General features: G+C 45.1%; 6 protein-coding genes, 2 long non-coding RNA genes, 3 other non-coding genes and 4 pseudogenes across 30 annotated transcripts; 9 read left to right on the forward strand and 6 right to left on the reverse strand.

The window, feature by feature from the left end:
* The first annotated feature begins 54,752 nt into the window (after positions 1–54,752).
* PSMC1 (proteasome 26S subunit, ATPase 1) lies at positions 54,753–70,080 on the forward strand. Its single transcript, NM_001266333.1, is given in 11 exon segments — positions 54,753–54,792; positions 57,344–57,397; positions 58,278–58,374; positions 61,135–61,259; positions 61,489–61,674; positions 61,870–61,998; positions 62,880–62,976; positions 65,681–65,870; positions 66,856–67,007; positions 67,647–67,801; positions 69,718–70,080. Coding segments are annotated over 11 exon segments (1,323 nt in total). The 5' UTR covers positions 54,753–54,789; the 3' UTR covers positions 69,853–70,080.
* A 3,812-nt stretch (positions 70,081–73,892) lies between these two features.
* Positions 73,893–347,860, reverse strand: NRDE2 (NRDE-2, necessary for RNA interference, domain containing). 2 transcript variants are annotated; one of them, XM_077937761.1, is made up of 15 exons: positions 347,850–347,860; positions 123,934–124,027; positions 110,500–110,608; positions 109,065–109,298; positions 104,915–105,064; positions 98,390–98,837; positions 97,168–97,573; positions 95,704–95,837; positions 92,573–92,693; positions 87,036–87,211; positions 84,599–84,985; positions 82,504–83,432; positions 80,654–80,792; positions 74,878–74,949; positions 73,893–74,280 (listed from the first exon to the last, which is right to left on the reverse strand). In XM_077937761.1, exons 2-15 carry the CDS (start codon positions 123,995–123,997, stop codon positions 74,155–74,157), a joined length of 3,495 nt encoding a protein of 1,164 aa, XP_077793887.1. In that variant the 5' UTR covers positions 123,998–124,027; positions 347,850–347,860; the 3' UTR covers positions 73,893–74,154.
* LOC114679620 (uncharacterized) lies at positions 123,946–143,156 on the forward strand. Its single transcript, XR_013396481.1, has 3 exons — positions 123,946–124,078; positions 129,885–130,001; positions 143,112–143,156. It is a non-coding gene; the product is annotated as an uncharacterized LOC114679620 (long non-coding RNA).
* CALM1 (calmodulin 1) lies at positions 185,517–196,775 on the forward strand. Its single transcript, XM_001087048.5, has 6 exons — positions 185,517–185,730; positions 188,587–188,617; positions 189,794–189,937; positions 192,372–192,478; positions 192,889–193,024; positions 193,200–196,775. The coding sequence occupies exons 1-6, from the start codon at positions 185,728–185,730 to the stop codon at positions 193,226–193,228; spliced, it is 450 nt and encodes a 149-aa protein (XP_001087048.2). The 5' UTR covers positions 185,517–185,727; the 3' UTR covers positions 193,229–196,775.
* Positions 212,321–225,027, forward strand: LOC144329796 (uncharacterized; annotated as a pseudogene).
* LOC144329797 (uncharacterized) lies at positions 225,500–235,591 on the reverse strand (annotated as a pseudogene).
* Positions 328,351–604,701, reverse strand: TTC7B (tetratricopeptide repeat domain 7B). 4 transcript variants are annotated; one of them, XM_028851741.2, is made up of 22 exons: positions 604,446–604,701; positions 578,959–579,113; positions 573,601–573,769; positions 535,236–535,366; positions 520,614–520,735; positions 487,616–487,694; positions 482,314–482,486; positions 472,465–472,528; positions 468,192–468,329; positions 449,654–449,737; positions 448,541–448,645; positions 446,074–446,191; positions 443,930–443,987; positions 437,938–438,010; positions 435,089–435,249; positions 409,212–409,328; positions 402,009–402,106; positions 396,868–397,032; positions 394,505–394,555; positions 384,760–384,900; positions 368,853–369,055; positions 328,351–329,351 (listed from the first exon to the last, which is right to left on the reverse strand). In XM_028851741.2, the coding sequence occupies exons 1-22, from the start codon at positions 604,564–604,566 to the stop codon at positions 329,130–329,132; spliced, it is 2,748 nt and encodes a 915-aa protein (XP_028707574.1). In that variant the 5' UTR covers positions 604,567–604,701; the 3' UTR covers positions 328,351–329,129. The 4 variants fall into 4 exon arrangements, with proteins under 4 accessions (XP_028707574.1, XP_028707578.1, XP_077797736.1 ...); XM_028851745.2 differs by lacking the exon at positions 396,868–397,032; XM_077941610.1 differs by lacking the exon at positions 604,446–604,701 and having other exon boundaries at positions 573,601–573,765; positions 578,959–579,096.
* MIR7196 (microRNA mir-7196) lies at positions 549,697–549,751 on the forward strand. The gene has a single exon (NR_128382.1). It is a non-coding gene; the product is annotated as a microRNA mir-7196 (primary transcript).
* Positions 559,107–559,959, forward strand: LOC114679304 (small ribosomal subunit protein uS13 pseudogene; annotated as a pseudogene).
* Positions 604,702–606,554: 1,853 nt separating the features above from the next.
* On the reverse strand, positions 606,555–610,651 carry LOC144329798 (uncharacterized; annotated as a pseudogene).
* A 48,185-nt stretch (positions 610,652–658,836) lies between these two features.
* RPS6KA5 (ribosomal protein S6 kinase A5) lies at positions 658,837–857,824 on the reverse strand. 6 transcript variants are annotated; one of them, XM_028851750.2, is made up of 17 exons: positions 857,516–857,824; positions 798,243–798,314; positions 775,521–775,739; positions 737,214–737,329; positions 732,813–732,920; positions 711,199–711,282; positions 708,286–708,389; positions 694,411–694,561; positions 691,141–691,302; positions 688,956–689,081; positions 688,449–688,582; positions 687,672–687,765; positions 682,808–682,978; positions 678,860–679,051; positions 664,223–664,361; positions 662,326–662,489; positions 658,837–660,692 (listed from the first exon to the last, which is right to left on the reverse strand). In XM_028851750.2, exons 1-17 carry the CDS (start codon positions 857,616–857,618, stop codon positions 660,444–660,446), a joined length of 2,388 nt encoding a protein of 795 aa, XP_028707583.1. In that variant the 5' UTR covers positions 857,619–857,824; the 3' UTR covers positions 658,837–660,443. The 6 variants fall into 6 exon arrangements, with proteins under 6 accessions (XP_028707583.1, XP_001088246.3, XP_077797738.1 ...); XM_001088246.5 differs by having other exon boundaries at positions 664,223–664,382; XM_077941612.1 differs by having other exon boundaries at positions 664,223–664,382; positions 711,199–711,319.
* On the forward strand, positions 857,583–1,021,800 carry DGLUCY (D-glutamate cyclase). 11 transcript variants are annotated; one of them, XR_013396484.1, is made up of 14 exons: positions 913,090–913,310; positions 915,340–915,477; positions 959,968–960,099; positions 965,976–966,129; positions 969,079–969,277; positions 972,409–972,559; positions 974,945–975,067; positions 980,003–980,206; positions 987,252–987,512; positions 992,331–992,430; positions 995,545–995,693; positions 1,000,327–1,000,534; positions 1,011,132–1,011,283; positions 1,021,133–1,021,800. XR_013396484.1 is itself a non-coding variant. In XM_015144369.3 (14 exons), the coding sequence occupies exons 2-14, from the start codon at positions 915,411–915,413 to the stop codon at positions 1,021,280–1,021,282; spliced, it is 1,962 nt and encodes a 653-aa protein (XP_014999855.3). In that variant the 5' UTR covers positions 913,090–913,310; positions 915,340–915,410; the 3' UTR covers positions 1,021,283–1,021,800. The 11 variants fall into 11 exon arrangements, 8 of the variants coding, with proteins under 8 accessions (XP_014999854.3, XP_014999855.3, XP_014999857.3 ...); XM_015144369.3 differs by having other exon boundaries at positions 1,000,327–1,000,446; XM_077941615.1 differs by lacking the exon at positions 913,090–913,310 and adding an exon at positions 913,675–914,026 and having other exon boundaries at positions 1,000,327–1,000,446.
* Positions 888,744–888,804, forward strand: LOC114679820 (U7 small nuclear RNA). The gene has a single exon (XR_003731914.1). It is a non-coding gene; the product is annotated as a U7 small nuclear RNA (small nuclear RNA).
* Positions 926,657–926,785, forward strand: LOC114680026 (small nucleolar RNA SNORA11). Its single transcript, XR_003732102.1, has one exon. It is a non-coding gene; the product is annotated as a small nucleolar RNA SNORA11 (small nucleolar RNA).
* LOC144330379 (uncharacterized) lies at positions 938,276–942,291 on the reverse strand. Its single transcript, XR_013396486.1, has 3 exons — positions 942,160–942,291; positions 939,724–939,852; positions 938,276–938,711 (listed from the first exon to the last, which is right to left on the reverse strand). It is a non-coding gene; the product is annotated as an uncharacterized LOC144330379 (long non-coding RNA).
* Positions 1,021,801–1,028,830: the final 7,030 nt, after the last annotated feature.

Genomic DNA, 1,028,830 nt, shown 5'->3' on the forward strand with positions numbered 1-1,028,830 from the left:
GAGGGAGCTGCTGGCCTGCCTCATTCAGCATCATCAGCCTGGATCTGGGCCCTGCTTTTGAGTCTGGCCCGTTCTCCCCACTGGCGAAGGTTTCAGTCTGGGTCCTTCTGACTGAGTTGCCTGAGTTGTGTTGAGAGATCTGCTCACCGTCTCCACGCACTTGCCCCATCCCTACAGGCTGCCTAGTTTGGGGTCTGCTCATCCTCGTATAGCCTCTGTGTTACAAATTCCAACACCTTTGGCCTAACTCTCCTCCATTCAGCATCTGTGCAGGAGCCTGTTCCACCAGTGCCCAATTCTCAAACATTGTCCCCTCCCCTGTCGACCCAAGCATCATCTAATTTTGCTCAGAGTTCAGGCTGGAAGCTGCTTATGTCGTCAATGCTAAATGAGAAAGGGTCCCTGGAGCTGGCCAGAGCCAAGATATATGGATGGGCTGAGCTGAAGAAAGCAGACTGGACTCTGACAGAAGCATGATGTTAATGGATTGGCACAGCTAATCTGCAGAAAGAGGAGAGGATGGAGGCGAGTGGGGGCAGTGCGAAGTCTAGGGCTCAGGGTAGAGGAGAAAGGGGCAGACTCAGAGAAAGTTTCGGTCCCCACCACTTCCAGTTTTCCTGCTGGCCTATGGCAGGCAGCCCTGACACACAGGGCAAGTAGGACTAACCACAGGAGCCATACCAGGTGGGGCGATGCCAACTTATTGGGCCACTGGGAGCACCCTGCTTCTATTATCTGTCCACCTAACAAAACACCCTTTGCCACTCTCTTAAGCCCCTGGCCCCTGGACGATCACCTAGGCCTGCCCTGTGCTCTCTGGGTAAACACTTTGCCAGCCTCCCAGTATCAGAGATCATGCCATTGTCTCCAAGGACCTGCCCCACCTCTAAGGGCTGCCTAGTCTGGGGCCCACGCCTCCTGTTCTGGTCTGCTGCGTTACAAATTCCAACACCTTCAGCGTAGCTGTCCCTCCTTGCAGGAGCAAGGAGAGGGGTCCGGAGCCAACAGACAGCCTTGGTCAGTCATTTGTCATTCTTAGTGCCTCTGTTTGCCAGGCACTGGGATAGCGGTGAGTGAAACAGACCCAGGAGCAATCCTGTCCTCAGCAACCTGAAGTGTTGTGAGAGAGGGCAGCAAGGGACCATGTAAATGAATATGGAACTTCTGCCCCTAACCAGTGCTGGGAACAAAAAGGACGTGGAAGCCAGGTCAGGCCTCTGGCATCAGGGAAGAGGAACGGTTTCTGCTGAGCTGGTCAGAAGCCCAAGGGACAAACATAATCTAGGGGGCCTTAATCTAGGCCCATCACTAGATTAAAGGAGTGATGGGCCTCACTGGGGTCTTCATGGGCTGGACCAGATTCCCAGCTGGGCCACCTGAGAACCCTGGCCTTGAAACCTCCCCAACCAAGGCACTGGGTGTATTTGTCCATTTTGCATTGATATAAAGGAATACCGAGACTGGGTAATTTATAAGAAAAAATGGTTGATGTGGCTCACTGTTCTGCAGACTGTACAAGAAGCATGGCACGAGCATCTGCTTCCGATGAGGCTTCAGGAAGCTTTCATTCATGATGGAAGAGAAAGGGGAGCAGGCATGTCACGTGGTGAGAGAGGGAGCAAGGGGCGGGGTGGGGGAGGGCAGGAGGTCCCAGACTCTTTAAAAACCAGATCTCCTGTGAACTAACAGAGTGAGATCTCACTCATTACTGTGAGGATGAGGATCGCACCAAGACATTCATGACGGACCCACCCCCATGACCCAGACACTCCCATTAGGCTCCACCTCCAACACTGGGGATCGACTTTCATCCGGAGATTTGGAGGGGACAAATATTCACACTATACCTGGGACAAAAGGCTCAGGTCATCCTGAAAAACAATCCTTCAGGCAGAGAACAGGGCTCGGACAGGCTTTGGACAGGTAGGACAGGCTCCAAATTAGACTCCTGGTTCCTGCTGGGAGGGCTGGGAAAAGTGGCCACTGCTCTCTGAGCTTCAGTTTCACCATCTATGAAAATGGAACTGCACAAGGATGACACACAAATTCATGAGACGTCCCATGAGCAAAGAAAGACCCAAGAAAGATGCACCCATTCTAACCAGAAAGATGCACTCCAGCCAGGCAAGGTGTCTCACGTCTGGAATCCCAACGCTTCGGGAGGTCAAGGTGGGCAAATCACTTGAGCCCAGGAGTTCAAGACCAGCCTGGGCAACACAGCACAACCCCATCTCTACAAAATATACAAAAATTAGTCGAGTGTGGTGGTGGCAACTGTAGTCCCAGCTGCCCAGGAGGCTGAGGTGGGAGGCTCACCTGAGCCCAGGAGGTCAAGGCTCCAGTGAGCTGTGATTCCCAGCCTTGGCAACAGAGCGAGACCTTGTCTCAAACAAAACGAAACAAAAAAAGATGCATTCCACAGGAAGCCTGCTGGGATTCCCTCATGCATGGACTGACTCTCCACCCCAAGTGTCCTGATGGTTGCAAGGGCTGACACATGACTCTGCAAATCAGGGCACCTTGTCTACCAGGCACAGCTAGCACTATGCCCTGGGCCCACAATATCAGCAGGGGCCTGCAAAAATGCTTTAACCTTTTTTAAATCAGAAGAGCAGGCTGGATGTAGTGGTCCATGCCTGTAATTCCAGCACTTTGGGAGGCCCAGGTGGGCAAATCGCTTGAGTTCATGAATTTGAGACCAGCCTGGGCAACATGGTGAAACCCCATCTCTACAAAAGATACACAAATTAGCCAGATGTGGTGGTGCATACCTGTAGTCCCAGCTACTCAGAAGGCTAAGGTGGGAGAATGGTTTGAGCCTGGGAGGCAGAGGTTTCAGTGAGCCGAGGTGGCACCACTGCATTCCAGCCTGGGTGATAGAGCCAGAACTTGTCTCCAAAATTTAAAAATTTAAAATTAAATAAATCAGAAGAACACAAGAATATGATCTGCCCTTGATAATATTTCTCTCTCTACCAATACAATCATAAAATATAATTTTAATACGTTTTATAGAGAAAAGAGACCACAAAAGTCATACCACGGCTCTGCTTGAAGTACAGGTAATTGAAATTTCACTCTTAGTGATTTCTGCATTAAATGCAGGTCCCTGAGGACCTGTGGCTTCCAGGCTCCCTCGGGGTAAATGTTTGTCAGCCAGTGCTCCTAGTAACAGTGGAAAGAAATAGCCAGAGAGGGCAGGGCGCAGTGGCTCAGGTCTGTAATCCCAGCGCTTTGGGAGGCTGAGGCTGGCAGATCACGTAAGATCAGGAGTTCGAGACCAGCCTGGCCAACATGAAACCCATCTCTACTAAAAATACAAAAATTAGCGGGGTGTGGTGGCACGTGCCTGTCCCAGCTACTCGGGAAGCTGAGGCGGGAGAATCCCTTGAACCCGGGAGGGGGAGGTTGTGATGAGCCGAGATGGCTCCACTGCACTCCAGCCTGGGCGACCTCTAGGGGGCAGTGTTGACAGTGGTAAGGAGTGGCTGAAGGTACAGTCCATGATGTTGCTAAGGGTTGGACTTGACCTTAAGCACACTTCTTCTATTAGCTCCACTGGAACTGCCCTCACTCCATGCTAATTGGATTAATGGTAAATAGCATAAATACATGGACAAATAGGCTAACAGGTTAGTTTGAAATCATAAATGAAATTAAATGCACAGAGCCCTCATCTCTGGAGAAAGAGGCAAGATTGTAATCAGTGGAGTACGACCAGGCATCCCCACCTTCAGGGGGCTCAGTGCCTAGAGAGAAAGATGCAGAAGGAAACGAATAATCACAAACTATTTTTACACTAAAGGGACAGCGGGAATGGAGAAGAGGAAAAAGTTATGCCTCAAAGAGTCAGGGATGATTTCGCAAAGAGGCTGCATTTACAGTGGGTCTTGATGGATGTCTAGGAATTTGCCAGATGAAGAATCAATGTGAGATGATGAAGGAACATGACATTTGGACTCAAGCAGGCCAACACTTCAATCCCAGCCTTGTTCTTTTCTATCGATGTGACCAGAGACAAGTTATTTCACCTCTCTGAGATTGTTTCCTTATCCATAAGATACCTACAATTAGGAATTCCTTAGAGGATTAAAGGCAATAACATACATACAATCCCTGGCACGTGATAGGCTTTTTGTAAATAGTAGCTACTAAAAAGAGATGTGTTGGAAACTGAGGGTTTGTACAAAGGTGCATTGCAAGCATGAGTCACACAAAACTGGGGAGAGGGTGGGCCGGAAGCGTGGGATTCCAGAGAACCTGGGTCTGAATCTCTTGCAGTTCTTGACGTATCAGCTGTGTGGCCCTGGGTGAGTTATTAACTTCTCTGCAACTGTAAAATGGGGTAATGACGGCACAGCCTTGGAGAGCTATTGTGATGATACAATGAGTTAGTGCAAGTAAAATGCCCAGTGCAGAGTGAGCCATCAGCAAATGGCAGCTATTACTGCTGTTTCATCATCCCCATTGCTTTTTTGTCATCATTGGGAAGAGGAAGTGAGGGACTGGGGCTGAGAATGAACAGATCATATCTGACCCTCCACCGATCTTGATATGCTATATTGATTGGTTTATCATCCCTTCATTGTCTCTCCCTATTAGAATATAACCTCCAGTGAGATGGGCTCGTTGTCTTGTTCACTGCTCTATGCCCAGTGTCTAGCAGAGCACCTGACACATAGGACAGTCGGCCCTCCCTATCCATGGATTCTGCATCCACGGATTCAACCATTCTCTGATTGAAAATATCCAGGGTCCGGCGTGATGGCTCACAGCACTTTGGGAGGCCAAGACAGGCAACTAACTTGAGTCCAGGAGCTCAAGACCAGCCTGGGCAACACGGTAAAACTCTGTCCGTACAAAAATATGCCAAAAAAAAAAAAATTAGCCAGGCGTGGTGGTGCATGCATGTAGTCCCAGCTACTGGAGAGGCTGAGGTGGGAGGATCACCCAAGCCCGGGAAGTTGAGGCTGCAGTGAGCCGAGCTGTGATCACACCACTGCACTCCAGCATGGCTGACAGAATGAGACCATGTCTCAAAAGAAAATATTCAGGAAAACAATTCTACGAAGTTCCAAAAAGCAAAATTTGCATTTGCTATGCACTGAGTGCACTGAATCTATATAAATGAAGTGATGTGTAAGCATTGTCTCTCCTTCCGCCTTATGCCCCTCATTCAAATTCTTTCTTCTGAGGAGGCAAGAACTGAGGTTGCTGCAGACCTATATGGATTCACCACCACTAACAGTACTATGCTAAACCCTTTTGTGTATTTTATTTCGCTTAATGCTCAAAGCAATCCTAAGGGGAATGTTTTTTATTCCCATTAGACAGATGAAAAACTGAGACAAACTAGGTGGTCCGAAGCAATAGAAATGTATTCTCTCCCATAGTTTTGAAGGCTACGAGTTCTCTCTTTATAAGAACACCAGTCACACTGGAGTAAGGGCCCACCCTACATTAGTATTAACCCACCCAACTTAATTAATTATATCTAAGGTCATGCAGTCATTAGATGTCATTCATGTGACCATCCCCTCAATCCCCAGGTTTCTGTGGAGGGTTAAGGGAACACCTTCACTGCTATTTGAGTCTCACCGCGTGTCATAGCTTCAAGTAACCAGTGTCATTTGCAAACCTGGATGGAACCCCTTGGGGGTTTGTATCAGTTTGCTTTTGCTACAGTAATCCTGCATAACAAAAAAGTCTCAAAACCTCAGTGGTGTACAACAATGAGCATTGGTTCGGCTCACGTGGCCCCGCTCTTGGCCACGTGTCTCTAATCTTCCTAATGAGTCTGCAAGCTGCCTGGAGCATTCTTCTCATGGTGATGGCAGAGGCACAAGAGGGCCGGTAGAGATGCAAAAGATCAAGCATAAATGATTAAACATCACTTCCATCTGACTGCATAACCAACACCAGTCACATGGCCAACCCAAAGTCAAGGGCAGGAAAACATACACCACCCATGGAAATGAGGGGGTTGCAAAGTCACATTGTTACCAGAAAGGGGTCCCAATCCAGACCCGAAGAGAGGGTTCTAGGATCTTACACAAGAAAGACAGGGCCAGTGCATAACGTGAAAAGCAAATTTATTAAGAAAACAAAGGAAGAAGAATGCCTGCTCCATAGGAAGAGCAGCCCTGAGGGCTGCTGGCTACCCATTTTTATGGATATTTCTTGATTATATGCTAAACAAGGGGTGGATCATTCATGAGTTTTCTGGGAAAAAGGTGGGCAATTGCTGGAACTGAGGGTTCCTCCCATTTTTAGACCATATAGGGTAACTTCCTGATGTTGCTGTGGCATTTGTAAACTGTCATGGTGCTGGTGGGAGTGTCTTTTAGCCTGCTAATGCATTATGGTTAGTATATAATGAGCAGTGAGATTGGCTGGAGGTCACTCTTGTTGCCTTCTTGGCTTTGGTGGGTTTCAGCTGGCTTATTTACTGCAACCTGTTTTATCAGCATGGTCTTTATGACCTGTATCTTGTGCTGACGTCCTATCTCATCCTGTGACTTAGAACACCTAACGTCCTGGGAAGGCAGCCAGTAGGTCTCAGCCTCATTTTATCCAACCCCTATTCAAGATGGAGTTGCTACGATTCAAATGCCTCTGACAACATGGCAAAAGGTGTGGATTCACGGAAAAGGGGAGATTTGTGGTCGTTCTCTCTCTTTTTTCCTTGGTACCTGGCCTGGCAGCATTTGGGGATACAAATGAGACATGGGAAGGTCCAGAGGACAACGGATTTGCTGACTTCTCTCCTCCCCCTCACTGGGATGAACTGGTGTTGCTTTGACTAGTCACACTTCAGTGTGTTGTGAAAAAATATTCACTGTACTTTTTCTTTACTTCATTGTATCTCATGATAATATTAATGATAATATAATTTACAGTTGTCTGGGTCTCGAAAGACTACAAGGCATTTATTGTCTTACTGTTCCTCATATTACCCTGCAAAGCATGCAGAGGGGGGAGTGAGCCCATGATGATATATAATTAATAACAACAGCAACAATAGCAGCTGGCAGTTCATCAGCTCTTGCTTTGTTCCAGGCACTGATGAACAAAACGGACTCATTTAAGACAGACTAATTGCTCATCACTGGGGCTCTGGAATCAGAATCTGCCTAGGAACCTCAGGGGGTCTGCTTCACAGCTGTGTGGACTGGGGCAACTTACTTAACCTTTCTGTATTCATTTCCTAAAGCTGCTGCAACAAATCACCACCAACTTGGTGGCTTAAAACAACAGAAATTTATTCTCTCCCACAGTTCTGAAGGTTAGAATGTAGAGACCTCATGATAAGTAAGCAACAAGGAGGAAGGGGCCCCAGGTTGGGGAGGGCCCCAGAGGGGAAGAACAATGAAAAATTGTTCTGAGAGACCAGCTCATCACAAATAAACTGCAGGCACCACAACTTCATTCTGCAGGTAGCCCCTCTGGCACAACCCATAAAACTTCCCTCCAGCCCCTGCCTCTTTGCAGACAGCCCCTTCTCTGCTGTGCTGCCCATTGCTTGATTGGTCTTTCTTTTCTTTTCTTTTCTTTTCTTTTCTTTTTTCTTTTCTTCTCTTTTTCTTTTCTTTTCTTTTCTTTCTTTCTTTCTTTCTTTCTGTCTCTCTCTCTCTTTCTTTCTTTGTGTCTTTCTTCTTTCTTTGTGTCTTTCTTCCTTCTTTCTTTCTTCTTTCTCTTTATTCTTTCTTTCTTCTTTCTTCTTTTTCTTTCTCTCTTTCTTTCTTTTTCTTTCTTTCTTCTTTCTTTCCTTTTTTTTTTTTTGAGACTGAACCCAGGCTGGAGTGCAGTGGCATGACCTTAGCTCACTACAACCTCTGCCTCCCTGTTTCAAGTGATTCTCATTCCTCAGCCTCCTGAGTAGCTTGGATTACGGGCGCCCACCATCACACCTGGCTAATTTTTGTACTTTTATCAGAGACAGGGTTTCACCATGTTGGCCAGGGTGGTCTTGAACTCCTGATCTCAAGTGATCCACCTGCCTCAGCCCCCCAAAGTGCTGGGATTGCAGGCATGAGCCACCGCACCCAGCCCCATTGCTTTCTTGTAATGTATCTTTATACTGTCTCTAATAAATCTGCTTTTCTTTACCTACAACTGTCTTGGTAAATTCCTTTACCACTCATGCCACTGGGCCCAGCTAGTCACTACCTATGATATAGAAGTCCTCTCTTTATAAGAACACTAGTCATAATGGAGTAAGGGTCCACTCTGTGTTGGTATTAATCCACCCAACTTAACTAATTATGTCTGCAATGACCCAATTTCAAATAAGGTCCCGTTTTAAGGTTCATGGGTTTTGGGAGGACACTAGCCAACTCGGTACACTCTCAACGACTTGTTTCTTTCCTTTTCCATCTATGAAATGGTGCTGTTAATAGGTTCTATGTTAGAGGATTGATACGAGGACTGGGTAAGAAATGGCTGGACAGCTCTTGGTTCAGTCTGTCACACTGAAAGTGCTCATCATATAGAAACTGTCATAATCACTGTCAACATCATCTCCACTTTGTAGTTGAAGAAACCAGATCCCGAGAGGGAAAGTTGGTTGTGCTCCTCTGTGTGATGGAGCCAAGTTTTCTAATTCCTGAGCCAGTATGGCATGCATACAGTAGATGCTTAATAAATGTTCCATGACAACGTAAACCAAAATTAATATTTGAAGCCCCTCAACCAATGGAATGGACCTCTCCTCTCAGGCAAGGCATCCCTAAACTATCCTGATGGGAAGTGGGGTTGGACGTGCCTCATTACACCCTCCTCCTTTGGGAATTCAGGCACAGCTGACCAGCTTTTAAAGACATTAAAACAGAGACCTTAAGGCCGATAAAGCAGACTCTCGGCAGCAATGAGATACCAACATGACAGATAGCAGGCCTTAGGAGAAATCAAAGCATTTTGCCCGAAAATATATTTCTTTGACATATATTGAAATGGCCTTGCAAAGCGGTCTCTTGTGGGGAAAACCTTCCCTTTCTAGGAATTTTCCTGATCGAGGAGAGAATTAACTAAAAGTCTGCCACTTTTTAAAGTCTAATAAGAAACATTTTTTTTTTTTGAGACGGAGTCTCACTTTGTCACCCAGGCTGGAGTGCAGTGGTGCCATCTCTGCTCACTACAAGCTCCGCCTCCCGGGTTCACGCCATTCTCCTGCCTTAGCCTCCCAAGTAGCTGGGACTACAGGCGCCCACCACCACGCCCGGCTAATTTTTTTTTGTATTTTTAGTAGAAATGGGGTTTCACTGTGTTAGCCAGTGAATCCGCCCTGGTTCTTGACCTCGTGATCCGCCCACCTCGGCCTCCCAAAGTGCTGGGATTAGAGGCATGAGCCACCGCGCCTGGCCAAGAAACATTTACAATTTAGTCTCTCTGAAGCCTGCAGCCTGGAGGTTTCATCTGCCTAACAAAAACCTTGGTCTTCACAATCCCTTGTCTTAGCCCCGACACTTTTTTCCATTGATTCCAGGTCTTTAGATAAACTCTTTCAACCAATTGCCAATCAGGAAATCTTCGAATTCACCTATGGCCTGGAAGCACCCCCTATTGCCCTTGCCACCCCTCTCTCCACTTGAAGTTGTCCCCACTTTCCGGACAGAATCAATATAAATCTTACATGTATTGACTGATGACTTATGTCTTCCTAAAACATGAAATCAAGCTGTAGCCTGACCACCTTAGGCACATAAGTTTGACCACCCAATGGGTTCTCAGTTTGACCACCCAATGGGTTCACCTTGCCTGCTGCCTAGACAGAGCCAATTTCTCAAGACAGGAGAATTGCAACAGAGAAAGAGTAATTCTTGCAGAGCTGGCTGTGTGGGAGACCGGGGTTTTATTGTTACTCAAATCAGTCTCCACAAGCATTCGGGGATCAGAGTTTTTAAGGATAACTTGGTGGGTTGGGTAACAGCTAGCCAGGAGTGCTGATTGGTTAGGTAGGAGATAAAATCATAGGGAATTGAAGCTGTCCTCTTGCACTGAGTCAGCTCATGAGTGGGGGCCACAAGTTTAGATGAGCCAGTTAATCGATCCGGTGGTGCCAGCTGATCCACCAAGTGCAGGGTCTGCAAAATATCTCAAGCACTGATCTTAGGAGCAGTTTAGGGAATGTCAGAATCTTGTAGCCTCCAGCTGCATGACTCTTAAACCGTAATTTCTAATCTTGAGGCTAATTTGCTAGTCCTACAAAGGCAATCTAATCCCTAGGCAAGAAGGAAGTTTGTTTTGGGAAAGGGATGTCATCGTCTTTGTTTTAAACTATAAACCATAATAAGTTTCTCCTAAAGTTAGTTCAGCCTACGCCCAGGAATAAGCAAGGACAGCGCGGAGGTTGGAAGCAAGATGGAGTGGGCTATGTCAAATTTCATTCACTATCTCAGTGACAATTTAGCAATGGCAGTTTCATCAGGACCTTCTGAGGCTGTGTCATGGGCATATCTTTAACCCTGGCAAAATAAACTTCTAAGATGATTGAGACCTGTCTTACGTACTTTTTGGTTTACAGCAACAATCTGAAATCCAGTGGGTATGGAGCCCTGTGATCACTCAGGTTTGGAACCTAGAGGCCTAGAATGCAAGCCCTCTGACTATGAGAGCTTTCCACCTCTATCCCTGCTCCCTGGCTCTTCTCTGCCTTTAAAACCAGCTTTTTATTCCACTGCTCTCTGCTGGGGGTTAGGGCTGACACACCTGGATAATAATGTTTGCTACTAATTTTGCAAATGGGATTCCATTAATTAATCAGCCTGTTGCTGGCAGCTGCCTGGCTGGAATTCTTTCAGCAGCTGGCTTTTTGGCTGTTAAAATGCCACAGGGACTTGTTGCTTAATGCATTTTCCCAGGGAGTTTGTTCTGTCAAGAAGGCTTTGCCAAAACAGAGAAAGCCAAAACTCCTGTTAACGAATTGCACCTAATCTTATCTCCATGTGGGCTTCACTAGCTGATTCCTCCTGGGAGTTCAGGAAGCTTGTGGGAACATGTATGTATGCACTGGAAGCGGGGGTGAGGTCTGCTGGCATAATGTGGGCAAGTTTGGGCAGAGCTGGGCCCAAGCAGGTTGTGGTAGAGATAGAGGTCAGCTCAGAGGTCAGCTCAGATGGGGCTGTTTGGCTCTTGTCCTAGCACCCATCTGTACCACCCTCCCACCATGGCCTCAGTTCTATTCTCTGTCATTTCCCCCATACACAAGCCACTGGATCAGACTAAGGTCTCAGGAAACAGGCACAAAACAGACATGGCCACTGAAATCTTGGCTCAAACAGGGGATAAGGCAAACATAACCTCCCTAATTAAGTCAATGAATGAAAAGACCTTCAGAAAAGAAGGCAGGAACGCAATCTGCTGAGAGGATCATAAAATGTTTTATTGACAGGTGGCATCTGAGTGGGTCTAGAAGGTTGAATGGGAATTCAACGGCTGCTGGCAGAGTTACAAGCATGAGAAAAAGCAGGGAGGTGGGAATCCCAGGGCATATATGAGAAACATTGATTTCAGCCAATTTGGCTGAAAAACAGGGAGTTAGAAGCAACTAGAGAGGCGATAACAAATAATAATAACAATCCCCTCTGAGAAGTCAATCTGTAAATCAACAAGCACTAGAAAATGTCTACAAGCTCATCAGAGTCCCAGTTTCTTAATGTGATGGGTGATCCAGAAGCTATTAGTAAGCCCTCAGCAAGGGTGTCCCCAAGGCTGCGGCTAAAACACACTTCCACCCACAGTCCAGCCCCTGGGACTCCCTCCATTCATCCCATTTCATTTCATCCTCATAGCACCTGAGGAGGTAAGACTATACGCCTACTCTACAGATGGGGAAAGTGAGGCCCAGGATTTTGAGGTGGGCAACAACATGTTCAGGGTCTTGTAGTGTGAAGTGCTAAAAAAAAAAAAAAGGTGAGTAAAGGAGGCAGATTTTTCCAATTAACTTACATTACAGTCTTTTCAGAGTTTTCTTTAATAATTCAATGCATGTGTTCATTGAGGTGCTGGGGATAATAGGGTGACCCCAGGCTAGGAAGGGAACTGACACAGAGCCAATGATTAGAGTAACACAGTGTTGCCATAACTTAGGGAATGGAAGGAGGGATTCCCAATGCCACCATGGAGCTCAAGGATGTCTTCCATGGAAGGTGAAGGCTGACTGAAATCTGAAGGAATCTCATCCTGTGCAGAAAGATGGACAGTGCCAGGAATTACAGGTGGAGGGAACAGCCTGTGCAAAGGCACAGAGACACAAAACACAAATTGACTAGAATGTAAGTTCTGTGAGAACAAGAGCTTTGTCTTCATCAATATGTCCAGGCCCTGGCCATAATAGGTGCTCAATGAATATTGAATACATGAATGAATAAATGTATCAACAACTGAAGTTAATTAACTTTCAGGAAGAGTTCAAACCACAAATTGTTTTAATCTTTTCCAACTTGTGGTTTCACCCATGTCTTGAGGAATCCTCCTTTCCATGCCTTAGGCAGATCCCTGCGTGTCTGTCCCTTCTAATATTAAAAACAGTCACATTTTTGGAAGACTCACTCTATTAAGAAGTTCACTCTAGTCCAAAGCATCCTCCATCCCCAGCTCAGACCCAATTCATGGCTCAAGACCTCACAGTGGGGAAGGGGTAAAGCCTTTCCTTATTCCCCTCCTCTTCCTACTCTGCTGCTTCTGGTGTCCCAGTGTCATGGCATGGGGAGGAGGGATTCGAGGAAAAGTTGCAGTCTTTCATTGAATCAGCTGTCTGCAACGAGCTGCACTGCATTTTGTTTTGCTTGTTTGTTCATTTGTTTGTTTGTTTTTCGAGACAGAGTCTTGCTCTGTTTCCCAGGCCGAAGCATAGTGGCATGATTACAGCTCACTGCAGAACTCCTGGGCTCAGGTGATCTTCTCACCTCAACCTCCCAAGTAGCTGGGATTACAGGCATGCACCACTACCCCCAGCTAATTTTTTGTATATTTTGTAGAGATGGAGTTTCACCACATTGCCCAGGCTGGTCTTGAACTCCTGGGCTCAAGCAATCTGCCCATCTTGGACTCCCAAAGTGCTGGGATTACAGGTATAAGCAAGCACACTTAGCCTGCATTACATTTTGGAAGGGCCATTCTTCATTGTCCTGAACTGTTGCATACATCACAAGATGTCCAGCACCCCTACTCACTAAATACCAAGAGCAACCTCCCAATCACTGGGACAGCAGAAAACACAAACACCCCCTCATGCTGACAAATGCTCCCCAGGGAGTGATATCTGACTCTGAGAACAGAGTCACAGCAGAGGTATTTGCCAAGCTCTCCTGGCTGCCCCCACCTGGTAAAAATGCTAGCTCTTTCTTGAAGCACATTAGGGTTCTATAGAGGCTCCCTGTGGGGACCTTCACAAGCCCGGCCCCCTGAGTTTGGCCTTGCATTATCCAGATGACTTCTCATGATCCTCAGTTCCTGCCTGGGGATACAGACCGTCTCCCTGCTGGGTTTCCCTCACACTGGCAGACAGCCTCTTGGTCGGGATCCATCAAAGGTTTGAGTCAGCTAATTTCTGTGGCATTCACTTGTCCCAGGAGGAGTCACAGATGTGCCAGCTGCCCTGTGGCTGCCCTGTCTTTTCAGCAGCCACAACAAGCTGACTTCATCATCATCTCTCTGCCAGTGAGGGACAGACATCAATCTCTGTCCCTGTGGGTTTTGTCCATTCTCATGCTGTAATAAAGACACACCTGAGACTGGGTAATTTATACAGGAAAGAAGTCTAAAGGACTCACAGTTCCACATGGCTGGGGAGGCCTCACAATCATGACAGAAGGTGAAGGAGGAGCAAAGGCATGTCTTACATGGCAGCAGGCAAGAGAGCTTGTACAGGGGAACTCCCATTTATAAAACCACCAGATCTCCTGAGACTTGTTCACTACCATGAGAACAGTATGGAGGAAACCACACCCATGATTCAATTATCTCCACCTGCCCCTGCCCTTGATACATGGGAATTATTACAATTCAAGGTGAGATTTAGTTGGGGACACAGAGCCAAACCATATCATTCTACCCCTGGCCCCTCCCAAATATCATATCCTCACATTTCAAAACCAATCATGTATTCCCAATGGTCCCCCAAAGTCTTAACTCATTTCAGCATTAACCCAAAAGTCCATATTCCAAAGTTTCATCTGAGACAAGGCAAGTCCCTTCCACTTATGAGTCTGTAAAATCAAAAGCAAGTTAGTTACTTCCTAGATACAATGGGGGTACAGGCATTTGGTAAATACGCTCACTCCAAATGGGAAAAATTGGCCAAAACGAAGGGACTACAGACCCCATGCAAATCAGAAATCCAGCGGGGCAGTCAAACTTTAAAGCTCCAAAATGATCTCTGTTGACTCCATGTCTCACATTCAGGTCACACTGATGCAAGAGGTGGATACCCATGGTCTTGGGCAGCTCCACCCCTGTGGCTTTGCAGGGTACAGTCCCCTCCTGGCTCCTTTCATGGGCTGGCATCAAGTGTTTATGGTTTTTCCAGGCTCATGGTGCAAGCTGTCAGTGGATCTACAGTTCTGGGATCTGGAGGATGGTGGCCCTCTTCTCACAGCTCCAGTAGGCAGTGCCCCAATGGGAACTCTGTGTGGGGACTCTGACCCCATAATTCCCTTCCACACTGCAGTAGCAGAGGTTCTCCATGAGGGCCCCATCCCTGTAGCAAACTTTTGCCTGGACATCCAGGCACTTCCATACATCCTCTGAAATCTAGGCAGAGGTTCTCAAACCTCAATTTTTGTCTTCTGTGCACCTGCAAGACCAACATCACAAGGAAACTGCCAAGACTTGGGGCTTGTGCTCTCTGAAGCCACAGCCTGAGCTGTACCTTGGCCCCTTTTAGCCACAGCTGGAGCAGCAGGGATGCAGGGCACCAAGTCCCAAAGTTGCACACAGCAGGGAGGCCCTGGATTCAGCCCAGGAAAACATTTTTCCCTCTGAGACCTCCAGGCATGTGATGGAAGGGGCTGCCATGAAGGTCTCTGACATGCCCTGGAGACACTTTCCCCATTGTCTTCTCAATTAGCATTTGATTCCTTGTTACTTATGCAAATTTATGAGGCTGATTTGAATTTCTCCCCAGAAAGTGGCTTTTTCTTTTCTATCACATCATCAGGCTGTAAATTTTTCAAACTTTTATCCTATGTCACGTCTTGAATGCTTTGGTGCTTAGAAATTTTTTCTGTCAGATATCTTAAGTCATCTCTCTCAAGATCAAAGCTTAACAGATCTCTAGGGCAGGGGCAAAATGCCACTAGTCTTTTTGCATAGCAAGAGTGACCTTTACTCCAGTTTCCAACAAGTTCCTAATCTCCATCTGAGACCACCTCAGCCTGGACCTTATTGGCATTTTGGCCAAAGTCATTCAAGAAGGCTCTAGGAAGTTCCAAACTTCCTCACATCTTTCTGTCCTCATCTGAGCCCTCCAAACTGTTCCTATCTCAGCCTGTTACCTAGTTCCAGAGTCACTTCCACATTTTTGGGTATCTTTACAGCAGCATTCCCACTACCTAGTACCAATTTACTCTATTAGTCTGTTCTCATGCTGCTAATAAAGACATGCCCAAGACTGAGTAGCTTATAAAGGAAAGAGGTTTAATGGACTTATAGTTCCACATGGCTGGAGAGACCTCACAATCACGGCGGAAGGCAAAGGAGGAGCAAAGGCACATCTTACATGGTGGCAGGCAAGATAATTTGGGCAGGGGAACTCCCGTTTATAAAACCATCAGATCTCCTGAGACTTATTAACTACCACAAGAACAACAGTATGAGGGAAACAGCCTCCAAGATTCAATTATCTCCACCTGCCCCCACTCTTGACACATGGAGATTATTACAATTCAAGGTGAGACTTGGGTGGGGACATAGCCAAACCATATCACTGTGGGTCCCCCAACTCCACTCATATGTGTCAAGTTCCACCAAAACTTCTCCCTCCCCATGCTGCAACCCGGTGCCCACACATGTCTGAAACTTAGCAAACCTGTAGCCAGGGAACCAGATGCCAGTCCCCCTTTCTTACAGGAACCCCCGCCTCAAAGATGATTCTCCTTGAGCCTCACTCACTTAGCTTGGGAAGGAAAAGGGAAAATCCAAGCACTACCTACCTCCATATGTACTCTCCTCTCTACAATGTCTAGTCATCTGTTACAGAGGTTGTTATGGCAGCTGGTGGGAGTTGATAAGACTAAGCCCTGCAAGTGCAGGGCATATCTGGCACCTATCTTGGCACATGGAAAAACAGGTTTTGACCCAATTTCTGAAACAGCTGTGAATGTCTCCTTTCATCTCCTCTTAAAAATGAGTGAATATACACGATGTGTTTGGGGAACTGTAAGAAGTTTCTTGTACCTAGAAGTCAAGTTGCGTATAGAGAAAAGAGTGAATGGGTCAGTTGGAATTCCAAAATGTGTGTACTGTTTATTATGTGCTCAGCTCTGCACTGTGGGCTCCCTATTAATTATCTCATTTAAAATCTAATTTTACAGAGAAAGAAACTAAGACTCAAAGAGGTCAAGTGACTTACCCAAAGTCATCCCAATGAGGTGGTAAAGAGTTGGGCTATGAACCAGGATGGTCTGGGGGCAGCCTTATTCTGAACTCCTGCTCTGATTAAAGTCGGGCTCTAGGAAGATCTATCCCGCTTGACTATAGCTGGGACCACAAACACCCATGGAGAGGCTTAGCCAAAAAACCAGAGGCTTAGTTACCTGAATGTCTATTATACCAACAACCGTCATTCTCAGCCTGCAGGAAGCAACACTGCCAGTTTAATAACAAACTACTCCCTTATAAAACGAGTCCCACTAAGCCATTCTTCCCTCACACATCCTCTCCCTACACATGGGGTCAATATCTCTGTCCTAAGTCTCTTGCTGATGTCTGATTGTCAAATGTTGTCAAATGCAAATCAAATGCAGAGTAAAACTGAGAATCTTTCCAGTGATGCAGGACTTTGGGAAGCCCATAACAGTGATGTCAGGAACTGTTCCCATCACAAGCAACAGTCTGGCCCAGGGAGGATCTGGTGGAGTCAGATCAGTTAATGCAACAAGATGAGGACTTCAACAGGGGGTCTGGGAGTAGAGACACCAAAAGACAAAGATTGTACTGTGAGAATGTAGAAAGGCCATCCGGTATTAAGTTTTTTGCTAAAGTGACTTTTCTGTGTGTGTCGTGACAATCAAGAGGGAGTGAAAGATTTAGTATCAAACTCTCATATAAACTTGTCAGAGTAATTACTCTAAGAGGCCATCTCCAAATAATCAATATCAGATTTATTCTTTCTTCACTTTTAGAATTCATGCAGAGAGGTCATTACAACCTAAAATGTTATTATGTGTTAGTTTCATAATTACTATTTTTCAAAATTGAGTCCCAGTCATATTTTTTTCTCTACTTCCACCTTCTATTTCATTTCAGTCCTTGCTTTAAGGGACTAATAGGATTAGAACGGAGAGAAAAGATTAAGGTTAGAGAGACACAAAAGAGTCAAAGCTTTCATACTTCACCTGTGCCATGACAGAAGCAGTGAAGGTGGGAATGGCAGCTCGTGAGTCGTGTTACCAAAACTTGGTGGACGTGGCATGACTCTGCTGGGTCTGGGGAGGCTTCAGCCATTTCTTTATCCACATATATTCATTGAGTGCCTACCGTATGCCAGGAGTGGCACTGGGAACTCAGAAATGAAAAAGACCTTACACCTCATAATCTATTAGGAGAAGGAGATACACAAATAGGGCATTACTTTTCTTTTCTTTTCTTTTTTTTTTTTTTTTTTTTTTTTTTTTTTTGAGAAGGAGTCTTGCTCTGTTACCCAGGCTGGAGTGCAGTGGCACAATCTTGGCTCACTGCAACCTCTGCCTCTTGGGTTCAAGCTATTCTCCTGCCTTATCCTCCCAAGTAGTTGGGACTACAGGCACATGTCACCACACCTGGCTAATTTTTTGTACTTTTTAGTAGAGATAGGATTTCACCATGTTGGCCAGGCTTGTCTCAAACTCCTAGCCTCAAGCAATCTGCCCACTTCAGCCTCCCAATGTGCTGGGATTTACAGGCGTGAGCCACCACACCACACCAATCATTACTTTATAATGTGATTAGAAAGGAAGAAAGCTAATAGTCAATGTCCAGGGAATTCTGTTGTTAGGGGTTGAATTGTGTCCCTCTCCAAAAGACATATCTTGACCTCGAGTGCCTCAGAATGTGGCCTTATTTGGAAACAAGGTCATTATAGATGTAATTATTTAAAATGAGGTCATATTGAAGTGGCTGGGCCCCTACTCCGATATGACTGGTGTCCTTCATTTTCATTTTTATTTTTTTATTTTTTGAGGCAGAGTCTCACTCTGTTTCCCAGGCTGGAGTGCAGTGGTGCGATCAGCATGCACCAGCATGCTCAGCTAATTTTTGTATTTTTAGTAGAGACGGGGTTTTGCCATTTTGGCCAGGGTGGTCTCAAACTCCTGGGCTCAGCCTCCCAAAGTGCTGCAATTGCAGGCAACAGCTACCTTGCCCAGCTAATATGACTGGTGCCCTTTAAAGAAGAGATTTGTGTGAAGACAGAGACACACAGGGAGATCACCGTGTGATGATGGAGGCAGAGACTGAAGGTGTGCAGCTGCAAGTCATGGAGCACCAAGCAGTGCCAGCAACAGCAGAAACTAACAGAGAGGCATAGAACGGATTCTCTCCTGGAGCCTTCAAGGGAGAGCATGGCCCTTCCAGATCCTTGATTTTGGACTTCTAGTCTTTGAAACTGTGAGACAATACATTCCTGTTGTTTTAAGACACTTAGTGTGTGGCATGTTTTTACAGAAGTCCCAGCAAACTAATGCATATGCTGAATGAAGAAGAAACAAGAGCTTCCTATTTATGCACAAAACATAAATAGAAAGAATTCAAGGCATACCGCTACAAAAAATGGTCAAACCACCAAGGAAGGCAAGATAGGAAGAAACAAATTATCTACAAAACAACCAGAAAACAAATTACAAAATGGCAGTAGTAAATTCTTACTTATCAAGAATTACTTTGAAATTAAATGGATTAAATTCTCTAGTCAAAAGACATAGAGTGGCTAAACTGATTTTTTTAAAAGCACCAACTCTATGCTGCCTACAAGAGACTCACCTCACTTTTTAAGGATACACAGATTAAAAGTAAAAAGATGAAGAAAGATATTCCATGCAAATGGAAACCAAAAGAGAGCAGGGATATCCCATATTTATATCAGAAAAAAGTAAGCAACAAAACTATAAAAAAAGAGGCAAAGAAGGATATTACATGATGATAAAGCAGTCAGTTTATCAAAAGGTCAGTTATCAAAAGGATATAACAATTTTGAATATATTTGCCCCTGACTTAGGGATGCATATATAAAGAAAATGTTTAAGAAACTGAAGGGAGCCCGGGCACAGTGGCTCATACCTGTAATCCTATCATTTTGGGAGGTCAAGGCAGGTGGATCATTTGAGGTCAGGAGTTCGAGATCAGCTTGACCAACATGGTGAAACCCTGTCTCTACTAAAAAATACAAAAAAAAAAAAAAAAAAACACACAAAAAAATTAGCTGGGCATGGTGGCGTATGCCTGTAATCTCAGCTACTCGGGAGGCTGAGACAGGAGAATTATTTGAACCCAGAAGGTGGAAGTTGCAGTGTGTCGAGATTGTGCCATTGCACTCCAGCCTGGGTGACAGAGCAAGACTCCATCTCAAAAGAAGAAAGAAAGAAAGAGAGAAAGAGAGAGAGAGAAAGAAAGAAAGAAAGAAAGAAAGAAAGAGAGAGAGAGAGAGAGAGAGAGAGAGAGAGAAAGAAAGAAAGAAAGAAAGAAAGAAAGAAAGAAAGAAAGAAAGAGAGAAAGACAGAAAGAAAGAAAGAAAGAAGAAGGAAAGAAAGACAGAAAGAAAGAAAGAAAGAAAGAAAGAAAGAAAGAAAGAAAGAAAGAAAGAAAGAAAGAAAGAAAGAAAAAGAAAGAAAGAAAGAAAGAAAGAAAGAAAGAAAAGAAAGAAACTGAAAGGAGACATAGATCTCAATACAATAATAGTAAGGGACTTTAATATCCCACTTTCAACAATCCAGACAGAAAATTAATAAAGGACCTGAAGAAATAGAAAATCTAAACAGATCAATAATGAGTATAAAGATTGAATCAGTAATAAAAAGTCTCCCACTAAAGAAAGACCCAGGACCAGGACCAAGTGCCTTCATGAGTGAATTCTTTCAAATGTTTAAAGAAGAACCAATACCAAGATTTTGCAAACTCTTCCAAAAATATCAAAGAAGAAATACTTCCAAACTCATTTCACAAGGCCAGCATTACCCTGATGCCAACGCCAGACAAAGGCATTACAAGAAAAGAAAATGTTAGGGCGATATATCTAATAAACCAAGATGTAGAAGCCGGGCTCACGCCTGTAACTCCAGCACTTTGGGAGAATTGCTTGAGCCCAGGAGTTCAAGACCAGTGTGGGCAACATAGTGAGACCCTGCTGCTACGGTTTGTTTTTTTTTTAATTAGCTGGGCATGGTGGCACATTCCTGTAGTCTCAGCTACTTGGAAGCTGAGGCAGGAGGATTGCTTGGGCCCAGAAAATGGAGACTGAAGTGACCCATGATTGCACCACTGCACTCCAGCCTGGGTGACAGAGTGAGACTATGTCTCAAAAAATAAATAAATAAATAAATAAAAATAAAATAAAAACAAAAAAAACACCAAAGATGCCAAAATTCTTCACAAAATACTAGCAAATCAAGTTCAACAGCACATTAAAAGAATCATTCACCATGATCAAGTGGGATTTATCTCTGGGATGCAAAGACTGTTCAGCAAATATGATATAGTTTAGATATTTTCCCCTCTCCAAATCTTACGTTGAAATGTAATCCTCAATGTTGGAGGTGGGGCCTGGTGGGAGGTATCTGGATTGTGGGAATAGATCCCTCATGAATGATTTGGGCTTCCCCTTGGTGATAAGTGAGCTCTCACTCTGACTTCACACGAGATCTGGTCATTTAAAAGTATATGACACGCCCCCCCTTGTCCACTTTCTGTTGCTCTCATTTTCACCGTGTGATGTGCCTGCTTACTCTTTGCCTTCCTCCATGATGAGAAGTTTCCTAATGCCTCCTCGGAAGCAAATGCCACTATGCTTCCTGTAGAGCCTGCAGAATCACGAGCCAATTAATTCTCTTTTCTTATAAATTACCCAGTCTCAGGTATGCTTTATAGCAATGCAAGAATGCCCTAATACAATATGCAAATCAATAAATGTGATACATCACATTAACAGAATGAGAAGCAAAAGCCATATAATCATCTCATTAGACGCAGGAAAAGCATTTGGCAAAATTCAACATCGCTTCATGATAAAAACTCTCAACAATTTAGGTATAGAAGGAATAAGCCTCGATACAACAAAAACCATACATGAGGCCGGGTGCGGTGGCTCACTCCTGTAATCCCAGCACTTTGGGAGGCCGAGGCAGGCGGATCGCCTGAGGTCAGGAGTTTGAACCAGCGAGAGAAACCCTGTCTCTACTAAAAATACAAAAATTAGCTGGGCATGGTGTCATGCACCTGTCCTCCCAGCTACTCAAGGATCCATCCTGAGGCAGGAGGATCACTTGAACCCGGGAGGCAGAGGTTGCAGTGAGCCAAGACCCTGCCTTTGCACTCCAGCCTGGGCAACAAGGGCAAAACTCCATCTCAAAAAAAAAAAAAAAAAATGACAAATCTACAGCTAACGTCATACTCAAAGGTGAAAAGTTGAAAGCTTTTCCTCTGTGACCAAGGGCAAGACAAGGATGTTTATTTCCATCACATTTATTCAATGTATACCAGAAGTCCTTGCCAGAGCACTTAGTCAAGAGAAAAAAATAAAAGGCATCCAAATAGGAAAGGGAGACGTAAAATTGTCTGTTTGTTGGTGACATGATTTATACACAGAAAACCCTAATGACTCCACAGACCAAAAAAAAAAACTGTTAGAACTAATAAAGAAATATAGTAAAGTTGTAGGATACAAATATCAACACACAAAAATTAATAGTTTTTATACATTAAAAAACTATCAAAAAATCAAGAAAACAATCCCAGTCACAATAGCTATAAAAATATTAAATACTTGGCCGGGCGCGGTGGCTCAAGCCTGTAATCCCAGCACTTTGGGAGGCCGAGGCAGGTGGATCACGAGGTCAGGAGATCGAGACTATCCTGGCTAACATGGTGAAACCCCGTCTCTACTAAAAATACAAAAAAAACTAGCCGGGCATGGTGGTGGGCGCCTGTAGTCTCAGCTACTTGGGAGGCTGAGGCCAGAGAATGGCGTGAACCCGGGAGGCGGAGCTTGCAGTGAGCCAAGATCACGCCACTGCACTCCAGCCTGGGAGACACAGCGAGACTCCGTCTCAAAAAAAAAAAAAAAAAAAAATTAAATACTTAAGAATAAATTTAAATGAGGTAAAAGATCTGTGCATTAAAAACTATAAAACACTGATGAAAGAAATTGAAGAGCCAGGTACAGTGGCTCATGCCTGTAATCCCAGTTCCTAGGGAGGCAGAGGCAGGAGGATAGCTTGAACCCAGGAGTTGGAGATCTGCCTGGGAAATATAGTGAGACCCTGTTCTCCACAAAAAGAAAAAAAAGAAAAAAAAAAGGAGAAAGAAATTGAAGAAGACACAAACAAATGGAAAAATGTACTGTGTTCATGGATTAGAATAATTAATATTGTTAGGCCAGGTGTAGTGGCTCACACCTGTAATCCCAGCACTTTGGAAGGCCAAGGTGGGCAGATCACCTGAGGTCAGGTGTTCGAGACCAGCCTGAACATGGCAAAATCCCGTTTCTACTAAAAAAAAAAAAAAAAAGAAAAAAAAATTAGCCAAGCCTGGTGGCAGGCTCCTGTAATCCCAGCAACTCGGGAGGCTGAGGCAGGAGAATTGCTTGAACCCAGGAGGTGGAGGTTGCAGTAAGCCAAGATTGCACCACTGCACTCCAGCCTGGGTGACAGAGTGAGACTCCTTCTCAAAAAAAAAAAAAAATTAATATTTTTTAAATGTCCATACTACCCAAAGTGATATGCAGATTCAGTGCAATCCCTATCAAAATTTCAATGTCATTTTTTTACAGAAATAGAAAAAAAATTCCTAAAATTCATATGAAACCACAAAAGACCACAAAAGGCAATTATATTAGTCCATTCTCACATTGCTATAAAGAACCACCTAAGACTGTGTAATTTATAAAGGAAAGAGGTTTAATTGGCTCACAGTTCCAATGGCTGGGGAGGCCTCAGGAAACTTACAATCCTAGTGGAAGGGAGAAGGGGAAGCAAGCACATCTTCACATGGCAGGAGTAAAAAGAGAGAAAAGGGGGAAGTGCAACACACTTTTAAGCAGTCAGATCTTGTGAGAACTCACTATCACAAGAATAGCAAAGGGAAAAATCTGCCCCCATGATCCAATCACCTCCTACCAGATCCCTCTTCTTTTTTTTCTTTTTTTTTTTTTTTTTTTGAGACGGAGTCTCGCTCTGTCGCCCAGGCTGGAGTGCAGTGGCGCAATCTCGGCTCACTGCAAGCTCCGCCTCCCGGGTTCACGCCATTCTCCTGCCTCAGCCTCCCGAGTAGCTGGGACTACAGGCGCCCGCCCCTGCACCCGGCTAATTTTTTCTATTTTTAGTAGAGACGGGGTTTCACCATGGTCTCGATCTCCTGACCTTGTGATCCGCCCACCTCGGCCTCCCAAAGTGCTGGGATTACAGGCGTGAGCCACCACGCCCGGTCCAGATCCCTCTTCTAACATGTGGGGATTACAATTCAACATGGGATTTGGGTGATAACATAGAGCCAAGCCATATCAGCAATCTTGAGCAAAAACAACACATCTGGAAGCATCACACTACCTGATTTCAAACTATATTACAAAGCTATAGTAATCAAAACAACATGTACTGGCATAAGAAGAGAAACATTGCCCAATGGAACAGAATAGAGGATACAGAAATAAATCTATGCCTTTATGGTCAATTTACTTTCAACAAAGGTGCCAAAAACACATGATGAGAAATGAATAGTTTCTTCAATAAAGAGTGTTGAGAAAATTGAATATCCACTGCAGAAGAGTAAAATTTGACTCTTATCTCACACCATATAAAAAAATCAAGTCAAAAAGGTTAAAGACTTAAATGTAAGACATGAAACTGTACAACTGCTAGAATAAAAAGGAGAAAAGCTATGTGACATTGGTCTGAGAAGTGACTTTTTGGATTTGACCCCAAAAGCATGGGCAACAAAAGCAAAAATAGCGTGGGATTGCATCAAACTAAAAAGCTTCTTCAAAGCAAAGAAAATGATGAACAGAGTGAAGAAACAAACTACAGATTGGGAGAAAATGTTTGCAAGCCATGTATCTGATAAAGGGTTAATATCCAAAATATATAAGGAGCTCAAACAGTTCAACAGCAAAGAAAAAGATACTCAGATTAAAAAAATGAACAAAGGACCTGAACATACATTTCTCGAAAGAAGACATACATATGGCCAACAAATACATGAAAAAATACTCAACATTATTAATCATCAGGGAAATGTAAATTAAAATCACAATGAGATATCACCTCACACCTGCGATAATGGCTAATATCAAAAAGAAGAAAGATAACAAATGCTGGTGAAGATGCAGAGAAAAGGGAACTCTTGTACACTTGTTGTGGGAGTGTAAGTTAGTGCAGCCATTATGGAAAACTGTATGGTGGTTCCTCAAGAACTAAAAATAGAACTGCAATATGATCTAGCAATTCCACTTCTGGGTATATATCCAAAGGATTTGAAATCAGTATGTCAAAGAGAGAGCTTCACTCCCATGTTCATTGCAGCATTTTTCACAATAGCCAGGAGATGGAACCCACCTAATTGTCCAACAGATGATTAGATAAAGAAAATGTGGCATATATACACAATGGAATACTATTCAGCCTTCTGGAGGAAGGGAACTCTTTCATTTGCAACATGGATGAACTTGGAGGACATTATCCTAAGTGAAATAAGCCAGGCACAGAAAGACAAACTTCACATGATTTCACTTATATGAGGAAACTAAAACAATCAAACTTACAGAAGCAGAGAATAGAATGGTTGTTACCAGAGGCTAGGGATGGAGAGAATGGGGAGATGTTGGTCAAGTGGTACAAAGTTTCAGCAAGACAGGAGGAATAGGAAGAAATTTTTTTTGAGGCAGGGTCTCACTCTGTTGCCCAGGCTTCAGTGCAGTGATATATCATGGCTCACCACAGTCATAAACTCCTGGGCTCAAATAATCCTCCTGCCTCAGCCTCTCAAGTAGCTGGGACTACAAGCATGTGCCATCACACCCAGCTATTTTTTTTACAGAGACAAGTTCTTGCTATGTTGTTTAATTTATCGATAAGCTGATTCTCAGAGAGAAAAGAAAGGAAAATGGAGTCAGAGATTGACTGCAAAGGGCATGGGGGAACTTTAGACTCTATAAAGTGTTCTAGAACTTGATCGTAGTGGTAGTTTCATGAGTATATACTTTACCAAAACTCATTCAACTATATACTTAATATGGGTAAATTTTATGGTATATATATTATAGCACTGAAAAGGTGCTTTTTTTAAGACAAAATACTTAAACAGACATGGCACTTCATAGAAGAGCCCATATAAATAGCCAGTGAACCCATGAAAAAATGATCAACATCATTCGTCATCAGGAAAATACAAATTATAACCACAAATTATAAATACATTCCCACCAGATTGGCTAAAAGCAAAAGGACAGGTAATACTAAGTGATGGAGAAGATGAGGAGAAACCAGAACTTTTGTACACTGCTAATGAGAATGTAAAATTGTACGACAACTATGGAAAATAGTATCTCTTAAAGCTGTGACCCAGCACTTCCACCCAAGAGACATGAGTGCATGTATCTACCAAAATATATGTATAGAATGTGCATAGAGGTCTTACTGGTAATAGCCAATGGTCAGAAATAGCCCATGTGTCCATCAACAGATAAACAGATGAACGTGTTGGGGTATAACTATTCAAAGGAATACTAGACAACAATAAAAAGGGAATGAATTGTTCATACATGCAACAACATAGATAAATCTCAAAAAGTATATTGAATGAAAGAAGCCAAATACCAAAATGTATGTGCCATTTGGGTCATTTATATGAAGTTCTAGAACAAGCAAGACTAAGTGATGGTGTTAAAAATTAGATCAGTGTTTGTTTCTGGATAGTATATGTATAGACTAAAATGATGCATGAATTCCAGCATTTTCGGGGGCCAACGCAGGGAGATTGCTTGAGCCCAGGAGGATCACTTGAGCCCAGGAGTTCAAGATCAGCTTGGGCAACATAGTGGGATCCTATCTCCAAAAAATAAAAAAAATAAAAAAATAAAAAATAAAAAGCATGAAGAAAACTTCTGGGGTACTGGAAGGGTTTTATATCTTGGTCTGCATGGTAGTAGTAGTATGTAGATATAGACATATGAATGTATACATATACAATATGTCATGCTGTGCAATTTATTTTTACTTATTTATTTTTGTACTTCATTGAGCACCTCAATTTTAAAAGTCCAATTTTTAGAAGTGGGTAAAGCTAGGAGAGAAAGTGGAAGAAGTAGTGGGAGCTGTCTTCACTGAGTTGCTGGCTCAAGTCACAAGCCTCTCCAAGGGAGATGGAGAAAGTAGCCAGTGAGGTCCACGACTGACTCTCCAAAATGGCTGTTATTGGAGAGGAGGGAGCCAGGCATGAGGAGGGGCAGCCAGTTGGATGAGAAGAAAGTCCAGATAAAGTGTATGCCAGGGAAGCAATAGACAGGGAGACTTTTCAAACAGGTTAGTGATGTTGAATGCAACGCAGTGATCTAGAAGGATAAGGGCAAACATCAATATCTCAGATATTGTCCTATGAGAATCTCTGAGGTGCCTTCCACCAACACCTTCATATTCCCCTGGTGGGAGGTAGCCTCGTCCTGCCTTCCTCAAGGGCAATTTGGAATGTATCAATGCTTAAAAAAAAAAAAAAAAAAAAAGGCTAGGTGCAGTGGCTCATGCCTGTAATCCCAGCACTTCGCAGGGCCAAGGCGAGTGGATCACTTGAGGTCAGGGGTTCGAGACTAGCCTGACCAACGTGGCGAAACCCCGCTTCTACTAAAAATACAAAAAATTAGCCAAGAGTGGTTGTGGGTGGCTGCAGTCCCAGCTACTCAGGACGCTGAGGCAGGAGAATCGCTTGAACCTGGGAGGCAGAGGTTGCAGTGGGCCAAGATTGTACCACTGCACTCCAGCCTGGGCAACAAGAGCCAGACTCTGTCTCAAAGAAAAGAAAAAAAAAAATGCTAACTTTGACTCACTCATTCTACTTCTAGAAATTTTTCCTACAGAAATTACTAAATGTGGGCACAAAGCTTTCTGTACATGGAATGCAATAAAATAACATAATTTGTGCTGAGCGTTTTGCAGGTATTATCTCATTTTATCATCAGAAAAGCTCAGTTAGATCAATGCTGATTTTATACCTATGTTTAAAATGAGGAAACTGAGGCATAAGGGGGTTGAGTAACTAATTAAAGACACACTGTATGTAGGAAAGTTTGGATTTTAGCTCTGATCTTTCTGACACAGAGTCTCTGCTCTCAAATGTGAAAGCAGTATAAATGTCAAAAAATATAAGCTTAGTATAAATTATGGTATATCCAACAGCCAAAGTATTGCTTTATCATATATTCTTTCCCACTGGAAGGTCAGATTTGTTGAGGACAGGGACTTTGTCTGGCTTTTTCCTCAATGCTTAAAACAGTGCTTGGCACACAGTAGACTTTCAAAAAATATTCGTTAGCCTACATAATAAAATATTGTGGGTTTTTTTCTTCTTTGAGAAAGAGCTGAAACTGTGGAAAAACAGACACACAGACACTCTTATCATGCAAGTGATTGACCTTCAATGAAAGGTGCATGCACAGCCTTGCCAGGTATCTATTGTTAAAGTGGGGGCATTGATTGGAAAAGAATGGGACGTGGCAACTTGGAATGGGGATGTGTGGGAGGACCCTGATGAAGCTGGGGACACTGAGTTTATAAACTCTGATGAAACTTTCTTACCAGAAAAAACAGCTTCCACACCCCCAGTAGTGACAACATCCCCTCCACAATCCATGCTGCTATCAGCCTTTCCACCTTTGTCTGAGGAGATAAACCCTGTGCTGCCTGAGGCAACAGTGATGGCCTCTCCTGAGGCAGTTGCCAGGTTGATTACGATAATATTAATTCTCCTCAGGAGCCACCCCCAACACCCCTGTCTGCTTCTAGACCTACAACTAGGCTAAAGTCCTGTCGGGCCCCTAGAGGTGAGGTTGAGAGTATGGCCCAAGAGGAGGTGTGCAACACTCAAAAAGAACTGCTCGAGTTTTTTGATTTATATAAGCAGAAATCTGGAGGACAGGCATGGGAATGGAAATTAAGGGTGTGGGAAAATGGTAGAAGGAACATAGAGTTGGATCAGGCTGAATGTATTGATTTGGGCCCACTGAGTAGGGTGTCTGCATTTAATGCTGCAGCTTGGGGAGTTAAAAAAAAAAAAAAAGGTTCTAATAGGTTGTTTGCTTAGTTAGCTGAAATATGGATTAAAAGATGGCCCACTGAGAGTGAGCTGGAAATGCCTGGTCTCCCTTGGTCTGATGTAGAGGAAGGGATCCAAAGGCTTAGGGAGATTGGGATGGTGGAGTGGATTAGTCGCTTTACACCTACTCATCTCAACTGGGAGGGTCCAGAAGATATAACCTTGACCAACGCTTTGCAAAACAGATTTGTGAGGGCAGCACCTGCATCTTTGAAGATCCCTGTAATTGCTCTTCTCTGTACGTCAGATCTAAGTGGGAATCACAGGCCCTCAACTACAAAATTTAAATGCAATAGGAATAATTGGATCCCGAGGTGACTGGGGCCAAGTGGCAGCACTCAACTGTTAAAAGTAAAGTGGGCGTAGCTACCGTAATGGACAGCAGAGACAAAGCAGCAATCCAGAATAGTCTCACTCATGTGGCACTGCCTAATTAATTATGGTGTTCCTAGAAGTGAACTTGATAGGAAGCCTACTGCATTCCTACCTAATTTATATAAGCAGAAAACTTCCAGGTCGAATGAACAAAAGACTAATTTGAATTATAAAAACAGAGAATCATGGCCCCTCAATCAATTTCCAGACTTGAGCCACTTTACAGACCCAGAACCCCTTGAACAAATGGGGAGGCTGGGTCCCCTTGAGGAAGGACCCCACCACATTATTGACAATTTATGCTGTTAATCTTTCTCCATCCTTCCCCAAGGAGACCTCCAGCCTTTTACCAGGGTAACTGTGCACTGGGGAAAGGGGAATGATCAGACACTTCGGGGACTACTGGACACTGGCTCGGACTGACGTTGATTCCAGGGGAACCAAAATGTCACTGTGGTCCTCCAGTTAAAGTAGGGGCTTATGGAGGTCAAGTAATTAATAGAGTTTTAGCTCAGGTTAGACTTACAGCGGGTCCAGTGGGTCCAGTGGGTCCCCGGACTCATCTGATGGTCAGTTCCCCAGTGCCAGAATACATAACTGGCATTGATACACTTAGCAGCTGACAGAACCCCCACATTGGCTCCCTGACTAGGAGGGTGAGGGCTATTATGGTGGGAAAGGCCAAATGGAAGCCATCAGAGCTGCCTTTACCTAAAAAAAAAATAGTAAATTGGCTGGGCGCAGTGGCTCACGCCTGTAATCCCAGCACTTTGGGAGGCCGAGGCAGGCAGCTCACGAGGTCAGGAGTTCAAGACTAGCCTAGCCAACACAGTGAAACCCTGTGTCTACTGAAAATACAAAAAATTAGCCAGGTGTGGTGGTGGGAGCCTTTAATCCCAGCTACTCGGGAGGCTGAGGCAGTTGAATTGCTTGAACACGGGAGGTGGAGGTTGCAGTGAGTGGAGATAGTGCCACTGCACTCCAGCCTGGGCAACAGTGCGAGACTCTGTCTCAAAAAAACAAAAAAGTAGTAAATCAAAAACAAAATTGCATCCCTGGAGGGACTGCAGAGATTAGTGCCACCATCAAGGACTTGAAAGATGCAGGGGTGGTGATTTTTACCACATCCCCCTTCAACCCCCCCATTTGACCTATGCAGAAGACAGATGGATCTTGGAGAATGACAGTGATTAATTGTAAGCTTAACCAAGTGGTGACTCCAATTGCAGCTGCTGTACTGCTGTACCAGATGTGGTTTTATTGCTTGAGCAAATTAACACATCTCCTGGTACCTTGTTTGCAGCCATTGACTTGGCAAATGCTTTTTTCTCCATTCTTGTCCGTAAGGCCCACCAGAAACAATTTACCTTCAGCTGGCAAGGCCAGCAATATACCTCTACTGTCCTATCTCAGGTGTATATCAACTCTCTGGCTTTGTGTCATAATCTTATTCAGAGAGAACTTGATCATTTTTCATTTCCACAAGATATCACAGTGGTCACTGATGACATTACACTTATTGGATGCAATGAGCAAGAAGTAGCAAACACACTGGACTTACTGGTGAGACATTTGTATGTCAGAGGATGGGAAATAAATCCGACAAAAATTCAGGGACTTTCTACCTCCATAAAATTTCTAGGGGCCAAGTGGTGTGGGGCCTGTCGAGATATTCCTTCTAAGGAGAAGGATAAGTTGCTGCATTTGGCCCCTCTTACAACCAAGAAAGAGGCACAATGCCTAGTGGGCCTATTTGGATTTTGGAGGCAACACATTCCTCATTTGGGTGTGTGACTCTGGCCCATTTATCAAGTGACTAGAAAGGCTGCCAGTTTTGGGTGGGGTCCAGAACAGGAGAAGGCTTTGCAACAGGCCTAGGATGCTGTGCAAGCTGCTCTGCCACTTGGGCCATAGGACCCAGCAGATGCAACGGTGCTTGAGGTGTCAATGGCAGATAGAGATGCTGTTTGGCACTTTTGGCAGACTCCCCTAGGTGAATCACAGTGGAGACCTCTAGGATTTTGAAGCAAAGCCCTGTCATCTTCTGCAGATAATTATTCTCCTTTTCAGAGAAAGCTCTTGGCCTGTCACTGGGCTTTGCTGGAAACTGAACGTTTGACTCTGGGTCATCAAGTCATGTGACCTGAACTGCCTATCATGAACTGGGTGCTTTCTGACCTATCTAGCCATAAAGTGGGTCAGGTACAGCAGCATAACACCATCAAATGGAAGTGGTATATACGTAATTGGGCTTGAGCACAAGCCCTGGCTGAAGGCACAATTAAGTTACATGAGGAAGTGGCTCAAATGCCCATTGTCTCCATTCCTGCCACCTGCCTTCTCTCCCCCAGCCTGCACCGATGGCCTCATGGGGAGTTCCCTCTGATCAACTGACAGAGGAAGAGAAGACTAGGGCCTGGTTCACAGATGGTTCTGCCTAATATGCAGGCACCACCGGAAAGCTGCAGCACTACAGCTCCTTTCTTAGGACATCCCTGAAGGACAGCAGTGAAATGAAGGGAAATCTTCCCAGTGGGCAGAACTTCGAGCAGTGCGCTGGTTGTGCACTCTGCATGGAAGGAGACATGGCCAGATGGGCGATTATATACTGATTCATGGGCTGTAGCCAATGGTTTGGCTGGATGGTCAGGGACTTGGAAGAAGCATAACAAGGAAATTTGGGGAAGAGGTATGTGATGGACCTCTCTGAGTGGTCAAAACTTGTGAAGCTATTTGTATCCCATGTGAGTGCTCACCAATGGGTGACCTCAGGAGAGGTGGATTTTAATAATCAAGTGGATGGGATGACCCGTTCTGTGGACACCACTCAGCCTCTTTCCCCAGCCACCCCGTCATCACCCAATGGGCCCGTGAACAAAGTGGCTATTGTGGCAGGGATGGAGGTTATGCATGGGCTCAGCAACATGGACTCCCACTCACTAAGGCTAACCTGGCTACAGCCACTACCAAGTGCCCAATTTGCCAGCAGCAGAGAGCAACACTGAGCCCTCAATATGGCACCATTCCGTGGGATGATCAGTCAGCTACCTGGTGGCAGGTTGATTATATCGGACCTCTTCTATCGTGGAAAGGGCAGAGGTTTATCCTCACTGGAATAGATGCTTACTCCAGATATGGCCACATACGGGTTTGCCTATCCTGCACACAATGCTTCCAAGGCTACCATCTGTGGACTCATGGAATGCCTTCACAACCATCACGATATTCCAACGGAATTGCCTCTGACCAAAGCACTCACTTTATGGCTAAAGAAGTGCAGCAGTGGGCTCATGCTCATGGAATTCACTGGTCTTACCCTGTTCCCCATCATCCTGAACCAGCTGGATTGATAGAACAGTGGAATGGCCATTTGAAGTCACAATTACAATGCCGACTAGGTGACAATACTTTGCAGGGCTGGGGCAAAGTTCTCCAGAAGGCCATGTATGCTCTGAGTCAGTGTCCAATATATGGCATTATTTCTCCCATAGCCAGGATTCACACATCCAGGAATCAAGGGGTGGAAGTGGAAGTGGCACCACTCACCATCACCGCTAGTGATCGACTAGCAAAATTTTCCTTATTAAGGAGTTTAATACTCCTTAATAAACTCCCCTTTGTGTGTGTGTGTGTATACACACATTCTATTAGTTCTGTCCCTCTAGAGAACCCTAATACAGATGGGCTTACTGGGACATAACCCCGTCGTAAGTTAAGGGGCATCTGTATACCTAACATAGTACGGAAAGGGGAGCGGGGAGAAAAAGCTTCTATGGGAAGAACGAATGGGTTTCTTTAGAAAAGACACAACGGTTTATAGGAGAACAAATGGGAAATAGAAAAGTCTGATTGTTTATGGAGGAGTGAGTGTCTTTCCATTTTCTTCACACCCATGAAACTCCCCCAGAGTGGGGATTTTTGGTAGGTTTACTCTTGGTCTCTATCCTGGGAGTAGGCCCACCCATGAGAAAGGAATTTCTGGCAGCTTCGTTTCCCAGAAGTTGCTGCTTTTAGTCAGATAAGGGAAGTTCCAAAAGGGCTTCTTTCTGCATCTGTTGACTCTCAAATGTCTTCATATAATCTTAGTAATAAATTAAAATAATCTTCATATCAATTCTGGGGTTCTGAGTAGTCCCCACTGTGTTTAAGCTGAGATCTGAAAGTTAAGCAGGAGGAAGCCAGGCAGAAATGTCTCCAAGCAAAAGTTGTACCTCCCCACCCAGGGCTGGCTGAGGCATTGAGTAGCTGGATGGGAAGTGGAGTTGAAGATACATCCCAATCGGCTGGGCGCAGTGGCTCACACCTGTAATCCCAGCACTTTGGGAGGCCGAGGTGGGCAGATCACCCGAGGTCAAGAGTTCAAGACCAGCCTGACCAACATGGAGAAATCCCGTCTGTACTAAAAATACAAAATTAGCCAGGCATGGCAGTGCATGCCTGTAATCCCAGCTACTCGGGAGGCTGAGGCAGGAGAATCACTTGAACCTGGGAGGTGGAGGTTGCAGTGAGCCAAGATCGCGCCATTGCACTCCAGCCTAGGCAACAAGAGCAAAACTGTCTCAAAAAAAAAAAAAAAAAAGATACATTCTAATCCTAAAACTCTGGATTTCCTTGAGACAGAAAGGAGATGAGAATTAAAATTGGGGCTCAACATTAGGCTTGGAGCCAGAATGTCTGAGTTAGACCTGACTGCCCATCAGCTGTGTGGTCCCAGACAGGTGATTTAATGTCTCTGAGCCCCAATTTCTCATCTGCAAAATGGGAGTGACACACCAACCTCAAAGCACCGTTGTGAGGTCGGATGAGCCGGTCTAAGAGAGCAGACAGCGGGCATTCAGCAAGTTTAAGTGGAATCTGAAGTCTGGCTTTAGCTCATCTCTTGATATCAAGCGCCCAAGGCAGGTTGGGGGTGGGGGGCCTGGGGTCCGAAGACATGGAGTGGTCTGGCTCCAGTCTGGCAGTGCCAGTCTCTCTCCAGCACGGGTGGCCAGGTGGAACCTGGATAGAGGGAGGGAGGGTGAGCCTGCAGACTGCAGAAGCAGCCCTGAAGACCAGGCTGTGAGGAGAATAGAGGCCAAATACCAGGCTTCTCGGCCAAAGAGCTCAAGGGCCACGGTGAGAAAGAGCAGGCCAGCCCCGGGAGTGGGTGGGCAAGGAGCGTCGGGTCCGAGAGCGCCCAGGGCGGTTGGAGGCTCCAGGGGCAGACACGTGCTCCACAGTGCGCTTCCTACCCGGGGAGGAACCGGCCCCTGCAAGGTATTTGGTTTGTGGCGCCCTCTGCTGGTGAATGTCTGAACTGCATGCACCTGTGAGAACCCGAAAAAATTCGTTCCTTCTTCACAGGACGCACTCAAGACAGTCACAGGCAGCCTGGGCTCTAAAGCTGAGTTTAGTTTTGGTGGCAGATTACCAAGCCTCAGGTCATTTTACCCAAACACTTCAGTTGAAAAAAATCTTTTAACAAACTTGCCTGCCGGGCACTGTTTTAATTACATTACAAATGCCACCTGAAGTTATGTGAGTAGGGTCTATTAGTATACCCATTTTACAGATGAGGACACTGGCGCCGGGGCTCACATGCTGACATGCCATGCCAGCGGCAACCGGGGGGCACCCAGGAAACCCGGCCACAGGGCGCCTGCACTTCACCATTCCAGTACCTGCCCCTCTTTTATATATATATATATATATATATATATATATATATATATATATATATATATATATAAAACAGCTTAATTGAGTTACAATTCACATACCATACAATTCACCCACTTAAACCCCACAACTCAGCGGTTTTTAGTGTGGTCACAGGTGTCTGCAGCCATCACCAGAGTACATTTTAGAGCATTTTAATACTCCCCAAAAAAGCCCCTTACCCATTTGCACTCACTCCCCGTCCCCTCCTTCCTACCCCCAGAAAACCACTAATCTTTCTTCTTTCTTTCTTTCCTTCTTTCTCTTTCTTTCTTTCTTTCTTTCTTTCCTTTCTTTCCTCTTTCTTTCTTCTCTTTCTTCTTCCTTTCTTTACTCTTTTCTTTCTCTTTCTTTCTTCCTTCTTTCCCTCCCTCCCTTCCTCTTTCTTTCTTTCTTTCCTTTCTTTCTTCCTTCCTCCCTCCCTTCCTTCTTTCTCTCTCTCTTTCTTTCTTTCTTTCTTCTCTTTTTTCTTTCTTTCTTCCTCAAAGTGTCTCTCTGTTGCCCAGGCTGGAGTGCAGTGGTGCAATCACAGCTCACTGCAGTCTTGACCTCCCAGGCTCAAGTGCTGCTCTCGCCTTAGCCTCCCAAGTAGATGTGTCCAAAGGCACACGCCAGAACACACAGCTAAGTTTCGTATTTTGTAGAGATAAGATTTCACCGTGTTTCCTAGGCTGGTCTCAAAATTTTGAGCTCAAGGGATTTGCCTGCCTTGGCCTCGCAAAGTGCTTGGATCACGGCATGAGCTACCATGCCTAGCCCACCAACCTACTTTCTGTTCTCTATGACTTCACTTAATCTGAACGTTTCGTATGAATGGGAGCAAATAGTATGTGCTGTTTGGTGACTGACTTCTTTCATGTAACGCAATATTTTCAGGGCTCATTCATGTAATATATGCATCATACCTCACTCCTTTCATGTCTGAATAATATTCCCATGTATGGATATACCACATTGTGTTTCACATTCCTCAACTGATGAACAGTTGGGTTGTTTGCACTCTTTTGCAATTATGAATAATACTGCTATAAAATTTCATATACAAGTTTTGGGGGGACATATGTTTTCAATTTTCTCAGGTATGTACATAGGAGTGGAATTTCTGGCTCATATGGTAATTATGTTTAACCTTTTGAGAAACTTCTAGACTGTTCCCCTCATTATTCTTTTTAAAGGTAAGAACACTGAGTAAGGCCCCCAGATTCTCCTCCTACTTTCCCCACCCACCTCCAACCCCCAGCAGTCTGGGGAGGGAGAAACTTCCTGCTTACTATGGGTGGTTTCTGTCGAATCTGCTTTCTATGTCCTGAGGTCTCCCTGAAGCTTATGAAAGTCAAGAGCAGGTCATGGTAGCTCACGCCTGTAATTCCAGCACTTTGGGAGGCCGAAGTGGGTGGATCATGGGGTCAGGAGATTGAGACCATCCTAGCTAACATGGTGAAACCCATATCTACTAAAAATGCAAAAAATTAGCCAGGTGTGGTGACACATGCCTGTAGTCCCAGCTACTTGGGAGGCTGAGGCAGGAGAATCACTTGAACTCGGGAGGCAGAGGTTGCACTCCAGCCTGGGCAACAGAGCAAGACTCTGTCTCAAAAAAAAAGAAAGAAAAAAGAAGAAGAAGAAAGTCAAGAGCAGAGACTCCCTGTCCTCTGCTTGGTGCCAACCTCCCCATCCCTTCCTGCAGCAATGAGTCCAGGACAGCCCAGCTGAATGGAGGAGATGGCAAAGAGCAAAAGAAGATGTTGGAGAAACAGGCGTTGGTGAGTATTTAGAGGTGATTATCCCACCACGCCACCTAATGGGGGAACAACATGAACAAAGAGCAAAGGCAGGCTGGGTGCAGTGGCTCACACCTGTAATCCCAGCAATTTGGGAGGCCGAGGCAGGCCAATCACTTGAGGTCAGGAGTTCAAGACCAGCCTGGGCAACATGGTGGTATCCTGTCTCTACTAAAAATACAAAAATTGGCTGGGCATGGTGGCAGGTGCCTGTAATCCCAGCTACTTAGGTGACTGAGGCAGGAGAATCACTTGAACCCAGGAGGCGGAGGTTGCAGTGAGCAGAGATCGAGGCACTGCACTCCAGCCTGGGCCAGAGTGAGACTCTATCTCAGAAGGAAAAAAAAAAGAACAAAGGCAGGAATGGAGCAGGAGAAGATATAGGGGAAGTCCAAGGAGCCAAGAGAGGAGAGGAGAGGTGACAAAATAAAAAAGTATGGAGGCCAAGGGTGACTGCCTTAGCCGCTGCTCCTGGAGGCTGCCTGTGGTCTCCAAGATGCTTGGATAACTTACCCATCAGTGTCTTTTTTAAAGTTGAGCACCGAGTCTCATTTGCGTATGCATGTACTTATTATCTGTTTGTGAAAACAAATCTCCATATGTGTATTTATATACAGATGCCACCATAGAGGTCTTTCCACCTGGACATGCACTCCCCTAAGGTCTTGGGATCTATTTCATGTTCCTCAGTTGTCCCTGTGTTCTCTTTCCTAAAATTTGATCTGTGGACTAAGCTCTGATTTTTATCTTGCCCAAATTCTCACCTAAGGGGCCTAGGGAGTCATGTCCTACACCCCATAAATTCTTATCAGATCTGTTTTATGTGGCCCTATATATCATGACTTACTTTCCAGTCTGACTTTGGAATAACATTATGAGACAAGGAAAAAAATATTTAATCCCAAAATTATATTTCCTTGCCATGCCTTGAAATTGCCCTGCAAAGTCTCTTGTAAGAAAAATCCACATTCTATAGAGAATCCCCTTCCCCCTTTGTTTACCTTCCTTTCTTTCCAGATCTAGGAGATAATCAGCTAAGATCCAGGCACCCTTTTAGGGCTAATAAGAAACATTTTATAACCTACTTTCTCTCTGAAGCCTGCTATCTGAGATTCCTCTGCACAACAAATTTGGTCTCCACATCCTTTATGTTAACCTGAACATTCCTTTCTATTGATCCCAGGTCTTCAGATAAACTCAACCAATTGTCAACCAGAAAATGTTTAAATTTACCTATAGCCTGGAAGCCCCTGCTTTGAGTTGTCCCGCCTTTCTGAACCAAACCAATGTATTTCTTAAATGTATTTGATTGATGACCCTTGCCTTCCTAAAATATGTAAAACCAAGCATTACTCTGACTGCCTTGGGCACATGTTCTCAGGATCTCCTGAGGACTGTGTCATGAGCCATGGTCACTCATATTTGGCTCAGAATAAACCTCCTCAAATATTTTACAGAGTTTGACTCTTTTCATCGACAATAATCTGGCGCCCAACATGGGGCCTCTGAGAAGACTCAGGACCCTGAAGGAGTTGCCTGAAACTGGAGCTAAGGAACCAGCAGGAGCTCACTGAAGCCTTACTAAGTTTGAGCTTCTCCTCTGGTGGGACTGGTAAGTCCTCCTGAGCCTTGGACCTCCCATTTTGGTTGATGGTCCTTTATTTATCCTGGGCTGTTTCTCTCTCTCTCTCTCTCTCTCTCTTTTCTTCTAGGAAGTTGATTAAAACCTTAATTTTAGGTTCAGTGGTGCATTCAAAAGGGCCGGCCTTTATCCCTTTTCTCTCAAAATTAATCTCAATTGACTTGTGGGCACTGTGCTCATGGAACTGAACTGTTATTTTTCATAAGTAAATGAGAGACTGAGTTCTTCAGCTCCAAAGAGAAAGGACATTTTGCTCTTCCCAGCTGAAAGTCACCTCAGGGTGACTGGGGGCCTTGTGGAAGTGTCTGGGGGGTTGACCCACCCAAGACTTGCAGTGGCCCTATAGGAAACTCCCAACAAATATTAATTTAAAAAGGCTCGTCCAGGAAATATGTGTAAGGGCTGATCACTCAGCCTTTTAAGCCCACTCAGAGGTGACAGACCTCTGAAGAGAGAAACTGAGACATGTAAGAGGGTGGAAATGACTCAGTGGTGACATACTGTGGAGTCCTGCCCACAAGCAGCACATATCAGTCCACCACACAAAACCTTAGGCCACAGGTCAGTTCTTATTTATTTATTTATTTATTTTTGAGGCAGTATCTCACTCTGTCACCCAGCCTGGAGTGCAGTGGTATGGCCTTAGCTCACTGCAACCTCTGCCCTCTGGGTTCAAGTGATTCTCCTCAGCCTCCCAAGTACCTGAGATTACAGGTGCATGCCATCATTCCCTGCTAATTTTTATATTTTTGGTATAGATGGGGTTTTGCCATGTTGACAAGGCTGGCCTGGAACTCCTGACCTCAAGTGATCTGCCTGTCTCAGTCTCCCAAAGTGCTGGGATTAAAGGAATGCACCACCAGGCCTGGCCAAGTTCCAAAAAAAGGGGAAATAAAACCCTCCAAAAAAAGAGGAAAGGCAAGGAGAGTGGCCCCCTATGGGCACCCAGCTAGGTTTAGGTTTAATAACTATGGCCTCTTTACTTCTGAGTATTTATGTAAATGGGAAGATCTTACTAAAAATGACCTAGGTCTAAGTTTCCAAAATGGGGAACTTTTGATATCCCTAAATTGATTTTTTTGCACTCTAGATTAGAAAAATTAGGCTAAAAAATTGAAGAAAATGAATGGGAATTGTACTTTAGCTGGCACCTAGAATCATCAGAAAGAGAGAATAATAAGCTTTCCTCCCTCCAGGAAGTTAATTAAAAGTTTTTTGAAACTGTCTCAGAATTAAAGAAATTAGTAGAAGTCGCTTCTGAAATCAGGAAGACTCCAGAAACTGTCTCCCCTTCTGCTCCTCCTGACCCTCTTCTCTCTGAACTTCCTTGTCTGGGCAATTTCATTTTTCCTCCTCCTTCCCCTACTCTCTTGCCTCAAGCCACAGGGGGACCAGAAATAGCTGGAGAAAATAATACTGTAATTGTTCCTTTTAGAGTAAAACCCGCTGGCAGAGGGGACGCTAACATAATATATAAACCCTGGACCAAGTCAGACTTAAAGGCCCTGGTATCTGGATTCCCCAATCTGAAGTAGATACCTTTGGATTTGCTAAGGAATTCCAATTAACGCTTTAGACTTATGATCCAGATTTCTCTGACCTGTATCAGCTGATGGAGTTACTGGTCTCCAAAAACACAGCTGCAGAATGGTTTAGAGTAGCAGATTAGAAACAGCCTTTAGAAGATTTTGATAAAATAGATGCACCTGGAAGAGAGAGATGCAGAGAAGCTTTGCAATCACCTCCGTGAAACTGTATCATGGATATTCCCCAAGGTTATAGATTGGGCAAAGTTGCAACAATGTAACATATGCCCAAATGAAACCATGCCTGACTTTTATATCAGGTTTGAAAAGTTTTCAGGAATACCTCCTAAAACTTCAAACATGGTAGAAGTGACATCTTACTAAATTCTGGGTTTATTCAAGGTTTGGATAAGGAGTTAGCAACCCTAATAAAGCAGAACAATGTGGCTTGGGCTTCATTTTTTTTTTTTTTTTTTTTTTTTTTTTGAGACGGAGTCTCGCTCTGTCACCCAGGCTGGAGTGCAGTGGCCGGACCTCAGCTCACTGCAAGCTCCGCCTCCCGGGTTTACGCCATTCTCCTGCCTCAGCCTCCCGAGTAGCTGGGACTACAAGCGCCCGCCACCTCGCTCGGCTAGTTTTTTGTATTTTTTAGTAGAGACGGGGTTTCACCGTGTTAGCCAGGATGGTCTCGATCTCCTGACCTCGTGATCCGCCCGTCTCGGCCTCCCAAAGTGCTGGGATTACAGGCTTGAGCCACCGCGCCCGGCCTGGCTTGGGCTTCCTTGACCACTAGCCACCTAGTCACCTTAGCTGACTAATTGTCGCAAACAATCATTAAGAAAGAAAATGAAACAGTCTCTAAAATTATGAGTTTACAACTAAAACAACTTAGTAACCAAGTTGGGAGCTTGCAAGGGTCCCATGGTCCCCAGAGATCTAAGCCACCCCAAGAGGAAGCAATTTGCCACTATTGCAAAAAGAAAGGACTTTTGTTTGTTGTTGTTGAGACGGAGTCTCACTCTGTTGCACAGGCTGGAGTGCAATGGCATGGTCTGGGTTCACTGCAACCTCCGCTTCCTGAGTTCAAGCAATTCTCCTGCCTCAGCCTCCCAAGTAGCTGGGATTACAGATGCACGCCAACACACCTGGCTAATTTTTTGTATTTTGATAGAGACGGGGTTTTGCTGTGTTGCCCAGGCTGATCTCAAACTCCTGAGCTCAGGCAATCCACACTCCTCGGCCTCCCAAAGTGCTAGGATTATAGGCACGAGCCACCGTGTCCAGCCAAGAAAGGACAATTTAAAAAAGAATGCAAAAAACTTAAATGGGCGCTTGCACAAAGCGGGCAAAGGGCCCCAGAGGAAGGCACCTGAACAATTCAAAAATCAGAATAGGGATGCTCCGAGGGAATAGAGACGACTTTCCCCATACTTCTAACTAATGCTTTAGGAGAAGTAGAACTACCCATAAATGGGGAAGATACCAAAGTCCTTGTCAACACCGGCGCTATGCTGTCAGTTTTTAACCCTACCTTGATTAAAAACCCTTTCCCTTGGACTAAAGAAAAAGTCCAAATGGTAGAGGTTTCAAACTCTCCTATTGGAGCATTTAAATCAAATCCCCTTCAATTTCAATCAGGAAAACTAATGGGGCATCACGTTTTTCTTCTAGTAGATAGTGCCCCCATACACCTGCTGGGATGGGATTTCCTAGAGACCCATAATGCTCACACCTCGTTTTGACAGAGGGAGAAATGATACTCAACTTGGGAGACATAGAAGACTTAGAAAAGCCCACAAGTAATATTACGCTTGGGAAAATTAATCAAGATTCTGGACAGGAAAAATTAGAACCTTTCTTATCTAAGGTCCCAGACTCCTTATGGGCAAACTCTTCCATAGATACTGGGTGAATTAACTCAGCAGTCCCTATAGAGGTAACCATAAATCCATCCAAACCCCTGCCAAATGTAAGGCAATATCTCCTTAGACCAGAAGCCTTACTAGGAATCAAACCAATCATTCAGGACTATTTATACAAAGGACTCATAATACCCTGCACCAGCCCTTGCAATACACCAATCCTCCCAGTTAACAAGCCAAATGGGGGCCAGGCATGGTGGCTCATGCCTGTAATCCCAGCACTTTGGGAGGCTGAGGTGGGTGGATCACCTGAGGTCAGGAGTTCCAGACCAGCCTAGCCAATATGGCAAAACCCTGTCTCTACTGAAAACACAAAAATTAGCTGGACATGTTGGCAGGCACCTGTAATCCCAGCTACTTGGGAGGCTGAGGCAGGAGAATCGCTTGACCCCGGGAGGCAGAGGTTGCAATGAGCTGAGATCATGCCACTGCACTGCAGCCTGGCCAACAGAGCAAGACTCTGTCTCAAAAAAAAAAAAAAAAAAAAGCCAAATGGGAAATGCTGGAGATTTGTTCAAGACCTAAGAGTTATAAATAAAATAATAATTCCCAGACACCCTGTTGTTCCCAACTCCCACATCTTATTGTCCAATATTCCTATCATTCCCAGCCACTTCTCTGTAATAAGGTGGTGCATTTTTCAGCATACCTGTAGAGCAAAATAGCCAGTATATTGCTTTCACTTTGGAAAATCGCCAGTACACATGAATAGTCTTACCCCAGGGCTACTCTCAAAGTCCCACCTTTTTTTTTTTTTTTTTTTTTTGGTCTTGCTCTATCAGCCAGGCTGGAGTACAGTGGCGCAATCTCTGCTCACTGCAACCTCTGCCTCCTGGGTTCAAGTGGTTCTCCTGCCTCATCTTCCCAAGTAGCTTGGATTACAGGTGCCTGCCACCATGCCTTGCTAATTTTTGTATTTTCAGTAGAGACAGGGTTTAGCCGTGTTAGGCAAGCTGGTCTCAAACTCCTGACCTCAGGTGATCCACCTACCTTGACCTCCTAAAGTGCTGGAATTACAGGCGTGAGCCACCACATCCAGCCTCTTTTATTTTTTATTTTTTATTTATTTATTTTTTTACTTTAAGTTCTGGGATAGAAGTGCAGAACGTGCGGGTTTGTTACATAGGTATACATGTGCCATGGTTTTGCTGCATCCATCAACCCGTCATCTAGGTTTTAAGCCCTGCATGCATTTGGTGTTTTTTCTAATGCTCTCCTTAAAGTCCTACTTATTTTTCTCAAATACTAAAGGCAGATTTAGATGACACTGAATTTTCAAATGAATCTACTCCAATTCAGTATATGAATGATTTATCGTTGTGTTCATCCTCACTACCAAAATGCAGAGAAGGTACTGTCCACCTATTACAACAGCTTGCTTTTAAGGGACACAAAGTGTTAAAAGATAAATTACAATTTTGCCTTCTCCAAGTTAAATATTTGGGACACATGATTTCCTCAAGGTGGCTATTAATAAACCCTGAGAGAATCTCTGCTGTTATGATCTTTCCCATGCCCCAAACTGAAAAGCAATTAAGAGGATGCTTAGGGTTAACAGGCTATTGCAGGAGTTGAATTCCAAACTACTCCTTCATGACCCAACCCCTACAGAAGAAACTAAAACAGACCCAGGTGGAACCAATCCACTGGGAAGAGGGGGAAACCCAACACGAAAAGATCTAAAACAGACTCTCACCCAAGCACTTGCTCTAAGCCACCCCATTTACAGCCTTCCTTTTTCCCTCTTTGTACACGAAATAAATGGGAATGCTCTACGAGTATTAACTCAAAAACATGGTGACAATTACAGACCCATTCGTTATTTCAGTCAACACTTAGATCCAGTTGCAAGGGGGCACCCTCGTTGTATGAGGACTGTATCAGCTGCAGCCACCCTATGCAAAACAGGGAAGAATTTGTTCTAGGGTACCCTCTGCCCATCTATGCCCCTCACTCTGTGAAATGTCTTCTTCTTTTATTTTGAGACAGAGTTTCACTCTGTCACCCGGGGTTGTAGTGCAATGGCATGATCTTGGTTCACTGCAACCTCTGCCTCCCAGGTTCAAGCAATTCTCCTGCTTCAGCCTCCGGAGTAGCTGGGATTACAGGCATGCACCACCACACCAGGCTAATTTTTGTATTTTTAGTAGAGACGAGTTTTCACAATGTTGGCCAGGCTGGTCTCAAACTCCTGACCTCAGGTTATCCGCTTGCCTCAACCTCCCAAAAGTGCTGGGATTTCAGGCATGAGTCACTGTGCCTGGGTGAAATCTCTTCCAAGCTCTCACCACACTCAATGCTATTCTGTTAGCCACCTTGTCTCTTAATGCTATTCTGTTAGCCACCTTGTCTCTTAATGCTATTCTGTTAGCCACCTTGTCTCTTAATGCTATTCTGTTAGCCACCTTGTCTCTTATGAGGTACTCCTGCTTTCTGCCCCCAACATCACTTTGAAGCATTGTAACCCTTTTTTTTTTTTTTTTTTTTTTTTTAGACAGAGTCTCGCTCTGTTGCCCAGGCTGGAGTGCAGTGGCACAATCTGGGGTCACTGCAACCTCCGCCTCCTGAGTTCAAGCAATTCTCCTGCCTCAGCCTCCTGAGTAGCTGCGATTACAGGCACCTGCCACCACGCCTGACTAATTTTTGTATTTTTAGTAGAGATGGGGCTTCACCATATTGGTCAGGCTGGCCTCGAACTCCTACCTCAAGTGATCCACCTGCCTCAGCCTCCCAAAGTTCTGGGATTACAGGCATGAGCCACCACATGCAGTCGAAGTGCTGTAACACTCTTAACCCTGCTACCCTGCTCCTCTTTCCAGGAGAACAAGAAGAGGAAGAGGAACATGACTGCAATCTACTAACATCTTACTCTCCCCTAGAGAAGTTTTACAGGAAACTCCCATTGATAATATGCTGAATTAATGTGGTTCATGGCGGGTTCTTATTTAAGGGAAAACCAGGGGCATTACAGGGCAGGATATGCCATCACTTCCATAGCAGACATAATAGAAAGTGCCCAGCTCCAAGGAGTCAACTCAGCCCAGATGGCTGAATTAATCGCATTAACCAGAGCTTGTAAATTAACTAAAGGAAAAGTGGCAAATATACGTACTGAGAGCTGATATGCTTTCGGAGTAGCCCATGATTTTGGCATGCTATGGAAACAGAGAGGATTTCTGACTTCATCAGGACAGCCCATATGAAATGGACACCAAGTCTCAGAGTTATTAGAAGCAATTCAGATGCCAAAGAAACTTGCAATCATACAAATTCCTGGGCACTCATAGGATAACACTGAAGAAACAAAAGGAAACAATCTAGCTAATGCTGCAGCAAAGAATGCTGGAAAGAAGGCCTGTCTTGTACGGAAATGTACCTTTCATCCTACAAACACCGGCACTAACATTCTTTTACAATGTCAACAAGCATCTACCCCTCAAGAGAAACAAACCTGGCAGCCAGGCATGGTGGCTCACGCCTGTAATCCCAGCACTGTGGGAGGCCGAGACGGGCGGACGACCTGAGGTCGGGAGTTCGAGACCAGCCTGACCAACATGGAGAAACCCTGTCTCTACTAAAAATACAAAATTAGCTGGGCGTGGTGGTGTATGCCTGTAATCCAAGCTACTCAGGACCCTGAGGCAGGAGAATCGCTTGAACCTGGGAAGGCAGAGGTTGCAGTGAGCTAAGATTGCATCATTGCACTCCCATGGGCATGGCCCATGACACAGCCCTCAGGAGGTCCTGAGAACATGTGTCCAAGGTGGTTGGGGTGCAGCCTGGCTTTATATATTTTAGGGAGGCATGAGACATCAATCAAATTCATTTAAGAAATACATTGGTGGCCGGGCGCGGTGGCTCAAGCCTGTAATCCCAGCACTTTGGGAGGCCGAGACGGGCGGATCACGAGGTCAGGAGATCAAGACCATCCTGGTTAACACGGTGAAACCCCGTCTCTACTAAAAAATACAAAAAACTAGCCGGCCGAGGTGGCGGACGCCTGTAGTCCCAGCTACTCGGGAGGCGGAGGCAGGAGAATGGCGTGAACCCGGGAGGCGGAGCTTGCAGTGAGCTGAGATCCGGCCACTGCACTCCAGCCTGGGTGACAGCGCGAGACTCCGTCTCAAAAAAAAAAAAAAAAAAAAAAGAAATACTTTGGTTTGGTTCAGAAAGGCAGGACAACTCGAGGGGGGCTTCCAGGCTATAGGTAAATTTAAACATTTTCTGGTTGACAATTGGTTGAGTTTATCTAAAGACCTGGGATTAATGGAAAGGAATGTTCAGGTTAAGGTTGTGGAGATCAAGTTTCATTGTGCAGAGGAAGCTTTCAGAGAGCAGACTTCAGAGACAGCAGGTTGTGAAATGTTTCTTATAAGACTTAAAAGGGTGTTTGGCTCAGGCCAGGTGTGGTGGCTCACGCATGTAATCCTGGCACTTTGGGAGGCCCAGGCGGGTGGATCTCAAGGTCAAGAATTCAAGACCAGCCTGTCCAAGATGGTGGAACCTCGTTTCTACTAAAAATACAAAAAAATTAGCTGGGCGTGGTGACGGGCATCTGTAATCTCAGCTACTTGGGAGGCTGAGGCAGAGAATTGCTTGAACCCCGGAGGTGGAGGTTGCAGTGAGCCAAGACTGTGCCACTGCACTCCAGCCTAGGCAACAGAGCAAGACTCCGTCTCAAAAACAAAAAGGAGGGGGTTAGTGCCTGGTTCTTGGTTGATTATCTCCTGGATCTAGAAAGGAAGGAAAACAAAGGTGAAAGGGGATTCCTATAGAACGTTGTTGATTTCTCCCACAAGAGACTTTGCAGGGCAATTTCAAGGTATGGCAAGGAAATATAATTTTGGGGTAAAACATTTTGATTTTCTTCCTTGTTATGCCAGAGTCAGATTGGAAAGTAAGTCATAATATACAGGGTCAAATAAAACCCATCTGAGAATTTATGGTTTGTAGGGCATGACTCCTCAGACCCCTTAATAGGAATTTGGGCAAGATAAAAAAAAATCAGAGCTTAGTCCTAAGAATCTATGCAATCTTCCTTGGTATAACTTTCTAAAATGGGTGTGGCCGTACATTCCCTTGCTAAAGCCAGAAAAATGTTTTACTTGTTCATTCTCATTCCCACAATCTCCTGTGTCTGCCTACCCCATACTTCTTCTCTTTTGAAACCTGAAATTTTCTCCTGGTCCCCTGCAAACCTCAGCAATCTTCCTGCAGGCAGAGCCCACATCATTTGGTATGATACAGACGGGACAAAATGAAGACTGTTATATGGAACAGCACCATTCTAAACATTCCCCGAGGTTCCCCCTTCTTAGGGTATCTCCATTATAGGGCTGCAACCAAACATGACGCCCTGCAGGAATACTCACCTAACAATGCCTCAGGACATCACTGAGGGGGTCTAACCAGGTAGAACGTTGCATAACAGTAGATATTGGGGATAATCAGTTGAGGCAATTGCCTGGTTATAATGGGAAAAATCTAACTGCCGTAGCATGGCCTGTCCAAATAACCACCAGTCCTGTGCTTATGGCTGGATGCCCCTATCCAGGACCACAGGTGCTGACACTGCCTTTGAGGAACTATTTATGGGAGTTAATTAGGGGACAGAGGTCCCCGATGGGACAAATTCCACCCTAAGACCAGGGCGCTTCTGGAAAACCTTATGGAATACCCAGGCAAGGGTGTACTGAGGTGTAACCTCCACTCATGTAACAATTATATGGGATACCCAGCGGTTCTGGATTGACTCCATTTATCCAAATTGTACAAATGCCATCAGTATACAACAGCAACAGCATTCCTGGTGGATACACCAAAATTGGCCACCCAAAAAACTAAAGCATGACCTCAGTGGAGGAGTTGGAGCTGGGCTAGGCATATAGGGGCAAGCTGAGTTCATGGCTAATGAAGAGACATTCTTTAGAAAAAAATTCCCCATTGAAAATAGACCACATAGAAGGAATGCTATTGCAGGAAGAAAGAAAAGGATGGGAAGCTGCTTTAAAAGATAACACAGCACTCATCAAACGGATAAAAGAAACCAGAAAAACCATGAAAACATACTCCCAAAACCAAAGATGGGAACGAGCATGTATTCTTACCCAACAGGGGCTCATATCTATTTTACTACATATGGAATCTGGGGTGGCTATGAAGCAATGGCCTACAATCCTCAGTACTGACGCACAATCCAGTCGCCTATGGAAAATATTTGGTCCCCCAAACTTATGGGGATTTTTGCACAGTAAACGTGACCTTAAACATTGTATTCTCAGCTGGGCACAGTGGCTCATGCCTGTAATCCCAGCACTTTGGGAGGCTGAGGCGGGCGGATCACCTGAAATCGGGAGTTTGAGATCAGCCTGACCAACGTGGAGAAGCCCTGTCTCTACTAAAAATACAAAATAAGCCAGACGTGGTGGCTATGCCTGTAATCCCTGCTATTCAGGAGACTGAGGCGGAAGAATCGCTTGAACCCGGGAGGCGGAGGTTACGGTGAGCTGAAATCACGTCACACCATTGCACTCCAGCCTGGGCAACTGAGTGAAACTCCATCTTAAAAACAGAAAGAGGCCGGGCGCGGTGGCTCAAGCCTGTAATCCCAGCACTTTGGGAGGCTGAGACGGGCGGATAACGAGGTCAGGAGATCGAGACCATCCTGGCTAACGCGGTGAAACCCCATCTCTACTCAAAAATACAAAAAACTAGCCGGGCGAGGTGGCGGGCGCCTGTGGTCCCAGCTACTCGGGAGGCTGAGGCAGGAGAATGGCGTAAACCCGGGAGGCAGAGCTTGCAGTGAGCTGAGATCCGGCCACTGCACTCCAGCCTGGGCGACAGAGCCAGACTCAGTCTCAAAAAAAAAAAAAAGAAAAGCAAGCAAGCAAACAAACAACAACAACAACAACAAACCATTGTATTCTCAGAGCACAGGCACCAAAGTTAAATGAGGCTCAAAGGTACTCTGTCATCCAACTGGCAGACATTGGGACTATTGTAAACAATACAAGAATACTCCCGCTGGGAAATACTCCCCCTGGGCTATTTCAGCTGATAATAACACATGGCATCCATCTCCCTTTCAGGTTGTGAAAACAGAAAATGAGAATGGCTATGCCCTCAAACCACTTGGAAGCCTGAGTTTTCCCAGACTTGGCCTCTAATATCCACCCCCATGGCACATAGCATCTAGTGTATGGGGAAGGGCCATGTCTGTTGGGAGGGATGACAAAACGATACTGTATAATTATATGACTTCTCTTGTGACAAAACCTCTTTCCACGCCCCCGCCCCCCTCCCCACCCAAATACCAGTATTTGGGGCAATACAAAAGTGGTGGGAAAAATCGATTTGTCCACTGTTAACAAGTCCTACAACAATTTAGACATTGAGGGCCAGGCGTTCCTTGCATTTGATTTATACCCTCCTCAGGATGCTATACCTGTAGCAATAAAATGGCCAGAAGAGAGATTAAATTTATTGGACTCTGATTTAGTGTTGGTCCTATAATCCTCAAATAAGATTTATCATAAGGTTCAAATGACCCTTGATAAGGAGGGTAAACACATTGTGAGTCTGACCAAAGAATATGATGATGCATGCAGTGGTTTTTTGGCTGGTTAGGTTGTGTACTGCCCCCTGACTCTACCTATAACCTTCTTGGATGCCTAATCTTTGCCATCTTTATGGTATTTGTCACTGTATTAGCATTATAGATCTCTTGTAAATGTTATGCCAAATACAGCAAAAGGAAGAAGGCACAATTAAAGACCCAGATGATAGCTTGCAAAATAGATAAATTTGGAACTTTTTTTTAGACCAACCCTAGGCCTGACTCCTGCAACGGGAACTACAGGTAACTGCCACCACGCCCAGCTAATTTTTTCTTTTTTTGTATTTTTAGGAGAGACGGAGTTTCACCATGTTAGCCAGGCTGGTCTTGAACCCCTGACCTCAAGTGATCTGCCTTTCTTGGCCTCTCAAAGTGCTGGGATTACAGGCGTGAGCCACCGCACCCAACCTTGATGACCTATCTTTTGCATAAAATGCATTGACATGAAATGCATCAGTCTTGACAGAGCCTCCTCGGAGAGTAAAGCAAACAAGCATTGGTAACAGACATTGAGGCTGAAAATGACTTTTTAAAATGCATTTAAACAGGCGAAATACCTGCCCTTAGGATAAAATGTAAATTAGAACAGCAGAAGCAATATTGGTTTGTAATAGTCTTTTCAGGGTAACTACAGGGTTTGCTGGGGCTACTCGATATTTCAGGATGCTTTAGATAAAACAAAAACCCATTGATTAAACCCTAACTTAATTTCTTTCAGATTTAGCATGTATTATTCAATGCGGTTGCTAAAAGTTATTTTTATCCAGTCATATGAAATATTTATTCTGATTGTCAGAATAAATTCTCACCTTATTTCATCTTTAAAAATGTTTTTGTTTTCTACTTCCTATTTTTGAAATGTATTTGCCAGAAAAATTAAATTTTAACAATCCTATATATTTATTTTCTCTTCCCTGAAATGAAAATGTTTAATCCTGATAATATCTTATAAAATTAATGTAATTATTCTGATTTTTATGCTTGATTCTTTTTTTTTTTTTTTTTGAGATGGAGTTTCGCTCTTGTTGCCCAAGCTGGAGTGCAATGGCGTGATCTCAGCTCGCTGCAACCTCTGCCTCCCGGGTTCAGGCGATTCTCCTGCCTCAGCCTTGCGAGTAGCTGGGATTACAAGCATGCGCCACCACGCCCGGCTAATTTTGTATTTTTAGTAGAGACGGGGTTTCTCCAAGTGTTAATTTGAAAATTCACACACACACATATTTACCCAAGAATACCATACATTTTATTATAATCCTTGCTTCACAGATAACTCATATTTTTAGCTACATAATTGCATTATTAAAAATTAAGAGAAACAAATATTAATTTTTTCTTACTATATAACTTTATAAATATATTATTTTAATTTTATCTTAACTGTTTCTGATTATTTGTCTTATGAGTTGCATTCTATAATTTATCTCTGTCATTCTAAAAATAATATTTCTTGATTTACATATGAAGAGGTTTGTGTAATTGAAAAATAAAAGTTGAGGGTTTTTTTTTTTTTTTCCTCCCAAGTAATAAATCTGATTTGGCTAAATGGGTTGAAGTGGAGCACTAATTTTCCATTGGACATTTTTCAGAAATAGAATGCTCTAAAACTCTGCTGCTCCATGGCTTTGACAAAAATGTATTTAAAGAAAGTTAACTTTTAAATTCCTATGATCTTAAAATATTATGAAAAATATTGTATTTCCAGGCCAGGTGCGGTGGCTCACACCTGTAAACCCAGCACTTTGGGAGGCCGAGGTGGGTGGATCACTTGAGGTCAGGAGTTTGAGACCAGCCTGACCAAGATGGTGAAACCTCCTCTCTACAAAAATTACAAAAATTAGCCAGGCATGGTGGCAAGTGCCTGTAGTCCCAGCTACTCAGGAGGCTGAGGCAGGAGAACGGCTTGAACATGGGAGGTGGAGGTTGCAATGAGCCCAGATCGTGCCACTGCACTCCAGCTTGGGCAACAGAGCAAGACCCTGCCTCAAAAAAAAAAAAAAAAACTGTATTTCCAGGGGTATAAGATTAATGATATTAAAAATTTTCCAGTTCTTTTTCAGGCTATCAGTTTAAGCTCTGAGTGAAAGAGTAACATGTCTTCATGGATAGTATTTGGTAAGTCATGGGAAAGCCTCTTGGGTGCATTTCCCAGAAACTGAGAAACTGAATGACCCTAATCACTGGCGAACGAATTGTTTTGCACCTACAGTGTTTTCTAGTTCCTGGCAACCACATTGAAGAAAGACTTATTTCAAGTTATCATTAATAATAGATTTTGTGGATCAATCACTGTGTGATTTTTTTGTTTAGGATATAGGATTGGAAAGAATTGCATGACATTTTCATCACAAAATTATTTTCTTTCCCGTTCATGTGAATGAGAATTCTCAGCCCAAACATCTGTAAACAATAACTAACGAGACTAGAATTGGTGCTGAACCCTGCCTCATTCTGACATTGTTATATCCATCCATGGATAGGTGAAATGAACACTAACTTACCACAGACTGTATATCATCTTGATCAAGTGCGTACTAGTGGTAACTGATAATAACTCCAAATCCAGAAAACATTTTTAGCATGCAGGACCCAAAAGACACAGAAAATAAAATACATGAAAAAATTCTGACTTATAAAACTTTTGCAAAAATGTGCGAGAGGTCAATCAATAAAATGTTTTTCAGCATCAACATACACGATATTAGGATAAAAGTATGCATGATAAATGGAATGGAAATGTTCACTTCAAAGGGAAGAGATGAAAGCAAATATTTTCAATGCTAGAAAAAAGCCTGCGTACATAAGTTTGAAATGGATGAAATATCAAACTATCATGACAGTTAGATTCCTTTGTGTATATACATTAAAGTGTCAATACTTAAAACTTTCTGGCAAGTGGATCATTTGCAGCTATTTAAACTTATATGAAATTTAGATGCTAACCTAGAAATGTGTCAAGAAATACATTTTGCAAATTACTTTTGAGAATGCATGAAGAAATGTGTTTGAAGATCACTGTACCACTCTACCAAGAGATTATAAATTTTGAGTGGGATATGGGACCATCTAATATATGCACTGAATGAGGGCGCCAATGGCAATTTGTATATTAAAAAAAAATACTAATAAGGCCAGGTGCGGAGGCTCACACCTGTCACACTTTGGGAGGCCGAAGTGGGTTTATCACTTGAGGTCAGGAATTGGAGACCAGCCTGGCCAGCATGGTGAAACCCCATCTCTACTAAAAATACAAAAATTAGCTAGGCATGGGGATGGGTGCCTGTAATCCTAGCTACTTGGGAGGCTGAGGCAGGAGAATTGCTTGAACCCGGGAGGTGGAGTTGAGCCAAGATTGTGTCACTGCACTCCAGCATGGGTAACAGCATGAGACCTTGTCTCAAAATAATAATAATAATCAGAGTAGCTGATACCTAGAGCAATTGTCCTATGCCAGGTGCAATTCTCAGCATTTTACTTTAGTCCTTAAACAATGGCACCATGAGGGAAGAACTATAAAGGTCCCCATTTCACAGACGACAGAACTGAGACACAACAACACAGCTCACTGGTGACAAGGCTGGAAAGGAGACCTGGCGGTGGGGCCCACATTGTTAACCCCTTGGCTGTTTGCCTAGTAATTATTCTTATTTTTTAAATAAAAAGTCATTCTGATGGCTTCTTCCAACAGAATGGGCCCCTGGGCCACCAGGGCGTGGCTGCCCGGCTTTGTAGACCACTGTTCTGGAGTTCCGGCTCTAAAAATGTGGTGTATGAGCCACCCAGCCTCAGAATCCCTTGGGGTATCCGTTAAAATGTAGGTGTCTCGGCCCTGCCATGGGCCTACAGAATCACAGTCTCTGGGGGATGGCACCAGAGTCTGCATTTTGTCAGCATCTGGGCTGGTTCTGATGTGCTTGAGGTTGCGGGAGGGCTATTGAACAGGATGCACACTTGCCTCTGGCACCTGCCCTCTGTCCACCTCGGCCCCGCCCCCTCTGTCCACCCTGGCCCCACCAGGGTGGGAGGTTGGAAATTGCAAGTGGAAAAGAGGGAGAGTTGTGGAGATGGCTGTTAACCAGGTGGGGAGGATTGAGAGAGTCAGCCATAAGGCAAAATCGATGAACGGGGACGGGCGCGGTGGCTCACGCCTGTAATCCCAGCACTTTGGGAGGCCGAGGTATGCAAATCACTTGAGTCAGGAGTTCAAAACCAGCCTGGCCAACATGGTGAAACCTCATCTCTACTAAAAATGCAAAAAATTAGCCGGGTGTGGTGGCTGGTGCCTGTATTCCCAGCTACTTGGAAGGCTGAGGCAGGAGAATCGCTTGAACCTAGGAGGCAGAGGTTGCAGTGAGCTGAGATCACACCACTGCACTCCAGCCTGGGCAATGAGAGTCTCTTAAAAGAGAGAGAGAGAGAGAGAGAGAGAGAGAGAGAGAGAGAGAGAGAGAAAGTAGGGTTGCTATGCATTAAGAGGGCACTTCCTCCATCAGCATGTCCTCCAGAATTAAGGTCTTCAGTTTTAGTCCTCAGCCTATATTTCTTTGCACGTGTCACCATCTTAGGAACCCCATACTTTTCCAGGTTATGCACAGATTGCCTAGACCTTCCATACCACACTGGCATTGCTTTCAGCATGTGTGAGGGGATAATCATCTTGCCCCATCCTATCGTGTGATTTCATGTGTCATGTACACTAGATGCCAAATTTGTTAACAGAGGTCGATAGTGCTAAGACTTTCCATTACCGTGTTCCAGTAATGATAAAAAGGAAGAAGTGTACCTGTTGTGTGTTCATAAGGGAAATATTTTTAGTATTTCACAACTAAAATCCCTAAATTAATCTGGAGCAGAAAAAAAAATCCATCTCTCCAGAAAGATGCAGCATTTTGAGCACTTGTTAATGGAATTTCCAGAAATAGAAGGGATTCTTGCCATTTTTCTGATGTCCTGGAGGGTGTAACAAATGATTAACTTTACCAATCAGCTTCAAGAAGAGGAATTTAAGACATCTGGCATCATCACAAGTCACAGGTCATCAGAAAAAGACAGGTTTAGATGACTCATTACACACACACATACCCCCAGGTGTGCAGGTTAATTCCAGAAGCTGAATAATAACTGAAATATTTGTGCAAATGTATATGTCAACTTCCCGGTTCCAAATGCCATTCCAGTTTTTAGAACAATAAAGTTCTTACCAGTTATAAATTTTGCATAATTTAAATATTGTATATTTTCACGATTGTCCTAGCTCTTTGACAGTTGGGGTCATTGTCTTAAGTTGTTCACTAGCGCCTCATAACGGGTATTCAAAATTTCTTTCAAGTAAAATATTTATAAAGTTCACGTTATGCCTATAAATTACTGCGTTGCCCTAGTTCGCCCGCACAAGCCCTTAGAGCACAACTTGGTCTGCGCACAATTTGGTTCCTATCGGCTTCCGTAGCGTCCCTAACGACTTCCGCCTCTGGCGGGCCGCCGTGGTGGAGGAACTTCCGGCAGCGGCAGCTCAAGTGGCCAAGGCAAGATGGTGAGTGACTAAGGATTTCTTTCCGCTGGTGGTCGCAGTGCGATGGGGTCGCCGCGGCCTGAGGCGAGAGACAGAGGCGGCTGCCCGAGGAACTGGGACTGCCCTCTTCTCCTCCTGCCGGCCTGATCTTCTCGCCGGGTGGAGGCTCCCAGGGACCGCGCTCAGGTCCACCGCGGGCCAGGGCCGACTAGCGGGCCTTACCCGGGGGTCCTGGGGCCGGGGCTCAGCGCAGAGAGGTCTCCTGCGTGGGCTTGTGGGGCGGCAGAACGGATCAGGTCCCTGGCTTTGCTGCTCCGCCGACCAGGGCTTTGCTGATCCGCGCTGGGAGTTTCGGGGGCGCCTCCTCGAGTCACTGGGAAAAATGCTTTTTGAGTCGGGCAGCCGAAGGGTGCTGGAGAAGAGGGTGGGATTCGTTCCACCTGAGGAGGGGAGAGCGGAGTCGTGGAAGGCCTTTCGGAGCTGGCGGCGTTTGAAGGAGGCCTTAAAGACGCTATTATGACAGGCGGAGCTCAAACGGAAAGGGCCCGTGGTGCAGTAGTAATAATAAAAACAGCTAGCATTTATTCATCAATTCACTAAACAAGTATTTACTGAGCACTTGGTGTTTTCTTGTTGTTGTTGTTAAACTTTTGGCTAGCTTCTGTTCCAGACACTGAGGATACAGGGGGTGAGCGGGATTGATGAAGTCCCTGCCTTCATAGTGCGTACATTCTAGAGCAGAAGGCAGACAATAATCAGAAATATGATGTCAGGGGTGGGGTGGTCATTGTTGTATGGTTATTGTATAGAAAGGGAAAACATGGAGGGGTGGCTGCTTTTTATAGAGTCAGCGAATGTCGCTCTGAGGAGGTGAAATTTGCGCGGACCGAAATTGAGGGAGTAACCCCTGCAGATGTCCGAGGGAAATGTCCAGGCAGAAGATACAGCACATGCAAAGAACCTGAGATGGGAATGTTTAACCTGTATCATGAACGCCAAGAAAGTCAGATCTCATAGAGGTCGTTTTGTTTTGTTTTTTTGAGACGGAGTCTTGGTCTGTCCAGGCTAGAGTGCAGTGGCGCGATCTCCGCCTCCCGGGTTCAAGCGATTCTCCTGCCTCAGCCTCCCAAGTAGCTGCGACTACAGGCGCCCGCCACTACACCAGGCTAATTTTTGTATTTTTGTAGATACGGCGTTTCACTATGTTGGCCAGGCTGGTCCTGAACTCCTGACCTTGTGATCCGCCCGCCTCGGCCTCCCAAAGTGGGATTACAGGCGTGAGCCACGGCACCCGGCCTCATAGAGGTCTTACACGGATTTCTGGGTAGTATTCTAAGCATGTGCCAAGTACTTTTCCAGCATTTTCTCATTTATTACAACAGTTCCCTCGAGGTAATTACTACTGTCCTTATTTTGATAAGGAAGAAATGGAAACACAGTAAGTGGCTGTGCTGCAACACAAACCCCATCGGTTTTTTCTAGAACAGTAGAGAAACACCTGGGTTTTGACATTCAGCAAACCTGAGTGTGATTTCTGGCTCCATCTCTGACAGGCTTTGTGACAACAGGCAAGTCATTTAAGCTCTCTGGGACTTAGTTTTCTTATCTGCAAATGGTGGGGGGGTAATGATAGTACCAATATCATAGTGTTTGTAAGAATTCAGTGGGATAATACTTGGGAGAATATTTAGGACACTGCTTGGCATATAGTAGGGGTTCAGTAATTGGTGTACTTGTTATTTGAGACTGAGAAACATGTAAAATGCCCAAGAGGTGAAGAAGTGTTGGTGTATTCATTTAGAAGTGCTGCGTGGGGCTGATCTGAGGGAGCTGAGTGGGCCCTTCTAATCAGGAAGTTCACTCATCTTCATATTTAAAATGCCACCATTTCTGAGACATTGTTCAGTGTTAAGCTTTGTCCTATAACTGAAGGGCCTTTTAAAATCTGGAATCCCACTGAGTTTATTAATACACTAAGTTCTTAACACCTTAAAGTGATAGAGCTTTTCAGATTGAGAAGAAAGACCTGCCCGGAAGCCCCCTGACTTTAGGGGTAGGAATTAGATAAGGTGCTATTGGAAGGAAAGTCTTCTGGATCTTGGTGTGATCTAAGTAAGGGGTAAATGATTGGTAAACATTTTCCAAGCGTGTAAAATGACTTAGCTTTCATAGCCTGATTTTATGGAATATATTCTTGGTAGCTTCAGTCTGGTAGTTTCCTATCAAAAGCTGGGAAGGTCCATATTTTCCCCTCAAGAGGGGGTGATCTTAAGACTCTCAGCCTCTTTGGTTATATCTACTTCTCAATAGAGTTGTTCTTGATTCTAAGACGCAATCAATTGCCAGGTGTACCGGTAATCCATCAAACATCTTTTCGGGGAAAAAGAAATTCTGCCACACTAAATGCACACATTGACTGCAAGTATTACCTCTTGCGTTCAGAAATGTTGAAACGAGGGAGAAACGTTACAGACTCACAGGACACGTTACAGACTCACAGGACAGTATGAAGGCATTCTTTTCAAGTGATCATATTCTGAATTTACATCTGTGTCTGATTTTTCTCCCACAGGGTCAAAGTCAGAGTGGTGGTCATGGTCCTGGAGGTGGCAAGAAGGATGACAAGGTAAATATGCCAGATTTGTCCTGTGATACGAGCAAATTATAGAAAATGTGGTCTCGGCTGAGAAGTTCTATGGGGATTCATGAGTTTTAAAAAGTAGAGTGATCCAGTAGTTTTTAAACTAGCCTGTCCTACAGATAGAATAAGTATGCTTATGCTTTAGAAAAGGTTATTGACCTAACCATCAAATAGGTATTTAAGTGTGTAAAAGCAATGACCTTATAGAAGTATTAAAGTAAATTGCCTATAATTTTGGTGTCTAATATCCTGAGGTATGAAGATTGCCTCAGGTTACCTAAACTTTTGGCGTATAACTTGATTCTTACCCCTCTATACCTTATTGGAATAATATGACTCATTGTCACTTATGTGTGTGGTAAAAAGATTATATTTATTTTCATTTATTATTATTATTTGAGATGGAATCTTGCTCTGTCGCCCAGGCTGGAGTGCAGTGGTGCGATCTTGGCTCACTGCAACCTCTGCCTCTGTTCGAGCAATTCTCCTGTCTCAGCCTCCCGAGTAGCTGGGATTACAGGTGCCCACCACCACACCCGGCTAATTTTTGTATTTTTAGTAGAGACAGGGTTTCGCCATGTTGGCCAAGCTGGTCTCAAACTCCTGACCTCAAGTGATCTGCCTGCCTCAGCCTCCCAAATTGCTGGGATTACAGACGTGAGCCACCACACCCAGCTTACATTTACTTATCATATTTACTTATTAAAATTGCAGGAATGTGAAACAAGTCAGGTTTTTAATAACATCCTAAAAGATAAGGAAAATTGTACCACCTGAAAATAGATGATGGTGGTACAGAAATAAATTTGTGTTTTAATATGATTTTCATGTGACTTTTTTTTTCCTGCTGTTCTAACAACTCAAGGACAAGAAAAAGAAATATGAACCTCCTGTACCAACTAGAGTGGGGAAAAAGAAGAAGAAAACGAAGGGACCAGACGCTGCCAGCAAACTGCCACTGGGTAATGACATGGCTCCTCCTTGCCATCATTCCAGTTCTTAGGAGAAACCGTTTCTGTGCATGCAGCTTAGAGTCTGAAAGGGGAAACAGGAAGTAGAGGGCAACTGAAGCTCTAGCTTTGTGATTCAATTTCACCTAACTCTTGAGTGTGACATTCCTCTAGGTTGGCATACAAGTTATCTTTTGTTTTAAAATACAGTATTATATGATTGTGTCTCACTTTAAGAAATGTCACCATTTTTCTTTAAAGGCTCCTTTAGTGGATTAAAAGTATAGTGTTAACTTGGGAGGCTAAGGCAGGAGAATCACTTGAACCTAGGAGGTGGATTGCAGTGAGCCAAGATTACGTCACTGTACTCTAGCCTGGATGACAGAACAAGACTCCATCTCAAAATAAATAAATAAAAGTATAGTTTTAAATTACAAAACGCAGGTTGAACTTTAGTAACTCAGAATCATGTGTATTTGAAATGAAATGCCACTGTGTTGAAATTCAGATCATGCAATGCCTGAAGTTACAATAAAATTTTTCAATGGCTTCCTGCCGAACATAGAATAAAATTCATACCAGACAACCTGACCCAGCCCACCTCTCCGATCTCAGCCCTGCCACTCCCCCTTGCTCATTGGACACACTGCTTGCCTTATGTTTTTTTGACTTTTGTACATATCAGGGCCTTTGCCCTCACTCATTCCTCTGCCTAAAATCTTCTTCTTCCCCCAGTTCTAATCATGGCTACTTGCTTCTCATCATCTCTCAGGCTTCAGCTCAAATACATCCCCAAACCCTCATCTAAATATGCTCCTCCCTGCTTAGAAGAAAAAACTAAGAAGAAATACTTAAACTACTTTAAAAAACATTGTTCAGTTAATTGAAGGAAATCAGTAAAACCAGCCATTTGTCTACCATAACAAATTGGTATGGTGCTGGTACAGAAAAAGACAGGCTACCAGAACAGAGTAGGAAGTCCAAAAACAGTCATGTTACATGGATATTTAATATACACTGAAGGTGCCACTTCAGGTCTGTGGGGAATAGGATGGGTTATTTAATATGCAAGGCATTTCCATCAGAGAAACGCAAATCAAAACCACAATGAGATACCATCTCATACCAGTTAGAATGGCGATGTGGAGAAAGAAATGGGAACACTTTTACACGTTGGTGGGACTGTAAACTACTTCAACCATTGTGGAAGACAGTGTGGCGATTCCTCAAGGATCTAGAACTAGAAATACCATTTGACCCAGCCATCCCATTACTGGGTATATACCCAAAGGATTATAAATCATGCTGCTATAAAGACACATGCACACGTATGTTTATTGTGGCACTATTCGCAATAGCAAAGACTTGGAACCAACCCAAATGTCCAGTAATGATAGACTAGATTAAGAAAATGTGGCACATATACACCATGGAATACTATGCAGCCATAAAGAAGGATGAGTTCACGTCCTTTATAGGGACATGGATGAAGCTGGAAACCATCATTCTGAGCAAACTATTGCAAGGACAGAAAACCAAACACCGCATGTTCTCACACATAGGTGGGAATTGAACAATGAGAACACTTGGACACAGGGTGGGGAGCATCACACACTGGGGCCTGTTGTGAGGTGGGGGGAGGGGGGAGGGATAGCATTAGGAGATATACCTAATGTAAATGACGAGTTAATGGGTGCAGCACACCAACATGGCACATGTATACATATGTAACAAACCTGCATGTTGTGCACATGTACCCTAGAACTTAAAGTATAATAACAAAAAAATTTTTAAGTATATATAAAAGGCATTTCAAAAATTTTTGTCCAAAGAAAATGAAATTAGATTCTTGACTCTTGCCAAATGGAATACAGGTATATGTGTGAAAATAAATAAATGAAAATTAACCTTAGGGAAGAAGAAAGTTTTTGAAGTAAATGGGAAAACCCAGAAACCATAAAAGAAAAGGTTGACATATTTGTCTATAAAAATGATACAATTCCCAGCACTTTGGGAGGCCAAGGCGGGTGGATCACAAGGTCAGGAGATTGGAACCATCCTGGCTAACATGTTGAAACCCCATCTCTACTAAAAATCCAAAAAGTTAGCCAGGTGTAGTGGCATGCGCCTGTAATTCCAACTACTCAGGAGGCTGAGGCAGGAGAATCACTTGAACCCAGGAGGCAGAGGTTGCAATGAGCTGAGATGGCGCCACTGCACTCCAGCCTGGGTGACAGAGCAAGACTCTGTCTCAAAAAAAAAAAAAAAAAAAAAAGACACAATTCCTCTGTGACTTGAGACTTCAAAGCCAAAAGAAACAATAATACGTGGAAAACATATTTGCCATATATGTGATAAACAGGGTTAATATCCCTGATATTTCAAAATTTTACAAATAGATGAGTGTGTATACAGCCAGCATGCAACAGTGTATATACTGGACTGAGAAACATATGTAACTTTTTATTAGTACCTATGGGAAAAAATGAACCAGACCCAGGTATCTGATGGGTCAGTAGCTTTTTTCTTCTTTATACAGACTCTTCAGCCAAGGGGCTAGCTATTTGGTCATAAACCCCATCCCCATTTTGAAAGTCTTGATTATATCACGGCCAAACTCCCCTTTCCATTTTGGCACCTGCTTACTTAGAGTTACTAAACTGAATTTTTCTGAAGCTGTCTCCAACAAAAATGAGCTTATTTTAAAATCTTAATTCCTTTCTTGCAAACTTCAGGGTCCACGTATAATGAAACTTGATATTTTAATTTCAGTGACACCTCACACTCAGTGCCGGTTAAAATTACTGAAGTTAGAGAGAATTAAAGACTATCTTCTCATGGAGGAAGAATTCATTAGAAATCAGGAACAAATGAAACCATTAGAAGAAAAGCAAGAGGTGAGTTGAAAAGTTACTTCATTTTCTTTTTTACAAATTGAATTCTATTTAGAACCTAAAATTGTCAACAAATAAATGAAATTCAAGTAGTTGAACCTGTCCAGGCTTTCATGAAGTATTATTAGTTGCCTTTTACTAAGCATCAGCTGCTTTGCAAATCTACTGAACTATCAGGATCATCTACTTTCAGGTCTAGTCTGCTTTTTTCCCTTGGCATTTTCATACATAGGAGGAAAGATCAAAAGTGGATGATCTGAGGGGGACCCCGATGTCAGTAGGAACCTTGGAAGAGATCATTGATGACAATCATGCCATCGTGTCTACATCTGTGGGCTCAGAACACTACGTCAGCATTCTTTCATTTGTAGACAAGGATCTGCTGGAACCTGGCTGCTCGGTCCTGCTCAATCACAAGGTGAGGTGATAGTCTTTTTCAAAAGCCCATGGAAGTGCTTTCTCTTTTCACTTAGATCCATCTTCCTGTCCCATGGAAGTAGATCACCAAAGCACTCCTGAGGCAGGAGAAGGATGTCATGATTGGCATCGCTTTGCTGTAAACAGATCCAGCGAACCTCACGTTCCTGTGTTAAACGTTGATGTTTCCTGTTAGGTGCATGCCGTGATAGGGGTGCTGATGGATGACACGGATCCCCTGGTCACAGTGATGAAGGTGGAAAAGGCCCCCCAGGAGACCTATGCGGATATTGGGGGGTTGGACAACCAAATTCAGGAAATTAAGGTATGATTGGTAACCATCTCTGGGTTTTTTCTGAGTTTTGGTTTCTGCTGTCCCATTTAGGATACTTTGGAATTGTTTGATATGTTTGCTTGTTTATTAATCAAACCAGTAGCTGAGACAGAGCTTGCCAGTTGTGGTATTTTTGTATTTGTTAATACTGAGTTAGGTGATAGAAATAACAATCAGTTGTGTGATGGTTCCTGCAGCAGCTGCAGCTTCATTCTTTTTATATGTAATGTTGACTGCATTGTCTGTGTGAATATGTAATGTTTCTGACTGTGTTGACTTCAGTTGTGTTTATCTGGAAGCCTCCAGTGCTTTGTGGAGCTAGCATGTGTACTTGCACACATTTAGACAGTGGTGGGGTTGGAGCATAATCCCAGTGCCTTCAGCGGCCCTGGGGGCTGCAGGGGATATGGTCATTGAGGATGGCTGTGGGCTGTCTGCATGTTCTTTCATAGGGAAGTCATTCCGAGCCATCACAGATCTCTGCCAAGGACCTCTGAGGCAGCTGAGAAATAGCCATAATGTCCCTAGATGGGAAGAGCCTTTCCCGGTCCTATCTGTAGTTTAATTGAAAAGGGTGAACTTTAGCTTTCTTAAGTCTCTCTTGCTCAAGAAGAGCTCCAGGCTGACTTCTACTAGAAAGTAAAAGGGGAATTGGGTGTGACAGGGAGATGGAACGGGTGCAGGGAACTCAAGTAGGACAGGTGTCATCTTCAGTATGTCTTTGCTGCTAATAGAAATCAAGCACATTGTCTCTAAGAAGAGGAATTGAGATTTTTACTTATTTTTGTTGAAAGCAAGATATTCTTATGTTGCCAATTAGTAAATATGCTAATAATTTCAGTAAAGCCTTTCATTTTTACTACTTTTCATAGGAATCTGTGGAGCTTCCTCTCACCCATCCTGAATATTATGAAGAGATGGGTATAAAGCCTCCTAAGGGGGTCATTCTCTATGGTCCACCTGGCACAGGTATGCTCTGTTTTTGACACTTTCCAGGCACCTAGCTGGTCTGTTGAGTAGCAGCATTGGCTAGTTATAATTACTGAACTAGTAAGTGAGGACACCACAATTCCTTAGTTTAAAACAGGGCTGCTCAACCTTGTCTACATGTTGGAATCACCTTGGGAGCTTTCAAAATACTGATGCAAAAAAAAAAGCCTGAGCAACTTGGCGAAACCCCATCTCTATAAAAAATTAGCCGGGTGTGGTGGTGCATGCCTGTAGTCCCAGCTACCCAAGAGGCTGAGGTAGGGGGATCACCTGAGCCCTGGAGGTCAAGGCTACAGTGAGCTATGATCACACCACTGCATTCCAGCCTGGGCAACAGAGTGAGAACCTGTCTCAAAAAAAGAAAAAAAAAAAAATATGAAAAAAAAAAAATGATGCCTGGCCCCATCCCCAAAGATTTTGATCTATTCATCTGGAGTATGGCCAAGCCTGGGAGCCATAGTGGAGAAGTGCTACTTTAAAAGCTCTATTCTGAGCATGGTGGCTCATGCCAGTAATCCCAGTACTTTGGGAGGTCAAGGTGGGTGGATGACTTGAGGCCAGGAGTTCAAGACCAGCCTGGCCTATGTGGCGAAACCCCGTCTCTACTAAAAATACAAAAACTGGCTGGATGTGGTGGTGCACATCTGTAGTCCAGCTACTCGGGAGGCTGAGGCAGGAAAACCACTCGAACCTGGGATACAGAGGTTGCAGTGAGCTGAGATCATGCCGCTGCGTTCCAGCCTGGGTGACAGAGCGAGACTGTCTCCTAAAAAAAAAGCTCTATTCTGCGGTATCAGATTCATTTAAGCAGTCATTTGAGGGAATTGACAGTGTTCCTAAGAGGATCCATGCTGAGGGGTGCCCACAATGGAGAGACTGGGAGACGCCTGTACCCAGAGGCCGAGAGCTAGAAGAGATCGCTCTCCTACAGCCCCTCAACTTACAGCTTAGGAAATTATGTTTCAGAGCGGCCGGTGACTAGCCCAAGGCCCCTCTGGGAGTTGAGCTAGTAACAGGGCTGGAGCTGGAACACAGGCCTCCTGACCCACAGCTGTAGGCCCCCTGTGGGGCTCTAGCACTAAAGGGGCTGCGGTACAGGGCTGGGAGGCAGGACTGGACAGGCAAGTCTGTCAGAGGAGCAGGCAGCTTGTTCAGTGAGCCCTCTGACCACAGAAGCAGCCCAGGGGCTAGACTTGGCTGCTTCTGCACTGTAAGATCCTATCCACTGAAAAGGTCCTGTTTATTTTCTGTTCACCTTCCCTCACTGATGCTTTCAGGGAGCAGTTCAGCCTTTGCACCTGCTACTCTGCCTGTCTAAAAGGAACATCACTGCCACATGTTACAAAGCTGAGCTTTGTGTCAGCCATCCCATTTCTGGGAAGTCTTCCCTGTCACACACCAGCTAGCCGCCTCCACACTCCTCCTGTGCCGGCCTGAGGCTGCCAGTTCTGCCCCTAACTGCCTCTTTATCCTGAGGCACCCACCCAGCTCTTGCCAGGGTCCTCACAGACCACCAAAGGGTCCTAGGTCTTCCAATTCAAAAATTCTCAAGTTGGGCACTCTTTGCTGACTCTTGTTTTTCTTTTCTTTCTTTCTTTTTTTTTTTTTTGAGGCGGAGTTTCACTCTTGTTGCCCAGGCTGGAGTGCAATGGCATGATCTTGGCTCACTGCAACCTCCGCCTCCCGGGTTCAAGCGATTCTCCTGCCTTAGCCTCCCCGGTTCAAGCGATTCTCCTGCCTCAGCCTCCTGAGTAGCTAAGATTACAAGCATGTGCCGGCTAATATTGTAATTTTTTTAGTAGAGACAGGGTTTCTCCATGTTGGTCAGGTTGGTCGTGAACTCCCAGCCTCAGGTGATCCTCCCGCCTCAGCCTCCCAAAGTGCTGGGATTACAGGCATGAGCCACTACGCCCGGCCGGCTGACTCGTTTTTAACCTGAAAGTGAAATATCAGCAAGTAGAGCAGTATTGGAAATGATGTTTGAGCTCTTCCCTGAGATCAGTGGGAGGAACTGCCTCTGCCTTGGAAGGGCATGTCACAGCAGCTCTCACTGTGGGCTTCATCAAGAGCTGGTCCTGTCTCAGCTGTCTGAGCTGGCAGCAAGCCCACCCAGTAGCTACTCTTCTGGAGCAGCGGGCACTGCATGCCTGGAGCTCAGGAACACTGTGTGTGTCTCCTTAGGGCCAAAGCTAGGATTCCCAGACCTTTTTTTCCAGCCCTGATCGTTTCCTAGGAGTTTAGTTTGGCTCTCCAGCCCTGGGTTGGGTGGGTCAGGTTAATGTATGCAACTTTGAAGGGGCCCAAGAAAGGCTCAACCAGAGAAAAAAATGAGATTTATTTCATTAATAGTACGAAGCATTTCTTCATACGGGTAATTATAGTTCGCAGTTCTTCAGGGGAAACTGGGTCAAGGTTGGAAAATAACCAAGTAAAAAGTATTTTCTGATGTTATCATGATAAGTTTAGGAAAATAGCTAAGGATAATCCAAACATGTTAGTAGATTTTTCTAAATGTCCTCTTGTCTACTCAGGACAACGGAATGTGGTGACACCTGAATTGGTGACATGCCTTAGCATGGGGGCCCACCTGTTTTTGGTGTCCATTTAAGGTGGTAATGATACGAGTTTTTAAGTTAAAACAGCACTTGAGGTGTCTTTTTAAATCTTTTTTCATCTAAAATAGGTAAAACCTTGTTAGCCAAAGCTGTAGCAAACCAAACCTCAGCCACTTTCTTGAGAGTGGTTGGCTCTGAACTTATTCAGAAGTACCTAGGTGATGGGCCCAAACTCGTACGGGAATTGTTTCGAGTTGCTGAAGAACATGCACCGTCCATCGTGTTTATTGATGAAATTGACGCCATTGGGACAAAAAGGTAGACTTTCTCATGCTTATTTTGCCTTGTTTAGAGGGAACACCGCATAGTTCTTCTCTTGAGAATGAACCATCTCGGGGGGCTCTCTCTGTGGCCACAATTTCTTGCCGTGCGTGGCCTTCCATGGATGCTTTAGGCTCTGCTCTCCCAGGAGCCAGGTAACAACTGCCCAGGAGCTGTGAACGTCTGGAGATTGTTCAGTTGTGAATAACCATGTCTTGAGCACACACCCTGAGCCAGGACCATCTGGACTCTAGGGACACAGCTGTGAGCACAACAGCCTCTGCCCTGGAGGAGCTCACAGTCAGGTTGCAGGGATCAGACACCAAACATGGAAACAAAATAAATGATACAGTTTCAGGCACAGAAACTGCTATGGAAAAATATGATCTGTAACTTGGCTGATGGGGAGTGTCAGTCCATTTGTGCTGCTGTAACAAAATGCCTTGGGACTGGTATTTTGTATAAAGAATAGAAAATGTATTTCCCACAGGTCTGGAGGCTGAGAAGCCCAGGATCAAGGCACTGGCATTGATGTCTAGTGAGGGCTGCTCTCTGCTTCGGAGATGGCACTTGTTCTGCAAAGGGGACACATGTTCAGGAGACAAATGGAAGAGCAAAAAGGGCCTATGCTAGTTCCCTGCAGCATTTTTATAAGGAACACATGCTGTACAAGGCCTTTTTTTAATAAGGAACTCATGCAGTATAAGGCTCTGCCTCATGCCTTTAGCCCTTTCCAAAAGGCCTCATCTCTTAACCACCTAGTAGGGATTAAGTTTCAACACATAAATTTGGGGAAATACATTCAGACCATGGCAAAGGGTGCTGAATTTATTTTTTTCTGAGCGTAATTGAGGGAGTGCCATGTGAGTTAAACAGGAATGTTTGTTAAGGTGTTTTGTCACAATGAAGTCTTTGCTGTAATTTCTCTTGAGCAGGTGATCAGTTGGGTCTTCATTCCTTCCCTTTTTTTTTTTTCCCAAAGATATGACTCCAATTCTGGTGGGGAGAGAGAAATTCAGCGAACAATGTTGGAACTGCTGAACCAGTTGGATGGATTTGATTCTAGGGGAGATGTGAAAGTTATCATGGCCACAAACCGAATAGAAACTTTGGATCCAGCACTTATCAGGCCAGGTTAAATTTGCTTTTGTTTCGTCATGGAGATTAATGTGTTTATATATTTAAATGTGCTTTGGGAGGCCTATAAAATGATACATAAAAAAGCAAAAACTGCAGTGAAACTTAGGATAATTTACCAAAAATAGGTCCCCTTGAGATGAGAGTTAAGAGAACATGATAGTCTATGCACCTCGGCCCTTTGAATTCCAGTCTTATGTCTTGATCTTTTCTTTTCCATAATATTCCTTTTTTAGCCTCAAGAACTGGCTGCTTTTTCTGGAAGAAATAATTCATGTGATGGTAGGATTTGTTGTTTTTACTTTCAGGTAGCATCAGAAGAAACAGTGATTTGTTTGCTGTCTTTTGTAATGTTTTTAACACGATAGGTCTGTCCAATTTCACTCAGGACTTGCTCCTTTCATTTATTTCTGAAGGTAGCAAAGTAGACAGAGTTTCTTTTAAATGAAGAGAATTCAAATGTAGAAATTTACAAACTACAAAAATGTATGGTTACTTTTTAAGATTTGGACATCCTTCCCACAGAATACTGTCTGACTGAAACTTCATATGTAAGGAGATGGGCTGAGGCCTCTGAGCCATGGCCAAGCCTGGGTTTTGATGGTGGTGTGACTTAAAAACTTTTCATACCTGCAGGCCGCATTGACAGGAAGATTGAGTTCCCCCTGCCTGATGAAAAGACGAAGAAGCGCATCTTTCAGATTCACACAAGCAGGATGACGCTGGCTGATGATGTAACCCTGGATGACTTGATCATGGCTAAAGATGACCTCTCTGGTGCTGACATCAAGGTGAGAGCCTAGCCATGTCAGCTCATTTCTGGGAATGTGGCTGTCAATCAGGAAAAAGTCTATACATGCTCTTGGGATGGTGGTTGGCCTGGACAGATGGGTGTCTGTATTTTAATCATCATATTGGTTTATGATTACATCCAAATAGTATATGTGCTTGTTATTTGAAGTCATTTTTAATGCATCATTTTATGCAGTGAATGACCCTAAGGCTGTAGCCACAAGGCTGAGTTGCTGGTACTAAGCTGCCTTAGGCCCAGGTGACTTTCTCAAGGTGTGTCCAATGTAGCTGCTCAGTCCCAGGTCAAGGGAAGGATATGTCCTGGGAGAACTCTCCCCAGAGCTGCAGAGTGGGGACCAAGCACCCACCGCATTCATGTCCCAATCTGTGTTCTGGAAGGTTCTACCAGATTACACCTCTTGATTTTATGACAAATGTACATGAGTTAGGACATTTCCTCCCAGCTGACCAGAATTTACAGCAAGGCCTGGCAGTGTTGAATATGGGTTCAAGCTGCTTTCCCTGGGAAGAACTGGGTTTTTGTCGGTCATAAGTGCCATGGTTAGGTAGGGACAGCACAAGCAGTGCCTTTCCAGGTCAGCACCTGCCCTGAGCCCACGGATCATTGGCAGTTAGTCGTAGAGAACTAGGTGTCTCTGTTGGTGAGTAAAATCTATCTTCTTTTTTAAAAACTGAAAGATCTTAACATTTTATTTTTAAGATAAAAACTTACTTTGACAATTTTCAAGCCTTCAAAAAAGTTGCAACAATAGCACAGTGATTTGCCAAGAGTTAACATTTTACCCATTTGCCTTTTCTCTTTCTATACACAAAACTTTCACCTGTACCATTTGAAGTAAATGACCTGATGGCCATCACCAAACAAACTTCCGCGCCAGGATTGTGTTTTTTGCCGCATCATGTTTTTGCCACAGTAATTACTGGCCAAAAGAAAAAGAAAACAGTAACCCATGTAACATGTTCATTTGCTGTCCCTCTCTATCTATTTCCTTCATTTCTTTTTCCTTTCTAAACAGATCAGTCCTAAAACAATAACAGTAACCCATGTAACATGGGTTATTGTTTTCTTTTACTTTGGGCAAGTAATTACTGAGAAATTAAATAGATTGGAATAAATGCTATACTCTATAGTATTATTCCATAGTATAGATACTGCCACTTAGAGTATCTAACCAGAATACATGTTCTCTTATGACTATAAGTAAATGAAATACACATATACTGTCAATTGCCTGTAAGTTTCAGGGCATAATGTCGTTTGTTTCCTAGGAATATTATTCTCTTTAAGGAAAGTGGTGCTGTAAGAATTTACTGACCTGCCAAGCCACATAGCTTGTTAGAACCTAAGCCAAAACTAGAACCCACAGCCCCGACCCTTAGGCCAGTCTTCTTAGTTACAGTAACTCCCAGTTTAAGCCACTTCACATCCTTTCAGAAAATAGGATGCTTAAAATATTTTTTAAAATCAAAATCTTTCCCAAATAAGCAATTTGTGTTTAGTCTAGGTGTCTTATGCTTTATTTCAGAATAGATTTTTTTTTTTTGAGATGGAGTTTCGCTCGTTGCCCAGGCTAGAGTACAGTGGCATGATCTTGGCTCACTGCAACCTCCACCTCCCGGGTTCAAGCATTCTCCTGCCTCAGCCTCCCGAGTAGCTGGGATTACAGGTGCCTGCCACCGTCCCTGGCTAATGTTTTCTATTTTTAGTAGAAACGGGGTTTCACCATGTTGGCCAGGCTGGTCTTGAACTCCTGACCTCAGGTGATCCGCCTGCCTTGGTGCTGGGATTACAGGTGTGAGCCACTGCGCCCAGCTTTAGAATAGCTTTTTCGGAATTCCTTGTTAGAATAAAAATAAGTATTTCACTTTCTGAACACACTGTTCTTTCTTACAGGCAATCTGTACAGAAGCTGGTCTGATGGCCTTAAGAGAACGTAGAATGAAAGTAACAAATGAAGACTTCAAAAAATCTAAAGAAAATGTTCTTTATAAGAAACAGGAAGGCACCCCTGAGGGGCTGTATCTCTAGTGAACCACGGCTGCCATCAGGAAAATGGTTGGGAAATTTCTCAATCCCTGAAAGGGATGAGGTTCTGGGAGTTGCCTAGAGGAATCCCTATTCCCATTGATTTTTATTAGCAAAGCATCCTGTGTCTTTTGGAGTACGATGTGTAAATGCCCATTGGGTGGTCTGTCTGTTGGTCACTGTGCAGCAGTCTGCTTCCCAATAAAGCGTGCTCTTTCACAAGCACTTCCTGTTTCTGCAGTCTCCACACACACCTACCGCTCAGCAGCAGCCTGTGGGTGGACCCAGCTGCAGGGAAGCCTGTGGATAGGAACTCAGGCTGCAGTCACAAGGAGTGTGGACCTCACTATGCGTTCCCCGCGTCACACCCCCAGAGCTGGCATTCAACAGTAATTACAGCGGGAAATGGTCACTACCACAGAGCCAGGGATATTCGTTGTTTAATAAAGGCTGAATTAATGTGGCTGTTGCTTCTAAAGGAAGTCCAGCATTCCTTTTTGGAAGTTTTGTGGACCGTGCGTGTTTCAGCACTCTGAGGGCAGAAAATAACTACTGGTGTTCCCAAGAGACTGAGGATTCCTAGAGATATCTTGAAAGCCCTTGTTCTTGGGCTTAGAAACCTCATCCCTTTCAAGGTGTTCAGAAACATGTCAGAACTTCCCCTTCCCTTTCTTCATCTATTTCCTTCATTTCTCTTTCTGAACAAATCAGGCCTAATGCTATTAAGTGGGGCAGATCAAGGTAAGCATTCCCTCGACAGGTGGCCTGGCGTGGGTTGTAGGGGCCCATGTTGAATGAGGAGGGTGTATTCGTTTTTTGTTAATACCATAACAAGTTACTGCAGGCTTTAAAAACAGCACAATTTGGCCAGGCACAGTGGCTCATGCCTGTAATCCCAGCACTTTGGGAAGCTGAGGCAGGCGTATCACAAGGTCAGTAGTTCAAGACCAGCCTGGCCAACATGGTGAAACCCCATCTTTACTAAAAATACAAAAATTAGCCATGCATGGTGACGGGCGCCTGTAGTCCCAGCTACTCAGGAAGCTGAGGCAGGAGAATCGCTTGAACCCAGGAGGCGGAGGTTGCAGTGAGCTAAGATCGCGTTGTTGCACTCCAGCCTGGGTGACAGAGCGAGACTCCGTCTCAAAATTAAATTAAATTTAAAAAAATAAAAGTGAAAACCACAATTTAATCTCAGTCCTGTTGGTCAGAAGTCCAACACGGGTGTCTCCAGGCTAAAGTCATGCTGTTGGCAGGACCGTTCTCTCTGGCATCTCTAAGGGAGAATCCGTTTCCTTTCTGAGCATTGTTGGCAGAATTCTGTTTCTTGGAGTTGTGGGGCTGAGGTCAGCATTTCCCTGCTGGCTGCCAGCTGAGGCCTTTGCCAGTCTGTGAAGGCCACCCTCCCTCCTGACTCGCGGCCCTTCATCTTCCGCCTGCAGCAGCAGGCCCAGTCCCTCTCTCCAGCTGACCCTTCTTTCTCTCTGCCTTTTCTACTCTTAGGGACCCTTGTGATTACATTGGACCCACGCAGATAATCCAGGATAATTTCCCTGTTTTAAAGTTTACAATCTTAATTTTTATCTGCAAAGTTCCTTTTGCCATGTAACATCCACAGGTTCCAGGGCTTAGGGTGTGGCCATCTTTAGGGGCGCCACTCTGCCTACCACAGAGGACATTCACACATGGGGGTGGCCCAGTGCAGGGTGAGGACAGGGTGCTCGTGGGGAAGGCGGGTGTCAGCCCAAGCAGGGTGTGGAGCTGTCTGTGTGGAGAAGCACCACAGCACGGGGACTCAGCATGGGCAGGGGGAGGGTGGCATCCGTGTGGGGTGTACGTGCAGGGCTGGGGTGGTCCAATACGGGGAGTCAATGTGTGCAGCCTGATGTGCAGTATGAGAGCCCAAGTGGGTGAGGAAGGCATCTGCAGGCACGGGCTGGTGGCAGGGGAGGGAGGCTGCTTATGTATGGAGGCAGTCAGGTAGGGAAACAGGACGGTGGGCGCCAGGTTTCTCTGAGGAGTTAAGACACAGAAAGGAGAAAACGAGAAGGACCCCTGTCCACTGGGAGCGCCTAGGAACAGTGACACCCCAGCTGCAGCAAGCACCCCCAGACCCAGACCTTTGCTTCTATGTAGTATTCTCCATTAAAAGGAGTGAGGGCTGATTCCAGGGCTAGGCAGGGAAAGGACAAGATGAACCCAAAGTCTTTTGCCAGAAAGCAAGGGAGTGCTCAAGGAATGATAGGGACATGGCTAAAGGACACCGAAGCCTATGTGAAGGGACTTCCACTGGCCAAACCTGGGACAATCTGAGCATCCCAACAGCTAACTATTAATGGAATTCAGTACAGCCCTTTAAATAGGGAACTACACACACATACCACTACATGTGAATTGATCTGAAAGTCTGCTGAGGAAGGGGTGTTTACAGAGTTTGAGAGTATCCCACAAAACACCGATCAGTTAGAAAGGAAAGTCCCACTGGAGAAGTGCAGCAGACACCGTCTTCGCCAAGTGGTCAAAATGCACATCGGTAATGGGCACTTTGACAGTACGTGCCACCCAAGAGTGTCACTGCTGTCACACTCCTGCCAAAGATGCTTAGCGTGAATCCAGTGATGAGGAAACACCAGGCAAACACAAACTGAGGAACATTCTACAAATTCAGAACATTTCAAAAGTATCCATACCTTGGAAGTCAAAAAGCTTCCAGTCAGAAGACCAAAGAGATGACAACCAAATGCAGCTCCTGCTCCTGAACTGGACCTTTTCCTAGAGGACGTGACCGGCCTGAGGACCCGCTGGGAGTACCGTGTCCATGCCGACTTCCTGCTCAGTGTCTGTATCGTGAGCGGGAAGCAGACTCTCGGCAACTGCCTCTCACGTGGTTCAAGAAAGAAAATTCTTTGTAACGGACTTGCACCTTTTCCGGAAGTTTGAAATTAAAAAAAACCAAAAAACAAAAAACCCAGCACATCAGTATTGCCTTTTCCTTATTGGTAATAGCTGAGCCTTTTCCTCTAGAGGGACAGTCTCCCTCATGTCAATCCTACAAAAGCAGCTAAAGCAAATGCCAGGGCCTAGAGTGTCAGGGTAGCGGGCTGAACCGTACCCCACCCCAGCTGCTTCTCCAGTTTGCTTGTTGACCAAAATGCTGAAATTACCGTTTCAGCAGTTGGCCACTGAGGCCTGCGGTGCCAAGTGCAGGGATGCAGGGGTAAGTGCTTGTGAAGTAACAGAATTCCCATAGCAATTTCTTCCCTGGCTTGGACAGGGAAAGCCCTGTCTGCCTGCAGAAAACCGACCGGCTCTTTGGAGCCCTTCCTCAGCAAAACCATTTAAGGTGAACTCTCCCATCACTCCCTCTGCAGCAAGCCCAGCTTCACTTTTCCAACGCAAAATAGTATGTGTGCCTTACAAGTAGTAGCTGCCTCCTCCTACTGGGGACACCGCACAGAGGTGCCTGCTGGCCTCATTCCAGGAAAGAACACTGTCCCAAACCCGCGGCGGGCCGACCACTGTGGTCTGATATGATCAGTGGCTCCTTTGAGGAAACGAGCGCTCCTGATGAAACGCATGAGCCACTGTTTGACTCGAGCTCAGACCCCCCCTTCTCAGCCCTCCGAGCTGATGGTTAGTCTTGGGAGGCACGGAGTCGTCTTTCAGAACTTCATGTCAGCAATCTCAAACGGGCTTTTAAAAAACAACAGTGATGCTCTCGACATCTTGTTGGTCAGGCCTGAGTTCTTCAGCAGCCCCAGGGCACGCTGCCCCTCCAGCTCCAGGCGGAGGCATCGCGGGCTAAACTCAGGGAACTTTCCACGCACCGCTTGCAGGCCAGAACATCAAGCCTTAACTGCGGGTCTGAACACAAGAGTAAAATCTGCTCACCAGCCTGGGGAAAACATCCTAGTGCTGAAACACCAGCCCTTTATCTCAGAGAGGGCCTGGCAGGGCCACCACGCCACCAGCGGAGGGGACTCACTCACCACACAGGGGCCGGTGCTGGCTGCACACAGGCAGAGAATGAGCAACGACGTTGCCACATGTCAATCATCATCGGTTTAATGACCCCTTGGCATGACTCTCTGGCTATATACAAATATACACATATTCACATATATAATATGTAAATAGCTTTTGTGTCATTTACACACCCAAAAAGTGTGCAAGATGTGAAGAGGCTGACAGCCCACATTATTACTATCGAGAAAGAACATTTCGAAAGCTGAGGTCTCCCAACACACATGTTCTCCGCTCACGCCTCCTAGCTCTGCAGGGTGGGCAACTTGGCCTTGCTGCTCTCTAATCCTCCAGCAGCAGCTCCAGCTCCTCCAGCGGCAGGCGCACCCGGAGCTCCTTCTCAGTCATCAGGTCCAGGATCTCCTGCATCTCGTCGGGGAAGTACTCCACGGCGTCCAGGTATAACACCTAGGGGCAGGCAGGAAGGCCACCCCACTCAGCCTCCACTTCCTGTCAGCCTGGAGGAACTCAGGAAGCAAGGGCCAGGTTCCTGGTGACCCTGCCATCCTGTCGCCCCCCACGGCCCCTGCTCCCCTTGGCTCAGACTTTCTTAACTCGGGCAGCACTGGGCACATTCAGGAAGGACACCACATTCGCAAAAGCGAGCAAACGCCAAGCGAGGCCTTCTCTTTCAAAAGGGGGGCCAGGAATTGCTGGCTGTCACCCTCAGTTTGACTTCTGAGTGTCACCTGACCTGGGCCCTCACAGCCGGGCTGGGACATGATCCCAACTCTTTCAGCATCTGGGCTGAACTCAGCAAATGCTGGGAAACCTGCTACCCACGGCAACACTTCCATGAGCTCTAGCCCCAGGCAGGGCCAGGCTCTGACTCCACAGGGGACAGCTCCACCAGGAAAAGGCTCTGGATGTACCTTGGGACAGGGTATGGCATCCATGAGCTGAGCATCCCCGGTGCCACGGAGCAGGCCAGGAAGACACTAGCTGGACGGAGCCCTGGCGGGAAGTCTTCGGGAAGCTGAAGACACCATGGCCTTTAACACTTACCTTTGCCCAAGGGCAGTTCTGAAGCGCTTTGTAGAATACACCTTTGCTTCTTTCTTTATTTCCTAAGGAAACCTGGGGTGAGGGGGAGAAAATACAAACATGATTCATTGACACACAGAGGCTAAGGCTACACAAACGCCCTTGGATGATGGGCACAAGCCCCTCAGCTTCAGTGAGCCTGCCTGTGCGGAAAGCCTGTCACCGTCACGGGGGCCGTGGGATGGGGGCAGGTGCCAGGGAGCACTCTCAGAAGCCACTGCTGTATTGGGGTTGTTTCCTCCCATAAAAACGGCCCAAGAGTGTCAACCCTGAACACGTCTGACTTTTTAAAGTCTCGTATCTCCTCCTCTGCTGTGGGCTGTCACGTCTGGGTGTTGTAACAGTGCTTGAAACCAAGCAGTGTCGGTGAGATGAGGCTGAAGACCTTATACAAATAGAGAAAATCTTCTACGATACTTATCTTAGAAAACATAGAGAAGATACTTGCTTTAATACTTGCCATTTTCTGAAAACCATCTTTTAGAGAAACGAGGCAGCCAGGACAGTGATCACTACCTTACTAAAGGTGCAAGTTCCATCAGCAATCTCAGCATCACTGTGTGGATATTCAGCACGTGTTCTCTAGATATAAAACCCTCCATCGCGACTCAGCCACACAGCCTCCTTCCCAGCCCAGTGTGGAAGGAGACCCAGCCTGGGACCTCCGCTGACAACAGCCCCTCTCCAGCCCCTCCAAGGAATCACAGCTCACACAGGCAGCTCCACAGGTAGCTGGCTGTGCAGCCAGGAGTGGGCACAGGCAGGGCTTGTGGGGCTGAAGTTTCTGTGTTTCCATCCACCCCGTCCTTCAGGCTCCCCTCCCTCAGAAGAGTGTTCTAGGGGACACCAACCTTGCCCAGCCAAGCGGCTGGGGCACAGCATCCAGCCCAGGACCAGTGAGGGCTGCTGACCGGCCTCCCAGAAACCTGAACAGTGGCATCCAGGGACTCCAATCTCCAATTTACATCTCAGGAACTCCATCTACCAAGGATGGCCTCACTCCTTTTTCAATTTTTTTTTTTCACGGTCTATGTTGCCCAGGCTAGCCTTGAATTCCTGGGCTTGAGCAATCCTCCCACCTCAGTCTCCCAAGTAGCCAGGACTCCATGGCCGGTCCTTCTCAACTGTTAACTCCCACAGTCACAGGGACCGGAACTGTGATAACCTTGCTTCAGGCAAGGCCCAGTCTGTCCCCAGCCTCTGCAAGTGCCACGCACAGGGCCAACTGTGAGGCTCGGAGGACTCCTGAGTGTCCTCCCTGGTGGGAGCCTCCAGTTCTGAGGCTGAGCCTCTGAATTTATAACCAAAGAGCCATTGAGCGCTGTCTTTCCTTCCCATGCCAATATACTTCAGTGTCCTTTCCTAAGATACTGACAAAATTTAAGACTTTTTTTGTCGTTTTTGAAAGAAAGAAGAAAAACTTTATGACTGTACTTTCTCAACCATGCACAGCTAATCCTGGAACCCAGCTAATCCTGGAACCCAACAAATCCAGGTACACAGCTGGCTAGCCTCCATCAGCGCTGGAGACGCCCCTACTGTATGGAGGTATGGAAGGGCTTGACGCCAAGTGAAAGCTTGCTGTGACTATGTGTGGCTTCCGTCCATGATTTCATATTCTGAGACGTGGCCTGTGTGTACCTTTGCCTTCTGACTGGCGCAGAGTCTCAAGGGAGGGAAGAGTTCATGGGTGCTATCTGGCTCTCCTGGTCCTCCTTCCTCACCTTCTGAATTGACAACTGAGACTCCTCATGAAATTCCTAAGTCAGGACTGAAACATAACAGAGGGGGCAACTCTTCTTTGCTGGAGTTCCCACGGTACTGTGTCTGCCACCCCACGGGATTGTGGCCAGGTAAATATCTCCTCAGGTGGACTGGGAGCATCTCAGGGAACCAACAGGGTCTTTGCTGGGCACCTAAGAAAACAGCTAATGGAGGAGAACTGCCCTGATGGGTCCCCGAGTGAGTGTGTGATTTGGCCAAGGGCAGTCTCCCAGAGGGAAGCGGGAATGGAGACTTCATACAGAGGCCTTTCCCCTCACACGAAGCCCCAAGAACTGAATCTCATACAAACTGTCCGAAGAACTCAGCCAACAAGATGCTGGCCAGGCACGGGGGCTCACGCCTATAATCCCAGCACTTTGGGAGGCTAAGGCAGGCGGGCTGCTCCAGCTCAGTAGTTCAAGACCAGCCTGGGCAACATGGCAAAATGCTGTCTCTACAAAAATACAAAAATTAGCCCAGCACGGTGGTGCGCACCTGTGGTCCCAGCTAAGGTGTGGGGGTTGCTTGAGCTCAGGAGGTTGAGGTTGCAGTGAGCTGAGATTGCGCCACTGCATTCCAGCCTGCATGACAGAGCAAGACCCTGTCTCAAAAAAACAAAAAATGCTCACGACTCAGACCTGAGCTGGGCCATTAATAATTCTCCCCCACAGGACCACGGGGGAGACGAGTGACAGTGGCGGGCAGCTGCCTGTCGGCTGCATCACTAACGTCCCAAGTGTCTGAGCCCTCCGTGTAGAGAAGCTATCTGGTTTCTCGTAATCACTTGTTTTGGCATTTGTCTACCTTCTTAGCAGATGTGTGCTGCCTCCCCATGGGGGAAGCAACATCTCTAAGAAAACGAGGAAGCTGAAGGTCTTCAGGCTCTTGCAAATTTTGATTCTCTTTTTTTATCTCCTTATAAACAAATCTGAGCAACTGTTACCTTATACAGCTTTTTAACTAATTTAACAAAACATGACCAACCTTGCCCAAACAAAAAAAGATCCATTTCTATAATGCTCCCTCCTTGTGCTCCTGAGAGAAGACGGACACTCTGCTGAGAGGTTTATTGATTTATCTCTGATAGATAAAAAAAAGGGGGCTTCTTTTCCCTCCCACCAGATCTTGTAAATGATGGTCTTTCAATATATACCAATTCCTGCCAGCTCTCAACAGGATGGAAGAAGTTATACTAGAGGGTAAAAGAAAATCTAATGATTCACAATTCAGAAATGCCACTGTGCCCTTTCTATTTAAGACGTCTTTCATCAGTCCCATGAAATCAGCTAACTGGCTTATATACTCATAGTTCCTTCTTTATTGTGTAGGCAGACGACCAAATTAAAGGATTTTAAGTATCTTGAAAATAACTGCAATTTTAGCTAAAACAACAAAACAATAAACAAGCCAGGCGCAGTGGCTCACGCCCATAATCTGAACACTTTGGGAGGCTGAGGTGAGTGGACTGCTTGAGGCCAGGAGTTTGAGGCTAGCCTGGGCAACATGTGAGACCCCATCTTTACAAAAAAATAAAAAAAACCAGCCAGGCATGGTGGTGCATGCCTGTAGTCCCAGCTACTCAGGAGGCTGACGTGGGAGGACTGCATGAGCCCAGGAGGTTGAGGCTGCAGTGAGTCGTGACAGTGCCATTGCAGTCCAGCAGCCTGGGCAATAGAGTAAGACCCTATCTCAAAAAGAAAAGAAAAGAAAAAAAGTTTGGTGGAGAGTGTTAATGTATATGCAAAACAGCGTATTTGAAAGTCTCTCCTACAAGTGAGGTTTTAACCTGCTAAGTTCCAACATTAGTGGAAAATTTTAACTGCTGTTTGTCCAATTCCTTTCCCTCCCATATTCTCCATGGCCAAGAATAAGCTTTAATTCCTTCAAACTCTTTTTTTTTTTTTTTAGACGGAGTTTCGCTCTTGTTGCACAGGCTGGAGTGCAGTGGCGCAATCTCAGCTCACCACAACCTCCGCCTCCCGGGTTCAAGTGATTCTCCTGCCTCAGCCTCCCGAGTAGCTGGGATCACAGGCATGTGCCACCATACCCGGCTAATTTTGTATTTTTAGTAGAGATGGGGTTTCTCCATCTTGGTCAGGCTGGTCTCGAACTCCTTCAAACATTTTTACAGGGGAAAAAAGTGCAAACAAGCAAATACGCTTGCATGCATGTTGCAAGAGTGTATGTATGTGCATATGTATAAGCATGTATGTATGTGCACATGTCCACAAAAAGGCACAATCGCACAACCAGCCTCACAGCCCTCCTCCAGGGAGCCTTAGCCTTCCCCCTGGCCTGCCAGGCTCTCTTCTCCTGCCTCTTCAGACACCTGCTACCTTCACCTTGCATGCTGGCCCTAATGTGATTTTTCCCTGTGTTAACAAAGTGCTAGGAGCCTGCCCAGATGCCTCAGGAACTGCTATGGGCACTCTGCTCTAATTGGTCCTTAGTTCCAATACTACCTTTCCAAAAAGAGAGAAATTCCCTAAGGGGTCAGATATTTTTTTCAAAGCCAACAAGCACTTTTTGTCCACAACCCAACCAAACTAGGCTAATGGCAGATTCTTAGTAAAAATATGGTACATTTGCACCTTACCCTGCCTCTACCTGTAAAAGACTGGGCAAGTTAAACTGGCAAATGTGCGAGCTCCACCATTTTAAACGTAAAGATGGGTGGAATCTTTATGCTGGGAATATCAGGGAGCATCTGCCCTGCTCCCTCAGCTGAGCAGCCTGATGACAGGAGTGGAGGTTTCACTAAAACCCTGGGCTCCTGACTCTGCTGCCTCAAACTGCCGTCTCTACCAACAGCAGCGTCCTGCCTGCAAGTTTCCAGCTCACACACGAGTCAAACCATAAGATCAGAGCTTCTGGGTCTGAAGAATAAATGTTAAGAGAAATGCACAAACTTTTGCAGTTTTTTTTTTTCTTTTTTTTGAGATGGAGTCTTGCTCTGTGGCCCAGGTTGGAGTGCAGTGGTGCAATCTTGGCTCACTGCAGCCTCCGCCTCCTGGGTTCAAGCGATTCTCCTGCCTCGGCCTCCCAAGTAGCTGGGACTACAGGCGCCTGCCACCACACCCGGCTAATTTTTTGTACTTTTAGTAGAGATGGGGTTTCACCGTGTTAGCCAGGATGGTCTCCATCTCCTGACCTCGTGATCCGCCCACCTCGGCCTCCCAAAGTGCTGGGATTACAGACGTGAGACACCGCGCCCGGCCGGAAATGTTGATTTTAAAAATTACATTCTAGATTGCATTTTTTAAAAAAAAAAGACAAGGTCTCACTTTGTCACCCAGGCCCGAGGGCAGTGGTGTGATCATAACTCACTGCTACTTCAAACTCCTGGGCTCAAGGAATCCTCCTGCCCCAACCTCTGGTGTAGCTGGGACCAAAGGCTCACACCACAGTGCCCAGCTAATTTTTAAATTTTTTTGTAGAGATGCGGTATCGCCATCTTGCTTAGGCTGGTCTCGAACTCTTGGGCTCAAGCAATTTTCCCGCCTTGGCTTCCGAAAGTGCTGGGACTACAGCCTGAACCATTGCACCCATCCTGAACCTTTTCTTTTAAAAACAAAACAATCTGGACCTAGAAATTCCTATGAGCAGAATGAAAAAGAATATAGGTCTCTTTCAAAGGAAAGCTCTTAGACCATTTTGCAAGTTGCCAACTTAAGTCAACTTAGAGAAACCCACATTAAATCCTATTGCACTCAATAGCCTAGTAACTACTCTTCAACTTCGTTCTACCAAATATTTTGAGGAGACGGACCACTTGCAACCTCTTCCCAAGTCCTGAGAGATCTGACATTATCCCATCAGGATTTCTTAGGGATTCACCAATGCCAAGAAGATGAGAGTGAAATGTGGCCTCCCAGCTCTCTCGGGCAGGGGCTTCTGGACAGCCATACTTTCTCATTAATGAAGGAAAAGGTAGAGCTCTGCATGAACACAAAAAATCTCAGTATTTTCTTACCAGAAAGTTCAAATACATCCTCCACAGCAAGGGGCACTGGCTGCCACTGTCGCTGCGCATGGCGTTTTCAAACAGGGCTTGGATCCGATGCGTTAAGCCGGTCTCAGGAATTGTGGCGTGGATCTCTCTACCGTCTAACCTGCAAGGCAAAGGCTCATGTGACTCTGACACAGTTCTCTCATGCTACATCACAGGAGGGAGAGATGCCTTAGTGATGACAAGTGTCAGCAACAGCCGGATCAGAGAGAGTCAGGGAAGAGAAGTCCCTCAGGCACAGGGCGCTGTGCACGGGGCTTCTCCAAGGCCAGGAGAAGGCACAGGCAAGAGTTCTGTGGTTTCTACACCACACCAAGTCTGAGTCTGTCTTGAAGTCACACCAAAACCCCCCCACCCGTTTTCTAAAGAAAGCTACCCTTTGCCAGGCACAGTGGCTCACGCCTATAATCCCAGCACTTCAGGAGGCTGAGGTGGGTAGATCATGAGGTCAGTAGTTCAAGGCCAGCCTGGCCAATATGGTGAAACCTCGTCTCTACTAAAAATACAAAATTTAGCAGGTGCCTATAGTCCCAGCTACTCAGGAGGCTGAGGCTGGAGAATCGCTTGAACCCGGGAGGCGGAGGTTGCAGTGAGCTGAGATCGCACCACTGCATTCCAGCCTGGGCGACAGAGTGAGACTCCATCTGAAAAAAAAAGAAAGAAAGAAAAGAAAGCAAGCTACCCTTTAATCAGCAGAATGCAAATTCCACTTTACAGGAAGAAAAGACCTTTTGATTTATAGTAGAGAAAGCAAGGCTCACATGGAGTGAACAAAATCCCAATGAAGGAATAAAAAACAAGTGAAATATTATTCAAAGACAGTTTTGGCTAATTTATAAGGTCAGAGTGAAGCAACAGCAAAGATTCTGGGAAAACAATGATGCCTAAGCTAATGTGTCCCCCAGATTAACATTTAACCTTTAGAGAGAAAATACTGGATCAGGCCGGATGCCATGCCTCCTTCCTGTAATCCCAGCACTTTGGAAGGCTGAGATGGGAGGACCACTTAAGCTCAGGAGATGGAGACCAGCCTGTGCAACACGGCAAAACCCCATCTCTACAAAACATAATAAAAAAATTAGCCAGGCGTGGTGGTGCCTGTAGTCCCGGCTACCGGGGAGGCTGAGGTGGGAGGATCACTTGAGCCCAGGAGGTCAAGGCTGCCGTGAGCTGAGACTGCACCACTGCACTCCAGCCTGAGCGACAGAGTGAGACGCTGTCTCAAAAGAAAAGAAAAAAAAGAAAATATCGTATCGAAGATGGTATTTAAACATGACAGTGCTGTCACTAAGAATGCTGACAAAAGCTCCCAGTCGTTACACACTTTGTGCCAAGCACTTACCTCACTGACTCCTCAGAGAGACCCCATGATGTAGCTTCTTCATGCCCATTTGACAGAGGGGGAGCTATGAGAGGGGAAGCGGCCTGCTCGAGTCACCCAGCCGAGAAGAGCTGGCACTGGAATCCAGAGCTGCCGCCCAGCCCCTGTGCTGTCAGCCATCAGGCTTCCATGACGGCTTCTCAGCATTCCCGTGGTTTGACGGCCACCACCCACGCACACAGAAGCAACATTCACACTCCCGAGAAGCACACCCAGGCGACCGCCACCAACCCCTCTCCTGAGAGGCGCCGCTACTTTGTGACTCGATCACCTTTCAAACCATTTTTCTACGACACCTACAGCCCCACAGCAGGTGTTCCGGGCACCGTGCCGTGTTCATCCCTGTATTCCTGAGACCCGGCAAGGTGGGGGGAACACAGCAAGCATTTCATAAACATTGGCGGGGCACACGAACAGGACGGTCTGGAATTACCTCTGGACAGTTTCCACCAGTCTCTTCCTCAGTTTCTCAGCTTCAATTGCAAACAACCAAGGCTCCAAGGCTTTGGCAGACCTGGTGATTGTGTCAAAAAATCTCCTGGTCTTGCTGGCACTGTGGGACTTATTCTGAATCTGTACATAGGACCTCCAAAGAACCTGGTTGCCCGGATACAACTTTAAAGCCTGTGAGAGCACCTCTCGCAGAGGGGCCAGCGGGTAGACACTCACTTTCATGTGGAACCTCAGCAGGCTCGTGTGCATCAGTGTGATGGCTTCGAGAACACTGGTCCAACTCTGGGAGCTCGCACTGTCCCCCTCGCCAGAGCCTTCTGGGAAAACATAACTGTTCAGTTTTGCAAATACCTGTTCGTATATCCGCACAGCAGCATCAATCCCTGTGGTCAAATACTGGAAGAGCATGAAGCATTTAGCCAAGCTAATTAGGCGGCTACAGGAATCGGTGGGAGCTGGATCGGAGACACAGCTGTCACCCAAACAGTCCTGCAGCGCGTGCTCATAAGCCTTTCGCGCTTTCAAAATGTGAACAGCCAACACCTGTCCAGTGTAGGGCCCACAGGGGCTGCTCTCAGTCAGCTTGGTTAATATGTGAACAGCTCGGGCCGTGGCAGCCCCTCTCACTTCCGGCGACAGCTCCACCTCCAGCTCAGCATAGAGCAGACTGAGCTCACAGAGGTCGGAGTCTTTCAGTTCTCTGCTTCCTGCCATGCCGAGTGCTGTGTCAAAAACTTTTCTGGCATCCTCCGTGTTGCCAAGCAACCACTCTAGATGTGCATACTGCTTCCAGAGGCAAAAGTTGTTGCGGTTCTCTGGCTCCTTAAGGAGATTCTTGGCTAGTTTTTTGCAGTTCTTCCCTTGTGACTTTAATCTCTTCTTGTTTTTAGTGTGCAGACACCAAATTACCTACAGGGAAAAAAAGAAGAATGACCCCAGGCGCTCTGTAATTAAGACGTCCTCTGCTGCCAACGGTAGAAAGCACTGACAGGGAAAAAGGCGTCTATACTTCCCCCTTTATCACGGGTCTGGTAAACACTGAGGCTCTCTAAGCTGGAAAAGAAATGAGGATTTTTACCAGGGCCATAACTGCCCAAATATACAATCCAGGGTTCCAGCTGAAATCTCTATAAACAAGGCTGATACCTACAAATGTTCTTCTCCAAAGAGATGTGGCCACAACATTTTAACATACTATTTCAATACAACCTGGTGTGTGTAATCTGTAGTTAAAGCTTCAGAACTTGGGTGCTAAGAGAGCCAATACTAACTGTGGCCAGCAGAGGACAGAACAGCTGACTCAGACTCATTTCTAGCAGAAAGAGGAGGGTAAGTATTACAAGTAGCTTATCTTTTATTTATTTATTTATTGAGATGGAGTCTCACTCTGTCACCCAGGCTGGAGTGCAATGGTGTGATCTCAGCTCTCAGCAACCCCCACCTCCCAGGTTCAAGGGATTCTCCTACCTCAGCCTCTTGAGCAGCTGGGATTACAGGCATGTACCACCACACCCAGCGAATTTTTGCATTTTTAGTAGAGACGAGGTTTTGCCATGTTGGCCAGGCTGGTCTCGAACTCCTGACCTCAGGTGATCCGCCCGCCTCGGCCTCCCAGAGTGCTGGGATTATAGGTGTGAGCCACCCCGCCTCGGGCTCCCAGAGTGCTGGGATTATAGGCGTGAACCACCCCACCTCAGCCTCCCAGAGTGCTGGGATTATAGGTGTGAGCCATCGCGCCCAAAGCCTATCTATTTTAATAAACCCCTGAGTACTCTGACGCTGCTTTAAAACTGTTCTGAGCACTCACTGCTCATATATGGACGGGGACTGGGTAGTGCAAGATAATACAATAAACAGCTCGAGAGTCACTGAGGTAGCCTGACTCATTCCTGTCTCACTCCTCTTCGCTGCGGCCCCTCAGAAGGGCAAACACACACAAGGTGCCTTCAGGGTCACTGGAGGAGGCGGCGCTGGGGCATATTCCAGGGAGAGCACTCAGAGGCTTACAATCCCGTTTATAAACACTGACATGAAATGAAAAGTCCCCAGACACAGGAGGACGAGTCTGGAATTACCTTTGCAATCTCATACTGTAACCAGGAGAAGCAGAGCTGGGACTTCTCTTTGCCTGAAAACAAAGGCATGACAAGGTGGAAGACATTGCGGATGAACTCCTCGCCCTCTCGGTTCTGACCCCTGGTCCAGCGAGGACAGCCCAACCGATCCATGCGGCCAACACAGCTAGCCCCGGAAAACGAGGGGTTGAAAAAAGTCAAGGGCTTTTCATCGTAAAGTCCATTATCAAAGATGCTGTTCTCATCCATAGCCAGATAAAGACAGGAGGCTGGAGGAGTAAGGCCAGAAGGCACACCCAAGAACTGCAGGAAGGCCTCCACCAGCTGGAACTGAAGATTGTGGCTGGAAAGTCTGATCAAAGACTGCCCAATATCATCAAACAACACCTGCAACAAAGGCAAAATAAAGCGACCCATGTCACAAAACCAAACCTGCACATTTTTCACAGTTCTCTTTATGTGCATGTACTAATGGTTCAACATTATTCAAATTAAATTCGTTTTAAATAGACAGAAGCTTAGCTCTCTGTTAGCAAAAGCCAGAGGCCTCTCAAGGCAACCTGGACAGCTGGAGAATAACTGTTAGGCAGCCCTGTGGTGCCATTAACATTTCCACACATGGGAAAGCCTGGGAAGGAGAGAAGGCTTGAACAGGTTTAAGCCAGAAGCTTTCAAAGTATCCTGATGGATTTGTAGAAAATCTAGAACATGCTCACTTCTGAAAGCGTATATAATTGCTTTTGTACTTTGATAATGCATGATGGTGAAAAATTTTTATTGTACGATGGAAGATAAGAACTTTACTATTTGTGGTTTCCTTGTATAAAATTGCTCCAAGAAATGAAAAATATGCTCAAAACTAGATAAACAGACTCAAGGTAAGAAGGAACCTACAGGAGCAATGGAGCATATTAAAAGCAATTATAAGAGCTTAATACTAACTGTAAATGTCTGTGGCTGAGTTCATGTAATAATTTAAAAACATAAGGCCAAGGAGGCCACCCTTTTGTGTCCTGGTGCTGCTTATCTGACTGGTCTTTGTGGCTCTCAGCAAAGAGAAAATCATAACATAAGCACAATAAACTAGAGTATGTGGGATTCAATCAAAACCATCAATTAATCAGAAAGCTGCTTCTCTATGTTAAAAATAAATTAGAAAGCTTTTCTCCCCCAGGCTTTGATTACGGAAAAAGCTAAATGGCAAGAAACTGCTCGCAGCAGCAGTCTGCTCCAGAAATCTGCTTCCAGGAGACTGCTGGGACTCCAAGCCTTGAGAAACGACTTCCAGAAGGGTGGCTGTGAACTCTACCAAAGAAAGATTCCACTGTTCTGCAGACTTTCAGCTTCAGCGAGGCGAGAGGCCTCACGGGCAGTCCCCTCTCCAAGACCGCCAGTGAGTTGAGGCTTCCCTAGAAGCTGGCCCCTCCTTCCTCCAGAGATCACCTCTGTCTCTATCCCCACTTCTCTGTGTCCTCACTCCAGTCTGGCCACCCCATTCCCCACTCCTCAAACGCTCCTGGCACTCTGGGTCCTTCACCTGTGCTGATCCCTCTGCCCAGAGCAGACACTCTGTCATCAAACAAATATTCCTTCCGCATCCAAGAGGATTCACTGAGCGCTCACCACAGGACGAATGCTGTTCTAGGCACTGACATCACAGCAGTAAACAAAGGGGATAAACTCCTTGCCTTCAGGGTACCTCATTTGTAGAAAAGGTTACAAAGCTCCAAGACACAGAGTTGGTATCTTGTGAAACTGGATCAATTCCAGGTATCAAGATAGCATTTCTTCATTTTAATTTAAAACCTCCAGAGCTGCTGGCCACTAAACACGGGGCAGCATGTAGCAAGTCACATGGTAACAGTAAATGAGATAACACAGGTGAAGTGTCTGGCACGCCACAGGTATTCAATAAATGCTAGTTTCTTCTTCTGCAAGACACGCTGATGCCAACTGTCCAACAAGGACCCTACAGCCAGTCCCTCTTGTCTTCTAGAGTTCAGTCTGTATCTGCTACAGCTTCACGGACCCAAGAGTGGGGTGGGGAAAGTGGACACAAGGAAAGAATCTAGGACGGTGATTACGAGTTTTTTGAATAATCTGTATGTATCCCACAGGGTTCCACATGAAAAATTCACTGAATGACCTGGAAGTCAATCTCCAGAGGGGTGACCACAAGGGCCCATCCACCTACTAGGGGACAGGAGCTCTCTGGTCAAGCGCCTATATGCTTCCTCATCACCAGCAGCCAAGGAAATTCTACACTGATATCCAGCAGGAAGGAAGTTTCACAGATGAGAACAGGAACAGGTTACCATCTCCTCAGCTAGCCAACTGCTAAGAGAGCTCCAGCGGCCTCCTTTCAGATAACCAAAGTGCACGGGAAAGCAGGCAGAGGCCCCCCGTCAGCTTCCTGCCTGGGGCGGAGGATACATGCCTGTCTCTCGGGATCCTCACAGTCTTCCTCAGTTTGCTTCTTGGTCTTATCAGGGCGCCAGGGCCGCCAGTGCCTCTGGTCTCGGGAACGCTCAGCAGCAAGCCAGATCTGCCACCGGGGCAGAGTCTTATCTTTTATTTCCTGGTCATCCTCTTCTGGTTCATCGTCATCCTCATCTAGACAAGAATGAGACTTCTTCACCTCATCAGCAAAGAAAACCACCATCGCCACTCAATCAGCCTGCTATGTCAGGGATGGCTGGGCACCCGCAATGCCAAGATGTGTAAGAGCCATGCCAGCCTCCCAGGATACTCAGTGGCATTTAGGACCTCCCTTGTAATCAGTCAAGTCCTCAGGAAACCACGGAAGACAAGGTGATAAAATCAAATTATTTCTAATAGTATAGTGATTAGAATGGAAATGACACAGACTCTAGAACAGTACTGTTTAGCAGAATGCTCTGTGATGATGAAAATGCCGTATATATCTGCATTAACGGGGTAGCCACATGTGACTCACTGGGCACGTGAGATGTAGCTAGTAAAGGAACTGAATTCCTTTTTTTTGAGACGGAGTCTCGCTCTTGTCGCCCAGGCTGGAGTGCAGTGGCGCAATCTCGGATCACTGCAACCTCCGCCTCCCGAGTTCAGGCAATTCTGCCTTAGCCTCCTGAGTAGCTGAGATTACAGGTATGTGCCATCACACTTGGCTAATTTTTTTGTATTTAGTAGAGACGGGGTTTCACCATGTTGGTCAGGCTGGTTTCAAACTCCTGACCTCAGGTGATCCACCTGCCTTGGCCTCCCAAAGTGTTGGGATTACAGGTGTGAGTCACCACACCTGGCCTGAATTCTTAATTTTATTTATTTTTAAATAGTCACATGTGGCTAGAGGTTACTATATTGGACAACATAGTTTTAGAGTGCTAAATGACATTTAATGATGGTACTAGTTTAGATTTTCTTAAGCCATCAGAATTTTTAGCCAGGGACCTTGTAATTAATTATGACCTGTGCTCACTAGAGCTTGCCTTTAAAAAAGCCAAATCAGGATCTCCAATAATTTATTTCACCTTGTTTCCTAACTCTGAACGTGCAGAATGGAAGAGGAGGAAAGCCAGTGTCATCTGTAAAGTTCAAGGTTAAAAAATAAAGAAGGTGTATAAATGGTATGGCCACACAGGAAATCATTTTGGCTGTTTCTTACAAAACTAAACACACACTCAGCATAACTGCACTCTTGGGCACTGATCCCAGATAAATGAAAACCCATGTTTACACAAAAACCTATATGCTAATGCTCAGAAACAGCTTTATGCATAATCGCCCACACCTGGAAACAATCCAAACATCCTTCAGTAGGTTGAACAGTTAAGCTGTGGTCTATTTACACAGTGGAATACTACTCAGCAATAAACATGAACAAACTACTGATATATGCAACAATTTGTATGTATCTCAGGGAAATTATGCTAAGCTAAAAAAGCCAATCTCAAAAAGTTACACAAAAAAACAACTGTTCCCAGGGATGCGGACAAATCGGAACCCTGGTGCCCTGCTGCTGGGAATGTAAAATGGTGCAGCTGCCGTCTGCTGCATGGAAAACAGCACGGCATACTAGACACAGGATTATCGTATGAGGCAATTCCACTGCTGAGTATCTACCCAGGAGAACTGAAAGCAGAGACTCAGACAGATAGTGTACACCCATGTTCAGAGCAGCATTATTCACAACGGCCCAGAGGTGGAAGCAACCAAAGTGTTCACTGACAAATGAATGGCTAAACAAAATGTAGTATATACACACAGTGGAGAAGTGTTCGGCTTTAAAAAGGAAGCAAATCCTGGTGCGACATGGATGAACCCTGACAACACTGTGCTAAGTGGAATCAGCCAGTCACAGAAGGTCAACTACTGTATGATTCCACATCTGCCGGGCTCCTGAAGTAGTCACATTCATAGAGACAGAAAGTAGAACGATGACTGCTGGGGCCTGAGGGGAGCGAGAAATGAGGAATTTGTCTTTAATGGGTACAGAATTGGGGAGGATGAAAAAGTTGTGGAGGTCGATAGAGGTGATGGCTGCATGGCAGTGTGAATGTACTTAATGTCACTCAACTGTATACTTAAAAATGATCAATTTTATCATATATATTTTACAACTAAAACAATTTTGTTAATCAGTTATATACCTTATGATTCCATTTATATAACCTTCATGAGATAACAGAAAACAGAGAACAGATTAGCGGTTCCCAGGAGTTAGGGAGGGGAAGGGGCAGCTGTGGCTAAGAAAGGATAGCGCGAGGGAGCCTTGCAGTGGTCAAACAGTTCTGTATCTTGACTGCGGTAGTGATTACACAAAGCTACACACGTGACAGAAACTGCCTGGTACTATAGAAACACACACACAAATGAGTGCATGTAAAATGGTGAAATGTGAATCAACTCTGCAGATTGTACCAATGTCGTTCCCTGGTTCTGACACTGTACTGTGGTACCACCACTGGAAGGAACTGGGTGAAGGGTGCACAAAACCTCTTGGTACATTTTTTCTACTTCTTGTGACTCTATACTATTTCAAAATAAAATATTTTTAAAAATGTAAATGCATAATGTGTATCTATAGTATAATATACACTGTATATATTAGCATTATATATAGTATATATTAGCATAATGTATATATTAGCATTCTATTATTCCACCAATATTCTGCCTAAATGCTCTTCTGAGTTTCTCAGAAAACTAAATTTATTTATCACTTTCTTCTAAAGATCTATGTTTAAAGTATCCTTTAATCACTCTGAAAAACTCTTATAAGAGATACTGCCTTTGTGAGTCATACATCAGACTTAGATACCTGAATTTACTACATGAAAGACTCAAAAGATTACATGGCTTTGGACAGACATTCATGTATAACAATTACATAGTAACAGAGAGTGAGGGCAAGAGAGAAGAAACATGCTATGAAAAATGCTCGACTGCCTGATGTAATCAACTACCCTTTAAACGCTAACCTTTCAGGATAAATAAGAGAAGTTAAAAATAAAATAAAAACAAAAACTGTTATTAATTAGGTTTGCTGGAATCAAGAAAATTTTCAGCCTTTCTTTTGACCCTCCTAGTTTTTTGGAGGACTTCCACTAAATTCATTAGAAAGAAATTCATAAATTCAGCAGAAGTTTCTCCATAATGGAAATGTGTGAGAAGCTTGCAGAGAATGTAAATACCAACACAAGTCTCTAACCTGATGCTAAAAGTCAAGGTTTTGGTATTAATTTGCATTCCCTTTTGGAGAAAACTAACTTTACACCTGATTTTAAGTGACCATTAGACATCTGGAAACTTATCACAGAAGTAAAATTAGTCTGTGACACTGCTATGAAAACTTTATTGTCACAGAAATGCAGAATACAGCAAACTGTGTAACAGATACTATGCATTGTAATGGGCTCGCTCTCTAACAAAAACCAAACAAAACCAAAACAACAAAAAACTAAGCCTAAAAACACAGACCTATGCTAAGTCAGTCACTCAGAGAGGAGAGTTACTAATCAGACTTCCGTGTTTTGGCCCTTGCTTATGCAGTCTTGCAGACTCAGTGGCTGAGTGCAGTACCTACTTCCGTTTCATGCAGGCTGTTTTTCTTCATACGTAAAACCACTGGTCAGCCTGATGAATAGTTCTCATTCTTTTTGGAAAAGAACACTCCAGGGAAATCTAAACAGCTGAGACTCTGACAGCCCCAAGTGAGGCATGATCACTGCCTGACAGCACTGCCCAGAGGAGAGTTATCCGAAAACACCTGAAGGGCCCTCTTGCTTCTTGTGGTAACAGAGACGCTCCCTGGCCCAGAGCTCTGAACTGTCATGCAAGACAATGCCTAATCCAAAGTTTTCATGGTGCAAATGAATAAACAAAAAAAGGCCACACCTGTGGAAAGAGGCTTACTGAGCCTAGGCAGGGAGCCAGTCTCCTGAGTCCTTGTCCATCCCTCTTTCCCTATGGAACTTTTGATGAAACCATCTGCCTGGCAGATCTCTCTGCTGGAACTGCCTTTGCAGGGAGTGAAGCAGTTCCTGAATGTCTAAGAGTTGTGCTGTCCAATACATCGCCATTAATATGTGGCTATCAAGCACTTGAAAAGTAGCTAGTCTGGGCTGGGTGTGGTGACTCACATCGGTAATCCCAGCACTTTGGGAGGCAGAGATGGGTGGATTACTTGAGGTCAGGGGTTCGAGACCAGCCTGGACCAACATAGTGAAACCCTGTCTCTACTAAAAATACAAAATTAGGTGGGCGTGGTGGTGCATGCCTGTAATCCCAGCTACTTGGGAGGCTGAGGCACAAGAATCCCTTGAACCTGGGAGGCAGAGGTTGCAGTGAGCCAAGATCGACCCACTACATTCCAGCCTGGGCGACAGACCAAGACTCTGTCTCAAAAAAAAAAAAAAAAAAAGTAGCTAGTCTGCACTGAGATTTGCTAAAAGTGTAAAATACACACCAGATTTCAAAGAGTACTAAAAAGAGAATGCAAAATACCTAGTTAATAATTTTTTTTCCTTTTAAAGCATGCAATTGGCATCTGAATCTCTGGTTAATAATTTTAAAATATTGATTACATGCTGAAATGCTTTGATATACTAGGTTAAGTAAAATACACTATCAAAATTAACATCATCTGTTCCTTTTTACTTTTTTAATGTGGCCACTAGAAAATTTGAAATTACACAAGAGGCTCACATTATATTTATACTGGGCAGCTCTGTGTTAGAGTATAAATCTGGAAAGTATTTTGGGGTCATTTAGAATGACAGTTATGTAAATGCTAGGTAATAATTACTTTACAGTAGTCCTAAAAAGGTATTTTTCAAAGTATCTGTTGGTCTGTACATTGACAGGATAACAAAAAGACTGTCTGAAATACACACTAAAAAAGAATGGGGTTGGGCGTGGTGGCTCACATCTGTAATCCTAGCACTTTGGGAGGCCAAGGTGGGCAGGTCAGGTGTTTGAGACCAGAAAGACCAGCCTGGCCAACATGGAGACCCTATCTCTACCAAAAATACAAAATTTAGCTGGGCGTGGTGGCAGGAGCCTGGAATCCCGGCTACTCAGGAGTCTGACGCATGAGAACTGCTTGAACCCAGGAGGCAGAGGCTGCAGTGAGCCAAGATCGTGCCACTGCACTCCAGCCTGGGTGACAGAGCGAGACACTGTCTCAAAAAAAAAAAAAGAATGGGGAGGGCAGTTATTAACAAGATTCCTTCTTCAGTTGCAACCTTTAAAAGGAAAAAGGAAAATTACAGAAACTTTCAAATCCTCAAAGCATCATGTACTGAAGGAGTAAGTCAACTGCTTTAAAACTTCTAAGGGGAACCCATGACATCTACTTAACATTTTTGACATTTTGATGTTTGTGCAATGTTCTGAAGCTACTGATAGCTTAAGTAGATAAACAAATAATCAAGAGGACATAAAAACAAATTCCAGAAGAAAAAAATGTACACGTCTTCACTGAGAGGGACTTACCTGGGTTGATGACCACCCAGCCACCTCGTTCCTGCTGGTGCATCCATGCCTTCCAGCCTCGGGCTCCTTTCTCCCCAGCCCGGGGCTCTCCACTGTCCCAAAAGGGCTCAAAGAATTCCACCTGTTCAGATTTTAGAATGGATGTTAGACCTCACTTGTACAAAACTGCTGAGTCAGTGGGCAAAATCCGTGCTGGCGGACATAAGAGAAGCTTATGATCCTTGAAATCATGTTTGCCATCAGTCTTTGAAGTAGATACATGCTACACACCCCAAGATAGAAAAAAGAACTATCTAGTGTGGCAGGCAGCTTCCAAGATAGCCCCCATGACACTACCCCTGCCTCGTGGTTTTCACACTCGCATGTGAGCTGGACCTAGTGATTCTAACACACACAATATGGCAAAAGTGACGGAAGGTCACTCCCGAGATTAGGTTACAAAAAGACTAGCTGAGGTTCAGCAAGAAGGGTCTCCAGCTGGGTAGGAAGGGAGTGGTTTCCTAGTTCTCATCCTGCCAGGCCAGTCTAACCAGGGACAGTGGCACTGCCAGTTCACCTAGTGCCACTGGACCCCCAAGCTAATTCCTAAAGTCATGCCGCTTTCAAGGTATTTTGAGAGGAAGGCTCCAACAAGAAAGATCATGAGCTCCTGAGCACAACCATATCTTAAGTAACTATATATTCCTAACACCTGGCACAATACTCACTGCCTAGCAGGGACTCAGTAAACGCTTGTTGGCACAGATCTGAACAAGGTAGGCAACCAGGGAGTAGAAAGGTCTGCATTTTTTTTTTTTTTTCACTCTTGTTACCCAGGCTGGAGTGCAGTGGCGTGATCTTGGCTCACTGCAACCTCCGCCTCCTGGGCTCAAGCAGTTCTCCTACCTCAGCCTCCCGAGTAGCTGGGATTACAGGCATGAGTCACCATGCCCAGCTAATTTTGTATTTTTTTAGTAGAGACAGGGTTTCTCCATGTTGGTCAGGCTGGTCTCCAACTCCCAACCTCAGGTGATCTGCTCACCTCAGCCTCCCAAAGTGCTGGGATTACAGGCATAAGCCACCGCACCCAGCCTAAAGATCTGCATTTTAAAGCCTGGCCCCATTAGCGCCTCCCTCATTCATTGGGGCATTAGGTCTGCAGTGTGTGGTAAGCAGCTCCCTGGCAATAAATCTTTCCCCATGGAACAGAATGTGAACACAGCAATGAACAGAAACGTGATCATGTTACTGACTCGAAACAGGACTGTAAAAGTGAGCCAATAACCTACTCAATAAAAGCTTTCCTAAGAAACCTTTTGAAGAGGACAAGCAGGCTTCCAGTGGACACAGCATGGGCCAGGAGCCACAGGATTCTCCAGCCTGAGCCCTGGGCAGTGCCATGCATGCCTGGAAGAGTATGGCGTCCAGGAGAGTCATGTCAGGGCAGGGCAAATGTCCTGACACGTCAGTCATCCTCAGGAAGGGGAACCAGGAAGATGACGCTCCCTCTTTAGAGGTCTGGTTCTTGTAAGAGTGAAGAAAGAAAGTTTACTCAAGAAAGGATTTAAAAAAAAAAAGTGTGATAAATGAGTATAATCTATTTGTTTATTCCACAGAAACACAGCCCAGTAATATCAGACCTGCCTGTGTGAAATCACGCTACTGTGTTTATGGTAACAATGTCTCTCAGTCAAAAAAGCAATATGGAATATTAAGTAAGAAACTATATTCCAAATCTGTCATGTAAATACTTTGGAATTACAAGTGCTGTTCGTGTTTAAAACCTCAAGCACGTGGATCTTTGATGGGTCACATTCGTAGGCAGAACCCTCCACCCATCACTCTGTTCTTATCACGGTGGGTCTTAGGAAAGGGGCAGGGGAGGGGGTGAGAGAAATTCTGATCCTGACCTACAAGCCTCCTTAGAGTCAGCTGAGAATTCTGTAGTACAGGCTATTCTTAAAATCTCACAGCATGTCTTAAAATCACTCTGTTATATGGCTTACTAATGATCGATTAGAGTAATTTAACTGGTATAATTCTTTAATCCCATTTTTTCTAGAGGTAGCATCATGATAAAAATGGTCTTTACTGGCAATTCATGAAACTCCCACATGATGGAGACCTTGGCCTCTCAAGAAACACTTTTGAATGTTCACCATAAACTCATCTATTTATCTTCCACTAGACATCTTTACAGAGTAGAAAACTGAGTTTTCTTTAGTGCAAAAAGGGAAAAGATATGTTTTCTTATATGCGTAGCTCTATAAAAATTCTTTATTTCTTCACTTATCTTCACTTATCTCAAACACTGGCAATGCTCGCTTGTCATCTAAAGGATTAACCCTTCCCCAGTAAGATTCACTGTTGACAAGGTGCCTTTGTGTAATTTCATTTGCAATGCTACTGAAGATTGTGGGTAATTAGAAGGTTAACTGGGGAAGTGACACAAGACCCAAACTAGAATGCATACGGGTGGAAGACAGTAATACAAAGTTTAAAATGGCATGACAACTTATTCCCTGACTGGGGGAGTTAACCAGTATTGAAACAAAGGTGGAAAGGCGATGGAGTGGAGAGGGGAAAGGCGGGGGGTGAGGAGGGGAGGGGAGGAGGGGAGGGGAAGAGGGGAGGAAAGAAGGGGAGGAAAGGAGGGGAGGGGAGGAGGGGGGAGTGGAGGGGAGGAGTGGGAAGCGGAGGGGGGAGGGGAGGAGAGGAGGGGGGAGGGGAGGGGAGAGGAAGGGGGAGAGGAGGGGGAAGGGAGGGGAGGGGGAGAAGGGAGGAGGGAGAAGAGGAGGAAGGAGAGGAAGGAGGGAGGGAAAAGAAAACGAAAAGGAAAGAAGGCAGGCAGGATGACAGGGTGGGTCCTCAGACAGCCTTTATGTTGTGAAGGAGGGGAAGCGTCTTTACCTATCCATATCTCACCACTTTCATTACAAAACTTTCCTCAGATCACTGGACTATTTCTGAGAAGTCCTCCTCAGCAGACTGATATAAAGGAGGATATGATATTTTAAAAACACTACCACACCACCTCTCATTATCCACACCACCTCTCATTATCCACACCACCTCTCATTATCCACACCTTCCCCCTCTCCCTCCCTCCAAAGAGCCAGAAAGAAAGAGATGAGGCGAGCAGAGCTGGGTACCTGTCCTTTGGTAGGCAGATCTTTCACGCTGTCAGGTTTGAAGAAGGTGAAGTCCACCATGGCCTGGAACAATGAGACGGCCTTCTCAGAGTGGCCGGCCTGCCGCAGAAAGTGGCACTGCTGAAGGAAGAGTGCTGCGAACAGGAGGGCAAAGGGGAAGAAGCCAGGTTGATACCAGTAAAGGGAAAGAATGTACTTCTCAAAACAGGCAATTAACACACTGAGAACATCTTTTACCTGCAATCACTGTTAATTTACAAAGCTGTGATACGTATCCTGATTTAAAGCGTCTCACACAGTATTATAAACCAAGTATGTTTGTTCTAATTTTTGTATGAAACCACAGAACACAAATATTAACAATAAAAACTATATATAGTACATAAAAATAAGTCAAGAGGTTGGTCTGAATGCTATCAAATAATCAGAGCTCATTATTACAAGAAAAATGGTAGAAACAGGATGGCGTAGCAGATTTTTATCAGGAAGCAAAGAGCTGTATTCAATTGATCACTAGATGGCATTATTCGCCAGCAACTTTCATCCTATGTTCAGAGTCGGCTATAAAAAAATCAAGGTTCCATGTCTGAATATTCCAGTTCATCTTACTTGTGGTACAATTCCAGCTACTAAATAACACTAAACTATTTGAGTAGATCACAAACAGTAACAAAGTCAAGACTCTGTGTCAGTGTGATAAATGCTTATTATTTTGAGAGCAATGTATTTCTATCTTTAGATGCCAATAGTAATCAATACTCAATAACAGGGGTTGTGATCAAATAAATGCCGGACATTGAGCTAGACTTGCCACAGATTATCTCGCTTACTGTGCACCACAGTCCTGTAAAGCAGGTTTATAGTATTGTTGCTGCTGGAGAAACTGGGGCTCAAAGAGGACCTGCCTAAGGACACACCAGAGCCAGTGAAGGGCAAAGCCTTCAGGATTCAAGGTCAGGAGTGATTCTCTCTGGCTCGGCAAAACATGCAGCCTCCAACATCTCAATGCTGTCAAAATGTATATCCCAGGCTCCTTCAGGACAGACCAAAAATGTTAGCAGCATAATAATGCCCAAAACTTCTATTTATGCAGTGGTTCCCAGTCAGAGCATCTCACAGACATCACTGCCTGGGACCCTATAATTGGGTGAGACAGGCACACGCATCTCAACAGATAAGACCATCGACTGCCAAAGCAGTTAAGAGATTTGCCTGTTTACTTGGCTAATCAGCAGAACCTTGTCCAGTGATATCTTAACTCTACTGGCTCTACTGCCCCCATCTGCCCTGGGAGCTGGGGGCAAATTTGTTATCAAAAAGAGTCGTAATACTTTTTAAGAAAATCAGTTCTACCAAACAATTCAGACTTTTTCTAGAATAAATCAAAAATATATCTTCATTTTCAAGTAAAGCCAAAAGAAAGTCTAACTCCTCCCACGTAACTGGATCTGGTTATCTCCTTACCAAACATGGCCTCCTCCGTGCCAGGCAACGCAGGGTGAGATAAGATGCTGCCGTCCTTAACAGCAGACAAAGTGCTCAAGCATTTTCCATAAAGACTGTGAATTTTTGATATCGAAAAGGTACTAAACTGGCTCTGGCAAAATAAAAGGTATTTCTGCCAAAGGGCTGTATTATTGGGATGCAAAAATATCAGTTTCTGCCACTCTTTGACCAGAGTGGAGGGCTCCCAAAACTCTGTGCAGAGCTTCAGCTTGGCCAGTTTCAGATCCACACTGCTCTGGTTGCTCTCAATGGCCCGCTCCAGAATGGCCAGCTTCTTCTCCAGAATGAGCTTCAGGGACCTCTTTCGCTTTTCCTGCTCTCCTTCCTCGATGGCATACAGGCCAGGACTTTTCATGACTTCGTCCTCAACAACAAAAACACCAATTGACAAATGCAAATGGACCTGGGGGATCCTCAGAGTTTCAACAAAGCTTAGTGATTTTCTTACCACCCCCTAGGGACTTTCTTAAACCACCGGTTCGCCACAATTTCTTTTAAAGAACACTTGGATCCTAAGGTGCTTGTGTCACCTGGTATGTCTGATCTTGTGTTTCTCACTTAACTGTCCATTCTCTGCCATTTTAGGCTTTGATTTCTGTATCAATGACTGGCATACAATGCCTTGAAAGTCTTTTCTGAAGAGCAGACCTTACCAATAAAAGGGCCAAATGTGGCACAAAATATGGTAATTGTATGAGTGGTTCAAAATGAGAGACTCAGACAAACCCACAAGTTTTCGAAAGGGAATGCATGGCTCTAACTGGGTAATACACTGAGCAGCCCTCTCTCTTTCACAACTCTGTGAGCTCTGCCTCTTCTGTTTGTACTTCAGGAATGCCTTTCCCTATCTGGTGAACATCCCTTCTTCTTTCAAGATTGTGTTGTTGAACTTTACCTTCTCCTTCTTGGTAGCTCTTTCTCCTCCCTCAATGCAAATCATCCCCTCACTCCACTCCCAAGTTACACATTACAGTGTTTACTACCCCAGGGTTGCACGTATTCTTCACATGTCCACTCTCCTCACTGGACTCTGAGCGAGCTCAGGGCAAAGCCTCTAATAATCTTTGTATGCCCAGTGTCAAATTTCCTCATTAGCTCAAAAATTGTTGCAGAGTCCATCAGTTTGCCCAAAACCAGGAATGTCCTTCTAAGGTAAGAGAACTGGGATGGCAACACATACCTGAAAAGCAACGAAGGCCATCCACAGCTGCGTATCCCGAGGATTCTCCCGCACCCGCCTGTTAAACTCCTCCACCTTGGCCTTGAGAGCCGCACTCTCGCTGTCTGGCTGTGTGTCTGGCTGCTTTGATTCCTGCTCTGGAGGACCCTGTCCTTGTAGCCACTGTGTGGTTGACTGATCATAAATCCCCAGAGGATTCAACCAGGTTGTAACAGGAGCCGCATCTTCCAAGTCCTTCACTGGTATAAAGGAGATGGGCTCAGATGAGGGAGGTTCAGTTTTACTGCTGATGGCAGCTCCGTCAATGTTCATTAATCCCACACTCTTCTTAGTAAAATAGCGTTCAACCTGCTTGCGTGAATGCTTCTTCTCTGTGGAAGTCCCTTCCCAAGATATGCACTGCTTCTTAGGGTTAATGCCAAGGCAGGAGTCTCCTTTCCTCTTGTATCTGATATTAGAAAAAGAAAAAAAGTTACTGAGGGAATATGTGTACTACCTCTGAATGACTGAAGGCGCATTAGACCTCAACTCTTGTTACGCAGGTTCACCGCACAGATCCAAATTCACCTTACCTTCAGATTGTTTCTATCTGGAGATACACAAGGACTAGCAATTAACTTTTTTTCTGCCTGGCTGACTTCCTCCTATAACACTTCAACTCTTTGTTAACATCTCATGAATTTCAGATCATGCCTGTCTTCTAGATCTTAGTAATTTCTATTTTCCTGGAGCCTTGTAAAGAACTGTCACACACATTATGTCATTTGATCATCACAGCCATATGTGACAGGCAAGGCAAAAATTATCATCCCCTCTCTTAACTGTTCCTAAATAAGGACACTGAGGCCTGGGAACCTGGATCATCTGTCTCCTAGACCAGTCCTGTTTTCTCAATATTTTCCTGTGTCCCTACTTAAGAAGGTAACATATAGGCCTAAGATTCTTTTTTTAATCCTGAAACAAAGTATGTCAAATGAAATTACATTTAGTTATTTTCTACTCTAGAGGAAAAGAGGTTGGGTTCTAAAACGCTTTTATGGAACGTGTAGGCGTCCCCAGAGTTAACAAACACATGACTACTGAATATTTGCACAGGCAAAAGCTAAGGAAAATTGTACATTCTTCTGTATGTATGTTAGCAAACAATTCAATTTTAAAAATGGGTAAAAGATCTGAACTGAAATTCCACAAAAGAAGACATGAATAACCAATAAGCACATAAAAAAAAATACTCAACATCATTAGTCAACAAGGACATGCAAATTAAAACCACAATGAGGTACCCTACACACCATCTAGAACAGTTTTAAATTAATATTTAAAAGGCTGACAACACCAAATGTTGGTGAGTAACCTGTGGAGGAACCAGGACTCTCATCCGCTGTCAGCGGGAATGTAACCTGGTATAATCACTTTGGGGAAAGATCTGGCTATTTCTTAAAAAACTCAACACAGACCTAACCTATGACCCAGCAATTCTATTCCTACATATTTACCCAAGAAAAAGGAAAGCATATGTCTACACAAAGACGTGAGCACAAATGTTCTTGACAGCTTTATTCCTAACAGCCAAACACTGAAAGAGTCCACGTGTCCATCAATAGAAGATGGATAAGTAAACGAAGGTACAGCCATACAATGGAATACTACCAGCAGTAAAAAGGAGCTACTGGTAAGTGCCTTATGGACGGATGATCTCAAAAACATTACGCTGAGTGAAAGCAGCCAGATACAGAAGAGTACTTTGGGAGGCCAAGGTAGGCGGATCACGAGGTCAGGAGATTGAGACCATCCTGGCTAACATGGTGAAACCCCATCTCTACTAAAAATACAGGGATTACAGGTGTGAGCCACTGCACCAGTCTACAAAAAAATTTGTAGGGTTTCCCTCTGTTGCCCAGGCTGGAGTGCAGTGATGCAATATAGCTCACTGCAGCCTCAAACTCCTTCAGCAGTCCTCCCGCTTCAGCCTCCTGAATAGCTGGACTACAGGCACACGCCACCACACTCAGCTAATTTTTAAATTTTTTGTAGAGACACAGCCTCACTGTGTTGTTAAGCCTTGTCTTGAACCCCCGGCCTGAAGCAATCCTCCTGTCTTGACCTCCCAAAGTGCTGGCACTACAAGTGTGGGTCACTGCACTTGGCCAAAAATCTTTATATATGTAAAGTCCTTAGAAGAGTGTCTGCCATACAGTAAGGGTTAGATAAGTTTAAACTATTAATTTTATCAAAGTTGGCTCCTAAACATAAGCCAACTATTTTATCTGGTGTATAGCCAAAGAAATAACAGTCTATTCCAAAAACGGAGAAAAAATGGACTGAGCTGAACTTCACTATCAGACAGTATATTAGTCTTAAGGAATTTTCCAAATATAGTTTGACTCTAATTTTCTCAAGTTATACACTAACTTTAGAACCTAACCCCTGCTCACCACAATCCTCCCGTACACAGTGTCACAGCGGGATGCTCATAGGAGTAGAGGATGTGCTACTCTATACGGAGTCAAATCTGACCTCCTGGAACTTCCACTCATTAGTACTGGTTCTAACTTCACAAGCCACACAAAACATTGTCAATCCAGCCTCCAAAGGGCAGTCCAACCAAGCTTAAAAGACAATGATCGGGGGTGGGATGGGGGAAAAAAAGAAAAAAAAAAACAATGATCATATCTCTGCCTAGGCTAAATGCCCATCTAGTCCTTACATGACAGTGCTAGTCAAATTTTAAGTGTTCATCTTCATTTCAATGCTCTCAGTGTATCAGTGTTCCCCCTAAAGTGTGAAAATTCAGTACCCAACACAAAATTGTTAACTGCAGAACCAGTTCAAACTACTTCAACTTTGTCAATAACAGAACGATGAGTTGTTTTTCAGTTGCATGGACCCACAGCTCGCCAGTCACAAGCTCGTGCAGGTGAATCAAGTGTGCTCAATTGGTGACTCCAAAGCCAGGGAACAAAAATGTTAATTAACCACATAGGGAACCAAGGTACCTGAACCAAGGAGCACGGACCAAATTAAGAAGTGAGGGGAGTTGCTGCCACATGAACTTAAGAGCCAAGAACCCACAGGCCGGGCACAGTGGCTCACGCCTGTAATCTCAGCACTTTGTGAGGCTGAGGTGGGTGGATCACGAGGTCAGGAGATTGAGACCATCCTGGCTAACATGGTGAAAGCCCATCTCTACTAAAAATACACAAATACAAAAAAATCAGCCAGGCATTTACCTTCCCAGAGTCCATGCATGTGAGTTGGGTCAGGTGCACTGGCCCAATGGAAAAGAGAAAGAAAGAATAAAAGCTAGAGAGAGTGAAGCAAATGAAAGATACAAAGTGGGATGGAAGAATTAAATCCAAAGCTCCAGGCAATCAAAATGAATGCAGGTTGAATAAACTTGGGCAAATTTTAGTGGCATATGGAAAAAAAAAATTAGTCGGGCATGGTAGCACATGCCTGTAGTCCCAGTTACTTAGGAGACTGAGGCAGAGAATCATTTGAACCCAGGAGGCGGAGGTTGCAGTGAGTCAAGATTGCGTCACTGCACTCCAGCCTGGGCGAGAGAGCGAGACTCCGTCTCAATAGAAAAAAAAAAAGAGACAAGAACCCCACACTGTCTGTCTCCATAACCCAATCAAATCACGCCTCGATGCAGTTTCCTATCTCCCTCACAGTTACTCTCTTCCTCTAAAACACAGACCCCATTTGGGGGAGACAGATTCAAGTGCTGCCTCCTGTTGACCTTGCAATAAAGCTGCTGCTTCTCTCAAAAGCTGGTGCCATAGTATTGACTTCTATGCACTTGAGGCATGAAGCCCATTGCTCACTGACAGTATTCTCACTGTCTTCTGACCAGCTCAGACGGCCATAGTATCAATATCTTCTCAGAACTGGACACTAACAGTTACTAATCCAGCTACTAATCCAGGCAAGATGTGTCTTGTGTAAACTTTACCAAATGGCTAGGAAATCACAATGCCCTAAGCCCTTTAGCAGTGGCATCCTCGAGGTTTAGATTAATAAGGCTGTTTCCAATTACTTTCTTCCTAAGTCTGTGCTATTCATTAGCAGAAGCTCAAGAGCCACTCTTTGTTAGTACGTTCTCCTCTTTTCATCTATTAATAAATACTAACCCTTTATGTTTGCATACCAATTTCCAATTCCATATCAAATATTCTGATATTTGAGCACAAGCCATGGCAGAAGTTGCAATTTCCAATTTACAAATGAAGCAACAGAGGCTCAGACAGGTCGGATGACTTGCCTGGAACTATATTGCTAGTAAATGGCAAAGTCAGAATGAGAACCAGAGTCCTCTGTTTCCAAATCTAGAAAACCACACACCCTGTCTCATCTTTCTGCATGGGCAGTGAAAGAATATTTGAAATGTGAAGTCAGAGACATGAGGGTTCAAATCCCAACCCTGCGGCTGCCTGGCTGCATGATCTCGTGCAGTTACTTAACCTCTCCGCAATTCCTTTTCCTCATTTGTGAAATGAACAGGGTTCTCCTCCTCCTCCTCACAAGCAGCTGTGAGGATCAGACAGGCTGACTTAAGTGAAACAACACACACAGCACCATGGCCACTACCTCATGTCCAATCTCTGTTTGTTGACTGCCCATCTTTTTTTTTTTTTTTTGAGATGGAGTCTTACTCTGTCACCCAGGCTGGAGTGCAGTAGCACAATCTTGGCTTACTGCAACCTCCATCTCCCAGGTTCAAGTGATTGTCCTGCCTCAGCTCCCCCAGTAGCTGGGATTACAGGCATGCGACAACATGCCCAGCTAATTTTTGTATTTTTAGTGAAGATGGGGTTTCACCATGTTGGCCAGGCTGGTCTAGAACTCCTGACCTCAAGTGATCCACCCACCTCGGCCTCCCAAAGTGCTGGGATGACAGGCATGAGCTACCATGCCTGGCCCCAACTGCCCATCTTTTCTTGGGAATCTACCACATCTGGGTATGCCTTTGGTGGCACAGAAAACCAAGTAATACCTCAAGGAGCATTAAGATAACTCAAAAATACATGAATACATTGAAAATATAATAGTCATTTATGCTCAACCATAAACTTTCCACTGATAGTAGGTAGATTAAATATGTACTGAATAAAACAACTCATCAGGAAGGAAATTTTAGTTGGAATTGCTTACATGGTGAGGTATAATGTCAGGATAAGTGACAACAGGATTAAAAGTTGGAGACACAGCAAAATAATGGAAATGGAAATTTATTTCACAAAGTCATTAGTCTATAAAGAATAATGATCTTCAAGATCTCCTCTTGTCTTTGTATTCTAAAACTGATGATTCTCTGTCTTCAATTCTCATTATCTGTAAACTGTTTGGGAACAGATTGTGTGTTACTGTTCTTTATGTTCCTCACGATTTCTCACAAAGTACTAAATGTCTAAAGCAGGGGTATCAGATACGGTTTGGCTGTGTCCCCACCCAAATCTCATCTTGAACTGTAGCTCCCATAATCCCCACATCGTGGGAGGGGCCTGGTGGGAGGTAATTGAATCATGGGGCAGGTCTTTCCTGTGCCATTCTTGTGATAGTGAGTGTCACGAGAGCTGATGGTTTTATAAAGGGCAATTCTCCTGGTTTTATAAAGAGCAGCCACCATGTAAGATGTGCCTTTGCTCCTTTTTCACCTTCTGCCATGATTGTGAAGTCGTCCCAGTCATGTAGAACTGTGAGTCCATTAAAACTCTTTTTCTTTATAATTTACCTAGTCTCGGGTATTTCTTCACAACAGTACGAAAATGGACTAATACCGTACCCAATCTTTTGGTTTCCCTGGGCCCCATTGGATGAAGAATTGTCTTGGGCCACACATAAAATACACTAACACTAATAATAGCTGATGAGTTTAAAAAAAAAAAAATTCACAAAAAAATGTCATAATGTTTTAAGAAAGTTTACAAATTTGGGTTGGACAAGTTTGGTCTAAAGGGTTTAGTAAGTACTCAAATATTTGTGATTGCCAGATTAGAGGGGAAAAGTTCAAACTCTATTACTAAAGCAAGTATCACCTATTTTTTATGATTTTTTCTTATGATTTTTATGATTATCTGATGGTATATGCTAGAAACATTTTGAGAAAGTCCTTACCACTAAATGTCATTTTTTAAATGACAGAAGTTGGGGGTGGATAAATAAAAGCTTTGCCACTTTAAAAAATTGCATATAGGTTAGACCAAATGGTTACCAGATATCTGTCACAATTAATTATTACAAGGTACTTTTGGATTCACTTATTCAACAAATACTTATTGAACGTCTACTGTGCCAGGCACTATGGCAAGCACCAGGAATAAATAAGATTAATCTGACTTAAATTCAAGCATTAAGCTTTCATTTTAGAATATGAGATAAGACACGTGCCTGAACAATGCAATAAATAAAACCCAACAGAACTGATGAAAGACAGAAACAGGCAGACAGACAGTGCCAAGAGAGTTCCGAGGAGAAAAAAGTTACTTTCCTACAGCGAAAACTGGGGCAAAACAAGGTGGCTACCTTGCTATATCCCCTCGGTAGAGAGACTTGTACTCCCAGTTCGCAGGATCTGGTTTCTTATCTGTTCTGAAGGTTTCTCCCGTCACAGCCTGAATGTCCTCAAGCCAAACAAAGCGATGTCCAGTATCAGCTGCAGCATTATTTCCTTGACTGTGAGACAAAGGAAGAAGGAGGGAGAAGCACTTTAAAAATCTTCCAGTGACACAGTTGGCATTTTCAGCAATATGAGAGTTAAACACCTCAAACTCCACATAGCATCCAACACGCCCGAGTACATAAAATGTACATGTGCCACAGAGATGGAAGAGGACTCTCACTCTGGGCAAAGAGCTTTAAAAAAAAAAGCAAAACCTGTCACCACTAAATGACACTCTACCAACAAAAGTCTTCCTACCTCAAAAATTAACCTGAAGAATATAGGTATACAGGAGTTCTTTTAAAATGTTTCATTTAGATTACTGTAACCTGAATTTCAAATATATTTATAAACAAAGTCTTTAAAGTATTCCTGCTCTGAGGCACCTTAGAGGGCTAGGCAGAGGGAACTCCCACACCTCCCAAGGTGACAACCACTGACATTCAAGTGCACTGCCCTAACTTCACCTAACTTACTTGAAAGTGCCTAGATAGTTTATTCCAACTCAAAACCTCTCAAAAAAGCCATTGCTCTGAACTGTTCAGCCTCCAACATTACTTAGGCTTGGTCTCAGCCTCATTTTTATAGTCTGGACTCTGTGTTTGCCGTTTTGCTTCTACGTCTGGACCTTGTACATAAAGGGCAGAATCACGAGGCTCCCCTGAAGACAAGACCCTAATCTATCTCTCTGAACCAATGTGTAGGCTGGCAGACTTTCAGCTCAGATACAAAAGGAACCACTCCCGGGGCGTTAAGTGAGAGGGAGGGAAGGTTTTTCTGGCATCTAACATCTTCTTCCTCTAAAGAAAATCAGTTCATAATGCTGCTGACACAAGAAGGTGCCAAAGTAGTCAAAACAGCCATTAACTGTTGCTCCATCTCTGCTTTTCAGCTCTGCCCAGGTACAAACAAAGATTCTGGAGGCTTCTTAGTTATTCTTGGCAGGGAATACAAGGGAATGGCATTTCAGGAACACTAGCTACTCAATAAATAGTTGTTGAATGATGAGCCTCAGGTTAATGTATGGAGATTTCAACACATTTCCCTTCAGAACAACTGCAGAGGGCTCTCTGTCAACAAAAGCCGTAAGGGGCAATGAAAAGATGGAGAGCCTACTGCAAACTGATTGATGCATTCAAGAAAGAAATGGAAAGCCAACTGGGAGAAAAAAAGGAGAGGCCAGCTGCAGACCACCCCTGAGGAGTCAACAGGTCCTTTCCTCTCCCCTTGGTGGTACTGAGCTAAGGAAGCAGGATGTGGTAGTCTGGGCTGTGTGCAAGGAAGGAGCTGCCTCCACCTAAAGGTGAGGGAAAGCTCATCCCAGAAACTCAAGGTCAGTTAGTAGCTGTGGCCTCTGGGGAAGGTCATTTGTCATCACCCTGAAACAGAGTCTCACAGGGTCTGCTACCCTCATGAACCCATTTTCCTGACATCACAGAAAGACTCTCACAACTCACTAGTATTGCAGTCCTTGTCTATGTGGAAATAAATAATTCTTCCAGGTCACCTTCTCAGGAAGAGAATACATAAGTTAATAACAAGACAGTAAAACAGAAGGACAAGAACAATCTTAATAAGGATAGTCTACAAAGTATCAATAAACTTAAAAATGCTATCTGGATCATAAAACTATCAAGAGGCTATAAAGATTCCCTGACATGATTAAGCATAGGCTGAAATTAACTATCCTTCAAGTTCTAAAGACAGTTTCTGTGTGGTTTCGGGAAATCCTTTAAAACTCATTGTCCCCAGCTATAAAAAAGGACAAGTAGCTAAAAGGTGAGTTTTGGGAAGACATAACAATTAAAGTAGCTTGCTTTAAAGACACAGTAAAAAGTAAGGATACCAATAATATATTCATTCATTCACGTAACAAAAACGAATTCAGTGCTTACTCTCTATCGGGCCCTGTGCATCAAGTGCTGTGGGAATATAGTGGTAAGCAAGACAGGCCAGATTCCTACCCTCAAAAATTCAGTCAAATTCAGAACCTTTTTGCTCAACCGCTTTATTTTTTCCTCTAAAGAGCAAGCTTGGGGGCTGGGCACGGTGGCTCATGGCTGTAATCCCAGCACTTTGGGAGGCAGAGGCAGGCGGATTACCTGAGGTCAGGAGTTCGGGACCAGCCAAGTCAACATGGAGAAACCCCATCTCTACTAAAAATACAAAAACTAGCCAGGCATGGTGGCACACGCCTGTAATCCTAGCTACTTGGGAGGCCGAGGCAGGAGACTTGCTTGAGCCCAGGAGGCGGAGATTGCAGTCAGTTGAGATCGTGCCACTGCACTCCAGCCTGGCCGACACAGCAAGACTCTGTCTCAAAAAAAAAAAAAAAAAAAAAAAAAAAGCTTGGGTTACAGGTAGAGCTCTCCAACACTTATCTGTTATCAGAGGGATCCCATAAGCCTGCAGTGACTGTCTCTTGGAATGGAAACATTAAGGGCCAGTTTCCAGACTTGCTCCAACACAGAGCCCTCGCTGACATCAATGGGACTTCTAAGCACACAATGGAAGTAACTAACTCCTGAAGCCCAGGTGCAGTGGCTCACGCCTGTAATCCCAGCACTTTGGGAAGCTGCAGCAGGTGGACTGCTTGAGGCCAGGAATTTGAGACCAGCCTGGCCAACACGGCAAAACCCCATCTCTACTAAAAACACAAAAATTAGCTGGGTGGGGTGGTGCGTGCCCGTAGTCCCAGTTACTTGGGAGGGTGAGGCAAGAGAATCGCTTGAACCCGGGAGGCAGAGGTTGTGGTGAGGCAAGATCATACCACTGCACACCAGCATGGGTGACAGAATGAGACTCTGTCTAAAAAAAGGAAAAAAAAAATCCTGAAGAGTTGCAAAAATCTCAACAGCACTATTTCTTTTTTAGCGATGTTCTAGACAGGTACCTAGGTTTTCTCTCTTCTAGACCATATAAGCAAAAAAAGGAGAAAGTTAAATGAGCAATAATTCAGGTAGTTTTACCATATACCACCTGTCCCACCCACAGGCAAATACCCCTCTACTTAGGAAGACATTCAACTAGGCACAGAGAAAAAGGCGTATTGAGCACCTATGCTGTGGCCATCCTGTAGAATGAATTGAACAATATGCTGAAGGTAGAAAGCAGAGTAGGCCGCAGTGGCTCATGCCTGTAATCCCAGCACTTTGGGAGGCCGAGGTGGGTGGATCACCTGAGGTGAGGAGTTCAAGACCAGCCTGGCCAACACGGTGAAACCCTGTCTCTACTAAAAATACAAAAAATTAGCTAGGCGTAGTGGCAGACGCCTGTAATCCCAGCTACTCAGGAGGCTGAGGCAGGAGAATCACTTGAATCTGGGAGGTAGAGGTTGCAGTGAGCCGAGATCGCGTCACTGCACTCCAGCCTGGGTAACAGAAGTGAAACCCTGTCCCCCCGCCAACAAAAAAAAAAAAAAAAGAAGGAAAGCAGAGTAAAATATGGGAGAAATAAAGCCCCCAAGGAATGGAAATACTGTAGTCATAAGCTGTTTTCCACACCTTCGACATAGTGGTCTTAAACAAATATGAAAGAGAAAAGGAAAAGGCCAAATGTAACAATTATTTAAGTGCTATGTTAATCTTAAAAGGGTGTGTGATCATGTATACACACAGGAGTTGATAGCAGTGACTGAATGAAAGATAGATGAAGGCAGAGAGAGATGCTTCCCTTACCCTGAGCGTGGAGACCCACGGCCCTCAGAGGGGGATCCCTTATCTGTGAGGTGCACTGGCTCACAGACCCGCCGCGGCACATCTGCCATCTTCTGAAAATCCCAAGGACTTGTTGTCTGAACCAGACTCACACAATCATCACTATGTCTAAATAACATTTCTCAAATAAAATCGTGTCCTTAATTTTTTCCCTTCTCTTTTTTAAGCTGATATAATGGTAGAGCTCTCTTCTGATTGAGTGACTACATGGTTATTTGAGTATCTAATTTGTGACAACAATTAAGGGAGAAAAACTCAGGACTTAAAATATCATAGGTGCTTGAGAACAGCAACCTACTTCGGTTTCTCAGATTCCCTTTTACTGCCTACGACGCCTCTGGAAGGTTTGTCCTTTTCAGAATCGGTGTCTGTCTCAGACCTGCTGCTACTCGACTGCCCATGCTTCCTCTTTGTTTTCTTATGATGCTGATGCTTCCTTTTTTTCTTTTTCTCTTTCTTCTTTTTTCTGCTTATTTGTTTGAGCTTTTTGTCAGTGTCACTTTCATCCGAAGGCTCTGATTTCAGAGGACTCCTGTTTGGGAAAATCAACATTAGAATTACTTTCTAAAAAGATGTAGGAAAAATAATACTATGTAAATAAGTCAACAAATATTTAAGAGGGAACTCTATACATGTTCACACAGATTTACTATTTGCCCATATATTATACAGTAACTTCCTGGATTACACCTTACCTGCAAGACTCAGGAATTGGACCTAAAATAAAAACAGGTGAAGAAATTCTAATTTTGATAGTTTCTAAACCTATACTTTCATACTTACACATCTTTAAATGAAAGTAACCTACCACTTATCAAATATAGTATTTTTTAAGACATTATTAAAGGTTGACTGGTGTGGAGACTCACTCCTATAATCCTAGCACTTGGGGATGCCAAGGCAAGAGGACTGTTGAAGGTGCTCGGGAGTTTGAGACAAGCCTGGGCAACATAGCAAGACCTCATCTTTATTTTTAAAAAAATAAAAACAAATTTCAAAAAAGAAATCAGTATAAAAGGTTTATTTTCAGTGCCACATATTATGTCAGCATGTCGTTAATAGAAAAAAACAAAACATTTAATTGTGGTCCGTGTTTTCGGAGATGACAATGAGCTCTTCTTCCTCATTACTGAAATATCTAATATCTACCAGCTTCCTCTCACGCATCAACTATTCTCAATTTCCAGAGGCTTCTTACACATTTAGAGTATGGGGTTTCATAGCCTATTAACCCTATTAATGAAATCATCTAGTCTATATTTGTGAGAGAACTTATTTCTCAGTTCAATGATCTAAAACAAAATTCTTTCACAGTTGAGGAGAGATGTGTGCCATCTTGCTTTCCCTGATGTTTTCATGCCATTTTTAATCTTATATTATACAAGCTCCCTCTATTTTTACAAAAGGGTTGAAAATGCAACTAAAAAAAAATCTGAATTATGATATTCTAAAGGTTACTAATGAGGCTAGTAAAGTTACTTGAGAATCACAATGATGCCATTTCCCTCTTGGCCTAATTACAGGCACTAACTGTGTCACGTACTTGCCACTGCAAAGCAAAGAAAAAAAAATTAATACAAGAGGTAAGGGAAAATAGTCAAAGATCACCTCATTACTTTAAGTAAGAGTTTTACATAGCTCTTTTATTAGAGTTTTCTAAGGAGCATCATTTCAGCTAAGCTATAGATAGTAAACTGACAAAAATGAAAACACATCTGTCAAACAAAAACTACCTTGTCAGCGGTGACCCTTCAGAAACATGGGCTGGGGCTGCTTCAGTCTGTTGGCTCAGGGACGTTATGGATCCAACACAAAAGCTTGGGTTGCTCAGCCAGTCTAACTCTGCACAGGCAAAAGGAGAAAAGATCAATGAAATTAGTTCAATATGATTCTAAAGCAGGAGATCTATCCATCTTATCAGCTGACATCCTAATTCACAGCCAATGTCAGCCAATTTTGAACAGTCAGTCCAAAGTCCACAGAAGCTGAACAGAATCCATGAAATTTTTATTTCACAGGGCATGGCTTTAAAACACCCGAAAATATTCAAGACCAAAATCCTTCCATGATATCAAGCTGCAGCTTAAGCAAAAGCCATGTAATAAGTATGGGCTAAAAGGCAACAAGGCATTATGCATTCCATCCACCCACACTGTCTAATGAGTGTGACAGCTTCCAACGCATTAGGTTTTTATGACCTCAAATTTGATTCAGACAATTCCTAAAAGTTAAAAAATCAAACTGGCTGGGCGTGGTGGCTCACACCTGTAATCCCAGCACTTTGGGAAGCTGAGAAGGGCAGATCACCTGAGGCTGGCAGTTCGACACCAGCCTGGCCAACATGGCGAAAAACTGTCTCTAGTAAAAATACAAAAATTAGCCAGGGGTGGTAGCACACGCCTGTAAACCCAGCGACTGGGGAGGCTCAGGCAGAAGATCGCTTGAACCCAGGAGGCAGAGGCTGCAGTGAGCCAGTATCGCGCTACTGCACTCCAGCATGGATGACAGAGTCAGACTCCACCTCAAACAAAACAAAACAAAACAAAATCAAATCATGCATAAAAGCCCACCATGCTTAATATTATTACAGAAGATTAAGATATTTTTTAAAATATTCCATGTTCTACCTTAGTACACTAACTTAACAAACCTTTCCTTATAATAGTACTCTTCTTTGGAAATAAAAACCCAAGATGTCAACTTTTAATGTAAAATTATATAAATGTTAATACTGTGGTGATTATCTCTAGGTGATTATATTAAATGTCTAAAGATTTTCTTCTTTCTGCTTATCCATAATTTCTTACTTTTCTACAGTGAACTATTTCTAAATTACTTATTTTCTAACTTTTAGGAGTCTTAGCTGTGAAGGGAAGAAAAAACATGGGATGGCAGCAGTAAGGGAGCCCAGAGTGGGGTTTGTATTTTGTCCTGTTTTGTTTTAGGATGGGAGGCCAGTGAATATTCATATCCTGAAGAGGAAGAACCTGTTAAATGGTTGAAGATACAAAAGAAGAGGGAAACTGCATTTTTGAACAGTTTTATTGAGATATAATTTACATACCATAAGTTTCAGCCATTATTCATGTACAATTTGACAGATTTCTAGTATATTTACAGAGTTGCGCAGCCATCTCCAGAACTTTAAAACATTTTCATCATCCCAAAACAAAACCCCAGACCTATTAGCAGTCCATCCCTATCACCCACCTCCTGCTTCCCTGCCCCGCCCACCTCACCCCTAGCCAAACACTAATCTGCTTTCTATCGCTCTAGATTTGCCTATTTTGGACATTTAATATAAATGAGCTCATATAATATATGTGGTCTTCTGTAACTTTCCACAAAGTTTTCAAGGTTCATCCATGCTGTAGTGTCTATCACTAACCGCATTCCTTTTTATTGTCAGATAATATCCCATTTTATGGATTTACCACATTTTACCTGTCCGTTAGTTGATGAACACTTGGATTATTTCTTCTTTTTAGCTATTATGAATACTACTACTCGGAATATTTCTGTACAAGTTTTCATATGGACATATTTTCATTTCTCCTGAGTGGACACCTAGGAGCAGAACTGCTGGGTGATACGGTAACTCATGTTTAACATTTTGAGCAACTGCCAGATTGTTTTCCAAAGTAGCTGTACCATTTTAGATTCTCATTAACAATGTACAAGAATTCCAGGCCGGGCGCGGTGGCTCACGCCTGTAATCCCAGCACTTTGGGAGGCCGAGGCGGGCGGATCACAAGGTCAGGAGATCGAGACCACGGTGAAACCCCGTCTCTACTAAAAAATACAAAAAATTAGCCGGGCGCGGTTGTGGGCGCCTGTAGTCCCAGCTACTCGGGAGGCTGAGGCAGGAGAATGGCGTGAACCCGGGAGGCGGAGCTTGCAGTGAGCCGAGATCGCGCCACTGCACTCCAGCCTGGACGACAGAGCGAGACTCCGTCTCAAAAAAAAAAAAAAAAAAAAAAAAAAAAGAATTCCAATTTCTCCATATCCTTTTTTGTTATATTATCTTTTTTATTACAGTCATCCTAGTGGGTGTGATGGGTTATCTTGCTGTAGTTTTGATTTCCATTTCCCTAATGACTAATGATGCTGAACATCTTTTCATGTGTTTATTAGCCAATCACAGATATTCTTTGAAGAAGTTCTTTATTCTGGATACTAGCTCCTTACAGTAACTGTATTAGTCCGTTCTCACACTGCTATAAAGAAATACCCAAGACTGGGTAATTCATAAAGGAAAGAAGTCTAACTGACTTGCAGTTATACATAGCTGAGGAGGCCTCAGGAAACTCACAATCATGGTGGAAGGCAAAGAGGAAGCAAGGACCTTCTTGATGTGGTGGCAGCAGAGAAAAGAGTAAAGAACCAAGGGGGAAGAGCCCCTTATAAAACCATCAGATCTCATGAAAACTCACTCACTATCGCGAGAACAGCACGGGACGAACTGCCTCCAGGATCCAATCACCTCCCACCGGTTCCTCCCTTGACACTTGGGGATTATAGGGATTACAATTCAAGATGAGATCTGGAGGGGCACACAGAGCCAAACCGTATCAGTATTTGCATCTTAGTATGGAGGAGACACCAGAATGTATGCCTCCTGACAACAGGTGCTGTTTTAATCACTGGCTTATAGTAGGTGTTCAACAAATACTTGTGAGAAAGAAGGAAAAGAGGAAGGAAGAAAAATCCCAAAGAAAGGAAGGAATATTAAACAGCACAGAAAAAAGGGAAAGAAGTGACAGATTCCAACTTAAGTGCCTACAGCAGGCCAAACACCAGGCTAATCACTTAAATCCTTTTCATCTTTTAATCCTCACAACAAGGCTCTATGGCAGGTATTATGATCACCATTTTATAGAAGAGAAAACTAAGACTCAAAGGGGTTAAGTAATTAGTAAGGTCATACCTAGTAAATGCTAAACAAATGTTCATGCAACTTTCTACTGTTTTTTTCCTTCTGAGGTTGGTTCCCTTCACTTGGGCCTAATTCCTGGCAAAAGATATGTGAAACTAGTTCCTGTTGCTCACTGAGATCAAAATTATTTCCACAATAATCAGATTCTATCTATGAAAAAGGAAAAGTGGAAAAAGATGGAACAAACAGAATTCAGGAAAAGATGCTCTCAAACAATTCCAGTGTATTTCTACATAAATATTCTAGATAGTGATGACAGCTGGAAGAAAATGTAAAGAAATACATACAGCACGAGACTCTTCAAAGAAAGTCCTTCAGAAGACACAAGAAAGGCTTTTTAAATTTGAGCAATGGGGTATTGCTGTGTTGCCCAAGCTGGTCTCAAACTCCTACGCTCAAGCAATCCTCCTGCTTCAGCCTCCCAAGAAGCTGGGACTACAGGCGTGCCACCACTGTGCCAGGCTTTTAAGGATGCAATTGAGGCTTTGCTGTATGGCACTACTATGGGGGAAAAAAATTCAGAAAGAAAGAAAATTTGGCCAGTGCATCTATTATACTAGCACTTCGGGAAGCTGAGGAGGGAGGACCACTTGAGCCCAGGAGTTCAAGACCAGCCTGGGCAACATAAGGAAGACTCCAACTCTATTAAAAAAAAAAAAAAAGAAAGCTCTTGGGTTTTGAACCTGAATCATGATGGATCCTCTGTGACCTTCATGACAATCGAATGACCTTCATGACAATCGAATGACCTTCTGTGGAGCAAAAGATATTTTCACCTGACAAGAAGTTGTGTTTTATTTTATTTTTTGATAGCATATTAGCAGTAGACATGCAGGGAATATCAGAAGTAATACTCACTGTATGGCAGGCTTGGAAAGATTTTGGAAGTCCTCTAGTCCATGAATTTTCAAACTTTTCTTAGCCAAGGAACTCACTTTTCAAAGAGAATCTTGCAGAGAAGTCCAACATGAAGAACAGAAAAGGCAGGGATGCTCTCTAGTTGGGAGTTCAGAGGGAGGGGCTGGGTCTGAGATGGCTCTTCAGAGCTCAGCCTGGACACCACCCCCTCCCTTATAGACCAACAGCTGGAGTCCCAGCTGTGGCCAAGGGCAAGCATCTGAACCTGAATCTGTGACTCTTCATCCAGTTCTCTCCATCCCACACCATGGGAGCTTCTCTTCACTTTCTCAGCTAAGGGGGCTTGTTCTCCTAAAGTCTCCCTGCAGTTAGTACACGGGGCTCTTATGGCAATCTTCACATTGTAATCTCATTATCTTCCCACTATACTCTAAGCCAAGGGTCAACAACTCAAATCCTTATAGGGACCAGATTAGTAATGACTACTGTGATACTACACAAGTGGCAAAAGAAAAAAGAAACACCACTGGCTTACAACTCTTATATCCAAGTTTCCAGCTCCCTCCCCTCCTCCCACCTGTCACTTCCCAAACTATAGGCCCCATGAGGGCAGGGCCATGACTATTCTCTACCGTATTCCCAACTCCTAGCACAGTGCCTTGGTACAAAGCAACTGGACTCGATAAATATCTGTTGAATAAATAAAATGAATGGGGATATGCACCACATCTTTCATGTTTATACTCCAACACCTAATCAAATGAACTGAAGAAATTTGAAATCTTCAAAAAAAATCCATTATCTAGGTATAAAGTACAACTAGTATAATTCTTCCTTTCTTCACTGTAAATGTATATTTAATCATGACATAAGTTGCTGAACACCAACTCCACGCCCAGGCACAGGTCGAGGTATTGGGGGTACAGTGGGGAACAAGAAAGGTTCTGCTCACATGGGGCTTATAATTATAACCTTCACTGTCAAATAAAAACTTGCATTGTTAAATTCAATTTTAATCCAACAGAATTCTGGAGAAAGTGATCTGAGATGAACAGACGCTTTATTAATCAGATTGCAAAGTCCTTTTCAACAGTTACATCCTCACGTAATTTACATACTTGATGGATATAAAATGTGTACATAGGTAATTGTGCCAATACTAAGCAAGATGTAACATTTATAGAGAAGACCAGCAGCACACCAAATACCTACAATTTAAGAAAGAGAATCCCACTGGCTGACAAGGCTTTTGTCCTTGCAGGTTAGTAAATTACGAGTTAGAATGTGCCTGGAAATTAACACTCTGCCATACATTTTATTATGCATACACACCAAGCAATGTGGAAACATCAGGCAGAAAAACCACATTAGAACTACTGCCTAACAAAAATAGGCAGGTATCTGGTAGAAATGTAGCATGTATAAATTTTCAGCGTAATTTAACAGAAAATAATATAATGAATCACCACTGAATAATTTCAGCTGAAATACTTTTTATGAACATTTATTATGTAACCCCATTTCTCCATCACTAGTGAAAATGCTTTAATTCTATTACACATAGAGGGAGGAAGGAATTGCCATGAAAAGATCTGAACTTTAAAATAGATTTTTAACTATAATTGGATAAAATATCCAAGTTCTACATCCATTCCCCTTCTATTATAACGAAATAGCACTGATTACTAGTTCCTTTGAGTGAACTCAGAGGTAAGTGCTCCTCCTGAGACGGTAATTCAAAAAACATTTCTAGGGCCAATTGTATAAATAAAGTAGTGTATATATTACGGAAGAGATTTGTTCCTTTAAAATAAATAAGCCTAACAAAGGATCTGGGAGCACAAACTTATTTATACAAAAAGCACCAGCAAACATGGCTGAGAACTGCATTTAAGATGATTATTACAGAGAACCTGAGCAAAGTCAGCCCTTCCACAGCAGTTAACCTACAATTTGAAGAGGCCCAGGAATTCCAAAGGTATTATATAAAGGACCAAAACCCCAATGTTCTAATATCATAGCATGGTTTATAACACAAGTTCTGTAGTTAGAAGGACCTATGTTCAAACTGGTAGTTTCTTGGTTGTGCAACTCTGAACAAAGTAACTTCTCTGAGTCTCTTTTTTTTCATTTGGCAATTTTTTACCAACAGCCAGGTATTGGTCTAGGTGCTAGGAATGCACGATGAGTAAGACAAACCCAGCACTCCCTTCATGGAGCTACCCTACTAGCAGTCACTTCTACGCAATGTGACAAATGCAGAGAGAGAGAAAATAGACAGGGAATAATGAGAGCACGCTCCCTAATTCAAACAAGGTCTGAATCAGAGAAAACTGCCTTAGAAAATATCTCAGCTAAGATCTGAAAGAGGAGGAGTGAAGGAAATATGCTCCTAGAAAGTGTCTGGGAAATAGACACTGAGAAATAGGAGAAGTGATTGTGGCTTGGACACTGGGACTGAGGGGAAATGGGGGCAAAATGAAGCAGGAGAGGTAGGGCCTTAAAAAACATGTTTGAGAGCTTAGCATTACCCTAAGAGCAATGGGTAGATGGTCATGTTTTGAATGAGAGTGACAAAATCAGATATACTGTTTGAAAGATCAGCAGCAAAGAACAGCATTTAAGAGCACACATTTTAGACCAGGTGTGGTGGCTCGTGCCTGCAATCCCAGCATTTTGGGAGGCTGAGGCGGGTGGATCACTTGAGGTCAGGAGTTCGAGACTAACCTGGCCAACATGGTAAAACCCCATCTCTACTAGAAATACAAAAATTAGCCAGGTGTGGTGGCGCACACCTGTAATCCCAGTTACTCAGGAGGCTGAGGGAGGAGAATCGTTTGAGCCCTGGAGGCAGAGGTTGCTGTGGGCGGAGATGCCACTGCACTCTAGCCTGGGCGACAGAGTAAGACTCCATCTCAAAAAAAAAAAAAAAGAGCTAACACTTTGAAGCTAAATTGCCTGAGTTCAAATCCTGACTCTGTGACTTACTAACCATGGGACCTTCAGAAGTTACTTACCGGCTCCCTCTGTGCCTACATTTGAAGAGTATTAATTTCATAGAGTTGTTATGAGAATTCAGTAGGTTAGTAGTTGTAAGGCATTTAAACCAGCCAGTGTCACATAGTGTTGTTTTTAAATAAAGACATTTAAAAATTCTTGCTACAGTGTGGCGAGTGGCTCAGGGAGCAATGGTAGGACTAGTGGTGGGGACGCTATTTTAGGAGGCTGTTGTAGTAATCCAGGGGACAAAAGTTAGGTAGTGGTAGTAAGACTACGGAGAAACTAAGGACTTTCAGAGTTGTTTGGAAGGACTAAAGAACTGAATGGGTGTGTGTCTAAGTTTCGGTTTGGGTGAATGGTAGTGCCATTTTCTGATGTTTGCACACAAGAAGAAAAAGGTTTGGAGGAAAAAGATAATGTGTTTAGTTTCTTCCCCAAATACGGATAATATGCTTCATATAATATGAAGATTAAATAAACTAATACACCATCTTCCATTCCAAATCTGTCAAATATTTGATTCCCAAGCAACAATGTTTTAGGGTACACAATCCTAGTCAACAATCTGAGGGTAGGAAGAAAAGCTCCAGAACTGAAGGGGTCAGATACTGGGCGCTCTCTGCTGCTCTTGACACAATGGATGCTCCTATTCCTGTTGGTTGAAATAATGAATTTTACTAAACATAGCCCCACCAGGCTCATTACTGAATGTGATACCTACTTAAATCCTGGCCTCTTTGTTTTTTTTCTAAGATGGAGTCTCTCACTATGTCACCCAGGCTGGAGTGCAGTGGTGAGCTCTCAGCTCACTGTAACCTCCAACTCCCAGGCTTAAGCAATCCTCCCACCTCAACCTCCTGAGTAGCTGGGACCACAGGAACACACCACCACACCCTGCTAGTTTTTGTTGTTGTTATTAGAGCCCAGGCTGGTCTCAAACTCCTAAGCTCAAGTGATCTGCCCGCCTTGGCCTCCCAAAGTGCTGGGATTTCAGGTGTAAGCCACTGTGCCTGGCCCTTGGCCTAACTTTTAATGGCAGCCAGAAAGAGGAGAACAGCGCCCCTCTCACTCATTTTGGTATTGGCTGTCTTTCCTGTCCAGGAGTTTAACATTTTTTTTTTTAATTGAAACTCTGCACCCACCTCTTGCTAACACTATTTTACATTTTTATAACATTTTTATAGTGTAAGGCAAAAAGTACACTGCTTCTATTTATAACAGTAAAAGACTGGAAAGAGTCCAAATGTCCTTAATAGGGGACTAGTTGAATAAAGCATGTGACAGCCACACGATGGAGTTCTGTGCACTAGTAAAAAGAAATGAGGAAGATCTCTACAGAGTGTAGAGCGATCTCCAGGATCCAAGGTAAAATGCAGAATAGTACGCATTTAAGAAAGAGAGGGGAAATGTAGTTGCTTATAGAAAGGAAGAAAAAAAAATGGGAAGATACCATAGGATAATGAAAATGTTAGTCTGCAGGGGAAGGAAAGTGACAGGTTGGATAAACAGAGATGGAAGGCTTTTCTTCTCTGAATATACCTGGTTTACAATTTTAACGTCAGACTAAGTGTTTCATAACATTATAAAGCAAAATCAAATTAAAAAGAAAAACAATGCCTAAAAATGGAAAACATTTACATTTATATCACCATATATCAAACTGGTGATAAAATCACACAGGGAATTGTTTCAAGTGATTTTCAAACTCAGTAAATTGATCGCATATCCACTGTGGGCTACGTCCTTAAAACAAATAGAACCATAAAAAAATCTGAAACTGTTAGTATTAGTCACATTAACACTGTTATTTTGAACATACACAGAAATTTTAAAATTAAATCAAAGAAGTAAAAGTTTCATAATCTTACATTTGGAGTGGAAATACTAATATGAATTCCTGATGTATTTTTCTCTTCCTGGTTCCATCCACTGAAAAAGTCTAGAAGTAATGACAACACAGTGGTGATGATACCCCTAACAACCCAGTGTGTGGTTTTCATATATCCATACCATTTTCCACTAAAAGAAACCAGGATTCCCTGGAGAAATGGCCAACTCCAGGCCACAACAGAAAATATAAGTGATGATTCCTGGACATCTCTTTGGACAGAAAGCAAGAAAGCTATTAAATAAAGATGATTGGGTCAGGCCCGGCATGATGGCTCATGCCTGTAATCCCAGCATTCTGGGAGGCTGTGGCGGGAGCACCGCCTGACGCCAGGAGTTCAAGATCAGCCTGACCAATGTAGCAAGACCCTATCTCTAAAAACATAAATAAATCAGCTCAGTGTGGTGGTGCACACTAGTAGTCCTAGCTACTCAGGAGGCTGAGACAGGAGGACTGCTTGAGCCCAGGAATTGGAGATTGCAGTGAGCTATGATCGCGCCACTACACTCCAACCTGGGCGACAGGGTGAAACCTCATCTCTTTAAAAAAAAAAAAAAAAAAAAAAAAAGCCTACCTGCAATGTATTGAAATATAAACGTTAAAAATTCATGACTTCATAATGAAAACAAAAGACTTCATACCTCACTGGTCACCTCTAGAAGTTACTGGGACCCCAACTCATTATTCTGAAACTAACGAAAGGAATGAATCAACTAATCAAGTAATTATCCTAGGCCAGGCGAGGTGGCTCACGCACTTTGGGAGGCCAAGGCAGGTGGATCGTTTGAGGTCAGGAGTTTGAGACCAGCCTGGCCAACATGGTAAAACTCTGTCTCTACTAAAAATACAAAAATTAGCCAGGAGTGGTGGCACATGCCTATAGTCCCAGTTACTTGGGAAGATGAGGCAGGAGAATCACTTGAACCACAGGTGGAGGTTGCAGTGAGCCAGATCTTGCCACTGCACTCCAGCCTGGGCGACAGCTAGACTCTGTCTCAGAAAAAGAAAAAAAGAAAAAAGTATTTATCCTATATTTCCTTCCTAACTAAACTGTATTCAGCGTATCCCAATAGTTCTTCATAGAATAACTGATGTTAATAAATACAGGAGGAATGATACGATTAGAAAATAACCATTTTGCAACCTCAATGAAATAATAATGAATCTAAACAATAATCATAAATGGCTGCAAAAATCATTAGCTGTAAGGTTCACGGGCTGCTTCATATGGGATGAAACAGGTTGCAAACACATGAATCCACTGGTCAATCTTAACATCACTAAAACAGAATACGTCAGACAGGGCATCCTCCTGATATGATTCCATAGCAAGTGCACTGCTCCCCCAATGAGGTACTTTCAACAAAAAGATTAAATCTGAATAACTAATTGACTAGAGCTAAATACCAGTTTATATGAAATACTGGGATACAGAAGCATGTTAAGTGACACTATGAGGATTTGGTGGGAAACGTTTACAGGACAAATAACACGGTTTCCTCAAAAAATCGACCACATGGAATGAAGGAGAGGGAAAAACTGACCTATATTGAAAGAGACCTAAGGCATACATCCACAAAATGCAACGTTGGCTTTATTTTGGAAATTGACTTGAACAGTCCAACTGTAAAATCCCATTTTTGAAACATCTTGTGAAATGTGAACACTGACTGGTAAGTGAAAATGACCAGAAAAGAATTATGGCTTGTTTTCACTACAGGAGATAATGTTGTGTTTACATTTTTTCAAAAGACAATACTTTATAAAACATACTTTTACACACATTTTCCTGATCGTAGATATCCAGAGGATGTCAAATAAATATTATTTAAGAGTAAGACTCCTCTGCAAAACTTCGATTTCCCCGTCTCAAAATAAAAGGATAAAGCTTTGTTATTAAAGATTACTACCCTCCATCACCACCAGCCCAACCATATTTCCCAAGGCTCCTCTTTATGCCACTATATCTCCAGACAAACTAGATGATTTGCAGTTCTCATGTTTTTCTTCTGCAGGACTTGAAGGCCCTGGTATACCCTTCCACCATCTTTATTTGTCCAAATCCTACTCTCCTGAAGATCCATCAAAACTTAGCTCCTGGCTAGGCACAGTGGCTCATGCCTGTAATCCCAGAACTTTGGCAGGCTGAGGCAGGAGGATCACTTGAGCCCAGCAGTCTGAGATCAGCCTGGGCAACATAGCAAGACCCTGTCTCTACTTAAGAAAAAAAATAAAGAAGCAGGCCAGGCACATTGGCTCATGCCTGTAATCCCAGCACTTTGGGAGGCCAAGGTGGGCGGATCCTCTAAGCTCAGGACTTCCAGACCAGGCTGGACAACATGGTGAAACCCCATTTCTACTAAAAATACAAAAAATTAGCCAGGTGTGGTGGCGCACGCCTGTAATCCAAGCTACTTGGGAGACTGAGGCACAAGAATCACTTGAAGCCGGGAGGCAGAGGTTGCAGTGAGCTGAGATTGTACCACTGCACTCCACCCTGGGTGACAGAGTGAGACTGCCTCAAAAAAAAAAAAAGTAAAAGAAAAAAAAATTAGTTCCTACATAAAGCCTTCTTTGAACCTTCTATTAGAAGTAATTATTCCTGGGCTGGGTGCAGTGGCTCACAAGTGTAATCCCAGCACTTTGGGAGGCTGCGGTGGGCAAATCACTTTACAGTTAGGAGTTCGAGACCAGCCTGGCCAAAATGGTGAAATCCCGTCTCTCCTAAAAACACAAAAATTAGCCGGGCATGGTGGCGAGTGCCTGTAGTCCCAGCTACTTGGGAGGCTGAGGCAGAAGAAACACTTGAACCCGGGAGGTGGAGGCTGCAGTGAGGCAAGATCGTACAACTACACTCCAGCTTGGGCGACAGAGCAAGACATGGTCTCAAAAAAATAAATAAATAAATAAATAAAAAGAAGTAATTAATCCTGTAGTTAACCTACGATATGTATAACATCCTATCTTGTACTATACACTTTTTAGGTGCACTCATGCATTCGTGCAACACATAATTATTAAGTAACTACTATCTATCTGTACATCTAGAAAATATTTATTTAACACCTATTATATTTTGGACCTGTGCTGGGGCTAACTATGCTCCAATGAACACAACCTGATAGAGATTACAGTCTAGTAAGGGAAGACTACAACTTTACACAAGAAATTACTCACAATTATAAGAAACAGGACGAGCGCAGCGGCTCATGCCTGTAATCCTAGCACTTTCGGAGCACCAAGGCAGAGGATCGCTTGAGCTCAGGAGTTTGAGACCAGCCTGGTCAACACAGTGAGACCTCGTCTCTACTAAATATTAAAAAAAATTAGCCAGGCCTGGTGGTTCACACCTGTAGTTCCAGCTATTCATGAGGCTGAGGCAGGAAGTTGAGCCCAGGAGTCTCAGGCGGCAGTGAGTTATGACAGAGCCACTGCACTCCAGCCTGGGCAACAGAGTGAGACCCTATCTCAAAAGAAAAAAAAAAAAATTAGGAGAAACGTTACAAAAAGTGTAGGAACTATATGAGAGGATGTAACAGACGTGTAAGACTCAATTGGGCTCTGTCACATATGGCACATAATTTAGAATTACTTTTTTTTTCTTTTTTTTTAAGAGACAAGGTCCGCCCCCCAGGGCAGGATGCAGCGGCAAGATCATGGCTCACTGCAGCCTCAAACTTCTGGGCTCAAGCAATCCTCTCAACTCGGCCTCCTGAGCAGCTGGTATTACAGGTGTGTACCAGCATGCCCAGCTTTAAGAGACAGGAGTCTCGCTCTGTTGACCATGATGGTCATGAACTCCGGGGCTCAAACTAGCCTTCCACCTACAGGTGTGGGCCACCGCTCCTGGCCAGGATTAATTACTTCTTAAATGAACTATGTACCCCAATTTTGAACAATGCAGCTCTGCTGGAAATGTCTGGGACTTAAGAAAAATTTGTAAAGCCATAACCTGATATACAGTAGGCCCTCAAGAATAAAAGTTAGTTCTTTTCACTGGGTGCTGTGCCCGTCCAGAGAGAAACTGATTAGATTTTGGATACTAATCGCCTAGCTCTAGGCTGCTAAGTAATACCAACCTAATAAGCATTTCACAAGTATAACAGGAAAGGAAGGAATACGTAATAAAAACATTCTGCATTTGCATCAAGGGTTTCCTTGAGATGTCGAGTATCACTATTCCCAATTTAAAGACGAAGTAACTGAGGCTCGAAAAAAGAATAGGACCTAACAACATCGTAGAGAAGTCCCAGCTCCAGGGCATCTGCTGGTCTCTCTCCACCCCTCCATAACTCTACAACCTCGGCCCAGAACAGGCCTTTGGGCCCCAGACCTCGGAGGAGGTCTTGAGCCTTTCCCAGAAGGCTTTGCAGCGCCGCGGAGAACTCTGGGATACAAAAATCCAAGGCAAAAGGCTAGACCTGGGTCCGAAAAACGGCCTCTTAAGCCCCCCAAGTGCCTTCTTCGGCTCGTTTGTGTGCTTACCTTTCCTGGAGCTCCCGCTATCGGGAGCCTCACTAATTCCCGCAAAGGCCGGGAACAGCGCCATGACCACAGGCCGTACCGCAGTTCCTCTCTATAGACATGGCGTCGGCGAGCGAGCGTCGGTCTGAGGACCCCGGCCGTCGCGGTACACTCTGGGAAATGTGGTTTTCGCAGCGCTCCCTGGGGCTTGACCCTGAAGCGGGAGGGGCGGGGCCCAGAGGGGAGGGTGGCCAAGGGACGGGGGCGCGGCGGGGCAGGGCGAGGCAGGGCAAATCAGGGCAGGGCGGGGCCAAGGGGGGCGGGGCGAGAAGTGACGGGTTTCTAGTGGTTGGGACCCTGTGAGAACCGGAACTGCGAAAACCGGGGGAGGGACTTGTTCACGGCGGAAAGGAACTAAGGAAATTGGGATTCCAATTCGACCCCTAAATTCACACTATCCTTGCTAACTGGGTCAACTTAAACGCTCTAAGCATCTGTTTCCTTATCTGCAAAATGTTGAGAAGATTAAATGAACATATTTATAAAGGGCCTAGCATTGAGTCCGGCCCATGAAAAGCACTTAATATGTGTTAGTTATTATGTGAATTACGATTGCAAGTTCGGCTCAAAGTCATGTGAGATATCCAAACTTCAATCAGGTTATCATATTAAATACCCCACAACAAGGAAAAATGGAAAGTCCCATCAAGTTCAAGGGTCTTTGATAATTATAAAATACCTGTCTATGAAGCATTCTTGACCCTGGTTCCCCCCACCGAAAATCTAATCACACCTGCTACCAGAAATATAGAGAATAAAGGAACAACTTAGAAGACTTTGTATCACCAAGAAACAATTAGCCAAATTTAGAATGTGGGAAATTACAGAAAACAACGGTGCTTCCTTCACATATCAATGGCTTTAAGAGCGCAGGAGATTGTAATAGATACGAAGATCTTACAGACACATCAAGCAAATGCAATGTATCTTTGGCCTCACCTCATTATGATTCTGATTGGACAAACTGTAAAAAGACCTTTTTAAGGCCGGGCGCGGTGGCTCAAGCCTGTAATCCCAGCACTTTGGGAGGCCGAGGCGGGCGGATCACGAGGTCAGGAGATCGAGACCATCCTGGCTAACACGGTGAAACCCCGTCTCTACTAAAAATACAAAAAGAAATTAGCCGGGCGTGGTGGCGGGCGCCTGTAGTCCCAGCTACTCCGGAGGCTGAGGCAGGAGAATGGCGTGAACCCGGGAGGCGGAGCTTGCAGTGAGCCGAGATCGCGCCACTGCGCTCCAGTCTGGGCGACAGAGCGAGACTCCGTCTCAAAAAAAAAAAAAAAAAAAAAAAAAAGACCTTTTTAAGATAGATGGAGAAATAAGAAGGTACGCAGAGTACAAGCAATTCGTAAGTAATTCTTGTGAATTCTGTTAGAATTACTAAGGTACTGATATCACTGAGGTGACCTTTATGTATTTATTTTGAGACAAGGTCTCCCTCTGTCACCCAGGCTGGAGTGCAGTGGTGCGATCTCTGTTCATTACAGCCTCAAACTCCTTGATTCAAGCAATCCCCTCACCTCAGCCTCCCAAGTGGCTGGGACCACAGGCTACACCACCATGTCTGGCAAATTTTTTTTTTTTTTTTTTTTTCAGGTAGAGGCAGGGTTTCACCATGTTGCCCAGGCTGGTCTCGAACTCCTGGGCTCAAGCGATCTGCCCCCCTCAGCCTCCCAAAGTGTTGGGTGCCTGTGCCTGAGCCACCGCACCCAGCCTGAGATGACTTTTTAAAGTTCTTATATATTAGAGATATATACTGAATTATTTGCAAGAGAAAATAGGTAGGTAAATGAAGATATATTTATTAGGATCCCAGGGAGTTAAAGATCTGTATTAGATAGGAAATACATTAGAAACCAGAGATGCAAATGTAATAATCTAATCAAGGAATGGATAGACTCTAACGAAGGCTGCAGACCTGCATAAGAATTAGGTTCTATGAGTCCAAAATAGACACCCTTAAAGCTTTGAAGTCCCTGGCAGAGTTCTTACAAAAAGGAGCTTAGTATGACAATAGGGGCAGTAATTCCTGCATGTCTTCAACTTTAAATCTCAGGTTCTACCAAAATCTTTGACTCTAAGTTACCTCAATTAATTGGGGCAGCATTTGTCTCTCTCAGCAGATCACTTCAGGTAACTGGGATGGAAATAGTCTATTCCAATGCCTCCTATCTTTCCACCCCAGAAAAGTAAGAATTAATATGGAAGTTTTAAGAAATTAAAACCAAAATAATGTTTCTGTAATACGAAGGAATCTGGGTATTTAGGTATATTGTGTACTTACAAATGTATAAGAGAATGTTGCTCAGGAGACCCTTCTCACAAGAACAACTTAGGCCGGGCGTGGTGGCTCAAGCCTGTAATCCCAGCACTTTGGGAGGCCGAGACGGGTGGATCACGAGGTCAGGAGATCGAGACCATCCTGGCTAACATGGTGAAACCCCGTCTCTACTAAAAAGATACAGAAAACTAGCCGGGTGAGGTGGCGGGCGCCTGTAGTCCCAGCTACTCGGGAGGCTGAGGCAGGAGAATGGCGTAAACCCGGGAGGCGGAGCTTGCAGTGAGCTGAGATCCGGCCACTGGACTCCAGCCTGGGTGACAGAGCGAGACTCCGTCTCAAAAAAAAAAAAAAAGTAAAGCAGGCAGCTAGTCTGTCCAGAAAAAAAAACAAACGAGAGGCTGGGTGCAGTGGCTCATGCCTGTAATGCCAACACTTTGGGAGGCCAAGGTGGGAGGATAAAGTGTTTGAGACCAGCCTGGGCAACAAAGTGAGATACCGTTTCTACAGAAAAATTTAAAAATTAGCCAGGCATGGTGGTGCATACCTGTGGTCCCAGCTACTCGGGAGGCTGAGGCAGGAGAATTTCTTGAGCCCAGGAGATCAAGGCTGCAGTGAGCCATGATCGCACCACTGCACTCCAGCCTGGACAACAAATCGAGACCCTGTCTCAAAAAAAAGAAAAGGTAAAAAAAAAGGAACGGAAAAGAGGTGGGTATGAGTGAGAGCTAAAAACTATAGAAAACAGCCTTTAGGTCATTCCAGAAGACATGATATGAACAAAAGAATCGGCAAGAGGCAGCTAGATACAAAATAGGTAGATAGTCAGTACTTGTTTGTTGGCAAAATACTGCATATATAATTCCCACTCACTTTTGGAAAAGGATATTATAGAAAAGGAATAGGGGGCCAGCCATGGTGTCTCATGCCTATAATCCTAGCACTTTGGGAGGCTGAGGCAGTTGGATTGCTTGAGCCAAGAAGTTCGAGACCAGCCTGGGCAATATAGTGAAACCCCATCTCTATCATTTTTTAAATAAAACTAAAAAAAGAAAAAGGAATAGGTAGTGAACATGTTTTGTTTAGTTTAGTTTAGTTGGCAGGCTCCTTTCTGAATCCACAAGAAGTCTTGTCGGTACAATGTGGTCTGGCTGTCCCAGCCCCATCTGACGGGTTAGGATAAGTGCGTGACCTAGCTCAGTCATGTCCTTAGTTGATAGGTGCTCAACCCAGCTCTGACCCAAGCCAGGCCAAGCAAAGTTCTTTTCCATGAATTTTGAAACTAGAACTGAAAAGGAAAAAGTTATCTCTCTTTGTGTGTAGACTGCAAGATATAATAGTCCAGGAGTAGAGATGCAGAGTAAACTGCCTGTGGAGAGAAGATAAAACCAGGAGTGAGCTGGACAGGACGGGCCCAGGGTTTTGGAACTCAAATTCTAATTCTCCCTGGAGCTCAGCCTCATTCCTAGGCTTGGGTTCTAGGAAACAGCCCAATATCCTTATAATACATTTCACATTTCAGTAAACACATTCTGTCACTTGCTACCAAGAGTCCTAAATGATACAGAATGAACGAGTGAATGAATAAATGATACCATTTCCACACTCAAAGTCACAATCTCAGAACCTGAGGATACTCCAATTGTTGATAGTTTGAATGACAAATGACACTTTTAAAATGGTCTACTCAGAACATGTATAAACAAACTCCATTCATCTGAAGAGGGAAAGAATCCTCACTCACTGATCAAGAAAACCGGAGAAACAGGTCTATCAACTCCATCAATCTTAAGGAATTTTCTGGTAGTTCCTATGAAGTCAAATGAAAGAAAATGTGCCCTTTGGAAATCAGAAATATCAGCAAGGAAATCAAACAGCCTGAGCCACTTCACTTGTGTGATCTTTTTTCTGTTTTATTTTATTTTGTTTTGGGGTTATGGGGGTCTCAGGTTGGAAATGTCTGAATATGTGGACACAATCCCAAGTAACAGATCTTCAGTCATAGTTAACCAGCCTATTTATGCCTAACTCACAATTCACGCACTTCAGAACCTGCTAAAATATGTAAAGTTATGCAGAAAATAGAGAAGAGGGACACCAATAACACTTAATAACTATACTGTAGTCTAGAATAATCATTAAGAGAACCCTGCTTGGGTTTACTGTCCTAAATGGAGGCTGGGGTACATTTTTAAGAGCCTTGGATAAGAGTGACTTTAACCAGAGTTTTATTTATTTTTTTATTTTTTATTTTTTATTTTTTATTTTTTTTTGAGACACAGTTTTGCTCTTGTTGCCCAGGCTGGAGTGCAATGGCACAACCTCAGCTCACTGCAGCCTCCACCTCCCATGTTCAAGCGATTCTCCTGCCTCAGCCTTCCCAAGTAGCTGGGATTACAGGCATGCGCCACCAATCCTGGCTAATTTTGTATTTTTAGTAGAGATGGGGTTTCTCCATGTAGGTAGGCTGGTCTCAAACTCCCGACCTCAGGTGATCTGCCCACCTCGGCCTCCCAAAGTGCTGGGATTACAGGCATGAGCCACCGCGCCTGGCCCTAACCAGAGTTTTAAAAGATTAAATCAATCTTCTTGGGTAGCTCACTCTTAAACTAGCACTTCTTCCCAAGATGCTCTGAAACAATTTTCAGCTTTCGTTGTGATTATAGCTCTTCCAGAAAGTGATAGGTTTTGTGTTATGTTGATAGGGAAAGAGATCAACGAAACAACACAAACCTCTTTTTTAAAAACTAATTTACAAATAGGCAAATAGTTAAATCACCACTGTTCAGGCTGCCTTTCTTTGACTAGAAAAATGACATTTTAGCCGGGCGCGGTGGCTCAAGCCTGTAATCCCAGCACTTTGGGAGGCTGAGACGGGCGGATCACAAGGTCAGGAGATCGAGACCATCCTGGCTAACACGGTGAAACCCCGTCTCTACTAAAAAAATACAAAAAGCTAGCCGGGCGAGGTGGCGGGCGCCTGTAGTCCCAGCTACTCGGGAGGCTGAGGCAGGAGAATGGCGTGAACCCGGGAGGCGGAGCTTGCAGTGAGCTGAGATCTGGCCACTGCACTCCAGCCCGGGTGACAGAGCGAGACTCCGTCTCAAAAAAAAAAAAAAAAAAAAAAGAAAAATGACATTTTAAGAACTGGCTTGGTCCCAGTCTTCATTTAAAATTTCCTTAATCTTGTTGATGTTTGTCTCTCTGGCAATTCTCCTGGCTTGTGGGTGCCCATTTTTAAAGTGTGGTCAGAGGTGTTGGCTGGTTCCTATCTTCCCCCTTGTATTAACATCTGCACCTCTCTTCATTGCCTCCTCTCATTGCCAAAGAGAGTGAAAGTGTGAATTTTTTCACCTGTAAATTTCCAGTTACAGGGGAAAGTATCCATATTAAATTTGTTTTCACCTTTTGCCTATTTATTTAGGAATACAGAGAGGAACTATTCTCTCCTACCATTTTAAGCATGATGCAAGAAAAGTTTTCAACACAGAAAAGTATAAAAAAGATGGGAATGATCACCCATGTTTCCATTACCCAAAATAAAGACAAATATTATTTTGGAGTTTGTTTTGTTTTATATTTTATTTTATTTTACATTTTTAATTATTCAGACAAGTCTCCTTCTGTCCCCCAGGCTGGAAAGCAATGGTGAGATCACAGCTCACTGCAGCCTCAGCCTCCTAGGCTCAAGGGATCTTCCTGTCTCAGCCTCCCGTGTAGCTGGGACGACAGGCGCACATCATCATATCAGGTAATGTTTAAATTTTTTGTAGAGATGGGGTCTCATTTTGTTGCCCAGGCTTTGTTTTGTTTTCTTAGAGATGGAGTCTTGCTCTGTTGCCCAAGCTGGAGTGCCATGGTACGATCATAGTGCATTGCAGCCTCAAATCCATGGGTTCAAGCAATCCTCCTGCTTCAGCCTCCTGAGTAGCTGGGATTACAGGTCTTTCTTTCTTTTACGTTTTTCCTGTATCTTAGATCATGGATAACTTTTTTCATCATAGTTGTGATTGCTCTTTCTCTTAATGTTATACAAAAGCATTTCTGTTTTATTACAAACCTCATAAACATGTATTATTAGATTGGTGCAAAAGTAAGTGCGGTTTTCGTGTGGTTTTTGCCATTCCTTTCAATGAGGAATAGCATTGAAAGGATGCATAATATTTCATTCAATGGATGGAATTACAATATACTTAATGACTCCCTGTAGCTAGGTATTTAGCAAACCTCACCTCTTATGTCATCTCATCAGTGTTATCTATGAGTTCTCCAAACTGTGAACTGGCTGGTCAGGATTGTCAACCATAGGATTTTATTTTATTTTATTTTTTGAGACAGAGTCTTGCTCTGTCACCCAGGCTGGAGTGCAGTGGCCGGATCTCAGCTCACTGCCACCTCCGCTTTCCGGGTTTAAGTGATACTCCTCCCTCAGTCTCCCAAATAGCTGGGATTACAGAAACCCACCACCATGCCCAGCTAATATTTGTATTTTTAGTAGAGAGGAGGTTTCACCATGTTGGCCATGCTGGTCTCAAACTCCTGACCTCAAGGGATCCACCCACCTCTGCCTCTCAAAGTGCTGGCATTACAGGTGTGAGCTATGAGCTACTGTGCCCTGCCAACCATAGGATTTTAAGTTGTAGCTTGTCCACCAGCAGCCAAGACATTGTTGATGACGAACAGCCATTTCACTGGAGCATGAGGAATGAGGTGTGAAAAAAGCAATCAAGAGGGGCACAATGACACTTTCTAAAAAGATAAATATGTCTGGGTGCGGTGGCTCACGCCTGTAATCCCAGCACTTTGGGAGGCCAAGGTGGGAGGATTACCTGAGGTCAGGAGTTCGAGACCAGCCTGACCGACCTGGTGAAATCCCGTCTCTACTAATAATACAAAAATTAGCCAGGTGTGGTGGTGGGTGCCTGTAATCCCAGCTACTCAGGAGGCTGAGGCAGGAGAATCGTTTGAACCCGGAAGGCAAAAGTTGCAGCGAGCTGAGATTGCACCATTGCACTCCACCCTGAGCAAGAAGAGTGAAACTCCATCTCAAAAAAAAAAAAAAAAAAGCAGACAAATACAACTTCAGATAATAAAGGCAAGGTTCTACTCAAAGCATATTCAGCAAAGGCCATACGCTATGTGTCAAAGGTACATACGGACATCTCAACAAACAAGTCTGCCTGAAGAGTTAAGTGCAAAGATGATCTATAAATGAACAAAGGATTACTACCAGCACCGCGGAGGTGGAGATTAACTCTGCCCCTTTGGATGAATCCAAGGAAGTGGAGCTACTTACCCGGCTCTTACAAATGAGAAGTAGTCCCTGGGACAGATGAAGGAGAAAACAAACATAGGCCGAGAAAGCAGCATGCACAGAAGTCCCAGGTTATAAAACAGCAAGGTGTGTTCAAAGATCCTCAAGGGTTCTCTGGCCGCAATGTGATAGGAGAGGCTGGGGGCCTGCAAAGACTGTCTGGGATCCGGACATGAAGAACTCTGATGTCATAGGTGGTTTAATAATTTGTCCCTAGTTCGGCTGGGCACGGTGGCTCACGCCTGTAATCCCAGCACTTTGGGAGGCCGAGGCGGGGGAATCACGAGGTCAGGAGATCAAGACCATCCTGGCTAACATGGTGAAACCCCACCTCTGCTAAAAATACAAAAAATTAGCCGGGCGTGGTAGTGCACGCCTGTAGTCCCAGCTACTCAGGAGACTGAGGGAAGAGAATGGCTTGAACCTGGGAGGCGGAGGTTACAGTGAGCCGAGATCATGCCACTGCACTCCAGCCTGGGTGACAGAGCAAGATTCTGTCTCAAGATAATAATAATAATAATAATAGTAATAATAATAATAATAATGGTTCTTCCCGGGTGTTAAACTCTAAATCTTTGGAGTTTCCCCAGTGATAGGATAGGAGTGTCTTTGTTATTCATGGTGGCCTACACCACCATGAATAACATGAGTAACATGAGTTTATGCTAACAAGATAATTCAGATGGCGGATGCCTAGAAAGACCAACTCTGTGATTAGAGAGGAGGGGTTTCTAGCCAGCCCGACCTCTAGGGAGTAAAGGTAGCTAGAGGCTGAATTTGATCATATTGAATAACGTGCCAGTAATTCAGTCAGTCCATCATTCCTATGTCATGAAACCCCAATAAAACTCTAGACACAGGCTGAGCAAGCTTCCTGGTCGGTAAACACAACAGCATGCATCCTGATTCTCAGAGGGCACAGAAATTCCATATTCAGGACCCTCTCAGAACTGTCATTGGCTGGTCCTGATTGGTATCTTTTTTTTTTTTTTTTTAGGCAGTCTTGCTGTATTGCCCAGGATGGAGTGCAGTGGTACAATCTCTGCTCGCTGCAACCTCTGCCTCCCAGGCTCAAGGGATTCTTGTGCCTCAGCCTCAAGTAGCTGGGATTACAAGTATGCGCAACTATGCCCGGCTATTGTCTGTATTTTTAGTAGAGATGGGGTTTCGCCGTGTTGGTCTCCGACTCCTGGCCTCAAGTGATCCACCCACCTTGGCCTCCCAAAGTGATAGGATTACAGGCATGAGCCACCGTGCCTGGCTTGTATCCTTTATAATAAAACTATAATAGCAAATATAGCACTCTCCTGAGTTCTACAAGTCATTCTAGGGAATTATTGAACCCGAGGGTGCCATGGAAACTCCCAAATTTGTTGCCACTTGAGCCACTGGGTGCCACTGGCTCACACTTGTAATCTCAGCACTTTGGGAGGCTGAGGCGGGAGGATCTCTTGAGCTCAGGAGAGTTTAAGACCAGCCTGAGAAACATGGTGAAACCCCATCTCTACAAAAAATACCAAAAATTAGCCACGTGTCATGGCACATGCCTGTAGTCCCAGCTACTTGGGAGGGTGAGATGAGGATCAGGAAGAGCCCAGGAGGTCAAGGCTGCAGTGAGCTGAGATTGTGCCAGTGCACTCCAGCCTGGGTGACAGAGCAAGACCCTGCCAAAAAAAAAAAGAAAGAAAGAAAAGAAAAGAGAGAGAAAGAAAGAAAAGAAAGAAGGAAGCAAGGAAAAGAAAGAGAGAAAGAAAGAAAAAGAAAGAAGGAAGGAAGGAAGGAAGGAAGGAAGGAAGGAAGGAAGGAAGGAAGGAAGGAAGGAAGGAAGGAAGGAGAGGTTGGGTGCGGTGGCTCACGCGCAATCCCAGCACTTTGGGAGGCCGAGGTGGAAGGACCACCTGCGGTCAGGAGTTCGAGACCAGCCTGACCAACATGGAGAAACCTGGTCTCTACTAAAAATACAAAATTAGTCAGGCGTGGTGGCACATGCCTGTAATCCCAGCTACTCGGCAGGCTGAGGCAGGAGAATCGCTTGAACTCGGGAGGCGGAGGTTGCAGTGAGCCAAGACTGTGCCATTACACTCCAGCCTGGGTAACAAGAGTGAAACTCTGTCTCAAAAAAAAAAAAAAAAAAGACAGAAAGACAGAAGAAAAAAAGAAAGAGTGGGTGGCCTGGGGACCTCTGGAACTTGTAGCTGGCATCTGAAGTCAGGGTGGTCTAGTTGGGAACTATGCCCTTGAATCTGTGGAGTCTGTGCTTACTCTGGATGCCTCACATAAGAATGGCACTGTCGACTGGGCTCAGTGGCTCACGCCTGTAATCCCATCACTTTGGGAAACTGAGGTGGGTGGATCCCTTGAGATCAGGAGTTTGGACCAGCCTGGCCAACATGTTGAAACCCTGTCTCTACTAAAAATACAAAAATTAGCCAGGCATGGTGGCACATCTGTAATTCCAGCTACTAGTGAGGCTGAGGCAGGAGAATCACTTGAGCCCAGGAGGTGGAGGTGGCAGTGAGCCAAGATCAGGCTACTGCACTCCAGCCTGGGCAACAGATTGAGACTCCGTCTCAAAAAAAAAAAAAAACAGGAATTGCGTTGCAGTATTTCATAATGCATACATCTTATTTTGAAAAGTTTTAAGTAAGGAAATACCAAATACTTGTGTCAGAAAAACCAGTCTGCGACAGTATAAAGAATGGATAGACAGGGTAGAATATGAAGGAGGGTGTGTTGCAGATGGCTAGGAATCGGGATGATCAATAAACCAGGCCAGCATACAGTGATCAGGAGTGAGACTGTTCTTTTTGAGTTAACTTTTAGGACAACAGTGTGTTTAAGAGAATGAATTACAAACATATCTGTGAAATATGTGTGCGAAGAGGCAGATGAAATAGCAGCACCCCCAGGATTTAGTTCTGCATGTGACCAGCCTGGCGTGGAACAGTTGGCAACTTATCACTTTAGATTACTGGTAGGCTAAAGGATTTGTTTTTTGTTTGTTTGTTTTTGTGTTTTGTTTCGTTTTTGAGACAGAGTCTCGTTCTGTCACCGGGCTGGAGAGCAGTGGCGCATCTCAGCTCACTGTAACCTCTGCCTCCCAGGTTCAAGCAATTCCCCTGCCTCAGGCTCCCAAGTAGCTGGGACTACAGGCACGTGCCACCACGCCTGGATTTTTTTTTTTTTTTTTTGTATTTTAGTAGAGACAGGGTTTCATCATGTTGGCCAAGATGGTCTTGATCTTCTGACCCTGTGATCCGCCCTCCTTGGGCCTCTCAAAATGCTGGGATTACAGGCGTGAGCCACCGTGCCAGGCCCAGATTTGGGTCTTTTAAAGATACATTTTCCTTTTGAGTTTTTGGGAAGAATTTAAAAATACAAAATAATAAAACAGGCCAGATGCAGTGGCTCATGCCTATAATCCCAGCACTTTGGGAGGCCAAGGTGGGCAGATCACTTGAGCCCAGGAGTTCAAGACCAGTTTGGGCAATGTGGTGAAACTCTGTCTCTATAAAAAAAATATAGGGCGGGCGCCTGTAGTGCCAGCTACTCAGGAGGCAGAGGCAGGAGAATGGCGTACCCGGGAGGCGGAGCTTGCAGTGAGCTGAGATCCGGCCACTGCACTCCAGCCTGGGCGGCAGAGCGAGACTCCGTCTCAAAAAAAAAAAAAAAAAAAAAAAAAATTACCCACGCGTGGTGGTGCACCCCTGTGGTCCCAGCTACTTGGGAGGATTGAGCCTGGGAGGTTTGAGGTTGCAGTGAGCCAAGATCACACCACTGCACTCCAGCCTGGGTGACAGAGTAAGACTCTCTTTCGAAAAATGAATTAATAAATAATGATAATAATAATCATAAAACAAATGATTAAGTGCTCTCTCCCACCCCCAATTTAGCACATGCTAAGATTTTCTTCATTTGTTCTATTTGTGCTTATTTGCTTTTTATTTAAATCAATGACTCTCAACATGATGGTGTGGGGAGTGGGGGCAGTGTGGGGGAAGCAATTTTATTTCCCAGGGGACTTTTGGCAAAGGCTGGAGATACTTTGGGTGGTCACAATTTGGGGTGCTGTTGGCATCTAGAGGGGAGAGGCCAGGGATGCTGCCGAACATCCTACAACGCCCAGGACTGCCCCTACCACAAAGAATTACCTGGCCTCAAATGTCAGTAGTGCTGAGACTGAAAAACTCCAATTTAAATAAAATACATAAAATATTATAGATAAAATCGAACTCCCTTGGTACCCCTCCCCAAACCCGAATGTACTTGCATCCACTATCTCCCCCAAAACAACTGCTATCATGAGTTAGGTCTAAGGACAGAGGGGTTTTGTGTATTCCAGCCAAATGGAATTCTGCAGATAAATCGTTTTATAACTAGGGACAAAAAATCACATCAGCACATATTGGTGTTGTACCTGATTGGTTTACCGACTAATTCCATCCCAGGCATGACATCGATTTCCCTTAGTGAAAAATCATCCCTATTTGCTTCTTATTTTGAAGGCGTTTTTGTATTTAAAGAATCAAAATTCAAGTCAGGGCCCTTAAATTCAAAGACCTCAGCAATGAAATGTTGCATGGTGGTGACAGTCATTTAGACGAAGCAACATTCCTAGTGCAGTTCTCCATCCTGCCTCATTAGAGATGCTTATGTCAAGGACAGAACCTCCACAATGCAGCTTGATTGGCTTAAGCAGAAGACAGATCTTTCCGTGTTAGACCGAAAGGTGGCATCGAGGATGGAAATTCGCCCCCTTACTTTTCACTATCCTCAAATGTTTTGCTAACAGATTCATCAGAACTATTGAGAGCAAAATGTCTTTCAACATCTCTCAAGAGTATCAAGCAGCTGACTGCAACTTTTCACATTCCTTCAGCATATGGGCTGTATAATCTACAGGGGATTCTGCCGAATATGCTGATAATGGTTTCCTCCTTGACCTTCAAGCTAATTATCACCAGGGAATCTTTAATGCTTTAAAAGTACATGTCACTTGGCCGGGCGCAGTGGTTCACGCCTGTAATCCCAGCAGTTTGGGAGGCCAAGGCAGGTGGATCAAGAGGTCAGGAGTTCGAGACCAGCCTGACCAACGTAATGAAACCTCATCTCTACTAAAAATACAAAAATTAGCCGGGTGTGGTGGCGGGCACCTGTAGTCCCAGCTACTCAGGAGGCTGAGGCAGGAGGATGGTGTGAACCCGGGAGGTGAAGCTTGCAGTGAGCCAAGTCCGCCACTGCACTCCAGCCTGGGCGACACAGAGAGACCCTGTCTCAAAAAAAAAAAAAAAAATACATGTCACTTATTTTGCTCACAGATCAGTGGTTTAATAAATGCCAGCGTATATGTTAAATTTTGTTAACGTTTAATATCTTTTTTTATCAGCCAAAGTGCATTAAAAATTAAAATTAATTCCCACTTTCCCATTTTTATGCTGTCGGGTAATGTTATTTTACATCGTGCTGTAGTGGACGTTCAGTGCTTTGAATTAATGCACTTGGTGATTTATTTACCGCCTTGGGTGTTAGTCATTACTTTTTCAATTACTGTAAAACTTTATGCATCACAGCATGATACTCTGAGAAACCAGATAAACAGTGCTGGGGAGATTTTCTTTTAAATGGGATCCAGTAATAAAGACAAAAGACTACATTAGAATCTCTAATGTGCCAGCCAGAGACATTGGTTTCCATGCTTGTGAGCTTGTGAATCACCTTCCAGAAGTGAACCTTTCCCAACCAGAATGCATGGGAAATCCTGGTCTTCTGCCTTTGAGTCACTGTACAAGTCATAGCAAGCCATCCTTATCCACAGAGCTCAAAAGCAGGAATCTCTAGCATCCAGCGTATTAGCAAGAGGAAGCTGAGATTTTGAGAGGACTGACATTGTGTCATATCATCCTACAAACCTTTAGAAGTGCCATCAGTGATTGCTATGCTATGCACCAAGACCTCAATGTGTCCACGCATTTGATTTCTTTTCCTATATTTGATAAAGCCCTGACAAGATTCCTAGCACTGTCCTGTGCTCTAGGGATTGAGAGCATATAACAGCAAGATGACATGCTCCCGGGGGAGGTTTTAATCTCCTGGAAACCCTGTGTCATTGCCAGGAGGGGCATGCCACTGGAACATGGTCCCTGCTGTAAAACTCACAGGGAGGTGAGGCTGAGGCAAAGAAAGGTTAGAGGAGGCCTCATTGGGCTGCTTCCAGAAGCACTTCTAGAGCAGTGGGGAGCGAGGAGGAGCCGTTGGCAAGGCGACAGAAGCCGCAAATGGGCTCAGTGGGAGTCCAAATTCAGCACCTGCAAGCCCGGCTAGCCTGACTGTGGTAAACACACAGCCACAGGGATTCCAAGTAGTCCCTGGAGCGAAGGTTTCTTCCAGTCTGTTCAGCCCACTCTGCCTGGTGGTCCTAGATCTACAGTTATTTAAAATGTGCCGATGAAAAACAAAAGGAAAAAAATGTGCCAATTGAAAGGGAAGTGTTTCAGGACAGGTGCGTTGCCTCATGCCTATAATCCCAGCATTTAGGGAGGCAAAGGTGGGAAAATAGCTTGAGCCCAGGGGTTCAAGATCAGCCTGGGCGACATAGTGAAACCCACTTGTCTTTTTTCTTTTTCTTTTCTTTTTTATTTTTTGAGACGGAGCTTCACTCTTGTTGCCCAGGCTGGAGTGCAGTGGCGTGATCTCAGCTCACTGCAACCTTTGCCTCTCAGGTTCAAGCAATTCTCCTGCCTCAGCCTCCCGAGTAGCTGGGATTACAGGTGCCCACCACCACACCCGGCTAATTTTTGTATTTTTAGTAGAGATGGGGTTTCACCATGTTGGCCAGACTGATCTTGAACTCCTGGCCTCAGCCAGGTGATCCACCCACCTCAGCCTCCCAAAGTGCTGGGATTACAGGCGTGAGCCACCACATCTGGCAATTTTTTTTTTTTTTGAAGGGGAAAAATTTTATTAGGTCCAGAAATCAAAGATGACTTAGGGTAGAATTATGATTACGTGCAGAATTGGGTGGTTAGAAAAGAAATCAATCTATTGAGGTCCAGCCTAAGGTTCTGATAGCCAATGGGTAGACACAATGAGAGTAGTAGTATTCCTAGAAACCAGGATAAATCTCCAACTCGTGTGAGTTTATTTTATTTTATTTATTTATTTTTTTTTTTTGAGAGAGAGTCATGCTCTTGTTGCCCAGGCTGGAGTGCAATGGCACGATCTCGGCTCACTGCAACCTCTGCCTCCCAGGTTCAAGCAATTCTCCTGCCTCACCCTCCCAAGTAGCTGGGATTACAGGCACCTGCCACCAAGCCCGGCTAATTTTTGTATTTTTAGTAGAGACGGGGTTTCGCCATGTTGCCCAGGCTGGTCTTGAACTCCTGACCTCAGGTGATCCACCCACCTCAGCCTTCCAAAGTGCTGGGATTACAGGTGTGAGCCACTGTGCCCGGCCTACTTGCATGAGTTTAATGAACCAGGTAGATTATTGTATATCCGCCCTTATCCCATTCTCGGTCAGGTGAATTTTCTTGCTCATGAAGTCCACACTGAAAGCAGCATGCTCAGAAATGGAGGTGAAACCCCCTTCTCTACAAAAAATTTAAAAGTCCTAACTACTCAGGAGGCTGAGGTGGGAGGATGGCTTGAGCCTGGAAGTTTGAGGCTTGAGCTCCTTCCCTGAATCCTCCTTGACTTAAACCTGTCCCTTTGATGAGGCCTGTGTAAGATCCTCCAGGAGCTCCTCACTCAGGACAGGTGCCCACCAAGCGGACCCTGTTTCCTCCAGCTGAGCAGAATCAAGGCAGGTTTGGATCATTTGCTTTTTTGGAGCCAAGGAGAAAAATCTTTTGCTTCAAGTCTTATTGTTGTGGACCCAGGAAATCTGAGACAGGTCTCAGTTAATTTAGAAAGTTTATTTTGCCAAGGTTGAGGACGCGCCCGTGACACAGCCTCAGAAAGTCCTGACAACATGTGCCCAAGGTGGTTGGGGCACAGCTTGGCTTTATACATTTTAGGGAGACACGAGATATCAATCAATATATGTAAGAAGTGTGTTGGCTCCGTTTGGAAAGGCAGAACAACGTGAAGCAAAGGCAGGAAGCAGGGAGGGAGCTTCCAGGTCACAGATAGGTGAGACGCAAATGGCTGCATTCTTCTGAGTTTCTGATTAGCCTTTCCAAAGGAGGCAATCAGATATGCATCTGGCTGGGCGTGGTGGCTCACACTTGTAATCCCAGCACTTTGGGAGGCCGAGGTGGGCAGATCACTCGAAGTCTGGAATTTAAGACCAGCCTGGCCAATATGGTGAAACCCCATCTCTACCAAAAAATAGAAAAATTAGCTGGGCATGGTGGTGCATGCCTGTAATCCCAGCTACTCAGGAGGCTGAGGCAGGAGAATCGCTCAAACCGGGAGGCGGAGGTTGCAGTGAGCTGAGATCGTACCACTGCACTCCAGCCTGGGCGACAGAGCAAGACTCTTCTTAAATAAATAAATAACTAAACAAATGACAGACTTTGGGAAACCAAAGATGCGGGATTCCTTGAGGCCAGGAGTTCGAGGCTGCAGTAAGCTATGACTGTGCCACTGTACTCTAGTCTGGGCAACAGAGTGAGACCCCATCTATAAAATAAATAAATAAAATATAATAATTCCAGTTTTTGCAAGGTCTGGAGAGTGACGGTCTTTTAGGCCTATTATGCCATATCTACCCTAATGGGTCCCAAAGGCTAGGTAGCCCCTGGGAAGTAAAGACTACTTTTGGCCTCTGAAACTGACACAGAAAATTATTTTAGCAAATAAACCTCTCTGCCCAGAAATACCCAAATAATGCATTCTAACGTGTCTGCTTTCAGGTTATCTGAAGAACCCGGATGGAGAGATCAAGTACAAGTTATAGTGAACAGAGGGTGTAGGTTCTGAGAGTCATGACTGGCGTTCATAGCTGGGGTGGATATGGCATGGTCAGTCCCAGCCTGGACCCATGCAGTGTTCTGTGTGGCCTGTCCAGGGACCACCAGACCCTTCGGGAAGGTGGCAACGGCCTGGGAGGGAGACTGAGGGAAGATTCAGAGAGACCTCCCATCTCAGTGTCTGGAATAGGTGTGTCACTTTGCTCCCAGTCAGAACTGATCAATTCCCCAAGTCCAAATGTCAGAGTTATGATTTCTTGTACAAGGTGAATGAGAGCCCCAGATATTTTGGAAACTAACCATATTGTTTTCCCTTACCTCTCTTAGGAAAGCGGTCACCAAAGAGTTCCCATCTGAGTACAGGTTACAGGGTCAAAAGACCCTGATGCCCCAGCTGCCAAGGGGGTGATTTAGGCAGAGAACCTAGAACAGCAAAGAGGCGTGCTATTTCGACTCACACTGCTTCCACGCAGCAAAGAGGTGCTGGGAAAGCGATTTTGAAAAGTTCAGAGATCTTGACGTGTCTGTTCATCTTAAGCTTATTATTACTATAATTTTATTTTATTATTTTATTTTTATTTTTGAGACAGGGTTTCACTCTGCTGCCCAGGCTGGAGTGCAGTGGTGCGATCTCAGCTCACTGCAGCCTCCACCTCACGAGTTCAAGCAATTCTTGTGCCTCAGCCTCCTGAGTAGCTGGGATTACAGGCATGTGCTACTATACCCAGCTAATTTTTGTATTTTTTGTGGAGACAAGTTTTCGCCATGTTGGCCAGGCTGGTCTTGAACTCCTAGGCTCAAGTGATCCGACTCCCAAAGTGCTGGGATTACAGGTGTGAGCCACGGTGTCCAGCCAAGCTTATTATAACTGTAATTTTAAATTATCTTCTTCTATTCTGATCTTGACTCTTACAACTGAATTTGTAAGCTTTATAATGAATATTAGTGGAATAATTTACTTAGGAATTCACCTGGTGTCTTTTTTTTGTATGGTTTTAATCACAGTGATTCCATACTCTTCTATGACTGTTACCTGCACAAGTATTGCCCCTATTATCTATTTTGGGAAATACTTAATTGCTGTCTGCTTCTGTGTTAATTCAGGGAGCTCATTCATTCTCAAAATAGAACCTCTGCGATTTAACCAAATGACTCAGATCTCTGCCCCCTGCCCCCCACATGCTGCGAAAAGCACAGCTCCGGTCACATGTCCTGTTGCATGAAAATAAACTTGTTAAATTCTTTCCCAAACTACTTCCTCTTTCAAGTTTCCCTATTGATTTCCATCAGCTGCCCTATGCAAATATATCTCTTCCCTTTGGGATCCCAAATTCATTTATTTTTCTCACCCACAGGGACTCATGAACCTCCCCAAATTACTTAATATATGTATGCATATTTTTCAGAAGACTCATCATTTTCATGCTATTCTCAAGGAATCCATGGCTCTCTCCTCCTCCAAAAGGATCAAAATGATCTGCCATTTTAATCCATGCCATCACCACGTAATACTAGTGTAGCAGGATGAGCGGCAGACAAAACTCCTCAGACACCGAGTTAAAGAAGGAAGGGGTTTATTGGGCCAGGGGCATCACCAAGACTCCAGTCTCAAGAGCCGAGCTCCCCGAGTGAGCAATTCCTGTCCCTTTTAAGGGCTCATAACTCTCAGGGGGTGCGCCTGAGAGGATCGTGATCGGTTGTGCAAGCAGGGGGTACGTGACTGGGGGCTGCATGCACCAGTAATTAGATCGGAACAAAACAGGATAGGGATCTTCACAGTGCTTTTCTCTGTCTGTAATCTATAGATAACATAACCAATTAGGTCAGGGGTCGATCTTTAACTACCAGGCCCAGGGTGTGGTGCCAGGCTGTCTCTTTGTGGATTTCACTTCTGCCTTTTAGTTTTTACTTTTTCTTTCTTTGGAGGCAGAAATTGGGCATAAGACAATATGAGGGGTGGTCTCCTCCCTTACTAGTACTACTAAAAGCAGCTGGGCGCGGTGGCTCACACCTTTAATCCCAGCACTTTGGGAAGCTGAGGCGGACGGATCACTTGAGATCAGGGGTTCGAGACCAGCCTGGTCAACATGGTGAAACCCCTTCTCTACTAAAAATACAAAAAAAGGCCGGACTCAGTGGCTCACACCTGTAATCCCAGCACTTTGGGAGGCCCAGGCAGGCAGATACGAGGTCAGGAGATCGAGACCATCCTGGCTAACACAATGAAACCCCGTTTCTACTAAAAATACAAAAAAATTAGCTGAGCATGTAGTCCCAGCTACTCAGGAGGCTGAGGCAGGAGCATGGCGTGGACCCGGGAGGCGGAGCTTGCAGTGAGCCCAGATTGCACCACTGCACTCCAGCCTCAGCGACAGAGCGAGACTCTGTCTCAGGAAAAAAAAAAAAAAAAAAAAAAAAATTAGCTGGACATGGTGATGAGCGCCTGCAATCCCAACTACTCAGGAGGCTGAGGCACGAGAATAGCTTGAACCCAGGAGGCGGAGGTTGCAGTGAGTCTAGATCGTGCCACTGCACTCCAGCCTGAGCAACGGAGCAAAACCTTGTCTCAAAAAACAAAACAAAACAAAACAAAAACCAGCATCCTGACTAGGTCCCTCCCATCTCCTCCTTCCAGCCCATTCGGGACAAGGACACAACATTATTGCTTCAATCTATGGAAGACAGGGGCTAGCTGCTCTCACTCCTGTCTGTCTGAAAGATCTGCAGGAGTCTACAGCCATACCACCCTGAACACGCCCAGTCTCGTCTCGTCTCATCTGAAAGGTTTGCAGGAGTCAGGCTAGTCTACTCACCTTGGCGCCACCACTTCACCTCTATTCCTAATTTGTTTGCTGCTTTCTTCCCAAGAACCCCTCCCATACCCACTTCCCCACACCTATCCACACTTCAAGACCCAGTAAAAGATGCTTCACACACCAAGACCGGCCCAGAGAGAGTTTGGTTTCAGATGACAGAATAACTGAGTGGGCATGTGGCTCCGGAGTATAAATATTTGGAAATGTTAATATGATATATATCGTAATACATAATAATATTATTATAATAAATGTTAATATATAATAAACATTAGAAAAAAATATCTGCAAAGAGCTTAAACCCTTGTAAAAAGATGAACTCTCCAAGGCAAATAAAAGCAGAAAGCAGTCAAGTGCTTATTCTCAATTTCTACTGCACTTAGGCGCCTAGCCCAGTACTTAGGCGAAACTAGCACTTGACATTTACGGAATAAATGTGGAATGTTATATTGAAAATAAAACATATGGAGGCCAGGCGCGATGGCTTATGCCTGTAATCCCAGCACTTTGGGAGCTGGAGGCAGGTGGATCACCTGAGGTTAGGAGTTCAAGACCAGCCTAGCCAATATGGGGAAACCCCGTCTCTACTAATAATACAGAAATTAGCCGGGTATGGTGGCACATGCCTGTAATCCCAGCTACTCGGGAGGCTGAGGCAGGAGAATCACTTGAATCCGGGAGGCAGAGGTTGTGGTGAGCCGAGATCGTGCCATTGCACTCCAGCCTGGGCGAAACTCCATCTCAAAATAAATAAATAAAAACATATGGAGCTGGGCACACCTGTAGTCTCAGCTACTCAGGAGGCCAAGGTGAGAGGATGGCTTGAGCCCAGGAGTTTAAGTCCAGATTGGGCAACATAGCAAGAACTTGAACCTAAAATAAAAGTTAAAAACTAAAAATAAATGCCTAATTAACTTTTGAGAGGTGCTCAACTTCACTAGCCTTCCTGAAAATTCAAATTTAAATAATACAATACCATGACCTAACCTTCAGAATAGCTAAAATGAAAAGAAAAGAAAATGCCAGGCTGGGCGAGGTGGCTCACACCTGTAATCCCAGCACTTTGGGAGGCCAAGATGAGCGGATCGCCTGAAGTCAGGAGTTCAAAACCTGCCTGACCAACATGGTCTCTGCCAAAAAATACAAAACTGGCTGGGTGAGGTGGTACATTCCTATAGTCCCAGCTACCGGGGAGGCTGAGGTTGGAGAATCACTTGAACCTGGGAGGCGAAGGTTGCAGTGAGCCAAGATCACACGACTGCACTCCAGCCTGGGCAACAGAGCAAAACTCTGTCTCAAAAAAAAAAGAAAAAGAAAAAAGAAAAAAAAAGAAAATGCCCAGATTGATAAGGATAGGGAGTAACCTACACTCATGCACTGCAGGTGGGGATGTAAATTGGTACAGCTACTATGGAAAACTGTATGGCAGCACCTACTAAAGCTGAACATATGTATATCTATCACCCAGCAATTCCACTCATAAGGATGTACAAACCCCCTTCAAAAAATAGCAAGACCTCATCTCTAAGAAATAAAATAAAACCCCTTCCTATCTAAAGGGGATTGGGAGTTTCACATGGTCAAAATTTGCCAGCAAAATATGCCGAACAAAGTACTTTGTAAAAAGTAGATGAATTATTGCTAAGGCCGGGCGCGGTGGCTCAAGCCTGTAATCCCAGCACTTTGGGAGGCCGAGGCGGGTGGATCACAAGGTCAGGAGATCGAGACCACAGTGAAACCCCGTCTCTACTAAAAATACAAAAAATTAGCCGGGCGCGGTTGTGGGCGCCTGTAGTCCCAGCTACTCGGGAGGCTGAGGCAGGAGAATGGCGTGAACCCGGGAGGCGGAGCTTGCAGTGAGCTGAGATCCGGCCACTGCACTCCAGCCTGGGCGACAGAGCGAGACTCCGTCTCAAAAAAAAAAAAAAAAAAAAAAGAAAATATTAATTTATTTATCAATAATTTTCAGTAATACATGAAATACTTAGAAACTATAGATAAGAAAAATAATACAATTAAAATCAGTCGTAATACTTCCAAATCAGATGACTACTACTAGCATTTTGGTTCTTTCCCCTATGAATAAGTGCATCTTAGGGAACAAAAGGTAGGGGCATCATATGGACATGATGCTTCAGAGAACCTGACTTTTTCACTTACCAGTATACCAAGAACATCTTTGCCTGTCACGATCTTACTACAACATCAATGACATATTACAAATCCATTTCAATTATGTTGTTGTGCCATTCATGGATGACTGCTCTCTGATAACACTGTATCCCATTTAAAAATATTATCTAAAAACTGAAATTAATATCTATGAATTAAGTATTTATGGACACCCATTATTTTTCCTTAGGATAAATTATAAGAAGTGGAATTGCTGGGTCACGAGGAGTCAAGATTTTATTTTATTTTATTTTATTTTATTTTATTTATTTATTTTTTTTTGAGACGGAGTCTCGCTGTGTCGCCCAGGCTGGAGTGTAGTGGCCGGATCTCAGCTCACTGCAAGCTCTGCCTCCCGGGTTTTTACGCCATTCTCCTGCCTCAGCCTCCCGAGTAGCCGGGACTACAGGCGCCCGCCACCTCGCCCGGCTAGTTTTTTGTATTTTTTTTTTTTTTTTTAGTAGAGACGGGGTTTCACCGTGTTAGCCAGGATGGTCTCGAACTCCTGACCTCGTGATCCGCCCGTCTCGGCCTCCCAAAGTGCTGGGATTACAGGCTTGAGCCACCGCGCCCGGCCGAGTCAAGATTTTAAAGCTTTTTTTTTTTTTTTTTGAGACAGAGTCTCGCTGTCACCCAGGCTGGAGTACACTGATGTGAACTTGGCTCACTGCAACCTCTACCTCCTGGCTTCAAGAGATTCTCCTACCTTAGCCTCCCAAGTAGGTGGGATTACAGGCATGCACCACCACGCCTGGCTAATTTTTGTAGTTTTAGTAGAGACAGGGTTTTGCCATATTGGCCAGGCTGGTTTCAGACTCCCGACCTCGGGTGATCTGTACACCTCGGCCTCCCAAAGTGCTGGGATTACAGGTGTGAGCCACTGCGCCCGGCCAAGACTTTTAATAGACCTAGTTTAATGTATAACACTGATTAGCTCCAGAAATATTGTATCAATTTATACTTTAATATTTATGGTCCCAGGGCCGGGAGCAGTGGCTCACACCTGTAATCCCAGCACTTCAGGAGGCTGAGGCAGGTGGATCACCTGAGGTCAGGAATTCAAGACCAGCCTGGCCAACATGGTGAAACCCTGTCTCTAATGAAAATACAAAAATTAGCTGGGTGTGCTGGCACGTGCCTGTAATCCCAGCTAGTCAGGAGGCTGAGACACAAGAATCTCTTTAACCCAGGAGGCGGAGGTTGCGGTGAGCCAAGATTGTGCCACGCCACTCCAGCCTGGGTGACAGAGTGAGACTCTGTCTAAAATATATATATATGGTCCTTTGTGTTTGCTTTCTGTTAAACTGTTGAACTCATTTATGCCAGAGGTTGTAATTTTTAAAATTGCAGACATGTGTGAAAAATGAGACCTTGGCAATGACCTTGAGCAGTAGGATATAAATAACTCCCATATGCTTAGCGTTCCACTAATGAAACACTAGGCATAAATGGGCCTTTGTCCTTTTATTTATTTATTTATTTATTTTATTTTATTTTTAAACAGAGCCTCTGCCCAGGCTGGAGTGCAGTGGCACAACCTCTGCTCACTGTACCTCGACCTCCTAGGCTCAGGTGATCCTCCCACCTCTGCTTCCCAAGTAGCTGGGACCACAGCTGCATGCCACCACACCTAGCTATTTTTTTTATTTTTTATTTTTTATTATTTATTTATTTATTTATTTTTTTTGAGACGGAGTCTCGCTTTGTCACCCAGGCTGGAGTGCAGTGGCTGGATCTCAGCTCACTGCAAGCTCTGCCTCCCGGGTTCACGCCATTCTCCTGCCTCAGCCTCCCGAGTAGCTGGGACTACAGGCGCCTGCCACCTCGCCCGGCTAAGTTTTTGTATTTTTAGTAGAGACGGGGTTTCACTGTGTTGGCCAGGATGGTCTCGATCTCCTGACCTCGTGATCCGCCCGTCTCGGCCTCCCAAGTGCTGGGATTACAGGCTTGAGCCACCGCGCCCGGCCGCTATTTTTTTTATTATTTGTAGAGACAGGGTCTCACTATATTGTCCAGGCTGGTCTTGAACTCCTGGGCTCAAGAAACCCTCCTGCATCGGCCTCCCAATGTGTTGAGATTACAGGAGTGAGCCATAGTTCCCAGCCTTCTTATATATGTATTAGAATTCTTCATACATACGTATATAGGATGTTACACAGATCTATGACATATATTCTGCAAATATATTCTCACAGATTGTTGTGCATCGTTAAGTTTTTGCTTATGTTGGAATGTATTGTCATGTGAAAGGTTTTGCAATTTCCTTTTAGTCAAACCAGCTTATTTTATTGTTTCTGCTTTTGATGTCATGCTTAGAAAAGTCAAGGCCATCCCTAGAATATATAAATATTCATCAAAATTTTCTTCTAATACATTCTAGTTTCAATTCATACATTTAAATCTTTAATCTGAAATTTTATGCTGATGTATGATGTAAAATAGAAATCAAACTTTTTTTTTCTAAACACAAGCTGGCCAATTGTCTCAATTTATATCATGAGGTAGAGGCTTGGAAGAGGTTAATTTCCACTAAAGCAAACTAAGATTCCAACATGTGCTGTATCCTCCTTCAAAGCCCAGAATCTTAGCTTTCTGCTTTCTAGAGCACTATCTGTGCTCCTGGACATTCAGGAAGAGGTGTCAGCAGTTCCTCCTAAGACACCTCTGCTTTTGCCACATTCCTAGACTATCTTGGATCTCTGACCGAATGGATTCTGGAAGCAGTCATTGTCATGGTGCTCACTCAGTCCCCAGTCCCTGGTCAGCTCCCTCGTCAGAAGCTTGGAAGACCTGTCAAAGCAGAACAGAGCGTTCCAGGGCAGCACGGTTTGGGGGAGTAGTGGAGGCAGAAGGGATGACACAGATCTTTCCCCCCCAAAATCGAATACATATGCCTAGGATACCACTTCTGTGAACCTAACCTAAAGAAATACTTTCCCAGGCCAGGCACAGTGGCTCACGCCTGTAATCCCAGTACTTTGGGAGGCCGAGGTGGGCGGATAACAAGGTCAGGAGATCGAGACCATCCTGGCTAACACAGTGAAACCCCATCTCTACGAAAAAATACAAAAATTTAGCCGGGCGTGGTGGCAGGTGCCTGTAGTTCCAGCTACTCGGGAGGCTGAGGCAGGAGAATGGCGTGAACCTGGGAGGCACAGCTTGCAGTGAGCCGAGATTGCGCCACTGCACTCCAGCCTGGGCGACAGAGTAAGTTTCCGTCTCAAAAAAAAAAGGAATACTTTCCCATGTGGACGAAGATGGAAGAGTAAAACTGTTCACTGCAACATTATTGTTAACAGCAAAACACATCAATGGAAAATTGGTTACATAATGATACATCTGTATTATGGGATACTTTGCAGTGATTGAAAAGAATAAAAGGGAGAGAAGAAGGGAGGAGAAAGATAAAGACTCCAAAAACATATGAAAAGAAAAACCAAGACATAGAATATTACGTACAATATAAACTGGTTAATGTAAGAAAACCCACAAATATGTAAACATATATATATTTATATTCATGAATATATGTGTATGTATATACATACACATCCAAACATACATATTCATATACATTCATAAATATAGAAGTATTTCAGAAAAGATATTGAAAAGATGCAAACCCCACTGAGAAAAGAGTGGATGGAGTTGATAGGGGAGTGCTAGAAAGAGATGGCAGAGGTTTTTTTTTTTTTTAGGATTTTACCCTAAATACTTCTGTATTTTAAAAATCTTTTTTTGTTGTTTTTGAAACGGCATCTCACTGTGTCACCCAGGTTGGGGTGCAGTGGTGGGATCTCCGCTCACTGCAACCTCCGCCTCCTGGGTTCAGGTGATTCTTCTGCCTCAGGCTCCTAAATAGCTGGGATTGCAGGTGCCTGCCACCATGCCCGACTAATTTTGTTTTGTTTTGTTATGAGATGGAGTTTTGCTTTTGTCACCCAGGCTGGAGTGCAATGTCACGATCTTGGCTCAATGCAACAACCTCCGCCTCCTGGGTTCAAGCAATTCTCCTGCCTCAGCCTCCTGAGTAGCTGGGATTATAGGCACCTGCCACCATGCCTGGCTAATTTTTGTATTTTTAGTAGAGACAGGGTTTCACTATGTTGGCCAGGCTGGTCTCAAACTCCTGATTTCAGGTTATCCACTCACCTCAGCCTCCCAAAGTGCTGAGATTACAGGCATGAGCCTCCGTGTCCAGCCTAATTTTTTTATTTTTAGTAGAGACAGGGTTTCACTGTGATGGCCAGGCTGGTCTTGAACTCCTGACCTCAGGTTATCCACTCACCTCGGCCTCCCAAAGTGCTGGGATTACAGAAGTGAGCCATTGCACCCTAAAAATCTTTTACAATAAAACATTTCAGGAAATGCATATGTAATTTCTCTCTTTCTCTTTTTGAGACTGGGTCTGATGCTCAGGTTGGAGTGCAGTGATACAATCACTGCAACCTCCACCTCTGGGGTTCACGCTATTCTGCCCCTTCAGCCTCCCAAGACGCTGGGATACCAGGCGTGCACCACCACACCCTGCTAATTTTTTTCTATTTTTTGTTAGACACGGGGTTTCACCATGTTGACCAGGCTGGTCTAGAACTCCTGACCTCAAGTGATCCACCCAGTTCGGCCTCCCAAAGTGCTGGGATTACAGGCGTGAGCCACCATGCCTGGCCGTAATTTCTTAAAAGACAAAAATTAAAATGAAAGGTTTTCATGGAAACCCTAAGGCTATATACACCAGGATGAACTGGAGTGTTCCTGAGTTGATCACCAGTTGGGACTCAGTCTTTCATTATCAGTAGCATCAGTGAGCCCAAGCAGGCTCAGCTGAAAGCCAGCCTGCACATGCATACGTGGGGCACAAAACTGGATGTAGAAAATGCAGAATGAAATACATTAGAACACGAACACACTAGAGAATGCCCAGAATGCCCATATCAAGGATCAATTTAATCTAGAATTCAAAAAACAAAAGGAGCCATAAATAGTGAATACAACAAGATGAATCATCTCCCAAATGGAGAAGACTCGATGGCCTTTGTTCTGGGTTGAACCTGGACTATGCCATGCATGAAATAATCATATAACTTTTTTTCCCACTGCCTCAGAAAAAACAAAACAAAACAGAAGAGCAGCAAAAAAATTACCTGGGTGTGGGGGTGCACACCTGTGGACCCAGGTATTGGGGTACTGGGGAGCAGGAGGATCCTTAAGCCCAGGAGGTCGAGACTGCAGTGAGCCATGATCACATCACTTCACTCTAGCCTGGGGAACAGAACAAGACCCTGTCTAAAAAACAAACAAACAAAAACAAAAAGAAGAAGAGGAAGAACAAGAAGACGATGAAGAAAGAAGAGGAGGAGGAGGAGGAGGAGGATGAATGCCTTGAAGTGATTGAAAATTACAAAGTTTTTTTTTTTTTTTAAGTGGGAACGATCACCTATTTTGCCACTTTGGCATGTCTCATGATTTACTAATCAGATTAGTCTTCATCTGTTTGGGCTGTTATAACACAATACCATAGACTGGGTGGCTTATAAACAACTGAAGTTCACTTCCCACAGTTCTGGAGGTGGGGAAGTCCAAGATCAAGGTGTCAGCATGTTCTGTGTCTAGTGAGGGCTTGTTTCCTGGTTCATAGACAGCTGTCTTCCGGCTGTGTCCTCACATAGCAGAAGAAGTGTAGGAGTTTCCAGGGTCTCTAATGCCATCCAGCCCTCATGACCCCATCCTTGTCCAAGGTCCCACCTCCTAATACCATCACACTGGGGGGTTAGGATTTCAACACGTGAATTTTGAGGGGACATGAACATTAAGTCTATAGCAATTACCAGAACTGACTTACTAAAGACTTGACCCTTTGGATCCTTCTATATTCATAGCAGCTGCCAGATTAGACTGACAAATAGGGAAGTAAGGAGCCCCCTGTCCCAGCCTGCAGCATCAACCCAGTTCTAAGGCCCATTTGAGGCAGGAGTGGGGATCTCCCATCTAAGACACTGGAAGCCCGCTTTGCTTTGTCACACTGGAAAGCCAGGAGGGCAAGACGGTGGGCACAGTGATCCCTTACCTGTCAAGCGCCAGAGGGAGAGCACTCAAGTGACCCTGCTCCTCAGATGTTGACTCTGTTGAGGGCAGAAGCACACAAGGGGTGGGAGGGAAGCAGAGAAGCAGTGGATCCTGAGGAAAACACTGCCAGCACCATCTTTTACAAATCCTCTCCTTGCAAATTTATTTCCCACTTCCTTTGTCTCTTTAACTCAGCTCAACCTTTCCCAGGGAATGTGTCCTGGACCCCCTGGCTGGGTCCAGGTGGTTAGATACACACAGCACTGTTTCTCCTTCATAACATTTACCACAGTAATGACTTGACATTGCTGCACATAATTATTTGACAATACCAAAGTCTCTCATGAGACTACAAACCGCAGGAACTGTGCCTTTCTTTAGCTCATCTTGGCATTCCTGTGCATGGCACATATAGGAGTTCTATAAATAGGTGCTGGATAAATGAATGAGAGCGAGCAGGAGGAGGAGGCATCTTGGAGATGAGACTGGAGGCTAAGACCTTAAAAGAAGTCAGGATAAAAAAGAGTTTAACTTTAACCTGATATAATTTCCAGAAGGGCCCTAGAATACATTTGCTGCCAGATGATTCTATCATTCCATAACTAGAAAAGTTTGAAATGTACATGCTCCTGAGAGAGGTAAGACATTAACCTAAATTTGCATTTGCATATTAATAACACTTCCTTTCCAGAAAGAAAGCTTGCAGAGAGATTATGCTGTGGAGAATACTAAATCAATACCCTGGGCCAGGTGCGGCGGCTCACGCCTATAATCCCAGCACTTTGGGAGGCTGAGGCAGGTGGATCACCTGAGGTTAGGAGTTCGAAACCAGCCTGACCAACATGGTGAAACCCCGTCTCTACTAAAAATACAAAAAATTAGCCAGGTGTGGTTGTGGGTGCCTATAATCCCAGCCACTCAGGGGGCTGAGGCAGGAGAATCTCTTGAACACAGGAGGCAGAGGTTGCAATGAGCCGAGATCATGCCACTGCACTCCAGCCTGGGCAACAAAAGTGAAACTCAGTCTCAACAATAAACAAACAAACAAATAAATAAATAAATACCCTGAATATCTGAAGGTGGAAGCTGTGGCTTGATGACCATGGAGGAGGAAAAGTAAAGACCATGGTAAATGGTGTCAAAAACCATTCACCATTCTTATGTCATAGTTTTGCTAAAGGTCACCTTACTGTTGGTCTGAAACAAACCACAGTTCACACTGGTCAACGAGACCCCTTTGCAGTGCTGCATGGAATTCTAATGCAGTGCTGCATGGACGCTGGGCAGGCACTGGCAGCCAGCTACTTCCTCTTTCAAGTAAATGCATGCTAAGGGGTGGTGGAAGATGTGCATCTGGTATCCACCCAAAAGGAAGAATCATGCCCTTGAGGTCTGATCACAAGACTCTTCTGCTGTAATTAAAATGGAATAATCTTCACCATCAACCAACCTCCAGATTCTACAAGGTACTGCCACCAAACCTGGCTAGTTATCGAAGGATAGTCATCTCTTGGGGAAGATCAAACTCTAGAACTCAATAAAAGAAATGAACCTCACAGCCTATTAAAAAGGACTTCCTGGCCAGGCACAGTGGCTCATGTCTGTAATCCCAGCACTTTGGGAGGTGGAGGCAGAGGGCTCGCTTGAGCCCAGCAGTTTGAGACCAGCCTGGGCAACATGGTGAAACTCTGTCTCCACAAAAAAATATGAAAATTAACTGGGTGTTATGGCACGTGCCTGTGATCCCAGCTACTCCAGAGGCCGAGGTGGAAGGATCACCTGAGCCCCAGGAGGTCAAGGCTGCGGTGAGCCACGATTGTGCCACTGCCCTCCAGCCTGGGTGACAGAGTAAGACCCTGACTCAAGAAAAAGATTTTAAAAAAGAACTTGCTGAAGATTGTACAAAAAGAAAAGAAACTTGAAATGGATAATTGCTTTTATTAAGCTGCAGGAGTTGGATTTTTTTCTCTCTCTACTGTCAGGATGTCTTTAAGACACCAAGGTGGGAAACAGATTTTTCCGCATAGCCCCAACTCAGGATACATTTCCATGGACAATGACTGGATACCCTAAAAATGCCCCCCATTCATACCCTCTGAAAGTGTTAAGGTTAATTGCATAAAAGATCATTTGAAGTTTACTAAAATCTTAGATTCTTAGAAAGGATCTCTGAGTACATCTGGATTATTTTTTATTAATAATAAAAAAATTCTATGGAATAGCAAGGATGATCCTCAACTTATGCTTGAGTCTTCACAGAAATAGGATCTATGCAAGATGAAATGGACCAAAAAAAAAAAATGAAAAAGGATCTAGTTTGCTTCTTTTCTAGCCAACTTATTCCCTTATTCCATTATTAAGCAATTCTGCTTAACAAGCTTTTAAAATACATCTTATTACACAAGGTCCTATATAGCCAACTGGCTCAATTTAAATTTACACTGGTACCTTGTTCTCCCAAAAGTATTGCCTAAAGAAAAATATTTTAGTTGCATAATTAAGTAAAAGGCAAAAAATTGGCAATGATTTTATTTCTGGACTTATGGCCACTGGAACATGCCTGTGGCAGGAGAGAAAGTAAACTAAACTTTGAAATTAAATAGATGGCTATACATTTATGTCTTGACATGTAAATTACACATTTGCAGTCCTTCACTGAAGCCCAGTTTCAGATTTATTTTACTTATTTATTTTTTAGACAGGTGTCTCATTCCGTTACCCAGGTCAGAGTGTAGTGGCGCAATCTCGGTTCACTGCAGTCTCCGCCTCGTGGGTTCAAGTGATTCTCCTGCATAGCTGGGATTACAGGCGCCCACCACTACGCCCGGCTAATTTTTGTATTTTTAGTAGAGATGGGGTTTTGCCATGTTGGCCAGGCTGGTCTGGAACTCCTGACCTCCAGTGATCCGCCTGCCCCGGCCTCCCAAAGTGCTGGGATTACAGGCGTGAGTCCCTGCACCCAGCCCTATGTTTCAGAATTATTTAAAACCTTATCTTTTTTATGTGAAACTTAGAGCCTCACAAAACACTATTTGTGAGGTATCTTTCCCATAGTGATTTATTTTTGTGAACAAAATTTCATTTCTATAAAATATATTGTTGGCAATTAGTATAGTCATTTAATTTTATGACTGTGTATTTTAGGAATAAATGCATTCCCCAAAGGGGCACTGACATATAATTAGCAATAGAAATGATGTCACTGCTATAAGGAAATTCAAAGTGGCTAAGATTCCAGAGAGTCCTGCAGAGGTCTATAGCCTATGGATTATTAAACACTGCCACCTGATAAAGGGGGGACAAAAAGAACAAAAGCAAATGTACATGATTTAGAAATTCTGAAACATGATTTGAGTAACTGGAAGTGGAAACAAAAAGCTTTCTCAAATATGTTTTAAGTAAACTATCAGAGTTAGCCTACAAAATAATACTTTTTAACTTTGACCAGCAATTTAAAACTTTTAAAGTATTTACAACAATCTTAAATATATAATCAGTTTATACAAAAAAAATAGGCCAGGCGTGGTGGCTCATGCCTGTAATCCCAGCACTTTGGGAAGCTGAGATGGGAGGACTGCTTGAGCCCAGGAGTTTGAGACCAGCCTGGGCAACATAGTGAGACCCCATCTCTACAAAAAACTTAAAAACTAGCCAGGTGTGATGGCATGAGCCTGTAGTCCCAGGTACTCCCAAAAATCAATAATAAGACTTGATCAGCTCAAGAGGAAATTCTAAAGAAAGGGGATCTGGTAATTAAATCATGAGATGTGTCTTGGACCTCCTGGCATCAACCTTCTGGGAGGCAGCAGGAAGGAGATAGTCTCAGCCAATGTCTCTATTCCACAAAAAAATGGAGCCCTGAGAAGCTAAAATGGTTTGGGTAGAACTCCACAATAGTTCTCTCTGATTGATACGGGCTGCCTATGTTTGATTCAGTTGTAGGAATCCATATCAATGAAAATTAGTTATGGCAGGAGCTTGCACTGTCAGCCATTACCCACTATTGCCTTCTACTACACTATAATTACATTTCCACTCGAAAGGGATTAGGACCTCCACAAATACTGAAGTGTACTGAAGGTAAATTGAAAACCAGTGGGAAACAAAATGCAGTTTAAAAAGCTTCACACAACCAGCAACCTTAAACAGAAGAACAACCATTTTGCCCCAGATCAAATCTCAGGATGCCCATCAAAAGCAATCCTTTGAGTATTTCAGGGTCTTAAATTGTATTGGTGGGAAGGAGGCAAAACAATTCTATTTGGATTTGCACTGAACCAAAGTTAAATTAGGGACAAATTCTATAATTTAACTGGGAATCAGTGTCTTTTTCCCTTGTCTTTTATATACTTTTTTTTTTGAGACAGGGTCTCACTCTGTCACTCAGGCTAGCACAATGCAGTGAAGCAATCATGGCTCACTGCAGCCTCAACCTTCCAGGCTCAAGCAATCCTCCCACCTCAGCCTCCTGAGTAGCTGGGAGTACAGGCACACGCCACCATCCCTGTCTAATTTTTCATCTTTCATAGAGACAGGGTTTCACCAGGTTGCCCAGCCCGGTCTCAAAACTCCTGGGCTCAAGCAATCCTCCTGCCTTAGCCTCCCAAAGTCCTGAGATTACAGGTGTGAGCCATCGTGTCCAGCCTATTTACAGTATTTCTAAAGTTACAGCTTTGAAAGAGTTGAAAAGTGTTTTCACTAACTCTACCCATGCTCATTGTGAACAGAAGTTCTGTGTTTTGGATCCTCTATGTGACAGAAGATAAATACTAAGTGCATCAGCAGAGGGTGGAGGAAGTGAATTCCATAAATGCTCACCCTAATGTTTTCTGCAACAGAAAATCATCTATTCTCATCTTTTTTCAGCTATACAAAAAGAAAAAAGGAAGACTGTTTCACAATCGTGGATGAGTAGCTGATCATAGCTTTCATAAAATACACATACCAGCACTTCCGCACAATTACCTTGAAGAACCAGTTTCTTGTTCCAAACATTTCAACAGCAAAAGACCTACCTGTAGCCAGCCATTTAGAAAGTGAAATATTGCCTAGAAAATACTTATTGGAATCAATAAACAATTAAAATTGGGGCTGAGGAAGTTCTTAGATTTACTTGATTTTTTTTTCCCACAGATTTAAAAGAAAATAAATTTCAAAATACTGTATAAATTCCTATGGATACAAGCTACATATACATAAGCAGGTATTCTCTTAATTTGTGTCAAAATTATCTCCTGACACCATCAGACATACTACCCCTTCTGGTAGTACCATTCAGGATCCATAAGATGGCAGGCCTAGATTTCACAGTAGTAATTAAAAGTGTATATACATTGATTTCTTTGGAAAAAAAACCTCATATTATCAGTAGCATGTGGCTGGTAACAATCTTAGGGGCATATATCAGATTAAATTTGTAAATTAAAAAACATAGCAACTATTACCAGGTTAATGCATGCTATTAATTCATATTGAATCACAAAATATTATTGCCGGAAGAAATTTAAGATCATCTACTTTAGTCCTGCCTATTTCCATGTAAAGAAACCAGAGTGCAGATGTCAGAACTTTGCCCAAGATCACATGACAAAGCAAGTAGCAGAGAGAGGACCCGAATCCTGGTCTCCTTCCTCCCAATCTGTATCAGTCCTATTGTTCCCAATATTTCTTCAACTCCTCATGGTGGCATCAAAGTCCAAATGACTGCTCTGCTGTCCAGCCCTATCCTTGCAGTTTGCCACAGATTGCTTTTTCCTTGTCAAAGGAGTCACTCATGAGTCACCACTTGTCCTATCTGGACTCCGCATGGAAGCATGGAATTCCACAACTCTCTTCATAAACCAGTTGTGTGCGTCTCAAACTGGGGTGTGATGATGTATGGGGTACTTGAAGTCGCAGAATAAATAAGTACTATTTCCTTCATTGATTTTGGTGGTGAGGATGGGGCGCAACATCTTTATAATTAGAACATAAAATATGTATGAATGCCAAACATGAAATGCATAAGGGTTCAAAGCAATGTGTAGCTTTGTGTAGGCTAGATCAGGCCACTGTGCAGGCCTGCAGCAGTACAGCTCTTTAGTCCTCTGTGCTATCACGGACACTGTGGTGGAAAGCTTGGTATCTCATTAAGAGGCTCCCTCCTTCAGTACATAACCTGGAGTGCACCTTGTCTTCCATGATGTATAGAATAAGCTAACCTTACACTTGTGTTCTGGAAAAATCAATACACTGCTATCCAAATGCTATGTGGATAGTCCTAAGACACATTTTTTTTTTTGAGACAGAGTCTCGCTCTGTCGCCCAGGCTGGACTGCAGTGGCTGGATCTCAGCTCACTGCAAGCTTCGCCTCCCGGGTTCACGCCATTCTCCTGCCTCAGCCTCCCGAGTAGCTGGGACTACAGGCGCCTGCCACCTCGCCCGGCTAGTTTTTTGTATTTTTTTTTAGTAGAGACAGGGTTTCACTGTGTTAGCCAGGATGGTCTCGATCTCCTGACCTCGTGATCTGCCCGTCTCGGCCTCCCAAAGTGCTGGGATTACAGGCTTGAGCCACCGCGCCCGGCCCTAAGACACATTTAACTTCTATATGACAAGCATTACATTATAAACATTAAAATATTCACCAAGTATCAACTATTATATATGATAAATATGTAACAGAGGCCACTGCTGGGCAGAATTCTTATGGACAAATCAAACACAGTGGATGGAATTAATAAAAATAAACCAACGTACTACTTTTAGTAAGCATTATGCTATAGAGGAATGTACAGAGATCCAAGAAGCAGGAGAGCTGGAGGATTTTTGATCACTCATCTAATGTGTCTTACTCTATTTTCTCATCTATAAAAAGGAGATTGGATTGGGTTAGAATGGGGGGAAAATTTAGAATTCTAAATTGTTTTTTTGCTCACCCTCTGCTCTAGCATTTCCTTGGGCATACTTTTTTAAATGAATGTAACATAAGATAATTAGCACCTAAGCATTTTCCTGAGCATTTTGACAGTGATTAATTCAGTTTCTCGGAACATACTCACCTCCTTAAAAATTCTCGGTATATTGATTGGCTAGAAATCAGTAAATTAGTTAACATCATGAAAAACAAAGTAAGACTGGGAAACAATTTCAGATTAAATGAGACTAGAGAAAGGACACCTGAATGCAATACAAGATCCAGGATTTTGCTATGAAGAACGTTATTGCCATTATTGACAACTGGCAAAATTCGAATGACCACTATAGAACAGGCAATATTAGACAATGGTGTTGTATCCATTTCCTGATTTTGATAATTGTACTATGGCTATGTAAAAGAATGACCTTGTTTCTGGAATTACACACTGACACATTTAGGGACAAAGGAGCATCATGTCTGCCAAGAGAGGGAGAAAGAGAGAGAGAGAGGGAGAGCAAGCCCAGATACCAGTGTGGTAAATGTTAAAATCTGGGAAATATGAGTGAAAAGTACATGGGAATTCTTTGTACTATTCTTGTAAATTTTTTGTAAGGCTGCTATTATATTAAAATACAAAATTAAAAGAAAAAAATCATAAAGACAACCTGTTTGATGGCTACGTATAGAACTGCAATGGAAACCAGATGTAGAAAAATTAATGAGGAGGGCAAAATTACAGTCGAAGGGAAGCTGATTTATTTATAACATGTTTCTTTGCAATTTATGAGTTTAAGATAATATACTATACTGTCTTGTATAAAAGGATGCATCTGGCGAACACTGGTCTAAAAATTCTTATTTGATAAATATTGTTATAAGGTCACTCTGTAGCTTATTTTTTGAGGTTTAAAAAATTTATATATAATAACTATAATATGTCTTTATATTTCTTTTATGTCTTCTTTAGTAAATCTTTACTTATAGCCAGTGTTATAACTTAAAATCTCTTCACAGACAACTCACAGGGAGACTTTCACTCAGAATCTATGTAAAAACTGAACCAAAATGATTAAAGACAGTTTTAGACCATGAAAGAGAAATTACATATGTTGAATAAAAAAGCAATTTAAAGCAAATTACAAGAAACAAAATGAAATTTCAAAAATATATACTTTTACATGGAGTGCCATGGTGCACACCTATAATCCCAGCTACTTGGATCACTTGAGTCCAGGAGTTTGAGACCAACCTGAGTAACACAGTGTATTAGTGTGTTCTCATGCTGCTAATAAAGACACACCCGAGACTGGGTAATTTATAAAGGAAACAGGTTCAATTGAGAGTTCAGCATGGCTGGGGAGGCCTCAGGAAACTTACAATCATGGTGGAAGGGGAAGCAAACACATCCTTCTTCACATGGTGGCAGCAAGAAGTGCCAAGCAAAAGAGGGACAAGCCCCTTGTAAAACCATCAAATCTCGTGAGAACTATCACAAGAACAACATTAAAGTAACTGCCCTCAGGATTAAAGTATCTCCTGCTGGGTCCCTTCCACCACACGTGGTTATGGGAACTACAGTTCAAGATGAGATTTGGGTGGGGACACAGCCAAACCATGTCACGTAGTGAGGCCCCTATCTCAAAAAAATGAAACATCATGTTATATCAACACACGGTAAGATAAAACAAGACACCAGAAAATAAATTCTGGTCTATACCTCACCTGTGTGCATAGGTAGATTATCTGTTGTTCCCAGGATTTAGCACATAGAAGTGGCATTGCTTCATATTTTTTCATGATGATTTTCAAAGGGTAAATGATCTCCCATATGACTATTTAAAAAATATATTTATTTTTCAATTGCTCAGTACATGTAAACTTCTTTAAAAATTAGCTTTTTCTTTTTTTTTTTTTTTTTTTTTTTTTTTTTTTTGAGACGGAGTCTCGCTCTGTCGCCCGGGCTGGAGTGCAGTGGCCGGATCTCAGCTCACTGCAAGCTCCGCCTCCCGGGTTTACGCCATTCTCCTGCCTCAGCCTCCCGAATAGCTGGGACTACAGGCGCCCGCCACCTCGCCCGGCTAGTTTTTTGTATTTTTTTTAGTAGAGATGGGGTTTCACCGTGTTAGCCAGGATGGTCTCGATCTCCTGACCTCGTGATCCGCCCGCCTCGGCCTCCCAAAGTGCTGGGATTATAGGCTTGAGCCACCGCGCCCGGCCTAAAAATTAGCTTTTTCTTCTGTAAATACTTGTTTCTGACTTACACATCTCAAAGTTAAAATACTCTTTTTTTTTTTTTTCTTTTTCTTTTATTGAGAAAGAAATAAAACTTGCTCTGTCACCCAGGCTGGAGTGCAATGGTATGATCTTGGCTCACTGCAACCTCCGCCTCCCGGATTCAAGCGATTCTCCTGCCTCAGCCTCCTAAGTAGCTGGGATTATAGGCTCCTACTACCATGCCCAGCTAATTTTTGTATTTTTAGTAGAGATAGGGTTTCACCATGTTGGTCAGGCTGATCTCGAACTCCTGACCTCAGATGATCCACCCGCCTCCCCGCCTCAGCCTCCCTCCCAAAGTGCTGGGATTACAGGCATGAGCCACCGTGCCTGGTCCAGTGTTTACCTTTCCCCCATATAGTTAGCTGATAAAAAAGCTTTTGTGTATATACCCTGCATATCACAATGGGGGTAAATTAAAGTTAAACTGAGATGGTTTTCATCCATATCTGAAACTCAAAAATCTTGATCAGTTGCTAATAAATTTCACACAGCCCACTTATATTTACAAAGTGAAGAGTAACCGATCTACTCAGAGCATGGGATCATTAGAATAAAACATTTGGGAAGTCTGTCCTTGAAGGACTAACACAAAAGTATGTTCTCATCTTTACACGAGGACTCTGGATTATTTTCCATGCTTTTGTGATGAAGTGCTGTTTTGTTATATAATTTTGACTTGGATTCTTCCCAATTACATCTGTTTATGTAATTTCAGGAGGAATACTGAACATCTGAGTCCTGGATGATACTATTATAGTAAACTAATAATTGCAGAAGTTTAAAAAAAAAAAAAAAAAGCTGCATCAATTGCACCATTGCACTCCAGCCTTGGTGATAGAATAAACCCCATTTCTTTCTTTTCTTTTTTTTTTTTTTGAGACGGAGTTTTGCTCTTGTTGCCCAGGCTGGAATGCAGTGGTGCGATCTCGGCTCGCTGCAACCTCTGCCTGCTGGGTTCAAGTGATTCTCCTGCCTCAGCCTCCCAAGTAGCTGGGATTACATGCATGCTCCACCATGCCCAGGTAATTTTTGAATTTTCAGTAGAGACAGGGTTTCACCATGTTAGCCAGGCCAGTCTCAAACTCCTGAATTCAGGTAATCCACCCACCTTGGCCTCCCAAAGTGCTGGGATTACAGGCATGAGCCACCAAGCCTGGCTTCCGTTTCTTAAAAATATGTAGTCATCCAGCCTGGTCAACATGGAGAAACCCCGTTCCTACTAAAAATACAAAAATTAGCCAGGTGTGGTGGCGCACGCCTATAATCCCAGCTACTCGAGTGTCCGAGGCATGAGAATCACTTGAACACAGGAGGCGGAGGTTGCAGTGAGCCGAGATCACGCCACTGCACTGCAGCCTGGGAGACAGAGTAAGACTCTGTCTCAAAATAAAATAAATAAATAAGTAAATACATACATATACATACATAAAATACAAGAACATTACAAAATAGAAGTTTTCCTTATTTCATTTAACTGTTTTTTTTCTCTCCAGCTATTTTAATTGATTCAAAATGTTCAACATATATTTATTTAGCAACTAGTATATGCCAGACATGGTTGTTAAGTATTGAGAATATAAGCAAATAATATGTAATTGAAAACCTGCATAAACAAAAACATGGTCTCTGGCTTCATCCTGGTTACAGTCTAAGTCCTGAGAACTTAAAGGGCAGGGATGAGTTTTATAAGCTTGGTACCTCGCTGGGTGCCTTGCACATGCAAGAACCACAGTAACACTCTCTGATGATACTGATGATGTCTGCACTGCCTATAGATCTTTCTTATTGGTAGAAGAGAGATTCTTCACGCTGTAATCAGATCATTTTACCTTTGAAAATAGACTTTGGCTGGGTGCAGTGGCTCACGCCTGTAATCCCAGCACTTTGGGAGGCCAGGGTGGGCAGATTACGAGCTCAGGAGCTAGATACCATCCTGGCCAACATGGTGAAACCCTGTCTATCAAAATACAAAAAATTAGCCGGGCGTGGTGGTGCACACCTGTAGTCCCATCTACTTGGGAGGCTGAGGCAGGGGAATTGCTTGAACCCGGGAGGCAGAGGTTGCAGTGAGCTGAGGTCGCGCCACTGCACTCCAGTCTGGCAACAGAGTGACACTCTGTCTCAAAAAAAAAAAAAAAAAAAAATAGACTTCAGTCCAGCCAGACCTGGTGGGTCACACCTGTAATCCCAGCACTTTGGGAGGCCGAGCAGGCAGATCACCTGAGGTCAAGAGTTCGAGGCCAGCTTGGCCAACATGGTGAAACCCTGTCTTTACTAAAAATACAAAAAATTAGCCCGGCATGGTGGCACATAATTGTAGTCCAGGTACTTGGGAGGCTGAGGCAGGAGAATCACTTGAACCTGGGAGGCAGAGGTTGCAGTAGGCCGAGATCCAGCCACTGCACTCCAGCCTCAACAACAGAGCGAGACTCTGTCTCAAAAAAAAAAAAAAGAAAAGAAAAAAGAAAAGACTTCATCCAGCAAGAAAGAAAGCTGTCATACCGGATTCCTGAAAGTCACTTGGAATCTCATCCTTTTTAGGAATCTCAATAGCCTTGTCTTACTGAAATAACAAAAATTGCAACAAGTTTCCACGCATAGGCAAGGAGCTGTGGACCTTTGTAAACATTGCTCAGTGTCCAGTAATCCCATTGTTAGTTATTCACATGCAGAATAAATTCTCAAATGATAGCTCTTTGACATACACATTTTACACAAATTAGTTGATTAGTTATATACATAGCCTCAGGTTCTAGATGACAGGGCTTACTCTTCATCAGTCTTTCGTTTTTTTTTTTTTTTTTGAGACGGGGTTAGGCTCTGTCTCCAGGCTGGAGTGCCCTGGCGTGATCTTGGCTCACTGTAACCTCCACCTCCCAGGCTCAAGTGATCCTTCCACCTCAGCCTTCCAAGAAGTAGCTGAGACCACAGGCACCCACCACCATGCCCAGCTAATTTTTTTGTATTTCTGGTAGAGATGGAGTTTCACCATGTTGCCCAGGCTGGTCTCAAACTCTTGAGCTCAAGTGAGCTGCCTGTCTCAGCCTCCTAAAGTGCTGGGATTATAAGCGTGAGCCACCATGACTGGCTTCCTCAGTCTTTCTGTAATAAAAAATCTTTTTTTTTTGATACAGAGTCTCACTCTGTCGCCCAGGCTGGAGTGCAGTGGCATGATCTTGGCTCATCGCAATCTCCACCTCCCAGGTTCAAGCAGTTCTCCTGTCTCAGACTCCTGAGCAGCTGGGACTATAGGCGCGAGCCACCAGGCCCAGCTAATTTTTGTATTTTTAGCAGAGATGGGGTTTCACCATGTTGGCCAGGCCTGTCTCGAACTCCTGACCTCAAGTGATCTGCCCGCCTTGGCCTCCCAAAGTTCTAGGATTACAGGCGTGAGCCACCATGCCCCGCCCTTTCCGAAATAAAACTTAGCAAATGCTGATGTGAATTAGAAACAGCAGTACAAAGGAAAGAATACAAAAAACCCACTGGTAAGTGGTTCTGAAAATAAATCATACAATCACTATTCTCTTTGATGAAAATATTTTTTCAAGATGATAAACAAGCACTGCAGATACCTACCATTGTGTTGCAACTGCCTACAGTATTGAGCACAGTAACATACTACGCAGATTTGTAGTCTAGAAGCAATAGGTTATTCAATATGGCCTAGGGGTATAGTAGTCTACACCACCTAGGTTTATGTAAACATACTCTATGATGTTCACACAACGATGTAATTGCCTAATGATGCATTTCTCAGAACGTATCTCCACTGTTAAGTGATGCATGACTGTACGTTAATGTATCTGTGTTTTTCTGGGAGAAGGTTTCATTAGATTCTCAAAGGTGTTAATGATCCGAAAACTTCCTAAGAACTATGACCCCAAAAGAAAATAATCAGCACTCATATTCTAAGGAAACTAGCACATGGAATGAATTCAATAAATATTGTTAAATGAAATCTAAGTAAATAACTTTTATCTAGAGTATCATTAAACTTTTTTTTTTTTTTTTTTTTGAGATGGAGTCTCGCTCTGTCGCCCAGGCTGGAGTGCAGTGGCCGGATCTCAGCTCACTGCAAGCTCTGCCTCCCGGGTTCCCGCCATTCTCCTGCCTCAGCCTCCCGAGTAGCTGGGACTACAGGCGCCTGCCACCTCGCCCGGCTAGTTTTTTGTATTTTTTAGTAGAGACGGGGTTTCACCGTGTTAGCCAGGATGGTCTCGATCTCCTGACCTCATGATCCACCCGTCTCGGCCTCCCAAAGTGCTGGGATTACAGGCTTGAGCCACCGCGCCCGGCCTTCACTAAACTTTTTTAATGCTGTCATCAGAAATATATGTTGAGTATGAAAGAAATCAGAGAAAAGAGGAGAAAAATGACAAATCAAGATGGAGTGACTACTACATGCAGGATAATGGTACAGGTGGTGGGAGGACTTTGTTAAGGTAATTTCTTTTTAGGCACATATGATAAATGTGGGATGGTATGATAAAACATACAAAGTGGTGTAAGAATATTAGCAAAAGGAAAAAAGCAGTCAATGTATTTACAATATACACTAGCCTTTCTAAAGGGGATAGCCTCTGAGGGAAAAGCCTAGGTTTGAAGGAGTTTTTGACATATACAGGGTTTAACTGTGCCATCTGCAATAGGAAAAGACTAGAAGTATGAGGTATTGAATAGAAGGTATTGGAATAAATGAAAACTGCCCCTTCCTGCTCCTCTTTTACAGTTTTCAGCTATTGCGAAGAGAGCACCAGGGCAATGCGAAGCAATCCAGCGGTTTCTGAAGGGCACACTCCCTGGCTCTGCCTCCTTATGCTACTTTTGTGTGCTGGGGGTTGGGGGCAGTTTGCTGACTTGACCAGAGGATAAGGAAATCACTCCTCCAGTGCCCTGAAACCATTACAGATTTTTATTTGTTTTTATTTTATTTTTATTTTTGGAGATGGAGTCTCATTCTGTTGCCTAGGCTGGAGTGCAGTGGAGCAATCTTGGCTCACTGCAACCTCTGCTTCCTGGATTCAAGCGATTCTCCTGCTTCAGCCTCCCAAGTAGCTGGGACTACAGGCATGTGCCACCACACCCAGTTATTTTTTTTGTATTTTTAGTAGAGACAGGGTTTTGCCATGTTGGCCAGGCTGGTCTCAAACTCCTGACCTCCAATGATCCACCCGCCTTGGCCTCCCAAAGTGCTGGGATTACAGGCATGAGCCACCCCGCGCCTGGTCCCACTGGATTTTGAAACAGGTATTAGCCTAACAAAGATCTTTCACCCAGAGGCAAATGCCTTGAAAAATTCCAGTTTATATTTGGGAAATGTCCCCAGTGGGAATATTTGAAAGCATAAAAGCACACCTCCAAGTCAGTGCTGCCGCTACTTCCTTCTGTGATGTTTCTGAGAAGTTCCAGCAGAAGGCCAAATCCAACTGGTGTCTAAACTCTTTCCCCATTTTGCTATTATGAGTTTTCTTAAAGTGAGGCATATCTGCAGCAACATATTTTACTTACTGGTGTCTTATTTTTTTACTACAGAAAAGTAACTAGGAAATACATGATGAGACCATTATTGGGGGGATAAAGCCCAGGAATTTAGTCCAACTATGGTGATATTCGTTGTTTGTCACTCTTCACCTCAAATATAGAGTACAAAAATACTACTGGGTGTAGTGGCTCATGCCTGAAATCCCAGCACTTTGGGTGGCCGAGACAGGAGGACTGCTTGAGCCCAGGAGTTCCAGACCAACCTGGGAAACATAGTGAGACAGTGTCTCTACAAAAAATTAAAATTAAAATAATTAGCCGGGCATAGAGGCTGATACCTATAGTACTAGCTACTCAGGAAGCTTAGGTGGAAGGATCACATGCCAGGAGTTTGTGGCTGCAGTAGCTATGATCATGCCACTGCACTCCAGCCTGAGCGACAGAGTCAGACCCTGTCTCTAAACAAACAAGCAAAACAAAAATACTATCATTTATAAAAGTTATCATTCCTTGCATCTTCTTCTTCCCTAAACCCACTGCAACCACTTTCAGATCACAAATAACTTAGGGGCTGACTACTACAAACCATAAAATGGGTTCAACTTCCAGCTCTGGGTGAACCTGACAAGTTATTTATCCTTTGTAAGCCTAAATGCCCTTATTTGTGAAAAGGAGTAAATAACAAGGTTTTTGTGAACAATAAAGGAGACACTGCAAGTAAAAATATTGCATGGCATACTGTAACTGCTCAATAAGTATTTGCTATTATTCTTATTACTGCCTTCACTAGTGTCCGTATCTACAGTCCTTTGTAAAATTCACCTTGTGGCCAGGCATGGTGGCTCATGCCTGTAAAACCAGCACTTTGGGAGGTCTAGGCCGGTGGATCAACTTGAGGCCAGGAGTTAGAGACCAGCCTGGTCAACATGTTGAAATCTTGTCTCTACCAAAAATACGAAAGATTAGCTGGGTGTGGTGGTCACACCTGTAATCCCAGCTACTGGGAAGGCTGAGGCACAAGAATTGCTTGAACCTAGGAGCCAGAGGTTGCAGTGAGCTGAGACCGCACCACTGCACTCCAACCTGGGCAACTGAGCAAGACTCTACCTCAAAAAAAAAAAAAAGAAAGAAAGAAAAAGAAAAAATTCATCTTGCACTTTGCTAACACATTTGGCTTTTTCTTTTCCTTTTTTTTTTTTTTTTTGAGACAGGGTCTTGCTCTGTCACACAGGCTGGAATGCAGTGGCATGATCACACGTCACTGCAGCCTTGACCTCTCAGGTTTAAGTGATCCTCTTGCCTTAGCCTCCTGAGTAGCTGAGACCACAGGCATGCACCACCATGCTCAGCTAATTTTTCTTTTCTTTTTCTTTTTTTGTATTTTTTGTAGAGAAGGGGTTTTGCCATGTTGCCAAGGCTGGTCTCGAACCCATGGGCTCAAGCAATCCACCCACCTCTACCTCCACTTCCCAAAGTGCTGGCATTACAGACAGGCATGAGCTGTGGCATCTGGCCATATTTGGTATTCTTTTTTTTTTTTTTTTTCCTTTTTCAACTCATTGCTTGCTAACACATTGGATATTCTTAGATCACCTTTGAGTTTTGTCAGTTTCTTTTCAAAACTCCTCAGTGGATTCCCTGCATACAGGATAGTCTTATCTTCTTGCCTGGAATGTGTAGCCATTCCCTAACTGGCCTTAACAACCCTGATACCAGCTTGGTCTTTCATGATGCTCGTTAATAATAGACTACACTTCTTCCCCTTCCCCAACACACCCTGCTCTTTCAGACTCTTTGCCTTTGTTCCTGGTGTTCTGTGTGTGTGGAATGCCTTCTCTATGTACATCCATATGGGGTGCTGAAGATGCCACCTTCCCCCACAAGGCTCTGATCCCTTTAGCAGAGCAAACGCTCTCTGGACTCCTGAAATAACTTGTCGTTTTCTCCCATCTTGAAAAAGTGTTACTTAGGTTCACATTATCTCCCAACCTAAAATATAAATCCTTTAAAAACCAAGGTTCACGTTTGTTACATTTTACATACTCATGGCCCAGGGTCACACTCACAATGGGTACAAATACCCATAATGAAAGCAGAATGTGGTAACAGAAGACAGTGAAACAAAGTGCTGAGGGAGCCCAGCAGAGGAATAGTTTATTTCATTTGCCTTCACATTTGAAGTAAATCTTTAAGGATATTAGAACTGTGTTGGGCAGAAATGATGGAAATCAGGAATCTAGGCTAAGGCAGCAACATGAATAAAGGTGGAGAGGGAAATGCACAACGGAAGAACAATTCATATGGCTAAAATTTCGGTGGCAGGTTGTTAGGACTGAAAAGGCAGATTATAGAGGGCCCTGAAGGAACTCCTAATTGCATTTGGACTCAATTTTGAGGTCATGGGAAGCTAATGAGGTTTTTGAGCTGGGAAATGACAGATGTGTGTTTTAGAAAAATGACTCTATCAGCTGGGCACACAATGGAACTAGGGATGAGACCATTAGTTTGCATGTGTGTGTCCCTCCAAAATTCTTGTTAGAACTTAAACCCCAAGGTGATGGTATTAAGAGCTAGGGCTTTTGGGGGAGTGATTAAGTCATAAAGACTCCACCTTCATGAGTAGGACTAATGCCCCTATAAGAGAGGCATCAGAGAGCCGCTTGGCCCTTCCAGCTCTTCACCCACGTGAGGATACAGCATTTATGTCCTTTCACTCGTCTGCCTTCTGCCACGTGAGGATGCTGCAGCAAGGTGCCATCCTGGAAGCAGAGACCAAGCCCTCTCCAGACACCAAATATGCCAGTGCCTTGATCTTCAACTTCCCAGCCTCCAGAGCTGAGAAATAAATTTCTGTTGTTTACCAATTACCCAGCCTGTGGTATTTTGTTACAGTATCAGGAATGGACTAAGGCAAAGACCAATAGAGACTTTCGCAATAGTTAGGAAGACAGTAATGGTATCTTGAACTACAGTGGTGGCAGTGAGAATGTGAAGAGGCAAGATGTGAAAGGAGACAGAGTGGAAAGAGAACTTCAACAGGGTGATGGAGAAGAAGCAGGTGTTCTCAACCTGGAGTCTATGGAGAGAACTTAGGGGGGTCCCTAAACTTGCACAGAAAAATAGAACATCTTTATTTTCATTAACCTGTAAGTTAAATGTAGCATGTCTTCAATTACGAATACAGGCAACACACCAATGGCACCGGACTTCATCAGATTGGCAAAGGGATCCATGGCATAAAAAAGAACTTCTTCACTCTAAGGGCCTAAAAGTCTGGTAATGTCTTTACCAGAAACAAAGATTACAATTAAATACAAACATTTTAAAACATTAAAAACAAAAACAAAACACAACAATGTGTGGGGACGGAGGGAAGGAAGAGTAGTAAAAACAGAAAAAGTTCTGTTTGACTTTAGATGTGCTGAGTTTCAGGTGTCAGCCCACCCTTATTTCATAGGAGGACATCCGATTTCTTACGCCCAGTCGCCTTCAGCAGGGAACCTGAATCATCTCCATATAGTAGGAATCTGCATTTCCCATTCTGTTCCTCCTCCCATCTCTCCGCATTGAAAAGAGTCCAGGGGTGACCAACTGTCCTGGTTTGCCTGGGACAGAGGGGTTTTCCAGGACACATTCAATGCTAAAACCAGGAAAATCCAAGACAAACTATGATGAGCTCATCATCCTAAGAGGCCCTCAAATCTGGCACTGTATGCTAATAAGGCTATAATAATACTATCTACATTACAAAACTATGCTATTTAAGGTTTCTTTTAGATCTGAGTTTGTCCATCTGTTCTCATGAGATGGAAAATCCTGAAGGAAAATCTTCCTTTCATAAGGTCAGACTCAACAAATCCATTAGTAACTGCATATCATTATGTCAATAGTCCCACAATTTATACAGTTCTGGCACATCCACCTATCATGCAATCCTCACAAGAACTCCATGAGGTAGATCTGATACTCTTCCTATCACAGAAACCGAGGCTCTGCAAGATTTATTACTTTGCTTTACCTCACCCAGCAAGCAAAGTGGCCGGCTCCTAGCACTGCAGCTGTCAAAGAACACTGAGACACTGTGTGTTCTACAGAGACAAGAGTGGCTGTTGCTACACGGAGATTATGCAGAGTTGCAATTTCTTTCTATTGCCATGTCCAGGAACTCAGTGCTCTGCCACTGCACTGATTCACAATAATATGAAGTGTTAGTTTTAAGCACAAGGTACCCTAAGGTAAGGTGTCGGCTGACCTAAGGGAAAAGGCATAAAAGCCAAAAAATAAATGTCCCAAACCAGTAAGATTAAGCAAGAACAGCAATAATTTGCAAATGAAAATGTATGGCAAATGGTACAAAGACTATGCTCCCAGATGCAGCTCTAATTAGAAAATCTACACACGGTAGTAAGTGTACCTGTATTAGTCAATACAGAAAATCAACATGCCCGTGTGTGCCTGCGTTGATCGATCCAGGAATCTTAGCCGGGGATGGAACGGTGAAAGCCAGGATAGATAAACCACGGTAGTAACGTACTACTAATGCTCCATACACTTAAGGGAATGGCCCTGCCAGGTTTATTGGCCCTGCAATTCACCAGCTACCTCTTCCTGTCGCCATGGCAACACCCACACCCAACAGCTCCAGAATTCACCTTTGGATGTCCACAATCCACCGAATTTGCACCTACGCAGTTCAAATAAACCAACAAAAGACATCCCCACCCGCTAAACTGAGACAATCACTACCTTTTCCATTTCCCCGATTTCTAACTCATCCAGGGAACATGTCTTTAATTTTTCACCCATATCCACTGAAGGGAGGGTGAGTCCTAAACAACGACCACTTTTGATAACAGTGAGAGGGTTTTTTTTCTTTCCTCCCCCTCCCCCCGCTTTTATTGCGGGGTTGGACATTAGAGACAAACGAAAACCGGATGCACACACAAACATTTGCCTAAAAAAGGCAAGTTAGTTGATATGATCAAAATAATTTTCAGCCAACGTCTCGTGGCACGTCTGTCAGGCAAGCTGAGTTTTACCCCCGCAGGCGACCGCCTCTGGAGCTGAGAAATAGTTTCCAGCGCGGCAGTTTGATTTACAGCTCTCAAAAACAAAAACGCATTCCGTGCCGGCGGGACCGCGCACAGCGTGAGCAACAACCATGACGTATTCGAGAGAGTTTTCCAGAACGGCTCTCTGGCTCGAGCAAGATGCCCAGGCAGCAAATCTCATTTCTGCTGGGAGAAAGGGAATCAAATCGCACCCTACTGCGCCAGCCCAGAGAACGCAAACCAATCAGTTTTATTAAAACGATAGTTAAACCCTTCCTCAGACCCTGAGCTCTGCCCCGAGCCCCGATACCTCGCTTTCTACCCCCACCACATCCCTAAGACCTGGGAAAAACAAAACGACTCGCCGTAGAGGAAAAGGAAACCCCAAACAAAACTCGGTGGCAAAGCCTTTTTCTACTGGCCAAAGAGAGCCGCGAAGACCCCTTGCGTCCGGGGCCGTCCGCGCTGCCACTACTAAAGATGGCGGCCATAGGCGGAGCCGCTCCCTACGAAGGCCGCCGGCTGCCCCACCGGCCACGACCATTCACGCGGAGGCCTCCACGCCCGCCGCGGCTTGACGCATTGCAGGTACAGCGCGGCCAATCAGGCGGCGCGGCTCTTTTCGGCCAACCACTGCAGGGTCGCGCCGGCCTATCAGAGCGTCCTTGTCAAACAGAACGAGGAAAGAAGCCTCAGCAGCGCCAACTAAGCAACCGGTTACAGAGCTCGTTCCGGTGCGTGTGTGACGACACCACCGTGTGCTCCTCCGCTGGGAGATATAGTGCCCTCGCCCGAGGCTCGCCCCGCCTGCGAGCGCTCCAAAGGCTTGGGCGTGGAGCTAGCTCCTCCCCTCCGCTTGACGGGCGGTGGTTCCCCCGAGACAGAAACTTGCCTGAAAAATAATACCAAATTCCCGTGCTGCGGCCCGTGGCCCTCCATGGGGCGACGTGAACTAGCGTCGCCTGCCCCCTTGTTCTTTACCGTTCGTCCTTCGCGTTTTGTGAAAACAGTTGGCGCCGCAGAAATGAGATAAACGCCCTGAGCTCGAAACCCGCAATCGAACTGTCACCGAGCCGACCCTTCCTGTTTTGGAGCCCAGGGCCCGGCCACCCGAGAAGCACCCTCGTGGGCACTTTGTTTCTAGAAGGGCCCGTTTCCATTTCCTTCCTAAGGTTTCCTTATCTCCTGCGGCGGGAGGGGTCCGCTGGGCTCGGGTTTTCAGCTGCGTCCGAGCTGCAGAGGGCTGCGGAGTGAACGCGGCCAGGAGCCCGCCTGGGAGCCCGCAGCGCCCGGGATCCGGGCAGAGGCCTGAGAGCCGCTGCTTGGCCCTCTCTGGCAGGGTAGACCGAGGGGAGGCTTCTGGCCTCCTCCCCCTTAAGCCCCTTATTGCTTCTGTGGGGAAGGGCCGCTTAGGTAGAGGCGAAGGTCCGGGGAGATGACCTCTCCCATGGGCCACATCTGCTGCCATTGTCTGTGTCGTGCCAGAAGGTACCTCTCAGCCCTCAGTGCAGTGAAAAATCTGACACCCAAGAAGGTCGATTGACACGCCTAACGTCACATAGCAATTTAGTAGCACAGCACAGAATAGAAGCTACCCAGGCTGGCTGTCTCCCAAGCCTGTGTTTCTCTACCACAGTAACACTGCATCTTCCAGAGCTGAAGCTGTAGTTGTGAGATGGCTCAAGCATTTGGGGGAACTGGAAGGCAGACCTGGGAATGAAGAGAATCGTTTTCTCTGAGCAGAATTTTCAGTCAGTGACCTACAGAAAAAGTAGAGAAGAAACATTACTTGGTTATTGTCACTGTTCCAAGAAGCTAGCTAAGAAAATTAAATCGTGTGGATTTCTTAAAACTGCAGTTTCGTGTAACCTCCAAACATCCATCTGTGACTTTGGCACAAGGTGGCTTGGATGTCTGATCTTTGTGATTGAACTATGTTCACATCCTGTTTCTAAGACTGTGTTACTAATGGTTTTTCCTGAGGTTTTACAACCAGTGGTGGTGTCTGCGCTGTAGTCAAGTGAAGGTTCTTTGATCTAAGGCTATACTTGTCAGTTGCTGTTTATTGCTTCTTAAACTTTTACTCAAAGTCTTCTTCAAAAAGGAGAAAAGCTGTGGTTTTCTTTCTGTAGGCGGTTAGTAGTCATCCCCAAAGATGTTTGCCAAGTGAGCAAATATATTGGAACTTCCAAATGAGCATTTCACTGTAAAAATACCTGCCCCCAAAACAATACGTCATGTTTCTTTTGCAATTTATATGGTATAGGAAACATGTACTGTGACTTCTTTGTAGCAAACCAGATCCTGATGTGAAAAAAGAGATCTAACTGTGCCAATAACAAATTGAGAATTCTTGAGTAAGTTCCTTTCCTGTGTTCTTGGGACCTCAGTTTTTCTTTCTTTTCTTTTCTTTTTTTTTGTTTGAGACGGAGGCTCGCTCTGTCGCCAGGCTGAACTGCAGTGGCATGATCTCGGCTCACTGCAACCTCTGCCTCCCAGGTTCAAGCGATTCTCCTGCCTCAGCCTCCCCAGTAGGTGGGATTACAGGCATGTTTCACTACCTTGGTCAGGCTGGTCTTGAACTCCCGACCTCAGGTGATCTGCCGGCCTCAGCCTCCCAAAGTGTTGGGATTACAGGCATGAGCCACCGCGCCTGACTGGGACCTCAGTTTTCTAGTATGTAGACTTTGAGGACTGGATTGGAGAATTTCCAGATTCCCTTCCAGCTCTAGTATTTGATTCCCCTGTGGAGAAATTGGACCATAACTTCATTATGTCATTATACTTAGGCTTATCTGTTTCTGTGTATAATGCTTGACATTGTACAAGTTGCTTATATGTTTATTTTTATATTCAGTCTTCCCAATATTTATAATACTTCCAGAGGAAGGGTCCCAGTTTTACAAAGAAGTTAGGCTTATCAGGAAGCCTGAACTACATTTATCTAAATGTGAATTGGTGTGCCACAAAATATTCCTTGAGGCTTATTACTTCAATCCTAGTACATGTAAAACTTGCTTTTTAGCAGTCAGCAAATGAGCTCACTAAATTGTGAACTCCTTAAGGACAAGGCCTGTTCGAGTCATCATCATATTGTCTGTGCCTAGTGAATTTCCTTTACATTTCTAGATAAAGATTTACTGAAGAAATGAATGAACAGTAATTAGGACAATAGTAGGAGAATCTGGATTTGAAAGGGCCTTTGAGTCCCAAGAAAGTCAATCAAAGGCCGGATGCAGTGGCTTACACCAGTAATCCCAGCACTTCGGGAGGCTGAGGTGGGCAGATCACTTGAGCCCAGGAGTTCAAGACCAGCTTGGGCAAAATAGGGAGACCCTGTCTTTACAAAAAATAACAAAAATTAGCCGGGCGTGGTGGTGCACACCTATGGTCCCAGCTAATTGGGAGCCTAAGGTGGGAGGATCACCAAAGGCCAGGAGTTTGAGGCTGCAGTGAGCTATGATCGCGCTGCTGGACTCCAGCCTGGGTGACAGAGTAGGACCCTGTCTCAAAAAAAATCAGTATTTATGGAGTATCTACAACATAGAAGGTTCAGTTTCTTTTTTCAACGCAATTTTTTTCCCCCTCTGGTTGAGTTGTCTCCATTTTTTTATTTTTAAGTTAAAGAAATATCATTGTGGAACATTAATGATCTTAAATATCAGGGCTTATCTCCAAGCTCTCCTTTGTGTGTATTCTATTACATTTTTTGAAGAATACAAAGATTTAGAAGAAAATGATTTTTAAAAAACCTATCTGACTCACTCAAACAGAATTGCTCACTTTCCCGGTCTATTGTTGCTTTTCTGGTCTTTGGAAAGAGATGATGTCTTCTACCCGGCCTTGGATTTTTTTTTTTTTTTTTTTGGTCCTTCCTTTTTCTTTGGTGGGGGCAGTTTTTGGAAATAAATGTCACAATGGATCAGTCAATTTGAGTAGGCATGGTCTAGTCTGTCGTAAGTATTTTATATGAGTACCATTTGACAAAGTCAGAATTCTATAATGATTTTTAACTTTTTTTTTTTTTTTTTGAGACAGTCTCATTCTGTCACCCAGGCTGGAGTGCAGTGGCGTGATCTTGGCTCACTGCAATCTCTGTCTCCCGGGTTCAAGTGATTCTCGTGCCTCAGCCTCCAGAGTAGCTGGGACTATAGGCGTCTGCCACCACACCTGGCTAATCTTTGTATTTTTTGTAGAGATGGAGTTTCACCACATTGGCCAGGCTGGTCTCAACTCCTAGCCTCAAGTGATCCACCCGTCTTGGTCTCCCAAAGTGCTGTGATTACAGGCGTGAGCTGCCATGCCAGGCCGATTTTTAACATTTCTAAAAAGATGTAACTCTTGAGACAAGTCCACTGTGACCTCAGATGTATATACATCCACATCTCTAAGAGTCTCCTGGTTACTAGGGAATTCCGCACAAGTTCCTCACAAAATTCACAAGCAAGAATATTTAGAACATGAAATTCTAAATCTGGGAAGAACCAGAGAAAGTCCATCTGGTCTAACTTTTACATTTTCCAGATAAGAAAACTAAGTCCCAAGAAGGGACTAGTTAGGGAAAGAACAGGTTTTTAGACTGCTCTTTCCTTTGACCTTTGAAAACATTTTAATCAAAGAACAATCATAATAAGGGGAGTAGAGGAATGTTATCATTCACAGGGCTTCCAAGTGACTGTGGAAAATCTTGGGAGACTGCTTTGGACTTTGTTATCCATTTAGGGATTGGCTGTTCTGAATTGTTCTCTGTGCCTTATCTAAACCACTTGCCTTAAATCTTTGACCTTCATTTAAATTGCTGACACTTCTGCCTTGTGAAACTTTATCATAATTTCTTCTGTCTTTTTTAGGCTAGCAGCATTTCCCGTTCTTATTCCCAGAAGAGCTCAGAGAAGTTTATTTATTTATTTTTTTTTTTTTTGAGACGGAGTCTCGCTCTGTCACCCAGGCTGGAGTGCAGTGGCCAGATCTCAGCTCACTGCAAGCTCCGCCTCCCGGGTTTACGCCATTCTCCTGCCTCAGCCTCCCGAGTAGCTGGGACTACAGGCGCCTGCCACCTCGCCCGGCTAAGTTTTTGTATTTTTAGTAGAGACGGGGTTTCACTGTGTTAGCCAGGATGGTCTCGATCTCCTGACCTCGTGATCCGCCCGTCTCGGCCTCCCAAAGTGCTGGGATTACAGGCTTGAGCCACCGCGCCCGGCGAAGTTTATTTTTTGAGATGAGTGATGCATAAAAAGAAATGTGGCTACACAATTCTAATTATTTCATAAAGTTCTGAGGTATTTTTAGGGTATTGCAAAGTGCTAATAAAAAAAAATCATGTTCATGGATATACAGAGTGGAATAATGGGCTTTGGAGACTCCAAAAAGTGGGAGGGCAGTAAGGGATGAGAAATTACCTATTGGGTACATTGTACACTGTTCAGGTGACAGTCACACTAAAAGCCCAGACTGTGCAATATATACATGTAACAAAAATGTACCCTTTAAATCTATAAAAAAAAAAAATCCTTTCCAGCCCTAGTTTGCCAAGGGTTTTTTTTTTTTTCATGAAGAACGTTTATAATAAACTCTTTGTTCTGCATAAAAAAAGAATAATGTTTGTGTCTTTATTTCTCATTATGCGATTTTTAGGCTGCTTTCTAAAATTTTGATTTCTTCAGGAGGTTAAAACAGTATGATTGGACTTGTTTAGAGCATGGTGCTCTTTCACAGAAAGAGAAACTTGTTCCAAGGCTTCAGCGGCATCCTAACCCCCTAACCTAGCTGGCCGTCTAACAAATATTCACAGCAAAACAAGTTTCGAAAGTCAGAATGGCTCGTTGGGAGCCTATGGTGTCGCCATATGGAACACAGTTTGAAATGTGTGCTCAAACCACGAAGTATTCCCAACTGCAAAGGTTCCCACGGGTCTCAATTGAATCTGTATAAAAAAGTAAAAAATAAAAATAAAGTTCCTACAGCTACAAAGCACAGAATACCTTTTCTCTCCCCTTCTTTAGGATTTGAAAATCAGAAATGCCTCTAGTAGAATCTCCGTGTCAGTAGACCATTTAAAATATGGTTCATATGTTTTGCTGCTATTCAGTTTTAAGGTCATTTCCTAAGTTTCAAACTTTGAGGGGAAACAGGTGCAACTGTGAACCTTTGTGTGGCAGGGAAGAGCTAGAGCAGTGAAACATGAAACTGTAAATCAGTTCTCTGAGTCACAAATCTCTTGGGCTGCTCTGGAAGACAGTGATGACTCAGCAGCATTGCATAGGACTGGTGGAGGGTGAGGCGGCTGAGGGCTTGGTGCCCTGGGCACCAACCTGTTGGGGGTGCCGCCAAATGATGGGAGCCCGAGTTGGATCTTCCCACTGCTGAGCCCTTCCACAGACCAACTCAGACCCCCTGACCTGGGTTCTGAATGGATTTCTGACCTACCCATTGCCATTTAGCACACTGATACTTTAAATATTATAAGCAACCACATCTTATATTTCCCTAGGGTTTGTTTATTACACTAATGTTACAGATGAGATAGCTGAGTCTGCGTGGCTAAGCGGCCAACGAAGCAGCCATTTAGCCTAGCAAAGCAATATGGTCCTCTTCTTGGGAAAAAACTACTTGCTTTGTCAAAACAGTGAAAATAACAAAGCCTTGAGTAAACTTTCATCAAAATAAGACATTTTCTGTCTATCCTTTTGGTTTATGAGAATGAGAATGAGAAGGAAGGTGACACAGTGATATTCAGTTGTACAACTTGAAAACACTCCTGAAGGTACGTCTTTTCAGTGGCCAAATGATTCAGTCATCCCGTTGTGATGCCTGGAGTTGGTTTATTAGCCAATGACTCAGAGCCTCGACTTAGAATGAATAAAACCCAATAAGCATCTTCACTAGATTTAGGTGGAGGTGGTTTTTCTGTTCAAAGACTACTCCCCTTTGACCATATTTTCTCCATTATAGGAAGCAGAGGATGGATCCAGTTATGTGAAAGTCTGAAGAAAATTGCCAAAGGATGGGTCAGCCAGGGTATATGCTTGCTCGTGACTATAGAAGGATACAGGTTGGGATCAAAGCAGGGGTAGTTCAGGATGTTCCGGAGGAGGTGTGGCCTCCCACCTTGCTTTCAGAATTAGAGCAAAGGACTTTCTTTTCCTTTTGTATTTTGAGAAATTCACTTTTAATATCCTCTTCAGTCCTGAGAGTAAATCGAGCTCAACACTAATCAATTAAATAGTCGACTGGTGTTTAATGAGTCAAAGGCTATGCTGAGTTCAAAAAGTATATCTTGGCTTCTACTACTATATCTGATGTTAGATATATGAAACGATAATATCAGGTAGAAAAGGACAAGAGGGGTAGGAGTTCAGCAGAGAAGACGTTCATTTGGAGTTGTGATAATCAGGAAAGTTTGAAACACGTTGCATTTAAACTGGGCATAAAGGACCCGTAGGATTTAGATAGGTGGTGAGGATACGGACAGGCGTTTGGACACTGAGAATGGCATGGAAAAGGCAATGAGTTGAGAGGGGACAATGTATGTTCAGGGAACAGAGACTACAGTGGTTTGTCTGAAGCAAAGAATGTGTAGAATAACAAAGGATGGTAATGCTGAAAAAGTAGATTGGCAAACTGTTGAAAGGCATTGGGAGCCATTGAGGGTTTTTGAGCAAGGGAGTGACATGATGAAACTGCTGGCAGCTGTGCCTTGGATGGATCAGAAGGGGACAAGCTCATTGGGATAAACAAAGATCATGGATGTGCTATTAGAAATTTTGGGATCCTCAACATTCCTGATCCAGGCAAACACAGATGTTTCTTTTTTTTAAATTTCTAGAATGGAGCTATCTGATAGAACTTATTGCAATGATGGAAATGTTCCATGCTGCCCAATATGGTAACCACTAGCCATATGGGCCTATTGAACTCTTGAAATGTGGCTATAAACTGAGGAACTCAATTTTAAGTTTTAATTAAGTTTGATTTAAATAGCCACATGTGATTAGTGACTACTGGATTGGGCAGCACAGCTCTAGAAGGAAGGACAGAGGCTATTTATTGATTGAAAACCAAACCACACAGTTGCCAAATTAGATCTTAACTCTGTTGGAATTGGTGGGGCCAAGTCTTTGATAAAACCCACAATCAGCATCAATTTACCTGATTTATCATTATGATCTGGTTTTCCTTGTGTCAAGACCTCAGCAAAAGTACCCATTTGTGCCAATCACTGGCTCTGCTCTACAGGCAAACTGAGTCACCCCAAAACCTGCCATTTCAGCTTGTCGCTGTGGCCACATACCCTCAACTGAATAGCTGTTAAATTACTTGTAAGCTGTTAAATGTCTATTGTTGCATGGAGAAGTCTTAGACCTGTTCTATGGTTCGGCCTGCATTCTAGCACATATGTTGAAATATGAAGTTGCTGGTTATCATTTGGATGCTAATTGAAGTTACTATTCCCCTTGCTTTTGGAGTGATGAGGAAAATGGTAGTTTAAGAATTTCCAGGCCTGGCTAGACACAATGGCTCATGCCTGTAATCCTAGCAATTTGGGAGGCCGAGGTGGGTGGATTGCTTGAGCCCAGGAGTTAGAGACCAGCCTGGGCAACATAGCAGACCCCAAATCTAAAAATAGTAATAATAATAATAATAAATTAATTAATTGAATTTAAAAAAAGAATCTCCAGGCCGGGCATGGTGACTCACTCCTATAATCCCAGCACTTTGGGAGTCCAAGGCACTTTGAGCCCAGGGGTTCGAGGTTACAGTGAGCTATGATCATGCTATTGTACTCCAGCCTGGGGGACAGAGTGAGACCCTATCTTAGAAGACAAAAAAAGAAAGAAAAAACCCAGCTTGAAGTTAGTGTAAACAACTAAAGAACAAAACTATGATCTTATCCCATGGGGCATTTTACTATCTGAATTCACACACAGTACTTGGTCCCTAAGTCTGTGTAACCATTGGCTGCCTTTGACTTAATGGCTCAGTCGGTTAAAGCCCAAAGCTGAGGCTCAAGTCATGGGTCCAATCTCATTAATGGCCAATTATTTTGCTCTGTTCTCATTCTCTATCCCTGACCCCACTTTCTGTGTTGCATATTTATGACCTTGGTCACGAGGGTGGCTTGACCAGAGAGGGCACAGAGGAAGGCAAATCCATCATCACAGCTACTAGCAAAACAAGCACAAGCCCTGTGAATGGAGGAAAATACGTGTTTTCTCCTATACAAAGCAAAGTGTTTAAAAAACAAAAAACAAGAATGAGGCACTCAAAGCTGGTGAATGGTGCTGTTTGGAAATATTGCACTTCAGACCACTGAATATACTGGTGACCATCACAAGCTGGAACATACAACAGGACAGTTAGTCTGGCTATGAGTCATTTAAAATCATGGGACACTAAACAGATGCCCTATATGCTAAAATGGATAATATTTTTCTCATGGTAAGTTGTCATGGCCAAACACTTGCTTATTATGTTCTGATGGTAACATAGTTTCAAATTTAAATGTAATGTAAGAATATTCCCTCTGCTCATTACCTATGTGAGTCATTCATAAACATTATAAGAACAAAAAAGATAATCACAAAATTTTAAATGGAAAAATAATGGAGTATTTTATTTATTGACAGAGATAATAAAACTTTTTATGATAATCCTGAATAGAATTTAATGAAATGTAAATCCAGATGCAAACAGCAAGAATCTGTTCTGGCAATTGGAGATGATTAGTGAAGCGGAGAATCCTGAATGGTGGATATTCATCTAAGTACTATTGGACCATGGGGTGGAGAAGGAGGGAGTCGAGGATGGTGAAGAGGTATTATTTACTATCAAACCAACCAACCAACCAACCAAATCTGTCTCTACCTGTCTCTCACACACACAACTGGATGTCTGACAGTGAGCAGGGCTCTTGACCTCTCTAGACCTCAGAGGCAAAATGAGAATTGTCCTCCAGCTAGAAAGCATCACAAAGTAAATGTTTTGCTTTAGATTTTCTTCCCCAAACACTCCATATTCCTTATGTAGGAAATAGAGCCATTACTATATTCCTATGATCTTATGTTAAATCTTTGGGTAAGAAATATCTCTTTATATACCAAATTTTCATCTTAATCTTTGCTACTTCTTCCTCCTACCCCAAATTAAAATAAAAATAAATTCTATTAAGTTGCAGGAGATAGTTATAGTGTAATGCTTAAGTGCTTGGGCTTTCAGCTAGATTTTTGGGTTCCACTTAAATTAGGCAAATCAGTGACTTGTTCAGTGCCTCAGTTCCTTTGTAAGAATAATAATGATACTTGCTTCACAGGATGGGTAGGAGGATGAAATAATACATTTAACACAGGGCCTGGCCATAGTCAATGCTGAGTAATTGTTATTTTTTATTTTTATTTTTTGAGACCGAGTCTTGTACTGTTGCCCTGGCTGGAATGCAGTGGTGTGATCTCCACTGACTGCAACCTCTTTCTCCCGGGTTCAAGCGATTCTGCTGCCTTAGTCTCCCAAGTAGCTGGGATTACAGGTGCCTGCCACCACGCCTGGCTTATTTTTTATATTTTTAGTAGAGATGGGGTTTCACTATGTTGACCAGGCTGGTCTTGAACTCCTGACCTCATTATCCGCGCGCCTCAGCCTCCCAAGGTGCTGGCATTACAGATGTGAGCCACCGCGCCGGGCGAGTAATTATTATTTTTAAACTATTTCCATTTCTCCATTTCCATTCTCCATTTCTCCATCTTCAATATATGTATATGTGTGTATACATATATATGATAAAGGTTATATACGTATATGTTATACTCATATAACCTCAGACACAGGGTTTCACAGCTAGAAGGAATTTCTAGATCAAGTACAAAACTCTTGTTACATCTGTGTCCTTTCTGTCAGATTCAGAGGGTTACAGTGATTTGGTTAGTGACAGAAATGATATTTAAACATGAGATTCCTGGCTTGGGGCTGGCTGCATCGTTTTTACTTTTCTTTCATTTACTTTTATCTTATTTAAATAATTTCCTATAGAACAATTTCCTTTAAATATGAAATGTTCCATAGGTTTTTGGTTCTCAGTAAATTATGATATTACAATAATGTGGCTTACTTTCCTGATTGCTGATCTCTTCATAAATTAGGACGTGAATTCACTTAAAGCAGTCTATTTGATCACGAAAACCCAGTGACTTCTAAGTAGGCAGTCAGAAGAGTCTGCTTTATGAAACAGACAAACACCTAACATTGGACCTTTAAAATGTTCAGATATCAACACCACGAAAATATTATCTGATATTAGAGCCCCTGAGCAAGGGCTCAAGCTCTATTTTATGCCCCATCCCTGACTCACAGTAAGATCTTGGGCAAGTCACCTGACCTTCTTATATTTCAGAGTGTCAAACTGTGAAAAGCATGTCCATAAAACTGTGCAAGCATGACCTCATTATAAACCCGATGGACTTGAGTGCTTTGATACATTAAAGAATTACCGAAAGAGAACTCTAGTTTGTAAAATATGAAGAATGAGGAAAATAAATTTTACTAAAGTAAAAGGATTCTGAAATGTACAGTTTTTAGCAAGTAAAGTCATAAAAAAGTTTCAAAATGTTATATTTGGGTGAAATAAGGTTAGCGACAGAGGAAAAATATTATTTTAGAGAATGCTTCGCTTTTGAAACCATAGATTGTAGCAACTTAACCAAAATAATTACAAGGAATGAAAGACTCAGAAATGAGTAGATCCTTAATAATTAAACACATTTCTAGGCCATTATTTTCCCCTACTTATACAATGCATACCATGTTTTAAAATGTATTTCACTGGCCAGGCGCAGTGGCTCACACCTATAATTTGGGAGGCCAAGGCACGTGGATCACTTGAAGTCAGGAGTTTGAGACCAGCCTGGCCAACATGGCGAAACCCCCGTTTCTACTAAAATTACAAAAATTAGCCAGGTGTGATGGCAGGTGCCTTTACCTGTAATCCCAGCTACTCAGGAGGCTGACGCAGGCGAATCGCTTGAATCCGCGAGGGGAATGTTGCAGTGAGCCGAGATTGAGCCACTGCACTCCAGCCTGGGCAACAGAGGGAGGCTCTGTCTTATAAAAACAGAAAAATGTATTTCACTCACTACTATATGAAAAGCCCTGGAGAAAGAATACCAATACCCTTAGGAAAGAAGCAGTTTTATTATTATTATTATTATTATTATTATTATTAGATGGAATCTCGCTCTGTCGCCAGGGTGGAGTGCAATAGCGCCGTCTTGGCTCACTGCCATCTCCGACGCCCTGGTTCAAGGGATTCTCCTGCCTCAGCCTACTGAAAGTAGCTGAGATTACAGGCACACGCCACCATGCCAGGCTAATTTTTGTATTTTTAGTAGAGACGGGGTTTCACTATGTTGGCCAGGATGGTCTCGATATCCTGACCTCGTGATCCACCTCCCAAAGTGCTGGGATTACAGGTGTAAGCCACTGCGCCCGGCCAAGAAGCAGTTTTAATAATGAGTTTGGCCATTTAGGCTTGTAACTAACTGGATTATTGAATATTCTTTAAAATTACTTTGTATTAGTCCCTTTTCTTCTATTTCCTTATTTCCAACTCTCCAAGTTTCCCCCTATGAACCCTGGAGTAGTAGTATTATTTTTGCAGCGATTGGGTTTAGGTTGGTGAAGTGAATAGTGTCTTTCTAATCTGCAGAGGGAAGGCAGCACCATCCCCTGGCTTGCTGCTGCAGCCTCTCTTTAAACAGCAGGTTCACTCTTTCTGCGGCATTCCAGAAGGAACACCAGTAGGAACAGCTCCACACATGCTGACATCTTGTCTGAGGTTATCCCAAGAAGTCCTGTGGCATTTGCAATGTGCCTGTATATTTTCCCTTTAAAAAAAAAAATCTTCCTGCAGACTTTGTTGAAACCACAAACAAACATAACCAAGCAAAGCCCTTTCTAGCAGAGCATGTTAATCACACACTGCTATATTCTGTGAAACAGTAAGCAAATGATAACCTCCAACTGTTGCCCGGGCCCTGTAAACAAAAGATCAAATTCTGTGTTCTGCCTTGGCAAGAAAAGAAACTGCAGCATTTTGTCAAGATTTTTACAAGTCCTGGGCTTCACATTACTGGCTGAAATTGTTCTTTCTCTACTTTACAGAAAAATGGAAAACACTAGTAAACTTAAAGATTTAAATGTTATTTTAAAAGGAATATAATAAAAAATGGAAAACACTAGTACATTTAAATATTTAAATAGTATTTTAAAAGGAATGTAATCAAAACTGTAGTTTAAAATACAATCAGGCTCCATAATAGAGGCAATTGGCTGTGTGTTCCACCTGTAATGCAGGGGATTTGAAGCATCTATTTTTTCCCTTGTTTCTATGGATTTATGAATAAAGACTCTGACCCCCCTCAGGATTAGGAAAATTACGAAAAATTTAAAGCCTGGGTTTTAAGGTCTGTAGAAGCTGCACAGGTACACTAATTTCAGTAAGACGGGCGCCAGAATGAATAGTTTTCTCCACAGGAAAAAGATAACAAAATAGTAGGGGAGAAATATTCAGGCATCCTAAAAAATATTCAGTGGAAACGTGAAAACATTAAAGACTGATTAAACATCGCAGCATGACACAGATTTAGCAATCGAGCATATATAATTTGGCTCAGATATTGCTCCAAAATCCGAAGAGCAAACACAGGACCAATTTCTTCCAGGACAACGACCTCGTCCTCTGCAGACCCCTCTCCTCGGCAGCTGAAGGTGTGGCCAATCTGCCTCCACCTCCCCGCAAACCTCCCAGTCTCAGGACATTCTACAGCACCCCACACTGGAAGTGGCCGCTGCAGACCCAAGGACAAGCGGCACGCGGGAACCGGCAGCCCCAGTGGAGCGGTTAGAGACGTTGAGGTGGGAGGGTCACCTAGGTGGGGTGAAGCTGGGGTGGTTAGCGGGGCGAACGGCTTTCGAAGCTCTGGGCCGCCCCCAGTTTGGACTAAGCAGGCGCTCATGCCTTCGCCCCCGCCCAGGATGGGCGTCTCCTGAGGACTCCCCGCCACATCTGACCCGACACCGCACGCCCAGCCTGGAACGCTTTCAAACCCCGACCCAGCGCAGGGCCGCCGCGACTGGCGCGCGGGGGGCGGCGGGAGGCCTAGCGAACCGGGGGGCGGGACCAGGCGGGCAAGGCCCGGCTGCCGCAGCGCCACTCTGCGCGCGGCGTCTCCGCCGCGGCGGAGGGATACGGCGCGCCATATATATACCACGGGGCTCAGGCTCGCGCTCCGGCAGTGGTGCTGGAAGTCTTGTGGACGCCGTGCCGTTACTCGTAGTCAGGCGGCGGCGCAGGCGGCGGCGGCGGCGGCACAGCGCACAGCGCGCCTTAGCAGCAGCAGCAGCGGCAGCAGCAGCACCATCGGAGGCACCCCCGCCGTCACAGCCCCCGTGCTGGTGCAGCCACCCTCGCTCCCTCTGCTCTTCCTCCCTTCGCTCGCACCATGGTAGGTCGGGAGTGGCAAATGCCGGCGTAGCGGCTGCCCGAGATTTCTTCCCAGATTTCTAGTTGTTTTGTGTTTTGTTTGTTTTTGGTTCGTGGAGGTTTTTCTTTTCTGAGTGTTACGCAGTAGCTGCGCTTAAAGGAGGATGTATTTTGGATTTGCATCTCGGCGACCTCTGCCAGGGGGCTTCATTTATTGGTTCCCCTTGGAGCTGGACTTGGCCGTAGGCCGTCCAAGGGCAGGGGCTCCGGCCGCAACTGCAGCGGGGCTTTCTGCATCTAGTCCCCCCGCCCCCCGCCCAGCCCCGCACCCACTGCATCCACCAGCGCCGCACCCGGGCTGCCTGCAGCGCAGCGTTTCGGCCTGGGAGCCGGGCGGGGCCGGGCACTAGACCCCCCCGCCCGCCTGTGCCCACCCCGCTCGCCCCTCCCCACCCCGCTTCTCCGCCGGCGTGAAGGTGGCAGGTTGGGCAGGCAGTGGAGAATGAATGGGCTGGAGCGGGCCGGTGGCGCACATTGTTCCGGCCGGGTGTTAAGGGGCGCAGTGAGCCCCTGCCACCTCCCCACCTTGGCCGGTCCTGCTGGGCACCCTCCCTCGGTCGCTCTCCCCTCCTTCTTCCCGGGGGGCGCGGCGCGGGCGTGGGCTGGGAAGGAAGGAGCCGGGGAAGGGTGGGGTTGGGGGCAGGAAGGCGAGGGGTTGGGGGCGGAGAGGGCGGAAGCGGCGGCCCGGCCGCCCTGCGCCCGGGCGGGGCTCTGCGGTGTAGCCGTGGCTTGTTCCTGCCGCTTTCGCACCTCTACGGCCCCCCACCCAGTGCAGCAGTGCGGGCGGGCGTGAGCCTCGGTGCACCAGGAGGCCCTTCCCGCGGGAGGCGCTCGGCTCGCGCTAATTGGGGCGGGGGGGGGGGGGGGCGGGGGAGGAGGGAGCTGGCGCGCGGCTTGGTTTCCATTAGAGACGCAAAGTTTCTGCTCCGGGAGGAGGCGGCGGCGCGGCGGGCTGGTAGCCTACGGGAGCAGAAGCGGGTGGGAGGTGCGGGGTCGGCCTTGGCCAGGGCCCTGGAGCGCGGGGACCGGGGGTGGTGACCCTCCTGGCCGAGGAGGGGTGGCGTCCCGACGCCCGCTCAGGGGCCGCCTTGTCCCCCGCCTGCTCCCGGGCACGCGTCCTGCCCGGCCCCTCGCTCCGCGTTCCTCCTGCCCCGCGCCACTTCCATTCCGCAGAGAGATGCCCGCCACGTTTCCGCTTTCTCTGCAGCCTCTAGATTGCCAGATGCGACTGTGCGCCTTGCTGGGTGTGTTTTCCACAGCCCCTTCCTCCCTCGGCGGGCAGGGCTGACATCACCGACTGCGTTTCTGGTTTGGCGGGTGGGGAGATGGTTCCCCGCAGGGTTCTGGTACACCTTTGTCCCTAAGGCTAGCGCCCTTTGGGGGAGGAGGATTTAGTTTTCGAGAAAGTTGGGTGCCCCTGGTAACCCCTCTAACGAGAGTTTTGTAGCGAGGTGGGACTGTTCTCCCCATAAGGTGACAGTTTCTCTTGCGAGGTGTGGCGGCGCTTCCTGTTGTACAAGACAGATGTTGCCCTGGCGTTACGTAAATCATCGTGTCTCCCTCATTTAATTTTAAGAAAGCCAATTTTTAGTGATTGGGGTAGAAAGAAAGATCCATTTATAATCTGTAAAAATAAGTTTTCACCCAATATCAATATATTGGAACGCCATTCTTGCTGTTAAAGTTTTCACTTAAGAGAATAAACTTCATTAGCTTTCTATTAGGACTTATTTTGTAATTGGCTTCTTAGGCATCCTTTAAAAGAGAAATACACATTAGCTCTCCTTGAGGTCTCGAATTCCCTCGGCTGGAGGCACGGGTTCAGTGTGGTGGAGACCAAATAATGCAACTGAGAATTACCTTCGTGGCCATTACTGCCTCGATTGAAGTGTGTTTATTAAGCACAGTTCTTATGTCATTCTTAAGGTAGGTAAGGTAGGTAGGGTTAATACTCTCCAGCAAATTTAGTAGACCCTCTTTGCCAGAAAAGAGAGGAGTATATGTAGTCTGATAATTATTGTGTAGTTTTCTGTGTACTTAATTTTTGTAGTTTTGTAACACTTCATTTATAAGATGGTACCATTTTTTCCTGGCTTCTGAATAATAGGATAATTTGACCCAGGGCATTAACCATTGTAAATGGTAAGCTTTTAACAAATAACTGCCTAATTTAAAGGATTGGAAAGCATTTGTTACATGGAAATGAAGTTGGTGGGGTACCCAGTTGCTGTATCTTTATTTTTTCCACTTAATTATTTCTCATAAAATGGATGTAAAAGCCTGTTAATCCAACCCAATGCCATTATGTAACGACAGTTTGGAGATTTCGAGGGCCTGGAGCAGTGCGCAAGGTGCGCGGAAAGCCTGCCCTGATCCTGGCTGTGGTGGCAGTGGCAGTGGGCTGGGTCCCTTGTTGAGTGGAACAGGGGACTGCGGTGTCCATGGTGCAGTAGGTGGCGCGCTTCTGTCTTACAGCCTGCTGCCACTGCAGCTGGTGCCATGGGGCTTTCTGCCGCTAGAGGTGCCATTTTTCACATGATGAACTTAGCCTAGTTAGATCGCAGAGCAAGCTGTAAGCCATGGGCCCAGAAAACTTGAAGTGAGCAGAGGTTGTCACTTCTTGTAATCGTTTGTTAAAATAGCATAAAGTTTCCTTTATCCTAATTACTTTCATTAAATGACAGTGCTACAGGTTTCAAAATTTTTTGAAGATCGATTTTTGAAAGATCACAATATTAAAAGTATAATTGGAAAACCTATGTTGAAATCAACCAAACATGTTGTGGACTGAATGATAACCTTTTCTTTCTTCATGTAGGCTGATCAGCTGACCGAGGAACAGATTGCTGGTAAGTTGACAACTCCAAGGAGTCCCCAGAAGGCCAGAACTAGGCATTGACTCAGTTTTGGTGACTCCTCTGTTCCTCCCCGCTACAGTCTGGGCAGTTTTCTAAGAATTTATTTAAAGAAGAACAGTAAGCAGAAACATTGAGGTCAGGTGTTATTCTTGCTAGTACTTTATAGATGAGGTGAAAGGAAGTAAAATCAGGATGCCCACTTGTTAAATTCTGGAGAATTTGACCATGTTTCACAGTGTGCAGAGTTTGCCTATGATTAAATTGTACTGAGCCTGCTACTCAACAATTTAGTTTACAGTTCTTATGCCATGGGTCTTTCAGTAATCTGCCCTGAAAGCTTGTGCTTGCTATCCTAAAATAAATGGAAATGGGTGAAAATGAGTGTTAGGACCACTGTAATAATTGGGAAGAAAGTTACATTAGTTAAACTCTGTTGCCTAGGCTGGACTCTTAACTCCTGGGCTCAAGCAGTCCTCCTGCCTCAGCCTCCCGAGTAGCTGGGATTACAGGCATGTGCCACCATGCTTGGCAGATTTTAGCTTTTTAAAGTCCTGGAGGACTCGTTTTGAGACTGTTTCTCTTTAGGAAACCAGGAATGCTTCTGAAATATCCTAAAAGTCATGTGGAGAAAAACAGACTGTTAACCTGGGAATGTACATTTCTAGTAACCATTTCATGTTGTTATGAAACAGGGGATTCTTACGGCTTTAGAAATGTAACAGGAAGGGACTTGAAGGGGGCACATGGACCAGTCTTGTCAGATGGGATTTAGTCCCTTGAACCCAGGAGGCAGAGGTTGTAGTGAGCTGAGATTGCACCACTGCACTCCAGCCTGGGTGGCAGAGTGAGGCTCCATTATTTTTAAAAAAAAAAAAAACAAAACTGGATTTAGGACTAATTTAAGCATGTTTCAGCTTAGCCGCCTTGAAACCTGTGGGAATATTGTGGTGTATGGCACCGTTTACTGGGAGCAGTGTTTGCTTTATAGGCTGCTGTATGAAGGTCAGTCCAACAGGACTATTGTGGTCTTTATTTCGTTAGATAAAGACCAGACTTCTGATACCTTGCACAACTTGAATGGCTTGCTTTGGCAAGCCCCCGGCAAGTGTATATTGTGACTGGGTTGGATAAAGACATTCATTCTAACGGGTCAACTTTTGTTTTCAGAATTCAAGGAAGCTTTCTCCCTATTCGATAAGGATGGCGATGGCACCATCACAACAAAGGAACTTGGAACTGTCATGAGGTCACTGGGTCAGAACCCAACAGAAGCTGAATTGCAGGATATGATCAACGAAGTGGATGCTGATGGTAAGAGCTTTAGAACCATGAATGAGGGCCACTGTTGTGTAATTCAAGTTCAGAAATGTTACAGAATTGTCTTTCAGGTCCCCAGAGCAAAGCAAATGTGCAAAGATCCTTTCTGTGGTTGCCTTAGGGCCATTGACAATGACAATAAAAGATGATGGGCCTTGTGTCCGTCCTGCTTAGCTTCTACAACGTTTTCTGCAGGGATCACTGTATTGTTTTTTTTCTGCTTGGCGTGACCTAGAGCTCAGATTTTTTTTTTTCTTTTTGAGATGGAGTCTTGCCCTGTCGCCCAGGCTGGAGTGCACTGGCGCAATCTCGGCTCACTGCAACCTCTGCCTCCCGGGTTCAAGCAATTCTCCGCCTCAGCCTTCTGAGTAGCTGGAATTACAGGCGTGTGTCACCGCCCCCAGTTAGTGTTTTGTATCTTTAGTAGAGATGGGATTTCACCATGTTGGCAAGGCTGGTCTCAAACTCCTGACCTCGTTGTCCGCCCGCCTCAGCCTCCCAAAGTGCTGGGATTACAGGCATGAACCACCACTCCTGGCTGAGCTCAAAGCTTTTATCAACTGGCCCATGAGTCTGCACTGAGTCTTGATGGGGAGGTGAAATTAAATAGCCACAGAACGTGCTTTTTAACAAACTTACTGTGTCTAAAGAGGAGGAGGAGCCACCAGATGAAGTGGGTGACAAGCTCTCTTAGAAGTTACCATGAAAGTGAGTACAGTGTGAGCTTGTAGATGTGTTTGCTGCGGAGGAGCATGTGAGGTTTGGAGGCGGATGTGTGGTGACTCTAGGGGATAGTTTTGCAGAACCTAATGGAAAGGGAAGCTGTAAGGTCCAGGGTCAGAGGGAACCAGCAGTAACCCTGATAGCGGTTTGTCATCTGTTCCTCTCAACTTTACAGCAGTGGACAACAGACCTTTGATTGCTGATTTCCACTTCCCCACCCCTAAAAGAAACACGTATTTTGGTAAATCATATATATATTGTAATGTGTACTATATAACATTATAGAACGTGATTTTTAAAAGATGAGTTGCGGGGAGAGAAGGTCAAAAGAAAAAATAAAAGATGAGTTAAGAATAAACTATTCGGATCTAGATTTTACTTTCTAGATGATTGACTCAAAGGCGGTGTAGTAAAATCGCTTGTCTGGTCACAAACATTTGGAAGCAGAGCTTTTGATTAGGTTATTTGACAAAGCTTTCAGCACATTAGAGCGGTTTTCACTAATAGTGTTTTGAAAAGAAAAAGTTTTCCATGGTTCTCTCTAGTTTGACTGCTAAGATGATCAGCTATCTGGGAACATGGAGTAACTTCCTCTTGTTTGTGGGAGCCCTGGGAATCTGTGCTTGGGGAGGGGAGAAGTCTGTTAGGCTCTTGGATTGTGTGGAAGAAGGAGAAGTTGTGCCAGGCTGCAGAATCCTGTGTTTGCAATGAGAAAATAGGATGGTACCTGACCTTCTCTGCATGGCTGTGAGACAGCTTAAAATAATTTCTCTTGTCTTTGATGAATATGAACAATATCTTACAATTTTTGAGGCTAAAAAGTCTTGAAGGGATCCCTGAGGTATTTTCTTTTAAAGTAAAGGTACTGGTGAAAATGAGTAACTTAACCTAGGGTTTTTCTTCCTAATTTTATTTCCATTTAGTTCAATTACACTGTTAGTCTGGAGTGCTTGTCTTTAGGGGTATTTATCTCTTAGTTTTAAAGAGTTGTTTGGAGTACTGGCCCTAGAACAGATTCTTCTGAGAGTTCCGTAAGTGTTACTGGTCTGAGCTGTGAGAATGCTGCTGAGCTTTTCCCTTAATGGGAAATAAAGATACTGAGTTGGAAGAAAACAGGTGGCCAACCTTCATAGTGTGGCCAAGAAATGATCCTGGAGAAGACTTGGTAAGACTTTATGGCCCATGCATGGCATAGCAAAATCAATGTTCCTCACTCATAATCTTTTCTCCCCTGAAACACTTTATACTCTTAACCTGCAGCTCAGTTCTAGGCCTTTTTTGCGTTACTGCCGTCACTAGCCAAGACAGAGTTAGACCTGAGTGATTTCCCTGACTCAGGGATGGCAGTTGGGGGCGCTTCTTCCCTCAGAGTGGAAAGATTCAGCCTGCAGAGTGGTGTGTGCTGTTCTTTTTCTTGAACTGTACAGCCCTTCATGACCCTTCCATGGGCTAGAATCCAGATGTGCAGTTTCCTTTGTATGATTAAATACTATCCTGGGCACTGATGATGAGTTTGAAATTATATGAAATTGCCCCGTGAAGTGTTTGAACATTTTAGACCTGCAAATGTTTGAACCTAGTAAGATAGTTTGCCCCTTTGTCCTAGTGTGTGTTTACCATTCTGTACAGTGGTTCTGAAATGATTACTGCAGAGCAACATTCATGGAGTGCTTACTTTACATGAGCTTTTGTTTTTTAATTTGAGGTAATGGCACCATTGACTTCCCTGAATTTTTGACTATGATGGCTAGAAAAATGAAAGATACAGATAGTGAAGAAGAAATCCGTGAGGCATTCCGAGTCTTTGACAAGGTAATCCAGCGTCTACGTAGCAGATGGTACTTAAGTATGGCTGCTTCTGCTGTCACTTCTAAAAGCTATAATAATGTTATAGGCAGAAGACTTAAATCTAACTGCCTGAGCCTTTGATCTCACTTTCAAAAGTCCTCTTTATGGTAACTGTATCAGGTGAAGGTAGGCGTAATAAATAGGAATTTTGGACCACGTTTCTTGACTGTTACTTTGAATCATTGTGAGCTTTTGAAAATCCTGTTTTCTGCATTAGCTGTTTGCATGTATTTAGAAGGTTAGAGGTGGGAACTAGAGATCGGAGAATTGTTGATGGGAGCAGAGTTAGCAGTAACTTGAGAGGGCGTAGCTAAGTCAAAGACCTACTTCCTCACACCACAGCATTAGCAATAACAATTGCTGAATGTTCACAGGATGGCAATGGTTACATCAGTGCAGCAGAACTACGTCACGTCATGACAAACTTAGGAGAAAAACTAACAGATGAAGAAGTAGATGAAATGATCAGAGAAGCAGATATTGATGGAGACGGACAAGTCAACTATGAAGGTAAAATGAAATTATTTGAGCTCAGGGTTTCATAGTCTTACCTTTAGGATCTGTAAGCAAGCCAGCTGCTTCACTAGGCAGCGTTTGACTTTATTTTATGTACAGTAAAGATGTTGTGTTCATTAAAGCTGCTTTCAAAGACAACCAAAAGTTACTATTATATTTGTCTTTTCAGAATTCGTACAGATGATGACTGCAAAATGAAGACCTACTTTCAACTCCTTTTTCCCCCCTCTAGAAGAATCAAATTGAATCTTTTACTTACCTCTTGCAAAAAAAAGAAAAAAGAAAAAAGTTCATTTATTCATTCTGTTTCTATATAGCAAAACTGAATGTCAAAAGTACCTTCTGTCCACACACACAAAATCTGCATGTATTGGTTGGTGGTCCTGTCCCCTAAAGATCAAGCTACACATCAGTTTTACAATATAAATACTTGTACTACCTTAATGATAAGGACTCCTTAAAGTTCCATTTGCTAATGATACACTGTTTGGGCTGGCCAGTTTTTCATGCATGCAGCTTGACGATTGAGCACAGTCAGGCCTTTGTATTAAAAATGAAAAATGAAAAAAATTCAAAACCTATTCAAATGGGTTCTAGTTCAATTTGTTTAGTATAAATTGTCATAGCTGGTTTACTGAAAACAAACACATTTAAAATTGGTTTACCTCAGGATGACGTGCAGAAAAATGGGTGAAGGATAAACCGTTGAGACATGGCCCCACTGGTAGGATGGTCCTCTTGTACTTCGTGTGCTCCGACCCGTGGTGACGACACACCCTGGTGGCATGCCTGTGTTTGTTGGTTTAGCGTTGTCTGCATTGTTCTAGGGTGAAACAGGTGTCAGGCTGTCACTGTTCACACACATTTTTAATAAGAAACCTTTACCAAGGGAGCATCTTTGGACTCTCTCTTTTTAAAACCTTCTGAACGATGACTTGGAGCCGGCAGAGTAGGCTGTGGCTGTGGACCTCAGCACAACCATCAACATTGCTGTTCAAAGAAATTACAATTTACGTCCATTCCAAGTTGTAAATGCTAGTCTTTTTTTTTTTTTTTTTCCAATAAAAAGACCATTAACTTAAAGTGGTGTTAAATGCTTTGTAAAGCTGAGATCTAAATGGGGACAAGGCAGGTGGAGGGGAGGCCAGTGTACATTTAAATGCCCACAGCCCAGCATTGGGTTTCCCTCCCAAGGCCCCAGCACCAACCTCTGAGCCCAAGACCTTGCCTAAAAACAAGCAGATACCGATTGCTTCATCCTATTTATGGACATGTAGGTCTAGTTGCATTTTCACTGGGGGGAGGGGGGAAGGTGAATTACGGTAACTTTTAATGATCTATTCAGGCAGTAGAGCTCTTAAGGAAAAAAAAAAAAATCCACTTTCTCTCAAGCATGTATTTAGGGGTTGTTCTCAATTGTGCTGCTGATTACCTGTCTTATGTAACTACTTGAGACCATCTGCAAGAGACATGATTTAGTGTGTCTGTAATTCAATCTTCGCTGTGTGTGGTAGAAGCAGTAGTCACTTTTCTAAGCCAGTCTCTTCATGCCTAAAAGACACTACCAGTCACCTTTGATTCGTGACTTTTCATTTATGATTATACTTAACCTTAGCCTCCTTTTACTTTTTTTTTTTCCCCCTAAGTTGACTTGACTTTGCTTCTTTCCCCCCCAAGTAGAACTAATGCTAGCTTCCAGCTTGAAAGTGAAACTCCAGTGTGGAGTGAATTTTGTGTCTAATTATAAACCTGTAACCAAAACTCAGACATCTGGTTCTGGTCTTTGCATTGAGATTGGTCCCTGTAAAAGCCCCTTAAAAGCATATTGCATTTAGTACAGAGCTCTTTTTTGAAATGAAGGCTGGAGGTGTGCATTTTTCACGGTGTTAGCTGGTTGTATCTTATTAGCAAGGAGATTGGGGTTTTGAGTGTTTGCGTGGGTGGTTTCAATTTGCCAGGGAACAGTGGCAGGCTGCTAGCAAGGCAGTGAGAAGCTCTTGGCAGCCAAATGGGTGCATTCAGGGCTGATTTATAGAGACCCTTGGCTTCTCCTTCTCCTACTCCCTGTCTTTCTGGCATTTTGTAGCTTGTTAGATTTTCTGCCAGAGGGGTGGGTCAGAGCAGTGGAGAGGAGACATCGCCCATGTGCTTCTGCTACTGGTCCTTGGGCTGTGTGGTTGGTAGAAGAGAGGTTGACACTATGAGCTAAGGGTTGGCTTTTATCATTCCCTGAATCTGAAAGGAATGCCTAAGGGTTTCTCTTCTGGTGAGATAGGGTTCCTGGTTTGAGTAAGTTAATGTCCTGGATATTTCTTGTGGCAGGGGGTGGTCAAAGAGCCTGATTGGCTGACCCAGTCTCACGCCTGTGGTCGATGACCTCAGTAGTTTCAGAGGGGGGTCATTTGACTTTTTTTTTTTTTTTTTGAAATGTAGCCTTCTAACCCTCAAGTCTTTTTAGAAGCTGGGTGGACTGTTAGTGGTCTTGCAGCCTATCCTAAAAGACTACCTTTGAAACAGGATTCTTGTATGGCCAGGATCCTGTCTGGGAACCAGAAACCCTACACCCTCCCCCTCCAGGGAATGCTGAGTTCCTGTTGTGAGCAGAGGTGAGGCAGAATCCACTGTAGCCTTCCCCCCTCCCATTTGCGGGGATGGCCAACCCAGGCGTTGGGTGTTAGTCTGCATGAGTTTGCGAGAGGAGATAGCTGGGTGTCGTGGCAGTGCCCTTGAAGTTGGTTAGCACCTTCCTGTAAACTCTTGCCCCTACTTCTAACTACTCTATAAATATATACATATATTTATATATAAAGTGATTAGTTGAACTGGCATCCTGCTTTAGCCTGAGACTTGCCATAAGAAACTGCTGAGTACTTGGCAAACAAACCCTTTCATAGTTTTGTTCTCCATCTGTTTGGGGTAGGTGTTGAGCGAGGCAAATGGATCTCGATACTTCAGATGGGCTTTTGATGCACTGTTGCCAAGGAAGGCTTTTTCTGATTTTTTGACAAATGAATTTTTGCACACTTTCATTGGTGTCTTTCGGCAACTTAAACACACATTGAAAATGAGCTATTGTACATATTTTTATATTCTCTTTATAAATGCATGTCTGATTGTACTTGTAACAATATTGTAATGAACGGCTGTGCAGTAGGCCCAGCGCTGCTGTGTCTCGTCAGAGGAATAGCTTACCACGAACCCCTCAGCATACTGGGAACCTCTTCCTGAACAAAGAATGTAAATTTGGTCAAGTCTACTCTTCCGTTCATTCAATTATTTTAAGCATTTGAATTATTTATTGTATATCCTAAATATATTTATCCTTTGGCAGTGACTAGATTTCCACTAATGTGTCTTAATCTATTCCTCCAGCTGGCAGTTACTGTTTTTTTAATCCCTTGAAGTTGTCCTGTAGGAGACAGAAATTCTTTGCTGTCTGTATCCCTTGGAGTAAGAAGGTAGTGGCATGGGTGGAGTGTGTGTTCTTTCTCCAAATCTATTATGATGTTCATTAAACACTTCTGTAGCAAAGATGGTGGTAGTTCTTTTGTTACTGAAGTTGCCCTTCACCATGGCTATTTGAAAAGGAGATGTACTTGGACATTTCTGTAAATCTTGAGATAAACTGTTTGGAGATTTAACCACCTCTCTGATGGGGGACCAACTCTATGGAAATTGTAAATAAGTTTTATTTATAAACCTGGCACTGTATTCAATAAACATTTCTGCAGCCTTTCATCTCTAACTGCGAACTGTGTAGGTTTCTAGCTTGCATAGCTTTCAATCCCTGTTGCTCTCAAGGTAGACCTGTCCTCAGATGTAACTTCACCGGGCCTCTAGTACGGTGAGAGTGAGGGGCCAGAAATACCATAGACATCCCACAACAGCCTTACCCTAGTTTTAAATAGTTTGAGTGTTAATAGCTGACATTTTTAACATAGTCTCTTAGCCTATTATTTTGTCCATGCTTGCTTTTTATGCAGAAAATTTACACCATAAAGATTAGTTTCCTGTTAACCCCAATCCAAGTCTCTTTAGGACTTGTACAAAGAAATACATTTTTTTTCCAGTAAGATGGGAATTTTAGATGACAAGCACATACCTTGGTTCATGTCAAGAGCGGGACAGCTGAGGAAAGTGGGGTGGGATGCAACTCCAATTTAGGATGTTGGCATCGAAGCCTTCCCCTTAGTCAACACCGGCCCAGACCCTGGTTCTCAGATGTGGCAGGGGAGGCTACCTTGTGTGTTTCCCACTCTGCCCAGAAGGAGTGAGAGGGCTGAAAAATGGGGCAGGGTAAGTCCCTGCTTTGGACGGAAGGCTTGAGACACATCTCCAGGAAGCATTTAAACAGCCCTTCCTGCACACAGGAGCTGGGACTATAAGGATATGGACATCACCGTGGAGACGGCCCTCTGCTCTGAGGCTTCAGACCCAGCTTCTGGTTTTGGTTTTGTCCCTCCAGCCTCAGGCAGGTTCTTTACCTTTCCCAGGCCTCGGTATCCTCGTTGGTAAGATCCTATTGGACTTGGCACCTTCTGCCTGTGACTTTCTAGGATTATGACCGACCTGGTTTGGCATCACTTTGTGTTTAGATAGATGAAATTGCAGCCTAAAGGATGGGAGGTAAAATTGCGTAGGAGTGCAGTGTCCTTTGAGATGACAAATGGGATTTAAAAATTCTCAGCAGCTTCGTGTTGGGGGTGGAGTGGAGGTTAACCTTGCTATTAAGACGTGATGATGTAATATTGGAACCTGGGTCAGAGAAACTGATTGTTAAGTGACTTCCATTCTCCCAGGACGGAAATAGGAGGCTACCACTGGGCCTGTAAGGGATTCAGTCCAAGTGTCGTCATCTGGTTTTTCAGCAGCTCCGGTTTAGAAAAACACACATTTCCGATTCCAGCTGAACTTTCCCGGGCACTGGGGGGCTGGAGCACCCAATGACTCAGGATGCCTTAGAAGGAAATAAAACATAAAGCTTTTTATAGCTTGGTGCTTCTCTCCCACTGCCCTCAACTCTCTGCCAAGGAGTGGGAGGAGTTAGCTCATGGCCCAGAACAGTTAAAGCCCCTGAACTCCAAATCAAGTGGCAGTTTTCCTTACGAGAATTATGTTCTTTGTGTTAGCAGCCTTAGGAATGAGCGTGAATTGACACATTCAGATTGTGGGGTTTTTTTCTTTTTTGAGATGGGGTCTCATTCTCACTCAGGCTGGAGTGCAGTGGCACAATCACAGCTCACTGCAGTCTCAACCTCCCAGGTTCAAATGATCCTCCCACATCAGCCTCCCCAGTAGCTGGGACTACAGAGATGTGCTGCCGTGCTCAAGCTAATTTTTAAAATTTTTTATGCAGATGCGGTCTCACTCTGTTGCTTAGGCTGGTCTCAAACTCCTGGGCTTAACAAATCCTCCCACCTTGGCCTCCCAAAGTGTTGGGATTACAAGTGTGAGCCACTGTGCCTTGGCTCAGATAATTTTTTTTTTTTTTTCTTTTTTTGAGATAGAGTCTTGCTCTGTCACCCAGACTGGAGTGCAGTGGTGTGATCTTGGCTCACTACAACCTTCGCCTCCTGGGTTCAAGCAATTCTCCTGCCTCAGCCTCCCGAGTAGCTGGGACTACAGGCGTGCACCACCACGTCTGTCTAATTTTTGTATTTTTAGTAGAGATGGGGTTTCACTATGTTGGCCAGGCTGGTTTTGAACTCCTGACCTCAGGTCATCCACCCGCCTTGGCCTCCCAAAGTGCCGGGATTATAGGCATGAGTCACTGTGCCCAGCCCCAGATAGTCTTTTAAATGTCGTATCTTAACGTTTTATTTTCACTTTTACGAAGGCTAAAAGGAAAATCCAGTTTCCTCTAGCAACATAATTATTTGAACATTTCGTTACAACATAATCTTTAGATCCTGGCTGTATGTCAGCATGTTTGCTTTTAAACTAATTTTTCATTTTGAGTCTTTGTATACCCTTCAAGTTGTGATTTTTTTTTTAAGTTACTGCATTTTTTAGCAAAAGATAGATTTTTTCCCACATAGACATATCAGAATCAAGATTTGAGATGGTTTTAAAAATGGAAAATAAGTAAAAAAGTAATTATAAAATCATATGTTGGTTAAAAGGAACAGGTCATATAGGTAAAACTTTCTCTGAGTGCGAGTTTCCATATCTGGTAATCCTCAAACTTGGAATACTTCTAACACTGGACATCTAATCCTGTTTCCACAAGGCAGAACTTAGTCTTTCTCCCTTTCAATGACAAGAAGTTAATTAATAGTCCATTCCCATTTTTACAAAAGCATTTTTCTGAATTTAATAGAAATGCTGTTGATTATTTAAAATTTGTGATATCAAATGACCCAGTACCCTATAAACTATAGTTGAGACTTTGTTATTTCCTTTTGGAATTTTTTCTCACCATATAGATGCAAAGATAAGAGTTTGCAACATGGGGTCCCACTGTATGTGGAAGTTTTTTTTTTTTTTTTTTTTGAGACAGAGTCTTGCTCTGTTGCCCAGGCTAGAGTGCGGTGGCGCGATCTCGGCTCACTGCAAGCTCTGCCTCCCGAGTTCACGCCATTCTCCTGCGTCAGCCTCCAGAGTAGCTGGGACTACAGGCGCCGGCCACCTCGCCCGGCTAATTTTTTTGTGTGTGTTTTTAGTACAGACAGGGTTTCACCATGTTAGGCAGGATGGTCTCAATCTCCATCCTGACCTCATGATCTGCCCACCTCGGCCTCCGAAAGTGCTGGGATTACAGGCGTGAGCCACCGTGCCTGGCTTTTTTTTTTTTTTTTTTTTAGTAAGCATAATATTCTTTAGTATGCACAATTGTATGTTGTATGTATTACAAATATATTACAATCTTCTTACTCCTTATACCTTTTTCTTCTCATGATATAATTTATGTACCATAAAATTCACCTTTTAAAAATACACAATTTGGTGGTTTTTAGTATATTCACAGGGTTGTACAACCATCACCGCTATATAATTTTAGAACATTTTCATCACCCTGAAAAACCCTGTACCCATTGGCAGTGATTCCCATCTTCCTTTCTGCCTCCTTCCCCCCATCCCCTAATCCCCGGCAACTACTATATTTTCTGTCTCCATGGATATGCCTATTCTAGACATATGTAAGTGAAATCATGTATTCATACTTTTTAAATCCTCTCTTTTTCACTTTTTTTTTTTTTTTTTTTTTTTTTTTTCTGAGACGGAGTCTCACTCTGTTACTCAGGCTGGAGTGCAGTAGCCCAATCTTGGCTCATTGCAACCTCCTCCTCCCCGATTCAAGCAATTCTCCTGCCTCAGCCTCCCAAGTAGCTGGGATTACAGGTGCACACCACCACGCCTGGCTAATTTTTGTATTTTTAGTAGCGACGGGGTTTTGCCATGTTGGCCAGGCTGATCTTGAACCCTTACCTCAGGTGATTCACCTGTCTCGGCCTCCCAAAGTGCTGGGATTATAGGCATGAGCCACTGTGCCCAGACTTTTTTAAACTTTTTCCACTGAACATTTCTCCATTGCTTTACATTCTTAAATGTAATTTTTAAGATCTGGCTGTATTAATACATCATCATTTAGCTAGCCAATACCCTAATAAAGGCCATTTGGCACATTCCCATTTTTCTTTTCTTATTTCTCCAAGAAACATTCCATTGTAAGCCACTTTAACTGTGAGCACATTCTTTTTTTTTTTTTTTTTTTTTTTTTTTTTTTTTTTTTGAGACGGAGTCTCGCTCTGTCGCCCAGGCTGGAGTGCAGTGGCCGGATCTCAGCTCACTGCAAGCTCCGCCTCCCGGGTTCACGCCATTCTCCGGCCTCAGCCTCCCGAGTAGCTGGGACTACAGGCGCCCGCCACCTCGCCCGGCTAGTTTTTTGTATTTCTTAATAGAGACGGGGTTTCACCGTGTTAGCCAGGATGGTTTCGATCTCCTGACCTCGTGATCCGCCCGTCTCGGCCTCCCAAAGTGCTGGGATTACAGGCTTGAGCCACCGCGCCCGGCCCTGTGAGCACATTCTTACTAGGCTGGAATCTGCTTCCTTTTAACCCCACCCGTTGGTGCTACTGCAGCTTGGTGGAGCTAACACTGGACATCTAATCCTGTTTCCAACCTTGGTCTTCCTCACTGTCATGGACCCCTCCTGACTTCTTTGTCAGGCTTAATATTTTGCTCCTTCTTTTTTATTTTTATTTAATTAAATTAATTAATTAATTAATTTATGACAGAGTCTCACTCTGTTGCCCAGGCTGGAGTGCAGTGGCACAGTCTCCACTCACTGCAACCTCTGCCTCCCGGGTTCAAGCGATTCTTATGCCTCAGCCTCCTGAGTAGCTGGGATTACAAGCGCCTGCCACCTCGCCTGGCTAATTTTTTGTATTTTTAGTAGAGACGGGGTTTCACTAAGTTGGCCAGGCTGGTCTTGAACTCCTGACCTCAGGTAATCCACCGCCTCGGCCTTCCAAAGTTCTGGGATTACAGGCGTGAGCCACCGTGTCTGGCCGGTTGTGTTTTTGTTAAGTGCACTGGTTTTGAGTTGGTTGCTTCTTGTTTTTTAAAACCACTCTTTGAGGCCGGGCGCGGTGGCTCAAGCCTGTAATCCCAGCACTTTGGGAGGCCGAGACGGGCGGATCACGAGGTCAGGAGATCGAGACCATCCTGGCTAACACAATGAAACCACGTCTCCACTAAAAATACAAAAAAAAAATTAGCCGGGCGTGGTGGCGGCGCCTGTAGTCCCAGCTACTCGGGAGGCTGAGGCAGGAGAATGGCGGGAACCCGGGAGGCGGAGCTTGCAGTGAGCCGAGATCGCGCCACTGCACTCCAGCCTGGGCGACAGAGCAAGACTCCGCCTCAAAACAAACAAACAAACAAACAAACAAAAAAAACCACTCTTTGAGAGAAATTAAGGAAATGTAGTGAAATTTACCCAGGCTGTGTATTCAAACATCTGTGTTCAAATCCTGGATTACTGGCATGTGCCACCACACCCAGCTAATTTTTGTATTTTTAGTAGAGACGGGGTTTTGCCACATTGGCCAGCCTGGTCTCGAACTCCTGGCCTCAAGTGATCTGCCTGCCTCTGCCTTCCAAAGTGTTGGGATTACAGGTCTGAGTCACCACACCTGGCCTACAACATATACCAACTTTAATATGTAAGAACTGATGCATGCAGACATAGCATAAAAATGCATAAAGTAAGAATTAACAATGGTAAGAATAAGCAATCCATTATTATAGAGATTTTAATATACTTCTGGTAATTGAGAAATCAAGCAGACAATAGAAGATTTGAACCACAGAATTAACGAGTTTGATCTCTTGTATATACATAGAACATTAGACCCAGCAAGTAGAGAATGCACATTTGAAATATTAAATATTAATCAGCACTATTATTAATCACAAAGTAATAAACAATATAGCTATGTGGTTATAATATAAATTGTAAATACAAATATATAATTATATAAACAAATTATTAGCATAATAAAATTACTAATAAATATCAAGAAGATATTAAATAGATAATTAGGATTGACTACATGTTAGATCATAGGGTAAATCTCAACGACTACTTTAAAAATCCTATCATATTGACCTAGAAAATAATTCCAAAAATACACCTTTAAAAATAACTGTTTAGAAAATTAAAATCCACTTCTAATAACACATGGGTTTAAAGAAGAAATCATAATAAAAATCTAGAAAATGTTTAGGATTGAGTGAAAAAAATTCTACATTTCAAAATGAGATACAACTTAAGTAGTACTTAGAAATGTATAGCCTTGGCCAGGTGTGGTGGCTCACGCCTGTAATCCCAGCACTTTGGGAGGCCGAGGCGTGTGGATCACCTGAGGTCAGGAGTTCAAGACCAGCCTGGCCAACATGGTGAAACCCCATTTCTACTAAAAACACAAAAATCAACCAGGTGTGGTGGCAAGCACTTGTAGTCTCAGCTACTTAGGAGCCTGAGGCACGAGAATCTCTTGAATCCGTGTGGTGGAGGTTGCCGTGATCCAAGATTATGCCACTGCTTTCCAGCCTAGGCAGCACAGAGCAAGACTCCATCTAAAAATAAATAAATAAATAAATAAATAAATAAATAAATAAATAAATAAATTTATAGCCTTAAAGGGCTTATAATGGAAAAGAAGAAAGGCTAAAAATAAATAAGCTAAGCATCTAACTTAGGCTAGCAAAAGAATAGAATAAGCTCAAAGAAAGTAGAAGGGAAGTATCAAGGATAACCACAGAAATTAATGAGAAACAACAAAGAAGATCAACACAGACAAAAAATGGGCTCTTTTAGAAATAGCATGGCAGTTTGTCAAAAAAATTAACCATGGAATTACCATATGATCCAACAATTCCAATTCTGGTTATAGACCCAAAAGAATTGAAAGCAGGTACTTAAATAGATATTTGTACACTTACGTTTATAGCAACATTATTCAAAATAGACAAAAATGGTAGCACCCAAATGTCCACTGATGGAAGGAAAGATAAAATATGGTATAGACATATAAGAGAATATTATTCAGCCTTTAAAAGGAAGGGAATTCTGACACATGCTACAATGTGGATGAATCTTGAAGACATGCAAGTGAAATAAGCCAGGCACAAAAGAACAAATACTGTATGATTCCATTTATATGAGGTACTTAGGGTGGTCAAATTCACACAGACAGAAAGTAGAATGGATGGTTGCCACAGACAAGGGAATGAGGCATTATTATTTGATGGGTATAGAGTTTCAGTTTTGTAGAATGAAAAACTTCTGGGCTGGCTGCAGTGGCTCAGCCTGTAATCCCGGCACTTTGGGAGGCCGGGGTGGGTGGATCACCTGAGGTCAGGAGTTTGAGATCAGCCTGGCCAACACAGTGAAACCCCTGTCTCTACTAAAAATACAAAAATTAGCCAGTCATGGTGGCACATGCCTGTAGTCCAAGCTAACTTGGGAGGCTGAGGTGGGAGAATCACTTGAACCCAGGAGGCAGAGGTTGCAGTAAGCCGAGATTGCACCACTGCATGCCAGCCGGGGCAGCAGAGACTCTATATATAAAAAAAAAAAAAAAAAAAAAAAAAAAAAAAATGATAGGGACAAAGATTCCCCTCATTCAGTGGGAAAGTAACATCATTTTATAATCATATATATTTTTAACTACTGATTCAATTTCTTGAACAGTTTGTTTTAAATTTTCGATTTCTACCTGAGTCCATTTTCTAGGAAATTTAGGAAATTGTCCGTTTTGTGTGTCTTCATATTTACTAGCATCAACCTTTTTTTCTTGTTTTTTTTGCAGAAGGGGTATAGCTATATTGCCCAGGCTAGTCTCAAACTCCTGGGCTCAAGCTGTTCTCCCACCTCAGCCTCCCAAAGTGCTGGGATTACAGGCAAGAGCCACTGTGCTTGGCCACATCAACTTTTTAATATCACACTTAAAAAAAAAAATCTCTGGTTAATGATTGCACTACTGTACTCCAGCCTGGATGACAGAACAAGACCCTGTCTCTAAAAAAACAAACAAAAAAACCCATTTTTAAAAAAATCAGCACTCCCTGAAGTTTGTCTAACAGTCTTTTTTTTACTTGAAACACCAGAAATTAGATTTTATTATAAAGCTATAATAATTAAACAGCATATGAGTGAATGCAATAATAGGAAAAAATAATCAATGATACATGAAACATCACCTGCAATATAAGCAGGTTCCAGAATAACATTATGTTTCTGTAATGTTCTCATCACTTTCTTGACTTTAAAAAAAAATTGTAGTAAAACACATAAAATTAATCATTTTAACCATTGTTAAGTATACAGCTCAGTGGTATTAAGTACATTCACATTGTTGTGTAGCCATCACCACCATCCATCTCCATAAATTTGCTTTCTTTTGTTTTTGTCTCACTCTGTCACCCAGACTAGTGTGCAGTGGTGCAATCTTGGCTCACTGCAACCTCTGCCTCCCAGGTTCAAGCAATTCTCCCACCTCGGCCTCCCAAGTAACGGATTACAGGCGTGTGCTAACACACCCAGCTATTTTTTTTGTATTTTTAGTAGAGACGGGGTTTCACCATGTTACCCAGACTGGTCTCGAATGCCTGGCCTCAAGTGGTCAGCCCACCTTGGTCTCCCAAAGGGCTGGGATTACAGGCATGAGCCATTGCACCTGGTCAACTGGGCCATTCTTTCTGCCATCTCCATCCAGGTGCCAGACCTGTAAGCAAGGCCATTTTGGATCCTCTAGATGAGGTCATTCACCAGCTGAATAACACCAGGTAGCTTCAGTTGACCCACACGAAGCAGAAGAACCATCCAACTGAACTCTTCCTGAATTCTTCAGCCACAAAATCATGAGATGAAATAAAATAGTGGTTGTTTTAAGGTCCATACCATATGGAGTCCTCTGTTTTGAACTAATAGAAACAGCACTACTGAAAACAAAACCAGAATCCCAGAGAATTAAAAAAAATCACACTATGACTTTTTACCTATTCTTGTTAAATTCTTCCAGAAAAATAGAATTGAAAAAAGAACTTATATTAAGACCAATTACCACACCAGATAAGAACAGGAAAAGGAAGAAAAATTACAGGCTGATCTTATGTACATAGATGCAAAAATATACAAATCTAAATATTAAACTGAATTTAGCAATGCATTAAGTGAAACATATCATGACCATGTTGGTTTTCACCCAACAATTCAGTGCCTATTTCAGTGGAAGAAGAGAGTCCCACAAGGGGAAGAACAGGCTAACAACCAAGCCTGTGGAAGGGCAGATGCCGTGCAGCTTTGGCTTTTCTAGAACTGAAGACTCCCACTCCTCCATCAAGACTCTGTCTCTTTTGTCTCGTGCCTTGCCTTCCTTCCCGTTTCCTGCAGACTGGCTTTTCCCTACAGCAGGAAACATGGCCAGCACGACTTCTAAGCTTTACATCCTACAGCTTTAGCCAGGCCGTGATAATCTGGCTCAGTTCCAGTTCCAACACTTTTTATTTTTATTATTTTTTTAGAGGAGGGGTCTCACTATGTTGCCCTGGGTGGCCTCAAACTTCTGGGTTCAAGCACTCCTCCCACCACAGCAACCCCAATAGCTGGGACTACAGGTGTGTGCCACCACACCTAGTTCCAGTTTCATTTTTGAGAAAGGATTCTGGTACAATTTAGCTAAGCTGCCCACCCTTGGACCAATCAACTGTAACAGGAATTGGAGTCTGGGGAAAGGACTGTGTATCAGTTTTCCATGACAGATGTAACAAGTTATCACAGGGCTCCTGTGACATGGGGTTTTGGGGGAGGTGGGGAGGTCAGCAAGTCCATAGCAGGGTTCAGTCCTAGAGGAGTGGTCCTGGCTGGAGAGTTAAGGCAGGGCCCAAGAGACTTTAATGTAATGTTGTTCTGATTGTATTCATATAGAGTCTAGCACACAGCAAAATTTAATACATTATAGTTTTTTTGTTTTAAAATATTGCAGTATAATTGCCTTTCTCCCTTGTTTGTTTTTTGTTTGTTTGTTTTTTGTTTTTTTTTCAGACAGAGTCTCACTGTTGCCCAGGCTGGAGTCCAGTGGCAAGATCCCGGCTCACTGCAACCTATGCCTCCTGAGTTCAAGCAATTCTCCTGCCTCGGCCTCCTGAGTAGCTGGGACTACAGGTGCATGCCACCACGCCTGGCTAATTTTTTGCATTTTTAGTAGAGATGGTGTTTCACTGGGTTAGCCAGGATGGTCTCGATCTCCTGACCTCATGATCCACCCTCCTCGGCCTCCCAAAGTGCTGGGATTACAGGCATGAGCCACCATGCCTGGCCCATTGTTTTTATTTATTTGTTTGTTTATTTTTTATAGAGGAGGGATCTCACTATGTTGCCCAGGCTGGTCTCAAACTCCTGGGCTAAAGTGATCCTCCTGCCTCTGATTCCCAAAATGCTGGGATTACAGGCGTGAGCCACTGTGCCCAGCCTCTCCCTTGTTTTTTAAAAAAATGTGATGAAATTCACATAAGATAAAATTAACCATTTTAAAGTGTACAATGCAGTGGCATTTAGTATATTCACAGTGTTGTGCAACCACCACCTCTGTCTAGTTCCAAAACATTTGCATTACCCAAAAGAAAACCCTGTGCTCATTAGCACTCGCTCCCCATTCCCTCTTCCTCCCAGCCCCTGGCAACCACCAATTTGTGTTATGTCTCTATGGAATTACCTACTCTGAAAATTTCATATAAATGGAATCTTACCATATGTGGTTTTTGTCTGGCTTTTTCAACTTAGCATGGTGTTTTCAAGGGTTATCCACATTGTAGCAGGTATCAGTATTTTGTTCCTCTTTATGGCTGAATAATATTCCGTTGTGTGGACATACCACATTTTGTTTACCCATTCATCAGTTGATGGACATTTGGGTTGCTCCCGTCTTTTGGTCCCCCTTGTTTTGGTCAGTGATACATGTATCTTAGCAGGTTTTTGGTGACCTAACAAAATGCTGGAGGCCGGGCGCGGTGGCTCAAGCCTGTAATCCCAGCACTTTGGGAGGCCGAGACGGGCGGATCACGAGGTCAGGAGATCGAAACCATCCTGGCTAGCACGGTGAAACCCCGTCTCTACTAAAAAATACAAAAAACTAGCTGGGCGAGGTGGCGGGCGCCTGTAGTCCCAGCTACTCGGGAGGCTGAGGCAGGAGAATGGCGTGAACCCGGGAGGCGGAGCTTGCAGTGAGCTGAGATCCGGCCACTGCACTCCCGCCTGGGCGACAGAGCGAGACTCCGTCTCAAAAAAAAAAAAAAAAAAAAAAAAAAAGAAAATGCTGGCCCAGTGTGTGTGATGCTGCATATCACAAGTGAGAAGATAGCCTGTCCCCCACAGTCCCTGTGCCCATTTTGCTGCCTGTGGGGACAGTGCTAAGAACTCAGTCACTGAGTCACTGATACCTGGGTTTGAGTCCTGGCTCTGCCACTTAGGCTTGCGGGACCTCACCTACTGAATGAATGGGTTGGGAGGCTCCATAGATGTAAGAACCCTTTGCAAGCTGGGAAGCTGAGCTGAGGTGCTGCTGCTGCTATTCGTCCCCAGGCTGATTCAGAGCACAAAACCCCAGGCCTAGTGCAATCCAGGCTGTTTGGGTTCAAACCTCAGCTCCTCTTTTTACTGGCTGACTGATTTCGGCAGGTTGTCAACTTCTCTGAGCTACTTTCCCCACCTGGGCCCCTGAGCCCTGCTGGGCAGGGAACCCCTTTCTCCTGCCTGCAAACTTCAGACTCTTTCCTCTGAAATAATGGAAGGGGACACCTTTTATTAAACTGCCGTGAAAAGATGAGTAACAGGCTCTCTGGTGAAGCTGGCCTGTATGAGCTTGAAGATGCAAACCTGCACATGGACATACACACATGTACATACTCACAGGGCAATTGTCAAGACACGTAACAACGGGGAGGGTCCCCTGTTCTTTCCACCAACCAGAACACTCTCTTGCTTTTGCTGGTGCAGGGTTGAGAGTTAATCCTTCAATTGGAGGCTCATGGGGGAGGTCCCAGGGGTCCAGGGAGGGAGCTGCGGCAGCAGGGGGCACTCAGGGGGTGTTGAGGCTGGTGGCTTTTACCAGCAGGTAAGGAAGTTTTAGAATATTTTAAGGCTGTTATGGCCACAATGGTATGTATCGGACAAATGCCAGCATTGCACACCTGTGAACCCTTTCCCATGGATAGGCCCATACAAGGGCATGCGCCTTGCCACACACACACACACACACACACACACACACACACACATCCTGCTACATCAGACTTCCTGACTTCCTGCAGTTAGTTTTCCTCGAATGAGCCAAAGCTGGGCTGACTCAGGTGGCAAACTGCCAGGATGCTGGTATTTCCCTCGGCTCTGGCCTGAGAAGCTTCAGGGAAAAACCCACTCACATCCTGAATCCTCACCTGCTCCAGGCGGGCCTGCAGGCCTCCAGGCCTGGGCGCCGGCGACAGGCAGCCTCAGTGACATCCTGGTCTCCCTGAATGCCAAGCATATTGGCAGGCAGACAACCCTGCTACACCCAGCGTTTCTCCAGAGTCCTCCCAAGGAAGAGGTAGAATGAGGCTGGTTTTCTTAATGTTTGGAGCTGGAAAGTTTAGCTGAGATAACTGGTCTAGGCTTCCACTTTTTTATTTTTTTATTTTTTGGTAGAGACAGGATCCAGCTATGTTGCCAGGGCTGATCTTGAACTCCTGGCCTCAGGTGATCCTCCCACCTTGGCCTCTCGAAGTTCTGGGATGACAGGCATGAGCCACCACACCCAGCCCTAGGCTCCCATTAATAGGTGAAGAATTTGGTCCCAAACAGAGACAGAAAACCAAGCAGAGTCCCACATGCAGAGGGTGGTCAGCCCAGGGCTGAACCCCGGCCTCCCGATGCCCCAGCCAGCACCTTCCACCCAGCAAGCCACAAATGACTGGATTCCCCCATTTGGTGTTCTGATTGCCTCCTGGGCAGTCCCCCATGGACACAATGGCCTAATCGGCTAAGTTTTCTCTTCCAGTTCTGCTCCATGCTATTCTGGAGGCCTGTCTTTCTCAGCTCCCAACAGAACTTACCTCCCACGTGGTCCGGTGGCAGTGTCAAATAGGTCCACGTTCTTGGCCGGCAGATGAACATACTGATGCACTTTATTTTATTTTTCTGAGACAGTCTCGCTCTGTTACCCAGGCTGGGGTGCCTGGCACGATCTCAGCTCACTGCAGCCTCTACCTCCCAGTTCAAGTGATTCTCCTGCCTCAGCCTCCCGAGTAACTGGGATTACAGGTGCCTGCCACCACACCTGGCATATTTTTGTATTTTTAGTAGAGATGGGGTTTCACCATGTTGGCCAGACTGGTCTCAAACTCTTGACCTTAAGTGATCTGCCCACCTTGGTCTCCCAAAGTGCTGAGATTACAGGGATGAGCCACCACCCCCAGCCTGATGCATTTTAATTAATTTCCTCTCCTGGGTATTCGGGAGGCCTTCACCCAGTTAAAATCCATAGGCTCGGGATACTTCCCAAGAAGCGGTTCTGATAAGTAGGGGTCTTTGGGGTCTTCCATGCCCACACGGGCTGCAGCTGTGTGTGTGTGGGCATGCCACATTGTGCGTTAGTCCCTTCGTTCAGTTATTCGAACCCATGCACCCTCCTTCCCAGGGCCATTCCCTGTGGTTTTCTCCCTGTCCACTGCACAGCTTCATGCATTGTGCCCCAGACACACTCTGCGAGACCCCTGCTGGGCCTCTGCTCCGGATGCACCTTCGGCCTGGGGTGCCTCCCTTCAGAATCAGCCAAGTTGCTGTTACAGACACAGAGTAGCAGCCCCTGCCCCGGAGATTCCCACTTGGTAAGTCCAAGGTTCACGGACAACACTGGTCCTTCCAGGCCCAGGTTCACTGTCATGTCCTCCAAGGAGCCAGTCTCCCTCTTCAAACACTGCGACTGATGCACTCTCCCTGAAAAGGCATGGGTTACAGACGCTGTCTCAGTCGACTGTTGACAGCTGGGGAGGTGTGTGTCCCCTCCCCACCACGGCGGGGGACTGCGACCTACTGAGGGTTGACAAAGCCTCAGAGGTCATCCCATTTACTCAAGCGTCATTCAGCACCTGCTCTGGGGATTCAAGACATCAGTCACTTGTCTCCACGCTGCTGTGTCCTAGCATGGGGCCTGGCCTTGAGCAGACGAGGCCTGCATGAAACAGAGGGGCCTCCAGTCTGAACGCCTGAGAGCCCCTGACCCTAGGGTTGATGTATCCATGTGACAATCACTTTCATTTAGCAGAGTCCCTCCAGGAGCCTACAGCATGGAGGGGATATAGCTCAGTTGACAGTGATAATTTTCAAAGGTCAGTGTTGTCACAGTGGTGGGGACAAAACGCCTGGGAACAGAGGTGGGGAGTACACAGGTGGACAGATAGACCAAGCCTTTGTCCCTGGGCTGCCAGGAGGTGTGCCGAGGCCTGTGGCACTCAGCCCTGAGTCCTGGGCCAAGGTCAAGTATCCCAGGCCTCCCCCTGCCCCAGCCTTTCTCCCTCCCTGGGACTTGGCATTTATGTATGTATTTATTTAGACAGAGTCTTACTCTGTTACCCAGGCTGGCGCAATCTTGGCTCACTGCAACTTCCACCTCCCGGGTTCAAGTGATACTCAGCCTCCCAAGTAGCTAGAATTATAGACGCAGACTACCACGCCCGGCTAATTTTTGTTTTTGTTTTTGTTTTTTTTTTTCAGTAGAGATGGGGTTTTACCATGTTGGCCAGGCTGATCTTGAACTCCTGACCTCAGATAATTCACCCACCTCAGCCTCCCGAAGTGCTGGGATTACAGTTGTGGGCCACCGCACCTGGCCACTGGGACTTGGCCTTTGAAAGCTTCCCCTTAAGCGAAGACAGAATATTCGTCCCCACCCTCTGCCCATCTTCTGGTGCAAACACAGTGTCTGAGTATGGAAACCATCTTCTCTCTACTCAGCGTCCTCCAGTGGCTCCCCTTTTCATTCCTTCCTTTGAGAACCCATGTGTCTTGGCCCCCGGCCTCCTGTGTGGCATCTCCTACCCACCCACCTGTCACACACTCTGCCTTGGTGCTTCTTGTGCTCATCAAATGTGCTCTTGCCTCAGGGCCTTGGCCCTTGTTGTTCCTAAGGTCTAGAATATTGTTCCTTCCCAACGGCCAGATGGTTCCTTCTCCCCACCCTGTGGTCTCTGCTCATGCCCAGAAAGCAGCCACATTGTCTCGCCCGGACCCTGTCCCCCGTGCTTCTGAGAGTCGGGGTGTGTGTGTCTTTTTCAATGATGGCTGCTTAGACCTTCTTTTTATTTCATTTTTAAATATTTATTTATTTATCTATTCTTTGAGACAGAGTCTAACTCTGTCACCCAGGCTGTAGTGCAGTGGCACGATCTCGGCTCACTGAACCCTCCACCTCCCGGGTTCAAGAGATTCTCCTGCCTCAGCCTCCTGAGTAGCTGGGATTATAGGCCTGTGCCACCATACCTGGCTTATTTTTGCATTTTTAGTGGAGACAGAGTTTCACTATGTTGGCCAGGCTGGTCTTGAATTCTTGACCTCAAGTGATCCACCCGCCTTGGCCTCCCAAAGTGCTAGGATTACAGGCATGAACCACCCCCTCTGGCCTGCTTAGACCTTTAAAAAACTCTTGGCATTTAACCCACATTTACTCCCGGGCACATCACCCATCAGTTCCCCCTGGATTCTCTGGCTTGCTTCTAGATGCTAGGTCCGAACGACGCCTGCCACCCTAGTCCATGAGCATCGGCCCCAGGTGTGTGTGGTGCTGGGTGGGCATGGGCGCCTGAAGCCAGGCATCTTCCAGGCCCAGGCCTCTTGTGCCGAGTCCTCTCCCACCCAGTGCACTAGGCTGAGGGCGTCTCAGAGGCCAGGGCTGGTCCCATCGACCCATCCTCACAGAGCCTGGCACAGGCCCCATCAGGCAAGTCGGATGCAGCAAGGCCCCAGTGCCCGCCCCCCGCCCCCCCCGCAGGAGTATCCTGATTGTGAATAGGAGGGCTGGGGAGAGGTCTGGGACTCGCCAGGAGCGCAGGTTGTGGGACACCTCGGCTCCTCCCATGGGCAGTGGGGAGCTGCTGGGTCCTGTGGAGCTGGTTCTGCTCTGCCACCCAGTCTCACTTCCAGCCCTTTCCTGCCCTGGCTCCACGGCATCCATGGGCGCCCCTGCCTCTGGCTTCCAGGCGGGGCTGGTCAAAGGGAGGCACCATGGGTGACTGAGGAGGGAGAGAGTGAGGCCAGGCGTTGATTGCCAAGTGGCAGCTGGGCTGTGCATTAGCAATGGCTGTGTCCTTCAGTGAGGGTCCCAGCCTCTGTGGACAGCCCTTTCCTGCTGCTCCGGCTCAGGCCCACCCTTTGTTCCCTTAAGGCCAGGGGCTGGTGCCTGTCTAGACCTGGGGTGCTTCGACATCCTGTGTTGGTAGCCTAACCCTGCCCATCCCCTGTCTGAGGTACCCTGAGAGCCCCAGTTCCCCTGTCTGAGTGTGGCCCCTATCACCTGCCTGCCAGGACACTGGCAGAGTGTCCTGCCAATTTAATGGCACACCCACTAAATTGTATTTACCACATGGTGCATCAGGACATAAGCTGACAAACTCATTTTAGAGGATGAGGGGAAGGGGCCAAAAGCAGAAAGCATTGTAAGTCGGACTCTGGGGACTCCAGCTGGCAAAACGGAGGCTCAACACCAGAACAGGCCCCTTTGGGAAGCGAGACCTCTGAGCATAGCAGTTTCCCAGGTTCAGCTGGGGCCCTGGGGCTGAGGCTGCACAACCAGCTGAGCCCAGAGAACAGCCAGGGGGACCCAGCCTGGCTCCCAGGAGGAAGAGCGCAAGGTTGCCCTCCACAGGCCCAGGCATCAGGGTGTCCGGGTGTGCAGAAAGGCATCTCAGGAAGGCTGGGGTAGGGTGCCCACTCCCACCCTGCCCCCGAACCCTGCAGCCTGAGACCTGGGCTTCTAGCATGCACATGTATTACTGGAAAGGGGTCCCGATTGAAGAGGGTTATTGGATCTCATGCAAGAAAGAATTCAGGGTGAGTCCACTGTGCAAAGTGAAAGCAAGTTTATGAGGAAAGTAAAGGAATAAAAGAATGGCTACTCATAGACAGAGCAGCCCCCAGGGCTTCTGGTTATCCATTTTTATGGTAATTTTTTTATTATATGCTAAACAAGGGGTGGATTATTCATGCCTCCTCATTTTAGATCGCATAGGGCAACTTCCTGACGTTGCCATGGCATTTGTAAACTCTCAAGGTGCTGGTGGGAGTGTAACAGTGAGGAGGACCAGAGGCTCCTCTCATGATCGCCATTTTGGTTTTGGTGGGTTTTGGCCGGCTTCTTTACCACAATCTGTTTTATCAGCAAGGTCTTTGTGACCTGCATCTTGTGCCGACCTCCTGTCTCATCCTGTGACTGAGAATGCCTTAGCCTCCTGGGAATGCGGCCCAGTAGGTCTGAGCTTCATTTTACCCCACCCCTATTCAGGATGGAGTTGCTCTGGCTCAAACACCTCTAACACATGGACTCTTCGGAGCTCGATGGAATTGTCCTGAGCCTCAGGGGGACATGGGAAGGGGAGTAAGGTCTACATGAGGCCTGTTCAGACTCTAGCTTCACCCAGTTGGTGGTGAATCCTGGGGGGCAGCTCGTTGCACTGGGGCTGCGGCTTGCCCCCTTCCCATGCCTGCACTTGGATCCAAGCCTACTTGAGAAGCTATGGAGAGCTGCCTTGGCCTCTCCGGAAAACTGGAGAAAACAAAGAAGCAAAGTTACCAGTTACCATGGAAACCATCCAAAATTTAAAAGACTGAAACAATAGTTTAACATTTCCAAAACCCTCCTGATTTTTGTTTTTCTCTATTAAAAACACACACACATACAAACCCCACTGTATTACATTAGTCTGATGAGACACTGGCCTGGAATGAGAACAGGGTTCAGGATCTTAGGGGGCCATGTGGCTCATAGAATGCCCAGAATTAGTTTTAGGGATTTAAATCAAAACATGAATAAATATTTAAAATGCAAAATCTAAATCCTGGGGCTCCTCTGCAGCTGAAACAAGGTAAAAGCTTTTTGCTGGATTAAAGAGAGCGATCATATGAGGGTGGGGAGAAGCTGGTGAAGCCAACTGGGCACTGGTGGAGGGAAGGCTGGGAGCCGAGGCCCTGCCCAAACCCTAGCTCTCAGCTCAGCCATCACTCCAGCTCCAGCTGGCCTGTTGCACTCTCTGTCTGCAGGGCCTGAGAGGTGAGGCGATGTCCTCAGTGTTGCACGGGGCTGCTGTGGGTGAGTAGGGACTGAGCTCACTCACTCTTTGTGGAGGCCATTGGGTCACCATCTAAATGCTGGGTCTGTACCAGGTACAGTGACTCATGCCTATAATCTCAGCACTTTGGGAGGCCAAGGTTGGCAGATTGCTTGAGCCCAGGAGCTCGAGACCAGCCTGGGCAACATGGCAAACCCCACTGCTACAAAAAGTACAAAAATTAGCTGGGCGTGGTGGTGTATGCCTGTAGTCCCAGCTACTCAGGAGGGTGAGGTGTGAGGATTGCTTGAGCCTGGGAGGTAGAGGTTGCAGTGAACCAAGAGATAGAAGTTTCAGCGAGTCAAGATAGTGCCACTGCACTCTAGCCTGAGTGACAGAGTGAAACCCTGTCTCTAAAGTAAAATAAAATGAAATGAGATGAAATAAAGTAAAATAAAATAAACACAGGGTCTGGCTGGGTGTGGTGGCTCAGGCCTATAATCCCAGCTCTTTGGGAGGCTGAGGCAGGAGGATAGGGATGCCCTGGTGGGCACCTTGCGGCTGTTCCACACTGCTGGCGGGCAGAGCCCCAGGGCTTGCCTGCTGCCCTCTTCTTCTGGGAATGGTTTCCTTCACGTTCACAGGAAACCAGAATCCTCTGGACTCAACCACGTGTTTGCATAGTACTTAATCCCTTCCCCAGTTCCAGGAGAGAGGCCTGATTTGCCACAGGGATTGGTTAAAGGATAGGTAAGGATCCCAGTTGGAGCAAGTGACCTGTGATTAGATGCTGGCCTGGAGTTCTGTGAGAGAGACGCCCGTCTTCCTCTGGCCTGGAACCCGGAAGCATGATTTTGAAGGCAGTCCTCCTGAGCCCGTGAACGGGGAAGCCTCTCTGGAGAAAGCAGCCTGTACCACCCAGCTCCACGCCCAAACTCTTCAGTTATATGAGCCAATTCATTCTTTTTTGTGCTGAAGCCAGTTTGAGTTGGTTTTATGATCATCCCCCCGTGAAAAAGTTCTAGTTGGGACAAACACTCAACCCTGGGCCTGAGATTCAAGGGTCTTGTCATCTCTCCCCTTCACTTTCTTTCCCTTCTTCACACACCCTCACCGCTGCTCAGTGCTATTCCCTCACTCAGCACACGGATCCAGTCGGCCTCTTGCAAGCACCTGGCAGGAGTCCATCCACCAGACGGCTGCTCTCAGCACTCTCCCTGCTTGGCGTGTCTGGCTTCCTTAGCACTAAGCGCTACTCCTCTAAGTAGCTACTTACCTTCCAAGGCCTTCCTCCCTCGTCCAGTGAGACTTCCTTGCAAATCTCCCATGCATTGCCCTGGCTGCCCAAGTTTCTCATCTGGCCTGGACAAAATACGCCAGGTGGTACCAGAACCCTGATTATCATACCTGGTGTAGTTTAGCAGCTTCCTAGAACTTTTTTTGTGTGAGACAGAGTCTCGCTGTGTTGCTCAGGCTGAAGTGCAGTGGCACAATCTCGGCCCACTGCAACCTCTGCCTCCTGTGTTCAAGTGATTCTCCTGCCTCAGCCTCCCAAGTAGCTGAGACCATAGGCACCCGCCACCATGCCCGGCTAATTTTTTGCATTTTTAGTAGAGATAGGGTCTCAGCATGTTGGCTAGGCTGGTCTGAAACTCCTGACCTCAAGTGATCCACCCACTTCAACCTCCCAAAGTGCTGGGATTACAGGCATGAAATAGCTTCCTAGAACTTATTCCACAGAACCATTCCAGCATGGGAGCTGTGCCTGAGGAGAGCTATCCCCAGGCCCTGGCCTTGAAAAAACTCTAGTTGGGACAAACACTCAACCCTCGGCCTGAGATTCAAGGGTCTTGTCGTCTCTCCCCTTCATTTTCTTTCCCTTCTTCTCACACCCCCACCGCTACTCGGTGCTATTCCTTCACTCAGCACACGGATCCAGTCGGCCTCTTCCAAGCACTTGGCAGGAGTCCATCCACCAGACATCCATCAGAAAGGAGATGCAACGATCATTTCATACTCATTTCCTCCTTTGGTCCTCACAATGACCCTGAGAGGTACAAGATTTCAATCTCACTTTAAGAAAAGGACCTTGAGGCCCAGAGCAGCCTAGTGACTTGTCCAGAGTCACACTTCCCTGCCCTGGTGAAAACAACGACCAGACCTGTGGCCTCAAACCCAGGCGTTCTGATTCTACCCCACTGGGTTCCCTTGCTCTTTCGGCTGATGAGAGACAGATCTGAACACGAGTGAGAGGCCCCGGGGGATGTGTATGCATCTCTCCTTGGCCCTGCTGAGTCAAGGTGGCACCTGTCACCTCCTGGCCCGGCTGGTGTTCTTCCAGCCTGGATCCAGCAGGCCAGCCCCATCCTGACCATGTCGAATCCCAGAGGCCTTACCGGGGGGCCGTGCCTCTCCAGATGAACAACATAAATTCATGGAAATGTTTTCACAAGGGCGTTTTTCCTCTGCTGGCCTCCATTTCCTTGAAAAACACAGACTTGGAGGTAAACAGTCTTTGCTGTTGCAAGGGAGCAAATATAGACTTCCTTCCACATCCCCCGCCCGGCAGCTCTGCTTCCTCGACCTTCCTTCCAGCCCCCTCCAATGTCCCCAGGGAGGTCGGAGAGGGCCAGGCTCCAAGGACGGAGGGTGCCCCACAGTGGGGGGTGGCACCTGGAACCCCAGATGCTTCTGTCTCACCAGAAGTTAGGGTCCCCAAGTACCTCCTGCCCTCTGACTCCCCCCACTCCCATCAGACTTGGTCTGATGCCCTGGAGAAGCAAAAGAGGGGGGCATTGCTGAAAGGAGGGGATGTTGTCAGGTGAAAGTGGAGGCTCCATCCTAACGGGGGAAGATAATCTGTAGGCTTGAACTATACTTTCTTCTTAATTCCAGACCCTGGAATTTGCTCATAAACAACACATCGTCAGCTCAATGCTTCAGCTTCTTGAAATTAAACACCCTGTTACGAAGGATTTGAACAAACACCCCTAACAGCAGAGTGCAAAATGAGAGGAATTACTTTGTCTGTTTATTTACGCTGTACACTTTACGCTTGCAAAATGCTCCGCAATGCATTTGATTTTGTGTCTGAGTTTCCACCCCCGCCGACAAGATCCCTGTGGGGATGCATCCTTCTGGTAATTCTCGGATACAGTGTGGAGGAAAACAGTGGTGGAGTGACCAATCCTCAGCCACTTGCAAAATAGAGATCAACTTGATGGGTTTGCCCGGGCATATGGGATTATTGGTTGCAATTCTTTACTCCCTTGTGCTTGTATTATACACCCACATGCTTGCCACAGCCTCGTGGTAGATTTCCCTGCCCCACTGACATTGAGGTTGAGCATGTGACTTGCTTTGACCAATTGCAAGGAGACAGAAGGAACTGTGTACCAGTTCTCAGCCTGGGCCTTAAGAGACTGTGTGTTTCCACTTGTTTGCTTTTTTTTTTTTTTTTTTTTTTTGAGATGGAGTCTCACTCTATTGCCGAGTCTGGAGTGCAGTGGTGCAATCTTGGCTCACTGCAACCTCTGCCTCCAGGGTTCAAGCAATTCTCCTGCCTCAGCCTCCTGAGTAGCTGGGATTACAGGCATGTGCCACTACATCTGGCTAATTTTTGTATTTTTAGTAGATACAGGGTTTCACCATGTTGGGGAGGCTGGTCTCGAACTCCTGACCTCAGGTGATCCATCCATCTCAGTCTCCCAAAGTGCTGGGATTACAGGTGAGGCTGTACCCAGCCCCTACTTGTTCTTTGTGCTTCTGCCATCTCTGTAGCAACCATTTCCCCTGTAACCCCTTTAGCCTGGGACCCAGAGTGAATACATAGCAGGCAGAGTCTTGCCCCTGTTGACCTGTAGACCCTCAAGTGAGGGTAAATGGTGGCTGTTTAATTCTCTGAGTTTTGGGGTGGTTTGTTACACAGTATATCATGACAGTAGTTGACTGATACAAGTACGCAGTAGAAGTTCTGTAGATAGTAGGTGATTGATAAATGGCACCATTCCTGGCACATGTATTACATCCAGATTTACAGAGCATCTGTTTGTTTTGTTTTGTTTGGCACTATGATATCTTAGGTGCTTGGGATACAAGTAATAGAAATCAATAAAATAATAATAATAACCAAGCACTTACTGGATTCCAGGAATTGTGTTGATCTCATTTCATTTCCCCAATATTCCTATGAAGAAACTGAGGAAACTGGGGCTTTGAGAGTGTAAACGACCTGTTCCAGATCATTTGGCTGGAAAGACCCAGTCCCTGCCCTCAGGAAACTCACAGTCTGGCAGAGAGGGACAAGTTAGTTGCAAACACCTGTGCATGCCTGTCTGTGCGACTGGACTGATGATGCTTATTGTCCAAGTATGGATTCTGTAGCAAGGCAGCAAACAGCAGACTGGCTTCAGGCACAGCCCTTGGAGCTGAGGGCTGTTAGGAAGTCAGGGGACAGTGAGGTTACCATCTGGCACCAAACTGCATGAAGGCTAACACACCAGGAAACTCATGGAGGCTGAGGAAATTCCTGCCTTCCGAGTTGTAAAAACTTAAAACTGGGTTTCTGCAGTTCTGGGCCACCTTTCCCGCAGGCATGTTGTGTGACCTTGGGTCCATCCCTTGCCTTCTTTTGACCCTAATCTCCTCACCTGGAAAATGAGCTAGGGGATGCAATTGGGTGAGCTCTATGGCAACTTCTATTTCAGAGATGCTAGAGCCCTGGATCCCTGCTTTGGAAGGAAAATTCCTCCATTTCTCTTTCCCCTTGTTATCTGCAAGAGGGGAGGAGTGTGGAGTGAACATATCCTTTTAGTACTTTTTTTTTGAGACAGAGTTTTGCTCTGTTGCCTCAGCCTCCTGAGTAGCTGGGATTACACCACGCCTGGCTAATTTTGGTATTTTTATTAGAGATGGGGTTTCTCCATGTTGGTCAGGCTGGTCTCAAACTCCCCACCTCAGGTGATCCACCCACCATGGCCTCCCAAAGTGCTGGGATTACAGGTGTGAGCCACTGCGTCTGGCTGTCATTTTAGCACTTGTGTTCAAGGCAATATGAGCAGTGTGTCTCCATGTGCCTTCCTCGTAATGTGATGTTTGTTTTGTTTGATTAGAGACCATATTTACTGTGGTCCTTTCTCCTGAAAACTGAACTGGCAATAAACGCTATGGAGCAGGATTTTAGCACCAGCATATGGGGTGTGTGTGTGGGGGTGTGTTTGTGTGTGTTGTCGGGGTGGTGGCGGTGTTCTGTGGGTTAAATTTAGCTTTCCAAAAGACCAGAACAATAGCTACTGTTTATTGAGCAACTGTTATGAGCCATGCACTTGCATTGTCTCAATCAATCCTCACAATAGCCTTGAGAGGTGCCTGGTAGGGTTTCTCCATTTTACATTAGGGGCCTGCCATGCTACTTTCTCTTGCTCAAGATTTTCTCCCCTTAGCTTCTCTTGGGAGAGCAAGATGTTCCTCATAGCTATGTGATTGTGGACAAGTTCTGAACTTCTCTGAGCCTCAGTTTATTTATCTATGCAATGGGCATCTGATGTCCTTCCTTACACTGTTTTACATTAAGTAATATAAAAGATCTGGGACATAGAAGACAATCAATAAAGGTAATCATTTTCTCTAATGCATGATAATTATGTACTTACTTGAAATAAATTAGTAAGTCATCTTCAGGTGAAATACTTCCAACTCCATCTTTTCCTAGAAATTTCTGTTCTGTTTTTACAATTATTTTGCTCAATTCAATTTAAACCACAGAACCCCAGTACGCCAGAGCTCATAATTACCCAGGGTCTCCCAGTCCAATTGGCTTTCATATTTTTTTGTGTTTTTTTGGGGTGGTGGGGTGGGGTCCTAACTAGAGAACACCTTTTTCTAACTGAACCTTATGGGGAAGCCCAATGAATAAAGCATAGAGCAGGCCGGGCGCAGTGGCTCATACCTGTAATCCCAGCACTGTGGGAGGCTGAGGCTGGTGGATCACCTGAGGTCGGGAGTTCAAGACCAGCCTGACCAACATGGAGAAGCTCTGTCTCTATTAAAAATACAAAAATTAGCCAGGTGTGGTGGCACATGCCTGTCATCCCAGCTACTCGGGAGGCTGAGGCAGGAGAATAGCTTGAACCTGGGAGGCAGAGGTTGTGGTGAGCCGAAATCACACCACTGCACGCCAGCCTGGGCAACAAGAACAAAACTCCACCTCAAAAACAAAACAAAACGAAACAAAAACAAAAACAAACAAACAGAAAGCATAGAGCAGCAGGACTGTTCTGGTTGAGACAGGAAGTGTGGGTGGTGCACGGCTGGAGTCCTGACCAATGGGGGTCTCTCCCCTCCAGAGTAGGAACTCCTCAGTGCCCCCGAGGAGACTTGCCCCACTCTCCTCACACTGCAGTTGTGACCCACTAGGTTAGTCATCATGAAATCAATTCAGAGGTCACCACCTAAACAGAATAAAATGAAAAATGCCAGCATGCATTGCACATGGTAGGGGTGAGTGTTGGTATGTGTCAGTTCTGTTTCGGTTCCATGGTACCCATGTGTTCACCTGACAGGGAAGTAAACAGCTATTTCTCATTGTGACTTCCATCAGAAAGTTGGAAAATCACTGCCGTTCACTCTAATCCCTCATTTCATGTTTGGGAAACAGAGCCCAGAGGAGGGAAGTGAGGGAACTGACCTGCCTGAGTTAGAGCTGCAGCCAAGATAAGAATAGACGTCTCTGGCCTCCTTGCTCCATGTCTTCTTTTTGAGATGGAGTCTCGCTCTGTCACTCAGGCTGGAGTGCAGTGATGCGATCTTGGCTCACTGCAACCTCTGCCTCCCGGGTTCAAGCGATTATCCTGCCTCAGCCTCCTGAGTTGCTGGGACTACAGGTAACTGCCACCAAGCCCGGCTAATTTTTTCTTTTTTTGTATTTTTAGTAGAAATGGGGTTTGACCATATTGGCCAGGCTGGTCTCAGACTACTGACTTCAGGTGATCCTCCTGCCTTGGCCTCCCAAAGTGCTGGGATTACAGGCATGAGCCACTGCACCTGGTCCTTTTCTTTTTTTTTTTTTTTTCCCTTTGAGACAGTCTCATTTTGTCACCCAGGCTATAGTAGTGCAGTGATATGATCACAGCTCACTGCAGCCTTCACCTTCTGGGTTCAAGTGATCCTTTCACCTCAGCCTCCCAAGTAGCTGGGACCACAGGCACACGCCACCATGCCCAGCTAATTTTTAAAAAAAATTTTGCAGACAAGACTTTGTTCAAAGATAAGCCTTTGTCTTGAACTTCTGGGCTCAAGCGATCCTCCTGCCTCAGCCTCTCGAAGTGCTGAGATAACAGGTGTGAGCCACTGTGCCCAGTGCTCCATACCTGCTTGAAGCAGCACACAATGGAAGGGTTAACACTTACTGAGCCTCAGGATGTGCCAGGCACTGCACTCAGTGCTTCAGATTGAGGCCACCTTTGCAGAATTATGACTGAGACGGTGAAAGAGATCTGACTTAACTGACTCCATCTTGCTTCTAACCTCCAAACTGCCCTTGTTTATTCCTGGGCGTAGGTTGAACTAACTTTGGGAGAAACTTAGTTTATAGTTTATAGTTTAAACAAAGACAGTAATAGCCCTTTCTCAAAGCAGACTTCCTTCTTGCCTGGGGACTAGATTGCCTTTGTAGGACTAACGTTAGCCACAAGATTAGAAACTATGGTTGAGGAGTCATGCAGCTGGAGGTTACAAGATGCCGGCCCTCCGTAAACTGCTCCTAAGATCCGTGCTTGAGAGATTTTGCAGACCTTGCATTTGATGGATCAGCTGGCACCACTCAAATCAATAAACTGGCTCATCTGATCTTGTGCCCTCCCCCCTCGTAACTGACTCAGCAAGAGAGCACAGCTCTGATTCCTGTGATTTCATCCTTCACCAATCAGCACCCCTGGCTCACTGGCTTCCCCCCGCCCCAACCAAGTTATTCTTACAAACTCTGCCCCCGGAAGGCTCAGGGAGACTGATTTGAGTAATAAAAAACTCCAGTCTCCCGCGCAGCTGGCTCTGCATTAATTACTCTTTCTCTATTGGAATTCCCCTGTCTTGATATATCAGCTCTGTCTGGGCAGCGGTCAAAGTGAACCCTTGGGTGGGTACAAGATAGGAAGTCATTTCAGCCCCACCGTGACTGTATCAGCCGCCTAGGGCTGCATAGCAAATGCCACAGACTGGTGGCTTAAAGACAGAAAGTTAAAATTTTCTCATAGTTCTGGATGCTGGACGTTTAAGATCAAGGTGTCAGTAGAGTTAGTATCTCCTGAGGCCTCTCTCCTTGGCTTGCAGAATGGTCTTCTTCTCCCGTGTCTTCACAAGGCCTTATCTTTGTGTCTGTGTTCTAATCTCATCTTCTATTTTTTTTTTTTTTTTTTTTTTTGAGACAGAGTCTCGCTCTGTCCCTGAGGCTGGAGTGCAGTGGTGCAATCTCGGCTCACTGCAACCTCTGCCTCCTGGGTTCAAGTGATTCTTCTGCCTCAGCCTTCCAAATAGCTGGGACTACAAGCGCGCACCACCACGCCTGGCTAATTTTTGTATTTTTAGTACAGATGGGGTTTCACCATATTGGCCAGGCTGATCTCGAATTCCTGACCTCGTGATCTACCCAACTCGGCCTCCCAGTGTGCTGGGTTTACAGGTGTGAACCACCACACCCGGCCTAATCTCCTCTTCTAAGGATACCAGTCACATTGAATCAGGGCCACCCTAATGACCTCATTGTAACAAAATCTCCTCTGTAAAGACCCAATCTCCAAACACAATCGCATTCTGAGGTCCTGGGGGTTAGGGATCCCACATGGAAATTTGGAGATGGGGATGTAATTCAGCCATAACAACCTAGCAATAACAATACCACTGCTACTATCATCCTCATTGACAGGCAAGGAAACTGAGGCACAGAGAGGGTAAGCTGCCAGGGCCCACGGGGAGGAAGAATCAGACCTGATGCAGACCTGGACGTGTGGCTCTGAGCCTGTGCATCACTCACAGTGCCCTGCCTCCAGGAAGTGAGGGGAGCTCATGGGGAGCCCACGGGCTGGATGAGGAGGTCAGACCAAGGAAGAGGGAACACTGCATTTCACCGGCTAACGACTGCCAAGAGCCCAGATAGTGAGTGGGTTGAGGAGCTCAGAGGAAGGGGCAGCGGGGCAGTCCCCTCCCTCCTTCCATGAGGACTTGCTGCTCTCAGCCATGCTTCTGCGGGACAAGGAGTGGCATGCCCAGGCTGGGGCTGGGGGTCCCCACTTGCTGCACCCCAGCATTCCCGGTCCTGTTCCAGAAACATTAGGGAAGGCAGGGAGCAAGGGGGGGGCCTATTAGGGGACAACCTTGAACCTCAAGTTCTATTGATATGAATTTGCAGCTTTACCCATGCAAATTACTTGACATGCACCTTCCCAGTGATCTCACCTGAGACACTGAGGTGGAAGGCAGTAGGCCTGCAGTAAAGAAATCGCAATTTGGTTTTTCTTTTTAATATTCATATTCTCAGCACAACCCCTATGACTCTTCTGTCCTATCTTTATCTCCTTCTTCATCACTGTCCCACGCTCTTGCTGTGTCGCCCTGGATGATCCAGTCTTTCCCTACAGGCTCTGTCTGTCTCTGGGTTACCTCTCTCTCTGCCTCTCCCTCCTTTTTTCTTGTTTTGAGACAGAGCCTTGCTCTGTCACGCACGCTGGAGTGCACTGGTGTGATCTGGGTTCACCGCAATCTTCATCTCCCAGGTTCAATTGATTCTCCTGCCTCAGCCTCCTGCGTAGCTGGGACCACCAGCGCCCACCACCATGCCTGGCTAATTTTAGTATTTTTAGTAGAGACGAGGTTTCGCCATGTTGACTAGGCTGGTCTGGAATTCCTGACCTCAAGTGATCTGCCCGCCTCAGCCTCCCAAAGTGCTGGGACCGGCAGGCGTGAGCCACCGCGCTGGCCTACTTCTTCCTCCTTCGTTGCTAATAGGAGCAGAGCCTGGCTGCTCTGAATTCATAGTTGCCACCCCGTTGCTAATTGTACCACTCAGACCAAAAGACCAAAATCACACTGGAAAATGCTTTCTTGTGCACATTTCAGAGTGAGCCCCCCTTTCCCATTATTCTCCCCTCCTCTTGCCCTAGGAACAGGAGGGGGCTCTAAGAAGCTGGTTTCTCTATGCGAAGCACTAACAGTGCCCTGGCAGCCACTGGGGGCCTTGAGCGTCCATTCCTGCTCTGGGCTCCATTCAATTCCAGAGGGAGCCAAAATATCCACACTGGGCAGGGCAGGGGATCGCCCTAACACTAAGACATAACACTATTTCCCTGTAGCATTCACTGGATCTTCTCAGCTGTGCTATGAGGGAAGCCAATACTGTCCTCATTTTGTAGGTGGGGAAACTGAGGGACAGAATGGCAAGCGAAGTGACTCGACAGAGGTCACACGGCCAGTTCGCAGCAGTCAAGACTCAAATCCAGATCTTTTGACCCCAACTCCAGCGCTTCTTCCCTGAGATCTCTTGAGATAGAAACTTCAGGAAAATAAATGAACATTGGTGGAGAGAGTCAAAGAGGAGGAGGATGCTTAGGATTCTATTTCCTCTGCCGGGTGCAGTGGCTCACACCTGTAATCCCAGTACTTTGGGATGCCAAGGTGGGCGGGTCACCTAAGATCAGGACTTCGATACCAGCCTGGCCAACATGGAGAAACTCTGCCTCTACTGAAAATACAAAAGTTAGCTGGGCTTGGTGGCACGTGCCTGTAATCCCAGCTACTCGGGAGGCTGAGGTAGGAGAATTGCGTGAACCTTGCAGGTGGAGGTTGCAGTGAGCCGAGATTGCACCACTGCACTCCAGCCTGGGCAACAGAACGAGACTCCGTCTCAAAAGAAAAAAAGTCTGGGCCGGGCGCCATGACTCACACCTATAATCCCAGCACTTTGGGAGGCCAAGGCGGGCAGATCACCTGAGGTCAGGAGTTTGAGACCAGCCCAGCCAACATGGTGAAACCCCATCTCTACTGAAAACACAAAAATGAGCCAGGTGTGGTGGCGGGTGCCTTTAATCCCAGCTACTCAGAAGGCTGAGGCAGGATAATTGCTTGAACCCAGGAGGCAGAGGTTGCAGTGAGCCAAGATCGCGCCATTGCACTCCAGCCTGGGCATCAAGAATAAGACTCTGTCTCAAAAAAAAAAAAAAAAAAAGAATTCTGTTTCCCACATACCAACCTCCTCTATTTCTCTGGGTTAACATGATGAAGAAAAGTAGTAGTGGCTTACTCCCAGAAGGGTGTACGGTCCCCAAGGCAGGAGGGGCGGGGAAGCAGCTGGTGGGTGAAACCCTCGCACTGCCCCAAATCCCATGGGGCTGGGGCAGGGCCTGTGGACTCGGAGAGAGCTGAAGTCAGTGAGCCAGATGGCCCGGCTGCGGGCAACTGTTTATTTCCCTTTTGGCATTGCAGGGATCCTAATCCAGTCTTTTTTTTTTTTTTTTTTTTTTTTTTTGAGAGAAGTCTCACTCTTGTCCCCCAGGCTTGAGTGCAATGGCTCGATCTCGGCTCACTGAGACCTCTGCCTCCCAGGTTCAAACCATTCTTCTGCCTCTGCCTCCCAAGTAGCTGGGATTAAGGCACCTGCCACCATGCCCGGCTAATTTTTGTTGTTTTTTTTTTTAGTAGAGACGCGGTTTCGCCATGTTGGCCAGGCTGGTCTCGAAACCCTGACCTCAGGTGATCCGCCTGCCTTGGCCTCCCCAAGTGCTGGGATTACAGGCATGAGCCACCGTGCCTGGCCGATCCTAATCCAGTCTAGATTAAAGGCTTTGGTCTGCTGCTGGGTGGGCAAAGGGGAGTGAAGGGAAATTAGAAGGAATGGTAAAGAGGGGGCAGCACCCTGGGCCCCCAGAGCCACATGGTGGTAGTGTGACAACGAGTGGGGATGCCCTAAAGAGGGTCTGGGAGACCCTCAACAGTTGGAGCTGTAGGGGCCTCTCTCTTCACTGTCAGCTCTGAAAGGTCAGGCAGGGATTTTTATATAGGGAGCTGAGGCCGGTGGGCTCAGTGGGTAACGGGGCAGGGTGGGAGGCACTAGTCCATTGCTGTCCATTCTGGGGATCCACCTGTGGTTTAAGGAAGCAGATCCGCCTCATCCGGCCTCCGTCGCAGGCTGCCGTCCAGGTCTGTCATTCCCGCAGTGTGGTGCATAGCCTACACTCCTCTCCATGGCTGCCTGGTCTGGGAAGAAGAGGCACCTGATTTTGAGGCAAACACAGCCCAACAGATCTTTGCTCTGGAGCATAAAAGCTGGTCTTTATGAAGACTTTAGTGAAGAACTTATTTTCAGGTTGAACTAGCACATACTCAGCTCCTTTTATGTGCCAAGCTTAGAGTAGGTGACCTTTCTCATCTAAACCTCCCATCTCCCAATGCAATTTCTGCTACTTTTTTTTTTTTTTTTGGAACAATCTTGCTCTGTAGCCTAGGTTGGAGTGCAGTGGTGCGATCTTGGCTCACTGCAACCTCCACCTCCCAGGTTCAAGCAATTCTTGTGCCTCAGCCTCCCAAGGCACGGGAGGATTACAAGTGTGTGATTACAGCTGGGATTACAGGCGTGTGCCACCACACCCGGCTGATTTTTGTATTTTTTAGTTGAGACAGGGTTTCGCCATGTTGGCCAGACTGGTTTCCAACTTCTCATCTCAAGAGATCCACCTGCCTCGGCCTTCCAAAGTTCTGGGATTACAGGTATGAGCCACTGGTACCTGGCCTCTGCTACATTTTTGAGTTGGAAAGAAACGTACTTGCTTTATTGATGGAATGACCATATTTATATTCTCAATGGCAGATGGTGCATTTACAAAATTTAAGTCAGTTTTGTAGTCACGTCTGGCTTGCAGTGTCACCTCTCTTTGTCCCTTTGAGAATGGTTGGGACATTTGGATTCATACCCAAGACCCTCTGTGTGGCCCTGTTGATGTCCCTTCTCACCCTGGTGACTCCCAGGCTTCTAAGCAGTTGCTCGAAAGGTCTCTAGGCCCTTGGCTCTTAACCAGCCTAGGAGGAGCCAATGATTCCAGGAGGTTCTCTAGCATCAAGGGCTAGGGCTAGGGCTGGAGACTTGGTGGGCACCCAAGTGAGAAAGAGGCCCCCAGCCCATCCCCACTCCTTTAAGGGAGACCTTGCCCTTTGAATTTCAGCTGAGATTTGGGACTCTCCTCCCCACTCATGTCTGCTTGCTGGAGTTGCCTATGAAGCTGGAAAGGCTGTGGGCCTTCTCGTCAGAACTGGGTTCAACTCTTGCTTGAATCTCGGCTCACTGCAAGCTCCGCCTCCCAGGTTCATGCCATTCTCCTGCCTCAGCCTCCTGAGTAGCTGGGACCACAGGCGCCCGCCACTACCCCCGGCTAATGTTTTTGTATTTTTAGTAGAGACGGGGTTTCACTGTGTTAGCCAGGATGGTCTCGATCTCCTGACCTCGTGATCCGCCCGCCTCCGCCTCCCAAAGTGCTGGGATTACAGGCGTGAGCCACTACGCCTGGCTGAAGTGTTTTAATAATTTTTGAATGAGGGGCTGCACATTTTCATTTTGCTTTGGGTCCTGCAAATTATGTAGCCAGTCCTGCCTCTTCATCTTCTCTGGTGAATCATATCTAATTCTACCACATCATACCCATTCTACAGATGCATAAACCGAAGCTTGGAGAGGTGAAATGCACAAAATTACCCAACCTCTAAATTGCAGAGCTGGGCCCAGAAACAGATCTTCATAAATGGAGTCCATTTCACTGGGGTGGTGGCCGTGTTTCTGTGGCCTTGTGCCTGGCCTGGGCCCACGAGTTGACAGGTTACGGGTCAACAGACTCAGTGGCCTTTACCCTCTGGCTCTTAGAGGCCAGGGACTTGGAGGATCTCACCAGTCTATCACAAAACTTTCCATTTTTAACAAAGCAGTGAAAATGGCCTTCTGTCTGCCTCTTTGTTTCTTTCTTATTCTGGAAGACAAGTGAGAAGGAAATGGGAAAGAAACAGAAGAACAAATGTCATGGAAAGTCCGTGGCGCCTCCCTCCTCAGCCTGAGCAAGGCCACAGGGACAAAGGCAAATATCAGGGAAGAGCAGCACCGCTACCTAACCCCAGGCCTGGGGCCTCTGGGTGGCTGAGTGTCCACAGCTCTCTGACCAGTGCTGAAAATGAAAACTCAGGACAAGATGATCCCCACTGCCCAGAACAAAGAGAGGCTGGTGCATCTTAGTCACTGCTAATTTCTGGCAAATGACTGGGCTTGGGAGCAGGACTGCTTGTAAAGTTCCTGGTTGCACCAAGCTGGAGGCAATTTATTCAAAGGGAAATAAGGCTGCATCTGCTGAGGGAACAAGGAGACAAGGGAGCCTCTTGCACGCTCGTAATGTCTGAACCAGATCTTAGATTCACCTGCAGCAGGCCCAGCCCTTTCCCCAGCCTGGTTTTTATGCCTTTGGAGAGGTTTGCAGAAGGATGCTCAGAGGGCTGATGGGAGCTTGGGAGGGTGTGTGTGCGTTCTTTAAAAAATAATAAAGCCCTTGACCACGCCTGAGGCTGAGCACATCTGAAGGGAGTCGTGGGTGGGAGGAAATTGCAAATAGTTTTTTTTCAGCCTGAGATGGAAGGCACTGGAACTGGTTCCCAAGGAGAGGGAACGCCCTGTGGGCTCTAAATTCCAAGGTGGCTGGACTCACGCACACACTCCAGGTGCTCAAGGCAAGAAGGGAGCATTAGGGTCCAGGAGGGCATACATCTCAGGGCTGGAACCCTTGGAAGGGTAGGGGGAGAGAGGGAAGAGGAGATGTCTTTACCTCCTTAGGCCTCAGTTTGCCCCTCTGAAAAATGGGGCATGGGAGGCTGGACCACAGTGGTTCCTTTTAGTGTGGACATTCTGGATTCTGAACCTAGAGAAAAAGGACAGGTGGGAAGAGGAGGTTCTTCCTGAGCCCTAATATCTGGACAGCACTTCAGTTTACAGGACTCTTTAAATCCATCTTCCATTTTTTTCTTCTTCATCATCATTATCATGGCAGACATACAGAAAAGGACATACACAAATGGAAAGTGTTATGAATAACTGTAATTGTAATAATCATAAGGAAAATACCTGTGTAACCAACAACCCAGGTCAAGGTTGAATGACAGAATGATACCAGCCTCCCCAGGTGGCCCTCCTCACTCACACTCCCTCTGTCTCCTAGGTACTCATTGTTTTACTTTCATGAAGATCATTTCCCTTTTATTTTTCAAAATTTATTTTATTTTATTTTTTGTTTTGAGACATACTCTCACTTTGTTACCCAGGCTGGAGTGCAGTGGTGTGATCTCGGCTCATTGCAACCTCCGCCTCCCAGGTTCGAGTGGTTCTCCTGCCTCAGCCTCCCAAGTAGCTGGGATTACAGGCATGCCACACTACACCCGGCTAATTTTTGTAATTTTAGTACAGACCGGGTTTCACCATGTTGGCCAGGCTGATCTCCAACTCTTGACCTCAAGTGATCCACCTGCCTCGGCCTCCCAAAGTGCTGGGATTACAGGCATGAGCCACTGTGCCCGGCCCATTTCCTTTTTTAAAAATGATTTTGCTATGTATGCATCCTTAAATAATAAAGTTTAGTGTTGCCTGTTCCTGAACTGTATATAAATGGACTCATATAATATGTGTTATTTGTGTTCAGCTTCTTTTACTCAAAATCACGGTTGTGACATTTGGCTGTTACACCAGTGAAAAAAATGGGGCCCCAGAGAAGATAAACAACGCATCAAAGATCACATAACTAGTCATGGCAAAGCTGGACATGAGCTATGCCTTCTGCCCACTCCACTACCCAGAGTGACCAGCTGCTGGTGGTGACTTCCATTTCCAGCAATATGGTGGACTAAGTAACCTGAGAACGGAGGAGATGGTCCCTATGGCTGAGCCGAGATCACAGGCCCCAGATGAGGAGCCTCTATCCCCTGCGCTTCATGGTAGGGTTCTGTACCTGGAATCATCTTCCCACTGAGACAAAAAACGTGGCAGGGAGGTAATTCCCCAAAAGGAAATGGGGGTGTAATTAGAAAGGGGATGGATGCTGAACAGCCAAAAACAACATGTCCTTTCATTTGTCCTGTGCAAATGAAGGACAGTCATTTTTAATTTTTCCTGTCTCACTTCTTAATATACAAGTTAGGACAAAGTGTCAGAATCGACTCCTAAGAACACGTCAGGCATCCTCGTCTCTCAGTTCAACAGTTAGTAAATGAAGCTGATGGAAACATTGATTTTCTGAATTTCTTCTCCAAGCTTTGAATTTTCTCCTCACTCTTGCACATGAGGCTGACACAAAACTGACATAAAATCATGGCATTTTATGGCAGCTGGATGCCCGCAGGGCCAACTCTTCCAGCTTCTGCTTGGACAATTATTCCTTCATGTTACCCCTGCCTTTGCCTGGACCCTCAGCTTCATGCCAGAGACCTCCCCAGTCTTGAACAACACCTTGAAAAGCGCTATTAAGCAAACAGCTTCCAACAGGGGCATAAAGTGGTTTCCTCATATCCTCTTAAGTGGAGCCCCTGGCAAGTCATTTACATCCTAGCAGGCAGAGACGATCAGGTTTTCAGAAGAAATTAGCAGCTGGGATGAGATTTGTGGGGAGGGAGGGATTCTTGGCTGAAGAGGGGAGATGGGAAGGGAGGAAATGAATAGCTAAGCAAATAGGACTGGTAGAGCCTGGGGTGTGGGAACGGCAGCCTGGAAATCACAACACGGGGGTCAAAGTGTCTGGGGAGGGGGCAGGGTGGTCAGAATAATGGCTTGGCTCAGCCCCTGGGCTAGGGCAGGTCCTCCAGGGTGCTCCTGACATAGCCCCTTCCAGGAGGGCACAGAGCTTTCTCCAGGGACCCCCAGCCTCAGGTGGAGCAGCAGGCACTGGACTGGATGTTGGGGAGCCCTGGAGACATGTGTGGGGCAGCTGTAAATATGCCCATGTCTTAGGTCATTTGAGGCTTACAACCACCCAGCACATTTTATTGGCATCATTATTTTATCTTGAAAGAGAACAGTGCTGTTCCCTTTTGACAGGTGGGAAAACAGAGGCACAGTGACGCTTGAAGCTGCCCCGTGGCAAAGCCAGGATGTGAAACTCTGGCCACCTGACTTAATTTTTTAAAAAAGATTAAAGAATGAGGGGATGGGACTGGGCGAGACCCACGGTCCTTTCCCATTCCCCCATCTGAGTGGCTGATGGTCTTGTCTACTGGCTTTCTTGCAGTCTAGGGTCACATACGGCGATGAAACAAACCTTACAAAAAAACAAGCCGCTTTGTAAAAGACGAGCCGTCAGGCTAACCCGATTTCCTTTCTTGAGATCATGCGATTTGAGAGAACAGCCAGGCTGGGGACACATCCTGCCTGGCGGCCTGTGGGGTGTGGCCATAAGCAAAGGGGCCCAGGAAGCTCCCCTGCGCTTTGTGCCTCTCTGAGCCAAGCACACGCCGCCTCCTACCTCTAACTGAGAGCGCTCACCCTACCTCTCCGGGACACCCCACCCACTGCCCAGCCCAGTGCCTGGCCAGCACACACCGTCAGAAACCCCAGTGAGAGGACGGAAGACAGGCTCCGCCATCCTCTTGCCATCGGGCAATACCAGGTCTGCATAAGGTGGGGTCCACCCACACAGAGTTGAGTAACCCAATGCTTTTATTGGCCTGATTTAACCCTGGAGTCTGCTTAAGCAGAAAAGCAAAGACAAGTCATAGAAGGTGGCACTGAAGAGCCACCTGGTCATGCTGGAAACAAACAAGGCCCTGGGGTCAGAGACAGGAAAAGGTGGCACCGGCTCTGGGGTTAAGCTCTGAGTGTCAGGATCGAACTTGCGGTAGCGCTTGGAGCCCTTGGGCCTCCCCGCTCCCTGGACAGATGACACTGTCAGCTTGAGAGGAGCCTGCCCAAGTCCACGTAGCTCACGGGAGGGTGGAGCGACAGTTCAGGCAGAATCTCTGGAACAAAGTCTAGCGCTCATTCCGCCTGCCCACATGCCTTCTCATCTGATACCAGTGCAGGAAGCCATACCCTCCGCGACTCTGGTTCCAGCATCCAGGAGGCCCCGACTGCAATGCCAGAAACAGGAGACTCAGAAACAGGAAAGTGAGCTTGTCCCATTCTGCAAGGGAACCTTCTGTGATGGTGACTTAACAGCAGCTGCATCCCCTGAGTTCTCAGAACTCCTCCATCCAGAAACAGAGCGCCCAGGAGTAGGACCGGCTTGGCAGCTCTCTGTGCCTCTCCAGGCCAGGGGGACACACCTGGCCATGGCCTCAGGTGCCTTGGCTAGCAGGCCCCACCTTGGCAGCCTGTGCTGTCTCTCCCGGGAGTGGATGTTTCCTAAGTGCTCCACTCGCTCTCCCGGTTCCCCTGACACAGTGACACAAATGGAATGCTCATTATACATGCATGACAGGGCTCATGACACAGGTGAGTTCATTTACATTTCACAATAACCCACTGAGGCTGATGGGTTATTGCACAATAGCATTTTACCAATGAGGACTCTGAGGCACAGCAAGGCTAAGTGCCCTGACTGTATTAGTTAAAACAACTAGTAATCGGCGAAGTCAGGATTGCACACCCAGACAGCCTAGTTCTCAAGTCCATGACCCCAACAATTGCACTGTAAAGGAAATGAAGCAAATGAGCTTTCCCAGAGCGAGATTTCCTCCTCCTTTCTCCTTTCTGTGCTAATTTCACTCACTCAGGCTTGCTTTTCTTTCTCTCTCTTTCTTTCTCTTTCTTTCTTTTTCTTTCTCTCTCTTTCTTTCTTTCTTTCTTTCTTTCTTTCTTTCTTTCTTTCTTTCTTTCTTTCTTTCTTTCTTTCTTTCTCTATCTTTCTCTCTCTCTCCCTCTCTTTCTCCCTCTCTCTCTCTCTCTTTCTCTCTCTCTCTCTCTTTCTCTCTCTCTCTCTCTTTCCTGTTTTTTTTTTTTTTTTTTTTTTTTTGAGCCAGTGTCTCTCTCTGTCACCTAGGCTGGAGCACAATAAGTCAGACATAGTCCACGGCAGCCTTAACCTCCTGGGCTCTAACAATCCTCTCACCTCAGCCTCCTGAGTAGCAGAGACCCACAGGTGTAAGTTACCACAACCAGCTTATTATGATTTTTAAATTTTTGTAGAGATGAGGTCTCCCTATGTTGCCCAGGGTGGCCTCAAACTCCTGGGCTCAGATGATCCTCCCACCTCAGCCTCCCAAAGTGCTGGGACTACAGGGATAAGCCACCATGTCGGTCACCATTTCTTTTTAAGAAACCACCCCTCTTCCATCCCATGAGATCAGTGGGCGGGCACAATGTTCAGGTTGGGCCAATCAGACTCTCTGGGTGCCTGTCACTTAGGCTGAGTGACAAAGAAGCCTTGAGTCCCCCCTCACAGTGGTGCCCTCCAAAACCCCACTTCTGACAAAGTTTTCTGAAACTGCCTTTGTTTCTTCAGCTTTTCTTTAACTTCTATAACCTATCCAGTTTGTTCCTAATAAATGGCACTTTTTTCCTCTGCTTGTGAGCCAAAATTAGGTTCTACAATTCAAGAACCCTTTGGATACGACCAGCACAGAAGTGACTTGCCTTTCATTGTGTATACTTTATTTTTTAATTTTTAATTTTTGTGGGTACATAGTAGGTATATGTATTTATGGATACATGAGATATTTTGATACAGGCAGGCAGGGCGTAATAATCACAGCATGGAAAACAGACTATCCATTCCCTCAAGTATTTATACTTTGTGTTATACTCTTCTAGTTTTTTTTTTGTTTTTTGTCTTCTTTGAGACAGAGTCTCACTGCGTCACCCAGGCTGGAGTGCAGTGGTGCGATCTCAGCCACCGCGACCTCTGCCTCCCAGGTTCATGCGATTCTCATGCCTCAGCCTCCGGAGTAGCTGGGATTACAGGCATGCACCACCATGCCTGGCTAATTTTTGTATTTTTAGTACAGATGGGGTTTCGCCATGTTGCCAGGCTGGTCTCGAACTCCTGACCTCAAGGGATTCACCCGTCTCAGCTTCCCAAAGTGCTGGGATTACAGGCGTGAGCCACCATTCCCGGCCTCTTCTAGGTATTTTTAAATGTACAATTAAATTATTTTGACTATAATTACCCTGTGGTGTGGTCAAATACTAGGTCTTATTTATTCTTTCTATTTTTTTTTGTACCCAACATTTCATATGCTCTAGTAGGCACCAAACGCGTGTCCAAACAGGTCTAGATTCAAATGTAGATTCTGCCACTCGTTAGCTGTTGTGATCCTGATGAAGCGACCTCACCTCTTCAAGCTTCAGATCCTTCATCTGAAAAATGAAGATACAACCTGGTTGTACAATTATAAGGAATATTCCAGTAAGAGAAAGAGCAGGTGCAGAGAAATAGAAGTACGAGAGAATTTGCCTTAGGCCACAGTGGCAGGTCTCATGAATGGCTCCCACTCTTCAGCCCTCCCTCTGTGCACACCCTTTGCCATGGAACTTTGCAGTGGCCTCCTTATGGTAGGCGGGAGGTACTTTCCTACCTCTTGATTTTGAGATTTGACCTCAGCCACGTGTTTTGGTCAATGGCGTGATAGCAGACATGGTTCAAGCAGAGACTTGCAAAGGGCTTGCAGGACTGAGTTTCCTGTCTTGTGCCACTATCATTGGCTTCAGGTGGACATACCCGGGCTAGCCCACTGGTCCCAGCAGGAGGTGAGAGACACATGGAACCGGGGCATCCCCAACTGAACCAGCCTAAGGCAGATGATCACCTAGATCAAAGCTCAGTGGAGACGAGGAGGACCCGTCAAGCTCAGCCTGAATCAGCCAATCCCCAGCTGACCGACAGACATGGGAGGAATGAGGAATGATTGCTATTTTGAGCCACAGAGATTTGGGATAGTTCATTATGGAACAACTGCTAAAGGTACATAAATTGGTACCCAGAAGTGTGGTGCTGCCATCACAAAACTTAAAATACGCAGCATTGGTTTTTTAGGACTGAGTGGTAGGAATGAGTAAACTATTAGGAGGGTCAGGAAAAATAGCAAAGAAACTGCAATTGGAGGTGGAAGAAGTGGCAATCCCATTGTGTAATAGGGAATGATTAGGTAAAATTGTTGTCTTTAGTAACTTATTGGGAAACAAATGTATCTAATGAACTCTTGGTCTTGGGCAAAGAGATTTCTAGGCAGACTACTGAAAGCATCCTTTGACTTTTATGGTTGTGTTTGATAAGGTACTGCAAAAAGGAGATGACCTCAGAAAATAACTGCCTGGTGTGAAAGTAGTATTAGACTTTGGGAGGCTGAGACGGGCGGATCACGAGGTCAGGAGATCGAGACCTTCCTGACTAACACGGTGAAACCCCGTCTCTACTAAAAAAAATACAAAAAACTAGCCGGGCGAGGTGGTGGGCACCTGTAGTCCCAGCTACTCGGGAGGCTGAGGCAGGAGAATGGCGTGAACCTGGGAGGCGGAGCTTGCAGTGAGCTGAGATCCGGCCACTGCCCCCCAGCCTGGGCGGCAGAGCGAGACTCCGTCTCAAAAAAAAAAAAAAAAAAAAAAAAGAAAGAAAGTAGTATTAGAAAGAATATAGAAAAGACTGAGTGCCGTGGCTCACACCTGTAATTCCAGCACTTTGGGAGGCAGAGGTGGGCAGATCACCTGAGGTCAGGAGATCGAGACCAGTCTGACAACATGGCAAAACCCCATCTCTACTAAAAATACAAAAATTAGCTGGGCATGGCAGTGCTTGCCTGTAACCCAGCTACTTGGGAGGCTGAGGCATGAGAATCGCTCGAACCCAGGAGGCAGAGGTTGCAGTGAGCTGAGATTGCACCACTGCACTCCAGCCTGGGCAACAGAGTGAGGCTCTGTCTCAAAAAAAAAAAAAAAAAAAAAAAAAAAAAAAAAAAAAAAAAGAATATAGAGAAATTTGAATGTGTTCTGTTGATATGACTTTTAGCACATGGAGTAGAACGGAATCCAAGACACAGGGAACCCATCAAGTTTTCAGAGTGCTGTACTGGCAGTAGGACTCCCAGCCTGCATGAAAAAATACCAAAGTTGTTTAAAATGCAAAAAGACCTCTGGGTAGGAAGCAGTCCGAAAAGATTGCCTAAAAGATGTATTTTACAATGCCTTCAGAAGTGACTAAGGAGGGTGATAGAAAAGGGAGAACATTGCAGAGGCTGGAGCAGGAGCCAAGCAGAAAATGGAGGTGAACCTCTCTCTGGATGGAAATCTGGGAGCTAATCAGGGAATGTTACCTACCACCAGAACAAGGGCAACTGGAAACATTTTCCTAGCAGGATTTCAGAATTGCTATGGACTAGTGATGGCTATGGGCCTGTTTCTTCCCCTGTTTGAGTGGCAATGTTTACTGCAGGTAAGATGGATAACTTACCCATAGATCTCTGGATTACGAGGAGCTGCATCTGAACCTGATGAGATCATGAGAAAGTGGACTTTGGCTCGATGCCATTGGTTGCTTTGGGGTTGTTTTGGAGTCCTGAGATGGGAGAAAATGAATTTTGCCTACTGGATAATTGGGGTCATGGGCACGGAGTGTGGTAGTTTGATGACATTAATGGACCCAGTTCTTCACCTTTCCCTATAACTATGTCCTTTGCTGTGTAACTTTGCAGTGCCCCCCTACGGTGGGCAGGGGGCAGTTCCTCACTCTTTGATCTAGCCTCAGTCATGTGACCTGCTTTGGCCAATGGGATGTTAACAAACATAACACAGCACTTGCATGACAGAGCTTGTCCCCTTGCACCTCTGACATCACCGTAAGAAGAATATGCTCAGGCTAGTGTCGTGATCTATGGAGCAGGACAAAAGACACGTGCAGTAGAGCCACCTCAAGCTGGCTAGCTGCAGACTTATGCATGAGTCCATAAAGACCTGAAGAACCACCAAATCAACTCAGTGTAAGTCAGCCGACCCCCAGCCAATGCACAGACACACAAAAAACAAAAAATACATGACTGCTGTTTTAAGCAATGGAGTTTTTTGTTGTTTTTGTTTGTTTGTTTGTTTGTTTTTTTGAGACAGGGTTTCACTCTGTCACCCAGGCTGGAGTGCAGTGACATGATCTCAGCTGACTGTAACCTCCACCTCCCGGGTTGAAGCGATTCTCGTGCCTCAGCCTCCTGAGTAGCTGGGATTACAGACGTGTGCCACCACACTCGGCTAATTTTTGTATTTTTAGTAGAGACGGGGTTTCTACTAAACCCCGTCTTTAGTAGAGACGGGGTTTTACCATATTGGCTAGGCTGCTCTTGAACTCCTGACCTCAAATGATCCGCCCACCTAGGCCTCCCAAAGTGCTGGGATTACAGGGGTGAGCCACTGGTCCTGGCCTAAGCAACAGAGTTTTGAAGTGATTTTAAATGCAGCAGTTCTAACTGATACAGCCACAAAGAGAATTTTTCTCCACGTGAGGCTGTTAGCCACACACAAAGATTAAATGAACTCCTTCCTTTGTCGCGTAAGAATCTCTCCAAAGTTGATCACCATAACAATAACAAAAGCTACCACTTATTGAACTCTCATTGTCGGACTCTGTGAGAAGTGCCACGTATGTATTATCTCATTGAATTCTTGCAACAGCCTTAGAAGGTAGGTATGATTATTTCCATTTCAAGGATGGAAAAAAAAAAGCCCTGAGGCTAGGAGAGGTTAAGAAACAAGGCCAAGTTCACGTAGCGAATAAGTGGTAGAGTTGGATTCAAGCACAGGCTGGTCAACCTCCCAAAGCTATGCCAGATAGGCGGCACAGACACTGTAGTTAATGGGGTTTCAGGCCTTGGGAATAAGTGGTCCCATTCTTCAGGTCCACCTGTGGGTCACAGAGCACTTGTTGGTTTTATTTTTCCAGTAGAATTTAATATAAGAAACTTACAGTATTCAATATAACAATTGAACACCTGCCCAGTCCAAGTCCCCTTTTCTCCCCAGTGCCATTCCCTCTGTTTTGGAGAACTGAAAAGGTGAGAAGGAGACACCAGGGTAACAGAGGTGGAACCTGCAGGAAGTAGCAGCCACCCTTACATCAGAGAACAAAGGGAAGTATGGGAGTTATCAGAGCCTCCGAGCTGGGAGCAAGACGCTGCAGAACAGGGGCCTTGTCTGGCACCTCTCAGGGGAAGCTCTTATTTTTTTCTTTTTTCTTTTTGAGACGGAGTCTCACTCTGTTGCCCAGACTGGAGTGCAATGGCACGATCTCAGCTCACTGCAGCCTCTGCCTCCCAGGTTCAAGCGATTCTTCTGTCTCAGCCTCCCAAGTAGCTGGGATTACAGGTGTGCACCACCATGCCCGGCTAATTTTTGTAATTTTAGTAGAGACAGGATTTCACCATGTTGGTCAAGCTGGTTTCGAACTCCTGACCTCAGATGATCCACCCACCTTGGCCTCCCAAAGTGCTGGAATTACAGGTGTGAGCCACTGCGTCTGGCCAGCTCTTATTTCTGACAGTGAGCAATGCCAAGGACATCAAGGAACGTAGCTGGTTGGTTGTCGGGGGTAGGGTGGACTGGGAATATCCAGTCTGGAACCCCATTTTTTCCACATGCAAAGAAGATGCCCAAGGAGAAGCAACGGCAAGAGGGAGAGAATGGGAGCTGGATCGGGCATCAGAAGACAGTCAGGATTTGGATAATTGAAGACATCTGAAAGAATTTGCTCATCCAAGGTCCTGGGGCTAGGATGGGGCAGGGCTGGGACTGAGCACAGACCCACGTATGTGTGCTTCTCCCTCCAACACTGCGTTGTGGGGAGCTCTACCCTGGCACCTCCTGCCATGGCGCTGGGCATAGGCTTGTCCACCCTCTGACACAATGCCCACCGGTACCTGCAGCCCTGGGTGAAAGCCTTCTAGGGAGGGGCAGGTGACAGAGTGGCCCCCCTGAGTTGGCAGAGTGTGGTGGTCACAGCTTGGGCTCTGCAGCCAGACGACCTGGGACCTAATCCTCACTGTGGCACCCACCAGCTGTGTGACCTCAGGCAAGTCACTTAACCTCTCTTATTTTTAAACATTTTATTCTGAGAGAATTTTAGATCTACAAAAGAGTTGCAGCAAGAGTTCCTGTATACTGTTTGCCCAGTGTCACCTAACGTTAGCATCTGACGTTACCTGACATTCATCAAAACTAAGAAATTAACATTGGTACATTGCTGTTAACTCCACTCCAGACTTTATCCAGATGTCTCCAGTTTTTCCACCAATGTCCTTTTTCTGTTCTGGGATCTAATCCAGGATCCCAGGTTGCATTTAGATGTCACCTCTCTTCAATGTCCTCATCTATAACGTGGGGAGGATGGTAATGACATCTATCCCACGGTCCTGCTGTGCGGAGCAAGCGATGGTTCACAGATGTACTGCATTAGCTGGTGCCTGGCACAGAAAAGTGTTCCATTAACTAGAGGTCACAATTCTTATCTTAAGCCCAGTGCTATTGTCTCATGCCCTCTGAGGGCCTATCTTGGAATGCGAGCCCAGGCCTTGCCCACTCACTCAGGGCCTAGGTTATTTTGTGCCCCTCCGGCAGGCTGGGTGGGGTGTCAGCCAATCCAGACACTATCACTGAGGCCCAAGGAGGCACTCCCTCTAACCTTACAAACTGGCCAGGGGTCTGGGGCATTGACTAAGGACCCGCTTTAGAATTAGGCAGGCCTGGGTTCAAATCCTGCCCTCCCCAATTAGTCCCTCTGTGAACTCAGGCAAATCAATGAATTTCTCCAAGCCTCCATCATCCCTGCCTCCCAGGGTGGCTAGAAGAGAGGGTGGTTGACAGCAGGTGTCAGCCTCAGGCAGGGTACACAGCAGCCTCCCTATTTTCTGCAGCCCACTGCCATGCTTCCCAGGGCGAGCTCTCCCCGTGCTGTTCTGCAGCTGGGCTCGCCAGGCTTGGTGCCTGCTCGCACTTATTTGTCCACATTTGGACATATGGCCTGGCTAATGGGGAACCCAGTCTGCCCAGTCTGCAGTTCCATCTCCTCTCACTTCCTTCCCCGCCCCTTAGTGTCCCCAGCTGATGCTTCTGCAGAAATGCCAAACCAGGCCATCAGAACCCTCCCTGCAGGGCGGTCTAGGGTGGCAAGGCCATATGCGCCACCATCCCGGTCTCCTCCCAGAGCCTCTCCAGCACCACCCTCGATCAGGGCTTCTGGTTGGCATCATGACTTGGAAAGGAGGGACGCAGGCTGCCAGAGACCATGCTCTGCTGCTCATCTTCTCTCTGGGCTCCTGTCCCGGCTCCAGTGTCTCCTATTTTGGCTCTGCATCCTACCTTCCCGCCCCTCTGGCATGCCCCAGTCCCCTCGGACCCTGAGCCTATGAAATCCTGACAACAAAAATGGTGAGTGTGTGGTAGCAAGGTTCAGTGCTGAAGATTCAAAGTCTGCCTCTGTCACTTCCAAGTGGTGTGACCTTAGGCAAATCCCTTAACCTCCCTGTGCCTCATCTGTCAAATGGCAGTAAAGATTGTACCTACCTCAAAGGGTTATTGAGAGGAGTAAATTAATTAAGGCAAGATGCTTTTATTAACTGATCGCATTAACGTACAGTGCTTAGAACCACGCCGCGGAGCTGATGTTACCATTGTCATTAGCAAGGCTGATACTCAGAGAGGTGGTGGCAGCTGGAAGAGGAACTTCTGGTTTTGGTTTCAGGTAAAACCAGGGCTCTGGGCTTGTATCCTGGCTCCTTTACTTCCTAGCTGTGTGACTTTCGGTCGGTCACTTAAACACCCTTGATTTCCTTGGTTTCCTCATCTGTAAAATGGGGAGGAAAGCAATAACCACCTTGTAAGTTGCTGGGAGGGTTTCATGAGATGATGCGTGGAAGTGCCTAGCACAGAGCCAGGAACAACCTGAAGGCCCTCAGTGGATACTTGGTAGATGGCAGGAGGATGGGTGGAAGTCCTTGCCTTTGCCTGAAGCATGGGATTTCAGAGCTTGGTTCTCGTCCTCAGAAGGGGCTCCCCCAGGGCCTGGGCCGGGGTGGGCCCTGGTATCTCTGGGTTCCTGTCCCAGCTGCAGAGTTCCCCAGCCAGAGCCCACAGGGCCAGTCACATCCTGTTCCTTTTAGGCACCTCCTTTTGGGCCCCAGGGCCCCAGATAGATATCCTGCTATTCATTTAGTCTATGGCGGGTGTGGAGTGGAATATTTAGGTAAAACTTTACAAACAGCTAGACTTGAGGTTGGCCTTGAAGAACAGTACGTATGCCAACAGGTGGAGAGAAGAGGGGTGGAGATGGTGTTTGCTGTACACTGGCTGCATTTGTGGATTCAGAGAAGGGCCTCCATGCATCTATGCCCTTTGCAGTGAGGCTCTGCTGCTCCTCTCTACCTTCTGGATCTTGGGTGGCCTCAATACTTGCTTTAGCAGGGAGAAATGCAGCAGAAGTGATGATGTACCAGTCCTGAGCCTAAGCCACGAGAGGCCTTGCAGGCTGCGACTGCCACCTCAGTGTACTTAAGCCTGGGCTAGCCTCTTGGAGCATGAGAGGCCACATGGAACAGAGCCAAGCCAGCCCAGGTGTCCCAGCTGAGGACCTGGACAAGGGGGAGAGCCCAACCTACACCCTGTCTGCCAGCTCACCACAGATGCAAACACATGGGTGAGGCCAGCCAAGGTCAGAACTGCCCTGCTGAAAGAAACACATACTCTTAAGCCACTGGACTTGGTGGTTTGTTGAGCATCACTGAGACCACAGGTAACAGAGACAGTGAAGGTAAAGAGAATGGAGAGGCAAACTCGCAGGAGGGACAGTGTGGGGGTGCCTGGTGGGGGGTGAGCAGCCCAGAATTTCTGATTCATACGGGCCTGATGGCAACTCCAAGTTCCCTCAAGCCAGGAGGCCTGAAGCCTGTGTGGCCAGTGACCCGCCCGCTGCGGAATGATGGATTAAGCGCACGTCTGATAACCGGATTGGCCACCAGACTGCTGGTTGGATGTCTGCCAGGTTCCCTCACAAGCAGGTCTGCCTGATATGTTTTCTCAGCCTGTTTTTTCCTATTTGCCAGAGCCCAGGCCTTTGAAACTCCTATCACAAGGCCGCTTCCACTTCCCCCGTGGATCCTGGTGAAGTTCCTCTCATAGAACAGCGTTTTCTTGATGTTGAGCAACAACTCACAGAAACTCCTGGAACCTGCCTCTCAGCCATGCGCACTGGCGCAGCCCTGCTGTGTGGCCTTAGGCGCCCCTCTCCTGCCCCCGGGCCTCCCTCTACTGCGTGACCGGCCACATGGCCATGCCTGCTGCTCTGTGCCTGTCTCCTCATCTGTGAAATGAGGACACAGTCATGGACCTCATGGCGGGGGGCGGGGGGGGAGGGTGGTGGCGAAGGGGACTACTGTGTGTGGTTTGGATTCCTCCTGGCTTAAAAACGGCTTCCATCCCCAACTCCCCAGCTCCCCGTCTCCACTCAGGCCATTTGAACGATCTTGACGATCTTGTTGAAAATCACAGTGGTTTCCAAAGCAATCCAAGTCTTGTGCGGCTCTGGGCTGAGGGTCCCCACGCTTTCCACCCAGACCTATAATCATCACAGATGTTTAGAGGAGATCGTAAGTATAGAGCTGTATGCTTTAATTCTGCTGACCCAGGCCCCCGCCCTCCTCCCTCCTGGGTACCGGGCTGCCTCCCAGGCTGGCGGGGCTGGTGTCTCTGTCTCCTCCTAACACCCCTGAGATTTGCAGCGACGCCAGGCGCGGCGCTGACCCAGGAGGTGGGGTGTTTAGAACCCGCCCCCCGGGCTCCCCCAGGAGCTTTGAATTTAGTAAAGGCAGCAGTCAGTTCCCTGGTAGGCTCAGGGAGGGACTCCCGGCTCAGTCCTCAGCCCCCAACCCCCACTCTCCAATGCCCTTCCCAGACTGATGACCCGCTCTGCTGGAAAACCTGAGGCGAAAGGCACCGCCCCAGAGCAGGGTCTGGAGTGGCAGGACCGGCAGCCAATGAAGGTGAAGGCCGAGCGTTACATCATCACCGTGGTCTCCCATTGGTTGACATTCTAAGCTTCCTGACTCCGCCTCCCAGCCTTGACAATGGGCCTCTCTGGGCCTCTCTGCTCCCCAGGCTTCTGCACCCTAGTGCAAGCGTTGCCGAGAAGGCCACTGTCGGGCAGAGTGCTGGGCTAGGCGGCAGCCCGAAGTCTGGGCTGAGCCACTAACTAGCGGTGAAGCATGGTGTTGCCAGGCGTCATCTTCCTCACCTGCAAGAGGAGAGGGTTCCAGCTGTCAATCTCGGGTTCTGCCGCAGTTCATCCACCACCACACACGCGCCCATGAACGTCTTCCTCGCAGGCCAGGGGACCCTGGCCGGTCAAGTGTCTGGTCTGCCATGGGCTCCCTTTCCTCCCCAGAGCCTGGCAGGAAGTGAGCATATGGAATGGTTAATGTTAACTGATATTTTCTAAAGAGCAGACACTGGGCTAAGCCTTATACATTGTTTTCTTCGTATCCTAAACATTAGCCCGCCACGCAGCCCTAATTGTTCAGAGACAAGCACTGACTCTGAGGCTTGGCCAGGTTGAGTGATGGCCAAGGCCAAGGACCTGGTGAGGGGGACAGTCAGGATTCGAACCCAGGCGGCTGTCTCCAGACCCCTTCACCTGATGCCACGGGAATGGATGGGGGGCACCAGCCTCGCCATTGTGACTCGTTTGAGCTCTCAGCCCGGCCTGTATCCTGGCGGGGGCCATCCCCGACTGGCTCGGCAGCTCCAGGCTATTCCGAGGAACAGTCTTCAGAGAGCCTGGGTGCTGAGGGGGAAAGTTGTTGCTGAGATTTGACAAGTTTGGTCCTGAGATGTCAGAAAGAATTTCAGCTCTTCTGCCACCCCAAGGATGGTGGCAAGTAAATCACAGTGAGCTGGCTTATGTCAGGTCGACTGTGGAATTTGATGCTAGCTCATTGCTACCTCCTCTTCCTTGCCTGCCTCTCTCGCTCTCTCAGCTCTAGTTTGAGATCAGCACAGATTCCCTGGGTGATTTTTGAGAAAACTGCCTCCTCTTTAGGACTTGGCATCCTGAACCTCCATCAGGAAAGGGTGGCGACATATACTCTCACACCCAGGGAGACTGCAAGGCCTACCCTCCACTCTCCACCTGGGTTCTCTGGCATCGAGACTTGTGCCCTACAGTTTTGGGCCCTTGAGGTGATGTCCCAGTGGGACCAGGGTGAGGGTGCAGGTATCTGAGAGCGTAGTAGGACCAGAACCTCTAACCTTAGGGAGGCTTCCTGGGAGCCAAGCTTGGTGACTTAGAATGTGAATGTCTGACTCATATCCCACTACCTTTTAGTGGGTGCTGCAGAGGACAATGGAGAGGGATTCAACTCTGAAGAGTGGTCTTGTGGAAGAGGTAGCTGGCTTGTTCAGTGTGTCTCTGGCAGCCTCCCTAAGGTTCCCAGGTAGAAGTTTCTGGCAGGTAGATTTCAGCTGTGTTTAAGGAAGAACTTTGAAGTTGTCAGAATGAGCTGTCTTGTGATAGTGAGCTCCCTGTCTGCAGAGGCATGCAAGCAAGGCACTTTCACTTATGCATTCAAGCTGACCTATGCAAGGCACTGTGCTAAGTGCTGGGTGCAGAGGAGAACGAGACCCAGTGGGGAAACAGGCACTTGCAATGCTGCTGTGAGTGTGAGCAGAGGTCAGCATGTGGCATCTGGAGCACAGGGAGGGAGTCCTGAAGGCTGCATTGAGGATGAGGATACAGCTCTTTGCTGAGCCTTATGGTGAACCAGAAGTTTACCAGGCAGACAGGGGCTGGGGAGAGGACTGGCATTTGTCCATTCAGGTTATGTTTTCTGAATTATATATAGAAGGACATGTTGCAGAAGAAATGCAAGTACAGTGAAGAATAAGACTGGGGGACTTTTACAATTCAGAGTGGCCTTCACTGTGGGTGATCTGAATCGATCCCTGTATAGAGGTGCTTCTGGGGTGACACTTTCCCTGCTCCATGGAGCTCCGGGAGGAGCGCGGACCACCCCCTTCTTTGTAGGCCCGTCTGTGGGGTGCCGCTCCTCCTCCCACCTCCCCACTGCACAGGCAGCCCATCAGTGTCCATGAGCTGCTCCAGAAGGATGCAGCTCTGAGGAGGCTCGGGGAGCAGCGTATCCTAGCAACCTCTGAGGCTGGCATCTGCAGGACTAGGCCCAGACTCAAGGCTCTTTCTAATTCACCAGCCTTCCCTTAATGATAAGCTTTCCCACACAGATGTGGGGGTGGGGAGGAAGAGGGGAGAAGTGGGCAGGAAGTGTTGCCTCCAACCCCATCACAGAGCAGGTCAAGCCTCGCCCACAGCACTGCCAGGGATGGGGGAAGGAGGGAGGGCAAAGTGAGTCCCTTAACTGCATATGCCACTTGTCCATCACCATGGCCAGTTTATCACCGTTTAGAGGACAATGAATCCAGGCAGTGATCATCAATGATAACTAACATCATAAAAAGATAGATGGCTGGACATGATGTTCCTTCCGATGAAAGACCACAACACCTACTGAAAAATCAAACCTGAATCAGATCAAGCCTCTAGAGGTAACTCCCAGCTACAGGAATTAGAGAACCAGGGGGCATGTTAATGTGTCAAGGTGTTTAAACCTCACCACAGGGAGGCGGCCAGATTTCATCTCAGGCAAAAAATTACAGGTTTCATCAACAACGTGGAAGGAAAAGGAATAAAAGAAAAAAAAAACAAAACATAAGGAGAATTTATAGAATAACAGAAGCTTAAGAGAAATATCAGCCAATTACAACATACGGACTTTGGATTCTGATTCTTGCGAACAAACTACACAATAGTGACAATAAAAATGAGACATATTCATGAGACAATTGGGGAAATTTGAACGCTGACTGGATGCTTAACCTCAAGGAATTATTTTTAATTTTTGAGCAATGTGAAAATGGTATTTGAGATTATGCTTAAAAAGAGTCCTAATTGTTGAGGGATTCATACAGAAATATTTGCTGATGAATTAATGAGGCCAGGCACAGTGGCTCACACTTGTAATCCCAGCACTTTGGGAGGCCAAGGCAGGCAGATCACCTGAGGCCAGGAGTTCAAGACCGGCTTGGCCAACATGGCAAAACCTCGTCTCTACCAAAAATACAAAAATTAGCCGAGCATGGTAGCACATTCCTGTAGTCCAAGCTACTTGGGAGGCTGAGGTATGAGAATTGCTTGAACCCAGATGGAACCTGTTCCCAGCTACTCGGGAGGCTGAGGCGTGAGAACTGCTTGAATCCAGATGGAGGAAGTTGCAGTGAGTGGAGATCACGCCACTGCACTCCAGCCTGGGCGACAGAGCAAGACTCTGTCTCAAATAATACTAATAATAATAACAATAATAATAATATGTCTGGGATGTGCTTTAAAATAATCCATTACAGAGAGAAGAAGGAAGTAAAGGTTTAGATGAAACAAGATTTGCTCTGAGCTGATTGATCACTGTGGTAGCTGGGTGATGACAGGTACATGGGGGTCATGATACTACACTATTAATTTGAGTCTTACAAACTTGCGATTATTTGACCATTTTTGACTTTCAAAATGACTTAATGTGGTGCAAACCAATCCTTTGGTGTATGCTGGAAATTTTTGCACAACAAAACATTCTTTTCAAGAAAAAGATGAAGGGCAAACCTGCTTTTTCAGCAGGCTCTGCCCAGGAAAGAGGTACCCGAGACTCTCACTAAAATCTATAGGGCTGTCATTAAAAAAGCCAAAAATGACCCTCAGAGGCAGCTGTAACTTGCATGAATTATTTCTGTTCAGCTAATAATAACAGTAATAGCAATAATGATGATAATAATAATAATTTACTGGTCGCTGTCAGCAAATGCTGAGCAACATGCCTGGATATGTTGGAACGGCAGAAGATGGCTTCATTAATGTCTTAGTTGCTCAATAAGGAACAATAAAAAGTTAAAGGAATCCAAACAAGCAGTAGACCAGGCATTGAATGGAAATTCTTCTTGCTTGCAGAAGGCAGCACCCAGGGTCATTCCTGGAGCATAAACGATCCCTGCAGAACATGGGCTAGAAGACCCCACAGTAGGGCAGAGGCAGATCCTGGACTGGGATCCCAGCAGTGAGAAGACCCGGACATCAACCCTATTTCATTCTGTGGCCTCTGCAAATCTCCAAACTTGTGGAGCTGTAGTTGCAAGCTCAGACTTGTGGTTTCCTGTACCTGGAGGAGGCCCAGGTCATTCTGTTAAGTCCCTTGTCTATTTCCTGTTTTTATCTGGATGCTGAGTTAACTATTTGATCCAACAATAAAACTAACAAGGTTTTATTTATTTTTAATGTCTTCTCTTTGCTGAACGCTGTGCTGGGCACTGTAGCTAACATAGTTTTTGTCTTAACAGCTCATGAATCAAATCCCAGCTCCACATTTTATAGCTTTAGACAAGCATTTAACCACCACTTGGGCCTGTTTCCTTACCTGCAAAGTGGGGATAATGACAGTTAATAGCTACTTCATTGTGACTTTGTGAGGATTAAATAAGATAAGGCAGATAAACTACTTAATAGGGTCTGGCACATTGTAAGCCTCAATAAATGGCAGCTATTTTGTATTATTATTATTATATAAAACCATGAGTGTTTAACAATGAATATATAGTAAACAGTGATCCTGAATGATGTATGATGTGAGATATCCTCAAGGACTGGTGTCACAGGGAAGTCTTACACTAGACCTTGAAGGATAAGACCAGAAACTGCTGGATGCTCCCCATTACTGACCCTACCCATTTCCTTTAATAACAAAGCTGAGACTACATTTCTTAGCCTCCCTTTCTGCTAGATATGGCCACATGATTAACTTCTGGCCGATGAAATGGATGCACAGGTGTTATGTGGAACTACTGGAAAGGCTGCTTAAAAGGAACTGGTTGAGTGGGAAAGATAATCCCTTTGTCCCATTTCTTTCTACTGCTGGTCTGGAATCCTGATGTGATGGCTTGAGCCCCAGCATCCATGCTGGGGCATGAGTTAAGGGTTTTTAAATAAGACCTTGCATATAAAAATATGCACCAGGGATGATGGAGCATGATGGGAGCCTGGGTTTCTGGTGACAGTGTGGAGTCACTATAATGTCCCTATCTCCTTATATTTGGGTATGAGAGTAGTAAGCTATCTTGTTGAAGTCCCCCTTTTTGCTGTTAAATGCAGCCAAACTTACTCTCAGGGACGGTATTGAAAATATTTAACAACCAGAATGGCACAGGCACTGATGAGGAAGGGTTTAGGGTAGCAGAAGGCTTAGAACCACAAATATTTACCAACCAGTATGGAAGTGTTTTAATATTTTAGCAACCAGCTTAGTCATATCAATGCAAAACAGCTGAGAACCAGTTGAATACTAGCCCTGCCTAACCTTAACTAATACAATCAATAATATTTGGGAATAGCTAAAAAAACCAAGAAGATGGCCATTCAGGCCATGAGTACAGCCTGAGTAAAGCTTTAGAGGGTGAATGAAGCTCCATGAGTTGATGTACAATGAGAACTAGAGATCAGCCTGACTTGTTGGGAAGGTTCTCTTGAGTATGTGTATGTAAGTATGTGTAGATTATAAGAGGGGCTGGAAGATATCATTGGAAATAACACCAAAGAGGTCAAATAAACCAGATTGTGGAAGCCTGTGAGGATTTGAGGCAATAAGGAGCATTTGTGGGCTTTTGGGTAAGTGAGAGAGCAGATGAGCCCTGGCAGTGAGGAAATTTGGCTCTGCAGTGCCAGGTGGTAGTTCAGTTAGCACTGCAGTGTAACAAGCCATTCCTATTAGTCAAAGAAATCACAAGTCTACCCAGATTCAAGAGGGAGCAGGCATAGGTGCCATCTCCCAATGGGAGGAGTGTCAAGGCCACATCACAGCAAATCTCGTGGATGGGACTGCTGTAGCTATCCTTGGAAATGACAACCTGGCACAGGCGGTGTCCCTCCTCGCTGGCACCTTTTTTTTTTTTTTTTTTTTGAGACAGAGTCTCACTCTGTCACCCAGATTGGAGTGCGGTGGTGTGATCTCGGCTCACTGTAATCTCTGCCTCCTGGGTTCAAGCGATTCTCATGCCTCAGCCTCCCGAGTAGCTGGGATTACAGGTGTGTGCAACCACGCCTGGCTAATTTTTCTATTTTTAGTAGAGATGGGGTTTTGCCATGTTGGCCAGGCTGGTCTTGAACTCCTGGCCTCAAGTGATCCACCCACCTCAGCCTCCCAAAGTGCTGAGATTACAGGCGTGAGCCACTGCGCCCTGCCACCTTTCTTGTTAAGAAGCCCCTCGGAGTGGGTACCTTCTCTTTCTTAGCAGTTCCAGTCTGCTCAGAAGTATTAGGAGGCTCTCACTATCTTCTAAATGGGATATGCAGTGTGCACCAAAATTATTTATGGAAACCAACTCTATCTTTGGTGGAAAATGTCCAAGAAAAAACATAAGCACTGAAGTAATTAGCTAAAATAATTGAAATGAAGGGAATAGTTCAGACTCTTTAAGTATGACTCGAAAATGAAGAGACATGGATTCCTTTTTTTTGAGAAGGAGTCTTTCTCTGTCACCCAGGCTGGAGTGCAGTGGTACAATCTGGGCTCACTGCAACCTCTGCCTCCTGGATTCAAGTGTTTCACCTGCTTCATCCTCCCAAGTAGCTGGACTACAGGTGCCTGCCACCATGCCTGGATCATTTTTTGTATTTTTAGTAGAGACGGGGTTTCACCATGTTGGCCAGGATAGTCTCGAACTCCAGAGCTCATGATCCACCCACTTTGGCCTCACTAAGTGCTGGGATTACAGGCGTGAGCCACCGTGACCAGCCGAGACATGGATTTTTTTCAGTGAGAGGTGATATAATCCCCATCACTATCCCAAATGGGAAATGGAGTCATTCAGTTAGCAAAATCTTCCAAGTGCCCACTAGATGCCAAGCATCGTGCTAGGTCCAGGTTGAAGATGAAGGCTGCCTCCTACCTGCAAGCTGCTGAAACTTAGCAACGGAAATGACCAAAACATGTGGACAATGATGTGCTAAGTGCTCTGATGGAAGGCAAAAGGTAAGGTGTCCGGGAAGGTGGGAATGATTGGGCTCAAGGAAGCCACCTTGAGCTGAGTTTTGGAGAAGGAGACTAGTGTACCAGGAACTCAGGGGCAAAGCAGGGCAAGGACCTTCCAGGCAACCCTGGTAGCTTCCTGAGGCTGGATCTTCTCAACCATGGCTGAATGTTGATCTGTCACACAGGCCCAAAGGAGAGCTGGAGAGAGACAGACAGACAGATACACACACACACACACACACACACACACAGAGAGAGAGAGAGAGAGAGAGAGAGACTGTCTCTTATTATAATCCTAAGATAAACAAGTCAGAAACACAGCAGAGACCAATCATATGGCAATATGAGGCCATTCCATGAAGGGGCAAGCAGCACCCCCAGATCTCCATAAGCCCAGAGAGAATCATCCAATCATATTTAGGGCAATTCTGGGCCATCTGCATTTTAAAATAATCTTTTGGATCTATTGTTTGAAGGAGGCACACTTTAAATAACACTATATCTTAAAGGAAAGTCGATTATCCTTACCTAAGTTTACAAAGGACCTTTTACACATACACTTTGTTTTCTTTTCTTTTCTTTTTTCCCCTGCATCTTCTTAGAGCAAGAAAGGAATACACATATACTTTTTGTTTTATTTTGTTTTATAGTTATTTATTTATTTAGAGACAGAATCTCTCTCTGTTTCCCAGGCTGGAGTGTAGAGATGGGATCTCCCTATGTTGCCCATGCTGTTCTCAAACTCCTGGCCTCAAGTGATCCTCCCTCGTCAGCCTCCCAAAGCACTAGGGTTACAGATGTGAGCCACTGTGTTAATGCATTTAATCCTCACAACACCACTCTAGGTGGAGGTATTCCTGTGAGTCCCATTTTAGGATGAGGAGCCAAAGACACCGAGAGTGGTTGAGAAACTGGACTCACACTGAGATCCCTGCTGGAACCAGGAGCCCAACGGGCCCCACCCCCTGCATTCCTCTATGATTTTTCCTCTGCGATGCCTCCTGTCTCAGCCTCCTCCTCGCCATTCCTTTAACCCTGTTCCAGGTCACACCATTTCATGTCTCCTGCGTCCTCCTTTCCCTCAGCTCCTCCCCTCCCATCCACTTCCCGCTATGCCACCAGGGATCTTAATGAAAGTCAAGTGTGGTCCTGTCCCTGAACCTTCTTACCAGCACCCATATGTAGCCTCAGGATCAAGTGCAGACTCCCCTCCTTGGCATCCTAGGTCGATGCCATTTGGCCCCAACCACGTCTCCCTCCTAATCTCTCACCACCCTGTGTGCACCAAATGTGCTAGGCTGCAGTGCCTCTGAGCTTCTACCGTCCCCACAAAGAGCCCAATTGTGAATCTAGGTCTTTGCAATGCTGTTCCTTCTTTCTAGAATGTTCTTTTCTTCTTGAATTTGCCAAATTCTTAGTTCCTCAAGACGAGGCTCAGAAGCCGCCACCCTGTGCCCCCCCTCTTGGCTTCCCCAGCCTCCCTCCTCTCTCTCCTGGGGTTGGAGTTTTCCTGCAGACGGAAACCCTTCCCACACGGCCTTGTTGTTGGCTCTTTACTTGCATATCTCCCTCCCTAGACCAGGAGCAATTTTAGGTCAGGACAGATCTTACCCATTACCATGGGACCCACAAGTGGGGCTGAGCCCTCACACTGGCATATCGGGAGGAGGGGGGCCTAGATTCCATGGCCTGCTCTGCCCCTGGCTAACTTTAGGGACTGATCAGTGCCTTGCCTCTCTGTGAGAGAAGAGCATTTGTCCAGTCAGTGGTTTTGGACCCTGGGAACCTTGCAATTAATACTGATGGCCAAGAACCACCCCCAGTGATCCTGACTCAATTGCTCCCAGGCGATTCTAATATGCCCCCAGGGTTGAAAACCACTCTGAGTGCTTCCCTGGCCTTGATGTGCACACAAGTCCCCTGGGCCTTGTCTAAGAGTCGTTTCTGGTGCAGTAGGTCTGGGGTGGGGCTGGCGTGTCTGCATTTCTCACAAGCTCCCAGGTGATGATGGTGCTGCTGGCCCACTGACCACCAGTGGAGTAGAAAGGACTTAGCCAATCTCTCCCATCCCAATGCCATTGAGATGGAAGAGGAGACCTGGAGGCCTGCAGTTCAAGAAGGAGGGAAAGAGGGGTGGAGGGAAGTAGTGAGGCTGAGGACGTGGTCATACCTGAGTAGGGTGTGGGCAAGCAGCCACCCCCAGGGTGAGAGGCAGGAAAAGCAGTGCAGCCCCTGCCCTGTTCATTCACAACCTCCCCACTCCCTCCCAGTTGCTTAGGATTTCAGTCCTCATCAGGCCATCATTCCCGTTCCAGCATCTGACTCTCATGGTCCTGGCTGATGGGCCACATAATGACTTGTCTTTTGCAAGATCAATTTTGTTCTGTTATTTACTAATTGCTTAGTTACTATTTTGATGGATGGAACAAGGCAGCCAGCCCTCTGGGCTCCTGTGAAACAAACTGACTTCTAGCTCACACCACTTGGATAGATAATAGATGCTCCCATTGGAAAGCCCAGGCAAGTGTATGAGGACTCCTTGTTCCCTGTGTCCCTTGCTCCTGAGGACAGATCCTGTATTAGTCTGTTCTCACGCTGCTAATAAAGACATACCTGAGACTAGGTAATTTATAAAGGAAAGAGGTTTAATTGAGTCACATTTCTGCATGGCTGGGGAGGCCTCAGGAAACTTACGGTTATGGCAGAAGGGGAAGCAAACACGTCCTTCTTCACATGGTGGCATCAAGCAGAAGTACCCAGAAAAAGGGGGACAAGCCCCTTATAAAACCATCAGATCTCATGAGAACTCACTATCACAAGAACGGCAGCATGGGGGTAACCACCCCCATAATTCAATTACCTCCCACCAGGTCCCTCCCACGATACGTGGGGATTATGGGAACTACAACTCGAAATGAGATTTGGGTGGAAACACAGCCGAACCACATCAGACCCCCTTCGCCTTACGTCAGGTGGGCTTTCGTGGAGTAGATACCCCATCTGGTAAGCTCTGTAGCTGAGGTCAGAGCTCCTCCTTGGGGACCCTGATTGCTAAGGGGGCAGATGCCCTGAGCTCCAGCAGGGGAGAGGGAGGGAGACTGGCTCGGAAAAAGAGCTATCCAAGCCAGAGGGAAGCAGACAAACAGAGAAAAGGCTTATCCAAGGCCAGACCTCCCCTGTCCCTGCCACTGTCTTATGGGGTCTTCATGTCTACTGGCATTATTATTGCCTCCACCATCAGGCTCGGGGCTCCAGCAGCATCTGAATTTGATTCATCTCTGTCATCCCAGGAGCCAGTGTACGGCTTGACGGAGTCAGTGAGGTCCTGTACATCCCACAGGAAAATGACCAAGGGCTAGAATTCTAGTAGTTGTACCCAGCCTGGCATTTGCCATTCATCCACCATGCATGTGATGTGTTTGGCTCACATTTACAATGCATACTTCCTATGCTAGGTTATACTCTGGTGTGTTGTTTATTCATAGCCAGTATTTCCACTTGATGAGACCCTATGGGATTTTGCAACTTACGTAACAAACTTTTAGGCAGCATTTGCTATGAGTTGAATACCATTTTAGGTGTTTACTTATCGAGTCCTCGTAATGGTCCTGTGAAGTAAGTATAATCATTACCCACATTTTATGGAAAGCTGAAGCACAGAGAGATGAAGTAAACCTGCCAGGAAGTGAGGAGGTGGGATTCAAACCCAGGCTCCCTAGCTCCTGGGCCTGTGCCATCGCCCTCAGCTAAGCTGCCTCTCCTGGGTTTTCTCATTTCCAACCATTCTCTCTTTTTTGGATGTTGTATGCCTGCCTTGATCATTGTAAAGTAGTCTCCAAACTTTTTTTGTTTGTTTTTTTGTTTTTGTTTGTTTTGTTTTGTTTTGTTTTTGAGATAGAGTCTCGCTCTGTCGCCCAGGCTGGAGTGCAGTGGCGCAATCTCAGCTCACTACAAGCTCCGCCTCCCGGGTTCACGCCATTCTCCTGCCTCAGCCTCCCGAGTAGCTGGGACTACAGGCGCCCGCCACCGCGCCCGGCTAATTTTTTGTATTTTTTTTTTTTTTTTTAGTAGAGATGGGGGTTTCACCGTTTTAGCCAGGATGGTCTCGATCTCCTGACCTTGTGATCCGCCCGCCTCGGCCTCCCAAAGTGCTGGGATTACAGGCATGAGCCACCGCGCCCAGCCCCTCTCCAAACTTTTTGATCATATACTCCATCAGTAAACATTTTGGAGCATGTTTTCCTCCAACATATGTATGGAATACTGGCAAATTATATACAAGCACCACTGTCAGAAATTAATATCTCAAGGCTTGGTATGCATTTAGTGCAACGATGGAAATAAATCCACATTTCAAATAGTCTCCTTGAGAATCTCAAATTCAAGGGAAGGAAATTGCTGCAGATTTGTCACTGGTTTTATTTCATATTCTGTCATTTGCTTTATTTTTTTTCTCCTGTGCTTAAACAACTACTACTGTCTTCACTTCGTAGGCCCTTTGCAGGAGCCCTTTTAAGTCATCTATCCAGCAGGTAAGGGCTGATTTAATGAAGAGTAGATAGTTTGCAAACCCAGTTTCCTGGACAAACTTGAACTGCCTTACAGCACTAATGGGAAAAGCTCATTAACCCCTTCACACTATGGCCACCTGACTCAGGATTACCTTCATATTGATTTGTAAATTAAATATGAGTAAGTCCTCATTTCTTTCCTAATTTTTACAGAAATATATGAATAAAAATTCTAACATTATCTTCCTGCCCCTGGGGTGCACAGGCCCCCAATTACAGACTATTTCTTTGCCCTTCTCATGTTTATTAGCATAATTTCCATGGGTTTCAGGGGTTGTTACACGTGATGCAACCATTTTCACACAGATGAAACCCTTGGGTAATCAAATAAACATTTTTAAATAGCCGCAGAAAATTATTTGATTAAGTAAATACATGCTCAGGAACACAAACAATTCTCAGAAACGCTTTTATGTGCGTTGTTAAGTTCCAAACAAGTGATCCACGTTTAGTATGACACATGGTACAAATTCTAAGCTTGATTTTAACAGATTGAATAAACAAATGCTCCAAAGGGCTTAACAATTCCTTCAAGTAGTTCCCACTTCCCTGTGGCTCGGTGGATCATTTACAAGGTAACAGGCCTGGGTCTTAGGTGAGCTTGGATGCTTGAGTGATCATCCACTGGAGCAATTATGTGATTAGTGGGACCAGCTGCACTTGTATCTCCCAAATAAGCCTTTTAAGCAGAGAGATTTAATAGGGGAAGTGCCTGAGTCTCAGAGAGACTAAAGCCCATACTGATAGTTAATGGTGGAGCTGGATTTAAAAATCAGGTCTTTGCTAGCTGGCACAGCATACCAAGCAAACTCTTTATTTTTTGGTGTATTAGGCAGCTATTGCCATGACAGTGCTGAGTAACAAGCCACCGCCAGACCAGGTGGCTTAAAACAGCAATCCTTTTTGATTACATTCACAGGTGTGCAGGCCAATTGCACTTGAGCTAGGCTGGCCTGGTTTCCAGATGCCAGGCCCTGGGCTCCAGGCCCCAGATTGCTGGTTGGGTTACAGTCTGCTTTCCATTATCACTCACCCTCTGTGGTCCAGCAACTACCTGGGGCATGTGGTCTGCTCCACTGATCTCATTCTAAGGCTCAGACTGAAGTCGTATTCTCCCTCAGTGATCAATGGCAAGCCCAGCTGGTCAAGTACATTTTTTTTTTTCTTCAACTTTTAAGTTCTGGGGTACCTGTGCAGGATGTGCAGGTTTTTCACATAGGTAAGCATGTGTCATGTTGGTTTGCTGCATAGATCAACCCATCAACCAGGTATTAAGCCCAGTATCCATTAGTTATTCTTTCTGATGCTCTCCCTCCTCCTCCTGTTCCCACCACAGGTTCCTAGTGTGTGTTATCCACCACCTCCCCAGTACATCCATGTGTTCTCATTGTTCAGCTCCCACTTGTAAGTGAGAACATGCAGTGTTTGGTTTTCTCTTCCTGTGTTAGTTTGCTGAGGATAATGGCTTCTGCTCCATTCATGTCCCTGCAAAGGACATGATCTCATTCCTTTTTATGGCTGCATAGTATTCCATGGTACTACATTTTCTTTATCCAGTCTATCATGATGGGCATTTGGGTGGATTCCATGTCTTTGCTATTATGAATAGTGCTGCAGTGAACATACATGTGCATCTGTCTTTGTAGTAGAATGATTTCTATTCCTTTGGGTATATATCCAGTGATGGGATTGCTGGGTCAAATGCTATTTCTGCTTCTAGATCTTCAAGAATTTGCCACACTGTCTTCCACAATGGTTGAACTAATTTACACTGCCACTAACAGTATAAAAGCATTCCTTTTTCTCTGCAACTCACCAGCATCTGTTGTCTCTTGACTTTTTGATAATCACCATTCTGACTGGCATAAGATGATATCTTATTGTGCTTTTGATTTCCATTTCTCTAATAATCAGTGATGTTGAGCTTTTTTTTCATATATTTATTGGCCACATGAATGTCTTCTTTTGCAAAAATGTCTGTTCATGTCATTTCCCCACTTATTAATGGTTTTTTTTTTTCTTGTAAATTTGTTTAAGTTCCTTGCAGACTCTGGACATTAGACCTTTGTCAGATGGATAGATTGCAAAAATTTTCTCCCATTCTGTAGGTTGCCTGTTCACTCTGATGATAGTTTCTTTTGCTGTGCAGAAGCTCTTTAGTTTAATCATATGACATTTGTTAATGTCTGCTTTTGTTGCAATTGCTTCTAGCATTTTCGTCATGAAATCTTTGTACCTATGTCCTAAACGGTATTGCCTAGATTTTCTCCCTGGGTTTTTATAGTTTTGGGTTTTACATATAAGTTTTTAATTAATCCATCTTGAGTTAATTTTTGTATAAGGTGAAAGGAAGGGGTCCAGTTTCAATTTTCTGCATTTGGCTAGCCAGTTCTCCCAACACTATTTATTACATAGCGAATCCTTTCCTTATTGCTTGTTTTTGTCAGATTTGTTGAAGATCAGATGGTTGTAGGTGTGTGGTCTTATTTCTGAGTTCTCTATTCTGTTCCATTGGTCTATGTGTCTGTTTTTGTACTAGTACCATGCTGTTTTGCTTACTGTAGCCTTGCAGTATAGTTTGAAGTCTGGTAATGTGATGCCTCCAGCTTTGTTCTTCTTTTGCTTAGGATTGTCTTGGCTATTCAGGCTCTTTTTTTGTTCCCTATGAATTTTAAAATAGTTTCTTCTAATTTTGCGAAGAATGTCAATGGTAGTTTAATGGGAATAGCATTGAATCTATAAATCACTTTCAGCAGTACGGTCATATTCATGATATTGATTCTTCCTATCCATGAGCATGTAATGTTTTGCCATTTTTGTGTCCTCTCTGACTTCCTCAAGCAGTGGTTTGTAGTTCTCCTTGAAGAGGTCCTTCATTTCCCTTGTTAGCTGTATTCCTAGGTATTTCATTCTCTTTGTAGCAATTGTGAATGGCAGTTCATTCATAATTTGCTTCTCTGCTTGCTTGTTGTTGGTGTATAGAAATGCTAGCCATTTTTACACATTGATTTTGTATCCTGACACTTTGCTGAAGTTGCTTATCAGCTTAAGAAGCTTTTTGGGTGATACAATGGGGTTTTCTAGATATAAGATCATGTAATCTGGAAACAAAGATAATTTGACTTCCTCTCTTCCTATTTGAGTATGCTTTATTTATTTCCCTTGCCTGATTGCCCTGGCCAGAACTTCCAATACTGTGTTGAATAGGAGTGGCGAGAGAGGGAATCCTTGTCTTGTGCTGGTTTTCAAGGGGAATGCTTTCAGCTTTTGTCCATTCATAAGATATTGTCTGTGGGTTTGTCATACATGACTCTTATAATTTTGAGACATGTTCCTTCAATATCTAGTTTATTGAGAGTTTTTAACATAAAGGGATGTTGAATTTTATCAAAAGCCTTTTGTGTGCCTATTGAGATAATCATGTGGTTTTGTCTTTAGTTCTGTTTATGTGATGAATTACATTTATTTATTTGCATATGTTGAACCAAACTTGTATCCTGGGGAGGAAGCCAATTTGATCCTGGTGGATAAGATTTTTTGATGTGCTGCTAGACTCAGTTTGCTGGTATTTTATTGAGGATTTTTGCATTGATGTTCATCATGGATATTGGCCTGAAGTTTTCTTTTTCTGTTGTATCTCTGCTGTGTTTTGGTATCAGGATGATGCTGGCCTCATAAAATGAGTTACAGAGGAGTCCCTCCTTTTCCATTGTTTGGAATAGTTTCAGTAAAAATGGTACCAGACTTTCTTTGTACCTCTGGTAGAATTCAGCTGTAAATCTATCTGGGCCTGTGCTTTTTTTTGGTTGGTAGACTGTTTATTACTGCCTCAATTTCAGAACTTGTTATTGGTCTATTAAGGGACTCAATTTCTTCCTGGTTCAGTCTTGGGAGGGTGTATGTGTCTATGAATTTATCAATTTCTTCTAGATTTTCTAGTTTATGTGCATAGAGGTGTTCACAGTATTCTCTGATGGTTGTTAGTATTTCTGTGGGGTCAGTGGTGATATCCCCCTTATCATTTCTGATTGTATGTATTTGGTTCTTTTCTCTTTTATGCTTTATTAGTCTAGCTAGCAGTCTATCTATTTTATGAATTTAAAAAAAAAAACAGCTCCTGGATTGGTTTATTTTTTAAGGGGTTTTTGTGTTTCTATCTCCTTCAGTTCCACTCTAATCTGGGTTATTTCTTGTCTTCTGCTAGCTTTGGGGTTTGTTTTTTCTTGGTTCTCTAATTCTTTTAGTCATGATGATAGGTTGTTGATTTCAGATCTTTCTAGCTTTTTTAAAATTTTTTATTTTGGACACATGGTTTCTCTCTGTCACCCAGGTTGGAGTGCAGTGGTACAATCTTGGCTCACTGCAACCTCAACTTTCCAGGCTCAAGCAATCCGCCCACCTCAGCCCCCCAAGTAGCTGGAACTACAGGCGTGTGCCACCATGCCCAGCAATTTTTTTTTTTTAATTTTTTGTAGAGACAGGGTTTTGCCATGTTGCCAAGCTGGTCTCAAACTCCAGAGTTCAGGCAATCTGCCCACCTTGGCCTCCCAAGGTGCTGGGGTTACAGGTGTGAGCCACCACATCTGGCCTCTTTCTACCTTTTTGATGTGGGCATTTAGTGCTATAAATTTCCCTCTTAACACCGCTTTACCTGTATCCCAGAGATTCTGGTATGTTGTCTCCTTGTTCTCATTAGTTTCAAAGAACTTCTTGATTTCTGCCTTAATTTCATTTTTTACCTGGGAGTCATTCAGGAGCAGGTTGTTCAGTTTCCATGTAGTTGTGCTTTTTTGAGTGAGTTTCTTAATCTTGAGTTCTAATTTGATTGTGCTGTGGTCTGAGGAACTGTTATGATTTCAGTTTTTTTGCACTGGGCAAGCACATTTTAAGCCTCTGCTCACTTCCTGGCCACTAATATGCCAGTGTCACCTGGGCAAGCCCAAAGTCAATGAGTGGGAAGGTTTCTCCCTCCCACCATGAGGCTATAGCAAAAGTGGGAACAAGTCCCTTTTTCATTCATCATAAGCAGTGGTTTGAGTTCACAGGGACCAAATTCCCAGCTACCTGAATGGATCTGAACTTGTGGCTACTCCCTGCCCAGAGGAGGGGGCTGGTCTTTGAAGAATTGCAGTTCTGCTTCTAACTAGGCCTTTTTAAAAAAAAATCTTTTTGTTATGAAAATGTCCAAGCACACGTTAGAGAGAGAGAGAGTAGTCTAAAGAACTCCCACACACTCATTACTTAGCTTTAACATTCTGTCATATTGCTTCATCTGTTAGTAACTAGTATAACCATAACACTATCATCGCCCCGATATTGACATTTAAACACTTGATACCATCTAATATGTTCAATTTCCCCCAATTGTCTCAAGCCTTTTCACAGTTATTTGTTTGAATTAGAATTCAAACAAGGTCTACACACTGCTTTTGGTTGGCAGTGTGTAAGACTCTTTCAATCTGTATCACTTGCCCTTCCTTCTGAAAATGCCATTTATTTGTTAAAGAAACTTGGTCATTCACACTGTGCAAGTTCCCACAGTCTGGATTTGGTGTTCAGCATGTTCCTCTCTCCTCCATTTTCCTGCAAACTGGAGGTTGATCTAAGGGCTTAAGTAGATTCTGGGGAACAATGGAGTCACAGGTGGTGCTGTGTACCAGAAGGCTGTGTATCATATCAAAAGGTACTCCAGCCCTAGAATCAGCCACTTCTCAAGGAACCCTGGATTCTTCTAGTGGGAAAGGGTACTTAGAGATCACAATCAAGATGCTAAATATGTTTATTGCTACTGTGGTATTATCACTTCTAAGGCTATTCAGTACACAATGCAGGAGATATGCATATATATATATATATGTGGTTTAGAAAGAGGAAAATAAATCCTGAGTTATACTGACATTTCAAATTCAAAGTTCCTCTTGCCTAAAAATGGATCTGGCACTATGGAACGTTAACCGCTATTCTCTTCGGATTTATCTCCCTTGCACTCTTTGCTGACAGCTATGGGTGACAGGATTAGGCATATACAGGATCATGGGATATGGGGAGCTTTTTCTCCCCAAAGGAGAGAAACTTGAGAGCTGATGAGACTGCTGGAAAAGATCCTTTTGCAACTGACAAGCAGCTGCCTGAACTTTTCAGTGTTGCTGCAATGGGTGGGTCTTTCTCTGGCCTTCCTGAGCTCTTGGCCTTCCCCATCCTGCTGCAGACAATGGTTTTCTCTCTCTCATTTCCCTTTCCTATCTTTTCTGTTACTCAGGGCAACCATCCTGCCAGAGACCACATGTGGAAAAATGTCCTTGGGAGCTTGACCTTGTAAACATATGGTGGTACTTCCTCCTGGTCTCCGCCATCCAGGGAACAGGAATTTTGGGGTTCATAGCTCCAAAAATTATCTTGAGTAGTTAAAAGTCTTCACAAGCTCAAAACTGGCTGTTCTAGACTCCTTCTGGGGAGAGCAATGGAAACTGCCCAATGCCGTAACTCAGGAGTTAAGGCTTTGCCATTTTACAATGGCGGCTCATGTTCAATCCTGGCTTAGAGAATGAGTCCTTTCTGGTTTGATATCTGCGTAACCTTGATCATTTGGTTATTCTCTTCCCCTCCACAAACCATCTTGAATTTTTCTTTCTCTGAGCACGGAAATACTGGCTTTTTGGCCTGGCTAATGCTGGGTAATAAGAAATTTAAAAGGACTTTTTAAAAAGAACACTATGCACTGTGGTGAAAAGTCAGCTTAATGAAAAGTGGATATTCACACTCTAACAGTCTGGGACCCCTTGGGAAAAACAGGAGACACCACAGACCCTGTTTTGGGAAAAACCTCAGTTTTCCTCATGAAACTTCAGGATTGAAAGCAGATAAATCCTTCTCAAAATCTAAGGCTCTGTTCCGTTTTGCATTGCATTATCTGATAGTTTTAACTTTTTGGAGTATCAGAAATTACTTTGTATTATAAGAGAGATTCGATGTGTAATAACTAGGTAGGGAATATACTTTTAGGGCTAGCTAATGGCAGTTATGGGGGAATACTCAGCTCTGCATGTTTGGATCAGAGAAGCATGCTCTTGGCCACCTAGCAAGTATGGAGATGTCCCTACCCCTCACTGAGAAATAAGACTCTCATGGGGATGGGCTGATTCCTCTTTTCGGAATTCAGGATCTGGTATAAAAATGGGACCCTTAATATTGGGTGATCTGTTTTGCCTTCTAGTTGTGCCTGCTTATTAGGCCATAGAAACGATATGCTTTCCTCGCCCTGTTCCTCCAAGGGCTCCAATCCAAAATCAGTAATCCAACTTAAAAAGTGACAAATGAAAAATCTTACAAGTACTAAATCTTCTTCTGTCTGTGTATTTATATGTGTTTATGTGTGATATGAAAGATCTTTAATCAACTGGCTTAAAAAATAAGAGCTCCTTAGGGCCTCATCCGTGCAAATAATGGACACTTTTAAGCAACGCGATCTAGATGTTAATATGAACATGCTCCATAGTTTTATGGGTTTCATATTGTTTTGCAATTGCAAACATCATCCCAAGTGGGTATTGTAGAGTGTCACAAATGAGTGGCAATCCTGTGGAATCAACTTCATGTTCATTTTCTAACTCAGAATTTTATAATCTAATTAAGTGTTCTCATTACTAAAGTTGGAAGTGTAAACAGGTAAAAAAAAAATAGGAGCTTAACTAAAATATTTTATCAGAAAAATAAAAAGTGTAACGTCTTTTAGTTCATGTAACTTAAGTAAGCTTTGGAAAATAAAGGCAGTTTTAAAGATTATTGGTAAAATAAAAATATCTTCAAAATTTAGACATTTCATTTAAATTAGGCAGGTCAGATATTAAGTTTTTCAAATGCTTTAAAGTCATAAAATGCTTCTTTGGCTTTTGAAAATTGTTCAATTTACCTAATTTGGAGCATTAGATTCTAGATAAGGCCTGGGGACATGTGGAGAGCCATGCCCCCTAGCTATGCTGAAAATAGTCAGCCCTTATCTGCACTTCTGTCTGGGTCCTAGGTTCCACATCTAGTACATAATTAAAATCCCTTATTTACCAACTTTTTTCAAAAATAAAAGTTGCTAAGAGTTAACATTGTAATATGTAACTGAGACTACTGGAGAAACAGTTTTACATGCAAGGTGTGTAAGAAAAGTGAAATCTGTTTTGGTAAAAGATTATAAGAAGGCATGGAAATGTAATTTTTCTGCCTAGATTAAAGGGTTAAAGGGTTGTGTCAATTAGATAGGGTAAAGCTGAAGGTTTAAGCCCGTTTTGGAAGATTTGTGAAAAATTAATGTGTAAGAGAATTTCTGTGTGAGAACATATTGGCTAAAGTTAAAGAAGTATTATTCAGTTTTTTCATAAAGTGAGCATTGAAATAAAAGCACAACAGGTTTTCCATAGAGCACTGATCTGCTCTTCAACAAAATTTTGTAAAGGGTTATAAAAGATTTATGAGCATCTTACCTTATGGTCAAACTGATTAAACTGGATAGGTTTGTCTATAAGGTTTTATTAAGAATTGGGTTAACATCAATAATGCACTGATGCAAAGGTGAAATTGGGCTCATTTGGTATAAAAGTCATACAGGAAGCATTGTCAAATATGAAATGATGTTTGGCTTTCTTTGGGCTGTATTTGTATAAATATGGAATTGGTATGTGTTCCAAAATTATGGAAAACTCCTATAATTCTAATATCACTTAGGGTATGATATCAATAACTATACTTATTATGTAAAATTATTGTACACCACAGAAGTGACAAAAATTTCTTTGTCAATTGTGGCTTTAATAGTGGCTGTCCTAAAACTTTTTGTCATCTACTGACAATTGTCTTATTTTGGTCCTCTTCAAAAGGTGGTTTTATAATCAGTTATAGGAATTTTACAGGTGCTCTCGAATGCAGGTTTCTGATAACTTTGGAGATTGTGACCTAGCATAGAGGAAAAAACTTTCAGGATTCATGGAAAGCTAAAACGTTCATGAATATCAAGCAGAACAGGAGCTAACTGCGTGAACTGCATTAATAGAAGACTGAAGTAATCTTTTTGACTTTTTGCTTAAAATGTTCCTGATGCTTCCTTTTGTTTTTGAATCAAGGAAACTTTTCTTTTGAGCTATTTACAGCTTTTAACAATTGAGAGAAGTATACTTCTGTGAACAAAATTTGGAGCATATTTGTTTCTCTCTACCTGATTTCTCCAAAATTTGGAAACTATTAGTTAGCATTCTTAATTTATGGCAGTATAGTTGTTTGCATAAGTGCAATAAGAATCTGTTTTCCTTCATAACAGTACACAATTGGAGAAACTGGTTATTTTAACAAGGCTTTGACTGGAATGGCGTGCTTTCCTTTAGGGAATCAAACTTGACTTGCAGAGCCAATAAAAGCCCTTTGGGAAAACTGGCCTCATACCTTGTCTCCACAGTTCCTGTACAGGGTTCCTGACCTGTGGTAAGTAAAAAATGTTACTTTCTGACAGGCCCAGGAGCCCCAAGTTATCTTGGGACTTCAAGAGGAGAGGAATTTATCCAACTCATAGGTATTTGATGGTACAAATCCATGGCTGGGCTCAGCTTTAAAAAAAAAAAAAAGTCTTATCAGAGATTGCTTCCATGGAACAAGGTTCCATCAAAGCCAATTTTAAAAGCCTATGTAAAAAATTATTCTTGCTGTACTTTGTACAATCAGGCTAAGTATAATAAAGGAAATTGGTCTTACCATGATTTGTCTTTAGTAAAAATGGGAGACTGAAGAGAGAAAAAACTGTATTTGAAGAACTATGGTACACCTGTTAGATTCTAGTCTCATCAGTTGTTTTTGAGTTTGTTCTTCCTGCAATTTAGACTGACCCTGCTTATTTCTGTGAACCAACCAGTGATCTCTGGCTACTGCTCAGAAGAAACAGAGGGATGGGTAATGTAAGAATCTGGATCAATATTCTAATTCTCAGCACATTGGAATCAGCTTGTGACCCCATATCAGCTTGGTTCCAACAGCTGTCCAGTTCATAGAAAGCCTTCTAATTTAGTTTACTTGGAATAATTTTGCTTATTTTGCTTTACTGTTGTGAAATATGTTGCTGTTGTGCTCTTTGTGTAAGAATGCAGGATAAGCTTAATGAATGTTTTCCTAAACTATACATTTATTAATCCAGATATCACCTTTCATTGGAGTTATGTATAGCCCTCACCATACTGATGATTTCTGACTAAGCTCCTCTCTACCTTGAATACAAGATACCCTAATAGTTAGGCAGGAATATCATTGCCCCTATTCAGCCTAAATAAGTTACAGAAGATGGATCTTTGTCTGTCTACAACCATTAGGATTAAGAGTTTTCTTATAAAAGGAAGGGGGGAAATATGTCAGAGTTGTTTGAACCAGCATGACTCCATCTTGAATAGGGGCTGGATAAAATAAGGCTGACACCTGCTGGGCTGCATTCCCAGTAAGTTAAGGCATTTTTAGTCACAGGATGAGACAGGAGGTCAGCACAAGATACAGGTAATCAAGACCTTGCTGTTAAAACCGTTTGCAGTAAAGAAGCCAGCTAAAACCCACCAAAACCAAGATGGCAACAAGTGGTTATCCTCACTACCACACTCTCACCAGCGCCATGACAATTTACAAATGCCATGGCAATGTCAAGAAGTTATCCTACATGGTTTAAAAAAGAGAGGAACCCTCAGTTCTGGGAATTGTCCATCTCTTTTCCAGAAAACTCATGAGTAATCCACCCCTTGTTTAGTATAAAATCAAGAAATAACCATAAAAGTGGACTACCAGCAGCCCTCAAGTGACCTGCCCACCTTGGCCTCCCAAAGTGCTGAGATTACAGGTATGAGCCACCACGCTTTGCCTAGACACTGTTAAAATTGCAGTTGAACTTCAAACAATGTGGGGACTAGAGATGCTGACCCCTGTAGAGTTGAAAATCCGAATATAACTTTTGACTCCCTGAAAACTTAATCACTAATAGCCTACTGTTGATCAGAAGCCTTACTGATAACATAGTCAATTAATACATATTGTGGGTTTTATATGTGTTATATACTGTATTCTTACAATACAGTAAGCTAGAGAAAAGAAATGTTACTAGGTAAATCATAAGGAAGAAAAATATAGATTTAAGATTCATTAAGTGGAAGTGAATCACCATAAAGGTCTTCATCCTCATGGTCTTCACACTGAGTAGGCTGACAGGGAGGAGGAAGAGGAGGGGTGGGTCTTGTTGTCTCAGGGGTGGCAGAAGTAGAAGAAGTAAAGGAGGAGGAAAAGGGGCAGGAGAAGCAAGGACACTTGGTGTAAATTTATGTAAATATATTGTAATTTTTGTCTCACTTTTTTGCTTTTACATTTCTCTAAAAATGTCTCTATATGGTACCAAGTCTTCTTCCACTGTTTGCTTTAGTCTCAGGGCTCATATCATAGACAGGTCCATGTTGTAAAAGAAGTAAAACAGTATTGAATAATCAGAACTCTTCGGTCAGAATGTCTAATGTCCATTGTTTTGTGGCACTGGCTCTTCTATGTCTTTTTCCTCATCATCTGGCACTGGTTCAGAAGCACTCCTCTCCAAGTCGTCTTTTGTTCATTCCTCTGTTAGCTTTTTTGTTGTTGTTGCTTTCAGGTTTTTGGGAAAGATCTGATTTTAGCTGAAAAAGCAGAGGAAACCCCAGACATTGCCCTGTTTTAGACGTTAGCCCTATCATTCTCGTGAGCCTCAGTTTTACTCGGTGCAGACCCTAAGGTCCTTCTCACCCGCGCGAGACACCTGTTAGGGTGAGGTGAGAAATCAGCTGGGGGGAGCAGAGCCACTTATGGCCAAGTGGAATCGTTCCAAGGGGTTGTTTAGTAAGCAGGAGGGTTAAAGGGCAGAAGAAAACTATGCACAGGGGTTGAGCACCTCCAGCCAAAGAAGGCGAGGCATACAGATATCTTACCACTAGGGAACATAGCCCAGTCTGAGTCACATGGCACTATATGTTACGGGTGGTGAATTCCTATCCATAAGAGTCTGCAGCAACCTCAATTCTTGCCTCCTCAGAGGAAAGAATTCAACTGAGGGGCATAATGCAGAAGGAGAGACTGCGGCAAGTTTTAGAGCGGGAGTGAAAGTTTATTAAAAAGCTTTAGAGCGGAAATGAAAGGAAGGAAAGTACACTTGGAAAAGGGTCAAGCAGATGCTTCAAAAGCGAGCTCCTAAATTTTTCGAAGATCCATATCTTGAAACCCTTCAACCCCCACCACCACCTTTCTTGCCATATTCACAATATCAATCATGAGTTTCTTTTCTTTTTTTTTTTTTTTTTTTTAGACAGTCTCGCTCTGTCACCCAGGCTGGAGTGCACTGGTGTGATCTTGGCTCACGTCAACCTCCACCTCCCGGGTTCAAGCGATTCTCCTGCCTCAGCCTCCTGGGTAACTGGGATTACAAGTGTGCATCACCACGCCCCGCTAATTTTCTTTGTGTTTTGAGTAGAGGTGGGGTTTTGCCATGTTGGTCAGGCTGGTCTCTAGCGCCTGACCTCAAGTGATCTGCCTGCCTCAGCCTTCCAAAGTCCTGGGATTACAGGTGTGAGCCACCGCACCCAACCCATTCATGATTTTCTTGATTGGACCTGTTATAAATTCTATGAAGCCATGAAGTCATGCACAACATCCGGACACAGTTTTCTCCAGCAGGAATTTATTGTTTTAAGCATGATGTCTTTCACAGCTTTTTCTATAATAACAATGGCATCTTCAATGGTGTAATCTTTCTAGACTTTGTCTTTTTTTTTTTTTTTTTTTTGAGACAAAGTCTCGCTCTATGCCAAGTTGGAGTGCAGTGGCACGATTTTGGCTCACTGCAACCTCCGCCTCCTGGGTTCAATTGATTCTCCTTCCCCAGCCTCCCAAGTAACTGGAACGACAGGCGTGCACAACCATGCCCAACTAATTTTTGTATTCTTAGTAGAGATGGGGTTTCACCATGTTGGCCAGGATGGTCTCGATCTCTTGACCTCGTGATCTGCCTACATCAGCCTCCCAAAGTGCCGAGATTACAGGCGTGAGCCATTGCGCCCGGCCTCTTTCTACACTTTCATAATGTTCTCTTTATCAGCATTTTTTTCAGCAGTGTTGACAATCATTTCCATAGAGCACTGCATGTGATGAACCTTGAAGGCCCTTATGACTCCCTGATTTAGAGGCTGAACTAGAGATGTTGTGCTTGGGGACAAGTAGAACACTTTGACTTCAGTGTTGAACTGATGGGGTTCTGGATGGCCAGGGCATTGTCCAAGATCAAATGAATGTTAAAAGGCAGTCTCTTACTGGCAAGGTACTTCCTAACTTCAGGGACAAAGCATCAATGGAACTAGTCCAGAAAAAGGGTTCTTGTTGTCCAGGCCTTCTTGTTCTACAACCAAGAAACTGGCAGCTCATGTTTATCCTTTTCCTTCAAGGCCCAGGGGCTAGCAGCTTTATATATAAGTGCAGTCCTGATCATAAACCCAACTTATCTGCACAAACAGATTTAGCTTATCCCTTCCTGCCTTAAATCCCAATGCTTGCTGCTTTTCCTTACTAATGTCCTTTGTGACTCCCCCCACCCCCCAAGAATAGGGCACTTTTGTCTACATTTAAAACCTGTTCAGGCAGTTATCCTTTCTCCTCAATGATTTTCTTAATGGTGCCGGGGAACTCTTCTGCTGCCTCTTGATCAGCAGAGCTTGCTTCTGTTATGTTGACATTTTTAAAGCCAAATATCTTTCTAAAATTATCAAACCATCCTTTACTGGGATTATATTCTTCAGCTTTAGATCTTTTGCTTTCCTGTTCCTTTAACTTGTCATATAACGACTTCACTTCTTCTCAAATGGTATTAGAGTTGACAGGTATACCTTTCTTCCAGCAATCCACACCTATGTAAAAGCTGCATTTTCAACATGAGATAAAAAGGTATTTCACAAGAAAATACACAGTTTTTATGCCTGCTGGTGTAGCTGCAGTGATGGCTTCATAATTTTCTCTTTGTTTTTAATATTATTTAACTTTTGAGACAGGGTCTTGCTCTGTCTCCCTTGATGGAGTGCAGTGGCATGATATGGCTCACTGTGGTCTCCACCTACCAGGCTCAAGTGATCCTCCTGCCTCAGCCTCCCAAGTAACTGGGACTGTAGGTGTGCACCACCACACCTGGCTAATTTTAAAATTTTTTATAGAGACAGGGTCTCCCTATGTTACCCACACTGGTCTTGAACTCCTGGGCTCAAGCCATCTCCCCACCTCAGCCTCCCAAAGTGCTGGGATTACAGGCGTGAGCCACTGTAATGTGGACTCCTTTTCTTTTTCCTTTCTTTTCTTTTTTTTCTTTTCTTTTCTTTTCTTCTTTTCTTTTTCAATGGTCTTTACACTAGATTAATTTATCTTGAAATGGCGGGTAACTGCAGCTACTTACCTCAGTCTATGGTACATATCAAGCAATTCAACTTTTTCTTGTAATGTCATGACTTTTCTCTGCTTCTTCAAAGCACTTCCAGTATCACTAGTGGCACTTCATATGGGACCCATTGTGCTATTCCAGGTGTACAATATTGCACTAAACAATGAAAAAGATGCAAGAACTGAGAGATCATTTTGTATTGGAATATGCAATTTACTGGAGAAATCAACTGCTTGCAGTACTTGAGCTCATTGCAATAGCAACAGGAGGTGGTGGCTATAAAATTATTACAGTAGTACAGTGTGTACTGCAGTTAATTTTATCCAGTTGTGATTTAATACTGCATCTTTACATTTGTTTACATTTCTCTCAACTGCAAATGGCATCATGTATGATCTGTGTTGGTGTCTGTTTTGATAAATTTTAACTTTTTGTAATAGATTTGTGTATCTTTTAGGGTGGTAAATGATAAAAGGAACGATCTACATATATTTTATGCATTCATGACAAATCTAATTTTTCTCAAACTTTTTTCAATACTTCTAGGCTACACAGTTTGTCCGTGAGTTTTTTCAAGTTGTTGTAAATCTACCCCTAAATTTTCCAATGTATTTATTGAAAAATATCCATGTATAAGGTGACTCATTTAGTTCAAACTCATGTTGTTCAAGGGTTAACTGTATAGAAGCTTAAAATATGTTAAATATCTTATAAGACTAGGAACCCTATTCTTCTTCTTTTTTAGATTTTTCTCTGGCTACCCTTACTAGTTTTATTCCATATGGATTTTATAATCAATCACTGATGGTCCATGAAAAAAAGATAGCATGGGTGGGAGGATTAAATTTCTAAATTAAGTTTATAAATTAGCTTGTGAAGTAGTGACATTTTTATGATGTTGATTTTTTCCACCATGATCATGGTATATACATCAATTTGTTCAAGTGGACATTTGTGTCTTGCAGAAATGTTTTCAGTTTTCCTCCTATACATTTTGTACATTTCTTATTCAGTGCATGTCTAAATATTTTATTTTAATTTTTGCTATTATGAATGGAGTCTGCTCCTCCATTAGTTTTTCTCCCAACTGCTAATTTGTTATATATATGAAGACTATTGATTTCTCCATGTTAATTTTTTTTTTTTTTTTAAGATGTAGTCTCATTCTGTCATCCAGGCTAGAGTGCAGTGGCATGATCTCAGCTCGCTGCAACCCTGCCTCCCGGTTTCATGTGATTTTCCTGCCTCAGCCTCCTGAGTATCTGGGATTACAGGCACGCACCACCATGCCTGGCTAATTTTTGTATATTTAGTAGAGACGGGGTTTTACCATGTGGGTCAGGCTGGTCTCGAACTCCTGACCTCATGATTCACTCACCTTGGCCTCCCAAAGTGCTGGGATTACAGGTGTGAGCCACCACACCAGGCCTCTCCATGTTAATTTTATATTTTACTACTTATTGAATTATCAGGCAGGGCACAGTGGCTCACACTTGTAATCCCAGCATTTTGGGAGGCCAAAGCAGGTGGATCACTTGAGGCCAGGAGGAGTTTGAGACCAGTCTGACCAACATGGTGAAACCCCATCTCTACCAAAAATACAAAAACTAGCTGGGCATGCTGGCACATGCCTGTAATCCCAGCTACTCAGGAGGCTGAGGCAGGAGAATCACTTGAACCCAGGAGGCGGAGGTTGCAGTGAGCTAAGAAGTCACCATTGCACTCCAGCCTGGGCAACAGAGTGAGACTCCATCTCAAAAAAAATAAAATAAATCCTCATTGTTTATAGCAATTATTTCATATCCTTTTGCTTCTCCCTATGTATAGTCTTATCACCTGCAAGTAGAGATTGGTGTTATCTCTTCCTCTCCAATTCTTCTGCCTCTTCTTGCTTTCTTTTGTCTAATTGCTTTGGTTAATATCCCCAGCATCATGTTCAACAGTCATGATGTGTTGTTTTTTAATGTGCAGATGGTTTTTGTTTGCTAGTATTTTATTTAAGATTTTTCTATCTGGGTTTATGTAAGATCTATCTGTGATCAAGTGAGGTTAGTGGGGCCTGTTTTTAAACCCTTCTCTGGTACCCACAGCCTATGTGTGGGTGACAGTATGAACTGCAAAGATTCTCATGAAATTCACTTTGCATGTTCTTGCCTCCACACTGGCTGCTGCCACCACCTTCAAAATCTACCCCTCTGTGCTTCCTTTTGCCTCACCCTCTGTTGGTCTTTCAGACTCCTCCGTTCACCTTCATGTCTGCTTTCTGTTCTTTCCCCTTCCTGGGGAAGCTTATGATATCAGGAAAGTGAACAAGCCTTGGACCCACACAGACAAACCTGGTGTTGAGTCACAGCTCAGCCACTTGCCAGGTCTGAGGCTTTGGGCAGGTTGATGAGTCTTTTCAAGCCTCAGCTTTCTCATCTGTGAAATGGGAATGCTAACAATGCCTCACTTTACTGGGTTGCCGATAAGCGTAATACAATTTAAAGAGATAACACAGTGAACAGCTGTTTGTCAGAGCTGTTCACCAAGCCCAGTTCTTCTTCCTGCCCATAGGCTTAGATAACATTTCCCACTCTTCTTTGCAGGTGGTGTGGGAGAAGCCTGCTGTGTGCTAGCCAGTGGAATGTGATCAGAATGATGTGTACCACTTTCTGGTAAGGGCTACAAAGAGGCTCTCTCAAGAAAGTTTCCACGTTCTTTTTCCTTTTGCTAGTTTGATGCAGACAGACAAGGTGAAGATGGTGGAGCCACAATGTGGAAGGAGGTTGGATCCCTGAATCACCACTTGGAAGAGAGTCACCTGCTAATCAAAAATATGGTTTTGGATTTTACATGAAAAACTAATAAACTTCTATCATATTTGACCCATTGTCCATTTCAGGGTTTGTTTGCTGTAGCAAACAACATTATCCTAATTAATACTGTGCTCAAGAAATGTGACTTCTTCCTCCCACTTTCCTCTTTCTCATCCCTCTTGACCCAGCTCAAAATGCCAGCTCCCTGGTGAGTCTTTCTCCCACCTCTTCAGGTAAAATTCGTCATTCGGTCTTTGGTGCTTTCAGAGCACTTAGTGCAAGCCCTTTCTCAATCACAAACTGGGTTGTGAATTCTTTGTTTATACATCTTTCTGGCCATCAGTGCAGTGAGGTGTCTGGTCCAGAGCTGGTGCTCAGAAGAGGTTAGTGGGCTCGATGAGGGATGAGTATGGCGTGTGCAGATGTATTAAGCACATGTTCTGGTTAAAAATTGATGTGTACAAAATCTCTGCAAAAGGATATAGCAATAATACATTAACCATCTCTTCCAACCTTAAGTTCAAAGCGAACTGTTGACCTAGTTACAACGTTGGGTCTCTGCCAGGGACAGCTTTTAGTAAAGGCTCCTGGAACAAATGATGTGGATTGTATTTCATGCACCCTTTATTTTCTACCACGTTAGGTTCAAGTCTTGGCTCTGTCTGGAACTAGGTATGAGGCCTTAGGTGTGTTACCTCCCTGAGGGTTCATACACTTGTGATCTGGTGGGGAGGGAGAGCACTCCTTACCTCAGGTGGGCCTAGGGAGGCCAAGCTGCAGAGAGCTGAGGCTAGAGGAGGCAGCCCTGGAGGAGGGCTTCTCTGAGGTTCCATGTGGCATTCATGTCCGCAGACCTCTGAAATGCCAGATTGTGGGCCTAGGCCTCAGCTCTCGCTGCTCAAGAGCTTGGTCCCAGCTATCAAGCTGCTCCAAACTCCCGGAACGTGGGGCCACATCAAGACTTCCTAGGGCCCTACATTCCAGAGAGATTCTGGTGCTCACCATCACCCCACAAGTCAGACAAAAGTAAAACAAGACTATAATGGAAATACCATAATGCAACCGAATTCTGATTTTTTTCATGATTGTTACTTGGATAGTGCTTTTGCAACATTACATATCACTATCTTTCTAAAATATTTTCTTTTTCCTCATTTAGTTTTTGGTGCCCTTGTTTGCTGTCATCTTCAGCACCTGCTGGGCCTCCTGTTGGAGAATCCAGGAGGCAAGTTGATACCTGTCTTAAGGCACCTTGAAAATCTTGCATTCTTGGTATCCGTGGGAGCGGAGCCCAATTCCTATCCGTGTGGGCAGGTGCTGATACCTTACTCGCACATGGCTGGAAAGGAGCCAGGTCTCAGAGCTGCGGAGCTGCGGCACCTTTCCTGGGTTCCTGTGGTGCATGGCGGGGGCAGGAAGTCTTGCAAGCTGCTGTGTGTGGGGTGAGGGTGTGACAAAGGGTGCTGGGGATGGGGACAGGGGGGATATGGAGAGGCTGAGCTGGGAGGAAAGCGAGCAGGGAGGGGCCTGTGGAAAATGCCACTTGCGTCATCCCTTGGGCTCTGGGAGAGGCAGCAAAATGTGGAACAAGCCCAGGTGCTTCCTGGTGTCTGGGTCTCAGAGGGGTTGGCTGAGGCGGTGGCTTGGTGGACTGGAGAGGTGGGGCTTGGCACTGGAGACAAAGAGCCCCTGGCTGGCCTTGGAATCTTTCTTCTGATGTCTCAATAGTGGCAGGAAAGCAGCATAGTTTACAAACATGCACTTTAGAGCCAGATTGTCCAGATCCACATCTGAGTTCCATGGTCACCAATTCCACCATCTTCAGAAAACCACTGAACGTTTCTGAGACATGAGTTGTTTCAAACTAGAAGGGTCAAAGAGGCCCCTCAGCCCAGCAACCTCATTTCATAGAGAATGCTGCTGAGGTCCCACTGGGGAATGAGCTCTCCAGAAGCTCCAGCTAGGAGGAGGCAGAGCTGGAGCCTGAACCTAGGACCTCTGACTCCTATCCAAGTACTTCGTTCAGTCCATCATTGTGAAATTGGGCATAAACAATCTCCACCCACTGATTCTCCCAATTTAACCATTCATTCCCCCAACCATCCATCATGTGTCCACAAATCACCAAATTCCTCCATTTCTCCATTCATAGAATCCATTCCTCTACCTGCCCATCCTCTACCTGCCCATCTATGATCCATCCATCCATCCATCCATCCATCTGCCCATTCCATCCTCTCTCTCTCCAGCTATTCCTTATTTACCCGTCTGTCATCCATCTATCCATTTATGCATCCACCTATACTTCCATCCAACCACTACCATGCCCAGCAATCCAGGAGAATGACTATTGGGTACATAACCAACAGCTTGTCATAGGGTATGAGAATCCTTTTTTTTTTTTTGAGATGGCGTTTCACTCTTGTTGCCCAGGCTGGAGTGAAATGGCATGATCTCGGCTCACTGCAACCTCTACCTTCCAGGTTCAAGCAACTCTCCCACCTCAGCCTCCCGAGTAGCTGGGATTACAGGCGTGTGCCATCATGCCAGGCTAATTTTATATTTTTAGTCAAGACATGGTTTCTCCATGTTGGTCAGGCTGGTCTTGAACTCCAGACTTCAGGTAATCTGCGCTCCCAAAGTGCTGGGATTACAGGCGCGAGCCAGCACGCCCGGCCCAGAATCTCCAGTTACTATATTTAAATCATTTTGTCTCAATTCAGATCAGTGTTTACTAATTTGCTATTAAGTTCATAGTGTTTTAAGAACTGCTGGGTAGGGGTCAGGATTCAGAAAAAAATAAAACATAAAATACTGTTTTCTAAAGAAATATGACTATTAATTGCAATTAGGGAATGTGGATTGCATCTTGGACTAGGAAAATAAAAGAGCTATCAAGCACAGTATTGGGGCAATTGATTAAATTTTAATATGGACTGTGAAATAGATAATAGTATATTGCTGGAATGTTTAATTTCCTGATTTTGATAACTGGGCTATGGTTATACAACAGTATGTTCTTTTTCTTAGGAAATTCCCACAGAAGTATTTAGGGATAAAAAGGCACATTATCTCCAATTTACTTGCAAATGATTTCAGAAAAAAGATATACATATATATGTACATATAATACAAACATTACAATGTACGATGTAAAATATATGTATATATTAAAATATATGATTATATAGTTATATATACATATATTGTGTGTGTGTGTGTGTGTGTGTGTGTGTGTGTGTGTGTGTGTATATAGAGAGAGAGAGAGTGAAAGGAAGAAAAATGGGTAAAAAGTAAGCAATTGGTGCATTTTGGTCAAAGATATAAGAGAGCTCCTTGTACTATTCTTGCAAATTTTCTACCTTTTTGAAATTTTATAAAATAAAAAGTTGGCCGGGTGTGATGGCTCACGCCTGTAATCCCAACACGTTGGGAGGCCGAGGCAGGTGGATCATTTGAGGTCAGGAGTTTGAGACCAGACTGGCTAACATGGTGAAACTCCGTCTCCACTAAAAATAGAAAAACTTAGCGGTGTGTGGTGGTGGGTGCCTGTAATCCCAGCTACTTGGGAGGCTGAGGCAGGAGAATTGCTTGATCCCGGGAGGTGGAGGTTGCAGGGAGCTGAGATCACGCCACTCCACCTCAGCCTGGGCGACAGAGTGAGACTTCATCTCAAAAAAAAAAGAAAAAAAAAGTCAATCTCCCAAATCCTGAGTCCCTTTCTCAGGAGTTTAAAATTAGAGGAGATACCCCTGGCAAGCCCAAATGCCTCCGAAGGTAAAGAGGACAGGACATACTAATCTGTGGTGTTTATGTCCCACCCCCATGCCCATCCCCACCCCCGGCTCCAGCAAGGTACACAGTGAAGGACTAGAGGGGAGAGGGTGGGAGACAGACCATGGGAGTGGGGCTGGGGGAAGTTTGTGGGGTGTGCTGGCGAGAGCTGCAGTGGGCGTGGCAAAGGACCTTCTGAGAAGTCAGGTAAGGGTCAAGAATTCCATTGTTTTTCAAGAATCAGAAAAGGATTGAAATGTAATTTTAAGTTACTTTTGGTTGCCAGACTATGAGTCTTGGAGTGCAAATTCATGCAAAGACTGGTTCATATGGAGCCTTGCATTTTATGCAGGTTACAAATATATAGCTCTTCTCCATCAATTAGTACTATCACAAAGATCCTTGGGGAATGAGCTGGTCAGAGAAGCTCTACCTCCAGCAGGAAGTGGAAAACTATTGGAAGCAGAGGTGTAAGTGACAACTGGCTGGGCAGTGAGGAAGAAGAAGCCTTGTGAGTCCAGATGAGAAAGGGGAAAGGCATGGAGAAAACGAATATTTATGGTGCACTGTGCTAGGCTCATATACATACCTTCATGTCACTTAATCCACACAATATCCCTGCTAACTAATTATTATGAGCTCCATTTTACAGATAAGAAGACTGAGTCACAGAGAGATTGCCCAAGGTCATACTGCTAGTAAATAGCAGAACCAGGAATTGCATGATGCCAAAGACACCCATGCTACCCTGACTCAAGGAAGAACATGTCATGGGCAGGTGGTAGGGAGAGGTGAGACAGGGATGAGCCCAAGGGAAGGCCTTGGATGCCAGGAGCAAGAGCCCGGACTTCACCAACATAGATTCTAAGAAAACTGCTAGCAGATAAGGGTGCTGGTGGACATGGAATGTTAAGAAGAGGGGCCAGGGGTCATAATCTCACCCAGCCACCGCAGCAGCTGCCACCAAGACACCCACCTCTCAGAGAGCTGGGCTTGCAGACCCCTTCATCTGACGGATTCTCCTGAGAGGTAGGCACTGCTGCCTTCTCCATGGCACCAGGCACATTTAGATTCAGAGAGGGATGTGAATTCCATGTGGGCAGGCTCCAATTGTGACCTTGCCAGCTGCTGCTTCCTGTTCTCTCCTGACACAGGATGGGGGACAGCCCCCCCTCCTCCTTGCAGACTGGATGATTACTGAGCACACACCAGCTGCTCAGTGAGCCCAGCCTCCCTCTGCTTGGTGACTTGGACTGCAGCCTTGCCCACCTGACCAGCTCGGAGCCCAGACCAGGCCCTTCCCAGTGGGCAGAGGGCTGAGCTTGTGACACAGGGGCCCAGAGAAGGCCGAGGTCTGGCAGGAGGAGGGGAGCAGTGAGAGCCAGAAAAGAATCACTTGAGATTTCAGTAAAGTAGAAGGACGATTTTCCCAACTGGGCCAGGGCTCTGTCTTCTGTCTGCTGGAGGCAGATCACGATGAGGCCCTACAGGATGACTGAGCCACAGGAGGGAAGAAACCTGGGTCTCCGAGGACCATGTAGAAGACAGCTAACCCCCACCCTCAATACCTACCCTAGGACTAGTGTAAGTGTGAGCAAGAAATGTGCTTCTGCTGCAGGGAGATGTTACCTGCGTGGGCCTGTTTGTTACAGCGGAATGCCTCCTCCGATATGCAGTCTGTGTCATCATGGGGTCATGCAAATAGCACCCAGCTCCTGACTCGAAAAATAAGCCACCCATTTGCTGTCATCTTGGACAGTCGCTTTGCTGAGACCCAATTTTCCCATCTGTGAGGAAAGAGAATCAGTTAGGTGATTTCCAAAAGTCCCTTCTGTTCTGCGATTCTGTTTTCTAAGAGGTGGACAGCAGTATTTGAGAATAAAAACCCAGCCAAATATTAGACAATATGTCTGACAGCATCCTGATGGATCGGATGCAAAGTGGAAGCTTGCAGGCTGCAGGTGGAGACGGGTCACAGCAGGCTGAGTAATGATGCTTAAGGAGTATTGATTAGGATGGATCAATAACAGCCCAGCAAGGAAGTCTCTAGCGATGTGCTACAGGACTTTTTTATTTTATTATTTCTTAAGATGGAGTCTCATTCTGTCACCAATGCTGTAGTGCAGTGGCACAATCATGGCTCACTGCTGCCTCAACCTCCTGGGCTCAAATGATCCTCCCACCTCAGCCTCCCAAGTAGCTGAGATGACAGGCACAGGCCAACACACCTGACAAATTTTTACAAATATTTTAGCAGAGATGGGGTCTCGCCGTGTTGCCCAGACTGGTCTCAAACTCCTAGGCTCAAGCGATCCTCCCACTTTGGCCTCCCAAAGTGCTGGGATTACAGGTGTGAGCCAGTGCTCCCAGCCCCACAGGGCTCTTTTAAAGTCAACAACTTGAATGAACATAAGGAAAAGAAGTTGAAATGTATACAAAACACAAAACTGAGAGGGCTAATGCACAAGTGGATGAGAGACCCATGGTTCAAAGCTGTCTTCATAAAGTAAGAGATTGGGATGAAGGTGACAAAGGCAAACAGAACCAAAGATGAATGCAAGTCCTGCAGAATTCAAGGGCTGGGGGAGCTTGTCTGGGCAACAGGCCTTAGCAGCAGGCTGTGCAAATGTGACCTGGGCATCTGTGTTGCCCACATGGATTCTTGTGAAGCCAGTACTGGGCCATGGCTACTGAAGCCACGGCATCTGAGGCTGCACTGAGCAGTCACACATGGGGTCCAAGGAGGGGAAAGAAGGTATCCATCCTAAATGGTCATCCCTGAGGTCCCCTGTGCAATGGAGGGGACCAGTGATGCTTTAGAACGAAAGTCAGAAATTTTCTGTAAAGATCAAGTAGTAAATGTTTTAAGCTTTGGGCCATACGGGTTCCCTTGTAACTGTTCCACTTGGCTTTTGTAGCTCAAAAGCAGCCACAGACAACAGTAAACAAATGTGTGTGGCTGTGCTCCAATAAAACTTTATTTACAAAAACAAGGGGTGGGCCAGATTTGGCCCTTGGGCTGTAGTTTGTCCTCCCTACTTTGGAAAAAAGAGCAGACATCAATGACTAGGGTGGCCAGGGTTCTGGAGGTGGAGGCCAGTGTGGATGGGTAAAAGAACTGGGTGGGGCTCAGTGGGGAGAGGTAGGCATGCCCCCTCACTGGCCTCGCATGGAGAGCCATGTGAGGGAAAGTGAGAAGGGGGCTTATTTTCATCCATGCCAGGGAAGACCTCATAAAACAACAAAGGAGTGATTCTACATTATCCGAGGCTAGGGATGGGGGAGCGGGGCCGGGTGATCTTCCACACCTTGGCCTCTGCCTCCTGGAATGGCCGTGTCTTCCCACCCTTCCCTGTCCCAGCACTAGGCTGGGACATTCTGCCTACATAGTGAGGCATGAATAACACCCTGGAGGCACAGCCGCAATCCCTTCAATGAGGAGGCTCCAGGAATCAAGGAGACATTTGTAGGGCTGGCTTGATGAGAGACTTCAGCAAGCCCTGCGAGGCTGGGGAGGCCTCTGGCTGCAGATTACCCTCCCCACCATATGGGTGATGGAAACCTGGCTCTTCAGGTGGGAGGCCTGGCCCAGGGCTGGCCTCTCAGAGCCTGGTTTGTGCCTTGGGGTTCCCCCCGGTCCAAATCGTGGCAGGTGGTTGGATGAGTTAATTTCTCTGGTCCTTTCCAGCATAGGCATCCTGGGACCAGGGAGCAGCCACCAATGACTACAGATGAAACACAAGCCTCCCCGGTCACTTTTTGCTGGCCATTGGAAGGAGGCTGATGAGTGGGAGTGGAACCTCCAGGTTTCCTGGGGCACCATTCTCGATCCCCTCACCTCAGCTCTGTGAGGTCATGGCTAAGCCTGAAACAGGTCCCAATTCAATCTTGCCATAAACCTATGAAATGAGTGTCAGCCACGAGGCTTTGGTTGCAAATAACAGAAACCCCAACTCAACTGCCATATGGAAGCAGAGAAGCAACTGACTCTTTGCTGGAGGCTTATGGCAGGACTTCAAGTAGTGAGTTGGTGGCTGTTCAGGTCAAAGGATTCGCAACTCCCACTGACTTAAACAATGAAAAACTGCATCTATGATCTTAGCAACAACATTCAGTAACATTCAGTATCACCACGGAGGAGGACGCGGCCTCCCTGGTGATAGCTGATTGGACCAGGGGGAAGCTCCAGTCCCAGGGCAGCCAATCAGCAGTCTGGCAAGCAGCCAATGGGATGGCCTGGAGGGGGAGTTCTCCCCAGTCACGATACCAATAATTAAGAGGTCCATGCTGGAGCTCTGTCTTGGAGATTTGAGCCAGAGATTTGGAAGAAATGTGGGGCAATCTGTAGAAGGAGCAGAAGACAAAAATCACACTGAAGGCAGTGAGTGGAGGAGCTTGAGCTGCGGGATACAGAAGCCAGGAGGGAGTGAGGCACAGGCAGAGCCAGTCTGGCGAGGACTCAGCCATCTTTAAAGCCAGGAATGAAAGGTTCTCTGTCCCCAGAAGTGAAGCAGGACTTTCCCAGTCCCCAGTTTGTTCTGGTCTTTAGAAGCTGGTGAGTGGCCAGCCATGGAGGCCATGCCAAGTGACTGGCATGGCTGAGTTGCTATCCTAATCTGTGGCCTCCCATCCACCCCTCGCCTTCACCAAAGAGGCAGCAAGGAGGACAGTGAAGCCTGAAATTCTGAGGAATTTTCTTGCAGGGTTATGGTGTGGCATAAGCCAGGCTTCCTGGGCCAGGTTCTCTCTCTGCAGGGCATCCCTGGGGAATGTGTGAGTGCTAGGAGTGGTACCTAGGTCTCTAGGCCCCCTGGACTTTCCAGCGCCATCCCTAAACTAGGGAGCCTTTCCTGACCCTGAATGAGAGTGCTTTGGTCGGCCAAGGCCAGGGAATCAGCCCTAAAGCAGTGTTTCGGGAGGAATGGGCTACCAGCCTCGCCCTCTGCCCTGGCCCAAACCAGGACTGTCAGTATGGGGTGAGACAGAAGGAACAGAGAGTGGGGAGGCCCAATGGGGTCCCCAGAGTATGGGCCACCTGTGCCTCTTTTCTGCCTCCCACCCTCACCTGCATTTCACTGGGGGGCCCTGAGTTTCTCAAACAAGGGAGACCATCCAAATACCTTGTAACTGAGGGTGCAGTCGTTGGAGTCCCATCACACTCCCAAGTCCACCATCTACTGTGAGACAAGTCACCCAACCTCCCTGAGCCTCCATTTTTTCATCAGTGGAATGGGAGCGATCATAGTGCCTCCTACACAGAGCAGGGGAATTAAATGAGTCCCCACGTGTGAAGCACATGAACCTGTGCCTGGCACGTGGCACATGCGGACTAGCCACCTCCTGTAAGCAGGGGCTCAGGGAAGGGAGCCAGGAAAGAGGGATGTAGAGAGAACAGGAGGCAGAGAGAAATGCTAAAAGGAGAAGGAGGTGAGAAGGATATGAAGAGGCCAGAGAAGAAATGGGGCTCCCTGGGGTGCTGACCTTGACCTCTCAGGCCTGGCTCAGGTCTGTCTTTCTTGCTCTTTCTTCCCCCATGTAATCTGTGTCTGGAATGCTGAGAAATTCTGCTTCCACCCCCCAGCGGTTACCATGGTGATGAAAACCTGGACCCAGTGGAAAGTTCTCTGTGCTCTTGGCAACCAGACTGCAGCACCCTGCCTCCCCCTGCCTGCCTGTGCGTGGGCGGCCAGCTCCGGCTGCTGCCAGGATTTGGGGCCAGCACGGCCTCGCTGCAAGACCCAGCCCTGCCCCCATAGAATCTAGGATGGGAGCTTCGGCATGTCCGGTGCCAGGGGCCCTCAGAGAATATCTAGCCTGTCCCATTTTACTGATGGGACCCTGGGCCACAGAGGACTAGTGGCTTGTCCAAAGCCGCACAGACCCCCTGGGGTCTCCCTCCTGGGCTCGGCTGTGAGTCGGGTGGGCACGGAGCACCCGGGAACATCGCAGACAGGGGACTAGCCACATGGCAGGCCAGTCCCAGAAAGCAGGCCAGCCGCTGCAGCCAGGAGGATGCAGAAGACAAAGGGACTCCAGGAAGCTGGACACTGCCTTCCTCTTCTCTCCTAGACACAGTGGTGGATGGGTGCGAAGGACTGAATGCTTGTGTCCCTCCACAATTCACATGCAGAAACCCCAGTCCCCAGTGTGATGTTATTTGGGGTACAGCCTTTGGGGGTGATTAGGGCATGAGGGAGGGGCCCTCACAGTGGAATTAGTGCCCTTGTGAGAAGAGACAGGAGGGATAATCCCTCCACCACGTGGAGGTCACAAGCACCCAGAGAGAGGGCCCCTCGCAGCCCTACCATGCTGGTACTCTGATCTTGCAGACTTTAGAGCTGTGATAAATCCATACTTATTGTCAAAGCTGCCTTGTCCACAGTAATGAGTTACAGCATCCTGAGCTGACTCAGACAGTGAATTTGTTGGGGTGCTGAGTTTGCTCCACTTTCGGCAGCCCCAGCTCTCAGACTAAGTGGAAAGGCACAAGCCAGGCTTTTTTTTTTTTTTTTTTTTTTTGAGACATAGTCTTGCTCTGTCGCCCACGCTGGAGTACAGTAGCGTGATCTCGGCTCACTGCAGCCTCCGCCTCCTGGGTTCAACCGATTCTCCTGCCTCAGCCTCCTGAGTAGCTGGGACTACAGGTGCGCGCCACCATGCCCAGTTAATTTTTGTATTTTTAGTAGAGGTGGGGTTTCAGCATGTTGGCCAGGATGGTATCGATCTCCCGACCTCATGATCCACCTGCCTCAGCCTCCCAAAGTGCTGGCATTACAGGTGTGAGCCACTGCGCCCAGCCAAGCCAGCTTTTAGCAGCCTCCCTGCCAGGGTCCTGGCGGCCCCTATTTGATTCCCCTCCTCTTTTTCCTCCTCCTCAGCAGGCTGAATGTTGGTCCTGAAGATTGCTTCCAGCAGAGGACAACTGCCTCCCTTCAAGTTTGGTAGGTCCTTTACCAGCTCTCTCCCGCCTTTTGCCCACCCAACTCCTTCTGTGTTATTTTTCTTTTATGTACCCCACGTGCTATGGTCTGAATGTTTCATGTTGCCCCAAAGTTTGTATGTTGTCATCTAATCCCCATTGTGATGGTATTAAGAGGTGGGAGCTTTGGAGTCATCAGGCCAGACCCTCATGAATGGGATCAGTACCATGAAAGAGGAGCTGAAGAACTCCCTTACCTCTTCCACCATGTGAGGACACAGCAAGAAGACAGCTCTGTGAGCCAGGAAACAGGCCTTCACCAGGCACCAGAGCTGGTATCTCTAGTGCAGACGCCAGCACCTTGATCTTGGACCTTCCAGCCTCCAGAGTTTCTGTTGTTTATAAACCACTTGGTTTATGATATTTTACTATAGTAGGCTGAATGGACTAAGACACCATGTTTTCAAAACCTCTCTTCTTCTGTCTCTTCTTGAGTGAGGGCCTCACTCTGTTGCCCAGGCTGGAGTGCAATGGCATGATCATGGCTCACTGCAGCCTCAACCTCCCAGACTCAAGGGATCTTCCAGCCTCCCAAGTAGCTGGGATCACAGGTGCACACCACCACAACTGGCTAATTTTTCATATTTTTGTAGATATGGGATCTTGCCATGTTGCCCAGGCTGGTCTTGAATTCCTGGGTTCAATTAATCCACCTGCCTCGGCCTCCCAAAGTGCTGGGATTATAGGCATGAGCCACCACCCCCAGATGTCTCTTAAGCAAACAGCTTTATTGAGTAACAACACAATGGCCCATTTTTGATCATCAAAGCCCCACAGAACCCAGGCTTTGCCTGCCCCAGAGACACGGGACTCTTCAGGTTCTTATATGGTCATGTGATGGATATGTGGGACAGTTCCATAAGCTGAACACTGTCACTAGTGCAGGGCTTACTGTCCACATCCCTCAGAACCCTGCAGATGAAGGTTCCCAAGATGACATCAGTGGAATTTCCCGCAGGTCCCACAGGCCCACATTGGGATGGGATGTGGGTCGTCCCAGGAGCTCTGGCTATGGATCAGACTGAGGCTGGGCTGGGCCATATCATGCCTACCACAAACTTCCCACGGGACTCAACTGTTCAGACATTTTGGGAGTGTGAAAGGTCCTTGTGGTTCTTGCCAATAATCCAATTATTGGGAAGAAGGGGCCTCCCACCCTCTTTCTGATGATAAAACTTGGACAACAAAACTACTTACTGGGCACCAAGGGCTTTCCCTGGTGCCATCTCAGTGGTCCCAGAAGCTATGGCCCCCAAAATAGAGACTAAACTCATGGGTTCTAATTTTCCATGGAATATTGGAGTTGGGACATTTCCCTAGAGATGTTTTCGTTACACAGGAGCATGAATTTGATCTAGAGATGGGAAGTGATGGCACAGCCAGGGGATGGCTACAATGTCCAGAGCCAAGTTCCATCTCTGTCAGTCCTGAACTATGTAATCATAGAAGAATCACATCACTCCCTGAGCCTCAGTCTCCAAATCTGTGAAATGGAGCTCAGATTATCAGCCACTATAATTCCTCCACCAGGTCATATACTTCTTTGGGGAAGGACTGTGCTTTTGTTCTCTTCCGTGTTTCTAACACAGAGGCTGCCAGAGTAGCCCAGGCTTAATCAAAGGGTAGGCACAGATTATGAGGGCGTTCTTTCCCCCAGAACATCCACCACACATTCATTTCATTCATGAATTCATTTTTCTGTTCAGCCAAAATTTAATGTCATCATCTACATGCTGGGGACACAACAGTGAGGGAAACGGACTGGGAGCTTACAGTTGACCGATGGGACCCAACAGGTGGTCACTGCACACTGGAATGTGGGACATATAGGACGCCTCCTGAACACGAAGAAGGAGACCTACCTCAGTTCTGCAGAGTCCGAGAAGACTTTCCCGAGAAGCTGACAACTCAGCTAAGACCTCAAAGATAAGATGGCTTAATGTAAGCCAGAAAAGCAGGTTTAGAGTTCCAGGAAGTGGAGAAGTAAAAGTATGACATGGAAAGGGAGGGGGGAGGGAGAGGAGCCTCTGGGACCACACAATCCCCACTTCCCCCGCCAGCTACTTCCCAAAGAAACCATCTCCCTCACCCTGAACAGGGACTAGTGGGGTTCAGGACCATGGAGAGCACCACAGTGCTCTTCCAGGCACCATTTTGGTCTTGCTAATCCTGAAGGGCCCCGCTCAGGTTAAAGCCTGAAGAGATGAAGGACAGGGTCTGGGGGTGCGGAAACCACCAGGCTGGGGACCAAGGAGGGAGAGTCCGGGGGCCAGCTGAGTCTGGGGAATCAACTGTCAGCTCTCCAACTAGATGAAGACTGTAGTCACAGACCCAAGGGGAGCCTGGTGAGTTACACTTAGGCCTGGGAGCCCAGGATCCCTGCTGGGCACAAGGAGAACAGCGGGATGATGGAGACAAGTGGTTCTCTATGGTTTCTGTTACCCAGGCTGGAGTGCAGTGGTATGCAGTTTCGACCTCCTGGGCTGCAGTGATCCTCCTGCCTCAACTTCCCAAGTATCTGGGACTACAGGCATGCACCACCACGCCTGGCTAGTTTTTGTATTTTTTGTAGAGACGGAGTTTTGCCATGTTGGTCAGACTGCTCTGGAACTCCTGGACTCAAGCGATCCACCCACCTCAGCCTCCCAAAGTGCTGGGATTCAGCAGCCCAGGGAACAGGCCCAGGGGATGAGCTGCTGCAGTGGGGTCTGTGGTAGGTTTCCCTGTCTCCCAACCCTCAGCAAGAAGAGTCTTGATCCAACCCTGTCCAGAGTCCAGCTGAGGCCTCCAGACAGACCCCACTCCAGCCACATGAAGGCCCCTGTCAAAGAAGGGGCAGGTTGGGGGAAAAGCAGAAAAAATGTCCCCCAATCCAAACTCCTGGATCCCTCCATGAGAGAGAGGTTTCCCCTCTTCTCTTCCTGGAAGAGAAGCGCTTATCCCCAGGCCCAAGACCACCAGCAGAATCCATAGCCTTTCCTGGTAGAGTTGGCAGCTCTGAGGTACCACTGCTCCTGTGGCCTGTGGCCCCTCTCCCCTGCCCTCCCCTCCCCTTCTTTCCCTTCCACTGCGCTCCACACCCCACATGTTACTCTCCCAGCTCTGGGCAGCCAGGCCCTCCCCTCTTGCCTCCTGGTCTTCTCTATTCTGCTGGTTCCAACCCATCCCCTGGCTCAGCCCACTGTCCCCCACGTTGCTCCTACTGCACACCCTCTGCCTCCTCATCTTCCCCTCCCCTATCTAGGCTTGGTGGGCTCAGGCACCCCAGGCCCTTCTTAGCAAAGCCGTCTCTCTTAGCTGCAGTGGTCCTACCTCCCAACCCCATCACTGCCCTCCACCCCACATTAACTGTAATTCTGTAAGAAGAATGACTTGTTGGTTTAATAAATCTCTAGTTATTGTAATAATAATTTAAAAAACACACACAAAGTGTTGGGATTGCAGGTGTGAGTCACCATGCCTGGTCCAGACTTCTTTTTCTTTTAGAGATGGGGTCTCACTCTGTCACCCAGGCTGGAGGGCAGTGATGTCATCATAGATAACCACAGCCTCCAGTTCCTGGGCTCAAGCAATCCTTCTGAGTCAGCCTCCTGAGTAGCTGGGACTACAGGCACACACCCACCACACCCAGCTAATTAAAACTTTTTTTGTACAGACAGGATCTTGCTATGTTGCCCAGGCTGACCTCAAACTCCTAGCCTCAAGCAATCCTCCTGCCTTGGCTTCCCAGCTAGTTCTCTACTGTTTAAAATCAGAAGCCCTTTGGTAATCTGATGAATGATAAATAATACATTTAGAAATTTAACATAATAAGGCCAGGCATGTTTGCTCATGCCTGTAATCCGAGCACTTTGGGAGGTCTAGGCAGGCAGATCACTTGAGCCCAGGAGTTTGAGACTAGCTTAGGCAACATGGCAAAACCCATCTCTACTAAAAATACAAAATTTAGCCAGGCATGGTGGCGCATGCCTGTTGTTCCAGCTACTTGGGAGGCTGAGGCAGGAGGATCACCTAAGCCTCGGGAGGTCAAGGTTTCAGTGAGTGGTGGTGGCACTACACTCCAGCCTGGGCAACAGAGTGAGAAAGAAACTTAACAAGTAAGTAAATGTATGGTATGGTATGTCAGAAATCGATAAATGCTGTGGGAGAAAAGAAAAACTTTCTCCCCCTGAAAAACAAGTGATCTCTGGAATTATACCAACAAAGTTGGTTTTAGCCCTCCTGAGCCTTCCATGGATACATCTCAGAACCAGTGCCCCTCCAGGTTATGACCCACTCTATGTGGGAGTGGGGAAGAGGGAAAAAGGGACTGGGCTGAGTCTGCCTGGACCCCCAAGCCAGGTGTAGGGGGACCTCTGCCCCGACCAGTAGCAAGGAGCATCCCCAGGCCCCTGGCTCCTGACTTGCAGCCCCTCCCTCGCCACTGTATTTACCAATTGAGCAACTAGACTGTATCAGTCACAAGATAACTAAAGATGCTGAAGGGGATCAGGATGCTGGAGGTGATATTAGGATGCTGGAGCTGATATTAGGATGCTAGAGGTGGATAGGATGCTGGAGGAGATTAGGATACTGGAGGTGATTAGGATGCATCAGTCAGCAGAAGTAAAGTCAATGCCCCCAGACAGTTCATATCCTAGTGGGTGCAGACAGATAATAACGAACAAAGTAATTTAAATTATATAGCACATTAAAAGTGGTTAGTGCTGTGGGAAAAACAGAAAAAGCTTAGCAGGGAAAAGGGATGGGGAGTGTGGGGATGGGCTTGGGTAATGTGTTGGGGGTCAGGGGGCTACAATTTTTTAAACGGAGGTCAGAGTAGGCCTCACTGAGAAAGTGACCCCCGAGCAAAGACTCAAAGGGGCTGAGGGGCTTGGCCATGAAGATGGGGGGAGCAGGGCTTCAGGCAGAGGGGACAGCCAGTGCGAAGGCCAGGAGGAGGGGAATGTGGCTGGCACAGAGGAGGACCCGGCACAGGAGGTGTGGTTGGGAGGAGGTGAGGGGGCAAGGGGGCCGAGCCATGGGGAGCCCTCGTACAGACTGGCTTCTGCTCGGCGTCGTGGCAGGGTTAGAGCAGAGGAAGAACATGATCTGACTTGTGGCGAGAATGGATTGTGGAGGAAAGGGGATTGGTTAGGAGGCTCTAGCAGTTACCCAGATGAGAGGTGACAGTGGGACCAGGGTGATGGCCAGGGCCGTGGAGAGACACGTCAGACTTGGGATAGATTCCTAGGGTAGGGACAGCAGGATGTGTGGATGGATCAGAATGGAAGACAGAGGAGACTGAAGGACGACTTGGAAGTCTTGGTCTGAGCTACTGGAAGCATGGAGTTGCCATTCCCAGAGATGGGGAGACTCCAGAAGGGGCAGTTTGGGGGACAGAATGGGAGTTGGATTTGGATGTGTTCTGTCTGAAGTGCCCACTGGACATCCCAGGGAGACACTGAGGAGGGATTTGGAAACAGGATTCTGAATTTCACAGCCCAGAGTGGCTCAAATGGGACTAGCCCTTAGAAAACCACCTGAAGCCAAGGCCCGTCAGAGCTGGGACATTCTCCACCCCATTTGTGTCACTGCCTGCATGTATCCAGGGTGGGTCACCACTGTCTTCCCAGGCAGCTGAAAGAAGGATAGATATTGAGTGGAAGGATAGAAGGATAAAGGATGGATGGATGGATGGATGGATGGATGGATGGATGGATGGAAACAATGGGCATTAGACTGGAGGGAAGGAAGGATGGAAAAATGAAAGAAAGGAAGGAAGAAAAGGTGAATAAATGAAATGATAGTTGGATTCTATTAGTCTATTTGTGTGCCTGGACAGCCCTGACTGAGGCATTCTTCCTACACTGAAGGGACTTCTGTACCAGGGGCCTCAGGGCCATAAGGAGAAACGCACAAGGAGAAATGTTGCAGCCTCAGAGAATGAGAAGCAGAGAGGAGATAGGAAGTTCCCAGTGCCTGGCTGGAATCCTCAGTGAGACCAGGGGTCCCCAACACACCCAGAGCTTCCCAACAAATGCCCCCTTTCTCTTAAGCTGGCCCCAGGGGCTTCTGCTACTGCTACCAGAGACCCCTGCCCGGACAAGCCACATACAGACGGAGAAACCATGAGGATTCCAAGAGACAATGCATCAAATGCTTCGCCCAGTGCCAGGTGCAGAGAAAGTGCTAGATGCAACAAGATAATCACCTGGACCCTGCAAGCATCCAGGAGGGCACTGGTGGAGAAGGAGACCCTTGAGTTAAGTCCTAAGAGATGGGCAAGAGTTAACCTAAGAGGAAGAGATGGGGAAAGGAATTTCAAGAACTCCCCTCCAGCCCCCAGGTCTCCAAGCCATCTCATCTTCATACTGAGCATGTCCAGCTCCTGCCAGCCCCTCTCCCTTAGCCAGTGGTCCTGCCCTTCTTTAAAAGATAGTGCCTGGGGCAGAGTCTTGTGAGGGGACATAGCCCAGCAATAGCCGTAGAGACTGGAGCTGTGTGACGTTGAGCAAGGTACTGAACTCCTCTGTGCTTCGCTTTCCTATCTACAGACGAGGGGTTGGTAACAGGACCTGCTTTGTTGACTTGTGTGAAGATTAAGTGAGCTCATGCCTGGATCATGCCTGGAAAGACTTCAGACATGGTGGGCTCAGGGAATGTGAGCATTGGTGGTAACAGCGGGGGCCTGGGTGCAGGACTGGCCTCAGCTTCGGCTCAGCTGAGCAAACCCTGGCAGGTCTGCCCCAGCTCACAAGCCTCGTCCAGTCCATGAGCCCAGGCGGCTCTGCTTTATGGAGAAAGACACGGAGGCAGCTCAGAGTGGCCAAATAACATGTCTCAGACCCCACTGCCGGCCCAGGGCAAACTCAGCCAGAGACCCAGGGTCTCGCTCAGCAGACAAGCAGTGGCCAAGGAATCGAGTGAGGGTGTGGTTGGAACCTAAGTTGCAACCAAAGCAGAGGAGACAGCAGGACTGGGGGACTGGGGAGGACAGAGGAGGCAAGTTCTGGCCAGAAGAGGGAGAGGAAGCAACCACGTCCAGAAGGGCAGTGGAAGCTCCAGCCACAGACACCTGGCTGTCCCTTTGGGCCCCCCACAGTCCCCTCTTGCTTCGGCTTTCAGTTCGAGGCTGCAGCAGAAAAGCCATTTGCTGAGTCACCCAGCAGTGTGGACAACCCGGAGCTTCCTCTGGCTGCCGAGAGTCCCCACTCAGTTCCACTTCCCAGCCTCCAGCTCCAGGGGCCTTGGCAGCTGCTCCTGACTGTCCACCTGCTGACCACGCATCTCTATGCAGGCCACTGCACCTCTGTAAGTCTCAGGCTCTGGAACTGTCCAGCGGGACTTGCTGTCACCAGAATGCAGGTCCCAGGAAGGCAGGGATGGTGGTGACCTGTTTGCTGTGTATCCAGGGCCTACAGTGGAGTCAGGTACATGGTGTTCGGAAAGTGTTTGTCAAGTAAATGAAAGAATGAATGGGCCAGACGCGGTCGCTCACGCCTGTAATCCCAGAACTTTGGGAGGCCGAGGGAGGCAGATCACTTGAGGTCAGGAGTTTGAGACCAGCCTGGCCAATGGTGAAACCCCATCTCTACTAAAAACACACACACACAAAAAAAAAAAAAAGAAAAAGAAAGAAAAAAATTAGGTGTGGTGATGAGCACCTGTAGTCCCAGCTACTTGGGAGGCTGAGGCAGGAGAATCACTTGAACCCAGGAGGTGGAGGTTGCAGTGAGCCAAGACTGTGCCATTGCTCTCCAGCCTGGGTGACAGAGCAAGACTCTGTCTCAAAAAAAAAAAAAAATGAATGAATGAATGCCTTGCCTGCCTAGCCTTGGTCAGTACTTGAGACCAAGGGAGCTAACAGGCAGCAAAAGCCAGTGCTACAGGTCTGTGCGCCCACTCTCCCGGGATGCCCCCAGACCCCAGGCTCTCCTCAGCTGAACCTAGACTCACCCTGCCCTCCGACCCTGCTTCTCTTTCATGTTCCCAGCTCCAGCATCATCACCCCTGGCTACCTGCAGGATGCCCCTCAGTACCATCGCCCTCTTCCTGCCCATCACTTGCTCCCCCTGCCGCCCACGCCACTCTCCACTCCGCTCACTCTCCCTCTGAGCTCCAGCACCTTCACCAGAGCAAGTCATCTCCTCTCCTACCTCCCAGGGTGACCTTCCCCCTACCTGCAGTCACATTCCTCAGCCCTGAACATTCCTTCCTCCCCTCCCAGCCAAGGAGGCCTTTCTTCTAGGGCTCCCCTTGTCCTCAGGACAAAGTCCAAATTCCTCACGTGGCCCATGGAGACTGGGTTCCTGCTCTCCTCTCCAGCCCGCTCATCTCCAGGCTCTGTCCTGTTAGCACACAAAGCTCTTTATCGCCTCCCTGCTCTCCCATGCCTCTGTGACTTTGCCCATTCCCTTCCTTCAGCCTGGAATGCCTTCCTTATCTGCATGATAAACGTTCACTTCCCACCTCCCCCAAGAGCACCCAGGAAACCCATTATGACCCCCTGAGGGCTGGCGACTCCACTCTAACTTGCATTACTTCTTGGGAATACATCTATTATATTGCATTTCTCAAGTTGTACCTTAAGTATTTGAAGTCTTTCTTCCCTATGAGATGTTTCTAGAATACGCTTATGGTTTGTTCATATTGAAAAATTTGGACATGCATATAAATGTAAATACTTAAACATAAGTAGTATCCAGTTCAAGTCGGTACTCATAAATATGTAATCAATGAACGTATTGATGGGTAGAAAGGATGGGTGGACCAATGGAAGGAGGAAAGGAAGAATGATTGGCTAGATTGAATGATGGATGGATGGAAGTGAGGAAAAGGAAAGATGGATGGATGGTTGGATGGATATATATGGAAAGAGTATGAATGAAAGAAAGGACAGTTGAATGGGAGGAAAGAAGGATAGATATTGAGTGGAAGGATAGAAGGATAAAGGATGGATGGATGAATGGAGGGAAAGATTGACATTAGAGTGGAGGGAAGGAACGATGGAAAAATGAAAGAAAGGAAGGAAGGGAAAAGGGTGAATAGATAAAAGAATAGTTGGATTCTATTAGTTGGATAGTTGGATTCTATTAATAGTGAGATAAATTAATGGAAGGATGAAAGGAAATAAAGGATGAAATGATGGATGGATGTTTGGATGGACTGATGGAAGAATGAAAGGCTGAAAGGAGTAATGTAAGAGGATAGAGAAGGAAGAATGGAAGGATGGGTGAATGAATGGTTGGATGCCTGGATTCACGGCTGGACATGACAGTTCTCATACCCCTTCAGCTGGTCAGCTCCCTCACAAGGCAGTCTGGAACTTCCAGGTGGTCCCTGAAGCTGGCCCCCATTGCCTGATCTGCTACATTTATCTTGTATATTTTGACCTTAGTCAATAAACAAATAATCTATTTGTGGTTATTAAGGAAAACTAGAATGCTAGAGGCCAGTTAGTCTAATACATTCAAGGCGATTTCAGAGGACATGGGCTCAGCCTGTCGAGGTCGTGTCTAGGTCCTGTGATATCTAATGAGCTCAGCTCAGCTAACTCCACCCAGAGCTCTGCATTCTACTTTCCACTTCCCACCTCTCCCTGGAGGCTCGTTCAGAGCAAGGCCTGCCTGTCCGCTAACCTGGGGAGAGATTTTTCATGGAACAAATGAGAAAGGGAAATGACCTCAACCGAGGGTTGTTGCTGGGGAGGCCTGGGCAGGGGCAGCTGCCTTTCCATACCACCTGTGACCCTGGGCACATTCTGGAGCAGGAAGAAGAGGATCTGGCCCAGTGCCAGCACCCAGGCACCCTGCCAGAGCCATGACACAGAAAATGCTGGGCAGCACTGGTCTGGGTGCCCAGGGAACCCTTGGGGGAGGTGAGTAGGCAGGTCAGGGTGCCTTCATTGAACCTAGAACAGGGCCTGGGTGTGGAGGAGTCTGTGACCCCTTGGTCCCTGGTGCCCTCAACTCCTGCCCCATGGTGAAGGTCCAATAGCTGAGCCTTTATGGCGTCCCCAGCCCTCTCCTCTCCTGATAGCACTTTCTGCTTTCTTTCTTATCTATTTATCGGTATCTGTCTATCATGTATTTATTTATTTTATTTTATTATTATTTTTTGAAACACAGTCTTGCTCTGCCACCCAGGATGGAGTGCAGTGGTGCGATCTCGGCTCACTACAACCTCTGCCTCCCAGGTTCAAGCCGTTCTCATGCCTCAGCCTCCTAAGTAGCTGGAACTCCAGGCATGCACCACCACACCCGGCTGATTTTTATGTTTTTAGTAGAGATGGGGTTTCACCACATTGGCCAGGCTAGTCTCGAACTCCTGACCTCAGGTGATCTGCCCACCTCAGCCTCCCAAAGTGCTGGGATTTCAGGTGTGAGCCACTATGCCTGGCCTATTTATTTATTTTAGAGACAGGGTCTTGTTCTGTCACCCAGGCTGGAGTGCAGTGGCACCATCATGGCTCAGTGCAGTCTCAAATTACTGGGCTTAAGCAATCCTCCTATCTCAGCCTCCCAAGTAGTTGGGTCTACAGGCGTGCAGCACCATGCTTGGCTAATTTTTACATTTTTCATAGAGACAGGATCGCACTTCTCAAGCAATTCTCCCACCTTGGTCTCCCAAAGCGCTGAGATTACAGGCATGAGCCAACCATTCCCGGCCCCCTGCTCTCTTTCTCAGCTCCTCACCCACCAACTTCACTAATGAAGTTTCCAGAAGATGCTTGCACACCTGTGGTATCCACACACCGCCCTGCATCTTTGCATCCCAGGTGGGCGGCAATGACGCAGGAGATCTGTGCCTGGGATCCCAGCCACTCCCTTCTCCAGTCTCCTTCCACACACAGTCCCCATGCTGGGATACCTGGCGGTTACTTTCCCTGGAACTTCCACCTCCACCCTCTCAGCGAGCCTTCCAGCAGCCCTTGAGGTGGGGGTCAAGGGGAAGGCAGAATGGAGGGATTGAAGATAAGATTCCAGGCCGGGCGCGGTGGCTCAAGCCTGTAATCCCAGCACTTTGGGAGGCCGAGGCGGGCGGATCACAAGGTCAGGAGATCGAGACCACAGTGAAACCCCGTCTCTACTAAAAATACAAAAAATTAGCCGGGCGCGGTGGCGGGCGCCTGTAGTCCCAGCTACTCAGGAGGCTGAGGCAGGAGAATGGCGTGAACCGAGGAGGCGGAAGGAGGCGGAGCTTGCAGTGAGCCGAGATCGCGCCACTGCACTCCAGCCTGGGCAACAGCGTGAGACTCCGTCTCAAAAAAAAAAAAAAAAAAAAAGAAGATAAGATTCCAGGCCTTCCATGTTGGGGTGGTCATTCACGAAAACACACAGCAATATGTATTTACACAACCACAGACGTGTCGTAGAAATCTTTACGGAGAACTAGGCATAAAGTCTAATTTTAAAACATGTGTTTGTATAAATTCATCCTTTAATTATTTATTTATTTATTGTCACGGTGCCTTGTTCCAGGTTAAAGTTCAATGGTGTGATCATAGCTCACCACAAACTCCAACTCCTGGGTTCAAGCGATTTCTTGCCTCAGCCCCCTGAGTAGCTGGGACCACAGGTGCACTCCACCATGCTCGGCTAATTTAAAAAAAATTGTTTTGGGCCAGGTGCAGTAACTCATGCCTGAAATCACAGCACTTTGGAAGGCCGAGGCAGGTGGATCACGAGGTCAGGAGTTCAAGACCAGCCTGACCAACATGGTGAAACCCTGTCTCTACTAAAAATACCAAAATTAACTGGGCATGGTGGTGCGTGCCTATAATCCCAGCTACTCGGGAGGCTGAGGCAGGATAATCGCTTGAACCCAGGAGGCAGAGGTTGCAGTGAGCTGAGATTGCGCCACTGCACTCCAGCCTGGGTGACAGAGTGAGACTAAATCTCAAAAAAGAAAAAAAAATTTGTTTTAGACAGAGGATCTGGCTACATTGCCCAGGCTGGTCTCAAGCTCCTGGGCTCAAGTGATCCTCATGCCTAGGTCTCCCAAAACACTGAGATTTACAGGCGTGAGCCACTGTGCCCAGTCTAAATTGATATTTGAATTGTACAAATTTATAGCAAATGTGTGAAAGTATTATACTTTGGGATTATTACTGCTCATCTTTAAGAACTTGTCCTTCTAACAGGCCTCCTTGCCCGTTCCAATCTGCTTTCAGCAGTAGCTGAGTGATTGGATTGAAACTTAAGGCACACACATTTAGGAGAGGGTCAGAAACTTCCTCTGTAAAGGGCCAGAGGGTAAATATTTTAAACTTTGTGGGTCAGTCTCTACCATAGCAACTCAACTACTCTGCCAGTATAGCACAAAAGTGGCCAAGCACAACAGTAAATGAATGGGTGTGGCTGTGTTCCAATAAAACTTTATTTGCACAAAGAAGTGGTGGGCCAGATTTGGCCTTTGGGCTGTAGTTTGCCACCCTCTGGTTTAGAAAAAGGACACATATAAATGACCACAAAGGTGAGCGTTCAGGAGGTAGTGGCGTGTATATGGACTGGGGAAAGAACTGGGTGGGGTTGGTTCAGTGTGAAGACTCAGAGAGTTAGGCATCCACCCCTAAAACACCAAGGGATGGGGACAGAGCCATTCAGTGGTCCCAGAACCCAACCATAATGCGGGGGATGTAGCAAAGAGGCTCATGTTCATTCATGAGAAGAAAGACCCCATTAGCAATGAAGGGGGAGTCCCATATTCTTGGAGGCATGTAAGCAGAGGCTGGGGGTTAGGGAGAATTGTTCGTTGTTTTTTTTAAATTTATTTTAATTTTGAGTTCCGGGGTACATGTGCAGGATGTGCAGGTTTGTTACATGTTACATAAGTTAACGTGTGCCATGGTGGTGGGGGAGAACTGTTCTTATACATCCAGTCCTGCTCTTAGAGTGAGACGTTCTCTGTTTCTGCTCAAAACTCTCCACAGTCCCTGCTTTGCTCAAGGCAGAGGCCAAAGTCTCCACCAAGGCTGACCACCTGCCCATGCTGGGCCCACTGCCTGGCCGCTCTCGCCTCACACTCTCCTCCCTCTCTCAACTCCAGCCCTGTTGCTTCTGAGCTGTGGCCTGAGCCCCCAACACCCACCCACCTCAGTGCCTCTGCTCAGGCTGATCTCTCTCCTGGAGTCTCATCCCCAGACATCCCCGCAGAGGGGACCAGGGCATGTGGGGAGAGGACCCTCATGTCACTCAGCCCTCTCCCTGCCTGCCCTGGTCCTTGACTGCTTGTCCTCCTTAGTGCTCACCTCCACTTAACGTGCCATTTCATTTATTTATTTGCTCCATGGTCTGGCTTCCCCTCCTAGAATGTCAGCTCCATGAGGCAGGGACTTGTGCCTGTGGGTCACATCTGGATTCCCAGGGTTTAGTGCCTGGCTCACAGTAGGTCTGCAATAAATATTTACTAATATGGCGGTTTTCTTTTCCAGAGCTGGCCATGATACCTCCCATGCCACTGTACTTCTTACAGCATGGTGCCAATACTCGTCCCTTTGAGAAGTGGGGTCTTTGTTCCCTTCCCTTGAGTTTTGGCAGGCCTATGACTATGTCAGAGGTAAAGTTATGTGACTTCCGAGACTGGATCATGAACGGCAACACCGCTTCTGCCCAGTTCCTTAGAATGAAGGAAGGCTGGCACCATGGTGTGAGGAAGCCCAAGCTACACAGAGGCTGCATGTGGATGCTCCAGCCAACTGCCCCAGCCAAGGCTCAACCGCCAGACATGGGCATGAAGACATCTTCAGAGCAACTCTGGCCCCAGCCACCGTGATGGCAGGAGAGGCTCCCAGGGAGTACCAGTCAACCCCCAGGACTGTGGGACGTAGTAACAAAATCTTGTTGGGGGCGATGTGTTACCTAAAGAACAATGAACAAAAAATGCTGGTGTGTCACTGGTGCCTCCAGTGTTCCTACCTCACTGTTCTGAGACCTCACTTTTCATATCTTCCCCCTCAGAGTATGCACCCCTGCTTCTGTGCGTTTCCCAGTCCCTGCCTTCCTCTGGTGCTCTCTGGAAGCTTCTCCTGGTGGCAGCGGGTATTCTGCTCTCTCCTCTAGCATCTGCTGAGACTCCTTCTCCTGGGAGTGGACCACTGCAGATGTTCCCAGGCTTTGGGGCGCATGGGGACACCTCTCTTCTTAGGCTGCTTCCCTCCTTAGGGTGGCCAGAGCAGCTTCCCCCTGCACGGAGGCGAAGGCCCCCTCAGTCATGATCCTGATGAAGATTCCTTGCTTGGCAAAACTTTAGGCAGTCTTCTGAATCTTCTGCTACACCCGTCTGTGCACTTCCTTGTAAAACCCAGTTTTAGCAAAAGAACCTGCGAAGTCAGTTTAGGCAGAACCCCCATCCTAGATCGCTGATCACCGTTGATACCTGAATGGGTTCCTCGTCCTCCACCATCCCCCGGGCACTGTCCAATCACCCTGCCTGCAGCAAGAATCCTGTTGGGGCGGTTTTGCCAGATGTTTCCTCTAGGTAATTTTCCATCCACTGACAACTGCTCTGCCTCCCCTGCTATAAATCCCCACCTGTCCGGCTGGTCTTTGAAGTTGAGCCAATTCTTCTCTCCCTCAGCAAGACCCTGGTGCAGTGGCCCCTGTACCTATCACGATGGTCCTGAGCGAAGTCCTCCTCACCCTGCCTTAACCAGTGTCACTGAATACACCCGTCCTCAACACTGGCTGTCCTAGAAACTGTTGCCCACTCTGGGCTCCTGCTGCCACCTCCACCGCCAAGAGGGGGAAACTGAGGCACAGTTTTGTCTTTAACTCCCAGCTACCACCATGCGACCTGGGAAAACTCACCCACCACCAGGACCACTTCAGGCCTCTGAAGGGACACACGAGCCCAGAGAGAGCAGAAAGTCCTTTCTCCCTCCTAGATCCCAGACACTCCTCTTTCATGGACCTTCTTTCCAAGATGACTGACAGCAGCTACTCCACTCAGCTCTCCCCTGAATCCCACCCCCATGCCCATTCATGATGTGGTGCAGCTGGTCCCAGCATGATGGTGCCCCCAGAGCCCGGCACCGGTATTTTGCTGAAAGTCTGGGCCAATCGGTGTTACCATTCACGACCACCCAGAGGCCTCTGCTTCCTTCCAATGCCCTCTGGCCACAGGTTGAGGCAAGCTCCTGTACTCATATTCTTTTTTTTTTTTTTTGCAATGGAGTTTTGCTCTGTCACACAGCTGGAATACGGTGGCGCAATCTCTGCTCACTGCAACCTCTGCCTCCTGGGTTCAAGCTATTCTCCTGCCTCAGTCTCCTGAGTAGCTGGGATTATAGGTGCCCACCACTACTCCTGGCTAATTTTTGTATTAGAGACAGAGTTTCCATGTTGTCCAGGTTGGCCTTCAATTCCTGACGTCAGCTGAGCCACCCACCTCAGCCTCCCAAAATGCTGGGATTACAGGAGTGAGCCACTGAGCCCGGCCAGCACTCACATCTTTTAGGAGCCATGACAGAGGTGCAGAGAGGCAGGGCGGGGCTGGGGCTCAAAGCCCAGGCTCCAGGGCCAACCCAGGTTTGCCCCCCAGCTTTGTGACCAAGGTCACATCTCTTCACCTCCCTGAGCCTCAGTTTCCTACTCTGAAAGGGGGATAATAGCACCGCTCCTGGGGCTGTTGTGAGGATAGAGGAGGTAACGTGTAGAAGGTGCTTTGCCTGGTGCTTGGCACATAGTAGCACACAATGAACAGTGACTGTCATTATTGCATGTGATGCAGCCAGACAGCCAGGCAAGGCACGAGTGGCCCCGTGTTCCCATCTCTGGCGGCTCACCCAGCTCTGACTGCCCCCTCCACCCCGCCTCACCTTTGGTGGCGCACGGCCCAGTTGTTCTCATTAGATGATGCTGCTCTGCTCCCAATGTGTCACTCATGTGAACCAGCGCACACCTCATCCCCACCCCCATCACTGTTCTGCTGGAAGAAACTCAGGAGCCAGAGCCGCACAGCCAGCTTCCCCTGTGCCTGCCTTCTTGGGCGTGCAAACCAGAGTGAGCTCTTCCCCTCTGCCTGGGCAGACTCCCACTGACTCCCCCTTCATTCCTGTCCCCTTCTCCCCAAACAAAACAGAAAGGAGGGCCCAGGAAAAGAAGAGCTATCAAAATCCGGTATTTGAATCAGGCTCAAAATGAATCAGGGTTTGGCCCCTGGAAGCAACATGAACGCCCAGAGGCTTGGGAGGTGCTGCTCTGCCCCTGACTGACTTTGTGGCCTTGGGCACCTCCCTTCACCTCTTTGAGCTCCAGCTTTGTCACCTCGGACACAGGGACAGTAGTACAAGCCCTGGGTCACTGTACCCTCCTGCCTGCTCTGAGCTGAGCCATGCTGCCTCTCTGAGGCCACTTTGATTTGGTCTCTCCTGTTCCTGGGTCCATAATTCCTATCGCTTGCCCTCCCATGCCGAAATCCAACAGGGTTACAGGCGTGAGCCATTGTGCCTGGCTAGCACTTTGGGAGGCCAAGGCGGGCAGATCACCTGAGGTCAGGAGTTCAAGACCAGCCTAGTCAACATGGTGAAACCCCGCTCTATTAAAAATACAAAAATTAGCTGGGCGTAGGGGCAAACACCTGTAATCCCAGCTACTTGGGAGGCTGAGGCAGAAAATTGCTTGAACCTGGGAGGTGGAGATTGCAGTAAGCCAAGATTGCACCACTGCACTCCAGCCTGGGTGACAGAGCAAGACTCTGTCGAAAGAAAGAAAGAGAGAGAGAGAGAGGGAGGGAGGGAGGGAGGGAGGCAGACAGAGAGAGAGACAGAAAGAAAGAAAGAAAGAAAGAAAGAAAGAAAGAAAGAAAGAAAGAAAGAAAGAAAGAGAGAGAGAGAGGAAGGAAGGAAGGAAGGAAGGAAAGAAGGAAGGAAGGAAGGAAGGAAGGAAGGAAAGAAGAAGGAAGGAAGGAAGGAAGGAAGGAAGGAAGGAAGGAAGGAAGGAAGGAAGGAAGGAAGGAGAAATCCAGGGTGATGTGTGTTCGGGTCAGTGTGCCCTTCACCTTTGGGCACCTTGATGGCTGGATCTTCCACTGTGTCCCTTGCGAGCACCTGTGCCCAGCACAGAGACATACACAGAGAACCTCACCTGGGTCAGATTAGCAGAGGCTGATGGATTTGTGATGTCACACCCGCAACAGGGCTGAGTGCCCAGGAGAAAAAGGTCTTAACAGCACGTTGGGGTGAGTTGCCAGGTCAGGCAGGGATCAGGGAAGGCCAAGGAGGAAGGCTCTGAGCCACCTGGCCTTCAGAGAACTCCCAGACAGTGGCCCAGGGACCAGTCCAGCCCAGACCACCTTAGGCAGTGACCTCTTTCCCAGGATCCAGGTACACTAGAGGCACCTCAGCGGAAGAACTCTCTGAGGTCTGCAGGCTTGAGCTGTTTTGCTTTCTCCAAGACAGTTTCATCTTGTAATAGTTGCCATTCTCATTGTCATCATCCCATTAGAGTATATTTGTTTTATTTGAGAAATGTATGTAATGATTATTTCTGGCACTACGCTAAGTGCTTAAAAAGTATGAATTCACTAACTGCCGAAACCCCATAAGGTGTACTATTTATGAACCCTGAGGCCCAGAGACATTGAGTAACGTGCTTGATGTCACGAGGCTGATGGATGGTCACGTGGGGCTCTCGGCTTCCTTCTGAGAGGCAGCTGCTGGGCACGGGGCATACGGTTGTTCCAGGCCCATCTGCAGACACAGCATTGTCTCCTACATTTCCCCCATGCTCCCTGGGGCCTTGCAAGTTCCAGATTCTTCATCTGTAAATGGGGACAATAAGGCCAGCTCTGGGGGCCCAGGGCTGGGCCTGGGGGAGGGTTCAGCCCCACAGGGCCCTGCGCCCTCCTTGCTGTTCACCATCTGTCTGAGGCTCACTCAGAAGCTCTCTGGCACGATTTGATTCTGCCGGAAAAACGTGCTGAGGGGTAAGTGCAGGGTCCAGTGGGAGCCCCAGACTGCAGGGTGAGCTTCTCCTGGGGGCAAGCCCAGTGGCACCAACCCAGGTGAGGGGGCCTGTGTGCTCTTGCGTGCCCCTGACCTTCCCCTGCCGGGCTGGGAGCCAGAGCTGGCTCGTTTACAGAACACTGGGCCAGGATCGCAGCCACCCCAGGCCGAACCCTGAGCTGTGGGTTATTTGCCAGGACAAGGTGGCCCTGGGGCAAGGAGGCCTCCCCAGGATGGGCTGCCCCCACCGTGGAGGAAATCCACACAGCAGCTTGGTTCCCCAAAGGATTCCCTGCCTGGAGTCCAGGCCACACCAAAGTACACAGAACTTTGTGTGCGGCTGGAGGAGAGGGCGGGACTCCAGCAGGAAAAGCTCCCTGCCTGGCGGACGCCCCCAGGCACCTGCTCAGGGGTCAGGGGGATTCTTGGAGATCAGTTTCCAGTACAGAAAAGCCTCCACCCCAGCCCTCCCGAGCCCTCAGTGTGGGGAGAGGCAGCGCCCCAGCACAGCTCACCCCTCCCTAGGAGGAAGGGAGTCAGAGGGGGTGGGCACTGGCTGAAGGTCACACAGGAGCCCCGGCTGCCAGCTGCCTTGGGTTGGGCCTGCCACAGGAGGCTTCTTGCTCACTGAGGGCCTCAAACATAAGCCTTTGACATTCTCTCCAAAGGAGGTTACAGCCTCAGGCACAACCACGTTGTCTGCAGGGCCAGAGGAAGTTTGTTTTACAGCCACTAGGGAGGGTCCCATCACTGGACGCACCTCCTATGGCCCCTAAACCTGGATGTGTTGGAAATAAATCCTGTATCTATTTGGTATCTACCACTAGGCTATTGCCCTAACGGGGGCTGAAAGTGGTAATTGGTTCATCATGAGCATTACAAACAATATTGTGATTCTTATAAAGTGATCTCCATGTGTTGGTAAGACATTAAGACCCTTAAAAAATGACCGTGGTTCAGGTTGTTCGCCTCCAAGGGCCTGGTTCCAGAAACTTCTGGGTGGAGGTGAGCTGGGCAGCCTCCCTCTAATTTCCCCAGGGAATGGCCTGGGGACTTAGCCAAACGCTGACAACCAGCGGGTGAGGGACAGGTGGACGCTTCCCAAATCAGCTCTGTGCAGACAGACCGCAGCTGTCAGGCCTGTGTTGGCCTGACCCTCCTCTGTGACCTTGCGCCCGGGACCCCCTCCAGTGTCAGCGTCCCTATCAGAGCCTCGAGGGCTGAGCCAAGTGACCCTTCTGATGCTCCCCAGCCCTACCACTGGGCTCCAGCTCAGCCCTGGAGAAGCCCCTCCACTATGGGGACTCACCTGGAGCCATCTGGAGCATGAGCAGCCTGAGGAAGGAAAGAAAATGCTCTTTAAGTTGTCATAACAGAGCGGGGCCTCCAGCACCTCCTGTTTACTGAGGCTGAGTAAATACAGCCGGGCCCTTAGCAACAGGCACAAAGGGGCCGTTGTGCTGCCCGCTGCTCGCTCGCTCGCTGCTCCCTGGGCTCCTTCCCTGAGCTCAGCCCCAGCTGGGAGCTCTCTGAGAGGCAGGCTGGCCTGGCCCACAGCCCTGGCCTGACGGGGCCGGAACCGGGCGGGTGCAAGGCCTGCTGTGTGCCAGTCTCCAGGCGTGTCGGGGAGCCAGGCCTTTAGAGGTCCCTGTCCTCTGCAGGCAGAAAATTCCACCCCATTCTTCTGACCAGCAAACTAAGGTTTGCAAAGGTAAGCAAAACAAGGGCCTCAGAGACGCCCCTGATTTGAGTTTGTCACTCAGAGATGGAGCACGTGAGCCTTGGACCAAGAAGCCCCGAGTTGGACGTCAGTCTCGGCCACGGGAGCTTTGGAGTGTTCTGTGTTACGAGTCCCAGTCTCTTCATTTCTGACAAGGGGCTCATGCATCATGCCTGGCTCGCCTGGCTGCGTGCACATCAAATCATATGAGTGTGTGAGGAGTGTGTGAGGACGTTCATTCTATGAACTCTACAAGCTCTGAGCAAACAGAGGGAGTTATTATTTGGGCCAAGGGGGCAGAACAGACATTAGAGTCAATGATAAATAGGTCGGGCCCCTGTCAAGTGCTAGGAGCTTCCAGAGCCCCCCTTTGAACAATGAAGGTGTCACACCTCCTGGAATCCCAGGTACTGGCAGCCAACTCCATGCCAGGCTGGGGAAACGGGGTGAGAAGGGTGCGATCCCTGCCCACAGGGCCTCCCTCTCTAAAACAAAGGGCTAGTTCCACGGTGTATGAAGCACTGTAATACATCAATAAACTGAGAAGGCCTCCGTTGAAAAATGAGAAAAAGATGTGGCTAAGTAATTCATAAAAGAATTAAGGCTGCACACAGTGACTCATGCCTATAATTCCAACTATTTGGGAGGCCGAGGTGGGAAGATCACATGAGATCAGGAGTTCAAGACCAGCCTGGGCAACACAATGAGACCACATCTCTACACAGAAAATTATTTTTAAATAAAAATAGAAATAAGTTAGTTGGGCGTGGTAGTGTGTACCTGTAGTCTTGGCTACGCAGGCTGCTGAGGCAGGAGGACCCCTTGAGCCTAGGAGTTCGAGGTTGCAGTGAGCCATGATTGTGCCACTGCACCCCAGCCTGGGTGACAGAGGGAGACTCCATCTCTTAAAAAAAAAAAAAAAAAAAAGAATGCTTATCAACACTTAGAAAAAAACCAAAAATAGAAATCAACCTGATGAGTAACAAAAATGAAAATAAAAGCAACATTGAGATTTTCTGCACCCCCCATTAGATTATTGAAAAGATTAGAAACATTTCCCCCAGCATGGGCAAGTTGGTTATGAAGGCTCTGCACCTTACTTTTTTTTTTTTTTTTTTTTTTTTTGAGACAGAGTCTCGCTCTGTTGCCCAGGCCGGAGTGCAGTGGCGTGATCTCAGCTCACTGGAAGCTCCGCCTCCCAGGTTCATGCCATTTTCCTGCCTCAGCCTCCTGAGTATCTGGGACTACAGGCTTCTGCCACCATGCCTGGCTAATTTTTTGTATTTTTAGTAGAGACGGAATTTCACCGTGGTAGCCAGGATGGTCTTGATCTCCTGATCTCGTGATCTGCCCACCTCGGCCTCCCAAAGTGCTGGGATTACAGGCCTGAGCCACCGCGCCCAGCTACCCCTTTTGACCTCTTTTGACCTCTAGCATAACCTGCATGCCTCACTTTACCTGTCTGTAAAATGGGCACTAACAGAACCTGCCTTGCAGGCTTGTTGGGAGGAGTAAATGAGTTACTGCGTATAAAGTGCTTCCAGGGATGCCAAGCATGTAAATGGTGCTGAATGCACTGTAGTTATTACTTTTATGATTACCATTGGTTCAAAGTATACATTGGACAATCTTGTCTTGTTTATTAAAATAAAAAGTTGGGGCCGGGCGCGGTGGCTCAAGCCTGTAATCCTAGCACTTTGGGAGGCCGAGACGGGTGGATCACGAGGTCAGGAGATCGAGACCATCCTGGCTAACCCGGTGAAACCCCTTCTCTACTAAAAAATACAAAAAACTAACCGGGCACGGTGGCGAGCGCCTGTAGTCCCAGCTACTCGGGAGGCTGAGGCAGGAGAATGGTGTAAACCCGGGAGGCGGAGCTTGCAGTGAGCTGAGATCCGGCCACTGCACTCCAGCCTGGGCGACAGAGCGAGACTCCGCCTCAAAAAAAAAAAAAAAAAAGTTAGAAATCATCTAAATGTCCATTAACTGGGAACTGAAGAATTCGATGACAATCTGTGGATCCCGATCCCATGGAATACGTTCCTGCGACAGGGTCAGCGAGCGCACGGGTGTTTGTATTGACACGGAAGGTTCTCCATGTCACACTGATGGATGAACGAGCAGCCGCTGCAAAGAGATCCCGCTTCTGTGGAGTTGGAAACGTGGATTTATTGGTGTGTATTTGCACTGAGACACGGGCAGGGATGTTCTCCAGCTGTTAGCGGCGGCTTTCTAGGAGTGAAGCATTTTAAGGCTTTTGTTTTCTTCTCTATACTTTTCTGTGTTTTTAAAAAGTACAAGAAGGTTTTGTTTTGGTTAAAAAAAAAGTTTACTAAAGCCATTTTCTTTTGTTTGAATTTCAAATGCAGTAAGTGCTGAACGGAAGCACTGGGGCATGAGTGACCAAACAGGGAACAATGAAATTTGGGCTTGTCAGTGGGGACGAGGTTGGGGAGGCAGACTCAGTATTGATGGGGTGGGAGGTGGGCTCTGTGGCAGGAAGGCAGGGACTTGGAAGAGTCCAGGGCTTTGAGAGGGACAAGGGGTGCAGTTAGAAAAGCAAGTTGGCCGGGCACAGTGGCTCACACCTGTAATCCCAGCACTTTGGGAGGCTGAGGCGGGCAGATCACAAGGTCAGGAGTTCAAGACCAGCCTGGCCAATATGGTGAAACCCCATCTCTACCAAAAATACAAAAATTAGCTGGGTGTGGTGGCACACGCCTGTAATCCCAGCTACTCAGGAGGCTGAGGCAGGAGAATCACTTGAACTCAGGAGGCGGAGGTTGCAGTGAGCCAAGATTGCACCACTGCACTCCAGCCTGGGCGACAGAGCGAGACTGTCTCAAACAAAAAAAAAAAGAAAAAGAAAAAGAAAAAGAAAAAAGCAAGTTGAAGCAAAGTCACATCATTGGAAGGGCAGATGGAGGTTTTATCTGGAAGGTGCAGGGAAGTTCAAAAAAGTAAGGTAAGGTGTGGACTCTGATCTGGCCTCTGCCCTATTTGGTTGTTCTTATCTGGGCCTCAGTGCTCCGGGCAGGAAAGTCTTGGATCGGGGACAGAGGCGGGAGCCTCCTGTCCATTTTCAGAGACAGGCCAGAGGAGGCAGCTGGATGCTTGAGTATGAAGAAAGCCCCCTGTTTAGGGCTTGCATCTCTCCAAGTCCAGTAGGGCCCCGGCCACCCTGAGAGGAGAGCCGCTCCCCGTGTGTGTGCTGGGACTTGAAGAGCCTAAGAAAAGGTCTGGACCCTCCTATGGCCCACAGGCTCTCACTACCCTAGAGCCAAAGACCACGAGCCACTCTCCAGGGCCACGGGAGGGCGGCCTGATGAGTAAGCGCAGGTACCTGACCAGGCAGCATCGCGCCATGAGAGGGGATCGCATGTGCCAGTCTGCAGCTGCTCCTTGCTCTTCCCCAGGCCCCGGGACCGCGGAGTTAGCTGACCGGGCAGAAGTTGGCTCCCCGGCAGCCCACGGGTGGTCCCGAGATACCCTGTTAATATTTGGGGGCTGCATAGGTCCACGTGGTGGGGAGCTGTCCTGTGTATGGTGGGATTTTTAGCAGTGCCCGGCTTCTACCCACTAGATGCCAGTAGTATCCCTTGGCAATTGTGACATTGACAAATGGTCCCTGGGAGACACAATTGCCCCCATTTGAGAACTTTGGCTCCATGGTGACCTGCATGGCCATCAGCCCCTCTCCAGGGCTGAACACTCCTCAGGGGCAGGGTCCTCATGTCCCCAGCACCCACACAGGCTCGGCACATAGCGGGTGTGAACACCTGGGCAGCACCCGCACAGGCTCAGCACACAGCAGGTGTGAACACCTGGGCAGTACCCGCACCCGCACCCGCACAGGCTCAGCACACAGCAGGTGTGAACACCTGGGCAGCACCCACGCAGGCTCAGCACACAGCAGGTGTGAACACCTGGGCAGCACCCGCGCAGGCTCAGCACACAGCAGGTGTGAACACCTGGGCAGCACCCGTGCAGGCTCAGCACACAGCAGGTGTGAACACCTGGGCAGCACCCGTGCAGGCTCAGCACGCAGCAGGTGTGAACACCTGGGCAGCACCCACACAGGCTCAGCACGCAGCAGGTGTGAACACCTGGGCAGCACCCGCACAGGCTCAGCACACAGCAGGTGTGAACACCTGGGCAGCACCCGCACAGGCTCAGCACACAGCAGGTGTGAACACCTGGGCTCTGGCCCTTCCTCACCAGAACCCCCTCCCTTCTTGCAAGGAGTGCAGCAGCAGCATCCACAGCGGACACCCAGTCCCTGCCCCTGCCCCCAGCCCGCCCAGAGCGGAGATGAGCTGAAAACCCCACTGTGTCTCCCACCTCCCCCAGCTCTGGGCTCCAAGCGGCCAGGATGCAAAGAACTAAATCCTTTGAGTGAAACAACCTTCAGTAACCTTTTCAGACAAACACGTCCTCCCCTCCCACCACTTTCTGGAAGCCAGAGCTGCTGACGCAGCCATGTGGGGACCTGTGGGGACTCCCTCTCCTTGAGCCGTGGCACACGCACCCCTCACACCCAGCCACTCCCTGCCACCCACTCTCTCAGAGGGAAGGGCCACCCAGATCTACTGCCACACTCTTTTTTTTTTCCTTCGAGACAGGGCCTTCCTCTGTCATCCCGGCTGGAGTGCAGTGGTGTGATCACAGCCTTCCCGAGCCGCATTCTTAACACCCAAAAGCATTTATAAGAAGCTCAGTTCTCAGTGTTTAGGGAGACAGTGGGAGGGAGATCTGTCCAAAGGGTGCTGAGTCCTGCACTGCCCAAAAGTATGAGAATTCTTGGGGCCCGCCCAGCAAGTGTCCTGGGGCCATGTGCTGCCTGGAGGGGCTTCTGCTGCCATCTCTGACTCTGATCTGGAGGGGACTCCATCCCCTCCCTCTGCCAGTGCCTGGGACAGAGACAGCTGCTGTCGGAGATCTGCAGGGCCTAACATAAAGCAAGAAGCCGTGCTCATTAGGCCGGTGGCCAGCACTGCAGAGCGCGCAGAAGGAAATAAACTTCCACTAGAAGCTGCTGGCTGGGCAGGCAGGAAGGGTGCTTCATGGAGCTTGGAGCTTTGGCAGGGTCAGGGACCCCAAACATCGTGTGCACAGTGGCTAGGGCTCCAGCTCAGGAGAGCGCCCCCAGAATGCATGACCCGGATCAAGGCCCACAGGGCACACATGGCGTCAGCAGGACCCTGGAGAGGGGGCTTTCAGATAAAATCCAAACAGGGATGCATCTCCCAAAAAAGACCCATGGTTGGTCCTGGATAGCCAAGCCCTGCTCTCAGCACTCAGCCAGGACTGGTCCTCAAGCTGTGTTGACTGAAGAGCAGGCCGGATTAATGTTCACTCCAGAAGGAACCTGACAGCCAGCCCTTCTCAACAAACCATCTTCACATACGCTCCACGAGGCAGTCATTCCCCACACGAGGGACTCCTGGCTGACTCCGTGTGATGCCCGGGGGAGGTGAGCTGCTGACTTCCTGTTGTCTTGAGTTAGAGAGGACTCCAGGCTACCCCATGACAGCATCATCAGGCACTTGCAGGCAGGTATGTTTTGGCGAGGGCTGGTGAAGGGTAGGACGGCCATGGGCATGCAGCCATCCCATCCAAGTGTCATGGCAGGAAGAAACAAAGGTTGAGAACCACAGCACTAGATGTCTGGGTTGGGGGACACTTGCCATTGTGACCTGGATTCTGGTGCCTGGGGGGGGCACAACCAGGTTCGCGCCTTGTTCAGGAAGCTATATGCAGCAGGCCTGTTGCTGGCTGGATTTGCTGCTCTTAAGGACGCAGCTGCACTGGAATTTGGGGTCCCCTCATCCCCCACCAGGAGTTCAAACCCCTGTGCCTTCTGTGTCCTCTGTCCCACACTGCCCCCTGGAGGAGGGATGAAGGATGGTGCTGAAGGGCACAAGAGGTAGACATTTTCATCCACCTTCACCTCCTCTTCCTGGCCAACAGAACGCTGATTTTGTTCGAGGCAGCAGAATGCCCAGCCCCAGGGACAAGTCTTGCTTCATTGTATAAGTCAGTGATGATGGCCCTGTACCCCTGTGCCAGGCTGTTTCTTTCCCAGACTCCTTTGCAGCTAGGGGCCATTGACCCAATTTCAGGCAATGAAGTGTAAGGGAAAGTTTTGGGGGGATGCTTCTGGGAGAGCTTTTGCTTCTTAACAAAAGAGAAATGTGTGAAAGGAGAGTTCTCTTAGGTCCACCCTCACTTTCTTTCATGCTGGAGTGCAGACGTGGTGGCCGGTGCTGCAGCAGCCATCCTGCACTATGTGGCACCAAGTTAACATGGAGGATGGTGGGCAGAGAGAGGGAAAGAACCTGGGTCCTTGATGACCTCACCAAGCTACCAAACCACCCTGAAATTGCCTATGCCCAGGGTCCTTGTGAAGTAACAATGGCTGTATTTGTGGTTTCGTTGAATTCTGTTACTTGCAGCCAAACACATCAGGGAAGCACTGAGGTGTGAGGTGCTGTGTGAGCATGGGTAAAACACTTAGCACAATGCCCAGCCTATGGTAACTGCCCATAATGGTAGCTGTTATTACTGTCATATGCATCTACGAGTGTGCACAAGTTGCTAACTCGTGTGGGCACATATGGGTGAATATGGAGGTGTGATGTGCAGGTGACCTCGGTTCAAAATGTGATTCAAGTCCTGTCCTGTTGCTTGGCCCAGGAACTGGGGCCACTCCCTTGACCTTGCTGAGATGCAGTTTCCTTAGCTAAATGGGGAGGCAATGACTTGCATGGGTCTAAGCTGGCAGTTGGCATTGCCAAACTCGCAATCACCCAGAGGTAGGACAAGAATACTTGTTCCACCTGACAGATGGGGAAACTGAGGCTTAGACAGTGTAAGTGAAATGCCCACATTTAGAGCCAAGAAGTGGTGATGCTAAGACTTGAACCATGTGACCTCACACAGAACCTGTGTCTGCAGAGCTGTGTGTGAGTGTGTATATGTGCAGGAGTGTGTGTGCAGGAGTGTGTGTGCCGGGGTCTGTGTGCAGGGAGTGTGTACATGTGTGCAGGAGTGCGTGTGAACATGTGTGCAGGGGTCTGGGTGCAGGGTGTGTGTACATGTGTGCAGGAGTGCATGTGAACATGTGTGCAGGGGTCTGTGTGCAGGGTGTGTGTACATGTGTGCAGGAGTGCATGTGAACATGTGTGCAGGGGTCTGTGTGCAGGGTGTGTGTACATGTGTGCAGGAGTGCATGTGAACATGTGTGCAGGGGTCTGTGTGCAGGGTGTGTGTACATGTGTGCAGGAGTGCATGTGAACATGTGTGCAGGGGTCTGTGTGCAGGGTGTGTGTTCATGTGTGCAGGAGTGCATGTGAACATGTGTGCAGGGGTATGTGTGCAGGGTGTGTGTACATATGTGCAGGAGTGCATGTGAACATGTGTGCAGGGGTCTGTGTGCAGGGTGTGTGTACATATGTGCAGGAGTGCATGTGAACATGTGTGCAGGGGTCTGTGTGCAGGATGTGTGTACACGCAAAGTCACTTAGGTCAGTGCGTATGAAACCCAAGGCATTCTGGACAAACCCTGATGACTCTGTCTAGAGGGAGGGTCTCTCCTTAGCCCTCAGAGGTGCAGTTGGGCCTCCCTCACCCTAATCTTTACTGGCTTTCCCAGACTCCTGGGCTCCGGCAGGACTGCCTCTGTTGCAGTGGCTCTCTCTGGCTCTCCAGGGCCCTGGCGCTCCACAGTGGCTGCCTCCTGCTCCCTTCTCCAAAACAACATCAGCAGCAGTTCCCAAGGGGTGAGCCACCTCCCTCTTGTTTACCACTTGCATGGCCCCCCGCCCTGCAGAGCTAGCTCCAGGCTGCCATCAGCAGGTGTGTTTTCCAGGCCCTGGCCCTTTCCCCTCCTGGCACCTTTGAGGCCCAGCTAGAGGGCAGCTGCTCTCAGGAGGGTTTCCTTTTCCCTTGAGACCAGGACCCACCAAGTCGAGGGGTACTTTCCAGGCTTCCCCAGTTGGGTCCAGCCTGGCAGGGGGGGAGGGGATGGTGCTGAGTGAGAGAGAAGGAAAGCGAAGGGAGTCCGAAGCTCCTAGAGACAGTCCCAGGCTCCTTGCCCCAACCTCACCCCCTTCCTCGTCTGAGCAGATCTTTCAGGCTTCTCTGAAGACAGGGGTCCACTGGGACTTCAAGCTTGGGCCCCGAGGTCGTCCAGTCACAGCTAACACACTGAGAAACTCCTGCTCTCACTTCACCCTAAAGGGCTCCTTTCTCCACCCCGTGCTCCTTGTCCTCACCTCCTCTTCTGCATCTGTGGTGAGAGACGGAGAGGCTCCACACCCTTCCCCATTTGGAGCCTGAGGCAGCCCCGCCTCCTGGGCCCATCTGTCCCCTCCAGACCCTAAGCCACAAGCTTTACCTCCACGATTTTCTCACAGCAAACCCACTGTCCTCTCCTACTGTCCTCCCCCAGGGAGTCTTTGATCCAGCTTGGGCCTTGAGCCAAAAAATCATTAAAAGAAAGTACAGCCAAGGAGGGGAAAAAATTGCTCTTCTGATGGGAGAAAGCCAAACGCTGTCACACGCCAGGGCCATTGGCTCTCACCCAGGAACTTCGGGGAGAACTTGCTGGGAGGTAGGGTGGGGGCCAGGGGCTGAGGCAGAAGGAGACGGTTATAGCAAAGGTCTTGGAGCCCAACAGACCGAGGTGCAGAGACCAGCTTTGTTCTTGCTGAGGCCTTGAGCGAGCGCCCAGCCTCTTGGGAGCCGTGACCTTGCAGGGTTGGGTGCCGTGGAGACCTGGCATGTAGCAGGCCCCAGCTAGAAGGACCTCCTGAGGTCTCTGATGTTTTCACAGCTCACAAAGGTGTTTGGGAGGGAACAGCACCAGCTGGAGCCTCTTACAGGACAGGAGACCGAGCAGAGGCCCCGGGAGGGGTGATCTGTCTAACGTCACACAGCAACTGCATGCCCTTGGCTCTGCCTGCGTCCCCAGCAGTCCTGGCCTGTAGGAGACATGACAGTCAGAGACTCTGGAGTGTGTGCTCTGAGAAGGTGATGTGCTCTGAGAAGGGGAGCCTCACCTTCTCAGCCCCCAGCTGGGGAAACTGAGGCCCAGAGTGGGAACTCCCATGGCCATGTGACCCGTGTAAGAGGAACACGGGCAAGAAGGCACAGGCCCTGCTTCTCCCTGCCTCGCGTCCCTCTAAAACAAATAGCTGATGCTCACTGCACCAGGCACTTTGTACTTGAGGCTTTCAAGACATGGTCAGATTTGATTTTTACAACAAACTAATAAATGAGGTAGGTGCCTTTATTAACCCTCATTTACAGATGAGTTAGGTGGGGCACAGAGAGGACAAGTGACAGACTGAAAGCCACGCTGCAGATACACAGTCGAGCTGGACTTGAAACCCACGGTGCCTGACTCTAGCACCCATGGCTGTGGCTCCAGTGAGGACAGAGAAGCTGACCTAGTCCTCCATTCTCTGCTCACTCCCTGAACGCCTGGGCTGGGGGGAAGGATGTCCAGAGCACCGCCTGCCAGGCTTCTTGTGCGGTGTGCCTGGTGCATGGTGGGTGCCTGGTGCCCGGTGGGTGCCTGCTGAACATGGCGCTGTGCTGAGTGAGGTGGGCTCAGCAATCGCACTAGCACAGGGCGCTCGGGCCGAGACCCCTGTGGGAGAAACAGAGGCGGGGGGGCCTTCGGCTGGGCAGACACACTCAGGCACTCACAGCAGTGCGTCACCGTGGGCCACGCAAGTCAAGGGCAAACTCTTCACCTCTGCTGTTGCTATGGGAAGAGCGCCAGCTCTGGGTTTCGATCCCCTCTGCCTGAGTGGAAGGACAAGTGCGGGCGTCTGTGAGGATGCTGGGACCACTCAGGGCAATTTGAAAGGAGCAGAAGAGCGAACAGCACCAGGGGAGACTCTGGTCAGGAAAACCAGCCAGGAGTAGTGGGAGGAGAAGCCGCGGGGGCTGAGGTCAGGAGTGGCTTCCTCCAGGCACTGGTCCTGGCCTGGCGTGGTGGTGACCACCGGGGAGACTCCTTCTCATGCCATGGCCTGGGCACCTCCCCTTTCTCCTGGCTGCAGTCCTTCCCTGGCCTCTGGAGTGTGCTCCGAACACCTACCCCATCACCTGTCCGCTGAGATCTCTCTAGGGAGCTGGATGTGCCTGGGGGGAGTGCCTCCTTTGGCCTTCTTTGGCCCCCAGTGCCTTCTTTGGGCCCCACTCAATCCTGTCCCTTTTTGCAGCCACAGCAGTGCTCCACGCCACCCTCTGCCCTCCCCCTACTCTCTGTAAAAATTGCTGTGGCCAGAGCACTCAAAGAGAGACCCCGCCCCACACGGGCACCACAGCGTGGGAGGGGGGAGCTGGTCCTTTGGCTTCCGGCCCTGAGCCTGTGGTGGTTGCCTGGGCAACAGCAGCCCATGGGAGGCAGGCCTGACAACACCACAAGAGGCTGCCCAGCCCCCTCCACCCCTCCCTGCTCCCAGGGAGGTGTGGCACCTGGGTGTGTGCGCGGTGCGTGTCTGTGTGTACACACCTGAGCCTGCAGTCTGGGTGCGGCCGGCCATGGGTTCCGCAGAGCTGGTCACCAATGGCCTCACGGAGCAGAGAAGGGCGGGATGCCCACGGGCTGGGTGCTTATAGCTCCCTCAAAGTTTTTGGGCGCGGAGACTCACGCCTGTAATCCCAGCACTTTGGGAAGCTGAGGCGGATGGATCACGAGGTCAGGAGTTCGAGACCGGCCTGACCAACATGGTGAAAGCCCAACTCTACTAAAAATACAGAAATTAGCCAAGTGTGGTGGCACACACCTGTAATCCCAGCTACTCAGGAGGCTGAGGCAGGATAATCACTTGAACCCAGGAGGCGGAGGTTGCAGTGAGCCAAGATTGTGTTACTGCAGTTACTGCACTCCAGCCTGGGTGACAGAGTAAGACTCTGTCTCAAAAAAAAAAAAAAAAAAAAAAAGAGAGAGAGAGAGAGAAATGCAAGGTTCTGAGTCATTTCGAAATTATTTGAGTTGCTAGATTTTTCTTTCTTGGACCACAGACTCTCAGAGATAAGAACTGGGCCTTCAGGTTTAGAAGAGCACCAGCCACACAGTAGGTGATCAGAAAATGTGTCCTGACCCCTGCCCACAGGCATGATGGTCCAGGCCTCAGCCACAGGCCACGCGGTGTTTGGGGGCACCACGGCAGTGGGCCAAGGCCTTTGCTTGTGGGTGGACAGGGAGCTGTGCTGGGCCTCCAGAACCCGCCATGCTCCCTAGAAAAAAAGGAGTCCACGTGCAGTGTCTGACCTTTATCTCCCCACAGGGACACAATGTGTCAGCAGAGGGTGAGCAGTGGAGCCAACTTGAGCTGGTCACTGTTGGCCTTGGGAAGCCAGGCCTTGGGTCTCACCCTGCTGGTCCCAAGGCCTGGGTGGGGCAGGAAGGTGTCAAGAGTTGTCCAGGACACCCGGACAGTTCGCCTGACTTTGCAAGAACAGAGGCTCGGCTGGGAAGCGGGCACCTATCAACCCTCCCTCAGTAGCCTCTTTCCTGTCTCTGCTGGGCCTTGTTGACTGTGATCAATGAATTCTACTTCTCCGTTGAGGAAACTGAGGCACAGAGAATTCATGCAGTGCCCAAGCAGCAGGGCTGAAATTCACCGGGGCTGTGGGCCCAGCCAGGAAGCTACTGGCCACTCCACCATGCACTCCTGGCAGCCTGGCTCTCGGAGAACTGGGAGACGGGGTGGGCCTGGCCAGAGCAAGGGAAGGGTCGCCACAGCTCCGGCCCCACCCAGACAAGCCTCCACTTCCTGAGCTGGCCGCCAGGACAGGCTAGGCTCCCAAAATCCTTCCTAAAAAGGAATCAGGCTGTGGTGGCCCACACTATTTTTAGATAATTGTGTTGAAAAATCCCAAGGCACATGTAGCATCATGCATTTTTTTATTCAGGAAGAAAGAAGAAAGGGACCTCCGCACTCTTCTCCTCACGGCCACGGCCTGCCGGAAACAGGTTACGCCTCTGGAGGGGCCTCGCACCTGTCCATCCCCGGAGGGGCAGTAGCCTGGGCCCTGCAGCTATCCAGCCCTGGGGGTTAGGGCCTCGGGGTTTCTGGCTAGAAGCAGGGCTCACCTTGGTCTCCTCCTAAGCCTGGAGCTCTCAGGGGGTGCAAGGCACATGGGGATCCCCCACATTGCAAGTGGGGAGACTGAGGCCAGGCTGTCCTCATCTCCATTTCCAGGCCTTTAAAAAAAAAAAACAGAAAAAAACAAAAACAAAACAAAACAAAACAAAAAAAACCCCAGCTTTATGAAGAGGTGATTGGCATGTAGTAAAGTGCGAGCATTTAAAATATACAGTTCAATATGTTTTGACATTTGTATCTATCCATGAAGCCATGGCCACAATTAAGATAGGGATCACATCCATCACCCTCAAAATGTCCTTATCACCTTTGAAACTCCTCCCCCTGGCCCCCCTCCACCCCCAAGGCTCCTTGTCCCAGGCAATCATGGGTCTGCTTTCCATCACTCTAGATTAGTCCACATTTTCTGGAGTTTTCTATAAATGGAATCACACAGCACTTTCTTTTTTGACTGGCTCCTCCAACTCGTCACCACTCTCTGGAGATTCACCCGTGTTGCTGCAGGCACCAAGCCCCTCATATGGAATAGATCACAATTCGCTTCTCCTTTGATCTGTTGGTGGACATTTGGATTGTGATCAGTTTTTGGCTATTACAAATAAAGCTGCTGTAAACATTTGCAGAGAACTCTTTGTATTTTATATTTGTACATATATTTCCTTTTCTCTGGGGTACATACTGAGAGAGGAATTTCTGGATAATTCTATGTTTAACTTTTTAAGAAACTGCCAAACCGTTTTCCAAAGCGGCTGTACCATTTTACATTCCCACCAGCAACGTATGAGGGTTCCAATTTCCCCACGCCCTCACAAACATTTGTTATTGTCTGTCTTTTTGATTATAGACATTCTAGTGGGTGTGAGGTGGTATCTCTTGGAGTTTTGACTTGCATTTCCCCAGTGAGTAATGACGTTGAACATTTTCTCATGTGTTTGTTGGCTTAGACCTTACTTAAAAAAAAATAAACTATTAAGTTTGGGATAATTTTAGATTCACTGAAAAGTTGCAAAGGTAACACACAGAATTCCCACTTACCCTTCTCTCAGTTTCCCCTAATATAACCCTTTATGTTACCTGGTACATTTGTGCCAACAAAGGAACTGACATCAGTACATTACTAGTAACCAAACTCCAGACTTTATTTAGATGTCAGCAGCTTATAATACGAATGAATGTGCCTGATATGGTTTGGCTGTGTCCCCACCCAAATCTCACCTTGAATTGTATTTCCCCTAATCCCCACATGTTGTGGGAGGGACTCGGTGGGAGGTAATTGAATCATGGGGGTGGTTACCCTCATGCTGTTCTCATGATAGTGAGTTCTCATGAGATCTGATGGTTTTATAAGGCTTTTTTTTTTCCCCCTTTTTACTCGGCACTTCTTCCTGCTGCCATGTGAAGAAGGACATGTTTGCCTCCCCTTCCTCCATGATTGTAAGTTTCCTGAGGCCTCTCCAGCCATGCTGAACTGTGAGTCAATTAAACCTGTTTTCTTTATAAATTGCCTAGCCTCGGGTATGTCTTTATTAGCTGCATGACGACGTACTAATACAGTGCCTTTCCCATCCAGGACCCTGTACCACCTAATATTTAGTTATGTCTTCATGGGCTTCTTAAACTTTTCTTTTTTCATGCTTTTGATAGTTTTGAGGGGTATTGGTCCGGTATGGTGTGATCCAACTGTGCTGTTACCTGTTTCTGATGGTGTGATCCAATTGCACTTTGTTACCTATTTCTGATAGTTGGATCTGACTGCACTTTGCATTCATGGGGGCACCGTCTGGCAAGGTGAGTTTGTCAGGGAGAGGCCGTAGCCCTTCCTACTGCTAATGATTGGCTACCACACACAGGTTCCAGGCAGAGTCTAGCTACTGGAGCCAACCAGCGTGGCTTCAGCCAGTTAACAGACCACTTCTTGGCATCATGAGGATTAACGGAGTGAGCCCATGGAAAATGCACAAACTAAGCCCTCAATAAATATAGCCCAATGAACTGCCATTCTGCCTATCCTAATTCTATCCTAAGATAGATAATCAGAGATGCTGGGGAAAAATGAGCATGTGAGTGGCTAAGAGTGTGGATTCTGGAGTCAGGCGACCTGGTTCGAGGCTTGCTGTAGTATCACCCAAACTTGGGCAAGTTTCTTCATCTTCTGAAGAGGGCTTCATTTCTCACCTGGACCTGTATCAGTAATAATTGTATCCCTATCATAGGATTGTCATGAGGATTAGATGAGTTAATACATGTCAAATGATTGGTGCATAATAAATGCTCAATAATTGTGAGCTGGCATTAACCATTCCATTGTATGTAGTATGACAATGTGAAACCACTGAAATCATCGACAATAGAGAATGGGTTAAACAGTCTGCAGTGCATCCATGTGAGGGGTGGTTATACTGTCTCTAAGTTATCTAGAAAGAGTTTTAATGACAAAAGAATATTAAGTGAAAAGATCCATACAGTGTTATAGATAGTATGATTTCACTTCATTAAATATGTATACTTGGCTGGGTGCGGTGGCTCATGCCTGTAAATCCCAGCACTTTGGGAGGCTGAGACGGGTGGATCATGAAGTCAGGAGATCAAGACCATCCTGGCTAACATGGTGAAACTCCATCTCTACTAAAAATGCAAAAAATTAGCTGGGCATGGTGGTGGGCACCTGTAATCCTAGCTAGTGGGGAGGCTGGGGCAGGAGAATCACTTGAACTTGGGAGGCAGAGGTTGCAGTGAGCTGAGATCATGCCACTGCACCACAGCCTGGGGACACAGTGAGACTCTGTCTAAAAAAGAAGAAAAAAAAATCTATATGCATGGGAAAATGCTGGAAAGCAATAGGCCAAAATGCTGAGATGAGCACTAAATAGTGGAATTGAATGATCTTAGTCTTCGTATTTCTGAAATTGTCCCCATGGTGAGTATGGTAAGTGAAACGATGGTCCCCAAAGATGTCTGCATCCTAATCTCTGGAACCTGTGAAGACGGTCACTTACCTGCAAAAGGGGCTTGGCAGATGCAGTTTGATGAGGGATCTTCAGACGGGGAGAGTGTCTTGGATTATCCAGGTGAGACCAATGTAGTCAGGAGACTCTTACAAGTGAAAGAGGGAGACAGGGGGGTCAGAGGCAGAGACGGAGGTGTCACAGAGATCGCTGTGTGGCGAGGTCGGGGTGACGCCACTGCTGGCTGTGAATATGACCATGAGCCAAGCACACCCCCAAGAAACTAGAAAGGGCAAGGCTTGACGTCTTTCCTAGTGCTTCCAGAAGGAACAGCTCTGCCGTCACTTTGCCTTTTGCCCCACGAGACCCGTTTTAGACCTCTGACTCCCAGAACGACATGGAAGACAGGAAATGCGCGTTGTTTTATCGGGGGCAGTGTCTACTGCTCGGGTGATGGGTGCACCAGAATCTCACAAATCACCACTAAAGAACTTACTCATGTAACCAAACACTGTGTTCCCCACTAACCTATGAAAGTAAAAAATTAAAATTCTATAGAATTTGAAGAACGAAATGTAAATCTGCATAAATCTGTTAATACAGGATATAAAATAATATAATTTTAATATTAATAGCTGAAAATAGAAAGTTTTATATTCAATTGAAGTTGTTATGAGATTAAAATATATTGTTATGACTTAAAAAAGAAAGAAAGAAATGTGTGTTGTTCTAAGCCACTACATTTGTGGCAATTTGTTACAGCAGCAACAGGCAGCTGATACAGTGGGTATAGGTTTTATGATCACAAAGAAAATTAAAAAGCTGCTTGCCTAAAAAAAAAAAAAAAAAGACAGCTAAGCATGGTGGCTCACACCTGTAATCCCAGCACTTTGGGAGGCTGAGGCAGGCGGATCATCTGAAGTCAGGAGTTTGAGACCAGCCTGACCAACATGGTGAAACCTTGTCTCTACTAAAAAAAAAAAAAAAAAAAAAAAGCCGGGCGTGATGGCGCATGCCTGTAATCCCAGTCACTCGGGAGGCTGAGGCAGGAGAATTGCTTGAACCTGGGAGGCGGAGGTTGCGGTGAGTCAAGATTGCGCCATTGCACTCCAGCCTGGGCAACAAGAGCAAAACTCCATCTCAAAAAAAAAAAGCCGTGGGTGAACTGGCTTCATCTCTACACAGGAGCTCTGTCCATCTGCCATGCAGACAGGCACAGCCCAGATCCACAGGACAAGCTGGCTCAAGATTTTGAAAGCAATGAAGTGAAATTTGAAGTTGAAATTTTTGAAGTGAAATTATAAAGTTGAAACCAGAGGATCTGAAAACACTGGACTGAAAAGTCTCATTGTGTCTGAGCTCTGCCCCTTTCTTATTTAATCTTGTTGTTTCTAAAACTGCTGATAGGCCAGGCACAGTGACTCACACCTGTTATCCGAGACCTTTGAGAGGCTGAGGGGACCGGATCACTTGAGCCTAGGAGTTGGCGTCCAGCCTGGGCAACATGGCGAAACTCCGTCTCTACAAAAAATTAGTGGGGCTTGGCATCTGTAGTCCCGGCTACTCAGGAGGCTGAGGTGGGAGGATCACTTGAGCCTGAGAGGTGGAGGCTGCAGTGACCTGAGCTCGTGCCACTGTACTCCAGCCTGAATGACAGAGAGAGACCCTGTCTCAAATAGAACAAAAAGAAACAAATAAACAAACAAAAAACAACCAAAACTGCTACATAAAAATATTTGTAAAAATTAACACAGTTACCTTTGGACAACATATTAAAGAAAGAAACTCGAGAGAATTTAGAGTTGATCCCGTATTTGCAGATTACAGGATGCTCTTCCCTCTTCACATGGTCTGGGCCTTGCTGGCAATGTGAGGACAGGCCAGCCCTTTTGAAAACTGGCTGGGCCTAGTCATGTAGTAGAAAGTGGCAGAACCTGAAGCATTTGGGTTTCTGCTCATGATCCTTCTTAAAGGTGGAGAACCCCGGAGTCCTCCAGGGTGGCACCTTCTTGTCACTCAATGTCACTGTCTCCCAGAGGTGTCCCCGACCATCCCATTTAAAGTAATCCTCCACCTGTCACTTAAAATTTGCTCTCATCATCTCTGCCAAGCTGGTAATTATCTTATTTGTTTACCCCTCTGTTTGGAGTCTGTCTCCCCAGTCCCCAGTAAGACCGCCAGCTACCCAGGCCAGGTACCTGTGTCTGGCCAGGGCTCCTCGATACACCACAGCTGACCACAGGCAGGAAGGCCTCACTGCCGCCTGGGTGGAGGTTTCAGGCTGGGCTGGGTGCCCAGGAAGCCTCTGTGGGCTTGGGGAGGTCACCTTCTGGTAGCTGTGCCTGTCTGGGTACTGCTGAACGGCAGGCTGGAAACCCTGACCTCCTGCCATGCCCAGGACAGGAGCCACATGGGGCAGGGCTGGGCTCTGGTCGGCCATGTGCTTGCATTTTACACACCCTCTGAATCTTTACAACTGTCTTGTTCTCTCCATTTCACAGATGAGGAAACCGGGGCTCAGAGAGGACTAGTGACTCGCCTAAGGCTCCTAGGAGAGTGGGTGGCCAGGCCACGATTCAGGCTCCAGCCCAGCAGGCCCACAGTCCGAGCCCTTCGACACAGGCACCACTCAGGCAGCAGTGGACGGGAGCCGAGCGGGACAGGGCTGCATGACCCTGCTCAGGCCTTGGCTGGACCCAGGGCCTGAGGATGATCCTGTGGGGTCAAGGAGGCAGAGACAAGGGTGGTGGCGGTCACAGAGGGCCCCAGCTGTGCCCATGCTGACCAGGCCCCTCACCTCCTCCTCCATGCAGAGCGGGACTCGGACTCCACCTCGGCTGCATTAGCTCTGCCCTTCCTGCCCTGCTTCAGGGACCCCTCAGCACGTCGCGGCAGCCACTCACCCCCCCTGCTTCAGGGCCCCCTCAGCACGTCACGGCAGCCACTCACCCCCCTGCTTCAGGGCCCCTCAGCACGTCGCGGCAGCCACTCACCCCTCGCCTGAGGGTGCGAGAAAGACGGAAAGCCTTTACGGTGCACCCCGGGGTCCAGGCTCCATGCCCTGTCCAGGTTGACCTCTGTGAATATCCCCAAAAGCCCGTAAAGGAAGTTACTCCCCCTCCGTAGAGACGAGGAGACAGAGTGCCTCCCTGTAAGAGGCGACACGGCCCGGAAGAACTGGGATTCCAGGCTGATCTGTGTGACCCACAGCCCAGTGGTCACCGGGAATCCCTATTGTCCTCAGGGGGTCAAGAGCCAAACAGCAAGAGATGAGGGAGTCGAGGAGGGTGGTGGTGGCTGTGGGTGGCCCAGAGGTTCAGCTGGAGCTGCTGGCTCTAGGCGGACCTGCAGAAGGTCCCCCACCACCTTCCTGCCACGTCCCCATAGTCAGTTCCACCCGGGAGGAACCCTGCCCGCAGTCCTGGCCCTGAGGCTCTGTGTGGTGGTCCTGAGAGGCGGTGGCCCTGGTGTCCCCTGCCTGGCACACACCACCCCTGACAGCTGCCTGCAGACCCACATCTCAGCCCGGAAGGCAGGCTGGGCAGGGGTGAGTGTCCCCATCTGATTCTGGGTCCAGGGAGGGACAGTGGCACAGTGAGGATCACCTCTGGCAGGTGCAGAGCTGGAGTGGGTCCCCTAGGGCGTGACCTTGAGGGAGGGCCTCAACCTGGCCCCCAAAAGACCTTCAGGAGGAGCACGTGCCTGTCTGAAATGGTGCAGGATGTCCTTTTTCTGTTTCTATCCGGCCGCAGCGTGGGCAGGGGCAGCAGGAAACGCGTGACCACGAGTGTGGGAGGAAGGCTGGTGGTGGGAGCAGCCGCAGCCCTGAGGCTCAGCCCTGGGGCTCGGCCCATTTTCCTGTGTGGGGTCCTCAGGCCCAGTGCGGCTGCTACTGCCCGCCTCCCCCAGAGGACTCCGGCCAGGCCTCAAAGGTTTGTGGTCAAGTGTGTGGCTGCTTCTGGAGCAGGCAGAGGCCAGGGGAGGGATAGGAGCAGCCGCCTGGCCCAGTGCCCAAGGCACTGTTTACGGAACTTCAATAGGAGTGATGTCCCCACACTGGGCAATGCCCACCCCGTCAGCCTTGAGAGGTGGCTGGGGAGGAGCAGGAATGAAAAGGTGGAGATACGGAGAGAGGGGGCCGAGTGGGGGGGGCCGAGCACTGGGAGGTACAGGGGCATTGGAGGAAGACAGTGGCCAGAGTGGCTGACCCTGACCTGAAATGCCTTCAGTGGGGCTGGGTCACCCATTCCAGCCTGGAGCTGGCTGTGCTGCAGGGACCTGGGCTGGGGCTGGGGCAGCAGGTGATAGGCTGTTGACAGGCCCAGCATGGACAGGACAGAGGTGGAGAACTCCAAGGATGATGGGGAGGGTGCCTGGCAAAGGGGGCACTTCCTGCAGGCAGATGGTCCGGGCCTGCAATGAGGACCATGTGGCCGCCGGGGCGAGGCGTGGGACCATCTGGAGGAGTCTGGGGTTGCTCCATGTGATCACAGACATGCCCACCTGTGCACGAGCGTGCACCTGCCCCCAGCCCATGACAACGCGTAGGGGGCACGGAGGAAAACGGGAGGCCTTGGTTCCCTCCCTTCCCCACCTGGAGAGGTCCCCACCCAGCCCTGAGGGTGAGCAGAGCCCTGGCCACAGCCCAGGGCCCAGGACCTGGAAGGAGGCAGAGGGACAGACAGACAGATGAGCCCATGGATCCTAAATGGGGCTGGGGATGGGAAGTGGCCTGCCCCAGCCATACCTGCCCAGGCCCCCAGCCTGGCTCTGTCCTGAGATCCTCTCGGCTGGGTGAGGCAGCTCCTTCACAGAAGGGCCTGCTCCCTCCTCCGTCTCCTCCTTCCCTTCCTGGTCCATTTGCCACCCCACCCTGCCCGAAGTTGGCTCCCTGCTCAACGAGGAGTGGGTGCCCCTTCCCCAGGGCTCCCTGGCTTGGGGGTACCCAGGCCTCTGCCTCCCTGCTGCTGCTCTGCGGAACCACCAGGCCCCCAGCCAAGGGAGCCCCCTCAGCTTCCCTCTCTCCCTCCTCACACCTGCCCCGCTGCAAATACAAGGTGCTCAGCGAGGCCCGCCCTCAATATGGCCCCTTCCCCACCGGCCTCCCACCCAGTGCTCTCAGCTCTCCTCCGCAGCTACGCTCTTGAAAGAGACTTTACCTTTTCCTCCCCCTTGCGCCCACTCCAACCTAGCTTGACCCCACCTAATTTGGCTTGGGCTGCAGTAAGAAAACCGCCACAGACAGGTGGCTTCAACAATGAACTTAATTTCTCATGATCCCGGAGGCTCAAAGAACAAAGCAAAGGTTCCAGCCCATCTGGGTTCCTGCGAGGCTCCCTCCTGGCTTGCGGGTGGCCGCCTTCTCCATGTGTCCTGGCGTGGCTGAGCGTGAGCTCATTTGCACTTTGGAGTCTCTTCTGGTGAGGACGCCAATCCTACTGGGCCGGGGCCCTTCCTGATGACCTCACTTCACCCGAATTACCTCCTTAAGGGGCCTATCTCCAAATACAGTCACACTGGGGTGGGGGTTCCACCCTATGAATCTGGGGGAGCAAAATTCCATCCCCAGCATGGCTCTGGTCAAGGTCACTGCCAACCTGCACACTGCCAGGCCCACGGTTAGCTCTCAGGCCACCCTGCTGGGGTCTCCGGACATTGAGAGAGCCCACCCACCTCCTCCAGGAAGCTCACCCTGCCTGTTCTCCGCCTCCCTCGCAGCTGCTCCTGTGCCTTCTTTCCTGATCTCTTCATTTCCCAGCCTGTAAACCCCACCAGCCCCGGAGCTCAGCCCTGACCTCTTCCTCTTTGTCTATGCTTGTCCCGAGGTGGCCCCGTCAGGCCCATGGCTCCCAGCCCCACATCCCTGACACCTCCCACACTCTCGCCTCATCTCAGCCCAGCCAGCTGCCTCCGCCTCAGAGGCTCCACAGGCATTCTGTATTCAACCTGCCTGAAAGCAGACTCCTGCCTTCCCCTCTCCTCCCCAACCTATTCCCCTGCCTCCTGGCGGTCAGTGCCATCCTTCCCGTAGCTCAGGACAAGACCCCCACCCTCATCCCTGGCGTCTCCCCTCCCTCACACCCAGCTCCATGTGTGAGCAAACCCTCTTGGCTCTGTCTTCAGAATCTTCACAGTCCAGTACCTCTCGCCACTTCCTCCATGCCCCTTGGTCTAAGCACCATGGTCGCTGTGTGACGGCAGGAGCCTGACAGCCTCCCAGCTCCCACGCTGTGGCCTGCAGAATAATGTGCTCCCCCTAACCCCCAAAGACGTCCACACCCTGAGTCCTGGAACCTGTGACTATTGTTGCCTTCCACGATAGATGGGGCCATGCAGTTGTGACTGAACGAAGGCTCTTGAGGTGGGGCAATGGCCCTGGACTGTCCAGGGGGCCCAGTGCAACCAGCAGAGTCCTTAGAGGGAGGCAGGAGGTCAAAGGCAGAAGGTGACACAGTGATGGAACAGAGGAAGGAAAGGCAATGTAAGGCGGCCACGAGCCAAGGCCGCAGGAAGCTTCTAGCTGCGGGAGAAGACAGGGATGCCCGTCCTCCTCCAGAGCCTGGGGAAGGAGCACAGCCCCACTGAAACCTTGATTTGTGACTTCTGACCTCCAAAACAAAGAGAATAAATTTGTGTTAAGACACTAAGTTTGCAGTCATTTAAGATTTAAAAATTTATTTTATTTGTAGAGACAGGGTCTTGGTCTCTCATGCAGGCTGGACTGCAGTGGCATGACCACTCACTGCAGCCTCAACCTCCTGGGCTCAGGCAATCAGCCCATCTCAGCCCCCTAAGCAGCTGGGACTACAGGTGCATGCCACCAAACCTGGAGAGAGAGATATATATTTTTTTGTAGAGATAGGGGTCTCACCATGTTGCCCAGGCTGGTCTTGAACTCCTGGGCTCAGCTGATTCTCCTGGCTCGGCCTCCTAAAGTGCTGGGATTACAGGCAGGAGCCACCATGCCCAGACAGTTCATGGTAATTTGCTGCAACCACAGGTAATGAATATACACCGTTAGCATGGTCCACGAGGCCTCACCCTGTGTGGCCCCTGTTAAACTTCTGACCTCTTCTCGTCCTTCACCACCTGACCGTCCCCCTCCCCTCTGGGCCTTTGCACCTGCTATTCCTGTTCCCTGAGACGTCCTCCTCCCAGATTACCTGCCTTTCTTCAGCCAGATGGTACCTTCTTAGCGAGGCTTCCCTAGTCACCCTCTAAAGGGCAGCCCTGCCACTCCCTACCCCTTCCCTGGCTTCATCTTTCTCCATGCGTCACCCCACCTGCCATATTCCTCATCTGCCTTTTTTCTTCTACCAGAAGGTAGGTCCTAAGTAGATGCGGCATCTGTGTCACACATTGCTGTGCCCTCAGTGCCTGGAATAAGATCTGGGATGTTGTGAGCATTCCATAGATATTTGTTGGATGAATGAATGAGTGAATGAATGAATGAAATTTTACAGAGGGGGAGACTAAGACCAGGGAACAGGAACCCCTTGCCTAAGTTAGGGTCAGCACTAGTCCTGGAATCAAACGAGGCATCTCCCGCATCTCACTGTCCAAAAACGCCTCCACTGGGCAGAACTGGGCACTTTTGAAAGGTTTATCCCTTAGGCCTGCCTCAATCTCAGTCCTGCCAGGTCATTCCATGATGACCCCAGGCAGGTGTCCTGCCCTCTTGGCGTCTAGCGTCTGTGTCCTCATCTGTTAATGGATGGATGGTTGGGTGGATGGATGGATGAACGTCCTTAGTTGGGAAAGGCTCAGCAGGTCAGAAGACTAGGAAGGTGGCCAGAGCCACGAGAGGGCTTGGGGAAGGAGAGGCAGCCAGGCACAGTGGGGCCAGGACACAGAGGGGCTGGACACAGCCAGGCACAGGGGGCCAGGACACAGAGGGGCTGCACACAGCCAGGCACAGTGGGGCCGGGACACAGAGGGGCTGGACACAGCCAGGCACAGGGGGCCGGGACACAGAGGGGCTGCACACAGCCAGGCACAGGGGGCTGGGACACAGAGGGGCTGGACACAGCCAGGCACAGGGGGCTGGGACACAAAGTCCAGTTCCAGGCAAGAGCTTGAGAAGCCATCAGGGGTTTATAGAGGGAACCGACCCCATCCTCCCTTCTAAGAGGGGTCTGCTGACATTGGACTGTGTGGGGCTGGGGCCAAGGTGCTGGGGATGAAGGTGAATGGGAGAGATTTGAGATGCGATTTGGGTAGAAAAGACAGGATTTACTGGAAAACAGAATATGAGGTGAGTGAGTGGGATTAAGGTGGGGGACTGAGGAGTCTGGAAGAGTGCCCAAGTGGGGAGTGCCAAGGATGGCAGGACTTTCCTGCATTTCTTAGGCACCTTTTAGGTAGAAGGGATGGAAACCGCTGTGCTTGCGCTAAGCAAGATGGGAAACCGTATGGGCTCCTATGATGGAAAAATCTCGGGCTGCAGTGCTCCAGCGGTGACCCTGGGCCCAGCTCTCTCCACCTCCTCATTCTCTTTTTCTGTGTTGGCATCATTCTCAGGTAGGCCACCCCATACAATGTCAAATGGCACCCACAGCACCCCATTGGCATCCTATTAGGACAGAAAGAGGCTTTTTTTCTAACGTTTTCATAACCAAAGTCCCAGGGGTGCTTCTCATTGGCCACGCATGGGTCACATGCCCAAACCCAAACCAGTCACTGACACTGGGGAGCTGGGGGGCTCCGGTTGTTAAGGCTGGGCCCATGTGTCCATCCTTGAGCCATGTGGGTGGAGAGTAGGGGTGGTTCTCCCGAGGGAGATGAAGACAATGGAGAGGTGCCAGCCCCAGCGCCCTACGGGGCTGATACGCACAGGAGTCTTTGAGGTGAGGGCCTGGCGGACAAGGTCTGGTATGGCGCCTGCACCATCTGCCTCAGTGGCCCAGCCTCCTCCCTTCCTAGTCCGGATCCAGTGGGCCTTGCCCCACACTCCTGCATGGGATGGCAGTGCCCAGCCCTGTGCCTCCAATCAGGGCAAGCTGCCACCACACTGAGCACCTGCCCCAGGTCCTACAATGCAAATCCCATGACTTATGGCCACTCAAAGCCACAAGTGCTGCCTGGCAGGGTCAGTGCTGAGGCTGGGGCTCCCACTTACTGTCTCTCCCTCCTTGGCTGCCCCCTAGCCCACCTGCCTCACTGAGCCAGGCAGGTTGTGCCCAGTTTGAATGCAGTCCTCTAGGCTTCAGGGCACCTAAGATCAGAGCTCAGCCCTCCATATTTCCCTGGGTCCTGGAAAGGTGGGGCCACCCTCCAGCTGCCCCCGAGGGCCTGCAGATACCTGCTCACTTTCTCTCTGGTTGCTGGTCTTGCTGTCTACTCTGTGGGATTTGGACTTTGGCTCAAACACCTCTACACCTTCTTCTCACGGTGGCAAGAGTGCTGCTGCAGTTCCAGCCTCACCTCTCCCCTTGAAAGGCAGCAGGAAAGAGCGACAGCTTTCCCTGCGGCTCCCGCTCCGACTGGACCGCTTTAGGTCACATGCTCACTCCTGACCCTCTGTGGCCCATGAGTGCAGGAGGCTGCTTGGGCAGGGCTGAGCTGCATGCTCCAATTCCAAAGCCCCATCGGGGGAGAGCTAAGGAGAATTCCCAAACCAAACCCAGGGCTGTTGCTGCAAAAACGAGGCCTGGGTGCCGAGGACCCAGGAAACACGTCACTACCTAAGGATCATCTTCAAATTATAAGTGAGGAGATGGCCGGGCATGGTGGCTCACACCAGCACTTTCGGAGGCTGAGGCGGGAGGACTGCTTGAGTCCAGGAGTTCAGGACCAGCCTGGGTAACATAGTGAGACCCTATCTCTACAAAAACAAACAAAAATTAGCCGGGCATGGTAGAGTGCGCCTGTGGTCTCAGCTACTCAGGAGGCTGAGGGGGGAGGATCACCTGAACCTGGGAAGTCGAGGATGCAGTGAACTGTGATTGCACCACTGCACTCCAGCCTGGGCAACAGAGTGAGACCCTGTCTCCAAAAAATAAAAATAAAGTAAGTGGGGAAAGAGAGGCTGGGCCTTCTAGTGTCAAGGGCTGACATGTCCAGAGTGGGTCCCCAGGTACAGACAGCTCCTCAACCCAGGAACTAAGCCTTTCTCAGATCTTTGAGCTTTTACAAATGACACAGGCTATGAGTCCATTTAAAAATCATTTTATTATTAACATCATCTTCCCATGTAGCCAAGTGTCTGTCATGTATAAGGAATGTCAGTAAATATTCCATTTGAAGCTTCTTTGTACATATTTCCCTCGATAAATAAACTCTGAATTCACATAAAAAAGTTAAACTTAAATAACTCATATTTCCTTCTCTTGTAACAGGCATATATTGGTAAAATATAAATATTCTTGGACTCAGGCTTTGTTCTAAGTGAGGACAGTCATTGATCACATGGTATAATTATTGACAGTAAAACCAAGAAATTGTCAGCTGGTTCCCGGCATGGACTAGCGCTGAGGTGGGAAACAGGAAGTTCACATTTGGTTTCTGGGCCAAGGTGGGGCAGGAGGGGTGGTGGGGAGAAGAGGACAGTTGTTTTCTTTACAGCTCTGATAAAAATAATCTGTTCTGCCACTGAATTTTAACTTTGAATATATTCTTCTACATTTGCTGATTAATTCCATAATCATTTTACTTAAAACTCAGATGTCGACTAACAAAATATGGCACATGATCCATTTTGAACAATGTCAATAGGTTCAGAAACTATCATTGGGCTGGCAAAAAACAACAAGAGAAACGCACGCGGCAGAGCAATGATTTGGGCTTGGTTTGGTTGGTTCACTGTGGCCCACTGAACGCTCGTCCCTGGCCTCAGTGCGGCAGATTCATCCCCTGGGGGCGATGGGACAAGCCCTGGTGCCCGGCAGGGCCTCTGAGGCCTGAGCGGCAGGTGAGGCTGGCAGGCGCCTGCTCAGAGCACGCGGGGGATGATGGTGAAGGGCACAGCGGGGCTGCTGGCCTCCAGCTCCAAGGCTGTCAGGAAGCACTCCGTGGCCGCCGCGTCGTTGCCCTGAGCTTGGAGGACCTCGCCCAGCCCGTTCCAGACCTCGTGGGCTGTCGAGTTCACCTGCACCGCGTCCCGGAGGATCTTCTCTGCCAGACTGTAGCGGCCCAGCTGGTGAAGGATCAGCGCCTGGAGGGGTCAGAGAGAGAGAGAGAGGGAGACAGTCAGCCATGGAGGCTCCAGGAGCTCTGCGCTCCTACTTGTCCTTGAGTTTCCAGTCAGTTCCTTGGAGCCGGGAATGTATCGCCATTGGGCTGGGCCCATAGTAAGTTCTCAAGTACTTCCTGCGTTCAGGGGCAACAGTCGAAATAGTCGCCGAGCTGACTAATACAAAATTGCTGATATTCAGCCATATTTTGAATTTAAAAATGGCAACTTCATATGGTTCATCTGAAAACTGAAGAACCATGAATGAACCAGTTGGAGGTCCGCAGTCTGCACTGACCCAGTGTGGCATCAGCATGGGATGCAACTGTGGGTTTTTTTTTTGTTTTTTTTTTGAGACAGAGTCTCGCTCTGTTGCCCAGGCTGGAGTGCAGTGGTGCAATCTCGGCTCACTGCAAGCTCTGCCTCCCAGGTTCACACCATTCTCCTGCCTCAGCCTCCTGAATAGCTGGGACTACAGGCGCTGCCACCTCGCCCGGCTAAGTTTTTGTATTTTTAGTAGAGATGGGGTTTCACCATGTTAGCCAGGATGGTCTCATTCTCCTGACCTCATGATCTGCCTGCCTTGGCCTCCCAAAATGCTGGGATTACAGGCGTGAGCCACCCCGCCTGGCCTGTCATTTTTTTTTTTTAAACTAAAGAAACATCATGGGTGGAATTATACTATCAAAATGATGATGACAGTTTTTAAATTGCTCACAGCCCCTTCCCTGAACAAAGGCCCTGACCTCACTGTCCCTGCTTGCCCCAGGCTGTGCCCAGCTGTCATCTTCGTTCTCCTTGGTTGGGGTGTACACATTGGTCCTACCTATTTCATCAACATCATGTTTCCAAGCCGCGCACCTCTATAAGCGATGTGTGTACTTTCTCAACCTTTCCCTTGGGGAGAGACATTTAGGTCACATCCAGTCTCTTTGCTGTTCTGAATCGCACAGACATGAACATCTTTCCAGAAAGCGCCTCTTTGTTCTTTAGATCAGTGGATTTCCAGTCTTTTTTGTATCCCTGAAAACCTTTGGTTAAATGAAATCTTACTGAGAACACCCACACAGTCTATGTATAAACAGACAAAAAGGAACAGCTGGGGGGGGTGGCGGGGAGGGGAGTCCGGTGTCCCCCATGGGCTCCTTTTAGTGGCCCTGGAGGAGGTTCAGTGGAACAGGCCTGACAACTATTTGGAGATCCTCCCCTTAGGGCAAATCTCCCCAAAGTAGGGTCACTGGGTAAGAAGATATGACTCTCTTTAGCATTCCCCAAACATTTTGCAAATTTTATCCCCAAAGGTCGCCTCACTTTTTCAGCTATCAGCAGTTTGTGTGGTCACCTGCCCCCTTTTATCATGACTCTCTTTCTGCTAATGTCATATGTGCAGAATGTCCCTCCTTGTTGAAATCTGTATTTCTTTAATAACCATTGAGGTTAAATATTTCCAATGCTTTTGTTTAGGAGCCTTTCACAAGATTGCTATTCATCTGCTACCATAATTTTCCAGCCTATTCTTTGACTTTTGAGATTCTTTTCTTTGAAAAGTTTTAAGGTGAAAAATTAAATTTGTTAATCTTTGATGATTTTTTTTGCCACTTCAAAACTTAGAAAGTTATCCTTTCAAAGGGCAGACACATGTTCAATTCCATTTATTGTAATTTTCCGTCCTTTAAGTAGTTGACTACTTTATCTTGGCAGAGAGTGATGCAGTCCTCCTACTTTGCTGGACACAAACTAGCTCATCCTCCCTCCCCTCTCTCTTGTAAGCCACTGCCTCCAACCTAGAGTGAATTATTACACGGAACAGGGGCCTTTCACTATTTTCCAGCGAGCCACAATATCGAACTTCTGCATCAGCACCACAGTTTCCATTTCTGTTACTCCCAAATCATGTTTTTGTTGTTGTTGTTGTTTTTGTTTTTGAGACAGAGTCTCGCTCTGTCGCCCAGGCTGGAGTGCAGTGGCGCGATCTCGGCTCACTGCAAGCTCCGCCTCCTGGGTTCACGCTATTCTCCTGCCTCAGCCTCCCGAGTAGCCGGGACTACAGGCACATGCCACCAGGCCCGGCTAATTTTTTTTTGTATTTTTTAGTAGAGATGGGGTTTCACCGTGTTAGCCGGGATGGTCTCGATCTCCTGACCTCGTGATCCACCCGCCTCGGCCTCCCAAAGTGCTGGGATTACAGGCATGAGCCACTGCGACTGGCCCCAAATTATGTTTTAATAGGTAGAGTCAGAGCTTTCCTTCACTGCTCCTTGCTTTTAGTATGTTTCCTGACAATCTTACCCTGTACTATTTTCGATGAATTGCAAAATCAGTTTCTTCACTCCCTTTAGAAGTCAAATTGCATTTGTGTTACCTCTCTTGGAGAGTGTGGAGAAGCCTGACATCTCTACAATGTCTAGTCTTCCCACTGAGTAATGAGTTATGGCCCTCTGCTCTTTCAAATTTCATCTTGAATCTCCCAGTAAAGCCTTGCCCTCCCTTTAGGCAGTGTGAGCATGTCACTCACAAGACAGCCCAGCCTGCTCGCAGGCCCCGGCTTCACCAACAGGCAAGCGGGCAGCAAGGTGGCTGTCAGGAGCAGAACCAGCCAGTGTGATGGCAGGAATGTGCCTGCCTTGAAGTAGCATCCCAGGGCCTGAGAGACTACCTGGCTTCCATAAGCCCCCGACAAGAGAGCTGGGATGTCCACCCAGGAGGAGCACGTGGTTGGGGTGACAGCCAAGGAGACCCATGGCCGAGGGCAGTGTGTGGGCCCTGTGGAGGCTCAGAGTGGAAGCGGGAGGGAGACCCTCAGCTCTGGGAGGAGGAGGCAGTTCAGGGAGCTCTCCTGGGTGAGGAGGAAGCGGAGGCCACGCTGCCTCGGGTAGAGAGGGCTACCCTATCCTGGCTAGGAACAGCAGACTTCAGGGTCAGCTCTACCTTCTCATGAACACAACAGAAACACCTCATGTTTCTTTTCTTATGAATATCCAAACATGTGTCCATGCTGGAGCTCCTGCATAGGACCAGGTCCTTGATGGCATCTGCCAGAGAAGGTTCCAGGGTGGCCAAACAGCCGAGGGTAGCTGACTGCTGCAGAGCCACACCTCCTGGCTGCCTGAAGGGCTTCTGGGTGTGGAGTCCAGCTGGGGGTGGCAAATTAGCATGTCCATCTCCCAGGATGGTGCTCTGGACCACCTTGGACCTCCTTAACAGGGAATCTGACAACTCCACAGCCTCGCTCCCCAACCTCAAAGGCCAGCAGAACAAATGGGAGGCCACCATCCAGGTTGTACTCAGTAGGACATGAGGCCGAATGAGATCCTGCCCCCTTTCTTTGAGGGGAGGTTATCGCCTGCACTCACTCTAGAACATTCCAATGTAACCACAATGGAAGGGAGGTTTCTGGGCAGCGGCTGTGAGCAGCAGCCTGGAGAGGTTACGGCAGGAGCTCATCACACGCCTTCCTGGCATGGCTTTCTTGGTGCATCAAGATACTGAACACACACAACAGGTTTCTGAGTGGCTCTCCCGGCAGGGAGACAAGTGCTGTATGCTTCTGGCAAACAGGTGATGAGCGGCAAGCCACTGTGCTTACTTGGTTGCAGGTGGAGAATATAATTCAGGTCTCACTAGGCTCTGCCACTGTAGCATCAGCCCCGTGCTGTTTTCTTGCTCCAAGTGGAGGGTTTTTCCCCACTGGGCACCATGCTAAGCCCTGTAGCTAGCCCATCTCCTATGACTACTGCTTTAGATACAAGAAGATGCGGTTCAGAAAGGCCAAGTTCTCACCCCAGGTCCCAGGGCCAATCAACATCGAACTGCAGCCTTGCCCAGGTCTGCTTGGTCCTGAAGCTGCCTGTTCTTCCTACCTGGTCCACATTGCCTCTGTCGCTTTAAGGGGCAAGCCCTGGGCCAGCAGAGGAGAGCTCAGTGGAGCTTTCTCAATGCAGGCCCCAGGGCACTCAGGCAATAACCCAGTTACATCCAAGCAACAGGAAAGGGGCATCTGCCACGCTGTGTCCTCCCGTGCATTTCTCTGACCACTAACTGCTGGTTTTATCGCTCCTTCCCATGTTATGATTGGGAAATTGCTCCTCTCCAAGGCACAGCTTCCCTCTGGCTCAGACCTGCATCTTAGAAGCATCCTGTATATCTGCTTGTGGACTGGGAGGGCTCCTTGCCTCAGGCCAGCTGTGATCTTGAGGCTTGGGAAGGCTGCCAGAGCCAAAGGACTGGGCCATTCTGTCTGCCAGAAAGTGGATGAGTGAGATGTGGAGACCAGGAGGACCAGGGCCTTGGCCCAGGGGGACACAGAGGGCTCTGCTCTCAGCACCCTCCTGGAGTGGGGAGAACCCAGCAGTCCCTTCCCGCTGGGATCAGAAAGCGGCAGTCCAGTGAATCTGGCCAACTGTGGGGGCTGCAGGGTATAGGGCAGGGGCATGTCTACCCGCCCCCAAAAGTCCCGCAGAGAACCAGCCCCGAGGGGCTCATCTGAGCCAGCACCCTCCGTGTTGGCCACTGAGAGCCTCTGCAGTGCTCTGGTGTTCTAGGGTTCTTGCTGGCTTGGAAATTTCCAGCCCGTATACCTGGACTGGTAGTCCTAACGTAGGAACTGCCATTTTCAGATGACCTTGAAGCTTCCTGAGCAATCTGTTCAGTGGAATTAATTCCTAAAGCTGGAGCTGCTTAGGGAGACATCGCAGACTTGCCAGGGGCTGCCAGCTCAGGCTTGGCACAGGAATGAAAAATAGGCCTCTCCCCAGTGAGCCAGGAGCAGCTCAGAAATCAGCCCATGACGGGATCAACCAGAACAAGCTCCAGCTGCAGTCAGAGCCACTGCCTGGAGCCAGCACAGCTAGAGGACTGGCCAGAGGTGCGCTGGGACCTGGCTGTGTCTGGCTGTCAGGAGTGACACACCACCCAAGCCCCACAGTGCTGGCCAGGGCCCTTCCTTCCTTTCCCTTCCCTGGGTTCCATGTGCTCTTCGGCACTGCAGCCCTCATGTCCTTTCCAATTCTAGGGGCCCGGCTTGCTCTCTCCTCCAGAGATCAAAGGCCTAACTCCTGAGGCTGGCATGGGGCTGTTGTCGGCACCAGCTGGGTCCAGCCTTCCCTGGGTTCAGCCAGGCTCGTCTGTCAGCCAATGTGTTTCTGCAGGACGCAGCCCCAGCCCCCTCCTGCCTCCCAGCTGCGGTCGGTCAGCCTGGGGCCTTCCTGCTAGAGCCCTTGTCCATCTGCCTGAGGCCATAATGCACCCCGTTCCTACAGAGCCGGGCGGCCACACTGCCCCCAACCAGCAGCGCTGCCCAGCAGCACACAGCTCCTGCTCCCAGCCATCAGCCTGCAGGAGGCAGATTCCGATAATGACATAGTACCATATACAACCATATAACCTGCCACTCCCTGCCCCCACATCAAACCCAACAAAACCCACCAAGTGATTGCTTGGTGCTGGACAGAGTGGGTAAGCGCAGGCCTGCTCTCAAAGAGCTCAGGGTCCGGTGCAAATCACCAACAGCACTGAGCACTAAGGTCTCGTTCCATCCGCTCTCACCTCCAGGAGCCAGTGCTGCTGGGGCTTGAGTCTCACAGACCAGATGACCTGCCTACAACCCTTGTACAGGTAGCTAGCGGCAGAGCGGAGGCCTGCAGCTGTGCCGCGTGTGCCCTTGACACTGGGCCCCTCCCCTCCCCTGTGTGTGGAGAGGACGCGCACACAGACTCCCACCGTCGCCAGCACTGGTGTTCCTGCAGCCCCTGTGGGTTGGGAGCTGGCTGGAGCTGAGCTTCAGAGAGCTGGGAAATCACTGAGGAAGTAACTTATTAGTCCCTTTCTTCAGACACAGATGAAGGCTGCCTCCCAAGCTGGTAATTAACATAATCAGGTGTTTTGTACAAATAGGATCTTGATGATGCACCAAATTGGCAATAAGAGATTAAATTAAACCTGTTATTTCAAATGAGATGAAATGGACTTGGCCAGTTTCAGAGCAATTAGCATCTTCCTCGCTTTTGCCTTTTGTTGCGATAATTGCTGCCCAAGAGCTAAACTCCTTGCCAGACCCCGAGGGCGCCTGTGTCGCAGCCCCTGGAAGGCTCCTGTGTGCAAGGTTTCCTGCTGCAGCCTTGGTGCAGGAGGCCCTCAGCAGGGCAGGCCTGCACTGTCCTCTGAGGCAGAAGCCTGCGGACAGAAGCCCCTCTGGAGGCTGGAAATGGTGGCTCACGCCTGTAATCCCAGCACTTTTGGAGGCTGAGGCAAGTGGATCGCTTGAGCCCAGGAGTTCGAGACCAGCCTGGGCAACATGCAAAACTCCGTCGCTACTAAAAAAATACAAAACTTAGCTGGGTGTGCTGGTACACACTGTGATCCCAGCTACTTGGGAGGCTGAGGTGGGAGGATTGCTTGAGCCTCAGAGGCGGAGGTTGCAGTGAGCTATGATTGTGCCACTGCACTCCAGCCTGGGTGACAGAGACGAAAAAAAAAAAAAGCTCCTTTGGGAGATTTTGGATATCCCCATGGCACTCCGCAAAAGCAAAGTCAGACCTTTGCTGGGTTCAAGAGCACATCACGGACCACTGTCCCTCTAAGGGTACAGGTACAGGGAGATAACGTCCCTGAAAGCATCCTTCCCAAGGAGAAGCCATTGCTGAAAAGAAGTCCTGTGGCCCAGCTCTGGGTGGGGGTCAGTCGGTCTACCTGGTTGTCGCTTTTCCCCAGGCACGATGTTTTGGAAATCAAGCATTCAGCATTAGGGATAGAGGTGAACCACTCCGAGTGCTTCCTACGCCAGGGCCTGGCTGATGGGCAGGCTCCCCTGCCGGTAGTGCTGTCAGCTTCTCTGAGTAGCAGTGCAGTGTTAGTGCAGAGAGCAGCGAGCTGCCCCTCGCCACATCATAGCCGGCCTGGATTCTGCAGAGCCTGCTGGGCCACACCAGGGCCACTGATGGGTAAGACGTTTAGTGTCAGGGATGGTACTGGAGCACTTAAAGATCTTTCTGTTCTGCTCCTGAGTTAGAAACTCCACCATCACCCTTTGCAGGGGTTAGAGGTGGGCATGAGTGGCTTAAGGCAGTGTTATCAGCTGGTTTCTCCAAAAACACAAGTAAACCTGGGAGGACAAATTCATGGGTCACCAGGCTCTATTAATTGTGCATGTGCAGGGCATTATGATCAATGTAGTGTATGTTTTGCTGACTGCAAAGTGCTTTTGACACCGTCCTGTGTGATGGGTGCCACATTAATTGAGGTGGCTTATCTCAAGCTCTGTCCCCCCACTAGGCTTTGCTGTGAGTGCCTGGAGGGCAGGGACTGGGTGAACCCTGGTCATCTCTGCACCTCCAGGCCTGACGCCGGGTAGGTGGCCAGTAACTTGGGGCAGAATGAACAAATGAGCAGGCCCAGAAACTCGGTGAGAGCAGCGTACGGTTTAAAGCTACCACGGACTGAGTGGGAGTCTGTGTGCCTGGCCCAGGGCCTGTGCTCTGACCCACCACGGCTTGCCATAGAGAGGTGAAGGATTTTCTCAGCATCTGCAAGTCAGCAGCTCATGCAGCTAGTGGAGGTCAAACTTCACTGGTGGAGTGGGGCCCCTTCTTCTCCAGAGGGAGTGGGGCCCAAAGGCAAGGGCGGCGGGGGCTGAGGACCAGGATCAGCGGCTTTTCCCCTGGCTCAGCACCCACCCGAGCTGCTGGCGCCACTTGAGCTGAGCGGGCGCCACCACGACTTTTGAACAAAGTCACACAGCCTCCTCATGGTGAGGTGTCAGGGACTGTGGTGGCGGCTTCTGGGGTGGAAAGCCCATCTTCCCAGCTTTGTCTCCTCCCTTTGGGAAGATGACAGTGCTGCTGAGCTGGCTGTGGCCAGAGCTGCAGTTGTGCTGGCCACAGACGGTACCCTGGGGGCTCAGGGTGTAGGTGAGGCGTCTGAAAGGTGCTACAGGCCCTGGCTGCTGCTGGTGGCTTCTGCATGGAGGGACCTGGCTGGCCACCGGGGAAGGACATGGTGCTCTCTGGGACAGCAGAGCATGGAGGTTGGGGGTGTGAGTCCTAGGCTCACCCCAGCAGACTGGGCGTGAATCCTAGCTCCACCGTTTACTTGGACAACTTACTCTGAGTGTCAGATGCTTTATCTGCATAATGGGGAGAAACACCAACCAACGGGGGAGTTAGTTGGACTAACTCGTTTAGTAAGGACTAAATGAGGTTGCGAGTTTGCAAGGCACTTAGCAGATCGCCCAGCACATTTGTACGCCTTCAGTGGGTGGCTGCTCTCAGCAATATTAGGACTATGGCTGTTCTCATTACCGTTGTTAAACTAGAGACCATACGACTGAAGGAACAGACTCACTGAGCGATAAGATACCAAATCATAAACCAGACCTAAGACCATGCCAGGCAAAGCTTAAGTCACGTATCCCTGAAAGAATAAACTGCCTTCTAACTGCCACAAGGTTTTTCTTTTTCTCTAGCAGCTAAACAAGCACTGGCCTCCAGATAAGCAATACTGAAACAATTGCAGCTCACCTACCACCAGACCCTAACTGAGCTCCCATCCCACAAGCTGCAACTGCAGCTTTGACTGGACGAGAGACCACCAACCACAGGCTGGTTCTGGCTGGTTTAGTAAGAGGCTGAGCACTGCATGTCTTCCTGCCCCTGCCTCATCTATTGATGTATAGGACTGAACTATAATGCATGTAAATGTTATGTCTCCACCCTAAAGTGAACATAGGACACATGTAATTTGCATATTTGCTTGTCACACACATGCACACATCCCCCTTTTGTGAATATTCATAGCTCCTCCTATAACCTGTTGAATATGTATACTTGGCCAACCAGTTCCACATAAATCCCTGTTCCATTCTCCCCTCTCTCAAAGTGCTTGTTTTTGGTCTGTGCCTGAGGCTACATTTCCCAGCCAGTCAAGATGGCCACCTTGTAGGCTGCAATCCTTTATAAGAAATGAAGTCTCTTCTGCAAATGTATGAACCTCCTGATTCCTCAGTTGACACTATTAGGGACTCCAAGAGGAGGGGGGCCATTCTGTGATGCCAGTAGTTGGCTGACTCTTCACCTGCATCTGTCTCCCTCTTTAAGAGCAAGGACCGCCATGATTTGTCTTTGCATGTATGGCACTTGGAGTGGGCCTGGTACAGAAGAGGCTCTTGGGGAATACTTGCTGGATAGATGGAGGGACGGTGTGGGATGCTGTGGGGTGGTAGGGAAGGAGAAGTCCCAAAGAAAGCTCTGGCCTCAGGTCACCCTTGTCTATGCTCCCAAGGGAGGCCAGCATACTCAAAGCCTCCTCTCCTTCCAGAAGCATTAGCATGATGGTCTCTGGGGGATGAGAGCACCCCCTGGGAGAAGGTGTGCTGCTCCCAGCTGAGCCCAGTGGGCTGTATGGCCTCCCCTCGGGCTATTTGCTCATACACCACAGATCTGACACCATTCTCTAAGAAAATCCCAGAACCCACCCACAGAGCCAACACTCTTACAGAGAAAACAGAGGGCCAGAGAGAAGAGCCTTGCTCAAGGCCTTGACCCTGCTGGACACAGAGCGGAGCTAGATGGTAGGTTCCTGAAGGGCTGGGTCTGGAGAGCCTGGTGCAGAGCCTGGCCCCAGGGTCAGCCTCCAAGTTTTAGACTCCGATTACAGTGCTCCGACTCTGCCCTTGACCCCAGCTGCTTTCTGCTTGTCCTGTCAGGGGCTATGTCCATGGCAGACTAGGCTTTTTGGAAGCCCACCAGGGTTTCTTTCCTAAGAGTGGGTTCCCTGACCTGAGGAAAATGGGGACCCCACAAGGGCTCCGGCCCCTTCCCAAAAGCTGCAGCGCTGCTGGTCTGGCCGTCTGCATTCACTGAAACATAGGCATGAAATGAGAAACACCAGCACACGTGAGTCACCACTTCTCGGGAATTTGCATTTTCCTTCTAGAGGATGCCATTGATCAGAGAGAAGCAGGGTGGCAGCGGTGGTGCTTTCAAAAACATTTTTCTTTTAAATCAGAATATAAATAGACTGCAAACCAGAACCACTCTGAGAAGCCCACAGGAGACTGGTTTTGAAAGGGTTTCCTTGGAGCAGCTCGGGAACACAGAGCTGAGGGCTGCCCCTGCCTCCTTTCCTCCCGGGCGGTCCTTTCTTCTCTGGCAAGTGTCAGTGGCACTGTCAGTTCTGAGTACAAGCATTTTGTGGGCGCAGCTGAGGGGGCAGCCCTGAGCCCCACCCCGCTTTCCAACAATGCCTTGAAAAGGAACTGAAAACACGCGTGGGTGCGGTGGGGGCTGTGCCAGCTTTTCCACCTGGATTCTAGAAGCTCTGGGCGAGGCCTGGTCTCTATGGGACTCTGTTTTGTGTTTCATTTCTGTTTGTTCTGAGTGCTTAGAAATGGTACCGGTTTGCCAGGGGGCCAAGTGTGTGTGTCTTGGTTAATGACACCAGCCGGAAGGCTGGCCTTCCCAGGCCAGAAGCTCCACAGGGGCCAGGTCCTGGTGTTCTGGCTGAGGGGAGGCGTCCCCAGCCCCACAGCCCCACACCTCCTGCACACCTCTGCCCGTCAGAGCTCCACCGTGGGGTGGGACTCAACGCTGCCAATCACTCAGTCCCTCACTGGGCCAGTCGAGAGCAAGTTGAAGGACCTTCTGGGTGCCAGGCAGGCCCACCTTCCTCTCAGTAGGTCACAAGTTCTGGGCAGGGACAGACGTGGGGCTGGTTTAGTCATTTGGCCCATTTTACTCAGCACCGACCCAGTTTCCCCGAAGGCCAACCCCACGTCTTCCTGACAGCCTGTGCCTATCTAAGCCTCATACACAGCAGGTGGCCGGGGCCTGCATGCGGCCCTCTCCCCAGTGACATGATGGCTGCCACTGTCACCGGGTGGCCTCCAATCCTGTCCACCCCCAGGCTCTCAGGTGGGGACAGAACATTCATGTGGCCACTTCACCTCCAGAGCCACAAAGGCCACTGACGTGCTGGTCCAGGAACCCACACAGAAGGGCAGTGCAGGAGGAGGGAAGGCACCTGCAGTGCAGCTCCCGGGGACACGCTGCCTTAAGCAGGGCATCCTTCCGAGAGAGACCAGCTCAGATGAAGGAAGAGAGCTCCAGAGGACGTGAGTGGGAGCCCAGCCCCCAGGCCGGACACCTTTTCCCGTCTACCGTGGGCCTGGGGTCGGACACGGAAGGCACATCTCCTCCAGTCCCTGTGGCTCCCACCTCCCTGCTCGAATGTCAGAACCAAAACTCGGAGTGGCTGCTTCCTCACTCCCTTCAAGTTAGCCAAACAAACGCCCCCAGTTACCGGCAGCCAGACCCAGTCAGACATAGGGGTGTGGAGCCCCAAAGAAAAGACTGAAGCCCAAAGAACCTAACGAAGGGGGGTGATGCTTTTGTCTGGGGCAGGGACAGGGGCTGTGGTCTGGGCGTAGGCCAGACGCCCCAGGGCGCTCTTCCTCAGGGAGTGTGTGGAGTATTCCAGGAGGGAGCAGTGGAGACCCCCAGCATGCCCTCTCAGAGCACTGGGGGGACCACGGGCTGCAGCACAGCCAGAGGCAGCCCCAGGTGCAGCCCCTCTGCTCACTCGGGACAGCTGATGGCGGCAGAGGCTGCGCTCTCATGGGGCCCCTTTTCCAGGTCAGACATTTTATCTGGAGAAATGTGCCTTCTGGGGTTCAGGCCTTTCCAGCATTGAACTCAACTCAGAAGGAAACAATACTCATTTTTTTTCCAAAAAATCTCTTATTTTTCTAAGCCAACAGCCAACCAGCCATGGAAGCAGAACTCCGCAGGGTTTGGGGGTGCCTGAGCCCTGGCTCTCCAACGCACAGCCCCTGCTGCTTTCCCTGATGGGCAGCGCTCCTTCCAGGGACCAGGAGCTTGTGACTTCCCTGGGCAGCCCACACCGTGAGTGGACAGTCTGAACTGTTGGTTAAATGTGGAGCCCTCATTGTCCTTTTCATCGAGTCCCCATGCTTTGAAGTTCTCTGAGTCCTCTGGAACCACGTGGAAAAGGCCCCTTCTCTTTGCACCTGATGGGCCTTCAGGATAGGAAGAGCTTTCAGAACAGCGCATGCTCCCTCTCTGGGGCCTTGGAGGAATGGCAGATTCAGACCTCCCGCCCACTCTCCCCACCTCCCTGAATTCTGCTGCTTAACACAGCTCCTTGAAGAAGACCTGGCCATGGGTCCAAATGAAGGCTCTGTTAAGCCCCAGGAAAATATGAGCATGGCTTTGACTTTTGTCTTCTTTTTAAAGCATCTGACTGGCAGAATCTCATAAAGCTGCTTTCTTCCAGGATGATTTGGAATATTCTGGAGGAGTTTATTCTGTAATTAGCAGTGCAAAGTAATGGGCTCTCAGGCAGTAAACGCCAGCAGCTACGGTACCAGCAGCCTGGCCAGAAGCCAAAGGGCTTGATCAGCCTTGTGTGAATCTCACAGAGTTGGCCCCCAATTTCCCCTTGGCCTAATTTCTTTGAAACTGGGTGCTTCAGCATTGGTGCTGAAATATCCACAGGCTGTGGTGGCTTTTAGACTAAAGAACAGTTGCTGGCAATTGGTGGGACATCCGGAGAGGGACCGCAGCCCATCTGCCAGCAGCTTCTGAGCCCCAAAGCCCCAGAGTCCCCCACCTACTCTGCAGCAGGTGTCCAGAGGGTGGTCAGGGTGGCAGTGAGCAGGGCATGAGAACATCCCCCAAAGGACCAGCCCTCCTATTTGACAGGGGAGCAAACAGAGGTCCAGAGAGGGTAAATGTCCGCCAAGAGCACAGAAGTGAGTAAGGAACAGCATCCGGGTGTTTGGGTTCCGGGGGTGGGGCTCTGTTCGCTCTGCTCCAACCAAAGCAGTTTCTAGTTCTTTCCTCCCCTCTACAAACATTCGTTGAGCGCCTGTGGGTGTTCTGGCACCAGTGGCCCGGCGCTGTGCCAGATGTGGGGAACTCAGTGGCACAGGCTGCCACTCCGGCCACGCTCCTGCCCTCGCTCAAGGCTTGGGACTGGAGGGGCTGGTTTGCTGTGGGTCCTGCCCCAGAACCTCAGTCATTCATGTGTGTAATCCCAGCATCTGCCACAGACAGAGCAAGGCCTATTGGAAGGAGGATGAGGGAGGACATTCCAAAAGAGACAATACGACGTTCTCTCCACTTTAAACAAAGAAGAAGGTGGAAGCTCAGGGTCAGGGTGCTCGTTCATGGCCACACAGCTGACGAGGAGGAGCTGAAACTTCAAATAGGATCTGATGTTTCTGCTCCAAAAGCTTCCTGTGAACAGAGGTCTGACCCTGCGCGTCTGATTATGCCTGGAGTGGATCGGCTCGGTGAATACACCTGAATGATCTGGGGCAGGCTCCTAGCTCTCGACAGCCCTGCCTGGAAGGTCTTAGTGGTGACAGGGTACCTCACTCCAGGTCAGAAGGAGGGCAAGTACCTGGTTCGGTTACCAAGCCAGGTGGACGTGGGGTGTCAGAACCCAGGTTTTGTGAGGACCCACTCAGGGCTCTCTGCTCCATGGCAGACTACTGAGATCTCTAGAGAGGGCAGCAGGCATTTAGGGACCAGGAAACACATTCCAGAGTCCTTCCCTGATGGTCAGCTGACTCTGGACCCCACGGCTCAGCACTCCCTACACCAGCCTGCGGGAGAAGCTCCAGGGACATGAGAGTGATGCAGCTGACTTCCCTGCTGTTCTCTGTCACTCTGCCCAGCACTGCAGGCCTTTCCTCCACCTGGTGGCTGCCAGATTCCAGGTGAGCCAGACCATGGGCTCTTGAGACCCAGGTGACATAAGAGGACCTAGGGAAGGGGGATGTTTGGTGGGGATGTCTACCTCTGGGTGGCCTGAAGAATGGCTGCTCTATCTCATGTCTGCTGAGGGATCCAGGAGGGTAATCTAAAAAGCAGCCCCTTCACAGTCTGGATTCTGCTGGGAGGACAGGATGGCATGGGGACAGCACAGTTCCCTTCCCTGCAACCTGCACCAGCGCCATTCTTCCTACTGTGTCTCCAGACCAGCCGCCTAACCCAGAGTCCTTTTCCTTGCCCTTGGGATTAATGGTGTGGTGATTTTGTGAGTCAGGAAAGAGAGGGAGAAATGGCTGTAAGAACAGAAGGATGACTTGACCTCAACATCAATCATCTCTCAGCTCCTCTCTGACTTCAGCCCTGGAGAGACCAAGGGAGGCATCTGCCTTCTCCTTGGAAAACAGCATGAAGGCAAGCTGAGAGCTGCCTCTGCCTAGCCCTGGGAGTGGAATCACTTGGTCACCCTTGTGTCCATGCACCTGGGTGCTGCTGCAGGCAGGGTCGCCAGGGACCCGTCAGGGGAGGGTGACGGGGAATCCCGGTGCCCCGGGGTCCACGTGAGCTCCCTGCCAGCTGCAGCCTAAGGCATAGCACTCACAAATTCAGCGAACACACTCACAGAAGCGCCAGCACAATCACCTCCGGCGCGCTGCGTGGTGCACTGACCTAATTGAAAAAGTGTCAGGCCAGCAAGTCCCATGTAACATCAAAGGACAGTCAGTGAGAAAGGAAGGCCAGGTCCACTGGCTGCAGCACAGGCTGGGTGGGGGCCCTGTGGGGGTGGAGAGGAGACAGGAGGAAGCCTTGGGGTCCCCAGCAATATGTGGGGACACCAGGCATCCCCCCTACCCTGAAGCCTGGGCAGTCCTTGGTAACATCAGAGTCTCCAGCCTCCCCTCCCCCATCTGCCATTTAAATGACATGCTTTGAGGCAGTGAGTTTTAGCTCAGAGGCTGGCCGGAACGTGGCGGTAGCTGTCAGCTCATGGGAGGGAGGAAGCTTGGGTCCTGCTGCTGGGGGACCTGCTGCACGCCAGCCAGTGTCTTCTGTGGGTGCTAACACGGCCCCTCTTGCTGGTACTTTTCCACTGGTAATGGGCAAGAGACTCCTGTTCACTTATTTCTACATTTCCCTGGTTGACTTATTTATTTATTTTTACCTATCTTCCCCAACAACAAGTCAGGCAGAGACCAACGGCACAGAGCAGCCCGGAAGGCGGCGCTCCCCCATGGCCCGGCTGATCATCGTGGTGGAAAGTTTGGTGCTAATCACCCACTAGAGACCCCTCCTGCCCTCTGGGGAAGCCAGGGCCCCTGCACATTGGGGAAGGGGCACTGTGCCCCAGGTCATGTGCGCCAGGCCGAGGAGATGCAGGCGTCAGGGACACTCTGCGGAAACTTGGCCCGACTGAGGCACAGGCTTCCCCTGGGGTCCTGGACCACTGCCTCCACAGGGGAGAATAGCAGGCCCAGGCAGAGGCTGAGCTCCCCCAGAAGCCAGGGAAGGGGAGGATACGGGCAGGGGTATGACCCCAGGGCTCTGGTGGGGGAAGTGTCAGACCTGGAAGTGTTGGAGGGTCTCCATGGTCAGAAAGCCATTCCCATGTGGCCACTGCAGTGCTGCACGGGGAGGTTTCCTGGGAGTCCCAGGGCCTGAGACAGGGGGTCCTAGAAACTCTGACCCCACTCCTTCCCAAAGACCCTGACAGAGCCTCATCTGCCCTCTGCTTCCACCTGTCCTCAGGTGGGGCGGGGCAGGGGTCATCCCTTTGTGAGGGGCTCACTGTACTCAGGGCTGACCTTTTATCACTGAACACTGGCAGCTAAGGCCTGTCCCCAGTTATCTCAGCGAGAGGTCTGAAGGCATGCTCCCCCTGCAGGAGAGCAGGGCTGGGAGAAGTCATGCGGGGCAGAGGGCGATGCTCCCACACCTGCTGTGTGACCTCCATCAACTGCCACTTAGGCAGAGGCTTCTCTCTCAGCCTCAGGGTTCTAATCAAGACAATGAGACAGTGAATTCTAGGGTTTGATCTCCAGCTGAAAATTCTAGGGTTTGATGAAATCTTCCACCCAAGGAATATTTTTTGGAGCACCTACTATATCCTCAGTGTGCATCTGTTCTTCTAGGATTTGAGTGGCAGTGGCCAATGCAGCCAGGGAGGGCTTCCTGGAGGAGGGTCCTTGGCAATTCAGCCTGCAGAAGCAGAGGCCTGGCTGGAGTCCCCACCTCCAGCAGCAACACTGAGCTCAAGCAAATGGCAGCCCTGGAACCCCATTCCCCGCCTATGCTCGGGGGGAGGGGGGGAAGCGCCCCTGCTCTGGTGCTGCCTGGGGCGTGGGGCACTGAGTAGTGCAGCCCAACTTTCTCCCTGACTCTCTAAAGGCAGGGAGCAGATTGGAGTGGTGACAGAGGATGGGCTAGTGGGGAGTTCTGGAAGGCAACTGGATTTACAGGAAACTCTGGAAAGCTCAAAAACACCAGTGGTGCAGAGGAGAAGAGCTGCCAGGCTCCTGAAGACAGGGGCTCATCGCTGCATTTCCTGATACCTGTGTGGTCCTGAGGACCCAGCAGACACTCAATAAGTGTCGCTGGCTGAAAGTCACTGCAGTCCCTGGCACGTTCTTGGTATACCGTCGGCACTCGATAGATGATTATGGAAGGGGTATTATCTCCCAGCTCTGCTGCAGCCGCACCTGCCGTCCAGCTCAGGGTCCACTTGGGAAGGCCAGCCTCCGTGCCAGGGTGCCCCTCTGGCCTGGCATGGCTGCCTGGGTGGGCAATGGCAGGTGGTCCCCAGCAAGGCTGCCAGACCCTGGCCGTGAAGGCTGCCTGGGGATGTAAGCCCTGTCTAGACCTCCATGGAGAGTGCCAGCTACACAAACAGCTGCCAGGACGACCCCTGGCCAAAGCCCGAGTTTCAACAGACAGGGTCTGAGAGGATGGGCTCTGCTTTGGGGCTGCCCCCGCCAAGCCCACCCTGGGCGCTGCTGGGCAGCAGCTGGAGGGGAACTGTTTTTTCCACGGCCCCGTGTGACATAAGGGCCGGATGATTCACTACCTGCCATGGCGAGTCCGGTCATTTTGGCGAATGGCTTCCCCCATCACTGCCAGGGTTTGGCATTCACTATTTTTCCATTTTTAAATAGGAACAAACAGAAATGATAAGACACCTTCTGATGAAGGGAGGCCTGGAACTGATAGGCCTTGGAAAACTTTTTTCCACAAATAACAAGAGAATTCACAACCCCAAAGGGTGGGGGGCCTCCCCGGCCAGCTCGCCTCTGCTCTGCCGGCCTCCGTTCACACCGCGGGCGATTCTAGTGCATTAGCGCTGATGAACACCGGTTAGTGAGGAAAACAGAAACGGGCAGCTTGCCAGAAATGGGGACGTTCACTCCTGGAGTTTTTTACAGACTTTCTCCCCAGGGTCCCCAGGGCTTGGCCCCAAACTCAGGCCCAGGGTTGGAGCAGAGGAGACAGCGGACAGGCAGGGAACACCGTAGGGGAGTAACTGCTGCCTGGGAAACTGCATGGGGCACGGAAATAATGTTTGGGTGATGGCAGAGATCCAGCCCGACACCTTCTTTCCTCACACAACTAAGCTCCTATCAGTTACCACTTCAATATGGAATAATTCAGTATCAAGAATACAGCCATTTCCTCAAACTCTCCAGTCAGCTGTGATGGGCAGGGCAGGGTGATGTGACCGCTTACCCAGGCCGGGCAAACGCGGAGCTTGGAGGATCCACCCGGCCACCTGCCATGTATGGGTCAGTTAACAAGGAGCCTCTCCAGCCTCCTCAGAAGCCAGAAGCCCTTGCAGGGGTTCACAAAACGGGTTCAGGGGTGGGGGCTAAACAATGACTTGAGGGAGACCAGGAAATTGGAAGAGTAAAAGCAACAGCACATATTGCTTCTGCAGCGCTCACAGGAGTCTCTGCAAATGTAGTGGTGGCTCCGTGCCCAGGGGGCCCCAGAGGTGGCTGCTTACAGCCAGAGGGCACTGGCGGGGCAGCTCTGGCTTCTCAGGAGCTGAGATCAGCCTCCCTGCAACCCACCTGGGCACCCCCTTGCTCTCAGATTGGGACACTAGGTGGAAAAGTAGGCCCTTTCCTTCTCTGGAGAACAGGGAAGGGGCAGACGTGTTACAAGGCCCTAAAGCCCACCCTGCATGGACTCGCGGTGGGAGCTTCTGTGCGACACACACGATTCTCACAGCCACTCTGTTTTGGGAGAAGGGAAGGCACAGAAGACTAACAGCTGCCGGGGACATCCTATGTGCTGGGCAGGTGCTAAGAACCTGTTGAACCCATATGACAGAGCTGCTAGGTTGGAATTCACTTCTGTATTACAGAGGTTAAATCACACGGCCACACGGCCAAGGTCCTACAAACTGCCAGCATATGGCAGAGCTAGAATTCAAACAATGGGCTCTTTTGCTCCACAGTGCATGCTCCCCCACCATGCTACCCTTCCTGCCACCATCCTGGGCAACTCCAGGGCTCGTTCCTTCCCCCTTGGCCCCTGTCCAGCGGATCTGTCTCCCTCTGGAATGGCAGACAACCTCTGTCACGTCTGTGCCGTGAGCGCCATGCACCCCAGGAGCCCCGGGTCAGGGCCATTTGGCACTGTTCTTCTCTGCCAATGTCTAGTGCTCTCCTGACTCTGCTCCCGTCTCCTGTGCCTGCCTTCCCCCCATCATAGTTCAAACCATCTGAGTCCAGCAGTGTCAGCAAACTGCCTCTCTGAAAGAGAAAAAAGCCTTGATCTGTGGCGCTTGCCAATTTCCATGGTATAAACACTTCCATCATGGCCGATTCGACGCTACTGATGTGACGTCATTGTGGGTGGAGCCAGGGAGCAGTGACAGGAAGGGACAGACTGGCTCCAGCTGCACTGCATGAGCTTGTGAACCAGCAGGACCTGCAAGAGGCCCTGGCACTAGAGCAGAGACCACACAGGAGACACAGGTGACACTGGATGTTGCAAAACACACTGGTCCCAACATCCAAAGCACACTGTCGTCTTGATGGTTGAGGGGAGCAACACAAAAATACTATACTATCCTCCTCAGTGTTGAGGATTCAGAAAGGGACAAGAAATACATTTTCTTCTATCACAGAACAACGGAACGAGGAGAGGCTCACAGCATCATTGAAACATCCTTGGGACACTTCCCACATCTAGAAAAATGAGAAGGCTCTGTCTCCTCCCATTCAGGCTCCAAACGGTGGCTCAGCAACACAGCCTTCTGAGCTTGATTTCCCTACAGCCAATTTTCTTGTAAACTGGGCTGTGTCCATGTCATGCTTGCTGGTGGGTGTGTGGGCGTCTGAGCGGCAGGAGGGGTGGCTGGTGGGGGCTGCTGTCGGCAGCGAGGGTGAGATTCTAGCTGGCTTTCTTTAATCATTGCAAAGGCAGAAGCAGATTTGTCACCTTTGTGTAACAGACCAGGCAGCAGGTAAAGAACTTAACAGCTCGTGGGAGTTCTAATTAGAGAGCCAATTATAACTCAATTGACCTGCCTTGCTTTGAAAGGCCTGGAAAAATGCATGTTGTCCTCAGGAAGAGGCAGCTTTTGCTTCTAGTTTGTTCTGGGAGATCCCCGCAGGGATCGCTCACTTGCGCTTTGGTTCTGGCCCCATGCATCTGTGTGGTGCGGGGTGCCCTGATGTAGAGAACGAGAGAACCTGCGGGGACACCGATCCCTGCGGGGAGGGGTCACTTCCTGCAGTGGGCATGCTTCGCTCCTCTGTTTATGCAGAAAGACGCAGCCTCACATCCCACTGGCTCCCCCGAGGGGCTGGGCCGGCAGCTTCTGCTTCACTTGGAAGGTCACTGGCCAGCATTCAACTGGATCTAATCAAGACTGAACTGGCAAGGGTGGACCCCAGGCGTACTATACATGCGTGCACGTGTGTGTGCACGTCCAAGACTCCTTTCAGGAGCAGTCACTGTTGTCATGGGCTTGAGGTCACCCACTGTCCCCTGAGGGATGGACACCTGGCAAGAGAATCAGGTCTCAAACAGGCATAAAGAGGGGACACTTCACGTTTCTCCTGAGAACCAAGGCGTGGCATTCGTTGTTAGACACCACTGAAGTCCCTCTGCCTCACACATGTGATCACATCTAATTTTCCCACAGCCTGGTGGGATGAACACCATCGTCCCCACATACAGAGGGAAAAACTGAGGCCCAGAGCCTCGACATGACTTGCCCAAGGGCCCCAGCTCCTCCCTGTGGAAGCCGTCTCTAATTCAAGCCACTTCTGCTCCTGACACTTATCCAAGAGTGATTTTGCTGAGACCCTTCCTGTGCACGGTGGCTTCGCGGACATCACATAAACCATGGCAGGGAACAGGGCTGGCTACAGCCCTAAGTGGAGAGCAGAGTGGGGCTGTGGAAACAGGAGGGCTGGTGAGTCTGGGAGAGCCAGCCCCAAATGCTTGCTATAGCTGGGATTAGCAAGGTGGATTGAAAAAACTGTGTGAACATCAGAACCTCCCTGTCCTCGGAAGCCTCATTTCCCTCCTGCTCCCCAAATGTGGGGGCTCCCAGGGCTCTGTCCTAGGCCCTTTCTCTTTCCTACTCTCTGGAATTTATATCTTAGGCAGTCTTGTCTCTTCCCATAGCTTTGGGTACCATATACCAACTGCTGCTGCTCCCAAAACCATTGCCCCAGCCTGGCCATGCCCCAACCTCCAGACCTACCCAGCCACATGGCTGGAAGAGGCAGCCCTTCCAGGAAAAACCCCAGTCAGCCCACCTCCACACAGCCAACCAGACTTGACATCACCCTTCGTTCCATACCTGCCCCTCCCTCTGTGTCCCCCCAGTTGGTGAAGGCGTCTTACCCATCCAGGCTCCTGAACCATGTGCCTGAGTCAGCCTCAAACCCTCTGGTTCCCTCGCCAACCCTTTTGAAGTCTCCTTTTTCAATACTCCCACCTTGGGCTGTCAACGTGTTATGATAAGCTGAGTCCAGACCTCAGTGTCTCTTTCCGCCTAACCTATCCTCCACAGCTTCCAGAGCAATCTCTCTAAAATGCAGACCTGATCATGTTCACTCACCTGTTTAAAGTGTATCTTGAAAAAGTTCCAACCGGCAGAAAAGCAGCTAACATAATGAACATCTCTAGACCTACCACCTACATTTAACAACAGTTCATCTTTTCCATATCTGCTTCATCTGTTGGGGGCAAGGGCTAGTATTTTAAAGTAAATTGCAGGCACTGTGACATTTTACCCCTAAATACTTCAGGATGAATCTCTAAAAAATAAGGACATTTCCTTATATAACCATGTAACCATATCCTACCTAACAAAATGAGCAGTACTTCCATTCCATCACCCACTAGCCTTTCCACACTCAGACTTGCCCGAATGTCCCATACACACCTCCAAAAGCTGGCTTATTACCTCTGTCAACTCCACCTGTCTTCCCACTTGTGGAAAGTCTGCGCCTCTACTCAGCTGCCAGCACTTGGCCCACAAACCCCGAGCACAGACCCGCACCCCCCCACCCCTACCCCCACCGCACCATACCCTGCACATCTGTCTGTCAGAGTCTCCTTGACAACCCTTCTACTCACTTGTATATGTTAACGTCTCTCCCTATAGACTTCCAGTACCAGAGGGGAGGGACTAGGACAGAGTCATGTTTACACCCTCAGGTCCTAGTCCAGTATTGGACTCAAACTACATAACCTTACATGTGTTATCCCATTTAATCCCTCCAACAATCCTAGGAGGTTGCTATGCTGAATCAACAACTGGTGACTGAGTAAACGTGATGCTTTAAAGGTAAAGCTCGAAGGACACAGGCAAGCCTCGGAGCTCCCGCAGGCGCAGCTCCAGGCCTCCACAATCAATCAAATGTCGCAATCGAGCAAGTCCCAGGAACTTTTTGGTGTCCCAGTGCATCTAAAAGGTGTGTTTACGCTACAGTGTAGTCTATTAAGTGTGTAATAGCATTATACCTGACAAAATGTGCGTAACTTAATTACAAAATATCTTGCTAAAGAATGCTAACAATCATGTGACCTTCACCAAGTGATATGCTTTTTGCTGGTGGAGGGTCTGGCCTCCATGCTGATGGCTGCTGACTGATGAGGGTGGTGGATGCTGGAAGGTGAGGCGCTGGGGCAGTTTCCTACAATATGACAACAGTGGTTACAATAAGACTCAATGATGGACCCTTCCTTGGACAAAAGAGCTCTCTGTAGCATGCGATTCAGCTTAACAGCATTTTACCAACAGCAGAACTTCTTTCAAAGTTGGAGCCCATCCTCCCTAACCCCGCTGCTGCATTATCAATCAAGCTGATATCATATTCTAAATTAAACAATGTTCACAATGTCTTCACCAGGAGTAGATTCCATCTCACAAAAACACTTTCTTGGCTCATCCATAAGAAGCAATGCCTTATCCATTCAAGTTTTATAAACTGCAGTAATTCAGTCACGTCTCCGGGCTCCATTCTTGCTCTCTTGCTATTCCCACCACGTCTGCAGTTGCTTCCTCCAACAAAGTCTTGACCCCCTCAAAGTCATCCATGAGGGTCAGAATCAATTTCTTCCAAACTCCTGTTAATCTCGATATTTAGACCTCCTTCCATGAATCATGGATGTTCTTAATGGCATCTGGAATGCTGTATCCTTTCTAGAAGGTTTTCAATTTACTTTGCCCAGATCCATCAGAGGAACCACTATGTCAGAATTACTCCTTGATCCATGGGCTGTAAAGTGAATGCTGTGTTAGCAGGCATGGAGATAACAGTCATCTCCTTGTCCAGCTCCATCAGAGCTCTTGGGTGACCAAGTACATTGTCACTGAGCAACAATATTTTGATAGGAATCTTTTTTTCTGAGTAGGTGTCAACAAGGGGCGTAAAATAGTCACTGAACCATGCTTTAAACAGGTGTGCTGTCATCCAGGCTTTATTGTTCCATTTACAGAGCATAGGCAGAGTCAATTTTGCATAATTCTTAAGGGCCCTAGGATTTTCAAAATGGTGAATGAGCAGTGGCTTCAACTCAAAGTCACCAATTGCATCAGCCCCTAACAAAATAATCAGCATATCCGTTGAAGCTTTGCAGTCAGGCACTGACTTCTCCTCTGTAGCTATGAAAGTCCTAGATGGCATCTTCTTCCAATAGGAGGCTGTTTCATCTACCTTAAAAAACTGCTGGCCGGGCGCAGTGGCTCATGCCTGTAATCCCAGCACCTTGGGAGGCTGCGGTGGGCGGATCACGAGGTCAGGAGATCGAGACCATCCTGGTTAATACAGTGAAACCCCATCTCTACTAAAAATACAAAAAAATTAGCTGGGCTTTGTGGCGGGCGTCTGTAGTCACAGCTACTTGGGAGGCTGAGGCAGGAGAATGGCGTGAACCTGGGAGGCGGAGTTTGCAGTGAGCCGAGATTGTACCACTGCACTCCAGCCTGGGCAACAGAGGAAGACTCTGTCTCAAAACAAACAAACAAACCAACAAACAAAAACTGCTGGGCTGGGCACAGTGGCTCAGGCCTGTAATTTCAACACTTTTGAGGGGCAGAGTTGGGAGGATTGCTTGAGGCCAGGAATTTGAGACCAGCCTGGGAAACACAGTGAGATCCCCATCTCTACAGAAAACTTAAAGAATTAGTGGGTTGTGGTGATATGTGCCTATAGCCCTAGCTACTTGGGAGGCTGAGGCAGGAGAATCACTTGAGCCCAGGAGTTCGAGGCTGCAGTGAGCTATGATTGTGCCACTGCACTCCAGCTTGGGAGGCAGAATGAGACCTCAATAAATAAATACATAAATAAAAATCTGTTGAGTGTAGCCACCTTCTTAGCTGGATCTTCTGGATAACTTGCTGCAGCTTCTCTAGTTGCACTTTTTTTTTTTTTTTAATACTTTAAGTTCTAGGGTACATGTGCACAACGTGCAGGTTTGTTACATATGTATACATGTGCCATGTTGGTGTGCTGCACCCATTAACTCGACATTTACATTAGGTATTTCTCCTAATGCTACCCCTCCCCTCTTCCCCTACCCCACGACAGGCCCCGGTGTGTGATGTTCCCCATCCTGTGTCCAAGTGTTCTCATTATTCAATTCCTACCTACGAGTGAGAACATGCGGTGTTTGGTTTTCTGTTCTTGCAATAGTTTGCTGAGAATGATGGTTTCCAGCTGCATCCATGTCCCTACAAAGGACATGAACTCATCCTTTTTTATGGCTGCATAGTATTCCATGGTGATTATGTGCCACATTTTCTTAATCCAGTCTGTCACTGATGGACATTTGGGTTGGTTCCAAGTCCTCTATCTGCACTTGTTGTTTCACATTGCACTTTTCTGTTACTGAGCCATCTTCTTAAACCTCATGAACCAACCTCTGCTAGCTTCCAACTTTTCTTCTGCAGATTCCTCCCCTCTCTCAGCCTTCAGAGAACTGAAGAGAGCTGGGAACTTGCTCTGGATTAGGCTTTGGCTTAAGGGAATATTGTGGCTGGTCTGATCTTCTATCCAGATCACTCAAACTTTCTCCCTGTCAGCAATAAGGCTGCTTTGCTTTCTTATCATTCGAGTATTCACTGGAATAGCACTTTTAATTTCCTTGAACAACTTTTCCTTTGTATTCACAACTTGGCTAACTGGTGCAAGAGGCCTCGCTTCTGGCCTGTCTCAGCTTTTGACACGTCTTCCTCACTCATTTCTAGCTTTTGATTTAAAGTGTAAGGTTATTAATTGTCCTCATTTCAATATTACTGTGCCTCAGGGAATAGGCAGGTCCAAGGAGAGGGAAAAAGATGGGGGAACAGCTGGCCAGTATAGCAGTCAGGACCACATTTGTTAAGTTCGCTGTCTTATATGGGTGTGGTTTATGGTGCCCCCAAACAATTACAATAGTAACATCAAAGATCACCATAACAGATGTAATAATAATAAAAGAATGTAAAATCTTGTGAGAATTTCCAAAGTGTGACACAGAGACACACAGTGAGCATGTGCTGTTGGAAAAATGGCACTGACAGGCCAGGCACGGTGGCTCACGCCTATAATCCCAGTGCCTTGGGAGGCTGAGGTGAGCAGATCACCTGAGGTCAGGAGTTCGAGACCAGCCTGGCCAACATGGAGAAACCCTGTCTCTACTAAAAATGCAAAAACTAGCTGGGCGTGGTGGCAGGCGCCCAGCTACTTGGGAGGCTGAGGCAGGAGAATTGCTTGAACCCGGGAGGCGGAGGTTGCAGTGAGCCAAGATCGTGCCACTACACTCCAGCCTGGAGAACAAAAGTGAAACTCCGTCTCCAAAAAAAAAAAAAAGGCACTGGTAGATTTGCTCAATGCAAGGTTGCCACAAATCTTCAATTAGTAAAACATGAGTATCTGCAAAGTGCAATAAGGCGAAGGGCAACAAGACAAGGTGCATCTGTGCCTATACCCGCTTCCTTTGCAAGCCCTTGGGGTGACCAACTAGTTGATGTTCTGAGAGACTCAAAAAAAAAAAAAAAAAAAAAAAAAAAAAAAACCAAAACACTAACACCTGGAAAGGTATTTTAAGAGACAGTTGTTACATAAATACCACGCAGATGAGAAAAGGGAGGAAGCCAGCTGGAGGAGGGAAGGGAGAGATCACGTGTCGTCCATCAGTGAACGTGGTGGGCAGTAAAATAGGCAAGGCCCATGGGGAGGGGAATTTCCTACGGGGGCAAAGTAGTCTAGAGCTCAGGAACCCTGGCAGAGGCTCCCTTTAGCTAAGGAGTTCTCTAAGGGCTTTTCCAAAGCTCTCAGAGACTTGGAGCGTTCTGGACATTGGAGCCCTCAGACCTTGGTTGGTTTGGTCCATTCTCTCCTTTCCCCAGGAGATTGCTGAGGCCTCGGGGAGCCAGGTAACAGGCAAGGCCACCTCCTGCCCCCAGACCAAGCGCTCTGGGTGGAGCTTCACACACTTGCACTCTCATTCCTTGGTCAGCTGCACTCATCAGGTTGAAAGCGGGGTGGGGCTTGGAAGCGCAGGCCCAGGATCCACAGGGCCCAGAGCAGGCATTCGTGGATCTGTGCAGGAGAGAGAGGCCTGCCTTGGCTCCAGGTCAGCACTCCCCAAGAGCCTGAGGGTTTGAGACTTGGTGATTCTTGGTAGATCTGTCTTCCTTCCTCCTAAGCAACCCCACCTTGGCAACATGAGTGCCAAAGGCTGACCTGGAAACTTCTCTGTATCCAAGTGAGCTCGTCTATCAATGCTGAGGCTGGCGACTCAGGCACATCCTGGGCTCAGGACAGCTGTGAGTGCAGGCATGCCACACGGTGGGGAGAGACAGATCTAGGCAGGTAAGGGGCAAGAGGAGACACAAAGACTTCTTTCTAGTGGAGAGCAAGAGAAAGGTGTCAAGCTCAGTGGATGCTGCATGACCACTGAGACCCAGAGCTGGGGCCGTCTGAGCCTCAGGGAACAGTGAGAAATTCCACCCGTCCATTAGAGTGGAGACAAAGTTCTCCAGGGCAGCATTGGCCCTGCAGGAGTTCAGAGAGCCGATCTCTTTTACCTCCATCCCCACTCCCATCTCAAGAAGGCAGGTGCTAGTCTCCCGTTTTACAGATAGGAAGATTGGACATGAAACCTTCAAAAGTGATGGAGTCAGGATTCCTGGTGGGTTGGCCACCCATTGCTCTGTGCCCTTGGTGAGTCCCTTCCCCTGTCTGGCCTCCGCTTCCCTATCTGTAAAAGGGGGTGATTAGATTAGGTCATTTCAATGGGATTCTCAGTCTGCAACGCTTTTAACTCTCTGGTGAATGTCAGGTCCAAAGGTTTCCATCTGCAACCTTGATGCTGGGAGAGACTTCTTACAGGATATTCTCCCTAGACCTTTGGGCTCAGCGATTTAAACTCAGTCTGAAGGTCCAGACCACACGCAGGGTTGACGCGGCCCAAAGAGAGCCCCCGAGCCCTCAATGGGGAGTCTCTGGGACCAGCACTACATGGTGGGAAAGCAATTCAGGCCCAAGATGGCCTCGAAGCAGCAGGCCCAGTTGGCCCAGAATGTCACATTCTGAGTGACAGCCATCCCCTCTGGCTGAGTTCAGAGGCAGGGGGTGTGGGGGAGGGGGTGGCTGAGGAAGCAAAGGCAGCAGCAGGGCTAAAATCCAGGGAGGTGGGAAGTAAGGAGTGGGAATTCGGGACCAGTATCCGAGAACACTGAACAATGCACAGAAGTGAAAACAAAAGGCCTGATCCAAGCTGGGAGCAAAGCAGGAAGGCGGTGGAACCTCAATATCAAATCACACTGAAATAACGGGGCAGAATTTCCAAGAATAAATGGTTTGGCGAGAGTATGTCAGATTTTAAATGATTTTAGATCATAATTACTAATGAAAGACTGAACTGCAATTAGTCATCTAAGATTCCAAGACAGAAAACAGAAATAAACACAGCATTCATTTTTTCCTTAAGCTGAAGCAAAGGAATGCCTAGTGACAAAAGGCGCCGCATGCTTGCGTTTCAGAGCCTGCCCTGGGCCCATGAGGCTTCTGGGTCCATGGCTTTAGTCCTCGGTGAGGACAGGGTGGCCTGGTGCCATGCCTCCCTGGCCAGCACTGAGAAAAATGCTGCAGTGGTAGGAGAAATCCAAGCACCGAGCAGAAAATGTCTGCAGAGACTATCCCTGTGCCAAGTGATGTTGCTTTGAGCGGGAGGGTTGCTGGGGAGAGGTGGGCAAGTCACCAACCAGGAGCCATGTGGATGGACGGCAGAGGTTCTTCCTCCCAGTGACATTCCTTTTACTCCAAGGAGGACACAGATGCTCAACAAGGAGAAAATGTTATAAGCTAAAAAAGGGCAGTTTCAAAAGGATGTGAGGAAATAGCTGACATCATAAGAAAACTTTCAATCACCTGGTTCTCACCTCACATCTCTTCCACCAGTACCTCCCCCCACTCAATCCTCTCCACTGGGTTTGCCTCTCTGATGGGATCTGACAGGCTCACCTTTAATTGGTTATTGCCACCGCTATCACCTGCAGCCTCAGAGACAAGGTGGCAGGCACTGCAAACCCAGTGAGACCCGCGTGGTCTCCATATCTCCTCCCTAGAGGAGCCCACCCTCCTAAGGCAGTGGTGAAAGCCATGAAAAGGCCTTGGTGCTGTGGAAAGCAGGGGAGGCTGCTTTCATCTAGGTTTGGGGTAAGGGTGGAGGCAACAGAAGCAGCTCCCTCTCCCTGGACCAGGATGGGAGGAAGATCCTGCCTTGCACGGACACCGTGATCACAGTCTACAGAGGGAACCGCCGTACGCAGGGCTGAGGCCGTGTCCCAAGTCACCATCCAGGGACGAGAGTGTGTCCCAACAGATGACTGGGGAGTGACTAATAGAAACTCCACTAGCTGAGAATTCATCTGACCTGAGGGAGGAGGGCTTGGGTATCTGGGCTTGTTTTCTTTTTTTCCCCTCCCAAGCAGAAAATGATACAGGGGTGAGAGGATCAGATTGGCCCTAGGCCAGAGTGATGAGCCCCCATGGCCCACTGTCGCGTTCCCTGGCAGGGTGATGAGCCCCCACAGCCCCTTGTCCCCTTCCCTGGCGGGGTGATGAATGCCCATAGCCCCTGTCCCATTCCCTGGCAGGGTGGTGAGCCCCCATGGCTCCCTGTCCCCTTCCCTGGCAGGGTGATGAACCCCCACGGCCCCCTATCCCCTTCCCTGGTGGGGTGAAAAGCCCCAAGGCCCCTATCCCCTTCCCTGGTGGGGTGAAAAGCCCCAAGGCCCCCATCCCCTTCTCTGGCAGGGTGACAAGCCCCCACGGCCCCCTGTCCCCTTCCCTGGCAGGGTGACGAGTCCCCCACGGCCCCCTGTCTTGTTCCCTGGTGCTCCCAAGGGCTGAGGCTGTGCCTTTCTTTGTTCATCTGTAACCCTGGGATGCTGGCAGGGAAGCTCTGGGCTGAAGGGCTAAGTGATGGTGGTGAATTTGGGCCCCAGAAAGGGGCTTCCCACAGCAGAGGGGGTGCTGCTGTCTGGACCTGTGTGGCCCCCATCTCTTGGCATCTGTCATGTCAGCACGCTGGACTCGGTGCCCCAGACCACCCGGGGTGGCCGTTTCAGCTTCGGTGTCAGGCCTTAGGGCCTGATGTCTAGCCTAGAGGGCAAACTCCTCTGGGGAGGAGGGCGAGAGACAGCACAGGGGTCTGGCCCAGGAAAAGTGCAAATCCTTATAAATCATCATTTTGGTTTCTGGTTGGGAACTCAGTCTGTCAAGAGCGTGATTAATGTGAGTCTGTTTCTCAGAGGGGGATCCTCTCTGAGTGAACTGAGAGAACAGAAGGGCCAGGCCTTGGAGTCCTGTGAAGCCAACAGACACCTGAGCCTGGACACGCCTGCGCCTGGACGCGCCTGCACCTGCACACGCCTGCGCCTGGACACTCCTGCGCCTGGACACGCCTGCGCCTGGACACGCCTGCGCCTGCACACGTCTGCTCCCAGACATTACTGTGCCTGGACGCGCCTGCGCCTGGACACGTCTGCTCCCGGACATTACTGCGCCTGGACACGCCTGCACCTGGACACGCCTGCTCCCGGACATTACTGCGCCTGGACACGCCTGCGCCTGGACACGCCTGCGCCTGGACACGCCTGCGCCTGCACACGTCTGCGCCTGGACACGTCTGCGCCTGCACACGCCTGCGCCTGGACACGTCTGCTCCCGGACATTACTGCGCCTGCACACGCCTGCGCCTGGACACGTCTGCGCCTGGACACGCCTGCGCCTGGACACGCCTGCGCCTGCACACGCCTGCGCCTGGACACGCCTGCTCCCGGACATTACTGCGCCTGCACACGCCTGCGCCTGGACACGTCTGCGCCTGGACACGCCTGCGCCTGGACACGCCTGCGCCTGCACATGCCTGCGCCTGGACACGCCTGCTCCCGGACATTACTGTACCTGGACACGCCTGCGCCTGCACACGCCTGCGCCTGGACACGCCTGCGCCTGCACACGCCTGCTCCCGGACATTACTGCGCCTGCACACGTCTGCTCCCGGACATTACTGCGCCTGCACACGTCTGCTCCCGGACATTACTGCGCCTGCACACGCCTGCGCCTGGACACGCCTGCTCCCGGACATTACTGCGCCTGCACACGCCTGCTCCCGGACATTACTGCGCCTGCACACGTCTGCGCCCGGACATTACTGCGCCTGGACACGCCTGCACCCAGACATTACTGCGCCTGGACACGTCTGCTCCCGGACATTACTGCGCCTGCACACGTCTGCTCCCGGACATTACTGCGCCTGCACACGTCTGCTCCCGGACATTACTGCGCCTGCACACGCCTGCGCCTGGACACGCCTGCTCCCGGACATTACTGCGCCTGCACACGCCTGCTCCCGGACATTACTGCGCCTGCACACGTCTGCGCCCGGACATTACTGCGCCTGGACACGCCTGCACCCAGACATTACTGCGCCTGGACACGTCTGCTCCCGGACATTACTGCGCCTGCACACGTCTGCTCCCGGACATTACTGCGCCTGCACACGCCTGCGCCTGGACACGCCTGCTCCCGGACATTACTGCGCCTGCACACGCCTGCTCCCGGACATTACTGCGCCTGCACACGTCTGCGCCCGGACATTACTGCGCCTGGACACGCCTGCACCCGGACATTACTGCACCTGGACACGTCTGCTCCCGGACATTACTGCGCCTGCACACGTCTGCTCCCGGACATTACTGCGCCTGGACACGTCTGCTCCCGGACATTACTGCGCCTGCACACGTCTGCGCCCGGACATTACTGCGCCTGGACACGCCTGCACCCAGACATTACTGCGCCTGGACACGTCTGCTCCCGGACATTACTGCGCCTGCACACGTCTGCTCCCGGACATTACTGCGCCTGCACACGCCTGCGCCTGGACACGCCTGCTCCCGGACATTACTGCGCCTGCACACGCCTGCTCCCGGACATTACTGCGCCTGCACACGTCTGCGCCCGGACATTACTGCGCCTGGACACGCCTGCACCCGGACATTACTGCACCTGGACACGTCTGCTCCCGGACATTACTGCGCCTGGACACGTCTGCTCCCGGACATTACTGCGCCTGCACACGCCTGCACCCGGACATTACTGAGCCTGCACACGCCTGCGCCTGGACATGCCTACACAGGGACATCACTGCCCTCAGGCAAGTGCCTGCTCCCTGAGCCTCTCAGCTGTCATTGCTCATGTGGACAGACAGCAAGCAGCCAGGAACACACATGTGGCCAGGGGAGACTCTGCAGGCTCCAGCAGGGCACTGTTCCACAGCAGTCCCTGTGAAAGGATAGTGACGCCCATGCCTCCCAAATGGGGTACAGAGTCTGACAAGGAAGAGTGTGCTCGGGGACAACAGGGCTGAGTGTATGAACTCAGGGCTGGTGGTGACTGCCTCCACCAAGGGCCCTCAAGCACAGGCTCTCCCCCAGCCTGTTCCCATGTTCAGCCCGGAGCGAGCACTGCAGATCAGCCTGGGGACCTGGCTGGGCCCAGCACACTGAGTGACAGCCCCACTTACAGCCTAACTGGGCCTCCATGTGGTCCGGCTTGTAATACACTGACATCCCGCTGTGCTGGAAGGTTCCATTAATCAGCCTGACCAAGCCTCGTGGTCTCATGTCAAATCACATGGCTGCATCATCCAATCCTGCCTCAAAGTCATTTCCCGCACTCATGGTAAGCAAAGGCTGTGCCAAGACCAAGCCAGCAAACACTCAAAGCCCTGCACCAAGGCAGGAGCCCTGGCTGGAGAGAAACAACTACTTCTGATGACCTCTGCTCAAAATCCATGTAAGGGAAACCACTTGGGGCTCTGGGGGCCTCTTGTCTGGAAGATGGGATCAGGACACCTGACTGGTCTGCTTACAGATGTTGCTCTCCTCTCTCCTGCCCCCCCTGCTGCCCACCACCTGCCCCACACCTGGTCAGTGCAGGCCACTGAGCTGCCTCAGGCATGGGGCCTCCCCTTGAGGAGCTTCCAGTCAAAGGCAGATCTGCAAGCAAAGACTTCCCTGGTGGTTCACCCAAGGCTTCAAGAGAGGAAAGTCAGGGGCTGAGGACCCCTCTATGGGGTGGTGGTGGTCAAGAAAGGCTTCTCAGAGGAGGAGACACTTGAGCCAGGCTGCCCTCCAGGCTGGGGACCCACTCTCACCCTGGCCATGGGAAGGGACCATCTCTCCCGCACAGGGAGGCCTAGTTCAGGGCCCTCCGAGACCCACCAGAAGCAACGCTTTCTATCTCCGCCTGGGAACAAATCACCGCAGGGGCCTCCACCAGTGCACTCTCCCACCCTTTCCCACCTCAAAAACCCGGGCCCTGGCTCCGCAGAAACAGGTAGCAAGTCACACTCAAAAGTGAAGCATCGTGCTCGCGGCCGACCACGCGCCGAGATATATTCTCATTTCGGCTCCTTCATCCAGTGAAAGTCAGTCACGCTGGTGCAGAAAGGGAAGCTCCACGGGGCCAGGAGATGACTCACTCACTGTCAAACAGACACAAAGGAGCTCCCAGCCCAGGCGCGACCTGGATTACAGAGAATGACAGCGACCCTCAGAGCTGATATTTGCGGAGTGCGAGGCACCCTGCTAACTCATGTAACCCACACGGCAACGCCACCGGGCACTGTTATTACCCCCATTTCACTGTCGAGAAAAATGGAAGCACAGAGAGATGAAGGGACTTATCTCAGGGTACGCAGTTAGTAAGCGACACAGCTGGGACTGGAATCCAGGCAGCTGGCGCCAGCACCGTGCTCCTGATCTTTACACTGTCCTGTCACCGAAGCTCTGGACTCCTAAGGGACCACACCAACATATGATCTCACGACTTTCTTGTTCTGCTTCTGCTCCTAACTTACAAGTGACCTGGGGCAGGTCACCAAGAGCAGGGTCCCCATTAGTAAACAAGAAAGTCCCTTCTCACTGTGTACTAGGAGAGCACACACAGCAGACACGGCATATGAGGCTTCAAAGTTCTTTGTAGAGAAAAGTTATCCTTATGCCAAGTATCAATAATTGTTGAAAGAGCTTCACACAGCTACCAAAGAGGCTAAAACTCTCAAGAAGCTATCAAGAAGTGTGTGTCACTGGACAGAAGACAGAGCAAAGATTGAAGACGAAGTGTCCAGTAGGAGGCATCCAGTAGGAGGCACTACTTTGTCCTCGGCACTGAGTTGGAACTGCAGTAATAGCGAGTAAATGGAACAGAGAAATGAGGGCCTGTGCACTTTTCAGGTCCTCTCAACAAGCATGGGAAGGCGGGGCACTACATACTTCATACGCCTTGCTCTAGAGGAAAATAAAGTTATTCTCCTCAATTTGGAAAGCATTTTTTAATTATGAAAGAAAACAAGATACAATGAACAGATGAAAGGGCCTTCTCACTAGACTCATGAAGTTTTGTTTCCTGCCAGTGATTCTTTCTAGGTATGGAAAGAAAACTGATACTTCGGATGAAAGAGATCCACCTCTAAAGATGGCCATTTGAAAGGGGAAGGGTATTTCAAGTCTATTTCATCAGTTTAATTGTGCCTGGGCCTTATCCAGAGGAACAGAAGGGATCAAAAGATGTCTCTTGAAGACGTTTCTCCAAGGGAAAACTGCAGATGTGCTGACGCGTGAGCCTGTCCGGCCTGTCTGGATCCTGGGTGGCCCTCACTAGGCTGATGGATAAACTGCACAGACACACAGGCACTGAGCGCCAGTCTCCGGAGGAGCCCTGGGAAGTTCATCACCTTCATGCTGAATCTCTCCTCCCGCAGGGGCACAAACTGGAAAACATGGTGCTAACTAAGATAAGAAAATAGGAGACAGCAATTTTCCCCAAATCTCAATGAACAGATGGACAATTTAAAATATGGGAGAGAGAGAAAAACACCAGTGTTTTATAATTCAGCAGTGCCAGGCAAGCCGAAGCTCACCTCTTTCCCTCTCTGCCATGTCTTCCAGCTCATCACGCGCAATGGAAGAGATGTTTCCACACAGTAAACAAGCATGTAAGCCGGAAGACAGTTTAAAGAAAGTTCCGACTTCAGGTCCCTCTTTGAACTTCAGAAGAGCCGCCTTCTCAGAGTGGTGTCGTTAGTCAGCAGTGCCATTAGTCAGCCTTTGGAGCTGTTAAAACAACTGAACATGTAGTCATAATCCATAAGACATATCCACTGCACCTCACATCGTGGGGCCGTCTCCCAAACCTACCATCAATCTGCTGTGCCTTCGGGTATTTCATAAGAAAATGCAGTTTTCAAACAGCTCAGCCAATCTCTGCAAGTCTTCTGCTACTAATGTAGTCCCTTGAAATAGAACGGCAGCACCACTCCTCAAGTTTTTATATTTGATGTTATTCCAGATTTCTGATGTTTCAGAAAACAGAAGATCATAGAGGAACTCCTCAAAGACAGCCTGTATATGAAACCTTTAGCCCGCAACCATCTTGATTGAACTGAGAGGTTTTCTTGTCTCACAATCCGTCCACAGAAGACAAATGAGCACTTTTGGGCCCACCATGCCCGGAACAAAAAGCCTGTTCTATTATTAGATTGACCCCTTATGGTAACCTGAAAAATGTGTTTTTCCGCCAAGCAGCACTCCTGATCCAAGCTCCCTGCCAAATGCTTCCCACATTCCACTCCACTCCAACCCACCACCCCTAGGACCCCTCCAGATGAGGCACATGGCCCCCAGCACACTCTTTGGGCCAACTGCCTCGGCCCAGCCCCTAGCCACTGCCCGTCTCTCCTCCCCATCACTTTCACCTTCTGCTTGGTGGGCTTCACAGTGGTCTTTTATCACTATTTCCTTGGGGAGGGGGTGGGGCGAGGGGGGGGTGCGTGAAACACAGCGCCTCTGCTATCTTCTCACAGAGGGCTGATGGCTTTCTGTACCTTTCCAGGCCCTCAGCCTTGTCTTGGAAACTTCATTTAAGGGGATGGCCCCTTCCTGCTTTTAATCTAGATTTCATCACTTCTCAGCATCGGCTGTGAAATATCATGGCCTCTGTCCTAGGCCTGGGGAACGCTCAGTCTGCAGGTGGATGCAGCAGTTCTCCCCCTTCCCCCTGCGGGGTGGGGGCTCCATCTCACTGCTGTCCCCTGATGCCCTTTCCATGGTTCTCAGTGCACACTCCCTCTCTGGCTCACGGTCCCTCTCCGGCTCACGGTCCCTCTCCGGCTCACGGTCCCTCTCCTGCTCACGGTCCCTCTCCGGCTCACGGTCCCTCTCCGGCTCACGGTCCCTCTCTGGCTCACGGTTCCTCTCTGGCTCATAGGCCTCTCCAAAGCTGCCTCACCCCACTTCACTCCACTTGCTGTCCACTCCACCAAGCCCTGGCTGACCCCCGCCATCTGCTTCTGCTTCACACCTTTTCTCAACCTGTCAAAGGGACTGGAGGCGGACCCGAGCCTCCTGCTAATATTCTCCAGCACGCATTTGTTCCCCAGCAACACTTCCCATCCCGGTCTTATCAGCTCCCCTCCACACAACCTCCTTGGCTCCCTTCCATGTTCTTCTCTCTCCTAAAAGCCCTTGTTCCCTTCTTACTTTCCAATCTCACACTTGCCCTTGAAAGCTTAGGCTGACATTATCAGAGGGCAACCAGATGTCCCTGTTTGCACAGCCTGTCCCTGTCCTGGTGATTTTGTCCTTGGCCTGGGAATGACCGTCCAGGGATGCTGGTTCTCTGCTCCTCAGTCCACCATGAGCCACGCTTCTCTCCTCTCCCCACCCCAGAACATGGAATAACTGCTTTGGAAAAAGTTGCTCTATGCTTCGTTAATTCATTTTGCATACTGGGAGCTAAAGGCTTTTTAACATAGCACACGAATAAATGTAAATTTATACACTATGCAAAAATAATATAAAAATATGCCTTTAGATTTTCTGGAAAAAGTCTGGTCAGTCTATGAATTCCTCCCCTTGTCAACAACATTACTTGGTAACTCCTTATCCCTCTAGCATGCTGCTTCCTTAATACCTGCCCATCCTCAGCAATCTCTGCCTCCCTTGTCCTGTGCTAACTCATTATTGCTGATAAACACATGATTTCTCTGCTCCCTTCTCACTACACATGAATTTAAACACAAACATGAAGGCTAAGTTATTAGAAGATCGTACGATTCCTCTGGGGTTGAATTTACATTTCTCTTGTCAAGTCTGTCCTCCGATTTACCGTTCATGAATACTAAAGTCACTCTTGCTTTTTAACAATACTAACAGGCTTGCATTTCTGCTTAAGCCGGAGCCCTCCTGCCAGCTAGTGATCTGGCATCTGCTGCCACTTACAACTCCTGGCATAACTGTCCTCTGCCGTCACAGCAGCCACCTGACCACCACCTGTGACACAGACGAGGCTTCCTTCTTAACAGCCCTCACTGACTACTTGTCCGCCAGCTCCTTGCCTTCCTCTCTGAGCATCAGGGCTGCTGCAAGCACACTTTCCATCCTCTCCCATGACCCACGACCTGCCTCACGCTTGGCTCCTTCCCTTGGAGCCTCCGTGTTTGGCTCTTTGATGCTCCCTAGGGCTCTGTTCTTTAAACTCCTTCTAGTCTTGACCTTCTGACCCTGGCCTCCCTGGCCGCCCCCCTTGCCACTCTCCCTGCGTGCCAGGCAACTGTCAACGCTCAGCTCTGTTTCCGCTGCCCTCTGCCACACAGGTCAGGGGCCCTGCCTCCTCCCTGGGGCTTGACCTGGTAAGACAGCCTCTCCTCTCCCCGCTGGCACCTTCCTCTTAACTCAGGGACTTGCAAACCAATCCACCTTCCGTGAGGGCAGAGACAGAGCCTTTTGTGACTTAGCAAGAGATGTCAGTTCTTGGGTTTTAATCTGTCTCTATGATGTATTGGTGCGAATATTATCCCCATTTATATAGCTGAGGAAAATGAGGCACCGAGAGGGTGAATAACCTGTCCAAGGCCCCACAGCGAATAAGAGCCAGAGCTGTGATTCTAACCCAGGCCAGCCTGGCTCTGGGACCTCCTCCTGGGCCTCTAGAGTATACACGAAGGCCCCTTCCTCCCTTCCTCTATCCAAGGCCACAGAAACACAGCTTTCCTGTGCAGCTTGTAGGGAAGAGGACAGAGAGGGAGTGTGACATCTCAGGGCTGAAGAGCCTATGGGGTCCAGGGGCTGCCCCTCCACAGGCACAAGAGGGTCCTGCGGCACCAGTGGGAGGGGGACGCGCCCTTGGCTGCATGGGGCTCCCCCTGGCTGTGGGCTGGGCTCTTGGGGGCAGGCTGGGGAGAACACAGGCTGGGTGCATCATTTAGAAAATCACCAAGAAGGCGTGTTCGAACTACCTTCGGGAGCCACACTGAGCAGTCACTGGGCAAAGTTTCTGACTGCAAGACAAATCTGTAGTCCCGCTCTTCTCAACCTGCCTCCAATCCGGATGGCTTTTCACTGTCTCAGGATCCACTGAGAGAGCTTTTAAGAGTTTATTATGATGACCCCTCTCTACTGGCAAGACCTCCAAAGCAGCTCATGTCTCTGAGCCTCGTAAGGCGCAGCCATTGCTGATGGACCCCGCAGGCGGGGCTCACCACGGCCCTGGTCTCGCTCACCAGCTCCCTCGTGCCAGGTCAACTGCTCGCTCCTTTCAGAAAGGAAAGCGCCTGGCATGTGTCAGGCATCTCAGGTGTCTTGAAAAGCTCCAAAGGTGAAACAGAAAACTCTCCTGGTGCGATTTTCCTATTTGATCTTTTGTCTCATGTGTTCCCCTTGGGGATGAACGAGAAATACTTTCCTGAATGATTCATAGGCCCTGAGGTGGAAACATGTAGCCTCTTTTTAATAAAAAGGCTGGGATGTGGCGGGGATTGTACCTCTTCTGGATGCTGTCAGCAAAAGCACAGAGACCTGACAAGCTCTTTACAAATTCCTCTTCTAATAGCGAGACAGAAATGAAAAGCCACGTCATATTTTTAATCAAACAGACTAACATTTGGATAATATGTAAAATTATGTATAAATCTGTATGGGGCTACAGAAAACTCACAAAGAGAAGCTGGAAAAAATTAAGTAGCTGTAATTATGGTAGGGTTTGATTTCTTTTTAAAACTGAAAATGACTGTCTTCAGTTTCCTATTTCATGAGCACCTACTAGGTGCCAGGAACTCTGCTAGGATTATTATGTAAATCAGTTCATTCTTTCTCAACATCCCACTGGGGTAGGAGGCCAATCCACCGAAACACACCAAGGCGCCTAAAGGTTACATGACAAGTCCGAGCTTCCCCAGGAGTCAGGACCAGGGCTTAGTTCGAGTGCACATGTAACTCATAAGTAGACACTCTTTCCACGGGGCCTAATTCCCAGTGCGTCAGCATTCTTCTGCTGGAAACCAGCAGTTAGTGCCCAGCCCCTTCTACATTTTGCAACATTACTATGAGAAATGGCAAGATAATGAAGGCTTTGGGATGCTTTGGGGAACATTTTACTTATTAGTTACAAAACCACATCCTATTAGTCTTGGACAGACACAGCCTGTCTAGTCAAATGCCTTCATTTTGCAGAAAGGACACTGAGGTGCTGAGAGCTTAGGGGCCTTTCCTGAGGTTAAAGAGCAAGCAGCTGATGTTGCCGGGACCAGAACTGTGTCCTCAGACTCCCTGTCTCTTTCCATATCACACTCTTCTATATCACACACCACCACCTGGTTATGGGTGCTAAGCCTCCACGGGTACAGACACAAAGGGCCCTGAGCTTTATAATAAAAGGCTCTTCTTTCCTGCAGTTCATGACATCAGCGATGTCTACTGCTAGAAATGAAACAACAGTTCAGAACTAAAGCCCAGCATGCAGGCCCAGAGAAGGCGGCACAGCTTTTCACAAGCTCCTCAGACCTTGGTAACTTGTGAGTTTCAATTCAGACCCTCACAGGAAGATGACAGAGGACTGGTGAGGCAGCTGCACTAACATACGTTCATAACAGACAGAACCGCCTGAGCGAGCAGTCTCCCCTCCTAACTGAAACCGACACGGCCAGGTGGCTGGCTCCAGGGTCTCTCAAGAATGATCCATGGCAAGGGGTGGGGGCAGCAGGGCAACCCCAGGCTTCTGGCCCAGGCTATAGATGAAGGATGTGTGCTCGTGGTGTGCCGCCACACCCCCGCACAGCGTGGACACTGGGGTGGCTCATCTGCCTCCCACCTCTCAGGGCAACACGGCCAAACACTCCCGCTGGTAGGATGCTCCCTCCCAGCCAACGGCCTCAGAGACATGCTGGAGTCTCAGGCTCCCTTAAGGGAAGAGAGCCTCTCAGTTTGTAAAGTGTTCTGATCCTTGTCCTGAAGTCTCCCCGGGATGTGGAAATCCCCAAAGGTGGCTACTGCAAGCAGCGCAGAGGCTGAGATAGCAGCCGCAAAGCCCCATGGCCACAAGAATATCTTTATCAAATCCAGAGCCACAGGGTGGCTTAGACCGCTGGCCAGGAGACCACAGCACCTAACAGGACATCCGATATGGCTGCTGAGGCTATGCACAGCCAACTCTGGGGGCGCCATTTGCACAAACTATGGTAGAAACAGTGCTCCCTGGCTTCAGGCCATGTGACAGCCTGGCAAGCTAACTGCATGGGGCCTTTGGAAGCAGAAGAGGGTGTGAGGGTCATGTACTACCTGCTGCTTCCAAGGGCTGTCCCCCTGCCAGAGTGGGGGCCGCAGCCGGGCCCGCGGACTCACCAGTCGCTGCATGCTCTTCACGTGGGTGGGGCTGATGGCTAAGGCCTCTTCATACCACCGCCGCGCCTCGTCCATGCTGCCGCGGAGCTCGGCAATCTGGCCGCGCATGTAGAGGACGTTGTGGGACATTGGGAAGAGGTTGGCAGCTTCTTGGGTACAGGCTGTGGCTTCTGCAGGCTTCCCGATGCCGATGTAGACTTCAGCTGTGAGGAGAGAGCAACGGCACACGCTTTCCTGGTGCCCCTCTGAGGCCCTGCGAGCGGCCACCACTCTGATGTTCATGTTTCCCGCACAGGAGTCTGGAGGGGCCCGGAGCCGGCGGATCCCTGCTCCGAGTGGAAACGGCTGCCGCCGACAGCCCCTCCTGCCCACTCCTACACAGGGACTGGAGTCACTTGTGTTGCAGGCCTTGCAGGGCAGGCATAGGTCACCACCAGGCAGGGGGCAGTGAGGCCTGCCTGGTCCCTGCCCCAACCTCTGAGGACACCCACCCTCAGGGCCCACACGGGGCTCCTCAGTGTCTGGACAGAGCCTGGCCTGGTGCTACCCTTGGCTTTGATCCCCATAGACAAAGGGCCAGAATGCACATGGGGACAAGCAGGCCAGAGGCACACAGACCCTCAGAGGGCAACAGCTCTGCCCTCTGACCCACTCTCCTGATGCCAAGAAGTATGATGGGGCTGTGGGCTGCGGCTATCATGTTCACAGCGTGATGCAAGATGGCTGCCCCGCCAGACCTGGCCCCTGAGCTCATCTCTGACCAGGGAAAGTTGGTGCACCCTGTAAAACTCTTATCTGTGTCACAATGACAAAGCCCTTTGACAAGCCAAGCTATCGCTTTTAAAGCAAGCAGGAAAATGACCCTCCCACTGACCCCAGGCCTCAACTCTCTCACCTCTACATGGAGCCAAACCCCTCTGCAGCCCTGGCCTCCCTGAAGAGCCCTTTTGAGTGTTTCCAAGGGCGGCCTCCCTGCCTCCCAGGTGCACACCTGTCGAATATCCAGGGGGAATGCGTCACCTGGCCCCAGGGCCTCTTCTCCTGAGGTCTTGCCAATGGAGGCACCACCATCTTTCTAGTCAGCTGGGCCGGAGGCTTCAGGGACATCTGAATCGCCCCCACCCCTCTCCAGGGCCAGCAGGGCCACATGGTCAAGTTTGCAGCCCAGAGCCTCACGCAGGGGCCACCTGCTCACGGACCCCTTCTCCCACCTGCAGGCCAGACCCTTCCTTAGCACTCTTGCCTTGACCACTGGCATACTCTGAAGTAAAAGAGGTTTGCACCCCTATCTCCCAGTTATGTGTATGTTTGTATGAATTAATATATTACATGTCATATAATCCACAACAGCACACAAAATAGAAATGTTAAAAGAACAAAAATTAAAAAGAAAGTTTAGGCAGGGTGTGGTGGTTCGTGCCTATAATCCTAGCACTTTGGGAGGTCAAGGTGGGCAGATAGCTTGAGGTCAGGAGTTCAAAACCAGCCTGGCCAACATGGTGAAACCCCGTCTCTACCAAAAATACAAAAAATTAGCCAGGCGTGGTGTTGCGCACCTGTAATCCCAACTACTAGGGAGGCTGAGGCAGGAGAATCACTTGAACCTGGGAGGTGGAGGTTGCAGTGAGCCAAGATCACACCACTGCACTCCAGCCTGGGTGACAGAGCAAGGCTCCGTCTCAAAAAACAAAACAAAACAACAACAACAAAATAAAGTAGAAAGAAAGTTTTACTATTTTCTTTGTGCACCTTACCACATCATCTCCTGGAGCCCACTTTGGAAACAGACTCAATTATGCGGAGACTCCCCTCCCTGCCTCCCGCCCTGGCCATGAGCCTGGCATCCACAGCTGCTGCCAGCTTAACCCTGAGGCCACCCTCTGGGGCGGCAGCCACCTGCTCCAAAGCCCTTCTGCCTTGGGGCTTATGGCTTCTACCCCCGCCCATTAGGCAGCCAGGCCGAGGCCCTGTACTCTGATTTTCCATCTGTGTGCACCCACTGGAACGTGGGCTATAAGCGACATGAGGGCAGGGATGGTGTCTGTGCTGCCCACTGCTGTGTCCCCAGGGACTAGAACAGTGCCTGGCACATAGTCAGAGCTCACTGAATCGCTGAATGGATGAATGGTGGATGAATGGTAACTAACAATAATAGCAGCCAACATTCATTAAACATGTGCTTTGTACCTGGAGGCCTTCTCAGTTCTCATTTTATCTGCATGGTGATCCAGTAGGTACTATTATTCTATCCCCATTGTCCAGATGAGGAAACTGAGGTGCAGAAAGTATAAATACCCTGCCCGAGTTCTCAGGGCAAACTGGAGGCAGAGCTGGGATTAGAACCCCAGTCACCTGGCTGAGAACCTGTGCTTGCAGCCCCCACAGAGAACAGCATCTCCTCTGGCCCAGGGTGACATCCGACTCCTTTGCAGGCCTTGGGAGCCGGGCGCAGTGCCCTTATCTGCTTCCTACCGCCTCCCCAAACCCCCAGGCTCTGGCCTTGCTAGTGCTGCTTCTGCACACACAGTGGGTGTCCCCATCTCCTGTCGATTCTGTGGCTTTTGCCTGTAAAGCCGTCACTCCAGCCTCCTTCAGGGCCCAGATGGATCCCGCCATCCCAGGGAGCTCTCTGGCCACCCGCCTCAGCTGAAAGGAAAGCCCAGCCTCGGCAGCTCCTGATAGCCGGGTCCCTGTAAGTACTTTTGTGAGGTCTCGGGTATGCCTGGGATAGTACACTCCCAGGGCAGGCGCTGGGGCAGATCCACCTTTCCGGCTCCCAGCTTCAGGCCTAGGGGCGGGGAAATGGCTGGTGTATATCTCATGGCTGTGGTTAGTGGCAATGCCACTGCCCTTTGACCTCAATCAGCCTGGCCGGTCCCTCCCTCGAACACCTCACTTCCCTGGTGATGATATTTGCACCAATGACTGACTCCCCAGGCCTTCTCTCCCCAAGGGAAGGCCCTGGAAAAAGCGGGCCTCGCCTGGCCCAGATGCACACAGTACCTTCTGTCTGTCCTTGCGCCTGCCAGTCCCTCCTCACCAGAGATGACGGGGCCCAGGGGCTTGTGGAGGGGCATACTGGGTGACTCCTGCAGACACAGAAACTCGGGCAATGCCAGCACCATGCACTGAGCCCTGAAGGTGAGCGCCCAGCCACACCTGCCTCCCGATCTCAGGAGACTCAACTCAGAAGGTACCTCCTGAACTTCTGTACACACAGGGGACTCTACAGGGACAAAGAAGACATTTCTCTGTCCTTTAGTTTGGACCAGGCAAAATCTCTCCCTTCTGGGAGACAAACACCCTCCTAATGACACTGTCGGGGTATCTGATGCCTTTCAGGAACACAATTCCCTCGACGCCCTCACCAAAGACTTGAAGATGTGCCCACTGCAGTTTTGGGTTCTCGAGTTTTGGCAGCAACACGGGGGAGCAGGACAGAGCATCGCTCTCATTGCACGCCTGGCTCCTGCCTCGCTGACAAGCTGGGAGTGGCTTCACTTCCAAGATCCCAGTCCTGGAGATGCTGTGGGCTGGTGAGGCCGCCCAGCCTCTCCCACTTAGAGCATTATGAACAAAGGCCGACATGGGAGAGCAGGGATGAATGTGTCCAGAACAAGAATCAACGTAGGGAAAGCGGTAAATGCCAATAAGACTGTGTGCATGTCATTCTGCTCTCCAGGGGTCCTCCGTGAGACCAAATGTGATTCCAAGCATCTCACTGGTCACTGAGCCTGCATAAGCCTCAGGTCTGATGCAGACAGGTCAGTGATGTGATGGGGAAATGGGAGACGCAGACGGAACCAAGTCAGGATCAAGACAGTAAGGGAAAGAATCCAGGCCCCATTGCACTTTTCAGTGCTGTGGAAGTTGCTGGAGGAAACCTATGGCTCTGATAAGGCCTGTGACCCTGACAGATGTGGCAGGAAAATGCACAGCCTAGGGTTGCTCCCAAATCCCTCCGTTTTCAGCTCAAAAGCAAGGACTGAAGCCACAATGTCCTGCAGCGATTTTCAAACCATTTTCACCAGTGGAGGCTGTTTCTTCCAAAGAGACCTTACCCCAGGATACAAAAGACTCCTAAGAGTGGGCAGTGTGGCTACCTCTTGTTTGCCCCCGTCTCTGCCTCCGAGGCACCACTGGGAACACTAGGGTTTCCAATTTGTAAGCCACAGTGTCATGAGAACATGGAGGACTTGGTTCCTGGCCCTGGGCCTCGTGTGTGGCCTTGGGCAAGTCGGTCACCTTCTCTGGGCCTGTCCACCTTTCAGGTGGCGGGCCTGCACCTGGCCCACAGCTCTCCCAGGGCAGTGGCAGGCATCAGACAACACAAGAGTGGCAGGGGTCAAGACAAGGCCGTGCCAAGAGATCAACCCTAGGCTGAGCATTTTCTGTCAGGAGCACAGGCCTTATACCAGTACTATGGGTTTCCTACAGCAACTTCCATTCACCAGGAAGCCTGGAGCCCAAAGCGAGTCACGAATGGTGAGGGTAACTCTTAGTCAAGCCTAAGCCCTCTTGGAGACCGCAGGGTGAGCAAGCTGAGGTGCAAAGACATAACTGGACTCATTCGAGCCTTGCAGCAGCTCTATTTCGGGCAATAGGCATTCCGTCTCTAAGAGGAAATTACACTTAGGCTTCAGGGATGAAGCTTTAGTGGTGGGGTTTCAGACACCAACCAGGTAGTCTGAGATGGAGTTGGACAGGAAAAGGAAGGGATTACTAAGGTTTCCCACCACCCCTGAGATCACCCCAGGATGTAGCCTTCTTGCCTAGGCATGTGGCTGGGCCTCTAGCATAGAACGAGGCCACAAGTATTGACTATGAACCTGCACTACTTGACAAACCTTCTTTCCTGGGAGTCCATAGCCCAAACAAGGACCACATTTTCCAGCCAGCCTCCCCAGTAGCAGAGCTTGGGATCTGATCTCCATCTGCCTCCCTCCTCTTCATTGGTTTGGAACTCAGGAAGAAAAGAATATCATTTATACTTTCCCAAAGCCCCCCACACAGAAACTGTATGGCTTTCTCACTAAACTACAGACAACTCCTAGCCACACTCATCTCTGTATCCCTCAGCAGAGGATCGAGAGGCCGGTCCCCTAGAACACAACTTAGTAGGTGCTTAAGAAAAGTCTGCAGATTAATGAATGCTGGGTGTGGTCAGAGCAGGGCAGCCATTTCTGTGGCACAGGTCAATGAAGACAGGTGAAGGCCAGGGAAGCAACAGCAAATGAAATCTCCCTGTTCCTTTCACCAAGGAGTAAATTCAATTTAAAAAAAAGTAAAGGGCCTTGTGAGCTTATTAAGAGATACAAGAACTGGTACCAAAGGAACAGAAGCACAGCAAAGCAGGCTCTGGGAGCTCAGTGCCATCAGCTGCCAACGAGAACTCAATGCCATCAGCTGCAACAAGAAAGCAAGAAAATGCTCTTCAGCGCAAGGTCGGCACTCCAGCTGCAGGGCAGGGTCTGGAAGGTCACTCTCTGAAGAGGTTCCAGGGACAGACATTCTGTCCTGGCTGCTGGTGGCTGACTGCCTCTCACCAAAGGGGCGTGGATACTTCCTACCTCATTTTGAGAGCTCCACGAGCTCTGAATGTCCTCTTAGGAACCCCTTGGTTGGTCCCTGCTATTGGGTTACTATGAAAAATGCTGTGGATAAAATCTCCCCACCGTGTACAAAGCTTATTTGGCATGAACAGAGCCCAAATGCTTTTGCTTGGCATTCAAAATTAGGGCCCTGCCGCCTTTCCAACCTCCTCTTTTGCCCCAAATGCCTTTCAGCTTCCCTCTGCCCAGGACCCCCCAGAAACCCAGGGCAAGCACTTTTCACCCTCCCATTCTTCCTCCACCCTGTGTGTGCTCTGGGACAACCCTCAGCCCCATCTGCCCTGTCACAGTGAGCCACAAGTGTGCCGGCCCTCCTGGAGGGCTGGGTCAAGCCTGTTCCTTCCTCGCACCCTAACTCTGCCTTGCGCACAGAGGGATTCCCGGAACAGTTTGCTGAACCAGACTCGAGATGTGATCCGAAAAGGGCCGAGCTACACTGTGAAGGTTTCTTTCTCAGCGTGAAGTGGTGTTCCTGGCTGGGGGACCTGGTGCTAGATGCACCCAGAAGCTCACGCAGGTCTAGTTTCCTCATTCATTCATTCATCCATCAAATGCTTGTCAAGCCCCTGCTTCATGTCAGCTGCAAGGGGCTTGCCCTGGGCTTGGCTGTGCAGGGTGTGCACAGACACTGGGCTGAGAGGGCTGACAACCAGCCTGGGCCCCACTGCAGGCCATGCGTGCCTGGACAGGGCTGCACCAACCCCAAGGAATGCAAGGAAGCCCTTTCCTTCTCACAAAGGCGCCTTCCACTGGCCAAGGCTGCTCCCTCTGGGGGCTTAGTCTACTCAGAAGGGACATCTTTTGGAAACGCACACAAAGGAGCAGTTCAATGCCCCGAGATCTTCTACCTCACCTGCGCCTGGCAGAGAAATGTGACGGAGAGGACCCACGGCGGTAGGTACCTCCCAACCTCGCAGCTCAAGCCAGCAGGCTCCCTGACCCCTCCAAACCATGTCCTTTACCCCGACCCTGCCCCCCTAAAGAGAGATGCTGTGGAGGGCCGAGGGGTGCCCACTGATCGCAGGGTGTCTGCTAGCACAGAGGATGCTCCTGGAGCCCACCTTCTTCTTCACATAAAAATCAGCACAAGGGCCAAGCAGAAAGGGATCCTGTGTCCTGATGGGTCTCCTGTCACCCTTCCAAGCCCTCAAGGCCTAGAGAGGCCTTCAGCTTTGTCAGCTCTCACTGGACTTAGCCTTGATTCTTTCTTTGTCTGAGGAGGGTTAGCAAGTGAAAGGAGGAAGTGATTTTGTCTCCAGGTGCCGTCCTGCCATGGGCTTCTCTGGGCCAGGCCCCATGCTGGGACCTGAAACCCTGAAATTGAGCAGAGCCCAGGCTGTGGCCTCACTAAGGGCCCAGCCGAATGTCTTTGCCAGGATGGGGCTGTGCAACTGCCATTAGTTTCTGAGTCTGCGTCCGGCTATGTCAGTTTGTCGAGAGAGATCCCCTCTTCAGGGGCCCCGTGGCAAAGCAGGATGAGCTCCTCCTCCCCAAGCTGCAGCAGTGACAGGCACTAGCCCTTCCCGGCCTCAGCCCCGCTGTTCTGACTCCTGACCCTTCCCCTCGGCTGCCTTGACAAATCATTCAGAGAGAAGTCAAAAGCCAGCCAAGTGGACCCCAAGCCTCTTCTGGCCACCAAACCAACAACTCGTCTGTGTCCTCTGTTCCATCCACTCTGCGTCTCTTCTGCCGTTGTCGCTGAGAGCCAACCCCTCTGCCTGTGGTCTGGACCCCACCACACTCTTGCTGGAGGCATTCATTTCACCTCCACACATCCTCTCTTCTGGATGCCGAGAGCCTCATTTTTACCTGATCATCCCTGTTGGCAATCAACGTGCTCCAATAGGCTTCAGCCTCTTGTCCCCACGCAGCTCCGCACACCCAATCAACGTGCTCCAATGGGCTTCGGCCTCTTCAGTCCCCACGCAGCTCCGCACACCCAATCAACGTGCTCCAATGGGCTTCGGCCTCTGCAGTCCCCACGCAGCTCTGCACACCCAATCAACGTGCTCCAATGGGCTTCAGCCTCTTGTCCCCACGCAGTTCCGCACACCCAATCAACGTGCTCCAATGGGCTTCGGCCTCTTCAGTCCCCACGCAGCTCCGCACACCCAATCAACATGCTCCAATGGGCTTCGGCCTCTTCAGTCCCTACGCAGCTCCGCACACCCAATCAACGTGCTCCAATGGGCTTTGGCCTCTGCAGTCCCCACGCAGCTCCGCACACCCAATCAACGTGCTCCAATGGGCTTCGGCCTCTTCAGTCCCCACGCAGCTCCGCACACCCAATCAACGTGCTCCAATGGGCTTCGGCCTCTGCAGTCCCCACGCAGCTCCGCACACCCAATCAACGTGCTCCAATGGGCTTCGGCCTCTGCAGTCCCCACGCAGCTCCGCACACCCAATCAACGTGCTCCAATGGGCTTCGGCCTCTTCAGTCCCCACGCAGCTCCGCACACCCAATCAACGTGCTCCAATGGGCTTCGGCCTCTTCAGTCCCCACGCAGCTCCGCACACCCAATCAATGTGCTCCAACGGGCTTCGCCCCCTTCAAGCCGCAGGCTCCCCGTCACATCCCTCATTGCTGCTCCAGAGGGATTCTTCTTGGAAGAACTGTGCACCTTCTGTGCCTCAACTTCCTCACTTGCCATTTGCTCTGCAACGCACACCAGATGGCATCCATCTCCACCACGCCACTATATCCCGTCTCGTCATCATCACCAACACTCCCATACATCAGGTCCAGCAAATGCTTTTGTCTCTACCACACCCAACCTCTCAGCGGCCTGCCCACTGGCCACATCCTCCTTAAAAATCGTTATTTTAGTAGTTGCTAGTGTTTCTATGTTATGTGGTGGTCCTAACTCTCTTCATTTAACAGAGGACACTGAGGCTCAGCGGGAGTGGGAATAGCTTGCCCAGGTATCACAGCTAGTGTGCAGCAGGGCCAGCGTTGTAACTGGTGAGTCAGACTCAGGTTCTCGCCTTCCCTGCATGGGCTCCTTCCTGCCCCGCTGGCTGCCGCCATGCCGTCTGCGCTGCTTTCCTCCTGCCTTGCCGACCACTCCCCTTCAGTTGCTGTGGCTCTCCTTCTGCTCCTCAAGCTTTTTATCTTTTTTTGAGACACAGTTCCACTCTTGTTGTCCAGGCTGGAGTGCAGTGGTGTGATCTCGGCTCACTGCGGCCTCCACCTCCTAGGTTCAAGTGATTCTCCTGCCTCAGCCTCCCAAGTAGCTGGGATTACAGGTGCCCGTCACCACACCCGGCTACTTTTGTACTTTTAGTAGAGATGGGGTTTCACCATGTTGGCCAAGCTGGTCTTGAACTCCTGACCTCAGATGATTGACCTGCCTCAGCCTCCCAAAGTACTGGGATTACAGGCATGAGCCACTGCACCTGGCTGCTCCCCAACCTTTAAATGTGGAGGGGCTCAGTCTCAGTCTGGCCCTTTCACTTCTCCATCTACATTCTCTTCTTAGGCCGTCTTAGCACCTATATTAGGCCTTTAAAGGGGGCTTTAAATCCCAATTCTTAAAGGTATGATTCCAGCCCAGATCTGAAATGTAGACTGGAACATCTGGCCGCCTGTCTGGCATCCTAACTTCCTTGTCCTCAGGCACCTGACGCTTCCAAGCTCAAGTGGGACTCTGAAGTCTCTGCCTCCCTGACCCCAACTCATCAGTTCTTCCCCAGGCTTCCTCCCTGCAGCAAATGGTGTCACCAGTCATCCACAGCCTCAAGCCCCACACTCAGGTTTCCTTCCGTATTCCTCCTTTTCCTCCACCCCTCAACATCCAACCTACAAGTCCCATCAGTTCTGCCTCAGAAGGCATCTCAGGGTCCCCTTCTCTTCATCTCCATTGAGAACGTAGACCAAGCTGCTCTCCTCCACCACCTGGACCAATGCTCCCAGTTTCCTGCTCTGCTGGCGTCCACTTTGACTGCCTTCCGTCCCATTCTCCACATTTAGCTGGAGTGATGTTTTTTTCCGGAGAGGGATCTTGCTATGTTGCCCAGGCCGGACTCAGGCAATCCTCCCACCTCAGCCTTCTGAGCAGTGCCCAGCTTGGAGTGATCTTTTGAAAGTGGTCCTTTCATGCTCCTGCTTCAAGTCTTTCTGTAGCTTTCCCATGCTTTTAGGATTAAGTAAAAGATCTTACTATGGCTACCACGGGTGCTGGCATGACCTGAGTCTGGGCCCTTCTCCTGGCTCCCCTTGGCTGCTTTACTGCTTACTCCTCAGCGTTCATGCCCCAGGGACCAGCATTCCTCTAACACTCAGAGCTCAGGCTGCCCCTAGGGCTTCCCATGTGCTGTTCTATGCCTCCATCGTCCCTGACCTGGTGCTAGTCACTCCTGAGGTCACTGCCCAAGTGTGTGCAGGCCCCCTCTGGCTCCCCTGGTTCGGGGAGCCCTTGTGTTATGAGGGGTCACAGGGGCCTACAGTGCTCCCCTCAGCACTCAGCACAGGGAGTTAAGTGCTTCTGTCATTGTTCTGTTTCACATCTGCAAATGCCATGAAGGCCAGGAGCTGTGTCTGTCTTCATAACCATAGGACTCCAGTGCCTTGCTCTACTGTGGCACGTGGAGATGCTAGACGATACTGTGTTGACAACTGAGTGCCTACTGTGGGTTGGAGCTGGGGTTCTGGGGCCACACTGGTTGGATTTAGATTCTGGCTTTCTAACTCATTAGCCATTTAACCTTAGGCAAGTGACCTGATAGCTGTGTCTCAGTTTCTTCACCTATGGAATGGGGTGAATATGGGTATTTATACCTCATAAGGTTATTATGAGGGCTGAACAAAGTAAGACATATTAAAGTCCTTGGAATAGCATCTGACACATCCACAGTGTGTGGTAAACGTTAGCAGGACAGGCTTGACGCTCAGGGACGTCGTGTTCCCTCTCACAGGCTCTCCCTGTACAGTGACTGCACACACCACCTGTCTGGGAGCTGTCTTCATCTCGTCACGAACGGGGCAAAGCTACGGGATTACCCCTTGGCCCTGCTGATGCAACCTCTGGTGCCTGGGAGGAGTCTGGGCAAAGGGGCCAGGCCAGGCCAGGCCAGGGCCAAGGAATTTGTGAGAGTATTACAGCCTTAAATTTCCAGCAGAAATCAGAAAATCTGATCTTGCACATCTAAGAATAGCCACTGGTTTCAACCATGAGAGGTGCCAAAGTGAAAGCTATAATTATTAGTAAGTAACAAGCAGAAATTAACCACCTACCGCAAAGTCATTTTTAGCTGCCATCCTAAGGTGGAAATTGAAAAATGGGCACCAAGAAGTTGTTTGGTTTGGAAAAGACCCTGGCTCAGTGCTGAAGGGCTGTGGACATGCGAGTTTCCAATGCCAGCAGTAAGGTGTGCACTCAAGGAAGATGAGGAACGGCTCCCAAGGAACCATGTCTCCCACATCCCATGCTCTAGTGGGACTCTCCTGACTTCTGCACAGCGAGACTGCAAAGGTGCTCACTTCTTTCCAGCCTGGGTTCCCACACCGCAAAAATGGAGAAAATAACCTTCCTCTGACCTTCTTTACAGGATAGTATATAGACAAATGGCACTGGACGATACCTCGAACTTTTAGGAGAAGAAACCATAAACATGGGTAGGTTTCTTTCCAAATATCATGGGAGGCACAGATGCCGTAAGAAAAAATTGATAAATTTATTTTAAAAAGTGGCAAAAAAGACAAAAACTAAAAAAAAAAAAAAAAACCCAAAAAACCCAAACAACCCTTGGAAGAAGATGTTTACAGCACCTATTTCAGAGACAAGGCAGATTTCTTTGACACACAATAAATGCTTAGAAATAAAAAGGAAAAGCTCAGTATCTTAGAAGATAAATGGTCAAAAGCTATGGACAGAAAATTGAAATACCATTTTCTACTTGTCAGATTGGCAAAGATCAAGGATTCTGAGAATTCATTCTGTTGGCAAGGGTGGGAGAAAGTGGACATGAGCACATTGTTGACTGGAATGTAAACTGGTACAATTCTGCGGAAGGCAATGGACAAAACTTATCAAAATTAAAGAGTACACTCCCTTTCACGCATCAGTTCCACTGTTTAGAGTTTATCTTGCAGATTAAAAAAAAATACACAGTCGGCCCTCAGTATCCATGGGGAGTTGGTTCTAGGACCTCCCTCGAATACCAGAATCCATGATGTTCGAGTCCCTGATATGAAATAGTGCAGCATTTGCATATAACCTATGCACATCCTCCTGTGTATTTTAAATCATCTCTAGATTACTTAAAATACCCAATACAATGTAAATGTTATTTAAATAGTGCTTATACTGTATTGTTTAGGGAATAATGACGAGAAGACAAAGTTTGTACGTGTTCAGTACAGACACATTTTTTTCAAATATTTTTAATCCAAGGTTGGTTAAATCCATGGATGCAGAACCCGAGAATGTAAAGGGTAGACTGCATATAGGGATACTTATTGAAGCATTATCCGTAATGGCAAAATACTAGAGATACTTAGCTCTCAGAGCGGGGGAGCTCAAACCACATAAGGTAAAACCCGACAGTGCAGTGGAAGCTGTTTTCTTGTAAATTTACCTCTTAAAAGGCTATGTGAATGTATGATATGATTCTACATCTTGACTCAAGCAGTTCTACATATGGACTCTTTGAAAGAGTCAGTCTGGCACAAATTGCCATAATAATCTAAATGTTATCAGCTGAATTTAAGATTCAAATCTAAATGTTAACCAGTAGAGTATTGGTCAAATGACGGTCTAACCATACAGTCGACTTATACTCTGTAGCCGTGACAAAGTATAAGTCACCTTACAGGTGCTGATGTGCACTGACCTACCAGGTAGCACATTCAGAGGGCGGTGGGGGACAAAGTACAGCGTGTGAGATTTCTGGAAGATGCACAGAAGTGGTGACAGTGGTTGCCTGTGGCGGGGGTGACTGAGGCTCACGGATAAGAGGGAGCCTTTACACTTTGTGGCTGTTCAATTGTTTGCCATGGACCTATGGAAGCGAGCACCAATCACACAGAAAGTGGGGACCTGCTGTGGGCAAGCATCCCTCATCTCCTGGACCTGTCCCCTTACAGAGCAGCTGGTGGCACAGGTATCCTATTCACTATCTCCTTGCCTTGCACAATGACAGACAAGTGGCCTAGGGACTCTCTGCTATGATAGATTTCTCTGCTGGAAATCCAAGGTCATCTCCAAGTGACCTTTCCTGCAAGCCTCAAATCTGGGTCCACCTCCACCATGGGTTCCCATCACGAGCTCCCAGTGTACTCAGTTCACCAGAAAAAAACCACCAGGAGAGAACAGGCCCACAAATGCCACCCAGACACCATGGCTTTGGGTATCAGACCTTGATCTAACTAATTTCTTCTAAAGCTTACAAAACTTATGGGTTCTGGCAGTATTGTGGGAGCTGATGATGGACACAGGAAATAGAGGTTACCTTGTTTTCATGAACTGCCAAAAAATTGAGTCCCATTTATTTTGTCTCTCAGAGCAGTGAGGCTCAAATCACATAAGGTAAAACCTGGCAGTGCACTGGAAACTATCTGTCTTCTCAATTTTCCTCTTGAAGGACTATGTGAATATACGATACGATTCCAAACCTTGACTCAAGCAAAGTCATTGCTTTGAAATAGTCAATATGGCACAAATTCCAAAAAGATCATAATTGACTGCATTCATTCGTCCTACACATAATGCTCACCGTATGCATACAGCACAGTTTGCTCAGGCCCTACAGGGTCTACAGTCACTTTCCATAGTTCAATTCCACCACCTTCTAGAATAGTAAAGCCACACCCATTCGCTAGGAAGGAGAACTTGACTCTGTCCTATGGGCCACGCAATGAGAAATGGATCTTGTGTGATTATATTAAAATTCAAGGACAGCTCCAAGAAGGCTGGGCGTGGTGCCTCACACCTGTAATCCCAGCACTTTGGGAGGCTGAGGCAGGCAGATCACTCAAGGTCAGGAGTTCAAGAGCAGCCTGGCCAACATGGTAAAGCCCCATCTCTTCTAAAAATACAAAAATCAGCAGAGCATGGTGGCAGGTGCCTGTAATCCCAGCTATTTGGGAGGCTGAGACAGAAGAATCACTTGAACCCGGCAGCAGAGGTTGCAGTAAGCCAAGATTGCGCCATTGCACTCCAGCCTGGGCAAAAGAGTGAGACTCCATCCCCACCAAAAAATAAAATAAAAGGATAGCTCCAAGCTGAATCTTAGCCATCAAGTTCTTCAATATTCTAATAATCAGCTACAAAATTTCCTCCCCAACAGTCATGGCAGGCCACGCAAAGTGGGGCAAAGTCTCTGGATAACTGAGTCGGCGGCAGCAAGACACCAGGCGGAGCTCTGCTGGAATATGTTGACTCTCAGGTCAGTACGTTTTCCAAGAAACAAGCAAGAGAAGCACCGCCTTTGAGGTCAGGGGAGGTAGTTCCACCCTGGAGGAATGGCCTTCAGCCCTTCTGGTGTTTTAGACCTCGGCACTTCAGAAACCCAACTTTGAAACCAATTTGAAAGGCAACTCTGCCCCTACACCAGTCCCACAAGTTCAGGTTTACCTGGCCTGGACACTAAACCATACTCCTTCCCTTTCTGTTCTCTGTAGTCGTTGTTCACAGGGGTGACTGACTAGGACAGGCATCAGACTTCTCTGCCAGGGACTGGGCTTTTGCATAAGGGAGCTGTGGAGGAGGCGTTACTGCTACTCGTTGGCCCTCAGAGCCAGAATGTCTGGGCCTCTCTGAGCAAGAGGCCGAATGCCGCGGGTGTCTGCAGCAGAGGAGAATAACTGTGAATTCAGGAATCACCCCTCTTCTGTACTTCTGCTTAGAATATAAATTGTTAATTTATGGTAGTCGTTATGGCACAATTGAAGATGCCAACACAGAAAAGGCTGGCTGAGCTGGGCTCTGTGGCATGCCAAGGCCAGGTAAATCCAAACACGTTTTCAATGCGAAGGCCTGCCAGTGGTATCAAACAGGGTGGAATATCACACGATTAGCCTTGGCAAAAAAGGAGTCAACAGAAGGACAATTGGTGGATAATAAGCACCCTTCTCAGCCAAATGTGGGCTTTCACCATGCACTGTAAGAGTCAAGCCTGAGAAGGCCCAGGTAGGGCTGTACGGATGAAGTGATGAAACCTAAGGAGTGGAATTACCTTTTATGTTGAAACATAAATATGTAAGTAAAAACAGCCATTATTTCTTGGAAGCGCAGTGCAGTGGGATTCTCATTATTAAAATGCCTGCACAGGCCAGGTGCAGTGGCTCACGCCTGTAATCCCAACACTTTGGGAGGCCGAGGTGGGTGGATCACCCGAGGTCGGGAGTTTGAGAACAGCCTGGCCAAGATGGTGAAGCCCCATCTCTACTAAAAACACAAAAATTAGCTGGATGTGGTGGTGGGCGCCTGTAATTCCAGCTACTTGGGAGGCTGAGGCAGGAGAATTGCTTGAACCCAGGAGGCGGAGGTGGCAGTGAGCTGAGATTGCACCACTGCACTCCAGCCTGGGTGACAGAGCAAGACTCCGTCTCAAAAAAAAAAAAAAAAAAAAGCCTGGACACTGCATTTATTTTTGGGCTTTTTAGTGGTGCAGAAGCATCGCTGAGCCAGCAAAATGCCCTGGGTACTGGGGAAAGGGCACTCATGGCCCCCTTCTGGGCCAGTCTCCAGGTCAGAGGCTGCTGCTGTCTCTCTATGAAATTACGGAGAGAGCCATCAGAGAGGGGCAGAGGCGCACAGGAACATGGCGGCACCAAACACACGGCCCCTTCCCTGGCTTTATAAAGACATCTGTGTCCTTACCACCACCTGGCCCTCTCGCAGGGACCCCAAGAATTCACTGCCAAGATGTGCCAGGCATTGCACTCACCAACCCCGGGAGATGGGTGTTATTCCTAAGCCCATTACACAGAATTGGAAACTGAGGCTGAGTTAAATACTTTAACTCAAATCTATCCAGTTGGTACAGGTATGACTCCAAGTCACTCACAAAGACAGTCCCTGTAGCACAAACCCGGTACCCCACATGGCAAACTCCCCAAGAATCCTTAGAGTCAAATCCAGAAAACTTTCTTAGATGTCTGCTCTGTGCCAGGGCACCGAGGCAGGGGAGAGGGATCAGGGCATACAGAGTCACTCGTGGATCCTGCAGAGAAGCAGTAACATTTCGGTGCATGACTGAAGCTTTGAGCTTTCCTGATGAGGGGTGTGGGCTAAACAGGCAAGCGCCCAGGCTTTGGCACAGCAGCAGGTTGTGGGTAGGGGGCGGAGTGGTACCTGCATGGAGCCAGATCTGTGCCAGCGTCATCCAGGGGTGTAGCGGGCCCTGCTTAGGGGCGCTGCTCTGCAGAGACGAAGCCACTTCCGACAGTGCCTGCTCCACTCTTGAGGCTGCTACTGATGTGGCATGGACGGAGCCTGTGAGAGGTTTTTGAGAAGACTCTATCAGGAGCGAAAGAACAGACCCAACCAATCAACCCCTTCCCACACAGACAAGTGTGGAACACACACACCCCTTCCCCCAGGATGTTTCTAAGATTTACTGTCCACAAAGAAATGTGGGCAATCATGGCCTGAGGCCTTAGTTTCCATCCTTAGGCTTTAGCTAATCTTTTTGTCAACAAACAGAGCACATGCCCCCTCCAGGAGCTCAGCCTAGCAGCGTGAGTGCTGGGAGATGGGGGGCCAGATACATAGCTGTGACGATACTAGTGTTTAAAAATCACATAAATGAAGCGCTACAAAGGTACATTACAAAGCGCCCCTGTAAGGGCCTAAACCTAGAAACTGAATCAGGGTCAGGGGAGGAATACACTTGCCTCCTGGGGTAGCATTTGGAGTACATGTACTGGCCATTCTCAAGACAAACCCAGCAACTTGCCAGCCTTGGAGAGGTGGGCTACACCCTCAGTTTAGGACCATATTCTAAGGCATGACTTAAAAACTGCAGAAAAAAGCACACTTTTGCCCTGTGTATAAGCAGATGTCTATCCTTAAGGCTAGACTAGCAGGGGATGGGATGGGATGGGTTTGTAGCAAAGACTCCTGGGGCTCAGAATATGCACCTGCCTGATTACTCCGTAAAACCTGCTGCCCTGAAAGGCTAAGGACACGGGTCGACTGAGCATGTTCACTAGTCAAGGGATAGGTGTAGTTCACAAGTCAAAATGCAAAACTCATTTCTCTTCACGTTGACCTCTTGGAGGTACTGATGATCAGAGACCACCTCCTTAAACAGAGGCTTGCTTCCCACCTCTTTCTAACATTCACTCTTGGAGATGTGGTTTTAGAATCGATAGCAGGATTCTCAGTCGTTTCAAATTTGAGACTGTTAATATTTCTATTCACCTGCATCATTCTTAATTTGTACTTCATCAGAAAGCTTAGTATGGAGATAAACATTCCAACACTGAGAATGGTAACTACCAAATCATCATAAAGTTTAAAATAGTAATAATCTATAAAGATAAATGCTGACTACAAAATAAATGGAGTTATATTCTTCATAATACAAAATTGTGAGCATAAAAATAATTTCAGTTGCGCTTTGGAACGCACCCATCATCTATAAATTTAAAGAGTATTATTCACAGCAACAGATGCGCCATCCATGTTATGTTTTGATTGCTCCAGTATAACGGTAACATGGATGCCTCTAAATGCACCTGAATCCTTTGGTGGGGCCTTGGTGGATGGAAATCAGAGTGGGCCAACAGTGCCCACAAGGATGACCAAGAGGAGAGCAGCCTCTGGAAAGGTATAGCAAGTCCTGCTGCACAATACGGAATTCAGAGGCTGAGTTAAAAGAGTCCAATTGTCCAGGCACGGTGGCTCATGCCTGTACTCCCAGCACTTTGAGAGGCCAAGGTGGGTGGATCACCTGAGGTTTGGAGTTCGAGACCAGCCTGACCAACATGGAGAAATCCTGTCTCTATTAAAACACAAAAATTAGCCAGCTGTGGTAGCACATGCTTGTAATCTCAGCTACTCGGGAGGCTGAGGCAGGAGAATCGCTTGAACCTGGGAGGCGGAGCTTGCAGTGAGCCGAGATCGTGCCATTGCACTCCAGCCTGGGTGACAGAGCAAGACTCTGTCTCAAAAAAAAAAAAAAAAAAAAAAAAAAAAAGGTCTAATTGATGGCATATGAAGGGAGAACCTAGGAAGTGTGGCTAAGAATCTATCCTTGTTTAGACAAAGTATGTCTAACTACTATTTTTAAAAAATCTAAATAGCAAGATGATTAAACTGCTGTTGAAATTTCTTATTTGTCACCTTTTTATGGAAAGTAATATTCTAACTTTGATAACAAGGACTTGATGTAGTTTCCCTGAGACTTTTAGTAGCAATGATAGTTAAATAAATGAGTAGCCTAGAGGTTGCTGCTGCCCTGTTCTGCCGTTGCCAAGCTGGCTACCTTCTCACTGGCTTGAACAGTGGTTCTCAACCTTAACTTCACATCCAAATCATTTGGGATTTAAAAAATCATGAGGTTATAGCTACATCCCAGACCAACCACATCACTCAGTCTAGGGGTGAGGACTGGCATCTTCGTTAATCACCCCAAGTGATTCCAATGTGCAGCTAAGAATGAGAACCACTCGCCTGGAGAGACAGGAAGCAAATGTTATGAATGGTCAAAAAAAAGCCTGTACATGGCCCAGGCAGCCTGAGCTCTCCTGCTTCGCTGCAGCTCAAGGGTCACCTGGAGCACAGAGTTCCAGGAAGATCTTGTTCTCTAGAACAAGGGTTCTTAGACTTTTTGGTCTCAGAATCTCTTCAGATTCTAAAAAATCATTGAAGACCCTAAAGAGATTGTTTATATGAGTTATGTCTATTGATAGTCACATTAGAAGTCAAAACTGAGACATGTTTAAAATATTCACTAATTCATTAAAAAATAACGACAACAAATTACTGCTCTGGAAGCATTCTGTACCTTTTCTACCAGGTTCTGTGAATCTTTTGCTACAGGAATTTGTGACTTTTGGAGGGGCTAATTTTGGTTTTCGGATTAACTGTTTTGTTTGGTCCACAAATAAATAATCAGAACTACTGCCAAAGTTTCTTCTCTGTGTGATATTTATACACAACTAAATCAATTAATTCCTAGCACAATATATTTTACTATGAATAAGGTCTGGCAGATGATGATGATGATGGTGACGATGATGAAAGCAGTGGTGGTTGTCAGTTTTAGAGAACATACCATGCTTCAGGCACTGCGATTGGCACTTTATATGTACTAATCTTTAACCAGAATGAAAACCCTAGTCTGATTCCAAATCTGTCCTCTAAGTCCAGCTCTGATGCCACCTCCTACAGGAAGGCTGTTGTGAGCCTTCCGCTTCTCCCTACAATGAGTGAGACCCTCTGGCCCTCGGTGCTTCTATGAGTTTGTCACTAACAATGCACAGACCACAGGTTTTAAAGTTAATGTTCACTGTCTCCCTTATTAGACTGTGTGGGTCTAGAAGACGGGAACTACGTCCTCAGTCTCGGGATTTTCAGGGACTGACAATACCAGACCCATACTAGGCATTAGGTAAATGAGTGTGCAGGGAATGAACAAGTGCTGTCAGTAGACAAGTCACTGTCTGAAATTCAGAAGAGGGCGCCCCCTCTCTGGATGCACGTCCGTGTGCTCCACTCTTCCCCTCTAACAACGGCTCAGAGGCCGGAACCTTCACCCACTCAAAGGCCACTTCAGTATAGTGCTCATCACTTCCAACAATCCAGACTAAAAATGACAGTGGTGAATAGTTCCAATTAAACACGGACGTTTCCCCTCTCTAACGTAAAATTAAAATATAGAGAAGGATAACAGGTTTATAAGAAATAATGCTTTTCTTCCTATCAATTTCTTGGTACACACATTTCACCAGGGCAGAGAGCCTTCATGTTCTGAACAAGGGATGAATATTAGGGCACTCACATAATAATAGCAGATAACTGACAATAGTGAAATTAGATAAGTTGGTATCTAATATTTCTGAAAATAAACAACAAATAAAAGTCTTCTGTTGAATTAGTATTGGAAGGAGGGGGAAGGAAAAACATCACTTTAATCAGAATGGATACAGCTGGTTAAAAAACAAAAAACAAGCAGGCCAGGCGCAGTGGCTCATGCCGGTAATCCCAGCACTGTGGGAGGCCAAGGCAGGCAGATCACCTGAGGTCAGGAGTTTGAGACCAGTCTGGTCAACACAGTGAAACCCTGTCTCTACTAAAAATACAAAAATTAGCTGGGCATGGTGGTGCACGCCTATAATCCCAGCTACTCAGGAGGCTGAGGCAGGAGAACTGCTTGAACCCCAGAGGTGGAGGCTGCAGTGAGCTGAGACTGCACCATTGTACTCCAGCTTGGGCGACAAGAGTGAGACTCTATCTCCAAAAAAAAAAAAAACAAAAAAAAAAAAAACCCTGTATTTTATTGTTTCATAGAACTGAAATGGTGACTATACAGACACTGGATTTTGATTTATCAGGTAAACAGCTGGAAACACTGGCTCTAACCAGCATATTTTTAAAGAGCCCCTTTCTTTCTCACCACAGCAAACCTGTTCCCGCATCATACATCAGAATGAGAGCACTATTAACTTAAGCTGGAAATGGGCAAACTGAGGCTTGAAAAAGGAATCAGAAGTTACACTATAGGACATATTTCCAATTTGAAATCCAAGGCTCTGCAGAAATAAATTTCCAAATAATCAGGTTCAACAGGTGAGCCAGGGAGAGCACCTGGGCTGCTGTGCATGTCTCATCTGCCACCCGGCTTCAAGAGGTCCCGCCACTGCCAGAGCCCACAGGGCTGTGTGCCGTGCAGCGGCTGCCGTGCTTCATCTAGGAGACAGCGTGCCTCTCCTCCACAGTCACGGGACACAGGGGCTCTGAAAAGCCACTGCCAAGACCCACTGGACGAGGGCTGACGTAGGCAGGTGAGAGCTCGCTCTGAAATTTAGCCCAGGTCTGTGGTCTAATGGCCCGAATGGTGCAGGGGCATGTGACGTCTAGGAGCGGAGGCCATCTGCATTTCCACAAGCCAATGGCTTTCCTTGCACTCCCACCTAGATCCTCAACAGAAAATGTTATATTGGACACTTGATACAGAGGCAAAGTGCCTCTGTATCCTTCTAGGCTCCTCTCTCCATCACTGTGTGTGGGGGTAAGAACGGGGAAAGGCAGCCGAGGACCCAGGAACTGTGGTGGGTCAAGAGGACCCACAGCCAAGAGGATCAGGAACCAAGAGGAACCCAGGTCACTGACCTCGGGGTACCACGAGTCCAAGCTCTGAACCCCTCCTGAGGTTTTCTGACCCATGCTCCTATCATTCACTGAGGGCTGTTGAGAAACCCTGCCTGCCACAAATAGGACACTGGGGACAGCCAGCTCAAATTGCCTTTGTAGGTGAAGCTTCTCCAAAAATCCTTTTTCCAACGCACATGACACCTATGGTGAATTTCACATAGACCTCGGCTGTGGCAATCACATGTGAGCCCTATTCCACCAAAGTTCATCATCCAAAGGGATCCCAGCACCAATAATTCTGTTAAGAAAAGGCACAGGCTGGGTGTGGTGGCTCATGCCTGTAATCCCAGCACTTTGGGAGGCTGAGGTGGGTGGATCACTTGAGGTCAGGAGTTTGAGACCAGCCTGGCCAAAATGGCAAAACCTCATCTCTACTAAAAATACAAAAAAAAAATTAGCCGGGCCTGGTGGCTCACGCCTGTAATCCCAGCTACTTGGGTGGCTGAGGCGGGAGAATCGCTTGAACCCAGGAGGCGGAGGTTGCATTGACCTGAGGTGGCACCATTGCACTCCAGCCTGGGTGACACGGTGAGATTCTGTCTCAAAAAAAAAAAAAAAAAGAAAGAAAGAAAAGAAAAGAAAAGGGCATAACTGATAAATTAAGTGGCTTAGTTATGCTTCATATCCCTGTATTTGTCACACGCAGTATTGCCAAATAAATAGCATATATTATATTCCAGCGCTCCTTCTAACTATCTGGTGGCCTCAGTTAAGTGGCTGCAGTCTGAAGGACCCCTCGCCTTCCCTCTCCCCTCAGAGCACATAGAAGATGAGCTGGATCTCAGATGGAATCCTGCCCACCCGGTGACTTGGCAAGCATTCCAGTGCCAGGAACAATGGATAGCCACATTACATGATGTGTGAAAAACATCCTCTACCAAAAGAAAGACGTCAGCCGACCACCTCACACGAGGCTGGCAGGATTTGGGGCAGCTCCTTGCTTCCCAGCCCTGGAGAACTCACTCCATGCCTCATGGGCGTGAACGTGGGAGAACAACGGCACGTGGCCGCACCCCAAGCCCCATCTCTGTTTGGCACCCACATTCTTTCTGTCCAATGCTGCAGCGGCAGACACCTGCCCTCCCCATATTTTTCTGACAAGTAGCTGAGCCACTGCAGTTGTGGGCATGCAGAAATCACCTGCTGCTAATGAATCTCTGTACCTGTTTTCCCTTGACCTTGAAATGATTCCAAATTCTCTGTCAACTTATTTACCTTCCAATTCTTGGAAGGTGTGCCCCCAAAACAATTAAAATAATAAGAAAAAGCAGCAAGCAGTTCCATATCCTAAAGAACCTGAATATTAAGCAGCAATCAGAATGACTCAGCATTCTGTCAGCTAGCTTTGCTTTAGAATTTTCATTTCTTAACAGGAAAAAAAAATTCTGTTTCTCAAGATAGGGCTTGGAAATAAATCAGTCCAACACTGCAGACTGCTGGCAGCTCTGTGCCCTTCTGTCTCTGTGTGTCACCTGTGCTTGACGAACCAGAATGTCCTGGGGGCTGAGGATGGGAGGAGGCGGAGGAGCTAGTCATGGCTGTCTCTTATTTCTTGAAGGGAGAGGAAGAGGCGTGAGTGTCCACTCTCACTTCGGCCCTCAAAGCAGGCATATTTCTCCATACCTTTAAAAAAACATAACTGCTGTTCCCTCATTTCCCTGGCGCCCGGGAGTTAGGACAATTCCCATCTTTGCTGTAGGGTAGTCCTGCTTTCTGAGGAGGCGACTCCAGGTGGTGGCTCCTTGCACCGCGCTGCCACAGCTCTCCTCTCCATCTGCTGCTTCCCTGGGAACTGCCCTCGCGCCTTGTGTCCCCCAGTGTGACAGCAGGGGCGGGGCCGCTGCCCACCCAGTCCCACCAACCATGAGGGCTCCTGCTGTGGGTTCCTCTGATAAATAAATCACCTTGGTCACCATTCTAGTAGACACTTCCGTTTTTCACCAAGTGAAAAAAGGATTAAGACTCATAGCCCCAAGAAGGGATCAGTTTCCCACTGACTTTCACAGAATAGCAAGCACCGTTTAAACCTGACAGCACGTGTCTTGTCCTGAGAGGGGAAAGCTCTTTCCAGGGAAGGACCCCAGTAAGGCGGGGAGGGCCGGGGACATGTCGTCACTGGTGGGCATGCGGGGCTAGCGCAGCATGCTGCTGGCGGGTGCCGGCAGGGCCAGGCGGTCACACGGAAAGCATGGAGGGAAGCCGTTCACACGCATGCGGGAAGGTGCCAGCTGTCAGAGCGAGCCTCCGCCGGTGGCTCTGCACTAGAGACAGTACCTTCTGGAGGACTACATTGGGCAGATGCTTCCATCTCCACCTGAACCCTCCCCGATGTATATTCATGAGGCTGTATCTCGGGGTGGAAGTGCCTTCTGCCTGGGGAAGGCTCTCTGAGCCTCCAAATGCCTGACTGCCGGCGTCCGGGGGAAAGCCTCCCACGTTGGGATGATATTCTAATGCTGGACACACCCCCCAGCTTCTACCTGAGTGCCACTTACTGGTGGCTTGTCAGTCTCCTATCATTCCACTCAATCTTGTTTAAAGAAAGATACTACAGAACTAATTAAGGAGAATTATATTAATTTTAGTTTAATTAAAATAGTAAAAAAAGGTTCTATATTAGGGCTGAATTTTTAAAATTACCACCCCTCAAAAATGGTATGGTCATCACAGAGAGATGTTCCCATATATACATAGATTTCTTTTAAAGCTACTTTATTCTAGTAAGCAGGAACAGAGACTAAAACCGCCTAATGGACTAGTCACCTCCTGATCATGATATACATTCTTGAGTGTTAGAAAATGCAACTCAATAAAATGCTAGTCATAATGGAAAGAGAAAAACTTCACTACTCTCTTGAATTCCTTTCTCAATCTTATTTTATTTTAGAGGGATGTTCTTTCATTAATGTGTTTACTCTTTTCTCTTGGTGACTTACTGCTAAAGAGAGCAGCAATTTCACTAGAATCAGTGATAGGAAAAATGGAGCCAAGAACTCAAGTCGGTAATCTTGACTTTAGCACGTTCTTGGAGAGGGGAATAAAACATCAGCACAGATTTTTCTCCAAAAAGACCACTGCTAGGGCACCTGCAGGGGAGTGCCCGAGGTCCTCTAAGAAGTGATGCGCAGCATGCAGACAGCCCTGCTGGTTCCTTCCCATCCTGCTCAGCCACTTCCACTCTTCTGGTCCTAGCTGCCCAGGGCGTAACTCAGGGGGACGGCACCTGACTCGCCCTTAAAACCAGGACCCACGGCTGCCAAATCATAAGGGCAGCAGTGTACATAGAAAAACTATAGAATTTACATTTTTCCAGATGAGGAAATGAGGCCCAGGGCGATGCAGTGAGTTGCCGGCTGACTCCAGAGCTGGCCCTTGATGGTGAAAGGAACCTGGCAGGGAAATCTCTTTTATGAAGCACCTAATGTGTGATGACAACACCAACATATACCTCTTTTCTATTATGGACTGTTTTTAGGCCAGAAATGAAGGCACAACTAGGCTGAGCTGGATTTCGGAGGGTGGAATCAACTCTTAAGGGTGAGGGGCAGCATTTGCCATAAGCTAAAGGCTCCGGTCATTCAGATGCACTGGATCCCATATCCACCAGCATTTCCCCAAATACAATCCATGGAACACTGATTTCCTAGGGTGGAAAAAATGATTAAATTAGCTTGGGAACACTGGGTCAAAGTGCGGGACTTCTCAGAACATTTAATGTGGTTAAGGTGAACTATGAAGCACTAGGCAGGAGACGGACTATCGTCCAAATATATTTGACCAAAGAGAATTAGTGGTCTAAGAAACATCCTTTGGAAAATGTGACAATTCACGAATGACTTAAACACCGCCAAAAGCACTGTAAGGCGGGGCGTGATGGCTCACGCCTGTAATCCCAGCACTTTGGGAGGCCGAGGTGGGAGGATCGCTTGAGCCCAGGAGTTGGAAACCAGCCTGGGCAACACAGTGAGGCCTCCTCTCTGCTAAAAACTTAAAAATTAGCTGGGTGTGATGGCGTGTGCCTGGTGGCCCAGCTGCTGAAGAGGCCAAGGTCGGAGGCTCGCTTGAGCCCTGGAGTTCCAGGCTTCAGTGAGCTGTAATTGTGTCACTGCACTCCAGCCTGATCTACTAAGTGAGACCTTCTCTCAAAAAGAAAAAAAAAAAAAAAAAAAAAAGCACTGATCCTACATCCAGGGAATTAAGCAATTCCTTTAAATTTTGGTAGATACAGTTTTAAGTTTTATGATGTCTGCTTATTTTCAGAAAAATTAACAGTTAGAATTGCTCTCCTATGAACAATAAAGGTTGGATTAATTACAGAAATTTCAAGATCCAACTGGTTCCCTCTACCTAAAATTTATTGGCCACCTGCCTTGGGAAGGCGGGGCATCTCATGCTTCCAATCAGTGCCAGGAGTGCTTCTCATCCACCCACTGCACACCCAGAGTTGGCCCTTTTCCCTGCAATGCCTTCTTTTGTAGTCCTTCTCAGATCAATACTGCCTCCTCATATATAAACCCAAGCTGCGCTGAATGCATGAGGCTCTCAGGAGGGATGGGCTCCAGGTGGCAGAGTGGGCAGGTGGGCAGGCAGGTGGCAGAGGGATGTCCACGTCATCTCAGCATTCTCAGCGCTCAACAACCACAATGCACATTCCATGGTGGGGGGAGTGTGATTCTGGAGGCCCTCGGAAGGATTAATAGATTGGTAAACTACTTACTAACTGAAAAAAGGGAAGGAAAACCATGAAAGTATGCTTCTGGAGAGTTGCCTTGGAACAACAGATCAAACCAAAAATTAAAACCAAGAAACAAAACATTTGAAAAATCAAAATTAAGGCTAAAAAAGCGAACAGAGTTCTAATAACCTTCCAACTGTAAGTCTGGCTGTCTAGAATCATATTTCCATTCAACAGTGGCACACATTTTTCCACTAACAATTTTTTTTTTAAAACCAAAGAAAGACCAACTGGGCATTCCCCTATCCATTTAAATGTTCACCCAGCACATGAAAGCTGACCCATTCATGCAATGTATTTTGTTTCCAGAGCAGGAAATTCCAAAGGGAAGGGAAAAATAATCAAACGAGCAGCTTATGGGTCTTTCCACACATTAACCCTAATCATGACTCCAGTGGTTTGTAGGGTTGGGCTAATTTTCCCTTCTATGAAGTCAAAGGGTTGGAGGGAGAAATTCACAAAACTTCAGGGCTTGACTATCTGCTTGTCCTAATGGAAAAGTTGGGACTTAAAATCATTAAATTTTAATTAAGAAATTCTACATTTGTCAGTATGTTTCCCCTCTCTACCTAAATGCTGACTCTACGGGAGGGGGTGGATTCTCGAGAGCTTCAGTCTCAGCTGAAACACCTGGTTACTGGCTAGACACTCCCTGAGGATGGAAAGATGACTTCAGCTTATTAAGAATAAACAACTGAGCACTGCCCGGGACACACTCCATTCAGCAGAAAGCCCAGTGGGTGCTCATCACCCCAGAAAGTCACTGATTAATCAGATATAAAGTGCCTCCCCTGAAGAGTCGGCACTTCAATCTTCAAAAGGTTTCAGGAGCACAGGGCTCCCAGGATGCAACACGATAAATATGGGCAGGTGGGTCTGTTGTGCAGAAAAGAGTGGATGGGGCAGTGGGAACATACCATGTTATTCTAGAATGGAAAGATCCCATTTTCAGACAATAAACTCAACAAAAGTCAATGTAAAGAATTTTTCTGGAAAAATCGAAGTTGGCAATTGCCAGTAGGCATTGTATTAAGAGAAAATGCCTTTTTTGAGAAATGAATTAAAAACAACATACACGGTGTTTAAACAGTATCTTCATCTTCCATTTCATAAAACTGGGATTGCCATTAAAACAAAGTTCAGAACACTTAATATGCAGATAAGTACGGTCAGCGGGCTTCTCGGCGTGGATGGTTTATTTTAAATGGTAATCTAACTTCTGCCCTGGCTTTGTGTGTGTGAGAGCTGAACACAGCGGGTGAGCCATCCGAAAGATGTGCACATTAGAGAAAGTGGTTCTTTCTGGCAGCAGTTCCCCTTAAGAGCTTTTGTTCAGCATATAACTGGGCATTTGGAACAAAGATGAGCCCTTATAAATCAGAGACACAGAGATTAAATTTTCTGGCAGTGCTGGCAGTGAACATTAAATAAATGAGCAAAAGAAAACAAGGACGGATTCCCCGGGCCAGATTCACATTTAGGTCCCATTTAAGGTTTTACCAACCAGTGTTCATTTTCACACAGGGATCTTTCTTGTTGCTGTTCATGGACAGGTTGTGGAACTCCCTAAAGCTGACTTTCAAAATTTCTGTGTTATCTAAAAGCAAGATTAGACTAAAATACTGTTCAATTTCTCCGCACGGTTTCACGACACAAACCCCACATTTTCCTTCACTGCAAATGGAAAACAGTTTACAGCACTGCTTCTCAAAATGTGGTCTAAAACCCACTGGCATTGGAATCACAGGGGAGCAATTCATAAATCCAGATTCCCAGGCCCCACCTCAGGCCTCGTGAATATAAAGTTGGGAGTGGGGACCAGGGGATCTGCTGCTTTAAAGGTTCTCTGTGTGGTTTTAATGCATGGCAAAGTTTGAGAACCACACATTGAGCGGGCTGTGGCCCTGATCTTTAGAATACGGCCTTGGTGATTATACACTGGTTGAATTCATTTCTAAATTGAAAACAGGAGTTTTTAGGATTACATTATTACTTGCGAAATGTTGTAATTTGCCTTTTAATAGGATTAATTTTTATGCATTTATATCAACTCCAGGAAAGCACGGAAGGGCCCAAGAATTAGAGGCAACATTCTAGAAAAGCTTCTATCTGTCCTGCCCAGAAGGTTTCCTTTACTTTGCAAAGAGGAGGTTGGAACATGGGCTCCAATGCCTGCAATCTCAGGTTTCCTTCTGCCCAAACAGCTTTCGGATTTTCCAATGAGCAAGATTTCTCTCTGACAAGTCTGAAGACGTTTCCTCTCCAGCTTATCAGTTAGGAAGATTATCAGAAGGTAAAACAGGCAAATGAAGTAGGTCTCACAAGAAAGGAAAAACCATGTTTACAGAGAGAGGGTTCCCGGCGGGGACCTGCGTCACTGAATGAATGAGCTGCAGGGGGCCACACAAAGGTATCGGGTTTGGGATGAGAATGAAGATGAGAAGACACAAACAGGTGGAGAGGAGATTCGGTTCTTGAAAGAGGAGAGGAGGAGGAGGAGGAATCTGACACTAAAAAAGTGAAAGAGAAAAAAAGGGTAAAGGCAAAAAAAAAAAACTTTAGAAACACAAAGAAAAAAATAAACTCGCTTTTAATATACTCACATAAGCTGCAAAGAAAATGAGGTCATGTAATACACAATCATTCCTCTACTTGACAATAGAATACAAGTGCTTTTCGAAGAAAACAAATTTGTTTTTCCGCTGGTTATTTAGTTGGTCCACAACACCACCATCGAATAAAAATAACTCAAGATTTACCTGGGCACAGATTCAGCAGTGTGATCTGCTGAAAATAATACATCTTTAGCCTACAATATCCAGAATATTCTAGAGGAAACAATTTGCTTTTCATCTGGAACGGGTTAGGACTTGACTTTACATAGATTTGTTTTTTATGAGAAGCACTTATATACAGTTTACTTGAAAATAAGGTTTTCCAAGGTGCAGAGTACCGAGGTGCAACACTATGTCATGGTCCCAGCATTATGACAAGGGGGTGCTAAGCTTTCTGGGGTGGTCTATGGTTGGGTGTGCTGGTTGGACACCTTGGGGGAAAAAGCCAGTATGGCTGCCTTCATGTCTTATAGCTGGAGGAACACATGGCAATGGGAGACCACTGCAGCTGCAATGAGAAATTTACCCAAACAAAGTGTATCAAACTTTCAAGTTAAAAGACTTATTTTGCTTTGGATAGGTATTTGTTGATATCTACCAATTATTAAAGATAAATCCCCTTACCCCACATCCTGTTTTAAAGGCAAAGGAATAAAAATTTTTTTTTCATTCTCTATTTAAGGAACTACCAACTTATTCCAAAGACAAGACAATGACTCAGAGCTTCAAAGTAAAGACTGTCACTCTATCTGAGTCCTCTTTCACTGGCTGGGACCTATGAGATGGCAGAGGCGGGAGGAAGGGACGCCCAAGGTGATACCTAAGGGGAAGTCATGTTCTGAAAGGGGGGTTATTTTAGTTTGACATGTCTGTTTAATGAAACAAAATTCCACTCTATTAGCTACAGTGGACTTGGCCAGTTCAAAGCTTATGGACATGGGTGACTCCTCATGTTATTCCACAGCTCTGCATGTGGACAATTTCAGAGGTAGGAAACCGTATTCCAGTTAACCAACCACTTCCAAAACCATGAACACTGAGGCTGCACCGTATAAGGACCCAGGATATATAATAACAGTATTGTAGATTTTATATATTTTTAAGCTCTTATCAGTTAGACATATATCCTGAAATTTTAACAGGCAAAATAGGATATTAGGGACTTGTCTTAAAATACTCTAGGAAAAGCAAGTATGGGACAGGAGAGAGAGATCAAATGAGAATGCTGATTACTAAAACTCACTGGTGGGTAATGGGAATATTAGTATCTCTGTTCTGGCATATTAGAAATTTTTCCATAATAGAAATTAAAAAACAGAAAAAGAAAATAAATTTAGTTCTGGGGGAAAACAAAAAACAAAACAAAACAGATCCAAGAGGACTTGAGGCCTCACAGAGGAATCTGCCTGCACAGTGGGTGATCCTGGGCCTGTGCCCCAGGGTTGGCAGGATCTCGACAGCGGAAGTTCACTGTGGCTGTGGCTGTGCACCCTCACGGATGCTAACACCGCAAGGCTCTGCTTGTGTCGGACGCCTGTGCCCTTTAAAAGCGATTTAGAAAAGCAGTGAAGTGTTGGGCATGGTGCTGATGAGCTGCCACCCGCCAGGGCTGGGTTCTCCCAGGCCACATTTGATCTCAGGGTCACTTCTGTTTCACTGGGAACCATTCTGACCTCGGATAAGATCCTTTTCTCTTTTCCTCTATAGCCCAGTTGCTTTTCTAGATGGGCAGCGCTGCAGTGGATATTCAAAATTAGCCAGGCTCCTTTAGCACATGAAAACTGTTCAAAGGCAAAGGGAGGAAAAATGACTGTGGTCATGCTGGATGGATAAGAATCCAGAAAGTAAAATCCATGTGTCATGGAATACTATATGACTGTAAAAAAGAATAAGGAAATTCTCCACGGATGGATATGGAGGCATCTTCAGATATGCTGTGAAGTGCAAAATGGCAGGTGCTCAAAAGCATATATAGTGTGTGATTGTTTATGTAAAGGGGCAGGGGAAATGATATATATGCTCGTTTGCATGAAAAAATACTGGAAGCGTAAACAAAAAGCTAATAAATACGGTTGTCTTTAGGAACAAATAAGATGGACGGGCAGGGAGGGAAGCCAAACTTCTCTACAGCACCTTGTGAATTAGTTTTTGGCTTTTGAATTATGTAAATGTATTTCCTCTTCAAATCAAATCAAGGTGAGGGAAATAAAAAATCTGTGGGTGGTTCGCAAGGCGGGCTCTCCACACAGGTGTGTGAATGAGAGCATCTGCCCGTTCTGTGACTGCACCATGAGCTGAACCACATGCAGTTGGGCTCTATTAATCAAGGTGGAGGCATTTTTCCCCATTTTACAGCAAGCCTTCCCAATGTGTAAGTTTCTTTGATTTACATTGTCATTTCAGAATGTTTTACCCTTGTTTACAAATGATAAGGCCTCCTAAAATGGCCTTCCATTTTTCTAATTCCCTGATCTCTTGGTTAAATTGCTGGCGTGCAAATCAGTATTTTGCAGCTGCCTGGTTGGGTGGGGGGCGCTGTAGGGTGGTGGCAGGAGTCTCAGAGGGACTCTCGTGGATGACTCGACAATGAAACCATCTGTGGCAGTGCCTGAGAGGCTGTGGCTTTCCCCTGTTGTTGAGGAAGGGCATAGGAGCCCACGGTCCTGACTCCAAACACCTAGGCTCTCCGGAAATGAATGGTGGCCCACCCGAGACACTGGCTGCATCAGTACCAATAAGCAGAGGGGTAGGAGGAAGACCCGGGGGCCAGGCCCAACCCAGGGCAGTGACACCCCAGACTGTGTCACACAGGCACATCTTCCCTAAACACCGTGGCATCTGAGAAAGCTAAATCTCAAGAGAGAGACTCTCAGGCACACTAGGGGAAATGTCCCAGGGGGCCACGGTAAGAATGAATAACAAGGACCTCATTTATTTTCTGACCCTATCTGTTCTCAATGTGATGTGGCATTAAAGTCTCGGGACTTCCAGGGAAATTAAGGTCCAGGCCAGCTGGAAGGAAAGGGGGTCTGAATTTAGTGTGGCTGTTCTCACAGGATACTCAGGAGGGAGAAAAGTGGGGAGACAGTGCTGGGTGGCCACAGCAGCTGTTTTGAATCAGCCGAAATTGCTGCTGGTGCTATAGTGAGTTTCACTTCCTCTGATTCCCTGTGTCTGAGCCTCACCTTGCAGTGGCTAGTCCTGACAGCCTGACCTCTTTCCTACAATGACAGGGCCTAGACAGGTGCCTCAGCAGGAGCTGGGATGAGGCAGAACTCTGCTGTGCTATTCCAGCCAGGGTCTCTGCCTGGTGTGCAGTCTAAGCCCACCAACGACCGCTGACCTGTCTGGAGAGTGGTCAAGCCACTCCAGGGGGTGAGTTTCTCCATGGCTCAGTCCACATTTTAAGCAGCAGCTGCAAGCCAGATTAAACTGCACCAATTTACGATTTGTGCCGCTTCCAGCACCCAAAAATCTTTTGACCCAGGAGCCGCAGGACCTATGGATCTGATTTCTCAAGCTGATTTTAAATTTGGTAGAAGGGAGCCTAGGGCAGATATGCAATCTGCAAGGCAGCTGTGCGGGTGGGCCTGGCTTGAGCATCACATCTGGCTCCCGAAGGCCCTATCGCTCTTAGCCCACCTGGATAGGTTTTTCCAGGGGACAAGCCCTGGCAGTGCAGGACTCACAGCTGCTCTCGGGCTTTCTTCGGAAAGGTTCTGGCAGGAGCTGGGATGTGGCACAAGGACAAAAAAACAACCTCGTGGTCCCTTGCATGCAGCCAGCCCGTAAAAGACCAGGCATACCCAGATAGAGATGAAGCCATACACAGTCCCCTGTGGGTGGGGGAGAAGGAACAGGAGCAGGTTCCAAATGATGCTCTAGAATGATTTTTGAGGCTCAAAGAAGAGCAGGTCTATGTGTTTTGTGGGTCTGTCAAGTCACCCAGGTTACCACTGAATCGTTGGTACAGGTTGGGCGTCCCTAATCTGAAAATCCAAAATCTGAAATGCTCTAAAATCCAGACGTTTCTGAGTGCTGATACAACACAAGTGGAAAATTCCGCACCTGACTTCACGTGATGGGCCACAGTCAAAATGCAGTCAAAACTTTGTCTCATGAACAAAATTCTTTAAAACATTGTATAAAATTGCCTAAAATTAGGCTCTGTGTATAGGTGTATATGAAACAGAAATGGACTTTGTGTTTAGACTGGGGTGCAATCCCAGGATATCTCATTATGCTTATGTAAATATTCCCGAACCCAACACACTTCTGGTCCTGGGCATCTCAGGTAAGGGACACTTCACCTGGGTCACCGTTGTGGGGTCTACGCATGTGGACTCACTCCCCTGTACTCAGGCGAATGTGGAACACACACACAACGAGGTGTGCAGATTTGCTCATAGGCAGGAAGTGCCTCGGGCCTCTGCGTGGGGACAGTGGAACCCACCTGCCACCCTGTGGGGTCTTGTGCTGGGTGTATTTGTGTTTATACGTGCAACTGATTAGAAAGCGAACCTTGCTTTCAGCGAGGTCTGAAACCCAAAGCGAGAGGGAGACACAGGGAAGCAGAGGGGAAACCTGATGGGGACAGAAACCACCTCATTTTAGTTTCAAACTTTAAGTTCCAAGAGCAAAGGGGGAAACCAATTTCAAAGCACTGGGCTGGGCAAACCATACGATTGGCCCCACCGAGAACAAAAACTTGAGAAAGACACTGGAGAAATGCACCTCGATTGAGTGTTTAAACCATTTGTGCGAGAAATTTTTCCAACCTCAACCCGATCAGTCTCATCCCATGTCACTCGGTCCCAGGCCCCCACATTCTCCATGACACCATTTCGTCCCCTCTGGCTTTTTATTCTCACCTGTCTCGGGATCGCTGAAGTCTGGCAAAGTAATTGTATTAAGCTGTCGTCTGTCAGCAATGGTTCTATCTAAGAGGCTGCTCCCACGTCCAGAATCACTGCAAAACACAGCTACAAATGTCAGTCACCTGCAAGGTGGGAGGAGGGAAGGAAAGAGAAGCAACCTGTACCGACTCCTGAAGGCCAGGGAATACCTTCTGTGTGGTTTTTACGTTCTTCAGCATCTTTCTTATGAAGGAGGCATCCTGCTTCCTGGCTCGGCCTGGGCTGGGATTCCTTTCAGTGTTCACTATCACAAACAGGGCATAAACCACACCCACAGACCCTGGCTAATTTTGGCCTCTTTTGTGTCATTAGAAGACACAAAAATGAAAACTTCAAGCTTCGTTTTCCATCCACCTTACAAGGGGAAACTGATTGGCATTAGCAACCTTAGAAAGTGAAGTCTCAGCAAGTGAGTCCATGAAGAGTTGTCTTCATGAACCAACGCTCCACACCCGTGCTTCTAAACCCAGGCTGCATGAGAAAATCACCCAGGACATCTCTAAACAACAGACACCTAGGTCCCACTGTGGACTGAACAAATCAAAACTCCTGGGCTGGTCGACATTTTTCACAGCTCCTCAGATGGTTCTAAGGTGCAGCTGCTGGATTTAAGGACCCCCAACCCCCCTTTCTGACTGTGATCACAGTCATGTGCTCCTCAGGGTCCCCAGAATGTAGGCCTTCGTGCTACATCGTGTGGTTAACTTTCCTGCCGGTGTACGAGCCCTGTCTAGTGTTCCTAAGCTGGAGAAAGCCAGCTGCTAGGGATATGCAGGGACTGGGAGAGAACATGGCAGGGTTTTGGTGGCAGCCTCCATAACACCACTCCTACCAGCTTCCTGCACTGCCCATCTCTACTGAGTCCCCTCTCCAGCTTGCGTCTACAAAACAGGCTTGGCATTGTTCACCTGGTAATGCCACACGGGAGACCACAGCGGGCCTAACTGGGAAACGGCTAAGGGATCTCAGCCAATATGGATTTCTTTTTTTAAATTCTGGGAAGCTTGTAGGTAAACACTATTGCTTTTTTCCTGTATCATGATATCCTATCAAAGCAGCTCCAAAAAGAATCACATCTGTCTCTTGAAGTTTGAATCTTCAATGCTTTTCTTTGAATCTATTTTCTTTTCCAATCTAGGGGCTTTAAGAGTGATTTTTTTGTTGTGAAGAAGTTCAGATTCTACAATAAAGGGACACAATTTCCTTCCTTTATGCAGCTGTTGCTAAAGCAGTACAAACAAGATTTGGCATGAAACTTAATACAGTTTACAGGCTGCAATTTCCACATCCAGCGATTTCTCTAACTACATTAGAGAAATCCACAGGAAGCAGAAGGAAACTTCCTTCAGGACAGACTGTTTGTCAGCCTATACTTATTACATCATCTCAGACATGTTTTTTGGAAACTGCTCTTTTAATTGCTTCTATAACTGAGAAACAATACATGTCTCCGAACAGAAGACAACATAAAAGTACACGCACATTTCCATTCATCACAATGCTGACTGAGTATTTCTAGCGCAGGTCTGTCCAGGTAGCCTTTTTCACATAAATGCTCCTAAGTGCAAATTATCTGAATATTGCAATGGCAATCCACTTAGGAGTTTTTCAGAAGATTTGTCTCAAAATACAGTGAAATGATGACATATTATTCACCACCTTGGGGATTCCAAGACACGCGATGAGGTACTGGCATTGCAAAGGAAGGATTTGCCTGGGTTTCTGGGGGTCCAAATCTGAGGTTTGTTTCAGACATTCTCATCTTCCAGGCTTCCTATCTCACCATGTTTCGGTGCTGTCACTAATGAGGAGGTCACTTTGGGCGAAAGGCAGCTTTCCCTGTGCCTCACTGACTTCCCTGATCAGATGAAGATAAGGATTGTTGTCCTACACAGAACTGTGTGAGGATGACATAAGGTCATATAGATGGAGCATTGTGAAGACTTACAACTTTTAGGTACATGCCAGGTGTGTATAAACCCACATACCTACAACACACATCTGAGGTTAATATGGCCAGTCAATTCCTGCAGCCAACTTATCCCTAGGCTTCTGGTGCAATTGTAGGAGGTACGGGGAAGCCGAGTTAAAATGTTAGAAACCCCAAACAAAACCATCATCTGAATTTTGAACCTCACCCCCTGACAATGGCACAGGATCCACATTCCCTCCACCAGCTGGGAAACGGCGTTCAGTTACATCCTTAGTGTGTCTGCCTTAGTTCCCTCTGAACACAGTGTGTGCGCAACAATCCACTATTCAACATAGAGATGCTTTTGTTTCCACATTGAATGTTTTCTCTCTAAAAATAATTAGGGCTGGGCACAGTGGTTCACGCCTGTAACCTCAGCACTTTTGGAGGCTGAGACAGGAGGATAGCTTGAGCTCAGGAGTTCAAGATCAGCCTGGGCAACATAGCAAGACTTCATCTTTATTAAAAATAAAAAAATAATTTAGGCGTGGTGGTGTGCACCTGTGACCCCAGCTATCTGAGAGGCTGAGGCAAGAGGATGGCTTGAGCCTGGGAGACAGACCGCAGTGAGCTATGATCATGCCACGGCACTTCAGCCTGGGCGACAGAGCAAGACTGTCTCAAAAAAAATAAAAAGTAAAAAAAATAAAAATTAAAAATAATTAGGTATTTGTGACCGATTAAGAATTTTACTGAATGCTTGAAGCAATTTTTAGTTCTTCATTTACATGGTACAGAGTCTTCACCAATCAAGATTTGCATTTGACCCCTAGAATACTGGACAAGGGGCAAGGAGAGGCCTTGAGCAGCCCTGAGTCTCCCTAACTTGCTCGCTCTGGCCAGTCTCTCAGGCAAGCTGGAAAGTCACCTTCCTCTCTCCCTCTGCGACACATCTGCTCGGGCACTTCTGTGAACCACCCATTTCCTCCTCATGGCCCAGTCACCTCGCCTCTTCTCTGCCAGGCCCTTAGGCTGCCAGGAGCACTTCCCAAGGCAGGAGGCAGGAAGGGAGAGAAAACTACTCCTGGTGAGTGCTGGTAGTAGAGGGAGAGAAAATGGGAAGGACCCCAAATCCAGAGTATGTAAGTAGGGGATGCCCACATGTGTAGATGCACACATGCAGGGACTTCTATTCCCTATAACCACTGAATTGTAATGAGACTTAAAGTTATACTGGCCATTAGAAGCCTCTCTTGGAAATCCTCTATCTTCCACAGCCACACAGAGGTTAAACACAAGAGGCTTGGTGGTGGTGGGGTGGGCTCGGAGTCAGAACGCTGGAGCTCTTGTCTCAGCTGAGCCTCTTCCCAACTCCTGGAATAGTGCCTGGCACACAGTAAATACTGCACCTAAAAGAAGGGCCTCGGCTAGGGAATCAGAACAGGGGCAGATTGGGGAGGAACTTCTGTTTTTGGAGGCCTGGATTATAAGAGTCAAGGTAAGTTCCCAATATCCTGGAGCCTCAATTGTCTCATCAGTAAAATGGGTATGAGATCATATGACTTTTGCCCATTTTATGGGGCTGCTTCAAAGATGGAATGAGGATATGCTTTATAAAAAGAAAAGCTCCACCCAAATGCTGGTGACTGTAAGGATGAAATGGGATCTCTGACTCCTAACTGAGGTTAGAGCAAAAAAATGTGAATGTGAGTATGTGTGTGTTTAAATGCTGTTTGTTGGCAAGTAACTGAAACAGGACTTTGAATCATCTGCAGATGTCACCTCATGGGTACATGACGGAGATGGGTCTAGTAGCAGTGACAAGAGGGGAAAAGAAGTGGTTAACAATAAAAAATGAAAAGAAACTGGTTGTCAGCTCAAGAGAGGCAGCATGCTAGTGTGGAGAGAGCTTTGATGTTAGGCCTGGGGCTGAATCACTGTTCTGCTACATATTCAATTGGAAAAACTTAGGCGAGTTATTTAGCCACTTTTATCTTCAATTTTATTTTCTGTAAAATGGAAGTAATGGTAGCTATCTTGCAAGGCTAATGTAGGGATTGAAGATAACACATCAATGGCCTAGTACAGTGCTGGCATGGAGAAGGTTCAAGAAACACGGTTATTACCATCCCTGGCTGAAATGCTCTGAGATTCAGTTCAGGGAGCCTGCTGGGACCTTCTGGTGAGATTCTAGTGAGAATTCACACTGTCTTGAGTGGCCAGGTCAACATGCACAAGGACTGAGGGAGCCTTACACTTCACCCAGGGAGAGGAGACAAAGCATGAGACAGATTTCTATCCCAACTGCAAGCAAAACTGCAGACCGAGGGAAATAGAATCCAGGCTTCTGAAATGACAAACACCTCGCCAAATGTAAGAGAATGCCACCCACCATTTTGCTCACAGCAAGAGACGCATCTCCAACTGCAGGTGGAACACTATTTGCAAGTTTTCCAACGCTCAGTTTAGCGACTAGCTCAGTGTAATTTTTTTCCCCCTCTTTAAGCAAAAGTTGGGAAGAGGGAATGGGTTGCTGAGAATACGAAGCTAGAAGCTAGGGTCTGTTCTCAATTTGGCCACTCACTCCCTGCTACTGCCCACATCTTCCTCGTCTCACTGCCCTGGAGGCCTGTGCAGAGCCTGGGGTGGATCTGGAAGGGGGTGGGGAAGACTGGGGAACTGGCAGGTTGAGCAGAGGGCTCAAAACAAACCCAGCATGCTCAGAAGCAAGGAAGCCGGGACGTCAGCACGGACCAGCTCCGGGGAGAAGCCAAATGCGGCCTGCCAAAATGCTTTCTGCTCAGTTTTCATTTTATTTTAAAGAAGGCATGATTCTTAGGTGCTTGTTCATGTGATTCTACCCTCCTCTAAATCCCTGTATGCCCTGATCCCAGCCTCTAGGCTGCTGGAGCCGCAGCGGCCCCACTCCGGAGCGCTGCAAGGTATGTGTCCCCCGAAAGACACAGCCCTTCCTTCAGGCTTTATTCTGTTGCCAGGGTCACCTCTTACTGAGCAGGCTGTGGGGGAAGACTGCATTTACACAATGATAAAGGCTACAGGAGAAACATTTATTTCTACCCCAGAGAAAATCAAGTTAAAAAACCAGACAGGACACTCCTTAATAAGGGGCTGCGCGATTCACCAGCCCTCCCTCAAGGCTTTGTGGGGAGCTGGAGGGGGACTTCTGAGTGACCGGTGGGGCCTCTACCGCCCACCCCATCCGCCAGTCCCCACCAGACACTGCCTGGAGCCAGGGTCCTCCCCACTCTGGCCCTGAAGGAACCTTCAGGAAACGGAGGAAGTATGGACACAGCCCAGGCATTTGGTTAAGTATTTTTAAAAAGCTTTCCAATTCTGCTATTTTTTTTCTCCTCACATTCAATATTCTTGGTTGCTAAGTGGGAGGGAATGTGGGGAGGTGGGAGAGGTGTGGGGAACTGAGGGGAAATTGGCAACACGAAGCTGATGGGTTTATTTTTTCATTTCTAAAGGGGGTACAGGCAAAGGAACGCGCTCTGGCGCCGAGGCAACCTGCCTGGGCAGCATCTCCCGCTGGCTGGTTCGGAGGCAGACTCCCCCAAATCCTGAAGATTTCATAGGCCAGGAGTGGGGGCTTTCGGGGGAGATAAATGTGGACAGTTTCTATTTTTGCTCCCAGACTTAGAAATGTAGAATTTTTAAAAAATTAAAATGATCTTTATTTTGAGAACATATCCACAAAAGGGAAGAGGCCAGTCTCATGATTACCTGTCACCAAGCGAAGGGCGGGTGTGCCCGGCAGCACAGCGCCGCGCCATTCCTGTGCCTGGGAAGGGGACTCCCAGCTTGAATCGGGGGGACGGGGCGGGGGGACCTGGGGCTGCTTGGGGGAGGGCGGGGCAGGGGCTGGACAGCACATGGCTTTCCAGGCAGAGTTCTCTTCCTTCCAGGTACACAGCCCACAGGGCCTGGGGTCACAGGTCTGTCTGTTTCCAGGGGGTCCATCCCCTTAACAGGGCCCTGACTTTGAACATTTTTTTTAAACTGCAGAAACGTTTGTAAAGCAAAATCTCACAGGGAACCCCATCTCTGTTCTGCTGCTTCCGTAGCCCTCCCTCCCTGCTGGTGTCTGCAGACCACGGCCACCAGCCCACTGCCCACCTCACCCTTAGTACTCATTTACATTTTAGGTGACACGTTTTTAGGCCCCTGATTCTTAAAAGCATGATATCAGTTGCACAGGAAGGTAAAAAATACTCTGAGTGTATGAGCAGTTGTGTGAATTCACTTGAATCATTACATCCCTTCTCATTACATGACTTCCTTCACTTAGTAATCTAAACACATGCAAGGGAAAACTGTGCAAGACTTGGAAATGGGCAAATAGGTTATTGGGTGTCCGTCCGTGGAATGCGGGGGGTTGACCAGCAGACCTTCCTGGGGTTATCTGACTCTAAAGGGGCAGGCACTGTTGACTCACTTCCCATTGACTGAGCTACTTTACAGCTCTGTAGGGGTAGAAATTAACCTGCAGAAAACTGATAATAAGGCAAGTGAATTTTGTTTGTAGGGGAGAGACAATTGATGTTTTCACCCTGTAGTAAAGAACCCCAAACGATATCTTTCATCGTCTTACAGAATGCTGTTTTTGTATCTACTTGCAAATCATTCAGCATTCCTGCCTATGAGTATCTGTTCTTCAGACTCTTCTGTGAATAGGTCTTAACATTTTCCGGGTTCCTGCATGAGTTAATAAGGCAAATAAAATCTTTGACATGTGTGTATTTGATAGTTGTATGCGTCATGATTTTAACTTTTTCATAGTGATCTTTTATCAGGCTAATAGCCACTAGCATGCGGCCTGTTGTCTGTGCAGGTCTTTTAAATATTACTGCAGGAACCCCAGCTGGAACACAGAAGAGACTGGTCTGTACATAAATTACCAGAAAGATAAGACTTGTCAAAGGAGTTAGGTAAACGGACGGCAGAGAGAAACTGGATAGAGATCCATTGCGAATTGAGCCTGGTGGGTCACTATGGCAGTGAAAGCAAAAGAAACCCAGGATCTGGAGGCTGCATCAGCCACTGGGACAACAGCACCTTAAACATGGAGTGTGAAGCTCCACTGCTATCATCTGCGACTTTTGGGGGCCTGGAGGTGCACAGGGGTGACAGAGTTAATGCCTGCTGAATGCCAATCAGAGAAGGCACTGATAGGCAGGGACCCATGCAAAAGCCATGCAAAGCAGGCCTTGCTGGCCTCTTACCTGGGGTTGGTGAGGTTGTAGCAGGATTTCCATATCTGCAGCATGTGCTTACAAGTCAGGAGTGCCTCGTCTGGGCCCCGGCAGAGTGACTGCAACTTCACTTTGGAAAACAGTAGTCTGCAGTGGGGAGACAAAGGGAGAAAATACTGCAGCTCAAGCCACAGAGTCCCCATCCCAACAAGACAAGCGGTGGGCTTAGACCCAGAAGCAACTGTACTCATTTCAGAAACTATCCACATGTGTGGTCCAAGGAAAGCGGGATTCCAGAACTCCTGGCTCAAGGTGTTACTTTGCATAAGTCTCGCCACTAAGGCAAATGCAAGCACGATGTGACTATTTGTGGTCAGGCTGAAAGCATTAGCGTGGCCAATTTTATTCAGAACACAGGGAATTTACTAAAAGCGTGCTTTTTAGAACCAAACCAATTTATTTATGAAACCTCAAAAACTCATTAAAAGAGAACTTGGTTTATTTACAGAATTACACAGGAGATATGACTCAGTTGATACACATATCTACAGATAACCCTCCACAATGATGCTCACCGTCCTGTGAGCTTCAAAAGCCTGAGCGGAAGTCCCATGAAGAAGGGCAGCCTCTGGCATAGGCCGTCAGCTCCTGCATCATCCCATGCCTGCTACTGAGGGCCTAAGGCTCCTTCCGCAATCACCTAGGTCTCTCTTCCCTATTTTTTGTTACCATCAACTGCTCCACCCTCCGCCAAGACCTTCTGGGCACTAAGCTCAGAATGTTCTCGCTTTCGTGGCCCCTCAGGGTAATGCCATTTCCAGATTCTACTTATGTTTCTCTGCGGACATCAGCCTAGGTGCCTGTAGACATCAGCTCTCCTGGCCCTTGCACTTGTCACCACTATCCTAGTAAAAGTCCTAGTACGAGCCCAGCTTCCTTCCTTGTGTTCTTCCTGTCCCCTGACTTACCCAGCTCTCACACATCTTATTATAAAGATCTCCAAAAATCATTCTTTCCCCCAAGATGGAGTCTCACTCTGTCACTCAGGCTAGAGTGCAGTGGCATGATCTCGGCTCACTGCAACCTCTGCCTCCTGGGTTCAAGTGATTCTCCTGCCTCAGCCTCCTGAGTAGCTGGGATTACAGGTGCCCACCACCACGTCTGGCTAATTTTTGTATTTTTAGTAGTGCTGGGATTATAGGCGTGAGCCAATGTGCCCAGCCCCCAGAAATCATTTTTGTTCCCACCTCCTTTTTTTTTTTTTTTTTTTTTTGAAGACGGAGTCTTGCTTGCAATCTTGGCTCACTGCAAGCTCCGCCTCCTGGGTTCACGCCATTCTCCTGCCTCAGCCTCCCCAGTAGCTGGGACTATAGGCACCCGCCACCACGCCCAGCTAATTTTTTTGTATTTTTAATAGAGATGGGGTTTCCCCGTGTTAGCCAGGATAGTCTCGATCTCCTGACCTCGTGATCCGCCCGCCTCGGCCTCTCAAAGTGCTGGGATTCCAGGCGTGAGCCACCGCACCCCGCCTGTATCTTGTCCTTTAAGGCACTCCACCAACTAGCCACTCTTCTTTCACCATCTCATCCGACTGGACCCGTTACTTCTGCCAATATAGGCCAAATGCTACCTTTCTGGCACAACTCTATGGCTATACGTGCCACGTCCCCAATTGTAACTTCCACTCATGCGCATCTTTCTTTAATTCTTCCCAAACCCAGCTAGAACCCCACTTAAATAAGTAAGTCTTCTGTCAATACGAGTTTTATCCCTTTATCTTCTCTACTCAGTATGTGCCATATTAGCTCATGTTTGCTGTTAATACTAAAAAGAAGAAAAAGAGAGGGAGGAGCTCCTGCTGACTGAAGGCATCCCATGTGCCAGACCCGTGTTTGGCACTTCACACGTGGTCATGTCCTTGGAAGAAGCTGTCAAGGCAGGTGGTGTCTAACCCTCTTCGACAGATGAGGAAACCGAAGCTCTGGTGCCCTTTGGTTGTTTTCTGGATGCGATTTTCTCCCTGAGGACAAGAGCCCTGACATCTCCCTCTGCCTCTGCAGCCTCAGCTCCAGTACCAAGAACTGTGCTCTGAATTCATGGGGCCTTAAATCAGCATTTACTCACCGACCACTTTTTCTATAAACCACAGAAGATAAAGCAAGGTGTTTTAGAGATTTCAGTTAGACATCCAGGAGAATTCCTTCACCCTGCATGATGTGAGGTCCGCATTCAAAGGTACCTTAGAGGTGGAAAGTCTCTTTTTCATGTGTGAGAGGTGGAATGAAAGTGGTCCTAACCCATCACTGCCCAAGTTCGGGATAGGTTCACACCAAGCACCCCCAGCACCCCCTCCAAATGGAAGTCCAGGGCGGTGTGGTGCTCCCAGTGGGTCCAGGGCTGCGGCCTCCCCATGCCTGGGCTTGCAGAAGCCTGGAATGATGGGATGAGGGCCAGGTAAAGGGAGGGATGTAGTCCCTGATCTACAAGCAGGTGGGCATAAAGAGCGAGGCCAGATGTGAGAACAGGGCTCAGCTTCTGCTCAAAAACATCTCAAGAAGCGGAAATGCTTTGGAAGCCTTACCAAGACTGCCTAAATGGGATGGCAGGCGCTCAGGGTGCCTCTGGGGGGATTTAAAGACACCAGAAGCTGACTCCTGCTGAAGCCTGCCCGAGTCCAGAACATGATGGGAGTACTTTTCCACCAGAATCTCCCACCAAACTGGGGTCAACTAAGGGAGTTGACAAAGGAAGGAGAAGCTGCCAAATAGGTCACCATTGGGTAGCGAGGGTGAGGAGTGGTTGCCAAGCAATTGCGGCAAGGGGAGGCCCCACAGAGGACTGTGGGGGGTCCAGGAAGCCGTGCACGTGCTGCACAGGCTGGAGCTCTCTGGGGGCCATGCCAAGAACTCTCCTCCAAGGCCACCTGCCTCCCAGAGGAGGTGCCTGCCCCACAGCAGGCAGCGGGGTGCCTCTAACAGCAAAGAACTGTGATTCCTTTAACTGTACCCAAAGGAGAGAATGCCAGAGTGCATCTCGAAGCCTCAGCTTGGGGAAACAGTTTTGAGCAAGCCTTCTTGGCTGGAAAAAGAACTTCTAATTAACATAAAATAACAGCTTTCAAACACTTGACTCAGGATATGGAGTTGAAAAGGTGTGGGCTTGGATTTCAGAGAACCAGACAGGAAGGACAATGGTGGAGTAGCTGAGCACAAACGATGGAAAAAAGCACTTGGAAGACCTCTCAAGAGGAACAGCATGAAGAGAGGCTGGCAGAGAAAAAGAGCCAGGGACACAGCAGGGACAAAGAGGAAAGCCTGCAGCTGCTGCCCAGGTACGGGTTCGGCCGGGACGATGGGCAGAGGCCACGCGGGTTCGGCCAGGACGATGGGCAGAGGCCACGCGGGTTCGGCCGGGACGATGGGCAGAGGCCACGCGGGTTCGGCCGGGACGATGGGCAGAGGCCACGTGGGTTCGGCCGGGACGATGGGCAGAGGCCACGCGGGTACGGCCGGGACGATGGGCAGAAGCCACGCAGGTATGCCCAGGACAATGGACAGAAACACCTGCCCCGCCCGTCACCAACACTCCCTGGGATGCCCAAGGGAAAGCAGGAACAGAAGTTGCCGCCTTTCCATCATTTCCCCAAACCTCAGCTTGTTTACAAGATACAAAACAATACTGAAAACAGAAGCAGTGATGCTCGTCATCCTATTTGCCAAACCTGCTTACACACTTCAAGACTGTTCAGAAACATCTGGCTGGGTATATGTTACATTAGCACAGAAAGGAAGAGCACACAAACAATGGTCAGCATTCATTTTCTGTGGCTGACACCCAAAGATATAGATTCAATGTGCTGAGGAAACCCTGAGGCAAGAAGAAAGTTACGGAAAAACTTGCGAAAAGTTAACATTTAATACATTTCAATATGTCTAACTGTCAACATGATGAAGAGGGCAGAGGAGACGAGGGTGAGACTCTGAGCTAGCCACACAAGTTCATGCATTTAATTTTTTTTTTTTTTTTGAGACAGAGTCCCGCTCCGTTGCCCAGGCTGGAGTGCAGTGGTGTCATCTTGGCCCACAGTCAACCTCCACCTCCTGGGTTCAAGCGATTCTCCTGCCTCAGCCTCCCAAATAGGTGGGACCACAGGCACATGCCATCACACCTGGCCAATTTTTGTATTTTTAGTAGAGACAGGGTTTTGCCATGTTGGCCAGGCTGGCCTTGAACTCCTGACCTCAAGTGATCCACCTGTCTCGGCCTCCCAAAGTGCTGGGATTACAGGCGTGAGCCGCCATGCCCAGCTATGAATCTAATTTAAAAAATATATATATTAGCCAGGCATGGTGGCTCATGCCTGTAACCCCAGCAGTTTGGGAGGCTGAGGCAGGTGGATCACTTGAGCTCAGAAGTTCAAGACCAGCCTGGGCAACATGGTGAAATCCTGTCTCTACAAAAAATATAAAAATTAACTAGTCATGGTAGTGTGCACCTGTAATCCCAGGTACTCAGGAGGCTGAGGTGGGAGGATTGCTTGAGCCCTGGAGGTGAAGGCTATAGTGAGCTGAGATCATGCCACTACACCACTCTAGCCTGGGTGAAAGAGTGAGACTCTGTCCCCCTCCCCCCAAAAGAATATTTTGTTCACAGACCCATTGAAAACTTACAGAAAATTAATGAAGGAAAGAAGAACCTTGCTAAAGTACCAATCAGATCTCATTACTGATGACCCAAACCTAGCATCTCATACAATGCCTTTGCTGTCTGGCTCCTGTCCACCCACATGCTTAGCTACCAAAGGATTTGTTCATTGCCCATCACCTACGCTCCCACTTGAGCTGTGGTCAACTTCCCCTACGTGTCACTCTCCTCCATGACCCTGGCTGTTTGCACATGCTGTTCCCTCTGTTTGGAATACCCTTTCCATCCATTTCTGCCTTTTAAGCATCTATTCATCCGTCAAGATTCAGGTCAACTAGCAACCCCTCACTGAAGCCAGACTTAAATAATAGGAGTTAAACCTTCCAAATGGAAACATAACTATAAAAAACACAAGAGCTCACAACTGGGAAATCATAAGCTACAAGCCAGGAAGCTTCTGCTTCGAAGACAAGCAAAATAATAACAATAATAACAGCAGCTGCCAGATACTTTAAATATTTAATTCCAGATTCTGAACGACAACCTGCAAATGAGGCTGAGTTAAGTAATTTGCTCAAATTAACACCACTAGTGATTGGTAGGATAGAAATTTAAACCCAAATCCATGTGAATAAGAAACAGAGAAGGATGAAAATCCAACCATAGTACTGGCACTAATGAAAACACAGGACATTTTCTCATCCATTGCCAAATATTTAAAACTCTAAAATGTGCAAAGCTCTGTGCTGGCTATGTTGAATACAAAGTGATATTAAATACATTCCCTTGCTTACAAAAAAATTTACAATCCAATTGGAGAAAAAGACCTGACCACTACTATTGGGCAGGACTTCTAGTTTTGGGCCACATGATGCCGTGAAACTTGAGTAGGGCTACAGGTGAGCAGGCGTTTGGGCTACCAGGTGTTGCTTCTGGGATCTTTCATACATAGTTCTTTAAAGAACAATCACATTTGGCTGGGCGCAGCGGCTCACGCCTGTCATCCCAGCACTTTGGGAGGCCGAAGCAGGCAGATCACTTGAGGTCAGGCGTTTGAGACCATCCTGGTCAACATGGTGAAACCCCGTCTCTACTAAGAATACAAAAATTAGCTGGGTGTGGTGGCACACACCTGTAGACCCAGCTACTCTGGAGGATGAGGCAGGAGAATCGTTTGGACCCAGGAGGCAGAGGTTTCAGTGAGCCAAGATTGCGCCACTGCACTCCAGCCTGAGCAGCAGAGACTCACTCTGTCTCAAACAACAAAACAAAAACAAAACAAAACAAAAACCCAATCGTGTGTGTGTGTGTGCACATGCATGTGTCTGTGTGCATGTGTGTCTGTGTGTTCATGCACATGTGTGTGTCTCTGTGTGTGTGCATGTGTCTATGTGTGTGCACATGCATGTCTGTGTGCGTGTGCATGCATCTCTGTGTGTGCACGTGCACATGCCTGTGTGCGTGTGCATGTGTCTGTGTGCGTGTGCATGTGCACATGCGTGTCCGTGTGTGTGCGCACTTGTGCGTGTGTGTGTTTTGTGACTTGTCTTTCATCCAAAAGTCTCGTGCATATAAAATCTAGTTGTTTGAAGGACCTCGTTAATCAAAGTTTACTTTTCATTAAAACACATAGAAATGCTATTTTACTGTACTTCTGGAATATTTTAAGAATCTCAAGATAACTCTTGAAATAATAACTATGTTTGGCTAGGGTAGGGCTTAGAAAGAAGACACAACTGCCCCTCAGGAAGCTCTGGGGCACGCGGCATCATCGTGACTTTCCATTGTTCACCTCAGGAAATGAGTCAGAGCAGCACTGGTCAGGGCCAGGCTCAATGTCTCAAACCATTCCCCAGGAAGACTTCGCTGACTCCCTGGAAACTGCTCCCAACCACTGGACTCGCACCTCTAGTAGCTCACACCCTATTTAGTTTTAGCCTTGGCCCTACCCCCGTGAGTCCCAGACTTGGGCAGGGGCCAAAGATAAAGTGAAAAGGGCAGATATTTCTGAATTCTGAGCTGTACGAAGAACTCTCTATGAAAATAAATTAGAGAAGTTCAGACAAATACTGAAGTAACAATTCCCTCCCATCTTCTAGAAACATGCATATTAATATACAAAACCTTCACTAATTAGGTGATCCGTGAATGCTGCAGTCTCAGGAACCACATTAGAGGTAAAATCACAGGAACCTTGAACATTTCGTATCTCGTGCTGATCTGTGTTGTGAGCTCCTGGGCTCTGCATGCCAGGGACCTGCTCTTTGTCTGTTTGTCTACTGAATGTAGGCAGGAATGCAAAATGGCTGTGCAAAAAAGCATGCGAGATCTGCCCAAGTGGGGCAGCGGCTGAGGGGGCCCTGGATACCTTCCCCATCTCTTGCTGCCTCCTGGGAGCCTATCCAGATGAGGAGCTGTAGCGGGGCTGGCTGTCAAACCTCTCCGAAGGAAAGTGAGCATCTATCACCAGGTAAGAGAAATAACGGACCAGGCTGAGGGGGGCAGGGGGCAAGTATGTTGAAATTTTAATTTGAGAAGGTGTTTGACAACTGGCCGATCAGAATGGTAAGAGAAGTCAAAAGAGATGTGCCAGTAGCACGTGGTGACGGGGAGAAGGCAGATGGGAATGTGAAACCAGAGAACTCGGCTGGGAACAGAGAGTCTGAGATCAGCCCAGTGCTGCCCAGGGAGAGGGATGTCATCAAATCCATCGACCCAGGCCCTCGGCAGGGAGGAGGGATTCCTTTCAGGTTGCCATGTGGCTGGAAGGAAACTGACCACGATTCATTTTCACCACCATTTCTGAGGGCCCACCGTAGGCTGCTCTTGGAGCCACTGCTCTCCTGGCTGGGTTTCCAAAGCACCCCAATCCCAGAAGGTGTTCCATCTCTGCAAAGAGCAGCCTCTGGTCCCAGGCTGAGTCACTGTCACTGAAAATCAATACTGTCACTGGCCTGACCTCCGCCAGGTGGGCCAATGAAGCTGGGATGACAGCTGTGCATGTCCTGGAGCTGGGAGGTCTCAAACCCCCCCGAGGCCCCTCTGGCAACAGCTGGAAGGGATGAGAAAGGATGGAAGAGTTCATGTGACCATTCCCACTAGATACCGAATACTGCATGGGGCCTCCCAAAGTGCACATCCTCAATAATGTCACGTGAATCATCGAATTCCTGAACGGTTACACAGGAAATATACAATTCTTAGATCATCTAGCTTAACCAATTGCTGCACTGATGTGCTATTCACTGGGGTTCATCAGAAAACACATAGATGTTTCCAATTAATCCAAAGCTGGAAAGGCCTTGGGTCCAATAATACTTTGCCACTCAGAGTGTGTCCGGGGCAGGCAGCCTCAGAATCCCCCGGGAGCTTGCAAGACATAGAAGAATCTCCAGGTTCTCCACTCACCTTAGACCCACTGAGTCGGAATCTGCATGTAACCAGATCACCAGGGGATTCCTGTGCAAATTTAAGATCAGTGACGAAGCACCACTCTCGTTCATAACTCTCCGTCCTAACCTGCCATGGTCTGATTTTAAAAAGAAAAAAGACTTGCCAGGGAAGAGTTCTCACAATCCCCGCACTTCAGAAATTCTGGGCTCATTTCATTCCAGTAAGAACTGGGGGAGCATGTCTTGGAAGACATTTTTCAGGATGATTTTGCTCTTAAATTCGGTGGGAATTCTGAACAACCATTTACATTAAGCCCCCAAAGGAAGGCCACCCCTGCCTGTGTCTTGAACAGAATGCCTCCTTCCTTCTGGAGGGGTCCCCTGGATCACATTCGGAAGGTGCTATCGCCCTGCCCAGGTCCTCCACATGTCTCCAGTGAAGAAGCTGGGGAGGCCACAGTGTACCCACTGAGGGGGTACCATTCATACTGTCACCCCCATTAAAGGCACCTGCTTGAGTCTGCAGAGCACTGAGTAATCATCCCCTTCCCATTGTGGGTTCCCCAGGGGCTGAAAACTCAAATGTCTTCCAAAACAGGCAAGTGTGACCACAAGGTCAGCAAATTCAAACTTTTTGAAATGCGTACTGGCCTAACACAACCCTGCTAGCCGATGCCAGCTTACAGGCTGCCAGTGTCTATATGCTTTTCATACATCAAACCTGAGTACCTGGTTTCTGTTACAAAACCGCAACTGCATGCCAGCCCCAGTCAGTCCAGGCTGCCAACAGAACCAGTAATGGGGGGTTTGAAGAGCACGGATGACTCCTCTGCTAAGCGCATCTTTTCTAGGAAGGAAGCCCTGGCAAGTCGCTGGCCTGAGGAGCTTTTTGGCGAACTTCTGTCTGGGAGTTATTTAACCACAAAGGAAGTTCTAGAAACTTAACCACTTTTATTTATCTTATTTTGTTTTGCTTGAGACAGGGTCTTGTTCTGTTGCCCAGGCTGAAGTGCAGTGGCTCGAGGGTCAAGACCCTCAACCTTCCGGGGCTCAAGAGATTCTCCCACCTCAGCCTCCTGGGTAGCTGGGACTGCAGGCATCCGTCACCATGACTGGCTAATTTTAAAAAAAAGTTTAGTAGAGATGGGGCTCTCACTATGTTGACCAGGCTGGTCTTGAACTCCCAGGTTCAAGAGATCCTCCTGCCTCAGCCTCCCAAAGTACTGGGAGTATAGGTGTGAGTCACTGCACCCAGCCCATGTGACCACATTTAATGTCCCCGGCTGCTGGAGAAGGGGTCGCAGCACACCAGGCTGGCACATCTGGGACACTCACATGGCGTTCCTGCCACTCCAGTCTCACCCATCAGTGTGAGCACAGGGCTGCATCATCCCAACCTAGACTCCCAGATCCACTGTCCTGGAAAAATCCAGGCCACACCTATTTAGCAAAATGAAGTTTCTCAGGGCCAAAGTATGAGGAGGAGATACCTCGTTCTTCACAACTTAGCAGCCCTTATCTCAGCTGGGAGGCTGCGGTGAGTGGCGGTGCTGGGGCCGAGGCCGTGGCCATCCTGGGTGGTTTGGCTGCACCTCCTGGTGTCCTAATCCTCCCTCCTCTTTGTGACAGGCAGGAGCTCCTGTTAGAGCTCATATCAGTTACATTTTGCTTCTCATTTCAGTCAAAGTGTCAACAATCTGGAATACTCCCCCATCCTTCTAGCGGTATTTTTAGCATGAACAAACAACTGACATAGTTAGCTGGAATAAATCACCTCAAGAAACCCCAGTTTGGCTCATTTTTTGCTCCCACGTCAGCTATTAATCTCCACTCAGATCAGCATCCAGGAGCCGGCACCTAAGCGGGAGATGACCTGGTCAGGTGCCACTGAAAACAACTCTTGAACCTCACTGCTGGTGTTCCAAAGACCTCTCCAGTCCCTGTGAGTGACATTCTAATGAAGGGAGCCATTTCATGTAGTGCCATCCGCGAAGCCAGAGAGTCTAGACAGCCAGGGCTATTCCTGAGGGCTCCCTGAGCGCATGGTGTTAGGGCTGGGGGCCTGCAAAGCAAGTGAGGGGCCCAAAACCCACCCCCCGATTTGGAAAAGGAATTGAACAAGTGCCTTTGGAACAGGAAGTGTCAAATAGCCATCTGCTAAGTACATATGTGAACAGGACATGTTTGAAAGCAAGTCTTCCTGTCAGACTGCTCTGGCTCCTAAAAGAAATATATTGTTCTCTCTGAACCGTAAAGCTTTTTGGTAATTTCTGATATTTGGGAAGCAAGTCCCAGGCCTCTTGTGCTCTGCCAGCCCGCCTCTCCTAGAGGGCCTTCTCTCTGGAGGATCTCTCGGTCTTTATTTCTGGCTGAGCCCCCAAGGCCCTGATTTCCCCACATGCCCCAGTTTGAGGAGGGGAGCACAGTGAAGAAATGAGACATTGGGACGCAGTTCAGCAGACAACGGCAGATGTCAAAAGAATGGGAATCCGACCACCTAGACCTAGAAGGGGAAGGGCCTGGGCCACGATGTGATATGGACTTCATCCATAAAGCTCTGTGATATAGAAATGACGCCTTCTGCACAGTCAGGAGGGATCTAGGAAGGAAGGGGCCTGGCAGGGCACCGGGAAGCCCAAGCGGCTCTCCAGGACCAGAGGTGGATGTGTCTCTCTGGGCTCCGGGGCCACATGGGACTGCACATCCTTGCATCCACCAGCTGCTCCTGTGAATCCTGGCCTGTTTTACATTTCCTGCCTTCTCTGCCTTCATTTCCTGTGTGTTCCCACGAGGGGCTGTTTGGTTTTGCATGGCTTGATTCCACTGTGCCAAGGGACACTGAAGGCAGGACTTTTGTCCATGCCTGGCCTGGAGCTTGGAAACAGTCAGCCCTCCTCCCTGAAGGTGAGCGATTCTTCGGAGGTGTGGCAGGCTCCAGTGTGATTCTGCCTCCACATCTCACTGTGCGCTGCATGAAGACAGGGTCGGTGCTCTGTCTCCGGCCTTGGCCCTCCTGAGCCTGGCACCATGCCTGGCTGAAAGCAGGCGCTCTCTACCCATGAACTGGGGGAGTGTTCAAAGGACAGTGAATCTGATCATCTGGAGGTGGCTGATCAGTTCTCACCAGTTGTTTTCAGCTCAGGATCCCCACAAGAATACTTATAGGATAAATTTGGAGATTCTCTTCTTTCTCTTCCCTGCTCTCAGGTTCCTTTTTTTTTTTTTTTTTTAATAGTACTTTCCTTATGCAAAAATGCAAAAGATCATTTTTTTTCACAGCTGACTGGACCAGCAGGCACCTTATACCGCCGATTTGCAGAAAGTATGGTCATCATTTTATCAGATAGTGGAACTCAGTAAAGTAGAAATCAAAATGGATAATAGATGAAACACAGGCAGACACAAGCTTAACTATGAACAAAGAGCTGCCAGGCTACTCTGCACGGACAAAAGTTTCAAGCATGCATTGCACAGACAGGTATTAATGTTTGTAGCAGACAGCCCGGAGCCAGGTGCTTGGGAGCCAGAGGTTTCCAGGAAACACCTGCAAGAAGTCTGAAGAGGACACTCTCATACTCCGAATTGTTGAATGAGATATGGGGAGAACTTGGAGATCTTGGAAAGAAAAGCACGAAAATAAATAAACCTTCTGGAAGGTATGACTGGTGGAGAGTGGCTTTGGTGTGGGCCTCGCCATGGTGCCCCTCCTGGCCCGGCCTGGCCTCTCCCAGCTGCTCAGCTTTCTGAACCCGGGGTGGCCAGCCAGTGCTCTCTTAGGTGGCTGACAGGGAGGCTGGGATGCCCTGAGGGCTTCCTCTCCAGTATCCTCAGAAAAAAACTAGAAAAGGGAACTTCCCTGGAAAGGAAGCAGACTATCCCATGAGGATTTAAACTGGGGGACACCAGTCATAAGCAAGCCGAGTACTGGCTGTGGAAATGGGGGGAGGGGCTTGGGCCAGCACCACTCCCAATCTCAGGACGTGGCCGTCTCCAACCCCGGAGAAAGGAGGATCCTCTCATAAACAAATGTGGCTTCCAATACATTTTCCCACCATCTGCCCTCTTCCAATTCTTCTACTTTTGCCTCATAAACCAAATCTTCAGTTTCCAAACAATTTTTCCTCGCATTTGGGGGATTTTGTCCCTCTTGACAAGCATCTATGTTTAGTGAAGGCGACAGCACAGAGCCAAAGCCTCACAGAAAGAGGACACCCACGTGCATGGGGTGCTGGGAGGCTGCTTCCGTGGCTCAGCAAGTCCATCCCGGAAGAACATTGGCTCCGTGATCCAGAGCCAGAGAATCTCAAGGGCAGAAGGGTCCCTCGTCATCTACGAATGCTGGAAACCCTCCTGCAGTCACACATGTCAACAGAGGGAGCTCAGAAAGTTTCCTTTCTTTAAAATGTAGTAAAATATATGTAACATAAAATTTGCCAATGAGCCATTTTCAGCGTACAGTTTAGTGGCACTGTGTACATTCACACTGTTGTGCAGCCATCATCAGCTTCCATTTCCAGTACTCTGCGCGTGTTGCACCCACTGAACAATAGCTTCCCATTCCCCTCCCAGCCCTGGCAACCACCCTTCTACTTTCTGTCTCTCTGAGTTTGACTACTCCAGGTACCACATATAAGTAGAGTCACACATTATTTGTCCTTTTGTGACTGGCTTATTACACTTAGCATAATGTCCTCAATTTTCATCTATGTTAGTACATCCATCAGAATGTCCTTCTTCTTCTTTTTTTTTTTTTTTTTTGAGACAGAGTCTCGCTCTGTTGCCCATGTAGAAGTGCAGTGGCGCGATCTTGGCTCACTGCATGCTCCGCCTCCTGGGTTCACGCCATTCTCATGCCTCAACCTCCCGAGTAGCTGGGACTACAGGTGCCTGCCACCACGCCCGGCTAATTTTTTGTGTTTTTAGTAGAGACGGGGTTTCACTGTGTTAGCCAGGATGGTCTCCATCTCCTGACCTCGTGATCTGCCTGCCTCGGCCTCCCAAAGTGTTGGGATTACAGGCGTGAGCCACTGCGCCCAGCCATGTCCTTCCTTCTTAAAGCTGAATAATATTCCATTGTATGTGTAAACAGCATTTTGCTTATCCATTCATTCATTGACAGGCACTTGGCTTGCTCCCACCTGCTGGCTATTGAGAATTATGCTGCTGTGAACGCGGGTGTATAGATCTGTTCAAGTCCCTGTTTTCAATTCTTTTGGGCAGAAACCCAGAAGTGGAACTGCTGGATCACATGATAATTCTATTTTTAATGTTTTCAGGAACCACCATACTGTTTTCCATACAGTCTGCACCAATTTTTTTTTTTTTTTCTGAGACAGATTCTCACTCTGTCACCCAGGCTAGAGCGCAATGGCGTGGTCTCAGCTCACTGAAACCTCCGCCTCCCAGGTTCAAGCGATTCTCCTGCCTTAGCCTCCCGAGAAGCTGGGACTACAGGCATGTGCCACCACATCCGGCTAATTTTTTATTTTTAGTAGAGACGGGGTTTCACTAGGTTGGCCAGGATGGTCTCGAACTCCTGACTTCGTGATCTGCCTGCCTCAGCCTTCCAAAGTGCTGGGATTCCAGGCATGAGCCACCGCGCCTGGCCTGAGTCTATACAGTTTTATATTCCCACTAGCAATGCACAAGGGTTCCTATCTCTCTACATCCTTACCAACACTTGTGACTTTGTTTCTTTGATAAAATCCATCCTAATGGGTATGAAGTGGTATCTCATTGTGGTTTTGTTTTTCATTTCCCAAATGATTAGTGATGTAGAGACTCTTTTCATGTGCTTATTGGCTATTTGTATATCTTCTTTGGAGAAACATCTATGCAACTCCTTTCCTTTGCCCATTTCCTAAAGGAGATGGGGTTTTGTTTTGTCTGGGTTGTGGAAAGTTGATTTTAAATAAGCTACTGCACCACTAAGTCCGACTCCACTGTGACCCTTGTTGCCGTCCAGGCTGCCACCCACTCTCCTGTGTCCAAAGACCTCCCTCCCTACTGGCCTCGCTGGGGTGGTTAGTGTGTACTCACTCCTTCCAGACATCCTTCAGGCATCAGTGGATCATTTCTCTAGTTTAATGAGGTGAACAGCCTCTTTCCCTGTGGTCTAACTTCTTATCAAATGCTCATTCAGTGGGCATGTTCACTGCTTCATCACTCAGCTCAGGCAAAAAAATTGCCCACAACCCCAGGTCAATTTTAATCACTAAATCAAAACATTATTCAATATGATGTTTCGACTTAAACTGAACTTCTCTGAGAGTATGTGTGTGTGTGTCCAAGTGAAAAAGAAACATTAGTCTCACTTGCCAAGTAATGAGTTTTAAAAAAATTAGATGTATACTCCACTCAAGTAAAGAATGATCATAACTCTGTCTCCTAGTTTTTTGATTGCAGATTAACAGGGGAGACAGCATAAAACTCCTGCTTATCTGGGTTATAAATTCTAATGGAGCAGAAACTGACTTCTTCATGGCAGTAGTCCCCAACATCTAGCACGGCCCCTGGCATGTGGCAGAAACTCAATGCTTCAAAGTCAGTTCATGGTTACGAGAACAGACGGTGAGGCCAGATTGCCTGGGTTGAAATCATGGCTCTGCCATTTTCCAGGTGCATAATCTTGGACAAATTACTTAACTTCTCTGTGCCTCAGTTTCTTTATCTATAAAATGAAAATAATAATAAAACTATCCACCGTAGATAGTTCTTGCAAGGATTAGTTAAAAATGTGTAAAGTGCTATTAAGAGTGCCTGTCACAATGCAGGGTATAAACATTAGTGGTTATTAATGCTGAAAGAATGACTGATTAAGTGAATGAATGTCTTCCCATACAGTTAGTTTCCACTGATGTAAAAGGAAATGTGATTGCCTGATAAAATCTGCGTTCACATGTATAAGAGCTGAGGCCACGGACAGAAGTGTTCTAGAAGACCTCTGTGCCTCCAAACAGGTGACTGAGGGTATGTCTCAATATCACCTGATGTCTTATAATTATGGGACAGAGAAAACACTTCAAACACTTGTGCGTACAGCATCCTGATCTCATATTCATATTAGTAATCTTGAGAGGTTTGCTTTGTGGTGACATCTGATGTTTTCTTAAGTGTGCTATTGATGTGATGACCTCTCTGGGAGCACACGAATAGGAGTGAGTATATGTTGTATTTAAATAGGAAACAATAAGAATTCACATCAATTAGAAATCTATTGAAGAACTGCATAACCACAGTTGTCTCAGGGCAAGAAAGTTAAATTCTGGCAGTGGCTTTCCTTAGCCATTGTAAGGCTCGCTGAATTAAAATACAACCTTTCAGTAACACTGAAGTTCTTAAATGTCACCATAAAAGTATGATACTATCTGGTATATATTCCAAAGACAAAAAATAACAAACTGTCAGTTCTTAACCTGATATTTTTTTCTAAAAATGAATTTCAATGGCAGAAACACAGTCTGGGGGCCTGATCAAAGCTCTCGACCAACAGTGACTCATTGCAGTTGAGAGAGACAATTATGAACTCCAAACATCACCTGGTACCTTCTACCTTTTTGGGCCAATGAGGAAAATTACTAAGTAAAATGTATTAATGAAGGGAATCTTCTACAAAGCTGTACTGCAAAAGAAGAAAATCAGGGCTCTCATGGCAAATATAATAGACAGTGAATCCATGGAATCCATCAGAATTCATGAACACCTTTCAACATAAAAATGTGTACTTTGTTAATTTTTTGTTGGGGGAGGAGGGAAGGAGTCTCGCTCTGTTGCCCAGGCTGGAGTGCAGTGGCACGTTCTCAGCTCATTGCAACCTCTGCCTCCCGGGTTCAAGTGATTCTCCTGCTTCAGCCTCCCGAGTAGCTGGGATTACAGGCATGTACCACCATGCCCGGATAATTTTTGTATTTTTAGCAGACAAGGGGTTTTGCCATGTTGTTCGGGCTGGTCTTAAACTCCTGACCTCAGGTGATCCACCCACCTCGGCCTCCCAAAGTGCTGGGAATCCAGGCATGAGCCACCACGCCTGGCCCATTGTTAAGTTTTATTTTGGGAAAAACTTACAATGTGTCTGAGATAACTATTACATAATCAGTTAATATTAACTTTTCATCCTTTTGTTTAGATATTTAATAGTTCAATGGTTTAAAAAATAATTTTTCAACAAAAAGAAGGCAGATTAAGAGGAGCAACAAAAAGACAAGACACATGAAAATGGCAGATGCAAATCCAGCCATAGCATTAATTATACTAAATGTGAATGGACAAAACGCTTGAGACAGAAGGCAGAGGTTATCAGACTAAGTAAAAAAGATCTGCTATTTATTATATAAGAAGACAGGTAGGCTGGGTGAGGTGGCTCAGGCCTGTAATCCCAATATTATGGGAGGCCGTGGTGGGTGAATTACCTGAGGTCAGGAGTTCAAGACCAGCCCGGCCAACATGGCAAAACCCCGTCTATACTAAAAATACAAAATGTAGCCAGGTGTGGTGGCATGTGCCTGCAGTCCCAGCTACTCAGGAGGTCGAGGCACGAGAATCGCTTGAACCCAGGAGGCAGAGGTTACAGTGAGCTGAGATCATGCCACTGCACTCCAGCCTGGGAGACAGAACAAGACTCTGTCTCAAAAAAACAAAAAAAAAAAAAGAAGAGAAGTAATACATGAAGAAAGAATGGCTGGGAACTTCTTGGAAATGATAAATAATACAAACAATACCAATACAGTTTTAAACAGCCCAATGAATACTGAACAAGATTCACCCTTAGATGTGTCACAGCGAAAGTGTACAATAGCGGTAACAACAGCAATTACAAGCAACCAGAGGGAAAAGACAGATGACGTTAAAATGAACTACAAGTAAACAAATAGTTGACTTCTTAACCACGACAAAAGGAGTAAGATCACTTGTGCTCCTTTTGTCGTTGTGAGAAGTCAACTATTTGTGAGAAAATGTTTGAGCCTAGAATTGTATATCCAATTTGAAAAACTTCTTTGGAGAGTAATGCCAAACACACTTTTAGATACAGTCTAAGAAAGTCTGCCAGCAATAGACCCTCACTAAAATTTCTTGGGTAATCACTAAAGAAGAAGAACCAAAAGAGAATGTTTCTCTTCCATATTAGCAGAGAAAAAATGTAAAAATATAATAGATCTAAAAGAAAGCAGAAAAGGAGAGGATACCATATGGAACAAAAGGAAAGTCAAATACAAAGCATAGATAGCACGGTAGACACAAATATAAATATATCAGTATTTAGGATAAGTAGAAATGAACTAAATATTCCAGATACCATAAGCCTGGGTTTTAAAAAATTATCAGTGTATATAGGCTGGGTATGGTGGCTCGCACCTGTAATCCCAGCACTTTGGGAGGCCGAGGCGGGCAGATCACGAGGTGAGGAGATCGAGACCATCCTGGCTAACACAGTGAAACCCCATCTCTACTAAAAATACGAAAAACTAGCCGGGCGTGGTGGCGGACGCCTGTAGTCCCAGCTACTCGGGAGGCTGAGGCAGGAGAATGGCGTGAACCCAGGAGGCGGAGCTTGCAGTGAGCCGAGATCGCGCCACTGCACTCCAGCCTGGGTGATAGAGTGAGACTCTGCCTCAAAAAAAAAAAAAAAAAAAAACCCAAACAAAAAACTATATATAATAAGCAGAAGAGTATATCCAAAACATATTTTAAAAATTCAAATAGAGGCCAGGTGTGGTGGCTCATGCCTGCAATCCCAGCACCTTGGGAGGCCAAGGCGGGCAGACCTCTTGAGGTCAGGAGTTTGAGACCAGTCTGGCCAACATGGTGAAACCCCATCTCTACTGAAATATATTAAAAATATAAAAATTAGCAGGGTGTGGTGGTGCGCACCTGTAATCCCAACTACTCAGGAGGCTGAGGCAGGAGAATCACTTGAACCCGGGAGGCAGAGGTTGCAGTGAGCTGAGATTGCGCCTCTGCACTCCAGCCTGGCCGACAGAGCGAGACTCCGTCTCAAAAAAAAAAAAAAAAAAGTTCAAAAAGAATGGAAAACGATAGTCCAAGTCTATATATGTGTATATGGTACATGTGTGTACACTCACACACATATTTGTACAGATGTATAGCTACATATATATATGTATGTGGCTATATGTATATCATGCAAAATAGACTTTGAAGCAAAATGCCTTGTATCTTACAACATAATGATAAAAGGTTGAATGTACCATACCAGAATACACAGCAACTCTAAATTTATATGCAACTAATAGCACAGCTTTAAAATATAGAAAGGAAAAACTGCTATAACGATGTGGTAAAAAAAAAAAAAAAAGCCAATCTGCCATCCCAGTGGTAGATTTCAACATACCTCCTCTCAACAAATGATAGATTCAGTAGACAAAAAGCATCTATGAAAACAAAAAAGCTCTGAGTAGCATAATTAATAGCTTAACCTAATAAAATATATAAAAATTTCCTCAACAAATGCAGAAAACATTATTTTCAGGCACACATGGAATATTTACAAGGAGTAACCACTGGGCCACAAAATAAGTTTGACCAATTTCAAATGTATATGTAGGCTTTAAACATAATTTAATGAAGTTAAAAGCTCATAACAAAAGATAAGTTGAAAAAACTCATATTTGACAATTGTAAAACACAGTTCAAAGACAACTAATGGGTCAAAAAGAAAAGAATAACAGAAATTTCAAAATATTTAGAATTATACAATAATAAAAATTTCAGATATTGAAACTTGTAGTTTACAGCTACAGCAGTATTTAGAAGAAAATTTTTAGTCTTAAATGCTTATGTCAGAAAATAAGGCAAAAAATGAATGAACACCAAACTAAGAGATTAAAAAAAAAAAAAAACCCAAAATACAACAAAACAGAACTTAAAGAAAAAAGAAGATAGAAAATAATGAAAATGAGAACAGAAATTCATGGAAGAGAAAGTAAACCTACAAGCGAGTTGACAAAACAGTTACTGGTTCTTTGAAAGGATCAGTGTAACAGACAGGTATCTGGCAAGACTGTTCAAGAAAAGAAATAAAGTGCATTAAACAATATTAGAATTGAAAAAACTTAACCAACAAATGCTATATGAAAAATAAACATTATGCCAATAAAATTTAAAATTTAGATGAAACGGACAAATCTTTACATATAATATATATTACAGCTTATACATTATACATAGCTTAATAAAAAAAGAAATAGGATATCTGAACAGACTATAATCATTTTTAAAAAGCATTAGAAATCTTCCCATAGAAAAAAACCCAGCCCCACATGGTTTTACAGACGCATTCTACCAAAACTTAACATTCTCAGAACGAATAATTCCAAAACATGCAAAAAGAAAAAGTACTACTCCAACTCACTTTATGAGGCTGGCCTAACCTTGATGCCAAAACCTGGCAAGAACAGAAGGAGAAAGGAAAAGAATAGGCCTATTTTGCAAATGAACACAAGCGTGAAATTCTCTAAAAAATAAGTAAAGTGAATCCATAAAAAAGCTAATTTATCATAATCAAGCTGGGCTTATTCCAAGTATGTAAGGTGAGTTTAACATTTAAAAATATAAATTAATATATAGCATTCATAGATGATAGGAATAGTCACATAATCATCTCAATAGATACAGAAAAGGCATTTGATAAAATCTGCTATCAATTCATCATTAAAGAAAACCAACTCTTAACAAACCAGGAAGAAGGAAACTTCTTTAATCTCTTAAATAGTATCTACAAACAAACCTATAACAAGCACAATTCTTTTTTTCTGAGGCAGGGCCTCGCTCTGTTGCCCAGACTGGAGTGTAGTGGTGCAGCCTTGACTTCCCGGGCTCAATTGATCCTCCTACTTCAGCTTTCTGAGTGGCTGGGACCACAGGTGCACGCCATCACATCTGGCTACCTTTTTTTTTTTTTTTTTTCTGTCTTAGAGATGGGGGTCTCACAATGTTGCCCAGGCTGGTCTTGAACTCCTGAGCTCAAGCGATCCTCCTACCTTGGCCTCTCAAAGTGCTGGGATTACAGGTGTGGACCACTGCACCCAGCTAAATGTAATTCTTAATGGTAAAACATTGAAAGAATTTTCTCATTTAACTACTAGGTCCTAACTAGTACAGGTTTAAAAAAAAAATGGAAAGATTAGAGAAAAAGAAACAATTTTAATCACCTCAGAAAAAAAGTCATTACCTATGTAGAAATTCCAAACTGCATTATATATGTCATTAGACTTACTAAGAATTTAGCTGGGTCAAGAAGAATGTGCAAAAACCAGTTGCCTTTCTATACCTTCATGACAAGTACATAGTAAATTTGATTACAAAAATATTCTGTATACATATAGTGCATACAAAAGCATGAAAAATTTTTTCAGGTAACTAGAAATAAGTCTAGTAAAAAATGGGCAAAATATTTACTAAAAACTTATAAAAACATCCAAAGATACTTGTAAAGGCCTAAATAATTAGGGAGCTATAATGGCTACGGATTAGAAAACCTACTGTCATAAATATACAATTCTCTCCAAATTGAGCTATTAAATTAAACTAATTCCAAAGTCTCCAGAAGTTTTCTGTGCAACTCGATGAGCTGATTTGAAAATTTACATGAAAGTTCAAAGGCCCAGCACAAGCCATGGCAACCCAAAGAGCAGGATACAGAGAGGGATCCACCTTATGTATAATGAAGCTACGACAATGACCAGACAGTGACAATCACACGGGATGGGCACGATGGCCAATGGAACGAAATAGGAAGCTTAGAAACACCTACGGACATTTGGTTGATGACAAATGTGGCACTGTGGAGCAACAGAATCTTTTCAGCGTTTGATGCTGGGACAATTGAATATCCTATGGGGAAAATTACACTGGCTCCCTCATACCATACACACATAAAACAGTCCATTCTAGGTGGGCCCTTAGGTTTCAGTGTGAAAGACAGCACACAAGAGGTTCTAGAAGATGATTTAGGAGACTACCTTCGTGATCTTGGAGAAGGGAAAGGTTTCTTAAACTAGACATAGAAAGTACTGTTCATAAAGGAAATGACTTCTACTTTCTATTACTTTAAAATTAAGAACTTCTGTTTATCAAAAGACATCATGAAGAGAAAGCAAACAAAATCACAGCTTGGGAGAAGATTTCTGCAACAGGTATAACCAAGAAAAAGACTTGTAACCATAATATATAAAGAAACATTATTAAGAAAAAGACCATCCAATGAAAAAGACCATCCAACAAAAAAGAAGGAATTTCACATACACTTCACAAAAGAGAAAAGCTGAATGACGAATAGACAAATAAAAAGATGTCCAAACTCATTAGTAATGAAGGACACGAAACTTAAACTCACAAGGTGACATCATTTACCAGCAACCATCCTGCCAAAAATACGAAGTTGGGCAGCACTAAGTATTGGTGTATGGAACCACAGGGGTCTTGGGCGCTGCTGATGGGAGTGTAAACTAACACAACCCCTTTGAAAAACAGTTTGGAAGTATTTGGTAAAGTTGAAGATACGCACATCCTATGACCTAACCATTTCACTCATAGAGAAATCCTTGAACGTGTGCACCAGGAGCCCTGTAAAAAATATTTACAAGCACTGTTCATAATAGCCAAAACCTGAAAACAACCCACGTATCTATTCACAGTAGACTAAGTAAGGAAATCTTAGTGCATTTACACAATAAATACTATTCATTCATGCAAACCAACGAGTCACTGCTGTGTGCAAGAAGGAGGAGCCTCAGGAACGGGATGTTAAGCAATGAACGCAAGCAGCATAAGGACATATTCAGTCTGATTCCATTTTCTACCACAAGTTTAAAACAGGCAAAACACAATTGTTATTATTTAGGAGTACACGCTGGGGGCAGTGGCTCAGGCCTGTAATCCCAGCACTTTGGGAGGCCGAGGCGGGTGGATCGCTTGAGCTCAGGAGTTTGAGCCCAGCCTGGCCAACATGGTGAAACCCCATCACTACGAAAAATACAAAAATTAGCTGGGCATGATGGCACACGCCTGTGCTCCCAGTACTCGGGAGGCTGAAGTGGAAGGATCCATTGAGCTGGGAGGTTGAGAATGCAGTGAGCTGCAATTCTACCACTGCACTCCAGCCTGGGTGATAAGAGTGAGGCCCTGTCTCAAAAAAAAAAAAAAAAAAAGAAAAAGAAAAAAGCACAATATACATGGTACAGAAACATGAGAGAATGATTAACAAAAATTTAGAATGGTGATTAACCTGTCAGGCGAGAGGCAAAAGGACAGGATACAGAGAAAAGTCATTGGCAATATTACACGGAAAATCCATATACATAGGAAATACATACACATGTTGAAGATACGTGTAAGTATATATGTATAAATAAATCTACACAGGAAATTCACAGGTAATATTAATGTTCTTTTTCCTAAACTAACAATAGGCAAACACATACGTTCATTGTATGATTTTAGATATATTTAATAAATATTCATTTGATTTTATTCAATATTTAGTAAAAATTCTAAAGGACTCTAAAATACCATATTTGAACACACTTTAGTAGTATCAGTAGTAATAGTCATAGAAATATGAGTTTCTACCAATTATTAGGTGATTACCAGATACAATGCCTCAAATGCACTAGCTAAATCAATTCTGACCACAACCCTCTGAGATGGATATTTTATTATTCACATTTTGTAGATGAGGAAATGAGACTCAGAGAGATTTAGTGACTTGCTCAAGGTCACACAACGTAAAAGGGAAGGATTTGGAGTTCTAAACTAGACTTGTCCCATTGTAAGCCTGTGCTCTCAACCACTACAAAAAAGCCTTCCCCGTTCCTTTCCTTCCATACTGGACTAACCCTCTAACACTTCCAAAAATGCCTGCTTCTCCAGAGCAGTGAGCTTATTTGGGGGGTTCCCTGAAGAAAGAATTCCTGATTCTCACAAATCCCTACAGTTAGAAACATCTTCTCAATTGTTGATTCTACTGTTGTCTCGGCCCTGCTTGGAGTGACAAAGTGGCTGAGTTGGTACCTCTCAGCTTAGAACTTTTTGGACCCTGTTAAGCTTATTCAAAGTACTTAAACAGCAAGATTTATCATTTCATGGTGACAGGAAGGTAACGCTGGAGGGACCAGCTGTTCCTCCAAGGGCCTTCAGCTGTCTCCTCTGGTAACTGCCCAACAGGTGGACGGAGCTGACCCTCACGGAGGGAAGGTTTTACCTCCATCAAAACCTCCATCAAGGCCTGACTACCCATTAACCATGTCCTCCACTCCCAGGCTTCAGCAGTCTATGGTTCTGCTGCAGACAAGCTTGTCACAAACAAACAGATGACACTACATGGCAGTTGCAACAAGTGCCCACTTAGTCTTGTTTAGGTTGGTGTTGAAATGTTTTGGCCAGGCTGGGAAGAAACCATGGGATCCACTGATTATATCTGGCCTCAACTTTTAATAAAGTATTCTTGGGAAGAAGTTTCCCATCGCAAAGAAATACAAATATTTAAAAAGCAAACAAGTCACGGACTGCTCTCAGACCTGCTGCCATATGCTTTGCTTTTTTGAGCTTACGGCTTAACATTAAAATAACAGCCTTGCATTCCTCAAATATCTCTACTGCTGTTCCTTACTTCTACTACTTGAAAAGGCTGTCAGCTGCTGTCACTTGGAGGCATTACCATATTAGCCACCACTGTTTACTGCTTACCATGTGGTATGGCTATTAGCTTAATAAGCCTCCTCTTGGATGATACCCTAGGCTGTGGAAGCAGAAACCATACCCTGGAGTCCAATGCCTAATGAAAGAGCGTGTGTGTGTGTGTGTGTGTGTGTGTGTGTTCGAGGGTGAGACAGGGAATGACGCTTTATAAATATTGATGAGAGACACTGAATTCAATTGTATCGGGTTGTATTTATCGATGGTTAAAAGATCAAATATTTTTTAAAGTGCTTTAACCATTTTAAGGATCAACAGCTTGGGGTAAAATCCAGAAATATAGATGGTGTACAAAAGAGCAAGCTGGAGATCTGCAAGAAGTAAAACACTGCAGCAAAGCTCTTTAATTCACTCTGCATAAATAGCTGAGCCTACAAAAGAAATCTCTAGTCAGAGGTTTCCTGGATTATAACAAGAATTCTCTCGATGGGGAGAAGTGCCCTTTTCACTTGAAGACAAAGAAATGTTTGTAATGGAAATGTGTGAACCAATTTTCCAAGGAGAGCTGCTGAAAAGCACTGATTAAAAACACAGTGAGGTGATGAGGCAGTGAAATAAAGCCAGAGCTGACCCACTTAGTTTGTGGCTGCACTTACTTCCGAAAGTGAAGAGAGCAACCCCGGGCCACCTTCTACATTCTTTCCCTTCTCCCCAACCCCAAGCAGTCCCTGCCCCATTACTGACCCTGCAACTCCGTAGACAATCAGAACCTTCCAGCGTGCAGGAATGTTTACTATTTCTGGACATTGTGTACTGGTTACTAAGCTACCGACACTGAGGATGAAATGGTAACCCAGTAGCCCAAAACACAAAGTCCTTCTCAACAAAGCCTAACCAACGGGCAATGGATTACAGTGATTCAGAGGAAAGATGAGAAGGTAGGTAGATGACTCTAGCATAAGACAGTTTACAGTGATAGTTCTTAGGGGATGTATAATACTCATTGTTTAAGAACTTCCATTCCCTAGAGAGTAAAACTAAGACACAGAGAGGGAAGGTATCTCGATCACAGTCGCCTAAAATAGGAGAATCACTGAGACCTAGTGGAACAAGCCCTCAGTAACTTAGGACAAACAAGCTATAATGCCCTGTTTCCGAAATTTCACCCATTGGAGTTTAACATCACTTTTGCCATATCCAAGTATATCTGTGTTATTTTTCTTTAAATTGACTTGGAAATATCTTAATAGCCCCCTGAGCAATAATTTTCACCAAATCACTACATTCTAACGTACATTTAAGAATGTGTAACTAGGCTGGGCACGGTGGCTCATGCCTGTAATCTCAGCACTTTGGGAGACTGAGCAGGGCAGACCACGAGGTCAGGAGTTCAAGACCAGCCTGACCAACATGGTGAAACCCCGTCTCTACTAAAAATACAAAAAATTAGCTGGGTGTGGTGGCAGGTGCCTGTAGTCCCAGCTACTAGGGAAGCTGAGGCAGGAGAATCGCTTGAACCTGGAAGGTGGAGGTTGCAGTGAGCTGAAACCATGCCACTGCACTCCAGCCTGGGCAACAGAGTGAGATTCCGTCTCAAAAAAAAAAAAAAAGGAACATATAATTACTAAAGTGTTCATCCACAGTCCATTTAAAATTGTCTCATGTGCTCCAATGGTACACATTGGGAAAGAGTGGATAAAGTATTTTAAATAAATAAGGATGACATAACACTACGTTAGGATGACCTAACAGCTTTTTTTTTTTTTGTGAGACGGAATCTTGCTGTGTTGCCCAGGCTGGAATGCAGTGCAGTGGTGCGATCTCGGCTGACTGCAACCTCCGCCTACCAGGTTCAAGCAATTCTCCTGCCTCAGCCTCCCAAGTAGCTGGGACTACAGGCGCCCGCCACCACACCCAGCTAATTTTTGTATTTTCAGTAGAGACAGAGATTCACCATATTGTCCAGGTTGGTCTTGAACTCCTGACCTCAGGTGATCCACCCACCTTGGCCTCCCAAAGTGTTGGGATTACAGACGTGAGCCACTGCGCCCAGCCCTAAGTTTGTTTTTAATATCAGGAAGAAATAACAGTAAAGGGAATTTTATATTATTGACTGCCAGGGTGTCGGTGAGGGACTTAGACAGATTGGAGAGAAGGCAGGGGAAGAAGTAAATTTAATAACTTCCAAGTAAGGGAAAACTGAAGCCCAGGATCACTTACATGAAATTTTCTGGGTATTCGCTCAGGGCCATGTCAATGATGTTCAGAGCGTCATGGTAATGCTTCTGTGCTGACAGCAGGAGGGCAAGGAGGTGCAGGGAGTTGGCATCGTCACCTTGAAGCTGAAGAGCTTGGCGGACATACCCCAGAGCCTCTGGGATCTGGTTTAAAACAAAACCAAAAAAGGTTTTACACACACATAAAAGAAGCCATCATTTCAATGTCTGATTCTCTTTAAATATCAATTGTTTCACGTTGTGCCTCATTCGCATTTTAAGCCAAGTCTTTATGGCAGCCCCAGGATATTAACCACAAATACGAAAATGGAAGCCACCTTCGAGAGACATTCTGAGTGACACAGTGATACAGGAGACCCTGTTTCTCTACATAGCTGCCAATGCTGCTCCAAGTCTTTCCCTTTTCCCTAAGTAAACACTTTCTCGTTCTGTCCACAAAACTGATCTACTCTGATTATGCTCACGATGATTTTGCTCTAAGTGGAGACACATACAAAGTGTCAGAGGTTTTTAGTGGAATTAAACTGCCTTAGCTTAACTGTTCTCATTTTTTCAAGTATTACTGAAATTAAAGTGCTTAATAAGTTATAAAACCTTTAGCAGAGCTTTCCAAATGATCAGAGGCCTGTGGTTCTTTGCAGGTTCCTTTGTCTTGGACCTCCATTAGACATCAAGGAAACATGCCAAAACAGTAAACAACAAACAAAGGCCCCACACCTTTCCAAACTACAGCCCAAAATAAGTTGATTGAGAAACAAATTGCAATGCCACATGCAAAGCAGATGTGTCCAAATTCATGTAGGACCAGACACAACCTGAACCTTTAAATGCAACAGCTGTTCGAGACTTTCTTCAAAATCATCCAAGCACAAGGGTTGATAAAATGCACACACAATGGGTATTTGACGCCCTGGATTCCGTGCAGGTTTGGCAGTAACCAGGGAGGATTAGAACCCGAAGCTAGATTTTGAAATAGAGCTCTGGACTGAAGCATTCTTACACAACCATCCCACAGATGCCTTCCCGTCTTGCTCCAACTCCAGTCCTCTGTGGGGCCTCTTCTTAGCTCTCCTGCTTTTTCCCAAACCCTCAGTAACCTCCCTCCATAGTAGAAGGCCATGACTTCTCTTCCCAAACCAATTACTTTTCCTCAACGAACTTCTTTTCTTGATGGATTTAGGTTATAACTGCTGGCTGGTGGAGGCTTTCTGCTTTGGAACCATAGAATCACAGCTCTCACGGTTGGAAGGGAGACCATCCACCCCAATCCTTCAGTTACAGGGAGGAAGCTGAAGTCCAGGGAGGTGAAATGGCTTGGGCAAGGTCACCCAGCTATGAGTGTCTGACAAGAGAGTGATTCCTGTCCTCCTCTCCTCCTGGTCAAACCGCCCCCCTGCCCCGGGGAAGCAGGTAAACACTCCTCGCAGCTCTGGTGTTCTGACACCACATGCCCACAAAGGCTGCTGCCACACCCACAAGGCTCCATTTACTCATCCTTCCCCAGGTGACAGCCTACTGTGTGAACAGCACTCAACCTGGTATTGACAGGTGGGTTGAAAGGCACAGCATAGGCATGATGTTGATTTGCAGGGATGATCAGGGCAACCAGGGACAAACTGATACAGGGATCAAAATGATGCCTTGAAGGAATTCAAAGCTGGTTCGTTCATTTAGCGAGTATTCCTGAGTGGTGAACACATGCCAGGCAGCATTCCAAGTGCCAGGGTAAAGCAATGACAACGACGGGCATGGGTTCCTGGAACCTACAGTCCAGTGAGAAAGATACTGAACAAGAAAGCAGGGCAAAAGGAAGAAGTACAGGCTGCTACAGGAGGAAGGCTTCATGGAGAAGGTGAGAGAAGCTGTCAGCGTAGGGGAGAGATCAGATGGTCAATCAATGCCCACACCTGCTGCAGAAGCCCAGCTGTGAGCCATAGTCAGGTGACAGGACCTCTACAGGGGCGGTATCTTGGTTTCCTCTGTCCCTAGGTTGCCAATGGAAGCCACTTCTCAATGCCATTCCCAAGCAACCAGGAAGACAGGTGCATACCTCAGCCCAGGCCTGCCAGGGGAATGGCATGTCTGGAGAGCTGACCTTTGAATCACCCTCCCAGTCAGCACTCAGGAATGTGCTGGGGTTACCACCAGTGTCTTGCACCTGGTGGGTGGGCAGGCATGTGGCCAACATCCCCAGAACAGCTGGGAGGGGATAGGAGGGTTTCGGGAATGGCAGAGGCAACATCTAAAAGCTGCCTTGGGGAAGACGAAGGCTGGCAAAACTTGCCCCTCATGCAAGGAGATAGTGTTAAGTCCCCTTTTTTGAGTAGCCACAGCGGAAAACTGTTCATGTCTTCCACGTATTGTAAAGGACCTGGTTCTTTTGTCTCTGCCTGTTGGCATCTTCCTGCCAGTCAATGATACCCTTATGATAACCAGACCCCAATCAGTGGCTAAATCCCCACCATGCAGCTCAGCACTGGGTTCTGCTACCTGGCTCCTGTTGGCAAGGGACAAAGGCTCTCTGATGACTCCTGGGTTCAGGGTATATGCCATGTGCTGCTCCCCAGGTTGCCATCTGACCCTAGCTTGGGCCCTCCAGCTGTGTGGATTTAATGTCCAACAGCAGAGCCGGGAACTCCTGCGTCTTCACAGCTGATGCTCAAACCAACCAAAACAACAGGCTCTTTGCTGAAACCTCTGAGAAGGGTTCCTGGCTCCAGGTCAGCCTCGATGGAATAAAGGAAGATCACCTATCATTTCAAACTGAAGAGCTGAAGGAGTTGTATCAAGATATAGAGTGCAGCAAGCATAGGAAACGCTAGAGAAACTGACCTGTCTGGAGATGGCAAGTTGCAGAGCCAAGTAGAAAGCTGCTTGGTGATCTGTGGGTGACAGGCTGTGGGCCCTGAAAAAGTATATATGGCTATTAGTACATGGAGAGGAGGCCATTTTTACTTTCCCTATCAAACAAGTCTTTTCCACATTTGCATTCTTATACTAAGGCCCCATAGTTATTTAACTATGTAACGCTTCATTTAAACTCTTCTTCTTTGTCCACCTACACATGTAAACAGTTTCCCTCTTACCAGTGTGTAAAGGTACAGGAGCGCGTTTTGTCTAGCATCTAAAATGGCAGCCGCAGCTTGTCGGCTTTGCAGAGGGCCTCGAGGTGAAGAATCCACAGGCCCTGAGGCCTGATCTCCCCAGCAGATGGGCCCCTGTGTCATGCTGGGACACAGTGAAGCCATGTGTGCACTTGGCAAGGCGATGGCTGCTTTGGTTAAGTTTGGCTCGGCCTTCCTTAATGCTACTTTATCCAAATTTCTAGATTTCAGAGAAACCATATGAAAATCAAAGACCCAGCTTTGCTTATAAAATGAGGTTTTGGTTTTTGGTGAAAAAAGGGAAGAGAAAGACATTCATTCAGTCTTTTGAAGCTTCTACAAAATTCCATGCCGTTCACTGATTTATTCCAGATAACTGTGATGTGTAAGAGTGTGGTGAGACACCAGGCTCAGTTTTAAGAACTGACATCAGACAGGAAGGGACCATACTGGCCTCCTAGCTGATTGCCAATGTGGTCTCCTCTGCTTCTATGTGGAAGTCATTTTTATTTCAGCATCAGCAACTCAAATGTAACTACGTACAAGACATAATTCTGTGTTTAAGTCTGCTGGGAAGAGAAAAACAAACTTCTACTTTCTTTAAAAGGCACCATGGAGCAGACTAATTAGGTGGGATCCAGATAGTAAACAAAACTTCATGCTGTTCTGTCAACATTCTGTGATTAAAGGAGGCTCTTCTACCAGCAGAAAACAAATTTGAGATGAAAAAGAAAACCAAATCATTATGGATTCAACTGTGGCAAACAGGCCAAAGATGGCTTTCTACAATAATAAGGTCTTTTAATTGAATTGTCTGCTGCAGGGAAGGGAGCTAATAAGCCTCCCAGGTGTTTGCCATCCAGAAAATATGCTAAGTCCACCAGTTTAGGGCATTATTTATGCAAACGTAGTAGCTCATGTGCAGGTCCAGGGTAAGGCAAAGCTAATCTCTGTCCTTATATTAATCTTAAGAGCAAAGCACCTAGACTTTCAGTCCAGGGGAATCTTCACTTGGCCTCAAGACATAGCCTTAGGACCTTTCTTAGCTTAGTTGAAGAGGCTGAAGCTGATATTGCCTGTGTTATCCTTTCACATGTCTTATTTCTCTCTCTCTCTTTTTTTTTTTTTTGGAGACAGGGTCTCACTCTATCACCCAGGCTGGAGTGAAATGGCATGATCACTGCTCATTGCAGCCTCAACCTCCCAGGGCCCAAGCGATCCTCCCATCTCAGCCTCCCAAGGAGCTGGGACCACAGGCGTGCTCCCCACGCCCAGCTAATTTATAAATTTTTTTGTAGACATGGGGTTTCGACATGTCATCCAGGCTAGTCTAGAACTACTGGGATCAAGTGATCCTCCCACTTCGGCCTCCCAAAACGCTGGGATTACAGGCATGAGCCACCACGCCCAGCTACTAAATGTCTTATTTCTAAAGTCCACTTAGTATGTAGCAACTTTTAAAATTTTACAAACATTGGCTTTCCATGAATTTGTACATCAAAGAATATTTTTCTTTGGTGTTTATAACAGTGAGATTGAAAAATCATGGTTTCTCTCTCATAATTATTCAGGAAAAAGAATACACAATTATGAGGAAATTTTTTGATTTATTTTATCTTCCTTCACAAATAATAAAGTTTATACAACTCTCAAAAAGAATTTCTTAGAGTTATAATTTTCTCAGTTCAATTCATATTCTTCACAAATAAATCAAGTCATGGTTGCCTCTATGCAACACCAACCAACTGAAGGGCTGGCAATGATCTTTTGAGTTGAGGGTGTGCATAAAGATAGTTCTGGCTAAAGACCCCATGCTGGCCTCATCAAATGATTTTTCTTTGTTAACCACAGCACCGTGAAAGGAATAAACCAGCAGTGCTAGAGATCTTGGTATTTCTGGAGTGCGTTAGGGCAACATCTGAAGGATTTCCAACTTGGCTAATGATGCATATTCAACTGCCAAATTTCTAATGAGGCACAACTGAAACATACACATTTTAAAAACCTTATTTCTACAATTTGGCTAATGAATTCAACTGACCACTTTACCCACTGAAGGAAAAAAGGAAATAAGGAAAATGCCAAACAAAACAAGAAAAAGCTCCCTGTGTTGATCTCAAGTAGATGCTGAAATACTTGCTTCCCACAGAGCAACTTCAGCAGCTAAGCTTCCTGTGGGAAAGCCCCTTTGGTATGCCACAGGCAACTCGCAGGACAGAAATCCTCAGGCAAGGCAGGTGAGAGAAAGGACATCAGCAATCAGAAGAACTGCAAGTCTTCTGAAGTCTGTACATGAATCTAAAGCAGCCTCAGAAACCCCGTGCCCATATACTGAATACGTGGCTAGACTGCTCAGAAATACCTAAAAGACCTAAAAATGTCACCACAGGGATGCTCACAAAACGCTTCCCTTATCTCAAAGCACCTCCACATGATTAATTCAGTTTCTCTCCGATGAAGAAGAGCCCACTCATCCTTTTATCCACTTACCCACCCATCCACCCATCCAACCACCCACCCATCCACCTATCCATCCACCCACCATCCAACTATCCATCCATCCATCCATCCATCCATCCATCCATCCATCCATCCATGCATCCACATTATGCAGTATCTCTAATATGACACCAGGGCCTATGCTAACTTCTGGGGAGCATGGAGATGAATCATGTTAGTGCCTTTCCTTGATGAGCTCCCACCCCCACTCCAGAGGGAGAGACCCAAAATGACCATCATGACAGTGCAGTGGGAGCAGTGCCCAGAGATAGGCATGCTGGGCTGCTACTAGAAAGCATCACATGGTCGCATGGGCTTCCCAGATCACCTGGCTAGAACCCAAGGATGTTGTGGCATCTACCCCAGGGCTCTCCTAGATTCCATTTCCAACATTCTCTAGAGCTGAACCAAGAATATAGAGAAGGCTGATCAATGTTGACCCTAGTCCATAAGGCATATATCTTGTAACAATAATAACTACAGTTTGTGAAGTTATCAACTATTAAGCTTCTTGTCCAAAAACAGCCAGTAAATGAGAGAAAGCCAGAGTGGAGTGGAAAGCACATGATTGCAAAGCCCGTTCTTTGTACACTGTCACCTTGCTGCCTTGTTTAGCCAATTCTCCTTGAATTCCCCTTCAGTCCTGATTACAGGGCCCATTGGATTCGTGCATTAAGTTTTTTTAAAAGTGCAAACCCTGGTTAAATCTGTTGCTCAGGAATCTCTCGTTAGTTACACACACAGAGGGTGACCAACTTGTCCTGGTTTGTCCAGGATGTTCCTGATTTTAGGATTGAAAGTCCCATGTTCTGGGAAACCACTCAGTCCTCAAGAGATTGGGATGGCTCATCACCCTATATGCACAAATCATACCACACTTCAACTCGAGTTAGGAGAGAAAGGGGAAAACAAAGCAAGACTGTGTACCCTATGCCACAATGAGTGATAAACACAACCACCACCATGCCACCCCTGCCTCCTGGAGCACCAGGCTTGATGCATACTGTGGGCCATGCAATGAAAGGCGCTCTCAACTGTTTTCAGGATTGCTTTTTTCAGTAGGATGTGAGAGCCTGCAGAAGAAGCAACTCAGATCAATTCAGCATCTTCAGAAGCTTTGCAAACAATATTGTGTTCTTCTTCACTATACTTTTGTACAGGGCAAATGAATTGGTTCAGCTGCTTGGGTTGAGCTTATGAGTGTAGGAACAGCTGAGGGTCTCACATTCAGATGCAGCCGCCCAACCTGGATGTCTTCAAAAATCACCTCTTTGGATCCACTAGAGAACAAATATTTCTGAATTATGGTTCCAGTCATAATTAAGAGTTAACTTTCTTGTGCTATATCTGCAACCCCATCCCTTCTTGAATTGTGTTTTCTTTTTAAACAAAAAATGCAAAACATTAGTATAAACAGAATTGTGGGGAGGATATTTAAAATACATAGTAGAGAAAGTACTTCTCATCAAAGTAGTTTTAAATTATCCATTTACATTTAAGAAGTAATACAAATCATTTTTATTTACTTAAAATCTTTCCCTTAAAGATGTTGGTTAGGATTGCAATTCACTAGAATAGTCCTAGTTACTGTGTACTTGAAACAAAATGAAAAACATTCCTTTGAAAAACATTCTATATTTCACACAACTTCTAATTTAGGTTAGCCTTCTGCAATATCATCAGTTAGGTTAGTGGGATTTTATTACTCTTTATTCCCATATGAACTAATATTTTAAAAATCTCTTTGAATTTAAACTTAAGCAAAAGACGAACAAAAAAGAATTCAGGCCAATGGAGCAGCTGTTACATAACATGAAGTTATACTGGCAGCTCAAGGCAGACCACCACTGTGGCTGTTTTTAGAGAGCCAGTAAGATGTGCTGATTTAAGAAAAGTGAAACAGATGTAATGACCACTTTCTTAAGCATCCATGTGTGGGTTCTACAAACTAGGACTGGAGAATTTAAATCTCCAAATCATTTGAAATGGAAATGCTTTCCACACTCCGTGCTGAAGAACATCAACAAAAGCTTAGCACAGAGACAGGAGATCTGTTTGCAGATGTCAGTTGGTACTTTTTATCATTACCCAGACTGGGGCTGGCAACCTGAAGTAGCTACCGGCAAGACTGCTAGGAAACAGAAATGAGACGGAAGAGTTTCAGACTCACCGAAACCAGCGATCATGATTTCATGAAAAAAGGCACATGGACACCATGATAAATTGGTAGGCAGCCCCAGTTCTAAGGAAAGAGTCTAACAAAGCTTGTCAGGTATTAGGAAGGCCTCATGAAATGTCCATGTAAGTATCTAAGTTTCTAATACAATTCCAAGAAATCAGTGTAACTCAGATATATTTAAAGTGACAGCATCAATACCAATTCTAGATTTCACATCATAGGGCTATACTTCCAGATAATTTCATTTTTGTGATTATACCTGTAATGAGAATAAAATGAGGGCAATGTAGTATGGTGGGGCAGGAGAAACTGGGTTAGAGTCAGGAGACCCTGACCACATACTGACTTCAACAGCTGCGGGACCGGCAGCTCCTGTAACTCCTGTGCCTCAGTCCCTGACCTGCAAGGGACATATTGCCTGTCTGTCTTTCTTACTTGTGTGTGGTGAGCAACAAATTAAATAAGGGATATGAAGGCACACTGTGACGCTCGAGCATTTTATAATTGCAAGGCCTTCTCCTAATTTCCTGAGAGGCACAATGACAGAGAGAAGCTCAAAGTGTTATGGAACAAGGTGGGGGCGGGGAGTTTGGGGCTCACTGTCTTCATGCAGTATTTCAGAGACTTCCTGAAATCGGCCTTCTCATTCCTTAATACAAAAACCTGCAGCTTGACATGTTTAAAAAAAAAAAAAAAAAAAAAAAGCTAGAAAAGAATAATCTCTTCTCTAGATGATGACAAATGTCTTTAATAAAGGACTCATCTCCCTCGGCATACAAAGTATCTGTCTTTTTCGAGCTGAAGTCACTTCATTAGGAATGAATAAAATGTGCCCAAATGGATAAACAGATTAAGAGTGCAGATTGATACAGCAACAAGTGACGTAGCAGGGTTTGCACGCTGTGTGTTCAGTGCTCAGGACGAAAGACTCTCAGGGGTAAAACACTGTTTACATAATCTTTATAAATATCTCTCCTTTTTATACTCATCATACTTTGGTGTCATTATGTACAGCCGAGTGAAAAGATGAACTCCCACTCACCTCTGAAATGCAAGAAGCGCCTTTCTCTGTAGGACCTCCTGCATCCCTCGCAAAGAAGCTAAGAAAAGGGTTCAGTTAGTCAGTGGCATGGGAGATCAGGGAGTTTTGACAAATACAAAACCCATCACAAAACCTGTGCATTCAACTGGATGAAAAGAAACAATGTCTGAGTGCCTGTGTGCCCAGTCCTGCACCAGGCCCTGGAGAAGATAGCAAACAGAGCTACCCCCGAGTGCTTGCACGCATTGGGTGTGACTGTGGAACAATGCCAAGGGGGCAGTGTGAGTTGGGTGGTCACTCTTGGTACTCCCAGGCATATGGGGGCCATTTGCAAAAGACCAGTTGGGAACTCCAGAAGGAGCATGACTGCCCTCTCAAGTGCAGGCATGTAACTCAGGGGAACGACAAGCTCCATGAGGGTGGGGTGGGAGGGATGCAAGCACCAGCAGTGTTGATTTTGACAGCCTTCAGAGTCCCTTCTGCCACTGACAAGCTGCAGTGCTGGGCCACCGACACTAGCTTGCTGCCTTGAAAGGCCAGCTTGGTTCACACTGGGCAATGGCCAGGACTTTAACACCTTCAAGTGAACACAAGGGATGAAGTAGGCAAACCCAACACTGATCATGGAAAATTAGCTCAAAAGTGTGAGGCCACCTGGCTGTGAGTCAACACTTCTCCTGTGCAGAGCACGTGAGAAACGGCCCCTTAAGCCTGGCTAGGAATGAAAAAGGTGCTTTTTACTACGGCAAGAGAAAAAGTCCTGGAGGAAACTGTTTATGGTTGGAACTGCAAGAGGCGGTTACCTAAAGCCTCCAACATGGCACCTCCCAGCCTGGCATGAGACTGAGAGCAGTGAAAGGCTGCCAGGGGGTCAATGTGGCTGGAGACCATGGCTAACGTAACTTAGAACAGCAGTGACCCAGCTAGAGAGAACCTCAAAAGGCCCCAACTGACCCATGAATGGAAGAGGAAGCCCCACAGGGTCAAGCAACTCTCTCAAAGTTGCAGGAGTAATGAGGGGTAGAGTCTGAACTAAGAATTTACATAGGTTAATATGTGGCATTAAATTTGCCCTTCACTCAAAGTCTACTATATCAAAAGCTATGTGCTGGGTATTGCCAATGTATCATGTGTATATGGAAAATTAGCAAGCAATCCATATTGAAAAGCAATTAATATGCAAAACTTTCCCAGGACCTTTGATATTTTAAAGCAGAGAAAAGAATTTGGAGAACTTTGTAAAATAAATTACAACAAAACCATAAAGAAAAAAAGGAAGTATTATAAAAGTCAGGATAGTATTTCCTCTTAAGGGAGAGAAGGGGGTTTGTGATTGGGAGGTGCACATGGAGGGCTCCCCAGGTGGCTGGCAAGGTTCTAGCTTCTGAGCAGGCTAACGGCTACAAGATATTTTGCCTTATACTAATTCAAATTCATTAAATTATCCATTTGTTTCTGAGATTTTTGTTTTGCATTTGTGTTACATTTAACAACAACATGATAAAAGAACAGTAATAGTTCAGGAAAAGTTTGTTAAACGTTCTGCAGATATCACTGAAAACTTAAGTATACAAGATTTTTTCTTAGCTAGAATCCCATCCATCAGAACTCTAAGCACATCCAAAATCACTGTTTCCAAGACCCCTAGGGGTCTTGTGAGCTGCTGCACTGCACATGTACGTATCTGCAAATTCAAATGCGCAAATGGAGAAGGGGCATTTCCTGACCAGTCAAGGAAAGCTTCCTAGAAGTGTCTGGCCAACTCTTCCACATTCCTGTGCCTAAGATCCAGCATCCCTTCACACAGGACAGCCCAGACCAAGTGGTAGGACAGGGGCAGGTGCAAGGCTGGGTGGCGGAATCATCCTGCAAAGCCCAGCGAGGTGCCCAGTGCACCACCAGCATAATGTACCTGAATATGAGGCCTGGGAGCCCTGGCACAGGGCCTCCCTCCCTGCCCTCCCATTCTCCCATGAGACCAAGCAAAGAAGACAGCAGCACCAGGGGCCCCACCGAACGGCACAGCAGAATGCCCCAGCTTCTGCACCCTCCTGAGACAGAAGGGGACTGTGGGAATCCTGCAGTGTAGACTTAGGCAGTCCAGCCCTGCAGCTCAGCAGCCCTGGGGGTGGGACGTCTCTCACCGTCAGTGGCCTGCAGACTGTACGTGAGCCCCAGAGCTAAGTAGCCTTTGGCCTTGAACTCTGACGTTTTCTCTCCCACATCAACGACAGTTTTGGCAAACTTTTCAGCCTCTTCCAACTGAAAAATGAGACAAGTTAAAAACAACAACAACCTGCAGAATTTCTAACATGAGTTCCCATAAGCATCTGCTGCCAAAATTGGATTTCTGATGAGTCACTTTGAAAATGACTCCCAAATCTCCCAATCCCACTCTGGTGGTTCTGTTTTCTTTCTTGAGCCTCTCTTAACAGTTCGCAGGAGTCCTATCTTGCTTTTTCTCTTTAAAGTTTTCCTTACTGCTTCTTTGCCTTCTTTTCCAAAGTTGCTTTCATATTTGGTGGGGGTCTATCTTTTTTATCTTTATTTTTTACTGATTGGTTCTATAATGAAGTTGTGCTAGGTATTCAGAAGCTGAACTGAATATATTTGTAAAGAATAAAGTTCTTGGAATGTTTTATGTTTGAGCCTTTCTTTTTTCCCCCCAGGATATAAAGAATCCATTTAGGCTTGGATTCTCTTTGCCATGAACTGTTATAAATTTCAAAACTCCATCCACTTATTTTACAAACCTCAACACATGTACCTTGTGCCAGCAGATTCCAATGAGAAAATGTGCACCTGTAAACTACACCCACAAGAAGACCTGGTGCACAATTCATTAGAGGCAAAAATAGTAAGATTTGTTCCTTCAAAGTATGGCAAACGTTGATGATATTGAGTTGGGTGATAAGACACTGGAGTTCATATACTCTTGAGTTTTGTGGTGTTTAGAAATTTTAATAATAAAAATGCAAGAAAAAAATATACAGAAAAGATTTATTACTCATATATATATATATATATATATTTTTTTTTTTTTTTTTTTTTTTTTTAAAAGAGGTCTGGCCGGGCGCGGGGGCTCACGCCTGGAATCCCAACACTTTGGGAGGCCGAGGCGGGCGGATCACGAGGTCAGGAAATCAAGACCATCCTGGCTAACACGGTGAAACCCTGTCTCTACTAAAAACACAAAAAATTAGCCGGGTGTGGTGGCGGGCGCCTGTAGTCCCAGCTACACGGGAGGCTGAGGCAGGAGAATGGAGTGAGCCAAGATTGCGCCACTGCACTCCAGCCCGGCCAACAGAGCGAGACTCCATCTCAAAAAAAAAAAAGAGGTCTATTTAAGGCATTTCAAGATGTATGTGTTACAGTAATAAATAAAGCCAGAGCTGGGAGGAGGGCAGTAGTCACTGCTGGGAACTGGCATGTTCCAAATGCAAAAGTTGTGTCCACTCCTCCGCCTGCCCACTCCTGGAGTGCCTGCGCCATCCCCTTGCCTGCTCACAGCCCTAAACTGTCAAAACCCACATGACCACACTACGCCTTCACAGCTGTGCGTTTCAGGTGAGAGCCTGTGCTTTCAAAACATCTTTTCTACATTTTCCCAAGCAAAATGAACTAAACTGGAACACTCTTCGCTAGGCTTACTTTTCTCCTACTGGGTGAGAATATGTGGAAAAAAACAAAGAGCAAGGACATAAGGGTGAAAAACCTGAGCTTGTAAGACGCTTTGGTCTTTTTTGAGCAAATCGTTTTTATTGCTAATGTTGACATGAAGTTAAAGAAAAGAAATTAGAACTCTATCGTATGTGGCAATTATCTATACCACCATCTCGGCAATTAGACTGAGTTTTCTATTTTCTACTCAAATGATGTATTTTTTGAGGTACTAGAATTGTTACAAATCAGGCTATTGCCAAATTCAAATTTGAACAAGAATATTTGAAGAAAAATGTGTATGTGAAAGAAGAGAAATGAAGACAGTTGAATTTAACATATGAGCTGAAATGTAGGGTGACTCCTTGCTCTTTAGAAAGTCCCAGGCTCCCAGCCTAGGCAACAGAGTGAGACCCTGTCTCCACAAAAAATACAAAAATTAGCCGGGTGCAGTGGAGCACACCTGTAGTCCCAGCTACTCAGAAGGCTGAGGTGAAAGGATGACTCGAGCCCAAAAGGTTGAGGCTGCAGTGAGCCATCATGTACTCCAGCCTGGGTGACAGAGCAAGACCCTGTCTCAAAAGCAAAAACGAAAGCAAAAACAAACCAGGCCACGTGTCTCTTCTCAGTCCCACATTGCTTGAATAAAGCAAGATGTATGGGAGTATGAATTATGGTTCTATCTTATTATCATTATTCCTGGAGCACAATCCCATAGGAAAAAACCCCTGGAGTACCCCAGAGTCCTCCGCAGTCCTTGGGTGGGGTGGATGAGGCCTGAGGAGGCCAGGGGCCCAGGCCCAGGCTCCGTGGCTCTACACGGTCTTGTATCTTGTCCTTGCGTAGCTGATGAATCACCCTTGCTTTCTCTCTGTGCCTCAACATGAAAAAAATGGGCAGGACTGGCCTGGAGTCCTCTGCAGGAGCGGGGAGGGGGGCGCCCCTACTCACCCAGTGCAGGGAGCCCATGCAGAGCTTGGCAGCGAGGAGAGGGATGGTGGCGTCGTCCGGCTTCAGGCGGATACACTCTTTCAGCACCTTCACGGCACGGGCAGACTTGGCAAGAGAAGATTATTTCTGTGAAACTCAAAGCGTTTGACAGAACCGAATACAACAGCCTTCTCAGAGGGGGTTTTGGTCAGGGTGGCCTCCTCGTGGGCTTTTCCAACTTTAAACCCAAGCAAGCGGGGGCCTGGGGCATGTGAAAACCAGAGCCTGTGGCTTCTGAGGGACTGGGGAGTATGCTGGGTTAAAAGCCAGCAGGAATGCTTCCCTGGTGCCACCTGAATTTCATCCCATACTTGTGTAGCTATTGGAAAATTAAGAAAAATGTAAAGATGGTGGAAGTTTGTTCCTATAAAAGATAAATATCCAGTTGAAGGCACAGAATACTAAATTTCTGAATTCACTTAGCTCAAATAATCTTCTATCTCAGGCTTCATTCGCTAAATTGCCCAAACAAGAAAAACAATAGCTACCACCTCTGTTGAGTGTATACACAGCAAGGAACGCACCTCTAAACACCTACGGCGTAGCATGTCATTCCCCTGATAACACACCTACGGAGTGGGTGCTGTTCTTACTCCATTCGACCGAGGAAACTGAGCTACTCATAACTTGCCTGGGTCACTCAGCTGGGAGAGCAGCACCAACCTTCCATCCTGCCGTTGGACTCCCTCAGCCCACATTTTCATTCAGTATCATGCACTGACTAATATAACACATTGCTCAAGATAACCAACAGGTTTCCCCTCCAGGAAATAGCTTAACTCTCGGTTGAGTGTAAAACATTAGCTCTAGTTTAAGCCATGCCCATGACACCTGATGAAGTCACAATGACTAGAAAGAGACAAATATTTCAGAATTTTTCTTCTCAGTGATAAATCCATCTTGGCTTCCCAGACGATTAAATCTGATTGTTCACTGAGAGTGGACCAGGATAGTTTCCCAGAGCGGCTCAAAAGACTTCCATAAAGTCTATCATTCCGTGCAATTCATTGACATTAACCTCTTTGGCCTTAATAGGATAGGCATAAAAAACTGCCCATCACAAAGGGGACTCACTTTTCCAGCAGCCATCAGGGACAGGGCAAACTGGTACCACAGGTGGAACTCCTCAAAGGCAAACTTCATGGCTCTCTCTAGGCACTGGGTGGGAAAGAAAAACAAAGCAGACATCTGAGAATCGCTGGCGCCGCAACTGCACAAGCGTGAGTTGGTGTCCATGCACGCTAAGGTAAGTCCCATCAAATCTGCTTCCCTGGAAAGCTTAAAACATAATCCTCCACCAAAGGGCTCCTACGGAGTCCCCACACAGGATAATGCACATGCCGGTGGCCAGGACAACCCACAATTGACCAAAGTTGTGACAGTCCCTGCCCTTGAGTAGCTTTGTATCTGGCACAGGAAAAGAGGCAAATACATGAACAACACAAATACAAAGCCAAACTCAGGAGTGCCCCAAGGGCGAGAAACAGGACTGTGGTGAAGTGATCCCAGGAATCAGGAATGGCATCAGGGAGAACGGAAACTGAGCTGGGCCTTCCCCAGCCCAGCCCCACTGTGAGAAACCATCAAAGACAGAAACCACAACTTCTTTATCTTCTCAGTACTGGTGCATTGCCTGCCGTGGTGAGTAATCTACAAATGGACTTCCCTCTCGGTCAGCGAGGAGCCTCTGGTCCCTGCACAGGGTGACATGATGACATTAGAGCTTTAGGAAGATCGTGGGGGACTGGGGTGAGTGGGGTGAGGAGGAAGACCTTGATGGAGGCAGGCCAGGAACAAAGTGGACAGAATGGTCCGGGGGCTTCAGAATCAAGAAATGTGTCCAAGGTCAGATCAGCAAGGACGGGTCACCCGTGGAAGCATGTGGGGACTGGGGAGGCATAGGAAGTGCCCAAAGTTTCTGGCCTGCATACCTGGGGGAAAATCCATGCCACAGAAGGCCCTTGTGTATGCACGAGTGTGAGTGAGTGAGTGAGTGTGTGTGTTTGAGAGAGGGGGAGAGAAGGGGAGGTTTTTGTGGGTTTTTTTGTTTTGTTTTGTTTTAGGAGAAAGGGAGAATGGGGAAGGAAGTTGTCATGAACGAGTTTGGCATGTGAAATGCTGAGTTCGAGGCATCATGAGGTAATTTACCAGAGACATTCTGGGACCTCAAGAGAAAGATCTAACAGAAGACAAACATTTGAGAAAAGAGCTGAAGTTACTGGAAGAGATCAGATCAGTCCAGAAGAGTATTCAGAGAGAAGGCAGCAGGGCCAGACTGCGGAAAGGGAGAGCAAAAGGATCTGGAAAGGAGGGCAAAGAAGGGAGCTGGGACAGCAGTGTCACGACACAGAGAAGGCCCCGGGAAGGGGCCAATGGGGCCAGTGGCAACAGAGGCCAAGAAACCACCCGAATCGACTGGGTGACAAGCTCTGCAATGTGGCTTTGGGGGACATGGGAGGAGAACATAGGCCATGGGGACGAATAAGCAAAGAAAAGATGGAGATGAGGCATGAAGGAGGGATGTGTGGGGTGAAGAAGGGCTCTTCATCTATGTGCTTAATTTTTCATAGAGGCAACTCAAGCCTCTCGCTACCATGAGCAGAACGAGCATGCAGAGTGAAGACCCTGGGGAGATAAATTAGGTCCCAGAAGACTAGAGGGAGCCAGGTCCCTGGAACAAATGTATTCCTGCTGAGAGGCCTTCTCTTAGGGAGGCAAGGTCCTCCAGACAAGGAGGAGAGAATGGCAGGCCCTGTTGGGCCCAGCCAGTTTTCTCTGTAAAGATGGAATGAGCTGGGTGCTAGAAGGAAAAGAAAAGAATAGTGGCAGGAGGTTTTAAAAAGAACAGAGGTGGCTGGGCGCAGTGGCTCACACCTGTAATCCCAGCACTTAGGGAGGCTGAGGCAAGAGGATCACTGGAGGCCAGGAGTTCGAGACCAGCTGAGGCAACATAGCGAGACCCCGTCTCCACAAAAAAGGTAAAAAAAATTAGCTGGGTGTGGTAGTGCACACCTGTAGTCCCAGTTACTCAAGAGGCTGAGGAGGCAGAATAGCTTGAGCCCAGGAGGCCGAGGCTGCAGCGAGCTGTGATTGCACCACTGCACTCCAGCCTGGGCAACAGAGCAAGACGACCCTGTCAAAAAGAAGAAAAGAAAAGAAAAGAAAAGAAAGGCAGAAAAAGAAAAACAACGCAAAAAATAGAAAAAGGTTTAAACAACAACAAAAGCCCCTTCCACCAAAGGGGACAGAAGGCTCACAGCAGGGTCAGCTCAGAGACTGGTGCGAGCACTCAGTGGGGCCTGCACCACTGTGTTGCCACCTTCTTTCGTGCTGCTAGGTGGCCAGTGTAGGAGCAGAGGAAAATGATGGGATGCTCAGGATTCATGGACAGTCAAGGGGGGAGGGCAGGGAGCTGGGGACCTGGAGACAAGGAGCTGCAGTGAAGGCGATAAATGGGTAAAGGTAAAGTGAGGTGGTGGGAGAGGAGAGAAAAGAATTCTAGAATTTTAAATGGCATATACAGAGGTCACACAGTAAATATGCTAGTTGGTTTACTGTGAAAAGCTGTTCTGACAAAAACATATTCTATTTAAAAGTAAAGTACTAAGCATTAATAAGCACCTAGTGCTTGGCGATGGCACAAGGTGGGCATCCGAAGACCTTCAGCAAGGTGAACGTGGGCAATGCGTTCAGCTCAGGGCTGGCTGCGGGCCTCATCCTACGCCATGAGACATTGGCAGGAGGGGCTGGGTGAGGCCTCCAGGAGAGTCCTTTAAAAGCAGGGCATTCTCTGCCAGCACCCACTTTGCCCTCAGCCCTGCCCCTTCAAAGCCGGAAGTAGGGTGGCCAGGAACACTGAGCAGAAAGTAAGTGTGTGGCCCTGATGCCATGAGGTGCTGCAGCTACTGCACCAGCCTCTCAAAGGCTTCTTGTAGGCTGAACCAAATAAACTCCGCTTTGGCTAAGCCACTGCATGCTGGTTTTGTTAATGACATCTGAATACACTCCTCACTAGTGCGGACACCAAGCGGCAGACCTGGAATCTGAACCTGAACCCAGGGCCCTCTTAGCTGCTTTGCTGTACTGAGGAAGGTGTCACTATGCCTTTAAGGCGCACCGCGGGAAGGGAGAAATGAAAGCAGCATGCTGAGATCAAGTAGGCAAGACAGGGTGGCAGGAGAGACCTAACCCAGGTCTAGGAGGAACGGGCTGGGACTAAGTGGGGGAGGGCAAGTGTGATGGAGGATGCTAAGCAGTGAAAAGCCAGCAGTGCCTAGAAACTGACTTGGGGATGGGAATGAGGGATGATAGAGGAGGAGGAGATGAGAATGATCACAGTGGCTGAAATGAGGCACCAGGAGCCAGTATGTGGAGAGATGGTAGATAATAAAAAATAAGGATCGTTCTAACAGCCCTACTCAACCAATACGTTGCAATATCACCACTAAGTACTTAAATATACTTAGTAAGTACTTAAACACTAAGTACTTAAACATTTAAATGTTTAAATGGTTTTTTGTCCTCCTTTTGCTAAGAGGAATGATAAATATCAACTGTCCTGATCAACAAAAGGAGCTCGGCAGCTGAAACAGTGTGTTCTGAATCAAAAAGCTAGATGCTATAAATAAGTGTGTACCCTTCTCTTCTTGCATGCCAAAGGCTAACAGTCTCATTAAACTCTGTGAAGCACATTCACCGGAGGTCTAATTGGTACAGAGCTGCGTTCCAGGTGCTACAGGAAAGAAAAACAGCCCCAGTCCTCATCAGGAGTAGAATCACGGGATCCTGTGGCTGGCAGATCACGTGGGAAGCATCTAGTTGAAGCCCCCAAAGGAGAGGGCACTTGTCATTCTGGCTGCCTGTTACTTCAAATCTCTTCTGATTTTGGGGGCGGGGAAAAGCAGGCACTCCCAAAAAGACAAGCAATAGAAATGTGGCACACGCGTGGCATGCAGACAGCCAATCACATGCTCCTGCCAGCCTCTGAATCTGCAGGTAGGGAGGCAGGGAAGGGCCCTCTGGAACTCGTTCCAAGTGTTCCAAGTGTTCTAAGCGCCCTGAGTGAGCTGGGGCCTCCCAAATTGGGGCAGGGCTTTTGTCTCCCTGAATCTGTTCCAGTCTCCTCTTCAGCCTCTGGTGGAACTGGTGAGCTTAGCAGTGCAGATGGATAAGTTCCTTTTCTGCTTAACAAGTCCGGTTCCGTCACCTACAGCCAAGGCCCTGACAGTACGCCCAATCAAATGCTTCAGGCTCCTCCTGTAACAATCCCTACCTTCCAGCCCCCAACAAGTTGTACAGCTAGCTGCCTGAGAACCCTTCAGAATAGGGAGTACACAACCTGAATGGCAGCTAGGAATACAGAATCAAGGTGCACAACAAATTGGGTGTGTGAATTCGGGCAAGCAATTAACCACTGTGTGCCTAGATTCCTCACTGTAAAATGGGAAATATGACAATGATTAATGTAGAGAGTTACTAAGACTTAGTTACTACATACAACGCCACAGGAAATAGCACCTCACAAACAGGCTAGCGAGTGCTAAACAAAGGTTAGCTATTATTCCTTTTAAAAAATTTTAACATTCTTATATTAGGAATGGAAATACAACAAATTGTATCATACCTATCACTTTATCCAGATTCAATGTACGAAAACTCAGATTTACAATGCATTACATCAGAAATAAATATCTTTACAAAATGTTTACAAAACTTTACGAAATGTTTCCTCATTTTAGAAAAGGATTCAATCTGAGACCCTGGAGAATAGGGCACAACTTTAGAGAACTGGACCAGAATGTGTGCTTATTCTTCATTTCTTTAACAAGTGTGGTAACACCCTGTAGCCAGGCACTATTTTAATTACTTTACAAGCATTGCCTCATTGGGTGATCCTAAGGACCCTGCAAAGTACAAGGCAGGTCTCTTTATCATCATCCATTTGCAGGTGAAGAAACTGAGGTGCAGAGGTGTTAAGGGAGTACACGGGCCTCTGAGTCGGTGGTGGAGCCAGATGGGAGGGAAGTGGTCTGGTTCCAGAGACTGAGCTCTTCACCACAACACTACTGCCTCTGAAACTTTAATTACATCGTGCCACTCACACTTCACGTATCAGGCCCACTCATGCTGCAGAAAGCAAAGGACAGCTAAATAAAAGGCCCCTAAAAAGGCCACATACTTCTTGAACTATTTCTTTTTTTTTTTTTCTGAGACGGAGTCTCGCTGTGTCGCCCAGGCTGGAGTGCAGTGGCCGGATCTCAGCTCACTGCAAGCTCTGCCTCCCGGGTTTTTACGCCATTCTCCTGCCTCAGCCTCCCGAGTAGCCGGGACTACAGGCGCCCGCCACCTCGCCCGGCTAGTTTTTTGTATTTTTTAGTAGAGACGGGGTTTCACCGTGTTAGCCAGGATGGTCTCGAACTCCTGACCTCGTGATCCGCCCGTCTCGGCCTCCCAAAGTGCTGGGATTACAGGCTTAAGCCACCGCGCCCGGCCCTTAAACTATTTCAGAGACTCAGCAATAGTTTTTTTTTTTGCTGCTAATGGGGACCCTTGCTTGAGGCTACTAAGGACGGAGTTTCCAGCTAGTAGAAGTGTCAATCAACTTTATTGATCCCATGATATCCACCAGCACCACGACAGCCAGTGGTGCCACATCTCCAGCCCATCGCAAAGTTCTCAACTAACAAAGATTACACGAGTCCTGTGTTTCCTCTACAGGTAGCATCTCTCTCAGTTCCCTCCTAGTTTGGACCTCTTTCTCATAATGATAACAACCCACCTCCCATAACAAGCCAAGAGGGTGTCCTAAAGAGAGTTAGGAAATCTGGGTCAATTACAAATTAGCCCTCCACCCCAATTCAGAAGGGTGTGAGCTCTGGCATCACAGCCGATGGTGCTGCCTGCCAGTGGGCTCTTGGCATCTTATGAGATACAGTGACGGCACGCCAGCTTTGGAAAACTGCCCAGACAGCTTCAGATGCTCCTGAAATGCTGATGCCAAGCATGCTGCCTGGATATATAACATGTCCTCCCCTATGTTTCCGTAAACATGAAGATTACATAAACCCCTAAGCAGTTCAGGTCAACCATACTTCAACTACAAAAGGAGACTCCCTGCCAAAAAAATACACCCATGGAAAAAAGAAATGTGGGTTGTCACTGGGAGCATACGCTATCCACAACCCTTGCCCCTTAGGCTGTTTGCTCATCCCAGTTCTGTTTGCCTATCCCTTTTTAAGAACCCTATCATATGTGTATGTGACAGAGTAAAAAATTGCAGTTTTAATGTTGTGGGGAGATGGAGAACATAAAATAAAAGCATTCACATTTTTTATTTTTTAAATATTTATTTATTTGCTTATTTATTTATTTTGAGACAGGGTCTTGCTCTGTCACCCAGACTGGAGTGTACTGGCACAATCTCAGCTCAGTGCAACCTCTGCCTCCTGGGTTCAAGCGATTCTCCTGCCTCAGCCTCCCGAGTAGCTGAGATTACAAGTGCCTGCCACCACGCCTGGCTAATTTTTTGTATTTTTAGTAGAGACGGGGTTTCACCATGTTGGCCAGCCTGGTCTTGAACTCCTGACCTCAGGTGATCTGCCTCCCTCAGCCTCCCAAAGTGCTGGGATTACAGGCTTGAGCCACCATACCCAGCTGCATTCACATTTTAATGATGGTTCCAGTGAAAAAGATGCATTGATGAAAATGGACTTTTCAGAAGATGGCAGGTGTTCTGTGCATGGGGGACATATAAAAGAGTGCTTTAATCACCCAAGACCAGCACACAGGGCGTGAGGACAAAAAGAGCAGTCACATGGTGAAGGCACTGGCTCTGGGGCCAGGTTGCCTATCTCAATTCATGCTCCTCCCTCCCAGCCATGGGGTTGTAATGGGGGTTAAATGCAGAAATACATGTGAAATGCTCAAAAGAGTGTCTGGCCCGCATTGAAGGCTATCGATGGGCTGGCTTTTATGAAACAAAGCAAGAGCAGATCTTCAGGGTTCTGAAGGGCGGATGAAGGGGATAATGAGAACCCCTGGGAATGAGGGTGGGCACACCAGTGGACAGCAAAGGCAGTGTGAACAGGAGTCTTTGAGTGGCGCGAGCTAGATTCTGGCCCCTTTTCCACTTCTGGAGTCCAGTGGAGGGATGGCAGGGTGGGCCTAGGAAGGGAAGTGGGGCCGGTCCAGAGCTGCAGATCCCTGAGTCACCCATGCAAAACAGCAGGTGACATCTCCAAATCACCTCCCTCACAAGAAAAGAAGATGGATTTGGCAGTGGTATTATTTCTACCAGGAAAGATAGACCCATTCGCTGTAATCACATGACTGCCACCTCTCTAATCCCAGATAACATTCATTTAATACCACGAATATTTGCTAGAACAATAATTAGACTCTAAATGGCATCCTAATCATTTAAGTGCGAGTCAAAATGTCACTTGCAAAAATGGTTCCTTTTGGTAACAAGAGCTTATGCCTTTCCAGTCCCTTTTTCTGGCTTTTCATAAATCAGCCATCTTTGAGGGGCTCCAGGAATGAGAAGCTTTTCTGGCATCAGAAAGGGATTTAGCAATTACCTCCCTAGTACATAAAGCCCAATTACACAAACAGGGTGTGCGGCAGCGACAGCTGTACAGTACCACAAGCGCAGCAAAGCCAAAGTCTATTTTTGGAATTCAAGGGTAAGATTCTGCATCCAAATCCCATTGGGGAGTGGGCAGAAATAAAATAATCAGACATGCCTCAAATTTAGCCTGAAGTGTACGTCCAAAATTCATCACTATTAAAAGACAACAAATAGCAGAGTGAACTGCCATCATTATTTACCTCATAGACAGGTTAGCCATATCCTAAAAGTTCTTATGGCATAGATCCTTCAGTTCATCAGGGAGACTTTCTCTTCCACATTGTGTATACTTCATGAGTCAGTTAATCAAATTCCTTGCGGTTGTGCAACTGATTGTTTTTAAACATGATATATACAAAATATTTCACTTCCTTAACTTTTAGCAATAAAAAACTGCAAGCTATTCAAACATTTTGGGCCATCGTCTTAGATCCACAGACTGACAGACACAGAGCAATTTGAGGCCTTTGAGATTATCTGATCCCATTCTTACTTTATGGATATGGAAACTGAGACCCAGAGAGGAGACAGGACGTCCCCAGGGCTGCACTCAGTGGCACACCTAGAGTAAGAGCCAAGGTCTCATGATCCTCGACTCCTAAACTTTTTATTGTTGTTAGACAGAGTTTTGCTCTTGTTGCCTAGGCTAGAGTGCAATGGCGTGATCTCGGCTCACTGCAACCTCTACTTCCTGGGTTCAAGTGATTCTCCTGCCTCAGCCTCCCAAGTAGCTGGGATTGCAGGCGTGCACCACCATACCTGGCTAATTTTGCATTTTTAGTGGAGACATGGTTTCACTATGTTGACTGGGCTGGTCTCAACCTCCTGACCTCAGGTGATATGCCTGCCTTGGCCTCCCAAAGTGCTCGGATAACAGGTGTGAGCCACCGCGCCGGCACTCCTAAACTAAAAATGAAAGTACAAATTAAAATGGAGTTTGAGAGGTCTATCTACAGGAGCCTGGGTCCAGGAAAAGCTTCTCAAAGGCATACTTATGGGACTCTCAGCTACAAATGAAAGTCCCCCTCCTCGCCCCAAGTTTGGAGAAAACAGACATCAAAACTTGCTCAAGTTTTCTCTCCTTATATTGGAAATAAAGCAAATGCATCCATGCCCCACCCCTTCCCATTTCTCTTTTTGCTTTAAAACAGCAATACTGCTCCAAGCAGGGAAGTCTCAGAGTTTTATTGCTTTGGCAAACACTTAAAGGATATCATTGCCTCTGGCCACGGTGAGAGGAGTAGAGTGGGTTGTTTTCAAAGGTCACAGACTTTATTATAGAATTTGAATGCTGGACGCAGTTTTCTGGCATGCTCTCCTCTCAACTCGACAAATCAAGTGGACCAAGCTTGCACATTGAGTAAGGGGTCTCCACGGTCCTGCTCAAACTATACTCCATCTGCTGCTTTGCCAGTGTAGCTGTTCCTTGCAAAATGTACTGAATTCACAAAACGGGCATTCCATTCCTCCTGTCTCCTCAATTGCCTCTCACCTTTGGTCTTTTCAGTCTCTCTTCCCCGGCTTGGGGCACCAGGTTTTAACCCTTCAACCATGGCTGCCGCTTAGCCCATGCCAGGACTAAGGGAGGAAGTAAGGAGTTGAAAGTGTGGCAGCCTGGGACACACCATGTACAAAATAGCAGCACAGTAAATGCTCGGATGAAGGCTGGACAGAGAATTGGGATCCATTCTTTTGGAGGTCCTTTAAGGAGGGAGGAGTACTGGAGGGAGGGAGGAGTACTGGAATTACCAAGACTGGAGACAATGACATAGCAGAAAGGACTGAAGCAGGGTCACTGAGCTATGGCCTGAGGGCCCAATGTGACCTACTGCTTGTTTCTAGAGTCCAAAAGTTAAGAATTGTACTTATAGCTGAACGTTCACCATCAATTTGATGAGAGGGGTTATTAACTTTAAACCCAAATTAAGCAAGATGTTATCCCCTACCCTCACAAACAACCCCATTCTTCTCATTCATGAATCTATGTTACAAACATTGTACTCATTATATTTTGAGTTTCATTGCTTAAAATTTTGTGGAAATTTGTTTTCTCTCTTGTTATACCTACATGCTATTCTTGATTTTGTCTCTTAGCCTTTGAAGCCTAAAATATTTAGTATCTGGCCCTTTAATTTGCTGACCCTTGTTCTAAAGGAACCAACCGGGGGCACTTTAGGTTGAAGGAAAAAAGACAATATGACAATTGTCTTCAAAATTTGGTGGACTCTAAAGGGAGAAGGAGTCATCCATTACCAGGGCATCTTTACTATGGAACATTCTCCCACCCTATGAAGAAAGGGGCAGATCTAGACACATGGATCTGGTACAATCTTCAGGATAGATCACCGGCTGGATAAAACATAGATTTTATGTCCTGTGGCATGCTACTTTTGCATTGAATGGGGACACGCACATATGCATAGTGGCCTATGGATTTATAGTCAGTCTTTAGGAGTATACACAAGTAACTTCCTCTTCATGTTCCCCTTGGCTCTGTTGTAACACTTCCCTTGTGCATACATTACCTGCTCAAAATAGATAATAAGACCAACCAAAAAAAAAAAAAAAATTGGTAGACTGTCAGTGAGGTGGGGCTGGACTTGCCCTATTGCTCCAAAAAGACCGAATAGATAGAAATTACAAGGAGACTCATTTTAGATCAATCCTTTCTAATAACCACAGAGGAATCGAATGATATATATTACCCATCAATTGCTGTGCTGGCTACATTATAGTCATTATCTTACTGAGCTCCCTAACAGTCTGTGATATAGGAGCTCAGAGGGGCCAGTATCTTTCTCAAAGTCTCAGAGCTAGGAAAGGGCAGAGCCAGAATTTGAACACAGATCTCCCTGATTCCAGGGCTGAATTTTTTTACTATACAGTGGGTACTTCCCTATATAAGGGTCAAGGATCATCTGCCAGAGTTATTATTTCATACAAGGGAGATTTTTAAATTAGAAAGCAGATTATTAATACCACCAATAATAATAGTAACATGCACTTTTTACAGTAACATACATTTATCTCCTTAATCCTCATAATAACATTCCAAGGTAGATCTTATTATTATCTATGTTTTCCATATAAGGGGACAGGTTCAGAGAGGTAATGGAATCTGTTCAAGTTTATATTCAGCATGTAAAGTAGCAGAACTGAGATTATAACACAGGTCTGATGTTAAACTATGAGGCATTGTTGAGATGGTAATGTCATCCAAAGTGACCTATAAATTCAATGCATCCCCATCAAAATTTCAACTTTTTTTTTTTTTTTTTTTTGCAGTAATGGAAAAGCCAATCCTCAAATTCATATGGAATTGTAAGGGATCTGGAATAGCCAAAACAAACTGGAAAAAGAACAAAGTTAAAGGACTCCATACTTCCTCATTTCAAAGCTTACTACAAAGCTACAGAAATCAAAACAGTATGGTACTACATAAAAATACATAGACAGACCAAAGACAGAATTAAGATTCCAGGAAAAAATTCACACATTTATGGCCAATTGATATTTGATAAGGGTGCCAAGTCCATTGAACAGGGCAAAGAATAGTTTTTTCAACAAATGGTGCTAGGACAACTGGATTTCCGCATGCAAAAGAATGGAGTTGGACTCCTACCTCATACCATATACAAAAAAAAACTATAAATGGACAAACAGTTCAAATATAAGAGCAAACCTGTAAAATCCTTAGAGGAAAACAAAGGAGTAAACCTTCATGAGTTTGGATTTGGCAATGGATTCTTAGTTATGACACCAAGAGCATAAGCAACAAAATTAAAAAATAGATACACTGGACTTAATCAAGATGTAAAACTTTTGCACATCAAAAGACATTTCAAGAAAGTGAAGCTGGGCATGGTATCTCATGCCTGTAATCTTAGCACTTTAGGAGGCCAAGACAGGAGGATCACTTGAGGCCAAGAGTTTGAAACCAGTCCAAGCTGGTTTCTACAATCTCTACAAAAAAAAAAAAGCAGGTGTGGTATCTCTACAAATATAGCTGACCAGAGTTTATTATGCAGACTTTAAAATAGGCAAAAGACTTGAATAGTAGTTTTACCAAAGAAGATATACAAATGGCCAATAAGCCCATAAAAAGATGCTAAACATTATTAGTTATTAGGGAAAAGAAAATCAATCCCACAATGTGATATCACATCACACCTACCAGAATGTCTACATTAATAATAATTTACAAATAACAAGTGCTAGTGAAGAAGTGGAGAAATTAGAACCCTGTGTATTGCTGGTAGGAATGTAAAATGGTACAGTCACTGTGAAAAACAGTCTGGCAGTTCCTCAAAAAGTTAAACATAGAATTATCATATGACCAAGCAATTCCACTCCTAGGTGTAAACCCAAAAGAACTGAAAAAAGGAACTCAGAAAACATGCTGTGCCCTAACGTGCAAGTGTTGATGTTGGCTGGGGACAGCAGAAGGAAGGAAAGTTCAAGTAGAGTATTCACTGCAGCATTATTCACAATAGCCAAAAGGTGGACACAATCCAGGCGTCCACTGACAGATGAAGGGATAAACAAAATGTAACACATACATGCAATGGAATATTATTCAGCCATGAAAAGGAACGAAGTTCTGATCAATGCTATCAGATATATTGTTATAACATGGCTGAATCTTGAAAACATTAGGCTAAGTGAAGCAAATCAGACATAAAAGGGCAAGTATTGCCTGATTTCTTTTATATGAGATACCCAAAATAAGCAAATTCATAAAGACAAAAATTAAATTAGAGGTTACTAGGGTATCGGAAAGGAGAGAATGAAAAGTTATTGCTTGATGGGTACAGAATTTCTGTTTGGGATGATGGAAAAATGTGCAAATAAATAGTGATGATGGTTGCACAACATTGTGAATGTAATTAAATGCAACTGAATTTTACACTTTAAAAAGGTTAATATGGCATATTAAAAAAAATTTAAACAAAGAACTAAAACAAAACCATGAGGTATGTACCTAGATACCTTGTTTCTCTGAACTATGCTACCCTAAGAGTTTAAACTCCTTCCATTCCTCCCAAGCGTGTTGGCATTTTCATTGAGGACCACGTTAAGAAAGCAATGCTTAATTTGAAAGAACGTTTTCGTGATGGTGAGAATGGAGATCCCAGGGGCCATGTCAGAGGCTGATATTCTTTGGGGCAGGGTGTCATGTAAAAATGGTGTAGATGGTCCCTATTGAGCTGACTCACAAAGCTGGACCAGAGCTGGTAACTGTCCAGGTGCTCTGTCCCAAGCTGGGCCCATCCCTTCCTCTGCTGCCCATTTCCCACTCAATGACCTTTAACCTTTGGGCCTGCCTGGGGAAGATACACTCCTTGCACATCTAGGGACCTCTAAAACCAAAGAAAAGGGGGCAGGATGAGGGTGCACACTGGTTTTGAAGCACTGGTGCATTCAGCAAGTTGTTAGGGACCACCCAGCACTAACCAAATACCCTGCCTTGATTTCTCAGAAGTCTACGGCTCCATTTGTGTCATGCCCACTGATGCCTTCTAGAAACCTTGGCACCTAGCTCAAGGCTGGGTTTCTGCAGTACAAGTGGGGCTGCATGCAATGCTGAACTTTAAACAAATGGTAGGCCTGAAAAGCAGACGTTGTTAGATGTGCAATGCTTTTCACAGTGCTCCCTGATTAAATAAGCGTTTAGGTTAGGGAGGTGTAAATGTCCTTTTGGTACAATTACTAGTCAGACAGTTCTACCCACAGAACTATGGTGTTGTTGAGATTTACCATAAACACATGAATATGAGTTCAACAGGAAAGATAAAAATACCATTCCTGTCTTTAAAGCTGCCTCGCCTATGGAGGGGGGACACACACAACCTTCTAAAAGGACCCCATAATATCCTGTCGAAATGGAGCCATTAATAGTCAAATTCAAGAAACAAACCTCCTTAGCAGCTTGGGTTCATTCTGAAAAACAGAGGAAGCAGTGCTTGTTGCTTTACTTTTAATAGCGCAGGTTGTCATGCCAACTAGTGCTGCTGTTTAAAACGAAGAGGAAAAAAAGAAGTGTTCCTTCCTACACAAACCTTTCAGCAGGGCTCACAATTAGTCTTTAAAAACACGAAAACTCACAGCACTGGAGATATGGTAAACATTGTGCTTCTATTTAAACCTGTCAGAATGAGGATATGATAAACCTTTGGCCTGGGTCTCCTTTGTACAATGCTCTTTGGCCAGCATCTGGCTGAAGAGTCCACAAGGAAAGAAAGGCACGATGATGTAGGTGCACACAAAGGCAGCCGGTCTCGAGATGGGAGAGCGGCCTTCCATCTTGAATAAGCAAAAGAGAAAGGCCGGCTTCCTTGGGAAAGAGAGGCTCTGCTCCCGCTTAGCCCTGTGAGCACAGTTATTAAAAGGCTGGGTCTGCACAATGCTGCGCGACACACCCACTGCACAAGGGTGCCAAGGACAGGAGAGAGGAACACGGGCTGGCAGTGGCAGTAGAGGCGCCCCCACCCTCTGTGGTGCCCGTGGGCCCAGGTCAGCCAAGGAGAGGAGCCAAGAAGCAGGAAGACATGCTGTGCCCGGATGTGTAAGTGTTAATGCTGGTTGGGGACAAGAGAAGGAAGGAAAGCACAAGGACAGGGTGAGAAGGAGGTAAGACCTCTTCTCTCTCTCACAATTGACTGATGGTTTTACGAACTCTTCTGTCCACAAAAGCTTCCACCCATGTAAAAGAAGATCTAGCAACGTTTCTGAGGCAAAGAGGACTTGCTCACAGATGAGCCACAGGGTGATATATCTAGATCGCATCTGCAAGGGGCACACGTAAAGTCTGCCAATAGGTTGTGGTGCTGACAATCAGGCCCCACACTTTCTTTCCAAGCTCCTCTCCTCCCACTTCTCCATGAGAGCAAGCCCTGGGTTCCCGTTCCCTCAGGTCCAGTGCCTTCACAGCTCTGTGAGCTTAAGGATGAAGAGGGTCTCTCTCCTCCTAGACCACTTAATGCCTATCAGGCCTTGAAGAGCCAATTCATATATCCACTGTTCATAATCTCTTACTGGCACTCCCAACCTATAAACTTGGCTGCAATTGGCCTATTCCATTCACCTGCCAATTAACATGCTTTGCACTACTACGTATTCTCTAATTTGATTATCTTTTTGTTTGTTTCCATGTGGTCTCCCTAACTAGAGTGGAAATTTCTTGAAGGCAAAAGATCTTTCTGTATCCTTTGTTGCTCCCCCTGTGCCTAGTAATTCCTGTGTATACAATGGTAGTAACTGCAGGAGCAGCAGTGTACAGTTGCCACTTACCGAGCTCTAAGTGCTAGGCTCTGTTCTGAGTACTTTACATGGATTAATGAATATGCATCTCCCAACTGTCTGAGATATACATTCACACAATTATTACCCCTATTTAACAGGAAAATAAACTGATGCATAGGAGGTTAGTGACATGCCTAGGCTCACATGACTGGTACAGAGCAGACCCAGAACTCAAACCAAAGCTCTCTAACTCTAGAGCCTGTGACACACTATGTTGATGACCTGAGTTTGGGGTTGAGGAGGCAGAGATGGGTGAGGTGCCAATGAAGCAAAGAAGAGAGATAGGGGATATCCACAGTAAAATGTGTAAGATACTGTCCCATTCAACAAAACTTACATAATGCACACATTTATTCATAAAGACAGATGTAAAGTTCGCCTCTAAAATGTCAATGAGTAGTCAACTATCTCAGGACAGCTGGATTCCAAGGCACTTTTCTTTCCTTTTCTATATTTTCTATGTATTGTTGGATTCTCCAAGGAGCATGCAGGACTATTGCATACGGCAGAAAGATAAACAATGAAGTCAATTTCATTATGGGTGGAAAGGAAAAGAAAACAAGAGAAAAAAGAAAGAGAGAGGGTCTGTGGAATATTTGTGAACAGAAGGGTGGCATGTCTATTCCTGTGTCTCAGAAAGATTGCTCTGCTGACAGTGGAGGAAATGAAGACAGGGAAATATAACATACCTCTAAGACAAATGATAATAACGATAATTGCTAACATTTATGGAGCTCAGAGAAAGGTAATATAGGAAGTTTAAAATCCAGTTATCCTGACAGCAACACTGTTCATAGTAGCCAAAAGGTGGAAACAGCCACAATTCCATCAGCTAATGAATGGAAAAACAAATTGTGGTAGATCTGCACAATGGAATACTATTCAGCCATAAAAAGAAATATTGATCCATGTTACAATGTGGATAACCTTGAAAACATTATGTTATGTGAAAGAAGCCAGACACCAAAGCCCAAATATTGGCTATTTATATTTATATGAAATACCCCCAATCAGTATCCATAGAGAAAAAAAGCAGATGAGTAGTTGACAGGGACTTGGAGGGAGTGAGGAACGGGGAGTGGCTGCTTAATGGGTATAGGGTTTCTTACAGGGTGAGGAAAAGGTTTTGCAATTTGAGGTGATGGCTGCACGTACTAAATGTGCATGTACTAAGTGGTATGAACGTACTAAATGCCACTGAATTCTACACTTTAAAATGGTTAAGTTTGTTATGTGAATTGTACTTCAATTAAAAAAAAAAAAAAGCCAGTTATCCTTTTAACTTAAAGTCCTGAGAAAATGGAAAGGCAGATGAGGAGGGGGAAAAAAAATGGATTCAGAAAAACCCCAGTAAATGAGGCAATAAGACAAGTGGGACACCCAGAGTAGGATGTGGCCTCGGACAGAGGGAGAGAGGGTCCACACTCAGCAAAGGGTGGACCTAACCCCTATCTTCAGTAACTGAGCTATCCAACCATGGGCCAGGCAGCCTTGAGATGCTGTGAGCTTTCACCTTTTTCCTACGACATCTACCGTTTTAGTCGGTTGATCTGAGACAACACAGTTGTCGAATGCTCGCTCCAATTGCCTAAGTGGTTGGCACAGGCAAGGCTGAAGCCAAATATCCAACCCCTAGATAAGGCACGCAGAGCTTGTGCTGGGCCCGCCCCCATCAGCGCATGGGCCGCAGCTGCTTGTCACACCTGGCAGCTCCAGGCTGGGGGCAGCTTGTGGGTAGGGGTCACACCTTGCTCCTGGCTGTATCCCTGGCCTTAATCAGAGCCTCTGGCACAGAAGAGGTGACAGTACATATATGTGCTGAAGAAATAAACATCCTTCATTTCATATATTTTATCAGTTGGTTGAGATTTTTACTAGATAAAACACAGATATGGTACAAAATTCAAAAGGTTTCAGGGATATACAGTACTAAATTTGCCTTTCTTCCACCCTCCTACTCCGGCTTCTCCGAGGCAACCTTTGGCCTGCACCACCATTTGCAATGTGACTAGGGGGGTGAAGTTCTGACTCGCAAAGGCTCCCGCGACCACATACCCAGTCGTCTGGGAGGCAGGTCACCACCACGAGATGGGAGCTACATATGATATCAAGACAGAAGTCATCTGGGTGAAAACAAGGTCCTAGTATTCTATGCCAGGAGCAGGCACAGGCTCCAGAGCCGCAGCTTGCAGAGGAATCCATGAGGGTGATGACCACCCCCTAGAGCATTCATGGAAAAATGGGAAGCCAGGGACAGAGACCACCCAGCCAGTCAACAGGGCCAGACACCTCAAGCTCCTCACTCCTGTTTCGGACCTAGGAGATTTCGAGCCGGGGAAAGGCAACATTGCTACCCAATGGGACGGAAGTAGATGTGTGCGTACCACTGTCATCCTTGGACCTAGAGAGGTGATATGTGTTTTGTCTGGAGGAACAAACTCACCTTAAAGGAATTCAACTGTGAGCTCGGTGGCATGGTCCCCAGTGACAGACTTTGTGGTGGACACAGCTGACAGCAACTTAGGTGGTGGGGAGAAGGGGGGCCCAGGAAATCAAGGTACCGGCAGAGGTTCGATCCATTTAGGGATGAACAACCTGGGCCAATTCCAAGCCTGGACCGAGCCCCAGGGCTGAGCTGCGTGTGGTGGGGGCATCTGCACACACTGCTTTGTCAGGTCAGATTGTGAGGCTGAGTAACCACTGCCCTGTAGAGTCACCAAACCATGGACTAAAAAAAGATTCAAGCCACGCAGGCTCATCTGTTTCCCCAAGGTTCCTGCCTAATGTGGCGATGCACTGGCAGGCTGGAGGGTGAGTCGGGCACTTATCTGATTTCAGCCAATCTGTTACTGTATTTCATTCCCTGTCCTCGTGCCCAGAGGCTGTTGCAATGGGTATAAATTTAGAAAGAGAAAGATAAATAACATGGAAAAGTTCCTTTTAACAAAATAGGGATTTTTTTTTTCTCTCTATTTTGCTAAAGAAAAGATAAAATGATCTTGTTATTTATTTAGCCTTACCATGGTAGAATCTGATATTTTGGGCAGGAACCTAATAATGCATAACCACAGCCCAAGACGAACCAGCTTCTCCTGAAACTGTGAAAGAGTCAAGCCTCCATCCTAAGCGTTTCTTAGACACTGAGGGAGTGAGAACATGACAGTACCTTGTACAAGATCTGAAATCCACGAGGGTCCCTTCTGAACAAGCAAAAGACTCTGAAAGAAGACTGTCTCCTTTATATGAAACGATCTATGCCAGCTAACATAACACACTGTGCCTGAAATTGTCAGGCCACTGGCAATTTCACTGGTCACACTGATACTTTAAACCAAACCTGTTCTATGAGGAAACTAATATCACAGATGGGAGATTTTCAGTTGGTGGAAATTAACTGAAAGAGAAACTGCTTGAGAAATGTTTGCCTTCCCTCACACACAAACTCACAGCCCAGTGGGTTATGGAACCCTCATGGTAAAAGACTAGATCAATTCCACCACCTAATCATTTAGCCCAACGCCCATTCTACAGGGGAGAAAACCAAAGTTAAGTGACTGGCCCAAGATCACATGGCTGCCAGTAATAGAGGGGGGCCCAGGTCCAGGTCTCACAACCCTTCCCTGGGGTCACCATGCAACTGTCACCCACCACCTGGATGTCAACCAGACTCAGCGGCTGTACCTCTGACAGCATCTCATACTGGCCTCTTCTTCCAAGAGCAATGGTGAGTAAGTCATAGACCACAGACGCACTCTGTAGACTGATGAGGCGGTCACTCTTGTGTTCAGGTATCCTGCTCAGCACAGCATCCCGGTTGGCCTGAAAAAACACAAGAGAAGCAGATGGAGAAAGAGCCTAGTGCTGCATGGTGGGGAGGCCACCTAGGCCCTCCTGCCCCTACCGATTTGCCAAGGGAATGGAGACAAGGGTAGGAATGAGCAGAGGCCTGTCACCTTGGGTTATTTATTCAAAATCCCCTGGGCACTGCAGAACATGATATATGGGGTGATCCAAACACTAAAGTCCTAGAATTGTGAACCTAGAGGGCACCTGTACCTGTCGGCAGGCATTTGGAGGAAGCCTTGGCAGCCGATACAAAGTTTTCCCTGGGCTCGGGTTCACAGCCAGCCTCGTGGAAGATGCAGCTGCGCTCTGGAGCAGCCGAATCATCCATCAAGTGAGGCCCTGCTGCGCCTCACTCGCGAATCCTGCTTCTGCTCTACATTAAAGAGGGGGAGAAAATTCCCAGCCCTGCATTTCCCAACACCCAATTGTGTCATCAAGTTCCATGAGTCCTACAGAGATCTATCTTACTTTTCCTCTATCACCAAGCAATATTCAAATCCCTATATGACATCTTCACTGGAACAGAACACAAAGACGAATTCAATCTTGTTTAGGGAAGCACAACACAGATATATAAGAGAAAACAAGAAGAAAGCAGATTTTTCCTTTAAAAGATATTAACACAGAGGACTCAAGAGAACAATTTTCTAAGCTTAGCACAGAAATACATCAGGCACATTCAAACTTATTAATCTCATCTATCCAGAAATCAAATGCTCTTTACAGCAACTTGTTTCCATTACTTCTAAAATTTAATTTCTCTACAGATTCCTCTAAATATATCACATGTATGAGACTCAATAGCTAGCTCATTTTCCCTTTTTCCCTAATAGGAAGTTCAGAATCAACAAAGTTAGATTTCGATTTCACCTGCCCTTTTCCCCCTGCTAATTAACAGTCTGCAGATCCACTTGTCCTTGGGAGCAGAGACAGGCCCGCCCCCAGTCTTTCCTGTGAAAGTGGTACATGAGGTTCCAGGGTCACTTGTCCCGGCATGCTGACATTGATCTTCCTCCTGACATTCAAAAAGGCCACGCACACACCTTCCCTCTCACTAATGAGACAAAATGCATTTTCTTTGTGTGTGAGTCCAAGGCATTTACTTTTAGCCACCCATCAGTACTTACTCACTTTAAAACTCCTTGCTCTTAAATGTCAAAGACAAATAAGAATATATAAGACAGGCCACTTCCTACAAAGTGAGTCATCTCTGACGGAAACAAGCCTGCTTTTGAAGATTTCATTCTAAGTTTTTCTTGTTAGGAGTCCCTCTTGAGCCCCCAAAAAAAGCAGCTCTGAAGGAAACAGGGCCTGTTGCAAATGGTCTCATTTTATTTATTTGCTATACATATTCTATACTGAGACCAATGCCTGGAAGAGAGCAAAACAAACATACTATTTATGAAAGGTTTTCAAGTTATACCAAATGCATTCTTTTCATTTTTAGAGAAAGTATCAGTATCTTTTGACTAAAAAGGTACAATACAGAACCTCAAACAGACCCACAAATAATAAATATCCCAGAATATTGCCTCAGTGGTAGTTCTGCAAATCAAGTTCTTATAATCCCATTCTCCTAGGGGAAACTAATTTGCTTTGTGGTTAGAAAATAGCACAATTCTAAATGACATCTTGTAGGTGGAGAAGCTATGGACAAATTCATGCTTCTGAATTAAAGTCAGAACCAACAAAGAACACAATTTTCTGACATCCAAAAACCACAAATTTTCATTTTGGTTTTGAAATTGAGCACATTCATTTTCTGTCTAAAAACCAAAAAATCGAGAAGTCAAAGGACATGGAAAAAAGGCTTCCAAAAGCAACTTCATTTAGATTTCTACCTACATTTTCTGAAATGATTTATAGGGAGAACATAATCATTTGGGTTAGAAACCTTGTCCTTCATACCCACTGATGACATCACTGGATTTCAACATCCCCTGAAGAGATTTTTCTGGAAATTACATACCACAGAGCCAACTCTGACTGTCTCAAAGGGATCTCAATGTTTGAGTATTATTAGTTTCTATCACTTCAATTAAGAAGCAGGAGAGCTGGAGACATCATTCCACAGACATCTCCACTTAGTGCAAGCGTTTTAGAGAGGTGGCCATGTTTTCCAAATTGCAGACTGGAACATATCATCTGACAATGGAACATAATATTTTCATTCAGAATTGTCCAGGTAATCTAAAATGTATAGTCACCATGCTTTCAGAACGTGTACACCATAACCAACCAAGTTTGCCCAAAGGGAACTAACTACCTGCCAAGGACCCAGCTTGGGATGAGGGAATGCTGACCAGGAGGCCAAGGTGAGCTGGCTCCATGGATGCCCCGGTGGGGAAGCCTGGGGAGACTTGTTCACTTGAATGCCACCATGTGCCAGCCTGCTCACCTATGTGCTTCCCTGATTGCACCAAGGCAAGCAGAGAATGTAAATGACACCATCCTAAGTTACCAGCTGACTATCGGGCAACCCTGCTTCCTTGAGAGGAAGTAAGCCCAATGACACCAAACAGCCTCCAAGTCAAAAGAGGTGGTAACTCACGCAGGCTTGCTCTTGTCAACATCGGTGGGCCATTCAAAGTGTTTTTTTTGTTTTTTTTTTTTTTTTGAGACAGAGTCTTGCTCTGTCGCCCAGGCTGGAGTGCAGTGGCCAGATCTCAGCTCACTGCAAGCTCTGCCTGCCAGGTTCACGCCATTCTCCTGCCTCAGCCTCCCGAGTAGCTGGGACTACAGGCGCCCGCCACCTCGCCCGGCTAGTTTTTTGTATTTTTTTTAGTAGAGACGGGGTTTCACCATGTTAGCCAGGATGGTCTGGATCTCCTGACCTCGTGATCCGCCCATCTCGACCTCCCAAAGTGCTGGGATTACAGGCTTGAGACACCGCGCCCAGCCGCCATTCAAAGTTTTAATCAAAGGCAAGAGAGCTGCCCTCTCATGAGTTCTGGCCTCTTCTGATCCCTCCTTCTCTCTGTGCATGTATGTTATTATGCTCAGACCCCATGTCTATACTCACCTGAGTCCATTTTATACCTCCCATTAAACAGTATGTGTGGGGACGGCAAGAAGGAAAATGCCTTCTCTTGCTTTAGTTACGATTCCCTTTTCTCCCCTGGGCTGCCCCAGGGGTTGGGGGTAAGCAGTGACAGCTATGGGGAGGGGGCAGTACAGTCTCCTAGCAGGAACAGGAGACCACTGCGTGATGCACGCATTCTGCCTGCTCTGGGCCTCGGGTTCCTCATGTGTAAAATGAGGGAAGGGGATGTGAGCCCTCAAGATCTTTTGATTCCAGGAGCCCGCCCATTCTGCTCAGGTCCTCAGTACACATCACTATTCTGCTGAGGAATTCGCCATTATAACACACATGATCCTGAAGGTTTCAAGCTAGGGCCACAATGCCTAGTGATAGATACACAGGACAGAAACCCAATAAATGATGAGTGGTGAAATAGACCTAAAATTCGATATCCTGGCCAAATACTAAGAAAATGTTTCAAAGCAATCAGAGGGTCTGGCAAAACCTCCCTCACAATAGCAGTGACAGGGAAGAGAAGTGAGTTCTCACGGCCTGGGACTTTACAGTGTCTGGTGACAGCTGGGAGCTGGGAGAGACAACCAGGGCAGGAGGATGAGAGTTTCATCAAGTTCCTGCTGTGAAAACCAGAGGTTCATAGAACCAACAAATGACTTATCCCCAAATTCTCCCCCACTCCAGGGCAAATTGAGAGGCTTATAAAGGTCACCCTTTGGGGGCCTCTTTCTCCTTTTAAGATTCCTCCGGTGGTCATTTTAGCTGTGGTTTACCTAGATACAATTGCATTAATGTTCAGCCAATACTGGGTGGATAAATGAATGAACTAAGATACCTGCTTCAAGATAGAAGATAGAGAAGCTCCAAGCTCCAGGCTAACCAAGGGACATTGCTCGCTGGTCCAGGAATTAAGACCCTCATTTTAAACCTCTACTGTTTTTTCCCATCCACGTATACCCTCTAGAAAGTATTTTCTCCAAGAAAAAGAGTCGTCATACTGGCAGAATGGCTGTGTCAAAGAAGAGACTACAAGGCCGGGGAAAGAACGATGTAAAAACACATTCCACGTACCATTGATTCGCTAATCAGCAGTAACAGCAGGGCTTCTTCCGTATTTTCTTGAGGACAAAAAATGCTGCAGAAAGAAAACTGACTTTGATATATGGCAGTTTCAAAATAACACAAAACACACAAATACAAGCAGAACTGAACACTAAAAGCTTCCAGGATTTTATATAATGCCCATGAAAAATACTGTATAATTTGGACACTTGAATTAATTTGCCTATTTCTATGGTAATCTATGGAATTCATACATTTTAGCTATGCATTTTAGTGGTAGGTAGAAGGGTAAAGTAAAGCTGTAAAAACCAAGTTAAAAGCCCAAATAACATATGTACATATTACAGAGGCAGAATTTTAGATTTCAATAAATTGACATTATCTAAATAATACAAGCTTTCTCCTAAACCCGTTACAGAGGTATAAACTGCAGGCATTTCACTTAACAGTACTCTTCTTACCTCTTACCTGCTAACTGGCATATCTCATACTGTTATTTAGATGAAATAAGAGATTAGAAGCAATTTTAGAGTTTGAATAATTTCTCTAATACTGTAAGAATTTAGTGAGCTATCTTACTTAGACACATAAGTTTTATTATAGGGTAGCATGCAAGAGCTCTTATTAATCTGTTTTACGGAATTTGGCCGAACTCTTAAATCTTGGATTAAAAGAAAGAGCTTTTTAAGCTCAACGTTGCTCAGGATTAGAGAATAATAAAAACCCAGCAGAACCCCGATCTGTATTCTCTATAGCCTATTTTCTGTGTTGTGAGCATTTGCAGCACTTTTTCTCCTGTTCTAAAGCTCTAGAATCCTTTGGGCAGAATTCTGAATGTTATCACCAATTGGGTCAAACTCAATATTTTTTCATGAAATGGAAGAAGAGTATATAATAAATAAAAATGAACTTGGTTTAAAAAAACTCCTAGATATTTGGAAGATGACTAAAAATGACTAAGTTTATGTCTTCTCAGGGATAATATTACAATCATTTAATTGAAGGGATTCCCCCCCCCCATAAAAGGAAAAAAAAAAAGGATTTTTCACCTAATTATAAACATTTGTTTTCTTCGAAGTGCTGGCAATTTTTGTACTGCATCTTAGGATGACAAAGAGCAAGACAGAAGAAACACAGTGCCTGGCATTCTCATTACAATGCTGACACCGCCAGAGGTAAGGAAGCCACCTGCAGGATGGTTTCTATCGCTCTTCTGAGGCTAAAATTTTATGAAAAGGCTGGCCTGAGAATGAGGAGCAAGATTCGGGGATATGCAGTGACTTGCTTCAGAAGTCAGCCTGAGATGATCTGGGTTTTTCAGACGGGACAGTTCTTTCCCCTTAGATTCTGAAATAGAGCCTAAAGGCTCTGAATTAAGTGTCTCCCAAACAATCACCTCAGTATGTTGTGTGTGTGTGTGTGTGTGCGCGCACACGTGCATGTGCGCTTATACATGCACACTGGTGCCCAACAATCATTTCCTGATATCCTGGCTTGTGCTTACATGCAATTGGGACCTTGCAAATAAAACAGTAATGTGAACCATTGTGTGTGTGTGTGTGTGTGTGTGTGTGTGTGTGTATGCACACACCCATGCCCAGTCATCATTTCCTGATATCCTGGCTTGTGCTTACATGCAACTGGGATCTTGCAAATCAAGCAGTAACGTGAATCATTTTTTTTGTTCATGGCTAGCCAGTTCTGCATTGTCCAGACCAATTGAAAAGAGAGAGAGCCTATGCTAATTGTGACTTCACAGCAGTCAATTCAGTCCATGGCTAATCTCCAGATTCTGGTTGAGCCATCCAGCCTGCTTAAATGCTAGTTTGTGTTATTTTTACCATAGTTGCTAACAAGTGGCACATGAACCGAATCCAGCTCCACTTCCTCTAACTTCCCTATTTGTGGCAGGCAAGGTGGGTACTCAGGAGCACTGCAAGCCTCCCAAGGCCAGCAGAAGAAGTGGGGGGCGAAAAGGTAGTTTTTTTTTTTTTTTGAGACGGAGTCTTGCTCTGTCACCCAGGCTGGAGTGCAGTGGCCGGATCTCAGCTCACTGCAAGCTCCGCCTCCCGGGTTTACGCCATTCTCCTGCCTCAGCCTCCCGAGTAGCTGGGACTACAGGCGCCCGCCACCTCGCCCGGCTAGTTTTTTGTATTTTTAGTAGAGACGGGGTTTCACCGTGTTAGCCAGGATGGTCTCGATCTCCTGACCTCGTGATCCGCCCGCCTCGGCCTCCCAAAGTGCTGGGATTACAGGCTTGAGCCACCGCGCCCGGCCGAAAAGGTAGTTTTAAGAGACAGACCTAAACAACTACACACTGGAAGGCTCCCTCTCAATCATTATGAACTCTCTAGACCCATTTCCGGCCAATTCCTTCCCTCGTTTGCCCAGGGAAGCGTGGATGGAGCTCAGGGTGAATGGTCACAACTGTTGGGGCCTTCCTTTTGTGGCCTTCTCCTCTTTGGGGCTCACGAGCCTCAGGGGGAGATACTGGGGTACCCAGGCCTCAGCCTTGAAGAGTGGGAAAACTGGGGCCCTAGATCCAGAGGAAGTTGCGTGAAGGGGAAGGTGGGGGACAAAAGGGGACAAGGAGAAAACAGGGCTCAGCAGGCATGAGGACAAGCTCCCAAGAACTGGCGGCCTGGCAAAGGAGGCTGCTGCGCTGAGAATGGGAGGGTGCGTTCTCGCCCTAGCCATGTCACCAACTCACTGGGTGACCTTTAGGCAAACTGCCCATTTTCTTACTTTGGATGAATTTACCAACTGATTTTCTGATTCTACAGAAGACATAGGGAATAAGGGCGAGAATTCTCAGGTATAAGTAGTAATCATCATCTTGCCAGGGCTCCTACATAATAGCTTTTTCTTAAAAATTTCCTCCCATACGTAGAAACTTTACTGTAATTGTAGAAACAATCATGCGAAAGACATTAATCCAACTTTACCCAACTGCATTTCATCTCTCTGTCATCGTTAGCCATTATATAACTAATGACAAGTTAATGTCTAAAGGTCACTGGCACCCCCTAAAACTCTACATTTAGGTGCAGGGAGGGCCTTGAACACTGCCAACCCATGAGAAAGTTGATTTGTAAATAATGACAACATCAACTCTAAGGTCTAGTAATGGTTCCTTTATAATGTTAGTATGTCTGGCTGAGATACTACCAGGAAATTCCAGGAGAAACACAGCCTCTGAACCACAGCCAGCCAGATAAGAGCCGAGGCATGGAGGCCAAGATGAAGTCCCACCCCGAACCCAAGTCACACTGTCTGCAAGCATGCCAAGGCAGAATCTACTGTCGATCCCAGGTTTATGTGGATAAATGGCTACCAAGAAAGGAATAGGACTTAAATTGAAAATTAAGAGCGCATCTTGATTATTAGGGATTGGCTAGTCTGATGCAAGGACTATTGAGGCCTCACCACGCTTCTCTTTCGTGTCAATCCATATAGGTCAAAAATCTCTGCATGACAAAGAAAGAAGGGTCCCTCATGTAGACCAGTGCAGGTCCACTGGGCTACACTCTGCTGAGTGGGTCAGGTGAATCCCACCTAGAACATCACCTTGCACAAGTGCTTCCGTGTTCCTGCTGAGAGGATGGGCCTCTCCACGACTCCAAGGTGAGCTGTGTGCACCAGAGGCAGGGAGACGACAGCAGCCAGCAGTGCCGCTGGCCGTTTACACAGCTTCGGTTCGGCCATCAAGAAGTTATCCTGACCCTTCAACATCCCTTTGCTTTCCATTTTATTTTATTTTATTTATTTATTTTTGCAAGCTCTTGAGGATGTATTGTGTCCAGGGAAGGGCCTGGCCAGTGCCTGGCTCAGGCTGTCCAGCCCTCCCCAGCCGAGGCCCCCCTCCGCATTTTCCATTTTAAACAGCCTCCCCATCCTTACCAAAAACTCCTGGCAACCAAGAGGTTCAGATCTACATTCAGTATTCCATGATAATCACCTTTTCCTCCTAGACCTACAAAGGAGTTTAGACAATGCCTGGTACTCACTAGCACTCAATGAATCTTTTCATCATCTATTTCTTGGCAATATTATCCAATATTAACCAGTATCCACAATAGCTGTTTTTAATCTTCTGCTTTACTTTGTGTTAACTATCTAGTCTAATGTGCATTTAATTATTGAAACTACCTCAATGCTTCTTACAAGAGGAAATACAATGAAAAAAAAAGTATACCTGACTGACTGAAACACACACACACACATACACACACACACACACACACACACATATACACACACACATACACACACACATATACACACATACACACATATATACACACACATACACACATATACACACACACACATATATACACACACACATACACACACACACACACACATACACATACACACACACACACATACACACACACACACACTCTCACACATTAAGAAACATGTAGATGCAGGGGGAAAAAAGAAACATGTACAAGACTCTTCACAGAAGCCCTGTTCCTATTAGCCCCTCATGGGAAACAACTCACAAACACAAGCAGAATGGATCAATATCCTGGAGGACAGTCATAAAATGAAACACCTCGCAGCAATGAAAAACACTCCTACATGAAAAAGTATGGGTGAATAGTTCAAATATAAAGTTAGACAAAAGAAGTTAAACATTAGAGAGTGCATATTGTATGATTCCACGTATATAAATTTCAAAAAGGGGCCAGACTAATGATTGCGACAGAAGTCAGGAGAGGGCTGCCCTGGATGGGGGTGGTGACTGGGAGAGGCCATGGGAGGGCGTGTAGGGCTCCAGTAGTGTCCATTCCTGACCAGATGCTACTTACATGGATATGCTAACTTGGTGGAAGTTCATCAAGTTTCATACTTTTGATTTATTTTTCTCTATGTATGGTGTGTATCCAAAAAAGCTTACTCTAAAAAATAAGTAAACAAAAGCTGATACAATTCTTCACAGAAACACCCAGAAGAAAAAAGCAAGGAAGCCTATGACAGGTGATCCCTCTTTTCATTCCATCCAGGATTTTCTACATTGTATTTCCTTTCAAATTCAAGATGGGCAGAGTGAGCATCCTGTATGCATTTCATGCTCAGGTCTCCGTGACCAGGGGTGGAGCTTCCTGGCAGGGCTTGTCTTTCAGTTATGTTCCATTACAACCAACTCTTCTGAATGGTCTTTGTGGTTTTCTGGAGCTAGAAGGATCTCTGCCATCTAAATTTTGCTTGACACTTACTATACTTATCATAAGAGACTGTGGGGAAGGAGACTGTTAGCCAAAACGAGGTTTCTGCATTATCTACAGATTCCCCTTCACACCTCCAAACCGGCATAACTGAATGGTGAGAATGTACTTTCTGCCAATGTGGATGGGTCAGAGTCCTGCCTTGGTAAGAAGGGAACCTCCAAACAAGAATAACTCCCACAGCTGTTCCTCTTTACCCATATTCTAAGAAGTAGAGCTCTGAACCCACAAAATTACAAAGCTAAAAACTGATGGTAATAAATGAAAGCATAGAATTCATGTGGAAATCGATGAAACAGAGAACAGAATCACAATAGAAAAAAGTCAAAACCCAAAGTTGGTTCCTCAAAACTGACAAACTTTCAGTTAGACTGACTCTAAAAAAGAGAAAAACGACTTAAATTACTAAAATGAGAAATCAGAGAACATGACAACCAACCCTGTAGAAATACAAAAAAAATTATAAAGGAATGCTATGAACAACTGTACGGAGGCAAATTAGGTAGTTGAGACGAAGCAGACGCAAACTAATCAAACTGATTCAAGAAGAAATAGAAAATACAAATAGACCCATAATAAGTAAAGAGACTGAATTAGTATTTAAAAAAAAAAAAAAAAAAACTTCCTACAAAGAAAGCCTAGGTCCGGATGGCTTCACTGGTGAAGTCTACCAAATATTTAAAGGATTAATACCAATTCTCCACAAACTCTTTCAAAAAGAAGAGGAGGGAATAGTCTCCAACTCATTTTATGAGGCCAATATTACTTTAATACCAAAACCAGACAAAAACATCATAAGAAAACTGCAGAATAGTATCTTTTATAAATATAGATGTAAAAATCTTTAACAAAATATCAGCAAATAGAACCCAGCAATAATAAAAAGGAGCATACACCATGACTTGGACAGGGATGCAGGTTGGCTTAATGTGTGAAAATAAATTAATGTGATACACCACAGCATTAGAATAAAGGACAAAACCCACATTATCATTTCAATTGATGCAGAAAAAGCAGTTGACAAAATTCAACACCCATTAATAATAAAAATAACAAACTAGAAATAGGAAGCCCTTTTCTTAACCTGATAAAGGGCATCTACAAAAGCCCATAGAAAACAACATACTCTGTAAAAGACTAGATAATTTCCCCTGCCTGAGATCAGGAATGAGACAAGGACGTCCATGCTTGCCACTTCTATTCAACATTGTACTGGAAGTTCTAGCCAGGGCAATTAAGAAAAAAAATAAAATAAAATGCATCTAGGTTAGAAAGGAAAAAATAAAACCATCTATATTAGTATTAATAGATGACACAATCTTGATGTAGAAAATTGTAAGGAATTCAAAAAAACTATTAGGACCAATAAACAAATTCAGCAAGGTTACAGTATACAAGATCAATTTACAAAATCTGTTGTATTTCCATATATTTGCAATGAACAATCCAAAAATGAAATTAAGAAAACAACTGTATTTATAAGAGCATCAGGCCGGGCGCGGTGGCTCAAGCCTGTAATCCCAGCACTTTGGGAGGCCGAGACGGGTGGATCACGAGGTCAGGAGATCGAGACCATCCTGGTGAACACAGTGAAACCCCGTCTCTACTAAAACTACAAAAAACTAGCCGGGCGAGGTGGCGGGCGCCTGTAGTCCCAGCTACTTGGGAGGCTGAGGCAGGAGAATGGCGTGAACCCGGGAGGCGGAGCTTGCAGTGAGCTGAGATCCGGCCACTGCACTCCAGCCTGGGCGACAGAGCGAGACTCCGTCTCAAAAAAAAAAAAAAAAAAAAAAAAAAAAAAAAAAAAAAAAGAGCATCAAAAAGAATAGCACACGTTTGCATGCACACATGTGCACACACGCACACACGCGTGCGCGCGCACACACACATTTAGGAATAGGCGTAACCAAAGAAATACAAGCTTTATATCCTGAAAAATACAAATCATTGTTTAAAAAAATTAAAGACAACCTAAATAGATGGAAAGATATCTCATGTTCATGGATCAGAAGACTTAATGTTTTTAATATGGAAATATTCCTCAAATTGATCTACAAATTCAATGCAATTCCTATTAAAATCCCAGCTGCCTTTTTTTTTTTTTTCCAGAAATGGACAAGGTAATTCTAAAATTCATATGGAAATTCAGGGGCTTGGGAGACAGGAGGGTGACAGCTAAGAGGTGCTGGGTTTATTTTGGGGGTAATAAAAATGTTCCAGTCATGGCGATGGATGCACAACTATGCAAGTATATTAAAAGCCACTGAATCGCACACTTTCAATGGACGAATTGTATAATATGTGAATTATGTCTCAAAAAACAATTTTTTAAAAAGCTGACACGTGTGAACTGAAACTTGTGACTCAGTAGCCAGTGCTACTATAGGAATGCTCCCTTTAATGACTGCATTTCCTGGAGCTGCATTTTGCTTCTATAATTCTCTTTGTACACATGGGAAAGGTGACATTAGAAAAGCGACAAAATCTGAGGGGTTCAGGAAATGGAGAAATGGCCAGCACTGTGAGCTTCTCTGCCTTCAAGGGGTGAGGCCATACTGGATGGCACCCAAAGAGACACAGAGTTCCAGCCATGTGTCAAACTGGACTGGGGGAAGAGGGTGAGAAAGGAGGTCCTTAATGCCCTTGGCACCTTGGTTATTAAGAAGCGTCTAAAGCAGGGGAAAACTCTAGAGTCTATTTTTATGATATAAATATCACTTAAAAATGAACCCCAAACCTACTTCTAAATAGTTAATAATGAGGGGTCAGCATTTTAAAAATAAGAGCATCAAAAATTGCTAGAACAGATATTTTATGAATCCAGATAAGGACTAAAGAGTAAACACAGATTGTGAATTAAGCAAACTCACATGGTTCAACAAGGCTGTAGAAAAGGGGGATGAAAACTAAATTAAGATAAGCCTAGGGAAAAAGTTAAGAATACGCGAACTCATCTGAATCCATGTAAGAAACACAAACTTGAACAAGAAGGTGACGAGAGACAGAAATGCAAGGGTCAACAGGATTATTAAGAGATGGCAACCTTGAAGAAATGCCAACTCCTCTGAAAGTACAACAATTATTTTCAGATGTTTGAAATCTTGATCTTCAGATGGAGAAAGTGTCTAGTCATGCCATCTCTATTAGTGCTTTCTCTGGGACTTCAGAAGCTGCCACCTCATCATCTCAGCTGTTTTTCTAATTTGAAAACATGGAAAAGGTCTTCAATATTTATTCATGTGTGTTCCCCTTTCCTTCACACAGAGATTCTGAAAAGCCAACATGTCTTGTCCTTATAAGAACAGGCAAAGGCCAGGGTGGTGGCTCATGCCTGTAATCCCAACACTTTGGAAGGCCAAAGTGGGCGGATCACCTGAGGTCAGGAGTTCAAGACCAGCCTGGCCAACATAGTGAAACCCTGTCTCTACCAAAAAAATGCAAAAATTGTCCCAGCATGGTGGCTCACACCTGTAATCCCAGCACCTTGGGAGGCCAAGGCAGGCAGATCACAAGGTCAGGAGATCGAGACCATACTGGCCAACATGGTAAAATCCCATCTCTACTAAAATACAAAAAATTAGGCAGGCATGTTGGCATGCACCTGTAGTTCCAGCTACTTGGGAGGCTGAGGCAGGGGAATCACTTGAACCCAGGAAGTGGAAGTTGTAGTGAGCCAAGATCACACCACTGTACTCCAGCCTGGTGACAGAGTGAGGCTCTGTCTCAAAAAAAAAAAAAAAAAAAAATAGCCATGTGTGGTGGTGTGTGCCTGTAATCTCAGCTACTTGGGAGGCTGAGGCAGGAGAATCACTTGAACCTGGGAGGTGGAGGTTGCAGATTGCACCACTGCACTCCAGCATGGGCAACACAGCGAGACTCCATCTCAAAAAAAAAAAAAATTTAAAAAATTAAAAAATGTAAAAGAGCAGGCAAAGATGGGAATTCAAGACTCGAATGGGAGGCATTGAGAATGAGTCAACAACCATTCCGGCCTCCCAGCCCTTCTCCTTGTCTCTCCCTCCTCTGTCTGGCTTCCTCTGGCCTGGGGAAGGCTCATGCTAAGACTGTAGTGACACTCTGACCCATTTTCCTCCAAGGTGATCAAGTCTCAAATATAAAACTTAAAAAAGATAAAGAAGTTCTAAAGAGACATCACCTTCCAATCACTTGAAAATATTAGATTCTTCTTCTTACATCTAGTTCCATTTAGAACAAGATTTTAAGCAAAAGGATCAAGGAATTGCTGAAGAAATGTTAGAAGGGTGAGACTGATGTTAGATGTTAGATGGCTTGCAGATAGCTTTATTTCTGATTGCTGTCTGATGCTGAGGTCTTATAATAAATGGAATGAAAATTCCAAAAACCAATAGTGATGGCTGCAAATGGCACCCAAGCACTGAGATGAGAACTTTCTCCTACTTAAAATGTCCCTGGTAGTGCACAGATACTTGCTGAAGATATAAAAAGTAATGAGGAATCTCTACTAAACTGGAAAACGAGACTTGTTCATTTGATTTTCTTTTAGGGAAAAAATCTACTCTTCTACTTCTCATCATCCTTGAATTTTCCCAAGTTTCCCTCCCATCCCATAGCCTACAAGTGAGGACATCAGCTTTCATACTTCTCTCCTGAGTAGACACGGGCTCTCCGAGTGAGAGTGTAGGTTTTTGTGTTTGCTCCTTTGCGGAGAGGATCGTCCAGAGGTGACTGGCATGGTGGATCCTCCAGAGGGTTCCAGTAGCTCTGCTCACACATACCCCGCAACAAGATCTCTGCCAGCTGCCTGGCTATTGTCTGGGAACATAAACGAGGAAAAGCACAGCCATGAATCTATTTTGTATTAGTCATTCATTCAGTCAGTCAATAAATATTTATATCATCACATTGTGCTAAGCACTACTGCAAGGCTCATAATTAAAATTTTTTCTTTTACGATGGTAATTGTACCAGTTTATGACAAGAAAAGAAAACATGATTCACTAAGATGTTTGAACACTTAAAAAAAAAGGTTCATGTACTTCAAATGCTGCCCCATCAGTCACACTCTGGAATACTACACATATTTTATACCTGAAACAACTGAAACTTTTGGCTAAGCCCTTTCCCAAGAGCTCTTATAAATAACAGGTGAGCTGCAGATATTAGCATCACTAATGATGTGTGCTAAACCTCAAACCTGGCAAAAAGCTTGTACTCAGCTTAGATAATGCTATCCCTGAAAAAATTATCCTCACTGAAAATCCAGTGTCTACTGTAGACATCTTCTTTCTTAAATGTACCAATGGCAGGCCCTGTACGTCCCACCTCCAAGGACTCAGCACCTGAGTGTCTATTCTCAGCACATCCTGGGCTCCTGGCCCGGAGATTCTCACCTGCCTTGTGCAATAGGGAAGGCAAAGTGGGAACATGGTTCCGATCAAGAAAGACCTTTCTTCAAAGCTGGATGGGTATCCCATTCTGCACAGTGAAAACCCAGAAACATCTGGATCCTGTTCTCCAAGTTAGATGCAGATTAATAAGCTTTCCCAAACTTCTGTAACTCCACTGCCTAAAACAGTACCATGTATAATATAATGTATGGGGGAAAAGAATGCATGGTATGTACTAAGAAGTGTTTTGTTGACTGATGCATGTCAGTTCACTTAGCTTATAATCTTCCAGTAACAAAGAAGAGGATAAGTAATTTTTAAAAATTCCTCTGAAAAGAGAAGCACTGCATCCCAGGGTAGTTCACTCTACCCATGGTCAGCCAGAGGAGGCACCAGAACCCAGCATGGTTTTCCACCAGGTTTCAGCATCCTTTGAAGATGCAGACAAAGACTGCTGATCTTCTGAGAAGGAGCCTTTTTTAAAAAAATAAGCAAATGTTTCAGAAGAGGGCTTTGCTAAGCTTTCATCCATATGAAATCTCTTAAAACACCACAAGGAAAGTTAAATCCAACCAAATCACTAACAGAGTGGTTTCTGATAACCACTGGGTAAAGGCAAACTTTCTTTATCATTCCCAAGTAAGACCCACTGGCATTAAATGTCTATAAAAATGTGAAATTAAATGCACTCTGATCATCCCCAACTGAGCAATCTGTAAAGATCTCATAAGAACACAATTTTCAGGACCTAAACAACTCCTGAACTGTTTTCTTAAGCCTTCCATTATAGTTTCATTTTGATCTCATTGCAGTCATATAAGCTAATGACTTTTGCTGGAAACTTCAACTGGCAAAAATAACTTCCACTCACTACAGCTGAGAAATAAATGTTAAAAGAAAAAAAAATGAACAAGGAATTTCATTTTCTGAATATATTTGCCATGGAGGGATTTTAAAGTTGTAAAAATTTCTGCCCTAAACAGTTTGCTTGTTCACTACTAGATAGCTCATGCTAGGTCTCATTTCCCCTCAGGGTATTAACCTTCCTGAGAGATTTTTTTTAATGGGGTTTTGATGTGATTGCATATTTTAAAGACATCGCTTCATCAGTGCTCTACCTATTAAGACGGCCATTTGGTTATGTCCACTGAAAGCTCAAATGAAGTTCAGAAAAAAACAATAAATATGAGATTACCAGCAAGATCACCAATATCTAGCATACTTTTTACACTCAACCTACATTTAGCCTGTAGTTTAAATGCATCAAATTGTTGGTAACTATAAAATAAATTCAGAATCAAAGGAGAGAAAGGTGGGAAGTGGGCCTGAAATAAGACCTGGATGTTTATGTACAAATTTGGTCATGAAATGCCCTTTGTGTGTGTGTGTGTGTGTGTGTGTGTGTATGTGTTTTAAAACTTGTGGTGAAATTCACATAACATAAAAGTCACCATTTTATTTCTTTAAAGTGCACGATCCAATGGCATTCGGGACACTCACAATGTTGTGCAACCATTAGCACTATCTAGTTCCAGAACATTCCAGAACATCACCCCAGAAGGAAACCCTATATCCTTTAGGCAATCACTCCCCACTTCCCCTCCCTCTCAGACTCTGGGAACAACCAATATGCTTTCTGGCTCCATGGATTTGCCTATTTTGGTCATCTTATACGAATTAAAGTATGTGATATGGGTCTTTTTGCAACCAGCTTCTGTTACTTAGCATAAAGTTTTCAAGGTTCATCCATATCGTTGTGTATGTATCAATACTTCATTCTTTTTTATGGCTGAATGATATTCCATTGCATGGATATACCACATGTTGCTTATCCATTCATCAGTTCTAGACATGTGGATTGCTTCCACCTTTTGGCTATCATAAATGGTGCTGCTATGAGCATCCATGTACAAGTTTTTGTTTGAACGCCTGTGTTGTTTGTTTTGAAACAGGGTCTCAGGCTGTCACCCAGGCTGGAGTGCAGTGGTGCAATCACACATAGCTCACTGCAGAACACCTGTTTTTAATATTTGGAGTATATATCTAAGAGTGGAACTCTTGAAAACATACTTTAAAATCCTTCTCTGCTATGATCTCACACCAGATAGTTTACAAAGCAACTTTTCTACCTCATAAGAATATTATAAATTTGCAATTATCAGCTAATCTAAAAATATCATAGTTATTAAGGCTGATGGAAACACTGCTTATGAATGTCATTAGCAGGAGAAACTTTCTAATGTCCAATGTAAATCAAATCAAGAAACCAGTGAGAGTCGACAATATGAACAAATGCTCTATACTTAAGCAATTTTGAAAGACTGACTTTTTAAATGCGCTTTTAAAACAATTGTGAAAACACTTGCCAATTCAGTCAGTTACTTTCATCATGCTTCCAAATCTTGGAAGAACCTGTTCATATTGATCAGTTGGGAAGTTTTATGAAATACTGAGAGGAGGTAAATTTGAGAGAAAAGACAACATTTTTGTAAGTTCTTTTGCCTTGAAGAACCCTAAAAATGGAAATATTTTGTTTGAACTTCTTAAGGCACTTATAAATCACATAGATATATAAGTAAATTTTGAAGGCAACTGAGCTCTTGGTGGTGGTGATGACAGGGTGTGTGTGTGTGTGTGTGTGTGTGTGAAGTTGCCCATCCTGTCTCACCCCCATAATTCTAGGAAAGCCCAGCTTGGCCATCTGGCCCCATGAGTTGTATGTCTACATCTTAAAACTCTGGAGACACCACAATGAAGTCATTTCCTATGACATGAATCTCTTAGCCTTGCCCAACTGAATACTCTCCCACAGCATTTAAAGGATTCATGATAAAGAAAGGACAAAAGTATGGGTGACAAAAGATAAACTGCAACCTTCCATGAGGTTGCTACATCAACTGTGACATGTGGCATTTGCTTAGTTTTTCATAAGCACCAGTCCTCCACTCAAGCACTCACTGGCTATGGTTATATAGGGCAAGTTGTAGAGGTCTACCTAATGAACGTCCCTAGATAGGAAAGTGAAAGGATTAAAAAGGCAAAGAAAGAATTCAAGTCAACAGGAGAGCCAAATTGCTAACCAAACAGTTAATTTAACTATGTTGTATATTTCTCTTCCAAGTTTTATAGTTAATACAATTAGCCAAACTACTAGCAGCCCTCAGGATCCAATGTGTCTTATTCTGTCTGGGTTTGGTATGAATCATAAGCATACACCAACCCCTCAACACCCTGGCAGCCATGAGGGCCTACATTCTACCTGCCTTAACAGGTGCAATTCTCAGGTTTCAGCAGAGAATGCTGCCAACAACACAGGAAAGGATGCTCAAAATCATTAGCCAACAGGGAAGTGCCAATCAAACCACAATGGAATATCACTGCATTCCCACCAGGATGGTTACACCTAAAAAGATAATAACAACTGTTGGTGAGGGTGTGGAGAAATTGGAACCCTCATAACTGCTGGTGGGAATGTAATATGGTACAGCTGCTTTGGAAAACAGTCTGGCAGCACCTCAAATTGTTAAACAGTTACCATATGACCCAGCAATTCCACTTCTAAGTATACAGCCAAGAGAAAGAACACATATGTCCACACGAAAACTTGTACATGAATGTTCATAGCAGCGTTACTTGTAATTGCCCCAAAGTAGAAACAACCCAATGTCCATCAGCTGATGAACGGACAAATAAAATGTGATACATCCATTCAACAGAATATTATTTGGCAATAAAAAGGAAAGAAATATTGATCACGCTGTGACCCAGAGGAACCTTGAAAGCATTATGCTAAGTAAAGAAAGTCAGTCACAAAAAGAGTACAAATTAGTCGGGTGTGGTGATGTGCACCTGTAGTCCTAGCTACTCGGAGGCTGGGGCAGGATGCAATGAGCCAAGATTGTGCCATTGCACTCCAGCCTGGGTAACAGAGCGAGACTCTATCTCAAAACAAAAAAACAAAACCACAAATTGTATCATTCCAGTTATAGGAAATGCCCCAAATAGGCAAATCCATAGAAACAGAAAGTAAATTAGTGGTTGCCAGGGACTAGGGGGAGGGGAAAATGGGGATTGACTACTAATGAGTATAGAGTTTCTTTTGGGGGTGATTAAGATGTCCTGAAATTAAATATTAGTGATAGCTGGATAATTCTGTGAATATGCTAAAAACTTTAAATGAGTAAACTGCTATTTATATATTATAAATTTATATTATATATTACATATATTTATATATTATAATTATATATTATAAATATGTCACATAAATATCCATTATGACACAGAAGTGAAAGAGCTTGCTCAAATTCATAAGCCCAGTGACATATACTTACAATAAATATTTAAATATGTGACATATATTTATTATAAAAATAAATATAGCTACAGTTAAACAAAGGATGGGCATGAATATGGTAGTCTAACTTTGTTCCATATATTTATTATAAATATATGTCACATATATTTATAATACTTAAATGTAAAAAAATATGAATGTAAATACCTATGAGACAAGTGCCTGCTGGCCTCAATCAAGTCACTGGTCACACTTACCATTCGCAGGTTTTGAGTTGTTCTCGTTTCAACTGCTCTGAGCAGCTCTCTAAACCTTCCGACTCCTCTTGTCAAGTTCCTGTGTGGACACAGAATTGGACGGTTTTCATCTGGCATGTATTAATATCAAATGCGTTACATGCACGTTTCAGTGCATTTTGTCTGCATAAAAGCTGTTGGCTAGATTTTAAGCAAACGATTACTCTGCACGTGTCTAGCCATCTTTGGTTAAATGAAACATTTGACCTAAGATTGATGGCCTTTTGAGTTTTCTAACCCCTAGCACATTTTCTCTAAAAAATAACAATTTGAAAATCAGTTGAGGCCAACAAATTAAAAAGCAAGATACCTTAGAAGAGTCTGTGTTCAAACTCTCAATGGCTCTGTAGAGTGGGACTGAAATCTATATTTTCATTTAAAAGGTGGGAGACAACACTGGGCAAAAGCGCACCGGAATATGAGCAAGGCACTGTGTGCACCATGGGTAAGGATAAAATATGAAGATGAAAAGCACGAGAAAACAGGAACCCCACCAAGCAACCACTCTGCATCTTTGAGAACATAAACTTACCAAACCCGGTAAATTCATCAAACCAACCCTCCTCCAAACCCCACACTGACAAAAAGAAGCAAAAGGGTGAGAGGCCCCTTCTGAGAGCGAGTATGTGACAACTGGAACCAAGCTCCCTGAGTGTGAGCACAGCACACCTCATCTCACTGCCACTCATACCCCACAGGGACACATTTGGTGACATGTTTCATTAAGAGACAAATAATTATTTTGTAACATCCTGGTCAATATTTTCAAGCCCCACTTGTCCTCTCTGAAAGCTGCATCCAGCCTGTTGAGCTGGGAACGCTCCCCAGCCGGTCCCTTTACATTAAGCGCTGCCACCACCTATGACATAACTCGGCGATATTTATAACCTGCTCATTAGAACATATCTCATCTTTCCAAAAAGCCACAGCGCGGGTCAGCCAGTGCAAACGTGTCAGCCAGCCTCTGCAGGCCGTGGCAGATGCTCTAGGTATTTGGCTCTCTTCTTGGATGACATTTTGAATCACGCAAAGGTATTAAATCAAACCTGAATGTGGGTTCTGTAAGTTACAAGCACTCATGAGGGCTATTAATTCGCATCTTATACCTACATGACATCCCAGGGCTCTCATGCACAAGAATGGCCCCAGAACTTTAAGATAATGGTTTATTGGCATAGGTACATAAATATTCCCATAGTCCTCTCACCCCCACATATCAGATGGTATCAGATCAGAAGCTTGATGGTGGCATAAAAAGAGAAGCTGTGCTCAGGACGCCAAGCAGCACTAAAGGAAATCGAACAGAGACGTGAATAAAGATTAGGTAACAGGCCCTGGGACATGCAATCTACTCTGCTTTCTCCTTCATTTGCTTTTATGGGATCCATGTTCACAGGCAACAAAGTACATTTGCTTTGGACTGAAGCTCAGTTCTCTTAAGTAACATGGAGGGAAGGAAATAGCTACAGCTAAACAAAGGATGGGAATGAATATGGTAGTCTAACTTTGTTCCAGAATCACGGATTCTGGAACACGGATTCATCCTACTGGGTACAGAAGGGATGGTACTTTGAATTGTATGAAATAAGCTGTGACTGAGGCAACACAAGTGGAGACCCTGGTGGAAGGGGCTGATTCACCAGGTAGAAATCAGGCCTGGAATAAGCAGTATCAAACCTAAATATTGCAAGCCAGGGAAGCCTACAAATAGGAACTGGTCATTGAGAATGTTTCCAGTGTCCTAGGAAACAGAATGAGCTACTTAGACAGTTACAGAAGCACAGAATTTTCCAGCTATAAATGATCCAACAGAATCCGGTCCATTATGACACAGAAGTGAAGGGCTTGCTCAAGCTCACAGGCCCCGTGAGAGAGACAGTGAGCTGGGAGCTTTCTACCCTACTCTGTTACCTTCCTGGGTACACATAAGCTCCAAAACAGAAGTGTAACTCTAGAGGAAGGAACAAAATATGAATCCAAGAGTTCAGGTCTATGTTTTGCATCATTAATATGCAAATTACTTCATATATTCATAACATAAATTCTGTGTGTCCCAGTGATGACAGCTAATGAAATACTCATTACTCGTCCAAAACTGGAAAGAAAATCCGTTGGCCCAGGGGAAGAAGTCCAGTGAATGCAGGTAATGCCCTGGGCTGCCAAAAGAGATCGATGACGGATAGAGAAATTCAATTCCCCTGTTAAGATGCAAGAGGGTTTCTCCCGCGCAGGACCGAGGCCCTCTGGTGGAGGAACAGAGGAAGTCTCCGCCCCGAAGGAGGCCAGGCAGGATGGGGCAATACCAGCCACTGGGTGTGTATTCCCAATTAAGCCTTTGAAGCAAATACAAGTTTTTCTCAAACTGTTTCCAGTTTATTCCTGGAGAGAGTTTAAGATTCAGAAGCAAAATCTTCCTCAAGCTGGGAAGAATCTGCTTGTAAACAAAGAAGCCACAGTAACCACAGAGCTGAGAAGGCCTGAAGCTACAGCCCACTGCAATGACTCTGGCACCCAGAAGGGTCCCCACCCCCCCCACAGATCAATCGGACAGCAAGAAGAGGTGAAACAGGCACATCTTAAAGTGCCCAAATGCAAAAACACAATTCTCAGGAAATCCTGTCATCCAAACATGTTGAAATCATATAATTGTATTCAACTGATCGCTTCCACTGTTGCCATGAGAGCAGAAAAATAAAAATGTTCAAGTACATGGATAATCAGAACAAAAAATAAAAGGAAGTTAACTTGCAAGAATTATATTCCAAATGCTATGAGATAACCCAATTTGAGAGAGGCAAACAAAACCCACACGATTGCCTTCATATCTCCGAACTGTTAGTTAATTCTTAAAATGTTGAGATCAATTAAGTATCTAAGAAGGAACTGTTGCTTAAAACTCCACTTCAAAATGAAGATAAGAGAGCCAAGGAATCTCCCAATCTCCCTGTTTTGAGGGTTTCCACAGACCCCTGACATTAGGTCATGTATTCCATTTCAACACCCTTGTCTGAGAAAGTGCAATGATGTCAGAATTCATTATGGTTAAACTATTCTCAAAACAAATGTTCCTGCCAGCATTCGCGCAGCGGGCACTCTGGCAAGCTGTCAGAACTTGGGGTTCATCTCCTGCACTTTGCTTCACAAGCTTCCTGAGCTGGGTGCATTTCCTTCCACGTGGAATGGTTCCCAACAGCTCGGCTGGGCCCAAGGAGGAAAGGGCCTGCAGTCCCCGGAGTGCCAGCTGCTCATTCCGCCTGACAGGCAAAGCTCTGCTTTCACTCACCGACATCACTGTCCTCAGCCCATTATGGAGAGCTCAGGCCAGAGTCCCACAGCCTTACTCTCATTCAGATCCTTGTTTTCCCATTGGCAGGAAAGCCTACCACTTTTCATGGGGACACAGTCTACTCTTCCCTTGACCTACTTCTATCTTTTCTTCTCTCCTATCTTTTCCATCTGGTTTTATCCTCCTCCTGCTGAACCTCCTTCCAGGGCTTGTCTGCTGACTTACCAGCATTCGACCCTCCCTCTCGACCCTCTATCCTGGCGATGGGCTCCGGTTCCCCCTTGGGCCCCGTGGCAGCATCTTTCCAGGCTCTGAAATGTACATTCTAACGTACAAACTCACTGCACCTGGTTTCGTCCTGTTCTATGACTCTGAACCACATTCTCGACAAATGCCATCTGTCCCTCTGTAATCAAACCAAGGAGGAAATGTAAATGGGAAGAAAGCCAGAGCTCCAAAATCAAAATGGAAAACCAAGGCTAGAGAAACTTGGGGACATGAGAATCATTTCAGCTTGTCATGAGTGGCTACTTCAATAACAAGCTCAATACATTTTTGTTGTGTGGTTATTTCTCCTTTTATTTCTAGGGAGTAGGGTGGGAAAAGACAATTCTTCCCTTTAACTTGTCCTTCCAAATTAGCTTCAGACCTCAAAATCTGACCCAGGCACCAATACACTTAAATTCAATATCACCTGTCATTGTCGTGCAAACTCAAAGTAGTGATATGAATAAAAGACAGGGTCCATTTCCTGGGTAACGAGGAAAAGGTGGCCTGCTAGAGTCTATTCAATATTTTTTTCTGTTCGGTGGCTGAGAATTTTATAACTAAAGATCAAACACAATAAGTCAACCCAGTAGATCTCAAAGAGCAAAGAAATCGTCTGCCTTTCTCCATGTTTTCTTCCCACCAACGAGCACTCCTGAAACACTGAAGCAGGAGGTTACTTCCACAATTACTGAGCACTGTTTCCCAGCAGGGACCAGGGTGGTCCCTGAGGACACACTGCTGAGCAGGGGACACCATCCCTGTTTTCTTCCCACCAACCAGCACTCCTGAAACACTGAAGCAGGAGGTTACTTCCACAATTACTGAGCACTGTTTCCCAGCAGGGGCCAGGGTGGTCCCTGAAGACACACTACTGAGCAGGGGACACCATCCCTGCCTCAGGGAGCTTAGATGGCTTCACATTCCCCACAAGAACGTAAGTGCCTCCAAGACAGAGGCCTTGGCTTTATTCACTGACATAACCCAAGCCTCTGAAACAGAGCCTGGCATACAGGAGGCACCCAATTAATATTTGTTGAATGAAAAAGAACCACCATGAGCCAAATGAACCAAGAGCACGAGGGGATACATTTCCTACCCGTTTCTTATCTCATTGTTTCTCACTGAGCACAGTCCAGCAGACAGCAAAGCACCACACTCTCTTAACTAGAATAGTCTTGTGTGCCCTCGGGGGCTTTCCCTGTAGCGTGGAGACCTGGGGGAGCAGTACTCCTACACCAGTGACATGCCCAGCCTAACAGCTTCTAGAGAGCTATGTGGATAATGGGGATTTTGAGGTTTTTAAAGAAAAGTTCCAGGCATTTCAGGGAAACTTTCCTGCCCCTGTGCCTTCACACATGCTCCTCTGTCTACAGGGTCAAGACCCAGGGCCGAGGCCAGCCTAGATGGCACTTTCCACCTTTCCACACTGCTTTTCATTTGAGTTTATATCTGTTCACCAACCAAACTGCAATCATTGTGAGAGCAAAGGCCCCTTCTGTACACACCCTCCTTGTCTCAACTGCCTCACAGGGCCAGCCAGTACCTGTGACACTTAACAAGCTGGGTACCCCCAAAAGAAAGGAAAGAGTGAGCACCATCTTATCTTCTCAGACCCCTTTCCCCATCTCCTTGCTGAAAAGAGTTATCTTAGTTACAAAGGGGACAACTAAAGCAGGTACTTGGTATATCCATGAGATACATCCCATCATCATATACCTATACCCTTTATGGTACGTATCTGCTTTTCCGGAGTTGTAAGTGTTGGCAATGACAATGTTATTCTGGACACTGTCAACACTTACAACTCCGGAAAATCAGATACAGACCATGTATCTTCTAGGTTCATCACTTTTAGTTCTCAGGCTTGAGAATTTATGTAACCCTTAATATCATCTATCTTGAAAAAGTCTGAAATCAAAACCAGATATCCAGATCTGGAAAGTGGGAGAAGAACAGATACCCTTCCCAGTCCAAAAGGACACTGTGGCCGGCTGTCAGGGAGCTGTTTTTCCCAGAATGGAGTCCAGCTTCCCCCTCTGTACACACTCTCCTCCTCATATCCAATGACACGCATTTGTGAAGACAGATGGCTTGCTGCAGTCAGGAGCCAGGGATCAAACCCACAACCTTGGCCTCATTAGCGAAGGGCTCTCTCTGATCCACGGAGCAAGCCAGCTGCAGCCTGGACATAGTGACGGAGGGTGTGACAGCCATCCATGCCGGGATGTGAACAAGCAGGCGAGGCTTCCAGATGTCTCGTCTCAAACCTAATGAGAGCTGTACTGGGCTTAACAACATTTTTTGGACTACCTCAGCAATCAAGGCATCCTGGTGACAAAAGCAGAGTAAATTAAACATTTGGTCAGCTGGCCAGGTGGCACACAGTACAGGGAGTCGGGACTACGGCCCAGGCAGAGTAGGTGGCACCGGACACATAAAGTCAAAGAAGTCACAGAGAGTGGCTTCTTGGAGTTCATACTTCATGGGCCAGGACAGGAACACATAAACAAGTCCTTCCAACATGGGGTGCACAAGGCCTATGAATGAAAGGTGGCCAGACTGCTCTGACAGCCCGTCCAGAAGAGCAACTCGCCCGCCCTTCACCTGTCCCCTCCACTCCCCTAAGCTCTGAGTCTCTGAGAAACATGAAGTGTAGAAAGGCTTGCCCCATCTCACATCCTTCCTTTCAACCTCTGGGAGTGAGTCAAAGAATATCAGTACTCATTCCAAAAGAAATATATACATATATATATATATACACACACACACACACAAATACATATTTCTCTCTCCGTATATATCTATACATATATGGAAAGAGAGAGAGAGAACTCCCATACCTACTATGCACTACGAAGTGAGGCACGGTGAATGCAATGGTGAGCCAGTCAGCAGACATGAGTCCTCAAGAACTTGTATTTTAATGATATTCAGTTTAACCCTAATGGTATCCAAACACACTTGGACTCCTCAACCTAACAATACTTAAACCAATCCGAACTTATCATATAAGGATTGTCCTTCACCCAGGAATCTATATGCTTATCTATATACATGAACATAAAGAGACAAAACAGAGTTGTGGTTACAGACCCTGGAGCCAGACAGTCAAGTCCCAGTTTTGCCATTTATTAATTGTTGACCTTGGGTAAGTGCCTGTCCCACAGTTTCCTTACAAAATGGAAATAACAACTGTACCCACCTCACTACTGTAAGAATTAAACTAGTCAGTAACAACGGTGCCCACCTCATTGGGTAACTGTACCCACCTCACTGCTGGAAGAATTAAACTAGTCAGTAACAACGGTGCCCACCTCATTGATTTGTTTTAAGAATTAAACTAGTCAATACATGTAGGAAGTGCTTTTTAAGTATTTGCCATTATTACTTCTGTTAGCCTCAAAACTCTACCATTGTTTTTTTTTAAAAACTTTTGGAATTCTGGAATCTATTTTCCAGTCAATTTATAGCATATGAAAATCTGCTTTATTTCTTTGAAGTCATTTAATTTTGAAGGAACAAAAGATATTCCCCAGTTTGATTCATTGATCCTCTTTGCTATTTATGGAAATCTACCACGTCCTAGGAACTCCCTATGTAATTCCCAGGTCTGGCTCACAATAACAAAAGACAACAACCCACGTCAGGTAAGAACAGTAAAAAACTCTTTCTCTGGGGCCCTGTGGTCACCCTCCTGGGAAATGATGTGGCATCTCCTAAGAGTGCGGGTGCTCCCGACGGGGGCAGGGGAACAGTCTCCAGCCGCGGCTTTGGGGCAGGGCACGGACAGATGCGCAGCTGTCTGGCAGGGCAGGTGTGAATCCTGATTGCTCCATCATACCTCGCACAGTAAGCATGTGGAGACTGTTCTGAGTTCATCAAGAATGACCAGATCACGCTGAAAACTGTGAACTCAAAAGTGAACCACCAAAGCTTTATAAGCCCATAACACAAAGCTGGAGAGGAAAGCTCGCCACTTCCACTGGGGAAGTGTCTGCTCCAGACCTGGCCGGAGCTGGAAGACAAGCATGGGGGGTGGTCCCCGTGAGCCTGCCTCATAAGACGGGGCTCAATTAGCTGCACAGAACACTGATGGACACAGGCCAACAATATTCGTTTTTAACAGTCCCGAAAAGTGCAGAAAAAAGACAATCTGGCAGGTAGAAATGTCCTAACAAAATGACTTCATTCATCAATTCTGAGTGGCAAAGTCACATAGGAAAAGGACTTCTGGCCACCCTGTCCCTCCGGTCAGCTGGGCTGCGGAGAGGAAAAGAAGGCAGAAAGGAATTTAAGGGGAGGACAGTCCCTCCAAACGCACCACAGGCACTTGAGCTGGAAGTTTGAGCACAAGGATAAGACAGCAACGTTCACTTCCATTCAATTAGCAGAAGACAAGAGAACTGCGTTTCCAACACAACTGTGGAGACCACATTTCAAAGCTAGGACAAGTGAGAAAAAATTCAAGGGGATCATTTGAAAGAAAGGAAAAAAAAAAAAAGACCATTAAATGTGCAGGGGTCAGCGGTCCAAATGGCTCCAGAAGCCAAGTAGGTAGCAGAGGTGGGTGAAGACAGACTGTGGGACGACAGGCCTCGCAAGCCCACAGGCCTCCAACTCGAAACCGTAACACAGAAACTCAACAGGGAAGGGAGGCTCTTCGCCGTTACATTGGTAAATAAGAGCTTCTAATATTTTTCTTGGGGAAACGAAGCAGTGCTGCTTGGTTTGAAGCAGCATGGTGCCGATGGGATTCTCACACATTCTCATGAGTGGGGCCAGATAACCCGCTTGGGCCTGGGAAAGGCGAGTCTGCTGGGGAGAGAAGAAAAAAGGGCAAAGGTTGAGCAGGCTCATGAGAAGAAGGATGGGAAGTGAGCGTGGAATGTGAGCCATCTGGGAACATGGCAAGGGGAACAAGTACCAGATGCCAGGCATGCACTGAGATGGGGAAGGACTGGCCAACGGGCTTCACCTTGTCTCTTCCTCATCTGCAAAATAGGACTAACACCTATGTGCCATGCTGAATGAGATGGCACCTGGAAAGCTCCTGAGTCAATGCTCAAAAACACATGAATCCCCCATCTTTCCCCAACCAGCTGCTACTTCCCACCACCCGGCCCTTCATTCCACATACAAACATTTACTGGCTAAAAGCCAAAAGCAGCCACTGGTGTGATTGTGAACCTTTGGTTAATAGAAAACAGTGCAGAATCAGAACCGGTTTCTATGATGCACTACCCCAAACTCTTCTTCTCAATTGTAGCTTTATACATGAGGAAACACAGGCTTAGAAATATCAGGGAACATGCCCGTGATCACACAGCCCACAGCAGAAGAGCTGGGATTTGAACTCAGGCCCTATCTGATGCCAGTGCTAGGAAAGATGAAGACCCCTGTCATGCAGAAGCCTGCAGTCAAACTGGAAAATGTGACTACCTCCTATGACACAAAACAAAGGCATCCCAGGGACAGGAGAGCAGCCCGGGAAGGCTCCTAGCGGCACGGGCCAGCTGAAGTCTCTGTACCTAGACACATTTGGCTGCAAAGAAGGGTATGGGATCCCACTGGGAATGGGTGACAACGAGACAGCAGAGAATTTATGCTGAGGCGTCTGAGCTTCATAGCAGAAACAGGACTCAGAAGAAAGATGGCGTCGGGGAAACAGACTAACACTGATAAGATGGCGACAACACAGAAGACGCTCGGACCACAAGTCAATCTTCTACAGGAAATTCTTTCATCGCACAGGACCTCATTTATTTGGCTTTCCCAGTCAGAGTTCACACTCACTCACTCAGACGGGAAGCTCAGGTTTACCTTGGCTCTATCTATAGAGAAAAAAGAGCTTTGCTAAGCACATCAGCAGAGCAAACATGATCTGTGAGGAGAATATTTAATTTGCTCAGGGGAATAAGCTATTTTCAAGCCCCTCTAAGCCATCCAGAGGAACTGCCACTTACTAATAAACCACTGACACGGTAATGAAAATTATTCCACTCTCTCATCCAGGAAGTCCCCACAAGAGACTGGGCTCCTTCGGGACAGAGCCAGGGTCCCTCCCACTAGAATGGAGTATGATCCAGCTGCACACCTACTCATGGGGCTCTAGTGAGAATGAAAGGTCACAGTCACTGCCCAGGAAAGGTCAGCCATCATCTTCTTCTCAGATACCACTAACTGCTTCCATGCCATTCTCCAACTCATTATTCCAGATGATCTGCCAACCAACCTAGTGACACAGGCAGGAGTTCGTTACTCACAACTGATAAGGAGGGAAACTGAGTCCCAGAGAGAGAAGAAGGGTGTCTGGCCTAACAGCTCCAAGAGAGGCTGAGCCGGGACCTGACTCCCAGCCTCTGGGTTCCCAGGGCAGGGATTCCCTCCCCTGCCCTCTGCTGGGTACTGTTGTAGCCCATATTTCATTGACCCCTCAATTCTTCCTTAATATTTTGTTCTACGAAGTATAGATACAGAAAGCCATATAAAACAATTATATGGCGTAGGGGACTATTAGAAGGCATACACCGTGTAACCACCACCCAAAAAAATAAAGACACTGCCATTCACCTCATCCCAATGAACAGCCCCCTCCATCTAAAAGTAACAACTACTCTGAATTTTCTGGTTAATTGCTTTGTTACTCACGCAGGCATCCCTACACTATAGCCTTGTCCACTTTTTTTCACTTGATGGTTCTTTAAAATCACTCTTACTTTACAGGCCCCCCCCCCCACCCCACCTCTTTTTCTTACAACTTATCTGCTAGAGAAAATCTGAACAGCCTATAGAGTTTCCCACTGGCTAGAAAACTGCACACTCATGCTACAGTTCAATACATGCCTCTGTTCTCCGTATTGCCTGCAATTTGGCAGCTGGATCCGGAGGCTTGATCAATTCAGGGTCGATCCCTTTGGCAAGACTTCAGCAGTGTTGTGCTCTTGTTCTGACATTAGCAGCCCTTGATGTTCAACACTTACAGCATCAATCTCCTGGGAGTTACTAAGTGGTGATGTTCTAATTCTCCCACTGCATTTTCATTTATTAGCTGGAATAATTTTTATAAGATGTTTCATCTAATATTTGGCTTTCCAGTGGCTTAGTACACATAGTAAAATGTTTTATGTTTTCCATTTATTTGCATAGTTTTCAAAATACTGACTCAGAACTCACTAACTTAAGCTTATTTGATTAGTCTATTGCAATTTTTACCCTTCTTGAAATTCAAACTGTCCTGTATTTGACCTGAGTCTTTTTAAAATGACCTTGGAATCTTTGATAGCTTCTTTGCTCTACGGATGTAGGTAAAGGTGTTCCAAGCTCATCTTATATATTTCCTGCCCCAGAACTGGCATGAGGTTTCTTTTATTGAAATCTGATATTTCAAGATCAAAATCTAGGAGCTAGAGATGTTCACTGCTAATGGGCCAGTCACCTTAGCCAGACCTTCTCTGTTTCTCACATATAAACACATACACACGAACATGTATATATGTGTATATATGCACATACTTATATACACACATAGACACAGATACCTCAGATTTCATACTAATATTTCCAATTTGATTATTCCAATTCAGGACTAGTTTTTCCTAGACTACTGCTATCTTAAATCTGTTTTTCCTTTCTTCCATAGCAAGAATATTTGTTCTCAAGGACACAGAGGATGATGGAATTAGAACATTCCATAACTTTATTCCATGTTGTAAGAGAAGTTTCAGAATAATACTAACAATACCACCATCAATTAATATCATCATCTGTTATCAGTGATCTTTGATAATACCATAATTGTTTGGGGGTGACATGGTTTACATGCCCACATAAGATGGCAAACTTGATCAATAAATGTTGTATATGTGCCCCACTGACCAGTCATTTCCCCATCTCTCTACCCTTCCTTGGTCTTCCCTATTCCCTGAGACGCAATATTGAAATGAGGCCAATTAATAACCCTACAATGGCCTTTAAGCGTTCAAGTGAAAGGAAGAGTTGCACATCTCTTACTTTAAGTCAAAAGCTGGAAATAATTAAGATTAGTGAGGAAGGTCTGCCAAAAACCAAGATGGGTTGAAAGTTGGGCCTTTTGTACCGAATACCTAGTCCAGTTGAAGATGCAAAGGAAGCTGCTCAAAGAAAATTAAAGGTGCCTACTCCAGTGAACACACAAATGATAAAAATAATTTTTTAAAAAAAGCAAAAGAGACTTACTGCTGATAGGGAAAAAGTTTGCATGGTCTGGATAGAAGATTAAACCAGCCTCAACATTTCCTTAAACCAAAGCCTAATCCAGAGCAATCCTAATTCTCTTCATTTCTTTGAAGGCTGAAAGAGGTGAAAAAGATGCAGAGGAAAAGTTTGAACCTGGCAGAGGCTGGTTTATGAGGTTTAAGGCAAGAAGCTCTTTCTATAATATAAAAGTGCAAGGTGCCCGGGTGCGGTGGCTCACGCCTGTAATCCTAGCGCTTTGGGAGGTCAAGGCGGGTGGATCATGAGGTTAGGAGCTCGAGATCAGCCTGGCCAACATAGTGAAACCCTGTATCTACTAAAAATACAAAAAATTAGCCGGGCTTGGTGGTGGGTGCCTATAATCCCAGCTACTCCAGAGGCTGAGGCAGGAGAATAGCTTGAACCCAGGAGGCGGAGGTTGCAGTGAGCCAAGGTCGCACCATTGCACTCCGGCCCAGGTGACAGTGCAAGACTCCGTCTCAAAAAAATAAAAAATAAAAAAAGTGCAAGGTGAAGCAGCAAGTGCTGACACAGAAGCTACAGAAAGTTATCCAGAAGGTCTAGCTGAGATCATTAATGAAGGTGCCTACAGTAAACAACAGAATTTCAACATAGATGAAACAGCCTTCGATTGGAAGAAAAAGGAATCTACGACTTTCACAGCTACAGAGAAGTCAACTCCTGGCTACAAAGCTTCAAAGGACAGGCTGACTCTCCTGTAGGAGCTAATGCAACTGGTGACTTTGAGTTGAAGCCAATGCTCATTTACCATGTTGAAAATCCTAGGGCCCTTAAGAATTATGCTAAATTGACTCTACCTGTGCTCTATAAATGGAACAATAAAGCCTGGATGAAAGCACATCTGTTTACAACATGGTTCACTGAATATTTTAAGCCCACTGTTGAGATCCACTCAGAAGAAAGGATTTCTTTCCAAATATTACTGCTCATTGACAATGTACCTGGTCACCCAAGAGCTCTGATGGAGATGTATAAGGAGATAAAAGTTGTTGTCATGCCTGCTAACACAACATCCATTCTGCAGCCCAAGGGTCAAGGAGTAATTCTGACTTACTGTTTACCATAGTGATTCCTCTGATGGATCTGGGCAAAGCAAATTGAAAACCTCTGGAAAGGATTCACCATTCTAGATACCACTAAGAATACTTGCAATTTATGGGAGGAGGTCCAAATATCAACATGAACAGGAGCTTGGAATAAATTGATTCTAGCTCTCATGGACGACTATGAGGGGTTCAAATATTCAGTGGAGGAAGTAACTGCAGGTATGGTGATAATAGCAAGAGAACTAGAATTAGAAGTGGGGCCTGAAGATGTGACTGAACTGTGGCGATCTCAGGATGAAACTTGAATGGATGAGGAATTGCTCTTACAGATGTAAAAAGAAATAAGTTTCTTTAAATAGAATCTACTCCTGGTGAAGATGCTGTGAACACTGTTGAAACAACAACAAAGGATTCAGAATATTATATCAACTTAGTTGATAAGACAGCAGTAGGGTTTGAGAGGATTGATTCCAATTTTGAAAAAATTCTACCGTGGGTAAAATGTTATGAAACAGCATTGCATGCTACAGAGAAATCTTCTACGAAAGGAAGAATTGATTGATGTGGTACACTTCATTGTTGTCTTATTTTAAAAAATTGCCACAGCCACCCCAAACTTCAGCAACCACCACCCCATCAGTCAGCAGCTATTAACATCAAGGCAAGACCCTCTACTAGCAAAAAGATATGACTTGCTGAAAGCTCAGATGACTGTTAGCATTTTTTAGCAATAAAGTATTTTTTAACTAAGGTATGTACCTTTTTCTGGACATAATGTTATTGCATACTTAACAGACTACAGTATAGTGTAAATATAACTTTTATATGCACTGGGAAATCAAAAAGTTCATGTGACTTGCTTTATTGAGATTATTGTATGATCTGAAACCAAACTTACAATATCGCTGAGCTATGGCTGTATTCAGACTTCTGAAGAAAAAACAAAAACATCACCTTGTCAATCAAGAATTCTATATCCAATAAAACTATCCTTCAAAACTGAGGAAAAAATAAAGACATTCCCACCAAGCAAAAAGTGAGAGAATTCATTGTTAGTAGACCTGCCCAATACAAAATTTTAAGGAAGCCTTCAGATGACAAGCAAATGATACCAGAGGGTCATAGGAATACACAGGAATAAACTAATAAAAGCATCAGAAATGTAAATATGTGGGTAAATATGAAAGACTGTATAAATATTGTTTTATCTTTCCTTCTTTTAATTTCTGTAAAAAATAACATTGTGTAAAGGGAAAATTAATATATTACATTATTTTTATAACACAAAGAGGACAGGAGGAAATGAAACTATATTGGAGCAAAGTTGCTGATACTGAAATTAAGTCAATACTAACTTGAAATTGACTATGATAGTTTAAAGATATATATTATAATCCATAGAGAAAATAGAATTTTTTTTTTTTTTTCTGATGGAGTCTCACTCTGTTGCCCAGGCTGGAGTGCAGTGGTGCAATCTCAGCTCACTGCAACCTTTGCCTCTCAGGTTCAAGCAATTCTCATGCCTCAGTCCCCCCAAGTAGCTGGGATTACAGGTGTCCACCACCATACCCAGCTAATTTTTGTATTTTTAGTGAAGACAGGGTTTTGTTTTGTTGGCCAGGCTGGTCTCGAACTTCTGGTCTCAGGTGATCCACCTGCCTTTGCCTCCCAAAGTGCTGGGATTACAGGCGTGAGCAACTGTGCCCAGCTGAAAACAGAAAATTTTTTTCAAAAAAATGCGGTTAAAAATCAACAGAGGAATTTAAATGATATACTAAAAAGTATTTTTTAACAACCATTAAAAAGGGTAGAAAGGAGGAATGAAGAACCAAAAAAGACATGAGACAGAAACAAAGGGTAAAAATAGTAGGTGTAAATCCAATCACATCAATAGTTACATTAAATGTGTATGACTAAACATTCCATTCAAAAGGCAAAAAGGTTTATACTGGATTAAAAAACCCAAGATCCACCCACATGCTATGTATAAGAGATAGAGATATTTTAATTCAAAGACACAAATAGGTTGAAAATATAAGAAAGAAAAAATATACTATGTAAACAGTAACCATAAGAGAAGTAGTGTGGCTATATTAATATCAGGTAAGATAGACTTTAAATCAAGGAATATTACTAGAGACGAGAGGCATCTATCAAAAACCTACAGCTAACATCATACTTAATGGTGAAAGACTGAATGCTCTCTAAGATCAGGAATACAATAAGGATGTCTGCTTTTGCCACTTTTATTCAATATTGTACTGGAGATTCTCAACAGTGCAATAAGGCAATAAATATAAATAAAAGGTATCGAGATTGAACAGAAAGAAGTAAAATTGTTTATATTCACAGATGACATGATCCTGTATGTAAAAACCCTAAACAATCTATTACAAAATTATAAAAATTAATTCAAGAGATTAGTTTGCAGGATACAACATCCATATATAAAAATCAAAAGTTTTCAATAACAAAAAATAATTTGAAAATGAAATTAAGAAAGCAATTCAATTCACAATCACATGAAGTGAATGAAATACTTAGGAATGAATTTAACAGATAATACAAAAGCTGAAAACTACAAAACATTTTTTAGAAAAATCAAAGAAGATCTAAATAAATGGAGAGGGGTTGGATTAGAAGATTTGCTACTGTGAATCTGTCAATTCTACCCAAACTGACCTAAAGATTCGGTACAATCTTTATCAAAATCCTGGCAGGCTTCCTTTTTTTTTGGCAGAAATTGGCAGGCTGATTCTAAATTTAATGGGGGAATGTCAAAGCCTGAAAATAGCCAAAATAATTTTTAAAAAGAACAAAGTTAGACTTATACTACCTCATTTCAAAACTTACTATAAAGCTACTATATTCAAGACAGTATATGGTATTGGCTTAAAGACAGACATATAGATCAATGAAACAAAATAGAGACTCCAGAAAGAAACCTTTATGTTTATATTAAATTAATTAATTTTTTTACTAATGTGTCAGTGCAATCCAACATGAAAAGAACAGAGTTTTCAACAACTAAATAAGAATACAAAAATCCAATTGAAACCAGGGCAAAAGTTTTGAACAGACATTTCACCACAGAAGAATATTAAGAATACTTTTTTTTTTTTTTTTTTGAGACAGAGTCTCACTCTGTCACCCAGGCTATAGTGCAGTGGAGCGATCTCGGCTCACTGCAGCCTCCACCTCCCGGGTTCAAGCAATTCTTGTGCCTCAGCCTCCCGAGTAGCTGAGACTACAAGTGTACATCAGCATGCCCCGCTAATTTTTGTATTTTTAGTAGAAATGGGGTTTCACCATTTTGGCCAGGCTGGTCTTAAACTCCTGACCTCAGGAGATCCGCCCACCTCAGCCTCCCAAAGTGCTGGGATCACAGGCATGAGCCACTGCACCCAGCAAGAATACTAAGAAGCACATGAAAATTTGCTGAACTTCATTAATCATTAGGAAAATGTAAATTAATTAAAATCACAATGGGATACTACTACAAACTTACTAGAATGGTTCTAATTCAAAAAACTGACAATGCCAAGAGTTAAAGAGAAAAAAAGAAGCTGGAGCTCCCATACATACATCGCTGGCGGGAACGTAAAACAGTACCGTTGGATGGTTTCCTAAAAAGTGAAACACAAACTTACCAAATGACCCATGAATCCCACTCCTATGAATCCACCCAAGGGAAATGAAAACACATGTTTACAAAAAGATCAGCACATGAATGTTCATAGCAGCTTCATTCATAATAGTCAAAAAGCAGGAACAATCCAAATGTCCATCAGTTGGTAAATGGATAAACAAAAATGTAACATATCCATACAGTGTAATAATAATGACGACTCCACAATAAAAAGGAGTGACCTGCTGATACATGCTACGATGGGAGTGAACCTCAGCAACACCATGCCAAGTGAAAGATGTGAGACACAGGCCGGGTGCGGTGGCTCATGCCTGTAATCCCAGCACTTTGGAAGGTGGAGGTGGAGGCCGGCAGATCACCTGAGGTCGAGAGTTCGAGACCAGCCTGACCAACATGGAGAAACCTCATCTCTACTAAAAACACAAAAAAATTAGATGGGTGTGGTAGCACATGCCTGTAATCCCAGCTACTTGGGAAGCTGAAGCAGGAGAATTGCTTGAACTTGGGAGGCGGAGGTTGCAGTGCACTGAGATTGCGTCATTGCACTCCAGCCCGGGCAACAAGAGTGAAACTCCATCTCAAAAAAAAAAAAAAAAAAAAAGAAGTGAGACACAATTGACTACATATTCTATGATTACATTTATGCAAAATTTCTAGAAAAGGCAAATCTATAGACACAGCCACAGAGCAGATAAGTGGTTGCCTGGGGCTGGGGGTGGCAGTAGCGATTGACTGGAACAGGCACAAGGAACTTTTAAGGCTGAAGGGAATGTTCTGAAACTGAGTTGTGAAGATGACTGCACAGCTGTGTAAGTTTTCTTTCTTTTTTTTTTTTTGAGACAGGCTCACTCTTGTAGCCCAGGCTGTAGTGCAATGGCGTGATCTTGGCTCACTGCAACCTCCACCTCCCAGGTTCAAGAGATTCTCCTGCCTCAGCCTCTCTAATACTTGGGATTACAGTACTCTGCCTGCCACCAAGCCTGGCTAATTTTTGTATTTTTAGTAGAGATGGGGTTTCATCATGCTGGCCAGGCTGGTCTTGAACTCCTGACCTCAGGTGATCCACCCACCTCGGCCTCCCAAAGTGCTGAGATTACAGACGTGAGCCACCATGCCCGGCCTGTATACATTTATTAAAAACAACCAAATTGTATAATTATTATAGGTTTTTAAAATATATAAATTATACACAAAGCTGCTTTAAAAAATATAGCAGTTTCCTTTATGACAATTCCTGGCTATCTCCCCCTCCCCAATTTTCATGTCTATTTTCTCATTCTTTCATCTCTTACATCACTGCTTGATCAATTTTCACTCATCTCTCAGCAGCTTCTCTTGTAGCAGGGCCCAGTCCCAGAAGAGAGCCCTAGTGAGTCAGTTTCCAGTCATCAGAAGGGCGTGACTGCTCTGGCCCCTTAGACCTTGCTGGGCAAAATCCTTTCATTTTCAGCTGCTAATCTCAAATTGGCCAGACAAGCTTCCCAGTAAATACGTAATGGCTATTTCAGGGTCTCCTGTTCCCAGGCCCATCAGATGCCCTGTTGCACACAAATGCACACATGCCAGCTGTGAGGCTGTTGGTAATGTGTCCCCATCAGCTGGTTTGCTGGGGCTCATGAGGATACTCTGCCACCTAGTCTAGCTCTAAATGTTGTTCCTGGGCCTTTGGGTTTGCCCTCTAGTCGCTGTGTCTTTTTTTATGTGGATATAGCAGAACCCCCAAAACTACGCTGCCACTGGTGCTGCCATCTTCCCAGATTTCTTAGCTGCCAATTCTTGCCTTTCTCTCTATGGGAGCTGGCAAACCCTCTGCTCTGTAGGGTTTTATTTATTTATTTATCAAACTCTTATATAGTACTTACTATGTGTAATGATAATGTGTTCAAAGCACATTATAATTACTAACTCTCTTAATCAGCCTAATAATCCTATGAAGTAGGTCCTATTATTATCCCCAGTTACAGATGAAGAAACTGAAACAGAGAGAAAGTGAAGGGACTTGCCCAGGTCACACTGCTGGTCAACAGAAGAGCAAGCATGTGAACCCAGGAGCAGAATCCGGAGTCAGTGCTGCACAACATGGCCTCTCGTGAGCATGTAAAGTGTCTCCGGCCTTGTAGATTCAGCACTCAACCATGACCACCACCCCATCCACTTCTCCCAAGACCCCTGTCAGATGGTATGTTTTATCCCATCTTCAAAGACCAAGTCCAACTGTTAATTCTTCTAAGAAACCTAATGAATTCACCAAAGTAGTTAACTATAATACTTCTGCCTTCCTCCTCTCCTTTCTCCTTCTCCCCCAGTACACACCTTCATTACACTGCCTTTCACAGTGTGAGATAATTATTTGTTGAGTTGAAGAGAAAATTATTCAATGACACTTGTTAAGGCAGAGTAAGGAGGACTTTGTTCAGGACCATCACGATAGGCAGAGGGACCACTGCAACTGGGTCTTGCAGTGGGAGGGAGGGAGTGGCTAGACTCCAAACACAGACTGAACAGGTGAAGATTTACAGCCAAGGAGGGTGGGGGTCAGTGGGTGGAAAATCACTAAGAGAAAACATGAGGAGTAAGAAAGATTCTGGCTAAATGAATCTAACAGGATTCTTGCTGAAGACGGGCCAGGGTGATCAGACAGCACCTGGGGGATCGCAGTGGCGGAGGAACCCAATTAGACACTGAGGATGATATTAGAGAATGGGGGATTCTGGCTAAAATGACTTCACAGGTTCTTTTGCTAAAACTGGATTTTACACGGAAGTGTACATATGGGCCTACCAGAAGATTTAGGAGTGTGACTAAAGTTTGGCCAAGCAAGGAATCTTTGTCCGTTGACATCCTTGTCTGTCCCATAGCTCAGAGAATGCTTTCTGTTCATCTTATATCCCCAGAGCTTACCCAGCAGGTTCTCAATAAACATTCATGGAATTGAGTAGGCAAATTTTTTGTTTGTTTGTTTTTTTGTGTGTGTATGTGTGTTTAATTTACTAGCTCAAAATGTACTTGAAAGCAGTATAATTGCATCTTTTAAAAAGATCAGTAATTCAGGTTTTACTAAGCCTGGCTAATGAGTTTTTCTGGGTATTCTTCAGAAGAAATATAGCTTTAGATTCTTCCCGGTATTTTAACTGCTTATTTCCAGGATGCAGGGATCGCTGCTTCTGTTGCTAATTTGCCAGGGAGATTCAGAGGAGAACCAGCTACCATAACCATCAGTCAGCCAGAACAGAGAGGCAGAAGATGCAAATTATGCCAAGGGGAGGCAGAAGGAGGAAGAGCTAGCAGAAAAAAAGATACAGCGTGTCCACGCCAAACCTGGAGAACCATCACCAGAAGGCATTCATAAATAAAAAGTAAGAATTCAAACCCAAAATACAGAGGAAGGTGGAAAAAACAAATGTCAATTAAGAAACAATCTGGCTAGGCACAGTGGCTCACGCCTGTAATCCCAGCACTTTGGGAGGCTGAGGTGGGCAGATCATGAGGTCAGGAGATCGAGACCATCCTGGCTAACACAGTGAAACCCTGTCTCTACTAAAAATAGAAAAACTTAGCCGGGCATGGTGGCGGGTGCCTGTAGTCCCAGCCACTCGCGAGGTTGAGGCAGGAGAATGGCGTGAACCCAGGAGGCGGAGCTTGCAGTGAGCCGAGATCGCGCCACTGCACCCCAGCCTGAGTGACAGAGCAAGACTCCATCTCAAAAAAAAAAAAAAGAAAGAAAAAGAAATAATCCATGACTTTTCTAAACCCTGTAATTTAATGTAGGAATTTGCTATGAGAACATACAATTATATTATAGATTTCCTTATTGGTGGGCAGGTCTATGGCAGACATTGCCATATAAATATAAAGGTGGGTACTTGTAGAAAAATTTAGTTCCCCTCTCATTTTCAATAGAAGGCTCTAGTGTATCCTAAGAAAAGTCATAAATTATCCCAAGATGTCTCAGTCATTTTCTGGGCTTTAGCTCAATCTCTGCAATTTTCTCTAACAGTTGACTAAAAATATCGCTGCAAAAAAAGAATGGAGAGGAAAAAGATGATTTTTTTAAAACAGGTAGGAAATATCCCTTGAGAAGGGCTGGGTACCCACCCCCAGCCCACCTTCGTGTAAAACACGAATGCAATTGACACCTAAACCCGGCAAGGGAAAAGGCAGGTAGGTGAGTGAGCTTTGCTCTGGGCCAGAGCCAGAATAGGGATGCATGCTTCCCCCTCCTCTCCTTCCCATCCACCCTCCTTCCCCAACAGATACATCTGGACCCCCTCTGTGATGCAGACGTCACTAAATTACCAAGACAGCTCCCCACAGTCTGACAGGCTCAGAGAGGGTGAAACTTGGCTTCCTTCTTGACCAGACAGGATATGAATTCCTTTGTCCCCACACACATGTGTTATTTCAATGGTCTGCCCTTGAGGGGCAGCCTGCAGAGGCCACACTTAAACTCTCTTGTGGGCTTCTCTGTCCAGCTGCACCCCATGAGGTTTCGACTTGAAGAGCTACATATTTGAAGTCTTAAAAAAGTTCAAGTCTGGGAGGCTGTGGGAGCAAATGTTCTCAACAACTAAACCAGGGAAGATGATAGCTCCCTTTCCTGCTGCGGGAGCTCTGGAATCCCATCCGGATGTGTGGGTTAGGCACCCTCCTCGGAAGGAGGCCTACAAGACCAAGCTTCCACCAGGCTAGGATCTTCCCAGAAAAGACTCTGTCGGAGCCAGATTGAGGAACTTAATAAAGCCACCGCTATTGTATTTCCCTCCAACCGCAAAGACAGGGTAGAAAGCAGAGGTCCCTGTGATCTTTCCAGAAAATGTGTTATTTCTTGCTAAGGTCAAGGAAATTATTTGATGCCTAGCACTCTCCATTCTCCTTTAACAGAATGAGATCATATCCAGGAAGACCCAGGTGGTCGTAGTGTATCTCCCGCTTTACCACAAAGAACCAAGAATAGGAGCAGTAAGTTCCATGAAGCCGGTCTGGGCTGTCCTGTTCAGCCTTAGATCCCCAGCACCTAGCAAAACATGCACAGGTGTTACACCAACTACTTTTACAGACAATATGCAACTCTCAGGGAGACATCTATGAGCCACAGCTGTCTCAGCTGAAAATGAAAAGTGCATCCATTTATTCATCCATTCATGGATGCACAACTATACACCAGACACTGGGACATACAGGTAAGGATCTGTTCCCAGCAAAATTGACCAAAATTCCTACCCAAGTGGAGCTTAGGTTCTACCGATGGGAGACAAGTGTAAACAAATTAAATAAGACAAAATACAATTGGGGGCAAAGGGTAAAATTCCTTCCCTCTTGTTTTGAGAATTTAACCTCAGGTTGGCTGGGCACGGTGGCTTGTGCCTATAATCCCAGCACTTTGGGAGGTCCAGGTGGTCAGATCACTTGAGCCCAGGAGTTCGAGACCAGCCTGGGCAACGTGGTGAAACCCCATCTCTACAAAACAAACAAACAAACAAAAATTAGCTGGGCCTGGTGGCACGTGCCTGTAGTCCCAGCTATTTGAGGCTGACATGGGAAGATTGCTTGAGCCCCGGGAGGTCAAGGCCGCAGTGAGCCGTGACTGCACCACTGCACTCCAGCCTGGGTGACAAAGCAAGACCCAGCCTCAAACAAACAAACAAAAACAACAAAAATAACCTTAGGTTAACTTTCTAGCTTTGTTTCCCTAGAAAGCCTAAAAAGATACAATGTCAATTATGTTACTAGGCAACATTTCCTATGATAAAAATGGCCCCTGATTGATAACTTGCAGCCAGACTGGGAGGAACTCTAAATACCTGATAGGAACATTGTGTCTTTGGGCTTCCCTGAGTGCGCTGATACTTACAACTGAGCATATCCCTTGGAGGACCCTGAAGACTTGGGGCCTGAGATGTTAAGCCAGGGCAGATGGCCAACCTACCCAATGTGAGTCTCATTCCCTAGCACTTGAGTTGTCACTTGAGGTGAAAAGGGACAAACAGAGCAGCTCCTGGGTGGCTGTAGGGACTGCTGGGAGCACTCATGTGGAAAGAAGCCCCTGATCTTTCCCTGCTGGCAGTTTTTGGTTCTGTTCTATATCTATCTAAGTAGACGGGTGTCAAGGGCAGCCTATGAAATTCTTGTGAGTTGGATTTTTTCACTAAACCTAAGAAGATCCCTGGTTTATAGTGGATTTTTTGATGCCAGTTAAATGCTAAGGAGTAAAATAAAGCAGAAAATAAAGGATGAGTTGGCTGGACAAGATGCCTTTGAGGATTCTTTTGGGTCTAAACCAAGCTCGTCCAGCCTGCGGCCCACATGTGGCCCAGGATGACCCTGAATGCTGCCCAATACAAATTCAAAAACTTTCTTGAAACATTATGAGATTTATGCACAGACCTTTTTTTTTTTTTTTTTTTTTTTTTTTTGAGATGGAGTCTCGCTCTGTCGCCCAGGCTGGAGTGCAGTGGCCGGATCTCAGCTCACTGCAAGCTCCGCCTCCCGGGTTTACGCCATTCTCCTGTCTCAGCCTCCCGAGTAGCTGGGACTACAGGCGCCCGCCACCTCGCCCGGCTAGTTGTTTTTTTTTTTTTTTTTGTATTTCTTAGTAGAGACATGGTTTCACCGTGTTAGCCAGGATGGTCTCGATCTCCTGACCTCGTGATCCACCCGTCTCGGCCTCCCAAAGTTTTCCCTTTTTTTTTAAGCTCATCAGCTTACATTCATGTTAGTGTATTATTTATGTGTGGCCCAAGACAATTCTTCCAATGTGGCCCAGGGAAGCCAAAAGATTGAACACCCCTGACTAAACAATAACGATCACCACTCCCTTCACCCTACCTCGCCTTTGCCAGTTAGCTCCTGTTTTCCAATTCATCTTCAGGATTCTGCTCAGTCGCTTCCTCAGGAAAACCCCCCATAACCACCAACTGTAGGTTAATTTCATTTTAAAATGGACTCTCAGAAAAGGGTACCTTTCCTCCTCAATGCTATAACTATCTTAGGCTATAGTTATACATCCAAGAGTATAACGATCTGATTTCTCTCCAACAGCAAAAGCCTGTCCGGCTGCTCACCATTTTATCCCCAGCGCCCAAAGAATGCCTGGCTCAGAGCAGAAGCTGATAAACACTGGTAGAACAAGTGAATGCCGTAACACATCATCTGAAACCAACAGCGGAGGGCAGTATCCCTCAGACCACACGGTGTGTTCCTGCTGTGTGTTCATTCATGATACTCCCATCCAGAGCATGAGCAAGAGCTGCTCTGAAAATACTGCCATCTGATAAGGTCTTATATTAGCAATTCCCAGGGAATGAATCTCCAGTTATGTCAAGAGGTACTGGGAGATGCTACAATTAAGTCTGACTTTTAGATATGAAATTACATAACTATCTTTCTAAAAGAAAAGCTGCAGGTGAAAAGCTAAGGTAAGAAAAGAAAATAGCACTATCTTCCCCTTTCCTAAAGGCATAGCCCACTGGTAATTTACTTGTTTTTTCTTCTCCTGCTGGACTAGAAATTCCACAGGGACCATTTGCTGTCTCGACCCTGGTTCCTAACATGTAAATATTTGACAGATGAATAAATATATGAATGGATAAACAAAGAAGCAAGGAATCTATTCCTCCACTCCTGCTCCCACTAAAACCGAAAACCACTACCCAAGACAAATCCTAACCAGTTCATTTGTCAAGGAATTCCAGTTTCTTGGTGGTGATTAAAGGAACTGCAGCCTGCCTTCCAAGAGGCAGCATATCAGAGGTAAACCATGCAGGGAGGGGCCTTTGGGAGACACAGTTAAATGCCAATCACTAACCTCCTCCCGGACTTCGGAAGCTTAGAATGACCCACCCCATTCTTCTGCTGAAACCAAGGAGAGACCACACCAATGCACCCATCTTGCTGAATGCTGAGGAAGCTTTCTGACAGCATCAGATCTCCAACCCTCACTAAGTGCTAGCACTTGTGAAGTACACTGAAAGTAATTACCTGTCCCCATAACTCATCACTGAAAAGAGGGGTTTTGGAGTTTCGTAATTAAAATTGTTAGAGATTCTTTTGTTTCCACACTAAGGTTTTGATGGCATTAAGGGATTAGCAAGACCTAGCCCACATTTAAACAGAACAGAGAAGATCTGGCTGATGCGTTTTATTCATATATAATTATGTCTAGACTTGCTTTGTTTTTATTTTTTAATTATATGAGACCAATTGGAAGATGATAGACTAGCTTTTTAAGCTCCTTAATTTTCAAGTGTAATATATTGCTATGTTGCTCATGACTCCATTTTCAAGAAGAAGGGACTGACAAGGCATGGTCAGTATGGCCCAACTGATGAGAGGACTGAACTGGAAGCCAGGAGCAGGAGGACAGGTCCCAGCTCTGCCCTAGTCAGTTGTGTGACCTTGAAGAAAATCATATTACCTTGCTAATCGATTGTTTCCCCAATGATACGTAAACTCCATAAAGCCAGGGACTGGGTCTGACTCATTCACTTAGAACAGTATTTGGCACTAGTAAGTCACCTAGTAAGGGTCTCCATCAATGTTTGAATCATTAGTGAACAGGATTTCTCTGAATCTCATGTATCAGAAGTGATGGGAACAAATGCTCTCTAACAGCTGTTGGAGCTTCTGGATTTTCCGAATCTAAACTGCACCATCAGTTCAACTATTACGAAGATCTCCCTGCAAAGTGAAATGACTCATAGGAAGAACGTGGAACAGCGATCTAGGTGAGTCAAGTCTTCCAGACATGTGAGTGCCCAGGCGACATGTGGCAGCCCCAAGGTGGCCCTAGCTGGCCAGGCTGCAGGAAGGCGCCCTATACCTCACGCTGCTCCATCAACTTCCATTCTGCAGCTGTTAAGGCAGCTCTCACACAGACTCCCTCCTGGCTCGGTACCTCCCTCCATCGCCCACACCTTCCTAGTATGGTTCCTGCTGAGGTTAAAATGTAGCCTGTGGCCAAAAACCAAGTAAAATGAACTTGATTCTACTGAAATGGGGGACATGGCTCTGGTGGCACTAGATTCCTGGTGGCCAAATGAACTACCCTGTTTTTGGCCCTTCCCAAAACCCCACCTTCCAGATCCAATGGCTTCTCCACACCTAGAGAATGAATTCCCTATTCCTTAGCCTGCTGTTTAATCTTCCACCATCATTCTGCCATCTGTCCTTCCAGCATGAACTGCACCTTAGAAAAGAAAATGGAAGGGGAGAACATTTCTGGGAAGTGGCCCGTATACAGAGCTGCAATTCATCCTGTGTCATCTGCTCCTCACCTTCCCCTGTCCAGCTTCTCCTGTTACAGGGTCACAGATGTCTTCCAGGGCATCTAATCCAGGGGTCACAATTTGGTCTTCTTTATGAACATCTAAGCAGCATTCAGCACAGGTGACCACTTCCTCTTTCCTAGCACAGCTTCCCCTTTTGGCTTTCACAAGGACACACCCTCATGGTTTCCCTTCCGCCTCTGGCAGTTCCTTCACAGGATCCTCCTCTACTCATTTTCCAACTCTTGCAGGTCTTCAGGCTGAGTCCTGGACTGTCTTCTCTCTTTACTCTCTGCCCCTTCACTGATCTCATCCAATCCTGCAGCCTTAAATATAATCAATATGCTGAAATTCTCCATTTATAACTCAAGTCAAACCCATCTTCTGGTCATGTGTATCTTCTCAGTTGACACTTCCACTTAGACATCTCACAGGCATCTTAAACCTAACATGCCCAAAGGCAAATTCTTGATTTCTCCTTTTCCAGATCTGATCCTCTCCTTGTCTCCACCCATCTAACCAACTGTTCAAGGCTGAAACTGGGGAGTCATCTCTGGTTCCTCCATTTCCCTTACCCTCTGTCCCCCAAATCCAATCCACCAGCAGTCCTAACTCTAGTAGTTCTAACAGACATCTCAAAGTCTCTTGGTCTCTATACCCTTTGTTATCTCTAAGATACACATCTAATGTCTTCACCACCTAGTATCACCTACCCTTTGTCCTGGTGACCTGGGGACTTCTTTGGACAATCATCACTCTCCCACTATATGCTGCACAGTGGACCTGCCTTCTTCTGGGTAAGCCAGACTAAGAGAATCTGTGACCCTCCTCCTTCCAATGTTTCTGTTACACTGGACTCCTTTCTGATTCTTGAACACACCTAGCTCTTTCCTGGGTCAAGACCTCTGCACATTCTGCACCCTCTCCTTGGAGTTCTCTTTCCCCTGTGCTTGACCTGGTTAGTTCCTTCTCACCCTTCAAGTCTTGGTCTCATCTCAATGTCACCTCCTCCGGAGACCTGGCCAGGCCACCCTATCTAAGCAGGGGCCCTCTGTTATTTGTTTTCACTGCACCCATTCACTTCCTAGCACCTATTCCAATGTGTAATTATATACAACCAGTACTTACTTATTATCTGTCTCCCTCACTAGACTGTCTCCTCCCTGAGAGCCTGGACTATGTCTCTTCTATTGGCCAATATATACTAGTACTGAGCACAGTACTAGGTACTTAGCAGAACTCAACAAACACTCATTGAATAACTGAGCAAACCCACCGCATGCCAGGTCCCATGCTGAAAGCTTTAGAGGAACATCCCCAGATGTCTACAGAAACCATCACTCCCCCCGAGTGCAGTTCTAACTCCATACTCTGCCAACCACTGGAACGTCCCTCTGGTGCTTCCCCATCTGTAGGCATCTACGCCATCTCAAGCCCACTTTTCCAAATCTTCACTCCCCTTTCCGAATCCCATGGCCCTCCCAGCAGAGCAGCGTTCCTGTTTGCTTCTGTGGCAACCTGGACTTCCCCAGTGATAACACATATGACTATCCTGAAACGGCTTATTTTAATTCCTAATTCTCCATGAGACTCAGTTCTCCATGAATTCTAGGAGGGCAGGGGCTTTGTCTCTTCTCTTCACCACTTGTCCCCACAACCTCACGTAGGCCCTGTGATACAGTTTGGATGTGTTTCTCTACCCAAATCTCATATTGAAATGTAATCCCCAGTGTCAGAAATGGGACCTGGTCGGGGGTGACTGGACCATAGGGGTGAATTTCTCATGAATGGTTTAGCACCATCACCCTTGGTACTCCTCATGATAATGCATGAGTTCTCATGAGATCTGTTCATTTAAAAGTGTGTGGTGCCCCACTTCGCCCTCGCTCTCTTGCTCCTACTCTGGCCATGTGATGGCCCTGCTCCCCCTTTGCCTTTCATCATGATTGCAAATTTCCTGAGGCCTCCCCAGAAGCCAAGCCGATAACAGCATCATGCATGACTAAATGGGCCTGGAAGCTTCAGCTCCCTTACATGATCAGGTGTTCTTTCATTGTTTATTATTTTATAGAACCACGTCATAACCTTTAAAGTTACTAATGTTTATGTCTTCGCCTTTTTTTCTTTTCTCTACCATCTCCCAGATGACAAGGCCCATTTCCTTTTCATCTCTGTATCTCTTGAAGAGGGTTGTGTACAAAAAAGTGATGGTTATTAAATGCTTACAGGAAATGTGTGTGAATTCTCTTACGTTCACTGCAGTGGACTTGTACTGTCAAAAGTAGTGTGCAGTTTTAAACGCGAACACGTTACCACTGCAAGAGGGAAGATGACCTCCGGAAGGCCAGAATACAAAGGCGAAGTTGCTCAAGCACCCAGAGAGACAACTGCATCCAGCAAAGCACACTCATGTCCTGGCGGGCGCCCTCGCCATGATCACCTCCCCACAATCACATGGGACATGGGAGCCTGTCTGCTGCTGCTGCTGCTGCTGCTGTATCTGAGACATAAGCCCAGGAAGCACCCTCCTCAGCAGCCCATAGGACACAGAAGGGCCTCTTGGACTCCTTTTCCTGCCTTCTAAGTCTAGGTTACACTGAGCAGGGCTAAACAATTGCAAAGAGATTATATGGGAAGATTGAAAGCTTTTTAAAGTCGATGCATAGTGGTGATGAGTGGTCTATTTGTTTGATTATAAACCCTCCCATACCACTTTATTCCCTGGCTTGGCTGCAAGTACCTGAGGGGGGCCCAAGGTCTGAACCATCCCTGCCTGACTTCCTGCTTTCTGAGTCAAGGCCTCCCATGCAGCATGCGGGGATGTAACCTAGGAAATGGTACAACCCCATGGGTGCATCTCCCAGCTGACAGTCATTTGCCTTTTGCATCAGTTTATCTCCACCCCACCTGAATTAAAATCAATTCAAAGCCAGTGAAAACACACTACAATCCGTTTTGCTTACCCAGGACACCTGACACAGCTAACAAGAAGCAAGTTTACTTTAAATGTGCTTTGCTACCCTTTGTTTACAAAAGATGGGTAAATATTCCTAAAGCAACCTGCAGTAACTAATTGGCATCCCAGCTGGGCATGGTGGCACATGCCTATAATCCCAACACTTTGGGAGGCCAAGACAGGAGGATCACTTGAGCCCAGGAGTTCAAGGCTGCAGTGAGCTAGGATCGTACCACTGCATTCCAGCCTGGGTCACAGAATAAGACCTTGATTCTATAAAGAGGTAAAAATCCAAAATTGATTGACATGCCCAAATCAAGCTTCTCTGGCAATTGTGGCGGCAATGACTCAAGTAGGGAGTAACATTGTCTTCTCAGAAGGCTGAGGGGAACCCGAGGGTGAAGCCGTTTCTCTGCTGCTAGCTGGGCTGCGAAATGAATACCCTGTGCTATCGCAGTCAGACCAGTCAGTCCCACCTATTTTCTCTGAAAGTAACTAGAATGTTATCCAGACTCATGGTTATGCATCTTGAGCAGCATTTCCTTAAGCCAGCAGCCACTGTAAAGAAATGCCCTGCCTCCAAGCCCTGGCAATGTCCGGCTCAGTCATCTCCTTCTCCACAAACTCCCACTTCAACCAGGATGTGACCTTAATCTGGTCCCACTTTCAGCTGGTAAGTCAGCCAGGCATCGTCACCACTGGAAGTCACAATTTACCTCCTGCTGTTTGCCTGACACTCCGTGAGGTGCTTCCATGTGTATATTTTTATATTTTTATTTGCTCCTCACTACTGCCCTACGAGGTGAGTGATACTCACTCTACTACCCAGATAAAGAACCTGAGACCCAGAGGAAGAAAGGGCTGGTTCCAAACCCGGCACCCGAGCTGCCCTCACACAAGCGCTTGCCGTGGCGAGGCGACTTAGAGCCCTCAGAGGCAGTAATCCTGGCCCTCTGAGGCTACTGTTCTGCTTTCACCCTCTGCGGAGCCTCAACAAGATGTTTTTTTCAGCCTTAACAGGCTTGTTGCTGCCACCCAGAGGGATAAGAGAAATAGATGTGAAATGGATCTGGGTACATTCCAAGTCGGACCGCGCCCAGAGACTTGGGACTGGGAGGCGGAGGAAGTTACCGGCCAGGATGACAACTAGCTGTTCTCTCCTGCCTCATAAGGAAAGAGGGAGTCCAGGAAGAGAAGAACTAGGAAGCAGGGGAAGGAAAAGATGGGAAGGAGAAGAAAAAGAGGGGTGGGAGAGGGAAGAGGAGGAGCCAGAAAAGGAAGCCGAGGGAGGAGGGGGAGGAGAAAGAGATGCTTTGTGACCGCTGTAGGTGAGACCCAAGGGAAAGCCTCAGGAGAAATCACCAAACCAATAGAGGCTGGGAACTGGCTGGGCCATGTCCCATCCTGGAGGTCAAGTGCTCCCTCACAGAAGGAGGGCGATGGACAGTTAATCCCTCCCATCGACTCCCTCCACGCCGAGAGGCAGCACTTCCCACACAGTGGCACAGTGATGAAAGGACTGGAGCCCAAGGAACTGTGTGACCTGCAGCAAGGCACACCCCTGTGAGTCTAAATTTTTCTTAACAATAGGGGCAATAGTGCTCACACTGCCCACTGCACACGGTGGAGTGGCAACGCTGTGAGGACCAGTGACCATGAAGGACAAGTGTTTAAGCCAAACTGAAAAGCAGCCCTTGGATCTAACACATCAGAAGGGGCCTAGGAACTGGTCCTGGCATCAGGTTTTCTGAAAGAGATGCCCAAGTCCACCAGTTCAGCAGTGACTTCTGGAAAAGACGGGAGAGTTGTAGAAGAATCAGATTCAAGACTGTAATTCAGTGAGTCCTCAGGAACGACAACTAAAAAGCCAAGTATACATTTAAGTATATGTCTAAAGAAAAACATTGTGTTTCATCAATTCCATCTCTTATTGCCAAACTCTAGTGTATTTTCCTACTACTGAAAATCAGTTAATCCCGTCCATTATGTCCTTCCAGATACACAGAAGAAAACTGCAGAAAAGCAAAAGGAATGAGACAACTGGGAGCAAGTACATGACAAGGAAGTGTGGGAAGCTGCTGGTGCTTAGGGACAGCAGTTACCTCCATTCTGTTCCCGCTTGCTGTAGGCATCCACCGACAAATGAGCCCTGGCTGTGGCCCTCAGGCCCTGAGTAGCCCACTGGTATGGATCAAGCAGCCCTGACAGCACTTGGCATATTCAAAATCTCCCAATGATTTTTCTCCTTGGTCCACATTCTGTGGCCCCCAAACCGGCCCTCACCTCCACCTCCTAAAAGTAATTCTTCACTACTGTTGTACCATCCCAGCCTTGAGCTAGCGGCAGCAGGGACTGCAGCTAGCAGGGACCTTTGAGAGTACCTGGCCCAGCGGGCTGGGCGTGGTGGCTCACGCCTGTAATCCCAACACTTTGGGAGGCCGAGGCAGGCAGATCCCTTGAGCTCAGGAGTTTACGACCAGTCTGGGCAACATAGCAAGACCCTGTCTCAAAAAAAAAAAAAAAAAAAGAGTGACAGTACCTGGCCCAAAATCTCATCACTGGTCTTTAGAGCCCAGAGAGAAGAGCAGGAGGACAAGAAAAGAGAAAACGCTTCAAAGTTAAGCAGTCCCTCAAGGCTACATCAACAGGCATTTCCTTGAACTTGAGTAAAGTAAAACAAAATGAGAAATGAGCCAGTAAGCAATCCGTGGCACGTGAATCCATCACCTAGTGCAGACCTCTCATCATTATTTTTTAGTTGGATTCCAGTGGGCAGCCAGTGTCTCAGGGCCCAGTAGTCTTCCTTTCTCCCCAAGGAACAGGCTTCAAAGATGAAAATAAATTATCCAACCCACTCTTATTAATCTCACACAAAACATTTTCAACTGAACGTACCGGTATGGCACTTCTGGGACCCCCAGGGAGATTAATTCCTGGGTCTGGACCTCCATATTAACACATACAGACACAGGTTAGAGAGAAGGAGGGCAAGGGCTGGGAGCTCCTCTGTGATGACCACCATTTGCCGTGAAAAGGGAAAAGCAACATCACTAGAAAAATATTCCATGTTCCCTCCCTTCTCCTTCTATTTATAACAGCAAAGAAAACAGAACTTCATCTTAGCTTAGGGGACGTGCGCCATTGCTCAAATGATCTCAATCAGTGGCAGATGAGATCGAATGCAAAAGCATCTTTATGCCAAGGCCATTGAGCGGCTGCAAACCTTGGGGGGTGTGTCACGGCCTTTTGTGGGCCATGTGGAGCTCAGTCAGAGGCCTCTGGACCAAAGCAGGCCTTCTCTCACAAGCAGTTTAATAGGACTTGAAAAATAGGCATTTATTTTCAACTAATGGGAAATAGATGCATGCGGCTCTGGGTCACTAGGCAGATGAAATCCCAGTTTCATGAGCTACACCCCAAGGTTTGAAGCTCCTAAAAATGAAGAAGGAGCAACTCCATTGTTCATTTTTCCAGAGCCTGGGGCTTGGGTCCCTTCTGCCATTCAAAGCACTACTGGACTAACTCTAGAGGAGAGGAATACGCCTCTAGGGGCCTCCCATGCAAAGCCTACAGGGGTGCTACAGAGGAACCAGATACCTACTGTTGGTCTTCATGCACATCTATCCTGCAGCACAATGTCAAAATAAGGGATAACTGAAGAGATTTGGAACAGAATCAGCACATTTCTCACAAGAGCAACACAAAAAGGAAAACAAACATCAAATGCACTCGAGAGCTGTCCCTCCCATTCATGTCCTTCAACCTTTCGTAAAAGGCTTTTCAAAGCCACACTCACTTTCATAAAAACTGGCTGAGATTTGGCAAATTCAATTCCCTGAATGATCAGCCCCTGAAAGGGTGATGCTCCTGTGTACCAGGATTTCCAATTCATTAACTTTTTCCTTAACAAATGGGGAGGCCCGTGCAGAGCCATTCATGGAGGGAGGGCGTGGGAAGGCGTGGCTCCCGTCAGGCCAACCCCACTGGTTTTGGGGCTGCGTACTTGTGACTTGGGTTCCCTCCCTCCCTTCTCCCACCTTCACATCTCATGGGAAAGCAAGAGAGCCAGGTAGAGAAGAGACAAAAACAGCCAATGTTCATTCTTTAAAAAAAAAAGTTCCAATGGTAGTTCATATTTAAAATTCCTTTATTATGATAACTAAACTGGAGACAGCATTGTAAGGCTTTCTACTTTCCTTCTTTAGGAAGTGGATTAAAAAAATGAAGAAGGCTTACCCATTTTTGAAATAGAGGACATGGGCTCTCTGAAGTCCTGTTTCTAGGAAAAAACCTAGTTCTTGATCGTGGGGAGCAGGGCCAGGCTTAGGGCTTCTGTTTTGAATATTAGAAAGTATTACCTAGAAGGGGAGAAAATTGGAAAACTAATCAGATGCACATCCAAGCCTACTTCCTTCAAACCCTATCTCTAAATGCACTGCACGACCTAAAAAACCAACTTCCTCACGCAAATATCAGTGCAGAGGCACAAGTGTAGAAGTGCAAGTATTAGAAAAGCAGAGAGAATGGTTCTACTAGACAGGAAGCAGCCAAGCAACCCAGGGGCACACAGGGCCCTCCTGGTACCGAGAGCTGAAGACTGGGGGGTCCTGATGAGCAGGTGGTGCCATGAGAAGCACTAGAGGTGGAGAGGCCCTGCTGAAGGCCAGGATACTGACAGGAAGGCTGGGGGACACAGAAGCAGGTCCTAGCAAAGGGCAGACTGCAGCTGCCACCCTGCATGAGCTTGATGAGCTCCAAGATGAGCTGATGAGTGCTGTGATCCACACTAGCCCTGGAATCAACCAGAAAAGGGCAGACTCGCCAGGCTCCAGAGCTGAGGGACATTGCAGCTTTGCAACCTGGTGAGGTTGGCTGCGTAGCAGTCCTCCATTCTCAAGGCGGGGAGCTGAGCAAAACACCCTGTCTCCCCAAACCTGACTTCTTAGCTTGTCAACAGATAATGGGGTTTTTAAAGGTTTAATTTGTTAGCCCTGCAAGAAAGACTGCCAACTAATCAGGATGAAGACTTGCAAGTTGGGTTGGGTATACTGAAGCATAAACATGTAGCTGCTACTCTCTCTTTTTTTTTTTTTTTTTTTGAGATGGAGTGTCACTCTGTTACCCAAGCTGGAGTGCAGTGGTGCAATCTCGGCTCACTGCAAGCTCCGCCTCTCAGGTTCACGCCATTCTCCTGCCTCAGCCTCCCAAGTAGCTGGGACTACAGGTGCCCGCCACCACACCTGGCTAATTTTTTTTTTTTTTTTGTATTTTTAGCAGAGACGGGGTTTCACCGTGTTAACCATGGTCTCGATCTCCTGACCTCGTGATCCGCCTGCCTCGGCCTCCCAAAGTGCTGGGATTACAGGCGTGAGCCACTGCCGCCTGCCTGCTGCTACTCTCTTTAAATTCACAAGTCGAAGTATTTCTCAGCGGAAAGCCTACTTGTGGCTCACGTAAAAACCAATGTTCTCCAAGCATGCTGTCTATATTTGCTGAGAGTCAGCAGCTCTTCAAAAGACCCCGTTGTTTGCCAAACCCCAAACATCCTAGAGGTCTTGAAACCTTAGTCTCCAAACAGAGTGAAAGTAATTGCTAGCTCCCTAACCCGCAAGCTTTGGGGAAAAGAAAGGTAGAAGGTACATGATAAACAAGACATTGAGGAATGAGGTGGGCAGCCCTAGCTTGTGAACCGGATCCCAGCATCTTATAGAAATTGCCCAGCTCCGTCCTGACTTAGCCCTCAGCTCTGCACCCCCGACTCTCCGGGAGTTCCTCCTCTCTGGGAACCTCATTTCCACCCACTACAGGCTCCTCCACTCATCCGTCACGTGCCAGAGATGCACGCGGCGCCATCCAAGCCACACGCCTTTCTCTCTTAGGTCTCTTGAGATGACCACATCCATCCCTAAGAGCCTCAAAATCATCAGTATGCTGCCAACGCCCAAGTTTATAGCTGTAGTCAAGACTTTCTCTGTGAATTTCAGACTCACGTATCCAACTGCTGCACTTGGAGGTCCAGCACGGAAACTTTTAAAAATCATCCTTCATTTGCTTTTTAGCATAGTTTTAATTTTGACATGCCATGATTATTTTAAAGCAAAAAATTCAGTACGGCACAAAAAAGAAAATAAAAAAATCACCTCACAATTCCATCACACAAAAATAACCACAGTTAACATTTATTGAACGACAATCCAGATATCTTTGTGGACGCATGTATCAAGCAGAGAAAGACAAAAATCATTTTACAAAAAAAAATGAGATCATGTTATATATGCTAGTTTTAAATTTAAACCATTATATTTAATTTAGTTAAATTTAACAGAAGGAACTAAAGTGTAACCAAAGTTACACTTTAGAAAGTTTGTCCCTCCTAATTATTTCTCAACTATGTCTGTGACTATCCATTTCTACTACCATTACCTCATCTGAGCTGCCAGGACTTCCTGTCAGATTTCTATAGCAGCCTCCTGAATGGAGTCTCCACATCCTCTCTTGCTTCCCTATTTCCCTCACTCTTTATAAGCAGCCTGAATATATATATATATACACACACACACACACATACACATACACACACACACACACACACACACACACACACACACATATATATGTATATATTTATAGTCTCATTCTGTCACCCAAGTTGGAGGGCAGTGGCATGATCATGGCTCCCTGCAGCCTCAACTTCCCAGACTCAAATGATCCTCCCACCTCAGCCTCCCAAGTAGCTGAGACGACAGGTGTGTGCCACCACACTCGGCTAATTTTTGTATTTTTTGTAGAGATGAGGTTTCACCATGTTGCCCAGGCTGGTCTTGAACTCCTGAGCTCAAGCAATCCAACTGACTCCGCCTCTCAAAGTGCTGGGATTACAGGCATGAGCCACTGCGCCTGGCTCCTGAATAATTTTTCATGATCCAATCTGGATCTTGTTGCTCTTAGGCTCTTTTTCCTCTTTCTCATCTCTCAGACATCAGCTTGCTTCTGCTTCTTGCTTCCTCCAAAGGAAGCGAGCCTTTTCTAACAACCAGCATGAAGGAAGTCTGCCCTATTCGCCTGCCCACAGCGTCCTTTCCTATTCCTTCATTGCATTTGGCATTGTTATTTCTTCACTTGATTTCTGACTGACTGTCTCCACTGTGCTACAAATTCCACAGTCAGAGGGCTCGCCTATTTTACTTACCCAGTGTCTACTGCAGTGTCTAGCGCAGGATAAGCATTCAATATACATAGAAAATGAATAAATTTTCAAGGCCAATCATAAATGCAGAGAAAAGGCAACAGGAAAGTAACCCACTGTGTCTTAGGCACCATGTGGGTACGTGGCTATCTCATGTATTCCTCCACAAAAACCCACCGAGATACACACCATTATCCTCTCTTTACCAGATGGGAAATGGAGACGGCTCCACCGAGTGAGGTGCCCGAATCGTGTGGCTTGAGAGCGGTGGAGCTGGTGCAGAAATCCAGGTCCCCCTGACTCCACAGCCCAGCTCCTTCCCCTTCATCTGTGTCTGCTTGCAGAGCAAAGTCCAAAACACAAGGGCAGCCAGGAGGTGGCTTAAGGTTATAAATGGGAAGAATGGGAAAGATGCAAGAGAAGCTTCGGAGGGACTAGCACAGCTCAGGGCTGACACTGAAGTCTAAGCATCTTGAACTTAATCCCTTTCTCACAAAAAGACTCCAACACATGGGCCTGGGCAGAAGCATTGTTTGGCAGTGCTGAAGCCACCACTTGTTCTGTGGATAAACACTTCCAGTGAGGAGACTGCCAACAAGCGTCCTTAACAAGCGCAGCTGGCTCTGGCAGACGCAAGTACCCAATGACCGAGGAAGCACGGGGGAAGGGGTCGAAGATTTCAGTCAAAAGACCAAGGCGCGAGGTCTGGTTCTGACACTGCTCACCCACCATTCATGGACTTAGGACAACACCTCTGACCTCACAGACCTTCACTGCCCTCATCTATATAACGGGGATAATAATACCTACCTCACAAGGTTGAATTGCAAATGAGAAACTTCATGAGCAAATATTATATATTATTATGCAAATATTATAATCCTTAATGGAGCTACATTAACTGCATGAACAAATATTATACATTATTGTACAAATAGTATAATCCTTAATGGAGATATATTAAAGAGTTATCTTTAAATAGAAGCAAAATAAAAATCTTTATTTCTTAACATCATTTTATAAATTATGGTAATAAGGCATGAGAGAGATAAGACAGAAAATATTAGAAAGGAGGAAACAGGACAGGAGTGATGGCTCATGCTTATAATCCCAGCACTGTGGGAGACTGAGGTGGGTGGATTGCTCGAGCTCAGGAGTTCAAGACCAGCCTGGCCAACATGGCAAAACCCCGTCTCTACTAAAAATACAAAAACTTAGCCAGGTGTGGTGGCGCATGCCTGTAGACCCAGCTACTCAGTAGGCTGAGGCATGAGAACTGCTTGAACCTGGGAGGCAGAGATTACAGTGAGCCAAGATTGTGCCACTGCACACCAGCCTGAGCAACAGAGCGAGACTCTGTCTCCAAAAAAGAAAGGAGGAAACAACGACGAAAATCATTCCACCGCATAGATCCACAGGCTGCAATGAGCTATGACTACTATCATTCTTTGAAAAGCATCAGCTCTGTTTCTATAGAAGAGTTCAGTATTGTGGACAATAACCACCATCCTTGCCATCCTCAACACTGCTATCCTTGTCAGCCTTCAAGATGTTGCTCAGGTGTCATCTCTTCCAGGAGACATCCCTGAACTCCCACACTGGCCCAAGGCCTTTTCTGGAGCTCCCAGAGTTCTCTGAGACTTCCCACCGCAGCACTACTCCTGGCTAAGGACCTGTGTCCTCATGAGCTTCTTTTTTAATTTTTATTTATTTATTTATTTGTTTATTTTGGAGATGGAGTTCCTGTCACCCAGGCTAGAGTACAGTGGCACAATCTCAGCTCACTGCAGCTCCACCTCCCGGGTTCAACTGATTCTCCTGCCTCAGCCTCCCAAGTAGCTGGGATTACAGGCATGTGCCACCACACCCAGCTAATTTTTATATTTTTAGTGGAGACGGGATTTCACCATGTTGGCCAGGCTGGTCTTGAACTCCCGACCTCAGGTGATCCGCCCGCCTCGGCCTCCCAAAGTGCTAGGATTACAGGCGTGAACCACTTAAGGGAAGGCTCTGTGCCATACCCATTCTAGTGCCCCTGCAGTCAAACAGTATCCAGAACATGGAAGGCACTCAATACATGATTGTGCAAGTGAATTAAAACATCACAGGCATTCTTATATGTTAAAATATAATTTCAAAATGATCCAGGCCAGGCACAGTGGCTCACGCCTATAATCCCAACACTTTGAGAGGCCAAGAAAGGTGGATTGCTTGAGACCAGGAGTTTGAGACCAGTGTGGGCAAGATGGTGAGACCCTCATCTCTACAAAAATGTTTACAATTAGCCAGGTGTGGTGGTGTATACCTGTAGTCCAAGCTACTGGGGAGGCTGAGGTGGGAGGATTGCTTGAGTCCAAGAGCTTGAGGTTGCAGTGAGCTATGATCACACTACTGCACTCCAGCCGGGGTGACAGAGTGAGACCTTGTCTCAAAAAAAAAAAAAAAAAAAAAAAAAAAACCTTTTCACAAAACTAGAAAAGATCTGAGAATAAAACCACCTACTGGCCAGGTGCAGTGGCTCACACCTGTAATGTCAGCACTTTGGAAGGCCAAGGTGGGTGGATCGCTTGAGGTCCAGAGTTCGAGACCAGCCTGGGCAACACACTGAAACCTCATCACTTTTTTAAAATAATTTTTTTTAAAAAACCTACTAAAGTCTATAGAACAAAAAATATTCACAAAATAGGAAGAGGGTCATAGATGACAGGAGACTAAACATAATTCTCCAAATTAATGTATGGAATTAAAAATTCAACCAAATCCCAAAAGGATTTTTCTTGAACTTAACAAAATTATTCTAAAATTTATCTGGCAGTATTAGAATGAGATAAGAACAAAGGATAATCTGAAAATTAAAAGTAATGAGTAGTTACTAATCATTTAAATGTTAAAACCTACCATAAAGAAATGTGTATTAAACAGTGTCATGTTGGTACAACACAGATTAGTGCAACAAAATTAAAAAGCCAGAAATTACTGTAGTATCCAGAATTTTACCGAATGACTAAAAATATATGACAGAAAATATGAAAAGGAAAGATCATCTTAAAGTAGCACTGAAATTTGGGAATTTGGGAAATTTTAATTTTAATTGGGAAAAATTAATTTAGAGCTATATATATATATACCAAAATGAACCCCAACTATATTTGGAAATTAAAAGTTTTTGTATGTTTGTTTTTGTTTTTAAAGGTTTCTCTGCACATAGTGAAAAAATTGTGTTTTTTTTTTTTTTTTTTTAAAAAGGGGGAGGAGGCCAGGCACGGTGCCTGTGATCACAGCACTTTGGAAGGCCAAGATGGGTGAATCACGTGGTCAGGAGTTCGAGAGCAGCCTGGCCAACATGGTGAAACCCGGTCTCTACTAAAAATACTAAAAAAAAAAAAAAAAGGCGGGGGGCGCGAGTGGGAAATGGGGCCAGGCTTGGTGGCTCATGCATGTAATCACAGTACTTTGGGAGACCAAGGCAGGAGGATCACTTGAAGCCAGGAGTTCAAGACCAGCCTGGACAACAAAGTGAGAACCTGTCTCTACAAAAAATTTAAAAAGAGGCCGGACACAGTGGCATGCGGCTGTAGTCCCAGTTAACTGGGAGGCTGGGGCAGGAGGGACAGGAGGACCTCTTGAGCCCGGGAGTTTGAGGGTGCAGCAAGCTATGATCATGCCACTACACTCTAACCTGAGCAACAGAGCAAGACCCTGTCTCTTTAAAACAAAAAAAAAGTGTATATATATATACACACACACATACATATATATGGAAAATGGTTGAAAATTATCAAATCCTAGAGAGGTTTATTCCAACATTCAAGTTTTAAAAACAGTAAAATAAAATATAATTAAAAAGATAACCAGATTCAACTATATACAGATTCAAAATTTATAAGCAACTTAAACATGGAAAATTACTGGTTAGGAAAATATTCAGAGCAAATATGATAAAGAGTTAACATACTTATGACATAGTTTATTCAAACTGTAAGAAAAACAACTTCCAAAAATTAGACAAAAAGGATAAGCAGACAAAAAAGGGTTAAACATAAAGTTACCACATGACCCAGAAATTCCACTGGTAAATATACTGAAGAAAACTGAAAACATATGTCTACACAGGAACCTGCATACAAATATTTATAGCAGCATCATTCATAATAGCCAAAAAGTAAAAGCAACCCAAATGCATATGAATTGGTGAATGGATAAATACAACATAGCACATATCCACACAATGGCACAATGATTTAAACAATGTAAAGAAACAAAGTACTGATACATGTTACTACATGAATGAATTTTCAGAACATGATGCTATGCCACAGAAGCCAGTCATAAAAGATCATATATTGTATGATTGTATTCTTTTCTTTTTTTGAGATGCAGTCTCTCTCTGTCGCCCAGGCGGGAGTGCAGTGGCACAATCTCAGCTCACTGAAACCTCCACCTCCCGGTTCAAGCAATTTTCCTGCCTCACCTCAGCCTCCTGAGTAGCTGGGATCACAGGTGCCCACCATCACACCCGGCTAATTTTTGTATTTTTAGTAGAGACGGGGTTTCACCATATGGGCCAGGCTAGTCTCGAACTCCGGACCTTGTGATCCACCCGCCTCGGCCTCCCAAAGTGCTGGGATTACAGGCGTGAGCCACTGTACCCGACATATGATTCTATTTCTATGAAATGTCCAGAATATGCAAATCTACAGAGAAAGACAGCAGATTAATAGTTGCCTAGGGCTGGGGAGGCTGGACATAAAATGGGGATTGACTGCTAATGAGTGCAAGGTTTCTTTCTGAGGTGATGAAAATCTGGAATTAAATATTGGTGATGGTTACTGAACTCTGGAAATATGTTGAAAACCAGTGAACGATTTAAATGGGTGAATCATATGGTAACAGTGATGCTATTTTTGAGAAAAGAAAATAGAAATATAACTAGTATATAACTAGTATATACTACTAGTAATATAACTAGTATAAAAAAAATTTCAACCTCACTGGTAATCGAAAAAATGTAAACTAAACTTGCAAAGTACCATTTTTCTCTAGCAATTTTGGTAAAATAACTTTTAAACAATAGCAGGCCTGTCAAGGTTGCAAAGAAACCACTACTCTCCTATACGGTCATAGGTAGAAGAAATTAGTAGAGGCCAGGTGCAGTGGCTCATGCGTATAATCCCAGCACTTTGGGAGGCCAAGGTCTCGAATCACCTGAGGTCAGGAGTTCCAGACCAGCCTGGCCAACATGGTGAAACCCTGTCTCTACTAAAAATACAAAAATAAGCCGGGCATGGTGGCAGGTGCCTGTAATCTCAGGTACTTGGAAGGCTGATGCAGGAGAACCGCTTGAACCCGGGAGGCGGAGGTTGCAGTGAGCTGAGACCACGCCATTGCACTCCAGCCTGGGAGACAAGAACGAAACTCCGGCTCAAAAAAAAAGAGGTTAGTGTAACTTGTAGAAAGCAACTGGACACAATACGTAGTAACAAGAATAGTAAAACATTCCTCAAGGCTGAGAATTTGTCCTTAGGGAATAACGTAAAGCAAGAGAAAAAGCAACCCGAAGGAAGTTGGCGTGGAAGCATTATTTACAACAGCTTAAACGCAACAATAGGTTCATCATATTGCAGAGGCCACACATGTGAGACCAGCCTGGGCAACACAGACAGACCTCATCTCTACAAAAATAAGAAAATTAGCTGGGCATGGTGGTGTGTGCCTGTGGTCCCAGCTACTTGGGAGGCTGGGGTAAGAGGATTTCTTCGGTCTGCGAGGTTGAAGCTGCAGTGAGCCAAGATCGCACCACTGCACTCCAGCCTGGGCGACCGAGCGAAACCCTGCCTCAAAACAAAACAAAACAAGAAAACACAGACAGGAAATATACAAAAATTAAAATAAGCAACTGCTCTTGCCTGGTATCCAGACTCTCCCAACTCAGTTTTCACTGTGTGGTAGCCTCCTAATCCAGGCTCCCAGATAAAGGGCTCAAAGTCAGAAGTGCCTAGAGCAGAAGTACCTGCCTAGCCAGTCAGTTTCTGGACATCTCTTGAAGGAAATATTACATCAAGCTATGAACTGTCCCCTTCTGGCTTCGGCCTGAGTGAAAAGGTAGGCCTGAAATGGGAAGGAAAGGAGGCATCGGCCTTTTCTTTAATGTCTCACATTTTAAAATCAGAAGCACAATCACCTGGCCCTCTAGAGACACAGCTCCGCCTTTCTCAGCAGCAGCACCGAGTGCTTTTCCTAGGACGCCTGGTTCCAGTTCAAGACCTGCAGTAACCTGCATCTAATCCAGTTCAGAATCCTGCATCTAATCCAGTTCAGAATCCAACACCTCAGCAACATCACTGCAAGTCCCTCCTGCCAGGAGAACATAATCCACTCAAGGCATGGCCAGGCTGCCAGTGAAATCTAGGTGGGGCACTGTAATATTTGGGGACCTGGTGTTTCTTCTAGAAACTTTAGCACTAAAACAGCCAATAAAATGTTATGGGTACCCCATAACTTAGCATTAACTTCTTTTCTAAAATAGGGTGTAGAGAAATGAACGTCAGCAGAAGGTCAAGTTCCACCCTGGCTCTACTCCTGCTCAAGAGAGCCATAACCAGCTGGTTGGCTGATGCGTGCAAAGGACAGAGACAGGATTATTTCATCTGCCAACAGCAGGGCTCATATTATGATATCCAAGGGTGAAGTCATCTTTATTCCCATCACTGCACCACTAGAAGCTCCTTGCGGGGCAGATAACTTTATTTACGGTTGGCATAATGCTATCATTTGAAGATAAACTAATCAAGGCCATCCTATGCCATTTCTAATTCTATCTGCTCTAATGTAACTTATTTGGTTAAATTATTTTATTTGCTCGATTTTAGGGGTAGTGTATCTGTTATTCCCCTTCAGAAAACAAACTATCAGAGACTATTCGCAGGTTTCCCTGTGACTCTGATATAACAAAAACAACATTAAACAAATCTTTGATGCACACAGCTTTCCTTTATTCCCATTTTCTTGGCCCCGCCTCTGTGTCTGGAACCAGAGGGCAGAGGAACACCTGGAAAGCTCCTAGGTCCTGCCTGGCACATGCTGGTGCGCTCAGCAAGGGCCACTTCTCTCGCCCCAGGAAACCAGGCAAGTCAGGCAGAATGAGCCCCGCCCTGGAAGCATAAGAAACAAACCAAGGTCAAATGACCAGGAGTGAACAGAGAAGTCCAGACACGGGGACTCCAGGCAAAACGTTGTTCCACTGGCTTCAGCACAAGAAAGGAAAGGCAAATTCTCATGAAAAAATTATTGCGTAAACATTCCCCTGAAATTATTTAACTTTTTTTATTTTTTATTTTTTTGAGATGGAGTCTCACTCTGTTGGCCAGGCTGGAGTGCAGTGGTGCAATCTCGGCTCACTGCAATGTCCGCCTCCTGGGTTCATGCAATTCTCCTGCCTCAGCCTCCCAAGTAGCTGGGATTACCGGCTTCTGCCACCACGCCCAGCTAATTTTTGTATTTTCAGTGGAGACAGGGTTTCACCATGTTGGCCAGGCTGGTCTCAAACTCCTGACCTCAGGTGACCTGCCCACCTCATCCTCCCAAAGTGCTGGGATTACAGGTGTGAGCCACCACACCTGGCCTCTTTAACCTTTTTAACAAAATAGTATGTTTATAATATTCTAGATTTTAACCTAAATATCTGAAATTGTCCGAAGTTAAGAAAGATTCTACAGCCAGGTGACACAGGAACAGATAAGAGCAAGAGAGCTGACGTTCACTGCACGCTGACAATGTGCTGGGAGGCACATAAGTTAACCCACCTCACCTCACAGCAGCCTCATGGCAACTAGGACTACAGTTTTACAGACGAGGATCCTGAGATACAGAGAGGCTGAGCAACCTGCCCAAAGTCCCACAGCTAAATGGGGCAAGGCCAGGGTCCCAACACTGACAATCACTCCCCGCAGTGCTCTGCAGCCTCCCACAGCTTCTGTCAGCTGCTTCGAGGAGACATCAGTCAGTCCTCGTTCTGAAGTGTCACTGCCCTTCAGGAAACCAACAACTCAGAACATCACTGAACATCCCCACTACCAGAGGAACCCAAAGAACAGCACTCCCTCAGAAGCACCATTATGAAAAGTCACTGGTCACAACACCCCCGGCTGTCTCCAAAAATCCTCCCCAAATTTTACTCTTGCTAGTGAATAAAGTTCAAAGCCAGTACTAACAAATAAAATGCCCAAGGTCCCCAGCAAGCAGAAGTTTCTTCACTCCAGAATGGCAGGGAAGTGACAGGGCACCATGGAGAGGCCGCCTCCGCCCAGCAGAGCAAACAGAACAGCGTGTGTGATTACCTGGCAGGGCTGCTCCCAGAACAAAGCCCTATTTGCCTTGGCTTGCTCAAGGCTTTTATCAGATTCCATTCCCTTTTCTGTTTTCAATTCAACATAATTCTTACTGAGTTCAAAATTAAGTCAATTAAGTTCAAAATTTAAAAAAAGAAAAAGGCCAATCAAGTATCTCTTGCATAGCACACAACCATCTTGCCACATAAAAACCTGCGAACTTCCACCAAGCCCGTTGGTCACCTAAGGAAGGTTATTCTCCCCGCTAACCTTCTGCTTAATCAACAGTTAATTTCTTGAGTACTTACTACAGTCAAAATAGATGTTGGGTTCATTCAATCTCTCTCATTGCTAATATCTCAGCTTGCTGAAATCTGGGGAGGTCCAAACTGGTTTCCCAAAAAAGAAAACTCATGCTGAAAAATCAGAGCCAGAAATTTGAAAATCACATAACTATGCTGAGATTTAACCTTAGGCTAAAGAAGCTGCTTCCCAAATGCTACCAAAAGCTAAAGCTTACTTGATCAAATAAAACACACTTATTGACTTTTTTTTTTTTTTTTTTTTTTTTTTAGTGCAGTGATTCAATCATAGCTCACTGCAGCCTCAAACTTCTGGGTTCAAGCAATCCTCCCACCTCAGCCTCCCAAGTAGCTGGGACTACAGACACGTGCCACCATGCCTAGCTAATCTCTTTTCTTTTCTTTCTTTCTTTTATTTTCTTTCTCTCTCTCTCCTTCCCTCCGTTCCTCCCTCCCTCCTTCCTTTCTCTTTCTTTTCTCTGTCTCTCCTTCTCTCCCTCCTTTCTTTCTTTCTCTCTCTTTCTCTCTCTCTTTCTTTTTTTGTAGAGACAAGGTCTCACTATGTTGACCAGGCTGATCTTAAACTTCTGGCCTCAGGTGATCCTCCTCCCTCAGCCTCTGAAAGTGCTGGGATTACAGGCATGAGCCATCACACCCAGCCTTACTGAGCACTTTCTCTAAGTAAGAGTGTGGTGAAATGACATGCTTTTTCTTTGTTTGCAGCTGCCTGGGAAAATGAAGTGAGCCAGCACTAAACTAGGTGTCATGTGAGTTGTGTTCTAAAACTAGTTTTAGGCCTAACTTTCTGTGTGTGCCTGGGCTCTCCCTTTGTAGACCTCAAGTTTCTTCTCAAAATCCACATCCTATGATCACCATTTCCCCAAAATCAAAGAAAAGGATTTCTTTTAAATCCTACAACTATACAAGTCTCCTTCATGGTCCTGCTGAAGAACCCAGCACTGAATGGGGCGTTGTGAGTGAACATAACAGAAGTGTATTCAGATCTACCAATTCCTACATCACTACAGACATATGTAACAGATGAGCCTCCTTTCTCCCAGCCAGGAGAAGACGGCTCCAAAGTGACAGGGCTGGACAACAGTGGAGAGTAAGCAGCAAGATAGGGCCCTAAGTGGCCAGGACTGTGTAGTCAGCGGGAACAGCTCAGTTGGGATAAGCAGACTTCTCCACTGCCAAACATGGGCCATCAAGGAGGCAGACAGTGGAAATAATGGGGGTTTTTTAAGCAGCCTAGATGATCATTCCTTTAAAGCTCATATCATAAATTCTGAATAACAACAACAACAAATTCTCTTCTCATAGCAACCTTCTGATAGAACATAATTTTGGCAAGACAGACATGTATCTTCCTGAATTCCCAGATATCTTAAACCATGGCTTATAATCCATTCTGGTTGAGGCCAGGTCAAATGTTATTCCCATCACTCTTTCCACCTCTCCTGCTGTGATTCTCACTCTCATCTCCCTGCCTCCTAAAAAGGCAATTCTGATGCACATCATATGCACCAACACATGACAACACGATTTATGAAAAATAGTTACTTCCTGTCTGTTCATTTATAAAGTAACAAAAGCTAGGGAGACTCTGGCAGTCTCTCTCTATTCTAATCCTTATAAAAACAAGGAGCCCAGAAAATTGCTGGAAAACAAGACCTCCAATCATTGTCAAAGTCTCACAGGATTTCTAATCACTTCCAACACTCTCGTAGGGTACATCTCTGGGTCTGAAGGGGTCAATAGCAGTGTCCTTGGTGAGAACGCCAGGAAACACTGCCAGCAACAGCAACTGCTAGGAGCTATTGTTATTAATAAAAATAAGTGACATTTACCAAGAATCCAATATGTTCCCGAATCTGGGCTAAGTGCCTTTATTCACAAGACCTTATATAATCCTCACAAAAACTTCATGAAGTAGGAACTATGATTATGTTCTTTTTATGGATGGAAAAACCGAGGCTAAGAGGTGAAGAAACTTAGTAAAGAGCAGAACCCAAAGATGAGAATCTGAAACAGGCATGTTGCCTCCATCACCCTGGCCCCATCCAGCTTCCAGCCTCCAACCTCCTCTGTCTGAGGCTGCGAGCTCAGAGCCCCGAGCTCACTCGTTCTCTGCTCAGAGGCCCTCTTGTCAGCTGCTCTTTTCCATCACCCATACCACAGGTGAAGCGCTGACGGCTGAGAGCAGACCATCCCTGATGGTCTCCAGGGATACTTGACATACTCAGCTCAGTCCACTTTGGTCCACATCCCCAGCAGACCTTAGCCACATCTGTCAAGGTAAAGCCTCCCAAACCCCAGACGAACAGATCTTGGCATAGTTCATACAAGTACAAATGAAGCTCAACCCATTTTATTAGGAAAACAGGGGTGGCTGGCCAGCTTCAGGATGCTGAAGGTATGAACAGACGCACACTGTCATTTCTGCTCAGAGGATGCTAAAATGCTTCGCAAACACTGAACCATTTAGTTTTCTTTCTTTCTCTCTCTCCCTCCCTCCCTCCCTCCCTCTCTCTCTCTCTCTCTCTCTCTCTCTCTCTCTCTCTTCCTTTCTTTTTGTAAGATTGAGTTTAGCTCTTTTGCCCAGGCTAGAGTGAAGTGGTGCAATCTTGGCTCACTGCAACCTCCAACTCCTTGGTTCAAGCAATTCTCCTGCCTCAGCCTCCTAAGTAGCTGAGATTATAGATGCCCGCCACCACACCTAGCTAATTTTTGTATTTTAAGTAGAGACAGGGTTTCACCATGTTGGCCAGGCTGGTCTTGAACTCCTGACCTCAGATGACCCACCCGCCTCAGCCTCCCAAAGTGCTAGGATTACAGGCGTAAGCCACCACGCCGGCCCAACCATCTATTTTTCATAAGGTACAGCAATCACTACCATCCTCTCCTTGGCTTTAAGGAGTACAAGTGAAGCTTTGCACAGAGAGACAGACAAGTTGAAAGCTTCCTAGAGATTAATCACAGCTGTCCCCTATCTGATTCGGGGGAAAAAGTTATCAGGAACAAACACATGGTCCTCACTTACCCTTTCTATCTCTTGGAGGTACAGGAGTGCGATGTCCCCTGCTTTCTCATAACAGGTGATGACATCCTGTTCCCGGTCCACATGGAGATTACTGGTAGAAGAAGAAATAGGCAGCTTCTCCAAACAAAGTCCTTAAAAAAAATCAGACACAAAAACTGAGTGAGTTTTTTTTCATAAGACTTCATTTTTAAATATTGCTCTAGAGGGCCAGAAGATGGTTGTAGAATATCATGTTGTTTGCAAATAGACAGTTTACGTCCTCCTTTTCAATCTGGATGCTTTTTATTTCTATTGATTGCCTTATTGCACTGGCAGGAATCTCCAGTACTATGTTGAATAGAAGTGGCGACAGCAACTGCCAGCCGTGGTGGCGCACACCTGCGATCCCAGCTACTTGGGAGGCTGAGGTGGGAGGATCGCTTGAGCCCAGTAGTTCCAGACTGCAGTGAGCCATGACCACACCACTGTACTCCAGCCTGGGCAACAGATGGAGACCCTGTCTTTCATTAAAAAAAAGAAGAAGAAGAAAGAAAAAGTGGTGAGAATAAATATCCCTATCTTATTCCTGATCTTAGGGAGAAAACATTCAGTCAGAAAGCATTAAGTTTGAGATTATAAGTTTGTCTTAGACACCCTTTACCAGGTTGAGGAAGGTGCCTTCTACACCAATTTTGCTGAGAGTTTCTATCAAGAATCAATGTTGGATTTGCTCAAATCCTTTCTCCATGTTCATTGAGATAATCATATAGCTTTTTCACTTTTAGTTTTTAAAGGTGGTAAGTTACATTGACTGATCATCGAATGTTAAACCAACCTTCCTTTCGCAGCGAAAACACCGCTTGGCCAGATGAATTATCCTTTTTTATATTTTTGTATTTGATTTGTTAAAATTTGCCTTCAGTTTTTTTTTTTTTTTTTTTTTTTTTTTGAGATGTAGTCTCACTCTGTCACCCAGGCTGGAGTGCAGCGGCGCAACCTCAGCTCACTGCAACCTCCACCTCCTGAGTTCAAGCGATTCTCCTGTCTCAGCCTCCCAAGTAGCTGGGACTACGGGTGCATTCCACTATGCCTGGCTAATTTTTTTTTTTTTTTTTAATTTTTAGTAGAGATGGGGTTTCACCATGTTGGCCAGTCTGGTGTCGAACTCCTGACCTCAGGTGATCTGCCTGATTCAGCCTCCCAAAGTGCTGGGATTACAGGTGTGAGCTACCGTGCCTGGCCTCAAATTTTGTCATTTATGTTTCTGAGGACTATTTGCCTAAAGTTTCCTTGAAATGCCTCCGTACCTGGTTTTGATATCAGGTAAATACTAACCTCACAAAATGACTTGAGAAATATTCCCTCTCCTTTGATTTTCTGAGAGTGTTTGTGTAGAATTGATATTATTTTGTATTTAAATATTTGATAGAATTCACCAGTAAAGCCATCTGGACCTGGAGTTTTCTTTATGGGCAGCTTTTCAATTACAAATTCTATTTCTTTGATATAGGGTCATTCAGATTATCTCTTTCTTCTTGAGTGAGCTTTAGTAGTTTATATCTTCCAAATAGTTTGTCCATTTCTTTTGAGTTGTCAAATTTATTGGTAGAGAGCTGTCCATAATATTCCATAATCCTTTAGTACCTGTAGAATCTCTAGTAGATGGCACCTCCCTCATTCCTGATATTGGCAATTTCTATCTTTTCTTCCTAATATCAGAGGTTTGCCAATTTTAATGAAATTCTCAGTAAAGATTTCTTGATTTCATTGACTTTGGTTTCATTGATTTTTCTCTATCCTTCTGTTTTCGATTTCATTTATTTCCACTCTGATCTTTATTATGTCCTTTCTCCTGAATACATGGGGCTTTATTTGCACTTCCTATTCTAGTTTCTTGAGGTGGAAATTATTAATTTTGGACCTTTTTTCTTTCCTAATATAGGTATCTAGTGTCCACAATTTCTCTGTAAGGACTGCTTTAGCAGCATCCTACAAATTTTGATATTCAGTTCACAATATTTTCTAATTTAACTTTTGCTTTCTTCTTTAGAAGTGTGTTATTTAGTTTCCAAATATTTGGGAGTTTTCCAAGATCTTTCTTTTACTGATTTCCAAGTTAATTCCATCATGATCTGTGCAGTAAAGGGCTGACTTAGAGCTTTGGGATGTTTAAACCCTGTACATTCCAAAGGGAGGACTGGCCCTTACCAGTTCCTGGGAGAAAAACTCTAAGCCCTCGGAGTATCCTACCTGACAAGTGTCTTTGTTTATTTGGGGCCTTAAGCCATACCAGATAGTTTATGCTAACAATGTCATTTAAGGCAGAGGACTATGGCCATGCTGTATCAGTCTGATCTCTGGAGGGGCTGGAGACCGACTAAGGTCAGTAACATGGGTGCTCCATGCCTATATGACTGACCCCTAATAAAATCCCTGGGCACCAAGGCAGCTCAGGTGATCTTCCTTGACTGGCAATATTTCAAAAGTGCTGTCACACTTCACTGCAGGGAGAATTAAGCACTGTCCATAGGACTCCACTGGGAGAAGAAAACCGGAAGCTTGAGCCTGGTCTCTCCTGAATTCTGCCCTATGTGCCTTTTTGCTTTTACTGATTGTAATCTGTATCCATTTGCTGTAATAAACTGTAACCATGAGTATAACAGCTTTTCTAAGCTATGAGAGTCTTTCCAATACATCAATGCCTGATGGTAGTCTTGAGGACCTCTGACACAGTCCAGAGAACATACTCGAAGTCTCCTAATTTTGTTAAAACTTGTTTCTGACCCTGCATATGGTCAATCTTGGTAAATGTTACATTTGAAAAGAATGTGACTCTGTTGTTGTTGGGTGGAATGTCATATAAATGTCGATTAGGTCAAGTTGGTATATTGTGTTGTCCCAAGGCATCTATATCCTTACCAATCATCTGTCCACTTGCTTTATCATTTATTGAAACACGGATATTGCAATCCCCAAGCATAACTGTGCATTTGCCTATTTCTCCTTGAAGTTCTATCAGTTTTTGTTTCGTGTATTTTAGAGCTCTGTTATTAAGATCATAAACCTTTGGAATTGTTATATTATTTTGATGGACTGACATCTTTGCTCTAAAACCTGCTTTGTCTGATATTAATATAGATACTATAGCCTTCATTTGATTAGTGTTAGCATAGTAAATTTTTTCATCCCTTTACTTTTAATCTATTGTGTCTTGGTATTTAAAGTGTATTTCTTGTAGCCAACAGAGTTGAGTTTTGTTTATTTTCCAATCTGACAATCTCTACCTTTTAAATAGGGTATTTAAATCATTTATATTTAATGTAATTTTTTCAACAGATAGATTTAAATCGACCACTTTGCTATTTGTTTTTCATTTGTCCCATCTTCTATTTTTCCTTTTTCTCCTTTTATCTGTCATCTATTTGAGAATTTTTACATTTTATTTTATTTATTGGCTTTTCACTAAAATTGTTATTTTCTATGTCAGTGATTGCTTCAGGGTTTAATTTGGCATAGTCTACTTTGTTTTGTTTTGTTTGGGATGGAGTTTCAACTCTGTCGCCCAGGCTGGAGTACAGTGGCGCGATCTTGGCTCACTGCAACCTCCACCTCCTGGGTTCAAGCGATTCTCGTGACTCAGCTTCCCAGTAGCTGGGACTACAGGTGCGCAAAATCACACCCAGCTAATGTTTTTTCTTTTTTTAGTAGAGACGGGGTTTTACAATGTTGGCCAGTCTGGTCTCGAACTCCTGACCTCAAGTAATCCACCTGTGTCGGCTTCCCAGAGTGCTAGGATTACAGGCTTGAGCCACCATGCCCAGCCCCTACTTTAAATGATATTATACTACTTCACATATAGTATAAGACCTTTACAATTGCATACTTCCATTTCTCCCCTCCCAGCCTTTATTATCTTATGTACATTTTATTTTTACAGAGGTTAAAAAGCTTACCCTATGTGGTTATTATTTTTGTTTAGTCAATTTATTTAAACATTTAGATCATAAGGAAAAATTCTTGTATATTCACCAAATTATAATTTCCAGCTGTCTTTGTTCTTTTGTGTAAATTCATATTTCTTCCTGGTATTAACATTTCTTGTGGGGTAGTTCTGCTCCCGCTGATTTCTTTCAGCTACTCTCTGCCTTGAAAATGCTTACTTTAGCTCTAATTTTAGAGAGAGATTTCACAGAGTATGGAATTCAGGGTTAAGTTTGCTTTTTTCCCCTCCATTACTCTCAAAGGTGCTGCTCCACTGTATTCTCACTTGCATGGTTTCTGACAATAATTCTGCTATCACCCTTATGCTTGTTCATTTGTATATAATATGTCTTTTTTTCTGGCTGCTATTAAGATTTTATCTTTATCACTGGTTATGAGCAATTTAGATTATGAAGTGCTTGGGCTTTGTCGAGCTTCCTGGAACTGATGGTTTATAGTTTCCATAAAATTTGAAAAACATCCAGCCATTTTTTTCTTCAAAAATGTTTATGTCACCCTCTTCCTTCCTTACGGGACTTTACATACATATTAGGCCATGTGAAGTTGTCCTACAGATCATTTATGGTGTTTCCACTTAAAAAATAATAATTTTTTTTTTTTTTTTTTTTTTTTTTTGGTGAGATGGAGTTTCACTCTGGTTGCCCAGGCTGGAGTGCAATGGGTTCAAGCGATTCTCCTGCTTCAACCTCCCGAGTAGCTGGGATTACAGGCATGCACCACCACGCCTGGCTAATTTTGTATTTTTAGTAGAGACGGAGTTTCTCCATGTTCGTCAGGCTGGTCTCAAACTCCTGACCTCAGGCAATCCACCTGCCTCAGCCTCCCAAAGTACTGGGATTACGGCGTAAGCCACCGTGCCCGGCCAATAATAATAATTTTTCTTTCTTTCATTTTGGATAATTTCTATTGCTATGTCTTCAAGTTCACTAATCTTTTCCTTTGTAATGTCTAATCTGCCATTAATCACATCCAGTGTACTTTTCATATCAAACATGTTAGTTTTCATCTCTAGAAATTTGATGTAGGTCTATTTTTATCATCCACATCTCTACTGAACTTTCTGAAATAAGGAATATGGTTCTAATAACTTTCAATGGCCCTCCAGCCTAGGTGCTCAATGTTCATTCTCTTTCCAGTTAGCACCAATGTTGTTTATGCAATTGAAAATAATCAATAAGTAGCCTCTCTCTAGTGTGAACTGTTACAACCTCTTGACATTTTCATTGGAAGAGAATATCAATAAAAGGAACAAATTCACCATTTGCCAGAATAGTTCCAAAGCTACTCAAAAGCAAATCGCAAATTTGGAAGCATTACCTTCCCAAATATGCTTTAAGTGCTCACTTGTGCAAAATTAAAACCACCAAAAGCAACAAAAAGAGATAGATTGTTTCATAGTCTGCCTTCTGCTTATATGAAAAGCAGAATATTGTGCAACTTGACATCAGGGATTTAATATTTAAAAAACTAATTCCCCAGAGTATGTCAAAGGGTCAGGAAAAATTGAGTGTACTTTTAGGCATTTTGTACTGCTTCAGGCTGGACTCTGACCACTAATGCTCATGAAAATGACCAAGGTTCTCAGAGACCTGCCAAGCCCAGTGAATCAAAGAAAGGCCAAATCCAGTTCAACAAAATTTTACTATTATCTATATTTTATTGTGTTCTAAAATACTTGAAAACCAATCATCTAGGGCAGCAATCCACAGTCATGTATGGTCAGTAAGAAGACTCAAACCAGCTACACAACTTAATCCTCCACAGTAAGGAGAAACTAGTGTTTCTTGTGGGGTCATGTTCTAATTAGGCAGGTATGTGGACACCCAAAGTCTGAGCTGGAAAATTGATTCCCAGCAACAAGTCCATTCTTGGGCAGGAGGTCCTTTGAGGTATTAAATTAATTAAGTATTGTTCCTTTCCCTCTCCCAAATGCTATGGCATTTATTCCATGTGCCACTGGACACATCTCAGAGCAATGGCATAGTCTTGATTTATCACAGTGAGTTTGTGCCTATGCAGCTCAGTTCCAGAAAATTTAGTTCTCTGTCAGAAGCTATTTACAGGCCCTCTGGACTGGTCTATAAATTTTCGAGAGTCCAGGATCATATCAACACTGTCTGAGAAGCAGAGTCCTGAGGTCATGGACAAAATTGGTCCCCATTAAAATGTCAGATGATGTACTGTCAATTTGGGAAGCTATCATCAATAATGTTTTTAGTTATTTTCCTTTTTTCTAGAGACATGCATGACAAAAGTAAGTGAAAAGCAGACTTGAAAAATAGTGGTACGACAGCAATGCCTAGTAAACATCTCAATAAGATCTACATTTCCAAAGTGAAAGCTATGTACAAAAAGGGTGGAAATCCAGTGCTTTCTCATCAACCATGACCAGCTCTAAAGCATGAGTGCTAAAAGTGGCTGGCTGAGTTGTGTGATTTAAAGAATAATGAATTGCCACATGACCCAAAATTTATCTCCCTGCCACACAAGAGCGTTTCCATAGATAAACTCACTTCTGAAATGCCCTTTCTAAGAAGAGTAACACATTTTACTTTATTTTTAAGAGATAAGGTTTTACTCTGTCTACCAGGCTGGAGTACAGTGGCATAATCACAGCTCACTGCAGCCTTGAACTCCTGGGCTCAAAGCAATCCTCCTGTCTCAGCCTCCTGAGTAGCTAGGACTACAGGTGTATGCCACCGCACCTTGCTAATTTCTTTTTATTTATTTATCTTTTATTTTTTGTAGAGACAGTGTCTCACTATGTTGTCCAAGCTGGTCTCAAACTCCTGGCCTCAAGAGATCCTCCTGCCTTGGCCTCCCAAAGTGTTGGGATTATAGACATGAGCTACTGGCCCCAGCCTAGGTAACACATTTTAAATAAATTAACGATGATAAAATTATAATTACACTTGCTTTCAAACCCCTTCCATGTGCCTGTTTGGTCCTGCTCAATACGTACTATTCTCCTCTCTATCTTGTGGGAAAAGAATGAGAGTCTCAGAAAAGTTAAGTGACTTGCCCAAGGTCTATGCAGGAGTCAGAAGTGGAAGCCCCTTATAAGGGAGCCCATTAGCTGGGACCAATGCATCCTGCTCTGGGTAATATCCTAGAGGGGCAACAAGAACTTCTGAGTGCACAGGGTGGAGTGTGGAAAGCAAAGGTGTTAGATACAGGCCAGTAGATCAATGGGACATCACACTGGGAGGGGTACTGGGCAGCTAGCTAAGAAGCAGGCTGAGGACCCTCTATACTTTTAAGAGCTCAAACATGCCCAGCCTCTGAACTGTTCTATTTAGGTGTAACTAACAGAATATAGTATAACAAACCAGACTCTCCACTCCTTGCTTCCTTCTACATCAAGATTAAGGGCCTGGTGCAGAGGCTCATGCCTGTAATCTTAACACTTTGGGAGGCCAAGGTGGGAGCACTGCTTGAGCTCAGGAGTTCGAGACCAGCCTGCATAACATATTAAGACCCCATCTCTACAAAAAATTTAATTTAAAAAAAGAAAGATTCAGGCTCAATACCTCTGACAGGGAGCTATTTTCTCTCCCCAGGGCCTTTAGATTCTCTGGAAGTTTGGCTGAGGACGTGGAGAGAGCTACACATCTCATTGCCTGAAAATCCAGTGATTACTGAGGGGTTAGCACCCCAAATTCTTTCATGTCTGTCTAAATTTGAGATCCCTCAGCTAGGAGCCTTATCTGGGTATGTAAGATTTCAGTTTCAATAATAATAAAGGTTGATTTATCAAAGCCCTACTCAGCACCCAGCACTAGGCCTGGGATATGACAGACACTATTTCTAATTCCCACAGCCACCCTGAAAGGAAGGTGTTAACACCACCTTATAGATAAGACTGAATTAAGGGCTCCAAAGCTAGTAAATGATAAAGCCAGGTTCCGACCCCTGGTCTATCTGACTACAAAGTGCTGCTCACAATCTCTTGTCTCACTGAGCTGTTGACAGCAGCCTATTTAGTGTTCAATAACAGCAATGACAATAAAAATGAGTTTCAAATTGAAAAGGCAAGAAATCAAAGTCTAGAACTTTAGGGTACTGATTTTCTTTCCTACCAAAGCTGTATCACCCTAGGCAATTCCCCGGATCGCTGGGCCTCCTGTTCCTTATCTGTGTCATGAAGGGTTGAACTACAGAGATACTGCCTTGAGCTGCACAACTCTAAGAGACTAACAGCCAAAACAAATATTTTGATTTTTTTGAACTGCATTGAAATGAACAGGAAATTAATTCCTTGTAAAGTTATGTAATGCAAGAAAAGACTATCAAATATAATGACATGAACTATGTACTACAACTCTAGGCACTGCTTCCTCATTTATCTTAACCACCTCTCTGGAAGCCAGGCCTGGGACAGGTACACTCTGATGCTTTGCCATAACATGACCCACAGGGGTGTTTATAACTGAAAGTACCAGAAAGCCTTTATTATAGTAGCAAGTTTCTGATAACCCAGCCCCGTGGTATAGCCTTCAAAGGAGATAAGACAATGTCCAAGGGTCTCAATTTCCAAGGCTGAAAAGAAACTCAGGAAAAGAGATTCAAGAGACACAAAGCAAAGCCTTGGCAAGGGCAGCCCCGATGGCTGGTCTTGTGTTCTTGCCTCTAGAAAGGCTGGGCTCCCACAGGTGTCAGATAGACTTAGCTCAACAGGAGGACAAGGCCCTGTGAAGGGGTGTAGAGGAGAGGAGAAGACACCAATGGAAACCACCAAATGCTGGGGGGAAGCAGAGGGACAGAGACGCTGGCCTGCCCTGTGAGGTCCCTGTCAATCCAGAGCATCTATGATTTTTGGAGGTCTCTTGGCTGGGAGTCACAGTTGGTCCCTTCTGGGTGCTTTCCTGGATTGCTGTTTTCCTGCCAGAGACAGCATATCCTTCTTAGGAGGTGTGCACACAGGTACACACACACACACACCCCCCCTCATAAATGAAGAGGAAGCCAGCCTTGGATTAGACATTCCCTTGCGAGAGCAGATGGTCTTTCAATGTCCCTTCCGGCTCCACAATTCTGTGAGCAAATGAGATGCTAGCTCAACCTGAAATGCTCACTAAATGAGAGTTTGCAACTTGAATTTATGCTCTTTCAGTCTCTATTTAGTAACCCTATAATAGTAATAAAGATAACATGTATTGGGTGCTAGTTACGTGCCAGATACTGTTCTCAGAGTCTGCAATAATTCATCTATAAACGCTATGAGGGAACCCTATGTGAGAACCCTACGAGGGCAGATTTACTATCATCTCCACATTGGAGATAAGGAAACTAGGGCTCTAGTCAAGTAGCTCACCCAAGAGTGTACAACTGGTAAGTGGCAGAGCTAGGATTCCAACCCAGACAGCCTAACTCCTGATTCCTTGTTCTCAGCCTCTACCTCCCACTCTTATCTCTTTGATGTATCTGTCTTTATACGTAAAGCAGTACAGTGGAGTGACCATGTGGGATCTGAAGCCAGACTCCTTGCTTTCTAGTCCACAGCTGACTTTACATGCAAAAATGCTACATGCTTAGAACAGTGCCTGGCACATAGCAGACACTCAGAAAATAGGAACTTCTGATTATTATTATTTATTACCTCACTATTAGATTTAGGTAACAGTAGGCTGGAAAGTCTCCAAGTAGAAGAATTTTATTTATTATACTACTTTTGTATATATTAAATAACAGCTTGATTGAGATATAATTCACACACCATAAAATTCACCCATTAAAAGTGTACACCTCGGCCGGGCGCGGTGGCTCAAGCCTGTAATCCCAGCACTTTGGGAGGCCGAGACGGGCAGATCACGAGGTCAGGAGATCGAGACCATCCTGGCTAACACGGTGAAACCCCGTCTCTACTAAAAAATACAAAAAAAAAAAAAAAACTAGCCGGGCGAGGTGGCGGGCGCCTGTAGTCCCAGCTACTCGGGAGGCTGAGGCAGGAGAATGGCGTGAACCCAGGAGGCGGAGCTTGCAGTGAGCCGAGATCGGGCCACTGCACTCCAGTATGGGCAAGAGTGCCAGACTCCGCCTCAAAAAAAAAAAAAAAAAAAAAAAAAGTGTACACCTCTATGGTTTTAGTATATTCACATAGTCGCCTCTAGCTAATTCCAGAACATTTTCATCACCCCCTGAAAAGCCCCATCTCTATCAGCAGTTCCTCCCTATTCTACCCTTCTCTCAGCCCCTGGGGACTGCTAATCTGCTTTCTGTCTCTATGTATTTGTCGCTTCTGGATGGTTCATATAAATGGAATCATACAGTATGTGATCTTTTGTATGTGGCTTCTCTGACTTAGCATAATGTTTTCAAGATTCACAGCTATTACAACAAATATCAGAACTTCATTCTTTTTTTTCAACTGAGGTGAAATTCACATAACACAAAATTAATCATTTTAAAATGATTACTTCAGTAGCATTTAGCACATTCACAATATTACACAGCCATGACCTCTATCTAACTCAAAAAACTTCATTCCTTTTCATTGCCAAATAATATTCCATTGTATGGATAGACCACTTTTTATTTATTTATCAGTTGATGAACAATTGGGTTGTCTCCACTTGGGGGATGTTTGAAAATGCTGCTGTGAGCATTCAGGTATTGGCTCTTGTGCAGGCACACATTTCCAATTCTCTTAGATATATACCTAGGGATGGAATTAGACATACACCTAGGCTGGACCACGTGGTAACCTGTCTTGTTATATTATTTTTCATCTTCCTTCTAAAAATCACCTCTGCTATTTAACTGCTGAACTGCTGGGTCAAATATTAAGAATGAAAATGCAGAGCTGGGCACAGTGGCTCATACCTATAAGCCTAGTGCTTTGGGAGGCCAAGGCCGAAGGATTACTTGGGGCCAGGAGTTTGAGACCAGCCTGTGTAACATAGTGAGAACCCCTCTTTAAAAAAAAAAATAATTTTTTTTTTAAATTAGCTGTGCGTGGTAGTGCACACTTGTAGTCCCAGCTACTCAAGAGGCTGAGAGGGGAGGACCGCTTGAGCCCAGGAGTTCAAGATTACAGTGAGCCATTATCATGCTACTGCACTCCAGCCTGGGCGAAAGAGCAAGACCCTGTCACTTAAAAAAAAAGAAAAAAAAGAAAATGTCTGGGCTTCTGACAGACCTGGATTCAAACCCTTGCTTCTCCATTTACCAGTTGGGTGATTTGCAGCAAGCTACTTAACATCACAGAGCCTCTGTTCCTCATCAAGCAAATGAACAAAACAGCACTTGTTTCAACTGACTATTAGAAGGCTCGGCCCAGTGCCTGGCATACCGTAAATACTCAATAAGTACTCTTATCAATATGATATTCTATGTGAATATACTAAAACCACAGAGGTGTACACTTTTAATGGGTGAATTTTACGGTGTGTGAATAATTTCTCAGTCAAGCTGTTATTTAATATATACATCATATATCATATTGATAATTTATACACAAATAAAGGGACAGCCTTTCCTGGGACAATAATAATCCTCCTCAATTTCTGTTGAGGGGTAGCTGAAAAATGCAGAAAAGCATCAAGAAGACAATCACAACCACTCATATTCCCACTGTTCAAAATCAAACACAGTGCACATTTTGGCACAGACCCACAACCTTACTAACACGTGATGCTTTGTAATTTTGGTCTTGGTTCTAGTTTCCTTCCTAAGAAGAGGGGACTCATCACACCAGTGATGAGTAAGTGTAGCCTCTGGGGTCCCCAACTATAACAAGGAGTGAGAGCAGCCAGTGAACAGGAGTCCTGCGCTTGCTCCATTCCACAAATTCTCGCTAGGCACCAACTGCAGGCAGGATTTTGGGCTAGGGATGGGCTTCACAGAACAGGACTCTGCCCTTAAGAAATTTCTTTGTCCTTGAAATTTCACCTCTAGTGGAAGACAAAGATGTCTTCTTTTCTTTTCTTTCTTTCTTTCTTTTTTGAGATGGAGTTTTGGTCTTATCATCCAGGCTGGAGTGCAATGGCACGATCTCGGCTCACTGCAACCTCCACCTCCCGGGTTCAAGCGATTCTCCTGCCTCAGCCTCCCGAGTAACTGGGATTACAGGCGCACGCCACCACACCCAGCTAATTTTTTGTATTTTTAGTAGAAACGGGGTTTCACCATGTTAGCCAGGCTGGTCTCAAACTCCTGACCTCAGGTGATCTGCCCACCTCGGCCTCCCAAAGTGCTGGGATTACAGGCGTGAGCCACCGCGTCTGGCCGAGAAAGATGTTTTCAAAAGTATGTTAAAAGGCCGGGCGCGGTGGCTCAAGCCTGTAATCCCAGTACTTTGGGAGGCCGAGGCGGGTGGATCACGAAGTCAGGAGATCGAGACCATCCTGGCTAACATGGTGAAACCCCGTCTCTACTAAAAATACAAAAAAACTAGCCGGGCGTGGTGGCGGGCGCCTGTAGTCCCAGCTACTCGGAGGCTGAGGCAGGAGAATGGCGTGAACCCCGGAGGCGGAGCTTGCAGTGAGCCGAGATCGCGCCGCTGCACTCCAGCCTGGGTGACACAGCCAGACTCCGTCTCAAAAAAAAAAAAACAAAACAAAACAAAACAAAAGTATGTTAAAAATGCAGTGACTGAGACAGACATGGTATCACGGAAGAATTAAGAACAAGCACCTCAGTCGACCGGAACTAAAGCTCCAGCCCTCTGAGCTTCCTCTGGACTCTGAGTCTCTGCTTGCTTCCAAAAAGAGAACCAATGAGGAGCTAACACAAGCAACATTAAATATGAATATGGGTCAGTGGCAATAAAAGGGTTCTTACTCTTCTTACACGGTCTAAATATAAACAGGAAGCTTTGACCAGCAACCTGAGATGAGCGGCCACATGCAATACACCCATCCAGTCGCCCACCATGAGCAGAATCCAGGATGGGAAGAGGCTGAAGAGATCATGGAGTCAGAGACAAACAGCTAGCAGAAGGCCTAACGTGGTGGATCTGCACCAGGCCATGGCCCCACAGCGCCCCCTCACAACCCCTACTTTCACATTTCTAGGTTTCCTACATAGGCAAAAGAAAGCACCCCGGAAAGCTCCCCTGAACCACCCCGTTCCCTCCACTCATGGACTTTTCTATAAAACTACTTTTTTTCACTGCACCCGAAGTGATCTCAAAGTTTCCAAAAATGAAAAGCAATCCTAGCGCAGTGGCTCACACCTGTATTCCCAACACTTTGGGAAGACAAGGTGGGAATATCACTTGAGCCCAGGAGTCTGGGGCTGCAGGGAGCTATGATTGCACTACTGCACTCCAGCCTGGGTGATAGAGCAGGACCCTGTCGAAAGAAAAGAAAGGGAAGGGAAGGGGAGGGGAGGGGAGGGGAGGGGAGGGGAGGGAAGGGGAGGGGAGGGGAGGGGAGGGGAGGGGAGGGGAGGGGAGGGGAGGGGAGGGGAGGGGAGGGGAGGGGAGGGGAGGAGAGGGGAGGGGAAGGGAGGGGAAGGGAGGGGAAGGGAGGGGAAGGGAGGGGAAGGGAGGGGAAGGGAAGGGAAGGGAAGGGAAAAAGAAAAAAAGAAAGAAAGAAAAGAAGAAAGAAAGAAAGAAAGAAAGAAAGAAAGAAAGAAAGAAAGAAAGAAAGAAAGAAAGAAAGAAAGAAAGAAAGAAAGAAAGAAAGAAAAGAAAAGAAAGAAAGGAAGGAGGGAGGGAGGGGAGGAAAGGAGGGAGGGAGGAAAGGGGGAAGGGAGAAAGAGAGAAAGAAAGAGAGAAAGAGAAAGAAAGAAAGAAAGAGAGAGAGAGAAAGAAAAGAAAAGAAAGAGAAAAGCAAAGCAAAGCAGATTCTCAAGGAAAAAAGATCGAGCTCTATCTTCTGTCCTGTCCTCTCTTTGCAAATGAGGAGATTCAAGCTCAGAGATGATTTGCCCAAGGTCACATGGGCAAATCCTGATCCAATGAGCTTACTACTACCACAGCAGGTCCACAGCAGTTGCCACACAGCTCCCAATAGACTGGAGACTTTTTCTGCCAGGGAAAAGGCAATGTCAGCGGTCACTTGTCTGTCCTACGGCTCTAGGATGCCACCTAGAAGATCATGGTCATTAGCAAATATCCAATTCATAAAGGCTGGGATTAGATCTCACTTTAAGACATGAATCTATCCAGAAACACTCCAGGAAAATCCTCCTCGGGTTTCCACAGTCCTTATGACCAGCGATTTTCGGTTCATGAAAAATAGTACGTACTTCAATTCCTGCTAAAGCAGGAAACACACCTTTACATCCTTTCTCTTTGTAAATATCCACGCATTGAATGTTTAACGTATTAAATGCTGTCAGCGTCTACAAGAGTCTCTATAGATGTGGTCCCAGAAAACAATAAAGGGGCACATCGGTGAAGGCTCTGCTGCTGCCTGGGAACAGCCAGGGCGTGTGAGTGTGAACGCCTCCCAGAGAGCTCGGCTTGGTGAGTCCCTAAGGAGGCTCACTAATAGGAGGTTAATCAAGAGGGTTGGCAAGTTTGCCTTTCTTCTCCATCCCTGAACTCGAGCTGAATCGCAGAATCAGCTCGAGTTCAGGGGCTGCAAATGGTCAGCCGGCCCTGGGGGACCACTGTCCCGGGGGCCGCGGCAGGAACCAGTCCTGCCTTCCTGAGGCTGCACCAACGCAGGACGCATGGTACGGGCTCCAGGACCGCCGGGCGGGGCGGGGCGGAGCGGGGTGGGGGGGGGCGGGCGAGCGCGCGAGGAGGGGCGGGGTGAGACGGGGCAAGAGCGCGGGGCGGGGCGAGGGCGGGGAGAGCAGTGGGCGGGGCGGGTCGCGAGCGCGAGGTGAGGGGAGGCGGGGCGGGGCGGGACGCGGGGCGGGGCACGGCCCCAAGGCCGACCCGGCCGAGGACGCCCGGAGCAGTTTTGCGCATGCGCGGCCGTGGCGCTAGGCTCTGCTAGTACGCGGCTCCCGCGACCCCTGGCGGCGGCTGCTGAGGCGCTGCGGGACGACCTTGGGCGGCAGCTGGCAGCGAGTCCTAGTTGATGTGGCCCAGAGTTAAATAACCTTAAGAGGTCCCAAGACTCGTTCACAGGTGGCTAAACGCAAACTAAGGCACCTCCCAGCACACCAGGATAGACGTGTCCTCCTTCAGTCCGGACTTGGCGGAATGTGTACCTGGGAGCCCCTCCCCAAACGACCTGCCAGCCCCAGTCCAGGAAGCAGGCACCCCTCACTCCACCTCTCCAATGGGAGCACTATCCCTGTCTCTAGCTCTAGGGTTGTTGTGAGGATAAAGGGAGCTAAAGGACAAGTGCTTAGAACAGTGTCTAGAAGGAATGCTGTAATTATTATTAATAATTTATTGTATTTTACAATTCCAGAACCTGGCACACAGTAGGCACTCAACAAACCAGTGGGCCCTGGAGGGCAGCTGCCTGCCTCTGCCTGGTTCAGGGGAGGCCCAGCCAGGCGGGCCCCAGGTTCCTTCCTGCTCTTCTGCCCCACTCCGACCCACTCCGGAGAGCCACGCTCTGAGCCGCACATGACTCTCTCCTCCACAGAACAATCTGTGCTCTGCTCCCGCCCCCGAGAGAGTTCTGAGCTTTCCAAATATGGATGCTTTTTACATTCCCAAAGCATCACGAACATTTGGGAGAAGAAAATGAACACCAGACATGGTTTGGAAACGACGGAAGCCAAGGGATGGGTGATAGTGGAACAAGAACTGTACTTGGAGTTTGAAAATATAAAACACGAGTCTGGACTAGGAGATGTCTTACAACCTCACTAGGTTTGTAGCAGTCTAGGCCCCAAGGAGATCCTAGAAGTAAGCACCCAAACCCTAAGAATAAAAACTACAGCGGCCACCACCACACATTGCAGAGGCGAAAACTGCATTAAGGAGGCCCAGAGAGTCACCTGCTGTCAGAGGAAATGAGCAGTGGGAGGCAGTCCCTTGAGAGCCAAACAGCTTGAAAGTTGACAAATTGAGATGAACCAGCCCGTCGGTGAGTGCAGGCAGAAGAGGCGTTAGACACAAGAGTATTTGTTTTTATTTCAGGCCCAAACCAAAACCTATTTTCACCTGAAATGAAGTGGATCTCAGAATACACTAAGGTTGCCCTTTTGCTTAGGCACCTTGTGTGTTATTCAGCTAGAGTTTATCTTCAATAGTGTGCCCCTGGATGCCAGGGCAAAATGTTAAAGGATGGCCCTGTCACAGGCACCCCTGTGCAGCAGGCACTGTTGTCCCTGGCGCAAATGCAGGGAGATAAAGCAGGCAGCTTAGATATGACACAGCCTCAACACCCAACCCAGAATAAGCACTCACATATTTGCTGATTTAATGAATTAATAAATTACACAGTCTAGTTTGAGAGAGGCAAATGGCAGATGTGAAATAATTAAACAAAATCTGAATGCCAAATTAGATGGTACTAGCTATAAATAGAAGTGAAATCAGAGGATGGAGAGATTGGTGTGGACAAACGGGGCTGGAGAGGTCTGTACGCAACAACGGGTGTCACCAAGGGCGGACTCAGCACAGGGAAGAGAGGACTCCCAGATGGATGGAGAAGATAAACAGAGGTGGGGGGTTGGCCTGGCAGGGGTGAGAGCAGGTGGGCAAGGAGGCAGGCAGCCTGGAGCAGAGGATGGGTGGGATACAGCAGGACATGCAGCCAGCCTGCCAAGACTAGGACATATCCTCCACAGTCTGGAGAGGTGCACACCATACCTAGACCTGCCAGGGTTAGCAGGAGGACTTGAACTCGAGCTTCAAGCAATAAGGGAGAGAATAACTCTTTTTTTGAGATAACTAGCTCCTGAATATCAATATGAGTTTGTCCATGGTACATTTAAACCTCACATGGGCTTGTCCTGACACTCAGGCCACTATTTACACTCTTCACTACATTTTAACGTCACTTTAACTGAGAATGTAAATCCAGCACAAATGTCCAAATGCTCATGTATTTCAGGCACTGTAAACCCCAGGCTAAAGCTCTGTGTCATCGGCATCCCTCCACCCCTTCACTAGCCCAGAGCCCTGGGAGGCAAGCTGTCATGTTACTTGCTGGGGCCTTGCAGGGCCCAGCCTCTAGCCATGCCCTCCAAATGAGCTTCAGCCACTCCTGGGTTTTAACCAAGTCCTGCCCCTATACGCAGACCTATTCCTGAATCCTGACCAACAAACCAATAGCCTGGAAACCTTCATGCTGACCACTAGCCAAGAATTCCAATGTTTCCCCCAGGATAGCACCCTCTTGTGGACAAAGATATTTCACCATGTTCAGCCAACCCAGTATCTTCCCTCTACCCTCCAAGGAAAATGGGCTCCATTTCCTGAAATTGCCTTTGCAAAAATTGTAACAGTGAGAAAATTATGACAGTGAAAGAGATCTAAGTTATGACAGTGAAAGGGATCTGATCTAACCAACCCCTATCTTGCCATTAGCCCCCAAACTATGGTATTCCTGGACTTAGGTTAAGCTAACTTTGGGAGATATTTAGTTTATAGTTTAAAAGATAATAGCACTTCCCCAAAACTCAACTGCCTCTGTCAAGCTAGTGAAAGACCACCAGGTTAGGAGGATGAGAGGAGCCTGAATTCTGCTAAGGCATAAGTGATTACCAGCCATTGTTCCAGAGGTCACAAGATTTGCAACTTCCCCAGTTACTCCTGCAGATAACATCACTACTGTAGAATCTAAGATTGGCCTTTTGAGGTATCTCTTCAGGTTTTGGCATTTCTGACAACTAACAGCCCCACCAGATCCACCACAGGGTCATGCTTTGTGGCCCCACCCAGAAGCGGGCTCAGCACATGAAGACCATTTTTCACACCCCTATGATTGTATCCCCAACCAATCAGCAGCACCCATTCCCGTGCCTGCCAAACTATCCTTGAAAAACTCTAGCCCCGAATTTTCAGAGATTGATTTGATTCATAACTCCATCACCCGTGTGGCACAGCCAGCCTCATGTCAATTAAACTCTTTATTGCAATGCTGTGGCCTTAGTGAGTTGGTTTTGTCTGTGCAGTGGGCAGGAAGAATGCAATGGGCAATTACACTCCTGCAGTTTTCACTTGGTTTAACAACATCATTACCTGCCCAGTGAGCTAAACTAAAAATTTCACTGTCATGTGGATTCCTCCCTCAACCACCTTCCCATACAACTCCCAACACACACAGCCTATCTCTCTGGCCTACTGCTTCTCTTTCAAATGACTCTGGATTCTGACTTGCCTGCCCCTGCCATGGCTCAGCACTTTGTACTTGGAATCTAGGCTTTTGCAATACCTCTGATACCTGTCAGAATCCAGTTAGGATAATGAAAACACTCTAGTTCTTTCAAACAAAGGGAATTGAATGTATGGAATTGTCTGCATAGGAGATGAAAGAGATAAGAGGCCAAACAGGATGGTTTTGTACCCCAGAATTCTGAAATAGCAGGAAGCACTAACATCCCTAGGACTGGAAAGAACATGGGGAGGAGGTAGAGTCTTAAGAGCTCAGAAGCTAGGGCCATAGAGAGCCAAAACCCAGAGGAAGCTCCCTAATGGGCACTAAAACTGACAGGAGCAAGGTTTCATCTGACAGGAGCTAGGACAACTGAATAGACATCATTGCTGGCAAAGGTGCTGCCTGAGGCAGACAGAAATACCCTGGCTTATCTCTCTCTTCCAGTTTCCTACCAGTGCCTCTTCTTGACCAAACCCAGGCAGAAACCACTGACTTGGGCACCTGGGAAACAGCCTGCCGAATTCAGCCCACTGAAATGCAGAACAGAGAAAGGGCCCAAAGCCAACTAACCCCCTTAACCAGTCTCCTTTGCTAGAATCTTTCATTCCTTCTAATCTATTCTCCACTCTGTGCCAGAAAGATCTTTCTTGCTTAAAAACTTAATTAAGTCATTCCTCCTGCTTAAAACTTGGCAGGGTCTGGCAGTTTCCTGGCAGAAAAAATAGGACTTATCCACCAGGCTGATTTTGTCAATCAATTGCAAATATAGGAAGTGTTGCTTCCCTTGACTATGACATGTATCGGGTTTGCTCTATAACATGACATGGGCTCCTATTCGAAGTATTGCTATAGAACAGAATAGAGACTACTCCTCAAAGCCATCACCCCTGAAACTGGGAAATGACTAAAGATAACTACTTTTGAATCAGGGTTGTTTGCCATGATCAAGAGGCTAAGGGCTCCAGTGAAAACATACCAGACAAAAGAACAGAGAGAGCAAGTAAAGTCTATTAAAATCAATTAAAACAACAGGGTAACTAGAGATTGAATTAGCAATCAAACAACTTCTACAAAGCAAAGCCCAGGCTCAGATGGCTTCCTTGGTGAACTGTACCAAATACTTGAAGAACTACCAACAATTCTTCAGGAACTCCTCCAAAAAGCAGAAAAGGAGGGAACACTTCACAACTCATTCTATGACACCAGTGTAACATTGACACCAAAACCAAAGGCATCACAAGAATACCACCAATATCTATTATGAATACAGATATTAAAACCCCCTACAAAATATTAGGACATGGAACCTAGCAACGTATTAAAAAATCATATACCATGACCAAATGGGATTTAATTCAGGAATGCAAGATTGGTTTAATATATGAAAATCATTCAATGTAAAACACCATATTTAAAAAATAAAGCACAAAAATTACATGAATACAATAAAAAAATTAGACAGTGTCTAACACCCTATAATGATAAAAACACTCAACAAACTAAAAATAGAAAAGAGCTTCTTCAAGTTGATAAAGGCTATCTATGAAAATGCCACTGCTAACATCTTTTTTTTTTTTTTTTTGGAGGCGGAGTCTCGCTCTGTCGCCCAGGCTGGAGTGCAGTGGCGCGATCTCGGCTCACTACAAGCTCCGCCTCCCAGGTTCACGCCATTCTCCTGCCTCACCCCCGCGAGTAGCCGGGACTACAGATGCCTGCCACCACGCCCGGCTAATTTTTTTGTATTTTTTTTAGTAGAGACGGGGTTTCCCCATGTTAGTCAGGCTGGTCTCGATCTCCTGACCTTGTGATCCGCTTGCCTCGGCCTCCCAAAGTGCTGGGATTACAGGCGTGAGCCACCGCGCCCGGCCCACTGCTAACATCTTAATGGTGAAAAACTGAATGCTTTCCCCCTAAAATAAGGATGTCCACTCTGGTCATTTCTAATCAACATTGTACTGGAGATACTAGTCAGCACAATTAGGCAATATAAAGCAACAAAGTCATCCAGATTGGAAAGGAAAATGTAAAATTATCTGTGTTTGCAAATGCCATGATCTTATATATTTTAAGAACCCTAAAGAATCCACAAAAACAATGAGTTCAGCAGGGTTAAAGGATACAAGATTAATAAACAAAAATGAGCTGTATTTCTATACCTTAGTAATGAGCAATCTGAAAGTGAAATTTAAAAAATAGTTTCACTTATAATAACATAAAAAAGAACACTGAGAATAAATTTAACAAAAGGAATGTAAGACTTGAATGCCAAAAAATCTACAAAACATTTTTGTTTTGTTTTGTTTTGTTTTTTGAGACGGAGTCTCGCTCTGTTGCTCGGGCTGGAGTGCAGTGGCTGGATCTCAGCTCACTGCAAGCTCCGCCTCCCGGGTTTACACTATTCTCCTGCCTCAGCTTCCCGAGTAGCTGGGACTACAGGCGCCCGCCGCCTCGCCCAGCTAGTTTTTTGTATTTTTTTTTAGTAGAGATGGGGTTTCACCGTGTTAGCCAGGATGGTCTCGATCTCCTGACCTCGTGATCCGCCCGTCTTGGCCTCCCAAAGTGCTGGGATTACAGGCTTGAGCCACCGTACCCGGCCTACAAAACATTTTTGAAAGAAATTAAAGAAGACATCCCATGTTCATGGATTGGAAGACCTGATATTGTTAAGATAGCAATACTTCCCAAATCAATCTACAGATTCAACACAATCCCTATCAAGTATTATTTCTTACACTAATTTACAACCTGACCCTAAAATTTATATGGAAATGTAAGCCAAAACAATCTTGAAAAAGAAGAACAAAGTTACAAAACTCATACTCCCCAAACTCAAAATGTACTACAAAGCTACAGTAATAAAGACAGTGTGGTATTGGCATAAGGACAGACATACAGACCAGTGGAATAGAACAGAGAGTCCAGAAATAAACACTTACATATATGCTCAACTAATTTTCAACAAGCATGCCAAGACAATTCAATGGAGAAAGAACAGTATTTTCAACAAATGGTGCTGAAACAACTTTCCACATACAAAAAGAATGAAGGTGGATGCTGACCTCACAAAAATATACAAAAATTAACTCAAAATGGATCAGACACCTAAATTTAAGAGTAAAAACTATAAAACACATAGAAGAAACCACAAGAGTAAATCTTCATAAACTTGATTAGGCAGTGGTTTCTTAGATACAAAACCAAAAGGACAAAAATAATAAAAGAAAAAGTGAACTGGACTTAATCAAAATGAAAAATGTTTGCATTTCAAAGGACATCAGAGTGAAAGACAACCCACAAAATTGGAGAAAATATTTACAAACCATATATCTGTAAAAGAAATTGTATTTAGGATATATAAAGAACTACTAGGCTGGGCGCGGTGGCTCAAGCCTGTAATCCCAGCACTTTGGGAGGCCGAGACGGGTGGATCACGAGGTCAGGAGATCGAGACCATCCTGGCTAACCCAGTGAAACCCCGTCTCTACTAAAAAATACAAAAAGCTAGCCAGGCAAGGTGGCGGGCGCCTGTAGTCCCAGCTACTCGGGATGCTGAGGCAGGAGAATGGCGCGAACCCAGGAGGCGGAGCTTGCAGTGAGCTGAGATCGCGTCACTGCACTCCAGCCTAGGCGACAGAGCGAGACTCCGTCTCAAAAAAAAAAAAAAAGAACTACTACAACTCGATAATAGAAAAACAAATAACCCAATTAAAAATGGGCAAAGAATCTGAATAGATATTTCTCCAAAGAAGATACACAAATGGCCAATAAGCACATGAAAAATTGCTTAATACCACTTATCATTAGGGAAATGCAAATAAAAACCACAATGAGATACCATTTCATACACTCTAGGATGGCTATAATCAAAAATACAGATAACAACAAGTGTTGATGAGGATGTGAAGAAATTAGAATCTTCATGCAGGTGGAGCTGCTCTGGCAAACAGCTTGCAGTTCCTCAAAAACTTACACTCAGAGTTACCACGTAATCCAATAATCCCACCCCTAAGTATATATCCAAGATAAATGAACACCCAAAATGTTTTGGATGGGATTATGCTCACCAAAAAACTTGTACATAAATGTTCATAGCAGCATTATTAATAATAGTCAAATAATAGAAACAACCTGCTGTCTACCAACTGATGAATGAACAAAATATGCAAAATGGTATATCCATACAATGTAATATTCAGCCACAAAAAGGAATGACACATGCAGCAACATATAAGAACCTTTAAAACATTATGCTAAATGAAAGAAGCCAGATACAAAAAGTAAAATGATTTCATTTATAAAAAATGTCTAGACCAGGCAAATCTATAGAGACAGGGTACAGATTAGTAGCTGACTAGGGCTATAGAGTTGGGGTGGGATTCAGGAAATGGGAAGTAACTGTTAATGGGTAAAGGTTTCTTTTTTGGAGTAATAAAAATTTTCTGAAATTGATTGCGGTGATGGTTGCACAACTCTGAATATACTAAAAACCACTGAATTGTATACTTTAAAGGGTTGAATTGTATGGTATATAAATTATATATCAATAAGTCTGTTATTTAAAAAGCTATAAACAGAATTCCGGGAAGATGGTGGACTATGAAGCACCAGGAATCTATCTTCCCCCATAGACAACTATTGTACTGGCACAATCTGTTCAATATAACTATTTTGGAACTCTGGGGTCTCTTGAAGGCTTGCAATTTCCAGGGGGAAATCTTGATGGTAAATTGCAGTTAATTTCAGCTCTCAGCATAGTAGAATCTGTGAACACATTCCTAGAGAAGCAAATATGAAGCTTGCAGGAGCTAGGGTGGGCAAAGAGCACCCTCTCCTCCAAATATTGGGTATCTGTGTTCTGATCACTGACTGTTGCTTCTGATCACAGGGGTGCAGACAAGAGGCAGCAGCCATTGTTGCTGCACCTCCCTTCATTATTGCAAGCCACCCCACATACATCAACAGAAGTGACATCCAGAGGATTTAAAGGGCCAGTGCCCTTCCCCCCCAGCCTCATTTTTCTCTTTTTCCTTTTTGAGAGCCAGACATTTGAGACTAGAGCATTTAAAGGCAACTACATACATGGGGAAAATTAGATGGTTGACCATGCATGCCCATGGAAAGGCACAGACTCAGAGAAGACCTAAGAAGACCTCAAATATATACCCCAGGCTGATCCTTGGCACAAAGACAGCCTACAACACTTTTAAAATAAACAAAAGCAGCAAACCCTGAGGAACAGGGAGAATCCAATTTCCAGAGTTACCACATTATTAGATTCAAATGCCTATTTTTCAATAACAACAAAAAAATCACAAGGCACACACACAAAAATGGAAAGAGCAGCCCATTCAGAGGAAAAGTATATATCAACTGAAACTGTCCTTGAAAAAGACCTGGGCCGGGCGCGGTGGCTCAAGCCTGTAATCCCAGCACTTTGGGAGGCCGAGACGGGCGGATCACGAGGTCAGGAGATCGAGACCATCCTGGCTAACATGGTGAAACCCCATCTCTACTAAAAAATACAAAAAGCTAGCCGGGCGAGGTGGCGGGCGCCTGTAGTCCCAGCTACTCGGGAGGCTGAGGCAGGAGAATGGCGTAAACCCGGGAGGCAGAGCGTGCAGTGAGCTGAGATCCGGCCACTGCACTCCAGCCCGGGTGACAGAGTGAGACTCCGTCTCAAAAAAAAAAAAAAAAAGAAAAAGACCTGATGGCAGATCTACCAGACAAAGAAATAACCATTTTAAAGATGCTCAAGGGACTGAAGGAAGATGTTGTGAGAGTCAAGAAAATGATGTATGAACAAAATTGAAATGTCAAAAAGGAGACAGAAAACCTAAAAAAAAAAAAACAATAAGAAATTCTGGACAGGAGGCCTGCATGCCACCGCTTGTGCTGTCGCCATGTCTCTAGAGATCCTGAAAAGTTCCAGCATATTTTGCAAGTACTGAACACCAACATCAATGGGCGGTGGAAAACAGGCTTTGCCATCATTGCCATTAAGGGTGTGGGCCGAAGATATGCTCATGTGGTGTTGAGGAAAGCAGACACTTGACCACACCAAGAGGGCGGGAGAACTCACTGAGGATGAGATGGAATGCAGAATCCACGCCAGTACAAGATCCCAGACTGGTTCTTGAACAGACAGAAGGGTGTAAAGGATGGAAAATATAGCCAGGTCCTAGCCAATGGTCTGGACAACAAGCTTCATGAAGACCTGGAGCGACTGAAGAAAATTTGAGCCCACAGAGGGCTGCGCCACTTCTGGGGCCCTCGTGTCCAAAGTCAGCACACCAAGACCACTGGCCACCGTAGCCACACTGTGGGTGACTCCAAGAAGAAATAAGTCTGTAGGTCTTGTCTGTTAATAAATAGTTTATATATCAAAAAAAAAAAAAGAAAGAAAAAGAAATTCTGGGCTAGGTGCAGTAGCTCACACCTGTAACTGCAGCACTTTGGGAGGCCAAGGCAGGAGCACCGCTTGAGCCCAGGAGCTCAAGCTTACACTGAGCTGTGATAGTGCCACAGCATTCAGGCCTGGGTGACAGAGCAAGACCGTGTCTCAATAAAAAACAGAAGTGAAATTCTAGAGCTGAAAAAGTACAATAAGTGAGATGAAAAATTCACTAGAGGGCTTCAAGGGCAAACTTGAGCAGGCAGTAAACTTGAAGACAGGACAATAGAAATTATCAAGAATAAGTGCTATGGTTTGAATGTGTCCCATAAAAAGGATGTATTGAAGACTTAATCCCCATTGCAACAGTGTTGGGAGGTAGGGCCTGATGAGTGGTGACCATACCATGAAGACAGAGTGAGTGATTAATGCCATTATCTTGGGAGTGGATTCATTATAAAAGAGGAAGTCCAGCCTTTTCCTTCTTTCTCTCACCCTCTCACCTTCCACCATGGGATGATAAGGCAAGAAGACCCTTGCCAGATGCTAGAACCTTCATATTGGACTTCCTAGCCTCCAGGAATGTGAGAAATAAATTCTTTTCTTTATAAGCTACCCAGTTTCTAGTGTTACATGACAGCAACACAAAAATGACTAAGACATTGAAGAACAAACAGAAAAAAAGATTGAAGAAAAGTGAACAGAGCCTGAGAAACATGTGGAACACCATCAAGAGAACTAACATATGCGTTGTGGGAATTATAGAAGGAAAAGGGAAAGAGAAAGGAGCAGAGAGAATATTTGAAGAAATAATGACTGAAAACTTTTGAAATTTGAAGAAAGATATTAAGTGAAAAGTACAGTTACCATTTACTGTAGTTTTTCAGCTCCAGAATATAAACATCCAAGAAGCTCAACAAACTCCAAATAAAATGAACTGAGAAAGACCCATACCAAGGCACGTTATAATCAAACTTTTGAAGGACAAAGAAAGAATCTTAAAAGCAACAAGAAGCAATTTGTCACATACAAGGGACCCTCAATAAAATTATCAGATTTCTCATCAGAAACATAGCAGGCCAGATTGCAATAGGCTGATATATTCAAAGTGCTGAAAGAAACAGACTCTTAACCAATGTATTAGTCCATTTTCACACTGCTATAAAGAACTTCCTTGAGCCTGGGTAATTTCTAAAGGAAAGAGGATTAATTGGCTCACAGTTCCACATGGCTGGGGAGGCCGCGGGAGACTTAAAATCATGGTGGAAGGGGATGCAGCCACCTTCTTTACAAGGCAGTGGGGGAGAGAGAGAGAGTGAAGGAGGAACTTCCAAACACTTACAAAACCATCAGATCACATGAGAACTCACTCACTATCAGAACAGCATGGGGAAAACTGCACCCATGAACCAATCACCTCCCTCCCTTAATACGTGGAGATCACAAATCCCTCACTCAACATATGGGTATTACAATTCAAAATGAGATCTGGATGAGGACACAGAGCAAACCATATCAACCACGAATCCCGTATCTGCCAAAGCTATCCTTCAAAAGTGAGAGAGAAATTAAAAAATTCCCAAGTAAACAAAAGCTGAGGAGTTTTTTTTACCACTAGAACTGCCCTGCAAGAAATGTTCACACAAGCCGTGCAAGGTGAAATGAAAGGACACTAAGCAATAACTCTAAGTTATATAAAGAACTAAGGATCTCAATAAAAGTGAATACATTAGCAATTATAAAACTAGTATTATTGTAACAATGGTTTGTAACTCCACTTTTTATTAACCACATGACTTAAGAGACTAATATATTTTTTAAATTATTACTCAAAAACTAGTATTATTATAACTCTGGTTTGTAATTCCACATTTTGTTTCCTATATAATTTAAGAGACAATGCACTTAAAAGAATTATTAGCTTTATGTTTTGGGGCATACAATGTATAAAGATATAATTTTGCGACATCAGTAATGGAAAGGGATGGGGATAGAGCTTTACAGGAATGGAGTTTTTGTATGTTAGTCAAGCTTATATACTTTTAAGTTAGAGTGTTAAACTTTAGGATGTTAAATGGAATCTTCATGGTAACCACAAAGAAAATAGCTAGCAAATATACACAAAAGGAAATGAGAAAGAAATTTAAACATTTCACTACAAAAAAAAAATCAACTAACAAAAGAAGACAATAATGCAGAAAGCAAGAGACAAAAAAGGCTATAAGGCATGTAGAAAACATAGCAAATTACAGAAGTAAGTCCCTCATCAGTACCTACTTTAAATGGAAATGGATTAAACTCTCCAGTCAAAAGATGGACATTGACAGAATGCATTAAAAAAACATGATCCAACTATATGCTGTCTACAAGAGACTCTAGATCCACAGACACAAATACATTGATAGTGAAAGAATGGAAACAGATATTTCAACTGGGCCAGTCAAAAGATGGAGATTGACAGAATGCATTAAAAAAACATGATCCAACTATATGCTGTTTACAAGAGACTCTAGATCCACAGACACAAATATATTGAAAGTGAAAGAATGGAAAAAGATATTCTGACTGGACAAAGTGGCTCACATTTCAGGGAGGCCGAGGTGGGAGAACTGCTTAAGCCCGGGAATTCAAGACCAGCCTGAGCAACACAGTAAGACTTCGTCTCTACAAAATAAAATTTAAAAATTAGCCAGACATGGTGGCATGAGCCTTTAGTCCCAGCTACTTGGGAGGCTGAGGCAAGAGTATCACTTGAACTCAGGAGGCTGAGGCTGCAGTGAGCTGTAATCACACCACTGTTCTGCAGCCTGGGTGACAGGGCAAGACTCTGTCACAAAACAAACAAACAAAAAGATATTCATGCAAATAGTAACCAAGAGAGCAGGGATGGCTATACTAAGATCCAACAAAACAGACTTTTAAATTAAAAAAGGTGTTGGGTGTGGTGGCATACTCCTGTAATCTCAGCTACCAGGAGGTTGAGGCAAGAGAGTCATTTGATGCTAGGAGTTTGAGACTATCCTGGGCAACATAGTGAGACCCTATCTCTACAAAAAATAAAAAAAATTAGCAGGGTTATGATGGTACACATCTGTAATTCTAGCTACTTGGCAGGCTGAAGCAGGAGATCTCTTGAGCCCAGGAATTCGAAGTTACAGTGAGCTATGATAGCACCACTGCACTCCAGCCTGGGTGACAGAATGAGACCTCATCTCTAAAAATACACAAATAAGAGACAAAGAAGGATGTTATATATTAATAAAGAGTCAATACAGTAAGAAGATATAACAATTATAAACATTTACATACGTAATTACAGACCATCAAAATAGATGAAGGAAAAACATCATATATTGAATTGAAGGGAGAAACAGAGAATTCTATAATAGTAGTTGGAAACTTCAATAATCCTCTCTTAAGAATGAATAGAACAACCAGGCCAGGCATGGTGGCTCACACCTGTAATCCCAGCACTTTAGGAGGCCAAGGTGGGCAGATCACCTGAGGTCGGGAGTTCAAGACCAGCCTGACCAACAGGGAGAAACCCCGTCTCTACTAAAAATACAAAATTAGCTGGGCGTGGTGGTGCATGCCTGTAATCCCAGCTACTCAGGAGGCTGAGGCAGGAGAATCGCTTGAACCCAGGAGGCAGAGGTTGTAGTGAGCCGAGATCATGCCATTGCACTCCAGACTGGGCAACAAGAGTGAAACTCCATCTCAAAAAACAAAACAAAACAAACAAGCAAAACAACCAGACAGAAATAAGGACATAGAGGACTTAACACAATAAACCAACTAGACCTAAGAGACATAAACAGTCACTCTACCCAGTTTTCTTCTCAAGTACGCATGGGACATTTTCCAGGACAGACCATGTGTTAGGCTACAAATTGAGTCAAAACGTGATACGTGCACACAATAGAGTATTACTTTCCCTGTAGATGAAAGAAAATTCTGACACATGTTACAACATGGATGAACCTTGAGAACACTGTGTTAAGTGAAATGTAGGCCAATCACAAAAAGGCAAATACCACATGACTCCACTTACATGAGGTACCTAGAGTAGGCAAAATCAGGCAGACAGAAAGTAGAATGGTGTCTGCCAGCAACTGAGGGTGGGAGGGGAATGGGGAGTTATTGTTTCATGAGTTTTTAAAAGGGAAAGAGTTCTGGAGATAGATGGTGGTGACAGTTGCCCAGCAATGTGAAGAATACATTTAATCCCACTGAACTGTGCACTTAAAAATGATGAAGATGGGAAATTTTGTTATACGTGTTTTACCAAATAAAATAAATTGGGGGAAAAAAGCTATAGAGTGTATTTATAATATGAAAACTGAAATGACCTAGATGTTTCATGGGCAGCTGTTTCAAAAATATTCAAAGGCCCGGCACCGCAGCTCACGTCTGTAATCCCAGCACTTTGGGAGGTCAAGGTGGGAGGCTCACCTGAGCCCAGGAGTTCGAGACCAGCCTGGGCAACGTGTCAAAATCCCATCTCTACAAAAAATTTAAAAATTAGCCAGGTGTGGTGGTGCATGCCTGTCGTCTCAGCTACTTGTGGGGGCTGAGACAGGAGGATCTCTTGAGCCCGGTGTGGGGGATGGAGGTTGCAGTGAGCCAAGATAGCGCCACTGCACTCCAACCTGGGCGACAAAGCAAGACCCCGTCTCAAAAAAAGAAAAAACCTCCATAAGGCACACCACTGCGCAGCCTTTAAAAACTATGTTTTCAAAAATATTTAATGATGTGGAAAAATAATTGTACATACATACACACACAGAGTGAAAAAAGAATATAAAATAGGATATAAAGCATAATCCCAATTGTATATAAAAATATTAAATATAATATATATAATGTGTGTGTGTGTATGTGTGTGTGTTTAACAGTGGTTAACCAGCTGAAGTAATAGTAGGGTACCTGATTTTATTTATAAATATTTTTAAATAAATATTAAGTATATATATATTTTTTTATTTTCCAAACAGCCTACACTCAATACACAGCTAAAGAATAAATGATCATTTTTAAATCAAAGGAATTGCATTCAGTGTTGGCTGGAATGAGAGGAGGCTGGTTCCTCACACTGCAGGTAGGAAAGGACACAGGTGCCCCGTTCTGCAGGGCAATCTGGAAATACCTCTCTCTGACCCAGAAACTCCACTGCTGGAAACCTCTCCTCGGGAAATCATTAAGAACAGGCACCTTTGGAAGGCCGAGGCGGGCGGATCACGAGGTCAGGAGATTGAGACCATCCTGGCTAACACGGTGAAACCCCGTCTCTACTAAAAAAATACAAAAAACTAGCCGGGCGAGGTGGCGGGCGCCTGTAGTCCCAGCTACTAGGGAGGCTGAGGCAGGAGAACGGAGGGAACTCGGGAGGCGGAGCTTGCAGTGAGCTGAGATCAGGACACTGCACTCCAGCCTGGGCAACAGAGCAAGACTCCATCTCAAAAAAAAAAAAAAAAAGAACAGGCACAAAGACCAGGCTGACAAGGTACTCATCACAGCCTCGTGTATAACAGTGAAAAGCTGAAAACAACCTACGTGTGCAAAAATAGAAGCTTTACTTAAATAGATTATACTTCATCCATACTATGAAATGTTATACAGCTGCTTAAATGTTGCAGAAATGTATCTACTGTCATGGAAAGTGTTTACAATCTATAGTGAAGTAGAAAAAGCAGTTCACAAAGCAGTATATATGGTATAATCCCACTTTTATAAAAAAAAATTCACACATATAGGAGGTGTAGAGAAGATCTGGAAGGAAATGAACTATAGTGTTAACAGCAACTGCCTTGAATAGATGGGGTAATGGATATCTTTATGTTCTTTTGATTAGTCTGCATTTCTGAATTTTATATAAAACACATGTATTTTGTCTATACTGAGAACAATAAGGCTGGGTGCACTGGCTCATGCCTGTAATCCCAGCACTTTGGGAGGCCAAGGCAGGAGGATCGCTTGAGTTCAGGAGTTCGGGACCAGCCTAGGCAACATGGAAAAACCTCATCTCTAGAAAAAACACCAAAAATTAGCCAGGCAGGATGGTGCATGCCTGTAGTCCCAGCTGAGGTGGGAGGATTGCTTGAGCCTGGAAGGCAGAGGTTGCGGTGAGCCGAGATCACAACAGCCTGGCAACGGAGCAAGACCCTGTTTCAAAAAAGTAAATAAATAATAAATTTTTAAAAAGAACAATAAAATAAAATTGTGGGTATGAAACAAGAGATCAATACCAGGGACAGCTAGAAGCACCGCTGGCTGGCTCAGCGAAGGAGCATGGCGGGCAGGGCCTTCAGGGACAGGAGGGGCAAGGCCATCACAGCCACCTGCTGCTCCCAGCCTCAGCTGTCCATGAGATCTGACTATTCAAATCCCCTTCCACTGACCTTGGATTTATCAGTGCAAAGCATCTTCCCATTTTCTCTTATTTAGTCTTCTCAGTACTCCTGTGAGAGCATTATTAGCTCTGTTTTGCAGATAAGAAAAGCCAGACTTAAATCACTCACAAATCACAGAACACAATCAAGGCTGAGCAGGTTATCTCACACCAGAATCGCATCAACCATATCCTCACTCACAATGAGTGATTACGCTCCCATTGACAGGCAGCTCAGTAAAGTGGAAAGAGTATGGATGTTGGAGTCCACAGGCCTTGCTTTGAATCCCATCTCAACTCTGAAAAGCAGCCTCTTAACCCCTCTGCAGGGAACGATAATCCTAGGGTCCAGGATTGTTCTCAGGATAAGCACAATCACGCAGGTAAATCACCGCACACCATGCCAGGCTCTCCATCAGCGCTCAATAAATGCTCAGGCACAGGGAAGCCCTGCCTCTCAGTGCGGCTGAGCTCTCCGGCAGCTGTGAGGTTAGAAATCGGCTTCCATAAATGGGACTAATGTTGAACTTCACGCAGTTTCCAATGCCCGGCTCTGGCACTGTCCCTGAGGCCAAAACAGACCGAGTTTCTTCCTCCAAGAGCCCTCTACACAGGTAAGGCCTGCTCCTCCACCCCTGGAGGCTGCTCTTCCCCCAAAAAGCCCCATTCCTTCAGTGTTGATCGGCCTCACGCGGTCTGCTCCCAAGGTCATCTCTAGTCCACAGTGACTCTCTCACAGAGCAGTCACCTGGCTGCTCCCCAATTTTCCCTTCTCTTCTTCCCTGCAGATGCTACCTCAAAGAAAAAAAGAAAGAGCCCTGGGCATATTTGATGAAAGGCTCAATGATGCTACCTCAAAGAAAAAAAGAAAGAGCCCTGGGCATATTTGATTCAGAGGAGCCACTGCTGTGGACATTTGTCATGGACACTGGACACTGCCCTTCCTCTGATCCCCCAATGGGACCAGCCCCTTTTCACCATGGTAACTGGATCAAGGGTGAGAATGTGATCCAGCTGGGGTGGAATAAGACACAATAAGAACCCGGCCGAGATGTCTGAGGATCACACCCAGGAGAATGAGAGTCTGGAGCTGCTCTGCTTACCTGCGGTCTGAGAGGGAAAGCGACAAGAGGGGAAGGGAAACAGAGAGGAAGAATCCATGTATTTGAGCCCTGAAGCCAGCTGCCACTGAAGTCAGTTTAAGCTGGGTTTTCTTTCATCTACAACTGAAAAGGCCCTAATGCATAGATTGTGGCAGAAACTAGAAAATGGATTTGCAGCATGGCTTGGGCGGTCAGCGCTGCATACACCGTTTACCCCTCTGCATATGCCTAAGGCAGGAGCTTAGGTCCTGCCCTCAGAAAGCCCTGTGGGATGGAGTTGTCGAGGCTGACTTGGATTTGCACTGCCCCCTCCACCCGCTCTGTGAACAGAGCACACCTGCTCACTCCATCTGCCTGCCAAGCATCTGGCTGGGGCTGGGCAGAAGGGATGATGTGGGTAGCTTCTCCAGCTGCTGCTGACTTCTATGTACTCGCCATCTTCCAACATCAGCAACAACTTTCCCTTCCCTAAGCCACACTCCAGGCCCCTGATCTTCATGTGATCTTCCCCTAAAGATTCCCCTGCTAGGCCAGGCGTGGTAGCTCACGCCTGTAATCCCGGCACTTTGGGAGGCCAAGGCAGGTGGATCAACTGAGGTCAGGGGTTCGAGACCAGCCTGGCCAACATGGTAAAACCCCGTCTTTACTAAAAATACAAAAAAAATTAGCCGGGCATGGTGGCACACACCTGTAATCCCAGCTGCTCGGGAGGCTGAGGCAGGAGAATCACTTGAACCCGGGAAACAGAAGTTACCGTGAGCTGAGATCGTGCCACTGCACTCCAGCCTGGGCAATAAGAGTGAAACTCTGTCTCAGGAAAAAAAAAAAAAAAAAAAAAGATTCCCCCTGTAAATGTATGGCTCCCAGGTCCCACTTCCTGATGGTCAAACCCTCCGCCTGACAAAGCAGATCCACTAAGGCACCAATGTATTCATGGAAAAAAGCCGGCCTCTCCCCTCTCCCCACAACCAGATGTTGTCACCTGGGGCATCTGAAGAGGCCAATCATTTGTGGTCAAACAAATGAAGAGGCCAATCATTTGTGGTAAGAATAAAAATAACACATTTGTTGATCTGCCGGGCATTGTGCTAAGTGCTTTACATGTATTCACCCATTCCCTGCACAACCCTGTAAGGTAGATATTATTATTATCTCCATTTACAGATGAGAAACAGACCCAGTGGGGTGAAAATAATTTGCCCAAGACCTTTTAGCTAATAAGTGGCAAAGCCAGAGGTCAAACCTGGACAGTCTGACCCCGAAGCTTCATGCCCTTAACCACTGCATGGAAGAGCAGTTGCCACCCCAGGAGCAGGGAGGAATGGAGAAGGTAAAGGAGCTCTGTAAAGCGCCCGACATGGTGCCGCCTCCTCCACCTGGGCACAGAGGTCACTCAGCTTGATGGAAAAATTTCCTACTAAGAAACATCCCCACATCTTGGTCCTGCCCTGGATTGTGTGGCATAGGGCAAGTCCCTTCTCCTCTCTGGCACAGTGTCCCCTACTGGGAAATAAAATGTCTACATGGGAGATGACTGTGCAGGCCCCATTTACTCTCTAGAGCCAGCCCTCTGCTTTGGTGCCATGCGATCTGGAAAGGAAGTTAACTCCCCTGCTGTTTCCAGGCCGCACTTTTAAAATTTTTAAATTTCCAGTTTTAAAATTTTGTTTTACTAAAAAGGGAACTGTTCATTTTGTCTCTTCTATTAATTATGTTTCTGTTTATAAAGCAGAGATAGGTGCTTACTTTCCTCTGTGTACGCAGAAAAGAAAGTCACAGAAAATGCTGAGAAAGCCAAACAGCCCTGTTATAGGAGGCAGCCAGTCAAGCACGAGCAGAGCAGGAGAGGGCTCGCGACATACACACACACACACACCAGAAATGTCAGGTGACCATCAGGTGATGGTCAGGCAGTTGTTAACCGTTTCTCTAAAATAATAATTGGTAGCAGCCTGCATCAGGAAAAAGCAGCCTCCCAGCAGATAGAAAAAACTCGAAATTGGTGATCAGCAGCTTCCCAACAAGCTCTCAGGAATTGGGCGAGTGGGCGCAAGCATGCGCACTAAGGGGCAAAATGGCGGAGTGTAACTGGTAGATGACCTTCTTCTAGGAATGCTAGATTGGCAAGGCAAGAACGCCTTAAGTGAGCATGCGTACAACTCCAGTCGTTTCTTACATAATTCTAATGTACTGTGCTATGACAGCATCAAATATGACTGACTCTGAATGGGTGGGTCCCAGGGGGCTTCAGAGAAGACAGCAATATGAGCTTGAAGGACAGAACTTACAAGAGGAAACTCGGCAAGGGTGAGGCATTAAAGTAGAGGAACCAAGGGCGGGAGTACAAATCTAGGGTATTCTCGAGTGACCTGAATGTTTTCTCCCTGAAGAAACCTTACCTGGCCTAGCTGAGTTCCAGTCCATATGCCAACAAAAGAGAGCAATTAGGAACATGGGCGTCAGACTGAGACCCCATTCTGCCACTTGGAGGAGAACATGGGCCCTAGAGCCAGTCTCTGAGGTCAAGTCCTGGCTCGACCACTTCCTAGCTGTAGGACCCTGGGCAGGTTTACCTAACCTCTCTGTGCCCCAGGTTTCTTTTCTGTAAAATGGAAAGAACAATGGTGTTGACCTCATAGGTGGTGGTAAAGAATGAATGAAGGCTGGGCGCGGTGGCTCACACCTATAATCCCAACACTTTGGGAGGCCGAGGTGGGCAGATCACCCGAGATCAGGAGTTCGAGACCAGCCTGGCCAACATGGTGAAACCCTGTCTCTACTAAAAAATAAAAAAAAATTAGCCAGGTGTAATGGTACACACCTGTAATCCCAGCTACTTGGGAGGCTGAGGCAGGAGAATCACTTGAACCTGGGAAGCGGAGGTTGCAGTGGGCCCAGATTGCGCCATTGCACTCCAGCCCAGGTGACAGAGTGAGACTCCGTTTAAAAAAAAAAAAAAAAAGAGTGAATACTGGGATAAAGGGCACCACACCTGGCGCGCAGGAATCTTTCAGTACACCATGGCCACTGCTACGCTTCTGCATAACCTTACCTCCTCTCATTTCTCTCTTCAGTAGATTTGGGGTTTGGAGAGTTAAAGAGACAGGAAATTCCCTAACATAGTGCTGGCCCATAGGACATTCTGGGAGCTGAACCATACAGTCTTCCGATGCCCAATCAGCAAAGGCTAACGCTGGCTGGCTAGGGGAAGGGACTCTATCTGAAAACCCTGACCAACTCAGACCTCAGGTCACCAGGGAGAAGTTGAGGTGACAAAGAAAGTATGTAGGTCAATCCCGCTGCCTAGGGCGTGTGCAGATAGAGGAGGGACCAACATTCAGAGAACCCCCTGGCAGCAGCCTCCCCTTAAAAATCCTCAGGGACCTTGGTGAAGAAAGAGAGCCAAGAATATTCCTACACAGAGCTAGGACCGAGGGCCTCTTGAACTCCTCAGAGAGCAAGCCTGTCTCTGGGCATCTCCATGAATTGGGCCCAAAATTGCCCTGTTAGTACAAGTCACTTCCAGTCCCTCACGGCCCACCCAACACTCAGCTTCAGCTGACATTTACATCGTGCTCACTATGTGCCGGCGCTGTAGAAGAATTTCATGTGTGCTCTCTCATGCAGTCCTGTGACAAGCCAATGAGAGCTTGATGGGCGGGGAAACAGGGGCAGAGAGAGGCTAGGGAACTTGGACAAGGCCCCAGAGCCAGCATGTGACACACAGAGTAGGACCCAGGCAGATGGTCAGGGCCGGTGCTCAAAACTATCCCTCTACACTACCTCTCACCTGGCCCACCAGGCTCTCCAGGGCCTGGAGCCCCCAGGCTGCCGGCCACTTCCTCTAGGCAGAAGTGACCTTCCCTCTCCCGGTACACATGTGACTCTACCTGCACTCATGGAAGTCAGAAACTAGCCAGACCCAGGTCTCCCGTGAGCCAGCAAGTGTCCCAAGAGCCAATGCCACAACCTCATGGGTAGGGTGACCACATATCACCCAGGACCAGGCTCAGGGCCCAAGTCGCCTGTCCTCCTTGCCCACCTTTCATGGCAGCCACAAGACTGAGCTGGCAGTGCCACCTGTAGACAGCCTACCTCCATTAAACTATCTCAGAACCAGTCCTAGGATGTGGGCTCTGGGTACTGGGCAGGCCCCAAAGCCACCTCCCACCCCCAAATAGCAAGCCAACTCCTGGTTCCACCCACCAGCCCCAGGGCAGTTGGGCAGGTGGAAATTGCCAGATGATGCTTTGCTCTCCTTCCGGAATACTGTTGCTGGCCACACACACACACAGCTCCTGATGCACGTGAGGTAGCTGGGTGAGCACCAGGGAGAGAAGAACGTGGCTGTGTGGCACAGACCCCAGCATTCCCTACAGCTCAGACAGATGCAAACAAAGCCAAACGCTGTCAGGACCCCAGAGGCAGCCTCAAAGGGGCGTGCCCATTAAACTGCCAGAGTGCCCTGTCAAGAGCAACGGCATTATTTCCGAGCCCACGGGGATGTTTAGAATTAGAGGAGCCTGGCGGTACTCAAGGGTCCCCAGGGAACTGGGTGAATACATCATTCCCATCACAAAGCTCTCAACAAGTGTGCCCCGGGCTGGGTCTTTGTTCAACATTGCATAAGACAACTGAGTCAGACAGGCTGGACTACCTGTAGCCCCCTCATCTCAGCCAGAAAGTGCTGGCAGCACACAATGGCCAGCTCATGACTGTGCTGGGGGGACAAGCCACCCAGGGCCCTGGCCTCTGCCAGCCACAGTCAGTCACGGTACTTGGTTTGAACAGCAGATGGCCAGAAGGACAGGAGCCACTCCAGATAGTCCACTTCTTGCCATGGCCTTAAGAAGTCCCATTCAAAGTGTCCTCTTGCTCTAGAAAGCCTTCCTGGCCCTGCTGGCCTGAAGTGACCTCCCCATATTACCCATCCCTAGCTTTTACCATTTGCTGCCCTGTTTGGGGTTGAGGTTTTATTTTTATTTTTTAAATTTTTTTGAGATGGAGTCTCGCTCTTGTCACCCAGGCTGGAGTGCAATGGCGTGATCTCGGCTCACTGCAATCTCTGTCTCCCGGGTTCAAGCAATTCTCCTGCCTCAGCCTCCTGAGTAGCTGGGATTACAGGCGCCTGCCACCACACCCGGCTAATTTTTGTACTTTCAGTAGAGACGGGGTTTCGCCATGTTGGCCAGGCTGGTCTCGAACTCCTGACCTCAGGTGATCCTCCCACCTTGGCCTCCCAAAGTGCTGGGATTACAGGCGTGAGCTACCGCACCTGGTAGAGATTTTAAAATATCATTTATGCAGCATTTAGAACTTGCCAGGTACTACATTAAATGCTTTACATACACTATTTGGCTTAATCCTCCTAATAGCCCCATGAAGTCGGTGTGATTATGCCCATTATAGACTGAGGAAGCGGCAGTTTGGAACGGTCCCGTCGTCTGTGTGTCCTGTGCTTCCATACTTTTTCTTCCCATGAGACTGCATTATCTCACACTAGAGTGCAAACTGCTTCATGGCAGTGAGATATTTACGCGTTCTTCTTGTCCCTGAATAGGTACACAGTTAACTAAGAGAGGACTGATTGCTAGTGATTGTTGTGTGGCAACTGATTAGCCTTAATTAACCCAGAGGTGGCATTTATGAATAAAAACGTCATCAGCCATGTGGCCTACTGACCATATGATATGAATCCCTATATGCTGTGCAGGATTTTAATTACCAAGGCAGGCCCCCGCTGAAGTTGCATATTACTTATCAAGAAACTTTGCTGAAGCCAGGCACGGTGGCTCACGCCTGTAATCCCAACACTTTGGGAGGCTGAGGTGGGTGGATCACCTGGCGTCAGGAGTTCGAGACCAGCCTGACCAACATGGAGAAACCCCCTGTCTATTAAAAATACAAAATTAGCCGGGCATGGTGGCACATGCCTGTAATCCCAGCTACTCGGGAGGTTGAGGCAGGAGAATCACTTATACCCGGGAGGTGGAGGTTGCAGTGGGCCAAGATCGCACCATTGCACTCCAGCCTGGGCAACAAGAGCAAACCTCCATCTCAAAAAGAAAGAAAGAAAGAAACTTTGCTGAAATGTTTTTCCTTCATCCCCTTCAGTGACAGCTGATGGCCACTGGCTCGGAGGAACAAACCCCTGCTGGGCTTAGCATGACCCAGCACGTGCTGCAGGATGGCCCCAGCAGCCTTGCTGGGAGCTGCCAGGTTCATCACCAGCCAAGGGCCAGGGGTCAAACAGGCGGCTCCCAAGAGGCGCTGCTGGCTCCAGGGCATGGGATACTGTGTTAGAAGGCACGGGCCTCACCTTTGGTAGCATAGGCTTCTGCGATCACCCGCAGCCTGTAGGGCGGGGCAGCTGTCAGCGGCAGGTCGTCCAGGCCCACCCGGGCATAAATGTTCAGAGCTTCTTTATAATCACCTTCCACATAATTCAACTTGGCCATGATCAGATTGGATTCTTGTAGGAATTCTGACTAGAAGGGAAAGGAGAGAAAGAAAAGCATTTTCCTACAATATCAGGCATGATGCTCCCTCGGAGCCCAGCCAGCTGCCGCCGTAAAACCCCACAGCTCCCCGCACAAGAGTTTGGACGTGAATGTTCTGAGCAATGTTATCCACAATAGCCAAACAGTGGAAACAACCCAAATGTCCACCAAAACGTGGGCTAGCCATAAAATGGAATATTACTCAGTTGTAGTAAAGAATGAAGTACTGTTATGTGCTACAACATAGACGAACCCCAAAAACATGATGCCAAGTGAAAAATCCAGTCACAAAAAATATGTATGGAAGCATACATATGCTTCCATGTGTATGAGATGTCCAGGATAGTCAAATCTACAGTCAGAAAATAGATTCGTCTTGGCTAGGAATGGGAGGTGGCTGCTAATGACGATGGGTTTCTTTGGAAGGTGATGAAAATGTTCTAGAATTGATTGTGGTGATGGTTGCACAACTTCATGAATATACTAAAAATCGCTGAAGTGGACACTCTGAATGGGTGAGTTGTATGGTATGTGAATTACACTTCAAGAAAGCTGTTGCAAAAACCAAACCAAAACCAAACCCTGCGGCTCCCCTCACCAGGCCCATGGCTGGGTGGGCCGGCTGGGCCAAGGAAGGAAGGAATGCTTCATAAGTTAAACATACAAGCACCTGTCTCAGAAAAGAAGCGGCCCAGACATCCTGGTGGGCCGGCCATGGCAGTGGAGATGCACCACAACCCTGTAACCCAAATCATCAAGGAGGGCCTTCCCAAATGGATGTGAAGATTAGGACTTGCTTGCTTTCCAGGGCGAAGTTTCTCACTGAGCCACTGAAGTTTCTAAACTGAGGTGACCTGGTACCCTCCCCAGAGGCTGAAGGCTGGAAGTTCTCTGTGGGCCCCCCTTCCTCCCAGTCAGCGAGGCTGACCTGGCCAGTCCCCCACTCCCCAAAGCCTCATCATTACCCTTCTTCCCGACCCGTCCCCTAGCACCTAGGGAGAGAACAGGCCACCCTGCCACCTATATAAGGAAACAGATTTATCTTCCTTGGCCAGACCTTCTCCTCAGAGCCCAAGCGGTTCAAAGCTGAGGTTTTTGCTTACGGAAGCACACCATGAAACCACACTATTTATACTGTAACCTAGAGCTTTGATGGGTGGACAACAAGGCCAGGTAGCCAGCTACAGCGTGTTACAGCAGCTATCTCAGCCAACGTGGTCAGCTTCCAGGCATTTCTTGGAAGAGAGAGGGACATCAGGCAGCATTGGAAAGGATGGTGGAGTGGGCAAGGAGGACTGATAGGAGCAAAGGTGTTTATGGGGGGCCCAAGGGAGAGGCACCAGAGGAATTAGAATTACATCTGGAGACGGAGAAATCAAAACAGACTCAGAAAAGAGAAAAAAAGCATCCAGGCCGCGTGCGGTGGCTCACACCTATAATCCCAGCACTTTGGGAGGCTGAGGCAGGCAGATCATTTGATGCCAGAAGTCCGTGACCAGCCTGGCCAACATGGTGAAACCCCATCTCTACTAAAAATACAAACATTAGTGGTGCGTGGTGGTGCACACCTGTAATCCCAGCTACTCAGGAGGCTGAGGCACAAGAATCGCTTGAACCCGGGAGGCAGAGGATGCAGTGAGCCGAGATCATGCCACTGCACTCCAGCCTGGATGACAGAGCGAGACTCTGTCTCAAAAAAAAAAAGCATCCACCACAGGGGTTCTCCACCCGGGTGGGGGACGGGCCAGGCTTGGGTATTTTGAACACATTTCCTAGGACATTCTGGGAAGTCTTTCCTCCTTCCCCAAGCTTCCAGCCTCTGAGAACCGCTGGATTAAAGGCGAATTGAAGGAGGAGGGGGAAATGAGAAGTTAGCATTAATGGATACATCACAAGAGGTTCAGTTTGGGAAGATGAGCCTGGAGATGGAGGGTGGTGACAATGATAACATACTTAATGCTACTATACTGTACACTTACAAAGAGCTATAACGTTAGGTTGTATGTTATGTATATTTTACCAAAGGGGGAAAAAAAACGAAAGCAAACTGGAGGGCCAGGCGGAGAAAAAGCTTGAAGAAAATTGCAAGCCTAGAGGCACAGTTTGGACACTGGGAGAGCCTCCTTGGGGGAGTCCAATCTGCACCCAAGCACAGGAAACGGCTTGGCCAGGGTGCCTCGGCTGCTGGGGCAGTGGGAGAACAACCCTAACACGGTGTCAGGGGCCACCTTGCTCACAATAAGGACCATTTTCTTGCCTTGAATCAGAAGCCAGATGTCCTGACTCCTCGTCCAGGACTCTTTCCGTCCCACCTGGCTGGCTCTGGTCTTCCCAGCCTCAATTCACTTAAGACAAGCTGGACTTAAGCTCAAGGAAAGAGAAAGTTTCACATTAGTCAGTGTGAGTAGGACAGCACACCCATGCAAAAGATGTGTGGCTTTGGAACATTCTTTACAAGATGGAGGAAGGTGAAAAACAGCAATGGGAGAAAAAAACTCTCTAGGTAGCAACTAATAACATAGCAAGAAATGATGTGTATCTAGTGCTATACAGCTTTGAAAGAATTTCTCCATTTGAGCCTCAAAACAATCCTGGGCTAAGTAGGCCTGCAGCTGAGAAACATGAAGCTCAGAGAGGTTAAGTAACATCCCAAAATCACACAGCCTATAAATCCAGAACTGGACTCAGACTCAAGAATTTTTACTTGAATTAAATTCAACAGCTTCGTGCAGTGGCCCAGGCCTGTAATCCCAGCACTTTCGGAGGGATTACAGGCCGACGTAGGCAGATCACCTAAGGTCAGGAGTTCGAGACCAGCCTGGCCAACATGGTGAAACCCCGTCTCTACTAAAAACACAAAAATTAGCCAGGTGTGGCGGCACACACCTGTAGTCATAGCTACTCGGGAGGCTGAGGCAGAAGAATTGCTTGAACCTGGGAGGTGGAGGTTGCAGTAAGCTGAGATGGCATCTGGGCGACAGAACAACATTCTGTCTCAAAAAATAAATAAATAAATACTAAAATAAATTCAATGTGCTTACTACCACATGGCGTTGTAGAGGATGGAAAGCAAAACCTATCAACACCTGGTGAAATGAAAGGTGAATTTTTCAACATGAAGTTGGGGGGCGGGTAGACGGGGGAAAGAAATGAGCCAGATATCTCCCCTCACACCTCCCAGCAGGACACTTGAGTCTGGCTGGCCATCACTGTGAGCTGCGGCCCATGTGCCTGCTGTCCCTTCACCGTCTCCTGCTGATCAAGACCTACTACCTGTGTCCCCAGATCAAGACCTACCCCTGTGTCCACCTATGTCATCATGTCATTGGTTAAGAACATATGAGATGAGGCCGGGCGTGGTGGCTCATACCTGTAATCCCAGCACTTTGGGAGGCCAGGGTGGGCAGATCACAAGGTGAGGAGATGGAGACCATCCTGGCTAACACGGTGAAACCCCGTCTCTACTAAAAATACAAAAAATTAGCCGGGTGTGGTGGTGGGTGCCTGTAGTCCCAGCTACTCGGGAGGCGGAGGCAGGAGAATGGCGTGAACCCGGGAGGCGGAGCTCGCAGTGAGCCGAGATCCGGCCACTGCACTCCAGCCTGGGCGACAGAGCGAGACTCCGTCTCAAAAAAAAACAACATATGAGATGGAGACAGGGTTTCGCCATGTTGGCCAGGCTGGTATTGAACTCCTAGCCTCAAGTGATCTGCCACACACCAAAGTGTGGCATGGTCCTTACAGAGAAACTGAATGGGGAAAGAGAAGACCTGGTTTTTGAAGCCCAAATGCAGCAGGGAGTCCTTAAGTACCTGGGATCCCTACGCTGAGGCGACCTCTCCGGCCACCCCCTGGGGGCCTGGGGCGGGGTCCCTATGTTGAGGTGACACTCTCCAGCCACCTCCTAGCAGCCTGGAGCTGTGTCCCGTGCAGACAACATACACAGAGACCATTTTGAAAGCAGCTCTCTATCAGGGTTTCCAAAAGCCTGTTGCTGCACAACTGACCAACACCAATATTAACTTACTCAAAGGTTGCCCAGGCCCTCCACTGCAACAGGGCCAAGGAGGTGGCCGATGACCAAGAGGAGGAACAGCTCAAATTGAAAGCTCACAGGCTTAGAACATGCAGGAGCCGGGAAGGTCCAAGCTCACCCCTTTAAGAGCCCACCCCATTCAAACCTAAAGGAACTGAGCTGCAGAGAGGCAAGTAACCTCCCTGGAGTCACACAGCAAGTCGGGAGCAGGCTTGAGTTTGCAGTACAGATATGAAAGGTAAAGGCAAAGAAAGCATGGCTTCCCATGGGAAAGCATGCACACGCAAACAAGAACAAAGACCAAACACGGAGCCTCACAGGATTCCAAGACAGGAAGAGAAGAAAAATGAGAAAGAAGTCATCAAAGTTAAGAGGAAACAGAAGTCAGAGTTCCAGAAGTTCACCAAAGACTGTCCTCAGTGGGAAATACATCCTGGGGAAGAGGGGCAGGATGGAGCAGGCCACAGACAGCCATCTGAACTAGGGGAAGTGTCTAGAGCCAGGGGAGTGTGAGCCACCCAGGGGGCAGAAGGGCAGGGCGGGAAGAGGAGATGACCCCCATGAAAAGCAAAAGGAACTGAATGAGGAGTCCCAGAAGAAAGGAAGGAAAGCCACGTGAGAGGGAAAGGAAACCTGGGTGCAATGAGACCAGAAACAGAATGGACACATGGGGGCAGCGCCTAAGATTCCCTGTGCCAGAGGGTGAGGGTCTTTGCTGAGATGCGGGGAAGTTCCTGGCCGCCTCCCACCCGTGACGCCAGGCCTGCTGGCACCAGTATGGAACCTCCCACAGCTCTGCGCCACAGTGGCTTGTTACACTGATGAGCAGGAAGCTGTGCGCTGAGCACCCCTTCTGATTAACTCCTCTCTGTTCTAGAACTGGGTAACATGTCAGGTTAAGCTCTGGGTTATATTGGATAGCTTTAGTTCAAGCATCTGAGAGATAAGTGGCATTGTGCACATGGCGTGTCATTGAAGACTCTTATTAGAGAGACCCTGTTGGCCCAGAAGCCCCCGCAGTGGTCAACCATCCTAGAGACTGGCACATCCACCCAACTGGGAGCTGGCCCGCTTCTAAGAAGATAAGCCACGGCGGTGTGCAGGTGAAGAAGTGTCGCCTCAGCCCAGAGGCCCATGGTACCTTAAGGTTCCCTCGGTCCAGGGCGGCGGTCAGATGCTTGCGGACCTCAGTCAGCTGGGGCTTGGGGCCTCGGGGACTGGCCCCCTGCCTCAGAGGGTGTTCCTTCAGGTACTGCTCCAGCTTCGACTCCCCGAGGAGAAGTTCTGCCATGTCATCTACAAAAACAAAGGGAGAAGCCAAACAAAGTGAGAACAAAGTGGGAGCAAGGAATGCATGTAGGAACCCCCTCCAACTCAAAGGACTCCAGAACCACCACACCCCGAGGCTCCAGGCCCCCAGCAAGGCCCTTCTGGAACATCATAGCCTTCACAGGGTCTAAGTGGACACCACCTCATAGTGAATTCAGTTCATTTAAAGAATGTTCCAGTAGCATGTACTCAAATAGGTGCTGACTCAAGCACTCAGTCGTTTCTTTGCCAGTAGATACTTTTTTTTTTTTTTTGGAGACGGAGTTTTGCTCTTGTTGCTCAGGCTGGAGTGCAGTGGCGCAATCTCAGCTCACCGCAACCTCCATCTCCCAGGTTCAGGTGATTCTCCTGCCTCAGCCTCCCAAGTAGCTGGGATTACAGGCACATGCCATCACGCCCGGCTAACTTTTTGTATTTTTAGTAGAAACAGGGTTTCACCATGTTAGCCAGGCTGGTCTCAAACTCCTAACCTCAGGTGATCCGCCCACCTCAAGCTCCGAAAGTGCTGGGATTACCGGGATGACCACCGTGCCTGGCTGCCAGTAGATACATATTTACATGGGGAGAGCTCAAGTTCAGTAGGAAAAAAACAAAGGTGGCTTATGAGGTATTCACTATGATCTTTATAAAACACACACAAACCCCAGTGTTATGTATTTTCAGGAGAGGCGCGATGAAATCCCCAGCTCTTTGCTGCGTTCTATGGAGCTGGTGGAATGTCTGTACAGCCGGATCTTAAAATGAGTCTGTGTCAAAATGACCTGAACACAAGTCTGTATTCTTGCAGAGTAACAGAGTGTTCATCTGCTTCTGTCTAAAAGTCATAACTATACAGATACCTGGGAATGCTTGCATGAAGCTTTGACTCCTGACAGCATATTACTTATGGTTATAACTTGCTGATGTCTGTATTGGCTTAATTTGAATGAAAAGTTCACTCCAGGAGCAGCTCTTTGGAATCCACACCAACCCCCAGACTGTTCTGAATAAACCCAGAACAACTCATATACCAGCCTAAGCATGGTCTATTTTTCTGGGATGGGACAGAACATACTTGTATTAAAATATAAAATCAGTTTTAAAAGGTCTGGAAGGACATATCTTAAGCCCATGATAGTAGTTACAGCTGGGGTGCTGGGGAGGGGACCTCAACTGGGGTTGGTGGCAAGAATGGACTTTCGCTTTGTCTTTAACATCCTGGTCCTAAAAAGAATAGATTTACCTATTACATATGCAATTTAAAATTAATTCAAAAAGCCATCACTGAAGACCCCCTAAGATTCCGGGTGGTAAGTCCACCAAAGGCCAAGAGCTAAAACAAAGGCCTTTTCCACATGTTCTGAGCAATTGGCCCAAAACTGCTGAATCTATAGGTCTTAGCAGTGCTCTGTCTATGTACTGGGAAGCCTAAAATAACCTTTTAGAGATGAGACCTAGAGTCCTGGCGGAGTCAAGAAACACGAAAACAGGGCTGAGTTCAGTTACTGAACTCAAGAACTCATTAGACGCCCAAGAAGAAAAAGCAAATCTGGCCAGGTGTGGTGGCTTATGCCTGTAATCCCAACACTTTGGGAGGCTGAGGCGGGGGGATCACCTGAGGTCAGGAGTTTGAGACCAGCCTGGCCAATGTGGTGAAACCCTGTATCTACTAAAAATACAAAAAAATTAGCCAGGCATGGCGGTGTGCACCTGTAATCCCAGCTACTAGGGAGGCTGAGGCAAGAGAATCACTTGAACCCGGGAGTGAAATTTGCAGTGAGCCGAGATCGCACCACTGCACTCTAGCCTGGGCGACAGAGCGGGACTCTGACTCAAAAAAAAGAGGAAATCAGGCAAGGCCACAGCAGCGTCCAACGCCAGAAGACAATGAAGTGGTGCATACAGAGTGCACTGGGGTACAAAGTGCGACCCCAGTGCGTGGGGCCGGTCCAGACACCAGCCAGACACAAAGGCAACAAGCAGCCTCCTCCCAGACACACAAGCCCTTCTCTAGAAATGAAACCCAGCTCATAAAGAAACCTAGGACTCAGGAACGAAGGACATGGAGGCAAAGGCCTGAGTGTTTCTTACAGAATACTAAATGCCCACAAGAATTAGAGGCACAGAACAGAATATGAATGTTAGAAAGCAATGCATTGCAAAAACAATCATATATCAGAAATTGGGAGGAGCTTCAGAGTGCCATGCCTTTATCTTTCAAAACACTGTACCATGTGCTTTAAAAAAAAAAAAAATCTAATCTTTTACTATTTTTCAAATATTTGTTTAAATTTTAGTGAACTCTCAGGAAATAATGAAGAACCATTTATTTAGAGCTCAAAATTCCTTTAGGCAGGGTGTGGTGGCTCACACGTATAATCCCAGCACTTTGGGAGGCCAAAGCGGGCAGATCACGAGGTCAAGAGATTGTGACCATCCTGGCAACCATGGTGAAACCCCGTCTCTACTAAAAATACAAAAATTAGCCAGGCCTGGTGGTGGGCGCCTGTAATCCCAGCTACTCGGGAAGCTGAGGCAGGAGAATGGCATGAACCTGGGAGGCGGAGGTAGCAGTGAGCCGAGATCGTGCCACTGCACTGCAGCCTAGCGACAGAGCGAGACTCCGTCTCAAAAAAAAAAAAAAAAAATCCTCTAAATTCATTTTCATTTCTTTTTTCCCTTTAATATTTATTAATAAAATTATTAATACTATAATAATAGACCAGTGCTGTTCAATAGAAATATATGCAAGCCACATATATAATTTAAAATTTTTGTTGTTTTGTTTTGTTTTGAGACAGTTTCGTTCTTGTTGCCCAGGCTGGAGTGCAATGGCGCGATCTCGGCTCACTGCAAACTTCGCCTGAGTTCAAGCAGTTCTCCTGCCTCAGTCTCAGACTAGCTGGGATTACAGGCACCCACCATCATGCCCAGCTAATTTTGCATTTTTAGCAGAGATGGAGTTTTGCCATGTTGGCCAGGCTGGTCTTGAACTCCTGGACCTCAGGTGATCCGCCCATCTCGGCTTCCCAAAGTGCTGGGATTACAGGCATGAGCCACTAAGCCTGGCCTTAATTTATAAATTGTAAATTTATAAATTATAAATTGTAATAGCCATATTAAAAAAGGAAAAGAAGACAGGACTCAGTGGCTCTCAACACTTTAGGAGGCCTAGATAGGCAGATCGTTTGAGACCAGCCTGGGCAACATCGCAAGAAAAAAAAAAAAGGTGGAATTAATTTAATTCACAGATTTTATTTAACTAAATATAACCAAAATACTATCAGGTCGGCCAGGCACAGTGGCTCATGCCTGTAATCCCAGCACTTTGGGAGGCCAAGGCAGGTGGATCATGAGGTCAGGAGATCGAGACCATCCTGGCCTACATGGTGAAACCCCATCCCTACTAAAAGTACAAAAAATTAGCCAGGCGTGGTGGTGGGCACCTGTAGTCCCAGCTACTCGGGAGCCTGAGGCAGGAGAACGGCATGAACCCGGGAGGCGGAGCTTGCAGTGAGCCAAGATCACGCCACTGCACCCCAGCCTGGGCGACAGAGCGAGACTCCTTCTCAAAAAAAAAAAAAAAAAAAAATACTATCAGGTCAACATGCAATCAATATTTTTAAAATACTAATGAGATCTTACATTCCTTTTTCATATTAAGTTTTCCAAATCTTGTGTATATTTTACACTCACAGCACATATCAGCTCTAACCTGTACATTTCAAGTGGTCAATAGCTACATGTAGCTAGTAGCTATCATACTGGACAGCAATATGATCACTGTTTATAGAAGTACGTCTAAATATCTACCTTCATATCTGTCTATGTCCCTACAAAGATGTCTAAAACGATTATCACTTAATGTAAACAACAGGAATTTCTGAATGATAGGATTTGGGATAATTTTTAAATTCTCATCTTTGTGGTTTAAATTATTTACATTGAGCAAAATCCTTTTATATCACTTTTAGAAAAAAAAAAAAAACAAGTAACTCTTCTTTAAAAACTGGAAGTATATATACCAGGATATTAATAGTGGTTATTTCTGAGTGGTAAGATTGTCCATCTATGTGGAACTTCTTTTTTGTATATTTTAAAATTCCAAAAAATAAAATTATATAGAACTTGGGATTCAGAGTCCTAGATTTAAACCCGAGTTTGTCACTCGGTGACTTTGGCCCAGTGATTTAACCTCATGAATTCTGGGAAGCAATTCCAAGAAAGTGCCTCTTTTGGTCTGAATGGAGGACCCCTCTCTCCCCGCCCCTCCTCACAACCCCACCTCTCCTCACCTCCCTGCCACAGGGACCCTGCATCTGAAAATGGCTCCTCTGGGCAGAATCTCCAAGCCAGGGAGCAGAAACAATGGGAGATCAGGACCCCTGCTACCTATTCTAGCTGTGGGGGCACGTGACTAACCCTCTCAGAGCCCCAATTCCATTGACAGACTGTGGGCTACAGCTACCGAGTTCTCAGCGGGAAAACTCTATGGCCCAGAGTGAACACACCTCCCAGCTGGGCCTGAAAGGATGAGTAGGACCTGGGCCGGCAGAGTAGAGGGAAGGGCAGACCAGGCTGAAGGAACAGCACAGCCAAAGCCACAGCACACAGTCCAGGAAAGCAGAGACAGCCAAATGGCAGGGGAATTGGATGTGGGTAGAAAGCTGGAGACTCAAGCTGGGATCAGAACGCCCAGACGCCAATGCTTCCCCTCCCAGCCTGCCGACTCAGCACCCCCGCCACAGCAAGACATCCAAAGCCCTCAGCAATGAAAGACAGGTCCTGGCCCAGGGTCACATGTGCCACCCCTTTGGAATGCTCGGCATCCTGAGGACACCACTCACCACTACTTAGTAAACACCTACTAATATTCCAAGCACTGCCGACCTCTCCTCCAGGTGCCCCATCCCAAACCACCTCTAGCAGCCCCAGGAACCCTGAGCACCATGGGTGTTTATCAATCTGTCTGCCCCTTCTAGACTGTAAGGACGAGGCCTAAAGGAAGAACCTGTGTGTTGTGCACAACATCTGACACAGAGTCCACGCTCAATAAATGGTGAATTAGTCAGATGATGGGGAAGGCATCTGCATCCTCCCTGCAGTTAGGGCGGTCACTGCCTGTGGCAGAGTCTGCTTGTTGTCCCAGAATATTCACTCTCCCTTTCTTCCTTTAGTATTAAAATTCCCACGTTTTATCAGGGCACGTGGCTGTCCAGCTAAAGACTACACTTCCAAGGCTCCCTGGTGGCGACATGCTGCCACGTGACTACATGATGACAATGGGACGGGAGCAGAGGTGTTGCACACAGCTTCTGGGCTCGGCCTTTAGAGGGAATGGGCTTGCCGGCCAGTCCCTGTTCACCCTCCCCCACAGGCTGGACCATGGCAGTGCTGATGGAAAATGCCAGCCCATCTGAGACCACAAGCTAGAAGCTACCTATTGAGGATAAGCAGAGCAGAGCAGCACCACACAAGGAGGCTTACTAGATCCCCAACACCAGGAGCTGCCACCGAGCCCCCAACTGCTTACGGTCAATTAATCATATGAGAGTGAAACAATGAACTATCCTGTTCTACTTGCTAAGTCACTGTGATTCTGACCTTTACCAAGATCTCCCAAACAAGAAACCAGCTTCAGGCTGAGAACTCCTATCTGGTAACACCCCACCAACTTCAAGTCCTCAAGTTTACTGGTCTCCAAACAGAATTCCTGGAACCCAATGAGGGCCTTTGCAGAATCCCCAGACCCTGCACTTCTCCTGCTGCTTTGGTTTTACACCCCAGGCTTGCCAAATTTTGATTTAAACAATGGGTTTCATAGTTGCAGAGAGGTGTAAAAACTGCTACCCAAGTGCTATGCAGGATTCAGGGCCTTTGTGTTTCTCTGATCTCCTGATGCTGGGGGAATGCACCAGAGTCATGATGCCAAGATGTGGAAAGTGCTCAGTTCCATCAGCAGCAGCTGGGGGCAGGCTGCGGTGGCCCATGCCTGTAATCCCAGCACTTTGGGAGGCCAAGACAGGCGGATTGCTTGAGGTCAGGAGTTCAAGACCAGCCTGGTCAATATGGAGAAACCCTGTCTCTATAAAAAATACAAAAATTAGCCAGGCATGGGGGTGCACGCCTGTAATTCCAGCTACTCGGGAGGCTGAGGCAGGAGAATCACTTAAAACTGGGACACAGAGGTTGCAGTGAGCCGAGATTGTGCCACTGCACTCCAGCCTAGTCGACAGAGCAAGACTCCGTGTAAACAACAACAAAAGCAGCAACTGGGAGAGCACGGTGCAGGAAAATGTTCAATGGAGAAAAAAGTTTTTCCTCAGAATTAAGAGACACAGTCCCTTCCCTCATGATGCCCCAGTCTCTCAAGACCATTCAACACGATACAGGCTGTAATGAAGATGTGTATTGGATGGGGGTGGGAGAGGAGACAAAGCTTGCACCAAGAATGTCTCGAACTCCTGACCAAGCTGGTCTCGAACTCCTGACCACAGTGGCTCACGCTTGTAATCCCAACACTTTGGGGGGCCAAGGTGGGTGGATCATGAAGTCAGGAGTTCGAGACCAGCCTGGCCAATGTGGTGAAACCCCATCTCTACTAAAAAAAATACAAAAAGTATCTGGGCGTGGTGGCATACACCTGTTAATCCCAGCTACTCGGGAGGCTGAGGCAGGAGAATCACTTGAACCTGGGAGGCGGAGGTTGCAGTGAGCCGAGATTGCTCCACTGTACTCCAGCCTGGGCGACAGAGTGAGATTAGTCTAAAGAAAAAAAAAAGTCTCAGAATGACCTGAGTGAACTGCAGCCCCTCGTTTACTGGGCTTCCTGTAATCCTGAGTAACCCAGCATTTGCAGTACTTGTGATCCCCCTGCCTCCAGAATGCTAACAGGAAAACAGACACTGCTGTGTCATGCTGGTAGAGGTATAAATTAGCATAAGTGTCTCCAGGGGGCAATGTAGCAATTTCCATGAAGCAACTGATATACTCCCATACCAGCTGACCCAGAAATTCCAGTTTTAGGTAGCTATCCCATAGATATATGCACTCTTCAGCACAAAGACGTACAGATATGGATGTTTACTACATACAGCCCTACTGGTAATAGCAAAAGATAGGAAACAACCTACACGGTCCTTGACAGGAGACCTGTTCACTGAGTTATGGTGCACCCCATGCAGCAGGACGGCGCATCCATGAACACATGCAGCAAATCTCCATACCACTCCGCAGTGGCCTGGCTGCGTGAAAGGCCATGTCTTCATGCTTCCTGAATCCCATGCTTTGTGGCCTCTTGCACTGACCCTGGGCTTGGCCCCAGGGCTTGCTCTGACTGATGGAACAGTGGAAATGTTAATGCACGCAGAGGCTTAGAAAAGGGCTTACTCACTTCTTCCCTCTTGTTTCTCTGTGACCACCATGAGAACATGCCTAAGCCAGCCCGTTCCTAGCCCAGGCCAAACTGCTGAACAATAAAAGGCCTCATGGAGTAGAGCTGAGCTGTCTAGGCAAGGCTCCGTAAGCATAAGAGAGCCCAGCCAAGAGCAGCAAAGTCACCGGGCTGACCCACAGCTGGCCACCAATGCATGAGCGAGCCCTGGCAAGCCCAGAATCACGAGAAATAATACAAGGTGATTGTTTTAGGGCACTAAGCTTTGGGATGGTTTGTTATGCAGCAATAGCTAACAATCACAAAGAGAGTTGAAAAAAGCAAGATACAAAAGAGGGTATATGGTCACTATTGTGTGTAAAAAACAACAACAGGCCAGACGAGGTGGCTCACACCTGTAATCCCAACACTCACCTGAGGTCAGGAGTTCAAGACCAGCCTGGCCAACAAGGCAAAACCCCGTTTCTACTAAAAATACAAAAATTAGCTGGTATGGTGGCAGGCGCCTGTAATCCCAGCTACTCAGGAGGCTGAGGCAGGAGAACTGGTTGAATCTGGGAGGCAGAGGTTGCAGTGAGCCGAGATTGCACCACTGCACTCCAGTCTGGGCGACAGAGTGAGACTCCATCTCAAAAAAAAGAAAAAAAAAACCAATACCATGTTTTCTTATAAATGTGCAGATATTCAGAATACTTCCTAAAGGACCCCCTGGGGAGTCTTAAGAGTGGCTGTTCCTGGCCGGGCGCGGTGGCTCAAGCCTGTAATCCCAGCACTTTGGGAGGCCGAGACGGGCGGATCACGAGGTCAGGAGATCGAGACCATCCTGGGTAACACAGTGAAACCCCGTCTCTACTAAAAATAAAAAAACTTAGCCGGGCGAGGTGGCAGGCGCCTGTAGTCCCAGCTACTCGGGAGGCTGAGGCAGGAGAATGGCGTGAACCCGGGAGGCGGAGCTTGCAGTGAGCTGAGATCCGGCCACTGCACTCCAGCCTGGGTGACAGAGCGAGACTCCGTCTCAAAAAAAAAAAAAAAAAAAAAAAAAAAAAAAGAGTGGCTGTTCCTATGGAAAGGAGCAAGAGGCCATGGACACGATGTAGGAAGCTGTTTTCACCATGTACCCTGTAATTCCATTTGCATTACCAAGTACATTCATTACCTACACAAAACATGAACCAGATAATTTAAAAAGAACAAAGATGACCCATGTTACTGCGTGCTCTTGGTCTAGAGTGGCTACTCTGGCAGCCCCAGAGGGGTTCCCTGGCTCAATCCATCATCTCAGAGCCAAGGAAGGAGTTTTACATCTGCGATCACTACTGAGAGCCCGTCTCCCACTCTCCCTGGGCCTCTAGCCCCACGCACCCATGCTCCAGGTGCTCAGCATCTTTCCAAGGCCATGGCCATCTGACTTACCCAAGGGTGCTTGGACATGTCATGCCTCCCTCCCTTCTCCTGCCAAAATCCCAGGCATCCTTTAAGACACATTTCAGGTCAGCTTGGAGCAGCTTCCCTTGCTCCCTCAGCCTGGGCTATCAGGGTCCTGGTGGCACTTTGCACATCACCCCCATTCATTCAGCACCTGCCAGCACCAAGGACTTACAGCTATGAACAGGACCTCGTGGGTCTCTACCCTCAAGAAGCTTACACTCTAGACAGAGAAGACAAAGAGAGAAACCAGAAAAGGGCCAGACAGTGGTAAGAGCTGTGCAGAGAATTAAAAGAGGGTGACTGGTGCTACTGTGGACTGAGTGGTCAGATCAGGGAAAGACTCAAGGGCAGGGCATCCAGCTTCAATGAGGAGATGGAGTCAGTCATGCCCAGATCTGAGGGAAGAGCATTCCAGGAGATGGATAAGCTCCTGGAAAGGCCCTGAGCTGGGAACAGAGCTGGTGTGTTCCAGGAACAGCAAGAAGGCCCCTGTGGCTGGGGGGAAGGAAGGGCATTGGGGTGGAGATAGGCAGACGGGCAGGTAAGCGCAGACTGTGGCAAGGGGTCTGGCATTCATGTGAAGTGCAATTGAGAGTCTGAAGGTTTTTAAGCAGGGAGATGAAGTGCTCTGACTGAAGTTTTTAAAAGATGCCTCTGTCAGCCCTGTGGAGAACAGACCCAGGGCGGGGCTGGAGGCAAGGCTACAAATGGTTAGGAGGTGACTGTAGTAGTCAGGTGAGAGGTGGGCAGGACCAGGTGAGAAACACGCAGAAAGAGAGAAATAGACTGAGTGGGGACATCATTTGAAGGTGAAAGAAAACAAGACTTACTAATGGATTAAACTGGAGGTGTGGTAGACAGAATCACGGCCCCCAGAGATGTCCACATCCTCATCTCAAAGCCTGTGGATATGTTGTTTTGCATGGCAAAAGGGACTTTTGTAATTAAGATGTAATTAAGGATCTTGAGATAGGAGAATTATCCTGGATTATTTGGGTGGGCCCACTGGGTCCTTAGAAAAGGGAAGTTAGAAGGTCAGAGTCCAAGGAGATGTTAGGACGGAAGTAGGGAGAAAGACTAGAGGACACTAAACCTCTGGCTTTAAAGAAGCAGGAAGGTGACTGGGCACAACGGCTCATACCTATAATCCCAGAACTTTGGGAGGCTGAGGCAGGAGGATTGCTTGTGCCCGGAAGTTTGAGACCAGGCTAGGCAACATAGTGAGACCTTGTCTCTATAAAAATTTTTAAAATTAGCTAGGCTTGGTGGTGCACGCCTTGTAGTCCAAGCTACTAGGGAGGCTGAGGCAGGAGGATCACTGGAGCCTGGGAGGTTGAGGCTGCAGTGAGCCATGATCACACCACTGCACTCCAGCTTGGAAGACAGAGCAAGACCCTATCAAAAAAAAAAAAAGATGGCACTATGCAGCGTCGGTGACCTCTAGAAGCTGGAAAAGGCACAATACAGGTCCTCCCCAAGAATCCCCGGAAGGAACGCAAAACCACTGACACCTGAAGTTAGCCCATTTCTGGCTGTGACCTCCAGAACGCTGAGAGAAGACATGTGCATTGTCTGCAGCCAGCAAATGAGTGATAATTTGTTACAGCAGTCACAGGAAACAAGCACACAGGATGAGGAAAGGAGAGGGGTTGAAGATAAATCCTTGATTTGAGATAGCACAATGGAGCAGAGAGTGGTGAAATGTTACCATTTACTGAGGTGAGGAGGAATAAAACCAAGAGCTCTGTTTGCACCAAGTGAAATGTGAGACGGCATTCAATATCCAAGTTGAGAAATTAAGTCCAGATCAAAGACTGAGTGGGAAGGACCTGGGAAGAGAAACCACGACCATGTCTGCTACCGAATTAAAAGAGGGTGACTGGGGCTACTGTGGACTGAGTGGTCAGATCAGGGAAAGACTCAAGGGCAGGGCGTCCAGCTTCAATGAGGAGATGGAGTCAGTCATGCCCAGATCTGAGGGAAACCAAGATTAGGAAGGGTTTCTGGAAAGAGGGGTATTCGAGTGCATTGAAAGCTGCTGGAACGCCGGGCGCGGTGGCTCATACCTGTAACCCCAGCACTTTGGGAGGCCGAGGCGGGTGGATCACCTGAGGTCAGGAGTTCGAGACCAGCCTGGCCAAGTTGTTAAAACGCCATCTCTACTAAAAAAAAAAAAAAAAATTAGCCAGGCATGGTGGCGCGCACCTGTAATCCCAGCTACTCAAGAGGCTGAGGCAGGAGAATCACTTGAACCCTGGAGGTGGAGGTTGCAGTGAGCCGAGATCGTGCCATTGCACTCCAGCCTGGACAACAAGAGTGAAAAGTCCATCAAAGAAAGACAGAGAGAGAGAGAGAGAGAGAGAGAGAGAAAGAAAGAGAGAAAGCAAGCAAGCAAGCAGCTGGAACATCAAGTGTAAGATCACAGACTAGCCATTAGACCTGGCAGCACACAGGCCACATCAGAGGGCAGCCTCAACATGAGGCATCTCAGGGGACTGCGGGGTACGAGCCTAACTCACTGAACTGAGGGTTTGCCAGGGAAGGGTTTGCAGGGGGCTGGGCCAGTCCTTAGACAGCGATGGGGGTCCAGGGAGCCTTTAGCAGGGAAGTCTAGGGTGCGGTGCCTGTGCCTGCCAAAGGGAAGGGTCAGGAGAGAAGTGAAGGCTGTGGCAGCCCAGTCCTGAGAAGGTGAGAACGGAAAGGATTCTGAGCACAGGTGAAGGAGCCACTGGCCTCTGAAGGGAGTGAGGGCCCCAAGCAGTGACAGAGGTGAAAGCTGGTAGAGTTAGTGGCATGAAACAAGGGAGTTTCCTAATTGCTTTTATTTCCTCAGTAAAGTATGAGGCAAGGTCATGAGTTAGGCACGAGGGTAGCTTTCAGAGGAAGGGAGAGAGGAACGCGTGGAACAGACACTGTGGAGCGTGGGAATCCGACCTACTGAAGAGTGGCGGTGCTCCTCCAGGTCTGTGGTCACCACTTGCAAGTGGTCAACAGGGTTGATGGGTACTCCGGAGGGACGCAGCTGCGCAGGTGCAGGCATGGGGAGGCAGAGAGCCAGGTGTAACAGGGCAGGGATGCCGTCTAGCAGTGGGGTTAGAAGAGAAGGGCACACACCTCTCCTAGAAAACACAGATGAGGCCGGGCACAGTGGCTCACGCCTGTAATCACAGCACTTTGGGAGGCAGAGGTGAATGGATCACCTAAGGTCAGGAGTTCGAGACCAGCCTGGCCAACATGGTGAAACCCCATCTCTGCTAAAAAAAAAAAAAACAAAAAAATTAGCTGGACGTGGTGGCACACACCTGTAATCCCAGCTACTGGGGAGACTGAGGCAGGAGAATTGCTTGAAACCAGGAAGCGGAGGTTGCAGTGAGCTGAGATCACACCACTGCACTCCAGCCTGGGTGCCAGAGCAAGACTCCGACTTAAAAAAAAAAAAGAAAATATGAATGAGTTGACCCTATATAAGTCATACCAGGTCACCCCGCCTCTCTGAACTCTCCAGTGGTTCCCCCCTCCCCACCAAGTGAAGGCCAAAATCCTTGTAACTTACCACCTAGCCCCTACCTCCATCTATCCCCTCATACTTATGTTCTAGCTCCAGTGCTTGGGCCACACGAGGGGCTCCATAAATATTTCTGGAACCAACCAATCAATCAACATATCTCCCTTTCACAGACGAAGCCCAACCAAACAGCCTGGCCTCGGGAGACTCAGCTCCCCTGGGGTGCCTGGGACACAGTCTGGCCATGACTGTGGGCTGGAATCCAGGCCTTTCCATTCCCACCGCAGGGCTCCTGCTGGTTCCTCCCGACTCCCATAACTCTCTTGGTTTAAACTGTGGCCCAGTTCAGAGGCACTGGCTATTCGGAACTCTTGACTGAAAAGCAAAGATGGCAAAAGGCAAAGATGAAGGGGCGCAAAAGAAGTTGGCAGAAACAATATTCTGGGAAAATCTTGGTAGTCAGAGTCCAGGCTTCATGCCAAGCCTCCCCCCACATCTACACACACAGCGCAGAGGCTAGAAGAACAGGATGGGAGAGTAAAGTGTGGGAAGAGAAGACAATCTTTCCGCTACACTGGCAGAAGAGATGAGTACGCTGGTCACACACACACACACACACAGTTCCTAGAGAAGCCTGATACAAGAAAAGGTAACCTGAAAGTCATTAGCGTAGAGCTGGTTTGGCCTGTCCCCGGAGCCCGGCAGGGCAGGAAGTGACTCTACCAGGCAGGGGGATGTTATCAGGTCAGCCCAGAGGGCTTGGAAATGGCCTCTCAGGAAGCCAGCTCCACACAGGCAAGTTCAACACACTCGCAGAGAGTCAAAAGACTGTAGGTCTGTGGGCTGCAGGTCTGTGGGCTGCAGGTCTGTGGGCTGCAGGTCTGTGGGCGGACAGGTGGCACTGAGTCCTGGCCTGGTGGTGTGGAGAGGCCCCCGGGACGCTGAGAGGAGTGTCCAGAGCAAGTGAGATCTGGGCCGGGCCTGAGGGACTTCTCCAAGCATGGCAGGAGCTCCCCAAGTGCAATTCCAGGTGGAAAGGAGGCTCAGCACGGTTGGGAGTGCGTTGGAGTAGAGGCCAGGAAGGGGTGTCACAGGCTGCGAGCCAGCTGCGAAGGGTCTCAGAGCCCACCTCCCCAGGCCTCAGGGCCCGAGACTCAGTGGTGAGTCACCTCCCTTGGCCTGGTGGGCCAGGGACGGGTAGGCAGCATTTACTGCGGGTCCCAAGACTCGGCACCTGGTCGGCTGGACACGCTGCAGCTGGCTCACTTCAGAGAAAGCACTGCTTCCTGTTAGGCTTCCGGCCTGCAAGGGCCAGGGGGGCAGTTCCTCAAGGGAACCAGGCCTCACAGCAAAAAGGGCTGAGCCCACAGAGGGACAGTGGAGGGGACCTGAACCCCTCCCTGGGGAAGGCTGCTCAGCAAGTGTCCACCCTGCAGGTCCACAAAAGCCACAGGAAGGGAAGGTCATGGGCATTCTGTCAGTCCCGCCAGCAAGCCAGGACTCACCCAGAGCCCCAGGTGTGCAGGGCCGCACAGTCACCCTGGAGACACCAACAGTCTTCGGTGTGGGGCCAGGTCTCAGGTGGATGCCCACAGCCACTCCCAGACCTGAGCACGGGCCCGTGTCTGCTAAGAGCTGCAGGTGCATCTTAGACATCAGTTCAGGGCCTCAGGCCAGTGGCTGGCACACAGTAGGTGTTCAATAAGAGTTTGATGAGTAGTGAATCTCAGTAAACTAATCAAGGGCAGAGGCCAAGTTGTTCCTCTAATAATTTTCTCTTTTTTTGTTGTTTTTGGAGACAAAGTCTTGTTCTGTCACCAGGCTGGAGTGCAGTGGCGCAATCTCAGCTGACTGCAACCTCCACCTCCCAGGTTCAGGCAATTCTCCTGCCTCAGCCTCCTGCGTAGCTGGGATTACAGGCGTGTACTACGACAGCCGGCTAATTTTTTTGTATTTTCAGTAGAGACGGGGTTTCACCATGTTGGCCAGGCTGGTCTCGAAATCCTGACCTCAGGTGATCCACCCACCTTGGCCTCCCAAACTGCTGGGACTGCAGGCGTGAGCCACCGTGCCCGGCCTAAGCCTCACCTCTGTCTGCAAAGTTGGAACAGGGGTAAGGAGGGACTCGAGAGCTAGCTTTGCTTTTCCCTCAGGCATTATTTGGGGGTTAAGTGAGGTTGCAGTAACCAGTTCCCAACGGCTTGTATAGAGATAAAGCCTGAAGCCGAACAGAGACCACTAGTGAGACCTTCATCAAGGAGATATGGGGAATAAGCCACCCTGCAGGGGGTCCGTGCCCTGCCTCAGCTCATCAGAGCCACTCCTGTGAGTCCTGCAGCAGGCACAGCTGGATGCCCAGGGGCACTTGGCCTCCTTGGTCCCCCCGGGGAAGGTGGGGCTGTGGCCTTTGCCTCTGGAAGGGCCTGCCCTTTCTCCAGTTCCTCCCTTGCGGGATAAGCAGCTGACATGCAAAGATCTGATCAGATGTGGAAGAAAAAACTAAGAGTTTCTTCTCTGTTCCTGGAAGTACTTGACACGAACACAACAAAAAGTCAACAATTCAGTTTCATTGATTAATTAATTGAGCACCAACTGTATGCCAGACACCGTTACTGGTGGTTGGGATACAGCAATGAACAAAACCAGCACAAAGCCCTGCCCTCCCTCCCTGAGAGTCTAGTGGTCACGTTCCTCTCTGCATCCCCACTACACACACAGCACCCCCACATTCTGTACGGGGCTCGCCAAAGCACTGAATGTACAGTTAGAGGAGGAGGACTGTGGAGTCTGGCAGCCGTGGGCTGAAGCCAGAGTTCTGCACTGCCTCGTTCTGTGACCCAGCCAACACCACGCTGCTTCAGTTTTGGGCCGGAGTCACAATCAGTACAACCAGAACCTCACCTCCCCGCTGCAGGGCTTGTTACATCCACTATCACTGCAGGTGTTATCGGCCCACCTGCCCCCTGCACCCTTTGCAAAGAAACCGAGCATCTGAACCTTTCTATCCTACTTCCACACACAAGACTCCTGACTCTATCAGGCTGCTTTCAAATAACGCTGGTGCGGGAAACTGCACTGTCTCATTTACTCCACAAAACAACCTTGCAGATAAAGGTGAGGCTTAAGCCGGCCACAGTGACTCACACCTGTAATCCCAGCACTTTGGGAGGCCAAAGCAGGCAGATCACTTGAGCCCAGGAGTTCAAGACCAGCCTGGGTGACATGGTGAAACCTCATCTCTACAAAAAATACAAAAATTAGCTGGGCATAGTGGTACATGCCTGTAGTCCTAGCTACTTGGGAGGCTGGGGTGGGAAGATTGCTTGAGCCTGGGAGGTTGAGGCGATACTGAGCCGTGATCACACCACTGCACTCCAGTCTGAGAGACAGAGTGAGAACCTGTCTCAAAAATAAAAAGAGTGAGGCTCGGAGAAGTTGAGTCACTCACTCACTTAAGGCCAGACAAGCAGGAAGCGTCAGAACCGGGATCTGAACCCAGGTATAACAGGGCAAAGCCCACTGCTTTCTCCTGCCCAGGGTTCCTTTCCCCTTTGCTAAAACACCTCTATCTACGTGAAAGGGTGAACTACTTTTCCACTTGCCCAGGACTGAGGGAGTTTCTGGGGCTCAGGACTTTGGATGCTAAAACCAGAAAAGTCTCAGGCCAACCAGGACGAGTTGGTCACCCTCATGCCACCATCCTGCCCAAGATCCTCCTCCTGGTGCCCTGCCAGGCCCTGCTTACCCACTGCCACTGAGTCTGACCTCTCCAGGCTCCCAGCTGCACCCTCTGTGCCTTGTAAGCAATGCTGTCATTGCTGTCCTCAGGCTGCAGGGTCACATTCTATCTCCCACATGGACAACCATGTCTAAAGTCTGGTCCCAGAACCCCGGGCACCATAATCACCTGGGGCACTGGGATCCTGTTCTCTGAGTCCCCAAACCACTAAGACCTCCTGAAGTAGAAACTTGGGACCAGCCTGCCAATCCAAGTTGCTAACTAGCCCCCAGGGGACCCTGCTGTCCAGAGGTTGAGCAACAATCCTGAACTGTAAGCTTTCCCTGCCTGGTGACCTGCTCACTCTGTTTCTTCTGATGGCCCTCTGATACCTGGTGCTGTGTCCACACATAGTAGGTGCTCATTAAATGCTAACCATTGTGGTTCAGAGCAAAGGCTCCCACACTTGCCTACTCAAACTACCTGAGGCTGTTTAAAAATGTAGATTTCCAGCTTCTACCTTGAGCCAAGAGAATCACCACCCTCAGCCAAGATGTCTGGTAATTTATAAACTACACTTAGTTTAGTATTACTCAAAGCATGTTGCATACCTGCAGCACTGGGAGCTTAAGAATGCAGAACCCCAGCTCCAGCCCAGACCTACTACATCAGTATCTGCGGGAATGGGGCTTTGCAGTCTGGATTCTAACAAGCTGTCTAAGTGATTCTTTGATCCAACCAGTTTAGAAAAACATTAGTGTAATAGAAGAACAGTGAAACTAGTTGGAAGTGGGCTAGAATCCAGCTCAATTAACAGCTCTAGCCTCAGTCTACTCAGTCCCTGAATGAGAATTACCCCTGACCTCATTCTCTTGTTGTGCTGATTAACTGAGATCTATGTAAAAGTTCATGCCCAGAATCTGGCACACAAGAGAGACCCAAGAGACTGGGCACAGTGGCTCAAGCCTGTAATCCCAGCACTTTGGGAGGCCGAGGGAAGACGATCGCTTGAGCCCAGGAGTTTAAGACCAGACTGGGCAACATAGGGAAACCCGTCTCTACAAAAAATATATACAGAGAGAGAGAGAAAGAGACCCAAGAAATGAAGCTCATTCTTCTTCCCTGCTAGCACTGTTTTAACACTCATTAAGTCAGGATAGCTACAGCTTCAGATGATCAAGTGATGTGTACAAGGTGGCTTGGAAGGCCAATGTGGAAGATTCTGACTCCAGGCCTGGTGGCCTCTAAAAGGACCAGACCAGATCTGCTCTGCATGGTTCTGGCACTGCCACCACTAGCCACACTTGATGAGCAGGGACAAACAAATCCCATGGAGGGAAGGGCTGCAGCCACTCCATTAGCTTTCCTGTAGCTGTGGCCATCTTTTGTATTTTATGGCACCCATTTGACCTATCTCTGGGTCAGACATCCGCTCATCCTTGTCTTGGTGGCTGATGGGAATGCTTTTGAGATCTCAGAAAACCTCATCCCTCTTCCTGGGCTTCTCAGATGGGAGACACTGGCTTTCACGCATGTCAAAGGCCTGCAACCCTCCACCATCTACCAAGCATGAGGTCACTCAGAGGGGCAGGAATCCACCCACATGTGGCCAGTGTGAATAAGGACCAAAGGCCATTCCTGCGTGCCCAGGGCACAGCCGGCCGGGCAGCTGGGGTGCAGGGGTGCTCTGGGTAAGTAAGAGGTGTACCAGTTAGAATGCCTTCAGCAGCCAGTAATGACCAAACACCTGACTCAGTGTGACTTCCACAAGAAGGAATTTATTCTCTCACATAACAGGAAGTCCAGAGAAGGGCTGCTCCAGGGCCAGTTGCTATCAGCAGTCTGGTGATATAATCGAGCGAGATTCTTCTTGTCTCTCTGCACTTCCGCTCTCCTTGGGTCTGCCTTACTCCTGGGTCAGGTGCCCTCATGGCCATAAGATGGCCACAGCTCCAGACCTCAAAGATATGAATGATTGCCAGGGGAAAAAGAGAGACTACTTCTTCCCTTTTAAGCATGGAAGTCACCCTTAAGCACAAGGAAATCTTTCCCAGAAGCCCCTCCACTGAGCAAATGGTCCCTGATGTCTCATTGGTCAGAACTAATTCACATGCTATCACTTCAAACCAATCACAGGCAAGGGAGTGTATCTACCGGGGCCAGGGCCCCTACAGCGAAGCACACGGCACCACTGCTGACAGCTGAACAAAACTGGGCCCAATCAAGGAGGAGAATGGGTGGGAGTCTAGGCTGGGGGACAATGCTGGATTAACAACCAGGGAGCCTCTGGCTAGCCCTGGCTCACAAGACCCCACCAACCCCAAGGGCAAACACCTGTCCTTGCAGGACGCCATTTCTCAGGGACTGAGTCATCACGTGGTATTCACGTAACTTGGCCCTCACTTCCATTTGGAAAACCCTTGGCCTGACTTCCTTCCTTACGCCTGTTCCAGCTGCTCATGAAAGCCGAGCCAATTCAACACAGCATGTGCTGTGAGCCCAACTCCATGTCATGGGGCCAGAAAGGTAGAACTATGGCCCTTCGCCCTCTAGAAGCTGAGCATTTGGTGAGAAGACAAGGCATATGCCAAAATCGGTGGAGTCGGAGAGGGAAACAGCCCTGAGCTGGGTGATGGGAGTGGGTAACACCCACCACCACCAGCAACAGACAACAGCTGGTAACTAGGGAAGGCTTACTCTATGCAGGCACTAAGAAGTACTTTTAGGTATTTTGGTTTTTTCTTCATTTGATCCTTAAAACCTCCCTATAAGTTTGGCACTATTATGACAGGTTCATAATACCTTACCTACAGTTTCCGAAATCCAGGGCTCTCTAAAAACCAAAAGTTGTTTTTTTGTTATTAATCATTTATGGGATGGCAGAAACCTCAGCTGAACCCATGTGAGGCTATTTATAGTCTATTTCTCCCTTTTGCAGTGACTGCTTATATGCTTTGATGCAGAAATACTGACCCGTTTTATTACAAAATGCTGCCCCAGACCCCATTGGGAATGTCACATAATGTCCAGTATACATAACATGTTCCAAAAAAATTCTGCATTCTGAAATACATCTGGCCCCAAGAGCTTCCGAAAAAGGGTTTCGGATGTGTGTCACCACTCTACAAAGGGGGCTTTGCAATTTGAAGGTTACCTCCCTTAGGAAGCAGGTGAGCCACGCTTTGAAATCAAGCAACCCAACTCCAAGCCAGGGCTCTTACCCACTCTGCTTGCATCTGCCCCTTGCTGGTTGGTGGCTGTAAGGAAGACATCTCCCTCTCCGGAACTGTTTTGTCATCTATAAGAAGTTGGACTACATCAATGGGTTTCAAAGTTTTTTGTTTTAAAATGTATTTGGCTGGGCGCGGTGGCTCACGCCTGTAATCCCAGCACTTTGGGAGGCCGAGGCGGGCGGATCATGAGGTCAGGAGATCGAGACCATCCTGGCTAACACGGTGAAACCCCATCTCTACTAAAATACATACATATATATATATATATATATATATAAAGTTAGTCAGGCATGGTGGCAGGCACCTATAGTCCCAGCTACTTGGGAGGCTGAGGCAGGAGAATGGTGTGAACCCGGGAGGCAGAGCTTGCAGTGAGCCGACATGCACCACTGAACTCCAGCCTGGGCGACAGAGCGAGACTCCGTCTAAAAAATAATAATAATAAAATAAAAAAAGTATATTAGCCCTTCCTTCAAAGGAAACCTTAAGGAAAAGTATAACTGCTCCAGCGAGTGAGGCCTGCTCACCAGAGCCCTAAAGATGTTCCCAGAGGGGTTCCTTGACAGCACAGTTTGAAAACTGCTACACAGCATAATCTGTAAGGTCTTCTCTGGTTCTAACATTGTACGGTTGTCTCCTGTGAGGCAAACAGCCTTTTCAGTGATGAAAGGACAGCTGGGAGGAACTTGAAGCAGACCCTGACAGATGGGTAGGCTTTTGATCTGCAGAGAGGATTCCAGAGTCAAATAGTGTGAGCAAAGGTGCAGAGACAATAAGCAAGGTGTGTGGGAGGGTCCAGGAGGCCAGAGCAGCCGAGGGAAGTCAGGGGAACGAAGGCAGTGCAGCAGGCGACATGAGGACATGCTGGAAGTGTTGGCCAGACCAAGCAGATGGATGAGGCCAGGGATGAGCTGCGCAGCCCCAGCCCCACTGTGCGCAGCCACAAGAAATCCAGGTCCTTCTGCCCTGACTGCCATGGCCACGAGCCCCAATGCCTAGCTCAGTGCCATCAATCGGCCATTGTCAAATAAATGAGTCTTCTGAATCCAAAAATCAGGACATATGGCCTGCCACAAAGGTGTAGTCTTCTGAGAACAACAGGGCAGACTGTTTGAAAGCAGGAAGACGGCCCGGAAAGGCCAAAATAGAGGGTCACTGGAGGTCTCACTGGTGTCCTTCCCCACCTTCTGGGAGCAGGTGGGCTCCCAGGAGTCTGCGGTGCCCCAGGCACGTCCAAAGAAGCCACCTCTAAACAACAGGGCCGCCTCACCCCACAGCAGAGACTCTCAGTTAAACCTCAGTCCTGTTTCCAGAGAAGACCCTCAGGCCAGCCAGGGAGGACTACAGTCCACCCTGACGCCTCTCCTTCACAGGAGGGTGTGCATGAGCCCAGGCGGCGTCTAGGAGCCCAGTACCCTGCACCCTCCACCAAGGGGAAGCCACATCACTGTAGATGCCCGCACTTAAAACAACACAGATCTCCACACCCTCTTCATGGTCTGAATACATTTGCTTACCAAACTATGCCCCGGAAATACTTTGTTTCAGGCACCATTTCCCGACCTACCCGTCACCAAGAGGTAATTAAAATGTCTCAAAACCTTACAGGATCCGACAGGCAATGATCTCCTAAGGGAGAAGCTACCATTTGGGGCCTAATCTTTCTAAGTGAATTCAGTCACTGAGTTTGCCTAAGAAGATTAACAGGCTGGGGAAGGAGGGAAGCCACACTGCCTCAGAAAAGGGAGCGGCCGTCCGTCAGGACAGTCACAGACCTCCAATGTACCTGTTTGTGTCACCGCAATAGGCGGGAGTCTTGACTGGGCACTAGCTCAAGTGTGTCACTTCTTGGTCCCCCACTCTCTTTTTTCCCTGCCAGGCTGACAGCTGGGACCTGGCCTACCTTGCCCAGGGTCACACGGGGTCAGCTGCAGGGAACCAACCCCATTATGACCCTGTGCCCTAGCTGACAGGTACCACCCACTGAATCCTCACAGGCGCCCTGAGAGAGTGGGCACTAGGAGCTGGCTGAGCAGGGAGGAAAGGCAGGCTCCGAGAGGCTAAGAAACTGGCTGGAGGTCACCTAGCCGCCACAGGTAAGGTCCAAATTTTAGCCTAGGTGCAGGTCACTGCACTTTCACACACAGTGGTGACCTTATCATTGGGAGGCTGGAGGGTAACATTCTGGAGAGAGAGGACAGTTGGGCCTGTCCTCCCAGGGACCAGGACCGACCTGTGAAGCCACATGAAGCTGGTGTGCAGTCCTGTCTTTATCCCTGAGTGCTCAGGCTGCTGCCTCAGCTCCAAGCCAGGGCACCTCAGGCTTCCCTGAGTCCCCAAGCCCCTGGACACTTTGCTGACATGTGGATTCTAACACCACACATCTGAAGCCAGCCCAAGAATCCGCATTTCTCACAGGTTCCCAGTGGTGCCCCTGCGCCTCATCCCCAGGCCACACTTCAGCCTACGAGGGCCTAGGCTTCCTGCCTCCCAGCCCCACCCTTTACTTAGGTGACCATTCTCTCGCTGGGACTCACCCGGGCCTGGTGCACACCTAGCTACCACCACATTTGGGTTTTTTGAGATGGTGCAATGAAAATGGTGACTACAGTAGGGTACGAGGAAGAAGACAGTCTTCTGAGTTCAGTTTTCAACTTGGCATTTGTCCTTTTCTTCCTTATCCACCTCTTGGCAAATCGTCTAAACCAATTCATCTCAAAGGAGTCAGGCTGGAGCAGCACGCTCTGAAAGCATCCACTATTCAGAGTCCTTAACGGGGTGGGGCTGCCATGCTTCCTTCCCGTAAGGAGCTAACGCTGCTGGGTAGCGAAGCCCACTACAAGTGAGAGCTTTGGGAAAGAGGGATTCCTCTGCTTAGAACTTTCCCATGGCCCCGTCTCACTCACAGGAAAGTCCAAGCCCTACCCTCGGCCTACCAGGCCCCGCCACTCTCTGCCCTTGAAGTTCCCTCCCTAGAACACGCTTTTCTACCTCCTTAGGTCTAATCTCGGATGCTGCCTTCTTGGGGAGGCCTTCCAGGGCCACCCTATTTAAACTAGTAGTTCCTGCATCCTCCACTCCCAGCCCACTCCAAAGCACTTATTCCCCTTCCCCTTTTTCTCTTTGATAGCACTGACCACCATCTGACACCCTGTAAACTTTACCTAAGGATTATATTGATTATCTGTCTCCCTGCCCCTTCCCTACTGGGATGTGAGTTTCGTAAAGGCTGAGATTTTTGCCATTTTTGTCTGTTTTGTTTACTGGTGTATTTCCAGTGCCTAAAACAGTGGCTAGCACAGAGCAGGTACTCAATCTTTGTGGAAGGAAGGAAGGAATGAGTGGCTGGCCCTAAGAGATACTAGCTTAACCCTCATAACAACGCCTGCAAGCTAAGTCACTTAAATCCCATTCAAAATGAGAAAACTGAGGCTCTGAGTGGTTAAGTGATTTGGCCAATGTCACAAAGTCAAGAAGTGGCCAAGGTCACAAGAATCAGGCCCCCGTCTGGCTGGCTCCCAACACTGTACTTTTTTTTTTTTTTTTTTTTTTTGCCTGTGGGTTGTTTTCAAGGTAACTGTATTAGTATGACAAACATGACATTCCCTTGCTTTCCTTATTCTAAGCAGTAGATGCTTTAACTTCAGGATTCTGCAAAATCTGCCCAGAACTTGTGCTCATGCACCTGAGAATCTATGGGGGAGTCGGTGCCCCAAAAGCCAGGAAGAAGTCCCTCTACCAGCCCGAGAGTGGGAAGGCCTCCCCAGTCAAAGGAAGGGAAGGCCCCTCCTGCACACACTCCTCTGAACACCAAAGGAGAGCCACAACCACTCTGGTTTGGTTTCATCTTTTTCTTGGCTTTATCGTTTTATTTTCCTGAGCACTCATTCTCTCTGATCTTTTCAAGTCTGGGTAACTTTTTGCCATCAATGGCTACCACTCACCATGTGAGTCTCTAGGACAAAAATCTATCTGCCATGAGTTTCCCAAACTGAACTTGCACACAGACCCATGGACCACAGTGCCCCCGCAAACCCCACTCCCCAAGCCCCACTCATGACTGCATCTTAGGCCATCGGGAGCAGCCCCTGGGAGGACAGCTAAGCCTTTCGGGGGCCATGAAGGTGAATAGGAAGGGCCCACACCACCAAAAACCCATCTACCCTCTCATTCCAGGGACCACCATTGCTTGAGTCCCCCTTCATCTGCCTGTCATTCTCAATCACATTAACTCATCTATTTTGTTTCAATCACTTCTCACCATCTGAAGCTGTGCTGTTTATTTATTTCCGTATTTGCTTATTACCTGCTTCCTGAGAGCAGGGTGAGGGCATGAGGGCAGCGGCTTGGTCAGTGCTGTTCACCACTGTTCTGTGACTGGCACAGGTGGGCACGCAAATATTGGGTGAATGAATAAGCAAAGACAGCAGGAACCAAGTGGATTCAGAAGAAAAAAGACCAGGAGGCTCACAAATAAACCCATTTAATCCTAACGTCAACCTGCACAGAAGGTGTCATTATGCCAACACAGCTGGGAAGCCACAAAGTAGACCCAGGACTGTGCAACTCTGAGAGGAAAAGAGAAAATGCTGCAGGTAAGTGGAGAAGCAGGTGTGCCTGACACGGAGGGTAAGGGCAAGCTGCCTGTGGGGCCCAGGGCACTGAATACCATCTCCTCAAAGGCTGACATAACTGAGAAGAGTCCACATTTTCCACCCAGCGGAGCCCAGAGAGGGTCTGTGCTATCTCCCTGCCCCTGACACCACCATGGCACCTGCGTTCACCCAGAAGATACCTGCCCACAGCACACACCCATCACTGAGTGTGCAAAACCGAGTTCTAATTTCCAGACACTAATACCATAGGACACAAACCACCCTCCAGGAGGACACGTGACATCCCTCTCCTTTCTGGGTAGTCTGAAGTGAGAAGGTTGAAAATAGTGCAGATGTCCTTTCTTAGAGCAGCGCCACCATCCATTCATTCACTCTTTCATTCATTTGTTCAGCCAACATGTGCCACTCGGCCTGGGGAAGCCCAGGATGAAATGAGACAAACCCTCTGCCCTCTGGCCACCGTGCGCTGGTGGCTGCGCTTTAGGCGGGTACTAAAAGACAAGCAAATATTAAAGATACTCGCTTCCAAAACAAATAAGGCCACGTGGAGCTGTGCACTGGAATGGGATTCTGGATGCAATTTTGATTTGATTGGGTACAAGAACCAATTCAGTGAAAGGGGTCATGGACCAACTCCAGGCACCAGGCTCCTACTCAAAGGCTGCCTCAGACCCCCTTCTGGCCCAGGCACCAACCCCTCACCCACCCAACTCCATCCCCCGACATTCTTCAACCACATTCTCATCTCGCTCCACAATATTCTCCCTCCAGATCCCCCTGACTCTATTTCTCCTCTATTCCCAACCCTGACCTCTCTAGGTCGGCAGCCTTGATGCTACTTTTCCAAACGCCAGGACACACAGCCCAGTCTGCTTTCTACCACCACCCCACACACCCCGAGTCTGCGCTTCCACCCAGAACCCCTTAAACACCATATGTTTACAAACCAGATTCCCCAGGGGTCTATGTACAACACCCCATTCTCAAGACCCCATAAACACATCCTGGTTGCCTGAGCACACCATACACACACTGTGGACTTCACCCGTGTCCTGAGGGACCCCCTCACCCCCATCATCTCCAACTTCCTAGAAGCCCCAGGCCGGCCCCTGACCTCCTGGGGTCCCGGTGGAGCAGCGGACTCGCTGAGACCCCCCCACACCCCAGACTCCGCAGAAGCCCGCCCTGCACGCTTGAACCCCGGACGCCGGTACGGCCCCTGGCGCCCCCCGGACCCCCACACCGCGTGACTCCGGGGCACCCGGGCTCCCCCAGGCCCCGGCCCCGCGCACATCCCCTGGGCCGCAGCTCCTTCGCGGCCCGGCCGCGCCCCTGCCCTCGCCCCGCGCCCGGCCGCGCCTCGGGGGCCCGTTCCCGCGGAGGCCGCGGCGCCCCCCGCAGCCCAGGCCGGCGCGCCCGGCGCGTACCGTTGGCGATAAGCTTGGCCGACAGCTGCTTGACGAGCTCGGGGATCCGCTCCCACTGGCACTCGGAGCGGCAGCGCTCGATCTCCGTCTCCAGCCGCGAGCCTGCCTTCTTGGTCGCCATCGCGGCCTGGCCGGGCCCGGCCGCCCGCCCCGCAGGCCCCGCCGCCGCCGCCGCGGCGCCCCCTCGCCGCCTCCCGCTGCCGCCGCGGGCTCGGGCTCCGGCTCCCGGCTCCGCGGCGTAACGGGAGCGCCGGCTGGGGAAGGGGCGGGGAGGCGGGCGGCGGCGGCGGGCGCGGCGGGGCCCCGGGCGCCGCGAGGAGCGGCCCCTGCCGGCCAGGGCCGGAGCCGCAGCACGGGCCGGGGCCGGGGCAGGGGCCGGGGTGGGGCCTGAGGCAGGAGACAGGGGCCGGCGGGAGGAAGGGCGGGGGGCGCCGGGAGGCCAGGGGGAGGGACTGGGGGTGTCTGTGTCGGGGTGGAGACCGAGGGGAAGTGGGGGTGGGGGTGGGGGAGGGGGGTAGGATAGAGATCTGACCAAGGGCGGGTGAGGGGTCTGGTGGGGTGGGGGTCGGGGCAGGATGAAGGGGAGGGAGAGGATCGGGAGGGAGCTAGCGACAACCTGGGAGCGGGTTGGACCCCCAGGAGTAGGGCCAAGAAAGGGCAGTGACCCTGGGGAAGGTCACCGCCCGGCAGGACCGGTGAGCCGGGTGTGAGGGGTCGGGGGAGGCTGGTCCGAGCTTGTCCTGCCATCTCAGGTGGCCAGCGGTTCCCTGGGCCCGGTTAGCCTGTGCCCCTTAGCAGGTGCCCCTCTGCCCCGCAGCCTTAGCCCCTACCCAGCCAGAGGTGGACGGAGACTCCTCCATCTCAGGCAAGGCACAGCACCTGCCAGGGTGCCCTAGACGGCTGAGCGGAGCCAGGCAGGGACTGCCACTCTCAGATGCCAGCTCTCAGGCCCCCTGAGGGGAAGGCACAGTCACTGGTGGGGCCTCCTGTGTTGGCCACCTAGACTGAGAGCTAGGGAGGTGTCCCGCTGTGTTCTTTCAGTGAATCAACTGTCTAGTGATCACCTTCTATGTGCTGGGTGCTGTTTCAGGTTCCAGAGATAGAATTGTGAACTAAAAAGACAAAATTCCTGTCTTGAGGGAGCTTACATTCCAGTTCGGGGGGAAAATTAAGCAAAATAAAGTAGTAAACTAGACTGTAAAAATGGCTATTTGAAGAAACAGAGAAAGGTCCAGTGAGGAACACCGTTGGGACAGGCAGGTGGCTCATGCCTGTAATCCCAGCTCCTCAGGAGGCTGAGGCAGGATGATTGCTTGAGCCCAGAAGGTGGAGGCTGCAGTGAGCAGTGAACGCACTTCGGCCTGAGCAAGTGTTGCCATGTAAAATGGGGCAGTCAGGGATGGCCTCACGGAGGTGGCATTGGACTTGAAGAAAGTAAGAGGGAACCATGAGGATATCTCTGCGGGAGGAGTATCCCAGGCAGAGAACACCACAAGTGCAAGGCTCTGGGGTTAGAGCACATTGGGTGGGATGGAGAAATAGCAGGGGCCAGAGGGGCTGGGTGGAGTGAGGGAGAGGGGCCGAGGCAGGAGTTGAGCTTTGAGAGTTTGGTGGGGAGTTCTGTGTAGTGCCTGGTGGGCCATTATAAGACTTTGGCTTTTACTCTGGTGACATGGAGCAGCCATGCAGGGCTTTTCACAGAAGAGTGGCATGATCAGACCTACACTTTGGACTGTCACTGTGAAGCAGGGCTTTTCACAGAAGAGTGGCATGATCAGACCTACACTTTGGACTGTCACTGTGACTGCAGTGTTGAGAATACTGCCAGGGAAAGAGCTGTGGTGGTGGCGGTGTTGGATTCTGGGCCCTGCATTTGAGAGTGAAGCTGTCAGTCTGGAAGGGTCTGTAGCCCGCCCGCAGTCACGAGGAGGCACTGAGGGGTCATCGTTGTTCCTTCTAGGTGCCCTTACTCCAGCTTTCCAAGAGCAGTCACATGCAGGTTCTCATCCCCACCACAGCCCGGAGTTGACGAAGAACACACATTGTGGACCTCAGTTTACCAATTACGAGGCTGAATCACAGACATTTAAGACAGGCGAGGAGGGAAGATCAGGAGACGTTTTCTGATGTGACCACTATCACTTTCAGGTGCCTCAGGGACTGCCGAGGTGATGGAAATTGAGCTGACAGGCCCTGGACACTGTGAACAGCCCAGGGAAAGGGGAACTAGAACGTTAGAGTTTCAACAGGGGACACTTTAGCGCCCTGGCCCTTAGCTTCCACCAAGAGGGGACAGGAAGGGAAGGAGAAGAAATCTCCACAAGACATGTTTCCTCTCTCCCGACACCCTCCTGTTCTCCCAACTCCAGTCTGTCCTCCAAATTTGCTGGGAACGTTCTCCGTCTGGTCCAGGAGGCAGACTCCTGTGCCTCCTTTCAGACACAGTCCAAAGGTCACAGGGCAGCCTTACTCAACATCTTACAGACCCTGTGTGACAGCACTTGCCGTCTCCCTCTGGGAAGGGGCAGGGTCTTAATCATGACTAATGCGTACAGTGCCTCAGTTGCCACACTGGAAGGTAAATGACCAGGGCCATCTGTCCGCCTCCCTACCTGATAAGGTGTCTTCATGAGGGCGGGTGCTGCCTGGGCCACGGCATTTAACCTCCCCAGGCCTCCATTCCTTGACTGTGCTACCTCCCCCTGGAGCTGGTTGAGGAGGAAATGAGGAAATACAGGTAGGGCACATAGAACAGTGCCAGTGCTGCCGGGCACTGTGGTTCACGCCTGTAATCCCAGCACTTTGGGTGGATCACAAGGTCAGGAGATGGAGACCATCCTGGCTAACATGGTGAAACCCCCGTCTCTACTAAAAATATAAAAAACTTAGCCGGGCGTGGTGGCACGCTCCTTTAGTCCCAGCTACTCGGGAGGCTGAGGCAGGAAAATCGCTTGAACCCAGGAGGTAGAGGTTGCAGTGAGTCGAGATCATGCCACTGCACTCCAGCCCGGGAGACAGAGCAAGACTCCATCTCAAAAAAAAAAAAAAAAAAAAAGAACAGTGCCAGTGCACCAACGGGGTGCCATGTCAGCTGTCATTCTGCATCTCTCTGTCCCTTGCACCCCACATAGGGCCTGGCACCGTGTAGGAGCTTAAATGAACAAGGCTGGAGTCCCCAAGGTCTATAGCCAGCCTGCGAGTGTGTTTCCTTAGGATGTAACACCCCAATAATGAATCCATGTCACTACATTCCAAGCTTCCACCTTCATGACAGGCCACCCCCACAGGGGCCCAACGCCAGAATATTCTTCAGACCATGTGCTTGGGCGCAGAGGTTGCTGGGTATAGGGGTTGGGAGCAGAGGTTGACAAACATTGTCAGCCTGAAGCAGGAGAGAGAAGGAACCCTCTGGGCCTTCACTGTGGGAGCCTGAGAGCTGGGGCCCGTGGCCTCTGGGCTTGTTTCCGCCTCTGCCTGCCATATGCTGGCCCTTATCCGTGGCCCAGGCCACTCTGGCAGCTGCCACAGCAACCCTAAAGAGGTACAAGTGATCCTATGAGGACCAAGTCCCCGGATGGTTCTCCAGGTGACTTTACCTGCACGTGGCACTCAGCTAAATTCAGGAGTAAGAAGGCATTCATGCTCATAATAGTAATTAAGGCAGTATCTTTTCCTCTAGGCATTCAAGTAGTACAGGTTTGACAAGGATGTGGAAAATCACAGCCTATAGGCCCAATCCCACCATGGGGCCTGGGGTGCCTGGCAGGAAAGAAGTGGAGGACAGCTGGGAAGGGAGTCTGACTTCTGTCCAATTCCTTAAGAACAGCTGGGGCGCCAGCAGCAGTGGAGGCAGGCTGTAGGCTCCTTCCAAAGGCCAGTACAAATAGGGGGCTTGTGTGTACCGGAGACCTCCCAGTCCTCATCTCTGAAAGCCTGGATTCCCTGGGCAAACAGAATAAGGGAAGACATGAGCAGCACGGGAACAGGCGAGAGAGAGAAAACAGAGAGAATGAGAGGGATTGTGGCCAGGGTAGGAGAGAGGGAGCTTAGGGGAAGGAGACACTGGTGGGAGGAGGGGTCAGAACTTTGCCCTTTCTCCTAGCTCGCCTGGCCTGGAAGGCTCTTCCCCAGAAATCCATGTAGTCCCTCCCTACCTTCCTTCTGAAGGCACGGAGGGAGGTCACATCCTCACAGAGACCTTCCCCGACCACTCTGTGCACATTCGCTCCCCCTCATTCCCTTCACCCTTACCCCCTTACCCTGCTGTAGTTTTCTTCTTGTCCCACCTGATCTATGGTTATTAACTGAGGGTGTATTATCTGCCTCCCCTCACTAAAACAAAAGTCCCAGGAGGGCAGGGATTTGTGTGTGTGGTTCTGTTCACAACGGCATTCCCGGCACTGAGAACGGTGCCTGATGCACGGTGAGTACTCAGTCAATACAGGTTGAATGAATGAATGAGTCGAAGGAAGGTGGAGGGGCTGGGATTGGGCAGGTGAGCATCCCAGTGAACATCCCCACAGGGAAGTGGGGATCCACTGTCTGAAGCCGATGGGCAGGTTGAAGGGGGAGACAGAAACCCAGAAACCCGGATCCACAAGGGGCCTCAGTGTGCCAGCAGAAAGAATGCTCACCTCTAACCTTTGGCCCCACCCTGCCGGGGCAACAGCCCTGTCATCTCGCTGCCAGAGCCAGGGACAGGACTCGGAGCCCCGGGAGGTGTGAGCCATCAGCAGCTGCTGCTGTGGGCGGTCGCTGCAGCGATGCTCGTGGGGAACCTGGAAACCACGCCACAGCTCGCAGGCCCCGGAGCGTGAGTAATGAGAGTGCAGTCATGATAGCTGGCTTCGGCTGGCTTTTAATTATATAATATTTGACACATACCAAAATACCCAGAATCAAGGGGCACCTACATAATAATAAGATCAACACCAGCAGGGAAACTATTGGCTCCCCCAGAGTTAACTACATTGTGACTTTTGTGTTTGTTATACCCTTGCTTTGTTTTTTAGCTAGTTTTATCACTAAACTTGCTTTCTGCCACTTCTTATAATGTGGGTACAACACGTAACCCTATACACCAGAGGTCTCCAAGCTTTTTGGCACCAGGGACCAGTTTCATGGAAGACAAATTTTCCATGGGCACGGGGAGGTGGGGGGATGGTTTCGGGATGATTCAAGCGCATTACATTTATTGTGCACTTTATTTCTATTCTTATTGCCTTATAATATAACTCACCATCATGTAGAATCAGTGGGAGCCACGAGCTTGTTTTCCTGCAACTAGACGGCCCGATCTGGGGGTGATGGGAGACAGGCATTAGACTCTGATAAGGAGCATGCAACCCTCACATGCACAGTTCACAGTAGGGTTTGTGCTCCTATGAGACTCTAATGCCGCAGTTGATCTGACAGGAGGTGGAGCTCAGGCAGTAATGTGAGCCATGGAGAGCGGCTGTAAATACAGGTGAAGTTTCGCTTGCTCACCCACCACTCACCTCCTGCTGTGCGGCCTGGTTCCTAATGGGCCACTAGCCGGTACCAGTCTGTGGTCCAGGGGTTAGGGACCCCTGCTATACACGATATTGTTTGGTTTCACTTGTATTGAGCTTTCTGAAAATGGCATCGTATCTTCTTTTCTCTAGTGCATAATATTCCGTGGCATAACTATGCCACACTTGAGTTATCCAACCTCCAGGTTTATCAGACCTCGAGTCTGTAGGTTTGCTTTCATGGACAAGGTTATTGTTTATAAAATCCGCATTAGGCTGGGCATAGTGGCTCACACCTGTAATCCCAGCACTTTGGGAGGCCGAGGCGGGCAGATCATCTGAGGTCAGGAGTTTGAGACCAGCCTGACCAACATGGAGAAACCCAGTCTCTACTAAAAATACAAAATTATCTAGACGAGGTGGCACATGCCTGTAATCCCAGCTACTTGGGAGGCTGAGGCAGGAGAATCACTTGAACCCGGGAGGCGGAGGTTACAGTGAGCCAAGATTGCGCCATTGCACCCCATCCTGGGCAACAAGAGCGAGACTCCGTCTTAAAAAAAAAAAAAAAAAAAAAATTCTGCATCAGTGCCATTGTCTTGAGCAGGGTTTCTGAGGATGGATTCAAGATGGCTCTGTGCCCCTCCCCCTTGGAGTTCCCTGAGGGTCCCCTGACCTTCTTCCCAAGGGCCACTTCCAGCCGCCTGGAACCATGGTTCCCATTGTAGGGACAAAGCAATGGAAAACTTGCTGGGTGACTCCGCTATAGGCACCAAAGCTGGTGCTTCTAATTTACCATCTGTTGCCATCTGAGAGGGACAGCCAGATGGAGGAGGCCGATTGGCTGCTCAGGAAGGGCCCTGGGTAGCATGAGTCAGGTGCAGAAAGCATGGTCTAAAGTCTCAGCTTTGCAAGTGTAGAAATATGTCAGTGTTCCAGGGTGCTCTGCCCAGTCCCGCTAATGAAGCCCACCAGAGACCACTGCTTCAACCCCGTGCCAACTCTCATTTGCAGTAGAAGCCAACCCCCAGTATCTCATAATCAGGAGACCCCACTCTTAGTGTCAGGATGCATGCAAAGCTGCAACCATCCTTAGTTTACCTGGTGGGCGTGGACTCAGAACCAGAGAGGGGAAGGTCTCGAGAAGGTGGTTGTCAGCCCTGGAAAAGCTCAGAAGGCCATCTGGGTCCCACTGTTGAACCCACTTCTCCAGAGCTGAGAATATCCACATGTCCAAAGCCTATGTTCCCCTGCCCAGAATGAGGCTGGACCAGCTCTGTGAATTTTTACTTCTCATCTCCATACATGCCGACCTTGCACAGGCTTTAGACACCATAACAATTAAACTGATTTTAAGCCTGTATAATAGGAACCTTTGTGTAATAGGAAGGGTTGTTGTTGTTGTTCTGTTTTTTACTTTAGAGACAGGGTCTGTGTTGGCCAGGGTGGTCTCGAACTCCTGACCTCAAGTGACCTCCTGCCTCAGCCTTCCAGAGTGCTGGGATTACAAACATAAGCCACCATGCCCAGCCTTTTTTTTTTTTTTTTTTTTTTTTTTGAGACAGAGTCTTGCTCTGTTGCCAGGCTGGAGTGCAGTGGCACGATCTCGGCTCACTGCAACAACCTCCGCCTCTGCAGTTCAAGCGATTCTCCTGCCTCAGCCTCCTGAGTAGCTGGGACTACAGGCGTGCACCACCACACCCGGCTCATTTTTTGTATTTTTAGTAGAGACAGGGTTTTACCATGTTGGCCAAGATGGTCTCGAACTCCAGACCTCTTGATCCGCCTCCCTCAGCCTCCCAAAGTGCTGGGATTACAGGCGTGAGCCACTGCACCCGGACTGTTTTTTGTTTGTTTTGTTTTGTTTTATTCTTTCTTTCTGAGACAGAGTCTTGCTTTGTGTCTCTCGGGCTAGCGTGCAGCAGCACCATCATAGCTCACTGCAGCCTGAACTCCTGGGCTCAAGCGATGCTCCTGCTTCAACCTCCCAAGCAGCACCGCCATCTCCAGCTAACTGAATTTTGTAGAGATGGGGGTCTCACTTTGTTGCCTAGACTGGTCTCAAGCTCCTAGGCTTGAGTGATCCACCCACCTTGGCCTCCCAAAGTGCTGGCAGTACAGGCGTGAGCTGTCATGCCCTGCCTGTAATAGGAATCTTCATGAGTATTTTCCTTACACTGAGAGTTCTGGGGACACTTCCGTGTTACCCTGTACCCCACCTGTCCTACCTTCTCCAAAAAAGGCATAGAGTGGGCTTGTGATAAAATACCTACCTATATATGTAAATGAACATCAAAGTAAAGATGGGAAACTATTCAGATACGGGGGAGAAAGGTGTATCTGCCAACAGGGAGGAGACTGACTGTTCCTCAGCATGAGGCTAGACTGATTTCTGAGCTTCCTAGCGACCAGGCACAGAAGAAAACACGTGGAATGGTTTTATTTATTTAAGTATTTTTTTTTTTTAGATGGAGTCTTACTCTGTCACCCAGGCTAGAGTGCAGTGGCTCGATCTCAGCTCACTGCAACCTCTGCCTCCCAAGTTCAAGCAATTCTCCCTGTCTCAGCCTCCCAAGTAGCTGGGATTACAGGAATCTGCCACTACGCCCAGCTAGTGTTTGTATTTTTTAGTAGAGACAGGGTTTCACCATGTTGGTCAGGCTGGTCTTAAACTCCTGACTTCAGGTGATCTGCCCGCCTCGGCCTCCCAAAGTGCTGGGATTAGGGGTGTGAGCCACCATGCCCGGCAGAATGGTCTGATTTAAATGATGTTGTTGATTCACATATCAGGAGTTTGTTTGTTTGTTTTTGAGATGAAGTCTTGCTCTGTCACCCATGCTGGAATGCAGTGGTGCGATCTTGACTCACTGCAACCTCTGCCTCCTGGGTTCAAGTGATCCTCCTGCCTCACCTTCCCAAGTAGCTGAAATTACCAGCATATCCCAGCATGCCTGACTAATTTTTGTATTTTTAGTAGAGACAGGATTTCCCCATGTTGGCCAGACTGGTCTTGAACTCCCGACCTCAAGTGATCTGCCCACCTCAGCCTCCCAAAGTGCTGGGATTACAGGTGTGAGCCACCACGCCCAGCTGACATCAGGAGTTTTCAAGAGAAATCACGAACTAAGTAAGCAGAAGGGACTTGGTTGTTCCTGGGGAGTTGTATCAGCAAACAGGTTTGAAGTTTGCACTTCGGACACGTTTCTATTAAAAAAAAAAAAAAAAACTAATTCTCATTTTGTGTGAAGGAGCCTGATAGACACAGAATCTGCTTCAGTTAGGAATTGTGAGTGATCTTCCCCTGCACAAGGCCAATAATGTGCAAGGTTTCCACCATTCAACAAACGTTTATTGAGTACTTACTATGTCCCAGACACAGTGTTAGGCCTTAGTGATACAATATTGTGTAGGGTATGGTCATCCCTCAAGGAACTCACAGTCTAGTGGGGGAAAGAAGTGAACAACAGCTCTGGGGAGCGCCAGGAATTAACTGTGGTGGGTGCTCCAGGAAGTCTTCCTGGAGGATGTTACCCTCAAGGCAAGCCTTGAAAAAAGATCTCAGGTCCAGTCTGCTCACCAACCCTCACCGTCTAACAAAGTGGTCCTGGGTTTTCAAAACTCTTGCACTCAAGATAGGGTCACGGTGTTCAGATATATGCAGTTCCAGATCACCCCCGACCATCAGATGAGAAAAATCCAACAATCTGGTCTCCTTTCCTGTAGCAAAGCACTTGGTGGTCAGAAGGGTTGTGGGTGAAGGTTTATGGGACCTGCTGGACCACTGGTGAGGCATACAGACCCTTCTGATTGTTTTCTTTCTCCCAAATCAAATGCTAAAGGTACTAAAACCATGCTGACTGCATGAACCATTCCCTGAGGATTGGTAGGGCATTCCATTCCTCCCCACCTTTGGGAGTCCAAACGGGGGTGGAGGGGTAAGAAGGAAAAGGTCTGGGTCAAGTGCTGCCCATCAACTTGTTCATGATCAGGTACCCTTCAGTTTCCTTATTTGTAAGAGGAGAGTGCTGGTCGAGGAGGTCCTGGGCTCCGGTCGGTGATTCTGTCCTGTCAGAGTGAGAGTGGCTGTAATGGGATTGGTTTATGGGTGCTCCCATGCAGCTGAGGTTCCTGTTCTGAGCTCTCAGGCAGCAAATTAAAAAATGATAATAATGATTACCAGGCAAGATGGCTCATGCCTATAGCCCCAAGCACTTTGGGAGGCCAAGGTGGGTGGATCACCTGAGGTCAGGAGTTCGAGACCAACCTGGCCAACATGATGAAACCTCGTCTCTACTAAAAATACAAAAATTAGCCTGGCGTGGTGGTGGGCACCTGTAATCCCAGCTACTCGGGAGGCTGAGGCAGGAGAATCGCTTAAACCCGGAAGGCGGAGGTTGCAGTGAGCCAAGATCATTCCACTGAACTCCATCCTGGGTGACAGAGTGAGACTCCATCTCAAAAAATAAAAATAAAAATAAAAAATTAAACGAATAATAATAATAAGGCGTCTGAAAAACTCTTGAAGTTAGGAAACCTGGATTTGATTTTCATCTCTGTAACTGACCTGCCCTGTGACCTTGTGAAAGGCGTGTCCCCTCTCTCCGGGTGTCAGTGGACTAATTTCCAGGTTAGCTCTGCGGGGAGATGATCACTGGCATTTAACAGTAAGGTGGGGATTCAGAAGTCCATCTACTGTGAAGCAAGAGAAAACTCCACAGAATACACGGCTGAAACGAGTGGGAAGCGAGACGTGTCAGGGACGTAGGGAGGGCAAGATGAAGGTCCCAAGCAAAATCCCGGGAACACGCCCGTCAAAGGGTCAGCGCGAAAACCAGTCCCTTGGCTGGCTGAAAGGAACACTCGATTCTTTGTCAGAAAGCAGCCTTGCGCTTCTGAGGGGTCTGCTGTCTGAGAGAAGCCTTCGAGGTTCGCAGACCTGGGAAAGAACTCAACCTGCCTTCAGCCCGGGGGTACTGAGGTCGGCGCGGCTTTCCGTAGTCGAACGGAACCAGCCGACCGGGCGCGACGGCGGCAGCCAATGAGGGAGCCTCCTGATGAGGTCATGCAGTTCCTGGGCGCTTCATTGGTGGATCCTTCGCGGGGCCGCGGGGCTGGTCGCGGGGCGGAGCCAGGTGGGGCGGAGGCAGTGCCTGCCAAAGCCTGGACCTAAGACGCCAGTTCGATTCTCCTTACTTCCTCCCAGCGCTTATTTCCCCTGAGCGCTATGGGTCAGGCCCTTCTTAAGGGAGCAGTGAAAATACCCAGAAAAAAGAGCTCTTACCCACTCCAGAGACCGGGTTTACTTATTTTGGAGGAACCCTCAATTTCTTTGGTAAAAGTGGAGGGTTGGTTTGTTTAGTTTTGTTTCAATCCAGGCCAAACACACTATTAACTCTAACCATTTAGCAACACTGAGAGAATCTCCATTGGTAGCCTTTTATTTGCCCATTGTGGTCCCCTAACCCCCTGTGTTGGGAGCACCGAACACCAGCTTTGTTCCACCGACGTGGAAACAGACCAAGGCGACTTGCCCAGGGTTATGTGGCTATTCAGTGGGACAGTGGGGGAACAGAGAACTAAGCTCTTGGTCCCTGGCTGCATGCCCAGGGGACCCACCCTCATGACCCTGGGTCACAGCCCAGGGCTCCCCACAAGGCAAGGCAGTCAAGTCAACCTTGCTGCTTCCTGTTGCAAGCTTTTGATACATCAGTTTCATTTTCTTTTTTTTTTTTTTTTTTTGAGACGGAGTCTTGCTGTGTCTCCCAGGCTGGAGCGCAGTGGCGTGATCTCGGCTCACTGCAAGCTCCGCCTCCCGAGTTCACGCCATTCTCCCGCCTCAGCCTCCCAAGTAGCTGAGACTACAGGCGCCCGCCACCACGCCCGGCTAGTTTTTTGTATTTTTAGTAGAGACGGGGTTTCACCATGTTAGCCAGGATAGTCTCGATCTCCTGACCTCGTGATCCACCCGCCTCGGCCTCCCAAAGTGCTGGGATTACAGGCTTGAGCCACCACGCCCGGCCTCAGTTTCATTTTCAAAATACTGCCCAGAGTAGTCTGTGGTCAGCAGAAAGATGCTGACAGCATTGTCTATTCTAGGAAGTTATTTTCAAATGAACTACAGTGTGAGGGATGGTTGGAATGTCCCTGATGCTGAAGGAGCCTGGCAGCTATTACACTGGTCCTCAGCCCACCAGGCCTTCCTTTTTTTTTTTTTTTTTTGAGACGGAGTCTCGCTCTGTCGCCCAGGCTGGAGTGCAGTGGCGCGATCTCGGCTCACTGCAAGCTCTGACTCTCGAGTTCACGCCATTCTCCTGCCTCAGCCTCCCAAGTAGCTGGGACTACAGGCACCCGCCACTATGCCCGGCTAATTTTTTGTATTTTTAGTAGAGACAGGGTTTCACTGTGTTAGCCAGGATGGTCTCGATCTCCTGACCTCGTGATCTGCCCGCCTCCGCCTCCCAAAGTGCTGGGATTACAGGCGTGAGCTACTGCGCCAGGCCCAGGCTTTCCTTTTTAAGAGCTATCTAGGAACTTGTGTAATGCCTCTGTTTTGCTGCAGTCTAAGGACGCTGACCCTTTGCCCAGAGGGAAACAGAATTTTAAGTGATGTGTACAGAACACTCTTCTAAGGAGTGTCTCAAGGAAATGCGACCCTGGCATCTGGCCTGGGCCCTCAAATATGCATTGAATGACTGATGCAGCCTGTTATAAGACTCAGAGATTGTGTGGGCCAGGGAAGGCAGGCAGCAGAGAGAGTGCAGTGAGCCCGGGCGCGGTGGCCCACACCTGTAATCCCAGCACTCTGGGAGGCTGAGGCAGGCAGATCACTTGAGCTCAGGAGTTCGAGACCAGCCTGGGCAACATGGCAAAACCCTGTCTCTATTTTTATGTAAGAAGAAGGGAAGGAAGGAAGGAAGGAAGGAAGGAAGGAAGGAAGGAAGGAAGGAAGGAAGGAGCGGGCACAGTTAGATGGCAGAAGAAAGAAAGAGAGAAAGGAAGAAAGAAAAGAAAAGAAAGAAAAGAGTACAATTAGATGCCCTCACTCGTGGGAGGATGCCATTTGTCATCTGGGATCTTTATCTCCTTTCCTGTATTTGAGGAATCCCCCACCAGAGTCGCTGAAAACGCCAGGCACTCACTGTGCCAGGCTCCCTTGTGGCTACAGTGAGGGGTGGGGAACCTCAACCCTGCCAGCAGATGCCACTCAGAAAGCAGGTGTAGGAGCGTGGGTAGCCTCAGCCTGATTCGGAGGCATCCCAGGCGGCAGCTGCTCTGGCAGGCCATGTGAGTGGGGCTGGGGTGCACTTGGGTGTCTGTGCCCCGCAGTGGTGGCAGTGCTTTTCCTCCCTGCCAGACCAGTCCTGAGGAGGATGTCCAGCCTCCCAGCCTGGGCCCCTTCCTCCCAGAATGTGTGCACCTGACGTGACAAATTCCATTTCTACCTAAATTAGCCAGAGCTGGTTTCTGTGGTTTGTAGCAGAGAACTGGACTGCTGGAGGAGGCTTCCCGTAGGAGGGACAGGCACTGGCTAGGCAAGAAGGGATGGAGACCTAGGTAGAGAAAATGGCACCGGGCTAAGGGTGGGGAGGAGGCAGACGATGGAGAGGCATCGTAGTACCACTTTCCTTCAGACCAAGTCACAAGTTTCGGAGTTGTGCGGAAGGAAGCGAGTCACATTGCTGGATCAGGTGTCCTCCACCCTCTCACAGCAGTTACAAAGGGTCCCAGGAATCATGATCAGGCTGGAGGGGTTTACTGCAGGTGTGCTTTTTCCCCTTTGCTCCTTCCTTCCTTCCTTCCTTTCCCTCCCTCCCTCCCTCCCTCCTTCCTTCCTTCCTTCCTTCTTTCCTTCCTTCCTTCCTTTTCTTCCTTCCTTCTTTCCTTCCTTTCTTCCTTCTTTCTTTCTTTTTATTCTTGAGACAGAGTCTTTGTCTTGTCACCCAGGCTGGAGTGCAATGGCGGGATCTCAGCTCACTGCAACCTCAGTCTCCTGGGTTCAAGCGATTCTCTTGCCTCAGCCTCCTGAGTAGCTGGGATTACAGGCGCCTGCCACCACGCCTGACTAATTTTTATATTTTTAGAGACAGAGTTTCACCGTGTTGGGCAGGCTGGTCTCAAACTTCTGACCTCAGGCGATCCGCCTGCCTCGGCCTCCCAAAGTGTTGGGATCTGAGCCTTTTATTCAAGAAACTTGGGCTTTTTTTCCCCGGTGGGAAGGGAGGTTAGGTTTGAGAAAGGAGATCAGGCTCCTGGTAGCCTTTACTAGGCGGGCTTCTCTGATTTTATTAGGAAGCCTCAGGGTGCTCCCCAAAAGCTAAGTCCTTCACCTAAATACGATTTTAACTAGGGGAGAAGACTTTCTTTTTAGAATGAAAGATGAAGCTTAAGATGCCCCTTGCCCCAGTCCCAATGCAGCCCTTGCATTTCCACCTTTGATGGGCGAACTAACTCCAGTGGGGCTGGCCCTTTGCCACTGTGTTCCTTGACATGGGTGTTGGGAGGACGCCATTCTCTGAGCCACCCTTTCCCGCGTGGAGAAACTCTGGTGGTGCTGGGGGCCTGGGGATGAGCTGCCTTCTTCGGAGCAGAGTTTGAGACAGCAAGGAGGGCTCAGGAGCTTGGGGATGGAGGTGAGGTAGGGAAATCCTCCAGAAGGTGGGCAGGGGCTGGCATCCCGGACCGGCTTCCCACCCCTCTTCTCAGGCGTCCTCCCCAGCAAAGGTGCCAGATGCCCAGGGCTGTCACCTTTCCCCAGCGGGGCACTAGGAGCTCTCTAAACCTCAGACCTCCCCAGACCTGCCTCAGAAGGACCCCCAAGAAAGGAGGAAGCCAGCTCTCAGGGACTGAGCTGCGGGTCCACCGTCTCCTCCCTACCCCAGGCTCAAACCATGAATGCCGCACGGCGCTGCGTGCATGTCCACAAGGACGCGCCCAGCAGGCATCTGCCAGCACAGCGGGCTTTCTGAGCACAATCTGGACAGAAGCTGGCGAGGACATAGCTCTCCGGCAGCACGTGCCATTCTGGGTGCACAGCCCAGCACCCCGCCCCTGCTGCCTTGGTGGGCCATTCACTCTGGGCATCAGCTTCTCCCTGATCCCTTCCTGGTGGTCTGTAGAGTCCCAGGTGCCCTGGTTTGTGCCTCGGCCCTCCTTGCTTTCCCCAGGACACCCATCAGCCATGGGCTCGGCCTTAGCAGGCCCTCAACAGGCACCCATCAGTTCACCTGTCCATTCAGTGACCCCCCGACCCCCAAAGCAGGGAGGAGGAACATCCCTGCCGAACGCCACCACCCTCTGCCCCAGGCTCATCTCCTCCCCAGGAGGAAGGACTGGTTGGGGTTTCCAGCTTTTCCTTTCATCATTTTGTCTTACACTTTGTGCCATTCCTGTCATGAGCACCCACAGTTCCTAATCTGGCAGAGGCATTTGAGTATTGATTTGCTTCTCCAAACAGACTATGAGTCTCAGAAAGGCCAGGCCTGGGTCCTGGTCATGTCACCATCTCTCACAGCATCCGGCGTGTCCTTGGCAGGCCATACGGATTTTGAATGAAGGCGCAGTCATAGAGTGGAGCTGTCATGCTGAGAGGCCGCCCACCCCTACGACACTCGGGAAGTGTGTTGGAATGTGTGATTTTAAAAAAAGTTGCCTGAGAGATAGATCCCATAGCATGCGGTTCCCAATTTAAAGCACAGAATTCGGAAGTTAGTAGTATATTTACAGACATGTGCAACCACCACTACAATCCACTTAGGAGCACGTTTTTCTAAATGTTCCCAAAAAAGAGACTCCATGCCCATTAACAATCACTCCGTATTTCCCCTTGTGATATTACATACATATGTATATACAGTCATCACGGTTCCTGATTCATAACTCCCAAAGCCCTCCCCAGTAAACAGAGTATCTCTCTGACCTTCTCCTACCCTCCTTTTATCTGCCACAGAGGGTCCTGCCTCATACCCTGGAGAAAAGAATGCTACACAGAGGGGAAAAATAATTGGAACAGATGGCCAGGTGCAGTGGCTCACACCTGTAATCCCAGCACTTTGGGAAGCCGAGGCGGGCAGATCACTTGAGGTCAGGAGTTCCAGAGCAGCCCAGACAACATGGAGAAACCCTGTCTCTACTAAAAACACAGAATCAGCTGGGCATGGTGGCAGGTGCCTGTAATCCCAGCTACTCAGGAGGCTGAGGCAGGAGAATCACTTGAACCTGGGAGGCGGCGGTTGTGGTGAGCCGAGATTGCGCCACTGCACTCCAGCCTAGGCAACAAGAGTGAGACTCCGTCTCAAAAAACAAAAAAACAAAACAAAACAACAACAATAAAAAATCGGAACGATGAATCTTGCTGGGTTTAGATGATACTCTTTGGGTCTAATCACATTTCAACACAGTTGTCTGTTGGGAACAGGCCCCCAAATCTGGCCATAAACAAAATCTGTGCAGCACTGCAACATGTTTGCGATGGCCGTGATGCCCATGCTGAAGGTTGTGGGTTTACCTAAATGAGGGCAAGGAACACCTGGGCCCACCCAGGGCAGAAAACCGCTTACAGGCATTCTTAAACCACAAACAATAGCATGAGCGATCTGTACCTTAAGGACATGCTCCTGCTGCAGTTAACTAGCCAGACCCATCCCTTTATTTCCACCCATCCCTTTGTTTCCCATAAGAAGTACTTTTAGTTAATCTATAATCTATAGAAATAATGCTTATCACTGACTTGCTGTCAATAAATATGTGGGTAAATCTCTGTTCGGGGCTCTCAACTCTGAAGGCTGTGAGTCCCCTGATTTCCCACTCCACACTCTATATTTCTGTGTGTATGTCTTTAATTCCTCTAGCACCGCTGGGTTAGGGTCTCCACGACAGAGCTGGTTTCAGCATTGTCCATGCAGCAATTGTGCTGTGTGATACAAAGCCTCTGTAAGAACCCAAGAGGAGGCCTGGCACAGTGGCTCACGCCTGTAATCCCAGCACTTTGGGAGGCCAAGGCGAGTGTTTCATGAGGTCAGGAGATCAAGACCATCCTGGCTAACACAGTGAAACCCCATCTCTACTAAAAAATACAAGAAAATTAGCCAGGCGTGGTGGCGGGCACCTGTAGTCCCAGCTACTCGGGAGGCTGAGACAGGAGAATCGCTTGAACCCAGGAGTCAGAGGTTGCTGTGAGCCAAGATCGTGCCACTGCACTCCAGCCTGGGTGACCGAGTGAGACTCCATCTCAAAAAAAAAAAAAAAAAAAAAAAGAATCCAAGAGGATTGGGCTGGAGAGCTCTAGACAGCTGACCACAAGGAGGTTCCTGGAGGCGGGTGTACCTTGTGGGGGGCATGAAAGCTCCGTACCCCTTCCCACGTGCCTCACCCTATGCATCTCTTCATCTGTATCTTTGCAGTATCTTTTGTAATAAACTGATAAACCTAAGTTTTCCCTCAAGTTCTGTAAGCAGCTCTAGCAAATTAATTCGACCCAAAGAGGGGGTTGTGGGACCCCCCAGCTTAAAGCTGGTTGGTCAGAAGTTCCAGAGGCCTGGACTTGCGACTGGTTTCTGAAGGAAGATGCAGTCTTAGGGACTGAGCCCTCTACCTGCGGGAACTGACCCTAGCCCCACATAGGTAGTATGAAACCCAGCTGGTGCCTACTGCTTGTTGGTAGGGAAACTGCCTCCCTTGGTCACAGAAGTCTGTGTTGACTGTTGTGGCATGAAAACAAAAGAAAAACAGGTTTGAGTTTTTCCAAAACATCCCTTACCTGCCAGCCTTAGGATTTTCTGTCTCCATGGATTTACCTGTTGCAGCCATTTCACATACATGGAATCATACAACATGAGGTCTTTTATAGCTGGCTTCTTTGACTTAACACAATGTTTTCAAGGTTCCTCCATGTGGTAGCCTGTATCAGCACTTCGTCCAACTTTATCATCAAATAATATTCCATCGCGTGGGTGCCACATTCACTCATCCACTCATCAGTAGATGGGCATTGGGTTGAGTCCACTCTTTGGCTATTGTGAGTGATGCTGCTATGTACGTTTTTGCACAAGTTTTTGTGTAGATGTACATTTCCATTTCACTTAGGTGTAGAAGTAGGACTAGAATTGCTGGGTCATACTGGTAACTCTATGTTTAAACCTTTTGAAGAACTAGTAAACCGTTTTCTAAAACAGCTGCATCATTTTACTTCTCACCACCAATGTATGAAGTTTCCATTTCTCCCCATCCTCCACATCTGTCTTTTGTTTCTTTTCCATATCTGTCATTTCGAGGCTAGCTATCCCGGTGTATGCGAAGTGGCGTTTCATTGTGGTTTTGATTTGCATTTCTTTGATGACTAATGATGTTGAGCAACTTTTCGGGTGCTTATTGGCCATTTGTCCATCTCTGAAGAATTCCAATTCTTTGCTTATTTTTAAATTGGGTTACTTGGGTTTTTTTTTTTTTCTTTCATTATTGAGTTGTAAGAATTATTTATGACTGGGCGCGGTGGCTTACACCTGTAATCCCCGCACTTTGGGAGGCAGAGACAGGCGGATCACCTGAAGTCAGGAGTTCGAGACCAGCCATGCCAACATGGTGAAACCCTGTCTCTACTAAAAATACAAAAAATTATCCGGGCGTGGTGGCAGGCGCCTGTAATCCCAGCTACTCTGGAGGTTGAGGCAGAAGAATCGCTTCAACCCAGGAGGCAGAAGTTGCAATGAGCCAAGATTGTGCCACTACACTCCAGCCTGGGCATGACAGAGCAAGACTCCATCTCAAAAAAAAAAAATAGTTATTGATATATTCTAGATATAAGTATCTTATCAGATATATAATTTGCAAGTATTTCTTCCATTCTGTGCATTATCTTTTCACTGTATTGACTGTGTTCTTTGAGGTGCAAATTTTTTTTCTTTTCTTTTTCTTTTTTTGAGATAGAATCTCTCTCTGTTACCCAGGCTGAAGTGCCATGGCACGATCTTGACTCACTGCAGCTGCCGTCTCCCGGGTTCAAGCAATTCCCCTGCCTCGGCCTCCCATGTAGCTGGGATTACAGGCACCTGCCACCATGTCCAGCTAATTTTTGTATAATTAGTAGAGATGGGGTTTCACCATATTGGCTATGCTGGTCTTGAACTCCTGACCTCAAATGATCTGCCCGCTTTGGACTTCCAAAGTGCTGGGATTACAGGCATGAGCCACTGCACCTGGCTGCAAATGTTTTTGATAAAGTTCACTTCATCTAATTTGTTCTTTTGTTGCCTGTGTTTTGGGTGGTGTACTTAAGAAACCATTGCCTAATCTGAGGTCATAAAGATTTATACCTATGTTTTATTCTAAAAAATTTGCAGCTTTAGCTCTTCGGATGAGGTCTGTGATCCATTTTGAATTAATTTTTTTGTATATGGTATGAGGTGGGTGTCCAAATTTACTCTTTTACATGTGGATATCCGGTTGTTCCAGCACCATTTATTGAAAAGACGATTCTTTCCCTTATTGAATAATGTCGGCACTCTTGTCAAAAACCAATTGACCATAACTGTATGGGTTTATTTCTGAACCTGACTTTTATTCCATTGACTTATATGCCTACCCTTATGTCAGTATCACACTGTCTTGATTATTGTAGCTCTGCAGTAACTTTTGGAATTGGAAAATGTGAGGTCTCAGTTTTGTTCTTCTAAGATTGTTTTGATTTTTGGGGGCTCCCTTACATTTCTGTTTTGATTTTGGGGGGCTCCCTTATATTTCCATATTAAAATTCAGATCTGTCAATGTCTGCAAAAAGAGCAGGGATTTTGATTGGGCTTGTGTTGAATCCGTAGATCCATTTGAGGAGTACTGCCATTTTAAGAATATGAAGTTTTAGCCGGGCGTGGTGGCTCACGCCTGTAATTCCAGCACTTTGGGAGGCCGAGGTGGATGGATCACGAGGTTAGGAGTTCAAGACCAGCCTGGCCAAGATGGTGAAACCCTGTCTCTACTAAAAATACAAAAAAAAAAAAAAAAAAAAAAATAGCTGGACCTGGTGGTGGGTGCCTGTAATCCCAGCTACTTGGGAGACTGAGGCAAAGAACTGTTTGAATCTGGGAGGTGGTGGTTGCAGTGAGCCGAGATCGCACCACTGCACTCCAGCCTGGGTGACAGAGCGAGACTCTGTCTCAAAAAACAAGCAAACAAAAAACCCTCACCACATTAACACAGCCACCTATAAGCCTGCTTTTATACCTAGGGCCTCGAATATTTTTATTGCATAAATAATCAAGTCATCCAGGGAAACAATCACCTCCAGGGTCTGTTGAAGGGCAGTGAAAAATTAGCTAGGCCTGGTGGTGTGCACCTGTAGTTGTAGCTACTTGGGAAGATCGCTTGAGCCCAGGAGTTCAAGGCTGCAGTGAGCTATGATCGTGCTGCTGCACTCCAGCCTTGACAACAGAGTGAGACCCTGTATGTAAAAATAAATAAATAAATTCTTGAAAAGGAGACAAGCTGAAGGCACCAGACGGAGGGCAGACATGGGGAAGACAGGGCAGAGAAACGGCAGTGAAGGTCTCCTGCCAGGTGGGGTCAGGACAGTTGGGGGAAGAGCAGGGCCAGGAGCTGGGGCCCCGCTTGCGGCCTGGGAGGAGGTGGAAAGTGGGGAGGGCCTGAGGCTTTATCCTCCCAGCACTGGGACACCATAGAGGGGGTTGCAGTGGGAATGATCAGATTGGAATTTTTATTTACTTTTCAGATTTAAATTGTAGATGGCTATTGAGGTGACTCCAACCTCTAAAATCCCTGATGACGATGTGACGCAGAAGCCCTGGCCCCCACTCTGGGAACTGTGGCCCGGGAGAGCCTCTGGGGAGGCTCGTTCTCCTCTGCGGTCAGATCAGGGGTCCCCGTGTAGAAACCGCAGCCCAAGCTACTTTCATCTACTTAACAGCAGGCAAGTTTCCTTGGCTCCCAGAGGCACCCTGGGCCCTCTCTGAGATGGAGACCCTGGACGCCAGGGCACACGGGGGCATTTCTCGGCTGATGGGCTCTGAACTTGTGCCTGGCAACGGGAAGCTTTCCCGCAGGCCTTCTCTCTTCCTCTCTAAAATCTCAGGAAGTACAGAGCCACCTTCTGACAAGGAAGGTGGTCAGCAGGGCCCAGCTGCGAAGGCAAAGGGGTGCCCAGCTGTGAGGGCAGGCGCCCTGTGAGGGTGGAGGGGTGCCCAGCTGTGAGGGCGGAGGGGTGCCCTGTGAGGGTGGAGGGGTGCCTAGCTGTGAGGGCAGAGGGGTGCCCAGCTGTGAGGGCGGAGGGGTGCCCTGTGAGGGTGGAGGGGTGCCCAGCTGTGAGGGCAGAGGGGTGTCCAGTGCAGGCAACTTTGCCTTCATGATTAGCATTTCCACAGTGTGATGGGTGCTGCTGAACAGACAAAATCAGCTCAGACACCCATCCCTCCGTCAAGAAGCTGGGTTCTAGATCACCATACTCCTCCTGTGGGGCCTGTTGATTTGGGGTGTCTGTATACAAGGCTAGGAATAATGTCTCCTTGTCTTTCTCTATGAAAGATTGCTAAATTAAAAAAGAAAGTCAAATACCACAACATGTCCAGGGTCGAGCCATCTCTGAGGGTCTTTTCTGCAGAATATGAGTAGGTCACTCTACAGTTCTGAGCCTCAGTTTTCTTGCTTGCAAAGTATTTTTTGACCGGAAAGTATCTCAGTGTAAGAGTGCCTGGACACCCCATGTTCCCTGGCGGCACCCCATCCCCGGCAATAGCCAACGGTGCAATGTCCCCAGGAAACATCCACTTCCTAAAGGGCAGTCATCAGAGAACAGAGTTTTGTGTGGTTGAAGTTGTTCTTCAAGTACCTTTGGAATGAAAACTATAAAATCGTATCACGATGCATGAGTTGGCCAGTGATTCTTCCCGACTCCTGAAAGTAATACAAGTTTGGTCTTCAGTTGTTCAACACAGAAGCAGCACGATATGTTTATCTGTTCGAACAGAGGTTTTGATTTCGCAGATAAAAGAGAAAGGCTTGTTACTTCACATGCAGACTGCGAGATGCAGATTGGCTTGGCCCCGATGGAAGACTTCTCAGAGAACATATATGGCCCCTAATTATAGTGGGCACATAATCGCTTGAAAGTAAAGTGTGTTGGGCCGGTGGTAACCCCAGCACTTTGGGAGGCTGAGGTGGGCGGATCACCTGAGGTCAGGAGTTTGAGACCAGCCTGGCCAACGTGGTGAAACTCCATCTCTACTAAAAATACAAAAAATAGCCAGGCATGGTGGCGCACGCCTGTAATCCCAGTTACTCGGGAGGCTGAGGCAGGAGAATCGCTTCAACCGAGGAGGAAGAGGCTGCAGTGAGCTGAGATCACACCACTGCACTACAGCCTGGGTGCCGGGTGATAGAGTGAGACTCCGTCTCAAATAAATAAATAAATAAATAAATAAATAAATAAATAAATAAAAAGAAGGTAAGGCGCGCCATTGATTGGGAGGCTTTGACTGACGTGGGGAATTGTGTTCTTTGCAGTTGTGAAGGGGACAGGCAGTGTGCTCCAGCATCACCAGACTAATGAAGTCAACACAAACTTGCTGCGGTTTTCATGCCTTTCTTCCTCCAGGATGGAAATTAATACGTGGCCTCTACTGAGCCCCTTTTCAAACTTTATCTCCGAAGAAAACCTTCACATTTAGATGCCACGCCCTAACAGAACATGGCCAATTATTCCCTTACCCTGCATCACCACAGAGCAACGCCCAGCCCAGGGGAGGTGAAGGAGGGGTCAGAAACACAAAGCCAGTCTGACAGATTTAACTCTTTCCACGTTACCCTAGAGCACCAAGGTGTTCTGAACGCTTTCAGTATTTTGGAAAGCTCTGCGCTTCCATTTTTCTTCTCTTGGATTTGATCAAACTCAATTCCATAAGCATTTATTATGCAGCTACCAAGTGTTTGGGATGGCGCTGACCTCCCCTGTCCACCACCAAAGGAAACAAAAGTGGAGGAAAGTGTCCCTGTCCTGGAGTTTGGGATCTGCTGGAAGATAAATGTCTTGTTAAAAAGCCAGATGAGGGGCTGGGTGTGGTGGCTCATGCCTGTAATCCCAACACTTTGAGAGGCTGAGGTGGGTGGATTACCTGAGGTCAGGAGTTTGAGACCGACCTGGCCAACATGGTGAAACCCCGTCTCTACTAAAAAAAAAAAAAAAAAAAATTGCCGGTCGTGGTGGCAGGTGCCTGTAATTCCAGCTACTTGGGAGGCTGAGGCACGAGAATCTCTTGAACCCGGGAAGCAGAGGTTGCAGTGAACCGAGAACATGCCATTGCACTCCAGCCTGGACGACAAGAGTGAAACTCATCTCAAAAAAGAAAAAAAAAAATAAATAAATAAAAAAGGCAAACGAGGAACAGGTAGACCAGAACCCCTCGGGGAACAGCCACTGATTTTGCTTCCGCCCAGCATCCAGTCTCCTGCCCTCGGCTTCTGCTCCCACTTTGCTTTGGAGAAATGATTTCAAACTAGCACATAGTAAGTACCCATCAAGGAGGAGGATTCGCTGCCTTCCTCTAGCCAAGCCTGAGCATGTGACCCAGCCAGGCAGTTAGAACCCTTCCTCCCTGATATTTCAGTCTAGCCTGGAGAGACCTAGGGATGAAGGAAAAAGAAACTCAAACTCACACACACTCACTCACTCACACGCTTCCCTGCCCACTCATGCCAGATTAGATGTGTTCAGCATGGAGGACCAGATGAAACATCCATTTACTTTCCTTTCCCAGGCCCTGCCCCTTCCACGCCTGGGCTTTGTGCCTTTGGTCATTTGCCTCTCCCGCTTCCTGTTGTCCATTCCCTTTTTGCTTACGTTACTCAGTTAACTTTTTGCTTAAGTTACTTTAGTTAGTTTTTGTTGCTTTTAAACAAAGAACCTGAGGGAGACATCTGGTAAATGATTTTTATACCAGTTGGAATTGGAAAAGATTTGGGAGACTAAGAGAACTGTCCAGAGCCCAGACCCAGGCAGAGAAATGCTGGCCCTGGGGCAGAGAGCACAGAGAACAGAAGCAGTACTGCTCGTAATGTGCTGAGCATGGACACCTATCTTTGTTGTCTTGGTTGGATGAACAGAGATCTTAATATCTCCTTCTTTTTTTTTTCTTTTCTTTCGAGGGTCTTTGTTACTTAGGCTGGAGTACAATGGTGTGATCATGGCTCACTGCAGCCTCAACCTTCTGGGCTCAAGTTATCCTCCCACCTTAGCCTCCCAAGAAGCTGAGCCTATAAGTGTGCACCACCACACCTGGCTAATTTCTGTGTTTTTTGTAGAGACGGAGTTTTGTCATGTTGCTCAGCCTTTAATATCTCTTTGATATGGTTTGGATGTTTGTCCCCTCCAAATCTCATGTTGAAATGTGATCCCCAGTGTGGCAGGTGGGGGCCTAGAGGGAGATGTTTAGCTCATGGGGAGGATCCCTCATGAATGGCTTGGTGCCACCCCTTGGTGATGAGCGAGTCTCACTGTTAGTTCATGTGACAGCCGGTTGTTTAAAAGAGCCTGGCACCTCCTCTCCCTCTTTCTCCTCTGCCCCCCTCACCATGTGACACACCTGCTACCCCTTCATCTTCCACTGCGATTGTTTTTTGTTTTTTTTTTGAGACAGAGTCTCACTCTGTCACCCAGGCTGAAGGGCAATGGTGTGATCTCAGCTCACTGCAACCTCCACCTCCCGGGTTCAAGTGATTCTCGTGCCTCAGCCTCCCGAGTAGCTGGGATTACAGGCACCCACCACCATACCCGGCTAATTTTTGTATTTTTAGTAGAGTTGGTGTTTTACCATATTGCCCAGGCTGGTCTCGAACTCCTGACCTCATGTTATCCATCTACCTTGGCCTCCCAAAGTGCTGGTATTACAGGTGTGAGCCACAGCACCCAGCCTCTGCTGTGATTGTAAGCTTCCTGAGATCTTCATCAGAAACTGAGCATACTTCATGTACAGCTTGCACAACTGTGAGCCAAACAAACCTCTTTCCTATATAAATTACCCAGCTTCAGTATTCCTTTATAGTGACACAAAATGGACTAACATAGCCCTCCTTGCCCTTCACTGATGTTTAATAACTCACTGCTCAGGGTGGGCCTGTGGTCAAATTCAGTTTCACAGGTCACTCATTCTGCCAGGCCCATGTGCCCCAAACGCCTGATGGACTGAGGGAGTGAGCACGCATAGTCCCGCAAACTGACCTTTGTACAACCTGCCTTCTCACCCCACAGACCATCTAGGTTAATTTTTTTTTTTTTTTTTTTTTTTGAGACAGAGTCTTGCTCTGTCACCCAGGCTGGAGTGCAGTGGCTCTATCTCGGCTCACTGCAACCTCCACCTGCTGGGTTCAAGCAATTCTCTGCCTCAGCCTTCTGAGTAGCTGGGATTACAAGCACCTGCCACCATACCTGGCTAATTTTTTTGCTTTCGTATTTTTAGTAGAGATGGGGTTTCACTATCTTGGCCAGGCTGGTCTTGAACTCCTGACCTCGTGATCCACCCGCCTTGGCCTCCCAAAGTGCTGGGATTACAGGTGTGAGCCACCACACCCAGTCTTTAGGTTGTATTTTTTTTTTTTTGAGAGAGAGGGCCTTGCTGTGTCACCCAGGCTAGAGTGCTGTGGTGCGAACTTGGCTCACTGCAACCTCTGCCTCCTGGGTTCAAGTGATTCCCCTCCCTCAGCCTCCTGAGTATCTGGGATTATAGGTGCATGCCACCATGCCTGGCTGATTTAGTATTTTCAGTAGAGATGGGTTTCACCATGTTGGCCAGGCTGGTCTCAAACTCCTGAGCTCAAGTGATCCACCATCTCAGCCTCCCAAAGTACTGGGATTATAGGCATGAGCCACCACACCCAGCCTACGCTGTCCTTTAAAAAATCATTATGAAATATTTCATACATGCAAAAGGGTATAAGGATACGATCGTGAACACCTGCATGCTACCACTACGCTAACGAAATCAAGCATTAGAAATGCAGTTGGTGGGCCAGGCGCGGTGGCTCATACCTGTAATCCCAGCACTTTGGGAGGCAGAGGCGGGTGGATCACAAGGTCAGGAGTTCGAGATCAGCCTGGCCAATATGGTGAAACCCCATCTCTACTAAAAATACAAAAATTAGCTGGGCGTGGTGGCGCTTGCCTGTAATCCCAGCACTTTGGGAGGCAGAGGCAGGCAGATCACAAGGTCAGGAGTTTGAGACCAGCCTGGCCAATATGGTGAAACCCCATCTCTACTAAAAATACAAAATTACAAAAAAAAAAAAAAACAAAAATTAGCCAGGCGTGGTGGTGCACACTTGTAATCCCAGCTACTCGGGAGACTGAGGCAGGAGAATCGCTTGAACCTGGGAGGTGGAGGTTGCAGTGAGCTGAGATGGTGCCACTGCACTCCAGCCTGGGTGACAGAGTGAGACTATGTCTCAAAAAAAAAGAAAAAAAAAAAAAAGAAACACAGGTGGCGCTCCTGTGTGAATCCCTGTTTAAGGAGCCCCACACTCTAAACTGGAGCTTTGCAGAACTTGCTCCTATGCTTAGGGTCAACAGCAATTCAAGGTGGGCCAAGATTAAACATGCCTTCCATGTCTGATCAGACAAGACACTCCGCGGAGAGTTGCTAGGTTTTTAAAGTTGCTAGCAATTACTATCCCTGTCACCGTGCTTTTCTGCATGCAAAATAGGTCACCTGCAGCAACGTGGGAAGCCTTGTACATTGAGCTGAAGATTTTTTCAGCCTTCTGTGCCTCCTTCTCATCCTAATAATAACCACACTGTAGAGGTGGGGGGTGCTCCTGAGGCCCAAATTGTGAAGTACTGTCCAGGCCTGCGCCTTCCCCTCTGCCCACATCTCATGCAGGGCCACCATGCCTGACGTCTGCAGCTCATGCTGGCGCTTCCTGTTCTAGGCTGCCTTTCAAAGCTTTGTTGCGTACAACTGGCTTTACACCCTCCCTCAGTCTTGGCAGCCTATTAATAACTACTATGATTTTGGAGCATCCCAACTGTATAGACACTTTCTGTAGACTCTACAGTATAAAGAATTACGAATTACCCCAGAGAATGTTCCAGTCTTCTGCAGCCTTAGGAACTGTTATAGAGAAAAACCGACTGAAGGATAACATTACCCCTGTTTTACAGATAAGGACACTGAGGCCCAGAGAGGTTTGATGCTCCAATGATTGGCACTCAGGCAGCACTGAAAGGTGGGAGCAGACCTGCTGAGCAGGTGGGACTTGGAGGCAGAGGCTTCCCCTGGGTCTTCCTTCCACCACAGGCTGCTTCTGGTTTCTGGCCAGGCTGGTCTAGCTACTATTTTGGTTGTTTTTAGCCACTTGTGCTTGAGCCGCATTGTTCAATGGAGTGACCCAGGGTGACCTTAATCTGTGTTTCCTGTATGTTTTTTTAATTTAATTTAATTTTTTATTTTTATTTTTTATTTTTTTTTTGAGACGGAGTGTCACTCTGCCACCCAGGCTGGAGTGCAGTGGCCGGATCTCAGCTCACTGCAAGCCGGGTTTACGCCATTCTCCTGCCTCAGCCTCCCGAGTAGCTGGGACTACAGGTGCCCGCCACGTCGCCCGGCTAGTTTCTTGTATTTTTTAGTAGAGACAGGGTTTCACCGTGTTAGCCAGGATGGTCTCGATCTCCTGACCTTGTGATCCGCCGGTCTCGGCCTCCCAAAGTGCTGGGTTTATAGGTTTGAGCCACTGCGCCCGGCACCTTTTTTTTTTTTTTTTTTTTTTTTATGAGACAGAGTCTTGATCTGTCACCCAGGCTGGTGTGCAGTGGCACGATCTGGGCTCACTGCAACCTCCGCCTCCCAGGTTCAAGCAATTTTCCTGCCTCAGCCTCCCAGGTATCTGGGATTACAGGTGTCCACCACCATGCCCAGCTAATTTTTATATTTTTAGTAGAGACAGGGTTTCACCATGTTGGCCAGGTTGGTCTCAAACTCCTGACCTCAGGTGATCCGCCCGCCTCGGCCTCCCAAAGTGCTGGGATTTCAGGTGTTAGCCACCGCATCCAGCCTTAATTTTTCTTTTTTGAGACAGGGTTTCTCTCTGTCGCCCAGGCTGGAGTACAGTCACATGAACTTGGCTCACTGCAACCTCAGCCTCCCAGGTTCAAGCGATTCTCCTGCCTCAGCCTCCCGAGTGGCTGGGATTACAGGTGCCTACCACAACACCTGACTAATTTTTGCATTTTTAGTAGAGACGGGGTTTCACCATGTTGGTCAGGCTGGTCTTGAACTCCTGATCTCAAGTGATCTACCCATCTTGACCTCCCAAAGTGCTGGGATTACAGGTGTGAGCCACTGTACCTGGTCTAATTTTTTTTTTTTTTTAAGAGATGGGGTTTCTGTCACCTGGGCTGGAGTGCAGTGGTGTGATCATAGCTCACTGCAGTCTCAACCTCCTGGACTCAGTAGATCCTCCATACTCAGCTTTCTGAGTGGCTGGGATTACAGGTGTGTGCCACCACACCCAGCCACTTGTGAGCTCTTGATGCACACATCAGCACCAGTTAGAGCCTCAAACAGCCACAAAAACACAAACTGGGAAGGACTGACGGGTGGTGGTTTGGCTCAGCTGTACCATCTGGGATGTTAATACAAGTCTGATAGAATCGACACTGATATTTACTAAAACACCCAGGGGTGCTTTACATACATTAATTTTAAGAAAATGAGATTCTTGACTCAATCTGAGTATGTGGCTCACCATCCTTTGCCACATCCTGCAGAGAAAGTCCACATGCAGATGGGGCAGCAGCCAGTCAGAGCTACCCCTGTGGTGATCAGTGGTCCAAGGCTAGCCCCTTCCCCCACACCTCTACATGGCAGCTTAGTCCACTGCCTTTGATGTCCTCTGGTTTTACCCTGGGGATTACTTCTTCCCTGTCTTATAAATAGCCAAGCATTTGCCCTGGTTGGCTGGTAATCTGTGGGGCTGGCTCTGAGATGTCAGCATAGGTGCTGAGTTTCAGCTCAGCATAGGATGCACACAGCATAGGTGACCAAAGTAAAAGAAACACAAAATGGGCCAGATGAAGTGGCTCACCTGTATTCCCAGCAATTTGGGAGGCTGAGGCAGAAGGATCACTTCAGCCCAGGAGTTCGAGATCAGCCTGGAAACATGGTGAGACCTTGTCTCTACAAAAAAGTTAAAAAAAAAAAAATTAGCCAGGTGTGGTGGCACACGCCTATGGTCCCAGTTACTCAGGAAGCTAAGACAAGAGGTCACTTGAGCCCAGGAGTTCAAGGCTGCAGTGAGCTATGATCGTGCCACTGTACTCCAGCTTGGGTGACAAAATGAGACCCATGATCTTGGCTCACGGCAACCTCCAACTCCCAGGTTCAAGTGATTCTCCTGTCTCAGCCTCCCGAGTAGCTGGGATTACAGGCGTGTGCCACCACGCCCAGCTAATTTTTGTATTTTTAGTAGAGATGGGGTTTCACCATGTTGGCCAGGCTGGTTTCAAACTCCTGAGCTCAAGTGATCCACCTGCCTCAGCCTTCCAAAGTGCCAGGATTACAGGTGTGAGCCACCACGCCTGGCCTACTACGTCATCGTATGTCAGGGTCTTGAGCATCCTTAGATTTTGGTGTCCTCAGATCTTGGTGTGCTGGAGCCCACGGATCCTGAGAGACAACTGTATTTTCATCACCTCCAGTAGAAACCCCGCGTCCTTGAGCTATCCTTCCATATTCTCCCAAACTCCAGTCCTAGACAACCATGAATCTAGGTTCCGTCTTGGCCTGGGAACAACGGCATGTTTCCCTGAGTGATGCCTCAGCTTTACGACTGAGTGCTTGGTGCAAGGGTCCACAGTAGCCTCTGGTCTCCCTGGTTTGCCTCTCCCAGCATGGAAACTCTGCCTCAGGAGCCAGGACAGGCCATCAGGTCGCCAGTATTCACATCCCAGGATGGGGCCTGGCTAGAGCCTCCATCCCACGAGGGGGCAGGAGGATGAAGGGAGCCCCCAACTCTCGCCTGTCCCTGCCCTGAACTTAGCCTCAGCCTCAGCAACAGGAACTGGGGCAGGAGGAGAAACGCTGGCCTGCTGCTTCTCTTGGGAGGGCAGTCCTCCCACTGGGGGCTGGGGAAGACAGAGCCCTGTGCTCTCGGCTGCACTGTTCTGGAGTGGAGCTTCTGTCTTGCTGTGCTGGAGGTCAGAAGTCCAAACATCAGTCTCACTGGTCAAAGTCAAGGCATCAGCAGGGCTGACTCTTCTTGGAAGGGCTTTGGGAGAATCCATTTCCTTGTCCTTTCCAGCTTCCACAGACCAGCTATGTCCTAGATTCATGACCCCTTCCTGCACCCTCATGACCAGCGGTGTGGCATCTCCTCTCCTCTCTGAGCTCCTGCTTCCCCCTTAGAAAGACGCTTGTGATGACATTGGGCCCATCCAGATTGGCCAGGGTCGTCTCTCCATCTCCAGATCCTTACCTTAATCCCATCTGCAAGGTTACTTTTGCCACATAAGCTAACATAGCCACAGGTTCTGGGGATTAGGACACGGATGTCTTTGAGGGGGCCATTATTCTGGTGGAAAGTAGGAGAGAGACAAAGTGGCAGCCTCCAGCTGAGAGGCAGACACATCTGCACTAATTCCTATCTTGGCTCATCCGTGGACCCAGCCAGGAGCAGCACAGGATGTTTCCTGTCCTGTGGGACTGCCTCTCCCCAACCCCCCCCCACCACCCTGCGGAGTTCCATCTTCACCCATGCTGTCAGCAGAGACTCTTGCTTTGGGTCTCCCCGAGCCTGGGTAACAATAACTCCTATTTATGAACACCTACTGTGTGCCAGATATGGTTGGGCTAGAAGGTTTCCAACACTGTCTTGAAGCCATGTAAGTACTCTTCAAGAAGACAGTATTGTTCTCATTTTAGAGAAGAAGAATCCAAGGCTTAGGAGTGTGACTCGCCTACCTCATGTGGTCAGAAAAAATGGATGAGTAAGGATCTGTGGTGGTTTCAAAATATGTCCACAGATTTTTTGGTACTCCACCCTTCCACAGACCGAGCCTCATCTCCTCCTCCCAAGGGTGGTTGTAACTGGTCGTTGGCTTCTAGAGAATGTAGAGATGGGTGCAGAATCTGGCAGAGATGGCGGCCTGTGATGTCTGAGAGTAAGACATCAAAGGAACTGTGGCTCCCTCTTCACCTTCTCTCTCAGATCATTAGCCTGGGGGAGCCGAGTGCCCTATTGCAAGGGCACTCACGCAGCCCTATGGAGAAGCCCACCTTGTGAGCTTCCTGCCATGTGAGCCAAGTTGGAAGTGGATCTGCCAGCCCCAGTCAAGCCTTCCAACGATGGCAACCTGGGCCAATATCCTCACCTTGACTGCAACCCATGAGAGCCTCTGAGCCAGAACCATCCAGCTAGGCTGCTTCCGAATTCATGACATACCGGAACCGTGAAATACTGAATGGTTATTGTTTTAAGCCACTATTTTGGGGGTTATCTGTTGTGCAGCAATAGATAGATAATACAGCATCTGAGTCTGTGCTTATTCTGCCAACAGATGCCACCTCCAAAACTATCAAGTTAGGTCACAATGTCTTCGGAAGGCTGGGAGAAGCTGGCGTGGAGGGACAGAAGGTGGGAGAGTTTCTGAAGATAAAAAGTGAAGGACAAGTGGCTAAGGGAGTGGGGGCAGGAGGGTGGGCTGAGGAATGACTGGGCCCCAGAAGACTGGGTGGGTGGCAGCCAAGGGGAGTGAGGAATCAGCTACCAAGAACCGTGGGAATGGAGACCCAGGCATTCCCTCCCTGGACCATCTGCTCTGGCGCCCATTTTCTGGAGCCCTCGAAGGATGGCGGCTTGATGAAGGGAGGCATGAACGGGTCCTGGGGAAAAGTCCTTTGAGAACACTAAACGGGTGAGTGGCTTCCTTCTCCTTTTAAGCCATCCTTCAGGGCAATTCAGAAAACGCTGCATTCAGTTATCCACACACAGTTTTCATTCAAGCATAAGTTAATGTGAGTCTTCTAAGATGTAAATTCACTGATATAGACTGTTGTGGTTCTTTAACACTCTTACTTATTTCCAAGATCCAACATACCTACCCCCACGTCCTGAAAAGCAAGCAAACCAACAAACAAACCACAAGTCCAAGTCAGATATCAGGCATTTGTACATTGACAGGTTTATTCTTAAAGCTTGAACAAATACATCTTCACACACACACAAGTTGGTAAAAAGTAAGCCCTTACTGCTTTGTTAAAAATAAAACCCATACATAAAGCTTTCTGATCAAATTCCCGAAACATGAAAACATCACATTTCTACAATACAACCGCTTTTTTGATTCATGTGTGTTTTCAACATAACTCAACAACTCATTCAGATCTACCCAAACAAACAGAAAACTAACTTCAAGACCATGAAGGGAAAAAAAATACATGCCTCTCATAACTGTTAAGACAAGGAGCTACAGAATTCCGAAAATTCTCAATAAATAGTTAATAGTATAAAAATGCTTAACTCCATATAGCCCACCTTGAATTAAAGGCTGTACCAGTTATCACTATAATAAAGCACTCAAAGAACATCGAAATAGCTATGCATATCTACAGCAACAAAAGGAACATGGAATATTTAGCCCTCCTAAACAATTCCAGAAGAGGGAAAGTTCATTATAAATTAATACTTGAAAGATTCTAGCCCAGCTAGAATAGATTTTTAAAAAACTACAATAAAGCATATAAATATGAAATTCAGAAAAGCAGATAAAGAAAAGCTATCACTTACTAAACACAGGTGGCAGCAAGCAAAAATAGTCATTCCCTCTGGGGGGAATTAATGCTAGATTAACGCTAATAAAATAATGGAAAATGACATAAAATGAAGAAACAAAATAAAATTGATCCTTGATGTGAGAATAACTGTATTCCTTGCATGTTCAGAATATTCTTATGTTCTTCTAGAGAGACTTAGAAAAAAAAGGCATGCAAATAAAATTCTAATTACATGCCAGTTGAGTGACTTGCAAAGGTTTGCCCCAGAAGGGCTTTTTAAAGAGGCTAAAGACGTTTACACCAAAGATGTAAAGATGTTTACACCAAAATAAGAAGAAATCATTTACTCCCAAAGCAAATCCTATCTATGGACTTCATAGAATCGCTTATACTTTGTAACATTTTCTGCTTCCTTCTTAAAATTCTGGGGGGAAGGTGAGCCTGTGGGACATAAATATGCAGGGATAGAACCTCATTAAGCCAGGCAGAGGATGGCAAAGATCACCAAAAGAAAAGAGTCCACTGCACTCCAGCCTGGGCAACAGAGCAAGGCCCTGTCTCTAAAAAGTAATAATAAATAAAAGGAAAAGGATACAAACAAATTTCTGCAAATAGAAGCGTTCACCTCACAGAGGAGAAAAGAGGACTCAGCCGTAACTAGGAGAGTCTGCACAGGCACCCTGATGGTCTGAATCTAACAGATTCCCCTCTCAAATTCTAAGGAGGATGAATTAGCTACTGCTTATCCAGCAACTAACAGAGCCAGCAACAGAAAGGTTACGAGGCCACCTTCACAACCAGCTCTTTGAAACTGGAAACAAAGTTTTGGCCAGAGATGAACATGCACCCATATGTCTGAAGACAAAAGCTTTTTAAGAGGACACGGACTCCAGATCTTTCATCTTATGAATAGATCCACTTTGGTTCGTAATTCTTCTGTCTGACAGGCTGCCTTGGGCTACTGCACAGCTGATGTGACTGGACAGCAAAGAGCTGTGTAAACCTATCTAAAATAGTGCATTTGGTGGCTACATACAGCTAATCGCTGCTAGCGTTTAGAGTCTATCACTGACTCATCTCAGTACGGTCACCTGGACTGCAGCAAGATCGGGCACAGCTTCCCTTAGATGGAAGAAGGAATACCATGGAGGTGTGTGTGCACACAGGAGAGAGTAGGGGGAGGGGCTGGTGGGGAGGCAGAGAGAGAGAGAGAAAGGTAATGAAAAGGCCAAAAGGAAAGTTAAAGGGATTTACTTTATTGATGCTAATTTAGGGGTCAGCTAACAATAACAAGCTACTACTATAATTTCCCAAAGATGGAACAAAGGGTGACGTTACCCGTCGGTGCTAGATGATGTCCCCAAACCTGACATACTAAAGGAAAATCAACACATTGTCTCACAGCTTTCTTACCTGGCAGCTGGCACCACATTAGAATCTCTATGGCCGTGCACGGTGGCTCATGCCTGTAATCCCAGCACTTTGGCAGGCCCAGGTGGCAGGATTACTTGAGCCCAGCCTGGGCAACACTGTGAGACCCCACCTGTATTTAAAAAAAGGAATCCCCAGTCTCTTTGAAGTACGTGCCTTAGAAGGAAACAGTTTCAGGACACTCTGGCACTTTCTTCTACTCTGGGAAGGGATCTGTGGGCTTTCTACAAGGGAGCGAACAACCCCAATTCTTTCCTCTGGGATCCCGTCGGGTTCCCCTTCCCCAGAGGTCCTGACATTGCTTGCCAGCCATTGACCTGAAATGAACTGCTTCAACCCATTCTGAAGGACCTTTAAATAAGAGATAGTAATAAATCCAGTTGCTACAGAATGACAAGAAGAACAGTCATGACTGCAGTCAATTTTAAAAATAGACATCCTTTCCCTTCTTGCTCCCTCCCATAAATACTAAATGGAAGAAGACACAAATAGAAAGAGAAGAAAGTATTTTTAAACTATTAAGAAAATGAAGAAAACAACCTAATCAATGTGGGAAACCATACAAAAAAAAAAAATCCCAGAAAATATTACATAACCAGGCCTTTTAAATAAGGATGGAATTCAATAAAAAAAACTTAAAATGCTTACATCTTCTGAAATAACCCGTGATTAGCTCCAAGTTTTAGAAAGTTCTTGAACAAAAGGTACACATCAAAGTAGTGAGGCAGCAGCCCCCATTTTCCCAAAACCTTTTCAGGAAAAGGCTGCACAAGCACCTGCTGGCGAGGTCGCCAGGAAGGAATCTGCTTCCGGCAGGAAATTGCACTGGGTGAGCGCTGAGGCTCCTAAACCCTAAGATTCTCGTATGTGCTGAAAACACTGCTATGACAACTGTTTGATCTGATCATCTATGCACTCCTCTGAAATAAATGAAGTCAATTCTAAGACATTCTACAAATTAGCCAAGCACAATGATATATTTTAAACCTAAACTCAGACCGACAGTGTACAGCATATATTTTTACTAGAACTATTTAGTAGCCATAAATATAAAAAAACTACTTAATTTTATACTTTGTTAGTTTCTACTTCAAAATGCTAGTCAATATTCACTACAGAGAAGTGGGTAAAGATACTTTTTTTTTTTTTTTTGGATGGAGTCTCGCTCTATCGCCCAGGCTGGAGTGCAGTGGTGCGATCTCGGCTCACTCTAAGCTCCGCCTCCCGGGTTCACACCGTTCTCCTGCCTCAGCCTCCTGAGTAGCTGGGACTACAAGCGCCTGCCATCACGCCTGGCTGATTTTTTTGTATTTTTAGTAGAGACGGGGTTTCACCATGCTAGCCAGGATGGTCTTGATCTCCTGACCTCGAGATCTGCCCTCTTCGGCCTCCCAAAGTGCTGGGATTACAGGAGTAAGCTACTGCACCCGGCCCGGTAAAGATACTTTTAAAATTAAATTGCTATATAACAGAAAGTCTTCATTATGAAATATCATTCTACCCATCTTTGGAATCAATGTACCTTATGGATTTTTTAAATCCTCTTTAGTACGCTGGTGAGACAGGGAGGGACAGGTTATCCCCATTTTACAGATGAAGAAATGAAGGCAAAGGGAGGCTGAGTGATTTGCTCAGGATCACCAAGTCTGCTGCAGCCAAGCTGGAAATAAAGTACCAAACTGCTTTTTCCACAAAATCCTCAGTAATACTCATGGAGAGTGTCATATCTAATATATTTTACTCTTCACTTAAAACCAAGGGTTCAGGGAAAAAGGAAGGAATTAAGTGAGCTCTTTTGGTAACCTTGTTTTCTTTTAGAGGATGAAGGTGCCTCTCTTTAGATGCTGGTAGATATCATCAGTAAAAACTGAATGGTGAGAAGTAAAGCTGGGCACAGGCCAAGGCAGACATGAATGACAGGCTTTATCTTTCATGGCTCTGTTCTCACAAGAGGCTCACTGTACGAGGTCCAACTTCGCATCAAACTTCAACACACAGCCTTCCCAATCATCTCACAGCGTTTATTTGAACAAAAAAGAAAGAATTTAATATCTTCGTTGATCTAAAGAAATAAACAGTATTATTATTCAGCGATAGTTGTAGAATATAAAAATGTGGCATTCATCTACAGCAAAGACAAATTATCAGTATTTTTTCTTTAAGAAATAACTTTTTTTTTTTTTCTTTGAGACGGAGTCTCGCTCTGTCACTCAGGCTGGAGTGCAGTGATGTGGCGCGATCTTGGCTCACTGCAAGTTCTGCCTTCCAGGTTCATGCCATTCTCCTGCCTCAGCCTCCCAAGTACCTGGAACTACAGGTGCCCACCACCATGCCCGGCCAATTTTTTTGTATTTGCAGTAGAGACGAGGTTTCACCATGTTAGCCAGGATGGTCTTGATCTCCTGATCTCATGATCCGCCCACCTTGGCCTCCCAACACTTCTTTTTTTAAAAAATGGAAATTTCTTCTAAAATGGTTTTTCAAAGCTATGGCTCATAAGGAAATAACTAATTTTCAATGTCTAAATACCTTCAAAAGAAGCATATACGTAAGTATTAGTCCAATCATGTGAAACCCAATGCCAATAAAACAGGATCTGATTTGAAAACATTTTCAATGAGAAGTGCAAAGTTTAAGGGAAAAACAGCATCTGGTATGTGCATCCTATTGTAAATAATTGGTATTTAATGCTGCAATGGAGTACGAACCCCTAATTTAGAGTTTGTCACATGAAAGGCATACTTACAACTTTTATTTTATCCATGTGAAAAATATTTGTCTTTAAACAAAAATAAATTTCAGTTAGCCTTTGCTGGGAGAAACATTATTAAGTGTGCAAAGCAGTCGCAATGAAAAAAAGCCCCAGATGTTAGCAAAAAGAGTGAACGTGTTTGCCGTTCTGTAAATAAAATGAGTTCACTATGAAAAAAAATTGTTATGATGCTTTACTTAATTTGCCCATGTCTCAACATAGGCTTTGAAAAATTCCTCTAAATGATACAACTTTATAAGAGATGAAGATGTCATCATGATATTTTCCACTGTAGAAACTTCTTAGGTTATCACTCAAAAAACAAAACAAAACAAAAGCCAAAACCTAGCAGAAACAAATGACTAATCAAACTAAAATTTCAAAGAGTAGATTAATCAAACTAAGATCTCCCATTAAGACATCAACAATGAAGTGGCTAATAAAAAAGCAAGCATCACATTTATGATGTCTAGATAAAAGTCAACCAAATAAGTAAGATGCATCCCTTAAGAAAACAACAACAACAAAACCAAAAACAAAACAAAGCACCAATGGATGTTTTAAATACCTAAAATTTAACACTCTGAAGTCTCTATAGTAAATCAAAATCGTAATCATCTTGAAAGCTAAATTAAAATAATCCTGGAGCTCTAGAATGTTATTCCCTCTTACAGCTGTATTAGGGCTTTAGGAAATCAATGTGGTGTTACTGGTTTATGTGTATCGCATTATTCATTTAAAAAGAAACTAACACAAGTATCTCACACCCTTTTTCCTGATTAATCATTTATACCAGAGAGAACTCTGTATATACCAGTACAGGTGGGGGATTACTGGCAGGGCAGACAATTGATTCAAGGAGGCGGGGGGACAGTCTTATTAATTTGGTATTGTAAGCCAATACATGTGTGAATACACATACATAAACACACACCTATGTAATTTTCACAAGACCAACCTATTAAAGTACCTAGAAAATAGAGTATCTTTTCCTCTAAGCTATCTGTTTATATGGACTATTGATGCAAACTAATTTTAAGTAATTATAGTGCAAGGAGCCTGAAGTATGAAGATTTCACATTATAATTTATAATTCCTAAATAACTATTAAATGAGTAATGCCTAATCATTAATCATTTAATAATACATGGCTACCAGATTTAGAACAAAACTTACTGTAGCCATTATAACCTGCTAACATTTGAAAAACTTAACATGAAATCAGCGCAGAAACTAATTTTTTAGAAATAGCCTACATAATGAAGATTATATATTATATAGTCACAAATTTTTATTTTAGATTTCATAATGGACACTTGTCTCAAGTCTATTTAATTAGAATTTTTAAAGACTTGAGTTTTTTGCTAAATTATCATCATTAGAAAAATTGTCTGGATGTGTATATGAGCAGAGTTTGATTATTCTGACATCAGACAGCCAACACTAGACTCCACAGCAAGGATACTGAAATTTAAAAATCTGGAATACTTTAACAGTAGGCTTTACTCAAATATCTAAAAGATATATCAGAGTCATTCAGTAAAAAATATACTGTACTTACTACAAATATGTTATCTTCCAAGCCCATTCTTATTTTTAAAAATATGTACAACTAGATTAATGATGCCAAATGCTTATACAAGTTCATGCATTTTAGGTATGCTTTATTCAAAATATGTTATGAATAAAATTTCAATACCTAGTTACTTCAAAAAATGCCTTCAAAATATTTACCATTCAAAACATATAAAAAGCACTGATTTATTGTACTCTAATATAAATTCTTCACATAAAGATTTTATGCAAAACAATCTGCAGTTAGAAACAATCTTATTTACATTTGCTATAAAAGTATTTTGAAGTTTTAAAAGTCTAATCAATTTTTTTCAATACATTTCATCTTTGCTTTGCCAGGAACAAAGTTTGAAGTGATATCTCCATCAGTGAATAAAAAGATGTATTAAGTTCACTCATATTGATAAAACTTTTGCATTCAAATGAGTACAGATTATCTAGGATAAAGATATTTCAAATGTATATGATGTAAAATGGCAAAATCATGAATGGCATTAATTTTCTGCAATTTTAAAGGTACTCTGTTTGATGAAAAGACAACTGCCACAAATGACTTCATGCATAAATATTTCAGCTAACTGCACAAATGAGCCTGCTTCTGAGACAAAGTTAACATAGGTAAGATAAGAGAGATTTTAGAAAAGCGCTCGCCAAAGAAAAACTGAACTCAAACAAAGGCCTGGTGTTTCCATTATTTTTTATTTTTATTTTTTTTGAGATGGAGTCTCGCTCTGTCGCTTAGGCTGGAGTGCAGTGGCGTGATCTCGGCTCACTGCAACCTGTGCCTCCCGGGCTCAAGCAATTCTCCTGCCTCAGCCTCCCATGCAGCTGGGGACCACAGGTGCCCACCACTACACCCAGCTAATTTTTGCATTTTTTTAGTAGAGATGGGGTTTCACCATGTTGGTCAGGCTGGTCTCCAACTCCCGACCTCAGGTGATCCACCCGTCTCGGCCTCCCAAAGTGCTGGGATCATAGGTGTGAGCCACTACACACGGCCTGTGTGTGGTTTTTTAAAATATAAAATTTGTTTTAAGTGTACCATTCATTGTTTTTTACTATATTTACAATGTCTTGCAACCATCACCACTACCTAATTCCAGAATATTTTCATCACCTCAAAACCCCACCACCTGTATACATTAAGTCACTCCCTATTTCCCCCTCCCACCCGCCCCTGAAAAACACTAATCTTTCTGTCTCTATCGATTTGCCTATTCTGGACATTTCATATAAGTGGAATCATACAATACGTGGCCTTGCATGTCTGGTTTCTTTACCTTTAACTGGTAGTTCTTCAGCCGTTCCAAAGGAGCTACAATTTCGAGAACACCAAGCCACAGGTGCTCAAGATGGTGAATCTGTCCTCCCAGGGCAGCCTAGTTTCTATGGAGTTACCATATATGACAGTGTCCTATTATTGCTGCCTTTTGATCACATGAACATGGATCGTAATCAGAAGTACAAACTGTTATCTCTGGAATACATCTTTGTAATAAAAAAAATCCACTGGAAAAATTTCACAAGTGGGAAAGAATAACAAAGACAGGAATAGAATTCTTGATCTGACTGTAATATTTTAACAGTGACATGTGCCCAGATTATATTTTTCTCTTGGTAACACTGAAATGTACACTATTCTGGAAGACAAAGACCACCAAGCCATTTTTTGGTATCGCAAAGCATTTAATAAGTGCTTAGTTGCATGTGAAATGTTTTTCAAAAACAGAAGTTAAAATGGGAAACCACAGTAGGCTGATTCTTCGTCAGATTTCATGTCGATATTCATAAAGAGACATGATTTCAGAGCTAAGTTTGTTCTCCATAAATCAGTTCCTGGAGTTTCAACTCAAATTGTCAAATAATTGTGCTCCAGGTGAGATTTTTATGTATAACACAGAAACTCATAGTTAGGGAACTGGGCTTGCAAAAGGGAGGCCAAATATTGATGTAGTGTGGGTGAATTGTGAAATGCATTAAGCTCTACAAAGTTTTTTCAAAAGGCTAAAAATATTTATATAAAGAAGATGTAATCATCCAAAAGATTCCAGCCTCTCTTCTTCTCACTCCCAACCCCCAACACAAGAAAAGTCTATTTTAATTACCACAAGTGCGACGCAACAACCATTTAGTAGCCTTTCTATAAAAACAACAGGCTGCAAGTCCCAAAGTGACACTGGTCTTATCTTAAAAATTGTTATATTGCTTGTGTCTAGAATAATACCTGGCCTGAAAGAGGTGCTCAAAAACTATTTAACGGACAAAGGAACAAATGAAAAAACCTGGTGCCCTCATATGTGACAACCAAGTTGTCAATGCCAGAAGCCACTGCAGAGAAATCCACAATGGCGATTAAAAAAAGACTTGGAATCAACCCAAATGTCCATTAGTGACAGACTGGATTAAGAAAATGTGGCACATATACACCATGGAATACTATGCAGCCATAAAAAAGGATGAGTTTGTGTCCTTTGTAAGGACATGGATGCAGCTGGAAACCATCATTCTCAGCAAACTATCGCAAGAACAGAAAACCAAACACCGCATGTTCTCACTCATAGGTGGGAACTGAACAATGAGATCACTTGGACTCGGGAAGGGGAACATCACATACCGGGGCCTATCATGGGGAGGGGGAAGGAGGGAGGGATTGCACTGGGAGTTATACCTGATGTAAATGACGAGTTGATGGGTGCTGATGAGTTGATGGGTGCAGCACACCAACATGGCACAAGTATACATATGTAATAAACCTGCACGTTATGCACATGTACCCTAGAACTTAAAGTATAATAATAATAATTAAAAAAAAAAAAAAAGAAATGACTACCACCAGATTTTTGCTTTTGGCCACAATAGAGTAGCTTGTGATTGGACTAGCCCTCCTACTGAAAACAACCATGAAAGCTAAATTAACCCTTTTCCAGTTTAGAAAAAAAAGTACAGCTCACTGCCAGCACTCATATAATTCTATGTAAACACATTCTTTGAGGCTAAAGCAAATCTGACTGATTTTCAATGTGAAAATAAGATATAAAAACTGTTCTTTTTTTTTTTTTTTTTTTGAGACGGAGTCTCGCTCTGTCGCCCAGGCTGGAGTGCAGTGGCACGATCTCGGCTCACCGCAAGCTCTGCCTCCCGGGTTCATGCCATTCTCCTGCCTCAGCCTCCTGAGTAGGTGGGACTACAGGCGCCCACCACCACGCCCAGCTAAATTTTTTGTATTTTTCTTAGTAGAGAGGGGGTTTCACCGTGTTAACCAGGATGGTCTTGATCTCCTGACCTTGTGATCCGCCCACCTCGGCCTCCCAAAGTGCTGGGATTACAGGATTGAGAAACTGCGCCTGGCCTAAAAACTGTTCTTGATGTTATTTCTAAACAGAACTAGTATCAGAATCATCTGAATCATCAAAATCATCTATTTCAGAAAAAATCGAATTCATTAAATGAATCTCTGGCCAAGAACTGTTCGAGAACCATGTTAACATCACATGTGGGAATGCTACATTTTCTAGGATTTGACATTTTCAGCGATCGAGAATTATTATACTTTGTAAATGGAAATACCACTACTAAAAACAGGATGCTATAAATAGAATGATGTCATTTTCTTAAGTCAATATACTAGAGGTATGCAAAAGTAATAATAAAAGCAAGAGAGCTCGTGGCAAAGTTATCTTGGGGTAAATACTGCAGCAGCAAGTGCTGCTGGCAAACAGGACAAGGGTTAAATAGAACATCTTTTATAGGCATCAGGGAGCAAATCAATGCAGGGAGAACTTGACGAGGTACAATAAAACAGCTGAAGGCAGGGAAAGAAGGGAAGCACGCTTTGGTGAGCTCTATGTTCATTCTGATGACTTGTTTAAGGCACTGCAAATTCACAACACAGGGAAATAAAGGTCTAGCAGCAAGCAGTAATCCCACTTGGTTGAAGAAACAGAAGTTGGAGCTTGGGAAAGTAGCTAGGATTTAAGGGGCAAAATCCCAGAGAGAAGAAACTTCAGGGAAGTGAGCCTGAAGTACGGGTACAGTATCTCCTTGAGGTGTCTGCCAATTCTAGACTCCTGTGCACAAGGTGAGACTCCAAGAAATCCAGCAAAAAACAGCAGATGGGAGGCAAATGAGCTGAGCAGCTCTCGGTAGTGAGGAGGGAAAGGTTGGAATTCAAGGCCACAGAGGTGAAGTGGCTCTGATAAACACCCCGGATTTTCAGATGACAGCCCAGAGAGGCCATATGCTAGGAGTAAGAGCAAAACTGAAAGATACAAGCCTAACAAAGTCTAAAACCAACCTTCAATAGGGTTACAGTGATCTGCCTGTATTTTATCAGACTGCAAGAAGAAAACATAACCATCTTAGAGGAAGATAACATCGTTCAAAGCCCCTATAGTATTTAACACACAATGTATGACATTTCACCAAACTTATAAGGCATGCTAAGAAACAGCACCAAATGACTGACAACAGACAATAGAAATAAACGATTATAGGTAGTAATTCAGACATTGGATTTCTCAGACAAGAGTTTTAAAATTACTTTGATTAATATGTTCAATAAGATAGAGGAAAATACTAAAGATCTGATCAGAGATATGGCATCTACAAAAAAGTGTCAATGGATATTTTAGAACCAAAAATACAAGATAAACAATTACATTTACAATCGATTAGGCTCAGCAGAACAGGATAAGTTAATTAGGTCAGTAAAAACTATACAGATTGAAGTACAGGGAGAAATTACGATGGAAAACAAAAGACTATAACAGACATATGGAACATAGTATAACACACAATCCTAGAAAAAGGGAGAGAGAGAATGGATTGGAAAAAAATATTTGAAGAATGACTAGTTAAGAATTCTAATAAGGAAGGACGTCAACCAACAGATTCAGGAAGTTTACCCATCTTAGGATGCATGAAGCTGGAAACTATCATTCTCAGCAAACTATCACAAGATCAGAAAACCAAACACCACAGGTTCTCACTCGTAAGTGGGAGTTGAACAATGAGAACACATGGACACAGGGAGGGGAACATCACATGCCAGGGCCTGTCGAGGGGTGGGGGGATAGGGGAGGGATAACATTAGGAGAAATACCTAATTTGGTGACGGGTTGATGGGTGCAGCAAACCACCAGGGAACGTGTATACCCATGTAACAAAACTGCACATTCTGTAACATGTAACCCAGAACTTAAAGTATAATAAAAAATAATAATAAAAAATAAAAACAAAGACGAAGAGAAAATCTTAAAAGTGACCACAGAAAAAAGACACCTTCAAAGGAAATGTAACTAATGGCTTTTTCCACAGAACTTAAGGATTGGAATGGTATCTTGACAATGGTGAACCTAGGCTGGGTGCAGTAGCTCACACCTGTAATCCCAGCACTTTGGGAGGCCGAGGTGGGCAGATCACTTGAGGTCAGGAGTTTGAGACCAGCCTGGCCAATGTGGTGAAACCCCATCTCTACTAAAAATATAAAAATAGCCAGGCGTGGTGGTGTACGCCTATAATCCCTGCTGCCTGGGAGGCTGAGACAAAAGAATCACTTGAACCTAGGAGGTAGTCAGCTGAGATTGCACCACTGCACTCCAGCCTGGGTGACAGAGTGAGACTTGGTCTCAAAAAAAAAAAAAAAAAAAAAAAAAAAAAGAAAGAAAAGAAAAGAAAAGAAAATAGTCAACCTAGCATTTCATACAAGGCAAAAATATCCTTCAAAAATAAAGGTAACATTGAATTGTATCTGAATGTAATGCTTAGATGGGTATACTACATGACACATGAATTTTATCTTAATAAAATAAAAATACAGAAAAATAAAAGCAAAAGAAAGCAGCTTTTTTTTTTTTTTTTTTTTTTTTTTTTTGAGACGGAGTCTCACGCTGTTGCCCAGGCTGGAGTGCAGTGGCGCGATCTCGGCTCACTGCAAGCTCCACCTCCCGGGTTCCCGCCATTCTCCTGCCTCAGCCTCCTGAGTAGCTGGGACTACAGGCGCCCGCCACCGCGCCCGGCTAATTTTTTGTATTTTTAGTAGAGACGGGGTTTCACTGTGGTCTCGATCTCCTGACCTTGTGATCCGCCCGCCTCGGCCTCCCAAAGTGCTGGGATTACAGGCTTGAGCCACCGCGCCCGGCCGAAAGAAGGTTTCAAAAAACAAAAGCTGAGAGAAGTCATTGTTAGAAGACTGGCACTAAAATAAATACTAAAGAGAATTCTCCAGATGAACAATAATCCCAGATGGAAAGGCAGGATGGAAAGAAAAACACCAGAAAACATAAATACATGAGCAAACAAACAATACAGAGTCTACTTTTTTTTTTTTTTTCTGAGGTGGAGTTTCGCTCTTGTTGCCCAAGCTGGAGTGCAATGGCGCGATCTCGGCCCACTGCAACCTCCCTCTTCTGGGTTCAAGCGATTCTCTTGCCTCAGCCTCCCAAGTAGATGGGATTACAGGTGTGCACCACCACGCCTGGCTAATTTTTTGTATTTTAGTAGAAACGGGGTTTCACCATGTCAGCCAGGCTGGTCTCGAACTCCTGACCTCAGGTGATCCACCAGCCTAGGCCTCCCAAAGTGCTGGGATTATACGGGCATGAGCCACCGTGCCCAGCGAGTCTTTAAAATATATAGTAGGCTGGGCGTGGTGGCTCACGTCTGTAATCCCAGCACTTTGGAAGGCCTAGGTGGGCAGATCACGAGGTCAGGAGATCAAGACCATCCTGGCCAATATGGTGAAACCCCGTCTCTACTAAAAGTACAAAAAAAAAAAAAAAAGAATTAGCCAGGCATGGTGGCGGGTGCCTGTAGTCCCAGCTACTTGGGAGGCTGAGGTGGGAGAATGGCGTGAACCTCGGAGGCAGAGCTTGCAGTGAGCTACATTCATGCCACTGCACTCCAGCCTGGGTGATAGAGCGAGACTCTGTGTAAAAAAAATAAAAATATAGCCGGGCATGGTGGTGCATGCCTGTAATCCCAGCTACTCGGGAGGCTGAGGCAGGAGAATTGCTTGAACCTGAGTGGTGGAGGTTTCAGTGAGCTGAGACTGCGCCATTGCACTCCAGCTTGGGCAACAAGAGTGAAACTCTGTCTCAAAAAAAAAAAAATAAAAATAAATAAATAAATAAAAATAAAAAAATAAAATCAAAAATAAATAAAATATGTAGTAGTAGTACTACTAATAAAAATAATGTCTAAAACACATATAGAATATATAGAGGTAAAATATACATAGAATGTAGAAGTAAAATACATGACAACATTAACACAAAAGGAAAAAGGGGGAATGCCTGTAATCCCAGCACTTTGGGAGGCTGAGGTGGGCAGATCACGAGGTCAGGAGATCTAGACCATCCTGGTCAACATGGTGAAACCCTGTCTCTACTAAAAATACAAAAATTAACTGGGCGTGGTGGCATGTGTCTGTAATCCCAGCTACTTGGGAGGCTGAGGCAGGAGAATCGCTTGAACCCGGGAGTCAGAGGTTGCAGTGAGCTGAGATCACGCCACTGTACTGCAGCTGGCAACAGAAACTCCGTCTCAAAAAAAAAAAGCGGGGGGGGGGGGACAGATAAACACATTTAAACTGTCATAAAATTCCTGCATTGTTGGGAAGTGGTAATGTACCCATTTAAGGCAGTAAGTCAAAGATACACACTGTTATCTTTAAGGTACTAAATGAATTTCTAAAAGTCTCTAACAAACTAACATAGGAGGAAAAAATGGACAAAAGAAAACATTTGGTTTATCAAAAGAAGACACAAAATACAGGAACCAAGAGGACATAGGACAAAAATGTAAAAGAAATTGTAAGATGGTAGACTTAAAACCAATAATAATTACATTAACTGTAAGTGGACAAGATATATTCCAATTAATGACAACTTTCCCACAAAGAAAACTTCTCATTCAAGTGGCTTCAATGGTGAATTATTTTAAACAGGAGGAATAATATCAGGTGCAAACTCTTCCAGAGTGTAGGAAAAAAGGGAACACATCGCCAACATTTTTTATGAGGCCAGAATAGTCTTGATAGCAAAACTTGACAAAACTATTAAAGAAAGAAAAATTACAGGTCTATTCTTCTTCTTCTCTCTCTCTCTCTCTTTTTTTTTCTAAGTTAGGCTCCTGCTCTGTTGCCCAGGCGGGAATACAGTGGTACAATCTTGGTTCACTAAAACTTCTGCTTCCTGGACTCAAGTGATTCTCCCATCTCAGCCTCCTGAGTGGTTGGGACTACAGGTGTGCACCACCACACTTGGCTAATTTTTAAATTTTTTGTAGAGATGAGATCTCACTATGTTCCCCAGGCTGGTATCCAACTCCTGGGCTAAAGCAATCCTCCCTCCTTGGCCTCCCAAAGTGTTGGGATTACAGGTGTCAGATACCACACTCAGTCTAGGTCTGTCCTTCTTATGATCCAAAAATGTTAGGCACAATATTAGCAAACTATATCCATTGATATATGAAAAGAACAATATATCATGAAAATGGAATTTATTCTATTTCCAGCATTTGAAAATTAGTGTAACTTATCGTTGTAAGAGAATAAAGAAGAAAAAATACATGATTATCTCAACAGAGGCAGAAAAAGCATTTAGCAAAAACTGTCTGAAAATCAGAAATAAAAAGAAACAATCTGCTATATGATATCTATAAAAAAATTAAATAAAACATAGTATTGGGCTGGGCAAGATGGCTCATGCCTGTAATCTCAGCACTTTGGGAGGCCAAGGTGGGTGGATCATGAGGTCAGGAATTCGAGGCCATTCTGGCCAATATGGTGAAACGCCATCTCTACTAATAACACAAAAATTAGCTGAGGGTGGTGGTGCATGCCTGTGGTCCCAGCTACTCAGGAGACTGAGGCAGATGAATCGCTTGAACCTGGGAGGTGGAAGTTGCAGTGAACTGAGATTGCACCACTGCATTCTAGCCTGGGTGACAGAGTGACACTCCATCTCAAAAAAAAAAAAAAAAAAAAAAAAAAAAAATATATATATATATATATATATATAAAAATAGTAAATATTGAATTCTTATTTTGAGTTGAAGAAGTTAAAGAAGTCCATTGTCATTTCATTTAGCATTTTACTGGAGGTCCTGGTCAGCTCAATAAGGTAAGAAAAATAAAAATTGAAAAGGCAGAAATGAAACTATCATTATTTACAAAAGATATAATTGTAGATTTAAATAAATCTAAAATAATATACAGAATTATTAGAATTAAAAAGTGAATTTAGCAACGTTTCTAAGTGCAAGGGCAATATACCAAAAAAAAATGTATTTCTATAAACTAATTAAAAACAATTTGATAATAAAGTAAAACTGTCAAAAACCTAGATATAAATCTAACCTCTACATGTAAATCTATAAAACATTGGTGAGACAAATTAAATACCTAAGTAAATAGAGGGATATACCATGTCCATGGATTGGATAACTCAAAATTGGTAAGATACAATTTCTCTGGAAATTATACATTCAATGGAATAGCAATTAAACCCTAACATCCTCTGCCCCAAAAACTAACAAGGTGATTCTAAAATGCATATGGAAATGCAAAGGGTTAAGAATAGCCAAAACTATTAGAACTATTAGATAAAAGTTAGAGGTCTTACACTACTAGACATGAAGACTTCATAAAAATTACAACTCAGTTTTTCAATACATTGTGCTGCGTCAAGTTAATACTCATACGGAAATACATAAACTTTGGCTACTATTTCACATCATATACAAATATCAGCAGTAGATGGACTGTAAACCTAATGTGGATGGTGAAACAATAAAGCTTTTATTTTTATTTTTTTGAGTCAGAGTCTTGCTCTATTGCCTAGGATAGAGTGTAGTGGTGTGATCTTGGCTCACTGCAACCTCTGCCTCCTGGGTGCAAGCGATTCTCCTGAATCAGCCTCCCACGTAGCTGGGATTACAGGCATGCACCACTATGCCTGGCTAATTTTTGTATTTTTAGTAGAGACGGGGTTTCACCATGTTGGCCAGGCTGGTCTCCAAACCCTGACATCCAGTGATTTACCTGGCTCAGCCTCCCGAAGGACTAGGATTACAGGCATGAGCCACCTCACCTGGCCAATAAAGCTTTTAGAAGAATATAAGAATGTCTTCATAACCTTGGTGTGAACATTTATTAAATATGACACAAAATTATTAGCAATTAAATAAAAGATTGGTATATTGGACTGCATAAAATTTTTGGCCATCAAAGGAAAGCACTTAGAAAGTGGAAAAGCAAACTAAAGAGAAGACATTTATGGTAATATATCAGACAAAAACCCTCATATCCATAAAATATAAAGGACTCCTGCAAGTCAATAAGGAAAAAGGCAACCCAATAAATATGAACAAATGACTTGACAGGTACTTAACAACTGGGGATAGCCAAATGACTAATAATATAAAAAGGTGTTCCACACATCACTACTTATCAGGAAAATGCACCTTAAAACCTCAGTGAAATACAAAATCACCAGAATGGCTAAAACCACAATCAAATATACACATTTGTCAGAATGGCTAAACTACTAGGGCTGATGGTACCAAGTACTGATGAGGATGTGGAACAACTAGAACACTTATACATTATTGGTGGGTACGCAAATTGGTACAACCATTGTTGAAAACTATTTGGTAATATCTTCTACAGCTAAATATATATTCATGTTACGACTCGGTAGTTTCACTCCTTTTTTTTTTGTCTGTTTTTTGAGGCAAGGTCTCACTCTGTCACCCAGGATGGAATGCAGTGGTATGATCATGGCTCACTGCAGCCAGCTGTTTCACTTTTAAGTGGACACACAAGAGAAATGAGTGTACATGTCCATTAAAAGATATGTACAAGAATGCTTATGGCTGCTTTAAACATAAAAGCTAAAAATTACAAACAACCAAAGTGTCTATCAATGGTAGAATGGATAAATTGTGATGTATTTATTGGATGGAATACTACAGAGCAATGAAAAAGAACAAACTATTGTTATTGCTACATGCAATAACATAGATGCATCTCACAGACACAATGCTGATCAAATTAAACCAGACACAAAAATCTATAGACTGTATAATTCCATATATAGGAATGTCAACAACAGTGACAGAGGTCAGAATGGTGGTTATGTCTGAGTATTGACTGGGAGCCTTGTCTTGATCTGAGTGATGGTTATATGGGTGCATATGGAAACATTTATTGAGCCGTATACTTAAGACCTGTGCACTTTACATACCATGTTGCAATAACATTTTAAACAATATGATCACCATCCATATGTAGTCTTACTGCTCCATTTGGACTGGTCTCTGGCCACTGGATGTCAGTGTTTGGAGCAGTGGGCAGCAGGAAAAGCTGGGGAAGGAGTGGGAAAACACATGGGCTTCCTAGAGAAAAATAACCACTTTACGAAGCTTTGAGGTTCCTTTATCTACACGGTAGACAAAACTTTTTTTTTTTGGATGGAGTCTCGCTCTATCGCCCAGGCTGGAGTGCAGTGGCGCGATCTCGGCTCACTGCAAGCTCCGCCTTCCAGGTTCACGCCATTCTCCTGCCTCAGCCTCTGGAGTAGCTGGGACTACAGGCGCCCGCCACCATGCCTGGCTAATTTTTTTTTGTATTTTTAGTAGAGACGGGGTTTCACTGTGTTAGCCAGGATGGTCTCGATCTCCTGACCTCGTGATCTGTCCGTCTTGGCCTCCCAAAGTGCTGGGATTACAGGCATGAGCCACCCTGCCCGGCCGACAAAACTTTTTAGAGATTTGTCCATACGGGCACTGAAATAACATTTTTGTAAAGTAGCCTTCTCTATGTTGATTGCAGATGTTTGTATCTCAGAATTGTGAGTCTACTTGCTTTCTCACACAGCATCATTATTTCCTTATTCCTAATAATTTTCATCACAAACATTTCCCAGCTCTGTCCCAATCAAGTTCTTATTTCTCTGATTGGAATTATAGTTTATAAATGTAGGTCCACATGCAGATAGCTTAATAAGCAGTGAGTGAAACACCAGTGTAGAAATAAATGAGTGTGGACACACAAAAGAAAAACAGAAAAACAACGTGAGAAAAAGTGCATATACTGAATATGGGATGAACTGATGCAGTTAAGGAAGACAAAAGGCAACTCATGGCTGGGCAAAGTGGCCAACACTTTGGGAGGCTGAGGCGGGAGGACTGCTTGAGGCCAGGAGTTTGAGACCTTGTAGCTATTAAAAAAAAAATTAGCTGGGCATGGTGGCTCATGCCTGTAGTCCCAGCTACTTAGGAGGCTGAGATACAAGGATTGCTTGAGCTCACAGTGAACTGTGATCGTGCCACTGCACTCCAGCCTGGGTGACAGACTGAGGCCCTGTCTCACACAAAGGCAACTCATTTGAGCTAAGGCTTGGCTATACTTTTAATTGTCCACATAGAACAGAGGAAAAACAATCTTTTTCATCTTTTTTAATCTTCCATTTACCTTTTAGTAAGACAAATTCTTATCTCTATGTAAAACTGTGGAAGAACAGTTACAGAGATTGTTGCAGCTTAGATTATTTTCAACAAGTTTAAATTCTACACGTAAGGATTCATACCATTTTTACCAGCTACACTTTAAAATGCCAGACTTTAAAAATTCCTCTATGTGTATATGTGGTTTCGTCTCCTTTTCAAAAATTCATGCCTGTGAAATTTTTAGGAATATTTTTCAAAACTTTAGTACTGAAGCATTAACTTTATGTGATATAGCACCTTTAAATTTCTGTTTTTATTCACCCAAAGAATGAGAATTACGGTACATTTAATCATTCCTTTTGCTAGTATTTATAATTTCAGCAAATAGGATAGCAGTATAGTACCTAAAATAAACTATTAGGAATAACTGAATGCCTACCACAGCAACAGAGCTTTAATGAGGTTAATTGTCACATACATATCCATGCCAACATAGCAGTGCACATTTTACATGACCAGTCTCTTATGTAGTTAAAAATAAAACTGCAGTTTTAAAATGTCAAGTTCCTCAAACTTACTGGATTTTAAAACAAAGCAAACAAAAGAAACAAGGATTTTCTAATCTATCTACAAGCAGAAATGCCAGAAAATAAAGCTACAGTATTCCATACAACTTAAATTTCCTTTTCTAAGTCATGACATTTCTCTTTTGTTCTGTTTTTTTTTTCTTCTAAGATTAAGAAAATTTAAAACATAAATGAAGATAAAAACTGCTTAATATGGCAAGGGATAAGAATGAAACTAGATTTTTTTTAGTAAAGAGGGAAATTTTATACCACCACACAAATTAAAAGTGTTATGCAATGAAAAACAATAATGGAAACAGCATAATGCTACATAATATCCCAGTTTCCTGTGTTCTGAAGAACCACTGCTATACTAAATACTAACTTGACTTATCTGAAGTATTCAATACTTTCTGATAACCCAAGCAGCATTATATTAATGCTGTTAGAAAAATACTACAAAATGTCCTTCTACCTCTCCTAGAAGAAATACACCAGGAAACATAAGCCTGATGAATAACTACTAAGAATCTTGTCTTTTAATACAAGTCTCCTTCTAAACACAAAATACTAGCTTTTTGTAATGTGGTTAAAAGGAATAATGGAAAGGAAATGATTGGCAATAAACATTTCCTATTTTGCACTAGGGTGAAGAAGCCAAGACACAAATATTTGGAAGCCACTTTAGTTTCTCACTCCTTTTCAGCCTAATAGTAGGAAAATATTAGGTACCTACTTAATTCACAAATTCATGAAACAGGGTGGACAACAGCCTTGAGTAGGGGAAGCATTTGGAACGGTAATCAACTACTTAATTACATAACAGGGAGCTGGGCACACAAAGAAAAGGGCTCAGAAGAAGTTCTTGAAAAATAAGCAACGTAGAAGCTGAGGACAGAAGTGAGGCTAATCAAATGTTCTTAGGAAGATGTTGCCCCCCTGAAAATATGCTCCCCCAATAAAACACATAAATAATTACTCTTAAGGAAAATATTTTCTCTAAAGAATGTCATAATTTGGAGTGAAGTTACTTAACAAAACAGGGAATAAAATCTTTATGTTGGCTGTAGCAGTTATTTTCTTTGGGTAGATTATACTTAAAATATTTCCTTCATACATACTTCTGTTAAAAATGTTTTTTTCCCCATTCTTGAGTTTTACAATATCTCCTTCCCAAACTTCAAATTTCATTAGAGGCGGCTACATTTGTTTTAGTGCCAGATAAAGGTATCAAGTGATGACAGACACTTATGTGAGGTATACAATCAATTAAAGACTGGAAATTGGGGTATTATCATGTAAGACATTTGAGGGGCCAAAAGTCTCATAATTTTAAGATACTTCATGATGTTACAGTAATAATTCATCTATATGACAATTATTTTGACATAAGTGGCATATCAGAATTTAACTTATTTACTTGGATCTTAAGGAATATTAGATGTATTTTCACATGAACACTCAAATCATGCTGCTATTATCAGTCATTGGGAGAATAGCCAAAGTAATCAGGTGGTGTAAGGCACATATAGATCCAATAATTTAGGAATTTTCACCATTATGAGGTACCCTGTTCTTAATAAATATGACAATAACAGGTGCTTGAAATGGGGGCAGTCTGAATTAGTACCCAGTAAATTGTATACTTTTATAAAGTACTGTATTTAAGAACATAAACTGAGATACAAAAGGAATATCCTTACTTTAAAAAGGTGACTTCTATCTTAGTAGACTTCTGTAAAATAACTTACCTTATATTTAAAAGTCATTTACATACTTGAAATCAGCAGTAATCTAAAAAAAAATTAAAAGGCAGTTTTCTTGGGTAATGAACCTGTGACTCCAAGACAGACAACAATGTGGAAATTAACTCAGGAGACTGATTCTCTATTCTAGTAATTCAGTGGTTTCTTACTTTATAAAGGTTTGGAAGAATCAGTGAATTTCTTTTTTTCTTAAGACAGGGTCTCGCTCTGTTGCCCAGGCTGGAGTGCAGTGGCACGATCACAGCTCACTGCAGCCTCTAACTCCTGGGCTCAAGTGATCCTCCATACTCTGGACTCCTGAGTAGCTAGGACTACACACATGAGCCACCATGCTCAGCTAATTTTTATTTTTATTTTTGGAGACAGAATGTCTCACTATATTGCCCAGGTTGGTCTCTAACTCCTGGCTTCAAGTGATTCTCCAGTCTTGTACTCCCAAAGCACCAGGATTACAGGTCTGAGCCACCACACTCAGCCAATGATTTTCAAAATGCTAATTAACCTCTTTCAGACACAGGATCTGGCGGAGTAATGAGAAGACACTGGTCTTTCTTAACATCTTTCCTCTGTTATCTTCCTTTTCTTATTTTTGCCTCTCAATTTGTCACATACAGTTACAAAATACATGAATCAGGATTTGTGTTGGCATGAAAATTATATACAATACAATCAATAAGTGAAGAAGGGAGGGGGTGATGTGGCTCTAGTCCCAAAGTTAATGTCACAAAGAGAACTAATGTATTTGTATTTCTTAGATCTTCTTCTATTTTACTCTTAATACCAAAAGAGTCCTATCATTTAACATTTTTATATATTTTGTAGTGTTTATTTTTGATGTGACCAAATGAAAAGCTTTCTGAATTTTAAAGTGCAATTCACTGTATGTTAATACACAGCCTGCATACAACCTAACTGCTTCAAACTTGGCATCAAATGCTGTCTTTTTGGTACTTACAAGTAGGATGTGGATAAAGATATTTGACGAGAGGGCAACAGTGTTTGTTAAGGTCTTTTCAAAAACCCATTTGAGATTATTCAGGCAGGCTCATCAGTTGACGGCTAGCCTATCTTTCCTTCTTCCTGTTAGTCTTACTGCCTTTTTACCCATTTCATTGTCTGTCAAGTCCTCCTCCAGAAGAAGAGGCAAGGGAAATAAATGAAAATGAAACCCATTAATTTCCAATATTCACAATGAAATCAATCACATCATCAATCTGTATACTGCCTGACCATTTTTCTGGATCATTTTCTATTAGCAACATAGTCCCTTTAGTTTGTACTTTACAACTAGTATTTTCTACCAGCATGCACAGTTTAAAAAATGGCTTGAAGAGCCAAATACGTTTCAAATATATCCAATATAATTATAAATATGGTCATTTTCTTGATTACTAGAGATCTGTGCCTGATGGAATCACATTTTGTGAATTAGCAATAGTTTGGTAATAATTCACACAAAATTTCCCATAATTACTAGGAATAACTGAAAGCTGGGAGTACGAAACTTTCATTAACTCAATATTATGTAGTCATTTGGGCCAGCAAAAAGTATAAAATATTATTCCCAATAACCACTGTGGACAAAAATGTGAACAGGATAATATAACATTTTGAAAATATTTTAATATTTGCCATTTTTTGCCTGTGCTATTAATATATACACTGATTTAGTAATAAATATACTACTATTACATAGAGTGCAATATTTTTTAGTATTCATAACTGGTTGAAATTAATGCTGCTATAACCTCAAGAAAGGAATAAATAAATATCATATCCGAATTCCAAACTAATGCTCAAAAGGTTATCATTAACAAAAACTATAAAATAAACATGTTGGGCATATCTCTTTAAGCATGACTCCTGTAAACAAAGCAAAAAAATCACTTTTCTCAGTCCTGACATTTCACATGATGGCTTTAAAAGAAAATATAACATACAAATCCTATCACTTTTTTTTTTTGCATAGGGAATGAATTAATTGTATTTTTTAATGCAGCAATCTTTTAATGAAATGTTTTCATCACATAGTACTTGTTTTCTGTATGAATTCAGAACTTTTGAGCAATAAAAGTGCTCTGCATAAGTTTATAAAATATGCTTTCTGGATTTAAAATTCAACAGAAAAATTTCCAAACAAGTCATAGGTATGATCCTAAAATATTATGTACATAATATATGACCACAGGAGGAAATTCCTCACTGTAGTACAACACAGTGTACAAATATGAAGCACAGTGTTTAGTATAATTTCCCTTTAGGTTTTCCTCACATTGGTGCATAAGAGGCTGACTACATTACACAACATGCCCCATTCTACTTGTTGCATACAAAGTAGAAGAGGGATGTGAGGACAAATTTAAAGTAGAAAATGAAAATAAATGGCAAAAATACAGTGCAAATGCTTTAAACAGTGCACTTTATAAAACAGTTTGCTTTATTCATACTTTTTTATAAAGTGCAATATTACTTAAAACAGAGAGACATGTACCTTAATATTCTGCAATAACCATTAAAACAAATTGCCAGGAAAGAGCAGTGCAAAATTAAAAACATACACATAGCTTAGCATGCATCTCAGATGGATCCCGAATACAGAGTATGGGACCTTGAGTTCTTATATCTTTTTTTTTTTTTCCACTTTTTAGAAAAAGATTAACAATAGCAGGTTATCATCATATGTAACCATAAAATAAAAACAATAAGTTAAAATCTTCTCTCAAGAAATAAGTATATGCCACACATAAAATTCATTACAGAATCTTTTTTGAAAACAGACCCCTTTCTCTGATAAATCACTGTTTGAAGGGTGCAAATTTCAAAAACCCACATTGTCCACAAGGCAAAGCAAAAGGTATCATCACAGTATGAGTCATTTCTTGTTGGCAAACATCTGGAAAACCTGTGACTTATTCTGCAAGCAGCTCAAATCTAGCCCTAGTTAAATTTACAGGACCTTTGCTCTTTCAAGAATGGTCTTGTTGGCATCATGCTAGCTTGCTAAAAAGTAATATGTGCTCTATTCACAGTAACATTCTCTGTCCAGTGCTTTTAGATGAGGATAACCAAACAGGTTTTCCTGAAAAAAATCATTAGGAGGCAGATTCCAATGAGACCAACGGGAAACATTTTTAAAAGCATAAAAGATCACCTCAGGCATATGCTGAGGGAATAAAGGTGCAATGGATCACTGACACACTCCTACCATGCCTAAGCTACTGAGTCTGAGAACTGGAAGAGGGTCTCCGGGTTATTGCTGTCGGCAGGATTGCTGGGCTGCAGTGTCTTGGTGGGTGTAGTTTTACCGTGAGAATGAGAGGAAGAAGAATGGGAACTCTCGCTGGAACTGCTGCGCGTCTCGGTACTGGTGCTAGTCTTTTTCATTTTTCTTCTCTTAGCCAAAGGGGCCTTATCGACATTCTGAAGGCAAAATCCCTCTCTCTTGTATTTGTTAAAGGCCTAGGGGAGAAAAAAGGGAACCCCTGTGAAGGTAAAAGTACTGAAGTTTTCCTAGCAGTTACGACTTACAGCAGAAGACAACTTTCCACTGGCAACTGCAGCCCCAAGTTGTTTTAAGGGAACACAGCTCTTAAAACCTTTGTATCTAAGCCTATTGGCAGGGTGGAGAAGTTCATGGGAAAAAATTTCTGAGGGCTCTGTTTAAATCAAACTAGCTAGGTTGTCTGAGAGTCACAATTCTAATAAATCTTTTGAAGAAGTTAGTACTACATCCTAATACGAAACAATTGACTGGAAATTCCTGAAGACCATCAGTAATCTAAACTACTCCCATTACTCTTAATGGTTCTGTGTCTAAGATTTAAAATTCTGCACACAAAGTCCCAATGCAAGCAGACTGGATGCATTATGAGTCTTGGCTCTTCACTCCCATTCAATGTCGTTTGGGTATATACTGGACACTTACACGCACAGGGAAGCACAGCTCTACAGCCTCGCCCTGGCTTCCTCCTCCTGCAGCCTGTCTTCACTCTCCTTGGCCTAGGCTTGGACAATGCTGCAGTTACAACTTGTAGTTGTCACCTTGCAACCTATGTCACTGAGAAGATTTGAATCATCTGATAGAAATTCTTGTAGTTAATCTCTTTACCGTCTCAACATTTCCTAGTTTCTTACTTTTTAAATCCATTTCTGCTGCTGAAGAAGTGCTATCCCTATCCCTTCTCCTTTCTCAAAATAATCCCTTTGAAGGTGACTTTCTGTCTCCCTAACTCATCTTATACTATACTTTACATGAATTATCTTAATGCATTTGCATCTGCTTGGCACAAATATGCATAATCCACAGTTTCTACCAAATAGTCTCAGTCTTTCAAACATACAATCTATACTTAATACCAATGAACTTACTTCATATCCCTCCCAGTTTTAAGAATGTGTGATGTACTAAATGGTTGTGGAATGAATGGGAAAAAATGCCTTAGTTCAAATATGCCTTAGTTCCTAATGTTTATTATGGTTTTTAAAGAAAATGATTTAGTCTATTTGAGAGGAAAAAGTTCTATTATCTCATCTCATAAGGTCATTCTAAAAATTAAGTATGTATTTTGTGGGTTAGCAGTGACTCTGGTCCCCTGTGCACTTTTTGTTATAAAGTGTTTATAACCATGAAGCAAATTATAAAAACATTCCTAAAAGTGAAAGGACACTGGCTGGGCGCGGTGGCTCACGCCTGTAATCCCAGCACTTTGGGAGGCCAAGGTGGGTGGATCACGAGGTCGGGAGATCGAGACCATCCTGGCTAACCCGGTGAAACCCCGTCTCTACTAAAAATACAAAAAATTAGCCAGGCGAGGTGGCGGGCGCCTGTAGTCCCAGCTACTCGGAGGCTGAGGCAGGAGAATGGCGTGAACCCGGGAGGCGGAGCTTGCAGTGAGCCGAGATCGCGCCACTGCATTCCAGCCTGGGCAACAAAGCGAGACTCCGTCTCAAAAAAAAAAAAAAAAAAATAGTGAAAGGACACATATTATTTTAAATGCGAAACAAAGAAAATGTATCTGAGGCTACAGAGTAAGAACATTTGATTATGATTCCTACTCAAACCGTCCAACATGTACAGAGCACAGGGCCTTACGTGGAAGGTTGCTTTCACACAGGTATGCACGGCAGCTCCTGAAGATCCTAGAATATCCGGAGTCATCAGAGGATTGGAGGACAGCTGACTGCCATCTTGAAGCCATTCATTGTACCTCAAGCCAGACATTTTAAGCCTTTTGTTTGGATCAACTGTGAGAAGTCCTGTGGGAATAGATAGTCTTATTTTATGATTTGTCATTTTAAACATGGTTTAAAAACAAACTCCGAAATAAATCTCAGTTATGTTCACATGATATGGTGGTTTCTATATAGCTTTAATCTCCTACAAAAATAATTAGATTTTCCTATTCATTTAAATTCTCTTATAAATACTGGATTCTGGCCGGGCGCGGTGGCTCAAGCCTGTAATCCCAGCACTTTGGGAGGCCGAGGCGGGCGGATCACAAGGTCAGGAGATCGAGACCACAGTGAAACCCCGTCTCTACTAAAAATACAAAAAAAAATTAGCCGGGCGCGGTGGCGGGCGCCTGTAGTCCCAGCTACTCAGGAGGCTGAGGCAGGAGAATGGCGGGAACCCGGGAGGCGGAGCTTGCAGTGAGCCGAGATCGCGCCACTGCACTCCAGCCTGGGCGACAGCGTGAGACTCCGTCTCAAAAAAAAAAAATAAATAAAATAAATAAATAAATAAATAAATAAATAAATAAATACTGGATTCTAATGATAAAGTCACAGTAGCCTATTTCTAGGAAGCTGCAGGCGAAGTGGCTTTTCAATCAGGAGAAAATAAACACCCAAAACAAAGACTCCCAATGGTGACCTGGTAAGCTCCAAATGAGCAAAAAGCACAGATCTACTTCATCCATGTACCAAACATTTACTGGCCACCTTCTACAGGTCAGGGAGTGCAGTAAGGCACTAGAGATACGGAGATGGAGATGCAGAGAAGAGCTATTATTAGAAGACACATAGGCAAAACCCCAGCTATTATAACATCAGGGACAAGTGCAATAGCAAGATACACAGGCACAGTGTTTTAGCAGGCCCAAGGGAGAGTATAGCCTGGGGAGTGAGGGTGTCCTGGAAGGCTTCTAGGAGATGAGTCCTGTAGGATAAGGAGAAGTGGCTAGGGAAGAGGATTAAGAAGAGTGTGTAAAGACATGGAGGGATCTGAAAGCTCGGCACATCTGAGGAATTCAAATATTCTGCAACAGCAGAGCTGGGGTGAGGAGGAAGCAAAGGCAGACAGGACCAGGTCATGAGGGGCTTTGAATGTTAAATGCTAGGCTAAGGAGTCTGACCTAAAGCAAACAGAGTCTCCAAAGGATTTCCAGCAGAAAAGAGGCATAATCACATTTGGATTCTAGAAAAGTCCCTCTATTGATAGATGATGAACAGCTTAAGTCAGAGGAAGTGAGGCAAGGTGAAAGGATGCTGCAGGATTTGGGGAGAGAAATGGTGATGAGAACAAAGGCAACGACATGTGAATGGGAAGGAAGGGACCGCTCTGAGTGCTGCTGAATCTGTAGAACTCTGTGACTGGCTGCGGAAGGCAAGGCAGGCGCAGGTATCCAGGAGGATGCCTAGGTTTCTGTTTTGGTGATCTGGCTTCTTAGCAGTGCCACTGCTGACAGGATGAAAGACAGGAGGAGGAGAGTGTTGGGGGGAAAGGACAGTTAAAAAGTATTGGTTTGTTTTAGATGTGTTTGACTGAGATGCCAGTGGAAGCCAAGTGCTAGCTCATGTTAGAAATGTGGAGACCATTACTAAAGAGGATGTTCTGATAAAAAGACAAGGCTGGAGAGAGTAGCCTGGGATTCTTTTAGAATATACATGGATTCCTTGAGTAATTGACATACAAATGTACGTGTAATGGGCATGATTCTACTTCAATCACTACACATCATATAAAACGTAAAATTTCATTAGATTCTTACCTTGGATCAAATCTTTAGCCTCTTGGGATACATTCTTCCAGGCTTCTCCTTCAAAGGAGAAATCTCCCTTTTTAATTTTCTTCATGATTTCCACTGCGCTGGTACACGTCAAACTTCGGTCATGAGATTGGAAGGGAACCTGTCCTGACAACATTGTGTACTATCAGGGAAAAAGTAACAAAACAGAATGACTACCTAGATCTGTTAAAGTCATGCTAATAATCTTAACAGTAATGTAATTGGTGTAATTTACCAACTGCTACAACTAGCATGATTGAGTTTAAAGATTACGTGACTTCTATCACTGAGGCAGTGCATACATCTCAAAGACTTGTAAACCAGTGGCATGGCTTATTATGATATAAAGATTTAAAATCACATTTATAACTATATTCAAAGCAATAAGAAGAAAAAAGGATAATCCAACTGCTTTAGAAAAGATGGTATTGACTGTTAACAGAAAATAAGAGAGACAGCAGAACTCCTTAATAACTATGGTTTTCTATTCCATTTCCACCATCCTTTCCCGAGGACATGTAACTATGGTTAAGGACTTGAAAAACTTTATATAGGCCTTCCTATTTGATCTGTAATTACCCCTGTTTTTATTTTATTTTTCTCACTGTTATCTTAAATACAGTGAATTATCTACAGCCACCTGTTTTCATTGTAGCCATATGTTTGAAATCTAAGTTTAAGATTTTCCCCTTTAAAAAGTTAACAGAATAACAAACAAGCCAAGGCTTATCTTTGTAGCAGAGATTGGATTTTAGAAAAGTGATCCTTTAAAATTCTTGGGGGGGGGGTTTCTCTCTGCTCACTGACTTTCAGTCTTGCAGAGATGGCGGATTGGTTATCAATGGTGGTGGGTTGGCTGGTGTTAAGTAGCTGTGTCTGGGTGTGGACCAGAGAGGACCAAAAGGTGGCCGCACCGGACAGTGTGAGAAGGGAGAAGTGGTGTCGGCAGCAGCCTGGGCTGAGGGAAGCATGTTCATCATGGCACTTAGGAAGGGACACAGAAGGGAAGCTCAGTGTCAACTCCAGCCCTAATTAGGAGACATGGAAGCCACATGATGCTCCGGTGGTCTAGAAACAATATGCCATCTTTTCTGGTCACATGTCTGACAAGTAGGCTCACCCTCACGATGGCAAGATGGTGAAACAGCTCTTACACACTGGCTCTTCAGAAAAGATGGAAACTCCTAGACAGGCTAATAAAAATAACATAAAAAGGACAACCAGGAGATCCAATAAGGTAGGTAATAAACAAAACGTGAGTAAGAAGGATGGAGAAGACAGGAATAAGACCCAGATGCAGAAGGAAGAGAAACTTGACACCTCTGAGGTTACAAGAGACTAGAAGGCTTTGGACAAATTTAGATTTTCTGAAATAGAAAATTGTGCCTGAGAAGAATAAAAACTACATGCATGAGAATGCGCAGAGTTTGAAAATAGAAGACATGGAGAAGGAATCTCGGTTTCTAAATTGGAGCAACCTAACGAGGAAGACTAATTGCCCTAAGAAGAGCAATGTCAGAACATCTGTAGAAGGCAGACAAAACTCCCTAAATCCTTGATGTAGCTTGAAGGCACGCTACGACTAGGTCTGAGTGAGCCAGTCCGCAGGCTGGCAGTAACTGTCCAAGATTAACTGGAGTCTCATAACTGATGCCATGCCTCCACCTGCCCCTCACCTGACTTCTTCCCTCCTGTACCCTTCATGCACACACCAGAGTAACAGTCATGCAACTTAAATCTTACAACATTCCCCTATCCAAATCCCTTCACTGGCTTCCTTCAGTCTCTGACTCTTGCTTCTCTTTTTCAGCTTTTTCAGCCTCAGCTTCTGCAGTTCCCCATATTCCAATCCTGTGTTCCCACCAACAGTTCTCGGGGCTCTGGGACTTTCCACATGCTGTTTGGTCTCCTTAAAATGCCATTTTCTTTCCTTAGCTGGCAAAGTCCCATGCATCCTAGGGTGGCTAGAGTGTAACCCAGTTACCCAGTTTGGGTAACTGGGAACTCTGCAGTCCTCTACTCCAGAGAGAAGACATGTGGCACAGAAGCAGGGGAAATGAGCATTAGGGTCACACCTGGCTGCAAACAACTGTCAATTACTAGCTTTGGGATGGGCAAATTCATTAACTTCTCTTAGACCATTTCTTCATGGGTAAAAGTAACAAGTGATATTATAAGGTTATATGAAATTATACATTTAACATACCTAGTATTGTGCCTGGCACACAGTAGGTGCTCAGCAAATTGTTAACAAGTTTGTCTCTTAAGGCTTCCCCTCTATGGAAAGAATCCTTTCTTCATGATCTTATCCTCCACTCCTGTATCCACAGAGCTATCAGCCACTGAACTGGTGTGCACACCTGTAGATGCGCTATCACTTTGTGGGGTAACTCAATACAACTGTCCACATTGCTAAACCATGAGCTCCCTAGAAGCAGAACTATGTCTTATGTATCACTGTATCCCCGAACCTTGCATAGTGCCAGAATTTGCTATCCCATGCTTATTTCCTGAATGAGTAAGAACTCTTTGAGAATACTTAAGACAGTGATATGATAGAGACTGTACTGTGGTCTTGATTAAACAGAGGGATGCCACCAAATGACAGCTCTGATGAGTCTGTGGAACTTGTGTCACATGTGTTCCAGATCCCCCACTCTTTCCTCGGATGCCAGGAATTCCACTCCTTTTCCCTAAGTTTCTAGAATCCTATTTCCCTGACGCTTGCCATTGAATAGAATGTAGTTTCCCTACGTCTTGCCTTTCTAGCTGCAAGTTTACCTCCCCAAACATGGAACAAAAGCTCTTCTAATATCTATAGTGAAAGAAAGAAAGGAAAGCAGAGCAAAGTTAGTCCTGTTAATGCGGTTAGGTATCATTATAGGGTATTTTCCTCATTCCCCAGAAGTGGAATGATATAATTCTCATTTTGCAGAGCAGAAAACTAGGACTTCAGTGGTCAGGGGCATAATGAAACATCCTCCTCTAAAAGACAACCTACTGTACCTTGTACCACTAAGAAATAGGAATAGAACTTAGTGGGCTTCTTTGTATTTTGGAGGTAGCATATGTTGCACTTGAGAATACTGCTCTAAGAAATTTATCAAGTGACTCGGAAGGCTACCTGTTTCAAGTGGGGCCTAGCATAGGCTTTTGTTATAGGTCCAATCCTGTCAATTAGCAGGACGCTACTTAAGCCATAGGATTCAGTTGCTCTGATTGTACTACAGGTATCTGCGAAAGATGAGACTCTCTCGCCGCCACAACAGGAGTGCCTCAGAGCAGACCTGAAGTATTCTGGTGTAAGGTGGGGCCTTCTGGGGCAGAGAACTATTCTCCAAATAACAGCTCCTAAGATGTTACCAGATCCTGGCAGGCTCTGAGTGCCTCAACATGCAATCCCAAGAGCAGTGCATCATGTGCTAAGATCAGCAGATGCCTTGATTCACCAAGTCAGGTAGGTATAGCAACAAACCAATGCACTACGGAAATGGCACACTCAGAATCTGCCCTGGGCATGAGTCCAGAAGGCATGAGTAAATGAGATGCTTACATGCATGTCACCTGTCTTGGCTGCAATAACACTTCTTCCTTAACTCACACTATGGCCTCACTGAAGGAGGTTCCCCATGATCAACTGATGAGTCTGGTTGACAGATGGTTTACTTAAGTGCAGCTGGCCTGTAGAACATGACAGACTCAGCAAAGATACCAGCTGGCTCAGGATAATACCTTGGGGGTCGGGGTGCTGTCTCTTGAGAGCTGTGCAGAACCAATGGCTGATGGGTCCAGGTCCCCCGTATCTAGATTCCATGGGTGCATGACCCACTTACAGAACTCATGCTTCCTGGCTCTGCTCAGAGGTCTGTTCCATGAGCTCAAGTGATCAACTGCACTTGTTGACGACACGTGGCCAGCCCAGTAGTACATGCTCTGCTCTCTTTTCCTCACCCCTGCACCCTTGGGATTATGCTCTTTAATAACATAATATGACATAAGTATTAGCTTCAGGTTTCACTTTCTGGGGAACAAAGAATAGAATATCTTTCTCTCCACTCCTAAGTTTTCATTGTGTTAAAATACACTTAACAAAATGTACCATGTTAACCATTTTTAAGTGTATAGTTCGGTGGTATTAAATATCTTCATCATCACCATCCATCTCTAGAACTCTTTTCATCTTGTAAAACTAAAACTCTATACCCATTAAATACTAACTCCCCATTCTCCTTTCCCCCACAACCCCGGCAACTACCATTTTACTTTTTGTCTCTATGATTTCGAACACCCTAAGTATCTTTTCTGAACATACAGTATTTGTCTTTTTCTAACTGGCTTCCTTCTTTAGCATAATATCCTTAATAATAATGTTGTTGTATATGTGAGAATTTCCTCCCTTTTCAAGGCTGAATAATATTCCAGTGTATGTATACAGCACATTTTGCTTGTCTATCATCTATCCATGGAAACTCAGATTGCTTCCACATTTAAACTCTGTATGTGTCCATTAGATCTAGTTGGTTAAGTCCTCTATTTGCTTCCTTATCTTCTGTCTAGTTGTTTTATCCATTATTGAGAGTGGGGTATTGAAGTCTCCAATAATTATTACAGGACTGTCTACTTCTCCCTTCAGTTCTGTCAGTTTTTGCATCATGTACTTTACTGGTCTGTCATTAGGTGTACAAGTGTTTGTAACTGTTATGGCTTCCTGTTGAATTGGATATTTTATTAATATATGAGGACCCTGTGACCCTCTTTGTCTTTTGTAAACTTTTTTTTTTTTTTTGAGACAAGGTCTCACTCTGTTGCCAAGGTCGGAGTGCAGTGGCATAATCATGACTCATTGCAGCTGTGACCTCCCCAAGCTTGAGAGATCCTCCCACCTCAGCCTTCTGAGTATCTGGGACTATATGCACATGCTACTATATCTGGCTAATTTTTAAATATTTTGTAGAAATGAGGTCTCATTATGTTGTCCACGCTAGTCTCAAACTCCTGGGCTCAAGTGATCCTCCTGCCTCAGCCTCCAAAGTGCTGGGATTATAGCTATGAGCCACCACGTCCAGCCTCTTGTAAACTTTTTTGATTTAAAGTCTATTTGGTGGCTGGGAGTGGTGGCTCATGCCTGTAATCCCAGCACTTTGGGAGGCTGAGGCGGGCAGATTGCTTGAGGCCAGGAGTTTGACACCACTGTGGCCAATGTGGCGAAACCCTGTCTCTACTAAAAATACAAAAATTATCTGGGTGTCATGGTATGCGCCTATAATCCCAGCTACTTGGGAGGCTGAGGCATGAGAATTGCCTGAATCCAGGAGGCAGAGTTTGCAGTGAGCTATTTTAGTGTAGCCACTCCTGATCTCCTTTTTGTTTGTTTGTTTGTGAGACGGAGTTTCGCTTTTGTCACCCAGGCCAGAGTGCAATGGCATAATCTTGACTCACTGCAACCTCTGCCTCCTGAGTTCAAGTGATTCTCCTGCCTCAGCCTCTCGAGTAGCTGGGATTACAGGCACACACTGCCAAGCCTGGATAATTTTTGTATTTTTAGTAGAGACGGGGTTTCACCATGTTGGCTGGGCTGGTCTCGAACTTCCGACCTCACGCGACCCGCCCGTCTTTGCCTCTCAAAGTATTGGGATTACAGGCATGAGCCACTGCATACAGCCTTGATCTCTTTTGGTTACTATTTGCACGGAGTATCTTTTCCCATAGTTTCACTTGCAATCTATTTGTATCTTTGGATCTAAAGTGATTCTTTTGCAGATAGCATATAGTTAATCATGTTTTTAAATCCATTATACCAATCTTTGTCCTTTGATTAGAGTTTAATCCATTTGCATTTAAAGTAATTCCTGATAAAAAGGAACTAACTTGTCATTTTGCTATTTGTTTTCCATATACTCGACAGCTTTTTTGTCCTTCATATTCTGTATTACTGCCTTCTTTTATGTTTAGTTTATTTTTTTGTAATAAAACATTTAAATTCCTCTTTTCTTTTTGTATACATTCTATAGCTATTTTCTTTGTGGTTTCCAAGGGATTACATTTACCATCCTAAAGTTATAACACTCTAACTTGAATTTATATCAGTTTAACTTTAATAATGTATAAAAACCTCTGCTCCTCTAACAGTTCTACCCAACTTCTTTTGGTTGTTTATGTTACAAAAATACATCTTTATACATTGTGTGCCCCCAAACAAACTGATAATTTTTTTAAACGCATTCGTCTCTTATGTCATGCAGAAAACAAAAAGTGAAGTTATAAACTGTTGTCACAATAATGCTAACTTTTTACAACTGGCCATGTATTTACCTTTATTTACATCTTTATTTCTTCACAAGGCTTTGAATTAACTGTCTGGTGTCCTTTCTTGTCAGCCTGCAGGACTCCCTTGAGCATTTCTTACAGGGCGGCGTTAGTGGTAATGAAGTAATGAACTCCCTCAGCTTTTTATGGATCTAGAAATAAATCTTAACTTCTCCCTCACCTTTGAAGGACAGCTTTGTCAGAGATAGGATTCTTGGTTGACAGTTTGTTTTTCCTTTTAGTGCTTTGAATGTATCACTCCACTGCCTTCTAGTCTCCAAACTTTCTGATGAGAAATTTGCTGATGATCTAACTGAAGATCACTTGCATATGTGGATCCCTTTTCTCTTGTTGCTTTCAAGGTTCTATTTTTTTTTTTTTGAGACAGAGTCTCACTCTGTCACCACTCTGTCATGATCTCAGCTCACTGAAACCTCTGCCTCCCAGGTTCAAGTGCTTCTCCTGCCTCAGCCTCCCGAGTAGCTGGGATTACAGGTGTGCACCACCACACCTGGCTAATTTGTGTATTTTTAGTAGAGATGGGGTTTCGCCATGTTGGCCAAGGTGGTCTTGAACTCCTGACCTCAAGTGAGCAGCCCACCATGGCCACCCAAAGTGCTGGGATTACAGGCATTTCATTATAATGTGTTTCAGTGTGGGTCTCTTTCAGTTAGTCTTACTTGAAGTTTGTTGAGTTTCTTAGATGTTTATATTATCTTTCATCAAAATTGGAAAGTTTTCCACCAAAACTAATTTCCAATAGAATACTTCTTCCAATATTCTCTGTCCCTTTTTCTCTCTTCTCCTTCTGAACCTCCGACAGTGCATACGTTGATCCTCTTGATGGCATCCTACGGTCCCCTTAGGCTCTGTTCGCTTTTTTCATTTTTCTGTCTGTTCCTCACACTCAATAATTTTAATTGTCCTAACTTCAATTTCACTGATTCCTTCTTCTGCCTGCCAAATCTGCCTCTGAAACCCTCTACTGAATTTTTCATTTTAGTTACTGTACTTTTCAGCTCCAGAATTCCTTTTCATTTTCTTTTCAGGTTTTCCATCTCTTTACTGTTATTTCCATTTTGTTCATACACTTTGTCTTGATGTTCTCCACATACTCCTTTAGGTCTTTCGATGTCTTTAACACAGTTGTTTTAAGACTTTGTCTAGGCGAATTTATCGCGAGGCCTTTTTCAGGAACAGTTTCTGTTATTTTTTCCTTTGAGTGGGCCATACTTTCCTGTTTCTTTATATACCTTGTGATTCTTGTGAAAATGGGACCTTGAACTTAATGACGTGATATCTCTGGGAATAAAAATTCTCATTCTTCCTGAGGGTTTGCTTGCTTTTTTTTTTTTTTTAATTTGCTTTTGTTTATTGCTGTTTGTTTTTTGATTGTTATAGGCTGTCTCTGTGCTGAGGATCAGCATGAAGTACAACCTCAAGGTCTTCTCAGGTCTTTGATGAGCCTGTGGCTTTGCATGGGCATGCTTGGTAGCTTTCTAATTTTCTGTGTATAAGCAGTTGCTTTGGAATGTATGAGTACTGAATGTCTGGCTCCCAAAGGGAAAAAAGAGAAAAAATGAAGAAAGGAAAAAGGCGGACTGGTCCTTTAAGTACCCCTGGATATCACTTCACCCAGAGGAGGAGGAGGAGGGGCTTGCAGTAATGGTGGCAGGCACAACAATGACCACTGCTTCTTTGCACCTCTATAATGAGAAGCAGCAATTACAGCAATTCAGATCACAGATCCTCTACATTTGGAGGACAAGGTCCTTTTTGCCCATCCTGGCTCCCACAAGCTGTGTGTAGGTTGTTTTAGGAATATGTGCATGGCTGTCTGCTACAGGGTTGAGGGTCGGGAATGGGTGGCTGCTATAAGTTGAGCATCCCTAACCCATAAATCTGAAATCCAAAATGCTCCCAAAACAAACCTTTTGAGCGCCAACATACTCAATGGAAATGCTCACCGGAGCACTTTGCATTTTGGATTTTCAGATTAGGGACGCTCAACCAGTACATATTCTGTAAATATGCCGCAATTCAAAGAAATCCGAAATCCAAAATACCTCTGGTCCCAAGCATTTCAAGTAAGGGATACTCAACCTATACTGTGCTAAGAGCTAAAATTGACCAAAATTAACTGCACTTTACTGTCCAAGCCTTTCCCTGGAAGCTGAAAACTTTCAATGGACTTCAGAGTTCCAAAATAGTTACGTCAGAGAGATTCTGCCACTGCAGTTGGTGGTGAGACAGATTCCTGGTGCTTCCTACTGCACTGTCTTCCCAGCATCCTCTCTTTAAAATATCCTTCTATTGTTGATGAACATTGGGTTGTTTCCAGCATGGAGAATTTTGAATCATGCTGTTATATATCTTCTTATACATGTCTTTGTTACAGAAATATACATATTTCTGTTGGATATATTCCTGAATTGGAATTGCTGGGTTATTTGGTCTGCATATGTTCAGTAGATACTGCCAAATAGTTTGCTAAAGTCTGCTCTACTTCTTTGTCCTGCCCCACTTCTTAACAGGTATAGTTGTGGCTAAATATAAGAAAGCAGGGCAGGGAACGGTGGCTCACACCCGCAATCCCAGAACTTTGGGAGGCTGAGGTGGGCAGACTGCTTGAGCCCAGGAGTTTGACACCAGCCTGGGCAACATGGCAAAACCCCACCTCTACAAAAAATACAAAAATTAGCTGGATAGGCCGGGCGCGGTGGCTCACGCCTGTAATCCCAGCACTTTGGGAGGCCGAGGCGGGCGGATCACAAGGTCAGGAGATCGAGACCATGGTGAAACCCCGTCTCTACTAAAAATACAAAAAATTAGCCGGGCGAGGTGGCAGGCGCCTGTAGTCCCAGCTACTCGGGAGGCTGAGGCAGGAGAATGGCGTGAACCCGGGAGGCGGAGCTTGCAGTGAGCCAAGATCGCGCCATTGCACTCCAGCCTGGGCGACAGAGCGAGACTCCTTCTCAAAAAAAAAAAAAAAAAAAAAAATTAGCTGGACATGGTAGTATGTGCCTGTAATCCCAGCTACTCGGGAGACTGAAGCAAGAGGATCACCTCAGCCTGGGAGGTCGAGGCTGCAGCGAGTCATGAACGTGCAACTGCCCTTCAGCCTGGGCAACAGAGCAGGATCTTGTCTCAAAAAAAAAAAAAAAAAAAAAAAAAAAAAGAAACCAATCTTTATAAATAAAGTTTTCTTGCTTTCTGGCATGTAATAATGCAACAGGTTGTTGGGTGAAAAAACTAACTTTCCAACTTTGGAAGTACTGAAGAGGAAATTGGTGATAATAGAAAAGATCCCTTTTCTGGAAGAGGTAGAATTAAACAAACTTTAGGATCCTCTCAGTTCCAAGCTCTTAAAATTTTAGTTGATTATCTAGAAATATCTGTTAAGGATAACTCTGTGTCTGCAAATTGTTTGCAAATGGTATAGCAAGGTATAGCTCTATATCTACATATATACACGTATGTCTGTATATATGTATTATACTCACATACATACATATACACATACAGAGACAGCATGCACACTAGAAATAATTAGAAAGAAAAAGGAAATGCAGCAAAATGTCAGATGTTCATAGTACTATTCTCTCACATTTTCTCTAGCTTTAAAATTTTCAAAATAATTGGCCGGGCGCAGTGGCTCACACCTGTAATCCCAGCACTTTGGGAGGCCGAGGCGGGCGGATCACAAGGTCAGGAGATCGAGACCACGGTGAAACCCCGTCTCTACTAAAAATACAAAAAATTAGCCGGGCGCGGTTGTGGGCGCCTGTAGTCCCAGCTACTCGGGAGGCTGAGGCAGGAGAATGGCGTGAACCCGGGAGGCGGAGCTTGCAGTGAGCCGAGATCGCGCCACTGCACTCCAGCCTGGGCGACAGAGCGAGACTCCTTCTCAAAAAAAAAAAAAATTTTCAAAATAAAATATTGGGAAAAAATAAAAAAATAAGGTCCTGAGAACAAAACACTTTAAACAAAATTTTATGACACCTCACAGGTATGTTATATATTGTATCCTACTTTCTCTAAATACTGTGTGCTATGGACTGAACGTTTGTGTTCTCCTCCCGCCCCTGGGGATTCATATGTTGAAGCCCCAGCTCTCCATTTGACTGTAGTTGGAGACAGGGCCTTTAGGGCGGCAACAAAGGTTAAATGAGGTTATATGGGTAGGCCCCTAATCCAAGAGAATTAGTATCCTTAAAGGGACAGACACATGCTCTTTGTGAGTGTGCAGACCAAGGAAAGGCTGTGTGCAGACACAGCAAGCAGGTGGCCATCTGTAACCCAAGGAGAGGGCCCTCACCAGACACCAATCCTGCTGGCACCTGGATCTTAAGACTACCCAGCATCAAGAACTGTGAGAAAATAAATTTCTGTTGTTTAAGCTGCCTAGTTTGTGGTATTCTGTTACAGCAACCTAAGCAGATTAATATTACCATGTAAGCTCTATTTTTATTAAAGTCCTATACATTTCAGACAGGGATTGTATATCCATCAGGTATAATGGGTTGTAATCAAAACCTCATAATACTACATGATGTATATTCCTGGAGTATTTATTTTATTCAATGAGGACAATATAACTTGTTTTCATTTTAAAATATCCACATACATGTTTATTAGATGTAAAATATAAAATTTCCATTTATTTCTAAAACAAATTAGGAGACTTCAAACAAATTTTGTGCTTCTTATGGGATAAGACAGCCTTTGTATCTAGATATGCATTCACTTATATGGAAAAGTTAGCAAAGCACTCTTTTTTTCTGATAGTTTAATGAAGATATTATTTTTGTTCATTTTCATCTGTTAAGTATTTTATCATGTACCTCTAAAAAGCAAGGACTTTTGTTTTTTGGAGACAGGGTCTTGCTCTGTCACCCAGTGTGGAGTGTGGTAGCATGATCACGGCTCACTGTAGTCTCAACCTCTGGGCTCAAGTGATCCTCTCACCTCAGCCTCCCAAGTAGCTGGTACTATTGGCATAAGCCACCATGCCCAGCTAATTAAAAATTTTTTTCTTCTCTTTTAGAGACTGGGTACCACTGTGTTGCCCTAGCTGGTCTTGAGCTCCTAGGCTTAAACAATCTTCCTACCTTGGCCTCCCAAAGTGCTGGGATTACAGACGGTGTCTGACCATAAAACGCAAGCACTTTTAAAACTACAACCACAATGCCAGTATCACATCTAAAAAAAATTAGTAGTAATTCCTTTGTATTATTCAACATCTAATCAATATTCAAATTTCCCTAGCTGTGGTGATATAGAGTATATAAATTAGATTTATATGAATTACACTTAATTTGAATTTAATAAATAGAATTTAAATTAAGCTAGGCACTATGGCTCATGCTTGTAATCCTAGAATTTTGAGAGGCCGAGGCTGGACGATCACTTGAAGCTAGGAATTTGAGACCAGCCTGGGCAACAAAGCAATACTTTGTTTCTATTAAAAAAAAAAAATTAGCTGCGGTAAGGTGACATGTGCCTATGGTCCCAGCTACTCAGGAGGCTGAGGTAGGAGGATCACTTGAGCCTGCAGTGAGCTATGATGGTGCCACTGCACTATAGCCTGGGCGACAAAGGGAGACTATCGCAAAGAAAACAAACAAACAAAAATAAACCAGAATCTAAATTAGAAAGTGCTTGAATCAGGATTTCGGTAAGATGCAAATATTGTTTCTTATGTGTCTTTTCATCTGTAAGTTCTCAGTTTACCTTTTCTTACCATTTATTTGTTAAAGAAACTGGGTTGTTTGTTCAGTAGAACTTCCCACAGACTGGATATTGTAATTATCCTATGATATCATTTGACAATTAGAGAGAAGCACGGCTTCCATCCATGTCATTACACAAAGTTATTTCTATAGTTAAGGAATTCAGAGGCTCCAAAACACCTTGCTGCATGTTTAAGACTGCCTTTTAGGCCGGGTGCGGTGGCTCACGCCTGTAATCTCAGCACTTTGGGAGGCGAGGCGGGCGGATCATGAGGTCAGGAGATTAAGATCATCCTGGCTAACACGGTGAAACCCCATCTCTACTAAACATACAAAAAATTAGCCGGGCATGGTGGCGGGCGCCTGTAGTCCCAGCTACTTGGGAGGCTGAGGCAGGAGAATTGCGTGAACCTGGGAGGCGGAACTTGCAGTGAGCCGAGATCGAGCCACTGCACTCCAACCTGGGTGACAGAGTGAGACTCAAAAAAAAAAAAAAAAAAAAAAAGACTGCCTTTTAAAACCTTAAAGAGCTTGATGGACATAATTGGCCTTTTGCAAGAGAAAAGAAATTACTATTACTAAAAATGAAAGTCTCTTTTTTATTTAGATTAATCTTTAAGACATGCTACTAACAAAAATGTCTTCAATTTAAGTCCTTCAATGAAACTCAGATCTATAAGTCAGTTTATTTTTGTTTAAAATGTTATTCACAAATATGTAAGTTTAGTTTGAAAATTATAAATGATGACTGAAAACCAATGAGATAAAAACTATATAAAACTTAAAAATAAAAGAACCATCCTGCAGGGACAAGTGACTACTCATTGGGGGAAAACAACTGACACCAAAATAAATCCCAGATTTAAGTATAAACATAAAATAATTCTAGAGAAAAATTTAGGAGAATATTTTTATAAACTTGGGTTGGGCATAGGAGTGGAGTGACAATCTGACATCAAAGCCAGATATCATAAAGAAAAAGGCTGACATATCTTACTACACAGACATTTAAGAATCTTCTGTTTAAATCCTTCTAAAAACAAAATCAAAATCCCATATTACCATAAACAAATTTTTAAAACAAGTGACATACCAGAAAAAACATTTCCAATATTAATGTCAAAGAATGAAAGAATTTAATAGAGCTTTAAAATGCAGTAAGAAAAATCTCCCCATAGGAAAATGGGCAAAGCTCGTAAAGAGCAATTCATAAAAGAGGACGGTCACAGTGGCTCACGCCTGTAATCCCAGCACTCTGGGAGGCCAAGGTAGGAGCATCGCCTGAGGTCAGGAGTTTGAGACCAACATGGTGAAACCTCGTCTCTACTAAAAATACAAAAATTAGCCAGGCGTGGTGGTGCGCACTTGTAATTCCAGCTACGCGGGAGGCTGAGGCAGGAGAATCGCTTGAATCCGGGAGGCGGAGGTTGCAGTGAGCCAAGGTCGTGCCACTGCACTCCAGCCTGGGAGACAGAGCGAGACTCTGTCTCCAAAAAAAAAAAAAAAAAAAAAAAATCACAATGGGATATCATTTCAGATGAAAATGGATAGCCAATGTACTCCCATACAGTTGATGAGAATATAATCTGTTAAACCTTTTAGAAGGAAATCTAGGCACACTTGTTAGAGGAAAGTTGTGTATACCCTTCTTCTGGGAATCTATCCTAAGGTAACAGTGAGAAAAACACAAACATATATAAAAAAATATTCATTTGTGTAGCTTATAATTAGTGAAAAAATGAAAAAAATGCTAACTGCTTATTAGTAAATAAATGGTTAAATAAGTTTCAGAGACTCAAAATACAGGTATAATATAATCTTATTTGTTAAAAAATTCAAATATGTATAGAAAACATGTGGAAAGATGTAAAGCCTGCATATCTACAGGAGAGGAGGGGCTGAAGGGAGAGAGAGCTTGAGGTATATCATCCCTCAATGAGAAGATTATGAGTAATTTTCACCTTGTTCCTTCTTTCTGTACTGCCTGAAAATTTCCCAAGATCATGCATTACAAATTATATGCAGAAAAAGTAATGATATTTGGAGAAAAAAACACAAGATTTTTCTAGTTTAATGTTCTGTTTCTAATCACAGCAGCCAAGGACATTTTGTGAAAAGCATGCTCACATTACTTTAAGTTACGTAGTAGAAATACTTCTAATTTTATCTATTTATTTGTTAATTTAGCCTAAATGGTATTCTTTAACTACATTTTAGTCTGAAACTTCACAGAATAGTTTTTTAAAAATGTTTTTCTATTTATGAATCACTTTGCTATTTTCACATTATGTCCAATATGTGTCTTTAAACATATATACTGTAGTTCCTTTAACTCTCATTGATATAAAACACAGCTAACTTAAATATTTCAAAATAAACCAACATAGACATTCCTATATTTTCTCTAATATAAGTTTTAAGACAGGGAAATACTATTCGATCAGGCCTCTAACTGGCTGTACAGAAAAGAAACCACTTTGCCAATTATTTCATGAATGTAAGGAAACAGTGAAGAGCGAGATAAGGACAGAGGACACCGAAGAAATGAGCAGGTTTAATGACTGTATTGAAAAGGACTCACCAAAATGACACCCAAGCTCCACAGGTCACAGGACTCATCGTAGCCGTTCTGATTCAAGAGCTCTGGGGCTGCGTAATGAAGGGTGAAGCATGGAGTCTTCAGGGGCTGATTATCCGGTGGCTTTAGCCGTGCAAACCCAAAATCAATTATTTTAATTTCCAAATTGTCATTTTCATCGGTGAACAATAAATTCTGCAAGATATCAATGCTTACATTAGTTTCTCACTAGACATGTCTTGGGATTTGCTGGTCCTATTTATGTAATACTTTGTATATTGATAGTTAATTCATGTGCAGAGAGGTCTCATGGGGAGGCTCGAGGGCGGGACATCAGTGCATTACTGCTCTCTGCCTGATGCTTTTTGGTATTATTTCAATTTTACCATGTCATGTGAAACATTTTCAACTGCACCATGCCTCTTCCAATGTCAGACCCTTTGTCTAAGCTTTTCCCTCTGCTCGTGTTTGTCTTCTGCTTCCTCCACCAACCTACCTCCTCTCATCTACTCCTCATTTAGAGATACCTTCCTAACCATTCTACCAAACTGAAGTGAAAACTTTTAATATTTTTTCCTAAGCCTATTTACTTTTCCTTTCTGGGACTTACCACCTCTGTATTGTTAGTTTAATGTCTTCATCCCCATTGTGTCATAGTTCCATAAGGACAGGGACTCTGTGTCTACCTTATTTTTGACCCTACCCCAGGGCCTGGCACAGACATAGAGTAGGTGCTTTGGTAAATATGTGTTCATTGAACAAAGTCATAAATAAAATAGCTATATAATATCTAGTATTGCCTACTGAAGACGACATGGTGGAGATATCCATTACATTTCAGAAATATTTTCTCCAACAGCTAATACTTAAACATATTTTGATACTTAGGGATATTATCCCTCAAATATTCAGAAAACATTATTATTTTGAATCATTCATCCACCAAGGCTTCTTGATCACTAAGACTCTGTAGTACTACTTTTGTATTTATCACATGATTAATAAATACTTATTGATGCACAAATTATTTTAATAAGTACATTAAGCTAGTACTGAAAGTAAGCGAAATCTGATTATATCGTCTTTAGGCATCCTAACAAAATCCACTATACCTTCATAGTCATTAAATTATTCCCAGCTCTGGAACATCATTTGCTTTGTTAATGCTATTCTAGCTGAAATAAAACACATTATAGAAGGTATCACTGATGCAAAGAAAAAAAATCTCCTAAGCCTTCCATCTGAAAATGAATAAAGTGGGTGGAAAGAAAAACAAAAATATTAACTAAAAATTGTCTTAAATTTTCTAGCATACAGTGTTTAATCATGAATTTGTGACATTGAAGTCACAGCCGGGGTTGATGGATGTGTGCTTGGGAGAAGTCTTTCAGCAAGTAACACCTGAGCCCCTTTGCAGTGCAAAGCACTGTCCACACAGAACAACTGAATGAACCACAGCTGGCCTCGTCTTCATTGACCCTGCTAAGTCTTTGGAAATGACTATGTTTATTCTATATTAAGACTGGAAAAGGGCTTCCCTGATTTTAGTTCTTTTTTTTTTTTTTTGAGACAGTCTTGCTCTGTCTGCGTGCAGTAGTGCAATCTCGGCTCACTGCAACCTTCACCTCCTGGATTCAGGTGATTCTGGTGCCTCAGACTCCCAAGTACCTGGGATTACAGACGCCTGCCACCATGCCTGGCTAATATTTTTTTTGTATTTTTAACAGAGATGGGGTTTTGCCATATTGTCCAGACTGGTCTCAAACTCCTGTCCTCAAGTGATCCGCCTGCCTCAGCCTCCCAAAGTGCTGGGATTACAGGCATGAGCCACCGCGCTCAGCCAATTTCAGTTCTTAAAGCGGACGAAGTGAGAGGACGTGGCAATCACTTTAATTTGGTGACTTTAATCCACTCCTCCTATCCTGAATATGTAAAATTGAGAAACACTGCTCACTTGCCTACCTCTTCTCCCAAAGTTCAAAGTTACAGACAGTTCTACATGGAGGAGGGTGTGCCTAGTCAGCAATGGTGGGAAGTAACCATTCAATCCCCTTTTATCCTCATCTCAAGTTCTGCCTGAAACAAATTTGATGTATGCAACTTTTCTTAATCTCAGAAGAGTATGGGACAAGTTTAAAAAACACAAGGCAGCTTACTAAGAATGTCAGCCAGCCTCTAAATTTATCTGACTCTTACCTAGACTTACGATTCTGCCTATGCAGAAAATGAATCCACATAGCTTCCTACCAAAAGAAAGATAATCAGACCTTAAAGTGCACATGGGAAAAATACTAAACTTTTAGTTTAGAAATAATATACACTGCCATTTAAAAGTCAAAGTGAAAGACATTTTATTATGAAAATGTTAGTTCAAAGGTACATTTTCATTTCTCCATAATCTAGTTTGATTTAGAACTATAATTGTAGTAGAATGTCCTAAATAATCTGACAGTTCTGCCCCATTTCAAGTGAGTATTTCAAAGAAAAGCCTTATAATAAATAAGAAGAATTAAGCTACATAAGTATCTTTTTATCAGGAAAGGAGGAATGCAAATCTAAATTCTGCAAGAGAGGACAGTTGCCTCATTTGAGACTCATGAGGTGACAGATGGCCAGTTATCAAAGAATAAAACATGTGAAAATGAATTCTATACAGTCATGGAACAGATCTTTTCAATTAAAAAAAACTACATGCTTGTTCCTTGTCTATCAAGAAAACATTTAAGTGGTGTGCTTTCACATTTAAAAATAGACAGCTAATCTCCAATGTACAGAGCACCATATTTTCAGTGGGCGTTATGTAGGAGAGTGAGAACTATGATGAAGGAAGCAGGGGGGAGCTATCATAGTTGCAAGTTAATAAAACAGAATTTACTTTTGATTAATTACTAGTAATGTGAATAATGGTAATAGAAAATACACAGACAGAAGTTTAAATACATGAAAGGAATAAACCAAATATACTTTAATGCACAGAATTCCATTAAAAATTTTATTTTCCATGTGAAGTAGAGAAGAAAAGAATTTCATTTGAAAACATTCTCTTTTTCTAATAATTCAAGATACTGAAGTAAAAGGCAGAAACAGCACTTTTAGAGAAATATTCGTTTGTGGCTTAATCACAAAAGGAACATCAAACAAGTTAATATTTTATATATACTCGAGAATGTATTATAATCACATGATAATTAAAGTTCTATTTTGGAGAGAATATGTATAATATTGTATATGGTAAAGGATGAGTCATCATTATCTTTTTATACAGTATTGATTTTTGTTTTTCAATTTTAATTATTTTGTTGATTTTCTAAAAGGAGAGAATTTTCATAGTTTTGATACTAAAAACGGATCATTCTAAGAGAATGTTCTTTATTAGCCTTCCATAAGAGGAGATATATAAATAGCTGCTACTTTTGCATTGCTACATATAGTTCTATAAATATTATAGCACGATCATAGAAAAGCACATAGAAAGATGGCATAACTAATTAAACCAAGACAATTCTTTAAGTATTTAGAATACAATTATATACATTTTTATTCATGAGCTAACCAATTTGATTACAAATGTAAAAAATAAGTTTTCAAAATACATCATTTGGGAAAAACCCTCTAAAATTATATGTAAGAGATATTATTTTCTGTTATAAAAATTTCCATTGCTATTTTTAGTCCACAACTGTTGCATAAAGTATTTTTTCCATAAAAGGCTCTCCCACTTACAAATATAACCTCAAGATGATCCGCTGGCAAAAAATAAACAAAGACAAATTTATTTAAGACTGAAATATAAAAGAAAAAAAAATCCAAGAAACATATTTTCAATTATCTATTTTACAGCTTTGAAAAGTAAAAAAATAAGGAAACCTCCCCAGAAACTTCCCACATGTTTGGGAGATCTTTAATAATGATGCTAGATTGAATTACATAAGAGATCAAGTGATTTTGTACCTCAGGTTTCAAATCTCTGTGCACCACTCCAACATCATGCATGTGGCTGACAGCTGAAACAAGCTTTCTCATGATATAGCTGGCTTCCGTCTCACTGAAGTGCTTCTTTCTCTTAATGCGTTCAAACAGTTCTCCCCCATTCAGAAGTTCCATCACCAGAAATGTGTGAAGCTAGAAAAGAAAAAGAATAATGTGGAGGGCCTTTCTGAAGCACAGAAGTCTATTAACATATAAAACATTTATTGACTATCTACCACCAACACGTTTAAATAATCCCTTGTTAAAATAATCAGTGGCAATCCTCGTATCTTAGAGGAAAGAGCTGAAAGATAATGTAGCTGTTTTATAATTCTATTTTGGTAATGGAAAATTTCAAGTACTGCAGTGAAATCTTTATACTGTATATCCTTTTTCCCTTCTGTGATGAATTCTTTCATTTGCAGTGTTTTGTTTTAAGAGATGAAGTCTCTAAAAAGAAATCTGCCCTTCAATTCCTGGGCTCAAGGGATTCTCTCATCTCAGGCCTCCTGATGAGCTGGGACTATCGGTGTGCAACTGCACCCAGCTAATTCTTTCATTTGAATTCCATTCCAACCCTCCCTTATCAAGTTTACACATCTTTCTTTTTAAACTGCTGACAATAACGTGACAATAATATGAAGTCACTTGCTTTAAATAATATAGAATCTGAATACTGACTGAGTAGAACGGGCAACTGCCCACGTGAAGCCTGGCACACCCATTCAATGGTAAATTAATCTTTTAAAAAAGGTATTGAGGCCGGGCTCAGTGACTCACACCTGTAATCCCAGCACTTTGGGAGGCTGAGGTGGGAGGATTGCTTGAGGTCAGGAGTTCAAGACCAGCTTGGTCAACACAGTGAGACTCCGTCTCTACAAATAAATTACAACATAAAAGTTTAAAAAGGTATTCTTTGATATTGTCATTCTGAACCTCCTGTTAGGACTCAACAGATTAGTTTCAGGGTTCCTGTTAATATTCATTACAAATACCTATAACTCACTATGGGTTTTTGCTTTAATCCCAGTAGTATTATCTTAATAGTTACTTTGTAAATTATATGTTTACCATGCTTTTTCTTCCCCACCCCTGGCCCTCTTCTGTCAGAATGCATAATTTCCAAAGGAACTATCAAAAAGCAAAGGGCTATATAATCCCAGCACTTCTGGAGGCCAGGGTGAGAGGACTGCTTGAGCCCAGGAGCTCAAGACCAGCCTGGGCAACATAGTGAGACCTCATCTCTACAAAAAATAATAACAAAAATTAGCCAGACATGGTGGTGCACACCTATAGTCCCAGCTACTCAGGAGGCTGAGGTGGGAGAATCACTTGAGCTCAGGAGGTCAAGGTTGCAGGGAGCCGTCATTGCGCCACTGCACTCCAGCCTGGGTGACAGAGTGAGACCCTAGCTCAAAAAAGAAAAAAAGAAAGGACTTAATCAGCTCTCAAATGAACACAAATGGTTTAGAAAAAGATATCATGGCAATATACTGAATTCAGGTGCCATGCATTATAAGGCCAACATCACTTCACAAACAAAATGTTTCTTTCTGTATTAGCAAAACTTAGAATAAACTGCTTCATAAAAAAGATAATTGTAAGTACATTATCCTGAACACATTAGACAAATTGTAGAGTGAACGACCCTTCTAAAAAGAAAATTGCTCCCAGCCTACTAGACATCAAACTGAGTTTCTACATCAGATAAAGTCAAGCTTGCAGGTCTGCTACAAATATAGGCTGGTGAGCTTTAAAAAAGATGTAAGGCAATACTCGTAGTGGTGTAAGAATAGATTTAGAGTTCAACCTGGATTTGAAAGTCAATTCTATTATTTATTTATGATCTTGGGATGCTACTTTATCTTATTAATTCTAGTATCTTTTTCAATAAAATACAGATTAACAATGAGAAAATGTATGTGTGGTAGAGCTTGAATGATGGCCCTCCAAAGATGTTCATGTCCTAATGTACAGAACCTGTGGCCGTTACCTTAGAAGGATGGCAAAAGGGCCTTTTGAGATGTGATTAGTAAATTAAGGATCTTGAGATGCAAGATTATCCTGAATTACTCATCAGAGTTAGCAGTATGAGATGAGACCCTGGAGGCAAGATCTTAGAGTGATGCATGGAAGGCTCACAGTCAAGGAAATGTTGGGGGGTGTCTAGAAGCTACAAAAGGCAAGTAAATGGGCTGTCCCTTAGAGCCTTCAGAGCAGTGGTCCCCAACATTTTTTTTTCTTTTCTTTTCTTATTTTTTTGAGACAGGGTCTCACTCTATCACCCAGGCTAGAGTGCAGTGGTGCAGTCTTGGCTCACTGCAACCTCTGCCTCCCAGGTTCAACGGATTATCCCACCTCAGCCTCCAGAGTAGCTAGGACTACAGGTGCACAACACCGCGCCTGATTAATTTTTTGTATTTTTTGGTAGAGATAGGGTCTCACCATGTTGGCCAGACTGGTCTCTAACTCCTGACCTCCAGTGATCCACCTGCCTCGCCTTCCCAAAGTGCTGGAATTACAGGCGTGAGCCAGGCCTGCAACTTTTTTGGCACCAGGAAGTGGTTTCATGGAAGGCAATTTTTCCACGGACGAGGGGAGGCAGTAGTGGGGTGGGACAGGCACTGGATTCTCATAAGGAGTGCTGCAACTCAGATCCTTCGCCATGCGCAGTTCACAACAGGGTTTGTGCTCCAGTGAGAATCTAATGCTGTTGCTGATCTGCCAAAAGGTGGAGCTCAGGTGCTAATGCTGGCTCACCTGCCGCTCACCTCCTGCTGTGCACCTGGTTCTGCTCAAGAGGGAACCAGCCCTAGTGACAGCTTGACTTTAAGCCAATGGGCCTGATTTTGGACTTCTGACCTCCAGACTGCAGGATAACAAATTTGTATTGTTTTAAGTTTGTGGTGATTTGTTGCAGCAGCAATAGCAAACTCATGGAGTATGTGAAACGCATATCATGGCACACAAAATGAACTACACTACTGCACAAAGGATGAAGACCCACTATAACCAGTTTCACCCATTAGTTGAAGAAAAGAGTGGATACAAGGATGATCTAGGCAACCGTGCCACCATTATGAGAAAACCCAAGATACACTACAACCGCGTATTAGATTGATAATGTATTTATACTAGTTTGTATAGGATTACATCATGTGACAATTTATATTTTAGTAACTCCTGAATATATAAATAGCAAAACATCTACTTAATTTGTGACATAAATAAAAAATTAGAAATGTTGTTCGTGGGACCTGATGTTAGTCTGAAGGTCAGAGATCAAATATCTTTTCTGGGATGTAGTTAGGGGCACAGTTGCTAACCCGGAGGAGAGCATCTAAGATCATCCATTGATTCCTCGAATGATGTCAATTTCCTCTATGTCATCTTCAACAGGAGACTGTCTAGTGAGCCTCTTCTTAAGCACCTTCGTGGCCAGGGGACTCATTACCTCCTCTTGTGTTGAGTGGCTTGATGAGGCAAGAGGAGGTAGAGGATCAGGGACAGCAGTTCCCTGAGTCCTTGCTTCAGTGGCATTTCTTTTCTGACTATAAGAACCAAAGAGTGAGTAGAGGATGATGCCATTTTGGGATGCTTACTGCCAGATGTGATTCTGCCTTCCCTAAGGCAGTAGTGCAAAGTAAGTAAAAGCTTGTTGGGCTCTGAAGTTGGACTGTGTGGATTCAGATCCCGGCCTTATCACACTTACCAACTGTGAGACCTGTTACTTAACTTCTGTGAGTGTCCATTTTCTCACCTCATGGACCTATGGTAAGGACTGAATAAGGTAATACATGCAGAGTGCCTGGTACAGGACCTAGACCACACAAGATATGTGACAATAAATGGAGCAGCTATTGTGGCTATGGTGCTACTGCTGCTGCTGCCTGGTCTCACCATGATGTATCATTCCTGGCAATAGCACTCAAGGATATTTCAGTGTGGTAGAGAACTGGCCCCCATTGATCCTAGGTCACAGATATTATGAGAGCACAACAGACAGAGCCCAGAACTGGAGTACAGGTTCTCCTTATTAGCTTCGCCATTGACGTGCTATGTGACCTTGGACAAGTTTTATGACCATTCCAAATCTCAGTTTCTTCATTGGTAAAATTAGGACAAAGCACATTCAGGATTGGTTCGTTCTCTTGTGCCTCCAAGTTGTCTTAAGTAGGACTGCATCACCCCACCTGGTCTCGGGGGCAGAGAATAGTGTAATGGAGCAATTTTTGTCACGTGTGAGGTTAGCAGACACGAACTGGATGCATTGGTGTCCTCCCATAGTTCCTGTTGCAAAGCAAGACTGAGAGCAGAAGAGGGGGCAGCATGATCTGGCCAGGGTTCTCAGCAGAATTTACCACCTGGAGCTAGAAGATAAAAGGAGTATCTTTGCTTTCTGCTTCCTATTTGTCCTTTAGCTTGCATTAATTAGGCTCCAGACTCTCTCAGTTCTATTCTATAAGTGAAAGGGAAGTTGGAGGCTCAGAATTCCTGAGTCCGGAGAAGTATTCCAGGATTAAGTTATGGTGGGTAGCAGCAGCATTGGCAACAAGCACATTGTAGCTAGTGACTGCACCACTGAGCTCCTGTCCCTCCGTCTTCCTGTCATAGGTGGTAACTGCTGAGTGAGAAAAGCATGAGAAGTGAAGGGATAACCTGATTTGGGGTTGGGAAACAGTGTGTGGCTGGGGAGGGTTTGGGAGGGTGGTTTCTCTGCCCTTTCTGGTGGTTGGGTGATGTTCTATATCCCTGACTCTGACCCAGTAGCACCAACAAAACTGGTGAAAAGTACAACCTTGTAAGTGAATTAGTACACATAGGAAAAAAAAAAAAAGTAGGATACCTGATCATGAAAAACTTCATGCAACTTCACAATATTGGGGTGTCCTTCACAGAGTTTCAGAGCTGTTATTTCCTTCTGAGTATTGGCTTCCATCCTGCAAGATGAGACACTTAGCGCCCACATGTCTCTTCAAGAAAGCTTTTACATCAGTACTGCCCCAAGACTAATTTAGTTTTATTTACAGTGCATTCAGAATATTCATGCTACCATATACCGTAATGAGGTTTCCATGAAAGTAATGAATTATACCACACACCAGAAAAAGTAACATTCTGGAGAAAATTATTATTTCTGAGTCAGAAAAGTACAAATCATATGAGGAAATGAATGCTCTATTTGCCTGACAATTTAGCAATAAGAATATGCAATCTTAACAATAATCATCAGTTACCAAAACAACTAGATGGCTCTCAAAGCTATCAGTAGCTTGCTAAATAATTTTAGAGAAAAATATTTCAAATACACAACTAGTAGAAATGGTACCAGCTGCCAAAATCACTAAGTGAGGCTGATTAAATATGTCACTGTCACAAAGACGTTTTCTCTAGATAAACTCAAAAGCAAGTAAGACTATGATGCATGTCTAAAATGGATTACTTTATCAGCAAATATCAATTAGAGCTAAAAATATAATGGACCAACTGATGAGCCAAGTGGTTAAACCTATAGGTAAAAAAGCCTTACAATATAATACTGGTTTCATTTTAAATAAATATCTCTTAATTTACAGAATTCATGAATACATAAGAAATAATATTATATTATAAATGATCATACCTTTTGCTGATTATTTTGACTGCAAAAGCTTGGTTACTTTTTTTATGCACGCACTTCCGACAAATTGAAAAACTACCTTCTCCCAGTGGTTTGTCCTTCAAATCTAGGTCATAGTGTTGATAGAATGGAGAGTCCTGTTAAGAAATCAACATCATTTAACTTCAGAAAATGTCAGTAATACACAAGGGATCAATAAAATTGTAGAGTAAAATAAAATCATTAATATTAATAAACAGGAATAGAATACATTTATAATCTAAAATTCATCTTACTTTATAGGTAATTTCTATTTTCATCTACACAATTATTTAAGATACATGATTCTCTATAATTGTAAAAAGAAGCTCATTCAACTTGACGTTAATATTCTAGGGAAAACAGTGCTGTATCCCACTGTTAAAATTGCACTTTAGTTGAATTAGTAGACTTGAGAACATTAATTAGAGTTGGTATTTAAACACTCACGAAACCTACAAATATGTCATATAAGTTACCACATCTATATACCTTCATCATCGCACTCCTGGCAACATTTGTCACTCCAGGACGTTCAACTCCCATGTGAAACTGAAGAGGGTCTATGACAGCTGCATTACGCTTGAATAGGATGGAAGGAGCAACAAAGGAATAGCCCTAAAAACAAGACAAAGAAAGATAAGGAAAAACAACTTGCAGTTTTCCAGTTTAACACAGATTAGATTGTAATGACTTTTGCTTTCTTAGAAAAACACTCAAATATTTGTTGAGATGAGTCTAATTTTATTCTATTTGCAATCTAAAATGCAAGGTTATTTCAAATCATTTGAAAAATGCTGTTCAGAAGGATATAATGCCATCTTCTGGTAGAACTAAACCAATTCAAAAATAAAGGTAGAAAAAGACTTCTTCACTTTTCCACCCCCAAAATCAGACTCATAGATGAAATTCTTCTGGTTTGCTGATAAAAATTTGTTTATAAACATAACTAACTTCTCAAAAAAAGGATATAGTCAAGGTATTAAACAAAGTGGTCTTTATTTTTTTTTGAGACTGAGTCTGGCTCTGTTGCCCAGGCTGGAGTGCAGTGGTGCGATCTTGGCTCACTGCAACTTCTGCCTCCTGCGTTCAAGCCATTCTCCTGCCTCAGCCTCCCAAGTAGCTGGGATTACAGGCACATGCCACCATGTCTGACAGGGTTTCACCATGTCTCGAACTGGTCTTGAACCCCTGACCTCAAGTGATCAACCCACCTCAGCCTCCAAAAGTGCTGGGATTAAAGGCCTGAGCCACGAGATCTGGCCACATAGTGGTCTTTAAATGCTATTGTTTTTCAAATTGGAAAAACGGCAAGTCTCATTAAAGTTAGTTTCTAATTTAGCAATTATTTGATTCTTATTAATATCTTCAGAATAATTAAATTTAAAATTGAGTTTTGGAAAGGAACAAAGTCTAATGGCAGAATGATGCTCTCAGCCAAGTGGTACAAAGATGGATGATTAATCCGTTCAAGTTAGAACATTCACTAATCAACAAACGTTTAAAAAAAAGTTCAGTAAGTGCCCAGTCACATACTAGACAGTGATAAGCAAAGAAGAAAAGACACAGTCTGGATGGCCAGATTAAGCCATACTAAAGGTATACTTATAGAGGTCAAAGAAGCTAAGCTCTGATGCCATTTAATAGTTAGAATATTTTACCTTGTGTGACAAATGTCCTTTTCTAAATAAAAATCTAAATCTTTTTAAAGAGTTAGCAGTTAAGATTAGTTACTGAAGGTAACGAATAAGGTAATATTGTGGGAGGCCAAGGCAGGAGGATCGTTTGAGGCCAGAGTTCAAGACCAGTTTAGGCAACAAAGTAAGACCCTGTTTCTAAAAAAAAAATTTTACATTAGGTGGGTGTGGTGACATGTACCTGTGGTCCCAGCTATTCAGGAGGCTGAGGCAAGAGGATCCCCTGAGCCAAGGAGTTAAAAGGCTGCAGCGAGCTATGATCATACCACTGCACTCCAGCCTGGGTGACAGAGTAAGACCTTGTTTTTAAAAAAAAAAAATTTTTTTTTTGCTGGACGTGGTGGCTCATGCCTGTAATCCCAGCACTTTGGGAGGCCAAGGCTGGATGTGGTAGCTTATGCCTGTAATTCCAGCACTTTGGGAGGCCAAGGCAGGAGGGTCACTTGAGGCCAGGAGTTCAAGACCAGCTTAGGCAACATAGCAAGACCCTATCTCTGCAAAAAATAGAAAAATTAGCTGGGTGTGCTGGTTTGCACCTGTGGTCTCAGCTATCCCAGAGGCTAAGGTGAGAGGATTGCTTGAGCCTAGGAGTCTGAGGCTGCAGTGAGCTAGGACAGCACTGCTGCACTCCAGTCATCGGAGTGAGACCCTGTATGCATAAAGAAAAAATTTTTTAATATGAATAGAGGTAAAATAAAAGATTATTGTATTTTCTATAAAAGAGTCTGAACAAAAATAAAATTTCAGGTATAAAATTAAAACTTCCCTTATATCAAAAATAATCACATCAACAATATCTGCTATTGAGCAAACTGTAAGCTTCGGTTAACAATCTGCAATATTTCTGCACTTAATAATTTAGAAGATATTAAAGAATCCTGTTTTTACGGTGCCAACAAAACTACTTCAATATGGGAAATTTAATCTTTTCTTTCAAAGGACATATGGCCAATGTACATGTGCACAGGCTGGGAAATTACCTGAAACAGCTTCTCAGAGCTCTGGGGCAGGGCTGCAGGAGAATAAGTGGGATCCATTTCTGTGAACTCTTCTGCAAAGTTACTCACGTCTAATTCATCTCGAATGACCGGCTTAAATGGTGCAGGCACTTTTTTGGCGGCTAAATCATCCCAATTTATTTTCTAAAACAAAGTTGGTACAAAGTAGAAATCAACAGTCAAAACATATTTTCTAAGAATAGCAAAGATAAATTAGGATTTTGACTGGTAGGGAGAGAGGATAAAAATAAGGGAACATATTTTACATCAATAATAAAAAATATATTTTTTCCAAGCAAGATCACAGCAGTTTATATCTCCAACCAATGCTGTGCCTCAAAGATGAGACTATCGCTGTTGAATCTCAGAGTGTCCTCTGGAGGGCACCAAGACACCCTAGTTTACCTTTAAAGATAACAGAAAAATACTTTTGTCCTGAGCCTCTTCAGAAAGGTGCTAAGCCAAAAAGAAAACAAGCAAAAAACCCAAAACAAAATAAAAAACTGAAATAAAGGGTTTCCAAATGCTCTACAGATGAGGATATTAGCTCTAAAGGAACATTCCTATTTTCTAGAGGCAGTGTTACTTAGCTCTCCGCCTGCACTTGCTTTTCCTCCTGGGCATCCGGACAGACTGCAAAATAAGTAATCATGCATGTGCCTATGTCTAGAAGTTCAAATGATACCATTATACGGATGTGATCACTTATTCAACTGTGTTCAAGCATTTTAAACACTACCTCTTACATCCCCCATAGAATAATGCAAGCCCCTTTTCCCTCTAGGTCACTTACTGAGTTATATTACTGAAATCCAACCCTTTACTCTGTTTCTTTGTGCTCCTTCTATCATTTAAAACAATCTCAGGTAACACTTACTGAATTAAATCCTACAGATCTCCTACTACCATATTTCTTCAAATCTAAGATGCCATTACTGATAGTAAGATACACAATTATTTTATGTATCATTAAGAAGAAAAAAGTATTAATCATAAGAATATAAGGTGATGGTCATTGTAACATGCATACTGATTTCAGTGACAGTAAAATATGAAAATGTGCACTTCTTGGTTGATAAAATTCAGTAAGTTTAATCAATTACCATAAAATGTTTTTATTATGTTGTCTTGTAGATGCAATAGAAACAAAATAATTAAATTACAGATCTCCAAATTTCTCAGCTAAAATGGAATTGAGATCATTTAGTTCATCTCCTTTATTTGATCCAGTGAAACTGAGGCCGAGAAATAAGAAATAACCTTTTCACTCAAACGCAGTTGATGGAAGAGTCAGGATTTGAACATAGTCTCTTGACTTTCTAGTTAGTGTTTTTTTCTCTCTGCAGCTGTAATGTTTTCCATTACAAGCACATAACTTGTGCTTGGCTATTGTACATATATTAAAAGAAACTTCTAGAGGAAAGGGGTAATTTAAAGAAACAGGTTGTTAGCAGGAGAATGTTTAATATGTAGAAAATGGAATGCTATTATGATCCTTTCCACCTCCGCACCACTTACAGAGAAAAAGCCCATTTAGGCCTTTACAAGTAGAATTCTGGTCTCTCCAAAAGTGTCCTATCATTTAAAACGTCAAGGCAATTAAGTAATCTAAAATTACTATTTCAAGCTACTGAAAAGAGAAATTTCTCTAATATGAAAGACAAACTGCAATATTCCCAAATACAGGGAGCCATGGAGAAAAAGATCTTAGGAAAATATGGTCGGGGGTACTTTGCTTGACTTGTTTCTTAAATTTTACTGTTAACTTTTGAGATAAACTTCTGAACAAGATATGTGAAAGTTTGTTCAAAGAGTAATCCTTCCAAGCCATGTGAATCTATGAAATGCATATGAGAGGTTTATTTTATTCTAAATATATTTCTCACTATGTTACTGAACTTCTGTAAGATGTGCAGTATTTAAAAAAAATAATTACATTGATAGACTAAGAAAAATATGCCTTTTTTTGAGCATAGAAGTGCAGAGATAATTCTCATTTCTAACCAATATTTGTTTCTATATATTTAAAAAATAATAAATAACAACATGAAGCTTAACTGACAAAAGAGATTTTCTTCATTTTGATATATTATTTTCATTTGTTTTGGTGATAATCATGTAAAAGTTTAATTTACAGAATAAAAAATAAAACCAGATGGTCCCTTTAGACCATAAATATTTAGGTCAGGCTTATTGATAAGAAGAAGTTATTTAAAAGTTGTATCTCCAGAGTTTTAGAAATCAAAGCCATGGCATCCCCAGTTTTGACGAATGAGGCTGGAAATAACGAGCCAACTCAGTTAAATGATTTTTCCCAGAAGTTTAATATTTTGGTGTTTTTTTTGTACTAAACTGAGCAGATATGTTGGTCCTCAGTAGAATGGTCTCATTAGGCTTTTTCAGAATAAGAGAAGCACTGTCACAGGACAAAGGAAATAAATGAATAACTCTCTTTGTGTCATGAATATGTAACTGAGAAATAGGTAAATCTAAAATTTTTAAAGATTACTTCTGGGAAAAGAGGAAGTGATGAAATCACTATCTAAAAGGTGAAACATAGTGGCGGTAATAGCTCATGAACTGAAACAGAAGTAAAAAGTACAGTAAAAGTCTCCTTAGTCCATATGGCTAGATCTCAAGATCATAAATGGAAACCACCCCCTAGAAACTCTAATGAATGAGTATGTAGAAAATTGAATGCTATTATGATCCTCCCCACTCCTGCTCCATTGAGGGAGAAAAAGACCATTTATGTTTATACAAGGAGAGTTTGACCCTACCTAAAGGGTCCCTATCGTTAAAAACAAACAAAAAAGGCCGGGCACGGTGGCTCACGCCTGTAATCCCAGCACTTTGGGAGGCCAAGGTGGGTGGATCACGAGGTCAGGAGATTGAGACCATCCTGGCTAATACGGTGAAACCCCGTCTCTACTAAAAATACAAAAAAAATTAGCCGGGCATGGTGGCGGGCGCCTGTAGTCCCGGCTACTCGGGAGGCTGAGGCAGGAGAATGGCGTGAACCCGTGAGGTGGAGCTTGCAGGGAGCCGAGATCGCGTCACTGCACTCCAGCCTGGGCGACAGAGCGAGACTCAGTCTCAAATAAACAAAAAAACAAACAAAAGGTGCAATGTATGTGAAAATGCCAGTGGAAGATGATCCAAAGGGGACTGTGTTCACTAACTTCACAAGAATGCCAACGACCTTGAAAATGGCAAGGAGTATGAAACCATTTATCTATTCAATAATTTCACCTGAAAGAAGAGATGTTCTTTGATTTCATCTGCATCGCGTGGACCACATCCCAATCTCTTCTTGGGATCTTTCATCAAAAGACGCTGAATTAGGTCTTTAGCTAAAGCACTCATTTCTTGGGGATATGGAGGCTCACTTTTTAATATTCTCCTGTAAGCAGACAAAACTTGCTGTTAAAACAACCAGAGGATAACCAAAAAACAAAAACAAAAACAAAACCAACAACAACACAGTGAAATACACTTTGAAACTGAACCACAAGTGAAAAAGAGATATAAATACTTAACATGAATCAATAATACCTCAATACTGTTGAAAAAATATTTAGAATGAGATACCATGAAGTCAAATTTCTGAAATTCAAATGAGCAGTAACAAAAAATGTTGGCTCATTTTTTCAGTATAAGTCAATCCTGGTTGGAGGCTACCATCCCAAATATTTTGCTGGGGGAAAAAAGGAAAAGCTTGAGGCTAGATTAGACATCCCATATATAGACTAGACTCTATGATTAAAGATTTCACAACATAAAACACTCTTAACAAATTCAGGTAAGTGAATGGGAATGCAGAGGGAAGTCCACCAAGACAAGTGGGGTCAGACCCACTTGGAGATGGTTCAACTCTTGACATCTGGAAATGAGCACTAGAGCTGGGGATTTTCATGGGGTAAAAGTATCTGCTTCATTGTTTGCTGCTATAAAACAGCCAGACAAGCCCTATGAGGCAGGTAGAGCTCAGAGATGGAGTAAAGTCCACAATTTATTATGTAAAGTAAAAACGTAAGATGGTAATAAAGTTTCTTGATGAGAAATTTATTCTAAGGTTACAGAAGAAATCAATCCAATCCAAGTGTACCCTTCTCCCTCTTAACATCCAGATCAAAAATTTAGTAAGAGATATTGAAGGGAATGACTGAAATTAAGAACCTTAACACAATATATATGAAGACAGTTACTCCATTAATTGGGTTTGCAAAAAGATTCCCTATTGTGCATTAAAATATTAATAATCGTTATGGAATAAACACAGATAGTGTATAAGAGACAGTATACATTATATACTGAGTTATAATATAGAATTTGGAGTTACAATTCTATATTACATAATATAGAATTTGGTGAGTTATAACATAGAATTTGGAGTCAGACTGAGTCCAACATTGGCTCTGCCTTGACCTTGTGTGACCCTGAGATAACTAAATGTTGTACCTCAGTTTTCTCACCTGTAAAATGGGCATAACATCAGTGCCTACGTAAAATGGGTATTATGATGCTTAAATAAGACCTGTAGAGTACTTAACATAGTACCTAGCACATAGCAAATGCTCAATTAACGTGAGCTACTGTTAAACTCCCTCATTCCAAGGCAAGCATACAGAAAATAGGCCAGATGCTTCATCAAGAAGCCACTGAGAATCAGTGAAATGATAATGAAACTGTAATTTTTTACAAAAGATTCCAGCAGCATTGTTAATCTCAAAGTTAATTCTACCTCTAGCACTTAATTCTGGGAACCCAAGAAAATGTTGGTAAAACAAGGAAAGAAAGGAAAGAAATAAGCAACACCCTCTCTGCTTTTTGATTCTTTAATACTCTCCCATTGCTCACTGCTTGTCTGGGTTTTTGGCATTAATAGACAATTCTCTTCTCAGATCAGACACAGGCATGTCTGAGAGAGAAACTGGGAATCCTGTTTCTCAGGGAAAAATAAACATAGCTTTTCCCATTTTCTCTACCTTTACTGTACTTTTTGCAGGAAAAAATCTTTGCATAAAGGATCAGGGTCGAGATAAGCAAATTGTGACATTTACTTTTGTTGAATCAGGGTAGAAATATATGCACTTTGGCTGATATCATCTTAGCAAACTGAGTCTGCACCATCTATTACTTCTTAAACCTTAAGAACACTTCAACGTGTACTGGAAATCTACTCAATACCAGGTGCTGGGGAAAGAACAGTCAGTCCTGTGAAGACAGAAAGGAGAAATGTCCACCATGGTGGGTTCATCCTCAAAAGGAGAAGTACACAAAAATGGCTCTGCTGAGATGCCAAGTCTGGGAAGAAGAGCACAAGGAGACCACATGCAGGGAGCTAGAATTTTAAATTCAGATGAGGCAGAGACCACATTGGGAGAAATTGAGTAGAAATCTGAAAGAATGTCGGCGGAAAACAGTGCTGATGAGGGAGCTTGGAGAACGACAGTGATGGCCTAAACCTCTCCTTTTCCTGAGTGAAAACTGTATGGCCAGAGGCAGCAGCAGGAGACCCTAGCAGATGACGAGGAGTATCTTGCCCCACCCTGTGAAAACAAAAGGTACGTGGAAGGAATATCACTAAGGCTCCCTGTTGTCCTGGTAAACAGAGTGCCACGGGCTTTCCTCAGTGATGTGAGGAGGTTCTAAAGCCTATTCCTGCTAGAAAACAGCAGTGACAGGAAGAGAACCAGACACTGGGAGTGGTGTGGTGAGGAGAAAGGGCCTATAGCAGGTTACATCTTTTCTCCACGAGAAGGTGATCCCAGATGTAACTATTTCTTATACCATATCCTTGAACTGTACTGGGCTAAGATGACTGTGGCGTGGCAGGTGGGTGAGGTGCTGTGAAAACTCCTCCTGGAAGTGAGCTGCATTTGGACTGAGACATATGAGCAGGCATGCAGGCCCCTGGAAGCCATGCTCACAGGCTGTTATAAGGGACAGTTCCTGCACTCAGCTTCCCATGCTGGGGTGGTCCATAAGCTCCCGCTTATTCTCATCACCAGTGGTTGAGTGTGTCTTCTGTGGGCTGGGAAGCCACGCATAGGTGGTGGGAAGGTCCCCGATGAAGATGTGTTTGATGCTGTAATGTCGATACACTGTTTCCTGTCCTGCATCCTTATATAAAGCTAAGTAAAACTGGTGCCAGATTCCAGTCTATTGTGACATGTGAGTGTGAACGTCAATCTGAACCCCAGACCACTGCTGGCTATGCAGAATGGGCATTGCAGAAGTGGGGTTGAGGGTAGAGGACTCTGAGGGACATTTAGTCATAACAATACTAGAAGATCCTGCAACAAGGGTGGGGAGACATTTCTTGGGTGTTGCTGTCACTTTTCCTCCTCCAATGTGCTTGATTTCTGAATTGGTAATATCCCAAAGTTATCTTTTTCTTGCTTAAAAATGGATCTGGGAAACTCCAGAAATGAATTACAATTAGGTAGAGCCCAAATAAATCTTAGAGTCTTCTGTAAAGTCAGAAAAAGCTCTGAGTTGATAAGCCATATTAAACATTTCACATGTATGTTATTTAATCCATATAATAATCCTATCAAAAGACTTCTATTTTTATCCTTCTTTTACAGATACGGAAAGACTCCTTTCAAAAAAGCAAGAAATGTGAATATTAATTAAACTTGCAACAAGGCCTTAGAATATGGGTGACTTTAATATTCATTTACAAAATACACAGCACAAGTAAGAAAATTTTAAAAAGGAAAATTGGGGTGACTGCCTAGCCACATATTACAATGTATCATGAAATGAAATTGCTAAAGTGAGGTGCTAACAAAATAAATAGCCAAATCAAGTGAACATAGATGACACATTGTGAAAAACAACCAAGCTTATATAAAAACTGGAATTATTGTTATTATTATTATTATTTTGAGATGGACTCTTGTTCTGTCACCAGCCTGGAGTGCAGTGGTGCAATTCTCCTACCTCAGGTTCAAGCAATTATCTTGCCTCAGCCTCCCAAGTAGCTGGGATTCCAGGCACCCACCACCACACCTGGCTAATTTTCGTATTTTCAGTAGAGATGGGGTTTCACCATATTGGCCACGCTGGTCGAACTCCTGACCTCAGGCGATCTGCCTGCCTCGGACTCCCAAAGTGTTGGGATTACAGGAGTGAGCCACCGTGCCCGGTCAAAAACTTGTATTATTTAAAAAAAAAAAAAAAGACCAGCTCACATAGCAAAAGGCCACAAATGTTGGGGAAACCAGTTGTACAGGAAATAAACAAACAAAAGCAAGACCCTTGCCTTATATTACAACCCAAATTGATTCCAAATGGATTGAGGAACTGCATGGAAAAAACCAAATGAAATAAAATTAAAATACACACCAATAATACAAAAATGAATACAAAATTTCTTCCTACTCATGAATTAACTTTCTGGAAACCTCTGTGGCAAAAGGAAATCACAAGTGATTAGCTTCACAATGTACAGAATAAAGGATAAAGACACCAAAATTAAAATTAAACCTATTATGGGAGAGGTACAGGTTCATAGGCAGACAAGTAATAAGCAAGGATGATAAAATATTCATGGTAGAATCTAGGTAGTGAGTGTGTAGGTGTGCACTGTAACAAATGTTTGAAAACTTTTGTAATAAAATGTTTCAGAAAAAGTAAACCTATGAAGTTTTGTACATGTGTCTTTGTATGTTCACTAAAATATAACAAAGACCTGTCTCAAAAAAAAATCACTGACATTTAAGCACAACAGTCTTAGTAACATGGGCGATGCTCACTTCTTTTTTTATTTTTATTTTATTACTATAATATTTTTTTTTTTTGAGACAGAGTCTGGCTCTGTTGACCAGGCTGGAGTGCAGTGGCACAATCTCGGCTCACTGCAAGCTCCGCCTCCCAGGTTCACGCCATTCTCCTGCCTCAGCCTCCCAAGTAGCTGGGACTACAGGTGCCCGCCACCTCGCCCAGCTAATTGTATTTTTAGTAGAGACGGGGTTTCACCGTGTTAGCCAGGATGGTCTCAATCTCCTGACCTCATGATCTGCCCAGCTCGGCCTCCCAAAGTGCTGGGATTACAGGTGTGAGCCACTGTGCCTGGCGATGCTCACTTCTTAAACCCTCTGAGGTCTTTGTTCAAGTGTCAACTTTTCAGAGAAGCTTGCTCTAACCATCCTATCAAGAATAGCCGTTACCCCCATACTCCTTATCCCCTGGCTCTGTTTTATTTTTCTTCATGCATACCATATGTTTGTCTATTATTTATCTCTCCCAACTAAAACATAAGCTCTAATGGAGTAAGAATTTTCTTTGTTTTGTTCACTGCTTTATTCCCAGGGCCTAGAACATTGCTTAGCACATAGCAACTCCTCAACAAATATTTAGTGAATAAATAAATGTCAAATTGTTTTCTACTTACTGTATCTTGCCCACTCAGGATCTTTCTTCCTCACAGTTTCAATGAGATGCCTGCAAATAACTCTTTTGCTTTTCTGCAGATGGAATGCATTCTCATGGATTGTTTACTTATTTCTATTTGTCCTCCATTTAAAAGTTCACAATCTTTTCCATTTCATGACTTAATGTTCTTGACTTTTACTTCCTGGTTCCCATGCGGTCCCAGAATTATAAAATTATTTATGTGCCTGCCTGAGTTAGAAACAGCTCTCAGTAAACTTCACTTACTCTACATTTTTGTTCAACACTAGGGAAAAGTTAAGCATATTATGGTGTATCCACTCAATAGCATGTTATGCAGCCATTACAAAATTATGTTTTGTATTGTAATTAGAGAACAAAACGCTTACAACATAAATTTCAGCAAAAACTGAAAAATATAAAATTATATTTCTAGTATGAGCACAATATTATACAAGTAAAAAAGAATAAAACAAAATATATCAAAACATTAATAGTATATGTCTCTGGGTGTTATTATTGACTCTTTACCCCATATGCATACCTTAAACTATAATGAACATGACATTAAAGTGGGAACAACAAAATAAATTTTCTTACAAGATCATGAACCCGCTGGCAGGGGTACACAGAGTGGCAAGGAGGCAATGGAGTCCTGAACCTCCCATGTGCCACTATGGGTAACTCCCCACCATCTTTTCTCTTCTATCCAGCCCAGTCTGCATCTCCATCATGAATGCTTCCCTGACAGCCCAGCCCCAGGGAACCAAACCTCCTTTGTCCTCCCCCAGCATTCTTCTTACCTAAAAGCACTCAGACATTTGTCAAAACTCCCTGATATTATGAATTTTCATGTATTTATTCCATATCCTCCCAAATGTTATATAAGTGTTCTTAGGACAAGGACTTTGCCCTCTATTTCTCTTTCTCCTTAGTAAAAAATTATTCAACAAATACTCCACTGATTTCATGAAATCAATTCCCTGCAGTCCGTGGGCCAGTGCTTCCCAGTCCTTTACCTGAAATAAGCACCTGCCAGACTTGGAAAGAAAACAGCAGCATGGAAACAATGTTACCCGTGAAGACAGCATGGAGTAACTTTCCAGTAACTCTGTATTTGATCCCAGTCCAACCTCACAGTAGCTCTGAGTCCCAGGCAAGTTACATCCTAGTTTCTTCATCTGTAAAATTGCATATGCTACCACTTATTATTCAGGGTTCTGAGGATTCCAGAATATAACGTGGGTGACTTCTCAGCACAAAGGCTGGCACATAGCGGTCCCCAGGTGAACAGTGCTGCTGATGTCACTCTATAGTAGTCTCTCTGCCTTTAGCTATGAGACAGGCTGTCACTTCCCTTTTGGTGTTACTGAGTTCTTCCTTGATCCACTTAACCTGTGTTTCCTAGGCCACACCAGCCAGGTCATTAATAATAAATTGAGATTATTTGGCTGGTATACTTATCTGCTTCTGTGGAATCTGTGACTGCACTCAAAAGTCTCACCCACCCAATAACTCTTGGAGTTGTCCCCAGGGCATGACTTATGTAAGCTATAAATACTCTTCTTCACTGTCACATAAACCATCTTTTTTTCTTTTTTTTGTTAGGCGGAGTCTCCCTCTGTTGCCCAGGCTAGAGTGCAGTGGTGCGATCTTGGCTCACTGCAGCCTCCAACTCCTGGGTTCAAGCGATTCTCCTGCCTCAGCCTCCTGAGTAGCTGGGATTACAGGCACTCGCCAGCAGGCCCAGCTGATTTTTGTATTTTTAGTAGAGACGGGGTTTCACCATGTTGGCCAGGCTGGTCTCAAACTCCTGACCTCAAGTGATCTACCCTCCTCAGCCTCCCAAAGTGCCAGGATTATAGGCGTGAGTCACTGCGGCTGGCCACATAAAGCATCTTGTTTCCCTCTTCTGCCCAGTATGCTAAACAGGTCTCCTACCACACTGCCTGGGAAGCCATCTGAGAGGTGCACACTCCTGCCATCGCTTCTGGGACTGAAGGAAAAAACTTGTTTCTTACAAAGTTAGGGGAACCAAAGATGAATGCGTGATACTGCAAAGATTTTGCTGAAAAGAGCTTTGTTTTCTTTTTAATCTATAGCATCTTCTATCTAAAAGTGATAGATACTACCAAAAATTGCCCTTCTCTCAATGGCTAAGCCTTCCTTAGTGAACCAAGCTGTTCTGCTGGGGGTCCTCACCCTTAGGCTCTTGTGCAGTTAGATTGCTGGTGAGGCTACTAGACTGGCTTTTAGATGTGCTTGGATGTGTCTTAAATAAGATTTAAAAGTTATTTAGTATGACTTTTATTGCCAGACCTCTTCCTGTCTCTTTTCCTTTGTATACTTTTTTCTGTAGCCCAGACAATGCTGTTAAACCTTTACTTCTCCACTCATTCCATTATGGCCCTTAGACTACCTTTCCCTAACAGGGGGAGGATGACAGTGATGGAAGAGAGTGGTAAACCCAGACTTTGGGGGTTCCTTGGAGCCAAGTGGCTGCATGTTATAATAAAACTAAGACACTGTTTAGAGTTCAGAAGCAGACTTCAATGCAAGGAATTCCAAAGAGAAAGCTAAACTGAAAAGAGCTGGAGGCAGAGAGCAACAGCCAGAGTATAGAGCCGAAATTATCACCCAAAGTGATGAGACGTTCTTTGGGAGGCCACGGAGAACCATAAATACATGAGAAACAGCAGGTCATCCAGAGACCAAAATGTGTGACAGAGTCGTGAACACAGAAGGCTACCTTCTTCCTTTCACGGCCCTTTCCAGTATGTATGAGGCTGATCTTTGACTCTGGGTTGACTGTAGTAGTAGAGAACTGGCTGGGGTGGTACACAGAGGTGCTGGCAAAGAAGCTACACTGCAGCAGCATCGGGGAAACAACAGAGGGCCAGGCCTCCAGTGAGAGACTAAGGCCTGGGAAATGATAGGCTGACTGATGATGTTTCACTCTTTCACCGAGGCTGGAGTGCAGTGGTACAATCTCAGTTCACTGCAACCTCTGGCCCCTGGGTTCCAACGATTCTCCTGCCTCAGCCTCCTAAGTAGCTGGGATTATAGGCGTCCATCACCATGCCTGGCTAATTTTTGTATCTTTAGTAGAGATGGGGTTTTGCCATGTTGGCCAGGCTGGTCTCGAACTCTTGACTTCAGGTGATCCACTGGCCTCGGCCTCCCAAAGTGCTAGGATTACAGGCGTGAGCCACTGCACCTGACCTATCCCTAGGTTTTATTCAGGACTCCAAATGCTCCACCCCGCTAGGGAGTGCCTCAGAGCAATTAATAATGAAGTATGATTCACCCCAACAGGTTGTACAGTGAAGCAGTGCAAAAAAAAAAAAAAAAATGGAGAAAGGAAAGAAGATACAGAGTTGAGGAGTATGAGTGCCAAAGGAAGGGCCATTTCACCCTGTCCTCTCCTTGCCATCCCCTCCTGTTGCTGGACTTTAGTCTGAAGCTGCTGCAATTGCCTCGTGTAGATGAATGTGTATATGAGTAGCTACTGTGACAAACTTAGAAAGTTTTTGGCTAACTAGTCAAAAAAAACCCTGGGAAACATAGATACTCATACTGGGTACAGAAATACCTAAAATGAAGATGAAAAGAATAAACCCCCAGCAAATTGAGAATCAAGGAGGCTTTACAAAATATGCCAATAAAGGATTTTATCGTAAAGACCTAAGAAAGTCAAGAAAAATAATACATTTGATTTCTTCTTAAAACAGGGTAAAAAAAAATGATACTTGTAGTTACTCTATACATGACTCCAAAAGCAACATATCTCAAAATTAATTACCTAGGCAAAGGGTTGGCAATCTTTTTTGTAAAGGGCTCATGGTAGGCAGACTTTGGCTTCAATGAGCACTGTATATTTGCATTCACAGCCTCTTACCTGTGGATTGGACCTAGTGCCTTCCGTATAACCAATACTTGGTACAGAAAGATGACAGGATGTCAATTGCATGATTAGGTTACAAGGCATCCCATCTTCCTAGTGGACTCTACTGCCTTTCCAGCTCACAGGCTCTGACAAAGAGAGCTGTCAGGTTAGAAGGGTCCACATGGCAAGGAACTGAGAGTGGCCATTGGCCTAAAAGATGTTCTATACAGAAAGGCAATAAAAGCTAATGGAAGCCAGGCGTAGTGGCTCATCCTGTAATCCCAGCACTTTGGGAGGCTGAGGCAGGCGTATCACTTGAGGTCAGGAGTTTGAGACCAGCTTGGCCAACATGGTGAAACCCCATCTCTACTAAAAATACAAAATTAGCCGGGTGTAGTGGCATGTGCCTGTAATGGAGCTACTGGGGAGGATGAGGCAGGAAAATCACTTTAACTTGGGAGGTGGAGGTTGCAGTGAGCCGAGATCATGCCGCTACATCCAGCCTTGGTAACAGAGTGAGACTCCATCTCAAAATTTAAAAAATAAATAAATAAAATAAATTTAACAAATAAAATAAAAGCTAGTGTAAGACACGTAAGAAAAGCACAGGTACATATATTTAAAAAATAAGAAACAGACTCACAGAAAAGCTAAAACCCAATCATTCCAATCTATAATACTGATAATTTAATATTTGTCCAAAATAGTACCAGGATATGAGAAATCTAGAAATGATTTCTAACAAATAGCTAAAAGAACTAGAAAGATTTATCCTAGATAAAACTATCCTTAAGGTAATGTCTGGAAAGAAATAATAGAATTATTCCATGTTCTTGAGCAGGCAGGACCAAAATCAACATTCAGAAATGAGAAAATAATAATTTCAGTTTAAGTGGGGGAAAACTCATAAACTAAAGTTGTCCATTAATGAACATAGCTTCCTTAAAAACACCTTATATAAGCTCCATCCTTTCCATGATGGCAAAACTATCAGGGATTCTTACAGACAAAGGGATTCTTATGGCAGGGGAAAAGTTGGACTCTAAGATTCTTCTCATTGTAAGTTCTTAGCATATTTTGAAATTTGATATACTGGAAAAATATTTTTATTCTAGGCTACCTGTAGACAAAAATGGCAAACAGATAACTCAGATAATACATTACTTTGAAGGACGATAAAAAGGGGACAGATAATGACACATTTATCTAAATGATACATATAAGATTTGTGCCAGGAAAGATACTTAGAATGATTATTCTGAAAGGAAAATGTAGTGTAGGGTAATTTAGTTATCACATTGTTTGTAAGTTTCTGTCACACACACACACACAAACCATGAAATTACAGGTTGACACCATGACAAAATGGATAATTAATTGATTAAAGGGAAGGAATCCTATTTAAATTCTTGAAAAGTCTATTTGCTTTAGTTGTAAGGTTTTAGACAATCTGATTCAGGCTCTCTTTCTCTTTCTAAAACCAGAATGCCAATTGATTAATATAAAGGGAATAAAAGCAATTTAAATGTGAACATTACTTTATTCAGAATATTCTTGTCATCATAAGCAATATACTTCTCTCCACACTCAGACCTACAGTGGAAAGGAAAATTATTTTAAAAAGATTGCCCGTATATGTGGAATCAGAAAGACGGGAATTAGAGAAGCCACCACTTAATGTTGTCAGGCTAAGGCCACCTTTAGTACTTGTCACCATGACAGGTATGATCTTGCAACTGGACCCAAATTCTCAGGACCGTGGCCACAGTTTCCTATATTCTGAGGTATTTTCAAACTGCCAAAAAATCAATTTAAAATAAACAAAGTCATATTTATAATTTTTCATAAGAGGTGTGATTTTAACTCACCCTGATTTTAAAAAGAAGTACTGCTCACTTAACTTTGGCACTAAATAAACTGAAACAGTGAGAAATCATTTTTCTAGCCTGTCTTGGAATAGGTACACTTTAAATTTAATAACAGTTTTACTGAAGTACAATTGACGTACAATAAAATTCCCATATAAAAAGTGTATAACTGTATGTTTTTTTAATTTCATGGAAGAAAATGTTCTATGTTTGATAAGTTTTGACATATGTATGCACCTGTGAAACCATTGCCACAATCAAGATAATAAACATACTCTTCACCTTCCAAAGTTTTCCTATGTTCCATTGTAATCTCTCCTGACCTCCCCCAATCCCAGTCCCCAGGCAACTGCTATTCTGCTTTTTGTCACTGTAGATTAGTTTGCATTTTCCAGAATTGGAATCATATGGTATATATTCTATATTTTCTTGCTTCTTTCACTCGGTGTAATTATTTTGAGATTCATCCATTTGCAAGTGTATAAACAAATCGTTCCTTTTTTTAAGAGATAGGGTCTTGCTACATTGCCCAGGCTGACCTCAAACTCCTGGGCTCAAGCAATCCCTCCACCTCACCCTCCTCTGCAACTGCGACTACAGGTGCACTACCGCACATGTCTGAGATAAATTCCTTTTCATTGCTAACGAGTCTTCCATTTGTATGAATAAACCACAATTTGTTTAACCACTTACTTGTTGACAGATATCTGGGTTATTTCCAGTTTTCGGTTATTACAAATGAAGTTGTCATGAACATTCATGCACAAGTTTTTATATAGACATATGTTTTCATTTCCCTTGGTAATTACCCAGGAGTGGAATGGAGAGATCAGACAGTGAGTAACGTTTAACTTTTTAAGAAATTGCCTATTTTCCAAAGTTTTTGTACCATTTTACATTTCCCCTTGCAGTGTATGAAAGTTCCAGTTCCTCCACGTCTTTATTAGCACCTGGTATTATCAGTCTCTTTATTTTTAGCCATACGAGTTGAGTATATAGTGGTATTTCATTGATGTTTTAATTTGCATTTCCCTAAAGACTAAAGGTGTTGATAGTCTTTTCATGTGCTAATTTGCCACCTACACATCTTCTCTGGTGAACTGTCTGTTTAAATTTTTTGCCCATTTTTAAACGTGGTTGTTTGTTTTCTTGAGTTTTAAGAATTCTTTATACATTCTGGATACCAGTCCTTCAGCAGACATACGATTTAAAATTTTATCCCAGTCTGTGGCTTGTCTTTTCATTCTCTCAAACAGTTTTGAAGAGCGGAAATATTTAATTTTGATGAAGTCCAATTTATTAATGTTTTCTTTTATGGATTGCACTTTTTGTGTCATATCTAAGAAATCTTTACCTAAATCAAGCTCACAATGTTTTTCCTTTATGTTTCCTTCCAGAAGTTTTATAGTTTTAGCTTTTACATTTAGGTCTATAATCCATTTTGAGTTAATTTTTCTATATGGTATGAAGTATTTCTTGAAGTTCACTTTTTTCCATCTGGATAGCCAGTGGTTCCAGCACCATTTGTTCAAAACTATCTTTACAGAAGTGACTTTGCATCTTTGTCAAAAATCATTTGCCACTGATCATCTGTCTGTCTTGACACCAAAACCACAATGTCTTAATTACTGTAACTTAGAACAAAGTTTATTTCAAGACTTCTATTTCTTCAAAGCTAATTTGGCTATTCTAGGTCCTCTGCATTTTCATAATGAATTTTAGACCCAGGTGGTCAATTTCTAAAGAAAAAAAAATGCCTGCTGGAAATGTGACTGTATTGAATCTACAGTTCAATTTGGCAAGAAATAACATCTTAACTATATGGAATAGTTCCCTCACTGTGTGCTTACCAATACTCAACTGAATACCTCTGCACATCTCTGGACTTCCCTCTGGGTGCCACTCTTGTCTCCCACACTCTGGCCTGCAAACTCTAGCTGTCTTGATCTTCTTGGACTCTCAGTTCCACCTCCTCAACTGCGTCTGGGTTTTGCAGCCTGGAAATGCTCTCAAGGCAGTAAGCTGGGGCAATCACAGGGCTCACCTCATTTATTTTTCCGCCTCTCAAAGATCATTGTCCTTCACTTCCAGATGTCCAATGTCTTCAAATCTGTTGTTTCATGTATTTTGCCCATTGTTAAAATTGTTTCAGGCAGGAAAGTAAATCTGGTCCCTGTTATTCCATCTTCTTTGGAAGTGGAATCTCAATTTTTAATTTTTAATGCCAAATCTGTTCTCAAAGTTATAAAATTCAAGTAAAAACAGGACAAAAACATAACTAGTAATTAGTATAATGTTGGTCACTATTTACTTATTTGTTCATTAACCCATTTTATCCCTCAAATATTTAGGGAGTTCTATATAGCAAGTACTGAGAATCAAAGCCAGACATGTCCCTTACTCTCACAGAGCTTACAATCTAGTGTGACAGATAGACATTAATCAAATAATTATAAACAAAAATGTAACACTGCAACTGTGATAGCTGCTATGAAGGAAAATAAGAGAATAATGCTCTGAGACCTACAAGAGGATAATTTTATGGTATTTGTTTCTGTTGAGCCTACGTTCATGAGTTCAAAAATGCCATTACTGTTTCTTCATGTTAAAGTCACAAAGAAATAAATTACATACACAGTGGAGAAAAAAGTATCCATTAAATAAACTTCTCAATATATGACGTATCTACTAAGTGTAAGACAATATTCTAAGTGCTCTGGGGCACACCAAAATCATGACACTACAGATGATAAGTTAAACTTCAGATTCAATTGGACACATACAATCAGTATAAAGAAATATAAAGGTAACATATCTATATGCTATATGATAGAAAAGAAAATTTACCACATAAACATCACTTTGTCTATCCTCATTTAAAAAAATTATTGTTTACATCAGCCTAACTGCAGAAATGTGATCAGTTCCTTTGAGAAAACAATGCATTTATTTTATTTTGTCAAATCTTACCTAGATATCTCAGCTTGGGAATTTTTTTCTCCATCAACAGTGAAAGGAGATGCTCCAGTTAGTAATTCATACATTAGAACACCTAAACTCCACCAATCAACTGCCTATAAAACAACAATAATTTCATTTTATAGAATTATCAACTAAAATATTTTATAAGAAAGAAAAAAATGAAGAAAGCTATCTATTAGGAAAATGTTTTAAAAAATGATTTTGTACACCTCCTTCTATGTAAGGAGTATTAAATTAGCACATGCAAGAAAGACATCTAGAAAACAAATATCCAAGTATCCTCAGCACAGAAAGTATGTTATTTCTTAAACTAGTAACCATTTACCTTGATTAATTAAAAAAATTTAAACTTGATATAAATTTTTAAAATTTTAAGTAGGTGATATTTCTTTGGGCTTATGATAAGGAACTAAAGTATTCAGCTCCAGTGAGCCTTATGAAATGTCCAAAAATCAAAGAACAAAAAATGAAAAAAAAATACCACATCCAAAGGTATGTTATTTTTTCCTAACTGCCTAAATCAATTTTTCTTCTAGAACCTATCACACATAAACCTCAGAGTCTTCACTGATGGGAAGATCTAAAATAATATAAAATAAAATGTGTTCTAATTTGGAAACCTATTTATAAATGCAGTTACCTGAACTGAGAACATAACAAATGATACATAATTTAAAGAATATTTTATTTTATTTTATTTTATTTGAGACAGGGTCTCACTACGTTGCCGAGGCTGGTCTCAAGCTCTTGGGGTCAAGCAATCCGCCCGCCTCAGCCTCCCAAAGTGCTGGGATTACAGGTGTGAGCCACCAAGCCTGGCCTAAAGAATCTTGATGTATTGAAAATTACTTCTTTTGTAATTAGGCAAATCAGAATTTTAATAACTGTTGAACACATGAGTGTACACCAATGAGAAATATTAGCTAGATGTTAAAATTTCAAACTATTTGCTTTGAATTTCTGGGGCCTAAGTTTCAGAGAGGTGACAAAATTTATGGGCTTAGAGATACTAAGAAAATACAGAGTGCTGACATACAAAACACATCATGAAGACTAAAATCATGAGAGCAAAGGTATTTACTGAATATCTTCCCCACGCCAGGTGCTATGATGATCACTTTGCATACATTATCTCATTTAATAACCGTCAGGTTGTTCCAGGTGTGGGAAAAAATATTTATTGACTAGCTATATTCTGCACCTTAGGTAGGTAGAAATTCTAGGAGTAATACAAGATTTTCTTATGTGAAAATTAGTTCCATTAGGTCTTTGAAGATAATTTTCAAATTAACAGGTATAAATTCCTACCAAATTCCCCAACAGCTTCAAAGAATATCAAGAAGCAAACTAAACCAGCAATTAAACTCTTCTATTTATACAAGCAGTTTGACTGCCATTTGAGTCAGAACCCTCAGAATGTTTTGCTGTTGGATTCAAAACCACGTTCTTCAAATGACAAGAGATCAATAATCAGATTCTTAGCCCTGGGTCCCAAAACCAGTACCACACAAACTTGAAGAACGTGCTTTTAAATATATGATTAGTCATCAGGAAGGAGACCAGAGATTCTCCACAGCCAGATATCTGAACTGCGTATGTGGGACTCTGAAAGGGAATGAAGGAGAAGGAAAGATGGAGAACAAAAAATAGAATACCTTATTTGGATAAAGCTATTAATAAAACAGAAGTGTTAAAAAAATGAACAAATTTTGTACCCTTTAATACAGAAAAAAATCCACGACCTAGATTTTGTAACATAATTACTTAGAAAGTTTCTTCTAGAATCTTCATTTTGCACATACAAAGGGAAGAGAAGAGGCCAAAAAAATTGAGCTTTTTAGAGGGCTTAGGAAAACAAACTTAAACTATCTAGAACTCAGGATTTTTTCTTTCTCCTAGGGTTGTTAAAATATTTATTTCTGTTGGGAAGATAATCAACAGTCTCCAGTGTTTCTGGAAAGTTAAAGGCAGAAAATTGGGAATAAGAAAATATCACTGATTCCCTTTTCATTGACCTCTCAGTGACAGCTTAAAAAGCAAATATTAACTAAAGGTGATACAGATGACTATGTTTCCGAATGTTTTTCTAGCAGAAATTAAAAATGCCAATAAATACTGTCCAAAACCATTCATCACGACTCAAACAGGAACAATGTGCAGTTTTACATGCAGTGACACTTCTGTATTGCACTGTGGTTCAGTTGCATCCTAAAAGGCCACGGTCTCATGCAAAAATAAGTAAGCAATTTTTTTTTGAGTTGCTGTCTCACTCTTGTTGCCCAGGCTGGAGTGCAATGGCGCGATTTCTGCTCACTGCAACCTCTGCCTCCAGGGTTCAAACATTCTCCTGCCTCAGCCTTCCGAGTAGCTGAAATTACAGGCACTCACCACCACGCCAGGCTAATTTTTTGTATTTTTAGCAGATATGGGGTTTCACCATGTTGGTCAGGCTGGACTCAAACTCCTGACCTCAGGTGATCCACCCACCTTGGTCTCCCAAAGTGCTGGGATTACAGGCCCATAATTTTTTAAAAGAATGGAGTCACAGTTTGTACTCTAAGAAATAGGCTCTCTCAATGGAAATAAAATAAAAATTATTTGACTAGTTTTAAGCTCTCAACTTTAATAAGACTGTTACTCTATAAAATAAAACACAATTCTCACCAATAAAACCTTTAAAAGGGAAATCTAGAATGTCCTAACCTTTCTATTATCTTTTTCCTCCAAAATACTAGATATCATAATGTGTTCAGGAATACAAAGCAAAAGAGAAAAAAAGGAAGGTAAGACAATCAACACCAAAAAGACGGCTATGTTGAAGAGATGACCTAAGTTGTTAATTAGGATTCTTATAGTACATTTTATAGAAATATATAAAGAAGCATCAAAAATAGAACATACCTTGTCATGTCCTGAATCTCCCCCTCTGACAATATCTGGTGCCATGTATTCAATAGTTCCACAAAAGGAATATGCTCTTTCAGTCTTGAACAAACAAACAAAAAAGGGATTTGATTTCAAGCTAGTATGACAAGTGACAAAAGAAGAAAGTTGATAATACATGTTAGTGGTTGAGATACACTATAGTGGCAAAGTACTGGTAGAATCTACCTGACAGACCCTCTCTTCACTGGAACAGACCACCATCTACTTAATACGAGTTCTGGGTATATGTTATCCCATCAGAAAGACTTCTCATGCATGAAATGGTACCATCATCCATCCATCCATCCATCCTTTCCATGAATCCATTCATTCATTCTTGTTCACTTTTTGTATGTGTGTATACTTCAGTTGTGGATTTAATCTTTTTATTTTTTAAGAATGCAAATAGTCCTAGTAAGGCAACATGAACTGTCTAACACATTAGTATGAATGACTTTATTAGGCAAGACTGAGAAAACACTGGGAAACCTGAAGAGGGAGGAAAGACCAAATTCTAAGAAGGGGGAATAGTAAACCCAAAGATAAAAAAAGGATAAAAATTTTTTTTTTCTACCTTACCATCTTGTGTCCGTTTGACAATGCTAATGTTATGTTTAACGATGGTAAACAAAATCGTCTTTAAAAAAAGATCATTTCTTAAAGGTAGCTGTTTATTATAGAATTTTAAAAATTCAAAAGGGCTAATATATCATGCCTGAAAGTTAGCCTAAAAAGTTATTTTTTAGATGATCAATGATGCAATTACGTAGCTCATTTATTATCTCAACTTAGAGGAAGCTCACAACCACCCCAAGTTAAGTGCTTATAAGATATTTCTTCTTCCTTTTCCATGTAATTTTTGGCCTCTCTTATAATTCATTTTAGCTTATCTGGTGCTTTGGGGGAGGAGTTGATATGGTATACATTAAAAAATAATTATTTATTTGATAGAAATTCCAGGAGATAGAAAAATTAAGGCTTAAGTGTTGAGAAGTTCCAATCACTGAGAATAGTAGTAAACAAAGACAAACATTTCTTAATTCTCTCAATTATTTTAAACCCTTGCCATCTTACCCATCTTATAGTTCTAAATCTATATTTGCTTCCTCCTGTGTTATTCCCTCTGGGTTCTAACTTTTAGGTCTCTGCCTAAACTTCCTAAGAGTTTATCTTCTATTTGTAAAAAATCACCAATTGTAACTTTTGAATTTGTATTTATTTGCCTACGAAGATGCATAATGCCTTAAAATAATTGTACCAAGAAGACAAACTGACGAGATTTGACAGGGGAAGGATGCACCATAAAACATATTCCAGAGTTTCTGAGAGGAGCAGGAAAGACTTCAAGGTAACAATTCTACTATGCTTATGGTTTATTATTTGTTTAAAATACAATACTTTTTTCAAGTAACAATTTTCTCAAGGAGACAACCTATTTGACATTTATGCCCATACTATAAGCAACATTAGTTATCACAGTTAAAAAAATTGTGAATGAAAATTTACTTGATTATGAACAAAAATAGCAGGAGTGGGATGTGTGCAACATACTAGCAGATAATATGGAATACTCATGTGTTTTAAGTGATTAGCCAATCAAGGAGGTTTCATTGCTCCTTAGAGAAAAGGATTCCATAACACTGGATAAAAAGCTGGTTTCCTTCTAAGGAGGAATCCCAATAGCAACTCAAATGCCAGACTCAAGTATTTCTCTTTTTTTTTTTTTTTTTTTTTTGAGACGGAGTCTCGCTTTGTCGCCCAGGCTGGAGTGCAGTGGCCGGATCTCAGCTCACTGCAAGCTCCGCCTCCCGGGTTTACGCCATTCTCCTGCCTCAGCCTCCCGAGTAGCTGGGACTACAGGCGCCCACCACCTCGCCCGGCTAGTTTTTTGTATTTTTAGTAGAGACGGGGTTTCACTGTGTTAGCCAGGATGGTCTCGATCTCCTGACCTCGTGATCCGCCCGTCTCGGCCTCCCAAAGTGCTGGGATTACAGGCTTGAGCCACCGCGCCCGGCCAGACTCAAGTATTTCTCAATAAAGACTTTGATGAATTAATTCCTAGCTTTTATTTGCCAGTGTTTTGTCCTAATCATATCTACCTGTGACAGATAAATTCTGGTGTAAAATCACCAATGAAAACAGTTTTTTTTTCTCATCCCATACTTAGAAAGACTCTTAATGTTGGCAAATCTCCACACAAATATCTAGAAATGTTTTATTTTTAAAAAGGATTACATATTCCATTGGTAACTGCCAAAGACCAGGCTCACAAGAAAGAAAGGGGAATTCCTGGGTGCCAGCCAGGAAGTGGGTACAGAAAACCAGAGAGGTAGGCATATGACCTAGTGCTGTGGCTACACAAAGGGAGGAAAGGTGAGTTGTTACAGGTCTCAGCAATCCAGAAACTTGAGTTTTAATACCCTGTGAGGATAAAAGATGAGGCTGTCAGCTCAAATGAGATGGGCTAGAATTACCACTCTTGCATAAACCTTGAAACCAACGAAAGCTAAACCTCGGTGAAAACAAACTACAGAAAAATTAATTCACCTGCTAGCACTCATTTGTTTCTGTCTAGACCCTAGTTGAACAAGGTTCCTCCTGTGATCTTAAATGCCTAGGTTTATGCTTCTTAGATTTGAGATCTGAATTTACTCTTCCGCATGGTATGGAGAAGTAGGAAAATCTGGCCAACCTGGTGACACCCCGGGACACATGATAGAACCAGAGATATTCTCACAACTTAGCCTGACCAGAATTCCTATAAAGCCCTGATGTCTTGATATTACTCAGTAAGTGAACTAGACTCCACAGACACAACAAACAGAAGGATTACTTGAAACAGCAGAAAAACAATCTGTAAATGACCAGCATGCTGTAAAAGATAAAAGACACAAAAGAAGACAGCCTGGGCAAGATGGCGAAACTCTGTTTCTACAAAAAATTTTTTTTAAAATTTGCAGGGCATAGTGGCGCATGCCTGTAGTCTCAGCTACCTGGGAGACTGAGGCGAGAGGATCACCTGAGAGCAGGAGATCGAGGCTGCAGTGAGCCATGATTGCACCACTGCACTCCAGTCTGGGTGAAAGAGTGAGACCCTGACTCAAAAAAAAAAAAAAAAAAAAAAAAAAAAAGAAAGAAAGAAAGAAAAAGAATAAAAGAGCTGTGCAAATAGAGAAATGAGGCAATAAAAAAGGCAGACTAAACGTATTAGACACAGCTAAAGAAAGACAGTACATTAGAGGATACTTTTGCAACATTTTGGATAATTTTCTCAAGACTTAGTAAAATTGCTGGGCATGGTGGTTCACACCTGTAATCCCAGTACTCTGGGAGGCCAAGGTGAGCAGATCACTTGAGGTCAGGAGTTTGAGAACAGCCTGGTCAACATAGCTCAAACCCTGTCTCTACTGAAAATGCATGGTGGCACATGCCTGTAGTCCCAGCTACTCATGAAGCTGAGGCAGGAGAACTGCTTGAACCTGGGAGGTGGAGGTTGCAGTGAGCAGAGATCACACCATTGAACTCCAGCCTGGGCCACAGAGTGAGACTCTGTCTCAAAAAAAAAAAAAAAAAAAAAAGACTTAGTAAAATTTACTAAAGACTTAGTAAATTTGAGAAAATTACCCAGAATGTTGCAAAAGTCCTAAGAAGATTAAATAAAAATATATTCCTGAGTGGCCACATTCTAATTCTATTTCTTCACTTGAGTGGTGGTTACAAGGGTGCTGCCTTATAATAATTCGCTGAGCCATACATTTATTTTGTTTTCTAATCTGTTTTATTTTACAATAAAAAGAGAAACATATATATGTATGTATGTGCATGTATATGTGTGTGTATCTGTATCTATATCTACATATCTCTCTATATGTATATCTCACAGGTCTATTCCTAGATCTATTTATACCCAGCAGCTATCAGTTAATATGCAGGGCAAAATAAAGCATTTTAAGATAAAGACAGAATTTATTAATCATTGATCTTTGCTGAAAAGAAATCTAAAGTATGTATTTTAGAAAGAAATAAACTGAACGTGAAAGAAAAAACTCAGATGCAAGAAGCAAGAATAAGCAGAGAAAACAAATGTGTAAGTAAATATAAACAAGCATTGAATTTATAAAAGTAATAACCACACAGTAATGATTAACTTGTGGAAATTCAGCAGGTAGGACTAAAATACTAAATAATATAAAAATTAGATAAATAATTGAAGTTGAAGCATTCTAATGTTCTTGTAGTGGTCATGATTGTCTGACAGATAATGGATAATTTCAGATTCTGTTAAGTCAGAGCGCAAGTTTAAAATCAGGGTAATATTACAGAAATGCCTTGTGTATAAAAATAAATGAGCAAATAAAATCAGGGTAATAACTACTAAAAGAATAGAAATAGAATATACATGACTTCTAGACCATTAGGCGGACATGAAATAAAAAGATCTTAGTCATTTAAATAGAAGACAGGAAAAAAGGAAAACAGAAGCAAAGAGAAACACAAAGCAAAAAAAGAGAAATAAAAAATATCAGTAATCATAATATACAGGTATCATAACGCACCAGTTAAAAGACAGAAACTCTTGATCAAAAAATAAAATCCAGCTATATGTTATTTACAAAAGGCACACCTAAAACATAATGACAAAGAAAGATCGAAAGTAAAGAGATGGAAAAAGTTGTATCAGACAGCACTAACCAACAGAAAGCTGGAGTATCTTTATTAATAGGAGAAATGAACTTTAAAGCAAAAGACTTATTAAAATTATGTACATTACAAAATAATAAAAGGAACACTTCACTAGGGAAATAACTCTATTCCAAGCTTGAATATCCTCAAAAATTTGTGAAAAGCCTTAAAAATATACAAAATAAAAATGGAGATATCTTCAAGGAGAAATGGACAAATCCACAATCATCCTGGGTATTTTAACGTATGTTTCTTATAAACCGACAGATCAAGAAGGAACAATATTAGTAAAGATATTCAAGATTTGAATGATACTCATGAAAATATACAAAATCCTCTATCAATTAGAGAACACAAACACAGTCTTTCAGGCATATATCTTTTTTATTTTCTTTCTTGCTTTTTGGAAACAAGGTCTCATTCTGTCATCCAGGCTGGAGTGTAGTGGTGTGATCACAGCTCACTGTAGTTTTGACCTCCCAGGCTCAAGTGATCCTCTTGCCTCAGCCTCCCAAGTAGCTGGGCTCATGATACCATGCCTGGCTAATTTTTGTACTTTTTGTAGAGAGACGCAGTTTCGCTATGTTGTCCAGGTTGGTCTCAAGCTCCTGAGCTCAAGTGATCCACCCGCCTCAGACTCTTAAAGTGCTTGGATACAGGTATGAGACACCACTCAAAGAAAAGGTGACAATGAATGTTAGAATAACAATAAAAAGGCCGGGCGCGGTGGCTCAAGCCTGTAATCCCAGCACTTTGGGAGGCCGAGACGGGCGGATCACGAGGTCAGGAGATCGAGACCATCCTGGCTAACACAATGAAACCCCGTCTCCACTAAAAATACAAAAAAATTAGCCGGGCGTGGTGGCGGCGCCTGTAGTCCCAGCTACTCGGGAGGCTGAGGCAGGAGAATGGTGGAACCCGGGAGGCGGAGCTTGCAGTGAGCCGAGATCGCGCCACTGCACTCCAGCCTGGGCGACAGAGCGAGACTCCGCCTCAAAAAAAAAAAAAAAAAAAAAAAGAATAACAATAAAAATACTATACATAAGAACTTGTCGGATGCAGCTAGAGCTATTTTTTAAAATTCACAGCTTTATTTTAAAAAGATTAAATATTAGTGAGCTAGATGTCCAAATTAAAAGCTTAGAAAAAGAATATGAAAGTAGTTTATAGAAAGTAAAATGTACAAAATAATAAACTTCATCAAAGAAAGCAAAAAAAATGGAAGGCTTGACATAAGCTCTTTCTTACAAAAGACTAATAAAAGGGACACTTCTAATAAAGGATCAAGAAAAGTAACAAATGAATAATATCAGTAATTTAAAAGAAAACATTACTATAGTTACAGAGGTTTTTAAAAGTAAGGAAATTCTGAAGAAACTGATGTCAAAGAATTTAAAAAGATAATACAATTTTCTATAAAAATGTAACATTTAAGAAGAAATAAAAACTCTAAATATACTTGTAAGTATTTTAAAAATTAAATCAGTATTTGAAAAGCTACTTGTACTCACTTAAAATGAAAAAAAGAAAAAAAAAAAAGGAAAAAAACACACTGGCAGATTTGAAAGTGAATCCACACAAACCTTTAGTGGAAATGTATCTTTATCTTACATAAACCATTCCAAATCCATTTCATGGTGTTAGGACAACCTTGATACTAAAATGTGACAAATGCAATTTTATACAGGAAAATTATAGGTCAACTTAGAAAATAAAATCCTAAGTAAAATATTAGCAAATAAAATCCAGCAATGTATAAAAAATATACATCATGGAAAGTTAAGTTTGTTCCAGGAATTGAAAGATGGTCTAACACTGAAAAAGAAAACAAAAATCTATTCATATAATTCACATCATTATGTGGTTAAAGAGAAAAACCATAAGAATTTCCCTATAACAATAAACTCTTAGATACTAAAAATATAATTTACCTACCAAAAACCTACAGCAAATACCATACTAAATGACTAAAACACATGTTCTTTAATGTAAAAAATATATATACGTATAAAACTTGGTAGACAAAGCAATAAAACCAAGCCAAACTCAAACAAAATAATCATCCCCAAACACACAGAAACTAAAAAGTGTGAGAAATGAAAAGAAACAAAGCCATTATTACTTACAAATAGTGGTTCTGACTTTTTTCTTTTCAATGTAGTCATCTACACAAAAATCCAAGTCAATCTAAATTTGTGCACCTAATAAGAATTCAACGTTTTATGTATAAGGTCAACAACATTCCTATGCTCTGGCAAAAAAAACATAAATATTCCAGTTTTTAAAGATAATTTTTACGATTGAAACAAAAAGTATAAATAGAAATAAGTCTAATAATATATGTATAAAATATTACAGATAATAGTACAAAATATTTTTGAAAGAAAAAACAACTAAATAAACAGGAAGATTTGAACATTCACTGATGCAAATTCATTGGAGAGGTCAATATCCAAAAATTTTGTTCCTTCCAAATTAATTTACATATTAGATCCCACAATTAATGTGGAGGAACATAAAAAGCAAAGAATAGACAGTGAAGAGGGAGGAGGAAGGTCAGGGGAAAGGAGAGGGAGGTAGGGTGAGGGTGAAGAGGAAAAAGACCTCACCTTTTCAGAATCAAGACTTAACTATAAAGTGACAGGCTTTTTTTTTTCTTTCTTTTTTGAGATAAAGTCTTGCTCTATTGCCTACGGTGGAGTGCAGTGGCATGATTGCAGCTCACTGCAACCTCAAATTCCGGGGTTCAAGTGAACCTCCTGCCTCAGCTTCCCGAGTAGCTGGGACTTAAGGCATGCACCAACACACTCAGCTAATTTTTAAAATATTTTGTAGAAATGAAGTCTTGTTATATTGCCCAGGCTGGTCTTGAACTCCTGGCCTCAAGTGATCCTCCCTGCCTCAGCCTCCCAAAGTGCTGAGATTACAGGTGTGAGCCACCACCCCCGGCCAGCCAGATGTTTTAAGATATTTTGGTTCTGATGCAGGGTGAGGCAAACAGACAAATGGAATTCAGTGAAGAGCCTAAAAACAGATTCATAAGTATGCATGGGAACTTAGTTATATGACAGAAGTTGCATTTCAAATAAGCAAAGAAAAGATTAACTGACTAGTCAACAAATACTTAAAGGTAATTGGGTTATCTGTATTAAAAATATAAAGTAATTCCACCTGATTTTATACCCTAAATGTAAGACCTAAAATTGCAAAACTCCTAGAAGAAAATACATGGGAAAAGCTTCATGACATTGGATCTGGCAAAGATTTCTTAGAGATGACACCAAAAGCACAGGCAACAAAAGCAAAAACAGACAAATAGGACTATATCAAACTTAAAAACTTCTGAAAATCAAAGGAAACAAACAGAATGAAAGGCAACCTGCAGAATGGGAGAAAATATTTGCAAATCATATCTTATAAGGAGTTAACATCTAGAATATATAAAGAACACCGAAAAACAACAAAACCCACAAATAACCTGATTTTAAAATGAGCAAAGGACTCTAACAGACATTTCTCCAAAGAAAACATACAAATGGTTAACAGCATATGAAAAGATGCTCAACATAACTAATGATTAGAGATAAACGCAAATCAGAATAACAATGAGATTTCAACTTACACTCATTAGGATAGCCACTATAAAAACAAAAACACCAAAATAGCAAGTGTTGGCAAAGATATGGAGAATCTGGAACCTTTTAGCACTGCTGGTGAGAATGTAAAATGGTGCAGCTGCTATGGAAAATAGTATGAATGTTCCTCAAAAAATTAAAAGTGGAATTACCATATGATCTAGCAGCCCCCCTAGTGGGTATATATCCAAAAGAACTGAATGCAGGCTCTTGAAGAAATATTTGCACAACCACATTCACTGTATTATTCACAACAGCCAAGGGGTGGGAGCAACCCAAATGTCCATCAGCAGGTAAATGAATAAACAAAATGTGGCATATAAATACCATGGAATATTATTCAGCCTTAATAAAGAAGGAAATCTTGTCACATGCTATAAGCATGGGTGAACCTTGAGAACACTATGCTAAGTGAAATAGTCACAAAAATAAAATAAATACTGTACAACTCCACTGACATGGGATATTGTAAGTAGTCCAACTCATAGAAATAGAAAGTAGAATGGTGGCTGCCAGGGGTTGGAGAAGGGGGAAAAGGTATAGAGTTTCAATTTTGCAAGATGAAAAAGTGCTAGCGATCTGTTATACAACAAAATGAGCATTATTAAAGCTGCTGAACCATACATTTACAAACAGTTAAGATAGTAATTTTTGTTTTGTGTTTTTTTAACCACAACTAAAATGTTTTTTAATTGAAAAAATAAGCCTTAAAAGAAAAGATTAGTACATTGGATATTAAAATGCTAAATGGCAAAAAATATCATTAAACAAAATTAAAAACAAGTTAAAATTTTAGAAAAGAAATTTACAAAACATTTAGTTATAAAGGGTTGGTATCTATAATACTTAAAGAATTCCAACAAATGCTGGGCGCGGTGGCTCAAGCCTGTAATCCCAGCACTTTGGGAGGCCGAGACGGGCGGATCACGAGGTCAGGAGATCGAGACCATCCTGGCTAACACAGTGAAACCCCGTCTCTACTAAAAAATACAAAAAACTAGCCGGGCGAGGTGGCGGGCGCCTGTAGTCCCAGCTACTCAGGAGGCTGAGGCAGGAGAATGGCGTAAATCCGGGAGGCAGAGCTTGCAGTGAGCTGAGATCCGGCCACTGCACTCCAGCCTGGGCAACAGAGCGAGACTCCGCCTCAAAAAAAAAAAAAAAAAAAAAAAAAAAGAATTCCAACAAATCAATAACATCTGGGGAAAAATGCAACACTGTGATAGAGAAAACATAGAGAAACCAAAATGTACCTCAGTAGGAGAAAAGATAGACTGGATAACTAATATAAAGGATTATTATACAACAGTTAAAATAAATGAAACATCCCATTTATCAACTTGGATAAATTTCAAGAATAGGTCAAATAAAAAACAATTTGCAATAGAATATGTCATATACGTACATGTAAAAAACATACATAATATATATTGTTAATGGATACACACACATGAAGTAAAGGTACTAAAACACAATTAAATTTAATCCACCACATACTCTTATCTGTACCAGTGCAGCTACACGTTGTTGGAGAAAACCGTATAATCAGGTTGGCCAATTTCATTCATTCATTCATTCATTCATTCACTCACTCATTTGAGACAGGGTTTCATTCTGTCACCCAGGCTGGAGTGCAGTGGCAGGATCTTGGCTCACTGCACCCTCCCCGCCTCCCAGATTCAAGCGATACTCCCAGCTCAGCCTCCCAAGTAGCTAGGAATACAGGCACGTGCTACCATGCTCGGCTAATTTTTTAATTTTTTTATGGGAACAAGGTCTCACTGTGTTGCCCAGACTAGTCTCAAGTTCCTGGGCTCAAGCGATCCTCCTACCTCAGCCTCCCAAAGTGCTGGGATAATAGGCATGAGCCCAGGCAATTTCACTTTAAATTCATGATCAGGAATCTCATGTGGGTCTTAACAGTACTCCACAAACACATTCATTTCCCTAATCTGTTCACTCTTCCACATTGTTAGTTGGTTATTTTACATTATCATCTCCTTTCTCCTAAAATCTCGATGTGTCCATTCCCTTCCTCACACTCAGTGAGAAAACAGAAGACCTTTTATAAGCTGCCAGTACGTACCACTTAACCTCCAACCATGTGTGCCTAGTAACTCAACTTTCCTCAGTTCCTAAGCATGAACTGACCATGCTACTCATTAAGCACTAGTAGCATGATCACGCACAAACTCATGTATGCGTTTGATGTTATCCTTCTCAAGGACAGTGTTCCAGCAATTTCCCACTTTATCTGCTGTATTATTATAGGAGGTAGATATCAGGGTTTGGGTGGTAGATATTAGTATATCTACCCCACTTCCTTTTCAGGACTATTCTAACTAGTGTATGACATCTGTAATTTCTCCCATCTTAGGGGAAAAAACCCTCTTTTGACCTCACTTCATCCTCTGCTATGCTCTTCACAGAATTTCACTATTCCTTTTAACAGAAAACCCCAAGTTGTCTGCATATGTGGATGACAATAAGGCTACTGGTATTCTCTTTCCTAAGGTTAACTCTGAGTCAGTCAATGCTCAATCTTCAGTCTCCATCTTATTTAACCTAACAATAGCATATGACACAGTTTCATCCTTGAAACATTTTTTCACTTGTCTTCTGAGACAACCCACATTGTTTTCCAAATTCATAGATCCAGACCAGACTTCTCTCCCAAATTCCAGACTCATATAGCCCACTGCTTAACATCTCTGCTGTGTATCTAATAAATCTCTCAAACTTAACCTGTCCAACTGAACTTCTCTCCCCACCCCAGATAGCTCCCCATCAGCAGCCTACCCCATATTAGTTGATGGCAATTTCATCCTTCCAGCTGTTCTGGCCAAAAACCTTGGGGCCACACTAGGTTTCTTCTGAATTCTCATACCCCACATCTAACTCATCAAAAAATTTCATTAGATCTAATGCCAAAATAGTCCTAAAATCTGCTACTCCACAGTTTAGGCCAGTTCCATCTCTTGCTGGGATTACTGCAACAGTTTTCTATCTGGACCTCATGTTTCCACACTTGTCCCACTACAGGGTTATCACAGTTATCAACCAGAATTATTCTTCCAAAATAGGAGATAGCTACTCTTCTACTCAAAACTACCCAATGGCTCCCCATTTTGTGCAGAGAAGAAGCCATAGTCCTTACAATGATCTTCAATGTCCTGAGTGATCTGTACAATCCTTCTTCCATATGATCACCTCCACGTCCTTTCCTACTACCGTAACTCTCACTCATTCCATAATCCCATTTTAAAGGGCCTTAATACTGGCTGATCCCTCTACCTAGAAATCTCCTTCCTGAGATATCTACATGGCTCACTCTCACTTCCTTCATGTCTCTATTGTACTATCACCTTGGTGAGGCCTTTCCTGACCACCTGATTTCAAAGTGTAGCCTCTTCTCACCCTATTCCCTATTCCTGTTTCCTACTATACTTGTCTTGCAACTTACCACTATTTAACATACTACAGAAATACTTATTTGTTACTGTCTGCCTCCCTGTGTAAAGGAAGAATTTGCGTCCACTTTGCTCATTCATTACAAGATCTCAACACTGAGACAGAACAGTGCCTGGATCACAGGAGATATTCAATCAATATTCACGGAATCAATGGAAAAAAATTGTAAAATTTCCATAACTGAAAATGTGAATAGTGGGCACATAAACTCAGTTATATCATTTTCTATTTTTATTGTGTTTTATAGCATAACATTTTAAAGAGGAATTTGGAAAATATAAACATTTATTATTCACACTTATGCACATTCTTATTATTCTAGGATATCTTTTGCTAAATTCCCTTATGGGCTTTAAAGTCCCTGACATTCAGCATAGTTTTGAATAATTTTAATTCTTTCTTAGAATATAGATAAAAATAAACTGTGACTGCTAAATATAGTCATCAAGTAAATTTAAAAATACATATTTAACATTATTTGAACAAATGGAATATATAATACTTGGAAGTTTCTGTGAAAATAATCTCATTTCAAAAGTTGTCCCTGTTGTTCTGTGTTGTTACTCACATTGAATCTACCTTTAAAAAAATCATATTATGAATAAACTTTACTACAGTCAAAAATTTCTGCCATAAGAATAATTATAAAGGGATCTGCGAAGCAGACAGTTGGCAGGCAATCCCTGTTTACCCCCAATCCTTTGGAGGGGAATCAAAGGTCCGCTCAGATATCTGGGGGAAAAAAAAATCTCACTAATGAATGGCTCAAGCTAATGTGTTAGCATCTGAATATTGTGTAACAGTGTTTTAGGAGAGGAAGAACTGGGGCAACAGGGTAACACTTTGGTTTCTAGGTTTCCTATCTTCCCAACACCTCCAGCTCAATGTTTACCTTGAAATAACTAAATTATCTTAGAGTCACTGATGTTGGCAAATGACTGATAGGGCATATTATCAGAGACCAAATAGATTTTCAGGACACATGCAAATAAAAAAAACCATGACTACATGTCAATACAAATCAATCAGGAAGGGAGACAGAGGTAATTAAAAAGCTGGTTTAGGGTTAGGTTATCTGATTCTCAATGCAAACATGCTCTTTATGGAACCCGACCCTTACCCACACATCTTGAGATACATACATTAAAAGAGCAGAAACTTGAAAGTGGCATGATTAGCTAGGCATTTATTAGAGAAAGATATAATTTAAAACTTTCTTGCATGTAAGAAAATAAAGAGAATAATTTTAAATTCTCAATGGTATATTTTAATTTTGCTCACAGTAATCTGAAATGTAAACAGTACTTCTCACAAATAGAACGGATATAGAGCTTTACACTTTAAAATGTACTTTCACAAGCGTTAATTCATTGTGTCTGTATAACAATCTTATAAATTAGGTATGATAAATATTATTTTACAGATGATGAAATTAAGACTCAGAGAGGTTAACGACTAAGTGACTTGCCTCATGTCCCAAAGCTAGGAAATAGAGAACCAGAAAAATATCCCCCTAACTAAAATGCCTCTTACATTGCTCAAAGAATTAATCAATAAATAACATTATCTGAATTGAGCAAGGTTAGATTTTTCTACTTCTGGAAAGAGAAAAATAGTCGTAAATCCAGAGGCTTTTCCCTCTAAGTACAGATACTCTGTACTGTTCGGTCAACACATTATTTTTCTTAACTAAACCTTATGGTTGTATTTATCTACCTGGGGATTCATGTTAATGATCTGTTTTGAAAATTTTCAAACGCTCACCGTTAAATTATAAAAACAGAATGCATATACCATATTTAAGCATAAACATGAATATGTCCTTTCTGACATTATTTGCTTATAAATATGAACAGACATAATTTTGAAGCTATCATCACTTTACCAACACTTTTTTTTTAACTGTATTTAAAGTCATCAACATTAAAATCAAATATCCGGCCAGGTGCGGTGGCTCAAGCCTGTAATCCCAGCACTTTGGGAGGCCAAGACGGGCGGATCACGAGGTCAGGAGATCGAGACTATCCTGGCTAACACGGTGAAACCCCGTCTCTACTAAAAAAAAAAATACAAAAAACTAGCAGGGCGAGGTGGCGGGCGCCTGTGGTCCCAGCTACTCGGGAGGCTGAGGCAGGAGAATGGCGTAAACCCAGAAGGCGGAGCTTGCAGTGAGCTGAGATCCGGCCACTGCACTCCAGCCTGGAGACAGAGCGAGATTCCATCTCAAAAAAAAAAATAATAATAATAATAAATAAATAAATTAATTAAATAAAATATCCAATAACTACCAAATTCTCTGATTTGAAGTTAGAACTCAACAAATGTTTGTAAAACTGTACTACCAAAAAAATTCTATGGAAGATATATATTAGCCTGCACATTAGAAATGTTTTGTTATTTTCAGAATCTCAAGAGCCTGATCAAATTTTCTGGTTGAGAACAGAACAGTAAAAATAGCAAATTTTCATTATCATAAAATATGTTTAAAGTTTCTAAAATAAATTTACTTTAACCTGTATGTAATCTAGGCTGCAAACCATTATCTATAAATAATTATATGGGCTGGGCATGGTCACTCATGCCTATAATCCCAGCACTTTGGATAAGCAAGGCAGGCAGATTGTTTGAGATCAGTTCAAGACCAACCTGGGCAACATGGTGAAACCCAGTCTCTACAAAAAATACAAAAATTAGTTCGGCATAGTGGCGTGCGCCTGGAGTCCCAGCTACTTGGGAGTCTGAGGTGGAAGGATGGCTTGACCCCAGGAGGCAGAGGTTGCAGTGAGTCAAGATCTTGCCACCCTGGGTGACAGACCAAGACCCCATCTTAAAAAAAAAAACAAAAAACAAACAAACAAAAAAACACAGAAACAAAAAACCCATAAATAATTATATGAATATTTGACAAATATCTCTAGAATACAGGCTTAGGAGGTTAAGGAATTTGTTATGTTCACCATTATATTTCTAGGGTCTAGTGCAATACCTGGCAATGGTAGGTACTCCAAGATTTTTTGAATTACTTATATATATACAGAGATAAGTATAATATCATGAGCAGAAACATCAAACATACATAAAAAGCAAATTCCTGAAGATTAAATATATTTCCCAGACCAAATGAGGCCAGAATGTATAATATAAAATTGTGATATACTGACAGAGAAGCAGATTTTGGTGGAAGATTACTTCCGTTTTGAAAATGTTTAGTTTGAGGAGCCTGTGAAAGAGTCAAGTGGAGATACAACATTCACATACTTGGGTCTTGAGCCCAGAAGAGAAGGTTGGCCAAGAGAAGGCTGGGAATAAGCAGCATGTAAGAAGAGTACAGCATAAAAAGAGATGAGTACCTAGGACTGAGCTGAGGGGAATCCTCAGGTAGAAGAGGAAAAGCCTACAAAAGGCAGTGAGAGAGACAAGGAAAGTCAGGTGGGTGTTGTGTCACAGAGCCAAGCTGAGAGGTGATTTCCACTTCAATACTACCAGGCAGTCAAGTAAGGTAACTAAAAAGTATTAATATGCACGTCAATGGTAACATTGGCAAGAACAGCCTCAGTAGATGGCAGTGGGGTGGGGGGCAAGGGAGTACAAGCAGAATTGGAATTGATAAGGCAGTAAGGGACATGTGAGTAAATAAAGACAAATACTGACAAAGGAGAACAATGAGACAATAGCTAGATGGGAATATGGTATTCTGAGATATTTTTTCCTTTTTATTTATCAGTCCATTCATCTCCCCATTTTTAAAATTTTAAGACAGAAAGACTATGTATACTTAAACAGTAACAGAAATGGTCAAAGAGGAAGAGGTTAAAGAGAAGAGAAGGCAGACAGAGTGTATCAGTACATTCTCACGCTGCTGATAAAGACATATCCAAGACTGGGCAATTCACAAAACAAAGAGGTTTAACAGACTCACAGTTCCACATGGCTGGGGAGGTCTTGCAATCATGGTGGAAGGAAAGGAGGAGCAAGTCACATCTTACATGGATGGCAGCAGGTAAAGAGAGAGAAAACTTGTGCAAGAAAACTCCTGTTTTTAAAATGGCCAGATCTCGTAAGACTTATTCACTATCATGAGAACAGCATGGGAAAAATGTGCCTCCATGATTCAATTACCTCCCACCAGGTCCCTCCCGCAACATGCAGGAATTCAAGATGAGATTTGGGTGGGGACACAGCCAAACCATATCATTCGTCCCCTGGCCCCTCCCAAATCTCATGTCCTCACATTTCAAAACCCATCATGCCTTACCATCAGTCCCCCAAAGTCTTAACTCATTTCAGCATTAACTCAAAAGTCCATAGTCTAAAGTCTCATCTGAGACAAGGCAAGTCCCTTCCACCTACAAGCCTCTAAAATCAAAAGCAAGTTATTACTTCTTAGATACAACAGGAGTACAGGCATTGGTTAAATACAGCCATTCCAAACGGGAGAAATTGGCCAAAACAAAGGGGCTACAGGCCCCACACAAGTCCAAAATCCAGCAGGGAAGTCAAATCTTAAAGCTCCAAAATGATCTTCTTTGACTCCATATCTCACATCCAGGTCACGCTGATGCAAGAGGTAGGCTCCCATGGCCTTGGGCAGCTCCACCCTGTGGCTTTGCAGGCTATAGTCCCCCTCCTGGCTGCTTTCACCGCGTTGAGTGTCTGTGGCTTTTCCAGGTGCACAGGGCAAGCTGTCGGTGGATCTACCATTCTGAGTGTTTCACGTGTCCGTGTGAAGAGATCACCAAACAGGCTTTGTGTGAGCAACATGGCTATTTATTTCACCTGGGTGCAGGCGGGCTGAGTCCGAAAAAGGAGTCAGCAAAGGGCAGTGGGATTATCATTGGTTCTCACAGGTTTTGGCATAGGCAGTGAAGTTAAGAGCAATGTTTTGGGGGCAGGGGGTGAAGCTCACCAAGTACATTCTCAAGGGTGGGGAGAATTAAAAAGAAACTTCTTAAGGGTGGGGGAGATTATAAAGAACCTTCTTAAGGGTGGGGGAAATTACAAAGTACACTGATCTGTTAGGGTGGGGCAGAAACAAATCACAATGGTGGAATGTCATCAGTTAAGCTATTTTCACTTCTGTGGATCTTCAGTTGCTTCAGGCCATCTGGATGCATATGTGCAGGTTGCTGGGGATATGATGGCTTAGCTTGGACTCAGAGGCCTGACACTGAGGTTTAAAGGACGGTGGCCCTCTTCTCACAGCTCCACTACGCAGTGCCCCAGGAGGAACTCTGTGTGGGGGATCGGACTTCACATTTCGCTTTTGCACTGCCCCAGCAAAGGATTTCCATGAGGGCTCCATTCCTGCAGCAAACTTCTGCCTGGGCATCCAGGTGTTTCCACATATCCTTTGAAATCTAGGTGGAGGTTCCCAAACCTCAATTCTTGACTTCTGTGCACCCATAGGCTCACCATCACATGGAAGCTGCCAAGGCCTGGGGCTTCCATCCTCTGAAGCAACAGCCTGAGCTGTACCTTGGCTCTTTTTAGTCACGGTTATAGCAGCTGGGAAGCATGGCACCAAGTCGCTAGACTGCACACAGCAGAGGGGCCCTGTCCCCGGCCCACAAAACCATTCTTTCCTCCTAAACCTCCAGGCCTATGATGGGAGGGGCTGCCGCAAAGGTCTCTGGCATGCCCTGGAGTCATTTTCCCCATTGTTATGGTGATTAAAATCCAGCTCCTTCTTACTTACGTAAATTTCTGCAGCTGGCTTGAATTTCTCCTCAGAAAACAAGATTTTCTTTTCTATTGCATTGTCAGGCTACAAATTTTCCAAACTTTTATGCTCTGTTTCCCTTTTAAAACTGAATACCCAAGTCACCTCTTGAATGTTTTGCTGCTTAGATACCCTAAATCACCTCTCTCAAGTTCAAAGTTCCACAAATCTCTAGGGCAGGGGCAAAATGCCACCAGTCTCTTTGCTAAAACATTACAAGAGTTACTTTCGTTCCACTTCCCAACAAGTTCCTCATCTCCATCTGAGACCACCTCAGGCTGTTTCATTGTCCATATCATTATCAGTATTTTGGTCAAAACCATTCAACAAGGCTCTAGGAAGTTCCAAACTTTCCCGCATTTTCCTGTCTTCTTCTGAGCCCTCCAAACTGTACCAACATCTGCCTGTTACCCAGTTCCAAAGTCGCTTCCACATTTTCAGGTATCTTTTCAGCAGCACCCCACCCATGGTACCAATTTACTGTATTAGTCTGTTCTCATACTGTTGATAAAGATATATCCGAGACTAGGCAATTTATAAAAGAAAGAGGTTTAATGGACTTACAGTTCCATGTGGATGGGGGAGGTCTCATAATCATGGTAGAAGGCAAGAAGGAGCAAGTCATGTCTTACATGGATGGCAGCAGGCAAAGAGAGAGAAAGAACTTGTTGCAGGGAAACTCCATTTTTAAAACCATCAGGTCTCGTGAGACTTAATCACTACCACAAGAATAGCATGGGAAAAACTTGCCCCCATGATTCAATTACCTCCCACCAGGTCCCTCCCACAACATATGGGAATTCAAGATGAGATTTGGGTGGGGACACAGCCAAACCATATTATAAAGATACACATTTAACCTGGAAACCAAGGAGGCAGAGTAGGGATGGGGCAGAAAGAACCTTGTACCAAAAAATATGATATTTTGATATCAGTTGGGGCTGATATGTGAAACCAAAAAGGAATGTGAGCTAATCAAAACAGAAATGGTTTCATGGGAATATTTTTAAGGTACAAAGGGTCTAGATAAAGAAACTTCCTAAACAGGTGCTGGGTGGAATCAGAAGAGCAAAGGACAATGATCAAGTTTCAGAGGACTCAGCAAAGGAAAATTCCTACCTGAGCACTGAGAGTTAAACTTGAAGTCGAGCATGACAGTATGTCCTCTAGGGCTAAGAGAGAGAATGAGCAAGCAGTCTAAGGATCAAAGAGATATGCAACCCTTACAGCTTAATAGTAATGTTAAACTATTAACATAACCTAGAGCGAGGCTGTATTCAGTAAATAAGGGCACCTATTAATTACTCCTCTACTTCAGCTTGAACTGTACTATTTCATTTTTGCACCCAAACCACTAAGTACTCAAAGATGATGGTATTTGACTGGATCCCCATCATCCCCTTGAAAGGTGTTTGCTGACACGACTAGCAGAAAACTCTTCTCCTGTGAAGAGTGACCTGGCTGATTCAGTCACACAGCATTTCTGACTAATGCTTATTACTGTATTAAGACCTAGCAACTCTGGTCAACTTTGATTTTTGTTTGTTTGTTTACTTTTGGGTCCTAATATTTTGCTGTTCCCCAGGGCCAAAGTCTGTCTCTATCTATTGCCAAATGATCTGCCACACATAACTATAAACGGAGGATTCATTAAGTGATTCTTTTCATGAGTATACTACCAGAACCTAGCCTACCATCTAGCACATGGGCCCCCAGGCCATGGACCAGTACCGGTCAGCGGCCTGTTAGGAACCAGAGCGCACAGCAGGAGGTGAGCAGCAGACAAGCATTGCCACCTGAGCTCTGCCTCCTGTCAGATCAGTGGTGGCATTAGATTCTCCTAGGAGTGCCAACCTTATTGTGAAGTGTGCATGCAAGGGATCTAGGCTGCACATTCTTTATGAGAATCTAATGATAAATGTAATGTGCCTGAATCATCCCATAACCATACCCCCATCCTGGTCTTTGGGAAAACTGTCTCCCAGAAACCAGTCCCTCGTGCCAAAAAAGCTGGGGACTGCTGATCTAGCACATAGAAAGCCCTCAACAAATATCAATGGAATGAGCAAATAAAAGTGATAATCAAATCTCTCTATGCAGGGGGAGTTTTACACATTTACCCCTTGGGCAGTCTGTTGAAGCCTGTGGACCCCTTCTCAAAATAATATTTAAAAATAGATAGCATTATAGAGGAAATTAATTATAGTGAAATACAGTTACAAAATTATTTTTTTTAATTGTGACATCATCACAAACATGCTTCTGTGACACAGGGTGGGCTTGCCAAGCCCTAGGCTTCTCTGCAGAGAGATCTGGCTGGGCCAGTTCAGTGGCAAAACTACTGATGACATCTACAGAGTTTTTGTTCTTGGTTTCTCAGAGAAAACTCCTCCAAACTCCTGCTTGGGAAGCCACTGTGCTCAGAGTGAAGTGGCAGAAAGCGGCCAAGAGAGTTTGCACAGTTCAATGTGTCCATTTTCACCATACCTGTCATTTTCTGTATGGTATCCTCATCCTTAGCTGTGCCCATTATCCCTGAATGCACAGACCTTTTCGGTCTTCCCTTAGGGTGAGGAAGGCACAGCTGCTTATGTCAACAGGGGCAGAGATAGAATCAAGGGGTTACCTGTTTCTTACACAGACTTACAATCAGTCCTCCTGGGTCCTGCATCACCTGCATTCCTACTTCGAGGGATACCTGCTGCCTCCAATTCTTGAACCTTTTTAGGGGGTCAGAAGTACAGACAGCCTGCTTTTAGGCTTCCCATGTTACTGTCATCCATCTTCTAAAAGGTAGTTGCTATTTTCTCTTTTCCCTTTTGAGTGCATGTCTATCTTATCCCTTTCCTTTTATTCTTGTGGGATGTATTAAGGAGGCAACAGTAAACAGATTTAATCTGCTACAATTTGCCGAAGTCGCCACTAAAATTTTTACAAAGGCATAAAAAGTTTTAAAAATCAAATTTAGAAGTAAATGCCTCAAAATTCATCTATTTTATAACTATGATATTTGTATCAAAGATGATCAATTTACTGTAATAACTACAGCTTCATGAAGGTAGAGATCATTTCCACTTCACTTATTATTGTATTGTCCAGTACCCAGCATAGTAGAGGTGATCAGTAAATATTCATTGTATAAGTAAACTGAATGAATATAGAAGTGATTAAAAAATTAGGACCTGGAAGTTTTATAATTTCAGCACTTATCTCACTCACTTAGGATTGCTTAAGCAATACTCCAAAAACCCATCAGAAATAGATATACCTAATTTGGAATCTAAGAATGATGTATTTTATAATAACAAAGTCCTTCACTACAAACATTTTACTATGATTCCATATTCTATACCAGCAATTTCCTGGATAGAAATGAAAATGACATTCAAATTTACTTAGTTATCTTGAATAACTAGTAGTGCAGAAATAAATGTAACTTATATTACAACCATTATATAAACAGTATTTAATTACAACTAATAGATGTACAATTTTAAGTGTCATTAAATGCATTTGAAATATTAAACAAATTCTAAATAATACTGAAAATTAAAGTCCTCCAAATGTAAAATCTGCACATTAGCCACCACATTTTAATTCATGTTGAGCAAAAACCAGCAATATTATTTAAAAATTGGGGCTAGTAGATCTGTCATTCTTGTCAAGCAAATTCAAAGGGCCTTCATAGCATGTCCTACTTTGTTATCACAATGTAAACAGTGTGTACTTTGCTTTATGATTCTTTATTGGCCACTATCAAAGCCATAATTCTCCTGAAGGGCCAAAAGAGTTATTTAATTTTTCAGTCATATTTTATATATTTTATGGGGAAAGTTAAATGCATAGTGCCTTTTTTTTTTTTTTTAAATAAATAGAAATTCTGATATATCCATCATGGTTTACCGCGATTTTAACAGGACGGCTCCATATTAATTTTAAACTAAAAATCTCTACATTTTTCATGCACAAACCTGCACGAAAGTTCAGAATTCATATGGCAGTTTTCTGCTAAATGTTTATTCTACAGTTTTCATCCTTGTTTACATTCTGTTATTACTAAATTCAAATTAAAATATCATACTCACTTCATCAGCCACAAACTCCTTACTCAGACCAAAATCTGTCAGCACTACATGGCCATTAGAATCAAGCAGAATATTCTCAAGCTTAATGTCACGATATATAATCCCCAACTGCAAAAAGAAAGAAATATAAATTTTAAAATAATTTACAAAAAATGAATTAAGACAGTCTTTCTTGTCTACCTTTTTTTTCTTTTTTTAAAGGCATTTCCCTCCTCAGGATCCTGTGATGGCTCTTGGTGACTGGTCAGGGCAAATGGAAATTCTTTTATCTGCTGCGTTCCCTCGATGTCTCCAACCTACTTCTTTGTTCTCCTCGTGCACAGGGTCTACCTCGTTGGGTCAGTTTCTTTAGGGCCTCCCTCTTGACTAGTGCTTCTTCAAGTCTCTATTCTTTCTATTTCACTCTCACTCTAGATGACCTTCAGGTGCCTTTGCAGCCAATTCTTGTCCATCACTTCCTAATGGCTTCAGAAGAATTTCCTGACTAACCGGATCCCCTGGTCATTTCCTTGTGTTTCATCCTATAACACCTATGTTTACATTGTACTTACCTATACATGACTGATATTTTCTAGGTACTTCCTATTTGTCTTTATATACCTATATATTCTGTTATATAGGTATAAAAAGACAACTCTGTTATTCACTTTTTATGTATTTATCAGGTATTTATGCAGCACATCATGTATAAAATAGGAAAATGTATAAAATAGGAAATTCATAAAGAATTGCTGATTAACAGGCTCTTAAACATAAAGGTTGAAGATCATAGGTTAATTTTACTCAAACTTTAGTTTGTTTGTTTTTGTTTTTTTTTTTGAGATAGGGTCTCACTCTGTCACTCAGGCTGGAGTGCAGTGGCATGGTCCTAGCTCACTGCAACTTCAAACTTCTGGGTTAAAGACATCCTCCCACCTCAGCCTCCAGAGTAGCTGGGATTACAGGTGTGAGCCACTGCACTAGGCTCAAACTTTAGTTCTAAATAAGCAAAGAAAATCAATTAAGTAACATTTATAGATCCCTCTGTTTTACTTTGCATTTATAAAACTTACTTCTTTGTAAGTTCTATAGCAAAACACTTCAGCTATATAACAAATAAATCTATCCAACTCATATAAAAGGTGCTTGATCTGCACAAATTCTGTTTCATGTTTTCAGTTATGTCAGCCTGAATTAAATGTTTCTAAACTTAGAAACATTGCTTTCCTCAATGCTAAGAATATGAGAAAGTTCTTAATAATCTCTTAAAATGGAAATCAAAATTATATACAGAAAAACACGAAGGGGCAGGCACAGTGGCTCTTGCCTGTAACCCTAGTATTTTGGAAGGCTGAGGCAGGAAGGTCACTTAAATCCAGGAGTTCAAGACCAGCCTGGGCAACACAGTGAGACCCATCTCTACAAAAAATTTTTAAAATTAGCTGGGTCGGGAGCAGTGACTCCCGCCTGTAATCCCAACATTTTGGGAGGCCAAGGTGGACGGATCACCTGAGGTCGAGAGTTCGAGACCAGTCTGACCAACATATAGAAACCCTGACTCTACTAAAAATACAAAATTAGCCAGACGTGGTGGCACATGCCTGTAATCCCAGCTACTTGGGAGGCTGAGGCAGGAGAATCACTTGAACCCGGAAGGCGGAGGTTGCAGTGAGCCAAGATAGTGCCACTGCACTTCAGTCTGGGCAACAAGAGCAAAACTCCGCCTCAAAAAAAAAAAAAAAAAAAAAAAATTACCTGGGTGTGGTGGCACACATGCAGTCCTAGAGCTACTCAGGAAGCAGAGGCAGCAGGATCACTTCAGCTCAGGGTGTTTGAGGCCACAGCGACCTATGATAGCATTCCAGCAAGCGAGACCCTATGTCTATGTTTAGACCCTACGTCTCTATTTTTTTAAAAATGGAGCCAAAAAGGGACAAGCGCGGGTGGCCCATGCCTGTAATTCCAGCACTTTGGGAAGCCAAGATGGGAGGATCGCTTGCGCTCAGGAGTTTGAAACTAGCCTGGGCAGCATGGCAAAACCCTGTCTCTACAAAAAATACAAAAATTAGCCAGGTGTGGTGGTGCATGTCTGTTGTCCCAGCTACTCAGGAGGCTGAGGTGGGAGGATCACCTCAGCCTAGTAGGTTGAGGCTATGGTGAGCTGTGATCATGCCACTGCACTCCAGCCTGGGCAACGGAGTGAGACCCTGTATCAACACAACACAACACAACACAACACAACAAAACAAAACAAAACACAAAAGTACTAGGCAATTTTCCTCTAAGAGTCTCAGTGTTCTACAAGACAGAAAAGAAAATGTCTAGAGCTTATATTGAACAGACATTGACTTGGAGCATTATATGCATCTAACAACCAGGAGATGCTTTTTCCTTAAAAACAACCTCTTTGGAAAATATTTTAGGAACAAATAATTTACTATCTGCGTCAGCTTATCACTCGCAAGTAAACATCCATTTTTGCCTCTTCCTGTGAAACCCAATGTTAGTAGCTTTATCAAGATTAACATTGCTGGCTTTGCGTTATATTTATTTGTATCTTTTTAGGGTAGTAAGATTAGGAGAAGATTAACCGAGATTTCATTTGCTGTATTACTCTCATTCCGTATCAATTACAGTTATATCCAATATTGATTGTTATATTACTTCTGTGTTTGACAATGAGCAAGTTTCACATAAATTAAAAACTGGATTTTTGGACAAGCACAGTGGCTCACACCTGTAATGCAACAATTTGGGAGGCTGAGGCGGGCAGATTGCTTGAGTCTAGTTCAACATCAACCTAGGCAACATGGCAAAACCTCATCTCTATAAAAAATACAAAAATTAGCTGGGTGTGGTGGCACACGCCTGTGGTCCCAGATCCTCGGGAGGTTGACATGAGAGGATCACCTGAGCCTGGGAAGGTGGAGGCTTCAGTGAGCCGAGATTGCACCACTACACTGGACTTTCTAGCTTACTCACTGGAGCTATTCATTTTGTTTCTTACTCATATTTATGATGATTTCTACCATCATTTTTATATTATAAACTAATTGTCCTAAATCATAAATTTCAAAGGTCTTTCTCTGCAGCGTATTCCTGGGTCCACTAGTTTCTTGTATGAAAATGTCTTATCTTATATCCCACAAAAATCATCTTAAAGCCTGTTACCGTATCAAGACTTCTATCAAAAGAAGTCCAAGTGTCTGTTCTGCTACCTCAGTTTGAGTGCCTACTTGACTGCACCTCGTTCCCCTTCCTTTGCATTGTACTGCCGCCCTGCTCCCCAATCCCCTATTGCCAAAGGTTTCTTTCCCTCCTTGTTCTCATACATTTTTCATTCAGTCTCCCTAAGATTCCTACCCTTGAACCATCTCCCTTCACCTGGCAGGTCTTGTTTCTGCTCTGGGCTGGATCTGCCCTTTTCCTGATCTCTTTTTTTCTGACATCTTACCATCATTTATTCTCACAGCCTCACCCATCTGTTACCTCCACCTTGCTGCCTGCCCCTTTAGAAATGTCATCCTTCATCCTTACTTTTTCCTTCAATTCTCTCCTTTCTTTTCTATGCTCCATAATCAGCACTTCAATCTCTATCTTAAACTAGTGTAGGACCTGAATACAACATGATGAGGAAGAGTGGCTTCATGATGTACCTGAATTGTCCTAATTTAAAAATTACTTGAGTACTTTCCGTCTCTGAGGAAAAACACAAGCCTGGTCTACATAATGACTGCTTCTACAATATTTCCTTATTAAGTAAAACAAAAAACGGAGTCAAAATTTCTTGGCTCAAGATTAATGGTATCTGAAATAACATTTCTTAAAGTTTGAACTGATTGTTACAGTTTGAATAGGGTCACAGACATGAATTCCATTTAAAGTTTTTTAGTAAGAGTTCATCCTACCTGGGGACAATGGAGGAGAAAGGGGGTGGGAGCAAGGGACGGTGTCAGGGACAAAACAAATGGAAAAGAAAGCCAGAGTGCGAGAGTGGGAAATAACTCTTATTCTCCAACCTCATCAGGACACACCCTGAAGGTTTACAGGCAGAGTCTGCAATGCAGTAAATTACAATGAAAGAAATACATATTATGACTGATGGTTTCATTTTATTGGTTATTTTAATAATTAAAGGTTTTTATTTTAATGATACTTTGTAACAAATAAGCATTAAGATTTTTCAGGAAAAAGGCCAAAAACTGCTTAAGTTCTTTTCAATCTCCACCATAGCAAGTACAATTGGAAAGTAGATTTTTTTCAAACGGAATTATGAAATTGAGAAAATTGGTAATGTTCTGTAAGTGTGCTTTCATAATCTCCACTAAGACAATAACACGTAAAAACATGAGCTCTTCTAGCTCCATTATTACCTTAGTTAACAAACTTCAAAAAAGAAACTTGAAAAATCAAGTGTCTTACCTTGTGGAGATGTTCGAGGGCAAGCACAATCTCTCCAACATAAATCTGCACCTCGTGCTCTGTGAAACGCTCTCTTTGAGAAAGATGAGTAAAAAGTTCTCCACCATTTATATAATCTAAAAATGAAATATATTTTTCTTTCTTAAACTTGTATTCATAAATGAGAAGCAGTGTTTCCTTTTAATCACTTTGGATTTATCATAAGGCACTGATTTTAAAATACTGCTATTTATACAATTTAGCATATAGTTTCATGTAGATTTCTGGATTCAGATAGCAATACAGTTTCACAAAAAAAGATTACCTTAAATATATTCATATGAGTTTGCAAAGAGTATTGCCATTAAAACTATTGCTAAAATCTGCATATATTTAAATATTTTTTTCAAATACAGCATATTAGAAACCTCTGCCATCACCACATAATGCATACTTAACCTACTCTGGAGTACCAAAACATCAGCCACCGCAATAACCAAAACCAAAACAAAACACAAAGTCCCATCCTTCCATTTGTAATAATTGCCAGTCACCTATAAACAGATTCCCTATTTTCCAGAATTGTCTACGTGCACTTCCAAAAATTTATATTAGGTAATAGATACCCTTTTATTTAGCCCAAAAGTATAAGTATTACAACTTGGTCAAATCAAAGATTCTAAAAGTAGAAGATTCCTATTTTCCTTTCAATTTTCTCTGTTTATCCCAAGGGGGATAATGAAATATGTGACCAAAAGGCTACATTAAGAGATAAATAAGGGAGCTGGTTAATTTTTTAAAAAACCAAAATAGTTATGTTGACACATGGTTGTAGTAAGACATTTCTTCATAAACTCAGAACTTATTTATCATTCATTATTTTAGGTGACAACTATACAAATTAATATTAGAAACTGCTCAAAATCCTATAGAATAAACTTTTGCCAAATAAATGTTGCAAAAAAGCTTTAAATTAGTTTCATCAGAAACCACTGATACATTAACACACAGTATTTGTGTGTGAGAAACTATTAACAACTAGAAAAGTCATAAATGCAATTTAAAGCTTTTCTCCTGAAAAATCTGAAAAGCGTATATCCCAAGTATATTCACTTGTTGAGTTTACCACAATTTGATAAAAGAACGGAATTCTTCATGAACTCACAAATTTTTCTTTTACTTTGTCCATTTAACTTCAAATTCCAAAAAGCAGGTACAACAGAATTAAAGAACTCTAATAGCTAGTTGTTTTGCAATGCATTTTACAAACCACATGTCAGCAAAAACCATTTCCCTTCTCAGGCTTCTGTATTTTACCAAGGAGTTTTAATTATATCTGAACACAAAGCTAATTATTAAAAAAGTATAAAGGAACACAGGATTCCTGCAAATTAATAATGAACTTTTTTCCTACCTTAGTTATTTACTTAAAAACCCAATAGTCGTGTTTATGCATAAATGGTTTCCATAGTCAGTCATGATACAGAAAGAAGCACGCATATTTCAACTGACAAACTCCTACATAGCCTTGAATGTCCAATTCAATCATCTCATCTTCTATGGCCACTGCAGCAGAGTTGATTACTTTCTTCTATGTTACCATTATACTTATTTAAGACTTCCAGCACTGCAGTTATCTTGCTATACTGCAATTGTTTATTTGCATACTTACTTTCTCTGCTAAAGTAAGGATTAATATATTCATCACTATTTACTCATCATAGTGCCTGCATGCAGTAAGCACAAAATAGATGTCTATGGCATTAACAATTGAACACAAATTCTTAATACTAGAATATATTATAAACAGGGTCTCTGAACAAAACCACTCTGAAACTTAAGAGGCCAGTCTACTATTTAAAAAATCTAATGTACTCCTGTTTCAAATGCAACATGGCATAGTTAAAAGAAACAGGGCTTTGTAATTGATGGTCCCGAACTAGACAATGGCTCCACAGCTGTCCTTCCTTAAGCAAATTAAGTCTCTCTGAGCTTCAGTTCTTTATCTATAAAACAGGAATAACAACTACTTATGAATTATTGTTACTTGGGACAAAGTGCTTTATTTTCCACTTACTAGGAGATTACGAAAAAGTAACCAAAAATCTAAGGAGACATACCTCAAATATCAAGTGTCCTACTTCCTCCTTTTGGGATGGATTGACTTGACATCATAAAATAAGTTATTTTATTTTGAGGGGGCAGTTATGGGTTGTATACTTTATAAGTTGAACAGCAAACTCTATGAACTTGAGAATGCATGGGTGATGCAGTGGTGAGCATAGCTGCCTTCAATCCACGAACATGCGATGTCTTTCCATTTATTTAGGTCTTCTTCCATTCTTTCAACAATGTTTTGTAGTTTTCAGAGTATACGTTTTTGTACTTCTTTTGTTAAATTTATTCCCAAATATTTTATTCCTGTTGATCCTAAAGTAAATGGTTTTAACTTCATTTTCAGATTGTTTATTCCAAATGTATAGAAATATAATTGATTTTTGTATGTTGATCTCACATACTGCAATTTTGCTAAACTTATATATTAGTTCGAGTAGTTTCTGAGTAGATTCCTTAGGACTTCTATTTATAAGATGTCATCTTTAGATAAGAGTTTTTCTTCTTCCTTTCCAACCTGAAGACCTTTTGTGTCCTTTTCTTGCCTATAATGTTGAATAAAGTGGGAAAGTGGATATTCTGTCCATGCTCCTGATATTACGGGGAAAGCATTTAGTCTTTAACCATTAAGCATTATGTTGGCTCTTGGTTTTTCCACAGATGCCTTTATCAGGTTAAGAAGTTCATATCCGGCCGGGCACGGTGGCTCACGCCTGTAATCCCAGCACTTTGGGAGGCCGAGACGGGCAGATCACGAGGTCAGGAGATCGAGACCATCCTGGCTAACATGGTGAAACCCTGTCTCTACTAAAAATACAAAAAATTAGCCGGGCGTGGTTGCGGGCGCCTGTAGTCCCAGCTACTCGGGAGGCTGAGGCAGGAGAATGGCATAAACTCGGGAGGCAGAGCTTGTAGTGAGCCGAGATCGTGCCTCTGTACTCCAGCCTGGGCGACAGAGCGAGACTCCATCTTAACAAAAAAAAAAAAGAACTTCACATGCATTCCTACTTTGTTGAGCATTATTCATGAAGGAGTTGAATTTTGGCAAATACTGTTTTTCTACATCTATTGGGAGGATCATATGTTTTGTGTTCTTTATTCTGCTGATATGGTATATTAAACTGACTGACTTTTGGTTGGTAAACCACTTTTACACTACTGGGATAGATTCCACTTGGCCATGGAATATAATTATTTTTGTTACTGGATTTGGTTTGATAGAATGTTGTTGAGAATTCTGCATTTATATTCATAAGAAATAATGACCTGAGCCTGCCACGGTGGCTCATGTCTGTAATCCCAGCACTTTAGGAGGCTGAGACAAGAGGATCACTTGAGGTCAGGAGTTTGAGACTAGCCTGGCCAACATGGTGAAACCCTGTCTCTACTAAAAATACAAAATTAGCCAGGCATGGTGGTGCACACTTGTAATCCCAGCTACTCGGGAGGCTGAGGCAGGAGAATTGCTTGAACCAGGAGGCGGAGGTTGCAGTTGGCCAACTGCACTGCAGTCTGGGCCACAGAGAGAGACTCAGTCTCAAAAAAAAAAAAAAAAAAAAAGGAGAGAGAGATAATGGTCTGTAGTTGATACCCCACACGTTAAATATAAACCTGTAGGAAGGCTGGGCACGGTGGCTCACACCTATAATCCCAGCACATTGGGAGGACAAGGCGGGCGGATCACGAGGTCAGGAGATCGAGACCACCCCGGCTAACATGGTGAAATCTCCTGTCTACTAAAAATACAAAACAAAATCAGCCAGGCGTGGTGGCGGGTGCCTGTAGTCCCAGCTACTCGGGAGGCTGAGGCAGAGGAATGGTGTGAACCCCCGAAGCGGAGCTTGCAGTGAGCCAAGATGTGCCACCGCACTCCAGCCTGGGCGACAGAGTGAGACTCGGTCTCAACAATAACAAAACACCAGTAGGAGGGGTTCCAAGATGGCCGAATAGGAACAGCTCAAGTCTACAGCTCCCAACGTGAGCGACGCAGAAGACTGGTGATTTCTGCATTTCCAACTGAGGTACCGGGTTCATCTCACTGGGGCATGTCCAACAGTGGGTGCAGGACAGTGGGTGCAGCGCACTGAGTGTGAGCCCAAGCAGGGCGAGGCATCGCCTCACCTAGGAAGCGGGAGGGGTCAGGGAATTCCCTTTCCTAGCCAAGCAAAACAGTGACAAACAGCACCTGGAAAATCGAGTCACTCCCACCCTAATACTGAGCTTTTCCAATGGTCTTAGCAAACGGCATACCAGGAGATTATATGTCGTGCCTGGCTCAGAGGGTTCCATGCCCATGGAGCCTCGCTCATTGCTAGCACAGGCAGTCTGAGATCGTACTGCAAGGCAGCAGTGAGGCTGGGGGAGGGGCGCCCGCCATTGCTGAGGCTTGAGTAGGTAAACAAAGTGGCAGGGGAAGCTCCCGGCAGCTCAAGGAGGCCTGCCTGCCTCTGTAGACTCCACCTCTGGGGGCAGGGCATAGCCGAAAAAAGGCAGCAGAAACCTCTGCAGACTTAAACGTCCCTGTCTGACAGCTTTGAAGAGAGTAGTGGTTCTCCCAGCATGGAGCTTGAGATCTGAGAACCTGAGAACGGACAGCCTCTCCTCAAAGTGGGTCCCTAACCCCCAAGTAGCCTAACTGAGAGGCAACCCCCAGTAGGGTCAGACTAACACTTCACACGGCCGGATACCCCTGAGACGAAACTTTCAGAGGAACCATCAGGCAGCAAAATTTTGTGTTCAGCAATATTTGCTGTTCTGTAGCCTTCGCTGCTGATACCCAGGCAAACAGGGTCTGGAGGGGACCTCCAGCAAACTCCAACAGACCTGCAGTTAGCAGGAAACAGGTCCTGACTGTTAGCAGGAAAACTAACAAACAGAAAGGACATCCACACCAAAACCCCATCTGTATGTCACCATCATCAAAGACCAAAGGTAGATAAAATCACAAAGATGGGGAAAAAACAGAGCAGAAAAACCAAAAATTCTAAAAATCAGAGTGCCTCTCCCCCTCCAAAGGAATGCAGCTCCTCACCAGCAATGGAACAAAATTGGACGGAGAATGACTTTGACGAGTTGAGAGAAGAAGGCTTCAGACGATCAAACTTCTCCCAGCTAAAGGAGGAAGTTCGAACCCATGGTAAAGAAGTCAAAAGCCTTGAAAAAAGATTAGACAAATGGCTAACTAGAATAACCAATGTAGAGAAGTCCTTAAAGGACTTGATGGAGCTGAAAACCATGGCACGAGAACTACGTGACGAATGCACAAGCTTCAGTAGCCGATTCAATCAACTGGAAGAAAGGGCATCAGTGATGGAAGATCAAATGAATGAAATGAAGCAAGAAGAGAAGTTTAAAGAAAAAATAAAAAGAAACGAACAAAGCCTCCAAGAAATATGGGACTATATGAGAAGACCAAATCTAAGTCTGATTGGTGTACCTGAAAGTGATGCGGAGAATGGAAACAAGTTGGAAAACACTCTTCAGGATATTATCCAGGAGAACTTCCCCAACCTAGCAAGGCAGACCAACATTCAAATTCATGAAATACAGAGAATGCCACAAAGATACTCCTCGAGAAGAGCAACTCCAAGACACATAATTGTCAGATTCACCAAAGTTGAAATGAAGGAAAAAATGTTAAGGGCAGCCAGAGAGAAAGGTCGGGTTACCCACAAAGGGAAGCCCATCAGACTAACAGCAGATCTCTCGGCAGGAACTCTACAAGCCAGAAGAGAGTGGGGGCCAATATTCAACATTCTTTTTTTTTTTTTTTTTTTTTTTTTGAGACGGAGTCTCGCTCTGTCTCCCAGGCTGGAGTGCAGTGGCGCGATCTCCACTCACTGCAAGCTCCGCCTCCCGGGTTCACGCCATTCTCCTGCCTCAGCCTCCCGTGTGGCTGGGACTACAGGCACCCGCCACCGCGCCCGGCTAATTTTTGTATTTTTAGTAGAGACGGGGTTTCACCATGTTAGTCAGGATGGTCTCGATCTCCTGACCTCGTGATCCGCCCATCTCGGCCTCCCAAAGTGCTGGGATTACAGGCGTGAGCCACCGCGCCCGGCCTCAACATAATTTTCAATCCAGAATTTCATATCCAGCCAAACTAAGCTTCATAAGTGAAGGAGAAATAAAATCCTTTACAGACAAGCAAATGCTGAGAGATTTTGTCACCACCAGGCCTGCCTTACAAGAGCTCCTGAAGGAAGCACTAAACATGGAAAGGAACAACAGTACCAGCCACTGCAAAAACATGCCAAAATCTAAAGACCATCGATGCTAGGAAGAACCTGCATCAACTAAAGAACAAAATAACCAGCTAACATCATAATGTCAGGATCAAATTCACACGTAACAATATTAACCTTAAATGTAAATGGGCTAAATGCTCCAATTAAAAGACACAGACTGGCAAATTGGATAAAGAGTCAAGACCCTGTATCCAGGAGACCCATCTCACGTCCAGAGACACACATAGGCTCAAAATAAAGGGATGGAGGAAAATCTACCAAGCAAATGGAAAACAAAAAAAGGCAGGGGTTGCAATTCTAGTCTCTGATAAAACAGACTTTAAACCAACCAAGATCAGAAGAGACAAAGAAGGCCATTACATAATGGTAAAGGGATTAATTCAACAAGAAGAGCTCACTATCCTAAATATATATGCACCCAATACAGGAGTACCCAGATTCATAAAGCAAGTCCTTAGAGACCTACAAAGAGACGTAGACTCCCACACAATAATAATGGGAGACTTTAACACCCCACTGTCAACATTAGACAGATCAACGAGACAGAAAGTTAACAAGGACATTCAGGAATTGAACTCAGCTCTGCACCAAGTGGACCTAATAGACATCTACAGAACTCTCCACCCCAAATCAACAGAATATACATTCTTCTCAGCACGACACCGCACTTACTCCAAAATTGACCACATAGTTGGAAGTAAAGCACTCCTCAGCACATGTAAAAGAACAGAAATGATAACAAACTGTCTCTCAGACCACAGTGCAATCAAACTAGAACTCAGGATTAAGAAACTCACTCAAAACCACTCAACTACTTGGAAACTGAACAACCTGCTCCTGAATGACTACTGGGTAAATAACGAAATGAAGGTAGAAATAAAGATGTTCTTTGAAACCAACGAGAACAAAGACACAACATACCAGAATCTCTGGGACACATTTAAAGCAGTATGTAGGGGGAAATTTATAGCACTAAATGCCCACAAGAGAAAGCAGGAAAGATCTAAAATTGACACCCTAACATCACAATTAAAAGAACTAGAGAAACAAGAGCAAACACATTCAAAAGCTAGCAGAAAGCAAGAAATAACTAAGATCAGAGAAGAATTGAAGGAGATAGAGAAACAAAATCCCTCCAAAAACTCAATGAATCCAGGAGCTGGTTTTTTGAAAAGATCAACAAAATTGATAGACTGCTAGCAAGACTAATAAAGAAGAAAAGAGAGAAGAATCAAACAGACGCAATAAAAAATGATAAAGGGGATATCACCACTGATCCCACAGAAATACAAACTACCATCAGAGAATACTATAAACACCTCTATGCAAATAAACTAGAAAATCTAGAAGAAATGGATAAATTCCTTGACACATACACCGTCCCAAGATTAATCCACGAAGAAGTTGAATCTCTGAATAGACCAATAACAGGCTCTGAAATTGAGGCAATAATTAATAGCCTACCAACCAAAAAAAGTCCAGGACCAGACAGATTCACAGCTGAATTCTACCAGAGGTACAAGGAGGAGTTGGTACCATTCCTTCTGAAACTATTCCAATCAACAGAAAAAGAGGGCATCCTCCCTAATTCATTTTATGAAGCCAGCATCATCCTGATACCAAAGCCTGGCAGGGACACGACACAACAAAAAAAGAGAATTTTAGACCAATATCCCTGTTGAACATCGATGCAAAAATCCTCAATAAAACACTGGCAAACCGAATCCAGCAATACATCAAAAACCTTATCCACCATGATCAAGTGATCTTCATCCCTGGGATGCAAGGCTGGTTCAACATACGCAAATCAACAAATGTAATCCAGCATATAAACAGAACCACCGACAAAAAACACATGATTATCTCAACAGATGAAGAAAAGGCCTTTGACAAAATTCAACAGCCCTTCATGCTAAAAACTCTCAATAAACTAGGTATTGATGGAACGTATCTCAAAATAATAAGAGCTATTTATGACAAACCCACAGCCAATACCATACTGAATGGGCAAAAACTGGAAGCATTCCCTTTGAAAACTGGCATAAGACAGGGATGCCCTCTCTCACCACTCCTGTTCAACATAGTGTTAGAAGTTCTGGCCAGGGCAATCTGGCAGGAGAAAGAAATAAAGGGTATTCAATTAGGAAAAGAGGAAGTCAAATTGTCCCTGTTTGCAGATGACACGGTTGTATATCTAGAAAACCCCATCGTCTCAACCCAAAATCTCCTTAAGTTCATAAGCAACTTTAGCAAAATCTCAGGATACAAAATCAACATGCAAAAATCACAAGCATTCTTATACACCAATAACACACAAACAGAGAGCCAAATCATGAGTGTACTCCCATTCACAATTGCTTCAAAGATAATAAAATACCTAGCTATCCAACTTACAAGGAATGTGAATCTCTCTCTTCAAGGAGAACTACAAACCACTGCTCAACGAAATAAAAGAGGATACAAACAAATGGAAGAACATTCCATGCTCATGGATAGGAAGACTCAATATCGTGAAAATGGCCATAATGCCCAAGGTAATTTATAGATTCAATGCCATCCCCATCAAGCTACCAATGACTTTCTTCATAAAATTGGAAAAAACTACTTTAAAGTTCATATGGAACCAAAAAAGAGCCCACGTTGCCAAGTCAATCCTAAGCCAAAAGAACAAAGCTGGAGGCATCAGACTACCTGACTTCAAACTATACTACAAGGCTACAGTAAACTATACAAGGCTACAGTAACCAAGACAGCATGGTACTGGTACCAAAACAGAGATATAGACCAATGGAGCAGAACGGAGCCCTCAGAAATAGTACCACACATCTACAACTATCTGATCTTTGACAAACCTGACCAAAACAAGAAATGGGGAAAGGATTCCCTATTTAACAAATGGTGCTGGGAAAACTGGTGAGCCATATTTAGAAAGCTGAAACTGGATCCCTTCCTTATACCTTATACAAAAATTAATTCAAGATGGATTAAATACTTAAATGTTAGACTTAAACCATAAAAGCCTAGAAGAAAACCTAGGCAATACCATTCAGGACATAGGCATGGACAAGGACTTCGTGTCTAAAACACCAAAAGCAATGGCAACAAAAGCCAAAATTGACAAATGGGATCTAATTAAACTAAAGAGCTTCTGCACAGCAAAAGAAACTACCATCAGAGTGAGCAGGCAACCTACAGAATGGGAGAAAAATTTTGAAATCTACTCATCTGACAAAGGGCTAATATCCAGAATCTACAAAAAACTCAAACAAATTTACAAGAAAAAAACAAACAACCCCATCAACAAGTGGGTGAAGGATATGAACAGACACTTCTCAAAAGAAGACATTTATGCAGCCAAAATGCTCATCATCACTGGCCATCATAGAAATGCAAATCAAACCACAATGAGGTGCCATCTCACACCAATGGCGATCATTAAAAAGTCAGGAAACAACAGGTGCTGAAGAGGATGTGGAGAAATAGGAACACTTTTACGTTGTTGGTGGGACTGTAAACTAGTTCAACCGTTGTGGAAGACAGTGTGGTGATTCCTCAGGGATCTAGAACTAGAAATACCATTTGACCCAGCCATCCCATTACGTGGTATATACCCAAAGGATTATAAATCATGCTGCTGTAAAGACACATGCACACATATGTTTATTGCGGCACTATTCACAATAGCAAAGACTTGGAACCACCCAAATGTCCAACAATGATAGACTGGATTAAGAAAATGTGGCACATATACACCATGGAATACTACGTAGCCATAAAAAAGGATGAGTTCACATCCTTTGTAGGGACATGGATGAAGCTGGAAACCATCATTCCCAGCAAACTATCACAAGGACAGAAAACCAAACACCGCATGTTCTCACTCATAGGTGGGAACTAAACAATGAGAACACTTGGACACAGGAAGGGGAACATCACACACCGGGGCCTGTTGTGGGGAGAGAAGAGGGGGAGTGGGGAGGGATAGCATTATGAGATATACCTAACGTAAACCACCAGTTAATGGGTGCAGCACACCAATATGGCACATGTATACATATGTAACAAACCTGCACATTGTGCACATGTACCCTAAAACTTAAAAGTATAAAAAAAAAAAAAAAACCTGTAGGGAAACCATGTCCAAAAAAGGACATGAGGGCCCAGCTAAAACTTTAATTTGGGAAGACTGTGTTAACTCACATGCAGTAGTATTAAAAAAATGACTCGTATGGTTTAATAACAGACTGGGCACCAAAGGGTTATTTAAAAAACAATTGCTCCTCTGGCAGAAGGGAATGTCTGGAGGCTACTTATTTTATTTCTTACTGGGAGGACGAGGATCATCATCCTATTTTGCACAGAAGGTTCAGCTCGTTCTTTCCCTTAAAATGGGAAGGCAAGGGCATTAACCCTCACCCGAGGCCTCGTATGATATTGCCCATGCTGAGCCCAGAACACTCAAAACTTTGGAAATTGGCTATTGCCATGTCAGGACTGCGGGTATGGGAAGGGGAAACTTTTCTGTCTGTTGTCCCCACTACCGCCCCTCGCATCCATGATTCTGAACACCATGATAAATCCTCTTTGAACCCCTTTCCTCTTTTAGATGCCGATCCCCCTTTATGGGACTTCAGTTGGCATTATGATAATTCTTCTCGACCCAGGCATGCCCCTCTACCTCTTCAGCATCCCTGGGCACCTCGGATTGCTTCTTTATGGCGGAGAACATTCGGCATTGCCACTGCCGCTCCTCTTCCTCAGTAGCAATGTAGATTCAAAGATTATGCTTTGTTTACCTTCAATCTGACTATTCCTATACAGAGTTGTGTTAAGCCTCCTTACATGCTATTAGTGGGAAATATCAAAATTTGGACAATCAAACTGTCCAATGCATTAACTGTCATTTATACACTGTGTTAACTCCCATTTTGACTCCAGGAAAAGTACAATGGTGGTTCAAGCTCAAGAAGGAATCTGGATACTGGTAACTCTACCCAGACCTTGGGAATCTTCCCCCTCAGTACATTTAATTAACAAAGTGTTACAACGAATTCTCAAAAGATCTAAGAGATTTGTTTTCACTTTAATCGCTGTGATCATGGGCCTAATTACAGTCACTGCACTTGCCACCCACTGCTGCAATGGCATTACATCAATCTATTCAAACGGCTCATTTTGTTAATGATTGGCAAGACAATTCCACCCAAATGTGGAATTCTCAACAAGGCATTGATAGAAAATTAGCTAATCGAATTAATGATTTAAGATTGTCTGTTATTTGGCTTGGGGATTGGCTAATGAGTCTCAAACATCACATGCAAATGCAGTATGATTGGAATACTTCTGATTTCTGTATCACACCATATTCCTACAATGAGACTGATCATTCATAGGAAATGGTCAAAGGACACCTTCTGGGTAGGGAAAGATAATTTATCCTTGGATGTAACTAAATTAAAGAAACAAATTTTTGAAGCCTCTCAAGCTCATTTATCCATTGTGCCTGGAGCTGAGGCATTAGATCAGGTGGCACAAAGTCTTTCTGGACTAAACCCCACGACTTGGATTAAGTCTATTGGGAGTTCCTCTGTAGTAAATCTTGGAATTATGTTTCTCTGTTTAATTGGCTTGTTTTTAGTGTGCCGGACAAGTCAAAGAATCCTGTGACAAGAAAACGAACAAGACTTCATCACCTGGCACATTTATATAAAAATAAAGGCAGAGATGTTGCGGGAAGTCAGGGACCCTGAACAGAGGGAACAGCTGGAGCCGCAGCAGAGGAACATAAATCGTGAATATTTCATTTTAATATGGACATATATCAGTTCCCAAATAATACTTTTATAATTTCTAATGCCTGTCTTTGCTTCAGTCTCTGAACATAAATTATGAAGATTTCATGGACATTTATCAGTTCCCAAATACTCTTATAATTTCTTACGCCTGTCTTACTTTAATCTCTTAATGCTGTTATCTTCGTAAATTGAGGATGTACGTCACCTCAGGACCACTATGATATTTGTGTTAACTGTACAAATTGCTTGTAAAACGTGTGTTTGAACAATATGGAATCAGTGCACCTTGACAAAGAAAAGAATAACAGCGATTTTCAGGGAACAAGGGAAGACAACCATACATCTGACTGCCTGCGGGGTTGGGCAAAATAGAGCCATATTTTTCTTCTTACAGAGAGCCTATAAATGGACATGCAAGTAGAGAAGATATCACTAAATTCTTTTCCTAGCAAAGAATATTAATAATTAATACCCTGGGGAAGGAATGCATTCCTGGGGGGAGGTCTATAAATAGTCGCTCTAGAAGTGTCTGTCTTATGGAGTTGAGGTAAGGACTGAAATACACCCTGGTCTCCTGTAGTACCCTCAGGCTTACTAGGATTGGGAAACTCCACCCTGGTAAATTTGTGTTCTCTGCTCTCAAACCCTGTTTTCTTTTGTTTAAGATGTTTATCAAGACAATACATGCACAGGTGAACATAGACCCTTATCAGTAGTTCTGATTTTGCCCTTATCCTGTTTCCTCAAAAGCATGTGATCTTTGTTCTCCTTTTTGCCCTTTGAAGCATGTGATCTTTGTGACCTATTCCCTGTTCTTGCACCCCCTCCCCTTTTGAAATCCTTAATAAAACTTGCTGACTTTAAGGCTCAGGCGGGCATCACGGTCCTACTGATATGTGATGTCACCCCCGAAAGCCTAGTTGTAAAATTCCTCTCTTTGTACTCTTTTATTTCTCAGTCGGTTGACACTTATGGAAAATAGAAAGAACCTATGCTGAAATATTGGGGGTGGGTTCCCCAACATTCTTGTGATGTTTTTATCTGCAGTTGGTATTGGCATAATACTGGCCTCATAAGTTAGTGTTTCCTTCTCTTCTATGTTTTGGAAGAGTTTGTGAAGAACTGGTAATTCTTCTTTAAATGTTTGGTAATGTTAACTAGTGAAGCCATCAGGGCTGGACTTTTCTTTGTGTGTAGTTTTGTTTTTTGTTTCATTTTGTTTTGAGAGGAAGTCTCCCTCTGTCACCCAGACTGGAGTGTAGTGGCGTGATCTCGGCTCACTGAAACCTCCACCTCCCGGGTTCAAGTGATTCTCCTGCCTCAGCCTCCCAAGTAGCTGGGATTACAGGTGCCCGTTGCCACGCCCAGTTAATTTTTGTATTTTTAGTAGAGAGGAGGTTTCACCATGTTAGCCAGGCTGGTCTTGAACTCCTGACCTCAAGTGATCCAGCTGCCTTCGGCCTCCCCAAGTGCTGGGATTACAGGCATGAGCTACTGCACCCGGCCTGTGGGTAGCGGTGGTGGAGGTAACAGTAGTAATAGTTCAATTTCTTAACTTGTCTATTCAGAAGTTGTATTTCTTAAGTAAGTTCTAGTAGTTTGTGTCTTTCTTGGAATGTCTTTATTTCATATAAGTTATCCAACGTGAAATAACATAAATAACAAAACTGTATGTTGGTATACAGTTGTTCATGGTATTATCTAATGATCCTTTCAAATTCTGTAAGTGTCAGGCCTCTGAGCCCAAGCTAAGCCACCGTATCCCCAGTGACCTGCACATATACATCCAGATGGCCTGAAGCAACTGAAGATCCACAAAAGAAGTGAAAATAACCTTACACTGATGACATTCCACCCTTGTGATTTGTTTCTGCCCCATCCTAACTGATCAATGTACATTAATCTCCCCCACCCTTAAGAAGGTTGTTTGTAATTCTCCCCACCCTTGAGAATGTACTTTGTGAGATCCACCCCCGGTCCCAAAAACATTGCTCTTAACTCCACCTCCTATCCCAAAACCTGTAAGAACTAATGATAATCCCACCACCCTTTGCTGACTCTCTTTTCGGACTCAGCCCTCCTGCACCCAGGTGAAATAAACAGCTTTGTTGCTCACACAAAGCCTGTTTGGTGGTCTCTTCACACAGACACGTGAGATAGTAAGGTCAATAGTAATGTCCTTTCCTTCATTCTTGATTTTACCAATTTGAGTCTTCTTTTTTACTGGTCAGTCTACCCAAGGTTTGTCAATTTGTTGATCTTCTCAAAAGAATAATCTTTTGGTTTCATTGATTTTCTCTTGTTTTCATATTCCATATTTGACTAATTTAGAATCTTTTTTATGTCCCTCCTTTCCAGTTGCTTTGGGTTTAGTTTGCTCTTCTTTTTATGTATTTTAAGGTGGAAGATTGGGTTACTGATTTCAAATGTTTCTTGCTTTTTAAATTTCAGCAATTACAGTTATAAATTTCTCACTAAGCACTGCTTTAGCTTCATTCTGTAAGTTTTAGTATGTAGTGTCTTCATTTTCTCTTATCAAAAAAAAAATTTTTTTTTTAAACCTCGAGACAAGGTCTCACTCTGGCACCCAGGCTGCAGTGCAGAGGAGTGATCATAGCTTACTGCAGCTTCTAACTTCTGAGCTCAAGAGATTTTTCTGAGTAGCTAGGATTACAGGTGTGTGCCTCCATGCCTGGCTAAAATTATTTTTTTGTGGAGACGGGGTCTCACTTTGTTGCCCAGGCTGTCAAGTATTTTTTGATTTCTCTTATTTCGTCTTTGACACGTTGGATATTTAGGAGTACGTTGTTTTATATGGTTGTGAATATCCCAAATTTCTTTTTGTTATTGATTTCTCTTCTCATTCCATTGTGGAGAGGCAATATAATTTTTATGATTTTAATGTTTTAAAAGTAATTAAGTTCTTAAAAAATGGGCTGGCATATGATCTACCCTAGAGAACGTTCCATCTGTATATGTATCCTGCAATTGCTATTTCGAGTTCTAAACATGTTTATTATGTCTAGGTGGTTTATTGTGTTGTTCGGGTTTTCTATTTCCTTGTTGAATCTTTTTGCATTATTGAGAATGGGATATTATTGCTGAATTGTCTATTTCTTCCTCCATTTCTTTCAGTTTTTGCTTTATATATTTTGGATCTATGTTGTTAGGTACGTCCATGTTAGGCTCTATGTTGTTAGGCCCTCAATCTCTGTAGGTTCTGCATCCACAGATTCAACCAACCATGGTCAAAAGTATTCAGAAATATAACAATACAACAAAAGAAAATAATGCAAAGAAAAAAACCGTTTAACAACTATTTTTATACCATTTATATTGTATTAAGTATCAGAAGTAATACAGAGATGACAAAGTATACTGGGGGATGTATATAAGTTATATGCAAATATTATCTCATTTAATATAACAAACTTGAACATCCAAAGTTTTTTTCTATCCATGGGGTGTCCTGGAACCAATTCCCTGCAGATAATGAGGGATGATGATATATATTTACAATTGTTATATCTTCATGGATTGGCTTTTTTTTTTTTTAAACATTATGAAGCGTCCTTTTAAATCTCTACTAGCATTTAAAAATATCTATTTTGTCTGCTATTAGCATAACCACTCCAGCTTTCTTGTGATTGCTGTTTCCATAGTTTATCTTTCTAATCATTTTTCCCTTTAATCTATTTATATCTTTGACAGTCTATCTTTTGTAAACAGCATATAGTGAGATCTCCCTCAGTCTGACAATCTCTGCCTTTTGATTAAAATGTTTAATCCATTCACATTTATTGTTATTAACATAATGTCTGCAATTTTACTTTTTGGTTTTCTCTATATCTCATATCTTTTTTGTTCCTCTAGTTTAGTCTTCCTTTACTCCTTTTTTGTTAACTGAATATCTTCTAGTGTAACATTTTAATTCCTTTAATATTTTCTCACTTTATTTTTATTTTTTATTTTTTAGTTATTTTCTTAGTGGTTGCTCTGCAACTTGCCATACAATGTTAACTTATATATAAACAGCTTTGGATTTATACTAACTTCTGGTTATACATAGAAACATTAATTCTATATAGCTCTATTCTCTTCCCCTTTTGTGCTATTATTGTAATACACAATACAACTACATATGCTGAAAACCTAACAATACATTACTACAACTTTATATAATTTTGTCTTTCAAAGAAGCTGAGAGAAGATAGAAGGGCAAATACATAATTGTAGTTTGTTATATTAGCCTTCCTACTTAGCATTTTTCTGTTTTCTTTTTTCCCAGTGAATTCAAGTTACAATCTGATTCTAACCCCCAGTTCCATCCCCACCCCTGATGTTTTGTTTTGTTTTTTGTTTTGTTTTTTTGAGACAGAGTCTTACTCTGTCACCCAGGCTGGAGTACAGTGGCACGAACTCGGCTCACTGCAACCTCCGCCTCCTGGGTTCAAGTGATTCTTGTGCCTCAGTCTTCTGAGTAGCTGGGACTACAGGTGCATGCCACCACGCCTGGTTAATTTTTGTATTTTTAGTAGAGACAGGGTTTCGCCATGTTGGCCAAACTGCTGGCCTCAAGTGATCTGCCTCCCACAGCCTCCCAAAGTGCTGGGATTACCAGCATGAGCCACTATACCCAGCCTATTTTTATAGCTATTTTTTCTTTATTTAATAACTTGGCTTGACTATTTTAGTAAAGTATTTTATCTGCAGTGTGAAGCCTCCAATGTTGCTCCTCAGAGAGCAGAGCCCTAGGCATTTGAACAATGGTTCTAGCAGGGCTCTCTTTGCACTTTCTTTCCCTGATCTGTTAGGCTGTCTGCCTCTTGCTAGTATTACACCAGCTGTTATGATCCACTAATTGCTGGCTGGTCGCTCTACTGTTTTCAATAATGCTCTGGAGCATAAACTACTCCATGATCTAGCCCAATAAATTCAGGCCCATTTGCAAGAGTAGCTTTTTAGGACAGTGTTTAAAGTTTGTTCTGACCCCAGGAGGACCCTTCTTAGTTGTCCACATACAACAGAGTTAAGCTTGTTGCTCTAACAGAGCTACCGGCTTACTCTTCAATTGCTTACCACCAAAATTTCCTTTGTTGTTGTTGTTTTTTTTCCTTTCTCCAAAAGCACCCTTAGTTTTAGGTCAGGTGTGCTGACTCATGCATGAAATCTTAGCACTTGAAAAGGCCGAGGTAGGAGGATAGCTTGAGGCCAGGAGTTTGAGAGAAACCCAGGCAACATAGCCAGACCTCATCTCTAGAAAAAAAAATAAAAATAAAAATAGCCAGGCATGTAGTTCCAGTTACTCAGGAGGCTGAGCCAGGAGGATCGCTTGAGCCCAGGAGGTTGAGGCTGCAGTGAACCATGACTGTGCTACTGCACTCCAGCCTGGGCAACAGAGCGAAACCCTGTCTCAAGATGATGATGATAATAATAATAATAATAATAAAGAAAGAACTAGATGGGGCTATTTGAGCTCCCTTATATTTGCATAGGAATTTTACAGTCAGCTTGCCAATCTCTACAAAAAAGTCTGCTTGGATTTTTATTTGGACAATTTTGCATCCATAGTTCAACTTAGGAGAACTGACGTTTTTTAAATATTGCATTTTCCAACCCATAAATATGGTGTATCTCCAATAATCAGGTTTTCTTTCATTTCTCTTAGCAACACATTATAATCTACAGAAAGAATCCTGCTTCTGGACTACATTTTGATCTCTGATTTTGCATATCCTTAAGAGAGGAATATTTTTATCTTTAGAAAGGAAGACTGATGCAGTAGTTAAGCACATCTTTGGTGTCAGAAAGTCCAAAAATCTTAGCTATACCTTATATCAACTGTGTGATTTTGAGCAAGATGTTTAATCTCTCTGAATCTAAATCTGTGTTTTAAAAGAATATATCTTCCTAAGGTTTGTTCATTTTATTCAGATATGTGAGCTCTTATCACGTTATCAGCCACTCTTCTAGGCACTGCACACACAGCATTGAACAAAACAGACAACAATCTCCAACCTAGTGCAGCTTGCATTCCAGTGAGGCTCCTAGTGAGGCTTACATTCCATTCAGGAAAAAAAAAAAGTAAGTAAATCAGGTATTATTAATAAGTTGGAAGGTCATGATTACTATGGAAAAAGTAGCATAGATACAAAGGTCTAGGGAGTACCAGGGTAGAGATGAGGATTGTGTTTAAATAAGGATGGTTAGTGTAGGCCTCAGTGAGGTGACTTTTGAGCAATGACTTTAAAAGGGCAAGAACATGAGCTGAGCACATATTTGAGGAAAGACTGTTCCAAGCAGAAGTAACATCCAGTACAAAGATCCTGAGGCAGAGCAGGCCTGGTGTATTTGAAGGTTAGAAAGGAGATCAAGTGGCTAGAACAAAGTGAATGAGGGAAAAGCAGTAGGAAAGTCAAGGTCACAGAAGTAAGTGAATTAGGGGGGTGGGGCAGATTACAGGGCTTATGGACCTGTACTGGAGCTGCTGTGTACATCATCTACTGCACAACATATTGTGATCTACGTGAACAGTTGCCCTTGCAGCTGTGCAGTACAAAGGCCCTGGCCATCATCTTTTACTGTGAATGAAATGGGAAGACTCTGCAGAGTTCTGAGTAGGATAGTGGTGTGATATGCCTTTCATTTTAATAGGAGCAATGACTCTGGCTACTGTATTGAGAATAGAAAGGGTAGAAGTAGGGAGATGACTTGCAATAATAAATAAGGTAATAAGGTAAGAGATGACTGGCTAGGAGGAAGTGACAACAGTAGTAGTGATAAGGACCCAGCATAACTGAGCAACTAAAGAGATGGAGTGGGTGTTACCTGAGATGAGTGAGGATGGGGGAAGAACAGGTTTGGAAGGGGCTATCCAGAGTTCACTGTTGGATATGAAGAATGAAGACTGCCTGACTAATAATACAAGCTAAATAAATGGTAGTCATCACCACCACCATCATCATCTTGAATTATACATTCTAAGACTGGTAAGAGGCTCAAGAGAGCACTACTGGAACATCAGGAGGGGAAGATCAATTTCTTGTGGCCAGTTGTAGAGCATTAAGAGTAGCTTCCATGAACCATCGTGAAAGTGCTTCACGCTAATTCCTTGAAATTATGTAAACTGTTTGGGTATATGTAGGCCTACATGCATTCTTCTGAAAGAGAGAATCCACAGCTTTTATGAGATTTGCCAAGGAGTTGTTAGCCAAAAATTTAAGGAACATCACTTTAAAGACAGCATTAAAAATTTGAATGGAAAAGTCCCTATCAAGTTTATTTACAAACAAACAAGCAAGTGTTGACAGCACATGGGAAACCAGGGCAGGTGCCATAGCTCTGCGCTGAGAGCCCACACCACCAACTTGATCACGCCCAGCATGCCTACCAGTGCCACACTCCCTCACGGTCTTTGGATTAGTTCTCCCTGAATTTTACCCCTGCTTGGCATAACTATCCTAGACATTATTTATGTTCACATTTGGATCAGTGGGGTTCAGAGCTTAAGAAAAGTGAGATGGAGCAAGGGATTTTCATTTTCAACAAGAGCTCTGACTACTGAGAATGTGCTAAAACTGCATCTCTGATGTCTTTACACCTCTTTGTTTATCAAGAGATCTATCAACTCTGTTAGGGAAGGGCTCGGGCTTGCCCCGAAAGTGAAAACAACTTAGCCAGGCAGCGAAACAACAAATAAGACAAAATATGTAAAAGACTATCAGGGATATCGTTACATTTGAGTTGAATTTTAAAATTGTTATTCTCTCAAAAGGAATGTGGCGGATTCTGGGCTAGAGTGAGCAGTGGCATCAAAGTGGTCAGTGATATCGTGACAACCCAGATCCTCACTGACGTCTGAAAGGAGGAGTCTTCCCAGCTTTACAGCCTAAGGAAAACCTCCAGACCTTTTAGACCCCCAGCCCCTTTTTAACTGGGCATAAATTACATTTCCTCCTATAAAATACATATTAAATAGCTCAGGTTGAATAAAGCACTTGAAAACTGTCTACTGCTAGAATTTATGGTCCAATCTACCTGGTGGACTCTTGATCCACGCCAGCTTATCTACCCTGAGTAACTTTTCTGCCAAAATTATGATCCATTAGATTTCTGAATATTCCTTCTCAAGTCTCTGCCATTTCTTCCACAACAAATTGTAAGCTTGAGCATTCTTGTAATTTTTAAAGCCAATGTTGTTTTTCTTCTCTTTATTATAAGAAAACTATCAGAAAATAGTATGAGATTGCTCAGTTTTTACTGATACTCCTTCAGCTTTTTGCCTCTGTGGACATACAATGAAAATGGGCTAAGTGGTATTGTTCATATGCACTCCTGGTTACTGATGCTTGTACGGAAGTAGCGTAATAACCCCAGATAGTCAGGGGAAGTGGGAAAGGGCTCCCGACAGACAAGAATCCGGATGTAAAACAAGGACTGGGGTGGCCCTCCTTAAAAATTTGTATCTGAACACAGCCCACTGCTTCTGAGATGAGACAAAGAATAACAATAGCAACTATAGATTTTGGGCACTTCTTTCATGCCAGTTCTAGTTAGGTATGATGAATCTGATCCCAATAAATAATGCTACAAAGTAGGTACAATTAAAATAATCATATAATCCCCAGAGAAAATAGGTATCTCCAGAGAAAAGTAAAACTGAGAGTAGTTAAGTAAATTTTCCAGAGCTGCACACCTTATGAAGGGGGAGAGTAAGGATGATGAACGCGTCTGACTCTGAAGATAGGGGGCTTAGACGTTGTCTTAGAGCTGCTCTTTTCCCCTTTCCAACTTGGCTTTCCCGCTGCTTATGAGGAGCAGCCTCATCAGGCAGTCGGACTTGCTAATTTTTGTCAGAAAAACTGTCTTAAGATCAACTATTCTTTGGAAGACAGCTTCCAAATATTTAAATGACTTAGAACCAATAATTCTATATATCTTATAATTTTGCTGTCTTACATGCTTTTTCTGGTTAAATTTTGGAGGGCTCATCTGAATGTCACAGTAATCTAAAATAGACATTCTATGTCTACTGAGTTTTTTTTAATGGCTGCAGTAAACAATGAGTTTAAACCTTTTTTTAGACTGCCAAGCTAAAATTATCGCTCGTAGATTTTATGGCACAGAACTTAAGGACAGCAATTTACATCTTGTAGTAGTGAACCCTGGGTTGTTTTCTCGAAAAAAGTACTGTACCTTGAATGTAGGAGTATCTACAACCTTGCAAAAAGTTCCTTAATTTTTCCTAAGAGGTTATCATTTTAACCCACCTGCCTGTTAAGGCAGAGGATCTGAATTTGGCAACACAGAAGAGCTACATTCATGGTTCTTGCCAGAGATTAGAACCTCAAAGTATCTGCAGACCAAATATCATTAAATGTTCAGTTGTTAGAAATAATACATATAAAAGACAATGCATATGATCAATACATCTCTCTTGACACGTTATATTACGGCTTTGGACCAGGAGCAGCAGAAAGCTATAAACACAGATTATACTGTTTTGGAAAAATTATACTCTCCCCTCATGTTCCACAGGTTTACATTATGAAGCTTGAAGAGTGGCATGCAACTTCTCATTATCTTTAGTCTAGGAAGTACACAGTGGCTCCTAAATGAAGCCCTATTGAAGATTCTTTTTCTAAGGGCTTTTTTATAAAAAACTTACCTTGGCACAATTTTTTTTGTTGTTGTTTTTGGTTTTTTTTTTTTGAGACAGGGTCTCACTCTCTTGCCCAGGCTAGAGTGCAGTGGCACTATCACGGCTCACTGCAGCCTTGACTTCCTGGGCTCAAATGATCCTCCTGCCTCAGCCTCCCAAGTAGCTGGGACTATAGGTGCAAAATTTTGTACTTTTAGTAGAGACAGGGTTTCACCATGTTAGCCTGGCTGGTCTCAAACTCCTGACCTCAGGGGATCTGCCTCCTTGGCCTCCCAAAGTACTGGGATTATAGGAGTGAGCCACCATGCCCAGCCTAGATTTTTTTTTTTTTTTTTTTGAGATAGGGTCTTGCTCTGTTGCCCAGGCTGGAGTGCAGTGTGAACCCTGGGCTGTTTTCACAAAAAAAAAAACACTGTACCTTGAATGTAGTACAAAATGTTGGCACAATTCCAAAATTCCAAGAACAGTACAAAGAATCCCTATATACTCATTATGAAAATTCACTAATTGTTTACATTTTGTTTCATTTGCTTTAGCATTCTGTTTTCATATATGTGCATATTTTTCCTGAACCAGCTGAGAATACATTGGAGATATCGTGCTCCTCTACTCCTAAACTTTTCGGCGTACATTTCCTAAGAACAAGGACATTCCTGCATATAACCACAGTATAATTGTAAATATCAGAGCCATCAACCACGATAGAAATACCATTTCCTAAACTACACTCCCTATTCAAATTTTGCCATTTGCCCCAATAGTGCTCTTTGTGGCTACTTTTTTCAAGTTCAGTTTCTAGTTCAAGTTCACACAAAGAATTAGAAATCATATCTCTTTAGTCTGGAATCCGTGGTCTGTCTTTCTTGATATCTTTGAAGAGCACAGACCTGATATTTTGTGGACTAACTCTGAATCTGTGTTTTATCCTATGTTTTCTCATGATGCAGGTTATGCATTCTTGGAAGGAAAAGCAATAAAATGATGTTACCCTCACTACGACATCTCAGGAAGCATAGATGTTAGTTTACCCAACATTGGTGTTAACTTTGATCACATCATTAATGTGGAGTCACTAAAGTGAAGTTTGTCACGTTTCTCCACTATGAAGTTACTATGTTTCCCTTTGTAATTAAATGGTAAATTGTAGGGAGAGGAATTGAGACTATGTAAAAATCTCCTCCTCCTCACGTCACCCACTCATTTTAGCATCAACTGATGATTTTCCAACTCCATCATTCCTCTATGTTAGTTGGCATTCTCCCATAAGGAAGAGCTTTCCCTTCGCCCCCAATTTATTGCACTTTCTTCTTTCTAGCATAACAAGATGTTCTAGTTTCATCTTGTACTTTTCAAGGCTTTATTTTAATATCACCACCACTCACGGATCACTATCCGCCAGGGGTGATACGACACACTTTACATAGGGATCATTCCATTTAAGCCAATCAACTCCAGGTAAATGGGATAGCAAAGTATCAGAGAGATTAGGCGACTTGCCTAGGATCCTGCAGCTAGGATATATTGAAATCCAGAAACCCAGAGTTGAACCAAATTAGTACTTAAGTAAACTAGAGAAAAATACATGTTCACAGAGGAGTAGATTATTTGGCTTGGCTGGTGCACACGTATCAGAGCACAGTAGTGGGAGACCGGGAGGGAAAGACAAGCTGAGGCTGGAGTCAGAGAGCCTTACTATGGACTTCAGAATACAACCTCTTCAAGTAAATAGACGTCACTGCGAGACTTCAAGCAGTGGAGTGATCCAATCAGGGCTATGTCATAAGAAGACTAATTAAATATTAATGAAAAAATGGACTGGAAAGGATTGAAAGGGGTCAAAAAATAGACATTAGCACTATTTCTAATTTTCTGATAATAAAAATAATGCTGCTTCTCCTGATAAAACAAAGAAGGCAACACATGTGGCTAAGCCGTGTATAGCAATGAAGTCACATGGCTCCTCCACATAACAGTGATGTAGCCTTGGGCACCTTTTTTTATTCGCTGAGTCTCAGATACCTTATCTATAAAAATGATAATCTATTTCTTCAAGGGTTGCTTTCAAAGACTGAATAAAATAATATATAAAAAAAGGCCAAGAGTAGTGTCTGATATCAAATAAGTACTACAAAACCTAAATATTACAATAAAAATATTTGCCACCTTCATCTAAAATGCCTTTATGATTGTGCGCACAGAAGTGTAGGATTTTCTGGCCTACAGACAACCTTAGTTTGTACTGACATTCTCATTCTAATAATAGTGCCACAAGAAACAACCTTGTACATATTTTTAATCTACTTGGGCAGGGATAAATTGGTAGGATAGATTCCTAAAATTGGATTGCTGAGGCTGCACGTGGTGGCTCACACCTATAATCACAGCACTTTGGGAAACTGAGATGGGAGGATCACCTGAGCCCAGGAGTTCACAACCAGCCTAGGCAACACAGTGAGGCTCCAACTCTGCAAAATATAGAAAAAAATTAGCCAGGAGTGGTGGTGTGCACTTATAATCCCAGCTACTTGGGAGGCTGAGGCAGGAGGATCATTTGAGCCCAGGAAGTCAAGGCTGCAGTGAGCCGTGATAGTGCCACTGCACTCCAGCCTGGTCAAGGGAGTGAGACCCTGTCTCAAAAAAAAACAAACAAAAAAAAAAACAAAACAAACAAACAAAAACTTGGATTGTCAAGTCACAACAAACATACATATTAAATTTTGATAACTGCTGCCAATTTTTGGTAAGTACCTCCTCAAAAAGGCTGAAGTCATTTATATTACCCACCAACAGTGAGTAAATACCTCTTAAAAAGTTCTCGTACTGGCCAGGCGCTGTAGCTCACGCCTGTAATCACAGCACTTTGTGAGGCAGGCAGATCACGAGGTCAGGTCGAGACCAGCCTGGCCAACATGGTGAAATCCCATCTCTACTAAAAATACAAAAATGAACTGGGCGTGGTGACGGGCGCCTGTAATCCCGGGAGGCTGAGGCAGAAGAATCGCTTGAACCCGGGAGGCGGAGATTGCAGTGAGCCAAGATTGCACCATGGCACTCCAGCCTGGGCAACAGAGTGAGACTGTTTAAAAAAAAAAAAAGTTCTCATATCAAATACCTTTAATTTTTGCCAATCTTATATGCATTTCCAAGATACAGAGTATTTTAAGGTGCAGAAGAAAGGAGAAAGGAGGAAAACTTGAGAGCTTGCAGCAAATGGACCTGATCATCTCAGACACTCGGAAGACAGTAATGGGATTGTGGGTTTGAGAAGTAATAAGAGGCTGGGAAAGTTCACACGCAGTTCGCGAGAGAGGGGTAAAATGCTTGCTAACCTTCTGTGAAGCTCTGCTGAGATTGACAGCATAAGTTTTATGACAGACCCAGGTGACACATTTTGTTGACACACGAGGAAAGTTTAGCAATCTAGTACTGGGAAGACAAGTTCAGAGAATAATCAAAGTTGACTGCAATGTCAGGCAAGGAAGAAGGTGAAGAGGGTAAGCGATGCCAGTGTGCCAGCCAAGGCAGATACCAGGTTAGTAAGGGTACAGATGGAACCCAAAGGAAGTAGGAGAATAGGAAAGGCTCAAAAGAAGGTAGGACTCAAAGGGGATTTTAAAAATGTTTGGGAAGTATGAGAAAGGAAAACGATGGAAGATTATAGTTAAAGACTCTGAGGTCTTAGAGGTGCAACTGGTTTGACTGATAAGGCCTAATGTGCAGCTACACTTGTAAATGAAGCAAAAGAAGTGAAAGAGGTTTGGCATGGTATTGAACTGGTTATCAATACTGGTACTAAAGTTGTAGAAAGTGATGGGAGGAAACTGGAGGAAAGGGAAACTAAGTCTGATGAATGTCACTGGAAATGCAGGTATGTGTCCTGGGAGTCAATTAGCTACAGAATTGAGGGAAGTGGCTTAGAAAAGCTCTTTCAAAAACAAGACTGTTGAGAAATGATTTTTTAAAATGATGTTTAACCATCATCGTGTTGTTGAGTACAGGAAGATGGTCTTCTGTGACAGTGGCTGCTAAAGAAGCAACATCCTCCAAAAACAGAAGGTTTTACTTTAGAGAAAAGGATAAATAAAGCATTTCAGGAGTTTATGCACAGTTACTCATAGAATACTAACCCTTTCTGTTAGTAGAGGAAGATGAAGAGGAGATGTTTGAGTAGGGGGAAGAACACAAAATTCCTAAAGACATAAAAAAAATCTCCAAAGCTTCTAAAATAGTAGGCACATATAAAATTAAGCTTTAGAGAGTACAGTGTACCAACGGAGTCATACCTCTTTATTTACATATTGTACATTTTATTCTAAAAGCTAATTGTCATGTATTCTGCCAGAAAGTCAAGTTGGGATCTGGCACCGAAGAGGCAGACTAAAGTCCAAGGACAATTTTCTCTCTGCCAGGCACAGGGTCTAGTACCATCGAATACAAGGCACTAATACTAGTTGCAAGGAATGAATAAACATGTAATATTGCAGTAACTAACTGCTGTAGCCAAATGGGTATTAGGGTAGATTCTTCACCTCAAGTTTCAGCATTAATAAAGAGTACAGAGAAACAGAAAAGAAGGGAGAAAGCAAAAGGGAACTGGTAATAACAGTAAGAACATCTTTCTTGATGGGCATGTCTCAAGCTATGAGCTCTTCCAAGAGATAAATTCAGGACAGGTCTTCAGACTTACTCTGTTTACAACTGAAGAACAAAAGAAGACGATCAATAGTCCATCTTTATGACAATAATTAAAAATAAATAGGTAGGGCTAACTCTAATACATGTTCTCAGAAGCTGTCAGGCAAATTTCATTAATGTGACTCTTCCAAAAAACATTTATCATCCCACTGAAATTGATTTACAGTCCATACAATGGAATACCTTATACGATCCTTATGCCAATGATTTGTTTCTTGATTAAAAGAAATTTCTTTGTCATGTAAATGATTATATCTTAATTCTTTTGTATTTCTTAAATGATCTTCTTTATTATGTAGGATAACTAATATTCTATAACTGCAAAATATTAATATAAATAATTCTAACTTTCACATAAGATTGTCATGAGGATTAAATGAGCTACTGAGGATTATGGGGCAGGCATACAGTAAGCATTTGTTAAATAATAACTAATAGCTATTATTATTTACAGGCATCAATTACAATTTATAGACTTGAAAAATACTGTCAAGCTTCATTATAATTACTTAAATATAAAAATCAAATTTATTGTGCCCTGACTTACATATTCAATGTAGTCATAATTTTAAGACTTATGAATGTTTAACATATATTTCCATAAAGTAATTAGACTACCAGGGTCTAATTACTTAGTATTAAGCTAAAGAGAGATTTTCTTATGTAACTGATATTTCAGGCAATCCTAAGTTTTAAAATTGCAGAGATATCTGGTTTTTATTCAAGTGCAATTAACTTGCTTTTAAAGATTTTTATGTGCTGGTATTTGGAATGCCAGATGAAGCACTCTGATACTGTGTCTCTAAGAAGCATAAAAATAACACAGAAATCACACAAATAATGTGAAAATTCAAAAACATAAAATTTCTCCCATTTTAAAACACACTACCATCCTCCCTAAATCCCACGTGTCCCATCTTGTCTTTCTTCTTTATTTTACTGCCAAACTTCTATAAAGCGTGGTCTACATGGCTGACGCTCCTTACCCACTGTTCCCTTCATACTGCTGCTATAGCAAGTTACCACAGACTTAGTGGCATAAACAATACGAATTTATTATTTTATAATTTTGTACATTCCAAGTCTGACATGGACATCACTGGACTAAAATCAAGGTGTCAGCAGGACTGCATTTCTTCTGGGGCTCCAGGGAAAAAATCTGTTTCCTGGCCTTTTCTAGGTTCTAGATTCAGGCCACCCACATTCCTTGGCTTCTGGCCCCTTCTCTCATTCTAAAAGGCAGCTATGGCAGCTGAGTCACTTCTCACATCACATCACCTGACCTTCTCTGTAGACACATCTCCCTCTCACCCTCCTCTCTCCTCCCTCCCTCCCTCTTCCTATTGTGTAAGGACCCTTGGGGTTACATTGGCTCCACCCAGATAATTCAGAATAATCTCCCAAGTTTAAGGTCAGCTGATTAGTGATCTTAATTTCATCTGTAATCTTAATTCTTCTTTACCATGTAGCTCAACATATTGACAGGTCCTGGGAGATTAGAATGTGGGTGTCTCTGGGAGGCCCTTATTCTGTCTACTACAGCCTCTATTCATTCCTTAACATACTACAGTACAACTTCCACCTCCATAGTAACACCATAATCTAAAGTTAAAAATAACCTCATTACTAGAGTCAATGAATACTTTTCAGTCCTCATATTACTTAACTTTTTGCCCTTTGAAAACCACGGAAAAGAGTATTTTAAGGGCAGCAAAGTGCACAAGAACTGCCTTTATGGATCAGTCCAAATTGAGCCCCTCAAAAATGTTTATGTTAACCCACTGAATTTTGGGGTAGTTTGCAGAAAAAGACAACTGACATATTAGTAACTTGTAGATCATGCTTGTAACTTAGTGACTTGTTCAGGATCACACAGTTAATAACCAAAACAATCTTTTTATTTTAGCAGAATGACAGCCCCTTTAATTTAGGTCACACATCTATCATGATATTAGGAAAACAATTGATATTTCGTTTCAGTGACACATAATTTATGCAGATATTTAACCGTAACAAGTATATTTCACTTTGTTATTATGAAATAACAACACTTCCTCCTTGGATTCAGAAAAGCAAGCCGTGTGTGTGTGTGTGTGTGTGTGTGTGTGTGTATAGTACTCTGTATGTATATGGAAAGGTAGATAGAGAATGGAGGAGACAAAAATAGCCTTTAAACCAGTAAATTTGTTTCTTAAAACAGTAAATTAATTCTGAGAATTTGAACTGAAGATCTCTACAGAATTTCCAAGATTCTTAAGCAACTCATGTCATTCTGACAATTAATACCTTATGGGATTAATGTGAGGGTAAAACAGCACCTGCTCTCAATCAAAATTCTGACTTTCTAAGTACATACTGGTGCACAGTTTCAAGCTGCTCGCCTTCGCACATCTAATTTGACTTAATGTTGAACCCATAAATCTCTCCATTGTTCCGCAGTTCATACACTTTTATTAGCAGATAAGAAAGTGAAATTCATGGAGACATTGGGTTACATAAGCTTTAAAGTATTACTAAAAACTACAGCCTAAATAGCCCATTTTCCATTGAAGATGCAAAAGGATAACCACAGAAAGGGCTAGCAAGCTTATTTTAAGGCTATGTCTTGCTCGTGCAATTGCATGGAAGTCAGCTTGTAGGAGGGGAAGTCGCAGAGTTAACAGAAATCCTACATCTCCTGCTTTCAAGGAAAGATTCTGTTCTGCTTTCACTCTCCAAACACCCAAACACCTACTTATTTCCAGTAATCCTCTGGCTGACCTCTAGACATCTAAGCTTTCTATTTCAAATTCTCCTACTTAGAATTTCTCTCTCTCATATTTCTTCTTATGGTAGCACCTTCCAAAGAGCTATTATTAATTCCCACATGCCCCCCGTGATTCAGACCACTTCTCTCTTTTTTTCCTCTCTCTCTCTGCACTGTTACTTGGTCTTCTTTTTATTTTTTTTCCGACAAATTTTCCTCTTCCTTCAGATATGCTTCACTTCCATGAACTCCCATACCTTCTGTTCTCATTTCTACCTACTCTTTCTCCGCTGGTAGAGGAGAAATCTCTCCTGATAGCTCTCTTTTCTTATCTTCTATCTAAAATACAGTCTTAATGTGGCATGCTGCACAAACGTGAAAGTCATTTCTTTTTAATGTCATGCCAAAACTATCTCAGTTTATTTTTTGTTTGGTTTTAGCTCAACATTCTAATAGCACACTCTATAAATGCATTCCAGCTTATCAAAATCATTACAAAGTTCTGACTAAGAACATCTATCAATCTTGTGAATTAGTCATATTTAGTTCAAAGCAAGGAAGTGCTTTCAGTTACTGTTTTGTCATACTAGTGACTGTAATATATCATGAACCACTCTGTTACCATCTCAGCAAGCATCCTCACGCTTACAATTATTGAGATGAAACTAATACTCAAAAGTGAAACTTTAATTTTTAAATACCTCTTAACTCCACTGAAAGGATGACTCATGATCACAGAACTGCCTACAAGGTTGGGACGGCATTCATTACTGGGAATGATCATTGGCATTACCTTTACAAACACTTTTGTGATTTGCTTATTTAATGTCTTGTGAATTCTACTGATTAATGTAACAATTTATTACATAGATTAGCTGGTGTTTTAACAAAATCACCACTAACAGAAACCAGACAGCATCAAAAGAAAAATTATTTTTTACAGATTATTTGCCACATAGAATTCCCTCCCAGTATTAGTTGAAATAAATATGAGTTTTAAGAGGCAGAGAATAGATAAAAATATTTTTATATCTCTTGTTGTAACCATGCACAGGTACAGAAAAAGTTGTAAAAGGAGACATGATCTCCACGTTACAAGATTTGGGAAAAGTAAAAGAAATATAAAGGGAAAAATCCATCAAATCCAGTATCATTAGCTATAAATTAGAGCCTTAAAAGACACTAATGTTGTAGAATTTTTAAAAAATCTAGTCCACCACCATTTTTGTAAATATAATTTTATTGGAACTTGGCCGGGCGCGGTGGCTCATGCCTGTAATCCCAGCACTTTGGGAGGCCGAGGCAAGCAGATCACCGATGTCAGGAGTTCAAGACCAGCCTGGCCACCATGGTGAAACCCTGTCTATACTAAAAATACAAAAATTAGCTGGGTATGGTGGCACACACCTGTAAACCCAGCTGCTTGGGAGGCTGAGGCAGGAGAATCACTTGAACCTGGAAGGCAGAGGCTGCAGTGAGCCAAGATCACTGCACTGCACTCCAGCCTGGGCGACGGCAACCTCCATCTCAAGAAACAAACAAACAAACAAAATGTATCGGACCCCTGCCATGTCTATTTGTTTACTACTGCCTATGGTCAAAGAGACCTTAAGACTTGCAAAGCCTAAAATATTTACCATCTAGCCCTTCACTGGTCAAAGTCCTGATGCCCGATTTAGAAGATGGCAGATACAATATAAATGAGATCCAGCTACTCAGGAGGCAATTACAAGTAAATACAGCATATTGTAGGAAACAATCACATATACTCAGTTCAAGTAGAAATGCTAGTCTATTCTGTATCTGGCTACTAAAAGCAAAATGTCACAGGTAAGCAAATGGCAAGATAATACTAACATTGTAATAATCTTATCATTTGGAGAAGCCTGTGCAAACAAGGCAAATTTTATCCCAATGGAACAAACCCCATCAAGAAGTCTACAGTAAGCCATGAATACTAGTAGGTGCATGATGGCAGCCTAGACATGAATCTCCACATCTGCTCCTAAACACCTTTAAAAACAGCAAGAAAAGCTGTAAATCTCCATTACCTACTCCTTCACCAAAACTGAGAGGAAGAAAACCCATATACACCAAACAACATGCTGCAGGGCAGGCTAAGATGGAACAGGGCAAGACATGAGCAATGTGGGAAGGTAGGAAAATGTAGTAAGATAGCAGGATATAAAACTAATATATAAAGTAATAGCTTTCAGCTAGAAGGTATGGTGGAAGAGAAAGTAGCATTTACAAAAGCAACAGATGACAGAATATCTAAGATTCAGTAAAGAAATGTGGCTAGGAAGTAAATGCTAAAACACACCTGAAGGTCTTCGAAGGATTCCAACATGAGCAGACATACCATGTTCTTGAATAGCAATAACCAATATCATAAAAATGTCAAGTCTCCCTAAATTAATTTTTTAATTTACAGCAATTCCAATGAAAATACCTTATGTTTTTTTTCCACAAAACCAGACAATGTGATTCTAAAGTTCATGCTGAAAAAATAAACCAAAAGGAAGAGTCCTCCAAAAAGCTCTGAAAAATAAAGGCAATGAAAGATCAGGGCAGGTAAGGTTAGAGGGCAACTAACCTTACCAAGAATAAAAATATACTGTAAAACCTTGATAAATTAAAACATTACAGTACTGGCACATGACTTAACAAACCAAACAGAAAAAAATCAAATAGACCCAAACATATATGAGAATTTCATAGAGGGAAAAAGGAAGCACCTCAAATCAATGTAAACACGGACTTTTAACTAAACAGTGTTGGGAAAATTAGCTATTTGAAAAAGATTAAGTTGGATCCTTATTTCATGTCATACTCCATCCACATGGATCCAAGTTCTCTATGCAAAAAATAAAACCATGCAAGTACTGGAAGAACACATCAGTGAATTCCTTTATAAACTCAATAGGGTAGCAGAGAAGGTCTTTTGAGTATGACTCAAAATCACAAGCCATAAAAATAATTTTTAAAATAAGTTCTACTATACATAAATTTGTGCATGGTAAAAGCATCATAACCAAACTCAAAAAAACAAACAAACAAACAAACAAACAAAACAAAACGTGGGAAACAGGGGAAAAAGTATTTACAACGCATACCAGAAATGATTAATTACTTTATGAGCACCTAGAAATTGAGGGGAAAAAAGAGGCAAAGGGTACAAATAGATAATTCTCAGAAAAAATACATATGGCTTTTTAGGCATGTGAAAAGATGTTCGGCCTCATTCAGTGAAGAAAAAAAGAAAATGAACTCTACAATGAGACACTACTACTCACCTATGAGACAGGCAAATACCCAGAAGTTTGAGAATACATTCTGTGGAGAAACAGGCACTCTCAAACAATGCTGGTGGGAATGTAAAATGGTACAACTTCTATGGAAATGTATTTGGCAAAATTAGAGATGGCAAAAACGGATGGGTGTGGTGGCTCACGCCTGTCATCCCAGCACTTTCGGAGACCGAGGCAGGCAGATCACTTGAGGTCAGGAGTTGGAGACCAGCCTAGCCAACATGATGAAACCCCATCTCTACTAAAAAAAAATACAAAAATTAGCCAGGTGTGGTGGCGTGCACCTGTAGTCCCAGCTACTCGGGAGGCTGAGGCAGAAGAATCGCTTGAACCCGAGAGGCGGAGGTTGCGGTGATCTGCGATCAACATCACTGCACTCCAGCTAGGCAACAGAGCGAGACTCCATGTCAAAAAAAAAAAAAAAAGGAGAAATGGTGAAAACACAGACCCAGCAATCTCCCTTCATCAAGCCTACAGGTTTTTTCCCCCACATAAGTAGCAAATGACATATGTGCAAGTTATACCCTGAAGCATCCTCATAAGAAACAATAACCCAAGGATCCCTTCACAGGGAACCAGTTAAGTACACAATGGAATGGAACAAAGGACTATGCAGGAATTAAAAAAATATAACAAGGAAGATCTTTATGAATTATATGGTGTTCATACGTTATATTACACTACAACCACATGTTATATTATGTTAAAACCAGTATCGGGCTGGGCGCGGTGGTTCATGCCTGTAATCCCAGCACTTTGGGAGGCCAAAGCGGGCGGATCACCTGAGGTCAGGAGTTCAAGACCAACACGGTGAAACCCTGTCTCTACTAAAAATACAAAAATTAGCCAGGCGTGGTGGCAGGCGCCTGTAATCCCAGTTACTCGGGAGGCTGAGGCATGAGAATCACTTGAACCCAGCAGGTGGAGGTTGCAGTGGGCCAAGATTGTTCCACTGCACTACAGTCAAAGTGACAAGAGTGAGACTCCCATCTCAAAACAAAAACAAAAACAAAAAAACACAGTGTCCAAATACCACACAGAATATTTTCACTTCTAGGAGAAAAAACATAACCTTATGATGAAGGGATCAGGCTGTCACTATGTAATTTAATCTTAGAATCACTAACTGGGAACAGTCGGATAATAGGTTTCTCCTAACGTGATATAACATGAAATATATAACATCATTTATGGTGTATTCCAGCTCAAAACGTTTAAGTTTAACCTACTGAGTCTTTAGATCTAGCTTCCCAATTACTACTAGAATTCAGCAGAGGCAGGAATAAGTTAAAAGATATTATAAGAACACAACCAAATGAGCATTCCTGGATTGGACAAATAGCTGTAAAGCATAATTATGTTACAATTAGTAAAATATGAAAATGGACTTGTGTGACAAATGGCCATGAATTCTTTCTAGTTCCCCTCTTTAAGATGTGAAGTCTATTTCCGCATCCCATGAATCCAGGCTGGTCTTATGTTGAGAGAGAGGCTGTGTGAGTTCCAGTGTCTAGGCTCAGGAGGCCCTGCAGCCTCCATTTTTGCCTTCTTGGTAGTAGTTGCTCGCTGACCTGATACTACCATGCTATGAAAAAGCTGATCTACTGTACTGGAGAATGAGAAGCCATACGGAGAAGAAAAGAGGTGGCCCAGCCAACAGCTAGCACCAATTACCAGACATGAGAATGAAACCATCTTGGACCTCACAGCCAGCTAACTCTCCATCTGAACACCCGGTGAGTGAGCCCCAGGTTAACCATCAGAGAACTGCTCAGCCAATCCATGGGATCATGAGAAAATAAATCATTGTTTAAGCTATGAAATTTTAGGTGGTTTGTTATACAGCAATAAATAATTTGTACAACTGGCTTTTAAATGAAAATTTATTAGCTGGGAAAGGTAGACATCATTAACTGAAAGACCTGCTTACAAATCGTATATAGGACAAACTCATTTTGATAAAACACACACACAGACATATAGACAAAAAGACCTAGAAGAATATATACTGATAATAGAGGAGTATATAATAAGGTACATGCTGGGTAGTGAAAATGTTTTTATTTTCTTATTTTTGCTGTCCTGTATCTTCTGTATGCATATATACTGCTTTTGCAGTAATAAAACTTTAAGAAAACATATAGTTTTTTTAAAAAGGTTTATAGTATTTACTTAGTCATCAGACAAACTGTCAGCAAGGTCCCTGAAGAGCTAGACATGTAAGTTCTTGCTAATACCTCACAAAAAGCTGGATCAATAAACCTTTTGGGGCTGTTATAGGCTGAACTGTATCTTCCCAAAACTCATTATGTTGAAGTCCTAGCCTCCAGTACCTTAGAATATGACTGTAAATGGAGTTAAAATGAGGCGCCTAGGGTGGAACCCAAAGCAATCTGACTGGTATCCTTACAGGAAGAAGAAATTTGGGCTCAAAAAGAGATACCAGGGCACACATGCATAGGGGGACAACATGTGAAGAGGCGATAAGACAGTGGCGATCTGCAAGCCAAGGGAAGAGGCCGTGGGAGAAACTAACCCTAGTGGCACACTGATCTTGGACTTCCAGCCTCCAGCAGTGAGAAAATAAATGTCTATTGTTTAAGCCACCCAGCTGTAGCAAACTAATATAGGGACCAAGTGTATGGCACGATGTTTGGGAAACTGTGCATTAGAGCACTGCAAACAAATAACTGAACCATAAAAACAGTTTATGGTCCTCTTCTAAATTCCTGAAAAGTTTTCATCTTTAAAAGTCAACTGCTGAAACAGGCACAAAGAATAATTGTGTTAAAAAAATTAATGTGAACAGAAGATAGAAGGTCATTATTTCTTTTTTTTTAAATTTATTTATTATTATTATACTTTAAGTTGTAGGGTACATGTGCATAACGTGCAGGTTTGTTACATATGTATACTTGTGCCATGTTGCTGTGCTGCACCCATCAACTCGTCATTTACATCAGGTATAACTCCCAATGCAATCCGTCCCCCCTCCCCCCTCCCCATGATAGGCCCCGGTGTGTGATGTTCCCCTTCCTGAGTCCAAGTGATCTCATTGTTCAGTTCCCACCTATGAGTGAGAACATGCGGTGTTTGGTTTTCTGTTCTTGCGATAGTTTGCTCAGAATGATGGTTTCCAGCTGCATCCATGTCCCTACAAAGGACACAAACTCATCCTTTTTTATGGCTGCATAGTATTCCATGGTGTATATGTGCCACATTTTCTTAATCCAATCTGTCACTGATGGACATGTGGGTTGATTCCAAGTCTTTGCTATTGTGAATACTGCTGCAATAAACATACGTGTGCATGTGTCTTTATAGCAGCATAATTTGTAATCCTTTGGGTATAGAAGGTCATTATTTCTAAATGCAACGCCTCACTCACTGTGGAATGAATATGTTGTCTAGTTCACGTTCCATTTTTGAGTTAGCACAAGAAATGGGTTTTCTTGTTTCGTTTTGGATTTGTTTATTTAGGGCCAATGACAAAGACCAAAAGTAATGGAGAGCCAACAATGAAAAAGCAACATGATTAAGGACTACTGTTTTCTAGTCAAATACAAAATATTTCACTCATATCTATCTACTTCTAAATTTAAAATGTTTCATAAAAATTATAATGTTAAATAATTTAAAAATGCTCATTGAGTATAGTCAACAGAACAGGAAAAAAAAAAAGAAGAGAGGAGAAAGAAAGGGAAGGGGCAGGATAGCACATAATGGTGCAGAGTCCAAGAACCTGTTTTCTTAACAGCTTCTGACTCAGACAACCTTAGACACATGATTTAACTTTTATGAGTTTATTATCAAGGGAGAAACTTGAAAAGATAATCATTTCTCAAACAGTCCTCATGGACTTCCTAAGGCTTTCCTGGAAATTATTCTAGGGTAAAGAATAGAAATAAACTGGTAGGGCCTGGTACCCTTAGGCCCAGATACAAGCAGAGCTACTCCTTTCCATTTGTTTTCCACTTGAATTTCTGTTTGTTCATTTGAGGGAAGGGTCCTGCACTAAAAATGTTTGAAACCGCTGCATTAGAATGCTCTGTCACCCACAACAGTCTTATTGTTCATGTGGGTAGATACTGAAGACATATCTATGAAAAAAATCAATAACATAGCAGATACACACAGGAGGCAGAATGAAGGGTCAAATGATATGGACTCACTGGAACAACAGGCAAATGGTAACATTAACGGGGACTCTAAGAGGAGAGAAGAGAGTGTGTCCTACATGAATAAAGATTTAGAATTGTTAATTGATGGTAAGCATTGCAAAATGAGCATGAAGTGTAACATCATGGCTCAAAAGGTGAATGCAATCTTAGGTATCATTAGTAAAAATATAATTCCTAAAATAAAAGCATTCAATAAAATGGCCAAATGTATATTTAAAAAACCAGTTTGTATTACCAGTAATTAAAGAACACAGGCAGCAATTTAGGGAAACAGAAGACAGACACTGGAATAAGTCAGACTTGAGCTCCAATCTTCAAGCACACACAAGATATGTAACTTCAAGACATATAGCTTCCAGAATGTTGACATCACTAATGAGAGGATCCTGCAGTGTCTTTGTGTGGGTCAGTAATATTATGGAATACACCTAGTGTAAAAGCTGGCATACTGTAGGCACTTAAGAAATAGCTAATGCTTGCAAAGCACTATGTGAAATTCCAGCTCATTTAATCCTTACCATAATTCTAGAAGAGAGTGATATCACATACATGCAAATTAACACAAGCACAGGACCAAAATGGTCACAGATGAAATCTTTAACAATGGTAGAATACTAGAAGCACTGCCATTTCTCTAGTGGGAACAGAAAATGGTGCAACTTTTCTGCAAAGCAATCTGGTAATGTGTGCTGAGGACTTTTCCAAAGATCATATATAAAGGTCCAGTTCTATTTGAGAAAGAAATGGATTCAGAAAGTGCTTAGGGTAGAAATGGGAGTGTAAAGGGCTGACTGATTAGTAGCTAATCAAGTTTTTCACCAGAAATGCAAAGCATCTGTAGGAACAGAAGTATTTTCTTTCTTTTTTATTTTCCCCCATTACTGGTTTCCACGAACATCCCCTTGTCAGCCTAAACCTGTTCATTCTGAGAACTTCTAAAGCAGAAACTGGCCCACTTCACCAATCAGTTCCTCACATTTGAACAGAAGCATACTGCCCAGGGAGGTAGATACCCCTAACAATTCAAATGTTTCTTAACATTAATAAAGGAAGGGCTGGGATTGGCAGTTCAACACCTGTAATCCCAGCACTTTGGGAGGCCAAGGCATGCAGATCACTTGAGTTCTGGAGTTCGAGAGCAGGCTGGCCAATATGGTGAAACCCCATCTCTACTTAAAATATAAAAATTAGCTGGGCATGGTGGTGCATGCCTGTAGTCCCAGCTACTCAGGAGGCTGAGGCAGAGGTTGCAATGAGCTGAGATTGCACCACTGTACTCCAGCCTGGGTGACAGAGCTAGACTCTGTCTCAAAAAAAAAAAAAAAGAAAGAAAGAAAAGAAAGAAAGAAAAAAAGACTAAGAAAAGAGTGTGAAATAGAAGTATGTAAATTCTTTCATAATGGGAGGCCTCAAATCCAGAGTAATGCATGATATTCCAGGAGATGCCACCACAAAGAATGAGAATCAAAATATTTCACTTCTTCTAAGTCCGTAGTATCTTGCCCTTCGAGAACATTATAACTTAAGACCCAAAGAAAAATGCTTTCATAAAAAGTCTGATAACAACTGACACTTACCTAAAATGAGATGAAGTTTGGTTTCTGTCTGGAAAGCATAATGTAATGTCACCAAAAACGGCGACTGCCTAATGTGCTCCAGGACTTGTCGTTCTGTCCTTGTATGCTCTGTGGTTTTGGCCTTTTGAACTATTGTTGCCTTTTTCAAAACTTTCATGGCATACAGCTTTCCAGTATCATGACCGCTTATTTTACGAACTAGAAATACTTTTCCATAAGCTGAAAATGAAAAGAAAAAAACAAAAAGAATTAAAATGCTACACAGGCAAAATGGCAATTTAGTAGAACTAAATTTATTTAATGTACAAAAAAATATACTCTTTAAAGGAAAAAGCATCCTTGGTACCAGTTCAAATAGTTCTTTGATAGATTTCTTCAATTTTATACCAAATATATTTCTAGGTCTAACCCTCAATGTTTACATATCTAGCCACTGCTGACAAAATTATGCTTTTACTCTTTTACTGTTATTCTCTCCTCAATATTTTTAGCTGTAGGAAACTAGCTGTTATTATGGCCAACTAACCACAATCCAATTCTGGAACAACCAGGACATTTTAGGCATCATAAAACTTTGAGGTATATATATATTTGTTACTGATGTAGATAAATGAAGGCAGTTCTTAATAAGAATTTCATATATATATATATATACACACACACACACACATATAAATCAAATGCCTCAATTATTCCTCTATAGTTATAAAAAAGCCTAAAGCAACATAAGCTGACATTACATGAACAAAAGACATCTTCAGACTTAAAACATGAGAAGATCCTAAATTGCATACAATACAGACAGAAGCCCTTTTGCATCTCTGGGCAATAATCTACAGCTTACTAGGTCAACCTTGCCACACTTTTCATAATAAGGACTCTATTGGGCACAATCCTATGTGTGGTGCCCCTCCTCCAGGTGGAGGAATTGGGGTCATGTGGGCACTGTGCCTGTGGGCAGAGCAGGTTCTCTGCATTTATTTTCTTAGAGAAGTGGGCTAGGGCAGGAAGAAGTGGAAGGAAGAGGGAGGAAGAAGGGAAGGCAAAAAAACCAAAAACACTTTGGGAATGAAAAGGTGAGTCCCCTACTTCATCCCTGCAAGGTATCAATTCGCTACAGTTAATCTGTTTTAAAAGGCAAATGCTTGCTGGGATGTTTAAGTCCAGTCTCTCTTAAATGCTTTAATCAGATCATTATTGAGTTAGTCTGAATTCGGGCCCAGATCAGCGTTCACACTCTACGGTATTTACCACCTAATTCTATTGTAATCCACCCACTAGAAGAAGGGAGCTTTAAGGGAAGGCTCTTGTACTCCGTATGTTATTCAGTTTCGTACTTTGGTAACTGGATTAGTAACAACACACAATGTGCAAGAGATCGGTGAAAGACTAATAATCCCAAGAAGGAGCGCCAACATTTATTAAGGACTTGCCGATGCCAGGCTCTGCACTAAACATATTGATTCACTTAATCCTCACAACAGCCAGTGAAGCTGGTGCTTTTAGCAATTCTACTTCACGCATGAGGAAATGTGTTCAGAATAGTTACAGAACTGGCCCAGAGACTGAGGCAAGAAGCAGCAGAACTGCTTCAAATGCAAGGAGTGTGACTCCAGGGACCACACTCTGAACTATAAATGAACCAAAAAGTGATTCCTCACAAGTGCAAGTAATCAGACATTCTGGATCTTAATATAACCAGTACTGTAAACATACTGAACACATTCCAGGGCACAGAAAAAGTTCACAAAGGTTTGTGTATTATATCATCGGAAATACAATAATTATAGGTTGAGACCTTAGTGAGCCAGAAGTGAACCAAAAAGATGCAATGACAACTTCTGGAACCTAACAAATTAGAGTATAAAAATAAAAAAATGTTTATTCAGAAGCAACAAAATGAAGCCAGAAAATACTATGCACTATGCCTTCCAACAGGGCAAGCCACTATATAAACTCAGGAGAAAGTAAAGTCTTCCACAAGCAGCCCTGCAACTTCTGCGTTCCTTACATACACATGGCACCTACCCTAAATTCTTGTTATCCCAGGTTTCTATCTCCAGAGCACTGTGGTTTTTAGAAATCAGGAAATCCACCTATGCTCTCAAAACCAGGAATTCTTTCCACAACATCACTGAAACATGGCTGTTCAGCTTCTTCCTGCTACATCTGCCCTCAATATAGGTGTTGACCATGTGACACACAGACTGCTGGGTGTTAGAATCTAACATCTGAGTACTTGTCAGGCACTTATGATATATATTAACTCATTCAATTCTTGACAACACTCCTATAAGGAGGTGAGAACTATTATCTCCATTTTATAAATGAAGAAACTGAAGTAGAGAAGAGTTGGGTCACTTGTCCAAGATCACACTTGCCATTTAGTCTTGACTCCTGGGCCCACAGTCTTACCTGTGGTCCAGCTGCTTCACTTAAGTGAATGACCTCATAGGCAAATAAATAGGGAACCAGAGATTAAACAGAAGTCACAATGCAAGTTAGCTGTTTTAACAGTGGATGGACCCAGTGCTCCTACCTCCAAGAGGAGGAAGTTTTGCAAAATGGCCCATTTTATTGATGGGAGGCTCTATCAGAAAATCTTCCTTATATCGCCGGGTGTGGTGGTTCATGCCTGTAATTCCAGTACTTTGGGAGGCTGAGGCAGGTGGATCATCTGAGGTCAGGAGTTCGAGACTAGCCTGACCAACACAGAGAAACCCCATCTCTACTAAGAATACAAAATTAGCCAGGCATGGTGGCCCATGCCTGTAATCCCAGCTACTCAGGAGGCTGAGGCAAGAGAATCGCTTGAACCCGGGAGGTGGAGGTTGCAATGAGCCGAGATTGCACCATTGCACTGCAGCCTGGGCAACCAGAGTGAAACTCAGTCTGAAAGAAAACCTTCTTTATATTGACTGGAAGCAGGACTTTTTATAATTTTCATTTGTCCTTCTATACCCTCTGGACTTAAAAAAGAATATCACTCTTCTTAAGATAATCTTTTAAATATTTAAAAACACTATCATGCCATCTCCATACTCTTTCCTCCTTCAACCAATCTCAAAGTAAGATGACTCTGAGACCTCTCACCACTAAGAGGTTCCACTGATATGTTCTGTGGGGTTGTAAATATTTTTCTCTTTGATTTCTTTCTGTTACTTTAGAAACTATTGTATTTCACTCCAAGTATGCATGAGGTAGGATGTCAATATATACGATCAAATAATATAAAATCAGCCTGATTGCTATGTTACACTCTATATGGTCAAATAATACACAATCATCCTTGCCATGTGAGAACATCCAGAAGTTTCCCAATAATATGAATTAAAGACCACGTACGCTGCCAATGCAATTGTGTTCATCTGTCAGACAATGTCAGGGAAAAACTATAATGAAGCTCATAAATATTTTGTTTTTACTTTTATAGTTGCCATGATTAACATTTAAGCTACAATGCTTCATCACACAGTAAGTACCAGTAGTTGCTTATTATCAATAACATTCAAGGAGTGCCTTACAACATTCTAAACAGTAAGTATTTCAGATAACGATCTTACTTCTAAGAAGGCTGTGTAACTAAAACGTAGTTGCCTCCAAACAGTTTTGTTTTTAAAGCACCCAGAAGACTGTTTATCACACTGCCGAATGGGGAGAAAACACATTCCGTACTGGAGAGATCTTGAAGTCACCTTACCTGGTTAAGCCAGTTTAGAGCTCAGAGCAGAGAAAGAAAGTAAAGTAGTCCTTCTGTTGAATAATGCTATCTATTCCAGAACCACCTTTTTGTTCTCCAATGTTTCAAGAGTGGCTATTGAAACTGGAATTGGTTGCAATATTCTTTTCTTTTAGTTTGCAACTGGATGAATGACTGCCCGCAAGTGCAGCCAACTCCTGCCTTTCATTCATTATATGTGCCCTGACATTATTAGAGTAATCTTATTTTTAAAGTATCTTTATTTAAGAAACTGCAAAGACTACCATAGTGAAAACTACTTTGGCCAAAAAAAAAGATAAACAAAATACGGACTGGGTTCAGTGGTTCATGCCTGTAAAGCCAATACTTTGGGGGTCTGAGGTAGAAGGATCACTCGAGGCTAAAAGTTTGAGATAGCAGTGAGCCATGATTGCATCACTGCACTACAGCCTGTGTGACAGAGCATGATCCTATCTCCAAAGGAAGAAAAAGAAAGATAAAACAATAGTACTTCCTGCTTGGATGGAGCTGCTTCGGTAAAAAAAACTACCTTCACGCCTTCATAGGTATAACTCTCTAATTTCTGCATCAACATGCAATGGCATGAAATGCTCAATTAGCAATCCTCACAGAAGTCATGTCTGCAGCTGTTAATCTTTTCAACTACATCAGAGCTAAGGTCTTTTCAAGATACTCTGTTAAGAAATATGAACAGGGGGCTGGGCGTGGTGGTTCACGCCTGTAATTCCAGCACTTTGGGAGGCCAAGGTGGGTGGATCACCTGAGGTCAGGAGTTCGAGACCAGTCTGACCAACATGGTGAAACCCTATCTCTACTAAAAATACAAAAGTTGGCTGGGCGTAGTAGCTCATGCCTGTAATCCCAGCACTTTGGGAGGCTGAGGTGGGCAGATCACGAGGTCAGGAGGAGACCATCCTGGCTAACACAGTAAAATCCTGTCTCTACAAAAAATACAAAAAATTAGCCGGGCATCGTGGCTGGTGCCTGTGGTCCCAGCTGCTCAGGAGGTTGACGCAGGAGGATGGCATGAACCCGAGAGGCAGAGCTTGCAGTGAGCCGAGATCGTGCCACTGCACTCCAGCCTTGGCAACACAGCGAGACTCCATCTCAAACAAAAACAAAAACAAAAACAAAAATTAGCTGGGCGTGGTGGTGGGTGCCTGTAATCCCAGCTACTCAGGAGGCCGAGGCAGGAGAATCGCTTTAACCCAGGAGGCAGAGGTTGCAGTGAGCTGACATCACACCATTGCACTCCAGCCTGGGGGACAGAGCAAGACATCATCTCAAAAAAAAAAAAAGAAAGAAATACGAGTAAGGTATGAGCACAGTGGCTCATGTCTGTAATCCCAGAACTTTGAGAGGCACAGGCAGGCAAATCACTTGAACCCAGGAGTTTGAGACGAACCTGGGCAACACAAGGAGACCCCTTCTCTACAAAGAATACAAAAAATTATGTGGGTGTGGTGGGGCGTGCCTGTGGTCCCAGCTGCTTGGGAGGATGAAGTGGGAGAAATCGCTTGAACCCAAGAGGCAGAAGTTGCAGAGAGCCGAGATCATGCCACTGCACTCTAGCCTGGACAACAGGGCGAACCCTGTCTCAGGGGGAAAAAAAAGAAGAAAGGAGAGAAAGAAAGGGAGAAAGAAAAAGAAAGAAGGAAAGAAAAGGAAACGGAAGGAAGGGGAGGGGAAAGGGGAATGGAGAAAAGAAGAGCAAAAGAAAACATGAAGTTCTAAACACACTTTATTTATTTATGACCAAGTCTTACTCTGTTGCCCAGGCCGGAGTGCAGTGGCATGATCTTGGCTCACTGCAACCTTTCCCTCCCGGGTTCAAGCGACTCTCCCGTCCCAGCCTCCCAAGTAGCTGGGACTACAGGCGCCCACTATCACGCCCAGCTAATTTTTGTATTTTTTGTAAAGATGAGGTTTCACCATATTGGCCAGATGGTCTCGAACTCCTGACCTCCGGTGATCCACCCACCTTCGCTTCCCAAAGTGCTGGGATTTCCGGCGTGAGCCACCGCACTCGGCCTAAGATCACGAAGTTCACTGGTTTTCCAGAGGACTAGTCCTGCAGTGTTTGATTGAACTCGAGGTACAGGTTCTACTTTTTGAGCTTGAGGGAAAGTACATTCTAAGAACAAATGATAGGAATGATTACTTACTGATTTAGCTTGGCTGATATTTGAGACCACATGAATGAGGTAAATCTTTCAATTCATGGCCCTACAGACACCATTTTGAATGCTGCGGAAAACGTCTGTGCTCTTTCAGCTAAGCAGCCATTTCAGAAGAGAGAACTGGATCAACTACGTAAATTTTTCCAAAGCTGGAGATAGCTTTCTATAGGTTGGAAGAACACTGCAGATACGTTATAAAGGTCACTTCTGTTCAAATTGAAATGCGGATTTATAATTCTATTCTACCTGATGTAGATAGCAAAATGTCAACAATCTTTGTTGATAATGATTTCAGTGGCTTAATGACAAGAAATAATATAAACTGAACCAAAGGAAGTATCACAGAAAAATTTCTGGTTCCTTGGAGTAGGTTTCTTTTCAGCTGGCTTTTCCAAATGTGTGGCTCTTATTCCATTTACCACAATTATTGTGAACCAGGTTTTAAGCACTTGTTGCTATAATAAAGAAAAGTTAAAAATGACTGACAGTTTTAAAACAAGAAGACATTCATGCTGCCATGTCAGAAACCACTGCAGAATTCCACCTTATTTTTAAAGCCAAGCCAAAGTAGTCTTCTTGAGCATAAACTTATCTTTTCACTTATTTGCAAAATTTGAATTTATTAAAAATGTTCATAAGTAGCCTTTAATCTTTTTTTATTTTTGAAACAGAGTTTTGCTCCTGTTGCCCAGGTTGCAGTGCAATGCCACGATCTCGGCTCACCGCAATCTTGACCTTCTGGGTTCAAGCAATTCTCTTGCCTCAGCCTCCCAAGTAGCTGGGATTACAAGGCATAAGCCACCACGCCGGCTAATTTTGTATTTTTAGTAGAGCTGGGGTTTTCCATGCATGTTAGTCAGGCTGGTTTCAAACTCTCGACCTCAGGTGATCTGCCCACCTCAGCCTCCCAAAGTGCTGGGATTACAGGTGTGAGCCACCGCGCCCGGCCGTGTTTAATTTTTACATTAAAATGGTATGAAGTTAATTTGTTAAAAAATATTTTAAATTTGTAAAAACAATCAATTTAAAATGTAACATTATTAAATGCATGCAACATTTTGTGTGTGTACACATTTACATGCATTATTCTGAAGGAAGCAACCACGAGCCAGGAATAAGAGCCATTGTTCAGAGGCCCCTGGTTTATGTCCTTCCTTATGGTGCTCAACTTGGACATGCTGTTCTCACTAGGACCTGAATTGCTCAACCAAGGTGAGAGCAATGTTTTCTTTCATTCAAACTTTTGTTAATGCAGCTTAAAATTACCTTGAATAGAATAAACATTCTAGGCATGCTGCACTTTGGGTTCATAACAAACTTATTAACTATTGAACTTGAACTACCACTTAAAAAAATACAGTAGAAACACTCTTAAATGACTTCTACTTAGCCAGCTCCTAACACTAACTTAGTCTTATACTCCCCTTTCCCTCTGAAAACACCCACTGCACACTGACAATGTATGACTAGTTTACCTGTGTATTTCTGCACCCATGCAGTTTCATGCCAGTCACTGATACTTGTTGCTTTGCCTGTTTCTGCTTGTTGTATCTGTTATTCTTATTATGCAAATTCATTAAATATTACATAAACCACTGAAATGTGCATGTGAAAAAGAAAAATGAGGATGAATGCTTTGAAAGGACTAGATATAAACAAAACACTTTGAAGAAAGGAACTGCTGAAAAATTAGGTGTGAGTGAAACAACTATAAAAGGCTAGGGGGAAACTGTGAAAATCTAAAAGGATTTTGTACTCAGACTACTTCAAATGTGTCTAGTTCTCACTCTAAAGAATCTGAAACTGTTATTTTTAGATATGGATTCAACCATGGTTTATGCAAAATAAACCACTGTTTTGAACCTATACTCAGAGTCCTGTGCTTACATCCAAAGATTCACAAGTGAAGTATTCTTATAAATTTTAAGTAAAAAATGTTCAAAAAATATATAATGATTTTTAAATGATTCCCACTTGAACCAACTTTTTAAAATTACCTACACATACCAACTGTGTCATACGAGAGAATTTCTACTAACTGAAGAATCACATTAATCACTGTGAAAATTCATCTTTCCAGATTATTGGAATCTTGTGAAATGGTGACTTGGTCATCAACCATACTAGCTATGCCTCCCGGTGTGCTTATTTCAATCTGGTAAACATGATTACCACAGCATCTTACTAAAAAAGAAATATGATAAAACAGGAATCAAAAGAAGACTAAGAAGCATATTCATAAATAATTCTCTATTTATATCTCAGAAGACAAGCTGTTTTCCTAACGAAATAGTGATGTCTTCACTGCTGGAGTTAATGACCATCTGTGGTGGGTGCTGATGGTGTCTGCCAGATCCCCTTTATAGGCCGGGGCACCTATTGTCCAGCTGCTGTGAGTGCTGGCTGCTGGAGAAAGACTTCCAATGGACAGGGACCGCCACACCCGGAAGGTTATATGCCATCATTCTCTACTCCACCCTCACTCAAGCAGCCTGCAGCCAATGACTAACACAGGTATAAAAGGCCTGCCTCTTTGCTCTTGCTCCAAAACTTCCCATGAGTCCAGGCTGAATCCAGACCACTGCTTGGACCACAAGCTTGTTTAGGCTCCTCCCCTGACCACCCTCCTTCCCTCACTCTTGTTCTCCTGAGAGCGCTCCTGCAGTAAATCACATATGCCCAAATCCATGTCCTGGGCTCTGCTTCTAACTAACATGACCTAACACAGTATTGATAATAAATAAAATTGTATTTATACCAGAGAGACAATGTCAATTGACACTTCATATGGAATCATCTTCTTACTATGGCATAAAACATCACAAACATTTAACCTCTAAGACTTACATAAATATTGTAGGCTTACACTGAAGCATAAGGTATAGTGGATATACACATACACAAATGCAAAATTATAAATTTTTTGAACGACAATTTTGACAATTTAATGAATACATGCTTTTAAAGGTATTATTTTAATACGGATACTTTCCAAACACTTAAAAGAATAAAATGACAAATGATGACTAAGTCCTCATACTTTTTAAAACAGTCTTTTACATGACTCAACTAAAGTATTTTTCCCTCTATCATGTCATCAAAAAGTAGCAACGTCTTTAAGTTGCCTAGTGCAATTTATAGCACCCTCTAGTAACAAATTACCCATGAGAAACAAGTGTGTCTCATTTAATAAATGAAATGTGTTACTGTAAATCTGTAGTTTGAAAAAAAAAAAAAAAGGTTGGAGGAAAAAAAGCTACCTTATCAGGAATATTCATAGCGTCTAGGACCAATGAGTAAAGAAATATCACACATTACATTTCAAGATGGCACTTAAGGCTGGGGTAAGCAGCCCAAAGACAGCCTCAACTGGAAACCAGTATTTCCACAGAGCAAACTTACGAGGTCTACTGTTGATTAGATGACAGCAACAGCAACAACAACAACAACAACAAAGGAAATCCACATAAGGAAAAAGTGAACTTCTTAAGAGGACGCGAGGGACCAAGGTAGGCACAAACAGTTATTGCTTATTAGACACTATCATAAGCAAGGCCTTCAGAATTTCTACACTTTGCCAGCACTCATGCCAAGGTTTCATAAACTCAGAAATAACTCTGCATTACATGAAGACCAGCTCCATACTATTCCATTTACAAGGTTCTATGTTGTATGGTTTGTGTGTGTGTGTGTGTGTATAACACATACATATTTAATACTCACTACTCTTACCTCCAGCACCCAGAACAGTGTTTGCCTCTTGGTAAATACAAATGAATGAATCCCAAGACCAACGGGAATGAAATGAAAAGTTTTAAATTGAAAAGTGACAGAATCAAATTTGCCCATCAGAAAAATCATTCTGGCTGTAGAGTGGAAATAAATGCACCAGCAAGGCCTGAAACCAGGAAGACCTTTGGTGGTTGTTATTTCTCTATTTACTGCAGGACACATTTTAGGCTTTACAAAAAATACTCATTAAGAAATGATATTCACTTATGTATAAAGCTAATCTGAAAGCTTGGTAATGTACTACATTAACTCTTTTAGAAGCTGAGCTACATTCCCTTTCAGCTTCCCCAATAACAGCTAAAACTGAAAAACAAAATAGCTAAAACTTACATAGCATTTATTATGTGTCAGGTGATCAAAACATTTGATTACTCGTATCATGTATATCTTAGCAGAGGAGTGTTAACCTACAATACACTAAGATGATTCAGAATCTACGATGTTTGAATTGTTAAAAGAAAACAAATAAGAGGCTGGGCATGGTGGCTCACACCTGTAATCTCAGCACTTTGGGAGGCCAAGGTGGGTGGACCACCTGAGGTCAGGTGTTTGAGAGAAGCCTGGCCAACATGGTGAAATCCCATCTCTACTAAAAATACAAAAATTAGCCAGGCGTGGTGGTGGGCGCCTGTAATCCTAGCTACTCAGGAGGCTGAGGCAGGAGAATTGCTTGAATCTGGGAGGCGGAGGTTGCAGAGAGCTGAGATCATGCCACTGCACTCCAGCCTGGGTGACAAAGAAAGACTCCGTCTCAAAAAAAAAAAAAAGAAAAAGAAAAAGAAATATAATCTTTCAATTTGACATGTTATGCTTAAGATAACATACAAATCAACTTCTCATAAATGCTAACAAAATTGCAATTAACAACATTTCATTTATGAGGTATTTTCTCACTTGTTAAATTTTTATTATTAAAAATATCACTTTAGTTGAAATTACTCCCAGAGATGCTAATAAAGTAAGTGACTATATAAAATAACAAATAAATAATCTCTTCTTATAAGTAAGTCCTAAATAATTTTGTTTTTTCAATTTAGGTTACAGTTTTACAATGGAGTTCCCTGTTCAATAAATAACCACAACCCATGGTTATCTAGTAATTGGCAATTCATATCCATTATCTTATTAATCTTATAAGAACATTGTGAGATAGGTAATATTATAATAACTTATGCCAAAGGGACTTGAGCTCAGAGTTCATATGATTAACTCAAGAAACTCAAGTAAGCAACCACAGTGTCAAGATGCAAACCTGAGTCTTCCACATCATCCTCGATACTCAAGTACTCTACAACCGTGTGAAAGCACCAAAACCAGAAGAGTGAATCAACTTGGCTGCATCCTTTACTCTTACCTGGCAAAATTTTTCTTTTTTCCTTTTTGTCAAGGTAAGACAAGACCACACCAGCTCTTCAAAGTACATGACCATATATGATAAAAAAAAAAGAAAATTCAGAGAATACTAAAGTCTTTAGCTGAGACCTTCATGCTGCACTTCATTATTAGAATTACTGATAATGCACACCCACAGGTACATTTAAACACCTTCTTCTCCCATACTTGGACAGATAGCTCAAAGAAGGCAAAATGGTCAAAAGGAAGGCAGCAGAAGAGATTTAAAAAGATATAAAGAGCCAGGCGCGGTGTCTCATGCCTGTAATCCCACCACTTTGGGAGGCCAAGGCGGGCGGATCACAAGGTGAGGAGATTGAGACCATCCTTGCTAACATGGTGAAACCTCATCTCTACCAAAAATACAAAAAATTAGCCGGGCGTGGTGGCGGGCGCCTGTAGTCCCAACTACTTGGGAGGCTGAGGTAGAGAGTGGTGTGAACCTGGGAAGCAGAGCTTGCAGTGAGCAGAGATCGTGTCACTGCACTCCAGCCTGGGCAACAAAGTGAGACTCTGTCTCAAAAAAAAAAAAAAAAGAAATAAAAATATAATCAATATTCCCCAAAATAACCCAAAATTTCATCATCACACAAATTCTAAAAGATGAACCAAAGATATTTCCTGGGCTTTTGCGTATCAATCTGAAGAGTAATGCCAGAGACAACAGCATAAATGACATACTTGATAGACTATTATTATACTTCATACGATGCTGGATTATGGGCAGGTAGGGGCACAGAGCAACAGGGTTGGAAAAATATATAGGGATGATCTTAAGAGCTTACAATCTAGAGGAAAGATTGCAGATGTGAAGAAAATTCAGAGAACAAGTCAGTGCTATGCTCTCTATGGAGGGCTCAGTGCAACAGTCCAGAGAATAAAGCAATCTGGGCAGGATTTGGACAGGTGGAAAAAAAGATGAGTACTACCAATGGGGGAACAAGATAAGGCAGGGCATCAGAGGGTGGAAAAATACACATAATTGTAGGCAAGTGAAGGAAAACAAACCGGACTAGAAAGTAGGCGGACAAATCAACAAGCAAAAAACAAATGACCCCATTAAAAAATGGGCAAAGGAAATGAATAGATCCTTCTCAAAAGAAAATATATACACGGCCAACAAGCATATGAAAAAATGTTCAGCATCACTAATCATCAGAGAAACGTAAATAAAAACCACAATGAGATACCATCTCACACCAGTCAGAAGGGCTATTGTTCAAAAGTAAAAAAATAACAGATACTGGTGAGGTTGTGGAGAAAAGGGAGCGTTTATATACTGCTAGTGGGAATGTAAATTACATCAGCCATTGTGGAAAGCAGTTGAGATTTCTCAAAGAACTTTAAAAAGAACTACCACTCAACCCAGAAATCCCATTACCACGTATATACACAAAGGAATATAAATCATTCTACCAAAAAGACACATGTACTCATATGTTCATTGCATGTTCACTGCAGCACTATTCAAAATAGCAAAGACATGGAATCAACCTAGATGCCCATCAATGGTGGACTGGATAAAGAAAATATGGTACATATATACACCACAGAATACTATGCAGCCATTTAAAAAAATGAAATCATGTCCTTTGCAGCAACATGGATACAGCTGGGGGCCATTTTCCTAAGCGAACTGATGTAGGAAAAGAAAATGATTTCACTTATAAGTGGGAGCTAAATATTGAGTACACGTGGAAATAAAAATGGAAACAATAGATACTAGGGCCTACTTGAGGGGAGAGGGTAGGAAGACAGTGATGGCTGAAAAACTACATATAGGGTACTATGCTCACTACCTAAGTCATTTTTACACCAAACACCAGCAACAGGCAATTTACTCAGGTAACAAACCTGAATATGTACCCCCGAACCTACAATAAAAGTTGGGGGAAAAAAAATAGAAAGTAGGCAGAATATCAGGGTAAGCTGGGTGAAAAAAGGTAACACGGGAAACTGAAAGCAAGGCAAGAATTTTGGCTTGAATAGTTAACTGGGAAAAAATGCAGTATAAGTTCTTAAATAGGAAAACTGCATGAAAATGTTGTATTTTAATAAGACTGTATATTATGTATAACAGTATGATATTAAAATGCATAAATGGAAGAGAAAGCATATAGAAAGGCAGACAGGTTAAGACACCCCTTGAAAGAATCCATACATAAGGTAAAATGAGTGATAGCACTTTCTGTTCATAGGCCCAGAAAAGGTAAATCCAAGGATCACTTTAAAGGGAAAATTATAGGACTTTGTGAGAAAATAGAAGTAAAGAGGCTGGGCTGGGCGCAGTGGCTCACACCTGTAATCCCGGCACTTTGGAAGGCCAAGGCAGGTGGGTCACTTGAGGTCAGGAGATTGAGACCAGCCTGGCTAACATGGTAAAACGCTGTCTCTACTAAAAATACAAAAAATAGTTAGGCATGGTGGTGCACATTTGTAATCCCAGTTACTTGGGCGGCTGAGGCAGGAGAATAGCTTGAACTTGGGAGGCAGAGGTTGCAGCAAGCTGAGATCACACCACTGCACTCAAGTCTGGGTGACAGAGTGAGACTCCATCTCAAAAAAAAAAAAAAAAAGAGAAAGAGAAAGAGACCAAAATAGAGAAGAATCCAAAAAGAATCCAACATTAAAAGTTTCCAGCTTGGAAAACTGATCAAGAAGATTAGTGATAGGCCAAAGGAAACTAGACAGTTCAAGAGAAGCAAGTCAATCTGAGTAAAAAAGATTTTAATGAATATTATATGTATTTAAATGTCAAAAAGTAAATCTTTCATATTTAAATATTCTACAAAGCCTTCAAGATATTTGATGAATAGCATTTTTTCTAGTTTAAATATATAGAAATTAATTCATCAGAAGAGTTTTCAGTTTCATTTCCAAAGAAAACCTTACATGACACATGAAGACATCTGATGAGGCTTTTCTATTATTCTAAGTAGTGCTGAAAAAAAAATTATCTTAAAAAGGTAATGAAACTGAAAGATTAGTGGTAAAATTTTTGAATAAAAATTGAGATTTTATTATATTCATAATAAAAGCTTCCACCTACTCCATTTAGTCATCAAAACTGTGATTTTTTAAATGAGATATACTCACAATGACATTTCTTAGTTATCCCATTTTCTCCTAAGAGACTACACTGTCAGCTGGCGAAAAGGAAAAGCAGTCTCCATGGCCGACAACTGATCCATTATAAAACTGCACACGCATGAAATGGAAATGCAAAGGTAAAAAAAATTACAGGTGAACTGTTTCCTAGCTTTGTAGAATTGTCTTCAAGGCCTGTGACCAGTCTACTCAATGTGGAGGTATAATAGATAATGAGTCAAAGTATAAAATGTGTTGAAAGAAAATACACACAAGGTTTGATTATACAAATTTGGTATTAAAATTTTCACATATACAAAAATGGGCTGATAATCTGCCTTTTTTTACTGTCCTAGTGTATTTTTTGAAATCAACGTTATACTGGACCCATACAATGAGTTGGAGGAAATAATCCCCCTTTTCCTGTTCTCTGAAAGAGTTTGTGGAAGATCAGAATTATCTATGCCTTGAACGTGTGGCAGAACTCATTCTTAAAACTGTACTGAATGTCTTCCCAATAGAAGGATTTTTACTTACTGACCAATCTAACAGTTATAGGACTATGCAGGTTTCTCACACCTTTTTCAATCAGTTTGGTAATTTACACATTTCAAGATTACTATGCATGTTAAACTTTGAGGAACATTACGTCAGAAAACTAACTCCTGTCCACCTCCCAAATTAAATGCTATTTTGTCCAATTTTTTAGTTTTCTTTTTTCAACTTCACAAATGAGACATCGTGACCACAGCTTTACACAGTCAGTATGCTTTAGACTGTTTGTTCGGTAATCCTTTTTGCATCTCGGAAAATTCTCCAGGGATTATTTTCCTTCCTCCTAAAACTACTTCTTTTAAAATTGTCATAGGGGACCTATTGGTAGAAAACACATTCAGCTTTTGTATGTTTGAAAATTTTGGCTGAGTGTGGTGGCTCACGCCTGTAATCTCAGCACTCTGGGAGGGCGAGGCGGGTGGATCACGAGGTCAGGAGTTCCACACCAGCCTGGCTAATATGGTGAAACCCCGTCTCTACTAAAAATACAAAAATTAGCCAGCCATGGTGGCATGCGCCTGTAGTCCCAGCTACTCAGGAGGCTGAGGCAGGAGAATCACTTGAACGCAGGAGGTGGAGGTTGCAGTGAGCTAAGATCGTGCCACTGCACTCCAGCCTGGGTGACAGAGCGAGACTCCGTCTCAAAAAAAAAAACAAAAAAAAACAAAAAAAAACACAAGTGTCTTTTTGCCCACACTTAGGGAAAACAGTTTTGCTGAGTATACAATTGTAGATTAACAGCTATTTTCTCTGGGCATTTTGAAGATATTATTCCACTTTACATGGCTTCCAGGGTTGCTGTTGTAAAGTCCACTGTTTAATTGTTGTTCCTTTATAAATAAGTCTTTTCTCTTTGACGGCTTTTCAGGTATTTCTCTGTCTCTTGTGTTCATCAGTTTCTCTCTGATGTATCTACATAAGAATTTCTTTATATTTGTATGCATAGATTTGCTCTCTGCAAATTCACGTTTAATCCTGTAAACTCCCAGCTATTATTTCTTTGAACAGTGCCTCTACTCATTCTATTAGCTCCTTCTGAAAGTCTGATTAGAAAAATGTTGTATCTTCTCTGTCTATTCTCTATTTTTTTTTTTTTTTTGAGACAACCTGTCAACCCAGGCTGGAGTGTAGTGATGTGATCCTAACTCACTGTGGCCTTGACCTCCCAGGCTCAAACAACCCTCTCACCTCAGCCTCCTGAGTGCCTAGGACTACAGTCATACATGCACCACCATGCCCAGCTAAGTTAGTTTGTTTTTCTAGAGACAGGGTCTCACTATGTTGCCCAGACAGATGGGGATCCTCCCACCTCAGCCTCCCAAAGTGCTGGGATTACAGTTGTGAGCCACCATACCTGGCCTATCCTCTATGTCTTAATAGTTCTCTCATATGCTATCTCTTTTTTCTCCATTCTATATTCTGCATATTATCTTCAAATCTATCTTCCAATCCACACTAATTTTCTCTTTAGCTATATCTCATCTACTAGTAAACCATCCATTGAGTTTATACTTTGAATTGTTTTTTCACTCCTAGAAGGACTACTGGTTCTTTTTCCGATCTGGTCATTTTTTAGCATGTATTATTCCGTAATATTACAACCAAATCTCTTTTTAATTAAAAAAATACACATTTATATTTGATATCTAATAATTCCAACAGTCTCTTTAGGTCTAATTCTACTATTTGTTGTTTCCACTTCTTTCACTCATAGTGCTTTGCTTCTTGGATGTTTGTGATTTTTGATAGTAAAATCATGTCTGTAAAACTTTCTTTGCTATTTCCTTAAGATCTAAGTAAATCTTCCAGAGAAGATTTACGTTTGCTTTGCTAGTGCTGTTGGGAACACTACCAACTCGTAAGTAGAATAAACTAAATTCATACTTGTTTGTGTGATATACATATATATATGATGGAGTCTTCCTCTGTGCAGTGACTCACTGCATCCTCCACCTTCGGATTCAAGCAATTCTCCCTGCCTCGACCTCCACAGTAGCTGGGATTACAGGTGCCTGCCACCACGCCTGGCTAATTTTTGTATTTTTAGTAGAGATGGGGTTTTCCCATGTTGGCCAGGCTGGCCTTGAACTCCTGGCCTCAGGTGATCCGCCTGCCTCAGCCTCAAGCAGTGCTGTGATTACAGGCATGAGCCACCGTGCCTGGCCGGGATTTTTTTTTTTTTTTTAATCACGTAAGTGGATAACAAACTGAAGCTGCAAACCTGTATGATGTTTGGTTTAAGGTTGTGACTCAGGGAAGGCTTTTACTACTTATCTGTTTCTTTCACCCAAAGCCAATGCGAAGCCAGAAAAGTTTCCCCTCCATCTGCCTTTGCAGGCTAGATTTTTATTTTCTCATTTACTCTTTTACTGAGCAGTAGCCTTCTCTACCTCTTGAGTGCCTTAGAGGCTATCTCCTATATACAAAGTATGAAAATGGTAAACCCAAAGAACTAGTTCACAATTCACTGGTGGATTTCTCCAGCATAACTTGTGCCCTCAGGCAGCTTATTTGCTTCTCTAAATTCCTGCTCCCATTTTATTTTTTCAAGCTTAAGAACTTTTCTTACTCTTGCCAGGTGATCTATGCAGTTGATAGAAAGACTACTCAACTGCATAGATCACCTGGCAAGAGTAAGGAAAATTCCTTATCTAGCACTTTAGGGGTTTAATAATGACGGTGGCCACATGCAGTGGCTCATGCCTGCAATCCCAGCACTTTGGGAAGCCAAGGCAGGAGGATTTCTTGGGCCCAGGAGTTTGAAGCCAGCCTGGGCAACATAACAAGACCCTGTCTCTACTAAATAAATAAACACGCAAGCAAGCTGCGTGTGGTAGAACATGTTTCCAGTCCCAGCTACTCAGGAGGTCGAGGTGAAAGGACTGCTTGAGCCCAGAAGTTCAAAGCTATAGTGAGACAGGGTCTTGCTCTATCTCCCAGGCTAGAGAGCAATGGCACAATCATGGCTCACTGTAGCCTCGACCTTCCAGACTCAAGAGATCCTCCTGCCTCAGCATCCCTAGTAGCTGGGACTATAAGTGAGTGTTACAACACCTCAGGCTAATTTTTTTTTTTTTTTTTCAGTAGAGATGAAATCTCACTATGTTGCCCAGGCTAGTCTCGAACTCCTGGGGTCAAGTGATACTTCCACCTCAGCCTCTCAAAGTGCTGAGATTACAGGCATGAGCCACTGCACCAGGCCCTAAGATTGCCTTTTTCTTTCTGCTTCTGTAGTTGGAATATACTGCATACATTAAATTAACAGATCAATGGATAGGATTAGTCTCATTGTTCTTGTTATGTACTGTAAAATTCAATGGTGAAATTAATCATTAATATTACATTTTAATAGTGTCCTTGAGAAGGTTCTGTAGATGCTATGTCTATTTTGCTATAGAGAAGTTATCTATTATTACAGATTAAAGTTGTTTAGCTTTGACCATATCTATCTCAGTCTGAGATAATGTTTTCTTTAAAAACTGCTATAAATCTATTTTTAAAATAAATAAGAATTGGGTTAATTAAAAGTATATAAACAGCAGTTTCATTTGATCAATTGTACTAATATTTTTACTAAGTTTTGCTTTTGATAAAAAACATAAAAACTGACATTTCTGAAACTTTAATATGAAAAAGGCATCTCTAAAACATGGAAAGTCATGGAAACATTGCAAATAAGAATAGCAATTTGTTTTCAAATTTTCAAGGACCTTTACATATAACAAGATCCCTTACTATATGGAATAAGTATACTCATCCATTCATTCAAAAATATTTGAGAAACTACTATGCATAAGTTACCACTAAGAAAATTTCTGTTTACCCAAATCCTATTTTCCTGGCAATTTTATAGTATTGGATTATAGATAAGTTAGATGGAATTCTGCCATCTAAATGGCAGATGGCAGGAAACATGCCAAGACACTATGAACTCTTCAGGCAATATAGATTATGATTAAAGTTTAAGCATATAATATTTTTCTGTCACAGACTTCTTCCTGTTTTAAAATTGTTTAACCTAACCTGTAGTAAAAAAGGAAGATCATTCAGATTTCTTCCTGTTTTAAAATTATTTAACCTAACCTGTAGCAAAAAAGGAAGATGATTCTCACATCAAGGATTACTTTAAACAGAACTTGAGAGAATTTACAGAACCTTGTATTCAAAATATTTAAAAGTGTGCATGACTTTTTATAAAGTATCTGAAAACGAAAAACAAAAACATATGTTCATACAAAAATTTGTACATGAACGTTCATAGCAGCATTATATTTATCTATTTGTTTCTTTTTTAGACAGAGAGTCTTGCTCTGTTGCCTAGGGTGGAGTACAGTGGCACAATCATGGCTCACTGCAGCCTCAAACTGTTCAAGCAATCCTCCCACCTCAGCCTCCCAAGTAGCTAGGACTACAGACACATACCACACCATGCCCAGCCAATTTTTAAATTTTTGTCAAGATGGGTGTCTCACTATTTTGCCCAGGCTAATCTCCAAAGCAGCATTACTTATAACAGCCAAAACATGGAAACAACCCAAATGTCCATCTCCTGATGAACAAAGAGACAAAATGTGGTATATCTGTACAATGAAATAGTAAGTCATAAAAAGTATGAAGTACTGGCGGGGCATGGTGGCTCACATCTGTAATTCCAGCACTTTGGGAGGCTGGGGCAGGCGGATTGCCTGAGGTCGGGAGTTCGCGACCAATCTGGCAAACATGGTGAAACCCCATCTCTACTAAAAATACAAAAAAATTAGGCGAGCATGGTGGCGTGCACCTGTAATCTCAGCTACTCCGGAGGCTGAGGCAGGGGAATTACTCGAACCAGGGAGGTGGAGGTTGCAGTGAGATCGGGCTACTGCACTGCAGCCTGGGTGGCACAGTAAGACTCCGTTTAAAAAAAAAAAAAAAAAAAAAGGTATGAAGTACTGATGTGTACTACAACATGAAAGAACCTAGAAAAACATTATGCTAAGTGAAAGAAGTTGGTCACCAGGGACTACACATTTGTATGTTTACCTTTATATGAAATGTCCAGAAGAGGCAAATATATAGATACGAAAATTCAGTTACTGGTTGTTTAGGACTGGGGAGGATGGTGAGCTTGCTTGGGCATTAATAGTTAAAAGGTTCCGGGTGTCTTTCTGAGGTAAGGAAAATGATATAAAATTGACTGTGGTGATAGCTGCACAACTTTGTGAATATACTAAAACCACTGAATTGCACACTTTAAATGATGGAACAATATGGTACATGAGTTATATCGCAATAAAGTTGTTACCAAGAAAAAAAAGCCACATACAGATAAAACAGATAAAAACATGCAGATAAAAGATATTATAAAAACAATCTATAATATATATCAACCTTAAGAAGTTTTGACCAGATGTCACAAGCACTATTTTTAAGGGAAATGAGTCACCACAGAAAATGTGACCCTCTTTCCCCTTTGAGTAGATATTGCCTTTGAAACAGGAAATAAAGGTAGAAATAAAGGATATTATTTTGATATTTTGAAAGCATGATTTCTTAGAAATGCAAGTGGGGTAGAGCTTGGGTTTTTAAAAAATACATATGAACAAATTATCTGAAGGTGGAAATGTACAATAACATCTCCAAGTTGACAGTTAAACTAAATTTCCGACAATAACATGCTTAGTTGATGGGAATAAACTATTCATTGTGCTTATACACTGGTAGCTGTAAAAATTGGGCCTATATGGCATGCTAAACTACTCAGGGAGGTTATAAAGACCTTATACAGCAGGGCCGTAGATGAAGGCTCATTACTAAATGATCTAAAGACAGCTTACATAAGTGAACTCAAACACACGTGAGGCAGGCCGGGTGCGGTGGCTCACACCTGTAATCCCAGCACTTTGGGAGGCTGAGACAGGCGGATCACGAGGTCAGGAGTTTGAGACCAGCCTGGTCAACATGGTGAAACCCCGTCTCTACTAAAAAGACAACAAATTAGCCAGGCATGGTGGCGCATGCCTGTAATCCTAGCTACTCAGGAGGCTGAGGCAGAAGAATCGCTTGAACCCAGGAGGCGGAAGTTGTTGTCAGTCAAGGTTGAGCCACTGCACTCCAGCCTGGGTGACAGAGCTAGACTTTGTCTCAAAAAGCAAACAAAACAAAACAAAAAACAGACATGAGGCTAGAGAAGTGGCTGGTATTGATTACAGAAGCCTCAAGAGAAAGGCTTTTTCTCTCGCTATAATGCTTGGCATTTTGGAAGGGATGGGCAGATACCCCTATATGGACAGGTGTAATCCATCCTGTCAGGGGCTAGAACTCTGAGGTCCCTGAGAGTGTGAAGCTAAACTGTAGTGGAGAAGAAAAATGGTCTGTCGTCTGAGGCTCTCCCTGGTCTTCCAGGACAAGAGATTCTAGGCCTGCTGAGAATGGGGGGAGGGTGGGGAAGAGCTAAAGGCCTCCTTTGTACCTTGACCTGATGGGAGAAAAATGACAGAAGTCAGTTCTCATAGCAGCAGTGACTGCAGAGCAACACAGTCCAGGGAGAGAACTGAATAGGAAACATACACATGACAAGAAGCTGCGTAACTGGCAAGGCCTAGCATAAAACTGAAAATGCGGTGCTTTGTTCATGAATTACTAATAATTTCAGAACAGTGATAGCAGAGCATTACACCAAATGTGGGGTTCTTGTATGTGCAGGGATCTCTACAACTGCATAGGTCATATCCCCCTTAAGTCAGCCCTGATTCCTGAGCAGCAAGAGCAGCAGTGGTAGCAAAAATCCAGAAGGCAAAGGAAAGTTCAAAGCACAAAACCAAGATCATGTAAAATCCCGCTACCACTAAGATTTTAGTGTACATAACCATGTATATCCCAGAGATTTTTCTTTTCTTTATTTTTTGTAGAGATGAGGTCTCACTATGTTTCTCAGGCTGGTCTTGAACTCCTGACCTCAAGGGATCTTCCCATCTTGGCCTCCCAAAGTGCCTCCCAAAGTGCTATGGTGGCATACGTCACCACACCCAGGCACCTAGAAATTTTTCTGCATACATATATATATACATGCAGATATTTTCCACATCCATATATACATGTAGATATTTATATTTACTCATATGTTTTGTATATTGTACATTCTCTTCTGTAGCTTTTTTAAAACTTATTTTGGAGAGCCTTCCAAAGTATTAATAAAAGTAGCTCATGTTAATCCATTACATACATTATAGAACATATAGACCCATGTTCCATTTAACCAAAGCCCTATTGTTGGGTTTCTAAACAGTCTTAGGTTTTTCATTATTACAAATTATGTGCATTGAATATCAATAGAGTTAAATGAAGACTGAATAAGACAATCAATACAAAGTCCTCCACAGAGTACTTGGCATCTAACAAGCACTCTATCAATGTTAGTGAGTTTTAAAAATATTGCGTCCTGGATGGGCGCAGTGGCTCACGCCTATTAACCCAGCACTTTGGGAGGCCGAAGAGGGAGGAATACTTGAGCTCAGGAGTTCGAGATCTCTCTGGCCAACATGGTGAAACCCCATCTCTACTAAAAATACAAAATTAGCCGGGCGTGGTAGCAGGCACCTGTAATCCCAGCTACTCAGGAGGCTGAGGCAGGAGAATCGCTTGAATCGAAGAAGCAGAGGTTGCAGTGAGCCGAGATCATGCCACCGCACTCTGGCCTGGGCAACAAAGCTAGACTCCATCTCAAAAAAAAATAAATAAAATAAAATAAAATAAAATATTGTGTCCTGTGTAAGGCTGAACTAATTTACATTCCCAACAGCACAGTAAAAGGGACTGGTTTCCCTAAATCTTTGCCAATTCTTTTAATTTTTTGCCTTTTGTGCTTCTATGAATAGTCTGTTCATGTTCTTTGACGTTCTCCTAATGGATTCCTCATGCTTTTTAAATTTTAATTTCTATATTGGGGATATCAATCCTTCATCACAGATATAATAAGTACTTCTTTTTTTCCTTAAAAATTAACTTAAGACTTACCTCCAGTTCCTAGGACCTTCAGGAGCTCAAAATTTTCTATCCCCACCTTCTCTGCATGTCCTGTCAAATTAGCTAAAAGAAAAAAAGAGAGAGAAAAAAAAATTAAGAGGGTCAGCAATAGAAGAAGGCTCCTGGGGGCTTCTCAGGTACCAGCAATGCTCTATTTCTTGACTTGAGTGATTAACCAGGGGTTGCTTTATAATTATTTGTTAAATAGTATAGCATATTTTACATAAATTTCTGTATGTTATACATTACAATAAAACTTTTTTTGGAATTTAGGAACTATATATATCATTTGTACCAAAGATTAACATAAATTAAAGTGTTTATTAGACTCTCTACTGACCAATATACTCCAAAAACAAATGAATATTCTAATATGTAGACAGATACATAGTGGGGAAAAACTGGATGGATTGAGAAGATGTATTAATTTATTCAACAAACATTTACTGAGTATCAATTAAGTTAAATGTCATCCCCAGGTTCTAGGGTAGGTTCTAGTTCCACTTCTGCCACTAAATACCTGGACATGATATAGTATGCATTCGTCACTTGAATACTCTATGTCTCCATTACTACATCTCTGAAATGAAAGTGTTAGTCTCAATGAACTCTAGGATCCCTGTCAGCTCTAAAATTTTAGGACTATGTTTAAAAATATAAACTCTTCAAAAATGTATTCTGTCTTGAACAAATAAAATTAGGATATCTTATAAATTAGCATTTTCCATAACATATTCCATTGAATTCTAGTCCTATCTTAAAATAGGTGTTCTGTTTGGGGGAGAGGTGGGGAGCAGAGTGCTTTGGTAGAATAAATGTGGAAATGGTGGGCTTAAACAAAGTTACATGATTTCTTTACGGCTGAACCTTACAGATCCTGTGTTATGAAAATATGCATGTAGATCATCAAGACTAAGATACATTTGTCAATTTATTTAACCACAAAATTATTTTTAAGGTAGTATCTATTAATATTATGTGAACTAGTACTCTGCAGAAGTGGTTAAGAAAGGCTTGATCCAAATCCTAGTTATGCCATTTAAAAGCTGTGTGACCTTGCCAAATTACTTGTCTGTGTCTCAGTGCCCAATAATGTAAATGGGCATCAAACTACTTATCCTCAAAGCATACTGATATCTGCGATTTACTTTGAAATGTATTTTTTTAAATAAGATAAATTTATAAATAAATATAGCTATGAACACGTATGTCAAAAGCAAATACAACAAAATACTACTTGCAGAATTTAGGTAGTGAGTATAAGGGTATTCAACATACAATTCTTTCAAATTCTCTGTATATTAGAAAATGGCCATTATAAAATGACAGAAAACAAAATAATACCTACCACATAGAATTTAATGAGGATTAAATGAGTTAAATTTATATAGTGCTTGCTGTGTGCCAATAAGCAGTATTATATATAAGGATTTGTAAATAAATTAATGCTTTGGGACTACAACTTTAAGAAAATAAAACTCAACTAAGAACTTTTGGAATTAAAAGCTTCAGGGCATAAATAATTTCAGTGTCTTTCCAAAGTTTAACTAAACTCATAATTTAAAATTTTAAAAAATTGTGGTTGAAAATACATAACATAAAATTTACCATCTTAACCATTTTTAAGTATACAGTATTGTTAACCATATGTACGTTGTTATGCAACAGATCTTTAGAACCTTTTCATTCTGCAAAATAAACTATATCCATTGAACAACAACTGCCCTCTTCCCTCTTCTCTCAGACCGGGGAACCACCATTCTATTTTCCATTTTTAAGAGTTTTACTGTCAATGTATAATTTTATAGTAAGAACAAGTCAATGTACATGGCCCAGCCTAGAGTTCACACTGACATCAATATAGATCTAAAATTAATACCAAAAACATAGGTAGTATTTTAAAATAAACACACAATGGCTTATTTTTCTCTAATATGTCAAGCAGATTTTATAAAAAGCCAAACTCATGAGAGACAACCACTTTTGAAATAATGATTTGGCTCTCTTCTAATGTTAAATTCTATTATTTTATTATGTAAAAAAAGCTTAAGACATTATTATTAAAGAGTCATGTGTTAAAAATAATTACTCCTAGTTCTTACTATTAGGACTCCTTTTTTATTTACTGAGATATGTACAAGCCCAGCTTTCCAAAAGCATTGTTCATATACTAGATTATATCTATATTTATATTTGCTTTATATTTATATATTACTTATCTATATTTGCTGTTACACTAAGAAGATAAGGAGTTATTTTTTGATACACAGAATTAACTTTCATAGGAAATTTTTAAAAGGTTATAAATTAATTACCCTTTCTTTTACAATGTATACTACCCAGGAAACCCTAGTCAATCACAAAGATTGTTCAGATAATTTGTGAAAGGCTGTTTTTGTTCATTATCTACTACCTCTATTATTTTGTTTCTGACATAAATTAACACTTTGCCCGCTACAGGAACTCAAGGCTTCTCCAACCTCCTATCCCCAGGGCTCAAGATGAAGGGCATCAGTGCCTTCTATACTCAGGGTTGAAGGTTTCCAGGTGATGAGAAGCAGCTCAAGGTATGTTCTCTTTGGCTCCTCCTCTCATTACTTTGGCAGCTGAGAGTTTCGTTTACTCTTTTTATTGCTTTTCCACCAATACTATTCCCAGGTGGCTGGTAGGTAAGGCAGAGCTTGGGAGAGGTTCTTCTTTCTCCCATAACTCAAGTCCTAGGTCTTAGAAAAACTCAAGAATGCTGGTCCTGAAAAGAGTTTAGCCCTAGGCTTATGAAGAAAAACCACTCTCTTCCACCTCGTTTCTGCTAGAGTTTAGATTTTTTGGAATTTCCTTGCTTAAGAATGGCAAGATTCCAGTAAACAATCTTAAAGGGTATCTGCATAGGGCAAAGGAACAAGTAAGTCCTTAAGCAGGTCCATGTGATCCAGCCCAGCTCACCAAGGTCAAGGTTTCAGTTTGGGGTACAGAACCAGAGATCGAGCTTGCTATCATGTACTCCTTTATTTTGTCTTCACTTTCTTAATCTTACCTGGGAACCATGCAGTTGAAACTACGATAGGGTAGGATACAGAAATCTTAATCCTTACGATAGCCCTCAAAGCTATTGTCTGAGACTGTAACATTCCTTTGGTTCTTATGTTTGCTCAAAGGAAAAATTAAAGACATTTGAGCACCAAAAATCTATAGTTAACATATTTCTAAGTTTTACTAAGGTACAACTTACATATAATAAAATTCATTTATTTAAATGAACAGTTTGATGAATTTTGGTAATTGTACATAGTCATGGAGCCACCACCACAAGCATGATAGAAAACAGTTCCATCACCCTGAAAATTTCTGTTCCATTACCCTGAAAAGTTTCTGGATGTCCTTTTGAAGCCAATTACTTCCCGGGTAACTAATAATCTAATTCCAGTCATTATAGTTTTAGCTTTTCTAGAATTTCATATAAATTAAATCATACAACACATAGTTTCTTGGCTTTCAACTTCATTTACTTAGCCTACAGTCTTTGAGGTTTCATCCAGGTTTTTGACAGTCTACTATTTTTCCACCAGAATCTTCACAGTGTGTGCTGTACCTAGCCTTTACTTCATTTACTCCCCTCACAAATTAATCTAAAAGAGTATAATAAAAATTTAAAAGGTGATATGATATAGGCCCATCTCAGAGCTCCTGAACTTAGTAACCATATGATTTTTTTTTTGCCCCTCTTCCTGACTCTGAGTCTTTTCCATTACATCTATTAAGCAGAGTAAGTAAACACATATGACAGCAAATCAGTAGTAAGCTCTATCATATTTAGGCATGGGGGAATATTTGTCCATTATAAAGATTTTTTTCACTGTGTTGATGACAAAACACGTAAGAGGAAATGGTAAATATCATTACTATATAGAATCCTAAGCAACAAAAAACACATTCGAGCATGTGAGTCTAGGTGTCTAAATAGTTTTCATTCCTATGCTATTATTTTGTCATTGTGATTAAAGCTTTTGTGCATGAAAGTCTAAAAATAAATTTAATTTCTCTTAATTGTTAACCTAAGAACAAGAGTTCAAACTTCTCTACAATAATATTAACAATATTAGAACAAGACTTATAATATTTACACATTTATTTCACCCTAAAGGTGAAATAAAACATTAACCAATTGCAGAAATTTGCACGTGTGAGTCATCCACATGCTTTAGTAAAGTCCAAAATATGCTGCTCAGATGATGTGAAGCTACCTGCATGCCTAGGACCAGACTGTACCAGAAACAGACCTGTTAGAATTGTACACTGTCTTTCTTCACACCCAAAAGGAGATGGTACTTTAGTTGTAGGAAAAAAGGACGTTTGCTCCTTTTCCTATGCCAGGCATGCCTTTGCCCAACCCCCTTTCTAGTTCTCCCCAAAGGTAAGAAATGTGACTAATTCATTTACTCAAGAGTCAAAACTCCAAATGGGCACAATTAATAGGTAGACTCACTGTGTTAAAAGATCAGCCTCCATACAAGTTCTCTTTGGTTTTTTACCTCACATTTCTTCCATGGCCTGACAGATTGGCCATTCTCTTGCACTTCTCCCTTCAACATACATAGTAGTTAGTTAAGCAGATTCGGGGGTTCTCCTGGGACCTGGTGCTATGATCTGAATGTTTGTATCCTCCAAAATTCGTATGTTAAAATCCTAATCTCCAATGTGATGGTATTTAGAGATGGGGCCTTTGGGAGGTAATCAGGTCATTAGGGTGAAACTCTCATGATAGGATTAGTGCCCTATAAGAAGAGACAGGAGAGACCATGCTTCCTCTCTCTCTGCTTTCCCCGGGCAAGGACACAAGAAGACTGCCATCTGCAATCCAGGAAGTGGGCCCTCACCAGACACTGGAGCGCTAGCACCTTAATCTTGGAATTCTCAGCCTCCAGAACTGTGAAAAATAAATGTTTGTTGTTTAAACCAGCTAGTATATGGTATCTTTGTTAAAGAAACCTGAAACTAAGACACCTGGTGCTTCTTCTCCATTCTAACCTTTTTTTTTTTGAGACGGAGTCTCACTCTGTTGCCCAGGCTGGAGTGCAGTGGTGCAATCTTGGCTCACTGCAACCTCCGCCTCCTGGGTTCAAGCAATTATCCTGCCTCAGCCTCCTGAGTAGTTGGGACTACAGGCGTGCGCCACCACACCCAGCTTTTTTTTTTTTTTTTTTAAGTAGAAACAGGGTTTCACCATGTTGACCAGGTTGGTCTCAAACTCCTGACCTCAGGTGATCCGCCCACCTCAGCCTCCCAAAGTGCTGGCATTATGGGCATGAGCCACCACACCCGGCCCATTCTAACCTTCTAAGTCACATACCTGAACATGCTGGTCTCAAGATTATAATTAGATGGAGTTAGTTGGAAGGAAAGTAGGACGCCTCACTTAGGCCTTAAACCTAAACTACCTGCACCAATGCAGCTTCTACAGAAGAGTTTTCCACATTGGTGTGTTGGATGTTTGCACAACTCTTATTAAATTTGTACTCTGATTCCCACCAGCTATTTGTGCCTTGCAGATGGATCACTCATGACTCCTGAGGGAAAAGAGGGGCCTGGGAGAGCAGGGTTTGGGAATTTGTGGATGTCTGACTATAACAGCATAGTGGCACCAAAACCTCACCTTCAGCCTCTAAATCCTAACTTAGAAAAAGATTAACTCCTTCCCATAGAAAGAATGCCTTATGAAAACTTTTCGCAAATATACAAAACAACAAAGAGTATCAACAAACCAAAAACTTAGAATAGAGCTAATCAACTGGTACACAGCAGTATGACCACATCGTAAGTTGTTTCTGGTGTCAATTCTGATGACCACATGAGTTGTTAAATATTAGTAAATTTGGACTAAATCAATAAATATTTTAAATCTTTTCAAGGTCTACTTCAGGCATATCTCTGTCGTGAATCAGCTTAAACCATGCTCCTTTCAAAAGCTCTCAGAATTTTTTTACATTAATACCTTAAGTTTAATCATCTAGGGAAAAAGAGGTATAAATAGTTTTAATGCTCTCACAAAGGAATTTTAACCAATTTTTCCATGAATTTTGTGAAATCCCTTCATATGTACCTTTTCACATTCCCATCAACAGTGCAAGAGGGTTCCAATTTATCCACATTCTGTCCAATACTTACTATTTTTTTTTTTTTTTTTGGTAGTAGCCATCCTAGTAGATATGAGGTGGTGACTGATGTAATTTTAAAAACAGTAAACTTAAGGATAAAAGGAAAATGGTCTTTTCCTTCAGATTTAAATAACTTTGTTGTTGTTTTCTTTATAAAATTATCCAGGTTCACTGTTTTTTGAAAAAATAGGCTTAAAGCAGACCTTGAAAATCTCCCATAATCCCAACACTCAAAGGTAACTACTGTTAACCCTTGGCATGGTCTTCCAGGATTTCCACCACAAACCTATGACTGATAAATGGCTTCTGAACTTTCTAAGCAATTCTACTGTAAGTATAATTTGTATAATAACTTTTTTAAGTTGTGAGATGTTTGACTTGGAACTTCCCACTCCTATGGAGGAAAATGATCAGTAAAAACGCATTTTTCACTCTGTTGCCATAGTTTCAGCTAAGCGGCACAAATGTAATTGCACAGAGCATGTGCTGAAATCATTTGATTAGATCCAATGATTCACTTATGTTAAAGGCTTAATTTAAAAGCACTTTTACAATTAAGATAGAAATAAAGAGAACAACGCTTTTGAAGCCATTTCAAATACGTTTCTCAGTACATGACTAAGGCACTCATATGCCAGATTTTATTCAATGAATTAATCATTTATTAAACTTGAAATAAGATATGAGAAATGTAAGTTAATAAACAGGCCTGTGGAGTCTGTGGACATGAAGGAGAATATCATCATGCGAAGCTGGTTAGAAAAGCTCATTGAGAATACAGGTCCCTATTTACTCAATATTCAAGAGTGCCTACTAAAGGCCAATGTTCTGGGCTATGTGTTGGTCTTTAGCTAAGAAGTACAGGATTTGTACTGGCAAAAAAAAAATGAGAGGATGGCTGGGAAATTCTGGATATAAGTAGAAATAACTATGTTCCTAGGAAAGAATAATAAAAGGACTGTTCTAACTAGCTGCAATTGATTTATGTGGGAAAAACATAACATAAAATAGGTACATGTAACTAGGTGGCTCAAAATCTGGAAGGCCAGACTAACTAGTTTTAATTGAATCCATAAGTAATAATGGCTCTCGACTTGATAAAAGTAATGCTTTAGAAAAATTCTCCTGGCAGTAGTGTACAATGTGCATAGAAGCAAGGAAAAATGATTGCTCAAAAATGATGAAGTATTGCAGTAAAAAAGATGTGTACTAATGAGGGTCTGGTCTGAGTAAAAACTAGAGGAAAGAGTGAACCCAAGAATCAATGTAATGCTCGGTTTAAGAAACATCCATTGAATACCTGTCTTGGGTGCTGAAACTACAAAAGGCATAGGACAGGGTCCTCCCTTTCAAAGATAAATTAATTCAATTTCTGTTCCATTTTTTTCCCTATTGACCCCTGCTATGGTCTGAATGTTTCTCTTCAAAATTGTATGTTGAAATCTAATCCCCAGTGTGTTGACATTAAGAAGTGGGGCCACTGGAAAGTGATTAGGTCACTAGGGCAGAGCCCTCATGGATGAGATTAGTGCTCTTATAAAAGAGGCTAGAGTGAGCCTGCTGGCCCCTTCCACAATGTGGGGACACAGCTAGAAAGCACCATCTATGAAGCAGAGAGCCCTCCCCAGACACTGAATCTCCTGGTGCCTAGAACTGTGAAAAATACATTTCTGTTGTTTATAAATTACCTAATCCAAGGTTGCCGGGCTTTTTCTTTTTAACAGAGACGGGGTCTCACTATGTTGCCCAAGCTGGTCTCAAACTCCTGGCTCATGCAACCCCTCCCTCCTTGGCTTTCCAAAGTGCTGGAATTACAGGCATGACGCCTGGCCCTGTCTAAGGTATTTTATCATTGTAGCCTGAACAGACTAAGACAGCTCTATATCTAAAGCATAAGAAATGCAAGTCTGGTGAATGGTAGTGTTACCGACAGAATAAGGAAGTGAAAAGGGGAAGTTTTTTGGTTTCAACAGTGATTTTGAAGTAATGGCAAAAAAATCCCAAAAGACCTGTCATGTAGGCAGCTCTAGACAAGGAACTAAAGTTCTCCAGAGACACCATGCACAGTTACTAGGAGAAAGGCAATGGCTAAAGCTTTAAGACGAACGCCCTTCAAGAGACCACTCGAAAGGAAAGGCAAGTCTTGATGATTACCTAGAGTTATGAAGCAAGAAGAAAAAGAACCACAGAAGTGGTTCAACTAACCATGTATGAAATTCAAAGAAAGAACATCAAAAAAAGAAGTATCAATGCAGTCAAATGCAGCAAGAAGGTGGAAGTGCATGAAGACTGAGACACTCTAATTTGGTTAGGTCAACAGTGATTTTTTTTTTAAGAACGATTAACAGGGGAAGAATGAGAAAAAAAGCCAGATTTCAAAAGCATAATGAAGGAAGTGAATTTTCACTACATTTTTTACTAAATTTTTTAAAGTTTACTAAACTTTACTAAATTTTTTAAAGTTTAAAAGGAGGAGATGTTATTTTTAAAAATAAAACAGTCAAAACAGAATGTGGATTATTTGTATGATGGCCTACCTTGACATACCATGACATGACTGTTAAATAGGATAGTGACCACAGAAATGACCCCCTTTGAACTATAAAGTCAAACAGCATTGACTGGACTCTTAACCATTCAGGCCGTAAGCTGGGGAGCTAGAAAATTTTTCCCAGAATAAAAACAAGCTAGCTCCAAGAACCATGGGTTTTACAAGGAGATTTCATAGAGTCATAATATCCTGGATCATCAAATTGTTCAATAACATTGTAACACAATAACACAGCCTACAATAAAAATCCAAGCCTCAGCCTAAAAGTACATGAATAGAAAAGCTTGAGCCTAAAATTTACACAGGAAGGTTGCATTACAGGGGTGTGGATGGAAAAACAAAACAATAACAATTCTGTTCGAGGAATTAGGGTGTAATGAAAAGGAATATAGGGGAAATGGGAAAGAATCATATGAAACTTTTTTCCAACTAAAGGCAGATGACAGAGAAAACCCATGGAAAAAGGGAATGTGGGAAAGGCTAGAAAAAGTAGAGACAGGAGGGGTGGTTCCTAAGGGAGCAGGTTCTTCAGGCAGTGATAAACAATTGGATCCAGGACAGAAGGGATTTAAGAATTCAAAAATACAGAGAAGGATATGTTAAGGTGTCAAGGGCAGGAAAAAAACAAACCATAGGCTTTCTCACCAACACAAATGGTCTCTTAAGGAAGCACCAGAGAAGCAGTACCCTGGAGCAACAGCAGAACGCCTCAGCAGTCAGCTTGGCTAAAAACACACCTCAGAGGATGAAATGAGATCTATGCAAAGTCACCTTACGAAATACAAATCACTGTATGCAGATTGGAAGAACTTGAACTTTCCTAATCAAAAGAACAAAAATGTATAAAAGAATGGACAACAAAAGATAGACTGGACAAAACTAAAAAACAGGCCGGGTGCAGTGGCTCAGGCCTGTAATCCGAACACTTTGGGAGGCCGAGGTGGGTGGATCACGAGGTCAAGAGATCGAGACCATCCTGGCCAACATGGTGAAACCCCGTCTCTACTAAAAACACAAAAAATAGCCGGGCGTGGTGGTATCCAGCTACTCAGGAGGCTGAGGCAGGAGAATCGCTTGAACCTGGGAGGGGGAGGTTGCACTGAGCTGAGATCACACCACTGCACTCCAGCCTGAAGACAGAGTGAGACTCTGTCTCAAAAAAAAAAAAAAAAAAGAAAAGAAAGAAAAGAAAACTAGAAAACAGAATTCCAAATTGGGCAATGTGTTTCTAGCACTATCCATGGGACAATCTAACCTGTCGATTCAAACATCAGGTTCCCTATCATGGAAATGGCTGCATCATGCTCTGAAGCCTTACTGTCTTTAGCTATTAGACCACTTGACCAATTCCTTTTTTCTAATTCCGTTCTCACCATGGAAAGGTATCATTTGAGTCCTTCCGTCCTTTGCTTATAACTATAGTTGTCAGCATGAAATCAAGACATGAAAACATGAATAGCATAATGATCCAGTGTTGAATGAATCCTATTTGCCACTATCAAGGCACATTTAATTAACAGCAATATACACATAACACTGCAGTAAGTAAACCATGACCTACTCAATTATTTTCTAATTTTTTTATATCAGAAAAAGGGAGAACAATTATAAAAAAGCAACATTGTGAGACTTAGTTGTGAATGCAACAGAAAGGACAGAAATGTATAGTTTGTTGTAGCTAAACTTAAGCCACAATTTATTATAAATGATCTACAGAACATCAATTTCTAAAACTTAAATTTTGTTCAAAATCTTGTCCAATTTTCAGTTACTTGACAGATTTTTTTTTCCTTTGAGACATTAGTTCATCAATTAAAACAAAAAAAGAAGGAAACAAAGGCAACATGTTAATAAGAAAGTTCCTACTTTTGGCAAAGAAAGGAGTTTCAGTCCTAGCCCTTATTCCCTATTCCTCAATAAAAAGTTTCACTTTCTCCTTTCCAACACTTTTGGTATTAATGAAATCTCAATACTAACTTCTAATTTTCAAGTTCTGGTATGAATAAGATCATGACATTGTATTGCACATATTTTCGTCTTTTTAAAACTGTTCCGCCAGGCGCGGTGGCTCACGCCTATAATCCCAGAACTTTGGGAGGCCGAGATGGGCACATCACCTGAGGTCTGGCGTTCGAGACTGGCCTGACCAACATGGAGAAACTCCGTCTCTACTAAAAACACAAAATTAGCTGGGTGTGGTGGTGCATGCCTGTAATTGCATCTACTCTGGAGGCTGAGGGAGGAGAATGGCTTGAACCTGGGAGACGGAGGTTGCTGTGAGCCAAGATCACACCATTGCACTCCAGCCTGGGCAACAAGAGCGAAACTCCGTCTCAAAAAAAAAAAAAAAAAAACCTGTTCCTATATTATGAACGATGACAAAGAAAGTCTCCAAGGGGAAAAAAACAACTATATATGGTAACCCCATCTCCCGAACACTAGCTGTTCTCATTTTTATATGTCCAATTTCAGTCTTTTCTGGTTGTATGTGTACTCTAGTTGTTATGTCGGTCTTACCAGCCCCTTATAATCTACACTCAATTCTCAAATCTGCAGTGCCAAGGTCTGTGCAAGTCCAAAGCCTCCCCTGTCTGCCAGGGTTTCCCTCAATTACTGGGAGAGCTGACCTTCTCAGAACTCTTAGAGCTATTTGGTCACCATCGCTTTTGTGCACTGCAATAATTCAGTAAGGACACAGCTCACCAACTTCTACCAAGATAAACAAAAACCAAACATGTTCAAAAAGCATTCCTTAGCATACCAGACTTCAGTGAAGATTTCTGAAGCTAGGCAGAAGAGTGGTACACCAGGCAACAACTGAAACAACCCCCTCAAAAGGAGCTGGAGGAAGGAACCTTCTCAATCTGTCTTTCCATGATCTAACTGTGGGGAAGGGGATCTTTATCTCACCTATTCCCCACCTTACACCACTTTTCTGACTTTTGTTTTTTCTCTCCTCTTCCTTATTAGGAATAAGACCAGCAATTCCATCCCCTTGTTTGCTCTACTTCTTCTGATCTCTCAGACCCTGTGAACATCCATCCTCACAGGACTCCCTACTCTCAAGAGAGCTTGATGTCAAGGCAACGCCCCCAGTGTACCTCCCTTCATATAAGGAATTCTGGTGTCCACTGATGCTATGAGACATTTTTCTTCTCCTTCCCTATTTCACAGGTTTCATGTAGTCACCAGACTCCACATGTAAGCCACAGTATATTAATTGAACAAACATCTTGAATGCTTACTTATATCCAACATTGTGCAAAGCACTGACAAGACTGGAATAGACACACTCCCTGACCCCAAGCAGCTCAGGGTCCAGAGGGGACACTTAGGCAGGTGACCAAGTCCAAGGAACAAGCACTATTAAAGAGAAATGAGGTAAACAGCACCAGAAGAGCATAAGAGAGCATCTCAGCCCATCCGAAGGTTTGGAGAAGTCAGGCAGCTAAGGAACAGCAGAGTAGAAAAAAATGCTGTGAGTAGGAAGGAAAAGCATACAGAAAATCACCAAAACAACAGAGAACATGGCATGTCTGAGAATCTGCAATTAGTGCAGACAGGCAGATGCATGGGAAGGAAAAGGAAAAAAGGCACTGCAAGACACCAGGCAGGAGCCAGCTCATGAAAGAATCTGTGTTTGATATGAAAAAGTAGTTATTTTATTTCTTCCCTTCTAAAGAAGGCAAAGGAGAGGTAATAAAAGATTTTAAGCAGAAGATTATCAGTTCTGCATCTTAGAAAGACCAGCAGCAGCAGCGTGGAAAACAAACTAGAAAGGAATTGAGATGGAAAACTGCAAAGCCAATGCACAGGTTGAAACAACAGTCAATGCCAAAATTCATAAAGGTTATACTAAGCCACTGAAGGTAGGGAAAGGGAGGAAAAACCAAATTCCTTAATATGTATTCACTAATTCTACTCAGCACAAAGAGAAAACACTGGAAAGTGTTAAAATTAATCTATTTTGAACAGTTGCAGTGCAATCATTAAAGTTCACAATGATAATCCTGGTGACCATGATGTCATAAGGTACTAGGGATAAAAAATAAGATCAACTTTCCAAATGTTTTGCATGAACTATTAGCATCTGTTAAAACTCACAGAACCATATGCCAAAAGGAGTGAACTTTATTGCATGCAAATTATAACTCAAAAGAAAAAATTAGAGCTTTAAAGTAAAAAGCCTGAACATATTTTTAAAACACGAGTATTACAGGGCCAGGCGCGGTGGTTCACACCTGTAACCCCAGCACTTTGGGAGGCCAAGGTGGTCGGATCACAAGGTCAAGAGATAGAGACCATCCTAGCCAACACGGTGAAACCCTGGGCTCTATTAAAAATACAAAAATTAGCTGGGCATGGTGGCGCAAGCCTGTAGTCCCAGCTACATGGGAGGCTGAGGCAGGAGAATCGCTTGAACCCGGGAGGTAGAGGTTGCAGTGAGCCGAGATCACACCACTGCACTCCAGCCTGGGTGACTGAGAGAGACTCCATCTCAAAAAAAAAAAAAGAAAAGAAAAAAAGAAAAAAAGATTATTATAAAGAAATTTTCAGACTCAATCAGGATTTTCTTAATGTTTATTTGGTTATGATTTTGCATGCATGTATTTACTTATCAAAGTTAATCCTTGCTTATTAGAAAAACTGCTTATTTCTAAATAGCGATATAAAGTTCCTAAGGCTTATTTTTCTAAATGCAAACATTTTTTATATACCTTATCCTACATCCTCTAAAAAAAATTCCTCGTTTTTATAAAAAATTTATTAATGCACTATTGTTAAATATTTCAAACTTTTATGTAATTGCTTTAATAAGTTGATTTAACAGCACATTACTATTTCACATGCAGCTTTATAGTTTATATTTGATGACCATAAACTTTATAAAATGTTTTAAAAGTATATGAAGTATCTATGGGATTTCCAAATGAAGATGGCCAATGGACAGTAATTTATTGTAGTCAAATTATTTGAAGATTTACTATTATTATAAAACATATAGTTTTACTGAAGAGAATGGTTAATTCAAATACTTCATTTCCTGACCATGTCGTATGTCTGAACTTAATATACACAAAAATGTGAAGAAAAAGATTTAGAGAGCAATAGAGTAAATCAAAAGGATTGCATAGAGGTTTTTAAGACTTATTTTCAAAAGCTAGTTCCTTCAGTGTTAGTTTATAAATCATTAACTATTTGACAGGTTGGAGACAATCACGCCTGGAACCCGAATCTAGACATGTAAAGAACAGATACATTCTATCTACACTCAGCACAGCGTTCCTTATCCTCAAGTTAAGGCATACCTTCATTTACAACAGAAGTCTTGCTTGAGTATTTTAGCAAGTAAAAATTAGATAACTTGTGAAAGATTAAAAAAAAAAATTTAAGCCATTACAGCAAGGCAAACATTCCAGCTTCCAAAGTGCCACCAAATTTATTTTGTTTATTGATATTTTGAATTACACTTTTCATACAAGATATAGTTTCTTATAGTCCAAAGTACTATTTCCAAGGATAAGATTTCAATTTGATGTAAGAAAATATAGCAGCACTTTGTTCTGCTAAGTCATGACCTCATTTTCCCACTGCAGTTCTACTGTCACTTCTACACTTAATTCTATTGTGAGAAAGTACTTTATCAACACCTTTTCCTTTTTCTGTTTTCTAGACTACATGCTGCTAACAGTGCCAATTTGGTTTCTATTAGCACATAAATGTGGCAGCCTTACATCAAATAACAGTTTGTAATAACTTGTTCTTACAGCAATAAACTTTCATAGGACTATAGCCAACTCATTTTTCAAGAATAATCCTACTTTTTAAAAAAATGTCAACTCGGTGAGCTATATAATCTAATGCTATGAAAACTGGTGACCAAAGAAAATAGATTCACCTTGTCTTGTCCCAGCCTTCAGCTTTCCTTTCTTACCTCATTCTGACTGTTTAATCAACTACAACCGTCCTCCAACCCCAATTCTGAATTTAGAAGAAAGAAGTCCAGGGGTGCTGTGGAGGGACTTAGAGGCACTAGAGAGCTAGAGCAGTGTGCAGCCCTGGTGTCCCCTCCTGCTCTCATTTCAAACATGAAGTGCGTAACCCATTCCCCTGAACCAAGTTAAGTGATTAATGCTTCTAATTTTATGACAAGGGTATCGGCACAATTATGCTGTCATATAAAAGTCAGATATTTAGTGCCTATAAACACAATTACAGTGCTTACTGGTAAACTAATTTTTTTTTCTTTTCTTTAGCGATGGGGGTCTTACTACATTGTCCATGCTGGCCTTGAACTCCTGGGCCCAAGAGATCCTCCTGCCTCAGCCTTCCAAGTGGTCAATTAATTTTTTAAATGATTTAAAATCCAAAGTTACCAAAATAATAGATAACTCTCATATTCATAATCTTTTTGCTTATTCAAAATAACCCTTTGTTCATAATTACCAATTTTTAACATTCTGTCATATTTTTCTATCTTATTAATATGCCCATACATACTACATACTACTTTTTTTTTGGTTCTAGGGTACCCAGATGTTTAGCTACGTGTGTGTTGTGTGTTTCTGTGAGGCTTTTTGGATGAGATCAATATTTAAATCACTGGGCTTTAAGCAGACTGCCCTCGATAAAGTGAGGGATGCACAGCAGCATTCCACCATCAAATGAAAGTGGTATACACTCGGTTTCTCACTTTGCTTGAAGGAAAAATGACCAGACATCGGATTACATATCAATCTGTGGGCTATCACCAATAGTTTGGTTGGATGGTCAGGGACTTAGAAGGAACATGATTGGAAAATCAATGACAAGAAAGTGTAAGGAAGAGGTACTTGGCTAGAGCTCTCTAAACAGGCAAAAAAACCTGCAGGTATTTGTATCATCCTATGTCAATGCCCACCAAAGGATGACCTCAGCAGAGAAGCATATTAATCAAGTAGATAGGATGACCTGTTCTGTGGGTACCGGACAGTCTCTTTCCTACCTGTCATCCTATCTACTGTCATCACCCAGTGGGCTCATGAACAAGGTGGCCATGGTAGCAGAGATGGCGGTTACACGTGGGCTCAGCAACATGGACTTCTACTCACCAAGGCTGATCTGGCTACAGATGGTGCTGAGTGCCAATCTGCCAGCAGCAGAGACCAACACTAGGTCTCGATATATGGCATCACTGCTGAGAACAGTAAGCCAAGCTACCATGCCAGGTTGATAACACTGAACTGCTTTGATCATGGAAGGGGCAGTGTTTTGTTCTTGCTGTAACAGACACTTACTCTGAATACAGATTTGCCTTCCCTGCACACACTATTTCTGCCAAAACTACCATCCACGGTATTACAAAAAGCCTTAATTGCTGTCATGGTATTCCACACAGCATTGCCTGTGATCAAGGAGCTAACTTCACAGCACAGCAAATGAAGTGTGGCAGTAGGCCCACACTCATGGAATTCACTGGTCTTACCATGTTCTCCACCATCCTGAAGCAGGTGGCTTGATAGAATGGCCTCTGGAAGACCCAGGTACAGTGCCAGATGGATACCATTTCCTTGCAGGGCTGGGGCAAGGTTCTCCAAGAAGTTGTACATGCTCTGGATCAGCACCCAATAAATAGTGCCACTTCTCCCACAGCCAGAGTTAATGGATTCAGGAATCAAGGGGTGGAAATGTGAGTGGCACCACTCACTATTAACCCTAGTAGCCCACTAGCAAAATGTATGCTTCCTGTTCCCACAACTATACTCTGCTGGCTTAGAAGTCTTAGTTTCAAGAGCAAGGAGACACAACAATGATTCCACTGAACTGGAAGTTAAGACTGCCACATGGCCACTTTGGGCTCCTTATGACTTTGAATCACCAGGCAAAGAAGGGAGTTACAGTGTTGGCTCAGGTGACTGATCCTGGACTGCTACTCTGCAATAAAGGTAAGGAAGAGTATGCTTAAAAGACAGGCAATCTCCTTTGGATGTCTCTTGGTATTCCCATGCCTTGTGATTAAAGTCAATGGGAAACTACAACAACCCAATTTAGGCAGCACTACTAATGGCCCAGACCCTTCAGGAATAAAGGCTTGGGTCACCTCCCAGGTAAAAAACCACAAACATCTCAGGTGCTGGCTGAAGGCAAAGGCATACAGAATGAGTAATGGAAGGAGGTAGTTACAAATACCAGCTAGGACACAGAAATGGGGACTATGATTGTCATGAGTATTTCCTTATGTTGTTTAAAAAATGTTTGTGTCTATGTATTAATATATGTAGTAATCAAGTCTTTGTTCTCTACTGTGATGGTTAATAGCAGGTGTCAACTTGATCGGATGCCTACATAGCAGGTAACGTATTGTTTCTGGGTATGTCTGTGAGGGTGTTGCCAGAGAAGACTGACATTTGAGTCAGTGGACTGAGAGAGGAAGACCTACCCTCAATGTGAGTGGGCACCACAATCCAATCGACTGCCAGCATGGCTAGAACAAAAGCAGGCTGAATTAGGTGGCATGAGCTGACTTGCTGAATCTTCTGGCTTTCATCTTTCTCCTGTGTTGCATTCTTCCTTCTGTTCCTCCTGCCTTTGGACATCAAGGCTCCAGGTTCTTTGGTCTTTGGACTCTTGGACTTAAACCAGTGGTTTGCCGGGGGCTCTCAGACTGAAGGCTGCGCAGTCAGCTTCCCTGCTTTTGAGGCTTTTGGACTTGGACTGAACTACTACTGGCTTCTTTCTTCCCCAGCCTGCAAGATGGCCTATCGTGGGACTTCACCTTGTGATTGTGTGCGCCAATGCTCCCTAATGAACTCCCTATCATGTATACATATAGCCTATTAGTTCTGTTCCTCTGGAGAACCCTGACTTATAATACATCTGCCCTCTCTTTTCCCCTTCACATGTAACATAAGATGTATTAACTAGATATCATAGCATATAAATTACAAGATATCAAGCAGAAGAATAAACATTATCCAAAAGTTTTGCACCCTCTTCTAGGGAAAAGGTCAATGCATATTTGTACACAGGATAGCTGTATCATGTTAGGCAGATTTATGACCGTGTTGTCACTTTATTTGGAAATTAAGCAAGGCCTAAGGAGATGTGTATGGGTACTAAGTTGAAAAGGGGTAGACTTGTGATAGTTAATTCTATGTGTCAATCTGACTGGGCCATGAGGTACCCAAGTATTTGGTCAAACAAATGCTATCCTGGGTGTTTCTGTGAGGACATTGTTGGATGAGATGAACATTTAAATCAGTGGACTTTGAGTAAAGCAGATTGCCCTCCATAATGTGGGTGAGCGTAATCCAATCAGTTGAAGGCCTGAATAGAACAAAAAGACTGTCCTCTCTTGAGCAAGAAGGAATTCTTTAGCACAGTCTTCAGGCTTTATATGCAACACTGGCTCTTCCTGGTTCTACAGCAGAAGGTCTCCAGACTCAAATGGGAACACTGACTTTCCTGGGTCTCCACCCTGCCCGGCCACCAAGCAGAGTTTGGACCTGCAGTCTCCATAATCACAGGAGCCAATTCCTTATAATAAATCTTTTCATATTTATACACACACATAGTCCTTGACTTACATGATTCTATCTACAGTTTTTTCACTTCATAACACTGCAAAAGTGATACACATACAGTAGAAACTACTTCTCTCACAATGCTAGGCAGTAGCGTTAAGCCACAGCTCCCACTCAGCCAGACATTTTCATCTGAGGATATTTTCAACTTATAACGGTGTTATCGGAACATAACCTCATTGTAAGTCAAGTAGCATCTCTACATACAGTCATGCATCACTTAACAATGGAGATCTGGTCTGAGAAATGCATCATTAAGCAACTTCATCATTGTATGAACATCACAGAGTGTGCTTACACACACCTAGGTACAGCCTACTATACACCTAGGCTAGACGATCTAGCCTGTTGCTCCTGGGCTACAACCCTGTACAGCATATGACTGTAAGGAATACTGTAGACAACTGGAGCACAATGGCAAGTATTTGTCTAACTAAACACATCTAAACATAAAAAAAGGTATAGTAACAACACCATATTATAATTTAATGGGATTACTGTTGTATAGCTGTCCATCACTGACTGAAATGTCATTGTGGCACATGACCGTTTGGGTTTATGTGTGTGTGCATGTACGCGTGTGGGTGTATGGCCCTCCACGTCCATGGGTTCCAAATCTGTGGATTCAACCAATTGTGGATTTAAAATATTCAAAAAAAAGTGATGAAACATAATGATACAACAAGAAATAATACAGCAAAACAACAATTTACACACAATTTACACTGTATTAGGTATTTAAAGTAACGTAGAGATGATTTAAGGTATGTAGGTGGATGTGTAGATTATATGCAAATACTACGCCAATTCATATAAGGGACTTGAGCATCCGCAGATTTTGGTATCTATAGGGGGTCCTGAAATCAATCTCCTATGGATGCTAAGGAATGACTGTGTGTGTGTTAGTGTGTGTGTTTATATGTGTATGTGTATGTACATATCCTATTGGTTCTGGTCTCTGGAGAAGCCTAACACATTATTACAGCACTTTTTCCTTGAGTATAACATCCACTATATAATCACATATTGCCTTTATTTTGTCATGTCTCTTAAGTCTCATTTCATCTGGAAATTTCTTGATTTCTGTCTTTTCGGACTGACTTTGAGAAGAATATTGTTTTTTGTTTATTTAAATCTAAGTTTTTGTTTCACTGGCACTTCTTCATCATTTAGGTTATGCACGTTCAATACTTAAGTGATGTGTGCTTTGCAGGGTATCCAAACCAGAAGCATACAATGTCAGCCTGTTCCTCATTAATGACATTGGATTTATCACCCAGTTAAGGTGACGTCCAGTTTATCCAATGTATAGGTACTAATTCTCCCTTTGCAATAAGCAACCCATAGGGACACATTTTAGGGCCATGAAAAATATCCTGTTCTTCATCAAAAGGTCCTACCTAGATTGAGCATTCACTGACAATTCTTGCCTGAACTAGTCCTTACTATAATGGTTACGATGGAGTAACTTTCTGACTCTTCCACTTCCTCCAAGTTTTATCAGTCAGCATTACACCATAGGGAAGAGCCCTCCCTTATTCCCGCTTAGATATCTACCTATCAGAGTGCTCATGAATCACCATTTTTTCAATGCTTTAATACTCATTCTTGGTCAGGCGCAATGACTCATACCTGAAATCCCAGCACTTTGGGAGGCTGAAGCAGGAGGATTGCTTGAGCCCAGGAGTTCAAGACAGGCCTGGGCAACAGAATAAGACCCCTCTCTATTTCAATTTTAAAAAATAAGCCAGGCGTGGTGGCTCACGCAATTCTCCTGCCTCAGTCTCCTGAGTAGCTGGGATGACAGATGCATGCCACCACGCCCAGTTAATTTTTGTATTTTTAGTAGAGACAGAGTTTCATCATATTGGTCAGGCTGGTCTCGAACTCCCGACCTCAGGTGATCCGCCCACCTCGGCCTCCCAAAGTGCTGGGATTACAGGCATAAGCCACCGCAACCAGCCTTTCCCTAATCATTTTAATGCACAACTTGTCCCAGATTTGGTCACTGGAAGCACTTTCAAAAGCTGGCTCTGTGTCCTGACATGCCCCCTTTCTTTACTTTTCTTTTTCTTTCTCTCTTTTTGTTTTTGAGAACTTCATTTGTTCTCTTACAAGTAGCCTTGACACCTTTTCATGGGAAATAATATTAGAAACCAAGATTTGGGCATCAGGTATGTTCCTTGCTACTGAGGTACCTTGCCTTCTAGGCTCTTTCATGAACAGAGCTAGGACATATATATTTAGATCATACATTTATGCATATTTAGGTCATTTTATATACATTTAAATCTGCTGCACACATATTTATTCTGTACATGAACTTATATTGTATATATATGTGGTATGCACATTTCAAAATATTGTAAGGAATGCCTAATTCAGGTAACTTGTAATCATTTGCTTATAATTTCCTCATGCAGGAAACTATCTGAATGTGAAATTGACTTTAAACTTGTTTACTGATTTAAGTCATCCCAAAGGAACCAATAAGCATATAGCCAACTTACCCAGAACAAGAACATGATGTACAAAAGTAATGATCGAATCGAATGGTGAAACCCAAATATTATAAGGGGGATCTAGTGGAATGTGAAGTATATCAACAACGCCCGTGTCTCTACCTAGTATAAAAGCCTGGCCTGTTACCCATCACTAAACCACTTATCAAACAACCTGTCTGCTCACTTCGCTGTGTCTTTCCAATAAATATCAGAGTGGCAGCAACTAGAGGATGTTTGGTGGCAATTAAAGCAGAAAAGAAGGTTGAGCATCTAAGAATTCAGGTCCTCTATCAGTTTCCTACCACATTTTTAGACTGGAAATAAATGCCTGAATTTGAAAATGTTTACATAGTTTGCACGGTTTCTGATTCTGTTTTTGTGTTACATTCCAAGGAACTAGATGTTTGTTAAGACTTCAAATGAAATTGAAATTGAAACTAAAATCGGGAACAAGTATGCACACGTACTTATGCTCTTTGCATACTCATGTAATTACAAAGATATATTCAATATAATTTAAGATTTGTGTACTACTAGCCGGGTGTGGTTGCTCACACATGTAATCCCAGCACTTTGGGAGGCAGAGGCAGGCGGATCACGAGGTCAGGAGATTGACACCAGCTCAGCCAGCATGATGAAACCCTGTCTCTACTAAAAATGTAAAAATTAGCAGGGCATGGTGGCGCACGCCTGTAATTCCAGCTACTCGGGAGGCTGGGGCAGAAGAATCACTTGAACCCAGGTGGCAGAGGTTGCAGTGAGCTGAGATCACACCACTGCACTCTTAGCCTGGCAACAGAGTAAAACTCTGTCTCAAAAAAAAAAAAAAAAAAAAGATTTGTGTAATACTCTTCTATCTATGGGCCCGTCCTTGTTCCTTAGTCTCAGCTCTACAAATAAATATATTAAGTGCTCACCATCAGGTCATTTCCTCAGTCTGTTTGGATGAAGTTCATTGTCTAGTAGATCCTCAGGGAGACTACCTGTGTAGGGTATTCTCTGAGCTCTTGAGTACTCACGGTTTTTCTTTCTTTTTTTTTTGGAGACAGAGTCTCACTCTGTTGCCCAGGCTGGAGTGCAGTGATGCGATCTCCTCACTGCATCCTCTGCCTCCTGGGTCTACCTCCTGGGTTCAAGCAATTCTCCTGCCTCAGCCTTCCAAGCAGCCAGGACTACAGGTGTGCACCACCACGCCTGGCTAATTTTTGTATTTTTAGTAGAGATGGGGTTTCACCACGCTGGCCAGGCTAGTCTTGAACTCCTGACCTCATGATCCACCCACCTCGGGCTCCCGAAGTGCTGGGATTACAGGCATGAACCACTGTGCTCAGTCTCAAACTTTTTTTTATAGCCTTAATCTTGAAGGCAGCTAGTTGGATATAACTCTTGCTTTGTACTTTCTTTCCTTAAGTTTCTTTAAAAAAACAAAACAAAACAAAAAACACACAAAGTTGCTCCAGTGCTGCCTTGCTTTGTATTCACTTTTGAGAAGTTGGATGCCAACCTAACTATCCTTCCATTTTTAATTTATTTTATCTTTTTGCCTGAAGCCCTGAGGATTTTTTAAATGTTAAAATCTAATAATATCACTCAATATTAAAGTCTAATAGTATTAATAGGATATATCTCAGAGCTGTTCATTATAAGAACTGATAATTGTATCATTATCAATTTTCCCCAGTACCTAGTAAGCCATTTCAATGTGTATACTCAAGTCTTCTTTTATTCTCAGAATTACATTTGTTGAATGGTTTTTCTTCTTTAAGGACTCCAGTTGTACATATGTTACATTCTTTGCCTGTTCTCCATTTCAGCCACTCGTTCTCTGACATTTTTTCTTTCTGTATTTAATTTTTTTAAGTGTTCCCTTGCTTTTCTTCAATGCCCTTATTAAATTTCTATTTAAATTTATTCTTCCTTGGGGAACTTGTAAATATATTCATCATTTCTGATAAGAGTCTGTCTTTTCCTCCTTCTTTTTTTCCAGAATCCATTGTCATTGTCATTTTTTTCCAGGATCATTCCTTTTCTTGTCTATTTCTTTCTTCGTTTTTAATACCTGATTCCAAGTGTTATGTTTTCCTTTTCATATCATCTAATGCTTGTCTTAGGACATTTATTCAGTTTGGAGTACCGTATTCCTGTTTTTCTTCTTCTTTTTTTTTTTTTTTTTTTGAGACGGGAGTCTCGCTCTGTCGCCCAGGCTGGAGTGCAGTGGCCGGATCTCAGCTCACTGCAAGCTCCGCCTCCTGGGTTTATGCCATTCTCCTGCCTCAGCCTCCCGAGTAGCTGGGACTACAGGCACCCGCCACCACGCCCGGCTAGTTTTTTTTTTGTATTTTTTAGTAGAGACGGGGTTTCACCGTGTTAGCCAGGATGGTCTCGATCTTCTGACCTCGTGATCCGCCCGTCTCGGCCTCCCAAAGTGCTGGGACTACAGGCGTGAGCCACCGCGCCCGGCCTCCTGTTTTTCTTCTACATAATGGTTGGATTTGGAGGAGTATTTTTATTTGCATTTTCTGTTTTCCTTTTACAGTAGTTTCGTAGTAATTTTTTTCTATTTCTCAGCATTTAGTACACAGCATTCTAAGTATAAAAGGTCACTAACAGTTCAGTGAGGTTCACTTTGTTTAATGAATGATAAAGAAAAACTAGTAATTTTTCCTGTTTCTGCAAAATGTATAATTTTCTCTTTCTCTTCACTGGTCACGTCTCCAAGGTGCCAACCCCTTTTCTATTTATCTGATTCCCCTCTAGACACAAGGCTTCTTAGAGGCTGCCCCTTCTGGTTCTGCTCACTTTAACACCCTTTTCGTTAGCCACAGGTGTAAACTAACAAGTCCCAGGCCAGGGTTCTGTATTTTGGCACATTTTGTTGACATTTTCTCTTTCTGAGAATGATTTCTGCATGTGTTTTGTCTAAAGTTTTGGGGCCTCTCTCCTTTTTTCCATAGAGCCTCTTTATTTTATTTTATTTTTTTAATTGTTTTGAGACCAAGTCTCGCTCTGTCACCCAAGCTGGAGTGCAGTGGTGTTATCTCGGCTCACTGCAACCTCTGCCTCCTGGGTTCAAGTGATTCTCCTGCCTCGGCTTCCAGAGTAGGTGGGACTACAGATGCACATCACCACGCCAGGCTAATTTTTTTTTTTTTTTTTTTTTTTAGATGGAGTCTCGTTCCGTTGCCCAGGTTGGAGTGCAGGGGTACGATCTTGGCTCACTGCAACCTCGGCCTCCAGGGTTCAAGCAATTCTCCTGTCTCAGCCTCCCAAGTAGCTGGGACTACAGGCGCCTGCCACCACGCTCGGCTAGTTTTTGTATTTTTAGTAGAGACAGGGTTTTACCTTGTTGGTCAGGCTAGTCTCGAACTCCTGACCTCAGGTGATCCACCCGCCTTGGCCTCCCAAAATGCTGAGATTACAAGTGTGAGCCACTGTGCCCAGCCACTAATTTTTGTATTTATAGTAGAGATGGGGTTTTGCCATGTTGGCCAGGATGGTCTTGAACTCCTCACCTCAGGTGATCTGCCCGCCTCAGCCTCCCAAAGTGCTGGGATTATAGGCGTGAGCCACCATGCCTGGTCTCCTTTTTTTCATAGAGTCTCTTAAGTTTCCCTTTCTCCACTATTCCATACCCAACAAGACTACTGCAGCAAGAGCTCTATGAAATTTGGTACTGTTTTCCTTTCCCTGATTACATGTAATCTGAAGATATCATACTCCCTACCTCTGAGCAATGCTGAAGGCATGGGTCATGTGTGGTTTTCAGCTTGTTAATATTATTTTGGGGAGGAGGCAGGAAAGATGTACATGAAAATTTGGAAGCAGGTGACTGAATTATCCTCCAAACCTACAGTATCTGTCCTTGCTCACCGTTAAAGTACCATTTCTGAAGTTCTTAAAAAAAAAAAAAAAAAAAGCAAAAAAATCGTCAAGGTAAATGGGAAGTTTCCAGCTTGGTCTGAGAGTCTCTCAGAGGTGTTCTAAAGATTTAAACCCTCCCAACTCCATCTCCATCTGCCCTCAGTGGAAAGCTAAATGCTAATATCCTTTTTCTCTAAAAAAAAAAAAAAAAAAAGATGAATTTATATAATTTGAACTTTTATTTTAGATTCAGGGGGCACCTGTGTGGGTTCGTTATATGAGTTATAGAGTGTAATGCTGAGATTTGTGATACAAATGATTCTGTCACCCAAGTAGTGACCATAGTACCCAATAGGTAGTTTTTCAGCCTCTTCCCTCTTCTTTCTCTCCACTGTCTAGTAGTCCTCAGTATCTACTGTTCCCACCTTAATGTCCCTGTGTACCAATGTTTAGCTACCACTTACAAGTAAGAACTTCATATAGGTTTAGATGTTAATTCTGTTCCGGAATTAAACTCTTTTCTAGGATAATGGCATCCATCTGCATCCGTGTTGCTGCAAAGGACATGATTTTGTTATTTTTTATAGCTGCATAATATTCCATGGTGTATATGTACCACATTTTTATTTTGTTCTCTGTTGCCCAGGATTTTTGGTTCTCACTCTGTTGCCCAGGTTGGAGTGCAGTGGCATGACCATGGCTCACTGCAGCCTCCATCTCCCGGGCTCAAGGGATCCTCTCACCTCAGCTTCCCTAGGAGCTGGGACAATGGGTGTACACCACCATACCTAGCTAATTTTTTTTTTTTTTTTCCAGTAGAGACAAGGTCTCACATCTTGGCTTAGGCTAGTCTCCAACTCCTGAGCTCAAGCAATCCTTTCTCTTCAGCCTCCCAAATGCTGGGATTACAGGCATGAGCCACCATGCCCAACATACGTACCACATTTTCTTTATCTAATCCACCATTGATGGGCAACTACACTAATTCCATGTCTTTGCTATTGTGAATAGCACTGTGATGAACATACAAGTGCATGTGTCTATTGTGATATTCATTTAGGCATATACTCAGTAAGGGGACTGCTGGATCAAATGGTAGTTCTAAGTTTTTTCAGCTTTCCACAGTGGTTGAACTAATTTACATTCTCATCAACAGCGTATAAGTGTTCCCTTTTCTGTGCAGCCTCACCAGCATCTGTTATTTTCTGACTTTCTAATAAAAGCCATTCTGACTGGTGTGAGATGGTATCTGTGGTTCTGATTTGCATTTCTCTGATGATTAGTGATGTTGAGCATTTTTCATGTTTGTTGGCCACTTGTATGTCTTCTTTTGAGAAGCATCTGTTCATGTCTTTTGCCCACTTTTTAATGGGGTTATTTGTTGTTTGCTTGTTGAATTGTTTAAGTTCTTCATAGATTCTGGATATTAGGCCTTTGTCAGATACAAAGTTGCAAATATTTTCTCCCATTGAGTATGCTGTTTATTCTGCTGGTAGTTTTTTCTGCTGTGCAGAAGTTCTATAGTTTAATTAGATCCTATTTGTCAATTTTTGTTTTTCTTGCAATTGCTTTTTCAGGACTTAGTCAGGAATTCTTTCCAAAGGCTGAGGTATTTCCTAGGTTTTCTTCTAGAATTTTTATAGTTTGAGGTCTTACATTTAAATCTTTAATCCATCTTGAGTTAACTTTCATATACAGTGAACGGTAGGGGTCCAGTTTCATGCTTCTGCATATGGCTAGCCAGCTATCCCAGCACCATTTCTTGAGTAGGAAGATCTTTCCCCACTGCTTTTTTTCCCACTTTGCCAAAGTGGGAAAAGGCTGCGGTGTGAGGCTGTATTTCTGGGTTCTCTATGCTATTCTATTGGTCTATGTGTCCGTTTTTGTAAGAATGGTAGATTATTTGCAGCTCCACAGTCTTAAAAAAAAAATTCTGAGACGCTTCATACCAGACTTTCTACATGGGAGGTTTTATCACTCATAATTATCTACATTATATTACAGTAACATATTACTCCAAAATTTCAGTGGCTTAATACAATAGTTCACTTCTCCCTCATTCTGCATGGCCAGTGTGGCTTGTCTAGGGTTCTGTTCCATGTCTTCTTCACTACAGACCCTATGTTTAAAGAGAAGCTGACATCTAGAGTACTGCCAGTTGATGAAGTAGTGGAAATAAAGTTTTTAAAGCAGTTACACTGACAGTTAAATACACCAGCCCTGAAGTCTTACATGTAACCTCTGCTCAATTTCATTGGCAAGAACTGATCACCTAACCACAAATGGGCCTATCTTGTGTCAGATGGAGAGCCAGAAATCTCCACCAAAGAAGCTGTATCTTAAACCTAAAATATTCCTAAACATTTCTGTTAGCTGCAGTAATATACTTAGCATATAAAAGCATATAAAAACTGCAATGACTCAACATTAAAATCAAACATATCAAGTTCTAATGAAATTCAAATGACATTCAGTAAGACCTGTCAAATAAATGTAATATTTTATTTGGCCAAATGATGAAAACTAAAATGCTTTAATTAGAGTTCCCAGAAAACAAAGTTAGCTATTGCCAAAGCAAGCTATTGGCAACTTTAAATTATGAAAGATGACTATATCCATAACACCCTTACAAAGAAAATTTGCATGATTTTTTTTTAGACAGTCTTGCACTAGAGTGTAAAGGCACAATCAGGGCTCACTGCCACCTTGACCTCCCAGGCTCAAGCAATCCTTTCACCTCAGCCTCCAGAGTAGCTGGGACTACAGGCTTGCACCACCAAATCTGGATAATTTTTTATTATCTGTAGAGGCAAGGTCTTTCTACATTGCCCAGGCTGGTCTCAAATCCTGGGCTCAAGCACTCCTCCTACATCAGCCTCCCAAAGTGATGGGATTACAGGCATGAGCCACCATGCCCAGCTTTAAATGACTTTTTTTTTTTTTTTTTTTTTTGAGACACTGTCTTACTCTGTCGCACAAACTGGAGTGCAGTGGTGTAATCTCAGCTCACTGCAAGCTCCGCCTCCTGGGTTCACACCATTCTCCTGCCTCAGCCTCCCCAGCAGCTGGGACTACAGGCACCCACCACCACGCCCATCTAATTTTTTTATATTTTTAGTAAAGACAGGGTTTCACCATGTCAGCCAGGATGGTCTCGATCTCCTGACCTCGTGATCTGCCCGCCTTGGCCTCCCAAAGTGCTGGGATTGTGGCTCACGCCTGTAATCTTAATTAAAAATCTTAATTAAAAAATGATTTTTAATAAAGAGAATCACTAATATACACACACATGGGTTTACTTTATATACATAGAGATATTTATCTTCATATAGGTTTAGATGTCATTAATTACGCGTTTACTTAGCACAAACACATGTGAAGTAATATATCTGAAGGGGTAGTAAACACAAAGTAAGATATCGATTTAATTTTTTATTTATAGTAGTTATTATTTTGGGTCGCACCTCTGGAAGTAAAAAGGCAAGTTTTAAAGTATCTATAATATCTGGATAATAGCATGTTGGTAAATACAAACATTAAAAAATTCAAGGACATCCATAGAGAAAGACAACTAACCACAGAAAATGACTTATTATTTATTTGTTGTGTGCCCATAAAAGGGAATTTTAAACTCACTAAAAATGACACAAAAATTCAATGTTACTTTCCCACTATTTGCTTTATTATTGTCTTCCATTTTCTAAAACTTTTTAAAAATGTGAGTGAAAAACATACTACCTTTTAAAAACCTTACACTTTACTAAACTTTTACGTCCTTATTTATGATACTAAAACTGACTGAAAATAATGAAAGAATGAAAAGCAAATTAGCAATAGCTAACCAAAGGACATATCTACAAAGATACCTTAATTAAAAAGTTAAAACCCAGAGTATACTCTAAAATTTTCATTGTACAAATATTTAACAAGTTTACATTGCATGTAGGCACTGTGCAGAGCTACCTCAAACAGTAGTAGCTTAGAGTCTCATTGCATAGGATCCATTTGCTGGCTATAATGTATACATTCTCAAGCAAGTTACTTAACCTCTGTGCCTCTCTGTACCCTCATCTGTAAAGTAAGACTACTAATGGTACTGGCCTTACAGGATTTGTTGTGGAGATAAGACTTAAAATATAATTTAAAAATCTTGGGAAAGTAAATGCCTGACACAAACCAGATGTTGTAAGGATTAAATAAGATAATAAATGTACACCACTTAGAATGGTGCCAAGTACATAGTAATTATACAATATATATACATTACATTGCTATAATTCATTAAAAGGAAGTCACTTATTGACTTTCGATTTTAAGATGGTAAAAACATTTCCATACCCCCAAACATAAAGATAAACAAGAAATAGAAACACTTTCAATAACCCACAAAGACATTTATAACCCTAAGCTAAAATGCATGAGGATAGAAAACATTTGAAAGACAGGTAAATGACTCAGCAGAATGGGAAAAGGTCAAGTTAAAATGCCTGTAGAGGAAACTGTTCATGTGAGCAAGCTAAATCACCCCCAGAGAACCCCAAAAGGCTCCAAATTATAGAAACACCGGTAACCACCAAAGGCAAAGGACTGGCGAGGGCAAGATAAAGAATGCAAATAGGGGAAATGTCTTAAAGGGATTTAAGGAGTTTTATTCCCCCAAGTCCTCACCCTCCTAACATTAAGGATTAACAATTTCCCAGCAGAGCTAGGCGCGGTGGCTCACGCCTGTAATCCCAGCACTTTGGGAGGTCGAGGCGGGCAAATCACGAGGTCAGGAGATCGAGACCATCCTGGCTAACATGGTGAAACCCCATCTCTACTAAAAATACAAAAAATTAGCCGGGCGCGGTGGCGGGCACCTGTAGTTCCAGCTACTCGGGAGGCTGAGGCAGGAGAATGGCATGAACCTGGGAGGTGGAGCTTGCAGTGAGCCGAGATCATGCCACTGCACTCCAGCCTGGGCGACAGAGCAAGACTCCGTCTCTAAAAAAACATAAATAATAATAATAATTTCCCAGGAGAAGAACCAGATTTGGGGTCACTGGGTATAGAGAGAAGCAAAGATGATGTAAGAACTGAAAATGCAGAATAATATATAAGTCTACACGTGTGCTGTTGGTTTCAGAAAGCAGAGAGCCAGGCTAACGTTCCCCAGGAAGTCCGGAGGATCTTTTTATGGAAAAATGAACAAACTTGGGGAAAAGTTGTTGATATTGACATATGGGGTTCCCAGTGAAAAACTATACCATGTAAGCGTCCAACCAGCAGGACAAGTACTCCTCCCATAGAGTTTCTAACCAGCATTTTGGTGTCTTACTCACATTAACTGTCAAGGATCACCAGACAACTGGGAGAAATCCTTAACATGCAAGACACCAAAATAAACAGGAAAAAAGAAAAGGAAGTTCAGAAGAAACAGAGGCAACCCAGGGTACTAGGAAAATAACTTCATAAAAAGTACACTTATCCAGGAGGTATATAGTTCAACCATAAAATAGAAAAAGACAGCAATTAAAAAGAAATAAAACAAAAAAGCAAGCTCTTAGAAAATTTTTAAATCTGTATGGGGGAGCCTATTAAAGGTCTAGATAATAAAGTTAAAGAGACCAAATGTAAAGTAAATGATGCAAGGAGATAAACAACAGGAAATTTAAAAAAAAAAATTGAAAATACAGAATAATCTTGGAAATCCAGTATCTAAGAGAATTTTAGAAAAAGTGAACAGAAGAACCTAGAGGAGGATTAATTCAAAAAATATCCCCAGAACTAAAGGAGTTTTAATGGGCACACTCAGTGCTTAGCAAATAAATTTTAAAATATAAATGTAAATGTAAATTTCCAAAATTCCAAACTAGGGATAAAGAGAGAATTCTAAAACCTTCCAGAGATTTTAAAAAACAGGTCACATACAAACCACTGGAAATGAGAATGGCATCAAACTTCTCATCAGCATCATTAGAAGATAGAAGACAATGAGATAATGCCTTCAAAATCCCAAGTGACCACTCCATCTACACCTTTACACCAAGCAAACATATCACAAATATGAGAACATAATGAAGACATTTGAATATTTGAAAAAGCTTTTCCAAAAAAAAAAAATCTCCTATGCAAGCTTTCTCAGTAACCTACTGGAGGAAGTCCCACAGATATAATACTAAAAAAGAGGACAGCCATTGGATCCAGGAAACAGGATTAAGCACACAATTCCCAGGATGATAGTGAAGGAAAATCCCATTATGACAATTATGCAAAGTTGAGAAAGAAACCAATCTAGAATGGAAGAGACGGAACAGAGTTCCAGAAAGGACTGTCTTTAAGAAAAAAAGAGCTCATGGGTTATCCAACCTACAGAAAATCATAATGAAAAGTATTTTTCAAAATTGTTGAAACATGTGGAAACACTTAAGAGACTCAAAGAAAGCTAAGTGAATGAAAAGACTGGGGTAATTTAACTCCGGGAAAAACAACCAAAAAAAACTTATTTAAGGAAGGAAAACAAACATAAAACACTTGGCCCCACAATGAATATTTATATAGCCATTAAAAACTGAATGTGGATTCAACCAAAATTATAATACAACTTCATTAAGTAGACGGGCAGGGAAATAAAAGACTTCTAAAATTGATGACTCAAGAGTTTTAAAATGCCACTTGAAACTGGTAGAAAATATTAGAAGAAAGTAGAAACTGCGTATAAAATCCCTCTTGTACTATTTGACTAAGTATTTATGTGGACTGTTTTAATAAAAATTTTAAAATTAAACAAAGAATATTTATTGAGTACTCTTTGTGGGCGACATTATAGACAGGTACATTTATACACTATTCTCAACTACCTTCTCCCCTTGGAAAGCTCAATATCTGATTTCATAGCCTCCCTTGCAGAAGGATGGCCACGTGACACCATGTGACCAAAAATTCAACATACAGAAAAGACTAGTGAAGAGAATTTCAAAACCTACATACAAAGAAAATGCCTCACAAATAGAAACTGTTTTCCTCTTCTCCCATATTCTTATGTGAATGTGAATACTCAATGAGGGCAAAAGCTAAAACACACTTAAGCCTGCCAGAGCAGAAAGCCTAGATTCTTAGGGGTTTGGGCTTCCTGGCTCCAGACTCCCTGTTACTTGAGGTTTTTAAACAATCCTATTCAGTTAAGCCACTGTAATTGAGTTTTCTCTTACTTGCAGCTAAACGCACACAGTTACTATGACACACACTGGGAAACAAAGATGATGAAACAGTTCCTCCCCACAAAGCACACTATCTGCTAGAGTAAACATAATCAATTATAATACCTAACAATATGCACTACAGCCAAATCATGGTGCTGCATGAATTCCAAAGAGGGAGGGGCAGTACATCTAGTTGGAATTTCAGAGGTGGCTTCATGCTTGACTGCTATGGGTCCTGAAGAACTGAGTGAGTTTTAACAGGAATATACATTCCACATCAAAGAAACAGCATAAGCAAACATGCAAGGAAAAGACAGAACATTTTCAAGAAAAGCAAGGGCTTCTGAGTTGACAAAGAACTGCTATACAGAATTCATTAAAAAAAAAAAAAATCATACCACAGAAAAATAGGAAAAAGACACAAGCACTTCACAAAAGAAATCTAAACAGCCAATTAACATACGAAAAATGTTCAACCTCAGCCGTGCGCAGTGGCTCACACCTGTAATCCCAGCAGTTTGGGAGGCTGAGGCGGGTGGATCACGAGGTCGGGAGATTGAGACCAACCTGGCTAACATGGTGAAACTCTGTCTCTACTAAAAATACAAAAACAATTAGCCGGGCGTGGTGGTGGGCACCTGTAGATGCAGCTACTGGGGAGGCCGAGGCAGGACAATGACATGAACCTGGGAGGCAGAGCTTTCAGTGAGCCGACATCACGGCGCCATTGCACTCCAGCCTGGCCAACAGAGAGAGACTCTGTCTCAAAAAAAACAAAGGAAAAGAAAAAGAAAAATGTTCAGCCTCATTAATAATAAGGAAAATGTAAATCTAAAATCACAATAAGATGACAGTAAGATTCACCCCTACCAGACTGGCAAAGATGTTTTCTCAAGGTGACAATAAAAACTGTTGGGCCAGGCAGTGTGGCTCACACCTGGCTCAGGGTGAGGCGGGCGGATCACTTGAGGTCAGGAGTTCAATATCAGCCTGGCCAACATGGCAAAACCCTGTCTCTACTAAAAATGCAAAAAATTAGCTGGGTGTGGTGGTGCATGCCTGTAATCCCAGCTACTCCGGAGACTGAGGCAGGAGAATCACTTGAAACCAGGAGGCAGAGTTTGCAATGAGCTGAAATCACGCCACTGCACTCCAGCCTGGGCAACAGAGCAGGACTCTGTCTCAAAAATAAAATAAAAATAAAAACTGTTGGACAGAATGAAGAACAACCAGATTACTTACACAATACTGTTAAGAGTATAAATTAATAAAACTATTTTGAGATAAAATCAGAATTATCCACTACAGGTGAAGATGTGTATACCTCCATGATCACTAGAATATTTGATTTCTAGGCATGTATCTAAGAGAAACTCTCATATATTTATACCAGGAGAGATGAAACAAAAAATGTTTACAGCAATATTGTTTTTAATAAGGAAAAAGAAAAAGAAAACAACTCAAATGTTCATTGACGGTAGATAAATTATAGTCTTCATACACATAAGTTTAAATTCATGATAATGAATAAAATACACCTAACACACAACAATGTAGATAAATCCAAGAACATAAGGCTATGCTAAATGCAGCATAAAGAATTCCTTTTAGGCGAGGCGCAGTGGTTCATGCCTGTATTCTCAACACTTTGAGAGGCCGAGGCAGGTAAATCACCTGAGCCAAGGAGTTCGAGACCAGCTTAGGCAACATAGCAAAACCCTTACAAAAAAATTCACTGGGCACGGTGATATATACCTGTAGTCCCAGCTACTTGGGAGGCTGAGGCAAGAGAATAGCTTGAATCCAGGAGGCAGAGGTTGCAGTGAGACAAGATCACACCATTGCACTCCAGCCTGGGAGACAGGAGTAAAAACCCTGTCTCAAAAAAAAAAAAAAAAAAAAAAAAAGGATAAATTTGATCCCAAAATATTCATATTATTCATAGCTGTCTGAGGTGATGAGAGGTGAAGCCAGCTGGACTTCCTGGGTCAAGTGGTGACTTGGAGAACTCTGTCTAGCTAGAGGATTGCAAACACACCAATCAGCGCTCTGTATCTAGCTAAAGGATTGTAAATGCACCAATCAGCACTCTGTGTCTAGCTAAAGGATTGTAAATGCACCAATCAGCACTCTGTAAAAACGCACCAATCAGCATTCTGTGTCTAGCTAAAGGATTGTAAATGCACCAATCAGCACTGTGTAAAAACACACCAATCAGCATTCTGTGTCTAGCTAAAGGATTGTAAACGCACCAATCAGTACTCTGTAAAATGGACCAATCAGCATGACATGGGCAGTGACAAGGAAATAAAAGCCGACCACTCCAGCCAGCAGCAGCAACCTGCTCAGGTCCCTTTCCACACTGTGGAAGCTTTGTTCTTTCGCTCAACAATAAATCTTGCTGCTGCTTACTCTTTGGGTAAGCGCCACCTTTAAGAGGTGTAACACTCACCACGAGGTCCATGGCTTCATTCTTGAAGTCAGCAAAACCAAGAACCCACCAGCAGTTATAAATTCCGGACACTGTGACATTCATCAACTATTCCTCTATTCTGCTTTAAGTCAATCCATTTAGTGGGCACATAGTATGTATCACAAAAAAGAAAAAAAAAAAAACAGTTTGCTGGTTTAGAGGTGTTCACAATTTGATGGGGGGAGGGGAGACAAATATATAACTACAATGCAATATAACAAATGTAATTAGGGAGAGGTAAGGCAGTTAGAACACCAGGAAACAGAATATCTGAGCGTGGAAACTGGAAAGCTATATGGAAAGGCTTCGAAGAAAAGATGATAATTTGAGCTAAGCCTTTAAAAGTACAAAAAACTTCTGGATGTGGGCATCGATGAAGTCTGCCTGATTTCAAATCTCCCCACTCACTCTTAAAAAAAAAAAAAAGACCATAAAACCAACAAATAAAACTGCGTATGAACCATGCAGTACTAGGAGACAGAATATTACAACCTTCAAATTACCTGCCATAGAAAAATAGACCAAATTCCAACAGAGCTGCTGCCACAGCAAGTCTACAGGTTTGGAGACAGGAAGGGAGGCTTATGGGACACTAAAAATGAGTAGAGGGGGCATGGACTTAGACAAAGCAACACAAAATCATCCCCCAGAAAGAGTCCAGCCGTGAAAGTCAAAATATTACACGTAGGTCAGGACGTGGGTACTTTAAAGCACCAGACAGGAAACAGGTGTGAGGGTTAGCCTTGGAGAAGCACAGTTTGTGAGGGCAAACCAGATAGAGAGAAGGGTAGGTACATTTGGAAACACTGCAGTAAAGGGAAAGAAAGAAACAAGAGGAAAACCAGAAAGGATCCAATAGAAACGAAAGAGAAACAAGATACACCAAACCCATCTCCTCCCCCAACATCATCTATAAAAGCTACTGCACAGGAGGGGGCTATGGAATGTTTTAAGTAGAGAATGAAGACATATACCCAAAAAAGCCAAACAGAGACACAGAAAACTGTTTAAAAAGAAAATCAAAAAATGCTAATCAAAGCATTTCAGCTGATGAAACCCTCACCCCCTCAAAAAAAAAAAAAAAAAAAAAAAACCAAAACTGAAGAAAATGGTAATACAACACTCCAAACTGAATTAGATATCTTCAAGCAAGCACTTAGGATATGAAAAAAAAAAAAAAAAAAAAAAAAATCCTGAAGCAGAAATACAAAAACTAAGAACAGAAATGAGCAAACAAACAAAAAAGAAAGAAACGAAATGAGTTGACAGAACTCAAAAAAGAAACAGAAAAAAGTACACAGACATTTTCAAAATAGACTGGGGGGGGGTGCAACTCCCCACAGTGAAGCACAGGAAAAGGAAAATAATTTATTGACAAATAGATGGGCATGTGCATGGCCCAACTTGTGTACTGGTGAACTATAATCAACCTATATGGACAATTAAGAAGCTCCAGACCATTGAGGACTTGGAAAGACAAGCTAACTAAGGCCTACTGATTTCATCTTCAAAGGTCAGAAGACAGTATAATGAAGAAGAAGAGAGTATGTTTTGGTTCAGTTAAACTCAGTTTAGAACTAAACTCTACCATTTACTAAAGCTGTGCTGATCAAGTATTTTTACCACTCTAAGTCCTTTATTTGTACTCCGTAACAGGATGGATGAATGGGTGGGTGGGTGGATGAACAGGCAGATTAGACAGGAAGGCAGGTAGACAGACAGATCCATGCACACAAATAACAAATGTACTTGTATGAGCCTGGGTTCTTCCCCAAAGCAGGGCATCAGAAAAGGACATTTACATGCAGATAATTTAGCTGGAAGGTGAAGTAAAGGACCAAGGAACATGAAACTGGAAAGAAGCATATGCCAATAAAAAGCTACCTTTACCGAGGTCACTGCTGTGGGTAACTGGAGCTCAATTTTGCCAGGATTCCCTAAGGAACCATTAGAGTGCTCTCAGAATTGTCAGTTGTCTGTGCAAGGACAAGGAAAAGCATTTCCCTACTGGCTCCTGCCCTCTCTAGTTCAGGGTTGCCCAGGGGAGCATTAACTTCCTAGCACTTCCAGGCTGTACATGCCCATATGCTCTCTCACCTGTACCTTCTGCTGAGTGGACAATGGAGACGCCTTGGAGCAGAAAGGAAAAGATGCACAGTGAGCATGCTCAAGACAACAGGGGTAACATGAGTCAAAGCTTGTATGAGGGAGTTTGAAGATGATGTCAAGTGGTGCTTAAGAGACAGCTAACAGAATATAGCTTGAATCCCCTCCTGCCCTTGGTCACTGAGTCTTCAAGGAGAGGCTACTACCTAATGGGGATAGGAAGGAACTTATCTTGAACTCAAGGGATACAGTGGAATGTTTTTTATTGCTTCCATGCCTGGTGAATAATTCTAAACAGGCAATGGAAGCAACCACAGCCCAACAACAGCAAGGCAAGAAAAGGCTCATAACCCCCAGAGATGAAGGTCTGAATCATACAAGTCAACTAACATCCTGGTTGGCTGTCATCTTTCTTGCCCCATGACCTATACTAGTCACTGCCCCAAATCTCGGTGGATAAAAAGACCCTGAATGCCACTGTGGCCCATTATGGTAACTACATCCACCCTAGCCCTAACGGTATCACCATCTGGCCTCTGCCATTCCCAAATCCCATCATTGCTATGGATATTAGGGAACACAGCTCCATGGAAGCATCTCCTATCAACTCCAGCCTGCGTCCCCTCACCAGTGCATTCTTCATTGCCTTGGTTAATGAAGTGTTTTCTTTGGACCTTCCTAAGAAGCATGGTCAGATAGTGTGTTCTCCAGTCTCATACAGTAAATCCATTCTAATATTCTCTCTTCTCTGTGAGGTCTCACCTCAATATACTCTGCCAAAGCAGTTCTTGCATATTTATCTAATTTACTGTAGGTCATACTCATGTCCAAGCTTCAAGAAACCATCCCACCAGTGTATCCTAGGACCAAGTTATTAGGATGTCAAATCCCAGTTACGAATAGCGTTCGCATGTTAATAAATTCTCCCTATTCATCCTTATTATTCTTCCAGCCCACTCCAGGCAAGACCTGCAAGATCCACCTCCCTAAATGTTCCTTCTGTTCCTACCGGTACATATTAGCCAGGTCCTGGGATTAGTTGCTTGAGTATTTTCTCCCAGAATAAGAACAACATCCCTGATTAGGCTATGCTGAGATTGTGTCTAGCTATTCTTCTGGAGGAAACAGGGGTGAGAAATGGGACAGAGCTTAAGGAGAACAAGTATCGCCTTGTAAGAAATTCATCTCTATGCGATCTCTGCCTAGTTTCCAAACAAGGAAAAGTTATTCTCTCTAACAAGGTGTTGATCCTGCCTATCCAGAGTACTCAGGAAAATTCAGGAGTTCAAGATTCTCAGGTCATCCACTTAGAAGTCTCCTTCTGAGATTTCAGGGTCCTACTCTTCCCATGTTAGGGTCAGACTTTGGTCCTGAACACCCGTCAAGGGTGTATCAGAGGTAGGACCACTATGAATTATATACAATAAGAGACTTATATAGGAGTTTGGCCTCACACTGGTGTAGGAGTTGGTTAAACAGTCTGTATAAGACTGCTTCCACATCTGGAGTTGGAAAGGAAAGATTAATACAAAATAGAAAAGAGCAAGAATAGACTGGAATCCCAAAGACAATCTGGAACCCATGAGGACAAACAAGAGTCCATGTCTGTCTCTCACCACCTTCAGGCTTCCAACCTCAACGATGCACATAACCTGCAGAAAAGCTGTACCCACCGGCCCAGAATTGCCAGAAGCTAATGGCAGTGATGCAACAAGAGCTGAAGGAGCCACAGACCTGGCTACTGCTCCAAACCAACAATATGACACAGCAGATTAGCAACCATGTGTGGGAGCTACAACAGTGCCTAGTACCAGCACCAACCTTCAGCCAAAAAAGAAATATATCCGGCTGCTGTTGCTTCACTCTGTCTTCCAAATCTCACTCAAAATGTCTCATGGCCAGTGCTAACCCAGAGCCTAGAAGGGAGTTCTGGGAAACATAATTCCAGCTTAGCTCAGTTGACACAGTACAAACCCACCACAGAAGGTATACAGCTCTTTCACCCTTATGATTAAGTCTTCAGTCTGATTTTTAGCATAATCTGTCCTATAGTCACAAGCAATGGGGATCTTTCCAAATGCTGCCATATAGGCCCTCTTTTCACAGTGTACCCTGCATTGATAACTGGCTGATCTCTTGTTCTCAAGGGTTCAAAAGCTAAAAGAGGTCCATTAACGCAAAGTCCTTATTAATTTCCACCATCCCCATACCATTCAAGTCCTAGAGCTATCAATTAACCCAACTCTTCACCTTCCATTCAATTCTAGTCCCAATTCCCTGAAGGTAAGAGTCTTAGGAACTGTGCTGCCGTACATGCAGGGGGCTATTAGTACCCATTACCACCAGCAATGGGGTCCTTGTTGCAGTCTCACCAGTGAGTCATCCACTCTAAGATCCCAGTGGATATTGTCAATTTCTAGAACCACGGTAGATACTAAATGTCTTAGCCTGGATTCATGAAAGTGATTTGGAAGGTAATCCCAATGAGAAGTGAGGAGGAATTGAGAGTGAAATCGAGAATAAAGAAAAACCAATACAAAAATGCATTACCAACTCAATCTGATCTGGATCTTTTGAGTAACATATGGAATGCCCCTCAGAATTTTCTATCTAGGATCAACACAAATAAGCATTTATTTTCAGTTCTCATACTCCATTAGTTGAAGGTTGCCCCAGTGGGACATTAAGGTCCTTATGTTTCTGAGATGCACATTTATGCTTCCTGAGCCAGCGCCCACCAGGGAACTAAGCCTTGGAGGAGTCAAAAGCCTGGGACGGAAAGTAAAAAATGTGCAGCAATATGTGCTTGAAACCAGGTGCCATCACCTTGAAGTGAGTTGAAGCCCAAACAGAACTGTCTGTCACAGCCCACAGCCACAGCTTGACTCCAGAGTAAGACAAATAGGAGAATGAGGTTGTGCACCACAGGTTTCAAATACAATACCCATCACATATGTGTGCTGTGAAAATGAAGTAAGATATGCAAAATCTTGGAAGAGGCCTGACACATAAAGCTAAATAAATGATAGCTATTATCATTAGATTAGACACTGAACTTAGACTATGGTAATGGCAATGATGAGCAAGAAACAAATAAAGGAGGTATTAATATTTCAGAGTTATAACTGACACAACTAGGAGAGTAAGTTGGTGGGTGGGGAGAATGTGAGAGAGAGGAAGAAATCTGGGTGTTTCTAACTAGAGTTCTGGCAGAATAGAGAATGGCGTGCCACTAAATAAAACATGGGGCCGGGCACAGTGGCTCACGCCTATAATCCCAACACTTTAGGAGGCTGAGGCAGGTGGATCACTTGAGGTCGGGAGTTCAAGACCAGCCTGGAACCAATATGGAGAAACCCCATCTCTACTAAAAATACAAAAATTAGCCGGGCATGGTTGCGCATGCCTGTAATCCCAGCTACTTGGGAGGCTGAGGCCGGAGAATCACTTGAACCCAGGAGGCAGAGGTTGCAGTGAGCCGAGATTGCACCACTGCACTCCAGCCTGGGCAACAAGGGCAAAACTCTGCCTCAAAAATAAAATTAAATTAAATTAAAAATAAAATAAAATAAATAAAATAAAATACATGGAAAGCTGGAGGAAGAAGTATTATTAAATACCTCAGAGTCTAAGATACCTGTGGACTATCCAAATGTTTTATGTTTAGTGCGCTGCTGGGAGTGATAAGAAACTCAAGAAAGGGTCTTGAAAACCTGAAAGAGATGTAGGCTGAAAATAGGGCCTGGACAGTAGTTTAAGCAATGATAACATTTGCTCTCCCAGGAAGAATGTGTACAGTTACGGGAAAACAGGGCTGACAATGAAGTACCAATATCAGCCAATGAAAGGAGATGAGGCAGTCACTGATTGAGAAGAACCAGGTAGAAGAGCACAGTTTGTCACTGGGCAAGGGGAGGAAAGTACCAATATCCAAGCACTGAGTGCTCTACAGAAACCAGGTTGGATTCAAACTGAGACATTTCCACCAGATTAGGAAACAGGGAGACATTAGTAACTTTAGTGAGAGCAGTTTCAGTGGAGTGTTTGAGATGGAAGCCTGATGTTCCAGCACATCCAGTGAATGGGACATAAAGAAGTAGAAACAGTTGGCATCAACTGCTCTTGCAAAAACTAGTGGAAGTGGGGGATAACAGCAATAACTAGAGGGCGACAGAGAATTTTTTTTCTTTTTTCTGTTTACAGAAAGACTCAAATGTGTTTGTGGGAAGGAGAACTTGAGGATCAGGAAAAGGGGAGAACAGGGAGTAAAGTCTCTGAGGAAGCGGAAGATTTCAAAAACAGGTGCAAAGCACAATCTGACTCAATCATCCTTATTTAATAGGCTTGGATTTGCTTTTAATATGCCAACTAGGAAATATGTATTTAGTCTCTCATTTACTGGGACAACCTTATAAAGTTGTGAAATAACTTTTTTTCATTTCCCTTGTCTTTTTTACTCAACATCACAAAACATAAGCTTCTTAGACTAATTTAGCTTCAGTCAAAAGGTGACAATTGTATGCAGTGAGAAAAAAAACTTTTTCTGCTATTTGAGATTATTTTTTTTGTCAGGCGGAAATAAATTATTTTTTTCCGCTGCATTGCAAAAAAAAGCAATTTACCAGATAAGCTCTAATTTAGGGGGTGCCCAGTATAGTACTGACAGCACATACATAACTCTGAAATCTAAACTCTTTAACTCCTGTCTACAGGGTCCAATTAGCCCAAGTCTAGGGAACACATAAGAGTTTAAAAATAAGCTAAATAGCTAGCACATTCAAGTCCTTTTAACTGCCAGGTGGTAAGCTATTCTGAAGCTGTTTAGATTTGTGGTCGGGCCTCAAACCATGTCTCTGGACAGCATTCTGCTGGAGGCAGAACAAAGTTATATTTAATATCTGTGTACTTTAAAACAATGCTGCCCACTTTTCTCTTATTGCCGGGTCACTTACCTTGAAGACTCACTGTACTTCTGGTGTATAAAACGGCAGTGTTTACATATCCAACTGATTCTGGAATTACATGATCGAGCCAGTACAAAAGCTGAGTCAATAAGAAAACAAATGCTTATAAAGCTGTAACAAACAGGCTTTTTCCCCCAATACGTGTACCAAACAAATTTAACTTAGAAGAACTAAACTAAATATAAAACACTTCAAAAAGGAGAAAGAGAACATTAAGCTCACTAAGAATTTTGGCATGATCCAGAGAACATGTTCAGGGAACTGACCTCTGTGGAAAGCACAGAAGCATTTCAACGGGTATGCCTGAAAGCCTCTTTCAGTAAGTTGTTCTATAACATTCTATAAACTTCCGTCTTATAGCATATACATTTTGTGTCAACTTTCTGTGTTTTTCCATATCTAAGAATTTTTTTGGCTGGGCGTGGTGGCTCACACCTGTAATCCCAGCACTTTGGGAGGCCAAGGCGGGTGGATCATGAGGTCAGGAGTTCAAGACCAGCCTGGCCAAGATGCTAAAACCTTTTCTCTACTAAAAATACAAAAAAATTAGCTGGGCATGGTGGCACGCGCCTGTAATCCCTGCTATTCCAGAGGCTGAGGCAGAGAATTTCTTAAACCTGGGAGGTGGAGGTTGCAGTGAGCTGAGATTGTGCCACTGCACTCTAGCCTGGGCACAGAGTGAGACTCCATCTCAAAAAAAAAAAAAAGAATTTTTTTGAAGACCGGAATCACAATTTTTAAAAAACAATGATGCTATTTTTCTCCTTTTGGATAAAGAATTGCCTTTTCTTCATAATTTGAGAAGAAAAAGAATCATGCTGGAAACTCAAAACTCCCATATCTTCCTGCCACCAAATCTACAAATGCATCTGTATGCTCTCCCTCTTTCTTCCTATTAAACAATAAAAGCAAGTCTTTTATTGGACCTCCTAACCCCCCAGGTGCACAACATCCCATCCCCCTTCTCAGGGACCATGACACCATCGTCTATCCCATCTTGTGTAGTTTTAATAGCTATGAAACTATAGCACTAGGCTAGGTCCAGCCTAGTAATATTTAAGCATGCTCTACCATCACTCATCTTAAAACAAGGAAACAAAAAATAAACCCTTCCTGAACCCCATATTCCTCTCTGACTAAGTCTCTCTCTTTAATATCCTCCAGAACCAAGTCTCTGAAAAGTTATCTTCACTTGCATTCACTCATCAGTCCATTCCAATCTGGCTTCTCCCACCAAATCTCCACCAAAATTGCTCTTGATAAGGCCATTAGTGGTCAGTCAAATTGATCCCCTGCCACCTCCTAAAGCATCTTTTCTCCTTCACTTCCAAACACCACAACTTTCCTAGGTTTTCTTCTAGTTTTTCTTCTAGGTTTTCTCCTGGTTTTTCTTCTGGCTGTTCCTCCTCTGTATCATTTCTTAGCAACTCTTTCTATCGATTCCTTAAATTTTAGGACTTTTTCGGGACTCAATTCTGAGTCTTCTTCCTCTCCACTCTAAAATCTCTCCTAAGATGATCTAACCTACTACCTTGGCTTTAAATGTCATCTAATGGTCAATGATGCTAGGACTTTTATCTGCAACCCAGACCTCTTTTCCAAGCTCCTGACCCATATCCTACTGATCCCACTAAGCACAGTGCTTTAGATGGGCCCTGTGGTCAAACTGCTTCAGTTTCACAACGGATTCTTCTACTTACTTCTTGAGTAACCCTGAACAAGCTGGTGAGCACACTAAGACTCAGTTTCCCTATATGTAGATTGGAATAATAATAATAATAATTCTCACTTCATAGGATTGCTGTTTAGGTTAAATGAGTTGATGAAAGCATCTACTACCTAGCACATTATCTATGATTACTATTACCATAGATGTCAATCAGAATATGTCAAAGGCATCTCAAATTTACTTTGATAGGTACAAAACCGGATCCTATCTTTTCTGCCCACCCCGATATGCATTTCCACTGGTTCACCATCTTCTGTGAATTCCAAGGAGGAATTCTTAGGTGGCCCCAATGACCCTAACCTTTGTATAATCTCCTCCCCTTGAGTGAGTGAATATCATGAAATCTCACACTTGTGATAAAGGGATTTTGCAGATGTAATTATGGTCCTAAACCAACTGACCTTACGGTAAGAAAATTATCCAAGTAGGCCAGGCGCAGTGGCTCACGCCTATAATGCCAGCACTTTTGGAGGCCAAGGAGGGTGGATCACCTGAGGTCAGGAGTTCGAGGTTGGCCTGGCCAATATGGTGAAACCCTATCTCTACTAAAAATACAAAAATTAGCTGGGCATGGTGGTGGGCACTTGTAATCCCAGCTACTTGGGAGGCTGAGGCAGGAGAATTGCTTGAACCCGGGAGGTGGAGGCTGCAGTGAGTCGAGATCGCGCCATTGCACTCTGGCCTGGGCGATAAGAGTGAAACTGTCAAAAAAAAAAAAAAGAAAAGAAAAGAAAAGAAAATTACCCAAGTAGGCCTAACCTAATTACATGAGTACCTTTAAATCTGGGCCTAGAGGTCAGAGAGAAGGGGGTTCAGAAGTCAGGGAGACAAAGTATTGAAAGGATTTGACACACTTTTACTGGCTTAAAGATGGAAGAGCCAGGCCGGGTGCAGTGGCTCACACCTATAATTCCAGCACTTTGGGAGGCTGAGGCAGGTGGATCACGAGGTCAGCAGTTTGAGACCAGCCTGGCCAACACGGTGAAACCCTGTCTCTACCAAAACTATAAAAATTAGCCAGATGTGGTGGCAGGTGCCTGTAATCCCAGCTACTCGGGAAGCTGAGGCAGGAGAATCGCTTGAACCCGGGAGGCAGAGGTTGCAGTGAGCCAAGACTGCGCCATTGCACTCCAGCCTGGGCAACAGAGCAAGACTCCGTCTCAAAAAAAAAAAAGATAGAAGAGCCAAATGAGAACATGAAGATCCCCAGCTAACAGCCAGCAAGGAAACTGGAACCTTGGAGAACAAATACAAAACTGAATTCTACCAACAAAAATGAGCTTGGAAGTGGATTTTTATGCACAGCCTCTAGACAAGAACTCAGTCTGGCTAACACAATAATTTAGGCCTCATAAGGATTTATAATCTACTAAACTGAGAGCTAATAAATGGGTGCTATTACAAGCTACTACATTTGTGGTAATTTGTTATGCAGCAATAGAAAATAATTACATCATCTCAATAAGCAGCATCTTCAAACACACATTTGTTCCAGCCACAAAACCCCATGTCAATATAATACCAAGTTCTGCTGATCCTTTTTTTATTTTTTTAAATTTTAAATTTTTTTTTTTTTTTTTTTTTGAGATGAGTCTCCCTCAGTTGCCTAGGCTGGAGTGCACTCAATGGCGTGATCTTGGCTTACTACAACCTCCGCAATCTGGGTTCAAGTGATCTCCTGCTTAGTCTCCTGAATAGCTGGGATTACAGGCACCTGCCATTATGCCCAGCTAATTTTTGTATTTTTAGTAGAGATGGGGTTTCACCTTGTTGGCCAGGCTGGTCTCCAATCTCTGGCCTCAGGTGATCTGCCCACCTTGGCCTCCCAAAGTGCTGGGATTACAGGTGTGAGCCACCACACCTGGCCTTTGCAGATTCTTATTTCCTAATTACATCTCAAACACATTCACAATTGTTAACCTCAATTGTTACCAATTCTAAACCTTTATATTCCGTTTGAACTTCCACAGTAGTTTCCTACCTGGTTTCCGTTTGTATAATCTTTCTACCCACTGTCCTTATAGAAATAGGAGTCATCCCGTTACAAAGCAAAACTAATCTCAGCATTCTTCAACTGGAAATCTTTCAATGGCTTCACATTGCACTCAATGTCTAAACTCTAGAAACCCCTGCATGAAATGGCCCTGGCTCCCTTTTCAGCCCCACTTCCTGTGACTCTCCTGTTTGAATGTCACACTCAACCCAGACACCTTCCTTCCAGTAACCCCAGTGTGCCAAGCCATTTCCCACTGTGTTGGAAGACCATCTGTGTTGCCTCCTTTGACAGAAAGGCTTTGTCCCCCTACTCTTTACCCCACAATAGCCAGGGCCTCAGCTTCAACACGACTGCTTCCCAGAAGCTTGTCATCATCCCTTTTGGGCTCTCTCACAGAACTCTGTACTTCTTAACAGAGTGCATCATAATTGCACATAGGGTTATTTAGTGATTATGTATTTAAGGTCTCTCTCTTAGGTATTATACAACAAGTGTGGCAGCCAGGTCTAATATGCTCCCTACTAAAACCCAGCATCTAGTGCAGTGCCAGACACACAGTAGGAATTCAATAAACCCTTATGGGTGAATAAAACTGGCTGTTTTGCCCAACTTACACAAAACAAAAATAGGTCAAAGTTAGGAGTTTGATTTGCGTGTGGCCCCATTATGTTTGTTCTGTTTTAGCCCTAATTATGATGCTTCATTACACACAAATAACATTAGTATAAAGGTAAAAACACACGTAAAATCATGGGAGTGGGCTAGTGCAAATTTACCGCGAAGACTCTGTTCATGCTCTCTTCATGTAGCATCATATTTAGATAGAAAGTGTGACACTATCCTTACTACACATCTTAAATATTTCCTGTAGAAAAAAGCACATAATCTCACTTCAGATTATGATGATGTGATTAGAGGACAGAGTGCTTCAGTTGACTGAATTTTCCAGGTAATGGCGGAGAATTCTACTGACACAGAAAACTGCATGGTACAAAGACAGACCTGTGTATGATTCTCCACCTTTTTACCTCTAGCATTCTTTTAAGCATGTCCATTTTATTGTTTATCATTAGTATTTTTTAAAATTAAAAGTGCTTCTAGTTAATCAGAGACCTTACTACTTCTCTTTTTCGAAGAAATATAAAAATAGCATGAACACTATATGACAAAGATTTTATTTAAGAAGCAAAACCGGCCCGGCACGGTGGCTTACGCCTGTAATCACAGCGCTTCTTTGGGAGGCCGAGGCAGGTGGATCGCTTGAGCTCAGGTGGTTGAGGCTGCAGTGAGCTGTGATCACATCACTGCACTACAGCCTGGGCAACAGAACAAGACCCTGTCTCCAAAAAAAGAAAAAAAAAAAAAAAAAAAGAAGCAAAACACTGGACATAAAGTCAAATATCTTCCCTACTACTTACGTTTATATATAAAGTACTTATTTAATTATATATTTACCGAATCCTTGCCTTGGTCCAGAAAAGATGTAAGGCGAATTACCAGCATTAATTAAAGCATAAGAAAATAAGAAAGAACAAGGGCACAAAACACTGCCAGGATAAGATTCAATATGCATGCCAAACCATACTTCTAAGTGGTGTAGGCCTGAGATTTGACGCTTTCTAACAATCAACTTGATAAGAGGTCTGCTCAGCCACCCACTTCAGGGCATTCCTGTGAAAAACAGAACAGCTGGTCAAAAGCAGCACAGCTAGCCTTGGTGCTGAGATCAGAAAGGAATGCCTCCCTGGAGATTCATTAGAGAAGACACCATTCTACTTCTACAAAGAGTGACACTTGCTACCATTTTCTGGCAAAACAGTTGTTTATATAACTGACTGCTTCACATTCTGTTATCACCCTTAGTCACCTTTATCTTGGGGCAAAATTATCTCCTGGTTAATCCAATCTTAGTAAGTTGTATTAGTTTCCTGCTACTGAAGTAGAAAATTAACATAAACCTGATGGCTTATTAACACCATAAGTTCGTTTTCTTACAGTTCTGGAGATCAAAAGTCTGAAACTGGATCTCATGGAGCTCATATCAAGGTGACAGCAGAGATGTGTTCCTTTTGGATATGCTAGGGGAAAATCTGTTCCCCTGCTTCTAGAGGCTGTCTGCATTCCTTAGCTCATGGCCTCCCTTCCAGCAATGGCATCACTCTGATCTGTTTCCTCATCACATCTCCTCTTTTTCTCTGCTTCATCTTCACATCACCTTCTCTGACTCTGGCCCTCCTGTTTCCGTCTTATAAGGACTCTTGTGATTTCATTGAGCCCACATGGATTACCCAAAATAATCTCCCCATCTCAGGATACTTAATCACATCTGCAAGGTCTCTTTTGCCATGTAAGACAACTCCTTTGCAGGTTCCAGGGATTAGGATGGGGATATCTTGGGGGAGTGGTCATTACTAGCCTACCACACAAGACTTCATCATTTATTTGCTTGAAGCTACCTAAATTGTAAGAATAGTATTAGGAAAATCCATGTAACAGTAAGAGCCACAAGTGGAAAACTTAAAGTTTTTAAAATACAAGAATTAATGATATAATTATTTTAAGTACCAAATTCACTTTCTGTATTCCAGATAATAGGACACACAAAAATGTTATTTACACAGTTTTTGCTGAAAACACACTGACTATATAAAAAGAAGCACACCTACACAAAAACTTGAGTGTGAAATAAAATAACTGCAATACCCCAAGTATTATACTAAAAATCAGGAACTTTACTTCCTTATTCTCCCTGCAGTCACAGGGGAGGATGCCTACTGAATACTTTTTTAAAAAAGAAAGAAAAAAGTGAGACAGCCAGCTCACTCACAACTTTAGGAGTATATAAAATAGAACTTGTGTGATTTTTGGAGGAACAGCTGGCTACGCTTGAACCAAGAGGGACACTGCTAGAAACAAACATAATGAGGCCAAGGTTCTATTTCAGACCCTATTCATCTTCCCCGAAAAACAAAATGAATGTAGGAGTGATCATACCTTTGAGGTGCACAGAGAGATCTGGAAATCATGACGGGAGCTCAAAGGAGATAACTGTGACAACCCCTCCCTCCCACAGCACTTTAGGATTGACATCTCTCAACAGTGTATTTAATTGTGAAGCTTCAACTAACACATGATGTTATTATGTTAGATTTTCCCTAGAGCAGTTTTCACCAAGAATCAGCTTCTTCTTCACAGGGAAGAATTCAATCCTGTCCATCAAACCGCTTGTGTCTCCAGGAAGCCGAGGCTTCAGAATATTTCCTTGCTTTGGAGCAGAGGTTAACATTAGACTTAACATCTGAGGCTTTTCCCCGCTACAGACTACAAATACAAACTATACCTGAATCCCCCTTGACAGAAGGGGTAAGATGTCACCTTCTTTGCCCCATTAGATCATTTTCTTAATCTCTAAAATTCATGGTAGAAAGTTAAGAAGGGATTTTCTTTTAATGTCTAGGCTCTAGGGAACCAAGTTAGAGTACTATTAATAACTTATTCATATTTTAACCATCCCAATATACCCTATCAACAAAAGATAGAGCACAAGTTCTTCCTACTCTTCTTAAAGTGAGGAAAATGTGAAAAAAGAGCAAGTACTACAAAATAAAAATACAAACACACACACATGTTCAGTCATGTGTTGCTTAACAATGGGAACATGTTCTGAGAAATATCATTAGGCAATTTCATGGTCGCACAAACACCATAGAGTTTACTTACACAAACCTACATTGTACAGGTTACTACACACCTGCTGTATGGTATAGCCTATTGTTCCAAGGCTATAAACCTGTACAGCATGTTACTGTACTCAATACCATAGGCAACTGGAAAACAATTTTAAGTATTTGTGTATCTAACCAGAGAAAAAGTAGAGTAAAAATACAGTAATGCAATTTCATTGACCACAATCCATATGCAGTCTGCCATTGACCCAACTGTCATTATGCAGCTCATGAATATATATATTTACACATGTATAGTATAAAAAGGAGAGCTGCACTGTATTCATACATAACTACAACTGTCATTGAAATCTTTCAAAGTTTCTTACTGGGCTGCCTATAATCTCAGCACTTTGGGAGGCTGAGGCAGGAGGACTGCTTGAGGCCAGAAGTTCAAGGACAGCCTGGGCAACATAGCAAGACCCTAGCACTACAAAAAATAAAAAGAAAATTACCCAGGCATGCTGGTATGTGCCTATAGTCCTGGCTACTTGGGAGGCTGGGGCAGGAGGTTCACTTGAGCCCAAGAGTTTGAAGCTGCAGTGAACTATTATCACCACCGTATTCCAGCCTGGGCAATAGAGTAAGATCTTATCTTCAAAACAAAACAAAACAAAAGCATCTTATTGGCTTGTTTGTTTTTTGTTTTTGACGCAGTCTGACTCTGTCCCTCAGGCTGGAGTGCAGTCGCGCAATCTCAGCTCACTGCAACTTCCACCTCCCAGGTTCAAGCAATTCTCTTGCCTAAGCCTCCCAAGTAGCTGGGATTATAGGTATCAGCCACCATGCCTGGTTAATTTTTGTATTTTTAGTAGAGACGGGGTTTCACCATGTTGGTCAGGCTGGTCTCGAACTCCTGACCCCAGGTGATCCATTTGCCTCGGCCTCCCAAAGTGCTAGGATTACAGTTGTGAGCCACCACACCCAGCCAGTTTGCTTTTGTAAGCTATGTTTGTTTCAAAAAAATAAAATAAAATAAAAAACAAGTATCTTATTGGAAGTAATAGTTATGTTTCTTAAAAGCTAATTACAAATCAAATCATTATTAATGGAACCACATTCAAAAAGCAGCAACAACCATTGTTGTTTTTCAACGGATCCAACATGAATCCTTTGGTAAAACAGGATGATCTTTTAAAGTAAATCACAGGGTCAGGCGTGGTGGCTGATGTCTGTAATTCCAGCCATTTGGGAGGTCGAGGCAGTTGGACCACGTGAGATCAGGAGTTCAAGACCAGCCTGGCCAACACTGTGAAACCCCACGTCTACCAAAAAATACAAAAATAAGCTAAGCATGGTGGTGTGTGGTGGTGCACACCTATAGTTCCAGCTAGTTGGGAGGCTTAGGTGGGAGGATCACTTGAACCCAGGAAGCAGTGGTTGCAGTGAGCTGAGATCACACCATTACACTCCAGCCTGAGCGACAGGGTGGGACCCTGTCTAAATAAAAATAAATAAATTAATTAATTAATAAAGTAAATCACTAGCCAGGTATGGTGGCTTGTACCTGTAATCTCCACACTTTGGGAGGCAGAGATGGGAAGCCTGCTTGAGCCCAGGAGTTCAAGACCAGCCTGGGAAACATAGTGAGATCCTGTCTCAATAAAATGAAATTTTAAAATACAACAACAATAAAGTAAATCACCACTCTGGACTTTTTATCATGACACATCCTTTTATTTTATTTTTTATTTTTTTGAGACAAAGTTTTGCTGTTGTCGCCCAGGCTGGAATGCAATGGGGCGATCTCGGCTCACTGTAACCTCCGCCTCCTGGGTTCAAGCAATTCTCCTGCCTCAGCCTCCAAGTAGCTGGGATTACAGGTGCATGCCACTGCACCCAGCTAATTTTTTGTATTTTTAGTAGAGATGGGTTTTCACCATGTTGGCCAGGCTAGTCTCGAACTCCTGTCCTCAGGTGTTCCACCCGCCTCAGCCTCCCAAGGTGCTGGGATTACAGGCATGAGCCACCAGCCGAAACATCCTTTTATGATTTAAAAAAAAAAAAAAAAAAACCCCACCCAAACCAACTAGGAATAGAAGAGAACTTTGTCAACCTGATAACATCTATGAAAAACTCACAGCAAACCTCGTACTCAGTGGTAGAAGACTAAAGCCTTCCCCCCAGGATCAGGAAAAGACAAGGAACTAAGTTTGTTTATAAGAGAATTTCCATGGAAATGCCACAGAAGAGCCTTAATGCCGGTAAATACTTTGATTATAACTCAGTCCAACACCTTTACTTTATGAGCCAAAAAACATTTTGGCTCAGAAAGGCAAAATGACTTACCCCAGGTCACATAGCAAATCAGGGGCTGACTTAGAACTACAGTCCACTCTCTACCTCTGTTAAATCTTTACTTCAGGCCAGATGCAGTGGCTCACACCTGTAATCCCAGCACTTTGGGAGGCCCAGGCAGGTGGATCATCTGAGGTCCGGAGTTCAAGACCAGCCTGGCCAACATGGCAAAACCCCATCTCTACTAAAAAAAAAAAAAAAAAAAAAAAAAAAAATTAGCTGGGTGTGGTAGTGGGTGCCTGTAATCCCAGCTATGTGGGAGGCTGACGCAAGAGAATCACTTGAACCCAGGAGGTAGAGGTTACAGTGAGCCAAGATCAGCACTACACTCCAGCCTGGGCAACAGAGGAGACTCCACCTCTTAAAAAAAAAGATTTACTTAAAAGACTGTAAATATGGATACCAGTAACCAAATAGATAAGATCTTTAGTTGGTGGCAGAAATCAATCAAGAATATTTTAGGGAGACTAGACAGAGGTATCACCAAAAAAGAAAACTACAGACAAAGATTTCTTATGAATATAGACACAAATCCTTAATAAAATACAAGGAAACTGAATCCAGCAACAAAGAAAAAGGATTCTATACCATGGCAAACAGATTTATCCCCAGGAATACAAGGTTGGCTTAACATCCAAAAATTAATTAATGTAATACACCATATGAACAAAACAAAAAAACATGGTTATCTCAATAGATGCAGAAAAAAGCATCTGACAAAATCCAACACTCATGATTTAAAAAAACACCCAAACAAACTAGGAGCAGAAGGGAAGTTCTTCATTCTGATAAAATACATCTATGAAAAACTCATAGCTAACCCCATACTCAGTGGTAGAAGACTAAAGCTTTCATCCTAGGATCAGGAATAAGACAAGGATGTCTGCTCTTGCCAATTCTAATGAACCACACTGAAGGTTCTAGCTAAGGCAATTAATCAGGAAATTGAAAGAAAAGGCATCTGGACTGGAAAGAAAGAAGTAAAACTATCTCTATCCATGGCTAACACAATCTTATAAATAGAAAATCTTAAGGTGTCCACTAAACTATTAGAAGCAATAAACTAATTCAGCAAGGTTGCAGGACACAATATAAAAAGTGTGTCTCTACACTCTTGGAATGAACAATCCAAAAATAAAATTAAGAAACCAGTTCTTTTACAATAGCATCAAAAAAATAAAAAATACCTAGAAATAAATTTAACAAAAGAAATGCAAATTTATACTCTGAAAAATGAAAAACACTGTTGAAAGAAATTGAAGACAACCAAAATAAATGGAAAGACATCTCATGTTCATAGATCAGAGGACTTAACATTGCTAAGATGGCAACACTCCCAAAGTTTACCTACAAATGCGATGCAATCCCTATCAGAATGCCACTGAGCTGGCTTCTTCGCAGACACTAACAAGCTGATCCTAGAATCCATATGGAAATACAAGGAATCCAGAATAACCAAAGCAATGTTGAAGAATAAGGCTCACACTTCTCAATTTCAAAACTTAACTAAAAAATTGTAGTAGTCAAGGCAGCATGGTACTGGTATAAAAAGAGACATACAGATTAGTGGATGAGAACTGAGAGCATAAAATAAATAAACCCATACATCTATAGTCAACTGATTTTCAATAAGGGTGCCAAGACAATAAAATGGAGAAAGCATAGTCTTTTCAGTTAATGGTGCTGGAATAATTGGATATTTACATGCAAAAGAATGAGTCTGAATCATTACCTCACATGATATCCAACTATTACCTTAAAATGGATCAATGATCTAAAACAGCTAAAGCCATAAACTCTTAGAAGAAAACAGAGACATCAATCTTCATAATCTTGAATTAGTCAATGATTTCCTACACACAAGAATAAAATGGAAAAAAAAAAGTTTCATCAACATTAAAGACTTTTAGGGCCAGGAGCAGTGGCTCATGCCTGTAATCCTAACACTTTGGGAGGCTGAGGCGGGTGGAACCCTTGAGGACAGGAGTTCAAGATCAGCCTGGTCAACACGGTAAAACCCCATCTCTATTGAAAATACAAAAATTAGCCAGGCATGGTGGCACATGCCTGTAATCCTAGCTACTCGGGTAGCTGAAGCATGAGAATTGCTTGAACCCAGGAGGCAGAGGCTGTAGCAAGGCAAGATCATGCCACCGCATTCCGCCTGGGCAACAGAGTGAGAATCTGTCTCAAAAAAAAAAAAATTAAAGACTATTAGCCCAGGCACAGTGGCTCACGCCTATAATCCCAATACTTTGGGAGGCCGAGGAGGGAGAATCACTTAAACTCTGCAGTTTGAGACCAGCCTGGGCAACATAGCAAGACCCCATCTCTATTATTTAAAAAAAAAAAAAATTTTTTTTAATTAAGACTTTTGTGCTCCTAAGGATACCATCAAAAAAGTGAAAAGACACTCATTTATGGAAGAAAATATCTGCAAACTATATTCCTAATAAGAGACATGTACCTAAAATACATAAAGAACTCTCATATCTCAATAATAATAATAAAAAAAAAAAGACAAACTAGCCAATTTTTTTTTTTTTTTTTTTTTTGAGACGGAGTCTCGCTTTGTCGCCCAGGCTGGAGTGCAATGGCCGGATCTCAGCTCACTGCAAGCTCCGCCTCCCAGGTTTACGCCATTCTCCTGCCTCAGCCTCCCGAGTAGCTGGGACCACAGGCGCCCGCCACCTTGCCCGGCTAGTTTTTTGTATTTTTTAGTAGAGACGGGGTTTCACTGTGTTAGCCAGGATGGTCTCGATCTCCCGACCTCGTGATCCGCCCGTCTCGGCCTCCCAAAGTGCTGGGATTACAGGCTTGAGCCACCGAGGCCGGCCTAGCCAATTTTTAAATAGGCAAAGGATCTGAATCAACATTTCTCCAGAGGTATACAAATGGCCAATAAGCACATGAAAAGATGCTTGTCATTAGGCATTCGGGAAATGGAAAATCACTTCACACTCCCTATATAGGATAAGCAAAAAGACAGACAACATTGTTTAGGCTGTGAAGGAATCAGAGGCCTCATACATTGCTGATGGGAATATAAAATGGTACAGCCACTCTGGAAAACAGTTTGGCAGTTTCTTACAAAGTTAAACACAGACTTTGTTTAACTTTGTTTTAACAAGTGATCCAGCAGTTTTACTTCTGTTATATACCCAAGAGAAATAAACATAGGTCCACGCAAAAACTTGTCCACAAATGTGCAAAGCAGCACAATAGCCAAAAGGTGGAAACAACCCAAATTTCAAACAACTGGTGAATGGATAAACAAAACTTGGTATATCTACACAATGGAACACAATTTATCAACAACAACAACAACAAAATGAAGTACGGATGCATGCTACAGATAGATTAATTGTGCCAGGCATGTTGGCTCACGCCTGTAATCTCAGTACTTTGGGAGGCCCAGGTGGGATGATCACTTGAGCCCAGGAGTTGGAGACCAGTGTGAGCATAATGAGATTCTGTCTCTACCAAAAAATAATAAATTAGCCAGGTGTGGTGGTGCATGCCTGTAGTCCCAGAGTTACTCAGGAGGCTGAGGCAGGAGGATCTCTTAAGCCCAGGAGTTCTGAGATTATAGTGAGCCATGATCACACCACTGCACTCCAGCCTGGATAGATTCCGTCTCTAAAAAACAAAACAACAATGAAAGACATAGCATGGTAGGTTCCACCTTGCTCTCTCTCGGATCACTTGTTCTTGGGGAAATCAGCTCCCTGTCATGAGAACGCTCAAGCCACGCTATAGAGAGGTCCACATGGCAAGGAACTGAAGCAATCTGCCAACATGTGAGTGAACCATTTTGGAAGGGGAATCACTAGACCCAGACAAATCTGCAGGTGACTGCAGTCCTGGCCAACATCTTGACTTCAACCTCATGAGAGTCTCTGAGTTAGAACCAAGAAGCGTCCTGTGTTAATTCACTTAGGATTAAAAAAAGAACCAACAAGCTAAGCCACTCCTAAATTCCTGACCCACACAAATCATGTTGTTTAAGCCACTAAGGTTTGGAGTAATTTGTTACACCACAATAGATAAACTTCCTCGACCTTCTCCTCAATGTTAGGCTCTCTCTCCTAATAACAGGCATCTAAGTAAATGTCTTCCCAGCAACTCCTCCTCTTCTTAGAGTTTAGTTTTATCCCTATCCATGTTTACAGAAATTGCTGCCATGTTACAAAAACATGATTCCATCCCTTGGCCTTAGGTGAATGATCCAAAAGTGGATACCTCACCAAAGGCAGGCCAAAAATGCCCTTCCCTGAGATCTTTATAACTGAAGCTGAGAAGAAGGCGGTGTCTTTTCAGTAGCAGAAGCTGTAGGATGTAAAACTTGGAGTCTATCAACACCATGATCTTTCCCACGTGGGAAAAGTGGCACGGTGGTGGGGAAGAATGAAGCCATCACATAGAGACAAGCAGAGTTCAAGGTAGACAAAATACAGACAATGCTAAGTTTCTGGTTCCAATGGTTCCTGATGCAACCCTGTTCTTCCAGTGGACAAACCATACATGTCCTATCACCTAAACATCTAAAATGGCACCCAGTATGTAAGAGGAAATAAAATATTTCCTAAACAAGTGGGTAAGATAAGCCAATATCCTTCCAACAATATCCTTTTTGTTATTGTTGTTGAAGCATCAGATTTGATTATTTGAAAGCTAGAAGTCCTAACCTATTCTTTGCTAACTTAATACTTGTATGTCCCTTTACTATTATACTTACAGCAGTATTATCTTTTTTTTTTTTTTTGGAAATGGAGTCTCGCTCTGTTGCCAGGCTGGAGTGCAATGGCAATGTCGGCTCACTGCAATCTCCTGCCTCAGCCTCCCGAGCAGCTGGGACTACAGGTGCGCACCAAAATGCCCAGCTAATTTTTAGCCAATTTTTTGTATTTTTAGTAGAGACAGGGTTTCACCACGTTGGCCAGGATAGTCTCCATCTCTTGACCTCATGATCCACCCACCTCAGCCTCCCAAGGCAGTATTATCTTAATTACTGGTTTATATGGCCTCCTCCCCTACTACTAGAGGGCAGGACATTTTCTTAGTCGATGCTTAAGAAATGTATGTTTAAGTGATCTGTTCAATCCTATAATCTGCATTCTTCAGTCACTGTCATCCACTTATCAACCATCTAACATCTGCAAGGCATTGGTAATACAATAAACTTACTAGACTTGCTCCTGGATTCTCATGCATTCAATGAATTCATTCAACAAATATTAAGTACCTACTATATGCCAGGAGCTGCAAATAAACAAAGGACATGGTGCCTGCCTGCCCTCAAGGACCTTACAGTCTAATACAGACAAGTAAATGGACTACTATAGTACCGTGTGTTAAATGTTACTGAAGAGATACATACAGGCAGCTAAGCAGCCGCAAAGATTATGGCGAATTTACACTCTACATGAGAAGACTGGACATATACAGAAAAAGATAATAGCCAGGCAATGCGACACAGGCTAAGCACTAAATGAGTGATTTGTTTCCCCAATTACACTGGATTAATTCACACACTTCCAGATAAGACACTATTATGGAATGATTTTTATATATACATTCAACTAACATTTCCTAAGGGCCCACTATATGCCAAGCAACCCACTTAGCACTTTTCCAACAGTGTCTTATTCAATTCTCACATTTTGTAGATTAAAGATGTGAATCTGAAAGGGTGAAGTGACTTGTCCATGTCTACATATTAAACCGCAGAGATGGGATTTAGAATCATGTCTTCCAACTCCACATCCTTTCATGGGACATATTTTGCTTTTTCATTCATCCTACGGAATACAACAAAGTGTTCTGCAAAAATGAGCAACCACCAACTGCCAGTCTGATATAACTAGATGCTTGTCCACATTCTGAGATGGGACCATATCAGATCAAATTACTTTGGTGCCTATTATAGCATCATGTGCTGAAAGAAGTGCAGTTGGCTGAAGATGAGCAACTCTTTCAAGTTATATTTTAACAGTGTTTTTGACCACTATATCCGGTCAGTTGTCCCAGTGTTCAGTAATAAATCAAAACTGTCATTTCCTTTGACAGTTAACAGCACTAATGAATTCAGTATAATCTCACCATCCATCAGAAAAATTTCTAAAATGCAAACTTGAAGCTGATGATTCACACAGTTAGAAGAGAGGGGGAAATAAAGCAGTACTCACTGTTTTCTACAAAACTAGCATTGTTTGCAAAATCCAGAAACCGAGCAGTTGGTTAACTACTAATAACAAGCAGGTTGCTCCTTGGTCATTTAGCAAAAAGCTGCTTGTTGCACCACAGTCGATAGCTGAGAAGCATATGACTTCAAGTACTTTTGCTGTACAGTAGGATTCCATACATATAAATCAGTGGATCATTATGTAAGACAAGAAAAAATTCAAAATCTTCGCACCAGAAAGCACCTGACACTAAGCGTGGCACAAATCCGAATAAATGTATATTGAGTAAACTATATAAAAGCCTTTTGAAAATATCAGTTGTCTATGAAATTGAGAGAAGAAAAAGCAAATTACCTGAATCCATATAGGTTATGTTAGGAACTAAAAAATATGAAATAGCTGGCTCAAGAGGTATAACAGATTCACAAAGACCAAAAAAACAATGTTTACAAATGTTGAATTAAGAAGCATGAATTTGAGATTTCTCTTGAATTAAGTCACCACACTGGCACCCAATGGAATGCTAATAGGCAATCTCAGTAGAAATAACAAAAACTGAAAGAACTGATGGACAGAGCTAACTTTCCAATCTGTTCAAAACAGAAACAAGATGTACTAGTGAACACCTGAATTCCGCCGTTTCAGCTTTGTACCTTCACAATTAAATAATATCCTGGCCGGGCGCAGTGGCTTACGCCTGTAATCCCTCCCGCACTTTGGGAGGCCGAGGCGGGAGGATCACCTGAGGCTGGGAGTTCGCGACCAGCCTGACCAACATGCAGAGACCCCCCCTACCCTCGCCCGCCTGTCTCTACTAAAAATACAAAATTAGCCGGGCGTGGTAGCGCATGCCTGTGATCCCAGCTATCCCAGCTACTCGGGAGGCTGAGGCAGGAGAATCGCTCGAACCCGGGAGGCAGAGGCTGCGGTGAGCCGAGATCATGCCACTGCACTCTAGCCTGAGCAACAAGAGTGAAATTCCGTCTCAAAAAAAAAAAAAAAAAAAAAAAAAAAAGAATATCCCAATATGCCAAAGCAGCTCTGTCAAAAACCTTCAACGCTCACAAACATATCTAATAACGAACGCCTCATTAAAATGTACTATCTGTTCAGAGAAAAAAAGTATTAACATATCTACAATACGAGACTGGGCTCCAAGAATATAAACCCAAATTGTACTGATTGGTCTGAATAAGCATTTTCCAAAATGAACAACCCGAACCTACACAACGAATACATTTAATTAGTTATAAAGCTTAAGACAACGCTAGTGATCTCAAACATTAGAACGTACGCGCTGAAGCCTGCTCCTTAGTTCCTTTTACCTGGAGCTTTAAATTTACAGAGCCATCATCTCCAGAGACCTCTGAAGGAAATTCAAGGCCAAGTATAGTATTTCATAAGTGAGAATAAAGGCACTCAATCCCTGGAGCCCGCGATTCCCGTTCCTGTCTCTAGACTGGACTCGGTAAAAGCCCGAGGCGCAACACCCCGTTTATCTCTTACGGGACCCCAGCACCTTAGCGGATGGCTCCACAGAGCCCACCTGGACCCCCATCGATGGGAGCAGAGGGGCGGAGCAGGGAGTCACGCTCCAAAACAAAGCGCCGCTCGCCCCACGCTGAGGCAGGCGCACCTTTCGCCCCGACAGGACGCAGACACACATGTGTCACCTGTGCGGGAAGGGGGAGCAGCGACATCCTCGGAGGTGCGTGCCACAGGCAGCGGTTGGCAGCTGCTCTGGCCCCGATGCCTGGTGCCCGCGGCTCATTCCCGGGCTGGGGAAAACTTTCGGCCGCCTCCCCTCGGGCGCGCCCCCACCTCCCGGGACCCCCGGGGCACGTGCCCCGACCGCGACGCCCCGCCCCTCCGCGCCCACGGCTCCGGCCCCGCGCCCCCAGCCCCGCGCGGGCACCCGCGTGCCCTCAGGCGCGCCCCCGCGCCGGGCCCGGCCGGCAGAGGGCGGGGTCGCTCACCAGTCCGCAGCTCGTGCTTGACCGTGAGGAGCTGCTCTTCCCCGTCGCCGCCGTCCGCGCTGGTCCCCGCGGCGCCGCCGCTGCTGCCGCCCTTCTCCTCCATCTTCTCCTTTTTTCCGATGCCGCGGGTCGCTACGAGGGGAACCCAGGAGACAGCAGACGCCCGTCCCCTCGCAGCCGCTGCCGCAGCCCCAGGAGCCGGGGTGCGGCGGCTCCAGAACTCGGACGCAAAGACGAGTCTCTTTCCCGCTCTGGCCGCACGGCTCGCTCCTCGCCTCCTCCCCCTTCGGCGGGCACCGCTAGTACCGCGCAACCAAACCGCCCCCTGCTCTACCGCCGCCTCCTCAGGCCGCTCCGCCCACAGCCAGCAAGGTAAGGGAGCCATTCGAGCCGCTTTCGCTGATTGGGCACAGGGCGCGCGCGTCTGCCAACGCCGGCTCCAATTGGGCACTCCGCTGTGACGTTTCACTAGCCGCCCCGCCCCGCTCCTGGAATTGTTGTTGCTTGGCGGGGAGGCAGGAGAGGGAGGAGCGCAGCCACTCCGATTGGTGAGACCCAAAGTTCTGCCCCGCCCATTTCCTCTAGTGCGCACGCGCAGTCAAGACCTTCCCTTCCCTGACCTCCCCAGAATGGTCACACCCCTTATTCCCCAGCTTCGATCTGTTAGTAAACAGTGTCTAGTAGTCAGGAGGCGCTCGGGGTCTCTGATTGGCTACTGACGAAAGAGGCGGGGAAGGATGATTGGAACATTTGGTCCGCCAATCACCGTGGACAGAGGAGGGGCCTGGAGGGTAGCGCTTATAACCCACGTGTTTGCAGACAAACCTAAGGGTCCCGGCAGCGATACTTAGTTGTGTGACCACCTGCAAGACGGCGTTCCCTAAAAAGGTCTTACTCGCGCTAGTGAACCCTAAACAAGTTAAAGCGGAGTGTTTGTGCTTAAATAACAGATAGTTCTTAAACGTTACAAAAATTCACAGTCCCAGCTCCCGATGAGGAATTTTGCAAAGAAGAGACATTTCCATTTGGTACAAGACTCTTCCTAGACACCGAAAGGATACAAAGATTAACAAAATAGAATACAATTCCTCCCCTAAGCAGCTTTCAATAGAACGTGAGAAACAGACTGTGTGTATACACAAAAGAGCTATAAAGCAGAATTTGGAATAAAGCAGTCGTACAAAGCGTTAGAGAATCTCGCACGGATGGCAATAATTATTCCCAGACGAGGAACTGGGAAAAGCTTTTAGAGCAAGGAGGCATTTGAGATAACCAACGTAGAGGATGGCTAAGAGAGAAATACCAGCAATAGACATTTCACACAGAGACAGTAACTGTGAACATTGGCCTACAGCAGAGAAGGCAAGGGTGGTTTAAGTGATTGATAAGGTTAGATGAAAGTTTGATGTAAGAGATACAGCTGACCAGGTGAGATGTGGTAAGATAATGGAGAACTAGGGATGCTGTGCTGAAAAGTGCAGATTTTTTTTAGTACACAGTGATGAACTGAAAAGAGGAGAGAGATAGCAGGGCAGGAATCCTGCTGCAAGGATAGAACTAAAGGGAACCTGATTTCTAGTAGCAGACACCAGAATGGGAAAACGCAGAAACTTAAAGATGTGCAGTTGGACGTAATTCACATAGACGTGATCTTTTAAACTAAGCATGGATTGGATCACGAGTCAACACACTTTTTTTCTATTAAGGGCCAGATAGTAAATATTTTAGGATTTGCAAGCTGTATGACCTCTTTCACAACTACTCAGCTCTGCCATTGTAGCTCAAAAGCAGTCATAGACAATAAATAAAAGATGTAGCTGTGTTCCAATAGAATATTTTTTATGGACATTGAAATTTGAATTTCACATAGATTTCGTGTATCATAATATATTTTTCTTTCAATTATTTTTCAATCACTTAAAAACATAAAAACAGGCTGGGCGCAGTGGTTCACACCTGTAAGCCCAGCACTGTGGGATGCTGAGACAGATGGATCACCTGAGGTCAGGAGTTCGAGACCAACCTGGCCAACATGGCAAAACCCCATCTCTACTAAAAATACAAAAAATTAGCCAGGCATGGTGGCAGGCGCCTGTAATCCCAGCTACTCAGGAAGCTGAGGCAGGAGAATTGCTTGAATCCAGCAGGCGGAGGTTGCAGTGAGCTGAGATCACACCATTGTACTTCAGCCTGGGCAACAAAGCGAGACTCCATCTAAAAAAATATATATATATATATATATAACAATTCTTAGCTCAAGGGCCGTTAAAAAACAGGCAATGAGCCAGATTTGGCCTACAGGCCATAGTTTGCAGACTCCTGGATTCGATTGCTGTGAAAGAGAAAACACAGAAGCCTTGCAAGTTCCTTCAGGTTGCTGTCACAGCTCCCTGGGCTTACCTGCCTGGAACATTTATCACTACACTAAGCCATGACTGCTTACTTACTTGTCTTTCTCCTGCAAAAGTCATGTGCTATTTGGAGCCAGGCAATGACTGTGTGCAACTGTTCATTTGTTCACTCAAAAACTTTTATGCCAGTTATATACCAAGTACTGTGATAGGTGCTAGAGACACAGTGGGAGTGCAGATTCAGTCCTTACTCCTATAGAACCTACAGTCTAGCAACAGATATAAATATTATCACATAAAGAAAAATAAACTTTCCATTGTGATCATGCTGTAAAGGAAAATTACAGGGTGCTACAATAGGATGTATCAGGGATGCCTAATTTAAGTTGGAGGAGCTGGAAGACCTTTGTAAGTAAGTATTATTTAAGCTGAGTCTTTAAAAATGAGTAGGTTTTAACCAGGATGTGGCAAAAAGTAGCCTGATGTTCACCAATCTCATTTCCTCTTCTGGACACACAGGAAGACTTTTTTTTCTTCCCCTTACCGCCTTTGCAGTTAAGTTATGGTCATATGACTGTGATCTGGCCAATGGGGTATGGGCAGACCCTATTGGTGTGATATATACCATTTTCAGGCCTGACCAGAAAACTTCTTGCATAATCACTCACACTCTCTTCTCTTTCGACTGCTATAACAAAGGCCACATTTTTACTATGGGTATGCCACAGACTGGGAGGACTCTCAACCCCTGAGTTTCCACTTAATTCTTTAAGGAGCCACCTGACCTATATCAGACTGTGATGTGAGCAATAAGTACACAGTTTTAGGCATAAGCTAGTTAGATGGGATGATTTGCTACCAAAGTATAATCTAGCTTTATACTACTTCATATGTGAAATATGGAGGGATCAAAATTTTTGGAGGGTGTCCTGAGGCAGGCAAAGAGCCTACTCTGTTGAGAGATTGAGAAAGTCAATGGAGCCTTAACACAGTAAGCAAGGAATGAGGTTAGGGAGGTAAGCAGAGGCCCAGTCATGAAGTATGTGGTTGCTCTTATTAATATTTTTGGTATTTATCCTGTGGGAAGTGGGAAGCAATAGAAGGAATTTAAACACAGGAATGATATAATCATGGTAGTATTTTCAGAAGGTCACTGAAGTTAGTGTTTGGAGACTGTGCTGGAGAAGGCAAAATGGGATACAAGGAGACAGTTAGGAGACTATCACTGTAATCTGGGCAAAAGATGAGAGTGGGTGCAGTAGAGATGGAGAGAAATGGAATGTTTCTGCATTTATATTTTGAACTTGAAGGATTAGATTTGGTGAGTGAGAAAAATGGAAATATCTGAAATGACACCAGCATTTCTAGCATGAGCAGCTGGGTGGATGGAATAGGATGGCAGTACCATTTAATAATGAAAGGGGCAAATTGAAGGAAGAGCACATATGAGAGAGAACGTCAAGAGTTTAATTTTGAGACATCCAGGGCCAGAATCAAGTAGCTATGTGGATATATGAGTCTGGAGCTCTGAAGAGAGGTCTAGCATAGGGACTTAAGCTTAGGAATCACTGGCACATAGATGACATTTGAGGCCAGAGGTATGAATAAGATTACCTAGGGAGAAGGCTGGGTGTGGTGGTTCATGCCTGTAATCTCAGCACTTTGGGAGGCGAGGTGGGCAGATTGCTTGAGTTGAAGACCAGCCTGGTCAACAAGGTGAAACCCTACCTCTACTAAAAATACAAACATTAGCTGGGCATGGTGGTGCATGCCTATAATCTAAGCTACTCGGGAGGCTGAGGCAGGAAAATCACTGGAACCCAGGAGGCAGAGGTTGCAGTGAGCCAAGATCGCGTCATTGCACTCCAACCTGGGTGACACAGTCAGACTCTCTCTCAAAAAAAAAAAAAAAAAAAAGAAAAGAAAAGAAAAGTTGGAATAAGAAGGTGGAGTAGAGTTAGAAGAGGAAAACCTGGAGAGTTTTTTATCTTGGAAGGCAAAGTATTTCCAGAAGGAAAGAATGGTCAGCTGTATCAGATACCCTAAGATGTCACATGAGGTCTAGAAACATCCAATGAATTTGTCAACTTGGGTGCCACTGATGACAATATCCAGAGCAGTTTTGGCAAGGCAAATGGAAGGTGAGGAAGTAGTAACCATGTGTGGGGACATATTTTACTCCGAAGGAAAATAGAGAACAAAGGTCCTAACTGGAGAGATCTGGGGAGTTTTTTTGGTTTTTTAATCTTATCTTCAAATAATCTTAAAACTGCAGAAGAGTTGCAAAACTTAGTAACATTAGGAAAGCAGAAGCACGCCATGTGATCACTTAGATGTGCACACGTGTAGGAAGAGTTTCTTCCAGAGACTTAAGCACTGTGCTGAGTGATAGGAGGGAGGGGAGGGCATGGGTTAGGGATCTGAGGAGACTGGAAACAGGTTGGAACAGCCACTGTGAGAAATAGATATATCCGGGCAGCTTGTATAAACGCTGACTAGCACGGGGCTCCAGTGGAGTTAGAAAACCTGAATCAGGATAGTGAAGTGTCTTTCTCTAGCAACTTACATATTCCCTCTGGGTGGGAGATGAGCGGTTGGACAACAACCTGGTTAAAATGAATGGCCCTGGGGCCCAAGCTGGGTAAGAAGGCAATGAAGCCAGGATAAACTGCTAGCCTGGAAGAATAGGATGGAGTCCAAGGAGTTGGCAGTAGTATGGATGAGTTCTCAACCTTGGATGAACATCGGGATCACCTGGGATACTTAAAAATAACAACAAAACAAAACAAAAAACTCCACCACTCCTACCCCTAAAAATGTGACAAATTGGTCTGGGGTGGGGCCTGGACTTTGGGATTTTTTTTTAAAGCTCCCCACATCATTAACCTAATGTACAACCAGGTTTGTAATGCAGAACTCTTGCACAACTATTAGAGCAGAGAGTGGTAAATAACAGCAAATTGGAGTTTTGGTAAAAAACAGCAACTTTTCAGAGGTAGTGATGACGCTAGAGAGAATAGGAGGGAAAATTATAAATGAGTAGCTGAAAACGCCAAATTAAATGGGTGGGGGGCTTGAGTGATAGTGATATGACCAGACAGCTTGGAGTCAAATGAGGAAAAATTGTTGAACTGGGGTGAGATAACGGACTATGGCCTGGAGGATGCAGCAGCTGGAAGTGAGGAAAACGTCACTGTTCCCTCCTGCTCTGAGAGATGGAGAAGTAGAGAGGGAGGGGTCCATGAAAAGGCTGGGGCAGAGACGTTGTCCAACAAAAGGTCAGATTTCTGCTATGGCCAGAAGAGTAATCAAGAAAAGACCTTGAAAATATGTTTCTTCCTCTCAGAAACTGACTTTATCAGCTGGGCGCAGTGGCTCACGCCTGTAATCCCAGCACTTTGGGAGGCCAAGGCAGGAGGATCACCTGAGGTCAGGAGTTCGAGACCAGCCTAGCCAACATAGTGAAACCCTGTCTCTACTAAAAATAGAAAAATTAACTGGGCATGGTGGCACGTGCCTGTAATCCCAGCTACCAGGGAGGCTGAGGCAGGAGAATCCCTTGAACCTAGGAGGCGGAGGTTGCAGTGAGTGAGATTGCGCCATTGCACTCCAGCATGGGCAACAGAGCAAAACCCCGTCTCTAAAAAAGAAGGAAAGAAAAGAAATTGACTTTATCCAGGCTGGCTTGGTACCTGCTGCCAGAACAGGGTCCGTGCTCACCCCCTTTTGTTGTAGGCCTGTGTCTGTGGCACCATTCTGTGTGGTCTCACCTATCCTTAGCTTTACCCCTCTTCACTGAGAAGTGGAGAGGATCACTTGATCCTCTCCCAGGAGTTCTTGAATCCAGCCTGGGCACATAGCATGACCCCATCTCTAAACAAAAGGAAAAAGAAAAGCCACTATCGCTTGCCATAAATAGGAATCAGGAAGTAAATATTAAAATAAATACAATGAAAACAAAATGATAGTAAGTTCTAGCTAGATACAGTTGTCTGCTGGTAGCTGAGTCTGTGGTCTATACTTTCCTTGTTAGAAGGAGCTACTTCATGTTGAGCAGATTGAGGAAGAACAAAAAAAAGAAGAGTGATTGGTACAAATTAGAGAAAAGCTAAAGACTATTGGCACCAAACCCAGGCTTTCTTCTTGGTATAATCACAAATGAAAGGGAACCAAAACACCAAAACACTTTTTAATTAGGAGAGATGAGAAGTTTGTGTGGTACATGGACAGTCGTTTATTTATATAAGTAAGCAGAGCGGGAGAGGGCCTCACTTGGTATAAGCCACTAGGACTTGATTAATCTCATCATTTAGGCAATGTGAGCAGGAAGTTCCTCACCTTTGCATTCATAGGAAGTAGGAAACACCCAAGGCCCACCACATCATACTTCCCTGTAACTGGCTCTATCAAAACACTCCAAAATATACATAGATAAGAAACAAAAAGTCAAAAAGTCAAAAGTCAAAAACTACATTACCAGTATCTTTTTTTTTTTTTTTTTTTTTTTTTTTTTTTTTTTTTTTTTTTTTGAGACAAGGCCTTACTCTGTTGCACAGACCAGAGTGCAATGACATGATCTCGGCTCACTGAAACCTCTGCCTCTTGGGCTCAAGCAATCCTCCTACCTCGGCCTTCCAAGTAGTTGGGACTACAGGCATGTGCCACCACACCCGGCTAATTTTTATAGAGATGGAGTTTCGCCATGTTGCCCAGGCTGGTCTCTAACTCCTGGGCCCAAGCAATCCACCCACCTTGGCCTCCCAAAGTGCTAGGATTACAGGCCTGAGCCACTGTACCTGGCCCATTATCAATATCTTAATACTATTTTTGACCCTGTCAGTACCTTCGCCATGTGATATAGAGCCAGTAAGTTGAAGAGACTCACTGCAAGATACAGAGACCAACATGGTTAGGGGGTGTGAAGTTCACACTTACTGAAGACACCCACCACTACTGAAGTTGACATGTCACCACTGTTCCGAAGTGAGAAGTTTGGGAATGTACTCGCGCGCGCACACACACACACACACACACACACACCCCATGCATTCACAAACAGAGAGAGACAGTCTTGCGAAGGCAGCAGCAGCAAGTAAGCAGTGTCCTCACCTTACCTTTTGATGCACCAGATACTACCTTCCTAGCTTAGCTACCTTCCTAGCTTAGCAACCTTCCTAGCATTGCAGATGAGGAGCACTAGGACGAAAGGGAAGATTCAAGTTTAAGACGTGACTCCATCCACCTCCATTTGAAACTGTGCCAACCAGCACACAACTGTGAGAGACTTTGGAGGGATGCACATCACATATATCCAGTTAAAAGATATAGAGATATTTGGGGCCGGGCGCAGTGGCTCACGGGATTAGAGGAACCTGCCACCACACCTGGTCAACACTTTGGGAGGCCAAGGAGGGTGGATCACCTGAGGTTGGGAGTTCGAGATCAGCCTGACCTACATGGAGAAACCCCATCTCTACTAAAAATACAAAATTAGCCAGGCGTGGTGGTGCATGCCTTGTAATCCCAGCTACTCAGGAGGCTGAGGCAGGAGAATCGCTTGAACCCGGAAGGCAGAGGTTGCAGTGAGCCGAGATTGTGCCATTGCACTCCAGCCTGGGCAACAAGAATGAAACTCCGTCTCAAAAGAAAAATAAAATAAAACAAAATAAAGATATTTGGACTCCCTTCCTCTCTCCTCTCTTGAAATCTTCTGGAAGGAATATAAAAAGAAAGCAAAGCAAAAACACAAAAAAGTTCCCATTTTTAATGAAACAAGGAAACTCTCAGAACCTCAAACCACAAACCATGAGGTATGCCTGCCAAATACTGCAAAGTCTGTACTAAAATTGATGAAATGCTAAGAGTCGATGTACGCTGCCTATATCCATGAGCAGGAAATATATTTCCTTAGAGGGACGAAATCATTGATCCTTGGATTGGAGGGGTGTTTCCCAAAGGGGAAAGGAGACTTGTGTTACTAGGGAAGAATGAAATAAGTTTAGGTGGTACATGAAGAGTCATTGAATTATATTAAATAACTTAATGAAAAAGTGATTCTTTTTTTTTTTTTTGGTTCCCTTTCATTTGTGATTACATCAAGAAGAAAGCCTTGGTTTGGAGCCAGTAGTCTTTAACTTTTCTCTCGTTTGTCCTAATCACTCTTTCTAACAAGGAAAATGCAGACCTCAGACTCAGCTCGCAGCAGACAACTGTATCTAGCTAGAACTCACTGAAGTTTTGTTTTCGTTGCGTTTATTTATTGTTTATTTTCTATTTTTGAGACAGAGTCTTGCTGTGTCACCCAGGCTGGAGTGCAGTGGCGTGGTCTCAGCTCACTGCAACCTTCACCTCCCAGGTTCAAGCAATTCTCCTTCCTCAGTCTCCCAAGTACCTGGATTACAGGCGCCCACCACCATGCCCAGCTAATTTTTTTTGTATTTTTAGTACAGACGGGGTTTCACCATGTTGGCCAGGCTGGTCTCGAACTCCTGACCTCAGGTGATCGGCCCACCTCAGCCTCCCAAAGTGCTGGGATTACAGGCGTGAGCCACCGTACCCACCCTCATTGCATTTATTTTAAAATTTACTTTCTATTTATGGCAAGTGATACTTTCTTTACTTTTCCTTCTTTTTTTTTTTTTAAGAGAGAGAGTCTTGCTACGTGCCCAGGCCAGATTACAGAACACATGGGCTGAAGTGATCCTTCCACCTTAGCCTTCCAAGTTGCTGGAACTACAGGTACATGCCATTGTGCCCAGCTTGGTATTTTTCACTTATGATAATGATATACCTCTTTTTTTTTGTTTTTGACAGAGTCTTGCTCTGTCACCCAGGCTGGAGTGCAGTGGTGCGATCTTGGCTCACTGCAACCTCCACCTCCTGGATTCAAGCGATTCTCCTGCCTCAGCCTCCTGAGTAGCTGGAATTAGAGGCACCTGCTACCACACCTGGTCAATTTTTGGATATACCTCCTTTTTAAATAAGAAGGCATTTAGTTGAAAAAACTGGGAATTAATTTAAAGAAAAAAAATTGATTTTAGTATAGGTGATATACAGATAAGGCAAAAATTGTGGAAGTGGTACTCAAATGACTGAAATTTATATTTGAGTTACAAGACCCAGGAAAAACTGGTAGTGTTCCTTTGAAGAACGAGTATGATAGCAGGGAGGGTAGAAATCAGGGAGAAGCTGGGAAGATGGTTATTTATTTCTATTTTTTGTGACCTGGCCTCTAAGCCAAAAGAGTCTCTTGGAGATGAGGGGGTGAAGGGGGTAGAGAAATTATTTCTAGATTAGAACCCAGAGAGCCTAGAGTGACAGGGCTTTGCTGGGGGCCTTGGCAACCTCCTGAGAGCCAAAACCTGAGAATCTCAGACATTCTCTGAGATGGAGAGGAAATACTGTCAACAGATTTGAAACACACTAAAGTGAAGCAGCTAATTGCCTCAAAGTCCTTCTTCTTCCTCTACCCATGCTATTTAACAAATAATTCTCCATCACATCAGAGAAATTACAAAGTTATCTCTTTTTAAAATAAAAAAATACTCAAAGGTGAGGTTCAGAAGTAAAAATAACGAATTATAGAACAACAAAAGAGGAAAAAAAAGAATGGCAGGTCTCAAGAAAAGAAAGGCAGGAAAGCCACTTTGGAATCAACCAAAAGAGAATGAACAAAAGTGAAAACAATGGAACAATATGGAAAAGAACAAAGAAATAAACATAATCGTAAATATTTGATAGTTATGAAAAATAAGCAATAGAGATCCAATAAATGCATGATTGGCATTCCTGAAGACCAAGTCAGAACAAATGGAACAACAGAATAATGGAGGAAATGTAACCAAAATGAAGACTTGAGTCAGCAGGTAGAAAGCACACACTGTGTCAAGGTAAAATGAGTACAGAGTGATCAATAAAAAAATACATCAGATTTTTAAAATTTAAGAGCAACACAACGTTAAAGGACAATGAAGCAAGATTTATAAAATTTAATGGCATGAAGATATGACTCATGAATTTTATATTTTGCCAAATTGTCCTTTAAGAACTCTAAAGGCTGACCTGTAATCGCAGTACTTTGGGAGGCTGAGGCAGGCAGATCCCGAGGTCAAGAGATTGAGACCATCCTGGCGAACACGGTGAAATCCCGTCTCTACTAAAAATGCAAAAAAAAAAAAAAATTAGCCAGGCTTGGCCGGGCATGGTGGCTCACGCCTGTAATACCAGCACTTTGGGAGGCCGAGGCAGGCGGATCATGAGGTCAAGAGATTGAGACCATCCTGGCTAACATGGTGAAACCCCGTCTCTACTAAAAATACAAAAATTAGCTGGGCATGGTGGCAGGCACCTGTAGTCCCGGCTACTCTGGAGGCTGAGGCAGGAGAATCACTTGAACCTGGGAGGTCGAGGTTGCAGTGAGTCGAGATTGCACCACTGCTCTCCAGCCTGGTAACAGATCAAGACTCTGTCTCAAAAAAAAAAAAAAAAAATTAGCCAGGCGTGGTAGCACGCACCTGTAGTCCCAGCTACTCAGGAGGCTGGGGCAGGAGAATGGTGTGAACCCAGGAGGCAGAGGTTACAATAGGCTGAGATCGCATCACTGCACTCCATCCTGGGCAACAGAGTGAGATTCCATCATAAAAAAAAAAAAAAGAAGAAGTCTAAAGGCTATTGGCAGTCATTCTTGAGCATGAATGAACTCAGAGTTTCCACATTCTTGAAAAAAAAACTTACTTAAGTTGAAATTATTGAACCAAGAGATTAATCAAAATGGAGGAACCAAGGAAAGAATTGAGGATTTAAAAAAATACTGAAGATGACTTTTGAATTGTTTTAAATACAGAACCAAGAATAAATAGCTGTGGAATTTATGGTCAAAGAACAAAATGTAGGCCTGGGCATGGTGGCTCACACCTGTAATCCCAGCCCTTTGGGAGGCTGAGGCGGGTGGATCAAGAGGTCAGGATGTAGAGACCATCCTGGCTAACATAGTGAAACCCCGTCTCTACTAAAAATACAAAAAATTAGCCAGGCGTGGTGGCGGGTGCCTGTAGTCCCAGCTACTCAGGAGGCTAAGGCAGGAGAATGGCGTGAACCCAAGAGGTGGAGCTTGCAGTGAGCCAAGATTGTGCCACTTCACTCCAGCCTGGGCGACAGAGCAAGGCTCCATCTCAAAAAAAAAAAAAAAAAAAAAAAAAAAAAGAACAAAATGTAGGCTGGGTGTGGTGGCTCACGCCTATAATCCCAGCACTTTGGGAGGCTGAGGCGGTTGGATCACGAGGTCAGTCGTTTGAGACCAGCCTGGCCAATAAGGTGAAACCCCGTCTCTACTGAAGATACAAAAATTAGCTGGACGTGGTGATGGGCACCTGTAGTCCCAGTGACTCGGGAGGCTGAGGCAAAAGAATTGCTTGAACCCAGGAGGCGGAGGTTGCAGTCAGCCGAGATCAGGCCACTGCACTCCAGCCTGGTAACAGAGCGAGACTCCGTCTCAAAAAAAAAAAAAAAAAAAGAAAAAAATGTAAACATTCCAAACTCTTATACTGTAAACATAATTATATACACAACAAAAACAGGGAAGTGAGGGGAAAGGGCAGTGGGAAGATTTCTAAGCATGTAAATTTACTCATCTTTAATGTCTGGAAAATAATCCACTGTAAAAAATGAGCTCCAGCCAGGCATGGGGGCTCATGCCTACAATCCCAGCACTTTGGGAGGCCCAGGCAGGAGGATCACGTAAGCCCAGGAGTTCAAGATCAGCCTGGGCAACCTGGGGAAACCCCTTATCTACTAAAAATACAAAAAATTAGCCAGGCATAGTGGCATGCACCTGTAGTCCCAGCTACTGGGGAGGCTGAGGCACGAGAATCTCTTGAATGTAGGAGTTGGAGGTTGCAGTGAGCTGAGATCATACCACTGCACTCCAGCGTGAGCGACAGAATGAGATTCTCAAAAAAAAAAAAAAAAAAAAAAAAAAAACAGAAAAAGAACTCCATGAACTACAGCTTTTTCAAACAAACACAATTCTAATTTCTTGATGATTTTTGTGTTCGTTTTTCTTATCTTTGAGGGGGTTATTTTAGGAATTTTTGTGGTTTACAAACATTTAGCTGAAGTTCAGCAATTCCTTCTATTTTACTTTGTTTCTGTTTTCTGTAAAATTAAACTTAATTTTACTTAAAAATAATTTGTAGAATAAAATTCCACTGTTCTCTATTGATCTTTTTGCTCTGCATGCCCAAGTTCAGATGACATATTCCAAATATTGGTGGCTGTTTCCAGAAAGTGAGATTTGAGACACCAGAAAAAAAAAAAAAACTTCCTCATGGTGCTTTTCAATGCTTTTTAGAAAAGCTCATTATATGTAAAAAAAACAGTCATTTTTCTTGAGTAGTGTGGAATAGAAGCATAAGATGGCCCCCATGCCTTTCGTCACCAGATGTTACACCCATGATTATGTGATTTATGTGGTGAAAAGGATTTTGCAGATGTCATAGAAGTTATTAATTACAGGCCAGGTGAGGTGGTTCATGCCTGTAATCCTAGCACTTTGAGAGGCTGAGGTGGATAGATTGCCTGAGTTCAGGAGTTTGAGACCAGCCTGGTCAACATGGAGAAACCCCATCTCTACTAAAAGTTCAAAAATTAGCCAGGTGTGGTGGCACTCGCCTGTAGTCCCAGCTACTCTGGAGGATGAGGCACGAGAATCGGTTGAACCTAGGAGGCAAAGGTTGGAGTAAGCTGAGATCGTGCCACTACGCTCCAGCCTGGGAGACAGAGTGAGATTCCATCTCAAAAAATTAAAAAAAAAAATTAACTCTGTCATCCAGGCTAATGTTTCTGTTTTTAGTAGAGATTTTTGTACTTTTGGTAGAGACAGGGTTTTGCCACATTGACCAGGCTGGCCTCGAGCTCCTGACCTCAAGTAATCCATCCCCGTTGGGATTACAGGTGTGAGCCACCGCTTCTGGCTGCATGAAAAAGCTTTAATGCAAAAGAGGTATCTGGTTGCTGGCTTTGAAGCTGGAGGGGACCAAGTGGAAAGGCCCTGAGGAGCAGCCCCCAGGAGTTAAGAGCAAGTCCCTTGCCAACAACCAACAAGGAAACAAGGACCTCGGCCCTATACCTTCAAGAACCTTCAAGGCAGGAGGATAATTTGAACCCAGGAGTTCAAGGCTGCAGCGAGCTATGACGGTTTCACTGTACAAGATAAATTGAAGATAAATGAAGTTAGTAAGGCTAAGGTGGGAGAATCCTGTGAGGCAAGGAGTTTAAGACCAGCCCAGGCAATACAGCAAACCCCCATCTCTACAAAAAAGTTTTAAAATTGCCTGGCACGGTGGCTCACACCTGTAATCCCAGCGCCTTGGGAGGTTGAGGTGGGCAGATGGCTTGATCCCAGGAGTTTGAGACCAGGCTGGGCAACATAATGAGACCTCATCTCTACCAGAATATATATATATATATATATATATATATCACTTGAACCCAGGAGTTCAAGGCTGCAGCGAGCTATGACGGTCTCATTGGACCCTAGCCTGGGTGACAGAGTGAGAACCTGACTCGAGAAAAAAAAAAGGATGAAGGTAACAGCATCTTTGTTCTTCAGACAGATTCTCTCTAACATCTACCTCCCAATTTCTGCCCCATATAATTTTATGGATAAAAAAAATTTACCTTCTATTCTTAACCATAATTAAGTATTCTGCAGACTGATCCTAAAACATGAAAATCACTTAAACAGCATTTGTTAGATTGGTGCAAAAGTAATTGTCATTTTTGCCATTGAAAGTAATGGTAAAAACCATACTACAGTATTCTGTAAATATTTTTCTCTGAAGAGGCAAAATGTTTATAAGAATTACTCTTCTTGGCTGAGTGTGGTGACTCATGCCTGTAATTCCAGCACTTTGGGAGGCCGAGGCTGGCGGATCACCTGAGTACGGGGGTTTAAGACCAGCTTGACCAACATGGAGAAACCCCCTCTCTACTAAAAATACAAAATTAGCCAGGCGTGGTGGTGCATGCCTGTAATCCCAGCTATTTGGGAGGCTGAGGCAGGAGAATTGCTTGCTTGAACCCAGGAGGCGGAAGTTGCGGTGAGCCAAGATCATGGCATTGCAGTCCAGCCCAGGCAACAAGAGAAAACTCTGTCTCAAAAAAAAGAAAAAGAACAAAAAGAAGAATTACTCTTTTTATTGTACAAACTTCTTTCCCCTTGGATCTTCTATTTGCCTTTCTTGCATTTTTTCTTTATCATGATTCATTTTACCCTAGTTTCTTTATCCAGTTAGGTATTTTGTTGAGTTTTTAAGCCTTCCCCTCTGGGGCTCATCATCCTCCTCCTATAGGGTTGTCATGGTAGCATTTACCTTTATGGCTTTCCAGGGCCAATTGTCTTTTGTATTTAGGGTAGAGACAAGGTTTCACCATGTTGGCCAGTCTAGTTTTGAACTCCTGACCTCAAGTGATCTGCTCACCGTGGCCTCCCAAAGTGCTGGGATGATAGACATGAGCCATCGCACCCTACCTAGAGTCATGTTTTTAATTAATTAGAACCCTCGTTTGTCCTTTGTTGGGCATCCTATCTTTCTGAATATATTAATTGGAGCTTTTTAGTTTAGTTTGCTTTAATTTGGGTTCTCTTCCTCAAAATAAATGCATCCTCCAGGGTTGTTGTTTTATTTTCCTGCTCGTTTTAGTCTTTCTAGCTGGCTGACTGTGGGAATGGACAACAGGAAATGGAGTAAGGGCTGCTCCTTACTCTTGACCAAATGCATCTTATAATACCTGAAGTCAGTGTTTGCTACCACCAAAGAAGCAATCAGCATTAGCCCAGGTGGTTCATTTCCTTATTTATTCAGCATCTTTACTGGACCCTTTCTGTGTGCCAGTGCTACAGAGGTTATAAAGATGGATAACAGGCCAGGTGCGATGGCTTACGCCTGTAATCCCAACACTTTGGGAGGCCCAGGTGGGCAGATAACCTGAGGTTGGGAGTTTGAGACCAGCCAGGCCAACATGATGAAACCCCATCTCTACTACAAATATAAAAATTAGCTGGGCGTGGTGGTGGGCCCCTGTAATCCCAGCTACTTGGGAGACTGAGGCAAGAGAATTGCTTGAACCTGGGAGGTGGAGGCTGCAGTGAGCTGAGATTGCCCCACTGCACTCCAGCCTGGGTGACCGAGTGAGGCTCGTCTCAAAAAAAAAAAAAAAAAAAAAAAAAAAAGATGGAAAACAGTGCCTGCCTTTCAGAAGCTCATAGCTGGGTAAGAGGAGACAGACATATAAACAAGTACAGTCTCTCTCAGTATCTGTGGGGGATTAATTCCAGGATCCCCAAGGATACTAACATCCGTGGATACTCAAGTTCATAGCATCTGTAGATGCTCGTTTTACACTATGTATAAAATGTAGTATTTGCATGTAACCTGTGCACATCCTCTCATGTACTTTATAATCTCTAATCTCTAGGCTACTTATAATACCTAATGCAGTGTAAATGCTAGGTAAGCAGTTGTTATACTGTATGGGTTTTTTATTTGTATTTTTTATTGTTTTTTCCTTCCTGAATCTTTTCCATCCGAGGTTGGTTGAGTCTGCAGATGTAGAAGCCACAGACAGGAAGGGCCACGGTGTGTGCAATAGTGTCTTGAGTGTTCCAATAGGAACCCGTTTAGGACCCGGTGGAGGTGGAAAAGGGCAAGTGCTCAAAGCTACTGGGAAGGGAGGATCTGGGAAGCTCCACAGGGGTGGTGATACTTGCATCAGGATTGAAAGATGAGTGGGCGTGGGTGAGGGATGGAGTAGGAATCCAGGATTCCAGGCAGAGGGGGCAGTGAGAGCAAAAACAAAAAAGCAAGATGCCATCCCAGGAGTGCTGGGGACTGCAAATTCCCAGAACCCCAGAGCAATGAGGCTGCGTGAGGGAGGGAGTCACGGGCCAGATCATGGTGTCCTGTGTTCCGGGTCATGGTGCCCGCATGACTCCGCAGGAGTGGGAAGTACTAACAGCCTGAACACAGGACAGTGCCATGATCAGATTTTTGTTTCAGAAAGTTCCAATAGGCTGGCACAGTTGCTCATGCTTATAATCCCAGGCCTTTGGGAGGCCAAGGTGGAAGGATCGCTTGAGCCCAGGAGTAATATCAACCTGAGCAACATCATGAGAGCCTGTCTCTACAAAAAAATGAACAAAATTAGCCAGGTGTAGTGGTGTGTGCCTGTGGTCCCAGCTATTCAGGAGGCTGAGGTGAGGATCACTTGAGCCAAGGAGGTAGAGGTCGCAGTGAGCCATGATCATGCCACTGCAGACTGAGTGTCAGAGCAAGACAAGCAAGCAAGGAGGGGGAGGTGTGGGGGGAGAGAGAGAGAGAGAGAGAGAGAAGCAGAAAGAGAAGAAGGAAGAAAGGGAGGAAGGAAGGAAGGAGGGAGGGAGAGAGGCAGAGAAAAAAAAGAAAGGGAGAAGGAAGGGAGGGAGGGAAGGATGGAGGGAGGAAGGGAGGGAAGGAAGGAAGGAAGGAAGGAAGGAAGGAAGGAAGGAAGGAAGGAAGGAAGGAAGGAAGGAAGGAAGGAAGGAAGGAAGGAAGGAAAAAGAAAAAACAAAAAGAGGCTGGGCACAGTGGCTCACACCTATAATCCTAGCACTTTGTGAGGTCGAGGTGGGAGGATCACAAGGTCAATAGATCAAGACCATCTTGGCCAACATGGTGAAACCCCATCTCTACTAAAAATACAAAAATTAGCTGGGTGTGGTGGCACATGCCTGTAGTCCCAGCTACTTGGAAGGCTTAGGCAGGAGAATCACTTGAACCCGAGAGGCGAAGGTTGCAGTGAGCCGAGATCTCGCCACTGCACTCCAACCTGGGTGACAGGGCCTCAAAAAAGAAAGAAAGAGAAAGAGAGAGAAAGACAAAGAAAGAAAGAAGGGAAGGGAAGGGGAAGGGGGAAAATGAGAAAGAAAGGAAAAGAAAGAGAGGAAGGGAAGGAGAAAGGAAAGAAGAAAGGAGAGAGAGAAAGAAGAAAGAAAAAGAGGAAAGAAGGAAGGGAGGGAGGGAGGAAGGGAGGAAGGGAAGTTCCAATCATATTAACTAACTAAAATAACTTTCTTTTCATAGCAAACTATCCCCACAAACAGACTCTGCTTGTAGTGTCTTACTGGTGCGATAAACATCAACAGGCCTTAAAATACTAAGCTATTTTGTTTTTGTTTTTTATTTTTTGTTTTTTATTTTTTTGAGACAGCTGCTCAAGCCCAGGCTGGAGTGCAGGGGCTCAATCTCAGCCCACTGCAACCTCCGCTTCCCGGGTTCAAGTGATTCTCCTGCCTCAGCCTCCCGAGTAGCTGAAATTACAGACGCCCACCACCACGCCCGGCTAATTTTTGTATTTTTAGTGGAGACGGGGTTTCACCATGTTGGCTAGGCTGATCTTGAACTGTTTCCATTACTTTTAAAAGGCAGTATGAATCAGTGTTAATAAAAACTACTTTGAATGGTATGCTAATGAGTAATTAGATTGAGTTTCCCTCAAAAACTGGATTTAATAACCTTGGCCTACATTTACTTTCAAGGAACTTGGTTGTCTGCCTTTATCCTGAAAATGAAAACTTGTGGTTTTAGAAGCTACTATTTGATGGGGATGTTGCAGTGCGGAAGAATTTCCCCCTGCAGGGGGTCTCCTTTGAGTTCTTTGCTCCCTCTATCCCCCCATGCCTTCATTCACTGTCTTTCTGTGAACCGGCATGTGCCTCATTTTGAAAACACTAGTGTGACCTCAACAACTAAGATTAAAGTAACAGTTGTTAGAAAAGAGCATAGTCTTGTACCCTAGAGGATGTGGTAGCCCCAAGTAAGCAAGAACTGTGCCACATTGAAGTTTTGGGGTTTTGGTTTTTGGTCTTCAAAGAAATTCATTTTCTCTGAAGAATGCTGGAGAGTCAGGAAACTAAGAAATGGAGCAAAGTAATCTTTAACTGTCCAGGGACAACCTCTGATAATACATTGGAATATTTTCTTCCAATGTTTCTATTTTGTGTCTATTTATTTTTAATATTTATTTATTTAGAGACAGAGTCTCACTCGGTCACCCAGGCTTGAGTGCAGTGGCACGATCTCGGCTCACTGCAACTTCCGCCTCCCGGATTCAAGTGATTCTCCTGCCTCAGCCTCCCAAGTAGCTGCAACTACAGGCACCTGCCACCATGGCCGGCTAATTTTTGTATTTTTAGTAGAGATGGTGTTTCACCACATTGGCCAGGTTGATCTCAAACTCGTGACCTCAAGTGATCTACCTGCCTTGGCCTCCCAAAGTGCAGGGATTACTGGTGTGAGCCACCATGCCCAGCCTTATTTTGTGTTTTTTAAAACTTTTTAACACTTGGGAATCATTCCAAGCACAATATTGTACCCTGCCCTTTTTGGCTTAACATGATATTATCAACATTTCCCTACATCAGTAAAATATATTCATAAACATGATTTCTTTCTTTTCTTTTTTCTTTTTTTTTTTTTTTTTAAGGCAGAGTCTCGCTCTGTCACCAGTCCGAAGTGCAGTGGTGCAATCTCGCTCACTGCAACCTCCACCTCCCAGGTTCAAGCAGTTCTCCTGCCTCAGCCTCCCAAGTAGCTGGGACTACAGGCACCCAGCACCACGCCTGGCTAGTTTTTGTATTTTTAGTAGTGAGAGTGTTTTGCCATATTGGTGAGGTTGGTCACGAACGTAAACATGATTTCTAATGACTGCCTGATAGTCCATAACTTGGATTACACTAATTTCCTAACAAATCACCTACTAACAGACTTTTAAGTTCTTTAGAATATTTTATGGTTATAAACAACACTGTGATGAAGAGCTTTATGCAAAAAGAAAAATGGCTCATGTGTCAAACTATTGTATTAGAATAGATTCAGAAAGAAAAGGTTTGAATGCTTTTACGGCTGTTAAAAAATTACGGTAAATATATATAACATGATATATATCATTTTAGCCATATGCAAATGTACTATTCAGTAGCATTAAATACATTCACAATGTTGTATCACTATCACCCTATCTACACCCAAAACATTCCATCTGGACCCATTAAACAATAACAGCCCCATTTTTCCCTTCCCCCAGGTAACCTGTATTCCACTTTCTGTCCCTATGAATTTGCCTATTACAGGGACTTCATAGAAGTGAAATCATATAATATTCTGCTTTCTGTGTCTGACTTATTTCACTTAGCATCATGTTTTCTAGGTTCATCCATGTTGTAGCATATATCAAATTTTCATTCCTTTTTATGGCTGAATAATATTTGATTTTGTGTATATACCATACATTCTGCTCGTCTATTCATCTGTGGATGGACATTGTGATTGTTTCTACCTTTTGACTGTTGTGAATACTGTTGTGATGAACGCTGGTGTACAAGTATCTGTTTGAGTCTCTGCTTTCAATTCTTGTGGATATACACCTAGAAGTAGGATTGCCAAATCATACAGTAAGTCTATGTTTAACTTTTTGCGGAAACTCACACCATTTCTTTTTTCTTTTTTTTTGAGGTGGAGTCTCGCTCTGTTGCCAGACTGGAGTGCAATGGCGTGATCTCAGCTCACTGCAACCTCCACCTCCCAGGTTCAAGCGATTCTCCTTCCTCAGCCTCTTGAGTAGCTGGGATTACAGGCGCCCACCACCACGCCCGGCTAATTTTTGTATTTTTAGAAGAGACGGGGTTTCACCATGTTGGTCAGGCTGGTCTCGAACTCCTGATCTCACGGTCCACTCTCCTTGGCCTCCCAAAGTGCTGGGATTATAGGCGTGAGCCACCACTCCCAGCCAGAGAACATATAATTTTTAATGCTTTCCCATTTTAACCAACCATCCCAAACTCGTGTTGTAAGAGAGCTTCAACTATCCATGTGAAACCAGGGCAAAAGTGGAGTCCTAGTAAGAGTGCTTTAGACTTTAGAAAAATCTTCAACAAATATGAGTGACTTTTGTGTGCATTGTGCAACATCCAGTCCTTTGAGAAAAAACAAAGAAGTCTAGAAAAAGAATTCCATTTCATTCATTTATTCAAAAGCATGTATTGGCTGGGCACGGTGGCTCACACCTGTAATCCCAGCACTTTGGGAGGCCGAGGTGGGTGGTCACCTGAGGTCAGGAGTTCGAGACCACCTGGCCAACATGACGAAACCCCGTCTCTACTAAAAATACAAAAATTTGTCTGGCGTGGTGGTGGGCACCTGTAATCCCAGCTACTTGGGAGGCTGAGGCAGAGAATTGCTTGAACCCATGAGGTGGAAGTTGTGGTGAGCCAAGATCGCGCCACTCCACTCCAGCCTGGGGAAAAGAGCAAGGCTCCGTCTCAAAAAAAAAAAAAAGACCCAAAACCAAAAGCATGTATTAAGAGAATAATAATGGGTAAGCCCTGTTCTGTGTGCTACATAAACAAATACAAGTGCCATGTTAACTAAGCTGAGAGAAATGTTAAAGAAAAAACAGGAGGCACATCCCACAGCAATACGGTACTAAATCTCAAATGACTTCATCATAAGTAATAGGGATTTATACATGAGAACAAACCTTGACGGCCGTAGGCCAGGGCCAGCATGATCTTTCCAAAGGGTGATATTTTAGCAGGTATATTATTTTCCTACTGCTGTTGCAAATAAATTACTACAAGTGGCTTAAGACAATACACATTTATTGTCTTACAGTTCTGGAAGTCAGAAGTCCAAAATGGGTCTTATGGGCTAAGATCCGGGCATCGGCAGGGCTGTGTTCCTTTTTGGAGGCTCTAGGCATGACTGTTGCCTTGCCCTTTTCAGATTCCGAAGGCTGTCTGCACTCCTTGCCTTGTGGCTCCTTCCTCTGTCTTCAAAGGCCATCTCCCTAGCCTGTTTCTTTATTTTTATTTTATTTTATTTATTTATTTATTATTTTTTTGAGACAGAGTCTCACTCCATCACCCAGGCTGGAGTGCAGTGGCACCGTCTCAGCCCATGCAACCTCCACCTCCCATGTTCAAGCAATTCTCCTGCCTTGGCCTCCGGAGTAGCTGGGATCACAGGTGCGCGCCACCACGCCTGGCCTCTCCAGCCTCTGTTTCTGTCGTCACATCTCCTCTCTCCTCTTTGACCCTCCTGTCATCCCCCTCATAAGGACCTTCATGATTACATTGGGCCCACCCAGAAAATACAAGATAATAAAGCCACCTCAAGGTCGTCAACTTCATCATGTAAAGTAACATATTCACACGCTCTGGGGATTAGGATGTGGACATCTTTTGGAGTTGGAGGCAGGGGCATATTATTCAGCCTGCTGTAGCTGGGTAACATTTGGAAAAGCAGAGAAGAAGGAAATTGTGATAGAGCATGTAGAAGGTATTTGTCAGTTTGACTGCATGCAACACCCTTTCTTATATGGGAGGAATTCCAAGATAAAAAGTGAGACACACCCCCCTCTTCCCATGAAAGAGGTACCTGACCCAAGCGTAGCCAGTCTGATGTTCTGACCACCATGTTAACCAAATGTCTTCGCTTTTACTTCGTTGCTCTTGGGCTTGTGTTTGGAGGCCTTATCAGAAACAGCCACGTGAAGCTTATTATTGTGATTACTTCAGGAACATTGTTGAGAACAAAGTCCACCTCGATACCAGGAATAGCAGCAATTCTTACGAGCACATGGCTTGCTGTCAACTTACAGAAGTGGTGATTCCTATAATTGGACATTTCCCAATCCTTATCATGTTCTGTAAGGTTGAAGCCAGCTGTTAGAAGTTTGACGATGACCATTAATTGCAAGCCTCTTCCTGTCAGTGTTGGAAGCTGATTAAAGGCAGGCCAAAGGATCCTCATGAAGTTCCTGGTGGTATCAGTTTCATTATCACAGGCCTTTGGTGAATGTGTTAGACATGTAGGTTGCACATCTTGTTTTGATTTGTTTTTTGAGACAAGGCCTTGCTCTGTCACCCAAGTTGGAGTGCAGTGGTATGATCACAACTCACTGCAGCCTCGACCTCCTGGGCTCAAGCAATCCTCCTGCCTCAGCCTCCCGAGTAGCTGGGATTACACACATGCACCACTATGTTTGGTTGATTTGTAAAATTTTTTTGGTAGCCATGGGAGTCTCACTCTGTTGCCCAGGCGAGTCTCAAACTCCTGAGCTGAAGTGATCCTCCTGCCTTGGCCTCCAAAAAGGCTGAGATTACAGGCATGAGCCATCATGCCCATCAGAGTTTGCATCTCAGAAAGATCTACAGGCATTCATGCCCTGCCCCAACTTTCTTTTTTCTTTTTTTTTTCTTTTTTTTTTTGAGACGGAGTCTCGCTCTGTCGCCCAGGCTGGAGTGCAGTGGCCTGATCTCAGCTCACTGCAAGCTCCGCCTCCCGGGTTCACGCCATTCTCCTGCCTCAGCCTCCCGAGTAGCTGGGACTACAGGCGCCCGCCACCTCGCCCGGCTAGTTTTTTGTAGTTTTAGTAGAGACGGGGTTTCACTGTGTTCACCAGGATGGTCTCGATCTCCTGACCTCGTGATCCACCCGTCTCGGCCTCCCAAAGTGCTGGGATTACAGGCTTGAGCCACCGCGCCCGGCCGTCCTGCCCCAACTTTCAACCCTACGTCTACATGTTGGGAACAGTGCAGGGAAAAGAGCCACATTTGTGCCTGCCCTTAGCACACTTATATTTCCACCACATCGGAGGTAGTGGTCTGCCTCCCACTTAAAGAACAAAGAGAGAAGGCTGGTCACAGTGGCTCACGTCTATAATCTCAGCACTTTGGGAAGCCAAGGCGGGTGGATCACCTGAGGTCGAAGTTCGAGACCAGCCTGGCCAACATGGTGAAACACCGTTTCTACTAAAAATGCAAAAATTAGCATGGTGGTGCGTGCCTGTAATCCCAGCTACTTGGGAGGCTGAGGTGAGAGAATTGCTGGAACCTGGGAGGCCGGGTTTGCAGTGAGCCAAGATCATACCACTCCACTCCAGGCTGGGCGACAGAGAGAGATTCCATCTCAAAAAAAAAGAACAAAGAGAAAACGATCCATAAAAGAGTGAGTCTCCAGGCCTGACCCAGATGTCCTACTGTCAGCAAGCAAGAGAAGAAGCAGCAAGAGAATACATTCCTTGAAGTTCCTTCCTAGGGGATGCAGACATTTGTTGCTTTTGTGTCAACTTGAGAACAGAGATGCCAACAATGTTTTTCTATTGTTTTTTTAATAATGTGTCAGAAATACGTGTTTCCACCTTGAGGCCTCCAGATCTTCCATGGCTCATTGTTAAAGCATCATTCAGGGTTTAGCTCAGCTGTCACTTCCTGAAGTCACTTCCATGGCCCCCAGTCTAATGTAGCTTCCCTCTATCCACCCCACCGCTATTACTCTCCATCTCATCTCCATTAAATGATCTTTTTCATCTATGTATTTTCTTCTTTGCTGCTGGTGGTCTTCCTCCTTCAGGGAGTTTCCCTGTCCTGTTCGTGCTGTGTCCTCAGTGCTTAGCATAGTCTCTGGCACACAGTAGGGCTGGCAATACATGTTGTTGAATGAATGAGGGGTGCTGCCTGGGCCAAGACTTGAGCTCCTGGCCAAGACCTGAGCCCCCCATCTATTCCATTCCAAGCATTAGCAGTTCTCTCCACCATCATCTGTCTTTCTCTCTCTCTTTTTTTTTTTCTTCTTTTTTTGCGATAGAGTCTTGCTCTGTCACCCAGGCTGGAGTGCAGTGGCCTGATCTCAGCTCACTACAACCCCTGCCTCCTGGATTCAAGAGATTCTCGTGCCTCAGCCTCCTAAGTAGCTGGAATTACAGGCGCCCACCACCATGCCTGGCTAATTTTTTATATTTTTGGTAGAAATGGGGTTTCACCATGTTAGTCAGGCTGGTCTTGAACTCCTGACCTCAAGTGACCCACCCGCCTTGGCCTCCCGAAGTGCTGGGATTACAGGGATGAGCCACCATGCCCAGCCCATCTGTCTCTTATGCATCTCTTCTTCTCCATCCCTCCCACCTCCTAGCACTAATGTTCAAGCTCTAAGGCAATTACGATGGTGGTAACTGCTCAGTCCGCACCAATCTCTAGCCCACCCTGTTACCAAATGTTCCTCCTGAATCTCACCAGGGTGCTTTCCTCTCTGTAATTCTTAGCTTTGGTCTGCTCCACTCCAACCAGTGGACTGATTTCCATTATGGAGGAGGAGAGAGGCACCCCTGGGGAGATACATTGTACTTGAAGTGGGTGTACGGATGTGCAGATTGGAAGCAAAGCAATGCCTTCTCCTGCCTGCACTTTTGTTTTATACGCACAATGTTTATTTTTGTGTGTCAAAATTGTTAAAGTAGAGCCTGAGAATTTGTGTTTATCAAGGGAGGGTGGTGGTGGTGTGATTTTTCAAAGTTAAGAGAAACTGGGCGTGGTGGCTTATGCCTGTAATCCCAGCACTTTGGAAGGGCAAAACAGGAGTATAGCCTGAGTCCAGGAATTCAAGACCAGCCTGAGCAACAGGGCAAGACCCCATCTCTACAAAAATGTTTAAAATTAGCCTAGCATTGTGGTGTGCATCTGTGGTTCCTGCTACTCCGGAGGCTGAAGTGGGAGGATTGCTTGAACCCAGGAGGTTGAGGCTTCAGTGAGCCATGTTCGTACCACTGCACTCTAGCCTGGGTGACAGAGCAAAACCCTGTCTCAAAAAAAAAAAAAAAAAGTAGTTAAGAGAGCTGTTGATTGCTCTCTCCACTAAAGTAAACCTCACCCCTTAGTGCCTTTGCCCATGTGGGTCCTCCCTCCTGACCTCCGCCTGGGAAATTCCTGCTCTCTTCAAGGGCCAACTCAAAGGCCCCTCCTGGGCTGTGCCACTTTCTCCATACCCCCCACATCTTTTTCCCCTCCCCTAGGTCCCTTAGCACTGTGTCCATAGCTCTCATGAGTCAGTACAGTTGTCCCTCAGTATCTCTGGAAGATTGGTGCCAGGACCCCTTGCAGATACCAAAATCCATGAATGCTCAAGTCCCTTTGGTGTTTGTTTGTTTGTTTGTTTGTTTGTTTTGAGTGTGCATGTGACGGAGTCTCACTCTATTCCCCAGGCTGGAGTGCAGTGGCCAGATGTCAGCTCTCTGCAACCTCCACCTCCTGGGTTCAAGCGATTCTCCTACCTCAGCCTCCCAGGTAGCTGGGATCACAGGCATGCACCACCACGCCTGGCTAATTTTGTATTTTTAGTAGAGATAGGGCTTCACCATGTTGCCCAGGCTGGTGTCGAACTCCTGACCTCAGGTGATCCACCTTACTTGGCCTCCCAAAGTGCTGGGATTACAGGCATGAGCCACTGCGCCCAGCCCTGCTCAAGTCCCTCATAGCAGGGGTTCCCAACTCCTAGGCCATGTACTGGTACTGGTACCAGTTTGTGGCCTGTTAGGAACTGAGCCGCACAATGGGAGGTGAGCAGCAAGCAATCTGTGTTTACGGTCACTCCCCATCGCTGGAGGTTCGCCTCCTGTCAGCCCCAGTGGTGGCATTAGATTCTCAGGGGAGCATGAACCCTATTGTGAACTGTGCACATGAGGGATCTAGGTTTTGTGCTCCTTATGAGAATCTAATGCCTGATGATCTGTCAATTTCTCCCATCACCGCCAGATGTAACTGTCTAGTTGCAGGAAAACAAGCTCAGGGCTCCCACTGATTCTACATTATGGTGAGTGTCATGATTTCATTATATATTTCAATGTGATAATAATAGAAATGAAGTGCACAATAAATGTAGTGCACTTCAATTGTCCCCAAACCATCCCCAACCCCCTGCCTGGTCTGTGGAAAAATTGTCTTCCATGAAACTAGTCCTTGGTGCCAAAAAATTGGGGACTGCTGCCTTACAAAATATGGTGTGGTATTTGTATGTGACCTGTGCACATCCCCCCCCCCCATACTGTAAGTCATTTCTAGATTACTTATAGTATCGAATACAATGTAAATGCTATATAGACCATTGTAACACTGTATCGTTTAGGGGATAATGACAAGAAAAAAAGCCTGTACATGTTCAGTACAGACACAACCTTTCATTTTTTTCTAAATAATTTTGCTCCATAGTTGGTTGAATCCACAGGGGTGGAACCCACAGATATAGAGGGCTGACTGTATTTTATACCTGTTCAGATCCCCTATCAGATCAGGTGAGCTTCGAGGGCTGGACACTCAATAAACACTTTTTTATGTTTTATTTTTTAATTTAATTAGTTAATTAATTTTGAGACAGGATTTCACTCTGTCACCCAGGCTAGAGTGCAGTGGCTCGATCTCAGCTCACTGCAACCTCCACCTCCCAGGCTCAAGCCATTCTCCTGCCTCAACCTCCCAAGTAGCTGAAACCACAGGTGCGCACCACCACACCTGGCTAATTTTTTGTATTTTTGGTAGAGATGGGGTTTCACCATGTTGCCCAGGCTATAGACTTCCCTAAATTCCCCCAGGACAAGGACAAGACTGACCCCAGGGTCCAAATCAGGGCTGCATCTGCAGGTGGCTGCAGTTCATGGGACCCACCTTTGAAAGTCAGAGGTGAACAGAGTCTAGAAGTTTGCCACAAGATTGATGTCAGCTAGTCTTGTTCCCTGGTCTCTACAGACTAAAAAAGTCGAGCCCCCCAAAAGTTCAAAGGACTCAACCAATGTCTTAATCTTCTCTGTGCCTAGAATCGAATCAGGCACTGCTTACAAAATCATCTTTATCCATTCAAAAAATATTTATTGATCACCTATTGCGTGCCAGGAATTGTATTGCCCTTCAGAAGCCCCCTGTCTGATGGGTATATAAAGTAAAGTAGAGGTTCCTCTTCAAAGACTTTCATCTAATTAGGAATAAATAGTAACTTCTCTTAGAAGCAAAATGTATTCAAAGACCTGTGCTAACATTCTTAAGTATCTGCTATCCGTAATAAAGAAATCAATGTACTTTATGTTCTTAGCTCCCACAATTTAGCTGAAATAGTTGCCCTAGCATGCTTATACTGGTCCAAGCAAGCATCAGGTCATAGCCCGTTCCTCTTCCTTATTTGAAGGTGTTTTTACCTTTCTCAGCTTTTCACAAGTTACTTCCTCCTTCCTTTGTTCTCCTCTGCCTTTGCCTCTTTTAAAAGGTTCTACGTTGCCAGCCATTCGGGACAAACACAGAATGTGCGATCCCATTCCAGCCAATGGAAACTGGACACAGCAGTAGGGTGGGTGTGTCAGGTTATAAATGACCCTGTCTCTTTTGTTCAGTGTACTCTCGTGACAAAACTGCTGGCGAGTGTACCCTTTCTGCAGAAAGTAAAAATGGCCTTGCTAAGGAAATTAAATTTATGTTCAAGTGCTATTTCTTTACAGCACCAGGGAACAAGAAATGCTTTTCTAACCTGGGGAAGACAGACCTATAGCCAGCTACAATGAGACAGCCCAGGGATAGAGCCTCTAACCCAGCCGGGGGTCAGAGGAGGCATCTTGGGGAGGTGAAAGCTGAGGGGAGTCTGCAAGGAGGAGGAGGAGCTGGGCAGGCAAAGGGTCAGAGGAAGATGTTCCAGGCAGAGAAGGTGAGCTGGGAGCCAGGGAGAAGCGGACCCCATTGGAAATTGCAAGTAAATATAGAGAAGTCAGTATATGTGCAAAGTGCTTTGTCCAGTTTTGGAACTCCAAGGAATTAGAAAACAGTGACCCTGACCTCAAGGAATTTACAGTAAAAGATATGTGAAAAGGGAAATAGATAATGATATAGAGCATCATGTTTTGCTTCACCTGTAAATCCTGCAGGTTACATAATACAGTTTGAATGTGATTCGGAGCTTCCACCCCACTATTATAAGAATACTTTTCTTTCCTTCTTGGAGCACGTCAGTCTTCCATGTTAAGTTCCACAACCACAGGGTTCTACTCAGTCACTAGGACAGTCCTAGAGCTTCTGCCTATTAGAGAGAAAAAAAATCAGAGAAGCAGATGAGTCCCCGTCAGTGTCTTGTTCTCTGCTGCTGTTATTGCTGTTGCTGTCAGCGGTGCCTCTGGTGAGACCTCAGAGCCTGGGGCAGAGCTTGTCCAAGGAAGAAAGTGCTTCTAGGACAGAGATGGGGGTTGTGGTCAGGGAGAGAGGGGAGAAGAGGACCCTTTTCCATAGGGTCCCCCTAAGCAGGGGTTGCTGCAGGCCATGATGACCTCAGCTCCCAGTGCCTTGGCCTACTGGCCCTGAGCCATTTCAGATCCTGTGAACACAGGCACGTGCACACACCCAGAGTCACCCCCAGGGACAGGGGGCTGCCAACCTGAAGCCACATGTATTCTGGGAAGCAGCAAATATCTTTCCTCGGGGACCTCGCCCTCCCAAGCAAGGAAGTTCCTCTGTCTTCTGTTCCATGGCCAGCTCTGTCCCCAGGATGAGTGGCATCTCTCTCTGGAGACTAATGGGAAATATTACTTCGCTCTGGTACACATTTGACAAGCAAGTGGTTAGATCAATGCCACAGGGCCCGCTCAATAAATACTTGATGCTGATTGTACCAGACACTGAAGGAATTGTCCATTCCGCACCGGTTGCCCCTCCTAAAAACTGCCTCTTCCTCCATTCTCGTCATGGTTCCCTAGACAGCTGCAAGGTTCTGGAACCATCTTGCCCTCCTGCCCACCATGGGACAGTAAGTTTCTTCCTGAGTGTTTTTGGGGACTTGCAACTGAGAAAGTCAGGGTTCTTCTGATGATGGAAACTGCCAAATGTCCACCTCAGGAGCTGGTGGCAGCTGTCAGGAAGAAAAGGGTAACTGTGCAGAGAGAAAAGGCAACAAGAGCCACAGGGGAGAAAGAAGCAGGAGAGATGGTGGGGGACCCCTCAGGGGAGTCTCTGGTTCTCATGATGTCTGACTTTCCTGTAGTTCTGGCAATAAAACCCTCTCTTTGCTTAAGCGACTTTGCGTGCTTTATGTAAATCTGTCACCTTATAAACTAGGGGACCAAGCAATTTATTGTCAAAATTAAGACATTTTAAGAATGAAAGGGGTGGCCAAGCACAGTAGCTCACACCTGTAATCCCAGCACTTTGGGAGGCCGAGGCGAGTGGATCACCTGAGGTCAGGAGTTCGAGACCAGCCTGGCCAAGATGTGAAATCCCGTCTCTACTAAAAATACAAAAGTTAGCCAGGCATGGTGGCGCATGCCTGTAATCCCAGCTACTTGGGAAGCTGAGGCAGGAGAATCACTTGAACCCTGGAGGCAGAGGTTGCAGCCAGCCGAGATTGTGCCACTGCACTGCAGCCTGGGTGACAGAGCAAGACTCCGTCTCAAAAACAAACAAACAAACAAACAAACAAAAAAAACAATGAAAAGGGTCATCCACTATGTGCCCACAAAAATTAAAAATAAAATTTAAAAAAATAAAAGAATGAAAGGGGACATTACTAATAATTACTCTGGGATAACAGATGTAACCTGGAATGGTCTCAGACAAGCCAAAACCTCTATGCACCCTACTTACAACTCACTGATCCAATCATGGGACAGTCAGTCTGTCCAACTCTACTGAGGTGCACAAGCGGGGCCCTGAAGAAGGAGGAAACATCTGACTATGCAGGTATCTGGCTGGTGGCTGCAGAAACACGTGCCCTAATACCCATTCCTCTCTCCTCGCCGGCTGAGCACACTTTCATTGCACCTCCATAGGGAGGAAAACACCTTGTCCCAGACTGCTTCCAAAATTACATCAGGTTCATATGGGGAAAGCCCACAGATGAGCCACAGACTGGCTCCCATCCCAGTCATGGATCTCAGTGAGGACCACTTACTCTCCCTGGACCTCAGCCAGAAAAAGGAGTGGTGAGGGTATCTGTTGAATGACAGTGATATTGCCTCCATATGCTCTGTTCTTTTGTTATAGATGCCACTGTGTCCCAAGCTACATCCTCCGTGAGTTGTTTTTTGTTTTTGTTTTTGTTTTTTTTTGAGATGGAGTCTCGCTGTGTCTCCCAGACTAGAATGCAGTGGCACGATCTCGGCTCACTGCAACCTCCACCTCCTGGGTTCACGCCATTCTCCTGCCTCAGCCTCCCGAGTAGCTGGGACTACAGGCGCCCGCCACCACGCCCAGCTAATTTTTTGTATTTTTAGTAGAGACAGAGTTTCACCGTGTTAGCCAGGATGGTCTCGATCTCCCGACCTCGTGATCCACCCACCTTGGCCTCCCAAAGTGCTGGGATTACAGGCATGAGCCACCGCGCCCGGCCCCTCTGTGAGCTTTTAAAACCTTCTCCCAGCCTCCTGCATGACTTTGGCCATAAGCATCATTCCTCATCTGGGCTGAAACCAACAGGGAGTTCCTGAGGGTCGGGCAGCGTTTGGTTATGAAGGGCAGGGATGCTCTGCCTCCTGCCATGGCTCTGGGGGAGCTCTGTCCTAGTTAGCAAACTAAGAGCCACTGGCAGGAGCTTGTTGATCTCAGGAAAGTCCACCGGTAGCCATGGGGTGCATGATCCAGCTCCCCTCTGACCCTATTTGGTCACAGGTAGGTTCTCTAGGACTGATGGGAAGAAGGAGACACTGAGGAAGATGCCTAAGACATCTGGTGGAGCCTTGGCTGTTCCCTCTCCACTGTCCCTATCAGACTCCCAGCAAATGTGCACAGGGAGGGTGGGGATGGCTCCGTCTTCCAGGGTGACTTGGGGTGAGCATCCTGCAGCTCAGCAGCTGCATCCTGCAGGGCGAGTCCACCCATTTCCCTGGCTTCTCCAAACACCTCAGCCTCTTGGTCTTCTACCCTTTGCCCTCTGCGAGAGAGGGAGGAAGGTGTGGTCAGCGTGGACTTTACCCATGAAGGGCTATTGCTTTAAGGAGTGTTGAGGGTAGGAAGATATCTATTAAGCTAGCTTGGCAAATTCCCCGACCAGTGTTACAACTCTTTTAGAATTTGTCTAGCAGGTTTCTGGTCTTTACTGAAAAGCCCCAAATAAAAATACAATGTAAGACAAGACGAGACAATACATTCCTTTCCATAAATTCCTCTTCTGGAAAGCCCCCCTTTACCTCCCCCCACAAAAAAAAATTCTGGCTGGGCACAGTGGCTCACGCCTATAATCAATCCCAGCACTTTGAGAGGCCAAGGCAGGTGGGTCATTTGAGCTCCAGAGTTCAAGACGAGCTTGGGCAACATGGCAAAACCCCGTCTCTACTAAAAACTACAAAAATTAGCCAGGCGCGGTGGCAGGTGCCTGTAATCCCAGCTACTTGGGAGGCTGAAGCCGGAGAATCGCTTGAACCTAGGCAGCAGAGGTTGCAGTGAGCCTGGATCGTGCCACTGCACTCCAGCCTGGGCAACAAAAATAAATAAATAAATAATAAATAAAATAAAAATAAAAACCTCTGTCCATTTGTGTATTCTCAGAGGGCATGTGCCTTTTTCTGAACCTGGAAATAATGCAAAAAGTTCTGACAACTGGACAAAGGTCCATAGTCTGTCTGGACAATTCACATGTGCATGTCTGGGGCAGAAGATAGTTGATATAGAGGGCAGACACCCAGGTGCTGTCGTAAGAGATCGGTCTGAGTACAGAGACCCCTGTTCCATCCCTTATGGAGTCCCTTTAATGACTGTATCTGGGAATGAACATACCCAAGTCCCCTGAACACAGACTCTCCTGCCTCAGCCAGGCTGAGCGTTTTGGGACATGGCCTTCCTTCAACCCTCCTCTGCTCTAAAACCTCAGTGGCTTTTGACTGCCACTCAATCATCCTTGCACCTCTAGGGCTCTATCCTCTGATGTCCTACCCATGGAAATTGACCATGTCTTCCAAATCAAACGCTTGACTCCAGGCAGGCCAATATCTGTACTCTAAGACTCCTTGCTCATTCCTATCTCTGGCTACCTGGAGCTCCCTGCCCCTTTAAAAATGTGCTTATTCTTCAAGCCAGACTCTTCCTTGGAGCCTTTCCTAATGACTTCAGTCCATGTTAATTTCATGCATTAGCCATAGGACTAATTTAACGCTTGATCTTGTGCTGACACATTCTTGACTACTGTACTGGCCTATGGCTGCTCTTTCCAACTACTGAGTGTGCAGGACAGAAACTATCTTCTGCATATTCATATCCACACGCCCCCACTGTGGTGCTTAGAATAGTACCAAACTTGTAGTAGGTGTTCAATAAACTCTTGTTAATCATTTGATTTCCATACTGAGTTGAATTGTTTTGGTTTCTTGTAGCGTTGCTGTATGCTAGTGGTTTCTAATCTTCTCAAATATGAGGATCTCCCCATGAGAAAAGTGGTATCTTGAGTATTGGTTAGATTGAGAAGACACATGATGATAAAAAGCTTTTATATAACTTATCTTTTATTCATTCTCAACAAAGACGGCACACATTTGAGAAACAGTAGTGCCCGTATATGTGAGAGAGAAAGGATAGCCACTGAGTACTGGAAAATGCTTGCTGCAGACGTGGTTCATGAACTCCTTGCTATAACGGTATAATAGAGATCTCATGACTTCATGGCCCGAGATTGAGAACGAAAGGAGTATGCAATTCAGCACAATCCTTGCAAGTACCTAATCCAGACATCTCTCTGCAGCTATCCAACCCTGATTGCATTTACGACGTTTTGTGGGCCAAGTGCAGTGCCTCACACCTGTAATCATCCCAGCATTTTGGGAGGCTGAGGTGGGTGGATCACCTGAGGTCAGGAGTTCAAGACCACGCCTGACCAACATGGTGAAACCCTCCCTACTAAAAATACAAAAATTAGCCGGGCAATGGTGGCGGGCACCTGTGGTCCCAGCTACTCTGGAGGCTGAGGCAGGAAACTCACTTGAATATGGGAGACAAAGGTTGCAGTGAGCCAAGATCGCGCCACTGCACTCCAGCCTCGGCCATAGAGTGAGACTCAGTCTCAAAAAAAAAAAAAGATATTTTGTGAAACAAATGAATAGATACAACAGAAAACGAGAGGTTAGAGGAATTTATATGATCATAATGATTGCATAATGACTATAATGATGATATAATAATTAATAATATATTATTGAGCACTAGTTGCTAGGTGCTTTTGTCACTTTACCTGCTGTGTATTACGTAACCCTTACAGGATAACGATGAAGTATCATTATCCCCATGAGGAAACTGTGAGCAGGGGTCATTGTGGAAATGGAAAGGGCCAAGTTTTATATTTGGATAGATGAGGTACAAAACAGCACCAGCAGAAAAACGAAATGTGGTAGATCCATGAAATGGAATATTATCTAGCTATAAAAAGGAATTGAGGACTGATCCATGCTACAATAGGAATGAACCTCAAAACATTATGCTAGCTGGGCATGATGTTCATGCCTGTAATCCCAATGCTTTGGGAAGCCAAAGTGGGTAGATTGCTTGAGGTGAAGGTGGGTGGATTGCTTGAGACCAGGAGTTTGAGACCAGCCTGGCCAACATGACAAAACCCTATCTCTACTAAAAATACAAAAATGAGCCAGTTGTGGCGGTACATGCCTATAATCCTAGCTTCTTGGGAGGCTGAGGCATGAGGATTGCTTGAACCCAGGAGGCAGAGGTTACAGTAGGCTGAGATCGAGCCATTGCACTCCAGGCTGGGTGACAGAGCAACAAAAAAACCAACAGAAAACCATTATGCTGAGTGAAAGAAGCCAGTCACAAAAGGCCACATCTTGTATGGTTCCATTTACATGAAATGTTGCAAACAGGTGAAGCCATAGAGGGAGGAGGCAGATCAGTGGTTGCAGGGACTGGGTCTGGGGAACTAGAAGTGACTGCTTAACAGGTGTGTAGGGTTTCCATGTGGGGTGATGGAAAGTTCTGGAACTAGATGGTGCTGATAGTTGCACAACACTATGCAGATACTTAATACCACTAAATTATACACTTGAAAACGAGTACATTTTATGTTATGTGCATTTTACCACAATTTACAACAAAAGTCAAAAAGAGCAACTACAGGCTGGGCGCGGTGGCTCACACCTGTAATCTCAGCAATTGAGAGGCCAAGGTGGGTGGATCGTGAGGTCAGGAGTTCAAGACCAGCCTGGCCAATATGGTGAAACCCCGTCTCTACTAAAAATACAAAAATTAGCTGGGCGTGGTGGCAGGTGCCTATAATCCCAGCTACTCAGGAGGCTGAGGCAGGAGAATCACTTGAACCCGGGAGGTGGAGGTTGCAGTGAGCCAAGATCACACCACTGCACTCTAGCCTGGGCAACAGAGCAAGACTCCATCTCAAAAAATAAAAATAAAAAAAGAGCAACTACAGCCCATGTGGAAACAGGATCCCAGAGGCAGGGGTGACCATGCAGACAGAAGCTGGGAGACACAGGTGGGAGTGCTTCAGAATGTCTTCAGGCCTGGGCTGGGTACAGTGGCTCACTCCTGTAATCCCAGCACTTTGGGAGGCTGAGGTCAGGAGTTCGAGATGAGTCTGGCCAACATGGTGAAACCCCGTCTCTATTAAAAATACAGAAATTAGCTGGGTGTGGTGATGGGCACCTGTAATCCCAGCTACTCAGGAGGCTGAGGCAGAATAATCACTTGAACCCAGGAAGCGAAGGTTGCAGTGAGCCGAGATCTCGCTGTTGCAGCCTGGGCGACAAGAGCAAAACTCCGTCTCAAAAAAAAAAAAAAAAGGCCGGGCGCGGTGGCTCAAGCCTGTAATCCCAGCACTTTGGGAGGCCGAGACAGGTGGATCACGAGGTCAGGAGATCGAGACCATCCTGGCTAACACGGTGAAACCCCGTTTCTACCAAAAAAGACAAAAAACTAGCCGGGTGAGGTGGCGTGCGCCTGTAGTCCCAGCTACTTGGGAGGCTGAGGCAGGAGAATGGCGGGAACCCGGGAGGCGGAGCTTGCAGTGAGCTGAGATCCGGCCACTGCACTCCAGCCTGGGAGACAGAGCGAGACTCCGTCTCAAAAAAAAAAAAAAAAAAAAAAAAAGTCTTCAGGCCTGGAGTGAGAACTCAAGCCATGATCTCATGAGACAGGGCTGTCATCAGCCTGTGTGGGCATCTATATAAAGGATATACCACTTTGTAAAAGGATCCAACACACTGATGAGTGGAACCTGCTCACTCTGAGTCCAGGCATGGGTGATCTAAAGCAGCAGCTGCCCTCCAGCAGCTGGTCATCTCTCCTAGCTACACAAAACTCTAGCCATCTTCTCTGGTCATGGGACAGCACCCATGAGAAATTCCCCCAGCCCCCCAGTTCATTTGCCCCTGAAAGCAGACCATGTGCCCACTTGCTTTTCTTCTCAGCAGCAACAGAGCAGATGTCCTTCCTTGGCGGTCCTGCTTTCTAGAACTGCTTTCTGTTATATCACAAAAACAGTGACTATTGCTGAGAAATTAGTCCACCTGTTCCTGAAGAGCTTCCAGGAGTCATGGTTGGGATATGCTGATTCCTAGGGGCACCAGGAGGGAGGAGGAGGCTGGTTCTCAGGATCGGCAGAGGCTGCCACTCTGCCTGTGCCCTGTGCTTGCCTGGCTCTCTTCCTGCCACAAGGCCAGTGGCTAAGGAGACTAAGGGTGCTTGTCACTGCCTCATTACACGTGAAGGCAAGTGACTATGACATGTACTCCATGTTCTTTCTTTGGTAAGGGAGCTTTTTTTTCCTAGTAGAGTCAAGCCTCTTAAAAAGAATACACCATAGTTCAATCTGTTTCTTTTGTGGATTTCAAAAGAGATGCTTTATTCAGTTCAGAAATGTGTGGCAACAGCTGGAGAAGCTATTCCTAAGGCAAAGAACAAAGACTTGCAATTATTTATAGTGTGGGTTGGGAAGAGAGAAAGATGGAGTGGAAGAAGACTGCAAATAGCGTGGTGAAAAAAATGGCGGCTCTCCTTTATACACCTCTTCAGTGGCCCACTGCGTTGGCCCATCCCTCCCTCCCCAGCTTTCTGTCTGGGCCCACCTTTCCCCAAAACACATCTTCTATATCTTTATCACCTAGAACCATCACTGCCTCAATCCAAAGCTCACATCTTCAGGGTCCCACCGCATGCAGAGTCCAGCCCCTGCTTTCCAAGGTAAAGTCTTGCTGACCCTGAGCCAGGTGCCCTTCCACCACCTTCCAATCCCCTACATCAATTTCACCCATGGCCTCTGGGGATAATGGTATAACTCAAAGGAATGACAAGGATTTCAGATGCTAGTATTTGGTAGTAGAAATGTTTTGAGACAGGTAGGGGTCTTTGTCATCCCCTCACTTTATATTGCACAAGTGGCCAATTGAACCAGTAGGGAGGCTGGGCATGGTGGCTCACACCTGTAATCCCAGCACTTTGGGAGGCTGAGACAGGCAGGTCATCTGAGGTCAGGAGTTCGAGACCAGCCTGGCCAACATAGTAAAACCCCGTTTGTACTAAAAATACAAAAATTAGCCAGGTGTGGTGGTGCACACCTGTAATCCCAGCTACTTGGGAGGCTGAGGCAGGAGAATCACTTAAAGCTGGGAGGCGGAGGTTGCAGTGAGCCGAGATTGTGCCACTGCACTGCAGCCTGGGCGACAGAGTGAGACTCCATCTCGGGGCCAGGGGTGGGAAGGAAGAACCAGTAGGGAGATGCATTATTGAAAATTGGGGAGTGAGACCGTCTCACTGGTGACTCCTCCTGGGGCCAAGTCCGTGACGGATGGAGCAGTTTGTATAGCCATACAGGTTGTGACTTTTCTTGAAAGTGCCTGGGGACTGACCACAGCACAGTTCTCCAGAGAGGCTTCTCTGCCCTTAGAGTATCTGGGTCCACACTCGCACTCAGGCCCATGTTCAGCTGAGCACCTTCCCCTGCCCCCCCGCCCGCCCCCCGCCCCCCAGCTTATTCCTCCGACTTCTGCACCTACCAAGGTTTCAGCTTGTACCTTCAGCCTGAGGCTGACCACTCAGCTCACCTGTAGGAACTTTTCTCCCTTGATCCTTCCCAGGGGAGAGAACAAGTTGGCCTACTGAGAGGGAGTGAGTCAGCTGTGGTCAGAAGGCAGTTTTACTGAGCTCGCACTGGGAAAATTGGAGAAATTGCTGGGTTGGCACAGGGCGTGCTGCCCATGAAACACTCTCCAAGATTAACTCATACAATTTCAGATTTCTGTGTCAGCTTAAAAAAAAGCCTTAAATCTATAGAAGCAGAAAATAGATTGGTGGTTGCCTTCGGCTGGGGAAAAAAAGAGATTGTCGTAAATGGGGAGTGACTGCTGACAGGTCTGGGAGTTTCTTTTGGGGTGATGAAAAGTTTAAGGCTGGGGACAGTGGCTCACACCTGTAATCCCAGCACTTTAGGAGTTCAAAGCAGGAGGATTGCTTGAGTCCAAGAGTTCAAGACCAGCCTGGGTAATATGGTGAAACCCTGTCTCTACCGAAAAAATATGAAAATTAGCTGGGTATGGCACGTGCCTGTGGTCCCAGCTACTTGGGAGGCTGAGGTGAGAGGGTTGCTTAAGGGCAGGAGGTGGAGGTTGCAGTGAACTGTGATTGCCTCACTGGACTCCAGCTTGGGTGACAGAGCAAGACACTGTCTCAAAAAACAAAAACAAAAAAACAAAGAACATGTTTTAAAATTGTGGTGAGGTTGCAAAGCTCCTGAATACGCAAAAAATTATTGAGTTACACCCTTTAAATAGGTGAATTGTGTATGTTTGAGAATTACATCTCAATAAAGCTATTTGCTAAGCCTCATGTTTCCCTCCAAAAATAATTCAACACAGACAGTCCCCACAAGGCAGCCTTGTAGACAGCTTGCCCACCCTCACCTTCACCCCATCTCTCTCTACTTGGCATTCAAGGACCCCCCCCAACCCTTTTTTTTGAGACAGAGTTTCACTCTTTTTGCCCAGGCTGGAGTGCAGTGGCGTGATCCTGGCTCACTGCAACCTCCACCTCCCGGGTTCAAGCAATTCTCCTGCTTCAACCTCCCTAGTAGCTGGGATTACAGGCGTGCGCCACCACGCCCAGCTAATTTTGCCTCTTCCTCCAAATGTTGATTACTCATTTGACTCTTCCTACCTTGTATGATGTCACTTGTATCCAGTGGTGTTTTAGTAAGTGTTTAACAACCAGCTTTCTGGAAGAAAAAGAAAAAAAAAATCCTAGTGTGTAGCGTTTGCCAATGTTTATAATATAAATATTCCCCACTACAGCCAACGTCAAGCTGTTAACCTGATGGCACTGAATGCAGAGCTAGGAAATGCCCCACAGGCCACCATTATGTAGCATTTCTACCGTATAGATGTAAAGGGCCCCAAGAGCAGACATGATAGTAAAGCATCAGAAAATGATTAGGAAGTGGCTAGGCACCATAGTTCATAGCTCATGCCTATAATCCCAGCCCTTCAGAAGGCTGAGGCAGGAGGATCACATGAGCCTGGGAGTTCGAGACCAGCCTGAGCAACATGGTGGGACCTCATCTCCAAAACAACCAAAAATTAGCCAAGCATGGTGGTGCGCATCTGTAAGTCCCAGCTACTCAGGAGGCTGAGGCGGGAGGATTGCTTGAACTTGAGGTCAAGGCTGTAGTGAGCTGTGATGGCGCCACTACACTCCAGCCTGGGTGACAGAGTGAGACTCTGTCTCAAAAATAAAAAATAATTAGGAGGTGATGAGCTTTGAGTGTGTATTACCTTTGTTTTTTAATATAATTTATTAAATTATGTTTATATGATTCAATTTCTAATAATGGCTGTATTTAACAACTGGCTCACAAACTTCCCGAAAATTTAACACTCAGCTCCTATAAGCTTGTGTGAGCCATCTCCAGCCTCAGGATGAGTACCTGCCTCATCCTGACCACTGCTGCAGGCCTGTCCTCTTGCCAAAAAGATGTCATTTCTTAGAAGGCAGACTGGATACTCTATGAGGACGGGATTGTGTTACCTTGTTGATCATTGAATAACCCATGTGGCCCATGGCCAGCACATCCTGGGTACACTCAGTACATATTTGTGGAATGAGAGTAAGGGACTTTCCTTGTAAGCACAGTGACAGTTAATGAATGCTTAGCAAGTAACAGGCTTCTATAAATATTGGCTGATTGAATAGTGGAAAATAATGGAATAAAAGAAAATGTAATGTATTTAGGTCTTTAGCTTATTTATCTTTATGAGTTAGGTAAAGGTAAAAGATGTCTATTCTGCTGTGGGCACAGAGCAAGCTCTCTCTGCATTTGGGGTACGGTGTAAGGAGAATGAGAGAAGATGAAGAGCAGAAGAAAGGAGGCTGCCTGATGCAGGAGGTAGCTTTAGAAGAATTAAGGCCAGCAAATGGGACTACCTCCTAACCTACTGAAGAGAATAGCAATTTAACAAAGGAGGTCACATGGTGTGGGGTCAGAGTTTCCAAACACTTTTAAACAAATGCCCTTCACTGGCCAGGCATGGTGACTCATGCATGTAATCCCAGCACTTTGGGAGGCTGAGGCAGGCAGATCACTTGAGCTCAGGAGCTTGAGACCAGCCTGGCCAACATGGTGAAACCCTGTCTCTACTAAAAATACAAAAATTAGCCGGGCATAGGGGCATGCACGTGTAGTCCCAGCTACTGGAGAGGCCGAAGTGGGAGGATTGTTCAAGCCCGGGAGGTCGAGGCTGCAGCGAGCTGCGATTGCACCACTGTACTCCAGCCTAGGCGACAGAGACCCAGTCTCCAAAAAAAAAAAAAAAAAAAAAAAAAAGGCCCTTCGCTGATAAGCATAAAAATCTGCCTTCTTTTCTTAGAGATTCTGATCTGTTCCCTTAGGGGAATATCACCATTGCCTTAGAATGAGAATTATTCCTACTCAGTTCTGGGTATCCCCACCAACCCAGGAGATCTGCAGTTTTATTTAGGAAAGCATAGCATTTTGGGTCAGTTGGGCTGAGAGTCAGGCCATGAAAGTCTAAACCAGGGCCAGCAGGCAGCACACGTGATTTCCAGGTCTGCCCTTGCCCTTGGACTCGCTGTGCCACCTTGGGCAAGTTGCTACCCCTCCCTAGGTCTCAGTTTCCTCACCTTCGACATCCTCGCCTTTAGCTAGAAAATGAGATGGTTTCTACAAAATTAGCCGGGCATGGTGGCACATGCCTGTAATCCCAGCTACTTAGGAGGCTGAGGCAGGAGAATCACTTGAACCCGGGAGGCAGTAGGTTGCGGTGAGCCAAGATTGCGCCATTACACTCCAACCTGGGCAACAAGAGCTAAACTCCGTCTCAAAAAAAAAAAAGAAAAGAAAATTAGATGGTTTCGAAGTTTCCTCTCAGCTCTAACATTTGATGAGCCCAAGTTCAATATTCATCCTGACCCAGATTTTAAAGATAATGTACTTAAAATATTACAAAATTTGAAAGTGATCAGTTATCTCCTCCGCTTAGAAATGTCATCGCTGGCAGTGCATTGGTGGGTGTTAGGGGCTATTTTGGTGCCTGGGTGTTCAGAAGAGGAGGAAGAGAGGGTGGAGAGATTACCAATTCAGTAACCTCCTCACGACTTTTGAGGCTAAGTCAATGCTTGTCTTGAATGCCTAATCCAAACAGCTGTGAGTTGTGGAGGTGTGTTAAAATGGTGATAAAAATAGCAACTGCTTTCTTTTACTGGGTGCCTACTTAGGACCTTGGACTTAACATGACTTCTCTCTGATTTCCAAAACAGCTTCTCAAGGTATACCATACTCTGATTCCCATTTTAGGTGAGCATTGACATTTCTTGCTCGAGCTTGCAAGGCTGGATGAGGCTGGAATTCAAACTCCAACCTGACAGCATCCCATCTTCTTCCACTGTGGTAATAAGGTGTGGTCCCCAGACCAGCAGCACCAGCCTCCCCGGAAGCTGAGAAATGCTAATTCTTGGGCCTTACCCCCAGGCCTGCTGAATCAAGAACTCTGGGAGTGGTGTCCAGGAATCTGCGTTTTAACAAGCTCTCCAGTGAATTCTTTTTTTACCAATTTTATTTTGGCCAGGCACTGTGGCTTATGCCTGTAATCCCAGCACTTTGGGAAGCCAAGGCAAGTGGATCTCAAGCCCAGGAGTTCAAGACCAGCCTGGCCAACATGGTGAAAACCCGTCTCTACTGAAAATACAAAAATTAGCTGGGCATGGTGGCGCACACCTATAGTCCCAGCTACACGGGAGGCTGAAGTAGGAGACTCTCTTGAACTCAGGAGGCAGAGGTTGCAGTGAGCCGAGATCATGCTGCTGCACCCCAGCCTGGGCAACAGAGCGAGACTCCATCTCAAAAAAAAAAAAAAAAAATTATTTTATTGTGGTAAGAACATTTAGCATGAAATCTATCCTCTTAACAAAGTTTTATGGGTATCAATAAAGATATTTGATAGATCAGTGAGGTAACTGTGTTAACATCATTGTTGGCTATGGCTATAGGTACAATGCTGGGCAGAAGATTCTATAGCTTATTCATCTTGCTTAACGGAAACTTCATGCTCCTGGGTTAGGAGCCCACTCTTCACCCTCAGCCACCTCCCTGACCCCTAGCAACCATCATTCTACTACTGGATTATCTAAATTTTACTCTTTAAGAAACCTTATGTAAGTGGAATCATGTGATATTTGCCTTTCTCACTTCATTTGAGAGCCACTGTGAGGTTAGGCCACCTCTCGGCGATAGCCTGGCCAGCAGCCACACTGTGGAGATGCTCAGAAAGCAAGCATCCCTGATGCCCTTACAATGATAGGACGTTTCCACCAGGACATTGGAAGTCATGCACTCCTGTGCTGCTGGGCCACATCCTAACACTTCAGGGATGTTCCAAATGCCACACAAATCATAAAATTGGCTTATGGACGCATTCTTGAGTTGAGTCAAAGTAAATCATCAGATATTTGATAGATCAATGGGGTAACTATGTTAACATCAATCTATTGTACATTTCTTTCTGGGGAGGACGGGCTCTTGCTTTGTTACCCAGGCTGGAATGCAGTGGCACGATCACAGTTCACTGCAGCCTCAAGCGATCCTCCCGTATCAGCCTCTCAAGTGGCTGGAACCACAGGTGTGTGCCATCATGTCCGGCTAATTTTTTATTTTTTTAGAGATGGGATCTTACTATCTTGCTCAGGCTGGTCTCAAACTCCTGGGCTCAAGCAATCCTCCCACCTTGGCCTCCCAAAGTGTTGGAATTAGAGCCGTGAACCACTATGCCTGGCCTTATTGTATATTTCAAAATAGTCAGAAGAGAATAATTCAAATGTTCCTAGCATAGAGGAAAGATAAATGTTTAAGGTGATAGATATCCCAGTTACCTTGATTTGATTATATGAATGTATCAAATTATCACATGTGCCTCAGAAATATGTATATCTATTATGTATCAATAAATTTAAAACTGGCTGGGCATGGTGGCTCATGCCTGTAATCCCAGCACTTTGGGAGGCCGAGGCAGGTGGATCATCCTGGCTAACATGGTGAAACCCCATTTCTACTAAAAGTACAAACAAATTAGCCAGGCGTGGTGGTGGGCGCCTGTAGTCCCAGCTACTCGGGAGGCTGAGGCAGAAGAATGGCGTGAACCTGGGAGGCGGAGATTGCAGTGAGCCACGATAGCACCACTGCACTCCAGCCTGGGTGACAGAGTGAGACTCTGTCTCAAAAAAAAAAAAAGTAATTAATTAATTAAAAACTATAAAAATATTAAATAAGTGAATATAGTTTTAAAAAATAAATCCCCAGAGATTTTCTGATTTGACTTTCTGGCTCCAGTGAAGTGATCATTGTTCAAGGCTTCTGGAATGTCTTACTGTTAAGTTCTCTGTGAGGCGATGGATGAAGTCCAGTATTAGGGTGAATTTAAATCCTTCTCGAGAAAGTGTCCTTTTGTCTTGTGTCTAGTAGTGAACTTCCCTCGTTTTAAGACGAGCAGATCATAATATCTAGAATTTTGTACATTGATTTCTACCTGGACTCATTGCTCATACCTGCTGCCCTGCCCTCCCCCCGCCGCCCCGGAACTGTCCATGGGAGCCAAAAGGAAAGTGGCATTGGGGGTAGAGGCAGGTGTGAATGGCAGAGGAGCAGTGGTGTCCGCTGAGAGACTGTGGAATGTCAGCAGACTTTGGTTTTCTTCTTGTTAGGGTAAAGTAGGGGCTCACAGGCTCTACAGGGCATGGATATGGGGAATTGCATGTGGTCTAGCAGATTTGTGCATCTGCTTCTGGGGATGGGAGGATGCTGCTGGGACCCCCTCCAGTTTGTGTGTGTGTATGTGGTTTTTTTTTTTTTTTTTTTTTTTTTTGAGACGGAGTCTCGGTCTGTCGCCCACGCTGGAGTGCAGTGGCCGGATCTCAGCTCACTGCAAACTCCGCCTCCCGGGTTTACGCCATTCTCCTGCCTCAGCCTCCCGAGTAGCTGGGACTACAGGCGCCGGCCACCTCGCCCGGCTAGTTTTTTGTATTTTTTAGTAGAGATGGGGTTTCACTATGTTAGCCAGGATGGTCTCGATCTCCTGAGCTCGTGATCCGCCCGTCTAGGCCTCCCAAAGTGCTGGGATTACAGGCTTGAGCCACCGCGCCCGGCCCATATTTTTTTTTTTTTTTTTGAGACTGAGTCTCACTCTATCACCCAGCAGTGGCGTGATCTCAGCTCAATGCAACCTCCGCCTCCCAGGTTCAAGCAATTCTCCTGCCTCAGCCTCCCAAGTAGCTGGGATTGCAGGTGCCCCCCATCACGACTGGCTAATTTTTGTATTTTTAGTAGAGATGGAATTTCACCATGTTGGCAAGGCTGGTCTCGAACTCCTGACCTCAAATGATCCACCTGCCTCAGCCTCCCAATGTGCTGGGATTACAGGTGTGAGCCACCCTACTCGGCACCCCCTCCATTCTTTTTTTTTTTTTTTTTTTGAGACGGAGTCTCGCTCTGTCACCCAGGCTGGAGTGCGGTGGCTGGATCTCTGCTCACAGCAAGCTCCGCCTCCCGGGTTTACGCCATTCTCCTGGCTCAGCCTCCCGAGTAGCTGGGACTACAGGCGCTCGCCACCTCGCCCGGCTAGTTTTTTGTACTTTTTAGTAGAGACGGGGTTTCACCATGTTAGCCAGGATGGTCTCGATCTCCTGACCTCGTGATCCGCCCGTCTCGGCCTCCCAAAGTGCTGGGATTACAGGCTTGAGCCACCACGCCCGGCCACCCCCTCCATTCTTGATCTTGAAAGTGCAAAGATACCCCCATGTGTCTCTCAGGCCCAAGGGAGAGCAACTTAATGATTGGTCCTTAATGAGGACCCTGCTCCTGTAGGCTGCCTGGGAGCTGCTGCCAGTCACCCAGCTTCATCCACGCACTCCATACTGCTCCCAGAGCAGATGAAGTTGCCGGAGAAAATTCTCACACCACATGGGCTGGCCTCATTTCAAATTCCTGGTCTCAGACTGCAAATGGGCTATCAACACGGCCTAGCAATCCTTCCCCCTTCTCCTTTTAGCCTGCTTTGCTGCACTCCAAGATAAGTATTCTGTGCCTTTTCCTCCCTCCTCCTCCGTCTCCATCCCAGCTCTGCCGATGACCCTGTCGCAGGCTTGGCTGGGAAAATAGAAGCCAACAGATGGGAGCTCCCTCCTCTCCCCATCACCAAATACACACGCCTTCCTACATCTACTTCTGCATAAGGCCTCTCTTGCTTCTCTTATACCAGAGCAAATGTCTCTACTCCTGCAAAGGCAAATCCTGCAACTTGTAGTCTGGATCCCATTTCTTGTTGCCTACCCCAGAAATTCACACCTGCTGTTTCTCTCTCTCTTTATATATCTCTCCTCTTCATCAGCAAATCAGCAAACGTTCACTCTCTCCTGTGTCATTGCCATCAACCTACAGCCCTTCTCTGCTATCTCTCATCATATATATAAACACACACACACACAAACACATATATGAAACACACACACACATATATATATATACACATACATACATGAAAGTTTTGGAACATTCCCTTGGCTCCTCCCCCACCCCCAGCTCTCACTTCTGCGCATGTCTGTGCAGGCTTTCTCCTCTCCCTCGCCTCCCATTCCCTCCTCTGCCTACTCCAATTTGGCTTCCACCCACCATTCTACAGAGCAGTAGTGCTCAACCTAGGATGATTTTGTACCTGGGGGCATCTGGCAGTGTTTGAGAACCTAGGGACATTTGGCAATGTTTGAGAACATTCTTTATTGTTGCGACTGGGGAAGGGTGTTGGCTACCAGCATCAAGTGAGCAGAAGCCAGAGATACTGCTGAACATCTACAATGCATAGGACAGCCCCCCGCGACATGGAATTATCTGGCCCCAAATGTCAGTAGTATTGCAATTGAGAAACCTGGATGTAGGGGCTGCTCTTGTCAAGGTTACCAAGAGCGTCCATGACGCCAAGTCCGAGAAACGGCTTTCCACACTCATCACACCCAGCTCATCTCTCTTGGTTTCCATGACACTTCTCTCTCCTGGTTTTCCTCCTATCTAGTGGCCGTTCCTTTGCAGGTTCCTCCTCTGCCTGACTCTGTCCTGGGCTCTCGAATTTCTCTTTCCTCTGTCTTCCAAATTGGCCTGTCCAGTGACTTCAGATCATTTCTAAGCTGGCTCTGGAGTTAGACTGTCTGGTTGGAGTCCCAGCTCTCAGCTTCCCCGCTGTTGTCTATAGCCACAATTTCTCCCCTGTGATCTGGCAGCCTTAGTTTTTTCTTCGGTGAAATGAGGGTATAACAGCACTTACTGCGTAGAGTTGTGATAACTGAATGAGGAATCCAAGTACATCTTATGACACAGAGTTTAATTCGTATTAGCTGTTATTTTTATTTATAACTTCTATTACATAAAAATTGCGTTATTGGCTGGGCGTGGTAGCTCATGCCTATAATCCCAGCACTTTGGGAGGCTGAGGTGGGAGGATCTCTTAAGGTCAGGAGTTCGAGACCAGCCTGGCCAACATGTTGAAACCCCATCTCTACTAAAAATACAAAAAGTAGCTGGTGGTGCATGCCTGTAATCCCTGCTACTTAGGAGGCTGAGGCAGGAGAATTGCTTGAACCTGGGAGGCAAAGGTTGTAGTGAGCCGAAATCGCACCACGGCACTCCAGCCTGGGTGACAGAGTGAGACTCCATCTCACCAAAAAAAAAAAAAATAAAGAAAAAAAAATGCACTACCGTTTTACTTTTCACCAGACAACTCAAGAACAGGTGCTGAGGACTCGCCAGATCACATCGAGATAGGTGTTTAATTCAATTTCAATGAAATGGCAGCAACAGCAAACCACTGGCTGACCATGAGCCCTGTGCCAGGCCTGGTACTAAGTTTTTTTCCTGAGGTGCAAAGCAGGATTTCTGCTCCAGAGAGCTTGCTCGTGGTGAATAAACAGGAGAGCAACATAGAGGAATATGTGGAAAAGTCAGGCAGCTATAATAGGTGCCCAATTATTAAAAGACCAGTAGTTGCCAAATAGTATTCTATGAAACTCATTCTTCAGAGATGCTTCAAGGGGCGTCCTCAAACTCTTAAATTCCAATTTCTGTTTTAAAGTATATTTTAAACTACAGTCAGACATGACTTAACAAGGATAAGTTCTGAGAAATGCATCATTAGGAAATTTCCTCATTGTGCAAATGTCATAGACTTTGCTTACACAAACCTGGGTGGCATAGGCTACTACACATCTAGGCTATATGATATGGCCTATTACTCCTGGGCCACAAACCCATACACCATGTGACACTGACTACTGTAAGCAATCGTAACACAATGGTAAGCATTTGTGTACCTAAACATGTCTAAACCTAGAAAAGCTACAGTAAAAATATGGCATTATAACCTTACAGGGCCGGGCGCGATGGCTCACGCCTGTAATCCCAACACTTTGGGAGGCTGAGGCAGATGGATCACCTGAGGTCAGGAGTTCGAGACCAGCCTGGCCAACATGGTGAAACCCTGTTTCTACTAAAAATATAAAAATTAGCCGGGCGTGGTGGCGTGCGCCTGTAGTCCCAGCCGCTTGGGAGGCTGAGGCAGGAGAATCACTTGAACCCGGGAGGTGGAGGTTGCAGTGAGCCAAGGTCTGCCATTGCACTCCAGCCTGGGCAACAAGAGAGAAACTCTATCCCCTCCCCTCAACAAAAAAACTTATGGGACCACTGTTGTATATACAGTCTGGCATTAACTGAATTGTCATTATATGGCACGTAACTATATTTTAAAACTGTAGTTAAAAAAACTAACTTTGGCCAGGCATAGTAGCTCATGCCTATAATCTCAGCCCTTTGGGAGGCCAAGGTGGGCAGATCACCTGAGGTTGGAGTTTGAGACCAGCCTGGCCAACACGGTGAAACCCCGTCCCTACTAAAAATACAAAACTTAGCCAGGCATGGTGGTGTGCACCTGTAATCCCAGTTACTCGGGAGGCTGAGGCATGAGAATCCCTTGAACCCGGAAGGTGGAGGTTACAGTGAGCAGAGATGTGCCACAGCACTCCAGCCTGGGCAACAAAGCGAGACTCTGTCTCAAAAAAAAATACCTCACTTATGAATATATTGAAGGCGAAATTTCAAAACAGTGGAGATCATCAACACATTAAGTGCTGTTTCAGGTTAATAGATTTTTGTCCAGGCTGTAATGAAGTGTGTGCTTCCCTCTCTATTAAATAAAGGAAAATCTTGATTCACCCAGATAAAAGTTGCAAGAGGAACTATTTATTTATTTATTTTATTTATTTTTTTTTTTGAGACGGAGTCTCACGCTGTTGCCCAGGCTGGAGTGCAGTGGCGCGATCTCGGCTCACTGCAAGCTCCGCCTCCCGGGTTCCCGCCATTCTCCTGCCTCAGCCTCCTGAGTAGCTGGGACTACAGGCGCCCGCCACCGCGCCCGGCTAATTTTTTGTATTTTTAGTAGAGACGGGGTTTCACTGTGGTCTCGATCTCCTGACCTTGTGATCCGCCCGCCTCGGCCTCCCAAAGTGCTGGGATTACAGGCTTGAGCCACCACGCCTGGCCAAGAGGAACTATTTTTGACAGCGTTATTGAGATATAGTCCACATGCCATAAAATTCACCCGTTTACGTTTAAAGTTTTGGTTTTTACACAGTTACAATTTGCAATTGCTTATCTGAGTGAATCAAGGTTCTCTTGAGTTTGTGCAAAGAAAAATGCAAATTTAGAGTGAAATGAGGATGCTAGGAGATGGTGCCTGAATGTCCACAAGTGTCCATAGCATCAATTTTCAAATTTTTATGTACAAGCAAGCTAAAACATTTCATTTGGCTGCCTTTCTAAGTAATCATATACATTTGAACATACACTATTCTTATATGTTCTCGTGTCTTATTTCATACTAACTGAAAACCCTTCTTTTGACTAGGTGTGGTGGCTCACACCTGTAATCCCAGCACTTTGGGAAGCTGAGGTGGGTGGATCATCTGAGGTCAGGAGTTCGAGACCAGCCTGGCCAATGTGGTGAAACCCTGTCTCTACTAAAAATACAAAAATTAGCCGGGGTGGTGGCTCACACCTGTAATCCCAGATGCTTGGGAGGCTGAGGCAGGAGAAATCGCTTGAACCCAGGAGGCAGAGGTTGCAGTGAGCTGAGATCGCACCACTACACTCCAGCCTGGGCAACAGAGTGAGACTCCATCTCAAAAAACATAAAAAAATAAAAACCCTTCATTTATCTGCTTGATATATTGAGATTGCAGCTGAGAGTGAGTGTGAAGAGATTCTGTTTGACACGTGTTTACTGACTCTGTGCCATGTGTCGGGCTCTGTTGGAGGCTCTGGAACTCAGCCATGAACAGGCAGACATGAAGACCTGCTCTTGTGAAGCTTAGATTCCAGCGCAGGGAGACGGAGACTAGCTAGAGAGAAAACAATGGAATGGTGTATCAGATGGCGATAAGTGCTGTGAAAACTAAAGCAGGTCCAGAGGGATGAGGAGCTGGTGGGGGTGGGAGACACGAAACAGGGAGCTACTTTATGGAGGGCGCCAGGCCAGGCCTCACTGAGGATGTGGCCGTGGAGCAAAGATGTGAAGGAGATCAGGGAGTGAGGCTTGTGCTTGCCAGGTGCTGCTGCCAAGGAAGCCTGAAGCCCTTGAAAGGCAATAAGAATGAGAGGAGCTCAGAGAAGCGAAAGCAAAGGGAAGGGTTTGTGACGCAGATGAGAGCTGGGAGAGAAAAAGGCTTTGGTGAGCAGAGGAGTGGGGTTGGTCTTCTGGGGGGTGCTGGGGGAGAAGGCAGTAGGAGCAAATGTGTGCAGGTGGAAGTGTCTGCATGGTTCTGGAAACAAGGAGTCGATTGATTGGCTGATTAGCTCAGTGAGGAAGCAATAGGGCCAGGCGGGAGCCGAGCGTACAAGTGTAGGGTCAGACCCTGTCCTTGTTTAAAAGTTTGGTATTGTGTTCATCGTGGAATTTTTTCGTTAACTTTGATTTTTAAAAAATTAGCATTCTTATTGGTTACTGAGTTGTTTGGTGCTCCCTTAAACTTTGCACCAGTTTCATCCTAGTTTTAGCCCTGGGAGCAGAGTCTGTGTCGATAAGTTCACAGTCCCTAGAGGAGGGCTGTCTAAGTCTTTAGACTTGACTCTGTGGTCACTGGAAAGGCCCTTGAAGAATTTTTTTTTTTTTTTTTTTTTTTTTTTTGTGAGATGGAGTTTTGCTCTGTTGCCCAGGCTGAAATGCAGTGGCATGATATTGGCTCACTGCAACTTCACCTCTCAGGTTCAAGGGATCCTCCTGCCTCAGCCTCCCTAGTAGTTGGGACTACAGGCGTGTGCCATCATGCCCGGCTAATTTTTGTATTTTTAGTAGAGACGAGGTTTCATCATGATGGCCAGGCTGGTCTCGAACCCCTGACCTCAGGGGATCTATCCACCTTGGCCTCCCAAAGTGCTGGGATTTACAGGCATGAGCCACCGTTCCCAGCCCCTTGAAGGATCTTGAGCAAATAAATGATGTAACCAAAATATCCTTCGGGGACGATTGGTCTAGAAGCAGTGTGGAGGATGAGGAAAGGGACCAGAGAGCAAGGACCTGTCAGGAAATGGATTGTGATGCTCCAGGCCCACGGTATAGGAACAGGAGGTGTGGGAAGGAAAACTGGCTGCTCCTTGCCTTTCGTGGGTCTTTGCCTGCCTCTAAACCACCCCTAAAATTCATCATTTCCCAAACGACTGAACAGACATAGTGAATGCGGGCCTCGTGCCTCTTTCTGTTTTTATTATGACTGACTTGTGCAAAACAGGAAGTGCTACCGTGACAATGGTATTATTTGTGGCTGAGAAATGTACTTTTGAAAACTCAGCAAACCCTGGAACCCTTGCACTGAAGCCTAGTTGTGCGTATGGAGTCTCCCCGTTGTGTGGGCTCCGTTCCAACAGGGACCATGACTTTCCTCTGCTCCAATAGCAGCATGGACTCAAGAGCCACTGTGTTCCTAGGACAGGGGACCAGTTGCTTCACCTTTCAAGAAATTCCAGCTAGTGAGGGCCTGGCACTGTTGAGGGGAGTGGCTGGCTGGGTGCCACCAGGCACCATGAAGACAGTATGATTTATGAGCAGGTCACAGGAAACCCTCCCTGCCCCAGGCTTTTTGGTCCTAGATCAACGTTTTCATCAGCGGTAGTTAGTGGCTGCAGGCTGCAGGGAACATACCGGTAATTCCCTGAGGCAGAAGTGGATCAGAAAGTAGGTAGTTGGGTTCTGATGAGGCTCCTCTTCCTGGCTCCCAGATGGCCACCTTATCACTGTGTGCTCACAGGGCAGAGAAAGAGAGAAAGGAAGATCTCTGGGGTCTCTAAAGGTACCGATCCCAGAAGACCAGGGCCTCACGCTCATGAGCTCATGTAACCCTGACTCCCTCCCAAAGCCCATCTCCAGAACCCATCACATTGTGGGTTAGAGCTTCAACACAGGAATTTGGAGGGGATATAAACATTCAGTCCACAATATTCCCCATTTTCAGAGCCAACCACGTCTGGAGGCTTCATATCTAATTCAAGTTGAGGAACCTCTTTGGGAAAAACATCTTGAGTTCCTGTTTCTATCAGCTCACTGAATCCCTTCAATTGCCTTCTCTTTTTGAACTTTTAAATAACTACGATTACTTGGCATACAATTGTTACCTAGGTTTAATTTCTTTTTTTTTCCCCCTGGAGGGGGCCTCATTTTAGCTAAGCAATTGCAAACAATAGCTTGATTATACTTTCTACATTCTTTTGACACAAGCAATTGCTTCTCTTCCCAAGCACACTGTGAACACCGGCTGAATATTGTAATATTTCTCTTCCTGAGCAATTTTGCCTGGATCTCACCCACTGAAGAAACCAACTGTAAATATTAATATTTGGCATTCCTTGCACCTCTGGCCATACACACAGTTTAACCTTGTGAGGCTCTGCATCTCATCTTTAAGCCTTAAGAAAAAATGGAAAAGGAAAGGCTAGGGCATGTTGCAAGCCCTGCTTGGTTTCAAGGAATCCTCCAAGCTCTGCTTGGTTTCATTTTCTTTCTTTCTGTCTTTTTTTTTTTTTTTTTTTTTATGGATACAATTTTCGCTCTGTCACCCAGGCTTGAGTGCAGTGGTGCAATCTCAGCTCACTGCAGCCTCCACCTCCAGGGTTCAAGCGATTCTCCTGCCTCAGCCTCCCTAGTAGCTGGGACTACAGGCACCCGCCACCATGCCCGGATAATTTTTGTGTTTTTAGTAGAGACGAGGGTTCTCCATGTTGACCAGGCTGGTCTCGAACCGCTGATCTGACCTCAAGACATCCGCCTGCCTCAACCTCCTAAAGTTTTGAGATTATGAGCCACTGTGCCTGGCCAATAGTTTGGGTTCCTAATCAAGTTTTTTCATTGTAGTAAAATATGCATAATGTAAAATTCAATCATTTTTAAGTGTAAAATTTGGTGGCATTAAGTACATTCACAATGGTATGCCACCATCATTACTATCCATCTCCAGGACTTTTTCATTTCAAACAGAAACTCTGTAGCCATTAAACAGTAGTAACTCCTCGTTCTCCTTCTGCCAACCCTTGGTAACTGCCATTCTACTTTTGTCTCTATGAATTTGCCTAACTCCAGGTACTTCATATAAGTGAGATCATACAATTTGTATGTGTGTGTGTCTGGCTGATTTCACTTGGCTTGATGTTTTTGTCTTAGTCTGTTAAGGCTGCTAGAATAAAATACCATTAATAGAGTGGCTTATAAACAACAGAAATTTATTTCTCACTGTTCTGGAGATTGGGAAGTTCAGGATCAAGGTGCCAGTAGGTAACATGTTTGGCGAGGGCCCATTTTCTTTTTATTTTTCTTTATATATGTGTGTGTGTGTGTGTGTGTGTGTGTGTGTGTGTGTGTGTATATATATTTTTTTTTTTTTTTTTCAGACGGAGTCTCACTCTGTGGCCAGGCTGGAGTGCAGTGGTACCATCTCGGCTCACTGCAACCTCTGCCTTCCGGGTTCAAGTGATTTTCCTGCCTCATCCTCCCAAGTATCTGAGATTACAAGCGCACACTACCACACCCAGCTAATTTTTGTATTTTTAGTAGAGATGGGGTTTCACCACGTTGGGCAGGATGGTCTCAATCTCTTGACCTTGTGATCCGCCCTCCTTGGCCTCCCAAAGTGCTGGGATTACAGGCGTGAGTCACTGCGCCCAGCCTTTATTTATATTTTTTAAAACTTACTAGGCTATCACTCTCAGATCTTAGCGAGGGCCTACTTTCTGATTCATAGATGATGCCTTCTGGCTGTGTCCTCACAAGGTGGAAGAAACAAGGCAGTTCTTTGGGGCCTCAATGCCATCATTAGGGCTCAACATATAAATGTCGATGTATGAAGTTTGGAGGAATACAAACATTCAGACCATACAGCCTTCAAGTTTCATCCATGTTGTAGCATGTATAGGAATTTCATTCCTTTTCATGGCTGAATTGTATTCCACTGTATGTATGTATCACATGTTGTTTACCTACTCATCTGTTGGACACAAATTTTTTCCACCTTTTGACTCTTGTCTAATAAAGCTTAACATGGCCTGGCGCAGTGGCTCACGTCTGTAATCCCAGCACTTTGGGAGGCTGAGGCAGGCGGATCACCTGAGGTCGGGAGTTCGAGACCAGCCTGACCAACATGGAGAAACCTCTACTTAAAAAAAAAAAAAGGCAAAATTAGCCGGATGTGGTGGCGTTTGCCTGTAATCCCAGCTACTCGGGAGGCTGAGGCAAGAGAATCACCTGAGGTTGGGATTTCGAGACCAGCCTGACCAACATGGAGAAACCTCTACTTAAAAAAAGAAAAAAAAGAAAAAAAAAGAAAATGCAAAATTAGCTGGGTGTGGTGGCATACGCCTGTAATCCCAGCTACTCGGGAGGCTGAGGCAGGAGAATCACTTGAACCCGGGAAGCGAAGGTTGCAGTGAGCCGACATTGCACCATTGCACTCCAGCCTGGGCAACAACAGCGAAACTCTGTCTCAAAAAAAAAAAAAGAAAGAAAAAGTTTAACATAACAGATGGGATCTCTCTCCTTTGTGAGCCTGGCATCAATTTAACAACTACCTTTTGATTAATTCTATTTCATTCTCTGGAAACATGACACCAAACAGAGCAACTTAGACGCAGGGCTCTGCAGGAAAGCTGGGGCTGGAGAACACACACGATGGGTAGCTGTGGTCATTAGGGACCTTTGCAGAGCGATGCCTGAGGGTCCAGCAGGTCAGAGATGGCATCCTGGGTGGGTGAGGCCGCATGACATGGGGTTTTTGATTCTATAATAAAAGACACCTTTCACTCTTCACTTTAACCCGTTCATTTATTCATTCACTCACTCACTCATTCCAACATTATTGAACACTTACTTAAAAAAAATAAAAAAGAACAAGATGCATAATAACAAAAGAGAAAAAGAAGCAAAAACAAAAAAACAAAACCAAAATAAACAAATTAAAAAAAAATAGGCCGGGCACGGTGGCTCACACCTGTAATCCCAGCACTTTGGGAGGCCAAGGTGGGCGGATCACGAGGTTAGGAGATCGAGACCATCCTGGCTAATAAGGTGAAAACCCACCTCTACTAAAAATACAAAAAATTAGCCAGGCGTGGTGGCGGGCGCCTATAGTCCCAGCTACACAGGAAGCTGAGGCAGGAGAATGGTGTGAACCTGGGAGGCAGAGGTTGCAGTGAGCCAAGATTGCGCCACTGCACTCCAGCCTGGGCGACAGAGTGAGACTCCATCTCAAAAAAAAAAAAAAATTGGCCTGGTGCGGTGGCTCATGCCTGTAATCCCAGCACTTTGGGAGGCTGAAGCAGGTGGATCACAAGGGCAGGTGTTCGAGAGCAGCCTGGTCAGTATGGTGAAACCCCGTCTCTACTAAAAAATACAAAAATTAGCTGGGCGTGGTGGCGTACACCTGTAGTCCCAGCTACTCGGGAGGCTGAGGCAGAAGAATCGCTTGAACCCGGGAGGCAGAGGTTGCAGTGAGCCGAGATCGTGCCACTGCACTCCAGCCTGGGTGACAGAGCAAGACTCTGTGTCAAAATAACAACAGCAAAAGTTATACATGAATTTGTGACTGCACGAGGTTCAGCGTTCCACGTTGTCCAAGGGTCAGTTGTACTGGGTCCAAAGGTAAGTCCTGATGGCTTTGAAGTAGGAGAAAAACAGATCAGGAGAAAATCATGGTCATAGTCAACATCTTTTGAGCACTTTCTAAGTGCTGCTGCTGTTCTAGTGCATAATGCTTATTATCTCAGTCAATCCTCAGAGCAGCCAAGCAAGATAAGTGAGGAGGAAACAGGCCTAGAAACTTACCAAGACCTCTAAACGTGGGTGGCAGCATGCAGATCCAAGCTCAAAGCATCACCCTTGCTATTCACAGTGTGGCCCACGGACCAGCAGCTGTGTCTTGTGGGAGCTTTTTAGAAATGCAGAATCTCTGCCTGACCCCAGATCTTCTGGATCAAGCCTGCACTTCAGGATCCCCTAGTGATCCCAGTGCACACTAAAGTTTGAACAGCACAGATGGCGATTTGCCAGATCGGCTGCACATTGGAATCACTTGAGGGATTTCAAAAATCCTTAGTGCCCAGGCCATACACCCGTAGATCAATTACATCTGCATTTCTGGGGCTGTGACCCAGCCATCAGGATTTTTCAAAATTATGCCTCTGTTGACGCAGGGAGAGCAAGTTAACTCTTGCAGGGAGAACTGGGCTTGCAGGAGCCAGCCAGCTGCCAGCAGCTCTGCAGCTTTAAGAACTGGGGCGGGCAGGCTGCCAAGGAGAGCACGCTGCTGCATGGGCCACGTGAGCTCAGGCTGTGGGAGCGGATGGAGCTGCCATAGTCAGCGCTTAGGGCTGGCCCCAGCTTGTAGACCCGAGTCCTGCAGAACAACCCCCCATGGCGCGGGCGAGCAGAAGAAAGGGGGCCTTTATGCCCTTTTGAGGGAAGCACACATTCTGCAAGGCCGTGGAAACAAAGAGAAGAACTGTTTGTAGCCCTCGTCCAGACGCCCCAAACAAACAGTAAGTCAGAAGGGAACAGAGCACGGCACAGTCCCTCCTTCTGCCCCAGGCGACATCCACCTTGCCCCACCCCACCTAAGAAGCCCAAGGGTATTCTGGGAGCCCACCGCAGGACAATGGCAGGGCAAAACCAGTGAGCAAGGCAGAAAATTCCCTGAAATTCTCCACTGAGGCCCAACTGTTCCTCTCCTTGAAAAATCAAGGCTTGGCTCAAGTCAGATAGCACCTGAGGATGGACAGAACACATCAGGTATTGGCAGTGTTTCTCCTCTGTTCTCTCTCCTGCAAGGCCCTTTCAGTCCTTGTCACTGCCCTTGAGAACTCCCAGGTCACGTGAAGGCAGAGAAAGTAAAACTGAAACTGCCTTTTAGCCACAGGCTTGCTGGGGATGAGGTGACAAAGCTAATCGAGGGGGCAGTTGGGGAAGGGGTTCCGGGCTGCTGCAGGCACACTGGCCAGAGCTTCGTGGATACCTGCAGGGCCCAAAAGTCCCTCCCTGTTTTGAGGAGTGAATGATGGCTGTGAGGTAGCAGCCAGGCTGGTCACCCCCGCGTTGGCTGGAGGCAGAATTCTGTAAATCCTCTCCAAGTCTTTCTCCAGGCCACTGGTTAGCTCATCTCAGCCTCCTCTGGGAGCATCAACACCAACATGGCACAGGGGACTGCAATGGTGTGCTTTGGACCTGTGTACCCACCCAAGGCTAAAGGCAGAGCCAGGTGACTTTGTGGGGGTCTCTTCTGTAGGATTATCTGTACTTCCCCTCTGTCTTCTTTTACTATGGGAGATCGAGAGCTGGCTATAACCCACCTTCCTTCATAAGAACCACACTAAATTGCAAAAATTATCCCAGTGCTGGAGGAGGGCAGCAGGTTGAGATTACGTTGGCAGGAAGAATGTTGGCATTGATTGGCACGCAGGGGAGGAGAGCTGCTTTGTGCTTTAAAGGTAACCGAGTATGAGCTAAAAAGAAGGAAAGGAGAGGCCGGGAGTAGGAAGAAGGAAAGCTGGCTTCACTGGAGGGGTGGAGTGAAGTTGAGGAAGCAGGAAGGGGAAGGAGGCGATGGGTGGGAAGGGCAGGGCAGGGTGGAGTTAACTGAAAGAAGGCTAAACTGTGGCTTATACATAATTATGAGGAAGCATCTTTTTTTTTCCCCCCTTCATTTTGAGACGGAGTCTTTATTGTCGCCCAGGCTGGTGTGCAGTGGTGTGATCTCAGCTCACTGCAACCTCTGTCTCCTGGGTTCAAGCTATTCTCCTGCCTCAGCCTCCCAAGTAGCAGGGACTACAGGCACGTGCCACCAGGTCTGGCTAATTTTTGTAGTTTTAGTAGAGACAGGGTTTTGCCATGTTAACCAGGCTGATCTCAAGCCATCCACCCAGCCTGGCCTCCCAAAGTGCTGGGATTACAGGCGTGAGCCACCACACCTGGCCAGGAAGCATCTTAAAAGAGTCAGATGTCACTTCCAGCTGAGGGCTGGATCCCTGGAGGCCAACTGGTGGCCCCTGACATGTTTTATTTGTAAGTGTGAGGACTCTTTGAAATTTGGGAAATTGTACGCGTGTGAAAGAATGGACTCACGTTTCCGCAGGGCAGCTGGCGCTGGAGCTGCTGGTTTGCCAAAGTCCCCACCTCTCCTGCACTCTGAGCTTTGCATTCCTTGACCCACCCCAAAACTTCTGTGCCTGTGCGGTTCCTGTGGGCAATGCAGATTGCTGCTACTCCTGGTTTGATAATAATGATTCTCGTCCAAGTGCACAGGTATAAGCTCTTTCAATTAATTTCAATTAATACCTCCCTTTTTCAGTGGAGCATGACAGATACACAAAACCAACCCTCTCCTTGACAGATTTCTCAGCCTTTCCAGGCGATCTGCCAAGTTGCTAGAGGGTATTTGCATTAAAAAAAAAAAAAAGTTTATTTTCTTATTTTGGGTTTAAGGATTTTCCAACCTGCCTTAAGGCAATATTTCATTTATGCCACATGTTACAGCATTTCTTAAACAGACTTGAATTTGTTTTATCCTTCCAGAAGCTCCATGAAGTCTGTAGTTTGGATCTCCTCATGCTGTCTTGGAGGAAACAGAATTGTAGAGAAACTAAATGACTGCCCTTGGTCCTTCAGTAATGTTGAGGTTCACCTTCAGGCACAGCTCTCTGGAAGACCAAGGTGTGTCTTTTTGACTGTGTGGAACTATAAAAAGTTATGCTTTGAAAAGCATAGTGACTGAAAATATGATCTCAATCCAGAATACTTGTGTTACCAGAAAGGGGCCCCAAACCAGACCCCAAGAGAGTTCTTGGACCTTGTGCAAGAAGAAATTGGGGGCAAGTTCATAGTAAAGTGGAAGTGAAAGCAAGTTTATTAAGAAAGTAAAGGAATAGGCCGGGCGCAGTGGCTCATGTCTGTAATCCCAGCACTTTGGGAGGCCAAGGCAGGCAGATCACAAGGTTAGGAGATCAAGACCATCCTGGCCAACATAGTAAAACCCTGTCTCTACTAAAAATACAAAAATTAGCTGGGTGTGGTGGCGTGTACCTGTAATCCCAGCTACTTGGGAGGCTGAGGCAGGAGAATCACTTGAACCTGGGAGGCAGAGCTTGCAGTGAGCCGAAATCGCCCCACTGCACTCCAGCCTGGCGACAGAGTGAGACTCCATCTCAAAAAAAAAAAAAAAAAAGAATGGCTCCTCCTTAGGTAGAACAGTGGCATGGGTTGCTTGACTGAGTATACTTATAGTTATTTATTGATTATATGCTAAACAAGGGATGGATTACTCATGAGTGTTCCAGGAAAGGGGTGGGCAATTCCTGGAACTGAGGGTTTCTCCCCTCTTTATACAATATAGGGTAATTTCCAGACGTTGCCATGGCATTTGTAAACTGTCCTGGTGTTGGTGGGAGTGTCTTTTGCCTGCTAATGCATTATGGTTAGTGTATAATAAGCAGTGAGGACGACCAGAGGTCACTTTCATTGCTATCTTGGTTTTGGCTGGTTTCTTTACTGCATAGTGTTTTATCAGCAGGGTCTTTGTGACCTGTATCTTGTGCCTACCTCCTATCTCATCCTGTGACTAGGAATGCCTAAGTTCCTGGGAATGCAGCCCAGTAAGTCTCAGCCTTATTTTACCCATCCCCTATTCAAGGTGGAGTGGCTCTGGTTCGAAAGCCTCTGACACTTGGACTTGACTGCTGGTTTGGCCACTCAATACCTGTGAGTCTTTAGGCAAAGTACTGAATCTGGCCGGGCGCGGTGGCTCAAGCCTGTAATCCCAGCACTTTGGGAGGCCGAGACGGGTGGATCACAAGGTCAGGAGATCGAGACCATCCTGGCTAACCTGGTGAAACCCCGCCTCTACTAAAAAAAAAAATACAAAAAACTAGCCGGGCGAAGTGGCGGGCGCCTGTGGTCCCAGCTACTCGGGAGGCTGAGGCAGGAGAATGGCGTAAACCCGGGAGGCGGAGCTTGCAGTGAGCTGAGATCCGGCCACTGCACTCCAGCCTGGGCGACAGAGCGAGACTCCATCTCAAAAAAAAAAAAAAAAAAAAAAAAAGTACTGAATCTTCCTGTGCTTCCTTTTCTGTAAAATAGGGATAACAGCCCTCATCTAGGGAGTGTTGTATGGATTAAATGACATAGTATGTGAAAAGTGTTTAGAACAGTGCCTGGCACAGAGTAAGCTTTTGTTGACAAAAAAAAAAAAAAAAAAGGGCCGAACTCTGTAAAATATTTGAAGAGACTTATTCTGAGCCAAACATGAGGACCCAGGAGGTCCTGAGAACATGTGCCTACGATGGTTGGGATACAGCTTGGTTTTATGCAGTTTAGGAAGACACAGACATCCATCAATACATGTGAGGTACACATGGGTTTGGTTGATTCAATCCAGAATTGAGGTGTTCAGGTCATAGGTAGATTCAAAGATTTCCTGATGAGCAATTAGTTAAAAGAGTTAAGCTTTGCTTAAAGTTGAAGTTAGCAGGAAGAAACACTTGGATTTAAGATGAAAGGGGTTGTGGAAGCCAAGGGCCAAGGTTCTTGTTATATAGATGAAGCTTGCAGGCTTCAGAGAGAATGGATGGTAAATCTCCCTTTTTTTTTTTTTTTTTTTTTTTTTTTTGAGATGGAGTCTCACTGTCACCCGGGCTGGAGTACGGTGGGATGATCTTGGCTCACTGCACCCTCCGCCTCCTGGGATTCAAGCGATTCACCTCCTTCAGTCTCCCAAGTAGCTGGGATTACAGACGCCACCCGCCGCCCCATCCACGCCTGCCTAATTTTTTGTATTTTTAGATTTTTAGTAGAGACGGGGGTTCACTATGTTGGCCACACTGGTCTCAAACTCCTGACCTCAAGTGATCCACTCGCTTCAGCCTCCTGAAGTATTGGGATTACAGGTAAACCTCTCTTATCAGACCTTAAAAGGTGCCAGACTCCATTACTCTCTTCAGGGTGGGAGGACTTAGAAGGGGAAAGAGCTAGTTATGTTAACAGATTCTTTACAGATGCAGAAAGCAGTTTCAAAATATGGTGAAGAAACATATTTGGGGGTAAGATATTTTGATTTCCTCCTTTATCTGTCATTTGATAGAGTCAGGTTGGAATTTGGTATCTTATGGCTACAAAGAGTCTCTTTTGTCAGACTTAAGATCTCTGTTTTAATGTTAATGCTGGTCAGTTGTATCTAAACTCCCCAGTGGAGGGGGTATAATGAGGCATGTTCAGCCATTCCCCTCCCATCATGGCCTGGACTAGTTTTTCAGGTTTCTTTGGAATGCCCTTGGCTGAAAGGGGGTTCATTCAATTGGTTGAAGGGCTTAGAATTTTACTTTTGGTTTATACTTTCAAGAAATATTCCTATCAGTGGGGACAGGCACGGTAGCTTATGCCTGTAATCCCAGCACTTTGTAAGGCCAAAGCAGGAGGATTGCTTGAGCTCAGGAGTTCGAAACCAGCCTGGGCAACATAGTGAGACCCTAAAAAGTCTCCCTAAAAAGTTAAAAAAAATTTTTTTTCAATTATACTACTACTACTAAAATTATTATTATCTGTACCTTTGGGAGACACTCTGTATTACTTAGGGTACAGGCTAAATTGTAAAAACAATCCCAAAATACATTTGCTCAAAAAGGAGAGAAAATTTTTCCTCTTTCACATAATAGCTAAGAGGTAGATGGTCAGTCCAGGACAGGCAACCAACTCTGTTCCACAGGGTCATTCAGGAACCCAGGTTCCTCCATCTTGTTGCTCCTTTTCTGCATAGTCAAAACTGACTCAACATCACCTTCACCTTCTGTTCCTGCCTATAGTGGGAAGAGGGAAGGAATCAGAGGGCAAACAGCTCCCTTCTGAATGATGTAACTCAGAGTTGTACATATCCTTTCACTCATGTTCCCTGACCCACTCTGTTCCTCTGATCAAACTTCCCAGGCTCTTCTACCTTGATCTGACCTTTGCTACCACTGTGCTCCCATACCTGAAGACTCTTTCTCACTGCAGTGCTACTCTTTCTAGGTTCCCATCCTACTTTGCTGGACATTTTTTTCCATTTATTTCAAGAGACCTCCTGTTCCACTCCCTCCCTAAATATCCCCTGGGTCTTCGTGTTCCACCCACGGCCCTTCTTGCCTTCTGCCCTCTCCCTCTCCTGTGAGGGTGTTGCCAAAAGGAGATTAACGTTTGAGTCAGTGAACTGGGAGAGGCAGACCTGCCCTCAATCTGGGTGGGTACCATCTAATCAGCTGCCGGCTCATCTAGGATAAAAGCAGGCAGAGGAACATGGAAGGACTAGACTGGCTGAGTCTTTTGGTCTTCATCTTTCTCCTGTGCTGGATGCTTCCTGCCCTCAAACATCCGACTCCAAGTTCTTCAGCTTTGGACTCTTGGACTTACACCAGTGGTTTGCCAGGGGCTCTCGGCCTGAGACTGAAGGCTGCACTGTTGGCTTCCCTACTTTTGAGGTTTTGGGACTTGGACTGGCTTCCCTGCTCCTCGGCTTGCAGATGGCCTATTGTGAGACTTCATCTTGTGATGGTGTGAGTCAATACTCCTTAATAAACTCCCCTTCATGTATTACTCCTGTCCCATCTAGAGAACCCTGACTAATACACTTAGTGTCCTCAGCCACGCGGAAGCTGATGACTTGCAGCTCTCCCTCCTCCAGGCAGGTGTCCCTCCTGACTTCTGGTGCTGAATGTCCACCCTGTCATGGACCTCTGCCTGGGGCTGTCTCACAGGCTCCTCCTACTTAGCATTCTGAAACCAAATTCCTCATCAGTCTCTTCTTATATTTATTTTCATGAATGTCACAGTTAGCTGGTTGTCCATTCCTGGAAAAAGAAATCTGATAATAATAATTATTATTATTTGTTGAGATGAAGTTTCACTCTTGTCACCTAGGCTGGAGTGCAATGGCGCCATCTCAGCTCACTGCAGCCGGCAACCTCCGCCTCCTGGGTCCAAGCCATTCTCCTGCCTCAGCCTCCTGAGTAGCAGGGATTACAGGCACCCACCACCACGCCTGGCTAATTTTCATATTTTTAGTAGAGACAGCATTTCACCATGTTGGCCAGGCTGGTCTTGAACTCTGTCCTTAGGTGATCCACCTGCCTCGGCCTCCCAAAGTGCTGGGATTACAGGCATGAGCCACCCCGCCCGGCCCTGATAATTATTTGTGATTCCTTTCTTTCGTTGCACGTTTTGCATACATTCAATCTGGTGTCAGGTTCTGGTGAGTCTCCTTCTTCCAGTTCCTCAAATCAGCCCTTCCTCTCATTCTCTCACTTTGGGGAACGCCTTGATTGCTTCTCAAACAGCTACGACAAAGGGTCCCTGAGGGATGTTCTTCACATTCATCTTCCACCGAGTGCTGCCTGCTCAGGGGATCCTCCCACCCTTAGTGCTCCTGGGGCTCTTAGATGAAGCTCATACTGCTTCAGTTTATTCACATGCTCCTTCCCAAGCATCTCTTTGTCTATCTTCCCAGCCCCTCTGCCTCTTTCCCCAGGTGTGCCAACCACTCACACTTTCACCTACAGAGACTTCTTCAACCTTCTCCTAGTGCTGGTTTCCAGTTGTTTGTCAAAGCTCATGCAATGCCTCCCAGACCATAGCTGCCTGAGGCTGTCAACACACTTTTCCCTGCCTCTTCCTCATTAGCAGCTCCAGTGCTTAAGCACATTGCTGGATACACAGAAGGTGCTCTCTGAATGGCAGAAGAATGAACTGTATGGCTCTTTCCATGTCCTACTCCACCATCCAATCGTGCCACCTGCTCTGTACCCAAGCTTCTGAGAAGACCCTCTTCTCCTGTGGGGATGTCTGTAACTCTTTCTTCAAGAAATAATATTTTTGGCTGGGTGCAGTGGCTCACACCTGTAATCCCAGCATGTTGGGAGGTCAAGGTGGGTGGATCACCTGAGATCAGGAGTTCGAGACCAGCCTGGCCAACATGGCGAAACCCTATCTCTACCAAAAATACAAAAATTAGCCAGACGTGGTGGTGATCGCACTACTGCACTCCAGCCTGGGTGACAGAGTTAGACGCCATCTCAAAGATAATAATAATAATAATAGTAATTTCAAGAACAAACTCAACTAATGTCTTCAGTGAAGCTTTCTCCTACTTCCCCAGCCAGATTTTCATTATTTATTTATTCGTCAAGTATTTTTTAAATGCCTGTAGTGTGCCAGGCACTGTTCAGTATACCGGGGATAGAGCAGGGGGAAAAAAATGACAAAAACCCCTACCCTTAAGAGGTTTGCAGTATAGCGTGGGGAATTAGAAATAAGCATCTGTCTCTTCTCTGGTCTTTAAGCGCCTCACAGGCACGGGCCATGTCTGCTCATCTGTGTATTCCCATCATCTAACAGAGTGCTCAACACATTTGCTTGATGAATGCGTTTTGAGCACTGGGAGATGATCACCGAAGAGCTAAGAAGGGATAACAGTTGTATTTAGTGGAGAACAGTATTCACACCTTGTTGTCTAGATTGCCTTGAAATCAGGCTCTGTATTATATCTTTTGGTTTTTTTTTTTTTATTTCTTAGAAAAACTGTTAACCTATTTAGAGTAATTTTATTAAGGAGTCTTTTTTTTTTCCTTCTTTTTTTTTTTTTTTGAGACAGGGTCTCACCCTGTGCTCCAGACTGGAGTGCAGTGGTTCAACAACCACAGCTCACTGCAGCCTTGACCTCCTGGGCTCCCACCTCAGCCTCCTGAGTAGCTGGGAACACAGACACGTGCCACCCTTCCCAGCTAATTTTTTATTTTTTGTAGAGATGGGGTTCCACTGTGTTGCACAGGCTGGTCTCAAACTTCTGGGCTCAGGCAGTCCTCCCGCCTTGGCCTCCCAAAGTGTTGGGATTACAGGCATGAGCCATGAACCTTTAAAAGAGAAAAAGAAAGATTTTTTTCTTTTAAATTAAAAAGTATGACATTGCGACTGGGTGCGGTGGCTCATGCCTGTAATCCCAGCACTTTGGGAGGCTGAGGCGGGCGGATCACAAGGTCAGGAGATTGAGACCATCCTGTGAATGGTGAAACCCCATCTCTACTAAAAATACAAGAAATTAGTCGGGCGTGGTGGTGGACACCTGTAGTCCCAGCTACTCAGGAGGCTGAGCCGGGAGAATGGCGTGAACCCAGGAGGCGGAGCTTATAGTGAGCCGAGATTGCACCACTGCACTCCAGCCTGGGCGACAGAGAGAGACTCCGTCTCAAAAAAAAAAAAAAAAAAGTATGACATTGCATAACACTGTGAGTGTATTTAATGTTACTGAATTGTACACTTTAAAATGATTAAGATGGTCAATGTTATGTGTATTTTAAGTATAATAAAAGAAAAAAAGTTCTTTTTTTCTTTTTTTTTTCTTTTTTTGTTTGAGATGGAGTCTCACGCTGTTGCCCAGGCTGGAGTGCAGTGGCTCGATCTTGGCTTATGGCAACCTCTGCCTCCCGGGTTCAAGCGATTCTCCTGCCTCAGCCTTCTGAGTAGGAGTAGTAGGGACTATAGGTGCCTGCTACCACGTCCAGCTAATTTTTGTATTTTTTTTTTTTTAGACGGAGTCTCGCTGTGTCGCCCAGGCTGGAGTACAGTGGCCAGATCTCAGCTCACTGCAAGCTCCGCCTCCCGGGTTCACGCCATTCTCCTGCCTCAGCCTCCCGAGTAGCTGGGACTACAGACACCTGCCACCATGTCCAGCTAGTTTTTTGTATTTTTTTAGTAGAGACGGGGTTTCACCGTGTTAGCCAGGATGGTCTCGATCTCCTGACCTCGTGATCTGCCCATCTCAGCCTCCCAAAGTGCTGGGATTACAGGCTTGAGCCACCGTGCCCGGCCAATTTTTGTGTTTCTAGTAGAGACAAAGTTTCACTATATTGGCCAGGCTGGTCTCGAACTCCTGACCTTGTAATCCGCCTGCCTCGGCCTCCCAAAATGCTGGGATTACAGGTGTGAGTCACCACACTTGGTTAGTTCTTTCTTTTCTTAAGGCTGCATTTCGTTCAACAAGGAGGCACTCACTATGTACCCGGCACTACTCTGGGTTTGTGGGCTATAAAGACAGATAAGACACAGTCCCTGTCTTTGGAGAACTTGGGCTTAGCAGGAGACAGGCACCTGAGCCACAGAGACAATCAAGAGTTGCTCCCTGTGCTCGGGGAGAACTCTGTTCGGCCCACACCACCTTAGTTACTAGTGACGGCCACCAGACTTGAAGCATCATGAGTACCTGGATCATCACAGAGGAATCAATCCGTTTTTATAGGGCTAACTTGGGTGTTTCTAAAAATACCAAGTAACAAACACACAACAGAACATTTATAAGAGCAGGATTCCAAGGTATCAGTTTGACAGTAAACAGAGGGGCCCAGCCAAGCATATTCCCATGCTACAAAGCCACTTGATATTAGCGCACATCTTGAAGCAATAAACACTGCCCTGGCAGACCCTGGCAAACAGACTTGTGAATATTTAGAAATGGGGCACCCTTGTTTGGGAAAACTGTCATATTGATGGTAGTTTGGGAGAAATGAGGTAGAGACAGTTAAAAAAAAAAAAAAGAATGAGGCCAGGCGCGGTGGCTCACGCCTATAATCTCAGCACTTTCGGAGGCCTAGGCGGGTGGATCACGAGGTCAGGAGATCGAGACCATCCTGGCTAACATGGTGAAACCCCATCTCTACTAAAAAATACAAAAAATTAGCCGGGCATGGTGGCGGTCGCCTGTAGTCCCAGCTACTTGGGAGGCTGAGGCAGGAGAATGGCGTGAACCTGGGAGACGGAGCTTGCAGTGAGCCAAGATCGTACCACTGCACTCCAGCCTGGGCGGCAGAGCAAGACTCGTCTCAAAAAAAAAAAAAAGGAATGAAAGAATGAACTGTATGCTTTCAGAAACGTTAAACTCTCTCACGGAGCCTAATGCATCAAGTTTAGGTCCATTGTAACAGTACTTCAGGTTGTTTCTGATTATTTTTTTCAAGACAGGGTCTCACTTTGTCCCTCAGGCTGGAGTGCAGTGACACAGTCATGTCTCACTGCAGCCTTAACCCCTTGGGTTTAGATGGTCCTCTGACCTCAGCCTCCTGGGTAGCTGGGACTACAGGTGTGCACCGCCAGAGCCAGCTGATTTTTTGTAGAGACAGGGTTTCGCCATGTTGCTAGGCTAGTCTTGAACTTCTGGGCTTAAACAGTTCTCCTGCCTTGGCCTGCCAAAGTACTGGGGTTACATGCATGGGAACCACTGCACCCAGCCTGTTTTTTTGATTTTTTAAAGGAGCATCATTTGGCTTTAATAGTCAGACTTTTTTCTTTTCTTTTTTTTTTTCTTGCGATGGAGTCTCACTCTGTCACCCAGGCTGGAGTGCAGTGGCACAATCTCGGCTCAATGTAACCTCTGCCTCCCGGGTTCAAGCCATTTTCCTACCTCAGCCTCCTGAGTAGCTGGGACTATAGGCACATGCCATCATGCCCAGCTAATTTTTGTATTTTTAGTAGAGACGGGTTTCATCATGTTGGCCAGGATGGTCTCGGTCTCCTGACCTCGTGATCCACCCACCTCAGCCTCCCAAAGTGCTGGGATTACAGGTGTGAGCCACCTTGCCCGGCCAATAGTCAGACTTTTAAAAGCAGCAAACCCAGCCAACTGGAAGTGAAGCTCACTAATTTGCTGTCAAGGAGCTGAGCAAATGGAAGCACCAACCTCCCTCCTCCTGAGGCCTCCTCTTCTCTCTGGGGTTTCCACATTTATTGCATTACTGCATTTGGTTTGTGGGGTTGACAGTTCCGCAGGACTTCAGGCTGGAGGTAGGAAATGGGTCCACTGTGGGCATAGCTGCTTGTTAATTCATGGCAGATTAGGCTTTCTGTGAATGGCATGGCTTTTTTCAACCACGAGTTCTCTGAGGCCTGAAGAAAGTGCTGGTGGAAGGCCATGTTGCCCGGGCCAAAGAAAGTGTCCTGTTACACAGGGGTTGGTTGTAACTCACTCTGATTCTGTGGTTAATCAGAAGCAAATCAGCCTGTTTTATGGAAGCCTTGGTTGTTTGTTCTGATGAGATTTTTATCTGCTGTACTTGAGACATATGTAAAAAGTAAAGTAGAGGTTCCTCTTCAAAGACTTTGCTTCCCATCTAATTAGGAATAAATAGTAACTTCTCTTAGAAGCAAAATTTATTCAAAGACCTGTGCTAACATTCTTAAATATCTGCTATCCGTAGTAAAGAAATCAACGTACTTTAATGTTCTTAGCTCCCACAATTTAGCCTAAATATTTGCCCTGGCATGCTTATACTGGTCCAAGCAAGCATTAGGTCATAGCCTGTTCCTCTTCCTTATTTGAAGGTGTTTTTACCTTTCTCAACATTCCGCAAGTTACTTCCTCCTTCCTTTTTTCTCCTCTGCCTTTGCCTCTTTTAAAAGGTTCTAAGTTGCCAGCCAGTCGGGACAAATACAGAATGTGAGGTCCAGCCAATGAAAACCGGACACAGCAGTAGGGTGGACGCATCAGGTTATAAATGACCCTGTCTCCTTTGTTCGATATACTCAAGGGGCAAAACTGCTGGCAAGTGTACCCTTTCTGCAGAAAGTATAAAAATGGCCTTGCTGAGGAAATTAAATTTATGTTCAAGTACTATTTCTTTACAGCACTGGGAACAAGCCTGTCAAACACATACTGGCTGCAGAATCTGCCCTCTGAAATGGCTGCGATCCTGTCTCAAATTGATTTGAGCAGAAAAGGGGAAGTGACTGGCAGAAAAGCCCAGAGATAGATCTGTATTTAGGTACAGTTGTTTGTCCAGAGATAGATCTGTGTTTAGGTAAGGTAGTTTGTCCAGAGATAGATCTGTGTTTAGATAGGGTTGCTTGTAGGGCCAGAGATGACAGCATCAAGCCCTGCCTCTTTTTACTCTTGGCTCTCTGCTTTCTTCTCTGTTGGCTTCCTTCTCAAGCCAGCTCTCTCTGTGGGGTGACAAATGACCACTGGCAACCTATGCTCACATTGTACCTGTGTCTAGCAATTTCAGAGGTAAGAAATAGTTCTTTCCTGACATCTATACAAATTCAAAGGGTAAGGCTGGGCACGGTGGTTCACGCCTGTAATCCCAGCACTTTGGGAGACCAAGGCAGGAGGATCACCTGAGGTCAGGAGTTCGAGATCAGCCTGGCCAACATGGTGAAATTCTGTCTCTACTAAAAATACAAAAGTTAGCTGAGCCTGGGCTACTCAGGAGGCTGAGTCAGGAGAATTGCTTGAATCCAGGAGGTGGAGGCCGCAGTGAGCCAAGATCTTGCCACTGCACTTTAGCCTGGGTGACAGAGCGAGAAGCAGTCTCAAAAAAACAAACAACAAAAACAAACAAATTCAAAGGATAACTCTGGTTGGCTAGCTGGGGTCATGTGACCATCCGCAACCCTAACATTGTGCTAAGGAGGATGGGCTATTTTGATTGTCACCTAGGTCTGAGATAATGACTCTGTTCACTATCAGACAGCCACACTGGGTAGTAGGGGACCCTTTTCCAATTTGCTGGGCAGGTAATTGTTTCTTAGGGCTGCCACAACGAATCCCAACTTACTTGGTGGCTAAAAACAACAGACATCTCTTACCTCACAGCTCTGGGGGGTAGGAGTTCTACGTCAGTGTATTGGGGGACTCTATTCCCTCTGATGCCTCGAAGGAATGATCCTTTCTTGCCTCTTTCAGCTTCTGTGGCCCCAGGAAATCCTCGGAGCTCCTTGGCCTGTAGCTGCGTCACTCCAGTCTCTGCCTCCATCTTCACAGGATGGCCCCTTCTGTGTTTCTCCTGTCGTGTCTGTGCCTTCTTTTCTTATAATTACATGTGTTGGGGTGTGCTCAGAGCAGGGGGCGCGAAGAATGCCTCCTCTGTTTACAACACACCCAACAGTAATCTGGGGTCATTGTGACAAGGGACACAGAGCTTGTGACCTCCCTACAAACAAATGCCCTACACATGAAAAAAAAAAAAAAAAAAAAAAGAACATGTGTCAGGCCGGGTGTGGTGGCTCAGGCCTGTAATCCTAGCACTTTGGGAGGCCAAGGCGGGAGAATTGCTTGAGCCCAGGAGTTTGAGACAAGCCTGGGCAATATAGCAAGACCCCATCTCGACCACACACAAAAAATGTATTACTGGTTTTAGGGTCCACTCAGTTAATCCATAATAATCTCATCTCAAGATCTTTCACTTAATCGCATCTGCAAAGACCCGTTTTCCAAATAAAGTCATATTCACAGGTATAGGGTGAGGGTTAGGCCTTGGACTTAGATTTTTGGGGACCACAATTCCACCCCCTGTAGGGCAGAAATAAATAGATAGCCACTGCACTCCACCCCTTGACTGCCTGGCATCCACCCATGGCCTTTTCCACATAAACAATTCCAGAAATGCACCACCCCAGTGTGGTACTGGCTGCCCACATCCAGGCAAAGCTGGCTGATGTACATTCTTCTCAGTCAGGCCTTGATGCTACTCTTTTTTTTTTTTTTTTTTTTTTTTAATGAGGTAGAGTTTCCCTCTGTCACCCAGGCTGAAGTGCAGTGGCACAAGTATGGCTCACTATAGGCTTAGCCTCCCAATCTCAAGCCATCCTCCCACCTCAGCCTCCTGAGTAGCTAGGACCACAGGCATGTGCCGCCATACCTGGCTAATTTTTAAATATTTTGTAGAGACAGGATCTTGCTGTGTTGCCCAGGCTGGTATTGAACTCCTGGCCTCAAGCAATCCTCCTGCCTCAGCCTTCCAATGTGCTGGGATTACAGGCATGAGCCACCATGCCAGGACCTTAGTCTATTTACTGATAACTCTGTAAGCTGCCAACTGGAGCTAGAAACTCAGTCAAGTCATGCTCTAGAATCTGGACCTTGTCCCTGCTACACTTGCCGCCTCTACACCCTGTTCTCCTCGAGCCTGCCTTCAGACTGCAGCCTTCTGGCCTCCGCCCCAACACACTGGGCCGGGGCCAGAGGGATGAGGCCTGGGCTGTCTGGCCCCTTGCCTTCAGGCTGTTTGTGGTTTGGCCAGGCAGGCGACGCAGGGCAGAAGTGGCTGGCAGGGAGCCAGGGGAACTGCTTCTTCGGGTTTCTGTCCCCTCTCACACTGTGTCCTCCTTCTCTCAGCCTTCACCTGTGCTCTTAGCCTGGGGCAGGGAAGCTGACTTTTGCAATCCTGAAATACGATTTTCTGGTTCTCAGCTCAGTTGAATTGCTTGCCCCAGGCGGAAAGAGAAATTCATGGCTTGCTTTTCTCCTTCCTTGCTTTCAGAAAGGTCAACTGGGACTAAAGTGCATCTTTTTCTCACAGAACTTACTGAAGGCTGAAGAAGGGGCAGCACACCCCAGGCACCTGCCTTTTTTTTTTTTTTTTTAACAAGTCCTACCAATTTCCAGCCTCATTGAGCATGTGGTCTGACTCACTGGGCTCAACAGAAGAGGCTTTGGCTACCTTGCACCACTTGATAGGTGTTGCTCACCCCCAAGTCAGGAAGGGGAACCCCATCTTACACCCACCTCAACCCAGCAAATTCCAGATATTAGGGTCTGTCATTTGCAAAACCCTGCTCCCGGTACAGAATTCTGAGTTACTTAGGACACTTGATTGCAGTTGATGTTAAGAAAGATCCAGGCCAGGTGCGGTGGCTCACACCTATATTCCTAGCACTTTGGGAGGCTGAGACAGGTGAACTGCTTGAGCTGAGGAGTTCGAGACCAGCCTGGGCAACATGGAGAAACCCCATCTCTACAAAACAAAAAACAAAAAACAAAAAAATATTAGCCAGGCATGGGGGTGGTGGCATGTGCCTGTAGTCTTAGCTACTGGAGAGGCTGAAGTGGGAGGATCACTTGAGTGCAGGCACGGAGGTTGCAGTGAGCTGTGATCACGCCACTGCACTCCCACCTGTGTGACAGAGCGAGACTCTGTCTCAAACCAAAAAAATAGAATAAAAAATGAAAGAAAGATCCAGAAAGGGGATTGTATTAGGCTATATAACTGGGAAGCAGGAAAGGTTGGATCCAGATACCTAAATGACAGGATAAGGACTTTGTCTGTTTCGTACCCACCTTTGTCCCCTGTGACTCTCCGGCCCTTTTTCTGCTTTCCTTTCTACTGGTTTTAATGGGTTTTCAGGCCGATTTTCATGGAGCTCTAGGCTTACAATGCATTTATGTCTAGCAATCCACTTAGATTCTGAGTTGTTCCAACAGAAGACACAGGGAGGGCTCTGACTGGGCTCTCTTGGGACCTCTGCTCACCCCCTGTATTAAGTAACCACCAAGGCTAGATGAGTGGAAATACCCTGGTTAGTCGGCCTGAGTCACGTGGTTCTATTGATGGGACAGGTAAGGCCACATGATTGGCAGCCCTTCTGGGTTGGGGGAAAGACAGTTTCTGAAAGAAAAAAAAAAATGCTAGGGAGACAAAATCAAATGTTGAGGGGCTGGGCTCTCAGCACATTCTTGGTTTGCATTCTCCAGTGGGTCAGAAGCCTGACAATCCGCCCAGCCTCTGCCTTGAGCCTCAGGGGACCCAGTTCTATTCCTGCATCCTTAGCCATCATCTACACACTTTTTATCTTTTAAGTTTTTAAAAATTGTGAAATCTATATACATATAAGCCATATGTTCAACTTAAAGAATAGTAAACAACTGTGTCCCTACGATCCAAGTTAAGAAATAGATCAGAGTCAGTTTCTTAGAAGCTTCTATATGTGCTTCTCCCCAGTCATGTGCTCTCCTGTCTCTACCTGAGGGAAATTACAGACTTCGTGCTTTTCTTTATAGTTTTCCTATATACACACACCCTTAAGTCTCTAAGTACTATATGGTTTGGTTTTGCAAAGCCCAGAAGCCTATTTTAATGCTGTATATAAGAATATGCTAGCTGGGTATGGTGACTCACACCTGTAATCCCAGCACTTTGAGAGGCTGTGGCAGGAGGGTTGCTAAAGCCTAGGAGTTCAAGACCAGCCTGGGCAATATAGGGAGACCCCTTCACTACAAAATAAAAAATTAAAAAAAAAAAGAATATGCTGTATTTTTGTGACTTTTATTCAACATGATGTTTTTTGTTTTTTGAGACGGAGTTTCGCTCTTGTTGCCCAGGCTGGAGTGCAATGGTGCGATCTCGGCTCACCCCAACCTCCACTTCCCGGGTTCAAGTGATTCTTCTGCCTCAGCCTCCCTAGTAGGTGATCCAACCGCCTTGGCCTCCCAAAGTGCTGGGATTATAGTCATAAACCACCATGCCCGGCCTCAACATAATGTTTTGGAGCTTCATTTGTGTTGATGGAGGTAGCTGTAGTTTATTTTTCACCACTGTAGAGTATTATGTTGTATGATTTTCCCACATTGCATGTACTCTTTAGAGTGTATAACTAAGAATGGAATTGCAAGGTTTAAAGGTGTTTCCATGCTATGGGATAATGCTATTTTTTTTCCCTAAAGTGGTTTATAACAATCAACCCTTGCACTACAAGTCAGTGATAGTGTTTCGGTTGACCTCATTCTTGTCAATTTTAATTTTTGTCAACACCACGAGTGTGGCCTGTGTCTCATTATAGTTATAATTTGCATGTATTTAATTACTATTGAAGTGAAGAATCTTTTCTTTTCTTTTTTTTTTTTTTTTTTTTTTTGAGATGGAGTCTCGCTCTGTTGCCAGGCTGGAGTGCAGTGGCGCAATCTCAGCTCACTGCAACTTCCACCTCCCAGGTTCAAGCCATTCTCCTGCCTCAGCCTCCTGAGTAGCTGGGACTATAGGCGTGTACCACCATACCCAGCTAATTTTTGTATTTTTAGTAGAGATGGGGTTTCACCATGTGGGCCAGGATGGTCTCGATCTCTTGACCTTGTGATCCGCCCGCCTTGGCCTCCCAAAGTGCTGGGATTACAGGCGTGAGCCACCACACCTGGCCAATAATTTTTTCTTCTTTATTTATTTTTATTTGAGACGGGCTCATTCTGTCACCCAGGCTGGAGTGCAATGGTACGGTCACAGCTCACACAGCCTCAACCTCCTGCATTCTGGTGATCTTACCACCTCAGCCTCCCAAGTAGCTGGGACTATAGGCATGTACCACCATACCCAGCTAATTTTTGTATTTTTAGTAGAGATGGGGTTTCACCATGTGGGCCAGGATGGTCTCGATCTCTTGACCTTGTGATCCGCCCGCCTTGGCCTCCCAAAGTGCTGGGATTACAGGCGTGAGGCACCACACCTGGCCAATAATTTTTTCTTCTTTATTTATTTTTATTTGAGACAGGGGCTCATTCTGTCACCCAGGCTGGAGTGCAATGGTACGGTCACAGCTCACACAGCCTCAACCTCCTGCATTCTGGTGATCTTACCACCTCAGCCTCCCAAGTAGCTGGGACCACAGATGTGCACCACCACGCCCAGCTAACAGAGGAGAATCTTTTCGTATTTATAAACCAACTGTTTTTTCTGTACTGTAAATGCCTGTTTATAGCTTTCCCCCCATTTTTTTAATGAATGGGTGGTCTTTTTCTTATTGATTAATAAGAGTTCTTTATATATTCTGGATGATAATTATTCCATATCAGTTTTATGTTTTTTTCTTTTTGTGACAGGGTCTCACTTTGTTGCTCAGGCTGGAGTGCAGGGGCAAGAACATGGCTCACTGCAGCCTCAATCTCCCCGGCTCAAGCAAGCCTCCTGCCTCAGCCTCCCAAGTAGCTGGTATTACAGCCACATACCAGCACGCCCGGCCAAGTTTGGTATTTTTAGGAGAGATAAGGTTTTACCATGTTGGCCAGGCTGGTCTAGAACTCCTGGCCGCAAGTGATCTTCCTGTCTTGGCCTTCCAAAATGCTAGGATTATAGACATGGAATATCATGCCCGTCCCAGTGTTATATGTTCATACATCTACTTGCAGTTTGGAAATGCTTTTGCATTTTATTGATGGTGACTTTTGGACAGAAGTTCCTAATTTTGATGTCGAATTTATCTTCTCTAGGAAACCTTTCTCAACTTGGGATATTCTTTTCTATTATCTTACAAAAGTTTCTAATTTCGTCCTTCATATTTCATACTTCATATTTAGGTATTTGATCTACCTGGATTTGATTTTTGTGACTGATAATTAGGTTCCAATTTTACTTTTATTTATTTATTTTTTTGAGACAGTTTTGCTCTTGTTGCCCAGGCTGGAGTGCAATGGCGTGATCTCAACTCACTGCAACCTCTGCCTTCTGGGTTCATGTAATTCTCTTGCATCAGCCTCCCAAGTATCTGGGATCGTACTCAGCTAATCTTGTATTTTTAGTAGAGACGGGGTTTCTTCATGTTGGTCAGGCTGATCTTGAACTCCTGGCCTCAGGTGATCTGCCCACCTTGGCCTCCCAAAGTGCTGGGATTACAGGCATGCGCCACCGCACCCAGCCCCAATTTTACTTTTGTACCCACTTGTCTGCAATTCCCTGTCTGTCAGAAATCAAGTTTCCAGACATGACTATGGGTTTTATTTTGTCTTATTCTCCCTGAGCTTTCAAATTTCCTATGTTGAACTTCATTTTTTTCCAAAATTCATTGTAGACCAATATTTGTGTAAATACAATAAATATTAATTACTATGGGCAGGGTATGGTAGCTCACTCCTATAATTCCAGCACATTGGAAGGTGAAGGCGGGAGGATCACTTGAGCCTAGGAGTTCAAGACCAGGCAGGGCAACATAGTGAGATCCCATCCCTACAAAAAAATAAAACAATTAGTTTAGCATGGTGGTGCATGCCTGTAGTCCAAGATATTTGGGAGAACCATAACTTTTTCTTTTTTATTTCTTGAGACAGAGTCTTGCTCTGTCACCCAGGCTGGAGTGCAGTGGCGTGATCTCGGCTCACTGCAACCTCCGCCTCCTGAGTTCAAGCGATTCTCCTGCCTCAGCCTCTTGAGTAGCTGGGATTACAGGCACCCACCGCTACGCCCAGCTAATTTTTGTATTTTAGTAGAGACGGGGTTTTGCCATGTTGGCCAGGGTGGTCTCAAACTCCTGACCTCAGGTGATCCGCCGGCCTCGGCCTCCCAAAGTGCTGGGATTACAGGCGTGAGCCACTGCGCCCAATCAGAACTTTTTCATCTTCCCAAACTGCAATTCCACAGTCATCCCTCCCTTCCCCCAGCCCCTGGCAACTACCATTTTACTTTCCATCTTTATGAATTTGACCATTCCAGGTCCCTCATATCAGTGGAATCATATAATATTAGTTCTTTTGTGTCTAGTTTCTTTTACTTATAATGTCTTTCATGTCTCCAAGGTACATCCATGTTATGGCATATATCAGAATTTCATTGTTTTTTGGCTGGGTGCGGTAGCTCATGCCTGTAATCCCAGCACTTTGGAAGGCTGAGGTGGGCAGAGCACCTGAGGTCAGGAGTTTGAGACCAGCCTGGCCAACATGGTGAAACCCCCGTCTCTACTAAAAATACAAAAATTAGCCGGGCATGGTGGCAGGCCTCTGTAATCCCAGCTACTTGGGGGTCTGAGGCAGGAGAGTCGCTTGAACCTGGGAGGCGGAGGTTGCAGGGATCTGAGATCTTGCCACTGCACTCCAGCCTGGGTGACAACAGCAAGACTGTCTCAACAACAACAACAAAAATAATTTCATTCTTTTTAAAGGCTGAATAATATTCCATTGTCGGTACATACCAAATTTGTTTATCTGTTTATCCATCAGTGGACACTTGCTTCCACCTTTTGGCTATTGTGGATAATACTGCTGTGAACACTGGTATACAAATATCTGTTCGAATTTCTGCTTCCCGTTCTTTTGGGTATATACCAGAAGTGGAATTACAGGATTACATGCTAGCTCAATGTTTAATGTTTTAAAATTGTATCTATTTTTTCTAGAGATAGGGTCTCACTATGTTTCCCAGGGTAGTCTCAAACTCCTGGCCTCAAGCAATTCTCCCGTCTCAGCCTCCCAAAGTGCTGGGATTACAGGCATGAACCACCGCCTGTAGCCCAGTGTTAATTTTTTGAGGAACGGCCATACTATTTTCACAGAAGGCTACACCATTTTACCATCACACCAGCAATATACAAGGGTTCCAATTACTCCATGTCCTCACCGATACTTCTTTTCTAATTTTGCTTTTGTCTTTGATAGTAGCCATCCTAATGTGTGTCAAGTGGTAGCTCATTGTGGTTTTGATTTGCAGTTCTGTAATGAGATCGAACATCTTCTCATATGCTCAGTGGGCATTTGTATAGCTTCTTTGGAGAAAGGACCATTCAATTTAATTCATTTAATTGGACTATTCATTTGTTTTTTGGGTTGAGTTGTGGGAGCTCTTTCACTCCATCTTAATTACCATGGTTTTCTGTATCTTAATATCTGGTAGAGGACAAGCCCCCAACCCCAACACACACCTGTCTGTTACTTTTGTTTAAAAGTGATTTGTTATTTTTTGGCCATTGACCATTCCCTATAAGTTTTGGAATCAGCGTGTTCGGTTCCTTTTTAAAAGCCCATTAGGATTTTGATTGGAATTGCCTAGAATATACAATTTAGGGAGAACAGATATATTTACAACATTGCGTCTTTCTGTTGTGAACATGCTGTCTCTCCATTTATTAGTTCTTCTTTAATGTCTTTAAGTAAAGTTTTACCATATTTTCCATAAATGGTCTTCACATATTTTGTTAGATTTATTCCTGGGTAATTGATATTTATTCATGCTATTATAGATGATATCATTCAAAATTACATTTCTTTTTTTTTTTTTTTCTGGGATAGTCTCCATCTGTCACCCAGGCTGGAGTGCAGTGGCGCCATCTCAGTTCACCGCAACCTCGACTTCCCAGGTTCAAGTGATTCTCCTGCCTCAGCCTCCTGAGTAGCTGGGACTACAGGCATGTGCCATCATTCGGCTAATTTTTGTATTTTCAGTAGAGATAGGATTTCGCCGTGTTGCCCAGGCTGCTCTCAAGCTCCTGACCTCAGATGATCCACCCGCCTTGGCCACCCAAAGTGCTGGGATTACAGGCACGAGCCACCGCACCCAGCCTCACAATTACATTTCTAACTGTTACTGGTGTATAGAAGTGCAGTTGACTTTTACATATTTATTTTGTATACAGAAACCTTCCTGAACTCACTTACTACTTTTACTAATTTATTTGTGTAGATAATGTTGGGTTTTCCATGCAATCATAATATCTGCAAGTTTTTTCTTCTTTCCCAAGCCTTTACACATTTTTTTCTTTTTCTTTTTGTGACAGGATCTCACTCTGTAGCCCAGGCTGGAGTGCTTTGGTGTGATCTCTGCTCATTGCAACCTTCCCCTCCCTGGCTCAAGCAGTCCTCTGACTCAGCCTCCCAAAGTCCTGGGATTACAGGCGTGAGTCACTGTGCCTTGCCGCCTTACGCATTTTTATTTGCTTTCTTATTCTCGTTCTACTACACAGGCTGGTATAATGTGATGATATTGGGAGTTCTTAGGCCTTGCTCCTGATCTTCACGGGGGTGCTTTCAACATTCACTATTAAGTATGCTATAGGCAGGCCAGGCACGGTGGCTCACGCCTGTAATCCCAGCACTTTGGGAGGCCGAAGTGGGCAGATCACCCAAAGTCAGGAGTTTGAGACCAGCCTGGCCAATATGGCGAAACCCTGTCTCTACTAAAAATACAAAAATTAGCTGGGCATGGTGGTGCATGCCTGTAATCCTAATCCCAGCTACTCAGGAGGCTGAGGCAGGAGAATCACCTGAACCCGGGAGGCAGAGGTTGCAGCAAGCCGAGATTGCGTCACTGCACTCCAGCCTGGGCAACAAGAGCAAAACTCCGCCTCATTAAAAAAAAAAAAAAACCAAGTATGCAAGTATGGTATAGGCTTTTGTTCTTTTTGTTTTTAACCTTGCTAGATGTTCTTTATCAACTACTAGTTCAAATTACTTGAGTTTTTATTATTGACAGATATTAAATGCTACTAGTATTTTTTTCTGCATTTATTGAGATGGTATCTTTTTGCCTTTAATATGGTAACGTGATGAAGTACGTGAATCACTTTTCTAATAGTAAACCAATCTTGGATTCTTGGGGTAATCCCAACTTGGCCAGGATACATTAGCATTTTTTATACTACAGGGGCAAAAAAAAAGCTATGATACCTTTCCTTCCCATCAAAGCCAATACTCCTAAAACAAAAGACAAATTAACAAGAGAAAAGCATAAGAGATTTTCTTAATGAAAGTTTTATGTGACACAAGAGCCTTTAGAAATACAGACCCAGGCCAGGCGCTGTGGCTCACACCTGTAATCCCAGCACTTTGGGAGGCCAAGGCAGGTGGATCACTTGAGGTCAGGATTTCAAGACCAACCTGGCCAACATGGTGAAAACCCTTTGTCTACTAAAAATTCAAAAATTAACTAGGCATGGTAGTAGGAGCCTGTAATCCCAGCTATTCAGGAGGCTGAGGCAGGAGAATTGCTTGAATCTAGGAGGAGGAGGTTGCAGTGAGCCGAGATGTGCCACTGCACTCCAGCCTGGGCGACAGAGCAAGACTCTGTCTCAAAAAAAAAAAAAAAAAAAAAAGATTGGGCATGGTGGCTTACAGCACTTTGGGAGGCCAAGGCGGGTGGATCACCTGAGGTCAGGAGTTCGAGACCAGCCTGACCAACGTGGAGAAACCCCATCTCTACTAAAAATACAAAATTAGCCAGGTGTGTGGCTCATGCCTGTAATCCCAGCTATTCGGGAGGCTGAGGCAGGAGAATCACTTGAACCCGGGAGGCGGAGGTTGCAGCGGGCCAAGATTGCGCCACTGCACTCCAGCCTAGGCAACAAAAGCGAAACTTTGTCTAAAAAAAAAAAAGAAAGAAAAATGAAAAAGGAAAAGAAAAAAAGAAATGCTCGAGACTGGGTATTATAAAGGAAAGAGGTTTAATCCCCAGTTCCACATGGCTGGGGAGGCCTCGGGGAACTTAAATTAATTGCAGAAGGTGAAGGAGACTTAAGCACCTTCACAAGGCGGCAGGAGAGAGCGAGCAAGAGGGAGGGGGGAAATGTCGCACTTTTAAGCCATCAGATCTCGTGAGAACTCACTCACTATCATGAGAACAGCGTGGGGGAAACTACCCCATGACCCAATCACCTCACACATGGTCCCTTCCTCGTCATGAGGATGATAAGGATTACAATTCAAGATGAGATTTGGATGGGGACACAGAGCCAGACCGTATCAGATGGGGCATGAGCTAAATCAACAGCTCCTGAGCAGGAGCTCAACAAACTTTTTTTTTTTTTTTTTTTTTTTTTTTGAGACGGAGTCTCGCTCTGTCACCCAGGCTGGAGTGCAGTGGCCGGATCTCAGCTCACTGCAAGCTCCGCCTCCCAGGTTCACGCCATTCTCCTGCCTCAGCCTCCCGAGTAGCTGGGACTACAGGCACCCACCACCTCGCCCGGCTAGTTTTTTGTATTTTTTTAGTAGAGACGGGGTTTCACCGTGTTAGCCAGGATGGTCTCGATCTCCCGACCTCGTGATCCGCCCGTCTCGGCCTCCCAAAGTGCTGGGATTACAGGCTTGAGCCACCGCGCCCGGCCGAGCTCAACAAACTTTTAGGAAAAGGACCAGATATTTTAAATATTTTAGGCTTCCGCGACACATGCATCTCTGTTTCTATTAGTCATTGTTCTCCAGAGAAACAGAACCAATAGGAGATACAGATATAGACAAAGAGATTTAGCATAAAGAAATGGCTCACACGATTATGGAGGCTGAGAAGTTCCACAATCTGCCATCTTCAAGCTGGAGATAAGGGCTAAATTCCAGCCTGAGTCCAAAGGCCTGAGGACCAGGAGTGCTGATGGGGCAAATCCCAGTACAAGGACAGGAAAAGACCCAGCTCAGTCAGCCAGGCAGAGAGCAAGTTCTCCCTTCCTCCTCCTTCTTGTTCTCTTCAAGTCCGCCGTAGACTGCATGATGACCACTGCCATTGGTAAGGATGGGATCCTCCTTACTCAGTCTACTGATTCAAATGCTAATTTCACCCCAAAACACCCTCGCAGACATACCCAGAAATCATGTTTAAGCAGACCGGGCGCAGTGGCTCATGCCTGTAATCCCAGCACTTTGGGAGGCCAAGGCAGGTGGATCACTTGAGGTCAGGAGTTGGAGACCAGTCTGGCCAACATGGTGAAACCCCGTCTCTACTGAAAGTACAAAAATTAGCTGGATGTGGTGGCTTGTGCCTATAATCCCAGCTACTTGGGAGGCTGACGCAGGAGAATAGCTTGAACTCGGGAGGCAGAGGTTATAGTGAGCTGAGATCGTGGCCACTGCACTCCAGCCTGGACAACAGAGTGAAGCTTTGTCTCAAAAAACCAAAATTTAACCAAATGTCTGTGCACGCTGTAATACAATCAAGGTGACACATAAAATTAACCATCACACTGTAAACCAAAAATATCTGAGACAGGTCTCAATCAATTTAGAAGTTTATTTTGCCAAGGTTAAGGACAAGCCCAGGAGATGGGTCTGTGCCTTTCTCCAAAGATGATTTTGAGGATTTCAGGATTTAAAGTGGGGAAAAGCAGGATGGAGGGGGAAGGGGGAGGCTGTGGTCACATGACTGAATCCACATGTTGCAAGAGAAAGGGAGCAGGTAAAGGTAAGTCAGCACTCTCTGTAAGATAAGGTGAACACAGAGTAGCTACCTGCAGAGATCTTTAACCTTTTATCTGTAGCTATCTGCTTAGGAACAAAAGGAAAGACAGATTCTTGCATGACTCAGCTTTCAGCTTCATTTTCTTCCTTCTGGCAGAGTGAACCAGGGTTCAAGTTTTTGTTTTTCCTTCACAATATTGTTGTTTCTCCTCTTCCTTTTCCTCCTCCTCCTACTTCTCCTTCTTCACAACCCCTAAAAATGTAAAACCTATTCTTAGCTTACAAACCTTACAAAAAAGTTTGCCAGTTTGATTTAAACTATCTCCCCAAATCTACATCTCAGTGACATTTTGTTGTTTCCTACAATATAGTGATGCTTGAGTGATTATCTAAAGAAAATAATTTATGGGCCGGGTGCGGTGGCTCAAGCCTGTAATCCCAGCACTTTGGGAGTCTGAGGCAGGCAGATCACCTAAAGTCAGGAGTTCAAGAGCAGCCTGGCCAACATGGTGAAACCCTGTCTCTCCTAAAATACAAAAATTAACTGGGCATGATGTCACATGCCTGTAATCCCAGCTACTAGAGAGGCTGAGGCGGGAGAATCTCTTGAACCTGTAAGGCGGAGGGTTGGAGTGAGCCTAGATCGCACCATTGCACTCCAGCCTGGGTGACAGAGCGAGACTCCATTTCCAAAACAAACAAACAAACAAGAAAATAATTTATGAAAGTCAAGAACCTCATAAACAGTCACCACCCATTCGTCATCTGTGCTGCCACACCTCTACCCAGCAGATTTGCCATCTTTTGAAATGAGTATCAACCTGGACATTCCCAAGTAAAATGCCCACAACACCTAGAGGTTGTGATTAGAACAGCAACAGTTAGACTCAGGCTCTCTCTTGCTGCCCTCTCCTGGCTGGCCCATTGTTGAGGATCAGATATGAATCCTGTAGGATTTCATGAGACTCAGGAAACCTTCAGACCTGATTGCTGACCTGTAGACTTGTGAAAATTTCTACCAGTGGATAGTACTTAAGGCTGGTCATGATGGCCGAGTTTGTCTGTTATTTCTTGTAGGGTGCTCTGACTTTCTTGAGTGTAAGTGTTATAGAAAAAGAATAGTTATCAGGCTGGGCACAGTTGCTCACACCTGTAATCCCAGCACTTTGGGAGGCTGAGGCACGCGGATCACTTGAGACCAGGAATTCAAGACCAGCCTAGCCAACATGGCGAATCCCTGTCTCTACTAAAAATACAAAAATTACCTGGGCGTGGTAGCTCCAGCTACTTGGGAGGCTAAGGCAGGAGAATCGGTTGAACCTAAGAGGCGGAGGTTGCCGTGAGCTGAGATTGCACCACCTCACTCCAGCCTGGGTGACAGAGCGAGACTCCATCTAAAAAAAAAAAAAAAAAAGAAAAAGAGGAGTTATCATATATTGAACATTTACTATGTGCCAAACATTGCTAAACAAGTATTATTTCATTTCATCCTTAGAACAATCACACGAACTCCATATCCCTGGACTGTTCAGCATTACCTTCACACAGGTGATACAATGGAGACCCACAGAGGTTTCTTTTTTCCTTTTTTTTTTTTTTTTTTGAGATGGAGTCTCACTCTGTCGCTAGGCTGGAGTGCGATGGCGCCATCTCGGCTCATCGCAATCTCCGCCTCCCAGGTTCAAGCAGTTCTCCTGCCTCAGCCTCACGAGTAGCTGGGATTACAGGCATGCGCCACCACACCCGACTACTTTTGTATTTTTAGTACAGACAGGTTTTCACCACGTTGGTCAGGCTGGTCTTGAACTTCTGACCTCAGGTGATCTGCCCACCTCAGCCTCCCAAAGTGCTGGGATTGCAGGCGTGAGCCACTGCGCCCCGTCTTTTTCTTTTTCTTTTTTCTTTTTTCTTTTTTTGAAATAGAGTGTCACTCTGTCACCTAGGCTGGAGTGCAGTGGCGTGATCTCGGTCCACTGCAACCTCTGCCTCCCAGTTTCAAGCGATTCTCCTGCCTCAGGCTCCTCAGTAACTGGGACTAGAGGTGCACAGCATCACGCCTGGCTAATTTTTGTATTTTTAGTAGAGATGAGGTTTCACCATGTTGCCCAGGCTGGTCTTAAACCTCAGGTGATTCATCTGCCTCAGCCTCCCAAAGTGCTGGGATTACAGGCGTGAGCCATCATGCCTGGCCGGAGAGGTTAATTAACCTACTCAAGGATCACAGGTGGTAGAGCTGGAGCTTGGCATTCAGTCCATATTTATCTGACTCCAGAACTTGTGGTCTGAATTGCTACCCAAGTAGACACTTGTCTGAATTGCTACCCAAGGTTCACAATCATTTGTGCAGAGTCTAATTCAGTAGGAATAGTATGGAGCCAGAAATTTGCATTTTTAACAAGCACTCCAGGGTCCTGGAGAGCTACACTTCGAGAACACTGCCTGTGGCAAATAGAAACTGCACTGCTTCCAGTAGAAAGATGAAACTCTTCAGCAACAGACTGAAGTGGAACAAAATGCTGGACTTTCCCTCCTTCTTTGAGTACAAGAGGAAGTTAGAAGAGGATAATAAGATGCAAAGATTTCTTATCTCTTCCTGTCCCTCAGGGCTCCGCACCCCCACCTAAGCCCCAGAAAAGTGCACCTCAAATGAATTTGCCTGAAGAGGTATAACATTGCCCTTTGCTGACAAACCCCTGAGCAAACATATACTGGTTATTTGGTAACACTCAAAAATCTAATTGCAGCTGGGCATGGTGGCTCATGCCTGTAATCCCAGCACTTTGGAAGGCTGAGGCGCGCAGATCACCCGAGGTCAAGAGTTCGAGACCAACCTGGGCAACATGGTGAAACCCCATCTCTACTGAAAAAAAACCACACACACACACACACACAAATTAGCCAGCATGGTGGTGCATGCCTATAGTCCTAACTATTCAGGAGGCTGAGGCAGGAGAATCACTTGCAACCGAGAGGCGGAAGTTGCAGTGAGCCAAGATCGCACTACTGCACTCCAGCCTGCGTGACACAGCGAGACGCCCTCTCAAAAAAAAAAAAAAAAAAAAGATCTAATGGCAGTTTTGGCAGTTCTAAGGAACAGTTTTGCATCTTAATTGAAACCGCATGCCAGGCCACCAGGCAAATCTCCTTCTCTTTCTTTAATCAGACTTGGTGATCAGGCTGTCAGATCTGGAAGTGTTCATGGCTTGCTGAGCAGAGACAAGAGGACGAAGGCTTAGGTGTAATCTAAATGCAATAGATTTGCAATGAAACAAGTGGCCTGGGCTACAACCGTTTCTCCACACGCTCTGCCTTTCTGACACCAAATCTATGTTTGGCAAGGAATGGGATGGAAACTTCTTCCCACCTGGTGGCCAATGTTTTCTTGAACCTCTATATCAGCCTTCAGCTCCTGGGTAGGGTTGATGGTCATCCACCGAGAATGGGGGGACATACACCTGTGAGGGCCCAGCCACTGGTCAGTGTTCAGCAGAGGAGAAATATAGTAGAAAAAGAGCAAGACTATGCCAGGCATTGTGCTGGGTATTTGACTAACATGATTTAATCTTCCAACAACCCAGAGAGGTGTTGGAATTCCATCTTCATTTGCCACATGAAAAAACGGAGACACAAATATGCAAAGTAACTTGCCCAAGATCATCCATGTAATAAGTAGAGTCAAGAATTAAACCTAAAGGCCTTACCCTTTCCGTCCAGCTCTGTGCCACCATGAAGGGCCACCGCTCTCTGCGTTAGTTCTTCTGTATAAGATCTCTTCCAATCCAAACAGGCTCCACTCACAAACCTTGGAGAAAAGCCAGCAGCCCTTGGGGTCCAAGAATAACATAAATGCAGTGAGCCATTTTCTGAAAAGGAGATGACATATGTCAAGCATTCAGCCCAGAGCCTGGTACTTTTCAGACTGCGCAGCTGGGGTGGGAGGGTCCCTGGGACAGGGTGTTTCCGGTTTCAGGAGATTCTATTGGCCATTTGGTAACAAAGGTTTATCAAGTACCTATATAAATGTTCAAAACAGGAAGAGCAGGGCTGGGTGCAGTGGCTCCCAGGACTTTGGGAGGCTGAGGCGGGTGGATCACCTAAGGTCAGGAGTTTGAGACCGGCCTGACATATATGGTGAAACCTTGTCTCTACTAAAGATACAAAAATTAGCCGGGCATGGTGGCGGGCACCTGTAGTCCCAGCTACTCAGGAGGCTGAGACAAGAGAATTGCTTGAACCCGGGAGGCAGAGGTTGCAGTGAGCCAAGATGGCACTACTGCACTCCAGTCTTAGCAACAGAGCGAGACTGCATATCAAAAAAAGGGAGTCATGGGAGTCATTCTGATTGGACCAGCTTAGATCTCAGGAATCAATCCCTGCCTGCTGGGGGGATGGAATGAGCTGATTGGCTTAGCTTACGTGGCATGCTCTGTCCTTGGAAGCACATGGACCCTCAAATGAAAATTGGGAGCTCTCGTGGGAAGTGGGGTTTGTCAAGGAGACAGCCACAATGATCACAACAGGAAAGTTCCTTTTGTGAAATAAAAAGGCAGGAAGGCACGAGCAGTATATGATTGTAGCCCACAGATTTGTTTGGCTAGAGCAGAGCGTTCTTTGTTCTTGAAAGTGAGTTGTGAGAAATGGAGCATTTGGGAGGGAGTTGGGGGTGCTGGAAGGGGCCTTGTGGGGAGCCTGCGGGGCCTCAGGCTTTGTGTGAGTCTGGGAGTTTTAGTGCAGCATTTACCGGATTACTAGCAAATTCAGGAAATAAGCCTGTTTCCTCCTATTGTGGAACCTAATCCTTTATTCATTAAATGGAGTATTTACTCAGCCTTAAAATGTTCAGTGTGGGGGATTAGAAAAGAAGGGAGCCCACAGCTGCTGAGAGCCCACTATGTGCTGACTCTGGGCTGGAGGCTTTTCCTACATTTTCTCTTTTAATGCTCCCAACCTCCCTCTTTGCCCCATTTCACAGATGGAGAAGGAAAGGGAAGTGACTTGTCCAAAGCCACTCTGTCAAAAGGGGACTTGAGTCCTCAGGGCTGTTGACACTAAAGCTGACAAGCAGGTAACCACATTGGGGTTTTCTCCAGGACATGAGAATTCCTTTGTCCCTTGTATCACATCAAGCACCTGGGCTGATCACCCTTTTGCATGGTGTAGTCACCTCACAGCCTCAGGCAGCCTCAGCTTATCCTCAGCTACATCCACTATGCCCAGGGACACTGATGAATGCATCTGGGATTCTGGAGAGAGGGGTCCACTCATGAGTTGAGGCCCCGTTTGTACTTGCTCCCCCAGGACTGAGGACAGGAAGTCACACCTAGGAGAACCAAGACACAGTTGACACAAATGGTACCCACAGAGCATCCTTGTCCCAACTGTCACCACCGTCCCCCTCTTCCTCCTCACACCTGCATCTCCAGCAGTTACTGAGCACTTGCAATGTACCAGGTGCTCTCTCAGCACTTTATATATATATCATCTCCTGGAACCATCCCAAAGCTGCTTTGAAGCAGGTACCATTATCCTCCCCATTTTATGGATGGGAAAGCCAAGGAATGACCATGGAGGCCGAGGTCACAGCAAGGGGCTTGTCCCTATAAGGTCTATACACTCATCCCCATTTCCTTTTCTCTCTTTCATTTTCTTTTTTATTTTTGGAGACAGGCTCTCACCCTGTTGCCCAGGCTGGAGTGCAGTGACGTGATCATGGCTCACTGCAGCCTTGACCTCTAAGGCTCAAGCAATCCTTCTGCATCAGTCTCCCGAGTAGCTGGGACCACAGCTATGCACCACCATGCCTGGCTAATTTTTGTATTTTTTTGTAGCGACAGGGGTCTCACCATGTTGCTCAGGCTTATCTCAAACTCCTGAGCTCAAGCCATCCACCCTCCTCAGCCTCCTAAAGTGCTGGAATTAAGGCGTGTCCCACCATGCCTGGCCCATGCTCCATTTTAAAAATGCGTAAATTTAACCTTCGAGAGGTTGCCCACTCATCTCACATGGCTGGCAGGTGGCTGAGTTGGGATTTGAACTCGAGTTCTGTCTGACTACAGTGGCTGGGCTGAGCACTGCTGTGAAGGATAATTGTTGAGTTAAAGAAAACCTCTGGAGAAGTGATTTGGCCTTGTGGATCTTTCCCTGAGCACAATTTCCAGCATGTTCCTGAGAAAGCTTAGGATCCTCTTTGTTGGAATAAGCGCAGGTCCTTCCTCGGGGCATCTATGCCCACTAATGTCACGGTCATCCTCCATCCCCACTTCTTCCCCTTTCCCAAGAACATCTGATATGGGGCTCTGGGCAAGCCCTGGGAGGAGCTGCTGCCCAGGTGGATATGTGCCCCGGAGGAATGTACGCCTGCAGCAAGGCGAGTGGGACACTTTTGAAGCCTCAGGTCACATTGTCCCCAAGACAAGGCTGATGCGGATAGTAAGCCTCTTGTTTTTGAAGGTCACATACAACAAAAACGTGGAAACTCAGGATGGAAGAGGCCCGTGAGAGCAATCATGAGGCATAACAACAGCTGCAGAAGGTGACTGCAGGGAAGCGGACTGTGCTCCTTTTCTTTGTGTTCTGTTTTTAGCTGTGTTTTTCAGAGCAAGTAGGTACCATGGTGATAGGTACCATAGAAATAGATGGAGCGCACCACCCAGCACGGGGCTGCTAAGCTGTTCCCCTGGAAATGCACGGAGAGCTGCCAGGGAGAGCCCAGGGACTCTGCTTCCTGGGGCCTGTCAGCTGCACGGCCAGGGAAGAAGGACCCTGGAGAGTGGTCCCCAGAGGCTTCTCACTGTCTCACTGTGATTGTCCGAGGTCCCTGATGGTGCATCCTCCCTCCTGGAGCACCTATGGCCTTTCTCTCTGAGTCCTCCCAGGAAACTCACTTAAGAAGGTTTGCCTTTGCCTAGTGAAGCAATTATCTTGGCCAACAGTGACCTCAAAAGTAACACTGCCAGCATTCCCGTCTCCATAGTTAGGAGTGTGTGGTCCTCATCCTGCCTGGATGTGGCACTGTCACTGGTTTTATGCAATGGGTCATAAAGAATTTGTGGGGCAGGAGCTGAGTTCTGAACATTTGGTAATCAGGAATACTCATAAAATGAAATCTCAGAGGATCTAACCCAGAAAGCCGAGCAAGGTAGGGCAAAACCATGTCTGATATGGTGGTTTTCAGTTTGTGAAGCTGCAGGCAGTAAAGAATAGGGCCCAGCCTCAACTATTTTTGGATGCAGCTTGAATGGACTGAAAGACCCTTTGAAACAAGTGCTGGAACCATCCCGTAGCACTTACATAACCATTTCTGCAAGGCTGTTGATAGATGAATGTAAATTAACCTAGGCAGAGCTTAGCTCATTTTTATTTAGATTTAGACCAATTTCATGTCTTCTGAAATGTAACCCATATATATACACACTAAATCTAACTCTTTTATTTTAGACCTAGCATGAGAGGATCAAGTTTAAAGGGCATCTGTTATTATATCATATCTGTTTCTGTGATAGCTTTATTATGTACATTTCTTTCTATACATTTGTGCTCTCAGGTGGCATTCTTCTTCAGAGCAGGGCAAGTGTAATTCTGGACCAATGTATGATTCGGAGATCAGTAATTTTAAGCACCAACAAACTGAAGGTAATTTTATTCTCGATGAAAGAAACATACATGCGGCACAGTGGCTCACGTGAGCCTGTAGTCCCAGCACTTTGGGAGGCTGAGGCGGGCGGATCACTTAAGGTCAGGAGTTCAAGACAGCCTGGCAAACATAGTGAAACCCCATTTCTACTAAAAATACAAAAATTAGCCGGGCACGGTGGCTCAAGCCTGTAATCCCAGCACTTTGGGAGGCTGAGACGGGCGGATCACAAGGTCAGGAGATCGAGACCATCCTGGCTAACACGGTGAAACCCCGTCTCTACTAAAAAATACAAAAAACTAGCCGGGCGAGGTGGCGGGCGCCTGTGGTCCCAGCTACTCCGGAGGCTGAGGCAGGAGAATGGCGTAAACCCGGGAGGCGGAGCTTGCAGTGAGCTGAGATCCGGCCACTGCACTCCAGCCTGGGCGACAGAGCCAGACTCAGTCTCAAAAAAATAAAAATACAAATACAAAAATTAGCTAGGTGCGGTGGCACGCACCTGTAATCCCAGCTACTTGGTAGGGTGAGGCGGGAGAATCGCTTGAATCCAGGAGGTGGAGGTTACAGTGAGCCAAGATCACACCACTACAGTCCAGCCTGGATGGCAGAGTAAATCTCTGTCTCAAAAAAGAAAGAAACACACATCTCTAACAAAGGATTTATTTATTTTTTCCTGAGACAGGGTCTCTCTCTGTCACCCAGGCCGGAGTGCAGTGGCTCCATCTCAGCTCACTGCAACCTGCACCCCCAAGGCTCAAGTGATACTCCTACCTCAGCGTGGGACCACAGGTGTGTACCACCATGTCTGGCTATGTTTTTGTAATTTTAGTAAAGACAGGGTGTCACCATTTTGCCCAGGCTGGTCTCAAACTCCTGAGCTCAGGTGATCTACCCACCTTGGCCTTCCAAAGTGCTGGGATTATAGGCATGAGCCACTGTGCCTGGCTAGGAACTTATTTTAAAAACCAGAAACTTAAAAATCAATAACATCATTAATTCATAAATTATTGTTTAGTTATAGATTATGAAAATGATAGAACCAGAAGGTGCTAACAAAATGTCTGTCCCGCATGTGTGGCATTTGATATGAAGAAACTGAGGCCCTTGCCGGGCATAGTGGCTCACGCCTGTAACCCCAGCACTTTGGGAGGCCGAGGCAGGAGGATCGCTTGAGCTGAAGAGTTCAAGACCAGCCTTGGGCAAGATGGTGAAACTCTGTCTCTACAAAAAAATACAAAAGTTAACCATGTGTGGTGCAGTGTACCTGTAGTAGCAGCTACTGAAGAAGCTGAGGTGAGAGGATCGCTTGATCCCAGGAGGTCAAGGCTGCAGTAAGCCATGATTGTGCCACCGCACTCCAGCCTGAGAACAGAGTGAGATCCTGTCTCAAAAAAAGAAAAGAAAAGGCCAGGTGCGGTGGCTCATGCCTGTAATCCCAGAATTTTGGGAGGCCAAGGCAGGTGAATCACCTGAGGTGCGGAGTTTGAAATCAGCCTGACCAACGTGGAGAAACCCCGTCTCTACTAAAAATACAAAATTAGCCAGGCGTGGTGTTGCATGTCTGTAATCCCAGCTGCTCAGGAGGCTGAGGCAGGAGAATCACTTGAACCCGGGAGGCGGAGGTTGCCATGAGCCGAGATCACGCAATTGCACCCCAGCCTGGGCAACAAGAGCAAAACTCCATCTCAAAAATAAAAAAAATAAAATAAAGAAACTGAGGCCCAAAGAGTTGGCGTACTTTGCTGTTGTCTTCTGTGTATGCAGGTGGTATCTCTAGGTCATTATCACTCTGGCAAGTTCTCTCCCAGTGATGGAGATGTGTGGAGACCCCAGTCTCTCCAACCAGGGAGTGGTACTCATGGTGACCTTGAAGTAGGCTTGTGAGTCAGGCCGTTGGTTGAGCTGTGCAGTGCAAGAAGTAGCTAAACATTAAAGGAATTGCCTGGTTTATCGTTAGGACTAACCACAGAACCGATGACTCAGCGTTTACTGTTGGCAGTATCATACACTCAACCTGCATGTAGATTTCGTGCATCGTATTTTGTGGTTACAGGAATTTGGCCTGATGGACCCGTTGCAGAAACCCTGTATTAAATAAGCAAACACGTGTGCTCTAGTTTTACAGGCCAAGCAAACTGTGAAACAGAAGGGTTGGCCTTTCTTGCCCAAAGGAGTCATACCTTGGACTTTTGCCACTTGGTTGGGTTGCTTTATTTGGCTAAGTAACTAAAAGCAGATTTACTTTGAAGACTGAGGCTCTCAAATATTCTAGAACTCTCTAAGAATGGACATTCACAGTTATGCTGGGCAGACATATTCTCAAATTTTTGGAGTCATAAAGCTGATGTTTGGGCTGGGTGCGATGACTCACACCTATAATCCCAGCGCTTTGGGAGGCCAAGGCGGGCGTATCACAAGGTTAGGAGTTTGAAACCAGCCTGGCCAATATGGTGAAACCCTGTCTCTACTAAAAGTGCAAAAATTAGCCAGGCATGCTGGTGGGCACCTGTACTCCCAGCTACTCTGGAGGCTGCGGCAGGAGAGTTGCTCGAACCCGGGAGGCAGAGGTTGCAGTGAGCAGAGATCGCGCCGCTGCACTCCAGCCTGGGCGACAGAGCAAGACTCTGTCTCAAAAAAAAAAAAAATCCAGTTTGGCTTGTGTGAAACACACACACACAACCTTCCTTTCCCAAGATAAACACCTTCCCATGGAGCTGGAACAGGAGCCCTGGGATTAGAATATTTGATATTCAAGACACACACTGAGTCTGGTGTGTTGCTTTTCAGCAACACACTGAAAAATTGTTGCTTTTCACACCAACAGTTTGAAACTAAACATTTAATGTGAATGTTTCTTTTTTTTGAGAGAATGTCTCACTGTCCGCCAGGCTGGAGTGCAGTGGTGCAATCATGGCTCACAGCAGTCTCGACCTCCAGGGCTCAAGCAATCCTCCTGCCTCAGCCTCCTGAGTAGCTGGGGTTACAGTCGCACGCCACCATGCCAGCTAATTTTTTTAGTTTTTATTTTTTGTAGAGATGGGGGTCTTGTACTCCTGGACTCAAGGGATCCTACCGCCTCAGCATCCCAAAGTGCTGAGATTCCAGGCATGAGCCACCACACCTGGCCTTAATGTGAATGTTTCTTAACAATCACAACTTGATTTTTAACATTTTAATTAAATTTTTTATTATGAAAAAATATATAACATACAGTTTACCATTCTAATCATTTTTAAGTGTCCAGTTCTGTGGCATTAAGTACATTCACACTGTTGTGCAACCATCATTGCCTTCCATTTCCAGAACTCTCTTCATCTTCCCAGACTGAAACTCTGTGCCCATTAAATGATAACTCCCCATTCCCCACCCCATCTCCTGGACCCAGCCTGTGGTCACCACCATTCAGCTTTCCATCTCTGTTCATCTGTCCGCTGTGGGTGCCTCGTAGAAATGGAATCACAATATTTGTCACTCGTGTCTGACTTATTTCAGTTTGCATAACGCGCTCAGGGTTCATCCATGTTGTAGCATGCATCAGAATTTCCTTCCTTTTTAAGGCTGAAGAATATTCTACTGTATGTATATACCACATTTTGTTTATCCATAATTTTTCTATACTTTTTTGTTTTTTTTTTTTTTTTTTTGAGACGGAGTCTCACTCTGTCTCCCAGGCTGGAGTGCAGTGGCGTGATCTCGGCTCACTGCAAGCTCTGCCTCCCGGGTTCATGCCATTCTCCTGCCTCGGCCTCCTGAGCAGCTGGGACTACAGGCGCCTGCTACCATGCCTGGCTAATTTTTTGTATTTTTGGTAGAGACGGGGTTTCACTGTGTTGGCCAGGATGGTCTCGATCTCCTGACCTCGTGGTCTGCCCGCCTTGGCCTCCCAAAGTGCTGGGATTACAGGTATAAGCCACCACGCCCGGTCTATTTTTTTATTTTAAAACAATTGCAAAGTGACAGAACATTTCAAGAATGGTACTAAAGAAAATCTTTTTTATATCACATTATTCATCTTTTTTCTTTTTTCTTTTTTTTTGAGATGCAGTCTTGCTCTGTCGCCCAGGCTAGAGTGCAGTGGTGCGATCTTGGCTCACTGCAACCTCTGCCTCCTGAGTTCAAGAGATTCTCTTGTCTCAGCCTTCTGAGCAGCTGGGATTACAGGCGTGCGCCTCCACACCTGGCTAATTTTTGTATTTTTAGGAGAGACGGGGTTTTGCCATGTTGGCCAGACTGGTCTTGAACTCCTGGCCTCGGCCTCCCAAAATGCTGGGATTACAGTTGTAAGCCACCCCACCCGGCCTTTCTTTTTTCTTTTTAGACAGGGTCTCATGTCATAAGAGATACTACCCGCCGTTCCCCACCACGGAGTCCTACCTTACTCAGCTCCACCTTGTGGCTTTAGGACTGAATTGTTTAGAAAGGGGAGGAGAAGGGACCACCATTTGCTTTCACTGAAAATATTTGTTTTGGCCAGGCGTGGTGGCTCATGCCTGTAATCCCAACACTTTGGGAGGCCAAGGCAGGAGGATTGCTTGAGCCCAGGAGTTCAGAAAATACAGCCTGGGTAGCATAGTGAGACCCCCATCTCTACAAAAAAAGAAAAGAAATTAGCTGGGCATGGTGGTACATGCCTGTGGTGGTCCCAAGCTACTCAGGAGACTTAGGTGGGAAGATGGCTTGAGCCTGAGTTGTTGAGGCTGCAGTGAGCCATGATTGCACTCCTGCACTCCAGCCTGATGACAGAGCAAGACTCTGTCTCAAGAAAAAAAAAGAAAGAAAATGCTTGTTTCATTAACAATTCTTTGCATATGGGGAGCCCTTGTATTTAACCTATTTAAATAAACAAATCTTAATTATGACTACCAGCATTTCCCCAATCTTTTGTCTCTGCTATTATAATACCATTTTTTAAATAAAACGTTTATACAGTTAGGATGCCTTCTTCCTTGCAGCAACACTTATTTTGCAAATTTGCAGTTGTATTTAGGCTACCACCAGCAACTCTCTTGGCAAACATTGAGCAACTCCTACCACAAAAATTAATGAGTAGAGAGACAAGGTCTGTACACCTACTCATTTTGTTCTTCCATTATCAAGTTGTGGGACTCTGGGGAAGTGATCCAGGGGACATCTACAGAAACCAAAAATGGAGTTTTGTAACACTGTGAGTTGTTTGTTCTTGTGAATAATAGGATCTTCTTGACTAGACTGAAGGCTTCAAGGAAGCTGTGTCTTCTGTTTTTTGTGTGCACCCTTCGAGGTTCTAAACATGATGCTACATGAATATAAGGTGTTCCCTGTGCTTGTGGGCTGGCAGAGCTGTGAGGGCTTCATTGGGATGAACTAGGAGAAGGAGCCTGGGTTATAACATTCCGTGGATACTTCTTGGGTTTTATCTTCCTTGACCTACGTGGACCGTAAATTCCTCCTTGAAATACTTGCTTCTGAATCACAAGCAAGTGTGATTTCCTACCTCCCTGGCCGGCTTTTCTTAGCTGCCTTTGTGTGAGCCACATGCTCTGCCCATCCCTCCTGACAGTGAGCTTTATTTATTTATTTTTTTATTTGTTTGTCTATTTAAGATACAGTCTGTCTCTGTCACCCAGGCTGGAGTGCAGTGGCGAAATCTCAGCTCACTGCAACCTCTGCCTCCCTGGTTCAAGCGAGTCTCGTGCCTCCGCCTCCCCAGTAACTGGGATTACAGACGTGCACCACCACACCCAGCTAATTTTTGTATTTTCGGTAGAGACAGGGTTTCACAATGTTGGCCAGGCTGGTCTCAAACTCCTGTCCTCAAGTGATCCGCCCGCCTCGGCCTCTTAAAGTGCTAGGATTACAGACGTGAGCCACCGCGCCCAGCTGACAGTGAACATTTATTGGGCACATTCCATGTGCCAGGCACTGTTGATGCTGCATGTCCAGCAGTGGGTACAACAGATGGAAAGCCTTGTCTTCACCGAACTGAAAGGAAACAAGGAAAACCCCCTCCCTTGGGTGTGAGCCTGCTTCCTTGTTTCTGCATCACACGGACAACCTCAGCTGCTCCCCAGGGTGTGCTGAGCACTTGCCTGCTCATGCAGGACTTGCCGGGCCCTTGAAGGATGAAGGCAGCCTCTTCCCTGCAAGGTTCTTTCCTATGCAAACCCAAAAGTATCTGAGACAGAGCTCAATCAACTTAGAAAGTTTATTTTGCCAAAGTTAAGGACACAGCCTTAACATACAGCCTTAACACATAGCCTCAGGAGGTCCTGAGGACATGTACCCAAGGTGGTTGGGGTACAGGTTTTTATTTTTGTTTGTTTGTTTGTTTTTTGAGACAGGGTCTCACTCTGTCACCCAGGCTGAAGTGCAGTGGTGCGATCTCAACTCACTGCAGCCTCTGCCTCCCGGGTTCTCCTGCCTCGGCCTCCCAAGTAGCTGAAATTACAGGTGTGCACCACCATGCCCAGCTAATTTTTGTAAATTTAGTACAGACGGGATTTTGCCATATTGGCCGGGCTTGTCTTGAGCTCCTGACCTCAAGTGATCTGCCCAACTTGGCCTCCCAAAGTGCTGGGATTACAGGTGTGAACCACCATGCCTGGCCACCGCTTGGTTTTATACATTTTAGGGAGACATGAGAAATCAGTCTCTGTGTGAGACTGATCAGCCTTTCACTGAATACACAATTTCCATGTGAGAAGGGGGTAGAGGAATAGTCACTTATGCCTTAGTCTGGCTCAGTGAATCTACATTTTTACGTAAACAGTAGGGCAAAGGAAGCAATTAGATACGCATTTGTCTCAGGTGAGCCTCAGAGGGATGACTGGGTTCTGTCTATCCTTTGTCAGGCACCCATGAAAATAAGTTGTCAATTTACATTGCCAGGGTGAAATTCAATAGAACTGTTTTAGGGTAAAAATGTTGAAGCCCACAAGGGAATTCATCTTTTAGCAATCTTATTTGGGAATAAAATGGGAGGCAGGCTTGCGCAGTTCCCAGCTTGACTTTTCCCTTTGGCTTAGTGATTTTGGGGTCTATTTTTGTGATTTATTTTCCTTTCACACCTGCGAGGGAGACTTTCTGATGCTCCTGTCTCTGCCCTGCACTCCCCTCTCATCTGCCAACTTCGTACTTTGGCTGCCCTGCCGTCCGTCCCCCACCTGCAGCCCTACTGATCTTCCTAAAAGGCAAGTTTCACAAATCACTCACTGCTCAGTACCTTCTGTGATTTCCTGAGGCTCCGGGATAAATCCAAATTCCTTCACATGACAGGAGGGTCCCCACGAGCCGGCCTCTGCTTTCCCTCCCAGCCCCAGCTCCCGCCACCTCCTGCCTCGTGGGGACAGCTGGTCCCCGCTAATACCTCCCTGCCTTGCTCCTGCTGGCCCCTGGGTCTAGAGGACCTTCTCCTTCCCCAGCCTGCTTCTAGTCTGACCCCTACTCTCCTTTTAGACTCAGCCCCTTCTCCTCCTCCACCCTGAGTCCACGGGCCCGGGAGCGCTAAGCACATGGTGTTATAGTTAACTATTTACTTTTCCATCTTTTCCTGGAAGACAGACATGATGGTAATTATGCGTTTAATGTCTGTCTCCTGGGATGGTAAACCCCTGCGAGCGTGGGCTGTGACTGTCTTATTCACCACTGTTTCTGGCATGGGGCACGGAGTAATAAACATGGCTAACGCTTCCACAGCGCTAACTGTGAACCGGCCACAAGTATCCTGAGAGCCTTACATGCATTTACAACTTTAACCCTTACCACCACTCAGTGAGGTACTGTGATATTATGAGATATGTATTTGGTCTTCCTCTGGTTTCCTGGCATACAACTTCTAAAATCCTTGGAATCTCCAAAGAGATAAACATGTTTTTATAGGCTAGAGAGTTGACCGATGGCCAGGCATGGTGGCTTTGGCCTTGCACAGCGGCTCACTCCTGTAATCCCAGCACTTTGACAGGCCAAGGCTTACGGATCATTTGAAGCCAGGAGTTTAAGACCAGCCCCGTCTCTACAAAAAAAAAAAAAAAAAAGGGCCGGGCGCGGTGGCTCAAGCCTGTAATCCCAGCACTTTGGGAGGCCGAGACAGGCGGATCACGAGGTCAGGAGATCGAGACCATCCTGGCTAACACGGTGAAACCCCGTCTCTACTAAAAAATACAAAAAAAAAAAAAAACTAGCCCGGCGAGGTGGCGGGCACCTGTAGTCCCAGCTACTCAGGAGGCTGAGGCAGGAGAATGGCGTAAATCTGGGAGGCGGAGCTTGCAGTGAGCTGAGATCCGGCCACTGCACTCCAGCCTGGGCGACAGAGCGAGACTCCGTCTCAAAAAAAAAAAAAAAAGATTAAAAAATTAGATGGGCGTGGTGGTGCTCACCTGTAGTCCCAGCTACTCGGGGGACTGAGGTGGGAGGATTGCTGAGCCCAGGAGGTTGAGGCTGCAGTGAATTGTGATTCCATCACTGCACTCTAGCCTGGGCAACAGGGCAAGACCCTGCTTCCAAAAAAAAAAAAAAGTACAGAAAAGATAAAGAGCAGAAAGCCTCTCTTTCATCAAGGCCACCCCAAGGCACAACTCCAGAGGGCACCATTCACATAAAATATAGTGCGACAGCCACTCCTGCTCAGGCCCCAGCCTCCCACTTTCCCCTCTGAGGGCACCAGTGATACCAAGCTCTTCTCCATCCTTCCACAGATGTCTACGTGGATGTGAACAGAACATGGCATGTTGGTTAATAGAGAATTCTCCACCTTGCCTTGTTAATTTTGCATCATTGGGAGATTGTTTCAGATAAGGTGTGTAGAGTAGCCTCATTCTTTTTTTTTTTTTTTTGAGACGGAGTCTCACTCTGTCGCCCAGGTGCAGTGGCATGATCTCGGCTCACTGCAACCTCCACCTCCCAGGTTCAAGCAATTCTCCTGCCCCAACCTCCCGAGTAGCTGGGATTACAGGCATGCACCACCATGTCTGGCTAATTTTGTATTTTTAGTAGAGACAGGGTTTCTCCATGTTGGTCAGGCTGGTCTCAAATTCCTGACCTCAGATGATCCACCTGCCTTGGCCTCCCAAAGTGCTGGGATTCCAGGTGTGAGCCACTGGGCCTCGCCCTTCCTTCCTTCCTTCCTTCCTTCCTTCCTTCCTTCCTTCCTTCCTTCCTTCCTTCCTTCCTTCCTCCCTTCCTCCCTCCCTCCCTCCCTTCCTTCCCTTCTTCTTCTTTATTTTTTTCAATAGGGTCTTGCTCTGTCACCCAGGCTGGAGTGCAGTGGTATGATCATGGCTCACTGAAGCCCTGACCTCTGGCTTAGGTGAGCTCTGGGCTTAGGCGATCCTCTCTTCAGCCTCCCAAGTAGCTGGGACTATAGGCATGCGCCACCACGCCTGGATAATTTTTGTATTTTTTGTAGAGACAGGGTTTTGCCATGTTGCCTAGGCTGGTCTTGAACTGCTGGGGTCCGGCAATACTCCCACCTTGGCCTCCCAAAGTGCTAGGATTACAGCCATGAGCCACTGTGCCCAGCCTGTTTTTTTTTGTTTTGTTTTGTTTTGTTTTGTTTTGTTTTGTTTTTTGAGACGGAGTCTCGCTCTGTGGCCCAGGCTGGAGTGCAGTGGCCGGATCTCAGCTCACTGCAAGCTCCGCCTCCCGGGTTTACGCCATTCTCCTGCCTCAGCCTCCCGGGTAGCTGGGACCACAGGCGCCCGCCACCACGCCCGGCTAGTTTTTTGTATTTTTTAGTAGAGATGGGGTTTCACCGTGTTAGCCAGGATGGTCTCGATCTCCTGACCTCGTGATCCGCCCGTCTCGGCCTCCCAAAGTGCTGGGATTACAGGCTTGAGCTACCGCGCCCGGCCTCTAAATCATTTCTATTACAAACGGTGCTGCAATGTACTCAGTCATTTCATCACTGTTTGAGCACATCTGTAGGATACAGTCCTAGGATTGGATTGCTTGGGTAAATAGAGACATTACTTTCTAAAGGTGGAATTTCAGAAATCTGTGACAAGCGTGCATAAGATATTTTTACACTGAAGTTTGGGGCGTGTCAGATCTAGCTAGAAGTTGACTGTCTGTGGGGCTCCTCTCTGATATATTTGATGTTCGGGAATGATGTTTCTGGGTTTGATAGTTTGTTCTCTAAAGAGAAAAGAGAGCTCACAGCAGAAAGGTAGCTTTTTGGATTCTAGCCAGGGCTCACTAATTGGATCCCATCTCACTTCACTTCTAGAGGAAGACCACTCAGGAAAACAAGATACCTAGTCCATGCAGCAGTGGGTTCCCCAATGCCCTGATAGAAAGTTTGAGAAGTTTAGGATTCAGTCCCTAAAAACATATGGACTGAAGAGGCTCTGGCCCTAAAATCACCTTGTTGGGGATAGTGGGAAGGTCCCTGCTATTTTAAAAATATACTGAGGATGTGATTCCTAACACCACAAGATGGGTGGGTGGGTGAATGGATGGATGGCTGGGTGAATGGATGGATGGCCGGGTGAATGGATAGATGGATGAATGAATGGGTAGATGGATGGATGGATGAATGCATGGGTGGATGGATGAATGCATGGATGGATGGATGGATGGATGGATGGATGACTGGATGGGTGGATAGATGGATGGATGGATGAATGAATAGGTGGATGGATGGATACATACATAGATTCATACATATAGAAAGGCAAATAGTGATCAAACAAATATGAACTTAGACCTGCTTTACCTAATAAGGTAACTTCTTTGAGCTCCTTGAACCTCAGTCTCTGACTGTAATAGGATTAACAATGCCTTTTTTGTGTGTGGGACTATAGTGACAAACCAACAGATGATGTACGTAAAGGCCCTAGCGTGGTCCTGGCACACAGTGGGTACCCATATATGGTGGTAGTTGCTATCATTTACTATGAGTGGGCATTCTCTGATTGGTGTACATTGAAAGCATTTTTTTTTTTTTTTTTACTTTGCAGGAGCCAGGTTACACCCTGTTTGACCCTGCCTTCATAGGGATGACTCTGTAAAGTAGGGGCTCTCAGCCTTCTTTCCCTCCCAGCATGCACAGTGGGTGACACTGGGGTGCCTGACACACTCCCAGCATGCATTTCACAGGGCAGGATTTCTGGCAACACTCATTTCTCTCCAGGCCAGGAAAGCAACCTAGAATCAACTTACATTTACATTAAAACAATACATAAATAAAGGAAAGAGAAGGCAATAACCCTCAGACTTTGGTCTCCTGGCTAAAATGTATTTGCAAAACAGCACACAGCTTGCACCTGCTGCCCTCTAGCGTAATAATGAGGGTGGGTGGAGGTACCCGTGGGATGGCCTATTCCAGTGGGTTTGGGTAAATGAAGACAGTTGTCAGAGGGGTGGCTGCTATTCCCCACATGGTTATGGAATGCTCCTCTCTTGGGCCTTTGCTGTGTGCCAGGCAGAGGTGCTAGGTCCTCTCTGCAGTGTGCAGTGACCCTGGGGAACCACAGACATTCAGGACCCTGGCTGGTAGCTCAGTTGCTTGACTAAGGGGGTCAGGCTTGCCAGGCCCAGGCATTAGGCAAACCCAGGCCTGACCTGCCAAAGCAGCTGCTTTAAGCCTCAGAATCTTCCACTGGGCAATGGAATCCTACCTCACCTGACTCCTCCCAGCACCCCCTCCCCTCAGTCCATGGGGACTAAGTGTTCTCTCCCCTGTGTCCCCACAGCACTTTGTTCCCACAGCTATTAAAGTACTCATTGTTGGCTCTAAATACATCTCTCCTCCTTCCAAAGCAATATTCTTTTTGTTTTGTTTGCTAGAGATTTTATGCAATCTCAAATTCTTTGTTAAAATGGCCCTGGGGTTTACATTATTTTCTATCTAGGAGATTAGAATTGAAAACATAAATTGGTGGTTTGGAATTCCACTGAGTTCTTCTCTTTAGATAGAAAGAATTGTGGAAAGTCTGGCTTGTCCAGAACCCTCACTATGGGCACTGTCCTTGAATCCTGCTCTCATTCATTCTGCAGTCAGCCAGTCATTCAACGAACACTTACTAAACTCCCACCTTTGTGCCACTATGCTAGGCGCTGGGTATATTTGGATGGAAAGGACCTTGGCTATGCTTTAGAGACCAACACAATGTGGTTATCTAGCTTTAGACTTTGCTGACGTACTAAAATCTATCTTTTTTTTTTTTTTTTTTGAGACAGGTCTCACTCTGTCGCCCAGGCTGGAGTGCAGTGGCATGATCTTGACTCACTGCAACCTGACCTCCTGGGATCAAGTGGTCCTTCCACCTCAACCTCCCAAGTAGCTAGGACTACAGGCACGCAATACCATGCCTGGCTTTTTTTTTTTTTTTTTTTTTTTTTTTTGGTAGATGTGGGTTTTTGCCATGTTGCCCAGGCATGTCTTGAACTCCTGGCCTCAAGCAATCCTCCTGCCTCAGCCTCTCAAAGTGCTGGGATTACAGGCATGAGCCAACACACCTGTCCGAAACCTCTTTTTTTACAGCATAAGAAGTCAATTTCGGCCAGGTGTGGTAGCTCACGCCTGTAATCCCAGCACTTTGGGAGGCCAAGGTGGGCTGATCACTTGACCAAGAGTTTGAGACCAGCCTGGTCAATATGGTGAAACCTCGCCTCTACTAAAAATACAAAAACATAAGCCAGGTATGGGGGGCACATACCTGTAATCCCAGCTATTCAGGTGGCTGAAGCATGAGAATCTCTTGAAGCCAGGAGGTGGAAGTTGCACTGAGCTGAGATCACGCCACTGCACTCCAACCTGGGAAACAGAGTGGCGAGACTCTGCCTCAAGTAAAACAAACAAAAAAGAAGTCAACTTGTAGGATTCCTTTCTGAACACAATTTCCTAGAGATTTGAGACCACCTCTATTTTTTAAAAATAATATTTTTTAAAAATCATATTTTTAAACTTTAAATTGTGATTTAAAAAACACATTCTACTTTTAAAAATCTACAACATCTATTTACTCACCAAAGATTGTATAAGGCACTCTGCCGAGAGAGGGGTTGGGGAAGCATAAAGAAGAAAATACAAAGTCCCAGCCGGGCATAGTGGCTCACGCCTATAATCCCAGCACTTTGGGAGGCCGAGGTGGGTGGATCACGAGGTTAGGAGATCGAGACCATCCTGGCTAACACGGTGACACCCCGTCTTTACTAAATATACAAAAAATTAGCCGGGCATAGTGGCGGGCACCTGTAGTCCCAGCTACTCGGGAGGCTGAGGCAGGAGAATGGCGTGAACCCGGGAGGCGGAACTTGCAGTGAGCCAAGATCGCGCCACTGCACTCCAGCCTGGGCGACAGAACGAGACTCTGTCTCAAAAAAAAAAAAGAAAACACAAAGTCCCTATACCTTCTAGAAACCTAAATCTAAATAACAGAAGCCACATGTCGACAAAACTCAGCCTCTTCTTTCACTTGCGACTGCAGTGGTACTCATTCGTCTGTTCATTCAATCGTGTGTATTTGGGGCACGTGCTATGTGTATAGGCAGTGATAGGTGCTCTGGAGCCTGTGGAAGAAGTCTCACATGTGTCCCTGCCTTCGAGGCCCTAGGGAGAGAAGGGAGTTCAGAGTCAAGTAGAATAATAGGCCACGGTGACTCCTGGCCAAGGAGCCCAGCACCAGCCTTTTGGAGAAGACTTTGCAGCTTCAGAGGAATGGAAAGCCCTTAGGGGAAGGAAGGGGGACATTCAGGTTTGCGTTAGGAATTTCTCATCAGAAACTGAGATGTGACAAGGGGGAGAATGGGTTCCAAACAATGCCCACCGCAAGGCAGGCCCAGGAACAGAGCCAAGAAAAGGTGGGATATGATGTGGAATGTGATGCTATGTGAGGCTGAATCTGCTGCCTTCAGGGGCCACCCTTTCTAATTTGTTCCCTTTTCTCCCCTCACTCAGATTCTCTGCTACTTATTCAAGGTGACACAATGCCCTTCACACTCCACCTGAGGTCCCGCCTTCCCACTGCGCTAAGGAGTTTGATTCTACAAAAGAAACCAAACATCAGAAATACATCCAGCATGGCTGGGGGTAAGTGGTGCCAGATAGTTAAAAAAAAAAAAAAAAAAAAAAAGAAAGTTCCTGGGAAATACCAGCTGTGTAGGGCCCACACACTCCTGAGACTTCTAGATTCTACATAGGAAACAGAAAGTAAGAGCAGAATATTAGCTTCAGTCACTACTTAACTTCCCAGAAGAAACTGGAACTTTGGATTAGACTCAAGGTGTGGAAACCCATCAGATGGGTCTAATGACACCCAGTTCGGCTTGGTCACCTCAGCCCCATATGGGGAACCACCAGTGGGCTCAGGTGATGAAAAGGGTTGTCCCTTCCCAGAAAAGTGCCCCCAGGTTACACTGTAGTTTAATCAGATTTTGATTCAGACCAATTCTTCCTACCCTTGACTGGTCTTATTCTCTGGGTGGCACCCATCTCCCTACTGTATTCCGGGAGTGAAACCAAAGGCTCTAAAAGGTCCTGCAAGAGAAAACAGATACCAAATTTGTCACTGACCTAAGTCCAAGCAAAATTTCACATTAAAAAAGACTTTTCTGGTTATGGTATAAGTGCCCAAGGAAAAACCATCAGCACTGTCTAAAGTACTAGAGCAAGACCATTTTCCTTTAGTTTATTAACATGCCTGGCCTCTGTTGCTATATATGGGCTAACAGAGTTAACTGCTGAATAACAAAGCACTCTTAAACTTAGTGGCTTAAAACCATAATTCTCACAATGCTGCAATCAAGGCTGGTCTTAGCAGGGCACCTCTTCTGCTCCATGTGGTGTCTGTTGGGGATAGACCATCCAAGATGGCTTCTTCCTAACATGTCTGGCATCCAGTGGGATGGCTGGAACATCTGAGACTGGCTGAACATTTCCTGTCCATGAAACCTCTTCAATAGTGATAGCCAAACTTCTTTACATGGGAGCTCAGAACGCCATGAGACAGATTCCAAGAGAATAAGTCCTGATGCCCAAACTCATACCAAGCCTCTGCTTGCATCACACTTACTAATGTCCCATTGGCCAAAGCAAGTCACACGGCCAAGGCCAGAGTCAATGGGGAAGGGGCTACAATGGGGTGTGAATACTGGGGAGCAGAGTTTATATAAATTGGTGCAAAAGTAATTGCAGTTTTTGCCATTACTTTTATTTTTTAAAAAATGGCAAAAATCGCAATTACTTTTGCACTACCTAATATATACATAGAGCGCCACCAAGGTATTAGTCTACAACAACCCATTATATATGAGCAGCGAACACCAGCTTAACCCCAGGTTGACAACTGCTTGCTAAGACTCTGGGGAGGCAACAGAGCGGATCAGCCAGGGCCTTGGAGCCTGGAGGGAGAAAGTCTGAGTGTGAGTCCCAGCTTCACTCCTTACTAGCAAACTGCGAGCTTTCTAAGCCTCACCTACACAATGAAAGTAGCAGCAGAACCTTCCCAGTGGGACTGTCGGGAGGGGCACCTGAGCTGTTCCTGCTGCTGTGAAATGCTCCTCAAGTAGAGAAGCTCATTTTACCAAACAGCTGGAAAACTCCAGCTTGGAGCTGTCTTCTGGGGGCTTTCATTCAGATTAGACATGTTAAAGGGTGTTTTTTCCTCTCTCTTGTCATTAAGTTAAAAAAAAATGATTTTGAGGTAAAAGGACTCAGATAAATTACTCAGTTTATCTACAAAGAAAAGTGTCACTGCCTTCCATGGAGCCCAAGGCACCTGGGGGATGCACAAATCACCAGACCATAAAGTATCCTCCAAAAAGGTGAGGCCTCCAGAGTCCACCATCCTCTCCAGAAAGAGACCATGCAGGCTTCTATTCTGTGTCTGTTACTAATGGGGACAACTTGGGGACTTTTCTGTTCATCTCCAGCCGTGGAGATGAACAAAACCAAAACATAGTACCCTGCAAAGTTCATTTAATTAAAAAGGAAACAAAGGGCCAGACGCGATGGCTCACGCCTGTAATCCCACACTTTGGGACGCCAAAGCGGGTGGATCACCTGAGGTCAGGAGTTCAAGACCAGCCTGGCCAATGTGGAGAAATCCCATCTCTATTAAAAATACAAAAATTAGCTGAGCATGGTGGCATGCGCCTGTAGTCCCAGTTACTTGGGAAGCTGAGGCAGGAGAAGCACTTGAACCCAGGAGGCAGAGGCTGCAGTGAGCCGAGGTCACACCATTGCACTCCAGCCTGGGAAACAAGAGCGAAACTCTGTCTCAAGAAAAAAAAAAAAAAAAAAAAGGAAACAAGCTTTGTGCACATACCATCCTGATTTATTGTATTAAAAATACAATTTGTGCTGGCTGTAGTAGCTCACACCTGTAATCCCAGCACTTTGGGAGGCCGAAGCGGGTGGGCTGCCTAAGGTCAGGAGTTTAAGATCAGTCTGCCCAACATGGCAAAACCCCATCTCTACTAAAAATACAAAAACATTAGCCAGGCATGGTGGCATGCGCCTGTAATCCCAGCTACTCAGGAAGCTAAGGCAGGGGAATCACTTGAAAACTGGAGGTGGAGGTTGCAGTAAGCCCAGATCCCATCACTGTACTCTAGCCTGGGCAACAGAGGGAGACTCCATCTCAAAAAAAAAAAAAAAAAAAAAAAAAATCCAGTTTGTTCTCACAAGGGGCTTTGGTGGTAAGAAGCGGGTGAGTAGGGAGTGGGAGGCCTCTAAGCCAGCTGAATCCCCTCCCACCTCGCTCCAGATCATTTTCAGAGCCCTGCTGGGCTTGCTTGAGACCGGCATCAGGTTCCTTGGGCTTTCGGCAGCTGGGGGTGTCTCACGTGTCCTCATTTGGAAAGTCTGCCTGTAGCATTGGCAGGCACTGTGGCGACTGTGATAATGAGCTCTGGGCACCGCAATTCGAGTAGGAGCCGGTCCTGGATATTCCCAACAGATGGTTGCATCTGTTTCACTCCCCAGTCCCCATGGAGGACAGCGCTGCCCTCCTAGGGAAACCCAGTGCCTGAAGCCCAGCAGGGGCCACTCTGTGATGAAGTGAGGCGAGCTCCACGGGCACCCGTCCCAGGTTTAAATGCCGGCTGTGCCGTGCAGTAGCTGTGTGACCCTGGGAAAGTCACTTCATCTCTCTGAGCCTTGTTCCCCTCATCTATAAAATATAATTACATGTGCAGATGACTTGGCATGGGGAGTCCGGCACATAAAAAGCACTCAGTAAATATTCGCCAACAAGATTATTGCAGGAGAGAAAGGGACGTGGGTTGATACAGCAAATCTGACAGGGCAATTGTCCTCAAGGGTACTTCTCCAGTAGAACATAATTATTATTATTATTTTTGGAGATGGATTCTCACTCTGTCACCCAGGCTGGAGTGCAGTGGCGTAATCTCAGCTCACTGCAGCCTCCATCTCCCAGGTGCAAGCAATTCTCCTATCTCAGCCTCCCAAGTAGTTGGGATTACAGGCATGCACCACCATACCTGGCTAATTTTTGTATTTTTAGTAGAGATGGGGTTTCACCATGTTGGCCAGGCTGGTCTCGAACTTCTGACCTCAGGTGATCCGCCAACCTCGGCCTCCCAAAGTGCTGGGATTACAGGTGTGAGCCACCACACCCAGCCTGATAGAACATAATTATGTTTTTCTTCAGGATGGTCTTAATTTTAGCATATTGTGAAAAGCACAGAGAAGCAAATGACCAACATGCACAGCTCTGTCACCTGAGGCATTAACTTGTAATGTCCTTCCTTCTAGTTCTAGTAGATGTTCTTTGGTGTCTGCGCATTCAAGGGTTAGGTATTTATTGTAGTCTTCGCTATCTGGGCTTATTTATAGCCCTCTGTTTTGGGAAGGCTTTCCAGTTATTTGAAAGGATTTGGGTGTTGTGATCTAAGCTGTTTCTGCTTTAGGGGGCACCTGAAGCCCAGTAACGCTGTCATTCTTGCAGCCTCAGTACAGGTATGGCTTTGATGGTCTTGGACAAGATCTAGGAGGATTCTCTGGTTTACCAGGCAGAGACTCTTGTTCTCTTCCCTTACTTTCTCCCAGAGTCTCTCTCTCTCTCTCTGTTTTGAGCCACCTAAAGCTGGGGGTGGAGTGACACAAGCACCCCTGTAGCCACCACCACTGTGAGTGTGCTGGGCCAGACCTGAGGCCAGCACAGCACTGGGTCTTACCCAAGCCCTGCTGTAACCACTCCCTGGCAACTGCCTGTGTTCGCTCAAGGCCGTAGGGCTCTGCAATTAGCAGGTAGCAAAACCAGCCAGGCCTGTGTCCCTCCCTGCAGGGCGCTGAGTTCCCCCAGGCCCTGGGTGAGTCCAGAAGAGCCGTCTGGGCATCAGGGACTACAGCCAAAAACCTTAGATGTCTACCCAGTGTTCTATTGTATTGCGGCTGAGCTGGCACTCAAATTACAGGACACAGTCCTTTCCACTCTTCCCTCCCCTTTCCTTCTAGTTCTTTCACTCACTGATTTTATAAAAAGGAGAATTTGTCCAATACATTGTTTCATTACCTAGTATAGTTCCTTTAATGACACATCACAGACATCTTTTAACATAATCATTACATATTTCTTCTGTAACCATAATTTTAAACATCTACGCAGGATTTCATTGAACAGTAACTTTAGTCCCTGCTTCCTGAACACCGAGGTGCTCAATAACTTACATACATTACCTCCCTGAGGTCTCTTGGAGGTAGGCATGGTTGCTGCCATCTTATAGATGGGGAGGCCGAGGCTAGGACATGCAAAGCCACAGCCCAAGGTCACACAACTGGTCAGAGACAGGATCAGTATTCGAGTGCAGGTGTGTTTATCTCCAAAGCCAAAGGACTTCCATTGCGGAGGAAGGCTGGCTGCCCCCAGAGGAGGCTACAGCATGTAGTAGGATTCATTTCATGGCAATTCATCAAGCTGTAGGTTTGTGTGTGTTTGATTGAAGTGTTACCTACACTTTTTTGAGTGGGGCTCTGCAATTAGCAGGTAGCGAAACCAGCCAGGCCTGTGTCCTTCCCTGCAGGGTGGTGTACACTTTTTTGAGTGTAGGTAATGCTTCAATCAAAATTTACATTAGGCCTGTTGCAGTGGCTCACACCTGTAAGCCCAGCACTCTGGGAGTCCAAAACAGGCAGATCACTTGAGCCCAGGCATTTAAGATCAGCCTGGCCACCGTAGTGAAACCCCATCTCTACTAAAAATACAAAAATTAGCTGGGCACAGTGGTGCATGCCTATGGTCCCAGCTACTTGGGAGGCTGAGGCATGAGAATCACTTGAACCCGGGAGGCAGAGTTTGCAATGAGCCAAGATTAAGCCACTGCACTCCAGCATGGGTGACAAAGCCAGACTCTGTCTCTAAAAAAAAAAAAAAGAAAGAAAAAAAAGAATTCCATTGGAAGTTGGGTATGGTGATGTGTACCTGTATTTCCAGCTACTTGGCAGGCTGAAGCGGGAGGGTCACTTGAGCCCAGGAATTCAAGGCCAGCCTGAGCAACATAGCAAGACCTTGTCACTTTAAAAAAATCAGAAAGGGGCCAGGCGCAATGGCTCGTGCCTGTAATCCCAGCACTTTGGGAGGCCGAGGCGGGTGGATCACCTGAGGTCAGGGGTTCAAGACCAGCCTGGCCAACATGGACCAGTTGGCCCAACATGGGCCAGCAAATATCCTATGTGTATTTTTAGTCTGTACTAAAAATACAAACAATGAGCTAGGCGTGGTGGCAGATGCCTGTGTTCCCAGCTACTCTGGGGGCTGAGGCAGGAGAATTGCTTGAACCCAGGAGGTGGAGGTTGCAGTGAGCCAAGATTGTACCATTGCACTCCAGCCTGGGCAACAAGCGTGAAACTCCGCCTCAAAAAAAAAAAAAAAAAAAAAAAAAATCAGAAAGTGTCTGCCAATAAACAGCTGACTATACATTTTCCCCTTCTCCCGCCATACCCAGAGCTCCGACCAGCCAGCCTGGTGGTCCTGCCCAGGTCCCTTGCTCCAGCGTTTGAAAGATTCTGCCAGGCCAACACTGGTCCTCTGCCCCTGCTGGGCCAGAGTGAGCCAGAAAAGTGGATGCTGCCCGCTCAAGGTGCTGTCTCAGAGACCAGGTAAAAAGCTTGGGTTACTGTGAGTTAAAGCTTGGGAGTGTCCAGGTGCTGTAGCCAGGTGTCTCTGTTATCCGGGACCTCTCTGTCCAACCTCAGGGACCTTCACAGTGCCTGGCACAGAACCTCACTCATGACTGTTGCTCAGGAACGAGCTGCCCTCCCCACTGTTCTGACCCCTTCCCCATCACCTGGCCCCTGCGCTGGCTAAGATCTGTGGGATCATGGAGAAAGTCCAGCCCTGGAGAAATCCCACTGACTCCACCATCTGTCCACTTCATCGCCCAAGCCAGAAACCCGCCTGCACAGGATTAGGAAGAAAATAAAAAATACTTGCATTACCAGGACCCAGAGACAGATTTTGTGTCTATTCTCCCAGGCTTTTAAACTAGAACCTATCTAGCAAATGGCTCCACTGATTCTGGGTCAGTGTACCTCTCCCGCAAGTCTACCTTTCGTATGGCACCAGCACAGACTGGCATCTTCCCTGGCCTAGCCCGAGTCTCATCCTTCTTTCCCCTACCCTGTCATCGTCTGCTCTCCTAGCAGAGTGACTTTTTCTAATGCTAAACCGGATCATGTGGCTCTCTTCTTAAAACCCCTTCAGACTGGGTGCCATGGTTCATGCCTATAATCCCAGTACTTTGGGAGGCTGAGGCAGGAGGATGGCTTGAGCCCAGGAGTTTGAGACCAGCCTGGGCAACATAGGGAAGACCTGGTCTCTACAAAATTTTATTTATTTATTTATTTTTTTTTTGAGACAGAGTCTCGCTCTGTCGCCCAGGCTGGAGTGCAGTGGCCGGATCTCAGCTCACTGCAAGCTCCGCCTCCCGGGTTCACGCCATTCTCCTGCCTCAACCTCCCGAGTAGCTGGGACTACAGGCGCCTGCCACCTCGCCCGGCTGGTTTTTTGTATTTTTTAGTAGAGACGGGGTTTCACCGTGTTAGCCAGGATGGTCTCGATCTCCTGACCTCATGATCCGCGCGTCTCGGCCTCCCAAAGTGCTGGGATTACAGCCTTGAGCCACCGCGCCCGGCCCAAAATTTTTTTAAAAAATTAACCGGGCATAGCGGTGCACACCTGTGGTCCCAGCTACTCGGGAGGCTGAGGAGGATCGCTTGAGACCAGGAGGTTGAGGTTGCAGTGAGCTGAGATCATGTGTCCAGCCTGGGCAACAGCGCAAGACCCTGTCTCAAAAAAAAAAAAAAAAAAAAAAAATATATATATATATATATATATATATATATATAAAATAAAATAAAATTCGTCAGCATCTTCTTATGGCTTGGACCTCAGCCTGATCTCAAGATCCATGGTGACCTGGTCCCAGCTCAGTTTCTCCCCTGACCCCTGACACTCCAGTCATCCCCAACCAGCTCCCGAGACAGAAAGCTCCCCAGGAACTTTCTGTCATGATCATTTTAGGATGGGAAGGTCCTTTGGAGACCCCATCTGGGTCCACGATTGTGCCTTTACATTTTTCCCTGGTGCCTCCTGTGCTGCCAGCTTGGAGACTCCTAGAGCAGATCGCCCAGTGGGCTTCCACGTGCCGCTTCCTCTGCCTGGGTGTGCCTTCTTCCTTGCCCAACTAGCAAACTCCTATTCATGCCTCAAGACCCAGCACCTAACTCCTTTGTGGAAGAGAATTGATTTCCCCCTTCTCTGTGTCACGCTACCCAGACTGTTGACATTCACTGCTGTGTATTGCCGGTATCTGTTTTCAATGAAGTCTCACCTATCAATGTAGGATTATGAGCTCTTTAAACACTGGGATGGGCCAGGCACGGTGGCTCACGCCTCTAATCCCAGCACTTTGGAAGGCCAAGGAGGGCAGATCACCTGAGATGAGGAATACGAGACCAGCATGGCCAACATGGTGAAACCCTGTCTCTACTAAAAATACAAAAATTAGCCAGGCATGGTGGCGTGGGCCTATAATCTCAGCTACTCGGGAGGCTGAGGTGGGAGAATCACTTGAACCTGGGAGGCGGAGGTTGCAGTGAGCCAAGATCACGCCATTGCACTCCAGGCTGGGCTACAGAGCGAGACTCCATCTCAAAAAATCAAAAAAACATTAAAAAAAAAAAAAAAAAAAAGACTGGGATGGTGTCCTCCATTACTCTAGCCCCATCACCTAGCATGTGCCTGACATGGAGGCATGGCTCAGTAAAAGAGTTTGGAGTGAGTAAAGAATAAGCTTGTAACCAAAGAAGGCTTTGAGCCCTACAGAAGAGTTTCCTCTAAGGGAAGAGAAAGGCGTCACCCACTGCTGGCACTGAGACGTTCCCCAAGACACATGTTCTCTGTTCCCTTGGGCTACTGGCCCTATCTCCATAGCAGAGAGGGCACCATTTACTTTTCTTCTTCTTTTTTTTTTGAGACAGTCTCACTCTGTTGCCCAGGTTGGAGTGCAGTGGCGCGATCTCGGCTTACTGCAACCTCCACCTCCCAGTTTCAAGCGATTCTCCTGCCTCAGCCTCCTGAGTAGCTGGGATGTGCAGCTGTGTGCCACCGTGCCTGGCTAATTTTTGTATTTTTAGTATAGACGGGGTTTCACCATGTTGCCCAGTCTCGTCTTGAACTCCAGAGCTCAAGTGACCTTCCCGCCTCGGACTCCCAAAGTGCTGGGATTACAGGCATGAGCCACTGTTCCCGGCCACCATTTGCTTTTCTTGGTGGTTTGGCTTGTCTTGGATTGCGGGTATAGGAGACACACTGGCTGGGAGGTGGGGGTGTGCTCTATACATGCTGATTTAATCGTTTCTGATCTGAGGACGTTTGAAGGATGCCAACAAGGCCCCCTGCTGAAAACTATGCTCCCTACCCAGGTGCCAGGGCTGGAAATTTCAGCACTAGACATCCTCTTCTCTCTCCACAGTCCTTCTATAGTGTAGTATCAGGGGCCACAGTGAGGGTCTGGGGCCCTGCCAGCTTTCCCCTTGTGTCTACAGGATGGACTGTCCCCAGTTCTGGAAATACGAGTTCGGTGCCTGCACCGGCAGCCTGGCTTCGCTGGAGCGGTACTCAGAGCAGCTGAAGGACATGGTGGCCTTCCTCTTGGGCTGCAGCTTCTCCCTGGAGGAGGCCTTGGAGAAAGCAGGGCTCCCCAGAAGAGACCCAGCAGGTCACAGCCAGGCGGCTGCATACAAGGTAGGGACACAGCCCACAACCCACAAGGGCAGAATGGCCTGAAAATGCAGATCAACTTACATCTTCCTGGGGCAGAGAGAACACGGGCACGGGAGGTAGAAAACCTAAGCTCCAGCCCCAGCTCAGCCACTTTCTAGCTGTGCAGCCCAGGAGAAATGATCGATCTCTTTGAGCCAGCTTTGGTCCCACGCACCTCTGGGACCGCCGTGAGCACCCAGTGTGGTCCTTCTTCGTGGTTCAGTGCCGTAAACCAAACCCGCTTGGGATTTCTCTGGCTCCTTTAACTTCAGGCACCTCAGCAAGATTTTTATGAATCCTCCCTGGCTCGGGTGAGCCTCAGCCACGGGGAATGAGCCTGGCTCTGTCAATACCCAGGGATTTGTGGCAGAGCCTCGGCCAGGCAGTTCCTCCTGGGTTAGGTCACTGTCCAGAAAGCCGGGTCATGTTCCTGGCCGGAGGTTGCCTCTGGCAGTCACAAACACAGCACAGCCAGCCTCTCTGGGACGTGCCTGCTGTGCCTCTTCCAGCCCTTACTTGTCAAGGTGAGTGCACTCGACTCCCTGGTTCCACAGACCCTTCCTGGACATCTGTTGGTGAAGTCTGAGAGTTCGCTGTGCTCCAGCAGTGGTCAGCCAGCATAAACAGCCAGGCTCCAGGTTTCTTTATTTATGGAGGACTTGGATCAGAGATTTTGTCTTGGACTCTGGGACATTTATTAAAATGTCTTGGTTTGGGCTCCTGCCAGAGAGGCCCCAGCTGCCTCTGATCAGAAACAAAGCTACCCATAGTCTGTGCTGCCCTCATGGGTGAAGTGTGTGCCCGAGCGGTTCTCTTGAAGCTAGGGAAGGGTGGGGATGGGACCCCAGCGGCTGGCGGGCACCCACGGCAGGCTCTGGCTCTGGAACACACCGCTCTTTGTAGGAGGTGGGAGCTGAGAGGGCGCCATGGCTCCACATGCAGATTCTCATTTTAGATGAGGAAACCGAGGTCTAAAGAGAGAAAAGGACTTGCCCAAGTCCCAAAGCTCGATGGGAACCCGGAACTCCTGGCTCCCATCTGTACAATGTCAATAGCAGAGATGTGACAACTAAATGATGCTTTGCAGTCACAGGGTCTGCTGATATGGAAGCTATTTGTTGCCTACAAAGGTACAAGTAAGTGCCCATAGTAAGTGCTCAACACGGCCTCACTAACCCCGATGCTTATCAAATAACTTTCAGTCTAATATCGACCCCTCTGCCCGTGGGCTCCAGGGAGAGATGGCCAGGCAGCCATCTGGGATTCCACTGGCCACCCCCAGACGGAATGTGTCTCAGCCTCGGGGAGCACTGCCTGGGTCTACCAGTGGCTCCAGCACGTCCCCTCTCCTGGGTGCTATTATGCAGACACTGCTGGCAGGCACCCTGAGGTTCCATCCTGCTGCCGCCAGGGTGGTGATAGCAAGCTCTTTAGGTGGTGGCCAAGACTTCACAGTGGATTACAGTCCTGGCCATGTCCTAAATCTTTCATAAGCTCTATTGCAGGCACCAGAAACCATTCAGAAGGTGGGGTAGGGGAGCGAAACACCAATGAAAGTCACACCGATCAAAGCAGGCAACATCTGTTAAGGCAGGAGGAACCAGGCCATGCTCCCTGGGGTCTGGGGACAGGCTTGTCGCTGGTGTGGATTCAGAAGGCAGAGTGGACATCAGCTCCTACTGTGATGTTCTCCGTTGCCTCCCTCTGCCCCTGATTCACCAGAGGCTGTTTACCTGTGGTCCACGACCCTTGCAGTCCCTGGAGAAATTCAGAGCCTCCATGATACTGGATAGAAAAAAAAGTACGTTTTTCTTTTCCCTCTCTCCCTCCCACCCTCCCTCCCTCCCTCCCTCTCTCTCTCCCTTCTTTATTTTATTTTATTTTTGGCAGTCCTTGCTCAGTTGCTCAGGCTGGAGTGGAGCAGTGACACAATCACAGCTCAATGCAGCCTCAACCTCCTGGGCTCAAGAGATCCTCCCATTTCAGCCTCCTGAATAGCTGGGACTACAGGCATGCGCCAGCATACCCAGCTAATTTATGGGGTTTTTTTCTGTTTGTTTGTTTGTTTTTTTGGTAGAGATGGGGTTTCGCTGTATTGTCCAGGCTGGTCTTGAACTTCTGGGCTCAAGCGATCCAACCTTCTTGGCCTCCCAAAGTGCTGGTATTACAGACATGGACCACTGTGCCCAGCCTCATTTTTATTTTCATAACCTCAACCCACATTTAGCATTTCCTTCAATTATGAATGTAGGCAGCAAACGGCTGTCGTATCAGCAGACCCTGTGACTTCATGGCTGGCAACGGAAGCCACAGATATCTTCATATCACATTAGAGTTCGTCCTGATGTCTCAAAAATATCCTATATGCTGATCACTACTTCAAAGTTACAATGATAGTCGAACTGGCATCTTGTTTCTTAGGCTGCTACTGAGGAAGCATGCATATTGTCTCACATTTTTCCTTTTTTTTTTTTTCTTTGAGATGGAGTCTTGCTCTGTCACCCAGGCTGGAGTGCAGTGGTGTGATCTCGGCTCACTGCAACCTCTGCCTCCTGGGTTCAAGCAATTCTCCTGCCTCAGCCTCCTGAGTAGCTGGGACTACAGATGCGTGCCACTATGCCTGGCGAACTTTTGTGTTTTTGGTAGAGACGGGGTTTCACCATGCTGGCCAGGCTGGTCTCGAACTCCTGACCTCGTGATCTGCCCACCTCGGCCTCCCAAGTGCTGGGATTACAGCTGTGAGCCACCGTGCCTGGCCACATTTTTCTATTACTTGATAACTGTGCTTGCAGGATAATTGGTTTCCTTTGGAATCCTGTGCATTTTCTTGTATACAGTTAAAAGCATTACTTTGACCAGGGGTCCACAGCTGTTCTAGTCTACCAAAGGGGTCCGTGGCACACAAAAAGTTAAGATTCCCTATTTTAAACCAGTAATTAGCAGCAAACTCCCCCTCTCTATGTCACATAAAAATAGAAGCTAATTTCTATAACAGCTACTCCTCCTTCATTTAGCTGCCTTGAACTCTTGGTGCTCAGAGCTTGGATCTGTGCTAATTCCATTTTTTAACATTTTCACTTGATTTTTTTTTTTTTTTTTTTTTTTTTGGTCAGACAACAGTGCCTTGTGTTACCCATGCTGGCTTCTGCTGCCCTCTGGTGGTCACAATGAGGCCCATTCCCAAGGACAAGCTGGAAAGGCTGGTGCGGGCCTGCTGCTCCCTAGGGGGTGAGCAGGGGCAACCTGTTCACATCGGGGACCCAGGTCAGTGTCTCTCGCTCCTGCCCATGATCCTGACAGCCTCTCTTGGAGTTGGGCCTGAGGAGCAGACAAGAGCTTGCCATGCTCCTGAGCTCCCACGGCTTGTCTTTCTTTTTACCAGGGGTCTCCAGGGGCAAAGCCCTGAACAAGGCTCAAAGGCTCCGGCAGCTGTCTCGGGGCTGGGCTTACAGATGCCCCTCAGGTTTAAAGGTGCCACCCTTGGCAGAATAGCCAGTCTCACTGTGGTGTAAGTTTACATATATCATATCCTCTTGGGTTTTTACGGAGGCTTAATATATATAGGAAAAAAAAAAAATATATATATATATATATAATGAATATATATTGGGTTTTGTCCACAATTCCTGGCTCATAGCTCCTAAAATTCTTGGAACTTCCAAAATGCTATATTTTGTCTGATAGGTTCAGGGTGGGGCTGGTCACCAGAAAGACTAAGGTAGGATTAGAGGGTTGGGACTTTCAGCTCCACCCCTCCCCCCAACCTCCAGGGAGGAAAGAGGGGCTGAAGGTCAAGCTGATTACCCACGGCTGATGGTTTAATCAATCATGCTCATGTAATGAAGCCTCCGTAAAACCCCAAGAGGATAGGCTTCAGCGAGCTTCTACATAGCTGAACACATGTAGGTTCCTAGAGGGTGGTGCCCAGGGAGGGCACGGAAGCTCCACACTCCTTCCCCTACACCTCGCCCTGGGCATCTCTTTATCTGTATCCTTTGCAATATCCTTTTATTTTATTTTATTTATTGTTGAGACACAGTTTCCCTCTGTCGCCCAGGCTGGAGTTCAGTGTTACAATCTCAGCTTACTGCAACCTCTGTCTCCTGGGTTCAAGTGATTCTCCTGCTTCAGCCTCCCAGGTAGCTGGGATTACAGGCGCCCACTACCATGTCTGGCTAATTTTTATACTTTTAGTAGAGATGGGGTTTCGCCATCTTGGCCAGGCTGGTCTTGAACTCCTGGCCTCAAGTGGTCTGCCCATCTTGGCCTCCCAAAGTGCTGGGATTACAGGTATGGGCCACCGCACCCTGCCTGCAATGTCCTTAATAACAAACTGGTAAACATAAGTAAATGTTTCCTCAAGGTCTGCGAGCTGCTCCAGCAAATTAATCAAACTCAAAGAGTTTGGGTTTCATCAAACCCAAAGAGGGTTAATCAAACTGGAGGCCAGTTGGTCAGAAGTTCTGCAGTACCAGACTTGCAACTGGTGTCTGTAGGGGGGTGGCCTTGGGGACTGAGCCCTCAACCCGTGGGTTCTGATGCTATCTCCAGGTGGAATGGAATTGGAGGGAACCCAGCTGGTGCCTCCTGCTTGATGGTGGGGAGAAACCCCCACACATTTGATCACAGGAGTTTTCTGTGTTGGTCACTGTTATTGTGGTGTGAGAGCAGAGGAAACACACCATTTAGATAGAGTTTTTTTTTCCTCTACACACTCACCCACTGGGGAGATCTTTGATAAATGTAAAGCTCCTATGAACTTCCAGTGAATCTGGGGTTGGGGGAAGCCAAGGGTGGCAGCAGGGCTCTTTATCCGGAGATTTGAGCTCGAAGCAACGTCTAATCTGGGCTGCTATTCATTGGTATATTTGGGTAGGAGATGGCTTTGTTCCAAATGTTAATTTGAGCTGAAATCCATTGATCCCCAGTATATTAACTCAATCTGACAGTGAGTGAATAGATCCAACATGAAGAGCCAATATCAAGAAGCTGTGCAGGCCTCTTAGAGGGCCTGATGAGAGTTTGAGACTGGGCCTTGGATGAGGGTCCAAGTTTGGTATACCTGAACTTGCTCAGCTGCATAACCAACAACATTAGACAGAACCTACCCTTTTGTGAAAACGCAGTCAGCACTTGCTAGCTTCATCACATGAGGGTGATTGCAGAGCCGCCCACCAGGATGGTGTCTGCTGAGGAGTTTTATCATTAGTGGGGATGGATTGGGCCCAGCACATCCATCTTTGCTGTCTTCAGGATTAGGTTGCTGCTGGTAGTCAAGCAGCTGAGGTTAGGTGCATGAGATGTGACCCAGCCTGGACCAAGGTCAACCCCCCAAGGCTGGCTTTGGTAGCAGCCTGCATGCACAATGAGAGTACTAGGCTCAACGCACCCAAGGATCCTTCCAGAAATCATCCGTGAAGTTTGAAATTCTGTGTTCTGAAACCAGCACTCCACATGGACTGTAAATTATGGAGAACCCCGAGTTGTCAAAGCCTCAATCCCTATTCTCCTTCACCTCTTCCTCAAATACCATTTACAATAATCCTGCAATTTGAGTTTCTGTTTTAGAGAAAGAACCATAAACTACTCAACCAGTTCTAATTGGATGCTGCCTGCTGAGGGAATTACATTTTCCTTTTCCATCTGCAGAACTGTTGGGAATCAAAGAGCTTTCCAAACCTGCCTACGGGGATGCCGTGGTGTGTTCCCCAGGGGAGGTTCCAGTGTTCTGGCCTTCTCCACTGACCAGTCTCAGAGCTCTCAGCAGCTGTGGTATGTTGGGGGATACTGGGGCAATCGCTCCGCCCTAGGATGGAGCCCAGTGGGGTCTAGTTCTTGAAAGCATATTCTCGCAGTACAATGATTTAAAAATAAAGCCATAAAACAAAACACAAAACAGAGGCCTATAGCTGCAGTGATTCTCTCTCTGGATTCCTTCTTTTATTTATTTATTTATTTATTTATTTATTTATTTATTTATTAAGACAGAGTCTCACTCTGTTGCCAGGCTAGAGTGCTGTGGTGCAATCTCGGCTCACTGCAACCTCCAACTCCCTGGTTCAAGCGATTCTTCAGTCTCAGCCTCCTCAGTAGCTGGGATTACAGGCATGTGCCACCATGCCTAGCTAATTTTTGTATTTTTATAAGAGACAGGGTTTCACCATGTTGGCCAGGATGATCTCGATCTCCTGACCTCGTGATCCGCCCACCTTGGCCTCCCACAGTGCTGGGATTACAGGTGTGAGTCATCATGCCTGGCCTGGTTTCCTTCTTTTAATCCCAGGGCTGGAGCACTTTGTCTTACAACTCAATTTTTTTGTCGTCGTTGGTTTTTTGGTCTTGTTGAGACACAGTCTCACTCTGTCACCCAGGCTGCAGTTCAGTGGCATGATCTCGGCTCACTGCAACCTCCGTCTCCTGGGCTTAAGCGAGGGAGGCATGCCTCAGCCTCCCAAGTAGCTGGAATTACAGGTGCATGCCACCACACCTGGCTAATTTTTGTATTTTTAGTAGAGACGAAGTTTTGCCATGTTGGCCACGCTGGTCTCAAACTCCTGGCCTCAAGTGATCCTCCCAAAGTGCTTGGATTACAGGCATGAACCACCGCATCCAGCCTTAAATATGTTTTGATTAAATGTATTTCCTTCCTTCCTTCTTTCCTTCCTTCCTTCCTTTCCTTCCTCTTTCTTCTTTCTCTCTCTCTCTCTCCTTTTCTTTTCTTTTCTTTCTTTCACAGGGCCTCACTGTATTGCCCAGGCTTGAGTTCAGTGGCATCATCATAGCTCACTGCAGCCTCAAACCTCTGCAGTCAAGTGATCCTCCCATCTCAGCCTCCCAGGTAGCTGAGACTACAGGCATACGCCATCATACCAAACCAATTTTTAGAATTTTTTTGTAGAGATGGGATCTTGCTACAATGTCCAGGCTGGTCTCAAAGTCCTGGGCTCAAATGATTCTCCTGCCCCGGCCTCCTGAGTCATAGGGATAACAGGCAGGAGCCACTACTTCAGCCGTTTTAATTAAACATATATTTTTATCTGCCGAAGCATCCCAGCCCATTCTAGCAGGAAAACTAACCTTTAGCTTGGCTTTTTGAGACATTTTGGAGATTGATGGGGCCTTGAAAACAAAGGTGAAGCCAAGAAATGTAACTAAACAAGTAATTTCCCATGGTATTTGCAAGGTGATTATAAACAAGGCCTGCAGCAGTACATTTTTTCCAAAGCCTAGGTGATATTACAATGAAGAGACACACGAGGGCGCCCTCCCTAGCTCACAGTACGATAGGAAGGGGACAGAAACATGAAAAATAACAGCCATTGCAGACCATGGTCATGGACACTGGAAAATTCTGGCCAGGCCAGCCACACTTGCACTGTAAGCATAGAATCTAGTGTTATTTTAATTTATTTTGAAAGCATTCATGAGAGTTCAGCTATCAGAATGGCCTCATGCGAGGGAAAGATCATCCCTAATGTGGTGAAGAGGCATGGCTGCCAAGATCTACAGGATTCCATTCGTTCGTTTATTTAAGTACATGTGTTGAGAACGTGCTGTGTGCCAGGCATGCACCCAGGCCTCGGGACTACAGTGCTCCGTGAGACAGGATGGCGTCCTCTGGGCGCTCATGGTCTTTTCTGAGTGTGTGTGTGGGCAGTGTGTAGACACATACACTCACGTTTAGTAAACGTCCGCCAGCCCACTGGCCTCACCACTTTCCCACCATCAGCCTTGGCAGGTGCCCTGCAGAGGAGATCTCACTGCCATGGGCACCCCAGCATGTTCCAGCCCTTTAATTCTGACAGCAATAGCACAGTTGATCATAGATGAGAACAAATGACATCAGACAAGGACAACCTTGAAAACCTTGAATCATTCTCAAACTTCCTTTTTTTTTTTGAGACAAGGTCTCACTCTGTCACCCAGGCTGAATGCAGTGGCACGATCACAGCGCACTGTAGCCTTGACCTCCTAGACTCAAGCGATCCTCCCACCTTAGCTTCTGGAGTAGCTGGGACTATAGGCATCAGGCATGCACCATAGAGATGGAGTCTCACTGTGTTGCCCAGGCTGGTCTTGAACTCCTGGGCTCAAGCGATCCTCCCACCTCAGCCTCCCAAAGTGCTGGGATTATAGTCATGAGCCACCATGCCTACCTTGAACTTCAATATTTAAACTTCGATTAGCAATATATTATTTGCTGCAGACCTCACAACTGATGGGGACAAAACTGTGTCATGCTCTGAGCTGACTGTTCTGACGTGTAGCTGGCTTTGGAGTGACCAGTTTTAGGTGCCGTTCAAAACACAGACAAGCGATGATTACATTCTTCAGATTCATGACTTCTTTCCCTTACACGTCAAATCGAAAAGTTATGTATCTATCAGATTTTTATTTTGAAGTGCTGGCTGACTCTGGCTTTCCATTAAATATGAAACTTTAAGCCAGGCATGGTGGCTCATGCCTATAATCCCAGCACTTTGGGAGGCTGAGGTGATTGGATCACTTGAGGTCAGGAGTTCAAGACCAGCTTGGCCAACATGGTGAAACCTTGTCTCTACTAAAAATATAAAAATTAGCCAGACGTGGTGGCACACACCTATAATCCCAGCTACTTGGGAGGCTGACACAAGAGAATTGCCAGAACCCTGGAGGCAGAGGTTTGCAGTGAGCTGAGATCGCGCCACTGCACTCCAGCCTGGGTGACAGAGTGAGACTCTGTCTCAAAAAAAAAAAAAAGAAAAGAAAAGAAAAGAAACTTTATTGTTCCTGTGAAATCCAGTATTTACTCAATTCACATGTGCATTTGTTGAACACCTATTATGTGCAAGGCACTCTGGGATCCTGAGATGCATGAGCAATGGTCGCTCTTCTCCAGGAGCATACAGCTGAGTGGACATGAGTACTCAAGGATGATAATGACACTGAGGAAGGCAGAAGAGGTAAATAGTATGGTATTAAGCACTTAATGAGCCAGGCACAAGAAACTAAGAATGAGTAAGATACTGTGTGATTCAGGCCAGGCTCCATGGCTCATGCCTGTAATCCCAGCACTATGGTAGGCTGAGGCAGGAGGCTTGCTTGAGCCCAGGAGTTTGAGGCTGCAGTGAGCTTTGTTGCACCACTGTACTCCAGCCTGGGCAACAGAGAAAGAGCCTTGTCTCTTTCAAAAATTTATATATGAGGCTGGGTGCAGTGGCTCACATCTGTAATCCCAGCACTCTGGGAGGCTGAGACAGGAGGATCACCTGAGGTCAGCAGTTCGAGACCAGCCAACCCAACATGGCAAAACCCTGTCTCTACTAAAAATACAAAAATTATCCAGGCATAGTGGCACACGCCTATCATCCCAGCTACTCAGGAGGCTGAGACAGGAGAATTGCTTGAACCCGGGAGGCAGAGGTTGCAGTGAGCCAAGATTGCACCACTGCACTCCAGCCTAAGTGACAGAGCAAGGCTCTGTCTCCAAAAAAAAAAAAAAAAAAAGTGTGTGTATATATATATGGTGGATATATATATATATATACACACAGTGGATACATATATATGGATATATATATATGGTGCTTGTTCAATTATGCAAACCATCATTTATTGAGGGCTTACTCTGAAACAAGCACTTTGCTGAACACTTTTAAAAATCTTATTTTTTTTTTTACTTTTTTAAACCACATGAGTGTGCTAAACACTTTTTTTTTTTTTTTGAGTGTTTAGCACCTGGCCTGCTAAACACTTTTACGTACATTTTCCAGTTTCTTTCTGACAACAGCCATATGAGGCGTTATCATTGCTTTACAGTCAAAGAAACAGGTTTAAAGAATAAAGTCGGGCCAGTCGTGGTGGCTCATGCCTGTAATCCCAGCATTTTGGGAGGCCAAAGTGGGTGGATCACCTGAGGTGAGGAGTTTGAGACCAGCCTGGATAACATGGTGAAACCCCGTCTCTACCAAAAATACAAAAATTAGTCGGGCATGGTAGCAGGTGCCTGTAATCCCAGCCACTCAGGAGGCTGAGGCGGGATAATCGCTTGAACCCAGGAGGTGGAGGTTGCAGTGAGCCGAGATTGTACCACTGCACTCCAGCCTGGGTGACACAGCAAGACTCTGTCTCAAAAAAAAATAAAATAAAATAAAAAAATAAAGTCAATAAAGTCACATCCCAAATTCAAGTATGTTCACAATGCTAAAACCACTTCTTAAAAACTATGCTGTAGTGTTTCACATTGCCTGAAATCTAACAAGGAAGAGTCTTTAAAGCATAAAATTAACACAAACGAAAGCAAAATGTAAGTGCCGTAAGGAAAAATAGAAACGATGCTCACAGGGGGTTCCAAATCTAACATTTGCTGGAAAGCAAAGCAAGATGGCGTCATGAGTTTTAAGAATCCAGTAAATACTTCCTGATCGCCATGGGTTAAATTGATGGAATTGCCTAGAGCTCTAGCTACAGCTGTGGCTGTCTCTCACTTCTTTTCAACCCATACTCAACTCATCTTTACTTTCCTAGAGATTAGAGGCAGCTGTGTAAATGGAGCTCGATGTAGCCATCAACCAGCTCATTCTGACCTTGACGCCAACAGGTGGTATAGGGAGTGCTTAGGCTGAGCTGATGACCAGGCGCCATCTTGCCTATCAGCAGTGGGCTAGATGAGGGTAGGCTGGACTTGCTGAAGTGGCTGGGCTCAGATCCTCCTGTTGTGTGTTTTAGAGACCCCACTGGCTTTTGCCAGCATCCCAGGCTGCACGGTTATGACTGACCTGAAGGATACAAAGGCTGCAGCTGGTTGTCTCACCCCAGAGAGAATTCCAGAGGTCCATCACATTTCCCAAGATCCTCTGCACTACAGCATCGCGTCAGTGTCCGCTTCTCAGAAGATCAGAGAGCTAGAGTCTGTGATCGGCATAGACCCAGGTAAGAAACAATGCATTTGCACCTGGAGAAACTGACCACTGACATAATTTTCAGTGAAAAAGGCAGGATGCAAAATGTCTCCACAGCATGATTTTTTAAATGTTGGTACTGCATATAAATCTCAAAAGGACTAAAATTAAATACACCAAAATACTGACATTGATGGTCTCTAGGTAGTGCTATTATGAGTGATTTTTTTTTTTTTTTTTTTTTTTGAGACAGTGTCTCACTCTATTGCCCAGGCTGGAGTGCAATAGCGTGATCTCGGCTCACTGCAACCTCTGCCTCCCGGGTTCAAGTGATTCTCCTGTCTCAGTCTCCTGAGTAGCTGGGATTACAGGCACGCACCACCACACCCGGCTCATTTTTGTATTTTTAGTAGAGATGGGATTTCACCATGTTGGCCAGGCTGGTCTTGAACTCTTGGCCTCCCAAAGTGCTGGGTTTACAGGCGTGGGCCACTGTGCCCAGCCTCGCTTTCTTTTTTTTTGTTTTTTTTGGTTTTTTTGTTTGTTTGTTTGTTTGTTTGAGATGGAGTCTCGCTCTGTCGCCTGGGCTGGAGTGCAGTGGCCGGATCTCAGCTCCCTGAAAGCTCCGCCTCCCGGGTTTACGCCATTCTCCTGCCTCAGCCTCCCGTGTAGCTGGGACTACAGGCGCCCGCCACCATGCCCGGCTAATTTTTTGTATTTTTAGTAGAGACGGGGTTTCACCGTGTTAGCCAGGATGGTCTCAATCTCCTAACCTCGTGATCCGCCCGTCTCGGCCTCCCAAAGTGCTAGGATTACAGGCTTGAGCCACCGCGCCCGGCCCCAGCCTTGCGTTCTTCTTTGTGGCTTTTTCATTTTTTTTTTTTTTTTTGAGATGGAGTCTCACTTTGTCGCCCAGGCTGGAGTGTGGTGGTACAATCTCAGTTCACTGCAACCTCCACTTCCCAGGTTCAGATGATTCTCCTGCCTCAGCCTCCTGAGTAGCTAGGACTATAGGCATGTGCCACCCCACCCAGCTAATTTTTGTATTTCTAGTAGAGACAGGGTTTCACCATGTTGGCCAGGCTGGTCTCTCGAACTCCTGACCTCAGGTGATCCACCCATCTCAGCCTCCCAAAGTGCTGGGATTTACAGGTGTAAGCCACCACGCCCAGTCGTTTTTGGCTTTTTCTTGTTGTTCTAAACTTTAAACATGTGAGGAAGTTCGTTGAGTTTGTTTGCTGGGCATGTTGCCAGCCAGAAGCAGATGGAGTTAGGTAGGTAAGAAAAAAAGAGAGAATGGTTTCTAGGTAGGCAACTGCCACCATTTAAAAAAAGTTATTTATGTAGTTTATTATTATTATTTAGAGATGGGAGGGCGGTGTCTCACTGTGTTGCCCAGGTTGGTCTTGGACTCCTGGGCTCAAGTGATTTTCCCGCCTCAGCCTCCCAAAGTGCTGGGACTATAGGCGTGGACCACCCAGCTTGTCTTCTATGGATTTAATGATGTCCCTAATCTCTCCGTTTTGTGCCATTGCCCTGGGATTGGGCATGTAATCGATTATTTGTATACTAGGCAGCAGGGATAGTGTTAGGGGCAGGATTACTTCTCTGGGGATCCCAGTGGGGCAGGACCCTACAGCCACAGCCTCACAACAGTTTGCAGTCAACTTGTATATTGTATAACGCATCTCAGAGGAAGGATAGCCCTTCTGTGGCTTTGGAACCACTGGCCTTCTGCACATGGGAGAGGGCTGGTGAGATCCCCTAGGGGACCTGCTGATTCCAATTAGTTGTTTATTTTATTTTATTTTATTTTTTGAGACAAGGTCTCACTCTGTTGCCCAGGCTGGAGTGCAGTGATGCAATCTTGGCTCACTGTAACCTCCACCTCCTAGGCTCAAGCAATCCTCCCACCTCAGCCTCCTGAGTACCTGGGACTACAGGCCAGCACCACCATACCTGGCTAATTTGTTGTTGTATTTTTAGTAGACACGGGGTTCTGCCATGTTACCCAGGCTGGTCTCAAACTCCTGAGCTCAAGTGGTCTGCCCATCTCAGCCTCCCAAAGTGCTGGGATTACAGGCATGAGCCACCACGCCTGGCCCTGCTGATTCCAGTTAGAAAGAGGTTTGCTGAAAGCTGGTTGAGGGGCTTTTAACTTCCAGCTGTGTCTTCATTTAAGGGCTGAATTTCTAATCCCAGGTGGCCAGCAGAGACTGCAGTTTCACCTGCCATTGTGCGGGGTAATTTCCTTTGTTGGCAAACACTCATGAGAGAATTACGGCATAGACCATACCTCAGTTTCCTCATCAGCGTAACAGGAGTAATGACAATTATGCCTCCCTCTCTGGGTTGTGATGCATAGAAAGGATAATGGTGTCACCTACCAAGTTGTACTGTGCCAGGCATCAGGCTGCCAGCAAGCATTTAAGCGTTTCATCTTGTTAAAGTCTCCCAATGACTCTATGTGGAGGCAGCTATGATTAACTTCATTTAACAGGTGAGGAAACTGAGGCAGATAAGGTGCAGAGACTTACCAGAGTCCACATACCTAGTAGGTGGTCAGGGCAGAACTTGAACTCATGTCTGCTGACTTCAAGCCCATGATTTATGAATGTCAGCTAAATTAGAATCTGAATGTAAACAGTAAGTCACAGTCTTGCCTGGGCAGTTGAAAGAGTGCTCCAGTGACTCCTGGTTCACACCGAGTCCATCTTCTAGACCTTCTCATGGGCCGTGCTCCTAAACCTGGGGTACAAACCATCCTTGGCACCTGGAATGACTGGAGAGAAGGCATATGTGGCCTCCCCATCGGTCTACCTGACTCTCATTCCCCAGAGTCAGGTGGACCAGTGGGGAGATCCAGGTAGCTACCTGGATCAATGGTGGCCGACCTTCCTGGAGAGCTGAGGGGTGAGGCCAGCCTGCACATCAGCGGTCAGCTCTCTGGGCCAGACTCCCAGGGCCCAGACAGGACTGATTGCAGTGCCAGTTTAAAGCCTACGGCAGCTGGAAAGAGCCCCAAAACAGACAGACTGAGACCTTCCCCTGCTGGCCAGCACTGTCACGAATCTGACAGTGCAGACCAGCCCTAGAAATGCCTAATTCTTGGGAGGCCGAGGTGGGAGGATCACTTGAGGTCAGGAGTTCAAGACCAGCCTGGGCAACATAGAGAGGTCTTATCTACAAAAAATTAAAAAAATTAGCTAGGTGTGGTGGTGTCACACACCTGTGGTCCCAGCTACTGGGGAGGCTGAGGTGTGCAGATTACTTGAGTTCAGGAGGTTGAAGCTTCAGTGAGCCATGACTGCACCACTGCACTCCAGCCTGGGCAATAGAGCAAGATGTGTGAGAGAGAGAGAGAGGGAAGGAGGGAAGGAGGGAGGGAGGGAAGGAGGGAAGGAGGGAAGGAAGGAGGGAGGAAAGGAACGAGGGAAGGAAGGAGGAAAGGAGGGAAGGAGGGAAGGAAGGAGGGAGGGAGGGAAGGAGGGAGGGAAGGAGGGAGGGAAGGAGGGAGGGAGGGAAGGAAGGAGGGAATGAGGGAAGGAGGGAGGGAGGGAAGGAAGGATGGATGGATGGATGGATGGATGTTTGGATGGATGGATGGATGGATGGATGGATGGATGTAGAGATGGGATCTCCCTGTGTTGCCCAGGCTAGTCTTGAACCCCTGGGTTCAAACAATCCTCCCTCCTCAGTCTCCCAAAGTGTTGAGATTACGGGCGGGAGCCACCGCTTCTGGTGCTCTGGGTGGATATATTTTTTTAAATTTCTGCCGTACCTTCTCCTTCACAAACATTCTTACCCAAGCTGATGGCTCTCCATTTAGCACAGGGTCATGAGGGAAGATGAATTATTAACTCTATCATTAGCTCAGATTTAAAAAAAAAAAAAGTAATTGGGAAGTAAATTTATTGCAGACGTGGTGCGCCCACTGCTTAATAAAACGAGCTAAGAGTTCAGCCACAAACACCATCCATCAATGCTGTGCAGACTGCAAGACGAAGCTTGAAGAATGATGCTGGGGGAGGCAGATTTACAGTTGTTGGATGTGTTGATGTCATCTGTTAAGGACCGTCTTTAATCCTCAAGAACAACAGATGCTTTTGATCCCCACTATATTAAATAAGCAGATAGAAGATTCATAACAGCGTCTTGAGCATTACTCACTGGGCATAAGAATAGGCCCACTCAGTCATTTTTGAGAGGATGTTGGCTTGCATTTGAGGTGCCTGGGGAATATGAAGGGATATAGGGTTTATAGTAATGATTTTAGCAGTGATGATAAAATCATCATAAATGTATTGACCAATTTACAATTGACCAAGTTCTCACTCTCCTCTTCTCCCTCTGGTGCTCATGCGCCCTAGGAAGTAGGTTACATCCCAATTTTTTTACTTAAAAATGTTGTTATTCTTATCCTCGCCCCCCTCCATTTTTTGAGACAGGGTCTTGCTCTGTCACCCAGACTGGAGTGCAGTGGTGCGATCTCAGCTCACTGCAGCCTCTGCCTCCCAAGTTTGAGTGATTCTCCTGCCTCAGCCTCCTGAGTAGCTGGGATTACAGGTGTGCACCACCATGCCCGGCTAATTTTTGTATTTTTAGTAGAGATGGGGCTTCATCATGTTGGCCAGGCTGGTCTCGATCTCCTGACCATGGATCAGGTGATAGATTAGGTGATCCATCTGCCTCAACCTCCCAAAGTGCTGGGATTACAGATGTGAGTCACCGCGCCTGACCTAAAATTTCGTTTTACAAATGTTCTGCTGTTTTATTTATATGCTGTTATTTAACACCATAAACAATGCGGTGATGAATATCCTTCTGTTTGTGAACATGCCCATGATGACTTTGTTAGGAATAGTGGGCACGAGAAGTGACTCGCTGGCTCCAGTGGAATGCACAAATCTAAGAGAGAAATCACCCTCCAGATAGCACTGCTCCAGTGTCCACTCCTCCCAGCACACTATGTGAGGGGCTATGTCCCCGTGACCCTCCTACACCTGGACTACCTCCCATTCTCCATGTGGGAAAACTGAGGCTCAGAGAGGTCAAGGGATGAGGCCAAGGTCACACAGCTACAATATGCCAGCACCTGGACTGGAATGCAAGTTTCCTGGTCCTAAGTCTGGAACTGTTCCTCCATAACAGAAATCCAAACCCCATGTCTTCTTCTTTTTTTTTTTTTTTTTTTTTTTTTTTTGAGACAGAGTTTTACTCTGTTGCCCAGGCTGGAGTGCAGTGGCACGATCTCGGCTCACTGCAACCTCCACCGCCCAAGTTGAAGCGATTCTCCTGCCTCAGCCTCCTGAGTAGCTGGGATTACAGGCGCCTGCCACCATGCCTGGCTAATTTTTGTATTTTTAGTAGAGATGGGGTTTCACTATGTTGGGCAGGCTGCTCTTGAACTCCTGACCTCGTGATCAGCCCGCCTCGGCCTCCCAAAGTGCTGGGATTACAAGCGTGAGCCACCCCGCCCAGCCAACCCCGTGTCTTTCATATTCTCCAGGCACCTCAACTGTAAGCCAGCATCCCCTCACGTCCCTTCAGTCCACTGCTGATTTCAGCCACCGCCAGAGTGGAAGTTCTGTGTCACACACTCTGCCTTTGCATGCACTGTTTTGCTCTGAGGTGACCTGAATGTAGACAAAGGCACAATGGGACCTCATGAGAGTGGCTGCCTGGCTTGGTAGCCACTGGTGGGCATCTGTAGCATACACTGCAGCTTCCCCACTCGTATCCTCTGGGCCACCTGGGTTCACTTGCATAGAATTATGGGTGGCTCCCAGCATGACAGCCTCTTACCTTAGGGGCTCGGGTCTCTCTGCTCCATCTGAGGACGCCCTCTGTCCCTCCAGAGTCTCCCTCATCACAGCAGGCACAGCCTGGAGGTGCAGAGGACTCAATGCCCTAATGGGCAGGTGGGTAAATGCCCAGTCTCCCTGTCCTCCGAGGACCCCACCGTTTCTTAGGGAATCTCAAGCCGCGCTGAGCCCTGGTTGCCTTTGAAGTTAACTTGCTCACTCACAATCCTTTACTGTTTTTTTCCCCTTTCCCCATCTTCTCGCTTGCATTTCCCGGGATCACCTCCCACTGAAATACTTGTGCCCAGGTCCTTGTGCTAGGGGTCTTCTTTGAGGGAACCTCCAGCTAAGACAGTACTGTTTCCCTTCCCTCTTATATTTTCCCTGTATTAATTAGGGTTTGCTACATTGCTGTAACCTAGAAGCCCTGGGATGCTTTGCTCAAATACAACAGAAATGTGTTCCTCTCTCACACAGCAGGCCAGGGTGGGTCTTCCAGGGTGAGTGTCCTGGGTCAGCAGGAAGGGGACCTGCCCCACTCAGTCACTTAGAGACCCTGCAGGTCTGCCGTTACATCCTGTGACCCCCAGGAGGTCCTGGTTGTCAATACTCCAGCCGCCAGGAAAGGGGAACGAGCTTGGAGGTGCGTGTGGAGGTGCATGCCAGGCCCAGAGGTGGCATGTGTCACTTCCATCACGATCCAGTAGAGAGAACCCAATCTTGCAGCCACACCTAACTGAAGGGAGGCTCCTCAGCCATTTACCCCTCTCTCTTTCACTGCTGGGGTCAGGGGGCGGGGGTAGAATACACTGTGGTGAGCAATTTGCAGTCTCTGCTGCAGCCCTCAAAAAAACAAAGCAAACAAACTAAAAACTCAAACTACTCTTACTATAAAGTTTTTACTTTAAAAATAATCACTTTTGGCTGGGTGTGGTGGCTCACGCCTGTAATCCCAGCACTTCGGGAGGCCAAAGTGGGAAGATTGCTTGAGCCTAGTAATTTGAGACCAGACTGGGCAACGTAGCAAGGCCCTATCTTTTAAAAAAGTGCCAAAAAAAATTAGCGGTATGTGGTGACGCGTGCCCAGCTACTCGGGAGGCTGAGGCGGGAGGATCACTTGAGCCCAGGAGTTCAAGGTTGCAGTGAGCTGTGATCGTGCCACTACATTCCAGCCTGGATGACAGAGCAAAACCGCATCATAAATAAATACATAAAAACAATTTTAAAAGTAAAGAGTCAGTTTTACATTCTATTTTATTTTTGTCATTTCAGGGAACCGGGGGATTGGACACCTGCTCTGTAAAGATGAGCTGCTGAAGGCCTCTCTCTCGCTGTCCCATGCCCGCTCAGTGCTCATCACCACTGGGTTCCCGACGCATTTCAATCATGAGCCTCCGGAAGAGACAGATGGCCCACCAGGAGCTGTTGCTCTGGCCGCCTTCCTACAGGCCTTGGAGAAGGAGGTAGCCATAATCGTTGACCAGAGAGCCTGGAACTTGCACCAGAAGATTGTCGAAGACGCTGTTGAGCAAGGTGAGCAGTGAGATGCGCTTGGTCCGTTTCCCCAGATGGGCTTTGTGGACGGAGGCTGGAGTGAATCCGCATCTGCAGCACAGAGCATTCTCCTTCCAGCTCACAACTCCGTTGTAAGCTGCATAGCCCGATTTTGTAGACGAAGAGACCGAGGCTCTGGGAGGTCCAGGGGATTTTCCCAGGTGGAAATGGCGAGCTGGAATTTGAACTTGGATCCACCAGGCTCCAAAGCATGGGATCCTTCCTGCACACCTGCTGTTCTCCCTGTGCGATGGGGGGAATGACCTGCCGAGTATTAGCCACCAGGGGCAGCCCTGCCACCACAGCTGGAGAGGGTAGTGGAGTGTGAAGTGGCTGAAAGGCTCAGACAGGAGTCCCACCTGGTTGTGATGGGCAGGGCTGCACCTGGAGCACCCAGTGGGCATTATTGCTGCAGGTGTTGGAGACTCGAGGCTGTAATTCCACTATCTGTGTAACCGAATCAGCCTCAGGCTCAATGTGAACAAGCGCCGCTCACCTCACCTCCATCCTGCAGGAAGTGTTACCAGGCATGAGCTGGAAGCCTGGTGAATCTCACCTGCCTCCCACTGCCGATCGCTCTGTGTCCCTCAGAATGCATTCTTCAGAGGTATGTTTCTTCCTTTTAGCATTTAAAAAGGGCTTTAAACCCAGTAAGGCATACCCTAAAGCAGCCATTATGTCAGAAGTTTCCAGAAGCCTGCGTCTGTACATGCAGAATCCATTTCATGCAGCAAATGGATGTTGAGCTCGAGCATGTGCCAGGCACTCTGTTAGGTTCTTGAGATCCACCCGTGAGCAAAACTGACAACAGTCCTGCCCCCACAGAGAGTATCTTCCAGCAGAGTGTGACAGACAAGAAACAACATGTAAGATGAAGGCACAGTGTGTTCGAGTGACGATGCCATGGGGAAAATGGACCAGGATGAGGAGACTAGAGAGTGAGGGGCTGGGCGGTGGCACCAGTGGGGGACAGCTGTCACTTTAAACAGGATGGCCAGGAAGACCCCCTGGAGGAGGTGGCCTTTGACTCCAGAATTCAGGTTGATGATGAGGGCGTGAGGCTTGGGCTGGCTGAGGGAAGGGCATCCTGGGCTGTGGCAATGGCTGGGGCAGAGGCCATTAGGTGGAGTGGGGGCCAGTGGGTTTAAGAAAGGATGATATGCTGGCTGACTGGCCTGGAGTGAATGAGGAAAAGGGACAGAGAGGTAACAGGGACCAGATGGGGCAGGGCCTCACAGGACCCTGTGGGCAGCTGGGCTTTTGTTCTGGGTGAGATGGGGAGCCTGGGATTTCTCTGAGTGGGGGACAGCCGTGTTCTGTGTGAGTTGTAAGCGATCACTGGGGTGCAGAGACAAGGGTGGAAATGGGAGACTGGTGAGTTATGGAAGATGGGAGAGGAGGACGGTTTGGAGTGGGGGTGCCTCATGGCACATCCCTTCAACCCCACTTCTGATTTCAGCCGCCACTGCAGTGGAAGTTCTGAGTCACATTGACCCGATTGGGCCGCCCACAAGCTAGGGCCCTGCAGGGCCTCTCCAAAGCCATGTGGAATCACTGGCTGATGGCTTCAGGGCACCCTCAACCCCTGGGGGACAGGACCTGAGGTTAAATGACCTGTCCCCTGTCTTTTGGAGACACACAGGTCCTAGTGGAACTGAGCCCCCACTCCCTAGAGCAGCAACCTTGAAGGTGCACGTTCCCTCCTTCCCAGCCTCACTCTCCCTGTTCCTCCCACATGCTTCCTGGCACCATCTCCCAAGAGACCATCTGCACCCAAGTCTCAAGTTCTGGTTTCAAAGGAACCTAAAGAGACACTAGGTACAGATACAGAGGGCAGGGGGTATTGTGAGAAGTAGCCAGATGCTGTATCTATTTTGCAGTCAACATGATTTCCAGATGGATGGGATGTGGGTGTGAGGAGAAGGATCAGGCCTTGCTCTAAGGTTTGCGGCCTGGTAACTGAAAGGATGGAGTTGCTGTGAACCGAGATGGGGAAGACTGGCGTGTTTAGGGGTAAATCAAGAATCCAGGTTTGACATTTGCACCCTGATGGAGCGATTGTAAAATGGTGCAGATGCTATCAAAAACGGATGGCAGTGGCTCAAACAATTAAAAATAGCAAATACCATAGGGTCCAGCAATTCCACTTCCAGGCATATACCCCCTAAAAAGGAAAGCAGCGACTCAGAGGTATTTGTCCCCCCATGCTCATAGCACTTTATTTGCGATAGTCAAGAGGAGGAACCAAATCAAGTGCCCATCGATGGATGAATAGATAAACAAAATGTGGTAGATAATTATTACTCAGCCTTAAAAAAGCAGGAAGTTCCGACACATGCTATAACATAGATGAATCTTGAGGACATCTTGAGAAGTGGATTAAGCCAGTCATATTGTATGACTCCATTCATATGACGTGCCTGGAGTAGGCAAACTCATAGGGCAGAAGGTAGAGTGGTGGTTGCCAGCGGCTGGGAGGAGAGGGGAATGGGGAGTTGTTTATAGGTACAGGGGTTCAGTTTGGGATGATGAGAAAGTTCTGGAGATGAATGGGGGTGATGGTTGCACAACGATGTGAACATACTTTATTCTACTGAACTTCATTGAAAATGGCTAAAACAGGCCAGACGCAGTGACTCATGCCTATAATCCCAGCACTTTGGGAGGCTGAGACAGGCGGGTCACTTGAGGTCAGGAGTTCAAGACCAGCCTGGCCAAAATAACAAAACCCCATTTCTACTAAAAATACAAAAATTAGCCAGGTGTGGTGGCGCACACCTGTAATCTCAGCTACATGGGAGGCTGAGACACAAGAGTCGCTTGAACCTGGGAGGTGGAGGTTGCAGTGAGCCGAGATCATGCCACTGCACTCAAGCTTGGGTAACAGAGCAAAACTGTGTCTCTAAATAAATACATAGGCTAGGATGGTAAATTTTATGTTGCATGTATTTTACCACAATTTTTAGAAGAATGCATGTTTGACCCTGTTAGGTATGAGGTGTCTATTAGCCACACAGTGGAGAAGTCAAGCAGGCAGTTAGTGATATATAAAGGGTTCAGGAGAGTAGCATGGGCAAGGAGAAATTGGGAGGCTGTTGGCATGTCGGTGGGCTCCCAAGTCAAGATACTGGGTGAAATCACCGTGGGAATAAATGGAGGCAGAGCGAAGGACCCAGGATTGCGTCCTGGGTCTCCCAGTGTTAAGAGGACAAGGAGAAGGGTGGAGCAGGTAGTGAGGGAGATGGGAAGGAGCGGTGCTGAGGCCAGAGGAAAGGCGAGGGGCTGTGTTTCCGTAGAGAAGAGAAAGGCCTTGGGAGGAAGGGCTGGCAATGGCGTAGAGCACTACTCGCAGGCCAACCCTCGTTTCCATCAGACAACCGTGTTGCCGGGTATTTTCAGCTGCCCCCTTCCCAGAAGTCGCTCTGCCCTCTCTGCTCACCTGACAGCCTGGCTTGGAGATGCCTGCCAGACTCCACTCAGAGCTGGGTCTTGTCTCTCGTCCTCATGGGAGCTCAGAGGGTGGAATTTGCTATATTGGATTTTGCAGAACTTCCATTACATTTGGATGAAGAACGTAAAAGCAATTTGGCCTTTTAATGAAAATTGTTTCAGCTCCCTGCCATCTTAAGCTCTGTGTGGAGACTTTGTGTTTGGCCAGTGTATATGCTGGGATTCTACCCCTACCTGCTGTGAGATAGATCAGTTAATGAAAACCAAGTTCATTTTATTTTATTTTGGGATTTTTTGTGTATTTCCCACGTATTCTACAACAATATGTGTTCTTTTTGTAATTAAAAACTCCTGTTTTTAAGAGTCAAATTCACTTTGATTCACTTTTGGAAATCACTCCAATATAAGTAAGTAACCCAAGGCACAGACTCTGGGAATTTCCTTCAGTTGTTCTTAACCTTCCCTGAAGGTATGCAGGGAGGTGGGGAGTGGGTGGGAATTTGGGGTGAGAATTGGAGCTATGAAACTGATATATATACATGGCCTTGCCCAAGTTGTTTGGCATCTCTGAGCCTCAGTTTTCCTCCTCTTTAAAATGGGGATAAGGATGGTTTTTGGGGTTTTTTCTTTCTTTTTTTTTGAGATGGTGTCTCGCTCTGTTGCCCAGGCTGGAGTGCAATGGCGCGATCTCAGCTAACTGCAACCTCTGCCTCCCAGGTTCAAGCAATTCTCCTGCCTCAGCCTCCCAAGTAGCTGGGACTATAGGCGCCCGCCACCACGCCCGGCTAATTTTTTGTATTTTTAGTGGAGTCGGGGTTTCACTGTGTTAGCTGGGATGGTCTCAATCTCCTGACCTTGTGATCCGCCCACCTCAGCCTCCCAAAGTGCTGGAATTACAGGCATGAGGGACCGCACCCAGGCCATGATGGTTTTTATCACATAGAATTATTGTAAAAATTAAATCAGAGTGTTCACATTGAGTGCGTAGCAGAGGGCTGGCGCACTGTCACCAAGGGCACATAAATGTGTGCCTAGCCCTCGTGATGGCAGTGGGCCAGAACAGGCACTGTTCCCGCAGTACTATGGGCACCTTGCGTGGAGCATATCTGATCGGCTGTATTAGCCCGATTCTGCCTCCACCCCTGTCAACCCTAGAGTTTACCCAGGACCAAAAGTCAACTTAAGTATCCTCTGTGTCGTGGCCTCGGCTTACCTAACATGTTCTACAGATAGATGTTGTTCAATAACAGTAATGATAGCCTTCAGAGAAGCTTTTGAAAAGCTAACGTGAGTTTCCAAAATCCAACACTAGAGCTGATGTGTGCCCCGCTTGCCTTTATTTTCAAGGTGTTCTGAAGACGCCGATCCCGATATTAACTTACCAAGGTGGATCAGTGGAAGCTGCCCAGGTATTCCTGTGCAAAGACGGAGACCCACAAACACCTAGGTACGTATGTCCCATCCCAGTTTAAGTGGCGGATGGTAGAAACGCCCATATGCGCTCTTAACTTAGCCAGCAAAGCTGAGCCTTTCAGAGAGAACGAAGCCATGAGCCAAGGAAGATGGGTTCTCATGGACCAGACTAACAAATGAAGCTGGGGGGTTTCAAGGTGTCCTGGGGGCCTCACAGAGCATCTCTGGAAGTAACAGATCCCTGGTCAGTAGAGAGGGGCAGCATATCTTCCTGATAGAGGAGAGACATAGATGTAAAAAAAAAAAAGACTAGAAGTTTCTCATTCTCAAACTATGGGTCATGACATGTTAGATAATAGTGAAATCATTTCAGTTGGGGTATCCAGCACCTTTGGAAAATGAAATAGAAATACAGCATCATTGTATATCTTGTATAGTAATGGTAAGTACTCCCTCATAAGACTGTGTACGTGCAAGTGTGTGTATTTCTTACTATGTGTTATGGTCAAACATTTTTGTTTTTTTGGATGGGGGGATGGAGTCTTGCTCTGTCGCCCAGGCTGGAGTACAGTGGCACGATCTCGGCTCATTACAACCTCCCCCTTCCAGGTGCCAGTGATTCTCCTGCCTCAGCGTCCCAAGTAGCTGGGATTACAGGCACACACCATCACACCCGGCTAATTTTTCTATTTTTAGTAGAGATAGGGTTTCGCCATGTTGACCAGGCTGGTCTGGAACTCCTGACCTCAAGTGATCCACCTACCTCGGCCTCCCAAAGTGCTGGGATTACAGGTGTGAGCCACCGTGCCTGGCCTCTCTAAACCATTTTTAAGCTTACACTTCAGTGGCATAAAAGTACACTCACATTGCTGTGCAGGCATCATCTCCATCCATCTTCAGAACCCTTTTCATCTTGCAAAACTGAAAGTCTGTGCTCCATTCAAAGATAGTTCGCCATCTCCTCCTCAACCCAGCCTCTGGCAACCACAGTTCTACTTTCTGTCTGTCTGAGTTTGACTATTCGAGGCACCTTGTATAAGTGGAATCATCCAATATTCGTCCTTTTGTGACTGCTCATTTCACTTAGCATAATGTCCTCAAAGCTGATGTCGCAGCATGTGCCAGAATGTCCTGCCTTTAGAAGGCTGAATAACATTCGCTTGTGTGTATATACCACATTATGTTTGGCCTTCATCCAGCAGCGGGCTCTTGGTCTGCTTCCTGCTCTTGGCTACGCTGAATCCTGCTGCTATGAGCATGGGTGGACAAATATCTCCTTGAGTCTTTCACTTCTCCTGGACATACAAGTCGAAGTGAAATTGCTGGATCATATGGTATGTTCTATTTTTAATTTTTTGAGGAACGGCCATACTATTTTTTATAGCAGAGTTGAGATTTTTGAAGAACACTGTCTTGGAAGGATTGAGAGAGATGTAAAAGTACAATATGTATATTCTTTTTTTTGAGACAGAGTCTTGCTTTGTCGCCCAGGCTAGAGTGCAGTGGCACAATCTTGGCTCACTGCAGCCTCTGCCTCCCGGGTTCAAGTGATTCTCATGCCTCGGCCTCCCAAGAAGCTGGGATTACAGGCATCCGCCACGGTACCTGGCTAATTTTTTGTATTTTTAGTAGAGACTGGGTTTCACCATGTTGACCAGGCTGGTCTCGAACTCCTGGCCTCAGGTGATCCACCCGCCTCAGCCTCCTGAAGTGCTGAGATTACAGGCATGAGTCACTGTGCCTGCTTTTTTTTTTTTTTTCCCTTGAGACAGGGTCTCTGTCACCCAGGCTGGAGTGCAGTGGTGTGATCTTGGCTCACTGCTACCTCTGCCTCCTGGGCTCGGGCGATTCTCCCATCTCAGCCTCCCAAGGATAGCTGGGACTACAGACACACGCCACCACACCTGGCTAATTTCTGTATTTTTAGTAGAGACGAGGTTTCACCACGTTGCCCAGGCTGGTCTCAAACTCCTGGGCTCAAGTGATCTGCCTGCCTCGGCCTCCCAAAGAGCTGGGATTACAGGTGTGAGCCACTGTGCCCAGCCTGCATGTTCTTAAATTGGATTGTCAAAACAGTATTCCTGCTAGTAACAATAGCAACAATAATCACTGTAACTAATACTGACTGAGCACTAAGTAGGTTCAGGGCTTCATGACAAGCGCCTCCTGTGCATTTTCTCGTTTTTCTCTTTGAACATTGTGTGAGGTACACGCTGTGGTCATGTCACCATACAGATGCAGAAATGAATGTTAGGAAGGGTAAGCAATTTGCTCAAGGCCCGTGGCAGGAGGACCTGGAATCAAAACCCAGATGATCTGCTGCCGCAGTCCACATCTGACCACTATGCCATCTGTGCCCCTTATTTCTCTGTTTCTATCTAAAGAAGTTTATCTTTCTGTTAGACTCATTCCTTTTATATTTTGAGCCCTTTTCCTTCTGTTTTGTGTCTGTAAACTGAACAAGTTCCTGGAAGGGGCCAGCGGCAGGCCAATAGCAGCCAATACTCTCAGCCTCTCGGCCTGGCTGTCCCTGCTGGACAAAGGGGATCTGGGTGGGCACCAGCAATGTTCCCATCCCCCATAGCAACCCTGACCATTGGCCTCCTGCTTTTATAGCCTCTGACCCTACTAAAGAAATTGCTGAGGATTCCAATGCTGGACTTTTTTTTTTTTTTTTTTTTTTTTGAGACAGAGTCTCACTCTGTTGCCCAGGCTGGAATGCAGTGGTGCAATCTCGGCTCACTGCAAGCTCCACCTCCCGGGTTCAAGCAATTCTCCTGCATCAGCCTCCCAAGTAGCTGGGACTACAGGTACCCACCACCATGCCCAGCTGATTTTTTAGTAGAGATGGGGTTTCACCATGTTGACCAGGCTGTTCTCGAACTCCTGACCTCAAGTGATCCACCTGCCTTGGCCTCCCAAAGTGCTGGGATTATAGTCATGAACCACCATGCCCAGCCCCAATGCTGTATCTTAAACGGATTTGATAGACTAGCCTCCAGCAAAGGTCCTGGTCCAGAGTAGATGTGCCACCAAGTTCTGCAGTGATGGAGGAAGCAAAGAAAGAGAGAGAGAAGCATCCTTCGCACAAACACAAGAAGGCATGACCCAGCAAAGCAGCCACCCTCTGACCTTTGCTTCCCGGCAGATTTGACCACCTGGTGGCCATAGAGCGCGCTGGAAGGGCTGCCGATGGCAATTACTACAATGCAAGGAAGATGAACATCAAGCACTTGGTTGACCCCATTGACGATCTTTTTCTTGCTGCAAAGAAGATTCCTGGAATCTCATCAACTGGTAAGTATGGAGTACTGGGGATGCACCAGGAACGTGGCCTCATGAAGTATCTTTTTTTTGTTGTTGTTATGGAGTTTTGTTCTGTCACCCAGGTTGGAGTGCAGTGGCATGATCTTGGCTCACTCCCTCCTGGGTTCAAGTGATTGTCCTGCCTCAGCCTCCCAAGTAGCTGGGATTACAGGCACGCACCACCACGCCTGGCTAATTTTTGTATGATTGGTAGAGACGAGGTTTCACCATGTTGGCCAGGCTGGTCTTGAACTCCTGACCTCAAGTGATCTACCTGCCTCAGCCTCCCAAGGTGGTGGGATTACAGGCGTGAGCCACCGTGCTCAGCCGAAGTGTCTTTTTATTGACTATTGAACACATGACCAGGAAGAGTTATGTGGGGACCATCATTTTCCACTGCAAAGACAGTTTTTGTTCATTATGGTTGGTATAGACACTAATGACACCGCCATTTAGAAATCCAACATCCCCACAAGCAAGGGAGGGAAAGCGTATTCTATTTGCCCGCCTCTAAAGTAATAAAACTAATATTAAAGTAATATCAATAGTAAAATTGAAGCATGGCATATTATTTAGGTCATACAGGACAGAATGTACCATATATTATTTTATGAAGCATGTTAATTTAAAAATTATCTAACATATGGTTAGTATTTCAATTTTTTTTTTTGAGACAGAGTCTCACTCTGTTGCCCAGGCTGGTGTGCAGTGGTACAATCTCAGCTCACTGCAATCTCCACCTCCCGGACTCAAGCAATCCACCCATCTCAGCCTCCTGAGTAGCTGGGACTACAGGGTGTGCTTGGGTAATGTCACGTGCGTCCGTGTGAAGAGAGTCCACCAACAGGCTTTGTGTGAGCAACAGGGCTGTTTATTTCACCTGGATGCAGGCAGGCTGAGTACGAAAAAAGTCGGTGAAGGGTGGTGGGATTATCATTAGTTCTTATAGGTTTGGGATAGGTGGTGGAGTTAGGAGCAATTTTTTACAGGCAGGGAGTAGATCTCACAAAGTACATTCTCAAGGGCAGGGAGAATATTACAAAGTACCTTCTTAAGGGCGGGGGAGGATATTACAAAGTACCTTCTCAAGGGTGGGGAAAATGTACAGTACAAAATACATACACAAGGGTGGGGGAATATCACAAAGTACATTATCGCAAGGACGGGGAGGGTGTATTGTCACAAAGTCAATTGATCAGGGTAGGGCAGGAACAAATCACAATGGTGGAATGTCATCAGTTAAGGCAGGAACTGGCTATTTTCACTTCTTTTGTGGCTCTTCAGTTGCTTAAGGCCATCCGGATATATACGTGCAGGTCACAGGGGATATGATGGCTTAGTTTGGACTCAGAGGCCTGACAGGTAACCTTTTTTTTTTTTTTTTTTGAGACAAAGTCTCGCTCTGTTGCCAGACTGGAGTGCAGTGGCGCGATCTCGGCTCACTGCAACCTCCGCCTCCCAGGTTTAAGTGATTCCCCTGCCTCAGCTTCCTGAGTAGCTGGGACTATAGGCGCATGCCACCAAGCCCAGCTAATTTTTGTATTTTTAGTAGACACGGGGTTTCACCATGTTGGCCAGGATGGTCTCGATTTCTTGACCTCGTGATCCACCTGCCTCGGCCTTCCAAAATGCTGGGATTACAGGTGTGAGCCACCATGCCCGGCCACTTGGCTAACTTTAAAAAAATTTTTTGGTAGAGATAAGGTCTCACTATATGCTCAGCCTGGTCTCGAACTCCTGAGCTCAAGCTATCTTCCCACCTCAGCCTCCCAAAGTGTTTCAATTACAGGCATGAGCCACTGAGCCTGGCCTCCAATCGTTAATAATATAATAATGTGGGCTGGGCATGATGGCTCACGCCTGTAATTCCAGCACTTCGGGAGGCCAAGGCAGGTGAATCACCTGAGCTCAGGAGATCCAGACCAGCCTAGCCAACATGGGAAAACCCCGTCTCTATTAAATATATTAAAAAGTTAACCAGGCATGATGGTGGGCACCTGTAATTCCAGCTCCTCGGGAGGCTGAGGCAGGAGAATCGCTTGAACCCAGGAGGTGGAAGTTACAGCGAGCTGAGATCGTGCCACTGCATTCCAGCCTGGGCAACAAGAGCGAGACTCTGTCTCAAAAATAATAATAATGTGATAATTTGTGTTTGCACAAAACTTTGTACTTTTCCAAGAGGCTTCACATTCATTGTAGTGTTTAAGCCTCTGTGAAAACCCCGTGAGGCAGGTAAGGTGAGTCCCAGGAGGTTTTCTCAGATCATCCAGCTAATTAGTGTTGCTGGTAGCATTAGGAGTCGACTGCAGACTCCTGAGGCCCCAGCCCTTTATCAGGGAATCTGCCTTTATGAATTGCTGAAAGGTTTAGTGTAAGCCCCAAGGAGAAGCTTTCTTCCCTCTGGGTGGGTCTCAGGCCCTGGGGCAATGAAGGCTTGTTTGTCATTCTGTGTTTCCCAGTGTTTCCCAGACTCATTAGTCTCCTTTGGCTTTTGAGGTTTTGATGAGACAGTGAGAGCCTTCTAGGCTGATTAGAAAGTTTCTGCAAATCGCCCTGGCCTTTCCCAGAAGAGGCTGTGGGTGTGGTGCACACAGTGCGGTTGGCTTCCAGCTTCCTGTCCCTCTGGTTGGGCAGGCGGAGGACCTCAGTCTGTGGGGGAGGGGTTCTCAGAGTGGAGAAGGAAGAAAGAGGTCTCTGTGGCTACAGGGGCAAACAGAGTCTGAGGGAGCTGCTAGAGCAGTCCCATCCTCCCACGCCCAGAACGGGACCCCCATCTGTGCTGTGACAACCCTGAGATCCCAGAGGAAGCAGGTGGAGCTGGCTGTTCATGGCTTCGAACTGCCCCCTTTGTAGATCCTTGGGCCTTCTCTTGGCCTCAGGAGCCCAGTCTCCTCCTGTGGCCCCCCCAGGCCCTCCTGCCCAGCAAGGCTACCTCCTGAATTTTCCTGTTTCTCTTCTTCTCCATCAAACCCCCTATTCCTCAGGTTCCATGGGCAACTGCCATGTCATAGGCATAGTGCTCAATTGAGAATCAAGTTACCTGGGTTTAAGTCTCCACCTTCCACTGACTGCCCAGGTACTGCCCCCATCAGGGACTGCCAGCTCTGTACAGTGAGGATCACGATATCCATGACAGGATGGACGTGAAGCCCAAACGAGATGGAATTCATAAGATGCTAAAAAGAGACAGCTATAGACGAGATAACAATGTTACGTGGTGGGTGTTATTCCCCTCATTCAGTGGGCTATCATAGATCTAGAGAACTGTTCTGAGAAAAACCATCAGGATATAAATCTAAGGTGTGTGGTCCTTCACAATTGTGTCATTCTTTTGGCCAAATCCAGTCCCTGATGCTTGAGATGGATCAGATCTAGATCCCACAACAGTGAACACTAGCCTCTGACAGAATTCTTCCACATCTTCCAAGTCTTTATAGAAGCAGACACAAAGACAATGATGTACCTGTTCTGCAGGCTTGGGGAGTCCAGCCCACTGGGTTGAACATCTAGTTTACAGAATCCTCCAGAAATATCTGGACACAGGAGCTGTGTCCCCAGATCTACAGCACCACCTCAAAGGGTACATGCTTCAGGGCTTGCTAGGTTTTTTTTTTTCTTTTTTGAGATGGAGTCTTGCTCTGTTGCCGAGGCTGGAGTGCAGTGGTGTGATCTCAGCTCCCTACAACCTCTGCCTCCCAGTTTCAAGCGATTCTCCTGACTCAGCCTCCACAGTAGCTGGGACTACAGGCATGTGCCACCGTACCTGGGTAACTTTTGTATTTTTAGTAGAGACGAGGTTTTGCCATATTGGCCAGACTGGTCTCGAACTCCTGATCTCAAGTGATCTGCCTGCCTTGGCCTCCCAAAGTGCTGGGATTACAGGCATGAGCCACTGTACCCAGACTAGATTTTTAAATCTTATCCATACAAGGGAAGAAGTACCTGCTAGTTATTTTTAGCCAATCCACCTATCTTGAACACCATTCATTTCACCAATGAATTAAATCATTTCTAATATGTATTTATTCTAGAGTTCATTTATTATGCTAATTAACAAATTCTCTGATGCGGACTATCAGATGGGCCTCAAGACTATGGGCTCTTTCAAATGCTCACTAACCACATTTGGAGTGTGTATTCCTGATTATGATATTTCAGATGTTAACCAGGCACCCCTCTGGTATAGATTAAAATGAACTAAAACACATACATTTCACATTCTTTCAGCAGAAGCCTTTAAAGTAAGCTCTAGGACTGACTTTGCACCAGATCCCCCAGGGGCTCAGTGAGCGGGAGCCACTGGAAGGGAGGTCCTGAGTGTCACCATACCCACATCTCCCATGGGCCTGGCACCAAGAGCATAGAACATGCTCCATCGTGGCTGGAGAATGTGACCCAAAAGGGGACATGCCCACACTGTGGTGTGTTCCAAACGTGGACTCATTTTTAAGAAGTTTCTAGAAGGCCTAAGGGGAAGAAACACAACTCCTGGTTGTCTGAGAATATATCCAGAGCCAACGTCTTTGCCTTCTGAAAGGCAACAAGCACACGTAGGGCTGCCTTGCTTCAGGCCTCCCCATTTTGCCCTGGTCCTGGGCACTGACTCAGCTCCCCTTCCCTTCAGGAGTCGGTGATGGAGGCAACGAGCTTGGAATGGGTAAAGTCAAGGAGGCTGTGAGGAGGCACATATGGCACGGGGATGTCATCGCCTGTGACGTGGAGGCTGACTTTGCCGTCATTGCTGGTGAGCACTCGGATGGCCGCCCAGTCCGGCCGGCTACCCACGGTGAGGGATCTGGCTTGGAGTCTGACCAGACCAGAAGCTCTTCTCTGTGAGTAGTGCAGAGGACACCAGGGGAGGGAGGGGAGGTGGTGCTCAGTCTCTGACCTTTCATTCAGTCATTCAACAAACATTGACGGTGTGCCAGGCAGTGTTCTGAGCACTGGGGTTATAGCTGCAGTGACCGTGCTCCACAGAGCTCCCATTCTAGTACTGGGAGATAGAGAATGAGCCCTGACGAATAAACGCATCAGATGATTCTAAAGAGTAATGAGAGCTTTGGGGGCGATAGTACAGATAGCTGAGAGAGGGTGATGGGAGGGCTACTTCAGACCAGTGGTCAGGAAGGCCTTTCTGAAGAGAGTCATCTGTGCTTTTATCTGCATGGACAGTAAGAAAACTATCTGGTAAGTGTTTGGAGGATGCAAGAAGCTTTCCACCTTTCCTTTCACCTACTTCTGCCATGGGCTTCCCTGCACCTCCCACTGTTGCTCCTTTCCCGCAGGACCCACCTTTCCTGTGTCCAGGTCCTTCTAGGTCTGGCCTCCTCCTTTGACCTCACCCCAAATTTCAAGAAAATTGGCAGATCCCCGAAAAAGTCTGTCTCCCACTTCATGAGCGCAGTCTGGAGAGGAGTGGAACCTTGTGGGAACCAGTGCCAGGGTGGGAAAACCTTTCTCGTAATTGAGAAATGGCTGGAGGCTCAGTACAGGCAAGTATGAGAGTTTAAAACTCCAGGGGACACAGTGGTCTGAGGGCCCTCGTGCTCTTGTGAGTTTTGCCTCTGGGCGCTCAACCAAGTTCTCACAATGAATATCAGAGAAAAATCCCCTCATTTGCATCAGGGGGAGGGAAAAATGAATCATTTTCAAGTAGGCTAGGGCATTCTCCTTCTTCTTCTTCTTTCTTCTTTCTTCTTTCTTCTTCCTCCTCCTCCTCTTCTTCCTCTTCCTTTTCCTCCTCTTCCTCTTCCTCCTCCTCCTCCTCTTCCTCTTCTTCCTCTTCCTCCTCTTCCTCTTCTCTTTTTTTTTTTTTGGAATGCTCTGTTGTCCGGGCTGGAGTGCACTTATGCCATCTTGGTCACTGCAACTTCCTGGGTTCAAGCAATTCTCCTGCCTCAGCCTCCCAAGTAGCTGGGATTACAGGTACATACCACCACACCTGGATAATTTTTGTATTTTTAGTAGAAACAGGGTTTCACCATATTGGCCAGGCTGGTCTTGAACTCCTGCCTTCAAGTGATCTGCCCACCTCGGCCTCCCAAAGTGCTGGGATGATGGGCCTTAAATCTACCTGGGGAAAGGGAACTACCCAACCCCACCTCTCTTCAGCCTTCCACGTGGGAGAGGGACATACCCAATTCCAGCTCCCTCTAGCAATCTGTGCCACATAAGGGGGAGAGGACAAAACTGAGAAGCAGTGGTGAAGTTCACAGTCCAGGGCACAGGCTTACTAAAAGGCAGAGACCTAATCATAGGACTATAGAGCCCTTCCCCTCCCCGCCACATCTTACCGCCATCACTAAAGGTCCATTTGCTACAGTTCCTTTTTTTTTTCTTTTTTGAGACAGTCTCACTCTATCACCCAGGCTAGAGTGCAGTGACACGATCTCAGCTCACTGCAACTTCTGCCTCCTGGGTTCAAGCAATTCTTATGCCTCAGCCTCCCAAGTAACTGGAATTACAGGTGCGCACTACCACGCCTGGCTAATTTTTGTGTTTTTGGTAGAGACTGGGTTTCGCCATGTTGACCAGATGGTCTCGAACTCCTGACCTCAGGTGATCCACCCACCTCAGCCTCCCAAAGTGCTGGGATTACAGGCATGAGCCACTGTGCCTGGCCCAGCTGCAGTTGCTTTTACCAAGTAAATTATGTCGACCTTTCAACAACAAAAAAAGTTTACAAGATACACTGATAAGCAAAAACACAATTTGAAGAGAAGGAACAAACATGTCAGAAATGATGGGATTATCAGACCAGGAATTCTTTTAAAAGTATGATTAATATGACTTTAATATGGTAAAGTCTTAACTGCAAAAAGTAGGCAGCATGCAAGAAGAGATGGATAATGCAAGCAGAGACGTGGAAATTTTACAAAAGAATAAATAAGAAGTAGTAGATCAGCTGGGGCAACATGGCAAGATACCATCTCTATAAACAATTTAAAAATTAGCCAGGTGTGGTGGTGCATACCTGTAGTCCTGGCTACTTGGGGGGCTGAGGTGGGAGGATCACTTGAGCCCAGGAAGTTGAGGCTGCAGTGAGCTGTTACTGAGCCATTGCACTCCAGCCTGGATGACAGAGCAAGACCCTGTCTCAGGAAAAAAACAAACAAACAAAAAAGAGGAAGTAGTAGAGATCAATAACTCTGTAACAGAAGAACTCTGTAACAGAAATGCAGAATGCCTTTGATGGGCTCATGAGTAGACCGGACATGGCTGTGGAAAGAGTCTCTGAGCTTCAAGATATCTCAACAAAAGCTGCCAAAACTGAAAAGCAAAGGGAAAAAGTGCTGGGATGGGGGAAAAACCCACAACAGATCAGAATATCCAAGAACTGTGGGGCAACAAAAGGTATAACCTATACTACTGGGAATACTAGAAGGAGAAGAAAGAGAGCGATAAATAGCAGCATTTGAAGCAATAACAAATGAGAATTTCCCCCACATTAATGTCAGACACCAAACCATAGATCCAGGAAGCTGACAGAACACTAAGGAGGATAAATGCCAAAAAGCTACATCTAGACATATCATATTCAAACTTCAGAAAACCAAAGACAAAGGAAGAATTCTGAAAGAAGCCAGAGGCAGGTGGGGAAAAACACTTTACCTATACAGGAACAAAGGTAAAAATTACATTCATTTGACTTCTCTACAGAAACCCTATAAGCATGAAGAGACTGAACTATTTTTTTTCTTTCTTTTTTTTTTGAGACTGAGTTTTGCTGCTGTTGCCGAGGTTGGAGTGCAATGGCGTGATCTTGGCTCACTGCAGCCTCCGCCTCCCGAGTTCAAGCGATTCTCCCGCCTCAGCCTCCCGAATAGCTGGGATTACAAGCATGCGCCACCACGCCTTGCTAATTTTGTATTTTTTTAGTAGAAGTGGGGTTACTCCATGTTGGTCAGATTGGTCTTAAACTCCCGACCTCAGGTGCTTCCTCCTCCTTGGCCTCCCAAAGTGCTGCAATTACAGGAGAGAGCCACCGCACCTGTCCACCTTTAATCTTTACATTACTGAACTATTTAAAGTATTGAGAGGTAGCAACCAACGCAGAATTCCATGCCCTGCAAAATTTGCTTCAGAAATAAAGGAGAAATAAAGACTATCAAACAAATAAAAATTGTGAGAATTTATTGCCACATCTGCCTTGCAAGATATGTTAGAAGAAATTCTTCAGAGAGAAGGAAAATTTTATTTGTCAGAGACTTGAATCTACATAAAGAAAGGAAGAGTATCGTGAATAAGTGAGGGTAAAATAAAAATTTTCATATTTATTTTTGACCTAAGAGATACCAGTTTATTCACAATAACAGCACAAAATAATAGCAGTGCATTCCATTATATATGCCATATGTGTATATATATGCTGATATATGTTTGTGTATGAGTGACCCAAATGACAGGCTGGGCACAGTGGCTCATACCTGTAATCGTAGCACTTTGGGAGGCCGAGGCGGGCAGATTGCTTGAGCCTAGGAGTTTGATACCAGCCTGGGCAACGTGGGGAAACCCCATCTCTACAAAAAATAGAAGAATTAGCTGAGCATGGTGGTGGACACCTGTAGTCCTAGCTACTCGGGAGGCTGAGATAGGAGGATCACCTGAGCCTGGGAGGTCAAGGCTGTGGTGAGCCATGATTGTGTCACTATACTACAGCCTGGGTGACAGAGTCAGACCCTGTCTCAAAAAAATAAAATAAGTGACATAAATGACAGCAATGGTACATGGAATGAGAGGGAAGAATTAGCAATATTTTGTTGTAAGTTGCTTGTGCTACCCATGAAGTGGTATAGTGTTATTTCAAAGTGGACTTTGTTGTAAATATATGTTGCAAACTCTAGGGCATCCACTAAAAAACTAATTTGAAAAGTAGAATTTATATGCTAAGAAAGGAGAGAAAATAGAATCATATAAAATTCTCAGTTAAAACCACAAAAGGCAGAAAAAGTATAGAAGACCAAAATGGGGCCAGGTGCAGTGGCTCACACCTGTAATCCCAACATTTTGGGAGGCCAAGGCAGGTGGATCACCTGAGGTCAGGAGTTCGAGACCACTCTGGCCAACATGGTGAAATCCCGTCTCTACTAAAAATACAAAAGTTAGCCAGGAATGGTGGCTTATGCCTATAGTCCCTACTACTCAACAGGCTGAGGCAGGAGAATCGCTTGTACCCGGGAGGCAGAGGTTGCAGTGAGCCGAGATAATGCCACTGCACTCCAGCCTGGGGAACAGAGTGAGATTCGGTCTCAAAACAACAAAACAAAAAACAAAACAGAAACATGGAACAAAGAACAAAGGCAATAAAGAAAACAGCAGCAAATATGGTAGCTACTAATCCAACTTATCAATAAGACCATAAACATCAATGCCACAGTGAACTTAAAAAAACAAGATTGAGGCCAGGCACAGTGGCTCACGCCTGTAATCCCAGCACTTAGAGGCCGAGGCCGAGTGGATCACAAGATCGAGACCATCCTGGCTAACACAGTGAAACCCCGTCTCTACTAAAAGTACAAAAAATTAGCGGGCGTGGTGGCGGGCACCTGTAATCCCAGCTACTTGGGAGGCTGAGGCAGGAGAATCGTTTTAACCTGGGAGGCATCACTGCACTCCAGCCTGGGTGACAGAGCAAGACTCTGTCTCAAAAAAAAAAAAAAAAAAAAAAAAGATTGAACTATATATTGTCTGCAAGAAATTCACTTTAGCTATAAAGACACTACATGTGTCTTTCTATTTAAACAGATTAGCAATAAAGAGATGGAGAAAGATATGCCATGTTAACACTAATGAAAAGAAAGCAGAAGTAGCTACATTAATTTCAGACATAGCAGACTTCAGAACAGGGAAAGTTATCAGGATAAAAAGGGGGATTACATAATGATAAAGGGGCCAATATTCAAAGAAGACATAACACGCCAGGCACAATGGTGCACACCTGTAATCCCAGCATATTGAGAGGCTGAGGCAGGTGGATTGCTCCAGCCTAGAAGTTCAAGACTAGCCTGGACAACATGGTGAAACCCCATCTCTACAAAAAAATACAGAAATTAGCTGGGCATGGTGGCATGTGCCTGTCGTCCCTGCTGTTCAGGAGGCTGAGGTGGGAGGATCACTTGAGCCCAAGAGGCAGAGGTTGCAGTGAGCCAAGATTGCACCAAAAAAAGTTAATAAGGAGGAGCATAACTGATAAAACTGCAAGGAAAAATAAACAAATTCACTATTACAGTTGGAGACTTCAACACCCCTGTATCAGAAATGGGCAGATCAGCCTGGGCAACATAGCAAGACCATATCTCTACAACAAAAGCAAAAAATTATCTGAGCATGGTGGTGTGCACCTGTAGTCCTAGCCTCTCAGGAGGCTGAGGCAGGTGGATTGCTTGAGTTTAGGAGTTGGAGGCTGCAGTCTGCTGTGGTTGTACCACTACACTCCAGCCTTGGCAATAGAGTGAGACTCTGCTCTAAAAAATAAAAATAAAATAATTTTTAATTAAAAAATAAAAATCAAGTAATATAATCCATTGCATCAGTAGGCTAAAGAAGAAAAATCACATGTTCATGTCAATAGATACAGAAAAGGCATTTGACAAAAGCAACACCCATTCATGATAAAAACTTTCAGCAGACTAGAAATAGAAGGGGAACTTCCTCGACTTGATAAAGAACATCTACAAAAACTCTACAGCTAGCATCATTATTAATGGTGAGAAACTAGTTTTTCCACTAAGATTAGGAAAAAGGCAATGATGTTCCCTCTTACCACTATTTTCAACATTGTATTGGAAGTGCTGCCTAATGCAATGAGACAAGAAAAAGAAATGTAATATATACAGATTGGGAAGGAAGAAATAAAATTGTCTTTGCTTGCAGATGGCATGATCGTCTGTGTAGAAAATTCAGAAGAATCAACAAAATCTCCTAGAACTAATAAGTGATTATAGCATGGTTGCAAGATACAAAGTTAAGTACTTTAATTGTATATGCCAGCAATGAACAAGTGGAATTTAAAATTAAAAACACATTACCATTTACATTAATCCCCCAAAATGAAATACTTAGGAATAAATCTAAAAATATGAAGAAAAATAAAAAACACTGATGAAAGGTATCAAAAAAGAACTATATCAATGGAGAGATATTCCATGTTCATGGATAAGAAGACTCGATATTGTCAAGATGTCAGTTCTGCCAACTTTATCAATAAATTTTATGTAGTCCCAATCAAAATCCCAGTAAGTTATTTTATGGGTATCAACAACCTGATTCTAAAGTTTATATGAAGAGGCAAAAGATACAGAATAATAAACTGAATATTGAAAAAGAAGAACAAGATCAGAGAACTGACACTACCTGACTTTAAGACTTACTGTAAAGCTACAGTATTCAAGGCAGTGTGGTATTGGTGAAAGAATAAATCGGTCGATGGAACAGAATAGGCAGCCCAGAAGTAGACCCACACAAATAGGACCACACAATATTTGACAAAGGAGCACAGGCAATGCAATGGAGCAAACGTAGTCTTTTCAACAAATGGTGCTGGAACTGGAACTACTGGACATCCACATGAGAAAAAATGAATCTAGACATATAGACCTTACATCCTTCGCAAGAATAAACTCAAAATGGATTATGGACTTAAACCTAAAACACAAAACTATAAAACTCCTATAAGATAACGTAGGAGAAAATTTGGATGAGCATGAATATGATTATGACCTCTTTTTATTTTAATTTTATTGATTGATTGATTGATTGAGACCGTGTCTTGCTCTGTTGCCCAGGCTGGAGTGCAGTGGCATGAACTCAGCTGACTGCAACCTCCACCTCCTGGGTTCAAGTGATTCTCCTGCCTTGGCCTCCCGAGTAGCTGGGATTACAGGCACATGCCAACATGCCTGGCTAATTTTTGTATTTTTTTAGTAGAGATGGGGTTTCACCATGTTGGCCACACTGGTCTCAAACTCCTGACCTCAAGTGATCCACCTGCCTCGGCTTCCGAAAGTGCTGGGATTACAGGCGTGAGCCACCATGTCTGGCTGATGATGACTTTTTAGATAACAACACCAAAGACATTATCCATGAAAGAAACAGTTGATAAGCTGGACTTCACTAAAGTTTCAAACTTCTGCCCTGCAAACGACAATGTTAAGAGAAGGAGAAGGCTGGGTGCAGTGACTCATAGCTATATAATCCTAACACTTTGGGAGACTAAGGCAGGAAGACCATTTGACGCTAGGAGTTTGAGACCAGCCTGGGCAATGTAGCGATAACTTGTCTCTACAAAAAAAGTTTTAAATATTAGCTGGGCTTAGTGATATCTCTGTGTCTGTTTCCCAGTTTTCAAACGGAGATAATGACAGTACTTACACCTCACAAGCTTCTTGTAAGGACTCCAGGAACTAGTCTGTGTAAGGCATTTATAACAGTGCCACATGTTGTAAATATTCAATCAAAGAAGATACTCTATTCCATTCAATATAAGATGTCACTGATGGCCAGGCACAGTGGTTCATGCCTGTAATCCCAGCACTTTGGGCAGCCAAGGCAAGAGGATCACTTGAGTCCTAGAGTTCCAGGTTACAGTGAACTATGCTTGTGCCACTGCACTCTAGCCTGGGTGACAGAGTGAGACCCTGTCTTTATTTAAAAATGAAAAAAAGGCCGGGCGCTGTGGCTCACGCCTGTAATCCCAGCACTTTGGGAGGCCGAGGCAGGCAGATCACGAGGTCAGGAGATCGAGACCATCCTGGCTAACACAGTGAAACCCCGTCTCTACTAAAAATACAAAAATTAGCCGGGCGTGGTGGCGGGCGCCTGTAGTCCCAGCTACTCAGGAGGCTGAGGCAGGAGAATGGCGTGAACCCAGGAGGCGGAGCCTGCAGTGAGCCGAGATCACGCCACTGCACTCTAGCCTGGGCGACAGAGCGAGACTCCGTCTCAAAAACAAATAAATAAATAAACAAAAAAATCCCAGCACTTTGGGAAGCCAAGGCAGGAGGGTCACTTGAGTCCAAGAGTTCCAGGTTACAGTGAGCTATGATTGTGCCACTGCACTCCAGCCTGGGTGACAGAGTGAGACCCTGTCTTTATTAAAAAATGAAAAAAGCCAGGCATGGTAGCTTATACCTGTAATCCCAGCACTTTGGGAGGCCAAGACAGGTGGATCATTTGAGGCCAGGAGTTCAGGACCAGCCTGGCCAACATAGTAAAACTCCATCTCTACTAAAAATACAAAACTTAGCTAGGCGTGTTGGTGTGCACCTGTAGACCCACCTACTTGGGAGGCTGAGGGAGGAGAATCGCTTGAACCCAGGAAGCGGAGGTTGCAGTGAGCTGAGATCATGCCACTGCACTCCAGCATAGGCAACAGAGCAAGACTCTGTCTTAAAAAAAGAAAAAAAAAAAATGTAATTGATGACAATAATTACCAATAATTTACATACTACTAAGAAAGGAAAACACAACCAATTATAACTGTAAGATACTATCTCAATCTGTAATCTCAATTGAGATCTCAATTGTAATCTCAATTGTAATCTCAATCTGTAATTATAATTGAGATTACAATTAATCTCAATCTGTAATCTGTAATCTCAATTTCAGAGATGTAAGTGTAACAAAAGTACATCTTAAAATCAGTAAAATACAGTATTATTTTTAGCGCATGGTGTTTACCTGCCACATTTTGATATATGCCTTGTATTTTCATGCCACATGCCTTTGTACTCACTGAAGATTTTTTGTTTGTTTGTTTGTTTGTTTGTTTGTTTGAGATGGAATCTTGGTCTGTTGCCCAGACTGGAGTGCAGTGGCACAATCTTGGCTCACTGCAACCTCCACCTCCCAGGTTCAAGTGGTTTTCCTGCCTCAGCCTCCTGAGTAGCTGGGATTACAGGCTCCTGCCACCAAGCCCTCCTGATTTTTGTACTTTTAGTAGAGATGGGGTTTCACCATGTTGGCGAGGCTGGTCTCCAACTCCTGACCTCAGGTGATCTGCCCATTTTGACCTCCCGAAGTGCTGGGATTACAGGCGTGAGCCGCCGCGCCTGGCCAAGGGGGTTTTTGTTAGTTTTTTGTTTGTTTTTTTAAAACTGGAATTACTCCCATTCCTCCACCCCTCTTCTGGCAAAATTTTACCCAACCTACAAGGCCCATATTAAAAGACCCATTTTCTGTGAATCTTTCCTAAACCGGTCAGAATGAGTGCCCCCTCCTCATGCTCTCATAATCCTGCATGAACATCTCAGTCACAGTGACCCGTGGCTGGTGGTGTGCACAGTCCCTCCTCTCCTGGACAGGAGTGACCTCTCTTTTGTGGTGCTCTGCACCTAGAGCTTAGCAGGGCCTTCATCAATTCTTCTTCAACTGCATGGAGAACTCAAGCAGTTTTCAGGGAAGAGCCAAGGAGATGGTCCCAAAACTGGGGAATAAGCCCTTTGGGCCTGTGATGGAAAAAGAAGGGAAGTCTGAGGCTGATTTGGGAGTGATCTTTGAGCACGTGAAGAGGCCATGTGATCCAGCATGACGGGGCTGTTTCCTGCCCTCTGAGGGTGGACTTCTATGTGGCACAGGGGACTCAGCTCGGCCAGAAGGGGGAGTTTCTCCATGTTGAGTGTTTTGGAATGGGTTTCTCGGGTTATTGCCTAAACCTTTTTTTCTGATGGTCATTAGCAGGGTATTAAGTAGTTTAGAGCAAGGGTTTTCAAACTTTAGCTTGAATCAGACTCACATAGAGGGTTTATCAAAACTCAGTCAGGTGCACCTATAATCCCAGCTACTTGGGAGGCTGAGGCAGGAGGATCACTTGAGCCCAGGAGTTTGAGGGTCTACCCCAATGAGCTATGATCATGCTAGCCTGGGGGACAGAGGGAGACCCCATCACTAAAAAAATTGAAAATAAAAATAGGCCGGGTGCAGTGGCTCATGTCTGTAATCCCAGAACTTTGGGAGGCCGAGGTGGGTGGATCACAAGGTCACGAGTTTGAGACCAGCCTGGCCAATATGGTGAAACCCCGTCTCTTCTAAAAATATAAAAATTAGCTGGGCGTGGTGGCACACACCTGCAGTCCCAGCTGCTCAAGAGGCTGAGGCAGGATTGCTTGAACCCAGGAGGCAGAGGTTGCAGTGAGCCGAGATCGCACCACTACACTCCAGCCTGGGCGACAGAGCAAGACTTCGTCTCAAAAAATAATAATAATTATAAATAAAGAAAATTCAGCTTGTTCCTCTCCCCTCCTCTCCTGCTGAGCTTTTTATTCAGTAGTTCTGGGCTGGGGCCAAAGAGTTCGTGTTTCTAGCAGGTTCCCAGGTGATACTGGTGCTACGGTTCTGGGGACGAGTCCTGAAGATAGTTCTGCTTCCTAGAGGCAGGCTGACAGACACACGACTTTTCCAATTCCATGATGGAATCTTGTTTTGCTGTTTTAGGTGTTTCTAACTGGGGAGGCTATGCCTTGGCCTGCGCGCTCTACATCCTGTACTCATGTGCCGTCCACAGTCAGTACCTGAGGAAAGCAGTCGGACCCTCCAGGGCACCTGGAGATCAGGCCTGGACGCAGGCCCTCCCGTCGGTCATTAAGGTAACAAACCCCAGCCAGCCGCTCGCCTGGAAGCAGCTTTTACCCTGGATGAGCAGCAGGCCTGAGGTCCCAAGCCATAAGCCAAGGGCTGGCACCCTGCTGCCCCTCAAAAGCCAGAGGCAGAGCCAGTCTTGAAGCAGAGGTCTCCTGGATTGGGTGCCCTTTACACTACTCGTGGTCCTGAATCGTATGTCAGGCCTGATCCAAGTGACCATATTCCTTCTAGTTTGACTTTAGGTGAGTTGCTTAGCTTCTCTGAGCCTCATTTTCTTCATCTGTAAAATGGGTGCTGTCAGCATTGTTGAAGGAACCGAATGCTTGAAGTATCACCCATGGTGATACTTTATACTGGTAGTGGTGGGCAGGTGTCCTGTCAGCCTCCTGCAAGGAATACACCACCCAGTGAGGCCACTAAAACCTCCAGAGTGAGTCAATCAGTCATACTAAGGAAAGTGCTAAGGGGGACAGACAAGGTGGGAAGAGAATCCTGTGGGCTGGAGGCTGCAAGGAATAAGCCGGGTAAAAGGAGAGGAATCCCAGTGGGAGGAATGGGGGGAGCAGAGGCTTGGGAGATGAGGGCAGGCTTCGGGATGGTTTGGGGGAGATAGCTCTTGAGGTGGAGAGCAGGAGGTAAGGGGTGAGGCAAAAGTAGAAGAGGGCTTCAGACCCCAGGGCCCATAAGGAGGACATCCATGAGACCCTGAAGCTGTTTGCACAATTGTTCCTGTACATGTATTTTTCTGGGCAAGACTCTGTGGTTTCATCAGATTCTTCAAGTAGTCTGGGGCCATTAAGAATCCCTGGTCCAACTGGGTGTGGTGACTCGTGTCTCTCAGTACTTTGGGAGGTCAATGCAGGAGGATCACCTGAGCCCAGAAGTTCAAGAACAGCCTGGACAACATGGTGAGACCTCGTCTCTAGAAAAAAAATTTAAAAATTAGCCGGGCCCGGCGGCATGCACCTGTAGTCCCAGCTACCTGGGAGGCTGAAGTGGGAGCATCGCTTGAGCCCAGGAATCCAAGGCTGCAGTGAACTATGTTCACACCACTGCACTCCAGCCTTGGAGACAGAGGGAGACCCTGTCTCAAAAAAAAAAAAAAAAAAAAAAAAAAGAATCCCTGAGAAGGGACAGATCATATTAGCTGGGCCCAAGAACACTGCGACTTTCTCCTGAGGACTCTCCCTGAGAGGCAGCAGCAGGTAGCTTTTGTCTGAGCTCCTCCGACTGCAGAGCCCATGCTCTGAAGTGTGTGCAGTTCTAGGTACGCTCTAGCCCAGTGCAGAGGAAGGCCATCAACGTGTGCCTGTCTAACTTATGTGAACTCACACATGCATATGGGGAAAATGCAAAAGAGAGGTGGCCAGCGCCCAGCACCCAAGCCTGAGCAGCAAGGTGGCAGCGGGACTGGCCCTTCCTTCCTTGGTCCTCAATTTCCATGGCCCTCGTAGAGCAAGCCCCGCCCCTAACACCAATTCCAGGCTCTAACCCGCCTCCTCTGGGGCTCCTCAAAGAGATGGGACCCGCCCCTCCTGGAGGAGAAGCTGGTGGACCAGACTTACGGGACATCCACAGTGCCTCAGTCCCTAACGGGACACCTGCTTGGAGAATCTTCCTGGGTAATTTGGACCTTGGGAAAATGGGGCCAAAGCTCTGACTTTCCATCTAAATCCTGGGTTAGATGTGACTCCACCTGTGAGCAGACAGCAGCCTGAGGGATTAGAGGTGGGTGTCGAAGGTTGTGGAAGAGGGTGTAGAAGGTCGGGGGAGATAGGAAGGCAAATCCAAGGGGCAGGAGGCTCCTGAGCACTGAGCCTGCAGAAGAGCCCGAGATTGGGTGGGCCATTGCTACAAGTCCCCTGCCAGTGGGCAGGCCCGATACCTCCCAACGTCTGCAACCAGACATCTGCATTGCTGCCTCTTTTCTGTCTTTTTTTTTTTTTGAGACGGAGTCTCGCTCTGTTGCCCAGGCTGGAGTGCAGTGGCCAGATCTCAGCTCACTGCAAGCTCCACCTCCCGGGTTGACGCCATTCTCCTGCCTCAGCCTCCCGAGTAGCTGGGACTACAGGCGCCCGCCACCTCGCCCGGCTAGTTTTTTGTATTTTTTAGTGGAGACGGGGTTTCACCGTGTTAGCCAGGATGGTCTCGATCTCCTGACCTCGTGATCCACCCGTCTCGGCCTCCCAAAGTGCTGGGATTACAGGCTTGAGCCACCGCGCCCGGCCTGTCTTTTTTTTTTTTTTTTTTGAGGCAGAGTTTCACTCTTGTCACCCAGGCTGGAGTACAGTGGCACAATCTCGGCTCACTGCAACCTCCACCCGCCAAGTTCGAGCAATTCTCCTGCCTTAGCCTCTCGAGTAACTGGGATTACAGGTACCCGCCACCATGCCTGGCTAATTTTTTTTATATTTTTAGTAGAGACAGGATTTCACCAAGTTGGCAAGGCTGGTCTTGAACTCCTGACCTCAGGTGATCCACCTGCCTCAGCCTCCCAAAGTGCTGGGATACCAGGCGTGAGCCACCACGCCCAGGCTCTTTTCTGTCTTTCTTTTCTGTTGTCTTGCACCCTGTCTCTTCCCTTTTTCCTTCTGTCTGTCTCTCCCTCTCTGTTTCTCTGTGTCTTTCTCCTTCCTGCCTCTGGCCTCTTTTTCTCCCCAGCACCTGCCTGGATTGGTGGTGTCATTCCCATTTTACAGACAAGGGAGCTGGGGCTCTGAGAAGCCGGTGGCTTGCCTGAGACCACCCAGCTGAGAGGCAGAGCTGGGATCCGAGTCTAGGTCTCTGTGACTCCGTTCTCTGGGCTTTTCCCAATACCGCTCAGAAGTGTCCCAGTTCCTGGGACACTTCAGGGAAGAGGGATGGGGGAGGGGAAGCTCAGGCAGCTGTGGTGACATTTTCAGAGGGAAATGGTCTGCCCTCGAGGGGCCCAGAGGGCCTTTTGTGCTTTCTTTATACTTCCTGGATCTGAACTGGAAAAAAACACGCATGGGCTGCTTCACACATGATTCCTGATTCACGCAGACACAAAAGAACAAATCCAGCCAAAGAAATCCACACACCCAACATGCAATGGAAACTTTGCCTTCTGCATTTCTACCCAGTCCTTCATAAATCGATTAATAATGTACCACCCTTATAAAGAACATAAAATGGGGATTTTTTTTTTCTTTTTTGAGACAGAGTCTCGCTCTGTCGCCCAGGCTGGAGTACAGTGGAGCAATCTCGTCTCACTGCAACCTCTGCCTCCCAGCTTTGAGCGATTCTCCGGCCTCAGTCTCCTGAGTAGCTGGGATTACAGATGCACGCCACCACACCTGGCTAATTTTTGCATTTTTAGTAGTGACAGGGTTTCACCATGTTGGCCAGGCTGGTCTTGAACTCCTGACTTAAAGTGATCTGCCTCAGCCTCGGCCTCCCAAAGTGCTGGGAATACAGGTGTGAGCCACCGTGCCTGGCCTAAAATGGGGATTTTTAAAAGCAAAAGCACAAACACATGTTTGTTGAGCCCCTCTCCTGGGCCAGGCCCAGGCTTGCTCTAGGGGACAATGAGGAGTCTCCCTGGGTGGGGGACTCAGGGTCCACTGGGGAGACTACACGTGACAGGCAGTTTCAGGAGCCAAGGTGTAATGGGCACAGTAAGCTTCAGTGGGAGGCCAGGCGTGGTGGCTCTCACCTGTATTCCCAGAACTTTGGGAGGCTGAGGCGGGCGGATCACTTGAGGCCAGGAGTTCAAGACCAGCCTGGCCAATATGGTGAAACCCCATCTCTACTGAAAATACAAAAATTAGCCAGGCATGGTGGCGGGCACCTGTAGTCCCAGCTATTCGAGAGGCTGAGATATGAGAATCACTTGAACTTGGGAGGCGGAGATTACAGTGAGCCATGATGACGCCACTGCACTCCAGTCTGGATGACAGAGTGAGACTCTGTTTCAAAAAAAAAAAAAAAATTTTTTTTTTAATTTTAAAAAAGCTTCTGTGGGAGCACAGAAAACAGTGCTTAGCTCAGAGAGTTCAGGGAAGGTTGCCTGGAGGAGGTAGCACTGAGCTGTCTTGAGGAGTGAGTAGGATATAAGTAGCCAGGTAAGGAAGGGTGGAAAACGCCTTCTAGGCAGCAGAAACCACATAAGCAAAGGTATGGGGACATGAAGCCATGCAGTGTGCAGGTGAAATAGCTAGAATCTAGAATAGCTAGAGTTCTGCGGGTCACTACGTGGGGGTCCTTGAGTCACCTAGAGATGCTGGGCAGAGCTGTGGCCTGAGCTAGTGGCAAAGCTTGATTGGTTGGGGCAGAGAAATGTCCCACAGCTCTGCTCAGTGAGTTGCATTTGGGGACACGGGTTCTTAGGGATCTGACTGTGAGTGTGGTAGAAGTGGGCACCTTGCCGAGGAGGCCAGGGAAGGTGGATACCACTACCCAGGCACACCTTGCCCACTCTGGCTCTTGGCCCAGGGGAGCCTCAGAGTGAGGGAGAGGCAGTGCCCTTGGGTTGTACTTGAGGGCAAGCATTCCTCAGACGTCATCAAGAGCCAATTGATGACACTTTACAGGGACACTCAGGTGGTATCTGCAAGGGCTGATAAGGAGGGCTTGGAGCTAAGGAGCTGGAGAACTTGGTCTTTCTCAGCTTGGGGGCCAAGATGCTGCCGTTTGGCAGGGAAACAGAGCTCTGGGCAGGGGTGGGTCCCTGGGAGGGACTGAAGGCCTCCAAGGATGAGGCCTTGGGAAGCCCCCTCATGGGGCCGTCTTCCCCTCAGCCTGATGGAGGCCTCAGACAGCAGACAGCCAGGCCGGCTCTGCCTGGATGCTGGTCTGGATTAGGGCCACTCTCTTCTCTGTACGTCTGTAGTTTGTAGACTTCTCTGTTTCCTAGGACCAAGTCCTTTATAAAAACATCTGGCCTGCCTTGGGTGAGTGAAGTGGTGGTTAGGAAGGTCACAGGCCCTGACTGACTGCCTGGTTCAAGTCCTGGCTCCACCCACTTCAGCCTTGAGCAAGTCTCCAACCTCAGCATTCCTCAGTTTCCTCGAGTAGGGTCATAACAGATCTACTTTTTGGGTGATTGGAAGATGAAATGAGTCCCTTTGTGTAAAGCACCTGGCATAGTGTCTGGCATGGATTAGTAGTAAGTGTTCAATAAATGCCAACCATCATTATCATCATCATCCTTTTATCATGACAAGGTCCTTTCTTTACTTCAGTCAGGCTGGGGCAGCTGTCAGGGTGTGATAGTGGCAGCATGTGGCCTATGCCAAGGAGAGCTCCCACAGCCAGAGCAGAAGGAGGTGAAGGCCAAGACAGAGCTGGGGCCTCCAGATGCCGTATGGCATCACATGGGACTGCCTATCTTTCCCTGTGTGGCCGGGAGGCAGATGGAGCTGTTTCTCCCGCTGCCACACTCCCCAGCCCGGCCCAGGCAGCCAGCTCCCCCCTGCCTATTGCAAGGTGAGACCATGATTATACCAGCCCCATCTTGCTCCACGGGAAGCCTCAGCACCACGTTCCCGCCCGCCTCGTCATTGCCTGTGCCAGAGCCCAGGGCCAAGGGAGTGCCTCATCTCACATCCCAGCCCATCTCATGCCAGCCCTTTACAAGAGATCACAAAGAAGAGGCACTCCCTGGGAGGGGTGAGCCAATGCCAGGAAGCTGATGCCTGGGCAGGAAAGAGGCTAAGGAGACATGGGGCTCATGGTATAAACAAATACCAGGAAAGGTTTCCTGGACTTCCCCCACCTCAACCCAGTACTTGGGGAAGAGGAACACAGCAGCTGGGCCTGTTTTGCATCACTGCCTTGAAGTGGAGGCTGAAGGGGGCTGCCTGAGGGCTCTGGCCAGTCTCCCAGCCCCTCTCTGCTCCATCTCGGCTCCAGGGCAGTTACTGAGCACCCATGGTGAGCATGGATGTGCAATATTCCATCAGCCCAGGGCATAGCAGCCATGTGGGTTGGGGAAACAGAAGAGGACCCTGTTATTCACATGCCCAGTGGTAGGTAGGGAGTGAGGAGCCAAAGAGTGAGAGCTCTTGGAGGAACAAATGATGACTTATTTGTCCCTACTTCAGGGCCTGGCCCAGGGAAGGCACTCAGGAAATGTTGGATGGAGAGATGATTAATGCATGGATGGATGGTAGGAGGGATGGAGGGTTGGAGGGATGGATGGATAATGGATGGATGGATGGATGGATGGATGGATGGATGGATGGATGGGTGGATGGATGGACGGATGGGTGGATGGAGGGATGAATGGATAATGGATGGATGCATAGTTTGATGGATGGATGGGTGGATGCAGGGATGGATGGATAATGGATGGATGATGGATGGATGTATGGGTGGGTAGATGGGTGGGTGGATGGATGGGTAGATGATGGATGGATAGATGGGTGGGTAGGTGGGTGGATGGAGGGATGGAGGGAGGGATGGATGCATAGATGGATGCATGCATGGATGGATGGATAGATGGGTGAGCAGATGGAAGGATGAATGCTTTGATGGATCGGTGATGCAGAGAGGCAGGAATAGCCTTGGGCCTCATTCTGGGCTCCCATTCTCTTTCAGCACTTTCATTCTCCCTACTATTCTTTATAACTTATTTTTGTTAAAGTATAATTAACATACAATAGTGTGTACACCTTAAGTGTACAGTTGGATGAATTTTTACATAGGTATACACCCTTGCAACCACCACCAAGATTAAGACACAAAACAGTTCCAACTTCCCAGAAGGCACCCCACTTTGAACAGCATCATCACCTCCCATAAATATCCACCCACCATGCTCCCATTGTGACTTAATAGCAAGCACCCGTACACTCAGCCTCTACACACTCAGCATCCGCACACTCAGCAATCCTGGGGCCTCTGTCCCCATCCAAGCCCTGTCTACTCTCCCTCACTTGGGTCCTTCATTCCTCTCCTGCTCTGTTGTCTCAGCCTGGACTGGTGCAGTGGCCTCCGGGCCCCCTGCCCTCCAGCTGCTACCTGGTGATTCTCTTCCACCACTGTTACCACCTCTGCCTCTTAGAAGATGGCATGGTCATTCCGTGATTCTTGGAAATTTGCAGGGAGTAGCTATTGGCCCAGCTGGTCCCTGTGTCTCTTAGAGGCTGGGTGCCAGTCAGCTCCAAACCTGTTGGCTGATCACGTGCACCCTGAGTACCCCACAGCCCTTCCTGGAGGCCAGAAGGATGAGAATGGTGAGGGAAAACAGTGTACTATGAGGAAATGGCCCCAGGAGTCCCAGAAACATTCCCCCATAAAGAGAGGATATGACCAGTGGAGAAGAGAAGCGAGAGGAAAAAGCCCAAACAAAGGGCGGGAAATGCCATTCTGGGTGGGTAGCTCCTGAGAAGGGACTGTTGGACAAAGGACACATGTGAAAGTGGAAATGATTTAGGGCCCCCCTCCCACAGAGGGACATCCTTCTTGGCCCCCAGGGCAGAACAGAAATGTAGGCTCTCAGGCCAGCTGTGAAGAGACAGTTTGCAGTTGACATTTGCCAATGCTTTCTTTATTATTTAGAAAAAGTTATCAGTGAGTGACCCTCCAGGGCTCTCAGCTGGCTCATTTTTATTCTTTCATCACCTCTGATCCTAGTTGCCCCTTGTCTTAGCTCAAGCTGCTATTAAATAAAAAATGCTATAGACTAGGTGGCTTGAACAACAGAAATTTAGTTATCACAGTTCTAGAGGCTGGGAAGTCCAACATCAAGGTGCCAGTAGTTTTGATTCACTGGTGGGGACTCTGTTCCTGGCTTAGAGATGGCTGCCTTCTTACTGTGTCTACATATGGTGGAGAGAGTGAGAGCTCTGGTTTCTCTTTTTCTTATAAGAGCACTTATCCCATCATGAGGCCTCACTCTCATGACCTCATCTCAACCTTATTACCTCCCAAAGACCCCACTTTCAAATTCCAACAATTGAGGATTAGGTTCAGCATAGAAAATTTGGGGGTACATATTCAGTCCATAACACCCCTTCTCCAGAAAATGTTCTCTGAGCCATACCAATAAGCTGGGTTGGGTGCCCCTGCTCTGTGCTGTGACATCCTGTACTATGACTACCTGATTACTCATCTAGACTATGAACCCCATGGGGCAGGAACCATGTCACATTCACCACTGTATCCCTGGTTCAGGGCCTGGCACATACACAGCAGGTGTTCAGTAAACCTTTGATCAATGGTGGGATGAATGAGCAAATGCCTGAGCAGGGAGAGAGCCTTGTTATATCTGTCCTAATGTCGTGTTCTAGATTCCTTAGGTTCCTTCCTCTCACCTCTTGCCTTTGTTTGTGGAGGAGGAAGAAGACAGGGAGGAGGAAGAGGCGGAAGAGGAGGAGGAGGAGGGAGAAGAGGAAGGATGTGTTTGACTTGCTTTATGCCTTCACTTAAGACTCACTGTCCTTAGGGGAACTTGAGCTGTTCACTAGGGACAGACACATTAGTGGCTTAGGCAAGTGGTTCTTTGGGACTCTATTTTTGGAAGGAGGGGGATGGAAGAGGATCAAACCACTTTTTTTTTTTTTTTTTTTTTTTTTTTACCAGCAGGAAAGCAAAGGGAGAAAGCACTAGGCTAAATGCCAGAAGACCTAGCTCTGCCAATAAAATCAGCCTCATTTTGTGAATACCTATTGTGTGCCAAGGACCCTGCTAGGTGCTTTGCTTGCACTTAATCCTCAGAACAACCCTCTAAAGGAGGCAGGATGAGTACTTTTATCATCACCCTCCCCATTTTACAGATAAGCACACTGAGGCACAGAAAAGTTAAAATTCCTGCCAGGAAAGACTCAAGTCAGATCTGTCTGAGCCCCAAACCACTCTGCCTGCTAGGCCCTGGGCTGCGGCTTCAGGATGGGGGCTTGTATTCTCTGTGGCTCTGCTACACCTAGATGCTCCCACTCCCACAGTCACACTGGTCATGTCTAGAAGGCAACAGCAGCAGGATTTGGCACGTGCCCCACATTAGGCTAACAGAGGTCGCAGAAGAAATGGGGGCCTTTGGCACAGAGACCATTGGCAGATAATCCAGGGCTGGGAGGAACTGATTGGCAGGAAGTAGCCTGCACTGCACCTGCAGGAGGAGTGAATCTTCGGGGCTAAGGAAATGCAGGCTAGCCGGGCGCAGTGATGTGCACCTATAGTCCCAGCTAGTCAGGAGGCTGAGACAGAAGAATCACTTGACGCCAGGAGTTCGATACCAGTCTGGGCAACATAGCAAGACTCCATCTCTAAAAATGGACAAACTGGGCCGGGCGCGGTGGCTCACGCCTGTAATCCCAGCACTTTGGGAGGCCGAGGCGGGCGGATCACAAGGTCAGGAGATCGAGACCACGGTGAAACCCCGTCTCTACTAAAAATACAAAAAATTAGCCGGGCGCGGTTGTGGGCGCCTGTAGTCCCAGCTACTCGGGAGGCTGAGGCAGGAGAATGGCGTGAACCCGGGAGGCGGAGCTTGCAGTGAGCCGAGATTGCGCCACTGCACTCCAGCCTGGGCGACAGAGCGAGACTCCGTCTCAAAAAAAAAAAAAAAAAAAAAAAAAAATGGACAAACTAAGAAACCGTATGTTTCCATTAAAGCATATTTAGTTACATAACAGTAACTACCAAAAGAAGCAGCCCAACCTATTCCCCTGATTGCTTCTGGGGAGTGGATTTGGGGGCCAATGAGCTATGATGGAGGACACTGTTATTTTTCATGACTTTTCCAATGGTATTAATATTTTAAACCAAAATTTTACTTTTTAAAAAAGCAAGTATGTCAAGGCAAAGGATCCTTCTCACTTATAAATGTATATAAATGAAATTTCTTTTTCCTCTCCCTCCACTCCTATTTCTGCCCCATTTTTTTCCAGGAAGAAAAAATGCTGGGCATCTTGGTACAGCACAGAGTCCGGAGTGGCGTCTCAGGCGTCATGGGCATGGAGGTGGATGGGCTGCCCTTCCACAACACCCACGCCGAGATGATCCAGAAGCTGGTGGACGTCACCAGGGCGCAGGTGTAACCGTCCATGTTCCGTGTGAGCAGGGTCCCTACCAGTGGGCAGTTCTGCATCCGGGGAGAATGCAGCTGCTTCTGGCCACAATCCTGCTAGTAAACACTGGTCTTCGGTAAGCAATGAACGCTCGCCTGGCCTGGGAAACTGCATGCCCACTTTCTGGGAGGGGTTAGTGCAAGTGCCATGGACAAAGGACAACATTTCTCTGGGGCTTGCCACAGGACAGTGCCTAAGACTCTCAAGGCATTGATTTCAACCCTCCTTCACGCTGGCTTCTTCAGGCCACCCCCGTGGTCTCCTGCGAGAATCTTCTCAACAGTTACTTCTGGGGACACTTGTGAGCAATTAACTGTCAGGCAGAGCATGAGAACAAATATTCCCAGGCCATGTAGGATACTCCAGACTCCATTCATCCTCCCTCATCCGTGGTTTCTGTTAATCGTGGTCTCGGTTACTTATGGCCAACTGCAGACCGAAAATACTAAGTGAAAGATTTCAGAAATAAACAACTCCTAAGTTTTAAATTGTGTACGTTCTGAATATTGTGATGAAATCTCGCACCATCCTGCTCCATCCTACCTAGGACATGAATCCTCCCTTTGTCCAGGGTACCAGCACTGTATACACCACCTGCCTGCTAGTCACTCAGCAGGTGATCAGATCCACTGTCATGGTATTGCAGTGCTTATATTCAAGTCCCTCTTATTTGACTTAATAATGTCCTCAAAGTGCAAGAGCAGGGATGCTGGCAATTTGGATATGCCAAAGAGAGGCCATAAAGGGCTTCCTTTAAGTGAAAAGGTGAAAGTTCTTGACTTAATAAAGAAAAAGTTCATATATTGAGGCTACTAAGATCTATGGTAAGAATGAATTTTCTATCCATGAAATTGAGAAGGAGGCCGGACGTGGTGGCTCACTCCTATAATCCCAGCAGTTTGGGAGGCTGAAGCGGGCAGATCACTTGAGCTCAGGAGTTTAAGACTGGCCTGAACAACAGTTAAACCCTGTCTCTACCAAAAATAGAAAAAATTAGCCAGGCCTGGTGGCGGGTGTCTGTAATCCCAGCTACTCGGGAGACTGAGGCGGGAGAATCGCTTGAAACCAGGAGATGGAGGTTGCAGTAAGCTAGGATCGAGCCACTGCACTCCAGCCTGGGTGACCGAGTGAGACTCTTAAAAAAAAAAAAAAAAAAAGGCCGGGCACAGTGGCTCAAGCCTGTAATCCCAGCACTTTGGGAGGCCGAGATGGGCGGATCATAGGGTCAGGAGATGACCATCCTGGCTAACACCGTGAAACCCCGTCTCTACTAAAAAATACAAAAAAATAGCCAGGCGAGGTGGCGGGCGCGTGTAGTCCCAGCTACACGGGAGGCTGAGGCAGGAGAATGGCGTAAACCCAGGAGGCGGAGCTTGCAGTGAGCTGAGATCCAGCCACTGCACTCCAGGCTGGGCAACAGAGCGAGACTCCGTCTCAAAAAAAAAAAAAAAAGCCAGGCGCTGTAGCTCACGCCTGTAATCCCAGCACTTTGGGAGGCCGAGGCGGGCAGATCACTTGAGCTCAGGAGTTTGAGACTGGCCTGGGCAACATGATAAAACCCCATCTCTACCAAAAAGAGAAAAAATTAGCTGGGTGTAGTGGTGGGTGTCTGTAATGCCAGCTACTCGGGAGACTGAGGGGGGAGAATTGCTTGAAACCAGGAGATGGAGGTTGCAGTGAGCCGAGATCACACCACTGCACTCCAGCCTGGGCGACAGAGCAAGACTGTCTCAAAACAAACAAAACGAAAAAAAAAAAGAGAAGGAGGCCGGGCGCAGTGGCTCAAGCCTGTAATCCCAGCACTTTGGGAGGCCGAGATGGGCAAATCACGAGGTCAGGAGATCAAGACCATCCTGGCTAACCCAGTGAAACCCCGTCTCTACTAAAAAATACAAAAAACTAGCCAGGCGAGGTGGCGGGCGCCTGTAGTCCCAGCTACTCGGGAGGCTGAGGCAGGAGAATGGTGTAAATCCGGGAGGCGGAGCTTGCAGTGAGCTGAGATCTGGCCACTGCACTCCAGCCTGGGCGACACAGCGAGACTCCGTCTCAAAAAAAAAAAAAAAAAAAGAAGGAAAAAGAAACGTGTACTAGTTTTGTTGTCAAACTTCAAGCTGCAAAAGTTTTGGCCACAATGTGTGGTAAGTGATTAGTTAAGAAAGAAAAGGCATTACATGTGTGGGTGGAAGACGTGAACAGAAACGTGTTCCAACTGACAGCAGTCGAGTTCAGTACTATCTACTGGGGATCTTGGAACATATTCCCTGCGATGAGGGGATATTATTATGATTAGGACATAGTCAAGCAGCCGTGCATGGTGGCTCACACCTGTGATCTCAACATTTTGGGAGGCCAAGGCGGGAGGATCCCGTGGGCCCAGAAGTTTGAGACCAGCTTGGACAACATAGTGAAATTCCATCTCTACAAAAAAAGTTTTTAAAATTTGCCAGGCATGGTGGTATGTACCTGTAGTCCTAGCTACTCATAGGGCTAAGGTGGGAGGATCACTTGAGCCCAGGAGTTTGAGGCTGCAGTGAGCTGTGATCACACCGCTGTACTCCAGCGTGGGTGACATAGCAAGACCTTGTCTCAAAAAAGGAAAATGGTAAAATGTACAAATGTAGAATATATATTTACAAAGTTTTTGGGCTTTACAGAAGATTTACTCCTACCACCACCAAAATATTTATACCTTTGAAATGTTTTTTTTCCCCAAACAGCATTTTGTTTACTAAGGCAAAAGGTCCTTTTTTTTTTTTGAGGTGGAGTCTCGCTCTGTCGCCCAGGCTGGAGTGCAGTGGCCGGATCTCAGCTCACTGCAAGCTCCGCCTCCCGGGTTCACGCCATTCTCCTGCCTCAGCCTCCCAAGTAGCTGGGACTACAGGCGCCTGCCACCTCGCCCGGCTAGATTTTTGTATTTTTTAGTAGAGACGGGGTTTCACCGTGTTAGCCAGGATGGTCTCGATCTCCTGACCTCGTGGTCCACCCGTCTCGGCCTCCCAAAGTGCTGGGATTACAGGCTTGAGCCACCGCGCCCGGCCGGCAAAAGGTCCTTTGAAGAGCCTAACGTTTATCACCATTGCTGCCCCTCACCTCACCCTGACACTATTCCACCTCCTCTCTATCTGCTCCCTTGCACCCCCTGAGCCCAGACCCTTGTGTAGGAGGACAGCCTCACCCTGTGGGTGAGTCAGGCCCGTCCAGTGCTCGGGTGGCTCAGAGTCCTCCTGAACAACTCCAGTCACTTGCCTTTATCTCTTTCACAAGCTCCCACTGCACAGTGCCCAACAACATTAGAAACTGAGTCACTGACAGTGTCCCATTACACTCTTACAATATCCTGTGCTGGTTGCACTGCTGAGTGACAGCTGACTCACCCGGATCAGGGGAGTCCAGCTTGGCAGCCATGACCCCAAATGTTTGTTGAACCTGCTTAGTTTTCCTTCATTTCCTTAAACAGGTTGAGTTTCATTCTTTAAGGAGCAACAGTTGTGAGAACAGAACACAGGGTGGAAATGAACCCCGCATTGTATACGCAGCAGTTAAGCATTAGGATATAGCACAGTGGTTCTGGGACTGACTGCAGTTCTCCCTATGCAGGGGCGTGATGCAGCCCTGGGCGGAAGCCGCTGGGGTTGGGGCTCTCCAGGTCTCCCTTGTCATTCTAGGGGAGTTCCCACTGGCGGGGGCTGTGCTCATGCTGGTGCAGCAGCAGGGCTGACACCTCCGACATCCTGAGAACTCAGCCACGTGGGCCTCTGTGGCATCTCATGGCTCGGTGAAGCCACCTCAGCTCTGCAGCCTCCCTGGTCACGTGTCCTCCGATTAGGAGTTTTGTCCCTGATTTGGGACTGCAGAGTTCCAGGTAGCAGGGCCTCTGATTGAGAGTATACCCCGACCTTTCTGCAATCTTTTTTTTTTTTTTTTTGAGACGGAGTCTCGCTCTGTCGCCCAGACTGGGGTGCAGTGGCGCGATCTCGGCTCACTGCAAGCTCCGCCTCCCAGATTCACACCATTCTCCTGCCTCAGCCTCCCAAGTAGCTGGGACTACAGTCACCCGCCACCATGCCCAGCTAATTTTTGTATTTTTAGTAGAGACGGGGTTTCACCTTGTTAGCCAGGATGGTCTCGATCTCCTGACCTCGTGATCTGCCCGCCTCGGCCTCCCAAAGTGCAGGGATTACAGGCGTGAGCCACCACGCATGGCCCGTTTCTGCGATCTTGATGGCTAGAAGAGAGAAGTCCTCACTATGGTAAAGCTGCCAGCATGCTTCTAACTCATGTTTTGGGGGAAGACACAAATGGGCCTTTAGTTTTGCAGTAGTAACAGCAGAATTCTCTTCTGGCATGGAGGAGTCTGAGGCATAAAACCACGTAATGGGTTATCTTCACGGTGGGCAAAAATTCATGGGGAGAGGATTTCAGTTCTTTGGGAAAGAGGCCGACACCAGGTTGAGCCCAGAAAAAGCTGAGAATAGGGGTCCTAGACTCAGTGACACATCCCCGCTACAGGGAGAGGCAGGCCCGTGCTCCCACATCAGGGGCTCGGGTGCAAAGGAGGGTCAGGAGAAGACCCCTTAGCAGGGCCCAGCCCAAGGACCACAGGAGCTCTGTGCGCCAGAATCCAGTTTTGATGCTTGTCCATTCCACTATAGGATTCCTGCTCAGACCTTTAGTAAAGTTTTGCTCAGCTTTGCTCTTTCGTCCTAGCCTTGACTGTGCTTTGGGGAAGCACCTATATCCATGGGGTGGCCATGGTGAGTGTGGCTGCAGCCTGAAGAAGCTGGTTACAGGGGGATAGGAGATGACATGCAGGGAATGATGGGGTGGCTTAAGGTGAGATATGGGACTGGTGCCAACCAGAATAGATTTGTGGGACGTAGAAGCATCGCTGGGCATTTCCAAGAACACTGAGGGGAGGTAGTCCTGGTGAACAGTGCATAGGATGCTCCATGGATAACAAGGGCAGGCTGGAGACCTTGGCACCTAGAGGAGAGAATGAGCCACACAGACCCTGCAGGAGGTGGATCAAAGACAAGTGAGCCAGCTAAGCAGGTCAGGGCTCCTTAGTCCCCTGGAGGTCCTCTGGCCCCTCCATCACTCAGCAGGGAAAGGCATTCCTCTGAGGTTGTTCCTTGCCCCTCATTGCACGGACTCTGTTGACCACCAGTCCCAACTTGGTCCAGCCCGCTGCATTCTGCTACATCCTGCCCACTCCATGTGGCTTCCAGTGGCTGCAATGAAGTCTAACTCTTAGATTAAAAAAAAACCACTGCCTCTAGGCAGGGTGGAGAGGATGTGGCTTACCAGCAATTCACATGAACTCAGTGTGTGTCAGCAATAAGCTTTCTCACCAGAAGTAAAGAAGCAGAGAGGAAAATGGGCCTGTTCTCCACGGGGCAGGTCAGACAGACTTGGTCTTACTTCACATTCCAGGCATCACATTTGAAGAAGGGGATTTTGTTTAGATGAAGGTACAGGAAGGTGGGCGCTTAAAACCTCTTAAGTTTAGGGTTGGATATGGTGGCTTATGCCTGTAATCCCAGAACTTTGGGAGGCCAAGGCAGGTGGATCACTTGAGGCCAGGAGTTTGAGACCAGCACGGCCAACATGGCAAAACCCTATTCTCTACTAAAAATACAAAATTTAGCTGGGTGTGGTGGCACACGCCTGTAATCCCAGCTACTTGGGAGGCTGAGGCAGGAGAATTGGTTGAACTTGAGAAGCAGAGGTTGCAATGAGCCAAGATTGTGCCACTGCACTCCAGCCTGGGTGACAGCGCAAGGCTCTATCTCAAAAAAAAAAAAAAAAAAACCTGTTAAGTTGAGGTGGCTTGAAGAGCTGCCTGTCAGAGAATGGCCAGATGCTCACCAATTCTGCCTGCATCCATAGGAAAACTACCTTTCCCAGCCTCCCTTGCAGTTAGGTTGAGGCCACATGACTGGGATCTGACCAATGGAGTGTGAGTAGCAGGGATATTTGCCATTTCCACACTTGGCCAAAAACCCCTGTGAGATTCTCTTTTTGCTGCTTCCCCTTACCTGTGTGGGTGAAAAGGGAAGACCCCAAGATGATGGACTCTGGTGATGGAAGGATCCTGAATCACTGCCATCACTTTGGGAAATACTTGCCAGAAAGCAGCCTCTCATTGGACTTTGCATGAAGTTTTCTGCCCAACCCTGAAATGAGTGGTCTTGGGTAGTAGTGAGTTGTCATTGGCGGCGTTTGTAGAGAGACTGGACTATCATTTTTGGGGAATGCAGAGAGGAGACTTCATGGAGAGGGACTGGATATTATGACCTCTCTGGTATATGCCAGCACTGATATCTAACGTGTAATTTAGCAGTATTCTTCTGAAAGTTGTTGAATTAAAGCAAATGGGATTGAAATCCCAACATTTCCCCAGAGTACTGGGCACCATCATAACCTCAGGATTAATGCCATCTGTCTTAGTCCATTTTCTATGGCTATAACAGAATACCATGGACTAGGTTATTTATAAAGAACATACATTTCTTTGGCTTATGATTCTAGAGACTGGGAAGTCCAAGAGCATGGTGCCAGCATCTGGCAGGGGTCATCTCATGGCAGAAAGCAGAAAGGCAAGCAAGCTCTTAAGAGAGAAAAAAAGTGGGCTGAACTCCCCCAATAACAAACTCTCTCCCACCATAACAGCATTAATCCATGACCTAACATCTCTTAAAGATCCCACCTCTTCACATAGTTACAATGGCAATGAAATTTCAGCCTGAGTTTTGGAGGGGACATTCAAATCATAGTATCATCAGAGACCAGTGTCTTGCCAGATGAATTCCAGGGATGGAGGCTTCAGGATCACCAGCTACAAGAAGCGGGTTTTTCAGAAAAGCAACGAGCCAAGAGGGTCAGAGTCTAGCTCTCTTTTGGTTGGAACAGTCAGAGAAATCAGCAGATGGGGATGTATTTCGTGCTGAAAATTTCTCCCACTCTTGTCTGGCCAACCCACAGACCAGTGTGTGTAACAGGAAGATGAGCCCTGTGTGTAAACAGGAAGATGAGCCCTCATCTGACTAAACAACTCTGGTGAATAAGAAATAAATCCTAATGGCTTCTGTCACCTTCCAAACCAGATGGACTTTTTCTTCCACCCATCCTCTCAGGAGAGGAAGGAGTCATGATCCCCAATATTGTCCTTACTTAGGCTGTTTAGAAGAAGGATTTACTCTTCTGGAACACTCCAGGACTCTAGGAGCCTGACCCAGAGAGGGATTAAATGACCAAGATCAAATTTACGTTTTAATATGATGCAGTTAATCCTCAGTGATAAACATGGCATATGCCACTGTTGAGAAGATGCTCCAGCCTAAAGAGGCAGGTCAGCAAATGTGGGTCTCTCCAAACAAAGCCCCGTCACCGAGGACAGCCCCACAGAGATGAATGCAACAGGCCCTTCTGCTTTGGGAATCTTCTCTAGTGAGGAGGGGGTGGTCCGATGGAGCCCTCCCTCACTGTGGGGAGCAGCTACCTAGCAGGTACAAAGGG

This window comes from Macaca mulatta, chromosome 7 (assembly GCF_049350105.2).
Source record: "Macaca mulatta isolate MMU2019108-1 chromosome 7, T2T-MMU8v2.0, whole genome shotgun sequence".
NCBI lineage: Eukaryota > Metazoa > Chordata > Mammalia > Primates > Cercopithecidae > Macaca > Macaca mulatta.

Coding starts and splice junctions, on each gene's coding strand:
- DGLUCY (XM_015144368.3), top strand. CDS start 857,635: ATGCCGCGGGTCGCTACGAGGGGAACCCAGGAGACAGCAGACGCCCGT. Junction 987,513..992,330: donor CGAAGACGCTGTTGAGCAAG/GTGAGCAGTGAG, acceptor TTTATTTTCAAG/GTGTTCTGAAGACGCCGATC. Junction 992,431..995,544: donor GGAGACCCACAAACACCTAG/GTACGTATGTCC, acceptor GCTTCCCGGCAG/ATTTGACCACCTGGTGGCCA.
- CALM1 (XM_001087048.5), top strand. Junction 189,938..192,371: donor CAACGAAGTGGATGCTGATG/GTAAGAGCTTTA, acceptor TTTTAATTTGAG/GTAATGGCACCATTGACTTC. Junction 193,025..193,199: donor CGGACAAGTCAACTATGAAG/GTAAAATGAAAT, acceptor TTGTCTTTTCAG/AATTCGTACAGATGATGACT.
- RPS6KA5 (XM_001088246.5), bottom strand. CDS start 857,618: ATGGAGGAGAAGGGCGGCAGCAGCGGCGGCGCCGCGGGGACCAGCGCG. Junction 732,921..737,213: donor CCCTCGAACATCTCCACAAG/GTAAGACACTTG, acceptor TTCTTTTTGCAG/TTGGGGATTATATATCGTGA. Junction 694,562..708,285: donor TCCCAAGCTGAGATATCTAG/GTAAGATTTGAC, acceptor GTCTGCTTACAG/GAGAATATTAAAAAGTGAGC.
- TTC7B (XM_028851741.2), bottom strand. CDS start 604,566: ATGGCGACCAAGAAGGCAGGCTCGCGGCTGGAGACGGAGATCGAGCGC. Junction 487,695..520,613: donor GTCCTCTATTTCAAAAATGG/GTAAGCCTTCTT, acceptor GTGTCCACACAG/GAACTTGACAAGAGGAGTCG. Junction 438,011..443,929: donor GCGCTTCTTGCATTTCAGAG/GTGAGTGGGAGT, acceptor ATACTTTTTCAG/GGCCCACAGCCTGTCACCCA.
- NRDE2 (XM_077937761.1), bottom strand. CDS start 123,997: ATGGCGCTGTTCCCGGCCTTTGCGGGAATTAGTGAGGCTCCCGATAGC. Junction 110,609..123,933: donor TAGCGGGAGCTCCAGGAAAG/GTAAGCACACAA, acceptor TTGCCTGTGCAG/AGTTAGACTGGCTGAGCAAC. Junction 105,065..109,064: donor AGGGAATCTGAGAAACCGAA/GTAGGTTGCTGT, acceptor TTTGTCTCACAG/TCAAGGAAATAATGCTGCAG.